The sequence below is a fragment of the Topomyia yanbarensis genome, chromosome 3 (genome assembly GCF_030247195.1).
Source record: "Topomyia yanbarensis strain Yona2022 chromosome 3, ASM3024719v1, whole genome shotgun sequence".
Classification (NCBI taxonomy): Eukaryota; Metazoa; Arthropoda; class Insecta; order Diptera; family Culicidae; genus Topomyia; species Topomyia yanbarensis.
This window is the reverse complement of record NC_080672.1, coordinates 366,299,068-367,361,303: the sequence shown is the minus strand read 5'-3', so window position 1 is coordinate 367,361,303 and position 1,062,236 is coordinate 366,299,068. Positions and strand designations below refer to the sequence as shown.

Below are 1,062,236 nucleotides of genomic sequence, written 5' to 3'. Positions count from 1 at the left end.
CTCGGATCTTTATAAAAATTTGGGAAAACGTTCTCAAGGAGTTCTCGAGGACTTTCAGATAAAGTAATAAAAAATTTCGATATCATGAAAATAGAAAAAGTAGTTAACCTCTTAATAAAAGTATGCTTAGTTGCTAAATTAGACAATATTTTCTCACAAACTGAGTTTTATTGGATTCTGAGATGATTATGACTTTTATAGCGGTAAGCTTGAAGCTGGGTGGTACAGCCACACGGTACTATCTTTGATTTTAGGCCTGAGTTTAGTCCGGTCTAACACGTTAGTACCTGTCATTGCAAAAATGGCTGCATCCTGAAGCCAAATGAAAACAGTGTAAAGGAGCGCCATATTCCTCATGCATACATCTCAATAATTTGAATCAACTTTTCGACCTTTATGTGCAATATTATGGCCCATGTTGCACACAAACCATATGGGGGCAAGTAAGCAAGTTTTATCCCGTACGAAAAACAGGTATAATCGAGTTTTAAATATCCTTTTTTTGATATTCATTATCGTCCTATCCATAAGGTGCTACACGCTCATTTGAAAATGCCATGTCGAAGAGTTATATTGCAGGTTAGCAGAAGTCGAATCATTTTGAAACTAACCGTAGACCGAAATTTTATAATTGGATGCAGAGCTGCATTAAATAAAAATTGTTTTCGTTTGTTAGTTTACTTATGACTATCAAAATGAGTGAAGCTGTTTAATTTACCCACAATTTTTTAGTTAGTTTAACTAGAGGAAAAGAAAAGAATATATAATCACAATGTGTACCCTTTTCTACTTCTTCTACTCTTCTCACAAAGAACACAATAAGCAAGTGGATGTTTTCTTATATTTTTACTGCTTTCGAACGAATCCAAACTAAGATTAAATAAAAGATTGTAAATAAAGCCATGCCATACAACCTAAGTAACACTAGGACGGCAAACAATCTGCTACAGATATTCTCATTTTGATCGTTATTTAAATAATATTGAGACTTGCTTATATTGTTTCACTATTTATAATTTTCCATCAGATCTTGGACGATTAGCATTTCCACTGTAGAACAAATTGTCGTTTAATTCTTAGTGATAGAACGGAAATGCACAGGGTTTGAAAGAAGTTGTGAAAGTTGAGACTGGGCAAATGACTTGGAAAAATGACACAAAAAGTTTAATGCGGAAGAATCGTCTAAATCGTGTCGGAACTTAAGGGGGTTGTGTAAAGTATTGTCGGCTAAAAAATGCATCCCTTATTTTTTCCGATGCAAAAATTGTCTATTCAGTCAGGTGCCACGTCGAAAACTGGTTTCTGCTGGACCAATCGTTGATAAATTTGCATAGTTGTTTTTAACATCACTCCACAAGTAACTAATGGAGCTTTTATTTCTTGGTCGATTTTCGAACTTTTCGTAGCACTTTGAAGCAAAAGTCCGATTATTGTTAAAAAACGATGAAAATTCTATTGAAAAAATAATAATATTAGGCATTTTGCAAAAAGTTTTTGTAGTTACCTGGGCAATGATGTGAAGAAAATAAACTGTGCAAAATTCAGTAGGATTGGTCCAGGAAATTTTGAGTTACGGTTTACACCGCATTTTGTCGAGGTGTAATTTATTATTTTGTAACCGGGATTTGAAGCTTTCTCAAATTTTGTGGAAAGCTCAGCAATTTAACCCATTTAACAGATTTACTTCGTTGAAAATCAGCTTTTGAAGTTGTCAAATTCTCAGCTCAATTACTGAACTTTTGGTATTTCAGGATTGATTAGATAATCGTGCTGATAATTTGAATTACTTCATTTTCAAAGTAGGTCTGCCAAATTCTATATTCATGGTTAGTGGAGTAGTTGGGTAGGATGGTATAATAAGCCCCACCAGTCTAAAATGTCAGATTTCTTTTCCAATGACCACATAATTATCTGAAGCAAATAAATAATTGTTTTTGGCTTTTTCATGTGCTGCAGAACAGCAACTAATACAAACGATTCTAAAAAAGGTAAGCTTCCATTATTGTTCTGTAAGCATTTGATTTAATTTGAAATAGTCAGATTTGGCTGAACTGTCTGACTACTAAATATAATGTTAGAGAAGCTTTTTAAATCCTTGGAGTGGCTAGCGACTAACAATACAACTCTATAACGTTCACGATAGTATGCACCATTATTAGCAAAATAGCGAAATAACGTTGTATACCACGTTCACACTACGGAGTTTAAACATGTTATAATAATTAGCAACAAGAAAAATGTCATCGAGATAGCGTTAAAACACGTTTTTACTTGTTGTGTGAACGTAGTATTAGCCACTTGAATCTTATGGCGTTTTCGTTTTTTCTTGGTGCTACACCGGTGTAGTGCAAAGAAAGAGATAGACTGATTACACCCAAGTTTGAATGAGTGTAGCACCGACTACACCGGTGTAGTGCACTGTCAAAAACGAATATGCCATTAAATAATTCTAATGTTACTTTGTTTAAGCTAAATCGAGGATTCCAAAATTATTTTAACTAAATATAAATACGTCAGACTATTAAATGGCATAAACAGTGAATTTTCTATTAACCTCATTGTACGGTTTTTAACATTGCCGTGTACTGCCGATCAGAACGCAGTAATGCAAATGGCAGCATCATGTTACCGGAAAAAGAAAAAAATATGACATGCTCCTCTTGCGCATACTTCGTTATTTTCAATCCTCTCTTCGGCTTTCTTCTGGATCAATATGACTCTCTTTGCTCGCAATAAAGATGGCAATAAATAAGCCAGTTTTAACAGGTATGAAAGACAATCACCGTCGAACTATATTTACCTGTATTTTTGATTTCTCTGTTCTTTCCTTCTCTCTACACGCTTGATTCCAATTGCTCATCGAAGAGTTACAGGAGAGCATTTGGATATATCGAATCGATTATCTCATATTCAGATCAAAGTTGTTTTTGCGGATTCGAATCAAAACTGCAATAAGAATTGTTTTGATTATTTTCTTTTACATATCGCTGTAAGAATAAGTGGGATCATTTTATTCCTTAATATAAATCAATAACATGTTATCACGAATTATTGCCCATATATCTGTCGTATCTCACATCAATGAAAGTGAATAACGAAAAAAATAGTTTTTTTTTTCATTGGATAGATCCAAATAAATGACAATCGGATATAGATCGTAAAATGCACTATTTTATAAATTTTCCTCTTTTCACTACCAGTTCACAAATTGAATCAGAATGTTAACTGCTTACAAAGTAATACTATAAATACCCTAAGCAAATATTAAATAAAAGATTTTAAATATACGCATTTTTTCTTTATGAATAAACTCACATAAAACATCCAAATAAAAATATTTTATAATTGATTGCGAACGCAATATATTTGTTCGTAAAAATATATTACTAGGATGCTCAAAACTTTCATTTCTGTTTATTTATAAAATCGTAGAATCGTTGTTAGCAAATAAAATCGTTCCAATCTGCATTGATGCATTACAGAAATATGCAATATTAAATATAACACTTGTGATCATTCTGTCAAAGTTTAATTTTTTGTTTGACTTTTGTTTACTTTTTCTTTAAGCTTCGCTGAAAAAAAACTTGCACAATTTTAATTCGCAGAGTGTGATCTAACCTATATTTGTAATTGATATTTATTCCAAACTTGTGAAAATTAGCTTGAAACGAATATAAATATTCTCCCCCCGTGTCGACAGGTATCGTGTTCAGTTATAATGATATTCACAGGTTATTTTGAATTCAAATTGAAATATTTCAACCAATTTTTAATCAAAGTTTAAAATAACTATCATGGCACCAGTTACAAACGATGGTTCAACCCAAAGGGATTATAACTACTAGAGGTCGCATATCGCTGTTAACACTGAAAATTTATCATCTCGCTCTTACATATGCCAGGCCCATTAGTTTGACACATATTGCCCGGGTTTAAACCTGTCAAAGTAATGGGATACAATATGCTAGAGCGAGACCCCATGTTCCAGTCCGTGAATACATGGAGACAGTAGCGCTTTGCTCCCTCTAGTAGTTATAATCTCTTTTGTTCAACCACTTCAAACTTATTTTCTTTTGTGCATTAAATATTATGTCACTACAAAAAGCTGTACATTATCGGCCAACTATAAACTATCCACCAAGTTAAAGTTCTAAGTTCAGAAACATATCAATTACATGGTGACAAAATTGTTCTCACACGCTATGGAACGAGACATATGACGAAGAAAAGCTATTTTACTGCAAGAAAATATCGGAATGAAAAACAATTCTCCATGTTGTTTAATTTACTCATTTTCTTTAACATGAATTTGTTGTTTTTTAACATTGTCGTGTATCGCAGATCAGAACGCAGCCATATAAATGACAGCATCGTTGGGTTAAAGCTTACAAAATAGTTTAGGCCGGTTTAAAAGTTAGTCCGGTTTAAATATAGTTAGTACGCGTTTGAGCTTACGGCTATTATTGATTTAGTTTTCGATAAAAATACACTGAAGAAAAAAATTCAGTTTCAACAAGGAAAAGTTTTTTACAAATAACTTTTTTTTCCCTAAAATTGCCAAACTAGAATTTTTGACAGTAGGTAGGAAACATAATTATCTATCTTGAAACAAAATTTTATCCAATTTTTTTTTATCCAAGTTTTTTTTTGTAAATCGACTTTAAATTTTTAATATCGATTTTTTCAGTGTAGGAGCCAATAATTTTTTCAATATTTTTATTCGAAAATTTGACTAATTTCGTGAAAACCACTCCTACAAAATTTTTTTGTAAGATTTGTCATTTTTAGACTATAGCCATTTAAAAAAAAAATTGGTAACAAAAAGTTTGGCCCTTTTCAAAAGACAGTCTAGATCATTTTTGGAAAAACAAAATATGCAAAGTGGCTTTTTGTGACAAAGCCTTCATGTACAGAAAGTTTCATTAGAATCTGAGAGGGTGCTGCCAACTGTGAATATGATTTGGCGCGAAATTCGTCATTGCGGAAAGTTGGACGGATTCGGAAAACGGATTTTTGATATGTCGTGTAGATGAAAATGCAGATTGCACCTAGCGACGAATCACAGCATGAACATAGGTCATGAGTAAGCTGACCAACCGTACGGAATTTGGGAGGACAGTACGGATTTTTGGTCGTGTGTCCGGAAAAAATACTTGTACGGATTTGTCCGGAATTTGTACGGAATTTCCAACTTCAGTGGAAGTGGAAGTACTCTAAGTCGAAACGCAATTTACCCGATTAATTTCCGTTATGAAAAATATAGTGCTCGATGTAGGTACACATTTGGTTCAACTCAATTTGCCTCCTATGAAGGTATGTCAATATGATCCGAATTATACAATTTCTATTTTTAATCTTTTTCGGAACCAAATTATTACCACTGCAGTTCGATTGTATTCTGTAGTTCTGAGATATAATGCAATTAAAATATGCAGTGGATTCTAGAACTCTCTAAAATTTTCCATTTACATAGATTAACACGTTTTCCTTTAATTTCATTTGAAAGGTTGAACCAAAAATTTAATCATACTCGAAGAACATTAGATACAGAAACGAGACTGTTAAGTACAATAGAGTCTTTACATTTACATTAGATTTTCAGCCAGATAAACTGATTGGGTAGCTTGATACACACAAGGAACATGATGAGTGCAAGTGCAAAATTCGTGTACACTCACTTTTATATTCCGTAATCAATTTCTTCTTGTGCAAAGAAGCGCTTTTTTGACTCTAATACTATGTTTACACTACAGAGTTAAAATACGTTATTATAATTAGCAACAAGAAACATGTCATAGATGTCATAGATAGCGTTAAACCACGCTTTAACTCGTAGTGTGAACGTAGTATAATGTTGTGCGTTTATAAAATTATGGCGTACAGTGATGTACCAAATCGGGTTTTTATAATTTTCGGGGAAAAAACCCAAGGTTTCTTTCCCGGTTAAAACGGTTTTTTTCATGGGAAGTTTAGGTTTTTTGAGTTTTTGATGTTTTAATAATAGAAAATTAATGCACTTTTTTGATTTATGAGCATTATTGTCATTAAGATTGATTTGAATCTGAAAATTTTGATAAGTCTTTCTCGATATAATCGAGATCGCTGATCCAACATTTATTTACCAATTTTTTATTTAAATAGCTTTCCAACACAAACTGAGCTAAGTCGATTGCGTTTCTTGCTGCGAATCAACCACCGGCCGAAAGAATTCGGATTGCAATTTGTGAGAGTTCTGGTTGCGGTGCGATGTTTTTGTGCATATTACTCAATTTTACTTTTCACCGAATGAAGTGTTTAGTAAATTTTGGGTAAATTTTTGGTAAATTTTGGGTGAAAAATTATCTAACTTCGATAAAAGTGAAACAACTTCTAAAATGAGTAACAAGCAGGATAAAAGTGGTTTTGGCATCACATGATTATTCTGATTTTTATTAGGGTAACTATGACTATTGTATTATAAAAAACGAGCTGAAATTTTTGGCTGGGGACTAAATGAGCGACCGAAAATAAATGTCGTAAGAACAGAACATGCTTCATAAAACCCGCTTTAAATATATTAGCATGTTAAAATCGGAAGCTAAAAGAAGCTCTTCCATGTAACAGTCGATTAAAAAACCGGTATAAAATCCGTAATAAATACATTGGGTTCTTACAAAGGAATCTTCTTCATCCGACTTTCAATCTTGAATGTAACGTTATACGGATTTAGCCACAAGCCAATTATGCTGGAGGTTTCTTGCAATTTTTTTTCGAGTGAGAATTTTCTAAGTGATTCTCATGCTAAAGGATCTCTGTCCGATTTTTATGCTTGATGTTTATATTCGATTTTAACATTTTAAGATAGTTGAAGTGGGTTTTACAAAGCATATTCTATCCTTGCGACTTTAATTTTCGGTCGCTCAAATCTAAATACAAGATTCTTAAAAAACGCTAAACAAACATTCTATAGTCGATCAATCGAAAAAAACAGGTTTCGGCCGGGTTAAAATGATTTGGGAAAAATCCGGTTACAACCCAAAAATAGAAACCTCAGCGATACATAATAGAATAGCGGCATAATAGGAATTGTGTTATACATCAGGCCCGTTTGTATCAAAAACCATCCATATTTACTGCTGTAAGTTATTGTGATGAGATTTGTTACTTCTATTTCAGTTATTGGGGTAATTTTATATTACGTGGATGCCTCTTTGGCCATAACCGGAAACTCTAGTAATATGGGAGAACTCACTCTCTTCTAGGATATGAACCATACATTGCAAATTAAGTATCAGATTCAGAATCCGCGCGCGATCGTTAAAAAATACACGCAAATATGCGACTAGCCACACGGTTATAAAACCGAATTTATACACGAGAAGTTACATACACTCTAGCGCACGCGACAGACACGTTCACATACAAACGCTTGTGCCCTTCGCGATCATCCATGCATACCTACGCTTACGATCTTACAAACAGGATAACACTCCGGTGACTAAGTGAACGTTCTAGCACTTATAAATTTACAAACGCGGTCTGAAGTCTGTGTTCGTGCGATCATGAATTTGTTATGTCTGGAAATTCTTCCTCTCAACTCTAGCCGCCTAGGTCCATGCCCTCAGCTGGACTAATCAGAAAAATGACGCTAATATCTAATAGACAATACGTTCCATGGCGACATGACCGGGAACTCTAGTGATAGAGTTGATAGTGATAGAGAACTCACTCTCTTCTAGCATCTGAACCATAAACTGAAAATTTAGTATTACATTAACGGTCCGTGCGATCATCCAAGAACACACGCAAATATGCAAATGGACACCCGGTTTTAAAATCGAATTTAAGCATGCGAAGTGACACGCTAGCACACGCGACACACAAACATCTACGCGACAAACAAACGCCCACGCAATCGAACACAATAACATCCAAACGCTCGAGCCCTTCGCGAGGGTACACAAAGACGAACATACAATCGCGATCATCCATGTACAACTACGTCCAAGATTTCATAAACACAAAAACGACCCCAATGATTTAGTAATCCCTACAGCACTTCTAATCCGGTCTCAAGCGCACACATATAAACGCTCATTCCAACGCGATCGTCAAGTTCATTCCACTGCACAACTGAACCGTACAGTCGATATCACAATTAGAATCACGGCCTGCTGCAATTGGACTGAAGCAGTGATGAGTGATTCTGATAAGGAGCCCTTCTGTGAACTCAGCTCTACAGCTCCAGTAGGAAAACTCTCGAAATAGAAAGAAAGATAACAAAATTTAAAATATCTATGAGAATCGTATTCTGTAATAAAATTATGTTTTTGTCTGCCAGTTAATATGAAATTTAGGAACATATTTAAAGCAGTTGCAAGAAAAACATTTTTACCAATTACTTCTCCGCGATGCAATCTCATTAAATATATTTTCATTCCCTTCAGACTTTCGTTACCAAAAAAATAAAACTTTTTAAAAAATGAGTTTTTTTTGTAGTAAAACTACAAAATTTACAATATTTTTTTTTAATTTTTTGATAAATTCACAACTTTTTATACAGCATTTGTTTTTTGCGAAGAAGAGATTATTCCCTGCAATTTTTACTCGGAGTGTTTTGCTGTGCAAAATACAGATCTCGAAACACATTTATTTTAAACGATGCCGCAAAAAATTTTAGGACCTTTGAGAGTGTAGCGCTTGAATCAAAATGCTTTGCTTTGCGTGCAAAATGCTCAGAACCCATGCTGCTAAAACGTCTAATGTTTCAACTGTATCGAAGATGGTCGTTCGCGATTTTAAAGATTTTTGGGTGAATCTTGGAGGAATTACTGTATTGTAAAATCTGTCGGGAAGCGCCAATTTGAACAACAATCGCTGTAATATTTTAATTCTTGCCGAAGTGATCGTTTAGTGTCGAGATATGTGAAAATTAAAAACAAAAGTGGAACTCTGGTCAAAGAACGGACTTTGAGTCTTTTCGTATTAGCCCGAGTTTTTGGAATATTTAGTTACAGGTTTCATAGCCTAGCCTTGCGAAAGTCACCTCTATCAGATGCTATCATATCAGGCATTCAATAATGATAATTTTCGATAGATTGCGCCAGGCAAAAAAAAACATTTTGCAGAACAATCTACAACATGTCGTTGATCATGAAGCACTATAATAAAATTCAATATCCTCGTGTTTATGGATAAAATCAAGATTCAACTGCCCGATACGGCACCTCGAACTTGTGATACGGTCTTTAAAAGTATCGCTGTACAGAAAAGTGGAATCGTTACAAAGGATACATGAAAAAACTAATTATGCCTAGATTATTTCAATGGTGATTACACGGTAAGATTGCGTCCTTCCTACCTGATCTGACAATACAAAACACGACGGTATTATTTTACAAATAATGCTTTGCAGTTATCAATGACAGATTCCTACCTCCATATTCTATAATGAAACGGCTCACTATCATAAACCGTAACAGCAGTCGTTAAGGAAACTCATCTCTGACAATTAATACCAATACACAGTCTTCAATTCCGTTGAATGATCCCCAAATGGTTGCCAACTTTGTGACACTTGTTCAGGCAATAACGGCAACTGCAAAACCGTGAAAACTGTGTGCAACTTCAAATCAAAAGCCAGAGTTCTCAGTTGGAACGAAGAAAGAAAGAAGATCCAACCGTGCATGTACTGATGAGATGAATTCGAAACGCATAAGCATTTTATTTTTAATTTGTCGATTTGTTTAGAACTCTGTTCTTACGAACAGCTGTTTTTGTGAATTTGAAGTATAGAATACATCCTTTTTATTCCAAAATTTGAACTTGGAAAAAAAATCTGTGCACGTTTCGGGTCTTTGGTCTCTGTACTAAGATTCTAATCAAAATTCATAATCCCGGGATTGGATGGTCGTGGATATTTAAATTCGAAACCTAATTATTTTGAATCCAATGTGCTGAGCAACAGTCTGTTATAATTTCGTAAGTTCATTTCGTTCGGAATATCTAATTTTTTACAGAAACCCATATAATTTCAAAAAACCTTCCTGCATGGCAAGAAATTTCAGTTCGTTGTGAACTTAACATGAAGAATGTTAAAAAGAAAGTATTTTTTCTGGATTTTTTAAAACCATAATACGAAAAACGAAACGATGTTTCGGAATGGTCGAACTAGACTTAGATGGTAAACTAAATATAGTTTTGTTCCATAAGTTATAACTGCAAATTAAATAACAAATGTACATGAAGGAAACTGATCAGGACGCTACAACAGGCAACTCTGGCATATAATTTCTGTGCTTCATCACTTACATTGAATCCAGAAAATATTTCGATTATAGAGGTTTTAACATTAGGGTCATTTGCCTCTTTTTTCGTGGTAGAAAAATCTCTTTTGAATAAACTGTAACCTTGTGTGCGGGATTGGGAATCGAACCAATCGATTTACCAACTACGCTATGCCAACCCCTAAAATCATTGTTAAAAATTCTATTGCCTGTAGTAAAATATAGTAAACAAGAGAAACACTAAACAGTTTTAGAAATCAACCTCTGTGTTCTAAATTTTGAAATGAAATGTGTACGGATTTTTCTTAGCCCACAGTTGGTCAGCTTAGTCATGAGTCATGAGGCTTTTTTTATTTCATCGGAAAGTTAAAAAATTGCGTTGCCACAATCGAGAAATACATAATATACACCCAGGTTTTTTTTACGCGGGGGATACGTACCGCGTAAAAAACCGCGTTAATTGGAAAATCCGCGTAAAAAGAAACCGCTTTAATTCGAAAATCCGTGTAAAAAAACTCTCAGCAAAAGACTTAGAATATTTTTGGAAGTTTTTTTTTTCACGGATTTTGCAATTAATGCGGTTTTTGCAAAACTATTTTAAGTCCTTTTCAATGCAAAAGAATTTTGGCAGTATTTATTTTGCGCGGATTTCGCAATCAACACGGTTTTTGCAAAAAATATTCTAAGTCCTTTTGAATGCAAGACTTAGAAGATTTTCGGAAAGATGGAAGAGACGGGTGTCTTCCAGACCCGAACCAATATGGGCATTTTCGGAATGGTCTTGAAGAGTAGGTGTCAGAAATTGATTTTTGACGCCATTTTGAATTCAAAGAACTATAACTCATTCAATATGGGTATTTTCGGAATGGTCTTGACGAGTGGGTGCCAGAAATAAACAAATCTGCACCTTCCCACAAGGTTTTCCACGACAAATTGATTTTTGGCTTCATTTTCAAATCCCAAATGGCGACTTCCGGCTTAGCGAGATTCTCTACAACTCAATCAACATGAGTATTTTCGGAATGGGTTTGACGAGTAGCAGACAAACGGTTGGCGTCATTTTAAAATTCTAGATGGCGACTTCCGGTTTACCGAAATTTCCGCATGAAAAATCTGGACAATCATCTAAATCACCCTCAAATATAAGATCTAATCATAAACCAGCAAAATGCAAAATGTTTTTATGTGTTCGTCCAGAAGAGTGCGGTGGTGTGGTGTGAGTTGGAGGTTTGAATTTATTCAAATTAAACATATTGCTTAAATTTAAATAAATCCAACAGGTTAATTAAAAATATGTGTACTACAACTTCAACTTCCAAAAATATCAATATTGATTGGGTTATAGCGAATTTCGCGAAATCAGTTTTTGGAACTTACTCGTTAAGATCATTCCAAAAACACTCATATTGACTGGGTTATAGTGAATGTGGCTAACCCGGAAGTCGCCATCTTGGAATTCAAAATGGCGTCAAACATCGATCTTTGTCTCCTACTCGCCAAGACCATTCCGAAAATACCCATATTGATTGGGTTATAGCGAATTTCATTAAACCGGAAGTCGCCATCTTTGATTTCAAAATGGCGTCAAAAATCAATTTATGGCGCCTACTCTTCAAGTCCATTCCGAAAATACCCATATTGTTGGGGTGGGGGCCATAAGGAACCTTCCAGACCCGTCCCTTCCATCTTTCCGAAAATCTTCTAAGTCTTTTGCATTCAAAAGGATTTATTTTTGCAAAAACCGCGTTAATTGGAAAATCCGCGTAAAAAACCGCGTTAATTGGAAAATCCGCGTAAAAAAAATCTCGTAAAAAACCGCGCAAAAAAACCGAGTATATATCTTCAGATAGCTTGCACGAATACCTTCCGAACGAGCTATGTTATTCGAACTATTATCAAAAGTGATATTAAACATTAAATCCGGAGGACGGCTTATAATCGTTTTCCAGTATCTAGAAATAAGACCAAAAACACTCAATCATTTGAATGGCTTATGTCCCAAAGGTACTAACCCTACATTGTGCCCTATGGAAATTCGAGTTCTCTCTGAATACTGTTTTTAGTTGTAGATTGCATTGTACGTTGACGTTTCGGCTCAAACAGTCATTCCTGAAGGTGATTGCCACTCACATACTTGCTATGTATGGCTATTTTCTATTTAATAAATATATTTCTAGCACGAATGTATATTTTTGAGCGCAATTTTTCGAAAATTTCACTGAAGGTGTCATGTCTGTACATTGAAAATTGACCGAGCAATAAGGGATCAAGAGAACATGGAATCAATTACCGTCGTACGGGGTATCTTTAGGCACTTTTTTATCAATTTTGCAGTTTTGACGAATTATAACTCCTTTAATAATCGATATATTTGTATCATATCAGCACAGATTTATTGTCATAGTGTATGTATTATTTATGCCAAATAGGAGCAGAATCGGTTTACACATAAAAAGTTGTTCATATAGCATTCAAAAATATTTTTGTGGACTAGCTTTGCACACTTCTTGAATTCGATATAAAATAAAAATTACCCAGTTTTATTTACTTTCATTGAAATATCATTAATTTACACTGATATCAGAAGCTTTTTCAATAATAAAGCATCCCGCATTTATCGCATTTTCTAAAATAAGGGATTCATTTTAATTCAACATTTACAACGTTACTTGTCAGAAAAACTTGAGTGGGTTGAGACTGCATATTGTTTTTCGTATAGAAAAAAGGAAAATGATGAAAAATGACAATATCAGTTTATTTCTAGTATGTCAGAATAGGTTTTTAAGTGCATTTAAAGATTTTTTGAATTATCAATTATAAAAATAGTCACACGGTGGGATTGAAAATTTCGCAAAATAAAAAAGTGAAATAAATTATGACGTATATTTGAGTGCTAAATTGATGGCGTAATTAGTACACAAGGCCACGTTCTCAAGTTACACACTTTTTATGTCAAGAATTCTGAAATAAAGCTTCGAAACCAATTTTTTCACGGCCAAGATCACATTATTTCGCAACCACCAACTTTGGAGGTTCAATGTCTTCAAAGAAATTATACAACAAGCATCTCTTGAAAAAACAATTTTGGTAATTAACTCTCTTGGATATAATTACGGAGAATAAACTCAAAACATTATTTAGAGGCTTGGTATCTTTGGTAATGTTGTTGATAATGATATTAAGAACAACTTTTTTAAAGACACAAAAACCGAGTCTACTTTCTACTTCTGCCCAAGTCAGACGCACAATCGAACCAAGTGAGCAAAAACTAGCAACCTCTCGATCTAGTGTGCATTGTCTCGAGAACAAATGAAACTTTTAATTTATTCTTGCCATCATGAGTAAAGTTGACGAAAAATCTCTGCTCCGACCCAACGCAGCGGTCGTTGACTTTAAATTCTGTTCAATAAGATTGAGTTTTCGTGAAGTGGAATACCTTCTGAAGGTGAAGATGCAGCTTAAGCTCAAGGAGGTTATGTATCTACAGTATCATCATCTTCGTAATGTCGTACTCATATCATTCAACACGTTAGCAATCTTTATTTATCTATTTCGTGGCTCAAAGTGATAAAGTTGGAATTAATATTCCCGTGTATATAGAAAAAGACTATGTAGATCTAAAGTTACATGACCTATCACCACGTACCCCTCCTGATCTAATCGCAAAATACATGTCGCAATACGGCGAAGTAGAATCAGTTACACGTGATACGTAGAGAAATTTCTTCCCGGGTACACCTAACGGTGTTCTTGTGGTGAGGATGCGGATCGAAAAACCTATCCCCTCCCACTCGACTATAAAACTTAAAACCTACGAAGCTACTATTAATCAAACTACGTTATGCACCCATGAGGGGCAAACTCCCACGTGCAAGTATTGTATGTCAAACAGCACACCACGGACAACCTTGCGCGGAAGATACAGAGGAGAATGCATCTCTACCGATTGCCAACGAATCCACGGTAAACCAACCCAAAAAAGAGTTATCAATACCAATACCTGAACCACAAAGGGACCGTTCATAAACCACGTAGACCGAAATTTGAGAATTTTTAACTCCCCCTCCCCCCTAGTAGACCTTAGTAGACTTTTACCAAATGCCCCCCCCCCCACGCCAAAAGTCTACGTAGACTTTTATTTTTTTATTCGCGGGAAATGTAGAATTAGAAAGAAACACATAATGTTCAATTAAAAATTAGCGTTCCGATTTATTTCAAACTTTTTAAATATTAAAAAAAGGTTTTTCACATTGGTTTTTTTGTCTATGACTGATCAAATCAATTAATAACAAATCAAGGTGCTTGTCAACGTTTGTGTAGCGGAATACTTCTTTTCAAGGTTAGTCACTCAAGTATATGTAAAAAGATTTATTGCTATAACTAGTTCAAGTTTTGGCCGAAGTGTAACCTACAGCAACAATGCAGAATTGCTAAACACTTTTTGAGTCTTACTGGTGCATTCAAAATTGTTAAATTATAGGAAACAATTACAAAATAATACTATCGATGTGTACTATTATCTAGACTAAAATAATACACCAACTATGCTCACAAACTTCACTTTTCGTGAACAAATATTTAAATCTTCCCAAAAATATCTATTTTTCTTATGTAATTAATAGCCAGGTGAGAGTATTATCGCAAAGTATCAAAGCTTAACTCCGAATATTTTCGAAGATAAATATAGTAGAACCGGTTTGCACGGAGTTGCGTAGGGTCAAGACATAAAATTTAACGGGTGTTTAAATATTTTGAAATCAGTGTAAATGATTGCAAGAGAAACTGATTAACTCGAGTCAACACTTTGTTGTAGAAGTTTCACTACACTACTGCTTTAACCACCGAAATCAACAAATAAAAAAAATTAATCCACCTATTAATAAAAATCGGGTGTTTTGTTGTTACAATGGTGGTTTTATTGCTTAACTTTGACCATTTTTTAACTTTTTATGGTTCATGCATTTAATGGTCCATTCATGTCTGCTAACTAGTGGTGTCTCAGATGATTTCAAAGTCAAAATCTTCCGTCGAGAGGAATTTTGGTCAAACATCTTTAGAACTGTCATTTTGTATTATTCCTAGATCAAAACTATATCAAAATATACGCAAGAAACAACAATGTGTGAGGTTGCCCAAACAAAATCGTGGGTTCTGGGTTGAGTGGTCGCTTAACGAGTAGTTACCTCAATAGTGTACTAGCTTTGAAGTGCCTGCATAAATACAACTAGCTGAATAGACCGATATTTTAAATACAACTCTCTTTAAATCCCATTTATAATTAGTAATACGAGAATAACAAAAAATAAGAGTCTACGTAGACTTTTTCAAAGAGCCCCCCTCCCCCCACGTAGACAAACGTAGACTTTTGCTAGACCCCCCCCCGTCCCCTCTGTGAGTCTACGTGGTTTATGAACGGCCCCAAACGGTTGCCAAATTTGTGGCAGCTGTTCAGTCCATATTGACAACTGCCAAAGCAGCATCCAGCACCCCAGAAACCACTGTATGCAACATCGGTGATGAAGATAATAGCAATGACGACGGATTGACATTGGTCACCCGTAAGTGCAAGAAGCAGGAAAGAACATCTGGTCGCGAGCACCAAGGCACTTTTAACGATGATGACCTTGATGTGGAGGACAGGAGAGAATTAAATGGTCCCCATGACGCAGTAGGCGAGCCGCGAAAGAAGGTCTCCGCTCGCAATAAAAAGTTGCGCGCACGAGATCCAACGGACAATCAATAATATTTGTTTTATTTTTATTTTTTACATATTGTAAACACATAAAAGATCCACGGCTACGTTAAGCTACCGCTATGAGCCGTGTCAAATAAACGAAATAAAAAAAAGACACAAAAACCTTCAAATGCCCATAAAAACCGATCCTGGCGTACTAGAAACATTCATCTTTTTTCTTCTTTTCGAAAAACAGTATATGGTCTCGGTACACTTAAGTTTTTCTGTTTTGTTTAGCAGTCTTATTTTACGAGCTTCCAATCACTTTTATCGACCCTTGAAGTGTTTTGTTTGTTTTGGTAAACAGTGTTAAGAAAAATGACAAAAGGCATATGCAATATGTTTAAAAGACCTCTACAAATGTCAAAGGTATAATAAAACTAATAAAAGCGCCTCTGTTAGTAAATATTTAAAAACTAAAGTGTGCATTGTAGCCCCACATATCCGAAGTAGCCCCGCACAACGGTATTATCTTTCGTTATAGATAGAGCTTCCATTTCCCGACGGTTTTTCGCTTCCCGGGATTCGGGAAATAAATAATAAATTTCCCGGGAAATCATGGGATCCCGGGAATACAGAAGAAAAATAAAAAGGCGAATGATTTTCTTGAAAACAAAAGAATAAATTAAAAAGTTTTCAAACCCGTTTGATTGCATGTAGATCTGTCCTAAAGCAGTTGTCAGAAGAAGTCATTTAATAACTCGTCAATAAGTTTACGCAACATCAACTTTTTCTTGGCTATATGCATAACCTGATTTTTGGTAATTACGATTAAGATTGGGACAATATATTAAACGCAGCTGCTGGAGATACTGTCCAAAATTGGATTTCGTTGTTCTGATACGATGGAATGTGATCAATTTAATGCAAAGTACCCTCTTTGGTAATTTTGAATGAAAAGATTGAGCTGCTTCAGGGTAGCGTGCAGTTACTTCCGATCAAAAAAGGAAAGTTTATATATGGAATCCATTTCCGTCACAGTAGGATCAGCATCATTTCGAATTTAGTGTGAATCAAAATCAAACAGATAGTGGACGAACTGTGCAGCGATGGATGAAGAATACCATCGATTTCCTGCTATGGGGAAGTATCTGAATTCTTTGACCGTATCCCTTCAAAAATCCTGCCTGCATCCTTGCAAGCGACATTCAAACAGTTTGGATGCGCATGATATTGGGCAGATACAACGTTATGTATTTCTTTTCATACATCCAAAAATTTACAGATATTACAGTTATGGTATAACAACTAAGACGAAATACGCATTCGATGAACCGACTAAATATTTCATTCCTTATTTTAACTAGCGTTTACTTTAAGCATGATATCACTACAAACCATCCCAAGTTTTGAAACAAACACACATCGATTTTTTTAAAAAGTAAAGCAAATTTCCATCACTAATTTGATTGCAAGCCCTTTCATTCAAGATCTAACTATTGAAATAAACTATAAAAAGAACTGTTAAAAAATCTGATCAATCGGCTCATCCGTTGCAGAGATATCGTGCGCATCACTAACGCTACTGTAAGGAAATGCTTCGGTAGCAGTGTATTGAGTATGGCTTGGACTATATACCTAAAAAAATCACGAAAATATATCAGTGAGCCTAAGGGGCCGTTCATAAACCACGTAGACTCACAGAGGGGACGGGGGGGTCTAGCAAAAGTCTACGTTTGTCTACGTGGGGGGAGGGGGGCTCTTTGAAAAAGTCTACGTAGACTCTTATTTTTTGTTATTCTCGTATTACTAATTATAAATGGGATTTAAAGAGAGTTGTATTTAAAATATCGGTCTATTCAGCTAGTTGTATTTATGCAGGCACTTCAAAGCTAGTACACTATTGAGGTAACTACTCGTTAAGCGACCACTCAACCCAGAACCCACGATTTTGTTTGGGCAACCTCACACATTGTTGTTTCTTGCGTATATTTTGATATAGTTTTGATCTAGGAATAATACAAAATGACAGTTCTAAAGATGTTTGACCAAAATTCCTCTCGACGGAAGATTTTGACTTTGAAATCATCTGAGACACCACTAGTTAGCAGACATGAATGGACCATTAAATGCATGAACCATAAAAAGTTAAAAAATGGTCAAAGTTAAGCAATAAAACCACCATTGTAACAACAAAACACCCGATTTTTATTAATAGGTGGATTAATTTTTTTTATTTGTTGATTTCGGTGGTTAAAGCAGTAGTGTAGTGAAACTTCTACAACAAAGTGTTGACTCGAGTTAATCAGTTTCTCTTGCAATCATTAACACTGATTTCAAAATATTTAAACACCCGTTAAATTTTATGTCTTGACCCTACGCAACTCCGTGCAAACCGGTTCTACTATATTTATCTTCGAAAATATTCGGAGTTAAGCTTTGATACTTTGCGATAATACTCTCACCTGGCTATTAATTACATAAGAAAAATAGATATTTTTGGGAAGATTTAAATATTTGTTCACGAAAAGTGAAGTTTGTGAGCATAGTTGGTGTATTATTTTAGTCTAGATAATAGTACACATCGATAGTATTATTTTGTAATTGTTTCCTATAATTTAACAATTTTGAATGCACCAGTAAGACTCAAAAAGTGTTTAGCAATTCTGCATTGTTGCTGTAGGTTACACTTCGGCCAAAACTTGAACTAGTTATAGCAATAAATCTTTTTACATATACTTGAGTGACTAACCTTGAAAAGAAGTATTCCGCTACACAAACGTTGACAAACACCTTGATTTGTTATTAATTGATTTGATCAGTCATAGACAAAAAAACCAATGTGAAAAACCTTTTTTTAATATTTAAAAAGTTTGAAATAAATCGGAACGCTAATTTTTAATTGAACATTATGTGTTTCTTGCTAATTCTACATTTCCCGCGAATAAAAAAATAAAAGTCTACGTAGACTTTTGGCGTGGGGGGGGGGGAGTTTGGTAAAAGTCTACTAAGGTCTACTAGGGGGGAGGGGGAGTTAAAAATTCTCAAATTTCGGTCTACGTGGTTTATGAACGGTCCCTAAAGATATATAATCTATTGATCTGCAAATCAGTTGGAAAAGCACAATCTGCATTCACTACTCACTCCAAATGTTTGCTGGTAAAGATATTTCCCACAGAGTTTCATTCGCAGAACCTAAGTCTTTTGGTATAAATTAAAAATCTTTTTTCCACAATTTCCCGGGAATCGGGAATCCCGGGAAATCCAAAAATCCCGGGATTCCCGGGAAATAAATTCCCGGGATGGAAGCTCTAGTTATAGAGTTACGGTGTCGTCAGAAAAGTTGCTATATAACACCTAGCGCTTTATTTAGTTGAAGCATACTAGTTCGGAATTAAGTCGCTAGGCCGGCGCTGTTATCAACTTTTTAATTAAGCTAGATAGAAATGTGGTGTCTTCGAGAAAGTTGTAGGTCGTATCATTTCAAATATATCTTCTGGAAATCCTAAGTTTGTAAGTGCGTTGTACTTGACTTTTCGCTTCGATCTAACGCGAATATTTTTCATTTTCCAAGCCAGATTTTTTATTGATCTGCTTCTCAAGAACAAAGCAAAGATGTTGATACCTATTTAAACGCAATCCAATCAGTGTAAGCCGAGTTATCAGGGAAATAGTGTGACATCGTGACTAATGAGATGGATAAGGGCACTTCTACCCTAGCATGTTATTTATTGTTCAATAGAGTGACAGGAAAAAAAATGACCAGTGTCGGCCCACCCCTGAGTTGATTCCTAGTCCCACCAGGAGGACTCGCACTAAATTTGAAGCAAATCGGATAAAAAATCGATCGGATCGGCCTGAAGTTTGTATGGGATTTTTCCAACAATTTACATGGAGAAACTCCACTAGCTCGCATTTTCGCCGCTAGGTGGCACTGTATGCATCGTATTATCACTGTAAGTGAAAATAAGAAAGATAATTTAATTGTCTACAACTTTGCCGTACATTGCTAGTCAATCCGGCTTTGTTAAAAGAAGTTATCAAACTTTTAACGAAGTGATGTCTGACCCAGTTTTGCACGGGGCCAAACAATGCATGGTTGTGTATCAGTACTCGATTCGCACGAACTAAACATTTTTCTGAAATAATCGTTAGGTTTAGCTCAATGATATTTTAAGAAGAATTATAGTAAATAATACGAGTCATGTTTTGATTAGAAAATTTTAGTTCCACATGTTACCGCATAGAGGGCGCCAACACTAATCTTTCAACGGAGAGAGATAGAAATTTGGAGTCTTCTACAATGTTTTAGAACAGGTATTTTCAGTATTTTTTAAAACATATTGATATTCTATCTTTCTTCTATGAAAAGTTAGTGATGGCGCCCTCTATGCGGTCACAGGTGGAACTAAAATTTTGTAACAAAAACATAACTCGTATTATTTACTACAATTCATGTAAACAAACTATTCAGCTAAATCCAACCATTATTTCACAAAAATGCATAGTTCGTTGGAATTGAGTACTGATACACAACCATGCACTGCTAGGCCCCATGCAAAACTGATTCAGACATCACTTCGTTAAAAGCTTAATAACTTCTTTTAATGAGGCCGGATTGACTAGCAGTCTTTGACAAAGTTGTAGACATTTTAATTATTTTTCTCATTTTTTCTGATTGTGAAAATACTATGTATACAGTGCCACCTAGCGGTGAAAATGAGGACTATTGGGTTTTCTACATGGAAATTGTCGAAACTACAGGCATGTTGGTCCGGCAGCTAGACTTGTCCAATTTGCTTCAAATTTGAAGCAAGTACTCCTGGTGGGACTAGGAATCGACTCAGGGGTGGGCCGATTGAGTTTTCAAAAATTAATTATTTTACTGGGCAGTCTAATCTGTATACTAGTCGAAGCAAAAAATAAAACAAAAGAAATCGATAAGATACGAATGCGCCTGCACACCTAGAAAAAATAGTGTAAATTTACGTCTCCTGACCCTGACATATACGAGCATCAAAAATGACTTAGTTTTACGTTTGATTTTAATTTTACATGACGTTTAATTTCGTAAATCATGTAGTTTTACTCCGCATACAGCGTTTGTTCTGAATGGTAGGAAGTGTAATTTTATGTTATTGCGCATGTAAAGTTATGTTTCATGTAAAATTAAACGGAACACGGTAATGTTCCGTCATGTCGTAAATTATGGTTTATTGAATTATGTCATGTTTGCAATTACGTCAACGATAAAATTCAGATTTTTTTGGTGTGTGGAAAACCTTTCAATACGTATCATAAGAGATATAAATTTTATTATTTTCCAATATCATTACGTATATCGTTCGCTATATTTAAGCTACACACCAAAAAAATTTGAATTTTATCGTTGACGTAATTGCAAACATGACACAATTCAACGAACCGTAATTTACGAAATGATGGAACATTACCGTGTTCCGTTTAATTTTACATGAAACATATACTTTACATGCGCAATGACATAAAATTACACTTCCTACCATTCAGAACAAACGCTGTATGTGGAGTAAAATTACATGATTTACGAAATTAAACGTCATGTAAAATTAGAATCAAACGTAAAACTAAGTCATTTTTTATGCTCGTATATGTCAGGGTCAGGAGACGTAAATTTACACTATTTTTTCTAGGTGTGTAATTTACAAATAAATTTGTACATGCATTTTTGAAGGAATTCCATTTAAATCGTTTGCACAATTGTACGAAAAAAAACTCCTTTCAATTTCTTTTCAGCTGTATAAAATATCAGAAACACCATAAAAACTTCTCCTGCACTTAAAAAAACTGCCCCAGGTCTGAGCAAAACAATGAACCTGTAATTGCCAAAGCTGATGATGACCCGCAGCAGGACAATCAAGCGGACCTTGTACACCACCTTCGTTTTGCCAACTGCGGGAACTGCACCACACAAAGCAAAACGCTCGAGTACTCTACTCACATCACAGCAATGAGAAACAAGTATTAAAAGGCTCTAAACTTGACTGTTTCCCGTCGGTACGAAAAATAAGAAATAACGGTAATTGCTATCCTTTCTGCACGTAGCTGTAAGTATCCGCTGATGGGCGCAATGTGTTAGGTTCGGCAGTCGTTGACCAGTGATTTTCACCTGCACTGAAGCGAATAAACTGAAACTGTTACACGTACACGAGGGGTAAATTTCCCCTTTCCCCTTCTCATTCCTCTTTTTTATCCTTCATTAGTATGTCTCTTCAAACGAATCCCCTTTGCTGGATTGCTCGGCTCGCCAACCCAACACAACGCGTAAAATGTACCGCTATGTATTTGGGAATTGTATTGAAATCTGCGACTTTCGACGGCGCGAGTGTGCCCTTGAAGCCTTCTGAATGACTGACAAGTGCGTTCGTTGTTGTCTTGAACTATCTGTGCTTTGATCCTCCCCCATACTAGGTCACCCCTTGCGGAATGTTCTTTTGGGCAATCCCCTTCCATCATCAAAACTGTTTGCTCGGGCTAGTTAGAACACTTGTTTTACACAAGGCTTTACGACGGTACGCGGTTTAACGAAAGTGCGTTTTGCCCCTTGAAAATTGCACCTCCCCGCTTTTGAGCAATGGCTTTTGAGTAAAGGAAATTGGTCCCCTTCCCAAGAAGTTTTTCAGGAGCCTTATGCCTATATTTAGTATCAACCGAAATGCAAAGAGGGTTTCCGCCGGTTTATTGCCAAACCAATGAATGATGGCCAAAGTGCGTTTGTTCATCCTGGGGAAGCGTCAACCTGTTGTCGCTTGCTTTTGTTGACGATAAGCGAGTTGGTATTGACGTGTGCTAGAATTGACTGGGATTTAACCATTTAGCCTTGGCCGTGAAAAGTCGAAATAAACCTTTTTTTTTGGGGGAAACTACCCTAACGGTAATTGGTTATATATGTGATTTGTGTACAAAATTTTGACCCAGTTATGGCGTATTGTGATGGCACTCATTGCTCATCAAAACATTAGGGGGAATCGCGGTGTTCTGAACATTCCATTGGGTTCTTGTTTTAATTAAATTGAATTGATTAAATACCTTTGAACACATTTTAAAACAATATGATACATAGAAAAAGAAGGAAATTTTAATTTCGGTTTTAAATTATATACGATGCAATAATTTAATTTGTCTTATGCTCTGACCCAATTACTTTTTGAAGATTTTTATATTTATTTTTGATGCTGCCTTAATCAATTTTGATCAGATTCTCAAATCAATTTTCAATTTGATACTTTTATTAAACAAACCTACAACAGATAGCACAATTAACGAGCAAAACAGGAACCATTTTCCTGGAATGGGGAAAAAGGCCACCATTCTAATTTCGGTTCTAATTTACGATGCAATAATTTAATTTCGAATGGAAACTGCGTACCAACCGATAGGTCTCCGCCAGTGTGATGTTTTCGGCAATTTTCCTCGTTGAAGTGCGCCGCGTTAGGACTACGAAGGCGGAAGTGTATGTGTTTCTATTCGTGTTTTTCGTTGGGTCCGTTCCGCCGGAAGTGGAATAAATGAAGCGAGAAGCAAATAAAAATCAACCTCTATTAAATTATGCGATTTTTGTGCTGTCTCTGGTGGTGTTGACAGAGTTATCAACATTGGTAGCTGAATGAACACACTTACAGCACTAACTAGAGCATTCATTTCGATTTTGCAAGCCGCTAATCGACTGGTGGTCGGTGCTGAACTGTTGAATTATTTGAACTTGTTTTCCAGATATAAAGAATAAGATTTTCATACTCTACATTAAGGTAACCAGTTACGAATTTAAATTTCAATGGAAAAGTAGACGTTGACGGTGAAAATATTCTAGGATACACATACAAAAATCTAGCGTTTTATTTGAAAAAGTTGCTTTTGACCCATGTTTCTATCAATAACGAACCTCCCCCTAACAAGTTTCAAAGTCGACCTTCCATCGACATGGCTAGACACTCGTAATCCTAAACTGTGACACTAATATGACTACTATTTAGTAACTCAGGTGTCTTCTACTGTCAAATTTATTGTTTGATTAGGAAATGTATGAAACCAACAACACTGATAAAGACTTTAAAATGCTAATCACTGTCAATTCAAATTTCTGTCATTTTAGCAATGCAGTGAAGAGTTACAAAAATTCGGTTTTTTTTCGAAGAAAGACGTTAGTATAGATTTATATCCATCCTCAGTGCGGGGCCCTCAAAATCCTGGGGCCCCTGGCCCAGGTCCAGTGTGCCCGTGCGGAAAGACGGTACTGGGTGGGAAATATCTGAGACAATTGGTGGGTCGTGACTGCACTTAGGGCTGGCAAATAAAATCCAGTAGCTTCCCTAACACGATCAATGTTATCCAATTTTATCCATTTCCCTGATCGGTAGGAAAGGAGAAGGAGGAGGGCGGAAGTAGAATTGGAAGGGTGGGAAGATAAACAGCACAAAAACAAAAAAAAACAGCAGGTAAGTTAAACTCACAAGTAGTTCATCTCGCCTGGGAGTAAGCCTAAAACTCTTAATCACATTGGATAAGAAACTTTAGTATGTCTCTGAGTTTCAGTCGTCCAAACATGGTGTCGTCTATGTAAGGACGGCCGAAAATTCGTAATCGCAATTGCGCTACTGCTGGGCAGTTACATATCAGATGATATGAAGTTCCGTAGTTGGATTCACAAAGATCACATGAAAAAGACTCAGCGCGCTGAATAGTTGCCATGTGATAATTGAGTTTGCAGTGGCCAGTTAAAGGCCTGGTCAGCATGCCGCAGTGAAGCTTCGAAAAATGTAGGAGACTTTTCGAAATCACTTGGCACGGTTGTTCTAGAAAGGCCTTTGTTTGGCGACACGTTTGTAGATTTCTCCAGTAATTGCGGTGCTCGGGCGAAGCCTAGGACTGTATTTTTTCTCTTACCCCACAGGGCGGACTCAGAACCAACGAAGTCAATCGCAGAATCTGCCTTGGCCAATTCGCCAGCCTATTCATTTCCAGTATTACCGGAATGTCCGGTCACCCACCCAAAGTGGATAGTGTTGACAACGCTTAGTTCTTCGATTTGGGTTCGGCACGCGATCACTAACTTGGACCGTGATTTGTTTGAGCTAAAGTTCTTGATTGCAGCCTGACTATGAGAGTAAAAGTTTATAACTTTCCCGGACAAGCTCTGTTGAAGGGCCGATTGTACCCCGCTCATAATCGGGAAGATTTCTGCTTGGAATACAGCGCAGCGCAGCGATAGTCGACACCAGTACCAGCATGTCCCTCTATCTACGTAACAGGCCACTTGCGTTTGTTGTTGTTTCTTCCTATAGCCAGGCAACCACTCATCTCGTGAGGAAATCTTCAGTGTAATATCACTGGAGACAAAAATTACTTCACCCGGTTGGGTGGATGTAGCGTAGTTGGTAAATCGATTGCCTTGTACGCAGCGCGCCTGGGTTCGAGTCTCGACCCCGCACATAAAGTTAGAAATTTTTCATAAGAGATTTTTCTAACCCGAAGAGGCGAATGACCTTAAGGTTAAAACCTCTGTAATCGAAATAAAAAAATTGCTTCGTCCCATGTAATCATTTGTGACCACAGTTGGGTACTTTTTATACCAAGGTTTAAAAAGCTTCAAAAGCCTGGCCTGTAGTGTATTGGCACTGTGTGGGACTCACGACTCACTTTCGTGCATAACCACTAAAAACAATCTTTTTTTTCGCCCTTCTTTCCCGTGGAACTAGATCAAGGTATTACTTCGCGGGGAGCTCGTTGTGCTTCCATCTCACCTCTTTCTGCTCTAGCTCGGATCCTCACTTGGTCCATGAAATAGAACGACCTTTGGGGTTTGATTTAACTCTCGATTCTTCTCCCGCTTCTTGTCACCATCTATTACGTCACCATTTAGCTCTCGTCCCAGTGAGCCGTTTAAATGCTGACTCCATGAGTCATTTTGATCCTTTTTCCGTGAGTCATTCAGCTCCCGGCCTTATCACGATCTACTCCGATAGTCCCCGACGGTGAACTCCCCCTACTCTGTACGATAGTTCCCCGATGGAAGAATTTCTCCCGATTCTGATACCCGCTTCCTTAAGCCATTTAGCTCCCAGCCATTTGAACATTTTGAAAAAAAATTGAATCTCCAGAACAAAAAAAGTGCTGAAATAAAACTGAAAATAGCTTAGACATAAAATAAAAATTTTACCCGCAATGGGCCATTAGGCAGCATTTAGTAAAATCTTTTTGAAAAATAAAGTGCTTCCAAATACCTAAGCTTTGTTTGAGAGGTGATCCCGATGACTTTTTTGACTTGATGTTATTTTGGGACACTTTGGTTGCATAACCTTTTTATATTAGATTATTATAGCAAACCTATAGCATTCAAGAAAAGTTTTCAATTCATAAAATTCAAATTCAAAATTCAAACGATTCATAGAATAATAATGGTAGAATAATTCGTCACATCAAAAATTCAATTGAAAGCAAAAAAACCTGTTTTAATCCACCTAGCGGTGCAATTGTGCCTTTCTCATTTCTCTAAACTATGGCACGGAGGCCTTTTATGTTCAACGTAATTGTGGAAATGTCTATTACATTCTTAGTACACTTTGCACTTATACACAATGGCATGCCAGCCACGAACTTGATGAGCTACGTGTCGACGGTGAAACACTTGAAACAAAAAAATATCATACTCCATTAGCCTAATCAGCATTAGATCAATGTTATCTGCTTGCTAACTCATTTTGTCATGCAGGGTGTGAGGAGGACGAAAGTCCCACGAACGAACGACTCCCCAGCTTAAATTGGTATGCTTTGTGATATAGTGGTGGTTTAAAGATGATGGGGTTGAAAGGGAGGGGTATGAGGGCTGGATGGGGTGGTGGTCTGAAGGCTGATTTAAGTAGATTTTTAAAGGAGGGGAGTGAACAGTAGAGCGGGGGGGGTGTAACCCCTCTCCGTAAACCATCAACTACGCCCCTGTTAAAATCCAGAAACCTTATGCGAGTCGAAAAAAAAATTTCGGGATTAGGTTGACGTTTTTCAGAGTGATTGCATAACCTTTCTATATGAGAAAGGCAAAAAAACAACTTAATCCACCTAGCAGTGAGATGAGCCATTTCTTACACATGCCACTGTTGGATCATTCATTAGTTTGCAGAATTCGTTCATTAGTTTGCAGTTTCTAGCCATGCACGAATAAAATTTCGAATAAACTGAATAAAATACAGAAAATCAATAAAACGAACAAAATAAAAAATAAAGAAAAAAAACTTAAAAAACAAAATGTTTTCAAATTCACTAAATGAGTACAATGAATAATATAAATCATATTAATAAAATTCATAAATCATATTAGAATAGCTCATTTAATGAAAAATTTGAGAATATTTAAAAATAGATATAAAATTAAATGAACAAATTAAATTGACTCAAACTAACAAATTGAATGAAATAAATAAGTGGAATGACTGATTATGAAATGAAAAAAATTAAAAAAATGAACAAAATGAATCAAATGAATCAAATGAATCAAATGAATCAAATGAATCAAATGAATCAAATGAATCAAATGAATCAAATGAATCAAATGGTCCAATTGAAACAAATGAATGGAATGGATAGAATGAATTTAATGAATCCAGCGAATACAATGAATGAAATGGATAAAATGAATAAAATGATTGGAATGAATGAAAAGGATAAAACTAATGAAAAATGAATTGAATAAAATGAATAAATAGAACAAACGAATCAAATGAAAAAAACGAAAAGAATTGATAAAATGAATAAAAAGAAAATGAATTCATTGAAATGAAAAAGCTAAGCAGTGATGTTAAAAAGTTATAAAATAATAGAAAAAAATAAGTTGTGTCAAATAAATAATTTGGACGAAATGAATAAATCTGAAAAATTGATCAAATTATTAAAATGAAGAAACTGAAAACATTTATAAACTGGAAAAACCGAATAGAATGCATAGAAGGAAAACAATGAATAAAATAAGTTAAATAAATGATATGAATAAAATGTTCGAAAAAAATAAACTGATCAGAGTGAAGCCAAAGAATGACGCGAATAAAATAGATTAAATGAATCCAAATGGAAAAAATGAATAAAATGCAAAGATCACATACTTAAAATTAGTCAAATGTTCAAAATAAATAAAATGAAAAAGACGAATAAAATCCATGAAATGAAGGAACTAAAAAATTGACTATTTGGAATGAAATTAAAAATCGTTTTTGATAAAGTAAATGAATAAACCGGATTGTGAAAACTATTGTATCAGAAAGTTATGAATTGATTTTGAAAATCTCATCATCTGAAAAATGGCTAATTAGTACGCAATGAACTTTCTAAAGTTTTCATTCTTTTTTGTTTTCACCTTTTCGTTTTCGTTGTTCTTTTCTTGGCGGCGTCGTTTAAGATTATCTGGTGTTTCTACTTTATTAATGGACCTTAATTAGTTATAAGGAACCTGGAACGTTCAATTTGTTTTGGAATTCAATATTGGATACTAAAGTAAGACAACGTCACATATACTTTCAAACCCTTTAAACAGAAAGTGACAGACGGAGAATGCGATTTGTGAATGGGAAAAGTAAACATTTCAAAGTTTTCATTTGCATTAACGTAAATAGTGTGAAGCTAGGCTATGTCAATAGCACAAAAGCTATTCAGTTGATTATAATGCAGTCTCTTTCCAGTCATCCTTATAACTTGTATATTATTTCGCTCGGAATTTTCGTTCAGGAAATATGGATAAATGAGTGCTATACAAACTAATACTTCGAAAAAGAATTGGTTCTAATTTTTAGGATAAGTATTTAATTTGTTGGAAATGCAAGCGGCCAATGAAAGTGTCACTTGACATAATACTGCTCTTGATGGATAGACATACTTGACATTACAAGTCTTAATTTTCTGCGAATGAATGTTTCTAATTACATTGGTCATGAAAAGAGTACCTTCGGGTTCATTTGTTATTACACGGTAATGTGTATGGCAAAAATGTAGTCAGATCAAACGTTTCCTTACACAGTACGTCCAAGGCTTCTCTACTAATTCTGACTGCCATTGAAACGTCAATTGAATTGCCTCAGTATAGAGCAAAAATGGACAACAATAAGTTAGAAGAAACATTGTACTTGGATCCCCCATCGAGATTCTTTGGAAGACTGACTTATTTTCCCGGAGCTAATTCGTTGATATTTGTAGACTTTGATCCGTTATTCTTCATAATAGTTCATACCAATACAGTGAATATATATTGTCAATAATACATCACAAAAAGATGTTCTTACTTTTCACATGGCATATTTGAGCATATGATTCATTTAAAATTCAATTCAGATACGAAAAGTTTAAATAACGGAATTTTCATCTTCAAACATCCGTTTTACCCAGTTAAGTTAAATATTTTTCTAGATAGCCATGCATTTCCTTAATTATAGTGTATGTAGAAGCGCTGAATAGAACTGAATAAAATTGGAGTCGATGCAGTTTTCGATTTTTGGTCGCCTGCCTACCCATAGTTCAACGTTTCGGAAAGATACACCTTTCTTCTTGATGGTGTGAACATTTGAAAACAGTTAGGGGAGAGAGGGTAACAGTGGATCAGCAGGAACTATGAAACATTCGCAATAAAATCACAATGCATGATCGGAATCGTCTAATTCCCTCATATTTCACAATTTCTAATTCTTTACACGTGTTGCTATATTTTGGAAGAGATCTGATAACTCTATCTCTTTTAATGGATATTTGTTTGTTTTGTGATAGCCAGAGTAAATTTGCAATGATAAACATTATTCCATCTTTATGAATTACCATTCATTGAATAAATGTTTAGTCTATTGCTATTTATTGCAAATTTTATGCTCAACATTTGCCGCGAACAAAGTTTTTTGGTAACTACTCATGGTTCTGTGTGATTTCACAATTTTCATGAATAGACCCATTGGGTAACTGTGAAACGATGGCGTATGGGGAACAGTGATTTTTGTTTGTTTTTGTGGTCTGTCTCAAAATGTCAATGGGTTCCGATTTTCCACACTAAATACTACTCATATAGTGCAAAATTAGTAAATTTGGCCAAATTTTGTAGAAATTGTCTCTTATTTGAGGATTGCAGCTAATATGCATATATGGTGGTTCGATGTTACGCGATGATATAGTGGATTCTTTCGTAAACAAACGATTTTCGCCTCAATATAACTTTAATTCAAAGCGTTAGGATCATTCTTCGTCAAAACAAAAGAATAAAATTTATAAGTAGAATATTTCACTATAGACGACATCGTGTTTCATAGTTCCTACCCATGGGGCACACTGATACATTTTACCACCAACTGTTTATTATCCAAAAAATGTTATTTCCCGTGAATTTTACCAGCTGGAAAAAATATATGTATTAGTTAACAACATAGTGGCACTATGTATCACTTTTGATTACACAAATAACATGTATTATCATCAAAATTAAATTGTAGAAAAAATGTGTTTCATTGTTACCCTCTCTCCCCTATAGTTTTCTCACAATACAAACATTTTTCAAATTTTCTCAGGACTACAAATATTTTATTTACCAAGTAGAATGTAATATTAAACTTATTTTCTTCTACACTAAAATGCAAAAAAATACTATTTACAGAGTAACGGCAGACAAAAATAGTATTGTCTTCTCAAACCTCAAGAATTACGTCGTACACGTGATTGGACATTAATAAATATTTCAGATTACCAGAAGATCTTCTCACACAACTTAGAAATGGATAGAGAAACAACAAGAAAGATGTGAGTCGTGACAGTTACCACGAACACGAAGAAAGGGAAACAGAGGACAGAGAGAGAAGAGAGAGAGAGAGAAAGAGAGAGAGAGAGAAGAGAGAGAAAGAGAGAAGAGAGATATAGAAGAGAGGGAGAGATAGATAGAAGAGAGAGATAGAAAAGAGGGAGATAGAGAGATAGAGAGAGAGAAAAGAGATAGAGTAAGTGAGAGTGAGAAAGGGGCGGCGTGTGAGAAATGACAAATGATGTTTAGTGCCGTGACCTAAGGGCGAACACGAAATTATTGCGACACCGAAAATGTCATTCCAATTTTGTTATAATGTTTAAAATCAAACCAAAATTTTAGGGAAGTTTTATACATATATTTTCTTCAAAAATCAAAAGAAAAGTTAATCGATGGAGCCTTGAGTGTAAAATTGAACGCATTTTCGCTTGATGCCCTCCATCAAAGTCTTTACAGTGTCATCCAGTACCAGTTTCTCAGTTTTTTCCATTTTCTTAACATTTCTTCCTTCTCGTCTTTGACTGTCTTCTTGCTCTTCCGAAGTTCCCGCTTCATCATTGCCCAGTACTGCTCCACCGAGCGCAGCTCCGGACAGATTGGCGGATTCATGTCCTTTGGAACAAAATGGACAGAATTGGCCTCATACCACTCCAGGACAATTTTATTTTTTTTTAGGCGCTTCTCGAGGCACTCAGATTTGTAGATCTCGCAATTTACTGTGCCCTTTGTCACGAAAGGCTCACTCCTCAGTCCGCAAGAGCAAATGGCCTGCCAAATGAGATATTTGGAGGCGAACTTCGACATTTTCTTCTTCTTAAATTTGTCGTCCACATAGAACTTGCTCTTGCCGGTGAAAAACTCTAACCCCGGAATTTGCTTAAAATCGGCTTTTATATACGTTTCGTCGTCCATCACACAGCAGCCATATTTTGTCAGCATCTTCTCGTAGAGCTTCCGTGCCCGAGTTTTAGCCGTCGATTGTTGCCGCTCATCGCGGTTTGGGAAGTTCTGTACCTTGTATGTATGTAGTCCAGCTCTCTTCTTTGCATTCTGGACGTAGCTCTGCGACATCTTCTTAGCCAAATCACGGCTTGAGACGTTGGGATTTGCTTTAATCATCCGCTTCACCTTTCCCTCCGTCTTTTTGTTCTCCGGTCCCGGTTTTCTTCCAGCTCCTTTGCCGTGGTCCAACGTCAACCGCTCCTGGAACCGCTTCAACACTCTGGAGACGGTTGAATGGTGAATGTTCAACATTTTTCCCAACTGCCGGTGCGACAGGTCAGGAAATTCCAGGTGTTTGGAAAGAATTTGTTCTCTCGACTTGCGTTGGTTCACCTCCATTTTCGTTCAATCGAAAGACATGACTTCGAGTTTGACAGCATGTAAACAATACACATCAATGAGAATGTGTGCAAAATTTGGTTGATTTTTACCCAATGGTAAAAAAGTTATGCCTTGTTGAATGTGTCGCCATAATTTCGTGTTCGCCCTTTATACCTATAATTATGCGATATATTTATTTCTTTACACCCTTTTTGTCAATAGCGTAACAAGTATTTTTTGCGCCATGACCTGAATAGCTTAAAACTTGCGAAAGAATAAAATACAGTTGCTCTCGGTGATGCTACGACTATAATTATATGAGAAATCCTTTATCTCAGTCCTAGGTTGATTACTTGGTGATCTATGAATTAATATACCCTCCAACATCTACCTTACGGTTGAACGCAACGCCTTATTCAAGGGATAAATGCATAAACTCTAGAAAAAAATTCACTATGAGGTCAACTTACACATTATTTTGTCTTTGAAGAAAGCTTGCATATTAATTTTTGAGAAATAATTTATTTATTATTGAGGTAATTCACAAAACGTTTTAAGAAACGAATTTCTTGATTCGCGTAGATGCGTTTTCATACCCTGATATTCAAAATCGGTTTAGTTTAGCCCCTAAAACACTAGTAAATCAATACTCTGTACGTAATGGTCTCATTTTTAGATAGTGAAAATTGGTAAGCGTGGAATAAAAATACAAATTTTTAATATCTCCGCCGCTCGTGAACGAATTTTGACAATTTATAGCTTGTTAGAAAAGTATTTTCATAAGCTTTCGACATCTATCTAGTTTGGTGGGCTTATTTGAAGTTATTCGCTTAAAACGCGTTTTGTTTTGACAAAATCACCCATATCTAGAAAAGTAAACAACATATCGAAAAACAAAAATAATAGTGTCGAATGGTCACGTTAGGCCTTTCATTTGAAACTAGTTTCATTAAGATCGGTTCAGCCATTGCTGAAATAATTACATGACATTTTGTACATACATACATACACACATACAGACATTGTCTCAATTTGTCGAGCTGAGTCGATTGGTATTTGAAACTCGGCCCGCCGGGCCTCGGAATGTTTTCAAAGTTAGAGCGAATCCTATACATTTCTTTTGTAAGAAATGTAAAACACTTAGAATGCTTCCCAAAGACGAAAACATAATTAAATTGGGGACGCGTGCCAGGCATCCCAAAAACTATACGTATTAACATAAAAGCGTAATTTTATTCTAAAGCCACACACCTTATTAAGGTCCCACCCGACACAGTATTCACTAGCTATGTTCGAAGAAAGTAGCTGTTAAGAAAAAAGAGAACCCAACAAAATGACCGTCCCAATCAGTTTCCCCCTTACTGACGACGCTGATGGCAATAGAAAGAGGGTCTTCCAATTATAAATGAGGCACGTGTCCAACACCTACGCTATGATTGCAAAAATTAAAAATACTGCCTGCTGGTGGTGTGTCTCCAGTGCAATTTGTATTAATTAAAATTCAACTGCTTATCCGATCGGTGTGTGTTCAGTAGGACAAAAATCACAACATGTGACAGACGAGCCTGTGAAAATGTATGTAGAACAAAAAAAAAATGCACTCAGCCATCGCGTTGCGCTGCGGTAGTCGAAGAACCTCAACCAGCAGAATGTAGGTAGGTATATAGGATATCGTCGGGTTGGGAAAGAAAAGAAAACGGAAAAGAGTTTGATGACCTGCCAAGTTCTTGAGTGTACAACCTAAATACAAAAGCATGCATCAAAAAACGGTGCACCGGGCTTCCCGCTTGACAAAGGATCCAAATGTTGTGTCTGGCCTGGGAGGAAAACTAACACAGCCAACCGACCAACCAACCTACCAGCCAGCCAGCCGGGATCCTGGGCCTGGAGTTCCATTCCACACATGCATAGTCGGATAAACCGAACGTGGAACATCTGAGCCTTGTTTCGAGGTGAAGAATTTTTCTCCGCTTGTTCTATTGTATGTAAGGTATACTCGATCCTGTTTTACATTTTATTATAAACTGCATTGCTGCCTGTCTGGAGGTGAGTAAACTCTTTTATTTTTGTTCTCGTTCGAGGATCAGTGCCAGTTTTCCCTAGTTTTGTAGTTTGGATTCTAGCGTCTGTCTGGTTTAATTATCTGGTTGGCGAATAATTTGGAATCATGCAAATATGAAAATTCCCTTTACAACGGGATTCTCGATCTTTTCAAAATCGGCTACGATATCCAGTACATTACAGTCAGGGTCATAGTGGTCTTCTAGCGCCTTTGTCGGAGTCTGGCACAATTACGTGACTTATTTTATGACTTATCCAGTACTGTCTTCACGCATGGGCACACTGGGCCAGGGGCCCCGGAATTTCGGGAATGTTGATCGGCACTGATAATATATATTCGTAAATATAATAAAATCGATCATGCAATGCACGAATTCATTCGTCGTTTTCTGCAACGAAGTGTTTTCGTGCATTCTAAATCGGAGAGAACTCAGAAAGCGCTGCAGAGGATCGAAGGAAATTTGGTGGACTTGCCGCTAAAGTTCTTGTGCAACGAAGTGCTGACACCTCCTGGAACCAGCAAGGAAGGCATTATGCCGACCTACATGTGGACCTAAATGCGATCGTATTCTAATCAGTGTCTTTTGGCCGTTTGTTAGTATTTATTATTTAGTTAGATTTTTGTTCATTTTTGTTAAGGAAAGTGACTACACTCTACCTAGAGGTAAAGGGTAAGTTCGTTAAAAGCATTCCTTCGAGAAACGTACAATTTTAGCTGTTTATCTATCAAGCACATTTAAAGCACTGTAGACAAACAGAAAATAAAGCTTGACTTTTTATTTTACAGCCTATTTCTCTGTTATCCGATAGTAAAGATCCATCTTCTTCATGATAACAACTTAATAGGGGCTTTTCACTAAGAAGTGAATAATAACCGGAGCTCAACTCTGTCAGTTTTTTGACTCTAAGCTATTGTGTTTGGATAAGGTTATGTTGGGTTCCAATCTGAATATTTCTGCTCATATTGAGTTCAGAATGAAGAAAGCGTTCATCAGTCCGGTTTGAACCTTCATTCACTCACCAAGTTCCCGAGCTAATGTCACACCTATTTGACAGCAAACTCTTAACCGATATTTACAAGCTTGATTTCAAATGAAAGATAAAATATTCCCATTGACTGCTATTGAATTTCATTCAGCTCTGACTTTTAATTCCAGTGTTACTGGCTGGTAATTGCGGTCACATAGGAATTTCTCATATAAACTGGTACAATCGTAATACCTCATAGGTTTAAAATCTATTGAAATGAACATCAATTTACTTCGACTCGCAGGCCTAGATCACTGATGGCGAATCATAGATTATTGGAGTGTATTGTCCACTATCGATAATTCCGGAAGGCCCCGGGTTCCGGGCAAATAGGGATCTTTAATTTGGAAAAAAAATATGTCAGTTTTTCATGTGTATTGATAGCGGGTGTCCTTACGAGAACACTCATATCATTTTTAAACCTTAATTGTTCTTTTCTGATTTTTAAATTTAAATATCTAGTGGTGCAATTGTGCCTTTTATTTTTCGTGAATGAAACGAAATGTTTTGTTTATTTTAATAACCGTTTGTGTATATTACGAACAATCTCGTTGAGCGCACGAATTCATTTTGTTCATCTAAACGAAGTTTTCGTATTAAGTAGCATATTATTTTGGCTTTGCTCCAACAGAGAAAGCTCAAACTCATTCATACAAAACCAACGAGCAGTTTGCGATGGCTCAACTGAATCCGCACTGCCCCGGATTCTGGAACAACTGGAAGCGAAAGAGGTTCATGAAATCTTCCTGAAACTGACGAACACGAATACGGCTACTAAATAGTCAAACCGAGACCGTCGTTATGATCAACAATTATCTGACGTATAGCAACAATAACTCCATATTGAAGCTTTTTGACGTTGACGGTTTGACGAATAATGCTCGTAAATATTATAAAGATATTCGTATATAACAGCGAACAATTCGTTTGCCGAACGAAGCTGTTTCGTAATAAGCCAACGAAAGTCGTTTCGTGGTTTTCACGTAAAATTAGTAACAAAAATAAATGTGTTTCAATAGAAATACGAACGATTCATGATATGTCCAAAAAATTCGTATATTTTATGAAAATTTTCTGTACGAAACTAATGCCTAGCGATTTACGAATATATTCTATCAGTGCATGTTTCGCTCTTCCTGATCGGTCTTAGACTGATATAGAACCAAAAGTGTTGTTTCGATGTAATCCGTCATGAGGACAAAGGTTCATGAAATCCCAAGAGAGAAGTTTAAAAATGTTTACACGCATTAACCCTAGCTGTATCCTAGATTTGATTAAATGAGTCACTGCAAATGTGCGTGCATTTGAGGATATTTGAAGAACATCGGACATTTGATAGCTTAAAATTCAACATTTCCTTGGTAAGTTCTAAACCTCAATTTATGGACAAGTGACAAAAACTATTGCATATTATGCGTCGCGGCAACGTGCACTTAACATCTTTTATATTCCGACTGTTTCACCTTACTGGCATTGAAACAAATTGTACCGATCATATTGAAAGATTCGAGTAAATTGAATATTTTGCTTTGAAAGCAGTTTTGAACATACTTTTCATGGCAACAAGAGTATTGAACACTTCTAATACCGAATAGTGGAAATATTAATTATTACGACGTAATTTTTTTCAATCGATCCAATTTTTTTTTGAGGAAGGTGCGCTGCCAAACTAAAAGATTGTTTTTTTGCCTTTCGGATTCTCCTTATCAGTAACTAGCATCATGTTGGTGCCAGCTGGATGGTTTTAGCGTCTATCTTGTGCCAATTTTGGTGCTAGTTTTGATTTATCATATAAAACTGCCACCAAGATGATGTTACTGATGAGGAGAATCCGAAATGCTAAAAACTTGTCAAGGGGGGGGGGGGGCGGCTGGTGTAGTTGGTAAAACATCGACTTTTTTTATTCACTTAAGGGGGGGGGGGGGTGAATGTTTCAGCGAGAAAAAAATCAATTTTTTTTTAACTTTGGGTGAAGCAAATTGACCAAAACATTTGTGTGTTATTATGCATCATTTCAATATTATTCTGTAATTTTTCACGCAAAAATATCGACAAGCGACTGTGTGATGAAGCCTTTTGTAGATCGTCTTTGGAAAAAAAACACGATTTGCGGCACGTGTCTCTGGTAGAAGATAAAAATATCAGTATCGCTAAATTACTCACTATTCGAAAGCTTAGATGCTCCTTCATCTGAGCATAACTTTGAAATCTTCATTCGAGGGGTCTAGAACATTTATTTTTTTTAAATTTTGATGATTTGTTAGGTAATTTTTCAATTTGTAGCTTAAACCAGTGAACACAGACTGCCAAAAGGAATGGACTTGTAACGTTAATGAAAACCTTCGAAGACACCATTTAGCCAGTTTTGCGTTGGTAATGAGGTGTCTTGAAATTCGCAAAACCAATCGTTTCCTTCAATTTTTTCTTCTTCGAGATATATTTTGCTCTGGGTTTCTATGTAATTGAAGTTACATTCAAAATTCTGTTCTATGGATTCTTTGAACAATTTGCAGGTTTCCCAAATGAACATCGTACACAATGTTCGCTCTGGTTCTGTGCACATATTAAACCCACACTCCGTATACGAGCTCAAACGCGCTATTTTGTACCAAAACACTTGCACATGTTCGCCTGCACAACCGAACCCCATGTATGTACACGGTATGCAATATGCATACACATAGGTTCGTGGCTCCAGTTTTCTCTTTCTCCCTCTCATCATCACTATCATTGACTCTTTTTGCCTTGTGCGAATCGTTCTCGTGTACCCACCCGGTGTACCCCCACGGATGTTTGAACTAGAGTTTGCACACCCTTCGCTTGGGTTCGATGTTCGAGGCGAAATGAAGCATGTTTGAGATTGAACGCGTCCACGATTTTTTTTACACAGGTACAAACTTGTCGATGTTCATGGGAAGTCTGCCTGGAAGCACTAAATTTTAACCTCTCGTGAAAATTACAATAATTTGTGAAAATGAAGAAATTTCATTTAATCAACAAATATTTCAATTCAATGCAGAGTGCTATAAAATTTTATGCACCTACTGGAAGAAAAAAACCGACTTAATCCACCTAGCAGTGAGATGAGACATTTCTTACACATTTCACTATTGGATTAGTTTGCAGAACTCACGAGAAGTAGGCACCCAACTAGAGGTGGAATGAAAACAGTTTCTAGTCTTGCACGAATAAAATCTCGAATAAACTGAATGAATTATAGAAATCAACAAAACGACCGAAATACAAAAGTAAAGCAAAAAATGAAATAATAGGTCTTTAAATTCATAAAATGAGTAGAAAAATTAATGTAAATCAAAATTATAATATACACGAACCAAATTAGATTAGGTTATTAAATAAAAATTAAGATTATATTTAGAAATAGTTATAAGATTAATAGAATAAATTGGCTCATACTAACAAATTGAATGAAATAAAACGAATGACCGAACATGAAATGCATACAATTAAAGATATGAATAAAATGAATAAAATGAATCAAATGAATCAAATGAATCAAATGAATCAAATGAATCAAATGAATCAAATGAATTAAATGAATCAAATGAATCAAATGAATCAAATGAATCAAATGAACCAAATGAATCAAATGAATCGAATGAATCAAATGAATCAAATGAATTAAATAAATTAATGGAATCAATGGAATCAAATGAATCAAAATGAATCAAACGAATCAAATGAATTAAATGAATCAAATGAATCAAAATAATCAAAATAATCAAATGAATCAAATAAATCAAATGAATCAAATGAATCAAATGAATCAAATGAATCAAATGAATCAAATGAATCAAATGAATCAAATGAATCAAATGAATCAAATGAATCAAATGAATCAAATGAATCAAATGAATCAAATGAATCAAATGAATCACATGAATCACATGAATCACATGAATCACATGAATCACATGAATCACATGAATCACATGAATCACATGAATCACATGAATCACATGAATCACATGAATCACATGAATCACATGAATCACATGAATCACATGAATCACATGAATCACATGAATCACATGAATCACATGAATCACATGAATCACATGAATCACATGAATCACATGAATCACATGAATCACATGAATCACATGAATCACATGAATCACATGAATTACATGAATCAAATGAATCAAGTGAATTAAATGAATCAAAATGATTTAATTCATCCAGTGAATACAATGAATCAAATTAATGAAATGGATCAAATGAATAAAAAGAATGGATGAACAAAATGAATAAAGTAAAAAATAAATGAAATGCATAAATAAAACAAACGAATCAAATAAACAAAATGAGCTGAAGTGATAAAATGAATAAAAAGAAGAAAATGAGCAGAATGCATTGATTAAAATGAAAAATTGAGCAATGGTAATAGGTTATTAATTAATATAAAGAAATAAATTGAATCAAATAAATTATTTGGATGAAATGATTAAAACTGAAAAATTAGTCAGACTATTAAAATGAAGAAACTGAACAAAATGAATAAACTGGAAAAAATGAATAAAATGCATGCAATGAATAAAATAAGTTAAATGAATGATATTAATAAAATGCACAAAAAGAATAAACTGATCAGAGTGAATCCAAAGAATGAAACGAATAAAATAAGTAAAATGAACGCAGATGAACAAAACGAATAAAAAGATGCGGAATGAAATAATTAATTAAAATGAAACGGTCATATATTTGAAGCTAAAACATTTTTGAATAAAGAAAATGAATAAACCGGATTGTACGAATTTGAGAACCATTGCATCAGAATGTTTTGAAATGTTTTTGAAAATCCCATCTTCTGAGAAAAGGCTAATAAATATGTAATGGACTTTCTAGGGCTTCTATCTTTTTTTAGTTTTATTCTTTTTGTTTTCATGCTTCTTTACTTGACGGCGTCGGTTTAAGATTATCTGGTGTTTCTACTTTATTGTCGGACCTTAATTAGTTATCAGGAACCTGGAACGTTCAATTTGCTTTGGAAGTCGAAGTTTTTGGTTTTTGGTCGCATATTCCCGAAAAAAAGATTTATGTACAGAATAGAATTTACTGGTCCAGTATTTTAACGCGCAATTGAATATAGTAAAGTGAGACAATGTCACATGTGCTTTCAAGCCCCTTGAACAGAGAACGACAGGGAGAATGCGATTCGTGAATGAGACAGGTAGATATTTCAAAGTTTTTATTTGCATTGAAGTAAATAGTGTAAAATGTCTAGGCTATGTCGATAGCATAAAAGCCGTGCATTCAGTTGATTGCAATGCATTCTCTTTCCATTCCTTATAGCTTTCATATTGTTTCGTTAGGAATTCTCGTGCAGGAAATATGGATAAATAAGTCCTATACAGACCAATACTGTGAAAAAGAAATGGGTCAAACTACTTAGTACATCCAAATATGGACGACGATAAGTTAGAAGACACATTGTAGTTGCATCCCCCATCGAGAGTGGGTACTTTAGGAGACTTCTTTTCCTGGATCTAATTTGTGGATATTTTTGGTCTTTGGTCCGTTATTTTTCATGAAAGTTCGTACCAATACAACGAATGTGCAGCTGATACAACTCATTGATCATTCGCCTGCGCAACGTTCCGTCTTCCATCTGCACGCCATCATAGATGGTACGCAACACCTTTCGTTCGAAAACTCCAAGGGCACGTTGGTCCTCCACGAGCATAGTCCAGGTCTCGTGGCCGTAGAGGACCACCGATCTAATCAGCGTCTTGAAGATAATCAACTTCGTGTGGCTGCGAATTTTGTTCGACCGGAGCGTCCTCCGGAGTCCAAAGTAGGCACGATTTCCCGCCAAGATCCGTCTCTGAATTTCTCTGCTGTTATCATTGTCGTCGGTTACCAGTGAGCCCAAATACATGAATTCGTCGACCATCTCGATTTCGTCACCGTCAATCCGAACTCGGGTGGGAGGTTCACATTGTCGTCTCTAGAACCTCTTCCTCTCATGTATTTTGTCTTCGAAACGTTGATGGCAAGTCCAATCCTGCTGGCTTCAGCTTTCAGTCTTTGAGCATATGTTTTATTCAAAATTCAATAGAAATACGAATAGTTTAAATATCGCACGTGGAATATCTCTTTTGGAAATTTTCATCGTCAAACTTTCATATTACCCAGTTAAGCCAAATATTTTTCTGATATAGCCATGAATTTCCTTAATTATAGTGTAGATACAGGCTTTGAATACAATTGAATTAAAGTTGAGTTGATGTAGCAGCAGACAAAAAATAGTTTTGTTTTCTCTAACCTTCGCAATTACAATTAATAAATATTTCAGATTGGCAGAAGATCTTATCACACAATTTAGAAATGGATACAGAAATAGCTAGATAGATGCGATAGAAGAGAGAGAGAGAGAGAGAGAGAGAGAGAGAGAGAGAGAGAGAGAGAGATGGGAGGGGGGGGGGGGGCGTGTGAGGAATGACAAATGATGGTTAATGCAGTGATATCATTTTTATAGGTATATTATTATGATATATTGATTCTTACATTCTTAAATAATGTAAGTAGTAATTTTTGCGCCATAACCAGTATAACCTAAATCTTGCAAAAGAGCTAAATTTTCGCTAGATTTTTGGGCTTCAAACATATACTCGCTTTCGGTGACGCCACAAGTATAATTATATTAGAAATCTTTTATCTCACTACTAGGTGAATTACTTGTTGATCTGTGTATTGATATACCATCCAACATTTACCTCATGATTGAACGCAATGCCTAATCCAAGGAATAAATACTAGAACTCACTGTTTCTTTATCAACACATTATTTTGTCTTTGAAGTGAACTTATATATTGATTTTTGAGAAATAGTTAATTTATTATAAAGGTAATTCACAAAATGTTCTCAACATCGCATTCCTTGAATTATGTAGATGTGTTTTCATACCCCGATATTCAAAATCTGTTTAGTTTTGCCCCTAAAACACCAGTAAAGCAATACTCTGCATGAAACAATCCCATTTTTAGTTAGTGGAAATTGGTAAGCGAGGAATAAAAATGCAAAATGTTTAATATCTCCGCCCCTCGTGCACAGATTTAGACAATCTACAGCTTGTTAGAAAGGTATTTTTACAAGCTTTCTATTTATGTGCAGCTTGTGTGATAAAATTGTATTGTTCGAAAGTTATTTGCAAAAAACCTGCTGTGTTTTGACAAAATTGCCCATATCTCAGAAAGTAAACAAAATATCGAAAATCAAAAATAATAGTGTCAAATGGCAACGTAAGGCCTTTCATTTGAAACTAATTTCATTAAGATCGGTTCAGCCATTGCTTAGATAATTACATGACATTTTGTACATACATACATACACACATACACACATACACACACACATACAGACATTGTCTCAATTTGTCGAGCTGAGTCGATTGGTATATGAGCCTCAGCCGTCCGGGCCTCGGAAAAAGTTTTCAAAGTTTGAGCGAATTCTATACATTTCTTTTGTAAGAAATGAGTAAAGCCATGTCAAGTGATCCTCGAATTTTTCGCAAAATCACCGATCTTCATGAGGTATATTTTATTGGATAGAGATTATGCTGAATAGCTTTTGGTATAAATATTTCGTTAAAACACCTTTTATTCTTTAAGATATTAACCCTTAAACTTTATTGCATGATAAAATTGTAAATTTTATATCTCAAAAACTACTAAAGATAATTCAATGAATTTTTGCACACGTATGGAATGATATTTGCACTATCTAATAAAAATATTTTTGCTGTATAATTATGTGAATAACGGTACTTTGTATCTATTTAAAAATTTCAATTATATTTTTTCATGTGTTCTTCACGCTAAAAAATTTCAAAATGTATGTCAAATTATGCGGCAATCTTTCACCTTCAATAATCTTTATTGATTATTTTTCATTTTCGCTCCTATCGAGAGGTATGGAGGATTTTGTAACAGTCCGCTCTTTCAACGCACGGCCCACTTTGATGCGGCCCGCGAGAACGTACATGTTGGCAACGCCGTACGTTGCAACGTCCTAATGCGCATCGCTTTGAAGAAGCGTATCTCATGTGCAAAATTGGCATCTATGATATTAAAGCAAAAAGCCAAGCTTTTCTTTGTGGATTATTGAATGTGAATGTTTTATTCAGGAGTTATTTAATTTTCTGTCACAAGCGGATTTTCAGGAGTTATTTAATTTTCTCGGACAAGCGCGCTCGGATATTGGCAGCCGATGAGCAAAGTTGAGCAGTGGGCATGTTTTAACCTGCGTTGACATATTTTTTGCAAATTGACATACTTCACCACATTTGATTGTCAGTTCATTTGTCTGAGAGGTAGCATGGTTTATTGCGAATCTTTTCTTAAATCCACATTACAACTCAGCCATGCGCCATCGGGACTTGCGGTACATTACGCGCCCATTTAATTTGCATCAGTGCGAGTGAAAAAACGTTTTGACGTTTGGTTTTGTTTCGATCGCACTCGAGTGTTTCTCATATAGCAAGAACTCAACAAAATGCTAGATTATCTCAAAATAGACAAACTTCGCTCAAAAAAGCACTCGATTGTTTGATGTCATAAATATGGGTCGATCACACGAATGATTTATTCCGTTAAAAAAAATTATAAATGTGTTCGTCGTATCTGGTTATTGTGGAGTGATAAATTTAAAAATTATATTGGTCAACACATGTGTGGCATATGTCTTAATGGGTGCAAAAAATACTACGAAAATAAATATGGACATGAACAAAACACAATTTTCGTTAAATTTTCAATTTTTCATACCATGTTTATAGTAGTGGGTTCCTCAATTGCGCGTTTAAATTTATGGAAATTTTTTTAACCTTATGGTGTTTGCCAAAGTAATGAAAAGGAAATATTCGTTGACTCAACAGGTTTATGCGGAAAACTGTAAAGATGATTTATAAATAAAGATCGTTTATGATTAACTGAAATTCGATAAAATAAATAATATCTTACCAGAACTTGGAGAACTACAAATTAACAGAATTAACAGAAGCAATAGCGATAAAAGAAAACCTCAACATCGATGCGATTGAACAAGTAAAGATTCTAAGTAAACTTTTTCCAAAGGCAAATCGTTGTTTAAAGGTAATATCACTCGGTGAAAATAAAAACGTGAAATAAAATGCTGTTGTCATAAGATTTTTCATTTTCCTATATTAATGTTGTAGACTAAAAATGAATTTGGATATAACGTAGATGTACTTTGACTAACAAAACTGTTTTTGATGATGTTAATTGTTAGAAACGTTAAATCATATTAATAAAAAATATTAAGCAACTATAATTTTTGTTGTATACTTCGGTCAAAATTTTTTAAAGCATCTCAAAATATCTGGAAAAAAGTCATCTTCGATAATCCGTATAGAACAGATTACCCTTATGCATTAATCAAGAGATGTGGTTTCTTTTTGTCATGCGATGCGCGCTTCCAACGCGATGCGCATTCCGACGTTGCGACGTGCGACGTTGCCAATATGTACGTTCTCGCGGGCTGCATCAAAGTGGGCCGTGCGTTCAAAGAGCGCACTGTTATAAAATCCTCCATAACTCTCGATAGGAACAAAAATGAAAAATGATCAATACAGATTATTGAAGGTGAAAGATTGTCGCATAATTTGACATACGTTTTGAAAATTTTTAGCGTGAAGAACACAAGAAAAAATGCAATTGAAATATTTAAATAGATGCAAAGTACCATTATTCACAAAATTATGCAGTAAAAATATTTTTATGAGACAGTGCAAATATCATTCCATAAGTGTGCAAAATTTCATTGAATTACCTTTAGTAGTTTTTGAGATATAAAATTTACAATTTTATCATGCAATAAAGTTTAAGGGTTAATATATTAAAGAATAAAAGGTGTTTTAACGAAATATTTATACCAAAAGCTATTGACCGTAATCCCTATCCAATAAAATATACCTTATGAAGATCGGTGATTTTGCGAAAAATTCGAGGATCACTTGACATGGCTTTACTCAAATGTAAAACTATCAAAAATCTATTTTTAACTTTCCGGAAGTCCACTGAGCGAGCAGCCGCTGGTACGCTACGACGATTTTGCTAGATTTTCAGAGCAGCATGCACTAAGTGCACTAGAGCGCCTCTGGAAGGTTAACGCCGAAACGGCTAATTTTAGGTCAATAGTATCTTTGAAGAATTTGATATGGATGTAATATGGCCTTTCTTTTGGTATTATTTTTTTGCTGATTAATCCACCTACGAGTGAGATATTTTAGTAGGTCCTGATAAATTTTTATGAGCTTTTAATTTTTGTTGTGTTACCAATTATATGAATAGGTAAAATAAATGTTCGCAAACAGTAATTTAAGGTGAAGATTACATCAATTTCCAACCGCGAATTCCGGAGGTTTAGTATCTTTGATGAATTTTACAAACGTTAAACAGCACATCATCTGATAAAATAACTTTGGCGTTATATCCTCTAAGAAGTATTTATGGAGAATTAACTCTTCAAACAAATCTAGTTCGAGACTTAATGTCTTCAGCAAAATTTTGGGGAGTGCTACTACAAACCACTTTGTTGAAGACATGAAGGCTCCGCGTGTTCAGCGTATCAACATATTTGAGGCTATTTGTAACTTTAAAATAAATTATTATGATTTTACTTTTTATGATATTCTACTAATTAAAAACAATAAATTTTACATTTTATCCAAAGCTTGAGTTTGTGAAGCTCGCAATAAAAAGTTGATTAAGCTAAAAAAATGGATTAAGGAATATTTTGTAAATATCATATTATAACTCGATATACTTCACGTAGTATTCATTCCTGTAAATAAAGTTGTTTTAAATGATAGTCTCAACAAATTTGCTAAAGGAACGAACTCTGTTACTATTTTAAGAAAAATTAATTCTCCATAATTTTAAAACTTCAAATATGACGGTTTCGGAATTATGCCATTTGGAGATTAAGTTCGATTTTCACCAAACCGAATTTCTAGCTACGCCGCTGACCCTAACCAAGTAGAAACAAAGTCGTTCTACACTCGTCCACAAGAAACTTTCTTGAATACTGCCTATTTATTACAATACAGTGAAGACCCCATTTATTTAGCCCCCGATTTTGTCAGTCTCATATGAAAATATGTTGGATGAGCTCTAGCAGACAAACAAGGCTGAATTTGAGTAAACCCTTTCTTGAGCATATTTTTCTTACCTTAATGATGCAAATATGCAAAAAGAAAAATTTATTTTTTTTAAAATTTGCGCTAGAAGGCCCCTTTAAGCGAAATTTATATTATATAATCAGAAATAGCTATCAGACTAGATCAAGGGAAGGGAAGAATATTTTAACAGTTTCGGTTTATAATAAAGAAGGAAAGAAATATGTCCCGATTTAGCCAATGTCAGCTTAAAACACGCCATGAGGCTGATGAAAACGGGTCCCACATTAATAGGTACATCCCATTTTCTGAGGATATGTTCTTTCAATTGCATCGAATTACATCAATTTTTTTGTAGTTTTCAAGGGGTTATTTTATCGACTTCTTCCAACATTTTGGTGAACCTATTCCTATTCGTACGATAGTTTATGTTAAAAGGGCTTCTTAAATTAATTGGTATACTTAAGGGCTTGTATGTTGCGGATTGAGAAAATACAGAAATTTTCAGCTTTTTTTCTACACAATATTACAAAAGCTTATTAAACAACATTCCCTACTAAAGGTTGTAAAAATTAAAAAGTATTTGAAAATTATTAATAGCTTTAGTAAACGGGGTAGTGACCGTCGCTCCACAACGCAGTTTATTTTTCATGACTTGCGGTTAGCACGATTTCTCGAATTGCTGAACTAAAAATTATGGAATAGAAGTTAGTTTTTAGAATTCTTTCAGATTTAACCCGCCGAAAATCGCGCAAATGGCTCGGAATGAGACCCGCTGGTGCCCTAAGACGATTTCGTTAGATTTTCAGAGCAGCGTGCACCCAGTGCACTAAAACAAGTGACGGAAGGTTATCGATAAGTTTCGTGAAAACTTGGTGAATTTTCTTCAACAAGTTTCGAGAGTTTAATTCAAATCAAAGATACTACTGGGAAGTCACTTTTAGAAAAAGTCGATATCGAAGTAAAGTTTGAACTAGGCACGCATGCACTTCAGACGTAGCGTGATATCAAGAGCTGCAATTTCAGTTCTTAGTTCTCTGCATGTGTTAATAAAAACATTGCGAAACATAAAGTTCTTAATATTCTTAATCGATATAATATCAGAAGAGAGTGATAAGAGTTATAAGAAATGTCTCATCACACAGTTAGGTGGATTAAAAACGTTTTTTAATCACGCTCGCAAGATCCCTAAACGAAATGTTGAGAAAATACTTATTTTTTCAGCTCTTTAAGTACTACCAGCAGCCTCCATCGAAGTCGCTAGTCTTGCGAATCTCGCCCATTCCATTCTAAACATTGTATCTCCTAGAATGTATGGGACTCAGCACTCAAATTTTATGTACATAATGTTTGCAGATCGTTCATCAAAAATCGTTTTATCACCGCTCTAGATATTAACCTTCAAAATTGCCTAAAATCTTCTTTGATGTTCGAAAAATGTCTCGAATTTTTGCAATTTTTCTTAAAGTTAGTAAGACTTGGGACAGGCCGTACCTAAAGCTTGAAGAGGCTTTTTGATTTTCGTCACTTTTCTGATTTTGTAAGTTTTCTCGAAATAATTCGTTGAAATTAATTGTGTGTTTCATAAAATGCACTTGGCATTTTTTTGATAGAATTTTATAAAATTTACAGACGCCCCCTGATGTTTAAAAGATTCTTCATAAATCCTTAGAATATTCTTGAAACTTCGCGAATTTTCCAGAACATTTTAAGACTCTACCTACTATCGTAGGATTTCCTTGAAGCAGCTTGACTGAATCACCGATATCCGTTAACAAAACCTACTAAAACTATAATATTTCTGAATGCTCAGGTCGCAGAATTTCCCGAGGTTGGTAAAATATGTGTGAAAATCGTGAACACTCCGTTTTCTATAGAAATTGTTAGCATAGAAAGTTTGAAGTATTACTTCAATTCCATATGACCTTCGAAGATCATCGTTAAAGTTGATTGAGATACTCTGAATTTTGACAAAACCAAACTATAACTAATGAGTGTCGTACAAATTATCTGAAGAATTAAAGATCTCCTTGTAAGTCAACAGTCTCCCAAAATATTAAAGACATTCGTGTAGGGCGTCCCTAAAGCTTGCAGATTTGTTTATACTTGTTTGATTTCCACAATGAATATATACTTTACTTGATTTTATAGAACTACTGTGAGTAGCACACAACTTCTCTAAAGTATACATAAACCCATAGAATTTCCATAAAAGTTGTCCTACTTCGTAGAAGCTTACAAAATCAAAGGCAAAAAAATTAATGGCAGGTGTATGTACTATCGAGGTAAAATGTACGTACTATCGAAGGTACGTACTAACGAGGGTACGTACTATCGAGGTATACCTGTAGCTTTTTTATATTTTTGCTTCATAATTATTTTAAATTGTTATTTGCTTTATTATTTTTCTTTGATTTATTCAGTTTATTTGAAGTGTTATTCGTGGAGGACTCGAAACTATGCTTATCTCACATCCAGTTGCTTGCCAACTTTGCGTGTGTTCGGCAAATTAATGAATAATGCAACAGTTTTTTACACATGCAATTAATGAATAATGCATGTGTAAGAAATGTCTCATCTCACTGATAGGTGCATTAAATCGTTTTTTTGTTATTAATCAAGATTTTGAGAGTATATTAAACTGATCAAACGTGCTTTTGTGTTGTGTCTGACTATACCTACAACTCACACTAGATCACTTCAAAAGTTCTTTCAACGTTTGTTTAATTTTGGTAGCACTGTGTAATGAATACATTTGATATACAGAAAAAATGCAGTAATTCTCTTGGCGCTCAGTTTTCGTGCTAAAGGTTATGTTGTAATTTTACAGGCAATTTTCTTCGGTCTTATCGCAATTCATGCGTTGCGTTGCGTTGCGTTGTGACGATGATTTTGGCGGATTGCACACTGACTTCATCATGTTTGACTGCTGATTATCTAATAAGAGTTGCTTAGGAAGTGGTAAGTAGGAATTCATACCAATCCGACCCATATTAAAACCTCAACAGCATGATAGCCATCATTGCCGGCCGCCCCCATCTCCATCGTTCACGGGGAAGGATAAAGGATAAGGTAGACGGGAAGTGTTGATGCTCCACCTACTTAACGGAAGGACGACGATTCATCAGACTCTTCCATAGGTGTCGCGGAGTTGGTGGTTTGGAAGGGTATCAGGTCTAGGATTCGCTCCAAGCAAACGATGCGACCTGTAAAGCATATTTTATTAGGTAGTTGTTTAGTTAGTCTTCGAGTGCACGATCACTCGAAAAAGAGATGATCTTGTTTAGTTTTTGGTTATTTTTAAACTCTGGGCAGCCGGCTACCGAGAGTATACTATGTTCCCTAAACAAAAACAATTTGAACTCCACACAGCCGATCGTGGGAGTATTGCCTGGAAAAGCTAATCTTATCTGCATAATGGGCCGGATCACTATTTATTGCAACAGTATTTGGACAGAACTCGCTACTTCTTCTCTACGATATATTTATTGGCTTGAAAACTACCAAGTGACAGCATATTATACTGGCAAAAATAGCGCGAGATGTTATAAATCAAGGAAAGTATTTTTTATTTTCCATATCGGATTGTTTGTGGAATACAAGTATACGGGCGATAAAACCGAACACTGAAGGGAAATATAAAGGATTGTTAACCTGATGCACGGGCTTGTTAGCAATAACGGAGCTTTAAATTAGGTTCATAAAAACAGACGCGGCGAATTTTCAATACGTATTGACCCGTGTTCATAGATACTAGTCAGATTAGTCGTATTGGGGCTAATTTCCGATCAACTATTCATTTTTACGGCAATGTTTTCTCGACTAGATCTGTTCGCACCCTCTCATTCTGTTCGCACCCTCTCATTCTGCGGTCTAAGGACCAAATGTCATCAATAGACTTAGACTCGCGTGGAGGCATGAGATAGGAAACTTGTAAGAATTTTGCTATCCCACCGTTTGACTACCAGAATGGATGGGAGAACAGTAATACTAGCAAATACCGACTACCATAAGAGCGGTGCAAATTTGAACGAGTGACGTAGAGTACTGCACTGAAAAAAGGACCAGGAGTGCGATTTTACGAAGTTTTAGCTTCCGATGGCCCTACATTTTCTGACAAAGTGAAGTTCTTGAATGTTGAGATTTTTATTACTGTTTAGAAAAGCAACAGTATCATAAAGCTAGTGTCAGGCCTTCATGAGACCTCAAGAAGTCACTTTTGGAGGTATTCGTAAATGTAGATTTGTCGGTAGACGGTTTCAAATATAATAGAAAAATACCTAATTTAACACAACTACAGATCACTTGCAACATAAAAAGCTTTTTGTGAAATTCGACAGCTCCATCTTAGGCCAATTCAATAAATTTCCTACATGAAAGTTTCCATTTTTTAAAAACGGTTTTTAAACCAAAGCTTTGGAAGTTAAACCTTGGCGTGGAAGTGCCGGTATATTAATATATTCTGTTACTTAGTGTAGAATTAGATTTCGTCATTTACGGCTAATATACAACCGCCAGAAGAAACTTAAAACGTTGGTACACAATCAAGAAAGGCGAATCAGAAAAGGTGAGTATATGTCAGTGATTCACTAAATACAGACTGGAAAGAGGGTAATATGGAAAACCTTAAGGTCCGTCCAGATTAAGTCTTCGGTACGGAGCAAAACCTCGGCCTAGGAACTCCTAGCATGTTGTTAGTCGCCTCTTACGACATGGGAGCAGTTCCCAGAGGTTCTATTCTTGGTTGAAATAGTGCAAAAAGATTTCAGCCCGCCGGACACCACACGGCTTTTCGGTCTTATCGCAATTCATTAAAAACAAAAACTGCCACAGTGTGCCTGCTACTTTTTCTCAATCCCCTTCAACCATTCAAATGATTTTAATCCCGTTCGTATGATTAATGGCGGAGAATCGTTCCAAAACTAATCATCCCACGCCTGCCAGAATGCAATGGCACATTTCATTAGCAGCCCATAATCCGTCATCCGAATTAAAACGGCTGTAATGCTCATATGTTCGAGTTTGTGCATTTGGTTCGATTCCCAACACGTACAGCCGCAACGCAATGTTGTACTCCTATCGTATCCGACACCAGTCCGTGGATGTATGGAAAATTGAAAATTGAGCATGTTCCTATCTACCGGAGTGAGTGCATTGCACACAAACAACATTTCTACCACCGAAATTCGAAATACGAAGCAAACCTTTTAGGTACCTCTACCGTTCCCACCTACCTTCCTAGCTGTTGAGAGCAACATGGTGGTTCCACGGACCCATTGAAATAGCAGGAGAAGCGGATCGCAAAGAGGAACAGTAGAAGAACGTAAAACGAGGATAAAACCGAGCAGCTGGTACGTAAAAACGCCAATCAACATTTTCGGTTGATTCACACTCCACTATCCGACGGTCGGTATGATGACCTAGACCAGAGGAGAACGAGACGAGGTAAGGACGAAAGCAAGGCTAAAGAAGGATAGTAATGACTGACTGACTGCTTGATGACGAAGTTGATGATTGCTATGCTGTTCTGATCGGCACTGAGCTATGTTGGTCCTGATAGAGCAGCTAGGATGAGGAATGCTGCTGGATTGGATTCATGAACTTGCTTTCAGGATACTCCGGTGTAGGGATGCACATTTTAATGTGCAGTGTGGCAATCTTTTATAATTCAAAATTGAGTATCCCTTGCTTTACCAAATATGGCACTTTTTCGCGCGAATCACCCACAGACTGCACTTTGGTGAGTCATCATACACCACGAACGTATTGATGACGATGACAATGTTCAACACACAAAAGGTCCATTTCTCCTGTGCGTACGAAGGTACAATAGGAGTAGCGACATTAATATGTATACAGCATAGCATTGCGAATCATCATCATCATCATCATGATCAACAGAAGAGCATTCGCCACGCGCTTCTTGTCTGGCAGAGCATCGGTTTATGTTGTGTGCAAAATCACTATGCTGCCCGTCTCGCCTGCCCACCCGTTTCACCCCGAGGTAAATGGCCCGAATCCTTTCCGAAGAACTCCCTCAGCACAGTTCTGATGGAAGTTTATTTCTATGCAATGGCGAAATCAACACCACACCCGAAAAGGACGGCAACGGAGAAGATGATTGCGAAATGAAATTGAAGATATGCGTGGAATTGATTTTTGTGTGTGCAAAGCACAGGACCTTTTTCATTGTCGTGTCGCAGCCGGATCGGTGTTTGGGTGTTTTTGGCACTACGTGACGTACGGGTTGGTATTGGTATCGGATGCTGCGGGAGCGAGTTCGTAGATGCAGGTCGTATTTTGAAACGGTCGGTGATATTGGAAATGCAGCAATTTTAACGAGTGAGTAAAGTTAGGGGAACAATTCTAACCCAAAACTATCGAACGGCAAAAGGCAATAAAAATATGATATTTTTAGACCAGATCATCCAACTTCAAAAAGAGGCGAAAGAAATGATCACAAGGTTACAATATCTTAGATCTAAAGTAAAAAAGCATTCGTATATACCCCAACAAACATAGTTTTGTAACCGTTTCACCCTTAAACGTCGGAATTTGGAGAATTTCTTCAACTTAGTTGATAAGGACACACGAAAAAAATACAGTGAAGACCCGTTTTTATCAACCCCTTGACGAATTTTAAGCTGATAAAACAGGGACATTGATAAAAGTGGGACATATTTTTTTCTGTATTTTTAATAAAACGAAGCTCTTAAAATATTCTTCTTTGGTCCTTAGATATAGTCTCGCAACTTTTTCTGACTATTTACTTTAAGTTCCCCTGAAGGGGATCTGCCAGTGCAAAATTTAAAAAAAAATATTTTTTTTATTTTTGCATTTTTCGGATCTCTAAGATAAGCCCATGAAAGGATTTACTCGAATTTAACTTGGTTCGTCTGCTAGAGACCTGAGAGCTGATAAAATCGAGGGTAGATGAAATAGAGGGTTGATAAAATCGGGTTTCCACTATATTTCCATAATAACAATCATAGAAAATCTGCATCCATTCATCCATCCAACTGCAATTGTGCCTTTCTTGGTTCAATAGCTGTTCAAAATATTTGTGGAAGTATCTATTAGGGTAAAGTGGGGCAAATCCGACCGTTGGGTAAGCCCGACCCACTTGTGTCATCGAAAAGTCGGAAGCACTACGCGGACTAATATCAATGGTGGCATGACTGCATTTTATTAGTCTATATTGAGATGCTCAAACGACAATAAGTGTGTTTTTATAACTTTTGATTTGATTTTTATGCATCATTGAGCTCAGGATATTTCTGATTGTTAAAGTGATTGCATAGAAATGTAAGTGGATTTAAATTCTTCGATTAAAGTTCTACAAAGTGCATAAATGAATTTAGTCCAACTTTTTTCATAATTTTTTTTAATCGCATCGTAATGAAAAATGACGCGGTGTAAATCCGACCTCTAAATAGTGGGGTAAATCCGATCGCTTTTTTGCTAAGAAATGTTTATTTATCAAATTGAAAAATATTTTTTTATTATTATTTATTATTTTATTGCACAATGGTTCATAATTACAAACGAAAGACACAAAAACGTGATAATGAATATAGTATTCATCGAGCATTTGCTTCAATGCAAATGGGAATATCTTTACGTGCTACTGCTCGTGATTTTGACATTCCAAGATTGACATTGAATTCCATTTTCTTCTTGTTACAATGCTTTAACATAAAATTCATTTCTTACACTCCCTAAAGGAGCTAAATTTGGGGTAAACCCCCTAACTTATGCAATTGGTGCACAATCCAACTTAAAATTAAGTCTGATGTTTTGTGTTTTGTGTTTCGGATTTTCCTCGTGTTAGATACTGACGAGGAGAATCCGAAACACAAAATATCAGACTCAAAAAAAAAAATCATTGATTTATTATTGAAAAACGCTTTTAATCCACCTAACAGTGTGATGAAACATTTCTTATAATTCTTATCACTCTCTTCGGATATTATATCAACTGAGAACACATAGAACTTGATGTTTCACGATGTTTTTGATAACACATGCCATATAGGACAGTGGCAGAGCTCAGAGAAGCGCTCAAATCAGCATAGGACAACATCATTGCTAGAAATTTCAAAAGCTAAACCAAATGAATGTAAAAACGGGAAAATTTCCCTTAAAATGGACAGGAAAATGAATTATTACTAATATTCTGCTAATAACATATCCAAGTTCATTATATAGAGAAAACTGAACTCTCCTAAAATCAATTTTTTAATCAATTTGAAGATTGTACTCTCAATAGCGTTTACTCAAATTTCCAACGCGATTATGAACAAATAACTGAAATTGCAGCTCTTGATATCACGCTACCTCTGAAGTGCATGGAGCATACTTCAAACTTTACTTCGATATCATCTTTTTTCTAAAAGCAACTTCCCAGTAGTATCCTTGATTTGCATTTTTATCGCTAATCCTAATGCCATAGAACTTTTCTTTTCCCCAAACCTTTTCGACAACCTTCCGTCACTTGCGTCAGTGCATTGGGTTCACTCTGCTCCGAAAATCTAGCGATATTCGCTTAGGGCACCAGCGCACAGCAGGACGGAATCAAAAAAAGCCGTGCATTGATATTTGCAACGAAACTATTGGTAATGGCATTTTGATGTCTTCGGAAAGGTTTCTTTATTTTTTTAGTAGTTTAATGTAATGTTAGAAAACTTTTTATTTAAGGGAGTATATACGCAGATAAAAAAAATAACTTTGCATGTTGTTGCCAAAATTGATAGCCATGTATGGAAAGTTTGTAGACAAAACGATTTTATGAAACTTTGTTCAAGTAGCAAAATGACTATCTGTTAAGCGAAAAAAGTTATTGGTTGAAATTGAAGTACATGTTGGAATACCCCCTTAAAAAGTGTTTTTTCATTGTAACTTTTTTATTTGATTCTTTACAGTTTTTTGATGTTCTAAAAAGTTGTAGATACTTTCAAAACACACCTTTTTGCGGAATAGACCAACTCGCTATCTCTTCGTTTTTAGAATGCATGTCTGTTTTTTGGGCTAACTTTAAGGGGCTATGGTTTGTATAGTAGCAGGTAGTAGCAGCTAAATTTATTTAGTTGTTGTTCAGCAAGAAATACCCTATTGATACATATATAAATCATAGGGGGATCTAATGGGATCCTTGGAATAATGTGGGGTAAAAAAGACTACAGTTTCAATAAATTATTTGTATTATGAAGCATGAAAAATAACTTATTATGCGAAATTAATAAACATTTCAAATATTATAGTTCATTCCATATATTCCGACATTCAAAGTTAATTTTTTTGTTATCAACATGCTCATAAGTCATCAGTGTGCTGCCATATATCTTCTTCGTCATTTGATGAACAAGGTATTAATATAACCGAGTATTGTAAGCAACGAAATACCTTGTTCATACTTTCTAGAACATCGAAGAACTGTAAAAAATCAAATAAAAAGTTATAATAAAAAAATACTTTTTAAGGGGGTATTCCGACATGTACTTGAATTTCACCCAATATTTTTTTCGCTTAACAGATAGCCATTTCGCTACTTCAACAAAGTTTCACGAAATCGTTTTGTCTACATACTTTCCATACATGACTATCAATTTTGGCAACAACTTGCAAATTTTTTTTTGATCTGCGTATATTCCCCCTTAAATAAAAATTTTCTAACATTATATTAAACTACTAAAAAAATAAAGAAACCTTTCCGAAAACATCAAAGTGCCATAACCAATAGTTTCGTCACAAATATCAATGTCCGGCTTTTTTTGATTCCGTCCCACTGTGCAGCGGGTCTTATTCAGAGCCATTTGCGCGATTTTCGGCGGGTTAAATCTGTGAAGAATACTAAAACATAACTTATATTCCATAATTTTCAGTTCTGCAAATTGAAAGACCGTGCTCACCGTAAGGCATGAAAAATAGACTGCGTTGTGAAGCGACGGTCACTACTCCGTTTATTAAAAAGTAAAACTATTAAAAAATTTCAAATACTTTATAATGTTTACAATCTTATTAGGGAAAGTTGTTTAATAAGCTTTTGTAATGTTGTGTAGAAAAAAAGCTGAAAATTTCTGTATTTTGTCAATCTGCAACTCATAAATCCTCAAGTATACCAATTAATTTGGGATACCCTTTTAACATAAACTATCGCTTGAATGGGAATAGGTTAGCCAAATATTGGAAGATGTGGACAAAATAGCCCCTTCAAAACTATCAAAAATTGGTGTAGTTCGATGCAACTGAAAAAAAAATTCTCGAAAAATGGGATGTACCTATTAAAGTGGGATACAATGAATAATAAATACAATAAAGACCCGTTTTATCAGCCCCATGGTGTATTTTAGGCTAACGAAATGGGAATATTAACTAAATCGAGACTTTTTTCTTTCTTTATAATAGACTGAAAATATTAAAATATTCTTCCCTTTCCGTGATGTAGTATGATAACTGTTTCTGATTATTTAATATAAATTGCTCTTAAAGGTGTTTTCTAGCATAAAATTTAAAAAAATGATTCTTTTATTTTTGCATATTTGCATTTTAATATAAGGAAATATGCTCAAGAAAGGATTTACTCTAATTGAGCTTTGTTCGTCTGCAAGAGTCCATCAAACATATTTTCATATTCAGCAGACAAAATCGGGGGCAAACTATATCGAGGGCCGATCAAATCGGGTCTTCAAAGTACCACAATAGATAGGCAGTATTCAAAGAAGATTTTTGTGGACGAGTGTAGAACGACTCGTGTCTTCAGCGAATTTTTTGAGACTATCATTTAAAACAACTTTGTTGAAGGCATGAATACTACGTGTAGGGAATATATCGAGCTATAAAATGATATTTACGAACTATCTTAAATCTATTTTTTTAGAATAACTTTCTATTGTGAGCTTCTCCAACTCAAACTTTGGATAAAATGTAAATTTTATTCTATTCTATTCTATTCTAACCCTCACACAGCCAGTATAGAAAAGCATCCTGGAAAACACTGTAGTTATTCTTTAGTGTTTTTCTTGTCAACATTAATATTTGTTGCATATTATAATATGTCGCAAATATTAAAACGACCAGGCCTACTGTGCAGAGTTGTGTTTGAAGATGTTTCAATATTATACGGCAATTGAATTATTCACTTAATGAACAATTCAACCAACGAATCGTTTTGAAACTTGAATAAAGAAGAAACGAGGACAACCGTACCGACCGTTTCAGATTATAGGGGGTTAGGATAAAACGTTGGGAGTGACTTGGCTAAGAAGGTTAATGTCACTCCTTTGGTCCTTTGGGATGGGACAGAGGTATTTACACCTTGCCCTGGCTAAAGAGCCTAGGTTATAGCGCCTTTACTCGCTCTTTACTCGACTAGAGACACCAATCTACGTACCCTAATCTGTGTGATATTTATTGCCTGCCACAATGCTACTGCTGCTGCTGAAAAACTGAATAGTGATCTAGTAAATTTGAGTTCTTGGCTGAAATTTATTGATTGAGAAAAACCAAATGAACAGTGATTGAGTTAATTGTAAGTTGGATAATAATGTGTTAGAACGTGTCAGTGAAATTAAATAGGAGTAATTATAAATGAAAATCTAAATTTCAAAAAACACATCGACTACACTATTAAATAGATCGCAAAAATATTAATTAATTTTACACGTTAATTCGAAAAACATACTGTTTTCCAACTTTGTCCCACTATAACATAAACTCTTACAATGGAATCAAGGGCATACAAAATATAACTGACTCTGAGATGGACAAGTCGTTGCTCTTTCCGGTGCCATAACGTACGCTATTTAATCATGGTATCAATATAAAAACTCATAAATAATAAAAACGGTACAGATACTTAGCAATATTAGTGGTTCATTTCGATACGAAAGTTTATTTAAAACTGCTGTTTCCAGTCAAGCCGAGCGGACTGCGTTTCCCGTCCGCCATTAACGGGGTAATCGAAACATTGAAGTAATCCTACCGGATCTTTTGAAGTTCCTCTTCCAGCTTGAGTGAAATCTGTTACCTCTTTCAGAAAGATTAAACCTAGGATTAAACAAATAATCCTTCATCACGATGAAATTTAGCACTCAACTTTTCGCAAATGAACCATTTAAAAATTCTTTTTAAGCTACGGTTTAAAAATTCTTCTACAATTGTGACAGCCTCAAAATTTTCACAACCGCTTCGGATAAAATGTAAATTTTATTGTTTATAAACAGTAGAAGAAATTTATTATAAACAGTAAAATAATAATAATTTATTTTAAAGGTAAATACAAATTCCCAAAATTTTGCTGAAGACATTAAGTCTCGAACTAAATTTGTTGGAAGAGTAAATTCTTCATAAATACTTCATGGAGGATATAACGCAAAAACTGTTATTTGTAATTTATTTATAAGCAGAACGAAAACTTGTCAGTTACATAAACTTTGTATCATCAAGTCAATGAAAAATTATTTTTTCATAAATTTTACTCTAATTCCAGAAAGTGTTATCTTCGTTAGAAATCATATTACGTTTTCGTCTCAACTCTACGCATTACCAAAATAAAAACATGTTCAGCAAACGCGGGCGAATGACCAAATGGTAGAAGCCCCTATTAAACAAAAAAAGAAATGTTCAGCAAATGTTGAAAGCTATGCAATTTTTTGATGAGCAGTTCTACGTTTCATAGACATTAAATCAATTCAAACTTCGCTACCAATTAAAAAAAACCATCAATCCATATTACAGTACATATGATTGGAAATCTGACGATTATGATTGATTGCAGAGTTCGGGGATGAGTTTCTATTAGAATGTTTTCATGCAGGTATTTGATATTGATGTGATTAGACAACTGTGAGATCAAAACCAATACATCAGTTGCAGATCAGGATCCCATTCCCACAATTTTTCAAATGTCCTCATTGCGTTTAAACAACAGCTTGTCAATGTACTGATTCGATAATTATTATTGTAATATTGAATTAAATCAGTCGGCCTCAATAAATTTTTCTCTTCAGTCTAATTATTTTTTTTCCAGGGGAGTGGTTAGGTTGGGGTTAAACCTCAAAGCCTCCCCTGGGGTACGCCGTTGCTTGAAGTTATTATTATCGCTTTTCAATTTTCGTCATATGCTACAGATCGATCCCGATGGTTAAAAAATTTGCAGTCCAAAGATTCGCGCAATTGAAATTTTCTACACCGATAAGTGATCAAGTTCCATCTAGAAAATTTGGGATTTTTCGGTGGTTATTTCTAGCGGTTGCAGATAGAAAAATGAAGCATGAAATTCGTTTTATCGAAATATTATTTGGCTTATTTAAACGAATTATATCTACATTGAACAATAAATAAGGTTATTCCACAAACAACAAGCCATAACTTTTAAAGTATTTGAATTATGTATTTGATGTCTTCAGTAAAGTTATTCGCAAAAGTAAGAGAAACCAACTAGCTGAAGGCATCATCTCAATATAATCAGTGCTAAGAAAATTTATGAAAATATCTCACTCGTAGAGGGATTAATTAGTAAGATTACAATACCAAAATAAAAGGCTTTTTATATCCTTTTAATTCTCCGAAGATGCTATTGACCTAAAATTAGCCGTTTTGGCGTTAATAATACATTGAATGTTTTTTGGTCTTATTTCTGGCTATGGGAAATGATTAAAATCTTTCGTTACATACACACATAGACACACCCAGACATTGTCCCAAATCGTCGAGTTGAGTCGTTTAGTATATATGAGACTCAGCCCTATGGGCCTCGGAAAGAATCATGAAAGTTTGAGCGAAGTCTATACATTTCTTTTATAAGAAATGTAAAAATAATAAATTTTTACTGTTTTTAGGAAATGATAAATATGGTCCATGTATGTAAGATCGGGTAAACCGAGGATATCACGAATAAGAATATAGGGTGGCCTCGTAATCTGCTAATTGAGATCTTGCTTTACGATATTCAGGTCAAGACCGAATAACATGTTCAATGTCTTCTGTGAGCCCATCACGGTGGCGATGCGTATACAACGTATGATTGGACAAAGTTATCGGGATCACTTCTTAAACGAAAGGTTAAGGCATTAGGACCACTTTCTTCTTCGGAGTGAGTTGGCTATACGCTCCAGACACGTAGTCAGAGGGGGGCTAGGGGGCTATAACCCCTCCAGAAATTTTTTAAAAAAATTGCGGCTTTTAACAAAATTTGTTGCTCATTTGGTTTGAACAAATTATTGAGAAAACGTTGATGAAGGCTATTTCTAACCACCAAAGGCAATTTCAATTTGTCTGAGAACGATTCAGCCGAGAATACAGATTTTATTGACGCTTCATTTCATTTTTACTAGGAATTCGTTCCGTATTAATAAATTGTTAATCCGTAAATCCCTGGTATCTGCAACAAACGTGTTTAAGAAAATTATTTTGAAAGAGGACGGATCAGAAAGTGGTAAAACAATAGGCAATCCCGAAGATCGACTAAAATGTTTGATTGAATCTATAAGCCATTGAATTGGGATGAGTGTTTCGATTTCATGTCTTCAGTATATGACAGTCTTTCGTTCTGTGTTTGATCGTCATGGAATAAAATGAGAGAGATAATCTTAAATAATAGAGAAAAGAGAGTGAAAAAAATCAACCAATCGAAATCGACTCAAGATCACTCTTCTATCTTTTCTATACACTCAACACGAGTGCTTTCAGAATTGCGCTCTGATCTTCTCATTTCGTCTTCGTTATCCGTACAACTTTGGTGCATTCGGTGCAACCACTTTAATTGAAACTTTTTCCCACATAGTGGTAAAACAAGAAGTCATACATCTCTTCCAATCTTGATGATGATTGTAAAAAAATCAAGAGCTAATTATTTTTATTCAAAAACAAATCAATTACTGAGCAGATTTAACGAATTGACAAAAAGTTTTGCAAAAGTTTCACAGGAAACGGATAATTGGCTGTAATTTAAAAATAGACAACTCTAAAAGAAAGCCTCTGCAGCAAATTAGATGTAAATGCGATGTGTTCTCTTCCATGTGTCGGAAGCAAGTTATGCTTAAATTATTAAGCTCACATATGTTTATAGTTTCTAGTTAGTTTGGTGGTGTCATCAATGTTATATTTACCAAATTTTACGTAAATTAGAAGCATTTACTAATCAGTGCTAAGTAATTTTCTTTCGATTAGTGAGCATTAGTAATCTACTGAGCAGTTTCGCTCAGTAGATTAAATTCTGGGTAGTTTCCATTAGTAGAAGAAATCATTGAAATATGTATTTTATATTGTCCAGAAACCCATGAATTCCGAAATACAACCTTCAAATGTTCAAATATAATATTTACTTAATCTAGGCAATCCAACGGTTTCGCAAGATTGCTGAAAGTCAATTGAGCTAAGGTTCTTATTCTTGATTTGTAGTTTGTATCAGTAGTTTTTTGCACTCACTTACATTTTGACTTTTACTATAGTTTCAGGAATCTAGGAAAATCAGTCTACGATATTTTTAATTTGTAAGTCCAATGACATAAAAAGTATCTAAAAAGAATCTACTTAAATAGATAAATAGATAGTTATTCTCAGTTGCCTGATAATATTGTCGAAGATAGTCTTTAACCCATTCCCCACGAGAGTCAAATGAAAAAAAACCTGTTTTAATCCACCTAGCGGTGCAATTGTGCCTTTCTCAATGATGAACACGAGAATTTTTTAGTTGCTTATATTTATTAAAAGCTTCCAAATGTATACATTACAATTTTATTTTACATGACTTGACAACTATATACAAGAAAAGAAATCATCATTCGAGTTAAGTCCCAAAAAGTCGATTTTTATAAAAAAAAAAATTCGAGATAAAATAAAATCTCGACGTTTCATGCATTTTAAAGATGTTTAAACTAATGTTTTAAAGATGTTTGGCAAAAATACGAATTCGATTTCTGAAATTTCATGGGCTCCCCCCTTTGAAAAAAAAAATGAGTTCCGGATTATATGGGAATTTCATATGTGATCGGACGGTTCAGTGTATATTTCCGGAACCATATAAACGATACGTGCGAAATTTTATAGACATCTGGGACTAAGTTTGCGAAAATCGACCCAACCATTTCCGGGAAACTGATGTGAGTTCGTTAATTTTGAAAGATGGCCGCTTTTCCTGGGCACTTCCGGAACCGTCTATGGTGGTCAATGTAGCCAACAAAAGTTTGGTTGGCCGTCGGTGATCTACAACTGCAAATTAAGGTAGTTTGAGAGACATTTTAGAGAATTTTTTACATTTTTTGCTTTCATCGAAGTATCGGTTTGAATCACAATTTGCTATGCGATCGCACGCCACAACCCGTAACTTCAGAACCGGAAGTCGGATCGGAATGAAATTTAATAGCTATTTACGGGATCGCAACATCTTTCATTTGAGACTAAGTTTGGTTGATTCGGTCTAGCCATCTCCGAGAAACCGATGTGACTGTTATTCTGAATTTGGATACTTCCGCCGGGGCTTCCGGAACCGATGATGGTGGCCAATGTGGCCAAAAAGACTTTGAATGGCTGTTAGTGACCTAGTACTACAAATCGAAGCAGTTGTGGTCATATTTTGGATAAATTTTCACCTTTATACATTCATTGCAGAACTTATTAGAATCGACATTTTCTGCGTGATCGTGCTCACCACCCTGTAATTCCGGAACCGGAAGTCGGATCTATCAGAAATTCAATAGCAGCCTATGGGAACGTTGTATCTTTCATTTGAGACTAAGTTTGTCAAAATCGGTTCAGCCATCTATGAGAAAAATAAGTGACATTTTTGGTCACATACACACACAGATGCACATACACACACATACATACATATACACGCACAGACATTTGCCGAACACGACGAACTGAATCGAATGGTATATGTCACTCGGCCCTCCGGGCCTCCGTTAAAAAGTCTGTTTACAGAGCAATTGTAATACCTTTCTATTGAGAAAGACAAAACATGTGTTTTTCTCAGGATTGTTATGATTGTTATGTAAAATAAATATGATATGATCATGATCATGAAAATTTCATAAAGTTGAGTTAACGCAAACTTCGGATGAAGTCACAGAGCTAGTAATAGTAGTAAGACGCCTGATCATGAAAATAGGAGTTAAACCTATTTTCCGCATCTATAAATCGCCTGCCTGATCAGAAGATTTGAAGCAATTTTCGTCATTCACTTTGTTCGGACATTCTTTGCAACGGTAAACTTGGATTTCACACTGATATATCCATGGAGACAGCCTTGATGTTGGTTTCGTTCTCCTGATTAGCAAATGCGTGTAAAGTTTCATGAGACGGGTTTTTGGTAATTTTTCTACTCATTCCAATTTAGCGTCACCTTGTAAATGTCTAGTCTAGAATGCGTAGCATTTTCAAGCAGTCCTAAATACTTTGAACTCTTTAATATTTATTTTTGTAACTAGAGAAATTTCTAACTTGTAGATTAATTATTATCAAATTTAATACGTCGATGCATAACATTTGAATTCTGAATTGAATGGCGTAATCTCATTTACATGTTACGTGTTTTCAAAATGAAGAAAAGTGACGGGAATGATGAAAAACTGTTCTTTACTGTTAAGATCACATAATTCCGAAATAGTCAATTTTGGAAGGAGAGCATACATGTACTTTATGGTTTGAGGAAGTTTTGTTTGTTTCCGAATGACTGGGAAATTATTTTGAAGTGGCAGTTTTTTCGGGACAATGATTCGCTAAACAGTATACGCGGGAACAATCATGACATCTTCTGTGAATGTTATCTTCAATATGTAAATCGAGGCAGCAAAGTGTACCGAAAGAGTCAGATATTTTAATTTATGTTGATTTCTTTTCCTATTTGTTCGACAATGCCGAAGCTGATATGAGCGAGCAACGAGTTTAGGCACACCCAAAAGATTTGTTTACCATAAACGTAAAAGTTCAATAATCCAAAGTCATCACCGAAATTCGCTGTCTCGTCAACTTCACGCAACACGATTAGCGCACATCATCCCAGCACACGTGTTGTTGGGAAAGTTTTCAATTGAAAAGGAAAATCAATTTCTTTCCATCAGCCGTGTGAAACCTGTCACGTGGGGGAGAGATTTAAATTGGATTCGATCTGTACATTATTTGCATTATACTTCCCATCCCTTGGAACTGCCGCCGCGATGCGGATCCCTTCGTAGGAGTCATAATATCTTGAAACTGCGCGACCACCCAAACTCACACCAGGCCGCGTAACATCCTTCGCGGTGATGTCCGATTCTAGCCGTTACACTTCCTTCTCCAGATGCAGTAATTAAAAATAATTAAAATGCAGACACGATTTGCTGCCAGAGCGGTCCGTCCGTTCGTTCGTTCGTCCGCGGGAACAGGAGGAAAACATTGAAAACCACCAAGTATCAAGTTTTCCCTTCATTGCTCAGACCACTTCTAGCTAGAGCTAGTGGTAGACCGGAACGTATACGTTCCGAGGAAAAAAAACTTGTTTTATTATCCTACTTTCTGATGCCGTATCCAGCGAAAAGGTAGATCGGTCGACCATTATTGTAGAAACATGAGTTTTTTTCATCCTACGTGCTATGTACTATATATTTTTTTTCTTTTTCAAAGTCCCAAACCGAGAACGATTGCGAGTGCGAGTATGCAAATGAGGATACTAGCTCACCTTGTCGAGGGTTTCCATTCCGATCCTTGGGAAGCTGATGGCGTCTGGCAACGGCGACAACGACGACGACGACGACAGTGGTGGAAGTGAGTACAATTTCACTAAATGTGCGATGAGCAGTAATGCTGCTACTGCTGCTGTTGCTCATTTGCGGCGTGAATATGCTCCAGTTGTGTACGGTTCAAAAGAGATCTGCATAATGTTAAGGTCCCGCACATTCTTTGTTGCAGACTGATTTAACATTTCTGTCACGGTATCCTCAATCGCGAAGTGTTGGAATTGAATTGGATGACACTCGCTATTGTGGGCGGAATTATGTATTACAATGTCTCAAGATGTTTGGTTTTGTTTTATTTAGATGAAACTTGATGCCGGTAGCAAGCTCATCAAGGGCATGTCCGCAGCAGGTTGTGAATTCAGTTTGGATAATGTTACCATTTCTGTGATATTTCATATTACTGGATGTAGATACTCGTGAACAATAGGAACAATTGGATATCGTGTACAAAAATGATACCAATAAACAGAAATTGAAATATCCTATTCAGTTGGTAAAGTGTCTCGATCACTGGGATGCATCTTCAGGATAGGTAAGAATTTTACGGATATCTACTGCCTCAAATCACTCTACTGCTCTTTATCACGATCAATCCTAGAATATTATTCTGAGGTGTCTACAGAGCCCAAACTACAATAACGGCGTTGAGAGAATTGATACCGTGTAGCGTCAATGTTTCAACGTTTCGCGCTCTACCAAGCTATGAAAACCATTGTCAACTGATTCAACAGTTTCTTGGGGTAAACTTATTAAACCGCCTCGATCCCATTTTTTTCTAGGGTTTGTTTCATATTATGAGGGATTCTGTCAGAACTCTGTAAAATTAAATAAAAGAAGAATTTTGAGAGAATTTAATCTGGAGTATTCGACCTCGTGGTTCAAGTCTTCTGATAATAATAAATTCAGGCACAGTAAATTTAAAAGTCAACTAAAAACGGTCCTTAATAATACGCATAATATTTACATTTGTCAGTAATATTTCGTTGAAAGTCGCAGCAACGCGCGGTGGGTATTAGCTAGTAATATTCAAATTTTCAATTCTGCCGCAACGCCTCTTATGTATACCCTGAGCGTACTGAAAAATTTAACTGTGTCGTTCTCGAAAAAAGAAAGACAAGAAGCTCGTTTTAAGCTGATGAGAACTAATGAAATCGAAACATTCGGTTTGGCTTAGCAAGCCAGGGCAAGATGCACTGTGCTATATTTCTCCTTAGTGGAGAACAGCTTAGTCATGTCACTAAGCTAGTGTCGGATTCTGATGAGACGAAGTCGAAACGCAAATTCCATAAATAATTTTGTTGGAGACAACACCGCAGCACGGCCACAAGTGAACGATACAATTAGCAACCCGTAACGTTGTGATGCTGTCAGATAAGTGAAGGGGAGAGATAGATGATGTGAAGATAATTTGAAGATGTCAGATTAGTAAAAGTAAATAAAGGAAGGCAAAGAGATTTTTTTATAGAAAAAGTTAAAGTCACGTTTGGACCGTTTTGCGAAAGAAATAAAATGTGTAAAGTCTTTGGAAGTGTAGTTTGGTTGTAAATAACAACAGGAAACTTATTTAGCAGAACGACACGCGATTGAGGTTAGGATCGAGGACGGGAAAGGAATAGACTAGTACGACGGGTTAAAAATGAATTTGATGAGATACTAAAATTTGAAACATTATCACGAAAACATACCTGCATACAGGATTCAAGTGCCACAGTTCTGTTGACGAAACGTGAGGAGAAAATAGGACGAAGAGGAAATAAAATATCCGTAAGAGGATTAAAGGAAAACAAAATTGTACGGTAGATAAACAAGTAAAAAATCCTGAAACTAATTTGAAGTTAATTTTAGCTTTGACCTACTGCATAGTTGATGCAAGGACGTTTTCTTAGGTGATATTCCAAACAAATTTAGTTATAGATTTTGTGCTTTTCACGCGCAGAGATGGTACTAAACAATTTTCTCCTCAATGGAGAATATAATAATTTAAATAACACGCTGATTCCCCTTTATATAGGAATTTCATGTGTGGCCACTAGACTGGAAATTTTATGATTATTTTGAAAAAACATATTGGTTTTGATGAATAAACGTGAATAACTAATGAAAAGGTCGTAATTTCACGAAGTAACACTTTATGTCGAAAGAAAATCTAAAATAACTTAAAAACATCTGCATTTTGAAGGACAATCTTTCATGAGCATTTCGAATTGCAAAAACATTTTGATAGACATTCTATAACTAAATTATTTACAGAAAAAAATTGAATTAAAATTAAAAATTAAAAGATTTTTGAAATATCTTTCAAGTTTTTGTTATAAAATCATATATTGTTATTTTCTTCACAATGCAATTATATTTTAAACCTTTTTTTATTTAATTAAATTTTAAACGCGGTATGTTTTTTAGCGTTTGGTATTTGTGACCCGATCAAAATGAAATAACAAGATTATAGCAGAACACAATTTTTGTAACATATTGTGTTATAAATCAGGTCTCGTTAGTAGTTAAAATAACAGAAATTTATAACAAGTTACAATGCGAGATATAGTTTTGAAATATTTTTGTTATGTGTTTCTGATCGGGGAGTAACTTATTAAAAGCGTGTATTTTCACCACTAGATATTTTTTTTAAAAAAAGCAAAATATTTTGTAAAATTTTTCTTAAGAGCATTTTGCTTCGAAATTTGTATTTGTATTTAAACAATTTCAGTCCAACTGACACTGAGTCTTAATGAACTATAACTATGACTAAACTATACATAATTAACCTAAAGTGCCAACAAACGGTTCCGAAACTGTGCAGAACTAATGACAAAGTCGAAGATGTCGGTAAAATCGTTGAAGCGACGGACCATTGCTAGTATCGGGCTGTTGGCAGCGTAGTTAGTGTTGCGCATTTCAGTCTGTAGCAGTGTTCGAGGACGAAGGACACGGGTTGGTGCGGATCATTCCAAGGCAATTGACGTAACGCATATCTTATGAATCTGCGCTGGACGGCTTCAATTCTTTAGCTCCAAGTAGCATGATAGGGGCACCAGACGACGTTTGCGAATTCCAACTGTGAGCGCACCAGTGAACAATACAACGCTTTGAAGCACAAAGGGTCCCGGAATTCGTTGGATATTTTAAACATAAAACCTAGTAGACGGTTAGCTTTGTCAATGATCGTTGAGAAGTGATGGGTGTCTGTTAGCCTTTCATCAAGGATGACGCCCAAATCTTTTACATGATCAACGCGTTGCAGTTGAGTTCCAGCGATGTTGTAGTTGAAAGTAAACATGTTCCTCGTTCGATGAAAGCTGATAACAAAGCATTTAGCAACACCAAGAACCATCATGTTTCTTTCACTCCAACTATAAAAGGTATCAACGAGATACTGTAGCTCACGGCAATCGGCTTCTTTCCTTATAATTAGAAATATTTTCAAGTCGTCGGCAAAGAACAGTTTTCCTCCACGCATCAAGATGAAAACCACATCATTCACGAACAGTGTAAACAGTAACGGACCAAGCGTACTACCTTGAGGAACTCCAGAATGGTTGGAAAAGGATTCAGATACATTATCACCAATTTGGACAACGACTTCACGGTGAATAAGGTATGATCGCAGCCAACGGCAGAATTGGGCAGTACATCAAAGTTTAGCAAGCTTCGATAACAGTATTTCATGGTTAACAGTGTCAAACGCAGCCTTAAGATCAGTGTAGATCGTGTCCACCTGCAGTTGTTTGGACATTTGTTCTGTACAGAAGAACGTGAAAGAGACCAGGTTCGTCTCAACCGATCTACCAGGGAAAAAACCGTGCTGACAAGTGCTAATGTTGTGCCGGCAAGCTAAAAAGCGATTCGAAAACCTTCGACTCGACTCCCAATGAAGTTATACCACGGTAGTTTTCGATATTTCACTTGTCATCTTTTTTGAACACCGGGAACATCACCGAACACTTCCATTCATTAGGAAATTTTTGCTGTTGAAGCGACATATTGAAAATGTGTGCCAGTGGGATCGCTAAAATATCGGAACATTTTTTCAGTATAGCACTTAATCCTGGAGCAAACGACGATTTAGTTTTCCGAATTGCAGAGAGAACCGATTGTTCTGAAATTGTGAGTACATCCATGTCCACAGCGTCAACAGGAACATTTCGAGCTCGATAACAGATGGCACATCAGTCGTGAAAACAACCGAGAAGTAACTGGCAAATAGTAAGCATTTTGCCGCAGTCGTAGTCGCTATTTCGTCATTGTAAACCATCTTAGATGGGAGGCCAGTTTCTTTTCTTTTCGTGTTAACGAAAGACGAAAAGCCTTTCGGATTTTTTTCGTAAGTTGTGTTGAATGCGGTTCACATATCGTTTGTACAGCAGTTTATTGTAACTACGATACTCATTACTGGCTATTACAAAGAAGCGCTTGAGAAAAGGACATCGTCGATTAGTGTACGCTCGAAGAGTTTTGGCACGAGTACGTTTTAGATTCCGAAGCATGGCGTTAGACCATGGAGGCTTCCTAGGAGGTTGGCATTTAGGCACGGATATTTCAACACAGTCAAGCAGTAGTCGGTTGTAAAGGTCAACTGCAGCATCTACATCCACATGATCAAGTAGTACACTCCAGTCGATCAACAACAGGGAGCGGCGCAATGTAGCTAGATCAGTTTTGCGAAAATTACAACAATCCGCAACTAAAGCTTCTTCGTATTGCACGGTGCTACTGGTAGAAGTTGTTATTTCTAAAGCGGGATGATAGTTATCCAAAGGAACGATCACATCAGGGTAGGGAAGGTATACCAAATTTGTGACGAAATGTGACGAGGAGGAGGATAGGGTCAGAAGTTGTGCGACGTAGCATTAAGTTTAAAACCCATTGTTTAGAGAAAACAATTTAATGATCCTCCATTCCCAAGAGAAATGAATTTAAATTCAAACAAGTTACTTTTGATGCGGATTTTCATGAGGTACATTTTACGATTCGCGGAATTACAAGTTCGCAAAAATACGAAAAGATTTTGTACGCGGATTTAACTTGTTACATTAGTTAGCTAATGTTGCTAACTAGTAGACTTAGTTTGTAAGCTGAATTAAATTTTCACTTCGGATTCAACCAAACAAAATTTAGTAATTTAGATGAACGTATGCTTCTTAGAATCATTGGCAGCTGCAGGATTGTGAACTGAGAGAACTCCTCTTTATGCTCGCCTTGACATATAAAATTGAAAACAAAACTATCAACACTATATTTGTGATGAAATGGACTTATTTTGCACGCAATTTGCTGTTATAATGAAAATGTTGAAAAAAGTCGTCAAACATTTTGAAAGGACATGTATTTAAAATAATTGAAAAACATGTCATTGTTTTCATCATCCGGGCGTTTTGCATGGGATTAGGGGGAGGGGTAGGTAAATGCTACGTTAATTACGAGGGGGAGGTTAGAATTTTGTGACCAAATGCTACGAGGGGGGAGGGAGGGGTCAAAAATCGCCGAAAAAAGCTACGTCATTTGTATACGGCCCCTTAGAAGCTTCACTCTCAGAAAACTCAGGCAGAGCAATCCCATTTACGAAGCCGAGCTCCAAAAATCGAGATTGGTGGTTGGAGATCGTGTTTACTTGATTAAGTCCATGGAAAGCCATCCCGTAAACGGCTGGCAGGATTAGTTGTCGAGGATGACGGGCTAGGGTAAGCGTATCCATGCTCAGAGGCTACCCACATATGTCCTGGTTGGTTGAAATCACCAAGCACTATCATCGCATCGTTTGCATTTGCCTGAGAAGAAATGCATTCTATAGAGTCTAGATGGAGCTGCATAATATTGCAGTTAAGACGTTTTTCTGGAGGAATGTAAACAGCGCAATTAAAGTAGCACTTCATCGATGTGTTAATCTTCGTCCAAACAGCTTCGATGTATGATGAACCATCTACACCAAATTCACTGGAGACAAGTGCGGAAGAAGCTGTTATCAAAACTCCTCCGCCTCGACCGTGAATGCTGTTGCTATCGCATCGGATCGATGCGGTAAACCGTGTAATCATCCTCGAAGAGCTGCACAGATGTAATACGATCATCAAGCCAAGTTTCTGTCAGAACGTAAATATCGTAGTCACCATCAGCTGCAGCCAAGTACACGTCCTCGATTTTCGTCCTTAGTCCTCTGACGTTTTGGTAGTACAACCGCAAACCGCCAACGCCAGACAGGTATCCCGGCATATTATCCGAACGTAATGTACCAAAAGGTTTTCAGGAAGCGGATCGTCATAAACAGCAAAATACTCGCCTGAGAAGGGAGTTCGGAAGACCCCCTCACGACCTCCGAACGCAGGGCCGGGACGGCTGAGCTGGTCGCTGGCTGGTAGCACGACTGCGTCGGAGCGCTCGTGGGCTTCCGTAATACTGCAGGGTAAAAGGGTATAATACGCCCCACCGGGGCAAAATGCCCCCCATTGAATTCCCAGGATTCCTGAATTATCTAAAAAGTCAAAACGGCTGATAACAGTATCGTTTCATGAAATCAACGTACTAAGTTAGTTTGGTATTTTTAATATGGTGCAAAACAACAATATACACAAAAGTTTGAAAAGAGCTACTTTGACGTAAGCTTCCACTTTTTACAATAGCATTACAACCAATTAGAAACAGTCGGATTTGATAGAACTATTTCAAGTAGCTTACTAGAATGTTATAGTTACTATCTTAGTTTTTAGTTTGGCTTAAAACTATGTGTGCGTGTAGAATTATTGATGCATTCACAACAGCTCATCATCGGCTAAAACGCCCCACCCATTGTTGTGGGGCATTCTCACCGATTGTTGTGGGGCATATTACACTTTAACCGGGGGCATTTTGACCTGGGCGAAAGAAAAAACTTGAATTTAGGCATCTTTGAAAAATGTTTAATAATACTTGTATCAGGATGTTTTTAATAAAAAAAGAAATGGGTACTAATTTCTAACTAATATAACAATAAACTAGAGTAGTTACTGCGGAGATTATAGTGTCGAATGGTGAAATATAGCTATTTTTGCTTAAGGGGGGCGTATTAGACCTGTTTACCCTATAACGGGCGTCCCGGTGATGGCGGTACAGCGTGAATTTGTCGAAGCAGTCTCAGCAATGACGGTGAAATTATGCTTGGACTAAATGATGGCATGTAGACTGAGAAACTAGTTCGGTGCTCGATGGTGTTTCGTGTACAGGAATTCTCCATTAGCTAATTTGTAACAATTGGGATTTCTAAATTCTCTGTAGGAAGTCGTCGGTTCTGCTGGGGTTCGCGAATAGATTTTCTTGACATGTCAATAAATTCCCGAAACAGTAGGCCTTCAGGCCAAGTACAAGGATTAAGAGCTTGCTGCTTCAGTACTGGGTCGAGGCCAATTTTGAACGATACGTAGGACAGATTTGTAGTGTCCTTCCCCTTTGGAACCAATTTCACGATGTCACTTCAACGTTCAAACAGCGCAAGAGAATTTGTTGAACGTCATTATCAGTGATCATCGGGTGAAAGCCGGACAAATATAACCAGAATTTGGGTGGGGCAACAGGAACAAGTAACCGACAGGTCACTAAGCACAATATAGTTTGTACAACGGTCAACAGTTGCACGAATAGGCTGTCCTTGATTCCCACGGCGACGCTTCACTCCCAGTGTGGGCCAAATAGGCGTATTCGATTGGTCGGTGAAGAGAACTGGTATTATATTCGTCTGGTCAATATTATTTTGAGATACCAACAGGCTTTCGACTTTTTCACTCAGTGATTCGACGAATGAAGAAAGTTGTTGAATTTGGCATAGCAAACTTTCAACATTAGGTGCACTAAGCCTCGGTTCAACTTGATCAGAAATATACGAGCGCACACTCCTTCCTTTTAATTCATCATGGCACGGTGAGCAGAAAAAAATCAATCTTGCCCTGTGACAACAGCTCTTTATTAGCGCGATGGTTAAAATCAAGGCACTGCTGGCCGATGTGGAAAAATGTATTACAAAAGCCACAACAGACTGGTTCGAGATCGAGATGTATATAGGTGTACACATTTTTTTCTATGTGTGCATCAGCTGTCACTTTTTTCGGACAAACAAGAAGAAATGAAGAAGAAAACAGAAGCACGTGGCCCCATACTTCATTCTGATTGGTTAGTGATGTAAACATTTTGCTCTTTTGCGATCCCGGACGCCATACTTATTTTTACCATGTGCTTACAAGCTTCGTTTCGATTGGTCGGTTTGTTGATTATGTGCTTCGCGTTCCTGGGCCGCCATGATTAATTTCACTAGCAACAAACCAACACACTCAAACATGACGAATGTGAACACCTATACTATAATGCATCTCGGTTCGAGATCATTAACCGGGAGCTTACACGTACCGCACTCTTTTTTCTCCATCTCTGCTACCCGTGTTTACACTTTACACCAACAAAGTAGCAGCAATGAAATCGATCACTCTACGCAAAGTTATCTCGGCACAAAACAGGCAATAAACACGTTAAAATTTGCCGGTTTTTTCACTAGTTCGACAGCAAATACTTTACCACCCGATTAGTGAAAACACAACGATGCAAATATGCACTAAACACGACGAATATTAAAAAAGTAGTCGGAACGATAAAAACACAAGCACGCTTTGCTGAATACAAACAAAACATGAAATGATATTAACTATTAATAGTGTATGACAAAATTATATTTATGACTGGAAAATATTAGGAAATTTACTTAAAGTCGTTGTGAAAAATGCTTTCTTACTAATAATTTGCAATGCAACCACTGTCTCTTCTATTTTTAGGCTTGCGTTAAAAAAAAAATCATTTTTTTTCTTTTTGAAAAATCTCACCAAAAAATACAGAGAAGAATTAGAACTCGCTATCATATAGTTTTGCTGTAAAAACAATTCGAAAATAGCGTACATCTCATACGCCCTTTTTAAATATTACTCTTGGTTAAAAATTTCTTGTTTAACAATGCAAAATACTTAGTCTCCCATACAGATGAAACGTAAAAAAGTTTCATCAGAGTCGAAGATGCTCACCATTTTTGACGTAATTCTATCATACTTGATGCAATTGCTTTATGGCAGAAAACATCGGTCACGTTACATAAGACCAACTATGTTTTCTTAAAAATGAATAAAACTATAAGGTTTTCACAATACAGTTTCAAAAAGTAGACTCAAAGTAGTAAGAAAAACCGATTTAATCCACCTAGCAGTGAGATGAGACATTTCTTACACATATCACTGTTGGATCATTCATTAGTTTGCAGAACTCATGCGAAGTAGTAAATCAAAATTATAAAATACACGAATCAAATTATATTAGCTTAATTAATGAAAATTTGGACTACATTTAGAAATAAGTATAAGATTAATAGAATAAATTGACTCAAATTAACAAATTGAATGAAATAAATAAATGGAATGACTGAACCTGAAATGAATAAAATTAAAGATATGAACAAAATGAATTAAATGAATCAAATGAATCAAATAAATCAAATGAATCAAATGAATCAAATAAATAAAATGAATCAAATGAATCAAATGAATCAAATGAATCAAATGAATCAAATGAATTAAATAAATCAATTAAATCAAATAAATCAAATGAATCAAATGAATCAAATGGATCAAATGAATCAAATGAATCAAGTGAAGCAAATGAATCAAATGAATCAATTTAATTTAAGGGTTCAAATGAAGAAAATGAACGGAATGACAAAGAAAATAAAATGATCGGAATGAACAAAGAAAATAAAATGAATAAAAAATAAATGAATAAATGAAACAAACGAACCAAATAAACAAAATGAAGTGAATTGACAAAATGAATAAAAAAGAAGAAAATGCATTGATTGAAATGATAAATTAATCGGTGTGGTAAGGTTATAAATTAATAGAAAAAACTAAATTGTGTCAAAAGAATTATTCGGATGAAATGAATAAAACTGAAAAAATAGTCAGGTTAATAAAATGTTCTTCATTTTAAAAAAAATGAATGAACTGGAAAAATGAATAGAATGCATTGAATGAAAACAGTGAATAAAATAAGTGAAATGAATGATATGACTAAAATGCACGAAATGAATAAACTGATCAGAGTGAATCCAAATGATGAAACGAATAAAGTAGATTAAATGAACGCAGATGAACAAAATTAATAAAAAGATGCTGAATGAAACAATTAATTAAAATGCAAAGATCATTTAAAGTTAAAGTTAAAAAATATTTTTGAATAAAATAATCCAGATTGTACGAATTTGAGAACCATTGCATCAGATAGTTATGAAATGATTTTGAAAGTTTTATCTCTCGAGAAAAAGCTAATTAATATACAATGGGATTTCTAGGGCTGCTATCCTTTTTTGTTTTAGTCTTTTCGTTTTCACGCTTCTTTACTTGACAGCGTCGTTTTAAGATTATTTAGTGCTTCAACATTATTGATGAACCTTAATTAGTTATCAGGAACCTGGAACGTTCAATTTGCTTTGGAATTCAAAGTTTACTTTTTGTCACATATTCCCAAAAAAAATGTACAGAATAGAATTTGCTGGTCCAGTAATTTAACGCGCCATTGATTATAGTAAAGTGAGACAAGGTCACATGACACATTCTTTCGTGACGTTTACAACGATTTGACGAATCTTCATTCGCCAAATATGTCATAACTTTATCAAATGAACGCCTACATCAAAACTTATTACAGATTCGGAAAGTAGACAAAATCTCACGAAAGCCCTTTGAACAGAGAGCAAATAATGGAGAATGCGATTCGTAAAAGAGACAAGTAGATATTTCAAAGTTTTCATTTGAATTAAAATAAATAGTGTGAAGTGTCTAGGCTATGTCGATAGCATAAAAGGCGTGCATTCAGTTGATTATAATGCAGTCTCTTTCCAGTCATCCTTATAGCTTGCATATTGTTTCGTTCGGAATTCTCGTTCAGGAAATATGGATAAATAAGCCCTCTACAATCCAATACTGTGAAAAAGAAATGGTTCAAACTGTCAGGAGGCAAAAATGTAGTCAGATCAACTATCTGTCCAATGCATAAACTCTGATTGTAATCCTCTCTAATTTACTTGTACAATATGGAAAACTCGAACGAAATGTGTGCTGAATTATCCAGTGCCTTACATATATGTTTTATTCAAAATTCAATAGAGATACGAAGAGTTGAAATATCGCACGTGTCCCACCTCCCAGTTAGGCCACATATTTTTCTGAGATAGCCATGAATTTCCTTTATTATAGTGTTTATACAAGCTTTGAATAGAACTGAATTAAATTTGAGTTGATGTAGTTTTCGATGGTCACCTGTCTACCCATAGTGCAACGTTTCGAAATACCAATTTCACCTTGAAAATAGCTATAGTTTTCCCATAAGGCAAATATTTTGCAAATTTTCTCGGACTACAAATATTTTATTTGACATGTAGGATGTATTATTACACTTGTTTCCGTGAGTTTCTTGTACACTAAAATGCGAAGAGAATAATAGGGTAACAGACAAAAGATAGTTTGGTTTTCTCAAACCTTCACAATTACATCGCACACATGAAATTAGCTTGAATATTAAAAAAGATTAGCAGAGAATCTTATCACACAACTTAGAAATGGATAGAGAAATAGCAAGATAGATGTGAGTCGTGACAGTTGCCACCAACATGATGAAAGAGAGAAAGAGACAGAGAGAGAAAGAGAGAGTGAGATAGAGATTGGGAGGGCATGTAAGGAATGGCAAATGATGGTTCATGCCGAGACCTTATTTTTATAGGTATATTATGCGATATATTGACTCCTTACATCCTTATTATAAATAATGTAAGTAGTAATTTTTGCGCCATAACCAATATAATTTAAATTTTGCAAAGAGCTATATTTTTGCCTTTCTCAATAGAAAGGTATTGCAATTGCTCTGAAAACCGACTTTTTAACGGAGGCCCGGAGGGCCGAGTGACATATACCATTGGATTCAGTTCGTCGAGTTCGGCAAATGTCTGTGTGTGTGTATGTATGTGTGTGTGTATGTATGTGTGTGTGTATGTGCGTCTGTGTGTGTGTACGCGAACACAATCTCACTCACTTTTCTCAGAGATGGATGAACCGATTTTTACAAACTTAGTCCCAAATGAAAGGTGCAACGTTCCCATAGGCTGCTATTGAATTTCTAATGGATCCGACTTCCGGTTCCGGAATTACAGGGTGATGAGTACGATCACGCAGAAAACGTCGATTTTAAGAAATTCTGCAATGAATGTATAATGGTGAAAATTTTTCCAAAATGTGACCACAACTGCTTCGATTTGTAGTACTAGGTCATTAACAGCCATTCAAAGTCTCTTTGGTCACATTGGCCACCATCATCGGTTCCGGAAGCCCCGGCGGAAGTATCCAAATTCAGACTAACAGTCACATCGGTTTCTCGGAGATGGCTAGACCGAATCAACCAAACTTAGTCTCAAATGAAAGATGTTGCATCCCCGTAAATGGCTATTAAATTTTATCCCCAACCGACTTCCGGTTCCGGAGTTACGGGTTGTGGCGTGCGATCACATAGCAAATTGTGATTCAAACCGATACTCCGATGGAAGCAAAAAAGGTAAAAATTTCGCTAAAATGTCTCTCAAATAACTTAACTTTGCAGTTCTAGGTCACCGACGGCCAAACAAACTTTCGTTGACTACATTGACCACCATAGACGGTTCCGGAAGTGCCCGGGAAAAGCGGCCATCTTTCATAACTAGCAAACTCATATCAGTTTCTCGGAAATGGTTGGGCCGATTTTCACAAACTTAGTCCCAAATGATAGCTATATTATCCCCACAGATGTCTGTAAAATTTCGCACGGATCGCTTGTATGGTTCCGGAAATATAGACTGAACGGTCCGGTCACACATGAAATTCCCATATAAGCCGGAACTCAAATTTTTTTTTCAAATGGGGGACCCCATGAAATTTCAGAAATCGAATTCGTATTTTTGATGCCAAACATCTTTAAAATGCATGAAACGTCGAGATTTTATGTTATCTCGAAATTTTTTTTTTTTATAGAAATCGACTTTTTGGGACTTTGCCGATTTCGCACCTTTTTGCCTTTCTCAATAGAAAGGTATTGCAATTGCTCTGAAACCCGACTTTTTAACGGAGGCCCGGAGGGCCGAGTGACATATACCATTCGATTCAGTTCGTCGAGTTCGGCAAATGTCTGTGTGTGTGTATGTATGTGTGTATGTATGTATGTGTGTGTATGTGTGTGTGTATGTGACCAAAAATGTCACTCATTTTTCTCAGAGATGGCTGAACCGATTTTGACAAACTTAGTCTCAAATGAAAGGTGCAACGTTCCCATAGGCTGCTATTGAATTTCTAATGGATCCGACTTCCGGTTCCGGAATTACAGGGTGATAAGTACGAACACGCAGAAAATGTCGATTTTAATAAATTCTGCAATGAATGTATAAAGGTGAAAATTTTTCCAAAATATGACCACAACTGCTTCGATTTGTAGTATTAGGTCACTAACATCCATTCAAAGTCTATTTGGCCACATTGGCCACCATCCTCGGTTCCGGAAGCCCCGGCGGAAGTATATAAATTCAGAATAACAGTCACATCGGTTTCTCGGAGATGGCTAGACCGATTCGACTAAACTTGGCCTCAAATGAAAGGTATTGCGTCCCCGTAAATGGCTATTTAATTTCATCCCGATCCGACTTCCGGTTCCGGAGTTACAGGTTGTGGCGTGCGATCACATAGCAAATTGTGATTCAAACCGATACTCCGATGAAAGCAAAAAAGGTAAAAATTTCGCTAAAATGTCTCTCAAACAACTTAAATTTGCTGTTCTAGGTCACCGACGGCCAACCAAACTTTCGTTGACTACATTGACCACCATAGACGGTTCCGGAGGTGCCCGGGAAAAGCGGCCATCTTTCAAAATTTACGAACTCACATCAGTTTCCCGGAAATGGTTGGGCCGATTTTCACAAACTTAGTCCCAAATGATAGCTATAATATCCCCATAGATGTCTATAAAATTTCGTACTGATCGCTTATATGGGTCCGGAAATATAGACTAAATCGTCCGGTACATATGAAATTCCCATATAAGCCGGAACTCAAATTTTTTTTCAAATGGGGGACCTCATGAAATTTCAGAAATCGAATTTTTGATGCCAAACAACTTTAAAATGCATGAAACGTCGAGATTTTATGTTATCTCGAAATTATTTTTTTTTATAAAAATCGACTTTTTGGGACTTTGCCGATTTCGCACCTTTTTTCAGTTCAATATTACCGTGGCTGTTTTTTCTTTTTCAAAATTTTAGAACTCGAATAATGATATTTTCCTGTATATAGTTGTCATGTGATGTATAATAATAAAATGTAATATATGCATTTAAAAGTTTTTAATGAATATAAACAACGCACACATTCTCGTGATTCATGATTGAGAAAGGCACAATTGCACCGCTAGGTGGATTAAAATAGGTTTTTCTATAGTTTTGAGATTCAAAAATACAGTTTCTTTCGGCCACGAGTATAGTTGTATGAGAAGTCTTTTATCTCACTACTAGGTGAATTACTTGATGATCTGTATAGTTATATACCATCCAATATTTACTTCACGATTGAACGCAACGCCTAATCCAAGGGATAAATACATGAACTCTAGAAAAAATTCACTATGAACACATTATTTTGTATTTGAAGTGAACTTATATATTGATTTTTGAGAAATAGTTCAATTATTATATAGGTAATTCACAAAATGTTTTCAAAATCGAATTCCTTAAATCACGTAGATGTGTTTTCATACCCCGATATTCAAAATCGGTTTAGTTTTGCCTCTAAAACACCAGTAAAGAAATACTCTGTACGTAACGATCTCGTTTTTAGTTGGTGAAAATTGGTAAGCGAGGAATAAAAACACAAAATGTTTAATATCTCCGCCGCTTGTGAACGGATTTTGATGATCTATAGCTTGTTGGAAAGGTATTTTCATAATCTTTTCGTTTCTGTTTAGTTCACGCGATAAATCTGCCTTGGTCGAAAGTTATTCGCTGCAAACCAGCCTTATTTTGACAAAATTACCTATATCTGAGAAAGTAAACAACATATCGAAAAACAAAAATAATAGTGTCAAATGGGAGCGTTAGGCCTTTCATTTGAAACTAGTTTCATTAAGATTGGTTCAGCCATTGCTGAGATAATTACATGACATTTTGTACATACATACATACACACATACACACACACACACACACATACAGACATTGTCTCAATTTGTCGAGCTGAGTCGATTGGTATATGAAACTCGGCCCTCCGGGCCTCGGAAAAAGTTTTCAAAGTTTGAGCGAATCCTATACATTTCTTTTGTAAGAAATGTAAAAATGTAGGTTAGATATTGTATGCAAACTGTTTGTGTGGTACACAAAACTTTTTCGAATTTTTTATCTGTCACGTTACAAGTGTTTTGTTTTTCGTTACTTCACAATTTAAAAAAAAAAACATTTTTCCATATTCATCTCAATTTTTCAAGCAATATCATTAAATTTAAATTAGACTACGATGGAAAAATGTGGTTCCAGGCAAAAAGTTGAAAATATGGATTTTGTTTACCTTTTTATCTCCTAACGGTCTTTCAGTCATTTTCAGGTCATGCAAGAAGTTGAAGCCATCAACAAACTTTTATAAATGACAGACATGGATTTTTTTTCTGGGCTCATAATTATTTTTGTTTAATATTAGAGTTTATATACAAACGGAAAAAATAGTTTGACGCACAATTTAATAAAAAAAAATTCACCTGTGGTTACCATTTTCGGAGCCTTGACCATATGGAAATTAGTATGGAAAATCGACTCAAATTGAAAATAAATTCTTAAAAATCACCTCAGCAATCAATTCATGAGAACACTATATATTTCTAAAGCTATTCTTCTACTGAAAACATTCGTGGAAGATTGTAAGTTTGTGAAAATTCGCTGAGAAAAGTTATTAACTAAAGAAGCAGCTTGACTTCAAAACGATTGGATTTTATTATTAATCATAGCAACCCTGTTTGAATAGCTGCATCTGCCATACGGGAGCGGTGGGTGGTAAGCCTAGTTCACACTTGTATAACGATGGAGCTATTCAAACAGGGCTGCTATGATTAATAATAAAATCCACTTGTTTTGAAGTCAAGCTGCTTCTTTAGTTAATAACTTTTCTCAGCGAATTTTCACAAACTTACAATGTTCCACGAATATGTTCAGTAGAAGAATACCTTAAGAAATATGTAGTGTTCTCATGAATTGATTGATGAGGTGATTTTTTAAGAATTTATTTTCAATTTTAATCGATTTTCTATACTAATTTCCATATAAACTTTGAAATTTTTGGAGGGTCCGTACACACAACCGATCGGTACCAAAATTTGCACAATTACTAAGGGCCATAAAAGGAATCAGTAGAGCCTGGCGGAGATAAAAGTCAAAAATTGATCCAGTCTAGTGGCCACACTGTTCAACTCGTAACTCCGGAAACGGATGTTAGAATTAAATGAAACTCAATAGCAGCCTATGAAAATGTTGTGTCTTTCACATGCTATTTTTACCATTTTTGTTAACGACCTATTGAGTCAATTTGTCTAGGGACTGGAAGGTGGAGTATATTTTTCAATATTAAGAGCCATACTACTCAAGGGAGAGCAAGGAGTTGAAGGGAGAAAGTTTAGAAAAGAAGGATCATATATGCAAGCTTAGAGCTTACCGGCGACTTAACTTTTTGTCTGCTACCGTAGGAGTCAAGATCTTTTGGCATTAGAAATGCGAATCACCTGAGTCTACGGCATGTCCGGACAAGCATAAAGTACTTCATGCTGGACCCAGCAACGACTTCACGAACTCCAGGTTGAGAATCACTGAGCTAGAATAATCAAAATTAGCTCATAATTATTTCGTGTATTTATAAAGCATAAATTTACAAGGATTATGCTCCCTGTACCATATGTTCTGGAAGTATTAAGCAAAAAAAAGAGTTAATTTGTGCCGATCAAATATCCCAGCCATGATATGCAAAAATCAACATATGCTCCACTTTATCAACAACTAAAATCAACTCATTAAGTCGATAATTTGAGCTCGAAAATTTTCGCGGTTTCCTGCACTGTTGGTGGCGCAGAACATAAAGCTAACCGAAACAAAAGTTGCATATACATATACCAACAATATACGAAGCAAAGGCTCAAAAGTTCCGACGTCATTAAATATCCGTTGCAGCTACAATGTGAACACTCGTTATCCTGGCCCAGGATCTCGGTGGTTAACAGTTTAAACACATTTGGAATTGTGTCCGTAGACTCATTTCTTTCGCTGGTATCAGCGAAAAAAATCATATGCTGGTCAACACCAACGAAAAATAAAGAGCTAACAATGTTTTTTTTCTGCATGCTCTTCCATAGAACCGAAATGGATGCGAACATTTTTGCAGAAATCAACCACCGTGCTAAAAATTATGACCGTCCGCTTTTTTTTTACTTCTGGTTCCTCTGCTGCGTTTGCCGCCCACTGACTGTGTGATTATGGTCAGCTTGTTTGCGCTTAGCGCGAACGTTCGCATTTAAACTCCTTCTCATGGAAAGGACCACAGTGGAATAAATCGGGTTTTCAGTTACATCTGGATACAGTGAATGTTGCTAGCGTTGTTTTAACAGTGCGAAAATTTCCACCCTTTCGCTAAAGTACTGACCAGCCGTGGCATAGTAAACCGACGGTCGGTTCGTTGCCATTGCAGACTTGCAGTGTCCAGTTCTCGATGATCCTTCCTCTGCAATGTGTGCTTGTTTGCAGCAGGATTCTCATACACACATACACATACTCATTGTTGGTTTGGAACATATTATAAACATAGCAAAACGCAGTTCAAGTTAGTGGAGTTTGTTTGTACGCGAAGCTGAATTTTCGGTGTCATATTTTAAGAGGGTTGTTTGGGTGAAAGGTTTTAATAACTGCATCAGAGAAATAGGTACCCTTCATCAAAACAAAGTAAAAAATCACTGAACATCTATATAGCGGTTACAAAGCATTTCGCAAGCACCAAATTTACTATCAATATTTAGGTTATGATGAAACGCGTTTTCAACATAGTCTAGTTCGTTTCACTTACAAGATCGAGTAACTCACTAGCAAACAAAACATTTTCGCGTGTTTTTTTAATTAAATTAATTTTTTTAACGTTTCAGCATAGGAGTTACGTTTCCAAATTTTCAGCTAGAATTACACCCGATTTTTTTAACGTGAATATCTGCCAATGCACAAAACAAAAACGCTTTTAATCCACCTAACAGTGTGATGATACATTTCTTATAACTCTTATCACTTTCTTCGGGTATTATATCGATTGAGAACATTTGGAACTCGATGCTTCGTACTGTTTTTGATAACACATACTACATGGGATGGTGGCAGGATTCAGAGAATCGCTCAAATTAGCATAGGACAATATCAGTGCAAGAAATCTCAAAGGTTAAACCAATTTAATGGAAAAGCGGAAAAATGGCCCTTAAAATAGAAATACGAACAAATTATTGCTAATGCTCTGTTAATAACATATATAAATTCTTCAATCAATGCATTGTGTAAGGAAAACTGAATTTTCCTAAAAAGTTTTATATGTTGTGCTGAGTCATAGTGTAGTCTAATAACTATTTCTGATTATTTAATATAGTTTTCTAGCGCAAAAATTTAAAAAAATTATTTTTTTTTTTTAATTTTGAATATTTGCATCTTTAAGATAAGGAATACATGGTCAAGAAAGAATTTACTCAAATTCAGCCTTGTTTGTCTGCTAGAGCCTCAAAGCATCAAACATATTTTCATACGATGCTGATAAAATTGGGGGCTGATCAAATCGGGTCTTCAATGTATTATAATAGATAGGCACTAGGCAGTATTAGAAGAAGTTTCTTGTGGACGAGTGTAGAACGACTTTGTTTCTACTTACTTGGAGTCAGCGGCGTAGTCATAAATTCGGTTTGGTGGGGATTTGATGAATATCTAACTTACTCTCCAAATGGCATAATTACGAGACCGCCATCTTTAAAGTCTTAAAACTATGGAGAAACAGTTTTTCAAAAAAAAAATTACGGAGTTCCTGTCGAATTTGTTGAGATTTTCATTTAAAACAACTGTATATCGAGAATGATATTTATAAAGTGTTTCGTAATCTAATTTTTTTCTAATATAACTTTCTATTGTGAGCTTCACAAACTCAAGCTTTGGATAAAATGTAAATTTTATTGTTTATAATCAATAGAAGAGATTTATCATAAACAGTAAAATCATAATAATTTATTTTTAAATTAAATAGAAATAGCCTAAAATATGTTAATACCTTGAACACATGGAGCCTTCATGTCTTCAACAAAGTGGTTTGCAATAGCACTCCCTAAAATTTTTGCTAAAGACATTAAGTCTGAAACTAAATTTGTTTGAAGAGTAAATTCTCCATAAATACTTCTTGGAGGCTATAACGCCAGAATTATTTTATCAAATTAAATGCTGTTTAACGTTTGTAAAATTCATCGAAGATACTAAACAGGCGAAATTGGCGGAACGGAAAACGCAATTTTTCATAATGTCCCCTACTTTTGTAAGGTGGTTTTCTCGTTATTAATTCTATAACGTTTTCGTCTCAACTCGACGCATTCCCAAAATAAAGACGTTTTCAGCAAATGTTGGAAGTTATGCAATATTTTGGTGAGCAGTTCCAAGTTTCATAAACATTAAAGCAATTCCAGTTTCGCTTCCTATTAAAAAAAACCCTAATCCATATTACAGTACACCCCTTCAAAACTAAACTCGATATGATAGGAAATTATGATAATGATTATGATTGATTTCAGAACTCTGGAATGAGTTTCTATTGGAATTTTTAAGGTAAGTATTTGATATTGATGTTATTAGACAACTGTGAAATCAAGACCAATAGATCAGTTACAGATCACGATCGCATTCCCACAATTTTTCAAAGGTCCTCATGGTGTCTCAAACAATAGGTTATCAACAGGGCCGCCGAGAGGGGAGGGGGAATGGGGTATTTCGACACGGGCCCGGAGTTGTAGAGGGGGCCCGGTCTTTGAACAGAAGGAATGATTCTGTCAAATGTAATTTCAATAACAATTGATTTGAAAGTTCAATTAGATTTTCAATGTTGGGATGATTCAATTTCCAATTTCTATCACAAAGTTAATCGTACATTACATTACAAAGTTGACAGCATGAAAGACTAATCACAAGAAAACTTTGAAAATTTGAACTCAAAAACGAGTTTAACGCGCATTGGGCATAAAGACAAGATTTTTTGTAAATTGTGTAGAACTGAAATGTATTTTCTATATCATACTTTATAATATTTATATCATAGATTTCGACCAACCATTTAAAAAATTGAGTTAGTTAAAGTTGAAAGTTCTGGGCTCTCACAATTGGTTTTAATATTTCACTACCTCATTCGAAACTTTCAATATGGTGTTTTTTTAATCATTAGTCCAATCGCGATTGATTTTTTTTGAATTCTGAATAACTCCACAAATCAAGAAAGAACATGAAAATCCACGAAGAAAACGATCAACAGTAATTTTTCGTATTCACTTGAAAAAATTTTTTAAATAACCCGAACTTGAAAGTCATCTTTAACTTATTTTCTCAATTTAAAAGAATTTTTCATTTTTTTTTTCTTTTCCCAGTTCATCCAAAGTTTCAATTCTTTATATTTTCTTCTTTCAATCCTATTTTACTTTTTTGTATATTTTGTCCCATAGTCTTCTTTTTCTATTTTTATCATTTTTGCATCATTTTAAAAAAAATGTTGTTTTTTATTTGTCCCATTTTTTCAATTAGTTTTATCTATTCATGTTTATTCCATTATGCATTTTATCTATCGTTTTATTCGTTTCATTTGTTTAATTGATTTCATTAAATTTATTTAATTTATTAAACTAAACTTGTATTTTCTATTGTTTCTTTGTAGTTTTTCATATCTTCCAATAAACTTAGTTTAGTATTTTTGAATCCACCTTTTTTCCATATTTTTCATTTAAGTTTTCTCTCATTTGCTTAAAAAATATTCTCATTTATGCAAATTCCCAAGTGGGAAAAATTTTGGACTATGCCAAAATTTTTTTGTGCATAAGGACACAATACCTTACATTAAGTATGGTTTTTGTTTTAGTTTAGTGTTCACGCAAGACGTGTGACTTTTTGGATTTTAGTGTCAAAATAGTGCTAATTTGGGTACTAGTTTAGATACATCGTCTAACTAGACACCCAGTTGGTGCTAGTTACTGACGAGGAGAATCCGAAACACTAAAACAAAAACCATACTTATATTCTCATTTTTTTCGTGTAGCGAAATTTTCTGCTCTCCATTCATCAGTTATGAAATTTATGCTTTACTTGTGTATAGATTTTTTTTCAACATTCTCTCATTTTGGTTTTTTGCTATATTTCATTACCTTTAGTATTTTCCATTTTTACCCATTTAAACAATTTTGAATTGCATATTTTCTATTTTATTACCTTTTTCATTTGTATATTTTTCCTATTATTTTATTTTAATCTTTTTGCGATTTGTGAATGTTTTTGGTTTTCCATTTATTCAAACTTTAATTTTTTCCACTTTTACTTTATATAGATTTATTTTATTTTTTAAATTTTCTTTTGTGTTTCTTTATGATAATATTCCTGTTTTTACATTTTTTCTAGGGTTTTCTTTATTACCCATTTAAAACATTTTGATTCCACTATTGTCTGGTTTTGATTATTTCCACATATTCTTGTTGTCTATTTTTTCTACAGCCTATTCCCTCCAATTGTTTCCAATTATTTTTTTATTTTTCAAAATTATTTTATTTTTATCTTTTTATTCCATTCACTTCTTCTATTTTGAAACATTTTTAAACATTTTCCTACTTTCTTGTGTTCGTGCTTTCCATTTTTTAATATGATACTATTTTTTATATTATAAACATTTTGTATAATTGTTATTTTTACGTCTATCTCAGTGGAGCCATTAAGTTCATTTCTATATTTGATTATTGTATTCTTGTTTTCATATTTTTTGTTGTATTCTTATTCAATTCTTGTGCTATTTTTACCGCATTCCATGTTCATGACGTTTTATTTTTAATTTCGTTATTTACCCGCATTTTTCTATCTCTTTAATGTTTGTCTGGTTTCCTTTTTAATCTCCCTGGTTTAATTTGATTGGTTTAATTATGCAATCGGTCTTTTTTGCTATTTATTCAAATTGTTTATAAACATTGATTTTTTTTAATTTTTCCATTGTCTTAATTTTGTTCATATATTGTTATATATTGTTTCTCCGTTTAGGATTTTTCTATTTTTGATATTGGTAGGTTTTTGACTATTTGCGTATTACAGTAGGATTCCGTTTTTGGCAACAATTTTATTTTTTTCAATTGCCAAAACCGGAACCGTGCCAAAAAGATTTTTAATCATGTGTGAAATGGAATGAGATGAAAAAAAAATATGCAAATTCAATTTTATTCATGTTTTTTATCAAATTCAGTTGTCACACTTTCCATACAAAAGTCGGACAAAACCTCAAAAGCGGTACGAATTTGATGAAAACTTTACACTGGGGTAATGTTTTGTCGCAAAATTCATATTTGGTGTTATTTTTTGTTTTTTTTTACCTTGAAATCTTGGCACCTAGGGTAGTTTGAAAATTCAACATTTACGAATATAAAGTGCACTAAATCTAAAAATTCATTAAAAAAAATGGTTTAGTGAATTTTTAGCAGAATACACATTTTTTTCAATTGCTGATAATACTAAGAGACATTTATAAATTATATTGCGAGCCCTGGGGAATCAAACATTACCATGTGTCTCCTTCAGACATATCATGAAAAATCACCTTTTTCATACCTCGGGGCAGAAAGTGGCAAAACAAGACATTTATTTTCGAAAAGTACACTAATTTTCAAGAGTCATGAACTACAAGTGATCTTTCCGAACTGTTTCGAAAAAAGTACAGCCACTTTAAATAAATAATTTTAATGTAATGCACGATTTATTATTTGTTCTTCAGAAATATAAGTCAAATACTATGTAAGACAAATATAAGTCCACCGAATAATCTTGCTGTACGACCCTAATCGTAATCTTAACTAAAACGATATATTCATTTGAACACAATTTTTTTCCAGAATTGTTCATCTATTTCACCTTTCAAGGTCTGTAAAAAATCTCTCTTTTGCCCTCAAAACTTAATATTTTGAGAAGACTCTATTCAACATGTTTACAAACAGAGAAAGATGTAAAATCATGAAAAATCCAAAATAAAACTTTGAGGTTTTGTACGGCTAGGCGACACTGTGCGTCGTCCAGTAGAATTATCACAATCTTCGTGCACTTCTCGAGTACAATTCCCCTCATTACGGAGGTGTAACATATCATTTAATTCGAAACGCTTTTCTTCGGTCCACTGGACGTCAAAACTCAAACAATTCACTGCATGGTAGTGTTGATTTCGCTACTGGGGCTGTTATCTCTTCTTTCTAAAAATTAATGAACAATTTTTCAAGAGCCACCCTACCCCAAATCTTTAAAAAAAATCATAATACATTAATCTTTGTAGGTTTTTTTTGTTGGAAACGAACCACTGCGACCATTATTTAGATCTATTGTGATATAGATAGCCTTATTTATTCAGCAAATTTGCTTAAATTTATTTGTGTTATTATATTGTAGGGCATTGCGCAGGTAAACTTCACACATCTAAACAGCCGATACTTTGAACACCCTAACCACAAGGACCACCCTAATTGCATTCATTTGAAAAAAATCGCCAAAAAACTAACAAATTTGCCAAAGACATCATAAAGATAAAACAAACTATTTGGGAGCTATCAGTTCATCAAATCAACTCTCACCAACGTAATGGCAACCGGAAGGAACAGTGGCCGATATTTCCAAGCATATGAAGCTATCGAAGTTCACACAGGAATATCTGGTTTGGCAGCCTTTCTGTACCAATGGTTTGAAAAGCGACATTTGTAATATTGGTCCATTGTCAAACAGAACCTGAAGAGGACCCAAAAATGTTAAACTAAACTGTCTGTGGCGAACAAAGTGGAGGAGATGGCTGAACAAAATTTGCTGGCATGTGTAGATGAACCGATATCTTGTTATGGATCACCTCTCTGTTGTTCTGATCAGATAATTATCATTGTAATATTAAATTAAATCAGTCAGCATCAATTATTTTTTAACTCCAGTCCAATTTTTTTGTGAGGGAGGGGGGAGGTGTGATTAAACCCCAAAGCATCCTCTTGGCTACACCACTGCTTGGAGTTATTCATTTCACTTTTAATTTTCCGTGGTATGTTTCAGATCGATCCGATGGTTATAGGTCAGAAGGTTCGTGCAAATGAAAATGTTTGCAAGTTCCATCTAGACAACTTGGAATTGTTCGGTGGTTATTCTAGCGGTTGTAGATAGAAAAATGAAATACGAAATTCGTTTTATCGAAATAATACTTGGCTCATTTAAATGGATTATTACTATATTGAACGATAAATAGGCAACAAAGAGTAATCCACAAACAACAAGCCATAACTTTTAAAGTATTTGAAATATGTATTTGATGTCCTCAGTAAAGTTATTCGCAAAAGTAAGAGCAACAACTTTACTGAAGGCATCATCTCAATACAATTACTTCCAAGAAAATTTATGAAAATATCTCACTCTTAGGGGGATTAATCAGTAAAATCACAATACCAAAAGAAAGGGCATATTGTATGCTTTAAATTCTCCGAAGATACTATTGCCCTAAACTTATCCGTTTTGGTACTAATCACCTCCTACAAAATCACAAAAAAAATTTGGTGCTGGGTTGTGATAGTAGTTTTTAGGTTAAATCTGGTGCTCTGAGTGCAACAATGACCGTAGTTTTTCTCGCCGTGTTCCTGTTTTTGAGATTTCTCCATAAATTTGATTTTTTTTGTAGTCGGCGTTAAATTTTTTTTTCTAATTTTTTCGCATTTGCAAACTGTATAAATCTATTATTAAAAGGTACTACAAATACCTAACAAATATTTGGAAATCTGGAAAGCCATATTAAATACTGTCAAATTCGAAAAAAAACCATACTTAAACAAAATAAAATGCCACTTTTTTACGATAATTTGACATTTTGCAAAATTCAAAATGCTGCCATTTCAAAAGTTCTCAATGGATTTCGATCAACAATAGCTGTATTTGTAGCTGTAAGCGTCTTCTTTCAAATAAAAAAAGTTCAAGCCAAACAGACGAAAATCGTCTGAGTTCTGATCAATTTACCTAATTGAAGAAATTCTTCAAAATCAACGCTTTTTGATATTACTACAGACACGACAAAAACTTCAGAAAATCTATTAAAAATAAATGTTTTTTATAGACTTCGATGCTCTGAATATAAATTAAAAGTCATAAAGTAGATAAAACTATCACATTTCAAAGTAACCTAGAAATATTTCATTTTGTAATAGTTCTACTATAAACAAAAATACGGAGCTCAAGATTTAGAAAGAGACAGCGAATAGATTTGGACATACTCAATCTGAATATGAAGTCGTAGTTTTGTTGCTTTTTATCAACTTACATAACCTAAGATATTTTTGAGTGACGCGAGTGGTGACAGTTTGTGAAAATCGAATTCCGGCAAATGAAAAAATATCTTTTCCTCACATTACGGGCCGTCGATTCCCGATGCAAGGACAATAAAAGTGCACAGAAAACATCTAGAAACACAATGTATATTCTAAAAATAGTGAAAAATGGTTTTTCAGAGAAAAAAAAAATCAATCCGAAAAGTGAAAAAAGATACGGCAATAAGAAAAATTAGCATATTCAAATAATTGGCGTTTTATCAGCGACTAGCGACTACCAGGTGTCGCCCCAAAATTCTTCGCCCGAAAAATAGGTGGCAAACCAGCCAGTCGGTGCTCAGTTAATTTCGTCCGCGTTCCTTGTCACCTATTTTTTATTGGGTGTTTCATAGGCGTCATTCATCTTTGGAGCCGCCTTGGATATTCAACTGTTTTTTTTTACTTTCTTATTTTATTGCGAATGAGTAGATATTTTGATTCTTTAATATTCGGGATTGCAGATATTTTGTCGCATGTAAATTTTGGGTGTTCGTTGATGTGATGGCACTGTAAGGAAACACGTATCTGCCGGTCTGCAAACTTTTCTTTGGACTGAGCAAACTAATTTCTATGTTTGTTTAGAGTTTGTTTTACCAACGGGGGAACTGATCCAAAGAGCATTCAATGTGCTTAGGGAAAACACATGGCCTTGTTTGAGTGGAATGATGACTTCAATCATGTATAAGGTTTAAGAATTGACAATTCGCGAGAGGAATTGGGGACCGGTGAGTAATTGCCTTCAGTTATGTCAGCACGGGGGATAAGTGTTTTGATGTCATGTTCATTGGTTAGCTTTCAATTCTATCTCATGCCTCCACGCGAGTCTAAGTTTATTAATGACATTTGGTCCTTAGACCGGCGACGACTGGGTGCTATCAGCCTTCTGCCAATAGTAGCAGAATGAGAGGGTGCGAACAGATCTAGCAGAGAAAACAATACCGTAAAAATGAATAGTTGTTGGGAAATCAGCTCCAATAAGACTTTAATTTGACTAGTATCGATGATCGTGGGTCAATACGTACTGAAAATTCGCAGCGTCTGTTTTAATGAATCTAATTTCAAGTTCCGTTATTGGTGGCAAGCCCGTGCATCAGGTTAACGATCTTCTGTATTTCCCTTTAATGTTCGATATAATCGTTCGTATACGTGTATTTCGCAAACAATCCGATATTAGAAATAGGAAATACTTTCGTTGATTTATAACATCTCGAGTTATCATAACTCTTTGTGTGTATAACGTGTTATCACTCGGTAGTTTGCAACCCAAAAAATATATTGTGGAGAAGGTATATAGCGAAATTAGTCTAAATAATGTCGCAATAAATAGTGATCCGGCCTATTATGCAGATAAGATTAGCTTTTCTAGGCAATACTCCCACGATCGGCTGTGTGGAGTTGAAATTGCTTTTGTTTAGAAAACATAGGATACTCTCGGTAGCCGGCTACCCAGAGTTTAAAAAGAACCAAAAACTAAACAAGATCTTCTTTTTCGAGCGATCGTGTTCTCGAAAACTTACTAAACTATTACCTAATAAACTATGTACAGGTAGCATCGCTTGCATGGAGCGAATCCTAGAATACCAACTTCGCGACACCTACGGAAGAGTCTGATGAACCTTCTGTATAAGATTCCTCATTTTATTCAAACGATCGCCGGGTAAAATCAGTACCGCCACGATAGAAACCACGAAAAAAATCGTCGCGTGATTGAATATTATTAAGAAATATAAGCAGCCGGCTTTCCGGAGTTCAAGTTGCTTATTTTGCTAATCGTATTAATACAACAAATGCTAAAATTTCCCAAATTCTCGGCAGCCGGCTGCCCAGAGCAATTATTACATGATAACGCTATTGGCACACTTACTAACAACTCTCCCATTCCCATGATACATGTGGAGATGCAGAGGATTCCTCGGTCTCTAGTAGCAACATGTATCGGACTAACATTCCTTCCTTTCCCAGAAGATCTGCATTCGGACGTGGCCGGCGTCGGTATTGATCAGCATGCAGGGATCAGAATAGATTGTACAATGTGGCTCATCATGTTATTCCCAAGCATGTTGTTTCAATGAACATTTTGCAAACTAATTTGGTTCTGGTCAATAACGGAGTAGCAACTACGGGCGATCTCTTATGCTTTATGCTTTATGCTTTTTATCAACTTACATAACCTAACTCAATTTTATGTTCAATGACGTTTGTGAATGGAATTTCGGAAAGGGAAAAGGAACGACCAGTGATCACAGAATATATTTTATTTTATATATGAAAATTTTTATTACATCATATCAATATAGCAAATTAAACTTTTCTTTTGTTGGAGTCGAACCACTTCGACCAGTATTTAGATCTAGTCTGGTATGCCCCTTCTTTAATCTACTATGACATATCACTATTGATAATTATCACTTATAAGTGATTGTCGTTATTGAAATACACACTCTTCCCAGTAAGGCACTCCACTTCGCATGAAGTTTATTACCTGCTTGGGATTTTCAGTACAAATAGTACAAATATCAAAGGGCAATGTTTCTTTACCGAGGACTCTTAGTCTGCGTTGTATCAATGCACATGTTTCGCTTTCAAATCCGCAGATGCGGTATGAATCGTTTGTAAGCTTACCAATTTTTTAAAGATGATATTTACTCGGACCGTGTCCGGTAAGTAGTCCTGTCATGATGCTTAGGGAGCATTCATAAATTACGTAACGCAAAAATTGCCCAAAATTGACTCCCCCCTCCCCCTATGTAACAAACTGTCACAAATTTTTCCATCCCCCCTCCCCTGTTACGTAACAAATTCCAAGAAAAAATTTTTTTTCTTCGATGAAAACATGTTACGTAACGATCTAGTTAACACCCCCTCCCCCCTATGTCACAACTTGTCACAACTTGTCGTACCCCCTCCCCCCCCTAAAAGCGTTACGTAATTTATGAATGGTCCCTTAGCTCTTTTTTTGTTTAGTCTAAGCAACTCCAGACTTTTTTTCTCGTTGGGTGAGATAATTTTCTTTGATTGTCGTAGCCCAGGTGTGGTACTTCAATTGTTGTTTATAGCTGTGATTTCCCACTTTTTCAATTCCATTTTGAGGGCACTCGATGAGAATCCACAGAATGGTTCTTGGCCGATTAAATTAGTGGAAGACCCTCTTCTTGCTAGCTCATCGGCTTTTTCGTTCCCTGCAACGTGTCCTGGAACCCAGTATAAACTAACATGGGTTTTCTCCGCCAATTGTCAGAGTACAAGAATGGGAGTGTACTAGTTTTGAACGACATGTAGGAGCCCTTAATGCGTTGCACGCAGCCTGACTATCTAAGAAAATGCAGATATTTGGGTACCGTTATTTTCTTTTCAGACATACGTAAGTGCATTCTAGAATGGCATATATTTCTGTCGGCCAGTATCCCATGGTTTGGATCATTCTTACGCTGTCTCCGTGAAGACGCCATATTTCTCATTGAATCAATTTTGTTTCGGTGAGCTAGGCATAAAGTACTGAATAAATGCAATATATAAATACCTGTTCGTGTTTACTTCTCGCACATCTCAAGAAATATGCAGGTAACAAACTCAAACGGTATTACAAATGAAACACCAAGAACTATAGAGCTGAACTGCCAAACGCCTTCGATCGTAATGAAGTGAGGTGCAAAAATTGCTGTCTATCACAAAATAAAATATTTTAAGGTTATGTTAAAATGTGATCATAAAACTACTTAGACTTTTAATTTATATACAGAGCATTGAAGTCTATAAAAAGAAATTTATTTTTAATAGATTTTCTGAAGTTTTGGTCGTGTCTGTAGTAATACCAAAAAGAGTTGATTTTGAAGACTTTCTTCGATTAAGTAAATTGATCAGAACATCGACGATTTTCATCTATTTAGTTTGAATTTTTTTGTCTGAAAGAAGAGGCTTACAGCTACCAAAAAAGCTATCTTTGATAGAAATCCATTGTGAACTTTTGAAATGGCAGCATTTTGAATTTTCAAAATGTCAAATTTTCGTAAAAGCGTGGAATTTTTGTTTGTTTGCGCGTGTTTTTTTAGAATTTGGCAGTATGCAATATGCCTTTCCAGATATTCAAATATTTGTCAAATGTTTGTAGCACCTTTTAATAATAGATTTATACAGTTTGTAAATTGGAAAAGTTTAGGAAAAAAATTAACACTGGCTAGTAAAAAATAACAAATTAATGGATAAATCTCAAAAACAGGAGCACGGCGGTAAAAACTATGCTCATTTTTGAACTCAGCGCACCCAATTTACCATAAAAACTACTATCGCAACCCTGCACCAAAATGGCTGTCGACCAGTGAATACATTGAATGTTTTGGTCTTATTTCTAGCTATGGGATATGAATAAAATCTTTCGTCCGCATTTAATGTTGAATTTCTCTTTTGATAATAGTCCGATTTCAACAATCTATAGTTCTTTCGAAAGGTATTAGCTTTTTAAAAATATATAAATTGTTCAGCTACGTCGTCAATTTCGGCAGTAAATTTCAAAAAAACTGCAAAAACGCGATATTTGCACCTTCAAACATTCATATCTTGGAAACTAAACATCAGAATCAAAAACCATTAAATAGTGTTCTGTCTGGGTGATTGGGCTTTTATTTAAAATTGGTATGGATAATATCGGTTCAGCCATTGCTGAGAAACACGAATGAGAGTTTGTCCGTTACATACACACACACATACATTGTCCCAAATCGTCGAGCTGAATCGATTGGTATATAAGACTCGGCCTTCCGGGCCTCGGAAAAAATCTTGAAAGTTTGAGCGAATTCTGTACATTTCTTTTCTAAGAAATGTAAAAATCGTATTTCCATATTACATCGATTTTTGGGATCACATCGATTTTATTTCAAAGTGCTCACCCCTATTGTGTACTAGAAAAAATTGTTATATTTGCGAAACTCTTCCATATATATTTCGATAACTAGCAACTAAAAACTAAATAAATTAAAACCATTCCTATTCGTAGCAGAATTAAAAATATTTTTTCTCAGTGCATACTCTTATTTGACAGTTTTGCGCTCAAACAGGCAGTCGAAATTTAGTACCGCAATCTAACAAGCTCGAACGCTTTGTCCAATGCGATACGTAATGCCGCAATTTAGTCGAAATGATTTAAAAACGTTTCGAATCGAGGCACTCGAATCGAGATGCGGAATGACTTCGTGAACTACTTCACAATCTTGAATCAGTTCACGTCGCATAGTCGAACTCTGAATAATGTTCCAAAAGTTATGAACAACATCACGACTCAACTTTTGGTTTTATGAATAATGTTTATAAAGTTGTGAACTAGTTCACGTACAGAAAATCGATTTGGTAATGGCCGCGACGGAAACCGCGACTGAAGTTCACAAAAGAAAAACAAATATCTCCACTAATAAAAGCGTTATACAGGGTGTTTGGTTCATGAGTAAGAATCTCTCAAGGGGTGATTAACTGTCATATTTGGAGCAAAAAATCGTTCTACACATACCATCAAATCTCAACCGTTACAGGGTTATTGAACTTTTTGTGTAAAAAACTTGTTTATCTTAAAACACCTCTAACTCAAAAAGCATACCTCGTATTTTAAATCTTTTGGTGCCATTGGAAAGGTGAGAAAATTTTCTATTGAATAATGTCCTCATATCTTTCAGATAATTTGTTTTAAGTACCTTTTAGTAGTAAAGTAGTTAAAAGTTAGTGTTTTTGATGAGGTTTTTGTTAATTTGCTCATTATAATGAATTATGATTATAGCAATATCTATTATCCAAAAGTTGGGTTTGAGGACGATTAATAATTTGTTCTTCAACATAATATTCCTGACTCTTCTCATTTCCTTGTAATTTGACTTCTAAACTTTTGCTGTAATTGACTTGCAAGTTCTTAAAAGACTCTAATCTAAAAAATATTCTTTATATCGCTATTACCAGGGCTTCATTGGAAAGCTGAGAAAATTTCCTTTCGATGTATGTACAGATATCTTTTAGTTAAGTGTACTATATGACTTTTTACTAGTAAAATAACTCAAAATTTGCGTTTCTTGGCGATTTTTGTAATTATTCTAATTATTAATCAACTAAATTTATCGTCACTATTGTTCATTTGGTGCCCCTTAATATTCTCTACAACTTGTTATTTGACACTTTAGCCGTATCGCTTTTCATTTCGCTGCAATTTAATAGTTAACACAGGATGGCCTCATCACAAATGCAGTGGGTTCGAAATCGTTGTTTTTGCATATGAAACGAGAAGATAAAAATGATTTTGCTTCGAAACTAAAAGAGATAATTGAATGGAGTCAAAGGAAGAATTGTAGAACTTGCTGAGATGCATTAATTTAATGAAGTTTATTATTTACTATTTTAAGAAAATAACGAAAATGCTAATAATAACATTAACTTGAAACTAATTAACTTCTAAAAGTATACTAAATTCACTTAACTGAATGGTATTAATACATTTTTCTCTGCAAAATTTTCCTGGCTTTCGAATACAAATAAGAAAAGGTACAATAAGTGCCATACTTTTTCAATAAGAGCTAGTATTAGTGAATATGAGATAAAAATATCCAAGTTCAATAACCCAAACACATGAAAACAAGACAAGATAAGTGTATCATGTCAAAGAACAAATTATGCAACTCTTCAAGACTGACAATTTGAATTATTAAAATGGTGATGTTTACTATTAAGATTCTCGCGAAATGGCCGAAAAGTCGATCAAAATTGTTAAATTTTAAATAAATTACTGTGAAAAGGTTACTTAACTTCATTAGCTGAAACATTTGGGGACATTTTTCGAAGGGAAATTTCCTCACCTATCCATTGGATCTATAGGATTTGAAATACAAAATATATTTTTTGAGTTAGAGCTATTGTAAGACAACTATGTTTTTAACACAAAAAGTTCAACAATTTAGAAACGGTTGAGATTTGATGGTATGTGTAGAACAATTTTTTCCCCAAATATGACAGTTAATCATCCCTCGAGAGGTTCTTAACCATGAACCAAACACCCTATATATATTTCGATAACAAGCAATTAATTTAAATAAAATCTTAATAAATGTAAACATTTCTTATATTTTACCAAAGTTGGTTTTATGAAAGTTATTCGTAGCAGAATTAAAAATATATTTTCTCAGTGTATACTGTTATTTGACAGTTTGCGCTCGAACAGGCAGTCGAAATCTAGTACCGCAATCTAACAAGCTCGAACGTTTGGTTAAATGCGATACGTTATACCGCAATTTAGTCGAAACGACTTCAAAACTATTCGAATCGAGTCACTCGAATCGAGATGCGGAATGCCACCAGGTTTTATTTCCTAATTGAATTACGAGAAGAAATGTCTTCTATCAATCTTCAATCGATACCCTGGACAATTCAGCATGAGAAACACTCCTTTCAACCAGTCGCATTAAGCCTGCTTTAAAAAATATTGAGTCAAGTTTAACTGAAGAATGCAAACAATTGGGGTAAAACGGTTACATACGGTCATTCAAATTATCTTCAATCTATTCCCTGGACTTTTTTTAATAAGAAATTTTACTTTTACTCAGCAGTATTCAGCCTCATTCCGAGACATACAGTCAGGTTCAACAATAAACTTGAGTTCTGCGAAGAATTGGGTTAAAATGGATTAAAACGATTCGTGCGGCCAATCCTACTTTGTTTTACATAATCCTTGGATATTTTCACCAAAGGAATACTATGTATATTTGGTCATCCGAGCTCTGCTTTTTTCAAAATTTTTAGCCAGTCTTGAAATTAAACAGAAACAAGAAGTGGAAGTGAGGTAAAACGAGCATTATAGCGCGTCTTACAGTCATTTTAAATACCTGACATCGATTCCCCAGACATTTTTAGGAGAACACATTTTGGATAACTACAACCTAGCCTTCTATCAAGGAATTGAGTAAAGTTCCTGATACTTTTTCCCACTGTGCATTGGGTTAAAACTCGTATAAAATTTCCAAACAACGTTGAGTATAAAGTACTAAAATCTATTTGAGAAAATGAATGGAACCACCCTCAGCAAGAAAAGTGAAACATGCACAAGGACATCGCCGAAGTCGCTCTCGTTCCACAACCTGAACATATCCCGAACTATAGCTCTGATCGTCCCGAACCGAAGCCCCTTTCGCATCCGTGTACCATCTGTCCAGTGAGCTCGGCTCTGCTAGTGTGAGTGGTTTCCATTATGCTCTACCGTTTTCCGATCTTTCTATACACGCACCTACTTTACCTTTCGCATCCATCCAAGTGCACCAGCCAAGCAAAGCAGACCGCGACGACGCACGTACAAACAGTCATCATGCTGTGGAAAACACAAGCAAATAGCAAGCGGAATAGTGTGCGGGGCGCGCGTTCGGGATCAACACTGCTGACTGGAAGCAAGGACCTTCGCTGGTGTTGGTGTGCGAGCGTGCGGACTGGTGGTGTGCAACTTGCACAATCCGCGTATACTGTACCCTATACATAATATGTAGCAGGCCAGCCAGCCAGCAGGATGCGTACACCAATACCACCGTCAACCGTAGCAAGTGGGAGAAGGAAAGCTATGCTGTGCTTATGCTCTGCTTATGCTTGTGTTGTCGCGAGGCGGCATTTTTTTTTGCGGCATTCGCGTAGGGACAGCAGCAGCAGCAGCAGAACATCATTCAGTCAAGGCAGGAGCACGGTCGTACCGCTTCCCTCAATGTTTATCGTGCTCAGTTGTTGTGTATCTTTCGTCGAGTGACAGTATCGGTGTTGCGAACTCCATGAAAAGGTAATATTTGATTCCATTTTGAGGCTGCTGGAAGCGTTGGCGGTTTATTCGGCGCTTTCTTTCTTTTTTTTTTGATTGCCCTGTGAGTGCTGTATTTTTATTGTTCGGTGGCGAATTTCAACTGTTTCTCTTCGAGAGTGTGCTGTGCGGCGGCAGAAATCGGTGAATAGTGCGAAGTGCTTTGATGTTTCCTGGCGTTTTATTTTTGTTTCGTGAAGCAATCCCGGAGTGACGCGCGTATTTTTATACGTTTTGTTTAGTACGGTGGATTTGAACAAACCAGAAACCGGACCTCGCGTAAGGGTCAAATGGAAACGCCAATGATTGTTTAGTGATAAGAGAGCCGGGGGAAAAATATCGAAACAAAACAAAGCTGCGTTTTGGAATGGAAACACGTAACTGCGTCGATAAATTTGATAAAAGTGATGAGCATACAACGAAAATAAACAGAGAGTGTGTGTGAGAGATAGCAGAGATAAAACAGAGTGCGCGAATAAAATATGTTCGGAATAGTAGGAAAAAAAACATGACACAAAGGAAGTTGCCTATATTAAATCAAACCAATTGTGTCTAATCAAAACGCGCGCCATTAGCACGAAACGACAGAGTGAAAGAGAAGCAATGCTGTACCAGAATGCATTTTGATGATAAAGTGTGATAACACGTTGGTTCACTTTTGTTGATTTACCATCAAGTTTTCGTTCGTTTAGGAATAATTTACCGTGATTAAATCAAATTCAGTGCCGTGTCTAGTAGGATAATTGTGTACATATTTATTGGATTTTTATCCGTTGAAAAACCACGCGCCTCCATCCGGAACAGTAGTGACAGCTGAAACGCCACTACGCTCAGCAAACATCGCCACGAAAACAGAAATGAACCCCGAACAGCCGAACCAAAAAAAAGGAATAAGTATTTACTGATGCCACCTTCTTGTTGAACACATCTGCTGCCTAGCGGGAACACACTGATGTGAATAGAAAACCCGAAAGCTTTTAGCTCAGTTTTTCCTCCTCACCATCAGCTAGTGTCCTGGTTTCGGGCTCGAACTCGAGCACGATGAGATCTATTTTAGTAGGAGTCCTAGACTGACTGCAGTTGAATTAAAAACTGCTTCTTTCGTTAGATTGCGTCCTTTGCACAGACACATATAATAGGGTAGGTACCTACTAGCCGGAATTCGGTGACAGTATTCTCGTGGAAGGTCCCACGGAACGAACCGAGCACCGCGGAATGCGCACCACGGGCCGGCCGAGGAAGGGGATGCGGAAAATACGTATTATGTTACCGGTTGCAGCACCAAAAAGCATTGGCCTGATGATGTGTGCATGTCTGTCTTGCCCGGTCTTTCCATTTTAATGGATAATCAAGGCTCGGTGCATTTGGGAATATATTTTTTTTGGTTCGTTCGTGGTCGTAGCACGGTTGGGCGGTTGGTCGATTGCAGAAGATGAACCGAGCTGGTTGGAGTTTATGTCGAACTTTATGCTTGCAGGTTTGCATCCTGTCGTCGTGATGAGTGTCGATTGTTTGTGCGGGTAGCTCGCTGCATCCGGGGGCTCCTCCTGGGTGTAACGAATGTTCGGTGCGTTTTTCCGACGTATGGTGCCTAATTTTACGTTTGATGTGTAAAATAATTCTAGCATTTGTTGTAGAACAAAAGGGATTTGGCTGGATTCACGCGTGTTATTGTTGTTTTCTATATATTTTTAAAAAGGACAACATCAGTGGTAGAAAAAGTTATCCCGGCTCAGATTATGGCCGGTGAAGGCACATTAAGCGATCTGTGATTATTACTATCAAAACACTGTACCTAGGAAACGCTTCAGAATACATTGAATAATATTCAAATATTTCTACTCCATCAGGAAAGCTAAAAATTTACCTAAGTATAAAAATGGTGCACTTTAGGACGGTAGTTGCTGAAGGAAATAAACATTCTCATAAGCACCTTTACACCACTTTCCAGTGGCGTAGCCAGAAATTTGGGTGGGGGGGGGGTGGGTAAGATTAAGATCAATTATTGAAAATTCAGAAACATAAGTAGTCTAACAGATGCCATTCCAGTCTACAAACAAGAAGAACCAATATGGAACAGTATTCAAACATCTAAAGACTATTTTCTTGTACAATATGTCAAATAATGAAAACTTCTAAATTTAAAAAACTCTCAACAGTCAAGATCCCATAACTCCGAAATCATCGACTTTCGAGGAAGTTTTCCAACAAAAAAAACAGCATATCTTTTGATATACAAATTCTAGTGATTAATTCTCGCAAAAGTAATTGTGGAAAATTAACTCTTAAAAAATGATAAGTGACCTGATGCCTTCAGCAAAGTTGTTGATATCATTTTAAACAATTTTGTTGAAAATATGAAGGCTACATGAATGCAGCATATCGGGAAAAAATTTAAAGCCCATTCTCTTCAATATATTTTTTGTAAGCTTCAGAGACTCATACCTTGAATGCAATATGAATTTTATTGTCTGTAAACCGCAGAAGAGATTTATCAAATACAGTCATATCAGAATAACTTATGAAAAAGGTTTTCTTTTTCATTTAATCTACTATATTTCGATACTCTGAATTTATAAAGTATGTCTTCAACAAAGTTTGTTTGAAATAGCATTTTCGAAAACTTTACTGCGGACGTTAAGTCTGGGGCTAAATTTTCTTGATTGAGTTCTCCATATTTCTGTGCTTACGACTGTCTGAGTTTTATGGGTAAGGTTGTTCGGCATGCAGTATTTAAATTAATCTGGGCAGATTTTCTCTTTCTCTTCTACGTTTTGACAATTTAGATACTTTCACAAAAGGATCACAGACAAACAGACAGAAAACATTTAATCCCTGGAGAAGACAAAAATAAATTGTCGAAACGTAGGAGAGAAAGAGAAAATCTGTCCAGATTAATTTAGAGACTGCATGCCAAACAACCTTACCCATGAATTATCTATAATTACTTCTAGAAGGATTAACCATCAAAATTATTTGATCAGAAGATGAGATGTTTTACGTTGTAAAATTCTTCAATGATATTTAACATCGAAATTTGACAGTTCCGAATGAAAGTGATCGTGACCGTAAAAAAGTTATCGAGCATTTGTTTTACTTTTCTTCACTAATCAAGCTCACAACTTGACAACAAGTTCTAGTACCTACACACTCAAATTGGATTTCGCTGTTCGGTAATTTTTTTGACGCAAATTTCGGTAAAGATCGAAAGATATCTGATTTTTCGGTAAACATGGTTTATTTGACAGAATGTATAAACAAAATGAAAATAATTGCCAGCCGTCTTCACAATGAAGTATGAGGGGTAATGATCCCATTAGTGCAATAATAAAACAATTAAATGTCAAAATTCTACAGTAAATACGCGTTAAACGATGGATAGTTCTGCGCATGAAATTTCTTACGCTAGGATATAATGGGCAATGAACGTGACAAAGATTGAGGCCACATTAAAAGTTTGAAAGATATCACCTTGATTTTTATATAAAAATCCGAAATATTTATATATAATTGATTTGCATTAAAAATACTGAATGTACCGAAAATATCCGGTAACATTTGTATGAAAATTACCGAACTATTCGGTAGTTTTTAACAGATCAGCAAAAAAATAATTACATTCTGTAACTTGTTCAATTACCGAACTGGTGAGCTGTTGAAAGTTCGGTAAAAAATACTGTAAATATTTCTAAGTGTGTAGTACACAATTTTATTACGCCATTCAATTCAGCACTAAAATAAACACCATTAATAGCTTGATTTGAAACTTTCATCGAAACCTACACGCCACACTAACTGCTTACTAAAGACCGCTCTAAGGTTGCCAGTAAGTTTTTGGTGCAACTAGTACTCTTATTTGCTATTTGCTAAGCTTCCCCTTTTGGAGTAAACACAATGACAATTTTTAAAACAGAATTTAATTGAAGTATAGCTCATTAAACCAATTTTATTAATTCTGTTTTTTTAATTTTACTGAATGTGGTGAATTTGGCACCACTTGCATCTGATACATTCAACTTGCACAAAACGATGCATAACGCAGGGCTGATTTTTGGAATAACTTGTGTTCTCTTACAGTCCTTTGTTATGCAAAGTTGCGATATTATGACAGATCGGCTAAGCGCGGTGTTTCATGAAGCGCGGCCGTTCCTTTCGATCGGGAAAGGCCGCGTGGAATTTTGGGTAAATGTGCTAATATATGGAAATTTTTGTTAAATCCAATCCTGCTTAGCTCAGTTTTTGTTTTTGTCTCATCTCTGCGCAATCTAAATAAAAAAACATTATCAGCAAATGTTGAAATGTATGCACGTTTTTGGTGAGCAAGTTTATGTTTTATAGGTAATTAACCTATTCAAGATTTGCTCTCATTCGAAAAATTGTCCCTAATCCATATTTCGGAACATCTCTCGGAAAAAAGCTCATAATAATTCAGGCAATTATTTTCTTTTATATTGATGCAATTTGACAATTTTGGGTCTCGGCTAAGAGATAAGATACAAGATTCCCTTCCTAACATTTTTCAAAAGTCGTCATGATGCTTAAAACGATAAATTCTCAATGTAGTAATCAGACAATATCCTTCCAAAAATATTTTGTGCAATATTTAATTAAATTAGTAAGCATCAATTAATCTTTTTTCAATCCGATCAATTTTGGTTGGGGGGAAGGGGTGAGTTTAACCACCAACTCCACCCTGGCTACGCCACTGCCATTTTCTAACGGGTTAATAAACACGGAATGATAACGCCCGTATAACGCTTATATTGGTCAAAATATCTGTTCCTGTTTTGTGAACTTTAGACACGGTTTCCGCCATGTTGTTACCAGTTTTCACAGATGGTTAAGGCTCCGAAAATGGCAACCACAGGCGAAATTATTTGTTATCAAATTTCGCGTCAAACTGTTTCTTTTCCGTATGTATATAACCTGTAATATTAAAAAATATGCATGGTGATCCCAGAAAAAAAATCATGTCTGTCATTTATGAAAGTTTGTTTGTTGCTACTTACATGACCTGAAAGCGACTAAAAGACCGTAAGGAGATAAAAAGGTAAACAAAATCCATATTTTCAACTTTTTGCTTGCAACCACATTTTTCTATCGAAGTTTAATTAAAATTTGATGATATTGCTTTAAAAATTTTGATGAATATGGATTATTACTTATTTTCAGTTGTGGAGTAATGGAAACCAAATAACTTGTAACGTGACAGATAAAAAATCCAAAAAAGTTTTGTGGACCACACCAACAGCATGCATACAATGTCTAACCTGCATTTTTTCTTACTACTTTGAGTCTACTTTTTTAAACTGTATTGTGAAAACTTTAAAGTTTTATTAATTTTTAAGAAAACACAGTTTATCTTATTTAACGTGACAGATTTTTTCTGCTGTAAAGCAATTCTATCAAGTTTGATTCAATTGCGTCAATATTGGTGACCATCTTTGATTCTGGTGAAACCTTTTACGTTTCATGTATATGGGAAACTAAGTATTTTTCAATATTAAACAAACAATTTTTATTCAAGTGTAGTATTTAAAAAGGGCGAATGAGATCTTGAATGCACTACTTTCAATATATATTTTTCGAAAATCGTCATTTGTGCAGCAAAACTATATGGTAGCGAGTTCTAGGGAATTAATTCTTCTGTGTGAATATTTTTTGGAGAAATTTTTCAAAAAAGTTAAAAAAATATGTTAAAAATACAAATATATTGAGCAATTAAATTAAAATACAATTACAGAAAAACAAAGTTTTTTTTGTTAACGAAAGACTGATGAAACTATAATTGCACTATTAGAAAGTTATTAGTAAGAAAACATTTTTAGCTTCAAGTATTCTTCTAAATTTCTTAGTATTTGCCAGTCATAAATATAATTTTATTTTACAATATTAATACTAAATATAATTTCGAAGCAAAATGCTCTTAAGAAAATTTTGAAATGCTTTGATTTTTTTTAACAAAAATATCTAGTAGTGAAAATACGCCCTTTTAATAAATTACTCACAAATACCAAACGCAAAAAACATAACACGTTTAAAATTTAATTGCAAATAAAAAAACTTTAAAATATAATTGCATCGTAGAGAAAATAACAATAAAAAGTTTTAACATGTTTCAATAATTCTTTTAATTTTGAATTTTTATTTAATTTTTTTTTCTGTAAATAATTTAGTTATAGAATGTATTTCAAAATGGGTTTTCAATTCAAAATGCTCAAGAAAAATCTTTCAAAATGCAGATGTTTTCAAGTTATTTTGGATTTTCTTTCGACATAATATGTTACTTCGTGAAATTACGACCTTTTCAAAAAAAATTCACGTTTGTTCATCAAAACCAATATGTTTTTCAAAATAAACATGAAATTTCTCGTTAATACTCAGTTCCTAGATTAAGGATGATTTGTGTACGATTGTCTTGATATCCATGCTTCAATGAAAATGCAGAACTGTAACGTGACAGATTCTGGTTGTAACGTGACAGATCATTGAGAATAAAATCCATAAAATCGAAGACAAAGTTTTTCTCCAGGAAAACTATATTTCAAACTCTTCCTTGCTTTCTAAGCTTCAACTTAAAACTGTTTTCATGCAAATTTGGGAGCCAACGGAACAGACTTTTTCTATTTAGTCGGGCAATCTCCAAACTAACTGCGAAAATTGTGTAACGTGACAGACGTATCAAAATGACAATAAAGTGAAAACGGTTCATGATAGAAAAAAACTTTCTGTAGAAAAAATGTGCGGTTTAGTGACCTTAATAATGTGCAGTTGTGATAGAATATGATTTTATTGTTTTTGCTGACTTATCTTATGAAATATGCGTAAAAATGTAACGTGACAGACAGAAGCCTTGACCAGATACTGGTCCTCATCTCAATCCTCATGAACCAATTCATGATTCTTAATGTATTAGTCCCGATTCAATTTCCATGCTCATGACATAATTCACAAAATCATAAAATATTATTCATGCTCGTGAACCATTCATGCTCGTGAAATAGTTCACGAAATTGTAAAATTTTATTTATGTATTCGTGGTTCATGATGACCTACTACAATAGTCACGACAGACCATTCGTGCTCGTGAAGAAGTTCACAAAATCATGAAATATTCATGGATACATGAACTGTTTCATGATTCCTAGCATATTATCAACGTTCTATCTTGCGTACTTGTGATATTTAGAAGATATCCCTAATCATGTAACATTGTCACGAAATTTTCACATGAATTATTTCACAAAATTTGGAGGAATATTCGTGTAATCGTTTTTATTTCATGCACTATTTCATGAAATGTCGCATACAGGGTGTTCGGTTCATGGTTAAGAACCTGTCGAGGGGTGATTGACTGTCATATTTGGAGAAAAAAATATTTCTACACATGCCATCAAATCACAACCATTACAAAGTTATTGAACTATTTGTGTTAAAAACTTATTTATCATAAAATAACTCTAACTTAAAAAATATACTTTGTATTTCAAATCTTTTAGGTTCATTGGGAAGGTGAGAAAATTTCCCATTGAGTGATGCGCTCAAATCTTTCAGCTAAGGAGTTTAAGTAATCTTTTCAAAGTAATTTATTTAAAATTTAATAATTTTGATCGATTTTTCATTCTTTTCTCTAAAATGTTAATAGTTTGCTTCATCATTTTAATTCAGATTGTTAGTCTCTAAGAGCTGCAAACTAAGTTCTTTGACGTGATACACTTATCTTTTCTTGTTTTCGTGTGTTTGGGTTACTGAACTTGGATATTTTTATCTCATTTTCACTAACACTAGCTCTAATTGAAAAAATATGTTACTTATTGTACTTTTTTTCTTTTTATTCGAAAGCCAAGAAAATTTTACGGAGAAAAATCTATTAATATCTTTCAGTTAAGTCAATTTAGAATTCTTTTAAAAGTATATTATTTTGATGTTAGTGTTATTATTAGCATTTTCGTTAATTCTTTATAATAGTAAATAACAAACATCACTATTATTATCATACAAAGAATGCATCTCATCAGGTTCTACAATTCTTTCTTTGACTCCATTGACTCAATTATCTTCTTTTGTTTCGACGCAAAATCATTTTTGTCGCATCATTTCATATACAAAACAACGATTTCGAACCCACTATTAAATAGCAGCGAAATGAAAAGATATAGATAAAGTGTCAAATAACAAGTTATAGAGAATGTTAAGGGGCACCAAATGAACAATAGTAGCGATAAATTTTGTTAAATAATAATTAGAACAATTATAAAACTCCTCGAAAAACACTAATTGTGAGCTATTTTACTAGTAAAGAGTCATTTAGTTTAGTTGAAATGAAACCTTGGAACAAACGATATAAAGTATATTTTTAGATTAGTGTCTTTTAAGCACTTGCAAGTCGATTGCAGGAATAGTTTAGTAAAGAAATTGCTAAGAAATAGAACAAAATAGGAATATGATGTTGAATAACAAATTATGAATAGTCCTGAAACCCAACTTTTGGATAATATAATATGCTTGGTCCTTTGGCTATTGAATTGATCCGTCCTGTATCCATTGATACATATTTCGGGGTTGTTTGGTTTTTTTTATTCGGCATACCGAACCACTAGGACGCGAAAACTGGCCACCTAGTCTCGAGATAGGGCACGGATATAGCTGACGAGGCACCGTATTTATTCGTGAGCCGCCCGTTCTGAAACACACGCTGTTTAGAGCGCTCTCAACATGGAGAACAGATGCTCCTTCATTCACCTATTCCTTGTCAGCATGCGAGATTCTGCCACTAGGTGGTGCTAATGAGCATGCTATTTTTGGCCTACTGTATCTCGAGTTCTTGATTAATTAACAGGACGGTGTCTTCGGTATAGTTGCAAAAGAGACAAAAACCTACGAGGTGGTACACTGAATAGTTCAATGTTCTGCCACTAGGTAGCGATAGCGAACCTGCCCATTTATGATTTCGGAATCTCAAGATTACGGCTATTTAGAAGTCAGGACCTTTGTCACAGTTGTTGACTCAAGAAGTTTGCAATTCTGGAACTAGGCGAGACCTGTGAAAATTTGAATTAACTACGTAATTCTAGTATCCTGACTCCATCCAAAGTGTCTTAAGAAAATATTTTGAGCCTTTTATTCAGCTGTACTTAGCAACCAAATAAGTAAAGTGTACGGCTAAGACGTAAAATAGTTTTATTCTATTCAATAGTGTTAGTCAATATTGTTCTACACAGTATAATTGTATAATTCATATGAACAGTATAATAGTATAAGTCGAGATGGAAAATGTCACCCATTACAACGCTGCTTAAGGCCACTTGCAGCGGGTCGTGATTCTGAATGTCATAGTCATTGTACGGTTCAGATATGTGCGGGCGCAGGGAAGTTGCGATCGCGTGTATCATCGCAAAGGGCTTGAGCGTGGGCGTTTGTATGTCGCGTATGCTAACGTGTATGTAGCTTCGCGTGTATAAATTCTATTTTATGACCGTGTGGTCTTTCTTAACGTTATTTGGTCGTTCTTAACGTTATTTGGTCTGATTCCATTTGTGGAACAATTTGTATTGTCCCGGGTGTACTTCTACTTCCACTGATGTCAAAAGTTCCGTACAAATTACGGACAAATCCGTACAGATATTTGTTCAGGACACACGTCCAAAAATCCGTACTGTCCTCCCAAATTACGCACGGTTGATCAGCTTACATTACACTAGTTATATTATGCAATGCGTTTGATACATGAAGATGTATCACGAGCAGTACATATTTTCAACATCATGATGATGCTCAGTTCTGAGAATTTGGATAGGCGACAAATGATTACTGTCGTTCTTCTCACATTCATCTGATCCTCTAAAAAGACATTTATCCCTCGGCGGCGCATTGACTCGTTTCTTTGTGGGTTTCAAGTGCTCTTGACACGATTCAGAACTGTGTGGCAAGTTTTTCGCCGCAAAAACATTTGGAGTGTTTATTACAAATTACAGTCCCAAAAGAAAAGTGGGACTTTTGTGACTATCCTTCTGCTTTTTTTCGCAGGAATCTCATCCCCATAAACAATCCCTCACCCAGCGGTAACCAAAAAGCAGGATAAGGAACAGTAGTTATGTAGGTCAACTATCTTAATCGCTAGCTACGAATCTCATTTTTTGTGTGGGAGGAGCTATACCCTGTGGCAAACGTGACTGCGACGTAGAGGATTTATTTGACGGTCTTTGACTTCTAAGAATGGTTTGTTCGTGCAAGCTGACGAAAATTTTCGCTCACACTGATTCAAATCGAAGTTTCTCATACCAAATTCTATCCATAGAAAACAATCCTCAATATCCCCTAATCTAGTCAGAGAAGCCGTAAATCACCACACGTCTCCATCCTATTTACTGATTGAAATGGGTGCAAAACCAGCCATGACAACAATCGAAAGCAACGTCACTTCAAAGCCCATCCAGTACCAGAATCCGGTTTCTGTTGTAACTTCCCTCGTTACATCTTTTCTTCTTCGTATTCTTATCCCGCTGCCATCGAGTCTGTCCGACCGGGACACACCAACAATCTGATTACCGCTTCGTGATTTCGTGATAAAAAGGTGTTGAAGCCGTTTCACAACCCTTTTTCCTCCTGCTTCCTGGCCAAAATAAACGCCATCCCAACTGTCCAACGACAGCTGGCGGCAATGACTCTCGCGGGGTGGACAGTCCCTGACGGATAGTTCAACAACCACTGATCGGTCAATGGCGGCAACAAATCAATCGAAAAATCGAACTCCACGCGCGTAAACCACGACAACGGACGGGACGAGATTTGGTCCTCACGCGGGTAGCTCGAAATCGAACGAAATCGAATCAGAGTAAAGCAACGGAAAACGTAAGGTTCATTCACTTCCAGCAGGTCATTTATACATATACTGCTTGAGCGACGTCTCCGTCCCCGCTTCCTCCCGTTGCTTACAGCCGTGGCACCGAAGGCACATGGTTCCTTCTTTTTTCTCGTTCCTCCACTTTTGGGATTCGCTGATGGGTCCTTCTCAATTTTCGACGGTTTCTGTTTCTGTCTTGGCCGTATTTTCTCATGCCTCATGGTAGTAGGGGTCCTGCTGCATGTTTGGAAGGAACGTAGGTAGGTAGACAGGCAGGTAGGTAGGTAGGTACGTACACACGCAGTCCAGGTGTCTCAATTTTCTCCGATGATCGCACATTCAAACCGTCTGGCAGGCTCTGCTGAAGTTCTCAGCGACATCATCGTGGATGGGTTGGTGAAGAAGCTGGCCTGCGCGGAGGGAGCGGTGAGAAAGGTGTTCTTTTTCGTGCCCAGTCTTATGGTTTTCCTTTTCATTTTGACTGCGCCGGGAAGCTTGCGGCATCGAGCAATTCCGAGTTTGTAATCTCTTGTCGGGTTCTTGCGCTCTTGTCCGAGATAATGAGGATTTTTCGTCTCGATGGCCGAGCGGATTTTTGCTGCTGGAGCGGGGGTATCAGTGTGCACGATATGGGATGATTGATAGGAGCGACGTTTAGTGTTCGTGGATGGGGATTTATATCGATACTGTCAACGGGTGCAAGTTGCCGTTTTGCGTGCAATGTAGAAGCGATTTTTGTACAGCGTGATATACTGCTTAGATGTTTTCATATTGCTCATAATCTCAACCGTTACAGAGTTATTGAACTTTTTGTGTAAAAAACTTATTTGTCTTAAACTACCTCTAACTTTAAAAGTATACTTTGTATTTTAAATGTTTTAGTTCCATTCGAAAGGTGAGAAAATTTTGCATGGAGTGATGCCCTCACATGTTTCAGCTAATGAGTTTAAGTAGCCTTTTCAAAGTAATTTATTTAAAATTAAACAATTTTAAACGATTTTTCGTTCATTTCTTGAAAATCCTAATAGTTAACCTCATCATTTTAATAATTCAGATTGTTAGTCTTGATGAGCTGATTAATTCGTTATTAGGCATGATACACTTACCTTTTCTTATTTTCATGATTTTGGGTTATTCAACTTGGATATTTTTATCTCATTTTCACTAGTAGCTCTAATTGAAATTTTTTGGCAGTTATTGTACTTTTTTTCTTTTTATTCGAAAGCCAGGAAAATTTAACAGTGAAAAATGTACTAATACCTTTCAGTTAAGTGAATTTAGCATTCTTTTAAAAGTAAATTAGTTTAAAGTTAGTGCTATTATTAGCATTTTCGTTAATTTTCTTTAAAAAGTAAATAATGAACATCACCATTATTATCATGGAAATAATGCATCTCAGCAAGTTCTACAGTTCTTTCTTTGACTCCATTCAATTATCTCTTTTGGTTTCAACGCAAAATCGTTTTTATCACATCGTTTCATATGCAAAAATAACGATTTCGAACCCACTTCCATTGTTGCGAGGTCATGCTGTGTTAACTATTAAATAGAAAAGTGTCAAATAAAAAGTTATAGAGAACGTTAAGGGGCATCAAATGAACAATAGTAACGATAAATTTTGTTGATTAATAATTAGAATAATTAAAAAACTCTCCAAAAAACACAAATTTTGAGTTATTTCGTTAGTAAAAAATCATTTAGTACACTTAACTAAAAGATATTTGTACATACACTGATAGGACATTTTCTCAGCTTTCCAATGAAATCTTGTAAATAACGATATAAAGCATATTTTTTAGATTAGAGTCTTTTAAGCACTTGCCAGTTGGTTACAGGAAAAGTATAGTAATGAAATTACAAAGAAATGATAAGAGATAGAAATATAACGTCCAAGAACAAATTATGAATCGTCCTAAAACCCAACTTTTGGATAAAGGATATTGCTATAATCATAGTTCATTATTTCGAGAAAATTAGCAAAAACCTCCTCAAAAACACTAACTTTGAACCACTTTACAGCTAAAAGGTAATTAAAACTAATTACTTAAAAGATATGAGAACATCATTCAATAGGAAATTTTCTCACGTTTCGAATGAAACTGAAACATTTAAAATACAAAGTATACTTTTAAAGTTAGAGGTATTTTAAGACAAATAAGTTTTTTACACAAAAAGTTCAATAACTCTGTAACGGTTGAGATTTGATGGCATGTGTAGAACAATTTTTTCTCAAAATATGGCAGTCTATCACCCCCCGAGAGATTCTTAACCATGAACCAAACACCCTGTATATATATATATATATATATATATATATTCATGGACAGCGAGACCTATGTGAAAGAGGATTCATCAAACCTTCCATGTCCACAATATTCTACTGTCGTCGTACCGGAGGATGTAAGTGATGCGGACAGGTCGATTCAAGTAGAGAGATTTGATCAAAAAGTGCTGATATGGCAAGCAATATGTGCCTGCGGTTTGAAGTATATAATTTTTCCCGAGAGGAGTTATAAATATAGAAATCGATCGATCTGAGGGTTTGCAGAAAAGGTTGTTGCCTTTATATGAGAAGCATAGTACTTCACCAAACAACATTCAATTTGGCTGCGGAATTAAGTATAGATATTCTTGAAAAATAAAGCTGTTGTGATTTCGCCTAAGAAGTATCTCTATCGCCAACGTAATAATCATGTGTTCTTCCCGGGACGTCATTCATAGCATTTCGGTTAGGGCATTGAACTAGAGACTCAAACGTTGCAGGTCCGAATCTTTCCTCTAGGGTAGTTTTATACATTGTTCATCCCTTTTAAAACTAATTTATATTTTGTTCTGTTTTCCGATGGACATTACTAAAAACCTTCAACAGGCCACCCCTGTAATTGAAATTTTAATCACTATGGCTTATTCTAACAAATGTGGCCAATCGACGAAAATCGCTTCAACTCCTTCTCGCACGAGGCGATGAACAGTTCTCGTGTTCGATTGGAATGATATAGACGGATAAATGGTAAACAAAAGATCGAGATCCAGAGATTCAGTGTCTTTACGGTAACTAACAACAACTCATATCAGGCCGAGCTCTTTGGTCGATATAGTAGTCATTACCGACACAGCTCCCCTCATTTACTTGACTAGTACTGTTTACATGGCATTACCATAGAACAATGTTGTTCGGCTTACGTGAAGCACGACGAAAAGAATTGCACTATGGATATGTAAACAGTATGAACGAACTGTCAAAGTTTATTTAAATTGAGTTTAATAAAATAATGACACCAATTTCTCGACGAAAGAAGTTTTTTCAATTACGTGCGGGATTTGAATGCAATGAATAAATTTATCCCATGTGAACGTGCCACAGAAAACTATCAGACGAAGTTCATCCGGTTCATTTTGCGAGGTGTTGTAAGAATGGTGCAGGATATTATTGAATACTATAAGTTGACGTCATAAATGAACTCGAGTGGTTGTTTTTGACAGTGCGTTTACATGGATATTTTTTTACATGGCGATTTTCTCTAGGCGAATCGAAACGTCCACAAAAAATTTTCAATTCCACAAACAGTTCTAAGTTTACTTAGTCAAAAAAGTGGTCAACTGTGTCAGTAAAGAACTAAATTGAACGGAAGGCTACGTTGTTTTACCTCCAAATGCAGCTGAAATGTCATATTCCCTAACCAAAATTGCCTTTCATCTGCACGAATCCTTTCCCGCTGACCGATTGGTGTGCTATTTAACCAATCAAGCCAGTGTTTGATGGGTACAGTTTTGACGGTTTATGATTTTCTCAATGAACTCTACTCCATTGTCACGGTACAATTGGGTCATTAAGCTATATATAGTTTTCCGTTCCATTCGATAAATTTTAGATCCAATATACATAATATAACATTATTTAAAAAAAAAAAAATTCGTTGTAATACGTATAAACGATTTTATTTTTGTTTTTTTTTTTTAAATAAATCTTATGTAAACTTGGCAACCATACATAGGAAAACTGCGATTGTTTACATCTGGCCTACCAAGACAACACCCAAAATGAAAAAAAAAACTATATGCATTGGATGGTGTTTATGTCAAATAAAAATAATCCTGTGGGAAAACCGGGAAAACATGCATTGATTTTTTTTCTGACAGTGCATCATTTGTCGTGAAATGCTTCTGATAGTATCATCATGTTTTACCGCCGGCGTCGGCGGTAAAACATGATGATGAGTTATGTTCTACCATAGACCATGCGGTAGACTTGGGTGCAACGCCCAACTCCTACTCTGCATAAGGCAAAGAATTCTTCACATTTCCTTTCGATCATGCCCATATGAGCCTGCCTAGATCTAGTTTTCCGTTCTAAGTTTATAACTGATTCGCTCTAGAATACTACGTCTTTCAATTTCATTGCTTTCGTTTCTCTTAGTCTCAAATTTGCCGAAAATAGCCAACAAAATCGATACAGTAAACTCTGTTTCTGTGAACATTCTTTCTAGTACAGTTCTCGTTTGTTTTTCGACCACTAATGCAGATTGCCTGCCAGAGTAGCAACATCCGTGCAAGTTATGGCGGTGAAAATGAAGCTAAACTTTTTGGGAACATCTCCATGGTTTGTGAGGAAGTATAATTTGTGGAGCGAAAATCTATTTTAATGTATATATAATCGCCCATGATGAGGTATCTGTTGAACTTCATCAGATTCCGGGCATAAAGCTTCCAAGATGACATTTTGGTCGTGATGTTGTAACGAGTAGCAACGAGTTTCCAACCAAAACATCTGCCAGAAAATGTTGCATTATCTTTGAATGGCGTTAAAGCCTTGTGTTGTAGTTATCGGTCCTTTGTACCATTTGCACCATATTGAAGAATCTTGCCCAAAATTAAGTGGTTATGGCACTTCCCATGTAGTAATACCTCGAAATTTTGAGCAAAATCTAAAGCTGCCACCGCGTTTTCATGAAGCCGAAAAAACGATTTAGCAACAGATTTTTTTTTTGAAAGTTGATTTAAATAACTTTCCAAAAAATATCTGTTACTAAATCGTTTTTTTTTTTTTTGGCTTCATGAAAAAACGGTGGCAGCTTTAGATTTTGCTCAAAATTTCGAGGTATTACTACATGGGAAGTACTATATCCTCTTAATTTTGGGCAAGACGTAAAACCGACACCAACGATTAAAATAAATTTTCATCAACCGTCTACTCGTTCTTTTTTGTCTTTATCGCCATCTACGATTGTCTCCATTTTCCAAGATCTATCAAAACCGGCTGTCACTTGTCAAAAAAGTTTTTTCCTCTGTTCGCTCCTTTACCAGCTTTCCATTGCAAACTGTAATCGACCGGAGCCCCCTTAGGAGACGTTGCAACGATTCCGCCCCGTCAGTTTTCCTTCGATAAACTGCTCGACTCGCCCATTTGCTTCCACTAGGTAATTCTAGCTCATTCTGACCATTTCCACTCCAGCTGACTAGCCTGAGAAGTGAGAAGACTCCGTTCCACACGTATAAATCAAAATTTGATCATTTAATGAGCAACAAAACGTAGCAAGCCTAGATCGTTTTCCACCTAACGCCGCCGCTGCCTTGTCCCTTCCCGATGGGCTCTGCCTTGGGGCCAACCAAATTCAAAAGGGGTAGCAGAAGAACAGACACAGAAGGAATAGCCCGAAAAACAAAGAGCCTCGGTCGGTCGGAAAAACAACGTGTTTTTCCGCGTAGTAAATTTTCACCAAACGAGTACACTGGTTCACACACACACACATACACACAACCCCAAAGCGGAGAGAGAGGGAACACGAAAAGTAGCGTCCTTTGCGATGCCAAGAAACGACCCTAGAGGGCGGCCTGCCTGACACAAACACATGCACAGACAGAGTTAGGAAAGACATCGGGCCTCGTTGTCGTCGTCGTTTCGGTTAAGTGTTCCAGCTGTGTGGGTGGAAAAGTTCAAGTTCAGTGTGCAATGTTTTCCTCCCGAAATATTTCGTTTCTCGAGTCGATTCCCTTGGTGGAAATACTGCTGACTTGCTTCGAACAGACTGGCTGTTGGTGGGAAGGGGACTGGTTTGGTTGGTTAGCTGGCTAGCGATGATGATTGCGATGACGATGATGATTCCCACATGGAAAACGTTTTATTTGGAGTTTTCCTTGTTCTCGGAAGTGTGCTACCGCTGGAAATTTCCTACCAGTTGTTCACCGAAGAAACCCCGGTACATTGGTGGATGTGTCCCGATCGGTGGCTTTGTGTTTAGTAACTCTAAATACGCTGGCTGGAGTGTGTGTGTCTGTGGCGTTGTTTTTGTTATGATTTTTGGGTGTATTTTTATTTTTACGACACCGAGAGTGGCGGCGCCGTTGTCGCTACGACGACGACGATGATGCGTCGTTGTCGTTGTCGAAATTGTCCTGGTCTACTTCCATGTTGCTATTTATGGATCCGATGATGTGACGGCAAAAACGACAACGGCAACCGGTGCAGTATCCGGTAATGGGAAGACACATGGCACATGAAGACAGCGTAATGGGATTTGCTGGGGGTCATCAAGCGGTGGTGTTCGGCAGATGATGAGTCAGGCGGTGGCGGGACTTGTGAATGATCTCAAACGAGAGGATGCATATCGGTCCTTCAGTGACGGTGAGGAATGAATTGTTTGATTTGTAGCAATGGATTCTGCAAACGGTGCTTACTTCATAAATCCTTCCACCAAAAAACACTAAATCATCGATCGCTACTGATTCTACAGAAAGTTTTCCCCTAGTCGAATGAAAAAAAAAAACAACTGCAAACAGTATAAATCATCCATCCAATAAACCGAAAAAACCCATAGTTTTCCAATGGCAACGACTTTTCGCAAAGCAATAAAAGCCACTATCCACTTACACGGAACTGTACGCCTGGTCAGAACTTCCCGGAGTACCATCCTCCATCACCGTTCATTTCAACACATCCGGAGCGTGGTTCCAGCTCGTGCAGACCCTTCCCGTTCGCTACCCACTGCCAGACCACGGCACAAAGGCAGTCACGTTCCGAGATAGCAAAAAGATAAAGATTGTCAAAAAATATCCTTCCACCACCGACGCACCAGAAAACGATTCTTCGTATCTCGAATCGAGAGAAGAAAAAAAACCTTCCGACAAAGACGCTATCCCATTCCATCAGCTCTCTATCTCTCTCTCTCCCCTGAACAGAAGCAGCGACAGTAGTAACGGCAGCCGGAAAAGTTGAAGACAGCGTCAGCCTTTACCAGAAGTGAAAGACACCAGAGAAGAAAAAAATAGGATATGATAGGAAAAGATGCCGGCCGAAAAAAAAATTAAACGAAAACTTTTGAAATAAATTTTAAACTTGTTCTCCCATAAACACCCCCATTCCACCCTGTCAGCTAGCCAGCAGCTCCAAGCCCGCCACCGATGCCCGCCACGATACGACGAATGGGTGGACCGTGTTGAGGAAAAGTCTTTGTTTTTTTCCCGCTGCTCCGACCGTCCCGCAAATGTTGATGGTGTGCGGAGGAGATCCTTGGAGTATCTTTCACCGGCTCGGAATCGTTTGGTGCTGTACGAAGCTTTTCTCGTTTTCTTTTTCTGTTTTTTTTCGCGCTGCTGGCTTACTTCAGTTCTGACATCTGACGAGTAAATTTTTGCTTTGCTTTGCTTTTGTCTGTTTCTGTGAGTCCTTACTTAGGATGGTTGGCAGGATTGGGATGAGTACGTTGTTCCGATGCAGGTTTGATAAGAATTGTCAGAGTGGTGCAGTTGTTCCTAACTCGCACATCAATTGGTCAGCGGAAAAGGAATTTCGTGCATTAACAGCAGTTTTCACTGGGGAATGTGATGTTTCGGTTACATTTCAATGGAAAACAACGTTACAGTCGGTTCAAGATCGACTAAGAAACCCTTGCCTGTTATGAATTATATTACTGGTCAATTTGTATATTTCTAATTAATCTCCACACGTTTTTTTCCTTTGTTGGGTAGATTAGATTAGTACTAACACTCACTAACACAATCAATTGCATATTCTCTGATATACAAACACAATCTTCCATTCCAAACGTGCAAACGCTTGTGCCCTTCACGATAACACAAACTTGCTCACAAACGTGAACGTGCAATTGCAATCATCCACACTTACGCGCGCGATCACGCCAACAATAGAACGCCCCGGGTAATTAAGTGAACGTTTTAGCACCTATAAATTTACAAATGCGGTCTCAAGCATAGATCATGAGTCTGTCACATCCGGAAGTCTCTACCGTCAGTCCTAGCAGCCCGGACGCATGCCTTCAGTTGGACCAATCAAAAAAATGATGCTCATATTCACTAGACAACGCGAGCACAATGACCGGGAACTCTAGTGATATCGGGAAGCATCTGAACCATGCACTAAAAGTTAAGGATCAAATTCACGGCCCGCGCGCGATCATTCAGGAACACACGCGAATATGCACGGTTATCAAATCGAATTAATGCACGCGAGATTATATACACGCTAGCTCAAGCAACAAACACGTTAACATACAAACGCTCGAACTCTTCGCGATCATCCACGCACACCTACACCCGTGATCGTGCAAACAGGATAACACCCCGGTGACTAAGCGAACGCTTTGGCGCTTATAAATCTACACAGGCGATCTCAAAAGTGAACCTGCAAACGCCCGTGTTCGCACGATCCAGAATTGGCTACGTCCGGAAGTCCCTGCTCTCGGCCATAGCAGCCTAGGCCCATGCCTTCAGTTTAATCAATAAAAAAGTGTCACTCATATCCACTGGAAAACACGTTCCATGGCGACATATGGAAAAACTCACTTGTTTCTAGCATCTAAACCGTACACTGATCATTAAGTATCAGACTCACGGTCCGTGCGCGATTCCATCAAGAACACACGCGAATATGCGAATGGAAACACGGTTATAAAACACGCGAAATTACACAACGCTCGAGCCCTTCGCGATAATACACGCGATCGTGAAGTCCCTACACCCGCACACATCCGAACCGTACACTGAATGTCACATTCGGAATCACGGCTCGCTGCAATTGGCCTTAAGCAGTGTTTTAGTGGGTGACATTTCCCGTCTCGTCTGTAATTGTAGTGAGTGATTTTGACGGGGAGTAGAAAAGCTCTCGAAAAAAATCCTAGCTAATTATAGTTTTTGGCAATGTTGCTAATCATATTCTGTACAAACTTTTTGATAGATTTGGTTTACAAATATTAATAAAAATCTGAATGTGCAGAGATGCGAAACAGTAGTGTTTCCTATTCTCATTTCCATACAAATTTAAACGCAATGCGCAAACCCAGCAAGCAACCAATCGCCCCGAGTTTTTTGGGACCCCGAAAGGTACTCAAAAAGTGCTGTTATGGAAAATGGCATATATCGAGCCACTCCAACGTCCGTGTCGTTGTCGCTAGAGCAGTTTTTGTTTTCACTGTTGGATACTTTTATATGCTCCTTGTGTTTATGAGTGTCTCTGGTTTATCCGTCTTCCTTTTCGGTCATTCCTTCGCTAGGTGTACTGAATGTTGGTTTGGAGTTATCAAGGTTTATTGTTTGACCGGCTGTAGGTGCTGTAGCTATCGAAGGTTGTGTGTGTGTTGTAGTAACACGATTTCCCTTATCAGTTTTGGCGCATGGTTTACCGCAGTGTGCCGTTTGGTTGCAGAACTGGCACGTGGGCGTTTGCCGAGGGTATGTTCATAGCGTTCTTTGAATGCAGTAAGAAGGGATAGGTTGATTCAGCTCCATTCTAACTATACGAAACCCGTTACGAATACCAATGAAAAAGTTTATCCACCTGTCAGTCGTAACGGATTCCACTTCTTCTTATTTCGGCATGAATTTTTAATGTACTCGGAGATGATGCGCCGTGCTGAATCGTGTAGCCGAATTTCAGTCGTATCATTGTCCATATATACGGCGAGCTTGATTTTAATATTGTCGTATTTTATGTCGTGTTGCATGTTTTTCATCACTACGAAGTGTTCTGCGTCGAAAAGCCTATCGAACGTTATCAATACCACATTCCTTGTATGATGCAGTTGAATGTCGGACAGCGCTCCGTAAGATCATGTTCTATTTTCACCTTTATCAACTGTTTCAGTGCTTTCCCCGAAGTCGACCAAATCTTGCAGGTTCTCTGATGTTGATCACTCTAACGAATCTCTCTCTCTCTCTCTCTCTCTCCTAGATGCCCCCTGTCCGAAATCTACCATTTTCTATCAGCCTTCCAACGTCAGCATGATTGTATAATTCGTAGATCTGGTGGTTCATGTTTCACTGCAATTTTTCATTTTCTATTATTCAGCTGAATATTGATAGTTAAATATTTCTTGTTTTTATGTAGTTATCCTCTACTGATCTGTGATCGACAGCAATTATTCCGAATCCGCCCGTGTACACCGTACCGTATTCTCGAGTGCAGCTCCATGGTTCAATTTATCTATCAATCTAATAAGAAGTACGTCAGTAGCATTGCCAGGAAATAATGGAAATGAGAAAATCGTTATTTAGCTTGATGAGTAGATGGCGGAAATCGATGTGTGGCGCCATGTTAAAATCGAGGATGATAACTTCCGGCTCTCGATAACCCTAATGTTATGAATCTTTTTGAAAAGTGCTTTACAATTAAATAGTGGAAAATGTTTAGCGGTACTTGAAAATCAAAGATTCTAGTTGGGAACAGACCCGACAAGTAGATGATAGAAATCAATGTTTGACGCCATTCAAAAATCCCAAGCGGCAAATTTTGGTTGAGCCACATTCTCGATAACGCGATTGTTTTTGCTGAATCCGTAGGCGCAATCTTGGTTTTCGAAATTGCTTAACATATCAATTATCGCGTTTTACTCGTTAATCCAATTCCGACAGTACCAAACTTTTATTAGAAATAGTTGACTAAGAATGTGTTAAATTGTATGCAACTGTTTTTTACGCACTTGGTTTGTAAAATAAGGTTCGTTTTTTTAATTTTCTTCGTAAACAAAGTTACGTAAATCTAATATTTCGCCAACAGTATCTTGGCGATCGTTCATTTCTATCTTGTACACTTCCGTGTCATCATTGTGGTTGCTGCCATCTTGGTTACAAAAATGTGATTTTTTTCTTTGTTTCTTGCCCTTACGGGTCACGAGTATAAACTACCTCAATGATGGTGCTGGTCCTTGATTTTGAGGTACTTGACGCAGCTTTTGCGTAGTTGAATATATTACATGAACAGCAGCCACAAATTAAGAAATTGTTTGTGATTCAGGTAATGGTGCAAGAGTTCGTGAATGTGCAATTAATTCCCTCTGTTGTGGTTCTATCGCATTATGTTTTGTAGGTAAGAGAAAATGGGTCGTTCCACTCGGATTCTCAACACAAAACATCATTTGAAATCGTGGGAAGTAGTTCCTAGATGTGTCTTTTGTAATGCATTCCACTTCATCCAAATGCGAAATAAATCTTTTAATGGCCACGGTGCAAGGAAGTGGTATTTGATCTTCTAGCATAACATTGATTGTCTCATCGTCCATTTATATGAGAATCTTGATTATAGCATTGCCATACATAACCACGCGTTATAAGTTGTTATGATAAATGACTGGTTAGCCTGGGCTTTTTATTGAACTCTATAAGCACTGAAAGTCTGACATGGTAGAACTCGAAATGACAAGTGACTTCCGTAAGCCTAAACTCCATTTTTACCATTAGCAAATGTTTCACATCGCGAATACACGATCTTATTTTATTCGGAAAGGCCGGAAGTTGACATCCTCCGTATTTAGCCGGAGTACCATTTCACTTGATTCTGCGAATTCAAATAAAAATTTCTTTTGTTCTGGAGACGAGGCACACAAGATGAAAGGAACTTTGTCGCTCGCTTCGCGCTGGCTCGGGCACATCACAATGAATATCGTGACCGAAATAGCAATCTTCTTCAACATTTTCTCATTTGTTCATATCAAACAAGCAACAAATTTGCTGGGAGTCACCGAAAAACATGTCTTTTGTTTAATTTTTTCATGAAAATTTTCGGCTACGCACCTGAGCGCCAAATGAGTATATCTGGTTTAATCATTTCTTTGGTTAAGTAAAAAAGGGTATACAATTCACAGTTTTGAAAACCGTTTCAAAAACATTGAAAAAGCTATCACATTACTTTATCTGTAATAAAAGTAATGGAATAAATACGCAGTTTTCAAACACACTAAAACAATATTCACAGAGTTAGGGTTATTCAGAACTGGAAGTTGTCATCCTAGATTTTAAAATGGCGTCACACATCAATTTCCGTCATCTACTCGTCAAACTGAATAACGTTTCTTTAAATTTAGTCTCAAACTTTAAAAAAAACGTTATTCAGCTTGACGAGTGGATGACGGAAATCGATGTGTGACGCCATTTTCAAATCAAGGATGACAATTTCCGGTTCTCGATAACCCTAGCTCTGTGAATATTTTTAGAACGTCATTTACGAGTAAATAATGGAAATCGAAGTGTGGAGCTATTTGAAAATCAAAGACGGCGACTTAGAACTCAGCAATATTTTACGTCATTATGGGTATTTTGGTACAAGCTCGACGAGTAGATGATAAAAAGCAATGTTTGACGCCATTCAAATTATCAAAATCCAAATTTTTGGTTCATTCATGATAACTCGATTGCTGTAACTTCATGATAACTCGATTGCTGTTGCCGATTTGGAAGTTGCCATCTGAGATATTGAAATGACTTCAGACAAAAATTTTCGTCATCTTCTCGTCAATCTCATTCTGGAAATACCTAAATTTTATGACAAAGAATATGTTAAATTGTATACAACTTCATACTGTAAACACACAAACTTTTTTTCACCGTCGGAACTAAACTAATTCATACTCCCCGGGCAAACGAGTGGATGGCAGGTTTGCTTGGTCGCCGCTTCCGGCAGCTCATATTTCAATTGCGGTGCGAAGGGGCTCAAGAAAGCCGAATAGAAACCGTAGTCTTTTGTGTGGTACAACACCAGCGGTCATAATCGGTTGGGAAAGCAGAAAATCACCGAGCTTTCGCGTTAAATTCCCCGCAAGTTTTGCACGTTTGGTAAATGGTACAGCACCAATTTTTAGTGTACAGTGAGATAGTCCTGCAGATCACAATCTTTCTTGGCTGGGGCTCGAATATACGACGAGTGGATTATGAGTTCTGCGCCGTTTAATATAGTAGAAGTAAACGGAAAACATCTGTCTTATTCTCCAGGCGAATAAAACAGTAAGGGGTTCGTCTAATCGAGCTACGCAAATTTATCTCAAATCGAGAAGAGCTGGAAGTTGCGCAGAATAAATTTCAACTGCTTTATTAAACATTCGGCTTCATTGCCTTTCGGTCTACTGTCCAATCGGCCTGCTGTCCTAATCACCTTCAACTGGACATCTTCGCTGCCGCTTCTGACTCGAGCAATGACAGTTTAGGGAGAATTGAAAATAACAGCTCATGATTTAAAGAAGGAAAAATACACAAATAATTTTTCCAAGCTCTCAACAAACACATCAATCATGTGATAAACATTCCAATACGTTATGGCTCGAAATGGGTTCTACTGATGCTGTTAACAGCTTCGGGCCACTATATCAGAGGCCTTAAGTTAGGTCAAATTATTTCAAATATTACTTTGGAGTTCTTGGAGTCAAACTAGCTCAGATTTTTCAATTCTCATGGCGCTCGGTCCAATAACCATTCGGCTTTAAGACCCATTTGGCCTAATGATCCGACACACTCGTTAAATCCGGCATCTTTCAAGGAAGCCATCTCGGCCCAGTGATATTTCTCCTCTATTTGAATGATTTCAATATTAAATTACAAGGATCCCGCGTTGTCACCGCGAAGAATGACAGAAAAAACGAAGCGGTAAAAAGGAAAGTGAACTGATTCCAGATATTCTCGCAGCGGGTTTGATGAGTAGATGGTGGAAAGCGATGTTTATCATTATTTTAAAATCCAAGATGGTGACTCCCGGCTCAGCAACATTTCCAATAAGCCCAACAATATGGATATTTTTTAAAAGGGCGAGTGGATGATGAAAATTGATGTTTGACGCCATTTCGGGATCTAAGAATCGACTTGCGGTTGAGCAATATTCTCGATAACCAAAACAATTGGAAATTTTTGCAACGAGCTTGACGAGTAGATGATGGAAATCGATGTTTGACGCCATTTAAAACTCCAAGAAGGCAACTTTCAATTCTGAAAATCGTATTTCTAGATTTTTTGGAGTGGTTTGGCGAGTTCTGGTTTAGCACTTGTCAATTTAACACCGAAAATATCTATATTGTTGAGGTTGTGGGAATTTTGCTGAACCGGAAGATACCATCCTGCATTTTGAAATGGCTTCAGATATCGATTTCCGTCATCTACTCGCCAATCAATATACTAAACTTTTGTAAGAAATAGTTGACTAAGAATATATTGAATTTTATACAATTTCATATTGTCCCGTACGCACACAAACTTTTAATGAGCTTAGTACATTACGAATTTTCTTCGTAAAGAAGTTACGTAAATTAATATTACTTAAAAAAGGTCATAACTGGAGGTGTGGTGTGTGGAGGTGTGTAGTTTAGATTAGATAAGTCTAGTCATTCTTGCATTAATCAAAAGACCCCTCATCCAAATTCGGCTGGCACATCGCGAAAAACCGAACTGCTCGCACGTCGAACTAGCGATATTAGTGGCAGAAATTCTGTACGTCAGCCGTAAGGAGTGCGGACACTTTCAAACATATAAAACTATCACTGTTCGCTAAGAAATATCTGGTTTGGCCAGCCATCTGTACGTACGGTTTGAAAATTGAATGTGAGAATTTCACACGAGCTTTCCGTAAAAAAGAAACAATAAAATAAAGAAATGATTCCAAATGTGAACTATTTCTTTCCAATATTTCTGTTGAAATCAACTGAGAAAACAAGAACGGAGTTTGTTATGATTTTTCGTCGAACACCTTTCAGCATAAAGTAAATTCCGTCCTGATCTTTAGCTCCAGGCATCAATAAAGCCATTCCTTCCGTCTTTTAAGTAAAAAAAATATTCAATTTCGATTAGAGATGGGCGAAACAGTTCACTTCGAAGAACCATTCCCGACTGAACAGTTCTGTAAAAAGAACTAGTTCAGATGAACCGTTCTTCCGTTCAGCTGATAATTTACTTGTATCTCAAAACATTCGATTCTTGGAGAGGAACCAAACAGATGCTGCCCAAACTATTATACCCCTGTATGCTTAACAAGTTCATCAAAGGTAGCGATTTCTTCATGATGTATAACTAGAGAAATAGAGAATGTGATGAGTCGTTCTTCGCCGGTTCCATTCTGGGAGAGCACAGAGAGCGGTTTGTGGGACGGCAAGTCGGTTCATTTTCATTCGTTCGCCTAAAAATCGGTCCGAGAAATTCGCCAAACGGCTTTAGGTCAGGTTCAGTTCATTCGCTTTGAAGAGAATTGAGAACTACCGTTCTTTTAAAAAGAACTTCCGTTCGCTCATTCTCTTCGAAGAACCAGTTCAATTGAACCGTTCGCGAACGAATGGCCCATCTCTAATTTCGATCATGTCGCGACATCAGAAGCAAATTCACACAGCATCTCGAGATTTTTCTTCCCGTCAACATCTCGCTCCCAGCTGACAATCTTTCCGAAATCTCCTATCGAAGGGGGAAGGTGTCGTGTGCCGCGTCGGTGAAAATGTGTCTGACGCCTTCCTCCCGCTCCTGACTCCAACCAAAACCCAAACTCAATACCGTCGCACCGCAACAACCACTTTCCTATCCAAACCAGAGGCAGAAAAATCAACATGTCACCTAGCAGAACGTGCAATCCGAACGTGTCGCGAATTCTTAGCTTGACTCCCCCCAAAATTGACCACAATACCAGCACAAGGAAGCGTGACCCAGCCAGCCAGCCAGCCAGCCTACCGCCCGCCACCGTAGTCATTTCCATGCGTGTGTCATCCCAGTTTCGACAATATTTTTTAATATTCATGGATGAGTTCACCTGAATTTGATGATGTATCGAGTTCCGCCTTCCGCCATTTCTCGCCATCAGCGGGCGGCGTGTGATTGGTTTCCCAGTTTCCCCTCCCCGTAATCTGGGTTGATCGAAGAAAGACACAACATCCGAAGATTGCGGCTTTGCTGAGAAAATATTTGCTTTTCATGACTGGGATTAGAAAAAAATAAACTCTTCGCCTCTCGGAAAGGCTGACATGTTCGTTCGTCTTTCTATTTGCGATAGAGACAGTCGGGGCACAGTCTACCTTTGGCACCTGAATAATTGGAAAACAGTCGCGCACTGAGTCAGCTGAAAAACTGAGATTGTGTCAACAGAGGAGGAAAGCTTTCGATTTTTAGTCCGCGACCGGTCGGGGAATCGAACAAAGAAGCACCCACCGACGCTAGGGAAAAGCAATCTTCCAAATGCAAAATTGTTTCTCTTCCGGAGGAGGGGTTTTCGCACCTTCCACCGAACGAAGAAGGCGGCGAGAAAAAAATTGAACCTCGCCAAATCTTAACACGCACTTTACCGTTCAGCGACGTTGTTCTTCCCCGCCTGCTGCGGCTTTCTAATGGTGAAGATAGGCGGCAAGAAAAAAAACCGAAAAAACACTGAACAAGGCATGATCTAGGATCCAAATAAAAATTCACTTGCGACGATAACAACCACTTTGCTCCACACATATCTGGGTAAGGGTGGTGCACACCGGTTTGAGGAAACCGTTCGAGTGGGAAAAAAATAAAATAAATTGTAAATTGAAAACGTAACTCATGCGAAATATTATTTTCTGAAATTCAATTTTTTTTGCTCCTTACTGTCACACTCGGGTTTGCGGGAGTGGTGTCAGTCGTTTGGGTTTAAGGTACTACATACTGCTTAAGGAGCGGCTCAATAGTGATTTTGTTAAAAAATAGCGAAAGCGGTGAGAGTGATTGTCTGCAATTTGGTTTTATACCAACCTAAGATAACCTGATAAAATAAACCGGATGAACTTCGCTTGACAAGTAGGTTTTTTACTGACACAGTTAACCTCACTTTTCTTGACAGTTCACTTGTACTGTTTACATGGACTTAGAAAAATTTGTGGATGACAAGATTTGCTCGTAGCAAATCACAAAGAATTTTTCTGTCCATGTAAACTGTACAAGCGAACTGTCAAAAATGAACACTCGAGTTCATTTTTGACGTCAGCGTAAAGTATTCAATTGAATATTTCACGCTTACGTCACAAATTAACTCGAGTGATCATTTTTGACAATTCGCTTGTAATGTTTACATGGATTTAGTTTTTTTTTTGCGATTTGCTTCGAGCACATCTAGTCGTCCACAACAGCCTCCTGGCAACCCTATAACATCATATGGAGTTTGACAGCAACCTACATATATGGGGCGTTATAGCTATAAAGCCCTAAACAAAGGAGTTATGTTCGGTAATATACACGATATTCAAGTATTCCACACAACGTTTTGCATATTGTGGGATGATTTAACACCATTGTATTCAGAAAAATGACATTTAGTAACTAATTACAGCTTTTAATTATTCGATTCAAATTTATGTTTTAATTTGCATTGCAGTGATGCTGGCTGTACAGAGACGTCGTCCTTGACAGGGGGCTGGTCCACAATGTTTTCTATTAAAGACGCTGAATCCCTCTGGATAAAGACTCGCCAAGTTTATCTTATTCTTATTATTTATCAGTAAGTGTCATTCCAATCGAACACGAGACCTGTCAAAAGCCCTCAATCCGAAGAAAATTGCTTCGAATCCTTCTGGAACGAGAGCCATTGACAGGTCTCGTGCTCGATTGGAATGACACTGACAGTTAAATGGTAAACAAACAATTGACGTGTCGAGCCTTTATCCAGAGGGATTCAGTGTCGTTATTTTCTATGTAAACAGTACTAGTGAACTGTCAAGAAAAGTGGTTAACCTAATTTTTTGTAGTTAGTTTTTATGGGAGCTACGTGAATTCGAATGCAACAGATGATCTTCCGTAGCATTCGAACTCACGTAGCGAACAGAGTAAACAAACCACCGAGAATTATCAAACATGAACTGCATTCATCATAGGCTCATTCGTGTTGTCATCTTGTAGAATTTAATGTTTGTAATTTTTTTCTTTGTTTACTTTCTCTTTCAATTATCATGGTGGCGTCACCATAAAACATTTTAGCATTGTTTCAGCACCTCTCAAAAAGCCTTGATGTCAACTATGTTAAGAGTTAGGAGCAAACGTAAAAGCGGTCGAGTTATTAATGGAAGAGAGTGTAAACAAAGAGAGGCTTTCATTTTCACATAGAACGTTTTGACATATTCATCTAGATTCGATTGCATGAATTTCTGGCTAAAAGAAATATTCGAAATAACGGGCCCCTATTATTGGCTCGAATCAAAATTCGTCGAAATGTCAATTGAAAATTGAATACTTTACGATGATGTCACAAATGAACTCGAGTGTTTATGTTTGACAGTTCGCTTGTACTGTATACATGGAAAAATTCTTTGCGATTTGCTTCGAGCGAATCTAGTCGTCCGCCAAATTTTTCTAAGTCCACGTAAACAGTACAACTGAACTGTCAAGAAAAGTGTGGTTAACTGTGTCCTAATAGGTTGATTCGGAGTGTTCATTTATGTTTACATTTTGCTTGTTGTTTTACGCGTGCTGTCCGACTTCGTTACCGCTCAGTCGAACTTAAACTAATAATAACCCCTATGCTTGAGTAAGCCGGACAAACAGGTGGATCACAGATTTGCTTGCTTCCGACGGCGGATCCTCAGCAGCTTTGCGCCGCTTCGGTTCGTAGAGCTCGATTATGCGGCTAAGCCGCATCGTACTGCTACACCTCAAACAGAAGTTCCTGGAGGTTCTTGGATCTTTACCGGAAGTTTCCTAAAACATAACCTGGGAAATAAAAATTTTCTGGCAACGCTCTAGCTCCCCGTCGAGCTCTTACGATTTTGACACTTGGGCGCCAGTTTGACGCAACCAAATGAACTTTGTTTAAATTCGACGAGTTTTGATACGAGCCAATAACATCCAAACGAAACAACACTCGGGAACTGAAAAATATATTCGTTATTCTGCAACGAACTAAGGTAATAACTAAGAATATCAACCATATGGAAATGCGGAGGATAGTACGGATTTTTGACGTGTTTTGAAAAATGTATTGTTACGGATTTATTCGGAAGGAAAAAGTTTTACGGAATTTTCGATCTCAGTGGAAGTAAAAGTATTCCTGACCTGGTCCCCGAAGCCTAAAAGATTCTTCAGATGAAAAATTCATACTGCGTTGTTTTTGTTGCTGCCAACAATTTGAATGTTTTTAAGCTCTTGATGCCCGTTCCAATTTCAAAAATAGCGTCTGCTTGATATCAGGACCGTTGCTTAACAAGTGAGTAACTTTTCCCTGCATGATAATATCACATTCTTTACATGACGGAATTGGATACAAGTGACCTTCAATACAAATACCATTTTTTTCTCGAAATAAATATTTCACTTCGCGAGCGGACGAATGATTCTTTGGACGCTTAAAGTCAACTGCCACTGTGTTTCTTTGCAACCGAGTTAAACACAGATTGGTCGATCTCGCTGCAATCCATCCAAAAATATTTCTATCACATACAAGAAAGACGAAAATATTTTGCCATCGAAATAAATACCCAACACCACCCGGCGCAGACGCCTACTGTACGACAACGCCATCGAAGACGCCTTATCCGGAGGATAAGGGCCCTCGTCGATTCATTTAACGCTATCTGGGAAGGCGACTCCTTACCAAAGGAATGAAAATCCAATCCCCAAAAAATGTCAGGACACCCGTGTCCCTAGCGACTTCCGACCCATCAGCTTGCTGTCATGTACCGCGAAAATCCTAGAAAGGATGGTCAACCGGCGAGTGACCACGTGGCTGGAAGAACCAAACTACCCACGATAATTCGTCTACCGAAAGAGACTCGGCACAGGAACCCACCTAAATCTGAAACACACCACACCGACATCTCCAACCTCGACGTGGCAAAAGCCTACAACACAGTGTGGCGCGCAGGCGTACTTCATGACCTCAAACGATGAGGTCTACAAGGGAACCTCGGTACCTTCATCCAAAACTATCTCACCAATCGCCGCTCCCGGGTCTATATAGGCGGGACGCATTATCCCAGGAGTTCCGAGAGACCAACTGAGTACCGCAAGATTCCGTACTAGCTGAGACGCTATTCCTTATTACCCAGAGGCGTCCACGTATTTATCTATGCGAACGACCATCCTGGTTGCCTGGGGAAAACGATTCCACGCACCCGGATATCACTCCAGGCGGCCGTCAACGCGGTTGGCTGTTGGGCACTGGCGAAAAATGCACCATTATCCACTGCCCACGACACCTATCTCCTAGCAAACTTCCGACTATTCCGCCTCAACAACATCGCTATCCCTTTCCGGAAGCAACCAGCCGTCCTCGGAATCATCTCGACAGAAAACTATCAATGAAGCCGCACTTTTAACGTCGGACTGCGAATCCCCAATACACAGTAAAATCCTTTACGGGATCGAACTGACGTGCACAAACTTAGAAGGACTCTCCACATTATCGTTCCATTATACCATGAAGCGGTGCGGCTTACTACCAAGCACCCCTCTCGAAGCATCTTGCGTCAAGGCCGGCACACTACCTTTCCGTTGGGAAAGAGCCAGAATAGCTTTCAAATGGGCATTGAGCCTCCTCGAGAAGACTTCGGGTGACGAATGCCCCTAAAAAACCTCCACGGCCAACATACCCTTCCTAACCATCGCCCGGCTACACCGTAAGAAACCACGGAAACTCATCAACCGTATATACCGACGACACACTAAGATCTACACCGACGACTTCAAGGCAGACGATGGCGTCGAAACAGAAATCAACGGACTGAAAATCGGGTTTTTTCCGCGTACCATTCTCCTGCTCAATCTTCACGGCGGAAGCGGCTAGCGCTGAAGCCAGTTTTCTGAGACATCACTTCCAGACCATCTACACACACCTTCATACAGGCTATCGAAGGCCACCGAAACTCACTGGTCACACTACCCTTGGTCCCTGGCCACAGCGGTATCAAAGCAAACACGGATGTCAACCATAGCCCTACACGGCAGACGAATCCAAATCCGACTTCCAGACGAGACCCCAACCACCGATATCTACAGGGTACTTCAACACCAATGCACACCATGGATTCACCCAACACTGGAGGAGATCCCGAGGCCAAGCACAGAAAGTTAAGGGATCAACCGAGAGTTGGGGACAAACTGGGATAACCAGAAGGAGCAAAAATATTTTTCCGGCTCTGGGTAGGGCACACACCATCACCAGCGTCACAACACCAGAATGTGAATCCTGCAATACCCACCTCTTCGTCGAGCACCTCCTTTGCAACGGCCAGGAGTACGAGGATCTTCGGCGGCACAACGGTATGGTGGGATCTATACGTGACATACCAGCCAACGACTCGGTCCGGGAGGAGGTAATGCTCCTATTTCTGAAAGACGACGACCTGAGCACGGGTCCTCCGCCACACTCCTCGGAAGCTTCCCGCGGCCATAAGCGACCTGAAGCATCCAATTACCATCGAAGCTTCCAGAACAACACCCCATCACCAAGCACCGACAATGGGCCCCCTGCATTTCAACGTTAACATCAAGTCCAAGATTACCGTTCCACAGAATGTTTGAGAGAAAGAAGAAAGTGTCGAAACTTGCCCACAAATCTCTGATCTGGCAGGCAATTTGTAGATGTGAAGAAACGGTTCAACTCTTATATTGTTGATCTGGAGTATCTTGCCAACTCTGTGGCATCAAGGGCAAAAATCAGACCAGTAATTAGAACAATCTTGCAAAATCGTTAGGACTTGATTAGGTTATCTGAATTAAAATTGGATTTAGCTAGATTAAATCATATGGAAAAATCAAGCTTCTGGGTTTCTCAGCCAATTTTATTGAGTGTGGTCCAAGTGGAGCTGTAGAGTTTGGTTCTCGGAGGGACTCCCTGTCATAATCACTCACTGCAATTGCAGACGAGACGGGGAAATGTCACCCACTAAAACACTGTTTAAGGCCATTTGCAGCGGTCCGTAATGTTGATTGTCATATTGAGTGCATGGTCCAAATGTGGGGACATGGAGATTTTATAATCGCGTGCGAACGAGCGTTTATATGTTTGCACTTGAGACTAAGTACTTTTTAAGTACTAATAGGCTCACTTGACTAGCGGAGCGTTTTCATGTTTGCGAGATCGCGGGCGTGGATGATCGTGAAAGGTTTTAGCGTTTGTATGTTACCGTATTTGAACGGCTGGACGTTAGTATGTCGCGTTTGCTAGCTTATACAGAACTTCGCGTGTATAAATGCGATTTTATAACAGTTTGCATATTCAAATGGTTTCTTGAATGTTCGCGAGGACCTCATCTGATGTTTAATTTTGGATGTACAGCTCAGATACGAGAAGAGAGTGAGTTCTCCCATATCGCTAAAGTTCCCGGGTAAATGACGCCCTGAAACTCGTGTGAACGAGCGTATTTTTTTTGAGAATTGTCCAACAGAAGACATGGAGCTATTCTTCTAAGACAGTGGCTTCGGCCTTCCGGAAGTGACCGATTCAGGTTCGCTGGGAGCGTGCTTTTATTCAATCACACTTAAGATCCCGTTTATACATTTGTAGATAGGGGCGGGTGTAGCGCAGTTGATAAATCGTTTGTCTGGTATGCAGCTCACCTGGGTTCGAGTTAGAGTTTATTATTAAAAAAATTACTAACCCGAAAAAGAGGCGAATGACCCTGAAGGTAAAACCTCTATAATCAATAGACAAAAAATGCAAGTGTTAAAACGATCACTTGATCACAGACGCGTTTTGATGTTTGTGAGATAGCGAGTGTAGATTTGTGTGGATGGTCGCTATTGCAGCTTAACGTTAGTGACCAGCTTTGTGTTATCGCGTAGAGCTCGAGCGTTTGTATGATATTGTGTGTGTTTTTATTGCGTATGTCGTGTATGCTAGCGCCTATAACCGTCTTGTCATTTGCATATTTCCGTGTGTATTTAAGTGTCGCAAAGAAACAGTAAACGAAGAAACGGCGCATCATTCAGTAAAGGTTAGATGGACATACAACTCGTATTCTACCATATATTAGAGAAGGCAAAAATGTACAGCAAACCAAAAAGAACAATAGTGTATTTCCAGCACAAAACAAATATTAGAAACACTAACTAATGATTAAAGTTTGGTTTGGACCCATGAGAGTAGGAAGAAGCATACAACATAGAAAAGGTCCAATCAACCCTCCCGGCCTCCTCGATGCACCACTATCGAGGCATATTGCAAGCAATATCCTAAAGCAAATTTCTGTTAGATGTCAAAATGAAAAGTTACATTTTTGGGGTATATCCAACGGGGAAAACAGATCGGTATGGTGAGTTAAACAGAAACAATTATGTGAAAAAATTCCTTCAGAGGCAGGATTCGAACCTGCAACCCTTGGGACTCCAACCCAATGCACAAACCCTTATTCTATTCCAGGGCTATGATATCGTCCCAGGAGGAACACATGTCTATTGCATTGGCGAAGGTGCGTACCACTGCCGCTAGAGAGAGAGACCACACAATCGCCGCTGCCACCCAATATATTTGAACTATGTAATTTTCCTTCTAGATACCAAAGCCGTTTTTTTTATTATGGTGTGATGTCTGATTTTAGTTCATTACCCATCGTACTCCAGTGAGTGACAGAGCTAATGAAGGCTACAGATTTCTGGCCCCTTTCTCAGTTAACAGAGAACAGAATGACGGGCATGAACCTGCCGTTCGAATTAAACAATTAATTTATTTGCGTTGGGTTTTGGAGTAGGTGCTAATACCTTATTTGAGCCTTTCTTTGGTGGCATCCAACGGCCACAACAGATCGAAATGGTGAGTTAAACTAAAGCAAGTATGTAAAAAATAAAATCCCGCCAGAAGCAGTATTCGAACCTGCAACCCTTGGGACTCTTGCCCACATTTTTACATAATTACTTTCGTTTAACTCACCATCTCAATCCGTTGAGGAATATTTTAGATAACGCTAACAACATGAGTATTTTTTGAACGGACTTGACGAGTATATAATGGAAATGGATGTTTGGTGCCATTTTGAAAATCAAGATCGGATGTTGCCGTTTTGGTTTAGAAAATGGCTTCCAACATCGATTTCCGTCATCTATTGGTTAATCAATATCTGAAAATACGGCCAATGTTTAGGCCATAGATAATTTATCTAAACTGTAAGTCGCCATATTGGATTGTGAAATGGCTTCAGGCATCCATTTCCGTCATGTACTCATTAACCCCATTTCGAATATACTCAACTTTTATTGGTAATAACAATATGTTAAATTGCATACTGCACGTATTCAAAGTTTTTTTTATGAACTTGTTTCGGAAAGAAGGAGTCGTTATTTCGATTTAAGTTCATAATAAAATATACGAATATTACGTAAAAAATAGTTCGTGAAGGGGGATCCCAGTGTACTAGCCTAGATAAATGTCGAAAATTTAATTGTTCGTTTATGCAAGCATTAAAAAAAATTGAAATTAATTTCAATAATTAAATTTCGGTGGTGAACACAATAGAATGCGTACTTATTTGTCAATCAGGTTCTTTTATCCGTCTCATCAGTGAAATTAATTCAGAAGTTCCATCGATACTGTTAGTCCCTGCTAAACAAGACACACTCTCACAAAAGAACCAGCATCCGTAAATTGGAAATCAAAAAACGTTCAAACGATGCCTCCATTAGACAGTTCTCAGGCTGACTAAAGAAAAAGTGGCATTTCTCGAAAATCATCCACTGAACGAAAACGAAGCACACAAAAAAACGAATATATTCACAGCACAACCAGTGAATAAAAGCTCCGGAAAAGTTTCGAAATAAATTATAAAACTTTTGGGCGGCAAGTTTTGCTCCGTTCGGCTGTTTCCGTCGAACTCGACTGGGCTGTTGTAGGTATACCTACAATTTCAGCTGTTGGATCGAGAGAAGAAGTAAAAAAAAGCTACAATACAAAAAAGGAAACCAGTGAAGGATAAAAAGCTGGCTACTGTGTATGAAGAAATGATTCTTGCAAACAAAGTTCCAACGTTTCGCCGCCTGCTAGGCCGCGGTATGAACGAACCGCTGCTGCTGGATAGGATCGCTGCTCTACACAGCCGCACCAGAGCGTCACCCGGTAATCGGATGGTGGGGGAAGGGGGGTCGTGTGGCACACAAAGAGTATAAATTTCTTGTTTTCAATTGGGTCACTTTTTCATTACGTTCCTGCTTGCTTTTATTCAAATCATTTTTTTTTCTTGCCCTTTGCTTATGAACGCAAAACAGCAAACTTCTTACTGAAGTAGTAGTAATAAGTGACTTTTCGTAACAAAACAACTTTTTTTTGTTGCGTTTCAAGATGAAAAAAAATCATTTTAATTTCCGCAAACATAAAAATTGCAAGAGCTATTTGTGCACTCTGCCAAAGCGCACACATTCGTTCTCGCTCGTCGAGCATAATGCATAAATTAAAGATGGCGACTAATTAGCGTATTTTTTTATATCTGTCTCCTGCGCGACCAGCTTTCCCTCCGTGCTACAGTTCAGCGAGCAAACCGTGTTCGTCCTTGCAATAAATATGTAAAAGTGTACCTTTAATTATGACATCATTTGCCGGTGCTTGCGCTCCAGCCGCAGCCATTCCCGATTGCCGACCTCCAACTTTTCGAATGCTGGCCTATCTACCTACCTACCTACTACTACAACTCGGAAGTAGCAATTTCGCTCGATCGCGGATGATTGCGCAAAAGTTTACGACAATTGAATGACGAATGGCACACAACAGCAAACGGCAGATGGTTCCCGCTTCGTGTGTTTGCCTGTTTGATTGTGTGCAGCGATAAAAAGAACAACTTTCAACTGTCATTCGAGGTGCCGTGGTCGTTACTCTATTCACAGAACCACTTCAATTGCTTACAGCAAATAACATGGCGAGGAAAAAAACGTAGTCTCCGTCCAGGATCCACTAAATCCGGCGAGTAAGCAGCAGCAGCAGCAATGAAGAAACTCGTGCCTGACCCGATAAAAACATAATCATAAATATGAAACGTCAGAAAAACTATTCAGATTAATAGGTATTTTATTTCGACCTTACGCGGCCGTGCTTTTGTTCGCCCAAAACCGGCTGTTGGATTCTGGTTAGCAAACCGTAGCAATATTTCTCCTTCCAGTAGTGACGACGGCGGCGATACTAATAACAAGTTGCACATAACCTAGAAAAAAAACAAGTAACCACGCGCCTGCTGTGGTTCAATTCTTTTTTTTTTCTCGCTGTATGGGGTTGATGTGTGAATACATACTGGATACACGTGTTACTGTTTTCGGCCTACTTGTCGCGACGCGACAAATACTACACTTTACAGACGTCTTTCGGGAGTCGAACCATTTCTTGGTCCAACTGAAAAGAATTTCATTCCCCGGATATTCTGTACCTACCGGGACCCTGTGACAAACTGGTCATTTACGACGACGGCGGCGGCGGGCGAAAAAACTTTTCCGACGAGCAGACACACGCACGAAAACAATCCTGATGGTTCCACGCAGGAAACAAAGAAGGATAAACTACCACCGGGTGGTGGTGGTGGGTTGATTCCGTTGCTCGGCGGGACGAGTTGAGTTCCTGTCGCGGCGGTGTAGGCGAGGAGGAAGAGGAGGTGGTGCATGAAATAACGGGAGAAAAAAGCTCTTGTTCGGAGTAATTTATGAGTAGCTTTGTTCGCATTCCCGGCCGAAGCATACGCATAGGTGCTGATCCTGGCGTTTTGTCGGCCCATTAGGCTAAAACGTTCGGCAAAAGTTTCAATGGGGATGGTGTTGCTTTGGTTTGTTGTTTTCATATAGACTAAATCTTCCTTTGTTTTGGAATTCTATACAATCTAGGAAATGGGCTTTGGGAAACAGTTTCAATGTTTTGTTTTTTCGATAAATTCTTATTTGGTCGTGCTAATTATAGTGATCTGTAGTTCTGACAAAATAACGGTTGAGAAACAAAATTGATCGTCGTTCAAAGAGAGTTGTATCGGATTGGCGATTTAAATACAGTGCTGGAAAAAAGACGAGCTCATTTTAAAGTGACTTATAATAATCCATATATTTTCCTCCAATCAGATTTTCTGTAATGAATTACTATGACGTGTTGTCATTGTATGCCAAGCGTCTTTCATTGCGGTTTCGGAATTAATTTTTCGCGTCTTTATATGCAATTAAAAAAAACTAACCCAAAAATAAATGTTAATTTTCGATTCCATCCAATTAACAGTGTACTCAGCGTTCCCTGTCGCTGGAAATGTCAAATAAACAATATTTTTATAGAAACATAGCATATAATTTTCACGGGCAGTTTGTTTTCTACTTCTGCCGGAGTCAGACCTACAATCGATCCAAGTGAACAACAGGCCTTTCTACCTAGTGTGCATTGTCTCGAGAACAAAAGAAACAGTGGATTATTCTTGTCATCATGAGTAAAGTTGACGAAAAAGCTCTACTTCGATCCTACATACCGGGGTACTTTAAATTTTGTTCAATACGACCGAGTTTTTGCGAAGTCATTATTCTTATCCATAATACCTTCTGAAGCTTACGGAAGTCACGTCTCTTCAGTGTCATCATCTTCGCTATGTAGTATCAATATCATTTCACATGTTAGCCCAAGCTGAGTTTCATTTTACAGAACAGTTTAAAACACGTGGTTGAAAATGATAACGGTGGAATTAAGATTCCGTGTATATAGAATATGATGTAAGGCTACATAACCTATAACCTCGCACCCCTCCTGAGCCAATTTCAAAATATATGTCGCAATACGGAGAATTAGAATCCGTTACACCTGATACTTAGGAAATCTTCTTCCCAGGTACTCCTAACGGTGTTCTTGTAGCGACGATAGACCTGCTCCCTCCTACTTGACTATGAAACTCAAATCTCACGAAGCTACCTAGCTGGATTACCTTGCGCTGAAGATGCAGAGAAGAATGCATCTCAACCGATTGCCAACTCACCTACAGTAAACCAACCCAAAACAACAACGCCTACGGAAAACTAACCAATTCCTGGACCACAAACGGTGGGGAAATTTGTCGCAACTGTTCAGATTATAATGACAACCGCAAAAGAAGCATCCAGTACCCCAAAATCAACTGTAAGCAACATCGGCAAAGAAGGTAATAACAATGACGACGAGCTTGCACTGGTCAACCGTAAATGCAAGAAGCAGGGCAAAACATCTGATCATCCTCAAGTCAGAGCTTCAACGATGATGACCTGGACGTGGAAAACAACAGACAATTAAATGACGCAGTACGCGAGCAGACAAATGTTTTGCCGCCTCGAAAGAAGGTCTCCGCTCGCAATAAAAAGTTGCGCGAACGAGATTCACTATTTGTTCAATAATATTCTTGCGTGTTTTCGCATATTTTAAACATATAAAAGGTCCACGGCTCCGTTAAACTATTGCACTGATCCGAGTCAAATAAACGAAATTAAAAATTTATAATTCTCACGGGAACTGTTTGTGGATCAGGTGAGGATGTTGAAATCTGCACCAGGTTTTTTTTGTTTATTTTCCGTCGTCCTCTGTCCACGCTGAGTGCCAGTCACCGACGCCAGAGAGGTGATGACTCCACCACCAAGCGGTCACGCTTACCACTCAAAAACCGTCTGTGCCCGGTTTGATTGTCGAAGAGGATTTTTTTAACACCTGCTTTGAATGGCTTTTAATAGTGAATCGTCTAATCATACAAAGGGCATGTAGAAATCTTTCCTTGAGCCGTGCAAAGCTTTGTAGGTGGAATGGTAGTCTCTTGTGTTTTTTATTGTAGGATCAGGGAGGATAATAACAATCTTACCAAATAATGACTATATCAAGGAATAAATGTTTCCATGTATCCTTTGAAACTGATTTCATTTTTTCGTATTGCGACTTGAAACTTTTAATGGCCGTATCGCAAGTACGCGGTGCCAGATCGATACACGAAGATTGGTCGCATGTAATCAGTACTGAGGGTCTAATATGATGAAACTGAATAAAGGTTGCCCCAAGTTTTGAAAACTTTTAGCAGCTATTCTATCCAGTGATTACTCGGTCAAGAGCTGAGATTTGTCGGTCACGCCACAAGATTTTTATGAAACTCCAAATTGCATTGTCTTCAGAAATCTACACGGTACTGACGGAAGTCAAATGAGAGATTCATCAGTGGAGCAACGCAGTATAAGTAAACACAAACCATGACAGTAGAGTTTCGGTTTTTTGTCTCCCATTGTCCAATCTACTCTGGATATTCAGAAGTACATGCAGTTTGTATGGGAAAACTATTCGTAGAGTTATCAAAGCTAACATATTTCACCCCTGACTTGGTCTAATATGGAAGTTCCACTTTTTGCTTTTGAGATTCACGCATCTTCACGTCAAACGATCAGCGCGGCCAGAATTCATATATGTAATCTTTTCTGTCGTCCTCCAGACAGTACACACCAAATATAAGATACGGATTTTTGTCGTGCTTGTCGTTGTCTCGGGTAAAAGTAGAAGTATAGTGACTGGCGGTAATTTTAAACAGGAATCTAACCTACAAAATCGATTTAACAAAAATATTTAAAATGCCATCTCCTATACAAAAGATATTCAATAGATTCTTTTTAAAATTAGGACTGCGGAACTCGCTGATCTTTTACGATGAGCCCGTAACATGGAGTGTCCTGAGCCAGTCGATCCACTTTCGAATGGATTACTGAAATATTGTGTTGTTGGACTGTGCCAGCATCGCTGGGAGGCGACTCCATAACTATTTGAACAACTAGAGGCTGTCCTCAAGGAGGGGATCTGAGTTAGTCTCGAAGAGGGATTTTTGCAGCTTGGATTTGCCGTTTTTGATATTTTTTGTGCCGAACGCCTTGGAGGTGCATGAGACGTGGAGATCAATTTTTGGGATTGAAGGTAGCATTTCCAGACTCAGGTTTCGTCTCGGTTATGAATTTTGTGGGTCCCAAGGGGGAAATTCGCAGGAAAAGAGGTTTTTTTTTGACATTGTCCTGTGTTATTTTATCGCGGTTTTGGAGCTTTTGGGTTTTGGCCGTTTTGAGGCGTTCCTTGGATGTACCGGATTGGGCTAGAAGGCTGACGCCCTACTGGACATCATCTACGCCCTACCTACCATACCTACTCTGGCGATTTCGCAATTTATAAGCGCTAAACGCCCGTTCCTACTCCATCATGCATGCCTTCAGTTCACACAAAAAATAACCTGCGCATGCATGACACTACGAGCTTCAAGGTACCATAACCGGAGAGTCTATTGACATGGAGGTACTCACTCGCTTCTATCACCGAAAATGAACATGAGAATCACGATAATATCCCAGTTTGCCGATACAAAAATATGTTTCGCGTACAAGCAATCGATAAGGTGCAGAACAGAAAATAATTAACGAACCATTTTGGAGAGAATAAAATTTATAAAACCTGTTTTAATTCACCCAGTCTTGCAACTGTGTCTCTCTCATTTTTCAAACTATGACAATGGAAATGTCTATTACATTCTTAATACACCTTTCAACTATTTGGAATGGCTCGTTAGCCACGAACTTGATGAGTTACGTGTCGACCCTGAAGCACTTAATTCAAAAGATATAATATGAATGCAGAATTAATGCAACGTTGACTTGTTGCTAACGTATTTTGGCATGTGGGGATGCGTGTGTGGATAAGGTGAAAACCCATGACTGCCCAAGTAACATATGTAGTTGTGCAAAAATAGCGCCGAAGATCAGGTGTTATCGTATCCGAACTCGCATTTTCTAATACACCTTTTACTAATATTGAAACTGTGTGGGTTTTCCTCCTCGGCAGGAAACCATTGTTTGCTTTACCCTCTGCTGCTTGTTGATCGTTCCGTCTGCCTTCTCCCTCGTATACACCTGCATGTCATCGTCGGTAGAGCAGTTTTGGTTTTCGCTGTTGGATCTTTGATGCTTTTTGTGTTTCTGGGTTACTCTGGTATAGTCGTTTTCTTTTTTGTTTATTACTCTCCTAAGTATGTTAACTATTGGTTTCGGGATACCGTGGAATATTGTTTGTCCGGCTATCCGAAATAAATTTTCATGGGTTCAAACACCATACAACCCCTTGAAAAGACCATGAATAACCCATAGATACACCATAATATGGTTTTTACATGCGATATACTGGACCATGGTGAAGGTATTTTCATGGGTTGATCCCATCACAAACACTATCAAAAAACACCATATAGTGAAGGTGAATCTGGACCATGAGCATGGGGGTATCGCCAAATGTCGATTGCTGTTTGTGGTAGATGAATTTTTCTTAGTTGTTTTAGCGCATGGCTTACCGTAGACTAGCAGGACTACTTCGTCGGCTTCTGTTCAAGGTATGTGCGTAGCGTTCTTTGAGTTTACTTACTACCTTGAGGTAATCAGCCACGAAAGTGTGGTCCAGTCGCATTCTCATCACTCGAACACGGTTGACAATGTCATGGTAGTTGTTTGTCCCAAGTGTTATTAGTGGCGGATTCCACTTCTCCATATTTCGACATTGTGATCTTTTATTGTATTCTGTGCTAGTACGCGGTGCCAAATCGTGTTTGGAAATTTCAGTCATATTGTCCATCCTGGTTAAAACCTTGTCATATTCGACATCGCATGGCAGGTTGTCCTCCACCGCGAAGCTTTCTACCTAGGCTATACTGTTGAATGCTATTAGTATAATATTACGTGTATGATGCAGTTGTATGTTTGACTGTTCCGTAAGCTCAAGCTCCATTTTCACTTTTATCAACGGTTCCACCTCGCGCACTGTAGGTCTAAGACGGGTGTGAAAAAAGTCAATCGCGATTTTATTTTTCCGTAATTGGCATATATTTTCACTCACAGTAAAGAGGCAACGGGACGAATGATTGTTGTTCGCTACCCAGTACATCGTAGCTTTCTCCTGCGGATGTTTCCGGATTGATCTCTAGTAGCGGTTTTTCAAAAAAAAAACAGATAAAACATGATGATCTCAGAGCTGCTCTGTTTATAAGGTGGGCATTTGCATCACTGCCGATTATGAGCGGAAAACCATTTATCCTGCCAAATTATGATACAACACTTTTGAACCCATCATAAGGTAATGGTTCATTATGGGGCAAATATGGCGAGCAATAGGCGTACTTCCTGTTTATATTATCAACAGTCATATTGACCATGACAGCACAAACATCACGAGTTTTGTCGGATATAAGGCATGCGTCAATAGCTCTATTCGCACGTATACATGCACGAGGCATTTTACGTGGATCTGTCATGCCATTTCAATGGAAAGCTAAAAAGACGAGGTTAAGTAGCTTTCCAACATAGAAGTTCTTCGACACGGATAAATACCTTGACTCGAGGACTCCAGTTTTCAGCAGTCTTTCCAAATGAACATCGTACACAATGTTCGCTCTGATTCTGTGCTCATATCAAACCAACACTTCGTGTACGAACTCAAACACGCTATTTCGTAAATGTTCGCCTGCGCAACCGACGCCCATGTATGTACACGGTACGCGTACACATAGATTCGTGGCACCAGTTTTCTCTTTCTCACTCTCATCATCACTAGGGTTGACTCTTTTTGTCTTGTGCGAATCGTTCTCGTGTACGCACCCAGTGTACGTACACGGATGTTTGAACTAGAGTTTATACATCGTTCGCTTGGGTTCGATGTTCGAGGCGAACCTGTACATCGAGACGAAGCATGTGGCGACTGGTTGAATCAATAAGCAATAAGTTAGGATCAACGTTTCGATTTCATGTCTATAGTTTGGGGCAGTCTTTCGTTTCTTTTTTATTCGTTATGACATAAAGAGAGAAAGAAATTATTAGGCATGTGCGAGAAAAAGAGAAAAATATAATCAATCCATTGAAATCGACCCAAGAGCGCCTCTTCCATATTTTCTATGCAATGGATACGACTGTTTCAAAAATGCTCAAATACGTAGTTTACGTCTCTGCATATTCCAAAAGTCCATGAATTCCGAAATAAATATATTTGTTGTCAAATTGGCCGGGAAACCTAGAACCGTCTCTAAGACTAATTGTATTGACGGTACTGCAAACATCTTCAGTTTGAGAAAATCTAATGTATAAATTATCAAGAAGTAATACTAGTTTATTCGTCAATCTCTATTTGGAGTGTCACCTTGTAAAACAGACGTTCATATTCTATTGAAACAATTGTAACTATATTTTATCTTTTGCTTTGGGTTTTGACCTTGGTGCCAATAACTTATTTGAGACCTTTTGGTGGTACCCAACGGAGGAAAACAGATCGAAAAGGTGAGTTAAACGAAAGTAATTATGCGAAAATGTGGGCCAGAGTCGCAAGGGTTGCAGGTTCGAATGCTGTTTCTGGGGGGATTTTTTCACTTGATTGCTTTCGTTTAAGTCACCGTTTCGATCTGTATTCCCCGTTGGATGCCACACAGAAATCATTATTGGAACTTTTCGTGTTGACCTCTAACATAAAATTGCTTCAAGATGTCGCTTGAAATACGCCTCGATAGTAGTGCATCGAGGAGGACCGGTGGGTTGATTGGGTCTTTTTCCTACTCTCATCAGCCCAAACCAAACCGTCAATCAGTAGTTAGTGTTTCTAATATTTGTTTGCTGCCGTAAATACTATTGTTCTTTATTGTTTGCTGTATGTTTTTGCCTTTCTCATCTCATTTTAATTGTTTTTTGTCGTTCTGTGCATGACTGCCATGATTTTTATGTCCTTCTCTAATATATGGTAGCATAGGAATCGTACGTCCATCTAACCTTTACTGAATGAATGTCTAATTAATGTGCCGTTTCTTTCACTGTGAGACTTAAATGCACACAGGAATGACCAGACTGTTAAAGATACACATTAGAAATATCAAATGAGCTAGTATACAGGATGTACAAATGCCCACACGATAAAAAAGTACACAATAACATACAAACGATCGAGTCTTTCGTGATAATGCAAACTCGGTTTGCATTATCGCGAAATTCGTGCATACCTACAGCCACGATCTCGCAATCGTATAAACGTCCAGGTGATGAAGTTACTGTGGTGGCACTTACGAATTTATAAACGCGATCTTGTGTGCCAACATACAAACAGCCACTCTCGCGTGTTCATTATTCATACTTTTCCGGAAGCTCCTACTCTAAAATGCGGAACGTATCCCTAGTAACAATTGAGATTTTATGGTAATTTTATAGCCACTAATAAAACTCAGATTGCACTTGTAGCATGCTATAAAAACTCAATTGTTACTTGGGATATACACCAGCGAGATGGAAGAGCTCACTTTCATCCAGCATCAAAACCATACACTCAAAACTAAACATCAGAATAACGACCCGCAGGAACATGAAAAACGGAACGGCTACATGGTTATTTAAGCGAATCCAAACACGCGAAATTATAGATCCGCTAGCATACGCGACATGAAATCGACCACGCGATAAAATACGTTAACATAGAAACGCTTGTTCCCGTCGCGATAATATAAAACTGGCCATTTGTGGGAACATGCAATCGGGATCATCAGCGCATGCCTACACCCGCGATATCGCATACATAAAATACATCGTGCATCAAACGACAGCCCACATTCGCATTTTGAGTCAGGAATCGTTTCGACCTGATGTCTGCGCAGGTCCAATTCGATTCCTGATGGTTGGTATCGATCACGAACATTTCGGCTAAAATACTCCAGAACCCCAGATGGCACATCCTCAATCCAGTCAAAAAAAATAAATAATCATAAAATTTATAAAATTTTGCGGAATCCTGTAGAACGTCATTCAGTCATCCAAGGGGAAAAATCTTTCGCTCTTTCTTATTAAGCAACTCGCTTAGAGGTATGTACATTTAAGTCACAGTTTCGCAATACGAGTGTCTGGTCATGTCGTCTATGTAGTCTTATCCAGCTGCATTGATATGAAACGGTTTCGATGTTTCAATTTGGAGGAAAACAATTCGTTCATACGGAGAATTCTAACCCTAGAACGTTGCACTTGCGTTTTCTACCCTAGAACGTTGCACTGGGGTACAAATGTACCTTACGCGTTTGATCTCAATTTTAGCAGGTAAAAATGCAAACAAAAGAAATGTATAATACATCATTTTCTTCGTTTTTTAATTGCTAAAACAGCTATGTAAGTGAAAGTACGGAACTTATTGAATAAATTGTGCATAAATTGGTTTGACAAAAAAATGAAAATTTCGCAGTTTTGACTTTTTTCACAAAAATTATTCGAATTTTCAACCGATTTCAAAAAAACCAAATGATTCTAAAAGTTTGAAAGATTGGCGTAGAAACCGTATGAAATGGAATTTCAATATTTTTGAAAAAGTGCAATTATTTGGAAGAGTGAAAGTTTAAAAAATCGGGTTTTGGAAAATGCTACGAAATGGGGTGAAAATTGAAATGAAAATAATGTTTCTGAACAGTAATATATTGGTAACACACAACGTTACTGTTACAGCAGTTTTTATGCGCAAATTATACTTGCGCGCCAATGTTTTGAAAAACCGTAAAATAAACAATACAAATTAAATTAAATTAATTGATTAAATGATTAAAAACGATTTTATAATACTAATTGTTACTTACGTAGTAAAACAACCAGTATTTATACTGGTATTGTCACGAGTCACATTTCTACTGACAGCACAAAACCTGACGAAACGCTAACGGCAACCGTACACTGGGGTACAAATGTACCCCACGCCAACTTTGACACCTGATTCCACGAAGGTTATAAGCAATCTGCATTTTTCTACTCTTACTAGGAATTGAATTATGGTTAGGATCCCATGTCGGTAAATGTGGAAATTCTCGTCTTCACACGGCTCCAAAGAAGGCGTAGGGTACATTTGTACCCCAATGCAACATTCTAAGGATAAGGTAAACAAACTACAGGTGATGAGAGCGGTAGCGTATTTTATTCCTAATAAAGTAAGAAAACAGCCAGAATTTTTATTTTCGTTCGACTTTTGAAAGAATGACTGTGTTTTTCTTGAACAAATATTACCTACGCAGCGAATTTGCCTGTTTTGACAATTTATGATTATCATACTTCAGCTAAAACTAATCTTCTGTTGGATCCAATCCCAACGCGTTTCTGCAGAAGTTAATTTGCACGTAATTTTCAAACCTTACGCCAAAAAAAACACACACACAGAATAATAAGACAACATGAGTTAAAGTGCAATTTTCACGCTCATTCGCATATGTTTAGTGGTAATATAAGGATACGGCTGGGTTATAAATTCCTCCCTCCTCTTCCTTCTAATGCGGGGATCCCATATACCAACCAACCTATGAATTAAAATTAAAATATTCAAAAGAACAGAACCGTGTGCAAATTATTTCCCTACACAAGATGCGAACAGAGATGTATCCCTGCCACTTACCACGGTTCGGTGTTTCGTTCAGCGGTGGAAGAAAATTGGAGGATGAACCTGTAACTTCTTAACACGACCCCTCACTCTCAACGTAGTATGGCATCAGTAATACATATTCCTTCTTTTTTTTTGTTGAAAATTTATCTATTTCAGCATAACCTATATTTTAGTTACCCCAATCAACTAACGTGAATGTTTTTCCTCTTCTACTATTTCCAGATGCCGATAGGAACGTAAAACCAAAGCCAATACAAAACAAACAATCTATTCAATGAAGCATCACAAGTGAAACTTCAGTCTACTTTTAAAAGTTTTCTTATAACTTAATTTAAACGCTATTTATGTATTTATAATAAACCTAATTTATTTATTTATTTAACTTATTCAATTCTTCAAAACGAATCGTTCAGTATAACTTCATCACGCGTTCGAGTCAGTAAAATTAAAATTCTAAACCATTAATTTATTTCAAACTACCAAAAAACAAAGTCATTAAACTTACGAACACAAAAGTAATCAATTGTTTAACAGTTCAGATAACAAAACCAAACTAAACAAACGACAGAAGAGTACAAATTAAGCACTAAAAAGAATCCATTAACGTAAAACTCACAAAAACACACAAGTAGCGGAAACGGAAAATTGTAGTTTGAGCTGGAAGAAAAAAAAAAGCAAACACAAAATACAATCCCATGCACGAAAGTTGACAATAAGTTGATTGCGAAATTCAAACAACCGGAGCGGCACAAATCTTCTCGCCGGCAGTATTCACTTCATTCGCTCACAAAACAAAACAAAAAAAATAAAACAAAACCAAACAAAACAAGCAAGTACAAAGCAAATCAGTAACAAAGCAGATAGCGAAACAAACAAAACAAAGTAATAGTCTACAAATTAAAGAAATAGCAAAACAAAACCACAAATTGTGAAAGTGTTCAAATATTGATCTTAAGTGACAATGTTACCTTTACCGGAAGCCGGTGGAAGAAGCTGATTTATTTTTGATACGAGTGTGTGTGAAAGCAAACAAAACAAAACGAAACATATTTACCCGAAACCAACCAATCAACCAAATCAACAGACGTGAAATAGTGAAAAATATACCGAATCAAACAGATTTTTAGTGAAAACCACGTTGTTTACTGACGGTGTGCAAAATCTACCTCTCTCTGGATAACAAAACGAAAAACGCGAAGAAGTAAACAAAACAAAAACAATCCCAGTGAGCTTAGAGAAGAGCTTCGTACTTTTTTCGGTTCCGATTTTTTTTTCTTTTCCTTCGAACGAATTCGGTTTCTCTAGTCTTGAACGTACTGGTGTTAGTGTCGGTGTCTCTCTCGAACTTTTTATCGCGCGCGCGTGTGTTCTAAACAAGTTGTGAATTAGTGTGTATGTGATCAAACGGAAGAGTAAGATGTAGTATGACATCGATGATGAGTGCTAGCACAGCGGAGGAAACTGCCGATCATAGTTTGCCTTCGTTCGCATCATTTACCGCCGAGCTGGAGCCTTCCTGGGACTACTACGACCGTCAGGAGCGCTCGAACGGTTCCGCTAACGGAGGTGATGTAATTTCGTCCCAAACAAGCAATAGTAGTTATACCCGACCTTGGGAAATGGATTCCAAGGAGCAACGTGTGGCCATCAGTAATGGTGGAGGTGGAGGTGGTGGTGGTGGCGGTTTCGAACCGTTCCCAAAGTTACCGTCGTTCCAGAGCCAGTTTCATGGTTACTCGGAAACGGCTATGGTTACGGAGCCCAGTTTGCCGCAAGTAACGGCAGTTCCGGTACCGATCTCCCCCAGTTCCGCTTCACCCAATACGGGCGGTTCGTTGACGCAGTTGACACAGTTAACACCTTCTCCCCTGACCCCCCTGCAAGGTGGTATCACATCAATCGGAGGCTCTAGCTTCCATACGCTCAGTGCTGTCAATCCACGTCCGTACCCTATCGTACCTGCACCCATCCAAGCCCGTGATATCCAAGGCATCAGTCATCAGCAGTACATTGACGAACGTCACATACAGCTGTATCAGCCAATCTCTAGCTTTCAACCGCAAACCATTCCCACCGTAACGGTGATCAAGAATGAAGTTGTTGACTTCGATCTCTCGACGCTCAAGAACGGTTCGCTTCACCACAGCAACTTCCAGAATCCGATGCTGGACAATAGCATCTTTTCGCACAACGGAGCCCATGTCCAAACTCATCCGCAGCAACAACAACAACACCACCACCACCACCACCAAACCCAGCACCATTTGCACCAATCACAGCACAACCTGGTGACTCCGTCGATCCAGGAGCACCACATCACCAACAACAGCAAGCTGACCAGCTCCAGCGCGAACCTGGACAGCAGTACCCACACGTCGGCGCAGATAACACGGATCGCGGACAATCGGAAGAAGGAACGGCGGAAAATACGGGTCCCCTCGCTCGAGTCCAGTGCCGAGTCCGAGAGCAGTGCAATGGAAATTGGCGAAAGTGGCAATCCGGGACAGGTGGCGGCCATCTCCAGTACCGCCAACTTCAAAAGTCCCATGCACACCATGAGCATGGACACCGACGACGGGCACATGCCGGGTGAAAAACAGGTAACTTTGATTGGTCGAAACTGATTTTCGTCGCTTAGTAACTGACGGTTTTTTGTTTCTTTTTTTCATTCTACCCCAAAACAGACAAAGAAGAAGCGCAAGCGCTGCGGCGAATGTATCGGCTGTTCGCGCAAGGACAACTGCGGAGACTGTGCACCGTGTCGAAACGACAAGAGTCACCAAATCTGCAAGACTCGGCGCTGCGAAAAGTTGACGGAGAAAAAGGTAAGCTTAGTTTTTGATGTTCTCTCCTGAAAAAAAACTAAATGAAACAAAACGTAAACAGCGAAAAAAAGCGAGGTTAAAAACCTCCGCGAAAACGTCAGCCGTCCTGCGGCAGCTCTGGCGGCTGGTTCCATAAATCAATCCTTAACAAATTTAATGAAGCGATAAAATCTTTGCACACAACTGCCGCCCTGAAAAATTCGCACACCCCGATGTCAATGCACTTTCCGGGATGTCAGAACATGGCAACGGGAAGAGTCCAATAAACGAAGTAACAACAGACTGCTCGGATCGAGAAAAAAAACAAAAGAAACCGTCTACTACGACTGCATCACAAGGCAGGCGGCCAGCGCCAATTTTCAACCGTCAAAATATTTGCGTTCTCTTTTGTTAACCCCTTTTTCGATCGGTTTGTAGATCATTCCCTAAAGAAACATGTATTCGGGACGTGCGTAGGCTCGCGAACGGTGTCGTCGGTAGGGAAGAAAGGTTGCATGTGTATGCGGTGCGAGCCCAGAGCCATCTCGCCGCCGCCGCCGTCGCGATCACCCTTCGCGAAAGCGAAACGTTTGTTTACATTCTGCGGCGGCCGTTGCTATTGCTGTTGTGGTGGTTCAGCTGCGGTTGCAGGTTTCTTCTTCGCACGACAAACGGGAAGATGGTGCTGGGCTGGGCTGTCAGTTGCAAATTTCTCGATTTTGTTTGAACAGTGTCTTGGCACGAGCCTGCGGAACGGCCATGCCGTGGTGATAACAACACCTTTCCGGGGGGCGAACCGTGGTGTTTGGTGCGATTTGTTTTGGTTAGAAGCTTTTGACGCTGAATTGTCACTTCCAATTAAATGAATGACTAAACCACAGCATGACATCATTTATAGGTGGCGCGGCGGTTGATTGTATGAAAGTGAAGCAACTGTCAAATTATGTGTAACAAACAGCTGACTTCAATTAAAAAGTTCACACAGGACTTTTTTTAAATAAATTTGATTGTCGTCTAAACATCTGTTCTTTTTTCGAAGAATAGTTGACAAAAACATTAAGCCGACAGAAACTGCGCTCCCGAAATTTCAATGTTTTGCTTCACATCATTCAACGCGGCGACCCCCCGTTTGACTGAGCGCCCGGTGCAGGCGAACAACCTCAAACAAACCTGCAGATGTTCCGGAGTATTAAAATTTATCGATTTTTTTAGTAACAGCTCGATTAAACTCACTCATAAAATATTGATTTTAACCTCTTTCCTCCTGCCTGGTTGTTTGAAAGCGAACACAACAAAAACTGCACCACAACTATTAGGTGCCACTGATAAGCGATAACAAAATGCTCCTCCCTTTTCCATCTGGGATCATATGCTATTTGAACACCCGCACTTTACCACAGCTCAGCTCCAACGAAGAGCCGGTGTATTTACTTTTGATGGGGCCCAAATAAACAAAGTACCAGTTGTGACACCATCCGGTCACCCCCATCGGCAGCGGCGCCGGCGACGTGACAGTTGGCCATGGAAAAAAATCTTTAATTTAAATTTTTATGCAGCGCATATCCTGCGCCCGGGCAATGCTTGCGTTCTGAGCGCATTAATTTCGGTTTAATTTCATACACCATATGTGGCCCGGTTTGCTTCATTTCCTACCGGGTCCTTTTGGTGCTTTGTTTTTTTTTTTCTTTCTTTGCTCTCTCATTTATCCAAGTTCCACTCCGAGAGCCGAACGAACGGAAACACGATTAACCGTCAATAACAAACAGTCAGCGGCATGAAAAATGCGTATCAGTCAGCTGTTCAAACTTTGTTTCGATTTCCGTAGAAATATCCTGTGAATCTACGGGATCCTCATTATTGTCTGTCTTGCCTCCGAAAACGGTTTGGTGATCAGGAGACGGTAAGGGAAGGTAGCAGCAACGAGAAAAAAACCTTTCAATCAATAAAATCTCAGGTAGAAGAGATCCTTCGCCAACAACGGGACGGGCTTAGAGAAATTGTAAAGAAGCGCGACAAAGGCAGTCTGCTTTCACACGAGAAAATGCGCTGGATGATGGATGGAAAGCAAAACATCTGCTGCTTCCTCGTGATTCAGGCTTTGGTTCGGTGCTGCCTTTTTTGCCTTTCTGGCAGGTCATTTCGAGTGAAATGGAATCAGTTCGAATGAAATTGGTAAATCTGGAAAGATGAAGTTCTTTTGTTTATTAGAAGTCGGATTAAAATGACAGTTTGAAACAATGCCAAGCCAAGCCAATCACCGATTTAGAGCCAAAAATTTGTGATAAAAATTCAGCAATTCAAAATACTGAAAGCTCAGCAATTTAATCCCAACCATTTGACAGATTTTTTCGCTGAAAATTCTCTTACGGATAGGTTTCATAGTCCATCAAAATGCAGGAATCCAGTCGCTACAAAACTCGCGAATGCAATTCCGCGCCCCGGTGACAGCACCTTGCTTTTGTTCTGCACTTTGGAGATTTTCTGCTGCCTATAGCTCTTAGCGTTGTTTCGTTTCTTGATACGTTGAGTCATACCGACGCTCCTTACCTGGTTTATTGTCCAAACCACATATTGATAATAATGTATTCTTCCTATTTAGTGATATCACCTTTTGGTGCAATTTCCGGTCGGAATATCCGGGTGTTCTACCTTTCACTGGTAGTTCATCCAAAGAATAGCGTTTTCCAAACATATTTATGAGGGATTTCACACTCGCGTAATGAATTCCAAACCCTTTGTCAATTTTCACATACACTAGTTACACTCTTTTCACTCAACAATGTGTCTAAAACCGTAATTTTCACTTCAGTTTTAATGCACTACATTTTGGAAACGAAGAATTTACACGGTACAAAAAAGTAAACAAATGGAAGACGACAGCCAAACACACAGCATACTGTGATGAGCGCAATTAAACCATCACAAATACGTGCGTTACTGATGCGATTGCGATACAATCAGGTAACTGGCATCCCTATCTCTACATACAGAGTTTGACAATAGGCAACATCGTTTTTCCACCGATCGATGGGGGTCAGTTTGACAACGTCAAAATCGCTTAAAATGTCATCAACAAACAATAGTAGCAGTAAACAAAAGAAAACAATGAACACTTAAACTGATTTGATGTAAACTAAAGTTCTCCTCGTTCGTATTTAAAATTAATTTCGTTCATTTTGTTACAAGCAAAGTTCTTATGTTGGCTACGAAAATATGACGTCACGTCACCCTCTTGGATACTTGGATAGTTGGCGTGAACAATGGGAATTGGGCTAAAATATGGCTAAAGGAAAAGTTTAACAGTTTTTAGGACTGCTGTTATTGTTTATTTACGATACTTTTCACCGAAGAGCAGTATTGGAAGGGAATTTTTCTAACTTCATGGCTGCAGAATAGAGTACTGCGATACTTGATATAAAAATTAAACAATTTTTTATTGTGCAAATTTGCTTCCTAGATGGATCTTAGCATTTTCTTTTCGCTGTCTAGGTAATGGTATAAAACATCCCACAAACTAGTCGAATCGTGCATTCTTCTAACATTGATTGTGATGCAACCAATGCTAGTTTAACCCTTTCATGTCCAACTTTTTTTTTAGCGCACATAGGATTCCAAAACTATTTTCCGTTGAAAATGATATCGTCAAGAAACATGAAAAACACTATTTTTAATAAAGATAGCTGCTTCCCTCGCAGTTTTAGAAGCTGCTTTATTTTTAACTTCCAATGCTCTCAATACAATTCTCCTAGAATATTTACAATAGTCCAATCACGTGGAAAACGTAGTCGAAGACAGTCTAAACTGATAGGTTTTATAAATTTTCAATTTTTCGTCGTCAACGTAAACTGTCACTGGCAGCACTGCCTCATTGGAATCCAATCAGACTAATTGCAATAACTTCAGTTCGAGAGCTAATGCTTGTAGCTGTTATTTCTCAAATGAAAGACAACCTCATTTAGTACCCTTTGACATATTTTTGGGCATATCTTGGCCAAACCACAAGTTATAGTTATTTAAAAACGTTGTTGTTTATAAACAACATGGGCATGAAGGGATTAAACGCGAGCGGCTGTACAATGCTGGAAAGTGTGAACTGCTTCAATTCGTCATCTTTTGATAAAGTGATGTGTAAAAAAATCGTTTTTTGTGCTTCACAATCAGTGTTCTAAATCAGATATTACAGAATATCCATTCATCGCTTTATTGCATCATGAGCAATATGCCTATATTTTCGTACTCTACAGTGATGTTTTGAATTTATCTCATAAGTAACTGGCATTGTCCTGACAACCAGTAAGACACAGTGATGCTAATGTCGTCTGTCTAACCCGTTACTTCGAATCACAGGCCGTCTGTGTACGACCAGTGACGACAAAAGGGGTGACGGCACTCCTCTTTGAGGACAGTCTCTAATAATTCTCATACATATGGTTCCGCCTTCTAGCTGTCCTAGCTGCTGTCCGCTTGGAAAAAGCTGTTTGATTTTCACAGATAGAATCCAAAAATTGATAGCAGAACATGTGGATGAGCTCCGAGGTCTGAAGCGTCTGCGAAGATCTACACTTCGTGAATAAACAGCACAACTCCGTAGCCCGTTTCCGTCACACTATTGAAAGTCGTAGATATACCAACTTGAATCGGAGGCTTTACCATAACTACATTCGAAGTTTTGAAAACACATACCAAACGCAAGGCCATGCCAGCTACAGTGTTCCCGAGCAAACGAAAAGCCCATAATACACCCATACTCATGGGGTTTGACATGGGTGTTTGAAATGGGTTCAACCCATGAAAACACCATCACCATGGTCCGATGGATCCCATATAAAATACCATATGTTGGTGTATTTATGGGTTATTGAGACCATTTTATGGTGTCTTGATGGTTGTGAATTTTGGCAAAGACCATGTTTAAGGTCTTTTCAAGGGGCTATGTGGTGTTTGAACCCATGAATATTTGCTCGGGTTTCTGGGTAGCGAAGAAGTGTCAACGTCAACGACCCAAGCAGATATTGTCGTCGCTCTTCGGTACGTTCCCAATGACGTTATCGATGCAGATATTTTTAGGATTTCTGAAGGGGATGTTGTTCGAGCTGTCGTATCTTGTCGCCTTGACAATATGAAGTTCTTGCTTCTCAAGAAATACTGCCAGTCTTTGAAATCCCCTCTCACGTCACTGTTTAATCATTCTATGCGACACAAAATTTTCCCCGACAGCTGGAACTCATCTCTCATGTGTCTGATGTTTAAGAAACGGGAAGTATAATGTAGAAAACTATCGTGGTATTACTTCTTTGTGTGCCTGCTCCAAAATACTGGAAAGCATCATATATGGTCATCTAATACTTAATGTGAAAGGCTAGCAACGTCACAACATGGATTCTTTCCGGGGAGATCTATTACTATAAACCATGGATCACCGCATTCAAATTGATGCAGTCTGTACGGATTTGCGAGAGTCGACCACTCTATTTTACTTGTAAAGTTGGGTAAACTGGAGGTCTCGCCTGGTTTGACGGCTTGGCTTCGTTCCTTCTAATTCCATCGCAGAATGGCTGTTAAATAGGGTCAATCTACATCTAACTGGTTCAGTCACTGTTCCGGGGTGTCGCAGGGAAGCACGCTAGACCCTCTTCTATTCACGATGTTTGTTAACAACATTTCTCACGGGTAACTTGCTTATTTAACACTGACAACTTTCAAATCTACATGCTGGTTCAGAGCCTGAACAACTGTGAAAGATTGCAGAGTTTCATCGATTTGTTCATTGATTAGAGCAGGTTAAATAAGATGACCGTGAGCGTTCCTAAGTCCATTTTCATCACCTTCCATCGCATGAAAAATCCTCTGACATTCAATTACAACATTGATGGGAGTCCAAGCTTCTGCAAAGTGACTGTGTGACTGGCCTAGGTGTCGACAGCTCGAATTTAACACAAAAGTCGGGAAGGATTTCAACGATCCAGGAACACTGCGCGTACTATCTACTTTATACTATAGTTGTGTAATATGGGATCCTTACTTTCAAGTGTGGATTGATCGGATTGAGAAAATACAGAAACAATTTGTCACTTACTAAGGTGAGATCCGAATAACCTGCCGCCATACGAGCAGCTGTGTATGCTGATCGGATGCGAGACACTGGAGAATCGTCGAAAACATATGAAAACTCTGGCTGTGCATAAGATTTTACTAGGGGAGGAGTGACTCCCTGCCCGTTTCGACCACCACCTATCACACAGCATTCGAATAGCTGTAAAATTAAAACCATTGAAGTTACAAATATGATGTCTTCAGCAAAGTTGCTTTAAAAACATTTGATTACTCTATCTCACCTAATTTAGAAAATGATTATCAGATCGTACAAACAATTAGGGTCACCGTAGTACCATCAATCTCTAAAGGTGCCTTAAATCAACATATACTAGCCGTTCCGAAGACATGGAAGATCTTAAACCAGTAAATTAGTCGCAAATCTTTTTTTTATCTGGTTTCGGACCACTGTGATCAATGACCACCGAATGGGTGACAGCACTCTTTGAGGGCAACCTCTAGTGGTTCTCATAGTTATGGGATGCTGTCCGGCAGTCACAACAATTTAATAATCCATTCAACAGTGGAACGCTCTATTCTCATTGTTTCAGAATCACGCCGAATCGATTCGAAGGCAGTACTGTCGAAGGCTTCCGTAATGTCGTTGAAGAGCGATATTGAGCATTATTCCGCATGTGAATGTAACTTTTTTTACGTTTTGTCTATTTTCTAACTTCTATTGTGTCGCCGAGTTTTCAGCGAAAAATTATGTTCTCAAGCACACTCAAAAGCATGCCTCCTTAAACGTCACGCTGTCCGTGTATAGCAACAGGAAGTATGAGCAGTATCCGGAAGTGGAAAGTATCCTGCTTTGAGCAAGTTTTTTGCGCTTTCGGAAGCTACGGAACTTTAACTGACTACGCAAACCGTAGGAAGTCCTACTGGCAACCGAAAGAAGCTTTTTTACCTCACGGGAAACGCCGTTATATTAAAAAAATCAGTATTGGGGCTACCCTAGTAACAATTTAGGTTTTATGGCATTTTATAGCCACTCATAAAACTTAGATTGCACTTGTAGCGTGCTATAAAACTTCAATTGTTACTTGGTATATTTAAAGGATCTTATATGAAAAGAATAATTAGAGACGGCGCCGGTGGTTGAGTGGTAAGCGTGACCGCCACTCATTCCAGTTGGCCTGGGTTCAATTCCAGCCGAGGTCGTTGAGATTTTTCTGAGGTGAAAAAATATGTGGTCACGTCTTCCTTCGGAAGGGAAGTAAAGCCGTTGGTCCCCGGTCCATGAAATTGGTGGATCGATATCTAGTCCAGGTAGTGGAATCACCTCTCTGGCGTCGGTAAAGAAGAAGTATATCCAACTTCTATACTCTACTAACAAAAATATCCTCCTCCCGTGATACTTGTGGAGTGCGCAGTAGTATATACGGCCTCTAGAAAAAGCAAGTATCGGACTAACAATTCCTTCCCTTTCCTTCCGCCCGATGATTAAAAGGGGTCATGCATACACTTTAAAGCAAATCCTCTTCACGATCAATTTTTGGAAATGCTTTTCGTGACATGGGGGGAGAGTTGCGAAGAATTTGGCAAATCTTACAGTTCTCGAAATTATTTCGTATGTTTTAAAACGATGCGAACGAATGTTCCCCTATAATTAGTATCTTTAGAGGCAGGCATAGCGTAGATGGCAAATCTATTGCCTTGTACGCAGCTCACCTGGGTTCGATTCCCAACTCCGCACATGGTGTTAGATATTTTTCTAACCCGAAGAAGGAGGCTAATGACTCTATGGTTAAAACCTCAATAATCGAAATAAAAAAAATATTATCATAAATCATCGTTATTTAAGATCTTAATGTTCAAGTAATAACCGTATGGATTTGGTACTTGATTCTGGAGAAATAGATCGGCGAATTAGTTTTCGTTAAACAACGCGAGAGATATTCGTAAAACTAGATTCAGTTAGATTTCAGTTTCCTTAGAGTTAGACTAAGCATGTTGTAATATTGCTATACTAAAACGTCATTGACTAGAGATTCTTCAGTTACGGATCTGTTATTTAGTATCCTTTCTTTGAAAATCGATCCCCATTGGTTGACGTAAGAACAACTTGCTCAATGTCTACTAGAAGTCACTTGAGTTCTTCCTTGGGGAAGTCACTAAGGACCATTGATATTGGTATTATTTATCAATGATAAGGATATGTCATTGGGATGAATTCCTTGTACCCTATGTGTGAAACAGGTAGAAATTGATCGAATGCCTTTGAACGGCAGGATGACGGGGATTGCCTGTAATAAATTATCTTTTAGGAGCCGTCATTGGAATGGGTTATCTAAGAGGTTTCAATACCCGCATTAACCATGCGTGGTTCTGTATCCGGAGCTGTACTATAGCATAGGATAATGAGTTAGCGCCGGAGTCTGTGATGATGCTAAGTTCGAATCCCAGCCAACAGAGCGGATGGATTATCTTCGATATTCCCATTGTTTATTTTCGATCTGTTTGCTAGTTACCCACTCGTGATGTTGTTCTGTTGATTTACACACTCAATCTTCGCACCTTCTAAACAACAAACTAGAAAATGAGAGACCCTGCTTTAATCAATCTAATGGTATTAGATTAGAGTTAAAACATGTTATAATAATTGGCAACAAGAAAAATGCCATCAAGATAGCGTTAAAACGCGTTTTAACTCGTAGTGTGAACGTAGTATAACATCACAAACGAGTCGGATGTCCCTCCGGCGCCTCAATCAACATTCTCTATCCGTTCCGAAGACATGGAAGATCTAAAACCAGTAAATTAGCCGCAAATCTTTTTCTTATCTGGTTTCGGACCACCGTGACAAATGACCACCGAAGGGGTGACAGCACTCCTTGAGGGCAACCTCTAGTGGTTCTCATAGTTATGGGATGCTGTCGGGTAAACATAACATTTCGATAATCCATTTTCCATCCCCAGTTCTAACGTGTAGCCGCTGCTAGCAACTTCCAGCGTTGGTGTTCTCGTCTGTCACTCTTGTGGCACTCAACGTCAAACCAAATACAAATATGTTAATACGGAATGCTCTGATAATTTTTCGAGGACACATTTTATAACCCAGGTACAGCGATAAAGGTACACTGTCAGAGTGACAGTATGCTTTGAGGAAATAGCGCCAAACTAGCAACACAGATGTTTGAAAATTTTTGACATTTAATTTCGATTGTGATTTGATTTCGTCCGAATCTTCGGATTAAGAATTAATATTTCGGGTACCATCACTAGTACGGAGCAGATTTCCAGAAGTGTAATTGTATAGACTCACGTTTAGCGGAAAGGTACCAACTTTGGAAATTCACATTGCGAAAAACGTATAAGAATTTTCGAAAGTTTGCGAGACGCGTTTGAACAGTTTTCTGCGCTTGAATTTAAACTTTTTTTTAATGCAAACATAAGTTGTAACAGTTAAGATAGTGTCAGCGAGCCTATCGCATGAAGCGGCAGGAACGGTTACCAATCACAAAGTCCTCAGTATCTAGCTGTTTCCGCAAAACGATAGACCCTACTGCAAACTACCCTTCAGAACACTCCCACTTAAGCGCCAGTATAGTTCAATGATGTACTGCGGGGGAGCATGTGTTCACCAGCCCGGCTAAACCTCTCAGGGCAGGTCAGGTACGAACTATTACAACCAACTCCAACTACAGGAAAATGAATTTGACGATGCAATCCAAAAAACCCAAACGATTGCCTGGATTGTGAAACGAGGACTATTGATATCTACAACGGTTTATTTTCTTTTGGCTAGACAATTTAACCCTTTCACTTATTTCTAGTTGGGTCTGACCTGTTTGTTTCCGACGTTTATGTTGTTAGCCAGTTACAGTGCTATCCAAGTAAGGCTATTCAAACCTGGGTTTCTTTGCTTCCACTTGGTCGTCATCAAGGAGCGGTACACATCGTTTTTGTCAGTCTTCGACGGGTGCCGGAGTTCAACGGCGTAATATGGCGGCACGAGCGTTACTTGAATCGACGAGGTGCGTGATGCCGATCGATGGCGGCTGACTAGGATAATCGACAAGTGCACTATGTGGATCGGAGTGACTTTCCGCTTTTCTGACGAGAAAAAAAGCTTCAGGCAAAAACGAGCAACTTCGAGTTTTGATTATGCTTTATGATTGCTTGCATTGGTTTACCTGTCTGGAACAGTATTAACTGCTCATTAAACTTTTATCTGCGCTACTATCTCTTGTCGTGGCTAATATCCTTCAATATCCTATTTTCAATATAGATTACGGTGCTCTTTTTATTCTAGCTTTTACACTCACTTGGTCAATTCACGTGTTACATGAAACGGCGCTTGTTCGCTAGTTATTTCACCATTGTGATCTTGGACTTTATACCGCGACGGCATGCATCCCTTTTAGGTTCTTAACGTCTCGCACGATACGATCGAGTTGCGCACGTACGCTGCCCTAAGTGGTCTAATTACATCGTACGATTAAGCTCCAATCAGAGAGATAATCAGCATTTGAACCCCGTCTACGGAGCTAAACTTCGGGGTGGCGTAAGTTGGAATACTAAACCCACCACCTCAACCTCATGTCGCTGACATTGCTCAAGAGCTAGTGGGGATCCCATCTTATTCTCTCTATTTCTTTCTTTTAATTACTCATTCAATTGTTCATCACAAAATTAAAAAAAAAGTTTTTGAAGATAACAGCATTTATTAACAAAAATTGTGAAGTCAAACGTATTTTCACATCGAATCCTCGGAACCCAGAATGACAATATTCTTTCAAACTTCCTGTCAAATTGTTCGACGATTAACCGTTATATGTCCGACGTGGTACCCGGGTACCTTTTTAGATTTCAATTAATGAAATTCCCATGTTTTAACCATAGCTTGAAATCGAAATTTTGTTACATCGTAGAACTTCACTAAGTGAAGCTTTTGGGTCAATAATATTGTTGATATAGTAAGGGGGAGTGAGGACGGACTCCTGAATTTTTTTACTACGTAACAGGCCGACATGGGTACCCGGGTACCCACAAAACTCAAATGCCAATAACTGAGGTAATTTCCAACCGATTTTGATACTTTTCGGTGTTTTGGATTCAGGAACTCATCCATTTTTAGACTTGGTAAAAAATGAATCGTGTTACTTCATTCGGTTCCCGGGAATCCGGAAGCATTTTCCAGTGCTGGGACACTATATGAAAATTTCAATGGAAAACTGGCAATATGGGTTTCAAAATTCTTGGAATTGCATCAGTAGGCTGTATCTCGTGGTTTTGGAATCATTTGATGATTTGACCCCGGAACGGACATTCCGGAGCAGGTTTCCCTGAGGCCGTGAGTGGCCATTCCATTCCAATTCCATTTTTCAAATTGCCATAGGGTCCAACATCCACAAAGTAGCAGCACCAATTTTGGATGGTTTATAGGGGACGGTACGATAATAATCGTAACTGACCAGTTCAGCGATATGCGTTTGGATTACTCTTGCGACCTTCGATGCATTGTGGGTACCCGGGTACCCTCGTCGGCCTGTTTGTGGTAAAAAATTCAGGGGCCTTACTATATCAACAATATTATTAACCCAAAAGCTTGACTTAGTAAAGTTCTAAGACGTCACAAAGTTTCAATTTCCGGCTATGGGTAAAACATTGGAATCAATTGGAATTTAATTGCCACGTGTAGCACCTGGTGATGTATTGTATTGTATTGGTGTGGTGAATTTAAATTATAAAAATATGGTATAATGTCATCTTTAGCCTGCACAGTGAGACGGCATATCTCCCCTCAAAGCGAATGACTTTTCTCGCCTGATTCTGAAGAGTTACTTCGGGTTACATACGATTATTTAGTTGCAATAGGACATCTCACTTCACCCAAGTTGACTCTCAGAATTGGATGAGGAAAGTCACGTAGTGTGAAGTGAGATTTGTCGTTTCACACGCCGCGCAAGAGGGAGGTGTCTGTCTCACAGGTGTGTATGAATAAAAAATCCTTTTAAGCATACCAGCCCTACAATCGCTGAAATGAGGCTCAAAATGGGTAACTCCTGTTCATGGTAGGGGAGACCTCATTGAAAAATGCCGAATAGATACTACTTGCACAGAATATGAGAGTGGCGCTATGGGCGAAGCTAGTGTGATGCGGTTTGTCCAGTCCAAAGCGGCGCAAAACCACTGTAGTTCCGGTGCACCAAGTAGCTGTCAATTCTCCGTCGGAAGCGCAAGCATATCCGTGATCGACTTATTTGCTCGATATACTCAAATATAGGGGTTAGGTTTAGATAGCACACAAAAAGCACTTTCTGGGGCATACTACAGCATAAGTTAGGTGGAACATCTTTTTTTGTTAGTTCTCCTTGGTGTGGAGCTTCCCCTTGTTTGTCGTCATTGGTGTTTCCTAAAATAAGTAATTTAAAACAATTAAAAACAACCATTTTTGAAAATGCTGCGATTCGGAACAATTACCAATATTACAGTTTCCAAAATGCCATGTTTTTACCGGTTCACAAAGAAATCCAGATAGAAAATGAGTGATGTAAAAAATTTTATTTGTAAACCAACCAGGTTACAGGTTTGGTAAAAATGGATAGTTCCTGTCCTTGCTGGGTAGTCTATTATGTATTATACATGATTCATTTCGTCCAAGCATCGTGTCTTGACTACATGGCGGGATTATGTTGAAGCTTGAGAAATTAAGTTTAATTTTTAAATTAACATTTTTTTCTGCAAAATGCTAATGTTGCGTCAAAAATAAAAATGAAAACAAACAGTTTGCTTGGATTAGATATCGTTGCCAGTTTTAATTATTTTTAACAATTGTGAACTGTCAAGAGGAAACGGATGCATTGGGTAGTAAAATTAGCCTGCTTGGTGAACCAAAAACTGAAGATGCATTTGTATGGGACCTTGGCGTATTTAATTTGTATTTGGTCAAACCAACCATTCCGGAGATTTTCACGTGTGGTACCCAACACTTCTATGGCTGTCGTATTATTGAGGTTAAACCCTAGTTGGCCATTCTTCGATTCGTTCGACTAACTTCTGAGCATATTCTTCGGCAACATCCACTGCCAACCAACCAGTCACTTTATGTTCTGTCGCATAGTTTTCGCACATCTGAAACCCGGTTATATTGGACAGTCTTACGCGAATCTTAGCCACAGCCAGGTAATAGTTCGAGTTGAAGTTCGGTCTCTGACAGGTTCCTATGACATCATTGACATAAGAGAAATGTCGACGGTTTAACGAAACATGGGGCTTGAGAGGGCTGGGAGCAATAAACGTCCTGTTTTGAACACTCTCCGTACGTTCTGTCTAGATACCTACAGAGCACATTGCGCACATTATCGAGTTTGTCGGCACGTAGATATTCATAAATCCATAGTTGATGAATTTGCAATTTTTCCTGGACACGGTCATGCTAAAAAGCAGGTATCGGACTAACATTTCTTCACTTTCCTTCCGCGATCTACGATCGGCCCTGACCGGCGATGGTATTGATCAATAAACACATTGGGATTACCAAGAGTTGCACATTGAAAGATCTTTTGCTACTCCCAAGCGTAACTGTCCACTGATCCCCTGTGCAACTTCAGCTAGTCCAGATTGATAGTGGAGGAGCAGCCAGGGGTGGTCGCACAAGCTCAAGCTGAACGCACAGACACGGTTACTCAACAACGTCCATCTGATAACCCGTCGCGTCTGTTTTGCAAGTACTACACCATCCACTCCACGTTCTGTATTCTCGCGTTCACCGCAGTAAATATGGTACTTGAACGAGGTACCCGCAGATGGGTTGATTGCGCAGAACTCGCGTGTGATGCGCAGTCGAACTTCCTGATGGCCTGCAATATCCACCTTCACTAAAGTAACAAGTTTCTGGATGGAAATTGTTATCGATTGTTCAATCCTGTATCTTCAAGGACATTTTTCGAGGTTGTAGGTTGAATATTCTATATACCGCCTTATCAGGGCTATTATATCTCAACTCTTGATGAGGTTGCCACCTTCGCTATACCTTGCGAGACATCGTATTCCTTCTTTGGCCGCCCATTTCGGTACAGACGTTCATTCGAGCAGGTCCTAACACGGAGATCTTTCAACGACTAAAGCTTCCACCGGGGTTGATTATCCGATCTTCATTTTGGTTGCTCGAAAACGAATGCTGACCGCGCGGTGGTAATGGATGGGAGTTCTTTATTAGAGGTAAATGACTACAGAGTGGAGCTTCATTGTAACATAATCAGCCTTATTTTGCATTAAGACAGTACGCTCTTTCGAGCAAAAATGCTTCACACAATAACGACAGGGATGGGAAATATCCAACGTCTATACAATCCATCTTCCACCGATTTTATGGAAGAAACTTCTCTGCACCCATTTGATAGCATAATTAGCATTATCCATAGTTGTACACAATTTCAGCCCGGGAGCTGAAAGGTGATAGCTCCACAGTACATCTAACGACCCATTTCAAGAATGCACGTGCATTCTTAGGTCACCTTCTTACATTTACTCAATATTAAGTCTACCAAAGCTGAACAACTCTGACGAAAAAATCCGTACACCATACCGCAACGAAGCGAAGGCAAACAGTCCGCACAGTGTACGGATTTTTTCGTCAGAGTTGGCCAGCTTAAGTATACCTAAGACAGCTCAAGAACCGATTATTAAACCGATGAGCTCGAATGAGGCGAATCACTCGTTTATTTTTGATTCCAGAAACGAGTGAAAGTCAGATTTTAAAAGTCCCCACATTTTCGATACCTATTACTTGAGTCGTTCTATTTTTCTGTGAAAATGTTCTTCTGCCATAAAATACGCCAGAAGAAATAGTTACAAAACACTCTATACTATTCGAAATAACAGACCAGACAAACAATAAACTGTTTCAATGTTCATTAGACGGATACGATTAAATCATTCACCTCCTCGTTCGATACCAGCACAGTTGATAGTGCCATCATTTAGAGCGCCTCCGAAACAACCTAACAAACTGTCACCAAGTGCCTACACTCAATCTTGAAATCGATTTCCATCTTTTGTGTTGTCCATTACGCCGGAACGACAGAGAGGCAAATAAAACTTCCCAGCGAAATGCCCAAATTGTACCGCCATTATTTATGACCGTCAGCATTCCTGCTTCGCGCGTTCCGCACTGTGATGGCGCCTTCGTTCGAGAGTTCCAAGAGTTTCCTCACTTTTCATATACGCTTTCCTCCACTTGCTTGACGACAAAACTTTTAATATCTCATAAATAATATTTCGTCCGTTGATTCTTGTCTGTTTTTTTTTTGTTGTACTTTTCTCATCTCCTGTGACAGTGCTGACGGTTCAGCAACTTCCATTGTTCCGCGGTGCTTGTGTCTCTTGTGTTCTGACGTTTCTTTTGATGTATTTACATTCAATCGTAGTTGGCTGGTTGGGCTACCAGCTCGTCCCGAGTAACAACATCGATTCGTTTGTTTGGAACGGCTGAAAAAATGGCAAAATCTATTCGGTTGGTAATCATAGTAATCTGGGAAAATGTATTTCACCAGTTTTTTTTCAATGGCAAAGTAGAAATTTTCATTTTAATTCTTACGCCTTTAGTTAATAATTCTTGACGTTTGGCTTAGAGGCACTTTGCGAAAAACCAAAACTCGAAGTTTCTTGTAGAAAAAGAAAAGCGAGCACTCCATTTTTGGATCGATCGGATACGTTTTCAGCTGTCAATAGCGAATCTAATGCTGATTTCGTTTTTAAATCAGAGTTGCTCTAGGTTCGCTCGGAGCTGTCACTTTTATCTGGAAACTGTAAACATTAGAGCGAACCTAGGGCGACTCGATTCTAAAACCGAAAACAGCATTCGCTATTCTTTTGCTTTTTTCTAGCTGTATCCGTGTAATTTGGACCAAAACCAATTTGACGTAAGTTTGTGTGATCCAATTGCTTTTCAATAAAGCTTAATTTTTCCTGGACATTAAGTTACGCCGACCGAGAGTTCCCCGATGAAAGAAGTGGATACCTCAAAATTGATTCAAAAGAACTCAATTTTCGGTTGTTTTTCGTGTGCGTGTAGCCTCACGCTGAGCAACGCATTACCGACGTTAGATCGGGTTAAATGTCAAAGCTGCTAACCCCTGTGACTGAAACCATTTTCAACCATACAACTGAGTACAGATAAACTCATCCGGAAATCGAATCGGAATTCTGGTTATTTCACATTTTCAAAGAGAATCGAACGAATCGAAGGATTGATAAGATTTAAAGTTACATTTATAAAGTTTAGCTCTATCGATGTATACAATCAAAACACAATTTGTGCTTCATTTAATGACCCAATTAAAGCATTTGTTACACATTCATTCCGAAATTTAGTACGTATTTCGCGTTGCGTGCAATTCAAATTCACTGTACTTTCTCGGAGTGAAACAGAACACTCAAATCCGCAACCCGTTAAACAGCCTGCGCTCACCACCTTTTACAGTAGGGAAATAATTTACAAAGTAAATGTCATTTGGTTCTGTTTCTCTTCCTATTAAACCAAAAAAAAACCATTCATCCAGCTACCGGTTTCAGCTTAACCCGATTCGAGCAGCAACGATCGACGAACGGGTTACGATGACGACCAGACTTCACTTCACACACGCACAGGACAGGTGTCGCGTCTATGTTGTTGTCGTTGCCGATCGAAAAAGTTTCAAATTTCATGGCCGTCTGAGCATGTGAAAATAGTTTTGCTCCCGATGCCCGATGTCCCAAACAGGGATTGGATGACATTTCCGATATCGGGTATCCGAAAGGGCCGGATGTTGTGACGTAATCGACGGGTTGTCCCTCTCGATTAACTACAAATTGGTCCCCGCCGGTCCTGTCAACTGTTGTGTTTCGCAATTCGCGCACTGGATATGACGAGAACTTCCTAATTATAGCGCTTGCCTGCGGCCTCTTCCCTTATGCATACGCGTACGTATATGTGTGAGGTGGTTTGTCAGACTGTAACAGCACGAGAATGCAACGAACATAATTGATTGAATTAATTGAGGCGTTGCCGAAAAGGGGGTCCCTTTCATCAACGAGTGAGAGCGAAAAAACTGCACTCAGATAAAAAAGAAACACGAAATGAAAAAAGGAAAGTGGCGCACATTCTGATACCGTCCCCGGGTTCGTTTCGGGCCTGCCAAGAATCTTGTGAGACTACTGCGTCGCTGTCGCTGAACGTTGAACCGGTTTCGAATCCAATTTCCTTCCTTCCTACCTGCAGGAGTATTGCACAATAATGTGTCTGGGAAACGTGGATCATATATTACCATAATGACTTGGATTAGTAAGCATGTACGACAGTCGGACAGGAAGAAGACAACTTGAAACGGAACATATGATGGATCGTTTTTTTTCGGAATTTGGAGGAAGACTTGTGTTCTGCCGCTTAAGGTTCCTTTTTCGGGACAACAATTTCTTTTTGTGTTTGATTTAACAGATAAAGAATTTCACACGTTAGAGCTTCAGACACTTTACAACAAAGATTCGCTAAAAAAATGCGATCACACAAGCCGTCAAAACGTGCAGCCATTGTAATATAGTCTAGTAAGTCATGGATTGCGTTTCGACTTCGTTTCATCAGTATTTGGCCTCTACCTGGCATCAGAAACTAGTGCGCAGCAACCTGTGCCAATACATAATATAGGTTTGTACAATCATCAATGCATTTTGACAATTCGCCACCATTCGGGCCAGTTACCTCGAAATTAAAGCGTTCTGCTTAGATTAGTAATAGCTTTCTTCCAGTTAAACTGTTATATATTTGATATATTGATATTTAGCACTGAAAACATTTTTCCTACAAAAAACTGGATTAAATGGAAAGCTTATTTTTTATCACGATTACTCGAATCTATAAATAAATATAAACAATTATTTCAGCATCACTCGATATAAGAGGTTTGTAATACGACTTTACGTCGAATCTGGAGCTAGTGAATTCGAAACTAACTAGATGCACAAATATATCGCAGGTAATTGTTAATGCGATATTCAAGAAAAACAAAAAAAAAGAAAAAATTTTACCCCGCAGCATTTTTTTCGAGTCTCAATTGTCTCTGGATGGAAGAGAAGCTCTGTATTTTTTCATCGATTCGCCAGTTTAGTTGATTTAACTCTGCCCAAAAAATGATGTTTACTTTTCATTTCCCGCTGATTGATGAATTTTCAGGACATGGTACACGATAATGAGTAACTGATTATTCACATCTTGGGTTTCTAAAGATTCATTTTCGACGCTTTTTTTACATTTTAGCAACTGACTATTTTTATTAAATCTTTGTGAAAATGATGATTTTATAATGTTTTTGCGTCAGTTACAATCGAGCACTGGTGTGACTGTACAGAGGTAGTAAAGTATATTTTTGGAATTGTTTCAAGCGCAATAAGCTTGTTTGCAATGCTGTAATGTATATCTGTTTCAAAATAACAAGCAATCGTATAATTTGGAATTAATTTTTTTTCTGCTGTCAGTCGTTACATACACTAATGAAAATATTTCGTGTTTCAAATTGTGGAAAATTCAAAACAGAATAGCCGAACTGGTCTAAACTTTTTTCAAGAAAGTGCTCGTTAAATAAAACTGCAGATCGGCGTTGCGATCGACCTGTTTTAATCGGAGATGTAAAATATAAAATAAAAATCAGCATAACGAACAGCCTAAATTGGTAAGTCGTCGATACACTTTTATCTTGCTCGAATGACCCGCTTTTATCTTCATTCGCTTTCATTACTCTCCTCTACACTGTGGATCTAAAAATCTAAATCTAAATAAAAATTAATTATTAACCATTTTATACCCAACTGTTTTCTAGTGCATGTAGGGTTTCAAAACTATTTTTCTTTGGAAACGGTCGGGTCAAGAAACACGAAAAACCTTTTTTCGTTAAGATAGGTGCTTCCCTTGCCGTGCTAGAAGCTGCTCAATTTTTACTTTCCAATGCACATTACAATTCTCCAAGAAAATTTACAATAGTCCAATTGCGTGGAATGCGTAGCCAAAAGTAGTCTAACTTGACAAATTTTACCAGCTTGCAATAATATTGCAACATTATGAAATTAGATGAAAAATTCATTTTCCGCCGTCAACTGGCAGCACTGCTACATCGGAATTCAATCAGACTAATAGCAATAACTTCAGTTCTAGGGCTGATCCTTGCAACTGTTAGTACTCAAATGAAAAGAAATAGTCACATTTATTAATCTTACTTGTTTTTGTGAGCAAATCTTGTCTAAATCAAAAGTTATAACTGTTTAAAAAAGTTGTTGTCCACAAGCAACATGGGCATGAAGGGGTTAAATGTCGCTACAACATACACTAAACTTAAAAATATTTTGGACAGGATTTTGCCACAATCATTACTCTATGTATGCTTGTTGCATCGATCTTATACCACTCCAAGCAAACAAGTAATTTTAAACGTTGGAGGAAACGAGACGAGGTCCGCAATACGTTCGTTCCAGTACACGGAAGTTGCTCCGGAGCAAACAGGAGCAAAAAATAATTGCTCCTTTTTACTCCGGTTGCTTTCAGAAGCAGAAAAAAGAGAAGAACAGAGTACCGGAACAATGTTTGCTCCGGAGAACTTCCAGTTTCTCCTAGTACTAGAACAAACATAGTGTCTTTCATAGTTCACAGAACCGCGCGGTAGATGTAATCCCGTTAATTAGATTCCTTTGAATTTTTAATTTTAAAAGGGCCCCTTTAGAAACAAAATGATGAAACTGGCAACACGGCGCTCGGTTGACAGTTCCAATTGTGTCGTTTGTGTTTTTCTGCCGAATCTCAGCAGTTTTTGTAACTTTTTGCCGAGATTAAATCAGTCGAGCACTCGGCAAATTCATTTTTCGGTGAGATCTCAGTCAACGTTATGATTGTTGGTTGAGACTTGGAAAATATTTCGCTTAAAATCAGCAAACAAATGACGCTTTTCCGAGATAGCAGTGTAAATATTTACTGATTACTCGGCTGTGCAGAAAACTGACGAGTTTCTGAATGTTCAACAGTTGTAAGTTTCAGCAATTCATGATGACGAAAATCCAGCAACTTGAAAATTACTCATTTGACGGATTTCCTTTGCAGGAAAATTCAGCAACTGAAACTGTCAAATTGCCAGCGAAATTACCAAATTTACATGATATAATGAAAATTCGGTAACCGCGCTGTTGATTTGACAATTTTAATAGCAGCAAAATGAATTTTTCAAATGGGTTAAATTCTTGGATTGATGTAAGTTCCAGTTTACGTATTTTTGTATGCTAATTTCGACTGGAAAAAATATTGTAAAACCAGTCAAGAAAATATTTCGGCTTTTAAACCTACATTAACATTTCGATCCGAGGCTAGGTTCTTCTTAACTTGACTTTGCCGATTTTAATCCAGTCCTGAAGACGATACAAACCTTGGATCGAAGTGTTTGTGTATCGACACTATAGCATATGTTTGTTTCTCAGTGTATACACTAAAATTTATTCGTTGATTTCAGCGAATCAGTTGAAAGTATCAGCAATTCTAGAAGCCGAAAGTTGAATTATTTAAAAATAACTCATTTGACAGAATTGATAACGCAATTACCGAAGATACAGTTATCTAGCCCGATGTCTTGAAAATTTGGTCACTGCGCTATTAATTTGATAATAGGGTCATTAAACCTTGTGCTGCTTTTGATTTTTCTCCGATGCTGCTGAAATTGAAGATACACACAGAAAAAAAATATTGGTAAAAGTAAGAGTGTTGCGCTCGTAGAAAAAAACAACCAACGCCTACTTTTAAGTCAAAATAAATCTATTAAATTAAACAATAATAATAATCAAAATAAAAGTTTGCAATTTATGGATAATAGTAATCAAAATAAAAGATTTATTTTCAAACTAAGAATATGTGTTGGTTGTTTTTTGTTAAGAGCGAAAAACTCTTATTTATACCAAAAAAAAATTTCTGTATGTACGTAGTCGAACTGTATTTTCACTTTTATTGTACGCAGAATAACAAATACAATTATTTCATAAAATTAAATAATTACGACCACACCTTCCATTGAACTACCTTGATCCATGTTCTTTTACTGGGTTGGCTGTCAAAACTGCTAACTAAAAACTGGCTAAATTCACTGTCAAGGAAGACCGATAGTTTCAAACGAAAACGTGTGTACATTATCGTAGAAATGTGATAAAAAAAATTCGAGAGTTTTCAGGGTAGATCATTTACCTATATTGTTATATTTAGAAAGATGAGCTCTATCGGTTTATGTAATAAATGAGGAATTTTATTCTTCATTTAATGACCCAATTTCAACTGCTGATTTTCAATAAAATGAATCTGGCAAATGGGTTAAATTCAATTGCTGAATTTTCGGCATCTTTGATTACTAATACTGCTAATAGCTGTGTGCGTTGGGTGATGGTCCAACGAACGTCCAAAAAATTGTCCCATAAACGACCGATGGAAGAGATGCGGAGTTTTCGAAACATTTTTTCGAGCGTTGGGCAGTTTTGACAGCGTCGTTTCATTCCACAAATTGGACCGATGGTAGGAAGAACGACCACTTTGTTTTTAATATGAAGAGATGGCTTTTTGGTCAAGAGTTTCATACAACAATATCTATATTTCGTCTAATACCAACGTTTCGAAGGTCTACGCCTTCATCTTCAAGGAAAAAAACGGTAACAGTATTATCTTAGTCGTTATTTTGGACATTTAAACAGGAAACACAGAACGCAAATCTACAACAGAAGAACCCCGCGTACATCCCAAGCAGACTGTTACCGTTTTTTGCCCTGAAGATGAAGGCGTAGACCTTCGAAACGGTGGTATTAGACGAAATATAGATATTGGCGTATGAAACCCGTGACCAAAAAGCCATCTCTTCATATTACAAATTGGACCAACTTTTATGTGAACTTTTGAACACCCCCTTTCGGACTACCGCTGTTTGTGAATTTGAGGTTATTATGCTTTGTTTACATTTTTCAAATCATGTAAACGAAAGCAGTTGATAGGCTTTGAATTTATTATCAGATTACATGAGTAACAGTACTCCTGTTTGTCATACAGCTTATCCGGGTATTCTGTGCTAGGGATGGCGATCCTCGTCTCCGGTTTACTAATTCTAAACGAAAGTTAGTGACAAGTTTCTTCGTAAATGGAGTGTCAAGCTTAATTGAAGAGGACTTTTTAATAATAAGCAAAATTTAGTAAAATGTGACATCACGACTCACGACGGTCACGATCAGTCCCAGTGAGGATTCTTCCTCCAGTAGTGGAGCTTCACTTGGATCCTGAACCGGTTATCTAACATGATCTCGTTGACGATGTAGTCCTAGCTAATGTTATTTGGAAGTTCGATCGAACTGCATCGTGCAGTTTCAGTCACAAAAAGCAAACAAACGAGATAAAAAGGCTTACGAAAACTGCCCGAATATGTTTGCGGCACTCGAATTTAGCATTCGGGCGTTAGCAAAACTCGTGCAGCTGGTCCGACAACTGTACAAACGTCCAAAATAGTGCAATGGCGCTTATGGTTCTACCGACGCCCTGCGGAAAACTCTCTGATCTTATTTCATCAGTATTGAAGGGTTCTTTTGGAAAACATCGAGAGAATAATATATTTAATATTTAATATATTTAGAATTTATTTTTATTATGCAGGTTTTAACCTTATAGACTTTTCGAGCAAGAAAAATCTATTTATGAAAAATCTCTAACTTCAACCATATTTGAGGTTGGGTATCGAACCCAGGTGAGCCGCGTACAAGGCGATAGATTTACCAGCTACACTATTCCCGCCCTCAATAATCGTATTGCTGCGTGATATCTGGGGGATATTTTGATCGAAAACAAATTAAGCTGTCACAAGTAGTAAGTAGTAACTGGCAACACGGATGGCAGCATTGAGTGCACACACTTCTACACGCAAACGAAAAACTACCTAAAATTGAGTACTTTTGACTCAATCTCGGGGTATCGCGCATGAATGTAAAATTAGGTAAATCGTGTTGAAGGTAGTTTCCATTTAACTACTTCAAAAATCATAACTCAATCTTGAATTTAATTTACTTAAATTTAAGTTGAATTTACCTAATTACTTAATAAAACCTTACTGGACGGAAGACCTCGACTGAGTCGAATCTCTCGTTTTGTTTTTGACAACACTAATAAGTGCGAAAGCGACGCACAACTCAAAAATACCTAAATTTAAGTTAAAAGAACTTATTCTGTGGGTTGTTTTATTTTTGCGTGTAGATCTCAATATTTTGTTTAGCATTTATCTGTCAGTGTCATTTCAATCAGAAGGGGCGTCTTAAGACTTTTTGGGGCCTCGGAGCACAATTAGAGCGATGGGCTCCTAAAATTGAACAGATTGTATTACATTCCATAAAATTGATAAAAAATCTAATTCAGCATACAATGTTTGACGTTTCCAAAGTGACACGTAGAGTAATGGCAAATTGAATGATAACAAAACATTTATTGACTATTGAAATATCTGCACTCGCTTAATAATATTCGAAGTTAGAAGTTACTGACAGAATTAGCACGCGGTTATCTGGTTTCTTAGTTACATACCGTTGTTTGAGGTTGAAGAGTGTCATGACCAAGAATGAGGAATGTTGGAGTAGAGCGGGTAGAGTGGATGTTCACCATAGGATTTCGTTGTTTACGCCAGCAAACAATCTTCGTGCCCTCTGCTATTTTTAAGTTCGTAAACCTTTTTTTTAAAAACGATCATTAACTGCGTTCCTTAACTAAGAGAATATTTTAGTAGATGTCAAACTTTGTTGACGGATGTACGAAAACATGGCTAGTTTTACAGTCAATAATTGAAGTGGATTCACACAATGCAAACACAATTTGAAAATAATTATCTGATCCTATGCTATATTTCTCTTTTGTGGAGAAAATTTAGGTAAAAACTATATTTTCCCCACTGAGGAGAAAATTGTTTAAAACAATGTGCGTGAAGAGCACAAAACCTATAACTAAATTAGCCATAGAATTTTCTTTTCAACTTGATCTCATCATCCGACCGACATTTATGTAGTGACAGGACTAAGCTAGCACCAAAAATCGAAAACACTATTTGTGTTTCTGAGCATACCCCTAGTCCTGTGTGCACTCGGGGAATCTGCCACCTCAGTAGTGGGGAAACGTGTTGCTGTGGATCGACAGTGATCGCTATAGCACTATCGATATAGTAGGTTAGAGAAATTTACCTTTGTAAACTAGACAAAGCGACCCTTGGTTGGGAAATATGTTTGCGTTGATAGTCGCAACGGAGCACCGTTGCTTCTGTTCTTAGCTAGATGCGAAGGTAGACTGAAGAGGTTTTTATTTATTTTATTTATTTGATTCGTCTTAGGACATGTGCTTGATGGAACCGTGGTTCTTATGCCTATTGACAATCTTGCTATTGCGCGGTGAGATCTTTTTTCGCGGTGTGGAATCATTTATTTCCTTGCCAACTGCAAACTGGGAGTCCTTCACTTCTCTCTTTCGTTTTCGTACACGTGCATATCGCCATTGTTATTTTTGTCGTTGTGGTTGAGATCAGATATTTTCCACATACGTGTCATAAATGTGAACCTATCATCTTTGCCAATAGCTTCCTTGCTAATCGTATCGGCCATTGATTTGGAGGTATTGGATGCAGCTTTTTAAGTTTTTATTATTGACAGCAATGTGGCAACTACCTGTGGTTCAGGTGATGGTGTTGAAATCTGTGAGTTAATTCCATTTCTGATTATGATATTACCATAGCGGTTTTGGCGCATGGTTTTTTTTTGTAAGGAATAACAGAGCTCAAACCAATTTATTTGATCTTGTGTAGTGTAGTACAACCAGGTCAGATAGAAATAACAATGGAAGTATCTGGGAAGTAATTTCTCCATGTATTCTCAACTTCTCTGATATGATTTTTCAATGGCTAGATCACAAATATGCAATGCGACATAGCACGCTGGTAAAATCGTGTAGGCGTACTTCGATTTCACCATCGTCATATGGACACGTCGATCTTGATTCGAAAGTCGTTCAACATTAACGCGCGTTGATATGCAAATAATTCTTTTTACGTGGGCCCGTTTGTTGAATGATATCAATACCGCGTAGTAGGTTGGAAGGAACTGGATAACTTCTGTAAGCTAAAGCTCCATTTTCACCTTCAACAAACGTTCCAGCTCGCGGACACTCACGCGGATATGCCTAAAATCAAAGATAACCACATTCGGCCGAAACGGGACTTATTTCTTTTGAGATTTACTCACTTCGATGTGTAAACACGGCGAGAATAAAAGAACCTAACGATTTCCTTTGTTCTTGATATAATGCACACTAGATTAAAGTATATGGTCTTGCAGCGTACTTCTCAGTAAACAGCAGACAAATCTGCAAACGAAGTGGAGTTAATGTTGACATTACTCAGTCAAACCCATCCGGAATTCTGGCATGAATGTGTCCGAGCTCCAGCTCAAATGAATCACCTGATTCCGAGTCAGAATGTCAGGTGAACTTTTTAAAATAAACTTTATTGTTTTGGTACAGAATTCGGTAAAGATTTTTCTTCAGAAAAGTGCAGATAGAAAAGATATTTAAACTTCCGGAAAAAATTCAATTGTGACAACACTTCTCGTCATCTCAATCGTTTTGTTTACCATTTATCTGCCAGTGTCATTCCATAAAAGATACCCAGTAAACGAAAAGACCGCTAGGCGGATTGAACTAGATGCTGGCGATCCGTATACCGTTATACCAATAGCCTATAGGCTATTGAAACTTTGGTCTAGGCTACCCTTCGTACCGTTTACTGTAAAGGTAGTGTAGGTAGACATGTCGAATTTTTATACCAGAGATTCAGCGTCTTTCACACCAATTTTTTTCGCCGAAGTCAGCAAAAGTTTACTGAATGTTCATCAGCTGAAAGTGTTAGCAATACAAGATGTCGAAAAATCGGCAAATTGTATTGAACCTGTTTGACAGATACGCTTTGCTGAAAATTCAGTTATTTAAATTGTAAAATTGACAGCGCAATTTCCGAATTCTCAATATTGCGGGCTGGACAGGGCCGGCGGATAACTACACTAAAATATTCGAGTGGGTAATTACCCACTCAAAACTTTACATTTACACTATGCGCGCGTCTGAAATCTTCGAGGTATTACGATTCCATTTTTACAAACGCAGCACGAGTGTTTTTATGTTATGTATTGCGAAAAGCGACAAATCTCTAGGATTATGCCCATTCACCCGATGCTCGTCTTAGTACCCACTAGGGCTAAAGGTGTATCGCTGGCCCTGGGGCTGGATTGCAGTAAATCCGGTAATTGCGCTGTCAATTTGACAATTTGAATAACTGAATTTTCAGCAAAGCGTATCTGTCAAACAGGTTCTATTCAAATTGCCGATTTTCCGGCTTCTTGTGTTGCTGAAACTTTCAGCTGGTGAAAATTCAGCAAAATTTTGCTGAAATTGACAACTAAATTTTGGTATGTACTCTATAGTCTGTTCGACGAACTTCTTTCGTTGGACATATTCGTTTGATGTTGGACTGAAGTGTCGGACGTCGAGCAGGAACCATTCCACCCGATAAATGTCAGAAAGGGCAAACAAAAAATATCAGATGATCAGAAACTTTGCACGGAAAGTCTAATAATTGGAACTCGGGACGAGTCAGTTACTTTTGACGTTCACATATGTCGTGTGAACTGTTTGGAATCTGTTTGTGTCTAACTAGTGCTATTTTGGGTACTAGTTTAGATACATCGTCTAACTAGACACCCAGATGGTGCTAGTTACTGACGAGATGAATTCGAAACACAAAAAAACAATACTTAAATTAAGTTAGGTTTTGTGTCCTCAATGCGCAAATTGGTTTAATCCAATTTTCCCTTTTGGGAATTGAGATTGTATAACTGGAACTCGTTTTACTAAATAATTGCAAATTAACTGCCCTCGTTGAAAACCCACCAGTAGCATTCTACCTACGTGTTAAAATCTTGTCTTGCGACCATTTTTACATCGTCTACGTTTTAGAACACCCTTTCTCCAAGCCTACTACAGTGTCCCTAGAATTCAAACAGGGTGCACACATTTCTCGAAAGTCAAACTACGCTAACAGGCCGACAACAATGAAGCTTCTCGTGCACCAAAATTGATTACGTGTGTAGCATGCATATTGAGGTTATGTTATAAATAACAGCACATCCATACCGAATGCGACCGAGCCAATTGTCGGCGCAACAGCAGCGGGCGCAATTTTCAAATCTAGTCTGATTAAAGTGTATGTCGTTTTCGTTTTAAATCCAATTGAGCCCATACAAACAACGATTAGATTGCACGGTAACTGTTCATCAAAGTGCGAGAAGGTTGATTTTCTGACCGCTTGTAAGTTTAAACTTTTCAATATTCTTATTGATTTAAAGGAAAAATAGTAATCAAACGTCAAACTTTGAGGTTAGTTTCACTTCCTAAAACCTATAAAGAGTATCAAATCAGCCTCCGGTTGTTGACACTGCGCGGTTTTCCTTTTTTTGACAACCGTGACTCAACTCAGCATCGTCAACTTGAAACAAATTGACGAGATCGCGCCAGATTATCCCGCCGGCATCCGATGAATCAATTTAGATTCGTTAGGCAACGCGAAAACAGTTTAACAAAAAAATGTTACACTCGTTTTCGGCCCAAGACCTGCCTGCTTGTTGCTTGAAACCGTATACATAGTATCAAAAACAGTTGCCGCACCAAAAGTAAGGAAGAATAAGTGTTCGCACCTTTTGTCAGTTTTGATTAAATCTAACCCATCAACCAGTCGTACGAGCTCTTAATAATTAGAATAATTTATTGCTGACGTTGCCCCGAGGGACATACTTTACATTTTTCATTTTCGTCGTAATAAAATGCTTCTCGTACACCCGGTCCGAAAAACAGTTACTGGATCCTGTTCACTCATTCATGTGTGTATTTCTGTTTTTTTTTGTTATTTACCAATGTTCGTGCGGGTCTTTGTTCTGCGTGTCATCGATCGGTGCCATCGAAGAAGGCGACGACCTACGCTGTTACTACTACTACCACCCCACGCCTAATCCCATCGGTTGAAAATTGCGTACGCAACTTACCATACTTCGTCCCTGTCGATCAGACACGAACATAACACATACACTTACACACCCAAAGAGAAACAATCATACGTTCGTTACGGTCGCCGCATTAATTCCCCCCGCCGTCCCGCTTGCCCTTCCGCCAAAAGCTATCAGGACGAAAATATCCCTAGCACACTATTTAAACCACACCGACTTTCGGTTCTTGCTCTTCTTGCTACCGCAGTGAATATTATTTTCCTGATCCTGTTTTCCCGCTTTTCAACCCGTGTGTGTGTTTTTTTTCTGTTCTCTCTCCCATCTTCCGTCTCCCATTCGCTGCCGTTTCCCTACGTACGAAACCGCCATTGCCTCTTCGGTCGGTCGGTCGGTCGTTCGTTCGTTGCACATCTGTCGGTCTGCTGCTCGAGTTCCACATTTTTCTGGGCATTCGTGCTACCTATGTATGTAGGTACCTACATACAATGTGTAACATTTTTATTTTTAGCTGGTTAGTTTAGAGAATCTCCGAAAAAAAACACAAACCGCACATTCAGATGCAGTTCTACTTTTTTTCTCTGTGTAATGATTCTATACGACTTTGCACAAGCTTCCGAATGTTGCAAGGCGGGCGACCTGGCGAATGACATCAGGATTTTCTTGCTGCCCTCAGCCCAGAAGGACGACACGGAGGGCGATGATTACCGTTTTGGGATGTGGTTTTTATGCGAGAACGTGCTGACTAATGCCTTTCGGTTGTTGTTGGACGGACGAAACGAAAGTTCATTGGACGTCGTTTCCGTGAGAATTGTGACGCCAGAAGCAAATATTAGTGGGAAACAAACGGACACACCGAGAGACACTTTCTTTTTGTTAGTTTAGGACGATGACGAAACAGGAAACCACTACCGTGGGAATGTGAATGAAAGGAAAACAGAAAAAAAAACAAAACTAATCCAGCTAATCTTTGCTAACGACTCGTTCTAACCTGGAAGCTAACGTAACTAATCATAGCGAGTAAGAAGTGATAACGATGTGAAGAAGAAACAATACTAACCCTTTTGTACTAAAAACAACTTACCAACGAATAACACAAACTACTAACCCGACTAAACCATTAATCTGGCTAACCTGATGATACTAATACTAGTTCGTAAGAAGTGATCGCATTGAAGAGCGAAGAAGAAAATTACTAACCTACAGAGTTTACTAATATACGCTAATCCAACATAACATCTACTAAACGATACTCACACCAACACTAACCGGAACTTTTGAAGAATAAAAATAATGGAACTCTATTGAACAGTGACGACTACAGACAGAGAACTCAAAAATACACACTATTGCTACAGTACAAACATATTCAAGGGTGTCGAAATAGATTTTTACGAATTGGGTCATTAAATGAAGAATTAAATTCTCTTTTTATTTCATAAACCGATAGAGCTCATCTTTTTAAACATAACAATATATAGCATCAATTATTAAAACTTCAAAAAGATTTTTAATTGATTTTCTTCTCGCTTTATCTGGCGCAGACCTTTTGGTCCATATCAGAATTGGTTTTCTTAAAAATGTAAACACGCCCTCGTTTGACAGTATCGATCTTCCTTGACAGTGAATTTGGCCACACGGGTTAGCATTTTTGACAGTTAGCCCAGCAAAAGGATAGGGATCAAGGTAGTTCAATGGAAGGTGTGGTCGTAATAATTCAATTTTATAAAATCATTTTTATCTGTTATTTTGAGTAAAAAAAGTACGATTACGTATCTTCAACGTTAGCTACATTGGAAGAAATCGAAAACAGCATATGGGTTAATGTCCTAATTAAATACTTCATTCGAATAAAAAAAACAATATTGGATTAAAAAACTAGCTTCAATGTTGAAAAATCTTGGGAATAAAGTCAGGGCCGGTGGATGACGTGGGTACTATGGGTAAGGGGCCGATAACTCTAGGAATGTATAACAAATTTGCATCAAATTAGAAAAAAAAATGCATTTAATTTCCATTTTTTCATCAACTTTGCACTCCCTCGCACAAAAGTTTGTTTAACAATCGTCCTACGCTGATCCACTTTGTTCGACGTTGTGTTGAATATAAGGCTAGTTTTTTGTAGGGTTTTGATGTCTTACACGCAACGCAAATTTTAAATTTCTATTTTGGTGGAAGAAAAAGGAATTTAATTTCGCTGATTTTTCAAAATGCATCACAAGTGATCTGCCCCTAGAATACAACCCACTTGAAAATGTTCGAGCGGGTGTTTACAAACTCAAAATTTTGAACAGGCTATTAATTTGAAAGCTGTCACATGTATATCGCGCTCATAAAGGGCGTACGGAATGAAATTGTATCACTTTCAAATAGCTATAACTGTAATTTTAAGTGAAATTAGTTCAATGCCGAACTCTTAGCGTGTCGTATCGTCCACTACTGCTTCCTTAGTCGATATCGGAGAAGTTTCCTCCATCAAAAGAAATATCGTCTTAACGAATGGGCATTAGACCGGCAATAATTTTAACTTTTTTCCGAACACTGCTAATTCAAATGGTAATTGGATACACAAATCATATGCAAGATATGAGCTGTTTCCGTTAGCTCCAGTTCATCCACAAGAGGTTTCAAGTTTCTATAGTAATATATATGGAAACTCGGAAATAAAAACTTTAAATCAAATAAAAAATTCCACAGTTACTCTGCATACCTTACAATTTATGGTCACATAGCTTTTTTGTTTATAAGTAACAGCTTTGTTAAAGGTTGCATATTGATTGGAGGTTTCCCGACAGAGTTATTAAACTTTGACGCCAACCGATATTTTTGGAATTTCCTATTCGAAGCATGTGCGAGAAAGAAAGGCAACACATAACTTTATATGAGAATATCTTTTTACTGCAAAATCGGATCAATTTGCAGTCTTAGGCAATGTTGATCCTTACACCTAAAGCTATATATCTGAAAATTACGGGATGCACAAGATGATACTGGCATTTTTTATTGAATTTATTGTTTCTTTTGCTCATTTTTCATATATTTTGAACTTGAAATCTCTTGTGAGTGAACTAAAGTTTTCTGAACAAGCTCATCTTTGACAAGTGGTGTGTGAAGCCAATTACCATTCGATTAAACTGTTTTCCGAAAAAAAAATTGTGGCCGGTCTAATGGGCATACATTGGCCTAGGGCCCCGGGCTCTAGCGGACTCCACGCTCAGAATGGACAAAAAAACATCGAAATTGGATTACTTTACAAGGGGCCAACGCGATATCATTTGTTTTCAAGTGATGCCAGATTCGGCCTTCTGTTAGTGAAGTTTATTGGGAAACGTGCCTAGAAATGATTTTTGTCATAGTCTCTTCACATCAGGAACATTGTGCTGCTCATGTCTTAAAAATAGTGAACGATTCTTGTGAAATACAATCGATTTAGGACGTTCAAAAATTTAATTTTATTGACATATTTTTAATTGATTTTCCAAGATTCTCACTCCAAATTTCACCGCATACATGGCGCCATAGGTTTCTTATTCCGTTAGCTGTGACTGTTGTTAAATACAGTCGTTCACAGTCTTCACTGGCTGAAGCGAGGGGTCCTTAAAATAGCCGACTCCGTGCTTCAGCAAATTCGTGCAAACCAAACTCGTCTCGGTGACCACGCCGTCGATCTCAACTTATTTTGTAGGTACATATACTCGTATGCCTCCTACAAAAAAATGTCATTTGTTTATTTTAAACCGGTTGCCAAGAAGTACTTATTAGGGCGAATCTTGATATTTCGATCATCGTCAAATATCGTTTTGTCAGCGCTTTTTTGAATTTTTTTTTCTTTGACACGGAAGAAAATCATGAAGGCCCCGAATGAGGACCATAGATTTAATTTCAAACCAAGGAATCAATTTTATTTCAACATCCGCATAAGGATGAGGGGAATCTTAACTATAGAAAGTCATAATATTGAGCTTTTTTTGAAATTCTCTACTTCAGTGCACGTGAGTTAAATTTTGTTTTACCTGAACTATCGCTTGGTTTCTCTGGTTTTATGGGTCAGAGCGTCAGGCGCGCTGGTTTCAAAAGTAACTCGTTCGGAAAGATTTTCTGTGACCGGAAGGATCGTAGCATCTCGCCCGGTGCACTAAGAATCGACTGCGACGTCAGTTGAAATAGAAGTTCAAGTTCCGCAACGCAATGTAGTATCACGGTTTTGCTTGGATTATCGCTTTGTGGGGGTATGTTTTTTAATTCCCTGTTTTGTAAGCAATATTTTCTACAGACTAAATTAAACCCGATACTTTATCTGTGGTTAGTTGTCCAGTATCCACTTTCACTAAGGGCCTATTTCCGGCGCCAAAGAGATGACTATCTGTACCAAAAAAAAAATCGGTTCATCAACAGCATGGACCGAGACTAACGGCTGACGTGAGCGGAGTTTTTACACCTAAAAAAATTGCAACGGTCTTGTATAGAACCCGGACTCACTGGAGCGAGATGCAATCCGGTTTACCACTCAAACACCAATGCTCAGTGGTCCAAAAAGACGTTCAAAAGCGTATACTGTATTTTGATGACGTTTTCGCGTATTCAGCAGTTTCACGAAACTTGATATTGTACTAAATCGGTTACCCTAGTAACCAATAATCATTATAACGTAGCCTAATATCTGCCTTAAATCCACATATAAAGCAGTCTGAAAGAGCCGTGAAGCCCTAAATACGAATATAATGCTGGTATTATGCCAGAAAAGGCGAAATATGGTGTTATTACCGTGCAGAGATTGACAGCTCGTTTCTGCAGCATAAATGTCAAATTTGAAAGCCTAATATTGGCACTACTAATGCTTTTAGAAAGCTATAGTTCACTGTCATTGTCCGCCATGGTTTTAAAACCATTTCTTATGTTTCCTTTCAGTATGATGAGCAAAAAGGAAAAAAATTAAAATAAAATGTTCTGTTTAAAACCGTAATTGACTCTGTTCTAATGCATTGTAATGAATATCCTTAATGGGTTTTCGTTCTCACAAGATATGAATATTTTACAAAAATTACCTTTAGTAAGTCTCGAACTGAGGTACCTTGCCTCGTCCTTCACGGTAAGTGCGCTGTGTTTGCTGCCTGGACTATATTGCATATGTTCGATTGAAATGAAATATGCCGAATATCATCTTCAAGAAGAGTTGCATAACGAATAAGTATCAAAATAGCATTATATCAGCTTTCTATTTACTCTACAATGGCATTAAATGCACATGTAAAGCTTACATGCTTTAAAGATCCTTGAATCATGTAAGCGTTATATTAGCTTTATATGCGCATATAGAGCAAGCGATATTGCTATATTTCGGCTGTACATGTATGCATTATTGATGCTAATACAGAGCTTTAAAGCAATGTTAATGCTGTAATGGAGCTTCAATGCAACATTAGTGCACATGTATACCCAGTATAGTGCTATGGCTTAATGCTTATGGTTACTTGAGTAGTACCTCAACTTCCCTTAACCCATTCCCAGCGCATGATTCCATATGGCAACACCAGCCATGACTTGCGCAATTTTATAGTAATTGCTTGCTCGAACATATTCGAACAGGTTCTTGTACTTGATGAACACAGCATGGATTAAGCTCTTTTTTGATGTATAAACACACAATCACACTTCGTTCAACTCTCATGTCGTCATCATAAAAATACTGAGAAAAAACCTTGCTTTTTCGATTTTCTCTCGCAGGGAATGGGTTCTCATTCAAAATTTTCAAAAATTTGATTTTATTATTTGCATTTTTTGAACGGTATAAGTGTCTACTATATTAAGAAACAAGTTTTTCGATCCGCGCATCAAAAAAGTTTCTACAGCCCATTATTCGAAGAAGCGTCCTGGGACGCTCTCGGCTCGAAACGCGCGCCTCAGGTAGAAACCTTTTCATGGCATTATGCACGTTTCTAGAATGCTTCGCGTTGTACTATACGTGCGTACAGGTCTCGAGAACCTATTTAACTGCTTTATCTGTAGAGAGCGCCACTGCTGCCGTGAATTATCAAACAACCACAGAAAACGGTGAAAACGAAATATTTTGGTCAAAATACTTAAAGTCACACTCTTGTCCGCCATATTGAAATCGGCATTTTTATTTTGTTTTATTATAATACATATTAACTCAAATTCGTGTTTATAATGCGCCAAACCCTTTTTGTTTGATTTTGGCTGAAATACGACTTATTTTTTTAGTGGGTGTCCGCCATATTAGATCGGCCGTTTTGAATTTCGAAAAACTGACTTCAGATTCATCAGCGATGTCCAAAACTCATCATTCCATGTAATCGTTACAAAATATTGACATTCTACCACGAATAATTCATAGAAAGTGTTCTCAAAAATTTAAACGCGTTTATCTCAAAACATGATTTTTCAAACGGTTTGAAAACGGTTCAATTTTGACCTCTCGAAAGAAAACCTTTTTCGTTTGAGGAATGACCTATAAAATCTACAAATTCTTTCTATTCACTTTTTTAGCGAAGCCTTAAAGTGAAAAAAGGGCTTAGATCGCATCTCTACGTCAAATTTGAAGTTTTTACCCGTTCTTACGTCATTACCCCAACAAAATTTCTTTTACTTTAGAGCCTCGTTGTTAGTTTTGTGTTTCAGCTCGATCCTGAGGCAGCAGGCCGTACGCAATTTTGAAATTCCACGAGCACCTAACCTTTGACAGAACGTCACCACGGACGCCATTTTGTTTTTTCGCCTTAAAGAAAATTATAAATGAAGACGAAAATATAAGCTTTTTGAATTATAAAACTATTTCCTTCTATGTTTTTTCATTGGGCCACAAAAAATCCAAATTTTGTCTACTTTTTGGTCATTTAAATGAGAACCTCGCCTTAAGGCTCCTTTTTTGGAAGTCTTTTTTTATAATATAAAAATATCTGTTCTTCTGCAACCTTTCCTACTTTTACTCCAGTAGGAAAGTTAGTTTTTCTATCAGAGCATTTTTTTAAATAAGCTTGCCACGATAAGGCATACTACTAAAAGGTATACGGAATCAAATTGCTCCGCATTCAAATTGCTGTAACTTTTTTCCATTATCAATAATCTATTGATATTTTAGGTGAGTTTAGTTCAACGTATATTTTTTACACTGTGTCAGTTCCACTAACAATTGTGCACCCATAGCGAAAATAGAGTCAGAAGAACATCAGCGGCGTAAACATTTTTTGCGCACGTACCTAGGATCTAGGGATGCCAGGTGCGCAGATTAATCTGTGTTTCACATATCTGTGTTTTACAGATTGTTAAAACAGCCCAGATTTCCACATTTCTTTGTTATAATGTACTGAATAGCGCAGATTTCCCAAATTTTTCAGTGTTTGACCTCGTGCTAAAACTAAAATAAAGCTGGCGACTTCTTGTTTTGCGGCAAACTTTTACGTTTTCCTTTACACAAATTTTTACATATAATATTACCTGGCATCCCTGCTGCATCTCCGGATATCTCTCACCGTACCATTAGCAAGATGCCGAGAATGGTACTACGGTCGATATGAAGGAAAAAGTGGTCAAAATGGATCTCCTTGCAGTGAGAAGAATTTCAAGCTGGTCGTCTCTAAGCTTTCAAGGATTGGGATTCCTCTTTAGCAGTGATGCCAGGTTTATAGATTAATCTGTGTTTCACAAATTTTCAATGTTCTGCACAGGTTTTTAAAACTGCACAGATTTTCACAGTTTTCTGTTATAATGCACAGACCAGCACATATTTCTCAATTTTCATCTTGAGCAAAAACTTAAAAAAGAACGCGACTTCTTGGTTTGAGACAAAGTTGTACGTTTTCCTTAGCACAGATTTTCATATAGGCTGCGAACAGAGTGTAAGAAATAGCTGGCATCCCTGCTCTTGAGTGAGTAATATGGTGCAAAAACTGCCTTTAACCAAATCTTTTGTGCAAAAAGCAAAAGACCGTGCAAGACTATACTCGTACAATATACAAAAGGCGCAAAATCGTGATAAACGGCAGTATACTATGAGGAAATCACGCGCGCAGAAGCTCTATACTCAACTGTTGATAAACCACATTGCCTTGTTATGGATGACGAGACTAATGTGAAAGCAGATTTCCGGCAGCTTCCTTTTCTTTACAGCTCGTCATAAGTTCGACATTCCTGAGGTAGCTACAAAGCAGAAGTTTGCCAAAAAATGCATGATTTGGCAGGCCATTTGCACTTGTGGAAAGCGAAACACTCCATTTGTGATAACCGGAACGGTCAATGGAAACAATGCCTCCAAAAGCGACTACTTCCACTTCTGAAGTCTCACGATGGCTCTACGCTTTTCTAGTTGAATTTAACCTCGTGCCATTGCTCGAAAGATGTTCTGGAGTGGCCTGGAGGTCAATTTAGTGCCATAATCCCTTGAACACACCGGAATTGCTGCCAATTAAAAATACTGGACCATCATGAAACAGGCCCTCCAGAAGTATTCAAGGGACGGGAAATTGAAATGAAGGAATGAGGAAAAATGAACATCTCCAAACAAAAACAAGTTGGGCCAAATGTTGTACAAAAGCTGGCCAGACTTGATTATCCGTAGCTCAATTCACCGTACTTCGATTATAAGGCGATGTTAGCTCGGTAATTTGAACAATTGTTTATAGTTTAGAACCTAAATTGTGCACCCCTTACTTCAGCTATAATTTCTAAAAGAATCGATATGAGCATGAGCATGATTACTGTACAATTCGATTGACCAGAACAAGCGAAATTGCACAGAGATTCAACGAATGGAGCCTGGGAGTAACTATCCATCCACAATGTACACAGTTCGAGAGTTCTATACTTTGAAATGTCAATAAAGGCGCCGGCCACGTCCTTACAGCCATCGGGGAAGGAAAGGAATGTTAGTGTAACAAACGTTGTTTCTAAAGAATCGATATTTTATAAAAAAAAAACTTCATAGAAGGACTCAAATTTTACTTATTTAGTAAATTGAATGCGATGTAAAACATATTTTCATCCACAAATCGATTACTATAGATGCCAGCTTTAATAGACTTTAATTTTTGTAGGAACACAATTTTATATGCTTATGAATAATCACGAAATGACGTAAAAATGCAAAAAAAAATCACATAGTTAGCAAAAACCGTTGAGTTCATTGCAATGACGGGGGCGGGTCATTTCGCCGAATAGGTCAAAAAGCCATTAAAACCATGTTTAAAAATATCCAATATACTGAAATCCGATTCTAAATAGTATTTTAGTTTTTTTTTCCAATTTGCGTATCTTAATGAAAAAGTGAAGAGAAGGAATTTTTAAACAAACACAGCACATAAAACAATGTTTCCCTCCGTTTAGGATATTTTCAAATCCGCTTCATTTAATGGTTATATATTCACTAAAAGAATTATAACTATTCTGATGGTGCATTTAATACATTTAATTTCGGAGTACAAGAACGTTCTTCATGATTAATTCCTCATAACTCAAGAATTCTCATAAACAAATTTAGTTGGGAAACTTCGAGAGGCCCAATTTCAAAATATTGGAGGTGTCCAATTTCAAAATAAAGGAGAAAAAAAAGAGAAAATGACGCGGAAAAGTGAATCTGTCACTATGAAGCTTCATCTGAAATGCAAATTATTCAACGGAATGTTTGCCGGTATCAACATTAGTAGCTATCTGTTTGAATGTCACGATACTACTGCTGCAGGACTGAACACAAAGACCGGTTAAAACGGTGATTCCAATAACTTTGTTCCGTTCCGTCGAAGCAAGTCTTTTCCAGATATCAGATATCAAAATATGAGTTTGAAAACAATGGATTTGAATTTTTGTTTTCCATCACCAGCAATAAAACGTATTTCTTTTGTTTGGAAATTTGCGTAGCGAAAATCCATATTTAAAACAAAAATAGACAGAAGCGATGTTCCTGTACTTTTAGTTGATCAAATTATTTCATCGCGTATGCCTCGTCCACATTCGATTCGTTGCTGACAAGACGTTTGCAATTTGATTTTTTTAGCGTGTTTGGGTTCGGATACTTATGTTCTCGATTCTACCAGAGATTCTAATGAAAACCGAATTGCAGACGTCTTATTAATAATATCTAACCTGGCCCTGGTCCAGTTTGTTCATGCGTTAGGACGGTATTGCTGCGTTGCCTGTTTGAGTAACCCATTTCCAGTTGCTCTATATGGAATGTGGTCACGGTTAATCCGGGTAAATTGGTCCGATCGGACGTATTCTCGCCACACGAGCGAAGTTGGGAACATCTGGAAAAAAATTACTCTTCCTGCTCGGAGATAAATCATACAAGCGTACCTCTATTGAGTCATTGTCTATATACATACGGCGATGCTGATTTTAACGTTTTCACGTTTGCTGTGTGTCGCCACTCATCACTATTCAGTAGTGGTGCGTGAGGTTGGGCATGAATACGTTAGGCATAATGAACGATAGGCATAATTAAATTTAATTTAAATTTAAATTTTTTTAAACAAAGATTTTAACCTTTGACTCATTTTTTTCGGGTTAGAAACATTTACGCTATGCTGTCATCCCATCGTACAGCTTTAACGAGAGACTGAAAATTCAAAAATACTATGAAAGTTATTTTACCCTAATATGCATGGAAATGTTATCTATTTATCTGTGTTATTGCAATAGAAAGGCTGGATGCTTTCTTCATTTAAGTGAACTGTTTTTGTTTAAACAGTATAGGCTAGAGAAGCCTATATCATTGTATTACGCGGCGAATTATATTGCCCGTACCATTGTAACCAAATTTTCAGTTGTAACTTTGATGGAGGAAACCATTCTAGAGCCAGCAATATTTGTATATTTTCCATTCTTTATATTATGAGCTGTTCTTCAAGACAAATATTTACTTGTTGGACAATAACAACATACATGTGTGTTATTCATACTTGAAAACAAATTTATTTGACCAAGGATGTTGAGAGTGTTTAATTCATGCTGCTAGTGGACTCGATTCTATTTGAATCTGACGCTTTGGCTTAAAGGAAAGCACGATAGGGGAGGCGTCCTTTCGAAGTTTCGCTTCTCTTTAATACAGGAGATCACATTTTCACACGTTGATACATGAGCAATTTATCGACTGTATATTAGGGTGTCCCAAAATGACATCATGTTAAAAAAGTCATCGGGCTCACTTCTTAAATGAAAGGTTAGGGCATTAGCATTACTTCCTTCTTCGGAGTGAATTTGCTAAAACGCTTCCTACTGGTGGCGAATTTTGATTTTTTTTTTGAAAAATGGGCCGATTTTGGATAAAATATCAAATTTATGCCTGTTGAAGTGGTCCTGAACTATCTTAGATTTTTTTTCAGCATTTTTTTTTATTGTTCTGGAGATCCAAATGGAGAAGTTTGGTTAGTTGGTTTGTACAAATTTTGAATTGTAAGAGCGGCAGAGCCATTAAAACTGAGTAAAAAGTGATTTTTTTGGTGTTTTTCAGTATTTTTTCTTCAAAACTGGGTATCTACAAAATTTTAAAAGTATAGAAAACACTTTATATAGTTGAGCCGAATACAGGGGCGTAATTTTACAGAAGAAAGTGTATTGCTACGGCTAATGGGGTATGAGTTATTTAAGTTTTTGTTAGATAACATTTGAGATTTTTAGCAATTCATCAAAAATAATGCTGTTCCAAAAAGTAAATCAGTTCAAATGTGCTTTGACCACACATTGTTTTTCGGAAAATAGAAGGAAAATGATGAAAAATGACGTTTTCATGTAACTTTAAAATGTTTCACAATATCGCCTTGATGTCAAAGAGAAAGTTGCAGGAAAATTTACGGGCCTTTTGACAAACCTATTATTGTTGATGGAGAAACGCGACTAACTTATGAAAAGGTCGTAATAAAACAAAATAATTGTGTTGTTAAAACAAAAGTTAAAATATCTCGAGAACTACTACATTTTAGAAAATTTTTGTTAAGAGCATTTCGATTTAAAATGGCGTTTAGAATCATATTCAAAAAAAAATTGTATTTTTGACTGCAAATAGTAAGAATTATAAAAAAATGTCAAAAGTTGTTGCTAGGAAAACTTATTGAAAGCTTCTCCAGGATCCAAATACACTAAAAAGTTACTTTTACGTCTTTAAAACGATAAATATTAAATTTTTGACATTTTTCGATGGGGTAACGCGAATAACTTTTAAAAAGAGCATAATTACACGAATTAATTGTTTTTGAAGGAGCAAAATTTCAAATATCTCGAAAACTATCGCATTTTGGAAGATTTTTGTTAAATGCATTTTGATTTTAAATGGTATTTAGAATTATATTCTGTAACATAATTACAATTTTGTATGTCTATTAGTATGAAATTTAAAAACATGTACGAAGTTATTGTTAGAAAAACTTTTTTATCGATTTTTTCTCCATCATGCAATCACATTCAAAATGTTTCTTTTCTCTTTAGGTTTTTGGTAACAAAATACAAAAAATTAAAAAAAAATGGGTTTTTTCGCAATTTAAATTTTTATCATAAATTTTTGTTTTTTTTGAAAAATGACACATTTTTTTCAGTGTATATTTTTTCAGACAGAAGTTTTCAATCCCTGTAACTCGTTCTCAGATAGTTTTGCTATTTAAAATACAATAATCGAACAAAAAAATTTTGAAATTCATACCCGTAGAAACGTTTACGCCCTTTCAAAAAGTTGCTCTTGAGTCAAAATAATCTTATTACCTTGTGGAAAATATTTAGTCTTGCATGACGGTGAAAAGTGTAAAGTTTCATTGGAATCTATGATGGTCGGTCACGATTTTAAAGATTTTCGGACGGATCTTCGTGGAATTCCTCTCCAATCGCCCATTATGCCTAAAGTACGTATGCCTAACGTCCGTATGCTTAACGTATTTCTACCTATTCGGGAATACCCATACAGTACATAGGTTGGGCAACGATTTATTGTTACATTCGCTTCTTGTGAAATGGACAGCGACCGAGTAGCAGTTCACTGCTTCACTGGTATCACTAGCGGATCGATTTTTCAGCTTCTGTTCAGAAGCTGAGAAGGTAGACGAATTTGATTAGATATCGAATGGTTTAAATTGTTTCTCAGTTCAAACTATTTTCTTTATTTTCTAAAAATTCAGCTCAACTATTGCATAACATTTTTCAATTGGGCGGTTCTGCAGATTTTAGAGGGTTTTTGTAGTTGGGTACGAGGTTGTTGGGGGTATACCAAGCCTCGGTCTGACCAAAAACAGCACGAAACAACTGTGTTTCTTCTGAAAAGGCAATAAGTGCTTTTGCAAACATTCCTTGATAAGAATATAATGATTTACAGTGTGAGTTATCACAGAAAATTTCGGTTTTAAGTCCATGTATTCAAATCGCCTGCTAAACTAAATATTTTTTTCGGAAAATGACAATTTTTTTCTAGACGTTTTTCGGTAGCCGTGCAAATTTCTAAAACTGCGGGAGTTGCTTGAAATCCGCCTTGATGTATGTTTTATCGTCCATTACAACAGTCCTGTAGACGTGGTGTTTTGCTTGTCATCTTCGATTCGATGTAACTGTAACCGTGTACGTTGACAACTCGGTTCGTCTATAGGCTCTTCGTACTGTTGTTTGTGATATATCCGATTTGTTACCTATATCTCTAATGGAAAGGTTAAAATTGCGTTTGAAGTTTCCGGTTACCGCGTTCTGATCAGGGTCTCCTCCTGATCCCGGTTTCCTAACAGTCATCCGACTTTTCCTGCACACTTAATCTTGTACTACCGAATCCCAGCTTTTTTCGGTACTTTTACCGAGTTTTGCACAGCCGAGCACTCAGCTAACAAAGCTTTTACCGAGATCTCAATAGAAGTGACGCTCGGTAAATAAATGACTGAAAATAAGTAAATTAACGCCACTTTGCTGAGCTGTCAGTTGAAAAATTTTACTGACTGTTCAGCTGTGCGGAAATTACCGAACTGAATTGAGTGTGTGAACACTTTAATGACGTTTGTCACAGTCGATTTGATAGCATTCAGCGGTTTTTCCAAATTCATGCGCGATACCATTTTGACAGTTTAATGGAAAATGACACTTTAGATCTATCAATCAATCAATAAATATTGTTAAACTAATCAACCCAAGTTCTTTCGCCAAAGTTATTAAACTTTCAATGGAGTAGTGTCGGAGCCAGTTTAGCATGGGGTCTAACAGCACTTAGTAAATTAGTTATGGAATTTGCGTTTCCACTTCGTCTCATCAGAATCAGACGCTAATTTAGTGACAGGACTAAGCTAGCACCGGATTGACGCTAGCTCCAAAAATTCTGATGGATTCTGATAACACGACGTCGAAACGCAAATTTCTTAACTAATTTAGTTATAGGTTTTGTGCTCTTCACTGGTTTTAGTGAAAAAAATAGTGTTTACCTAAATTTTTCTCCACTAAGGAGAAATGGTGGTAAATCAGTAGTCGATTGCCATAAACTTTATTGTTTTGCGAAATAATGGTTGGGTTTGGCTGAACAGTATGTTTGATAGAGTTTGATATGAGTCATTTTTGACCACAAAATTTTAGTTCCACATACCGCATAGGTGAATGACGAACTGATGACGAAATTTGGACATGTTGAATAAACATGTTATTATATAAAACATAATTGTCTTATTAATACACAGAAAAAAATGTTTTGTAATTTTAAGTTTATTTTCATGCACATATTTGGAGCATGAATATAAATCTAAAATTAAGTTCCACCAAAAATCCACACGACTTGTCGTGCTTTCTTGAACGAATTTTATTATAATTCTACACGTGGATTGAAAATTACAGTTTCTTCAAACGGAAAACCAATTCACTTCAATGTATTTTTTACACGCATATTGCTGTAAAATGAATGACATGTAACATTACACGAATGAAAGTGTAACATTGTATGCTCTTTGATGCGCCAACTGAGTGCATTGATTTTAACGCAATTTTCAATCAAAGTTTTTATTCAATCTTTGTATGTTTACATTCGTATTGATTTACAAGTCGTTTAACTTTCATTATTTTTTGTGTGTAGTCTTGTTAGAATCACTTTGTTTCGAGTTACACGGATTTTTCTTTTTTTTCCTTCGCACGCCAACACATGTCGGACATAGTGACACAATACCAAATCAGGCCAAAACAGTATAGAACCAGTCTTGAGACCAACTTAACTATTTTTTTCTCATAAACTATTGCGCATTTACTTTCGACAAGAAAACTCATTCCATTTAAAAATTGTCCCCATTGAAAAAAACCGAAATCCGACTATATTGATTCGTCTTTCACGGCCAACTTTGTTTCGATCAAAAGTCCACCGAAGACGAAGCTCGAATACACCGAGACTATAACAAAATGAAGACGAAGGGTACACACCGGGATTCATGGTCAACTCAGCAAACTGAGGAGTAGAATGACATCCGTCGGTACGAAGGGTGCATTTTCTTCGATTCGCTTTCATTTTTTTTCGCTCTGGCAGTAAATTTACCAAACAAATTTAATATTGCAAATGTCGACGGTGATCCAGAGGGGGTGAACGAGAAGGTGGCACGAAAATCCGGCGATCGATAATGGCTGATGGTTTGTCTGTGCTGCTGATGGTGGGCGCACTCTTCAAATTGGTTTCCAGGAAAATGGAGATTTGATACGGCCGGCCGACCTACCGGCCGTTCGTCGATAGGCATGATTAACTACAATTTCCAATCCAAAATCAATGACTACTCGGATGAGTTTGGATTTTTCATTCCGCCATCCGGCTGACAACCGTTCTGATAAATGGTATTGATTTTGGCTGCCATCCCTCCCCGTGGGACTTCCGCCGTCCGTTCGTCCTGAATGGCCCTATCAGATTGCTGCGACCAAACATGAATGCTGTGTGCCTGCCTGCGTTCATTTCCATATGAACCGAATATGTTTTAATTTCATTTTGGATTCATGGCAGCGCACATTTAATTTTAAGGCCATCATCCCCGCTTGTTGGTGCTACCGCACCACCACCAACCGTGTCAAGCGTGGAATTGCATTCGTATCTCATCGTCGCATGCTGTGTGAAAAAATCGCATACCGTCGCTCGCGTCCGTGCTGCGCCTGATAGCGAAGCATAGCGAAACAACATCAACAACAACAACAACAACAAAAACCATGAACAACCAACCGAGAGAGAGAAACTGAACCAGACAGTCAGATGTGCAAAATTTAAATAAAATACATTCACGCTTTTCGCGCACGCCACGCACAGCCCGATCCCCGAAAGGATTGCACATCACTTGGAATTTGAAGTATCCGCTTTCGCTTGGGCACTTGCTTTCGGTTCACGGCGTGATTGGAACACGGAAGGGGAATCAGTAGTCAAAATTACGGGCATCGATGCGTGGTGAGTTTTCCAGAATTTTCCACCGGTCGGTGATTGGCTACCACCCGCGAGAGAAGCCCGGTCCGAGGTTGAATTTTCCATCAGCTCTTTGTTTTTATATAATATAATGATATTCGATAGAATTAAATATGTTAATGCCGCGCGTGGGTGGGGGTTGTTGGTTTTGGGTAGGGTGGCACTACTAATGGATATATGCATTAAAGTGCATAATGGGGGGAAAAGGAAATTGGTGCGCTGTCGGGGAGATTGGTCGGTCGGCGATGGGTGCTAGGCGACTGTTTAGAGTGGTAGTAGGCCTCGAAAATCTAACCCGTAGTGAAATGGTGAAATACATTTTCGTTCCAGTATAAATAATTTGATTTGTTTTGCTGCATTGTACACGAGTGGGTTTATTGGCTAGTTAGGCAAAATTTGCCTGTTCGTGGAATAATGTGTTTTTATCGCAAAGATTGGGAATGATCCAGGGGGTTTTATGTGGAGTGTTTTACTGAACGTTTTTTTTCTGATTGAAAGGAAAAATAATGTACGGCAATTACCACGTTCGAACTCATAATGTGGCACACTTCATACACGGTGAAAATTCAATTTCGATTTGAACAAATTTCATCTTCAGCATAAAAGGATTTCACCATTAACAAAATTTCTAAAGGATTAACACTGCAACTAAACATATAACTTTAGTAAGTTACGATTAACGTTTGGACTTTGTCTCCTCAGTATAGTGCAGCTGACTTGACCACACTACTGAGAGGGAGTCAACACGTAAATCCAAACTTACTGCAGCTATGGGTATTGTACCCTTATTCAATCGATGATGTTTCAACCGAAAGAACATTGATGTTTCTAGAGAGGAAGTATAGGTGGAAGTCCCTGCAAATAGGGATCTTTAATTTGGAAAAATTGGGCCAGTTTTTCATATTTATTGATAGCAGGTGTCCTTACGAGTGCACTCATATCATTCTTAAACCTTCATTATTCTTTTCTGATTTTTAAATTAAAAAAATCAAATTAAATTCAACCAACAAACTGACAGTTGTTCGACTAAGTGACGTATCTGCAAATATCTCGTTCGCCTCATTAACCGGGAAAGCACCCCACACAGCATGATCTGGTACTTTGTCAATCCGCTAACAGTCTGCCATCCCAAGTTTCATCTGCAAACTACGGTAGATCTGATAAGGCAACCTATAGAGTCGTGCAAGTCGCATCCTATTATCCTAAAAGGAAACAAACTAAAAAATGTTTTTTTCAATAGTTTCGGGCCTAAAAATTGGAAAAGGACTGAGTTATTAACTCACGGTACTAATCTGCATCGGAATATGCCTTAACCCGCACACCCCTAAAGATCCCTATTGTGCGATCTTCCGTGATGCCAGTTTTGTATGTAGTCTTTTTCCTGGTTGCTAGTTTTACTGTTTTTGTCTCCGCAAATCTGTGCGTAAGGAGTTTGTAGTTAAATTACCTTAACGGATCAGATATCAATTCAAGGCCAAAATTTCGGAAGGATGTTTCTGTAAGCATTCGAAACAATAATTTTAATTAACCTTCAATTCCTGTTTTTGAACGATAGTTGGAAATTTTGTAGAAAAAATACCGGAATGAGGATAATATATGAAAGTATCATTATAGGCATTCATTTCTCATGAAAAAGTGTTTCGGATCTGATAGTTGAAATAATATGCATACTACGCCCCTATCGAATGTGAGTAAATTGTGCGCATCTTCTTTACCGACCTTTGACAACCGGTCGTGCTACTGATGCCTTTGACAGCAACCACTTATTGAGAAGCAATTTTAGTTTCAATTTTGAGTGCTGACAGTAAAACAGAATATTGCATTATAGTGAAATAATTATCAGTAGTGGAAGGTGAGGGGATAAAAAATGACAAATGTGCCGGTTGTATACAATGAAGAAAAAGTTCTTCTGCAAGGTGACTTGATGGATGATGTTTTGGGCGTGGGATAACTTTCGTCTTCCATTTTAAACATTACATACTGGCAAAGACAGCGAGCGCTCGATTGTACAGAGTAACCGGGAATATGAGCGATTTGTATAGAGACAGTTTTGTGCGTTTTGATAGCTAGATATGACGATCATTAAAAGTCCTATTCGCAAATGCCCCACGCATTTTAACCTTCCGGCAGTCGCGCTAGTGCACTGGGTACACGCCGCTCTGAAAATCTAGCGAAATCGTCTTAGAGCACCAGCGGCTGCTCGTTCAGTGGGCCATAAGCGCGACTTCCGGAGGGGTAACCTTTACCGTGTCACTAGTGTCCCAAGATATATAGATTCTACAACCTCTTACCTTACCACATCAATTTGTTGCTTGGAGTCAACACTGCTCGAACTGTCTTGCTTGCTACCTGCTACCCTGCACTTCATCTTGTTAGAGTCTATACTCAATCCGTATCTCATAACATTTTTGTAAAAAGACACAACTGACTTTCACTGCTCTGCGATCAACGCCAAAGATGTTAAGAACGTTCGCAAAGTCAGGAAGCATGTGCGATCTAGTGATGCTGGTTCCATTTCTTCGCACATCAGGACTTCCTGTAGCACTTTCGATCGCCGTTGAACTACTAATTATAAAGAGTGTTTTGGTCAAACAAGAATCTGTGTAAACCGATCAAACTTTATTTAAAACTAAAATCATGTTTCATTTGCAATTTCAATTTATCCAGAATAAAGCAAAAATATTCACTGAAGCTTCCTTTAATTCTTTCCAAGTTTGGCACAGCCTCCTTGATCACTCTTCTCGCCGCTGAATTGCATCCCACTGACAACTGTCTTTCGCATCTTCTTGAGGTTCCGCTTTACGATTGCCCACTCCATTGCTTTTTTCCGTAAAGACAAGATACCAAATTCGATCAAAATAGAACGAACCAATTGTGTTGCTTGAGGAAAGGTAATCGGCGTTTTTTCAGGCATCCCTGCACATAAATTTCCTGGTTGATGGTTCCGGTTTTGATCCCTGGTTTGACGTGTAGCCGCTGTAAGCAGTCAGCTGCTGGCCTAGTTTTTCTAGTATGTTGAACTTTGACAATCAACATCGACCCAGCTATTCCATTGATTTCCAGGTGTTGTAACCAACCCCTTTGTTGGCTGCTGTGCTAATCGTCTCATGGACCGGTTGCCATACTGCATTCAGGATGAAGTAAGGATAACTTCTTAGTCTTTTAAAATATGGAAGAACTAATATGTAGTCACATTTTCTTTTGACGTAGGACTATGTCTTTGTTTTCGATATAGGGGTGCACGTTGCAAATTCTACAAAAATGGTATGTAACGAAAAGTGGTCCAATTTTAAACGCATATAATTCAGCCGTCTCACGATAAATTTTCAAATTTTTTGCGCATATCGCCCCGAAATACTTCTAAGAATAGATTCCAATAGATAAACCCAAAGATTTTTGATATCATGGCATTAAAAATTTAAATAATGAACAAACTAGTCAAAATATCGCGCATTTACACACAGAAGATAGCGCTTCCCTAGTCCAGCACGGCAGATTTGTGTACCTAGCGCGCTACGCTTCTATGAATGACGTCATCATCGACTATTTAAACGGACGGATTTCGCCAGAGCAGCTCAGTTGCCTGTTGAACAGCAGGCGAAGCAGATCACTGCGCTGTGTGTTTCCACAGCCAGTGCAGCTGATTTAGAAGTCCGTTACAGTGCATGTGGAGGTACGCTACCCAGTGAATGCGAATGAGATTGTCCGTATGCTATATTTTATGTTGTGCTCGTTTCCAGCACACTTTTATGTATAATTATTAGTACACAAAATAGTTTGTACATGCGAGCTCCATTTGCAAATGGAATTTTCTTTTCACTGATCCGGGTTTTTTAACAACACAAAATCGAAAAGTTTTTACAAGCTAATCTTATGCTATAAAGGTTTAGTTCCAGATATTAGTTCGGTCACAGTTTTCTGTCTTCTTTCTTCAGATCTTCTTAAATAAGTTCAATCGGATTCAATCACCTACTACAAATGAAATGACCTGATAACCAAGAAGGTTTGGTTAAATATGAAATACTCGATGTTGATTGGTTGTGATTAAACCATACGCAAGAAATATATTTGATTTATTATTACTATAAATGTACTAAGAAAATAAAGATTTTACATTAAGTAGTATAGTCCTACGACTACAGTTCGTGCAACCCCATAGGGCTGCCTCTTGTAGTTTTTTACTTTTTAACGGCATTCAATTAGCTAGGGAAAGTTGTGAGAATTTAGAGCCATAGTACTCAAGTGAGAGTAAGGATGTGAAATATACAAATCGGAAAACTAGAAGTGGAAGGAACATTAAAAACAGGCTTAAAATCTCACGGACTAATCTTTTGTCTTCTGCTGGCAGGGGTCGAGCTTAGGCGGCATTACTACCCGAGCAGAAGAAAATAACTGCGGAATACTAAATTTAGGTATCAATACCAACAACTGTTTACCACAATATGGTATTAATGAGCTCTACATAAGAAGTAAAATACAAAAAAATAACTAAGACATGTTCTTGTTGGAATACATAAATAATACTAAAATAAAGTATTATACCTGATTGAGGTATTAAGAAGGTATTGAAAAATGTTTCTTCAACACCTGCTTAATACCTCAATGAGGTATAATAATCAATTAATACTAAGTTTTGGTAGGAATACCAAAAAATAGTATGCTCGGGTTATTGCTCAGTTATTTTCTCCTGGTCGGGTACGCATCACTCTAGTCTACCAGCATGTCTCAAGGTCACTCGTCGTTACTTTTTACCTAGCACTGCACAGTCCCCTCTATACTGTGGTAGATATGGCACATGAACGAGGTACCCACAGTTTGGTTTACTGAACGGTCTTCTCCGTCATTCTGTTCCATGCCATCAAACTTTCTGAAGGGCTGCTATGTCCATTTCTACATTTGGCAGCTCTCGAGCAAACAGGTCTAAAGTATCGAGTTTCCTAGCTAGTTCTGTTAAATATTTCCGAATCTTTCGCCGATTATTCCAGCCTGTATCTTCATGTATTCTTTTCGAGGTTGTTGGTTAAACATTCGGTTTGTCACCTTATCAAGACTGCGATACCTAGCCTCGTAATGGGGCTGTAATGACTGATGAGATGGCCGCTTTTCTTCTTGAAACCACTTATTCCGGTTTAAATGCTGTTTCGAGCCGCTCCGAAGGTGCCGAACAGGTGTTTTTCGGTTTACCCCTTCCATGGCTGAATATGACCAAAGATACCATCGCACTTTGTTACCGCATTTTCACTAAAGGTGTCCGTAACCCCGCCTGTTTCAGTGGGGACGTAAGAGATAGAATTTCTCTATCGAAGGTTTGTTGACTGCCTAGTGGACTCTCACGTGGCACGATAATACAGCTTCGTTAACCACGCTACCCTACGTTCATTAAAATAAGGGGCCACATTATGCAACTAGATCGAAATGACTCTTTCATTTTGTGTCCCTGATCAAAGCCCTAATCAAGCGTGATGTCCCGTAAGAAAATTGTGTTTCCGTTTTTTGGAGCTAACGTCAATCCGGCCTTAAATGAGTTCTGTCACTAAGTTAGTGTCGAATTCTGATGAGACGAAGTCGAAACGCAAATTCCAAAACTAATATAGTAAATATCAGTAAAGGATCTGGACTACGTACGAAATGTGATGATTGAAAGCTAGTTTCGTAACTAACATTTTTCCTAGAACTTTCGCGCAGCTCACCCGGAGAGCATGACCTCCCGACAAAATGTGTTCAAATTTGATGGGCTCTTTTTTTGCAGAGTATGATATCTCAGAGCATTTCTCGGAATTCAGAATATTTACGTTTTCATACCACCTGGTGAAAATATCAAATAAAACGTATTGGGTTTTTTATTTCTCTTGAAGATGTTAAGGTTATCTGCATACGACAACCGTGGCGTTTCCAAGTGATAGTTCACATTGTTGAAATAACGAATTAATAGATGTGGTTCGAGATAACTCCCTTGCGGAATACCATCCACAACGACTAACTCGAAGTATTTCGAAACGGCACAGAGACCGGACATTCCAATGTAATTTATTGTGGACCGGAAAGACGGAGGCTGCTTGCCATAACTACGGAAAAAATGTGGTAGTTGGCCTGTGACATTTTAGAAAGGTAACATAAACTTTCCATGTAACAATGGGGGCACCACCTAGCCTGGAAAATGACGATGTTTCAAGCATCCAGCTACTGATATAATATCGAAATACTTTACGCGAATCTCTCAGTCTCAGCGACGAACACACTTGAAAACATAGAGGCGAACAATTTGCAGATAGTTTGCGAAGCATTCAAAAACATTAAATATAACATTGTTCGATATGAGATATTTAACAGGAATTGCTATTCGTACCTACCTCCGACCACAATTCGTATCGGCCGATCCACTCCACGTTTTATTCAATACGTTAATTGCAAGAGAAGACTCGTGGAATTTTGGATTATCTTTATTCGTGCAAGATTCTAAAAATATTTACAAACAAATAACTCCGAATACGTTACTTATAAGATATGTGAGATTCATATCACGACGTGCCCGGACTTAAGTCCATATATGAAGGCAAGGTGATATTCTTGCTAGTGTTTTTTCTCGTATCAACTGAGTTATCAGAGACATTTTTGTGAGATTTTAGGTGCTTTGAACGTAAAATGAATTTTTGACAGCTTTTTGAAGGTGTTTTTTGCATAATATGATCATAGGAGCCACATCCGGTTATTTCATGCATTGCATCACTTAAAAAAATAATTCATGTGATTAAATTACATCTTAAAATCACCAAAAATATGTCACTGATTGGTTTATTTAGGCATTGTATAGAGAACTGTTTATCATGATTTTTTTTAAATTCTAACTTCTAATGCGATAACAACAACGACGTCCGTGAATGCCCGCGATCAGACTATACTCATTCGAAAGCTTTCAATTTTCTCGTGGTTTTTACTGACCAAATTAAATTTCAATCGTCACTTCATAGCTAGAATAATGTCACTAATACATGTACAACTTTCAAATAGCATAGAGAACATTCGATACGAACGTTTTTATTAGTGATCAAGAGAGAGGATGAATGGGAAGTATAGTTTTTTTAGATGGTGAAGGTGTTCATAAGGTTTAAAATTCAGTAAATACTTCCACCCTATTGAAATATGTCACCACATGTTTCTGGAACTATTTCTTGATAAGTTACGCAGTAACTGTGAGTGAACAGTCAGTTGGTAAAACTGTTTTGTTGTATAGTACTGATTTATCTTAAGGGTAATATTACCCAAATAAAATAAGACTATTTTTAATGAACCATATATGTGACGAAAGGGTTTTTGATTTATTTTTATTGAAGGTATGAAATAAGTAATCTAAGTAACTTAAAAACAAACCATCCTCCTGTGTCTGTTTTTAAACATTTCACAAAAATGCTCAAAATTTGTGTTTTAAAATAAAAAAAAAAAAAAATAGTTTTCATATCAAGTAACCCAATAATGAAGGTAATACATCGCACTTACTTCCCCTTTCCGGAACAGTAAATATGGTGTAAGGCCAACTTTCTATGAAGTTACACTTTCTATTGTCTGATTTCTTCACCGTCGCTTGATTTATGAACCAGGTTCACCAGTACGTTTATACCTGGCTTAAGCGTAAGGCGAGGGTGAAGAGATCGGCCCTAAGTCAATGCATCATTTCGTTAAACGAATATATTGACACTAATCTGCTTAGTAACTTTTGTTGATTTGTTTTTTAAATAAATTTATGTTGGTTTGTTTTTTTGAATAAAAGTAATTTGCTCTTTCCACAATTACCACAAAGATTGCAAGATGTTCGACTACTTACACAAAACTGTAATGTCTGTTTGATTACCACAATTTGAAAAACAGTTTTAATTGAAGCAGTTGCACCTAACGCACGAAAGTCCTACGGATAACGAAGACTAATAGAAAAGATAGAAGAAGTGCTCTTGAATCGATTTCAATTGATTGCCTCTTTTTTTCTTTACTCCGTGATTTTTGAACAATTATCTCATTTTATTACATAACGAACAAAAATAAAACGAAAGACTGTCATATACTAAAAATATGAATTGAAACAATAATCCAAACTTATTAACTTATAGGCTTAACTAGTTGCAACATTTTCGTCGCTCTTCACAATTCTCTATTGATGTATGTTCGCTGATTCGTTGACCTCGTGCGAGCGACTAGCGATTGCGCGTGGATACCTGTTTACCTGAAGCTGGGACCTATTGTTCCTAACCAACTGCGTCATGGGATTTCGGGAGGGGCTTTAACCCCCTAGACCCTCCTCTAGCTACGTGCCTATTTCCTCTACCTCAGCGAGTAACGTTTTGTCATACCCACATTTCTTACGCCGATAATTTTTTTTCCTTAGTTGTACTCATCTCACCGAATCGTTCTCTGCTCTGACGTGTAGCCGCTGCAAGCATTCGGCTTCTGGGCAAATTTTCTCGTCGGTCAAATTCGGCTGCAACGCTGCACTGGACAAAGGATAACTTCTCAGTTGCTCGTTCTACAATTTGTTTATCGAACACCCTCAACCGATTGTTGCTGTATGTTCAGTCGCAATGTTCTTCCATATCTGGAATCGGTTATTTATGGTTGATGGTAATAATAATGGTTGGAATCGACTGTCTTTTAAAGTATGTTTTAAAGTATGGCCGATTGGGATCACGTTACACCATTCGGATGTCTCCAGGTATACTTCCGGATATTCTTTCGTTCCAAATAGGTTGTACCCCAGCAAACCATCAATCATATATCAATGTAGAAAAAGACTTGTAAAGATGTCTACAAAGAGTTAAAATCGTTAGGACAAGTATTTTTCGTCGATCAATGTCAGATGAACAACTTTATAAAGTCATTGTAATCGTTCATATGTATGGGAATAGTGAATAAGCAACATAAACATCGATATACTTCACAAGGACTTCAAAACACTAGATGCGACTTAATATATCTCAACATATAAGAAAAACGATTTCACTAAATTACTTACGACTTATCTCATATCTTTGAAATGAGATTTCTTCATACATGGCGAATGTTTACCGGAATAGAGTTTCTCTACTTGAAGACAACATATGATTACGAAATATTCCCACACTAATAATTAAAATAGTTTCGAGTAGTTAGTTCTGCTCTACAATACAAATGTCGTAAGTTCGAAATCGATTTTAATATCAAGATATCTATGATTGGTTTGGTATCGGTTCGTTTCTTCTACAGCCCGCTCTTTACGTATTTTTGATATCCATATCCAGATGATTGATGTACCAAATTACTGTTTTTAACATTTGATCTTCTTTACCGACGAATCAGAGTCTATCGTTTATAGTGTTCGGGAATTGTATATTAGTTAAATACGTCTTCTAAAATCACTTTCATACTAGAAATTATCGCGCTTAACGTGTATATTGTTGTCGGAAATCGTCAATTACAATCGCTATGTACGTATATCGCCGATTTTTGTGCATTTATTACGACTTTTTGGTGGTATATAAATACGTATTATTCAGCTGCAACTTGTATATATCATCAAAAATACGGGTTGGGACAGATAGCCATGCCATCCTAACGTGTTCTCTTCGGTTCACCACTGCCCTGCCTAAATACAACCAAAGATTCCACCGCTTTCACTAAAGTTGCCCTGCTGATTCAGCGGGGACGTAGGTGTATCCACGATTTGTTGAGCGCATAGTGGACTCTCACGTGGCACGATAATACAGCTTTGCCAACCACGCTACCCTAAGATCACTAAAATAAGAGGCAACATTATGCAACTAAGTCGAAATGGTTTTATCATACAAGCTTCCATACAAAAAACTTTTCGTTTCGAGATGCGGAATATCAACACAGTATATATAAGTTAGGTTATTTGCAAATCTGAGCCTATGGAAAAAGGCTTAAATTTTATTAATTAGGATTTTTAAAAATTTGTTTTGGGATCATCCATAAATGACGTAGCATTATATGGGGGAGGGGGGAGTTTTGTATTTTGTAATGATGTAATTATATGGGGGTAGGGGGTCATATCATGCTACGTAGCTTTACCCGTTTCATCTAACTAAAATCGGTTTTTTTTATTTTTTTAATTTTTTTACGGAGTAAAGGGGGGGGGTTATCTTTAGGTTACGTAATTCCCGGGGGGGGGGGGGTATTTAGGGGTTTGTAACGAAATGCTACGATGGGGGAGGGGGGTGTTAAAAATTCCTAAAAAAATGCTACGTCATTTATGGATGATCCCTTTGTCTAGTGCTTCAAGCTTCACGACACATTCAGTAACTTTCCGTAAATTGGAATTAAATTCAAGTTTTAACAAATAGCACAAACTAGTTTTGAACTAGCGTCTAACTGACACCTAGTCGATGCTAGTTACTGACGAGATAAATCAGAATCACGAAATTCAACTCATCTTAGTTAGGAGTTGTGTCCTTATGCACAAATTAGTTTACTCCATATCTTTTAGAGAATAAATTTTGCACAAAAATATACGTTAGAAGCACATTGCTAACTTGTTCCAAAATTAAGTATACCAATCGACACAAGAGATACTTGATGATTTTTTTTTTACATTTTGCGGCTTCTTTCCGCACCGAGGGCCTATCACCGACCCCAGAGAAATATCGTAAACCGTGACCAACGACCTTACTTCCTTTCCGAAGGAAGACGTGGCTACCTCAAACCCTATCTCCAAATATCGTAGATCTAGACCCATGCCCCGGTCTCTACAAATTAACATAATAGTAACAAAAAAAAACAATCCCGATCGTATTCAAGAATATCAGCAGTTCCTTAGAAATTCTGAACAGTATTCTTACTTTTACTATAAATAAGAAATACTTTACTAAATAAAACATCCGTGTTTGTCTCACTGCTTAAAAACTTTGAAAATATAGTCAATACATGCACTTGGCGGGTGGAAACGAAAAACTTTATAACATTATACTATTGTTATAGAAAGGCACAGTGACAGATGAAATACGGTCGGTATAGTAGGACGTAGTGCGGACATTTGTAAGGGCGTAAACCGTTTTTTAGGGGAGATTACTAAATACATGTTATAATTGATGAAATTAGTAGATAAAACTATTGCAGTTAGCTTCTTGAAGTAGTACCAACTAGCTCATAAATCCCAAAATATATATATAATGATTGAAGTAAACAGGGTTTACACAACCCTGATTTCACATCAAACGAAATGGGAATATGCCATTTTCAATCTCAGTAGGACGGCCCAGATTTGCTATTACTATAATTTTATTATTATTTATGATAGTTTATGACTACACTTTCCGTACTATATTTTATATTTGGGAATTAACCTCGGTTGGTCATTAGCCCTCCTCCATATTATATACAAAACTGGTTTGTTAACATTTTTCTAGTACGCTCTTTTCAAAAAAAGTCCAAGAGTTCGTGGTGCTCTAACGCACACATCCACACCCACATTCGCACAACACTTACAATCCCCATCCCGAAAAAGCCCACAAGTGACTCACAGAACCACCCGCATTAAAATCCTTTCAGCCAAATAGTACAAAAACGTGTCCCAAATTAATCAAACAATTGTGTCGATTGTCCGCAAATCTATAATTTACCATCAGTGTACGCTATACGCTGATGTATGGAATCGATCGGGAAATAATTTCCAGCAGCCGATGCCGAAGGCCACCCTTCCTTTTACAAATGGTGGACTTGAGCAGTGCCGCACAATTTTTCGCAATCAAATCCAGAGCGAGTGAGAGACACAGGCCGAACTTTACGGCTAATGAAAATGGTAATTTGCAGTCTGGCGGCTGTGTACCTAAGCCTACTGCATCCGTCGCTAGGGCGAATAATGACCAATGGCAACTGCGATTGGCAAAGTGTGTGCGCACGTAAAAAAGGGATCAAGCTCTCATTGTTCGCTGGATCAGGTAGAGGAGCGGTGCAGTAAAGATTCTAACAGCCGATTGGAAGTAATTTGATAGTTTTGTCTTATCCTGCGATTTTCATCGCTTATCCTCTGCTTGCAAAAGAAAAACACTGCATAAAAAAGAATAACCTACCGGGAAAATTATTGTTATCTCGCCTGAGCCCATGCTGATGCACATCAAGGTTTTTTTTTCATTCCCGCTATGCGTGCCCCGTGCGTTGAAGGATGGAATTTCTTCGTTTGAGAGAGAGGCGAAAAAAAGCGTACTGCATTCTTCTCGAAAGCGAGCAAATGTTTGAACAGCGATGAGATAAGATGGGATTTTATTCTTTCTTTGCAGGCTTCTTTTTCAGAAACTTCAAGCGGGAATAAGAAGTTGAAGGATAAAGAGTGCTTGCTTGCAATACACATAAGAAAATGTTGCCGATGGCGCGGAAAAGAGAGCCGGAACGGTCGGCTAGCAGGGGGATGGAATTATTTGTACGGATATTATCAGACCCTTCTGCTCTATCATCTCGCTACCTGAGGACACTCGGCGAAGGATGGAAACGCACGCACTTGAAGAATCGCTCGTTTTCTCGCTGATCTTTCGGCTCCAGTAGCGAGATGAGTGTTCTTTGTGCTAGCGAATCCTGCCTTCAGGGTGGTCTTGTAGCATTTTGAATGTGATAAATTTGACGTATGATAAAAAAGACCTTAAATTCGATTGTTGCCTTTATGTGATAATTTTGTGACTAAATGCCATCAAGAAGGCCGCGATATTTTGGCTATAACCAAACGAAGAACCATCCTAGTTCATTTGCTGGAAGCACTTCAATCTCAGCATGCCGAGTGGTACAAACTAACCCTATCCTGCCTGCAGCACAGAACGCTCCTTGAGGAATCTGCATTACCCACCCACTCGTGCGCGGTGTGTGCGTTTCCTTTTATTCTGCATGAGATTTTTCTTCTTCCAACAAGAACAAAGTGCACGCACCGTCTTAATACGCCCGGAATGGGAAAGAAACGATGCACTTCACGATGTTTTGCCAAGTACTCGACCGACATCCATATGCAAGACGGTCCTGTTCCAGGAAGCTATGTAGGTGGGTAAGTAACTACTCGACATACATACAAAAATGTGCGTGCGGGCATTTGCCTATATATGCAACAACATCCTTCAGTTGCTGCAGCAGGAACCACTTGAACGGGTTGCGTGATGCTTCACTGGGAATGCCAGGGCAAGTGCAGTGTGTACCACCCGTTGCCCAGATTCTACGCCATCACGTCAAAGAAGGTGGCCCCCATCCCTGCTCCAGGTTCAGAACTAGGCACGCACCAGATTTTCCTGCGTCATATCTTTGCTCTGTTTGCCGAAGCAGATAAGAACAACGACGACGACCTGCTGGAATTGTATTGTATGTATCTCAGAACGGCGAACGGAAAAAAAGGAGCGTGTCCCCATCGCACTGGTGTGCCGAGAAGCCTTATTCAGCGATTTTTTTTTCTTCGTGTCGTCCCAAGCGCCAACCCAAATCGAGTAATAATTCCATATTTTTATGTCGTATTTTCGTGATTATGGAGCATAAAATATTACTATTTGGGCGAGATTTTCGCTTCCTGGTGGTGCTTGGTGGTGGTCTAATTGTGGGCTGCCTTTATCGACTTGTTTATTTCCAGTGCGCTCGCATAATCATAACAAATGCACGTATCTATAAATAAACAAATAAATAATTGGAACCTGACACACACGGACACAGCCATGCATGGGACGGAACGAATTACGATGGAAATCAAGGGAATCGGAGTACTCGAAAATTAGAGTTTGGCATGTGCAGCAGTTTCCGGATTAATCGGTTAGTCATCGAAAATAAAATGTGATTCATAATAATTTCGGAAGATACCCACACACGCACACGAGCAGGCACGAACACAACCACAAACGCTTGCCGATGATTCGATCAGTCAGTCATCTCGGGGGATGTTTCCTCAACGCAGCGGACATTAATGGATGGTGGGAAGGATCAAAGCACGGCTGGGATAACTTAGTTAGTTTAGTCTATAATTGAATTGCGATGGGAATAGTGGATCGATGGATGAAGGGGAGAACAATCCGGTGACCGGTGCCAATTAGTGATGATTGATGATGGATTTGGTTTGTCATAGAAATTCGTTTAGACTCTGATGCTTCCAGCAAGCAGTTGGGGTGATACTAGTAGGAAAGTTTGAGCTCAGTAATCAGTTTAGATTTTGATGTAATAAATAGCATTGCACAGGGAAGGGTTCTGAATGCAAAAAAAAATGCAGATCTAGCATACAACTATGATGGTGTATTTTGTTTTCTACTACGCGTCTTACTGACAAACTAACAGACATAGCACTATGAGGGAATCCTCTCAAAAAACCTCGATACGCCAATTTTCCCAGAACACTATCTCCACCTTTTATTCACGGTCCCAAACACTCATTTGCTGGTGGGTTACCTCTCAGGTTTGGGAACAGTTTTTTACTAGTGGTCTATCCTTCATATGCTTGTTCATATATTAGTGGCGCCATAATTTCAAATGTGGCCACAGTTCCAACTAAAAATATAGTTAAAATGACTGTTAAAGCGGGCGAAGCATTGTTTTCGAGTGTTATGTCTGTTAATCTGTGTCTTTTTAGAAAAATTTCCTCTTTCAAAAGATACGGTCGTATAACACACACACACACACACACACACTTAAAACTCAACGACGGCGGTATTGCGTCAGAGGGGCTGCACAGTGCGACGTGCCCGGACTTAAGTCCATATATGAAGGCAAGGTGATATTCTTGCTAGTATTTTTTCTCGTATCAACTGAGTTATCAGAGAGATTTTTGTGAGATTTTAGGGGCTTTGAACGTAAAATGAATTTTTGACATCTTTTTGAAGGGCATAACTCAAGTGTTTTTTGCATAATTTGATCATAGGAGCTACATCCGGTTATTTTCGTTTTTCGAAGAAACGCTTGATTTCATGCATTGCATCACTTCAAAAAAATAATTTATGTGATTAAATTACATCTTAAAATCACCACAAATATGTCACTGATTGGTTTAATTAGGCATTGTATAGAGAACTGTTTATCATTATTTTTTTTAAATTCCATCTTCTAATGCGATAACAACAACGACGTCCGTGAATGCCCACGATCAGACTATACTCAATTTTCTCATGGTTTTTACTGATTAAATTTAATTTCAATCGTCACTTTATAGCTAGAATAATGATGTCACTAATACATATACAACTTTCAAATAGCATAGAGAACATTAGATACGAACGTTTTTATTAGTGATCAAGAGAGAGGATGAATGGAAAGTATAGTTTTTTATATGGTGAAGGTGTTCATAAGGTTTAAAATTCAGTAAATATTTTCACCCTATTGAAATGTCATTACATGTTTCTGGAACTATTTCTTGATAACTTACGCAGTAACTGTGAGTGAACACAGTTGAGTTCTAGTCAGTTGGTAAAACTGTTTTGTTGTATAGTACTGATTTATCTTAAGGGTAATATTACCCAAATAAAATAAGACTATTTTTAATGAACCATATATGCGACGAAAGGGTTTTTGATTAATTTTTATGGATGGTATGAAATAAGTAATCTAAGTAACTTAAAAACAAACCACCTTTAACCGTCCTCCTGTGTCTGTTTTTAAACATTTCACAAAAATGCTCAAAAAATTAAAAAAAATAGTTTTCATATCAAGTAACCCAATAATGAATTGAATGTTCCAAAATTAATCGAACACATCGCATTTGATCCATAAAAACTAAATAATCTTTTCTGAAGCTCCTGAGATGTAAATCAATTAGTTTCAACATGGAAAATAAACTCAGCTTACCATAATTTTCAATCATTATAAAACTTTAATTTTGAGCCACCCTAATACGTAGTAAAGTTAATTTCTAATATTTTTATAACCAAACAATGAATTCAGCGTGCAAAAATTTCTTCCAAAAAAATATGAAACCTTCACAACAAAATAATTATTTTTGAGCCACCCCAATGTTTTTTTAACTAGTGTTAACATAAAAAACGATTTAGCGCACTTAAATTAATGTACAGAAATTTAAAAAATAATTTCAATAAAATCCCCTAATCGATAGCAAATGTTCATTTTTAACATATTTTAATATCAAAAACGAGTTTAATCCACCTAACAGTGTGATGAGACATTTCTTATAACACTTATCGCTCTCTTCGGATATTATAACGATTGAGAGCATTTACAACATGATATTTTGCGAGGTTTTTGATAACATGGGACAATGGTAGGCCTCAGAGAAACGTTCAAATGAACATCTTCGGATATTATGTCGATCAAATTAGCATGGGACATCATCTTTGCGAGTAATGTCGAAAGTCAAATCAAAGCAAAGGTAAAACGAAAAAAAGACCTTTAAAATAGGCCAACTATCCACTTAATACTAATGCTTTGTGAATAAAATAATTAAGGAAAAACTGAATTTCCTTTTAGAAACTAGGTATGTGTGCTGGCCCAAAAAATGAAAAAAAAAATATTGCGTATACTTGAAGTACATATCATTAATAGCGTTTATTAAAATTTTCATGTCGATTTGAGAACTAGAACTGCAATTTCAGCTCTTGAAAACACGCTACCTCAACGAGATTTTTTCGATATCGAATTTTTCTGAAAGTAACCTCATAGTGAGCAACATATTTCGACTCACAATAGGCAGTGGTTGAAAAAAGGATTTTGATTTGAACCATCATCACTAATCATAATGGTTAAGCCACAGAGAACAGCTGTCCATCTTCAGAATTCAACTTGTGTAAAAATTTCTAACGGTTTCGAAGGTAGTTGGGATATCTAAACTATGTGCGCTACTGTCGTCATGTTGTTTTATTGGCTGAGTTCGACTGAATTGACAGCGGTTATACCTCTACCCAGTCAAACCATTCCGCAACCGGTTCGGACTTCTGAGTGGATTCAGTATGGAATCCAGCTCAAATGCATCAACCGATTGAATCCCAATCGGTTGTTTCCATGAAGCCAGAATCCATTCAGGATTCTGAACCGGTTCCGGAATGGATTTGACGGATAGTTGGGATAGGTTGGTGTGGCGGCGCTAGTGTTTTATCGTATATAAATTCAAATGTTTACACACATTTTATTAATATATTTGTTCGATCATGGATGTCTGTTCTCTGTGGTAAGCCTTTGATAATATTCACACAAGTACTTAGTAATATTCAGACCTGACTGAACATACTAAAAACTTCAATTGTGTTTTTCTCTAAATCACATTTTTTTGCAGGGGCCGAAAATATAACTCAAATGAATATTTTTTTATCGCTCTGAAATTTTCACATTGTATTCGAAATTGCTTTCTGCAGCGACATACGTAGGATTTCATTTTTTTTGCATTTTTTAAAAATAAGCAATTTTGTATCAATTTTTATGAAATATTAAGCGTTTTCCTATTAAAAATAATGCCATTTCGGGAAAAATCAAAATATCGTCTTTCTATCGTTCCAGGGAATCGAAAAAACTTTTGTTTTTGACTTCTAGGTAAAAATTACGGAAGATAGAGTCGTGGACCTTTTCCAAAAGAACTAGTCTGAGTGAAAATGTTGTCCAGCCACAATATTGTGTTGAAAACACTTGACACTTTTAGTTTTGGAACATCAAAACTAGTATTTTACGGGATCGCCAGTTATCTTTACATTGCATTAAGTAAAATTTCCAAAATATGCATATGTTCTCGTGCTCTACAGTGGAACCCCTTAATAAAATCTTGTTTAGTCCTTATAAAGGCAAGGGGTCTCACAGACCCAGCTATTTACAGTTTTATAGTTTCGATGGACTTGTAAAATGAAATACAAATGATCGAGCGTTTTCGGGTTTTCGATTTTCTCGCTGATAAAACGCCAGAAAAGAGGCTTTTGATTTCATTGACTCTTAGGAGCGAAGTTTCTTTAGGTCGCAATTTTAGCTTGCCTTTTTAGTGTTAGAGAAAATAATGCAATTTTCTAATCTTTGTCGATTCGTTACATATATATAAACCTTTGAAGAGGTGTCCTGCTATACAAGATCGAAAGAATTGAGTTTTTTTACTTATGGCGATAGATAAATCACAACAATATATGTAGATTTCTTAAGATTCTAACGAACATTTTAACCATTTAGTATCAAAACTTCATGTGAAAAAATGTAATTTCTAGAAGACTGCGAAAAAACAGATACGGTACGGCAAACAAAAGGTATACTTATGTAAATTGGAAATTTTGTTGTTTCACTGATATCAACCGTAACTACCAGCTGCACTTTTCCAGTAACGAAATATTCTTTTACACTACCATTTTGTGAAGCTTTTCAAGTAAAATTTTTATTTTAGCTTCCCAAATGTGTATATGTTTCTTCCCCTTTCAAAACATCTCGAGAGCAAGCCTCTTTTTTGTCTCCCAAAGCAGTCTACCTCCTTAATTGTGCCTATTAATTTAGGGCACTTTTTAACATAAATTACCCAAACAAATGAACGAATGGAAGAAGCTTCGCCAAATTTTGAAAGAAACCGTGAAATTATTCTTTTAACTAACTACCAAAAATGGTGTGGATCGATACAAAAGACAAAAGATATCCTCAAAAATAATCCCCAAGTAGTCAGTATTCGAAGAAGTTTCTTGTAGACGAGTTTATAATGACTTTGTTTCCACTTACTTGGAGTCATTTATTTCGTTTCTTGTTTTCCGAAATATGATCCAGATTGATCTGAGGGTCATAAGTTAGAAAATTAGCTGCCAGAAGATACTTGCAAATAAAAGATTGTACATTGACAAGTGATCAAGACACAATCAGACAATTTGAAATTGTGTTGTGCTTAATCCTAGCAGTGGTAGGTGGAAAATGAAGTACAAAATATGTCCTGATATCATCCTTTTTCGTTCTATCGAAATAAAAATCGGCTGGTATATTAAAACGGATCATTACTATATTGAACAATAAATAACATGCTATAACTTTTAAAGCATACAAGATAGACAATTGGTGTCTTCAGCAAAGTTGTTCGCAAAAGATAGAACTATAAATTTTGCAGAAGACATCATCTCAATATAATAGCTTAAAAAATTTAATGAATATATCTCACTTACAGGGGGATTAATCAGTGAAAGCATAATGTCAAAAGAAAGAGCATATAAAATCCAATAACTTCTCCGAAGCCACTGTTGACCTCAACTTAACCGTTTTGGTGGTAATAGTCAATTTCATGTTTTTGGTCATATTTCTAGATATTGAGAAACGGTAAGAATCCGTCATCTGTATTTAATGTTAAATATCTTCTTCGCTAATAGTCTAATTTCAACAAGCTATAGTTCGTTGGAAAGGTATTCGTATAAGCTATCCGAAGATGTATAAAGTGTTTATCTATGTTGTTAATTTCAACAGAAATTTTAAAAAAACTGCAAAAGGTGCCATTTTTGGACATTCAAACATCCATATCTTAGGAATTAAGCATCAGAATGAGTGGGGTGTATGGTGTTAAACCCCAAAGCCTTCTCTTGGCTACGCCGTTGCTTGCAGTTATTTTTATCGTTTGTGACCATGGTGCGGCGTCTCTCCCGCACATGCGGCATCTCTCCCACAATGACCTTTTTTGTTAAAAAAAAGTTCATGGAAATTTGATTTTTTTTTCATGACAAAAATCATTTCACAGTATTTTAGAAACTTGTCGCTATTGATTAAAATGATTTCATCAAATATTGAATTGTTTACTTTGATGCAGGATCGATTTTAAGAAATATGCGGCATCTCTCCCCAAATTACCCTATGTTCGTCATACAAATCAAGGTTTTCAGTACAGGTAATGCTTATTTTAGGCCGCTCAAAATTATTTCATATTCTTGTCGTGACAACAATCGATCGACTATTACCTTTTATTTGAGCACTAATAGTTACACGTATTACCTCTGGAAGTTATTGCCATTAGTCTGATTGGATTCCGATGGAGCACTGCTGCCAGGGACAGTTTACTTTACCGGCGAAAAATCAAATATTGGTAGATCTTCGTAATTTTGCAATATTATTGAAAACCGATAAAGCCTATCAATTTAGATTATCTTCGACTACGTTTTCCACACAATTGGACTATTGTGAAAATTCTAGGAAAATTGTATTGAGCATTGGAATGTACAAATTGAGTAACTTCGATCACTGCGAGGGAAGCACCTACCTATTTTTCGTGTTTCTTGACTCCACCATTTTCAAGGAAAAATAGTTTTGGAACTCTATATGCACGAGAGAAAAGTTGGGCATGGAAGGGTTAAATGTATTTTCAAGCACCTAATGGATCTTCCGGTGCTGGTCGGGTACCCGGAGACTCCCTAAATCTTGAATCACGCGCGAGCTACAGCACAATTTTTAATCGAATCTCTATCCCTACAAACAATCCCCCTCCTCTCGTGACGGGCAGTAGTATGTATGGCCTCTAGCAAAATGAAGTGTAGGACTAACATTCCTTCCCTTTCCTACTACGATGTACGTTCGGGTTCGGGTATGTTCAAATGTAACTAAAGAAGAGAATCAAATGATTCCAGGAAGTTAGTCAAGATTTTCGTAATTCCGTTGTGCGTGTTCGAGCTAACTATCGGATTTTCATACGAAGTAACGCAACTCATATTCATGAAATAACGAGGTGAATCACGATTTTAGTAATACGTCTTCAAGTTATCGTGTTATTTTATTCTTGATCTTTCCCTCGGTCTTCTCGCGCGGACGTTGACTCTTGCATTTAAAAAGGGATACAATTTTTGGATAGATGCAAAAAACGATAAAAGATATCAAAACAATTCAACTTTTCATTGATTCCTTTCCTAATTCATGAGTCATTGAAGGTATGGTGGTGTTTTAAATAAGGGATATTTTTCCGTTCGAAAATAAAAAATGGAAGATGGGGCAAAATTCGGTTTGGGAGATATTGAGCTTGCAGTGGGATCGCCATAACCTTGTGCTCATTACTGTCTTGATTATTATAGTTCTAAAATGTTTTCTCTTTTTCAGTAATTGTAAGTACTGAAATACTTGAATTCCTGTCTCCAAAATTCTTATTTTCCAGTTTTTGCTTCAAGCTGTGGGATATACTTGCATTGGCATTAGACTAGCGTCACCTTGGACTTCCAAATACTGAAACTTTAGGCCTATTTTTTTGGGTCTACAATGTATTATGATTTCTAAAATTTACCTACATATACCTAAGAACAGTCTTTCCATGAACATCGCCAACATTGCACCTGCGCACAAAGTTTCGTCCGCGCATTCAGCCTCAAACATGCTTTGCCTTTGCGTACATGTTTGCCTTGAACACCGAACCCAAGCGAACAATGTGCAAACTTAGATTTAAACATCGTGTACGTACACTGTGAGCGTACACAAGAAAGGCACACACAAAACAGAATGAGTCAGTGCTAGTGATGATGAGTGAGAGAAAGAGAAAACTAGTGTCAAGAACCTATGTGTACAAACACCGTACATGGGGTTCGGCTGTACAGACGAACATGCCCACGGCTCATTAGCGCGTTGGAGTTTGCACATGAAATATTGGTATAAGATGAACACAGAACTAAAGCGAACATGGTGTTCGATGTTCATTTGGAAAGACTGTCTAAGAATATCTACTGAATAACTTCAAACCGACAAATGTAAACGAACAACATGTACACTAGAGTGACAGGAAAAAAATGACCCCTATTGGCCCACCCCTAATTCGATTCCTAGTCCCACCAGGAGTACTTGCACCAAATTTGAAGCAAATCGGACAAGTCTAGGTACCGGACCAACGTGCCTGAAGTTTGTATGGGATTTTTCGACAATTTACATAGAGAAAACCCACTAACTCGAATTTTTGCAGCTAGGTGGCACTGTATGTATCGTATTATCACTGTAAATGAAAATGAGAAAGATAATTTAATTATCTACAACTTTGCCCAAGACTGCTAGTGAATTTGGCTTTGTTAAAAGAAGTTATTAAACTTTTAGTGAAGTGATGTCTGAGTCAGTTTTGCATGGGGTCTAGCAGTGCGTGATTTAGCTCTATGATATATTCAGAAGAATTGTAGTAAATAATACGATCCATGTTTTGGTTAGAAAATTTTAGTTCCACATTTTGCCGCATAGAGGGCGCCAACACTAACTTTTCAACGGAAAGAGATAGAAATTAAGTGTCTTCTACAAAGTTGTAGAATAGGCATTTTGCAATAATTCTTCCGAACATCTTGATATTCTATCTCTCTTCTATGAAAAGTTAGTGTTGGCGCCCTCTATGCGGTCACAGCTGGAACTAAAATTTTCCAACCAAAAATGAAAAATAAGTCACCCTACTCGTGACTAAAATATCGAAAATAGTGTTTAAGACCCTGAAATTCTTAACACCCGTGATATATCACGATAAAGTGAAAAGAAATTACGAAAATCGTGCCAAAAATCCTGAAATCATGAACACAAATCATCCTATTCTGCCAGAAAAATCCTTTAGTAAACTCATGAATAAAATATCACATTGACGTGATGAAACATTTCGAAAATCGCTATTAAGATCCTGAACTCATGAGTATCGTATAACTGTCGGCTTCTTTACTTTTTACAAACTAGTGTATCTTCAAAGAATTAACAAAAATCATAACAAAAACTATACGTGTCCATGAAACAACCACGGTCGCATACAAACATTCGAATGTAACGCCATGTATATTTTTGGCGCGCACTGTTTTTTTTTTGGAAATACAAATAGTTTTTGGAATACGAGATTTATTATTCATAATTTCATGAACTTGGTCACGGTTAACGAAATCGTGATTATTTTTTCATGAATTTATGAACGGATTTTTTCCGTGTAGTTTGTATCCTGGCAAAATAATTAAATTGTGTAAAAAAAATTATAACCCTAATGTTGAATTTGAGATTGAATAAAGGGCGAACACGAAATTATTGCGACACCGAAAATGTCATGCCAATTTTCTTATAATGTTTAAAATCAAATCAAAATTTTAGGGTAGTTTTATACATATATTTACTTCAAAAATCAAAAGAAAAGTTAATCGATGGAGCCTTGAGTGTAAAATTGAACGCATTTTCGCTTGATGCCCTTCATCAAAGTCTTCACAGTGTCATCCGGTACCAGTTTCTCAGTTTTTTCCATTTTCTTAACATGTCCTTCTCGTCTTTGACTGGCTTCTTGCTCTTTCGAAATTCCCGCTTCATCATTGCCCAGTACTGCTCCACCGGGCGCAGCTCCGGATAGTTTGGCAGATTCATGTCCTTTGGAACAAAGTGGACATGAATGTGTTCTTTCGACTCGCGTTGGTTCACCTCCATTTTTGTTGAATCGAAAAACACGACTTCGAGTTTGACAGCATGTAAACAATACACACCAATGAGAAAGTGTGCAAAATTTGGTTGATTTTTACCCAATGGTAAAAAAGTTATGCCCTGTTGAATGTGTCGCAATAATTTCGTGTCCACCCTTTAGTTTTTAACAAAAAATTGGTCCCAGTGCGATGAACGGGCAGTTACATTTTCGTGCTGCTGGATTATGGCGCTCCCAATATTCAAACCACGATGCATACGCATGACAATCAGATTGCTTGATCTCTATTCTGTAAATAAACTGCTCACTATGCAGCAACCTTTTTTTCACTGCAACAATTCAATAGTTTAACAATGTTTCAATATAATTTTTAATGGAAAACAGAAATAAAAAGAAAACAACTGAACTTAACGTTGATATGATGATGGATTTCTTTTTTTTCTCAAAATTTAAATTGTCTTTACAAACCTAGTTTTGGCGCTGAGTTCTGATATCTAAGAATCACATTAATAGTACAGGATTCTAGAAAGATACATTTATCTAATTTTACTAATGGTATCAGTATTCTAACAAAATTATCCCCAGAATTCTAATGAAATACTCCTTAGAAATTACTTCCTAGCCCTTCTTAATGGACCAGTCATAAATTACGTAACGTAAAAATTGTCCAAACTTGACTCCCTCCCCCCATGTAACATTGTCACAAATTTATTCATTCCCCTTCCCCTATTACGTAACAAATTCCTTGAAATTTTTTTTCTTCGGTAAAAACATGTTACGTAACGATCTAGCTTACTCCCCCTCCCCCTATGTCACAACATGTCACAACTTTTCGAATCCCCTCCCCCCCTAAAAACGTTACGTAATTTATGAATGGTCCCTTAGCAATCTGAAGGAATCCTGTTCTCATGTTGTCGGAAGGTGGCTTGATATTGAATTCTGCTAATGTGTCCATTTGAATCTAATGAAACTTTATCAAAACATCAGTTACACATACTGCTTTGGATGGAATAGGACTAGGTTCCATCAGAATTTAGAGGATTCCAAGAAAATCCTGAAAAAATATTTGATCAGAATTTTGAAAAGGATTCTATCTGAATTTTGATCTGGATCACGTAAAAAACTAACAACCAACAGAATTTTGTCGAAAACCTGAGAAAATCACCTTAATGTAATGAAGCATCTGAACAAGGTTTTTGTCAAAACCCTGACGAGAATTCCATCAGAATTCTGAGAATTCCTTCAAAATTCTGACAAAAATATCAATTATACCAAAACTTTAATGAATTCTAACAGATTCCTGAATAGAATTTTGTTAGAATTCCGAAATCGAAACTTTCATATATCTGATATTTTCAAGTTTGTCAATTATTTCCAAACTTAAAAATCTTTCTTCGTGTAAATTAGTTGTTGCGGGCAAATTAAAATTTTATGAACTACAAACATTCATCTTCGCTCTGACGGCCGTTAGTTACACACAGTTAGAGTAGTTCTTCCGGATAGAAAATTTTAATTACCCCGGAAAAATCTCAACACGGAGAAGTGTAATACCAAATTCAAATTAGTGCAAAAACTCATCCTCCTATAAACAACAGCTGCCATCAATTTAGCAGATAATTCTCCCGTTTCATCCGTACGTACCGGTGCCATTGTTTTCCCCCGACCAGCCGACGAATTCAATCAACAGTTTTCCACCCGTTCACGCGCTGATGAAATTTTCATGAATGAACCTAACCATGTGAAGAGCGATTTTATGTAACATTAATTATGAAAACAGTTACTCGCCGCGAAACCTAACCCCCACCCCCTTCCCTTAGCAGCGACGCGTGTAGTAATTTGTTCCCGCCAGAGCACGCGAACGGTACGAAGCCATTCGAACTCTGTGTCGTCCTAAACAAGCCTGATAAATGACCCTAAATTGTATTGCCCCCTATTCGATCCTGCATAGCAAGCGGGGCGAGAAAAAAAAAACTCCTCCGATTGCCCAAATCTAATTAAACCGGTGAATATCATTTTTTTCCGCCGCCGTCTTCGACCGGGAAAAATATTTAGCATCTGTTTTCGCATCCCATGGAATTACAATTTGCTGCCGCGACGCCGATTCTGGTGTCTGGTGTCACCCGACGACGCACTTCTTGCGGAAATAGAAACTTCAACCGGGTGGTACCTATCCCCATCCTGATAAGTCGAGAGTTGGGGAAGTAACAAAAAAAAAACGATCGTAATTGAAGAAAGCACGCACCGTCGTCGCGACGCGACACGGACGGACGGACGGTCGAACGCGGGTGCGTTGCTTTGGAAGACGCGACTCCTTGCGAGAGCGTGTGGAAATAAAATTAAATCCAATAAATATGAACTATAACGAGGCCGTAAACAATGGTGAAAAATTTGAGCCCCATATTAAAATTTCATTTCCTCTTCTATCTCTTACTTTTTTTTGTTGTTGCTACGCATTCCGCTGCCTCCAGAAAACGGTTGCAATTGGCTGGTAGCTGCTGGGCTCGGTTTGCTCTAATAATTTAACTCCTCAACAACAATTTAACGGGGGGTGGGGGAGGGGATCTGATGAAAACTCGAACCCAGTATCGCACAGGAATCAGGAGGGGGTAATAAGATTTGAGATGATTATATTTTGAATGTTTAATACGATTTGGTCTAGCTGTTGCGCGTTTTTTTTTTGGGGCAAGGCTCTCAGCACCCAAATAAGACGTTAGGTTGAGTTACGTTACAATGAGCTTTTCCGCTGTGTAGCATGAGAAATGCGAAAGATACAATTGGTCGTAAAATTGTCAACTTTTGTTTTTTATAGTAAAATAATTCGTGTGAATTGACGCGTCTTTCGGGCGAGATTGCGTGGCGCAGAAATTCAAAAGTCTTCTCTGAATAGTTGCTGGTAGATTTGAAATCTAGTTGCCTTGACTCCACATTACTGGTTGTCGGAGGACTATGCTGCCTGTAAATGCATGTAAGTTATGAAAAACAACAAGCCGAGAAAAACGTTGTTTAAGGTGAAGATAAGTGGAAGCCAGGAACGCACGATTGTTGCTAGGCACCGATTGGCTTGTTTATATTGAGAAAAAATGGAATTCGTAGTGAAAATTCATACGCACAAATGAGAGTTTTCGGATATTTCCCTTCGGTCATCTGCATAGTGGCAGAAAATTTGAAGTTTTGTTTGTAAACGATTCAAGTTTCGCTGGTGTTTTGTGCAGTGGCGTGTGATGAAAGTGCAACAAATATGAGAAGATGTAAAACCCAAATGAAGAGGGGTGATATTTTCGAACAAAATAAGAACTACAGATAGCATTCCGTCAAAAACTTGGGTTTATTGCATAGGAAAATGCTCAAGCTTCCTCAAGTAGCAATTCCGAGGCTCACCGGCAAGTGTATTGAAAAACGTATTTTTATATTTGCTCATATCAAATACATGGTTAGACAGGAGAGAGGGGTGTGTGTGTGACGTAGAAGCTATGTTGTGGCTGGTTTGTATAATGTCCTTTAGTTTTACGGTTTTCAAATGAGTCTATGAATGGGACAATCATGTTTTGATATTTGTCTTGATATTTTCTAAACAAAGCTGGTTGTTTTATTTATGCATTGTGAATTAACGGTGATTCACAATCGGTCCCAAACGTTATCTCCTTTTGACGAAAATAGTGAGTTCAGTTTCCATAAGAAAAGTAGCGAATTTGAACTGCAAATTAATTTTTACCCTATGTTTATCCTTTCTCCGATTTGCATCAGTGTTCACAAAATGTTCGAAATTCAAAATGAAGATGTCGTATCTTCAACGAATTTCTCATCCTGAACCCAAAATTCGAATCCAATTGCTTTGTCGCCAGTCTGTCATCCGACCACCCCCCTCCCCCCCCCCCCACTATCAACCGACATGTCCCAGGGAAGTTTTCTCGTTTCACGCTTGCCGGAGCACCCAGTCGTCGTTAGCGCCTCAATTTATGACACTTACCCTACACGCACCTACAACAACGGGCAGGGGCGGCAAGTCAGAAACCAACCAACCGCTTCGGAACAATTGCGAACTTTGCGTCCTGCAGGCTGAAACCTATTGCGCGGTCACGTCCACCACGCACCAAAACAATCGAATCGGTTCGCCGTTGAATGAAGCCAAGCCAAGCCAAGAGAGGTGAAAAATATTTATTGCAAAACGCGTCGGCCGGCGGGAGGAAAAAAATATGCAAGAAAACCGAGCGTAATTTAATCTAACCTTTAGAATATTTAATTACAAATTTATTTTCATTGTATAATTAGATTTTTTCCTCCATTTTTTTTCTTCTCTCTTCTCCCTCGCGCACGACTGACGTTCTTGTGCGCTGGGTGGGAAATGAAGGAAAGAAAAAATAAGCGCGCTCTGTCCTTCTCCTGGTCTGCATCGTGTACCACTACCGCCACCGTGACCGTACGCCACCGCAGCTGTCCGATTCGTAGCGCCACGTGCCGAGCTCGGTGAAATCGGTGAAATCTGAACGTGATGTTCTCTAGCCAGGCGTTGAAGTCCTCGCTGCGTCATGATGATGGCAGGCACACACTGAAAGAGCTTTCATCTTCACCCCACCGCCTTCTAGATCTGACCGGTTCAATGGGTGAAAGGTGTTGGAATATTCTGTAGTGCTGCAGAAATTATTTTATTTTTCGTTGCGTGTGTTGCTTGCTGGAAGCAGTTTAGGAGATTGACGAGTTGCACTGTTAGGGGTTCTTATCTTGGGGTTTTCCCAATCTTCAGTAGATATCGTACAGATAATATAAAAATGGATCTAACTATCCAAATATCCAATTATTAATTAGAAAAATTGGATCTGAATGTTTCGTGTTCTACTCGTCAGTAACCGACAGCAACTTGCTGTCAGTTAGACTATACAAGGTGTTTGGTTCATGGTTAAGAACCTCTCGAGGAGTGATTTTTTGTCATATTTGGAGAAAAAAATTGTTCTACACATACCATCAAATCTCAACCATTACAAAGTTATTGAACTTTTTGTGATAAAAACTTATTTGTCTTAAAATACCTCTAACTCAAAAAGTATACTTTGTATTTCAAATATTTTAGGTTCACTGGGAAGGTGAGAAAATTTCGCATTGAGTGATGCCATCACATGTTTCAGCTAATGAGTTTAAGTAGCCTTTTCAAAGTAATTTATTGAAAATTAAACAATTTTAATCGATTTTTTGTTCATTTCTTAAAAATTCTAATAGTTAACCTCATCATTTTAATAATCCAGATTGTTAGTCTTGAAGAGCTGCATAATTCGATCTTTGACATGATACACTTACTTTTCCTTATTTTCATGAGTTTGGGTTATTCAACTTGGATATTTTTATCTCATTTTCACTAATACCAGCTCTAATTGAAAAAGTATGGCACTTATTGTACTTTTTTTCTTTTTATTCGAAAGCCAGAAAAAATTTTCAGAGAAAAATGTATTAATACCTTTCAGTTAAGTGAATTTAGTATTCTTTTAGAAGTAAATTAGTTTAAAGTTAGTGCTATTATTAGCATTTTCGTTAATTTTCTTCAAATAATAAATAATAAACATCACCTTTATTATCATGGAAATAATGCATCTCAGCAGGTTCTACAGTTCTTTCTTTGATTCCATCTAATTATCTCTTTTGGTTTCGACGCAAAATCGTTTTTATCACATCGTTTCATATGCAAAAATAACGATTTTGAACCCACTACATTTGTGGCGAGGTCATGCTTTGTTAACTATTAAATAGCAGCAAAATGAAAAGAAATATAGACAAAGTGTCAAATAAAAAGTTATAGAGAGTATTGAAGGGCATCAAATGAACAAGAGTAACGATAAATTTTGTTGATTAATAATTAGAATAATTAAAAAACATAAATTTTGAGTTATTTCGGTAGTAAAAAATAATTTAGTGCACTTAACTAAAAGATATTTGTACATACACTGATAGGATATTTTCTCAGCTTTCCAATAAAATCTTGTAAATAACGATATAAAGCATATTTTTCGGATTAGAGCCTTTTAAGCACTTGCTAGTCGGTTACAGGAAAAGTATAGTAATTAAATTACAAAGAAATGAGAAGAGATAGGAATATGACGTCCAAGAACAAATTATGAATCGTCCTAAAACCCAACTTTTGGATAATGGATATTGCTATAATCATACTTCATTATTTCGAGAAAATTAGCAAAAACCTCCTCAAAAACACTAACTTTTAACTACTTTACAGCTAAAAGGTAATTAAAACTAATTAGCTAAAAGATATGAGAACACCATTCAATAGGAAATTTTCTCACCTTTCGAATGGAACTAAAGCATTTAAAATACAAAGTATACTTTTAAAGTTAGAGGTATTTTAAGGCAAATAAGTTTTTTACACAAAAAGTTCAATAACTCTGTAACGGTTGAGATTTGAGGGTATGTGTAGAACAATTTTTTTCTCCAAGTATGATAGTCTAACATCCCCCGAGAGATTCTTAACCATGAACCAAACACCCTGTATATTTATGCTAACAGCAAATTAGCGCCAGTTAGACACTAATTTCAAACAGTTCACACAACATATGACGAATTTTGCTCCAACTTGAACAAATGTTGGCAGCACCCTCTCAGATTTTATCGAAACTTTCTGTACATGAGAACTTTGTCACAAAAAGCCTCTTTGCATACTTTGTTTTTCCAAAAATATTCTAGACTGTCTTTTGAAAAGGGCCAAACTTTTTTTACCAATTTTTTTCAAATGGATTTAGTCTAAAAATGACAAATCCTACAGAAAATGTTATAGGAGTGATTTTCACAAAATTAGTTAAATTTTTGAATAAAAATATTGAAAAAATTCTTCATCGACGCCTACACTAAAAAAAATCGATTTTAGGAATTCAAAGTCGATTTACAAAAAAAAACACATTTTTAATTTGGATGAAATTTTGTTCCAAGATAGGTAATTATGTTCCCTACCTACCGTCAAAAATTCAAGTTGTACACTTTTGAGGAAAAAAAATTTATTTGAAAAAAACTTTTCCTTCTCCAAACTGATTTTTTTAGTGTATTTTTATCGAAAAGTGAACTAATGAAAGTCGTAATCATCTCAGAATCCAATTTCTCAACTGCTAGTTGCCTGATACATGCAAAAGGTATCAGTAACGAATTTGGTATAGACTGGACTGGAACGAGGCCGAAGGGTTTCGTTTAACGGAGATCTGGTACTAGAATACTTAGCGCACGACCAGACAACATGTTTAATATCGCGATAGCCGCCATGGCGCCATCACAAGTGCGGAAACCGCTCTCCACGATCTCAATACGCCGGAGATGGGCCTTCTACGTACAATGATTATACATGACCCGAGATATCACCCGAATGAAGTCACGACCCTCATCCATTCTCTTGGACCAAGATTTTTTGATACCTTTAGGATTCCTAAACTTCCATCGCTCCACGAAATTTGCCAAATTTCGTGTGTCCTCTGAGAGAAATATTTAAAAACTCGTTGAAACTACGCGATCTTTCATAAATATTACCTGCTAATGCCTAAATGTCCACGTTCTCATTATCATTTTAATCCAAGTGTCCACCTTCTCATTACCCGGAATGGAGCACAGCAAAAGAATTCAAACGAAGGCAATTTGCTATGATTTTTCAGATAAAGTACTCCAAAACTTCCATCCATTCCCCAAGAAATACAGTGTGCTTTTCATTCTCCATCAAATGGAGAGCCTCCTGTACCTGTAACGATGTGGGCATGGTCCTTGATAGGTAAATATAAAACCATCAATTTTGTAAGAAGAGTGTTGGCAGCACAGCCTCTTTTATGATTGCACTCAACACTACTGTCATAATAATTAGCATAAAAGCGATGTATAGCTGTCATCATATGACGAACGTTCGTGTATTCCAATCACAGCATGAATCGAATACACAACGTAGGCCCTAGCCACCAGACGAAACATTGTTTCTCTGATGATCTGTCCGTTAATCCATTGACGGACCGGTGCCAACAATCGCGTTTTTCAGCTTTAATCAAGTTTTTCATTTGCATTTGTAGCGTCGCGTATATTGGGAAAAAATCGTGCGATCCGACGTTCAAAAGTCCCTTTCGCGTATAATTCTAAGCAATCTCTGCCCACCACAAAGTAGGAGACTGTTCACGGTTGTTCGCGTCGGGTACTCGTTTCGTCTGACCTTTAATCGTAGAGCAAATACATTGTGTAAAACCTGGGGGAAAATGTAGGGACTGAAACATAGGGATACTTGGGGTTTTTGATATACCATGTAGAAATTCCTGCGAGTTTCTAAGATTACCGAGACCAGGAACCACTTACTTCGGTTTTATAACAGCACCTTCAAAGCACACTCTCAGGCCTTTAAGAGGAAGCTTAGCAGAGAAAACTGATTTTCCTTTTTTCGGAAATTTATAGGATAGCGAACCAGAATTTTCACTGACTGAAGCAAAGTCACCTACACCATCAATCTCTACTTCCCAGGCGGGTACATAGACAAGATACTTCTTCGTACACGGCCAAGTGGTATTTAGTTAAATCTCGCATATATCGATGATGTTAAATGGATTATCTTTGCCCTCATTAAAGTTTGTTATGAATATATACCAAATTCGTTACTGATACTTTTTGCATGTATCAGGCACCTAGAAGTTCAGAAATTGGTTTCTGAGATGATTATGACTTTCATTGGTTTAGTTTTCGATAAAAATACACTGAAAAAATAAATTTAGTTTGGACATGGAATTTTTTTTTGATTCATATAACTTTTTCTTAAAAGTGCCCAAGTTGAATTTTTGGCGGTAGGTAGGCAATATAATTACCTATCTTGGAACAAAATTTCATCCAAATTAAAAATGTGTTTTTTTCAGTGTAGGAGTCGATGAAGAATTTTTTCAATATTTTTATTCAAAAATTTAACTGATTTTGTGCAAATAACTCCTACAAAACTTTTTTGTGGGATTTGTCATTTTTAGACTATAGCCGTTTGAATTAAATTGGTAAAAAAGTTTGACCCTTTTCAAAAGACAGCCTAGATCATTTTTGGAAAAACAAAGTATGCAAAGTGACTGTTTGTGACAAAGTTCTCATGTACAGAAAGTTTCGATAAAATCTGAGAGGGTGCAGCCAACTCTGAATACGATTTAGCGCGAAATTCGTCATAAGTAAACGCCTGAAGCCGAATGATGTCTCGGTTAGCCAGCTCTGTATCGCTGCCATTTGTACCAAACGCCTGTAGGTATGCAACATATATTTTTTTGCAATTAGATTTGGTGATGTGACGCTGCAGACAATTTGCAGAAATATCTATTGACAGGATTGTTTCGATCAGGTTCAATCGCGATCCAATCGATTAATTTGAACTCTCTTCGGAGCAATCCGCAATATAGAAATTTCAGTGCGTAGATATCATCAAAATCGGTGATGTTTCGTTTCAGAAGACCAAGTGTTGCAAAAGGTGTCGCCGTCGTTGTAGTGATATGATCCAAGAAGTTAGGTTTTGCTGTCAAACAGCTGCTGAACACGAATCGAGTCCACTTTTTCTCGAGGACGTGGCCTTGGAACAAATGTTCAACAAATGTTCAGCTTAGAAAAGGCGATCACCTGAAACTTATCATCATCATATTTAATAAATTTAAATGCTCAATTTTAACTATGTAATCTTGCAGTGCAGCAAAATCTTGTCCAGAATCAGTAGATCGAAAAAAACATCGGCGTTGAATAGTTTTCCAAATTCGATACGAGAGCAGAGGTCGTTTATAAATGAAACGAAAATTAACGGCCCTAGCTGGCTTCTTTGAGGCACTCCGGTATGCATATCGAGCACGCAAAACAGTGTTGAGCCAACTCTAATGAAAGTACTTCGACATGACAGATAGAAAAGCAGTAATCTAGTTAATTGTGGAGAAATTTTTTGTCTCTGCAGTTTCAGAGGAGCGCATTGTTGTGATGTACTAGCGAATGGCTTTAAAAAGTCAAATCATATTTCGTCAGTTTGTTGACGCTTCTCAACAGTGGGTACCACAATTTTAGTACACATCATTAAATTTGAATTGGTAGAGCGTTTCTTGACAAACCCGGGCTGACCCGTTAGTTCTTCTTCATACCATTTCCTAAGTAACAACAGGAGCTTTTATTTTTTATGTACATTAACATGTTATCCCATTTATTTTTGCAAAAATTGCACTGTAGGCTTCAAAGTGCTGCGAAAAATTCAGAAATCGGGCAAAAAATAATACTTACTTAAGAAATGATGTGAAAATGAAATGTGTACAATTTCAAAGCAATTGGTCCAGTAGCTTTTGAATTTTTGATGTACATCGTAAAACTAGTTTTCGATGAAGTGTCTCCAGAGATTTACTGTCACCGGCCCAATTTTCAGTATTTGCAATCAAATTCTGGGACAAAATTGTTCAATTGTAGCATTATTATATGAAAATTGACTGAAACATTATTTCTCTCGTTAATCCGTCGACAAACCGGTGCCAATAACCGCGTTTCCAGCATTCATTAAGTTTTTCATTTGCGTTTCTAACGTTGCATATATTCGGAAAACAAAATCAGGCGATCCGACATTCAAAAAGTCCTTATAGGACCTTTTCGCATACAATTCTTGAACCTGCTGAGGTTCGATGTATAGGGGAACAATGTTTGCTTTTGATTCGGACTTGACAACCGACAACTTCAATATCTGGTACCGAGGATTAACTCGGCCCTGGCGAATAATTTTAAAATTGTGGAAGACCTGCGTCGGACGTCAACCAAAAACCTTCGTGTTAAACCTAGGCAAATCATAATGATTTATAGAGACTCTTCAGGTTTTTGATGTCCCATGAGGAAATTCCTGTAAGTTTCTAAGATTTCCGAGAACACTCACAGGCCTTGACGAAGCAGCTTAGAAGAGGAACTGATTTTCTTTTTTCGAAAATTTATAGGCACATTAGAACATGTTCCCTCAATGGGATTGTCAGATTCTTGCTCTATAGTGGACAAGGATGCGTAGAAATAGGTCTCGGTTTCTACGTTCCTACATTGAGTAGCTGTATGGCCAAAAATATTAGCAATGACGGCATGCCCGGTGGAAAAAAAGGCGAATAGGTAGACGAGCCCCGTTCGAAAGAACAAAGTTTGGAAGAGTAGATCCGGCGAAAGACTCGACATGAGACTGATTGAAAATAAGTTCTTATACTCATCGATTTATGCTGAACGCATTTGCTTGCAAATCAGAATTTTCACTGACTATAGCAAAGGGTTCTGGAAGGAACCAACCCCATATTTTGCAATTAAGGCCTCTGTTGGAGACTACACCATCAATCTCTACTTCCCATGCTGGTACGTAGACAAGATACTTTTTCGTACACAAACATACAAATGGGTTTTATTCGGTCCGGAAGTAAACCTTCGAGGAACCTGTTGTATTAGATGAATATAATTTATATCGAAAAGGAGATTTATCGGCAAAATTTTGCCATCGGATGATTGTTCAAATCGACCTTTATTGAGTAAAATCCGAGGCAAAGAACGCGAAGTGGTGTCCTAAGGGACCTTAAAGTGCACTGTCTTGATCCGGAAATCTCACGCTAGAGGATCATAGCGGTAGCGCATGCCTGATCCCTAAACGCGCAACTTTCCCTCTTTGAAATCCATTCCTAAACTTTAGTGCACAGTGATACCAGAAAAATCTACTGTATACGTTCGAGTCCGTCCTGACCGTCCAACAACACACGGTCCCACTGTTCCGACCACCCCGCCTGCCGGCGAAACAACCATGCTTGTCGTTACCTCGACCTACGATCATCAGCAGCCTGACGGGACTTTAGGATGAGCGAAGTCGCCCCATCACCAGCGACACCACCACTATCAAACCAGTAACCGACGGGTCGCCTTCAAAGACACGTGAATCCATTCCTCTCTCACTTTCGCTTCCATCGAGCACCCAATCGTCAGTCAGCTGCTGCGCCCTCCTATGCTTCGGCATAGTGTTGTACATTCGCTCCTCTCTGTCTTGACCAGTTGGATACCGTACCCGATCCAGCGATTCCTGTTGGAGGGTGGCTTCCGGTTCATTGGAGCCCCGACGACCCTAAACTGGTGGTTTGTCGCGTTCGGTGCCACTCGGTGTAATTCCCGAAGGTGGATCTAGCCTACTTCCGCAGAGACTTCCCCGACGAAAGAATGTCTTCCGAAACCATTGACAAACGCGTTATTTTTGCTTAGATGGTATCTGGTAGAGTGCCGAGTCTGTCCAACGAATCCAAACGGAGGATCACTGGTGGTCCGACGATTCAAGTCGGTGAATCGTTACGGACTACTAGGAATGGTCCCCCCCGGTTTCCTACTCCAACGAATAGTTCCCCGGCAGCGGAGGATCTTCCGAAACCGATGCTACCCGGACAGATGTCAAGGTTTGTTCTGTGATTCTAGTTGGAGGATGACTTCCAGTTCACAAGTTCCCCGACGACCATTTGTCGGTGCTACTTCACGATCTACTCGAACTAGTTCCCAGCGGTGGACTTAGCCTACTCCGATTTATAAATTTACCGACGTCGAATGTTTTCTCGAAACAGTTATCTAGATGCTGATAGGTTAATTAGGTGCCGAAGTTGGTCCTGCGGTGACTTCCGGTTCTCAGGTATCCCGACGACCTATCGGCGACGATGCGTACGCTCAGTGTAGTCCCCGACGGTAGATCTAGCCTACTTTGGTTGTGCCCTTCTTTATCTTTCTTCAGCAGACTGACTTGTCGAGTGCCAAGGTCGGTCCGGCCATTCCGGTTGGAGTGTAACTTCTGGAGCCTCGGCAAACCGAAGCCCTGTACCGCTATGTTGTTGGTCGCCTCGCCATCGTTGCAACGCTGACATGATCTGAACGACTGTTCTGTTCACCGCGTCCCATTTTTCTTCGTCCGTACGGATTCTTTGGACAATATTGTTAATGTTGACGTCCTCACTGACTTTGGTTCTCATTTCATTTCGCTCGTACTCAAATCGCGAGAATTCGCTCGGCGTTTCCTCTGCATCACAGCCCGAGTTAAAAATATTCAAATTCATTGAATGAAAATTGATCATATTCAGCCGCATTCATTTTCAATATTCAGTGACGCAGCTGAAAACGTCAAACGAACAAACCGCCCATTCATCCATGCACATTTTCATTCGTCTCCGATTATTACCCGAAGCGACCGTGCAGTAACGAATCAAACGCATCAAAGTATGCCCTGGCACAATGTAAGCGATAATGATTGTTGTTTCATATGCTTTACCGGCATTTGAAAACATTTTACTAGATAATTAGTGAAATGAATATATTGTACGATATTCAACTGAATGAATAAGGATGGATATTTGAATGAATATTTTTTCTATTCACCACGAGTCGCATCAGGTTCATTTTCAGCCGTCAAAAAAGAACTTCGATTATTTTTAACTCTGATCACAGCACGCGATGCAGACCAGCGATCTCGCGTGACCGAACTTGTTTAAATAACATTTACTATTTTCTTCTAGTAGAAGGTTTATGGGAATCGTTCCAGCTATCACGTAGACTGCCTCTGCCGAGATAGTTCGATACGCGCTAGACACCCGCATTGACATCAGCCTAAACGTGCTGTTCAGCCGAGATGTGTTCCTCTTCGTCTGCAGTGCCGTCACCCATGCAGGTTCTGCGTATCTGAGCACCGATATGGAGACAGCATTCCAAAGAGTTGGGCCGAGTATAGAACCCTGTGGAACGCCCGCTGTTACGGTTACACTTCTATTTCCGGTGTCAGTTTTGTAGATAAGTTGCCGGTTCTGTGATTTAGGTCCTCAGAATCCTACAGAGGTACAGCCACTTGTCGACTGTATCCAACAAGCATATCGGCCTGTATGCTGAAGGATCTCCTGGGGGTTTGCTTGGCTTCGGCAACAACACCTCCAGCTATCGAGCAAGTTACCACCAGCTATCGAGCAAGTTACCATCGTTGATACACTTTTGCAACGTGCTCCTAAACCTATCTGGGTATACGTTAGGATGGCTATCTTCAGAGTCACGTTGGGGATACCGTCTGGTCCCGGGGCCTTCTTGGTACTCTAGGCTTTAACCACCACTATTAGCTCCTCGTTGGTTACCCCTTCAGTTCATGCTGTAGAAATAGCATTTCTACGATGACTCTCAACCTCTCCGGGCACCTATCCGGTGATACTACCGGTCTTCTTATCTTCGCCATGGCAACTCTATAGGCGTCGCTCCACGGATATGAATTGGCGTTGCGGTGAAACTCCTCTAGGCAGATTTTCTTACTGAGCTTGATTTCCTTGTTAAATGCGGCTCTTGCCGCCTTATAGGCCGGTTTTGGAGCTGCTCTTTCAGTGACGTTGTGGACTCTCTGCATTTTCTTCCGTGCTCTGTGGGAACATGCACGTAGTTCAGCAATTGCCGAGCTCCACCAGAATTCTGGGTGGCGACTGCACTTTGGTTTACCTTCTCTTGGCCTGGTTGTATCGTAAGCTCTTACTAATACCGTTATAGCTTCTTCTACACTGAAGCACTCACGCCTCAACGCTTCAATGTAGACTCGAACTTCGCTGTCTTCCACCTCCGCTCGTTTGATTGGGTCACACGCGCTTCCGACTGTCTATTGCTTCTGATAGTGTACTGGATCGTATGGCGGCCGCTGTGGGTGTACTCCTTGCGCACTCTCCAATTCAAATTTCCTGCCAGCCCGAGGTTGCAGAAGGTAACGTCAATAACTGATTCTCGATACGTTCAGTTTTGCAAAGCCTCAGGTGAAGCGGCTGACCCATTCTACTGCCCTAGCGCTGATCTCCGATGGATAAGCTCTTCGGTCAGTTTATCGAGCATTTCTGTGAATCGATCGATCGTCCAACGCAGAGGTGCGTAGCAGCTGCAGATGAAGACTCCATTGATTTTGACGATTACAAAGCCTTCATCTGCGCGACAAACCACTTCCTGAAATGGATATCTTCCCAATGTCCAAATCGCCGATGATTTTGCGTTATCTGATATCCAGTTTCCATCGATGGTCGGGATACGGTATGGCTCCGAGTTGATAGCTACATCGCATTTAGACTGCAGATTACCGCAGCAAGTGCTGTGCTTTGTCGCAGTGGTTGAGGTTGATTGGCGTTACGTCCACTGTGACTTTGTTGCAGTCACTTGGTTGACGGCCAAATATCGTGGGTCACCTGTAACGTGGTTGTTACCTTCAGATCAGACATCTCGGAGCCTGCCGGCAGTCTTGTGCCATGTGGGCTTCTTCTCCTCACCTTCTGCATAATTTGCTCCTGTCAGGTCCACTACCGTTTTCTCGTCAGGTGACCGAACTCTTGACACTTCAAGCACACTTTCGGTCGCTGAGAGACACTCAATGGACATACCGACAAGCCTACTTTGATCTTTCCAATTTTAAGTGCCTTGTTTGCTGCTTCGACTGGAAGCCTAACCGAAACCGCTTGCGTGCCGAAAAGTCCCTTCCTCATTCGGATCGTCATCTGCCCTTTTCCAAGCTCGCCCTATTCTTTCAGAGCTTCTCTTAGCTCTTCTTCCACGGATACTTCATCCAAGTCCTTACATTGGATGGTTGCCACCGGGCACAAAACTCTCACCCCCACTGATTCGTCCATGGCTTTCTAGGTGAGCTCTTTAAAAGTAGAGCTGTTTGACTTAGGATCCGTTTTTCAACTCCAGGATCATTTCTCTGGTGTGGGTGCGCCTTAGCCCCGCTGCTTGAGTACCAGGTTTATCCGCATTGCGCGCAGCACCTTCTCGTATGAGTTATCGTTAGCTTTGACTATGAGTGCTTTACCTTTGTTTGTCCCTTGAAGAGCTTTTGCGTTCGGACCTATTCTTGTTATTCGCCTTCCGTCTAGTACTTCTTATTTAGTGTTTTTACCCACGTAGCCTCCTTGTGTTTCTTGGAACCTCCTGATCTCGCATCACCTGGAGAAGCGCTCGATCTCTTCGATGTTGAGAGGGACACGGCTTCCGTTCCGTGGGGTTCGTCTTTCGCCTCGTAAATTTCCCTCACTTTTAGCGGTGCAATTGTTTGCCTTATTTCCAAGGACTTCTAGGTCATCAACAACTCATTTTCGGTTACCTCCGCTTTCTACTCCAACGTTCTCCATTCCTTGACGGCCAATCCGAAGTGCTTTTATATCTTTAGGACCAGTATCTTGATGCCTTTGTGCACCAAACTCCTGCAGCTGCTGTTTCTCCTGGTCGTGCTGTTGTTGCACTGGTTGGTTTTTGTCGAGGTAGTGACCTCGTTAAACCACTTTTGGCGAAGGGATGCGCCGCGGCTACTTCATATGGGTCGGTTGCAAGCACTCCCAACTCCGGGCCGCTATCTCCACTCGCTGTACTTTGTCGCCTCTTGTGATCCCATGATTATTTATGCCAGCAGGGAAGTCATGCTAGGGTTGACATCATCCTTCGTGGGGAATAGTGCTCAAAGCCGGATCGACGTAAATTCGGGAATGGTCTATCCGAATCTAGTACCACCAACTAATTGATGACGAGTTTTGAACGTACCCGGAGACCTACCAGAGTTTCGCCATTTCAAGTCGGTGTCATCCCCGCTTACTCAGAGAGTAGAACAGCATACCTGTCAGCCCAAAAGTCGCCGTTCTATTCGTGATTCGTGCCCTGTCTGTTGACGTTCGCAATGACCGGTACGCCATAATCAGCATCTTACTGGCGTCGATCCTGATGTGTCGGATGGACTAGGGTATTTTTATTACTGAGATATTTTATTACTGTAATCTTAGGATCTTAGAGGAAGCGGTACAGACTCACTTCGTTGGAGTTGCTTTCGGAATTATGGCTTTTTAGAGGTTTAGCAGAGCCGTATTCAAACCCCACAATATCCTAGCAAGACTCTCCAACTCGTAGTAGGTACACGAGGGAGGATCGTTAAGTCCCTGAACTCCTGTTCCTGCTGCCCCCATATGTGTGTATATTAACATTCCTGTCTTCCACTGGCCGGTAGCTGGATTTTTGTGGAACAGTATAATTTGTTTAATATAACCTGTTTTAGTGCGCGGTGCTAGATCGTGTATACGAACTTCAATCATACCATTGTCCGCGTATATTGAGATTTTGTTTTTAACGTGGTGTAACTGAATGTAGGTCACTTCCACGAGATTAAGTTCCATTTTACCTTTTATTAGTTGCTCCACGTGGAACCAACACAAGTTTTCTTGAAGTCAATCTAAATTGTATTACCCCGTTGCAGGGGCACTTTTATTTCCTTTGGCTGACTCATTACGCAGCCAGGGGCAACGACATACTCTTCGTGCACTGGATAACGAACAAAGCGGTTGCCTGTTTCACTGATGCTTATAGCGCAGCGATTTTTTTGCTGCTGCTTTGCGCGAGATGAAAAGACAGATTGGGCGAAGACCCTATTGTTCTTAATACCCGAATTTATCATTTTTTGTAAGCTTGTCATTCTGGAAACCGCTTGATCTTGGGTTATTTGATTTGGCGAACAGTAAAGATTTCGTCGATTCCATGAGCTGTGCCACTCGTACGGTACGAGTGCAGTCAAGTTTTTTTTTTTGGCATCTATGATTTTGAAATCTCATTATCTACTCAACGTCCCATCGATTAATGTGTCACTTGTTCTTTTCTTTTTGGGCTCTACTGATATTTGACAAGATGGCTATTCCTTATTGCAATTACAGAAGCCAACTTTTTTTGAAATTCTTTGCTCAGTAATGCCGTTATTGTTTGACCGCGAAACTGTATCAGGTTGACATCAGTTGGAGTTAGAACCTGCCTTTGCTTCATCTTATGCAAAATGAAACGAGACACTTACCGTTGATTTACAACTGTTACAATTTATATGTTTATATTTCATTACATCCACTTTCAAATGCTGACAACCAGATGGCAGTCACATCACCTAGTGCAATTTTATACTGAAAAATAAAACTGCGTCGGTTATTCCGGTCTTCAACGTAGTTTATTTGATAAAAAATCAACCCAAAAAGCTCCTATCACTTCCATTACCCTAAACAAGGAAGACCGGCAAGTTCCAAAAATCAACTTCCCTTCCAATTATCCGGCCGGCAGGCGGTCGTGCAAATTAATGGCAGTACGATAAAATTCGCAAAAATATCGTTTTTAATTTCCTTCTGTCGTCCAGAAGAGGGTGAGAGAGTGCGTGCCATAAACAACCTGCTCCTAACTGAGATTCTTATTCGTTTAGAAGCACTAACACACACACACGTACACCCAACTAATGACCTCGTAGCGACCTTCCCTGCCGTACGTGGTGGTGGTCGATCAAAACTTTCCTGGCGATGGTGCTAAATTGTCACATCCTTTGTTTCCGGTTTCACGCAATATCTGGTGCTGCCGGGAGAAGAATCTCCGGTGACACTTGGCTGGTCCCGAAAGCGCACAGGAAGCAAGTCAAATATCATAAATTTGACAGGCTTAAAAGTATTTTTTTTTCTTCTTCTTCAGAAGACCAAACCACGTTCAGGAACAGTTTATTGCAATGCTGGCAGAAATAAAAGCAAAACTCGACGAAAAAAAGAATCTAACACAAAGACACGGGACTTTAGCGACGAGGGCTCCGACAGATCCGAGGAAAATTGGAAAAAGGATCTAGTGTTCACTGGAAGGAAGAAAAAAAAGTTTGACTTACTACACCGAGAATAGCGTCGGGCGAAACAACATGAGAAGATGTTGCGCGCAAAGTTAGACACGAATGAAAGAAACTTCTTCCTGTCTTGTGCATGGCCGGTCGGGATCCGGTACCCGGCAGTAGAAAAAAAATTGAAAAGAAGGTACGACCAAAAAAAAAACTGTCGTCATCGAATTGCCTCTGGCAGACAGACACACGGCAGAAAGAAGCAAGACACCGACGAAAAAAATCCTTACCAATATTTGGCCGGAAACATTCACCATTTCTAAAGTGTGGTGCGAACCATCAGGAGGTTGGCGGACGGACGGATTGTGCGAGAGTTAGCGAATAAGTTTAATACACCTTTCCGAGGAGCTAGGAGCTACCCGACAAGAAGTCAACTTATTTAAATAAACAGCCAAACGGGCGGATTCATTCGTTTCTTCTCACCCTCAACACCGTCGTCGCGTCGGTCGTGTGTGAGTGCGATAGTGGAGAAGGGTCGAGTTCGAGGCTGACGGTGGCGGCGACCACCCTCCCGAATCTGTGCAAAGGATGATTAAGTATTAGAAGAATGTTTTCTTCGCCCCGTTTCGCCATTAGGTTGAGTAGTCTGGAGAGACCAATTTATAGGCGGGTAGATAAGATGTCGATGCTGATGCTGTCTGTGTGACTGGAAGATTTGTTGGAGGATAGCAAGCTTTTCTTTTTTTCGGCTTTATTTGGTACTCTAGGAGATGGCGAGCGTTGGATTTGGGATTAGGCAGTGTCTGGTAGGATTGCAACAGATCAATGATTGGGTGGGGGGTTTTGGGTAGATGATACTTTCAAAGTGAATGTCGAATTAGATTTTTGGGACCGATGAATGTTCTTCTACTCAATTCTAGCTGGTGTATTACCCCTACATTATGAATTTGAGGATTGACAAAGCCAATCAAGAAACGCAACCACAAAGATATTCTATTTCTTCAACTTTTTGAGGTATGCCGCCAGAAACGACGAAAGCTTCATTTCACGTCAGCAGTTGCAAATTGCTGGCCAAACATGACATTTTCGGGAACTATTGCCTCTATGCAATCACTTCACTACAGTTTTAAAGAACTTCTTACAAACAATTGCTTTAAGATGGTTATTGTATTACGCCTCGATAGTGGTGCATCAATGAAACCGAATAGGCTATGGGCCTTTTTTAGGTTTTGTGTTTTTTCATGCTCTGGACCTGCCCAAACTAACGATCAACCACAAGCCTGTGCGTACTGGCGTGGCCGACTGGTTGGTCGACGTGGATCGGTTTTTGGCTGTAGGCCGTGTTTACAAACATTGTTCCACAGGTCAATGGCGGTGTTGATGGAAACGGCTCGCGGTGGAGGTCAGGGTTGCCAAAAGAAAATCTGTAGTTTTATCCTAAAAAATCTTTTAATCTGTATTTTCTTTTCGAAAAATCTGTGTCGAAATCTGTATCGAACTTGAGCTGTTTAACTTTTGACTGGATTATCTATTGAAGATACCTGTGGTTGAAATCGGTCATGCGGGAGCCTGTTGAGATGTTCGTAAAAAAGCAATACAAATCTTTCTGATAATTTACATTAAAACAGTTAAGCTTTATCGATATGACCAATGGTAGATTACTTTTATTCTTCATTACATTTGTCAATTCATTTTAATGGAGTTTGTTGATATTTAATGTTATATGCATTAAGTTAACCATTGTAGTTGTCGAGTTTTTGGAGAATTAACAAACATTACAATTAACGTTTCTGTGAGTGGAGCACAGCCAGGCGTTTGTTGGGTGCGAACCTGAGTGTACTACAAACCTTTACCTTGCTGAGTGAGCTACCACTCTCAAAAATGAAGTTAATTCAAACATAGAGGGCTAAGCTGAGAGAGACGAAGGGGAAGTTTCACTGAAACTGAAAAAAATATTAGTAACATTTCTTGAAAATCTGTATATCTGTACATACAGATTCTTGGTCTCAAAATGGCAGGAAAATCTGTCTAAATACAGATTATTCTGTATTTTTGATAACCCTGGTGGAGGTCATTGTGTGTCGATTTATCGGTCAACTTCATCAAATGCACAGTCTAATTAAAGAAATCTTAAAACAGAAACCTATTAGTGTTAATGTAGTAATAACTGTAGTTTTCGATACCACTGTACATTTGTTATGTGCTAGTCGTATGTCTACCTGTATATATGTTCGTCTGAGTATCTGTGAAAGCTGTGTAAATCAATGGATGCAGAACTGGCGTATATGATGGAATAGTGGGTAATCCTTCCTACGAGTCGTTGGTCATTTTATTCGTGCATTCGATTCGATTCATTCGGGAAGATCGGATTGGATAAATTAAGGTACGAGTAATTTATTGACGCACGCGAATCATCCTTTTCCGGTCAGCATAGCATAATAAAATTCTAATAAATTGCAATTGTCGTTAATGGTGAATAAATATCATTTACTGGCGACTTCAAGCAGTTTGATTGCATGTTACGTGTATTCTTTTCTTCTACTTCATTAGTCTGTTTTTATTGTACTACAAAAACAACATCAGTCAATTTATACGTTTCTACTTAATCTCTTTGCATTTTTTTTCTTTATTCGGCATTAATTTTTCATTTTGTTACTATATCTTTAGTTAAATTCATACTAACATAATCAATTCCATTTTCCCTCATATACACTAACAATTTCTCTCATTAAAAATATACAAACGCTCATGGCCTTCGCGATAACACAATTCTGGTTACAAACGCGAATTGCAATCATCCACACATACTTACGCTCGCGATCTAGCTAACATTAAAATGCTCCGATAATTAAATGAACGATTTAGCACCTATCAATTTACAATCGCAGTCTCAAGCATTAACCCACCGCTCGAGCGATCATGAATCGGAAGTCGGAAGTCCCTCGGTCCTAGCAGCCTAGTCTCATGCCTTCAGTTGAACCAATTTAAAAAATGACGCTCGTATCCACTAAACAAAACGTTCCATGGCGACATAGTGATATGGGGAATCTCACTATCTTCTAGCATTCAGCACAGTTTCATGCAAACGCTTAAGACCTACCTTAGCGATCATCCACGCACACCAAAGCCTGCGATCTCGCAAACACGAAAACACCCCGATGATTAAGTGAATGTTTTAGCACTAACAAATTTAAAAACGCGGCTCATGCAGAACCTAGAAACGCCCATGTTCACCCGATAATGCATCGGTCACGTTCGGAAATCTCTACTTGCGGTTTTAGCAGCTTAGGTCGATGCCTTGAGTTGGACCAAAAAATGACGCTCATATTCACTAGATAACACGTCCCATGGCGACATGATCGGGAACTCTAGTGAACTTACTCTCTTCTAGCATCTGAACCATAAAATTAAGTATAAGATTCACGGTCCGTGTGTGGTCATTCAAGAATATACGCAAATATGCGAAAGGCCCCAAGGTTATAAACTCGAATTTATCCACGCGAAGTTTTATACATGCTAACGCAACCGACAAAACACGTTAACATACAAACATTCGAGCCCTTCGCGATCAGCCTCACACACCTACACCAGCGAACTCGTCTACAGTGATTTTTTATTTCTCGGCATCGTTTCACCTGCTAACAAAGAAAAATTAAATTCTTTTCGGTCTGCTTTGACAGCTGAATGGTATGGATATTAGGCAACACACCATCCTGAGAGCAATGGTCCCACCGGAGAGTAATTTGTTAAGCTCTTCGTCGCTTCGAATGGCCAGCTGCAGCCGACGGGGATAATTCTGGTCTTTCCGTTTCCACGAGCTGCGTCTCCTGCCAGTTTCAACATTTTGGCGGCGAGATATTCCATTACGGCCGATAACTAGACGATGCTCTTCTTCATGTTCTAGCTATTTTCCGTCGGTTTATTTCCGCTACGAAGCCAAACACCGACAGTGACCCATCAACTCATGGACCGAGGAGCAACGACTTTACTTCCCTTCCGAAGGAAGGCGTCACCACAGATTTTTTTCACGTTAGAAAAATCTCAACGGCCTCGGCTGGGGTTGAACCCAGACTAACCGAGGTGAGTGGCGGTCACGCTTACGACTCAACCACCGGCGTCATCTAGACGTCATCGACACGCTCGGCATAGTAGCCCTTTCTCAGTAGACGGTGGATTCGGTTCAATTTACGTTCGCAGCCAATTGGGTTGGCCATCGAATGAAATCTGTTTACTTCCATCGTCAAAGCGGTGGAGCTTCGAACGAAAACAGTTCAAGATTTGCGGCTCGGTGCATTTTGATTCTACTTCTCAGAATGTATTCTGAAATAATTGTCTCAGATGGAGTACGCGGTGATAGATCATGTAGCCTTATTTCTATATTATCATTATTTATATACATACGGGAATCTTAACTCCAACGCTGTTACCTTTAACCAGGTATTCTGGATTGCCTTTTAGGTTGGTTTGCATAATGAATCTTTCTGTATGGCTAACATGTTGAATGATAGCAGTACTACATTGCACACTTAAGATAAACGACATTTGTACGAAGATGCTCTATTTTCACCTTCAGAAAATATTCCATTATGAAAAAATGAATACAAAAATCGATAAAAGATATCCAAACAAAATTTAATTGATTCCTATATTCATTCATGATTTTACAAAAATAACTCCACTCTTTCTCAAGCGGCCCTACCTCAGTTGGCTGGAACTTTGGCCATAACCGAGGATGTCAGTACATTGTTCGACTCAATGGTCGTCCTGGTTCCGATTCGATTTTCACCACGGAATCGATTCGATCCTCCACTTCAGGTGCGCCAAGGTTAGGTCCACCGCCGAGGTCTATTCGAGTAGATCACTTCTAAGCTGGGAGTTGAATGGCTCACGGAAATGCGAGCCAAATGGCTGTCGAAAACAGGATCGTAATGGCTCATCAAGAAGGAAGCTGAATGGCTTACGGAAAAACTATCAATATCAGGAGAAATTCCGCCGTCGAGGAACTCTCAGTCGGCGTAGGGCAGATTAACTGCCGATGACTATATGCAGAAATGCTTGCAGCTAAATCGGTCTGTTATACTGAGGATCTGAACGGTCTAATGTACATCGAAAAGGATGAAATATTCATGACTTACAAAAAGAGGTGCACCAAGTAATGCTTTTGAGCATGTTCGTGGGGAAAAAGGCTGGTTGTGCACGAAAAAGAGTCCCACAGAGTACCAATGCACTAGAGATCAGGTTTTTGAAGCATTAGAAAACTTACTATAAAAAACACGCACAAAAAGGCATGTTCCGATATCGACGGACTTACAGATGACACTCGGCCGTATACGGACTTATACATGGTTGGGGAAACCCGATTTTTGAAGTGATTGGATAGTCTTTCTCTATATGGAAAAGGCAAAAGACGGTCAAAAGCATTTATTGACTTTCGATGACGTTTTCGTGTCAGCTTTATCACGAACACGGTATTTAACTCCGAAAAATACTAATGCCCGTCATTTCCGCGTTCGGAAAGATTGTGCGTAGTTTATATCCCAAAATTGATATAAATACAATTAGGAGCGGATCCAGAAAAAAATTTCGGAGGGGGTCCAAAATTTCGACTTTAAAATGTTCATTGTACGATACGTAATATGTAATACCCTCATTTAATTAAACTCAGTTTTGGTAATCGAATTTGGTTTGCAAAGATTTTGAACATAGAATGAATTTAAAAAAGAAACTTTTTTAAAAATTCTCAAGATGTTAAAAATTTTCGGGGGGGGGAGTCCGGACCCCCAAGACCCTCCCCCTGGATCCGCCACTGAACACAATCTGTCTTCCGCTTCAGCGCTTTTTGCAGTTTTCGTTCGCACAATACCGCTGTTGGCCGGAACCCAGCCTGCGCTTGATGCTCTCACGTTTCTCCAGGAGCGCCAGGTGACGGATTTCTTTGTTCCTGGGTGGATTACAAATCATTGCATGTAGTCACTTCACTGCCTTCACTATGGCTGCCGTAAACGAACTGGTGTCACATCCTAATGGTCACATCACGTAGTTCTACTAGTCTGTAGATGGCGTAACTGTGATAATGGGGCCTCTGATAGAGCTGTCGAACTAGTGTTGATAATACAATCACATGCAAAATCGGTTGTTAGTTATCATTCACATTGATCGTTTGTAGCGTTAACACGGACAGAAGTAGAAATTAGAAGGGTTTTTCAGAGTTCGTTTCGCTTCATTGAATCGTACGCAGCCTTGAAATCCACAAACCGCTAGAATATCCAGAATTTGTCACAACGTAAACGTGGAAACCCGTTTTGCTATCCGCCGATAAAGAATTTAACTAACGGGCGCATTCTCGTCAACTTCCCTCACGATGGAAGGAATAGATACAAAAGTTCCATTGTTCAATGCACACTAGATCAAAAAGTTGTTAGTTATCATTCACTTTGATCGTTTGTAGCGTTGACACGGACAGAAATAGAAATTAGACTAGTTTTCCAGAGTTCGTTTCGCTTCACTGAATCGTACGCAGCCTTGAAGTCCACAAAGAGTTAGTATATTTAGAATTTGTCCTAGCGTAAACATGGAAACCCACTTTGCTATACGCCGACAAAGAATTCACCTAACGGGCGCAGTTTGCTAAACAAAACCTTGGAGAGTACACCATATAGGCGCATAGTCCTGGTATCGTGGCCATAGAAGACAACCGAAACACGGTTATTTGCCAAAAACGTGTCTGAATTGTTAGCATCGGCGAAAGCCATAACGCGCTTACTTCATCGAACCCTTCGCTTTCATGCATTTTATCTTGGACGCCTTTATGTCCAGTTCAAGTCGCTTTGCTTCCTTCAGTCGGATGTACATCGTCTCAAGATTATATACTTTAACGTCAAGAATGCCTCAAGGAAGGTACCTGGGACCTGGGATGTTTCTGCTGTACTTCAATAATGTACATCTAGGGCTGAAGACATCACGAGTATCCTTCGCGGATGATCTCAAGATATTTCTCTCAGTTAAAGATTGAAGATTTCTCCTAAATTAGCCTCCGGTTTTTGTCGCATTAGTGGTAGCAAGAATAGCATTTATGTAAAACCGAAGATTTTCTCGGTGATTTTCTTCTCACGAAAAGTAGGTTGAGAATTGACAGAACCAGTCAATAAATGCAACTTCAAAGATATTAATTTCCATAAACTTCTTGATGTATGTCACCAGCAACGCCAAAGCTTCGCTTTCAGGTTAGCAGTTGCAAATTGCTGGCCTAACATGATATTTTTGGAAACAGTTGCCTCTGGGCAATAATTTCAAAACTTCACTGTATAATCGAGGTCCGCAGAATAGGTTCCCATGTCATTTGACTCAGTTCGATGAGATCGGAATTTGTCAGTGCAGATGTGCCAAATAATGCGATTTTGTAATCTAATAAATGTTTTGTTAAGACTTTTTGGTGGTATCCAACGGGAGTTAAGCGAAAGCAATTATGTGAAACAAACCCCCAGAGGCAGAATTCGAACATGCAACCCTTGAGACTCCGGCCAATGCACAAACTCTTATGCTATCCCTGGGATATGTATATATTTCAAGTATTTTTGGTTAATTTTGTTATAGAACATCTTGCCAAAAAAATTTAACCATCGAAAAGAGAGTTCAAAAAATGTTTTGGATCGTTTTAGGCAAATTGCAGCTAATATTAAGCGATATAAAGGGAGGAAGCGCTGATAAATGAACATCTTGGCATCTGAGGCGTACTTAATTCTAACAAAAAGCAATTCTTACACGTCAAGAATTTGATCGCGGATTTGGCCACTGGACCAGATGCCTGAAATGGACGTAAATCTCGCTATTCTTAACATCAAAAAGGGTTCTTAAATGAATGCTTGATTTGAATTTCTCGAAAGAGAAAAGAAGTATTTTAAATCCTAACAAAAGCAGCATGCAAATACTCCACCAACAAGCTGATCAAACAAACTGCGTATAATTACGTCAGCTCCCCAATCTGCAGTTGCCAGCACACGCATTTCACTTCAAACTCGAATGTACGCATTAATCCGTGGGCATTGTTCATTCTTTTTCTCACATCTCCACTCAACAACAACCACCACCACCATTACCAAATTGCAAATAACATTCTCCAATTTCTTTCTGCCCTCATTCGACATCCTCCCTCCATCCGGTGTGTCCTGGTTCCCTCCACCCCGCAACCCAACCCAACACAACAACACGCCTCGTCAGTGCAACGGGAAGTGATTAAATGCGTTAATGCATCAAAAGCAGCGTCCGCATGCTGCACGGAAACGGTTTTGATTATTTCAATGTGTGGGTGTGATCCGGCCACCTCGATTGCATATCATCCGTACGCAGCAGGCAGGCTGACAAGCATCAAAGCAGGCAATGCGTGCCGTTTTCGTCGTCCCTCTGTGCAAACAAGCACACACACGACGACACATGCACGGCACACACGCACTGATTCGTGAATCCTTCCCCTTGCTGAATAACGAAAAAAACCACCTCGACTCAACATCAATGACGATGATGATCATGGTGATGATGACTACAACTACGACTATGACATGGACGACTCCTGCCAAGACTTGGCAAAAATAAAACTAAGTGAAAGATGCCGGCTAGAAGAGACTCAACCCCATACAGCACGAGGGTTGAAATTATGATTAATTAGAGCAGGGAAAGTTCTTTGAACTCTCCTTACCATCCCCTGTGTCCCGATTGCGGTGGAAAGAAATCCCATTCGCCGCTCATCGCCGCCATCGCCGTCGCCACCGCGTCGTATCCTCGCCAACAATTAATGAGGTAGGCAAACACAAAGCAAGCCAGGGATTTACCTAACCCAAACGAGTGCGCGCGAGATGGAGGGTGTACGGAACCTTTCACAACTTCCAGTGCGTAGGGCCATTCGAAAGAAGCAGGAAAAGTAGAGGGTTAAAGAACAACAACGGCTCACTGTAAGTTGCTCCTGGTGCAAATGTGTGTGCGTGTGTGTGTGTGCGTTAATTTTCCCCCGAGATGCTGATAAGAAGAAACGCCCGCCTTAATGTACTTCGCGTTGAGGTAGGTCCTTGATATCATTAAACTTTGAACGCTGAAGTACAAGATGCAGCCCCGTTCCGTTCGACGAGGTGTTGGGGAAGGGCAGTAAACAACAAAGGCATTATTGTGCACGCACTTTTTTTGCCTTCCTTCACTGGATGCGTTAATGCATCCTTTTATCAAAAGGGCATAATGAATCCATCACACTGACTGACTGACTGATGGTTTGCCACGTTACGCCACGACACGACACACCGCCGCCACCGTTCGCCACCGATTGCTGAGATGAAGTTTTCTTGCATCGATAAATGGGGTTTACCTCCGCCCTTCTGCTAACCTCAACAGTGGACCAGGACTACTAGGTGGGTGGATGGGGTTGGTTGCTTGGATGGATGCTACACGAAGCGGAAGCTCTCAAGCAGCTCAGTGGATGTCTATTTGTAGTTGCAGGGGAGCTTCCCAGCAGGATGGGAAAAAAGGATGGGGGTCGGTTCCGAGCTTGGTGGAGAGCTGCTCTGTAAACAAGTACAAAAAAGGGGGAGGATCTTGTTGCTCCTCCTTCCAGCGTTTAGCGCAGAAGGAATGCGGGTGGCTGCTCTTGGGATACGGGAAATTGTAGAACGACGTCGGTCTTTTTTGGCTTTCAAGATGTGTTCACGAGAACGCTAGAAATTCGGTATTCAGTTCGGAATAGAATGTTCCGAAATATGTACCCTAATAAATTAATACCGCCTAATGGTCTTTAAACAAACAAAAATAATCTTTAGCGCCATTCTATTATGCAAATAGAATTCTCAGCCTCATTATAGTTTTACCCAGCTGCTAGCGGACAGTCACAGATGTGAGCAACAGATATAAGAAAACTATTAGGACCTCAAAAAGTGTATTACACAGTGTGCTATTTGAGAGCCAATTTAATTGTCAACTATTTTTCGACTTATGATACGTTCCTAATTATCGAGTTTTTATTTAAAGTTCTTAAATTTAAATATTGAATAGTATAATTGTTTTAACCCGGCTCGTGCCTGGTCCAACATTAAAAACTTTTTTGTTCCAATTATTATTAGAGAACAACACTACCTACCGCCAAAGCCTAAACTTCTTGTTTCTCGATTAGGTTTTTCACCAACCGACATAACCCCACAAAATTAGCCGGATGAGCGTCATTTGACAATTCTCGGTGGTTTGTTTACATCGGAGTTACGTGAGTTCGAATGCAACAGATGAACAGATCCGTTGTACTCAAATTCACACAACAGACGAAGAAAACAAACCACAGAGAATTAGGATCTTTACTGCCACAATTAACCTAACTTTTCTTAACGGTTCATTAGTACTGTTTACATGGACTTAGACAAATTTGTAGACGACTAGATTCGCTCGAAGCAAATCGTAAAGAATTTTTCTAAGTCCATGTAAACAGCACAAGCGAACTGTCAAAAATGAACACTCAGTTCATTTGTGACGTCACCGTAAAGTATTCAATTGAATACTTTACGGTGACGTCACAAATGAACTGTGTGTTCATTTTTGACAGTTCGCTTGTACTGTTTACATGAACTTAGAAAAATTCTTTACGATTTGCTTCGAGCGAATCTAGTCGTCTACAAATTTGTCTAAGTCCATGTAAACAGTACAAACGAACTGTCAAGAAAAGCGAGGTTAGCCGTGTCAGTAAAGAACCTAATTGTCAAACATGAACCTTATTCATCATGAGTTCATTCGTGTCGTCATCTTGTAGAACTCAATATACACTGTTGAAGGGCGAACACGAAATTATTGCGACACCGAAAATGTCATGCCAATTTTCTTATAATGTTTAAAATCAAAACAAAATTTTAGGGTAGTTTTATACATATATTTACTTCAAAAATCAAAAGAAAAGTTAATCGATGGAGCCTTGAGTGTAAAATTGCACGCATTTTCGCTTGATGCCCTCCATCAAAGTCTTTACAGTGTCATCCGGTACCAGTTTCTCAGTTTTTTTTTCCATTTTCTTAACATGTCCTTCTCGTTTTTGACTGTCTTCTTGCTCTTCCGAAGGTCCCGCTTCATCATTGCCCAGTACTGCTCCACCGTGCGCAGCTCCGGACACTTGGGCGGATTCATGTCCTTTGGAACAAAATGGACAGAATTGGCCTCATACCACTCCAGGACACTTTTAGAATAGTGGCCAAAATAGCGGAGCTTCGTCGTGCTGCTGCAAGAACGGCGAAAGGCGCTTCTCGAGACACTCAGATTTGTAGATCTCGCCATTTACTGTGCCCTTTGTCACGAAAAGCTCACTCCTCAGCCCGCAAGAGCAGATGGCCTGCCAAATGAGATATTTGAAGGCGAACTTCGACATTTTCTTCTTCTTAAATTTGTCGTCCACATAGAACTTACTATTGCCGGTGAAAAACTCTAACCCCGGAGTTTGCTTAAAATCGGCTTTTATATACGTTTCGTTGTCCATCGCACAGCAGCCATATTTTTTCAGCATCTTCTCGTAGAGCTTCCGTGCCAGAGTTTTAGCCGTCGATTGTTGCCGCTCATCGCGGTTTGGGAAGTTCTGTACCTTGTATGTATGTAGTCCGGCTCTCTTCTTTGCATTCTGGACGTAGCTCTGCGACATGCCGATCTTTTTAGGCAAATCACGGCTTGAGACGTTGGGATTTGCTTTAATCATCCGCTTCACCTTTCCCTCCGTCTTTTTGTTCTCCGGTCCCGGTTTTCTTCCAGCTCCTTTGCCGTGGTCCAACGTCAACCGCTTCAACACTCTGGAGACGGTTGAATGCTGAATGTTCAACATTTTTCCCAACTGCCAGTGCGACAGGTCAGGAAATTCCAGGTGTTTGGAAAGAATTTGTTCTCTCGACTTGCGTTGGTTCACCTCCATTTTCGTTGAATCGAAAAACATGACTTCTAGTTTGACAGCATGTAAACAATACACATCAATGAGAAAGTGTGCAAAATTTGGTTGATTTTTACCCAATGGTAAAAAAGTTATGCCCTGTTGAATGTGTCGTATTAATTTCGTGTTCGCCCTTTAGTACGGATTCCAAACAACAGAACAATATTCTAGTGTTGTGCGGGATCACACCACGTACTATAGCTCTCCAGTTCATTCTGAAAATACTCGACATCGGTTGCGGGATGCATTCGTTGAAAAAAATTCATTTCGTCGGCGAAAGAAAAGCGGGGTTCTTGTAATTTGATATTTACATCATTAAAGTAGAGAAGAATTATTACTGGACCGAGATGGCTTCCTTGTGAGATGCCGGATGTATCGAAGAATGGTGCAGATAGACAGTCCTTTACGTTGATTTGGAGTTATCTTCCATCGAGGTTGGAACGAGAGCAGTGCAGGAGTTGTTTAAGAATACCGAGGTTGTCCAGCAGATAAGATGTCAATAGCATCGGTTTACATTCCGTCAGCGAATCCATCGAGTACATATGTTGTGAACGAGAGCAGGGTAATCATTGTCGATCGTTTAGGCATATGCAATGTAGTATTTGCAGTGAAAGACAATAATGTCTTAAACAACCAGATCGAATAGATTTGATACGGCACTTAAACACGAGATTCCCTGAATATTATCAATGTTCAATATTTCCTTTTTGCCTTTCTCAATAGAAAGGTATTGCAATTGCTCTGAAAACCGAGTTTTTAACGGAGGCCCGGAGGGCCGAGTGACATATACCATTCGATTCAGTTCGTCGAGTTCGGCAAATGTCTGTGTGTGTGTATGTATGTGTGTATGTATGTATGTGTGTGTATGTGCGTATGTGTGTGTGTATGTGACCAAAAATGTCACTCATTTTTCTCAGAGATGGCTGAACCGATTTTGACAAACTTAGTCTCAAATGAAAGGTGCAACGTACCCATAGGCTGCTATTGAATTTCTAATGGATCCGACTTCCGGTTCCGGAATTACAGGGTGATGAGTACGAACACGCAGAAAATGTCGATTTTAATAAATTCTGCAATGAATGTATAAAGTTGATTTTTTTTACAAAATATGACCACAACTGCTTCGATTTGTAGTATTAGGTCACTAACACCCATTCAAAGTCTATTTGGCCACATTGGCCACCATCATCGGTTCCGGAAGCCCCGGCGGAAGTATCTAAATTCAGAATAACAGTCACATCGGTTTCTCGGAGATGGCTAGACCGATTCGACTAAACTTGGCCTCAAATGAAAGGTATTGCATCCCCGTAAATGGCTATTTAATTTCATCCCGATCCGACTTCCGGTTCCGGAGTTACAGGTTGTGGCGTGCGATCACATAGCAAATTGCGATTCAAACCGATACTCCGATGAAAGCAAAAAAGGTAAAAATTTCGCTAAAATGTCTCTCAAACAACTTAAATTTGCTGTTCTAGGTCACCGACGGCCAACCAAACTTTCGTTGACTACATTGACCACCATAGACGGTTCCGGAAGTGCCCGGGAAAAGCGGCCATCTTTCAAAATTTACGAACTCACATCAGTTTCCCAAAAATGGTTAGGCCGATTTTCACAATTTTCACAATAGTCCCAAATGATAGCTATAATATCCCCATAGACGTCAATAAAATTTCGCACGGATCGCTTACATGGGTCCGGAAATATAGACTAAATCGTCCGGTCACATATGAAATTCCCATATAAGCTGGAACTCAAATTTTTTTTTCAAAGGGGGGACCTCATGAAATTTCAGAAATCGAATTCGCATTTTAAAATGCATGAAACGTCGAGATTTTATATTATCTCGAAAAATTTTTTTTTATGAAAATCGACTTTTTGGGACTTTGCCGATTTCGCACCTTTTTGCCTTTCTCATATAAAGAAAGGCTATGCAATCACTGTAAAAATCGACTTTTTAACCGAGGCCCGGAGGGCCGAGTGTCATACACCATTCGATTCAGTTCGTCGAGATCGGCAAATGTCTGTGTGTGTGTATGTATGTGTGTGTGTATGTGTGTGTGTGTCATTTAAACTCACACAATTTTCTCAGAGATGGCTGAACCGATTTTCGCAAACTTAGTTTCATCTGAAAGGTATAACGGTCCCATAAGCTGCTATTGAATTTTTAGTTGATCCGATTTCCGGTTCCGGAGTTACGGGTTGAAGAGTGCGGTCACACAGCAAATTCCCATATAAACTGGTACCACCATGATGTTCAAATGATGTAAAACATATTAAAATAGATGTAACATTACTCTAGTTTGCGGGTCTGGATCACTAATGATCAATCAAAGCAGCTTTGACTACATTGGCCACCTATGACGGTTCATGATGCCCCCGGGGAACCCGCCAAGTTCCTAAGCTAATATCACACCCATTCCACAATGAATTCTCTACCGATTTTTACAAACTTGATTTCAAATGAAAGATACAGTAATGCCATTGACTGCTGCTGAATTTCATTCGGTTCGGACTCTTGCTTCCGGAGTTACAGGGGTGTTAGTAAGGATACACTGGAATTTCCCTTATAAATCGGTACAATCGTAATACCTCAGAGGCTAAAAACTAATGAAATGATCACCAAATTACTTCTAATCGCAGATCTAGATCACTGATTGCCAATCAAACATTCTTTGAATATATTGTCCACTATCGACGATTCCGGAAGTCCGGAATTCCAGGCATATTCCACAATTAAAGTCATATCGGTTCTTCGGTGATGACTGAACCGATTTTCTCAAACCAAGTCTCAAATGGAAGGCAAATTATGCAGTTGAGTATTGCGTCGCTGCCCCTAGACCCCCCCGCCTTGCCCTTACACCTCCCTCCATCATCACTCCCCTCCCCTTGGACCACCCTCACGCCCGCATTTCCTTCATCCACCCCGTATACCGAAATAAGATGAAGGATATCTGACGCATCCTCCACTCCCACTCTACTAACCCCCCATTCCCTTCACTTTCAAACCCATTCCACCAACATTTCAAAATATAATCACATGAAGATAACATTGAACTCATGCTGATTAAGCTAATTAAATATTATTCTTTTGCCTTTCTCATATAGAAAGGCTATGCAATTGCTCCAAAACCGACTTTCTAACCGAGGCCCGGAGGGCCGAGTCTCATATAACATTCGACTCAGTTCGCCGAGATCGCAAAATGTCTGTGTATATGTATGTGTGTATGTATATGTGATTGTATGTGTGTATGTATGTATGTATGTATGTAAGTATGTATGTGCGGATTTATTAACAAAATGTCCACATCGGTTTCTCGAAGATGGCTGAACCGATTTTTACAAACTAAGATTCAAATGAAAGGTATAATATTCCCATGGGTTGCTATTGAATTTCATTTTGATCCGTCATTTCGTTCCGGATTACGAGTTGAAGAGTATGGTTACAAAAAAAATTGTTATGATTTGTCCACATCGGTTTCTCGGAATTTTCTGAACCGATTTTGACAAACTTGATTTTAAATGAAGGTACAACGTTTCCATCAGCTGCTAATGGACTTTGTGTGGATCCGAGTTCTGGTTCCTTGATTACAGGGTGATACATACGATCACGCAGCAAATCCCGATTCTAACGAATTCTGCGATGAATGTCAAAAGGTGAAATTTTTTCCATAATGTAACCATAACTGCTTGAATTTGTAGATCTAGGTCACAAACAGTCATTCAAAGTCTCTTTGGCCACACTGGCCACCATCGACGGATCCGGAAGCCCCGGCGGAAGCATCCAAATTCAGAATAACGGTTATGTCGGTTTCTCAAAAATGGCTAGACCGAACTTAGTCTCAAATGAAAGGTGTTGCGTCCTCGGAAACTGATATTAAATTCCATCTCCATCCGACTTCCGGCTCGGGAGTTACGGGTTGTGGAGTGCGATCACATAGAAAACTCCGATTCAAACCGATACCGCGATGAATGCAAAAAGGTACTCTTATATATGCTTACCAAGTGTAATAAGAATGTAATAGACATTTCCATAATGTTATCTTGTACGAACCAGCTATTAAATCATAGTTTGGATAAATGAGAAAGGCACAATTGCACCTCTAGGTGGATTAAAACAGGTTTTTCAGTTCAATATTACCATGGCTGTTTTTTCTTTTTCAAAATTTTAGAACTCGAATAATGATTTATTTTCTTGTATATAGTTGTCATGTGTTGTATAATAATAAAATGTAATATATGCATTTAAAAGTTTTTAATGAATATGAACAACGCACACATTCTCGTGATTCATGATTGAGAAAGGCACAATTGCACCGCTAGGTGGATTAAAATAGGTTTTTTATGAACTGGAAACATGTGCGCTACTTTCCAGCAGGAAGGGAATGTTCCAGTAGTGAATGATAGCACGAAGATTCGCCGGGGATACACCATCTGGACCCATTTGCTGCAAGAATAACAGCATTCTCGACAAATTTCCTATGTAGTAGTACCGATGCCTAAAACTTCATTAAATGGCATGCAAGATGGTAACCCGGATTTTTTTTACGCTGCTCGTTCACGTACTTCCAGAACGACTTGGCCTTAGATTTCAGTTGACACTCGACGTCTCGCTGGTTATGACTACGCCAATGGCTGCAGTTACTTTTAACAGCAAAGCAAAAATTATGCCAGTGAACGACCTTCATTGTATCACTGTTTGAAGAGCCAAAAAGGGTTGGATCCATAAGCAGAAGTTCTCATGCGCACTCCACACAGACAAGAATCTCCTTCCAGCAATAAAATTCAGACACACGCTGGTGTCTGAATAAGGCGTGTCTGCTTTGCTGTTTGTATTCGTGGTTGAGTTGAAGGTAGTGGTTTAGTAGTACAAGGTCTTATGTTCCGAGAATTTTTTAAAGCAGCTCGTTTGGCAGTTTTCAATAGTCTTAGGACAATTGATTGCCAGGGAGGGTGTTGAATGTCTAACAGTTTGCTAACCCCGATCGGAATGAAATAACAAGTTTATAAAAGAATGCAATTTTCGTAACAAATTGTGTTATAAACGAGGCCTCGTTAGTAGTTAAAATAACAGAAAAATTATAAAAAGTAACAACGCGAGATCCATTTTTGAAATCTTTTTGTTATGTGTTTCTGATCACGACGATGCTATTGTAGTCAGCGATTTTAAAATCGAAGACTATCGAGCATGTGACGCCTACAAAGTTCACTCCTAGGTTACCAGCAAGTACAAGAAGTAGTGGGGGTTGATGGTGCACATGCTGGACTAAAGGAGTTGGAGCAGTGCAACAGTTCCGAGCGTAGTCCCTGGCACTTACAAAGCAAAGGTCCAATGTACGTCCATTCACGTTCGTGATAGAGTTGCGCTGCTGCAGCTGTCAAAAATACAACTGCCATTGATGAGAAGCACAGATTGTTCGATATCCAATCGTAGAAATCCATTATTTGCCTACTACGTCAAGCCAGGTAAGTTTAAGTCGCCCAGTATAACAATATCATCAGATGGGCGATGATCGATGTCATGAAAGAAGTGGAGGTAAGATGTACATCGAGCAGGCTCAAAGTCCTTATATAGAAAGGTCCTAGCGTGCGTCAAAATGAAAACTGCCTCTGTGCTTGTGTGTGCGACAGTTTCTAAGGGTAGCGTAGCGGTAGCGTCTACGTCATCAATACCACGTTTTATAGGCTGTCTCTGTTTACTACCACTAATAGTTTTGACGCATGCTAGAGACTTTGGATCAGGCTGAAATCACAACTTCTGTCAGGTGGAAAATACACGCACACAGAAACAGTGCGATCGCAATTTTCACTGATATCCACACTTGCTCGGAGCTCGCCCACCGGTCATCGTTAATCACTCGGGCTTTCATACCATGGCAAACGGCGATAAGCACACCACCACCTGATGTCTTATGGCTGCCGAGTGCGTTGCGGTCACCGCGGTAAACATCGATTGTTGAACCAAACACCTAGCTAGACAGAGTGCGGTTGTCGAGCCACGTCTCGGTTAACCTTCCGGCAGTCGCGCTAGTGCACTGAGTGCGCGCTGCTCTGAAAACCTAGCGAAATCGTATTAGAGCAGCTGCGGCTGCTCGTTCAGTGAGCCATTTGCGCGACTTCCGGAGGATTAAGGCAATGACGTCATAACGTGGTTGCGAGCAAATAGCTGCCCGCTGATGAATTTAAGCCGCCAACATTCTGGTAGTAAACCTCGTTGTTTTGGAGGTTCAGGATTAGATTCAGCAGAGAGCGAAGCCGTGTTGCCGTTTTGAGAGTATTGGATGATTCTTTCATCAATCCCACGTATCGGAACGGCTGACGGTCGTTTAGTTGACTGTAATGGGGGATTCGCGGCATCCTGAATCAACTAAATCGCGCCCCAGAATACAACGTTCGTCTTCGGCAAGAAAAATGGTTGACATCAGGTCACAAGATATCGGAGCAAAAGGCGAATTACTGGAAGCAAAGAATACTACAGCACTTGAAGGCTGCAATTGCTCGACTCTGGCGAGGGGGCCGAGAGCTTCCATAGTGCCAACTGCGGTGCGTTCCAGTATGCGTTGAACCTCGATGGCGCGATGCGAGGAACAGGAACGGAACGGTGGTAGGAGAATCAGACGATGAGCTAGCTAGTTTAAAGGAAGAACTCTTGCTAGACCTTTAAGACTCATCTTACGGGTTGATTGCATACAACCTAAGGCGAGTCGTAAACAGTGATACTGTATGCATTCCACTTTAATAACGTGAGTGTTCGCAGCTGAACGGAAACAGAAGCGCTCATATTCCATTACTGAAAGTATCGGTGTTTGATACAATTTTATCGGGCTACTTGGATGAGCACCCCGCCAAGATCAAGTTATTGTTCGTTGAAAATTTATTCTCTGTTGGCACTTCGTTATCGAATACCTGATGTGGGTTTCACATGTGGCTTTAGAATCGAACCAAATTCCGTCCGCTGGGTCGCGCTTCCTTAAAAAACGACCAACTCTATTGTTTACCGTAGAGAAATCGAGACCCAATTCTGAAGCCCAAATAGATAAATTAAGTACAGGGTAAGGTTAATTCGGTAAAAAGGCCCATTTGTGGCGATGCAGACAGTGTTGATATTTTTATTCAATTTCCATATAATAATGCCATAATTGAACAATTTTTTCTCAAATTTTCAAAGCAAATAATTGGAAATTGATTAATTGACAGTGAATTTTCGGAGGCGCCTCGCCGAAAACTTGTTTTGCCGTGTACATCTACTGAATCAACCGATTGGAAATTTTGCACAGTTCTTCTTCACATAATTCCTCGGATAGTAATGGAAACCTTTTTTTTCTGGATTTTACAATTTTTCGTTACTATTAAATCGGGTAACATGTTATTTTCAAAATTAAAATAATAATTTCGCAAAACGTTTCCATAAATACCAGTGACCAATGATGTGTGAAAAAACTGTACTGATTTCAAAACGAAAGGATCCAGGAGGTGATTTATGGTATACCGTATTTTTTCGGGGTTCCTCCTTAAGATTCACTGTCACTCGCCCTATTTTCAATACATTGCAATGTATTGCCACGAAATGTTAGGAAAATGTTTGTTCAAGTGTTGTTTTATTGTTTGAAAATAGACTAAAATACCCAACAATTTCCAGATGTATGATAGTATTGCAATCGGCCGATGCGAGTTATGTTCGGAGGTTGGTTTTCTCGGTTTTGGATTGGCACTTGTCTCCAGTCACACGGTACAATATTCCGCTGAAGAAAGCTGTTGAATAAATTCTGCTGCCTCAATAATCAATCCAGCTAAGAAGTCATATTCTTGGATAGGAGACTCTTCGATCAAGACAAGAGTTGGAGAAGTCCTTTTTTTCTTCGTTACAAAACAGTTAAATCGAAATCGGCTGAAAATTACAACATAGCGAATTTTTTTATGCGTAAAATCCCAGAATTTTTTTTTCGCTGTAAATTAAGATTTTGCAGGTAAGCTAGGTATTTCAGTCATCATGCTCATGCTCATGCTCATGCTCATTTTGCGGGTAAGCTAGGTATTTGACTTGAAAAGTTAATTAAACTTTTGCCAAACCAAGTTTCGATGTCACTGAGCACTCATCAGCTTAATCAGAATTCATTTTTTCGCTGGAAATCATGCTTTACTAAGTGTTTGCAGAAGGTTACGAATTGTGTCTCCTTTTATGAAGTTAATGGATTAGACCCCAATCGTACTCACATATCAATAGGCGACTCATACAGTTGTTGAACAACAAGACAGCACATAACCAACGAGTTAAGCTGGATAAAAAAACTGCCACGTCGAACCCCTTAGAGAAACCCAAAACCCTTACCCCCAACAAAGCAGCAAAAAAACACCAGCAACCTCCCCTATCACAACAGACCTAACCTTACCCAACAAAGGCAAGCTTGAGCCACCGAAACAGTCGCTATATTTTACGCCCAGACAGATTTGCCCGTCTCAACGGACCAACCCAAAGCTTGGGGGGGCTCCCCATACAATTTGTGTGTGTGTGTATATATACATTATCATCAAGCAACCGGCTGGAGCTCGCACATACAGCCCCTAACCGAAAAAGCTCCTCCGTCATGGGAATTTCTGTCCCTTCCGCAGTTCAGTTCATCTGTATCGAAATTTTCCCAGTCACCAAAACGGTTGGGGGGTCGTTCGTTCAAAGCTGGTAATAAAATGGGGCGACAGTCATAAATGGGATATCCCAAACCTCACCACCCCACCAGTTTGATTGCATTAAATTCCGAACCTTTCGACGAGACAGCTGACGAATTGTGTCCCCTGTCTGCTAAACACAAGACAATTTAGGCTCGACTATTTTATAATCGACCGGGCGTTTCCACCGACTTCGTTTGAGTGGGGACGCTTGGTTAGAGAAAATTTCCTCCGAAAAACCACAAAGATGAGGGTACTTTCTTAATTTCCTGCCTGTGCTTGACTTTTGTCAACTATTTAATGCGCGGTTCATGACCCCTTTTTTTCTTTCACGCTGCCACGCGCTGCTACCGGAAATTCGGAAACAATCGACGAAGTCGGAGTGTCACGCGCTTTTAAACCTTTTCAAGGTCCCCCACCCCCCGCTGGTTTGAGTACGGTATATTCGGGAATCCCCATTGATTGTGTTTTGCTGGTCTGATGCGAACTGAAGGTCAGGTGCGTACTGTTTTTAGGGTAAATCACGCTTCAAAAGTCGGGTCGGGACGCGAGGGTGCGCTTTATTTCCCCCTTTCTTTGGCCTGTCTGCAGCCGATTCGGTTCTGTGTGAGAGTGTGGCGGATGGATGGATGAATGGAGGAAAGTCGTTCCATTTTCGGAGGTTAAGCTAGCTTTAGGGGCGACATTTTGTTTTGTCTACGATTTGTGTCATTTCGGCGAGGTGTTTGGGTTGCGATAGGTGCCGTTTGCTAAGGATCGTTTTAGGGGACAGTTTACACAAAAGATTTGAGTGGTGCCAATAATCAGGTGTTTATGAGAGGTTCTCCATCATAAGGGTAGCAAATTCGGTGTCAAGGTCGCCTTGCTTTGCCTAAAGCTCTTCGGTTAGGTTGTAATCCTAAACGCAGACAAATTTAGAACCCTAATTCCGGTGGCCCGAGCGACGGACGATTTAGTTGCCAAAATGGAATTCTCTCCAATGTGAGAGGGGTGATGGGGAATGGGCAGATGAGACAAGATTAACTTTCTCGCTACCAGAAGGGAGCTACCGGCAAGCATTTTGACGAAAGATTGTGATATTGTCGGAGGGAGAAGATTACTTGCGTCTTTATGGTGTGTTGGCCGGCGGTCGATGGTCGGAAAGTTTGAAGCTTAGACTGGCAATCGGGTACTATCGTAAACAGATAATAAAAGTTTACTTGATAAATGCCGGTGCCGTTTCGGTGTGAAGATAAGTGAACTGGTTTCTGTACGATTTGCTTGCTTATAATTAAGGGGCTCCATGCAAGTCCAAAAACTTAAAAGGGCACCAATTGAATATTATTATATATTTTAAATAATGTATTAAAAAGTGTGATAAAGGGTGTCCCACATCAAATTGCATCATGGAAAAAACGCTGTAGAAAATTACTCAGTGGATTGATCCTTTTGGAAACTTTCAAACAATATATTATAAACCATTTGTAAGCTTTTGGCATACTTATTTCATACAATTTCAATACCATAATCGTGCGCTCGCACCCTTCGCTTAACTCCACTAATTAGGTTCTGTACAACATCTGGCTGCAGCTTCTTCTGTACGGAAACCCACTTTTTGTCAAAGTCTTCCTCAAATTTGACTTCTTTGCGATAGCGGGTATTCAATAAAAAATGAGAATGTTTTCAGTCATGTAGGTAAAAAAAACTGTTTAATCTACCTAGCGGTGGAATTAAGCCTTTCTCATTAATCCAAACTACACGAAAAAAAATTGTTCCCAGAATCGTGAATAAAGTGCCATAAATCTTGGAACAATCACATTTTTACGTTATGAAAACAGGACCATGAGTAAAAATCATGTGTTTTATGAGGATGTTCAATTTCTCCTCAGTAACGTCCGCATAACGCTTATTTTAGTGGAACTATTTGTTTTTGTTTTGTGGACTTCAGTCACGGTTTCCGCCAAGTCATTTCTAATGCGATTTTCAGTACGCGAACTATTTCACAACTTTATGAACATTATTCATAAAACCAAAGGTTGGCTCATGATGATTTTCATACATATAGGAGCCTTAGTTCACAAAATCAAAATATTCTGGATATGTTCTCGTGAACTATTTCGCGAAATTCAAAATTGTATTCATGAATCCACTTAATTATCGTGAACTAATTCATGATCTCAAATATATTAGGTACGATGCAATATCCGTGCTCGTGAAATAGTTCACAATATCATCAAATATTATTCACGTATTCGTGAACTGGTTCGTGATTCCTAATATATGTCACGATCTAATATCCGTGCTCGTAAAATAGTTCACGAAATCATGAAATATAATTCATGTATTCGTGAACTGGTTCATGATACCTAGTACATGATTTTCAATCTATTTTGCGTGTTGTTGATATTTAGAATCATTTACAATTTCATGCAACATGATAATAAAATTTTCCCGTGAATTCTTTCACAAAATTTGGTGAATTATTCGTGAAATTAATTTTATTCCATGCACCACGTTTTATGAAATGCCCAGCTGTTAATGACCATAGTAATAGACACGAGCATTATATACAAAAAAAAACTATTAGGACTTCGAACATCGTTATTAGGGTGTCCCAAAATGACATCATTTTAAAAAGTCATCGGGCTCACTTCTTAAATGAAAGGTGAGGGTGTCAACATCACTTTCTTCTTCGGAGTGAATTTGCTAAAACGCTTCCTACTGGTGGCGAATTTTGATTTTTTGAAAAATTAGCCGATTTTGGATACAATTTCAAATTTATGCCTGTTGATGTGGTCCTGAACTGTCTTAGATTTTTTTCAACATTTTTTATTTTTCTGGAGATCCAAATGGAGAAGTTTGGTTAATTGGTTTCTACAAATTTTGAATTACAAGAGCGGCAGAGCCATTAAAACTTAGTAAAAAGTGAAATTTGTGGTGCTTTTCAGTATTTTTTCTTCAAAACTGGGTATCTACAAAATTTTAAAAGTATAGAAAACACTTTATATAGTTGAGCCGAATACAGGGGCGTAATTTCGCAGAAGAAAGTGTATAGCTACGGCTAATGGGGTATGAGTTATTTAAGTTTTTGTTAGATAACCTTTGACATTTTTAGCAATTTATCAAAAATAATGCTGTTCCAAAAAGTAAATCAGTTCAAATGTGCTTTGACCACACATTGTTTTTCGAAAAATAGTAGGAAAATGATGAAAAATGATGTTTTCTGTACGTCTTTAGTATGTCAGGACGAGGTTTAATGAGCATCTGATGATTTTTTTGTAACTTAAATTATAAAAATAATGATAACTTTGCTAATGACGCCAAGTCTCTAATTATTTTTTGAAGAGTTAATTCTCCATAATTACTTCTAGGAGGCATCTTCAACAAAATAATTGTGTCAGAACATGCGCTCTATTCTGTTGTAAAACTTTTTCGAGTATATTTGCCCCAAATTTGACTATTTCGGAATTATGTGATCTAAACAGTAAATATCAATTTTTCAACACTCACCTCACTCTTCTGCCTTTTTCTTTAAAGTTCTTAACATATAAATAAGACCTTATTTACAAAATGTGAATACGCCAATCAATTCAGCCTTCAAATATAGGCCACAACTTGCCATTTGTTTAATTTTAGCGATTTTCAAACAAGCTAGGTGGCTATTAGTATACAAAATAATTTAAAAAAAATCGTTAAATGCTCATAAAAACCGATTCAGATGTAATAGAGACAAGCGAAATACGCCATTTTCCATCATTTTCCTTCTATTTTCCGAAAAATAATATGCGGACTAAGCACACTTAAGTTATTTTATTTTGTAGAACAGTGTTATTTTTGATGATTTCATAAAATGTCAAAAGGTTATCTAACAAAAACTTAAATAACTCATACCCCATTGGCCGTAGCTATACACTTTCTTCTGCAAAATTAGGCCCCTGTATTCGGCTCAACCGTATAAAGTGTTTTCTACACTTTTAAAATTTTGTAGATACCCAGTTTTGAAGAAAAACTACTGAAAAACATAAAAAACCACTTTTCACTTTTTGATAAATTTTAATGGCTCTGCCGCTTTTACAATTCAAAATACAAAATAACTATCCAAACTCCTCCATTAGGACCTTCAGAAAATAAAAAATGCTGAAAAAAATCCAAGGTCGTTCAGGAGCACTTCAAGAGGTATGCATTTGAAATTTTACCCAAAATCGGCCCATTTTTCAAAAAATCAAAATTCACCACCAGTAGGGAGCATTTAAGCAAATTCACTCCGAAGAAGAAAGTGCTCCAAATACCCTAACCTTTCATTTAAGAAGTGAGCCCGATGACTTTTTCACATGATGTCATTTTGGGACACCCTAATCGTTATTTGTTTAATAATGTTATTGTCTGGTGATGTCTGAATAGAAAACGAAAACTACGCTAAGAATCCCAAATAGCGTGCATGATATAATTACAGAACAAGTCACATTTTTATGACCCAGTTCATATTGTCACGTTCAGAGTTAAAAATAATCGAAGCTCTTTTCTGACGGTTGAAAATGAACCTGATGCTACTCACGGTGAATAGAAACAATATTCATTCAAATATCCATGTAAGTCATTCAGTTGAATATTGTACAATATATTCATTTCACTAATTATCTAGGAAAATGTTTTCAAATGCAGGTAAAGCATATGAAACAACAATCATCATCGCTTACATTGTGCCAGGGCCTACTTTGATCCGTTTGATTCGTTGCTGGACGGTCGCTTCGTGTAATAATCGGAGATGAATGAAAATCTGCTTGGATGGATGGGCGGTTTGTTCGTTTTCAGCTGCGTCACTGAATATTGAAAATGAATGCGGCTGAATATGATCAATTTTCATACAATGAAGTTGAATATTTTTAACTCTGGTCACGTTATTCCGCATAAAAAACCAGTAGTAACCAAAAAGTAATAGATCACATTTAGGCGAAGAGAATTTACGAATACCATGGTAAAACTTCTGATATCATGATCATTAGTAATATTATTCTTGGTGTCAAATTTGGAAGTAAGTTCTAAAATAAAACATTACGATACCATGAACAGAAATTACGAAAATCATGACTAAGATCCTGAAATTATAAACATTAATTACTCTATTTATGACTAAAATATTACGACAACATGAACGGCAGTTACAAAAATCGTGACTTTGATCCTGAAACCATGAACATGAATCATTCTACTCAAAAAAAACTAAATATCACGACAACATGAATAGAAATTTCAAAAATCGCTACAAAGATCCTGAAATCATGAATTTTAAACCCGCTAGTCTGACAGAAAAATGCGATAGTAAACTCATGAATAAGATAGCACAATTACGTGATGGGAAATCACAAGAATCGCGAATAAGCTCTTGAAATCATGAACATCATTTGACTGTCGGCTAACTAAAAGTGCCCTACAACAACAGTACCCTAACCGAACATTCTAATGTAACGCCGTGTATATATTCGAGGCGAACTTGTTTTTTGAAAACACAAATAGTTTCATGAATTCGAGGTTTATTATTTATAATTCCAGGAACTTTGTCATGGTTTTCGTAAATCGTTCAATTCACGAAATCGTGACCTTTTGTTTGTGAATTATTGCACGGATTTTTTTCCGTGTACGATTCCATGGCTGGTTATGTTCAATATTATGGTAGAAATGTCCATTACATATTCAGTACGATTTGCACATACATACAATGGATCGACAGCCAGAAGCTATGTGTCGAAGCTGAAACACTTGAACCCAGTAGCGGATACAGGAGAAGGGTTCGGGGGGTCAACGTGGCTCCCTCCCTCTCCCTATTCAACCAGAAAGTTTTGCCTTGTGCGCAGTACACCTGGGTTCGTATCCCAACCGCGAACATAGGGCTAGTGATTTTTTGAAAGAGATTTCTCTAACCCGAACAAATAATGGCCCTAAAGTTAAAGCCCCTATAATCCAAACAAAAAATAAATTAATCAATATAATAGATGTATAAAACAGATAAAATAATGCAGTCCTTAGTGGCTTCCTTTAGGAACATCTTAAATAACATCTCTGTATGATTTGCAAAACTCTTCACACATGTCAGAAAACGTGTTCTCAAAATTTGAAATTCAAAATTCAAATCTTGCATCAGATAAATTTTACCAAAAAGGCGTGTCCCCCTTTACTCTACGGCTGGATCCGCTTATGATTGTAATCGAGTTGTTCAGCGAGCAAGGAACTCTGCGGTAATGAACGTTCACAATAAAATCAAAACTATATTCCTTACATGGTGAAACTGTATACAAAGATATCTTGTGCTACCAATAATCAACTGCTACTGTGACACCAACTCTCTGTGTCCACTAATTCACAAAAAATGCTCTTCGCGCTTTAAGAGAGCGAGCTATTAAACCTCGTTTACAAAATGCGTCTAGTGAACTGCCAAAAACGTTAAGTTAACTGGGCTGATAAAGTATTCCGTAACCTAATGCAATGACATTGATATTTGACGATGCACACTAAACTAAGAACGAATATTTATTTAATTTAATACCCTTTTTCGGCGGTAGATGATCTTTTGCGATTCGTTGGGATTTCCGAGAATGGACTAATAAATTTCACTATAACTAACGGTTATCTCGACTGATACAATCCGCACTGTCGAATCGAAAAATATAGAGATTTGTTCTGGAATTTAGTATGGTAGTATGATGCACATGTACTCAACATGGATGGTATATTGTATAGTTTGTTTCGTTCGCTTTGTGAACTTTTCCTGACCGTTGTCTTCGGAGGATGGAAGCAGTGTTAGTGCCTTTCATCTGGCAATTCTTTCGTTTCTTACCTTTCACTGTTTGTATTCCATAGCTCAATTCTTGGCTATTGTTTATCTTCACCGACACCTTATTTCTCACATATCTATTTTTCATCTTATATCTCTCCTCTTATTGTTTATCTTTAGTCTCAAGCCTCTCATTTCTCAATTTTTGCAATTCCTACTTTCACTTTTTACCACTCATATCTCACCTTTACTTTCCTTTTAATGTGTACATATCTCGCTTATCACATTCAACATTTTACACTCATAACTCGTTTCTCTCTTCCTCACATTTCACTCCTCAATTGTTTATCAAATTTTTCATTTCCCTCATAACTCACTTTTTTTCTCTTATTTCTCACTTCATTTGTCTACCTCTCGCTATGTGAAAGTAAAAGACACGAAAAGTAATGAATTGCAAACATGAGAGGTATTCAATTTGACGCATTTTTTTTCATCGTGCTATAAATAAACAAGCATATTCCTCCCTTTAAAGTTGTATGTGTGTAGCATCATGCCTACTATTTAATTTAGACATATGTCCTTCAGTTTTGTAAATAGCATAGTGTCACCAATGTAATACCAATGTTTGTCGACAGCCTGGAAGACTAGGTCGGGCGGAAATCGCAAAAACGCAAAGCGGAAAGGGAACCCCAACCTCCAGACCTGCAATTCGTGTTCTAACTTTCACCGTTCATAACATTCACTTATTCCCTTTTGTTTATAATCACTGATAACTTATTTCTTACAGCTCACCTCTTATTTCTCATTTTTATTTCTCAACCCTCAATTCTTGTTGTTTTTAGCCTCAAACTTCTCACAGTGGTTACAACTCTTTTTTCAAGTTTGAAAATTTCTTACTTCTTGCCACTCGTATATCACCTCTGGCTTGTCTCTTTTTGAATATCTCGCTTCTCACCCTTAATATCTTAATTCCCTCTGTACGAATATCTCATTTCTTATCCTAAAAATCTCACAACGCACTTCTCACCTCTTATTTTCACTTTTTACATGTAAGATCTGCCATCCATTGTAGCAAGCAAACAACCAGTAGCGATGAACAGTCTCTCTAGAATAAATTGTTCGCGCTTTCTCGTCATCTTTAGCTTGTCACTGTCTTAAGGGCTAAAAAAGGAATGGGTGGACCCGTAAGCAAATACACTTACGCGCATTCCAAGAGCATTTTAAAGATTCACCTTCCAAAGACAGAATCCTTTTTTCAAGTTGTGAGACAAGCCATTACATAGAGATATGTCCCAATGGGTGGGGAGCTGAGCCCGCCAATTTACACGCATTGTTATGGTATGAAGCTGGCATTCCCACTCTTCCCATCCAATACGTTTCAAAGGGTGATTAGATGGTTCCTCCTCTTTTCCAATGATGATGTGATCATTGTGTCATTTAGTCATGGTTATTTAAATATTTGACGTATTGGGTGACTCGATATTTCTTACCTCTTTACCATACTCACCTGTGCATTATTGTGAACATAACGGGTGACTCATTATTCGGTTCCATTGTAGAAGTGTCAATTTCTACGAGTTCTATATCCATGATCGATAGCATATCAAGACTTACCACTAGTTGTAATTTGCCCAGCAATACACTTTTTTCGCATCAATCACTATTCAGTATACTATAGCGTTTCCTTGCCCCAGCACACTCTCGCGTGTTAGCTCTTTCTTGATGAACCACTATTCCTCCATAAACCTGGATCTGCCACCACGTCTCTGAACTACCACCGACTATTTCTGTAGCACCGTGCTCGCCTTGTCAAAACATTACGCTTCCTTCTCCGTTTCTCATATTCTCACTTTTCATTTCTGCCCTGTTATTTCTAATATTTTACATCTCACGTTTCCACCGTTTATTTTTATATCTCATCTCATTTCTCAGGTCTCAATTCTCAATATTCATCAATCAAGTCATTCATTCGAATCCTATCGTCTCACCGTATATGTGATAAAGCGAGACTGAAAGAAAGTTTTAGGCGAAAAACAAATATTTGTGTGTACCTTGCATGCGTGTCAGACGTAAACTGGCACTAAATTCTATAAAAAAATGCGATCGTGTTAATAAACAATTATATTAAGAGTAAATAAGCACTTTGCCAATGCGATAATCATGTGTCTCAAGGGTTGCAAGTTCGAACCTTGCCTTTGGGGTGGAATTTTTTTTCACATAATTTCTTTCGCTTAACTCATCATTTCGATCTGTTTTCTCCGTTGAATACCACAAAAAACACCAATATTAAGCGTTTCATAACAACTCTTGAGTTATACGGTTCTTTCTCACAATCACTAGTAGAGCTAATAACAGGGGGTAGTTTAAGTTAATTATACAACTCAAACACCAATTCATATTGTTCACGATTTATTCACCATCACTTAACTTTTCAACCAGGATTACCGATGTATTAAAAATGTTTCAAAAGTTAAGTGAAGGTGAAAAAATCGGCCCTTATTCTGATTGAATTCCACGAATTCACTTAGCGACAAATAAGTCAAATTTGATTTAACTTTTAAATCCTGTTTCATTTTAAATTCGTCACTCCGAAAGACTCAGTTGATTTATGAATTCGAGCTCCACTTTCAAATGCTGCTAAACAGATGGCAGTCATGTCAACTGGAAAATTTCTATACTCAAAAATAAAACTGCTTGAGTTATTTAGGCCAAGCAAGTATATATTCCTGTAATTGGACGAATCGAACTAAGAACGATCCATACGGAAAGTTAAAGTTGTTGATTTTATAAATTATCTATTATTTAGTATTTGAAATGTAGAACAGAAAAAATTGTCACCTTCAAGCTAAATGTTCTGCGTCAAATGAATAGATTGAGGAAAAAAATATTTAGTATCCAAAAAACTAATGTCAATACTTTTAACGTGAACTATCCAACTAAACAACAGCTCCAAATCTATTTACGCCTAAGTTGCAGCCACCGTATCATCGAATCTAAACAAACCTCTTCAACCGACATCCGGTGTCTATAGTCGCTGACGGCACAACATGCACCCATTTGTCCCATTGAACATTGAAATCGACCGGCGGCAAGACATTGAAAAGTCACACCCGCTTCGATTCCATCGGTCTGATCCACTTTTCCCACCATTCTTCAACTTAGCTAAAGAGAACACATATGTTCGATTCGAATCTCGAACCGGGAACCGACTCTATTTTCGGACGTCATCACCACCGCCACCATTTAATTTTTTTCGCTCCCGCCAAACAAACCCCTCCGGTCGGTCGTCGAATTTGTCTTTCTGTTCCGATTTGTGGAAGGTTTGTATTTTTTCTTTCTAATGACTTCCAACTTCAACTTGAAGAAGATACCGGCTGCCTGAAGGCGAATGTCATCTATTTTTGGGCATACCGCGACGGTAGCAAAATGAGTGACAACAATAATCACTGCAGCAACTGCATCAGAGAGGCAAAACAAGAATCGGTTGGTTGGATGAAGCGAAATAAACGCATCCAGCAGCATGGAGCGGGTCGGATCGGATCGGAACGGAACGCGACGGACGGTACGGTACGGTGGCTGGTGTTTGTTTTCGCTTTCGGGATTTTCCGAGGAAAAATGGTTACCCCCAGCAGAGCGAACGCAAGTGAGTGAGTCGTGTGCTGTGCCGCGCCGCTGTACTCACACCGGTGAATGAACTTTGAGCATCATCGGGTCCCAGCCAGCCAGTTCCGCCAGCAGCGTTCCATTTCGTCCAACGTTTTTCTTTTCGTTTTAGCCTCGTTGAGATGAGTTTTCCACTTCTGCCGAAAAGGAGCGCTGTGTGAAGATTTTCCTTTCCTTTGTTGGGTTGATTCTTCGCCCAGCATCGCTGAAGCAGCGAAGGCTTCATTGAATTGCCGAAAAAATGAAAGAGTTTCTGAAGAGGGGCTTGAGCGCGTGAGCTGGGGCTTGTGTTGGTGGGGGGGGGGGGGCATTTTTCGCCTATTTTCGTGCCGTTTGTTCTTGCCGTTGTCGTGTGCTGGCTGCCGTAGGTATGATTTTGGGGGAGATGAGTCACGTTTGCCCCGGGTTGATGACACGGATAATGCTGTCGTCAACAAGAACGACAACCGAAGGGGACGGGTGCGGGGGAAAGAAGTTAGACTTTTTAATGAAGTGCATTTTTGCCGAAAAACGGGTGGGTTGCAAGCATTGCTATTATACAATGATTGGGGAAGAGATTTGGGAGTTTTTGTGCTTTGCACTCCTTCTTGAACGATAATAGTTCTGCATTTTCGTTTGATCTGTATTAGGTTCTTTACTGACTCGGTTAACCTCACTTTTCTTGACAGTTTACTAGTACTGTTTGCATGGTGACAACGCTTGTAGCAAATCACAAAGAATTTTTCTAAGTCCATGTAAAATAACACAGTACATGCGAACTGTCAAAAATGTATACTCGAGTTCATTTGTGACGTCACCGTAAAGTATTCAATTCTGAATTATTTGGCATTGAGTCAAAGTTCATAAAAATATTACAATGTTTATAATATTTGAACACGAAGAACAAAAATTACATACCGCTTTTGAGGCCCATGGCAACTGTTGTAACCTCCAATTGACTGTTTAAAAATACGCATTGTTTAACACGTTCACTTGTCATCCACTATTTGCCATCTATTTTCCGGGAACAGCACAAAGAAACTGCAATCCACCAAACAACAATGCGGAAATTTTGACACAAAACACTTTTCGCATCTTCGCTAGGCAAAGCCTACTATGTGTCAGAATGTTGAAAAAATCTTAAAGGGTCAATGCTTTGTTACTGAAGGGGCGTCGAAAGCCCGGTTGAAAAATCTGCCAAAGCATAGGCTACTCTGTTGCCATGTTATTCTGTTGCGAGCGAGGTGATTTTGTCACAATTTTTAAACTTAAGAAGCTATACCTATTTTGTCTAATTGCACAGAGTCATTAAGCTCGACTGTTTGTTTAGCAAATTTAGCAACTCTGTTCTCGTAAATATAGTACAATACTTCCGTTCCAACAAAACTTCTTCAGATAAAAAAGGCAGCAAAATAATAAACAATCAAAATGTTAATCCAAACATCCGCTGTTCATAAATCATCCATGCGCAATGCATCTAGAGTAAACCAATTTCAAATATCCTGCATATCCTGTCGTGCGACAAATGTCCTACCGTAGCTCGAAAAAAAGTACGCTTTCCATCATCCTTTCAAAAATATTCGAAATAAAAACAGCAGAAACAAACCAGCACGCTACAAAGTTATCAACCCGAATTGGAACCATAACGAAAGACCGAAACTCGAAAGCGGAATCCTATAAAAATCACATCTGCTCATGTGGTGTTTCCCTTCAAGAAGCATCTGACAAACATTTCCAGCCTACTACTACCTCCATGCTCACAGAACTCGCAGCGGCAATAACAAGACCCCGAAAATCATTCGAACTCATTAGGCTTCTTCGATGTTTATGTTCCTCATCTCTGCGAGTCTCGTCGTGTACGGAGGGGAGGTTGAAGGAAGGCAGGCAGGATCGACGACCGACCCCAAACAGACGAAACAGCTGTCCTGATTTATGACCCACCAACGCCGGCAGTCACTATATATGTACACAGAAAACTGTTCAAATTGTATGCGTAAAAATGGGGGGGCGAAATCCAAACGGCGGGAAGGCGAAACCGAACTCACCTAACGGAGACTAGCTGAACTACTAGGTTAGCTTTACGCCAGCCGGCGAAAGTTGCTCTGCTTTCGCTATTTTCCGTTTCGCTTTCAATCCGATTAAGTTAGCTTTTCAGCTAAGCATAGCACAACGAGCGAAAAGCTCTCCCCGCCGAACTTCCATCAAAACTTATTTATTTTATAGCTACTATTCAACTAACCGCTCGCAGCGCCCCGCTGCAACGGAGAACGACCGAAAACTAAAAGCTTGTGTCTTTGCTCTAACGTAACCCCATTGCAGATTCTCTACGGGCCGGATGGGCAACTGCTGAAACCGGAATCGAAGCGCGGTCGCGGCAAGGGTCGATCGGCGAAGGCGGAGAAGGCTGCAGCAGCAGCTGCTGCTGCCGCTGCCGCCGCCGGCACTGGAGCCAACGGAGGCGCTACCACCGATGCCAACGGAGCGGTAAGTTCGGGAATTATGTTTTACTCTATTTGGATTTGATGAATCAGATTTACGGTTTTTTATTTGGAAGCATTGATTGTAGTTTGTGATGTAGTGCAGTAGTTTTTTTTGTTTGTTGGTAGCATCCGTCGAATTGGTGAAGAAAATAGAAGGTACTTTCTGTTTCAGGATTAGTGGGGTTAGACAAATCCCATACATTTTTCTACAATCATAATAAATTCGGAATGCATTATAATTTTCATATTTCCAACACTGTTTTAAAATTCATCCTTTTTACTTCGGAATCAAAATCACATAAACATATTTATTTCTATTATTTTATTTAACTATGGGAACGGTTGTTTTGGCAAACGTAGTTGGCGCTGATTTTGGTTGATTATTTGACGCATTCTATTTAACTTTTCTAGAAATCTAGTCAACTGTGCGAATTTATGCATTCAAATTCATTCACTAGTTGTCAGTAGATCAACAACTTTCATTTTTTTTCCACTGAGGGAAAACGTAGCTTCTGCTTACAAACGAAGATTAAACGTGTGTCGTGAAATTTTTTCATCAAATTATCCAAACATTTGATATTGCTGCTTTGACTCAGCAGTTTAGAATTGCTACCTCTGGCTATATGTAAGTACAGGGTGGCTTTTTAAGACGGTCGCATTATTATTGAATTTTGACAGATCAAAACAAACCGCTGGGAGCAAATCAAAGTTAAGTGTACGTGAAAATATTTTCTTCTGAGATAAAATTAACGTAACAATTGTTTAGTTATGTTGTGAAATTTCAGAACTATAGAGTGGGAGTCCAAACGCTATGCTATTTTGGACCCATTAAGGAAACAGAAGTTCGTTGGAGACATAACAAAACTGCTCGGTGTGAATCGAAAATTTGTCTGACGATGCAAGAAACGATTGCAGGACGGAAGTGGAGCATCCAGACGTCCAGGATTGCAAAAGGTCTCATTCTGTAAGGACAAAGACATTGATTAAAGCTGTGGCCAACAAAATACGTCGCATTTCGGCCAGATCCATGAACCAAATGGCTAAGGATTAGAATGTGTCACGTAAGACGATCCAAAGTGTGATGAAAAAAGATCTTGGTTTGTAGTCATACAAACTCTGACAACACCAGCTTGTTTCTAAGGCAACGAAAAAAAACTGGAAAAATGCAAAATGCTAAAAACATAGTTCGCAGATTATCCTGACGTCGTCGTTATCTATTCGGTTGAGAAATTAATCAATGTAAACCGAAAATTTAACCATAACCATGAGAGGATACTGGTAAGCATCTTCTATTCAATCATTCTCAGCGAAAAAAATGTATATAGGATTCGGATTCGGTTATGATTTCGACTGTAGTAGCTTCAAATGGTACCAAATCTCCTGTTTTTCGATTTCCGGATGGCGTGATAATCAACCAGTACGTCTACCTAAAGCTTTTACCAACAGAAAAAATTGCCATGAATCAAAAACGATTTTACAGATGTTGGAATTACCCAAGATTCAGTACCAGCACACGGGGAAAGAAGTGTGCAAACGTGGTACCACCACAATTTTAAGCATTTCTCGAACCACAAAATGTGACCTCCTTCGTCTCCGAATATCAACCCACACGACTTTGAAATTTAGAGTATTGTTGAGAGCGCTACCAACGCTAAACTAAAACGTAATAAGGATGCTCTAATGACTGCAATTGAAAAAGCATGGCAAAATATTGCAGAAGATACCGTGCGAGTCAGCTGTTTCAGTTTCGCTGGAAGATTATCGCAAATAATTAAATCAGAAGGCTGCCATTTCAAATAACTTTAAAGTAAATAAATCTGAGCTGTGCAAGAAATATTTCGCCAGTTTCCGTTTTTTTTTCGATGAAATAAAGAAAATATTAAAAATGCTTAGGGAACCATTTTATGAAACTTTCCTGTAAACTTCAAGTGACACAGGAATACATATGCGCTGAAAACAGGCAAAAATTCGAATCAAAGCAATGGTTTGATAAAATTTTGGAACATTTTCTTCGTTCCTCATTACCGAATTTGTTAAACTGACAAGTATGCTTCTTTCTGGTCTGTCAGAGTAACAATTTAGCACTGGGTGTATCCAATTTTAATCATATTTACCGTACAGGGCAATGTTTTGACAATGTACAATCAGAATCGGCTTGAGACCACTCGGGGTCGCATGGGCACTATTGAACTGAGGAGCCCCTATTATTGAACAGGTGTAAAACAGATACACTCAAGTTTTTTTACGCGGTTTTTTTTGCGCGGTATTTTTTACGCGGTTTTTTACGCGGATTTTGAAATTTACGCGGTTTTCATTTACGCGGATTTTGAAATTTACGCGGTTTTCATTTACGCGGCCTGTATCCCCCGCGTAAAAAACCTGAGTGTATAGAGTTACATTGGATAAAAAGGATAAAGTTTACTTTACAGAAATGATTAGTTTCAGAATATCATGTTTTAGCACACTCTTTACGCATGGGCACACTGGGCCAGGATTCTAGGGGCTCCGCGATGAGGATATGCTAGTTGTCTGCACTGCTGGCGCCGCCATGAAAACTTTTTAAAGAAAAGAGCGGCATAATCTTTGTTTCGAAAAATACTTAGATCAGAATTCTTGGAATAATATACCGATCATAAGTAGAATATTCTTGAGCTGCTGATTGATTAAAGCGGATTAAGGTTAAACACATAGATAAATTATGATTCACAGATATTCGACCAACCCAAGAATCATTATACCTTTTCCTGCAGCAAGAATCGCGAGACTAGAAAATGAATGATGGGTTTCACCAACACAATATCGATTGATGCTTTTCTGAAGCCACATTGTGTCCAGTTGCATCACATCCGGAACGTGGTACTGCTTACGTTATATATGTTAGGAATAACGCTTTCGTAAGCCCCGTAGTTTAAAAATAAAGATCAACTTTTGTGAAATGCATTCGTTTAAAAACATCTTCGTGTTGAAATCGTAACCAAGAAATATTTTTAAATGTTTTATTGGCATTTTTTTACTTTAACTAAATTCTGACAAAAATTTAAATTTCTTTTTTGGTGGATGTACAATACTTATCTCCTCCAACTCAGGCATGAGTAATGTTTATTTACATTGCACGATTGGTCTGCTCAATAAGCTGGGGCCGATTCAAGGAAAAATTTCGGAGGAGGTCCGAAATTTCGATTTTGAAATGTTCATTGTATAACACATGCAATAACCTCATTTAATTAAAAGTCATTTTTGGTGGTCGAATCTGGTTTGGAATGATTTTGTGTTTAGAACGATTTAAAATACAAAATATTTTAAAATTTCTCAACAAGTCAAAAAATTCGAGAGGGGTCCAGACACATATCAGAGATGTTTAAAAGAAAGGTGCGTTGCATCCCACAGATTGACACAGCTAAAATCGAGAAAGAAAGGATTTATAAATAAGAATTTCAGTTAATATGTATCAAAATAAAAAAAAACGATTCCAGTATGACGGACTACAATGTGACTTTAACAATTTTGACCAAGTTTTTTTGTTTTTCACCGTTTTCTGTGGTTGTTTGATAAATCACGATTAGTCTGCTGTGCCTCTAAAGTATTTTTTTCTCGAGACTTGTACGCGAAGCATTCTGGGAACGAGCATAATGCCATGAAAAGGTTTCTACCTGAGGCGCGCGTTTCCAGCCGCGAGCGCCCCATGGCGGCCAGGACACCGCTTCGAACAATGGCATGTGGAAACTTGTTTGATGCGTCGATCGAAAAACTCGTGTAAAACACAATATAAGTAGATACTTGTACATTTAAACAAAATACAAAGAAAAAACAAGTCAATTTTTTGAATATTTTTAATGGGAACCTACCCAAATTAGTTTGAAATATCATTCGAAGTCAGGTGTTTGAAGGTGACGGATGGAGAATTGTTCCATGTAGAACGGTTTACTGTGCAGACGATTTATAAGGAAATTGAACCCGCCTTTATCATACTACAATAAGAAAAGTTTATTTGAATATTAGTTTTTTTTCACCAACCGTTGTATTTATTCCCGATTATTGGAAACTATTCAGAAGACTGTTTTTTGGGGTGTCAGCCAGAGGTGGTAAAATACCGGTTGAGTACCGGTACGATAAACCAAATTTCCACAAGTGTTTATGTTTCCTTTACATTGCGTGCGGTCTTATCGCTGGTTGTGTTTATACGAGACACGAAAACCAAACCGAGTTTCGATTACACAGCACCGCGGTTTGGTTTTGATTTTCGTTTACCGGTGCACAAGTATGGAAAGCACGAGAATAACGAAACCAAACATCGGTTGTGTTGCGGTTGTGTATTCGGGTTGATGTTTATCGGCTATGCTAGTGCTGCTAGTATTTTATTAAGAATTCTAAACAAATTTCTTTTGGGTATAATATAAGGTATTTTTTCGGTAATTGAAAAAATGTCTTCAGACATATTTCTGTTCAAATAAATTATGTTCGTGGCCATAAATGGCGTTCCTTAACTCAGTAAAAGTAAAAGGAATTTTAATAGCCTCCGCTATTTTTATACCTATGATAGCAGATCAAAATTTAAGATGACGGTATATTCAAGATATTCTGTCATCTAGAAACACGCGACATGGACATTTTAAATATAAGAAATATGTCAAATGATCGCAAATTGATGCCTGCCGTCATTTAAAATCTGAAATGGCAAGCTATACTCAATACTACTGGTATTCAATAACGTTTTAATGGTAAAAAATATCATAAAACAAGATTATTTTTGATATCGAAAAGTTTTGTAGGGATTAAAAATTGTTATTCGTCGTCATTTTGCATCCCAATATGGTGTTATTTTCACGAAGATTTAGCATTTAAAAGCACGCATATTTAAATAGGCATATATTTCCCAGGAAACGAAACTTGAATTGCGTCGTAAATTAGAAATTCAAAATGGCGGCCTATTCATGATGATTTAAGGTTGCACAGAGAAAGCGCAAAATTCGCAAACGAAAAAAGCAGTTTTTTCCACACCGTATGTCAGATCTTCATAAAAATCAATCAGCGTATGTAGAATGTTGTTACAGTACTGCTGATTGATTTTTATGAAGATCTGACATACGGTGTGGAAAAAAACTGCTTTTTTCGTTTGCGAATTTTGCGCTTTCTCTGTGCAACCTTAACAACTAGCATGGTTGCATTGTGGTCCAATATCCACATTAATGATTCAAGGTCGTTTTACATGTTTTGTTGTAATGAGACAGACAACTTCGTGTTTGGTCACAATGTGAGCAATTTTTTTATTCAAATTATTGCGCAACATTTTTTAAAAATTTAATTGTTCTGCAGTAGATTTACATACACACATCGACTGGTATCGCCGGAAATATTTATTCCTTGAAGAAACTTAGTTTTTAACGGCGGTCTATAAAATGAAAGTGTTTTTGCTATTCGTTAGTTGGTTGCTGTTCTCAATTAATTTTTTAGTTTTATAGAAATTGAATAATTTAGTGGTAGTTTTCTCTAAACTCGAATGTTCGCGACCATACCTTCTAGAGGACCTCCAAAATGTTTCAAAATAGGGTTGCCACCCCTCCGGGTTTGACCCGGAGACTCCGGTTTTCGGGAGCGATCTTCGGGCCTCCGGGCTTCACATCAATTTCTCTGGGTTTGGTGGGAAGAATAATATTTTCATTTTTTTGGAATTAATTGATTCTTTACAAAATATTTAAAAAGTCTAAGTTAACTATTACTCTGATTCAGTTTTTTTTTGACTAACCTTCGTTTCAAGGTGGCGAAGATTAGTTCACCAAATATTGCTAACTTTTTTCACAAAGCAATGAATATGAAAAACAAATGAAATTTACTACAAATTAAGGAAAGTAATATTTCGCTATATGAAATGTAGCATCCTACTAAGTCGCTCAAAATGATGTAAAAAAGTCATTTTGGTGCAATTTTACCAAATCACATCACTGTTAGTGGTGCTTATTGACCGCTGCACCAAGGTATGGCAGGTTTAGCCAACTGACTAGGTCAACAACAAACTAGTTCTTCTCGTGTTGTTGCTACTCCTGCAGCAACCCTTAACTGTGGGCTAGGGAGGTGAGTTTTTCCATTTTGTTGTGACCACTGGTTATGAATAACCGACACCACATAGTGCTTCCCATATGATGCCGCAGCCTCCTTTGCTCTCCTTTTCCTGTTAGTTATGGAGGAGAGCAATGCTCGTTCGACTTATCCTCCACAGCGAGAGCTGGTGCTTTTGTATTATTGGCATTTTGTCGGGGAAGTGAAATTAAACCAACAAAACCGTTCATAAAAATGAAAAATTTACAGCTTTACTGTAAAATTTGCAGCTTTACTGTAACGTAGCAATAAAAAGCGATTAAAGTGCTCTGAAATCGCTTTGATTCCAATTTCCGTCTAGTTCCACTCAAAATCCACCACCCCCCAGGTCAGTGAAAATCTCCGGGTCAAAGCCTCTCTAGAGGTGGCAACCCTATTTCAAAACGATGAACAGTAACAGCAAAAATAACAGAAATTTGTATTACCAGCACTCAGTAAATAAGGACCAAATCGTGAGTTTCCCCCCACTTGCGTCTGAGTTGATTAACATATCGTCGCTGTTGTGCTATCTTATGACAAACGCCATTTTGGGGTAAACTGAGTTAGGTATGCCACCTTATTTGTTTGAAAAATCTCTACAAAGTGGCGTTTTCAAAATTTTGAAATTCTACTTGGTTACTATGATATAGCGAGAAACATGATGAGAAATTGTGAGTTTTTTGCTTCAAATCACTGTATCTAAGGATTTACTCAAGTTATATTGAAGTTTTAGCTGTTTTTATTTGTGCAAATGTCTGAGGAACACAATGGCATAAACATTTTCAAAAGAAAATTACACGAGTTGTGAGAAAAACACAGTTCTACTTTTAAACTGGAAATAAAGCATATTTGGCAACACTGTAATCAAAAATATCATTTTTTTTTTTCTAGATTCCCTGACTCATTCCCTTCAAAATGCATTTCACCGATTGTTTATAGACCATATGAACGCAAAGATATGAATAAAAGTTAAAAATTAATGATTTTTTTCTTTGGGAAATTTTCCATGCACGGTTATGACACGTCATACAAATTTTGTCATCAATACACGCCTATGACACGTGTGAGTGCGACTTTTGTTTACATTCATAGTAAAAACTCGCAACATAGCCAACCGATCTTCATAATATTTGAGAGTTTAATGCAGAATAGATAGAAGCATCAATTGTCTTCTTTGGATTGATTATACCATTTATAAGTTTCAAGATATTCAATCTCAAACTTTAAAAATCGTTTTTCTCGAAATATGCTAAATGGCGCTTGTCATAAGATAGCACAACAGCGACGATATGTAAATAACACACACATACACGCAATTGCCTCTGTGCAAGAATAGATGTATCAATACGATGCGCCGTAGCAGTAATAATAAGGATGTATGTATACAAAATGCGAGTGTGTGCTCGAGATTATTCAAGAATCACCTAACCAGCGCAACCAGACGTGGTTTAGATTATAGACACTCATAGTAATAGACCAGCGAAGGGACTTTTATCGCGCCAAACGAACTGTCAAAATCCGGAGCCAAACGAGCATGACGTCATTCAATGCAAACAAGCAGAACAAGTATTGCGATTTTATTTTAAAAAAATATATTTTGTTATTCACAGTAGGCTTCATTTTTCGTGTTCGTATTAGTATTTCACAATGTTATTTAGAAAGATATTTATTTTGTTCAATATAACTACACAGAAAGTATTTTACTTATGCTCTTTTTCATCAAATTTGTGTTTCTGAAGAAATTGGATTTTTTCTTTCTTTTCTCAATTTCTTGTTGCTCAGTATCAAACATATAACTTCTCTTTTGATTCATATATTGAGCCACTTGAAAAATTATTTTCATAAAAACAGATGATCGAATACAGTCGAGCACGTTCGAGCTTGCACATTTTTGGGTGATGCCAGTTTAACATGCTTGTTTTTCTAGTTGCCAGTTTTGCGGTTTTTACATCCGCGAGTCTATTACTATGAGTGTTTATAGTTCAGATCTCATTGATACGACTATTGGCAATATAAATACCCCAAGCCTTGAATGCATTGAGTGTTAATGTGAAGTTTCAAGTGATTCAAGTCATGTTTAATTGATTTCATTAATTTAATTGATTTTATTGTTTTTGTTATTTTATTGACATCGCTGATTTCATTGTTTTCTTCAATTTCAATTTAAACATTTTGACATTAACATCAATTTGTATGCTCTAGACTACTTTGCCAAAGCAAACATATCTACATAGCATGGTTCAGCATTGAAACAAACATCAATTGTTGACTGTCCACTTTTAACAACTGCTCAGAACCAGCCATTTCGATATTACGCCATTGACTCTCAACAACTAATTGAACTCAATTCAGTTGTCTATTCGGCAGCACTGCAGACGAATTTACTGCTTCTTCTTTCAACCGAAGCACCGTGTACAGAAAAAAAAACCAGGCGCGGTTTTCTAAAGCCAAACCGAAACCGCTGCTGAGAATACATCAACACAAGTTGAAATTCGTACACACATGTAAACGGTGCTGAGTGGCTCGGTTTGGTTTTAGAAACTGAGACTCGGTGGAAGTTTTTCTTTCGTTTACCGTGTGAACGAAATCCCAACCGAATACGATGTGCGTCACTCGTTTACACGTGTTGAGATTTTGGGAACCATACCAGTGAATGTACGTACCGGTTGGTTTTCTTACCCACCTCCGGTGTCAGCGGCATGTTTGGGAAAAGGTGATCATCACATTTATAAAATTTATTAAATACACCTCAATAGCATTAGCATCGAAAAAAGTCACTTTGCAAAATTTGAGCTCTATCGAACATGATTAAGGGGGTTGCACAAAATGGCCAAAGTGCAAAACAATTACCCGTGAAAAACACATAAGAACCCTTTGAATATTCAAACATCGAATTCGTATGTCTGATGCTAAATGATGTCATAAAACTTCGAAATGTAGCGTCACTTAAAAAAAATTATCCTTTATGGGACTTGGAAAATTTCGGATTTGAGCTGAGACTGGGGTATGAAAAGGCAGGGAGAATCCACACATGTTGGAAGAATTAATTTTTTTTAGGCTGATTTATTCTTGAAAAACGTTGTCTTGAAAAAGACTGATCGACTAAAAAATATAGATAGTCTTGAAAAAGACTGTTGCTGTTGAAAAGTTCTAGGTAATTCAGGAATTATGTGACGGGATCGAACGAAGGTTCAAGTCGGACTGAATAATCATTATGTAGTGACAGTTGAAACTTTATTTAAAGTCAAATAAATAAAAACAAAGAAAAATAATCATTCTGTACTGTTTAACCCTTTCATGCCCAACTTTTTTCTAATGCATGTAGGGTTTCAAAACTATTTTTCCTTGAAAACGTTGAGATTAGGAAACACGAAAAACCTATTTTTATAAAGATAGGTGCTTCCATGGCAGTGCTAGGATCTGGTCAATTTTTACCTTCTAATGCTCAATACAATTCTCCTAGAATAATTACAATAGTCCAATTACGTGGAAAAGATAGCCAACGACAGCCTAAATTGATAAGTTTTATCAGTTTTCAATAATATTGCACCATAACGAAGATATATGAAAACATCAGTTTCTGTCGTCAACGTAAACTGTCCCTGGCTGCACTGCTCCATCGGAATCCAATCAGACTAATTGCAATAACTTCAGTTCTAGAGCTGATCCTTGTAACTGTTAATACGCAAATTAAAGGCAATAATCACATTAATGAACCTTACTTGTTTTTGTGGGCAAATCTCGCCTCAATCAAAAGTTATAGCTGTTTAAAAACGTTGTTGTCCACAAACAACATGGGCATGAATGGGTTGATATTATTACACAGAATCTCACCGGTACTTCAATTAATATTCAATTATACCTCCAAGCGCCAGCGATATCTGGAAATCAGAGTTACAAATATTTAAATCCATTGAATGAAAATTGGTCATATTCAGCGACATTCATTTTCAATGCTCGGTGAAACAACTGAAAATGTCAAACGAACAAACAGCACATTCATTCTACGCAGACTATGATAATTATTATTTTATATGCCTTACCAAGATTTGAAAACAGTTCATTTTCAACCGTCAAATAAGAGCTTCAATTATTTTTAACACAGCTGGAAATGTAATCCGATGACAGCTCTGCACATCTCTTTCGTGTCAGTCGGCACCTCGTAGTAATGGGAAAAACTATAAAAACACGAAAGGAGGTTAGATTTTAATAAGCATATAAGCATAAGCATAAGAGATCGCCCGTAGTTGCTACTCCGTTATTGACCAGAACCAAATTAGGTTGCAAAATGTTCATTGGAACAACATGCTTGGGAATAACATGATGAGCCACATTATACAATCTATTCTGATCCCTGCATGCTGATCAATACCGACGCCGGCCACGTCCGAATGCAGATCTTCTGGGAGAGGAAGGAATGTTAGTCCGATACATGTTGCTACTAGAGACCGAGGAATCCTCTGCATCTCCACATGTATCACGGGAAGGGGACAGTTGTTAGTAAGTGTGCCAATAGCATTATCATGTAATAATTGCTCTGGGCAGCCGGCTGCCGAGAATTCGGGAAATTTATCATTTGTTGTATTAATACGATTAGCAAAATAAGCAACTTGAACTCCGGATAGCGGCTATAAAGAGCACTGCTTATATTGTTTAATAATATTCAATCACGCGACGAATTTTCCATGGTTTCTATCGTGTCAGTGCTGATTTTACCCGACGATCGCTTGAATAAAATGAGGAATCTTATACAGAATGTTCATCAGACTCTTCCATAGGTATCGCGGAGTTGCTGGTTTGGAAGGGAATAGGGTCTAGGATTCGCTCCAAGCAAGCGATGCGACCTGTAAAGCATAGTTTATTAGGTAGTAGTTCAGTTGGTTTTCAAGAAGTTTGCTCGAAAAATAAGATCTTGTTTAGTTTTTGGTTCTTTTAAAATCTGGGTAGCCGGCTACCGAGAGTATCCTATGTTTTCTAAACAAAAGCAATTTCACATCCACACAGCCGATCGTCGGAATATTGCCTAGAAAAGCCAATCTTATCTGCATAATGGGCCGGATCACTATTTATTGCGACAGTATTCTGACAAATTTCACTATTCCTTCTCGACGATATATTTATTGGGTTGAACACTACCGAGTGATAACACGTTATACAAAGAGTTATGATAGCTCTAGATGTTATAAATCAACGAAAGTATTTCCTATTTCTAAAATCGGATTGTTTGTGAAATACACGTATACGTACGATTATATCGAACATTGATGAAAAATACAGAGGATCGTTAACCTGATGCACGGGCTTGTTACCAATAACGGAACTTGAAATTAGATTCATTAAAACAGACGCGGCGAATTTTCAGTACGTATTGACCCGCGATCATCGATACTAGTTAAATTAAAGTCTTATTGGAGCTGCTTTCCGAACAACTTTTACGGTATCATTTTCTCGGCTAGATCTGTTCGCACACTCTCATTCGGCTACTGATAGCTCCCAGTCGTCGCCGGTCTAAGGACCAAATGTCATCAATAGACAGACTCGCGTGGAGGCATGAGATAGAATTGAAAGCTAACCAACGAAAATGACAGCAAAACGCTTATTCTTCGTGCTGACATAACTGAAGGTAATTGCCAACCGGTCCCCGATCCCTCTCGCGAATTGTAAATTCTCAAACCCTTATACATGATTGAAGTCATCATTCCACTCAAATAAGGCCATGTGTTTTCCCTAAGCACATTGAATGCTATGTGGATCAGTTCCCCCGTTGGTAAAGCAAAGCCACAGATAACAGACGTTTAGGCTAGAACAAAATTTCTTCAAAAACCTGTGTAAACTTTCAAATTGATAAACGTTGGAAATCCGTGTTTTACTATTGCCATCTGCGCAACTGTTTGCTACACGTGTTTGACAGCTGTACTCTAACTGCATTGTATCGATCACTGCGCCATCTACAAACGTTTGCCAAACGTGTTTCAGACGTCTGATTTATTCGGAATTTCAGTAGCGGGTATTTACACACGATTCAAATCGAGCCTAAACGTCTGTTATCTGTGGCAAAGCCTAAACAAACATAGAAATTAGTTTGCTCAGTCCAAAGAAAAGTTGGCCGACCGGCAGAGACGTGTTCCCTTACAGCGCCATCACATCAACGAACACCCAAAATTTACATGCGACAAAATATCTGCAATCCTGAATATAAATGAATCAAAACCTCTACTCATTTGCAATAAAATAAGAAAGTAAAAAAAAAACAGTTGAATATCCAACACGGCTCATTTTCAAAGATAGCACCGCCGATGAAACACCCAATAAAAAAAAATAGGTGACAAGAGACGCGGACGAAATTAGCTGAGCACCGACCGGCTGGTTTGCCACCTATTTTTCGGACGAAGAATTTTGGGCGACACCTGGTAGTCGCTAGTCGCTGGTGAAACGCCAATTGTTTGAATATGTCATTTCTTCTTATTGCCATATTTTTTCACTTTTCGAATCGAATTTTTTTCTCTGAAAAACCATTTTGCACTATTTTTATAATGTACACTGTGTTTCTAGATGTTTTCTGTGCACTTTTATTGTCCTTGCATCGGGAATCGACGGCCCGTAATGCGAGGAACAGATATTTTTTCATTTGCCGGAATTCGATTTTCACAAACTGTCACCACTCGCGTCTGTCGAAAATATGCCGAAAATAAGCCACTTCACTTTATATAATCATTGAATTGCACTGTTATTAACACTTTTGATAACCGGGAGGCAGTAAACTGTGCCGAAAATGATAAAAATTAACCGACTCGAAGGGAGCTCTACGAGAGTCAACCGCTCGCGACGAAGATACACACTCGAATCCCGAAAGGAGGTTAGATTTTAATAGAGAAAAAACTCAGAGAAACCTACCTTTTAGTTTTTTAAATGTCCCGCGTCGACTCTACAACTAGGCTTGATCTTTTATTAAAGTTTTAGCCGAAATCGTACTCCTCGTACACTTTTTCTTGAGAGTATTCTTTCACTCAAAACTTTAAAAATTTAATGATTACTCGCCAGTTGCGTAAATTGAGTTCTCCAAGATGAAAACACAAATCTTGAGCGTTTTTTCAAAACGTCATATCTGCAATGAGTTACTCTCTTTGTTTACTTTCTCTTCTGTTAATAATTCGGTCACTTTGACATTTATCCCTCAGCTCTTTGCATAATATGCTAGTTAAAACCACCGTCTTTCGATCTGTACTGTAAAATAAGTGAAAAGTGTTATAGTGACGCCGTAAAAATCGAAAGAGAAAGTATAAACAGAGAGTAACTCATTGCAGATATGACGTTTTGAAAAAACGCTTTAATGAGCTCGTGATGAATGGAGTTCATGTTTGACAATTGAATACTTTACGTAACGTCACAAATGAACTGAGTGTTCATTTTTGACAGTTCGCTTGTACTGTTTACACGAACTTAGAAAAATTCTTTACGATTTGCTTCGAGCGAATGTAGTCGTCCACAAATTTTTCTGAATCCGTGTAAACAGTACAAGTGAACTGTCAAGAAAAGTGAGGTTAACTGTGTCAGTAAAGAACCTAATTGTCAAACGAAGTTCATCCGGCTCATTTTGTGGAGTTATGTCGGTTGGTGTAATTCGACTCAAACCAAAACTCATTATTTTTTTAGATGTTGTTCTATTTTTTTGAATGAGCGTGATCCTTATGCCCGAAAACCACCCAGTAGTAGGCTAGAAAAAAAACGAAGTCATCATCTAGACGACCAGGCTTTGCACGTCTTTAAAATTTTCACCAGAAGCACAAAACTTTACTTTTGTTTCGTAGTTTTCGAAGATAATATTAGCTTGTTCGTTAAAGCATTGATTAAACCTGGCGAACGGATTGATAATTGGTAACAAAATCTGCTGAATCTTGTAAAGAAACACTGTGTTTAATTGATTTATTGCAGGAAACGAATCATTCGTAAAACAGTGTCCGTAATTGGAACCATAACAGCAGTATGTAATTTAGCAGTTATTAAACCAATTAAGGTATACAGTTTGTTGAAGTAGAATAAAATTAGCAGGTAAATTAACTTGAAAGTTAAACAACACATTTTCTCTTTTGGAACGACGCAATACGTGTGCCCTAAACTGAAATGCGTATATATCAAATACCTTCAAAGTGAGCTGTAACCTGTATTTTTATTACCCACAAGTATGTGACCATTTTCCTACATAACTACTTTCATCACCCGTGAAATACCATCGTTCGTCGGTTCAACATTCTACGAACGCGCAACGATTGACCATAGTTTACACACTGCGCAAAATTTACACCCGGGATTTTAGCCTTGTTCCAAGTCACTTTCTTATCGACATTTTTCGCCGAGATTGTAAATAGTTTGTCTTTATCTTGGCCCTTCCCCCTGATTCCTGATCCCACCCTTCGGAATCACACGTACACCGCCCGCTCGTATCATGTGTGCTGTGAGTGGCCGTCGGAGCCGACTGATGCCATGTGCTTTTTTTCAGTTTATCGCGACCGTGTTTTTTTATTTTGTATTTTATTCCGTTCCGTTTGCTGTTGTTTCGTCTTGCCTTGCGTCCCGGGCGTTTGAGATAAAATAAATTTATTTAGCATATAAATTAATCTTGATTTAATATTTACAATGAACCATTGGAAAGATAGCGGCGGCGTGCGCAATGGGCACTATTCTCGGGGTCGCCTTTCCGGTACGTGGCACACCGAGAGGAAAACATGGCCTACACACATTGCAAATGTGCAATCTCAGAAGATAAATTTCCATCCCTCCGTTGGTTGTTGGCGTGGGGCCGAGCAATGGCATCCACTCTTATCACAGAGCAAACTCAGCGCTGCTGCTGGGGCCACTAGCCTCAATCACTACTGCGTTGCTGGTGTAGATGGGCGTATGGCGTAGTGGAGAAGTGACGATATGCACTACTCACATCGGAGGTGTGGGTAAAATCGATAGCAACGTAAAACATTCCGCACGACGGCGTCCGAAGAAAGGCGACCGTCAGCGGACAGAATGCGGAAGCATCAGTGGGTGACGTGATTACGTTTTCCTCTTTTTTTGTTTATTATACTGAAACATTATATTTTTTTTCTAGCCGTCATTCAAGTTTGTCTAATGGTTGTTGGGTTGTAAAAAGCAACTTCCGGGAAACCGTGCACCAAAATCAACCAGCAGCATGAAAACACCGAAAAAAAAGAAACAAGATGGCCGCCGGCAGGATGCGTTCCACTCACAGGACACAGCTCTCGTGTCTCTGCTGTGATGAGGACGCGTCGGAATCGGCTTCGGTGGTGCTAAGCCAAAAATTACGACGTGACACACCCGTACTCCCAATGTCTGTCCCCGTTTGCGCTGAATGGCAGTGTAAATTTTACGATCCCCCGTTCCACCGAACCGACTGGCTGACAGGGGCTCTTAAAATCGCCATCGCAATAGAATTTTGTCGGAACGAACGAAAATTGCTTCATAAACATTACGGTTTCGGTGTGCGTCGTTACGGTGAGCCAATCCATCCGCCCCGGCCATCCTTGACTTGACGATCCTGTTTATGTTTTGCGATGCCCGATGTCCGAAATGGTGGACTGATTTTTACTACCGCCATCATCTTTGATGTTTTAGTCATTGCAAATCGCTGTTATTTTTTTATTAAGTCTTAGCGCGTGTTTCTCGCGTTGTTATCAAATGCGTCATCAGAGAAGGCTGTGGGGGAAATAAAAGAACTGCTTGTTGGTTGATTTGAAAATGGCCGAATGAGTGAAACTGACGTAGGTCTAATAGTTGTTACATCCTTTTTTCATTAATTATGCATCTCGAAACGAACTCTTGAACGGTTGTTTGACACTAAGCGTATTTATCTTTCTCGAAATTTAAGTCAAAAAGAAGCAACCATCGCAAATAGTTGGATCCGTTTCTGGTTGTATTGATTAATACTCCCAGCACCAAGCCTCAAAATTAGTGCGAATACTAATTTGAGTTGCTTCATCTTCACCATTCTCCAGCAGATCCTAAATAATAATATTTACATCCATATTTTTGAGAAAAGCCAATAACCATGCTGTGAAAATTCAGCTAAAGAGGAAATTCTGAACAAACCATCAATCGCCGATTATAAATCATAGCAACTTTTCTCTATCATAAAATGCAAACATCCATTCTCGGTGAGTTATGGTTTGTCCAGAATTTTCTCTCAAAGTGAATTTTGACAGTATGCTTATTGGCCCTTTTAAAAAAACACACGAGCACTCCAGTTTGCACATGTGTTAAAATCCCACAAGATTGAAAATTGGTAAATGTTGGGACAACCAAAACGGCGCTCTGAAAACACGGCTTTAAGGACGATTCAGACGATACATAAGCTTCCGTCAACGTCAACGGAAGGATAAGTTAAATACTTTTCTCTTGTGCCCGTTCACACATGCCGTACGTCAAAACGTTCCGTACCGTTGATGTTATGTGTGAATGCTTCAATTTAACTGCATGTAACTAATCTTAACGTTCCGTTGACGTTCCGTACCGGTGACGGGAGCCAGATGTATCGTGTGAATCGTACTTTACTCAGCCCCAGAGATTTTCCACAGGGCTTCCCACTGACATCCACGTCATGACAGTGACAGACGCCAACAGGTTTAAGCGCGCTTTTACCTGTTGTCAGTCAGTGCTTTTAACCTGGACCTTAGTGCCGATTTCTTTGCCCTCGCTTAAATTTTAAACCAGGCTTACCACTACGATTAAACCTGGTTTAAGCGTTAAGTGAGGATGAAATTGAAAATTAAAATTTGAAAATTCGTATATTTAAAAATCCGAAAAAAATATAATTCGGGAATTCAAAAATTTGAAAAATCGAAAATTCGATCATTTGAAAATTAAAAAAAACGAAGATTCGAAAATTCGTAATTCAAAATTTCAAATTCGAAGTGTGAATTTTCGAAAATTCGAAAAATCAAAGATTCAAGAAATCACAAATTGGAAAATTCAAGAATTCGAAGACTCGCAATTCAAAATTAATAATTCGTTATTTGAAATTCGAAAATTCTATATTTCGAGAATTCGAAAATTTAAAACTTGACGATTCGAAAACTCAAAAAAATAAGGAATTAAAAATTGGTGAATTAAAAAATTCGAGGATTTGAAAATCCGAATTTCCAAAGATTCGAAAAGTCAATTATCACAGACTTCAAAAATTCGAAAATTTGAAGTTCACAAAATAGAAAATTCGAAAAAGTGAAATTTCAAAAATTCAAGAATTTTAAAAATCCAAGATTTAAAAATTCAAGAATTCAAAATATCATAATTTGTAGTATTCCAAAATTCGATTATTCAAGATTTCTAAAATTTAAAAATTTGATAATTCGAACATTCTAAATTAAATTCAAAAATTTGAAAATTCAAAAATATAGGAAAATTGTAAAATTTGAATTTCGAAAATTTAAAACCGCGAAAATCCTAAAATCGAAAATTCGAATATTCAAGAATCCAAATTTCAAAAATTCGAACAGTCAAATACTTGAAAATTTTGAAATTCGTAGATTAAAAATTCGAACCATAAAATGTACAAAAATTTGTAATTTGAAATTACGAAAATTCAATTCGAAAGCTCAAAAAGTCGAAACTTCGAAATTTTAATTCGAACATTTTTGAAGATACGAAATTTGAAATTTGTGATTTGAAATTTGCAAATTAAAGTTCGAAAATCCGCAAATTCGAAAATTTACGATTTCGAATATTTCGAAATTAATAATTATAGCTGAAATTTGAAATTTCAAGTATTAGATACCTATGAAATATGAAATTTGAAATTTCACATTCAATTTCAAATTCAAATATTCGATGGTTCGACTATTCAAAAATTCAACCGACTATTCAAATTAAAAGATTCAAAAAAAAAAATCGAAATTTCGAATATTCGCCGATTAAAAGATTCAAGGATTACAAAGTTCGAAAATTCGTAAATTTTAAAATTCAAAGATTTGAAAACCCAAAGATTCGGAGATTCGAAGATTCAAAAATTCTAGAATCGGAAGGTTCCAAATTTTGAAAATTGTGAAGCTAAAAAATCCGAAAATTTGAATATCTGGAGATTCGAAAATACGTGATTTGATTTTTTTTTAAATTCGAAAAGTTTGAGGATTCGAAAACTCGAAAGTCCGAAAATCTGGAAATTCTGAACATTTTAAAATTTGAAACATTGAAAATTCGAAGATTCCAAATTTCAAAAATTCGAAAATAAGCATATTCGAAAATTCAATATTTCAAATATTGTCGCATTCGGAAATTCAAATGATCAAAAATTCGCAAATTTGTAAATGCAAAAATTCGGGAATTCGAACATTCAAAAATTTAAAGATTCGAAAATACGAAAATCCGACAATGCGAAAATTCGGGAACTCAAAAAATTCGAAGATGCGAATAATCGAAAGTTCGTATATTCACCGATTTGATGATTCAAGGATTAAAAAATTGAGAATTCAATGCTTCGAAAATTCGTAAATCGTAAAATTCGAAGATTTGAAAATTTGGAGCTTCAAAGATTTGAAAATTTTAAAATCCAATAGCTTCAAAATTTGAAAATTCGTTTCATAAAAATTTTGAAAATTCGAAAATTCAAAGATTCGAAATCCTAGAAATTCGGTACTTTTGAAAATCCGATGCATTAAAAATTCGAAAATTCGATAATATGAAAATTTGAAAATTCAATGATTCGAAAATCCGAATATTCGAAAATTCAGAAATTGCAAGATTCAAAAATTCGAGATAATCTTCGCAATTCGAACATGCTCGCAAATTCGAAAATTCGCTAATGCAAAATTTTGGCAATTCGTAAATTTAAAGCTTCAAAAACACGAAAAGCTTGCAAATTTGAAATTCCGAAAATTAGAAGTATAGAAAATTCTGATACTCGACAATTCGAAATTTCTAAAGCAAAAATATTGGAAAATTTGAAGAGTCGAAAGTTCGAGAATTTGAGTTCAAAAAATTAAAAATTCGTATTTTCAAAGATTTTAGGATTCGGAGATTCAAAAATTAGAAAAATCGAAAATTCGAAGTCCAAAAATTTCAAATGCAAAAATTCAAACATCCTAAAATGCTGAAATTTAATGATTCATAATCTCAAAAATTTGAACATTCGACAACTCGAAAGATCGATTATTTGAAATGTTGAATTTTTGAATCATCGAATTTTCGTATTTTTATAGGTTAGTATTGTTGCCGAATTATCGGATTTTCGATTTTTTGAATATTTGAATTTTCTTATCTTTCTATTTTTGTATGGTAGTATTTTAGAATTTTTGAAATTTCTAATTATTGAATCTTCTAATTTTCATTTTTGTGTATGTTAGTATTTTTGAATTTTCGAATTTTTGAATTTTCGAATTGAAAGTTCTCAAATTTTCGAATATTCAAGATTTCGAATTTTTGGATTCTCAAATTTCTCAATTATCAAAATCTCGAGACTTTAAATTTTGAAATTTCCGAATTTTCGCATAGTAATATTTTTGAATTTTGTAATATTTTGAGTTTTAAAGTCGAATCTGAAGCGGAACCTTTGAATATTCGGAATTCGAATTTTTAGATTTTTGAATATTTGGATTTCCGAATTCTCGGATTTTCGCAATTTCGAAAAATTTTAAAGACCGTAATTTTAGTTTCGAGTTTTAAATTTTTGGATTCTTTTCGATTTCGAATCTTCGAAAGATCGCTTCGAGATTTCTAAAAATCAAAAATTTGAATATTCGGAAACACGAAACAAAAATTCAAAAATTCTAGAATCCGAAAGTTCCAAAATTCGAAAATTCTAAAGTTTTAAACTTCAAAAATTTGAATATCTGAAGATTTGAAAATTCGTGATTTAAATTTTTTGAGAAATTGAAAATTCGAAAATTCAAAAAATCGAGAACTCGAAATCCGAAAATTTGGGAATTCTGCAATTTTTGAAATTCGAAACATTGAAAATTCAAAAATATGAAAATTTCAAAATTCGAAGATCCCAAATTTCAAAATTCGAAAATTTAATATTTCAAAAATTGGCATTAAGAAATTCAAAAGTTCGGAAATTCGCAAATTTTCAAATGAAACATTCGGGAATTCGAAAATTTAAAAATTTAAAGATTCGAAAATCCGACAATTCGAATATTCGAGAGCTCAAAAAATTCGAAGATGTGAATAAACGAAAGTTCGAATATTCACCGATGATAAGATTCAAAGATTTAAATAATCGAAGCTTCGAAAATTCGTAAATCATAATATTGAATTTGAAAATTCGGAGATTCAAAGATTCCGAAATTCTAGAATCCGAAAGTTCCAAAATTTGAAAATTTGTGATATGAAAATTTTGATTCGAAAAATTAAAGATTCGAAATCCTGGACATTGGGTACTTTTGAAAATTCCAACCAAAAATTCGATAATATGAAAATTTGAAAATCCGAAGATTCGAAAATTCGAAAATTTCAAACTTCGAATTCGAAAAAAATGTTCGCAAATTCGAAAATGTTCGCAAATTCGCAAATCCATAAATTCGGCAATTTGAAAATTTTAAGATTAGAAAATGGATGCTCGAAGCTTCAAAAATTCGAAACATTCGAATGTTTGAAGATTCGAAAATTCTGATACTCGAGAATTCGAAAATTAAAATATTGGAAAATTTGAAAACTCAAAGATTCGAGAATTTGAGTTCAAAATTTCGAAGTCCAAAATTCGTAAATGCAAAAATTCGAACATTCTAAAATTCCGAAATTTAATGATTCGTAATCTCAAAAATTCGAAAGCTCGAATATTCGAAGTTTAGGATTTTAGATTTTTCATATTTTTGAATGTTTGAGTTTTTGTCTAACTATCCGATTTTCGATTTTTCGAATATTCGAATTTTCGTATCTTTGTATTTTCGTATGGAAGTATTTTAGAATTTTCACAATTCTAATTTTCGAATTTTTTTAATGTTCTAATTTTTCGTTTTTTTTGTATTAGTATTTTAGTATTTTTGAATTTTCGAATATTTGAATTCTCAAATTTTCGAATCATCAAAATTAATTTTTAAATTTTCGAGTAGTAGTATTTTTGAATTTTGTGATATTTTGAGTTTTCAAAGTCGAATCTACGAGTTCTCAGATTTTTGAATTCGCAGATTTTCATACTTTCAAATTTTCGAATCTTTGAATTTTTGAATAATTGAATATTCGGAATTCGAATTTTCGATTTTTTAGATTTTTGAATTTTAGAATATTTGGATTTTCGAATTTTTGAATTATCGGATTTTGGAAATTTCGGAAATTCAAAAGATCGACATTTTAATTTCGAGTTTCGAATTTTTGGACTCTCTTTCGATTTTGAACCTTCGAATCTGTAAATTTTCACATTTTTAATTTTTCAAAAATGCGAAAATTCAAAAATACACGAATTCAAAAATCCCAAAATATAAAGATTCAAAAATTTGTAAATTCGAAAATTCGAAAACTCGAAGATTTGAGAATTCGAGAATTTAAAAATTCGAAAATCGAAAAAGTTTCGAAAATTCAAAAAATGTACAATTTTGAAATATGATATTTTAAATTCTGAAATTTGAAATCTTGAACTTGTTGAACATTGTATTTTCGAAAATGAAGATCATAAAAACAGCTCATGCTTAAAAGAAGGCAACATTTCTGATAAAAAGTAACTCAAAAGGTACTCAAAATCAGGTAATGCAAGGGATTAGAAATTTTAAAGATATCGCTCAAATTGGAATGCGGAACGAAAAATAAATTTCGATGAAAAATATAATATTTTACTACTTTCGGCATGCGAATTTTCTCGCTAGGATGTGCTGTTCTGCGAACCAATTCATTTTATAAAATGTTTTTGTGTTTTTTTTTAATGTTGTGTTGAGACGGTCGTGAATATCACAGCCTACTGTGAGCCATCAAGCCGCTCCATTTTGCTCCACCAGTAAAAATTGACTGTTTCTGAATTTCATTTGCCCAAAACAAATAGTTCTTTCATCATGTAGTTTGCACCATAGCGGATTAGCCGACCAATTGTAGTAACTCAGACAAACCTATTAGGTACCATTAGTTTTCCTCGTAGTCCCAGTAGCTAGCCGGTGTTGGTTGAATAGCTATATCAATAAGCTCGGTAGCTCTTCGAGTAGTACTAGTTTCTATGCAGCAAAAAATCACACATGGACGTATGTTTCTTTCTCTCCATCACATCTAGGTCGTGACGTACGACGCCAACGGACAGCCCATAACTGGAAAGCGAGGCCGTGGTAGAGGACGCGGAAATGGGGTAAGAAGCTCTTCATTCGCTGTTTTTTTATTTCTATCCTATTCCCTACAATGAAGCAAAAGTTTTTCAATTAAACCCCGCAAAGCCTACAAATCCCACTTACTCTCTTTCACTCTGTCAGGGTGGGTGTGGGTGTACGAGGGAAAACTTTGACTTACCATAAAAAGCGGCGTCTTTTTCCTAGTCCTAGTAGCTCCTACGATGGGTATCAGCTTAAACGGTTGCCGGCTTTTCCCTTCCCTGTGCTGGCTGCTGGCCTTTTTACGCTATACTTACTACACAGAGCTCGTAAAGGGAACAGGCAGGATCTGCCTCAACAAAAACCCCGACAGAAGTAGTCATCGTCCCGGGTGGCGTCGTCAAAACATATGATCGCATCTGTACCCATTCCGGGCTGTGAACACTGCCAATGTCATCCTCCATTCTGAAAACCGTTTTGTGCCGGTGTCGTCATCATCGTCGTCTACCGTCTCTAAGGGGATTCCCCGACTAGGTTCTACTACACACCAGTCAGTGGCAGTAGATATGCCCGCCGCTTGGAATGGAAAGAGAAAGTATAAAAAGTATCGGAATCAAAGTCAAACCGCAGACGTCGTCGTAGTCGTAGTCGTTCGAGATTTTCCCAGCCGTCCCAGCTTCTGGGCCGTAAAGGGAAAGAGTGAAAATTCTTTCCAACAGATAAACAGTTGTGTAGGGATCACTTTTCCCCCGGCTGGTGTGTCTATAAAAACACATAAAATCCGTATCCGTAAAATGCCATGCCAGTCAGCAGTGAGGAGGATAAGAGGAAAGCAAAGGATACATCCTTCTAACGACAACGACGACGACGACGACTTGGACGAAAACGACGTCCGTTCTCCCGCACTTCTTCAAACGGTATCTCCGTGCCGTATCAAAGTGCCCTTACACTCTCTTTCCCTGGTATGATGAAGCTAACGGTATGGCACACAGGGCAGATACGATGATGACGATAGGATGATAGGAACACGGTTCTGAAAGATTCGTGGCACAATCCGGCTACCGCACCTCACCTCACCCTTATACCGTACCGTGGCACGAGGGGGGAGGTCGGTTAAACGCAGCCACTGCTCCTTCTGATCCGGACGAGGTGCTGGAAAGGCTTTGAAAAGTTCATTCTGATACCGACCATGAATTTTGAATGGAAAGAAATTAAACTTCTTCTTACAGGCTGAGGATGTTCGTCTGACTTGGTTCGACGATAGAGGGGGTTACAGGGAAGAGGTGCTAAGCTGAATCGACTTGCTTAAATATAGTTATGCCTCTGCTACTTTTAGGACACACAGATAAGCTGGATAGGGAGAAATGGGTAAAATTGTATCTGTTACAATAAAAATCACAGAATGCCGAAAGGGATCACTTGGAATGTTCAAACTGAAGGAAGGTAGATGTGATTTTTGCTGTGAATCAAATCAGTGAAAAAAATGCAGTGTTGAAAGTGAAAGTGATACATCGCCTGTTTGCTAAAGGTACTGGTACTTACCTTCAATACCTACTATTTATAACTTAGTTGATCATGCTACATTTCTGTGGTTCTAAAAGAGTGGCAATCAGAGCTTCAACTATTCATGGTCATCAATGAAATTTAACTTCAATATTAAATCAGGCTTCCCAAAACCTCAAGCGGAGCAATGAATCAAATTAATCAAAGTAGACCCTGGCTCAGGGTTGTTACTATTTTTCCAAAAAAAAAAAAAATCTGGCAATTCCCCTAAAAATGTCTGGCAATATCTGGCACTTCACAGGAACCTTAAAGCGATATTTATTATTTTGACATACACTTTAGTCTTCAAAGAACGTGAATTCAATCGCAGTAGGCGACGATGACGGATGCTTTGCTTTGCTGAAAAAAAATCTAAAATATTTTGGTTTTATTCTAGAAGTGTGAATGCATTGCACGTATCCAATTGATACGTGGATGTATTCGTGCGAGGCTTATTAGCATAAGCATAAGAGATCGCCCGTAGTTGCTATTCCGTTATTGACCCGAACCAATTTAGGTTGCAAAATGTTCATTGGAACAACATGCTGGGGAATAACATGATGAGCCACATTGTACAATCTATATTGATCCCTGCATGCTGATCAATACCGATGCCGCCCACGTCCGAAAGCAGATCTTCTGGGAAAGGAAGGAATGTTAGTCCGATACATGTTGCTACTAGAAACCGAGGAATCCTCTGCATCTCCACATGTATCACGGGAAGCGGAGAGTTGTTAGTAGTTAGTGTGCCAATAGCGTTATCATGTAATAATTGCTCTGGGTAGTCGGCTGCCGAGAATTTGTGAAATTTATCATTTGTTGTATTAATACGATTAGCAAAATAAGCAACTTAAATCCGGATAGCTGGCTTTAAGGAGCACTGCATATATTTTTTAATAATATTCAATTGCGCGACGAATTTTTTCGTGGTTTCTATCGTGTCGATGCTGATTTTACCCGGCGATCGTTTGAATAAAATGCGGAGTCTTATACAGAAGGTATTTGCCTGCGTCTTTGTTTTTTTGTGTCGGTTACTATTCTTGTAGATAGTTGAAATTACACACGGATAATGATTTCGTAGTAAGAGGGGCTTTTATAATTATTAAACTTTATTAAGAAGTGTGAAAACAAGAAGTGTGAAAACACGATCGCTCGATAAAGAAGATCTTGTTTAGTTTTTGGTTCTTTTCAAATTCTGGGTAGCCGGCTACCGAGAGTATCCTGTTTTCTAAACAAAATCAGTTTCCACTCAACACAGCCGACCGTGGGAGTATTGCCTAGAAAAGCTAATCTTATCTGCGTAATGGGCCGGATCACTATTTATTGCGACATTATTAAGACTAATTTCGCTATTCCTTCTCTACGATATATTTTGCATACTGCCGAGTGATAACACGTTCTACAGACAAAGAGTTATGAGAGCTCGAAATGTTATAAATCAACGAAAGTATTTCCTAGTTTCCATATCGGATTGTTTGTGAAATACACGTATACGAACGATTTTATCGAACATTGAAGGGAAATACAAAGGATCGTTAACCTAATGCACGGGCTTGTTACTAATAACGGAACTTGAAATTAGATTCATTAAAACAGACGCGGCGAATTTTCAGTACGTATTGACCCGCGATCATCGATACCAGTGTCCCATTGGAGCCAACCTCCGAACAACTATTCATTTTTACGGTATTGTCTTCTCGGCTAGATCCGTTCGCACCATCTAATTCTGCCACTATCGGCAGAAGGTCGACAGTCGTCGCCGGTCTAAGCACCAAATGTCATCAATAGACCTAGACTCGCGTGGAGGCATGAGATGGAATTGAAGGCTAACCAATGAACATGACAGCAACACACTTATTCTTCGTGCTGACATAACTGAAGGTAATTGCCAACCCGTCCCTGATCCCTCTCGCGAATTGTCAATTCTCAAACCTTATACATAATTGAAGTCATCATTCCACTCAAATAAGGTCATGTGTTTGGCCGACCGGCGGATACGTGTTCCCTTACAGTGCCATCACACCAACGAACACCCAAAATTTACATGCAAAAAAATACCTGCAATTCCGAATATAAAAGAATCAAAATCTCCACTCATTTGCAATAAAATAAGAAAACAAAAAAAATCAGTTGAATATCCAAGGCGGCTCATTTTCAAAGATAGCACCGCCAATAAAAATAGGTGACAAGGGACGCGGACTAAAATAGCTGAACACCGATCGGCTGGTTTGCCACCTATTTTTCGGGCGAAGAATTTCGGGGCGACACCTGGTAGTCGCTAGTTGCCGGTGAAACGCCAATTATTTGAATATGCCAATTTTTCTTATTGCCGTATTTTTTCACTTTCCGGATAGAATTTTTTCTCTGAAAAACAATTTTTCACTATTTTTAGAATGTACACTGTGTTACTAGATGCTCTCTGTGCACTTTTATTGTTCTTGCATCGGGAATGGACGGACGGTAATGCGGGGAAAAGATTTTTTTTTCATTTGCCGGAATTCGAATTTCACAAACTGTCACCACACGCGTCAGTTGAAAATATGCCGAAAAAGGCGTTTATAAACCACTTCAATTTGTATAATCGTTAAATTACACCGTTACTCACACTTTCGATTACCGGGAGGCAGTAAACTGTGCCAAAAATGATAAAAATTAACCGACTCGAAAAAAGCCCTACAAGAGTCAACAGCTCGCGACTAATGGCGATTTCGCTTGAACCTGAAACTGAGTCAGGTTCTAACCCCAACCGCTGTCAGTTCATACATTTTGACAGCAGTTGGGGTTAGGAACTGACTCAGTTTCGCCTCAAACGAAAACCACATAAGATACACACTCGAATCGACAAAACCAAAGACGATGCTTTAAATATAAAGACACGCGGAGAGAAAAACCAACGAAAAACTGTATATTTGGCTTCACGGTTTACCAAGTTGTTTTACATGCTAGTTTTGACAACCAGGAATATTGTGTAAACAGCGAGTGAATTGTATTTTCAATGAATGCTTGACGAATTCTTTTTTGGCTACTTTGCTGATGCCGTTCAAAATTAATATTTATAACGAATGTCACGATATTAGAAAACTAGTCGAAAAGTTTATAATTTTCAGACTTTGTCTGCTAATTTTGGCAACCAGCATCATCTCTGGACAAAACCTTCCGCTAAATTGTCAAATAAACGTCTCACGGATTTTTAAAACTGCACAGATGTCCACAATTTTCTGTTGTAATGCACAGACTAGCCCAGATTTCTCAATTTTTGTCTTGGGCAATAACTACAAAAAGGTCACTTCTTGTTTTGATACCAACCTGTAAGTTTTCTTTAACACAGGTTTGTACAGATTTTTACATAGGGCACAGGCTCGAATCAAAACTCGTCTAATGTAAACAAAGTTCATTCTGTAGCGTCAACCTAGCGCTCAGGTGGCGAAATCGTTAGAGTTCAACGGGGAGTCGGAGCGGGGCCAATCAATTTTATTTACCGGATTATGTTTTAGGAAACTTCCGGTAGTTATCCGATACGCTCCAGGAACCTCTGTACGACGACGGCTTAGTCCCAAAACCGAGGTCTAGGAACCGCTGGGCAAGGTGTTAGCCGACCCGCTGTCGGAAGCAAGTAAACCTGTGATCCACTCGCTTGCCTGGCTTACTCAAACAAAGGGCCGATCCCTAGATTAAGCGCTAGCGAAGCCGGACAGCACGTGTAAAAAGCGTTGGGGCATATGGCACTATATTGAGTTATTCTAAAGATATTTGAATAATTTAAAATACGGCCACTAACAGAGTAGCCGCGAGAAGCTGAGCTGGAACATAGACTGGCATGGGATGCGAGAACCCTGCTTTCAATAAACTAAATGGATGATGTCATAAGTGAATCTGCTTCTCTGCTTCTCGCCGCCACTCTGTTAGTTACCTAACTCTTATCGCGGCTGGATGTTATTGAATACTTTGAGCTGACGTCACAAATGAACTGAGGGTTCATTTTTGACAGTTCGCTTGTACTGTGTACATGGACTTAGAAAAATTCTTTACGATTTTCTTCGAGCGAATCTAGTCGTCCACAAATTTTTCTAAGTCCATGTAAACAGTACAAGCGAACTGTCAAGAAAAGTGAGGTTAACTGTGCAAGTAAAAAAACCTAATTGGCTTGAATCAAAACTTGTCGAATGTAAACATAGTTCATTTTGTAGCGTTAAACTGGCGCCCAGGTGGCGAATTCGTTGGTGTTCAGCAGGGGCCCCCTATTATTGGCTCGTATCAAAACTCGTCTCAATGTCAATTAGGCAACGGGTTAATCCAGAGTTTTCATTCTTGTTTATATTTTACTAACGTTGCGAATTTTATTTGGATTCAACCATCCAATGTGGCTGCGGCACATCGCATTCTACGCGTGCTGTCAGATATCGCTACCACTCAGTCGGACTTAAACTAGGCATAGCCCCTATTTTTAGGGTTACCAACCGTCCTTATTTGAAAGGACATGTCCTTATTTTCAAGGTTTTTGGAAAACGTCCTTATTTTACTTCAAATGTCCTTATTTTTAGTCTCAAACCTTGGCATATACAGGGTGGTTCAACATGATGGTTTTTAAGAGGGCATGTCATGTTATTGTAGTTTAGTATTGTTTGCCACCACAGTATGCTCACCATTTTCAAATTATTCAACTATATTTCGAAAATCAGCGATCTGTGAGAAATGTGTTTCGTGCACTCCGACCATAATATGGTCGACATAATCGGCCAACTGACTCCACTATTCACCATACAATCAAAGAGTTAAAGTTGCTGTTCTCGTTATTGGATGATCAGTGAACAAATCGACCACATCCAACACGCATTGAAGAAAACATAGCGGCGGTGACATTCCCAAGCATTGGAAACCAACATTACTCGACTAATTGGCCAGATACCACTTGAAATACTCGAATCCGGCATCAAAAATTGGACCAGTCGAATGGATTACCTCAAGCGCCAACATGGTTAACATTTACAAAAATGGTTTTCAAACAATAAATGCGAAAAAATGTTCTTTCGATTGACAAATAATCATTTCGCGATTTACTCCATTTTTTAAATTTTTGCGAGATCAAAAAAACGTCGTGATGAATCACCCTGTATTAAATTATTCAGATCAACTTTATTCCAAAAGAATCAATTTCAATTGTTAATTTCAAATACTTCCAGCGCTTGTTTTTGTTAATGCATACTCTCTGCGACTCATTCCAACCAAAAGTTCTTTTACTCAGAAGTAACCAAAATTTGTTGGATAGCTCGATATGAGGTTTGGCCAAAGTGATTATCTTCGCCAAATATTGGCACTACACCATTTCAATTTGTCTCGATTAAGATTCAACGTCCCAGTTCAACTGCTGGAAAATAAGCCAGAATCCCGACTTTTTCAGAATTCTGGCTCAAGTGACAACTGATTCAGGCTCCAATTCCGAATAGATTTTGCAGGGATGTCCTTAATTTGCTATCAGTCCATTTGGTAACCCTAATTTTTTAGTAAGCCGGACATACGAGAGGATCACAGGTGTGCTTGCTAGAGGCCACCGCTTCCATCGGTGGCCACCTCGCCTTGTGGTTCCTAGGCCTAAGCCGCATCGTACTGGCACACCTTAAACAGATGTTTGTAAAGGGTATCGGATGGTTACCGGAAATGTTCCAAAACATCTAAACAATCTGGGAATACAAGTTTTCAGGCAACGCTCCATCTCTCCGTTGAATTCCAACGATTTCGCCTCCTGGTCGCAAGTTTAACGCTACAGAATAACCTTGTTTACATTCGACGAGTTTTCATTCGTAGCACCAACATCAAGCAGTTCAACGGGGAGCGTTGCCAGAAAATTATTATTTCTCAGATTATGGTTTAGTAAACTTTCGATAAGCAATCAGGTCCCCTACAGGAACATATTTCTAGGGCAATGCAATGCGGTTTGGTCGCATAACCGAATCGCGGGACGCCCAGTAAACTAAGTGGCGATCGGTAGGGTATTGAAACTTTGTTCTAGACTATCCGGCGTAACTTGCCGTTTACTGTAAAAGTAGTGTGGGCGTCAGAACCGGCGGTCTCTCGCAAGCAAATCTGTAATCCATTTGTTTGTCCGGTTTACTCAAACATAGGGGATATGTCTAATTTAAGTCGCTCGCAAAACATGATGTGGCACATTGGATGGTAAAATCAAAATAAAATTGGCAACGCTACCAGAATGGGCTATTGCCTACTTTACGATGATGTCTCAATCGAACTCGAGTGTTCATTTTTGACAGTTCGCTTGTACTGTTTACCTAAAAGAAAAGAAAATAACTAGGTAATATCCCAGAGTAATACTAAAGAGACTAGAATAACAAAGAGAGGCCATGTTCCGTTTGGAATTCCAATTCAGCTGTAGAAGCTTGTAGCCAAATTGAAATTCCAATCGGAGCATGTCGTATCTTTGTTATTCTAGTCTCTTTAGGTAATGCCTTTATGAGAATATTTTTGAGAGATGGCGCTGCTTCGGTGGTAGTTAACGTGAAAAAGACATTTAAAGTTGGGGTTTTGGAGAAACTATAATATTGTAGTTGTAAAATAAATACACATTTGATGCTGAAAATATATGGGAACAGTTTGTAGAAGTTTACTTAGATACTTATTAATAATTTTTATAATAAACTCTAAAAAACTGTTTACCCCATATATTCTACCCATTAGTTCCCCCAAGAGAAAAGTTGAAACTTTTTCTCTCACAACTCTCTGTCAGTCGTTTTGACAGCAGATTTTGCTAATGGATCCCATTCATCGCAGTCGGAATGTTTTCTCTCAGAATTTCAGCACAATTGTAACAATCGATTAGATAACCGAAAACCGATTTGGGCTAGAATTCCAACATAAATCAGCCCATATTCCGGATCTCATTCTGGATGTGTTGTACTTGGAAAAGGTTTTTTTGCAGTACGTACATCAATGTGTCGTCATAAAGAATCTCTTGTTCCACGTATATTGCCGCAAGATGTCCATAATTTTGAAAAAAGCGCCCCCTTTTATATAAAATAAGCAGAAACGACATAAACTACTCAATTACGAGTAAATTTAATCTCAATATGGAACCAACTCCTGATTGGTCTTTTTGTCAATCAATAGCATTCATAATATTTACGAAAGGGTTCAATAACAGTGCTGCTGGATACTTTTCATGCGTATCAACATTTCCTACAATTAAATAATAGTCTTGAATGACGTATACCGTCATTGTTATTGCATATTATTAGGAAGACATCAATAAACGTGAAACAAGATATCCACTGTGATGTAGATGTTCTGGGTCTATGTTTCGGTTTAGCAGTCTGCGAGGGCTCTTTAGAGCGGAAAACACTTTTCTTTGTCCGACGTTTCGATCCGAATTAGCATCATCTTCCAAAAAGCGTATGTATTGTATTATGGCAATCATTCTACTACTGTAATCTGTAAACGATCGAACAAAAATTTGACCTACCCCCCAATTTTTTTCCTTAAGTTCGATTCACTTTAAATCTTATCTGCCTTGGTAGTAGTTGCTTATTGATCGTTGCTAGGCTCGTTGCTGCATGCTTTTGTTGTTGTTTTGAAATGTCTTGCTGTTGGTTCAAAGATGCGTGGAGTGAAATTAAGAACATGCCATGATCTAATCATTTTATGCTGATGCTGAGCATGTGTTTTGAGATTATAATGCACCAGCAGTGGCGGATCCAGGGGGAGGGTCTTGGGGGTCCGGATCCCCTCCCAAAATTTTTAACTTGTTGAGAAATTTTGAATTAGTTTAAATTTTATATTAGTTTCAAATTTAAAATCATTTCAAACCAAATTTGATCACTAAAACTGATTTTCATTAAATGAGGTTTTGACGCATAACGTATTGTACAACGTTCATTCCTAAATAAAATTTTTGGACCCCTCCCGAAATTTTTTGCTCAACAGTTGATATGCATCATTATATCCGAAGCAATGAGTGCGTCAGTGCCCATGAATTCCATCGCAACATGGAATCCGAAGCGGTCTTGAGCAGAATTCGTACTATCGAAATCTAGCCTAGTTGCCAGGAACTACACAACATAACATGTTGTTTAAAATATACAACTGATAACTAATTACTAGGGACAAACAACACACATCAAAGAAAAGCAAAGCATCCTACATTACCAACGTATTTTCTGTTTGGCATTTCAAGGGACCCTCCAGTACAACATGAGATCGTCTTCTCTATTAGTCTCTGGTTAACTCATATTACCACATCCACAGATAGCATTTCAGATAGGTGAACATCAACAGCCATTTATTCCGTGGTAGCCAAATCTTTTAGGTTAGGTGTATGGATTTGCAGTCTAATTTTTAAGCAAAAACAAACTATTTTGTCTTCATCCGACGTTTCGGTCCGTTTGGGACCTTTTTCAAGGATTCGATAATTGTTGTTTTGTTGTCAGATCTGTCTGTGTGGTTGTTGTTGACAACAAAACAACAATTATCGAATCCTTGAAAAAGGTCCCAAACGGACCGAAACGTCGGATGAAGACAAAATAGTTTGTTTTTGCTTAAAAATTAGACTGCATACACCTAACCTAAAAATTGGAAACAGTCGACTCCAGTTCAAAGGTATCCAAATCGGTTAAAATTGCGATAGTTACGGGTTTCTCGATATGCGGGTACCCTTTCGTCCTGTTAAAAGTGTACATAGCGGTTAACAACGTTATTAAAGGTACACGGAGCTAATTTGTGTGTTCGTCCCTCGATTGTGTCATCACCTGCATAAATACTGCAGGTACTGACGTCATGTTGCCCTATTCAACAATACATTTCGTTTCGAAAAACAAACGCTTCAGTTTGATTAATGGTCTGAAACAAAATCAGGACGCTATGTCTAGCATGGTGAAATTGTAGGGTGCGAACATTGACCATCTTTAGTTTCATTTGTACTTTTAAAATTTGTTTCGCTTCTCGAACAGGTCATTTTGCGGAACATCTCGAAAAGTAAACAGGAATATAGTTTGACGAAAATTGGGCCACTTTCTGCTTATAATCGTCTCTTATTTTTGTTTACGTTCGACACAATAAGTTGGAGCACGATATTTTGCTTCTGTCGTGTAGACAAAGCTAAAAGATTCACTTGCTGGTAGCGGTGAAGCAGTTTTTAGTTTTTGACAGGCTTGTTGATTGCTGAGTGAACGTCGATTTTTTCCCATTTCGCTTTGTGCTGTGATGATGCACACGTCGAATCTCATAATAGTTTGTTCATCCCCCTCTCTCTGTTCATGCGATGAATACAATGCCTGATGAGTGGCGTAGTTGAGTAGAGGATGGCACAATCTAGCTTAGAATTGCTCACACAGCATTTCGTTCGATGGATGAAGCAAATTATTCCGAATGCCACGCTCACTGAATCTGGAGGCAGCATTTTCATGCGAATGTGATTTTCGCCACTCGTGAGAATTTTTTTTGAAAGAATGTGTGTTGTGTTTGGCTGCCGGATAAAGAGTCAGTAGATAAAAAGGCTACCAGATGCATAGCGTTCGAACGTGTGCAGTGATTTGCAAAGAAATTATCGCGCTTCCAATGATGTGTGTGTGTATTACTACCAACCATTGCAGCAGGTCCACCGCCCATAGCACTGGGCTGTCCTCTCATTATAAATTGATCAAGCATTACCCACTAACCATAATCACGAGCCATTGCATGGAGAGTCAAAAAGGATATGGGTGATAAGAAAGAAATTGTCGTCATTTTTCGGTCTATAACACTATAAGGAAATATTTTGTATTCTCTGCAAACTTATGACTAAACGATACTATAGTCACTGTGCTATAGTGTTTTTAAACTGTTCATCAAAACTTTTTGCTTTTTCAAATATTTGGCACAGTGTATTGTCGCGCTTATAATAAAATCTCACATTGCGGGCGTCTGAAAGGCGCATCAAATATAGCCGCAGTTGCTCCGCAAGCAGATTTCAGTGGAGCTTTATTTTTCTGCCAGCTGTGTGCTTTTCGAAAGCTTCAAGGAAAAAGCTGCCTATACATTTATATAGGCGGCTGTCACGCGCCTATCTCAATTGAGCTTTCATATAATCGCATATCGAGCGATTATCCTGCAAGGCACAATATTGCGTAAGACAGAGTTATTCGGAAATTGAGTCTACAGGTCCAATGCAAACTATCCTAGCAAGTGCAGAGTCGGAAACAGAAATTGAATGTCAAAAATATACATTACCGCCATCATCAGTAAGAATTTTTGTAGAACAAAATAACGATGGGGTTATTTTCAATTTTCGCAAGCAAATTATAGGTAATTATTGTATGCAACTTTTTTCAACCCTAACATATAAATTCTACGTTGCAATACGGGTTCTACAAGGTAGAAGAACCATATTTTAGAATTAATTGATTTTGATGAACCGTATGATTTGAAATATTATAAATTGTATTTAAACTGACATTTTAACTGATTTTCACTTAATGTATTTTTATATGTATTCTATCATTGTAAGCTATTTTGTTAGTGCTTCCATCAAATAGGTCATATATAATCACAGTTCACTATATTACATTAAGTTTAACATTTACAAGTTTTCCTACACATATCCGATCAAAATGAAATAACAGAATTTTATTGCAATGCTGTTTTCGTAACAAGTTGAGTTGTAAATGTAGCAAACTTATCGAAAAAAAGAAAGATTTGCATATAACAGCAATATAGTACCCAGTCGGTCCTAGAGAAAGACCTAGGGGACCTGGGTTAATTCGGACCTAGTAAGCGTTCAATGGCGAATCCAGGGGAGGGGTCCTCGGGGTCCGGACCCCTCCCGAAATTTTTCAACTTGTTGAGAAATTTTAAAATAGTTTCTATTTTAATTCATTTTAAATTTAATTTTAATTAAATGAGGTTATTGTTCAAAGAACATTTCAAAATCGAAGTTTCGAACTCTCTCCGATTTTTTTTTTTTGATCCGACCCTGTAACGGTTTATGAGCTGTTGATCTGAAATGTGTTCACCGACTTGCTGAACTTATTTTTTGCTGGAAAGCCGGAGCAATTACACATATTTTAGCTGATACGGTTCGATCTCTTACTTTTAATGTGTATAAACACTTCACCGCAAAAGTACATCAGAAATTTGAATTACCCCAACCCTGGGCCGCTTATGCAAAATGTATCAGACCATCAAACTTTTTATCAGATTGTTTCTGACCACTAGAACCGCGTTTTTCTCGAAACCATTTTTTAGCTGATCGAAATGTAACTAGAGCAAATGATTTTTTATCGTTTTGAAATTTTCACAGTGCAGTAGGATTTCGTTTTTGGCAACAATTTTATTTTATTCAGTTACCAAAACCGGAACCGTGCCAAAAATAGAACATTATTTTTAAAGTGTGGATTTTCAATTTACCACTTCTAAAATGTTTCAAGGATGTTTAATATTATGTGAAACGGAACGAGATGAAAGAAAAAAATAGCAAATTCAATTTCATTCATGTTTAATCAAATTCAGCCGTCATCCAGTAGAATTCTCGAGATAACGGGCATAGCTCAATCAGTAAATCGATTGCCTTGAGATTTTTCAAAAAAAAAAAAAAAAAAAACATTTCTCTAACCTAAAAAGAGGCAAATGGCCCTAAGGTTAAAATCTCTATAACCAAAATAAAAAAGTAAAATTCTCACAATCTTCTTCTCGGGCGCAATGCCCCTTGTTACGGAGGTGTAACATATCATTTAATCCCAATCGCTTTTATTCGGTCCACTGGACGTCAAAACTCAAACGATTCACTGCATGGTAGTGTTGATTTCGCTCCTGGGGCTGTTATCTCTTCTTTCTGAAAATTAATGAACAACTTTGTTTAAAAAACACAGCTCTTTTAAAAAATAATTACATTTATTGATTCTCCATAACAAACCAATCGTTGATCTTTCAAATGCAATTGATAGATTGAAAATCGAATTGCAATGCTTGAAGATATGTAGGTTTGAAAAACAAAACATTTTTGTTGTAAAAATCACTTGCAACTGTTCAAACAAAATGGATTGAAACATCAGTACTACGGTAAAAATATGCGCCAATGAAAGTTCCAAAAATCTCTAGAACAATGCATTTGAGAGGTAAACAACCCGATTTTTCAAGAGCCACCCTACCTCAAATCTTTTTGAAAAATTATAACAAATTAACCATTATACATCGCCCTGTTTATTCAGCAAACTTGCTCCCATTAAATTGTGTTATTATGTTGTAGGGCATTGCGCAAGTACACCTCACACATCTAGACAGTCGATATTTTGAACACCCTAACCACAAGGACCACCCTAATTCCATTCATTTAAAAAAAATCACCAAAAAAACTAACAAATTTGCCGAAGACATAAAGCCAGGGCCGGCGGAAAGCGTGGGTAGTATGGGTAGTACTACCCACTCGAAAATAACCGAGTGGGTAATTACCCACTCGAAATTTTGAACCATTTCAAAAAATTTAGATGTGCAACGCATGTATCTCGCACTACACACATTTGAAAACATCGATGTACCACAATTCCATTTGCTCAAACGAACGTGATTTATTGTGAATGTAATGTCAGCGTGTGCATTGCGAAAAGGGAAAAAATCCTTACTAATGGACCCCTCACCCTATGCTTTCTACCCACTCGGGCGTAAAGTGTTTCGCCGCCCCTGCATAAAGCTAAAACAAACTATTTGGGTGCTATTAGTTTTGTATTCCTATATACGGCTTTGGGACGCACTATGGTCAGCTTTCGATATGTAATGAAAATTAAGTGCCAAGTTTTGTAGCGTCATAAAGTCATAATAATCGAAAAAGTGAGAGGCTCCCAATGTTATTAAGGTTCTATTGAAAATTTTCTCCAGAACTAGTCTTATTATGCAAGCATGCGCATTCCTCTGTTCTAAACTCTCAAATTGCAAAGACCCTGGGTCTTATTATAAAAATTGATTCCGTCAGACACTAAATAATTCATTTATATACTTATTGTAAACATTAAATACAACACGTATAGTGTAAAATTCAGTTAACCCTTAAATGCATAACGCTGTTTTAAAACAACATTGCGAAAACCATCTCAAAATTATCACAGTAATGTATTGAAGCTATGAGACAATTTTCACAAAATTTTATAAAAAATTGATTTGCGCCTTTAAGGGTTAATATGACTCCAATCTTTGGAAATAAAGTCAAATGTGTTATCAATTGATACAAAATATATATTGTAAATTTTTAAAAGACTTATTAAGTACAACAAGACTGTTGCCAACAATGGAACCCAATTGTTGCCAAAATCGGAGTGTACCAAAAAGGGAGCATGCCAAAAACGGAACGTGCCAAAAACGGAATCATACTGTATTTTCGAAATTGATTTCTCCATCTTGTGATGAAATTACTCGATTAAATTTGTTATGTTATAAATTCCATTTAACAAGATCTCAATTCATCTATTTATTGTATATTGGTAATCTCTTGCCTTACAATCAATGGAATGCGTAAAAATTGACATCAACCGCTTTGCTTCGTTGTTAAGAACCAATATATACCAATAATTCTCGTGTTTGAGCACAATGAAAACTCGAATCGAGTGCCCCTATTGTTGCGCTACCATTTGACTCAATGCGTTGAACAAAGATGGCAGACACTGCTCTAACCAACGGCTTCAAATGGGTGATAATAGAAACATAGCGCAAATAGGCTCATCACCCTACCTCTTTTTTCGCGCTTTATGATGGTGTAACCCCTTAATTTACAAACCATTGATTTACTTGCGATGTTTTTTCCGCCAAATTAATTCATGATTTATGTTATTGGAATGCCTTGAACACTGCGCTCCATTTCACGACAGACGTGCGCGCTTTCATTTATTATATCAGGTAATATTTCACGTAATATTTTGATTCCCGGAGACGGCAGCAGCCCATTAAAATCAGTTCCATCCTAATCAGGGAAGCGAGGCAGAACACTTTATAGCCACCAGCCGCTAGCAGTATTCCGATGTTCGTTTTCCAAGAGAATCAATTACGTAGATACTTAGAACCAACGCGCACAAGAACAGCAACAGCACCGGCATCGAAATGGCGTTCACGAATGGCATTCACGCGAAAGCGATTCATTCAATTATTGCGAATTTAATTCTCATGATTATTGGCTCCGAAAATTCGTGCGAGTGTGGACTCACTGCCTACACGAAAATGGTCTGAGCAGAATGGCATATGAATGAACCTATGCTGTGAGTTAGTTTATTCTCTGTCTCCCGTCGCTCTCACTCTCTCGAGCTTGATTTCGGCTCTCGTTTTCAATCTGTTCGATGGTTCTTTCAAGTATTGCCTTTCGATAAATCTAGCACGGAAAGCCATTCGGCAGATGAGTTTAATTCGCATTCAGGCGAATGAAAATTATACAACCTTGGTTTTTGATGTAAGCAAGACGTGAAGGTAGTGGATACAGCTCATAATTCACGTTTATAAATATAAATTCAAATTATTTCCAATGTACATAAATTTATCGGCAACATTAAAAACAACCAACATTTATAGATAACGGCTCTAGAGAGATGCGCTTACATGATTTATCTCTGCCATCGTGATGTCAAAATATGGGGAAATGGATTCCATAATAGCTGAAGCTTCAAGAAACATTTTCCAGGGTGTTCGTAACGTTCGTGTGATGAGTATTAGGGTGGGACAAAAAATAGATTCCAGCTCCGAGCAACTTTTTGGGTACTATTTGGGTCCTAGAACATCTGTGCAAATTTATATCTTGATCCCTGACACTATATTTTTGCGCCCACTGTTTAAAGTTTACATAAGATTTTATGTGGGAAAATTAACTTTCACAAAATATTTCCTCCAGGAGTCGCCCATTGCTTCCGTTATGTGGCTTTTGTAGGAAATTTAACAAAGAAACAATGTCTCGAAAGCTAGGAAACGATCTGACGCTTGAAAAAAAAAGTTATTAAGCTGAAACCAATTGATGCTCTGACGATTGATAAAATATTCATTTTTTCTAGCACCACTGCTGTTGGTTGTCCAATTATATGCAATTTTGTTTTGATCTTCTCTTAATGTGTCTAAATCATTTATCTATGCTGTTTGACCACATCGCAAGAGTTTTGAGGGATGAATTGAGTCTTCTTTTGTACATAATTAAAGATTTTGTATATGATTCGACCGTCAGCAGCAGTGATGCTATGAAATGTAAAATTTTCATTAATCTTCCGTGCATCAGTCGGTTTTTGCTTAATAACTTTTTCCACAAGCATCAGATCGTTTCGTGATCTTCTAGACTTTATTTTCTTGACAAATTTCCTATAAAAATCAGACATCTGTTTATTTTTAGAAGGTAACGGGCGACTCTTGGAAGAATTAATTTGCAAAAGACGTTTTCCCCATGCGAAATCCCATGTAAACTTCAAACCGTGGGCGCAAAAATATAGTTTCACCGATCGAACTAAAAATTTGCAGTGTTGTTCTGGGAGCTAAATGGGACCTAAAAAGTTACTCGGTGCGAAATTTATTTTTTTTTTTCATATAACCATGTCCCACTCTAATGAGTATGTTTCCAAACAAACCAATTTCTTCATACGTAATCATTTTAAGCAGATCCACCGAAAATGGGACGTTCATCAGACAACACTTGTCATGCACCCAGGGCGGGTTCATATGAGCCAATTCTTTAAAAAAGCTAAGAAAAGTCCGCCTACTATAACCATAAAAAGCACACCTGACAGGGACAAATATTCACTCAACAACAACCGCGCCCAGTGTCTCCAAGCCAACAAACGACGGTACCACCAGCAAAGAAGCGAATGCAAAAGAGGAAGGATGTGTTCGTCCGTGCGTCGCATTCCTGTTCGACTCTTTATTGCTTTCTTCGAAAATACTTTAAATTGGCTTCTGAATATTTTGTACTGTATATCGTCGATTCGAGCAATAACATCTCGTTTTTTGACCTTGTACATATATTAGAAAACTTCCTTAAGAACGTTTATTTCAACAAACGTCAAATACCAAAAAAAAAGTTACGGTACCCAGAAAAAAATTTCAAATTTTCTAGTTATTAAATAAAAATGGTTTTCAAATTTTTTTCCGCCTTCTTCATATAACAATTTAATAATACAAATGAATGAATACAAAAAAATTACAATTACTGTTTGATTGCTCTACTGTGAATATCGGATTTTTTGCGCGTATCTTCCGTCCATTCAGATTCACTTTCAAGTAAAAATTGCGGGTCCCAAATAGGACTCGAGCCCCGGGGCAATTGGCCCGGCAGACACCCCTCCCCTCTTCCCTCTCATCGGGCCTGGTGATCTAAGAAATGTTAGTAATGTACAACTCTCGGTGATGATGCTACCAGTATTGAAAACATCTTTCACAAAAAAATAACCCATATCGCGTCAGGTTCCTGAACTACCAGCATCCCACAGTCTCGAAGTGATGGTGATGCCAAACGATAAGCCTTATACTCTTTTCGCAAAACGGCCAACCTTCAAGCATCTCCTCTCGACTGCTTGTTCCTTTCTGGAAGCAACAAGCATCTGATGATCTTCCCTGTGCTACCCGGTGTAGCAATTCAAAAGAACGACGATATCGAGCGCCGACGAATGGACGGATGGCGCTATCCCTCGTGGCCATTGCAATCGTATATACGAACCGAACCATCATCCCCCGGTCGGTCGGCACCGGGAAGCGATGGATCAAACAAGTGTGAATCCAAGAGGATCCCGGCAGCACCAGCATGAATCATAATTCCACACGTACATTCTTTTCTTGCTGTGGAGTTCCCTCCTCATCATCGTCGTCATCGTCGTCGTCGACGTCAGACAGCAGCCGCCACTTGTTGAACAAGGCGCGCAGGGCACACTTTTTGTCTGATGATTCCAAAGCCGTACCTTTTTCACTTTCCGTACTTTGCCCGAACCGACCCGGCTAGTGGCAGCTCTCTGGGAGTTCTGGGAAAGAGCTCCGAATCGGATGGTATTCCACAACCCAACAACAAACGTTCTGCGCTACTTTTCTCACAAGCTTGGGCAGATGTCTGTGCTCTGTTACGGCTGCTGCTGCTGCTGCAGGAGACGATATCAAATATCGTTTTATATTCAATGTTTACGATGAAGTGATGCACAACCGTTCTGAAGATTTGGCCCCCCTCGGGTCTTCCAGTCTAAATAGCTGGTCCGGCTGGTTGTGATTCGGAGGCGCGTGCTACACAGCTCTACAGACCGAGTTGTGGTTTCGGAACGACGTTCGTCGAACAACGAGACGGGCGCGTGTGAACGTTTATGTTTCCAAGATTCAAAGGGGCGCTGCTCACGGATGAAGGTCGGGAATTGATTCATGCTCGTCGTCGTCGTCGTAATCGTCGTAGTCGTTCCTTTGACGCCTCCGCCGCCGTGATGCTGGCGCGAACGGTGTGGTTGTTTGTTTGCCGGCAGCGCAAGATATCATGATGAGATGATGATACACATGATGTGTGAGCCGCCTTTCGGTCTCGTGCGCGCCAACCCGGTACGGATGAGTAGCAACGCATAAAAAGTCGAGAAGCTACTGCTATAGTATACTGTCTGCCTGCCTGCCTGCCGAGAGCTGTCTTTCGATGAAGGGAAGCTACTCTGTGAAAGAGGTAACTTTTTTTTGTGAATGAATTCGAATCTTGAAGAGGAACCGGCGGTAGGTCGGAAGCGACAGACAGCAGCTTTGTTTTACGATGCTTTTGAAGGTGCCTACCGCAACACGTGCCAACAGGTGGCAATCGGTGTGTGTTGTGACTCAATCTGGTTTGATCTGTGGCTGTTCGAAATCGACCGGTTTTCTTTATGCTTATCTCTGTCCCCTCGCACGAGGTCAAAGCAGTTCCGTTAGAAGGGAACCCTAATTGGATTACATACAGTACTAATTGAATAACCACCCGAACTAACCGACAACTTGTTGACTTACAGGTGGGGTATCCTTCTTCGCTAACTTATCCGTTTGCTTGCCTTGACATTCACCTAATTGGACTCAGCTCGACCTACCTATGCCAGTCAGTAAGGGTGGGAAAATGAGATAATCATACTTCTTGCTTGCTATTGTTACTTTTTTGCACTTTTCCCCAGAAACTTTCTCTACAGTTTTCCAACGCGATCCCAAAAAAAAACCTTCCCATTTGCACAGTATCCTCATTTGCTGTTCATTCATACCTTGACTTTCAACTTGAAGCACTGCCGTTGTCCTCTGACAATGTCCGAGTTTGGATTGTTGGACACAAAAAATACACTCCGTGTATAAGTAAACCAGGGACTCGGGTTCAGTTTGCCTCGTTAGTCCGTTAGAAGAATGATAATGAAAATAAAACCGGAAAAAAGTCGTACGACCAACGATGCCTCCTCTACTCTGGACTAACTAGTCAACATCGCATAGAACGTTGTCTGGTCTGGTAGGAGAAAAGTATCCGCCGCCGGGACACAACGGATTTCCTCTTGTAGCTCTCCATTCAAAGCTATATTGTGTGGATTCGAATGAAAGGAAAAGTCTTTCAAGGCACCAACTCTTCCCGCTAACCGCGTTGTAGAGAAAGTGAAATTCCTCACTTATTTTTGCGCTACTAACAAAAGCGTAAACCAAGAACATCCACCACCGACCATGGGAATGGATGGAAAACCTCTTCATTTCCATGAAATGGCAAGGAAGCCATTCGCTGCTTCAGCATAGGCACCCGACCAAGAGCAGACACACATAGAAAAGTGACACAGTAACCTGTGAGTTTTTCCTTCCACCCCTCTCAGCAGCATCCCGAACTATGTGCCATTTTCCAACCGAGTCGTGCGGGAATCTTCAAAGGCACGAGTGTGGCGCAAAAATTTCTCAGCCTACTTACGGTCGTGTCTCCCATCGACGACGACGACGACAACTACGACGACGTGGTAAAAGTACCGTTCGTTCTAAATAACTTGCATCAGAGAGGCTAGAAAAACCTGTTCTTTCCCTTCCCCCTAGAGGCTACAATTGCACAGCGAAAAGTGCAATGCCATTCGCTAGCAGCATCGGATGCAGCAGCAGCAGCAACAGCAGATCGGTTGTCGTGGGGATGAGATGATCTCGCCTCACAGTCACGCGAAATCCAACCTTTCCTCCATATGCGGTACCGCCACCACCGCCGTGCGTATGTGACTGCAGACCAGACCGTGTTCGGTGTGGGAACTGACTGGTGCTGGTGCGGTATAAGACACAACAAAGACGATGAAAATCTTCCGATAAGTGCAACTGCAGTTGCACCGAGGAGTGGAAAATGGTAAAAGAGGAGACGGGTGCGGCCTGCAATCTGTATGCCGTACGTACCGACATACTACATACTGGAAGGAGGAGAAAACAATTTAAATTGCAAATAATTTTTCCTACTTTCTTGATTGGGTTTTGGAACATGTCGGTGCGGACGGAACGGGTTAGCGAATACTCCGGCCGAATGGGGAATGGGGGAACGGCGGAACAGCAACGAGGTGATTTGTGGCAGCAGAGATACCCACACGCTACTAGGGATCTGGTTTATGGATTTTTGGCACGCGACGTTCGTTGAGCTTTAATTTGGTCGAACTTTAAGTTAGCCCGCATCGGAATTTCACAGCGATTCTGGGTCGGAAATTATCAACTTGTCATTAAAAGCATTGTCTAACATAATTGAGTCGAATAGCTGAATTCATATTTGCTGCTAATGAACAGGGCCGGGGTAGAAGTTTTAGCCCGAATGGGTAGTAAGATAAGCATAGAGTGGGGGTCTGTTACTGGAGTTTTGTCTCCTTTTCATAAGCTTACAAAACAATCGCTAAAAATCACTGTCTTTGTGAAATGAAATCCTCGTACATCGAGAATTTCAAACGTGCGTATTAAAGGGTGTACGGAATCAAATGGCGTCACAAGAAAACGAACGTCAAAATTCACCATTGTTTTCAAACTTTCAGGGAATAAAATAAAGTATATTATTGATTTTTTTTTCCTCTTAACACAGCTCATAAGCTCTTGTACAACATTTGGGCCAACTTGTTTTTGTTTAGAGATCAATTTTTCCTTATTCCTGCTTTCGATTTTTCCTCCCTAGGATGCTTCTGAAGGGCCTACCTCATGATGGCCCAGTATTTTTCAATTGGCAGCAAATCCTTTGGCACGAAATTGACCTCCAGACTGCTTCAGAACATCTTTGAAGTAATTGCACGAGGGCGAATTCGTCCAGAAAAGCGTAGTGCCATTGTGAGATTTGTGAAGTGGAAGTAGACACTTTTGGAGACATTTTTTACATTGACCGTTCCGGTTATCACGAATGAAGTGCTTCGCTTTCCACACGAGTAAATTGCCTGCCAAATCATGCATTTTTAGCAAACTTTGACATCGTCTGCATTACAGCTACCTCAGCAATGTCGAACGAATGACGAGCTGTAAAGTAAGGGAAGCTACCGGAAATCGGCTTTCACATCCATGATGAGATGATACGGTTTTTTCAACATTTGAGTGTAGAGCTTCCGCGCACCTGATTTCCCTACCGTATTCTGTCATTTATCGCGATTTGGCCCCTTTTTGAATTATGCAATAAAAATTGGACTAAACCGTTTTGCGCGTTAAGGGCACAAGACCTAATTTTAATTAAGTTTTGTTTTTTTTTTTGTGTTTCGAATTCATCTCGTCAGTAACTAGCACCATCTGGGTGTCTAGTTAGACGATGTATCTAAACTAGTACCCAAATTAGCACTAGTTAGACACAAAAAATTCCAAACAGTTCACACGACATATGTGAACACCTAAAGCCACATGTCCCTTTTTGAATACTGTACGTGTGTAGTCCTGCTCATTTTTTGCCACTTTGTTTGGTTAAATGTAGTTTTTGCCCCACATTCCTCACTGAACTGTTTGGATTGCTCTTGAAAGCTTAGACGACCAGCTTGATATGCTTCTCACTGTACGGAGGTCCATTCACACCACTTTTTCGTTCGTATTGATGGTCAATCGTTTGTTATACCATTTCAAGGCACGACTTACTGTACTGTGCTTTATGGAATAAACTTGTCTGCATCTATGTAATGATATATTTGTTTTCATCGATAGATGTACACTAGGGTGGGGCAAAATGATCGTTTTTTCAGCACAGCACTTTTTTGGTTCCATTTGGGGTCCCAAATAACTGTGCAAAATTTGGGGTCGATTGGAGTTGACCCGGCGTAGCGCATTGCGTTTGAAATTTGTATGGAAATTAGTATGGGAAAACCTACTTTTTTGCATTTTCAATTTTACAGACTACAATTCTTCCTGCAGTATACCAACAATTAGATAGAAGTGTAGTCCAGGACATGCTGAACAACTTTGCCGAAGGATGCATGGTGCTAGAATGTCTCTAAAACAAGTTATAGCAGTTCAAAGTTCGATAGATCGAATTAATTGCCAAAAATCATTTTTTTGCCAACACTGCGGGTGTACCAGTGATGTTTCATATAGCATACCAAAATAACATCATATACTTTAGATTTACCACATTGGTATATTTGGATGAATTATTCAAAAGCCTTAGCTCAATTTCATGGGCGTAGGTAGTTTCGCAATAGGGCGTAGTGAGGGGAGAGCGAGGGAGGGGAGGCTTCTACATACAGAAATTCTTACTGAAATAACTGAAATCTTGTCGAGTTGAAATGTTCAGATGAATTATTTTACAACTTTAACACAATCCACAAGAGCCCCAGTTCAACAGCAATTTTTACTTCAGGTGATCGAACAACATTAAAAAGAGCATCCTGAAACTGAAATATAATCCATGCATTGCTTTGACATATCAACTCGACATCAGTTGATTCAGTCTGCAACTTTACTTCCATTGATATAAAGTCAATGCAGAGGGATACAGTATGTTTCGTTTCATCGTTTCCAGTATGCATAGGACATTTGGCAATTGTTTTAAAATAATTCATCTGAACATTTCAACTCGACAAGATTTCAGTTATTTCAGTTAGTATTTCTATATGTTGAAGCCTCCCCCCTCCCTCTCCACTCACTACGCCCTATTGCGTAACTACCTAGGCCCATGAAATTGAGCTAAGGCTTTTGAATAATTTATTCAAACATACCAATGAGGTAAATCTAAAGTATATGATGTTATTTTGGTATACTATATGAAATATCATTGATACACCCGCAGTGTTGGCAAAAAAAATGATTTTTGGCAATTAATTCGAATTATCGAACTTTGAACAGCTATAACTTTTTGTAGAGACATTCTAGCACCATGCATCCTTCGGCAAAGTTGTTCAGCATGTCCTGGACTACACTTCTATCTAATTGTTGGTATACTGCAGGAAGAATTGTAGTCTGTAAAATTGAAAATGCAAAAAAGTAGGTTTTCCCATACTAATTTCCATACAAATTTCAAACGCAATGCGCTACGCCGGGTTAAATCCAATCGACCCCAAATTTTGCACAGTTGTTTGGGACCCCAAATGGAACCAAAAAATTGCTGTGCTCGGTTGATTAGGTTATGATTACGTTTTTCCATATAACAATGCCCCACCCTAATGTACACATGTTTAGCCCTCGAAATGAAAGGCGATAGCTCTACTGTACATCCAACGACCCATTTCAAGAATGCCTGTTTCACACTTACATTCTGAGACCGCCTTCATATACAATATGCCCCGCAATATATATTTGCAATATATTCGCACTTCCAGAACGAAAAATATTTTTGATTCTGGCACGCATTTTCAAAAAGGAAAATATTTATGAAGGTAGACACGCACTGAAAAATGACATGAAACGATCTCACCAGCTCTGAATAAATAAATTCATGAGATTTCTGTGAAGAATTCTCCTCCATCCGTGCAATTGTTGCATCAGCTACTCGGGTCCAGACGGCGCAGCAGGCGCTAAGCGGAACGAAGGTGCGTATTTTTTCGCGTCTTGCTTCACATATTTCAATGGAAAAGTTTTGACGCAAATTTCTATGCAAAATCACACTTTTCTTGCAATATTTCAACCTACTAACACGAAACTCAATAGGAAAAACTACCTACTAAACGATTGACTTCATTTTCCTGTTGAATGTATTCTATATCACTGAAAAACTTTTTAAAAATATTGGACGTTAACGACAACACGTCCGGGCGATTCGCCAGTGCTGCCCTACTGTAAACATTTTTCTTGTTATTGTTATTGTTTTAGGCATAATGGACGATAGGCATAATTCACAAAAATTTAAAAGTAATCGCAAGCCTTTAATTATTGTAGATATTTCAACCCTACCCCCGTTTTCGGGTTAGAAAAAACTACGCCTTGCTATACCATACCTTCGTATGACTTTAACGAGAGATCATGATATAACAAATACATCGCGAGATATGTATCCCTTACAAGTGCAGATTTTTTTCAATTACTTTCCTCATTTAAGTCAACAGTTTTGGTTCAAACATATTTCAAGTCTATTGGATGTATTACCAATATAACTGTAATCAAGTATTGAAAAATAAGTCAAAATAATCAAAAATTATGTTTTGGAGCTATGGAAACTTGCAGTATTATGGATAGCATCCGCAATAGGCTAAGGTTGTTACGTTAGTGACGATACCTCTTTTTCGGTAACTCGTCACAGTACACTAAAAAACTGTATTCCAGATTATAAAGAATGATTATATGAATATAGCTGCTTCTACATTGTCTCCCATATTGAATGATATAAAAACAGCAATATTAATATATTCGTTGAATGAATAATAAAATGCATCATTCTTTCTTTCATGAGCTGTTCTTAAAGACATATATTTTCTTCTTGGAAAATTACACCATGCGTGAATTTAAGAACTAATCTAAGTTAATGTGCGTTATTCATGCCTTAATACAAATGAGATTGTTTTTCAACAAGCTGTTTGAGCCTATTTTAGTTATATGCAATTTATCGGCTGTATGTCGAAAAAATAATGCAATCTGAGTTAGATCCAACTTTTAGTACAATACCGCTTTTGCCGCTACGCACTCATTGTTGTATGCCAAATGTTTTTCCCATACCCTGGAAATTTTCACATGCCGCTGTCATTGTATTCGGGCCTTAACAATGGAATCTTTGCAATTCTATTTTACTTTCCGCATGCCAAGCATTCGATCTGCTGCCTTTATTTGAGCAAAGACTTCTTCAAGTATATACAGCAGAATAAAATATTAATAAAGTTGGATCAGCTTCCAGAGTATTTCTACAACATCAAAAAAGTCAAACATTCATGCAACCACCCCCCCCCCCCCCCCCTTAAAAAATAAGTTTCTTGGAATGATTCTTCGATTATGCTAACCATTATGCTTAACGTCTTTATGCCTAACGTCCTTTATGCCTAACGTACGTATGCCAATCGTCCGTATGCCTAACGTATTTATGCCTAATGGGGTACACCCGGCAAAAAGTCATATTAGCCGTCTGCACTGGTGGTGCAATAAAAACTGCAAAATAGAGGTTTTTATTTTTATGAGTATTCATGGTTTAATATACCGATCATTCTTGTGTTGCTGATTTAAATTTTACTTAAACCCGAACCTCAATATATGTATTAATGACAAACACAAATACAAATTATGAGCCACAACAATACACACGCGACATTCAATACTACCGCAATATTTCGTGCAAAAAGATGCCATAAACCAAAGAACCGTTATTCCTTATCCTACAGAAAGATATTTGGGGATCGAAAAAAAAATTAAACCAACACAATATTGATTGCTTTCTGTTAATGAAGTGGAATGCTCATTGAGCAACAAAAGGAAGATTTTTCTGAAATTTGTGTTGTCACTTGTGTTCAGTTTCAACACATCAGGAACATTAAATATATTAAGAATAACACTGTTAGAAGGGCAAAAAAATTAAAAATAAAAAACGATTGTCAAAGTGTAATGTCAGTTCGTGTCAATCGCCTACTGATTCACCATTATGCGCTATTAAGCCCCGTACAAAACTGACTCAGGTATCTCTACGCCAAAACTTTAATAACTTCTCCTAACACAGCTGGATTGATTTGCAGGCACCTTTGGGTAGAAAAGTGAGCATGTGGGTTTCTCCATGTAAATTGAAGAACAACTGTCAAACAAACTTCACGCACTTTGGTTTGGTAGCTAGACTTGTCCAATTCGGTTAAAATTTGGAGCAAACACTGCTGGTAGGATTGAAAACCGACTATCTAGTACACCTCTCAATCACGTTCCTATTATTCAAAACGTAAAATCTGAAACGTAAGATCCACCGCGATGCAAAAAGACGTATTGCATCTGAGATTAGGACTTTATATGGTTTCCGAGGTCAGCTAAAGTCCCGTAGCCCACCCATGTGAAGCAAACTTGCTCCAAAGAAATCGCTAGTACTCTCTATTGCTCTGTATGGCCATGAGTGTGTTTGTGTGTGTATGTGTGTGTGAGAGAGAGAGATATAGAGAGAGAAATTCTGCGTTTAATATTCGGCGGAACGGTGGAAATGCGACTGGACCAAGTATACACAAGTAACCAAAAAGCATTATAACGTAGCTTTATATCTGCTTTAGATCTAAATATAGAGCAGTCTTTTAAAGCCCGTAAGTCGTATTTTTTGCTGGTATAATCCCAGAAAAGGCGAAATATTGTGCTATTGCAATGCAGAGATTGACAGTCCGTTTGATGCATTACCAAAGCTCTATTATATAGTACCAATGTAAAAGTGTCAAATTTTAAAGCCTGTTATCGGCACTACCAATGCTATCAGTAAACCTACGGTACGATGATCAAAAGAGCGAAAAAATAAAATACTGATTAGAATTGTAACTGATTCTCGTCTAATGATATGCGTCGCCTGTTACCGCATAGAGGGCGCCAACACTATCTTTTCAACGGAGAGAGATAAAAATTAAGCGTCATCTGCAAAGTTGTAGAACAGGCTTTTTGCAGCAATTCTTTTGAACATATCGATATTCTATCTCTCTTCTTTGAAAAGATTGTGCTGGCGCCCTCCATGCGATAACAGGGGAAACTAAAATTTTCTAACCGAAACATGACTAGTATTATTTACTATAATTCTTCTAAACATAGTATTCAGCTAAACCTAACCATTATTTCCCAAAAATGTATAATTGGTGGGAATCGAGTATTGGTCAGCGCTGCGAAATTTCAAAATCAGTTACCTTTTATGGCTTGTATTTACCGAAATTAATATTTAGATTCACCGCCTCCCTCATTCATTAACTTTCCAACTGACTAAAATTACATGCAGAATGGAACGCTTGAATGTAGCGTACCTCCACATCCAGTGTAACGGACTTCTAACTCAGCTACACTGGCTGTGAAAACACACAGCGCAGTGATCTGCTTCGCCTGCAGTTCAACAGGCAACTGAGCTGATTGGGCGAAATCTGTCCGTTTAAATAGTCGATGATGACGTCATTCATAGAAGCGTAGCGCGCTAGGTACACAAATCTGACGTGCTGGACTAGGGAAGCGTGTGTGTAAATGCGCGATATTTTGACTAGGTTGTTCATTATTTAAATTTTTAATGCCATTATATCGAAAATCTTTGGGTCTATCTATCTATCTATCTATTGGAATATATTCTTAGAAGTATTTCGGGGCGATATGCGCAAAAAAATTGAAAATTTATCGTGAGATGGCTGAATTATATGCGTTTAAAATTGGACCACTTTTCGTTACATACCATTTTTGTAGAATTTGCAACGTGCACCCCTATATCGAAAACAAAGACGTAGTCCTACGTCAAAACAGGTAAGGTTGTCGTGACATCAGGTCAACCCCTATTTCCCTTTAAAAAAGCTACGTTGCACAACATAACCGCCTACCCCCCTGTCGTCACACATCATCACAAAATACAAAATTCCCCCTCCCCCATATAATGCTACGTCATTTATGGATGGTCCCTAATATATATCTGGTGCACTTTTGCTCAATAATCCATCTCAGAGCTAGCATAGAAACAAAATTCAGTTTGCTTCTGAAACCGAACATGTCCGAACCTGAATGCGCAGGTCATGATCCGGAGTACCCGGATTGTTCGGCCACTATGATGATAATGATGAAGATCTGAAACATCATATTAATCCCTTCATGTCCATGTTGTTTGTGGAAAAATTGCTACAACTCTTGATTGAGGCAAGATTTGCTCACAAAATTAAGTAAGTAGTGTTGCCACATCTCCGGGTTTGACCCGGAGACTTCGGTTTTCGGGAGCGATCTCCGGGCCTCCAGGTTTCACATCAATTTCTCCGGGTTTGGTGGGAAGAAGAATAATTTCATTTTTTTGGAATTAATTGATACTTTACAATATATTTAAAAAGTCTAAGTTAACTATTACTCTGGTTAAGCTTTTTTTCGACTAACCTTCGTTTCAAGGTGGCGAAGATGAATTCACCAAATATTGCTGATTTCTTTCACAAAGCAATGAATATGAAAAACAAATCAAATTTACTACAAATTAAGGAAAGTAATATTTCGCTATATTTTAATTGAAATGTAGCATCCTACTAAGTCGCTAAAAATGATGTAAAAAAGTCATTTTGGTACAATTTTACCAAATCACTTCACTGTTAGTGGTGCTTATCACCCGCTGCATCAAGGTATGGCAGATTTATCCAACTGACTAGGTCAACATCAAACGAGTTCTTCTCGTGTTGTTGCTACTCCTGCAGCAACCCTTAACTGTTGGCTAGGGAGGTGAGTTTTGCCCCTTTGTTGTGACCTCTGGTGATGAATAACCGACACCACATAGTGCTTCCCATATGATGCCGCAGCCTTCTTTGCTCTCCTATTCCTGTTAGTTATGGAGGAGAGCAATGCTCGTTCGACTTATTCTCCACAGCGAGAGTAGCTGGTGCTTTTGCATTCTTGGCACTTAGTCGAGGAAGTGAAATACTACACCAGATTAAACCGACAAAAATAATTCATAAATGTGAAAAATTTACAGCTTTACTGTAACGTAATAATAAAAAGCGATTAAAGTGCTCTAAAATGCCGAGCAATCGCTTTGATTCCAATTTCCGTCTAGTTCCACTCAAAATCCACCACCCCCCAGGCCAGTGAAAATCTCCGGGTCAAAGCCTCTCCAGAGGTGGCAACCCTATAAGTAAGGCTAATAAATGTGACTATTGCCTTTCATTTGAGTGTTAACAGTTACAAGGATCAGTTCTAGAATTGAAGTTGTTGCAATTAGTCTGATTGGATTTCAATGGAGCAGTGCTGCCATGGACAGTGTACGTTGACGACGGAAAATGATTTTTTTTATATCTTCGTTGCAATATTATTGAAAACTGATAAAACTGTTTTTGGCTACGTTTTTCACGCAATTGGACTATTGTAAATATTCTAGGAATTGTAGTGAGTATTTGAAGGTAAAAATTGAGCAGCTTCTAGCACTGCGAGGGACGCATCTAATGCTGATTTCGTTTTTAGATCAGAGTTGCTCTAGGTTCGCTCGGAGCTGTCACTTTTGTATGGAAACTGTAAACATTAGGGCGAACCTAGGGCGACTCGATTCTAAAACCGAAAACAGCATAAGCTTTTCGTGTTTCTTGATCCCACGTTTTCAACAAAAAAATAGTTTTTAAACCCTACATGCACTAGAAAAAAGGTGGGCATGCAAGGTTGACTCGCATTATGTGGTTTTCGTTTGAGGCGAAACTGAGTCAGTTCCTAACCCCAACTGCTGTCAAAATGTATGAACTGACAGCAGTTGGGGTTAGAACCTGACTCAGTTTCAGGTTCAAGCGAAATCGCCATTAATCAGACGCAAAACAGCGGTGACGTGATCAAACCCAAAATATAGTTCAGGTTAGAACCCAACCCGATTTTCAATCCAGTGGCGCATAACCTAGGTTCGCAACGGGCTTCAAACAAATGCTTTGACAGCAGTTAGGTCCGAAACTGAGTTAGTTTGCGCCTCAAGCGAAAACGACATAAGTATGTAAACATAATTTGACCAACCATCACCATAACAACGCGGTCACTCCACCGCCGGCTGCGTTGTTATGATAAAGCAATGGTCCACTTTCCGGACATTTAACGAAAGAGAATTTTTGTTTATTTATCGCTTCTGACCTGGATTCCGTTGCTTTCCACCCACCAACGGCGAGCGCAGCGTAATCCACATCGCATCAGCGTCCGAAACATTGTTGTGTCCCCGAACCGAATGTGGCGGTGGCCGGTCGGTATGTAGGTACATATTCATTTTGTTTATATGTTGTACATTTAAAAACATAAAAAAACCCACACGTCTGGTCGGCTTCCTGTTGTTCGGCATAGTTGTCGCTGACTCCTGCGATTAACCTTCTTTCCGTTGTTTATCTTTGTTGCTCGCCAGACGGAAGTCCAGCTACGGGTTGCAGATTCGAAATTGAAACAGGAGAAAAAATATATGCTCGGAGAAGTTCGGATGCAGTGGCAGTCACAATTCTGAAGGTCCCTTTGCCGGAGACCTGTTTTCAAACTGGTTCAACTGTACAGAGACGGCTCATCGGGAACATCCCCGCCGGCTGCATCCGCCGGGGCCCAAATGTCAAGCTCCCTCGCCCAAAACTGGAACTGGATCCGAGGAAGCTTGTGGCTCTGTGTAGCGATAGCTAACTGGCATGGAAGGAAACTTTCTCTTTCGTTTTCGTTGCACTCTTGTGCAGTTATAAGTGGGCGAGTAGCGCAAAAAAAAGCCTCGCTCTTCTGGTAGGTTGGTTGGTTGGTAGGTAGAGGTAGTTTAGGTACTGGGAAGCGAAACGATCGTACGACCGCCAGGGTCTCCCACTCTTCTCGACAACCGGTTGTTACGGAATCTCGTGACAGGACAAACGGCAAACGTGTTCTCGTGCACGCTTTATTTTTCCCACGACAAAAGTCGCTACCAGTTGGTTACCATCGTCGTTGGCGTTGTTGTTTGGACAACAACAAAAAAAAAGTAGCACGGAGTGCAAAAATTGTATATGTATGAATGCGCGTTTCTAGTCTGTAAGTGACTTATTTTTCATTGTACACCATGGTTGGAAGTTGGCAGCAACGATGCATCTGTTTACATAACGTGTATAATCCTAGTTGGCCGAGTTGTTGGATCTGTTGGGAATGCAACAGTTACCCATCGGGTTGCAGCCAGCTGTTGTGACAAAGACATTTTTCCTTCTTCGAACTTTAAGGGAGAATTGTGATGGACAGCGATTGGCGTGCCAACAAAAAGTTTTCGGTTACCACGATTTGAACCCTGAATATGAGTTTTCACAGATTCTGCCACTTCTCTGATTTACGTGTAACAATGTTGTGTTCCATTCTGCACGCTCTCTCTCTCTCGGTCTGCATTTTTTTAATTAAATTACACCAACCGGAGGAATCATTATTCATACCGGCAAAATGAAAGCATGTGAAATGATAATAATACCATGTTCCTCTATTGTGCCCGCTTCGAAATGCCAGCTCTTGTCTGATTTTTTTTTTGCTGTCTTCTTCTACTTCTCGCCGTGGAGTCTTCGAGCTAAGATGCAGTTTTCTTTTATACCAGCTTGCATCTGCCTGCCCCACAATAATAACGATGTGTTTTGCGCTGGCTTGCATGCCTGCAGGGATTTTAGCGCTAGCAGACGCAGTCAGTGATGCCAGTTGTGCCGAGCGACTGCTCACTGTCGATGTCAAGTTCGATTCCGCCATGTTTTTCATTAGTAAACAGAACGTTTTCCATTTTCTGATTAGCTTTTATCTGGAACTAAGTCAGTGCTAGATACTGATGAAACGAAGTCGAAACGCGGATTTTTCGAATTGCTAATGTTAGGGTTTGCCCCTTTCTTACAAAAATGGTTTTAACTCAATTTTCTCTTTAGAAAGAAATGTATCATAACCTTACTCGGAGTAATTCAATCGGAGCAGTAAGACATTCATCATCACAACTGGCAACCGCGTACTGCAATGTCTGCAACGCAAGAACAAAACCGGAGTTGATTGGCGAAGACCTTGAACCGATTGATCGGCGAAGGACCGACCGGGGCAGCAAAAGCAATCAAGAATAATGGGAATGGGCGGTACCCTCCAGGAGAGCAATGGTGCCAATTAACATTCATCTTACGTGTGTGTGTGTTTGTGCACCAACAAAGCAACAAAAAGAGTACAATGTTGAAATGTTGCACCGTCTGCCCTTATACCGCGAATCGATTTAACTTATCAGCTGATCCGAAACGTATGTACATTCAAGCGACAGCCTATCGCGAATAAATTGTAAAATTAAATTATATAACACATTTACCAAATTGGTCAGACGCAGTGTACACATCACAAGCCATTTGATCCAGTTGCATGATGACCTGCTGAATGGACGAAACAGGATCAGGTTCAACCCAAAAAAAAATGAGTGCACACACCACGCATATATGCGGGGGCCGACTACCGACGCGGTCCGAATGGTGAAAATTTAAAACAATATTATTGCCCATGTATTATATCATCGTCATCAAGCGCGCTTTCCACCAATATGCAGGGGAGGGCCCAACCGATCGTAGGAGGCCGGGAAACGGACGGAAACACAGCAACAGTCAGACACTCCACTGACAGAACCGAGGTTTCGGGAAATTATTTCGATCACCCGCTTGACTGCAATCGATGGGTGGTGTGGACCGTGTCGCGCCAGTTCCTGCTCCCTGCCCTACGTCCCAGCTGCGACCGATCCGCATCCGACTCGCATGTCAATGAAATGCAGTTGCACCACCACCGTGTATAGGTAGGTTAGTACCTACATATGCACACACAATTCGGTTAGTTGTGAATGAAAATGAATTAAATGCCGTGCAATGGAACCCCTTGTTCCGCCAACCCCCGCTGGGTTCAGCGGGGTAGCAGGATATGCACCAATTTGTGCGAGTACAACGAAAGCGAGAGTTTCGACGAATTGTGAACACGTGTGCCCGGTTGCATTAAACATACGATAGGTCGGTTACGGGCCAGGATATGGAGGCGAAAAAAATCGGTCCGTATAGTGTACGCCATCGAAGCTCTTCCCATTTATGTGTGCTACCCCTTCCCTCCGCCAGTTGCATCCGGGAGAACGTTTTAAAATATTTACTGTATGTTTAAATTAGGCTTTTCACATACATGTGTACGAATTCAACCTTGAACGAGTGATGCTGCGGATTCGGGGAGCGTGCGTGGGGATGGAGAGGGAATTACAATAACAGTAAATATCTATATGTTTGGACTGCTGGGTGAATGATGCAAATTGGGTGGTTTAAAGTGGATGGTTCGATTAAAAGCGATGAACATGTTTCGTTCACGAATTGGTATCCTGCTGGATGGAATGCGAGCTAACCTGATTAGAGGAATTAAGGGTCATATAAAAACAGCTTTCCTTTGGACGTCTGTGATTTAATGTCTACGTCCCTTTATTGATACACAAACTTTTAGCACTGGAGATGGAAGATGATAGCTCTACTGTACATCAACGACCTATTTCAATTATGTCTGTTTCTTGAAACACAATAGATACGTGCCAAATACTCACATTTCCGAGATAAAAAGAACCTTCATTGATTCTGACACGTATTCAGCATGTTTACCATTTTTGGGTAAATAATTCATATGATCTGCCTTCTGTTGCGTTTGTAAGTAGGAGGTTGCCCACTACAAGGGATCAATAAATATTTGCCCGGTGGACGGTACCGGTAACCGGTAATCCCGAATTTTCGTGGCCACAAAGAAAACACAAAATAAACAAACTAAATTTTAACTTTACCCTGTTCTAATGCTTTTTGCTCTGCTATGCCGATCCGGACGGACTCACATTTCTTCGACCGGTCGACCCTTTTGCGTTAGGAGATTTTCTGCGGCACACACTGCCGTATTTTCGCGGGCTGGTTTCCCCCCACGCGGGTGATTTTTTTCGAATCAACAACGGTCTTCACCCGGATCACTCGATAGCGCGACGTGTTTCTTTCGAGGTTAGCATCAATCTCCTAAGATGACATTAGGTTTGTTCCAGTACCAGGAGAAACTGGAAGTACTCCGGAGCAAACAGGGAGAAAATCGTTCCTGTACTATCTTCTTCTCTTATTTCTTCTTCTGGTGGCAAACCGGAGTGAAAAGGAGCAAGAATTTTTTGCTCCGGAGCAACAGGGAGTATCTTCCATGTACTGGAACAAACCTATTGTGCACCTCAAAACGAAAGCTTCATTGTATACAAGCTTGTATGAAACAGTCGATTCGATATGGGTTGCATAATGTGGCCCCTAGTTGCTTCGATGTACAACCAAAACAAACCTCAACTTCCACCACCGCCGCCGTCGTCAAGCGATACCAAATTCAAACAAAAATTAAGGAAAAACATGAACGAACATTAGGTTTTACACCAACCGACATAAATAACCCCACAAAATGAGCCGGATGAACTTCGTTTGACAATTAGGTTCTTTACAGACACAGTTAACCTCACTTTTCTTGACAGTTCGCTTGTACTGTTTACATGGACTTAGAAAAATTTGTAGACGACTAGATTCGCTCGAAGCAAATCGTAAAGAATTTTTCTAAGCCCATGTAAACAGTACAAGCGAACTGTCAAAAATGAACACTCAGTTCATTTGTGACGTCATCGTAAAATATTCAATTCTCGGTGGTTTGTTTACATGTGAGTTACGTGAGTTCGAATGTAACAGATGAGCACCCGTTGCACTCGCACTCACGCAACGGCCAAAGTAAACAAATCACCGAAAATTGTCAAACATGAACTTCATTCATCATGAGTTCATTCGTGTCGTCATCTTGTAGAACTCAATAGTGGATAGTGGCGGGGTTCCTGTTATTGGCTCGAATCAAAACTCGTCGAAATGTCAATTGACAATAGGTTCATCCGGTGTGTTCATTTATGTTTGCATTTTACTAGCGTTGCCAGTTTCAATTTGATTCCTCTACCCGCTTTCTTCTTGAACAAGGGTCAGCCCCTATGTTTGAGTATGTCGGGCAAACGAGTGGATCACAGGTTTGCTTGCTTTGATTTGAGTCGGCGGTCACCTCATCCTCGGCCTCCGTTATGCACCTAGGACTCAGTTATGCGACTAAGCCGCATCGTACCTTAAACAGAGGTTCCTGAAGCATGTCTGATTGTTATAGGAAGTTTCCTAAAACATAACTCCAGCTCCCCTTTGAACTCTTAACAATTTCGCCACCTGGACGCCATTTTGACGCTACAGAATGAACTTTGTTTACATTCGACGAGTACTAACTCCGGACACAACGGTGATGTAGCGTGCCTGAACCGACGAAGGTACTTCCTGAAGCAGCTGCGGCGGCTGGAAGTTCACCTCTCCGTGCTTTCTGTTGACCCAAGTTGACAGGCTTGTGATGAGCCGGTAGGTTCACCTTCCTTTCTCCGTGTTGTCCCATTCATTCCATTCATGCCACCTCGCCCTGGAATCGATTTTCACCATCTTCCTCACGTTTCATATATTTTTTTTCGATCTTAGCACTCGATATCCTCCGCCAGGATGATGCAGATGGGGATCATCCTGGCGATAACGCGAACTGGCTCCGACGATATTGTTCTATAGGCGCTCGCTACTCGTACGGTCATCTGGCGGAACGTCCTGTTGAGTTTTTCGCAGTTCCGCTTTCAGCGCTGCACCTCAGACAGGAACTACATAGCGCAGTATCGATGACGAAACACTAAATAACAGATTCGACCATTGCGTTCGTTGCCTTCGACGGCTTTTCGCAGGCATAATCGACGTGGTTGTTGAAGCTCATCCGGTCGTCGATTATCACTCCCAATTGCTTCAGTGCACGCTTCGATACAATCACGTGTCTTCCGACGTCGATCTGCATCCGCTGAACCGCTTTTGCAGTTGCTGACCAACAACACCTCCGTCTTGTGGTGAGCTATCTGCAGTTTAACCCCAGTTTCATCCAGCTCTCGATCGCGTCTATTGTCTTCGTTACAGGCACCTCCACTTCTTCAGGTTAGTGACACGTCGTCCGCAAAACCCTCGTTTTTTTCAATTTCCTGGGCAGCCGCAGTGTCAAGACCCCATCGTACATCCCGTTCCAAAAAGTTGGACCGAGAATGGAGTCCTGAGGAACACCCGCTGTCACTTGCATTAATCACATTCTTCACATCTATCGTAACCACAGCGCAGATGCCTACTCCACATTCTCTAGCAATGTCCGAATTGCTTCCACTGTCTATACTACTTAGCGAAATCCGAGCTGCATCTTGGAGAGTCCGCGCTCATCCTCCGTGCATTTCGTCTGCCTGTTAAGGATAATTCTTTCCAGGAGTTTTCTGAGTGTATCCAGCAAACATGTAGGCCTATACGAGGTCGGATCACCCGGTAGCTTCCCTGGCTTTGGCAGCAACATCAGTTTCTGTACCTTCCACATTTCATCTAGACACGTCTGTAGCACCATCCTGAACATGTCCGGGTATGCCAGGATCGCAGCATTCAACGCTCTGTTTGGAATTTTACCTGGACCGGGGGCTTTCTTTGATTTTAGTCGCTTCGATGATTCGGCGAGCTCATCGTTAGTCACTTGCCAATTGTCCGTGTTTGGTCCTTCTTCTTCACCGTACGGTGTCCGTGATCAAGCGGTTTGATCGTGCTTCGGGAAGAGACCCTCAACGATTATTTCCAGCTTACCGGGGCACATTTCGGTCGGTGTCGATGGGCTCTTCATTTTCGCCAGCCTTGTGGCAATCTGACTTGCCAAGTTCGATCTCCAGTTTTAAAACGACCCTAGCTTCCCGAATCGCTACCTTGTGCACCTTTCTATCTGACTCCGGAACTGCTCCCTGAGCCCGCCTTCTCGCTCTGAGACAGGCAGCGCGTAGCGTAATGAGCTTCTCAATCCATCAGTAAGCTAGACGTCGTCTACAGCGGGGGGGGGGGTTTCAATGGGCATCTCCAGCGTCTTGTCAGCAGCGGTTACCGGTAACCGAATCATCACTGTCTGAGTTCCTCCGTATGCCTTCTTTAACGGGATCGTCATGTGCACCTCACCCAGGTTACACTGCTGCTTCAGTGTAACCCTCAGCTCGTCCTCCGAGGCGATTTCATCAGGGTCGTTGCACGCAATCACCATCTCCGGTTTTAAGGCTTTAACTTCTGCCTTTTTCACCCATTGATTTGGTAATAGTCTCCTGCAAGGTCGAGCTATTAGTCGTGGGATCCTTCTTCAATTCGAAGAGCATCTCGCCTTTTTGGGTACGCCAGATTCCTACCACGTTTTCCATCAAATCCCTCAGCTCCGGTTCGTCTCCGAGTGTTCTTGAGCAGCGCTGCATTAGTCGTCGCTTCGACGAGCATGGCTTCTCCCTTTTTGGCTCTTCCTCCTGATGTTGCTGTTTTCCGTGTTTCTCCTTCCGACCTACAACGGTACTCCAGCATTCTCCCTGTTGGGTGACACCCTTTCCTTCGGAAACAACAGCATCCTCGAGCGTCTGTCTTTTGGGCCAGCTCTTTGGAGTAACGGAAACTGGCGTGTTCTCTACTCTGCTTTCTCTTCCCTTGCTTCGGAGGGGCTAGGAAGACGCCAATGCTCGCTCAGCTACATCAGCCCTCCGTGTCACACTCCTTCACGGCAGATACGACAGCGCGTTTCTGATTCTGAGAACCATCTCCTTAATGTTTTTATGGATATTGTTTCTCGTGTCCACAAACTCGTGGAGTACCTGGTGGAGGTTCGCTGCCACCACTTTTGGCTTCTGTGAGGTGTAACTCATCCCGCTCTGCTCTTGCTGTTGTTTCTGCTTCTCCTCCTCCTGCTCTTGCTGAATGACTTCAGCTGCTGGTGGTGGTGGTGAGCTCACCAAGCCATCTCTGGCGAACGGATTCGCCACGCCTGCTTCGTATGTGTGAGTTTCTTGTTTTTTTCTCCATTTCATAGGGTTCCCAACTCCAGGCAGCCATCTCTACTCGTTGTACATAGTCGTCTCTTGTGATACCATGGTTATCAATGCAATGCAATGTAGGCCATGCTAGGGTTGACAGGAGTAATGTTCAGAGCCGAATCGTCGTAAAATCGGGACTAGTCCATCTGAACCTAGAACCACCAACTAAATGGTGACGAGTTTTGAACGCACCCGGAGATCTGCCGGGGTTTTGTCGGGACGGAGGCGGCCGTTCTGTTAGCCCCCTTGCCATCTCAGGTCAGTGTTATCCTACCTTACTCAGGAATTAGGACAACGCGCCTGTCAGCACAAACTCGCCGTCCAATTCGTGATCCGTATCCTGTCCGTTGACGTTATTGGCGTCGATATTGATGTGCCGGTTGGCACTCCGGTTGGGCTAGGGTGTTTTTATTGCCAAGATCTTTGATAACGGAAATCTTAGCAGAAGCTGTACAGACTCATTTCGCCGGAGCTACTTTCGACAGTTGACTTTTCATAGAAGTTCAACAGAACCCAACGCTTCCCGAAACCCCACCATATCCTAGCGAATCTCCACGACTCACAGTAGATGATTTAGTTTCGGTCGTGTCTAAAGATTATGAATCTCTTAATAAAACCTCGATATCTCCATATTTTGTTTACCATTTGTCTGTCAACGTCATTCCAATAGAACACGTGTCCTGCAAATGCTGTCGTTCCAGAAGAATTCGAAGGGAATTTCTTCGATTTAAATTCTATTGACAGGTCTTGAATGAAACTGACAGACGAATAAAAGGTAAACAAAAGACAGAGATATCGAATCTTTATTCAGCTTTGTTCACTAAATGCTTTACTGACACAGCTAACCTCACTTTTCTTGATAGTTCACTTGTACTGTTTACATGGACGACTAGATTCGCTCGAAGCATTTTTCTAAACCCACGTAAATAGTACATGCGAACTGTCAAAAATGAACACTCGAGCTCATTGAGTTTCTTCAACAAGCCGTCGGCTACCAAGTTCCATAACAAAGGTGACAGAACGCCGCGCTGTGGACAACCGCAAATACTCAACTTCCGTATCTCAGCCTGTCGCAGTGACGAGCAATATTTAGGAATACACCCAAGCTGGATTGCTTGAGTGAGAAGGCTTTCACAATGTTGTAAACAACATCGTGAAAAACAGTGATCGTGGATTTCCCACATCAAAAAAACGATTTTTCCAGATAAATAAGTTTCTTAATAAAATCGACGTTAATGAACTTCGAACTGGAAAAATCGAAAAGGGAAAAAAAAAGACTTTTCGAACTGGCAAAGTTCAGCTGGAATTCTGGCTGATTCTAATTAGAATAGGCTTCAGTGACACAACCGATTCTAACTGGATTCGATTGGTCACTGGAGACGGAGTACAAGCTAGAACCAGCAAGCATCCCGGCTGAACTTTGCTGGGTTATTATCTTTCATTTAAACATACGACCAAAGAATTAGAAACAAAGTTTTTCGAGCTCACTTTGCAAGGTTATGTTAGATTGGTGAAAAACCTAATTCTCGCCTAATACCTAATATACTTTTTGAAATGGTCCTATGCGCAAAAGAGAGCCTCTCTTTGTTTACTTTACGTTTCGATTATTACTGCTTCACCATTAAGGACATTATACATGCGAGCCACAACATAGCTGCTACGCCGCACACACCCCTCTCCCCTGCCTAACCATGTATCTGACATGAGCAAATATAAAAATACGTTTTTCAACACACTAACCTTGCTGGTGTGCCACGAAACTGCTACTTAAGGAAGCTAGAACATTTTCCTATAAAATCAATCCGAGTTTATGACGGAATGCCATCTGTAGCTCCTACTTTGTGCGAAAATATCACCCCTCTTCAATTGGGGTTTCTTTTCGAAACACTTTTATTTTTCTTCTTCTCGTTTTCATTACACTTTTTCAAATGCACTTTATTCACACACCACTGCAAAAACACTCTCGAAACTTGGATCGTTTACTAACAAAACTTCAAATTTTCTGCCAATGTGCAGATGACCGAAGGAAAATGTTTGGAAAATCTCATTTGTGCGTTTGTATTTTCACTTCAGATTTCAGTTTTTCTCAATGTAAACAAGCGAGCCGGTGCCTAGCAACGTGGCTTGCACATATCTTCACCTTAATCTTTCCAATAATATTCCAGTCCATATTGGAAGTTTATGATTTCAGCTAGCATATTATGCAAAGGGTTAAGCAGCAAGCACAAATGCGACCGTGTTATTAGCGGAAGAGAAAGTAAACAAAGAGAGGCTCTCATTTGCACATAAGACCTTTTCAATAAGTTTGCTTGAATTATACGAACAACCGCAGCAATCGCGTTTACTGACCGAAAGACCAACCGTTGCAACGTTGTCATGGGGTCGCTTTCAATCTCCACCCCGCCTACTAATACACCAGCAACCGACGACACTAAATACGACCATTTGGGAAAGCCATTGATCTTTGGCCTTTTTGCGGCCTCCCACAAGACCCAGACGGTAGTAAAAATGGAAAACTTGTTCTCATCGTAACCGATCGGACAGGGGGAATCTTCTTGTTCAGGAGCTATTCTTCGCCGGCGGTGCAGTGCCCGGGGTTGGAGAAAGAAAAGAACATTGAAACCGACTATGTCGGTACCAGACAGCTCGCCGTAAACGCCGAGATGAGCTGGACCAGCTTGGACTAGCCAATAAAATCCCACCCCCCTAGTGGATTCTTTGGATGGTCTTTGCTGGACGTAAAGAAAACAGAACGCAAAAAGGGACAAATCCTTCGATTGGCTGCTCTCTCCTCGGCGTACCTTTCACCGATGGCGACGGTTGAATGCAGCCAGCTCTTCTTTTTATTATTACACATTTCGAATGGCTTAGCTACGCTATACGACTTTCGTAGATCCTTCTTCCGGGGGAGGAACCGACAACAACAGCAAAAATGTCAATGACATTGAAAAGTAAATAGGGGATACCTTCTGGTCGGGGATTCCCCCGTCTTCGGCGGTAGGAGAAAAAAAAACTTTTTTTTATTTCCGAGCAACCAGTCAAAACAAGACCGGACCGACACGGGTATCCTTCCGTTTACGATTCAGCCCCTAAGTCTTTCAGCACCCTGGTCTGGTCTGGTCTGCTCTGGTCTGGTAGACATCCCGGCTCCTGCGGAGTCGGGGCGAATGTTGCGGGAAATGAAAATGAAAAGGAAAGTTCAAAGGGAAATCAAAGCCTCTTCTCCGGGTGATTTTTCCCCTTCTTTTACGGCCGATTTTTTTTTATCCTACTGCTGCCTTCTTCCCAACGGCTGACTTTTGCGGCCACCGTCATCATCAACGTCGCCGTCTTCGCAGCCGTCGTCGTCGTCGTCGTGTAGTCGGTTGGTTATCCTTTTCGGAATAAAAAGCTGAATGAATAAGGTTTGTGTTGGGCTACAGAGTAGCAAGCAGCGTTTTGTTTCAGGAAGAATTTCTGGGCGAACGCAGAACCGTAGTAAAAAGTTTTTCCTTTCTCAAACCGCGTGCCTGCCGTCGCCGCCGCCACCGCCCAGGAATCTGGGCTGGGACGGAGGGACTTGAATTCGTTCCGAACGAGCGGTGGACGGAGACTGCTCGTGAGGTGGCAGTGGCAGAAACCCGGCGACCGGTAAGAGGTGTTAATAGAGAAGGAAAACAATACGGTCGCTGCTGCTGGTCGGTCGCCACACCACCGCCGAACCGTCGATGCCATTGCCATTGCATTGGGTTTCCTCTTCCTTTTCGTGGAATTGATGAAGAAAGCAAGTCGTGATTTCTCGTACCCGCGGCCACCGTGTGCCGTCGAAGGATCGTTCAAAGTTTCTTTTTCTTGAAATGTAAACAGTGAGATTTTTATGATGCGAGAAAGGCCTCGGGGAAGGAGGGAATTTAAGTGTTTGGTGAGTTGGTTTTTTTTTCACACCTCGTTCTATTAAATTGAATTTTTTTACACTTTCCGGTTGGACCTGGGAAAAAATTGAAAAGACTTGTGCTTCTTCGGCTTGCTTTGACTTGGGCGAAAGGGTTGATTGTTTGGGGTTATTTTTTTTGCTGCCGGTAAGCGATTGAAGAGTGCGGGAAATCGTGTCAAGTTGAGAAAAGTTTTTCATCCAGGCGAAGAACTTGACACCGTGAGGGTCAATTAGGTGCTAATTAATGAAGTTGTCGGATAAGGGTTTCGCAATTGAGATTCGGGTCAAGGTTGCGGGGCGCGAGATCTGATAATCTGTAACAGATGTTTTCACTCAATCAGATTTTTTTACAATCGGTAGGATGTTTAAGGATGAGCATCGACTAGTTTCAACTGCAATTTATGTTGTTAATTTGTAAAAGATCGTTCAAAAGTTTTAGGGCGCGTCCGAATAATACCAGAATTGCTCGACAAACTCATGATTAAGGCATGTTAAACTTAACTTTGAAGAGAAGATCTTGTGGGACAGATTCAATCCTAAAGGATGTAATATCAGAAAAGAAAGGATCTTTATATCTCTGAACTCCTCTGGGTTGCTGGGATAATAAATAAATTGTTGGGTTTTCTGGCTTTCTATGTTTTACTATTTCGATTGTGAGGTTTTACTGATTTTCAGATTTCTGAATTCCATAATGGGATCCTGAATACTGAATGTTCGGTTCTCTTAGATTGCTAGACCCTTAGATTGTTGGGTTCCTACATTCCTATATTCTCAGATTTTGGGGTCGTTAATTTCTTAGATTCTGGGCATTCTGGGACTCTGGTTTCTGGTATATCAGAATTTTCGAATCCATGGTATTTCCGAGATGCAGGAGTTTCTCGTTTGCGGTCTTCTGATATTTCAGAAATCCGAGTTTACTGAATGCAAGGTTTTCTTGATCCCTAGATCATATTTTTTTTCTGGTTTCATGGGTTCATGGATACCAAGATTCTTGGATTTTTGGATCAGAAAAGGCTATGATTTAGATTCGCCATTTACTGGATTTCCTTGATTTCTAAGAATCTTCAATCCCAGCTTTCCTTAATTTTTGGCTATTTTGTTATTCTAGATATCTGGAGATGCTGGATTAATTGATTGCCTGATATAGTTTTTTTCGGATTCTTTTAAGGATTTCTGTGATCTTTAAATAACTTGAATTTTGGATCCACGAACGTGGGCGTAAATTTCTAGAATTCTGGATATCTCAATTTGTCAATTTATGGATTTCAAGTGGAACTGGACTTCTTGATTCACGAATCTTTGTATTCCTGCACCATTAAGATGCTTTAATGTTTGGATTCCCGTGGACCATGGATCTTTAGATTCCAGAATTTCGCGTGATTTTTTCTGGATTCATGGATGTTAGATTTCTGATTATTATATTACTGCATTCTAAGATATTTCAATTCATGCGTTTCTCAGATTCATGGAGTCCTGGATTACTCAATTGCTATATAACAAGTTTCACAAGAATCCTGCTTCTTGGTTTTCTACATTTTTTTTCCGAGATTGTTAGATTCTTCGATTCTCAGATTACTTAGTCTCACGTTCTCGAAGCTTTCTGGGGCCCTGGGTACCGGTGTATAAGAGTTCCTGGATCCATGATTTCTTCGAGATTTGAGAAGTTCTTTTTTGTTGTCATTCATTATTTCGGGAGTTCGGATTTAATGGATTCCTGGTCCTAGATTTGTGTAATGCAAGGTTTTTTGGACTACTGGGTCCTTGCTTTCTGGTCAATCTTATGGATACATAGATTCTCTGATTGCCGTATTAATGGATTTCTGGATATCTTGTTTTTTGTGGGATCCCAAATCATTGGGTTTCCCGGTTTCATGATAATCCCTCATTTATCACTTCCTGATTTCCTTAGTATTTGGATACTTGGATCTAGTTTTCCTGATATTATGGTTTCTTGGCATTCCTGTCTTCCAATGATGGTACATTGAAATCTGTGTTCTAGCCCATTTATTACCATTTTGATACCTCACTTGTGGAAAGCATCTTTCATCTTTCCATTCCACAAAAGAGGTGATAAGAGGAACATCGAAAACTTCTGTTCTCTATGCCGTAAGGCAGGCTTGTTATTTGCTCACACAATGTGCCACAAAGAGCGAAATACACTGATGAAAAATAAAGCATCACAAAAACACTGCAATGCGCAAAACGACCGCACAAAGAGAAACTTGAAAACGAAAAAGAGAAAGATCTGTGCACCAAGAGCTGCACAATTTCGTTCAAAGAGTCACCTTGAAGAGACACTTTTTTGTGCCTCCCCTCACTGGAAAGCAGGTAGGAAGGCGAATCAAACTACAATTCAGATAAAGTTAGATCGGAAGAACGTTTTTAAAATGTTATTTGGTTGCTTTCTCCGCTTCCGTCCGCGTGGGACTAAGATTCATACTAAAGAGTCTCTTTATTTCTATTGTTTGAGGTGTGCAGCCATGGAGTAGAATGCACGTATGGGAGCAACACACACCGGAGGGAAGAGGTTTATTGTGAAAGAGAAGAGCGGTGGTTCGCATGAAAAGTGCATAGAGCTTTTGTTATTCTTCTCTTTATTTGCTCTGAGGTGCATTACATCCCTGCCGTAAGGAATATATTTCTAAAGACCAATATGGATTTTTTTCGTCAAGCCGACCAACGACGATGAATTTGCTATTTCCTTAGGGATTTTATTTTTTGCCAGGGGGTGGGCGTGGCGTAGTTGGTAAATCGATTGCCTTGTACTCAGCGCACCTGGGTTCGAGTCCCGACCCCGCACATAGGGTTAGAAATTTTTCACAAGAGATTTTTCTAACCCGAAGAGGCGAATGACCTCAAGGTTAAAACCTCTATAATCGAAATAAAAATAAAAAAAAAAATATTTTTTGCCTGAAGTGTTCGACGCGAATCAACAAACTGTGAGTTGTGCTAAGAGTTAATAATATAATTTGTCAAATATAGATTTAAAACTAAAAACCACGATCATGTGCTTTATCGGGGAGGCAAATTCTCGCTGTGACGCTCGCATCTTACGCTTAACTCAACTCAATAGGTTCTGTACAACATCTGGCTGCATCTTTTTCTGTACCCACTTTTTCTTCATGTCGTCCTCAGTTTTAACAACCTTGGGATGCTTCCGCAGTTCCTGATTTATAATTGCCAGTATTTTTCGATGAACCTTAGTTCCGGTGCGTCGAGGAGTCCAGTTTACAGCAACATGAGCAGATCGCTTGCCAAATCATGTATTTATTGGTAAACTTTGAAACTTTCTGCTACCGTACTTCCTTCGGAACATCAAACTTGTGCTGAGTGGTTAAGAAAAGTAGCCTCGGAACCCGATCAGAAGCTCATAATAGAAACATTTTAAAACTATATCTCGCGCTGTTACTTGTTATAATTTTCTGTTATTTCAACTACTAACGAGACCAGATTTATAACACAGTTTGCTATGAAAATTGCATCCTATTATAATCTTGTTATTGCATTCTGATCGGGAAGCTACCGGAAGTCCGCCTTGGCGTAAGTCTCATCATCCTGGATGAGACAATGAGGACGTCAGCATCTGGGTGTATTGTTTCCGTGTTTTGCCGTTCGTCACGATTTAGCGTCTCCTGTACATTGTACGTATGCAGTCCGTCCAGATCCTTGGCTCTCTGAATCAAAAGCTTGGACAGATTCAACTTTTTGGCCACATCCCTGACCGAAACAATTGGATTCCTCTTAAACGCTTTCATTACACGCTAGTGATCCTGATCACTAATAGAACATCCATTCTAACCGCATTTCTCCTTCCGTTCGATGCTCAGATTTTAGTAGTAACGTGTAATCACACGACTCACCGTTGACAGCACGATTCCGAGTTGTTTTCCGATGTCCCGATGAGAGAGTTGAGAATTTTCCAGGTGCGTGCGCAAAATCAATTCGCGACGTTACTTTCGAGTGACCTCATTTTTTTCAATTTTCTAAAAACTGACAGCGATAAAAATACAATGTAAACAATACACGCTAAACTAGTTCTACCCATATTTCACAAGAAAATACCCAATCGGTTATTTTCTACAGCGTTTTCCCCGTTATACAATTTTATGTGGGACTAGCTAATACCCATCGCGCGTTGCTGCGATTTTCAACGAAATAGAAGGAAAACACAATTTGTTCCGTAGCGCCATCTGGCGGGCAGATAATCCCCAACCAATAGCACACAAACACGCTCCAAAAGAAATGCCTACGGTGTATAAATTTTTACGGAAATCGGTTAAGCCGTTTGGGAGTCTATAAATCATATACATACAAACATTGACTTTTATATATATAGAAGATAGATAGATAGATAGGCGATTAAGCCGGGAGGAAGAGGTGTACGAGATGTATGTGTATTAGATCTCGCATGATCAGAGCTGCTGCCATACATTGTAGAGCGGGACTGGACCGCAACACGTAGTTCAAATCACCTCCAAGAATCGTGTGTGCTGTAAATGAAGGTTGTAAACGATCGTTGTGTTGAAAAACTGCTCTCATTCGGTACGTCTAGGCTCTTCTCTCGTGAAAGAATTTCTTTGGGTGCAATGGCCGTTCATCTCCTCCCATGATCTATCTTGCAGAACGTTATAACCGGGTAAAATGAGCTGTACGTTTTCAACCTCCTGCAGCATAACGATATCAAGATCCATCGAGCGAGCGAATGTGCGAAGGGCGTTAAGTTTCGTTGTGTTGTGATCAGAATTCTGAATTTTTGATTTTGAACCAGAATTCCGCCAGAAATCAGCGAGACATCCGAAAAAAATTGTCTTCAAAATGAAAACATGTCTTCAAATCTGGGATTGCTGGTGTTCTGTGGTGGTGAAGTCTTCTTCTCTGTGCTTTATTTTCTTGGCGGGCGGTAGTCTACGTGAGCGGCATACGAAGCAGGAGCAACTTGTGAGCTGCTAGTTAGCTCTACATGGTGCAGAAGTTTTTTGTTGACCAGTAATTGGCGCAGCGGGGAAGCTTTCATCCCGACGGTTGCTGTTGATCGGCCTGTACGAGTTTTGCCGGTCCTTTCTGTTGGCCTGACCTGTCCGCAACGTTGGCTGTGATCGTGGTCCACTAGGAGGTTGAAAACAGTCTACTATCTTCTTCGGACAAAATCAGCCTAGAGGCCGTGTGGCGGCATCCGGCAGGTTGAAGTGTCTCATCCAAGAATTGATCCACTGGCTTTCTGCTTCCATGTCGTAGGAGACGACTGAAAACAGGCGTCCTCAAGTCGAGGTGTTTCTCCGTGCCGAGGACAGAATGGCTGACAGTACTAAAATATGGACCCATCTGTGTTAGGTGGATTCCTGACACAACGGACGTTTGTTTCTTCGCAAATCGTGAGATTCAAATGATGGCCATGTCTTTAGTATCCATTTCGGGGTTCGCTGTAGGCGATTATAAGCCAACGTGTTTGGTATCTTCTAGTTGCTGTATAATAAGTGCCGGTGATGAAATGTGCAATTCTCTTATCGACTCTTATCTTCAGCATAAACGTACAGCAACTATGAATCTATACCGCCTTGTGCAGGAAGGAAAAGTTTCTTTGGATTTGGTTCAAGAACGTATTTCCATAAAGGAAACTTCTATGTTGGAAAGCTACTTAACCTCGCATTCGTGAAATGCCTCGGTATACGAGTGAATAGTACTGTTGACGAGTGTCTTACATCCAATCTCACAACTCTCGATATTTGTGCTGTCACAGTCAAGATGATTATCGATAACATAAACAGGAAATATGTCTATTATTCGGCATATTTGCCATCCTCACCTTCTGATAATGTCAAAAAGGTTGTGTCATACTGTAGCAGAAATTGGTTTCCACTCATAATCGGCAGTGATGCAAAAGCCCATCACTTAATTTAGAGCAACTCATATCAATTTGAGAGGCACGGAATTGATGGAATACTTAAGTAGAAGAAATTTGCATGTTCTTAATGTAGGAAATCGCCGAAAATTTGCACGATCTAGCAGTGAAGAGGTGTTAGATGTAACTCTGTACTCTGACACTATTACGCATGAGTTGGCAAACTGGCTCGTATCCAAAGAGTTCGAACTGTAATTATCTGAACATAATTATATTGTCTTTGATCATTTAAACGTCTAGAAGTAACATTCTCTTGCGGTTCTACTGTGTACTGATTCAATTTTGAATAAGTGGTAGTACAGAATTGGATTTAAAGGTGTGGACTTTGTTAGAATGTAATTTCTCACACTTCTTAATCAAGATTGAAGAAAGAAAAAAGGAGAAAGTTCACCTTTCGTTTGCGCTGAAGGATGATCTGTTAAAAGATCTTCTCGGGTGTTTTTTTTTCAATTCTTCCTAACTCTTTCATTCCCAGTTTCAGTGGGCTTGGCATAATGTATGGTATTATTTGGTTCTTTCCAGATAACAAACAAAGCCATACATGGCTCAAGCAGAAATTGGAGGAGATAAGTGGAGGGCAGGGGATTTCCGTTTTATTGACGAACCATATAACCTTCATCAGAATAAGGTGTTCCTTTACATTCCGAATGTTTGAAGAGTACTGATGTTTTGATGAGGCTAGATTTCCATAATCCTGGTTCATGGGCAGTTTACTGGGAAGTTCTGAGAGCCAAGTCACTTACAGAGAAAGAAAATCCGGGGTACCTGCTGAGGCATGTTATCATGGTACACTGTTCGGTAGGGTGAGGTAAGGTACTTTACCTGTATTCGTGAAACCGTGCTCCATATTTTCGGGTCCCACACTCCATTGTTATCCCGGCTTCCGGGATTTGAAACTCGTGGATTCCCGTATTTTTAGGTATCAGATTTATTTATATCTGGATTCAGCAATCTTATTTGTAATTTGCACTTGATTCCTGATTTCCTAGGGTTTTTCCTCTTCTGGATGTATCTGGATATTCCTGCATTTAAATTCCGAAAATTCGAGATTTCTTGATTTAGGTTTACACTCAGGGATTTTGGGTTCCCCCGGACTGTTTGATTCCTGCATTATTGATCCGCTGGATTCCGAAATTTCGGGATACATCAAATTTTAACTTTCTGGTTTGCATTCCGAGATAACATAATTTCAAGATGCTGCAATCTATGGGTTAACCAGGCTGTACTTTGATTCTTGGGGTTGGTTTTCCGAATACAAAGTTTTCTATATGTGACTTTTTCTGATTCCTAGGTTAATGGGTTTTATTTGAGTTTCTGAGATTCCTGAATTCCTTCATTCCCGGATAACATAATAGATGCTGGATTCCTAGTATGCTGAATTTCTCTGGTTCGTCGAATAGTTAAATTTCGACGTTTCTTGGATTCCGGGACTTTAAAATTTTTGATGCTTTTCGTGCTTTTTGGATTCTGTTATTTCAATTGCAGAATCTCTGGTGATCTATATTTCGATTACTTTATACCGAAATTTTCGACTTTCTGAATCTCTGAATATTTCTACGGATTCTACTATTTCAAAATGAATTTTCGAATTTCCGGATCACTGGCGATTTATGAGTTTCGCCATTCCATGATTCCGGGTTTATTGGATCTCCGAACTACTGGTGATTTCTGGACACCCAAATCTGGGCATGTCTGAACCCTTGTAAACATGAATAGCTCGTTTCTTGGCACTTCAGGTTTTTAGATTCTAGAGTTCACGAATTTCTGAGCGTCCTAGTTTTATATGATTTACGAATACATCTATTTCCGTATTTTCTGATGCCTTGATTAATGGGTTATCCTTGTGCGGAGTAGATGACGCTGGTCTCATAAGCCAGTTGCCGTACGGTCGAGCCCCGGTCCGGAGAGATTCCCATTGTCAATAGGATCGTACTAATAACCATGCAATTGTCTTTCGCGCAAAGTGGGCTCGTAGATATTCATAATCTTGAATTCATGAATTATTGTATAATAATATTCCTGGAAACTTGGTAATATGGATTCCGAAATTTCTTTCTTTTATGATTTCAAATTTTTTTATGCTTGGACTTCTTGATTCACAAATTATTGGATTCCTGCACGATTCGGATCGCTACACACTTAGCTGAACTCGGCAATTTCCCGCATAACCGAGTAATCAGCAAATGTGTATACTGATATCCCGGCAAAGTGTCATTTGTTGGCTGATTTTCAGCGAAATGTCTCCTGAGTCTCAGCAAAAAAGCTCAGCTTTTACTAAGATCTCAGCGAAAAATGAATTTTTCGAGTGCTCGGTTGTTCAAATCTCGGCAAAAGTTGCAACAAATGCTGAGATTCGGCAGAAAAAATTAAGAGTATAGATTCTTGCATCTTCACATCTCAGAGATGCATGGATCTTTAGATTCTTGAATTTCTCCAATTGTGGATTGCTGGATACACGGATTAATGGATTCCGGTTTTTTTATATTTTCTTCATTTCTAAATAATTCGATTCGTGTACTTCCCATATTACTGAATCCCGGAATACTAGGATGACTGTATTCGTGGGTATTCAGATTCCTGAATTTTACAAAAGCTTGGATTCGTAGATTATTGGATTCCCAGATTCCTGGGTTATTGGTCTACTCGTTTCAAAGCTTTCTGGATTCCTGGATTCCGGTATAGCCTAATAACATGATCCATGGTTTTTCTAAAGTACAGGTATTCCTTGTATTCGGTCTTCCGGTAAGTCGGGAGCCCGAATTTACTGGAGTCATCCATTATCATATTCCGGATACTTGAAGATCTAGATTCCAGAAATTTAAAATCTTAGGAAAGGTTACTGGATTCCTGGATTTCCGGATTCATAAAGTGTTAGGTTTTCTAGATTTCTATGTTTTTCTATTTAGATTTTTTTTCTTTTTTACCTTTTTTATTTCGAGCTTAGGCAGCATAGCTACGAATCACCACCGGTGATTCGTAGTAGTGCTGCCTAAGCTCGACCCTCATTAGCAGAAGACAAAAATTAAGCCCGTACGATATTAAGCCTGTTCTAATGACCCTGCCACTTCTAGTTTTCCGATCTGTTTACTTCACATCCTTGCTCTTATTTGAGTACTATGGCTCTAATTTTCATAACTTTCCCTACCCAGTAATCTCTAGCTTATTTAGATTCTTTGATTTTCCGTATTCCCAGATTTCTGGATTCTCTAATTCCTGTATAGATAGATTCACAAATATCCTGCTTCTTGGATTCCTATATTCTTAGGGACCGCCTGGATTCGGGTATATAAGATTTCCATGATCCGTGGTTTCTATGAGATTGCGAAATTTATTTTTCTCGGCTTCTGGTATTTCAGGTTTTTTTTGGGTCTAATAGATTTCTGAATTTCTGCAAGTTTTTTTTGTATTCCTGGATCCTATTGTTCTCGCGGATTCATTGATACATAGATTCTTTGATTGCCAAATTAAGGGATTTCTGGTTACCTAGTTATATGTGGGATCCTAAACTACTGGGTTTCCTGGATTTCTAAGAATCCCAAACTCTTCAGTTGTTGGATCCAATATTATTGAAATTTTAGATTGCTGTCATTCCTGAATTATAATGATGCCACAAAATATGTATTCCAACCTAATTTTGATGTTTTAAATGGAACATAATTTAACGGATTATCGAGATATTTACAAGAATCTGCAGAAATCTATGATGTTCAAGAAAGCGCCAAAAATCTGTGATCTATAAAAAAAGCACCTGTGTCCAAAATTGGTTTGACAAATCTGTGATATTGCAGAAAAATCAACGAATGTTCCAACCTAGCATATCTGTACTTCCAGGAATTTTCTCCTCATGGATTCTCCTATCGCTATTTATCGGTATATTTTAAGCCTTAGTGGATTTTGGAATTCTGTTATCCCGTTAACTTCGTGCAGTTACCATACTTTGTTCGACCGAAGAGTTGATACAGATTGCGAAACGCGGATTCCCGGTATCTAGTAATCTCGCGTGAGGAATCCCGGAATACGGGAATCTTGAAACCGAGAAATCAATGAGCAATTAGGGGACAAGAAATCTAAACATTTAGCACCCGGATAATCCGAAATTCGGAAAACCAGGAATCAAGAAATCTATAAACCTTAATAACCCAAGAATTGAGAAATTCTGCAGTAAGACAGATCAAAAATCCAGAATTTGAAAGAACAAAAATTTAGGAATTTGAGCTAAACTGCAGTATTACAGGAAAGCTTGATGGCTCCATTTACTGGCAATCAAATAATCCCAGAATTCTGGATATCAGTGATAATTAGTGAAATCTCAACAAAGTCTAAAAATCCAGAGCCATCCAGCTATTTTAGTATCAGGTCGTGCAGATCTGAAATCCAGAAATCAACAAATTTTAGAATCTCAATAAGCAGAAAATTTAGCAAATTATTAAAGCAAGAGTTCTGGTCCTAGAATTCAAGATTCCAGTCACTTAAGAACTGATCAGTCTTTCTTTGAAACATAATTTTGAATCTTACTTCATCCAGTAATCCAGCATTTTTAGAATCCAGGATTCAAGGTTTACTGTACTGTAAATCCAGGATTCCTAGAAATTTATAAATCAAGAGATCTAATGGGTCAGCTGTCTATGAATGTACAGCAGATCTTGCATTCAGGAATCCAGAAGTTCCTGGAGTTTGAAATATTTGAAATTTGAATCCACTAGTTCAGGAATCCCTGTATTAAAAAAAAAATCACGGATTCCTGAATGTTTAAATTTCGTATTTCCAAAATTCCTCCTTAATTCCTGAGTTGGAGATTATCGAAGTACTCGTTTCTCGATTTCTAATTTTTTTTTCTCTTATGGATGCCAAAATTCCTCGATTTGAATTTCTGGACTGCGAGATTCTTTGATTTAGATTTGTACTAAGAAATTGAAGGGTTTACAGGTCTCCTGAATACCGCAGAGTCACGGATTCCTGCAGGCCACTGGATTGTTACGATACTGTCTGGTTTCTTTGCTTCTGAGATTACTCAGTTGAGAAAGTTATGAAAATTTAGAGCCATGGTAGCCAAGTCCGAGCAAGGAATGGTCACTAGAAACAGGCTTGAAATCTTACGGAACTTTTGTCTTCGTCGGTTCTCATGGTAAAGAGGGACAAGTCTGTCTTTACCAGGAGACATGTTGGTACACTTGAGCGATTCGTAGTAATGTTGCCTAAGCTCGACTCCTGCCAGCAGTAGACAAAAAAAATAGTCCGTAAGATTTTAAGCATGTTTCTAATAACCCTGCCAGTTATAGTTTTCCGATCTGTATATTTCACATCCTTGCTCTCACTTGAGTACTATGGCTTAAAATTTTCATAACGTTCCTTACTCGGTAATCTCTAGCTCAGCGATTCTCAACCTGGGATCCACGGATTCCTAGAAGGCAGCGAAGTGTAATTGTATGTCGTTAAAAAGTATAAAAGAAAATGTGCCTACAATATAAGTCGAAATAAAAAAGGAAAAATGAGAATACAATTTCAGGATTCTGCAATCTATGGATTAACCAGATTGTACCTGGATTTTTGGGGTTGGTTTTTCGAATACTGGGAATGCAGAAGGCTTGCTAATACTTAGACTTCTGTATTTGTGGAATTCTGACTTTTTCCGGATTCCTAAATTATTTTCGGTTCCTACAGCATAAGTCATTAAATTGACTTTACGCTTGTCCGGACATGCCATAGACTCAGGTGATTCGCATTTAATGCCAAAAGATCCTGACTCCTGCGTTGCAGAAGACAAAGAGTCGGGAAACTCTAAGCTTGTTCATTGACCCTACTCCACGCTTTTCTAAACTTTCTTATTTCAAATCCTTGCTCTTCCTTGAGTACTATGGCTCTTAATATTTGAAAAATACTTCACCTTCCAGTCCCTTGCTAATTAAATGTCGTTACAATAAAAAAAAACTTAATTATTGGTTTTGTATCTGTATCTGAGATTTCCGAACATCTCCGTTCCTGGATTACAGAACAGCTGGATTCCTGTTATGCTGAATTACTCTGGATGGAACACACGACCTTAAAAGTTTCATGGACCTGGACGAGACTGCCAAAATTTTGATCTGTCCTGTTTTTTGGAATCCGTTATTCCGATTTTAAGACTTCTGGTTATCTATGATTTCGATTTCTCTATTCCTAAATTTTCGGCTTTCCGATTTCTACGGATTCTACTATTTTAAGATTCTGGATCCCTTGAATTTCCGAATTTCCGGATTGCTGGAAATTTCTGAACTTCACCTTTTCAAGATTCCAGGTTTATTGGATTCCGCTTACATGATTCGTGATTTTTTTGTTCAGCGGAGTACTGATCTACTGGTGATTTCTGGACACCCAGATGTAGATGGTATCTCTGGATTCTTGTAATCATGAATTGCTCTTTTCTTGGCACTTCAGATTTTTTGGGTTCACGAATTTCATAGCTTTCTAGTTTTGTATGACTTACGAATACCTCTATTTCCGTATTCTCTGATGCCTTTTTACTGGTTCATGGTGCGACAGTACATAGGATATGGTACTAGTCTCATATGCCAGTTGTCGTTTGGTCGAGCTCCGACCAGTAGGGTTTCAAGTGTCTGTAGGTAATCGACAGGCAATCGCCATATCAGCAAAGGGATTGTAGTCTTTGCCTGTAGGGCTCATGAATATTCGTATTCTTAAATTGCTCAATTAATGAATTATCATATTCAGGGGTGGGCATATCGTAGATGGTAAATCGATTACTTTATAAGCAGCTCTTCGGTTAGATATTTTGCTGAAGAGATTTCTCTAATCCGAAAAAAGACGAGTGACCCTAAGGTTAAAACCTCTATAATCGAAACAAAAAATATTATCATATTCCTGGAAGCTTGGTAGTAGGGATTTAGAAATTACTTTATTTTAGGATTTCGGGATTTACTTGATGCATGAACTTTTTGATTCATAAATTATTGGATTCCTGCACGATTTGGATCACTAGGTTCCTGAATCTTCAGATATTAGTGGTTCATGGATCTTTGGATCTTTGAATTTCTTTAATTATGGATTGCTGGATTCGTGGTTTACTGGGTTTCTGATTTTTCTCTTTTCTGCATTCCTAGATAATTCGATTCATATGTTTTTCTGATTCCTAGATTTCCGACTTCCGGGATTCATGGATATTCAGATTCTAGGATTTCTATAGAAACTTCGGATTCGTAGATTGTTGAATTCCTAGATTCATGGGTTTGATGGTTTCAAAACTTTTTTGATCCCTCGATTACGGTACAGTCTAATCACATGATCTGTGGTTTCGCTAAGATTCAGGGAATACCGCGTTTTCGGTCTTTCGGTATTTCAAGAACCTGAGTTTACTGGAGTCTTCAATTATCATATTCTTGAATGCTTGGTGATCTGGATTCCCAAAATTCTTAATCTTAGAAATGGTTACTGGATTTTCGTATTCATGAACTATTAAGATTTTTAGATTTCTATGTTTTCTTATTTCGATTCTTTAGTTTTCCAGATTTCTATAACTATGGACTCCTGAATTCCTGTATTACTAGATTCACGAATATGCTGCTTCTTGAATTCCTAGATTCTTCTCAGATTCTTTGGTCTCGAGGATTCAGTTCTTTGGTCACTGGATACCGGTATGCAAGAATTCCATTATGCATGGTTTCTATAAGATTCTGAAATTTCTTTTTTGAGGTCTTTCGATATTTCGTGTATTTGGATTTACTGGATTTCTGAATTTCTACAAGACAAGATTCCTGGATTTTAGTTTTCTCATGGATTCGTGGATACATAAATTCTTTGATTGTCAAATTAAGAGATTTCTGGATACCTAGTTCTATTTGGGATACTAAACCAGTGGGTTTTTTGGATTTCTGAGAATCCCAAACTTCTCTATTCTTGATTTCCTCGATATTTGTATACTTGGATCAAATATTCCTGAAATTTTACATTGCTGTTATTCCTGAATTATATTGATGGCACAAAATATGTTTTGTAATTTTTGATACTTTAAATGGATAGTAATTTATCGGATTATCGATATATTTACAATAATCTGCTATGTTCTAGTATATTCAGGAAAACGTTTGTGATTTACAAAAAAGAACCCGTGCTCAAAAATAGTTTGATAAATCTGTGATATTGCAGAATAATCAATAAATGTTCAAAACTCGAATATCTGTACTTCCAGGAATTTTCTCCTCCTGGATTAATCTATAGCTAGGTTCAAAATTTTACGCCTCAGTAGATTTTGCAATTTTGTTATTTCGGTTTTCCTGGATTGCTGAAGATGATAGATTCATTGATTGCTTAGCTCCTTGTTTTCATGATTCACCTCAATGATTTTTTGTGTGATACTGCAGTAAAATCCTGCAGAACGCTGCAGGATGCCTCAATTGATGGATCTCCAGGAATCTTGAGCTACTTCTGAACTCCTCTATTACTGAGTTCGTAAATTCAAAGATTTCCTCTTTCCTGAGCTTCAAAATTTTGTGATTCAGAATTTTCGGGGGTTTCTGCTGATTTCATTGATTTCTGGATTACGTTTTTTTGTTCCTTTAATTAGTTTTAAATATTTCTAGGATTCCGGAATTCCTTGATTGTTCGATCCTTGTTTTTTGGATTCCTGGACCGAGGATAGCGAAAATTCAGATGGATAAAATTCTAGTTCCTTGAATTACTATTCGTCATAATTTTCTAAATTTCTGGAATTACCGAGAATAGTTGATTGCCGAAAATTTTTTAGCATTTTCTACTTGCGAAGCAGGATAAGTTTTCTGAATTCTCGAATACCGGGCTGGCCGAATTCGTGGACATTCAGATTCTTGAATTTGCTAGATATTCCAGGATTTTTGGTCTCATAGTTTGAAAGCTCTCTAGATCCCTGGATTCCGGAGTTACCGAATTCCACGAGCCATGGATTTTCCAAGATTCTTGTCTTTGATCTTCCGGTATTTGGGGCATTGACATATGTGTTTTGAACTACGTGCTTTTGATTTCATCCATATTGTTAACATACGCAATATTCACTCTAAATGGTTAGTTCAACGTTTGCAGGTTTATTTTTGTATTTTTAAATCCCGAAAACTTTCCCTTCTGGTAAACTCACCGAATTTCTTTACTAACTAAGTTTCCTTCTCTTTTTTACAGGTAAGTTTCAACACAACAACTACGGAACCTTTTTTCCGAATCAGCCGAAGCGTAAGCCCATTTATTTTTCGTTTCCAAAATAGATATACCTTAAAAAAGAACATGATTTATTCAACGCTCCAAAAAATCCTTTTCATCCATAAAATTTAATCAAAAAACACGAAAATGAAATATTCGCCTTCAGACGTAAATTCCTACATACTCCGCAGCGTACTACCCCACCTCACCCGTCCGTGTCCCCTATCCCGTTTCCTTCCGCCATTCATCCCCTACAATGAGCCTAAAATTCTTGTCCTTCGCTCAATCAACCCCTCGTGTCCCTTTTCCGCACCCTTCCTTCTGCTAGCTCAGGGATCACAACACCACCAGAAAAGCCGCGCACACGCGACCAACCAGTGCCCCGTCGGTGTGTGCCGGAGGAGGAGACCACCACCGCGTGTGTGAGTGCTGAGCTAAACTCTACACAAAGCCAATTAGTCCTTCCAGTCAGTCGACGAGAGTCTCCACACTCTGCCCGCTATTCCTACTGCTGCTGCCACTACTGCCACCGCCGCCGCCGTGCCAAGTCAAAAGCGAGGCCAAGCCAAGTTCGCGGACCGGTCGGTACACGGAGCTCCTATTACCCTACTACTACAACACACTATGACCAAAGCCAAGCAAAACCGAAGGAGGGCCAACACCGAACGAACGAAACGAATACAAGCAGCAAAAAGGAAGAAGGAAAATCGATTTTTGTCAGACTTTGATGAAATTTTCCTCCATCCCAGCACCATCACCACCACCACCCAAACTGCTGCTGCCGCGGGGCTGTTTTTCATCACACTCGCTCGCGCGCTTGGCTTGGTTCGGTTTCACAACCGAGAGCTCGGTCGGACGCCGAGAAGGGGCAGAGTGACTGCAGCAAAATCCTTCAAAGGTGGTTAGCACTTCCGGTTTCCGGAAGACCAAGTTTCGAAAGGCCAACTTACCAGAATTAGTCTATTATAAATAAGTTGCATTAGCAGGTACAGCAACAGCAGCAGCACCAAAAACACTTGCGGCTGAATCTTCCGTTCAGTATGGGCACGCGGTTTCACGTCACGGGACCACCGTTCCCTGTAATAAGAGTACCGTACTTTGTTCCCTGTACACAGAAAAAGGAAACGATTTTCCAACCTCTAGTCCATCCCGTCCGTCCCTCGTAGGTAAAGCTTTTCCGATCCTGACGGAATATTGATTGCGCGCTCGCCTCACCGGACAAAGATAGATTGGGAAAAGTGCACACACATGTACGCAAAACTATAGCGCGGCCGGCCAACGGCAATCGTGGTCGTCAAAGCAGGCGGAGGGTTTTCTAAAATCATCAACGACGCCCGGCTCTCGGCACCGTACCGAACCGGGGGTGAGTGTTGCGCTGGTGACGTCGTGTTGCTGTCCAGAACACGGCGAACGACGCAGCCATTAGTGCACATGTGATGCCCAACTCCTGCTGCTTCCATAGACGGAAAAACAGAGAGAGAAGATCGATCCCTCAGGAGCCTATACCACTTCCGTGTGGTGCTGATGCTACTACTGCCACTGCCGTGGCGTCGCAGTGTGAGGCATGAAAATGGCCTTCGTTGGGTCGCCACCGCCGCTTCGACCAATCGCTTCTACCCAAGAGCTTGAGGTAAAAATAACAAAACACCCCATGGCAGCTTCCAGGAAAGCATCGAAAATATTCCTTTTTTGAAAGTGGATCTAGTGTTCGGGGAAGAGGAAGGGATCCTTTTTCCACATGTGTGCACGTTGAAAGGGTTTTATAGTATCTCTTTCCAACGGGTGCTGGCGAATCCGGCTCAATTCCTGGACCCGTAAGGATTCCACTAAAAATAGAGCAACGCCGGCCGTGTACCTCAGGATGGCAGGAGAAATCGACGGTGTGTGTGCTGAAGTAAATTAAAATAAATTTTCTTATATTGATTTTCTGCGCAATAGTATCTCGCGCGAGCTGCTGCCTTTTCACTATAGTTTGTGTCCTTCGCGTGCCACCATCGGCAACAGCAACAGCAGCAGCAGTTTTCCGATTTTTCCTTTCTCGTTTTCTGCAGAAACTACGGCACACACTCGGTTGGTGGTGGTGGTGGCGGTGGAGCGTGGTAGCGCGCGGCAGCAGCCGTGTATTTCTATGTACCACCATCTATACATAAGCACAAGGCTCTCTAACACGGTGTGCTGCACAACACTGCACATACAAGCACACACAAACACACGCACTCACGGTACTGCCAGGGAGACGCAAGTGAGCACCAGCCTGGCCGCACGCCCTTCCACCATCAGCCAGGCTAACTCACGAAGAGTGGTTTCAAGTTTCGCCCCCTTTTTCCCTCGCACTATAAGCATGGCCTGCTGATGCTGCTGCTGCCGTGTAGATGATGGTCCTGCGGTTGTCTGAGTGTATTCTGGGAAAATCGAAAACGTGCTCCTCGGAGAAGTTCATCCGTGGTCTGCTGGGCGGGGGCGTGGTCAGGGGTACGATATGATTGGGTTTGAAAAATGCCTTCTGTTGGTTTCATTTTTAGATTAGAGTTGCAATTGGTTCGCGCATCATTTTTATATGGATTTTGAAAGCCTTGAAACGAAGCAAACTCGGTTCGATGTTTGACAACATCAATTTTTGATGATAAAAAAATCGATATGACAACATCTTTTTTCACATTTTTTTTTCAGCAAATGATGCGATATTTTCAAAAAAATTACTTTTAAAAATCGTTTTTTTCTTCATTCGATCTTTGCGCTTTGATATTTATTAATTTATTTCAACTTCATCTTTGACGTAAAGCGCCATACAGATTGCTATTAAAACTAATTACATAACAACTACTCATCACAATACACACAGCATATCAAATTTACACAACTTAATATACACAAAAACACTTATTCTGTCGGTTCCCATACGTTAAATTTCTCGTGAAATTCTCGAAAGCAAGTCCCTCTCGGCCAAGTCGACGGCGACAATGCAGCACTTCTCAATTTCAAATCTACTCCAAGCTTGAATGAAATGAAAGGCATCGAAGCTACTTCTTTCCAGTCTGGCACAAGTTTTTTCACAACGGCAGGGTTCTTTCCGATCGATTTTGTTACCATATCCGCGATGTTCCTTTCAGTAACTGAATTTTTCACTCTCGAGAAGAATAGCCAGCAGAGGTTAGCGGAGGAGCTCGGTAACGAGTTAGACAAATTACCAAGACCAGAAACCTTTCGGGAGCCATGCTGCAGTTGGATTGACGAGAACGGAGAAGATTGGTCTGAAGGAGAGCTTGAGCCAGTAAACAATGCGGTTACTTCATACGATCTACCAGCAATCGTTTCGTTGATAGCCGCGACCTGTTGCTTCAATTTACGCACCTCTTGAAATAAATCCAATGCACAGTTTTCAGTCTGTGATTCTGTGTGTACAGCAGCAATAGCAGGTCGCCCGGGTACAAAGCAGGCCGACTCCGATAGTAACTTTCGTTTCTTCAAAAAAGCCTCAAAGTGACGAGCATCGATCATGATGTCGGTGCAAGGCGTACACATCCATAAGATGTTCCGCTGTTGTGTACAGCTAAGTGCCTCTTCTATCGTGAGTGCAACACATTCAGCATGATATTCGTCGGAGCAAAAACCTTTTCAGGTAACAGAAATTTCGTCCGATTCGATATTTAATAAACATTGGCTGCAGATCATTATTCCTTTTTTACCGAACAGTTCACACACCGTCGCTGTTGTGCTATCTTATGACAAGCGCCATTTAGCACATTTCGAGAAAAACGATTTTTAAAGCTTGAGATTGAATATTTTGAAACTTATAAATGGTATAAACAATCCAAAGAAGACAATTGATGCTTCTATCTATTCTGCATTAATCTCTCAAATATTACGAAGATCGGTTGACTATGTTCCGAGTTTTTACTATGAATGTAAACAAAAGTCGCACTCACACGTGTCATAGGCGTGTATTGATGACAAAATTTGTATGACGTCATAATCGTGCATGGAAAATTTTCCATAGAAAAATAACCATAAATTTTTGACTTTTCTTCATATCTTTGCGTTCATATGGTCTATAAACAATCGGTGAAATGCATTTTTAAGGAAATGAGTCAGGGAATCTAGAAAAGATGTTATTTTTGATTACAGTGTTGCCAAATATGCTTAATTTCCAGTTTAAAACTAAAACTGTGTTTTTCTCACAACTCGTGTAATTTTCCTTTGAAAATGTTTATGTCATTGTCTTCCTGAGACATTTTCACACATAAAAACATCTAAAACTTCAATATAACTTGAGAAAATCCCTAGATACAGTGATTTGAAGCAAAAAACTCACAATTTCTCATCATGTTTCTCGCTATATCTAAGTAACAACGTAGAATTTCAAAATTCTGAAAACACCACTTTGAAGAGATTTTTCAAACAAGTAATGTAACATATCTAACTCAGTTTACCCCAAAATGGCGTTTGTCATAAGATAGCACAACAGCGACGACACAGCAGCAATCGGGTGATTGGTACCTAGTATTCTTGTCGTTTGTTTCAGCAGTATACGTAGGTAGTGGTGAGTGATTATGGCACCGGTAGTTTTTTTCTCTGCAGACACTGAACTTAAGGTTCAAGTTACCTTTTTTGAGCATGTGTTAGTATTGAACGCTGGGTAGTATGGGTAGGAAAAAATGTGTTCAGCTTTGCCACCGGATTATCAATTTAAACCTTTTCAAAACTCTAAAAGAAGAATATCAGCCGATTTATCAGATCACAACGATTCAAATCATACAAAATAGCTGCTGGAAAAACTATCGGTTTCGCTAAATGGTGCTTTTGAAAAAGTAGCTGTGATTTTCACCGTGCTGGGGTACGCAACACAACAGCGCAATGAAAAAACCACACCCACTTTTTCAAAAGCACCATTCAGCTAAGCCGATGGTTTTTCCAGCAGGTATTTTGCATGAATTGAATCGTGATGATCTAATAAATCGACTGATATTCTTCTTTTAGAGTTTTGAAAAGGTTTAAATGGATAACCTGGTGGCAAAGCTGAGCACATTTTTTCTTACGCACACTACCAAGCCTTGAGGTAACTTGAGCCTTAATGTGGCGAATTTATCTTTGATGATGACCATTTAAGCAAGACTATTATTCATACAGTAGCATAACTACTTAGTTAGCATTCGTAAACGTACAAAATACACGACACGCACCGTTTTTTTTCATGAAACGTTTATTTGACACGGCATTTGCAAAAGCTTTTTTACGCCAGGTTTTTTTTTACATAACATGTTACAAAAGTTCTTAAGACTATCACGTTATAATAAAAATTCACTTTCTAATGCTAACACTGAGGATAATCATCGTTTTGAATATTTATATTATACTCTATTTTCTTGAATTTCGTTGTAAACCTATTGATAGTTTTTCTGTAAGCTTTATTTATTTTTTTTCTTTATTTATATCGTTTCATCTAACTTAACTAACTGCGAAGAAATCTAAATTGTTTGTGGCTAGCAATGGAAAAAAACTAGAAACGTTGTGGGGATAATTATATTTGAATATTTATTGTTTTCAGGAAATGATAAATATGGCTCATGTATGTAAGATCTCGTAAAGCGAGGATATCACGAACAGGAACATAGGGTGGTTTTCTTCTGGCTCGTAAGGAGTCTATTAATTGGGATCTGGCTTAACGATATTCAGTGCAAGACCAAACAACATGTTCAATGTCTTTGTAACCCTCTCCGCAAGCACATTGATTGTCTTCTGCGATCCCAATACGGCGGAGATGCGCATTCAACGTATAATGGTTGGACATGAGCCTATACATCACACGAATGAAGTTTCGACTTACATCCAACCCTTTGAACCATGCCTTCGTTGATACTTTAGGGATAATTGAGTGCAACCACCGTCCCAGATCACCATTGTCCCATGATATTTGCCAACTAGTAAGCGTCCTCTGACGAGAAGCGCTATAAAATTCATTGAAGGCAATAGGTCTTTCATAGATGGCTATTTTGGCTAAAAAATGGAGCAATGAGCGGGAATCCACACTAAGGTAATTTGATAAGATTTATTTGTTAATTTAGTTAAGTATTCTTGTATCTTCTTCGACAAGAACGGAGCGTGATTATCAAGCTTTAAAAAGCGTAGTGCCTTAATTGTGCTGAGGCTATCTGTGAGGATGAAATAATGGCTCGGAAGTAAAGTATCAATGATTTCCAGACTATAGTGAACTGCTGCTAGTTCGGCTGTGTAAACAGAGGCAGGTTCTGTAAGCTTGAAAGAGATCGAGGTGTTATTGTTGAAAATACCGAAGCCAGTGGCCTCATTGATTCGTAACCCATCAGTGTAGAACATTTTATGGCAGTCGATGTGTTGGTATTTACTTATGAATATTTTAGGGATCTCCAGAGAGCGCTGGTGATCCGGGATTCCACGAATTTCCTCTTGCATGGACGTGTCGAAAAATAAAGTGGAATCTGGAGTATCTAGTATATTAACACATGTCAGAACATAACTAGAAGGCGTTATTTCTTGTGACATGTGATTGAAGTACACTGTCATGAATCTGGTTTGGGATTGAAGCTCGACAAGTCTTTCAAAATTTTCAATTACCAATGGATTCATAACCTCACAACGTATAAGTGAACGAGAGGAGAGATCCCAGAATCGATCTTTTAAGGGAAGAACTCCCGCTAGTACTTCAAGACTCATCGTATGTGTTGATTGCATGGAACCTAAGGCGATTCGTAAGCAACGATACTGTATTCGTTCCAATTTAATAATGTGAGTGTTTGCAGCTGAACGGAAACAGAAGCACCCATATTCCATTACTGAAAGTACCGTTGTTTGATACAATCTTATCACGTCACTTGGATGAACACCCCACCAAGATCCGGTTATTGTTCGGAGAAAATTTATCCTTTGTTGGCACTTCTTTATCAGATACCTAATGTGGCCTCCCTATGTACCTTTAGAATCGAACCAAATTCCGAGATATTTAAAGGTCATGACTTGGGCTATCGTTCTACCGACCAACTGAAGCTGACGCTGAGCTGGATCACGCTTCCTTGAAAAAACAACCAACTCTGTTTTCTCCGTAGAGAAATCGATGCCTAGATTCAAAGCCCAACTTGATAAATTATCCAAACTATCTTGCAGTGGTTGTTGTAAATTTATGGCTTTTGGTCCTGTAACAGAAACCACACCATCATCTGCAAGTTGCCTTAGAGTGCATGGGCTGACAATACAATTATCAATGTCATTCACGTAAAAATTGTAGAGAAGGGGGCTTAAACAAGAACCTTGTGGGAGGCCCATGTAACTTATTCTGAATGTTGCCAAATCGCCATATGAAAAATGCAGGTGCTTTTATGACAATAAGTTGTATAAATAATTATTTAACATTGGTGAAAGACCACATTGATGTAGTTTCTCTGAGAGAACATCAATGGAAACAGAGTCGAATGCTCCTTTTATGTCTAAAAACACAGACGCCATTTGTTCTTTTTTTGCGTAAGCTAGTTGGATTTCTGACGAAAGTAGCGCCAGACAATCATTCGTTCCCTTTCCCCTCCGAAAACCAAATTGGGTATCTGATAGCAAGCCGTTCGCCTCAACCCAATTGTCGAGACGTCGTAGGAAATTTTTTTCCAACAATTTCCTGATGCAGGATAGCATTGCAATCGGTCGATACGAGTTATGGTCGGAGGCTAATTTTCCCGGTTTTGGAATGGCGATAACTCTCACTTATCTCCAGTCGTGCGGGACAATGTTCTGCTCAAGAAGCTTATTGAATAAATTCAACAAGCGTCTTTTTGCTAGGTCAGGCAGATTCTTCACCAAGTTGAATTTAATTCTGTCTGGACCCGGAGCATTATTGTTGCATGAGAGGAGTGCAATTGAAAATTCCATCATTGTCAAAGGCGAATCTATGAAATCGTTACTTGTGGGAGCATCGCGAATGATTTTCTGCGCAGGAGCAGAATCTGGACAAACTTTCTTCGCAAAATTAAATATCCAGCGATTCGAAAAATCTTCGCTTTCATTAGTTACGTTTCGATTCCTCATTCTTCTGGCTGTATTCCAAAGAGTACTCATTGATGTTTCTCTTGACAAGCCATCAACGAAGCGTCTCCAATAACTAGACTTTTTGGCACGACGGAGACTGTCAAATTTGTTTTGCAAAATCGAATAATTTTCAAAGTTCGCACGTGTACACCCTTTCCGTTTCATAATTTCTTTGTAAGCAACTTGTTTAGCTTCATATGCATCCGAGCACTCTTTGTCCCACCAGGGATTAGGAGGCCGGCTATTCATTGTCATGCCAGGATTGCATTTCGTTTGGGTTTGTTCTGCTGCTTCAATAATCAAACCCGCTAGAAATTCATATTCTTCGGTAGGTGGTAGCTCTTCCGTCGAAACAAGAGAAGTGGAAATTAAAGATTGGTATTTTTTCCAATCAATATTTCGTGTCAAGTCATAAGGGACATTGATTGAATTCGTGAGGCCTAATTCACTGTTAATTGAAATAACGACTGGCAAATGATCGCTACCGTGAGGATCAGGTACAACCTTCCACGTGCAATCTAACCGAAGTGATGTCGAGCACAGAGATAGATCTAATGCACTTGGACGTGCAGGAGGTCTGGGGATGCGTGTTGTTTCGCCAGTATTTAAAACTGTCATATTAAATTCGTCACAAACATTGTATATCAAAGAGGATCGATTATCATTGAAGAGGGAACCCCACAATAGTCCGTGCGAGTTGATGTCTCCCAGTATCAGCCGCGGAGCAGCCATGGATTCCACTACCTCAAAAATCTGACGTTGTCCAATTTGAGCTTTGGGAGGTATATATAGAAGCGATAGACATGTCTTTGCCTTTAATGTTCGTTTGGACAGCTACAGCCTCAATGCCCGCAAACAAGGGGATGTTAGTTCTATAGAAAGAATAGCACTTTTTAATTCCTAGAAGCACTCCTCCATACGGGGTGTCTTGGAGGAATTAAAAGTAATGTTGAAATCATTCAAGTTGAAATTAATGTTTGAGGTAAGCCATGTTTCACATAAAGCAAAAGCATCGCATTTCAAATTATGCAGCAAAATTTTTAAGGAGTCAACTTTAGGTATGATACTTCTGCAATTCCACTGTAAAACAGTGATGGAATCTTTTATTGGAGGAGGTGAATTATCCATTGAAAGATACAATCGCTGCAAGGATGGGCCATTGAGCAATCAGCTGCTCTAAAAATGTTCTAATTGTTGGGAGGAACGCTGAAAGTATACTTTTTAGTGGTTCAGAAATATTGAATGCTGTGAAAATCCAATCAACAATTTCAGAAAATTTCAATAAACCTATCCCCGGTTGAGGCTCGGAGGAAGTTGAAGTTTTATCATTTCCAGTAATGGTGTTCTGTTTGGATTGTACATTACCAAAACCGGGAGGAACTGGCTTCGGTATTGCATCGGAATTCTTTACCTTTGGCCGCAATTTATTTATTGGAGGAGAAATTTTAAGGCCCTTGCTTGGCAGTTTGGGAAAAGAGGATTGTTTTCTTTTCCTGGATCCTCTAGGTAAAACAAATGATGTACCTTCGGACGCTTCGTCAGAGTCAGACTCTTTCGGCAATAGAATAGCGTATCTGTTTTCTGAGACCGTGGGTTCAGGAGTAGCATTTTTCAGTATTTCTGCATAAGAGCGCTTAGACCTCTCCTTCAAGGATCGTTTAATGTTATCCTCCCGCAATTTATATATGGGACATGCAAGGAGCTCGTGTGATTTTTTCTCCGCAATGTAAACATTTTTCTAAGTTTTTATTGCATGTATCCTCTTGATGAGGCCCCCCACATTTGCCACACCGTACCTTATTGGAACAGTAAGTGGCTGTGTAGCCAAGCTGTTTACAATTGAGGCAATTCATCATACGAGGGATGAAAAGGCGAACGGGGAGACGAATTTTATTAATAAGAACATGGCTAGGCAAAGCAGACCCAGCGAAAGTTACACGAAATGAATAGGATGGTGGGTAAACTTTTTTCTCTTCTTCAAGTGATACTGAGTACAATTGCTTACAATCGAGTATTTTAACTGTATTAAGCAGGGTGTTCTTGAAACAACCAACACCATGCTTAAGTATATCCTCGGCAGTGAGGCTGGGTTCGGAGATGACTCCATCGCATTCTATATCGCGCGAAAGTATATAAACTTTATATTCACGCGTGAAGAGTTCACAGGCTACTATCTCGTTAGCTTGTCTAATGTTATCAATGCTAACTCGAAGTTTGTCTTTATTTACTTTCACGATCTCTGTTACAGCAGAAAATCGTGAAGTCAGATCCCGTGCAATTTGGACAAGGTTTAATGGCCTGAAGAAAACTTGCCAAGGTCCAGAAGACCCTTGGGGGTACAATTTTATTCTAGGGGGAGTTGAGGGAGGGGGATCAGAATAATTTTGCTCTTGTGAAATGGAGGATTCCATCTCACTATCCTCCATCTCGCCTACCATACACAATAAGTTGATTAAATACTAACACTAGCTGAATTATACTAAAAATCTACCTGTCCTTCGAAGAGATGTAGTTTCACGTTGTCTCCCTCTGTCACACGCTCGGGTTGAACACAGCGCAACCACCACTACCAAGATGCAGCCGCTGTTTACCTGTGGGTCCAGTTGTATTTCCTTACTACGCAACGTGGCTAGGTACACAAATACTCAAAATCCCGTATATGCACTAATACGGATGAATGGGTGATGATGAAGCGAGCCGCTTCACCAACCAGATGCAGCTCTGTCGCAAGCGCCGGTTATATGCAGTGCAACCACTACCACCACCAAGGTGGGGCGCCGCCTACCTGAGACCTCGTTGCCTTCGTACCAACACTCGCTTGTCGCGTGGTACCACCACCAAACGTCCGCTCTCGCAGTCAACAATCCTGCCTGTCTCCGCACCAACACAGCATCAACCACTGACACGGCACACAAACTTCTAGCGTATTCACGGCTTGCACAGCCTTGGTTGCTACAACCAATCAGCAAACACAACCTTTCAAGGCGAAGGCTAAAACTGTTATGACACGCACCGTTATCAGAAATAAACCGATAGAAAGAACACCACAGCAAAGAGGCGACACAGCGTTGCGGCGAACAATGTATATTTTTTGACAAAGTTGATTGTTTATTTAAAAAAAAACGATTTTGTATTTCAATACACCCTCCATAAATTGACTTGATACAAGTTGAATACTCAAAACAATAAATAAAAATATAACTGGAAACACGTGATCTCGGAAGCTTTGCCTTTTTAAAAGTTTGGAATTATGTTATTGTCAGAGGCGACGCATCGGTGCGTTCAACATATTCATTGAACAGGTTGCCAAGATCGGCCGACTCGAAACCCATTTTGAGTAGCACAGTAACTATTTTAAATTAAAGTAATAGTATCCAAACCTTGAAGTTCGACAATTTCTAGAGCATTTTTTTTCGAAACGACATACCTACAATGAGTGACTTTCTTTATTTACTTTCTCTTCTGTTAATATGTAATTCGGTCGCTTTAACATGTATCCCTCAACTCTTTGCATAACATGCTAGTCAAAACCACTGTTTTTCGTTCTGTACTGTGAAATAAGTGATAAGTGATATAGTGACGCCGTAAAAATGGAAAGAGAAAGAAAACAAAGAGAGTCACTCATTGTAGATGTGTCGTTTTGAATAGAAGCTCTAGATTTGATCCAAACCATAAACCAACCCAGCGTATCGAGCGAGTAGAATTCAGAGATTTCCCATGGCCGGTTCAACCAGAAACTTGCACGTACTCTCACCGCATACTTTGGATGGAGCCATCTTGATGAGCGATGGATGGAATAGCAAGGTGAGTGTCATGGGTGAATGGTTTTTCTATTCTCTTTTGCACCGGTTCAAATCAAATATTGAACCAGCGTGCATTGTTGCGATGTCCACATGGGCGTTGGAGCTGTGTGCAAAACGAGAGCGCTTTATAATTTTCAACCACATTGCGTCATACGTTCATAGCTGTCGGTTGTACGCTAGTTTCCTTGGGTAGCCTAGCGAAATGTTTCTGCCCTTGGGACGTACTAGTAAGCGCGTAGGTATATGGTTGGTTCAACGATAATAATGAACCGTCTACTTTTGCTTCAAAGAAATTGTTTGTTTTTTGCATTTGCATACTGAAAATATGTCTACTGATGTTATATATTTTTTGCTCTTGTTGTACGGTAAATTGAGCATTCTACAAGACTTTTGTTGAACAATTCATTGATGGGTTTTGACAACCAATTTGTTTTGCTCAGATCCTGCGAACAGTTTCTTGTCACAAATTCATTGGTCCTATTCGTTAGATGTTGGATGGAATCGACGAGGAAATAAGCATCTGATCAAAAAAGTCTAATAGAATCAAATTAGAGACGTTTCTGATCAGCTGCTTATTTCGTGACGTTTTGAGGGCCCTCATGATATATTGAACAGGTTGACGGTGGAACCACGCGTCGCCTCTTGTTATTGTTTAGCGTGTAATCCCATGAAAGAATGTTTTTTGAAAACCTCCTAATTACACTATCGATTCGCTTTACTAGTATGGTTAAATACGTGTCTTTCTAGTTATGTACAGTGTATACTAACCGCTTTTCAAACTCAAATTTTCTCCCATTCTTCTATACAGTAATAATGTTAACTTTATGAATTCTAGGCTGATTAATTTAATTCATGGTTATAGTTTTTTACTTTAATTTTTTTAAATAAAATTATTCAACTCACGTTTCGGTCCCTTCCAACTCTTGTTCTACCCAGTCTTGATACCGGAGCGTAAATCTTCGTATAAGTTATTGGTTGGAAGATCAAGGCTGGCGAAAGCCCTATTGAAAGTGTAGCTAATTCCACACATGAAAAAATGTCGTGTGTGGGATTGCACAACTCCAAATTCACCGTAGGTTTGTTAACGGTGTTCATAAACATTTCTTGAGCGTTTTTTCAAAACGTCATATCTGCAATGAGTTACTCTCTTTGTTTACTTTCTCTTTCGATTTTTATGGCGTCACTATAACACTTTTCACTTATTTTACAGTACAGATCGAAAGACGGTGGATTTAATTAGCATATTATGCAAAGAGTTGAGGGATAAATGTTAAAGTGACCGAATGATTAACAGAAGAAAAAGTAAACAAAGAGAGTAACTCATTGCAGATATGACGTTTTGAAAAAACGCTCAAGATTTATTTAGACAACGTTAACATGTTGGTTCGAACACAAGATTAACTACTTAATCGAGGTTAGCAATCAACCGAAAAGTCGATTTTATGTATGTAGATAATATGAAATAATTTTGAGCGGCCCAAAATAAGCATTAACTGTACCGAAAGCTTTACTTTGTGTGATGAATACACTAAAATTTTCACGCGCCCCTTGTTTGTTCCCACTGTTACCGCAGTCAAATGTATGAGCTGCAGTGGCCAGAGATCGAGTCAAACTCTACGACCAGAAAATGTGGTCCAGCGGAATCAAGGCAGTCTACCGGAACGTTAACGATATATACCATAAAAAATACGTGAGACAACCACAATTCACCCTCTTCGACACCAGTTTGACCTTACCAAGCCGTAATGCGGGTGGGGCCGTGAAAACTGTCAAAAAGGAGTGGAGAACAGTTTGAAGCAACATCTGATGTTGTTCCAAATATGTATACTGTAGAGGCTGATGTTTCCATTGTTAACTATCTGTGAAATCAAAATGGCAGTCATTCCATCCTTTACAGCACAAATGAATGTGTTTAATTCGCTTATGTGAAAGCTGGGTTTGTCACACTTGTAGTAGAACTATCAGATATTGTAGGAAGTTCGCGATTAATCCAACCGGATGGTATATAGTTATCAGGACTTCTGGAACTTTTTGCACCGTGGAACGTCCTCCACCCTTCAGCAATCCTTCGTCGTATCGATTCCAAAGGCGCTTGTAAGTGCAACCATCAAAGTGTGTATTCCACCACCATAGATAACTTTGAGGATAAATCACGTCTTTCGCTATCTGAATCGCTTGGAATCAACATGTGGCGACTTACTGCGACTTCGAAATAGCTTCGTAAACTTCTTGATAGGCTATCTTGAGCAGAGTTAAAAATAATTGAAGTTCTCTTTTGACGATTGAAAATGAACATGATGCGACTCGCGGTGAATAGAAAAAAAATTCATTCAAATATCCATGTTACTCATTCAGTTGAATATCGTACAATATATTCATTTCACTAATCATCTATGAACATGTTTTCAAATGCCGGTAAAGCATATGAAACAACATTCATCATCGCTTACCTTGTGCCAGGGGCTACTTTGATGCGTTTGATTCGTTGCTGCACGGTCGCTTCGTGTAATAATCGGAGCCGAATGAAAATCTGCATGGATGAATGGGCGGTTTGTTCGTTTGACGTTTTCAGCTGCCCCACTGAATATTGAAAATGAATGCAGCTGAATATGGTCAATTTTCATTCGATGAATTTGAATATTTTTAACTCTGATCTTGAGGCGTTATTTGAATACTTTCTCAACTGTCACTCTATGACTGTCCGGATTGCTTGCACTGTCAATATTCCTTTCCGGAATCTAATTGATAGAAAGCCCGTTTCACGTTCCGTTCATTTCGTCACCCTATTGAGGATTACCCTTTCCAAGAGCTTCCCGTGAGTTCCAGCAGATATATGGACCTATATGGGAGCTTTCTTCACTTTTAAACCCTTTGCCACTGTTAGAAGCTCGACATTAAAGACCTGCATATCTTCAACAAGTTGTGCTTCTATGGCGCCGTGCGGCGTCATGCTTTGGGAAAAGATTCTCCCTGATTTCCCCTAGCTTATCCGAGCACATTTCAACCGGCGTCAATGGACCTTTTATCTTAGCTATCACGATTCGTTTGAAAGCGTTTCTGTCTGCAAAAAATATTACACAACGCATCTCTCTATCTGTTTTGGTTCTGGCTCGCTGTGCGCGTCTTCTGTTTCTACTACAAACAGCCCGGAGAGTGTTTAGTGTCTCGTCCCACCAGCAGGCTGGACAAAGACTGTTTCATGGCTTCAGTTTCCTAAGCATTGTTGTATCACATGCTCTCGACAACGTTTCCGTCAGCTGTTCTACAACCAAGTTAGCAGCAATGCTGTCTGTGCGGAGAGCCTCGACGATGAGTTTCTTGTCAAAACCTTCGCCAGATCTCGTGCGTCCCGAATTTGTGTCGTAGACCAGCACTCGGTTCTGGAAATAGCTTTTCAAAATATTACACAGGTATTGGAGCCCTTCCATATTGTGCAACGAATCTATAGCTTCCAAGCAGGCGGTATTAGTCGTGTTCTTTATTTCTATAGTTCTATGTACAGATCAGATCTGTTCGGGCCTTTGATGATTCTCGCCTAACGAAACCCATGCATTTGAAGCATATCCTTATTCGTTTGGAAACTCTAGAAACATCCTTGAATGTACACCAAACCTTGATTTCACCTGTTTCCATACGTTGTTCGTCGAAAGCCGTATCGACGCCGTCTGTGTACCTTCGCTGGGTTCCCTCAGCGCACTTCTAAGCTCGTTCGTCTGCTGTGACGTCCACGTTCCGGCGCTCAATCACTATCTCGTAGGATCTCCCTTACGGTGCTTCCCCGGCTAGTGACTTTTCGATGAGCGTCTGGAAGGCAAAGCTCTTGATCGGCGGTTCTTTCTTCAGTTCGAACCAATGTAGTATATACAGGTATGGCAAAGAGGACTCTTTGGTATTCGTAAGATGAATCTTACATGAGTGGTGTGAGTGATCACAGAATAAATCGACTTGCTTTCGTCATACCATTCGTTGCGTTCCCATTGAATCGTGTGAATGCTATGACGTCGACCCGATGTGCTTCTGGATTGTTTACATATTTTTGGTTGCCAATACTAGCAAACTAATTATTTTCCGCACAGCCGAATAGTCAGTAAAAATTTCCACTGCTATCTCAACAAAGTTGCAATAATTTACCGATTGTCAGTGATATATTTGACGAGTTTCGGCAAAACAAACGTCACTTGTACTGAGATCCCTGCAAAAGCTCCACTGTGTAAAAGTGTCGAAAAAAAGCTGAGATTCGAATGAATAAATAGGGTGTGTGCTTTGCTCGGACATTCCCCTTGGCATTTCCTTTTCTTCTCAATTCCATAGTCGCATATCAGTTTCTGTAAATATGGAAATATCAAGCACAAGTTCGTTATACTCAATCCCTAAAGATAATTATATAGATTACTCGCTAATACCCGTCGCACGTTGCTGCGACTTTCAACGAAATAGGAGTGACACAATTTGAATTTAATTGAATATCACAGTGATATTCAGCAAAATTGAGTCCAGTGAGACAACTAATTCATATCTCACAGAGGCACTCACGTAGAAAGCTATTGGCGGCTTGTGTTGCTGTTACAGTGAACCAACATACGGTGAAAACGAATCGACTATGAGTGATTGCACCCGTCAAAAAAATATTTTTCCACTTTCCATGACAGTTTAGCAGCACTCGAAAGTATCACCGTAGTCACCCCCACCTGATTACGCCACCGCAGTTTGTTCAGCAAACAGTCACTGCTCCCTTTCCCAACAGGGCCCAGAATGAAGGCAATCAAGAGAGTTCAACTTTGCACTAGCTGTGACTCGCTTGACGTTCGATGCTTTGGCAAACTTGACCAAAGGTCTGGCCATTTATGCCCCCTATCGCTGTTCGTTTGTTGACATGATAGACCAGCGCGACAATTTTCCTTAAAGTTTATTCAATCTTCAGTACCCCCGAAAGCGGCACCAAAACGCATAATCCGACATAGGAAATTAACGTACGTCGGCGACTGTCGACAGAACTCACAACCGCCATCCAGCTGTCACAGCACTGTTTACGATTATTGCAGAGATGACCTCGTCGAGCTTCCCCTTGCACAGCATCCTTCGATTTCAATCACTTTTCGAAAAACTGCTTACAAATAAAAACAACAACAGCAAATCTGCGAGAATATCGATGGCGACGCTGGTGGAGAGCTCGGCTTATGAACAACACACGAACGCAAGCGAGGAATAAATTGCATAAATTACATACAGTCATGTATGCTCCATCCTCTGCCCGATTTCCAAACAAGTACCCACACTTCCACCCCCTCTCCCACGACGAAGCTCTGTAAACAACATCGGAGAAGGTCTATGTACCAGAAACGTCTCTCTTTCTACCGTTGCACGCCATCACCACCCACAACTTTCCGTGTCGTCGCAGTAGTATAGAGTGTTGTGCTGAGCCTGATGGATATCCTCACCGTGCGTCGTCGTCGTCGTCGTCGTCGTTGCCGTCGATGTGCTTTATGTGCTGCAAACTCCAACTTCGAGGAACAACATTGAACCACCGTCGTCGTCGTCGTCGACCGTCCATCCGTCCGTGTGTTGTGTGTACACCCTCCTACCTCTACACAGCATGTAAATAAGTAAACCGATCGCACACATTCGCTCTCTCTGCATCTCTCCCTCTCTGTCGCTTATGGTGTTCGATACCCACTGCCGCTACCATCGTCGTCGTCGTTTGAGTTTGAGAGACACGCAGGCTGTGAGTTCCGACTGAGACACCATATCGGTGCGCACGGTGAGTCCGGTGAGATCTGCGATCAAGTGAGCGATGAGAGAGAAGGGTAACCGAAGAATTTCGATTTTGTACGTCGCGAACCACACGTACACGTCCTGCTGCTAGGATGAGGATGAGGACGGTGGGAAGAAGCAAGATGCGTATGTTTGGACCCGTCGTAGACGCATGTGCTGCATACTGGTCAGGCTGGCCGGAAGATTCGCTAGGTTCGCCACACACGCGCTTGGCCAGACGAGGACGAGGACTTTATCCGTGCTTCTTCGCCTTGGCTGTTGGTGACTGGTGCGTGCCGGTCTGTAAGGTGCTTGAAGCGTACCAACTCCTGGACGGGCGATTTCGCCGCTGCTGGCGAAGCTGTTGGTGATTGAGGGTTGTTGGGGGATGGTGGTATTTAAAGCGTTCCCATGTACCGAGAAGTACACACGGGCGCAGTGATATATGCTGCTGCAACGATGAAGACGTTGTACATGGCTACAACTAGTACATGGATTCGCGGTTGTTGGTACTTTCGCGAAGCAAACCTGCTGCCAATAAATTTTCTAAACATTCTGCAAGGTGTTTGTCGTTAGGAAGGCTAATCGAAGCACAATATTAAGGTTTGATTGAATGCGATTGGTTTCCCTAATTCAGCATGATGACCTGAGTTGTTTATATTCTTTGAAATTTTTTTAATATTGTTCAGTTTTTTTCTATAGTCCCAGACTCATCAGGGAATATTTCTTTTAGGGAATGACCAGTCATCAGCCAAATAAATGTTTATCGGGTTCTTGACAGCTCACCCAAAGAATAGTATTCCCCAAGCTTGTTTATGGATTTTACACTCGAGTGATGAATTCCAAAGCGCTTTGTCAATTTTCGCATAGCTACACGCTTTTCACTTAGCCGTGTGTTCAAAACCATAATTTTCACTTCATTTTCAATGCGCGACATTATCTGGAAACGAAGAATCTAATCCGTACAAAAAAGTAAACAAGTCTCGACAAACATATGATTACGGCCTAAAAGCCAACTGTCAAAATCCACTTTGAATGGAAATTCCAGACAAACCGTTGCTAGTCGAGCACAGTTCACAACAGTTTTTGAAAGAGAAAATTTTTCTCTTTCGTTTACTACCAATATCTGTGATTGGCGTGTAACGGTTTGTCCGGAATTTCCATTCAAAGTGGATTTTGACAGCTGGCTTTTAGGCCGTAATCATATGTTTGTCGAGAAGTGAAAGATGACACTCAAAAGCACAGGATGCTGTGATGAGCTCATTAGAACTATCACAAATACGTGCGTAATGAAATGATGTCTCATAGAGTTATATGCAAATAATTTCACTCACACTACTTTGGGGTTTGTTTTCCTCCAGTTGTCATATATAAAACTGTTAGTCAATTTAAACATTTGAAATAGCTTGCCTAAAGCATTTATGATGGTTTTTAAATGCTTCGTGTCACTGTGAATCTTAATCCGGAGACGTAATACCGGTTGATCGGAATCCACCATCAAAATAATCCAATGGAAAAGCTAGTTTCGATTTGTTTTCCTCCACCTATCAGAACATTGACAGGCGAAGGAAAACAAATCGTTGAACACACTAATACAGTTACAGATTGTCAAGTACTCTATTACATGTATTTTTCATGAACTTTTTGCAAAATTTGTTGAATTTTCTTTAATTTTGCAAGATTTGTAGGGTAACGTAGCCATTTTTCTCGAAGAATACACTACTAATCATATCAAAACAAAGTGTAGGATCTTCCACAGAGAACAGACATCTCGAGAGTAATTTACTGCAAAAATGCTCGACTGTCGCCATTTCGTTTAGTGGCTGAGTTTGACTGGATTGACAGCTGGTCACATAGAGATTTTAAAATGGCCGACATGAAGATTTCTTACTTCATTTACAACCACAGATGCAAAGTCAAACCAAAGGAGTTTGGTTTATTTTCCTCACGAAAAACCTAACCTCAACCAGTTGTTGCAGTGCATTTTTTTTGTTTTCCTCATGAAACAATTCGGCACAGTTTCTTTTTTAACCGGAATAGAAAAGTCAATAATTATACCTCTAGTTGGGATAGGCCGGTGTGGCGACGCAAGTGTTTTAATTCGTGCAAATGTACTGAGAGAATATATTCGTAAATCTGCTACGAATAGGTGTCGTACAGACAACTTTCGTAAAGTATTAGAATTTTTCTACGAAATTTATTTTGTAAAGGGCGAACACGAAATTATTGCGACACCGAAAATGTCATGCCAATTTTCTTATAATGTTTAAAATCAAACCAAAATTTTAGGGTAATTTTATACATATATTTACTTCAAAAATCAAAAGAAAAGTTAATCGATGGAGCATTGAGTGTAAAATAGAACGCATTTTCGCTTGATGCCCTCCATCAAAGTCTTTACAGTATCATCCGGTACCAGTTTCTCAGCTTTTTTTCCATTTTCTTAACATGTCCTTCTCGTCTTTGACTGTCTTCTTGCTCTTCCGAAGTTCCCGCTTCATCATTGCCCAGTACTGCTCCACCGGGCGCAGCTCCGAACAGTTTGGCGGATTCATGTCCAAAATGGACAGAATTGGCCTCATACCACTCCAGGACACTTTTTGAATAGTGGCATGATGCCAAATCTGGCCAAAATAGCGGAGCTTCGTCGTACTGCTGTAAGAACGGCAAAAGGTGCTTCTCGAGGCACTCAGATTTGTAGATCTCGCCATTTACTGTGCCCTTTGTCACGAAAGGCAGCCATATTTTGTCAGCATCTTCTCGTAGAGCTTCCGTGCCCGAGTTTTAGCCGTCGATTGTTGCCGCTCATCGCGGTTTGGGAAGTTCTGTACCTTGTATGTAGGTAGTCGAGCTCTCTTCTTTGCATTCTGGACGTAGCTCTGCGACATGCCGATCTTTTTAGCCAAATCACGGCTTGAGACGTTGGGAGCTTTAATCATCCGCTTCACCTTTCCCTCCGTCCTTTTGTTCTCCGGTCCCGGTTTTCTTCCAGTTGCTTTGCCGTGGTCCAACGTCAACCGCTCCTGGAACCACTTCAACACTCTGGAGACGGTTGAATGGTGAATGTTCAACATTTTTCCAAACAGCCGGTGCGATAGGTCAGGAAACTCCAGGTGTTTGGAAAGAATTTGTTCTCTCGACTCGCGTTGGTTCGCCTCCATTTTCGTTGAATCGAAAAAGACGACTTCGAGTTTGACAGCATGTAAACAATACACATCAATGAGAAAGTGTGAAAAATTTGGTTGATTTTTACCCAATAAAAAAGTTATGCCCTGTTGAATGTGTCGCAATAATTTCGTGTTAGCCCTTTACTACTAACGAACAACCCGCAATAAGAAAAATAACTTCAAAAGAGCATCAATTTCCGTAGATTTGCGAAACTTTTCGTGAATATAACAAAAATTTCTTTTTTCGAGAGCTCTACAGTTAGGGTCTCGGAAAGGCTCCCCGTCAGAATCACTTACTACAATTGCAGACGAGCCGAATAATGTCAACCACCAAAACTCTGCTTAAGGTCAATTGCAGCGGGTCGCGTGATTCTGAACCAAACCGGGGGTTCGTAAATTGAATTGGTTCGTAGAGAAGGTGTTCGATATTTGGGATTTAGTTCCTAAAAAAATTCTCTTCACTTTCCTATAGAATTTCCTTTCGTAAAAGCAGTTTAAAATTTTTTATGATTATATAACTTAAAAACTATTCTATATTCCATTGGTAGGTAGGTAGGTATGCTTATATGGCGAGCGCAGCGAGTATATGGCGGGAATCGATGAGCGACGTCATTTTGAAAACCATGATGGCGACTTCCAGCTCAGCAAAACTTTTTAAAACCTTATCAATTTGAATATTCTTGGAACGAGCTTGACAAGTACATGACGGAAATCGATGAGTGACGCCATTCTGAAACCCAAGATTGAAAACTTTAACAATATGGAGATTTTTGGAACGGCCGTGACAAGCAGATGACGGAGATCGATGATTGACATTATTTTGGAATCCAAGATGGCACCTTCTGGTCGAGCAAAATTTGCTAAAACTTTTACAATACGGCTATGTTTGGAACGGGTTTGTCGAGTAGATAGCAATTGAAAGTTGTTATTTTTTAATTTTCAAGTTATGGCTAGTTTTGGAACGGGCGTGATAAGTAGATGACGGAAATGGATGAGTGACGCCATTTTGAAACCTAAGATTTAAAACTTTAAGAATATGGAGATTTTTGAAACGCAAGTAGATGACGGAAATAGATGATTGGCGTCATTTTGGAATTGAAGATGGCAGCTCCCGCTCGAGCAAAATTTGATAAAACTCATGCAATACCTGCTATTTTCGGAACGGGTTTGTAGAGTAGATAGCAATTGAAAGTTATTTTAAATTTTCAAGTTGTGTCGTATAACACTTGAGGATTCCGGGATCTAGCCAGCTAGTTTAAAAATACTCATATTGTAGGGCCATACACAATTTTTGTCGTCACCAAATGGCGTGATTTAAGGTTATAAGATGGCATCGGAACTAGCTTCCATACATTAATTCTTGCACCCCATTCTGAAACTACTAATAATGTTAGGCACATCAACTAGAAGTCTCCATCTCATATATCAAAATGCATTTAATGCATCGATTTCTATCATTTACTCGTTATCTTTCTTCTGAAAATCTCCATTTTCTTTGTTTCATGGAGAATTGTTGGCAAAAGAAACATTTTATCGGCCCCCGATTTTGTCTACCCCCTATGGGCTCTGACATACGAACCGAGTAACTATTCAATCCTATGCCGAAAGAAACTTCATATTATTGAGGTTACACTGAATTTTTCTAAACCAGAAGTCGTCATCTTAGATTTCACCATTCCATCGTCTAATCGTCAATCGGATTCTTAAAATACCTATATCCATGTAGAGATGGAGAAACATCTTGGATATAAAAATGGCCTAAAGCATCGATTTCCGTCACCTACTCGTCAATCCCATTCCGAAAATTGTTGTTGAGTTTATGGAGAATTTTCTAAACCGGAAGATTGCTATCTTGGATTTCAAAGTGACCTAAAACATAGATATCCGCTATCTACTCATCAATCCCATTCCGAATCTTCCCATATTGTTGAGGTTATAGAGTTTACTAAACCGGAAGGGGCCGTCTTGAATTTCAAAATCGCATAAAACATCGATTTTCGTCATCTACTTGTCGATTCCATTCCGAAAATACTAATATTATTGGGACTAAAAAGTTTTCTAAACCGAAAGTTGCCATGTTCTATTTCAAAATAGCCTAAAACATCGATTTCCATCATCTACTCGTCGATCCCATTCCGAAATACCCATATTGGTGAGTTTATAAAGAGTTTTCTAAATCGTCATCTTGGATTTCAGACTAGCATAAAACATCGATTTCCGTCATCTACTCGTCAATCTCATTCCGAAAATATCCACATTGTTCGGGATAAACAGATTTTTCTGAAACTCGCCATTCTTGTTCCGAAAATACCCATATTGTTGGAGCTAAACGGAGTTTTCTAAACCGGAAGTCGCCATCTTAGATTTCAAATTGGTCTAAAACTTAGATTTCCGTCATCTACTTGACGATCCCAGTCCAGTATACCCATATTGTTAAGATTTAAAGGGCTTTTAAACCGGAAGTCGCCATCTTGGATTTCAAAATGGCCCAAAATATTGCTGTCCGTCATCTGCTCGTCAATCCCATTCTGAGAATACCCACACTTTTGGGACTAGACAGAGTTTTCTAAACCGGCTTTCAAGATGGCCTAAAACATTGATTTTCGTCATCTACTCGTCAATCCCATTCCAAAAATACCCATATTGTTGAGGTTATAGAGAGTTTACTAAACCGGAAGTCGCCATCTTGGATTTCAAAATGGCCTAAAACATCGACTTCCGTCATCTACTCATCAATCCCATACCGAAAATACTTGTTGGGGCTAAACAGATTTGTTCAAACCGAAAGTCGCCATCTTGGATTTCATAAGAGCCTAATACATCAATTTCCTTCATCTTCTCATCACTCCCATTCCGAAAATACCCAACTTGTATTAGTAATAGTAAGCTAAGCACATTTTAAATTCTGTACAACTTTACACGGTACCGTTCATACTCAACTTTTTTTACGAACTTGATTCCTTAAAAAAGAGTTCGTTATATCGAATTTGGTTCGTAAAAAAGTTACGTAAATCGAATATTTTGTAAGAGTTTGTAAATGGAGGTTTCAGTGTATTCATTGTACGGTTCAGATATTTGCGGGTGCTTAGAGACCTCACGGGCGCGTGTTTCATCGCGAAGGACTCGAGCGTTTGTACGTGAACGTGTATGTGACTTTGCGTGTAAAAATTCGATTTTATAACCGTGTGTCCATTCGCATATTTGCGTGTGTTCTAGGAATGGAATCGTGAATGTGTTACCTAATTTTCGGTGTACGGTTCAGATGCTAGAAGAAAGTGAGCTTTTCATATGACTAGAGTTCCCAGTTATGTCAGCATGGAACGTGTTGTCCAGTGAATATGAGCGTCATTTTTTTTGGTTCAACTGAAGGAACGGACCTATACTGCTAGGATTGAATGCAAAAATTTTTGGACGTGATCGATGCATTGTCGCGCGAACATGGGCGTTTGTAGGTTCTCGCTTGAGATCGCGTTTAGTAGTGCTAACACATTGTCCCACCGAGCTGTTTTCATATTGGCGAGAACGCGGGCTTTGATGTGCGTGGATGATCGCGGATGTCTTAAGCATTTGTAAGTTAACGTACTGAATGCTAGAAAAGAGTCATCTCACCATGGAACCGTGTTGTCTAGTGGATATGAGCGTCATTTTTTTTTTTGATTGGTTCAACTGAGGGCATGGACCTAGGCTGCTAGGGCCGAGAGTAGGGACTTCCCGACGTATCCAATTCATGATCACGTGAACACGGCGACTTTTGAGACCGCGTTTGTAAATGTATAAGTGCTAAAACCTTGCTATTCTGTTTGCGAGATCGCGTGGGCAGGTGCGCGTGTATGATCGCGAATGGCTTGAGCATTTGTATCTTAACGTATTTGTCTCGTCAGCTAGCGTTTATATAACTTCGCGTGGATAAATTCGATTTTGTAACCGTGCGAATATTCGCATATTCGTGTGTGTTTTTTTTTAATCGCGTGGACCGTGACCGAATTTTCAGTGTACGGTTCAAATGCTAGAAGAGAGGTCCACTATATCACTAGAGTTCCCGGTTATGTCACAATGGAACGTGTAGTCAAATGAATAAGAATGAATTTATTGGTCCAACTGAAGGTTCATACCTTCAGTTGGACCTGTCACGCTGCTAGGACCGCGAGTAGAGACTTTCGGACGTGGCAGATTCGAGATCGTGTGAGCGATGGGTTAATGTTTGAGGTTAGTGTTTGTAAATTTACAGGCGACAGAACATTTACTTAATTACCGGGGTGTTTTAATGTTGGCGAGTTCGCGGGCGTAAGTATGTGTGGATGATTGAAATCGCATGTTCGCGTTTGTGACCAGGTTTGTGTTAACGTCAAGGACACGAGCGTTTGTACGTTTGGAATGGGAGAGATTGTGAGTGTGTTCGAGAGAATATGCAATTGATTGTGTTAATGAGTGTTAATATGAATCTAATTAAAGATATAATAATAGAAGGAAAATTAGCGTGTAAATAGGTCGATATTCTTTTTGGTATACATGAGCAGTGAAAAAGCAAACTAATAGAAGTACAATAAAAACAGACTAATGATGTAGCAAAAAAGAAGACATGTAATATGCAATCAAACTACTTGAGCTCGTCTAAATGCCAGCAAACTATATTGATTTACCATTAACGATAATTACATTTTGTTAGAATTTTATCTTTCCATAGTGATCGGGAGTGGGTGATTCACGTGCGCTGGTGGACTAATCGTATCCCAATTTATCCAATTCGATCTTCCCGAATGAGTCGAATCAAATGCACGAGTTGAGCACCGAAAAAAGTAAGCAACGAATCCCAGGAAGGATTACCTATTGTTCTATCATATATGCCAGTTCTGCATCCAGCTGTCACACATACTCAGACGAACACATACACAGATAAACATACGACTAGCACACAACAATTGCACATTAGTACCAAAAACAACAATTATTACTACACTACCACTAATAGGTTTCTGCTTTGACATTTCTTTAATTAATTGGCCTGTGCACGATGACGAAGTCGACCCATAAATCGACATACCGTGATTTTCACTGCGAGCCGTGTTCATCAACACCGCCTTTAAGCGGTGGAACAATGTTTGCAAACACAGCCCACAGCAAAAGCCCATCCCCGTCGACCACACCAGCAGCCACTGGCTAGTGGTTTATCGTTTGTTTGAGCAGGTGCAGAGTATATAAAAAACACCGAACATGGACAAGGCACCACTATCGGGGCATAATGCAATAACCATCTTAAGGCAATATTCGAGGCAATATTGTCAGAAGTTCTTTAACACTGATGCTCGAAATATGCGTACTATATACTGAAGCTTTATTAAAAGTACAAAACATTTCGTTTCATTCATAAAAAAATAGTTTCGTCATCAACGACAAGTTTCATGAAACGAGAAACAATTTTCATTCATAAATTCGCCATTTTTTCAGTTCCAGTTTCAGAAACCAACTATTTATGAATAGTTCACAAAATTGCTTCGTTGCAGAAAACGACGAAATAATTTCGCTTAACGAATTTTTATTCAGTATGCTTTCACAAGTTTTATTAATATATTTGCTCGAACATGGATGCCAGTCTTCTATCTTCTAACCATATCATTTGAAAATAAACACAGTCCCTGAACCCGCACCAAAAAATAATCGCATATCGCTGCCACCGATAATAACCAACAATCTCTGTTGTGAGAGAACTACATCGCCACAACAACAACAACAAAAAATTAGATTTGATAAACCCTCGGTTTAAGCCCAACCTACAAATTTTGCTCCGAAGCAGTATGTTTTTATCTTCCTACCGTGCTGCCAGCGCGCCTCGCTTCTAGCCGCTTCGCCGCCACACCATTACGACGACCAAGTAGTGCGAAAGGGGCAAGTTTATCGCGATTTTTATTGCTTTTACCTTGATATATGTGTATATTCCCCGTCGTTGAGCCCCGAGAGCCTGACCCGGTAGTGTATTGCCACAGACAAAGAGACGGTACACTAATGGTTTTATCTTTCTTACTCACGTAACAAGTTAATGTTCAGGAATTCAACTCATAGCACCGCGATTACGTGGAAAGGCCGGAAATTGTCAAATTTCTGGTCTATTTATTATGTTTTGTGATGTTTGTCTGTGAACCCTGAAGCTTCTTCATCGTAGACATTGTAAACATAACCGAAGGCACGCATACACGAAATGCTATGATTAGACAAATTTTGGAAAAAGGAAAAATTATTTGAACGGAAAAGCAATTAAAACTAAACTACTAATAAACAAATTTTCGAAAAAAAACATCAAAAAGTACCATTCCACTTTCCACATAATTCCCAGTAACCGTGTATAGATTTATCTCTTCATTTCACCGCGTTCCCTCCGTACCATCCATCCGGGTAGGCACTGACTGGTCTGGCGGGATATTTTTTTTCTTTCTTTACACCCGAGACATGTAACCTACGTGCAATGAAAATTTATTCGCTCACGACGCTCCGCTGATTGTACGTTATTATCCTTTCCTTTTTAATTTTTTTTAATTAAACGGTTCCGCGTTATTTATAGAGATTTTGCGTTTTTTCATTTTCGTTATCTTTCGCGTCTTGCGTGTTTTTTGCACTGACGTCGTTCGCAGCGGCTGGCCGTGTAGGTGCAACACACCCCATTCGATTCAGGATTCTGACAGGCCCTTCCGGTGCACGCTTGTGTGTAAGAGAAAGAAGAAAAAAAACAGTACTTGCCTTATTTTGCCGACCGTTAATTTAGGTGCAGTACATCATCAGCCGTCACTCCGAAGTAGGCTTATTATGGTGAAACACTTCCGCCGCCGACTGTTTAACAGTGGAAGAGGAGGAGCGACAGCAAAAAAAAATAGATCATCCCACTTGCCATTCAGTGCCTGGAACGCTCCGAGTAAGGAATTTAATAACTGAAAAATTCAATCTCGTTCCAGGCGCGATTGTTCCTTTCAGCTTCCAAGAGCCACTCGAAATAACGCTCGCCGTGGCCGCATATGGGAGCTATGTTGATTTGCCTATACATACGGCGGAACCCGCTCCAGGTCGGCAATTCTTCCGTTGAATCGTCCATTTTTTTGGTGAATTATTTTTTCGATGTTGAATATGAAAATGCAAGATGGAGAGTACTTTCAAAGCTCCACGCCCTGTAGTAAATTTGAGACTCGCCGCGCATAGAGTTGACGGTAGGTTAGTCAAACCGGAATTCGATGATGTATGTAGTGTGACTGAATTATTTTGAATTTTCCAGTGGATAACGAACGGAGGAATCAAGTCAAGTGGTCACAAAATTCTAAGCAAATCAGAGATATCCACGTATTCCAGTAAAAACTTGTTGAAGATCGTTCACAGATAGTAGAAATATCAGTAGCTCAAGGATGCTTACTTATTTTGTAAAAAAAAACAAAACTTTTTATACACGGAGATCCCTTTCCCGATTGGAACTCAAAGATATCATAATCGATTTCAGGCGAACCCTAACAAACAAAGATTCTTAAGGGTCGAACAAAACTAGCCAAATATGTCAAATGGTCCTAAGCAGGGTTGCCACTATTTTTTGAAGAAAATCTGGCAGCTCAACTAAAAATGTCTGGCAAAATCTGTCCCCTCAAAGCCATCGAAATTTTGCATCCATTTTGCTCGTTAATGGAATATGACCACAATTTCCAAAATTTGTTTGTTCTATAATTTAAAAATCTGATAGAATAAGAGATTTCACTGTTAGCTGGAAGCTTATAAAAAACTTTGGCTGTTCCAGATAAATCTGGCATAATGGTAAACTCGCTGGGGTGTAACGTGAAACTCAGAATATCTGGAAAAAATCTGGCAAAATTTTTAAAATCTGGCGAAATGTCTGGCTTGAACGAATATCTGTTCAGTTGGGACAAAACTGAAAGATTCCAGATAAATCTGGAACATTGGCAACGCTGGTCCGAAGTGCTAATGACAGTTTCTCTTTGTTTACTTTCTCTTTCGCTAATAACTCGGCAAAATGAGCTAGTCGAAATCAGATTTTTTCGATACATCCTGAAACAATATTGAAATGTTTTAAGATGACGCCGTAATAATCGAAAGAGAAAGTAAACAAAGAGAGGCTCTCATTTGCACTTATGTTGATTTGACATTTGACATGTTTGCTGAGAAAACTCTACATCACTGACAGAGCATCTAAGCCCTGTTTGGAAAGTAAGCTGAACACATTGATTGCTTTGGTCAGCGAGTAAGGCAATGCTGTCACAACAACTTTAAAACTTTTCAAATTGGAACTGCCACCTCGTCAGTGACGGAGCTTTCTGTTTGACCCTTCAGTGTCAGTGCGATCGTAGGACTTGCTCTGCAATTGTTGTTGCAAGAGATCTTTGCCGAATAGGATATTCAATCAGTAGAACGCAGCCATCAAGTTGCTAGCAGCGGCTGGATTGAATTTTGCCAACGAAACTTATTATCCCTAGAACGTTGCACTGGGGTACAAATGTACCCTTATTGTTTTATTGTTTATTTTTTATAGTTTTTCAAAACAATGGGTCGCAATTTGCGCACAGTAACTGCTAAAACAATAACGTTGCATGTTACCAGTGTATTACTGGTCATAAATATTTTTTTCATTTCAATTTCCACCCCATTTCGTGGTATTTTCCAAAACCCGATTTTTAAACTTTCACTCTTCCAAATAATTGCACTTTTTCAAAACTATTGAAATTCCATTTTATGCCATTTCTAGACCATTCTTTCAACTTTTAGAATCATTTGCTTTTTGTCAAATCGGTTGAAAATTCGCAAAGTTATACAATTTTTGTGAAAAAAGTCAAAACGGCTTTTTTCCCTTTGTTTTTTTGTTCAAACCAATTTATGTATCATTGATTCAATAAATTCCGTACTTTCACTTACACATCTGTTTTCGTAATTAAGAAGCGAAGAAAATGATGTATTATACATTTCTTTTGTTTACATTTTTACCTGCGAAAATTGCGATCAAACACGTGGGGTACGATTGTACCCCAGTGCAACGTTCTATGGTGGAAAACGCAAATGCAACGTTCTACGGTCAAACATTTCAACCTAATCTAGGGATAGATCTATTTCGATGAAACTTAGAAGTTCACAGTAATATTGAAGTGAATTTTGTTGAAACAACAGCCGAGCATTTCTCGCTTCGACACGTTTTATTTTGTTTTTCGCCTAAAATCAATCATCGCTCGCAGAGGAAATCTGGGGTAGAATGAGATTGCACAATTTCCGCATGTGTAAATATTGATGTTTCCCCTTCGGAACAAGAACGACCACGGTCACCTCCTTGGCTACGTTGAACAAAGAGGGAAAAGACCGGTAACCAAAAGATAATTAAAACATTCTACAGAGAACCGACGGCCCGTGTATCGGCCATTTTGCGGATTTAAGTGGTTTATGGCGTTTTTTTCTTGACCCCGAAACTGAGTCAGATGCTAATCACAACCGCTGTCAGGTAATTCATTTAGACAGCAGTTGGGGCTAGAATCTGACATAGTTTCGGCATTAGTAAGCAGTAGATAACATAAATTTTGCTTACTCTGAGAACGGACATTTCAAGCGTAGTTTCCTAACTGGGCAGATACGAAAAACCTTCACGTCAAAAGCAGCCAGTTGAAACTGTCAAATACAACCAGCTCAATCCAATGATAATAACAATAAAATAAACAAAAAAGTAAGAAAAATAAAACATCCATCTATCCGCGAGCCCCATCTCAGGTTAGGAGAAACGTTCGACCACAACAATCAATCAAGGCAGGCGACGCTTACAAGAACAATTTTTTTTGCGCGTTATCGGTGTAAATGTGACACCGGCGCATTCCTTTTAACAAGTGAACAAGTAAAAAGGCTTGATACAGAAAGAAAATCAGTTGATTAAAAGTAAAATTGAAGTGCATAGTTAAATACTGTGACCGAAATAGAGCGAAGCTCCTGCCGAAGATTTGTTACGCTGTTTGCTTCTAGCTTCCAGTACGTGAGGCAGCACGAGACGAACATGTACCTTTTTATTGATTTTTATTTACGTGACTTTAAATGTAAACATGTACCGTTTTCGATGGCAGTGCACCGGTGTAGTGGAGTGCACTGGTTTTGCACTTTCGAGCAGAAGTGTCACTGGAACATACCCAGTTTTCTGCACTTCTACTCGAAAGTGCAAAACCAGTGCACTCCACGATACCGGTGCCTATCAAGGATCCCAATAGTAAATCCTTCAAATGTGAAAGATTGCAGATTAGCGATGGTGCGAGACGAATGAATTTTATTTAAAGTCCCTTTGCGAACACGAAATTATTGCGACACCAAAAATGCCAATTTTCTTATAATGTTTAAAATCAAACCAAAATTTTAGGGTAGTTTTATACATATATTTACTTCAAAAATCAAAAGAAAAGTTAATCGATGGAGCCTTGAGTGTAAAATTGAACGCATTTTCGCTTGCTGCCCTCCATCAAAGACTTTACAGTGTCATCCGGTACCAGTTTCTCAGTTTTTTCCATTTTCTTAACATGTCCTTCTCGTCTTTGACTGTCTTTTTGCTCTTCCGAAGTTCCCGCTTCATCATTGCCCAGTACTGCTCCACCGGGCGCAGCTCCGGATAGTTTGGCGGATTAATGTCCTTTGGAACAAAATGGACAGAATTGGCCTCATACCACTCCAGGACACTTTTAGAATAGTGGCATGATGCCAAATCTGGCCAAAATAGCGGAGCTTCGTCGTGCTGCTGCAAGAACGGCAAAAGGCGCTTCTCGAGGCACTCAGATTTGTAGATCTCGCCATTTACTGTGCCCTTTGTCACGAAAGGCTCAGTCCTCAGTCCGCAAGAGCAGATGGCCTGCGAAATGAGATATTTGGAGGTGAACTTCGACATTTTCTTTTTCTTAAATTTGTCGTCCACATAGAACATGCTCTTGCCGGTGAGAAAACTCCAACCCCGGAATTTGCTATATACGTTTCGTCGTCCATCACACAGCAGCCATGTTTTGTCAACATCTTCTCGTAGAGCTTCCGTGCCCGAGTTTTAGCCGTCGATTGTTGCCGCTCATCGCGGTTTGGGAAGTTCTGTACCTTGTATGTATGTAGTCCAGCTCTCTTCTTTGCATTCTGGACGTAGCTCTGCGACATGCCGATCTTTTTAGCCAAATCACGGCTTGAGACGTTGGGATTTGCTTTAATCATCCGCTTCACCTTTCCCTCCGTCTTTTTGTTCTCCGGTCCCGGTTTTCTTCCAGCTCCTTTGTCGTGGTCCAACGTCAACCGCTCCTGGAACCGCTTCAACACTCTGGAGACGGTTGAATGTTCAACATTTTTCCCAACTGCCGGTGCGACAGGTCAAGAAATTCCAGGTGTTTGGAAAGAATTTGTTCTCTCGACTCGCGTTGGTTCACCTCCATTTTCGTTGAATCGAAAAACACGACTTCGAATTTGACAGCATGTAAACAATACACATCAATGAGAAAGTGTGCAAAATTTGGTTGATTTTTACCCAATGGTAAAAAGGTTATGCTCTGTTGAATGTGTCGCAATAATTTCGTGTTCGCCCTTTAATAGGAAATAAGTAAGTCTAGACAAACATGTCAAATGGTCCTAAGTGCAAATAAGTTCCTTTCTTTGTTTAATTTCTCATTCGATTATTACGGCGTCATCATAAAACTTTCTAACATTGTTTAAGTGTACATAGATTCGGCAGCACTGTTTTCCATCCCGTTTGTAAATGTTATGAACGTTCTTGACTGGTCAAACGACCAATACGAGCACACTAGGTAAAGTGTGACCGAGATGAATCTGACGTATCCAAACGACATACAGTGAGTGAAAAAACTACTTGTTCTCAAAAAAGTGCAAAGTCAAGCGTCGACTTAAACTTAAACAAGAGCTGATCGTTCATAAAACTAGAAGGTAGGTTTCATTGAATTCTCTTGTTTCCAAATCTAACTTCCAGTTGTGTTTTTGCAGTTTCTGCAATTTCTTCAAGATGCCGATCGGCATGAAGTAGATGTAGAGAAAGACCCTCGAATTATATTTCCTGTCATCGTAAACGCATGGACAACGGCCTGGAGGATCAGGTAAATGACATTTGAAACTGAGTAAAAGAGAAAAACTCAATTTTTGGCTACGTGCACTTTTAATGAAATTGGGTGGCTGGCCACTCAAATTTGAGTTTTTATGAATGAGCGTGTAAATCTGACGTATTTCTATTGTGAATACATCAAATTTCATGCTCGTTAGGATACATCATATGTTTCCTTCTTCCTCATGGCCACACTCTAACTGGAGTGCTCTAATACGAAGCTGGTTCAATATTGAGGTTAGGGCTGGATCAAATTAGTTCTTAACTCAAACGTCAAACGTCAAAACATAATTTGGTTAGTTTGTTTTCAATCGTGTCATGAAAAACATGAACGCGCATAATGACAGCGGTGAGTGATATTGCAATTAGCAATACACTCTACGGAGTGAGTACGCAAAAATTGGTAAAATGGACTGATCCGATTTTATGCTGCGAATATTAGCGAACAGTGTAATCAGTTTGGCATGTATAAACCACAGTAGGCTTCTTGCGGTTATTTCCATCAAAAATTGTTAACTCATCGTTGAACAATCAAGTTCATATTTAAAATGAAACCGAAGCATACATGAATAGCCTCGCTGTTAAGTACGTGTTCAGTGCATTTAAAAGTGAGCTTTCCATGTTAGAAATCGGCGTTTCAGTCTTCTTATTATAAAGAACTCCTGTATTTGGCTAACCGCCAAAGAAGAACACTTGAAGTCAAGATGAAGAGAAAGGTGGGAACATTTGGCACTTTTGAGTGTATTAGTTTCAAACTTGTAACATTAAATGTGGCCTCCGGGTTACTGAAAGTAAACCTAAATATCCGGACGAGCATCCTACTTCTTTGGCGCACGATGAAAAGAGAGAAAAGATCGAGCTTCACATCGTATCTTTTGATTCGAACACTTTGGGACACTTTTTATCTCGAAACTATCGATACAAAATAATTATAACCGAACCGAAAGAAAAGTTATGGCAACAGAACAGCCTTCTACGTCATTTGTTTGTGCTTTTCTTCCCATGTGCCCACCTGTATCCGTCTTGACTTGAAGTCATCTTTGACATCACCTTAGGGCACTTGCTTTGCTTCTCAGGGTTGCTCATAAGGTTGTACAACCAACTTATCATAAACTCATAAAATGAACCGGATGAACTTCGTTTGATAATTCTCGGTGGATGAACATCCGTTGCGCTCGAACTCACGCAACTGACGAAATAAACAAATCCCCGGAATGTGTCAATCATGAACTTCCTTCATTACGTTGGAAATACCTCTCGCAAACAGGTTCGCATGCATGAATCACCATTGTATTCATGTTCGCCCGCAACGTCCGCATAGCTACGTAGAAGTTTCTAATAAAAGTGCACAAGAACCCTTGGCAAATGATTCAAAAATGAGCTGATGGTTTTATTATAATTTTATTTATCATATTGTTGGGCTGCGATAATTTATTTGATTTAATCTTTGGCGTCCGCTGCCATATCCATCATATAGTTTGAATTATTCGGTAGATCAACGGGAACAGTCTAATTACCGTCGATGAAATCACATTAAAAATATGATATCAATGCAAAAGGGAAGTTTTGAAACTATCTTAAAACTAGGAATACAGATCGATATACCAACGATGTTAATTGAATGTTTTTGAAACAAAGGAGGGCAAGGCCAGGCCGCTACTAGCATTGGATCTTCAATTTTGCGACATTAGTTTGCTTAACGATCTTGTAGTAGGACTGAGAGTGACAAAAGCAAGAAGATAAGAAATAACTAAATTTTGATATTTCTCATTGTTGAAAAAAAAGAGCAGATGAGAGACTTATGGTGGAAATCCCAAACCGAAACTTTGGATGCTCTGCAACGGGTCGTAAGGGAATCGTTCAGCAGAGATTTGGTACTGCAGTACTAGACACACGACCAAACCCCATGCTCGATGTTACGATAATCTTCACCACAAGCGCTTAGGTCACGATCCACGCTGGAGATGCACACCCAACGAATAATAGTTGCAGTGAGCCGAGACATCACCCGCATGAGGTTCCCGTCCCACGTCCATCCCCTTGAATCAAGTTTTCGTCGATACCTTAGGGATTTAAGAATTTGCTCCACGAAATTTACCAACTTTTGAAAATTACTACAAAATTCGTTGAAGTTAATTGGTCTTGCCTAAATATCACCTTCTAATGTGCCTAAAATGTCCGCCTTCTCATAACTTTGAATTGATCAAGCTGAAGGAACCCAAACTAAGATATTCTGGGAAAAAATCCGTACTCCTTTACCGACAATATCGTTGTGTAGTACCGGCCTATCAGGCCGGGGTTAGCCGTATTTATAAGGAAGAGTGAACCAGTGTAACTTTGGCTTCTATTAGTAGGTCAAACTATTACCCATTGCATTATTGCAAGATAGCTTGGACAATTTGTCGACTTCTCCAGCTGGGTACCGTATTCTTCGTGGAGAAAACTAGGTTAGTTCTCTCCACGAAGAATACGGTACCCAGCTGGAGAAGTCGACAAATTGTCCAAGCTATCTTGCAATAACCTTTGCAGACTGACAGCTTTGGGTCCTGTAACTTACATCGCTCCGTCATATGCAAGTTACCTTGACTGATGTTAACCCAATTTTAATTGGGTTAACATCAGTCAAGTAATTTTCTAGAAGAATTTCAAGTTATATGACAGCGTTTCAATCGGTCGATATGAGTTGTGATCGGAGGCCGGCTTTGTTGGGTTTGGATTGGCAATGACCTGCACTTACCTCCAACCATACAGGTCAATGTTACCCTCGAGATTTGCGGGCTCCTTGGGCGTTCGACCACCTGAAGATTAATCAAGTGCCCAAAATACGGTTGCACAAAATGCACAAATTTTTACGACAATCGTTTAAGCCGTTTGGGAGTCCATAAGTCATATACATACAAATAAGGTAGAAGATAGATAAACAAGAAGAATGACAAGAAACCGGTGTACTAATTCAATACAAAAAAATAGAAATTAAGAGTCCCGTTTTTGCCGGTTCTTCAAAGCTGAGTTTGTCCGGATTATAATAATACTGTTATCAACCTCCTTGTAGACACCCGCACCTTCTGCAGAATAAAGATTGTTGCGGGTTATTCGTACATTTATTTTTTAAATTTCATTGCTAGATGTATTAGAAGCATTTTTAACTGCCAAAAACGAAAATGAATTCACATCACACTGACTCTGACAAGAATCATTTTAACAAGTATCGGTCAGATGACATTCAGTTGAATGACACTATCGACTAAAAAGCACTCGACCAAAAAACTCTTTCGGCCAATTATCAATCGACCACACAGCATTCGGTTAAATGACCGACCACCGGACAAACAAATCAATTCACCTCCACTCTCCCAGTGAACGACAACGATGCTGTAGTAAACCGGCGCGGTGATGGTCAGACAAATCAGAGGAGGCCAGGAGAAAAAAACCGATTTTTTTTGTTCGGGGGGAAAATTTATGAGAACAATGCATGCACACAAAGTCCCGAAAACCATTGGGAGGCGAACACGATAATGGAGCAATCCTGATGAAAAACTCGAATCGGAGACCGGCTCGGGGCGGATGGAGCAAGGTAAGGAGCAACCCAGCAAATTGATAAGATTGCAGACACTTTGATTTGGTTTTCGTTCGTGGCCGGCAGACTATGGTGTGGTGGTTCGGCGAAACAAAACAAACCAAAAAAAGAACAGCCCAGCGTCGTTTGCTCGTCTGCGTTTTGGGGACCCTGTTCGATGCCGGAGGGGGGCGGATCCGGAAAATTACATGCAACTCCTCCGGGGTTCTGACCTCGATCCTCCGGGAACGTGGTCGGAACCGGCGGCGTTTGTCTGCCTGTTCCATCCAGGATCCCAGGCTGTGCGGTAATCATTCAGAAACATGCGAGGATGCTACTTTCCTGCAAAGCTGGAAACGAGAATACGGGTGCTTGGAGGTTCAGGAGTATCCTTAGGGACGGGGATGGCAAATTGAGAAGCTTTGCGAAAAAGGAGACTGCAAGTTTTAATGAATGTAATAATGACGGTAATGATTAGTTGTGAAATTATATTTGCAATAATCGCGGTTCATTTTTGGTCGAATTTTGTTCACCAGACTGTGGGATTATTCTACGTCGGGGCTTCTGCTTGAATGCGATTGTGAATGGTTCAGATGCAGACGGGTCCCAAATGCATGATTGCGCTATAGAAATTTAAAAAAAAGTAAGTTTTGCTAATAACTCAGCTCGGCAAAATTCAAGAGCGAGTAAAGGCGCTTTAACCTAAGCTTATTAGCCAGGGCAAGGAGTAAATACCTCTGTCCCAACCCACAGGACCAAAAGAGTGACATTAACCTTCTTAGCCAAGTCACTCCCAACGATTTATTATATCCCCTGCAAACTGAAACGGTCGGTACGGTTGTCCTCGTTTCTTCCTCCTTTAAGATTCAAAACAGTTCGTTAATTAAATTATTCACTAAAAGAACAATTTAATTGCCGTCTAATTTTGAAACATCTTCAAACCCAACTCTGCACAGTAGGCCTGGCCGTTTTAATATTTGCGACATATGAAAATATGCTTCAAATATTAATATTGACAAGAAAAACACTACAGACTAACTGCAATGTTTTCCAGGATGCTTTTCAATACTGGCTGTGTAAGGGTTAGAATAGAATAGAATAGAATAATTCAGCTCGGCAAAATTCAGTAAAATTTTGCTGATATTCGGCATTCAAAATTTAGTGTGTAAAGACTCGATATCTCAATCTTTAAACATCTTTTATCTGTCAGTGTTATTCCAATCGAACACGAGAACTGTCCTAGTTCGAGGAGGATTCGAAGATATTTGCCTTAAATTGAGATAAATATTAAAGAAAACAGTGAATTGTGTCTTTATGCAGAGATTTAGCGTCGTTACCAAAACGAAATCAAAATCCGCTAGGTACTTTATGCATTTTCTCATGCTTTTGGATGGGGGTCGACTGTAATAACGATAAGGTTATGTGTTTCGGTTATGTAGTATGCGGTTTACAAAAACACTATTTTGTCTTTATCCGACGTTTCGGTCCCAAACGGACCGAAACGTCGGATAATGACAAAATAGTGTTTTTGTAAACCGCAGACTGCATAGCCGAAAACCCATAACCATTTTTCTCATGACCCAATCCAAAGGTTACGTAGTCGGTGTTCAACAATATATCAACACCAATCCACAGAGAAGGCCATGTTATTTGATATGTCACTGACAGTCAATCAGAACCTCTATCGCCTCTGAGCAAGTATGAATAAGCCTCAATTGGTTTCAGTCCTTCCCTTTGAAGTGGCAATCACCTTTGTCCCCACGAGTCTGTCAGTCAGCCAGCCAGCCAGCCAACCAGTCTGGGACGGCGCGCATTATTTCACACAGAGTTTCACCACTCTGCTGCAAACGAAAACAAAAACACGAAAATCACTCCTTTCATAAAGTGTAAAATTAAACCACCCCTCTCGCCCCCCCCTCCCCCCACACCCTTCACCGATCCCTTCAAAGTCAAGAACTGCACTCCCGCTTAGCTCGCGACTGACTTGAATTATGATTGCTATTATTTCACCCATTGTCAGACGCCAGAGCACTCTTCTGCTGGGACACTGCAATTTTCGCACACAACAGCCGAGTAGAGCACTCTCATCCCCATCCGAAGCTTTTGAAAAGAAGTGGCGCGAAAAAAAAGAGAAAATCCAACCCCTTCCCAGCGACCTTTCTTCATCTTCGCCGCAAAAACCAAGCCAGCAAGCAGCCTGCTGTGATCCACATCAGTACCGGGATAGATACCCAACCGCGTGATTAACGCGCGTATAATTATCATTCTTGGGAGTCCCTCGCTCGCAGAAAATTACACTCCTTCAGCTTATCAGCGTCATCAGCCCCTCTCGAGTGGCGTGGCACTTACTCACTTCGACAGACATCCCCACACGGTCACCGCCGCCGCCGCCGCCTGCTTGGCTTTTCGCTGCCAAGCCACGCTTTTTATTTTCCCTCTATCTCCCTCCAACAGAAAAGGATGTGGGAGAAAATTGCTTATACACTTCGCACCTCCTGCACATCGCTCTGCTACGAATGCTACTTTAATTACAGCTTCTCAGTGGCATCAGCCAGCATCCAGCTGCGGCCGTGCACTGCAAAGTACTTAATTAAGTTACGGGTTACGGCGTGTCCCCGTCGCGTCGTGCGGTTCAAGTGGCGCATTTCTTCCTTGCTCTCACACACAAAAAAAAAGAAAGAATCCAGTTGAAACAGAACACGCTTAATGATGTGGAGACACAGTCATTCGGTGCATTCCGCATTCGTAACATGATTGCCACAGACCCCACCATTCGGCGGTTTTCGGTTCCCCCCGTCAAGGTCTCTCGGAACCGCCACTGGTTCCGGAGGCAATTCGAACAATTTATGCGGTACCCTTCTTTTCTCACACCTCCACATATGGTGTGAGCAAGTATGCCTCCGGGTTAGGACCGGTCCGTCGTCGTTGTCGTCGTCGTCATCATCGTCGATCGCGATGACCAACTTAACACCTCTTCCTTCGCGGGACCAGGGGCCCCGATATGAGAAGAAAGACATCGTTATTGGTGGCGGCGGCATTAATGTTTCCGGAGGCTATTTTTGTGACAGCTCACACATTACCGTAAATGAGTTGCTGATATCTTTCTCCGACAAACGGACGGTGCCGCCGTCGATGCCGATCCTGGAAGCGACCGACCAACCGACAAGCAGCTCAAAAGAGCTCTTCATTTATTTTTATGATACATATTTTATGCGAAGGGGGTCCAATTGTGAGTATGCGTGCGTGTGTATTTGGTCGGTTCGTGTCTGGAGGGTTCACGTTTCGCACCTGAATCATCGTCGTCGCCGTCATCTTCTCAACGTTGGCAGCCAGACTGGAAGAGCAACCGAGTCGAGTGTATCGCAAAAGCTTTGGCAAAAAAGCACGGAGAAAGGAACAAAATAAAACCAGTATAATCGCTGCTGCTCTCTGTGATAAATAACACGATATAAGTATGATTTATAATAATGAATCTAATTGTGAAGAAGCACCCGGGAGCGAATGCTGAGTGGCAGCAGAGCCCAGAAGCCATGTTTTCTGCTCGTAATTTCCCAGTAGCAGCAGCGCGGAGCGAAGGTATAGGTCGTTAGTTCTCTCCCTGGTGTGCCGGGAATGGTGTTCCTTTTTCGACAGAAATTGTTAGTTCAGTTCGCTCGAAGGATCTGCCCTTTTTAGGGGGGGGGGGTAGTTTATTTTTTCCGACGATTATGGATGATCCATTTTGTGAGGTTCGTCGATTCAAGACGCTTAAAACAAACCCCGGCAAGAATCCCTTGCAAAACTTCGAGTACTCTGGCAATATGCCCAGTGCATAGATTACAAGAAACCGCCCAAAACGGAGCTTCGATTAAAATTTGGTTTACTTAAACTTAATGCATTTCTTTTAATCGTGCATTAAAAAATACCTCATTTTGTAGGGATGTTTTGATTTTGACATTAAAGGGTGGCCCGATAATTATGGCGACATTCTGGATATTTATCGAAATGAAACCAAAGTTTCATTGTAGTCCAGTATATGCATTCATCTCAGCTTGAATTTTACGATGAGTTTTTAAGTAAAATACGCGACATATGCGATTGACGCCCTCCATTAGAGCTTATATACACAGATAAAAATATTTTGTAATTTTAAGTTTATTTTCATGCACATATTTGAAGCATGATTATAAATGTAAAATTAGGTTCCACCACAAATACACACGACTTGTAGTGCTTTCTTCAACGAATTTCATTATAATTTTACACGTGGATTGAAAATTACAGTTTCTTTAAACGGAAAAGCAATGCACTTCAATGTATTTTTACTCGAATACTGTTGTAAAATGAATGACATGTAATTTTACACAAATGAAAGTGTAAAATTATATGCTGTTTGATGCTCCAATTGATTTCTACGTAATTTTCAATCAAATTTTGGATTCAATTGTTGTATGTTTACATTCGTATTGATTTACATGTCGTTTAAATTTCATTACTTCTTGGTGTGTAATCATTTCCGGTAGGAGAGACCGGGGCCAGTTGGCAGTGTTTTCATTTTTCATTTTTTGTCACTTTGATTTGGGGAGATCTTGTAAAAAGGGAACATGTTGCATAAAACAGTAGATTGTTGGCAACATCCCTGAATTTTATCAAATTGTTTGTTTCGCTGTCTTTGTTTTTTAGACAAATATATGGGACGCAGAAAACCCACCCGGGACCGGGGTAAGTTGGCGGTATTTATGTATATTAGACTGATTCAATTTTTGACTTTTAGCTCCTCCAGGCTTTTCTGATTCCTTTTATGGTCCTTAGTAATTGTGCAAATTTTGGTACCGATTAGTTGTGTCTACGGACCCTCCAAAAATTTCAAAGTTTATATGGAAGTTTGTATGCAAAATCGGTTAACATTAAAAACAAATTCTTAAAAAATCACCTTATCAATCAATTCATGAGAACACTATATATTTCTAAAGGTAATCTTCTACTGAACACATTCGTGGAACATTAAAAGTTTATGAAAATTCGCTGAAAAAAGTTATTAACAGAAGAAGCAGCATGACTTCAAAACAAGTGGATTTTATTATTAATCATAGTCTAGTTTACGCTGGTATAACGATGTAGCTATTCAAACAGGGTTGCTATGGTTACTAATATAATCCACTTGTTTTGAAGTCATACTGCTTCTTCTGTTAATAATTTTTCTCAACGATTTTTCATAAACTTGCAACGAATGTGTTCAGCAGAAGAATAATTTATTTTCAATGTTACCAAAATTTGCACAATTACTAAGGACCATAAAAGGAATCAGAAAAGTCTGGTGGAGCTAAAAGTCAAAAATTGAACCAGTCTAATATGTATGCCAGAAAAGAAGCAATCACATGAAGCTTCTAGGGTTCTTCTGGAACGTGCTGAATGTCTTTTCAATAAAACCGTAGATTAACGTACATTTTCAACTATATTTCACTCTCAATACCCCGGCATTTTGACTTCGACGCGTACCCCATATTCAAAAGCAAATTTTCGAAATTCTTCAGGCGATTGGCCTAAGCAAATGTCCTCTGCATTGACGAGATACACAAGAAAAAGATATTCTCACTTTGAAGTGAATTCCAGAAATAAGAATATTTGATGGCTATTTTTGCACTGTGAATAGTACCGCCAACTTACCCCCCGTGCGTCACCGCCAACTTACCCCAACCGCATATTTCATAAAAAAATTATTTAAAAAATAACTTTTGTTTGTGGATAGGTGTAATATTTACATGAATACTGAACGCACTTTTCACACACTACCGAAAAATATAATCATTCGTGGAATAGATTAAAAATCACCTTAAATAACACAAAATGTTCAAAATTAAGAAAATTTACTTAGTATGCTCGAAAACACATTATCTCCCACAACTTCTATAAAACAAAATGTTTTGGTACAAAAACACATTGGATAATGTTGAGGGGTTTGACGGTATTGCAAACATATTGCGTGCATCAGCACTAAAGAACAGCTTTAAGATGGTTATTGCATTACGCCTCGATAGTGGTGCATCGAGGAGACCGAGAGGGCTTATGTGCCTTTTTTGTTCTATGTTTCTTCATACTCTGCACCAGTGCATGCAATACGGAGAAGTAGAATCCGTTACACCTGATACGTGGAGAAATTTCTTCCCAGGTACACCTAACGGTGTTCTTGTGGTGAGGATGCGGATCGGAAGACCTACCCCCTCCCACCTGACTATAAAACTCAAAACCCACGAAACCAAACTACGTTATGTACCCATGAGGGGCAAACTCCTACGTGCAAATATTGTAATCAGACAGCGCACCACGGACAATCTTGCCGCGGAAGATACAGAGGAGAATGCATCTCTACCGATTGCCAACGCATCCACGGCAAACCAATCCAAAAAAGAGTTTTCAATACCAATACCTGAACCACAAACGGTAGCCAAAAACTACTGTAAGCAACATCGATGAAGAAGATAATAACAATGACGACGGTTCTACATTGGTCACCCGTAAGTGTAAGTAGCAAGAAAGAACACCTGATCGCGTGCACCAAGACACTTTTAACGATGATGACCTTGATGTGAAGGAGAGGAGAGATTTAAATGATCCCCATGACGCAGCAGGCGAGCCGCGAAAGAAGGTCTCTGTTCGCAATAAAAAGTTGCGCGCACGAGATCCTACGAATAATCAATAATATTTGTTTTTATTTTTGCATATTGTAAACAAATGAAAACTCCACGGCTCCGTTAAGCTACCGCTATGAGCTGTGTCAAATAAACGAAATTAAAAAAAACCTGGCCTGACGGAAATTCATCTACACGATTTGGCACCTCGTACTAGTACGGACTATATTAAACGATTCATATCGAAGTATGGAGAAGTGGAATCCTTCATAAACGACACATAGAGAATTTTTTCCCTGGCATTCACAACGGTGTTCGGGTGGTGTGGTTGAATCAATTTATACCGTCTTACTTGACTTTGGAGTACAGATTATCTCAATGGGTTAACTACATACAAAGAACCATATTCACATACCCCACTAAACAGCCTTTGACATCTGCTGACACATCACATACAGCCAGCCAAAAAAAATGCCAGACAAGCAATATTTCTTGGTATCCCAATACCAATAGTTAACATATCTAGGGAAGAAATAAACAAGAAAAAAGACGGCAATACCAAAGTCGCTCGAAAACATAAAGAAGCACCAAACATCTAACAACGAAAATCAAAGCTCTAGAGACGACGATATGGACGCAAACACGAGCGAGGGAGAGGACAGACGGTATGATCAGCAAGCGACAGAAGGTGAACCTGACCATTGCTCACCACCAAGAAAGAAAATCAATACGACAAGCGAAAAGCAGTGCACCCAGAATAGCAGCAAAAAATAATGATTATATTTTATGAATTGTAACTTATTATTTTCTGAATTGAATAGGGGGACCCGAGGGGTAATTCGGGCTCCCTCGATTTCTCAGAAAACCGTAACACTTTCTGACTGTCGTACATATTCGTGGAAGCGCTATTCTAAAACATATATTTTGACAGCTAAATTAAATTCCTTTGTTTTTTTTTAGAAAGGAGATACAACGTGTTTCATTTTTTGCCACCCTCAAAACAAAAATCATTATAATGGTAAAACCGTGATTAAAGCAACAAATAAAAGTGAAAAAAATAACAGATAAGTATTTTAGAAAACTTGAGGCTCCTATTTCATGGAATGATTTTTGTTTGGTTTGGAGATATTTTCGAGACGCTCACCACTTTTGTGCGAAATGAGAGTACGGGGCTATTCGGACCCCCTATTCCATCAACCACCGTTCAGCGGCTTGCTGGCTACGCAGACGATTGCACACGCCATGGCACAGAAAAGACATGATGCACCCATCGACAGCTGTGACTACCCAGATTAAGTCTTTGTAACGAAATTTATTTGTTTTTTTCTTCTTAAGGAGTTTTTCTAATAAGTATTTCATAATTCCATTGCATTTTTTGAAAATGACGGTCTGAATTGTCTCCTAAATTGTAAAAGGATGGAAAATGTAGCTGGGGTTTCAAGCTAACAATTAGGACCTTTGGCCGATAAATTTTTTCACATCTATTCATCTAAAATTGCAATTTGCTTAGGTGGGGTTAAAACCTTAATAAATAAACAAGCTAAAAAAATAAAGTCCTAAACGACGTAATCGATCGATTTTCATTTGCTGCGATTACGGCGTCAATACGCTTCCGGAACGAACGATAGCTTCTAATAATATAATCCGGGGTCATATCTCTCCGGGAACGTTGTTTTTTCTGAGGTTTGCTGTATTTGTTTGCCGTTTAGCACAAGTCTTGGCCTTCATGGCGTGTACATACTGAATATTTCAATGGATCAAGATGCGGACTTGATGGTGGTTACATATTCTTCGTCCAGAACGGCAAATGTTTCCACAACCACTTCTGAGGTATGGAACGGAGCCCCATCTCGTAGAGATACCACATTCGGATTCGATCCGTATTGCTCTTCAATCCACGGAAGGACATATTCACTTAAAATGTCTATGTAGACCTTCGTGTTCAGTACGTCCCCTTCTGGAATGAACACCGGTTCTATTTTTTACGATCCGAAGCCACCAACCCAAACATCATAACACTGGCGGTATGTTTTGTCAAATACACATTTTTGTACTCGTCGGCCACGTTTTTTACCGGAAGAGAACTTAACCCATTATTGCCCAACCTACTATACCTACTGCTAAGAATAACTCCTATTACTCAATTAATAATGCACAACGGGCATTATCAAAGAGTTAATATTGTTCATATACTCTTGCAGAATATGTTTAGAGAAGTTAGAGTGGTTTAACCAGTGTTTATGTTTTGTTTTTAATCAATTTTTCCTTAAGGGGTTACACATTTTTGTTAGGATGAAAAAAAACGAATTTTTGTAAATTAGATATTCTGAAACTACACGCGCTGAGGAAAATTTTCTCAAAGTTTCATTAAGATCAGAATACTACAACTTGAGTTACAGCTATTCATAGACCGATACCCATTGACCACTCGTAGGCGGTGCGTAGTGTTTGATACGCTAGACCGTTGGCACGCTGCACCGACAGTAAAACTCGATTATCGCGGAGTTGTATTTTGTTGAAAAGTTCATCCGCGGCCATCACGATATCTCAGGAACCGATTAACCGATCAATCTTAAATTTTAACTGGTTGTTCCTTATTATATCAGCTACTTTGAGTACAAAAATAATTTTACTGGAATGACTACATCATTTTTCTTCGATCGGAAAACACAATTTGTGATGCGCGTGAAAAATAAGTTGGGCAATAATGGGTTAAATAATAATTAGCTTCTGGAATCGGGCGTAAATATGTTCTCGTCTGTGAACAGAATCTCCGAATTTTGTGACGTTAGCGTTGACGTGTTGGACAAATTAATAGCGTTTTCGTTTTAACCTAGTGTTAAACCGGTGTAGTGCAAAAAAAGAGACAGACAGATTACACCCAAGTTTGAATGAATGTAGCATCGACTACATCGGTGTAGTGCACTGTCAGAAACGAAAATGAGATAATAAAATGGTTTTCTTTTGTTTACAGCTTACATTGGTATGAGTTACAGCTTATATGCCTACTAGATCGGCACAAAAAATGACTTTTTTCTGAACAGAAGTTCCCGAACAAGACACAAGAACACTCGCCGACGATTGCTCCCCACAGTCTGGAAAATATATGTCAAAAAGGCTATTGAGTATTTTATACTTATTTTAAGAGTATTCACCATTTGCGGTTTTCGTTGAAATGTCATGGAAGTCTTTCGGTTTCGAAACTTATTTAACCTACTAGTCTAATAGACTTCTTTCAATCGCTTCGCTCGAAAAATAGAAGATCCTGTCGACTTTACGAACCGTATGTATGTCTCTAAACCCTCTCTGCTCCAGCGACTCCAAGCCTGCAAAGTTTTCTGAGTTTAGAAAGTTCGATATTCCTCCAGAAGCAAGCACACCGTCACTGTGAACAAGCCTCTTCGTATTCAATAATGGGTAAAAACATAACAGTTTAGTCGTTATGCTCTCTTCGTAGTGGTTCCAGTTCGTCGATTTAGGATTACGATATGTAACAATATCTAAGCAAACAATTATATTCTCGAAGATAACGATGATTCGAGCTCGTTTGCACAAACCAGTTCACCAACTCATGCAAAATGCTGTCGGAGCAGAAAGTTACTTCTAACACCTCTTCTCTGCCAGATTTCGTTCTATATAGTTCTAAAAAAATATTTTGCGATGTAGATAGTGTTACTGTTTTCATCTAATTTGTATACGCTAATGCGAAATTTGACGAAAATTTTCTTTGCAAAATATTGAAAATTAGCAAAGTGACAGCGAATCTTCAGGAGGCACTTCGAAAAAATTTGATGTGCGCTAAACTGTCCAGAAATAGAACTTTTTTTTTTTTGAAAACGCAATCGGCTCACCTCTGAGTCGATTCCTGTAATTGTGTGTAATTTCAAAACGATTGGTTCACTAGATTTTTAGTTATGATGTACACCGCAAAACAAGTTTTCAACAAGGTGCCTCCGGAGATTCACTGTCACTCGCTCAATTTTCAGTATTTTGCAATGAATGGCTTTGTATCAATTTGCAAAGACAATCAACTGGGACTGCAAGAGGTCAGTGTCTTTGACTTCTCTGAAGAGGGGAAGTCGGTTCTCACGGTAAAGAGGGACAAGTCTGTCTTTGCCAAGAGACATGCTGGTGAACTCGAGTGATTCGTAGTTATGCTGCCTAATCTCGACCCTCATCAGCAGAAGACAAAAGTTAAGTCCGTAAGACATTAAGCCTGTTCTAAGGACCCTGCCACTTCTAGTTTTCCGATCTGTATAATTCACATCCTTGCTCTCACTTGAGTACTATGGCTCTAAATTCTTTCCCTACCCAGTAATCTCTAGCTAATTGAATGTCGTTAAAATGTAAAGAAGAGGGGAAATATTTTAAAGCTGTTTGCATACATGCACTTTAACAAAGGGCTCAAGTCGTTTAGGTACAGATAAAACGCGAAAGGTCGAAGATAAGTACCCTGAGGAACTCAAGAGCTGGAAGTGGATAGAGATGTCACGCGGTCTCCATTTTTCGCTGTCATTTCACGTTCACGTTAGCTAGGAATTCGGCTAGTCTAGAAAAGAACCAGTGAGTCTAAGCTGATCTGACTTGGAAACAGTTGCCTGGTCATAATTTTTTTCAACGGTCCAACCCTTTCTGGTACTGCGAAAATAGTCAATAGGTTTGATGTTCATTTTAAAACCAGAAGACCCCATAGCAAAATGAAGTTTGAGGCCTCACAAATTTCGGAGGCAGCTTACAGCTTTTGAAACCATATTTATAAAAAAATCGCTTGCAAAATATCAGACGCTCCGGAAAAGACATGACAAAAGCTTTAAAAAATCGAAACAAGACTCAGAGAAGTGGCAGACAATCTATTTACTTCAATCATAACTAGCCAAGCCCTTAGAAGCACGATATTGAAGTCCCTGTTAGGGATAAGAGCAGTTATTTGCTTTACTGAATTTTACAATAGTATATTTTTGAAATTCAATATTTTCAATTTAGTGTTTATAAATCAATTGGTGGTTCAATCACCTTAAGTTAACCAGGGTATTCTAATAAACATTTACCGCAACATGTTATAATTTTTCTAAAAAATTAAATTTAAGTTTTGCGTTTGAATCCGTTGACCGGTTCTAGAATTATTCGGACTCCCCGTGGGCTATATCCAGCATCCAATTGGGCAGACGGACGAGTTTTGAAGAAACATCTCATTAATGTAAGTAGAATTGTTTTAATTTTGCAGGCCAATTTTACATTTTACTATTTTACATTGATCCTCCATGATGGACATGAATTGGACCAATCTTGGCCACCGAAAAACTTCCAGGAGAGCCTTAGAAAATGTATATACCTATTTTTCTAATTTTTTTATTTGTTTTTTAACGACATTCACTTAGCAAGGGACTGGACAATGAAGTATATTTTTCAATATTAGAACCCATAATACTCAAGGGAGAGCAAGGGGTTGAAAGAAGAAGGTTTTAGAAAATCGTGGAAAGGGTCATATAAGCAAGCTTAGAGTTTACCGGCGACTTAACCCTTTGTCTGCTACCGCAGGAGTCAGGATCTTTTGGCATTCAAAATGCGAATCACCTGCATGTCCGGACGAGCGTAAAGTAACTTGTTATTTCATGCTGTCGGAACCGACAAAATGTAATGTCACGGCAAACTTAATTTGAATCTAGTGGGGCTGGTCAGTAGAAAGCAGCTATTGATTTTTGACACCATTTTGGAAACCAGGATGGCGGCTTCCGTTAACCAGAAAACAGTGAAATCATCATCAATAATGGCGCCATTGTAAAGCGGGTGGTTAGCAGACGGCGGAAATTAGTGATTGACGACATTTTGGCAGCCAAGATGGCAGCTTCCGATTACCGTAAAACAGTAAAAAACCTAATCCATATGGGTATTATCTGAAATAGGGTGGTCAGTAGAAAAAAAGCAATTTATTATCGACGCCATTCTGGCAATCATTAGAATGCGAGTAGTGAATAGAAGACCGTAATTGATTATTAATGCAATTTTGAAAACCTAGATGGCGGCTTTCGGTCGTGGACTTCGAAACAGTGAAAACCATCATCAATTGTAAAGCGGGTGATTATCAGAAGACGGAAATCGGTGATTGACGCCATTTGAAAAATCAAATTTGCGCCTTCCAGTTACCACAAAACAGTGGCAACCATCATCAATATGGAAATCATTTAAAAGGGGATAGTCAGAAGAAACCAGTAATTGATTTTTAACGCCATTTTGAAAACGACGAGGACGACCACAAAACAGTGAAAACCATTATCATTTACATAGGCTGTCAATCGCAACTCAAAATTAACTAATTTTCATTCAAAGATATCATATTATGTTTCCAATGTAATTGAAAATGAAGAGCCAAGAGTTAATTTAAATTCGAACAGGATTGTAATTCTTCATAGCGCCACCGTACAGTTGAACGCATGTATAACAACAAGTAGAGCGCATGATTCACCATCAGTTTCTGTCTTTTACTGACCCCCTCCTAACACTCATATTGATAATAGTTCTCACTGTTTTGTGGCAATTGGAAGCCTCCATCATAGTTTACAAATTGGCGTCAATCATCGATTTCTGGCTTTTGCTTAGCATCCCCTGACACCCATATTGATGATTAATTTTAAAAAAAATTATAACCGGATGCTGTAATGGTACTGCGCAAAATTGTAACATCTATTGGTCTTGGACTTTAGGGTGCATCCAGCCACGCCATATAATACAAAAAGTGAGAAAATCCGGGGGCTTTTGTAGTAAAAATGTATCAAAATGAGATGTAGCTGCAAATTATTCAGTATAAAATTGAAAATATTATTCACAGAGAAAATATCAATGAAGGATCCTTCTCAATAAATTACACACCAACGCGCAATACACGCTCAAGGCCACCCGTCCCGCAGTTGCAACAAAGATCCTTAATTGCACCATTCCCACCGTAGCGCAGACACCATCATTAAACCGTATACGCGTTTATTCAAACTAAAATCACAGCCCATGAAGCAACCGAAGCAATTAGACGACAAACAATATAAATAAATTAATGAAAGACGACACGTAATTAAATTGTATTAAATTGATTTTAATTTCCAGCTTGAAGCTTACCCCCACATGGGATCATTTGTGGCATTGAAGCCCCGTCCGTCCATCCATCGGCCGGGTGGGTGGTTCACTATTTGCTATCACAAACGCTATGACTGCATCTCGCCGACTTGGCCAGACCGTCGAGAAACTCCTTTCGAAGCAGCAGAAACCTCCCACCAACGAGGTCCCACCAGGCCCACACACGCAGTTTGTCTTCCTCTATGTGTACGTCGGTGCGGCCCACTCATGATTGAGAATTGGGCAGTGGCGGGATTGGTTCGTTCCATGCAAAACCGAGAAGTGCATACGCACAAGCACGCCCAATCCGGAGATCTGAACGCACGCAGTTCGAGCTCACTGCCGCCAATGTAGCGCAAGAGACCGGGATGGAGAGAGCTCCTATGTCTATCGCCAATCAAGCTCCAGGATTGTATGCTCCACGAATGTGCAATAATGCGTCCGTGGGTACTGCCCACTAGTGCCGCCGCTCCATCATCATCAGCATCATCATCATCACCGCCACCACCACCACCACCAACAACCTCGTAGCAGTCAGCTTTCGCAAACAACCAACCCAAACCCCTATCAGAAGAGGGCTTGGGGACGGGCGACGGGCGACCAGGCGAAACAACAAGATTTTCAAATTGCACCCGCACCGGCCACCCACTCGCAGCTGCTAACTCATTCGATCGCATTTTCCTTCTCCTGGATGATGCAGCGTACTAGGATCCGGTGCTCGCGAGTGCAGCAGAGTCGAGTTGGTGCACATATTGAAGAAAAACCGGGCAAGTTTTCACCAATGGCCGTCCTCACCATTGCCACCGTCGTTTTCAGCATCATCCTTCGTCGTCGTCGTCGTCGTCGTGCGGGTCATGTGTGAGGCCGGAGCACTCAGCCAACCATGCAGCGGCATTGGCACTCGACTAAAAAGGACTACCTCTTCCTGCCTACTATTATTGTTCGCTGCATGCGTGTGTAAGTGTGTGTTGGTGCGTGTGTGCGTGAGCCACATGCGGAGAAAATATAGGAAAATTGCACATAATATGCAAAATGGGCCCTGTTACTTCAAACAAAGCGAGGGGGGTACTTTCTCTAGTTTGGAATTACGCCTGCCCGATTTGCGGTGGCCGGTGTTGTTCCGCGTTTGAAGATCAGGACAGGGATGGAGATGTTTGTTTAGGGGGAAGGGAGGCATCGGTCACTTGACTTTGCTATGCAACTAATAAACGCATTTTAGTTGATACTTTTCCTGAACTCGGTTCGTCACTTAACTAAATTGAAGTCACGATTCACAGCCATGATACCGAATTAATTTCCCGTCGTCGAAGTTAGCCATGGGCTGTTTGAAAAGAGAAATTTTAATTTGAAATCAATCAAGCCACCCAGTCTTACCGCAAAATCTGTGATCCCACACAAAAAGACCGACCGGGTGGAATAAAGCAGCAAGATAGATAGATAGTGAAGCAACCCAGCAGGCACCGCACGATATCATGTGTACGCCACATTATACCATTATCCACAGCCCACTGCCGCCCATCAGCTGCAGCAGCAACAGCAGGAAAAGCAACCCACAGGATCTTGCGAACTATCCGCCACCGTCTCGCACTTTCTCTCTCTCTCTCCCTCACTGTGTACATGTCGCTCTTACCGCAGCCACCGCCTCCTTTATGTATTTTTGTTGCTCTACTCGCTTGTTTCGTTTATAATTTATAGTTTTAATTTAATATGCACAAGAAGATTGCAATGTGATATAAAAGATTGATTAAATTAAATTGAATTAGATGACGGTGTCGGCGAAAGCGGCGGTGGTGGTGGGGAAGCGCATCATCAGCATCTGTGTACCTTCTCGTGTATAGCACGAAATTAGTGTACTTTTGATCAACGAACCCTGTACCCGGAGCAGACAATCCCGTTTGCCCGCAAAGTGCCTTCTGACATTATCTCTTCGCACCGAGATCCATACCCTTCGTCCCCAACCCAACCCAACCCAGCGCATCAGTCGGTCGGTCGTTGGAGCAGGAAAGTTTTATGCCACTATCCAGTTGGAATTTTAAGTGTTCCGAGAACTTATTTGCCGGTAACGGAGCAACGGATCGTTGAAACTAATAGGGCAAAAATTGGCACTATAGTTCGAGCTGTCTCGGTGTTTGCCTGAGATTGGAAAACCGTTTCACTCTATACACGATAAGTTGAATAATGGGATTCAATTTCCGCAGCCTGGGGCGGGTGCGTCGATCGATTGGATTGGAAGTGCTGCGTGTGTTACTGTTGGATGTGGGTAGTGTGGAAGGGTTTTGCGATCCTTGCGATAATTGGGATAAGTTAGCTCATACACGTCCAACCATGTATGACGCAGCAGACTTCAAAAATCAGCACTTCCTACCTAGTGATTGTCAGATTTAGCGAAACTCGGATTTAATGCAATTTCATGCACAAATGGATAAAAAATTTCCTAGGAGATAAAAGATAATAGTTCTATTAGCGACACGACCTGACACCAGAGATGTGATATACCTCAGAGCAAATAAAGAGAAGAATAAAAAACGCTCTTTGCACTTTTCATACGAACCACCGCTCTTCTCTTTCGCTATAAACCTTTTCACTCCGATGTGTGTTGTTCCCATACGTGCATTCTACTCCATGGCTGCACACCTCAAAGAGTAGAAATAAACAGGCTCTTTAGTGTGACCCTTGGTCCCACGCGCACGGAAGCAAATAAGGGAACCAAAAAACATTTTAAAAACGTTCTTCCCATCAAACTTTATCTGAATTGTAGTTTGATTCGCCTTCCTACCTGCTTGCCAGTGAGTGGAGGCACAAAAAGTGGCTCTTCAAGGTGACTCTTTGAACGAAATTGTGCAGCTCTTTGTGCACAGATTTTTCTCTTTTTTCGTTTTCAGGTTGCGGCCGTTCTGCACATCGCAGTGTTTTTGAGCTGCTCTATTTTTCATCGATGTATTTCGCTTTTTGTGGCACATTGTGTGAGCAAATAGCAAGCCTGCCTGACACTCTTATTCCAAAATTGACGTATTTCGAGCTAAATCGTATTCAGAGATAATGATGATTATCTGAGCACCCGCTCAGACTTTGATGAAACTTTCTATACATCAAGACTTTGTCACAAAAAGCCACTTTGCATACTTTGTTTTTCCAAAAATTACTGTCTTTTAAAAAGGGTCAAACTAAAATGACAAATCGTACAAAAAAATGTTGTAGAAGTGATTTTCGCAAAATTAGTCAAATTTTTGAATAAAAATGTTAAAAAATTCTTCATCGACTACACTGAAAAAAATCGATTTTAAACATGTCAAGTCTATTTACAAAAAACACATCTTTGATTTGGATGAAATGTTATTCCAAAATAGGTAATTATGTTCCCTACCTACCGTCAAAAATTCAAGTTGGGCACTTTCAAGGAAAAAAAATTATTTGAAAAAACTTTTTCTTGTCCAAACAGAATTTTTTCAGTGCATTTTTATCGAAAACTAAACTAATGAAAGTCATAATCATCTCCGAATCCAATAAAACTCAGTTTGTGAGAAAATATTGTCTAATTTAGCAACTAAGTATATTTTTATTAATCAAGAAACCTATTGAAAAGAGTTTATGTCGTTTAACAAATATTCCATTATTACTTCTTTATTTTCTTGTTTAGTTCTGATCACGCGATAAACCCGTTAACGTACAAATGCTTGAGCCCTTCGCGACCAGCAACGGCACCTACACGCGCTATCTCGCAAACATGATAACATCCCGGTGATCAGGTGAACGTCTCGGCGCTTATAACTTTTCAAACGCGGTCTCAAGCGTGAACCTAATAGCGGGAGTGCTCGCACGATCATGAAACGGTCTCTTCCGGAAGTTTCTATCGTTGATATCAGCAGTCCATGCATACAATTAAACCAATTAAAAAAATACAGCTCTCATATCCACTAGACAACTCGACATGGCGACATGACTGAGAACTTCAGTGATATGGGGTAACTCACTCCCCGTCAGAATGTGAATTGCACACCGTAAACTAAATATATTCTGATATATTAGAATGACGTGACTATCCAAGAACGCACGCGAATGTGTGAATGGCCACACGGTTACAAAATCGAGTTTTGTACACGCGAAACCACATGCACGCCAGCACATGCGACCAACATGCAGACATAAGAACGCTTAAGCCCTTCGCGATCGCGCAAACTTGATAACACGCCGGTAATAAGATAAACGTTTGAGCACTTACGAAGTTTCAAACGCGATCTCAAACGCAAACCTACCTTGTTCGCGCGATCATGAATCGGTCACGTCCGGAAATTATTTCCCTCCGTCCTAGCAACTTAGGTCCATACATTCACTTGTACCAATCAGCTCATATCCACTAGAGAACACGTTCTATAGCTTCATAACCGGGAACTGTAGTGATATGGAAGATATTACAGCTAAACCGTGCGAATATGCGAGATATCCAAGAACACACGCGAATATGCGAAAGGCAATTTATACATGCGAAGTTACATACACGTTAGCACACGCAACATACGAACACACACGCGATTAAACACGTTAACATACAACTGCTCGAGCCCTTCGCGATGATAGACGTGACCACAAAATTTCTAAGCCCGCACATATCTGAACCGTACAATGGATATCACATTCAGAATCACGCCCCGCTGCAATTAGCCTTAAGCAGTGTTTTAGTGGGCGACGTTGCCTGTTTCGTCTGCAATTGTAGTGTGTGATTCTTACGGGGAGCGCCTCCGAGAACGTAGCTCTACAGCTCCAGTAGGACAACTCTCGAAAAAGGAAGGTTTTTAAATATTTCAGTTCAACAAAATTGTTACCATCATAGAAATACACCATTTTATTGAACCGAATAATTTGATATATCGAATAGGTCTTGAGTTATTCTCATTATTGGTTTTAAAAAAGATCTACCTTGTATTCCCCATTAGGTTGAGGAGTTTGACGGTATTTCAAACATTATCACGCATATTGCGCGCATCAGTGCTAAAGAACCTCTGACAGGCAATTGTTCTAAGATGGTTATTCCATTACGCCTCGATAGTAATGCAACTGGATTCTGAGATGATTATTACTTTCATTGGTTTAGTTTTCTATAAAAATACACTGAAAAAATTCAAGGAAAAAAAGTTATTTGAAACTTGAAAGATGGTTTTTTTGTAAATCGACTTTATATTTTTAAAATCGATGTTTTTCAGTGTAGGAGTCGTAGTATTTTTTATTTTTTATTTTTATTCAAAAATTTTACTAATTTTATGAAAATCGCTCCTACAACATTTTTTCGTAGAATTTGTTATTTTTAGACTATAGCCATTTGAAAAAAAAATTGGTCAAAAAGTTTGACCCTTTTCAAAAAACAGTCTAGATCATTTTTGTAAAAACAAAGTATGCAAAGAGACTTTTTGTGACAAAATTCTCATGTACAGAAAGTTTCATTAAAATCTGAGAGGGTGCTGCCAACATTTGTACGAGTTTCCTAATAACCGTTATGATTGAGTAACCGTTGCAACCTTTGCTCATACCGGATTTAATAAGATAATCACAAATCAAATCGATAACCATTAATGATTTTAATGCACTTGAACTGAAGAACATTTTCACTAACTATGCACTCGAGATGGATTAAATATTGCGTGTTTATGAAGGCTATGTATTTTGAGAATGAGAAAAACTTTCTTGAATGAATCAAACTCGTAGAACGTATTGATGAGACTCGGCGTCTTGTCCTTTGGTTCGTGAGTTCTACTGAAATAGTTTAGGGCGACCAGGTCTGCTAACTCCTCGATGATACGACCTCTTAGCCATCCGTTGCATTTGACTACGCACACTACGTCTCCGAACCGTTGATGAATAAAACAAATATCAGAGATCTTTAGTGACTTCCTTGAGGAATATTTCAAGTAATTTTTTTACACTAACGAGGACAGCCTAATTGACAAAAAAGCAATAAAATTGAACCATTCTGGTCACCAGGAACACAATACAATTGAACAAAACCCTTAATTTTTAGATCGTTAACTCTAGAATCAGGTGTCTGATCAATCCACCCTAGGTTGCATTCGGACGATTATTTCCTAAACATTTAAATTTTATCTTTTAAAAATTTGGGAAAATCTGTCTTGTCATTCTTTGCAATCGAATAGGTTATGGTTATGAGCTCAGTATCCTGCTCTGGCCAGATTACACTTTACTGACTAGAAGTACGCAATAAAGATTTTGTGGCGAAAATCAATGATTCATTTTTTTTCATTAGGATTGATTTATTGTTTTTACAATAAGTAAAAATAAAAAATAACACTAACATACCGGTCTTGCCGCAGTTTTCTGTTGCGTCCTGAGATCATATTCCTTGGCGGTGAGGCATTAGTTGCGTTGTCCGCCACAGCTTTGGCGTCATTCAGCTTACCTTCTACGCTGTTAACGGCTAACGGGCATAACTCTTACGGTTCGCCGTAGACCCGTTTCCATCAGCATTTGTGTGTGTATGCATACAATTCACCTCTGACCGGCTGTACTTTTATGAAAAAAAATTGTTTGTAATTTTTTATTGATTTTATTGATGATTTTATCTAAAAATACAATCATTTTTAGCTCCGGAGATGAAAGGTGATAGCTCTATTATACATCCAACGACCCATTTCAAGAATGTTTCAAACGTACATTCTAAAATCGCCTTCATGCATAATTAGCCCCGCGAGAATACATTTACGTGAAAATTGGATACGTGCAATATGTTCACTGTTTCAGTGTGAACAATAATATTTTTGATTCTGACATACATTTAGTTCAAGCAAAATATTTAAATAAATGATATGTAGACATCGAAAAATAACCAACTTCCTGTTGTTAATCAATTAATTATTGACATTTCGGCGAAGTATCTCCTGTGTTATATTATTCACATTCAGATGGCGCTGCAGAACTTTTTAACGACTCGAATCACGAACGTACTTGTCACGATTATTAGTGACTATACAATCTCTATACAAATCTCACTATTCTCCCGGTAACTCGTTTCCATCAGCATTTACGATTTAATTGGTGTTGCTGGTAGTTGGTTTGGAGGCACTAGGCGCAATCTGTGTTACTTCGCTGTTGGTAACAGCAGTCGGTTGCAGGAATTGGTTTAGCAACCCTTTGTAGTTTAGTATAAGGCGATTATCTACCGGGCTTAAACTTCATAACTTTCATTAATATGAGTATTCCTCGTACCCTAATGTTTAGTTAAATAAATGTGTTGTTTTTTTTGTATATGGGAGCATTTTTCCCAACAAAGCAATGTTTTGAACTATAAAGATTGCGGTAAAAAATCTTATCCACAAAATAAAAGTTTATACATAAAAAGAAATCGGAAAGGCACGTGAAAAATAAATCACGAGCAATTGAAACAAAAATTAAGAAGATCGGTTGAATTTTTTTTCGTGATGACAACAACAAACAACATTTCGAGTTTAAAATTTCGAATTATCACTACTCCTGGTAGGTGTGTCGCCCTTCAAAGCGCTGTTACCTTCAATTTATTGCTGGGATTTTTAACTGTATCCACTCCTCCGTATTTTAACATGTGTAGTTTTGATAACGCTATGATTAGTACGCGGTGCCAGGTCATGTAGCCTTACTTCAATAGTGTCATCTTCTATATACGCTGAGATGCTGTATAAAACATCATTACCATCGACGACGTGTTTCATGTTGTGCTGCGAAGCGAATATTTCTGCTTGGGTAATCGCTTTGAACATACTATCGAATGGCGTAAGTGGTGAAATTGCACTCTGCTAACTTCTGAACTGAGCAAGGCAAGAAACTGGACTGGAACATGCAGTGATCATCCAAACCATAGAGTACTAGATAATGAATAAAATGCCTGTTAAGTCACTCGACAGATGCTAGAGCTCAGTCTAGAAACGTTGCCGGAGAAAGGACATCAGCTGAAAGTTAAAGTCAAGCGGAACCGACAGCATTTATAGGAGAACTGCAACTTGAATCTGACGGATTACTACTACTTTTTAAAACTAGCTCAGAAAGATGGTTCAGCACAAAAGTTAGTCTGTTACCGAAGGATTTTTTGAATAAGTTGGTCCTAGCCGGTGAGTGGTGGAAATTGCAAGAAGGTGTTTAATCTTAGACTTAATTAAAACTACTATGCCAGTATGCTTCCGACTACCCACAGTAACGGCCCTGAAAAACCAGAAGTTGCAAGCAAACAGAAAAAGTATAGGTTAGCCGCCTTAAGTACATGCTCTAGAAATAAAAAAAAAACAATTTGCTGTAATTCTCTTTCCTGCAGTGATTATTGTTCCGATCGAGATGATCTTGAATGTTGATGAAGAGATTTTGTGCGGCATCACTGTACGACTGTGGCGGGTTTCAGGAATTGCACAGTTAATCCACCGTGGAATTCATGCCGAAGGATAAAATAGGTATTCACAAAAAAACAAAGTATCCAGTTCCGCCATGTACACAACGTCGTACCGATAGGATTCAACAATAACGGCTTAAAGTCGTTGTTTCCCACAACAACATGAAACGTTTTGTTGGATATGATTATGTTAGGGTTAAGATACTAAAAAACAGTCTTCCCAAATGAACATCGTACACAATGTTCGCTCTGGTTCTGTGTTCAACGTGTGCACGAAATTTTGTACACAGTTACAAAGTTGTTGATGTTCATGGAAAGTCTGTAAAAAATAACACAAAATTTAATTATTTTTGATGACTTGTCTTTAAAGAATTAGTAGAACTATTTGAATTTTTGTCCGACGTTTCGGTTCTGTTTAGCACCATCTTCAGGGGCAAAAACAGTTCGTTCTTTGTCCGTGTGCTTTTTGAAGCTAACTGTCTGGTTTGTTGTTTGGTGGTGTATCTGTATTAAAAAAGAGCCAAATTCGAAAAAACCGATTTATTCAGATGTACCACTACCACAAATAAAACCGTTCACAAACGCTAAAATGAACAAAAATTTCAAAACTAAATATGAACGATACAGAACAGGGGTGAGCACAATCCCGGTCAAACCATTCGGAATTTGATTCGGAATCCTGAATGGAGTCAGTATGGATTCCAAATCAAATGCAACAACCGATTCTGAGTCGGAATCGGCTGTTGCATATGATTTGGAATCCACAATGACTCCATTAAGAAATCCGAACCGGTTCCGGAATGAGTTTAACTGGGATGTTTCCAAAACAAATACACTCTACGCAGAGAGTACGCACAAATAGGTATATTTCCACCCAGTACTAAATTCTTACCCTGGCGGGTTAAAAGTCGTGTTTTCATTGTCACTGGTTTGTTTGTTTTCCCTTCGTGCACCCTCAAACTAGCTAAGAGTTGTGCACTGCGTTTCCCATTTTCATATGAGATTCTTTTGTTTAGTGATATTATTGTCATAAAACAAATTGATCCGAGCTGCTTTGCTGTTTGACCGTCTTCTACTGACGTAGATTAAATTAAAAATACCACAAAAATTGATTATGTTATTTGCACTATTTTTTACTTGTCTAGTGATACATAGCTTTACGGAAAACTCCACACACCCACATTGGCCTTTACAGGACAAAACATAACCGATTGGTCGGCGCGCGAAAACGGCAGCAAGGCGTGAAGAAAATCGATTAAAAGTCCTCCCGCTGTCGTTGCCGTTCCGGCTGGATGTTGTTGGCTCGAATCAAAACTTGTCGAAAGTAAACAAAGTTCATTTCATATCGTCAACCTGGCGCCCAGGTGGTGAAATCAACGGGGTGCTGGAGCGTTGCCAAAAAAATTTTATTTCTAGAGTAAATTTTACTAAACTTCCCAGTTTAACTCAGCCGGAATGCTGGCTGGATCTAATTCGTATTCCGGCTCCGGTGACACAACCGATTCAAGTTAGAATGTTTAAGGGGTACCATTTCGATGCGGCTTAGCCGCATAACCGAGGCCCGGGCGAGGTGGCCACCGACCCGCCGTCGGAAGCAAGCGAACCTGTGATCCACTCGTTTGCCCGGCTTACTCAAACATAGGGGCTATCCCTAGTTTAAGTCCGACTGAGCGGTAGCGAAGTCGGACAGCACGCGCAAAAGCGATGTGGCGTAGCCACATTGGGCGCTGGACACAAAATAAAATTGGCAACGCTAGCAAAAGGTACACACAAATGAACACTCCGGATGAACCTATCGTCAATTGACATTTCGACGAGTTTTGATTCGAGCCAATAATATGGGCCCTTCCTGTAGGTCCGTACCGTTTTGATTCGAATTCCGGACATTTAAGAAACTCTTGATGAATATTGGGGGTTTAGCAAACGGATGTGGCCTTTGTGAGGACAATCATTTTTCGGATAGTTTTCTTCGAATTCGACGAATAAATTATTCAATTACTGCATTACGGTACTGATGATTCGAATTTTGGACACTTATTTTCCGAATAATAAAGCAACTAACTGTTCAATTTTCTTCACAAAATTCAGCACATTTTGAAGCCACTTCTCAATACTTTCGACTAATGAAATCACTGCGACGCACAAATATAATATTATCACTCCGAGGACCATGAAATTAAAGACCTGAATCTCTGGCATTAAGACGCGACATCTTATTTTTTTTTTGTTTACCTTACATCTGTCAGTGCCATTCCAAACGAGCACGAGACCTCCCTAATAAAAACAATTATACACGAACTTTAACCCGTATAGTGCAACGATTCCACATATTGTTTGGAAGATACCCTGAACAGGTCGTTAGGCTCTTAAATCATACGATGTTTTATTCGTTCGAGAAGGATTTATACCAACATATGTAGTTTGACAGCGACTTACATATATGGGGCGTTATTAGGTTCTTAACTGAAACAGTTAACCTCACTTTTCTTGACAGTTCGCTTGTACTGTTTAGATGGACTTAGATTTGTGGATGACTAGATTCGCTCGAAGCAAATCGTAAAGAATTTTTCTAAGTAAACAGTACAAGCGAACTGTCAAAAAAAAAAACTTAGTTCATTTGTGACGTCACTGGAAAGTATTCAATAGCTATAAATTTCCAAACAAGTTCATGTTTGACAGTTCTCGGTGGTTTGTTTACTTCGCCAGTTGCGTGAGTTCGAGTGAATGTTCATCTGTTGCATTCAAACCCACGTAGCTCCCATGTAAACAAATCACCGAGTATTGTCAAACGAAGTTGATCCGGCTAATTTGTAGGGTCGGTTGGTGTAAAACCTAATGTCTAGTCTTCATTCAGAGATTTAGCGTCGTTACACGAAACCAATTTTTTATTTTTTGGCGAAAATGATAAACACAAAGCAAAATTAACATTTTTCCAGCCTACTAGCCTTATTCAATCACTCAACAGTTTGTTGAAAAATGATGAGGGGTCGTTCAACAGACATGATAGTATTTTTTTAACACACATAAGTTTTAATAATTATTTTAATATTAATATTGACAGTGTCCGCGGAATTTGAAGCTGTTGGACATTCGAAACAAAACGGTCCACACGTATGTGCCACCTTTTCCACCCTCTTTCCGCGAGCACACCTCCTCAGCCAACCCGCTCCCAAGTATATTTAAGCCACATCAGCGAGAGCGAAAAGAAAAACAAATTATCATTATTGGTTTTCCTCGCTGATTGCCTTTTCCCAGCAGCGTTGTTGTTGGCCGTGTCCTGTTTTCTTTCCGCTGCTGCTTCATCTTATTCTTTCCGACGACTTCGGTCACTAAGCAGATTGGCTTTTCCAAGTGGTTGAAACAGGACGGGGACGGTCAGTAGGGGAGAGGTGAGCGTTTGACGCTGGAAACGGACGGTTTTCTTATCAGTTTTTGTGCTTCTTATTGTTGTTATCCTTTTTCGTTGCTTAACCTGCAGATCGCCTTCGCCGGATGAAATGGGCGAAGCGTGCTAGTGGCTGGCATTTGTCTACCACATCACACGAGGGGGTGTGGTGCAATTTACGGCAATATAATGGTAAAATGTTTGTAATCATTTCTAGGAGGTGGTGGAAATCGATTTAAGCTAAGGACATTGAACTTTATTCTGAAACAAATTTATGTCAACTGACATCCAAATTCTAATGACTTAATAAAAAAAATTGCCACACAAAAATAGTGATGATAAAAAGACGGACAGACAGACAGACAGCTGGCTAGAGCTAAAGAATAATGTTTATTGGCGACAGTGGCAATAGCACTAATAATTTAGCCTCCCCCCGTAGGCTGCCTGTCTGCCCACCGTTTTGTCGTTGGCCATCGTCCCCTCGTCGTAGTCGGCGTCGTAAATGAGGCCACATCTAGTTCAGTTGCTCGGTTGGGCGCTGCAACTTCCATGGAGCACTAATAACCGAAGAGGGTAATAACAATAATAAAGAACCGGGGTATAAATAGTAATAGCCCGAGCAACGCGAAATTACTCTGCAAGCGAGCCTTCCCTAGTTGAGCGAGGGTGGAGGGTGAGGGTTGATGGAACGGGGTTAGAAGGAAGAAGAAAACACGTGGCGCACAAGCAAAAATTAATATCGGTGGGAGGAGTAAATAATAAATTATTGTTATTATAAACAAAAGCTTTTGCCCAGGCTGCTTGGATGTTCGGTAGATGCTGGCTGGCTGGTTGCTTGGTTGGTTGGTGGCAACGTTGTTGTTATAATTTCTCCTTTTATTTTTCGTTGGAAATTAAATTGCATCGTGCAAGATAATGCAACTGTAGATAGGTATTTACACAGGCACAGACACATATATGGAGAGCAACGCGGCTAGTACATGGAATATAGAGACGGTGCGTTGCTTAGAAGAGTTGACTGACTTTTGTTCAAGATGGGACAACACGAGTGAATCACTTCGAAATGACATTCACACAAAAAAATTAAACAACGCAGAAAATAGATTATTTAAACTCAAATTTGGGTACTTGTTGGCTGTGTCTTTTACTCGAACTTATTGTTTTTGTCAAAAACAAAACATTCAGAAAATGCGGACGAACATGGTCAGGCGATTTAAAAAGTTTGACGTTTGACTCAACTCGCCTGTGCTAATTGCCCCTCGGACCAAATGCAATTTGCGAATGCGATTTAAAGGCAATTTCAATACTTAAACAAATTTTCTGGCAGCTGCAAGCTATGGTAGATCTGATAAGGCAACCTATAGAGTCGTGCAAGTCGCATGGGTTTGGATGTGTTATTGTCCTAAAAGGAAACAAACTAAAAAATGTATTTTTCAATATTTTGGGGCAAAAAAATGATCTTCCTATAAAATGTTGTGTTGATTAGCGAAACTGGCATTGCTTTTTTGTAGCGAAACTAACACGAGACAAGAATATTGTCAATAAAAATATTGACAATACCGCTTCAATACGTCAATCCTATTTGAATTCCACAGAATCAATATTTGCAAAAAGGCCTTGTTCTTTCTATAATATCCAGGAGGGTGTCACTCCAGTCATCTGCTATGGAGATATACAGACTTTGACAGTAGTCAACATATGATGGGCCTAGCCGCTTCTAGGCCCACGTCGCCCGTGCAATAGCATTGGGTTGTTTTGATTTTAACAAAGGCAGATGTTGGCTAGTACAAAATGGCTGCCCAGCAGGGGGCTGATAATATCAGATTTATATAACATTTGTTGGACATAGATTGTTTTTTTTTCACAGAGGACAGATTTTAACCATTTTTCACATATATTTTCCTGTTCTAATCATCACCGGTAGTAAACAGATTATTTTCACTGAAACACAGATTTAAGTGTAACATTCATAGCTAATAGTTTCTGATCAGCTAATTATTTCTTGTTTATCTCTCCTGACGTTACTCTGGTGTCGGACATCGGACCAAGTCGTCCGTGCGCAGAAAATTCCCAAAAGCCATCCGTGATTTTTTGAGTTTCTTTTCAAAGAAAGGCTCTAGAAACCCTCAAACATTGAAGATTTTTTCCGAGACCTGCAGGGGCCGAGTCTTGTGTATCAATCGACCCAACTCAACAAATCAGTTATCGAGGAAGAATCTTCAATAATCACCACTGCCTGCTGGCTCGTTTGTAGTGTCGGATTCTTACTACAATGAATTGTAGTGAGCCTACCGACTAAATCTAAATCTCTTGTTCATCCCAATCCTCATTATTCCGGGTCTACCATTTGGTATTACTACTTTTGCTCTGTATACTTTGTGTTAATCGTTCCTGTTTTTTTCCTTACCGCTGTTTCTTGCTTGTTGTCCAACCGTCGTGATATAACTAACCTGCTCAGGTCTGCTGCAAATGTCACGAACCGATCTAAAGGGACTTACGATAATGACTTTTATCTCTCTACGACCACCTTCTCAGGATTTCTTATGCTTTTTGACACTACTCGCTCCTATTTACCTGCTAGCTGTTGCTGAGAGTTCCACGGCGGAGGAATTTCTCACTATGCTGATGCGCCATTTAGCTCTCAGCCCCTCCGACGGAGAGATCACCGGGCCGGTGAAATTTTGCCTAGACAACAATATCTCAGTTTTCTCCCATGTCATTCGTTCGTTTTTTCTCTCTTTAGCTGCCGTTGCTAGCTCGCTGACCGACCTTTGCGGTATTACTGGTCTACTCAAAACTTCTCCTAATATCGAAGCTTGTAGAGACGGGAATCTATCCGGAAATACCGATCAACGACGTACATCCCTAGCACGGATTCTGTAACGAATACCGAATTTATATGACATCTTACTTGTCAAAACGACTGGCAATATACTTTTTCCTGATCAGGAAGCTAAGAAATTTTCAAAAATAATTCAAAATCCTCATGGACGTGGCTTAGAACAAGAAAGACTTTTCGCAACTTCGTTATGACAGCAGTAAGACGACGTGTAAGACAGGCCTTGGCTTGCCAAGATAATATGAAATAGGACATCGGGTTATCTACCTTGTGAGTGTGGGTTATCTTCTAAAAGCAATTCACCACGCTATTACGCGCACGACCAAACAACGTGCTTGATGTCATGCTAACCCTTGAATAGACGCATAAATTTATTTCAATGACCCCATTACGATAAAGCATCGAAGAAATAGTGATCGCAGGCTATGGAACTTTAGCTGACTACGTAAACTGTAGAGTTCTGCCCACAGACGCAACCCGCTTTTTACTGGCATTCAGCAGTGGAATTCAAACAACAGAAACTCAGGAAACATAGATCTCTTATTTCTGTTTATGAGAATTTCGGAAATTAAGAAGTCAAACAATCTAACTTAAAATGCTAAGCGATCTACGGATTCAGAATTTTTACAACTAATTATTTCTGGGATAACCCCGGGAATCTTGGATCTACAAACAGATGGGATCTCAAAATAAACAAATTTAGCAATTCACGAATCTGAAACGACTTTAACCAATTATTTGTGAAATGTAAAAATCCAAATCATTAAGAACCAAGAATTTTGTGATTATTGATTTCAGACGAATTTGGAGGCAAACAGATAGCTTCTGGGCTTGAAGCGGAGGGCGATAGTATAAAAATACGAGTACACTGACGCAATTTAAACGTCACGTAGGATAAAGCGCCCATTTTCACCCTATTATGGAGGGTCCATTAATTACTCGACCTACCTAAATAGGCATCACCAGCTTTGCTTCGTTGTTAAGAACCAAAATAATAACACAAATCCCCTGAAAACGGTTTGACGGTTACGAAAGCTCGAATCGAGTGCTTCATTTGTCGCCCTTCCATTCGCCCCAAGGCGTTGAACAAAGATGGCCGACACTGCTCTAACCATCGGCTTCACATGAATAGAGTGATAATGGAAACATGGCGAAAATAGGCTAATTACGCTATCTCAATTAAAGTATACAATCGAAACACAGATATCGAAACAAATTGCTCAATCTTTGTCCAAACATGACACCGATTCCAATCCCATTAGCTTCCATGCAATAGTGATTGCGCCAAATTGAGGTTATATTTTATTTCAAAAACAAAATCTCACAATGCCACATTGAGCAACGAAGTTTACTGTCTAATTTATTTACAATTTACGGCTCATAAAAATTGCAACCCCATCCCATTCCAGAGCCTGCTGCGGTTGGTTAGTTCCCCCGTCCGTCCGGTCCGCGCAAAAGGATGACGCGAGCTTTCGACCGGTTCGGACCGGTCGAAAGTGCAATTCGCGGACCGCAGTTAAATTGATGCATATTCCGCCGGTGCGACGATCCAGGCGGGCGGCCTGGCCATCAGAATAACAACCAAAAAACGACCGAAAGAATCCCATCAATAAAAACACGTGGGAATCGAAGCGCAGCAATAATAACGATAATCATCCTCCACTCATCAATGAAGAGTGAGCTCGGTCGAACTTTTTCCGAGTGTATTTTTTTAGGGCTTCATCACGGATAATTTTAATTTCGCCATCATGTCGCGACTCTTGGAACCCCGACTAGCGGTGGCGGCTACGCGGCGGCGAGACTGTTGCTACTCATTAGCTTGAGTTTCCGAAAATTGGGCGATGAAATTTTTACAACTTTATTTAAGACAAGGTACACGAGTTCAACGACGAACATGTTGACAGGAACAGGATCGGGGGAACGGAGTTGCATCGCAAGAATCTGTCCGAATGTTGATTTCAATGGTGGCAGTGGTAAAATTTACGATGCGGTTCGTCGTTGGTTGATCCTAATGGGCTTTGATAGCGAGTCAACGATCAACCGGCGGCGACCGCAAAAAGTGCTGCGGTCTAGCGGTTTATTGGTTATCGCAACCACCAACAGTCAGGTTTACGTTGCCAAGTTGGCATAAATGCGGTATGCCACTAGATAAATAATTAATGCAGATATCATACGAATCCAAGCAACCCATGTCTCGAGCAGTGAAACATCGTCCGTCGTCGTGAACGATTTTCATGCTTTTTGAATCGAACGAGCGGATGTCAAACTGGTGGCAGAATAGAAAAACACCAACACAAACACAAACGCTCGTGCCCATCAGCGCCGCGTCTCGCGTGTCAAAAGTGTTTGTCGTTCCGTAGCGGTCCAGCCGTTGGCAGTTTTTTTTTCGAGATATCCTGTCCGTCAACATCATATACGTGTAGAGTAACGAGTTGGTGTAACGTAATCTGTGGGGTAGTTGAAAAATTACGATTAATTTTCCCGAAACGGTAAAATCACGATTCCACCAAACACCATTTTTCAACGAGCCTCGATTTGACGGAAAGGATGAATGCAAACCAAACAGCTCGTCATCGGGTTTTGTGAGTTTCGGAACCACTGAAAACAACTAAAACTAAAACGTAAAGAGCGTTTTCGGAACGAAGCTAACAATCTGCTTCGATGGTAGGCTCGCAAGCAATAATTTTTTTCCACACAAATACAGCAAACAAAACGCGATGCGAAAGGATTCTACTTTTACGCCGTCCAGGAAAATCGTCTCAGTGCCCACGCTGCAAATTTTAAATTCAAGGAAGCGAGAGAAATCGGACCAGAAGAAATAACAAAAAAAATCGCGTCAGGTTCATGTGGGAGAAAATTGAGCGTGTTTGATAAAAAAAAAACCTATTTTCTTTCAACGGATGCCGTTGGTTGTGTTTTAACTGGTGGTTTTTTAAGTTCTACGCAAACTCGAATGTAATAAGTATTGTGGCATAACGATTTGTAATGCCGCCTATAAGGTACTCTCCCGTGTTCTGTTTAGCAGATTGTGCCCGTTGACTGAATCCGTTATTGTGTCACTAGTGCCGGATTTTCTACAGACGAAAGCGATGAAACCACAGAACATACCATGATAATAAACTTGTGTCCGACCAGGGATAGAAGGAATTGAATCTGGTCAGAGTACTTACAAAAGGAACGAATGAACTGGATTGCTCGACGTTGAATTTTTCGCAAAAATCTTCTATCGAATGAAATTACTTGCATCCTCGGATCTTCTGATTCGCTTAGGTACACTTTTTATCTCGAAACTACAGGGTCCGGCATTTTTTTTTATTATTCAGTTCGTTTATTTTATAGGCACAAATGCGTTAGCTTGGCGGTGCCAAATTCTTTTATTTTTTTACATTTTAAATACTTAAAACTAAGAGGTTACAATGTTCAGATTTTTTTTATATTGAGAGGATGATTTTTACAGCAATCTTAAGACTAGAAATACAGTTCTATATACAAGAGTGGGGGCAAAAGATTTTCTTTCATGAAAAGTTTTAAAACAAGGAATCCAGTTTGATATTTAAAAGGGGAGGAATAGTTTTTTACGAAATATTTTAAAGTTATCTTGAAACTAAAAAGATAGTTTGGTATATAAAGGCGAACACGACATTATTGCGACACATTCACCAGGGCATAACTTTTTTACCATTGGGTAAAAATCAACCAAATTTTGCACACTTTCTCATTGATGTGTATTGTTTACATGCTGTCAAACTCGAAGTCGTGTTTTTCGATTCAACGAAAATGGAGGTGAACCAACGCGAGTCAAGAGAACCAACCTAACCTAATTCTTTCCAAACACCTGGAATTTCCTGACCTGTCGCACCGGCAGTTGGGAAAAATGTTGAACATTCACCATTCAACCGTCTCCAGAGTGTTGAAGCGGTTCCAGGAGCGGTTGACGTTGGACCACGGCAAAGGAGCTGGAAGAAAACCGGGACCGGAGAACAAAAAGACGGAGGGAAAGGTGAAGCGGATGATTAAAGCAAATCCCAACGTCTCAAGCCGTGATTTGGCTAAAAAGATCGGCATGTCGCAGAGCTACGTCCAGAATGCAAAGAAGAGAGCCGGACTACATACATACAAGGTACAGAACTTCCCAAACCGCGATGAGCGGCAACAATCGACGGCTAAAACTCGGGCACGAAAGCTCTACGAGAAGATGCTGACAAAATATGGCTGTTGTGTGATGGACGACGAAACGTATATAAAAGCCGATTTTAAGCAAATTCCGGGGTTGGATTTTTTCACCGGCAAGAGCAAGTTCTATGTGGACGACAAATTTAAGAAGAAGAAAATGTCGAAGTTCGCCTCCAAATATCTCATTTGGCAGGCCATCTGCTCTTGCGGACTGAGGAGTGAGCCTTTCGTGACAAAGGGCACAGTAAATGGCGAGATCTACTAATCTGAGTACCTCGAGAAGCGCCTTTTGCCGTTCTTGCAGCAGCACGACGAAGCTCCGCTATTTTGGCCAGATTTGGTATCATGCCACTATTCTAAAAGTGTCCTGGAGTGGTATGAGGCAAATTCTGTCCATTTTCTTCCAAAGGACATGAATCCGCCAAACTGTCCGGAGCTGCACGGTGGAGCAGTACTGGGCAGTGATGAAGCGGGAACTTCGGAAGAGCAAGAAGACAATTAAAGACATTTGCTTCAACCCAATTGTCGACGCGAAACAAAATCATTTTCTCGAACAGCTTCCGAATACAGGACAGTATTGCAATCGGTCGATACGAGTTGTGGTCGGAAGCTGGTTTTCCTGGTTTTTGGATGGCGATGACCTTCACTGGTGATGAGGGACAATGTTAACCTCAAGAATCTTGTTAAAGAAGTTCAACAAGCGCCTTTTTGCAGTGTCAGGCAGATTCTTCAGCAAATTGAATTTGATTCTGTCTGGTGTTTTGTTCGCGGTATCGTTAGGAGACGTTGCGCGGTACGTTTTCTGTACCGGGCAGAGTCCGGACAGATCTTTTTGGCGAAAGCGAATATCCAGCGGTTTGAATATTCCACGTTCTCGTTGGTACTGTTTTGGTTACGCATACGTCGAGCCGTACTCCAAAGAGTGCTCATCGCTGTTTCTCTCGTTAACCCGTCGACGAACCGGCGCCAATAACTGCATGTTTTGGCTTTCATTACACTCTTCATTCGCCTTTCTAACGATGCGTACTGCTGATAGCTAGCGGGTAACCCGTCTTCCCGGAAGGCCTTATATGCAGTGGACTTCTCCGCGTACAGCTCTGAGAACTCTTTATCCCACCACAGGGTGGGAGGCCGTCCATGGGTATTCGCGCTGGGTACTGGTTTGGTCTGAGGTTGATTCGCGCTGTCGAGAATCAAGCCAGCCGAAAACCTGTACTCTTCCTCCGGAGGAAGCTCTTGGGTGGATTCGATTTGAACGGATATTGCGGTCGCGTAACTCTTCCAATCAATGTTCCGTGTAAGGTCATACGAGACATTGATTGTTTCCGATGGTATTAAACCGTAAGCAATTGAAATAACGATAGGCAAATGATCGCTACCATGGGGATCAGGGATCACCTTCCACCTGCAATCTAACTGTAGACATGTTGAGCAAATCCGCTTCATTTCTCCCGTGTTTAAGATGGTCATGTTGAAATTGTCGCAAAGATCTTGGATTAGTGTTGATCTATTATCATCGTGAAGACAGCCCCATACCGTACCGTGCGAGTTAAAGTCTCCCAGAACTAGCCGCGGTGCCGGTAAGGATTCCGTGATATTACAAAGCGTTCGGTGCCCTACCGAGGCTCTAGGAGGAATGTAGATGGAAGCAATGCAAAGGTCTTTACCTTTGATTAAAACTTGACAAGCGACAATTTCAATGCCTGGTGTCGAAGGGAGGTTAATTCGGTTGAAAGAATAGCACTTTTTAATCCCCAAAAGTACTCCTCCATAGAGGTTTTCTCGATCCAGACGAATTATATTAAAGTCGTGGAAGTATCGGAAGTTAACCAAGTTTCACATAATGCGAAAGCATCAAATTTTAAACTATTTAGTACAAATTTAAAGGAATCGATTTTCGGGAGGATACTTCTGCAATTCCACTGTAGAACAGTAATCGAATCGGTGACCTCGTTCGATGACTTAGCCATCGAAGGATACGATCGCTGCAAGGAGGGGCCATTTAGTAGTCAACTGCTTCAAAAATGTTTGCACTATAGGGAGAAAACGTATCAGAAGGCTTTTAAGAGGATCAGTTAATGTTAAGCTGTGAAAATTAAGTCCACGATGTCAGTAAATTTCATTAGTCCATTACTGGACTGAGTGTCTGTTTGAAAAAGAGGGACACTTGGGGTTTCTGGTGTCCCTGAAAGTGGTGGGTACTCCTTGTAAGAATTAAAATTTCCAAGCCCTGGAGCAACTTGCTTCGGATTTTTGGTAGCACTTCCGTTGGATTTATTAAATGTTGTTGGCACACTCTCAGAGGATGACATCTTGGGACCCTTACGAGGTAGTCTAAGGGAGGCTAGAGTTCTCCTCTTCCTGGACTCCCCCGGGTTAACGAGAGATGTTCCCTCTTGAGGGTCGTCAGATTCTTGCTCAACACGATCCAAACCAGCAAAGGGATTTTCAGACAGGACAGATGGCGAAGCATTCTTTAGCATTTCTGCATAAGAGCGCCTCGAGCGTTCCTTAAGAGAGCTTTTAATTTTATCCCCGCGCTGTTTGTACGCAGGGCATGACTGAAGAGCATGCGAAGGGCCCCCGCAGTAAATACACTTTTCAGTTTCTTTGCCGCAAGAGTCATCCTCATACTCTCCCTCACATTTGCCGCATCGTTTTTTATTTCCACAATAGGTGGCTGTGTGGCCCAACTGCTTGCAATTACTGCAGCTCATGACCCGCGGTACAAACAGGCGAACAGGTAGGCGAACTTTGTCAAGGAGGATGTAGTTGGGAAGAGAAGACCCGGCGAAAGTCACCCGAAGCGAGCCTGATTGAGAGTAGGTAGTCTTATTTCCCTCGGTATTTGCGGCGTATAATTATTTGCATTCCAAGATCTTAATCTGTTGGAGTGAGGGGTCCTTAAAGCAGCCAACCCCGTACTCCAACAGTTCTTCGCATTTCAGGCCCGGTTCGGACACAACCCCATCGATTTCTACGACCACACAAGGCACGTACGCTTTAAATTCCCGCGTAAAGCGCTCACAGCAAGCAATCGCGTTTGCCTGGCCGAGGTCATTCACTAGAACACGTATCTTGTTTGCCCGAACACGCGTTATCTGAGCTACGGCCGGGTAGTTAGCAGTCAGATCCCGAGAAAGTTTCAATACATTAACCGGTTTCTCCCCGGTCCGAAAGTACACTACCCATGGCCCAGTGGAATCTAGCAGGTACTGTTTTCTACGTGGGGCAATGCGCGTGTTAGGGGAATCAGGGACTTCCATGAGAATATCAGATGGTATTTCGCCCTCGGTCATTTAAGCACGAGGGCAGAGCGTTGTATATACGGGAATGTGTCTTATTATTAGATTGCAAGGTAAAATAAAAAAAGAAAAGGAAAGAAAGCAAACGAGAGAAAAAAACAGACAAAACTTATCTGCAGTAACGTCGATTGTTCCACACTAGCGAAAACAATACTCTGGACTCGCCACTGGCACCCGCAGAACGGCAGCCTACAAACAAACAAAGGCTGACCTTCACTCACTGAAACTTACACACCGAACACCACTGTGAAGTATAACGATCTGCTCCGTTGAAAGGCTCGGAAACAACTGAAAATTGATAATTAGTAGTTTGATGGGCTCTAGCAGATGAACCAACTTGAATTCGAGTAAATCCTTTCCTGAGCATATTTTTCTTATCTTAGAGATTCGAAACATGCAAAAATAAAAATTTTATTTTTTTATGAATTTTGCACTGTTAGACCCCCTTAAGAGAAATTTAAACAAAATAATTAGAAGGGGTTATGAGGCTATATCTAGGGACTAAAGAAAAATACTTTATGAGCTTCGGTTTTTTAAAAAGAAAGAATAATATATGTCCCGATTTTATCAATGTCCGTCTTTTATCAGCCTAAAATTCACCAAAACGGGTTTTCGCTGTAGTATTTTGGTAGGACATTTTTCAGCGAAATAAAAAAGCATAAGTTTATGAAAATATATTGATAATTGGCGAAGTGAGGGCTTTTTCCTCGAACCCTTTTTTATTTAAGAGGTTTACGGTGATCACGATTAAAGACCAATAGATCAACTAAAATCTCTAAACTGAAAAAATCGGTTTGGTAATTGGTAGTATATGAGTATTTCTCGTATATTAACGATTAGTTGAATAAATAATTTTTCCCTGTATTCGAGAACGTTTTTCTTAAAGAATCATTTTCTATTTTTTATCGAAAACTATTCCTGCAGGAGTAGTTTTGTACAATTTATTACATGTATGTATTAAATTAAGTTATATCAATTGGCAATTCGTATTCGACAGTTTACACGACGTCACCCGCGATACTGGTTGGTACGATCAAACGTGTGTCGAAGGGTGTCCATCAAGATTCTGCGACGCGTTCTTGTTGTCGCATTAGCTAGTACGGTATGCACGCTAGTAGAGATGCTTCGACATCTCCAAATGGAGTTCTCAGAACGAATCTAAACTTCCACAAATCCGCTATTGCACAGTGGTTTTTTTTTGCCAAAAACACGCGATTAATTATTTACACAAAAACGGTCAAGTTTAGATCAATAATGTCTTCTGAAAGTTTTATCAGTATTTCAAGACCTTTCTTCTGGTTTAGTACATTGAGTGATTAATCCTCATAAAAGTGAGATATTTTTCTCATTTTTTTAAAATGTATAGATAATGAGATATGTTCTGCAATGTTGTAGAGCTACTTTTTGCGAACAACTTTGCTTAAGAGTCCAAAATTGTATATTCAATACATGTGAAGTTATAGTGCCTTGTTTGTGGATGACCCCTTAAAATCATTTTTTTAATATAATTTTTTTGGTATCGTACCTATGAATTTAGAATGTTCTACAAAGTTATTTGCGTCAATGTCACCCGCAACTCTTTAGAAGAACGTTTTGTTCTAGCTCTTCTATCTTCGAAGTTATTTAGCAATTTTTGAAAAAAAAATAGTGCTATTTCCAATAGCAATAACTTTTGAACGGGCAAAAACGGGCAACCAGCTATAGTTATAAACATTAGTACAACAAATGAACTACAAAATCCAATTTATTCCATTTGTCTACTGTTGTCTCCGGTGCTGTTATGGACGGTTTAGGAAGTGCTTTCCGCTGCTTAGTATGCATTTTTCATTAAGTGGAATTGTTCATCTGTTCCTCGCTGGATTCTCTTTTTACGTATGCGTGTGCAGGAAAGAAATTAAGAGAGACAGAGAAAGAGAGAGAGAACAAGAGAGAGAAAGAGAGAGAGAGAGAGAGAGAGAGAGAGAAAGAAAGAAAGAGAGAGAGAAAGAAAGAGAGAGAGAGAGAGAGAGAGAGAGAGAGAGAGAAAAAGAAAGATTGTAGAGGACTGCTAAGCGCATAACTTCTGCGAAATCGCGCAAAAATCGCCTTTAAGAAAATTCTGTGTACTTGAGTTATGAGCACCCAAAGTCTTAAGAGTCTAAAAACATTAGTTACTGTGCGATTATGCTTGATCCACAGTCTTTTGAAATAAATACAAGACTTCTTGACTATTTGCATTATTCCAGCGGCAAAATCGGGCATATTATGTCCGTCAACGTTATAATATTGAAAGACTTGTTGAACTACAGAACCAATTTTCATACTTTCTCTCGCGGAAACCCAAAGGGAAAACAAGTGACGTTTATCAAGGGAACCTAAATAGTATAATGAGTGTACTTTTCAATAAACAAGAATACTAAGTATATAAAGAAATTATGTTTCAATCAATTACCTTACATTCCAACTGTACACATTTTGATGAAAATCCCTTTAAATTAGTATCGCTTAAAACGTTTCGTATCATCGAATGTACGAAAAAACGTGTACAGACACTCTCCCGCACACGTGACCGCGTCGAAGTTCGGGAATCTTCTAGTTTTGAGCGTTACCCTTAGTAACAGTCAAGGATTGCTACATCTCGGAGCTGTGTAACACTGATTTTCTTAAAGGCGATTTCGTAGAAGTTATGTGCTTAGCGCTGCTTAGTGCTCTACAATCTCTCTCTTTTTCTCTCTCTCTTTCTTTCTCTCTCTTGTTCTCTCTCTCTTTGTCTTTCTCTCTCTTAATTTCTTTCCTGCACACGCATACTTAAAAAGAGAATCCAGCGAGGAACAGATGAACAATTCCACTTAATGAAAAATGCATACTAAGCAGCGGAAAGCACTTCCTAAACCGTCCATAACAGCACCGGAGACAACAATAGACAAATGGAATAAATTGGATTTTGTAGTTCATTTGTTGTACTAATGTTTATAACTATAACTGGTTGCCCGTTTTTGCCCGTTCAAAAGTTATTGCTATTGGAAATAGCACTATTTTTTTTTCAAAAATTGCTAAATAACTTCGAAGATAGAAGAGCTAGAACAAAACGTTCTTCTAAAGAGTTGCGGGTGACATTGACGCAAATAACTTTGTAGAACATTCTAAATTCATAGGTGCGATACCAAAAAAGATATACTAAAAAAATGATTTTAAGGGGTCATACACAAACAAGGCACTATAACTTCACAAGTATTGAATATACAATTTTGGACTCTTAAGCAAAGTTGTTCGCAAAAAGTAGCTCTACAACATTGCAGAACATATGATCTCATTATCTATACATTTTAAAAAAATGAGAAAAATATCTCACTTTTATGAGGATTAATCACTCAATGTACTAAACCAGAAGAAAGGTCTTGAAACTTTCAGAAGACATTATTGATCTAAACTTGACCGTTTTTGTGTAAATAATTAATCGCGTGTTTTTGGCAAAAAAAAACCACTGTGTTTTGGCTTGAACAGAACAAACAATATTTTTACGATCAGTTCCTTAAGATCGTGGAAATTCAAGGAATTTTCAAGAAGGAATCCGGATCATGCAACGGCTCAGCCCGGGGATACTCTAGCAGAAAGTGCTTGTTTCATATATGTACCACTGACTTGATAGTAGCGCTAGTATACCATTACCATATGAGAGCCATCGTTGTTCATGATTTGAAGGAATTGATTGACAAAATCTTGTGTGCTCAGTTCAAGGCATTAGCAGATTTCGTATTGCTATTTTCAAATGTTACTCAAATTGATGCCATCTAAGTACCACCAAATTTGTGAGTTCAATATATGGGTATTATCAGATTGTCCCCGGGCTGCAGCGGCGTTTGCAGTCAGTGGATCGCAACTATGCTAAGAATATAAAAATCATGCTGCATTTAAATTTGATTATCATTTTAATTCATGTTTCTGTCAAGTTATATGTCCGATTGTAATTCACAATCATGCCCAGTGTCTCCAAGCCAACAACCGGCACCACCAGCCAAGAAACGAACGTAGAAGAGGATGGATGCGTTTGTCCGTGCGCCTTATTGCTTTTTTCGAAAATACTTTGAATAGGCTTCTCAATATTTTGTAGTGTATTCCGTCGATTCAAGCAATAAAACTCGTTTTTTAAACTTGTACACAAAGTAGACAGCTCCCTAATGAACTTTTTTTTTTAACAAATGTTAACTATCAAATAAAGTTTTTATTTTTTTACGCTCTCCTCATATAACAATTTAATAAGACGATTGATTACAAAGAAATTACTATTTCTATTTTTATTGCTCTTCTATGAATACCGGACGTGTTCGCCCATCTTCCGGGTAAAAAGGTATGAGATGACCATATTTTGGGCACCCCGTAAACGTTATAATAAACAAGAGCCTTAACTAAGTTGCTCGGGTCTTTAATTATATGCTTTAAAAATTATGGAAAACTCGGAATTTTCGCGAGTTCATAGGTATATAACCTCTTAAGCGATTTTCCGGAGTGGGGAAGTCGAAAAAAGCCATTTTGAAAGAACTCAAATTTGTTGTATTGCTAGATATCTGCACTTCGTATCATCGTCAGTATAGTCGATTTAAATGCCAAGCAATAGCAATATAACATTCAATCCTCAAAACAAATTTCATACTAATAAATCTTTTCTTTCTTCCCCTTTTTTCCAGGTAAGCAAACACAATTTTGTTGAAATTCTAAACAACTTTGTTCGTCCACTTTTCGGAAGCATTTTTCGGTGAGTAATTCCACACATAACCTTTCTATCGGGACCCCAAAAGACCAGCAGCCAATTGAATAGCGTACCTTTTTCACGCCGGTTCTAATTCATTCAACTTCACGATTCGCGCCGATGTGGTGTGGTATGTCGACCGGGTGACCACTCCCGGAACCACTGACGAAGCGCGATCTAAGTTCAGTAAAATGCTCTCAACGCTGCTGCTGTAACAACAAAAAAGAAGTCTTCTACCACCCGAGAGAGAGAGAGAGAGAGAAGAAAAAAATCAACCGAGCGCCAAAAAAGGACGATATTTCAATAAATCATAACCTCGGCCGTAGTTTATGATGCATATTCCAGAGATTTTTTTTCGCACATTCTACTCGCTTTCTATCTCCGTTCGGTACAGCGAGTAATATAGAGAATCAAAGAACACACACCGAAAATTTTAGAAGAGGCGGTGGGGAGGAGGTAAAAAAAACAACGCATCCCAGAACCCAAGCAGTGCAGCCGCAGCAGCCGGGACGAAAAAAAAACTCCATGAAGAGAGCACAAAAATTGCACATAAAAAAGTGCACTTAAATTAAAAACAAGCTCCGCAGCAGTTCATCCAGCAGCTAAGACCCCCACCCAGCTCCTAAACCAGGCTCCTGATGGTCGTCGGAAGGGGTAGCCACTGAAAATACTGTGCGCGGAAGGACGGACGACGGACGGACGAATGGTGGAGAACAACCAAGTTATGAACGGGCGGCTGCAAAGGCAAAAAGGAATGCACAACATCGAACGTTTCAGCTCCACTGACTCCCCAACCTGGGCGGTGTGCGATGGTCGTCGGTCTCCAAACCTCCCACTGCCACCACTCTGCCCGACCTGCCAGACCAATCGACCAACCAACGAAACGACCATACGAAACTCACTCAAGCTCATATGTGCGCGGTGGTGGTTCACCATGGTTGGTGGTGGTGGAGGCGGTAGGCGACGGCGGCTTATTACGATGGACGATGGCGAATGTGCTGCTCACGAGCGGGATGGGAAATATAGCCGAAGCCGAGCACACATAATCATAAAAAATTGCATAGCCTTACCATAGAAATTGGATAAAATTAAAATTTATGACCATCCCGAATTTTTCCGACGTTAAGAAAATTAAAATTTACAATAAACGAAGCGAGAAGCGTGGTGATTTTTGAGCTCCTTCTTCTGGCCCCCCTCCCCCTCTTTGAGTTGAACCGCGTGTCCGGTCGGAAATCCAACTTAATCTAATGAAGCCTCAAGTACCATTTAGACGGATCGTCACATCTACGGAATGTCAATGTTTACAAAATCTATATAAAAATGACAGTTTCGAGCAAACCTTAAACGTCTCTGATCTAAAAACGAAATCAGCATTAATGGCTTGCAGTTTCCATGGAGATGTTTACAAACAACATCCACTGGTATGAAGTATTTTGAAGTGCAGAAAAATGTATTTATCCTGACCAATCGGTATCATTTCCGTTCCGTTCCGCCCCGTTGACGGAATCGGACGCATCGTATAAATCTTACTTTCCTCGGTTTGACTAGCAGGAGGTGCCTGTCTTTTGGTTAAAGGTATTGTTGCGTTTAAGTCACGGTGAATGATGGCATTCACTTCGCTTTATATTAGCATCTGTCAATCAAAATTATCGGCCCGGCGAAGGGATACGTGTGACAGTGGTGTCGATTTTGGATAACGGAAGAAAACAAAACTTAAAAACAAACAGTTGTTAGCTTAATCAGATAAACCGGTACAGGAAGAGGGTGTTAGCAATTCAAACTAATGAAATATTCCTATTCCGGCAATGACTTAAAATCCGTTTTGACTGATATAGAACCGGCATTTCGTTGGCAGCGTCGTTGAGTTTCCAGGCTGGCGTTTTCACGACCTTCCGCTGGCGTCCCAATTTGAGAGGTTCTGCATCTTGTACATTTCCAATCCGGATCGTTTTTTGGCTTTGGACAAGATATTTGACCAAGTCCAAAGTCAAAATGTGCGAATTCCGCGTGAAATGAGCAATCAGCCCTGCCGTTTTTCCGAGTTGTCCCTGGTTTTGGTTCAGCTCCTGGCTTATGGTCCATTGTCATCCGTTTCTGGAACCTTTGGAATAGGATTTTGCATGCGGATGAACAAATTCCTTGTATCGAATGGTTCGCTAATTTCCGTCTATCTCGACCAGGATCTTGCTGACCAGAGATGCCAGATACTTTTTTCAAATGTCTGCAATAATAATTTTAAAAGTCTGGGAAGAACAAAAAATGTCAGGAAAGCTAGTGTAACCGAAAGCCTTTATATTCAAAAATCTGTAAATATCTGCAACCAAACTAAAAAATCTGCAAATATCTGCATCATCGAAAAAATCTGCAGCTAAAATTAAAACTCTGCGAATTTGCAGACATGTCTGCAAATCTGGCATCTCTGTTACTGACAACTTCACAACTGAGTGATTGTAAACAATACACTCTAGAGAGAATCTGGGCATAATTTGGTTGATTTCGGTCAAATATGATAAAATTTTAGTTTTAAAGTTTCGCTATAATTATCAATTCATTGGCTGCAATGAGATTGACATGTAACGAGAATAATGGCGAAGAACCGAGCTGAAGTTGGGATGACCAAAGAAAAAAAATGGGTTGAAGGCGAAACAGTGACTATTTCAAACGAGTTGTTTTAATATTCACTCGAAATATAAAGTCAAGTCCACTTAGAATCCAGCCACAATAAACCAAGTGTTTCTCGGGTTTAATTCGAGGTACAACAAATAATTTAGTCAAAACGAAGGAATTTTATTGTACTTTCATAAAATAAAATAGCAAAATTAATCCGATGGCGTTCGGATGAACCCACGAACTCTTCCAAATTCCCGTAATCATCTGCGCAAGTCTGGCTAGAAATTCACTAGACCTTTGAGATCCTTAATGAAAGAAAATATACATTGCTCCAGACACTCTTGCTTATAGTTCCTTTTGATAAGTGATGAAAAGTTTGGACTTAAACCCGCAACTGCAAATTCCTTGCCAGATAATTTATTCCCGGTCGTTTTTATTTGGTTAAAATAAAATTAAAGTTACTTAACCTCTTAGTTTTGTTCGAGAATCTACCTGAAATCCATCTTGACATAGCTTCCGTCATCTATGAGAAGGCATCCTCTGTATTTCATCAGAACGTAGTTGTACAATCGAGCGCGCATTCTGGTCGCTAAGGACCGTAGCGAAAATAAGTTCTCCACATATTTTTCTTACAAATCACATAAAAAATTAAGTTTTATTCAATCAAACGTTCGATCCCTATTGTACGATATTGAACTTAAAAATGTGAAGATGAAATCATTATCATTCCTTCACTTATTTTCAAATTTTTGATCGAAGTCTTTTCGAAACCTCCGTTCATTTTTTGGCCGCCTTGGCCCCAATTTAGTTTAACTCCTGTATATTCTCAGCAGTTTCCCAAGTCTTTTTGAAGACTCTCTTCGCAATCGCCCCGTAATGCTCGATGGGTCGAGAGGACGACAATTTCACCAATTGATGTCTTTCTCAGGAAGTAAATCAATACTCTTTACGATGAGCCAATTGAGAGTTGTTTTGACGTAGTGTGCTGACGCTAAATCCGGCCTAAACCATGAAGACCATGGGCCGCCGACAGCCGCGTCGGGCCCCAAGGCTTGTATTACTGCCGAGCCTTTTACAACCTAAGCCCTCTAGTTCAGTATGAGTTAGTACCTCTTGAGCCATGAGAAACTCGTAAGTGCGTAGTTTCTATTAGTCTCCGGTTGACTCATATTGCCACATTCATAGATAGCGTGCCAGACAGGTGAATTTCGACAGCTTCCTGTTCCTATTAGCTACGAGTTTTTCAATTTGCGGGTACTCAGGAAACAGAAATCAGTAGCCTTTAGCTCAAATAGCACGTTCCCCATGTTGATCGGAGATTTGTGCCTTGCCATGAATCGTCTTTTCATGATTTTCCTGATAGGAAAGATTGGGGAAGTGGTAAGGTTAGGGGTAAGGAATATACCCAAGAGTCCACGAAGCATTATTTAATGGCTTTAGATATGTTCTATATTCGCATACAAAACATATTCTTTGCGGCTTTAAAATTCTATAAAGCTCATTAAAGCACACTTAGTGTCGGAAAAGACGAAAGAATATGCCAGAATAGAGCTAATTCAGAAGCACCTTAACGGCTATCAGTAATGTTAAAAAAGAGCTGCGTTTTTTAAAATAATTTCGCTTCTTTATCGACACAGCAAAAGAAAAAAATCTCGTTCGATAACGTACCCACCCTTCTTCTTTTCTTTTCTTTCTTTTGTTTGACATGACGACTGATACAATTGACGATTTAGTGCCTGGGATGGGATTCCATCCGTAGTCGAAAACCTCGTCTCAATTTGGTATACGCGTTTGATCACCAAGTAACCATAAGCACTAATTTAAAGCTCTAGATTGACTCCAAGTTAGCATTCCTATTGCTAACTAGCCGTATACATGTATTTTTAATGCTTCAATGCACCTAAAATTTGAAGCATTAAATCTAGCACTATATCGACATATAGAACATACACATCGCACTAAAACGCATTTGAAGATTAATGCTATGAAACTTTTATAGAAAACTCTAAGTGCAAATGTGTAATCTTCTTATAGTGCTTTGAGACACCGAACAATAACAAATATACCTATGCGTTCCAATAATCACCTAAGCTCGTATGCATTCCTGTAATATATGGTAATGCAATAAACGTAACGTACTTTCGACTGTTATTATGACAATTTATGATTTGAAGATCGGCGTTTCAGTCAATAAAAATCAAGAACACTCGTTGCTTTCTTTCTCCAACGTTTCGGTACTTATTGGACCTTTTTTCAAGGAAACGAGAATTTTTGTTTGTTCATGCTAATCAATCTAGCTGTCACACTATCATTTATTAGTAGGGCTGTTAGAAATGTCCGTTCACTCTCATTTTGTCCCTGTAAAAAAATACGTAAATAACGTAAAATCAAAATGCAAATTCTGCACGATTCTTCGAAAAAAAATCAACTAAACGTCTAGGTAGAGTTTGTAATAAACCGAATGTACAAGCAAATCTTCTCATAGATCAGTGATCAAACGCGTATACCACATTGAGACGAGCTTTTCGAATCTGAGATTGAACCCCATTTGTATAGGCACTACATCGTCAATTTAAACAGTCGGCACATCAAACGAAAGAAGAGCGGAAGGGTGAGTGTGTTATCGATAAAGAAGGAAAAGTTATTTTTAAACGGCTCTATATTAACATTGCTGACAGCCATTAAGGTGGTTCTGAACTAGCTCTATACTGGCACACTAAGTGTGCTTTAATGATCTCTATAGAACTATGAAGCCGTAAAGCATATGTTTTGTATGAAAATTTAGAACATATCTAAAGCCATTACATAATACTTCTTGGTTACTTGGGTGAGGCCCAAAATCACCGTTTTTTCTCAACACAATGCACTTTTCGAAGAAACATTCCTTGAGCGTGCTGTAAAAATACAACAATTATCCATTTTAATCACCGGTTAATTAAGGTCAGTCTACCTTCTCATCTCGCCCAGAGCAGAAACTAAAAATCGTTCCGCTATAGATGCACGGCAAAATCCAACTTTTCATACGTAACCATTTTATGCGGATCAAACGAAAATGGGATGTTTCATCAGCCAAAACTGGTTAGGCAACCATGGTAGATTCCTATGCGCGAATTCTACAAAAAGTCACTGCACCACGGAAAACTTTGTGCAAAACCAGCTAAGGACAGCCCACCTATTATAACCGTAAACAGCACACCGTTATCTTATGCCAAACCACAAACGGCTACAAAACTAATATCTACGGATCTGACACGAACAAATATTCACTCAAAAACAATCACGACCAGTGTCTCTAAGCCAACAACCGGTACCACCAGCAATGAAGCGAACGTAGAAGAGGACGGATGCGTTTGTCCGTACGCTCGCATTTTTGTTTGATGCTCTATTGCTTTCTTCGAAAATACTTTGAATTAGCTTCTCAATATTTTGTAGTGTATTCCGTCAATTCAAGCAATAAAACTTGTTTTTTAACTTGTACACAAAGTAGGCAAATCTTTCAAAAATGTTTGTTTTAACAAATGTCAACTATCAAATAAAGTTTGAATTTTTTATACTTTTATCATATAACAATTTAATAAAGCGAATGACTATAAAGAAATTACTACAGTGGAGATCCGATTTTATCAGCACCCAATTTTATTAGCCCACGATTTTATCTACCCCCGATTTTATCTACCCACAATTTTATCAGCTTTTTAACCCGATTTTATCAGCTTCATATGAAAATTGATAGTTGGTAGTTTGATAGGCTCTAGCAGACGAACCAAGTTGAATTCGAGTAAATCCTTGCTTGGGCATACATTTCTTATCTTAGAGATCCGAAAAATGCAAAAATAAAAATGTCAATTTAATTTTGCGCTGTCAGACCCCGTTAAGGGGAACTTAAAGTAAATAATCAGAAAAGGTTGCGAGGCCATATTTAAGAACCAAATATTTTAAGAGCTTCGGTTTATTAAAATGAAAAATATATGTTCCGATTTTATCAATGTCCCTATTTTATCAGTTTAAAATTCGCCAAGGGGCTGATAAAAACGGGTTTTCACTTCTTCTTCCGGGTAAAAACGCGGGCCCCCAAATACGACCCGGGCCCCAAGGCAATTGCCCTAGCTACCTCCCCCGCTCATCGGGCCTGAGACCAGCAACATATTAGGCAGACACTCAGATTGATTGATTTCCGCATTCATAATTCCGATAGTGTACAAAATTGTAATCTTCAAACCGCAGGAACATATTGCTTGCCAAATCAGCACTTTTCTACCGTTCTGGACAAACCATTAATCGCCCATTGTAAATCACAGCAACAGACGAAAGAGAAAACTTTTCTTTTTCATAAAATGTTAACATCCGCTCTCGGCCGAGTTACGGTTTGTCCGGAATTTTCTTCCAAAGTGAATTTTGACAGTATGCTTATTGGCCCTGATCAAAAACCACGCGGGAAGTAAACAATCGAAAGATTGACATCCTCTCTCACAGCATGCTGTGATGAGCACTTAGAAACCGTCACAAACACATGCGCTCGACCGAGGGGAACAACACTCCATGGTTTACTGATAAAAAGAACTTATTATTTCTTATTTTCAATGGATTGGTTAATATATTGACATTGAAATAGTTTGGAATGGATTTAAATTTTCAGCAAGCGTTGAGAATGATTTGGATTGATCGATGGAATGGTGCGGAATGTATGTATGCTTACGTGGGGCTAATTAGGTAATCCATGAGACGTTTCTGATCAGCTGATTATTTTTTGTTTACTTATTCTGACGTTACTCCGAGGGGTGCGACGTCCGACAATATCGTTGATTTGATCCAACATCAAACGAATCGGACTAACGAAAGTTGTTTGTTGGACGAGTTTTTCTGTTCGCAGGAGTAGACTTGTTGACAGAACCCACCGCTGAATTGTCAAACAAACGTCTAATGGATTGCCTAATTGCTCGACGTCCTCTTCTGACAGTTTTAGTGCTCGATGAAATGTCAGAGAAGAGAAGATAATCGCTAGTTTATTTGATCCAGGCCAGCTTCTGTTTGGTCGTTTTGCCATTCAAGATCGTTCATAATATTTACAAACGGGATGAAAAACTTTACTTTTCATACACATCGATTATAACTACGCATATTGTTGAGGAAGACAAGAATAAAAATGAGCTTTAATTTTGAAATGCGATTAGTTTTGTGAATTCTTGGTTAAGGTGCGATCTTTGAGGTACAATTAGTTTCAGCAATTGTTAAAAGCATTCAAATAGAATCTGGCAACGATGGTCATTGGTTATCATTAAATTTTCAGGGCCTAGTAGAGAAAACTAAAAAAAGAAAAAAGCCTATTGTCATCTCTTCACTTCTCAGCAGAGTTAAAAATTGCCGAAGCTTTTTATTGACGACTGAAAATGAACCTGACGCGACTCGTGATGAATAGAAAAAAATACATTCAAAAATCCATGTCATTCATTCAATTGAATATCGTCCGTAATCGTAATATTCACTTCTCTATTTATCTAGGTAAATGTTATCAAATCTCGACAAACATATGATTACGGCCTAAAACCCAACTGTCAAAATCCACTTTGAATGGAAATTCCAGACAAACCGTTACTAGTCGAACACAGTTCACAACAGTTTATGAAAGAGAAAACTTTTCTCTTTCGTTTATTATCAACATCTGTGATTGGCGTGTAACGGTTTGTCCGGAATTTCCATTCAAAGTGGATTTTGACAGTTGGCTTTTAGGCCGTAATCATATGTTTGTCGAGAAATGTTAGTGAAGCATATACAATAATAATTATCATCGCTTACAATGTGCCAGGGCCTACTTTGATCCGTTTGATTCGTTGTTGGACTTTCGCTTCGTGCAATAATCGGAAACGAATGAAAATCTGCATTTAATGAATGGGCTGTTGGTTGGTTTGGCGTTTTCGGTAGCGCCACTGAATATTGAAAATGAATGCGTCTGAATATGCTCAATTTTCATTCAATGAATTTGAATATTTGTAACTCTTCTTCTCAGGATGAAATCAAAACAAAACATTGACAGCAGCCTAACTGCAGAAACAAATCAAAACACGAAAAAGTATTGTAGCTAGAATTATTGAAAAATTCAAACATAGAGTATGCAGGGTTGCCAGTTACGTCGAATTGGTTGGAATTTGAGGAATATTGGATTTTGATTGGATATATTTGTCGTAAATTCTTCAAAAATCCTTAGGAATAACTCGATTTAATAGAAAATTGTTAAAACATCCAAGAACTAATAAAAAAGAAAACTTTTGTTCAATTGAAGAAAACATAACAAAAATGCGATGACGGAACCGCTTGAGTGAATCTCCCTAACTCTTAGTTTTTACCATGCCTTGAAAATTTTTACTCCAACCCCAGGCCTCGCTTCTTTTTCCAAGCCAAAAAACCTAGCTTAGTCCTGTCACTAAGTTTGGGTCAGATTCTGACGAGACGAAGTCGAAACGCAAATTTCCGCAACTAATTTAGTGTCGGACTAACATTTGTTCCCTTTTCTACTGCGATCAGCCTTTTTTGATCAATAAACAACTTGAAGCTTTCAAAACTTGTACATTGAAGGGTAATCAAGTACTCCAAGGTATTATCATCTATTGATTCTCTGTGCAATTTTAGTTGCCGGTAACGAAGTTGATACTAGGACTGCTTATACAAGACACTAGAGGAGTGAACATAATGCTCGAAAATGTCGCTTTTTCATCAACTGCCCCAAACGTTGTCACGCATTCGATATAAGTACAAGGAAGGAACCTTGCTGAACAAGCACCCGAGAAACGAATGTTTAGAACTTAAAATGTCGTAACATCACAAAGTTTCGATATATTTCACCGGGAAACTAAACCTTACCGTCCGTACCTTCAACATAACCTCGTTGGTATCCAGTAAGCTGTAGTGTCTCGTTTGCATCTAACACGAGCAGCATGTGACGCGCTCTAGCTGTCCTGTCTCTCGCTGCTCGTTTCCCGAACTAAGCTTGCATGTGAAATTGCATTGCATTCCACGACATACAGAAGCGGCAGCAGTGGCACCAGCGACGCACTAAAATTAATGACATTTTCCAAGCAACCGTTGCGTTGCTTCCGTTCGCCTACTAGGTTTGGCACGTGTGTGTTGCTGTGTGTGCGTACGAGCGCACGGGGGAGGTTTAAAAAGGATTTCCTGCTAAAAATGATTGTTTTTGAAACTGGCCACCAGGAGAACATTGTCCCAGAACTATAGCCGAAGAGAGAAGGTTTCCCCACTAATTAAAATACAGGGAGGCTGGAGCAGCCGGGATGCTAGTAGTAGATTGGGGAAGACGACGACAACGGCGGCGGCGGCGGCAACAAAGACTTGGAGGGGGCTTGTTCCTATAATTGCTTGCCCGAACGACCAGCGGCGTGTCTGCATACATAAATTCGTGAAATGATCCCATTAGGACCAATTTAGAAACTAATTCCACGACCAGACACAGTCTGCGATGGAGGACGCCAGTGACACGCGGTTCGGACCAGCTCCGCAAAAGAGCCATCAGGCCAAAATAAACACATTTTTAAAGCACGTGTAATTATCTGTAATATCTCTGAAATTAAAGTATTACGTACGATGTGCGAGGACAAAGGAAGGAGACCCCTTACCACCGCATGTGTGAGACAGCGCAGGCACGGATTGAAGTGGAACGTGGGGAAACCGGCGAATTTTCGCTCGCTCGGTAGTTCTGGTCTGGGGCTTTAAGAGCAAAAATTATAAACGATCATAATAATGGGCCACGTGAGGAAATTGCATTCAGGAACTTCCAGTCACTACTGACAGCGGTAGCAGCGGCGGCAGAAACAGCCGCCGTCATGCTAACACCCGCTGGCCATTAGAGAATAGTGTGAGGGAATTTGAAGAAACCAGAAAATTGGCTGTAAAACTCGGTGATGCGAAACCAAAGTTGTTGTGGCCCATCAAGACGTATCTCGGTTGAGTGACTGATTGGAGTTGGGCCGCCCCCTCGCCATCGCTGAGCGCCTAGAGTTGCGAGCAGTGATGCTAAATCGCACCAGGCATCGAAGAATATCTTTGGCAAGTTTAACCAGTAAATTCGGCAGCACTGTTGGTGAGGACATTTGCCGCGTCGCGTCGCACTTCGGCAAGGGTACGGCGGGGATGATTTATCGTTTACCGTAGCAGATGGTGACGTACCATCGATAAATCGCTTCTGGCAGGGCTGCGAACAACAAAACTTCGACGTCGTGCTCCAACTGCTCCCAAAGTACTTTTTTTTCCACCACCAATGCACGGAATTCATTAACCTCATAAACCACTATTTAGTCGATTATTCAAATGAAGCATGATTTCGCGTTCCGTTTCGCACCGGCTTTAAGTTGTTCCAGTTTGACGATTTCGAACAAAGGAACTTGCAAATGTGCTGCTGCCGCACGGCCAGTTCTCTCTTCTTTTGCGCCACAGGCCTTTGTGTTGCAGTATTTTCGCCATTGTTCTTCCCCGCGCTGACGACGGTTCAACAACACAGAGAACACCCAGTCAGCCAGAAGTTTGGTAACAACCTGGTTCGACGAAACAAACAAAAAAATGGCCGCATCCAATCGCGAAAAAATATTGATTTTTCTTCTGACCTCACTCTCGCAGCTCCCACCACAGCCTACTGTTAGTTACCAGTTGAGTCGAACCCAAAGATTTAGCGTTCGTTCTAATCCCTGGTACCACATCGAACGACCCCCTTCGGCTCGCGGGGGAGATGCAAAAAAAAGAATGGCGCACCAAAGTATCAATTAACCCATTCATGCCCATGTTGTTTGTGGACAACAACGTTTTTAAGCAGCTATAACTTTTGATTGTGGCAAGATTTGCTCACAAAAACAAGTAAAGCTAATAAATGTGACTGTTCGCTTTCATTTGAGTGTGAACAGTTACAAGGATCAGCTCTAGAACTGAAGTTATTGCAATTAGTCTGATTGAACTCCGATGGAGCAGTGCTGCCAGGGACAGTTTACGTTGACGACGGAAAATTAATTTTTCATATAACTTTGTTAAGTTGCAATACTAGTAAAAACTGATAAAACTTATCAATTTAGATTATTTTTGGCTACGTTTTCCACGCAGTTGGACTATTGTAAATATTCTAGGAGAATTGTAGTGAGCATTGGAAGGTAAAAATTGAGTCGCTTCTAGCACTGCCATGGAAGGACCTACCTTTATGAAAAAAGGTTTTTCGAGTTTCTTGACCTCACCGTTCTCAAGAAAAAATAGTTTTGAAAACCTACATGCACTAGAAAAAAGTTGGGCATGAAAGGGTTAAAAACGCCAGAAAACAAAGCAACCCACCCAGCCAGCGAAGACTACCTTGCCGTTGGAAAAAAAAACAAGGGCGCCGTGGGACGTTGGGTGGTGTTTTGGGTTTAGTTGCTCAACCGAACAAAAACAAAACAAGTGCGATTATTTTCCATCATCGTCGTACGAATTTCTGCCGAAAATAAAATACATACACACACACTCTCACCCCGGCCAGAATTTTGTGCACTGCATCCATCCGTCGTTCCGAGCAGTCCTCAAGGGTAGCGCGAAGCGAACCTGCCTGTGCCTGCCTGGACTGTTCTGGGGGAAAACCGAGAAACACCGGAGAAAAAATCCTATTATTCTTCCCGGCTGATGCATCGCCGAGTCGTTCGGTTGGTATGGAGTTCCTGGTCCTGGTCTCGTCCCATGTATGTGCTACGGGACGGCGTATTACGGCCCCATAACCATGTTGTTGCCAAGCTCGCTAGGCGCAAAACGGCCGGAAAAAAGTGTCCCTAGACACCCTCATTCCCCCGAAACCCGGATCGAGCCGTGAGCCTGGACGACGACCGAGAACCAGGACCGGGGGGTTCACTGCTGGCCAGTTTTTCATTGTGATTTATTCCCTCAATCTAGCACGTTCTTTTCCGCGGTGCTCAGTCGACGTGTGTGATTTTTTTTTTTTCGCGCGGGAAAGGTTTTTTGGAAAATTACAGCGGGGTGGGGCTGAATGAATGGGGGGTCCTGGCCAATGACTGCGGGGATAGCTGGACCAGTACGATGTTTGTTATGGTGTTTTTTTTTTGCCCTGCACTCAAATCGCGTCCGAATGAGACTTGACTCCCCTGTGATCTCTGGATGCTTTGGTCCTGCGTGGTGTGTGTGTTACTCCGTCCACGGGCGTTTGAACCTCGAAAAAAGTCAGGTTCGGCGGGTTAGAGCTAGAAAAATCCTTCAATATCTGCGAGGGCGCGATTTTTTAATACCTCTTGCCGGTATGTGTTCAAATGGGTTCGCTGCAAGGGGGTTGTGCGGAGGCGCTTGAATAATGGATGGGGCAAGCGACTGCTCTTTTTTACGGCAGGACTCTAAGGGATTTCGAAAAAAAAGTGAAGGATAGATTCTGACTGCAACAAAAAAGGCACGATGGAAATGGTCGAGCGGTTCGACGAGGATTCAATTGTCGATCAGCCTAGAGTACAAAGGGTTTCGGTACTTGCAAGCGTGACTCTAAATTGCCAATTTTTAGCTGGATAGTTGAAGTTCCAATAATTCTTTGGGGGTGGGCGGCAAAGGCTCAGCGGTCAATTTCAAACTACAATTCGAACGTTGAACGATGAAACTTATTTTTTTTTGAAAATGGATATGCTTATCGATGCCAAGGCACTGGTAGTTTGAGACAAAAAATAGGATTTTGAATTACTGCTTTGTACTGTACTGACATTCTCGGTCGATTTTGTGAAATCAATGTTCACTGAACACGAAAGAATAAAACATTTTCAAATTTTATCACAACATTAATCTAATTTAAACACAAATTAGAATTAATTTTTTACTCGGGTACTTCGTTGGCTGCGTCCTGTTGTTTACAATCAAACGTCAAATTTTACCACACGGAAACGAAAAACTACCTAAAATTGAGTTCCTTTGACTCAATCTCGTGGTATCGTGGGGGAACTTAAAATTAGGTAAACCGTGTTGAAGGTAGTTTCCATTTAACCACGGCAAAAATTACAACTCATTGATAGGTTTTTTCAACTCAAATTTAAGTTGAATTTACCTAATTTTGAGTTCACCCCAAACAACTCAAAAGTACCTTCCTCCACGGAAGACCTCGACTGAGTCGAATCTCTCTTTTTGTTTTTGATAACACTAATAAGTGCGAAAGCGACGCACAACTCAAAAGTAAGTTAAAAGAACTTATTCTGCAGGTTGTTTTATTTAACTGTGCAGTATAACATTTCGACGAGAACATTTCAAATGGGCACATAAACAAAACGAAAACAATTCCGGTTAATACTTACTTCAAATGAACACTAACAAAACTTTATACACCCCTTAAATAAACCGATTCTGAAGCCTGGCTGTTCGCGAAATAATTGATTATTGAAAAGGCACATAAGCAAAACAACTTGTTTTGTTTATATTATATATTTCCTGATTATACATCATATTATCATGATGTAATCTGTTCCACAATATTCCGCCACGTCACTCGGTCAGTTGCTGCTTGTCTCCAACCTCTCAGGTGCCCGATACTCGCCAGGCTCTGCTCCACTTGGTCCAGCCACCGGGAACGCTGCACTCCTCTCCGTCTTGTACCTGCCGGGTTGGAGGTGAAAACCAACTTGGTGGGGTTGTTGTCCGGCATCCTCACAACATGCCCTGGCCCACCGTACCCTTCCAGCTTGAGCTACTTTCCGGATACTTGGCTCACCATAGAGTCGCCCAAGTTCGTGGTTTATCCTTCTCCTCCACATGCCATCCTCCTGCACACCAGCGAAGATCGTTCTCAGCACCCTTCTTTCGAAGACTTCGAGTGCTTGCAGATCCTCCTCGAGCATTGTCCACGTTTCGTGCCCGTAGAGAACCACCGGTCTAATCAGTGTGTTGTACATGGCGCATTTCGTGCGGTGGTGAAGCTTCCTGGATCTCAAAGTTTTGTGGAGCTCATAGTAAGCACGACTTCCAGAGATAATACGCCTTCTGATCTCCCGGCTGGTGTTATTGTCCGCAGTCACCAATGAGCCTAGATAGATGAACTCATCAACCACCTCGAACTCGTCGCCGTCGATCGTAATACTACTGCCCAAGCATTCCCTATCGCGATCGGCTCCGCCAGCCAGCATGTACTTCGCCTTAGACACATTTATCTTCAGTCCTACTCGTGCTGCTTCGCGCTTCAGTCGGGTATACAGATCTGCTACCGTCTCCTTGTTTCTACCGATTATGTCCACGTCGTCAGCGAAGCACACGAACTGTCCGGACCTCGTGAAAATTGTGCCCCGCATGTTGAACCCCGCTCTTCGCATTACACCTTCCAGCGCCATATTGAACAGCAGGCAGGACAACCCATCGCCTTGTCTTAGTCCCCTGCGCGTTTCAAACGGACCCGAGAAGCCGCCCGAAATTTTGACACAACACCTTACACCATCCATCGTAGCCTTAATCAGTCTTGTCAGCTTCCCAGGGAAGCCGTTCTCGTCCATCATTTTCCATAGCCCTACACGGTCCACCGTGTCACCGTGGCATGGCTTTAAAGTCGATGAACAGGTGATGTGTCGGGACCTGGTATTCACGGCATTTTTGGAGGATTTGCCGTATAGTAAAGATTTGGTCGTTTGTTGATCTGCCGTTGATGAAACCGGCCTGATAACTCCCGACAAATCCATTTACCAGCGGTGATAGGCGCCGGAACAGAATCTGGGATAGCACTTTGTAAGCGCCATTTGTCACTGTGATGGCTCTGTAGTTTTCACAGTCCAATTTGTCGCCTTTCTTGTATATCGGGGTGATGACCCCTTCCTTCCACTCCTCCGGTAGCTGTTCTCTGTACCAGATTCTTTCGATTATTCGGTGCATGCTTTCCGTCAGTTTCTCCGGACCCACCTTGAAGAGTTCCGCTCCTAGACCATCCTTATCAGCTGCCCTGTTGTTTTAGAGCTGTTGAATAGTCTCATTAACCTCATTCATAGTAGGCGCCGGTACATCCCCGTCGGCTGCGACACTGACAAATTCGTCCTCCTCGAACGCCCGATTGTCCGCCTGCGCACCATTCAGATGTTCATTGTAGTACTGCCTCCACCTTTCGACCACTTCACGTTCGTCCGTCAAGATGCCACCTTCCTTGTCTCTACACATTTCGGCCCGCGGTACAAAACCGTTGCGAGAGTCATTCAGCTTCTTGAAGAACGCCCGCGTTTCCTGAGAACGATACAGCAGCTCCATCTCCTCTCTCTCAGACTCTTCCAGGGGGCGCTTTTTGTCCTCAAAAAGACGACTCTGCTGTTTTCGCTTCCGTCGATATGACTCCACGTTCTGACGGGCGGCTTGAAGCAACATCGCTGCGCGTGCTGCATTCTTCTCGTCCAATATCTCTTGGCACTCGCCATCGAACCAATCGTTCCGTCGACTCCTCTGTACGTATCCCAGGACGCTCTCCACTGTACTGCTTTTGTCTACTTTAGTCCTGGTCCAGCAGTCCTCAAAGGGAGCATCGATGAGCTCCTCCTCCGATGGCGGTGCTGCTTCAAGATGCTGCGCGTACGTTGTCCAGGTTATACCGCGGCGGACGCCGGTATCTTATACTGTTCACTACGGATAGTTTTGGACGCAGTTTAACCATCACCTGATAGTGGTCCGAGTCTATGTTAGCGCCCCGATAGGTCCTTACGTCGATAATGTCCGAGAAGTGCCGTCCATCAATCAGAACATGATCAATTTGCGTCTCTGTTTGTTGCGGCGATCAGGAGGCGGTGCTAGAAGAAGGTGCTCCTTATGGCCATGTTCTTGGAGGTGGCGAAATCGCTTAGTCTTAGGCCGTTCTCGTTCGTCTGCTGGTGGGCGCTGAACCTTCCAATTACCGGTCTGTATTCCACCTCCTGGCCAACCTGAGCATTAAGGTCGCCGATGACGATCTTGACATCATGTCTTGGGCAGCGATCGCATTCACGCTCCAGCTGCGCGTAGAATTCATCTTTGTCGTCATCGCTACTTCCGAGGTGGGGACTATGCACGTTAATTATGCCGATGTTGAAGAACAGACCCCTTCCAACACACATCCTGCAGCACCACAATGTAGAACTTTCGGTCTTTCACTATATCGGCAAGTATGCGAGTGCTCCCGATAAAGTTAAGCGACCTGCAGTTCCATGTCCCAAGTTTCCAGTCCCTTGTCCGTTTCCGCTGCGTACGTCTTTGCCAATTTTGTCCTGAGTATGCTATTTTTATGAGTGCCAACCTTGCAGTAACGCTGAAGGATCACGTGAGGAGAGAGATTTGGACTAAGCGCTTATTTAATGGCGGCGCTGGCTCACCTTGTCAGGGCTGCTTTAGGGCATGTGGTATTTAGGCCTAGAACGTGTAGGGCCCACTACCTCGTCCTACCACACCCGCTGTCAGCCCCCGCCACTTGTACGGGTCGCGAATCACAACTAGTTGCTATCGCGGCTAAGCATTATCCACCATCTATGACCCGCCCGGTTGCTTGCAGCTCAGCTTCCCACATAGCGTTCCTCCACCACCACGGGAAAATGTAAGCAGTCGGGTTCTATTTTTACCAGTCCAGCAGACCCTTGATGGCAGGGCGGCTTAGGTATGACTACCAGAATCCCAAATTTCCTTACATAAATAAACAAAAGGAAAACAAATAAATATAAACTTTTTTAAATTTTTTCAACTCTTCTCTCAGTGCATCCACCATTGCTTAATTTACACTGATTTACTACTGCATAGTGGCGACAAGGCTGATGTTTCCATCTTATTTCGACAACCTGGACCACAACAGTCGAGTTATCCCAATGATTCCGTTAACTGCACTACAGCGTTCTTTTGCTATTAGCTTGATTGATTGATTGGAGTTGAGATTGGCTATTTCATTGGAACCTCACTAGCGACAGGGCAAATAATCGGCGGTCCCATCCACTTCCCGTAAATGGTCCAAGTAGACACTACAGTGGGCTACGTCAGGTAAATCCTCTGCCTCTTCTTGGCGCTTAAGGACATTATACATGCGAGCCACAACATAGCTGCTACGCCGCACACATCCCTCTCCCCTGCCTAACCATGTATCTGACATGAGCAAATATAAAAATACGTTTTTCAATACACTAACCTTGCCGGTGTACCACGAAACTGATACTTGAGCAAGCTAGAACATTTTCCTATACAATCAACCCGAGTTTTAGACGGAATTCCATCTATAGCTCTTATTTTGTGCGAAAATATCAGCCCTCTTCACTTGGGGTTTCTTTTCAAAATGCTTTTATTTTTCTTCTTCCCGTTTTCAGAACACTTTTTCAAATGCACTTTAATCACACACTACTGAAAAAACACCCGCGAAGCTTTAATCATTTACTAACTCAACTTCAAATTTTCTGCCAATGTGCAGATGACCGTAGGAAAATGTCCGAAAACTCTTATTTGTGCGTTTGAATTTTCCCTTCGAATTCTATTTTTTCTCAATGTAAACAAGCGCGTCGGTGCCTAGCAACAAGGCTTCCACATATCTTCACCTTAATAAGGCACAGCGAGAGCGAATCGGTGTCTTCTGAGTCCTTCATAGTTAACCGGCAGCTTCTTGGTAATTAGTTTACCTTTTCCAGTGACCCAACATCACACAAAAACTTTCCAGTCACGAGCCGGTACTTTTTCTGATATTTATCACTCGTAAAACAGGCCTGTCAAAAAAGTTTAGAATGGGACATACACGAACAATGTTCAAAACTTCCAGAAATCAAAACGATGACCACCTTTGTTGCTCGACCAAAACAAACTATCCCGCCTACTTCTGCCGCTGTCACCATCGTTTGCTGGACAAAGAATTCAGCGGTCATTTTTTCGTGGCAAGAGAACCCCAACACACAAAAATTATTGCTTTTTTGACAACAATCGTTCACAAAAGCTAGAACGATCATTAGGAACAGCGGTGAGCCATACGTTGCAAAACAATAAGCCGTTCTATTCCCGTCAAAAAAGAAATGGTGGCGAATTATTTCGTGAGGAAAACAAAACATTTTGCGCTACAAAAATCGGTTGCGGTTAGGTATTTCCTGTACAAAACAAACCAAACTCCTTTTGTTTGACTTTGCATCTGCGGCTGTAAATGAGCTGTCAAAAATCTAAATACACTCTACAGCGAGTTTAGGTAATATTTGGTATTTTTCCAACGATTTTCTGCACAGCTAGTAAAAACTAAAAGGAGGGTAGGCTGGACAAGAACAAAAATACTTAGAGAAACTCAGCATTTTGTTTTCTCACTGATTTTCGTCTACTCGTATACTCGAGTTTTATCGGATAGGCCTTTTTTAATTTTTATCGACGAGTGACTTCATGCGCTTTTCCTTGTGTGCGTTCGGGTCGCTTAGAAGCTCGGTTTTGGTTAGAATCTGACCTGGTCTAAGTCTACCTGGTAGTTTGTTAAAACCGCTCTTCTACTTGGCCCCTGCATCCGTAGATGGCACTGCCTGTCTTAGCGACCGTAATTGAGCGAAACCCGTACTACCGTACCATCGCCGCTTCATGTCACCGTGTGAAAATTAATGGATATTTATAGTGCACACCGCCAGATGTGCCGCAGTACATATCATGCATGCCCCGCGTACCGTAGCGTTACCGTTAGACAAGTTTGTATGTTTGTGTGCCCGCAGATGATGTTCCAAGCTGTAGACCCACAGCCGCCCCCTTCGACCCGACAAATGAACTGAATGTTCATTGTCGTTTCGGTGATATATCGCAGAAGTTGTGTTTTCTTCTCTGATGTATGAAATTTTAACATGCATGCCGTGCAGTCGGTTCACAGAACACTGGACAAAACACTATCTACGTTTTTTTGGCATACTAACAAAAAGGAATACGTACCGCGTCTTGAAAATGGCGTACAGGGTGGTTGCAAAACCACCTTTTCGACTTATCACATACAACGGCACAATTCGAAAAGTACCCAACTGAGCCACCGAATTTGACAGCGACAGACATGTCGCTTTGTCTGGGACTGCAGACTGCAAGTAACGTACACGGGAAGGTAAAACTTAATTAATTAATAAAATTTATTAATAAAATTCCATCACAACCATATGTGAGAGAAACTGTGTAGCGTAGCGGCACCGAACGGACGTCACACAAACACACAGGGAAGGGAGGGAGAAGTTTTTGACAGTTCAACTTGGTCGGTTTTGTTTGGTTGCTTCGATGGGCAAAAACAAGTCGCGTGCGTTTGTGGGAAATTCGCACGTGTTTATTCGGAGGGTGAAGGAGACCCACAGTCGCTGCCTGCTGGTTCCCAGATGGTTGTTGCTGTTGTTGTTGTTGATGGTGATGATGACGATGAAGAAGGCAGTGATGCTTTTCGGCCACACAAAAGTGGTCCCTCTTACATATGCAAGCAGCACAATGACGGCGACTAAAAGATATGGAAACGAGTTATGAGAATTGAACCGAGCACGAGAAGGGGAACAGTATAAGTAGAGTGAAAAAAAGTATGTTCCCTCCTGCTGAGATCGATTGGGGGCCGTTTTGGGATGCCGGCAAGGTGCGTATGATGCAATGTTGACTACTTTCGATTTCTGTTTAGGCTTTTTTTTCTGTGTGTTTCCCAGTGACACGCTTTCTATCGAACGAGAGGTGTGTACAACTGCTGCCTACACCGTCCCAGCTGTCGTCAACAGATGGTTGGACACAATGGACGTTACGAGAGGTCGATTGAATTCGGACGATAAGAGAGAAAATTCGATGTCTCGAAGGTTACGTGATTTGTTGTGAAAATGTTTTTTTTGTTCGTTCCAGAGACACTTCACACTGGCATTCAACGCAGAACCAACCCCCAAGTGCACACGATTGCTCTCGCGCGAGTTCATAACAAAATCAATACTTTCTCAGACATGTTCGCATTCAAACATACTCCTTCCAAGCCCATCAAAAAACCGTCGATTCTGCCGCACACCCCAAACCGGCAACCCGATACAGAAAATCCCGGCCGAGAATGTGGTGTGTGCGGTTGTTGGTGCTGGTGCTCTGGGTTGCGGTCGGTATTCATCGCAATTTCACCCGTACTCCTTCGTCTTTCGGTGGCAGCTCTAAAATGGGTTTTCGGTTTTTCGCCAAGCCTCCCCCGGGGTCCGGAATCGGTACTGGGTCTCCGGGTGGCACGAGAAAGCAATCTCTTCGCATATGCATGGTGCTTTTGCGTTCCTCCCCACATTCCTTTTCCACCGCTGCCGCGGTTTGGTGGCAGGATCCTTTAACTACTGGCAGGATTCGGTGTACTGACTGTATGGGTGGATAGTAAGTGTGTGTACACACCAACGCCACGGCACATTGTTGTACTTGATTGGGGCCTTTCATAGCGGTAGAATTCCGCCCTGCACACATGAGCTCGCACTCTGCATGCATAAAAGGATCGCTTTCACTCTGACTTCGGATGGGGGGAATGGGGTGCGTAGGAGTTTAGCAAAGCACCGACCAGCAAAACCAGGATGCACATGTGCGTGCTAGTCGGGAGAGTTTCTTCTTCTACGGACTCTACATTCGTTCCTCCTTGCATTTCCGGTCCAAAACCGGCTGCCCGAAGTGATCGATGTGCTGCATCCCACTCATCGTTGGTTTTGGCAAAGTCCAGAACCCCACTTTCCGGACGTGCTCATACATATGTATATACATATATATTTCGCACCGATTGCCACCAAGGCTTCCGTTCCGTTCGGACCCACCCATGACCACCATCTCCATAATATAATTACGAAATCTAAAATTTTCCTTGTCAGCATCATTCCGAAAATTGTATACATCAGAGTCCCATCATTACGCTCTTGCTGGTTCCATCCCCGGCACAGCCTGCTGAGCTGATGATGCTATGGCCGTAAATTGGCAAGCAAAAAGCCTATTGCAGAAACGTGTCCCAATAGTCTCGTCTTGAATTTACGTTCCAGGCTTTACTGCCTCTATCGGCCGAGCGCTAAATTATTGGGTAAAATAATAATAATGGCCCCCATCGGTACCGGGACCGGAGAAAACGGAACGACGAGGACCGATCAGTATGCGTGTCTCGTATCGTGTACCAGCCAGCCGCAGTGAGCTTCATGGTGCTACTACCACCCCGCATCACACCCACGCTAGGACGAGACGTGCAACAAAGACGCCTGCTGCTGCTGCTGTTGCATAGCTGCAACTGAACTTCACTTAAATAAGCGCTGACCTCGCTGCTGCTGCTGGTTGCTAGTTGCTGCGTTCAGCAGAACAACACCGAGTGCCGTGTTCCCATGGTCCAACTCCGGAAGGTCTACGCTAGACCTTGGCTCGCAACAAAACAGATCCCGGAACGGGCTTTCTGCTCTGTCGGTCGGATCTTAATTAATGAATAAAATTTAACGACTTCCTCTCCTCATCCTGCTCGCCTTCGTTTTTCTAACCATACTTAACCAGGCAGCGGGACCGGCCAGTGCAGATGGGGTTCAATCGGATCGGTCTGGCTTTAGACGTGGCTGGAAAACGGGACAAAAGCGCGTGGTCAGCTGCCAGGATCTCCGGGAATAATAACGAGTGCGTGGTTGTTTGTTTTCGAACGAACGCAGGATACATGTCAGGGTACAGAAAAAGGCACAACATGAACGGGGGTGGTGAAACGGATGGTATATCCGGTAGAACAAACGATGGCGAAACTATCGGATGTAATTTCGAAACGAGTCTTCCAACCCGGCCTTGTTTGCATGGTATCTCCATGCAGATACTGTATGTTTGCAACAGATTCACTTTATGCAGCCAATTTATCTGAAGGTTCGAGGATTTCCGAAGTAGGCTCTTGCTTCGAACGTCAAATCAGTTAAAAAGTTAATTGTTACTTTAACATTTGATGTAAATCAACTGAAAAAAAATCGTCATTGAACAATATTGAGTCAGTAATATGCATAATATGGATTGTTTATAGAGTTACCCTGAAAACTCTGCATCGTAGCGGAACCTACAAATTATCAACTCGAAGCGGAACCCGTGGCGGAATCGGAACATTTCGGCAATGCTTTGAAAACAACGGTATTTTAAACTACTGAGGATGCTAGAAATATGCGCCAGTTCTGCAACTTTGACTGCTCTAGAAGATCCAACTAACGGAAAAATTCTATCCAGTGACAGTTTTTATTCAATTTTAGAATAAGATTTGCATCGAGATTTCTATATTTTTACGAGAGGGAAATAATGTGAAATGGATGTTTTATAATATTTTTTTACGCACTTCGTAACAATTGTACTGCAAGAAATTATGGGTCAAACGTACTCAGGTTGACGTACAACTTCTGTACTCATTAAGGGCTCGAGCACTTTACCCACTATTCCACTCTTATTGAAAATGAATAGTTTTGTACACTGATCTGTCAAAACGATCCGAAAAGTATTTTTTTTTTTTAATTTTATAAACGCAATCAATATTTTAATTAAATGTTATTTCTTCTAATGAAAAGTAATTTGGATGAAGAAAGTATGTTTTCCACCTCTGGAAGTTTCAGTTTATACTAAAATGAAATTCGGATATTGAAATCTGGATAAGAAATACGACAGTAGGCGAAAATCGCTGGATTAAAGAGTGCAGGTATCGATAGTCAAGGTTATCCACTTATAAATTCAAATTCTTGGTAAACATTTGCCGTATCTAAAACAACCAACCTAACCTCAAAAATTCAAAAATAATTCCAGGTCTCGATAATTCGCAATAAAATATCGATTTCGACTGAATGTTTTGGTATCAAATAAAAAAACATGTGTTTTCTTATTACTTGTAGTTCCAATGTTTGTAAAACTATACAATTTTTGTCCTAAAATAATTAAAATAGAGCAATCTTTCTATATCATCAACGCAAGAAAATACTTTCGACTACCGACACTTTATACACAGACTAACTAAGTGTCAAAAAGTGCAAGCCAAACTACCATTACGGTATTGAGAGGGGAAGTAAAGGGGGAAGCCAATGCAAAGCTCATGGAATCTTCCGTGATGCCAGGAAATGTTCATAGTTTCTAGTTTTACTGTTTTTGTCTCCGCAAGTCTGTGTATAAAGTGTCTGTACTTTCTACCTCTTTCGACATCATTTGACTGGTATTGTCTCTCCCGAGATAAACTTCGTCGATTTGTTGCTATATGTTTCACACATGAGTACGAACGAAACAAAAATAAACGTCAAATCGTTTTTTCGCTTGCACTAATGCAAAGTAAATGGGCGCGCGATTCGGCGCACGGTTTTGCGGCGCATGGCTGATATGTCACGATGTGGATTTTAGAAAAGATTCGCAATACCAATAATGAAATCTAATTAGCATGTCGAGTGGATATGTTTCACATTTGAGAGCCAATGACGTCTCAGAGCTTTTTCTAGCACGTTCCATATGACAGTTCGAACTGTCCAGTGCCGTTCTAAGGATGGCAAATTGTTTGCATACAATAAATATTTCGTTCGCGTGGCAATACTTCCACGGTCGACTGTGTGTAGTTCAAATTGCTATTGTCTAGGGAACATAGGCTACTCCCGGTAGCCTGCTGCCCAGAGTTTAAAAATAACCAAAAACTAAATAAAATATTTTCTTTTTCGAGTTATCGTGTACTCGAAGACTAACTAAACAACTACCTAATAAAATATGCTTTACAGGTAGCATCGCTTGCTTGAAGCGAATCCTAGACCATACCAACTCCGCGACACCTATTGAAGAGTTTGATAAATCGTCGTCCTTCCGTTAAGTAGGTGGAGCATCAACACTTCCCGTCTACCCTATCCTTTATCCTTCCCCATGAACGATGGAGATGGGGGCGGCCGGCAATGATGGCTATCATGCTGTTGAGGTATTAATATGGGTAGGATTGGTATGAATTCCTTCGTAGCATTTCCTAAGCAGCTCTTTTTAGATAATCAGCAGTCAAACATGATGAAGTCAGTGTGTAATCCACCAAAATCATCGCCACAACGCAACGCAACGGAGCAGTGCAAAGTGCTATCAAGGGTTCTTCATTCTAGGGGTAGATCACTCTAGGAATGTATAACAAATTTGCATCCAATTTGAAAAATTTAATTTTCAATTTTGTATAAACATCTCTCGTAAAAAAATGTTCAAAAAATATCTTACACTGATCTGCTTCGTTCGATGCTTTGTCCCAGTAAAATTCAGCCGAAAATGAACTGGAATTCTGGCTGGTTCCAGTTCGTATTTCGGCTCCAGTGACACAACCGATTCTAACTAGAATCGGTTGTGTCACTGGAGCCGGAATACGGACTGGAACCAGCCAGAATTCCAGTTCATTTCCGGCTGAGCTTAACTGGGGTTCGATGGAGAGCTAGTTTCTTGCAAGGCTTTGACGTCTTACACGCAACGTAAAATACAGTTTAAGTTTCTATTTTGATGGGAAGTAAATGCATTTGATTTTACTGATTTTTTAAAATGCACCACAAGTGATCTGTCCCTAGGCTTCACTCGTTGATAAGCTTACCGTCGGTTGTAGTTGCGTTGACCACGAAATGCGTATCCTGGAACTGATTTCCTATCATCAAAATTATTAGCAATATCTGATTGATAAATAAATTATTTTAAAAAGCTCGTTCGCCTCAAATATCGCAATATTCGTTTAAATCCTGACCAGCGGCAATCGGTGGCATCGTCTCTTGGACTTTCATTTGTGCTTTCGTAACCAGCTTCACGAACTGATTAATCAAATGCTATTCGCAGATGGATTTATAGCAGCATTCCATTTCGTTCTGTTCTCCGTGGTGAAAGCCTATACATAGGATCAAATCTTTCCAGACGAAGTCCAAGTTTTTGTAGTCAATATCTGTATTGTATCTGATAGATTCATAGAATACTACATGTCTGCCCATTTCTATTAAACGCGTATCCTTGTTTCATAATCCGAAACTATTATTTGCGCACCCCACAAATGTTAAATGGTCCGTTTGAAATCTAATTTTTGACGCTTCTCTTTAGGTATTTGTTTAAATGATTTACAATCAAAAACTCTTAATTGAATCAAGTTTGGTCACATTTCAAACCATTTTTCATAAGGAATGTTGTCCTCTTCTATCCCACTTGTTGGAGATCTATGATCTATGACCGCCTACATTGCATTGTGGAGTGGAAAACCACTGTGTTCAATAGTCAATGACAATGGCGTCCAGTTCTATTCTATACTATTCTAACCCTTACACAGCCAGTATTGAAAAGCATCCTGGAAAACACTACAGTTATTCTATAGTGTTTTTTCTTGTCAATATTAATATTTGAAGTATATTTTCATATGTCGCAAATATTAAACCGGCCGGGCCCACTGGGCAGAGTTTGGTTTAAAGATGTTTCAAAATTAAACGGCAATCAAATTATTCAATTAATAAATGATTTGAATGATGACGAATCGTTTTGAAACTTAAAGGAAGAAGAAACGAGGACAACCGTTCCAACCGTTTCCGTTTGAAGGGGATATGATAAATCGTTGGGAGTGACTTTGCTAAGAAGGTTAATGTCACTCCTTTGGGATGGGACAGAGGTATTTACACCTTGCCTTGGCTGTTAAGCCTAGGATAAAGCGCCTTTACTCGCTCTAAAAATGATGTTTAGATCTCCTTTAAATTTCACTACTCGACCTGTATCTACAACAGATAGGCGTACCTCAATTACTTTCTGGGTTCATTATCAAAACTGCGTTTTGTCTTGAAACGGCACTTATGACGAACACAAACATGCATGACCCGCACACCTGCTATAGGCACAGTTAATCATTTGGATTTGAGTGAAACCATTCCATTAAACACATCCGCGAAAGTGAAAATTATAAATATAAAAAGAAGAATCTCACTAGATTGTTCGCAGCGCTCGTCGTACCCTTCTTCATCCAATATTGAACGTCATCACTCTGACCGTTCCCGCTACCGGAGACGTTATTCAGGGATTTACGTTATTGCTTGATTGTTGAAGAGGTCAGGCAATTATCCTGAAACAATACCTTTAATTCGTCCTTCGAAGGCATTTTTCCAACAATTTGTTGTGATAACTTGAGGAAGTCTGCGTCCGTCACCAACAACTTCGCGCTCCTGGTCGAACTGATCAAGGAAGCTACAATCTTCGATATTCAGGAATATTAAGGGTTGCAGTGGTCTCCGTCACTGTTATCTATCCGTTGGCCATCTTCGCTATCTCGATGCAATGACTTCATATTCCTCGACGAATTAACTAATTAGTACAAAATGTCTGAATTTCGTGGATGAAAAAATGTGACATGTCAATAACAATGGCGTCCAGTTCAACCCAAAGAGCTGTCCCCAGATCCGTTCAATACAGAAGTAATGAGCGACAAAGAATCGAATAATCAAGATGACAGGAGCAGCTAACCAAGACAGTGGCTCGTTCTATAGGCATCACAAATCGGTTTTACATATTTGGTTATCGTCGATTTTTTAGATTCATGAAAAGATGCTCAGCGATACAAGACAATCCAGATTATGCACTGTAGAAATCGCCAACTGGTTTACCTTGCAGTGAATCATCTAATTTTGAATGTCTGATAAAATCACAAAGGTCTGGAATCTGAAACATTGGCAACACTAGATGTGAGTGAGAGAATGAGAGCAATAATGAGAGAAAATTTTGCGATAGAGAAAGAGAGGTTGAGTTAAGGACGATTCAGACGATACACCAGCTTCCGTCAACGTCAACGGAACGTCACCGTTCCGTCAGGATAAGTTACATGCAGTTAAATGGAGGCATTCACACACAACATCAACGGCACGGAACGTTTTGACGTACGGCACGTGTGAACGGGCGCAAGAGAAAAGTATTTAACTTGTCCTGGCGGAACGGTGACGTTCCGTTGACGTTGACGGAAGCTGATGTATCGTCTGAATCGCGCTTTGCAGGATACGCAAAAAAGTACCTGGTTAACAGTAGAGATGATGTTTAGGGGAAGATGAGGTAAAACGCACCCCTAATGAAATATGATTATAACTCAGCTATATAACATCAATTGGGATAATTTAATTAATGGTATCGTTTAGCCAACATTTTCCTCTGTAATCGCAATCATAACATTTTGCAAAATATTCAAAAACGTGAAAATAATTCTATTCTTTAAAATCATTAAAAATTACCTTTTGAAAAATAAGCGGGGCAAAACGCACCTGTGCGAGGATAAAAAGCACCACAATAACGGGGCTAGAGGTGTGCGCCACGCCGCCGCCGCGCCGCGCCGGCTATTGCATGTAAAAATAGTAAGCACATTGGCGTGACGCCGGCGCGCCGCCGATTTTTACCTGAAATCGGCGGCGCGGCGCACACCTCTAAACGGGGCATAATGCACTACAACAATGGGGCAGAATGCACCGCAACAACGGGGCATAATACTCAACGAACAAGCAAGTAGTTTTGTTTTCTGACGGGCTTTCACTAAAGTGTGCCATTAAACAGCCTTAGGTTATGCAATTAGTAGGTTTTCAGAACGACTTTTCTGTTTTCGATTAACAAACCAGCAAAATCAAAGAAGAGGACATTTTGCCCCGATTTTGCAAAAGTTAATTATTTAGCACATTTTTCATATGTAGTGCGACAGAATAATGCACAACGGTATAAATAGAACTGGAATGCTCTGATATAATAGTAAACCATAGTTGAAAATCCTTGTTGCACGAGCTACAATAATTGCGTGAGAAGAGCACGTTATTGTTTTTTGTTTATTTCTCAAGCTGCTATTGATGTACGGTTATCAAACTTTGACAGTGTATGTTTACTATTGCGGATTCCGACTTGTGTTGCTCTTTTCTAGAAATTTTCAGCTGTATTCGACATAAGCAAGAGGTGCATTTTGCCCCGGGGGTGCGTTTTATCCCATCTTTCCCTGTGGAGGTGGTAGCCAAAATTTCCAATCAAACCAAAAACAATGGTTCTAAATGAGCAATGTAAACAAATATGGCAGATATAGGAAGCAAAGCGTGAGAAGCATTGTGATTGAACTAAAAAAATGCTTCTAAATAGGCATACGAAGAATGTAAACTTTATTTACATACATAGTAAATAATTTTCATGGTGCAAATAGCATAGAGTAAATTTAAACACATTAACAACTACAAAGCCATTGATCGACCGTCTGGTCCCTCATTTTATATAGCTGGTAGATGGAAAGATTGAAAATTATCAACTTATCGACACGTTTTCTCCTAATAACGTGACATTCGTCATAAAATGAATTTTCAATAGCAAAGTAGCCAACTGTGTGGCAATATGCTATTACTCATTAACTTCATTCTCGAACATATCCTCCCTAGTGCAAAGAAAAACATGTAGATATGCGAAATATTTCGAAAAAAGAATTCGTCAAGCATTCATTAAAACTGCAAGTCAATCGCTGTATTTCTGGTTACCAAAACTAGCGGACAAAATAAATTGGTACACCGTGCATCCAAATTTAAGGTTTTTCTCTCCGTGTGTCTTTATAGTTAGGGCATCGTCTTTGGTTAACGATGCAAGTATAGGCTACGAAAAATATTTTCCTTCTATCAGGAACTAACCAATCCATTCTGTGAAAGAACTAGCGTATTTGGTGGGAAAGCTAAACATACGTGGCTATTATTCTCCATTTATATATAAATTGCTGTTGGTTTCTATTCTATTCTATTCTATTCTAACCCTTACACAGCCAGTATTGAAAAGCATCCTGGAAAACACCGCAGTTATTCTTGAGTGTTTTTCTTGTTAACATTAATATTTGAAGCATATTATAATATGTCGCAAATATTGAAACGGCCAGGCCTACTGTGCAGAGTTTGGTTTGAAGATGTTTCAATATTATACGGTAATTGAATTATTCATTTAAATTAAAATTTTAATTTAAACGAATCGTTTTGAAACTTGAATGAGGAAGAAACGAGGACAACCGTACCGACCGTTTCAGTTTATAGGGGGTTAGAATGAAACGTTGGGAGTGACTTTGCTAAAAAGATTAATGTCACTCCTTTGGTCCTTTGGGATGGGACAGAGGTATTTACACCTAACCCTGGCTCATTAAGCCTAGGTTAAAGCGCCTTTACTCGCTCTCCGCCAAACTAATGCTGACTTCGGTTTTAGAAACGAGTCGCTCTAAGCTCGCTCTTATATTAACAAGAGCCATACAAAAACGTTAGTTCAGAACGAACTCCGATCCAAAAATGAAATCAGCATTAGCATGCACCTGTGCTTTAAACATTCATTTCATAAATGCCGTATTTTTTTTGTTTTACCGAATTTGTAGATGCATTTATCAATAGCAGTTTACCTGAAGACTCGTCGGGCTAATGAAATTGACAGCAGCAGCTTCCGCGACCAGTTTCTGATACACTTCGTCAAAGGTAGCACACACAATACTGCTTTGAAAGCCGTTCGGGACCTGTTCCCAGTCATCGTGTCGTGAGAATCGTTTGCCCACAGCACCGTGATGTTACTTCGTGCATGAACAACCTGCGATATGGGGACGACCCCAAAAAACTATCTCATGAAACCACGATTTCACCGATGTGCAAAGGATCATACTACTGAGCCTAAACCGATGACATCGAACCGAAGTGTGTTGATTGTGATGAGAATCATCGTGCTAAATTCTGGCCCCTGACGAAGATTCTTAAGTAAAAAAAAACACAAAACCTGTACCTCTACTGGTCTCGTCTGGGGATGTATATGGTGGGTTTCTTATTATCACATCTACTAACAACATAAAGTGTGATGCGCAGGAAGTTTTCGTACTTCTATGTTCTTGTAATTGAAGGATTGCTATAGATAGTCCACACGAAATTGTTGCAATTAATCAATTTGACAGTTTAGTTCCGGAGCAGTCGAGAGTCACTGCAGATGAGTTAGTAACTTCGGTTAAATGTTAATGTTCAACTGGTGCTGGGAGCTTAGCTGCTTTCGTTTGGTGTGTAAGTAAGCAAAGTATATCTCAGTAGTGAAATCGGGGATACATAGATCCTACTGTTCGCAACAGTTATCTTGTGCCCTCTCCAAGTTGTTTGAGAAATAAATTCAAAGCTGAACATATTGTTTCGAGAATGAGTTTGGCGGATTTCCCGGGGAATAGTTCAGGTTCAGCGGAGGAATATCAACCATCCAGCAACTGATTATAGTGTTACCTACCGATTAACAAGGCTCTAGCGGTAGAATCAACTCTTTTACTGGCTCTCGGACATAATGATAAAGAGAAGGCACAAGAAAATGAAACCCGAGGTCTCGGGAGCCGTCGATGAAGGACAACGTGTTCCACCTCGGATTAGAGCCAACGTTGCCACACGTCAGAATTCATCTTTCCACCCAGATTTAGATCACACATCTAAAGCCAAACGTGGTACAAAGGGTACATGAAAATTTAGGCGAAACATTAATGGCCACCAGTAGCTTAGACATGAATCCCCAATACAATACAGAAGAAAACCCAGAAAATCTAGATAATGCAAGATATCAATGTTTTTACTACCCATCACGGCACCAAAGCAGGAGTTCAGTAGATCAATTCATGATTCCAACCACATGGCATCTAAGCTGACTCTGATAGGAGAAAGACAACTATTTTTAATATTCTAATGAAGTTTTCAATGAAATAAATATTCAAAATCACTTGAAAAGTAATCTCAAAAAAGGACAGATATTTTTAACCAGAACGAGCTCACCAGAAACAATGGTGGGTTCCAAATGTTATAGCTTTTTCCCGTGCTTCACTCCACCATCCTGATTCCTGAAATCGTTCCATTCCTGTAACGGAGCATCTGCGGTATTTTACTCCTCGTTTCTTCAGATCTTCCCGAAAGTTGTTTCCATTTTTTTCAGGAGTCAGCACTTCAATATTTCCAAAATTTAAATGTTCTCTATTAATCAAGAAAGCAAATTTTATGTATAAATTGCAGTTGGTTTATTTATTTATTAATATTATTTTGATTTTGTGTGTGAATTCAAGTCGATCTAATGTTTACAAAATCCACATAAAACTGACAGTTTCGAGCGAAGCAATCAATTTATTTTATACTATCAATTCTTTTTTCTTTATTTCAGGTAAGCTTACGCAAACTAGTCATAACCATTCGGGAGTGGTGAGTAACTGTAGAATAATTTGAACAAAAACGTTCACCTAGTAGCGTCAAATTCTCAAGACAATGCGATGAAATTTCATTGTTGTATTCACAATTTCTTCACACACGCTCTATATTTAAACCATGGATTAACCGGGTTAACGCAACATTAAGCCTGAATTATAAGTTAAGCGTGGGTGAAAAAAAACGGCCCAAAAGGCACAGGATTAACATTTTAGCCGGAAAAGGATGATCTATACCAATTCTTTCAATATTAAAACAAAATAAAACCCTCCCTGCCAGAACTCACACATTTTTCTATGCCCAATAATGTAGATCCGAACATAACGCAATGATGGAGCGTCCTCAGTCGACAGTCGACCCCGGTCATGATCGATCCGTTCGTTTCAGGTGATAACAAGCGGACGTTGCGAAGTCTGAAACCGTGCCGGCTGGTGGCAAAGTCCTCTGTCCTGTCGACCAGTCGAAGACTAATGAGGCACAATAGTTGTTATTTGCAGTAACAAGAAAGATGAATACATCGTAATTGGTGCACTTTTTTTAATGAAGAGACTATCCATCGATTGATGGTCGTCCTCCCGTTCAGCAGGGGGATAGACGTGGCAACAAAATAAGTGCGGTCATTTTCCATCATTAACTAGTCGTTACAGAGTGCAACAACTTGCTGCAATGTATAGTGCTTTTCTCCTGAACCGTTCCTGGAAAGCATTAACACAGACATAAATTTATCTATATCCGACACCAATCTGCATCTGCTGCCGTTATATGGTCGATCGTTGGAACCATAAATTTCCCCCGATGTCTTTGGGAAGCCGCCATCGCTCTCCCTTTTCCCAGCTCGGACAGCCATTAGGTTATCCAAAATACGTTAAATTAATCTTCATTTAAACTAATCTGCTCCCATCATCAAAAAACAGCAGCAGCAGCGCAGTAAAATTCCTTTCAGGCTCTCGGCTCATTTGCGTACCACTGCCACGACTGTGCACGGCTTGCTACGACAACAACAACAACAAATCAGCAACGGGCAAAGTCGTTCCCTTTCCAGCACAGGAGGGGAGCCCAAAGGAAAGAGCTTTTCCGTGTCTCAGATTTCTTTCGGACGCATATCGGTCGTTCGCATGTGTGCTGAATGTGCTGGAAGCACCAACAGCAAAAAAGGGTGGCTCCAATTGCAAAGTGCAACCGCTCTCCCCCTCCCTCTCGTTTTCCCCGTAATCCGTATTTCCACTAAGCTGAGCTTTTGATTCACCTCACATACAAACATGCACAGCCAGCACACCTAAACCTGGCGGTTGAGAGAAGTAGAAGAGGAAAAAAACGATGAAACTTCAGCTCGGTGCGGGATTTTCTTTCACCAGATCTCGATTTCAATTATCCATTATCCTCGTAATGAACGATGAAAGGATCGTATTCCGTGCGAGGATGCACCACACATCGGAGAAACTAAAAACACCTCTGTCTCCTGTCGGTTCAGTTCCGAACGGTATAAGTTGCTCTAATCAAGTCCTAAACCGCACACACAAAGCTTCAATTGTTTGCCTCTGTAAATCGTGTCTTCGGACATAGACAAGCGGATGCTTAACTGCATGACTCCTCCGCGTTTTTTCTACAAGAACGAATCTTTCGTCCGCCTATCTGTGGAGTACTTCTAAACTCCAAGAAAGTGGTGATTCGACCAGAACCGTCCAAGAGGGCGGACAGGAGGACACACAAAACCACAAAGGTGAGGTTTCTTCGATGGAGTCCTCTGACCCGGAAGAGTGAAGCAGTCAACGCACAGATGAAACTTGAAACCAGAGCGCATTCACCTATTGCCACACTAGAACACACACTATACATCTCGGGGGATATCGTGTTACCCGCAAAAAAGCAGCACTCCCCATCCCACTCTCACACACGCACCCTCTATTCCCCTGACTCAAAGTAAACTGCAAGAAAACACCAAACATTTCAAGCGAACCGATGGCAGTTTCTTGTGCAAAGCCAACATCCATTAACTTTAATTTGCTTGCTCTTGACCAACTGATGTGATGCGGGGGCGGAGGGATCCCGGAAGCAAGGTTGGACCCCATGAGTCATGATGCTGGTTGACTGGTACCAGGACATTCACTATTATTAACCTCGTTAAAGAGTCCAACGATTAACAGATTGATGAATTCTACTTCGAACCTTCAGCGACCGTTTTTCGCCAGACTTGGGGCACCATACCATAGCAGGTAGGGTCTTTTAATTGCAACGTGTGCCGCGCCGGTTCAGCATCAGAGATAACATTTACAATCGAGAAACCATTAAAAGTACAAAACAACAAAGTGAGAATAATAATAATAAATAGGATACCGGCGGGTTGGTGAGGTAGGTCTAGCAAACCACCGGCGTCCAGGGGAGAGGGGAACGCAAATCGGCTGATTGGGTTGAATCAGATGGGTAATCCGGATGAGGGAGAGGGGGACGGGGGATAACTGAACGGGTTAGGTGTGACGCGGGACTTGGAGGAGATATTTTAATTATATATTTAATTCGAGTATTTTTAATTAACTTTTTTCCTCTGTGGCTTCTTCGCGCTGCAGCTATACGCGCGACGTTTGAACTTCGTTGATGAAAGAAAAGGGGCGGTATGCAGTATAACCAGTTAATTTAATATTTCGCATGATATAAAAAAAAATATAAAAATGTTTCTATTCTGATGTTGTACAATTTATACTTAATCGATTGTCTTCACCTTTTTTGCGTTCAAATTTATATGAAATGGTCGTCCAAGACTTGAATAAGGTACTTCGCCATTATATGAATAATTGTCCCATGAACATAGAGAATCCCATAGAACATGGGACAAATATGCGTATAACGGCAGTACTTTCAATGCTGAAAATACTAGAGTACAGCACTTTGAGTGTTTGAACTAATAAAACTACCCAATTAGAAATCAGTAGCGACTGGTTCAAATAACACGTTTCGCCAAGTTAATCGGAGATTTGTGCCCTGCCGTGACTTGTCTTTTCATCATTTTACTTATGGGAAGGATTGGGGAAGTGGTAAGGTTACGGATAAGGAAAATAACGAACATAGACAATACGGAAGTATTCTTTACTTCCAAGGGAATAAAAGACACTTCTTGATGAGCGGATATATCAACTCCCCGAGGAGATATTGTCATGCAAATACGGCTTAAATCGATTTAACTTTCGCCATAGCTCACTTTATAACCTTTTTTTCGGCAGAAATTCCTAAGATCGGTCGTGGATACTGCAAAAATGCTGTTGTATTTTTTCTGTCTTCTTGCTCTTCCGAAGTTCCCGCTTCATCATTGCCCAGTACTGCTACACCGGGCGCAGCTCCGGACAGTTTGGCGGATTCATGTCCTTTGGAACACGATGGACAGAATTGGCCTCATACCACTCCAGGAGACTTTTAGAATAGTGGCATGATGCCAAATCTGGCCAAAATAGCGAAGCTTCGTCGTGCTGCTGCAAGAACGGCAAAAGGCGCTTCTCGAGGCACTCAGATTTGTAGATCTCGCCATTTACTGTGCCCTTTGTCACGAAAGGCTCACTCCTCAATCCGCAAGAGCAGATGGTCTGCCAAATGAGATATTTGGAGGCGAACTTCGACATTTTCTTCTTCTTAAATTTGTTATCCACATAGAACTTGCTCTTGCCGGTGAAAAACTCCAACCCCGGAGTTTGCTTAAAATCGGCTTTTATATACGTTTCGTCGTCCATCACACAGCAGCCATATTTTGTCAGCATCTTCGCGTAGAGCTTCCGTGCCCAAGTTTTAGCCGTCGATTGTTGCCGCTCATCGCGGTTTAGGAAGTTCTGTACCTTGTATATATGTAGTCCAGCTCTCTTCTTTGCATTCTGGACGTAGCTCTGCGACATGCCGATCTCTTTAGCCAAATCACGGCTTGAGACATTGGGATTTGCTTTAATCATCCGCTTCACCTTTCCCTCCGTCTTTTTGTTCTCCGGTCCCGGTTTTCTTCCAGCTCCTTTGCCGTGGTCCAACGTCAACCGCTCCTGGAACCGCTTCAACACTTTGGAGACGGTTGAATGCCAAATGTTCAACATTTTTCCCAACTGCCGGTGCGACAGGTCAGGAAATTCCAGGTGTTTGGAAAGAATTTGTTCTCTCGACTCGCGTTGGTTCACCTCCATTTTCGTTAAATCGAAAAACACGACTTCGAGTTTGACAGCATGTAAACAATACACATCAATGAGAAAGTGTGCAAAATTTGGTTGATTTTTACCCAATGGTAAAAAGTTATTCCCTGTTGAATGTGTCGCAATAATTTCGTGTTCGCCCTTTATCCACTATGTTTATGTTTATGTTTATTACCTTCACCAACAGGCTCCTTGGCCCCAATGCAATGATGGTTGCTTAAACTAATTACATTTTAAAATTGCCAACATATCAAATAATATGAAATTCCGTAATCGGATTCACAAAGATCACACGAATAATACTCAGCACGCTGAATTGTAGCCAGGTGATAATTAAGTTTGCAATGTCTCACTAGAGTTATACTGCAATTGCGCTTGAAAAAATGCAGTAAATTCTTTGACATTTTCGGACTCACATCCGTCAGACAAGTTTTTGTTTGAACGCATGTTTGCAAGCTACGCCAATGGTCGGCGTGTTCGGATGCGAATGCCAAGAGCGAATCTTGTGCTTTATCCAACTTATCGATAGTGGTAGAACTGCATCTGAACCAACGAAGTCCGGCGCAGCGGCCGCTCTAGCCAATTCGTACGCAGTTTCAATTCCAGTAATACCGAAATGATCGGGTACCATTAGAAGGTAGATAAAAACATGCGATTACTAATTTCGATCTCGAATCTGCCGCACTAAGTGCTTCTTGTGCAGCTTGACTGTCATAGAAAAATAGATTTTTTACCGCAAATTCCCTGTTGAAGTGCCGATTGTACACCACACAGAATCGCAGAGATTTCTGCTTGGAATACGGTACAGTATCTACCTAGCGAATGAGATTGGTTTAATCTCATTTCACGACAATAGACACCAGCACCGGCTCGGCCGCCCAGCAAAAAATCGTCAGTATGTATAACAAACTACGTATTCTTTAAGTTGTCGCTCCATCTAGCCAGACAGCCATTCCTTGCAAGGGGGAATCCTCACATTGAAAGTTTTAAAAGGAAAACTACATGTTCAAGAGTGCCTCTAGAGCAGCAGTAGGTATTGTCGAGAACGCACCAGTCATCGCCATCAAGACCATCCTCTGAAAATGGTTTAACACACAAGGAACCCGTCTGCCAGTATTGATCTAACAATTGTTGTGTAGATCCACTGAATGTACTTGAGTTTGAGTTCCCAAAATTTGCCAGATGCCCGTCTACATTGTGCGAAGGCCATGCAAGCTTTCTTAACTCTGAAATCGATGTGAGCTGTCCAATGAAGTATTGAGTCAAGAAATACCCCCAACGTTCTTAACTTGATCTACGACAATAAGTTCAGCGTCGAAGAACTGTAACTGACGTGCTCCGGTTGTAATCATTCGTTGCATGCAAAGCACCATTGATGTTTATTTTTGGATTAACTGACAGACACCATGGCTTACCCAACATAAAAGGCTTGTTGCATCGAATCAATCATTATATGATAACTATCAACGAAACCATATGTCGGAAACCCAAGCTCATTAAGTTTCCTCAACAAACCATCGGCGACTAGGCTCCCTGGAAGTGGTGACAGCACACCACCTTGAGGATATCCACAGACATTCAGTTTCCTTTTTTCTGCTTGTCTTATCGATGAGTTGTCGGCTGCTAAGCATTGCGTGTAGCCAGTTCGTGATATATGAAGGTACACCATGACCTTGTATCGGCCCTAGGCCGTTTGTGTGATTTGCAAAGACTTTTTCAAGGTCTCTGGAAAGCTTCCGATGTTTTCACAAAACTCGTGCATTGAGTTTTTTAATCTTTCTCAACTCAGCGTTGTACTTGGGGTTTGACCAGTTACCAATAAACTTCTCTTGGAGTTGACTGGTCTTTACAATATATTAACTTGTGAGCTGAGGAATTTAAACCAAAGATTGTGTGTTTATTTGCCCACGGCTCCTGTAGAAGAGCGATGTTTAGGCTCTCTACCGTTTTAAGAACCGTGCTTCTCTTCACGACCGTCCAGCGTTCTGTGCAGAAATTATCGTTCTGATTCTACACCAGGCGGACCTGTCGTTGCTGTTGGAAAAATACCCGATGTACAACGCTAGTTTAGGAATCTTCGACGCTTCAACGGCTTCCAACGAAGCGTCTTCGCAGGGCTTGTTCGCGGCTGTATCATTCTGCAACCGCTTGACTACATCATTGTATGTGCATTTCCTCAACTTGGGCCTCGTATTGCTTGAGCTCTGCTCCAGGACGCTATCGATCAACACGCATCGCATAGAATTCAGCTGTTCATTGCTGAGATTATTTGCAGGACACCCAACCGGAATGTACTGGATGGCCAGTACGACTTGACCATTTTGATGAAGGTTGGGCGCTGCTCAGTTTTTAGTGTCTGTCTAGGATCCTGCCCCTTGATCCTTTACGGTTGGGGTTCCTTTCCTACACCTACTATTGTTCGGCGACTCAGTGTCTGTCGTACGCTATCGCTTGGTTGGTGCCTTCGCTATTGAGATTTTTTGCCAAATCTAACGCTACAGCGGGTTTGTGGTCGTTCCCCGTGCTCCTCTTGTTATATTCTTGTAACTCTCGACCCATCGGTTGCTCCGTCGGACTGGTCTATGTCCTTCTTGGCTACTGTCCGATCCTCGTCTCTAGCTGGAGGGTTGAGAACGAACGAAGTTCAGAACACAACATCCACCAACGAGTCACTATTCAGCAGCTCGCCAAGTTGGCTTTCCGCGCAATCATTCTACCTCCATCGCCGCAATCTTCTCCAAACTCATGTTTACAATGTTTCTAGTGGTTTACGTATTGTTCTCACGAATAGCTAGGGAAAGAAAGTCAAGCCTGTCAGAGCCCCGCTGGACAGAATAGTGGTAAAAATACTCTGGGGTACTGCTAATTTCAGTTTTTGAGAGACTCGCCGCCACAATATATTGATTGATTTCAAAGCATTCTGTTAGCGAAGGGGAATGTTTATTTAAAAACAAGATGTTTCTTTTTTGAAGCCACATTATATACAGTTTCATCACATAAGAAACGTGGCCATGCTCTCGTTCAATAAGTTAAGAATAACACTTTCGTAAGGCCCGTAGTTTAAAAATAAAGATCAATTTTTGTGCAAAACGTTCGTTTAAAAATTGATTTTTATTGGCGTATTGTTACTTGATTTTCATAGATTGTCATAGTGTTATGTCAGCCCTATTATATTGCATGGCCAAACTAACTCTCCGCACATGCATTTCTGATTTCTGATATAGTTGATATTATAAATTCTAGTATATTAGATTTTTTTAGCTTTCCAACTAATGGTTGTCCACTACCATGGCCAAAAATTAATTTGTTATCCAAGTTTAGAAAAAGATTCAGTTTCAGTTAGTTTTGAATGGCACTCACAAACATTTAGACAGCAGTAACTCTGTAACTTCTCTCCCATCTTTCTTCTACTTTCATTACAATTTAGTTTCATTTTTAGTAACATCTGATTTTTTAGCTGCTGCTTCGTAATTGTTCAGTATCTTTCCACTTACTGAAGTTCCTGACTATTTGGCGTATTGCTTTGGGCACCAAATTTATTTGGCATAACGAAATGATGTCAAATCCGACCAAAACACCGAAGAATCACAGCCATGTCTAAAAGAGGCAGAGGACATTTTTGAAGGCACTTTTTGTGGTTCATAATTCCGGTTGCGTCACAAATCTGACCTAGTTTTCCGCAACTGCAGATTGCTTGCCAGACCAAAAAATCCTGGCCAATTTCAAATTATAGTTTGCTTGTATTTTTCAGCGATATTAAACCTATCTCTGGCGGTAAATATCAGGCACTCTCGAAACTGTGGCACTCGTTGCTCCGGGTCGTTTCTAGAGTTTGCGATTAGATGAATAAAAGTTCTGGCGATGTGCGAGCTGAATTTTCTTACGTTTGCTTGGCTAAATTTATAAAAAACCAAACTTACCAAATGTATCAAACCATACAAATTCATTTCACCAAATATACAGAATATTAACATTACACGTTAAACTGTATTTCAACAAAATATAGTTATTCTGCGTCATTTGGACTTGTGGAGCAATATTTTCGTGGATTGCACTATAAGTAAGAAGCCCAAAAAATCTAATGATAGTACGAACCAAGATAAATTAAGATATTCTTTTTTTCCTTTTTTATTTCGACTATGTTAGTCACATTTTCTTTTTTGCATTTTAATGACATTCAATTAGCTAGAGATTACTAAGTAGGGAAAGTTATGAAAATTAGAGCCATAGTACTCAAGTGAGAGCAAGAATGTGACGTATACAGATCGGAAAACTAGAAGTGGAAGGGTCATTAGAACAGGCCTAATATCGTACGGGCTTAACTTTCGTCTTCTGCTAATGAGGGTCGAGCTTAGGCAGCATAACTACGATTCACTTGAGTTCACAGCATGTCTCCTGGCATAGACATACTTGCCCATCTTTACCGTGAGAACCGACAAGTCTCCGAAATTTGTTGCTACTGGCGACAGGCAGTATCTTCCAGCCAGCTGGAACATCAACGGCTGCATTCTCCTTCGGTCGTCTTCGTTGACTGCTCCGGTAGCGGTCCTTGGCTATTAGCTAGGAAGGCGAGCCTTTCTCCTTTGCTAGAGCCTCCCTAGCGACGGTGGCGAACTATCGCCGGATCGACTTGCTCGCCGGAAGCAATCCCGGAAGTTACCGTAGTACACTTCCCAGGGGGAACCTTTGTCCAGCCTACCTCATTCTCCTTGTCAATTAGCTATGGAGGAGAGCTTGCCTCGTTCGACTTGTCCTCTATAGCGAGAACAGTCGATGCCACGGTTCCTTTTCGTTTAGCCACGGAAGCGAATACACTCCTTAGCACTTAGCTTACCGTAATTTTCACTTGTTCCCGAATCACGGGCCGGCACTTCCCAACGGTCTTAGCTTACCATCGCACGCGCACACTGAAACCTTTCTCTAGTTGCGGGAAACTGTTCCGAAAAAAAACTTGTTGCCGGACGTCTGTATCTCGCCATGGTTCGTCACTTTCTACCTTTTTGCGATGGCTGCCTTCCGTGCTCGTCCGTAGGAAACACCAACCGCCTCGCCACATAGCTGTCATCGATGAGCAGCATAACCAGCACACACGTATTTTTGCAAAAGGAGAGCAGTAACCCACCTAAAACCATTGTTATTTGTTTACAATTGTACAACAGAAATTACTACACCTATCTGGACTAACAAAATCGTTGACGAACAAAATTTTACGTAAAAAGTGAACGATTATTTGGAACAGTAGCCAGTATTATGTTGCAAAACAAATACACCCTGCGGAGTGTATACTCAAAAATAGGTATATTTCCACCCAGTGCTAAGTTGTTACTTTGACATTGTTTGCAACCTGTCATTCATATTCAGCGAACAGTCGCAGGAAACAAACATCGCTCAACGAAACACTTGATTTCATGTTTTGTACCTTTGCCAAATTGCATTATTCTTTAATTTAATTTTTTTTAGTTTAAAAATGTATCAATTACTCAACCAATAGGTTGCGTAATTCAATATGGTGTTATAAGGATAAAGGCAAAAAAGTGTTGGTCGAACCAGTAAGATAGGTTGGGTAAACGTAAGCATCCCTAAACCAGATCAACTTAGATCACTTTCAACATCTCTCAATACTCTCAATATCTCTCACCTAGCACACCCGATACCGGGTAGATAAGCGCGATCATGTTCAGCAATAAAGTTAGTTATCTATCGATTATCAAGCAGTACACACGGGTTGAATTTCTACTACCAACTTATATGGCAATTAAAAATTAAGTTCAGTGAACCCGTACTGTGTGTGAAGATTACCAAAAGAAAGCCAGTGATTGAAGGCAAGGTCTGGGCGAAGATAGTAGTTATACAGTCCACTATTTGTTCCCCCCTTCGTGCCAGAACATGGTCCTTCGAGCCGGATTCGCCGGACCAGAAGATTAAAGTGAACAGTTCTGAACATAATTAGTGATTTGTTCGATCACAGTAGTTGCCCGCGATTCGGCGGCGTCATAAAGCTGCCTCAGAAAGGCAGTGTGATAACGTGGTCACAGTGATATATAAAAGACAAACAATAGTGCATGTGACAATTGATCGTCGTGATCCTCGTGTGGTTTTGGCGCGTTCATCCAGTGGCATTGTGCTGCTACTACCAATTGTTCTGCTGGTAGCGTCACTACGGAGGGAAAAACGTGTGAAGCGTTGGATGCTGTTTCGGATCAACCGTCGGTGGAAGTGAATTCGTTCTGCTGTTGGAGTATCGGATCGGCAGGCTGCTAGTTACCTCATCGTGTCATCAGAAATTGGAAAAATTGCTTCTGTTCGTCAAGTGCTGATGTCAACAGCAATCGTTCGAGTCATAGATCAGCGGGGAAATACTGCGTTCGCCAGAACACTGTTGGATTCATGTTCGGAGTTTTGTTACATAACCAGCAGCTTTACCAAGAAGTTGAAGTGCCGCGAAACTCCTGATTTTCTGAAGGTGCAAGGAATTGGTAACAGCAGCATAATGTCGACCAAGTTTGTGGAGGCTAACGTTCAACCAAGAAGCCCGTCTGTATCGTCGTATGAAGCAAAAATGCAGTTCCACGTGTTGCCGAGAATCTCACCAACACTTCCGCTCAAGCCAGTTCAGGCCGATCTGCTGAAGTTTCCTGCGCAGCTGTTGTTGGCGGATCCAAGATTCTGGGAGCCCGGTCCGATCGATATGATAATTGGAGCGGAATTCTACTTCGACCTACTGTTGCAAGGAAAGCAGAAAGTGTCTGAAGATGGTCCAACGTTACAAGAGACAGTATTCGGTTGGGTAGTGTCAGGGAAGGTTCCAAATCGGTCAAATAGTATACCCACAACGACAAGCTACGTCAGCTCAACTATTGACCTACAGGAAATGATCGCAAAGTTTTGGGAACTGGAGACATGCCATGTAAATAGAACTCACTCTGTTGAGGAGACAGCTTGCGAAGATCTGTTCAACAAAACGACGTTTCGCGATCAAAATGGCAAGTTCGTGGTGACTCTCCCCAGGAAAGAACATGTAATCGAACGGTTGGGAGAATCCCGCAATATCGCTATGAAACGGTTCATCGGACTGGAGAAGCGTTTCAGTATCAACTCGGCTCTGAAGGCGATGTACAAAGAATTCATTCACGAGTACATCCTGATGGGCCACATGAAGGAGGTAAATGCGGAGCAAAGCTGCATCGATCCTGTGTATTATATGCCGCATCATGCAGTATTGCGACCCGACAGTACAACTACCAAGCTGCGAGTTGTCTTTGACGCATCGTGCCGCACTTCGACTGGAGTCTCACTTAATGATGCACTGATGGTGGGACCAGTTGTCCTGGACGATCTGATGAGCACTATTCTACGATTCCGTCGTCATCGCATCGCAGTCATTGCTGACGTTGCTAAAATGTATAGGATGGTTCAGGTCCAAGAGGTAGACAAGCATCTGCAACGCATCCTTTGGAGAGACACGCCGGAAGAACCGATCAAAACTTTCGAACTGCAAACCGTCACCTACGGCACCGCCAGTGCACCATATCTAGCTACGAGATGTTTGAAGAAGCTTGGAGAAGACAGTGTATTGACACATCCGATCGCAGCTCGAGTTGTACAGGAGGATTTTTATGTCGACGATATGTTGTCGGGAGCCGACAGCACTTCCGAAGCAAAAATGTTGGTGACTGAGGTCACGCAGCTAACCGACTCGGCTGGATTCATTTTAAGGAAGTGGAACTCTAATTCTACAGCGCTTCTGTCAAACCTTCCTAGGCATCTATGCGATGAACGCTCTGTATTAGAGTTAGATTCGTCGACCTCAACTGTGAAGACATTGGGGCTTCGCTGGGATACGAGTACAGATGAATTCTGCTTCACTTTCCCAGAATGGAGGTCAAGCTCAACGGCAATCACTAAGCGCAGCATTCACTCCGACGCTGCGTGCTTATTCGACCCGCTAGGATTAGTAGGTCCGGTGGTGGTGCAAGCAAAGATATTTATTCAAAAGCTGTGGTTGCTGAAATGTGACTGGGACGAGCCACTGAATGAATCGCTACAAAATTTATGGAATGAATACAAGCAGAATTTGATGGCGTTAGAGTCATTAGTCATTCCCCGGTGGATTGGATTTAGCAAAGAGTGTTTGTCAGTTCAGCTACATGGTTTTTGTGACGCTTCAGAAGTTGCATATGGTGCCTGCTTGTATCTTCGTTGCATCTCATCCGACGGTACCATCTACGTTCGGTTGATCATGTCAAAGTCGAAGGTGGCCCCTCTAGAAAATCTCAAGCGGAAAAAGAAGAAAATGACTATCCCGCGGCTGGAGCTGTCCTCGGCTCTCTTGCTGAGTCATTTATATGAGAAGTACAACCAAGTTCACTCTGGGCTTGATGCGTATTTCTGGACTGATTCGATGATAGTAAAGCATTGGTTGGAATCGTCACCTTCTCGCTGGCAGGTCTTCGTAGCGAATCGGGTATCGGAGATCCAGCACCTTACCAAAGATGGAGTATGGGGTCACGTAGCAGGGATCGAGAATCCTGCTGACCTGATATCTCGTGGAATGTCACCGGCTCAGCTCCAGTATCAAACACTCTGGTTTGAAGGTCCGATTTGGTTATCTCAAGAACAAGGTTTCTGGCGACGTTCAGAAGAGGTACTCACGGAGAAGTTTGATTCATCGTTGTTAGAAGAACGGTCGTCAGTAGCACTTCCGGCACAAGCGCTACCTCCCAGTGAGATATTTGCATTGCGATCCTCGTTTCCGGACCTAGTAAGGCTCGTAGCATACCTTCTTCGGTTCAAGCATAACGCGCAGTGCAGCAATAAACAGTCCAGGAGAATTGGATTCCTTTCCCTCCAGGAACAGGAGGACGCTACGTTAAATTTGGTTCGTGTATCCCAGCAAGAAAGCTTCTCAGCAGAATTGCAAGATCTTGCGAAGCAAGGTCACGTGAGAGATTCGTCTTCAATAATATCACTCAACCCTCAACTAATCGACGGCGTGATGCGCGTCGGCGGCCGGCTTGCTAAGGCATTCATGTCACAAGAGCGAAAACACCCGTACATCCTACACCACAGCCATCCGCTAGCAACGATGATCGTCAGGTACTACCACCAAAGGCTGTTTCATGCGGGACAGCAATTACTCATCTCGTCAGTGCGGGGCAAGTTCTGGCCAGTTAACATCCACAGTTTGGCGAGGAAGGTGATTCACGACTGCATTCCGTGTTTCAGAAACAAACCAAAAATCGCTGAGCAAATTATGGCAGACCTTCCTTCGGCAAGAGTCAACCCCGCGCCACCGTTCCTGAAAGTCGGAGTAGACTACTGCGGTCCTTTCCAGATTAGTTATCCAAATCGACGAGCGCGTCCTGTAAAATGCTATGTGGCGATATTTGTTTGCCTAGTCGTGAAGGCTGTCCATTTGGAGTTGGTTTCGGACCTAACAACGCAAGCGTTTCTAGCGGCACTGAAACGTTTCGCTGCTCGGCGCGGCAGGTCTCAACTGATAATGTGTGACAATGCAACAACATTTGTCGGAGCTAAACGTGAGCTCACAGAGCTGCATCGACTCTTCCACATTCAACAATTCCAGGAAACTATAGCCAAGGACACGAGCGATGACGGCATCGAGTTTCGTTTCATCCCCCCACGCACACCAAACTTCGGCGGCCTGTGGGAAGCGCAGGTCAAAAGTTTCAAGAGTCATTTTCGGAAAACAATCGGAATCAGAGTGCTAAACGTAGATGAAATGACTACTGCATTGACGCAGATAGAAGCGGTTTTGAACTCCCGACCACTCACGCCGGTCAGTAGTGACCCCACCGATTATGAAGCATTGACGCCTGGTCACTTCCTGGTGCAGCGTCCACTAACAGCTATCCCAGAGCCAGATTTGCAGGAAGTACCAAGCAACCGCTTGACCATATGGCAGAGAGCCCAATGTTTAACACAGCAGATTTGGAAGAAGTGGTCTACGCAGTATCTCTCTGATCTACACAACCGCACAAAGTGGACCAAAGAACGAAATAATATCTCAATTGGTTCAATGGTTCTACTTAAAGAAGAAAACGCACCCCCTCTGAAATGGCATTTGGGTAGGGTCATCAAAATATTTAGCGGTTCTGATGGCAACATTCGCGTTGTCACCATACGCACTAAAGACGGATGCTTCGATAGAGGAATCTCGAAGGTCTGTTAGCTTCCCATCCGGGACAACGAAGTAAATAATCAAAATTCTGACCAATAAACACTCGCTGAGTGTGTATCGATGCAACTGCATCAAAAAGTTAAGCAAAGGCTGATATCGTCAGCTGAGTATCATCATTATGAAGGCATAAATATACAGTTGGTAAAAGGTCTGTTCGGTATGGTCTGTCTGTACTTGTTTGTAATCGTCTCTACAAGTTATCACTGTGAACGTCTCGGCGTACAAGCGTCGGCGTTGACCAAAGGGGTCATCGCATGGTTTAAGGCATATTAATCACATCGTTGTCGTTGGTAGCACAACAGCTCTCGCAAGGTCACTACTATTTCACTTGGAGGAAGCCATGGAAACCCTCCAACACCTTAGGCAGTTCGGTTGGCAATGAGCTTGGCCAGCTCATCACATCGATCGACATTCCTAAGGCAAGGCAACAAGGGTGGTCACTCGACCACAATCGCATCTACGCAGCTGGATAACTACGACCCAGGTTCACACTCTACGGAGAATTCTCAGGCGCCAGCATTGCCTGGGTCGGTAAGTTGTTCCGGTTTACACAAATTTCTATTCAGTTCACTACATCCAGTCCTTTTCGAGGAAATCATCACCACCTAACAATTTGCATCTACAACGAGCCAAGGAAGAAGGAAGGAAGATATGCATCAACCGATGCACCAGCATGTCCAAAACCATATCCGATCAGAGGAGCAGATCCACACACAACGATTCAGAATCAACTCAGCGACCCATTGACGTCATCCGAAAGAACGTGTATTCTACGAAACCAATCGACGAAGAAGTATTCAGCACTGCACGCAGCAGCATAGCAACATCCCAATCATCACGGAGCAGCACAATCAGGCATCTAGTAGCAGCATAACCATGCGAACAAGCGTGGTATTACGCATCACCGTCAGGCGGCGGTACACAATCGGTATCATCGAGCAGCAGTACAGTGTTTCGATCTGAAGATCAATCAAAATGAATTAAATTGTGAATTGAAACAACATTGTTAGTAACATTAAGAAAATAGTTGAAGTTAGATTAGAAACCACTAAGCAAGTTCAGTATTCTATTGAAACTCGTCTGGTTTCAAGGCGGCCGGCATGGTCGAACCAGTAAGATAGGTTGGGTAAACGTAAGCATCCCTAAACCAGATCAACTTAGATCACTTTCAACATCTCTCAATACTCTCAATATCTCTCACCTAGCACACCCGATACCGGGTAGATAAGCGCGATCATGTTCAGCAATAAAGTTAGTTATCTATCGATTATCAAGCAGTACACACGGGTTGAATTTCTACTACCAACTTATATGGCAATTAAAAATTAAGTTCAGTGAACCCGTACTGTGTGTGAAGATTACCAAAAGAAAGCCAGTGATTGAAGGCAAGGTCTGGGCGAAGATAGTAGTTATACAGTCCACTATTTGTTCCCCCCTTCGTGCCAGAACAAGTGTCTTCTATACACACAGAATATGAAATTTCGTGATTTTGTAGAGAAATAAGACACTTTTTATAGAAATAGCCGACAAAAAATTAAGAAAAAGTTCTCTTAGATGTAATTGAAGGAGGACTAGGGGTACAGGAATTGTCCACGGAGGGCAAAGGTACACACTAAGCCAGCCAAAAATTGTTCAGTAATTTGTTTCGACGATTTGTACTGGAAAGTAAAATTTTTACGGAGCTGTCAGCAAATTGTTTAAAAAATATGCTGAAACCCGTAATATTTTTCACTGAATTTATCAGCACCTCTGTTTTTTTTTTCGTACATAAACATTATCCAGGAAAATACTGACTGATTGTTCGGCAAAATTGTACCAACATTACCGAACCTCGTCAAAAACTTACAAAACAGGTACAACAAATCATCTGTCAAGTCGCCATTTTCAGAGAAAACTGCTGACTGATCAATATTTTCTAACGTTTGGATAGAAGGGATTGCGGAGAGTTCGGTAACCGAATTATTTTACTGAAGTGAGTACCGAACGGTTTGCTGTTCAAAACCCCAGTAAAATTTCACTGTACCCAGTAATTCAAATTAAGTGTGTAGTCAAAGCTGAATGTTTTTTGTCTACCTTGGCCCCTATTCGTACTTTTCAATTTTAATTACTTTTCTAAGAAAACGGCTTCAATTGCACCCGGTTTAATTTTGGCTAGATTTTATAACGTTAATATGAGAGAGACCTAAACCAAATTTTACCCAATACGGTACAAACTATGCAACGAATCATTTCACCGCTGGTTAATACCACCCTGAAACGAAGCTCGGCCACCCGGCCGATCTCCGAAGTGAGTCTTTGTTCTGCTTTGATTTCCCGCGAAGAATATAAACAGGTTTACTTCGATCGCTAGCTAATTTAGCATTTTTATCAACTCAAACCTCGTTCCGCGAGCAAAAAAAAATAGATAGCTCAAACTAGCATAGCATATCAGTGCCCCGGTAAACAATCGGAATTCACTCCCCCCTTGTGAGACTATTTAGTAGACTGCAAAATCCGGGGACGAACTTGAATTCCGCAAATACACACACACGCGGTTCAACGGCTGAAGAATCTTCGCAACAGAGCCGCAGCGCGCTGCGCTGCCGGTGATGAGATGAGGCTCTTTTATTTATTCTGACGAAGATTTGTTTATTTGTTATTTCTCTCCTGCTTTTAATATCCTTCTCGTCGCCACTGGGGAGTGTGCGCAAGATTCCGACTACATTACTCGAGAAAATCGAGAACGAATGGTTTTGTTTACTCTCCTGCCCGTTTCGCCTCACCCCCGTCAACCACGGGCATCCGTCAACGTCGTCGGTCGGTCCGTTGGCCGAGTGGTGTTTAGGTACTTTTCCTGCCGCTGTCAGTCTCTCACACATCAACTTCGTTATTTATGCCTACTTTGTTTTCCTTTTGCTTCATCTTTCTTGTGTGCCACATTTTCGCCACATCTTTCCCACTCAGATCGAAAACGACGTTTGTTGCCAAGTTTTTCTTTTCTCGGTCGGATTTTTTTTGTCGTGATACTTTTTTGCATATATTTGTATATTTGTGCAATAATCTCAAGTAAACATACCGCGTCGTCGTAGCCATAACAAAGCTATCCAATTTAGTTTTGCATAAAAATTTAATCAACACCAATACGGAGATGCTGCGCTCAAGCGAATCGCACACACCCACAAAGCGGTAGTTACTTGCTGTGTGTCGGTGATGCATCCACCCGCAGCGACATCTACGGCGATGGTACTAACTCAACCCCGCGTGGAGGCAGCTTTCTTCCACACTGCACTTTATTAGATCAGCGAGCTGAACTTTCTCGCCTGTATATTTGCTCTTAAATCACCAGTCGGTACCGTTGTGTTGGTAAGCGTACACAACCTCAAACACCCACACATCCCCGAGGCCGCCCGAAACAACAGAAGAAAATAGGCTGCTATAAAAATGCACTTCACACACCAAGATCCCCCGCCAGTCGTGAATGCAGCTGTGTGTGCATCTTTCGACTCACGACGACGACGGGTATATACCGAAAGTACATTCTTCCTCCGAAACCATCCCTATGTACCGGCGGCTGGGTTTGCTCTCCCCGCGGTCACTCCATACCTCGCCTTGTCCCGTGACAAACTAAACTCTTTCTCAAAATCCCTCACCCACACAACACAGCTCGGCACACCGCTGCTGCTGCTCCTGCTGTTGCACCTCACTGCATCGTCCACTGTCATGATGCTGATGCAGTTTGCAGCCGCTTGTAGAGAGCACATGATTGCACATTGAATATCTTTATTTTTACTTTTCTTCTCCCTCGAACGACCGACCTCCCCGGGCTTGCCTGCTTTGCCGGGTCGCGCACCGATCCGCTCGATTCCCACGAGCGAGCTGGATTTTAATTTTGAAAAACTAATTTCCCCCGCCGCCTTCTTCGATGGCAATTGTCTTCTTCCCGTGTTGTTACGTCTCTCCCCTAACACGATGAACGCACATACCGAACCAAGAACATGATGACAACCGGCGGGAGTGAACCGCCACCACCGGGCGTCGTCACCACTGCCCCAACCAAACCAGGGGCGACCAGGTCGTAGTCGTAGTTGGTTACGGGATTGGGTTTCGGAGGTGGAAAAGTTTGGGATTGTTTGATAAGCGTGTTGTTTTTCTGTTTGGTCGAAGATGTATACCCATGCGGATAGAAGAAGACAGGTGCGTTTCGGATGAATTTTGAGATTCATTTACTGGAACGGTACTAAACAATAATCCATCACTGGGTTATCAGAATTCTATATGACACCATACCGTCAGGTCACGCGAATGTTATTTCGCCACCTAGCGGTGAATACTAATGCTGATGAGCCGATAAGCGTTACAAACTTTGTGACATAAAAATTAGTGACGTTTAATGATGTCATCAAAATTCAAAACATTGCATCATAAAAATAGTAGTAGAATCAGGATCGGGATCATTTTTTCGCTTTCTGCAAGATTTTGGTGCAGAAATACTATTGCAACTCTACATTTGAGAAACGTCAAAAACTTTAAAGGGCAATTCGACGTAAATGTGTTAGAAGATTGTAAGGAGAAATGGGGTGAAGTTTCCGTTGTTTGGAAAAAGAAAAGATTTGGATAAACAAAAGTTGTGTGAGGAAGCAAAATCGCAGCGAAGTTTTACTGGAGTTATAATTCGGAAGTTCTAACGTAAAGGATTATGGTTGCAACCAATTACTTTCCAATATGGATTCATTCGAACGAATATCGCAATAAGGAGAGACTAAAATCAGTCTCATTTAGACAGTAGCGTAGCAAGAAAAATGTTCGGGGACGGGAAATATGTATATTGGCGAGCCATCCCCAACCTGCTAAAACAACTAAAAGGCGAACACGAAATTATTGCGACACATTCAACAGGGCATAACTTTTTTACCATTGGGTAAAAATCAACCAAATTTTGCACATTTTCTCATTGATGTGTATTGTTTACATGCTGTCAAACTCGAAGTCGTGTTTTTCGATTCAACGAAAATGGAGGTGAACCAACGCGAGTCGAGAGAACAAATTCTTTCCAAACACCTGGAATTTCCTGACCTGTCGCACCGGCAGTTGGGAAAAATGTTGAACATTCACCATTCAACCATCTCCAGAGTGTTGAAGCGATTCCAGGAGCGGTTGACGTTGGACCACGGCAAAGGAGCTGGAAGAAAACCGGGACCGGAGAACAAAAAGACGGAGGGAAAGGTGAAGCGGATGATTAAAGCAAATCCCAACGTCTCAAGACGTGATTTGACTAAAAAGATCGGCATGTCGCAGAGCTACGTCCAGAATGCAAAGAAGAGAGCTGGACAACATACATACAAGGTACAGAGCTTCCCAAACCGCAATGAGCGGCAACAATCGACGGCTAAAACTCGGGCACGGAAGCTCTACGAGAAGATGTTGACAAAATATGGCTGCTGTGTGATGGACGACGAAACGTATATAAAAGCCGATTTTAAGCAACTTCCGGGGTTGGAGTTTTTCACCGGCAAGAGCAAGTTCTATGTGGACGACAAATTTAAGAAGAAAAAAATGTCGAAGTTCGCCTCCAAATATCTCATTTGGCAGGCCATTTGCTATTGCGGACTGAGGAGTGAGCCTTTCGTGACAAAGGGCACAGTAAATGGCGAGATCTACAAATCTGAGTGCCTCGAGAAGCGTCTTTTGCCGTTCTAGCAGCAGCACGACGAAGCTCCGCTATTTTGGCCAGATTTGGCATCATGCCACTATTCTAAAAGTGTCCCGGAGTGGTATGAGGCCAATTCTGTCCATTTTGTTCCAAAGGACATGAATCCGCCAAACTGTCCGGAGTTGCGCCCGGTGGAGCAGTACTGGGCAATGATGAAGCGGGAACTTCGGAAGAGCAAGAAGACAGTCAAAGACGAGAACGACATGTTAAGAAAATGGAAAAAAAACTGAGAAACTGGTACCGGATGACACTGTACAGACTTTGATGGAGGGCATCAAGCGAAAATGCGTTCAATTTTACAGTCAAGGCTCCATCGATTAACTTTTCTTTTGATTTTTGAAGTAAATATATGTATAAAACTGCCCTAAAATTTTGGTTTGATTTTAAACATTATAAGAAAATTGGCATGACATTTTCGGTGTCGCAATAATTTCGTGTTCGCCATTTACCCTTACCGCCGTACCTTTTTCCTCCCCGTGTAACCTATCAGGGTAACAATCTAGCACTGGGTAGAGAAATACCCAAAATTGTATTTTTCACTCCGTATAGTGTAGTGTTTGGTCAACATAACTCACCACTAACGACGCTGAATCCATCTGGATAAAGACTCGCCATCTCCATCGTTTGTTTACCATTTATCTTGTAACCCGTGCTAACTGGGTGAAAATATACCATTTATTGGGTATACACTCCGTAGAGTGTATTTGTTTACATGTAAAATTATGATCACCGCTGTTCGGTACTGTTCACTTTTTCTTGTAAATTTTGTTTATTTTCGTGCAGCTAGGTTAGATAATTTTTGTTTTATGTTTGTGAATAAGTAGCATAGGGATTAGATAGGCCACCGCTCTCTTTTTGCTGAAAAATGTGTGCTGATAATGCTACGGATCGGCGGTGTCAGCTGTGCGGCGAGGCGGTTGGTGTTTGTTTTGGTTGTGCAGAAGGCGGCCATCGTAAAAAGTTTAGAAAGTGACGAACCACGGTTAAAGACACACGTCGATTATTTTCGGAAAAGTTTACCGCCACAATAGCTTGTGAGCGAAGTGCGCGTGTGTGACGGAAGATATTCCCGTCGAAAGTGCCGGCCCGTGGTTTGGGCACTCATAGTGTTTCTGGTGCTGGATCGCCGTCGGGGGAAGCTAATCTACAAGGAGTTTTCGCTTCCCCGGCTAACCGCAAAGGATCCAGACGCACCAATCCGCCCTCGCTGGGAAGGATAAACCATAAACCGAACGAGCCTTGCTCTCCTTCCCAGCTAATAGCCAAGGAGGGCGAAGCAGGGTGGACAGCGGCTCCCCCTGGGAAGTACACTGCGGTGTCTTCCGGGATTCTTTGCGGGGAGCAAAGAATCCGGTGATTCTTCACCACCGTCGCTAGGGAGGTACAAACAAAAGAGCCCTGCTCGCCTCCCTGGCTAATTGACAAGGACTGCTGCTGGGGCAGCCAACAGACCGACCAGGCCGTTGTTGTCCCGGCCGTACGGAGAAACCCTCCCGCCTGTCCGTAAGCAGTAACCAACAAGGGATCGACCCAGTGTAGTGTGCATTGAAGGAGAGTTGGTGAAAATAAACGGAAAAGTTAAATTTTATTTGTTTGTTTACTTTTTGTTGTGAAACGAAAATCTGAAATTCTGTAGAAGCACCTAGGCCGCCCTGAAAAGAAGGGTTCGCAGGGCAAACAAGAACCCGAGTAGTGGGCAAACCCCTACTTACAATCTGTCAGTGTCATTTCAATCGAGCACGAGACCTGTCAATGGTCCTCGTTCGAGAAGGATTCGAAGCGATTTTCTTCGGATTCAGTGTTTTTAATAGGTCTCATGCTCGATTGAAACGACACTGACAGATAAATGGTAAACAGACGATGAAGATGGTCAGTCTTATCCAGAGGGATTCAGCTTATTTACTCACCACTATCCACTACGTTCATATTTTTCGTTAGATTTTTGTTTGAATTCGTTGACATGAACGTTTATGTCTAGCTAGGTTAGAAAAATTTTGTTACATGTTTGTAAATAAAAATGTAGGGCTTAGGTAGGCTAGAACTTTCCATTTGCTACCAAAAACTAGCGCTGAATACCGCAATTCAGCAAGTGGCGGTGGTGGATGCCGGGGTTTGTTTTGGTTATTCGGCGAACGAAAAGAGAGATCGATTGTAACCTTGAGAGGGACGACTTCGCAGAGAGAATCCACGTGTCAAAATCGTGCCCAGCGGGATTACCCGTGTGTGCGGATGAAAAATATACTCCAGCGAAAGTCCGAAAGAAATCGCTCAGCCTATCCACCAACAATTGCTGTGGAGTCAGCGAAAGAGTAGAGGATTAGGGCAAGGTTAGTTAAAATTGGGCTGTTTTCTTTTTTTCTCTTCTTTGTGGATACGAAAATCCGGGATTCCCAGTAGAGGTACCTTGGGCACCCTGTCAAAAGTGTCTGCCGGGAAAACAACAACCCAAATAGTGGGAAGCTTCTACTTACACATGGCACTACCTTACGGCATTACTTCGGAAAGGGGTTATTTTATGTGGACAACGCCCACGCTAGTCTAACTACTTTGTAGTTTGTTCCTTCGATAGACACCTCTCCTCGACTCACCATCAGTTTTCAGCCATCCCCACCAAGTAGTCAATTTCTGCATGGCAGTACGAATACTAACTGTAGAACGAGAATTAGTGCTCTGCCCCTAAGAGGCCAATCTGGACGGTAACCTGCAGATTGTCCAATTTACTGGCTATTTACGTGGCTCCCTTGTGCCATTCAACACCACAACTTCTTGAGTACTTTGGCTCCCTCTCCAGTGCCATCCAGCACCGCAAATTCTTTCAACTCTTTGGCCGTCTTCTCGCGCCCTTTAGCACCACTTCGTTGAGCCATTCAACTCCCAACTTTATCGCGAACTGGTCGGTCTAGTCCCAGACGGTGGACCTAGTTCACGTCGACAAGAGCAGATCTTAAGAAACCGAGCCAACCAGCCAGGTGCCGGTGTTCAGTTCGCTGCTGCCCCGACGACCCACAACAGGTGGTGTCTCGTCGTGATATACTCAGTCTAGTCCTCGGCGATGAATCTTGTTTACGTCGACGGAAAGTTCCTCGCTGAAGAAGTTCTTCCGACACCGATTATTTTTTTTCGATTTTATTCGGACCTACCGATAAAGAGCCGTGGTCAGTCAGGCGATTCCGGGTGGAGCGTGGCGTTCAGTTCGCTGGCGCTCCTACGGCCCATACCCGGTGTTCTGTAGCGGTCTACTCGGCTAATCCCAAGCGGTAGATGTAGCTACTCCTGCGGCGAGTTTCCCGGCTGTGAGGCAGCCATGATATGCGTCACCACTCTGCTGACCGCGTTCCACGTGATTACGTCGCTTTTCATTTTGTAGACGACATTATCCGGGTTGAAGTCCGGCCTTCCAGTTTCAAGCATCTCCCTACGTGTCGCTTTGCACCTCGGATATACGAAGACCACATGTTCCGGTGTCTCCTCGATGTTCTCACACGCCAGACACAACGGGTACGTTGCATGCCCGAACCGATGAAGATGCTTCCTGACGCAGCCGTGGCCCCACCGAAGCTGTGTCAAGTGGAAGTTCACCTCTCTGTGCTTTGATTTGACCCACGTCGACCCAGTTTACGATAAGCCGTTAGGTTGCCACTCCGCCATCGAATCGATTCTCACCATCTTCCTCACGTTTCTGGTGTATCCCCCGATTGTAGCACTTGATATCCTCCGCCAGGGCGATGCAGATGGGGATCATCATGCCTTCGATGATATTGTTCCGTACGCGCTCGCGACTCGTGCAGCCATCAGTCGGAATGTCCTGTTGAACTTTTCGCGGTTTCGCTTGGTTTTCAGCACCGCACTCCAGGTAGGAACGCCATATCGTAGTATCGACGACGAAACACTAGCTAACCGATTAGACCGCCGATTTTTGGCATGGTCCTAGCTATTCCGTTCGTTGCTTTCGCCGATCTTTCACAGGCGTAGTCGAACGAATTGTTAAGGCTCAACCGGTCGTCGCTTATTACCCTCCAACGTCGATCAGCATCCGCTGAACTGCTTTGCAGTTGCTGATCGACAACATCTCCATCTTGTGGTGAACTATCTGAAGTTAGACCCGTTCATCCAGCTCTCGATCGCGTTTATAGTCTCCGTTATCGACACCGTTGGTGACACGTCGTCCGCGAAACCCACGATTTTCCCCTTTTCTGGGAAGCCGCAGTGTCAAAACCCTATCGTACATCCCGTTCCAAAGAGTTGAGCAACGAGAATGGAGCCCTGATGAACGCCCGCTGTGACTTGCATTGACTTCTGCCCTTCGTTCGTCTAGTACAGCAGCATTCTGCTCTGGAAGTAGCTCTTCAGGATCTGGTATGATCATTCTCGGCAGCGATGGCTTCCCAGCTGACACTGTTGAACGCATTATTCACGTCTATCTTAATCACTCCCCTTCACTTGGTATTTAGATACTTTCTCAGCACTCTCGAGCATTGTTCGAAAAGCCTCCACTGTCGATACTCCTTTGCGGAATTCGAACTACATCTTGGACAGTTCGCGTTCACCCTCCATTCATTTAGTAAGCCTGTTAAGAATAATTTTTTCAGGGAGTTTGCCGAGTGTGTCCACCAAACATATCACCCGAACGCTTCCCTGGTTTTGGCAGCAACACTAGTTTCTGTACCTTCCACAATTCGCGGAAGTTACCATTATTTAAGCACCATGCTGAACTTATCCGCATATATCAGGATCGTAGCTTTCAATGCCACGTTTGGTGTTCCATCCGGACTGGCGGCTTTCTTTGATTTTAGTCGCATCAACGATTCTGCTAGTTCGTCATTAGTCACGTGCCAATCGTCCGTGTCCTCCTTCTTTGCAATACGGTTGCTGGATATTGCTTCGGGAAGAGACCCTCAACGATGATATTTAGCTGACCAGGGCTTACCATTTCAGCTGGCGGCGATGGGCCTTACATTTTCGACTCGGTATGCACCCCCAGGGATTGGCGTCTACTTCTCTGCCCAGCTCCTTATGGCACTCTGGATTGCCAAACTTGATCCCCCGTTTTACAACGGTCCTAGCGTCCCGAAACGCCGCCTTGTACTTCTCTCTTCTTCTCCGATCCTGCTCTCTGCGCCCGCCTTCTGGCTCTGAGACAAACAGCACGTAGCGTACTGAGCGTCTCGTTCCACCAGTAAGCTGAACTCCGTCTACTGCGTGACTCCAATATTCGCGGCATTCTGGCGTCACAAACCGGCACAATCCTCCTTGTTAGACCAGCCGCGTCAACGTTCCCGATCCTGCTGTCCGTCGGAGTGCCTCCACAAATGGATCTTCGTTGAAGGCTGCAGCAGTGTTCTGCTGGACGATACGGTAGCGAATCACCTGGTGGTCGCTGTGCGTAGACTTCTCGCATACTCTTCAATCCATGTTCACCGTCAGTGAAGGGCTATGGACTGTGACGTTGATGATGGACTCCCGTGTTTCCGAAATGTGCTAACGGAACCTTCATTGCACGTCTAGCTTCGCTAGAGATTCCTGCAGGATACACCCTCTTGTGTTGGTTGCTCTACTGCCCCACTCCACATTCCAGGCTTTGAAGTCACCATCAATGACTACCCGTCTTCCGTCCGATTAACTGCTCTAGCCTTAGGTTGAACTGCTCTACTGTCCACCTTGAAGGAACGTAACAGCTGCCCTCGCTTTTCATAACTATCTTCGCCCTAATAACAATTGATGTTTTATGGCACTTTGAAGCCCTACTTAAAACTTAGAATGCACTTGTAGTGTGCATTTAGCCCAGAACTTCACTCGGATATTACCCAGCGGTATGTTATCGCATGTCATTTAGCTCTGGTTTCTGTGAGCCAGATAGCTCCCGTTTTCGTGAGCTTTTTAGCTCTCCTCTCAGTGAGACATTTAGCTCCTGATACCATGAGCAATTTGTGCCCTGCATTGTCGCAATCTACTTCGATAGTCCCCGGCGGTAAACTCACCTTAACCCGACTGAGAGTTCCCCGGCAGCGAAATTTTTTCCGAATCTGACCATTTAACTTCCAGAATTTGTCGAGATCTACTTCCGTGAGCCGGTTAGTTCCCAGCATTGTCGCGATCTACTCGGATAGTCCCGGGCGGTAAACATAACTTAATCCGACTGAGAGTACCCCGGCAGAGGAATTTCTCCCGAAACTGATACCTGTTTCCTTAAGCCATTTAGCTGCCTGAATTCATTGGTCTACTCGGATATTTCCAATAGGCGGTTCCCGGTTTTGTCACGGTGCAAGTGAGCTCTTTAGCTCCCCGTTTCTTCGCGATCTATGTATCTATGTAGTCCTCAACGGTAAATCTAGCCTCCCCAACGAGTCAACCGGTAGGTGCCGAGGTGTATCGCCAATTTTCACTAGAGCTTCCTGCAGCATACATCCGCTTATGTTGGTTACTCAACTCGGTTAACTGTTCCAACACTAGACTGAACTTCTCCAACTTGGAAGTGCGTAACAGTTGCACATTATGGCGCCCTTGATTTTGGCGATCATGAAACCTTTCGGTTAGTTGTTTTCTGCAGTTAGCTCGGAGTCTCGCTTGATCTATGAAATGGTTTGACTCCATCTCTTAAGCTATATAGATTTAGCTCAGAACTTCGCTCGTAAATTACCGCAAACCATTTAGCTCCGATTTCCGTTAGCTATTTAGTTCCCAGCTTTGTCGCGATTTGCTCTGATAGTACCCGGCGCTAGACTCACCTTAACCCGACTGAGAGTTTCCCAATAGCGGAATTTCACTCGAAGCTGATACCCGTTTCCTTGAGCCATTTAGCTCACACTGAATTTATCGAGATCTACTCCGTGAGCCCGTTAGTTGCCAACTTTATTGCGATATACTTCGATAGTCCCCGACTGTAAACTCACCTTAACCCGACTGAGAGTTCCCCGGGCAGCGGAATTTCTCCCGAATTGGATACCCGTTTCCTTGAGCAATTTAGATCCCAGAATTTACACGGTACCAATGTCCGATTCGTGAACCAATTGGCGGCTCCCAGTTTTGTCACGATGCAAGAGAGCTATTTAGCTCCCCGTTACGTCGCGATTTACTCGATGTAGTCCTCGGCGGTAGAGCTAACCTCAACAATGAGCCAACCGGTAGGTGCTGAGGTCTGTCTCCCATGTTCACTACAAGGGGAAATATTCTCAGAAGATAACTTCTGCAAAAAACAGAGAATTCTATTCATAAATTCTATCAATAAAATATTACAGGGGAGGGAGCTTTGTAACCTCCTCCCAATACTACGCCCTTGCATTTAAAACAAAGTGTATGTAACGAGAGTGACGACTGCAGTTACTGTCAAAAATGAAACAATAATTATTTCTCAGTGTCATTCTAAATGAATCAAGTACATGTATTCGGAGAGGTCGTTTATTCGTGTAGGAATGACACCGACAGATAATCTTGATAGTTGTCGCCACTCTCCTTACATACACACTGGTTTAGACGGCCCAGAAAAGATTTGTGGAGAATAAACTTTACAAACCTTATTAAACAGGGCGGCCAAGGTGCTTCCAATTGAATTTTGGATATTCGCAACACAAACAAGAAGATTATCTTACCGTGTTTATTCACCCACTCTCTACTATTGCACACTTCGGTTTGATACTACTGCTGGTGGCGGTAAATTGGCGGTTTCGTCCAACTAGCCGGGACTACAACGGCCGAGCTATCCCGGTATATCGGTATGACTGCTCCGGCTGCTGTCCTTGGCGTTTCATTAGGCAGGTGAGCTTTGCTCTTTTGTGGGAAGCTCCCTTGCGACGTTGGTGACGAATCGCTGGATCATCTACTCACCGTAAACGATCCCAGAAGGCACCGCGGTCCACTTCCCAGCGAGAACCTTTGTCCGCCATGCTTCGTTCTCCTTGACGGTTAACTGTGGGGGAGAGCTCAGCTCGTTCGACTGATCCTCCACAGTAAAAACAGTTTTCGCTTACTGGTGTCACTTGTGTCTTTTGTATTTAGCCGGGGAATCGAGCGGCTCCTTGGTAATTTGCTTCCGTTATCCGACGAGCATCCGTACCACGGACTTTCGGACACTTTCGACAGGAATCTTCCGTCGCACACGCGCATTTAATGGTTGTTACGGTGGCAGGAAGCTGTCCCGAAAAACTACAATAATTCTGTGGACATCTGGTTGTTACCGTGGTCCGTCACTTTCTTCCAGTGGCGGACAACTGTCCCGAAAAAAGACAACACTTATCCGGACATCTGTTCGATGCCGTGGTCCGTCACTTTCTTACCTACAATGGCCGCATTCTCTCTCTCCACCAAAACAAAGAGCAAAAAAACGTATCACCGCACAACTGTCATCCCTATGGTACAGCATAGCCAGCAAACTTTTACAGCAAGAGCAGAGTGATAACCTATCTAAACCCTGTGTTACTTATCAAATTTATCTAACCAAGCTGCACGAACAAAATCGTTCACAAACGCGAAAATGAACAAAAATTTAGAACTAAAAATGAACGGTACAGAACAGCTGTGAAAACAATGTCAAAACAAACTCTACACTCTACGGAGAAAGTACGCAAAAATAGGTATATTTCCCCAGTGTTAAATTGTTACACTGACACAAAAGAAATTCGTCAAGCATTTATTAAAACTACATGTTAACACAAAACTCCTCTTTGTCAAAGCTACCAGACAAAATAACTTGGTAAACCGTGCAGCCAAATTTACTGTTTTCTCTCCGCGTTTTTTCTTTATATTTAAAACATCATCTTTGTCAAAGTCCAGCCAAAACTGTGGTTGCCAGAAACAATGAAGTAGTCGTCATGTTTATTGCAGTGTTGCGTATTCTTCTGTACTGTGTGCTCTAATAATACACAGACTCTAATTTTGGCGTATTTCAATGCAAAATATACAAACTAATTATATGACATTCCACTTCCACTCGGTTGACCAAAATCTTTGTAACTTTTACAATCCAAGAAATCCTGAAATAAAACATGTACAATAAAAAGTCAAGCAGTAGCACAACACAAGTCTACGCGACGGAGCACAAACGAAAAGAAAAGAAAACCATCGAAAGAGTAACTTGCTTTATAATTAACCTTCTAATTAGTTTTCTCAATTACCCGGAACTGTCTGGCTACCAAGTCGACCGCGGTCCGCTGGCAAACCAACCAACCAACCAACCCGGGAACGGGAGGAACTTCCCCAATGCTGCCAGTGGGAAGGTCATCTCTTCCCGACGTAGGGTAGTCGGGGGTAAGTTGAAACAAGGTGACATAAATTTGTCATCTTATTGCAGCCTGCCTGCTGCTGCAACTAAATCCTCTCTGTGCAAGGCACCGCATCATCCAACCAACCGACGAATCGTTGCACCAAAACAGGAGCAGGGAGGAAAAGGAAGGGAACACCTATGGAAAATAATGACGATTTTCTATTTTGGTGACGATGCAAACCGAGAGTGGGATTCCATGTTCCACTTTCAATTGAAGAGAGTCGCTACAATGCGCTGTGTTCGCCGAAAAAAAAATTAAAAAATAACTAAATAAAAGTAGGTACCTTACCTAAACGTTGGGTGTCGCGATACGATGTTGTCGGTAGAAGTCGTGTCCCGATTCGCGTTGCTTTTGAGTTATTTTTGAAAAGTTTACTTGCACTGTGACGCGACCGACACGACGGTTGATCTTGAGTGTTGGCCGGGTTGGACCAGGAGGCTGATGTGCGCGCGCGGGGGGATTTGATATATTAGTATATAAGTTAAATGTAATCAATCAACCTACTGCTGGGTTGGACCGTGCTTTCCCGTAGGGTGTGAGGGGATGAATGTGTGGTAGCTGCAAACAATGGATGACTAGATGGATTATCGCGGGTGGAATGCGGAATCCGAGTGGGAGATATTGAGCAGGAGACAAGTAGGCAGGGGAAGGGATTGTACATATATGACGGAGAGGAATTTATTACAATTTGACAGGTGTGGGAGAACTGAAAAACGTTGACGGTTAACCTGCCTCGAGCGTGATGTTTTGGGACAGTACAGATGTCTTTCGACTGAGTTTTGTGACCGGCGCAATTGTATGGCAATACATCATCGCATTGTATACAGGTTGGTTCGGTGAATGGGGTAATGATGGATTGAGTCATTTACGCACGAAATGGTTGACTCCGATGAAGTCGAATCGTGCTGCGATGTTTTGAAACGAGATCTAGGGGACATAACTCTTATGTTGCTTTAGAACAGTATTGTGGTAAAATTTGATGAATTTATCATCTCTATAGCTGGTCTCAATTATATTCCAAATATAAGCCTCATTTTACATTTGGAAACAAAATGTTTAAAATATTTTTTTACCACAATAAAAATAAATGCCATGGTTGAACAGTGCCGGGGCTTCATGATACCATCAGATGAGCAAAATTCGATTTTGGAGGCCACACTTGCGAATCGCTTGCCAGACAAGGATTTTATGGTCAGACTTAGACAGCTTCTTACTTGATGGGTGAACTGATCGGTCCTGGTGGTTCTGATATTGACTTTCAAAGCGTAGATCTTCTTCGTCTTAGTGCATGAAAGCTACCAACTCCTGACCAGGGTTTACAATCCATCTCTTCACTATACGATGTCCGCTTTTCGCCCCAATTACCGGGTTTTTGGTCGCTCCAAGCACTGCAAGCGCCGAGCTGTCAACGGATAGCTTACAGAAAGCTCGCAGCATTCATATTTCCTCACTAGTCCCACCTCGAGCCGTTGTGTTGGTCAACGCTTTGTCGATTTTTGTAGGATAGCGCTTCCAGAGGCTCTGGACATTCTACTCCAGTCTACACATCCATACTTTCTACCGAGAAGATCTGTAAGACGAGCATTGTCGTTACAGATCAAAATTCCAAGCAATGTGTTTTCGTACTCCCTGATTGGAAGACCTTTGAAATACGAGAACGAGTGACCAACGCTTCTACCCACTTGTCCACCCTGATTACAAGTCGCTACTTTTGGCATTGGTTGGACTTCAACACTTAATAAGAAACGACCTGTTGATATAGGCAAAGATTAACCACCTGATCTCGGCAGCAGATATCCTCAGGATTGCCTTAAAAATTGTTACTGTTAGACTCCAATTCACCCTCGGGTTTAGGTTGCGATCTACTCTCAGGTCTTGGGCTTGATATTCCGCAAGGTGATTAACATGTTTCCATCCATTTTCAGGCAATGTGAGAGGGGAATAACTGTATTCCTGCTTAGCTATCTCTATACCACTTACACTCGGTGAAACGTGAGGGTCCAACACTGGCCGGTGAGAATCTAGCAGACTAGTGACACCCTAACGCAGACGGATCTGTTAGATTATTCAGAAAAGTTCGCTTATCACTAGTTAGTAGCTTACGACATTCTTGTCTAACGCCTGCCCCGGATGCCATTGGGACTGCTGAACAGTCCCAGTTTCTGTATCCATGGGACTCACCATAGTCGAGTTATCTCCGTCACTGCCTCACTTTGCAGCGAAACCGCACTTCACTCGTAATCGTCCTCGGTTGCAAACTCCATCAGCTCGCGCTGCCGGAAAGTTTCTTCGAGAGCCTCCGTTTCGACTTGAAGTTTCGTACAACTGATTCCGGCTTTCCTTCTTCTGTTACATGTCCGTACGTTTGAGCGCTAGCTTCTTTTGCACTTTCAGTTTTTCCATCTGCAGTTGAACAAGCCTCGTTCTGGAACCTGTACCCACTTAGACCTTTCCGCCAGTAGTTGGGATAGGAAAAAAACCTGGTCTGGCTCTGCGATGCTCTAACGTAGACACCTACGCAACTACAATGTCACCACGACTCGCAATGGTCGCAGCTTACCATCCCACCCATATCCGCTTCGACACATCCCACCCATATCCGCTTCTACTTCGCTCTTCCTACTTACCGAATCATTTTCATTACCGATTTGCAACAATTCGCATCTCTGCCTTGAGTACACCTGTCCCACGTATATGGCAACCCAATTCCATTTGTATTGAACTGACATAAGTTAACATCTCAGCGGGCACACAAATTATGGGCCCCACTGACAGTTCAAATTGCACTGCTCGCTTTGCTCGAAGCTCGATTTTCACTAATCAGATACCGTACGGCATAACTCCATTTTTAGACATTTGTTAAAAAGCGAAAATAATGGACAATTAATTGAAGAAATGTGTTGTTTTGGAGATGTCGGCGAATAATAAAAACTTTACACCATGGTGCACCAATAAATTAACCGAACTCGACTATCACAAAATTGAAATTGAATCTGCTTATTGTGGATCGACCTTAACGCGACGTTTTAGATGTTGGCTTTGAAATCATGGCGGCGTAGCAGATACCTGATCTGTCCGTTTCGATTGTCTCCAGTTTGGCTTCTTCTTCCATTCTCCTAGCTTTCATTTCTTCTTCCGCACGCTTCTTTTTCAGCTTCCGACGCTCCTCTGGAAGTCGTAAACGGAGATGCAACCTTTGCGATGCTTAAGGACATTATACATGCGAGCCACAACATAGCTCTTACGCCGCACACACCCATCTCCCCTGCCTAACCATGTATCTGACATGAGCAAATATAAAAACACGTTTTTCAATACACTAACCTTGCCGGTGTACCACGAAACTGCTACTTGAGGAAGCTAGAACATTTTCCTATACAATCAACCCGAGTTTTTGACGGAATTCCATCTGTAGCTCATATTTTGTGCGAAAATATTACCCCTCTTCACTTGGGGTTTTCTTTTCAAAACACTTCTATTTTTCTTCTTCCCATTTTCAGAACACTTTGTCAAATGCACTTTAATCACACACCACTGAAAAAACAACCGCGAAACTTTAATCGTTTACTAACTAAACTTCAAATTTTCTGCCAATGTACAGATGACCGAAGGAAAATGTCCGAAAACTCTCATTTGTGCGTTTGAATTTTCACTTCGAATTCCATTTTTTCTCGACGTAAACAAGCGCGTCGGTGCTTAGCAACAAGCGCGCGTTACTGGCTTCCACATATCTTCACCTTAACTGCTCTTGCTTACGGACGACTCATTGAATAATACACCACCTTCGATACACCAACCCAGTCTGTCAAACAGCTGTTGCACTTCTAACTTCTATCCGGCTCAGCAATGAATTCGCTGAATCGGCGCATTGGAAATGGATCTACGATTCGCACATATCATAAACCATATTGTCGTCGGCATCGGCACGATTGCATCTTTTGCAGTGTCTGTCATTGCCTTCCGGTTTCGTGACCTAAATGATCGACACCAACCCACTCTCAAACATTCTAGATTGGGTGGTTTCCCAGTGGTGGCTCACTTTTGAAGGAACTTCCAAGGGCAGCAATTGATGATCAAACTTAGGATTAAAATCCTTTCAAAAATGTTCGAATTCTTTTGAGCTACAAACTGTTGTTTTGGTTCATAAACAAGAGCAAAATAAACTTTTCTACTTTCAGCTAAAACGCACTCATCAAGCGTCGCCGGATTCTTCACAATATTAATTGTACATAACTTGTTTGTCAAACTCCGTTTGGTGCTTTTTTTATTTTTTTCGCAGTCCGCACTAATGTCAAACTAAGTCCGAGAGCTCAGGTGAAACCAAAGACATTGGTATAAACATAAAGATACGCGGAGAGGTTAGTAGTAAATTAGGTTGTATCAGAGTGTATGTAAAGAGAGTGAAGACAACTGTCATGATTATCTGTCAGTAAGATTCAAAACGAACAAACGACCTCTCAAAAAACATGGATTTGACAAGTTTGAAATGACACTGACACACAATCATTCTTCCATTTTTGACAGTTGTTGTCACTTTCCTTCTATAGACACAGGGTTGCATTAAATACGCTTAATCTCTGGTAGTAAGACTCGACATCTTCTGTTTACCATTTATCTGTCAGTGTCTTTCCAATCGAACACGAGATCTGTCGATGGTCCACAATCGAGAAAGATTCGAAGAGATTTTGTCTCGAATTGAGTGCATTTGACATTTGCTCGATTGGAATCATAGTGATAGATAAATGGAAAACAAACGCTTGAGCTGGCTCTGATAGTTTTGGAAACCAGAAGTTTTATGTAAACTTCGTGTGGCTTTTATCTTCAATGAATGTCTTCCGAGTGAGTGTTGCATAGAACAAACATTTTATTTTGATTAAATAGCTTTGTGTTAATAGAAAAACGCCATTGAAATATACATCGTTATGTAAGAATAAACTAAAACAATCGGTAAAAAATGTCAGTTTGGTTTCTTAAGGACTATGCCGGCAGGGAAAAGTGGGTATAATTCGATAGATTTGCTCCGGAATAAAAAGTGACCGAAAGACTTTTGATTATGTTCCGATTTTACATCGACCAACCATTCAAATGTAATGTAAACATTATTAAACGGTCTTCATTCTATTTTCGATTTCAGTACTTTGCACGCAGAATTTTCTGAATTAGAAATATCTATTTACATTGTTCGATTGGAGCTTTTGTTTGGGGTACAATAGGCAGGAACGCAGAGTGGTATTTTGGCGCCCTGGCGATAAGTCCTTCCTAAAGGACAACAGCATCTACATGCCCGCTCACAAAGTTGAGCTCGACGGTGTGGTCATCGATTCGAGGTTGTCATGCGGGGATCTACTGGCTGGTTGTTTCAAAAAATCTCTTGCTCTGTGTAGCGGAGATTTTGGAATGATTTTGATTTTGACTTTATTTATATCTGTTTCGACAAGGATCGTTTACCTGTTTGGATCTTTGTACAGGGCGTCACGGATTGCAGCATTGCCCTAAAAACAAGCAAATGAGCCATTGTAGCAATAAGGCACGGTGTGAAAATTGAACAGAGGATTATGAAAATGACTCTTCTATTGGGAATGCTGCCATTCTGATGGTTCGACATGGGGTTGTCTTCTCGAAAGTAATTGATGTAGTTTACTCCTCGTTTTTTGCTACAGTTATTACTTAATATACTGCCTATGATCGCAAATCAGTCCCATAAAGATAGGAAATCCCATAGAAAACGGGACAAATATGCGATCATGGGCAGTATAATAAGCAAAAAACTAATATGAATTATTTATTTATTTATTTATTGATCATTTTACAAAAATCCCTCAGAAAACAATAATGTTTAAAGGGTGTCCCACTACAAATTACATCACGGAAGAACTTTGGAGAAAATTACTAGTGGACCAAACCTTTTAAAATTTTCACACAATAAAATATAGCCCACTAGTAAGAGTTTGGCATATTCATTTCATTCAACTTCAATACTATAACCGTACGCTCGCATTTTACGCTTAACTCCACTCATTAGATTCTGTACAACATCTTCGATGGGCCTTATTTCTGTGTTCATGTCCTTGGGTAAAAAAGTACCCTTGTTGGCTTCGTATCACTTCAGAACAACATTTGAATAGTGGCACGCAGCTAGATTCGGCCAGAAGATCGTGAGGTCTTCATGTTGCTTCAACAGAGAAAGCAGACGCTTCTATAGACTTGACTCCTTGAGGTAGTTCTCGCTGTTTACAGACCCGGTAGTCACGAACGGCGCACTCCGTTTGCCACATGAGCAGATCGCTTGTCAAATCATGTATTTCTTGACAAATTTTGAAAGTTTCTGCTTCCTTACGTCCTACCGAAAATCAAACTTTTGCTGGGCAGTGAAGAACAGTAGACCAGTCAGTTTGCGACGTTGCTTGTCGGGTTACGCATTTTTTTTTAAAGTTTAGGAAAACTGACAGCGATAAAAATGCAGTGTAAATAATACACTCTAAACTACTTCTACCCAAATTTTCAAGATTAAAAATTCCCAACACGTTATTTTCTACAGCGTTTTTTCCATGATACAATTTTATGGGGGCACCCTTTATTCATCAGCTTTTTCGCATTTTCGATTACCTACTCTTGAATTCTCGATTGGTCATCGCTGGATATATCTGCATCCCAGTAAATTATATCTGGAATGAGATTCGGAATATGGGCTGATTTATGATGCAATTCCAACCGAAAGCAACAACCCATCCTGAATGAATCGGTTTTCGAATCGGTTGTTACATTTACGCTTAAATTCTAAAAGAAGACATTCCGATTGCGATGAGAAGGGAATCTGCTGTCAAAACGAATGAAACGGAAAGTTGTGAGAGAAAGAGTTTCAACTTTTCTTGGTGGAAACCAATGAGTATAATGTGTTTTTAGATTTTATTTGAAAATTTTCAAGTAAGTACCTAAATAAACTTCTACAAACTGTCCCCTTAATTTGTCTGCATCAAATGTGTATCAATTTTACAACTACAGTATTATAGTTTCTCCAAAATCCCCAGTTTTAATATCTTTCCCCTACATTTAAATTCACGTTAGCCACCACTGAAGCAGCGCCATCTCTTAAATATTTTCATGAAAGATTTCACACTCAACTGGTTTTACAGTTTACACGCCACCGAAAAACTACCTAAAATTCAGTACTTTTGACTCAATCTCGTGGTATCGTGCAGGAAGGTAAAATTAGGTAAACCGTATTGAAGGTAGTTTCCATTTAACTACGGCAAAAATCATAACTCAACCTTGAGTTTAATTTACTTAAATTTAAGTTGAATCTACCTAATTTTGAGTATACCCCAAACAACTAAAAAGTACCTTACTGCACGGAAGACCTCGACTGAGTCGAATCTCTCGCTTTGTTTTTGACAACACTAATAAGTGCGAAAGCGACGCACAGCTCAAAAGTACCTAAATTTAAATTAAAAGTTGCGTGTACAGTTTGTCAGAACGCAATGTGGTATACGAAGGCGAACGTTCACCGTGAACAGCGATGACATTTATATTCGCCACGCCGTATCGATCCACTGCGAACATATTTCACCATGGAATATTTAAAATGATCGGGGAATAGGAATATTATTGCATTGATTCAATTATATCGAATAATTGTGCATTGATTCGCTATGCATATTAATGTACTATCGTTTAGATCCAGTTTCATCAATTTCTATGCACTAATAAGTGAGATATTAGGTTCTTTACTAGCACAGTTAACCTCACTTTTCTTGACAGTTTGCTTGTACTGTTTACATGGACCTAGAAAAGTTTGTAGACGACTAGTTTCCTTCGAAGAAAATCGTAAAGAATTTTTCTAAGTCCATGTAAACAGTACAAGCGAACTGTCAAGAAAAGTGAGGTTAACTGTGCCAGTAAAGAACCTAATTCAATTGAAAAAAAAACAATTTAGTGCGCATTGAGTTCACATTGATTTTCAGGAGATCGATCGCAGCAACCTCCGATAACGAAAGTGTTTTTTCGCTCCTGACAAGTTTTTGAAGAAATAAGCTTTTCCGTTCGCTGTTCTTCACGCAGCTGAAGAGAACCATTTTTCATCTGTAAGTTCGTGCATCTAGCGGACTGGGTTCGAGAAGATACGGCCACATGAGTCCACTCGCAGGCGGCCCAACGTCAAAAAGTCCCCTCAAAACTGGCAATCTCGGAACTGGAACAGACATTGTTGAAGAGTGTTCAACGTTCAAACAAATGTTTGAAACGATGGCTGGCCCGATGGGTGTTCTCTACTTCGGCAATATTGGTATCTTCATCGTACATACATTCGTCCATGTGGAACTCAGTGATGTCCTCCTTTTGTTATGTGACCGTTGTTGTGCTCGTCGGGTTAACTGGGTGGATCTCCGGGGCTCAATTAAATGCAATATCGGCTACGACTGGAATCCGGAAAATCGTGAGTATTCTGTGTGTGTGTGGGAATCGAGGCCGCCATCAACGAGAGATGCAGATCCTGTTGCACGTGAGTCAGATTTATTTGCCGTTTTCTAAAAGATAATTTTTGAGATTCGTTGGTGTATGCGTATGGGATCTTCGAGACTGTCAATTACTCAATTTTAGAAGTTTCATAGGGTTCAGTTGTCTGGTTCTCATAGATTGACATGATACATTTTTAATGATTCCTAACTCATTTGAAGTAAGCAAATTAAGAGCAAGTACAGGCTCTGTAACCTAGGCTTATTGGCCAGGGCCAGGTGTAAATACCTCTGTTCCATCTCAAAAGATCAAAGGAGTGACATAAACCTTCTTAGCCAAGTCACGCCCAACGATTTATTATATCCGCTTTAAACTGAAAAGGTCGGTACGGTTGTCCTCGTTTCTTCCTCCTTTATGTTTTAAAACAAGTCATTAATTAAATTATTCATTAAATGAATAATTTGAAATGAAGATATGTGGAAGCCAGGAACGCACGCTTGTTGCTAGGCACCGACTCGCTTGTTTACATTGAGAAAAATAAGAGTGCTTCGAAAAGAAGAAAAGAACCCCAAGTGGAGAGGGGTGATATTTTCGCACAAAATAAGAACTGCGGAGAGCATTCCGTCAAAAACTCGAGTTGATTGTATAGGAAAATGTTCTAGCTTCCTCAAGTAGCAGTTTTGTGGCACATCGGCAAGGTTAGTGTGTTGAAAAACGTATTTTTATATTTGCTCATGTCAGACACATGGTTAGACAGAGGAGAGGGGTGTGTGACGTAGGAGCTATGTTGTGGCTCGCTTGTATAATGTCCTTAATTGCCGTCTAATTTTGAAACATCTCAAACCCCAGTCTGCACAGTAGGCCTGGCCGTTTGAATATTTGCGACATATAGAAATATGCTTCAAATATTATTATTGACAAGAAAAATACTACAGAAAACTGCAGCGTTTTCCAGGATGCTTTTCAATACTGGCTGTGTAAGGAATAGAATTGAATAGTTCGAGCATCATTATCAGCGAGTGTGTAAATAGGCCTTAAGGAGAAAAATGGATTAAAACAATTTTATGCATGACGGGCACAAAAACTAATTTCAATATGTCAAGGAATTTAACTTCGATTCATTTTGCCACGGGAAACGAATTGTTCTGTAAAGCCGTTATTGTTGGATCCCTTTTGCACGGTATTGCGTATGTGATGGAACGGAATGAGTTTCATCGATACAGATTTTATGTTTCAGCGAGCACTTCAACGGGGGGGTTCAATTTTACAACCCTTGAAATCCACAGCGCCCGTAGAATGACGCGGCAACAAATCTACTCCTTATTACTGAATGTTATCTATCGATACAATCCTCACTACTGCAAATAGGTAGCTTTTCATAACCTCTGTCCTTGGTTGAACTATTATTGTTGCTTTTTAATCTAAATCAATTTTCATAATTCACTTTAACACTGAACATATTTAAATGGCGTACTCGGAATTTCGGCTTAGGTAGGACCTAAGCCCAAATACAGAGTACGCCATCTTTCGAAGATCTTCGTTATTTAGAAGATATACAATCGATTCTAGTGTGTATCTTTGTCGCGTGCGGTTGACTTTCGTAGAGCTCCCTTAGAGTCAGTTAATTTTCATCATTTTCGGCACAGTTTACTGCCTCCCGGTTATCAAACGTGTGAATAACAGTGCAATTTAATGATTATACAAAGTGAAGTGGCTTACAAAAGCATTTTTCGGCATATTTTCGACTGACGCGAGTGGTGACAGTTGGAAAAAACAAATCTTTTCCTCGCATTACGGGCCGTCGATTCCCGATGCAAGGACAATAAAAGTGCACAGAAAACATCTAGAAACACAGTGTACATTCCAAAAAATAGTGCAAAATGGTTTTTCGGAGAAAAAATTCGATCCGAAAAATTAAAAAAAATACGGCAATAAGAAAAATTGACATATTCAAATAATTGGCGTTCCACCGGCGACTAGCGACTACCAGGTGTCGCCCCAAAATTCTTCGCCCGAAAAATAGGTGGCAAACCAGCCGGTCGGTGCTCAGCTATTTTCGTCCGCATCCCTTGTCACCTATTTTTTATTGGGCGTTTCATCGGCGGTGCTATCTTTGAAAATGAGCTGCCTTGGATATTCAACTGTTTTTTTGAGATATTATTTTATTGCAAATGAGTAGAAACCAAAATTATATCGTTGAGAAGGAATAGCGAAATTAGTCTAAATAATATCGCAATAAATAGTTATCCGGCCCATTACGTAGATAAGATTAGCTTTTCTAAGCAATACTCCCACGGACGGCTGCGTGGAGTTGAAATTGCTTTTGTTTAGAAAATATAGGATACTCTCGGTAGCCGGCTACCCAGAGTTTAAAAAGAACCAAAAACTAAACAAGATCTTCTTTTTCGAGCGATCGTGTTCTCGAAAACTAACTAAACTACTACCCAATAAACTATGCAGGTCGCATCGCTTGTTTGGAACGAATCTTAGACTCTATTCTCTTCCAAACCACCAAACCTATGGAAGAGTCTGATGTGTCGAAAAACTTCGTCACGTGGTTGAATATTATTAAAAAAAATATAATCAGTGCTCCTTATAGCCGGCTATCCGGAGTTCAAGTTACTTATTTTGCTATTCGTATCAATACAACAAATGATAAATTTCCAGAATTTACGGCAGCCGGCTGCCCAGAGCAATTATTACATGATAACGCTATTGGCACACTTACTAACAACTCTCCCCTTCCCGTGATACATGTGGAGATGCAGAGGATCAGACTAACATGCAGGGAACAATATAGATTGTACAATGAACATTTATACAATGAACATTTTGCAACCTAATTTGATTCTGGTCATTAACGGAGTAGCAACTACGGGCGATCTCTTATGCTTATGCTTATTTAGAAGATGAACAATTATCATTAAACGAAGATAAACGTTATTGTTTCTACGAGAGTAAAAAAAAAAGAAATATGCTATACAAGCTCGCATTGTAAATAGCTAAGCGTGCTGTGTTCGATATGTTCCCATTTTTTTCCTAACCCAAACCAGTCGAATGCAACAGGCGAATACCTCTCTAATTGCCCCGGACAGTGTCCATCCGAATCAAAATCGAAGCAAGAGCCCACATTGCCGGCTCAGCTATACATATATGTATAGCGAACAAAACGATAACAACGAAGCTGGAGTAAAAATCCATTAATCTCTTAAAAGGCTATTAGTGATTGATATCTAAATTGTAAGGCGTTCCAACTTCTTCTTGCTTTCGCTTCTACACGTGTGCCTGTGCTCGTGTGTGTGCGTGCGTGTGTGGGTTTATTTTTTCTCAGTGGTCCTATTGCCATATAAATCTCCCAGAGGACCATGTTCCCGCAGAAGTACTAAAAGCTGTTAGTGTACTAAATTATAGATATGCCGCCTAATCGCCTCTAATTACACGGCTAACAAGCAGTTTTTGTGTTGGTCCTGCCCCGTACCCGGAGCACTCTTCTTACCGCTTCACAGACCAGTAATCAGAGCAATTTCTACGCGAACCAAATCTGATCCAAGCCACATCTATTCATCGCGCCGTATGCATTGGTTCGAGTTTACTGCGAGCTATGGGGACCGTGTGACCTGCCAGCATCAGCCGTCAGACACGGCCTACTATCTCTTACCCGAGCCCCCACTAGCAGCAGGGAGTCAATTAGGAGCCATTATAAAGCATGAGATGTCAGTTTACTTCTTCAATAGGCTGCTGTTGCTTCTGCAGCTGTGCAGGTCGCGCGCGGATCCCGCACAATCGGGGACCTCGCAGGCGGCTGTAATAACTTATCCCCAAAGTACCCGTGGTGGAAGCGTCTGTGTCTCTATCTCTCAACCCCGACCCTTCATCATCATCATCATCACGTACACACTTTGATTATGTGTGTGGAATCGATTTTTCCACTGCCACCCATCGCCGTCGGTCACCCACTCCTCCCACGGACACAGGCGGTACAGCGGACACGGATCCACACCCATTCTAAACAAATTTTCTGCTGATTGTGTGTAAAAAAGCTTTCGCAAAGAGGAACTGCTGCCGCTAGGCCTGTCTCGAGCTTCACTCTCGTTCTCTATCGCTCTCTCTCTCTCCCTCGGACCGTGTTGAAAAGACACACATCCGTGCCGAGATAGACAGGCTGGGTCCCCCGAAAATCGTAACTCTGACTGACTGGCGTGTATGTACAACACTTCTCCCTCCCACCCAACATAACATTCCTTCATCAAGAGCACCATCCAACGGACGAAGCGCGAGGGGGGGCCGAGGTTTGACAAAACATCCTAAAATGTCCAATCATCGCTCCTTCCATCATCGGTCCTCTCGGCGTGTATGTCATTTTGGATGGTCGCTTTTTGGAACGGTCGTCGTGTCCCTTCCCGGCCCGATTCCGGATGGGTGTGGGACCTCCTCCCAGGGCCAACACAAGAAGATGAAAAGTGACTAATGAATATGTACATATTTTACATAGTAGATGGAAGCCTGCTGCTGCTGATGATGATGATGGGAGCCTCCCCGAATGTCGAGATGTACGTGCTTTATTTCTTGCCCATCTACTCTGCGCACTCTTGGAGTGTTCGCCAGAACCGCCGCCGTGTATACCGGACGCAATCCTGATGGCAGTGCCGCCGCCGCCATCACTACACTACCGCTCTGCCGATGATGCCGTTCCATTTTGCGGCCATTTCATCAACAACACACTAGTTCCACTAGCTAGAGCTAGAGCTAGGAACTAGAGCGGGCTGCCTGGCTGATGGTTCATTTTCTGTTTTTCTTCTCATCATCCCCGATGCGACGCTGCTGGTGGGGTAGGGTGGGTGTGGAAGCAGGAAGGGGAAAGGGTTTTTCCCGGCGACTCATTGCAGCGTAGCACCAAACACAAAACCTTGTGCGGAGATTGTTTAAGAAAACCTTCGGTCGGTCGAACCCGACCTCGTCCGCCGAGCTCCCGGCCAACACAGTCTCCGTCGCTCGACGGGGGGGGGACCTAGTGCTGCAGACTACAAATTTTCTTAGCTCTTATCGTTCGCAGTATCATGCCCTTCGGTCATCCTAATGAATGTCGCCTTCCACACACAGGTCACCCGGTGCATATTTGTCTTAATTCTCGGTTCACTCGGTCGCCTCGGTTGGTGCTGATGCTGATGATGATGCATCATCACCTCTCCCGACCGGGCAAATGCACAAAAGTTCTCGAACCTCGACTGGTTGAGGCGGCGGCGGCGGCAACGGCGATCGGCCGACCACGACAATACGGTTTTGTGTATGTGTGACGTAATGAGTATAGTTCAATTAAAAGTAATGTGGTTGATTTCCGGCCTTTGTATGCTAACCGGGTTTCGGTCGTACTTAACTCACAAGCGAGCGAGCGAACGAGCCGACGAAAATTAAAATCCGCCAACCAAGTCGAATACGAAATTTTCTGCACTCTTTTTCGATCTTTCTGCCGATGTTTCCTCCCTCCGTCGCTTGGTTACCGCATCAAACAAAGCGAACACGCACAAAAATAGTCCAACCGGAACCGCAACTCTCTGTGACTGATTGTGGCGGTGGCTACTGTGGTTTACTAAGAATGGCGAAATGTTCTGACTGATAGGTAGGTTGGTAGCAACAGATCTAGTAACCGTTGTTTCAATTTTCGTCATTAGTCCGTTGGTCGATTTAAGGGTCGACAACGTACAATTCGGGAGAAAATTTAGATTGGATCATAAATCTCATCAAGAGCTATTTTTTTCGACGGTTTTTACTAGAATATTATGCAATGAGTTGAGTAGTAAATGTCGACACGACCGAGTAATGAATAGAAAAGAAAGACCCCAACAAAAATCTCTCACTGTTACTTAAAGGGCGAACACGAAATTGTTGCGACACATTCAACAGGGCATAACTTTTTTACCATTGGGTAAAAATGAACCAAATTTTGCACACTTTCTCATTGATGTGTATTGTTTACATGCTGTCAAACTCGAAGTCGTGTTTTTCGATTCAACGAAAATGGAGGTGAACCAACGCGAGTCGAGAGAACAAATTCTTTTCAAACACCTGAAATTTCCTGTCGCACCGGCAGTTGGGAAAAATGTTGAACATTCACCATTCAACCGTCTCCAGAGTGTTGAAGCGGTTCCAGGAGCGGTTGATGTTGGACCACGGCATAGGAGCTGGAAGAAAACCGGGACCGGAGAACAAAAAGACGGAGGGAAAGGTGAAGCAGATGATTAAAGCAAATCCCAACGTCTCAAAACCGTGATTTGGCTAAAAAGATCGGCATGTCGCAGAGCTACGTTCAGAATGCAAAAAAGAGAGCTGGACTACATACATACAAGGTACAGAACTTCCCAAACCGCGATGAGCGGCAACAATCGACGGCTAAAACTCGGGCACGGAAGCTCTACGAGAAGATGCTGACAAAATATGGCTGCTGTGTGATGGACGAAGAAACGTATATAAAAGCCGATTTTTAGCAAATTCCGGGGTTGGAGTTTTTCACCGGCAAGAGCTAGTTCTATGTGGACGACAAATTTAAGAAGAAGAAAATGTCGAAGTTCGCCTCCAAATATCTCATTTGGCAGGCCATCTGCTCTTGCGGACTGAGGAGTGAGCCTTTCGTGACAAAGGGCACAGTAAATGGCGAGATCTGCAAATCTGAGTGCCTCGAGAAGCGCTTTTTGCCGTTCTTGCAGCAGCACGACGAAGCTCCGCTATTTAGGCCAGATTTGGCATCATGCCACTATTCTAAAAGTGTCCTGGAGTGGTATGAGGCCAATTCTGTCCATTTTGTTCCAAAGGACATGAATCCGCCAAACTGTCCGGAGCTGCGCCCGGTGGAGCAGTACTGGGCAATGATGAAGCGGGAACTTCGGAAGAGCAAGGAGACAGTCAAAGACGAGAAGGACATGTTAAGAAAATGGAAAAAAACTGAGAAACTGACACTGTAAGGACTTTGATGGAGGGCATCAAGCGAAAATGCGTTCAATTTTACACTCAAGGCTCCATCGATTAACTTTTCTTTTGATTTTTGAAGTGAATATATGTATAAAACTACCCAAAAATTTTGGTTTGATTTTAAACATAAGAAAATTGGCATGACATTTTCGGTGTCGCAATAACTTCGTGTTCGCCCTTTACGACCTAATCTGAAATTTCTCTAGAATTATTGTCGGACCCGAGGCTGTAATCAGCTATTTTCGTCCGCGTCCCTTATCACTTATTTCTATAAGGTGATTTATCAGCAGTGCTATCTTTGAAAATGAACCACCTCAGTTATACAATTATTTTTTCTGATCTTGTTTTAATGCAAATAATTAAGCAGTCTTCATTTCGTTATCTTATGAATTGCACATTTAGTCGCATGTAATTTTAAATGATCTTTGATTTGATGGCATTGTGAGGGAACACGTATCCGCCGGTTGATGCCAACCGAGCTTTGTTTAGTGTTTATTTGACCAACTAGCAAACTAATTAACTAAGTATTTAAAGCGCGTGGAAAATACGCATGGTCTTGTCTGAGTGAATGATGACTTTTGAATTATTATGTATGAGAGTTGAGAATTGACAATTCGCAAGAAGAATTCAAACCCGGTTACTGATTTTCGGCAGTCATATCAGCACTAAAAACAAGTATTTTTTTATCATATTCAATGGTTTACTTCTAGTTCGTTAAATCATCAATAAATTATATTAATTATTATTGCATCGAGTACTTGCATATAATTTGGAGTAGTACATGCACTAGATTACTGTCACGTAACCATATTTCTTCATAAGCATAAAAATATTGTAGCTCGATTATTGACGCAAAAGGTGACAACTTAGTTTCTTTTCGTTTTTTTTTTGTTTTCAATTTTGTTCTAGTAATTAGCGTAATACACGATAAATAATGCGTGTATTACGAAACATTCAATTGCATAGGTATATCGACAAATGTCAAATGTCAAATGAGACACTAAAAGTAGTCGCATTTCATTGCATTGTATTGTTTTTGGAATAAAGGACCAAGAAAAAAATGTTCACCTGCCGTTTGATTTAATTAAACTTAACCCTCAAAAAATCAAGCTAAAATTGTGACTTCAAGAAGCATTGCTCCTAAGACCCAATGAAATCAAAAGCCTCTATTTTGTCGTTTTACCAGTGAGAGAACCGAAAAGCCGAAAACGCTCAATCATTTGTGTTTCAAATTGCAAGTTCATTGACACTGGGGAACTGTAACTAGCCGGACCTCTGTGACTTCTTGCCGTTTTGAGGGTGATGCAACACTTCCGGCTGCTGGCTGTCCGGAGCTGAAGCTGTTTTTTTACGAACCAATTATTTCAAAATTAATTCAATAAATAATAAATCTATCATACATTCTCGGCAACCGGCTGCCCAGAGCAATATACTCATGATAACACTAATTCTCAGTAGTCGCATAGATCGTATCACTTTTCAAGGTGAATGCAGATTTGTGTAACTATTTACCCCATCCTCCTAACAAAAACTTCTTCCCGTGGCAAACGTGGAGATGCAGAAGTATATACGGTCTGCATAAAAACGTTTGTTACACTAACATTCCTTCCCTTCCCCGAGAACTGTGAGGACGTAGCCGGTGCCGTAGCCATCATTGCCGGCCGCCCCCATCTCCATCGTTCACGGGGAAGGATAAAGGATAAGGTAGACGGGAAGTGTTGATGCTCCACCTACTTAACGGAAGGACGACGATTCATCAGACTCTTCCATAGGTGTTGCGGAGTTGGTAGTTTGGAAGGGTATCAGATCTAGGATTCGCTCCAAGCAAGCGATGCGACCTGTAAAGGATATTTTATTAGGTAGTTGTTTAGTTAGTCTTCGAGTGCACGATCACTCGAAAAAGAGATCTTGTTTAGTTTTTGGTTCTTTTTAAACTCTGGGCAGCCGGCTACCGAGAGTATACTATGTTCCCTAAACAAAAGCAATTACTCCACACTCCACACAGCCGACCTTGGGAGTATTGCCTAGAAAAGCTAATCTTATCTGCGTAATGGGCCGGATCACTATTTATTGCAACAGTATCTGGACAGAATTCGCTACTTCTTCTCTACGATATATTTATTGGATTGAAAACTACCGAGTGATATCACATTATACAGGCAAAGAGTTATGATAGCGCGAGATGTTATAAATCAAGGGAAGTATTTATTATTTTCCATATCGTATTGTTTATGGAATACACGTATACGAGCGATAATAACGAACACTGAAGGGAAATATAAAGGATTATTAACCTGATGCACGAGCTTGTTAGCAATACCGGAGCTTGAAATTAGGTTCATAAAAACAGACGCGGCGAATTTTCAATACGTATTGACCCGTGATCATCGATACTAGTCAGACTAAAGTCTTATTGGGGCTAATTTCCGATCAACTATTCATTTTTACAGCAATGTTTTCTCGACTAGATCAGTTCGCACCCTCTCATTCTGCTACTATCGGCAGAAGGCTGATAGCACCCAGTCGTCGCCGATCTAAGGACCAAATGTCATCAATAGACTTAGACTCGCGTGGAGGCATGAGATAGGAAACTTGTGAGAATTTTGTTATCCCACCGTTTGGCGACCCGAATTGTACGGTCATCATGCTCATGCTCAATTATTGTCAGGCTAGCCAGAATTTCTCAGTCGTCGTTCTCGAAGTGGTCCAATTATTCTTAACAACGACACGACCTGACACATAATGACACATTCTGAAAAAATGTGATTTACCCCTCGTCGCGTCCAAAAAATTAATTTCTCCAGTAACACTTCTTTGTTTATTCGTTTTTTAAGTTCATTCACAGCAACCATGTTATGTTTAAACTATAGAGAGCCAAGCGCAGATTCCGTTGATTACCCTTATGATGATCGAGCCCCACAAATTTGCACGAAAATGAGTCTAATGCTGGATGTTATTTTATTTATTTATTTTATTCAATTTATTGGTTTTATTCATTTTCGAAATTTTAGTGTATCTATTGTTAATACAGCTCGGCCCGATTTCGTAAATTTATTTGCCTATTCTATTTTAGGTTTGTTTTGGGTTCCAGTACCTATTAGCAATCATTTCCATTTTCTGGGTGGTGACAAACTATTTTACACCTCAAAACATTATTTCAGTTAAGTTCTTGTTTGTCAATCCAGGATATTGTCAATGTTCAACAGTTCTTAAGCTAGACTTTGGAATGCTGTTTCAAGGAGTTTTTCTTTCAATTCGTTATTATATTTTTTGCACTGCTAGAAGCATAAACTAGTCTTTTGACTTGCGTATGCGCACTAAAAGATACCGAATCTTCAATTCACAAATTACACCAATAAGCATACTCTACGATATGAATCTGCGGCCTGCGGGAGCGACTTATCATACTCAATAAAGCGCTTCCAATGATTACAGCTAACGAGTAAGATGATCCTAGACTGCACCAGTGTCACATTTCGTACATAATGGAACCGAATAAAGGAAAGAAGAACAATGTTTCAATTTTTTGTAGTTTTCGACTTTCCCTGCACGAATATGACTAGTTTGTAGGCTCCCGATGATTTGAAAACAACAAAGGAACAATACGAGTTCATTGGACACAGTATACCCGAGAGAATTCTTAATGTTAGTGTTAGCTGCATTTGTAAGAACTCCGTGGCATCTGGCTGTTGATCAGCAGGAAGAAACTCTCCCCTTGATGTGTTCGAAAAATTTCGCGTTGAATAGATCGAAACGTCGACTGACGACTGACAGTTTGTGCTTTGAACTGTGCACTTTTCTACATTCATTTTCATTCCATTTAACTCCACGTAATTGCATTTTATTTCATTTAATTCCAAATTGGTTAAGGAATCTGCATTTCGACTTCGTCTCTTCAGAATCCAACTTTGACTTAGTGACTGGAATAAGCTGTTTCTATCCAATTTTGTCGGATTCTGATAAGACGAAGTCGAAACACAAATTCCATTACTAATTTAGTCATCGATGTTGGACCCTTGACGATTGAATTCCAATTTCAATTCCATACGAATGTATTTTAGATTTCCAGTTTACTCGATCTGGGGCCGTCAGTCTCCAGTCCCTCATCTTCCTAAATTACAAACAGCCAGCGAGTGCAGGGTTTTCCCCGATATTGACAACCTCTTACAGGATCTATGTTAAGCATAAATTTAGCTGGTCTATCTTCCGGCATTCGTTCTACATGTCCAGCCCACTGCAATCTGTCCAGTTTCATAAGCTTTCCAATGTCATGTGTCTATATTTGGTACAGCGCGTGGTTCATGTGATTGCGCCATTTTCCATTTTCTACTGAACCGACGAGTATTGGACGCAGAATTCTTCTCTCGAATACACCGCGCACTCAATAGTAGCAAGTTTCATCAACGTCTATGCCTTTTGGCCAGAGAGTATCAGCGGTTTGCATGAAGCAAGTTTTTTGTGCGTCTGTAGGCTACGGGACTTTGGCGTAAACACGCCTTTTTATCTCGTGGCTAATATCGTTATCACATGTCACTATTGTTTCAAGTATCCCATCTTTTCTTTCCTTGTAACCAACGTTGATGGAACTGCCGCACTCTCTACCAGCCATCATGCACTTTGTATTGCTCTAGTTTATAGTTAGTTCGATTCTCGCCTTTTAAAAGGTACAGATGTCTCTCTCACTGCTCTGCGATCAACAGCAATGGTGTTTACCCGATTATCTCCTTAGGGGGAAATATAGCATAGGAATTTTCTATCTGAAAACGGATGTCAGGTTTTTGATTCTGGAGTGAAATATAATACATTAACGTTGAGTATGAATGCCAATTTCGATGGTTTAGAAAAATCGCTTTAGAAAAATCTCTAACCCTATGTGCGGGGTTGGGTATCGAACCCAGGTAAATTGCGTACAAGGCAATCGACTTATCAAACACTCTATGCCCCCCCCCCCCCCTCGTCAATAGTTCAATGCAAACTGGAGTAAAGTACGAACAGTATAGTTGGCTTTTACGCAACAATCCTATGCTTGTTGAGAAATCTATCCAATTTTGCTCGAATTTTGACCAATTTGATATGACTGGCAACAGTAATGACCTGATTCTATCACCGCCATGGCGTAGTTTAGGGTGAGGATGTCGGAACGCTGAGAAAATCGGTAAATATTTACCGTTTTCAAGAAACTGATTCATTGTTTAAATATTCTTCCTGATTTCTTAACATAACCCCAATCATAATTTTTCGTTAATTTGTCGTCCTGTTCAACCATTTGAAAAGAAGTATATTTTTTCGTACATTTACCAGCTTTAAAATTTTATTAGATCTATTCACCACCAATAAATAACCTTAAAACTTTGCAGAAACCATACTAATAATTGTTCTTTTCTTTATCTACTTCCAGGTGAGTGTAAAAACTGTTCTGTTTTCTTCTGATTCCGCGACGCGAGCTGTGAGTACGGATGAGTTATAATCTTGATGATTGCAACTCTTTATTATTATTCGATACATGCTTATTAAGGCCGGGAACCATTTGGCGAAAGTTTTAACTTTCGGTTAAAATCTGACACTTCGAAAGTTATTTGCAAAAAAATCCTACTCTGAAGCAAAACAAGTTTAAACTTGTGAATCCGCTTCAAACTATAATTACAATTTCTCTACATATACAAGTATCTTCTATCTCCGTCACACCATCCTACAATGGTGCGCCATCTTATGCTTCAGTTACAGGTAGCGCGGCTAAGATAACGATGACAACCACTCCTCCAATTTCGTTTTCACACAACGCTTCCTTTGCTCCAACTGATCTAGGTAGTAATACGGAAGGAAAATACATTTTTTGCAGCAATCAATATTTCAGTTGATGACAGCAATGCTAAATTCTACCTCCATGTTTTAATTTTAGAGTTTAATTATCATTAAAATTTATTAAATTGGAATGTTCGTTCATTAAAAACGCGCGATGACAAATTTTTCAACTTTTTGAGGGTACATAATGTGCACATAGCCGTTACGACCGAAACTTGTTCAAACCCAAATATTAAATTGAACAGTAACTCTAATTTTGTTATTCATTTGATCGAATTGTTGAATTCGGCGCAGGAATCACAATAGCACAATCAAACAACGCGTCGGTAAGACACCAAGGTGCAAATATCTCAGAGGGATATACCACTTTGCGAAAACTTGGGATTTTAATTTTCCAAATTACATAATACAGATAATAAAAAAATATCTTACCAATGGTACCTTACAGATATCTTATCAGAATTTTAAATTTAATATGCTGCCCAGCGCACTTTTTTCCGACTGAACATTGTGTAATTCCGTACAGTACAACGAAAGATCCTAATGCTCAAAAACTCTCCCTCCTGTTTCTTGCGAAATTTTGAAGGGGCCTCTACATTGAAAGGTAAGTCAAAGTCACCATAAAGAGTGGAATCGAAATGAATTTCGTCACTAATTCGACACCAACTGGAGTGAAGTTCCAACAGCTTCCAAAGCTATTAATGTGCAGTATTAAGAACAAGAGGCGTAAGATATGCTTCTCTATGGCACATTCGAACAAAATCAGTAACATTTCGAGAAGGGGTTTCCAAAATGTGGTGCGTTTCTTGTTAGTAGTAGAATAAAAATAAAACCACTATACTAGTAGTATAGTGTTTTGAGTATATTTTGTGTTTTGACGTGTAAGTAAACCCACTACTCGGGCTCGGGATTGCCCGGCGAACCCTTCTTTTCAGGGCGGCCTAGGTGCTCCTAACAGAATTTCGGATTTTCGTAACAACAAAAAAGTAAACAGACAAATAAACTTTTCTTCACCTACTCTCCCTTGTGGCTGTTCGTGGTCACAACTGATCCGATACTGCTGGTGCTGGCAGGAAGGCGACGGTTTCTTCCGACCGGCCGGGACTACAACGGCCGAGTTCTCCCGGAATGTTGCTGGCTGCTCCGGCAGCGGTCCTATGCGACGATAGCGAACTATTACCGAATCAACTTGCTCGCCGCAAGTCACCGCAGTTCACTTCCCAGGGGGAACCTTTGTCCACCATGCTTCGTTTTTCTTCGCTATTAGCTGTAGAGGAGAGCTAGGCTCCTTCGACTTATCCTGTATAGCGAGAACGGACGGTGTTTGGTTCCTTGGTGTCCCACTTCGACGAACCAACACCACTTTTACATGTGCCCGAACCACGGGCTGGCACTCTTCGACGGATTGAACTGGCCATCACACGCGCGCACTTCACTTCACTGGCAATAGTGGCGAAAAACTGTCCCGAAAAGGATTTTCTAATTCGAACGTCTGATAACAACCGTGGTTCATCACTTTCTAACCAAAACTCGATGGCCGCCTTCCTCACGACCAAAACAATATCCAAGAAATGCATCGCCGCATAGCTGTCATCGCTATAGTCAGAATAAGCAGCGCACACGTAATTTAGCAAGAGGAGAGCGGTAACCTATCTACACCTTATGCTATTTATTTACACATGTTTAACAAAAATTGCTACACCTATCTGAACTAACAAAATCGGTCACAAACAAAAGTATAAACAAAATTTTACGTAAAAAGTGAACGATCATATGGAACAGTGGTGAGCATAATTTACGTAAACAATACACTCTACGGAGAGAGTACGCACAAATAGGTATATTTCCACCCAGTGCTAAATTGTTACCCTGACGAGTTACAGACGTTGGTTTTTACGTCTTCCTTTACTATACTATATTTTTGCATATTTTCCGTTATCGATAGCAACAGTGAAAATTTGAATTGCATTCGATTGCAAAATTTATGCTCGTTGAACTAAAAATTCTGCAAATATGAAATGAAAATTGCAATTTAAATTCGTTATGGTAATGCTTTTGTGGTCCTGATAAGCACCGTTTATTGTGTTTTTTATACAGCTCGCCATTTGCTTGACAGTAACAGGGGAGTTTCTTAACACATCTCGTGGCGGAAGAATTTTCGTTCAATACTGCTAGCGGAGAGCGTTCCTTCTGGGTACTATCAAAGCGGAAAAATGCTTGTGGCTTCTACGACGATGAAACGAAAATTGGATTTTTTCCCTTTAGACAATCGGTTTTACCTATCGCAGATGTGATTCATCGTCAAATGGGCGGTGCCAACACGTAGACCACCTATCCAATCACAGCTTTACAACATTATTTTTAGCGTAATTTATGGTAATCGCACACAAGTCTACCAACATGTCTCCCGGCAAAGACAGAGATAGCGGCAGCGTTTCCATTAATGTTGTTAATCGTCGACAGGTTTTCAGTGGTGATCGTACGTGACTTTTCTTTTGTCGGTTCTCATGGTAAGGAGGGACAAATCTGTCTTTGCCGGGAGACATGTTGGTAGGCTTGAATGAGTCGTAGTTTACTGCCTAAGCTCGACTCCTGCCAGCAGAAGACAAAAGATAAGTCTAGGATTTTAAACCTGTTTCTAATGACACTGCCATTTCTAGTTTTCAGATCTGTAATTTCACATCCTTGCTCTCACTTAAGTACTATGGCCCTAAAATTTTCAAAACTTTCCCTACTTAGTAATCTCCAGCTATTTGAATGTCGCTAAAAAAACTTAACGTGTAAATTTAACCGTTTGAAAGAGATACAAACATAATTTTTATAATATGATACGCCAACGAATAGTCTTACGTCAACACCGCGGTTATATCCCGTAGTTTTTTCCACTGCACAGAAAAATAATCCTCAACAACTTATAGATTATTTACGATCAAATAAATATGTGCTTCTCGCCAACTGTCTTCTCTGAAGTTGTTAGTTTTTGCAACAAGAAATCGTTCTGATAATATTGTACCCTTAATATTTAGTGGTTGGGGTACTTTCAATGCCTAAACATGCAAATCCCAGTTGTAACTGGAAAAAGTCTGAAAGCGAATACCTTTACAGCATTCCGTAAAAATTCTGTTAAGAAATTAATGAATTGATTGTCATATTGGAAAGTTACCATGTCACCGCTAGGTGAATTAAAAGAAGTGCTTTCTACTTACTAAAAATTAAAAATGGTAGAGACCGAATGGATTTCATCACCAGTCCAGTCAACTGGAGTAAAATGCTCAATCAGCTTTCAATGTCATCACTGTAAAATATTAACTGCAAGGGGCGCAATATGCTTCCCTGAGTTTCATAAAAAAAGTTATATTGGTCCAAAAAGTTGCGCGTTTCTTGCTGCCACAATCACAAGATGTTTTCATTAAAGTTAAAGTGTATTTTTACCTAGTTCACAGTTCACAGAAAACCATTCCGAATGAAGAATGGTTGTATGAACTGAGCTGATAGTTGTCATTCTGCCAACTGCCCAACCCTTCCCCGTTTCTGCTAGTTCAAACCGTTTAGTTCAAGCTATTTTGTGCTATAATTATACAATTTCAAGAGTCAAGATAACGCTTACAATTAAAACTACTGCCAAATCTTGATTAATTCCCGATAAAAAATATATTTCGTGTACCTTTTCAATCCGTAATCCGCAGCTCAAAATCCCTTGCTAGATCAGATTTTCTTTTGGGAAATCTTGTCAACAAAATCTCACTGAAACTGAAACACGGATATATTTCGTTCGTACTCAAAATACTGCCCAAAATACACGTGTACATTTGACTGTCTATAACCAAACATTCTAAGTGCTTGCTCTGAATTTGGGCGCAAGAAAACGCGATTTTCATGATCCAATTCTGATTACGAAATTGCAAAAACCGTGCAAATTTAGATAATGTTTAAATGGAAAGTATTGTTGCCAAATTCCTAAATGACTCCTTGTTTCAAAACCGCTACCAATGTACGTTGTTATTATCTGACAATATTCTAACTTAATTACCTTCGATTTCAAAATAAAACACGTTGACAGTTCTTTAAAAATTGCACGCAACCATTTTATTTTTTAATTGTCCCCTAACCGACCGTCGGGGAACAGCGATTCCATCACCTCGAACGATCCATTATAGTTCCATTTATGCATACAGGCTGCCATTAGTGGAAACAAACAAATGATCACTGCGAATGTAGAAAACATTGCAAACTAACTGCGATAAACCTAAAAACAAAACTCCATTGATGAGTCAGTTCTGTATAGAACAGGGTGTGTTTACAGCATGTACCCCGGCCAAACTGTGATCGGAATCTGAACTCATAAATTAAAGCTTGTCGCGAGATAAGTTTGCCGAAAAACCTTTTGCGGGCTTCATGATGGACAAAACAGTACATGACAGCGAGTTTAGTTACTGGTTTAGTCGGTTACAAAGCGCCAGCATCTAGAAGTAGAACGAAAATAAATAATACCAGCAACAAAAAACAAATCTAAAACAAGAACTTTTGCCTTGTGAAATAACATAAAAAACACGAAACAGAAGGAAACAAAATCGAACAGAGAACAACAAGCAACAATAAACGGGCAAAGAACGGAAGAAAACCAGAATAGCAGGAACAGACCACCAAGAAGACTCGGTAGAGACATGTAGAATAAAAGTACAATCCAAAGTTGAAGGAACAACGGAGTAGCAAAGTGCGAGAACAAGCGAGAGTTCAGGGGCACGAACACGACGTCGCCGTCGTCGTCGTGGTCGTAGCGTAGCCATCGTAGTAGACGGTTGCGACAAAGACGACCACGACCGACCGCGCGCGGTTCGAGCATTTTTAACACATCCATCCAAGTAGCTCGCGCTACGCCGGAGATCCCATTCTACTTACACTCACTTTTTTTTCTCTCTCTCTCTCTGCGTGTTGGTTGGTAGGTGAGTTCAGCGCGCAAATTGAGCTCCCTCCTCACCCGCCTCACGATGGTAATCATCATTTTTCTTTGCTGCCCTCCCGTTCGGGCAATCCGCCGTGACCCCACCGCCGTTGGGCCGGCGGTCATAGTCAGTCTCAGCAAATCCAATGTGACGCTGGCTGGCTACAAGCGGTTCGAAAATAATTACGTTTATTTGTGGGGAGCGTGCAGCGCGCCACGAAAGCGTACAAGTTCTGGGGTTCACCGTGAGGTCACACTCCGGGACCAAAATTAAATTAATAACAATAATTACGAGAATCGTAGTAGAACTTGGGTCGGTCCCGATCAGGGAACGAAAGCGGAGGGATGGGGAGCTTTGGCCTAATGAGGCCCGCTGTATGGCTCCCCCTCTCTCTATCTATTCGAGCCTCTCGGAAAATCACCACCGCCAATCTATCACATGCGATGGGGACCAGAAAACTTCAATATTCTTCCAACCGAAAGCATCGCAAAGCGGAGGAGCACCCTCGCTTTATTATTATTTACTCTTCGTCCTCATTGACCTCCCACGACCCCTGCCCGGTTTTGCCTTTGCCCGCTGAACTCTCCACACTCGCTGTATATGTTTTCCTTTCATTTCCATTCCTTTGTTATCTTTGTAAATACAATCAAAAAGAGGCGAGAAACTCGTTCTCCACCCCTCCCCCGCCACACAATACGAACATCAGCCCACTACCCCGTCAAACAACACTTATCTACGCTGGGCACCACCGTCGAAACGGCGTTGTAGGTGTATGTTTTGAATGATATCCCTAATGTATCACCCCGAAAGAGAGCGAAACGAAAGTCTCCACACTCGTCGAACACATCGTCGAAAGAATTGAAATCTCGCAGAAAGTCTCCACACACAAACCGAGAGGCTTCCAAGCAATGCATCCAAGTAGCTTACGCGATTCGTCACCGTCGTCGTCGTCGTTGGTCGCGGTTCAATCGACGAATCTCTTTTTCTCTGCCATGTGTGTTGGTGTGTAACGAAACGAAAAAAAAAACATAAAACTGTGGAGAATGCGAGCGTAGAAAATTGAAATTTAGAACGGTTCCGTAGTATGTTATGTTTTTGCTGTGTGTACGTAGTACATGTACTTTGCCGCGACGGAAAACCTGTGTGAGAGAAGCTATGTACTCACTCAGCGGAACTCAATGAATGTTGGTAAATGGTGAGAGTCCTGCACTCGTCAAGCTACCGAAGCTGTGTGTGGGAGTGTGTTTATGTTGTTTATGCTGAGTGTCAAATTTTGCCCACAGCCAGAACACATGCTGCCTACGATGGGTGGTGTGTAGAAATCCAAGCAACTGCCGCCGCGTCGTTGGTTGTGTATGCGATTGCATCGGTCCGTACCGTGAGCGTGTGTATGTGTGCGCCGAAGTTTTCCTGAGAATATTTTCTGAAGATGGATGACGGCACTTTGCGGTGGTTGGGCAAGTGTATAGGTGAGTGAGTGTGCAGTTGAGTGACGGTGTTTGCCTACACAATACAACGGCACACATTGTGTATTATTTTCTCGCTGCTCGCTCGGTCGACGTTCCTTGGTCTGGCGAGTGCCCGCAGCGTAAGTGTATCTGTGTGTACAAAAATGTTATCACCGTCGATATTCGGGTTTTTGTGAAGGCAGACTTTACGAGAGTCAGTTGTAGAAGAAACTTTGAACGAATTGGTATTTTTTCCGTCGTGGTCCCCACTGCGCCTTAGAAGATACACAACCGGAAAGAAGAGTGCCAGAGTAGCAAAAAGTAAAAGCATAAAAATATTATTATGCAGCGAGAGCGAAGAGTACTCCGACGGGGAAGAAGAAATAATCGTGAATAACAATAATAAAAATAAAAAAGACGAGGAATAATCCCTGGATTCGGAGCGGGAGAGAGCGGAGAATCGTCGTTTCATTCATAAAAATAAAACCGTAAAAATTAATCCAAACGACCGTTCGTAGACAAAAGTGGTTAGTTAAGATCACTGTGGATTCCACAGCGAAGCCTGTCGCCTACTGCGAAAGCGTGGTGTCGTCGTAGCACGTCAAACGTGACACAAACGTCGTCAGCGTGAGTGACACAAGTGTATAGTAATTTCACATCCGTGTGAATTTGAAAGCGAATAAAAACAATCAACGTCTGAATCTCGATAGGAAGTTTCCAGTATCACCCAGCTGAGCCTGAAATAATCTACATAATTTGAAAATTTAGAAGCGGCAGCTGCATAACAACAGCCAGTACGATTCAGTCGATGTTTTGTGAAGCAGCCAGGTCGGAGCGAATGATTCAAAGTTCAGAAGTGTGAAGGATATTTCATTAACAGTCAGAAACGAAATTTCGCACCTTGTTATTGCTCGTGAAGGGAGAGCTGTATGAAGAAAGTGTTTGTTCGCTCGGGTATCTAAATGGGAATTAGCATCCTCGTCGAAGCAAGGCAAATAGTAAACGTTGATAGAACAAGTACCACGATGCTTCCATCCTAAAGAAAAACGCCAACCGAAAGCGACTCGTTCCAAGTTTTGAGCCCAATATACGTGCTAAGAGAGTTAAAAAAAATTAAAATATAAGAAAGCTGAAAAGCAAGTGTAAATTACAAGCGAAAATTTGTGTGTAAAAGTGTATCAAGTGTACAAGTGAACGTGCATGACAAGTGATTTGCAATCGAGAAATCCGTGCAATTGTGTATCAATCTCAGCTCATCAGTATCGTTTTGTATATTAAAATTTGAAAGAACCATCCAGATCCCGTACAGCATCGTCGCCAGCAAAAAAAAACACCAGCCAACCTTGTGGGTTACGATAACAAAGATAAACACCATCTGATAAGAGAAAACAGAAAAAAAAATAACAAACAACCTCTTCCCTTTCTGGAGAAAAAATAAATCTCAACCAGCATCGTCGCATATCGAAGCAAGTGTGTGCGTGCGCGAAAGAAAAGGATCCCAAGCACCAGACGGCACCCGGAAAAGAAAGGTGATTCATTCAGAATTTATTTGCCTCCGAGTTCGTTTATTGTCACTCTCTCTCTCCGTAAGGTCTGAAGTCGTTGCGTGAGGAAGGAAAAAGGGACTCTTGGGTGCTTGTCCTCGATGCTTTTCATTGCCAGAGTCGTCGTCGACATCGGATAGGACCCGATCCATGAGATCTCTCAGGAAACGAAAGTGCACTGATAAAAGGTTTACTGATAAGCCTTTCCAAGAAAAGTGCGGGTCTATGTTTAACTTTAAGAACGACACACCAAACCAGCCGGAGGAAGGGGAACGGGAACACTGTTAGCACAGGCATTTTAGAATGGGTGAACAGGAAATCTCATTTCTGGGAAAAAGGTTTACACGTCTGGTGGGTGATGATGAGTTGGAAGGGATCGTAATTAGATTAGCTGGTTTGTTGTTGACATCGTGATACCGTCGTTGTTTGAACGTTGATAGTGAGTTTTGAAGGCCAGTTTTTGGGTTGGCTTACTTCGTGTTTGTTGAAAATTGACATTTTCGCATTCGACGAAAATTGACATATTGATTGTACAAGATTGTTCAAGAAGCATTGAATAGTTTAATGTGCACAGTTTAAAGGCAATAATTCAATATGCTATATTTCTCGTTAGTGGAAAACAATTTAGGTAAAAAACTATTTTTCCTCCATTGAGGAGAAAATTGTTTAAAACCACCTTTGCGAGAGAAGAGCACAAATGCTATAACTAAATTAGTTACGAAATTTGCGTTTCGAATTTGTCTCATCAGAACCCAACACTGACTTAGTGACAGGATTATGCTAACGCCAGATTGACGCTAGCTTCAAAAAACGGAGAAACAATTTGTGTTCCTGAGCAAACCCCTAGTCAGGCGTGATGTCCCGCAAGACTTAAAATAAGCTCTTTTCTTGCGGGACATCATAATTTAAGAATTACAGAACTCTTACGTAGGAGGTTCTGACATTACGATTTTCACATTGAGTCGCTCACTTGATCCTAATGCTGATCAAATTCAACCTCAACTGAGTAAATGTTGCGAGCACCGGTTAAGTTTTATTCAATTGGTTTTCTGTCAGATCCAAGATGGTATACACTCAGCATCTCAGTAAAGTGTCAAACTGAAATGTAAATAATGCATCTCAGCAAGTTCTACAGTTCTTTCTTTGACTCCATTCAATTATCTCTTTTGGTTTTGACGCAAAATCGTTTTTATCACATCGTTTCATATGCAAAAATAACGATTTCGAACCCACTACATTTGTGGCGAGCTCATGCTGTGTTAACTATTAAATAGCAGCAAAATGAAAAGAAATATAGACAAAGTGTCAAAAAAGTTATAGAGAACATTAAGGGGCATCAAATGAACAATAGCAACGATAAATTTTGTTGATTAATAGTTAGAATAATTGAAAAACTCTCCAAAAAACACAAATTTTGAGTTATTTCGTTAGTAAAAAATCATTTAGTATACTTAACTAAAAGATATTTGTACATACACTGATAAGACATTTTCTCAGCTTTCCAATGAAATCTTGCAAATAACGATATAAAGCATATTTTTTAGATTAGACTTTTAAGCACTTGCCAGTCGGTTACAGAAAAAGTATAGTAATGAAATTACAAAGAAATGAGAAGAGATAGAAATATGACGTCCAAGAACAAATTATGAATCGTCCTAAAACCCAACTTTTGGATAATGGATATTGCTATAATCATACTTCATTATTTTGAAAAAATTAGCACAAACATTCTCAAAAACACTAACTTTTAACTACTTTACAGCTAAAAGGTAATTAAAACTAATTACTTAAAAGATATGAGAACAATATTCAATAAGAAATTTTCTCACCTTTCGAATGGAACTGAAATATTTAAAATACAAAGTATACTTTTAAAGTTAGAGGTATTTTAAGACAAATAAGTTTTTTACACAAAAAGTTCAATAACTCTGTAACGGTTGAGATTTGGTGGTATGTGTAGAACAATTTTTTCCTTCAAATAGAACCCCCCGAGAGATTCTTAACCATGAACCAAACACACTTTATTTGATTTATTATTACTCTAAATGTACTAAGAAAATAAATATTTTACATTAGGAAGTATAGTCCTACGTCCACAGTTCGTGCAACCCAATAGGGCTGCCCCTTGTAGTTTTTTAAACTTTTTGTGCATGAAAGGCATCCCGAGCAAATTCTCATGGGTTCAAACACCATACAACCCTTATAAAAATACCATGAACATGGTCCACCCTAAATTTTACAACCATCAAAATACCATAAAATGGTCTTTGAAACTCATAAATACACCAGAATATGGTTTTTAAATGGGATCTCCCGGACTATGGTGATGATATTTTCACAGGTTCAAACCCGTTCCAAACACTATCAAAACACCATACAGTGGGGGTGAATTCGGACTATGATCATGGGGGCATTATGGGCTTTTCGTTTGCTCGGGATAATATATAATTTGGCTAACCAAGGATACTGGTTTACGGACTTACTAAATTAATAATCGTTTATTTGGCCTTGAAGGGATTTATTTGGAGAGCTTGCCTATCAAACCTTAAAATCGATTAGAAAGTGTATAGAGAACGCTCCACAAATCCTCTCTGGTATCTGAATTTAAACCGGCTTAGTTCTTCTCAACTGAGTTGTGAGCAACGGCAGGGCCGGCGGAACACCTTTTACCCGAGTGGGTAGTAAGATTCTCCCGATTTGAATACTTTTACGATTGCAAAAATAATACCGGCAAGTCTCATTTTCGAGTCAAATTATACCTAATACAACCGGCTCCGGGATGGTCTGCTTCCGGGCCAAAGAAAGCCATATAACATCATCAATATGTTGCGTGATCCAACTAAACAACACTAGACCGTGTACGAAAAAGTATTTTGTCTACATACCCGCCCGGGAAGTAGAGATTGATGGTGTAGTCTCCGGAAGGGGCCTTTATTGTAAAATAGGGGGGGGGGTGCTATTTCCAGATCCCTGTGCTTCAGTCAATGAAAATGCTGGTATGCAAGCAATTGCGTTCAGCAAAAATCGAGGAGTATTTTTCATCAGATTCATTTCGAGCTTTTCGCCAGATTTTTTCTTCCAAAATTTGTTCTTTTGAACGGGGCTCGCCTATATGTTCGCCTATATGGGCATGTCGTTGCAAACAATGGGCCCATTGTGCAAATAAAGCACGGTGTGGTAAATGCGGAGAGGATCAAGAAAACTTTTTTTTTCTGTGGAGAGACTCCGAATGAACTGTCGAAATATCCCGCATATAAATTATACAGAAAAAAACTGATGGATTCTTTTGAGAAACGATAGGAAGAAATGTTAAAGAATGCATCGGCCACGCTAATTTTTACGCTTCCTTGTTCACTAAAGAGCAAAATTCTGACAATTCCGTTGAGGGAACATCTTCTAATGTGCCTATAAGTTTTCGAAAGAGGAGAATCATTTCCTCCCCTAAGCTTCCTTGTAAAGGCCTGAAAGTATCCCTTGATGGGTGCTGTTACTATACCGAAGTAAGTGGCTCCTGGTCTTGGAATACAGTGAAAATGACATGAATGCCTACCAGGGTGGCCAAGCGCGCTAGATTTATTGTTGTACTCTACCTCATTAGTGTGCACATTGATCGAAGGAGCTACGCGTCCACTATATCCGAAACAATCGAATCAAAATAAGAAATTCTTCCGGTAGAAGCTTACAACGCGTTGACTGGCTTGTTTCTCTACATTACGAATAAAGGTCAGACGAAATGAATACCCATCGCTAACAACCGTGGACGGTTTCCCACTCCGTTGTTGTCAGAGAGTGCTCAGAATTGTATGCGAAAAGGTCCTATGAGAACTTTTCGAACGTCGGGTCGCCCAAATTTTTCCGAATATACGCGACGTTAGAAACGCAAATGAAAAACTTTATGAAAAGTGAAAAAATGTGGTTATTGGCACCGGTTCATCAACGGGTTAACGAGAGAAACAATATTTCTGGCAGCTGGGCCCTACGTTGTGTACTCGATTCGACCAGCATTCCACGTAGATTCACATTCAAATAATACACGTTCGCGATCAAATTATAATAATGTATATAAACGTAATAATTGTTCTTCAAACACACAAATTTATCTGACAGCAAAGATATTCGCGCTAAACATGCTACCCATTTTTATGGTTTCATACGACCATGTCCACATCGTTTCCTGGAGAAAATATGGGCGTTCCTAGATTCTTTATGATACAAATATAAGTTTTAGTTCTTTCGCAATGTTCTATTCCGGGTAATGAGAAAAATGGCCTTTAGATTAGATTGGTATAGTGGAACCTCCATTTACGAACCAAAGCGGGGGTTCGTAAATTAAATTAGTTCGTAAAAAAGTTCTTCGTTATTTGGGATTTAGTTTGTAAAAAAAATTGCTTCCCATGCTTATTAATATTCGTTGATTGAGCAATATTCTCGACAACCCTAACAATATGCATATTTTTGGAACGGGCTTGATAAGTAGATGATGAAAAATGACAATTGGAAACATTTTAAAAATCCAAGACGGCGACTTCCGGTTGAACAATATTCTCGATAACTCTAACAATATCGGTTCGGTTACCGTCATGCACTGCACTGCACATCAACCCTATTCCGAAAATACCCATGTTGTTGAGGTAATGGAGAATATATCTAAACTGGAAGTCGCCATCTTGGATTACAAAATGGCTCAAGATTTCGATTTCCGTCATGCAATCGGGGAGGGGGGGGGATCCCATTCGAAAAATATCCAACTTTTATTAGGAAAAGTTAGCTAAGTATATGTTAAATTGTATACAACTTCATGCTGCACTATACGAGCTCAATCTTTTTTAACGAACTTGGTTCGTAGAAAAAGAGTTCGTTATTTCGAATTTAGTTCGTAAAAAAAAGTTACGTGAATCGAATATTACGTAAAAAAGAGTTCGTAAATAGAGGTTTCGGTGTAATGAGAAGACGGACACTTTGGCATTAAATGGTATTATTTGTGAAAGATCGCACAGCTTTAACGATTTTTTTTTCTATTTCTTGTCAAAGGACGCTCAAAGATTGACAAATTTTGTGGGATAATGGAAGTTTAGGAATCCCGAAGGCATCAACAAACCTTGGTTAAAACGGAAGGATGAAGGTCGTGACTCCCTTCCGGGTGGCATCTCGGGTCATATACGTTACGTTTAATGCGCATCTCCGGCGTATTGGAGAGTGCTCTCTGTGCTTGCGGTGATCGCTATCGCGACATTAAACATGTTGTCGGGTCGTGTGCCTAGTGTTCTGCACTCCAAAAAAATCTGAGTTTTACTGTTGAGGTACACACCTAGAAAAAATCGTGTAAAATTACGTCTCCTGACCCTGACATATAGGAGCGTCAAGAATGACACAGTTGTACGTTCCATTCTAATTTTACATGACATTGAATTTCGTAAATCATCTAATTTTACTCCACATACGGCGTTTGTTTTAAATGTTGATAAGAGTAATTTTATAGCACTGCGCACGTAAAGTACATCTTTCTTGTACAATTAAGCGGAACACGATTATATTTTGTGCATTATGGATTGGTAAATTGTGTCATGTTTGAAATTACGTCAACGATAAAATTCAGATTTTTTGGGTGTGTAATCCCAAACTTGCCACAATCTAACAAACCGTACTTGAAGAAATGACAAAATATAACCGTGTTACCTCTACATTTTAAACAAGCGTCATATATGTAGTAAAATTACGTGAGTCGCAAAATTCAACGACTGTAAAATTAAAATCAAACTATGTAATTTTTGATGCTCGTATATGTCATGGTCAGGAGACGTAAATTTAAACGATTTTTTCTATGTGTGTAGCGCCAGATCTCCGGTAAACTAATCCCTTCGGCCTGGTTCTAGTCCGAAATATGCTGGCTATCCACCAAATTTATTTATATCTTCTCTTTTGGTTGACTTGCTAACAGCTACCTGCGAATGTGATCCCAAGAGTGCCCAGCGGATCCAAGGCGATCCGGTTCATGATGTCCTGATAGTGATCTTCCGGTTGCCACAAAGCTACCTCTTCTCACTTTCTCTGATACGGTCTCTGCTACTGATGTTGGAATCAACAATCTTTTGCCTTCCTTATAAAAAGTCTACTGATTGTCTAGTTATTGTTTCTCCTTGTTCCAATTTTTAATCAAATGATTGTTGATGTTGAAAAATTACAAATTGTATATATTGTCTTTAAAAATCTTTCTTACTGCATCTTATAGTCTTAATAAAATTGCATTAATATTATTTGACTATCGATCTGAACTCCTTCTTTTAAGATGTAGATGTGTCAAAATGTATTCCCATGAGTATAAATATAAAAAAATTCCAAATTTCAAACAAATCCTAATTATTTTTCCATATTCTGAAAAAAAATTAAATTATGAAGCAAAGAAATTTGTATCTAAATAAAAAGATGCAATTGTTTTACATCAAGGATTTCCAACGCAAGAATTTTGTGCGCAAGGCACATATGTGGTTAATCTCAGGTTTTGGTTTGTCTCAAACTTTCGAGTGGGTAATTCCCCTCTCGGTAATTTTCGAGTGGGTAGTACTACCCACACTACCCACGCATTCCGCCAGCCCTGAGCAACGGGAGCCATATCAATTCCAACGAGAGCCGTAAAGTAGATTCAAAATATCGATATGCTTGCAAAAAAACATGGTCCTTTGTTGTGTTCAAAATGCAGCCATTCCCGATGAGTGTAATTACGGCTTGCCGAAGATGTAACTCATTCGTGCGATGTTTACTGCGATGCATTGCAGTGTTTAATAAACTATTCTACGCTACTATTTGGAGATTACAATGAACGAAGACATTTTACCATGTTAAAAATCTGTACCATTCTGAACTTTCTGCAAAAAAAAGTAATTCAGTATCTGGAACACAAAACACTGCTTTAAAAGAAACGAGAGCCTCTTAAAGTCGGCAGTTCTCACAAACGATAAGTGAGTGTACTTCAAATGACATGAAGACTTTTTTTCATCCAATCTGCAAATGAGAGCCCTCTTTTTTCGCTTTCTCTTTCGATTATAGCCGCGAAACCATAAAACTTTTTAAACATTTATCAGTATATTTCGAAAGACCAAGGTTTTTACTAGCTTATTATGCATACAGTTGACGGGAAATCAGAAAGGTGACCGAGTAATTCGCGGAAGAGAAAGTAAACAAAGAGAGGCTCTCTTTTGCAGGATGGACCTATTGAAAAAAAGTCTTCATTTTTACAAGCCGATTACTTTCCTAAATAGCATACGCCCAGAGAAGTTGTCAAACTAAAACGACTGACTAATTGATAAACTGTTTCGATTTCTTTCAATACCCAAAATTAAATCAACCATTATAACTCACATCACCCCACACACAGTAGGCCGGATTAAGATATCGATTATCGCACATCAAAAGATGCCCGCAGGCGCCCAGCATAAACCTTCGCCGACAGCAGGGATTCCGGACAGCGCTTTAAGATCGCAAATTCAAGTCTTATCTTGGTTCCCTTCGAGGCCCAGCCCATTCCCATCGGCAATACGGTAGCTTAGAGTATCACTTGCCGAAACAGGGAGAGGAACATAAAAAAAAACTCCAAACGCCGCGTGAGGTTATTTATCGCGGGCCTCACTCCCGGATTCGTTTACCTTTCAGCAATTTAGGCGTGTTGAAGAGTGCCACCCAGCTCGGTCGCTGCCGGTCGTCTGGTTCCTTGGTGCGCCTAACCTAGAGGAACGTCTAGTAAAAATATGCTAATTCTGCTTCAATGCGCCGAGCATGTCTTGAAATTCTAATCAAATCGTTCCCCGCGGTCCCCAACACTTCTTCGCACTCTGTCACAGCAGAGGACACTCCCAGAAGAGCTAGAGAAATATTTGCAATCTCCCCGCTTCCAAAGCAGATGATATACATCACAATCCCCTGGCCGCTGTTGTTCCCTCTGCCGCAAACCCGCAGAATCCGAATCATGCACTGATAACAACAAGCATCAAGATTGAGCGGAACAATTTCCCTACAGCAGACACACACGGGGATCATCACAGCGAAACAGCTGTGTGCCGCATCAGGCTAGGGGAACCTGCAACGCCGATAAATGTATATGCCAGTTATATGTTTTATATAGATTTACATTTACATAGAACGTACTAGTGGCAATTAAAACCGTTGGTATCGCAGCCACACCACCCCCGCCGCTGACGCGCACAGAGATTCCTGCTCCCTGTTCGTTGGAATTGATACCGAAACGTCCATAAATAATGACAATAGACACTAACGCCACAAACACACTCAATCTATTATTGCCCTGTTCTTGTGCACGGATGTCAAATAAGCATCCTGGCGGAAGCGATTTCGAACAGAGCCTACTCCGTCATGCGCCAGCGAAAAAAAAACTGATCGAAATTATTTAGCATTAGTGACACTAGTTTCGAAAACTTCAAAACAATCACCGACGAAAGATGTTCTTCACGGCAACATTAGCAATCAGGACCACAATTAGGAACACGCGGAACTCGCCGGCATCGGGCCAGCTATGGCCATCGGTTTGACGATAGTTTTTTAATTAAAAACCCAGAGGAAAACAACTTTCCAAACTACCCCTCAGCTAACGAAGAAAACGTGCTCGAAAGTTCAATCGGTGCTACGGTAGGACAAACACACGCACACATACGCGTTTACACACACACACACACACACACACACACACACACGCTTCAACTGCAGCAGGAGTGCGGGGGTGGGGAAATCGCAAACAAACCCACCCTTCTTCTTTCATCCAGTGCACGTCCTCTCGGAACGATAAAGGGGATCGCTAATCAGCAGCAGCAGCAGCAGCAATATCGGACGTACTCCGTACTACGAAAACGGGCACGAAGTAGGCGGTGAAGGTGGTGGTGGTGGTGGTGATGGTGATGGGAACGTGTGGGCGCTTAACAAGGAAAACGAGATGAGGGTGGAACTGTTTGGCGAACCAGGCAGCCAGCCGTAGTAGGAACACGCTGCTAAAGTAGGGCTGGGGGTTCGGTGGTTCAATAAATCGATATTTTTCCTTGCGCTTTTCTGCTACATTGGCAAGGAGTTTCCACAGCTGAGTTGTGTGCATTGTAGATAGAAGCTGGGAACGTGTGATGGTGGTGGTGGTGGTTGTAATGGGGGTGTTCGATGAAACTAGTTCAGGTGAAGGGGGAGGATGCTAGGTAGATATTGCTTCTCCACCTCCAGCTGCCTTTCGTTAAGGCACAGAAATAAGTTATTTTGGGAAAAATTGCGAAAATAGTGCTGGTTGTACGGGGTGAAACCGGGAAAAACCGATCGATAGCGGTTGAAGGATGGATATCTTGGCAGATGTGATATAGAAAGAACTCATTTTAATACAGATACTTTGTGGTGCGAATCTGGTTTTGGTTTGATTTTTTTTATTATGGAATTGAATCAGGGTTTTTCTAAATAGTGGTTTCCACAGGGAAGCACCTTGAAACCTATGTCTTTAACGATTTTTATCAAAGACTTCACAGTCGTATTTTAGTTACGTTGGAGTAATGAATACAAAAAAATACCATTGTGACCCAGGAATTCGGGTCCGATGGGTGAAATATACCTGCCGGATAGAAAATAACTCTCACTCTAATAAATAAAAAAATTGTCTTGGACCCATAACCAACTTAAAATAGAATTTACAGTTTCCATGAATGTTATTATCAATGTAATCAATGTTTTACTCAATGTACCTGTGAAGCACTTTTAGCCAAACGTTTTTAACTGCATTCAGTCGATTGTCTCCTGTTTAAGAAATTTGTTCCCGTTAAGAACTTTTTTAATCGAAATTTCAAAGCTAAAATGGTTGATTTACAATTAATACTCGTTTTTAAGAGCACAAAAAAATTGTTTTGCCATATGCTCAGTGCACTAAATCGCCCAACATTTGAACAGAGTTGAAGGAAGAGGTGTTAGATATGACACACTGCTCCGACAGTAGAACGTTTCGGAACTGACTCGTGCCCAATGAGTTAAGCGACCATCGTTGTTAAATCATAAATATATCTTCCTTGATCACTGAAACACTTCATTAGATATTGTCCCATATCGCAATCTCAAATCTATGGACTGGGACCTCTACAAGGAGGGCTTGTCTATCAGGTTCAAAGAGTATTTTTCATCATTGTGGATGAAATCGTCAATATGACAAACTCACTAATAGCAGTAGTATGCGTAGGATAAACTTCTACGTATACTACTGCTCCTTCTGGTTGTACGTGCTCCTAGAGAGTGGAATACCAGCTTTGTTAGACTAGAAACTAGAAAAATCTTATTTGACAAGCAATTTGTTCCTGTGACAATCGAAAGGAATTTTTTGTTATATCAGGCACCACCAATGGTAAAATTTAAATCGCTTAAAGCGTCCTTTCCTATTTTGAAGCAGCGCAATGAAAAACCCCTGTTTATGAGGGATTTATCTTCGTACCACTATTCTAAGAGTGTTCTGGGAAGGCATGTGACTAATTCGGAGCATTTTGTCACCGAAAACCCGAACCAACTTTTCCTGGACTACATTTAATCGAAACCTATTGAGGCTGGGTCGGTCCAACGCGCGCAGGTTCACCTCTTTTTAGGAGGTGACCGGGTTGGTTCCTCCAGTGCTTAAAAAAGTGAGCCGTGGCTTTTCTGGCCTTTAAGTTGGAAACCTATGGGATCAATTTGATCAGCAATCTCCGAGCTTTCTCGTTTCCGCTGATTCCGCAGTAACGGGGTACCCAGCAGATCATGATGAGCGGGTCACAGGTGCCCTGTATATCCTAAATATAAGGGTGTTGAGACGTACCCGTTTTCAGGGCGGATATGGCCAACAAGGAATCGGACAGAATAAAGGTTGAAGTCCCACCTGCTCTCCTTACAAAAAGGCGAGACTGATGACCGCAGATTGTGCCGAGAAAAACCTCCTGTTTCGCAGACCCCAACTTAGACTTGTTCTTCCAATTTAAACGCGTCAGTGTAGATCCGGATATTGTTCGGGAATCGTTGATTCATCAGGTCTTGGAAGTTAGTCTGAGCTCCCTCGGGAAGAGGGCCTGCTCGTAGTGGCCGGGATAGGTTGGTGTTGGTGTTTGAGGCGTCTCATCTATCAGGGACCTAGCCTGCATTATGTGGAGGTGTGGTAGTTCTGGGAGACCGTTGGCCGCTGATTCTACTGAGAAAGTGAAGAAGCTTCGGGAGATACGGAATGCCTCGATCCTGTACCGCAGACGCACACTTCAAGCATGGTTCGGGAATCATTGGTTAACCAGGTTCTGGAATTTAGCTTGAGTAACCTCAGGAAGGAAACTTCGTCGTAGCTACCTAAATAGGTTTGTGTTCGAGGCTACTCATGTACCATAGACCCGTCCGAAGTCTTTAGAAGGTGAGCTAGTTCTGCAGCTTCTTCGGGTTTCTTTGCTTCCGCTGATTCCGCAGTAACGGGGTACCCAACAGATCGTGATGAGCGGGTCACAAGTGCCTTCTATATCTTAAATATAAGGGTGTTCAGACGTTCCCGTTTCCAGGACGGATATGGCCAACAGGGAGTCAGAGATTCCTTACAAAACGCGAGACTGATGGTCGCAGATTCTGCCGAGAAAAAGGAGCAGCTTCGGAAGATGCGGAAGCCCAGGATACCTCCTGTTTCGCAGACCCCAACTTAGACTTGTTCTTCCAATTTAAACGCGTCAGTGTAGATCCGGATATAGTTCGGTAATCGTTGATTCATCAGGTCTTGGAAGTTAGTTTGAGCTCCCTCGGGAGGAGGGCCTGCTCGTAGTGGCCTGGATAGGTTGGTGTTGGTGTTTGGGGCGTCTCATTTATCAGGGACCTAGCCTGCGTTAGGTGGAGGTGAGGTAGTTCTGGGAGATACGAGCCAGTGTATTCTCGGATACGACCAACAGAGAGTTAATTCTTTACCAAACAATGCTCTATGAAACTATTCCGAATCTTCTACTGCAAACTGAAAAAAAATTGACGGCACGCCAGCGTCCGACGACAGGAAGCTTAAACCTTTACCAAATTCGTCAGCAATTTCCTAAGGTTCAACTGTCGCGGCTCCGTTGAATACGAGCGAGTAGGTCTTGTCTCCATCGTAAAATGTCCCTTAGAGAAACGCGTTCATGTTATTGGTCTTAGAAGTTTCAAGGACCTTCAGGGCCATCGTGTTCTGCGAAACTCTGTCGCCCTCTGTTTGCGGCGATCATTTGTGGCTTGACTGACCTCCGGGATCAACCGGAGTGTGACATGAGCTGGAAGCTTACAAGAAATGTTGCCTTCAGTCCGGTGTGTATTCACAGTCTTGTGTAAAAGAGTCCGAGACTGCCCGCGGAGCAGAAAGTTAGAGCCAGGACTGAAGAATATTGGCCCCGAGCATAGGTAAAGCTTTCCCTGTTATGAACTATCACATTCTCAGTCATGGAATCATTGAGACTTTAGAAATTTCCCCGTCAGATGCTTCTCCGGATGATGGGCGTTGAAGTCTCACATCACAAAGGTTGCAAGTCGATCAAGCATGTTCTTCAGTTTCGTACTCATATTGCGCACTTCTTCTAGACGTAGCCGGAAAGTGTAGTAGTTGTCATTGGTTGATTTACTGCAATTGTCACGAATAGGGTGCTTTATGCCGATGTCGAGGTTTGTGCTCCCCTTTTCAGCCCCTATTTCCACCGAAGAGTAGAGGTAGACGCAGCTGTGCCGCCCTGTAGCTAAGGGTCAGCTAACCAAAAACTAATCTTCATTCCTTGATTTCTGTTCTCAGATTTTTGATTTCTGATTGCTGATTTCTGTTTTCGAAATTTGAATTTGATCCGAAATTAGACTTTAAAAATAGGAAAACAGAAAGCAGAGATTGTAAGCCAGACGTTGTATGGCTAACCCTCTAGTACAGGGCGGCACAGCTGCTTCTACCAGAATCTCAAACAAAATTTATAATTTTACCCGAATTTCAGGAATTCATAATTCAAATCTCGAATTTCAAATTTAAATTTCAAACTTCAAATTTAAAATTCCAAACTTTAAACTTCAAACTCCTAATTTCAAACTTTAAAATTCAAATTTCAAATTACAATATTCAGAAACAAATTAAAAATATTTTAATTTCAAATTTAAAAGTTAAAATTTTAAATTTATGATTTAAAATCAGGCAAATTTCTAAATAAACAAATTAAAATGAATATTTAAAATGTTGCATGTTAAATTTTTACTCAAATTGTAACGAGATGTTTTTTCCTGTGTAAAATAAAAGGCTGTCATGACAGCTCTATGACCACTATCGCATTGAAATTGAACCGAACTCAAGTGAATATTTGAAATGATAAAACACAATTGAATACTTTACGCTGACGTCACAAATGAACTCGAGTGTTCATTTTGACAGTTCGCTTGTCCTGTTTACATGGACTTAGAAAAATTCTTTGCGATTTGCTTTAAGCGAATCTAGTCGTCCACAAATTTTTCCTAAGTCCATGTACACAGTACATGTGAACTGTCAAGAAAAGGTTAACTTTGTCTAATGTCGTTTTCGATTGAGAACCTAGAAACTAACCCAGGTTAGTTTCTTCAAACGAACATTTTTAATGGAACTGAGTTGGGTTCTCGTTAAACAGCGGTGGTGTAAGCGAACCCGAAATATATTTCAGGTTAGAACCCAACTCGGTTTTCAGTTCAGTGGCGCATAACCTAGGTTCGAAACTGGCTTCAAACAAACGGTTTGACAGCAGTTAGGTCCAAAACTGAGTTAGTTTCTGCCTCAAGCGAAAACGACATAAGAGAAGAGAAGACAATCGCGTAGCCAATTTGATCCAGTCCTAACCTCAATATTGAACCAGCTTCTGATTGGTCGTTTTGCCAGTCAAGAGCGTTCATAATATTTTTAAACGGGATGAAAAACAGTGCTGCTGAATTTATTTTGGCTACTTTTCATGCACATGAACATTTCATGCAAATTGAATAAATACCCTGAATGACGATATAACTACGTGTATTGTTAAGAGAGACACAAATAAACACAAAATTTAATTTTTAAATGCAGCTAGTATTGTGAATTTTTGACAGAAGGTTGATATTCGAGGTACAATTATTTTCAGCAATTGTGAAAAACTTGCGAATGGAATCTGGCAACGATGGATGCTTGTTGTCTTTGGAATTACGACAGGGCCTGGTAGATAAAATTAAGAAGAGCAAGACGCCTGTTGTCGTCTCTTCTCTTAGAACTTTGTCAGTAAAGAACCTAATAATGGATCGGCACTCACGAGTTTCCATCAACATTAATGACAGCTTGTGTTATAAAACTCAGAGAGTAGGCTGTGATTGCTTGCATTCAGTTATTATAAAGTTACCAAATACAGCACACCAATATTAATAGGGTTACCAGTTTTTTTCAAAGGAATTTCTGATAGTTTATAAACAATATGCCGAAGTTTCAGGTCGTTCGTCTACTATGCTACTTAAATTTTTGCTCTTCATAGACTAAAAACAATCAATTCCACCATAATAATGAAATTGATTAATTGAACATCATGACTGAAAGCTCCCTGTGTGGCTAAAAACAACATGTACCCTTTCACAAATACGTCCAACAACCTCGGAAGATCGATCGACCGAATGCATCACCATCTCCGGAGTCAAGTTCACCGACTTGCATCATCGTTCGTACTAAGCACCCTCGTCTTAAGCAGCTTAAGAATATCCTCTATCCAGAATGGTACAACAACAACAACCATAAAAACAACGAGAACAGCATCGAGAGCTACAACCGGCTTGCCTTCATTTAGGCCATTGACATTTTCGATACAACGCACCTTTGAAATCAAGCATCCAGCAGCAGCAGCAACAGCAGACACAGTCAGAACAAAAACACTCCACCGCGCTCCGCTCAACCCCCGCCTCACATCGGCACAACATCAAGCACCCGGCGAATGAACAGCACAGCAGAAGAGGTCGCCGATTGGTGGTGGGCCACAGCAACGGCACGGAACGGGTTCAGGCATATCCATGCCGCGGTGGGAAGAGGAGTCCACCAAAATAACAAAATAGCAAATCAACTATAAATTCCAATTTAAGCCATGGAACAATCTCTCGCGTGTATATGTACATAAATTATGACTAATCAAACACATTTCCGAATCGAACAACAAGCGCGCCAGCCAATTGACCACTAAATAGCTGCTGAGGGGGTCGGAAGGCCAGCATGCAGGAACAGGCGTCCTTCAATTTACATTTTTTTCCTCTCATTTTCTCGTTTGTGTTTTGCGCGAAAAATTTCAAGCTTCCATCGCAGTCGTAGCAAACTATGGTATCCAGCCTGACCAAGGCGTTCGAGGCTGCATGCAACGAGCAGTCAGTAGTAGGCCGACTGATCAAGTTTCCTGCGCCGCCGCCACCGCCTTCGTACACATCACAGTTGATTAGGTCTGATTTTGTCGGTTTTGGCAGAGCGTATCGCGGTGGCAGGATCATCTTCCTACCCACGGCCGATTTGGAGTGGCAGAATAAAGTTAATGAAATGGAAAGCTTTAATTTGCTACCACGCCCCCAAACAGACTGACGTCTGACCGAACGAAGCCTGCTAAGACCGCTTGAAATGATAGTCTAACTGAGCACCTTTGCCCGCAGTCGCGCTTGCTAGTTGAGAACCCTTGAGACGCGCCGCTTCGGAGCGACCTTCGAAAGTGCACAGTGAGAGGCAACAGAGAAGAACTCCCCCGCCGCCATTTCAATCCACGCGTTTGCCCATTTCGGCGCACGGGCCAAGCAATCTTCCTAGTTGGCATAGGACCGAAAGATTGCTTTCTCGGTCGTTCGCTAGACGGGAAAGCGAAAATCCGTCGAGAAGAAAAAAATACAATCGATTCAGTTTTTCTTGCAGTTTTCTTCCACCACTTCTGCTGCTGCTGCTGCTGCTGACTGACTGCCTAAGCGAAACGGCGAGAGGGTGTCTGCCACGGAGTTCGAGTCGAGGAAGCAAGTTTTTCGGATCTCGTGTTCCAGTTGATCTAAAGTTCGAGGCAGACAGAGCAGCGTATAGTTTTGTGCTATTGTTTGTTGCCGCCGCCGTCGACCGAGTTCGCCTTGGCGAAACAGCATTTATCTTAAACTTTATAACCTTCACCTTATTTATAAAAATAGTTTCATTTTTGCCCTTTTCTGCTCCACTTTCGGATCGCGGCCTACTGAGTTGAGTTGGCGCGGCTATGCACGGAGTTTTCTGTGCTGTGGTTACCGCGATGCCGACGGCTCTATATAGCCACTTCAGCCAAAGAGATGCACGGCAATGATATCGGGTAATCTCAACTCGCCGCGGGTGATACCACGACAATAGGAACACCAACTCTTATCAGATTCCACAAATGCTTTTCTCTCGCCTGCACTGCTTGTGAGACGGCGGCATTCTGGGACCGCGTCATAAACCGTCGTTCGTCACGCGTACCAGCGTGAGGGACAAGTTCCGCATCAGCCGCTCACTGGCTGTAAAAAAAGCTTTGGATTATTCGCAAACTGCGGCCCGTCGTCGCGGCGGCGGGGTCCTTCACTCGTGGACCCTTTAGATCCGTCGCCCGCTTAGCTTAGCGTCCATGAACTACCGCACGATCGGTGATCGAGCGTGCGGCCGACCGCGTTCGTCAGTCTGTCCGTCCGTCCGTGAGGCCTCTCTTGACGGGTTGATGTATCTAAATGACCTTCATCTCTTTCGATTCCACTTTAGATCGTTTGCGCCGCGACTCTACGTAAGTACGTACGTACGTACGTTCGTACGCAGTCCATCAGAGAGCATAAGCCAGCCATTGGCAGCGTGGCAGCTTCATCACAAACTCAATCAGTCTATGTCAGGGATTCGGTTTTTTTTTCTTCTTCTCACTGTTCCTGGTTCGTACCCCGTCGTTTTGTTTGCGAATTGCGAAAAATGAAACTTGAATTCGAGGGGTGTTGTTTAGTTTACGATACGAATACAGCGCAACCTAAAAGATGCGAATCCGCTGAAAAGTTATGCGAAGAAGGAATTTGCACGAAATCTGCCTCTAATTTGCTCGCAGTGTGCTGATTGTGCGGGAAATAACTTCGGGGCGGGATCGGTCAGAGAATGGAATTTGCAATTTCCGCGTTCGAGTTTGTCGCAGCAGCAACACTGGTTCAGAGTGGATTTGTTGAGATGCGACTCGTTAGGCGTGAGGTAGAAAACGGAACAAAACAAAGCAGGCATTGATGTTGACTAAATAGCTACACTGTCAGACAAAACAACGCAATAATAAGTACTGTTCGCGATCAAATTCGAACACCCACAAATTTGATTAACAGAAAGTTGGCAGAATTAGTACAAGGATTTTTTATTATCAGGCGTTACGATTCTCAAAAATGCCAGTCGGCCATGTAGGTTTTAGAACTGTTGAAAACATTTCTCTTTCGTTTACTACCAGAATCTGTTGTTGAAGACAGTTTTCCCGGCATTTCCACTCGAAGTGAATTTTGACAGTTGGATTATGCTCTAAGCATATGTTTATCGATAACTCACAATATTGTTTACTAGCTTTGATAACCTGTGTACATCTCGAGTTATAGTAACTTGTATTTTAGGTTGTACACTAAATTGTTCACTGTCATTGTCTTCTACCGCAGAAGTGGTATTTTTATCGAATGCGAATCACCTGGATTCCATTTACGTCTGTTTACGTTGATTGAGATTATCAGGCGAAAGCATTTCGAAACTGCAATACTCATCACTAAGCTGACCAAATTTGGGCTAGAAAAAATCCGTCTACCTTTCAATTCAAAATTGTATTTTTTCACAATATTTTTTGTAATCAGTGTGAGTGGTGGAGTATAGCAAGATGTAAGAGTTCGTGTGTTAATATTCTGAGCTTTGTTATTTAAATAACTGTGCGCGCATTCACGAAATCAAACTAAAACTAGTTTACCATCGAAGTTTAGCTGGATCATTCCGAGACATCATTTTGTTCAACACATGATGCTTTTAAAATATTCAGAAAAAAAATGTAAATTCTGTTTGAACTTTTTCATGTCAAGTTCAGAATGTACTAATAGTTCTTGTTGTGCAGGAAGATTCTTAGAAATTATTGCAGACTGTTATAATTAATTTAAAGTAGATATCAAATATCTTAGCTTTGAGATCGGTAATTTTGGATCTTGACATTTAGATTCAAAGGCATGGAAAACTGGATTCAATAAGATTTCAAATATACAAGACCAGGAATCTTGAAATTTCGAATTTTAGCTAAGATCCGAATGCAGAAACCAGTAGTCTGAAACGTTTATTTGCAAAATGTTGAAATATGATTACTGAAATAAATATAATGTTTCCCAATTCAGTCATTCACAAAAATAGCTGTAGGTAAAACAGCGGAGGTTTCGTCTTTCGAATTTATCTCAGAAGAACGCCTAGATTCTTTTCGTAGCAGTAAAATATTTGCTTCCTGTCCTCGGGATCGTACAATACTTAATCGCGCTTGGCTCTTCTTTCTTACTTCTGACCATTCCAGACTACGAGTGTGAATCCGATTTTTTATTTTTTGCTTCCTCACTGATGTGTTTGATTTGGAGTTATTGGAGGCAGTTTTTAAGGTTTTGCAGTTGCCATTATTACCTGCACATGATAGTGAACCGTTTCAACATAGAACGGGTAGGTAAGAATCTGTCATTGATACGTTTAAAGCGTTGTCTGTGGAATGATAGTGTCTTCTGTGCTATATTGTCAGGTATGAAGGCCGCATTCTTACCGCGTAATCAATATTAGAGTATCTAGGAATACGTGTCCTTGTATCCTTCGTAATTGATGCCACTTTTCTGTATTGCGACATGATACTTTTAAAGGCTATATCGCAAGTACGAAGCGCCTGAGGTAGCCATTGTAGGTAATACAAAACCGGTTACGAATACGAGCAGTCTCATATTCCTACGATCTCGCAATCATAAAAACGTGCAAATTTAAAACGCTGTCTCTAGCGACAACACACAAACGCCCACTCTACGTTCATGAATCGTATTCGTCCGGAAGCTCCCACTCTAAAATAAGGAACTTGTATACACTAATACACTCAAAATTAAATATCAGTATGACTGCCCGTGCAAACACTCGAAAACCAATGCGAATATGCAAACGGCTACATGGTTGTATAAACGAATTCAAACACCCGAAGTAATGCACACGCTAGCATATGCGAGATAAAAACCGCCCACGCGATCAATCACGTTCACATAGAAACGCTTGTGCCCTTCGCGGCAATCGTGGTGATTCGCTCAGACCCACGCCGGCGATCTATCATACATAAAACACTCCGGTTATCAAGTATATATGTTACACTTACAAATCAGTATCCGCGGCGTCAAATTCGACTATACCGACGCCATCATGAATCAATTCCATTCAACTCATTCTCTTCTAGATATGAAGCGCACACTCAAAATCACGGTACGCGCAAACATTTAAAAGCCTTCGCGAATATGCAAACGATTACACAGTTATGTAAACGAATTTATTCACGCAACACACAGACGATTACGCGTCAGACCCATTAAAATACAAATGCTCGAGTCATGCGCGATAATACAACTCTGATCACATCCACATAAACCTACGTCCGCAATCTCGCCAACATAAAAACACGTATGTTTCATAACTTTTACTAGAAATTGAAGTAGGTTTTTCGATATTGTTGTTCGATTTAAAAAAATAATAAAACATTAGAATTTGATTGTAATTGTAACAGTTAATCAAATTTTACTGTTTTGAAGGTAACAATCTAACAAACATTCACAAAATCCAATTTTTTTTCAAGAGTTGTCCTACTGGAGCTGTAGAGCTAGGTTCTCGGAAGGGCTCTCCGTCAAAATCACACACTACAATTTGCAGACGAGACGACGAGGCGAATGGCGCCCACTAGAACACTGCTTTAGGCTAATTGTAGCGAGCCGTGATTCTGAATGTGATATTCATTGTACGGTTCGGGTATGTGCGGGCGTAGGGACTCGCGATAGCGTGTATCATCGCGAACAGCTCGAGCATTTGTACGTTAACGTGTTCGATCGCGTGTGCGTTTGTATGTCGCGTGTGCTTACGGGTATGTAACTTCGTGTGTATAAATTCTATTTTATAACCGTGTGCCTTTTGCATATTTGTGTGTGTTCTAGAATGATCGCGCGCGAACCGTGATTCTGATGCTTCCACTTAGAGTTCCCAGCAATGTCGCAATAGAGCGTGTGGTCTAGTGGATATGAGCTTTATTTTTTGATTGGTCGAACTGGATGTATGGACCTAAGTTGCTAGAATGAAGAATAAAGATTTCCGGACGTGACCGATTCATGATCTCGCAGGTTCGCGTTTGTAACTTCTCATGTACTAAAACGTTCACATAATTGCCGGGGTGTTATCAAGTATGCGCCATCGCAGGCATAGGTGTGCGTGGATGATCGTGAAGGGCTTAAGCGTTCGTATTCGACGTGTTTGTCGCGTGTGCTCGCGTGTAAGTGACTTCGCTTGTATAAATTCGATTTTGAAACCCTGCGGCCATTCACATATTCGCGGACCGTCATTCATTCCGTTTTCGGTGTACGGATCACGTTCTGACAGGAAGTGAGCTACCCCATATCACTAGATTTCCCGATCATTTGGAACGGTTTGTCTAGTTGATATGGGAGTTACTGAGAATTCAACAAATGTTCATCAAAATATTTGACACAATGTATTGCCACCTTTATGTTTGAGTAAATTCATTTGAAATCGTAACAAAATGTACATTCTCGAACCGTTTTACTCACAAGTGGAATAAAAAGAGTCCAGGTTACGGTGGATTAAAATCTTATTCTGGGATACTCGGCATCATCCCATGGCTTGCTTGAAAATTGTATGAATCAAGTTACAATTTGTGAGAAAAAAAAGCTAAATAAATAAATATTAAAAAAAACTGGCTCAAATTTTAAAAAAACTGGAAGATTTTTCCGATTGTCTGGTTGACTGGATGTTGTAAAAAAAACTGGAAGAATCCAATTTAAACTGGAAGGTTTGCATCGCTGTTGACAACGGAGATCAAGTGATCTTTATCAGTACACTGCGTAGTCTTAGCACAGTAAATGTCAAAGTTACTATTTATATACCGAATAAAGGTTTTGAATTGCTGTACAAAACTTGGATTCGTGGCAGAGCACTTAAGTACCTTGGTTGAAAAAATTTCAGTATATCTTACGAGTCAGGTTTTGATTTGAATAGTTTAAGTTTCACAGTTTACTGCATAGATGGCGCCACCACCAACTCTTTAACGAATAGAGATAGAAAGGAGCTTTCTTTTACAAATACAACCTTTTGTAGTAATCCTTTTGAACATTTTCATTTTCTATCTCTCTTCTTTGAGAAGTTGGTAATAGCACCCTCTATTCCATGTATCGCGGAACTAACATTTTATAGTAAAATGATGGCCCCATAGTGTACTAAAATTTTCAACTAAACTCAATTATTATTACGCAAATATATAAAGTGTGGGAATCGACTACTGATTCATCACTATGTGCTGATAAGCCCCATGCAAAACTGACTCAGACATCACTTCGTGAAAAGATGAATAACTTCTCCTAACAAAACTTGATTATCTTGCAGTCTTCAACAAAGTTGTTGGCAATTAAATTATTTTTCATATTTTCACTTGCAGTGAAAATCTGTTGCATGCTGTGCCACCTACCGGCGAACGTGGAAGCGAGAGAATGCAAATTGTCGAAAAATCCAATGCAAACATAAATCCGGTAGCCAAACTTGTCCGATTTAGCTCACACTTATACTCAGGGATGGGCCTGTGGGAATCATTTTTTGTCAGTCTATTACTGAAGCTTCCAGAATAGGCTGAACCACTTGAAAGGACAGCACTCCTATATCCTTTCTATTACTCTTCGGTGATTCTAATAAACTTTCTATTTTCCTGTGCTGTACCGGGAGAGTAATGAGTTCTGAATGTCAATTGTAAGTCTAGGGGCTCGTCTGATGACTGTCTTTCTCTCTAGCGAGCTAACAAGTTGCAATTACACCAATTACCGAATCCTCTATTGACCGCGTAATGCGAAATAGCTCGAGATCCGTGCGTATAAAGCAAACGTCCTTGATGAACGAAGTAAAGAGCAACAGCCCGCGATTGCTGCCGTGAGTTACACTCGATAAGTTGATGAAACTATACTCATTACTTTCTAATTTCACATATAAAGAAAGATTTACGAAATATGTATGCTGTATGCAGAAGCCGTCTCCACTGCACTCGGTCTATTGCTGCTTGGCGACAGCCTCGCAGTCTTCGAAGGGTCCACTGATCGTCCTCTATCTAGTCGATCCACCGTGCTCGTTGTGCGCCTTGTTCCTGTAGGGTCGCCCTCAAGAACCATCTTCACCGGGTCGTCGTCCGACATTCTTACGACGGCCCACCGCAAACGTCCTCTATTTACGGTAAGCGCGATGGATGGTTCGTCCAGCAGCTGATGCAACTCATAGTTCATTCGCCACGTTCCGTCTTCCATCTGCACGCCACCATAGATGGTATGCAACACCTTTCGTTCGAAAACTCCAAGGGCGCGTTGGTCCCTCCATGACCGTAGAGGACCACCGGTCTAATCAGCGTATTGTAATCAACTTCGTGTAGCGGCGAATTTTGTTCGACTGGAGCGTCCTCCGGAGTCCAAAGTAGACACGATTTCCCGCCAAGATCCGATTTCGTCACCGTCAATCCGAACTCGGAATGATAGGTCCACATTGTCGTCTCTAGAACCTCTTCATTTGATGTATTTTCTCTTCGAAACGTTGATGGCAAGTCCAATCCTGGCTTCAGTCTTCAGTCTTATGTACGTGTCTCACATCGCCTCAAAGTTCCGTGCCGTTATGTGAATGTCATCGACGAAGCCAAGAAGCTGGACGGACTTCCTGAAGATCGTACCACTCCCCGCTCTACTTATTACACCTTCTAACGCAACGTTGAACAGCAGGCACGATAGACCATCACCTTGCCGTAACCCTCTTCAAGATTCAAGGGGGCTCGAGAGTTTCCCTGATACTCGAACAACGCACATCACCCGATCCATCGTCGCTTTGACTAATCGTGTTAGCTTATCCGGAAAACCGTACTCGTGCGATTTGAAATCGATGAACAAATTATGTGTGCGCACGTTGTATTCGCGGCACTTCTGCAGAACCTGCCGAATCGCGAATATTTGGTTCGTGGTGGCGCGGGAACCCATGAATCCCGCTTGGTAATGCACCACAAACTCCCTTGCAAATGGTGACAATCGGCGGCAAAGAATTTAGGAGAGGTCCTTGTAGGCGGCGCTAAGTAGTGTGATCGCGCGGTAGTTGCAGCAATCCAACTTGTCACCCTTTTTGTAGATTTGGCAAACGACACCCTCCATCCACTCCTCCGGAAGAATCTCCTCCTTCCAAATTTTGGCGATTACCCAGTGCAGCGCTCTAACCAGTGTTTCACCACCGTATTTTAATAGCTCGCTCTACACCGGCAGCTTTGTTGTTTTTCAGCCGACCGATCTCCTCCTTGACTTCTTGGAGATCAGGGGTCGTCTTCTGCGCGTTCTCCAAGATCCGTTGCCATACCGCCTTCGTTCTCTGCTGCTTCACCGTTAAGGTACTCGTTATAGTACTGCTTCCACCTTTCAATCAGCTCACACTCGTTCGAAAGAAGGTTGCCGTCTAAGTCCCTGCACATATCGGCTAGCGGAACGTAGCCTTTGCGCGAACTGTTCAGCTTCTCGTAGAACTTCCGTGTGTCGTTTACGCGGTACAGTTGTTCCATCGCTTCGCGATATCGTTCCTCCTGTTGATGCTTCTTGCTCCGGAGGACCGAGGTTTGCCTGTTCCGTGCTTGTTTGTATCGCTCCACATTCTGTCTCGTTCCGTGCTGCAGTATCATCACCCGTGCTGCATTCTTCTCCTCTCTTAACTGCTTACATTCGTCTTCGAACCAGTCGTTTCCTCGATTCGGAATCGCTGTACCTAGTGCCGCTATAGCAGTACTTCCTATGGCGGAACGGATCTCCCTCCAGCCATCTTCAAGAGTAGCTGCGGCCAGCTGTTCTTACGTGGGTAGTGCTGCTTCCAGCCGCTGTGCGTAGTCTTGGGCAACCCCGGCGTCCCGAAGTTGCGCGGTGTTGGGCCTTGGCGTCCGACTACGACGTGGGTTGTACACCGTCGAGAGTTTTGAGCGCATGCGAACTGCAACTAGGTAATGGTCCGAATCTATATCCGCACTGCGGTAGATACGATCATTAGTGATATTAGAGAATAATCGCCCGTCGATTAGAACGTGATCAATTTGGGCTTCGGTGCGTTGGTCAGGTGATCTCCAGGTAGCTTTGTGGATATCTTTGCGTGGGAAGAAGGTACTTACGTAGCTGACGGTTGAATCATGCTAGTTTCAGCCGTGGACGGTGTGTCGGGACATGTCTTCTGAAAAACTGTTTCGGACCAGTGGAAGTTTTTTGGCGGCCGCATCCACATGGATCTCGTCATAATGAAACGACTGGACATAAATCTGCGTTACTAGAAGGGGAGAATTATGTGTCTCAGATGCAATTAACGGCTCAAGTGCTTCTGAAACGATGCAATTCATTGGAACTTCTGTTTCGACTGTTATTCACTGTGCACATTTGCCGCATGCTAAATACGGATATTCCGTCCCGTAAGGGTTTTAGTCGCCCTCGAAAAGGTTGATCCAGAGGGGTCTGAAAAATTACTTGCGGAATCAGAGTGGATATATACTACACCCACACAGATATTACTATCGTGGCCACGAATAATGTCGCTGAGTTGTTCGAAATTGTATCAGTTTTATATTTGGACGAGAATCGGTTATAGACAGCAATTAGTACACCACCACCATGATTTTCGCTGCACTGTTAGCAGACTGCCATAAAATATTTCAGGGCATGATTAAATTCAAAAAGACGGAGTACTTTCCTGTATTTAAGGACTGGGAAGGCTGTAGTTTGCTAGCAGATGTGGTTGAGATTTATTTTATGCTATGGACAAGCGTGCGTTCCGGTTCCCAGCGACGACTAATTGATTTCCGTGCTGGCTCTACGCTGGGCGAACTCTGTAATCACATCGCTGGTTTTATGATTTCCAAACAAAAATAAACATTTTCCGGCCAAGTTTCCCTAGCCCACATCCTTGAGCGTTTTATTCACCCCGACGTCCCCGACTTTGAATGCGACAAAGCTTAACCCTGAAAAGGCAAGCTAAAATTGTGACTTCAAGAAACACCGCTCCTAAGAACGAATGAAATCAAAAGCTTTTTTGTCGTTTTATCAGTGAGACAATCGAAAGTTTGAAAACGCACTATCATTTGTATTTCAAATTACAAGTAACGATGGGTTCAAATTACAAGTAACTAGCCGGGCTTCTGAGACCCCTTGCCTTTTTAAGGGTTTAAGTAGCTTTACGGCACTAGGTTCTACGTTGCTCCATACTCCATGATCCAATTATTAAGATAGTTTCGGACGATGCTTTTATGTCGCGGTTTTCCCCTAGATTGACTATTAAAATAGCTCGCATCCTCTCGTTTTCATTTGTTTGAGTTCGTACCGGGGTTGAGGGTCTTCGTTCGATTCGAAACAGACCAAAGTGTATTCATCAAAGGGGTAGTCCGTTAGCGTCAACTTTGGAAGATAGAATGCTCACTTTATCAACGTTGTAACTCTTCAGGGAGACTTTAAGGAAACTTCGGTCGGCATATTTTGGATTGAATAACGCCAAAAAATCTTTCGAACTCCTTGTTACTCTTCACACATTTCAATCGTCATATTTTCACTTTGGATATTTCAGTGTATGAGATTCAGATGGCGCTGCCAGCGATGAGTGGTATGTACGGGAGATAATTTCGAGGGTCAATTCACACAGTGATGTAAACAATATTTTTTTTCAATAAGTCCACGAGAAGGCCAATTATATTAGTAAACAAACCTTTGATTTATTGATTTCTTTTAATTTGCTATAATTTCCACGCAAAAAAAAACATTTGCATTTGCTTCTACGGGGGGGTTGAATGTGTGTTGATGTGGGTTAACGTGTATTTTTCATGAAATTCCAATCCGCAGCGGAACGATGAACGAATCAAGTATGTTTAAGAAACTCTCTGTAACTCCTTTGAAGAGTTAATATTGAATTTCACACAATAGTTCCGCTAACCCCAGCCGCTAACTAACACAACACTAAACAGGGAGGATCATTCGATGAACAACTGGATTGAAATTGAACGGTAAACTACAAGTTAAACACTGAAGCAAAACGCCATAGAAAAAAAAAACAGTCAATACAACAACTGTCAAAGGGTCAATAGGGTGACCAGCTAGCGATAAAAACCGCAAGAATTTTAAAAAGAGATTTCGAATGAAATGTCGGACCAATGTCGTATCGGAGTTCGACCACTAGCGAATCCACGACCGATCAGTGCGTAAGAGGCCACGATGTTGGACGGAACATAGTAGTACAGTACTGTCCAGTACCGATTTACATTATTTTAACACCGAGAAAACAGGGCCTATAAAGACGTGTATCTGTTAGAATGGAAATATAGTGAATTTACAGGACACTTTGACTCGAGAATGTGTTCGAGACGCTTGCTCGAATTACTTTTTTAATTTATGTTTCGGGTGAAGATATTGGAATGATTCGATCCGTTTATTTTTGGTTTTTCGTTGTCCTTGATTGCTATATTTGTTCGTTATTTTATTTCTATTTCCAAATTCTTGGATGCGCAAATTTAAATTTCTAATTCTAAATGCTCATGTTTGACAATCGTGCAACACGCATTAATCTCCTTTAAAAATATAGATTTATTTTTTCTTGAACCTTTCTGATTTATTTACTCCATCCATTAATAGGACGTTCTCTTTCTTTAGAGCGAAAATAAGGCGTAGTTTGTTATTTTTTCCAAAATAATGAAAATGCGTAATTATATTATAATTATGTTTCTTTTTTTATTCAAGAGTTCGTAAAAATGGCGGCTTCAAAATGGCGATTTCCGTCTACCTCTGCAGTCTCTTGTAGTAAACAGATATCAAAAATCTGAACTGTCCAAAGGTGTGCCGAGCTATCACACAACTTTCAACAAAATCGAATAAAATAAATCCCCTTATCATCGCAATCTTATCGCATCAAAAACAAAAATAACCGTGATCAACTAATGCGCAATCAACGTTCTTATCCGATCTATCTCTCTCTGTATCTCTCGCCCACGAACAAACTTTATGTTTATGCCCATCCATAAAACCTTCTGTCAGGCCTAGAAAAACAACACGCCATAATTGATTTTAATGACATCTATCGCACCGACCACCGATGCGGCAGAAGTTTCGAGGCTTGAGGAGAAAGTGAATACATATGTATGTATACATAGTAACCGGGCAACTGAACGATCAACGATCAACGAGGACAGCGGAAACGAACAAGCTCTACTCTCGCTAGCCGCTCTTATCTTCCGTGTGTTCGTGTGTGTATTATCGTTCTCTTTCGAAATATGATGCGAAAAAACGCACGAAATTCGTGTCAAATGACAATTTCCAAAGCCTGCTGCTGCTGCTTACTGTCTGGGTCGCGTTTGTGAGCAGTTTTCATGTTAGGGCGCCCAGCCCAGTCCCCCCCCCCCCCTCCGGCCCGTGTTAGGTCAGTCTCTGTCGCGTCTCGCAGTCACTCGTAGAGTGGGAAAATCTGAACCATAATAAGACGGGTTCGAGGAGGGGTAGACAGATCCGGTAGGCGGAGGAAGTGAAGGAGGAGGAGGAGGTTGATTCGAAGGAAAAAGTCATACAAAAACCAGTTTTAATTCCGAAGCGAAGTTTTCTTTCGCATCTTCGCCTATTGCGGGCGCGCATCGGAGTGTGTGTGTGGCCACGAGTAGCATGTTTCGCGTGAAAGGGTTCCCCAAGCCGCTGTTCCGCGCGTAGTAAGCGCACGTGAGCTCGACGGTTTAGGCTACGTGCCGTCATGTGAGTGTGTTTGTTCTCGAAAAATGTAAGAGCTCATTTTCTATATATTCTGCTGGGTTTCTTTGTTTACTTTTTTGTGTGTTTAAAAATTGAATAGCACAGTGGTGGTGGTGGTCAGGGTTGCCATATCCACGGGGTTTGTCAGTGAAAATATAGGTTTTTTAAACATTTTTTTCTAAGGGTTATTCAAAATATTCACCACTCCAAATAATTTTATATGGCAATACTGATGTTGGTGACGGACGATTTACGTTGATTTTTTCCTGGTTCTTATTATTCACTACTGTCTCGACAAACGGAGGTTTTCTCCGGTCAGACTCAGGACGAAAATTTATTGTTCACTTAGACTGATTAAAATTTTTAAACATAGAGGTTTACGACTAAAAGAAGACAGAAAAATCGTTGAAGAATGACAACCGTACTCGTACATAGATAGATAAGCAAAGCGCACAACAAAAATATTCAATTAGTTGCGAGTGCAAATCCCCAGCTGGAGTAAGGAGAAATTCCTAATGAAACGAGATAACACTGGTCCGTTTGGTAGGAAACAAGTATGCGTTAGCAAACGCCGAAAAATTCTGCGCGTTTTCGCTTTCGTGCGAGGAATTTTCGGCCTGCAGCCGGCGGAGCCACATCTTGCCACGGCGAATGCGATCCGAAAGAGAAACCCAGAAAAATTAAATGATAATCAAGATAGCGAAAAATTTAATTATGTTAAATAAAACATAAAAACGCTTTTAATCCACCTAACAGTGTGATGAGACATTTCTTATAACTCTTATCACTCTCTTCGGATATTATATCGTTTGAGAACATTTAGAACGTGATGCTTCGCGATGTTTTTGATAACACATATTACATGGGATAGTGGCAGGACTCAGAGAATCGCTCAAATCAGCATAGGACAACATCAGTGCTAGAAATCTCAAACCAAATCAATGGGAAAGCGAAAAAATGGCCCATAAAATATCTAAATATCTAAATTGTGGTGGGAAAACTGAATTTATATATTGTACTGAGCCAAAAAAATCGAATTTTTTTTTAATCGATTTGAATTTTATACTTTACTCAATTTTCCAACGCGACTGAAAACTAAGAAAATTTAATGAAATCGCAGCTCCTGATATCACGCTATCTCTGAAGTGCATGCGTGCATAGTTCCAAATTTTACTTCGATATCGACTTTTTCTAAAGGTGACTTCCCAGTAGTATCTTTGATTTGAATTATTATCGCTAATCCTAATGCCAAAGAACAAATAAAAACCTCTCGAAAACGAACCGTTTGGGAAAATCATCATCATTACTGAAATTTTCATTTTCACGAAACTTTTCGATAACCTTCCGTCACTTGCGTTAATGCACTGGGTGCACAGTGCTCTGAAAATCTAGCGAAATCGTCTTAGGGCACCAGCGGGTCTAATTCAGAGCTATCTGCGCGGCGAGTTAAATCTGTAAAGAATACTAAAAATTAATTTCTATTCCATAATTTTCAGTTCAGCAATTCGAGAGATCGTGCTCACCATAAGCCATGAAAAATAGACTACGTTGTGAAGCGATGGTCACTATTTATTAAAAAATCACGGTTAAATAAAAAATAAAACTATTTAAAAATTTCAAATAGTTTATAATTTTCACAAACTTATTAGGAAAAATTGCTTTCGTAATATTGTGTAGGAAAAAGCTGAAAATTTCAGTATTTTCTCTATCTGCAACATATAAACCCTTAAGTATACCGATTAATTGGTATACGAATTGGAATAGGTTCGCCAAATTTTGGAAGAACCCCTTGAACACTACCTAAAAATTGTTGTAGTTCGATGCAATAAAAAAATCCCCAAAAGTATACCTATTAATGTGAAACACAGCGAATAATACATGCAATAAAGACCCATTTTTATCAGTCTCATGGTGTATTTTAGGCTGACAAAATGGGTACATTGACTAAATCGGGCAATTTTTTTCTTTATAATAAACTAAGGCTGTTAAAATATTCTTCCCGTCCCTTGATGTAGTCTGATAACTATTTCTGATTATGATGAACTTTTTACTTTACATATTTCCATCTCCATGATAAGGAAAACGTGCTCAAGAAAGGATTTACTCGAATTCTGTCTTGTTCGCCTGCTAGAGCCCATCAAACAGATGTTCATATTTGGCTGATAAAATCGGGGTTTTAATGTATTATAATAGATATGCAGCATTCGAAGACGTTTCTTGTGAACGAGTGTAGAACGACTTTGATTTTACTTACTGGAAGTCAGCGGCGTAGCCAGAAATTCGGTTTGGTGGGGGTTTGGTGAAAATCGATCTTACTGTCCAAACGGAATAATTCCGAAACCGTAATTTTTGAAGTTATAAAATTATGCAGAATTAATTTTTCAGAAAATAGTAAGAGTTCGTGTCTTTAGCGAATTGGTTGAGACTTGTCATGAATATTAACCCGAGAAAATTCACCATAAATACTTCTTGGACGATATACCGTCAAAATTATTTTATCAAATGATGCGCTGTTTAACGTTTGTAAAACTCATTGAAGATACTAAACTTCCGAAATTGGCGGTTTCAAAATGATGCTTTGACCTTAAATTACTGTTTTTGAACACTTGACCTATACATATAATTGGTCATACAACAAAAATCAAATGCCCATCAAAATGGATCAGGACCTGCTAGAGTCGAATGGAAATCGTCATTTTTCATAAATTTCTCTCTACATTCGGAAAGTGTTATCCTCGTTATTAATCATATTACGTTTTCGTCTCAACTCGACGCATTCCCAAAATAAAAACCTGTTTTTATCCACCTAGTGGTGCAATTGTGCTTTTCTCATTTGTCCAGACTACGATTCCATGGCTGGTTATGTTCAGTACAATGGTGGAAATGAATATTACATGTTCAGTACGATTTGCACATACATACAACGGATCGACAGCCACGATCTTGAGATACTATGTGATACTGAAACATCGCTTGAAACCAGCGGCGGATTATGGAGAAAGATCCGGGAGATCCGGGTCCTGCCGAAAATTTTCAACTTGTTAACAAATTTTAAACTAGTTTTAATTTTAAAGTAGCAACCCCTCACTGCATATTCTCTCCGGGCCGGTATGATTGACGATTTTTAGAGTGATTGCATAACCTTTCTATATGAGAAAGGCAAAAATGTACCAAAGTCCAAAGAAGTCAATTTTTGTCATGCATTTTAATGATTCATGCATTTTAAAGTCATTTGGCATCCAAAATACAAATTTGATTTTGAAAAATTTTCATTTCAGTTTATATGGGAATTTGCTGTGTGATTGCACTCTTCAACTCGTAACTCCGGAACCGGAAGTCCAATCAATAGAAAATTCAATAGCAGCCGATGGGAAGGTTGTACCTTTCATTTGAGACTAACTTTGTGCAAATCGGTCTAGCCATCTCTGAGAAACAGAGGTCAAATTTTTTTTTCCACATATACACATACACGCATACAGACATATACATACACACAGACATTTTCCGATCTCGACGAAATAAGTCTATTGGCATATGACACTCGGTCCTCCGGGTCGGGATTAGATTGACGAATTTTAGAGTGAATGAGAAAGGCAAGAACATTTTTAGCAAATGTTGAAAGTTATGCAATGTTTTGGTGAGCAGTTCTATGTTTCATAGACATTAAATCAATTTTAACTTCGCTTTCTATTAAATAAAGACCCTTATTACAGTACATCTCTACAAAAGCAAGCTCAATTTGAAAAGAAACCTGAGGATTATTATTGATTACAGAACTCTGGAATTTTCTATTGGAATGTTTTCAGGCAGGAATTTGATATTGATGCTATTAGACAACTGTGAAATCAAGACCAATAGATCAGTTACATATCAGGACCCCATTCCGACAATTTATCAAAAGTCCTCATGATGTTTACAACAACAGGTTATCAATCTACGGATCAGATAATTGTTATTGTATTATTGAATTAAATCAGTCTGCATCAATAAATTTTCAACTTCAATCCAATATTTTTTTTATATATGGTGTTAAACTCCAAAACCTTCTCTTGGCTATGCCGTTGCTTGGGGTTATTTATTTCGCTTTTCTTTTTTCGATATGTTTCAGATCGATCCGATGGTTATAAGTTAGAAAAATTGCAGTCAGAAGGTTCGCACAAATGAACATTTTTTCACTGATAAGTTATTAAGTTCCTTCCAGACAACTTGGAAGTGTTCGGTGATTATTCCTAGCGGTTGTAGATAGAAAAATGAAATACAAAATTCGATTTGTCGTAATAATGTTTGGCTTATTTCAATGGATTATTTCTATATTGAACAATAAATAGGCGACAAAGAGTAATCCACAAACAACAAGCCATAACTTTTAAAGTATTCAAAATAGCTATTTGAAGTCTTCAGTAAAGTTATTCGCAAAAGTAAGAGCTACAAATTTGTAGAAGGCATCATTTCGATATAATCACTTCCAAGAAAATTTGTGAAAATATCTCACTCATAGGGGGATTAATCAGCAAAAGCACAATACCAAAAGAAAGGGCATATTTCCTCCATTAAATTCTCCGAAGATACTATTGACCTAAAATAAGCCGTTTTGGCGTTAATAATAGATTATATGTTTTTGGTCATATTTCTGGCAATGGGAAATGATAAAAATCTTTCGTCCGTATTTAATGTTTAATATCTCTTTTGATAATAGTCCGATTTCAACAATCTATAGCTTATTCGAAAGGAATTCGTTAAAGCTGTCTAAAAACATATAAATTGTTATTCTGTCATGTCAGTTTCGGCAGATAATTCAAAAAAACTGCAAAAAACGCCATTTTTACGCATTCAAACATTCATATCTTGGAAACTAAACATCAGAATCAAAAACAAATTAATAGCGTTCATACTGTTTTTTAGTTCTTTCATTTAAAATTGGTTTGGATAAGATCGGTTCAGCCATTGCTGAGAAACACGAATGAGAATTTGTCCGTTACATACACACACACACACAGACACACACACACACAGACATTGTCCCAAATCGTCGAGCTGAGTCGATTGGTATATAAGACTCGGCCCTCCGGGCCTCGGAAAAAATCTTGAAAGTTTGAGCGAATTCTATACATTTCTTTTATAAGAAATGTAAAAATGATAATAACAACAACAAGCAGCAACCGATGTGCGACGAGCGAGTAAGATGGAAGATAGGAAAGAGCGCGAAAATGCGTAAACGAGCTCGCTGGGAAGCGGAGCGAGAAAAGGAGAAAAGATAACGAAAAAAAAAAATGCATCGCGTGGAAAAGTCGCCGGCGACGACTGCTGCGATCCAATGATAATAAATGTCTGGCTGGAATAAATTTTCAAGAAACTACACCGAAAAAAAAGCCAAGTGTCTGATCAAGTCACAAAATGAGACAGCGAAAGAAGGGGCCAAGCAGAGGCAGAAGAAAAACGCGAGACAGTAGAAAAAATGTGGGAATTTATTGGTATTTTCAAATTCCGATAGGGGTTTTCTTCTCTTCTTCTTCGGCTGCATTTCTTAGCATTTGTTGAATGGCTTGAGCCATTTTTGGCTTCAGTGGGTTTTTTTCAACACTGATGATGATGACGACGATGGTGCAGGGCTGCTCACTGGTGCTGGTGGTGGTGATTTATATGTTTTAATCAAAATGATTTATTCATTTCAAGCGTACATTTACGTGGAACCGTCAGCAGAGCTAAACCCAACCGGGTTAGGCCCCTGGGTCTGGGCTACACTCAAAGGGGCATTTATTATGATTTGTTTCCTTCATCTTTCGACGTATCTACTGGAGCTAATAACCACCACCACAACACAGTTTCGGAGTTTCCCGGCGCAGACAAACTGTCTAATTTGACTTTTTCGTACGGGTTTGACACCGCGGCGGATCGTTAGGTATAGATTCCCCCCCTACCGACTCGACTCGAAACTAGAGAAATAAAATTTGATAGTTAAATAACTTAATGACTCTGTTAATTATTTTTATTGCCACTTACCGAATTGAAAAGTCGTCAATCTTCTGATCTGGTTCGAGTAAGTGTCACATGTTTTACGTGCCAGTACGGGCGGCAGTATCTAATTAGGGACGGAATAGAGATTGACATCAGCACCGCACTGACAGATTAATAATCTTTACTGTCAGTCGTTAAAATGCGACAAACCGTGAGATGTTTTCATTTTATTTTTTTTGAAGCGAATATAGACATTAACTCCGACGAGGATATTAAATTGGCACTTTTCGTTGAGATTGTCATCAGGTTAGATTTTTCGTAACATTTTCTTTTATTCTAAATTTATGATCAGCAATAAAGTGGTGATCTAAATGTCCGAAATCTTATGCTGTTTTCGGTTTTAGAATCGAGTCGCCCTAGGTTCGCTCTAATGTTTACAGTTTCCATATAAAAGTGACAGCTCCGAGCGAACCTAGAGCAACTCTGATTTAAAAACGAAATCAGCATTAATTGTCACAAAATTCAAAGAGTTACAGTTGACCATTGGTAGCCAACTTGATTATCATCGCATGCTTTGTTTTCATAATTAGAAAATAACGTAAATTTGAAGAAAAATGGATAAAACTGACAAAGTTTTCAAAGTTCCTCTTTTTCGACTATTTTTATCCGCCAGCACCAACCAAGAACAGTCATCAAATTCTCTATTCGTTTTTTTGTTTTAGTCATCAAATTGACAGTGAACACTAATTATTGTTTTTACGGTTCACTTTCCTACGCCGCGACACAAGTTGAGTCACGCCACAAACTTGTGACAGTTTGTCGCCGGGATCTGCTCTACACGGGTTGCTTACACTGGTGTTGGGTCCACGCAACTACGACGACGACCTCCCGAATCATTTCACGCCAATCACACATACACGCAAAGCACTACTACGCAGGGGGGGAGGTCTGAAGTTAGTGCGCAGAATCGAGTTAATCATGAAGGGATGAACAATTCTTGCGGGGGGCCACTTGCGTGTACCACCTACCTACCTACGCCTTTGTAGTGGTTTATTTTGAAACGCGCTCATACGATGTGTACGGAAACCCCTCGAGCCCCCGCTCCCGCAGCTATAAGCGCGCAGCAGTGCGCGCACCCACTCCACACCGTGGGTCATTATGGCAGTTTAGTCATTTATCGTTTTCCGGCCGGATTGCTTTGTTTTTGTTTTCGGAATAAATTGCCAGCTCATGCCGTGTATTGGCTTGTGTTTTTTTTTGTCCAAAGAATCAATTCAGCGTTTTTTTTTCAAATGTCAGCAGTCTAGTTTCCAAATGTGAACAAACTTTGAATTGAGGGCTATTTTTTCTGCCGCACGGTTTTATGCTACTTCCGTGTGTTGTTTTTAACTCAAACGCAATATTCTAGAGGTCGAAATTAATCGAATGTCTGATGACGATGATGCAATAATAATTAATCAAAGCAGGATTACCATGGACCTTTCATTCCATACGACTGTCTCGAAATTGTACGTGTTATTGAAGTGGTGTTTTTTTGTAAATATTAAAACGTTTTTTTCTCTAACTGTAATGATTTCGATCCAAAAATAAGTAGAAATGATTCAAGTGTAGCTTTTTAGTACAGTCGTGATTCGCTGCTGGGGTCACACACAGCTCCTGCCCATCTAACGATTCGCTAGTTGGAATTGAAACTTTACGGTGACGTCACAAATGAACTGAATGTTCATTTTTGACAGTTCGCTTGTACTGTTTACATGGACTTGGAAAATTTCTTTGCGATTTGCTTCGAGCGAATCTAGTCGTCCTCAAATTTTTCTAAGTCCATGTAAACAGTACAAGCGAACTGTCAAGAAAAGTGAGATTAACCGAGTCAGTAAAGAACCTAATAACTGACAAACATCAAAAACTGATATAAGAGACATTAGTAGCTTAATGGCATCTGATCACATCTCTTACTCTTGTCAGTTTGCTTGTCGCAGTGAATTTAACAATTGACATGATATTTTGACATTCAGATGCTTATTAATTAGACAATAGTCCAGCTAGCGGAGGTCCCACTGAAAAGTAATCCAGTTAAGTGTCCAACCTGCCGATCACGAATGTAGTTCTGTCAGTCAAACTTCGTGTTATCCAGGGGCGATACATGCGGCTAGAAAAAAAGACAAGTATCAAATTGATCTAACTCTCAAACGTCACGTTGAATCAGTGTGTACCAGATGAAGATGGCATGTGAGCGAAATGTGGACCAGTATGAGACAATATGTGAGCAGGGTGTCCATTTTTGGTTGAGGGCAGATCCGAAGGTTTTTTGTGTCAACACACCAATATCCGAAAAACAAACACTTTTAGAGACTGTTTTTGAGTACGCAGTAACTGGGCATAATGCCGTTTTAGATCAAGAAACATTTTATCTCTGTATCAGGAATGGTTTTTCTTGTGTTCATTAGAATTATCAAATTATGATACAATAGTACAATTATATTGTCTTGAAAACCAAATTTCCAACTTCGATTTCAAAATAAAAACAATAATGAACTTATAAATGGTTCAAAAAGGTGAATACACTCTTTATGAACTATTTGTCAGTTGGTGTAGTAATTTAATATATGCGCGCGTAAATTACATTTTAAATTTTATATAGCGGTCCTGATTCGAAATTTTGGTACATTAGGTACTGTGAAAAGCAGACTTCCCATGAACATCGACAAGTTTGTACCAAGTGTGTACAAAATTTCGTGCGCGCGTTCATCCTCAAACATTATTCGTCTCGATGTACAGGTTCGCCTCGATCATCGAACCCAAGCGAACGATGTACAAACTCTAGCACAAAACATTTGTGTACGTACACCGGGTGCGTACACGAGAACAATTCGCACAAGACAAAAAGAGTCAACGCTAATGATGATGAGAGTGAGAAAGAGAAAAGTGGTGCACCGAACCTGTGTGTAGGTAAACCGTGTACGTACATGGGGTTCGGTTGTGCAGGCGAACATGTGCAAGTGTTTTGGCACGGAATAGCGTGCTCGAGTTCGTACACAAAATGTGGGTTTAATATGTGTACAGAACCAGAGCGAACATTGTGTACGATGTTCATTTGGGAAAACTGGTGAAAAGTCATTTACAACCATTGTACATAGTTGAATGATGTATATTTTGCATTACACGCCCCTATTATTTGCACAAATGTTACGTTTAATTTTAAGCTATAATATGATCTAAAGTTCTAATGTTCGAAACGAACAGAGATTCTCGTATATCCCTCGAAAAATTCTTAGACTGCTAGTGAAGATGAAACAACGGTCAGTGAGCAAAGTGTTCAGGCTATTTTAGATGGCAGTTGTTTCTGTGAGGTACACGAAAACAGGAGGATCCCGAAGCCACTGTACTCTTCGATACGTGATGTGTCTATGAAAATCATTTTTTCGCAGGCAAAGTATTCGTATTTAATTATTATTTATTTTTGGAATCTGTAAGCGAATGAATCTCTCTTGCACGGACGTGTCGAAGAACAAAGGGAACCTAGAAATACCTCGAAGATTGAAAGGAGTAAATTATGAAACATCGGCCGATGCGAATTGTGGTAGGAGGCTGATGTTTCTGATTTATAAATCAATCATTGTTACTTCTTCAATGTTTTGGAATTGTAGAATTGGGAATGATTCGCATGCTATCTGCAAATTGTTCGCTTCTAAGTATTCAAGTGTGTTCGTGGATAAGATTCTGTCATCGCAGGAGATCGACATGGTCGCTTGTAGCATGGCTCAGCTTGAACAGTCAGTGGGTGAAATTCGCGTGGAGCACTTGAATATTATATCAACAGCATACAAACTTGAAGCCATCTCCCGAGCTGGATGGTGTTCCCTCTGTGATTTTGCTAAAGTTCAGTTTGGCGGAACCACTCGACCAACTTTATCGAATGTCACGGGTCAGCCGCAATTTTTTTCTCAGTTATGGATAGCAGTCTTCATCTTCGCAATCCAAAACAAAGGAGATAAGAAGAACATCGACATTTACCTTGGAAGGTCTGCTCTATGTGCAGTTTTATAAATTCTTCATGTTAGTCGTGATGAATGGTATTCCGCAAGGAAGTCATCTCGGACCACACCTATTCATTTTTTATTTCAAAGATTAAAGGGCCACGGTTGTCGTATGCAGATAACCTTGTAATCTTCAATACAATTAAAAACCAAACGAATACACTTTATTTGAAAAAGCAATTTGATATTTTCAGCAGGTGTTGTGTCAACAACCGAATAATTCTGAATCCTGAGAAAGGTTGTTTGTGCGATAACTGCAAAAAAGAACTCATCAAGTTTGAACACAACTGGTCGGGAGCTCATGAATTGAAGACATTCAACGCATATTAATTCGATGTGCTCTAAAAACGCCGATATTTTTTAGCTTCCAAACTACCGTTCAGCGTCATTGAGATACTATTAGAACCTGAAGCATCTCTGGTCTGTCTTCTATCAGGATGCAGCGATTCACCGGCTTTACTAGAGCGAGTTCATGCTTTACTGTTCCTTTTCTTGTACTCTTTTTTTCCTCTTGTAGTCTTTTTGATATTTTGCACTGTTCCAATGTTAACATCCAATTTTTTAGTAATATCGCGTACAGAAAGCGACTTGTTTTATGTCTGGAGGATGCATATCGTTTCTACGGTTGAAGGAATCATTTCTTCGTCGGGATTTTAGCACATCATCATGACTATACGTTTCTCCTAACTTTGCTATTAACTCGTACAGTGCAGACTTTGAACACTTCTTGAATTTGGCTAACGCATGCTTCGATAAGTTCTCCGTGCACTCTTAGGGCAGAATTGGTCTAGGAACAAAATAGGAATTCGAGCCACATTCTTACAAAATGACGCACTATTTGACAGTTTTTAATATGTATACAAAATAATAAACGCACACAGCGGTTATCCAACCTCCAATTTAACCTCCACCTCGCACTAACACAACTGCGTAGTCAATTGTTGTTTACACGATGAGTATGAAGTCATCATGTTTCATCAATTTTGAAAACAGATACTTCAGTAGACAGTCTACTGTTTAAAATAAACAGCTCTTACCACTATAGAATCTGTAAACAAAATCCTAGGCATTTGCAGTTTATGGATGATTGTATTTAGCGTACATTACTTTTCCCAACTGCTGTGGTTCGTGGTGATTTTAAAACGCAAACAAATAAGATGACACTGATTTCTGTGTATACTTCGATGAGAAACAAAATGAATTCAGAAGGTGGGAGCAAAAGATTTATATAATTTGATCTAAACTGACACTGGAGTTTTAGGTTATTTATCGTTGCTGACATTTTTCTAACCTGAAAAGAGAGCATTTTTTCGGGTTAAAGCCTCTATAATCGAAACAAAAAAAGAAAATATGCATCTTCCGTTTTTTGGCTTTCCTATTGTCAACCTAAAATACAGCTTGGACGGAAAAAATTGCCGAAAAAATTTAATCGAATTGCCTTCTAAATTATCTTGACAGCTCGAGCAATTAAACCTTACCTTGATTATTGTTTGCTAGTTAAACAGACATGACAGACTTGAAAAAAGGAATTTGTAAAGAAAGATCAAACGAATTTTCTCGAGCTTAGTACACTGTCTATTTAAATTAATTGAGTTGCAAAAGGTGGAACCAACGACACGACCTGAAACTTCATGAAAAATTTCGAAGAAAAAGTGTTCACGAAGTTACTCGCCAGTTACCAGTACATTGAGCGACCCCTCGATAAAGATGAAATATGAATTTCTCACGCAACACTGCCTCAATTTTCTTAATGTTTATTTGCATATCCTAACAACCAAAGTCCGTAACAGCTAGGAAAGAAAACATTGTTTCGTTTGCCGCAAGAAACAAATGCGAGTTCGGAAAAGGGAAGCTTTTGTTGGATTTGGATAAAATTTGATTTTTTAGAAACATTTTGGTCCCCGTACGCGAAAACGGCGAAAACCAAAAAAGATATTTTCCTTAGTTAATAATAAAATAATCCGTTTGCTTTTTTATCACCTTCCCTGTGATTCACCTGTGGGCTGTGATTAAACTGTTCAAAGGACCAGCAGATACATTTAGGGGCGGAAAGAACGAGCAACTTGTAAATTTTCTACTCTTAACCCTAACCTATATCACTCAAATAATTATTAATTTTATTTTTACATTTTCAGTTCCTGTTTACTTTTTCGCTCTTATCGCTAACACGCTGAGAGCCAGACTTTCAACATATTCATCTCGAAAATTGCCTAAAATATGGCAGGGGATGTGGGAGTATCGTACTCCAAATGTACCATGCTTCATTGCACCAGTGAACCCAAAGGCATGAAATTTGTTGAACAAAGTGAGCTCAGCACTCTCCCTGTAGGTGTCAAAACAGCTACTACATAAAAACACGATTTTAAGTTCCAGGAAACCGGAGAAAATGCATCATGCGATCAATTTAACACCCAGCGTCACCTGTTCTGAAACTCCAAAACACGACGATTAAAGGTTTCCGTTTTTCCAGAGAATTTGGGTTTTCCGGAGACTTACCCTTAAAGAAGCATCCAGCATAGAAGAACGCGTTGTGACGTTCCTACTGCCCGTGGAAGACGCTTTAACATATACAGGATTACTGATGCCAGTGTATTACACCAGTCCACCAGCACTAATAGTCGACAAAGACACCGTGCGAATCAAAATAAATTGGCTTAGGAACCCCTACTCAAAACCTTCAATGACTGTTTCGTACAAAATGAACACATCATACGAATATTTTCGAATAAAAATCAACAATGGAAAATGTGGGACACCTGGTCATACAGGATAAGCTCGTTTAATCTGGGACTGTCCCGTCTAATCCGGGGCGTCCGGCCGCTTTATGGTACAAATATACCTTAATGTTGAAACTACCCGGTGATGATAAATAGATGCATCGAATCAAAATTACGGTCAAAATGTCATCATTATCCTTCCAGCATTCGCGCTGGTGCGCTGAGTGCACGTCACTCTGAAAATCGAGCGAAATCGTCTTTAAAGACTAGTTTACAGTTCGGGAAATGTCACTGGATTTCGACCTCTGTGTATTTTAAATGAAGCACGGGATTTAAAATCCCGTGGCGGGAAATGAGTCTACACAAAAATGACAATTTTCATGAAGTGTAAACCCAACCGCGGGAAACGTCACGGGATTTTAAAACTCTCCACACAAAAAACCGGCCGGGAACAATTCAACAAAAACTCTTTCCGACGGGGAATTTTTTTCCGAAAGGGATAATGTAATTTTTTAGAAGCAGCAAAGCTTTTGATTTGCAGTTTGGAGAGATCTCGGCGGAAAATTTTCCTTGATCAAATTCCGTGGCCCATTTCCCGAACTATAAACTAGCCTTAAGCACTAGCGGTTGCCAGTTCGATGAGCCATTTTTGCAACGTCTGGAGAGTTAACAACTCACCTTTCGGGTTTGGCGATATATTTTGATAAATAAAGTTGAACTGTATCGCACAGATAAATAATAAAGAACGTCTGCCGAGTCGAGGCACACGATTAGGTTTAAAAGTTTTTTATTTGTGACATTTCTCTGGTGCAAAATGGTATACGACGTCGGCAGGAATGTTTCATTTAGGTGCACGTAGACGTACTGGACCATCACGGGCCCTATTCTCAGAGTCACGTCACCTAGTGACTAGAAGGATATTTCCCTCATCACTAGGTGACGTGGCTGTGAGAATAGAGCCCCACATACAGGGATAGCTGATGCGAAAACGATTTCGCATGTTCGGTCTGCAATGGATTAAGATTTTTCTATTGTACAATTCAATGTATCGGACGATGATTTTGTATCTTGATTGCCAGTTTGTTTATCCAACTCACGAAGCAGCGGGTAACTGTCGAATAAACCTGTAATATGGGATCCATGAACGGTGCACTGATTCTGCCAGGCGTGTTAACTAATACCTTGGCCGTAAAGAACAGACTTCTTTCCTTGGGCACATCGCCATTCCCCAGCTATCGTCGCATGATATTTCACTTTGTAGATTCACTTCAGGAAAGGTTTCTCTAGCTGGTCGATTTTGCGCAAATGATTGCTCGGTCACTTCACCGTTTTTGGATCATTCGACCATATTCAGCTATTTCACTGCTTGTTACATGGAACTTTTGATTATCGACATAACGAGGACGATAACATGCATCGGATCTAACAGATTGATTTCGTCGTGCTGCATCAGGTACATGATTATTTGTTTGCTGAAATAAAAATAAGGTGTTACTTAAATCAATTAACATTACAATCGAAATTTGCTCACCTTCGATTAAGTCAATCAAATTTATTGCTTCTTTGGTAAAATTTTCGGTTTGTTTTTATACTCATTATTTTCCTTTGCGTACCCAGAGGTTGCTACGGTAACTATGGGCTATTTGGAAAAAATAATAACAGATTCATAAGTGTTGCTAGTTTCATGCATTTTCTAATCAAATAGCAAATTTGACAGTACGAGTTACCTCAGTCACTGAGGGGTAGTCCGATTTGCGATACACTTTTGGAATGCAAGTGTCTAGTCGTGTCGTTGGTGGAACGAAATCTGATAAAGATTGCTATGTATTTCGATCGAGAGTATACCTATTTGCTGATCAAACGTTAACCTAAAGAAATCGGCGTACGTTTGTAAAATAGCAAGACCCGCATTTCGATGCAGACATCGGACAAGCTCACACAGAAGAAGGAACAATTACTGATAGTGGTCTTTGTCTAGAATGCAAGCATAAATAACAGTCCTAACTCCCTCTGCCCGATCCTCCCCTTAGAGGACCACTATTTGCCATCCTGACGCAAATGTTTATCTTCTTCCTGTGTGTTCGCATGCCAGAGTGTGCACGTATTTGCGTGTGCATCGCACGCATGCTTTCTAGAACTATACGGCCAAACACCGCCACATACACGGTCCGGATTCTGTATGTTTGCGGACTTCGTTTCGTTCCGATCCCGGCCAGAGACTACAGACTGGCAGGCAAGCAAGCAGGCAGGCAGACAGGCGAGTGTAGTGTACACAATAAATTTTATCATTTTCCTCGTCAGTGCACCATAACTCATTCCGGTTCGTTTCGTATGCACCGTGTACCGTACGTCGTTGTCGTCGTCGTCGGCATGTTCTGCAGTATTGCACACAGTCAGACACAGCCTCCGGTTGGTCGGATCGTTATAAGGCAAGATGCAGTGCCACTACCACCGGAGATAGATGGGTACATGCGTGAGAGTCCAGTCCCTAGTTCGGTTCTGTTAGGATTCCCCATTCGGACCTCGTACCGCCGTATTCCTTTGTGCGCCAAACGACTCAGTTAGATAAAATTCCCACCTCCCTGATTTTCCGGTATACGATCGAGCTTAGGCTAGGCTGCGGTCCGAGGCCTAAATCAAGCTCACTCTATACGCAGACATGAAACGTGTTTAATAAATAATTTATTTACCTCCGGAGCGAGCGGTCCCGGTGCGATGCTGCATCGAAGTTCCATTGGTGCGGTGCACTAAGGAACAACGATCGAAAAACGGTCCGGGTGGTGCGCCCGCCGTTGTCTACTAAAGTGCAGCAGCAGCAGCAGCAGCAGCGGCCGTAAATTTCCTGACGGTCTAGCTAGAGAAAGGGAAAATTATAATCTAAAACTTGCACATCGCACCACAGTACAGCGAAAGCGGTTCCTGATGCACACATACAGGCGGTCCGTCGGTCGGTCGCACATACGATCTTCAGCTCGGAAAAGCTATCCAGCCACCTGTATCTGCAGGAGGTACCGTTTTGATTCGAATTTTGGACAATTACAAACTTTAATAGTAAAATTCTTTGAGAACTATGTAATCATGAAATGGGATGACCCCTTGGCATGCTTCAACTGTAGTTGTTGCATGCAAGCACGGAGAAAATCGGATAGTAGGCGGGAACAAAACTGTCATTAACATTTTCTCTTCCTGTTTATCATTCTTAATAAACCAAACACTGATTTAATTTTGTTGTTCTCTGAGATATTCGTTGATGTGATTCAAACAAAGTGAATATTAGCGGTTATCAAACTAATAAACGAGGGCATTTAGTTTAATGTTTTGAAAATTCGTCGAAAAACTATGGTTCTCACAGGTAAATTCACATGAAAGTACAACCAAATTTTCTCTTCCGTCCGAAATTCGAATCACAGCAGTACACCCCGGTGTGCTTTTCCCCAAATGGATAAGCTGGGCCGGAAACGCAAGAAGGTGTACATTTTCACATATTAGAATTAGATTTTGGTTCCTTCGCCATCGTCAACGACACCAGCACCGACCTGGCGGCGGGACTGCTGGGTTGATTTGGGCCCCAAAACTCGGTAAAGTAATTTACATACATTCCGAACCGTTCCCAGCGGAGCCGAAAGATACGATGAATATGCATGCATGCGGAATGGGATTTTCAGCCTCCGGCAGAATGGGTTCTGCTGTTGCAAACACACGAATGCTAATGCAGGTCACTTGCAGACCTGTCGCTAGAGTAAGGCCAAAGTGCGTGCAGTGCTCGGCTCATGACAGTCACTGGACCGCATAGCAAACTCATTCCCCTACCGTCCTCTACCGTCAAAAGCACAGGAAATTCGTGTGTGCGTAAAATGAGAAATGCAATTGCTTGAGTGTGGTTTCAGATGTTCACATCTTGTTCCGGGATACGGGCTCCGAAATTGCATACCCCCTCTTGTCTGCTTTTGGCACTTTCCTACCCGTCATCACCGCGCACACCGAAAATTCGCCCCCCTCCCGAACTAGCCTGCTTTGTTGTTTTCTAATTTGCATCCTAGCAAATTTTCAATTTTAAGCACAAAGCCCAAAGCCGACAGACCAGTTGCCTCCGTCACCATCACCCGGGAAAAAGCAGGCTCCTGCGATCGACGTTCCTCTGACTTTTAAAACTACACTCCGTACACATTCGTGCACACATTCCACAGCGAACGACAGAAACTAAAATTTTAATATCTCTTTCCAGCTATACATCTAACAAGGACATTTGTTCGCCCGGAACACGTATTCCTCCGGACCACACCTACCTGCCGACCCCGCTGAACTATCGACAAATGCATCAGCGTCGAAACAAACAATTTCCTACATCGCTGATGTACGTCACAAAAGAAACCCCCTTTCGTGTCCAACCCTGGTTCCATTCCGACCGCCCCCTGGTGGTGGTGGTTATCAGTTCAATTTTCGTTCGACGAGCTTTTTCCGCTCCGATACCGATGATTAGTTTCATTATTCTGGCGTGTGCAACTTGAGACTTCTCCTGCTCGTGGTCCATGGCCATGGCTGGTCGCTTTGGTCGGCTTTGGCACTGGCATCAGTCAGGTTCAGGGCGGTAGAGGATTTACTCGGAAATAATGATTTATCCCCGCACTCTGATTCTACCACACGACACACCGCGCACACACACACTTGCAGCCAGGTGATCTCACTCCAATGCCGGACCACCCAGCTCTACCAGAGGAGTTAGGAGGAGAAAACACGTCAAGAGATTTTAATTTTCCACATCATGTAGTCCGGGGTTGGCTCTCGAGTGTTGTAGGAACCGGGTGTGAGTGTGCGAGTGTGTGTGTGTGCGTGCATGCGTGCATGCGTGGATAAAAGTTAGTACCGACCGTCCGTCCAACCGTCCTGTCCACTGAGCCAGGCTCGTATAAATTTAATTAGTTTCCTTCGCTCCAATGGAATGTTGACTGAGAGCTGAAGTGCGTTAGAAATGGTTCCTATACCGGGAGCCGGTGGCGACGGCGGTAGTAAGAGACCCGGAACGGGAACAACGCACGCACGTAGCGACCGGCAATTGCGCAGGATTCAATTAGCGCGGAGATTAGGAGGCATGGCAGGGGGTGACGGCCGGTAGGTGGCAGGCGTCGGTAGATGGACTTGGACATGTGCCAATCTGAAGACGTGATAGGTTGATTGCATCGACTGGAGTGGGCAGGAGGGTGTGGGCCGTGAGGAGGGAGCATGAAACTATTCTTTGGCTCGGAGTGCGGTTCGGTTCAAGTTGACATGCGATTGAATTTACCGTATCCGTTTGCTTGTTTCTAATTAAATCAATGCTCGGTTAGAAGGTGAAGGTAGCTTTGAACGTCTGATACAGGATGTTTTGGAAGGTTATGTTGATTGTCGGAAAGTTTAATTTAGAAACGGATAGGTAAAGTGAGTTTGAAAAGAGTTGCCCTACACTACCACAGGGGAAAACCGCTCTACCTTTATATTCGAAACTTGGCTGCAAATGTCATCTAATATAAACAAATATAGCGAATTCAGTTCAGTTTGGTAGATAATGTCCATTGTTAACTGTTTCAGGGCCGTGTATTACGAATGATGACTTTTATCACTAGTTCCACGGAAGCATCAAAATGGGCAAAAACCATCTGTAAGAACATCAGCATTGATCAGATCCATTGAAATGAAAGTGATTGGAGATTCTACCAGAAGCATGTGAATAATGACGAAGAGCGAAAATGTATCCGAAAAAACTTTAAGAGGAAGCTGACCATAAATGAAGGTGTTTAGAAGTAGCATAGAACGTCCTCAAAGCATAGGAAATGGCGTAAAGGAAATGGTAAGGAATGTATTAGAGAAAATCAACATTCATCAACTCCTCCATGCCAATGTTGTTTGTGGACAACAATACTTTTAAAAAGCTATAACTTTTGATTGAGGCAAGATTGGCTTACAAAAACAATTGCCTTTCATTTGAGTATTAACAGTTACAAGGATCCGCTCTACAACTGAAGTTATTGCAATTAGTCTGATTGGATTCTGATGGAGCAGTGCTGCCAGGGACACTTTACATTGACGACGGAAAATGAATTTGTCATATATCTTCGTTATGTAGCGATATTATTAAAAACTGACAAAACATCAATTTAGACTGTCTTTAACTACGTTTTCACGTAATTAGACTATTGTAAACATTCTAGGAAATTTCTGACAGCTCATTTACAACCACAGATGCAAAGTCAAACCAAATGAGTTTGATGAGACAATTAAGGAAGCCAGGATCTGGCTGTACAGTTATCGTGCCCGTGACTTTCCCACCGTATTTTCAGTTCGTCAGGATTGGATCCTTTTGCACATTGTACGTATTTAATCCCTCCCGGTTCTTAGCTCTCTGAACGAAAGACTTGAACAGATTCAACTTCCAACATCCCTGGCCGAAGCATTGGGATTCCACTTAAACGCTTTCACTACGCGCTTGTGATCCTGTTCACTAATAGAACATCCATTCTGATCACATTTCTCAGAGTAGTAATAGTTTGTTTGAAACGTTTAATCACCGTCGACTGCACGATTTCGAGTTGTTTTCCGATGTTCCGACGAGAGAGGTGAGGATTTTCAGGTGCTTGGGCAAAATCAATTCGCGACGTAACTTTTCGGATGACGCCATTTTGTCCAACTTTCGAAAAACTGACAGCGATAAAAATACAGTATAAACAATACACTCTAAACTGCTTCTACCCAAATTTTCAAGAGAAAATACCCTGTGGGTTATTTTCTACAGCGTTTTTCCGTGATGCATTTTAATGTGGGACACCTTTAGTTATTCTCAACCCCATCTAAATTTTTAAGATTTTGTCATACTGTGAAACATCGATTTTCTTTTATTTGCAAACAACTATATATAAAATTTATAATAATTTGTCACCATAAACCCTAAAACTTTAAAATAATCATGCTAATAATGTGTCTTTTCTTTATCTATTTCCAGGTGAGTGTGGAAAGCGTTCTGTTTTCTTCTAATTCTACAACGCGATCTGTGAGTATTAATGAGTTCTAAGTCATCATTGGCTCTGGATAATTTTATCCTGTCATTCGTAATTCTATCAAACATATACGCCTACACGTATACTAAAACGAGCTCGCGCATATAAATATGCCATATCATACGCATCATATAAATCCGTTCGTTGTCATACCTACGGTCATGATCTCGCAATCATGCAACCACTTTTACAATCATGTAAACTCCGCACGTTGCCACAAATGCGATCGTACAATCGCGATCGTACGAGCACGATTGTACAGACGCGTTCGTTCACGAAAACTTACCAACGCGCGGGCATGCTCAGAGGAATGCTCTCTAACTAAATCAACGCAATATAGTAGGCCTTGGTACTGCCTCACGTAACGGAACTCAACCTTTCTGTGTAAATAGAACAGTTACAATTGAAACGAACTAGAGCTTCTTTGTCGGACGTGCGCACCGTAAGCATGCTGGTCTTACCACAATATTCGTTGCGGTACGCTAGATTAGATCGTAGAGCAGTTTTTCTCAACCGAAGGCCCGGGTATAAGGAAAGTCGCCCGGTCTGAGTCTGCGGAAGTTCAATGAGCAAATCGGATCCTGATGGAAACCACAAAGCGATGCGAGACGAGGCTTCTCTGGAAGTACGAATATTTAGAGTCCCCGGACAGCTATTGATAGCTGTGTTTGGGGAGGCGTTTGCAGAACGATTTGTTCATCGGCGATAGTGGGAGAAGACAGCATTCTAAATATCAAGCAGAAGAGTACATATACGAAGCGACCTGGGAGGAGCTCGACGCTTCGGATCCACGGCGTACGTGTTCCTTGGCTTTGAGAGAAACGGATTGCTCTTTGTACGGATCTGACGAAGGCGTTTCACCATGATGATCCGGGACTTTGTATTTGATGGGCGTCGCTACGTTTGGTGCGACGTGTTCGCTGTGTTCAGCACAATTCTTGAAGAATTTGAACGCTAAGGAACATTTAAAATAGTATCGAGCTGTACAGGTAGCTCCACATAAGACACTCCATCCCACGGTTCCAAGCAGACTTCCCATGAACATGGACAATTTTGTACCTGTGTACAAAATTTCGTGTACGCGTGCAACTTCAAACATGCTTCGTCTCGATGTACAAGTTCGCCTCGAACATCGAACTCAAGCCAACGATGTGCACACTCTAGTGCAAACATCCGTGTACGTACACCGGGTGCGTACACGAGAACGATTCGTACATGGCAACAAGAGTCAGCGCTAGTGACGATGAGAGTGAGAAAGAGAAAACTGGTGCTACGCACCGATGTGTACGCATACCGTGTACGTACATGGGGTTCAGTTGTGCAGTTGTGTTTAGGTACGAAATAGCGTGTTTGAGTTCGTAAACGAAATGTGGGTTTAATATGAGTACAGAACCAATGCGAACATTGTGTGCGATGTGCATATGGGAAGACTGGTTCTAAGTGATGGCAGCAGTAATCGGAGTACACCTGATGAAGACCATCCTCCATATCTGACCGAAGATCAACGGGCCATGAATTCAGATTCAGTAAGCGCGACGACCGATGCAATGCTGAAGTCGTGTCTACTGCATAAGGAGGTGATCCGACCTAAACTTTTTAGGTGGAAGCGATTTTCGAAGCTAACACATTTGTATCGATCGGTAGCACGTGTCCATCGCCAACCTTGTCAGTACTGCGGGGCAAGCAACCGGGACGATTGGTGCAACTAGAGAACACCATCAAAATACACAAACTGTCTCCGTATTCGAGGGTTCTGGGTAACTGGACCGAATGGTCATTTAGCCGAGTGGTCATCAGGCCGAATGGTCATTAGACTGATTGGTCATAAACCTAACGGATGTTCAATTACAAATCAGAATTTTTTCAATCACATAGCTAAAAAACCAAAAAATTATTTTCATCGAATCCAGTTTTTTTAATTGAAAACAATGTTTATTGTTCAAAGAAAACGTGAATGAATATTGGAGAAGGGGCCGTGGTTAGCCGTACGACGCAACTTAGTCTCACCAGAGCGCTGGACGGCACTGACGTCCATCTTCCGGATACAATTCCGGATCCTGGTGATCAACTGCTTCGCATCCTTGGCCCGCTAGTTATTTTTCTACACTAGGGCACTGAGGGAGCCGAAAAAATCCTCAATAGGACGGCACTCGGGCAAGTTGGTCGGGTTCCTTTCTTTCGGCACGTACGGTATCTGTTTTCTGCTCAAGATACTTCAGCGTCTTCTTGGCGTAATGGGAAGACGCCTTGTCCGGCCAGAAGACGTACTTTCTATCCGTACACTTGTTGATTGATGGCCAAACTGCTCGGCTTGAACCACGGCTTTGGAATCCCTCTGTCCGATATGGCGATGTACAACAGAACTTTTTTCAAATTTTTGCTGTCACTTCCGGGAATGCGGGTCTTCGAGGGCGGAAAGTATATTTCGTCGTCCAGCACGAACAACGTCCCGCGGTAGTTCTTCGTCATCCACCGGCACTTCGATTTGAAGATCGCTATCTGCTCGTCCGTGTACTCGGGGGACCTAGTCTTCTTCCAACAGATAATGTCCTCCATCTTGAGGGTTCGGTGAATCAAGTTATGAGAGTAGTGATATTTTCGGCCGGTGTCACGCAAACTCGTTCTGTCCTTGTTGTCGAACAGCTTTTTCAACGCTTCCTTCTTCTTCGTCGTTATCTTCGCCGGACAGCCACTACTCGCCTTCCGCTCCACGCTCAGGGATGTCAGGATCCGGTAAACTGTACTCACGGGCACGTTTTCGTCTCGAAAGTGGTCTACCGTAAACTTTTTTCCACGATGACCGTGCGTTTCGTAAAACCACACAACACGCTCCCAGAGTGCTTGCTGTTTCGATGCAATCTTCGATTGAACTGACAGCACCCGAGCGAAAAGAAATAAAAGAAACCCATTGCTAGGGATTCCAGAGACCAATTCTCTTGGAGAGAAAAAAAACGCTCTTTACTTTAATTACAGAAAGGTATTGAAATCATTCTCATTTTTTATTGAACACCAGTTACTTTAATCCATCCCAACAGGTTTTCTTTAATGAAGCAGAATGTATGTAAGAAAAATGAAGACGGCTATCAAAATGGAACAGTATCTGCTATCTCTATTCAACGCATTAGTTCAAATGGTAGTATGAGGGTACGTTGTACTTGACTTTTCGCATCGCTCAAGCGCGAAAATTTTACATTTTCCAGGCAAAATTTTTAACTACTTCTTAGGAACGAAGCAAAGATGATGATACCTATTTAAACGCAATCCAATCACTCTAAGTCGAGTTAGCAACGAAACAATGTGACATCTTGACTAATGAGATGAATAAAAGCTCATTTACCCTATTTTGAGAGATCGTTTGTTCATTTTGACACTGACAGATAACATTGACAGTAGGAAGGTTCTTCGGAATTTTCTAAAGCTCGTCTGATTCTTCAGCGCACAAGCATTAGATTTCCGAATAGCTTCAAACAAACTTACAGTAAAACAGTGAACCAGCTCGCTTGTGGAACATCCGCGTTCGACGAATTACGTGACAGTAGTGTACACCCCAGGCAATCGCATAACTGCGCTGGCGGCGGCAATCTCTCGTGCCGTGAAATGCAAACCATTTCGAATGCGCACTCGCGGCGACCGACCTGAACCAACCCGGCCGCAGCTGCTGCATCATTCCTTGTTACGGCGTCGCGTAAATATTTTTAGCCAGTTATCTTAAAATAATTATTAATTGCACAAATAGACGGCACGCAAAAAGGCGCATTCAAAACACACACACGCACACACAGACACCAACCAAACAACTGCTTGAGTAGAAACGATCGGTGCTGCTGCGTCCATCCTAGTGTGCTGTACTATCGCCGCAGGCAAGCGTAAATCTTTTTACGGCGACGCGTCACCGGTTGGACATCTCTTTGCTGCAATAAGCAGCGGCGTGTGCAATTTCGCAAAAATGATAGTTTTTGTTAATTGTCGACTTTGCGACGATGGGAAAATCGTGCCGCCATGATTGGACCCTCGTTAAAAATTGTTACGCAACACGGCTCGCGTGTTGCATCAATGAAAATAGATCCACTAAATCTTAGCGCGCCGAGCAGATTTATTTCCCATCCGACATCACCGTTCGCAGCATAATTGGAATTGGATTTCCAGGAACCTGAATTACGCCGCCACTAGGTTTTATATTTATTTTCCTAATTAGTTTTCGTTCCCCGTCGCGTCTTAGTTTCTTTTTTATTATTCAATTTTATTATCACTAAACCATTCCGCTAGCCGCTCCCGGGGCAAGTGCTTGTTTCCCATGCAACCTCACCGGTTAGTAGTCTGGCAACGCAAACATGAACCCTTGGATGCTGCGGCACCCTTCGCCCAGCCGACCACCGGTCTTCCTGGAAGGCTACTATAATTTAACTCCTCTGCTCTGGTGGGGTCGAGATCTGCTTCTTAATTGTTTAATTACCGCGGCTGCTTCTGTAGCTAAATTCGCCATTTCTCTGTGTCTGTCGGACTAAAACAGTGCCGACGAAAATAAAATTGAATTAAACGATGCCATTTAGCACCGAAGTTGCCATCAGAGCTTTAAAATCTAACGAAAAGCTTATCTTTTTCATCTGCCATAAAGTAGCTAGGTATCACAATTCACAACTGCAAATCAGTCGTTCGTCTTTAAAAGAAAAAAAATCGCACGCGGTGGCACTGACGATGACGACGACGACGACGTAATTAAAAGATGTTAAGTCGACGAACGGCAGAAAGGAGCATAAGTCCCTCTTACACGTGTACTTTCCCTCCTTTCCCAACTGAACAGCACAGTGCCTTTTGATGAAGGTGGAGTGGAGTACACGGTAGTACTCAAATTGCGTAAAGTGTGCAGACTAGGCACTTCTGGTGGTTGTGATGCGTACACAATGCTTTCACGATGGTACTCCAATTTCCCACATACACATTCACACAGCAGCAGCAGCGGTACTCATCGTGCAGCAGCACACGGTGGCACTCAGAACGCGATTGGCTGCGTTCTCTGAGCTTTTTTTTCTTTTTCAGTCTGCTGGGTCAGGGTCCCAGGCGGGGCGGGCGACGGGCTACTTCTGTCTATAAAGTTTTCCTCGGAAGAAGCTGAAGATTTTTCTCAAGAGCAGCACCATCATCGGAGCTCCAGCGCTGCGAAGACGATGGCGACGACGACGCACGTTGACGCAGAGCGGCAAGGCAGTGCGGAAAGCGTTCGGTTGGATCATCACAGCAGGCCGCGGAAAAGCGCCACTTGAATGGGGTGGGTCGGTGGGTGGAACGATTTTGAAGTATGGGGATCTACACCAACAGCTTATTTGGTTTCTTGTAGTGGAGATAAGTTTTTTTTCAGGAAGCAGATGGTGGAGGAGGTGTGTGAGTTTTGCACAAAAATATTGGGTTCTTGATCCTCGAATATCAATGCAGTTTTGACAACTTTAGTTTGAAAACATATTGAAAAACTTGGAATTAAAATGGCCTTTTGTGAACAACTCCTCAATGCTAAATAGATATTGGGTTCAAAACAGTGAGAATTCGGCTGCCAATCTATTTGGAAAAACATGGAAAATGTTATTATTTTTAAAGGTACGACTGGAGACCTTGAGCTAGATCTCCCCGCCCCGGTAGTCACGAAAGGCGCACTTCGTTTGCCACATGAGCAGATCGCTTGTCAAATCATGTATTTTTTGCAAACTTTCAAAGTTTCCGCTTGCTTACTTCCTCCAGAACAACAAATTTGAGCTGGGCGGTGAAGAACAGTGGCCCCGTACCACTCCAGGACAACATTTGAATAGTGGCACTCTTGAAGCTAGAACCGGCCAGAAGACCGTAGGGCCCTCGTGTCAAGTATCAACAGAGGAAGCAGATGCTTCTGTAGATACTCCTTGACCTAGATCTCCCCGATTACAGTCCCGGTAGTCACGAATGGCGCATTTCGTTTGCCACTTGAGCAGATCGCTTGCCAAATCATGTATTTATTATCAAAATTTGAAAAATTTCCTCACTTCCTCCAGAACAACAAATTTGAGCTGGGCGTTGTAGAACAGTAGCCTCGGAAGCTCCTGGATGTCCGCCTTGAAGTGATTATCATGATCCATGAGGCTTCGTCAACATCTGGGTGTAGTTTCCGAGCCCGTGACTTTCCCATCGTATTTTGCAGTTGGTCACAATTTGGAGCCTTTTGCACTTTGTATGTATGCAGTCTCTCCCGGTCCTTGGCTCTCTGAACGAAAGACTTGGTCAGATTCAACTGTTTGGTAACATCGCTGACCGAAGCATTTTATTTATTTATTAACAGTTTAAGGCCGAAGTGGCCTGTGCCGTATACAAAAGATTCCTCCATTCCACTCGGTCCATGGCCGCGCGTCGCCAGCCACGCAGTCTGCGAAGGGTCCGCAAATCGTCTTCCACCTGGTCGATCCATCGTGCTCGCTGCGCGCCACGTCTTCTTGTACCGGTCGGATTGCAATTGAGAACCGTTTTCACCGGGCTATTGTCCGACATTCTGGCTACGTGCCCGGCCCACCGTAGTCGTCCGATTTTCGCGGTATGACAGATGGGCGGCTCCCCCAACAGCTGATGCAACTCATGGTTCATTCGCCGTCTCCATGTGCCGTCTTCCATCTGCACTCCACCGTAGATGGTACGCAGCACTTTCCGTTCGAAGACACCAAGTGCGCGTTGGTCCTCCACGAGCATGGTCCAGGTCTCGTGCCCGTAGAGAACTACCGGTCTAATCAGCGTCTTGTAGATGGTCAACTTCGTACGACGGCGAACTCTGTTCGACCGAAGTGTCTTGCGGAGGCCAAAGTAAGCACGATTTCCTGCCACGATGCGTCTACGAATCTCTCTGCTGGTATCATTGTCGGCGGTCACCAGTGAGCCCAAGTACACGAACTCTTCAACCACCTCGATTTCGTCGCCACCGATGCAAACTCGAAGCGGGCGGTTCTCATTCTCTTCTCGTGAACCTCTTCCTATCATATACTTTGTCTTCGACGTGTTGATGGCAAGTCCGACGCGCTTGGTTTCTCTTTTCAGTCTGATGTAGGCTTCCTCCATCTTCTCAAAGTTTCGTGCAATAATATCAACGTCATCGGCGAAGCCAAGTAGCTGAACGGACTTTGTGAAAATCGTACCACTCGTGTCGATCCCTGCTCTTCTTATTACACCTTCCAGCGCGATGTTGAATAACAGACACGAGAGACCATCACCTTGCCGTAACCCTCTGCGTGATTCGAAGGGACTCGAGAGCGTCCCTGAGACACGTACTACGCACATCACCCGATCCATCGTCGCCTTCACTAATCGCGTCAGTTTGTCCGGGAATCCGTACTCGTGCATAATCTGCCATAGCTGATCTCGATCGATAGTGTCGTATGCGGCTTTGAAGTCGATGAACAAATGATGTGTGGGCACATTGTACTCGCGGCATTTCTGCAGTACTTGACGAAGAGCGAACACCTGGTCCGTGGTAGATCGTTCGCTCATGAAACCCGCCTGGTACTGCCCCACGAACTCTCTTGCAATTGGTGATAGTCGACGGCATAGTATTTGGGAGAGTACCTTGTAGGCGGCGTTCAGCAGGGTGATTGCTCGGTAATTACAGCAATCCAGCTTGTCGCCCTTTTTGTAGATAGGACACACGACACCTTCCATCCACTCCTCCGGTAAAATCTCCTCCTCCCAAATCTTGGTAATCACCCAGTGCAGCGCCTTAGCCAGTGGCTCGCCACCGTGTTTTAGTAGCTCGCTTGGTATTTGGTCAACCCCAGCGGCTTTATTATTTTTGAGCCGGCTAATCTCCTCCTGGATTTCTTGGAGATCCGGAGCCGGTAGTGTAATGTCTTCCGCGCGTGCTCCCAGGTGCGTTACCGTGCCATCCTCGTCGTCTGCTGCATCGCCGTTCAGATGTTCTTCGTAATGCTGCCGCCACCTCTGGATCACCTCACACTGGTCCGTGAGAAGATTCCCGTTTGTATCTCTGCACATGTCGGCCTGTGGTACGTGGCCCCTGCGCGAGCGGTTCAACTTCTCGTAGAATTTCCGTGTGTCTTTAGCGCGGTACAGCTGCTCCATCGCTTCGCGATCTCGGTCTTCCTGCTGGCGCTTTTTGGTCCGGAAAACCGAGTTCTGCCTGTTCCGTGCCTGTTTATATCGCGCCTCGTTCGCCCTCGTGCGGTGTTGCAGCATTCTCGCCCATGCTGCATTCTTCTCTTCGACTAACTGCTCGCATTCGCCGTCGTACCAGTCGCTTCTTCGGTCCGGGCCCACCGTACCTAGTGCAGTGGCTGCGGTGCTACCTATGGCGGATCGGATATCTCTCCAGCCATCTTCAAGGACAACTGCGCCTAGCTGCTCTTCCGTTGGTAGTGCCACTTCCAGCTGCTGCGCGTATTCTTGAGCCACTCTGCCATCTTGTAGCCGCTCGATGTTTAGCCGCGGCGTTCGGCTTCGACGAGAGCTATGCACTGTCGAAAGTTTTGAGCGTAAGCATACTGCAACCAGGTGGTGGTCCGAATCTATATTCGCACTGCGATAAGTGCGGACGTTTGTGATGTCCGAGGAGAATCTACCGTCGATTAGAACGTGGTCGATTTGATTTTTTGTTACTTGGTCCGGTGATCTCCAGGTGACTTTGTGGATATCTTTGCGAGGGAAGAAGGTGCTTCGGATTACCATTCCACGAGAGGCTGCGAAGTTCACACATCGTTGGCCGTTGTCATTTGATACGGAATGCAGACTGTTAGGCCCGATCACCGGTCTGTACATTTCCTCCCTTCCTACCTGTGCGTTCATGTCGCCGATGACAATTTTCACGTCTCGCAGAGGGCAACCGTCGTATGTCTGCTCCAGCTGCATGTAGAACGCTTCTTTCTCATCGTCGGGTCTCCCTTCGTGTGGGCAGTGCACGTTCATGATGCTGTAGTTGAAGAAACGGCCTTTGATCCTCAACTTGCACATCCTTGCGTTGATCGGCTGCCACCCGATCACACGTTGGCGCATCTTGCCCAGTACTATGAAGCCCGTTCCCAGCTCGTTGGTTGTACCACAGCTCTGGTAGAAGGTAGCCGCTCGATGCCCGCTTTTCCACACCTTCTGTCCCGTCCAGCAAAGTTCCTGCAGCGCCACGATATCGAAGTTGCGGGGGTGTAGCTCGTCGTAGATTATCCTGTCACATCCTGCGAAGCCGAGCGATCTGCAGTTCCATGTTCCGAGTTTCCAATCGTGATCCTTTATTCGTCGCCTGGGTCGTTGCCGATTGTTCTGGGTCGTATTCTCTTCTGTATTGTTCGTTATGTGGGTTTTTTAAGGGGTGGCTTATAGGGCCTACGCCAACCACCTGTCTCGCCGGTGGGCCATCGTGCCAGGACTGCTTAAGGTCCCACCTGGGCACCAGGACAGGTTTACACCTTCCGAAGAAGGGTAACCCCCCCTTCCCTGCCAGCATACGACCAAAGTTCCCACCGGGGTTGGTTACCCGATCTTCACTAAGGTTACTCGTATCCCAGTCGACGCCACGAGGAGGCCAGGGCTAGGAGTTACTGGGCAGGAAGCTAAGGACCGCAAGTGGGGTCTATTTTATGCCTTCAGGTACGAGAGGCTTACGCACTGCCCAGTCATTGTCGACCGAAGCATTGGGATTCCGCTTAAATGCTTTCACAACGCGCTTGTGATCCTGACCACTAATAGAATATTTATTCTGACCGCATTTCTCCTTCCGTTCGATGGTCAGAGTTTGATAGTGACGTTTAATCACACAACTCACCGTTGACTGCACGATTCCGAGTTGTTTTCCGATGTTTCGTTGCTTTTCTGGTGACGCCTTCTTTCGAATTTTCGAAAAATAGCGCGATAAAAATACAGTTTAAATAATACACTCTAAACTACTTCTACCCAAATTTTCAAGAGAAAATGCCCAATCGGTTATTTTCACATTCGTCGTCCACTGAAGACACAACGGTAGCGTTTCTCCAACAACGCCTAGTTGCTTCACCACCTCTTCGTCAACCAGTCGTCCAAGAAAGTGTACAAAGACTCGGAATGATTACTCCCGTACTGCGTTACACGAATGATTCGAAACAGCGTCGTCTTCCCCAATGAAGTGATGATTGGTAGCGACTTTGGAACCACTTGGTTTAGCTTCGATCGGTTCCTGTTTGATCACGCACTTCACCGACTGATTGATTCCTATCGGCTTGCTGTTTCTTTTTTTTCTTGCTTGCCGTCGACTCTGCACAATTTGGTATCTCCCTGGTCTTGCTTTGAATGCATCGTCGGATGATGGCGTCGTTACCAACAGTCTATGTCGCATTGTTTGCGAACCTTGCAAACTCTCCTTCCATGTGCCCTTTTTTGCGTTCATCGACGAAACTCTGGTTAAGCTATCACCCGATGCTCCGGATTCTTGCAAACGAAACACGCTGGACTTATTGATTGCGTCTTCTTCTTCGCTGCTTCCGCTGGTGGCGAATCCTCTATTACGTGAGCTCCCCAGAAGTTCTTATCCTTGCCATTCTTCTTCGTCAGCCGCTGCTGTTGTCTTGGGTCATACTGCAACGTAACGTCAGGGGCCGCTCGCACCAGTGTCTGCACTGGTAGTGGGCAAATGAACGAATGCTTACTTCTCCTTAGCGTTGTTTGTATAGAGACCAGTCCAGCTTCCAGCATAGGTTTGTTAAGATGTGATTCATACCTTTCGGCTTCAAAATGATCGCTGAGATTCTGCACCACTATACCAAACCCTATCAACGTGTCGAGTCTATCCTGCTTCGGCGCTGGAACTCCACGGTTCTTCTGCGGCAACGTGTGAATTAGCAACGCGTGCCTGCCATAGATCATCTCCACTGGACGCTGGAAAACTTACCGGCAAAAGCAACCGACTCCGCACTCCGACCGAGCATGCCCCTTTAGGCACCGCTGTGACCTCGCCAGAATCTCCGCAACAGAAAACCCGCATGCCATAGTGGAATTGACGAACGCGTAGATGAATAGCGGCTAGTCCTCTGGATAACCGGAAATTGTTGACAATTCCTTGTCCATCACATGTCTAGCTGCCAACTGTCGTGGCGTTCGTTCCCAAAACGTCAGTCCATCAGGCAGTGGGTTTTGTTTCTGCCATCGCAACGCTTCTGGATATCGTGGTGACTCAGATTGGCCACTTTGCGGTGTACAAGCGAACTGTCAAAAATGAACACTCGAGTTCATTTGTGACGTCACCGTAGTTTTCAATTGAGTTCTACAAGATGACACGAAGAAACTCATGATTAATGAAGTTCATATTTGACAATTCTCGGTGCTTTGTTTACATCGTCAGTTGCGTGAGTATGGGTGCAACCAAATACAAATTAAATACGCCAAGGTCCCATACAAAAGGGTCATCATTCTTTGACTCACTGAAAACTAGATTTTAAGAACCCTATGCATGAATTTTGCTTGACAAGCAACAAAAACGAAAAAATATATTAGTATTTGGTGCAACGGATGTTCATCTGTCACACTCGAACTCACGTAACTCCCATATAAACAAACCACCGAGAATTACCAAACGAACTTCATCCGGCTCATTTTGCGGGATTATGTCGGTTGGTGTAAAACCTATTAGGGCACAATCCACGGCCTTCCTGTGCTAGTTTCAGGATTAATACTTTGGTAATTCGTTTCCGCTTTGTGTTTCTACTTACGAATAAATCAGTCATTTTTTCATCGAATTTACTAACAGTACTTTGGCACTTTCAACTTCACTTCTCGCTAATAAATTCATTCTTATTCTCCTCCGTTTAATTGACATCTCTTTTTCAATCTATCCCACCATCTGAAAAGACCCTATGTACACGTAACAGATTTTGTCATTCACCGGGGGGTAATCGAAAGTTTGGCAATAACACTGAAATGAAATGAATATCCCTTGAAGGATTCTTAGCTTTATAGTTATAGTAGATCTTTCAGTGCCTGCGAAATCTACGGCATCTTGTCGAATTGTTGATGTGTGATATTATCGTAAATCGTACACTCGTTCATTGGACGGTTTGTCAACAGACTGTCAGTCAAAGTCTATGTTTGACAGCAACAAAATAAACAAAAATTAAAACTACCCGTACAGCAACTTTCTATCAGGTTTGCTACGATTGATTTGATTATTCCACAAGTAGGCAAACAATGTACGCTCGAAGGCACTTTATTAAACTCGACCCCCTCTCCCCCTCCCGCTTTGCGCAATAAAAAAGCAGTAAAAAAACCGGTCGAGTGTCTTTTCGTGCAGTCTCAGCAAACTCGTGTAGGTAAACACTCACCAGCACGTCACTAGAGGAAAAAATAAAACGCAACGCAGTATACACTCAGCAAATAAACATTTCAATTTAAACAAATCGCCGAACGTTTTCGGCAAGCCTACTTTAATGAACCGTTCGATTCGACGAAATTTATCACGTTCGCCTCTTTTCCTCGGTGGGGGACACGCGGTGTTTGACATATAAAATTGATATGTAAACGTAACCCACCCACGCGCGACACGCGGTCAAGTGGCCAGATTCGATCCGCCGCATATAGGTACTCAGTAAAAGTGAGACTCGACCTAGCCAACACCTACCGACTCTCCAGACTCGAACTCGAAGAGCGCGAAGCGAAGCCAGAAATATAAATATTTTAATTGATAAAACGTACATGCGTTCGTTCGTTCGTCCGTTCACACAGACACGCTATCAAATTTAATTTTCAGCTGTTTCCATTCAGCACCTTTTTACTATGCCTGCTGCATAAATGGGTCCGGCGCTTCATTCCCTCCAATACGGCATGCTGTGGCCAACATCCGCCGGACCTGTATTCGGATGGCTTCGTGCTCATTCAGCTCTGCATGACCAAACATCGGTGTAAACGGCGCGTAAAACCACCGATTGGTTTTCAATTGGCCTCATACAGCGAGAGAGAGAACCGATCACCGATCAGACATAAATATCATCCTCGCATGTAGTGCCGGCCGGCCGCCCGTCTGTCCGCCTCCTGTTCAACCGGCTACGTACTCACGTGAAGCGCGAAACCAAAAATTTACACCGGCTGGACGCGTAATGCTAAACGATATAATCTGATTCGATTAGCCCTTCCGCCTAACCGGCCACAAACCACACCGGGAACTGCCGGAAAACGGCACTATTAAAGTCAGAATAATCAACAGCTTTTGGGGCGAACCGAACAAAAACGTCAGTCGATCTATAGAATGACACACACCTTTATCTGTTCGAAGATAAACAATGTAGTAGTCGGTTGCCATTGGAAAACAAACAGTCAGCAAAAAAGCATTTCCGTACACACATGCATACTGGAGCGTTTATTCCCGTTCCCTTTCCCGGATCAACAAATGAGCGTACAGGGTTCAGTTCGGGAAAGGGAGCAATCGAGTATTTTTATATGCATAAAATGAAGCATCAGCACACCAAAAAATATCCCACCAAGCAAACGTTTGACGAACTGAACTATGAATGGCCTGGCATCTGGTGATATGAGCAATGGTTCCAACAACAACAACAGTTCCTAGTAGAGAGAGAGAAAGGGAACTACCATCACCCATGTTGATTTGATATGCATCGCACTCAATGTTGCACCCGATTGAGTACGTAGCTTGGTTGGCCAACCAACCGGCCGGCCGGCCAGTTGGTTCAGTGTTCACCAACTTGGCAGCAAATCGACGATTGTGTGTAGGGTAGCCCCCTGCTGCCGGTTCCCGGTGCTAGATATTTTATATTCGAATTCATTGAAAATCCTAAATTGTCCATGATTGAAATGTGTTGAACAAAGTGTATGATGAGTTTTAAATTGATAGCAGTGTCGAAATAGGGTAGCGGCGGCGGCGGGAGCCGGTGTCAGATGGTTCTGCCAGCACCTAAACCATATTTCGCTTCGCAAGATAGGTCTCACCCGGAACGGTCCAATTGTTGCGCGCTGGGGCAATGTTTATTTTTTGCCAACATAAAACTGTTCGGGGGTTTGGCTATCGTGTGTGTTTTTTTTTGCCTGCCGCTTTATCCACTTCATGATTTTGCAGCTTTTGCCCGGGAATTTGAACAGGACACGGACAGCGGGATTTCGAGTGGTCGCCGGACCATTGATAGCACTCAAATAAGACAGTGATGAGTAATCGATTTCCGCACTTTTCAATAAACGTCAAGTCCACCAGCATCACCGCCATCGTCAATATCATCGACGATTTTTAACTGGAGTGTATGACAGTATGGATGTGTGGACGCTGTGCTTTCTGCCGGATGTGTCAACGCGGGTTTCGATTGATGTCGTGGAGTTTTTTCTTTAACTACTGATTTAACTTCGGTAAACCGAGCGGCAAAACAGCTATCAAAGGTACTTGTTTTGCACAGAATTTCTTAGAATTACATTTTACAAAATGACAACATTAACACATGGCGCACATTTATATCAGCCTGCTTGATTGATGATCCAGTCTTTGATAGATCAGCTGCAGATCTTGCGGAAACCGTGTCCGTCAAGGCTGATGTGATTGGGGGATTTTGTTCAAAAGAAATTATAACTACTAGACCAACGACACGACTAGACACTTGCATTTCAAAAGTGTATCGCAAATATGACTACCCCTCAGTAACTCAGGTAACTGGTAATGTCAAATATGACATTTGGTTAGAAAATGAATAAAACTAGCAACACCGTTGCAACCCCTGGTTACGCAGGGAAAAACAAGTTTATAGCACAACAACCCGGTCAAACCATTCGGAATTTGATTTGGAATCCTGAATGGAGTCAGTATGGATTCCAAATCAAATGCAACAACCGATTCTGAGTCGGAATCGGTTGTTGCATTTGATTTGGAATCCATAATGACTCCATTAAGAAATCCGAACCGGTTCCGGAATGAGTTTAACTGGGAACCTGTTAGCTTTTCAAAAGTCGTTTAGACTCTATCGGTTGTTGAATTTGAGCTGGAATTCATACTGGGAGTCCAAACCGGTTCCGGACTAGTTAAACTGGGTAGAGGTATAACCGCTGTCAATTCAGTCAAAGTCAGCCACAAAATACATGACGACAGTAGTGCACCTAGTTTGGATATCCCAACTACCTTCGAAACCGTTAGGGATTTTTACACAAGTTGAATGCTGAAGATGGACGTCTGTTCTCTGTGTGTTAATTGTAAACCGATAAAAAAATACACATGAGGAATTATATCTCTTACAACAGCTACCACGAATGTGTGTATGCAAAGTGGTTCTCGGTCGAGATCGGATCCGTCGAACAGTACCAGATCAAGATCTAAAAGATTACCATCGTACTTTCGAAGGTTGGTTCACTTACGCCCCGGTTGCGTTTTTACCAGAGCGAATAATTTTAACAGTATATGCAGGACTATCGCGCTGAACTAAACACTCGAGCTAGACAACGAATAACAACAGAATACAACTGCGAAGAGCTTAACATTCCGGCAGAAATCCTTTCTGTAAGTAAGTTCCTACACATCGACAGCCGATCACAAACAGAGCAATTTAGATGAACCAACTGAAAGCCGACGCTGATCAGACTGCGCTTGATATGTCGATTTATCAGACCAAGGAGCTCGCAAAAAATAGTTTCCTCAGTCAGTTCAGCCGAGAAACTAAATATGAAATAAAATAAAAGAAGGTCAATAAATAAAATCAAATACATGTAATCTGCCCCATATTGATTCGCTACTGATCAATAAAATGTATTCCGTTATAGAATAATTTATCAATGATTAAACCGTTTGTTTCGCCGGTACAATAACTCAAATCAACTCAAGGCCAAAAAGTACACTGATACAATTTCGGGCGGACCTGGTATTCAGCTGTCTGAGATGGGTATATTTGATGGGTCCCGTAACTGTTCTTGATGTTCTGAAGGATGTCTCCGCAACAGTGCTTTTGAAGCAAAAAATTACATTGTCCTCGGAAATACGATTCCTTCCAGTCGATCGGCCAACTTTTACCTCTTGGTGTGACGTGAGAAAGTGATCGATCCTGTGAAACGAAAAGACGAAGCATTAATTGTTAGAACATCTAGCTGCTCGATATCAGGAAACAATTGAGAAACTCTTAGTTTTGAAACTGTAACTTTTTGATTCCATTTGCTTTCAATCTCATCTCTTACAGACGTTAATTTTGACGACCGCTGTCGTCAATCTTGGAAATCTGTTGGTATGGTCGATTTGCGGCCAGTTTTTCATTGGAGTCTATTTCACTAGTATAATGCGGCCTTGCTGCTCCACAAGGCAAAATGAAATTATTAAATGTGCGTCGAAATCCAAAAATACTTTCAAATTACACCAGAGAGATAGCATAATAATAGAAAGAACTTACCAATCCGTTGCTGGATATTTTCCTATACACTATACTGTAAACATGGTTGCTTACAGTAACAGTAACTACAAATGAAATTAACAAAGAAAAGTTGCTGGAGAAATTATTTTTTGGTCCGCATCGGAGCGTTACTCAATATACCTACTGGAAACTGGCGATAAATGTTTTGAACGCTTTTTCTTAGGGATATTGCGCTAAGTTTCAGTTTGTGACGTTAGTAGACGTTAACGCGCAATCGGTTGCCACAATCTACTTCACCCTTTAAATCCACTGCTTATCAAAAGTGGTAGTGGTCTTGTGATTGTACAATGTTAGGAATGCATTATTTGGTCAATAATCAGCATCTGTGTAAACGTCGAATTTTTCCTCGTCAACTCGTTTATTGAAAATCTCATATTCTTTTGAAAATAACGATGATATAACTGGCACTCTTATCATTTTTCACTTTGACAGTTTAGCCTGTTTGGTTCTCGGATTCATTTATTTCCATTTTCTCTTAAGAATATAAGCAACGACACGACTAGACACTTGAATTTAAAAACTGTATCTCAAATATGACTACCCCTCAGTGAATCAGGTAACTGGAAAAGTCAAATTTGACATTTGGTTTGAATATGTATAAAACTAGCAACATTGACTAAACTGTTATTTTTTCCAAATCGTTCTATAGTAACCGCAATCCTAGTTACGCAGGAGAAAATAAATAAACAAAATAAATCGATAGCATAAGCTAGGACTACAGTCGTCTTATACCGCGGACGTTATCGTGCCCCTCCGTTGATTCTAGTAAGCTCCGTAAATTTGTGTCCGTTGCATTCATTCCAGCAAGCTCCCTGAATTTTCCAAAACTGGTTAATGTGACCAAAATAGTCTCTAAATTAGTTCTGGTCCATAGATTTTGTTTGACACGTTGTAGGTTAAGTTTTGAGATTTGACGTCAGGATATTCCGAATTCACCGAAATCTACTGCGTGGCAAAATGGTTTCCTAATTAGATCTGATTCCGGTTTGTAAATTTCTTTTGGGATTATAGTCCGAATTCGCCGTTCATGTAACAATTTGTTTTTGATGTATGTGGTTATTTACCATCAGTTTTGTCGTTTCCAGGCAAGCAGTACAATGCATTAATTGAGCATTGATTTTTGGCATTTTCTAACCAAAGTCCAGAGGGAAGAATGGTTAGATCTAAAATTACTTCAATTTGATATATTTCAGACAACTACAAATTATAGCAATAGCATTTTTCAATTTATTAATCAAATACCTTCCAAGTGATAATACCAAATAAACCAAACTCAATCAGGAATGACGCAAAAAGTATGCAAATGAGTTGACTATCAAGTGTCGGATTAATTTCGGATTTAGGTTTGAAACTGATTTTGAATCAAACACTCTTTATTCCAGCCGTTGTCTCCCAATGGTTTTCAAGGCTTAACTTTTACCATTTAAACGTTCGTCTCCTTCGCTTACGTGTCTTTATACATTGGCATAAAAAGCTCGACTACGAGCAACATGAACTATAGCAACGAATAGAACCAAATATATTGCAGAAACAGAACTGCCTATAATCGCAAGTCAGTCCCATGTGGATAGGGAATCCCATAGAACATGGGATTGACTTGCGATTATGGGCAGAGAATGTGCCCTTCAACACTTCGCGAAGAATCCGTGAGGTTTGCCTGGACAATAAATTGATATACGATAAGAAAAAGTTGCTCTGGCTATAACCAAAAATTAGTCAAATGTTGTTAAAAGTTTAAGAAAGGAAATGACGATGTAAGTTTTCAATTACTTTTAGTTAGAAGTGTCAATGATGCATGTTTATTACTATAGCTAATGATTGGATGTATTACAAAAACTTATTCACATGCATTAAACACAACCTCATGAACGACAAGTGGAGCTCCCCTTTTTAGGAGAGACTGCACCACTCCAGGGCCTCAGCAGCTTTCTGTTCGTTCGGATAGAAATCCGTGTAAAAAATATGCAATAAAATTTCAATGCCTTCGTCGCGAATTCAGCATGACTGGAAGGTAATTTGGTTCAGCTTTCAGAAACCAATTGCAATTAGAACTGTCTTGATTTATATTCCTATATTCGGTTGAAGATGATTGTTTAAGCCCCTATCTTTCATTATTTCGAGAATGGAGATGTGCGAATTGCTGAAAATGAGAAATATTACAAAAGAACGGATGTGAGTTTTGTGATACTGAATTTTTTTGCTCACAATTGGAACGGAATTCACGAATTTCCCTTCACTTGCTACGAAAGTTTACCTTGTTCACACGAAATTATTGATAGGATGTGATTTGTATCGATAGTCAGATACAGGCTATCGAACTTGGGACTTCTCAGGAACGACATCCAATTGGCATCGTTAAAATTGCGATCGTAGGTCAGCGCCTAGTAGCGTACCTTTGGTGCCACATTGAGACAAATGCTTGGCAGCAGCTTCTGCAAATTAATAAGCGATGTAGGATTTTATTCCGCTATCTTCCTGCAGCAGCATTACTCACCTTTTCAAGCCTGTTTTACGGCCACATTGATCTCCTGGCATACAATCGGTGTCATGTAGTCAAAACTAGCTAAACAGCAGCACAAGTACAAATGGCAACTGTTTGAGTTTCTCTCCGATGACCATGTCAAACGATCCGAAGAACGAATGGACTACCGAAGCAACGGATGGAGATTCTGTCACAAACGGTATATCGAACAAATCGGATAGCGAAGCGGCGGCCAAAAGATCACCCGGCAGGATATATTTTCCGGCTATTGTCAGGCAACAAACGTAATTGAACGAAAAAGCAGAAAAATAACATGGTTGCTATACAGCAACCAAAAATAAAATAAACAAAGAAGTGTTGGTGGAAAAATTATTTTTAGTTCGCATCGAGGGGCCACTCAATGTGCTGATAACTGTCGGTAAAAAACTCGATCACTTTTTGTTCAGGATGTTTCATTAAGTGGTACGTCGTGTCGTTGACTAGACGAAACTAAGCGCTACTGTCTCCATGCATTCACGGACTGAAACATGGGGTCTCGCTCTAGCATATTGTATCCCGTTACTTTGACATGTGTGTACCCGGAGCAATATGTGTCAAACTAATGGGCCTAGCATATGTAAAAGCGAGATGATAAATTATCAGTGTTAACAGTGGCATGCGACCTCTAAAAGTTGTAATCTCTTTAGTTAGGCCCGCACCATTACTGGCTAACTTATTTAAGGACATTATACAAAAGAGCCACAACATTGCTCCACACACCCCCTCTCTCTCCTGCCTAACCATGTATCTGACATGAGCAAATGTAAAAATACGTTTTTCCATACACTAACCTTGCCGGTGTACCACGAAACTGCTACTTGAAGAAGCTAGAACATTTTCCTATACAATCAACAAGAGTTTTTGACGGAATTCCATCCGTAGCTCTTATTTCGTGCGAAAATAGCATCCCTCTTCCCTTGGGGTTTCTTTTCGAAACACTCTTATTTTTCTTCTTCTCATTTTCAGTGCATTTTTTCAAATGCACTTTAATCACACACCACTGCAAAAACACCCGCGAAACTTTAATTGTTTAGCAACAAAACTTCAAATTTTCTGCCAATGTGCAGATGACCGAAGGAAAATGTCCGAAAACTCCCATTTGTGCGTTTGAATTTTCACTTCGAATTTCATTTTTTCGCAATGTAAACAAGCGCGTTGGTGCCTAACAACAGGCGTGCGTAGCTGGCTTCCACATATCTTCACCTTAAATAGTCCTATATATTAATGAGAGTCTCTTTCTATTAGGTTTTGCAAACCGAAATAGCCCCACAAAATGAGCCGGATGAATTTCGTTTGACAATTTGTTTTCAAGTGATGCCAGATTCGGCTTTCTGTTAGCAAACTGAAATACTTATTGAGAAAAAAAGGATTTTCCCAGTTTTTTTTCACATCAGGAACATTGTACTGCTCACGATCATGCTCAGAATAACACTGCTTAAAAAATGGAGATTGTGAAATACAATTTAGTACGTTCAAATGTTCTATTTTATTAACATATTTTTACTTAATTTTCTAAAATTCTCACTGCAAATTTCACCGCATACAGAGCGCTGTGTTGCCCACTTATTTGTCAATAATCCGACCCGTGGATCAAAAACGGCGAGCAGATGTAGATAAACCTTGTCAACGAGGAGATAGTTAAATAAAGTTTGTGAGTTTGAGCTGACATAGGCATTTATTCCTCTAGCTGTGACTGATGCTGAATACAATCGTTTACAGGCTTCACTGGTTGAAGTAATAGGTCCTCGAAACAGCCAACCCCGTGTTTCAGCAGATTCGTGCAAACCAAGCCCGTCTTGGTGACCACTCCATCGATCTCAACTTCTTTTGTAGGTACTTACACACGGTAAGCCTTCGAAAAAGGGTTGTCGCTGGTAATGGCATTTGTTTGTTTTAGACTCGTTACCAAGGAGGGCTTTCTAGGGCGAATCTTTCATATTTCGGACACAGTCAAATATCGTTGTGTCAGTGTTTTTATTTTCGTCTTTTCTTTGACGTGGAAGAAAACCACAACATCAACTATTTCAATAAATCATCAACTATAAAACAAAAAGAACCAAAAACCGATGACAAGAAGAAACTCCACCCGATAAACTAAGGCGGGACCACTTGCTATAAAGCCAATATAATAATTTCGAAAATATTTATTCAGCATCTATTTTTTTAATTATCATGCACTTTACAACAAAAATGCTCAACTAAACATAATACAGCTATACTAATGGTAACCAAAATAGCAGAAAACCTACCCAACAGATATCTCGAAAGTTAGCGCAGATAAGCTAAGAATTGTGATATTCTGACCCAAGCAAGCAAATGACGTTTGTGGCGACAAGTCTTTTGTGAAGGACTGCCGCGTTTACGTGTCCGCTCATACAGTTTAGATCAACGGTGTTGTCATCGATTCGAGTTTGTCATGTGTTATGACTATACCTAAGCACTAGGTTAGCTCCAATGAGCAAAGATTTTAAATGGCAATCGCTCTGAGCTAGGCAAAATTGAGTATCCCTTCCAGCTTGTATGTGACCTTTAGCGGGACTGCGTTTGCGTTTAATTCCGTCTTATTCTTATTCGGCTGGTCGTACTAGGCGCATGCTTGCGCAGAGAATCATGAGGATGACTCTTGCATTGGGAATGCTGGTAAGTATTCCTATTATGGGGAGAGTCCATACCCAGTCAAAAAAGCCGAACGAATATTGTCAGGCAAATTGGATATTTTGAAGTTTTACTTTACTCGCCTTTGCTAATTGCCCCTAAGAACAAATGCAATTTGCATATCTGATTTCAATGCTGATTTATCTTGGAGATATGGTTTTCGGGATAATTAAGAGATTTTATTAATATAATTTGAGTGTGTATAAAAGCCTGCTGTATCGATAAAAGTCTCCGCCTACCCGGTCAGCGTGGCAAGCGGAAAGTTAGCAAAAGTTGAGCAAAACGAAATTGATGCTGGCAGAGTTTCTGCGAGCATTTTGCACGATTTGTGTGAGAATTCTGGCAACGAATTCGCTCAAAAGCAACAACCGTTTCTGACAGAAGCGGTTAAACCAACAGATGCTGCTCACTTTTATCCAGAATCGAGCCAGAAATGTACGGCCAAGATCTCTGCACGCTTCCTGCCACATCTTTGTCAGATGTTTTGCTCGTGCTAAATTCTACCAGGTAGGAATTGCCAGGATCTTTGCACAGTTTATGTCCGAGTTATGCCAGGGTTTTGCTCGGTTCCTGTCAAAATTTGTCAGAAAACGCGAGCGAAACCGAGTTCGCCCTAGCTCAACTAATACGCGCAGAAATCTGACAGGGCTGCCAAACCAAGACTTACAGAAATCTAGCAGAGCGGTCCTTGCCAAAAAATTTGCTCACTGGGTAACTATGAATATAGTAACTGTAATATACACTAAAAATTGAACTGTCATAAAAAAATCGTTTAAGAACTTTTCAGGCTTACCATTTTTTCATATCTCTCACTCATCATGTAGTAAATGTCAGAACTGCTGCCAACAGGCAATAAATTAGAAATTAATTACCGAACAACGAATGCGACCTAAATCAAAAGTACAACCTCGAAGAACGACCAGCTATTTATACCCATCGGGGACGAATGTTGACACAAATTCGTTCCCGGAAGTTTCCTTAATTTAATTCGGAAAGGTGGTGCTGTTGCAGAAACTTTTTCCTAACCCAGGTGTGGAACCCTTCGGTGGGAACGATGCTGCCGTCAGGAGCGCGCTAGTTTTGTGCCCCCACTGATGGTTTCTATCGATCAAACCTGCTTTCGCTGGTTGGTTGGTTCAGTTCGGTGAGATTCCGTCGCGAAAAATCAAATAGGAGTGAGAAGCTATTTTTAAGCGTCAGCAAAACAAGTTCGAATATTTATTTGTCATCCTAGCAGGCGGAATCGTAGAGACCGAAACAGAATACTGCTTCCTCTGGCGACGCGGCAAAGCCTGCTTATTAGCCATGGATTGCGCTTTCTGCAGCGAACGAAGCGCTACGCTGTCCCGACAGGTCTGAAACTTTTCGATTCTGTTCGGGCCCGTAAGTAGGACACGGTTGGGATTGGCAACCTAAAGAGCCCGAGGGTAGGTCGTACAGCGCAGCACAGAGCACAATATCAGTGGGAGAAAGATGAAAGTGACTGCAGCAAACCTGTTGGGTCAAGCGAATCGCTTTCATTCACTAAACGGTCGATCCCGGTGGACCGACGACAGACACAGTGGCGAAATAAGTTTTTACGCACAAGTAAGTAGGGGAATTGTGGGAAAAACCGACACTGTGGGTAAAACCGACACCTCACAACATTTCCTAGAAATCAAATTTTTATTCATTTCATAATGATACATTATTATTAGTACGTTTATTTAGAGCATTTGAAGAAAAATTGGATTTACGTTAGTACGCCGAATGTCAAACAAATAAACAAAACATACGACAGCAGCGTTCATACTCGTCTGGATGTAAAATTTCGTTGGTAGATTTTAAGGTTTTAACCGAACAAAAGCTTTTCAAATCCTTACATTTTTCAGTACCTCTTATTATCGGCCTGTCCTGTGATCAACTAGGTGTATTGAAGACGAGTTTGAGAAATTCAATATTTTTAATTGCTTTTATAAAAAAATGTGCGCTGTTGGGGTAAAACCGACATCCTGTGATTAGGGTAAAACCGACACGCTGTTTAGATGGTTGTGTATACTTGCAATTCATTTCAAAATACTGGAGATCTTTGTGACACTTCAATTAGCCTATTAGAACACTATAGTATTAGCAGAAATATACAGAAATACTTTTATGGTGTTTATTTCTTGTAAATCTCTTTAAAAATCAAAAATTGGAATTTTTGCTTATCTGATTCTATCGAAGCTTTTGCTATTTCTGCAAAAAGCTCATCAAACCGAATTTATAGTGTTCTCTTGGTTTGTCATAGACGAACTTTATCACAATGAGACAATGATATTATGTATACCCCAATAGATGATCAGAGTCCGAAAAATCAAATCTGAAAAAGATAGTTTTACTAAGAAGTGTGTGTGTCACTTATAAGTGAATGAATCCAATTAGCAGAACATAGAACGCTTGCAAATCTTCTCTTACGAAGTAAAATGACACTGGAGGTTGCAATGATGTGCGCAAAGATTCTTTGGAAATACTCATATCAATAAATAATCCTATAGCACATAATACTCTTATTTATAGTACTACGCTTTCGAACTTTCTTCCCCTCACTACATGATGAAGCAATAAAAAGCGCATATTTGCATCATACATACTCACACTTTATTAATCACGCATATACCTCATTTTTAATAAAGATAAAGATTTTAATAAAGTGGAGAGAAAATAAATTAAAGGGGGTGTCGATTTTACCCCTATGGGGTGTCGGTTTTTCCCGCAGTGCCTACAAAAAGTCACTTTGTTTTCCAAGTTTTACAACCAATAATTTTTAATGAAATTAATTTTTGAAGCGCTGAAAAAATTAAGTCTTGTTAAGAATTTTCTGAAGAAGAATTCTGCATAAAAACTATAATTTTATTGGTTTTGTGGCAACTTACAAAAATTGTTAAGCTTAAGGTGTCGGTTTTAACCATAATTCCCCTACGTCGGCAGGGGAGCTTCTGATGCTCGAAGGAAGGAGAATACAAGAACGAAACGTAAAAATTCCTCAAATTTTTCCCCTGCTTTCGCCGGCAGACTGGCATCGTGGTATCTTCAGCTCGTCTCGACGTGCGACGTTCGGTTTGCTGTGGATTGCGGTGTTCTGGGTAATCAGATACCTGGCTGCCCTTTCCGAGCCGCAACCACCTTCCCACAAGGCGGGCGCACTGGAATGGAAAGATATATTTTGCCTTTAGGTTAATTGCACCGTTCATCACGCTGACGGATTCCAGGCAGTCTCTTGATTCATAGTCCTATCCGATGACGGTTGAATTTGGATAAAAGTAAATCGTTTACCGGGGAAATTTGCAAAGCTATACACTAGAGGGAATTTAGGCATTTAGAGAAAAACAAATCCGAGAAGTCAGTCTTTTAGAGGAGAGTGGGAGTGTATTTTTAAACGTTTTCTAATCTCAGTTGACCGGGTGATATTTTGCTGCATCAGAGCAAGCCTACAGGGAATTCAAAAGTTACTGAAGCAATGACGGCCTATCACTGTTACAGTACAAGGACAAGACACAGGTGAAAGTTCAAAACGTTCCAAAGGCAATCGTGTTTTTCGGGTTGAGAGGAACGCATAAATTTAATCCTAATTGCTTTCGTACTTATTATTATGACGACATGGCGTGCAATTTGTTCCCGGAATGTCTCGTTCGCCCTCTATAGTCAGTTCTGCTCCACACTATATGCTAGCTGCTGCTGATGATGATGAGATTTGAATGTGATTATGAGTGTTTCTTCTCCACGGTGGATAGATCCATTTGGGCGACGGGAGGGTATGGAAAGCAAGACGACCGCACCCACACATCTACACACACTTTTGCCAGTGGGAAATACTTTTGATATGTAATTTAATTGCAAATTAGTATCGATTAAATATATATTACGAGTCATTTATAATCATTTTCGTTCGCTTACGGCTCATGTTCCTGGAGCGGAACGCTGCTGGCTGGGCAGCACATGGGGGGGGAGCACGCCGTTCCGGAATACTGCGGTATCTGTGTGGGTGGTGTAAGTGGTTTAGCACTTACTCTTGGATTCCGGCAGTCCTCTTGGGCACCACGGTGCGTGATTGCGAGCGAGGAGCCGGGGGATTGCCATTATCGCGTTCCATTTTTCACCGCGAGAAATCGATATTGTTACGTTCAGCTATCTTCGTGCCGGCGAAGAAAAGGTCGTTGGAAAGGGCACTAGCTACACTTTCTTCGTGGATTTTGTGTGAGTGCGGACGGACAGCGATCGATGGTGCATTTACGTCACACAGCTTTTGTGTAGTTTTGTTTTTGCGTGCACGAAAAACTGGATCTAGCTAGAAAAATAGCACTACCAAAGTAAGAATAAAATAAATTGAAATTGGGTCTAAATGTCCCAAATGTTCATTTTTACATATCTAGAAAAATTAAAAATTACATTTGACGTAAACAACATTACGAGGATTTTTTCTGTGTAATAAAGGGTGCATGGAATCAAATTGCATCACAGGAAAAGCTTCGTCAAAATTCACCCATTCAACCGATCGTTTTTAAAATTTCAGGGAATAAAATAAAACCTATTATTAAACATTTAACATGTTGGTTTTATTCAATTTCACAGCCATAGTCAGTGCCATCCTTTGGCACTAAATTGACCTCCTTAGCCTCGTACCGCCTCAGAATATCTTTCGAGGCTAAATGCCAGAAACGCATAGGCCCATCGTGAGTCATCAGAAGTGGAAGTAGACACTTTTGGGGGCATTGTTTCCAGTACACCAGCACATTAACCGTCCCAGTTGTCACGAATAGGATGCTCCGCTTTCCACATGAGCAAATTGCCTGCCAAATCGTGTATTTTTGGCAAACTTAGACATTTTCTGCACGTCAAACTTATGTATGTATTGTATGTATTTAACAATTTACATCCATCTGACAATGAGTCTTAATGCACTAAATTACAAATAATTAACCTAAAGTGATAACAAACGATTTCTAAACTGCGCAGAACTAATGACGAAGTCGAAGATGTCGGTAAAATCGTTGAAGCGACGGACCATTGCTAGTATCGGGCTGTTAGCAGCGTAGTTAGTGTTACGCATTTCAGTCTGCAGCAGTGTTCGAGGACGAAGGACACGGGTTGGTGCGTAGAGGTTAATTTGTGATAGGAGATCGGGAACATCATATTCGGCGAGAAGAAGCTTAGATACGAAGGTGGCTTGCGACGCGTGTCTACGATCCTCTAAAGTGTGCAGTCCTAGTAATCGACAACGGTCTTCGTATGGTGGCAAGTTCAGCGGATCATTCCAGGGCAATTGACGTAACGCATATCTTATGAATCTGCGCTGGACGGCTTCAATTCTTTGGCTCCAAGTTGCATGGTAGGGGCACCAGACGACGTTTGCGAATTCCAACTGTGAGCGCACCAGTGAACAATACAACACTTTGAAGCACAAAGGGTCCCGGAATTCGTTGGATATTTTGAACATAAAACCTAGTAGACGATTAGCTTTGTCAATGATCGCTTGATCGCTGAGAAGTGATGGGTGTACGTTAGCTTTTCATCAAGGATGACGCCCGAATCTTTTACATGATCAACGCGTTGCAGCTGAGTTCCAGCGATATTGTAGTTGAAAATAAACATGTTTCTCGTTCGATGAAAGCTGATAACCAAGCATTTAGCAACACTAAGAACCATCATGTTTCTTTTACACCAACTATAAAAGGTATCAACGAGATACTGTAGCTCACGGCAATCGGTTTCTTTCCTTATAATTAGAAATATTTTCAAGTCGTCGGCGAAGATCAGTTTCCCTCCACGCATTAAGACGAAAGCCACACCATTCACGAACCTGGAGGAACTCCAGAATGGTTGGAAAAGGACTCAGATTCATTGTCACCAATTTGAACAACAACTTTACGGTGAGCAAGGTATGATCGAAGCCAACTGCAGAATCGGGCAGTGCATCCAAGTTTATCAAGCTTCGTTAGCAGTATCTCATGGTTAACAGTGTCGAAAGCAGCCTTAAGATCTGTGTAGATCGTGTCCACCTGCAGTTGTTTGGACATTTGTTCCGTACAAAAAGATGTGGAGGTTCGTCTCCACCGATCGACCGGGAAAGAATCCGTGCTGAAAAGGTGCGTCAATGGAATCGCTAAAATATCCGAACATTTTTTCAGAACAGCTGAAGGCATAGCACTTAGTCCTGGAGCATACGACGATTTCGTTTTTTGTATTTTTGCAGAGAGAACCGATTGTTCTGAAATGGTGAATACATCCATATCCACCGCACCAACGGGAACATCACGGGACGCGTTGTCGAGCTCGATGGCAGTTGGCGCATCAGTAGTGAAGACACTCGAGAAGTAACTGGCAAATAGGGAGCACTTTGTCGCCGTCGTAGTCGCTACTTCGCCATTGTAGACCATCCTAAACGGAAGACCCGTTTCCTTCCTCTTCGTATTAACAAAAGTCCAGAAGCCCTTCGAATTTCGTCGTAAGTTTTGTTGGATGCGGTTCACATATCCTTTATACAGCAATTTATTATAACAGCGGTACTCATTACTGACTATTGCGAAAAAGTGCTTGAGAATAGGGCATCGTCGATTTGTGTACGCACGTAGAGCTTTGGCACGGATGCGTTTCAGATTCTGAAGCATTGCGTTCGACTAGGGAGGTTTCTTAGGAGGTTGATAATTTGGAACAGATTTTTCAACACAGTCAAAGAGTAACCGATTATAGAGATCAACTGCAACATCTACATCCACTTGATCAAGTAGTACACTCCAGTAAATCAGCAACAGTGAGCGGCGTAGAGCTACTAGATCAGTTTTGCGAAAATTATGACGATTCACAGCTAAAGCTTCTTCCTATAGTGGTGAACTAATGGTGGAAATGGATATTTCTAAAGCTGGATGATAGTTGTCCAAAGAAACGATCACACTGGAAGCTTCACTCACAGAACACTCAGGCAAAGCATTCTTATTGACGAAGACAAGGTCAAGAAAACGAGATTGATGGTTGGAAACCGTGCTTACTTGACTTAGTCCGTGAAGAAGTAAGTAAGCGGCTGGCAGGATTTGTTGTCGAGGATAACGGGTTAGGGTAAGCGTACCCACGTCCAGAAGAAACCCACATGAGTCCTGGATGGTTGAAATCGCCAAGGACTATCATCACATCGTTTGTATCTGCGTGAGAAGAAGCGCGCTCTTTGGAATCTAGGTGGAACTGCGTAATAGAACAATCAAGTCGTTTTTCTGGAGGAATGTAAACAGCTCCAATAAAGTAGTTCTTCTTTTGCGTAGTAATCTTCGTCCAAACTGCTTCAATGCTTGATGAACTATCCACACCAAACTCACAGGCAAGTGCGGAAGAAACAGCAATTAAAACTCCCCCGCCGCGACCATGAATACTGTTACGAGCACCTCGATCCGCACGATAAACCGCGTAAGAATCCCCGAAGAACTGCATCGATGTAATACGATCATCAGGCCAAGTTTCCGTTAGAACGAAAATGTCGTAGTCGCCGTCAAGATCAACCAAGTACAAGTCCTCGATTTTCGTCCTTAGCCCTCTGACGTTTTGGAAATACAACCGCAAACCATCGACGCCACGTGCCAAGCGTCCCGACAAATTGCAAGGACGGGATGTACCCGATGGCAAGCTGGAAACCAGAAGGTTTTCAGGAAGCGGCTCGTCATTTAAAGCAAAATACTCGCCTGAGAAGGGAGTTGGGAAGACTCCCTCACGACCTCCGAAAGCAGGGCCGGAACGACTAAACTGGTCGCTGGCTGGTAGCACGACTACATCGGAGCGCTCGGGGGCTTCCGTAGTGCGGCATAACAGGCGTCCCGGTGATGGCAGCGCAGCGTGAATTTGTTTGTGCAGTCTTGGCGATGGCGGCGAAATAATGCTACGTTCAAACCTCGGTAGATTGTTCGAACGAGTTGTATCAGAGGGCATGCGAGAAACCAGAAGGTTTTCAGGAAGCGAATCGTCATTTATGGCAAGCAATGAAAAAAGAAGCCCTGGAAACTGCCGTAAATCCACTTTCACGTGAGTCTCGTCATCAATGACGAGACCATGCGATTTCGTCAACAGCTGAGTGGAGAGCTCCCGCGTACCTGATTTTCTCACTACATTCTGACGTCCATCGCGATTCGGCGTATTTTGGTCGTCGTACGGGGTGAGTGCTTTACGTTTTTTTTGCATCCTGCACAAACATTTTGCTTAAATGCAGTTTTTTCGACACGCCTCTCACTGAATTATTGGGATTCTTGAAATCTTCTACTACCCACTTGTGATCCTTCATACTATACGGAGATACATTTTGGTCACTTTTTACTTCCTATCGATAATCAACGTTAGTTGCACCGTTTCAAAACATGACTATCCAAAGATTGGACCATTCCCAACCTCTTGCTAATGGCACGGTGAGAGATCCGGATGTAGTATATTACACATCTTCCCTCGAAGGCGATCTGACTCCAAAATGAGGGGTAACTGCCGGTTGATGCAATTACACATGAATGTATGTACCTCTGCCTACTTTGATATCTATATCATGTCCCACAACATTGAACTAATTTTACCCAAAATTTCAATAGAAAACACCAAATGGAAAAAAGTTACAGCAATTTGAAAAGATTTAAAGGGCAAATACGAATTTTCGGTTGCAAAATGCCCAAACGTTGCATATGCGAAAGCCCAATATTTGCCCCTTAAAGGGCAATTAGCGCATCCAAGTTGGCAAATCGCTCCTCGTTAGCCAGCAACAGCCCTTCTTGACTGGGATTGGGCCAAAATGACCAAAAACAAACATTCCAAAAGCTATAATTTTTTAACCTAGCAATTTGATGTTTCTTGACTTTTCCTCTTTCGTTGTAAGTAGGGGTTTCCCCACCACTTGGCTTCTTATTTGCCCGGTGGACCCTATTTGTCAGGGCGACCTAGGAGCCTCTGCAAGAAGTTCGGATTTTCTTACATAAACAAAAGATAAGGAAAACAAAACAAATATATAAATTTACCTACTTTTAGAAGCCACTTCCACTCACCCTTTACTGCCCTGCACGATGATAGTTGATCTGCTGCTGCTGGCAACGTGTGGTATCTTCCAACCGACCGGGTCAACAACGGAACCTCCCTAGCGACGGTGAAGAAATATCGTCGGATTCCCTTGCTCCCTGCAAGAACTCCCGGAAGACGCCGCCACAGTGTTCTTCCCAGGCGGAGCTGTTGTCCTACCTACTTCCCTCACATTGGCTGTTAACTGCAGAGAAGACCAAGGCTCGTTCGGCGTATCCTCTACAATAAAAACTTCGTGTCACTTAGCTGGCCCACTTTAGCGATCCAGCACCACTCGTTATTAAGTACCCAGACCACGGCCTGGTACTTTTCGACGGGTATTTTAACTGTGGCACGAGCGTATTTCACCTCACTGGTTGGACCAGACAGGAAACTGTCCCGAAAAAAGACTATTTTCCAGACGTCTGTTCTAAACCGTGATCTGCCACTTTCTGCCTAATCGAAATAAAAATATTACAAAACCGCCTCACCGCGTAGCATCCATCGCCCTAGCGCAGCATAACCAGCAACAATTTAACAGCAAAAGGAGAGCGATGGTCTATCTAATCCCTACCTTATTTATACAGAAATATCTATCTAGACCAACAGAATCGTTCACAAAAGCCTAGACGAACAGAATCGTTCACAAATTTACCAAAAAAAGTGAACGATCATAAGGAACAGCGGTGAGCATTATGTGACATAAACAATGCACTCTACGGAAAGAGTACGCAAATATATGTATACTTCCACCGAGTGCTAAATTGTTACCCTGACGGGTTACATCGTGTAAAGCAACGATTCTCAATTGAAATCAAAATGTTCTAATATTCTTGCACAAATAAAAGTTATAAATAAGTCATACTGACCCGGATTTCAAACTTTTTTTTTAAGAAATAATTTTAAACTACATCAAAATGCAGCTGAGTGAAAGCGTGAGATCACCAGTGAACTATCCAAAGTCCAAACGACACATAGGAGTCACTGTAGTAAACCCGAGCAAACAAAAAGACCATGGTTCTTCCGTGCTCATCGTTCAAATTCATCCCCTTTGTATGGTGTTTAGATAGTGTTTTTAATGAGTTCAATCCATGAAATTACCATCACCATGGTCCGGATTATCCCATATAAAAACCATATTCTGGTGCATTCAAGGGCTTTTCAGACCATTTTATGGTGTTTTAATGGTTGTGAAATTTGGCGCGGACCATATTCATGGTCTTTTTATGGGGTCTATCTTCCGGATACAATTCCGCATCCTGGTGGTCAACTGCTTCGTATCCTTAGCCCGCCAATTGTTTTTGTACACTAGGGCACTGAGGGAGCCGAAAAAAAACCTCAATGGGAGAACAGTGGGGCAAGTTGGTCGGGTTCCTTTCTTTCGGCACGTACGGTATCTTTTTATGCTCAAAATACTCCCGCGTCTTCTTGGCGTAATGGGAAGACACCTTGTCCGGCCAGAAGACGTACTTCCCATCCACACGATGCTCCTTTACGAACGGCAGAAGCATTTTCTCAAGCCAGTCCTCCTGGTACACTTGTTGTTTGATGGCCAGACCACTCGGCTTGATCCATGGCTTTTAAATCCCTCTGTCTGATATGGCGATGTACAGTATAACTTTTTTTTCAAATGTATACTTAAACTTACATTTTACTTCGGGGAGTGTGGCCGACTTGTCGCTGGAATAGTATCTGTCATTTCCTGGCATGTGGGTCTTCGAGAGTGGAAAGTAACTTTCGTCGTCCAGCACCAACGACGTCCTGCCGTAGTTCTTCGTCATCCCCCGGTACTGCGATTTCACAATCGCTATCTGCTCGTCAGTGCACTCGGGGGACCTAGTCTTCTTGCGACAGATGATGTCCTCCATCTTGAGGGTTCGGTGAATCAAGGTATGGAGCAGTGATATTTTCGGCCGGCGTCATGCAAACTCGTTCCGTCCTTGTTGTCAAACAGCTTTTTCAACGCTTCCTATTTCCTCTTCATCATTATCTTCGCTGGACGGCCGCTACCGGCCTTCCGCTTCACGCTCAGGGATGTCAGGATCCGGTAAACTGTGCTCACGGGCACGTTTTCGTCTCGAAAGTGGTCTACCCTAAACTTTTTTCCGCGATGACCATGCGTTTCGTAAAACCATACAACACGCTCGCGGAATACTTGATGTTTCGACGCCATCTTCGATTGAACTGACAGCACCCGAGCGAAACGAAACATGCCACCCATTTCTAGGGAGTCCAGAGAAAAATTCTCTTGGAGAAAAAAAAAATACGCTCTTTACTTTAGTTACAGAAAGGTATTGAAGTCATCCTCATTTTTATTGAACACCCGTTATTGAATCAGCAAAGGATCAAAATAGTAGTTTACTACCGAATGTTCATTGATATCAAGAGAGATAAGTTGGTAGGCGGTTCTCATGGTAAAGAGAGATAAGTCTCCCTGTGCCAAGAAACATGTTGATAGGCTGAGCAGTCTTAAGACCATTGTGTACCCATGGGCACTATTGAGCTACAGGGTAGCTCCATGAAAATGATTTTTCAATATTTTCTTTATTTCATCGAAAAAATCGGAAACTTTGGCGAAATATTTCTTGCATATTTTAAATTTATTTACTTTAAACTCATTCGGAAAGGGAACCTTTTGACATAATAATTTTCGATAGTCTTCTAGAGACACTGGAACAGCTGACACATGCGGTTTCTTCTTCTGCATATTACGTCTTGATTTGGCGTTGGCGACTCTCTCAACATTACTCCACATTACAAAGTCGAGTAGGTTGATATACGGAGATGCTTGAAATTTTGATGGCACCATGTTTGCACGATTTTGCCCCTTGTGCTGGTGCTGAACCATGGGTAATGTAAATTTCAACGTCTGAAAATTAATTTTCGATCCCTGGTAAAACTTTAGGTAGACGTACTGGTTGATTTTTACGCCATCCGGAATCCGGAAACAGGATTTTTTTCTATTGGTAGCTACCTCAGCCCAAATCACAGCCGAATCCGGTTTTGCGTCCTATATACACATCTATCCCTGGGAATAATGGAATCAAGATTTTTATCGTTTTGATGATTAAATTTGCCGCTTACATCAAATAATTTCTCATTCGAATAGATAACGACGTCAGGATGATTTGCGAACCAACTTTTTTAGCATTTCGCATCTTTCCAGTTACTTCAATGCCTCAGAAACAAGCCTGTGTTGTCGGAGTTTGTATGAATACAACCCAAGGTCTTTTTTCGCCACAGTTTGGATCGTCTTACGTGACACTTTGTAGTCGTTAGCCATTTGATTCATGGCTCTGGCCGGACTCTAACGTATTTTGTTGGTGTCAACTTTAATCTACACCTTTATCGGTACAGAAGACCTTTTCGATCCGAACGTCTAGATGCTTCAATTCCATTTTGCAATCGTTTCTTGCATCGCCAGGCACATTTTCGATTCACACCAAGCAGCTTCGTTATGTCTCAAACACATGAAGAAAGGCTCATTAAACCACCCGGCTTCATGGCGTAAGACCGAGAATTCGTTCCTCCATCTGCGACATTCATTTTTATCGGAATTAGAGCCATTCCGAAAGATTGCTGTTTTACAAAATGTCGCCTACTCCGGCCTGATCCTAACGCAACCAACAAAGAACATCTCTCGAATCAGTCCTAAAGAACCGTTTTCGTACTGCTAAGTAAGCGACTGCAGCGTATCCATTTTATCTTGCATCGACGAAAACATGTAATTGGATTTCGTTGGTTTTGGCTAACGACGTAGTCATCGTTCGATAGCACCGCGAAACAGAAACTGTTTCAACATTTCTATCGAACGCTGAGCCATGTTTTCCACTTTCCCGGTTGCTGATCTGCTATCCTATCGGTTCGTTCCAGCCAATCCTAGAACGTCGGATATCTTGAAGTAGGACTTTCAGGAACATCAGCACGTTTACGACCCAATTAGATCGTAGAGTGACATGAGGATTCGCAGCACCTCTCGTTTGGTTGGAGCTGCCTGTCCAGATATCAGCTCGTGCTAGCATCTTTGCGGAATTTTGAATGTGAACGTAACACTGCTGGTATCCCGCCACATGCCCAAAACCTTCTCCGATAATTTCCGGTAAACACTTCGTACTGTACACCTCTCCGTTGAAGTTAAAGTTGCGTAGAAAAGAAGACCGGATTTGACCGGATCTCCCTCTCACTGATTGTCCCTTGTGGCTGACCTTCTTTTGCGAAGTTCGTGTTGAAGATGTACGATAAGTCGCTGTTTACGTGTCGTCGTTCATAATCACGTCGCACGAGCATCTTCAGCATTTTTGCCTACTTGTGGGTGTCCGCTTGCGCTTCCGACGTGGCCAATCCAAGGCCACTTTGTCTTCCTTCTTCCGTTTAAGCGTTTTTTGCTCCTTCCTGTCTTGTAAAACTCGTTGTCGCTCAATACCCTCACAAGGATCTTGAATATGGGCTTTCGCCTGTGTCCTACCAACACAAAGTGTACCATGATGACGGACTTCTTCACTCGGGGATAGAGCCGGCAGTAATTACAAACCATCGAACGTACTATGCTATATTTCACCCCAAGGAGGAAAATTTGGTAAAAACCATCGAACGTAGTTACTTCATTGATTTCGCTATGGCCGCTGTAAACAAAATGATAGAGCTGTCAAATGTGTTCTGTATAATAGCCTACTTATATTTATTTAAAATTCACAGAAGGTCCCACCAACGAGTGGCAGTATAATCGCATGGAAAATCGGTGAACTTTGTCTCATTTTCTAATGCAAGCGTTAGAGTAGCGTCAGCGTAGTTTAAACGTCAGATATATAAGTTCACAGTACAACGCCAAAACGAAACATGGGCGCCGCTGTAGTAAAAATAGCCATATTTGATAATGGAGCTGTCAAAATGCAAATTTCCTTGAACAAATCGTAGATTTCTTTTTGAAAGTATTTTCTTTGACCAATATTCAATCGGTAAAGGATCAGAAAAGTAGTTTTCAAGCGAGTGATCATTAGTTTTAATTGATATTCAGAGATGTATGTTGGTTATCGGTTCTCATGCTAAAGAAAAACAAGTCTCACTTTACCAATAGTCATATTTTTAGACTCGAACGATTCACACTCACTCTGCCTAATCACGATTCCTACCAAAACGATTAGTTTTCGTAAGAAGTTAAATCTGTTCTTCATGATCCTGTCACTTGCGATATGTACATTTCAAATCCTATGAATCACCCCGTGTCAAAACTTGACGTATTCTTTCCACACGTATACTAACAAAATTTCTTTTCTTACGCACGCTCTACCTCTACCGTACACTGTCGAATTTTTTACCATTTCACGAGCAGTGATTGCTCACATTGTCCCGTCCTTCGACCGACAGCTATTTTCGAAATGTCACCCTTGCCCGACTTTGAAGGTAATCGCTCCGATCAACAACACCGAAAGACGTCCATTGTCAAAATATTAAAAACTGTTTTAGTTTTTGTTTTGTCATTAAGAAATAAGACCACATTGCAACTTTTGAATAATTTGTTTCCGTAACAACATGAAACACTTTACTGAGTGATAGGGTCAGGTTCCTCGCGTATTTTGAAGATAACGCAATCGAGGTACGACTGCATTATCTATCTCCGAACACACACACACACACACGATGGCAAACGTTTGTAAACTGGCTTAGATAATTGTGTCAATGACGGCATCATCTCATATTTCATCGATCCAAAATCAAATCATTTCTTCGGTTGAAAATTCCTCGAACCATCTTTCCGTGCAACATTATCATTAATCGAGTTCCCACAAATTTGCATAAACTTGATTTCATTTCGTAACCCCACAGAGCTTCTAAAGGCAAATTTCCTTTCCTCTATCAAAAATAAAATACACACACACCCACGGAAGGGCCATCCATTTTCCTCGCTCAATTTAGCTACCCGTCTCAACAGTCCACCCCCTCCACTCCAATTCGTTCAAACATTTCACAAATAGGCCAACCAAGCAGCCCCAACCCCGGCGGTGATGATGACGTTGCTCTATTGTCGTAATAATAACCTACGATGACTCCGCTCCACTCCCGATCCAATCTACATTCCCAAAAAGAGTGCTGCTGGTGATGGTGGTGGTGAGGTGCGGCATCGAACCTACATTATTCGCCTCATCATAGTATCACCGCACCGCACCCATTTCCTCAGTTGGGTCGTTCGTTCGTCGCGTCACTATCCGGGACCCGATGAGTGAATCCAGCCAAGATACGCCTATTGACAGCGATGTTTCCCGGCAAAGAAGGCCCTGGAATGGAAAGGAACACATCATCATGGGAAGCAAATATGTGTATATCTGGATGTAGGGTAAATGTTGTTAGTTACGACCGAAAAAAAGCTGTGGATGGAACTGTCACAAAAATGTTGGCAGGTTGGATTTTTGTCTTTTTAAAAGTCTGATCCATTAGGTTCTTTACTGACACAGTTAACCTCACTTTTCTTGACAGCTCACTAGTACTGTTTACATGGACTTAGAAAATTTTTGTGGCCTACTACATTCGTTCGCATTCAATTTAATACTTCACGCTGACGTCACGAATGAACTCAAGTGTTCATTATTGACAGTTTGCTTGTACGGTTTACAAAAATTAGAAAAATTCTTTGCGATTTATTTCGAGCGAATCTAGTCGTCCACAAGTTTTCGAAGTCCATGTAAACAGTACTAATGAACTGTCAAGAAAAGTGAGGTTAACTGTGAGACAGCTAAAAAACGAACAGAAAAGCATTATTTGACCAAAATAGTAGACTTTAAGCTGTTTACGAAGATTTTTTAGCGTCGTTCCTTCGAAATCCTCGTCCTAGCGAAACGTGAGATCAAGAGCGGCACCGTCATCGGTCAGACTGATTGCCGCCACTAGGTTTGCACATTTTCGGAATTCCTAAATAATTAATAACAGCCACGATGGATGGAACGGTTACGGGAACAACCCGTGGCACGCTTGGTCGCTCGCTCACTCGGACCAAAACAAATTTCCGTAGATTTATAATCATCCCCTTGCGACACGGATCTACATTCCTCTTTCCTCCACGGTTGCACCTCTACCGTTTGAACCCCGGACGCGGCTGACTGCAGCCAGTATCCACGAACGTCGTTTTACATATTTATATAAACACTATAAATCACTGCGAAATAAAGACGACCAAGTCGGCAGCAGCAGCAGCGCGAGAGGCAAAGCACACATTTCACAAAAGACGCCATTTTGCCTGCAGAGTCGTAGTGTATCCAACGGTAGAAAAACTGCGAAAATTGATCGTCGAGGAAATTAATGTTCCGTGCAAGTCAAACTTGCGAATATTCGACGCAGAGCGTGATATTGAATACTTTACGGTGACGTCACAAATGAACTGGGTGTTCATTTTTGACAGTTCGCTTGTACTGTTTACATGGACTTAGAAGAATTCTTTGCGATTTGCTTCGAGCGAATCTAGTCGTCCCCAAATTTTTCTAAGTCCATGTAAACAGTACAAGCGAACTGTCAAGAAAAGTGAGGTTAACTGTGTCTGTAAAGAACCTAATTGTCAATTTTGAGATAATCTAGTAGTTATTGCTCCGAGAAAAAAACGCAAACAAACATTTGACATTTTGCGTACACTGAAACAAATCAAATTGGCGCATTCTTCGGTGTACAATCCGCGGTGGCGCATAGTTGAAAAGTTGGGGATCTAGTTGTGAGGAAAAGCTTCACAATGCACAATTCGTTGATGATCCAATATACAGGAACGATGCCAAAGTCCGGGTACTCTTAGCCAGACGTTCACCTCGCTCTTCTAGACGTTGACAGCCAATTGCTCGGCAAGATAACGGATGAATAATCACGATAATTAAAAGTCTTTCTCCGAACCTCCTTGCGACCCAATAGCGGGGAAAAATAATAACAGCAACAACAACAACTACATCAGCATTATGCGTCGCTCTAGCTTTCAAACCCGGTACTTATCGGTAATGAATTGTTATTAATGCCATTAATTAGTGCTACTATTATTAGGTACTATCATGCACTCCGTGCTCCGAGGGGTTCACTCGCACCGATGTCGATCGATCGATGGTGCACTTCTTTTTTGTTTGCGCTCTAGCGAACTAGATATTTAGTTTGCCGCATGCACATCGTGATCGGATGCACGAAGAGGCCAGGTTTGTAATGCAATCGTAAATAAGATTTTCGAAAACCCTGTAAATTTCTGTTTGAGTAAGCGACCAGGACGGTGTTGTTTTATGGTCCACCTGGCAGCACTGAACGACGAGATAGATATATATTTGCTTACACAAACGCAGTTTATTGCGGCTGTGGGTTGCTATATAAATTATGCCCGTTTCCCGTTGCTCGAGCTTCATGATTATGTAATAACTATTCCTGTATGGAAAAACTGGTAAACTTACTCTAGACACTGGAATTGTGCAGAAAACTTGGCATGCGCTGGATCTTTAGCAAGCAATATATCTATGAGCGGTATGAGGTGGCTGCCTTGTGGGATACAAGTCATTGGCATCGTTTTGTAATTTTGAACTCATTGTCACGGCAAGCAGTTTATCGCGTATCTTTTTCTTTCGTAGTAGGCCGGGGTCAAGTTCCCTTTAAGGTGAAGATATGTGGAAGCCACGTTGCTAGGCACCGACTCGCTTGTTTACATTAGGAAAAACTGAAATCTGAAGTGAAAATTCAAACGCACAAATGAGAGTTTCCGAACATTTTCCTTTGGTCATCTGCACATTGGCAGAAAATTTGAAGTTTTGTTAGTAAACGATTCTTTTTTGCAGTAGTGTGTGAAAAAAGTGCATTTGAAAAAGTGCAATGAAAACGAGAAGAAGAATGTTTCGAAATGAAACCCCAAGTGAAGAGGGGTTATATTTTCGCACAAAATAGGCGCTACAGATGGCATTCCGTCAAAAACTCGTATTGATTGTATAGGAAAATATTCTAGCTTCCTTCAGTAGCAGTTTCGTGGCACACCAGCAAGGTTAGTGTGTTGAAAAACGTATTTTTATATTTGCTCATGTCAGATACATGGTTAGGCAGGGGAGTGGGGGTGTGTGGCGTAGGAGCTGTGTTGTGGCTCGCATGTATAATGTTCTTAATGAAATTGCATTATTTTTACCATAATTCTGAAGTGTATCGATTCCGGAAATTAGTGCGTATATATGATTTTTTGCCTGAAGCAAAAATTAGTACTAAATTTCACAGAATCATGCAATCAATGTCGCTTCTCAAGCACTTGTGTAACCTTCCACTTTAAAACAACCTCTTCCGCCTAGTATTTGGGCCTATTTACCATCAGGGATAATGTTGACATTTTATTCGGCTCTAGGTTAAGTAGAAATTTATTACCGCATCCGACCCGCGCGTTCACTCGAGCACTCACTGAGTGGGATAATCGTGATGGCATTTATTCGGTTCGTCGACGATGAAAAAAAAATGTAAACAACAATCCATCGAAGAAACTCACGCACACCGGGCCTGAGAGCCGGAGAAAATTTACGACCGATGAATCACGACCAGAGATGCCACACGAAAATTTCATTTTAATGCGCGACGGCAAATGTAACGTAAACAAGCCGGGTAATGTCGAAAGGAAAAATAATACAAGGTGCCTCGGTTGCGAGGTATTTTACGAGCTCGTTTCAGCCCGGCATGTTTTGTAACCGCAATACTCAGCGGCCGGCTAGGAAAAACAAGCGAATAAAAAGTACTTTTGTTGATCCATCTCAAAACCCGTCCACGATACAATTTAAACTGGTACTAATTTTAGATCGTTTTTTTTTGTTATATCTTCCAGACTGGACGAGGTCGTAAAGCGTTGAGTCTCGGTGCTACCCCGAAGAATCAGCCCCAGAACGCATCCGGAAGTCCGGCGCCGGCATCGTTGCCGCATCCATCGCCAAACACCACCACAACCGGGGCAACCGGGGCTCCCAATGTTCTCCAGACGAGCCAACAGCTGGTGACCGTAACCGGGGCCCAAACAGGTGTCAACAATACGCTGCTGGCCAACAGTAACAATCAGGCCAGTCAGCCCCAGGCTCAACAGCAAACACTGCACCATCAGCAGCAGCATCAAACCATACCCGCCACCAATCAGGGACTGCCGCAGCAACAACAACATCACCATCATCACCAGCAGCAACAGCAACAACAACAACATCAAGTGCCAACAGGTCTAATCAAAGCCGACACAATGAAGGATCAACCGCAGCAACCGATGGTAAGTTTCAATATGTTCCCAGACCAATCACACAGGATCCAACGGAACGGATAAGTTGAACTGCTTCATAAGGGCTCCCGGAATCATCTTTTTTAGTTGTTCGTAGTGGGATGGGAACGGGAAAAAGTTTATTTTTGCTTCCGTCCTGAAAATGTACTGATAAGGGAGATGGAACTGCTGCTGCTGCTGCTTTGCTGAGGTGGGAAGTTATCCGGTTATTGTGTGTACTTTCAATTATAACTTGCCGAGTTCTTCGGTTAACGAAGAGCAAACAGTTGTTCCGGGGGTACACTGTGGGGGTGATCGATACGTACAGGGAAACTAATTCAATTCTTACCCCCTTAGATCTATACAGTATCCATCGGGCACGCGTTTAGGGAAATTTACTTTTTATGAGCTTATTTTTTGGGAATAAATTATCTATTTGTTTCATTGATTTCAACATAAATGGAGTCTAAACTTTTAGAGACGCAAGAAATCAGCTTTATTCTGGGATTGGTTGGACACAATGTGTCTATCAAACTTACTAGTCATTACCCCGAAATTTAGACACTTTGCTGGTTAACCTTTGCGATCAATTTTTCCACCAGCAAGTAGCTTGATTTATGTCATTTTATACCAAATCCATCCCTGGATGCCACTGATATTCCTCGTTGCAGATCATTTATAGGAATTAATATAAGAAAAATGCATTTTTAAGGCATTCTTTTATGTCCATCATAGTCTAGCCTAGAATGTAACAAAAAACTAGGTTTTAGTCCGCAGCAACATATCGCTTGTCATACCAGAAGTTTTGTTTAGTTGATTCATCATCAGTTTTCAAACTGAAACTCGCTAAGAACGTTTTCTCGAACCGTCTCGTCAGATAAAACTAGTCAGATTAAGCTTGGAATCTGTTTAAAAGCCATCCTTTTTATATTTGTCCCGTTACACAATGGTGGCACAAAGCCAGACAATGACCCCCCCCCCCTCCTCACCACCGCGAAATTTTTCAGAAATTACATTTATAAAAAAACATGTATCCCAGCGACATTTAACAAACATGTCTTTCGTCAACATTCTAGAAAAAAGTTTGAATGAATTCATGAGAATATATTGCAGAAGGAATTTTCATAGAAGACGAGAAATCTGCACTTTAAGGACATTATACATGCGAGCCACTTGGGGTTTCTTTTCGAAACACTCTTATTTTTCTTCTCATTATTAGTGCACTTTTTTAAATGCACTTTAGTCACACACCACTGCAAAAACACCCGCAAAACTTTAATCGTTTACTAACAAAACTTCAAATTTTCTTCCAATGTGCAGATGACCGATGGAAAATGTCCGAAAACTCTAATTTGTGCGTTTGAATTTTCACTTCGAATTCCATTTTTTCTCAATGTAAACAAGCGCGTCGATGCCTAGCAACGAGCGTGCGTCGCTGGCTTCCACATATCTTCACCTTAAGGTTGTATAACGAAGCAGTCGCCTTCTTTGATTTCACGTTTGTGTTTGGTAATAGGTTAAAACCATTTTTATTGAAACGAAATTTACGAGGGATGCCGTACTAAAACCTCTGATAAGAACATGGTAATTTTATCAATCGCACAAGAGCCAACAAAAAAGTGGCAAATAACTGAAAGAGAAGATATTAATTATACACAGTTACACAAAAACAAACAGAGCAAAAACTTGCAAAAAATCGGATTTATTGATAGTCGGCTTAATTTAACCTCATTTTACACTCGTGTATTATTAACTGTACTGCTAACTGCATTGATTTGGTGGTTTCCTTCAAGCGGATGCCGATTGATGCAAAATCACATATTGTCAATCAATTAGATATCTATGAATATTTGCTTCTATTTTCTCTCTTGGACTGTTTTCACACGCGAAACTTAAGGGGGGCCTCTAATATAATTGTGCAAAAAGTACCTAATGTTTGATATTTTTTTAAAATGACTTAGACGTGTGCACTATTCTGCAAAATATTTTTTAAAGTTTCATCTATAAAATAAAATTTTACGAGTGTAGGGTGTCAAAAATGGCGGCTCCAGCAAAAGGTGTTTTGAAAACCGACCTCATCTGCGGGTACGATACAGGTCGCAATTCGTCGTCTACAAGTAGCAAACCAAAACGATCTAGAAGATTACATTCCTTAGAGGCGCCCCAAACTAAACAAAATGAAAAAAATTATATAAAAATAAAATGGCGGCCACTTGAAAATAAAGTATCGTTTTTTCGCACGATTTTTTCCACTTTGGCCGGCTGTAAAAGATCGTCTATGATCAAAATTTTGCGATTTTGTAGGTTACAGCGCCCGAGAATATTATCTTCTTTCAGGCGCGCAAAACCCGAAATTGATTGGTTGAATGATTCAAAAACGAGAACACCCGCAGATTAAAAAAAATCTTGTTTCGAGAAAGCCGCCATGTTGGACGCCATTTTTGACACCATACACTCGAAAAATTTTATTTTATAGATGAAACCTTAATAAACATGTTGCCGAATAGCGTACATGTCTAAGTCATTTTACTGCTTCAAAAAAAATAAACATTAGGTACTTTTTGCCACAATTGTATAAGGGGACCCCCCTAAGATTGCTACTACTTTGGCTGCGCTCTGTGATTGATATCCATGGAAGTGTAAACACGTAGCACTGAAGCGGCAGATTAAGTAGATAAAACAGCAATTTAGGAGAGCACCTAAAATGTTGCGACTGATTGCAACTTTCAGTTAGTAAGTTCGGGTTAACGTCTCGATTAAACCTGGTCAGTATGTTGCAGCCGACTTGTCTACACAGATCGTGCAAACATGGCTTTCGCGAAGCTATCTATGGAAATCGATCCAAGAGTGCACAATTTATCTTTCCATACACTCGAAAGAATTTGCTTTCGAAATTGCGCTCCAATCATCTCATTCCGGTTGAAAAAACGGCCTCTTCTTTCTGCTTTTTCCAAGATCTTAATAAGTGTGGAATAAATCAAGAGCTAATTATTCTTACTCAAAAACCTTTTGTTTAAATGTTTGTTTCTGCAGATCAAACTCTCCCGCCTTCGAAAGTATTGTGATCATTTCTGATCTCAATAGCAGATAAATCTAAAAGCAAATCTCCTTCGATGTGTTCTCTTCCATGTGACGGAAGCGAGTGTTGCTGAAATTATTGTACTCAACCATATTTATAGATTCGTGTCTATTCGGTTATTATTTAACCAATTGTCAAGTTTTACGTAAACTAAAACTTACAAAATATACACACTTAGAAACAGTTAAAATTACATTGGATGTAGACAACATTGAGACGTATTTTGTTGTCTAATAATAGATTTTTACATGTTTTAACATGTGAAATAAAATATTGTGTCTCATTTCATGTAAACCTCGGCTGAAGAAGACGAAGAATTGTGAACAAAGCATATTTTTAAATTTAAGTGAATTGTGACGGTACTTTTATGTGAATCTGGAGAGATGTTATTTTTTTTTAAGTGTTTACTTCAGTTTTTTTCTAATAGGGCCCATGAATAACGTAACACTTTCAAGGTGAAGAGGAGGTAATCATAAATGTTAAGCCATTACACAATACCCAAGTAACAATTGAAGCACGCTGCAAGTGCAATCTAAGTTTTATAAGTGGCTATAAAACTATCATAAAACCTCAATTGTTGCTTAGGTAATTGTTAAAAAAGTAGCACTAATATTGCATAAAAACAGTCTTTCAGCATTTACAATGCAGTCGAGCTAATGTAGAGCATTGCAAATATATAAAACACAAGCGAATCGTAGTTTTAGTATTAGTGGCAACTGTATATAAGTATAAACGTAGGCTTTAAAGCACGTACGCTTAACATATACATTTAGTTCTATTATAAAGCGAATATAAAACCAATATAATGCTAATGTAAAGCTGTGGGAGTGTTCGTTACGCATCTCCTTTTGAGTATTATGTACATATAGCAATATTGAAGAGCCAAATTTACGTGATGCAATATATCTGCTAATAGTGGCAAGACTCCAGCTCAGGCCATAACATAGTTGAACTTTTTCACCAAATCCACAAATCACCTGCCAGATCGGATATTTTAAGACTAATTTTGACATTCTCTTCTCTCGAACCTATTTTGGGACTACTGCTGTCCAGCGAGTTGGGGGAAATTGGCCTTATCGAAAGTTTCGTCACCCATAACAGTGCAACACAATTCGATAAACAACTGCGCGGGTGTACTTTCCAGACACAGATTTTTTCTAAGACACTTTTCTACTCAATCCAATTTGATGTCTTCTACACCATGTAGTCCAGAACACCTCGCATGATCTAACGACATCAGGGATTGCCATGATCGGTTGGCCTTTGAATTCTTGAATGACTATTGTTTCAATTCAAAGACAATTCTTTGTTTTAGAATTGAATCACTAATACATTTCGCTCAGTTTTCAGTGACTATTTCGAATTAATTAATTTATGCATACAATTTTTAAGTTCCCAACGAACCAAATTCCTGGCCACGGGCCTGAGTCGTTACTAACGCAAAAGCACACTCAAAAGTATGTTCTGGCTTTCAATGATTTTTCTCGTGCCTAGATGTCTTTAGCTAACTCTCATACAACTTCTTTATCTGAATGAGCTAGTACCTTCATTTTCTTCAGGGAATACATCATCTCAAGTTCAATACCATGACCAATTACATTTCAGCCTTCATTTAGGGAATGTGTATGTGCTGGCAGGGGTATGTGCTGGCAGGGTGTCTTTGGTAAAGTGTCTCGGGTAAAACTGAGATATATTTTCGACAGTTTTGGTTTTAATCTGGATATGTTATAACTGATTTAGATCAGCTCGATACCATGTTTAAACTTCTTAGCAAAAACATCCTTCTGCATAGTTATTTATTTTGAGATTTGCTGGAAGTCCTCCAATACTCGTATAGATGGCGCTGTATAGCATTTCATGAAAAATTAACTACAAAATGAATCTTGACTATTGTTACACACATAAGCTGACAAAAAATATTCTATCGTTTTCTTCTAGACTTGTGTTATTTGGCATCAAAAAGACGAATTCGCTTTCTAAAATCTCAACGGGTACCTATTCATTACAGACTCTTTACACACAGACATGCGGAGACAAAGACAGTTGTAACCCGTCAGGGTAACAATTTAGCACTGGGTGGAAATATACCCTTTCGTGTGTACTCTCTCCGTAGAGTGTATTGTTTACGAAAATTTATGCTCACCGCTGTTTCGATATCGTTCATTTTTTCTTGTAAATTTTTATATAGTTTCGCGTTTGTGAACGGTTTTGTGCGTTCAGATAGGTGTAGTAATTTTTGTTTGACAATTGTACATAGTTAACATAGGGCTTAGATAGGCCACCGCTCTCCTGCTGCTGAAATAAAAGTACTGGCTATGCTGCGCATAGGTGATGACAGCTATGCGGCGGTACGTTTTTTTGGTGCTGGTTTTGGTGTTTGTTTTGGGTCGAATGAGGAAGGCGGCCATTGAGTTTTTTTTAGAAAGTGACAGACCACGGTGAAATTCAGACGTCCCCGTTACACCAGTTCGGGACAGTTTCCAGCCACAATAGCCGTAGTGCGAAGTGCGCGTGTGTGACGGAAAGTTATCCGTCGTAAAGTGCCGGCCCGTGGTTTGTGCGCTTGTTTATTTTGTGGTGCTGGATCGCCGTCGGGGGAAGCTAATCATCAAGGAATTTTCGCTTCCCCGGCTAACCGCAAAGGATCCAGACGCACCAATCCGCCCTCGCTGGGAAGGATAAGCCGAACGAGCTTTGCTCTCCTTCCCAGCTAATAGCCAAGGAGGGTGAAGCAGGGTGGACAAAGGCTCCCCCTGGGAAGAACACTGCGGTGTCTTGCGGGATTCTTTGCGGCGAGCAAAGAATCCGGTGATTCATCACCACCGTCGCTAGGGAGGTTCCAACAAAGGAGCCAAGCTCACCTCCCTAGCTAAAAGACAAGGACCGCTGCCGGAGCAGCCAACGTAATCAAGGAGAACTCGGCCGTTGCTGTCCCGGCCGGTCGGACCTTTCCGCCCAGCAGTAGCAGCTCAACGGCAACAGCAGCAGTGGAGAGTATTAGGAGGAAATAAAAGTCGGTAAATTTGTTAATTTATTTGTTTAGTTTACCTTTTTTTTTTGTTGTGACGAAAATCCGAAATTCTGTAGAAGCACCTAGGCCGCCCTGAAACGAAGGGTACGCCGGGCAAATAAGAACCCGAGTAGTGGGCAAACCCCTACTTACATTTGGCGCACAGCGCAAAACACACTGAAAAAAATATTTTCCTATTTTGGAAAATATTTTTTTCTTCCGGAGTGTGGGGTGCTTCTACTAAATCGAGGATTTTCGTAGAACAGTGGTGAGGTTTCTTCCGCAATATTTTTCCACGGTCGTATATTTATTATTTATTTACATTTTTGGTATTATTTTTTGATTTTTGCATTTTCCTTTTTTTGTCCGAATTTGTGGATTGCGTTGTTTGTGTTTGGTCTGCCGGACGAGTAGTTTGAAGGTTGTTGTCATTTATTCGGTTGCGGTGGCCAATCGCCTTGAATTCTCAACCCGGTTTGAGACATTTTTGGAGCAGCTTGATTTCCTGAAATTTTAAGGGAATCGTTAGTGGGCGAAAAATCAGAAATTTTACCGTACCAGTACTTACATGCTTTGTGTCTTGGTGATTTCTTCCAATATAGCGCAAGTTATGATGGCGTTGGAGAAATTCAACCAAGCGTGTGTGTTCATGCGCGTCGATCATTTACATTTCGATGAGCTGGATTTTGAGTTGCTATCTCGAAGCATTTTTATCTCTCCTGATTCGGATCTTTCGGGTGTCCAGCGGCAGCGGCGTCTTCGGGGAATTTTGTCGCATGAGCGGTCGTCTCGGAGGGAATTAGTTCGCAATTTCCGGGGTGACGTGGGTGAAGAAAAGGAGATCTGCCTTGGTAAATTACTAACAATCAAGGAAGATCTCCAGTACCGGTGCCCGAACAAGGAGATTTACCGAACACGGTTGCTTCATTTGGGGTCTAGGCTCCAGGTTATCCGAAATTATGCGGCAGGGGAGGTCAACCAGGAAATTTCGGGGTTGCTGGAGGAAGTTCTAGCAGTTTATGCCAGTCATTTCAGTGACGAACAGGCAGCACTTCCTCCCGACAACCAAGAAGGGGAGGATGGAGAAATTTTGGGAGATTTGCTGAGTACAGACGTACCTGCAATTCCACAGGGATCCAATCCTTCCGATAACGAAGGATCTCTTTCCAAACAGCTCGTAGGAGACGACCTGTTGCGTGTCTTGTGCGAGATGAGGGACGAGATTCGACAATTGCGACAGCAATCCGACGATAATAAAGCCCTAGCGTCTCAGGGGTCTGATGCTTTCTCAAAAGCTACCGAAACGCTAATGGGCGGGATTGCTTCACTGACAACAATTTCGTCAGTTTTAAGAAAGACGGTTCAAGAAGTTGTCTCACTTCGTGAATCCGTCAGTGAACTTCGGGCACTAGTACATCAGAAGGAAAGTGCTCCCGAGATGGATCTGCAGACCGATCTGGAAGATTTGCGTTTGATGGACGTACCCGATTCATTTGATGCACCAGAGATTCCTCGCCCAACACTGGCGCCCAGTCCCGATCAATTTGTGTTGAAGCGAGGATTCTCGGGTCAACAAAATCTATGTCCATCACTTCCTATCGAGAAACCGAAACAGAATACTGGATTCACAGCCCCGTACCAAACTCAGAACCAGCCTTACGTTCCTGAATTGACCGAACAGCTGGCGGGACCATCATATCCGAACTTTTCGATATCCACCCATGCGGGAAACGGATCGATGGTGGCCCCCAGGAATTACTCGCGAAACCCGCAACGCGTCGCTGATTGGAAGATTCGGAAGTATGCTGGAACTGATGAAGGAACTGGACTTAATGAGTTTTTGGACACCGTAGCAAATTACGCTGCGTGTGAACAAATGTGCGAAGAAGAACTTTTCAATTCTGCGATGCATCTGTTCACTGGCAATGCTTTGACCTGGTATCAGGCTATGCGTGCGCAAAACCGGTTGTTTAACTGGAACCATCTTGTTTGCGAGCTCAAGGTAAATTTCGTACATCCTGAACTTGATGCTACGCTCAAAATGAAGGCTCTCCAGCGCCGGCAGATGCGTAACGAATCTTTCCAGGAATACTTCCTGGAAATGGAAAAAATATTTCGTGCTATGACGGTTCCAATGGCACCGAGCGAAAAACTCGACGTGCTCAAGCGGAACCTGAAAGCCGATTATAAACAAATGCTAATTCTAAGGCCAGTGAACACGCTTTCAGAATTGATGAGTCTTGGTAAATCGATCGACGCCTCCAACACGCCGATTTATCAGAAAGTTTTCGGTTCTTCTCGGGAAGTTGCTGCTTATTCTGATAATCCACCACAAAACAAACAAAAACAAAATAATCAAAACCAAAAGGGAGGTGGACAGAATAACGGCAACGCAAAATCCAAAACGTTTTGGAACAAGAATGCCAAACCGGCAGGTCTTGATTCAAGCAAGCCTCCTGACAACCAGAAAAAGAAACAGCAAGGGAATCAGGACGGCAAGAATCTCGAAGGAAACAATCAAAAACCGATCAAACCACCGCAGAAACCTATAATGTGTCTGGAGTATTTGGTGGAAAAGCATCGTCCTCCTGTGCTCGGCGTCTGCTACAATTGTGGAGACAAAGGACATGAATTTGAGGAATGCCGGAAACCAAATCGGGTCTTCTGCATCGTGTGTGGTTTTAAAGGATTTGATGTTTCTCGTTGCCCTTACTGCCTAAAAAAACGGGATCAGAACCAACTGAAGTCGCAGTTGGCAGTAAAGCAGCGCTCCAAAGAACAACTAACAATCCATCCCCAGATTTACGACAGTTTTCGACCGGCTCGTGATGAGGACTATGATAATTCGTTGTCTGTCGAAACCATCGTCCTTGACGACCCGTTCGATAACCGTCCATTTGCAATTGTCGCTGTGTACGGCAAATCCTTCAAAGCCTTGCTCGACAGTGGTAGTAACGCCACAATTATAACTAAAAAGCTATACCGAAAGTTTTCGAAAAGTCCCTTGAAAAGGTTGGAACGACCATTCGAACTACGTTCTGCAAATGGTCAATCCTTACCAATCGTTGGACAAGCGTATCTCCCGTATACTTTTCAAAATTTGACAAAGGTCCTATGCACTCTTGTAGTAGAGCATCTGACCGTCAACTCCATTCTAGGTATGGACTTTTGGCGCGCCTTTGGGATTTCTCCTGAGATACAAAACTGTGCTCTGTTGAACTCAGGTCAGGAATCAGAAGACGATGAAGAAGATGAAGTACCGCGTGAGTCGATACTCACTTCGGAACAGTTAGCGCGCGTAGAAGAAGTAAAGAAGTGTTTCCAGGCAGTAGAGCCCGGAAAGCTAAGCCCAACCTCATTCACAGAGCACAGGATTGTCATCAAAGATGAATTCCAAGGTGCGGCACCCGTTTGCCGATATCCTTATCACATGAGCCCAAAGAAACTGTCAAAGGTCTGGGAAGAGGTTGACCGATGGCGGTCTATGGGAATTATCGAGGAGTCTGATTCGGATTGGTCGCTTAATATTGTGGCGGTCACGAAACCAGACGACTCAATCCGCCTTTGTCTAGACGCTAGGCCTCTCAATGAGCGTACTGTACGAGATGCATACCCTCTGCCCCACCCTGGGCGAATATTGGGCGGCTTACCCAAGGCGAAGTACCTGTCTACTATAGACTTGAAGGAGGCCTTTCTCCAGGTACCCCTGGCCAAGGATAGTCGCAAATATACCGCTTTCAGTGTTCCCGGCAGGGGTATGTTCCAATTTACCCGTCTACCATTTGGTCTCGTCAACAGCCCCGCTACTCTGGCGCGATTGATGGACCAGGTTCTAGGACGAGGTAAATGGGAACCTTACGTTTTCGTCTACCTAGATGACATCATCGTGGTAAGCGAAACGTTCGAACATCACATACAGTTGCTCAAAGCAGTGGCCGATTGTCTAGCAAGAGCCAACCTAACCATCAATTTGGAAAAATCCCGTTTTGGAGTCCCCGAACTAAAGTTTCTTGGTTATTTGTTGAATCGGGATGGACTCAAGGTCAATCCTGACAAAATTCAGCCGATTCTCGACTACGAGAGACCGGTTACCGTGACGAAACTTCGTCGTTTCCTCGGTATGTGCGGTTATTACCGCCGCTTCATTGATCGGTTCAGTGAGGTCACTGCTCCCTTGAGCGATCTGCTCAAAACGAAAACCAAGAGCTTAGTTTGGAACTCCGAGGCAGAACTCGCGTTCCTTAAAATTAAGGAACTTCTAGTCACTCCTCCAGTTTTAGTCCCACCAGACTTCTCCAAAGAATTCATTCTTCAGACAGACGCTAGTGACGTAGCAGTCGCTGCTGTTCTGGTGCAGGAGTATCCCGAGGGTGAGAAAGTAGTTGCTTACTTTTCGCACAAACTGACCACTCCCCAAAGGAACTATCATGCAACTGAAAAGGAAGGTCTGGCGGTGATAATGGCGGTTGAACACTTTCGAGGTTACTTGGAAGGTTATCATTTTCGACTGGTCACTGATTCGTCAGCGATTACATGGATACTGAAGACTAAATGGAAAACCAGTTCACGTTTGAGTCGTTGGAGTTTAGAATTGCAACTCTACGACATGTCTATTGAGCACCGGAAAGGCAAGGACAATGTCGTTCCAGATGCGTTATCCCGGGCCGTAGCAGCCGTTTCCGCTTTGTCCAGCTCAGACTGGTACTGTTCCATGAAGTCCAAAGTTATCCAAAATCCTGACGACTATGCCGACTTCAAAGTAGAAAATGATCAACTTTTCAAGTATGTAAACTCGAAAGTTGTTCCGTGCGACTCGCGGTTCAGTTGGAAACTCGTCCCAGCACCCGAGTTCCGTCAAGATTTGATTCAACGTACCCACGAAAATTTGCTTCACGTGGGATACGATAAAACGATCCACGAAGTGCAGTTACGATATTACTGGCCTCGTATGGGATCTGAAGTACGAAAGTTTATTCGAGAATGTGGGACGTGCAAGGAAATCAAAGCTCCTTTCGTCCCAGTCCAGCCCGAAATGGGTAAGTCGCGTGCGACTAATGCACCATGGCGAATGGTTTCTGTGGACTATATTGGTCCTCTTCCAAAAAGCAAACGTGGCAATCAACACTTGCTTGTCGTCCTCGACGTCTTCAGTAAGTACGTCATGTTAACCCCCGTTCGCAAAATCGCTAGTACGTCACTCTGTACGATACTGCGCGAACAGTGGTTCAATCGCCATGGCAGCCCGGAAATTCTGCTAAGCGACAATGCCTCCACTTTCACCTCGAAGGAGTTCAGTCAATTCATAAAAGAAACCAACGTCAAACATTGGCTGAACTCCCGCTATCATTCGCAGGCTAACCCAGTGGAGCGAACAAATCGCTCGATAAACACCGCAATCCGGGCATATGCTCGAACCGAGCAGCGCAACTGGGATGTCCACATCACCGATGTGGAGCGCATCCTAAATACTACCGTTCATTCCTCCACTGGGTTTAGTCCTCATTTCATTATACACGGGTGTGAAATGGCATCTGCCGATGACTTCAGCAGGATTTCCGGTGAGGGTGACCTAGAAACAAGACACCAACAGATAGACAAAATCCGGGAGATTGTGGTCAAAAATTTGGCAAAGGCAAGCGAGGGCATTCGACATCAGTACAACTTGCGTCATCGAAAGTTCTCCAAACCTTTTGAAACGGGACAAATGGTGTACCGTCGAAACATGAAGTTGTCGAATGCACTCGAGTCTTACAATGCTAAACTTGGACCACAATACTTACCGGCAAAAATTGTCTCAAAAAAAGGTGTATCCTCCTACGAGCTGGAGGATTTAACAGGTAAAAACCTTGGAGTTTGGCCAGCAAATCTCCTTAAACCAGCATAAAACTTTTCCGTGCCGTCGGTGGACTGACGGTATGCTTTTATATGGATTGCTCACTTGGGAGTTTTCCAAAAGCAGCCGTCGGTTCCCGACGGCAACAACACGGACTTTGGTCCGAATAAAAAAACAATAAACATTTCTCCGTCTTCTCTATTTTTATTGTGGAAGACCAACTCTGCTGCGAGAAGGTTCTTCAACACCTTCTGGCAATTTTTCAGAGCCACACTCACGCAGTGTGGTAAACAAACACTCGCACGAAATATATGCTCTGGCCCCGGTGACGACTACGGTATGGTGGAATACTCTACTAAAAAAACACTAATCTTATACCGTGCCGTTCTCCCGGGCATCGGACACATCTAAATACACTACCTGCCGTGTTCGGCAAACAAATACTAAAAATTCTTTTGCGCCCCACTCGCGCAGTGAGGTAACCAAATTATCCACTAATTTGCTTTGCTCCGGCGGTCGAGACGGTTACGGTAAAGAAAACTTTCTCACCAAACCAGTACCAGTGTTTGGAAGAAACAAAACGAACCTATACCGTCTTTTCACCGCCGGATGCATACACATCATTCCTCTGCCGTGTTCGGCAACATAAAATTTTCAAAAACCCCTTTCTGTGGGGAACACTCGCACCTACGGGTGCACTAAATTATGTAAAATCTCCTTGTTTGGAGCACAAAATCACTAGGTACTCCCTTTTACCATAGGGACACAAAAAAAAAACGCGCGGCTAATTCCCGACCGAAATAAAACACGAAATCGCGCGGAAACGGTATAAAAATCGCGAATAAAACAATTTGCGACCGCCAATTTCGCGAACTGTTTTGTTTTTATTTACAATTTTGATGATTCATTCATCATATCGAATGGATCATCGATTTGACACTTTCCTCGATGTTCGCACCAATGCTCTGCATCATGCAGGTGTAGCCCGATTCGGATCAGGATGGTATGGGTGTTAGGGAGAGATGTGGGTTAAAACGCGCCACGCATCTTCGATCTCGAATCGAATAACAAAATTTTATTTCGCATAATTTTGGGTTTGTGGTTTAACCTGGGATGGTTCGTTTGATTCCAGCGGGAATCATTTTGATCTGTTTAAATTATGCGAAAGACATTCTTTGGTCCCTCTCAAACGTTTCTTTTGCCATGTACGAAGCGTTTTGAGGCGAAAAGGGAGGAATATACAAACATTTTGTCCGGAATGTCTGCGAGTGGGAGAAACGATGACGTGTTAAGCGGTATGGTATGTGTGAATGTATGAGTGCAGAATCGTATTGAAGGAATGTGTGAATGATCAGATAAAATTGTTTTGGGGTAAATTCGAAGTGATTATCGGAATGTGAATGATCGAGTAGGCCACTGATTGAGGATGAATGAATGAGACAATTGTATGAATGTATTTGGATAGAAACCCCAACACAAGCGTATAGTACTGGTACCGTTAGGACACGAAAGACATTTCTGGACAGTCGATGATAAAACGAACAATGTAATGCCGACAACCGTTCCCCTGCAAGTTGGAACATTGAAAATTGTCAATGCCACTTGCAGAATTTTGGGAATCTCGAGTTGTTACCGATCTTGTTTTCAGATTGGATTTAGGGTTCAACCCATAGCCGAGTAATGACGATGGCTGATAGCCTCTCGCTTCGCGTATGCTGTCAGTATTATCAGACCAAACACAGGCAAACTTTTCACCAATGAGGACCGCCGGTCGATAAGTTTTTTTGACATGAATTATTGATAAATTGCGGAAGAAATAATTAGGTGTAGTTAGTTTTTCTTTGTTTATTTATTTATTAATTTCGTTCATAATTATTGTATCGGTGTTAGGTGTTAGTTTAGAAAAAAAATTGTTGTCAATTTTTTTTCCACCCGGTGTGGGCGAGATTGTAACCCGTCAGGGTAACAATTTAGCACTGGGTGGAAATATACCCTTTCGTGCGTACTCTCTCCGTAGAGTGTATTGTTTACGAAAATTTATGCTCACCGCTGTTTCGATATCGTTCATTTTTTCTTGTAAATTTTTATATAGTTTCGCGTTTGTGAACGGTTTTGTGCGTTCAGATAGGTGTAGTAATTTTTGTTTGACAATTGTACATAGTTAACATAGGGCTTAGATAGGCCACCGCTCTCCTGCTGCTGAAATAAAAGTACTGGCTATGCTGCGCATAGGTGATGACAGCTATGCGGCGGTACGTTTTTTTGGTGCTGGTTTTGGTGTTTGTTTTGGGTCGAATGAGGAAGGCGGCCATTGAGTTTTTTTTAGAAAGTGACAGACCACGGTGAAATTCAGACGTCCCCGTTACACCAGTTCGGGACAGTTTCCAGCCACAATAGCCGTAGTGCGAAGTGCGCGTGTGTGACGGAAAGTTATCCGTCGTAAAGTGCCGGCCCGTGGTTTGTGCGCTTGTTTATTTTGTGGTGCTGGATCGCCGTCGGGGGAAGCTAATCATCAAGGAATTTTCGCTTCCCCGGCTAACCGCAAAGGATCCAGACGCACCAATCCGCCCTCGCTGGGAAGGATAAGCCGAACGAGCTTTGCTCTCCTTCCCAGCTAATAGCCAAGGAGGGTGAAGCAGGGTGGACAAAGGCTCCCCCTGGGAAGAACACTGCGGTGTCTTCCGGGATTCTTTGCGGCGAGCAAAGAATCCGGTGATTCATCACCACCGTCGCTAGGGAGGTTCCAACAAAGGAGCCAAGCTCACCTCCCTAGCTAAAAGACAAGGACCGCTGCCGGAGCAGCCAACGTAATCAAGGAGAACTCGGCCGTTGCTGTCCCGGCCGGTCGGACGAGACCGCCCACCTTTCCGCCCAGCAGTAGCAGCTCAACGGCAACAGCAGCAGTGGAGAGTATTAGGAGGAAATAAAAGTCGGTAAATTTGTTAATTTATTTGTTTAGTTTACCTTTTTTTTTGTTGTGACGAAAATCCGAAATTCTGTAGAAGCACCTAGGCCGCCCTGAAACGAAGGGTACGCCGGGCAAATAAGAACCCGAGTAGTGGGCAAACCCCTACTTACACAGTAAAACTAGTAACCATAAATATAAACTGGTATCACGGAAGATCCCATAAGCTTTGCATGGACTTCCCCTTACAAAAGCCTCTTGCTCGTTGGGCTGCACTTTTTGATAGCCGATTTGGCTTAACACCTCGCTAGTCTGTGTGTAAAGAGTCTATACTCTTAAGCATATTCGATTGAGCTCGAACTTTAGAGAGGGACTTTTTTTCAGACTGCTAAAGCTTTTTCAAGCTACTCTTTTTGTGGTGAGGGTGGACATTTTGATGGTATCCTAATGTATATGGATAAATTATATTTATAGGAAAAAATGTCACATGGTGCCATCAACGAAGGTTAAATAGTATAAATACCTTCGAATCATACGTCAAAAAAGTCGAAACAAATAACTTTTCTAAATTAGGCATTGTTTCTATCACGCCTCTGTTAAAAGATAGAACTGATTTAGATCAATTTCTATTTATCGATCGACCAAAACCGTTATCAAAATTAGGCTCTTCAATGACAAGAATTCTCCATATCGAAAGCACTAGAAGTTTTACTGATCGAATGAAGCGTTCTGCTTCACTGTGTCGAGATCATGTCCGCACAAAACAGCAAGGAGTATCAGCGATTTATACAGAGTCAGTTTTGAGCTGACCTCATGGCTCAATTAGCTGCGACATAATTTGTATTGAGTTTCTATCAGTTATACAACTATAAACTCTTTCTTTTTAGTTTTCACCGTATATGTTAACACAACTCAAGGGCCCTATTCTCACAGTCACGTCACTTAGTGACTAGAAGGAAATTTTCTTCTAGTCACTAGGTGACGTGACTGTGAGAATAGGGCCCCAAATAATCCTCCTTCATTTGAACCTGTTGTAGTTCGTGGATGAACTATATAACACCACAAACAACCCTTCAGAATCCAAATAACCGGCCTATGATCACACAAATTCCAATAACTCTAGACTTTGTAATACTCAATGAAAATCAAATTGGGTTGAATTCTTTACAAAAGTGGGACAAAAAGCTGATAAAATCGTGGATAGACAAAACCGGATCTTTACTGTGCTCATATTTTTATTCTATACTGTGCATATTTTGGTTCTAGCAGTATTCTAGTATATTCTAGCAGTAGTTCCAGTATGGAAATTCGATCAAAATAATTGTTGTGTAAGTCAAACCCATATGCGATTCGTTGCTAAAAAGGCGTATTTGATTTATTTTAGCACCTGATGATATTTCATCATACTGTTCACAGCATTATAGAAACATTACTTATTTTGTTCCACTCCGTGTCAATGTCAGATTTAGTCTGTGTAAACCAGATTGCAATTTTAAACTACCAACTAATCAACCAATTTCATTTATTGAAATAGACCATTTTCAACAAATTTCGTCCCGCGTTAAATCCCATAAGAGGTAACAATCGACCGAATTATCGATTGCATTGTCGATCGATTGTGCCGACGTAAGACGACTTGGTCGGTGAGAAAATCGGGAGGACTTCTTTATGGGGTTGTGCCGTACCGTATCCTATCTACGTTCACTATTCGAAATGCTCGTTCTCTATCAGCTGTCATGTACTGTCCGATGCTCCCAACTTTGAATTAAAACGCTCAAATGCTTCTTTGACCGCTTTGAGATCGATTCTAATGATGCCAAAATGCATGGAAGTTCTCATTATGTCGCTTTGCATACCAGATATTCATATCGGACATTCGAGCATCATATTTAGTAATAAATTGGCAATCCTAAGATAAAGCCCAGTTAATTTAGAAGTATCTCTGATTCTGTTTAGTTTATAATAAAATGTTATTAGAAAAAATGAAATTTCAAACGTTGTATTTGATACGTACCAGCAACTTCCGCACAAAATGCTGGTCAACCTCAAAAAAGAAAACATTTCGATTGGGCGGCATATCAGGCAGTTTGTGTGGTTCGTGCTTTTCTCAATCATGTCTATATCATTATCGCAATACCACCAACGATACGACCTGGAACTCCAATGAAACATTCCGACGAAGAGATGTGTCCTAGTCATTTACCGCCCGTTGCTAGCAAAATAAGTTACTCCTTAGTAAAGAAGAAAAATAAATTTCTCGTACAGCTCTGCTTTTACTTTTGTATACTTTTGGTGATCGACAATCTGTAAATAACATAAAAATAATAAAATTTCAATAACTTTACAGTGATCCCTATATCCCTATAATAAATGGTTGTTCCGATTCACATTTGAGATGCAAATCATTATCAGAACATGGGAGGTTGAATTCTGTCGCACTTTTTGCCTTCGAAGGAACTCTTTGTTACACACACTGACGAACAAGTTATTGTCACAGCAAAGTTGGCTCACGCCACTTTAACAATGTGTTCCTCTGATCCGAAATTTGGCGAAATCGAATATTCAGCGGTGGGAGTATTCCACGCTTTCGTTGGTATTATTTCGGTTGCACACACATAGAGCAGTGTTCCAAAAAGTGCTCAGCGATGTTTCTGTTGTTAACTAGTCGACGAATTGGCGCCAATCATCGCGTCTTTGTGGCTTTCAAAAGTCTCTTCATTTTTGTTTCCAATATCGCGTACTTCTTCAAGTTGTCGGGTGTTCCAATCTTCAGGAATTCTTTATACGCAAAAGAAACCTCATTCTTTATTTTCTATAGCTTCTAGCCACAGTAGAAGACTTGAGGATCTTCAAAGTCACACTCTTCCTTAACCTTAGCCAAGAGAGCAAAAGAGATTGTCATGATTGGTGGAGTAGCTCTCTTTAGCATTTCTGCGAAAGAGTGCTTAAAGCGCCTCTTGAGCGAAAACTTCAGTTTGTGCTCACATTGTATGTACGCCGGACATGTAGAGAGTTAATGTAAATTCCTCTCACAGAAGGGACACTTTTCAGCATTCCCTCTGTACTTGCCACACCGAGTCTTACTGCTACAATAGATTATTGCGTTGCCTAATTGCTCGCATTTAGGGCAATTCCTAATCCGATTTACAAAAAGGCGGACAGGCAAACCAAGGTTCTTCCGTAAAATACGCCAAATTGTTGCATACGACCGGACAAACTGTTGAGAACGGCTTCGAATCGATTCTTCGCGATCATCGCGTATACTCTCGGCTGCCGCCGCTGTTTTCTCCATTGCATGCTGGATGTGATCGATTTGGTCACTTATCATCGAATCACGTGAACTGCGACTCTAATTTTTCGATTGTATGGCGAATAGAAGCGCACCCTGTATTATTTCAATCTTGTGACATCCAAACACATCTACAATTTTAGGTTTCCATGGGCGTTAACCTTTTTGGGATCGGTTGGAGAAGTGTTTCGACAAATTTTGAGGCTTGGGGCACCGCGTAACCTTTTTTGGGTTGATGCTAGGAGTGTTAATGCGATTTTCACAATCTCCATGTACTATTATCACATGTTCATCCTCTGTTGTCTGCTAGTTTGTCAAATTCAATTTTTGGAGACTTTGACATTGAGTTGTTTCTCAGTTAGGCAATAGTCCAACCAAAAATCTGTTCAGATAAAAAGATTTCCAACCAGCGAATCACGACTGTAACTCGCAGCGAACACGACAATCACGGCCGCACCCAAATTAGATTCGGCACGTTCCGAAGGCCGCATCTTGCCATCACGACCAACAACAATTCGCACAGTTTGCCAACCTGACGTCAACGGACAGCGACACTAATATCGCTCGTATCTCATTATAATCTTCATTGTCCTCGTTAGCCGTCAGCCCAGCGCACATTTTATCGTTGGCTGACAAATATTTACCTTGCACAGCGCCGGAGCCCGAGAGTACCATCTACATGCTACGTTAAAGCGTGAATCATTCACGTGGACTTGCTTGCTCGTCGTCGTCGTCGTGTTGCTCCAGCCTGCTGCGACCGATGGACACTAGATGGCCGACTAGAGCTTCTTCGTACCTCTCCCTGGTTTCGCCCGCGTTGTTGCATTCAGCAGCAGCCAGCTGCGTGACATACGATTTTGCATCAGTTTTCCTGTTCGCACTATAGGTACCGAAGTAGATGGAAAATCTGCAACGAAAAATCTCAATTTATAATGAAAATTTATACGTCGAAGGATGAAAGGATAGCCCGCAACGTCGGGGCTGCTGCTTCTGCTGCTACTAGTGCCGCTTGCAGGACGATGAAGAATTTATATAAATTGCTTATTATGTCGACAATATAATCATAAATCATAATAAGAAAAAGGCAAAACATGGTACCTCACTCTGCTGCTGCTGCTGGCATTGCCTATGTACACGTGCATATAGCCAAGTATCGTCAACATACCGAGGAGGGGGAACAGTGGTACTGAAAGGAAAGGAACTGTATGTAGATTTCTTCCACGGCGCACGTCAATTGCGCAATTTCGATCGAGACATTATACCCACCGAACCCACTCCAATGGGTATCTTCACGTCAGCAGTGCCGCCACCTTACGTCACCCTCTCGGCATACGCAGAGCAGGATGGAACACAACAGGCACACGATGAAAGGGCGAGCGAGCTCTTCCAGTTTGGGGGAGACCGAGCTTTTCGTCTTGTCCTCACATCTACACATGCAGTAGCCACCCTCACCCGTCGCCAATGCACGTACACACAGGTTCTCACACATCGTCATCGACCCCGCTGTCGTCGTCGTCGTCGTCGTCGTAGCGGCTCAATCCCAAAGAGGTGGCCGAAGGTGAAAGACGAAGGGGAACTATTAATTTCTCTGCCGTCCCATCCCTCACTATCATCAGGACAGCAATCGCCGTCTTATGTACCACCGCAACTTGCCTCCATTTAACATTCGAGATGACTATATAGAGGTATATGCTCTCATGCTGCACACGCTACACATAAGCTTTCCATTACTTGTCTACTCTTCCATCCTACCCGGTCTCCTTTTCGCTTCTCCATCGTCGACCGTTTTCTAGCTTCCTTCCAGTACATAATTCATTATTATTTTAGTTTTGTTGCCCCTTGCACTACAAGCTCCCCTGAATGTCACCAAACCGATTTCCCTCAACGTGTCCCCCAAAAATTAAACTACAAATTTCACTTGGAGCGTGCGGAATGTGCGCCCGAACACGCACATTTGAAATTCCACAGAAAGGCCCACCGGCAACGGCACCAGAAATCTCATTGTCATCATCGAGATTTGCTGACGATACCTGCAGCAAAAACATTCCTGTCTCTAAGAGAAGAACCATCCGCGATGCAGCAACCTTTTCGCGGAAAGATAACGATGCCTGGCACTCATGTGTTTGCGACAGGTTCGCTGCTTTTGTTACTGGAACCAGTGATGCCACATTGAAATCTGTGTTCGATGTCTTCACTAACCCGTGGTTAGGGCGTAAAAAACGCTTAGAGGGGAATTTCCGAACGAACCGTTATTCGTTGAACACAAAATTAGAATTGTCACTAGTGGTATGAGTCTACGGTATTGACAGTTAACAAAAGAGAAAAATTTTCTGATTCATCTACTTCTTTGTGTGTAAAGGGACTTGGCTTTTTTACCCTTTTCATAAATTACTCGACATTCGATATGCAGAAAAGAATTGTTAAAATTAATACGAATATCTGTTGAGATATCTGACGTTTAAAATACGCACACTGAGATCTCGCATTTTATATTACCTTGAGCCCAGAAGCGGTTTGCTTTCCTCCCAACTCGCCGTGCAAACGATTTGTTTTACTCTCAATTCAAACGTCAAAACGGCACAATACCAACGGAGCTGGATAAGTTTTTAGAAGTCAGAAAGTTGTTATCTGTGGAAAACAATCCGTGTCAAAAAATGTTGAAATCAGGCAACCCTGGCATCACTTACCATTCACCACCACCAACAACCACCGCCACCATCATTCACATAACAAAAACCTGTCAGGGAAAGGGAAAGAAGAAAACAAATTTAGCAAACATCGCAATCATTCTTCTCCACGCTTGCGGAAATATTTGCGATCTTAATTAATTTCAATACGGTAAATTGAATGTTTACCTCGGAAAATTGCGATCAAGCATCGCCGGTCGGTCGACGGAGCCATCCAACAGAAAAACATAACTCTTTTGCGACTGTCGTCGCTCCTGGCACTCACTCACCAGTCACTACCGATACAATCAAACAGCCAAACGCAAACCGCGTAGCAGGCGATGAAAGATTTTTGTTCGGCTCCTCAAACGAATTGAAGCATTGATGCGTTGGGGTGCTCAGCATACATGCATCAGAGCAGAAGGCAGGACGACGGCATGATTTGGTGTACACCGCGATCCCTTTTTCGAAGAAGGACATTACGATTCATGCCCGGATTCACAATCAGACAAGGCTCGCTTCTGACGAACAAAAATACTGAATATAATGGCCCTGCGGGCAGTAGGAGGCTGGAGTATCGAGAATCCAGAATGCGACCCAAAAAAAAACCAGGAGCGCATGCAATCACGCACGGAACAGCAGGCGTTGAGAGAGTAATTGAAAATTAATTATTAATGAGCACGTGAGAGTGTTAATGATAGCAGCAACGGTGGTTGCTGATGGTTGTGATGGAGTAGTGGAGGGGGAAAGGGAAGGTGTATCAACACACCAACCGGCCGGCCGGCCGGCTTCGCTGACCAGCGGCACGACGGTGGCGGCATGTTTCTTACATTGCACCACGCGTGGCAGGATTACTGATATGGTTGATGCCTCGTCGTCGTGTCGCGTCGCGTCGCGACTCACACGCCCATTGTTGGTGGATGATGATGTGTGGTGTGTTTTTGTGAATGAAATCGCATGGGGTGCCCATTAAGGTCTGGTGGTTGGTCGGTCGGTCAGCAGTAGCAGCAGCGGTCCGGAATTACGCGAGCCGCTGATTAACACGTCCAAACGTGTGTAGTCATTTGTAGAGCAACGCAATCGTGTATCGATACTGCTGCTGCTAATTGGTTGCACGAGTAGCACCGCACAACTGCCCAGTGAGGCGATTGTAAACATCGGATTCGGTGGTGTGAAACATGCATCACTTGACTCGTGATGTTTTGCGAAACCACACTGGGTAAACAGGAGGAAATCCGGAAGGTTGATTTTACGTATATTTAGTGGAATTAAGCGATTTGATTGAGTGTGAACTATTTACTGTAAATTGGGATATCTGACGTGTAAAATACGCACACTGAGATCTCGTATTTTTATACTAACCTCCTCTTAATTCTAGGAGCGGTATGTTTGAAGTTTATTTCCTAGTTGAAATGTGAAAACGGTTAAATACCTGTGCGGTTGCGAAAACAAAAACAGTAAAACTAGCAATCATGAATATAAACTGGCATCACGGAAGATCCCAAGCTTCCCAGTTAAACCCATTCTAGAACCCGTTAGAAATTCTGAATGGATTTTGTATGGATTTAGATCGAATTCAACAACCGATTCCGAAACTGATTGAGCATTTGAGCTAGAGTCCATACTGGCTCCATTAAGGATTACGAATCAAATTCCGAATGGCTTCACCGCGTTTACGTCGGTTTTCCCCATACTTCCACTCACAAAACACTCATGCTCGTTTGGCTGCACTTTTTGACAGACCGTTTGGCTGCAATATTTGACACTTCGCTAGGTTATGTGCAAAGAGTCCGTAGATATGTTGTAAGTGGCGGTTTGGCCTCTACTCAGGTCCTGATTGTCCAGCGGATCCTTCTTGTCGGGGCGGCTTGGGAGTTTCTACCGGAATTTTGGATTTTCGTATGTAAACAAAAAGGTAAACAAAAAATATAAATTTCAATATACCGACTTTTATTTTCCTCCCACTCTCCGTGGCTGCTGATGCTGAATTCTCTGTTGCGTCCGACCGGCCGGGAACACAACGGCCGAGTTCTCCCGATTTTAGATGGCTAGGGAGATGATCTTTGCTTTTTTCTTGAAACTTCCCTAGCGTCGGGGCGAGTAATCGCCGGGTTCACCCACTCTCCGTGAATGGTGGCCTACCTCAGGGGGAACCTTTGTCCCCCTGCTTCGTTCTCCTTGTCGATTTACTATGGAGGAGAGATAGGCTCGGTTGGCTGATCCTCAACAGCGAGAACGGCACTGGGGTCACCTGGGTCCTCTTTTTATTTTGCCGGGAAAGCGATTGACTTCTTTGCGGTTAGAAGCATATTTCGGCGATCACGATTTTTTTCGAATGGCCGGACCACACACCGGTATCTTTTGACGGATTTAACTTGCCGTCGCACACACGCACTGCACTTCTGTTACGGTGGTGGGAAACTGTCGCGAAAAAAGAAATAATTTTGAACGTCTGTTCTTGGCTGTGGTCCGTCACTTTCTGACACTTTCAATGGCCGCCTTCCGCACTCGACCAAAACAACCAACACCAAAAAAACGCACCGCCGCATAACTGTCATCACTCCTGGCAGCATAACCAGCAAACAATTTAACAGCAAGAGGAGAGCCTACCTAAGCCCAATGTTAATAATATACAAATAATCAACAAAATTTACTACACTTATCAGCACGAAAAAAACCATGAACAAACGCGAAAATTAACAAAAATTTATTACTCGAATGTGAACGGTACAGAACAACGCTAAACAAATACGTAAACAAATACACTCTACGGAGTGTATACTCAAAAACAGGTATATTTCCACCCAGTGCTAAATTGTTACCCTGACGGGTTACAAAGTCTACCCAGTTAGTTCAACCGGAAAATGAGCTGGAATACTGGATGGTTGTCACTGGAGCCGAATTACTAACTAGAATCAGTCAGAGTTCCGGCTCATTTTCCAACTGATCTTTACTGGGTATATACGGCAGAGAATTTTGGATCTGTTACTAATACCAAAGACAAATAATATAGACGTTAATCTTACGAAGAATGTTTTTAAAATTTATGGCTTTTTGCAATTTTAGAATGGGTAATGCCGGTCCCTTCAGATTTGACCACACTCACCGCTTGATGGCGCCCTAGTTTGAAGAACGATCTGATGTAGCTCATCTCCGAACACGAACCTTGCATAATATCGCTGCATGAAACGAAGGTCAACGAAAACGCTCAAAAATTCACCGATCAAGATCTCCATCTCTGGCTGGTTAAATGTACAAAAAATGACAAAAATGATATTACGACCGTACAAACTGGCTGTGGCCACAATTACATGCATACCACGAAGTACTGGTCGGACTGGACCAAAAGCTACATCATGGTGGTGCCCAGCAAGAATCTTTTGACGTCGACGAATCTTTCGACGAAATCTCTGATGCGGCCAAACCAACAGCACTCAGACGATTCCAGGAATCAAGAGCATCCTGCACGGAATGCGGTCAAGTTAGCGAAGAAGATTTTTTGTCTAAGATGAACCGCGAACACTCTGTGTAGTAACAGCCGTGAAGAAGTACTGGAAGAGATAGCAAAACACTACAGCGAATGATCGGCGACTTCGAACTACACGTACCCTCCATCCTTTCAAGTGACGAAGATATGAGTCTAACTACAGCGCGTAAATACCTCTCCCGATATCGATGATGGGTACAACACAGACCTCACCATGAATGAACTCGACAAAGGCTGAAGTGTCTCAATAGGGTCTGACATGATAGGTTTCATCAACGTATTTCGTTATCCGCAATCTGGACCGACAGCTTCCCGATCGATATCGCTCACTAGCTACAGATCAAACCTGTTCGAGCGCATCGTAAACCGGCACTCATCATCACCGAACTGGAGTCAAGTGTGCGACTCGAGGAACGGAAACATGCTCTCCGTTCTGGACGGGGTACCGATACATACTCTGCAGAGTTAGAGCGATCGCTCCAGGAAACCGACGGGTACGGCCTCACCTGAGCTCACCCTACTTCGACCGATAGTTCTCCTATGGGGGAATTTCTCTCAACACTGATACCCGCTTCCTTGAGCCATCTAGCTCCCAGCTTTATCGAGATCTACTCGGATATTATCCGGCGGTGAACTACCCCAATCTGACTGAGAGTTCCCCAACAGCGGAATTTCTCTCGGTACCAGAGTTTGTTTCCTGAGCCAATTAGCACCCATTTTTGTCACGATATAGTCGGATAGTCTTCAGCGGCGAATCTACCGTACTGTGAATTTTTTGACGATAGATTTCTACCCGATATCGTTCATTTCCGTGAGCCATTTAGCTCCCAGCTTTGTCCCAATCTATTCGATTTAGTCCCCGGCGGCGGCCCTAGCTTACTCAATGGGCCAGTTAGCAGCGATTCCGAATTGAGCGTAGCTTCCGGTTCCCTGGCACCCCAACGACCTACTGCTAGCTGTTCGACGCAATCTACTCGTTCTAATCCCCGGCGGTGGATCTAGTCTACTCACGAGCTAACCGGTAGGGTGTCGAGGTCGATCCGGCGATTCCGGATCAATGGTGCCCTACGACCCGAACCCGGTGCTACGTCGCGTACTACTCGACTAGTCCCCGGCGGTGGTTCTAGTCTACACCGACGGTGAGTTCCCTGGCGGCGGAATTTCGCCTGAAACCCGATTTGTGGTTTCACGGCAACTCTCTAGCCGAGGACGCTACTTTATTGGTTCCTTCGCCACTTTCTCTGCAGCTCGGAGAGTATACAGCGACCCAGGTATGCTCGTCGTGGCACATGTTTTCGACGATGTTGACAACTGTCACACTAGGCATACCCCTACCAACTCCTTCCAACCTAGGACATTCGAAGACTATGTGTTCCGGCGTCTTTCGCACGTTCACACATTTCGGGCAAAGGGGTGACGAAGCATGTCCAAACCGATGCAAGCACTTCCGGAAGCATCCGGGCCCGGACAAAAACTGCGACAAATGGAAATTCACCTCTCAAAGCCGACACATTTGAAATGAGTCGGTAGGTCCACCTTCCATTTCGTACATTTCTCCGTTGGTAGCATTCCACGTCCTCAGCCCCTCTTCAAGGCATGCGATACAACATGGCATAGCATGCTAAAGTATCCTTGTCGTATGATTAATATTCTAAAAAGCTAAGTTAAGCGACTGGATGTTCCAAGTGTGTATAGGAAGTCATGTATCATGATCTAGAAAATGAAGTACTCGGTTTTATTGGTGTCACTGTTATCTCGCCATGGCCTCGGCTGTGGACGAAGAATGTTGGCGTCAGGAGTCGAACATTTTCTACTGTCATTCGTTTTCGAGCTCTCCATCGAGACAGAGGTTGTTTTTTCTAGTCCGTAGTGCTGTGTGAGGCGATAAAGAATAGTTTTAATCCGCATTCAAGGTTATTTTGCCAGTTCGGTTCGGTCCTCAGTCTTTTGTTCGCGTGTGAGGATTAAACAATAGCCAGCTATATAAGCTGGATCGGTTCGTCGTTGGACACCAGTTTAAAGCTAAGTGGTTTTTGTCTTTTGTAACACATTTATTGCTTTCTTCCGTCTGCGCGGGCGCTGACCCCGTGCGTTGACGTTTTCTATGGTTCCCTCTCCGGATGGTCAAATGGAAGTTGAATCGGGTTCAACTTCTAAGGCTCCCCCCCGGCCCAAATGCTATCCAGAACTCTCAACTGGTCCATTTGTGGTCTTCTTTCGGCCCAAGACTAAATCACTGAATCTTCTTCAGATTTCTAGAGACCTGACGGAACGGTTCTCGGCTGTGACCGAAATTTCAAAGGTCCGCTCGGACAAGATAAGGGTGTTGCTAGCCAACTCAAAGCAGGCAAACGATATTGCTTGCTGTGAGCACTTTACGCGGGATTATAACGTGTATATTCCGGCTGTAAGAGTACAATCCGAAGGCGTCGTAACCGATGAGAGTTTGACGTGCGAGGATCTGCTGAAGTACGGGGTTGGCCGATTCAGAGACCGCTTACTTCAGCCAGTTAAAATACTTGAGTGCAAACGTTTGCACTCAGTAGTAGTTGCGGGGGATGGTTCAAAAACGTACCCCCAATCAAACTCTTATCGGGTGACCTTCGCTGGTACCGCTTTGCCAAATTTCGTCCTTTTGCACAAGGTTCGTTTGCCTGTGCGTCTGTTTGTGCCGCGGGTCATGAATTGCACAAAGTGTAAACAACTGGGTCACACAGCCACCCATTGTAGCAACAAGGCCCGCTGTGGAAAATGCGGGGAGAATCATCTAGATGATTCGTGCAGTAAGCAAGCCGAAAAGTGTCCTTACTGTGCGGAGAGTCTGCATGATATCTCGGCATGTCCCGCGTACAAACTACGCGGGGATAAACTGAAACGTTCCCTTGCGGGACGATCCAAGCATTCTTTCGCAGAAATGTTAAAGAATGCTACGCCACCATCCTCAGCAAACATCTATACTCACTTGCCTCCTGACGAGGGCGAGGCTGGTAACCCACAAGAGGGAACATCTACTAGGGTGCCTAGAATTTATAGGAAGAGGAGGAACATTTCCTCTCGTAAAGTTCCTTGTAAAGGCCAGAAGGTGTCCCTTGAGGGGGCTCCGAAAGTCACATCTATTGGAAGTGTTGCAACCAAACCGAAGCAATTAGCTCCTGGTCTCGGAGGATTAAGCTCAGAGAAGGAGTTCCCAGCACTTCCAGGAACATCAAAAATCCCAAGTGTTCCTTTGTTTCAGTTCGAGAGTAATCACAGCACTGGAATTATAAAACTCTCGGACATAGTGGACTGGATAATAAAAACTTTCAATATTACTGATCCTATTAAAAGTCTTATGTTAGCTTTTCTCCCTACAGTGAGAACATTTTTGAAGCAGTTGACTGCTAAATGGCCCCTCCTCTCAGCGATTGTATCCTTCGATGGCTAACTCATCGAACGAGGTCACGGATTTGATCACTGTTCTACAGTGGAATTGCAGAAGTATCATCCCGAAAATCGATTCCTTCAAAATTTTAATAAATAATTTGAGTTGCGATGCATTTGCATTATGTGAAACTTGGTTAACTTCCGACATAGAACTCAACTTCCACGACTTTAATATTATTCGCCTGGATCGAGACACCCCCTATGGAGGAGTGCTTTTGGGGATCAAAAAGTGCTATTCCTTCTACAGAATTAACCTTCCCTCGATAACAGGTATTGAAGTTGTCGCTTGTCAAGTAACAACCAAAGGCAAAAGCCTTTGCATAGCTTCCATATATATTCCCCCCAACACCGCGGTTGGGCACCGACGGCTACAAGACATCTTAGAATCCCTGCCAGCACCGCGACTAGTTTTAGGAGACTTTAACTCTCACGGTACAGCATGGTGTTGCTTCTATGATGATAACCGGTCTTCCTTAATTCAGGATCTTTGCGATAACTTCAATTTGACAATTTTAAACACGGGTGAAATGACACGGATTCCTGCTCCTCCAGCGCGCCCGAGCGCCTTAGACTTGTCCCTTTGCTCAACATCGCTGCGGTTAAATTGCACGTGGAAGGTAATTCCTGATCCCCACGGCAGCGACCATCTGCCGATTGTAGTCTCAATCAATAACGGTTCAAGGCCATTGAAATCAATCAATATTTCGTATGACCTCACACGAAATATCGATTGGAAGAGCTATGCTGCCGCGATATCCGACAACATCGAATCTACCCAAGAACTTCCTCCGGAGGAAGAGTACAGCTTTTTGGCTGGCTTGATTCTCGACAGCGCGAATCAAGCTCAGACTAGGCCAGTACCCGGCGCGAACATACAAAAACGTTCTCCCAATCCCTGGTGGGATAAAGAGTGCTCAGACGTGTACGCAGAGAAGGCCGCCGCGTTTAAGACCTTCCGGAACGACGGGTTACCCGCTAGTTTTCGACAGTACGCGACGTTAGACAAGCGAATGAAGAGTTTGATGAAAGCCAAAAAACGCGGTTATTGGCGCCGGTTCGTCGACGGATTAACGAGAGAAACATCGATGAGCACTCTTTGGGGAACAGCCCGACGTATGCGAAATCGAAACAGTACTAATGAGAGCGTGGAATATTCAAACCGTTGGATATTCGATTTCGCCAAAAAGGTTTGTCCGGATTCCGCCCCGGCACAGAAGATCTACCGCGCTGCGTCTCCTCACGATAACGCGAACGAAACACCTTTTTCGATGGTGGAGTTCTCACTTGCTCTCTTGTCGTGTAACAATAAAGCTCCAGGGCCAGACAGAATCAAATTCAACTTGTTGAAGAATCTGCCAGACTCTGCCAAGAGACGCTTGTTGAACTTATTTAATAAGTTTCTTGAGGCTAACATTGTCCCACACGATTGGAGGCAAGTGAAGGTCATCGCCATCCAAAAACCAGGAAAACCAGCCTCCGACCACAATTCGTATCGACCGATCGCAATGCTATCTTGTATCCGGAAGTTGTTCGAGAAAATGATCCTATCCCGCCTCGACAATTGGGTCGAAGCAAATGGCTTACTGTCAGATACACAATTTGGCTTTCGCAAAGGCAAAGGGACGAATGATTGTCTTGCGTTGCTCTCAACCGAAATTCAAATGGCCTATGCTAGTAAAGAGCAGATGGCATCAGTGTTCCTAGATATAAAGGGGGCTTTTGATTCAGTTTCGATCAACATTCTTTCAGAGAAGCTGCACCAGCATGGTCTTTCAGCGACTTTAAACAACTTTTTACTAAACTTGTTGTCGGAAAAGCACACGCATTTTTCGCATGGTGACTTATCGACATCACGATTTAGCTACATGGGCCTTCCCCAGGGCTCATGTCTAAGCCCCCTTTTATACAATTTCTATGTCAACGACATTGATGAATGTCTTGACAATCCCTGCACGTTAAGGCAACTTGCAGACGATGGCGTGGTGTCTGTTACGGGACCCAAAGCTGTCGATCTACAAGGACCATTACAGAATACCCTGGACAATTTGTCTGCTTGGGCTATTAAGTTGGGTATCGAATTCTCCACGGAGAAAACTGAGCTAGTTGTATTTTCAAGGAAGCGTGAACCAGCACAACTACAGCTTCTATTAATGGGTCAAACTATCGCTCAGGTCTTCACAGTAAAATATCTAGGGGTCTGGTTCGACTCGAAAGGTACTTGGGGATGCCATATTCGGTATCTGAAACAGAAATGCCAGCAAAGGATCAACTTTCTTCGTACAATAACCGGAACGTGGTGGGGTGCCCACCCAGGAGACCTAATTAGGTTGTATCAAACAACGATACTGTCGGTAATGGAATACGGATGCTTCTGCTTTCGCTCCGCCGCGAACATACATTTCATCAAACTCGAAAGAATTCAGTATCGTTGTTTGCGTATCGCCTTAGGGTGCATGCAGTCGACCCATACGATGAGTCTCGAAGTGCTGTCGGGCGTTCTCCCGTTGAAAAATCGATTTTGGGAACTCTCATATCGATTGCTAATTCGATGCGATATCTTGAACCCGGTCGTGATTGAAAATTTCGAAAGGCTTGTTGAGCTCAATTCTCAGACCCGTTTCATGTCCCTGTACTTTGACTACATGGCGCAGAATATTAACCCTTCTTCTTACAATCCCAACCGTGTGCATTTCATAAATACTTCTGAATCTACTGTTTTCTTCGACACATCCATGAAAGACGAGATTAGTGGAATTCCGGACCACATACGCCCAGAAGTGGTTCCAAACATTTTTTATAATAAATTCCGCGAAGTCGACTGTTCTAAGATGTTTTATACTGACGGATCAAACCTCGAAGGATCCACTGGCTTCGGTATTTTCAATCAAAAGTTCACCGCCTCCTACAAACTCAGTGACCCTGCTTCAGTTTACGCCGCAGAACTAGCTGCCATTCAGTATACCCTTGGAGTCATTGAAACATTACCCGCAGACCATTACTTCATCGTTTCGGATAGCCTCAGTTCCATTGACGCTATTCGCTCGATGAAACAAGGCAAGCACTCCTCGTATTTTTTGGGGAAAATACGGGAGCTACTGAGTGCTTTATCTGACAATTCTTTCCAGATTACCTTGGTATGGGTCCCTTCTCATTGCTCCATTCCGGGCAATGAGAAGGCAGACTCCTTAGCTAAGGTGGGTGCCTTAGAAGGAGACGTTTACGAAAGACCAATTTGCTTCAGCGAATTTTTCAGTATTACTCATCAGAGAACCCTCGAAAGTTGGCAAACTTCGTGGAGCAGTGGAGAGCTGGGAAGGTGGCTACATTCGATAATCCCTAAGGTATCGACGAAACCTTGGTTCAAGGGGATGGATGTGGGTCGTGACTTCATTCGTGTGATGTCCCGACTCATGGCAAACCATTACACGCTGGATGCACATCTCCGGCGTATTGGGCTCGTGGATAGTGGTATCTGCGCTTGTGGCGACGGCTATCACGACATCGATCACATTGTCTGGGCGTGCACCGAGTACAGTTCCGCTAGGTCTCGGCTAATGGATACCCTGCGGGCCCGAGGAAGACCAACCAACGTCCCGGTTCGAGATGTGCTGGCAAGCCGCGATGTTCTCTATATGTCCCTTATATACACCTTTGTGAAAACCATCAATATACAAGTCTAACTGCCCCTTGTTATCTCCTTATCATTCTCAGAACGCTCTTCCACCTGTATCAAACCATCTGTATCGAATGAGCCAACAAACACGGGACCTACGGCACGAACATAACACGCTTAACTCGAAATGTAGCCGATCCACATCTGAGCCGTACTACGAAATCGTCTGGAAAACCCCTGCCATCTTGAGGAGGACCACCCGGCGTCCCAGTACATGATTCCCCTGATGAAGGCCACCCGAGTTTGTAATCCATCCGTTGATCTCACGATGCCTGAAACTGAAATAATTTTCTCTCCCTGCCATCTTTGTCTACCCTCCCTCCCCTGACTCTTATACCCAGAAGTAACACCCCTAACCCCTAACCCCCCCCCCCCCCCCCCCCAATATCATCACAAAGCATTTAGCTCTTCTTGTCTCTTCTAGTTTTAACTATTATATTATATAATCTCGTTGAAATTGCCCAACTCTACTACCCACAAAAATAACTATAATTACGAATCTTTACAAAATTCAATCATGCCCTCTAGTTATTCCTAGTTTTAAGTTAGTCGTAAAAAATTGTCCCCCTTAATTAAACATTATTTGCTCCGATAATCTCACTGATAAAAATGTCAAACCATATTGCCACAAAAACTAAATGACCCCCCTAATCTTACGAAAACAATATTATCCCCTTGTGTAGATATATAAGATAGCTATAAAATCGCATTAGTTTCATTTTAAAAAAATCAATATGTAATCCCCTAGTTTTAAGCAATTTAAAATGTAAAACAAAACAAAATTGGCACCTTTAAGCTAACGCAACGTGCCTTATCAAATAAACGATTTGAATAAAAAAAAAAAAAAAATTTCTACTGTAGTCCCAATGCAAGTTGCTGAATCTTGCGGTGAATTGCGAGATGGTGAAGAAATTCCGTGAATCTAGACTTCGAATTCCAAAAACGATAGGGATGGCATTGCCTAAAGCTGGATCGGTTATGATCACCTCGAAGCTAACGTACGGGATGGACATAGTGAGCAGGTCGAGGTCTTCCGTGCAGTAAGGTACTTTTGAGTTGTATGGGGTATACTCAAAATTAGGTAAATTCAACTTAAATTTAAGTAAATTAAACTCAAGGTTGAGTTATGATTTTTGCCGTAGTTAAATGAAAACTACCTTCAACACGGTTTACCTAATTTTACCTTCCTGCACGATACCACGAAATTGAGTCAAAAGTATTCAATTTTAGATAGTTTTTCGGTGGCGTGTACACAAAAATTTGACAGCTGTTTGTTTACGGCAGCCATGGCGAAAGTAGTGAAGCAAATACTTTCGATGGTTTGTAATTACCTCCAGCTCCTCACTGGAGCGAAGGAATTCGTCATCGTGGTGCACTTTGTGTTGGCCGGATACAGCCGAGCACCCATAAAAATGATTCTAGCGAGCCTGGTAATGTGTAGCAAGCGCTGAAGCGAAAGACGGAAGGTAAATTCTGCCACACCTCGGGACGAGTGGTCGTTGCGACCGGTTAGCCGGTCAAAAAGTATTTGGCCAACATGGACATCGTCATAAGAAAGCGAAAGTCGAAGCCGGCCATATCGGAAGCGCAAGTAGTCACTCAAAAACATTGCCCGTTAAGGCTGTCTTCCCTGCGAAGCGTAACGTAGCTATGATCATGGACGAAGAGGCGTGCCTGACGGTCAACGGCAACGACTAGAAGGGAACCGGCTCCCGCGGTCTTCTTTTCCCCACAACTTGCGGTCAACGGAGAGGTGAAGATGCGGCCTTAATTAAGAAACACCACCCGAAGGACGATGTCGTGATTTGGCCGCGGCACATTACGCGAAGTGGTCGCTGGAGGAGATGGAACGTTTGATGATTCCAGTCGTATGCAAGAACGCTACTCCCCCTCTCCTAGCGGACCACAGCAACGCCCAAATGAAAATTTCTGGGCGAACCTGAAGCGAAGTATATATTCGAACAATTCCGTGGCGAGAACCGAAAATTAACTGATCAATAAGGCAACCGGAGAATTGAAGAATATGCCAACATCTTTTTTTTCGTCAGGCAAGGCAGCTCAACAGGGAGTGGAGTCATGTTTGTAAAACGTGTTTAATCCACCTAACAGTGTGATGAGACATTTCTTATAACTCTTATCACTCTTCGGATATTATATCGTTTGAGAGCATTTAGAACCTGATGCTTCGCGATGTTTTGATAACACATACTACATGGGATAGTGGCAGGACTCAGAATCGCTCAAATCAGCATAGGACAACATCAGTGCTAGAAATCTCAAACCAAATCAATGAGAAAGCGAAAAAATGGCCCATAAAATAGACATACCAACGAATTATTGTTAATGCTCTGTTAATAAAATATCTATATTGTGGTGGGAAAACTGAATTTTCCTAAAGGGGTTATATATTGTACTGAAACAAAAAAAACGATTTTTTTTAATCGATTTGAAGTTTATATTTTACTCAAATTTCCAACGCGACTGAGAACTAAGAAATCAACGCTTTTTCTTGAAAAGGGCGATACTAGCAGTGATACCATTCAAAGAAAATCAACAGTGAATATTTCCAGACTTGGTTTTATTTCCTATTTAAGAACTCTTGTGTTTTTTTACATCCTAGATTGCATGATTCAGTGATCGAAACCCAAAACTTCATAAAGTATTTGAAATTATTAAATTAAAATTTGTGTTTGCTATTGAAATTGACAAAATGATAGTATCGCCCCTTTGGCGATTGTTTACTTTTTCGGTCCCACCTATCAGCATTGAAGTATCGCCCTTACGTTTTTTTACAATAACTACCGTTCTACACCACCGATTTCGTCCGTGTTTTTTCAATATCGATCATTGTTACTATTTACAGCTGGTATCAGCTTGATAATCCTAAAAAATACGAAAATAACAGTTTCGCCTCTAAACTGCTAGCAAAAAAAGTATCGCCCTGTTTGTTTGCATGGAGCGTGGAGGGCGAAACTTTAAATAAACAAACAAAAATACAGTTTCGCTCGTTGTATTTTTGCTGTAGTTTAAGAAAGCAATATCGTAGAATCAAAATTTTTAGGTTAATTTGTTGCGTTTCAAAGCCCTTCGCATGTATGAAAAAAGCCCTATGTTTACATTTGTAAGTATCGCCCTTTTCACAAAAAAGCGTTGAAATGAAATCGCAGCTCCTGATATCACGCTATCTCTGAAGTGCATGCGTGCATAGTTTCAAATATTTTACTTCGACATCGACTTTTTCTAAAGGTGACTTCCCAGTAGTATCCTTGATTTGAATTATTATCGCTAATCCTAATGCCAAAGAACAAATAAAAACCTCACGAAAACGAACCGTTTGGGAAAATCATCATCATTACTGGAATTTTCATTTTCACGAAACTTTTCGATAACCTTCCGTCACTTGCGTTAATGCACTGGGTGCACAGTGCTCTGAAAATCTAGCGAAATCGTCGAAATATTAGTAAAGAATACTAAAAATTAATTTCTATTCCATAATTTTCAGTTCAGAAATTCGAGAAATCGTGCTCACCGCAAGCCATGAAAAATAGACTACGTTGTGAAGCGATGGTCACTATTTATTAAAAAATCACGGTTAATTAAAAAATAAAACTATTAAAAAATTTCAAATAGTTTATAATTGTCACAAACTTATTAGGAAAAATTGTTTAATAAGCTTTCGTAATATTGTGTAGGAAAAAAGCTGAAAATTTTAAAATAAATCTGAGGACTGTGATTGATTACAGAACTCTGAAATTTTCTATTGGAATGTTTTCAGGCAGGAATTTGATATTGATGCTATTAGACAACTGTGAAATCAAGACCAATAGATCAGTTACATATCAGGACCCCATTCCGACAATTTATCAAAAGTCCTCATGATGTTTACAACAGCAGGTTATCCATCTACGGATCAGATAATTGTTATTGTAATATTGAATTAAATCAGTCTGCATCAATAAATTTTCAACTTCAATCCAATTTTTTTTTGGGTGTGGTGGGGGGGGGGGGGGGTTGTATGGTGTTAAACCCCAAAACCTTCTCTTGGCTACGCCGTTGCTTGGAGTTATTTATTTCGCTTTTCATTTTCCGAAAGGTTTCAGATCGATCCGATGGTCATAAGTTAGAAAAATTGCAGTCAGAAGGTTCGCACAAATGAACATTTTTGCACTGATAAGTTATCAAGTTCCTTCCAGACAACTTGGAAGTGTTCGGTGATTATTTCTAGCGGTTGTAGATAGAAAAATGAAATACAAAATTCGATTTATCGAAATAATGTTTGGCTTATTTCAATGGATTATTACTAGGGTAAGGTGGGGCAAATCCGACCGTTGGGTAAACCCGACCCCCCACTGTTACCGAAAATCGGAAGCACTACGCGAACTAATATCAATGGTGTCGTGTAGAGCATCGAAAATAATCATAATGGTGGCATGACAGCATTTTATTAATCTACATTGAGATGCTCAAACGACAAAAAGTGTGTTTTTAAAACTTTTGATTTGACTTTTGTGCATCATTGCCTACAGGATATTTCTGATTGTTACAGTGATTGCATAAAAAATGTAAGTGGATTTAAATTCTTTGATTGAAGTCCTACAAAGTGCGTAGATGAATTTGGTTCAACCTTTTTCATAACTTTTTTTAATTGCGTCGTAATGAAAAATGACGCGGTGGGGCAAATCCGACCTCTAAGTAGTGGGGTAAATCCGACCGCTTTTTTGCTAAGAAAAAGTTTATTTATCAAATTGAAATATATTTTTATTGTCATTTTTTATTATTTTTATGAAAAATGGTTCATAATTACAAACGAAAGACACAAAAACGTGATGATTATAGTATTCGTCAAGCAATTGCTGCGATGAAAATGGAAATATCATTACGTGCTATTGCTCGTGATTTTAGCATTCCAAGATTGACATTGAACTCCATTTTCTTCATGTTACAATTCAATAACACAACATTCATTGACTTATCATTAAAAAACCATAAAATTTGGATAATATCTGCACTAAATCAACCAAAAACATAGGGGGTCGGGTTTACCACACCATTTTTGAAAACAGCAAAAATGAACATTTTTGTAAAACGCTTGTATCTCAAAATATTTTTAAGATCCGAATAAAATGCTATATATAGAAAGTTGCCCAGGACTTTCACCTTTAATTTGGTATATAAAACGACTTGATTCGATGTAAAATGAGCATTTTACAACCAAAACCATTTACTAGGTCGGATTTACTCCACCTTACCCTATATTGAACAATAAATAGGCGACAAAGAGTAATCCACAAACAACAAGCCATAACTTTTAAAGTATTCAAAATAGATATTTGAAGTCTTCAGTAAAGTTATTCGCAAAAGTAAGAGCTACAAATTTGCTGAAGGCATCATTTCGATATAATCACTTCCAAGAAAATTTGTGAAAATATCTCACTCATAGGGGGATTAATCAGCAAAAACACAATACCAAAAGAAAGGGCATATTACCTCCATTAAATTCTCAGAAGATACTATTGACCTAAAATAAGCCGTTTCGGCGTTAATAATAGATTACATGTTTTTGGTCATTTTTCTGGCAATGGGAAATGATAAAAATCTTTCGTCCGCATTTAATGTTAAATATCTCTTTTGATAATAGTCCGATTTCAACAATCTATAGCTTGTTCGAAAGGTATTCGTTTAAGCTGTCTAAAAACATATAAATTGTTAATCTATAATTTCAATTTTGGCAGATAATTTAAAAAAACTGCAAAAAACGCCATTTTTACGCATTCAAACATTCATATCTTAAAAACTAAACATCAGAATCAAAAACAAATTAATAGCGTTCATACTGTTTTTTAGTTCTTTCAATTAAAATTGGTTTGGATAAGATCGGTTCAGCCATTGCTGAGAAACACGAATGAGAATTTGTCCGTTACATACACACACACACAGACACACACACACACACACAGACATTGTCCCAAATCGTCGAGCTGAGTCGATTGGTATATAAGACTCGGCCCTCCGGGCCTCGGAAAAAATCTTGAAAGTTTGAGCGAATTCTATACATTTCTTTTATAAGAAATGTAAAAACATGAATTCGTACAAGAATCAATGTAAATTTGTTGTTTCGATATCTTTTATCGTTTTATTTCATTCATCCGAAAATAGTTTCGTTTCCAATGCAAGCGTTACTGTGGTTTGAATACTTCCAGTCTTTTGTGAAATATGTCATTTGCTACTTTGACCTACACTGTCAATTTATTATAAGGCACATATGTCAGTATACAAATCCAATATTAATTGGTACAAGCATATTTTTTCAAGTTTTTCTAAACCGTTTGATCACGGAATCCACTTTAGCGAAGTGATCAAACAACTGCAGTTATGACTCACCACATGGAACCATAGTTCAACCCTCGGTAGAGCACTATGAGCCTTGCGACACCGTTGATGAAAGTGAAATATTTGGATATAATTTCCTATGTAAGCAGGAAAAAATTTAATAACACAAACTTTTACCTATCTTTTGCTTTTCGCCACAACTCGCACATCAAGTGGCTCGAGTGCGCTCCATCTATGCGGATAGTACCACCACCACGCACCGCCGCCTACTGCTGCTCGGCTGGGCAGGGGGAACGACAGCAGCTGCGGATCTCATTCCAAAAACGATGGGACCGGAGTAAAAAACTTTCGTTCAATATTCATCATATTTTGCCTTCATTTTCTGCTTAATATTTATTAAAAAAAAACACAGAAAGCTCACAGCGTACACTTGAGGGAACGCGGAGGACCCTGTGCCCTGTATCTACTGACAAGCGCACCGAGTTTCATCCTTTCAATTTCATAAATAAACAAACTCGTACCTCTCCCCGAAAGTAATCCACCAGATGATGTCGAACCCCTGCCATCATCGCGGCAGAAACTCATTTTCGACAGAGAACCACTGGCGCAGCCCATCCGGAAAATCCATCAAAGGTGATGATTTCCACGTAGGCCACCCCGTTGCACTGCCACAGAAATTTGGTAATCTTCGGGCCTAAAACAGATGGCGGCAAGAGTGAAAAGCAAACTTTCCCCGAATAGGAAAAAAGAAAAGCATAAAACGACAGTTCTTTTGAGATCGTGCAGATTACAAACCCAGAAGAACAATCGACGGGAAATAGTGGGAAAAGTTTTTCTCCTATAGCTTACTCTTAGTCAAAACCGACCGCCCGAACGAAATTCATAGACCATAGCTTTTTCGTTCCATTTTTCGGCTAGGGACCATAAATTTCACACAAACAATTTAATTTTGCAAATATTTAATAATGTGAAATATTTCTCGATGGCCGAACGCAAGCCAACCGCACACACACACACATACACCCAGAGAAGAACGCTGGCGCCAGCGACACTCAGCAGGCCAACCCAGAGTGTCGTTTACTATCGAGATGGCCCTGCCGCAGAATAGTGTATTTCGACGCATGTTCTTGGTTTGTTGTTTATTGCGTCAAAAAACGAAGGAATTTCCATGCACAACAACAACAAAAACAACAGTAGGAAGTTGCATCGGCCAATCCAAAAAAGAAGCCACAAAACGCAGTAACGTGTAGCAGGGGAATAGGAGGTGGGTCGGCCGCGGCGGCGAATCTCTTGAAGGAAACAATAGTTTGAGATGTTATTCACGCTTGCCATCAATAAATTACCGACACTGCCGCCGAGTTCGAGCACACCGGTGAAGTATGTGTATGTACGACGGTAGCCTGCACCGAAATCGCTCCGGCCATTATATGCGCCACGGAATTCTGGTGGTGAGCGAGAGAGAAAAAAACAGCAGCGAAAAGGGAAAATTCAATTGTAATAAATTAAACAAAGTCGCTGAAACGTAATTTATACCCCTATTGTCTGCGAAAATTTCTATAGCATCTCGCGAACTACCACCGCCGTACGCTTGGCGGCGCTTGGTGCTCGTGTGTGTATGCGTGTTTTTAATGTCATTAAAAGGAAACTTCAGTTTTTCACTCGCAAAGTTTACCGTGCAGTGTACGTGTACACATACACACCTACACGCGCGAACACGGGAAAACAGGAAACCTTCGATAAATCAACCGGTACACAATGCACTAGCAGGAAATATTTCACCTTCCTTCCCGTGCAGAAAGTCGGCGTAAAACCGAATAATGGCGTAAATCTTGTTCTTGTTCCTATTCCACCTTCAGACAGTTTATACGACGGCTGGCAGCCCTGCTGCAGTTGACGCTGTCAAACGATAAATTATTGAATCAATTAATATTTTATAGCTTTTGTGTACTGGTGTTGCGTGAACAGTACGCTTTATTGACCCTCCAAATGAATGCAATTAGCAAAGTTTAATGTCCTATTGCCGGTGCAGCCGAACATTACAACACATGTTAATTATATCGAGCTATGCTTTCGACCCATTAGATCCAAACGATGGATGTAGAATTCTTGGCAAGTACAAGGGGACAACAAATGCCTACTGTTTTGTTACCGCAACGAAACATACGCACACCATTGAAAGATTTCACTTTTCAGACAACATAAAAAAAGCAGGCGAAAAAAATTTCCATGCAAATTATCTAATAAATTATTTTAAATAACAATAAAACGAGGGGTATAGATCTTTCTCACTAACGCACACATTTGGCTTTTGATATTACTTGCACACGCAACCATCCTCTATACACATGTGGAGCGACTCGTTTGCATAGAAATCACTATATTAAATTTCTTTTTTTTTTTTGGTCGCATTCACCTCGCACTGTTTCTTTCCGTCTTTCTCTCGCTCGTCCACACCCTTCGTTTTATTTCGCCCCCGCATTGAAGTTACCGTCCGTGCGCGCCGGATGCGCCACATTACACCTCAACCACGACGATCGACCCGGCTGCCTGGATGACGAGGGGGAACAAACATGCAAACGTTTTTAATTTTACATGACAGCAGCACATTTTCTAACATTCGTATACATATGTACATATGTGCCTCACGTGAAGGAGTGGGGGGCGGGTAGGGCGACTAATGTTTATTTTGTTCTTGTTGTTGTTTTTTTCGCTTGTCGGAGAAATATTTCAAATACGCATTCTTCCTCTGCCAGCGGATTTATTTTGAGTCATCTGTTATTGTTATGATTATTGCATTACTTTGACATTAGTTTTCGCTTTTCCGTCCAACTGCAGCAGGCTTTGAGAAAAAAGAACGTTGATTCATATCGCAATCACGGCATCGCCTGCTTGGCTGGAGAATGCTTCAATTTCTTTTAGCTTTTTTATTGTGTACAATCTGTCATTGTAGTGCCTTGTGCGTCCAAAATAAGTGAGTCAAAGTTCCAAAAAAAAAAAAGTTGCGTAGGCAAATTGACCGAGCATCGGATAATAGCCAAACAGTTCGGGAAGACTTGGGAAGTATGAAAGTAGCAGAAATTTAGGGAGAACTACTTAATCTCAGTTTCGAAACTGACAAAACCGAGACTGAGTGTTGCGGAGCAACTCTAGTAAAACATGTCAAATGGTCCTACAGGATCCGACACTCGTAGTGTAACCAACTTCAGACCATTCACGCAGCTGTAGCACTGGCATCTACGGCCGAAGTCATTCTTTGTCCCCCATTCGACAGCCGTGGCAATAACCTGCAGTTATCTAGGTATATCGTCCGGACCGGGAGCGTTCTTCGCTTTCAGTCCTTTTGCCACCATAACGAGTCCGTCGTTGGAGACCCGATGGTCACCAGCATTTCCACCATCTCAATCGACGTACGGTGTAGACGGCCATGCGGAACTTGATCTTGGCCAACACGACACGGTAAGCGTTGCACAGCTCCTTGTAGCCGGTGGACTTGCTCAACACTATCTCACGTTTAAAAACAGCCCTGGCCACCCGAAATGTCACTTTACGCTCATCTCTGGCTGCTCTCTAGTTGATATTCGATCCACCAATACGCCGGCAATTCCTCGGCACTATTACTCCAGACACCCTCGCTAATGTTTCCGATAGCTCGTCCGTGTTTGAACTGAAGCGATGCTCTCCTTTATTTTCCACTTCCACTGGCTTCACCTTTGAGCCGTTTTACTCCCAACTTTCCGCTTGCTTTCCGTCATTCCATCTGCCGTTTTTATAAGTGGTTTAGCTCTTGTCCCTGTAAGCCATTTGCCCCCAGCTTTGTCGCGATCTATTCGGATAATCCCCGGTGGTGAACTCACTTTACTCTTACTGAGAGTTTCTCAGCGGCGGAATTTTTCTCGACACCGATGTCCGTTTCGTGAGCCAATTTGCTCCCAGCTTTGTCACGATATTCTCCCGGCATCGCTAGCTACTCGATGTAGTCTTCGGCGGTGGGCCTAGCTTAATCAACGAGCCAACCGGTATGTGCCGAGGTTTACCACCAATTTTCACTACAAGGAATTTATAAAATGTTGTCTGATAAAAACTTTTGCAAAAGGCAAACATTTTTTGCACATTTTTGATGAACCTTTGTCTTTTTTCAAATTATTAAATATGTGAGCTCTTTGTTTACTGTTACTGACCAGCCCTACTCCGGACAGAAACTGACAGACACACTATCTAGGGACAGGGAAAGGTCACCGGAATCGACAACGTGAGTACTTCTTAGGAACCTCCCCCCGCTACAACCTGATTTGCGAGTGAGGACCCCTCCCGAAGTCGTGGCAAAGGGCCCCCAAAAGGGTTCAAGAGACCCAAGCGGTCAAAGCCTTCTCCCCTGCATCGGAAAGACCCTCGAACGGATTGTCGACAGAAGGCAAATCACAACCTTAGAGCAACGCCGGCTACTGGACCACTGGCAATATGCCTTCTGGAAAGGCAAGGGCACACGGTCCTATCTACCTAGCATCACTGGGCGGGAGCCCTAGACCAGGCAGAGCGGGACGGCTTACACACCGACATCGCCGACGGCTTACACAGCGCAACACCGGATTCTCGCTAGAAATCGGAGGCGTCGCAACCCTTGATCCTCGCGTAATAGCCGATAAACTGGGACGGTATTTTTCCGATTCATTGCCCCAGTGGAACCACCCCTTCTCCGGACAGAAACTGACAGACGCACTCAGCTAGGGACGGGGAAAGGCCACCGCAATCGACAACGTGGGTATCCAACTTCTTGCGAACCTCTCACCAGCGATTAAAAGAGCCCTCCACCAATGCTACAACCTGATCTGATAGCGAGGGCCCCTCTCGAAGTCGTGGCAAATGGCGTCCAATTGCCAAAAGGGTTCAAGAAACCCGAGCGGCCAAAGCCTTCTCCCCTGCATCGAAAGATCAGCGAACGGATGGTCGACAGATGGCAAATCACAACCCTAGAGCAACGCCAGCGTCCAGTAGTTGGCAATATGCCTTCCAGAAAGGCAAGGGCACAGGGTCCTATCTACCTAGCATCTCTGGGCGGGAGCCCTACACACCGACATCGCCGCACTAGACATAGACATGGCATACAACACCGTATGGCGGGATGGTGTGTCCTGGCAGCTGGACCGGTGGGAAATCCGTGGAAACCTTGGCCATTACATGCAAAGTTTCCTTGGAAACCGCTAACTGCAGGTCGGAGTCGGCGGCAGTGAATCCGGAATATTCTTAGAGGAAACGGAGTACCCCAGGGATCTGTCCTGGCGTTTACTTTTGCATGGAGATAATATACGCCACCCTCCCCAAAGGGGATCTTCATATTCGTTTATGCGGATGACATCGTGCTGGTAGCGACCGGGAGTACCAAAGGTCATACCCGCATAAAGTTGCAAACTGCAGATAACGCTGGAAGCAGGTGGGCAACCTCCGTCGGTTTCGGAATATCTAACTCCAATAGCACCCACCATCGAGCCACAGATCAACCGATCCAGATAGCGGACACCCAAATCTCCTACAAGGAGCCGAAGATACTCAGGGTCAAGGTGGACAGGAAGACCACGTTCGCCCCGACTTCCGGAAACTGACGAATATGCCACTCACCATCATCCAAGCGTTAATTCATAGTCGGATTCATTTCGGCATCAAGATTACCGGACGGAACATCGCAGGAATGAACAGCATATTGGCCGTTCTGTAGAACGGGTCCATTCGAACTACATCGAAACCACTGCCCAGCACACCAGCCGAAAGTGCCGGCGTCGTGGCCGGTGTCCTTTCATTTCGGTGGAAGATAGCCCTGGTGGCGATGTAAATAGCCAGAGAGGAAATGCGTTAAATTTGCTGGATCCCCCTACCACCCCCCCCACCCCCCTAGCCCGGCTGCACCGAGTATGACGTCTACCATGGAGCGTCGGATCCCCCCATATCGATACAAGCCTGTCCCAGACGATTTGTACCGGAGGAGCCCCTGAAGTCGTCCGTTCAGCGTACAATCTACTAAGCGATTCACCAATCATACTTGGATCTACACCGATGGATCCAGGAAGGATGACGAGGTCGGAGTCGGAGTCCGCTACGGCGGGACAGGCAAATCCCTCCGCTTCCCGATAGTGATCGGTCTTTTCCGCTGACGCTGCAACCTCTGTCTCGAAAATCAGAAGACACAGAAACCACGATCTTCACCGATTCCCTCGCTACTCCGCGCGCTTGAGAGCGAATGAACGCCGATCCACTCACCACACTAAGCAGACCATCTGGCAGTGCTTGATCGGAGAGCCAGGAGGCCCTAACCAAGGTAGTACCAGCCGCGGACATCCTTCGGGACGCCGAAGTTCTTAACAATAACTTCATCGACCACTGGAAGGCGTCCCAGGGACATCTGCAGAAAATTAAGGGAATACTCGTAAAATGAGACGACCGTCCGGACTGGAAGGTACGGACCGAACACACGAAGACCACGCACGCCCACACAACCTCGAACTTACCACCCCCTATTTGCACTACATGCGGGACAACAGTGGAACATATCTTCTCTAACTTCCTCGAGTTCCACGACCTCCAGGTAAGACACGACATCCCGCCCTGGATTCGTGACGCCCCGGCAAGCGACCTCGTAAGGGAAGAAATCGTCCTAAACTTCCTTAAAGACACCGGTCTCTTCGATAACATCTAAGTAGGAACCCACCACGAACACACACTAGCAATGGGTCCTCCGTCACACCCCTCGCCGGTGATGAAGAGATCGCCCGTGGCCCAACAAGACCAAAGAGGATGAACCCCAATCCAAGACCCACGGGCAGTTACCGCCCCCTCCATCTTCCAGAATGGGGAAGTCGCCCGAAGTCTGAACCAAAACCTGCACCAAATAAAACCACCTCTGCCACTCCCTGCCAATGCCGAAGGGGTCGCCCATGGTCCAACACAACCACCAGACAGCGAGAGCTCCAATCAAGGTACAGCTTGGGCCCTCCGCAGTGGGTGCGAAATTTGATGGGTTTTTCAATGATTGCTTAGATTGCTGTTTTCCTCGCTGTTTCTTGCTTATTCTGAAGCAGGCGTTTCTCTTATATGGTTTTTATTTGAGGCGAAACTGAGTCAGTTCCTAACCCCAAATGCTGTCAAAATGTATGAACTGACAGCGGTTGGGGTTAGAACCTGACTCAGTTTCAGGTTCAAGCGAAATCGCCATTAATCTCATAACTTTTTAAACTGTTTATAACTGGTTAAAACTGGTTAAAGAAACACTTTCGAATTCTACTGAAAAATTGACGCTAGGTTTTACCACACAGTGCTTTTAATTGAATCGTCAACATTCCCATCCGTTGCACACTACAAATAGCGACTGCTCGCTAGAATAAGCTTATCCAGTTCAACTTTCCGTCACTACCGATGCGCTTTCGTTATTTTCATCTCAGCCCTTCTTCTCTATTCCACAGGCACCGATGGCGTTCTACCCAACCTGGCAAGCCGATCCGTCCCAGGGTTGGCAGAATCAGTTCATCCAGCAGATTCCGCAAAACACCCCCGCAATCACACCGCTAAACTCGCTCGAATTCCAGCCACAGGTACATTACGAATACCACCCCGTTGTACACTATCAACAACCGCTACATCATGACCAATTCGATTACGAGCGAGTGATCTCGATCACTAACCCGTACTACTAACATCCACACATGCTTCTGTCCGCACACCAAAAAACAAATCACATTCACCTCGCTTTCGTTAACTCATCCACACATTACCTTATAATTTCGGACCAAAGGACAACCCCTCAACTTACCCCATCATCGAACAGCGCTTGCATTCGGAAAGTGTCTCACCTGAAACCATCTCTGTAAATTTCTAGGGTTACGCCGCGTACCAACCGAACGGCTATGTCCAAACGGCCGGCATCGGGTTCGATCCGAATTACGGTCGGACGTACGCCGCACCACCAACCGTACAGCGCTATGAATTCCAAACCAATCAGATCACTCCCATCAATCAAGTATCGCTGCAGAGCGTATCCTTTGCACCAACCGTTACCTACGCCGGTCAAGTCTCGGCCGGACCCGCCGTAGTATCCCACAATCCGCACGATCAGTTTAACTTGCAGCTAAACAAGCAGACGTCGGGAAACGACATGCCTGGATATCCACGGGTGAACAGCGTACCGCCGCGCTCACTCAATTGTAATGGATATTCAGGCCAACAAGAATATGGCGGTCAAACCACTACCCAGGCCAGTTCGGCAACGACTAATGTAACCAATGTCAACGGAACTTCCACCAGTACCGGAGCCAGTGGTGCCGGAGGTAACTCTTCGATGCATCCACCGGCACAGGTTCCCCAGTCACCGAACCGACAAACCCAACAGCAACCTCCTCGTCCCAACTCCAACCAACAGCTGTACGCACAGCAATCTCCAAACCCATACAGCGGTAGTGGAAACAATAGTCTGCAACAGTCACCAAACCACAACAATGGGGCTAACAGCGCGAACAACAACAACAACAATGTCTACGCGCAGCAATCGCACAGTGGCATGCATACACCTTCGCCCATGCAAACGCCAGACAATCATCAGTCGCCGAATCACATGAATGGTAACCAACAGCAACAGCAATCCCAGGGCGACTGGGGTGGTTGGAATCAGCAGCAGCAACAGTCGGCCGATCTGTTCAACCAATCGGATCGAGTCAACTTAAATTCACGAATAAAAACGATGATCATGAACAAGAATGATCCCAAGGATGTGATCGGGGGACTTCAGCCAACCGGTCAACACATGACTCATCTAGGTGTCCAAAGCCCAGTGCTTGGACAAGGATCGGCCCAACAACAGACCGGTCATTTTTTATCGTATAGCCACCATCTCCGAGACAGTCTAACGCCTACAACGCTGGCAACTGGGGGCAGCAATTCTGCCTCCGGCCAGTCACCGATACCAAACTCAGCAATGATGGGTGGCGGAACAGGCAGTGGCAGTAACAGTACTTCCAACGATGGTACTATCGGAGATGGTGGCGGTCTGATCAACAGTATCAGTAATATTGTTGATCCTAACTGGAAGCAAAGTAGCAAATCGCCGGGATTGGGAGCAATGGAGAACAGAGCAGAGCACGAACAACAACATCATCAACAACAACATCATCATCATCATTCGCTGATGAGCGATCTTCATCACGGTAGTAAGCATCAGGGTTTTGAGCAGAAGCAGCAACTAATCGACAAGAATAATACCGATCCAGGAGGTGGTAGTCTACATCATGACTCTGGCGGCGGCGGACATGACGTCAAGCATAAACTGAATTCCTCCAAATCGTCGTCTTCATCATCATCCTCCTCCAAGTCTAAGAGCGGTAGCCATAAGAATAGCGATAAGCATAGCAAATCGAAAAACAACAATCATCATCTGGATATGAATCAACAGATAGACTCTAACAAATCTTCCAATAATCTTAATAACTATTCAAGTAGTAGTTTTATGAGCGAGCATCACTCGTCGTCATCTTCGTCGTCGCCGTATCCGAATCTTAATCAAACATATCCAGCATCCAATCATAGCAGCAGTAGTAGTAGTAACCCATCATCGCTAGGACTCGGTGGTTACTCGAGCCACCTGGACAGCAAACTGGACGACAAAGGTCCGCTGAATCGTTTCCGACATGACAACCTAAACAGTGGCTTCAACCCACATCTTCCCCATCAGCAATCGCCGCATATGCACAGCGGTGCGTTCCATCATCCTCAAGCAGCATCCGGCAGCGGTAGTTCCTCTAGCTACAATCTGATGAGCGTTAAGAAGGAACCTGGCCTCCTCGACGAGGGTCAACCTCCGAAGTTTGACGGTTACGAAAAGAACTACCAGAACTTTATCCGCTACGGAGACTACAACGACACTAGTCAACCGCCGCAAACTCAATCTTCCCAGCACGGCAGTTCTGGTCTTTCCGGTGCCACCAAAACCGAGTATAACAGCTACTACTCACCCTACGGTAGCTATCCGGGGTATCAAAACTACCCCAATTACCACAACCAGAACTTCAACAGTACAGCCACTGGCAGTCCACTTCCTCCAACTCCGGACATTAGCACACCACTGCCAGCGATCACTACCCCAATAGCTCATCAAACCAACTTCGAACAGCAAATCCCGGCTCACACTTACCCCATACCGAAAAACAGTAGCATACCCCAGCCGGATATTCCAATCAAGCTGGAGACGGAAGATAACTCCTATCTCAACACCAGCGGCAACAGTGGTGGATCATCGCTGGGTGAATCTGTGGCGCCAGTGATCGCTCCGGAGATCTCTTCGGAACCGGAGCCACCGGCTCCTGCTGCTGCAACTCCAGCAACACAAACCACACCGCCGTCGACGAGTAAATCCAAGAAATCCGACAAGAAAGATAAAGCCAACAAAGATGCGGCCGCCGACGGAGACACGAAACCCGAACCCGGCAGTAGTAAATCTAGCAAGAAAAAGGAATCCAAAGGTACGAAGAAGGAACAGGAAGCCGCCGCTGCCAAGCAAGCAGAGGATGAAAAGCTGGAGAAAGCTCACAAGCCGGAGGCACCGGATTGCGATTGCTTCGCATCGTCCGATACGAAGCCTCCGTCCGAGCCGGGAAGTTACTACACTCATTTGGGTAAGTTTGTTTGAAGTGAAGTTGTTAGACTGCTTAGCATAATAAACCGTATTCGTTCTAGGCTGTGCAACATCGCTGGAAGAGCTTCGTCGCGAAACGGAGAACCGGGTTGGGCTCAGTGGGAAACAGTTGCGGATAGAGAAAGTTATCTACACTGGCAAGGAGGGCAAGTCCAGCCAGGGTTGTCCGATTGCCAAGTGGGTTATCCGGCGAGTTGATCCCGAGGAGAAGCTTCTCTTCATCGTGAAACGAAGACAAGGGCATCGGTGAGTTTATGGTCGGATCTTGCCTTTTACGGATCGTTTGCCATTATTGGGATACGGGCCTTAAGCTTTACTAACCAATGTTTCCGATATTTTTGTTTTCGCTATACAGATGTAAGGCGTCCTTCATTGTGATATGTATCGTGGTGTGGGATGGTATTCCTACGCAGGAAGCCGATAGCGTCTACCGAATGCTGGCGGTCAAATTGAACAAATATGGTCTTCCAACGGTGCGTCGCTGTGCGACGAACGAAAACCGAACTTGCGCCTGTCAGGGTAAGATAAGCTACGGCGAATCACGGCCTAGATCATCGTCTAATGTATGGTTTGACCATTTACGAACAGGTCTTGATCCGGAAATCTGCGGCGTTTCCTACAGCTTCGGCTGCAGCTGGTCAATGTACTACAACGGTTGCAAGTACGCCCGCTCCAAAACTGTGCGCAAATTCCGTCTGTCCGTGAAGAATGAAGAAGCAGAGATCGAGGAACGAATGAACATTTTGGCAACGATGTTGAGCCCACTGTACGTGACGGTGGCTCCGCAAGCGTTCCAGAATCAGGTGCAATACGAGAGAGACGCTCCCGACTGTCGGCTGGGCCTGAAACCCGGGAAACCCTTTTCAGGTAATTTGAAGACATTGCAGCTCACACTACAGTTGTAATTTCATCACTTTCTTGTGTTTCCTTTTTTGAAACAGGAGTTACCTGCTGTCTGGACTTTTGCGCTCACACGCATCGTGATCTGCATAATATGCAGGACGGTTGCACGGTTCAGGTTACCTTGTTAAAACCACTGCCACCTGGCGTGAAGCCGGACGATGAGCAGTTGCATATTCTTCCGCTGTACACCATGGACACTACGGATGAGTTCGACAGTGAGGAAGCGCAGAAGAAAAAGGCCGAGGTGGGATCCGTGCAAGCGCTGGAGAAGTGAGTGTAAAGCATTGGTTTCTTTTTTAGAAGTCCCGTAATCAACTGTAGATAATAAATAACCGTGTCAACTGTTTGCAACCGAATGTCATAGATGGCACTAATCGGCATTAGGTTTACATTACGTAAACAGTTGGCGTGGGATCTGTTCCGTAAACGAACAAAATTTTAACAGAATTTGTCTTTTTTTCAGATTCTCAACCGAAGTACGAGTCAGATCTACTCCACTCCAACCCTGCCGGCGGCATGGAAAGAAGCGTGGCAACGGTAAGGATGAGAAGGCTAAAGATGGTGACAATTCCAACAATGAAGAATCAATACCGGAAACGCCACCACCTCCACCTCCGCCGACGAAGAAGGAGAGTAAATCTAAAAGCAAAAAAGGTTCCTCTAGTGCTGCTAACAATAACAGCAACACGAACACTAACCCCAACAATAGCAGCCAAAATAGTCAAAGTTCGTCCGGGTCTGGTTCACCAAGGGCACACACACCGGGTAATAATAGCTCAAAATCGGGCGGTTCAAATGGAAGTGGCACCAACGGAGAAAACATCGACAAATTGGGCCACGGTCAGCTACCGCCTGCTGGAAATAATGGATCTACCAGTGCTTTCACGGCTCCAAACACTATCAACTCACCCAACAATGCGGGTAATACCAACAGCACACTCGTCGATATGGCGTCAATGATTGATAACTTCACAGATGCACAGCTTCAGTCGAATCAGATCTCTAGCACGGTACTGGATTCGCCGTACAGCTACGACTACAATACCGGGCAGTACATCGACAATCGACAGTACTACAACAACTGGCCGACGGATTACTACGGAAACCGAACAGACCCGAACAAAATGCTGGGACGGAACGAAGAAATCCCTGACACTACAACCCGACCCGGTAGCAACAGTAGCAATTCAGCGTTCAGTCCGAGCATTCCGGATCCGACGAAAGCACCGACTCCGATCCACATGGACGACTACAGCACTACCAAACTCAGTCAACAGCAAAACCAAAACACGTACCACACGCTTCAGCAACCGGAGCAAGGATTTGTGAAACCAAAACCGCCAGATTATAACCCCGGTTACGGCTACCATCCCAACACGCCAATGAGCTACGGTTACCATCCGCCATACACACCGTACGATCCGTACCAGAACTACAACTACGGCTATCCGCCACAAACCTACCATCCCACATATCACAACATGTACTCGGCCACCCAAACGCAGCTGCCAGGAACCGGTCCGGCACCGCCACCACCACCAACCGCAGTCATTCCAGCTCCTCCGCCGCCATCAAACTGGAACCTGTATCCTCCCCATCCACATCATCAAACGCATATCCCGCCAACCACCCCATCGCAACTGCACGTTCCACATCAGCCGCACCTTGGACCGAAACAGCAGGATCTGCCACCGGTCATGCAACAGGCTCCGCCACCACCAGCTCCTCCACCCCCACCAAAGGAAACGCTCGGTGAGGTGACCGAAACGAACGAGAACGTCGACTGCTTCGAGGATCCGCAGATGGGTGGGGTTGCGATCGCTCTCCCGCACGGTAGTGTGGTGATCGAGTGCGCTAAGCTGGAGATGCACTCGACGACGGCACTGAAGAAACCGAACCGACTGAATCCGACCCGGATGACGCTGATTTTCTACCAGCATCGGAATCTGAACCGACCGAAGCACGGTATTGCCGAATGGGCGGAAAAGATGCGCCTGAAGAAGCTGGGCGTAGCTACCAACGATCCGATCGACGACAAGGACATGCTGCTGATGCAGGAGGACGACATCAAGGCGGAACCGTTGGACGAGCTGCACCATATGCGGCACATGGGAGAGGTGAGTGTTGTATCTTAAGGTCGAATTTGTATGACAGTCAAAATCAACTAGTAAAAATTTAAAGTATGAGTATTGCGGAGACAGCGGAACCAATTTGGGTTTGATTCAACACTTCTTGCCGGTTTCAATATAAATTACATCGATATGATTTACCTCCTGTTTATTGCTTATCATCATTTTTGCGACTACACGATACCCTGGTATTCTCAGCTATCCCGAATTCTTTAAGTTTTCTACTGGCTATAACTTTCATTGATCTCTCTTTTGGCATTCGTACTACACGCCGTGCTTTGGTCAGTTTATTTGTATACAGTCGTGATTCGCTGGTTGGGCCACAGCCTATGTTCAACCAACGAATTTGATTCGCAAGTTGGACCGACTGACAAATGTCAAAAGCTCCCCAAAGAAGACATTAGTAGTGTAAAAGATTGTTAGATAGATTGTCAAAGTAAATTTGACATGAGATTTTGACGTTCAGATGCTTTTTAGTTGAACAATGGTCCAACTAAAACTAGCGGACGTCCAACTAAAAAGCGGTCCAGTTAAAAAGTGTCCAACCAGCGAATCACGACTGTACTTGTATATTAAATTGGTTATTAAAGTTCAACCGATCGTCTAACATTACTCCTGACAAAATACATTTCGATGCCATGTGGCGTCGTTCTCTGTGACTGTCCTGATTGCTTTCGCTATCGATCTTTTCGGAATCCAAATTGCCTGTTTGACAGACCGTTTTCGCGCTCCGTACACTTCGTTACCCTGTTGAGGATGACCCGTTTCAAGAGCTTCCAATAGTATCCAGCTGAAATTTAGGCCTGTATGATGCTGGATCTCATGGCAGTTTCTCTGATTTTGACAGCAGCATCAACTTCTGGATTTTCCATCTGCCTGCGAAACACGACTCGATGAGTGTTACCCCAAGGATTGGCATCAGCTTCTCCGCACAACTCTTTGTAGCAGCTTACTCTTAGCTCTCGTTTGAAAGCATTTTTGGTTACTCGGTACAAAACGCTACGCACCTCCCCATCTGTTCCAGTTTTGGATCGATGAACGTATCTTCTTACTCTAAGACAAGCTAACTGTGGTCATTCCGGTCCTCCTTTGCATAGATTATGCATTTCGACTGCTTCGTGCAGTCTCTTGCAATGTAACACCTTCTCCCGCATTTTCTGCGTAGAGCAGATCTGTCAAGGCAGTTGCAATTTCTCGCTGGGTGATCGAAGCCCATGCATTTGAAGCATCTCTCCATTTGTTTGGGAACTCTAGATATAGCCTTCAATCCACACACTGACCACCAATCCTTAATTTGACCAGTTTTCAACAGCTTGCTAGCTACGATCGTCGAAATGGTCGTCTGTTGTGATCTCGTCAAGGTTCCTGTACTCAATTACTGGCTCGTGGGACAGGTCCCTTTTTTCGCCTAACTACTTCTCGATGAGCGACTTGATAACTAACCATAGAGTTTTTCTTCAGTTCGAAGATCATCTCGCCTCTCTGAGTGCGACAGATTTTCACCATATTCATCCCCAACTATTTCAACTCCTGATCGTATGTCATTACTGCCGTCATCTCGACGATCAATGCTTCACCATTAATTTTTTACTTACGAGGTTAGAAGTTCTCCTTCCTTTTCTTCTGCGATTTCGGCTTAGCTTTGTATTTTACGACAGTGCCCCAACCGCTAGCTTCAGATCAGCTTCTTGATCTTTCTTCCATTTTTTCTCCTCATCTTCCTCCTCAGGTATCTCCCTGTTCTTTTCATGCTCAGGAATTTCTTTCGTCTTGGCATTTTTATGCGTTTTTCGACATTTTCAACTCGTGTCATAAGCGTAGTCTGCTCTTGTTCGACGGCATTAGAGCCTTTTCATTTTCTTCTGAAGCTCCGTCGTGTTGGTCCTCCCAGGTTACAGTCCTTTTTGAAGCGTATTAAAGGGTGAATCAATAATTATAATACTTATATAATATTGTAATATAATACATTTGCGATTGACGCCCTCCATCAGAGTGTACGGTGGTTTCCGGTACGTTTTTTCACAGATTTTTCCACTTTCTCGTCATTTCATTTTCGTCCTTCGCTTCTCCTTTAATCTTCCGAAGTTCGTGCTTCTTCGTGGTCCGATAAGTTTCGATCGGACGGATTTCGCAGTATGCCACTCCTGTACGGTTTTGGAGCCAAATCAGGCCAAAACAATAATGGTTCACTAAGTTTACCACAAATGCACATGGCCTGCCAAATCAGGTACTTCGAAAAGAATTTCGACAGCTTCTTCCGTTCGAAACGGCTATCCACCTGTCCTTACCCGCAAAGTACTCCTGTAAATGGCAACTGCGTAACATTCACCTTGATGTAGGTAGAACTCTTTCGTTTTTTACGCGTTGTTCCCAATTTTATCCAGCTTCCCATTGTAATTCGTTCCTGGATCCTTTGGAGTACCTTCAAGGCAGTCGAACGATAACTCTCCGAGCTCTCGATCGAAGCAGTTCGTTTTCTGGTGCTGTGCATAAAGTGAACAAGAATATATATTGACAGTGAAGGTCAACTATTGTTTGAGGCAGTCTTTGTTCGCCGGTGCCCAGGCTGGTGAAGTGAATACCAGAATTGCCGGACACGCCGCTATATAAGCTAAGTATTATTTTTCTTTCTTTCGTTTCCCTTTCCCCGATCGGTCTACTTTTCCCTTTACCCTGAATACAAGTTTCAGCTCTCGTTTACACCACGTGCTATCCTCGTGCCTAAATGGCCGAGGGCGAAGGAACATTGGATGGGAATGATATTCCCATGGATTTACCGGATAAACCCGATATTACTCCCTCCCCTGATCCCCCCAGTCCTCCCCGTATTAAAACATACCCAGCCAGTTCAAATGGACCCTGGGTGGTGTATTTCCGGCCCAACACGAAATCGCCCAATATTCTAGAAATATCACGGGAGCTGACTGCTAACTACCCGGCCGTAGCTCAGATAACACGTGTTCGAGCTAATAAGATACGCGTTATAGTAAATGACCTCGATCAGGCAAACCAGATTGCTCGCAGCGAGCGTTTTACGAAACAATTCCGAGTGTATGTGCCTTGTAGGGCAGTGGAGATCGATGGAATAGTCGCCGAACCGGGTCTAAAGTGCGAAGACCTGTTGAAGTACGGGGTTGGCTGCTTTAAGGACCCTTCACTTCAAAAGGTGAAGATTCTGGAATGCAAGCAATTGTATTCCGCAAAAACAGAAAATGATAAGACGATTTATTCTCCGTCAGACTCGATTCGGGTGACTTTCTCCGGGTCTGCTCTTCCCAACTATGTCCTCCTGGATAGGGTTCGCTTACCCGTTCGCCTGTTTGTACCGCGGGTAATGAACTGCAGCAATTGCAAGCAACTGGGCCACACAGCCACTTATTGTGGCAATAAAAAACGGTGCGGCAAATGCGAGGGAGAGCATGAGGATGGCGCTTGCGGTGGAGAAACTGAGAAGTGTATTTACTGCGGGGGCCCTCCGCATGCTCTTAAGTCATGCCCGGCGTACAAGCAGCGCGGGGATAAAATTAAGCGCTCCCTTAAGGATCGCTCGAGGCACTCTTATGCAGAAATGCTAAAGAATGCTTCGCCATCTGTCCCTTCCGAAAATTCCTTTGCTCTTTTGGCTGGCGTTGAGCAAGAATCTGACGACCCACAAGAGGGAACATCATTGGTTAACCCAGGGGAATCCAGGAAGAGGAGAAATCCAGCCTCCCCTACATTGCCTCGTAAGGGTGCCAAGGTGTCGTCCACTCAGAGTGCGCCATCTACAACCAATAAATCCAACGGAAGTGATGCACAAAAGCCGAAGCAATTTGCTCCAGGACTTGGAAATATTAATTCTAACAAGGAGTACCCACCACTTCCAGGGACACCAAAAACCCCAAGTGTCCCCGTTTTTCAAACAGATACTCAGTCCAGTAACGGACTAATGAAATTTTCTGACATAGTGGACTTAATTTTCACAGCTTTCAATGTTACTGATCCTCTTAAAAGCCTTCTGATACGTTTTCTCCCTATAGTGCAAACATTTTTGAAGCAGTTGACTACTAAATGGCCCCTCCTTGCAGCGATCGTATCCTTCGATGGCTAAGTCATCGAACGAGGTCACCGATTCGATCACTGTTCTACAGTGGAACAGCAGAAGTATCCTCCCGAAAATCGATTCCTTTAAATTTTTACTAAATAGTTTAAAATGTGATGCTTTCGCATTATGTGAAACTTGGTTAACTTCCGATATAAATCTCAACTTCCACGACTTTAATATAATTCGTCTGGATCGAGAAAACCCCTATGGAGGAGTACTTTTGGGGATCAAAAAGTGCTATTCTTTCAACCGAATTAACCTCCCTTCAACACCAGGCATTGAAATTGTCGCTTGTCAAGTTTTAATCAAAGGTAAAGACCTTTGCATTGCTTCCATCTACATTCCTCCTAGAGCCTCGGTAGGGCACCGAACGCTTTGTAATATCACGGAATCCTTACCGGCACCGCGGCTAGTTCTGGGAGACTTTAACTCGCACGGTACGGTATGGGGCTGTCTTCATGATGATAATAGATCAACATTAATCCAAGATCTTTGCGACAATTTCAACATGACCATCTTAAACACGGGAGAAATGACGCGGATTCCTACACCACCAGCACGCGCAAGCGCGTTGGATTTATCGCTTTGCTCGACATCGCTACAGTTAGATTGCATGTGGAAGGTGATCCCTGATCCCCACGGTAGCGATCATTTGCCTATCGTGATTTCAATTGCTAACGGTTCAAGACCATCGAAAACAATCAATGCCTCGTATGACCTCACACGGAACATTGATTGGAAGAGTTACGCGACCGCGATATCCGTTAAAATCGAATCCACTCAAGAACTTCCTCCGGAGGAAGAGTACAGGTTTTTGGCTGGCTTGATTCTCGACAGTGCGAATCAAGCTCAGACTAAACCAGTACCCAGCGCGAATACCCATGGACGGTCTCCCACACTGTGGTGGGATAAAGAGTGCTCAGAGCTGTACGCGGAGAAGTCCACTGCATATAAGGCCTTCCGGGAAGACGGGTTACCCGCTAGCTATCAACAGTACGCGTCGCTAGATAGGCGAATGAAGAGTTTAATGAAAGCCAAAAAACGCAGTTATTGGCGCCGGTTCGTCAACGGGTTAACGAGAGAAACAGCGATGAGCACTCTTTGGGGTACGGCTCGACGTATGCGTAACCGTAATAGTACCAACGAGAACGTGGAATATTCAAACCGTTGGATATTCGCTTTCGCCAAGAAGATCTGTCCGGACTCTGTCCCGGTACAGAAAACGTGCCGCGCCGCGTCTCCTCCCGATACCGCGAACGAAACACCGTTTTCGATGGTGGAGTTTTCACTTGCTCTCTTATCATGCAACAATAACGCCCCAGGGTTAGACAGAATCAAATTCAACTTGCTGAAGAATCTGCCTGACACTGCAAAAAGGCGCTTGCTGAACTTATTTAACAAGTTTCTTGAGGGTAACATTGTCCCTCATGACTGGAGGCAAGTGAAGGTCATCGCCATTCAAAAACCAGGAAAACCAGCCTCCGACCACAACTCGTATCGGCCGATTGCAATGCTGTCCTGTATTCGGAAGTTGTTCGAGAAAATGATCTTGTTTCGCCTCGACAATTGGGTTGAAGCAAATGGCTTACTGTCAGATACACAATTTGGCTTCCGCAAAGGCAAAGGGACGAACGATTGCCTTGCGTTGCTTTCTACAGAAATCCAAATGGCCTATGCTAACAAAGAGCAGATGGCATCAGTCTTCTTGGATATTAAGGGGGCTTTTGACTCAGTTTCTATCAACATTCTCTCAGAGAAGCTGCACCAGCATGGTCTTTCACCAATTTTAAATAACTTTTTGCTAAACCTGTTGTCTGAAAAGCACATGCACTTTTCGCATGGCGATTTAACAACATCGCGATTTAGCTACATGGGTCTTCCCCAGGGCTCATGTCTAAGTCCCCTGCTCTACAATTTTTACGTGAATGACATTGACGATTGTCTTGCCAATTCATGCACGCTAAGGCAACTTGCAGACGATGGGGTGGTCTCTGTTACAGGACCCAAAGCTGCCGACTTGCAAGGACCATTACAAAATACCTTGGACAATTTGTCTGCTTGGGCTCTTCAGCTGGGTATTGAGTTCTCCACGGAGAAAACTGAGTTGGTTGTTTTTTCTAGGAAGCGTGAGCCGGCGCAACTCCAGCTTCTATTAATGGGTGCAACGATCAACCAGGTTTTCACATTTAAATATCTCGGGGTCTGGTTCGACTCTAAAGGTACCTGGGGATGTCACATTAGGTATCTGAAACAGAAATGCCAACAAAGGATCAATTTTCTCCGAACAATAACTGGAACATGGTGGGGTGCTCACCCAGGAGACCTGATCAGGTTGTACAAAACAACGATATTGTCGGTGATGGAGTACGGGTGTTTCTGTTTCCGCTCCGCTGCGAACATACACTTCATCAAACTGGAGAGAATCCAGTATCGTTGCTTGCGCATTGCCTTGGGTTGCATGCATTCGACCCATACGATGAGTCTCGAAGTGCTGGCGGGCGTTCTTCCGCTAAAAAATCGATTTTGGGAACTCTCATATCGATTGCTCATCCGATGCGACATTCTGAACCCGTTGGTGATTGAAAACTTCGAGAGGCTCGTCGAGCTTAATTCTCAAACCCGATTTATGTCCTTGTACTTCGACTACATGGCACAGAGCATTAATCCTTCTACGTATACTCCCAACCGTGTTCGTTTCCTAGATACTTCTGATTCTACTGTATTCTTCGACACATCCATGAAGGAAGAGATTCGTGGAATCCCGGACCATATACGCCCTCAAGTGATCCCCAATATATTTTATAATAAATTCCGAGAAGTCGACTGTGACAAAATGTTCTACACTGACGGATCAAATCTCGATGGGTCCACTGGCTTCGGTATCTTCAACAATACTATCACCGCTTCATTCAAGCTCAATGATCCTGCTTCAGTTTACGTCGCAGAGTTAGCTGCAATTCAGTACACCCTTGGGATCATCGACACTCTGCCCACAGATCACTACTTCATCATTTCGGACAGCCTCAGCTCTATCGAGGCTCTTCGTGCGGTGAAGCCTAAAAAGCAATTCCCGTATTTTCTGGGGAAGATACAGGAGTCCTTGTGTACGTTATCTGAAAAATCTTATCAGATTACCTTTGTTTGGGTCCCCTCTCATTGTTCTATCCCGGGCAATGAAAAGGCCGACTCATTAGCAAAGGTGGGCGCATTAAATGGTGACATATACGAAAGACCAATCTGCTTCAACGAATTTTTTAGTATTTGTCGTCAGAGGACACTCAACAGTTGGCAAACCTCGTGGAGCAATGGTGAACTTGGACGATGGCTACATTCGATTATCCCAAAGGTATCAACGAAACCTTGGTTCAGGGGGATGGATGTGGGTCGGGATTTTATTCGTGTAATGTCCCGACTTATGTCCAACCACTACACCTTAGATGCACATTTGCGGCGTATTGGGCTTGCGGAGAGTAGTCTGTGCGCTTGTGACGAGGGCTATCATGACATCGAGCACGTTGTCTGGGTATGCGCCGGGTATTTGGACGCCAGGTCTCAGTTAAAGGATTCCCTTCGGGCCCGAGGTAGACCACCCAATGTCCCAGTTCGAGATATGCTGGCAAATCGTGATTTCCCCTATATGTCCCTTATTTATACTTTCATAAAAACGACAAATATCCCAATTTAGCCCCTCTCTTTTTATTTCTCGTTTTAGAAGTTTTCTCCTGCCTTTTGGGACCGATCAGCTCCAGACTGCAACTATGTAACCGCCGTCGCACTTACCACTACGGAAACTGAAGCGAGAGCGACTCGAGGTCCGATGACTTTTGAAGGATTCCCCGCGGGTCCGAAGAATACCATCCGCCAATCCGACCTACTAGACTGAGGCGCTAATTTGTCTCGCTGATCTCCCGTTTGCCCGAAAGTTGCAAGTTTTGCTCTTCTCTCCCGGTCACCATCTACGCTTTCTCTCCCCTGTCCTTGATACAACTGCTTCTACAGCCCCCTCTGAATATCTTGACCAAGCATAAGTCTCCGCTAAAAAAGTTCAAATTTGTATTCTGTATTCCTAGTTTTAAGATAGTTGTAATTTTACCTCTTTGTTAAAACTATTGTCCCCCATCTTGTAAATAGAATTGTATCCCTAGTTTTAAAACACCGGTGAATTTTCTCATAAACATTTGTTCCCCCTTTTGTGTACCAAACTATATTGTTAGTTTTAAGATAACTGTAAATATCTCCTAAAAAACTATTACTATTGAATTCCTTGTTTTAAAATTTTTCATAAAAAAAATCCTTTGCCCCCTCTCTTATATATAGAATTTTTTTTTTCTAGTCTAAAGATAGCTGTAAATTTTTTCTCTTTTATAAAAAAAATATTTCAACATTGTAACCTCCTAGTTTTAAGATATTCAAAATGTAAAAACAAAAGAATTCGGCACCGCCAAGCTAACGCATTTGTGCCTATCAAATAAACGAAATGAAAAAAAAAAAAAAAAAGGCAGTCGAATGATGTATATTTAACAATTCTCGCAAGGTGCGCTGTAACAACGCTCGATCGGAACAGAGATGCCAAATACTTTTTTCAAATGTCTGCAATAATAATTTTAAAAGTCTGGGAAGAACAAAAAATGTCAAGAGCTAGTGTAACCAAAAACCTTTATATTCAAAAATCTGTAAATATCTGCAACCAAACTAAAAAATCTGCAAATATCTGCGTCATCGAAAAAATCTGCAGCTAAAATTAAAAGTCTGCAAATCTGGCATCTCTGGATCGGAATCTCACTGACAGCTGCACAGCTACGCGGATGTAAACAACACACCCCAAAAATCAACTGGACAAAATCTGGTTCATTAGTTCAGGGATTTAATAGCACGAGTAGACTCTGGCTCCTGTTGCTACTCTCAAACACTTGCAGATGATGTATATGTGTACTGTGTAAATCGTTTGCTCCCAACATTGAATCGACTACCTCTTTATCGGTAAACACTGCACTCATGAGGTATGCTGAATTTTTGTCATCGTTGAGTGAGAACATGGAAGGAGCGTCTGTACTCCGTGTTAGGGGCGGCTCCAAACAGCGTCTGTCTCGAATTGGGTCATTAAATGAGAAAAAATCTTGTTTTATTACATACATGTATAAAGCTGATTTTCGTGATTGCAACAATGTTTTTTTTCAACTCAGGAAACGTGAAAATAAAATTTAAATTTAAAATAAAGAAATATGTTGACAGTCTGGATTTGACACTAGCAGAATCATTTGACATATCGAATTTCACGACAAATGATGCCCTGTCAGAAAAAATGAATGCATGTTTTCCCGCGGGGTTATTTTAATTTGACATAAACTCCATTCAATGTATATAGTTTTTTTTTCATTTTGGGTGTTGTCTTGATAGGCCAGATGTAAACAATCGCAGTTTTCCTATGTATGGTTGCCAAGTTTACATAAGATTTATTTTAAAAAACAAAAAAATCGTTTTTACATATTATAACGAATTTTTTTTGAAATAATGTTAAATTATGTATATTGGACCAAAAATTTATCGAATGGAACTGAAAACTACATATAGCTCAATGACCCAATTGAAACTCAGTACAGCGAGTTCAGCTTATCATAAGTGTTTTTTTGCTATCACTGATAACTGACATACAAGTCAAGTTCTCAATGTGCGTAAGAAAAATAACTATCGTTTTCAAATGATAACAGCAAGTAGATACTTGCCGCTGGTCGGCGCTACGATCGGTTAGCAGACTTCCAGCAATCGGTATACGGACCTTGCATGCAAGCTTGGATACGATGGTTACTCACGTATGCGAAATTGTGTACAACGATGATTTGTAACGTATTTTTATTCGAATGTTTACAAAGGTTTTCCAAAAAAAATGTTTTAGCTTGTATGTCTGTTCTCTGTGATGCTATATTATCTCGAGATAGACAATATCAATTCTGAACAAAAACTGTATTCAAACCTGTGTTATTCAAATGAATATAAATTTTTAGTTATGATTCCGATTAGGGTCGAACTAATTTCATTTGAAAGCTTATTCGCTGGACTTACAATTACCACTTGATTTAGTCGATACAAGCCTTTCTTCTCGCTCAGATATGAGACGGTGGGAGTACTTTTGGTGGTAGATCCGCCGCATGGCTTACAGTTTTCCCCGTCGAACGAAGTGCTCGGTTGTTGCATAAGAATGATTGGATCCAGAAAATTTTTGCACTATACTTTACGGAGGAGATTAGGCTTGCCAAATAATACACTGCAAACCGAGTAGATATGAAAATATGCACTCGTGGAACAGGGTTAGGGTAATTATTTGGTTTTCTTTGTGGCAAATTTCATCTAATGACAACCTCTAGTTCCCTAGAAATAAAGTTTTAAATTTTCAAAATTATTTTACATCTGCGCTGTCGATCAGAATGCCGTGCGTAACTGAGCTTTCTATGCAATGTCATCACAGAGAACAGACATATAAGCAGGAACAATCTTTCCTGAAAAACCTGTGTACATTTAAAAGAACATACGTTGAAAATGACCATCGCATACAGGTTTGCATGCGTGAGTCACCATTGTATTCAAGTTTGCACACAAGTTCCGTATAGCGATTGCTAGCCGATCGAAGCGCCGGCCAGTGGCAAGTTGCTACTTGCTGCTGTCATTTCAAAGCGACAGTTTTATTTCTTACACAAGTTAAAAACTTTACTTGTATGTCAGTTCTCAGTGATGTCATTATGGATTTCTCGCTCTTAGGATTTTCGATTGATGTGCACCCTAGGGGCAGATCACTAGTGATGCATTTTTAAAAATCAGCAAAATTAAATGCATTTATTTCCATCAAAATAGAAATTCATAATGTTTTTTGCGTTGCGTGTAAGACGTCAAACCCCTACAGAAAAACTAGCCCTACATTTAACAAAACGTCGAACAAAGTGGATCAGCGTAGGACGTTTGTTAAACAAACTTTTCTGCGAGGCAGTGCAAAGCTGATGCAAAAATGGAAGTTAAATGCATTTTTTTTTTTCAATTTGATGCAAATTTGTTATACATTCTTAGAGTGATCTGCCCCTAGTGTGCACCAGTGTAATAAAGTGCACTTTCTAGCAGAAGTGCCAATGGAACATACCCAGTTTTCTGTACTTCTGCTAGAAAGTGCAAAACCAGTGCAGTCCACTACACTGGTGCACATCAATCGAAAATTCTATTTGTCAGTGTTGTTTATATCAAAGGCGTTGTTTATGTTATATAAAGGCACGCACAGAGTGAAGCCAAATCTACCTATCGAACAGTCAGATGGCTACCTATCGTGCAAAATAAACATTCTTCTTTCGTAGAACATGCAAGAAAAGTATTAGTGTTGAGAGAAATAATATCATGGCGAAATATTTCAATCGCCGAAACAAGACACTGTATTCAGTTTATTATCTTCTTTTTTGTAACAATGTAAAATAAATTACATGAAATAGTATTATGAATACCCAGGTAACCAACAAGCATTAGTGTATGCAGTAAAGTAGCGTAAAATTTGCATTCTGGACGCTTCTGGCAGTATGCTGGCATTCGTTATGCATAACTGTTGTTAATCAGCATTTGAAAAACTGTTTAAAAACTTCTTGCCAGTAAACAGCATTCTGAATGCACAACAGTAGTAAAAAAGCATTTTCATAGCACAGCAGTAATGTAGCCGAATATTTTGCCAAAAGCAACTTTTAAATAGCATTTAAAACGACTTAAGTGCTTATCAAGTAGCCGTTAAGACGCATTCAGCATGCTTATTGGTTACCTGGGTAAAGTGCTATAAGCCACGAAACAGTAGATTTTCAATTCACTCTACAGTTTAACTCGGGTGAAATCACTCAAAGTTACAGCAAAAACTGTGGGTGCCAGAAACAAAGAAGAGGGCATCATTTTAGGCAGTGTTGCGCACTGTACGGGACTCTATAATACCACAGACTCTAGTTTATATTATTTTGCTTTTGACATTTTGGGTGAAAATATTTGTAAATGCGGCAACACTTTTTTGGATTCGTACGCGGATACGAACGTAAACAAGAATAGCATTTTCAAACTCGTTCAAAAGTAGGCTGTTCGTACGAATGTTGGATGTGGACGTTAACAAGAATGAAGGTCTTTATCTAGAAATATAAATTTACTATTTACCACATTTAAAACCAAATCTCTTTGTCTCCTTGTGTTTTCTCTACTGCCATGACAATTTATCTCTAAAATTTGACGTTAGCGGATTGCCAGACTATATTGTAAGCAGGCTACACAGTAAAATTAAACAACCCAATGAATAGGTTCTTTCAACCTTACCTTGCTTAATTTAGGTAGTTCTGAGTTTTGTATCTCATCCGCACTTATTAGTGTAGTTAATGACAAAATGAGAGCTTCGAGCTCTTTCGCAGAATAAGATATTGTTTGAGCTTTACTAAAAATTAGGTAAATTCAACTTAAATTTGAATTTAACCCAAGGTTGGATCAGTAAACCGGTTTTTTTAGTCTCTCTCTCTCTCTTTGATTTGATGGTTAACTCGATGCAATCTGCAAAATTTCCTACGACAGGAGGAAAGCCAAAATCGAGCACAAATTGCGGTCAGCAAGCATGTTCAATTTTTGCTCTGAACCGGTCATTCGACAGAAGTAAGGCCCAGAAAGATTTTTTTTGTTAGTATTTCTCTATTAATTGAAAATACAGGACTTACTTTATCGGATTCATCAACATGTTTAAACTCATAAATTAAAATGAGCTTTTGGTAAAAAATGGGGGAATCATTTTGTAATTTCGATATTTGACAGTCACGTGAAAACGTCACTGAAGCAAGTCTGGTAGCCGTTTGCAAGCTTCAGATAGAATTTGGCCGTATGGGAAGAGAAGGTACAGTGAAAAGGTTTTTTTTAGATTTTGAGGAGAAAATCAATGACATATCAGTTTCCTTTTCCTCGAATTCCCAGTTCCCAGTCAGTTAAAACCAGGAAATGTGGTGGAAAACCAATACGTCTAGTCACCCTATTTTTTATGAACATTTGATGCTTTTGAAACAGTCCGTACTGGTACATAAGAATCTGATTTTCATAGGTACACAGCGTTGTTTTAGTATAAGGACTGCCAAAAGCTATTGTTGCAACATAAACAATAGCTCGAGCTAATCGTAGGGTTAAGTATTTGTTACATAGAATGTGTATGCAAAATTTGAAAGAAATCGGTTAAGTAGTTTTTGAATGGCTGGTAACACCGCAAATCATGTTTTTTTTCCAGAGACGTTCTAAAAAAGCTAAAAATTACAGAATGTTATTCAGATGAAACATTATAATGTACAAAATTTTTGATCAATTACGTTTTATTATGGTGCTTCAAAAATGATTATTTTTACGGATCAAATAAGATGTGTTGGAATAATTTTGGAATGTTAAATTGGGTTACTTGATATGAAAACTACATTTTCTTTGATTTTTTAGACAAACCTTCTGAGCGTCTTAGTGGAATATTTAATTACATTAACTAATCAACAGGATGGTTAACGAATTTTTTTCGCAGGTGTGTTTTTGAGTAACTTAGGTCGCTTAATTAATATCTTACATACAACGTAAATTAAAAACTTTTTTTTCGCGTGTATGGTTCATTTAAAAATGATCGCTTAGCCTTAAGTCAGATCAGTACTATACAAATTCTGATCACAATAGTTTTACCAAAAGACTAGAACTCAGCTATGTTCACTAAATTTGACAGTTACTGCGTATGTTATCAAGAATAAAAACCAAAAAAATTTAATGGCATTTTTCAATAACCTGAAAGCATTTGCTTTTTAAACATTCTGAATACATTCACTATATAAGAAACCACTATATCCACTCAGGTCCCCTATCTTGATTACTAGTAAAACCCTCGTAGATCACGCTCGCAATGCTATATGCTATTCTAGCTATAAAGTTATTATTCAAATTTAATATCAGTAAAAACCATGGGTCACCATTCACAGTTTTTCAAAATTTTGACTTTTTATCGCAAATTTTCGCAAAACTAACATAGACTAATTTTGAAGAGAAAATTGAAAGCTTTCAAATGAGTATAGTGTGATCGTGGGCTTTCGCGAGGGTCGTTGATTTTATCGCATTAAAAGTTGGTTTGATTTGTTAAAAAAAAATCAGGATAAACAGTTATTAAAACAATAACTAAATCAATTAGACTTATTTTTGGTGATTTTACGATGTGATTTAAATACATAGATAATTTTGGTGAAGTATTGCAATGCATAATATTAACCGTTTCTTCGAAAAACGAATATAACCGGATGTAGCTCCTGTGATCAAATTATGCAAAAAATACTAGAGTGGTCACAAATTCATTTTTCGCTCAAATCACCTAAAATCTCGCAAAAATGTCTCTGATAGCTCAGCTGATACGAGAGAAATACTAGCGAGAATATCGCGTAACCTTCATACATGGACAAGGACATTATACAAGCGAGTCACGGGTTTCTTTCAAATGCACTTTAATCACACACCACTGCAAAAACACTCGCGAAACTTTAATCGTTTATTTATAAAACTTCAAATTTTCTGCCAATGTGCAGATGACCGAAGGAAAATGTCCGAAAATTCTCATTTGCGCGTTTGAATTTTCACTTCGAATTCCATTTTTTCTCAATGTAAACAAGCGCGTCGGTGCCTAGCAACAAGCGTGCGTTCCTGGGTTCCACATATCTTCGCCTTAAAAGTTCAGGCTCGTCCCACTGTGCTTCGGAATATGCCTAATGTTTCATGCTCTGTAACCTCTTAATTTAGTCAATTTGTTAATAATCTGATTTGGCAACTCGATGTTATGTACATGTTCGATTCTTTTAAGTTACATCGTTTCGTATTCATAACCGAACCGCTTTACAACTTCCAGTCATTGAAAGGACACCGAGTTAACAACAAACTACTGTCAATAGATTTGGCACGCAACAGTTCATCAAAGTAGGCGAGTAGAGTGTACCGATTGCGTGAACTGGCGCACGCAGCGTCAATGCCGGTTTGAAAAATCTGTCCGTCCATGGGTTGCTTTTTGTTTCGAACGATAAGACATTGTTCTGTTAATGCCTATGAAACTTTTGAATCGGGGCCTGACGCTACAACGGAACCCACTAGACCCTTGATATTTACTGTCGAACCATATCACCATACAAAGCCAATTTACCAAAAATGCCATTTTATTCTCCGTAGTTCTCTTACTTTGAGTTTTCATTCTATAGTATAAACCACACCAATCGCACCTTACAAATATGTTCCCAATTCGTTCTTCTCCCTCCAGGAACACGATCTGATGGACGTCGAGTACTCGGGTGTCTAGTGGTGAGAGAAAAATCTGCCGCCAGGTCGACCGCTGGATGAGCAGATTACAACACGAAACCATCACAACCAATCGGCGCCGGCGTCCAGCTTGACTATGGCATCGTCGCCGTCGACGTCATCCCTGGCGTCGCTATCGTCGGTGCCACTGGCGTCGCAGCCGCCATTGCAGCATCCGGGTACGGCAAGCACCACCACCCGGTCATCGTTCCAGCAGTCGCAGCTGCCACATCAATGGCTTTCGACGGGACTGCAGAGTCAGCCACACGAAAGACATGATCCTAATCAATACTACTACTATTACTACTACTGACGAGGAGGACACGAGAACTGAACGGTGTGATGCCAGTGAGTGAATGGGAGAAACAATCGATTGAAGGATTCGGCACAGCCCCATCCCCCTCTCCCCCCAGACAGAGTCAATGTACGTACGATCCATAGTATTTTTGATCGATCGAAAGAAACAAGACAAAACATTGCATTGGTTATAAGCTAAGGACTTATGTTGTAACGTTTAGTTAGTTTTTTCAATCTTTTGTGATAAGCATTTCAGTTCGGTTCTGCCAAACTATTGCTCAAATCTCTTCTGAATCGTGTTTTTTTTGTTATTTTTTGTTATCGAAACCTGAAATCTCGACTTCATGTTTTTCCTCAAAATCAAGAGAACAACAAGCGCACCTTCAGGCACACATACACACTTAAAAATAATAGGAAAAAATATCAAAAAATAACTTTTGAACAAACAAATATTTTAGAGGAAAAAATAGAAAATTTAACGTAAAAAAAAACAAAGTCTATATCGAAGCCAAAAGTACAAAAACAAATTGTTAACACGCAAAACAAAAGTTCTGACTATTTGAACCACTTTGACTTTTCCACCATCAACCATTTGTTTTCTCAAAACCGCAAAAATACTTGTCGTGCGGACCACTCCTGCATTAATCTTCTTGATTTTTTGCTGCTTATTACTGATACTAACAAACAAAAAGTACTATTGATAACACTAAGAAAACTGCTCTCGCTCTATGAAATCTCCAATTTGCTAACTTTGCTTATTGATAAAAAAAAAACAAATCACTTTTTGCTAAAACACAAGTTTTATAAAAGCATGCTGTTAATTTTTGTAAATATTACCCCCTAGTTCCCTGTTTGCTGCGATCACGCGTGTACACGCACACATTCGAAAACGGAATAGAAGAAGCGAACAAACACACACATACAGTCACACTCAACACACAGCTCCTACGGCGTGTGATTCCCGTGTGTGATCTTAGAGATCGTTCCAAACACAGTAAAAAAAAATCACTAATATTTAAGAGTTTTCTCCTCTAGTAAGCTTAAGCTCACTCCAAAGCTGAGAATGCAAATCATTTCCTAGGTTAAATCGTTTTTTGTTTCCTTTCTTCTCTATCATAGAGTGGTTATTTTCTCCGCCACCACCATAATTTCTCCCAACTTCTAGTTTGTTAGGTTTAGTACAACGGAAAAATAAACAGGGGAAAAGTGCACCTGCCCCAATCGAATGCACCTACACATTCGAAACGAGTGAACAAAAGAAATTTCAAAGATGAAAAAGTATTAGTATTTTAATTAGACTAGTTTTTTTTGTTTTCTCGTATTTTTATAACTTTTTTATTATTATTATTAATAGTTTTTCTCATTGTCTAATGGTGAATTGAAACAAGTAAAAGACAACAGCCGTAACTCGAATCAGTTTTATCAAATAAACAAACTGAACAAAAACATCTTTTAAGCTAGTGTTTCCGCTTTTTTTTAAATTTCCTCTACCAGGAATAACTCGAATCATCTACTATTTAAACCCCCTTATTTAAAACTATTTATTGTGGAGTGAAGCCACACAATCACAAACACACACACAAACAAAGGCGCGAAACACAAAACGCATACCCATACATGCAAAGGTGAATCTATTCAATGAGAAACTAAACGCTAAACGAGGAAGAGAACAACACTCACACACACTTAAGCATACGAATATAATCGATATTTGTCATTAAATTATGCATTAGTTTTAAGGATAATTTTCTTCGTGAGTCGAGTTTGCCGGCTCGTACATTTAAGTTTTAGTAAAACAACAACAAAAAACGAACATTAGTGCGCATATTATTTGGCCATAGAGAGTGCTGCGGTAAACAAAACATACAAACAAACAAACAAACATCGTTCTGTTCATTTCCCCCCTGTCTTGCACATTAATTTTAATCAGCTCCGTAGAACAAACAAAAGGTAATGAAAACCAATATAGTAGATGTAAAAAAATGCGTAGAAATGTTACTAAGCAAAATAAGTAAAATTATAAAATGACAAAAAAAGTGAATGAAATGAAAGTCGCGGTCAGACGGCGTAAGCATACGTAGCGAGGCAGGAAGGAAGATAAATTTGCCATATTGATTGAAACATGATTAAAGAAACATTAATGCATACATGCGTAAAGTAATGAATACTCAACAACCAGACACGTGGAAAATTATTTTACATTACATGAATAAACTACAGTTTTTTTTAAACAAAGTTTTTTGGATTGGTTTTATTTTTGTTCTCATTCCGTATTATTTCTGTACGATTTGAAAGAAAGCGAAGCCCAGTGATTGGTAACCCCAAAGATTATGTTTTATATAGTCTATTTTTCTTTTTCAACAGAATCGCGTAGAATCCATTTTTAGCATGATTTTTTTAAATTTTGATAAAAAATACACACAAAAAGGGAAACGCTTCCTGTAGGCCGATATCAATCAAACTGCACGCAGCATATAATTCGTAGCAGCTGTGTTGGTTTTATTATACACAAACATAAGAAGAAAAAAAAACTACATATAAACTGTAACAGTAGCGTGTAGGGTGAATGGTTCTTTTTTGAAGCGGACGATTTTCCCACTCACGAGCAGTTCCGGAAGATCGTCAGAATGATGCCATATTTGAATGTAAATTATTGTTAAAATAAAAGAAGAAAAAAGAAAAAAAATCGTAGACAGTGAAAATGAGATATACATATATTTTTCGGAAACTTCTCGGCAAAATTAAGAACAAAAAAAGTGCAGAAAAAGACACTAGATATTGTGAGAAAATAAGATACGTATTAATAATGAGATAGGCTTGTAGATTTTAAAGACTACTTTCCCTCAAACAACTAGTGGTAGTGCGTAGTGTAAAAAAAAACAGATACAAACTTTCCTTCACCCTGAATTCTTGATTTATTCAAACCCCGAACTTGAGGGGGTCACCATGAGATTCATTCTACGTTTTTTATTTCTACTCAATTTTATCTACATATAACACAGCATAATCGAATAATCTCAGATGTTATGAAGAAGTCAGCTAGTTCTTCAAACTATTTACCAATTGGTGCAAAAGAAAAAAAAAAAAGGGGAATAAAATGACAACTATATACAATGCCAAAAAGAGAGCGCAAATGTGTAAAAAAAAGTAACTCTCAAGACGTATATTTTGTAGCAATTCAAAGCAATCACGAAGACATGCAAGTAAATGAGAAGCAAAACCCTAGTAGGCTGAATCAAATGTAACAACGGAACGGAAGAAAACTTGAAATACGTCCTCTAAATACGCGATACAATATTGTCGCAAGCGAAAAGAAAGGCAAATACTAGCACACATACACACACGCAAACACATTCAGAATGATCTCATATCATTAGTAAGCAAACGAAAGCAAACCAACCGTCACCGTGGTTTGTAAGTTCCAATTGCATCATCTATCAGGCGCACTCAGAAAGAGGACATCCTAAGCAAAAGCAAAGTTAAGAAAATAAAAACAAAAACTAATAACGCCCGTTGCAAATAACGGAAAATATGCCATCTTCACATATTTTACTGTATTTGAAAGAGCAAGGACAGACAGATTCCGAGACTAGCGGGAAATGAGATGTTTACAGTTTCACAGTACAGAAGTAAGGAAAACCGCAGACACAAGAATAAATAATAACTAAAATTAATAGAAAGCAGAATACAGCACGATACATGCGTAAGTGACAGCGATTGAAAGCGGAAAGATTACGAGAGGAAGCGGTGAACAAGCAAGAAGAAAAAAAAACAATTATTATTATGAGCATTATTATTAAAATTATTATATATTCTTATTATATTTAGTGGAGAAAAAAAGAAATGATTTTTTTTCGAGAAATTAAGAAAATAAAGAAACATTGTATAAAATAACCAAACGTTTATTTATTTTGTCCGAAACTGGTGTTCCGTATATTTGTCATATTCGTCGTTTCTAGCTTGCACAGTTTAAGGTCGATTTCTTCACCCACGCTTAACTTTTAAACCAGATTAGACACACCATTCACCCTTTCATGCCCAACTTTTTTCTAGTGCATGTAGGGTTTCAAAACTATTTTTAGTTGAAAACGGTGGGGTCAAGAAACACGAAAAACCTATTTTCATAATGATAGGTGCTTCCATGGCAGTGCTAGAAGCTGGTCAATTTTTACCTTCTAATGCTCAATACAATTTTCCTAGAATAATGACAATAGTCCAATTGCGTGGAAAACGTAGCCAACGACAGTCTAAATTGATAAGTTTGATCAGTTTTCAATAATATTGCAGCATAACGAAAATATATAAATCATTTTCCGTTGTCAACGTAAACTGTCCCTGGCTGCACTGCTCCATCGGAATCCAATCGGACTAATTGCAATAACTTCAGTTCTAGAGCTGATCCTTGTAACTGTTAATACTCAAATTAAAGGCAATAATCACATTAATGAGCCTTACTTGTTTTTGTGAGCAAATCTCGTCTCAATCAAAAGTTATAGCTGTTTAAAAACGTTCTTATCCACAAACAACACGGGCATGAATGGGTTAAACCTGGCTAAAGAGCCCCCTCCGGTATTTTTCAAAAAGAAATTTATGCAAAAACATGTTTTTCGGTGATTCTTAACATATTTGTATCTTGTTTTGTTTGAACAAATTAATAAGAGAATGTTGAGTAAGATTGCTATTTCGAACCACCAAATTAATTAAATTAAGACACCGGTCACGATACCCACTCAGTATGCTGAGTGTGTCAAAAACAATTTCTTTCATATTGTGTGACTCGTCGGAAGAACAAAAGAAATTGTTACTTTCATTCTCGCTGTGGTGATCTGTCGAGATGAGTGAGTCGCAGAAGTATGAAGTGGTTGTTCCAACTTGGGGAACGTTCCGGTTGATAGAAAGCTCAATCGCTTGAAAGTTGGCTGGGTATCCAATTGTCCAGTGGATGCTTCGTCCTGGATGGTAATGAGCAATCGCCGTAGGAAAATTTAATTTAATTCTTATGGTCCTGAAAAGGACCCTTTGGGCGATGCTCACACCTGGCTGGTTGGTGGTGTAATGAATACTAGAACACTTATACTGCTAACTGTTTATTTTCTGAAGATGTTTACAGGTTGGAGGTGGAAATCAAACTAAACTTAAGCTTGCTAGGGGTTCTCCTTTTATAGAGTCGGTGGTGATAAGGGGTACTAGTTTTTGTTGGTGGGGTTACCTTTCGGCGATACCGAACATCCTCCCCCCGGTTGAGCTCACTCAACAGATGATACAGATTTCGGTTGATTATCTTCAATGGGAAGAACGGAGATTTTGTTGATAGGGCGGCGATAAGTTGAACCATCGACGAACACATCGACCGATCTCACTAGCCCGTCTTCGCCTGGATAAACAGCTGTTATTTTCCCCAACTTCCAATGGAGTGGTGGCTGGATGCGAATATGAAGCAGAACAATCATGCCGATGCAGATATTTGGCATGGTTCGTAAGTTCTTTTTCCGAGGCTGTAGCGTGTTGAGGTAATCTCGGCTCCAGGCACGCCAAAAGTGCTCACGCATGAGCTGCAGATGCTGCCATCGATCCAAACGATTAACCTTCAGGTTTTCCAATGATGGTTCGGCCAAGGCGGTGAGAGGACGGCCAATCAAGTAGTGCGCCGGTGTAATCACCAACGGGTCAGCAGAATCGTTAGACACGGCCAACAGGGGCCGCGAATTCAGCACAGCCTCAATTTCGGTGAGGACAGTTGAAAACTCCTCGAAATTCAGCTTGACGTTCCCTACGATACGTTTGAGGTGTGTTTTGGCGGACTTGACCGCCGCTTCCCAAAGTCCGCCAAACTCGGGGGCGTCAGGCGGGATAAAGTGCCACTCGATTTCTCGTGTGTGACAAAACTGCTCGATGCGTTGGACCGCTTGCTGATCACGAAACTGATTGTAGAGCTTGTGCATCTCGTGGTTTGCTCCCTTAAAATTCGTGGCGTTGTCGGAATGTAACTCTTGAATGCATCCTCTGCGACTGATGAACCTTCTCAAGGATGCCAGAAAAGCGTCGGTGCTGAGGTCGGACACTGCTTCCAAATGAACGGCCTTAGTAGCCATACAGACATATACGGCTATATATGCCTTTACGAGAGTAGGTCGTCGCGATCCTTGTTTGACCCAGAATGGACCGGCGAAGTCAACACCGGTGACTGCGAAGGGCGGTGACGGAACAACTCTCGCGGAGGGCAGGTTGCCCATCAATTGAGTCGTGTCGGTTGGATTGCATCGAAAGCATCTCACGCAACGCCGCGTGATTTGCCAGATAGTGGATCGAGCATTTAGCAGCCAGTATCGTTGCCGCATGGCGTTCATCAACCCACTTTGACCGATGTGAAGTAGCTCAACGTGCATTTCACGGATCATCATACGCACCAGAGGGTCCTTGTCCGGCAGTATGATAGGATGTCGGCTTTCGAAAGGGAGTTGTGAGCGGTCTAAGCGACCACCTACTCGAAGCAGTCCGCCTTGGAAGATAGGTCGGAGGTTGCCAATCCTTTTGCAGGGTAGTTTGTGTATAACTCGCTGAATTTCATCCCCCAGGTGGACGATCTGGATCACTTTGATTATAGCTTCTTTCGATTTGCGCAGTTCACGGACGGTCAAATTTCGACGAGTTTCACGTTCGACAGATTTCTTACGGCAGTTGTCGACGAACCGCAGGATGTAACTGATGACTCGTTGAAGTTTGCGAAAGCTACTGTATCGGGAAAAAATCGGAAGTGGTTTGTTTTTCACGGTGGGTGCGGCTGGGACTGCTTTCATTTCTGGCAAATCTGTATCTGGAACGGCTGCAGGCGGTTGAATCTGATAGATTACGTAGGCGAGGAATTCAGGACCGTGCCACCAGAGGTTGTTTCTACTGAGGATCTCGGGAAGCTGGCCACGGGAAACGATGTCGGCGGGATTGTTTTCGGTGTTGATGTACTCCCATCTGAAACCATCGGTTTCTTCTTGGATTAAAGCAATGCGATTACGGACGAACAACTCAAGTTCATTCAGCGGTTTTTTGATCCAGGCTAGAACAATTGTACTGTCGCACCACAGAACGACTTCTAGAAATTTCATGCTCAACTCAACGGTTACTCTCTTCACTAAATGGGACAGCAGGAGGGCAGCAGACAACTCTTTCCGTGGGATTGACAAATCGTGCAGGGGGGCCAACTTAGACTTACTGGTCAGAAGAGCCATCTTTGCCGTTCCGTCGGCAAATATGCTCCGCACATACACACAGGCTCCGTACGCCACGACCGAAGCATCAGCGAATCCGTGTAGCTCATAGGCCATCACGTTGTTGTTTGTCACACATCTAGGAATTGGGATTTGGTTGAGGTGTGACAATGAGCTATGGAGTTCTTGCCACTGTTGTGCAAATTCTTCGTCGACCGGGTCATCCCAGTCTGCCTTAATGCTCCACAGGCGTTGCGCTTGTAGTTTGGCGAGGACAATAGCTGGTGAGTACAGTCCGAGAGGATCGTAAAATTTGGCGACTTCGGCGTAGATCAACCGCTTGGTCACAACGTCTCTTATCACTGGCTTGATCTGGTTAGCGAGGAGTAGTGCATCTGCCTCTGGATCCCAGAGCAGACCTAAGACCTTGATGACTTTATTCGCTCCGCATTCTTTCAACGGCACTTGGGGCTCACGTTCGTCGGGTGGCACGTGTTGGAGGAACTCTGGAGAATTGGAACACCATTTGTGGATGGGAAAGCCACCGCGTGCCAACAGCTGTTTCAGTTGCCGTTGTGCTTCGATAGCTTCCGACACCGAATCGGCACCAGAATCTGGGCTATCTGATAGCGTATCATCCATGTAGACCTCGGTTTTTATTATTTCGGCTGCAATCGGGTAATCATCCTTCTCTTCCGCAGCCAATTGTGCCAGGCACCGCGTTGCTTGGTATGGTGCCGATGCTGTGCCATAAGTAACGGTGTCCAGTTCCAGTACACGCAACGGTTGAGACGTTCGTTCACGCCAGAAGATTCGTTGATAGTGTTTATGTTCAGGTGCCATCAGAATCTGCCGATACATTTTGGAAATGTTTGCTGTGAAGGCTACTTTATGGGTGCGAAATCGAAGCATGATGGAGTACAGCTCGCTTTGCACTACCGGACCGACGAGGAGTACGTCGTTCAACGCAAGATTGGATGGGGACGACTTCGCACTGGCATCGAATACCACTCGACATTTTGTGGTTGAACTGAAGGGACGCAAAACGGCGTGATGTGGCAGGTAAAAATTTTTCTGGTCCGGTGGGTCATCTGATTCGATCACTTCATGGCAATGACCGAGAGTCTCGTATTCTCGGATGAACTCAATATAGGGGAGACTGAGGAGACTTGATTCCCGGGGAGACTAGATCCCATCATTGTAACTCAAAGGCGGATCACAATACATTAATCGAATATACTAGATAGTTGCGCAGTTTTATCTAAACATAAGTTTCTTTAACACAAAAAAATAAATTGGACATGTGTTACCGAATTTTTACCGATTCAAAGAAAAAAAATCTCAGAAGAACTGAAGAAGATTTATTTTCTAAATTTTCAAACTTTTATACAATTGATAAAGTCACCCACTACATACTATACTTTTGCATACAGAATTACAGGAGAATGTCAATTATATGAATACGTTATGATTGAGCTGTTTTTGACATTAAAAATGTCTTACTCCACTATCTGGGGCTAGGTGTCATTCTAAAATCTAAACTATCTCCCATGTAACGAAACTATGTAAGGTTTGCACGCTTATAACTCCGATATTACTAGATGGATTTTAATCATTCATACACCAACCGATTCAGAAACACCTAACTTAAATATTGGTAATAATTTAATATCTCCCCAATAAAAGTAGACTTTTGGAAATTGATAAAATTAAAAAGTTCACGAAAAACGGGAAAAATACCATTCGTGAGGTAGATTTCTCAGACACAGCCGTCAAAAGAGGGCAGCTTAGTTGCTCAATGAAACACGAAAAGTCATAAATAGAAGCAACGCATGTCCGTTTAAATCAGTTGTTGCTCTTATCCCACACGAGCAACGTCGTCTCCGGGCGATGCAATAAGCGCTATCGATTTTCGGTAACGTTGGCATTTGCACACACTCGCACCTAAGTGACTAAACCATATACGGTTAGTTTATAAATAGAGGTGACGCGTACACGTTTGAATCAGTTTTCGTTCTCGTGTCGAACGGGTAAGATTATGGCTGCAGCGTCTGGGCACTACAATAAGCGGTAGACGCTATGCATTTTCGGCAGCGGTGGCCGTGTGCGGATTTGTCGGGTACCAGAATGGTGTCACAGAATGATTTGCAAAGTGGGTGGGCGGGGTGGTTTGGATTTAATTCAATACGGTGTGTGCTGCTTAAGAGTGTTGCGTTTAAAAAAAAATATATTTTTATGCATGCGTGTGCGTTGTAACTTGTTAATCCATGTTTACGGCGCTTTGTAGCTGCGTAGGGTAAAGAGCCTATTGGTTTTCATGTTTCATATTTCGGTTATATGTTTTTTATCAGTAAGGCATCTGACAACGTGCTTCTGTTGTTATTGCACTGTTCAGCAGCGTAGTATTTTATATAGGAGAGTACACTCAGGTTTTTTTACGCGGATTTTGAAATTTACGCGGTTTTCATTAACGCGTTTTTTTTTTAAATTTGCGCGGTTTTTATATTTACACGGCCTGTATCCCCTGCGTGAAAAATCTGAGTGTAATTGCATCGGAAACAATCACATTCCCAGCAGAACTTTTTGTTTTCTAATTTCAAACACTTTTGTTTCGTACTGCACACAACGGAAAATTTTAAAACAGAACTTACCGTCCCAGCAGCAGTTGAAGCGGGTGTTCTTTTTCGATTCAAATTCAAGCCATGTCTTAAGCGTTACTGGACTCAAAATTGTTTTCCCAGTTTAACCAGTCAGAATATCTGTCCTACCCTATGTATTTAAAATACAGTTCTAATTGCGTTTTAAGGTATACAACAAATACGGTTGGGTATACTAATTTAAATTTTAAAATAAATCTGTTTTAAATTATGAAACAAACCGCTGTACTGAAGATATAATTATGTCAGTCCTATTACCACATAAAACACCTATATAACATAAAACGCTGCAGAATTGGTTTAATAATACAATGTTTACACTACAGAGTTATAACACGTTTTAATAATTAGCAACAAGAAAAATGTCACCAAGATAGCATAAAAACCCGTTTTAACTGGTAGTGCGAACGTTGCATAACAATGTAATTTATCAAATAATTTCATTTTTCCACCACTAATCGATCAAGAAATACTTAACCTTAAGATTGTTTACTTAAGATCATTAGTACATTATTGAAAATTTAAATGGAAAATGAAATTTCATATTTCATGGAGAATCTGTATATTTCCGTTGGCGGGCGTGGGCTTCCTCATCACAGCTCTCAATATGGAACTTTTCTTTTGAATATATTTTCTGGACAGACCAGCCTATTTTTACTAGATGGATCAGCCAAATAATGCCAATCACCTAGTGAGATACTTGATTAATTAAAAGATTACCGTTAAAAGACCTTCAATAAATTATGTTTTAATGGGAAGGGTATATAGCAAATTGTAACATATGAAAACAGGCGAGTGAACAAGAACGTGTGTCGATATGTGTGATAGATAAAATTCATTTGCACGCTCTTGAAAAAAGCTATATTTTTAATGTCACCGTGGTCGTGTCCTGTACACAACCCTTTAATTTTTTTTTGTTCAACTATACTTGTACGAAAGTTTGCTGAAATAGATGCTATGGGTTCACTTGATCCCTTCAAATTTGTGGAGATTTGATCCCCTTCGCCATGCTTCATACACATCACTGAAAATAACCAAATTCACACCAGAACAATTGAAGTCATTGTTGCCATAAAATAACAAAAATACTGTCAAAAATGAACGCTTCATCGTACAGAAACTTAACTGTAATTGTTTACTACAGTATACGAAGCAACTATGCATCCCACATTTGACGTTCCTCAACCATAATAACGACAGCTTTCAAATAATTGCACAGAGATTTGGGGAATTCGTAAAAAAAATCTTGTGAGATGTGAGGTACTAGCTGGACACGATATTCCTACCCCTTCCTCGTGATAATATTGGTAACACTTCCATATAATGTTGGTAACACTGTCATACAATGTTGGCGGGATCCTTGAGCGGCATCGCCAGCACAGCGGCTGCGATAGCGAGTGCCGGGCAGTCTTTCTCGAGTCAGCGAATTAAACAGGTAAGACATATTTCGTAGGTCCATTGGATTTCTGTATCGAGTGATTTTCCTAGCAGAAAATTATAACGAGCCCTTCCTGCTCTAATACGCAGAGGTGGAAGGATTTTTACATGAGAGATGCGTAATATGTAGTAACAAAAATAGTAATATGTGTTGAAGAATAAGCTGCGACTCGTCTAGTCGTATATCTGTGACCTCAGAGTTAAACATCGATCAAGAATACTGCTTATATTCGAATAAGCGTACATCGCTGTCAGATGTAGGAAATAGGTTTTCCCTCTTCATCTTTTACTTTTTAATAAACCTTTGACCACGTTACACGCGTTTATATTTTCACTGCGTCCCTATACTTACAATAGGTTATGGGCCTATTCGAACACGTTTAGTCAAGGCGAAAAAGTCTTTCGGTCGTTTTTTTTAGTTTTCGCGTTCGAAATGAGTACGAGTGCTGCGGATACAACTGAAACCGAATCAGTTCACATGAGTTCCCATCTTCCGGGAATCGAAAGGCTCGCCGGTCGCGACAACTGGCCCACGTGGAAGTTTGCAGTGCAAACGTTCCTGGAGTTAGAGGACCTTTGGAGTGCGGTGAAACCGACGGAAAATGCAAACGGAACCAGACAAGCAGTTGATGTCGCGAAAGACCGTCGTGCGCGAGCAAAAATTATTTTACTCCTCGATCCGATCAACTATGTGCACGTCAAAGAAGCGGCAACGGCTAGAGATGTTTGGTTAAAACTCGAGGACACATTCGAAGACAAAGGGCTGACGCGAAAAGTCGGCCTCCTACATAAACTTATTAGGGCAGATCTGACATCCTGCTCATCCATGGATGAATACGTCAATCAGATTGTATCCACCGCACATCAACTAGAAGGAATCGGTTTCCCTATATCAGAGGAGTGGATCGGAACATTGTTGTTGGCCGGTCTTCCGGAAGAATATCGTCCGATGATAATGGCCCTCGAAAACTCGGGTATTGCCATCACCGGAGATGCCATAAAGACGAAACTGCTTCAGGAACTGAAATTTTCGACTCAAGATTTAGCACTGGCAGTGAACAGGAAGCAAAAGTTCCGCTGGAATAGACAACTAAGCGATTCACCAGAAAGCGGCGGGAGCAAGCACAAAAACGATCTTCCCAAAGGGCCGAAGTGTCGGAAATGCCAAAAATATGGGCACATTGCTCGCGATTGCAGAAGTTTCAAGCAGGCTAACTTGTCGAAAGAATCATTATGCGTTGTGCTTTCGATGATTCCATCTGGAAAGGAAACGGACTGGTTCATTGACTCAGGTGCAAGTGTGCACATGACCAGTCACCGCGAGTTTCTACAACATGTAAAGCCGTCATCCGGAGCAGTAGTAGCTGCTAACGGAGGAAACATGGTAGTGGCTGCAAAGGGTACCGCTATTATGAGACCTATCTGTCTGAACCGGTAAATGAAGTTCACTTGGTTCCGGATCTGTCAGTAAATTTGCTTTCTGTGAACCAAATTGTTCAGAAAGGATACACAATTATCTTTACAATCGCTGGATGCCAAGTAATTAACCGGAATGGTGATATCATTGCCACAGCTAAGCGTGAAAACGACCTCTTCAAACTTGAACAACGGCAACAAGATACCAAGATCGGATTGGCTTGTTCGTCTGCGGTCGACTTGGAAGTTTGGCATCAGCGACTAGGTCACTTGAATCTAAACAGTGTACGCAAACTGGCTAGTGGGATGGCGAAAGGTGTGACGATCGTAGGAGCTGATCCTGGTGATTGCAAGGTGTGCCCGATGGGTAAACACTATCGGCAACCGTTTAGCAAGAGAGGTTCGCGTGCGTCCGAGGTGCTCGAAGTAGTTCATACTGATATTTGCGGACCTATGGAAGTGAACTCCAACAGCGGAAGCAGATTCTACATTGTCTTCGTGGATGACCGATCGCGAAAAATGTGGGTGTATTTCTTAAAGACAAAAGCGGAACCAGAAGTTTTGAGAGTTTTCAAAGAGTTTCACGCACTGGTGGAACGTCAATCTGGTCGCAAACTGAAAGTAATACGAAGCGACAACGGGAGAGAATACGTGAACAACGGTTTCCAGAGTTACCTGAAACGGCATGGTATCTCATCAAACGACAAATCCGTATACGCCAGAACAGAATGGCATGGCAGAGCGTGCAAACCGTTCCATAGTTGAACGCGCTCGGTGTCTATTGTATGGAGCAAGTCTACACAAAAGTTTCTGGGCAGAAGCCGTAAACACCTCTGTCTACTTATTAAATCGTTCACCCACACGAGGGCATGGATCCACGCCAGAGGAAGTTTGGACAAGCATTAAACCAGATTTATCCCATTTGAGAATCTTTGGCACAAAAGCGATGGTTCAAATACCAAAACAGAAGCGAAGGAAACTAGACCCAAAATCGCACGAATGTATCCTGGTCGGCTACGATGAACATACGAAAGGGTATAGGCTCTACGACCCGCGGTCTAAAAAAGTTTTAATTAGCCGCGAAGTTCGGTTTATCAACGAAATCATGCGCGACAGCAAACCGCAAGAGAAACGTCGAAATAAATATAGTGCAATTGGACATCGGGGAAGATGTGGTGCCAAATGTAAGGGGTCCGGAGAATCGAATCGAACAGATAGATGATGACTCCAACGACGAGAATTTTTTCGACACGGACTGTGTTGGGGAAATCGACGACAGCGTAACTGAATTCCGCGGGTTTGACGATACAACTGGTGCAGTGATCAGTGATTCCGTTGTGCTCCCACCGCAAACATCTTCAAATCCACCGCAATCACCGGTGTTGAGGCGCAGTGGTCGGGAGCACAGGCGTCCAGGCAAGTACGATGATTTTGAAGTTTCATACAGAGATTTGCCGCCTTCGAATTTGTTACAGGAAACCTTCTCAGATGTGCCCAATGACGATGAGAGTCAGTATGATTTATCTGAAGGACCCGATTCCCAGGGTCAGGTCAACCACAAGTTGAGCTGTGCAGTATCGACAGTCAGGAGTCTATTAATTGATGGCGATCCTCTTTCTCACGATGAAGCGCTAGCTCGGGAGGACTCAGCAAACTGGAAAAAGGCTATGTTTGACGAGTACGAGGCGCTTCTAGCAAACAACACTTGGACATTGACTGAATTGCCAAGCGGAAGGAAAAGTATTAAGTGTAAGTGGGTCTTTAAGACCAAGTACGACGCAAATGGCAATGTAGATCGGCACAAAGCGCGTCTAGTTGTGAAAGGCTATTCGCAGCGAAAGGGAGTTGACTACGACGAAACCTACTCTCCAGTAGTTCGTCACAGTTCTCACCTGTTTGCACTTTCCGCCAGGTATAATTTGCCGATGGACCAAATGGATGCCACTACTGCGTTCCTTCAAGGCGAATTAGAGGAGGAAATTTTTATGGAACAGCCACCCTGCTTCGAGAAACCAAATCAACGAGGAATGGTATGTCGTTTGAATAAAGCTCTTTATGGTCTGAAACAGTCCAGCCGCGTTTGGAATGCAAAGTTAAATGCAGCTTTGAAGCGTTTCGGTTTAATATCCTCGAAGTTCGATCCATGTCTCTACTATCGGATCGCAAAAGGAAAAATTTTGTTTATTGCTATCTATGTTGACGACGTATTCATTGTCTATAATGACGAAGCGCTTATGAATGAGATCAAGCTGAAGTTGAGTGATACATTCCGCATGAAGGACTTGGGACCGATCAGCAGCTGCAGGACGCCAAACCGGTTTGAACTCCATCCAATCCAAGTATAAAACTAACTATAGATATGACTCCGCAGACGTCAGAAGCTAAAAAAATGAAACGAGTTCCATACCAGGAGGCTGTTGAAGTTTGTTGTATCTAGCTCATTGTACCAGACCAGATATTATGTATGCAGTCAACCAATTAAGCCGTTACAACTCGAACGCTGGAACCAAGCACTGGGAGGCAGTCAAACATTTGTTTCGATACCTACGAGGAACGTCTACAATGAAGTTGCAATATAAGAAACAAGGAAATATTGAGCTTGTAGGATACACCGATGCCAGCTGGGCTTCTGATTTGAACGATCGTAAGTCAACGAGCGGCTACATCTTCATGCTACAAGGAGGTGCGATTGCTTGGTGCTGTAAACGACAACCAACTGTAGCGCTGTCATCATGCGAAGCCGAGTATATGGCGCTGGCGGCCACTGTTCAGGAAGCTTCGTGGTGGCGCGGATTGTTAGCACAATTTGGACAGGAGAAACCGATCGAAATACGCTGCGATAACCAAAGTGCTATTAGTATCGCCAAGAATGGCGGTTACACACCACGTACGAAGCATATTGATATACGCCATCATTACATCCGGGACGCTCTCGAACAGAACATCATCAAGTTGATTTATGTTAGCACCGATGAACAAACAGCGGACGGATTGACCAAATCCCTTGAACGCATTAAGCTGGAGCGAAATCGAACAACGCACAGAGGAGCAACCGGGGTCGAATCCTGGCCAAAACTATTTATTGCGGCTATTGCTGTTATTTTACCTTAATATGAACTAAAAATAGACAATAACTAGTTTTTGGGAGAATTTAGCATCTATCCACCTACCAGTGCAGGGGTCAATTTTCTATATCCTTCCGAATACTAGTATTTTTGAGCTGATCCTTGTGAATACATTTGTTTTTCCCGTTGCATGAGCAGTTGGTCAGTGGAAAAGCAAGAAGAAAAGGGATGCCTGTGCACATATTCATAGAGATACATTTTGCCAAACATAGTATTTGGCCCTACAGCATTTCGGCGTACCTCAAATTAGTATAAATATCAATATTTTCAAATCGCTTGGAATTTGTAGATCGGACGAGATCGGAAGAGATTTAATGTTTTTTAGATAGCCAGAATCTTGTTTTGTAATGTTGTTTCAGCAACATTGCCGGATCGTGCCGTATCATGTAACTTTTTTCACATTCAAATTTGGAATAAAATGTTAAAAAAAGTTTTTTTTTAAAGCTGGTCCAATATACAGCAACACTGTTTTTTCAGTTATTTTTAAGCTGAGGTTATACAAATAGTTATGTTCAACTACGTTTGTTATAATATTGTCTTATTTAACACAGTCATCATCATATGAAAGCGATTTTGCTGGATACATAACAAAAATGATTAAAAACCCCTTAAAATATCACTATTTTGCATCCATGCAAAAATTCTTTAGCAATTTTTGACATACTCTTTATTTTGCCACATTATGCAGTATGCTTTTAGGTATGTAAAAAAATATAACTAATTCAAAAATAGAAAAAAAAATTTTTTTGGTTATTGGCCAAGAATTTGTTCTAGTTACTCCTCTGTGCAGCGATGGGGATTTGCACGTCAGCTTAAGGGGGTGTGTTGAAGAATAAGCTGCGACTCGTCTAGTCGTATATCTGTGACCTCAGAGTTAAACATCGATCAAGAATACTGCTTATATTCGAATAAGCGTACATCGCTGTCAGATGTAGGAAATAGGTTTTCCCTCTTCATCTTTTACTTTTTAATAAACCTTTGACCATGTTACACGCGTTTATATTTTCACTGCGTCCCTATACTTACAATAATATGTAATCACAACAATTTAATCAATACCACAATACATTTATAACATTGAATGGAGTTAGGTACCTATTTTTGTCCTATTAGAAAGGGTACCACATTATTTCATTAATAATTTTATTATTTCAGCTTCTTTGCTTTGTTATTAGGAGCCATTTTTTTATTTCGATTATAGAGGTTTTAGCCTTAAGGTCATTCGCCTCTTATTAAGAGCCAATATAATAACAAAATTGTCTTGAGAATGGTGAAAATCATCTGTTTGAGCGCAGCAAAAACTCTAATCGAGTACCCCAATTATCGCAACACCATTTGAGCCAATGCGTTGAGCAAAGATGGCAGACGCTGCTCTAACCAAAGGCTTCAGATGGGTAGGATGATAATAGAAAAAGGGTAAAAATAGGCTTATTACCCTAAATGCTGTTTTAAACACGTTTTCAAAAAATAATCAAGTGTCCCCAAATTAGGGATCGAGTCTCCACTAATCAAAGAATTTTCCAGTTTTTTGTTGTTTTCCAAAAATGCTCATAGCTCATGTCCAGTATAATATTTACATGTAATTTTTTTATGATTATCAGTCAACCTTAGAAACAATATAAAACTACAAAAAATGCATAGTTTTTGTATCATTCCACGGAGTAGGATTCAAAAATAAAAAAGGGGATCAAGTCTCCTCAGTCTCCCCTACTGGGTCTGGAGCTCGGGGTTACGTAACAATCTCTTCTCTAGCATCAGGAATCGCTTCAGTGCTAAATCTCGGCAATCGTCCAGCTTGGCAACGGTTTCTTTGAATGGTTGTTGTACCACAAACCTCCCTGTTGGGTCTCGTTTATATGTAGACAGGAAATGGGTTTCGCAGGCTTCTTCTTCTCTGGAGAGCTTGGAGATATCCGGCAATTGCTCGACTTGCCAGAACCGCTGCATCATGGTTTCGACTTCTTCGATGGAGACCAGGTTGGAGTGCTGCACTGGAGCTTCGGCGAAGTACGACTCTTTAAGGACACCGGCCACGATCCACCCTAGGTGAGTTTCTCGCAGCTGTGGCAGCTTGTCGGACAAACTTAGATGTCTTGGCTTCAGGATCTCGAAGAACCACTCTCCACCGATCAGCATATCCACCTTGTCGGGAGTGTGGAACGCTGGATCGGCTAGAACTATTCCTTCCGGAAGACGCCATCCACTGATGTCATTCTTGGTGGTGGGGATTTTTCCTGTCACTTTGGCTGTGACCAGACACTCGAGATTACAGAAGAATGTAGACACTCTGGATCGGAATTTGACCATCACCTTGTCACGAGCGTGGCTTCGCAACTCGTTGATTCCGGTAATGGGAACGTTGGCTCGCTGCTTCTTGACTCCCAAACGGTTGGCCATGTCCTCCGTAATAAAGTTTACTTGGGAGCCGCTATCAAGGAGGACACGACAGGGATAAGGTTGGCCGTGTTTGTCAATGGCATCTACCACTGCGGTGAGCAGTAGTACGGTTTTCGCGCTGGTGGCGAAATAACTGGAGCAAGATGTAGACACTTGGTGGTCTATCGTAGTGGTTGCTTTCGGTTCTTCGATGGATGGTGGTTGCGGTATAGGCGCTTTGGTTACCACCGATGCTTTGGGTTGGACGTCACGCTCTGGAACTGGCGCCACATCTTCGTGCAACAAAGTGTGGTGACGAGCCTCACACTTGCGACACGACTTGGTGGAAGAACAACTTCTGGTGAGGTGTCCTTTCCGTAGGCAGTTGTAGCAAAGCCCAGCGATTCGCACCTTCTCTCTCTTCTGGGATGTGGACAAAGAGATGAAGGTCGAGCACTGGAAGTTGCGGTGGGAACCGCCGCAAAAGTCACAAGCTGGTTTGGTCTTCGTTGGATTTGCTGAGGCTGCATGACTTTTCTGAGACGGTTTCGGCCATAAGGCTGTTGGTTTTGGATTATTCGCTGCTGGAACTTGTATCTGGTACGCGGCTTCACAGTTCTCCAGAATTTCGGCTCTGGATGTCAGGAACTTGATGGTTTGCTCGTAACTTGGAAGCTCTCCCTTTCGTTGTGTGGACTCCCAAGCCTTTCGTGTCGACTTGTCGAGGTCATTCACAACCAAGAACACGGTCATGTGCTCCGACACACCGGTCAACTCTTGCTTAAGGTAGCGTAGGCTCTCTACATGGCGGGTAACCTCGTTCACCAGTGATCGCAGCTCTTTGTGAGATTCGGACGTCATCTTCTTGAGCGACAGCAAACTCCGGAGGTGTGATTCCACAATCACACGCAAATTTTCAAATCGCTCGGTGAGAATGGCCCAGGCTTGTTGATAACTACCACTAAGCGCCTTGGTGTCTAGTATTCCGGCTGCTTGACCGACGAGAGCCTTGTCAAGATGATACAGTTTCATGGCATCAGTATCACTCGAGTTGGCCATCAGATCCAAAAAGATGGCCTTGAATTTCGGCCAGTTGGAGTAACTGCCGTCAAACGTAGGAATTGGCGCTTTTAGAGGCTGCTGTTGGATGATGACTTGTTGTTTTGAACCCGCTGCTGAGGCTGCTCGGTCCTTTGCAACCAGTAGTAGCTCCTCCACATTCGTTGAGACCAGGTCAAAAAGGTCTTCGAAATCCTGGTAAATTTCTGCTTGTCGGTACACAGTCGCATCCGGGATTAGCGCCATCAGCTTGCTGTGAAATCCATTGCACTCCTGATATGCTGCAGACAATTTGTGTTGCATCACTGTCAGCAGCGCTAGAGACGGTTGCCCTTGATGCAAAATGTTCCGCTGGATGCTCATGATTCTCTGTTTAACTTGCTCTCGCTGACGAAAGAGAGCCGCCAGTTGCTTCGGTTCTGCAGTTGCTTCTTGTTCCGTGTCTGAAAAACCCCTGAAGGATTCGTCGTCTTTGGATTGGTTATCCTCATCGGGATTATCATTTTTATTCCCGCCGTCGTTAACCAAAAATGAATGATCGACCGGCATTGTTTTGCGAATACGTCACCTTTCTGTCGTAGAAAACCTTTAACGGCAAGCGATGTTGTGCCCAGGAAAGAACACGTTCGAACACGTCAGCAAAATGCAAAGCAAGCTTGCTAGGGGTTCTCCTTTTATAGAGTCGGTGGTGATAAGGGGTACTAGTTTTTGTTGGTGGGGTTACCTTTCGATACCGAACAGTGGTGCTCCAGCCAAATACGGAGGTTATTAACTTCCGGTTTTTTTTCGCATAAGACACACAAAAAGGCTTGCGAACTGCTAACATTCATTTCAACTGGCACCTAAGACGACACAGTCACAGCCATGCATGCGAAAATTCACTCATTCGTTTGAATGCATCTGATAGCCATTCATGCTTGGTTCAGCCGCATAGTGAGCATAGAGCAACGAACTATGAGAGAATGCTATGAATACTCTCTCCACTACCATGTTCGTGCAATCCGAACGGTCAGCGAACGCACTTTGTGAGTGATTGGCTAAGAAAATACTAGAAACGAACCGAGCGTCAGCGATGAGGCAAGAATTCAATTCTGAATTAATCCGAATTCGCTCACTTATCGAATGCATTCGTTGACTCATTCGGAGGGTTGCTTGTATGTAATTCCAACAATAAGCATGAGGCGCTGTATATAACGTTTACGTAGAACTGTAGGAATTAGATATTTCTTTAAACTTCTTGTTCGGCACGGAATCCTTTTGGTGATTATAAGCCGGGGAATTACATGAAAATATAACACAGTTAAAATACTGTTTCTGTCACATATGACTTCTATAATAATCGTTTCTTAAACATTTCATAACACTCGGCGAAATATTTTTTTTTAATTTTATCAACGAAAACGTTATACGATTTAATTTTCTGAAGCGAATTTTAAAGCTATTTTTCTCGATTCGATATCATTACGACTTCGGCCCTTTGGTCAATTCATGATCGAATTGATCAAAATCAGAATCCACCTCTTGTACCACCTTTATATAAATACTGTCACAGTGGGCACAATGTGTGTTTTGGTCGGTTTTGGTAAATAAGCGAAAATGGTGATTGCAATCGGTTTCGAGGGAAGTGCAAACAAAATCGGTGTCGGCATTGTACGAGATGGCGAGGTACTAGCAAACGTGCGTGAAACCTACATTACTCCGCCGGGCGAAGGTAACTGTGAAGTCCCTGTTGAGTATAATGTAACTACTGATGAATCTTAATTTCAGGTTTCCTTCCCAAGGAAACAGCTCAACATCACCGGTCGAAAATTCATGATATTTTGAAACGTGCCCTACATGCAGCTGGTGTTGCTCCTTCGGAAATAGATGTAGTATGTTACACGAAAGGTCCTGGCATGGCGCCTCCTCTGCTTGCGGTAGCTATTGTCGCTCGGACGGTAGCGCAGATTTGGAACAAACCCATACTCGGGGTGAATCATTGCATTGGGCATATAGAAATGGGACGGTTAATAACGAAAGCACATAATCCGACCGTTCTGTACGTTAGCGGTGGCAATACCCAAGTCATATCCTACGCATGTAAACGATATAGAATTTTCGGGGAAACTATAGATATTGCAATTGGAAACTGCTTAGATCGATTCGCACGGATTATCAAACTATCTAATGATCCTAGCCCGGGTTACAACATCGAGCAGCTGGCAAAAAAGGGAACGAAATATCTTCCTCTGCCATACTCGGTCAAAGGGATGGATGTTAGTTTCTCCGGAATATTGTCCTTCCTTGAGCAGAAAGCTCGACCTAACCGGAAACAGAAGAAGCGAACGTCAGACATTGAGCAAGAAAAGTGGTCCGATGAGGATCTTTGCTTCTCCCTGCAAGAGACTTTATTTGCAATGTTAGTTGAAACAACTGAAAGAGCCATGGCCCATTGCGGTTCCAGTGAGGTGTTGATTGTAGGAGGCGTAGGCTGCAATGAAAGACTACAGGAAATGATGGGTATCATGTGCGAGGAACGTGGAGCTAAACTGTTTGCGACGGACGAACGCTTCTGCATTGATAACGGAGTAATGATTGCACATGCTGGCTGGGAAATGCATCGTAGTGGAACCAAAATGAGCTGGGAGGAGGCAACAATAACGCAAAGGTACAGAACCGATGAGGTGGAGGTTACTTGGCGGGACGATTAATGTAAAAAATTGAAATAAACGTCACAGTTCAAGTTCATACATAGTAATTAAGTTCTCTGGACAAATAGAACTTATGTTGTACAGCATTTCGGTACTACAAACAGTTTACACAAGTTGCATATCCTGTTTCGACAGACATAAAACGAACAAGACAATATAGGTTCTATAGCTGATTCAGGTCGAAACTCAAACTTGCAAGTCATATCTGAGTTGCACAGGAGAAGGACGATGTTGGCATTGATATTTAATGATAATAATATTCATCTAAACCATTGTTACTGTTATATTATTAAGCTAAATGTCGCAATTCTGATACAACCTAGGACTAGCTGGTTTACCCAAACCCATAGGGATTTCTATGTTTGGAGTTTCACCTTTCTTTGCCAGTCGGTAGATATTATTGTGACCTGGTTTCATTTTTACTGGTATTTTTGGATTGATCTTTCCAGTTTCTCTCTGAATAAACTCCCGCAATAGTGGAGGCATGTCAGTTTCTGTAGCGATAATACGTTCTGATCTTTCCACTGTCCGACAGTAGGATTCCTCTTCATGTTTAGACAGTAATCGATAGTCAGCTTTGTAGGAAACACTATCGATTACGACCAGTTTCGGGTAGGTGCGGCCACGAAACGTTTTCTCCATCGTGACTTTCACTTTGCGAATTTCCTACAAGTGTCAAAAATCGAATATAGCATTTATAGATTTTATTGATTTTGATGATCACAGAGGTTAGAATAATTTGATAAAATTTCCAAAATTAAAAACCTACTTGATTTGGAAGCGCCTCAACCTTTACAATCCGCATGTAACTGGGCTCCGGGTACCGCTCGAACATGCTTCTGACGACCACTCGACCGACCCCAAAGTTTTTCAAGTTACCCACAATTTCCCATAGTGGTTTACCTTTGAAATCTGTTGTACGACCAATGTACTTGATGACTGACATGATGGAGCTATATTTCGGTCTAAATCTTCCTTGATTGCTCTACCAAGTTATGTAAAATCGTAACCATTTGTTTAGCAAACGTGAATGATAATGATGCAGTTTCATTTATTCGGCAATGTAAATATGTCAAATGATACCCAACTGGCGGATTTCAGAAACGATCATCAGTTAAATATGAAGTGACTTTAACGGTTGTCACAGGGTGGCTCAAAACGACACTAGAAGAGCGCGAAAATACCACTTCTGAAGCGTGTTACAAAATTTTTCCGGATAGAATTTTACAGTAGCATTTACCCTACAAACAATCATAAAACAATAAATATAATAGTTAGTTTCTACTTTGTTCGATGCAACGTTCTCGCAGTTGATTTACAATGAAATTGCATGTAATACTACTTTCACACTACAGAGATAAAACGATTGTATGTCGTTTCCCGGAATACCATTTCCCGGAATGCCATTTCCCGGAATGTACTACTTCCCGGAATATCATTTCCCAGAATATCCCATTTCCCGGAATATCGTTTCCCGGAATGTACCATTTCCCGGAATACCATTTCCCGGAACGCACTTTTTGCGGCAATTTGTTATACTATTGAAATCAGAAGTACTTTGAGAACATTTGCATTTAGAACTATGTTGATACTCAAATATTTGTTTGGTTCCTATCACAGCTTGTCTTTGCTCGCTGATCATATTAATGAATTTGAAAATCTATTTCTCATGCATATTTAATTTTCTTTGAACTCATTATCAATCAATCGAAGGTCCAGAAAATAGCTTATGCTAAAAAGAAGGCGATATCAAAGAAAGTCGTAACTTAATTTAAAATTAATAGCATTTCAAAAATATGCTGCGAAAATTTTAAAGAAGGCAAATTCATTTCATTGTATTTATTGTATTTGAATCAATGAAGTTCTAAAATTATTTCCATTGATTTGTTATTGTTCCCAAGAAGGCTAATTCACATAGAAATTTTTAATACGAAGTGAAATTTAAAATAATTGAAGGCGTTTTCAATGCACTGTTACTGTAAACAAATATTAGTGAGAATAAAAATCAATGAAAGTCCAAGAGTATTTCCAGAGAAACTTCATATAGATTAAAATAATATTCTACAGAAATTTCCAAAGAAAAATGCATATTTATAAGAAGGCAGCATCTCAGACAAATACATTCACAATCTATAAAATTTCAAAGGTTCCAGGAATATCTATGACTAAATTTTAGGAAATGTTTTTATTTTTTCATTACCTTTTACCTAATCATAGTGAAAATCAAACAACGTATTCAGGGCATTTTTAGAGTACTGTGATTGGTTATCATAAAAATGTTGCCAACGGTGTGGAAAAAACTGCCTTTTCAATTTCAAAGATGGCCGCATTTCAAGGCGTTCTAAATTGATCGTTACGAATTTACACTATCTCCTAGTGTCAAAAACTAGTTTTTTCGATTCCTTAGAACGATAGCAAATAACTTACGTAGGATTTTTTTTTCGCTATTTTAATTTTACGCGAATCGCTGAAAATATCATTACAATCAGCACCCCATCATTTATAGAATATCTATCCGTTTTTCAATTTCATTGCTTTCGTTTCTCTTAGTCTTAAATTTGCTGAAAATTGCAAAGAAAATCGATACAGACATCATTTATTAACTAAAATCCTTCGTACGTCGCTGGAGAAAATAATAGACCTTTCTCGTCCGACCTAACCCCCTTTTTTCTTATTTTTATTCAAAAGACTACACATTTTTAAAAATATTTCCGCTGAAATGAGACTTTTTAGAGCTATCGTGATTTTTTAATGATTTTTTTAAATTTGAAAAATGCAAGAATGTTGAGTATTTTTTTCACCTTTGCAAGAATGGTGGGACTCAAAATATGTGTTTGGGCAGCACTGTTTTGTATATTTTTGCTTGGCTTCCTGGCAACGCGGCAAATGAAGTGGTACTCACCACCGGTACAAAGTTCATTGTTTATGTAAACAAACTAAAGTGAACCTCTCGGTGGAGAAGGTTGCATGGTAATGTTTAACCTCACTTTTTTGACAGTTCAAAGAGATTGTTTACATGATCTTGGAATTTTTGTTGATTCGATCATAGTATGAGAAACTTGGTTTGGTTCGCTGCCAAATGTTAACACTTTCCCAACAAGGTCGCTCAGGTGTATTTTTTAATTGATGTCGGCATCATACATTGTTCCGTTAAATTTAACATTTTTACTTTTCTTGTACATGATTCATTGAAGAAGCAAGGAATTTCTAGCCAAACATTTGAAAAAGGCCTACTGCCAAATGCAAACAAATCGAATTTTGATGTTCTCTATTAAAATTCTGGGACAGAACCTGTGGATAGATGTTTTCTTTTTATTTTTTCTGTTCATTTTATCTCTTGTGTTGCATAGCCACTCTTTCTTCCTCACATATTTTAAATGGACTGGCTACATTCGACAGTCCCCCCTGACTGCATTTGACGGTTCCCTTTGGCTGCATTTGCCTGCTCCCCCTGGCTACAATTGACATTAGGTTTTTTTGTATCCACACGTTCCGTCCCAGTTAAAAACTATCTATCTGGCCATGTACATAAACATAACGCAACAATGGATTATGAAGAATTTTGATAATGATTTTATAACAAATTATAAAAGAGCCCGGCTGATATAAAAGTCCTAACTAGCAATACACTTATTATAAAATTATTATAAAGGATTATTGTAACTGATTCCAAAAGGATTATAAAGGCAGTGAAATACGTACTCAATGAATTAAGGGGTGTGTCTGATGTAAACAATATGCGCAATCAAACTAAATAAAACAGTATTCAATTTTTAAATAGAATTATAATGAATTCGACCAAAACTTCTTTTGCCTTTTTCTCATTTTCAAATGTTTGGGTAGAATTTAGATTATTTTATCGTTGTTGCGATCGATTTCGTTTGGTTTGTTTTGTTCACAATGTTAGTCGCGCAAGTTAGACAATGTTTCGCCCTGTCCGGCACCGAGTCAACCGATGGTCCAACCTGCGCCGCACTCGTCTGTCGCTATGTCAGTGGCAGGGACTTGGATTAAAGGCCAAAATTTCAGCTACGGTTGGTGGTGTTGCTGCAATCGGTTTGCCTTCAGCCACGTTGGACATTCGGCTAACGGGAATATTCAGCGGTTCCGATTCGAAGGAAGCAGCGCCAGTAGCAGACTGCTTCGGTTCAGCAATACGCTCCGGTATCGGACGAAGCTAACACTCCGACAGGACGAAGGTTTCAACAAGGGGCTCAGGAATAAGTAGCAGAGTCCTTGCACTTCCTGCTTGTCGAGTGAACAATTCTGACGAAACCACTGCCGCTCTCGCCAAGTTTGATCACCGTAATAAGTGCGACGTCAGCGGTATAGTGCCAGGATTAGTCGAAAACAGTGCCAGGACTGTTTTCGACAGTGACTTGCCAAGAGTTACAAGATTAAATAGCAGGGCGTTTTCAAAGTGACCATAGTATAACGTAGAGGCTTTAGCCAGATGATTTATTCAGCAGAATAAGATAGCAAAATTACCCAAAACATAAGACCTGGCTGCCGAAGTGAATCCACACACATCATCACCTACAGAGGCAAGCAATATTGGAACGCAGCGAAATTCCTCACAATGAATTGATCTAGTTAGGTGAAATTCCAGGAAGTACAATTTTCAAAGCATAATTTAGTCGACCGAAATTGTAGTCCTCAGTCGAGAGAGAGAGAGAGAGACTGATAGAGTAGCAGCAGCTAGGAATTTTCTTTCGAATGCTAGCAGCGGTTTCGCGTATCCTGCACTAAGTAGAGAGCGTTAAGACAGATCTCCGAAACATGTCAAGTGCTATCAGATGAGAAAAATCGTCGCATCTATGACCAGTACGACAAGGACGGTCTGCTGACCAACGGTTCCGTCCGGTACCACCATAACACACGGCACCGGCGACACATATATATTCACAACATACTAACACAGAGAACAGACGTCCATCTTCAGCATTCAACTTGTGTAAAATCTCTAACGGTTTCGAAGGTAGTTTGGATATCTAAACCAGGTGCGCTACTGTCGTCATGTTTTTTGTGGCTGAGTGCGACAGAATTGACAGCGGTTATTCCTCTACCCAGTCAAACTAGTCCGGGACCGATTCGGACTTCCAGCATGAATTCCAGCTCAAATGCGTCAACCGATAGAGTCGGAATCGGTTGTTTTCTTTGAGCTAGATTCCATGCTGAATCCATCCAGGATTTCGAACCGGTTCCGGAATCGATTTGACGGATAGTTGGGATAGGTTGGTGTGGCGGCGCAAGTGTTTTTCATATATTAATTCAAATGTTTACACACGTTTTTTAAATATTTTTGTTCGATCATGGATGTCTGTTCTCTGTGATACTAATTACTTATCCTTCCGAAAAAGTAAATAAATTGACTATGCAATTTATCATTCGCTGCCTAGTTATTTCCTGCCAATTTGAACAAGACAGCAGTTGCAGAAAGCTTTATTGCGGTGCAAAAATGATGGCAACTCGGGATATAATATAAATTTACATATAATTTCTCCTCACTGATATTCTTCCAGAATGTATAATGCTCTGCATTCTTATCACTCCTATCAAATCCTTCTTACTCCTTATCGTCAGTGCCGAGTACTGTTTTGCATTTGCCGGCTAAATCAACGACAATGCGATAATCGTCAATCGACGAAACTTTTGCTGTAATGGAACTTGAACACGAATAATAAATAATTATTCCATTCGAAAGCGATGTTGTCCTCATGTTTGCAGCTATCATACGGTGGTAGGCTTTCTGACCAATGGAAACGTTTTTCGGTATGGGCATTGAACGATCATTTCAACAACTTATCATCGACCGAATTCGTTACCTATAAAGTTCAGGTAAGCTTCACCACCTAAAAATGAGTAATCAATCGGATCATCTTGTTAGGACTTAACCCACGAGCAAACAAACAAATGTGTACAAATCCTTATCCATCATCCAGAAAGCAATCGTTTTATAGCCCAATGCTTGATCTTACGATTCAGCATATGCCACCGGGTTTTGCATCCAGCGCCGATTGGTCAACGTATGAACCAGGGGTGACATTACGCATCTCGAAACGAAAGGTTTATTGTATTCAAGCTTGTGTGAAAAGGTCGATTCGAATTGGTTGCATAATGTGGCACCAGGTTCCCATTATTCCAATCCTCATCCCTCTTGAGTTGATAGTCTTCCAAAGAGCAAATTTTAAATTTTAAAAGTCCATGTAAACAAGTCTTAGGTAAACAAGCACACTGAACTGTCAGAAAAGTGTGGTTATACATTTTCATGCAATGCTCTATGTTTTTGACAGGTATTGCTTGTGGCACTAAAAACTGGATTCTAACCGCACTGCGCACTTACCATTCTTCCATTAAATTCTTCTCATAGACCGGTTAGTTCGACTGGTCTGTCTATGAAAGTACCATCTCTATCACTTGAAATACATGTTGTTTGACAGCTCGCAGTTTTGAGATCACTCGCACTTTAAAAGTGCGGAGTCCAGGTTGGTGGGAAGTGCGCAATATATGAATGAATCATTTCAGCATCAGTGATGCCAGGTCTATTTAAACAATAGCCTGCAGTGAAAATATAAAAGTCTGCAGATTGCTACAAAAATTTTCAATAAATTTGACATAGAAATGTAGTATGTATATATTTTAAATGATCAAAAATGTTAAAGGCTTGTGTATAAATTGGCTGGCATAGGCTTTGTTCTGCAAAATATTTGTAATCTGCAAAACATCTGCAGTGAAAATGCAAAATCTGCAGATTTACTAATATATATATATATGCAGATCTGGCATCTTTTTAGTATTCCCCACAGTAAATTCATCCAAATGGTGTAAAAATACGGGGAAACAAGGCAAGATAGGTATTCAGAATATGAGGTTAAATGAGCAGCTTGCACTATTTTTGATTTTTTCAATAGTTAGAGGTACCAAATCATCGCGGCAATCGGCAGTAACGAATTGGGGATAAAAAAGGAAGCATCCTATCATATAAAATTTTTTGACGAGAAAGGTCTATTTAGAATATGCTGTGAATATTTCAAAGCTCGTGGTTTGAAGTGGATTTGAAAAAAAACGCATTTGAAGTTTTTAGTACGCTTGGAGTTTACATAAAAACGATAGAACAGAATTAATAATATATACAATTAGGTATTCTGTTCGCCTTCCATTTTCTGTTATATCATTTTATTTCAATAACAAAATTTACAAATCTTAAAAATTCTACGGTGGTGTATTACGCTTTTCACCGAAGATTACCACTCGAAGGAATCGATTGAAAATAGTAAGAGAATTGAAAATATACCATTTTAACTGAATCCGCAAAATTTGGAACAAATATGAGGCAAAATATAGGGCCTGTTAGTCAGGAATTAGACGGTCATAAATTTATGGAATTTATTCACCCTTTCACTACCTGCGGTGGGAAAATTGGAAGGCATTTGTTTCTATTTTGATACCCATTTAATTCATTGATATCCCATCCATTTGGATGCTTTTTATTCCCCACTTGATTTTTTTTAAATCCTTCCAGGTTTCTTTTTGGTTCAAAATCAAAAATCGTTCGTAAGCTGTTCATATAGTGATCAATTTAAATAAATTTTCTTAACATCGCGGAATCGAAAAGATTAAATCTTTAGAATGAGTTTTATAATCTGCTGCAATTTGAAATTAAAATATTATCACCTTCTCCGGTGAGAAGGAAAAAATCAAATAAACTTTATCCGGAAAATTTATTCTCACGCAATTTGTGGAGACGGAGAATATATTTTATATCTTAGCTCGGAAAAGTTGGAAATCGGATAAGCCTCTTCTTGCGTGAGTGAGAGAGAATTACAATGCCTGACCACAATAACCACTCAAGATAAAAAAATTGAAAATATTTTCAAACAACTTTTCATGCTCTAAAGTAGGTAAAATCTCCTAGAACACAATTAGCTGCATAGAAGGTCTTCTAAAAATAAGTTTGGTCGGTGACGTACGAGTTTTTTTATTTTCCGGGAAATGGTATTCCGCGAAATGGTTTTTCCGGGAAATAATACATTCCGGGAGATAGTTTTCCGGGAAATGATACATACCGGGAAATGGTTTTCCGGGAAATGATACATTCTGGGAAACGATATTCCGGGATATGGTACATTCCGGGAAATAGTTTTCCGGGAAATGGTATACCGGGAAATGACGTACAACCAGATAAAACATGTTATAATAATTGGGTCATTAAGCTATATATAGTTTTCCGTTCCATTCGATAAATTTCCAATCCAATATACATAATATAACATGATTTCAAAAATAATTTCGTTGTAATACGTAAAAACGATTTTTTTGTTTTTTAAAATAAATCTAATGTAAACTTGGCAACCATACATAGGAAAACAGCGGTTGTTTACATCTGGCCTATCAGGACAACACCCAAAATAAAAAAAAACTATATGCAATGTATGGTGTTTATGTCAAATAAAAATAACCCTGTGGAAAAACCGAGAAAACATGCCTTATTTTTTTCTGACAGGGCATCATTTGTCGTGAAATTCGATATGTCAAACCCTTCCTATAGTGTCAAATCCAGACTGTCAACATATTCCTTTATTTTAAATTTTAATATTATTTTCACGTTTCCTGAGTTGGAAAAAAATATTGTTGCAATCACGAAAATCAGCTTTATCGATGTAAGTAATAAAAAACGACTTTTTTTTCTCATTTAATGACCCAATTGGCATCAAGAAAAATGTCATGAAGATAGCGTTAAAACACGTTTTAACTAGTGGTGTGAACGTAGTATAACAATCAATTTCACTGTTTAGCAAAAAACTGATACATTAAATTCACATCAAATTTTGCTGCTTCAGAGAGTTCACATTACGAGTTGAAACGTGTTTTAACGCGATCTTGATGACACTTTTCTGGTGCTGATTATTATAACATGTTTTAATTGTGTAGTGTGAACGTACCCAAGTAACCATAAGCATTAAGCCATTGCACTATATTGGCTACACATTTGCACTAATGTTGCATTGAAACTCCATTACAACATTAACAACGCAATAAAGCTCTATATTAGCATCAATAATGCATAACTGCACAGCCGACATATAGCATTATCGCTTGCTCTATATGCGTATATAAAGCTGATATAACGCGTACATGCTTCAAGGATCTTTAAAGCATGTAAGCTTCACAAGTGCATTTAATGCCATTATAGAGCAAATAAAAAGCCGATATAATGCTATTGTAATGCTGTGGGTTTATTTGTTATGCAACTTTTCTTGAAGATTATATTTGGCATATTTCATTTCAATCGAACATATGCAATATAGTCCAGGGAGCAAACGCAGCGCACTTACCGTGAAGGACGAGGCAAGGTACCTCAGTTCGAGACTTACTAAAGGTAATTTTCGTAAACATTCATATCATGTGAGAACGAAAACCCATTAAGGAAATTCGTTACAATGCATTAGAACACAGTCAATTGCGGTTTTAAACAGAACATTTTATTTTAATTTTTTTTCCTTTTTGCTCATCATACCGAAAGGAAACATAAGAAATGGTTTTAAAACCATGGCGGACAATGAGAGCCAACTGAAACTTTTTAATAGCATTAGTAGTGCCAATATAAGGCTTTCAAATTTGACATTTGTTCGCTGGTGCTATATAATAACATTAGTACTGCAGAAACGAGCTGTCAATCTCTGCACAGTAACAACACTATATTTCGCCTTTTCTGGCATACTACCAGCATTATATAAGTATTTAGGGCTTCACGGCTTTTTAGGACAGCTTTATATGTGGATCTAAAACAGATATTACACAGCAAAAAGAATTGTAATAATTGTCGATGCGATATCCATTGATGCACATCAAATTAAGACGTAATGATAAATAGATTGCAATATTGTACGATTTTAGATGCAATTATACTTGGATCACCTAATATCATATGCAAACAACGCTCATAGAATATTGCATCTTTTTCACTAGATATTGCATTCAAGTTGAGATAATATTGTGATGAAAAAGATGTACAAAATGTTTCAGTTAAAAGCGTGTAATATCAATCTGATGGAAGTTTGTTCCGTTGTGACGCGTGATATTGTTTATTTGCAAATGTATGTTATTACACGATTTGGTGTGATATTAGGTCTGTTCCAGTACCAGGAGAAACTGGAAGTACTCCGGAGAAAATCGTTCCTGTACTCTCTTCTTCTCTTTTTTCTTCTTCTGGTACCAAACCGGAGTAAAAAGGAGCAAAGATTTTTTGCTCCTGTTTACTCCGGAGTGACTTCCGTGTACTGGAACAAACCTATTATACTCAATACAGTGCACATCACTCTTTACACGCAAATATTGTCATATCGCACGCACCAAACTTATATTAAACAGTATAATTTTTTTTTCAGTGCGGTGATGAGCAATTTCGTCCATTTTCTCCTTCGTTATTCTAACAGTAGGATGCGAAAATTAGTTTTTCTAAATTTTGATAAAACTAGCATAAAAGTAACAAAAACTTTGATAATTAAACGCTGTGCACGATTGAATAATGAACCAACAAAATATGTTCGGCCGGAAGAATCTGAAAACTTCGTAAGTTTTTTGTGCCTTGTTTACTTTTGTATTGAGCTAATAATGCATTTTTCTAGTTTTTGGGCCGTTTATCCATTGCTGGAATACGGCCTCATTGACTGTTTGCTGGAGAATTACCGCATGAAACCCATATTAATTCATTCGACAACAGCAGTTCAGGACGTACTGGAGTTGCTCGATCGAATCAAGTTGATCTACGAGTGGAAAAATGAAAATAAACGGGAACCATCTGCTAGAGACGGGGGCGTTGACATCTATAGTCGGAACCAAGGACCCGGAGTTTATTATTCGATTGGTTAACATGAATGAGTCAGTGAAAATGCAATTATGTGCAATATTGAACAGCGAGCAAAAGAATTAAAACGAAAGCCATATCAAAGTGGAAGTAAGTAATTATAAGATTTACTGTTGCAAACCGTCCTCTATTTCCCAGCCGAAATTTGATTCAAAGTTCTGGCTGGTTTCTACTAGAACTTAGGTTAAAAGGAAACAATTTCGACTCGGAATCGATTTTTGTATTTGGGTTTAAATTTCTAATCAATTTCCGGCTAAGACAAGCAATATTCACACCTTTCCGATCCGATTCAGTACCGTGCATGGGCGCCAATATTCTTTCATATACTTCAAATGCGAGCCACACTTGTCCGGTGCACGGATTAGTATGAATGCATTTGATGTGTATGATAGAATGTTTGTGTCCGTGCACGGTACTGAACCGGCACTGAAACGGATCGGATAGGTGTAAATAGTGCTTAAGCCCTATAACAGTTCGGTCTGACTTAACACCGACCAACTCTGTTCCAGATATGTGTATGCGTGTTCAACGTGTTCTTCATGTACGGCAATGCCCTTGTTGAACGAGTACCTCGAGTAGCTACGTAAAAACTTTCACGCGTTTGAGGGCGAGTGCAAACACACCCTCCGAGAAGACAAGAATGATGTTGGCGAACTTTGCTGCTTTTTGAGGGATCTTTCAAAGTCAACTACGAATGATTTATATTGAAAATACTAAAAAAAGAGACGACACACCAGACCTTCAAGTGATTCAGGGTTTAATTAAATAATGACTGGTCGGCGGGGGACAATATCGCTACTTAGAGCGAGGTAAGCACCTAGTTTCCGAAAACAATTTAGGTACATGAAGGGTCTGCTAAATGCGCCTCTCCAGTTAAAAAAAAATACAACAAAAGCTAGTAATTCTATATAATCCATTTATTCTATAATGTGAAAAGATTAACTATAACACGGATGGTTCGAAAGTTAAGATATTTCGTAAAACTAGCTTGTCTCAATACCACAGACTAACAGGCATGGCACTATAAACAAATTCCTCCAACAAATATCGATCCGCCAATTTTCCCAAAACACTAACTCCACCTTTTATACACGGTCCCAACCTCTCATTTGCTAGTGGGTTATCCCTCAGATTTGTGAAGAATTGGCCACTAGTGGTCTATCACCCGTAAACTTGTGCTTATGTCAGCGGCGCCATCGCAAATGCGACCATAGTCCCAACGAAAAATCTCGAGGCTTTTTCTAAAAGATATATCTAACAATGAGAGATTCTCATTGTTTACTTTCTCTTCTATTAATAAATCGGTCGCTTTAACATTTACCCCTCAACTCTTTGCATAGTAACGAAGGCTACATATTAAGATTAATAATTTTAATTATCTTTATTATGTAAATTGGAAAATTGAAATCCCACATTTTGGCAATGAATCCTTTGTGCCACACACTGTCGAAGGCTTTTTCGATGTCTAGAAGAGCAACTCCAGTGGAATAGCCCTCTGAGATATTTGCCTTTATCATGTTGATGAGTAGTTAAATGTTAGTTAATTATTCAGGATTTGTTTTTATGATTATTTAATTCGACCAAGCACACAGACTCTTAGAAATGATATGCAGCCCTTTCGGGTCGGTGTGGTCTGTTCGAGTCGAATCAGATGGACATTCGGTTCGAGCAAACTTTATGGGGAATAATGGATAAATATTTCTCATGCCCTTTATAGGCAGAGATTCTTTTTGTGAAACCCTAAAATGCCTTCACTCCTATAGCTACTCAGCATAATGATAATAGAAAAAAATGAGGATTTGCCTGATCCATATCGTAATGAATACGAATATTGATTGGAACAGGGATAATCGAATTCTGTTATAAGATCAAGGTGAAACAGCACATTTGTAGGAAAAAGTATTCGCTAGTAAGGACTAATACTGCTAGTATGTCTACCGTATCCATTAGGGACCATTCATAAATTACGTAATGCTTTTAGGGGAGAGGGGGTACGACAAATTGCTACATGTTGTGACATATGGGTGAGGGGGAGTAAGCTAGAACGTTACGTAACATGTTTTCACTGAAGAAAAAAAAATTGTTCAAAGAATTTGTTACGTAATAGGGGAGGGGGTATAGAGAAATTTGTGACAATTTGTTACATGGGGGGAGGGGGGAGTCAATTTTGGGCCATTTTTTGCGTTACGTAATTTATGCTTGGTCCCTTAATAGTCGGTTGATCCGCTTCGGACCTAGGAGACAAAAAGGAGATTAAGAAGAGTCAGAAACGGATTCAATGCGAAATTTTGCAAGGCGATGGTAGGATGATTTTCCATAGAATTGAGCAGACTAGATGACACTACATTGCACGCTCTGTGCAACAAACTTGTGCCAAACAGTAGATATGTAGGTATGTAAGTTCGTATGTATGAATGTATGCCTGTATGTATGGATGTGTATAGGAGCAATGTATCCCTGAGCAACATGGAAGGACAGCCCTTTGAGCCGCCAAAACGTTCATGAGAAGCCGGGTGCGCGGTCATAGGTGTGACCATAAACTCGACCATAAAGCACTGCACACACTGACAAGTGCAAGGATGAGACGGTAGGTGTACAGTTAATGTACATAGGTTGCAGAAATAGGTTGTTGAGACAATCTGATTGCAGACTGGTAAATAACAATAACTGACAATAACAAATTTTATATATAACGCACGGCCTTTCTGTGATGACCCAGACATGTTGGAAGAATTAAATAATTCTTTGGGCTGAATTATTCTTGAAAAATGTTTTAGTTTTGAAAAAGACTGAATGAGTATAAAAAAGTAGCTATTAAAGAATGATTGTCGAAAAAATATAGGTAGTCTTGAGAAAGACTGTTGCTGTTGAAATACTATAGGTAAACCAGGAGCTATCAAGATTTGTGACCGGAAGGTTCAAGCCGGACTGTCGGGCGAAGAATTTTAGTTTTCGCACCAAGCATACTGGTCGTGAGGCTCCCATTATCATATCCATTGTTTCACTTTCCCAGCCCCGTGTGATTGTTGCAGTACTGTATATAAATTTACTACTGATTTATTTCGTATTTTTAACATCATGAACAGTGATATTTTATAGAACTTATATACCAAAAAATTAAAAACAAGGATATATAAATATTCAAATTTTGGATTGCGGAGAAAGGCTCGACCAAACAAAGTTCGCCTCAGAAAATCTGATCCACCTCGGACGGACAGGCAGATAGTTAACAGTAAAAACAATAATTTATATTATTTCCTTTAGTAGGGGTGGATAAATCGTGGTTTCATGCGATGCTTCAGTTCGTCGTGCGATTGTTGTTGTCCATCGCTGACAGATGGTGAATTTTCCTTACTGGTGGGAGGATCCGTGTGTTGCGTCCACTATTTGGGAAACCGTGCGAGATTTTTGCTGCAGTCCGCCATCGAATCTCGCCACAGATGATTCATCTGTACCGAGAAAACCCCAATTCTCGTTACAGCCAATATATCAGCAACAAAAGCTACAGATATAAGTCCATAACGAGAATGGGTCAGAGGGGAACTAGTGTAGATATCTACTGAGTGTATTAAGTCGTAAAGAAACGTTAAATATTGAAATTTGGGTTAAACATTGGATGGACTTAAAGAAAAGGCATATTTGGAAAAATATTTCACAAGTTGCCAGGGCGTTCCGGGATCGACATATTGGGTGATTTTCCCCGGGTTTGGAGCATGTCATTCAGTTGTGCTCTGGTTTTGCGATGATCAGCGTCAGGTCCTGAGCATGACCATACGATATGGTCGATATCTTACCACAATGACATAGGGCGCTCTCGGCAAGCCCTATGCGCGAATGATGTGCGTTTGCGTCTTGCTGTGAAACAAATAAAGTCTCTGAACAAATCAAAACTCTTAAACCAAGGTTTAAGTGAGACCTTTGGCATTATTGAATGTAGCCATCGTTCTTTGTCGCCCATGGTCCATCTCGATTGCCAGACAGAAAGGGCCTTCTGTTGAGGGATATTGAGGTATTCATTGTACGTAATCGGTCTCTCGAGAACATTTCCTTCTATGGCTCCTTTTTAGCCAATTCGTCAGCCTTTTATTTGTCCTGGATAGGACCCACACAAATGTCACCTGAAATGACTGGTTAGCCAGAGCAAAAAGATTTCTTTGTATTTCCACCAGGTAGAACGAGGTGTACTTGGTTTCATTGATTGGAGAGCATCGATTGAACTGAGATGAAAAATGAAGTATTTGTCAGAAGCTAGAACCAGCCAGCTCCGCGACATACACGCTACATGGCGTTTCCTACATGGCGCCGTGGGCTCCTAGTGAAAACAATTTAATTCTTTATGCGAAGAAAATAGTCGCCCTGAAAAGGGTGGTTTTCTCGTTGTTTCGGAAAGAAAGTATGTTTTTTCAGTTGCGTAGGCCTTCTTTTGATCTTTTTGTCATCCGGGGCAGCATTTCCTGCCAGCTCCAACACTTCGATGGCAAGATATTCACTGCTGTCAGGTAGACGGGTGCTCCGGTAGCGACACGCTCGGCGTAGTGACCCTTTCTCAGCAAACGATGGACAGGCAACTGGAGACCGGCACGAACCAAGCGGGATTTTTGCTTTTTCTTAGCCTTACCTCCTATACCGTCACCAGACGACCGTATGTTACCAGTATGAGTGTAACACACTAACATACGAATGATGCCGCACTCGCATACGACTCCGGTTTTTTACTTGGTTCAGTTTGCGTTCGAAGCGAAATAGGCTGGCCATCGAATGAAATCAGTTTACTTTCATCATCAAAGAGGAGGAGCTTCGAACAAAAACTGTTCATGATTTGCGGCTCGATGCATGTATTTAGCGGATAAAAAGATTTTCAAATTTAATTCTTGGTTGACGGTTTGATAGCGCTGATAAGGGCTAATTAGTTTTCCAAAGAATATGTTCTCTTGGTAGGTTTATTACATCACAAAATAAAATAAATCGATTTTTATAGGCCTACCTGAGGGTTTTATAATGTATATACCGAAAAATTAAAAACAAGAATATTTAAATATTTAATTGTGAAGACAGAAGCGACCAGACATTGTTCAGCTTAGAATATCTCGTTGATCTCGAAAGAACAGACGGATCGTAAACAGTAAAACAATAATAATTTATATTATTTCCTTTATATTCAGCATGATGACATCGAATTCAGTGTACGTACCCCACCTACAATAAATCTAACGATTCTTCAAATACACTGCCACCAGCTTAAATCGACGCACAACTGGCACTCTGATGCGAAACTTGATTTAATTACTGCGACCATGTGGCGTTCCAGGAACTACTTTGAACAACCAGTGTGAAATGCAACTATCTTCACTTGGATGCAACGATTAATCGATCAACAAAACGTTCCGTTACATCATGAGCCAGAATAAAATGAGCCGAACAAAAAGTCACTCTCTGGGACCATATCCTGGATTCACTGGAATGTGGTCAAATGGCCCCAAAATTAGTTTTAAGCGCTTCTCAAGCCCAGCAGCGATTCTTGAATCGTCGCATGATAAAGTTAGCGATTTGCCACTCTCTGCAACCATGTTCACGAAACTGGTCCAATGGTCTCCCAAATAGCAAAGTTTTCTTTCCAATAAAAATGTTTTGTTTTTAACAAGTTATGGATTCGTCGAACATACCAAATTTATAAAAATATACTAGCTTTAATGTAAGATATAGCTGACAAGTTTTTCATATCACACCGCATTTTATACTTTTGGAGCGACTTGTCTATTTCATTCAGAGGCGAAATTAACGCCGGATAACACATTGGCCACAGAAATGCTTGATATGATCTGTAGCTTTTTCAAAACTCAATATGATTGGATTAAAAATCGCCAGTTTATTATTCGTATATTGTTATTATGCGAGCCAAATTTGATAGGTTACTTCTTGTATGAATCAAACGATTTTAATGGCGCATATAATAATATATTGAAGCGTTAGGGTGCGAAATTTTCATCCAAAAATAATGAGATTGACAAAATTACAAAAGACCTTATCAAGTGTTTTTGGAGCAAAATTTTATTCTGCGTTTATTTCGCAACTGGCTATACGTTGTTCCCATTTACATCGTTCGCCATTACATCGTTGGCCGTTACGTCATTTGCCATTACATCATTCGACATTATGTCGTTCGTCATCACATCGTTCGCCATAACATCGAGTACAATGCATCATTCTTGAACACATCCTTTTCATTACATCATTTTGCTTACGTCGTTCCACATACCATGCAATCGTGTAATATCACACTACTCTATCTAAAGAGCGATGTGCAGCGATTTTGATGTGATATCACAAGATTTTTTTTGCTGTGTAGGCTACGTTATAATGCTTATTGGTTACTTGGGTAGTATAAGATACAGAACCACCCCGCTTTTTCACTGTAAAAGTCGATTTTACATTGCAATTTACTATTGCATTTTATTGTTTTTGTATTGTAGCATAACACTAGAATTTACTTTAAATTATTGTAAAATTACTCCACTGTCACAGTGAAAATCATGGTTTTGTTACTGTACATTTCTATTCGGGTTAACAGTAAAAGATTTTAACATTTCGTTTTAATTTTTACCTGGTGCTACACCGGTGAAGTGCAAAAAAAAGAGACAGACATTACACCCAAGTTTGAATGGGTGTTGCACCGACTACATCAGTGTAGTGCACTGTCAAAATTCAATATTAATTCTTCAAAAGGGCTAATGAGATTTTTGTAAACAAACTTGTTTCGCTCAATGTTCCGCTGCCGAGTTGAATTTAATGAAAGATACACATGAATCAACATCTTTCCCCTTGGTACAATCAATTTCAAATATTTTCTGTGTTGAAATTATAACAAATTAAAAGAAATCAGCAAAACAAAAGTTTGTTTGCAAATCTTATTAGCTCTGTTCAAAAGCTGATACGGACTTATAATGGATTTTCTACGAAAATATAAAAACGTGAATTTAGCCACACGAGTTATGATTTTTGACAGTTATCCCAGCAAAAGAATGGGGATCAAGGTAGTTTAACGGCAAGTCGCAGTATTTCAACTTTATAAAAAAAAATTTATTGTTGTTTGTACAAAAATGTGTTCGATTACGTATTTTTAACGTCAGCTGCGTCGAAAAAAATAAAAAAACAGCATATAGCTTAATGATCCGATGCGATATGTAATACAGACGCTCAGACTGGGTAAACTGAGTCCAGTAACGTTTAAGACGTGGCTTGAATTTTAAACTAAAAAGAACACCCGCCCAACCTGCTGCTGGGGATAGTAAGTTCTAGTTTTAAAATTTTACTTAATTCGGTATAAAACTATCAAAATTATGAAGCTAAAAATGAACCACTCCAGAACGTGTCATTAGGTTGTTACTTGACTCCAAATAAGTTTCCACAATCTATCAAACCAGAGTGTATGTGCTGAATACTATCTATAAATTGAAAACTCCGTTCTAAACGTGTTTAAGATTAAGCAACAAAGAGAACGGCAGCATATACCAGTTCTAAAGTTTTAAACTGTTCGAAATAATACATGAAACGCTCTGCTGGAGACGTGATTATTTCCGTTCTAATTATAATTCCATGATAAAATACTATGCTGCTGAATATGCTCTAGGGAATTTGATTGTTACAAAATACTAATGCTTGAAAACCTGTGACGACAATATAAACATTTCAGAGCTTTCTCTTGGCCAGATGACATTACTTTTGGGTTAACTACCAAGAATCACAACATTTTGAAAACAAATCAAAACTGAAACTGCTCTTACATGACTCAATCTCGTCGCCCACCTAAATCTCCAATAAACCGCCGCCTCTCAGTAGGCATAAATCAAGTTTAGTCCGCATCGCGTGTATTTGAAATATGAAACGTGTATGTCAGTAGGCTCATTACCAACAGTAACAATAATAATTCGGCTTAAGGTGAAGATATGTGGAAGCCAGTAACGCACACTTGTTGCTAGGCACCGACTCGCTTGTTTGCATTGAGAAAAAATGGAATTCGAAGTGATAATTCAAACGCACAAACGAGAATTTTCATACATTTTCCTTCGGTCATCTGCACAGTGGCAGAAAATTTGAAGTTTTGTTAGTAAACAATTAATGTTTCGCGGGTATTTTTACAGTGGTGTGTGATTAAAGTGCATTTGAAAATGTGCTATAAAATTGAGAAGAAAAATAAGAGTGTTTCGAAAAGAAACCCCAAGTGAAGAGGAGTGATATTTTTGCACAAAATAAGAACTACAGATGGCTTTCCGTCAAAAACTCGGGTTGATTGTATAGGAAAATGTTCTAGCTTCCTCAAGTAGCAGTTTCGTGGAACACCGGCAAGGTTAGTGTGTTGAAAAACGTATTTTTATATTTGCTCATGTCAGATGCATGGTTAAGCAGGGTGGAGGGGTGTGTGTGGCGTAGGAGCCATGTTATGGCTCGCTTGTATAATGTCCTTAAGGACATTATACAAGCGAGCCACAGCATAGCTCCTACGCCGCACACAAATATAAAAATACGTTTGGTAATTGTTCCGAATCGCGGCTTTTTCGAAAAGAGGGTTAATTTCTTTTGGAAATGGTTGTAAATGGCCTATTTTATAACAAGCAATGAAAAAAATTCGGGGGGAAAGCTTAAAAGTAGTTTAAACTGGAAAAATAAGTTGTTCCCACTTACCTTTCTAACAATGGCATTGCTCTTGAGAAAGTGACGTTAAGGGTGAAGGTAGTGTGATGCGGCTTTGCCGCATTGTCGAGTCCAAGGATTCGAAGCGGCGCAAAGCCGCTGAGAAACCGACGGACGAGGTGATTTTGATCTTACTATCGAAGGGTGCAATCAAACCTGTAATCCACTCGTTTGCCCGGTATACTCAAACATAGGGGCTATCCCTAGTTTAGTCGCTGTCGCTCAGTCGGACAGCATGACAAAAAGCGATGTGGCGTAGCCACATTAGGCATTGACAATGTTTTATTTAGTAACAATAGGATAGTATTTATTTACAAAAATAAAATGTTGTCAGTGCCGAATGTGGCTACGCCACATCGCTTCATTCAAGTGTTGTCCGACTTCGCTGCCGCTCAGTCGGACTTAAACTAGGGATAGCCCCTATGTTTGAGTATACCGGGCAAATGAGTAGATTACAGGTTTGATTCACCCTTCGATAGCAAGATCAAAAACACGTCGTCCGTCGGCTTCTCGGCGGCTTTGCGCCGCTTCGAATCTTTGAATTCGACTATGCGGCAAAGCCGCATCACACTACCTTCACCCTTAACGTCACTTTCTCATGAGCAATGCCATTGTTAGTAAAGTAAGTGGGAACAACTTATTTTTCCAGTTTAAACTACTTTAAAGCTTTCCCCCCGAATTTTTTTCATTGCTTGTTATAAAATAAGCCATTTAGAACCATTTCCAAAAGAAATTAACCCTCTTTTCGAAACTTTCGATTCGGAACAATTACCATACGTTTCTCAATACACTAACCTTGCCGGTGTACCACGAAACTGCTACTTGAGGAAGCTAAAAAATTTCCTATACAATCTATCCGAGTTTTTGACGGAATTCCATCTGTAGCTCTGATTTGGGCGAAAATATCAGCCCTCTTTTCACCTGGGGTTTCTTTTCGAAACACTTATTTTTCTTTTTCTCATTTTCAGAACGCTTTTAACAATTGCACTTTTATCAAACACCACTGAAAAAACACCCGCGAAACTTTAATCGTTTACTAACTAAACTTCAAATTTTCTGCCAATATGCAGATGACCGTAGGAAAATGTCCGTAAACTCTCATTTGTGCGTTTGAATTTTCACTTCGAATTCCCTTTTTTCTCAATGTTAACAAGCGCGTCGGTGCCTCGCAACAAGCGTGCGTTCCTGGCTTCCACATACCTTCACCTTAAACACTGTTATGATTTAAATAAAATAGGCTTATCATGGCTAGCTCCCAAAATGGACGGGCCATGTTCGGGTCTCCTTTACGTCCGGATCACCAAACCGCCCAAAATGCCGTGTCATGCATATATTATCAAAGGTGCAAGAGAGGTGTTAGGGAAATTGTGCAGACTTACCCGATGCATGACGTGGATTCCTATCGGGTAGCGCCATTTGCTAGGAGGTCGCGCGCTTTCACGCCGAGACCGGATTGCACCCACCGGAAAGCTTAACCCCTTTTTCGACACTACCACGCGGTTTCATTCCGGCTGTTGTTTTCACGGATAGTGTTGCGGACACGTTCGCGCTTTCGCATAGCCCGGAATAGTAAAGTTCACGTAGCGTACTTTCACGCCGGGACCTGGTTGCCCGAATTGGCAAATTTAGTCCCCTTTTGACACTACCACGCGGTTTCACTCCCGATGCCTTAATCTTCACGGATCGTGTTACGGATACGTCGGCCTTCTCGCACAATCTGGAAAGTTTCAAATTCACGCCGCGCATCCGCACACCGGGACCTGATTTTGTCAGCTGGCCCCCTCTATTCGACACGAACACGCGGTTTCACTGCGGTCACCTTCTCTTTCCCGTATCGTGTTACGGACACGTCCGCATTCTCGCGCCGCCAGGAAAATAAGAGCCTTCCACCGAACACGAGGTTCTTTTCTGCTTTTTTCCTCTCTTTTGTTGACGTTTTCCAATCATTGTTGCCAACCATTGACTTTTGCGCGCAGTGTGCATTTATCTTCAGTCATGATTTGTGTGGCTGTGTATACCTGCACGTTCCCTATAAATACAGTAAAAACCCGTTTTTATCAACGTGGTAAATTTTAGGCTGATAAAATGGGGACATATATTTTTCTTTCTTTTTAAGAAACTGAAGCTGTTAAAATATTCTTTTTTGGTCCCTAGACATGGCCTCAAAACCTTTCCTGATTATTTAGCTTATACTTCGCTTAAGAAGAAGCTCAAAACTTAAAAAAAATATTTTTTTTGCTTATTTCAGATTTCTAAGATAAGAAAAATCAAGAAAGAATTTACTCGAATTCAACTTGGTTCGTCGTTGCTAGAGCCCATCAAACTATCAACTATCAATTTTCATATGAAGCTGATAAAATCGGGGGCTGATAAAATCGGGTCTTCGCTGTATCTCATATTGTACCAAATTTAACTTAAATAATTACTAATGTAACAACACACTTCAACCCAATGCACGCTCAAACATAAAACTGAATTATTTTATCTCAATTAGCAAACTCACAAGCAGCACACACACCCGTCGCATCCTGTAGTGTAAAACTCGCGCAGCGCACGATAAGCTTTCCACACAGCAAAAAACGGATGCAAGTTTTACACAGCTCAACTGTGTGCGGGTTGCAGAAATGCCATAGCAGTTATAGCATACTGTACTCTCTGGACGATGTAGTCATGATGTTGCTCGTTTGGAATGCCAGCATCGATCGACTCAAACAGACTTGCGTCACCTCTAATTATAATCCTCGTGGTATTTGATTGAGTCGCTAAGTGTTCCCTATTGACGGCTCTGCCCAGAATAGACTGCATCATATATGGGAGATTTCACGCTTCTGATATCTATTCATTTTTCGGATTATTCAATAGTGTACTATTGAAATGCATAAATTATATAGCCATAGGACATAATTTCAGTTAATTTCGAATTTAAATTTTTGTGGTACAAAGACGGAAATCCATTCACAAATAACAGAAATATTAGCGTTGAAAATAGTGACGCATAGACGTGACATCGTTTGATTTTGAATTATAGAATGACACCCAGTCCCAGATAGTGCAGTAAGACAATGTAAAAAACAAATCATTCTGTTAAATATAATGGAAGTTATTAATGTTCAAAAACTGATGCGGCTGCCACAGCTGATATTTTGAAACGGATCCCCAAAACTGAAAGCCCTTATTTATTCTACATTATGAAATTAATTCTTTTTGCATACAAATGGCATCAAATGGAGGAACATCCAAACACATTATCCACAGTACAGCTCTCGCTAGAACCGAAACGAGCACAGCTATTTTTTGATAAAAGATTGCCAGATCCTGAAAAGATTTGGAAGACTTCTCCGCGTAAGATAATTGACTTAGCGGTGACAGTAACTCCAAATAAAATTACTGAATGGTATCTGAGAGATAAAGATAAAAACCTAAATCAGGGATGTTCTCATCTTTTCTATTCATTTAGTACAACCACCGGCCTGTACTACAATTAATCCAACGTTTACTGTATGCTCCTGCTAACTCGATTTATTTTATCATAATTGGAGTAGATTGGTTAGATTTATATTAACAAACTTCTAGTTGTTCCAGATGTTTGCGTTTCCCCGAAGCAAAATTTCCTAATATCAGCTTTGTCCATGTGAATCGTAATATCTTTGCATGGCGGTACAGTTTTATACAGCGAGACGATAGCAAATTCAAACTGCATCAAACTAGCTATGGTACCAAACACAGTTTATTAGGTGAATACAGAAAATAAAACATACGTTGAAAGAAAACAGTAGCCCCAACATTTGATTAGGAGTGAACCATGAGAACTCCTGTAAAAAGATGTGTATTTAAAAGTAGCTTTATTTCACTACATTATTAAATTCTATATGTTCTAATTTGCTTTTAGGTATTACACAAATCTTTCCGACAACCATCGCTGCTGATTTTATTCCACCTTTTTCGAGCTACTATTCAAATATTACAGGTATGTATAGAATAATGATAGTATTGTTGTTTATTATATTATGTTTATAAATGTGTGTATCATTTCGGTCAATGCTATTTATGTAGGGTAATGATCCCATCTTCAAGCACTTCATACGATTACTCTACTAATTTGCACGGGTGTGTGAGAGTAGCGCCTGCCATTTTTTTTGCCAACGCTTTGGCTCAGAATGCGGTAAAGTTAAGCACTTCACCCGAATATGAGTGGTTTACTCTCGTTACGGCATAATTTTATTTTTTTTTCTTTTGTATGGGAACGGATTGAAACTTATGCCCGCCACCCTATCATATCTTTAGTTTTCTCTGTTCTTATTCCAATGCACCCAATCGGTTTAATCAGCGATATTTCTTAAATCGTGTGCTTTCTACAATATTCTTTTCAATCTGTCCATACTTTATTTGCGTTATTTTTTCTTCAATTTAATAATTAAATACATACAAACACAGAATAGAAACACGGCTGTTTCTTCAATTTTCGGAACAATTTATACTCTATATAAATTCAAGGGGGTGATTACAATTTGTAAAAATATTAAACTTTAAATGATGATAATAATAGAATGAGTAAAGCATAATATGTTTGCATATATCAGCGGTTTCATTTTAACTTTACTACTAGCCTTTGATCACCGTTCTTAGCTTCTCACACAGTTTCACAGTGTTTCCTCGGCAAATTGCTTGCTAAGTTCTATGTTCGAACTGTTTCCTTTTCATTTTGCTCTAGGTACTACTTTATCCTGCAAACAAAAATCGAATGGTTCATACCACTTTCAAAATACACCATATCTTTTGTTCTTGCACCAAAACAATACTTATCTTTCAGCAGGGAGGCGATAGTATCCTCTTATGGGAATGTGACTGATCAAGTGGTTGCATTTACAAGAGTTTACGTTTGATTTTGCCCAGTATGGGGGGGGGGGGGGGGGGGGGGGGTAAAGGAAACACAAAACTTTGGGAGACACCAACTTACGGCGAATTTGCCCAGGTTGCTACCGATAGAAGCAACACACGCACCTGCTTAAATCGGTCCCTCTACGTTACTCACTTTCAGCGTGCAGTAGTACAGCGTCTTGGCGAATAGTAGCAATGCGATCAGAAATAGGCTGATGTAGGCGATGAAGATACCGCTGTGGCTCTGGAAACGAGAATGGAAATTAGATTAGTGATGGGTAAAAATCAAACGTTACAAATGAATCCTTTTTCAGCGAGGTTCCCTGATATGGGTAGTGTAATGTTCGTCAGCGATATTTTACAGTTCGCTTCCTATGTTTAATATCAACGATATAACAGATCATTCGTTCTGTGACTCTCGGACCGATTGGTCTATCTTTTCAGTCGGTGCAGTGTAATGTTGAAAGTAATAGTGCTAATCCGCTGTCAAGCATATCTTGCGCATTCTCGTATTTTTCCTTTCGTTTGTGTTTGTTTTTGTAGTAAGCCGTTTGGATACCGTTATATGCACAAGATAAGTACCGAAATAGTACTACACTTTCCATTCTTGTCTATAATACCAGATAGCACTGACTGGGCAATAGGCCCGTGCAAAAATGAATTACCCTGCCAGTGGTTCATCTCAAGATGAGATGGATGTCGAAACAAAAGCGACTCAAAATTTATCCATACTCGGCCATGGCGAAAGACAAAAGGTGTTTGAATTTATTGAAGATTTTTCGAGTTCTGACGGAATGATATTCCGCCATGACAGAATAGCTTCGGGTGGTAGTAAATAGCTTAAACCAGACAAACGATGTTGCTGGCTACGAGCCTTTCACGAAGGAGTATATGGTATATGTACCATCAAATTGGGTTGAATGTGCAAGGGTAGTCTCTGATCCGAGTTAGAATTGCACGGATCTGCTGACACATGGGTTTGGCTGTTTCAAAGACCTTATTCTCCAGCCAGTGAAGATACTGGAGTGCAAACGTTTACATTCAGCAGCTGACGAGAAGAGAACATACGTCAACTCACTCTTATAGGGTGACCTTCGCAGATTCTGTTCTTCCAATCAGGAATCAGAATATATTGGCTCAAATGGCACATTTCCCGTATGTAAATAAGGATTTGTGCCTTGCCGTGTCTTTTCATCATTTTCTGAGCGAAAGGAAAGAAGAAGAAGTAGGGAGGAAATATAATGGGAAGGGTGGGAAAAATAGCACAAAAACAAACAGCAGGTAAGTTAAACTCACAAGTAGTTCTACTCGCCTGCGAGTAAGGCTAAAGCTCTCTATCATAATGGATAAGAATCTTTAGTATGTCTCTAAATTTCAGTCGTCCAAGCCTGGTGTCGTCTAAGTAAGAACGGACGAAAACTCGAAATCGCCATTGCGCTACTGCTGGGCAATTGCATATCAGATGAAATGAAGTTCCATAGTCGGATTCACAGAGATCACATAAAAATGACTCAGCGCGCTGAATAGTTGCCATGTGATAATTGAGTTTGCAGTGGTCAATTAAAACCCCGGTCAGCATGCCGCAGTGGAGTTTCGAAAAATGTCGGAAATTTTTCGAAATCACTGGACACGGTTGTTCTAGAAACGCCTTTGATTGGCGACACGTTTGTAGAATTCTCAAATAATTCCAGTGCTAGGACGAAGCCCAGGACCGTATTTTTTCTCTTGGCAGGGCGGGCTCAATCGCTGCACCTGCCCTGGCCAATTCGTCAGCCTATCCATTTTCAGTAATACCGGAATGTCCGGACACCTAGACAAGACAGATAGCGTTGACAATGCTTAGTACGTCGATTTGGATTCGGCACACAATCACCAGCTTGGACGGTGATTTGTCTGAGCTAAGGTCCTTGATTGGAGGCCAACTATTGGAGCAGAAGTTTATAACTTTGCCGAATAAGCTCTGTTGGTACGATCGGCCCGTACCCCGCACATGATCGCAAAGATTTCTGCTTGGAATACAGTACAGTATCTACCTAGCCAGTGAGACTCTTCCAACCTAATTCCACGACAGTAGACACCCAGCATCAGTACGTCCCTCCCCCAGAGAGCCGTCAGCGTAACAGGCCACTTGCGTTTGTTGTAGACCTGCTTTGCTTTTGGTATATATCCGATAGCAAGACTGGTAAGCATAATCTTTTTCAAGACATGTTTGAGAATATCAAATCCTTTTTGCAACCGTACGGGAAAGATTTAATCTTTTCCAGGCGATTTTTATGGAGAAAAGCCGTAAACTGCCCACTTGATCGATTCAGTGGTAACCAATGTGCGTGCTAACGCCCACGAATCCGAACCACCAGAAGCCTCCCAGCTCATACGGAACTCTTTCAGAGTAAAGCGTTATGTCTAACATCTCCTCTCTCCCAGATCTCGCGAAAGTTGGTCGGTTTCCTAGATTCAGAATATGGAGATTTGTACTACTTATGTACTCCATCAGTTCAGAGCCACTCAGATTGATGTCTGAGCTTCCCCAAATGATGTGTTGAATACTTGCATCACTGCCCCTAATGAGCGGAACCCGAGCAAACGTAAAGTCCATAATACCCCCATACTCATGTGGTTGGGCATGAGTGTTTGAAATGGGTTCAGGCCACGAAAACACCATCGTCATGGTCCGGTATATCCCATAGAAAAACCATGCGTTGGTATATTTATGGGTTATTGAGACCATTTTATGGTTTTAATGGTTGTGAAAGTGGGCACGGACCATGTTCATGCTATTTTCAAGGGGCTGTGTGGTGTTTAAACCCATGAGTATTTGCTCGGGAAACCCGTTTCTGCGTCAATATGATACAACGCTTTTGATATCATCAGAAGGCAGATATACTTTTTGTCTATATTATCGACAGTCAGAGTAACTGTGACAGCACAGATATCGCGAATTGTGAGTTCCGTTCTGAGACACCAGTCAATAGTTTGTTGGCAAGAATGTAAGCACGAGGCATTTCACATGGGTTAGTCATCTCATGGCTGTCTTGTTGTAGACAATGAAGGCAGTGTTAAGTAACTTTCTAAAAGAAAAGTTTCCCTCATGGAAGTACGATTCTTGAACCAATGATATGAAAGCTTTACCTTTCTGCATAAATCGAGATAAATTAATAGTTGCTGTACTTTTATGCTGGATGATTTGTGATTTTTTAACCATTGTTGATTAGGAAATTGTACATTTCATTTGCAACATATATTGCACAACAAGTAGAGGCACCGAACAATTTGTAATGTAAACGCATGTAGCGAGCGGGTCGGGGCCATTTAGCATAGTCATTTGGCATAACGAACATTTGGCATAATTTATTTTCACCCTTATTCTTGTTCACGGCGTGTTCGGATTAATGACAAACCCTTTTTATCATTCGTAACCGAGCGCTCGTTCGTTACACACGCGCATTGTTTGGTGTAACGTTACCTTGAGTTAGGCGATATCGGTGAAGGTGTTTATCCCAGCAAGGGCTGGAGTATAGACATTAGAAACGTTAAATTGTGTCAGGCAGTGCAGTGTAGTGCGGTGCTAAACAGTTTTTTTTACCTGAAAGACAGCTTTGTTTAGACGAGCTATACCAACTCTCTACTGTGTGAAGGTCACGCAGATGACGGATAAAACAAACGAAGGATCAATACGCCTACCAGCTCGTCAGGAACCAACTGGTGAAGTGTTTCGTTTTTGACTTTTCTTATCGATTTTTTATATTGTTTTTTTTTTATTTTTTTATTTGATTTGAGTTAAATAGCGCGGTCGAGCGTGTTGCTCCCGCAACAAAATGGATCAAGGAGAAGTATCTCCCTCCAAAGACGAATCTTTTGAGGAAGATGAACACCTATTTGATTGGGAGACAGAAGTTACCTCCGACCCACCTTCCCCACTTCCCCCCAATGTCTCACAGCCCGCCTCGAGTCAAGATTCACCAGGATGGATGTAATGGCCCTTGGGTGGTATACTTTCGGCCCAGAAATAAACCGTTAAACAGCATAACTGCTGCGCGGGAGCTGACAAAACGTTACTCGGCCGTAACCGAGATTAAAAAGGTACAGTCAGATAAACTGTGCGTAGTCGTTACTGACTTGAAACAGGCCAATGAAATCATTAGCAGTAGCCTCTTTACGCTGGAGTATCGCGTCTACATTCCTTCTCGTGATGTGGAGATTGACGGTGTGGTAAGTGATGCGAGTCTAACTGTCGATGATCTGATGAATTATGGGGTTGGCCGCTTTAAGGACCCTAACCTTCAATCAGTTAAGATTTTGAAGTGCAAGCAATTGCACTCAAAGTCCATCGAAGATGGGAATTACTATACATCAGACTAGTTTCGCGTAACCTTCGCCGGATCTGCACATCCGAGCTACGTTGAAGTGGGAGGAGCTTGTCTACCTGTACTCCTGTTTGTACCGTGGGTCATGTTCCAATTGCAAGCAGCTAGGTCATACGGCCACCTACTGTAGCAACAAACAACGGTGCGGTAAATGTGGGGAACGCCATGCGGATGATACTTGCAGTAGGCCCGTTAAGAATTGTGTTTACTGTGGGGAGAATCCGCATGTAGTTTTGACATGCCCAACGTACAATCTTCGCGCGGATAAACTGAAGCGATCCGCCAAAGATCGCTCCAGACGCTCTTACGCAGAAATGCTTAAAAGAGCTGTTCCGCTTATCTCCGAAAACCCATTCGCTCTCTTGCCAACTGACGATAACGCCTCTAACGACCCTTGCGAGGGGCATTCTTTGGCTCTGCTTGGAAACTCTAGGAAAAGACCTAATCAAAACTCACTTGAACTTCCTCGTAAGGGTCCTAGGTTGTCCCAAACAACGGCACAAAATAAAAATAATTCATCAACCTAAAACGGGATTCCTTAAATTCTCTGACATTGTGGACTGTATGTTCACAGCTTTCAACATTACCGATCCTTTGAAAAGCTTGCTGGTTGCTATTCTACCAACAGTAAGAACATTTTTAAAACAGTTGACTGAACAATGGCCCCTCCTTGCAGCGATCGTATCCTTCGATGGGTAACTCATTAAACGGAATCACAGATCTGATCACTGTCTTACAGTGGAACTGCAGAAGTATTATCCCCAAAATTGATTCAATAAAACAATTGCTAGATTACAATAATTGTGATGCCTTTTTCCTATGTTAAACATGGCTTACTTCTAATATAAACCTCAACTTCCACGACTTTAACATTATCCGCTTGGATCGAGAAGACTCATATGGAGGGATACTCTTAGGGATCAAAAAGTGCTACTCCTTCAATCGAATCAATCTCCGTTCGACGCCAGGCATTGAAGTTGTCGCTTGTCAAACAACAATCAAAGGCAAAGATCTTTGCATTGCTTGGAATGTAAATCCTCTTAGGGCCATGATGGAATATCGAAGATTCTTCAACGTGATTGAACAACGTGGGCCTCGCCCCGCCTGCTTCTTGGAGACTTTAACTCTCATGATACAGGGTAGGGATGTCTGTACGACGATAGTCGATCCTCGACAATTAAAGACCTTTGTGACAACTTCAATATGACAATTCTGAACACATGGGAAATGACACGGATTCACAGACCACCAGCGCAAGCAAGTGCACTGGACATATCTCTATGCTCGACATAACTACGGTTAGATTGTAAGTGGAAGGTAATATCTGATCCCCACGGTAGTGACCACCTGCCGATTGTAATTGCAATCACCACTCGTTCAAGACCTTCGGAATCAATCAATGTTCCCTATGACCTCACACGAAACATTGATTGGAAGAGCTACGCTGCTGAGATATCCAAAACTATCGATTCGACACAGGTACTTCCCCCGGAGGAAGAGTATAAGTTTTTGTCCAACTCGATTCTCGATACCGCGATTCAAACTCAGACGAAACGAGTACCCGACGTGAACACCCTAAAAACGTTCTCCCAACCCGTGGTGTGACAAAGAGTGCTCAGACGTGTACGTGGAGAAGGCTGCCGCGTATAAAGCCTTCCGGATCGACGGGTTAGTCGCTAGCTATCGACTGTACGCGATATTAGAAAAGCGTATGAAAAATTACTGAAAGCCAAGAAACGCAGTGACAGGCGCTAGTTTGTCGACGGGTTAACAAGAAAAACATCGATGAATACTCTTTGGAGCACGGCTCGATGTATGCAAAACCGAAACAGTAATAACGAGAGCGTGGAATATTTAAACCGTTGGATATTCGATTTCGCCAAGAAGGTTTGTCCGGATTCCGCCCCGGCACAGAAAATCTACCGCGCCGCGTCGCCTCACAATACTGCGAACGAAACACCGTTTTCGATGGTTGAGTTCTCTCTTGCTCTCTTATCATGTAACAATAAAGCCACAGGGCCCGACAGAATCAAATTCAACTAGTTGAAGAATCTACCAGAGACGCTTGTTGAATTTATTTAATAAGTTTCTTGAGGGTAACATTGTCCCACACGATTGGAGACAAGTGAGTGTCACCGCCATCCAAAGACCAGGAAAACCAGCCTCCGACCACAACTCGTATCGACCGATTACAATGCTATCCTGTATCCGGAAGTTATCCGAGAAAATGATCTTGTTTCGCCTCGACAATTGGGTCGAAGCAAATGGCTTACTGTCGGATACACAATTTGGCTTCCGCAAAGGCAAAGGGACGAACGATTGCCTTGCGTTGCTCTCAACAGAAACTCAAATGGCTTATGCTAGCATATAACAGATGGCATCAGTTTTCCTAGATATAAAGGGGGCCTTTGATTTTGTTTTTATCAAAATTGTTTCTGAGAAGCTGAACCAGCATGGTCGTTCACCGACTCTAAACAACTTTTTGCTAAACTTGCTGTCAGAAAAACACATGCATTTTTCGCATGGTGATTTATCGACATCACGAATTAACTACTCCCCAGGGCTCATTCTCTATAACTTTTACGTGAATGACATTGATGAATGTTTTGTCAATTCCTGCACGCCAAGGCAGCTTGCAGATGACGGTATGGTCTCTGTTACAGGTCCCAAAGCCGTAGATTTGCAAGGACCTACAGCAACCTGGACAATTTATCGAGTTCTCCTCCAATGGGACGAACAGACTTGGTAATTTTTCACAGAGTCTTCGAACAAACTGTATGATTTGGATGTGTTTTCAGAAAATATACTTCAAAAAGGACTGTTTGATGAGAAAAAGTAAAAATGATCAAAAAGTAACAGGACAATTATGCGAACGGCAATTTATTCAGAGAAGTTTCTGTATTTAATACAACTAACTTCTTTTTAAGTAGATTACTTCTTACGTTTCAACAGAAGAGATCCCGTTTCTGTGGGAATAGTTTCCCAATTTTTGAAAAGAATATATTAAAATTTTGGTATTGTGCTGGAAGATTTTTCCGCTAGCTGATCGTGAATATGCAGCAATTTTGTATCTAAATCCGTAAAATGAACGACTATGAATATTAAAAATAATAGTACGAAGTGCATGCGTAACATTAACTAAACACAAGATTAAGAAAAAACACGCGATTCGGCAGTAGTAAGGTCGTGGAATCGGTCTTTCGTTAACCCTTCGAATGTCGCGTTCAGAAATACTAGTGAAATCGTCTTTGAGGTTCAGACGGTCGGTGTTAAGTCAGATTTCGAGAAAAACAGGTTTAAAGTTTGAATCGCAGCATCCTTTACGTTATAATAAGAAATCATTTTTTGACATAATTCTTGTTTATGGTTACATATTTCAAATCTGCCAAAAGTCGAATGTAGCTGAAGAAATTCTTTACCCAGTATTATCATTATCTCATTTTTTTATGTTTTGCGACTTGGTCCGGTCTGACTTAACACCGACCAGACGATCCACTAAATGTACATAATGAAGCCAATGCCGAACAACATTCCATCACTGAGCTTTACATTGCGAGCATTCAAAGTGACCATTTATATACTCATTACTTACCCTTGCATACGGCATAGTTCCGTAGGTTACCGCAATACCAATCGCTAGGAAAATCAATCCACCTAGGAAGAGTAGGTTGCGCCGCTTGCGACAGAAATCCGCACCAACCGAAGAAACCTTGCGACAATGGGGACATCTGGCAAGGTTGTTTTTTAGCGTATCGAACTATTGTGAAACGAATAAGCAAAAATCACGCTACATAAAGTAATGCTAAGCGACATATATTGGCCATTCGACTTACCAAGAACGTATCGTGGCAGTGACCACAGGTGACGCGACACATGCCCGGCATCGTGAGCAACGGTGGGGTTACCGGACTTGGCGCCAGATTGATGATCCGCTTGCAGTTTGGCCGCGGACAGGCCACTCGCTGGGAAGAGCTCTTGCAGATGAGCAGACAGTTGCACGGACAGCGGACGTACTTTTTGCCTGGAGGTGCATTGCGGATAGGCTACAGAGTGAAAGATAAAACGCATTCATAATTCCGATATTCGTCTAGCAGAAAGTAAATTTTTATGGCTTGAACTTCGTATGGATTTGTTTCGACAGTCTGCTGATATCTGAGCCAGGAGGCGAGTACATAACGAGTTTGCGGTAAACAAAGTTGCAAGACGTGTTGCATTATGAACAACTCGTGTGAGCATGTGACTCGTGGAAAGTACAAACACAAAACACAATCCCGTTATCAGAGTACATACATAATAAGCAATATAACTGATTCCTACCGTAGCTTCATTGCACTGCACGCACTTGACGACGTGCTGTTCTTTCTTCCACGAAATGTCTATCAACGCCTGGCAGACACGACACGTCACAATAACGCTGTTCTGCTGATCCTGCTGGTATGACGGTGGGACCTCATCTGGACCGATCGAGGATGCCGCAACAATCGCTCGCGATGCTGGAAGGAAAAAATGTTAATATATAGTTTATTGATATTTTTGCGATTTAATCTGTCTGTTGTATGACCAACTGCCAAAATCGATTATATAGGGTTACGGTGCCCTAATTACTTCATCTAACCGATTCAAACACATTAGCCATAGCAGGATCTGCTCTCTCTGTTCAACGCATTGGCTCAGGGCATGTTCAGGAGCGTTTTATTTTGTATAGGAGTTTCAAAGTAGAACTGGAACTGAAACATTCACATCCCCAGCAGAGCGTTTTGTTTTATAATTTCAAACAGTTTTGTTTTAAAATTTAAAACTGTTATACGATGGCGTTCTATTTGTTGCTGATTTTAAAGCACGTTTAGAACTGTGTTTTAAATACATGGAGAGTACTCAGCACAGGCACTTAGACCCGATAGACCGGGGAAAAATAAATTTGAATGCTGCAACGCTAAAGGCATCGCGAGACATAAATTTTAAACTGAATGGAACACCCGCGAAAACTGCTGCTGGGAACAGCAAGTACTAGTTTTAAAATTTTCAGTTTTATATTATAGAACTGTCAAAATTATGAATCTAGACATGAAACACTCCAGAATATGCCCTCACACGGTAGGATGGAAAGAGGCATTTTAAATTCAACTTTTACATTTACTCAAACACGAGTGCTTTACACTTTCCACGCCAAATTTGTTATTGTGCTGCTTCTTACGAAAGATATTGATACTTATAAAAGTGTAATACATTAATTGTAGGTCGAGTTATCCTAACATCCCGCCTTATGAGATGAATATAAGCTAGTTTTAAGTTTTCTTCATTTAAGGAACGTTAAAATCTAATTGTGCATGTAAGATTAAAACATGATTCTTTCCTGTAGTCATTTCATTTCTGAAAAAAATTCATTTTCCAGGTTTTCCAAGCTTTATTGTACATTTTTCATATTTTTTTTTATTTTAAATCAATCAATTGCAACCATTTTTCATATTTTACCATAAAAACTTCTAAAATCTATTCTGTGAGTAAACTAGAGCCACAGAGAACAAACATCCATGATCGAACAAAAATATTTAAAAAACGTGTGTAAACATTTGAATTAATATACGATAAACACTAGCGCCGCCACACCAACCTATCCCAACTATCCGTCAAATCCATTCCAGAACCGGTTCGAAATCCTGAATGGATTCAGTATGGAATCTTGCTTAACGAAAACAACCGATTCTGATTCTATCGGTTGATGCATTTGAGCTGGAATTCATGCTGAAGGTCCGAACCGGTTCTGGACTGGGTAGAGGAATAACCGCTGTCAATTCTATCGAACTCAGCCACAAAAAAACATGACGACAGTGGCGCACCTGGTTTGGATATCCCAACTACCTTCGAAACCGTTAGAGATTTTACACAAGTTGAATGCTGAAGATGGACGTCTGTTCTCTGTGCTAGAGCTATTAGAAAAAGCTTATATTTAATACCATGTTCACACTACAGAGTTAAAACATGTTATAATAATTAGCAACAAGAAAAATGTCATCAAGATAGCGATAAAACACGTTTCAACTAGTAGTGTGAACGTAGTATAACATACTGTTCAGGTAACAATCAATTCAAATTATATTTTTCTAACATTGCGAAATCGACAGGGTTAATACCATGTTCACACTACAGAGTTAAAACACGTTTTAAGAATTAGCAACAAGAAAAATGTCATCAAGATAGCGTTAAAACACGTTTTAACTCGTAGTGTGAACGTAGTATAAATCTCAAATCCATCGTAGTAGTGCATGCGTTCCGGACGCAAATAGTTTCATTGCCGTCATTTTTTTTAAGTTTAGTGAATTCCGGATTCTATATCCTACTTCGTGAAATTCGTGTTGTAGCCCTCGGATCTCCCGGTGCCTGTTAGGTTCTGTGTGGAGTACCTCAATAAACGCTATACAAGCGCTGTTAGAATGGTTTTACTAGTTAAATACCGACTAGTTTTATTTGTTCCAATAATCTGTGAAAACTTTATTCTTTTCCGTAAGCGAAGGCGCTGATTCCGCGCGAAAACCAAATGGAGCTCAGGCTAGTTCTGCTTGCAACCCTCGCAATAAAATATATTCAGATCTCTCAACCGGTACGCTTGTAGTCTTCTTTCGGCTCAAAATTAAGTCTTTGAACTTATTACAAATTTGTAAAGACTTTCCGGGGTGCTTCCCGGCTGTGACCGAAATTTCGAATGTATGCTCGGACAAGGTTAGGGTCTTGTTGACAAGTTCTGAGCAAGTGAACGATATTGCTTGCTGTGAGCTTTTTATAAAGGATTATTGTGTCTACGTACCTGCTCATAAAGTGGAAATAGATGGTGTGGTTAACGATGTGAGGTTGACATGTGAACATTTGCTGTGGTTAGCTATTTTAAGGACCTTTTACTTCAGCCGATGAAAATACTGTTATAGTAGTATTAATCACGGGAGAAGGAACGAAATGACACGTTCAAAAAGTGTGGCGATAGTTATAAGGAAAGAAGGAATGCAAAAAGTGCCCTTACTGTAGGGAGATTCAGCATGATCTCTTAACATGTCACGCGTACAAACTACGCGGAGATAAACTGAAAAATCCCCTCGAAAAACGTTCAAAGCGATCTTTTGCAGAAATGCTAAAAAATTTGCGCCACCATCTCCAACCTCTTTGTTCTCTTGTCTTTTGAAAATTTACAGTACCCAGAAGTTATGGGAAAAAGAAAAACATCTCTTCTCTTAGACTTCCTTGTGTAGGCCACAAGGTGTCACTTGAGGACGCTTCTAAAATATCTTTCTGAAATGCTTCAAGAAAACCGAAATAAATAGCTACTGGTCTTGAAAAATTAAAATCAGACAAAGACACTTCCTCCATACATACAGGTATACATTCTGTTCTGGCATCACTGGCAGTTGCACCATTGCACCCGTGTCGAATTGACAGATGCAACAAATTTGTTGTCATGCTGACAGACGACGAAGTGCATCACGAATGTAGTGCGAGGGAACTGTCAGACAACATAAGTAAACAAACAACATAAGAAGGAAAGTAGGATAGAAAAACACCATTTTGAAAGTGATAGTAGTAGAATAGTAAAATACGTTGGAATAAGAAATTAGAAGTTGTGAGCAAGGAAATTATTCGGATAGTGGATAGATTAAAGATTAAGCTGTACTAAGATCCAGAATACGTAAGTTTGTGAAACAATATAAAGCAGTGAATTAAAGCAACAAATTTATGACTAGATACGCGGAGGCAAACACTGGACAAATACGAACGGTACAGTTGAGATTATCAATTCCGAGATAAAACGAAGTAAGTGAACGAACAAATTAATTACTAAAACCGATAAAATGAAAAATGTGAATATTAAATTGTAGATAAATTGCGATAGACAGCGATAGAGGAAGGAAAAGAGGAAGCTGTAAAGTAAGGAGAACAAACAATTGTGAGTAAGACAAATAATCGATTATTTACGGTAAATTAAAATAAAGTTATTTAGTTTGATCTGCACAGTAAAAAAAAAGGCGGATTTTCAAAAATCTTGTTTTCGCCTGCCGTCCGAACAAAATCAAAAATTGTTTCTCGGATAGTGTGCAGGATGGCTTCTTCTCCTTCGAAGCAAGAAAAGTGTCTGTACTGCAAACTAGCGGAATCCGATGACATCGATTGGGTTCAATGCGAAGAATGTCAGTATTGGGCTCATTTCTCGTGCGCAGGTGTTAACCAAGAAGTGGCGAACGTTAGTTGGCGTTGTCCGCGATGCTCTCCGCAAAGCGCCCGGCGTCTTAAAGTTCCAGAGACTACGGCTAAGAATCGCGGGAAGAAGTCCGCCCCGAATAGCGATGCAGGGTCCGATCGTGGAGCTGGTTCCGTCTTAGACCTGACTGAGCAGCAGTTGGAAGAGGAACAGCTAGCAATGGAGATGGCCTTTGCAAAGCAGATCGAGTTGCGGAAACAGCGTCTTGCTAAGCAGCAGGCTTGGAACGAGAGGCGGATAAAGCTAGAGTGGGAGATGCGCGAGCAGGAGCTACGAGCACAGCGTGAAATGGAGCAGCGGCAGCTAGAGCATGAGCAGAAAATGCTTGACTGCCAATTGGCCGCAGAACGTGAATTCTCGAAGAAGCGGGATGCTATTCGGAAACAGTTCGACGACAGCATTAATAAGGTCAACGCATTGAAGGGCCAATATGGAGCTGTCAGCGGTGCTTCTGCCTCCAAACCGGAACAGAAGGTGGATGACTGGATGCTGGATTATCGCGGAGCATATCCAAAGCCAGGATATCTGCAGACGGAAGATAAACTCGCGTGTCCGAAGAAGGTGCCGTTAGATAAGTCGTTCACCATCGAAGCCGGCCAATTCGAGCGAAGTAACGAAGATGTGAGTGACGGTGAAGTTTCGGAGGTCCCGCCGAGTAGATGCAGTCGAAGCAGCTTTCAAAGGTGCGGAGATGGAAACGGGTCGGGGTGTATCGTGAGTCGTATTACAAGAGATCAGCTAGCTGCTCGCAAAGCGGTCTCTCAGAACCTTCCCAAATTTAAAGGGGAAGCAGAAGTTTGGCCGTTGTTTATCAGCAGTTTCGAGTACACGACTGCAGCTTGCGGATTCTCAAACCTCGAGAATTTGAAGCGTTTGCAGGACTGTCAACAGGGTGACGCACTTGAGGCGGTCAGGAGTCGGTTAGTGCTACCGGACTCTGTTCCGGATGTGATCAGGGATCTTCGAAATCTGTTCGGAAAACCGGAGAAGCTGCTCAGAACGTTGCTGTCGAAGGTGAGGAACGCGCCGTCACCGAGAGCTGATCGATTGGAGACGTTCATCAGCTTCGGGATAACGGTGAAGCAGTTATGCGACCACCTTGAAGCGTCAGGACTTTGCGACCACCTAAACAATCCGATGCTGGTGCAGGAGTTAGTTGACAAGTTGCCACCGAGCTACAAACTGGATTGGGTCCGGTATAAGCGAGGGAAGGTGGACAGTCCGTTGCGAATGTTCACGAACTTCACAAATGACATCGTTTCGGATGTGTCGGAGGTGACGGAGTTCTCGACATTGTCGCTAAGCGAGCGCGAGCCTTCGCGAATGGGGAAAGGAAATTCCCGAAAGAAGGAGTTTGTACATCTCCATGACGCGGACCAGGTTTCTGATGAAATTCAAAGAGAGACAGTAACTAAGCCGTGCTGGGTCTGTAAACGAACGGATCATCTCATCAGGTGCTGTGAGGAGTTTAAGCGGATGAACATTGCCGCCAGGTTGAGAGAGGTTGAGCGACAAAACCTGTGTGGTCTTTGTTTGAACAAGCACGGAAACAGCAGATGCACCTCGAAGATTCGATGCTTCATGCAAAATTGTCGTGGAGGCCATCATCCACTTTTGCATCGAGTGGAGGAATCGGTGCGGCTGCAGAAGGTAGAATGCAATGCTACCGAAAAGGCAGATAGTGCGGTTATTTTCCGTAGGGGAATTATGGTTAAAACCGACACCTTAAGCTTAACACTTTTTCTAAGTTGCCACAAAACCAATAAAATTATAATTTTTATGCAGAATTCTTCTTCAGAAAATTCTTAACAAGACTTAATTTTTTCAGCGCTTCAAAAAATTAATTTCATTAAAAAATATTGGTTGTAAAACTTGGAAAACAAAGTGACTTTTTGTAAGCACTGCGGGTAAAACCGACACCCCATAGGGGTAAGATCGACACCCCCTTTAACTTATTTTCTCTCCACTTTATTAAAATCTTTATCTTTATTAAAAATGAGATATATGCGTGATTAATAAAGTGTGAGTATGTATGATGCAAATATGTGCTTTTTATTGTTTCATCATGTAGTGAGGGGAAGAAAGTTCGAAAGCGTAGTACTATAAATAAGAGTATTTTATGCTTTATTATTTATTGATATGAGTATTTCCAAATAATCCTTGCGCACATCATTGCAACCTCCAGTGTCATTTTATTTCGTAAGAGAAGATTTACAAGCGTTCTACGTTCTGCTAATTGGATTCATTCTCTTATAAGTGACACACACACACACTTCTAAACTAACTTCTAAAACTATCTTTTTCAGATTTGATTTTTCGGACTCTGATATCAACGATCTATTGGGGTATACATAATATCATTGTCTCATTGTGATGAAATTCGTCTATGACAAACCAAGAGAACACTAGAAATTCGGTTTGATGACCTTTTTGCAGAAATAGCAAAAGCTTCGTTAGAATCAGATAAGTAAAAATTCCAATTTTTGATTTTTAAAGAGACTTACAAGAAATAAACACAATAAAAGTATTTCTGTGTATTTCTGCTAATACTATAGTGTTCTAATAGGCTAATTGAAGTGTCAAAAAGATCCCCAGTATTTTGAAATGAATCGCAACTATACACAACCATCTTAACAGGGTGTCGGTTTTACCCTAACCATAGGGTGTCGGTTTTACCCCAACAGCGCACATTTTTTTATAAAAGCAATTAAAAATATTGAATTTTTCAAACTCGTCTTCAATGCACCTAGTTGATCATAGAACAGGCCGATAACAATAGGTACTGAAAAATGGGGTGATTTGAAAAGCTTTTGTTCGGTTAAAACCTTAAAATCTACCAACGAAATTTTACATCCAGACGAGTATGAACGCTGCTGTCGAATGTTTTGTTAATTTTTATGACATTCGGCGCACTAACGTAAATCCAATTTTTCTTCAAATGCTCTAAATAAACGTACTAATAATATTGTATCATTATGAAATGAATAAAAATTTGATTTCTAGGAAAAGTTGTGGGGTGTCGGTTTTACCCACAGTGTCGGTTTTTCCCACAATTCCCCTATGATGCCGGTGACGCTTTACGTGGGCAAACGACAGTTCGATACTACTGCGTTCTTCGACGAAGGGTCGTCGGCTACGTTGGTAGATGATCTGGTGGCCAGGCGGCTGAAAGCAGAAGGTACTCTAGAGCCGTTGATAGTGACGTGGACGGGCAATATCAACCGCTTTAAGAACGATTCGAGGAAGGTCGAACTGATGATGTCGGCGAAGGGTTCGAAGGAGAAGTTTCCGCTGTTCAACACTCGAACGGTATCAGAGTTGGTGCTGCCGAAGCAGAACGTGCGATTCGCAGATGTGGTAAAAAAATATTCCCATCTTGCAGGCGTTCCGGTGAGAGATTACCCATCGGGAAAGCCGAGAATCCTACTCGGGCTAGACAACGTCCACTTATTTGCGCCGTTGGAGTCGCGGGTCGGTAAGCCAAACGAACCGATTGCCGTGCGGTCGAAGATTGGCTGGACAGTGTATGGTTCGGAGAACCGAAGACCGAGTGCGTACACCTACCTGAATCTGCACTCGATCGTTCCAGCAAGCAATCAAGGTCTCCATGACATGATGCGAGAGCAATACATGCTAGATGAGACAGCGATTGCGACGTTCGCTGTACCGGAGCCCGTGGAGGAGAAAAGAGCTCGAGAGATGCTTGAGACAACGACGAAGCGAGTGGGTGATCGCTTCGAAACGGGGTTGCTGTGGCGTGAGGACGCACGACGATTCCCTGACAGCTATCCGATGGCTGTACGCCGGATGAAGGCTCTGGACCGTAAGCTGAACAGGCATTCAGACTTGAAGAAAAACGTGTGCCAGCAGATCGAGGACTATCAAGTCAAACACTACGCGCACAAGGCGAGTGAAGCCGAACTGAAGGGTACGCCACAAACCGCTGTGTGGTATCTACCGCTGAACGTCGTAGTGAATCCGAAGAAGCCGAGTAAGGTGCGCTTGGTTTGGGATGCTGCAGCATCAGTGAACGGAGTCTCTCTTAACTCAGAGTTACTCAAAGGTCCGGATATGCTAGTTCCGCTTCCCAGAGTAATCTGCAATTTTCGGGAACGGCCAGTAGCATTCGGTGGTGACATTCAAGAAATGTACCATCAGATCCGGATCAGACCTGAGGATAGGCAAGCGCAACGGTTTTTGTTCCGAGCGAACAGTGAGGAAGCTCCGCAGGTGTACGTTATGGACGTTGCCACCTTTGGTTCCACGTGTTCGCCCTGCTCAGCTCAATTTGTGAAGAACTTGAATGCAGCAGATTTCTCGGAGAAGTACCCTGAAGCAGTAGAAGCCATCGTGAAGCGTCACTACGTAGATGACTACTACGACAGCGTGGATACTATCGAAGAAGCGATCCAGCGAGCCAGCGAGGTGAGGTACATCCATTCGTGTGGAGGATTTCGGATCAGAAACTGGGTGTCGAACTCTGCTAGATTTCTCGAACAAATAGGAGAAAGGAGTGTCGATTCCGCAGTGCATTTCAACTGGGACAAGAACACCGAATACGAGCGTGTGCTAGGCGTCGTTTGGGACCCGGTTGGAGACGAGTTCCGTTTTGCGACCGAATGGAAAGCAGAGTACAACAAGGTTTTCCTAGAGGAAAAACGCCCGACGAAAAGAATTGTTCTGAGCATTGTGATGGCGCAATTCGATCCAGCAGGATTTCTTGCTCCAGTTACAATTCTCGGGAAAATGCTGGTTCAGGATCTGTGGCGGACAGGCTGCGACTGGGATGACGCAATCGATGAGCTGTCGTTCAGGAAGTGGTTGCGGTGGACCAACATTCTTGCAGACGTGCCAGTGTTTAAGCTACCTCGAAGCTATTTCGGAACTGCGAGATCAGATGAGGTCGAAGAAGTCCAGCTTCACATCTTTGCTGATGCCAGCGGCGTACGGATGTGTGGCATACTTCCGTGCAATCGTACGGGGTAAGGTGGTGTGTTCGCTAGTGATGAGTCGAGCGAAGGTAGCACCGTTGAAGCAGCTGTCGATTCCGCGGCTAGAACTCCTGGCAGCGGTTCTTGCGGCAAGGCTGGCACGAACGATCGAGCAGAATCACAACTTCACGATCAGTAGAGTGGTGTTCTGGATTGACGCAGAAGTGGTGCTGTCCTGGATTCGGTCGGATCAGCGCCGCTACAAGCAATTTGTTGGTTTTCGCATTGGCGAAATTCTTAGTTTGACTAAACTGACAGATTGGCGATGGGTTCCGACGAGATTGAACGTGGCGGATCTGGTAACCAAATGGGGTAAAGGTCTGGAGATACACCCCAACAGCCCGTGGGTACGTGGGCAACAATTTTTGTACGACAGTGTGGAAAAGTGGCCGAAGAGAGAATTACCTCCAGCTAACACTACGGAGGAGCTTCGGGTTCACTTGATGCTGCACGACGTGCAAGTTGCACAGGCTATCGTGGACGCCAATCGCTTTTCTAAGTGGACAGTGCTGGTGAGGACGATGGCGTGCGTAATCCGGTTCGTGTCGAACTGTAGACGAAAGAGCAAAAAACTGCCGATTGAAACGCTAAAAGCAACGAGCAGACAGAGCAGAGTACTACAACCGACGGCAGCTGCGTCAGTACGTGTGGCGCTACAGCAAAGTGAGTACGAGAAGGCGGAACTATGGCTGATGAAGATGGCACAGGCGGAGTGTTTCATCGATGAGTTGAAGGTACTGGTCAGGAATAAGGATCGGCCGGTGAGCCAATGGCTGTCGATCGAGAAGTCCAGTGCACTCTACAAACTTACTCCGCTGATTGACGAAAACGGGCTGATTCGAATGGAGGGGAGAGCAGAGAAAGCAGAGTTGCTGTCATTCGATCTACGTTTTCCAACGATCCTGCCACATCAGCATAAAATCACGCAGCTGATTGTTCAGCATTACCACGAGAAGAGCGGTCACGGATATCGACAGGCGGTGAAGAACGAGCTGAAGCAGTTGTTCTACATTCCGCAGCTTGACGCAGTAGTCCGGAAGGTGTCGTCCTCTTGCGTATGGTGTAAGGTCCATCGAAGTCGGCCTCGAGTTCCACGAATGGCTCCGCTACCAGTGCAGCGGTTAACACCGAATCTTCGTCCCTTTAGTTACACAGGTGTGGATTATTTGGGCCCATTTGCTGTTACTGTAGGACGCCGAACGGAGAAGAGATGGGTCGCATTGTTCACCTGCTTGGCAACCCGCGCGGTGCACCTGGAGGTGGCTCACGGACTGACTACGCAGTCGTGCTTGATGGCGATTCACCGGTTCATTGGTCGGCGAGGTTGGCCGATGGAGTTTCTGTCCGACAATGGGACGAACTTCCTAGGAGCCAGTAAGGAACTGGAAGGAGTTGTTCGAGAAATAGAAGATTGTGCGGATCAGCTGACTAGCGCGAGAACGAAGTGGACGTTCAACTTCCCTTTGGCTCCTCACATGGGAGGAGTATGGGAGCGTCTCGTTCGGTCGGTTAAGGAGGCATTCGTGGCGCTTGATGATGGGAGACGGTTGACGGACGAAATTTTGCAGACAGTAGTGGTGGAAGCGGAAGACATGATCAATTCTCGCCCGCTAACGTACGTGTCTCAAGAGTGTGACGAAGCGGAGGCACTCACTCCAAACCACTTTTTGCGGGGACTCTCCCCAAATCAGCCTAGCGTGAATCTTCCCCCACCTCATCCAGCAGCAGCACTTCGAGACGCGTTCCAACGATCGCAGCAGTTGGCCAGCATTTTGTGGGAACGTTGGGTCAAGGAGTACATTCCTTCGCTGAACCAGAGGACAAAGTGGTTTGGTGAGTCGAGACCATTAAGAATAGGAGACTTAGTTTATGTGGTAGAAGGTAGCAACCGGAAGTGCTGGATCCGCGGGGTGATAGAGGAGGTCATCGTGTCCGGTGATGGACGAATTCGGCAGGCCTGGGTACGCACCAACAGTGGACGATATAGGCGAGCAACAGCAAAACTAGCCGTGATGGAGTTTGGTAACTCTGAACCGGATGCGAGCTCCGGTACAGGGTTACGGGCCGGGGAATGTTCTGGCATCACTGGCAGTTGCACCATTGCACCCGTGTCGAATTGACAGATGCAACAAATTTGTTGTCATGCTGACAGACGACGAAGTGCATCACGAATGTAGTGCGAGGGAACTGTCAGACAACATAAGTAAACAAACAACATAAGAAGGAAAGTAGGATAGAAAAACACCATTTTGAAAGTGATAGTAGTAGAATAGTAAAATACGTTGGAATAAGAAATTAGAAGTTGTGAGCAAGGAAATTATTCGGATAGTGGATAGATTAAAGATTAAGCTGTACTAAGATCCAGAATACGTAAGTTTGTGAAACAATATAAAGCAGTGAATTAAAGCAACAAATTTATGACTAGATACGCGGAGGCAAACACTGGACAAATACGAACGGTACAGTTGAGATTATCAATTCCGAGATAAAACGAAGTAAGTGAACGTACAAATTAATTACTAAAACCGATAAAATGAAAAATGTGAATATTAAATTGTAGATAAATTGCGATAGACAGCGATAGAGGAAGGAAAAGAGGAAGCTGTAAAGTAAGGAGAACAAACAATTGTGAGTAAGACAAATAATCGATTATTTACTTTATTTATTTTATTTAAAATAAAGTTATTTAGTTTGATCTGCACAGTAAAAAAAAGGCGGATTTTCAAAAATCTTGTTTTCGCCTGCCGTCCGAACACATTCATTTATACGTACTTCCATTCATACATACATATCAAGTGAATGGCTGGCGTCCAAAAGGGGCAAACCCTACATTGTGTCATACGGAAACTCGAGTGTTTTAAGAAAAAATAATACTGTTTTTAGTTCGATTTCGTCATACGTTGACGTTTCGAACCAAAACAATCGTTCCTGAAGGTGAGTGTCGCTGACATACTTGCTTTGCATGGCTATTTTGTATTTAATATATATTTCATGCACGAATATATATTGTTGAGCGTAATTATTCGAAAATTCCACTGAAAGTGTCATGTCTCTACACTGAAAGTGTTATGGTGTCTTCGGAAAAAATACTGCGTGGCACCGAGCGCTTTATTTTGTTGAATCATACTAGTTCAGAATTCAGTTGGTTAGGGCGGCGCTGTTATCAACTTTTTAATAAAGCTAAAATATGGTATCTTCGAGAAAGCTTTAGGTCCTATCATTTTAAATATATTTTCTGAAGATGCAAACTTTGTAGGCCCTGTATGTTTCGGTATAGAGCATGTTTCGGTTAAAAAATTAACTTACAGACTATGTTTTCAAAAATGCGTAATATTTCAAAACTTGTAGGACGTACAAGGTTAGTATCTTCAGAAGATATACTTATAATTGCCTGACATACAGCTTTGTCGCATGCAACAGCTTTCTACCTTGTTCCATTAAAAAGTTGAAAGATACGGAGATTTTTAAAATTAGTTTCAATTTTGCTTGGAAACTAGTGCGACATGTTATTTGCTTTAAATCAGTAGGAAGCTGGTTGAATAACTTAGGTCCGATGAAAGAAATGCATCTTTGACCAAGGTTCGTGGATACTCTGGAGTATAATAAATTATTGGTTTGTCTAGTGCTGTGAGCTCGAATGCCTGTTGTAAATTCTAGATTATTATGAGCAATAGTATTATGCAAAGCATTGTGGATGTATATTATTGTTTGGTAGTTAGTCAACCCAAGCAAAGGTAAAATGTTATGGGCATTATTATTGTATAACAAAATAGTAGGGTACATAATTGTTTTTTATAAATAATTTCAAGACATCTGTTCGGCCCCACACAGATACAAGGTAGTTCAGCAATGAGTGGATGTGCGCATAATAAAATTTTAGAAGTACTTGCTGGAGAACAAAAGAGCATACTTTACGCATAGCCCCACATAACGATGCAACTTTTCTCTCTATAGATATTATATGCTAAATCCAGGAGAGTGTGGGGTCTAAGTGAAGTCCTAGATATTTGAAGCAGTTAGTTTCCTGAATTACAGACTGTCCCATTCTTGGGTCTGGATGCACGCCTATAGCTCTTCTAGATGAACAAAACAGCATATATTTGATTTTTGATAGGTTCAAGGAAAATGAGTTTTTGATAGGTTCAAGGAGATGACGTGTGAATTTTCCGTTACCCCCTTTTGGACCCTAGGTACCCCTTGCGGTATGTTTATTACTAACCCTGCACACTACGGTTACATATGGGGTTTTCCATTGATTGACACCGGTGTAGTGGAGTGCACTGGTTTTGCACTTTCTAGCAGAAACGCAAAAACGGTGCAGTTTCAGTGCACCGGTTCAGCCGCTGAGAATGCCAAGAAAAGTATCGTTTTTGTCAGATTCCACTTCTCCATACTTCGACATGAATCTTGTAACATAATCCGTGCTAGTGCGCAGTGCCAAATCGTGTCGGCGAATTTCTATCAGATCATTGTTTATATACACGGGGCCGCCACTATTTCGGCTAGAAATTCTGTGAGCGTCATCAGTGTTACATCCTCAGCGCACTGCTTGAAGCAAACCCACTGTCGTTTCTCACCATCAGGAAGCTTGTCGACGAGATTCTGGATAAGAAGCTTGAGATTTGCTGCTTCCAGATGCTTGCACAGTTACTCCACAGCCTTTCCAAAAAGGATGAAGCTGACCAACTTATCCGCTCTCGGCGACTCCAGTTTGCCAGATGACTCTGCTCAACGTTCTTCTTTGTAAGATACAGAACGTCGCAGTGCCGCAAAGGAGTTTGCTGTTTGCTTGGAAGGGGAGTTGAAATCTTTTAGGGGTTTAATGTTCTCAACTTGGAGTTTTTGAGGCTCTTCGCACAGAGCAGTTCGCCAAATGAATGTTCAAATGGGCTGGGCTTCATCCGCATTATATGCTTCTGCTTTTCCGTAACGCCTCCGCATTTTTTTTCTTAGAAAAACATTCGCTTCTTCTCCAACGCATGCTGCATCTTGCTCTCTTCCTCTTTCAGCAACATTTCCTCTTCGAGCTTTTGCTCAATACGCCTTTACTTCCCCTGAAAATCAATCCGTCTCTGCTCTAGAGTGAGCGTACCGGATTCCGAAACGGAAGCTTCCGACGACTCCGATGCCTTCTCCGACCGACACAGCTTGCTCTTCAGGTACTCCTGAACAAATACTTGACCAGCACCATCAGTGCAGTTCCACCTCATCTCCTTTTTGCCTTTCTCAATAGAAAGGTATTGCAATTGCTCTGAAAACCGACTTTTTAACGGAGGCCCGGAGGGTCGAGTGACATATACCATTCGATTCAGTTCGTCGAGTTCGGCAAATGTCTGTGTGTGTATGTATGTGTGTATGTATGTATGTGTGTGTGTATGTGTGTGTGTATGTGACCAAAAATGTCACTCATTTTTCTCAGAGATGGCTGAACCGATTTTGACAAACTTAGTCTCAAATGAAAGGTGCAACGTTCCCATAGGCTGCTATTGAATTTCTAATGGATCCGACTTCTGGTTCCGGAATTACAGGGTGATAAGTACGAACACGCAGAAAATATCGATTTTAATAAATTCTGCAATGAATGTATAAAGGTGAAAAATTTTCCAAAATATGACCACAACTGCTTCGATTTGTAGTATTAGGTCACTAACATCCATTCAAAGTCTATTTGGCCACATTGGCCACCATCCTCGGTTCCGGAAGCCCCGGCGGAAGTATCTAAATTCAGAATAACAGTCACATCGGTTTCTCGGAGATGGCTAGACCAATTCGACTAAACTTGGCCTCAAATGAAAGGTATTGCGTCCCCGTAAATGGCTATTTAATTTCATCCCGATCCGACTTCCGGTTCCGGAGTTACAGGTTGTGGCGTGCGATCACATAGCAAATTGTGATTCAAACCGATACTCCGATGAAAGCAAAAAAGGTAAAAATTTCGCTAAAATGTCTCTCAAACAACTTAAATTTGCTGTTCTAGGTCACCGACGGCCAACCAAACTTTCGTTGACTACATTAACCACCATAGACGGTTCCGGAAGTGCCCGGGAAAAGCGGCCATCTTTCAAAATTTACGAACTCACATCAGTTTCCCGGAAATGGTTGGGCCAATTTTCACAAACTTAGTCCCAAATGATAGCTATAATATCCCCATAGATGTCTATAAAATTTCGTACGGATCGCTTATATGGTTCCGGAAATATAGACTAAACCGTCCGGTCACATATGAAATTCCCATATAAGCCGGAACTCAAATTTTTTTTCAAAGGGGGGACCTCATGAAATTTCAGAAATCGAATTCGTATTTTTGATGCCAAACATCTTTAAAATGCATGAAACGTCGAGATTTTATGTTATCTCGAAAATGTTTTTTTTTGTAAAAATCGACTTTTTGGGACTTTCGCACCTTTTTTCAGTTCAATATTACCGTGGCTGTTTTTTCTTTTTCAAAATTTTAGACCTCGAATAATGATTTATTTTCCTGTATATGTGATGTATAATAATAAAATGTAATATATGCATTTAAAAGCTTTTAATGAATATAAACAACGCACACATTCTCGTGATTCATGATTGAGAAAGGCACAATTGCACCGCTAGGTGGATTAAAATAGGTTTTTACCACTGAGGTCACTCTGACGCATCGGTAGTGGAACGAGCGACTGCACCCGTCGCAACCAGGGTTACCACATATACAGATTATTCTGTATTTTACAGATTTTTCTTAATAATTTACGACCAAGATTCTGTATATACAGATTACAGATTTTTGACTAAAATACAGATTTTTAGTGTAGTACCCAGCGTATTAGAATTTCGAACACTTAAAAGGCACCCGGTACAGTTCAGATCATAAGAAACCACTAAACCGTGGAACAAAATTGTCAAATTTTGATATCATTTGTTCTCCAGACAAAGATTAATTAATTTTTAATAGCCAAATTTTTTTTTTGGGAAGCTTTTAATTAATTTTTGAATACAGATTTTCGATACAGAATTTTTTTCTCGCGATGCAGATTTCCAGATTCTTTCACGAGAAATTACAGATTTTAATGTGGCAACCCTGGTCGCAACCTGCCATCTCTTCATTTTCGGTGGAAGTTTGGCTACAGACATCGCACGGAGTTAGCGCCAAAATCCAGCTCATGTCCCGTACCGGTGATAAATATGAGGTTCTACACAAATTTTTGAGACGACCGTATCCCAAATTCCGATGTCTTTCGATCTTTGCTTAATATAACAATTAGAGACTATCTCTCATAATTAGGAATCCCCAAAAGCAGTGCAGTATTTTGACTTTGTCAAACCCAAGCCCTGGATATCTTATTGACTGCACACAAAATCCTCTGTATTACGGCATTTAAAGCTATCGTTCCGGTTAACGCTGACATCTGTTATCAACCCCCATTATATTACCAAAGCTAAACAGGGTAACTTTAAATAAAGAAAAATCTTCTGTAAGTGCGATTAGTATTAGTGTGAGAGTTATTTCTACTAAGAAGCTGCAGCAATGAAGTGACTGCCATTCACACATTAATAACAACACCGCGAGTGACAGCATAATCGCTATAGTAGCTGTTATAAAACTAGTACCTACTTAGCGACCGTGCACTGATTCTGCTCTAGAGCTGCACTACCTCCTATAATCAGAAATCAGTCCCATGTGGATATGGAATGCCACAGAACATGGGACTGACATGCGATTATGGGTAGTGTATGCCATGAAGAATGACCTAGAATGCTTGTAACGGCTAGATTTCTAAATGAAAAAAGACGTGAGCAAACTAAACATACATACTGGAATGAACGTAAGTAAGCCTAGTTTTCAAATTATCTAGTCAATCCATAATTTTGGAATTGATTGAGCCTTCCACATAATTACATTATGATATGTATATATTTGCAAATTTGATACGATGAATAATTGCTTCACAAAACCAAGAAACATAAAAAGGTAAACGAGACGAATAGTACGGACAGTGGTAGCAGGTGCGGGGCGCAACAACGAAATCGAATAAGCCAACATCTGACTCACACACAACACTCGTATTGAGTAAAAAACTGATTGCAAGCTAAAACGCCGCTCCACTGCGATCGTACCCATGGGTACCCATTTTTCCTTTCTCTCCACGGTCGACCGGGAGGAACTTGATAGGGAAGCCCCTGAAAGACCCTGCTTCACAATATTGACAATTTTCACTTTTTGGAAAGGTTGCTGCTGAATGTGAAAATTATTGCGGTGCACAAATCTGAGCAAAAGAACAGCCATTACTCTAAGCGTATTACTTACGTTGTTCCGATTCGGATTCGGACTGCCTTGTTTGGGTTGGCTGCTCCAAAAGCGGTTGCTTTTCCGACTCCCCGTCCATTTCGTCCCGAGAATCACAAGATGAACTACGTTTCGAACGACCACTCCTCCCTTGCAGTTAAATCAAAATATTCTACACTCCTTATTGTTATCACCGACAAGAGCTTTCCAAATGAGTCAATCCTCAGTTTGACATTTGTACAGTGGATAGGATGAAAAAACTAATTCCATAAAGGTTTTTTGTGTCCTTTGGATTTACTTTTCACACCGCTGGCGGGTAGAACACTTTTTTCTACCACTGGACACAACTTACGGCAGAATCGCCCACAATTGATGAATACTTTTAATTTGTTTCAGCAAATTACTGCATCACCATGTTAAAAGAAAACCTCTCCACTTCAGCTATATAATAAGCTTTGTCTCCTTGTTTGACCTGTGCCGTTCTTCGGCGTGGTAGAAAGAGAGCACCTATGCAAAGGCACAAGCACGAACCGACGAATCAACACCGAGACCGAGAGTGCAATGAAAATGAATGAAACAAATAAAACACGAATGCGTCGATTACATTTTTGGCATCGTTCAGTGCCAACAGACAGCTATCACACGGTAAAAAATCTCGTTCGAAACATTTGGAATTAGAGCCGAACTTCTGGCTTATTTCGGTCGCAATTCTAGCTCAAATGATACGACACGGAATCGGTTGTCATTAGAGCTGAATGTTTTATTAGAAACCATTCAAAATTACGGCTGAAATTTCAGATGGGTTTGACTAAGTTTCATTTTGACATCGGTGCTTGGAACAGGGGTGGAAATGGGATTATTATAAACGGTGCACATCTCCGTTTATTTTATGAAACGATACGTAATCGTCCGTGAATATAAACACAAAACATATGTCAAACGTTGAAATTTTTTCTGGTCCCTATTTAAATTTCGGATTTTTTCAAGGCTTTTTGTATCCGAACAAATATTTTAGAATATCAATCGTTAAAACGCTGTCCAGCTACCGTTTCTCTGTTGAGCCTGTTAATAGTACACCAGCGTTTACATTTAAGGAAGTTTTCAGCCGAAGATCCTCTGTAAGGCCAAACCGCAGCACAAGATGTCGATGCGTCCTGATGATCATCGTCGCAAATGGGATCGGAAGGAGTATGAACGGTTGGCCCAGGAACGTGCACTTGCCAAAGCTGACACTACTGCCGAGGATGGTGAATGGGCTGCTGAAAACCCCGTATTTCGCATGGTGATCTAATACCATTCTTATTACAGAACCAATCACAAAGGAACTGCTCAAGCAGCGCGAGTACAAGGTTGACCTCGACTCCAAGCTGGGCAAGAGTATGGTCATTAACAAGAGCACCCCTTCGTCGCAATCTGGTGGTTATTACTGCAATGTGTGTGATTGTGTGGTCAAGGATTCAATCAACTTTCTGGACCATATAAACGGAAAGAAACACCAGCGTAATTTGGGAATGTCGATGAAAGTTGAACGCAGCTCTCTGGATCAGGTCAAGGAACGGTTCAAAATAAACAAAAAGAAAACAGAGGAAAAGAAGAAAGACTACGAGCTTGAGAGCCGTGTAAAGGAAGCTAAAGAAGAAGAGGAACGCTACCGAGAGTATAAGCGCGAGAAAAGGAAAGAACGGAAACGGAAAATTGAAGAAGCAGATGACGCGGATACTGGAACCTCTGAACTGGCTGCCGTGATGGGATTTGCCGGTTTCGGGGGATCTAAGAAAAACTAAGCTTACGTAGTATTATTGCTATTTAATGTATATTTTTACACATTTACACAGTATAGAAGGGCGAAAAATTTACAGCAGCTATCGAAGAACAATTTATGAAATGAACCTCATTTTTAACGTTCCCGCCTCACCGTCAATCGGTATCATTTGAAACTCTGGCGCGTCCTGCGAAGATGCGAAGAGGTAGTAAAATGAGTTATATTCGAACTTTTACTGAATTTAGATTATGTTAGATGCATCATTGCAATGAAATAAAATGATTTGCAGCCAAATAAAACAAAATTGTATAGTCACTTGGGTCATGAGCCATATTTATACACTTTTAAAGCAAAATGGCTTTATTTTCTATTCTGGATGCTTACATGTAACCAGAAAACCATTCTCCAGAAAATAAAATGCCGATGGTTTGTCAGGTTCTTTTTCAGTTATTTGACGGGCAAACTAAGAATTACTTTCCTTTCGAATTTAGATTTACTGCGACAGCTTGAAGCCTGAGTTCACGGTATTAAAATTATCTTCTCGACAATTATGAATTTTTTACATCATTTCGTCATTAACTAGGAAAACCAAAGGACAGCTCATGAATAAAGGAAGGCAAAATCTTCAAAAAATATTATTAACACATACAACGATGATATGATAAACAAAACTTTTATTCCTTCATTTAAATATGAGAAAGTAGAGGACAATCTGGCATCTTAAACAACAAACAGTTAATTCGAGTAAATAGTTTTCTTGAGAACTGATATATTCGGAGAAGCTTTGTAGGTTCTGTTACTTTGCGAGAAATTTTGTTCTGGGATTATTATTTTCTTCGAATGTTTTCTGGAATTCGGTATTTTCTGGGGATAGAATGTTATAGATTCGCGACGGAAGTTTATGATATCCGTTACAATCTACAAACTGAAAGTGTTTCCTAGACCACGGAAAATCAAATCAAATGCCAGGATGTACAACTCTAACAAACTCCGAAAGTTGGTCTAAGTTGTTAGCAAATATTCAATTAAAAATCCAAGGATCATAACGTTCTACATTATTCACAAGCGCAAATGGCAAGAATTATCGGATCTCCAGGAAAAGAACATTTTCGAATATCTTATGTTTAATGGTATGGTATTATATTTCAGTAGGCTTCATACACATTTATTCTACATTTCTCTGATGTTTCTTACCCTTTTCCTTCTGTTTCACCTTGAGACTAGCCTTCTTCTTACCCGCTAGCGCAGCTTTCCCAACCTTCTTTGCCTGTGCCAATTTCTTTAGCTTCTTCATCTCATCTTTTTTCTTCATACGGCTGTGCTGTTCCTCGATCGCTTTCCGCTGCGCTTCTTCCACTCCACGGCGCTCCTCCTTAGCTACGATCTGCTTCGCCTTTTTATTCACATCTTCCTGGAACACTTCCGCAAATGGATCAAAATCGTGTGTATTTTTTGGGGCATTTATCTGCTGGTCGATCTTTTGCTTCTGTTTGTTAAGATATTTGTCCTTGGCAGCCTTTCGCAGCAGTTGCCGATGTTTAGCTGGGCTCTGATACATCGGATTCTCCCAGATTGGATCTCCACTGAACGATCCTTCGAAAATTTTAATCGGATTCATTACAAAACGTGGCCCAACCTCCGCTAATCCGCCATCTTCCGATAGAATTTGAAAATGTCGATACCAAATACGATTGTCCAGCAGTGTGAAGCTGATAACGCGGTCCACGAAAGGCTGACTCTTTGGATGGTGGTTCGGAACTCCAAAAATCTGCGTTAGCAATTCCTTTATCACCGCCAAGTGGGGCTGCTTGGTAAACTCTTGATCAAAGGAAAGAATTGGGCGAGATCCTCGAAGACAATTGCCAGTCAGCTTCATTTCCCCCATCGTGTTAACATTTTCGATAAGAAATTTAATCGACGGTCCCTTGTCCACGTTCGCCAACCACATGTAAAGATCCTGCTTGCGGCGTCCCTCGAACATCATTACCTTATTACAATGCTTCATTTCGCTCATCTCATTTACCACGGACAGCGTCTTCCACCGCTCCATTTTAGGTTCGGACCGGTGGTGAGGCATAACCGTTTTCAAGTCTTTCATCAAGTGCCGATCGCGATGGTTGATTCCTCGTGCACAAAGGACCAGTACCCGTTGCTTATTTATCCATTTGGTCTAAAATCATACTAAATAATTAGTAAATTACATTCTCGAACTCATGGCACTACTAACCTTTTTGGGTACCGGCTCGTCCGACGTTCTCGTGTCTTTCAGTTCAATCCCCTCATCCTCCGAAGAGGCATCCAAATCTACCAGCTTTCTTTTCTTTGACGATTTATTTTGTTTGGCGAGCTTACTTTTCACTTTCGTGTCCGAAACTTTCGGCTTCATCGCTATTTAAAAAGGAGAAAATTACTGCAACTAAACAAAACGAAAACAGCACGCGGTTTTGGAAATAACTGTTATACACACTTATGACATGTTTATTAAATTTTATGCTCGGAAAACAAAGACAATCTATAGAAAGAGAGACTTTGAATAATCTTAAGATATCGACTAGCATCTCACTCGATAAAATGATGGCAATATAGAAGCACCCCTGCTACTAGCACTATATACACACAAGGAAAACCCCGCATTTCTTTTTAAGGTTGGACAGAGAATGGACAAAAATCGAACACGAAAAAAGCAGTTTTTTCCATAACGTGTGTTAGATCGTCATAAAAATCAATCAGCTTATGTATAATGTTGTTACTGTACGGCTGATTGACTTTTTTTGAAGAAGTAACACACGGTGTGGAAAAAACTGCTTTCTTCGTTTTCGCCCTTTCTCCGTTCAACTTTAAAAGGACCAGCAAACACAATCTGGAATTTTGGTTTTATTTTATATTCAGAATCTCCATTCGAAGTACAGTTAACTCTCTCTATGTCGATATTGAAGGGGCCATCGAGATAGGGAGAGATCGAGATATAGAACACATTAGGGCATGTACAGGAGCGTTTTATTTTGTATAGAAGTTTCAAAGTAAAACTGAAACATTCACATCCCCAGCAGAGCGTTTTGTTTTATAATTTCGAACAGTTTTGTTTTAAAATTTAAAACTGTTATACGACGCCGTTCTATTTGTTGCTGATTTTAAAACACGTTTAGAACTGTGTTTTAAATACATGCAAAATTTTCAGCACAGACACTTAGACCCGATAGACTGGGGAAAATAAATTTGAATGCAGTAACGTTGAGGGCATGGCGGGAAATGAATTTTAAACTGAATACAACACCCGCTAAAATAACTGCTGGGGACAGCAAGTTCTAGTTTTAAAATTTTTAGTTTTATTTTATAGAACTGTCAAAATTATGAATCTACAACTGAAACACTCCTGAACATGCCCTTAGAGCATGTTCAGGAGTGTTTCAGTTCTAGTTTCTTAATTTTGACAGTTCTATAAAATAAAACTAAAAATTTTAAAACTAGAACTTGCTGTCCCCAGCAGCAATTTTAGCGGATGTTGTATTCAGTTTAAAATTCATGTCTCGTCATGCCTTCAGCGTTACTGCATTCAAATTCATTTTTCCCTAGTCCATCGGGTCTAAGTGTCTGAAAACTTTGCATATATTTAAAACACAGTACGTGTTTAAAAATTACCAACAAATAGAACGAAGTCGTATAACCGTTTTAAATTTTAAAACAAAGCTGGTCGAAATTATAAAACAAAAAGCTCTGCTGGGGATGTGAATCTTTCAGTTCCAGTTCTACTCCTATACAAAATAAAACGCTCCTGAACATGCCCTTAGTATTTTTCAGGACATTTTTTTCCTTTCAGGACATCATAATGCAAGCCGCTAAACGAAGGTAGATGCTCGTCTTACACTAAAAATATTTCGAACGTTATTGTTAAGTGTTTCACACTTAGATCTGTGCTATAAGATAAAACACATGAAATTCATATGCGAAGCACTTGAGATTCATTCATCACGATGGACAACTATTTCAATAACAAAACACGTGAATTTGAAGTGAAGTGCATATGAAAATCATTGAACCCACCACTAGAAAATCAAAAACAGTGGGGTAGCAGGGGAAGACGGCGCAAAATGTGCGTCAGGAGTGAGAAATATTTATTCTGCATGTTTATTCATAAGCTCCATAAAGTTTACAACTGTGCAAAATTGAAATCGAATTTATTTTGACCACAAAAACTACATTTTCGTACAATATTGTCGAAAGTGTTTAAATATTTCTCATTTTATAAAGATATTAGTTCGGTTATTAACCCCCTGTAGGTGAGAAGACAAACTTGGGGAGAATATAAAAAAATTCATTGCTTGCTTTGTTTTGAAGTTTCCGAAATATCTTGAAATGTGATTTGTCATAATCTTCAATAAATTTTTATAATTGCATTTTTTGCTAAACCTGTGCACCCAAATGATGGAGATGTACGCTGCACGCAGCAAGTATTAAAAAAAATCATTTGCATAGTATACTTCAATTTGTAAACGTTTTAGAGCGCTTCGTAAAAAAAGGTGGCAAACAATATTTTCTCTGATTGATCGAAAATTATGTTTCGACGCTATGTATTAGATTATTTGTTCAAAGATATCCAATGATAAGTGCTCTCTCTCCATCTAATAATATATTTTATTTAAAGTGCTCGAAACGTTTGTAAACAAACCTATTGTTAAATATTCCACTGTAGTGTGCTATTCTCGAAAAAATCTCTAATGCGTGTAATAGTAATTGTAATAAAAATTTTGCGATGAAGATATAGAACATTCCGATGAATACCCGAATAGAAATGCACAACAGTATTACAGCATTTTTTTATTGTTACATTACAACGAAAAACAATGTTATTCTGGAAAATTTACAATGGATAATATCATTTGTTGTTTCTACATCCAATTTCATTGTAAACCCGATTTTTACATCGGATCGGGGGGTCGTTAAGAGATGTAACAATGAAAAAAATTATCTTTTCCCATACATTCTTGTTGTAGATTTTGGATGCATGAATGACTGCATCATAAGTACATTGATGTTACAAGAAAAGTTGTTGTTAACAAATAAAACTGTTGTAAATTCAACGTTTCTACGATTACTTTCTGTTCGGGTATGCCAAACACGAGGTTTCTTACAATGTCTCACGCAGAAAAATTTAGCATATTTGAACCAAAAATATGTGTTATTGGATCCAATCATTTATTGTTTATCACTTTAACAAACAAACTTATTGGTTTGAAAAAAAAATATTAGAGCAACAACAAATTTTTGCTTTCAATAAATACATTTTTAGTACAGTCAAATACAAATTAAATACGCCAAGGTCCCATACAAAAGGTCCTCATTTTTTGGCTCACTGAATAATCAAATTAGTCAACCCTATTCAACTCTTTCGTATTGACAGGTGAAATTGGCAGCGAAAAAATTAAACTGGACACACTTCATGATCAAAGTATGCTATTTTTCTTCAGATTAGTTTGTTTTGGTAAATTATTGACATGTTCTTTTTTCGCAAACGAGCAAATGAAAATTTAATGCTCTTCAATATTAGATTTCAGCTGTTGGAACCGATGAGCACCTTCAAAAAATTCCGGAATGAAAGTACAAGTTTATATTTTTAAATCAAATGTAAAATTCACAAAAGATCGCTCTACCGCCTAGATATTGATGTGTACTACAAAGACTGAAGACAAGCAACATCGAAGAAACAGATATAACCGTTTTGTTCAACAGAAGCGACCTTCCACGCAGGTTCATAACAACGGAATAATTCATAAAGCTGAATTGTGAAAAAGAATAGATAGTCGCAGCAGATAAAGTAATAAAAATATAGAGTACCGGAATGAATGGAAGTGCTGAAGCAGAAATATATAAACAGAATAAAAGTCGAGCTAAGATAAATTGTAACTTTATACCGAAAATTATTGTTCCTCTAACACAATTGTTATTTCAGTGATGTCTGGATTACAAATTATGTTATCTGCAGAATTTAAAACCACACAGTACCAAGAAAACAGGCGCTTTGCTGTATATCATCCAAAAAATGATTTTTGGAGAAAAGTTAGATTATCGATTACATATCATGTCACCAGCCACTCAAACAACAACCATTAAACTAGTAAATTTTACTAAAATGTTCAGTATTCTACCATAGTCTGTTATTTATAGTTCAAAGAATACAGTTTATAATTTTCATTGGTGTTATCGAAATCCTGGTAGTTGAAGCGATTTTTCAGGTCAACCAGAAAGTACGATTTGAATTTCTGAAAGGAGTCTCTGTGCTGCGATACAAATGTTAATCGTAAATATTGTGTCTTGCAGGATAATCGCAAGGTATGCGATTATATGAAAGACTCGCTGTTGGAAAAACCCGACCTTGTGTACGTGGTAACTTATGGAATTTTCGATTGATTAGTGGAGTGCACTGGTGTTGCACTTTCAGGCAGAAGTGTCAATGGAACATACCCAGTTTTCTGCACTTCTGCTAGAAAGTGCTAAAATAGTGCAGTTCCAGTGCACTCCACTACACCGGTGTCAATCAATCGAAAATCCCATTACACTCCAGTAGATCTTCAAGTAGATAGTGAGCATACTACATGCATTTTTCAAATCTCACATTGCTGTTCCAGATTGGAAGAACGTAGTCAGGCTTATTCTGCATTACGGCAGAGTACTTTTTTGAACGAATGAGATTTACATTCTGAATAACGATTTCGTACTAGCATTATTTTTCCGGTGAAACATCAATGTATCATTAGATATTAGTGCAAAAACAAAATCGTCATATGAAATACATTTTCAAACAAAGAGCAGCATCAAGCTAAAATGATTCAGTTTTTCATGTTAGTAGTTAAACAAATAGTACGGAATGTGAAGAGTTTCAAGTTTTTAATCAGAAAAAATAGATTTTAGTTTTCTGGATTTATTGATAACTTTACAAAATAATCCTTTTTCATGACTACACCTTTTTGTTTGAATTTTTGCTTATCATCTCGCACGCGCATGATACCTCTTATATTTTTCTACTGTCTGCTAAAACATCAGAGACACGCGTTTACACACATATATAACGTTGGAATTCAACATGCTGCTGATATTCCTATGCGTCCATTATAGCAGACATAGCTTTCGTTGCAAAGTCAACCCTGACACTCTCGCCCACGAAACATTCTACGAGCTAGCTAGCTAAGTACTCCCACTAAGGTTCAGTCGGAAATGAGCCGGAATTCCGGCAGGTTCTAGTTAGTATTCCGGCTCCAGTGACACAATCGATCAGTTAGAATTGGTTGTGTCACTGGAGCCAGAATACTAACTATAACCAGCCGGAATCCCAGCTCATTTCCGGATGAACTTTACTGGCCTTAAACTTTAAAATTAAAACCGATGGGCTGTAACAGATGACAATGAACACTTAACCTTTCGTCACTCGCACTAGTGTACCGAATGCAACCACTCTGAAAATCGAACGAAATCGTATTAGGGCACTAGCGGCTGCTCGTCCAGTGAGTTATTTGCGTAACTTCTAAAGTACTCCATGTAGCGAGGCCCCTCACTAGTAATCTAAAAATGCTACAATAATAAAGTGAGGCGGTGCTGATTCGCATATCGCAAACCAAAATATAAACTATGTGTAGTATTGTTCCACTTCAAAATTTTTAGGCTTCCGTGGCTCTAACCAATTTGACTAATACTGCATGTATTACATTCGTGTTCCGCGATTCATTGGAAATGGAGAGTCATATCAATATTCTTCTTATTTAGTAGATTATCCTCCAAGCACAAATCGTACACAAACATATGTTGGAAATCCTTTATTGAGTTGAAACTGAAACGTCAATTCGATAGTTAAACAATTAGATTTTTTATTTCTCTTGTATAACTTACCATTGAAGGCACTACAAAAATAGTAATAGTGAATATTCAGTTCTTTTTAGCGGATGCAAACACGTTTCAAAACTTATAACTGCTTGCGAAAAATTTTCCTAAATAATAAACAGTTTCTATGGATACTTTCTACTTTTTTCAAAATTTTCAGCCCCAGTGACGCCAGTTTTAACAATATTTCATCAAGGTGCACTGTCACTCTGACAGTGTACCTGTATCGGTGTACCTGGGTTATAAAATGTGTCCTCGAAAAATCATCAGAGCATTCCGTATTAACATATTTGTATTTGGTACAGTCGTGATTCGCTGGTTGGACACTTTTTAACTGGACCGCTTTTTAGTTGGACCTCCGCTAGTTGGACCATTGTCCAACTAAAAAGCATCTGAACGTCAAAATCTCATGTCAAATTGACTTTGACAATCTATCTAACCATCTTTTACACTACTAATGTCTTCTTTGGAGAGTTTTTGACATTTGGCAGTCGGTCCAACTAGCGAATCAAATTCGTTAGTGGGACAGAGGCTGTGGCCCAACCAGCGAATCACGACTGTATTTATTAATTTTCTTTTAATTTCAATAAAATAATTATTGAAAAACAGAACGATAATTTTTTTTATTAAAACAATAAATAAATTTTATTGAATTCAATAAATAATTTTATTGTCTCCCGACCAATAATTTAATTTATTGAATTTAATGCATAATTTTATTGAACCTACCAATCTTTTTTCTGCGTGCTCTTTCACGCAGAAAAATCAGGCCTTTTTGAATCAACAAAACGTTTAGTTGAATCTAAAACGTGGCGAGTGACTGTTTCAAACTGAAATGGGCGTTTTTCGAAAGCATGTCTTTGGTTTAGTTCAACAAATACTTCTGTTTACATTTTAAATAGAAACATTGTTGAATCAAAATAAAATTTGTTAGATCTAACTGATCCCTTTGTTAAAAACCAACAGAATCTTTGTTTAATTTCAACTAAATTTGAGTTATTCTCTCCTTTGGTTGATACAAAAGATTTGTTTTTGTTTCTTCAAACTTGTTTGTTCGGTTAAACTTATCATGATTTTTTTGTTTCAAGCGAAATATTTATTGAAACTACTGAAATGCCAACAAATGAATTAGTTGGTAATTTCAACCAACAGTATTGATTGAATCAATCCTGAATCTTATTTGTCACTATATCAAACGGGAAAATTGTTATTTAATGCCAAAATTTGTTTATTTTTTTCTGCACGCAGAAAAATTTAGCATATTTGAACCAAAAATATGTGTTATTGAATCCAATCATTTATTGTTTATCACTTTAACAAACAAACTTATTGGTTTGAAATTTTTTTTTATTAGAACAACAACAAATTTTTGCTTTCAATAAATACATTTTTAGTATTTAGTAATTTTCTTTTAATTTCAATAAAATAATTATTGAAAAACGGAACGATAATTTTTTTTATTATTTTATTAAATTTTATTGAATTCAATAAATAATTTTATTGTCTCCCGACCAATAATTTTATTTATTGAATTTAATGCATAATTTTATTGAACCTACAAATCTTTTTTCTGCGTGTGCGTGTTGTAATCGAACATATCAGTACATAATAAGCAAATAGTCATCGGACTAAATGCCCTAATCGTCAATCTTCATTCCATTCTGCATCTACTATGTGATGTGCCGACAGAACAAAAAAAGATCACATCGACATAAAGAGAGAAAATTGCAGGTAAATTTCAAGCTAGGTACATCGAGATAGGGAGATATCGAGACAGAGAAAATCTATACCGTTTATACAAAACGTAATATCTAACAAATGTAAACAAACTGAGTTTATTATGCCAAATAAAAGCTAAGCATTGACTCTTTATCGTCCACAAACAATAGAGAAAAATGATAACTCTTTATATGTTAATTTAATCTTAAGTCAAAATGTCACATATAGTATACCAAAGCTTTGCTAATATTTTGTAGATGTGATGTTTTGCGTTGTGATGTTTCTCCAAGTCGACTGTAGTTAGCATGTTTTTCCAATGCCAAACCTCATATCTATACTCTCGGTTGCAATACAGCGCATGAAATATATCACAACTACAAGCCCGTCTCTCTAAACGTCACAGTAAAATATACCATCTACAAACGGTGTTGCCAAGATCACATATGTAAAAGAGCATAATAGCAAAAGTGATTGGCAAAATGTAATAAAATAATAGTTATCAATTATCTTCCTATTATCTTCGCGAAAAACATGTAATATGCTTATACGATCCTGCAATGAGTAAATGCAGAGGTGATAGTTGAATTAATAGCCTTCTGTGTGCTTTAATTGTTAAATAAATTTGAAAGTTGCAAGGAAATTTTTGCACGCGATTTTCTCCGTTTGACGTTTCTGTTAGATATGATGTAATGAAAAAACGCTCTAGAAATACGATATAATCGAGATACACAGAAAAAATCCTGTAGTATTATGTCGGAAAGTATGCACATAAATATATGAAAATATGCGTACTATTATATTCGTTCGACGCTACGCGAAAACGAAGTACTGTTATATGACAGAATCTTAGACCGACGTTTTATCGTCAACGTATTTGAAAGCAACGTACTGAGAATAACGTACTGTACAACAATGTATTCGAAATCTGCGTAATGTGGGTCAACGTAATATTATTCGTGGCATTTAAAACTGGACTCCATGAAAGTGCGATTTTTCTTATAAAAGTGCGCTTTTACATTGAATCGTTTTCATGTATGAGGCGCACTTATTCCTCGTTGGATAATACATAAGTGCGTAATAGACACCAAGACGATTCATTGTAAAAGCGCAGTTCTATTGGCGTTTCCGCACTTTCAGTCGCACTTATTATGTGCGCAATGCGCTATATAAAAGTGAGTGTTGCAGAAGGATGTAGGGGAATTATGGTTAAAACCGACGCCTTAAGCTTAACACTTTTTCTAAGTTGCCACAAAACCAATAAAATTATAGTTTTTATACAGAATTCTTCTTCAGAAAATTCTTAACAAGACTTAAATTTTTCAGCGCTTCAGAAAATTAATTTCATTAAAAATTATTGGTTATAAAACTTGGAAAACAAAGTGACTTTTTGGCACTGGGGGTAAAACCGACACCCCGTAGGGGTAAGATCGACACCCCCTTTAATTTATTTTCTCTCCACTTTATTAAAATCTTTATCTTTATTAAAAATGAGATATATGCGTGATTAATAAAGGGTGAGTATGTATGATGCAAATATGTGCTTTTTATTGCTTCATCATGTAGTGAGGGGAAGAAAGTTCGAAAGCGTAGTACTATAAATAAGAGTATTTTATGCCATCCAGCTTTTTACGTGCCATAATGGCGGTCTAAATTGATCATTTCGTAATACGTTTAATTGCCCTTTTTTGACAATAATCGTTTACGCCATCTTGACAGCAACGCCCAGTTGAAGATGTCGGGCGTTCATTGAATAAACATCCAACGCATTGGACTAACGTAGGATGACTTAATCTCGCTGGGCGGTTGACGTAAACGATTATTGTCAAAAAAGGGCCATTAAACGCATTACGAACTGAACAATTTAGACCGCCATTATGGCACGTAAAAAGCTGGATAGGATTACTTCTTGATATGGGAATTTCCAAATAATCCTTGCGCACATCATTGCAACCTTCAGTGTCATTTTATTTCGTAAGAGAAGATTTGCAAGCGTTGTACGTTCTGCTAATTGGATTCATTCACTTATAAGTGACACACACTTCTTAGTAAAACGATATGATATCATTGTCTCATTGTGATAAAGTTCGTATATGACAAACCAAGAGAACACTAGAAATTCGGTTTGATGAGCTTTTTGCAGAAATAACAAAAGCTTCGATAGAATCAGATAAGCAAAAATTCCAATTTTTGATTTTTAAAGACTTACAAGAAATAAACACAATAAAAGTATTTCTGTGTATTTCTGCTAATACTATAGCGTTCTAATAGGCTAATTGAAGTGTCACAAAGATCCCCAGCATTTTGCAATGGATCGCAAGTATACACAACCATCTTAACAGTGTGTCGGTTTTACTCTAACCATAGGGCACAGAGAACAGACGTCCATCTTCAGCATTCAACTTGTGTAAAATCTCTAACGGTTTCGAAGGTAGTTTGGATATCTAAACCAGGTGTGCTACTGTCGTCATGTTTTTTTGTGGCTGAGTGCGACAGAATTGACAGCGGTTATTCCTCTACCCAGTCAAACTAGTCCGGAACCGATTCGGACTTCCAGCATGAATTCCAGCTCAAATGCGTCAACCGATAGAGTCGGAATCGGTTGTTTTCTTTGAGCTAGATTCCATGCTGAATCCATCCAGGATTTCGAACCGGTTCCGGAATCGATTTGACGGATAGTTGGGATAGGTTGGTGTGGCGGTGCTAGTGTTTTTCGTATATTAATTCAAATGTTTACACACGTTTTTTAAATATTTTTGTTCGATCATGGATGTCTGTTCTCTGTGCATAGGGTGTCAGTTTTACACCAAAAGCGCACATTTTTTTTATAAAAGCTATTAAAAATATTGAATTTCTCAAACTCGTCTTCAATCTACCTAGTTGATCATAGGAAAGGCCGATAATAATAGGTACTGAAAAATGTGGTGATATGAAATGCTCTTATTAGGTTAAAATCTACCAATGAAATTTAACATCCAGACGAGTATGAACGCTGCTGTCGTATGTTTTGTTTATTTTTATGATATTCGGCGCACTAACGTAAATCCATTTTTTCTTAGAATGCTCTACATAAACGTACTAATAATAATGTCATTATGAAATGAATAAAAATTTGATTTCTAGAAAAAGTTGTGGGGTGTCGGTTTTACCCACAGTGTCGGTTTTTCCCACAATTCCCCTAATAAGAAAACGAAGGTAAACTGATAAAAAGGGACGTGATAAGAAAAAAAAAACATTACAATTTCTTAAAATTTAATCATTCCCCCGAATCAGACCTCGAGTTGCATTAGCTTGGCTGAATAAACATTTTGATGTAGTCCAGCGAATACTCGAACAATTTCTTCTTTTCCATCCCTACCAATTCCGCTGTCCTCCAAACCAGAATGCATGCAATCCCAGTCACCGCATCCTGATAAATGTTTAGCATAGGTTGAAATTGATCCTATCCAAGTTTTTAACGTGCCATAATGGCGGCCTAAATTGTTCAGTTCGTAATGCGTTTAATGGCCCTTTTTTGACAATAATCGTTTACGTCAACCGCCCAGTGAGATTAAGTCATCCTACTTTAGTCCAATGCGTTGAATGTTTATTCAATGAACGCCCGACATCTTCAACTGGGCGTTGCTGTCAAGCTGGCGTAAACGATTATTGTCAAAAAAGGGCAATTAAATGTATTACGAACTGAACGATTTAGACCGCCATTATGGCACGGAATAGCTGGATAATTGCTGTCGACGGAAAATGAATAAAATGATCCAAATGAGTAAAATGAATAAAGTTATTTAGGGCATGTTCAGGAGCGTGGGGATGTGGGAGTTTCAAAGTAGAACTGGAACTGAAACATTCACATCCCCAGCAGAGCGTTTTATTTTATAATTTCGAACAGTTTTGCTTCAAAATTTAATACTGTTATATGACGCCGTTCTATTTGTTGATGATTTTAAAACACGTTTAGAACTGTGTTTTGAATAGATGCAAAGTTTTCAGCACAGACACTTAAACCCGATTGACTGGGGAAAAATAAATTTGAATGCAGTAACGCTGAAGGCATCGCGAGACATGAATTTTAAACTGAATAGAACACCCGCTAAAACTGCTGCTGGGGACAACAAGTTCCAGTTTTAAAATTTTCTGTTTTGTATTATAGAACTGTCAAAATTATGAATCTAAAACTGAAGCACTCCTGGACATGCTCTTAAGTGAACAAAATTTAAAAATATGAATAAAAAGGAAAATGCAGATAAAAAGAATAAGTCAATAAAATGAAATTAATAAAACCAATCAAATAAAATAAATCAACGACGTTAATAAAATGAAACTCTAAACACAGACTAACAGACATAACACTCAAAAATAAAGCTTCGCCCGCTTTAACGGTCATTTTAAAAATATTTGTGGTTGGGACTGTGGTCACATTTGAAATTATGGCACCAATTATGAACAAGCATATGGGGGGACCACTAGTGAAAAGTTGTTCTCAAACCTGAGGGGTAAACCCCCAGTAAATGAGTGTTTGGGACTGTGAATAAAAGGTGGAGCTAGTGTTCTGGGAAAATTGTCGGATCGATGTTTGTTGCGGGAATTCCCTCATAGTGTTATATCTGTTAGTCTGTGCTTTAAGCATAGAATAGTAAAATGAAACAAATAATTAAATGGAATAAAACAAACATTCAGACTTCTCGATTACAACTTTGGATGCGTTATTCATGGACGAAGCTCATATTTCATGATTATCAGTTGATTCAATAAATGGCCATGCATACGTAAGAGTGAGATGATAAATTTTCAGTGTAGGCAGCGACATGCTACCTTTAGTAGTTATAATCTCTTTTGATGCGGATTTTCAACGTATTTTCATTTAAATGTTTACACAGGTTTTCCAGGAAAGTTAGTTCTTGCTTATTATGTCTGTTCGCTGTGACCCAGTGAAGATCGTATTCCGGCTCCAGTGACGCAATCGATTCTAACCAGAATCGGTTGTGTCACTGGAGCCGGAATGCGAGTTGGAACCAGCCAGAATTCCGGTTCATTTCCGGCTGAGCTTAACTGGAAACGAGTTGAAGAATATTATAGCACATATCCATGAAAATTTCAATTCGGTAGCCCCTTGAGTATCGAGACAACATTGCTTCACATCACTACACCATGCACATCCTATGCATCCGTCAGCGGAGAACGGCGACCGACAGGGCGCTTTATTTGAATTCGTGACTCGCGACAGTAAATAGCAAAAAGAAACAGTGAATCAGTAACCGCCATTGGGTTTTGTGATTATTTTTATTTGTGTATTTTAAAAGTGCTAAGGTTTATTTTAAGTGCTATTTGAAACGGCTGCTTGACAGAATGGGCATATTCCATAGTAAAGTTGCTCCAGTGAATAAACAAGGCTATCAATTAAACATTCTAGATCCACGATCTCCAACGGTAAACATCAATCGAAGTCCAATCGGAAATGAGGTAATTTTCGCTAGAATACTACAGCTAATGCATTTATACATTTTTATTCTCTTGAATCAGAACATACAAGATAAACCATCAATCACAAAAGTGCGGGATCTTACTTCAGACTTGACGGAAATTCTAGACAACGCTCAAACTCCAAACCGCCTTACTAGTGATAATTTGCAATCAATCTTTGATCCACGCTCGCCAAGTTTGTTCACCAGAACGCCGCTCGTTTTGGATGAGACCGATACATCAAACGTAAGCCTCAGAGGAGTTTCTCTCGAGTATGAAGAAATCAGTTGCGAAGAGGAACTCTCTTTCGGTGAGAAGTCGCTGTCTTTTAAAGAATGCGAAGATGTTCCGGAAATAACAATCACAGCACCCACCGAAGAAGTCGCTAGTCTGTTCAGTGATATAAGTTTAAATACCGAACTGAAAATGGAGATAGACTGTATCGTCCAGAAATTATATGATTCAGGTAAAGATCCTCGTTCTCCTTCGACCCAAATCCAAAGGACACCGATTGTTTTCGACGAAACAGAAGAAAAAGAGGAAGAAGAAGGCATGGATAACGAACGCGATAAACAAGAAGAGAAACGGGAAGATGCCACAAATGCGAAGTTAACTAATATTTATCAGGACGAAAATAGAGTGGAAACACCAAAAAAGGATAAAATCGTCAACAGCAAAAGCGCTCTCAGTGCCACACAACGTACGCCTTTGGGTTGTGTGACGAATGTGAAGACACCGGGCAACGGTATCAGTGAACTACGAAGGACCACACTTCTTGCACAGATGAAGCAAAGTGCGGCGGCTTTAGGAAGCAGCACGGAAGTAGTTGCCAATAGACGATCGCTCCCACGGTCTAAAATACCAACGCTAAGAATGAAATAATTGAATCATGATTCAAACAGAAGGCTCCGTCGATTCTTTAACGCATCGTCCAACCCAATATGAACTATTGTAAAGTTTTCAGGACAATTTCTACTGGCCTTACTAAAAGAAGATTAGAACTGTTTTTCTTGATTCAAAATACTTTAGAGCTTTCTCCCAATATCTTAAATAAGTTTTCGTAAAATATGCCTTTTGGAGCTCTTTCCAAAAACCCAATTCCATTTACATGTTTTAACTGAGCGTGTGCTCTGGAATTGACATTCGAAAGCACGTGATGCATTTACGATTATTTAAATGAATGTAGTTTAGCTTTTTTCCGCTGGGGTGTACCCCATATGGCATAATGGACGTTTGGCATAACGGGTTTGGCATAAAGATGTTTGGCATAATGGACATTTGGCATAATGCTTATTGAGAGGTAGGGACATTTGGCATAATGGACGTTTGGCATAATGGACATTTGGCACAATACCTATTGGGGGTTAAGGGACATTTGGCATAACGGACGTTTGGCATAATGGACATTTGGCATAATACCTATTGGGGGGTGAAGGGACATTTGGCATAATGGACGTTTGGCATAATGGACATTTGGCATAATACCTATTGGGAGGTAAAGGGACATTTGGCATAATGGACATTTGGCATAAAATGGCATAGTATTTATTGGGGAGTGAATCCAAAATTATCACAATCAACTTTTGTCATATATACGATGTTTTATTTCGTAATTTGGAATCAACTCAAAAAAATATTTTTCATTTTGTATGAATTACGCAATCTATAAGTATTTGGATGGATCATCGCAAAAAACGATTAAATATAGGCACATTTACACACATTATTCTTAATGGGTTAAAAGGGTCCTTTGGATTACGTGGTGTAAATTCAGCAAGTAAGACTTCCGTTTTTTGATAACTTGAATAAAGAGTAACATGTACGGCAGAATACAGATGTATAATTGTGTTATTTGTAAAGAAGGCTGCATCGCTATGCTTTCCATATAATACTTAATTACTATTATGCGCAGAATTGTGATGCACCCTACTTTACATTATATATAGATCATTCCACATAAAATTTACCACCCCAAATTTTGTTTACCATTTGTTTCGATTTGGCTGTCTAAAATATTTGACACGTATTTTTTTCTTTCAAATAGTCGTAATTTGCTTTAATTTTTTTAAAATACTTTTATTTAATCTCCACTACTGCAATAACTGAAGAAGATATTAAAAATTGTTGAAAACATGTAATGTGTGCTTTTCTCAGTTTTCGAATGAAGTTTATTAAAAATAATCATGCTGCTTATTTAATGTAAAATATTGAAAAGTTGGATGCCTTTTTTTCTCTTAAAATATTTTTCTTAACGCCTTTAACATTTTGGAAAGAACATTTGAGTATTTTCGGCGTTATGAATTTTTCAGTCGAACCCTGCGCGCACGAAGCATACCACCACACTCTTCGCTAACACGCGGGTTTGGCTGCAAGAGTTTCTACACGTCAGCGCGTGCGAAGCGCATGGAGGAACCTTTCGTGCGCGCAATATGTATACTATTCTGTGCATATTAATAAGTAAATAGTATATGAAAAGTATAGTGATTCGCCCTTCTTTACAAAGAGCGCAATTATACTTCTGTATTCTACTGAAGTACTGTACAATGTACAGTTTACATGTTACTCATTATTCAAGCTATCGAATTACGGAAATTTCACTTGCTAAATTTACATCACGTAATCCAAAGGACCCTTTTAACCTATTAAAAATATGTTCAAATGTGCCTATCTCTAATCATTTTTTCTTTGCGATCCATCTAACTACTTACAGATTGCGTGATTCATATAATATGAAAAATATTTATTTTCTGTAACAAGTAACAAAATAAAACATCATATATATGACGAAAGTTGATTATTATAATTTTGGATTCACTCCCCAATATTATGCCAAATGTCCATTATGCCAAATGTCTTTTTACCCCCAATAGGTATTATGCCAAATGTCCATTATGCCAAACGTCCGTTATGCCAAATGTCCCTTAACCCCCAATAGGTATTATGCCAAATGTCCATTATGCCAAACGTCCATTATGCCAAATGTTGCTACCTCTCAATAAGCATTATGCCAAATGTCCATTATGCCAAACGTCTTTATGCCAAACCCGTTATGCCAAACGTCCATTATGCCATATGGAGTACATCCTTTCCGCTGAATTTGTTAAAATAAAACGATCGAAGTTTAAATGATAAACTAACTGGTAGCAATGATAAACAGTACAGCTTCATGTATAAATTCCAAACCCCACGAGGAAAGTGCAAATTTGAAGTATTTGCAAAGATTGACAAAAGCAGTGACATGGGAATCATTGTTTCTAGCATCGACTGCCAACATGTGGGCCACGTCTTATTACTGAGATGCGCTTATACGGTAGGTAAAAGAAGCAAAAGCTTACACGGACTGGGATAACGAAGCTGTTTTGGTTAAGCTCATCATTTTTTTTTAGAATTTTGTTAAATAAATTACATAAAACTTCAGAAATATAAACGTAGTTTTCTTAAATAATTTTTTGATAATGATTACATATCGTGAGTGTAATTGTCGTTACATATACTACCGACTTTTCCTACTTTGAGAAGGCATTTTAAAACCGAAGAGAGTGATCTCTGTGGGTGCACCCAGGCAAGCACCATTAACGATTTACGGCCAATTTACCCAAACCATCCCTATAATAAGGGACTATTGATAGATTAAGTAACACTTTTAGGGAGAGAAGAAAAATTGATTTTGTAATTTTTGTCTGTTTGGGGCATTAACCAGATGGGGGGAAGGAAAGGAGTAGCTTCTCTAATCTTCCGGTCATCACATCACATGCTTTGGTATTCTTAGTATGTATAACAAACATGAAGATGTGACACAAGGCGCCAAGAGCGCACTAAAATCCTGTCAATCCTATTTTTCATTGGATTGTCTGCTCTGAACATATCACCAGGGGACCATTCATAAATGATATCGAATATTGACAATAGGGGAAGCGCGTCACGTAACGAGATAAAAACCAAAAATAAATTTTAGACGTATAAGCGGATCAGGGATAAAAAACGAACAACATTGTTTATGAATGGCCCCCAAACAAAGAATATTCCATAACGAATATCACGTAACATCTGCGACAGAGCATTGGGATCAAGATCAAGTTCCCCCTGGGTCGTGCAAAACTGAGAAGCAACACCAATTTATGCACAGATAGCAGACGTCCATTTATTTTCATTTTTTTTGTCTTCATTTGTTTCTCTTACTACAATATGTGCGGCTCGAGCGTGACGGCCAAGGAAACGGAAAGCCAGTGGCCCAAACAGATCAGGAACAGGAAGGAGGACTACGAACAAGGGAACAAACAACAGATGAGAAATCGTTTACTTATTTATTATAACTACGATACTAATCACAATTATTTTGCTTTTCTTGTTTCGTTTCAGCAAACCAAAATCTATACGGCCTAGCACATACGAACAGTTAGGCTTTGTAGGTTCTCATCTTGGCAGAGTCTAGATGGGCGGATGAACGTCTGCCAGGGGGTGGGCTGAGAAATGACAATGACACTGTACGAGATGGCGCTGGGCCTGTGGCCTTCGACTGGCATGGTCCATTCTCATTGATTCGGAAGTCTTCTTGGCTGGTTGGTAGATATGTGCTCCTACTTGCAAGTTGATCAATTCGCTTGGGTGGGGGACATGTGGATCCTACTAGTTGTCGACTCTTTTGATCGTGAGTATGAGGCTAGTTCAGGAAAGGAGTGCAGGACTGGCACCTAAGAGGCAGTTAATTATTCAGGACTTTTTCTTATGATTATAAAACTGGACCAAGCCGGCTCTCAGAAATGATAAGCAACCCTTTCGGGTCGGTGTGGTCTATTCGAGTCGAACCAGGCGGATATTCGGTTCGAGCAAACTTTATGTGGATAAATATTGCTTACGCCTTTATTGGCAGAGATTCTTTTTGCGAAATCCTAAAATACCTTCACTGGTATAGCTACTCAGGATAATAATAATAGAAAAATCAAGGGTTTGCCTGGCCCATAATGTACTGAATATGTATATTGACTAGAACAGGGATAATCGAGTTATCCCAGCAAACCAGCAATCGTATATAAAAGTTTACAATAAATTACAAATAATGACAGACTAAATCAAAATTACAAATAGTGCAAGCAAAAATTATGTTTTGTTGTAAAAAGTTCACATAAAATGCAAATCTGTGATCGAAATACAATGTTGACTTGAAGTTATTTATTAGTCCACTACAACTTAAAACAAAATTGTACATGCGGAATAATAATGACAATTTTGAAACACTGTATAGAAATTAATTTGCAATTGGATTAAACTGCAAAATCGTTAAAAAATAGTCACCTCCTTATAGCACTTCGCAAATTCTCTGCCAGACTAGTTCAATATTTGAGCAATAAAAAATGGCTTGAGTACAGTATGTAGGTTGTGATTTGACAGGTATGGAAGGTATCATTGGAGTGCCATATTTAGGTTGGATTATGGTATTTTTAGATCGTAATCATAAAGCGATAAAAATGATCAAATATAATCGTTGCTTGACAGTGTATAAATAGATGAGTACATAGCGGCTATGCTGGGAATATGAAGATCTCAGGTTCGAAACTGGAAGTAAATCGTAGCAGGTAATTTTAATAATTGATGTTCCAGTAACTTCAACCACACCCATGAAAAATATATCTACCAGTGTGGGCTTAACTGTGTCTCATAACAAAATAATGGAAATTTCATCCTGATTTTTGAAGTAGAATACTTCTAACGTTTCAATATGGGGTGCCGTTTCAAAAATTTCAGTTGAGAAATTTTCCCAGATTTGAAATGCGAATATCTTCCGTTCTACTGGATGAAATCGCAATATTTTTGCACTATCTGATCGGAAATTTGTGCACGTATTTCGTATTAAATTTCGGAATTACTGCGACTACTATAAATAAACCAAAACAAGGATTTTCAGAAAATCCTTCGGAAACAGCGAGGAAAATGCGCAATTTGCCAGCATATCCCACGCAAAGCCGTCAAAAAGGAGCATGTAAGCGTTTCATTACATACGGGAATGTTATATATACAGGTCACGCGAGCTTGTTTTGTATCAGTGGGTGCTCGCTTACCACACGAGCAACATGCTCGTCCAATGAGCGGTATCATGTTTGCGTTCCCGTACCAAGCGTCATCGCAAGGTTCTTCGTGATAAAATCCAGGGAATCACCAAATCTGCCATTCGGCGTCTGGCTCGTCGTGGTGGTGTAAAATGCATCTCTGATTTAATCTACGAATGCTGAGGGTGTGCAGGAAAATGTCACCCGAGATGCCGTGACCTACACTGAACACGCCACGCGCAAAACCGCAATGAATGTCGTCTATACTCTGAATCGGCAGGGACTTTGTATGGATTTGGAAGTTGAAAAGGTAGAACTCACTTGTATCATTATAAAAAAGGCCCTTTTCAGGGCCACCAGAATCATTTCAAAGAATAAGTTTGCATTTTCTGTTTCATGGACTGTTTCTCCCTGGAGAGCAATTTGGGTTAAACCCTAAATTATGATTTATTTCAGTACGCAAATTGCAAATATGGTCAGAAAGAAACTGGAGTGAAGTGGAAAACATTTTTACTAGGCGCATTCAAAAAAGGCTTCAATTCTCAAACATTTTACCAAAGTGCCGTATTACATTACTCTCTTTACCCTGAGTGTTCAATAATCTCCGTATTGGAAACACAATTTCAATTTTGTTCTTTATCAAAAATATGTGGTCGACCAACGAAAGGGTGGAGCTACGAAGAACACATATTGAGGACAACACAAAAAAGGACGAGCTTACATTGTGCTGTAGTCAGGTATAAAAACTCAGCATGCTGTTGTTCACGCTCAGTTCGTTTCCAGCATCAGCATACAGCGGTTCGTTTGCAGTATCTCCCGCAAAATTCAAACCGCCGTCCGTTTGCTGCTGTTAGAAGAGTTGGCCAAGCACGCCGTCTTCCATGGCACCAAAACTGTTACCATATACACCAGCTCCAAGTAAATTTCGAACACTGCCCAAACAAAAGGCCCTTTTCAGGGCCATCAATTTATCGACAAAGAATGAAATTGAAATTTTGTTATTACAAGCAGCAGAAAGTGGCTTGTCAAGAGCGTTGGATGGTAAGTGAGCCACTTGTAAACAATACCGTCGCTTTCAAATAGAATGGCACAAAATCAAAAGTTATTTGTAGACAGGTTAGTGTAATGATTCAATTTACAAAAATCGAACGTTTTCTAACGTTTCGATATAGGTGTTTCGTTTCAAAATTTTCGGCCAGAATGCCCCTGTTTTTTCAAACGTGAAAATCTGCTGTTGTATTGAATGAAAACCTTCGATTTTTGCGCTGATTGGAAATAGTTGTGACTATTTCTGTAGAATGTACAATTACTGAAAATAACGGATTTTGTGAAAGCAGTGGTTGGTCCGCACAATTCGATTCCAAGCGAGCCAGATTAGTTTTCGTTGGAAGGTCCACCTCTGACAATAGAAGTAAACTATTTTATTTTGAATTCAACTAACTTCCTTGAAAAAGGCACAGTTAAAAAACTTTTGGGAAAAACGCGCAAACCTAAATTTTTCACTATAATGGAAACTGCCTGTGCCCCGCCGCACAGCATCATCAAGATTGATAGTAATTCAAGCCGGGAGGAAAGAGGTTGTAAGGCAATGGAAAACGAAAATTTCATTTATATCTTACTGGAATATAATTGGCTGGTCCTGAAAAGAACTTATTGGTTTGTGGTTTATTTTGGGGTCACAATTTAGGCCTGCTCGATTGCTGATAGCTGTGAATTTCTCGCAGGGCGACAGTTTCTGTTCAGTAGTGACGAGGCTTCCTAACGCCAACCGTGACTGGGGCATTTTTACACGGCCTTCGTTGCTTACTGCTTGCGGGGAGGCTTTCCTTCGGTGGACTTACGAGCGGTATGTTTGGTACGGGCCATTTATCCACAAAGAATCGAATTGAAATTTTGTTATTAGAAGCATCCGAAAGTAGCTTGCCAAGAGCGTTCGATGGCAAGTGAGCTACTTGTGAACAATATCGTAGATTTCACGTAGAATGACACAAAATAAAGTTATCATTTGTGTGTTTGTTTACAGTTTCGTGTTTACTAGGCGCATTCAAAAAAGGTTTCAATTCTCAAACATTTTACCAAGGTGTCGTATTACATTACACTTTTTACCCTGAGTGTTCGATAACCTCCGTATTGGAAACACAATTTCAATTTTGCTCTTTATCAAAAATATGTGGTCGACCAACGAAAGGGTGGAGCTACGAAGAACACATATTGAGGACAACACAAAAAAGGACGAGCTTACATTGTGCTGTAGTCAGGTATAAAAACTCAGCATGCTGTTGTTCACGATCAGTTCGTTTCCAGCATCAGCATACAGCAGTTCGTTTGCAGTATCTCCCGCAAAATTCAAACCGCCGTCCGTTTGCTGCTGTTAGAAGAGTTGGCCAAGCACGCCGTCTTCCATGGCACCAAAACTGTTACCATATACACCAGCTCCAAGTAAATTTCGAACACTGCCCAAACAAAAGGCCCTTTTCAGGGCCATCAACTTATCGACAAAGAATGAAATTGAAATTTTGTTATTACAAGCAGCAGAAAGTGGCTTGTCAAGAGCGTTGGATGGTAAGTGAGCCACTTGTAAACAATACCGTCGCTTTCATGTAGAATGGCACAAAATCAAAAGTTATTTGTAGACAGGTTAGTGTAATGATTCAATTTACAAAAATCGAACGTTTTCTAACGATTCGATATAGGTGCTCCGTTTCAAAAATTTCGGCCAGAATGTTGCCTGTTTTTCTAAAAGTGAAAATCTGCTATTGTACTGAATGAAAACCTTCGATTTTTGCGCTGATTGGAAATAGTTGTGACTAGTTGTGTAGAATGTTCAATTACTGAAAATAACAGATTTTATGAAAGCAGTGGTTGGTCCATACAATTCGATTCCAAGCGAGCCAGACTAGTTTTCGTTGGAAGGTCCATCTCTGACAATAGAAATAAACTATTTTATTTTGAATTCAACTGCAACTTCCTTGAAAACAGCACAGCTAAAAAACTTTTGGAAAAAACGCGCAAACCTAAATTTTCCATTATAATCAAAATTAGTGCCCCCACCGCACAGCATCATCAAGATTGATAGTTATTCAAGCCGGGAGGAAAGGGGGAGGGAGGTTGTAAGGCAATGGAAAATTTCATGTATAATAATAATACTTTATAATTGGCTGGTTCTGAAAACAACTTGTTGGTTTGTGGTTTATTTTGGGTCACAATTTAGGCCCGCTCGATTTCTGATAGCTGTGAATTTTTCGCAGGGCGATAGTTTCTGTTCGGTAGCGATGAGGCTTCTTAACGCCAACCGTGACTGGGGCACTTTTACACGGCCTTCGTTGCCAACCAGCTCCCTGTCAAGGACGACGTCTCTGTACAGCCAGCATCACTGCCATGAAAGCAAAACATTGATTTTGAACCGAATGATTAGACGCTGTATTTAGTTACAAAATGTCGATTTTCTGAATGATATGATCTTAAATCATCCCACAAGATGCAAAACGTCGTGTGGAATGCTTGAATATCGAGCATAGTGCCGAACATAATTCTTTGTTTGGGGCTTTATAGCTATAACGCCCCATATATGTCGGTCGCTGTCAAACTCCATATGATAGTATAGGGTTGCCAGGGGGCTGTTGCCAACTGCTTGCGGGGAGCCTTTCCTCCGGTGGACTTACGAGCGGTCTGTTTGGTACAGGCCATGTAGCGAAAAATGCTGATCTGCTACTTCTCTGATGCTGGTAGTAGGACGACGGTTAAACGCTCGTTTGCGTGCCTTCATTCATAAAAGTTCAACAATATTTTCAAAGAATGTTGCAAATTGTCAACTTGATAATTCCAAAAATACTTTAAATAAACTATGAATGTGCAAAAGACGACAAAATCGCATAGAAATTACTTATTCCAGAGCAGAATTTACCGGTCTAAAGTGTATTCTACTTCACTCCGGTTATGTCTCTGACATTACCCACCCATCTTTTTTATTTTCATAATATTATTTTAAAAAAATACTTCTTGTTACCACATTGGGGACCTTAAGTTGCATAAACCTTCATGTGTGATTGTGAAGTTGATCATATATAAACTCAAAATGATAAGCTAGATGATTGTATAATGCTTCTGATTAGATCAAAATTCGTCGTAAATCACATAGTTCTACTATACCGATGTGTTGTACGTATATGGCCTCCACTTCTGTTCACATAGAAGAGATCTGTGCATTTTATACAATCAATTCATATCGTTGAAGAGTACAGTTAATCAAATTGCAACTTATTAAAGTGAATCAAAATGTTGGCTGGGATGTTATAAGGTAGAGAAGAAACAGCACAGTTGTAGGAAAAGTTCGCGAGTAAGGACTAATACTGCTAGTATGTTTACCGTTTCAATTAATAGTCGATTGATCCGCTTCGGACCTAGGAGACAAAAAGGAGATTAGGAAGAGACAGAAGTGGATTCAATGCGAAATTTGCCAATATGACGTTGACCCCAAGGCGATGGTAGGATGATTTTCCATAGGATGACAGACTAGATGACACGACGTTACACGCTCTAAACTTGCGCCAAATAGTTTGTATGTATGTATGAATGTAAGCCCGTATTTTTTTTACGATGGAGAAGACCTTTACGTCCTAGCCCAGACTTCTGGAGGATGGCTGTACTTAATGTACTCATTCACTCTCACTCACGCGTTCATACGTCCTATATGAGGCTTACTTGGGTGCTCTCTCTATCGCACCTTGATTCACTCTCAAACACTCCCACATGAGGCTGACTTGTGTGCTCACCTTACTCATTCCTTGCTAGGTTTACTTTTGTGCTCGCCCCACCCATACCATGTGAGGCTAACTTGGGTGCTCACCCTATCACCTGGTTCACTCTCGATCGTGCCACTCTATTGTACCTCTGTCACTCCCCCTGGCATCCCATGTGGGACATTTTTCTTAGGCCCCACTTCTGACATACCATGTGAGGCTGACTTTTGTGCTCACCCTTAACATGCCGTGTGAGACTGACTTGGATGCTCACCCTTTCACTCCTCTGCCACGCCATGAGGCATCGATAACTAAGTCCCAACATACTACGCTACGACCCTCCCGTCTTGGCATGAGGCAGTCCACTTATACGCCTATACACTCACTTTCTGTCTTGCTTCGGGGTGGCTGGGTTTACCCCTTACGCGGTTGCCAGTCGCTGCGCCAAACCTGCCTCAGCATGAACAGACCATTCACTCCCTTTTTTGCGCTTGGCCTTTTTCGCTCCAGCTAACCAATCACTAGTTAGCCGTGCCCGTCGTCTGTTGCTCGGTTCGCCAGATTACCTGTAGCCTACAGGCAATCTGGATGGTAGCAGCCGAGACTGCGTTCCACTTCTCCACCGATTGACACATCCGCTGAATAAGGGTATCAGGGGTTGTATCCCAGCCACAGACGTCAAGCATTGCTCTTCTTTCGACGTCGAACCGAGGACATACGAACAGTATGTGTTCGGCAGTTTCGTCTACACCTGGGCAGTCCGGGCAGGCTGGGACCTCCGCGTGCCCGAACCTGTGGAGGTACTGTCGGAAACAGCCATGGCCTGGCAGGAATTGTGTCAGGTGGAAGTGAACTTCCCCGTGGGGTCTTCCCACCCAGCTTGATATGCTAGGTATCAGCCGGTGGGTCCACCTACCTTTGGAGAAGTTGTCCCACTCACGATGCCATCTGGCGACCGAGGTCACCCTGGTGCGCTCGCGGGCTCCTCTATTTCCACGTAGCTCGAAGCACTCCTCATCTTCCCGAATGACCAGCCCGACTGGCATCATGCTCGCTATCACGCAGGATGCATCATGTGATACCGTGCGGTAGGCAGATATCACTCTGAGGCACATCACGCGGTAGGTGCTCTCCAGTTTCTGTAGGTAACTGGTTACCCTCAGTGCTCTTGACCATGACGGGCCGCCGTACCTGAGGATAGATACGGCAACGCCTGCCAGTAACCTACGTCTACTGGCGCACACCTTTGAGCTGTTGGACATCATCCTCGATAGAGCCGCAACAGCAGTCGACGCTCTCTTGCATGTATAGTCGACATGGCTGCCGAAGGTCAGCTTGTCGTCTATAATGACTCCGAGAGACTTCAGACTTCGCTGTGAAGTGATCGCACTTCTCCCACATGGATAACTGCATGTTGTGCCGACTTGCGGTTGTTGACGATAACTACCTCCGTCTTATGATGAGCGAGCTCCAGGCCTCTCGCGCTCATCCATTCCTCCACCGTGTTGATCGCGTGTTCTGCGATTAGTTCTACCTCAGGGATTGACTCCCCGTAGACCTCCAAGGTTACGTCGTCGGCAAAGCCGACGATCTTGACCCCCGGAGGGAACTTCAGTCTCAGAACCCCGTCATACATGAGGATCCATAGCACCGGGCCTAGGATCGTGCCCTGCGGGACTCTGGCGGTAATCGGAACCCTTTTCTGACCGGCATCGGCCTCGTATAGCAGTACGCGGTTCTGGAAGTAACTTTCCAGGATCCGGTACAGACCCACCGGTAGGCTAAGCCGGTGTAACGAGAGCGCGATGGCATCCCAGCTTGCGCTGTTGAATGCGTTCTTCACGTCAAGTGTCACTAACGCACAGTATCGAATGCCTCGCCTTTTCCGTTGGATCGCTATCTCGGCAGCATTTATCACTGAGTTGAGAGCGTCCACTGTGGACTTACCCTTCCGAAAGCCAAACTGGTTGCTTGACAGGCCGTCCGTACCTTCCGCGTACGGGGTTAGCCTGTTGAGGATGATCCTCTCAAGAAGTTTGCCAGTCGTGTCGATCAGGCAGATTGGTCTGTACGCCGATGGGTCGCCTGGCGGCTTCCCGAGCTTCGGCAACATCACAAATTTCTGCCTTTTCCATCTATCGGGTAAGCGGCACTCGTCAAGGCATCTCTGCATAGCTAGCCTGAACATGTTCGGGTTCGCTATGATCGCTGCCTTGAGAGCGTTGTTTGGAACTCCATCCGGCCATGGAGCTTTGTTCATTGCTAGGGATTTAGCCACTGCGAGTAGTTCTTCATTCGTCACTGGAGCCACCATTTCGGCCGTGCCCACACTGTCTCGTAGTGCAGGTGGCCAGGGGCTTGTGGCTCGAGACGGGAAGAGTACTTCGATAATCGTTGCCAACCGGGCCGGAGACCGTTCTGGGGGTGGTCTTGGCCATCACTATCCTGTAGGCGTCACCCCACGGATTCGCGTTGGCACTCTCACACAGGTTGTCGAAACACGCTCTCTTGCTGCTTTTAATAGCCTTGTTAAGGGTCAATTTCGCAGCTCGAAACAGTTCACGGCGGTTCTCTCTTGCATCCTCGGTGCGAGCTCTTTGCATCCTACGTCTAGCTCTGAGGCAGGCTGACCGTAGAGCTGCAATCTCGGCACTCCACCAGTATACCGGGCATCTGCCGTTTCTTGGCAGTGTTTTTCTCGGCATAGTGGCGTCGCACGCGCGTGATGGAACAGCTACCAGCGCATCCCCGCTTAGGCTGTCGGTGTTGGCCTCCAGTGCCAGGGCCGCGGTGAAAGCTTCGCTGTCGAAGTGATTGGACTTCCACCCGCGTACCTGACAGAGATCTCCCGCCCTCGGATGCTGCACACCATAGTTGTTCCTAAAGCGGATTGCTAAATGATCGCTATGGAAGTAGCCTTCGTCTACCCTCCATTCCATGCCTGGAGCCAGACTCGGGCTGGCAAATGTTACGTCAAACCACGCCTCCATCCCGTTTCTACGGAATGTACTAGCGGAGTCATTATTAGCTAGCACAGTATCGAGTTTCGCAAGCGCCTCCATTAGCGCTTGACCCCTGCTATTTGTACAGCGGCTGCCCCACTCCACTGCCCAAGCGTTAAAGTCTCCCGCTATGACTACCGGTTTCCGGCCCACTAGGTCTGACGAGAGCCTTTCGATCATCTGGTTGAACTGTTCTATTGGCCACCTTGGTGGAGCGTAGCAGCTGCAATAGAACACACCATTGATCTTGGCAATCGCAACACCCTCGACGGAGGAGTGTATTACCTCTTGAACTGAGAACCGTCCCGTTGTACAGATTGCCACCATTCCAGACCCGTCCGACACCCAATTGCCGTTGCCGGCAGGGATGTTGTACAGGTCTGATAGGAGGGCGACACCTGTCCTCGACTCCGAGACCGACTGCCACAGCAGCTGTTGGGCTGCTGCACAATGGTTAAGATTTAGCTGTGTGACGTTCGCGGCTTCTTCTTATTTACCTCACCGAAGGGACACGAAGGTCCGCCCATAGCATGTTTATGGGCTTACTTCTTAGCGGTGCAGATAAGGCACTTATGCGCCTTAGTGCAACCCCGCTCCTTATGCCCCTCCTCGCCGCAGCGACGACATAGTTTGCTCCTGTCTATGCCCTTGCACTCGTAGGCTTTGTGGCCGGACTCAAGGCACCGATAGCACCTATCCACTGAAGGCGGCTGGGGTATGCTAATTGGGCATACCGACCAGCCGATCTTCTGCTTACCTTTCTCGGTTACCTTTTTGGCATCCGCCTTCAGTAGCCTGAGGTAGGCTACTTGGGTGCCAGAGGGTCCCTCTCTAAATCGCACAGAGGCCCGCTCGATTGTACCATCGCATTGCTCCTTAACGGCTGCGACGACATCTTCTGCGGTCGTGAACTCGTCCAGATGCTTGCACTGGAGAGTCATTGGGCGCCTTCACCAAGGACCTCTTGGGCCAAGGCCTTGTACACCGCACTAGATTGTGCGCCTCGCTTCAGCACCAGAAGCATTTCTCCCGTGTTGATGCGTCTCACGCTGCGCACATCTTGCCCAAGGGCCGAAAGGCTTTCGGCCGCCTTCATCGACTTTAGGACGTCGGTGTATTTGTCCTTGTCGGTTTTTAACCACAAGGCCTCGCCTCTGTCCTTGGCCTTCTTCGCGGGCCGCGGTACCTCCGGTGTCGGTGCCGGCTTCTTCCTGGTGACCAGCGTCCAGGGGTTAACGCCCCCCCTGCCCCGGTCGCGCCGGGTTGCTGGTACCAACGCTCTGCCCAGCGAGGTCACTCTCGCCCTCGCTCACCTCGACCAAACGGCGTCTGGCCTTAACGGTTGCACGCCGTGTGGTGTCGGTTTTTGCACCCTCGCCTGGCGACTTCCTAGGGCGCTTCGCGTTCGGCGCCGTCTTACGATTGCCCTTGCCCTTGCCTTTTCCCTTCGAGGGGAACTCGGCCGCCGCTCCGAGCGACATGGCTTCTCCATAGAAGGTGAAGGCCACTGTCTGAGTGCCTGTATCGACCTTATCTCTTCCCTCCCTCTTGGAGGCCACTGTCTGGGTTTCTCTGTCGGACTTCTCCCGACATTCCACCCTCTTGGCATAAGCCTGCTGTTCCTGTCTTGCGACACGAACAGTTTTCCGGAGCACCAGGAGGCTCTGCTTCAACTACTTATGCTTATGTTTTGCTATGCGCTAGTGAACTCGATTATTGAATCGAGCTGCTCCACCACTTTGCGTATCGCGGATAGTGGCCCGTCCAGTGCGTTGGTAGGGCTACTTCCTACCACTACTGGAGGGTCACTGGTGCTATCAGATGCAGCACTCGTCGCTCCACTACTCTCCCCACGGGGGGAGACCTCGCCAAACCACCTCTAGCAAAGGGGTTTGGCACCTCCGTTTGTTTATTATAGTTTTTGTTTTTGTTCTCCATTTCAGTTCCCACGAGTACCGCGAGAATAAATGTCCGCCACGCCAGAGCTCCGCATTAACGTGGTAAGGGACGCTTACTGTGGGGGTTGCCAAGGTACCCCACAGGTTCCGTTAACGATCGAGCATCTTTTTCACCCCCTCGATCACTCATCCCTCGGTACGGGTCGCTTCACGCCTTGGAATTGGGGTTATGACCAATCTTGCTTTACGTGGTGACCGCGGCCCAGATCATAACAACCATCCTCCTTTACCAGGGCTTTGGACCTGTAGCTCTGGTTCTCAATAGTTCCATGTACGTATATTATTACAGACATGCTACTATTGAGATCCGTCATTCGCTAGTGGAGTTATGTAAGCCCGTATTTTTTTTTTTTTTTTTTTTTTACAATGGAGAAGACCTTTATGTCCTAGCCCAGTACACGTGCTAACGGTAGGGTCCAATCTACCACACGGGGTGCACTGGGGGCGTGTCGGACTCGAATGGTGACCAGCCATTAATACCGACTAAACTCCATTGGGCTCCGCCATCATTCCTCCCAGGAACTACCTCTCGGTATTACTTCTGGGGGGATGGCTGTACTAAGTGTACTCATTCACTCTCACTCACGCGATCATACATCCTGTATGAGGCTTACTTGGGTGCTCTCTCAATCACACTTTGATTCACTCTCAAACACTCCCACATGAGGCTGACTTGTGTGCTCACCTTACTCATTCCTTGCTAGGCTTACTTTTGTGCTCGCCCTACCCATCCATGTGAGGCTGACTTGGGTGCTCACCCTATCACCTGATTCACTCTCAATCGTGCCACTCTATTGTCTCTCTCCACATCCGCTGAATAAGGGTATCCGGGGTTGTGTCCCAGCCACAGACGTCAAGCATTGCTCTTCTTTCGACGTCGAACCGATGACATACGAACAGTATGTGTTCGGCAGTTTCATCTACACCTGGGCAGTCCGGGCAGACTGGGACCTCCGCGTGCCCGAACCTGTGGAGGTACTGACGGAAACAGCCATGGCCTGACAGGAATTGTGTCAGGTGGAAGTGAACTTCCCCATGGGGTCTTCCCAACCAGCTCGATATGCTAGGTATCAGCCGGTGGGTCCACCTACCTTTCGAGGAGTTGTCCCACTCACGCTGCCATCTGGCGACCGAGGTCACCCTGGTGCGCTCGCGGGCTCCCCTATTTCCACGTAGCTCAAAGCACTCCTCATCTTCCCGAATGACCAGCCCGACTGGCATCATGCTCGCTATCACGCAGGATGCATCGTGTGATACCGTGCGGTAGGCAGATATCACTCTGAGGCACATCACGCGGTAGGTGCTCTCCAGTTTCTGTAGGTAACTGGTTACCCTCAGTGCTCTTGACCATGACGGGCCGCCGTACCTGAGGATAGATACGGCAACGCCTGCCAGTAACCTACGTCTACTGGCGCACACCTTTGAGCTGTTGGACATCATTCTCGATAGTGCCGCAACAGCAGTCGACGCTCTCTTGCACGTATAGTCGACATGGCTGCCGAAGGTCAGCTTGTCGTCTATAATGACTCCGAGAGACTTCAGACTTCGCTGTGAAGTGATCGCGAATTCTCCCACATGGATAACTGCATGTTGTACCGACTTGCGGTTGTTGACGATAACTACCTCCGTCTTATGATGAGCGAGCTCCAGGCCTCTCGCGCTCATCCATTCCTCCACCGTGCTAATCGCGTGTTCTGCGGTTAGTTCTACCTCAGGAATTGACTCCCCGTAGACCTCCAAGGTTACATCGTCGGCAAAGCCGACGATCTTGACCCCAGGAGGGAACTTCAGTCTCAGAACCCCGTCATACATGAGGTTCCATAGCACCGGGCCTAGGATCGAGCCCTGCGGGACTCCGGCGGTAATCGGAACCCTTTTCTTACCGGCATCGGCCTCGTATAGCAGTACGCGGTTCTGGAAGTAACTTTCCAGGATCCGGTACAGACCCACCGGTAGGCTAAGCCGATGTAACGAGAGCGCGATGGCATCCCAGCTTGCGCTGTTGAATGCGTTCTTCACGTTAAGTGTCACTAACGCACAGTATCGAATGCCTCGCCTTTTCCGTTGGATCGCTATCTCGGCAGTATTTATCACTGAGTTGAGAGCGTCCACTGTGGACTTACCCTTCCGAAAGCCAAACTGGTTGCTTGACAGGCAGTCCGTACCTTCCGCGTACGGGGTTAGCCTGTTGAGGATGATCCTCTCAAGAAGTTTGCCAATCGTGTCGATCAGGCAGATTGGTCTGTACGCCGATGGGTCGCCTGGCGGCTTCCCGGGCTTCGGCAGCAGCACCAATTTCTGCCTTTTCCATCTATCGGGGAAACGGCACTCGTCAAGGCATCTCTGCATAACAAGCCTGAAAATGTTCGGGTTCGCTATGATCGCTGCCTTGAGAGCGTTGTTTGGAACTCCATCCGGCCCTGGAGCTTTGTTCATTGCTAGGGATTTAGCCACTGCGAGTAGTTCTTCATTCGTCACTGGAGCCACCATTTCGGCCGTGCCCACACTGTCTCGTAGTGCAGGTGGCCAGGGGCTTGTGGCTCGAGACGGGAAGAGTACTTCGATAATCGTTGCCAACCGGGCCGGAGACCGTTCTGGGGGTGGTCTTGGCCATCACTATCCTGTAGGCGTCACCCCACGGATTCGCGTTGGCACTCTCACACAGGTTGTCGAAACACGCTCTCTTGCTGCTTTTAATAGCCTTGTTAAGGGTCAATTTCGCAGCTCGAAACACTTCACGGCGGTTCTCTCTTGCATCCTCGGTGCGAGCTCTTTGCATCTTACGTCTAGCTCTGAGACAGGCTGACCGTAGAGCTGCAATCTCGGCACTCCACCAGTATACCGGGCATCTACCGTTTCTTGGCAGTGTTTTTCTCGGCATAGTGGCGTCGCACGCGCGTGATAGAACAGCTACCAGCGCATCCCCGCTTAGACTGTCGGTGTTGGCCTCCAGTGCCAGGGCCGCGGTGAAAGCTTCGCTGTCGAAGTGATTGGACTTCCACCCGCGTACCTGACAGGGATCTCCCGCCCTCGGATGCTGCACACCATAGTTGATCCTAAAGCGGATTGCTAAATGATCGCTATGGAAGTAGCCTTCGTCTACCCTCCATTCCATGCCTGGAGCCAGACTCGGGCTGGCAAATGTTACGTCAAACCACGCCTCCATCCCGTTTCTACGGAATGTACTAGCGGAGCCATTATTAGCTAGCACAGTATCGAGTTTCGCAAGCGCCTCCATTAGCGCTTGACCCCTGCTATTTGTACAGCGGCTGCCCCACTCCACTGCCCAAGCGTTAAAGTCTCCCGCTATTACTACCGGTTTCCGGCCCACGAGGTCCGACGAGAGCCTGTCGATCATCTGGTAGAACTGTTCTATTGGCCACCTTGGTGGGGCGTAGCAGCTGCAATAGAACACACCATTGATCTTGGCAATCGCCACACCCTCGGCGGAGGGGTGTATTACCTCTTGAACCGGGAACCTTCCCGTTGTACAGATTGCCACCATTCCAGACCCGTCCGACACCCAAATGCCGTTGCCGGCAGGGATGTTGTACGGGTCTGATAGGAGGGCGACATCTGTCCTCGACTCCGAGACCGACTGCTACAGCAGCTGTTGGGCTGCTGCACAATGGTTAAGATTTAGCTGTGTGACGTTCGCGGCTTCTTCTTATTTACCTCACCGAAGGGACACGAAGGTCCGCCCATAGCATGTTTATGAGCTTGCTTCTTAGCGGTGCAGATAAGGCACTTATGCGCCTTAGTGCAATCCCGCTCCTTATGCCCCTCCTCGCCGCAGCGACGACATAGTTTGCTCCTGTCTATGTCCTTGTACTCGTAGGCTTTGTGGCCGGACTCAAGGCACCGATAGCACCTATCCACTGAAGGCGGCTGGGGTATGCTAATTGGACATACCGACCAGCCGATCTTCAGCTTACCTTTCTCGGTTACCTTTTTGGCATCCGCCTACAGTAGCCTGAGGTAGGCTACTTGGGTGCCAGAGGGTCCCTCTCTAAATCGCACAGAGGCCCGCTCGATTGTGACGTCGCATTGCTCCTTAACGGCTGCGACGACATCTTCTGCGGTCGTGAACTCGTCCAGATGCTTGTACTGGAGAGTCATTGGGCGCCCTCACCAAGGACCTCTTGGGCCAAGGCCTTGTACACCGCACTAGATTGTGCGCCTCGCTGCAGCACCAGAAGCATTTCTCCCGTGTTGATGCGTCTCACGCTAAGCACATTTTGCCCAAGGGCCGAAAGGCTTTCGGCCGCCTTCATCGACTTTAGGACGTCGGCGTATTTGTCCTTATCGGTTTTTAACCACAAGGCCTCGCCTCTGTCCTTGGCCTTCTTCGCGGGCCGCGGTACCTCCGGTGTCGGTGCCGGCTTCTTCCTGGTGACCAGCGTCCAGGGGTTAACGCCCCCCTGCCCCGATCGCGCCGGGTTGCTGGTACCAACGCTCTGCCCAGCGAGGTCACTCTCGCTCACCTCGACCAAACGACGTCTGGCCTTAACGGTTGCACGCCGTGTGGTGTCGGTTTTTGCACCCTCGCCTGGCGACTTCCTAGGGCGCTTCGCGTTCGGCGCCGTCTTACGATTGCCCTTGCCTTTTCCCTTCGAGGGGAACTCGGCCGCCGCTCCGAGCGACATGGCTTCTCCATAGAAGGTGAAGGCCACTGTCTGAGTGCCTGTATCGACCTTATCTCTTCCCTCCCTCTTGGAGGCCACTGTCTGGGTTTCTCTGTCGGACTTCTCCCGACATTCCACCCTCTTGGCATAAGCCTGCTGTTCCTGTCTTGCGACACGAACAGTTTTCCGGAGCACCAGGAGGCTCTGCTTCAACTACTTATGCTTATGTTTTGCTATGCGCTAGTGAACTCGATTATTGAATCGAGCTGCTCCACCACTTTGCGTATCGCGGATAGTGGCCCGTCCAGTGCGTTGGTAGGGCTACTTCCTACCACTACTGGAGGGTCACTGGTGCTATCAGATGCAGCACTCGTCGCTCCACTACTCTCCCCACGGGGGGAGACCTCGCCAAACCACCTCTAGCAAAGGGGTTTGGCACCTCCGTTTGTTTATTATAGTTTTTGTTTTTGTTCTCCATTTCAGTTCCCACGAGTACCGCGAGAATAAATGTCCGCCACGCCAGAGCTCCGCATTAACGTGGTAAGGGACGCTTACTGTGGGGGTTGCCAAGGTACCCCACAGGTTCCGTTAACGATCGAGCATCTTTTTCACCCCCTCGATCACTCATCCCTCGGTACGGGTCGCTTCACGCCTTGGAATTGGGGTTATGACCAATCTTGCTTTACGTGGTGACCGCGGCCCAGATCATAACAACCATCCTCCTTTACCAGGGCTTTGGACCTGTAGCTCTGGTTCTCAATAGTTCCATGTACGTATATTATTACAGACATGCTACTATTGAGATCCGTCATTCGCTAGTGGAGTTATGTAAGCCCGTATTTTTTTTTTTTTTTTTTTACAATGGAGAAGACCTTTATGTCCTAGCCCAGTACACGTGCTAACGGTAGGGTCCAATCTACCACACGGGGTGCACTGGGGGCGTGTCGGACTCGAATGGTGACCAGCCATTAATACCGACTAAACTCCATTGGGCTCCGCCATCATTCCTCCCAGGAACTACCTCTCGGTATTACTTCTGGGGGGATGGCTGTACTAAGTGTACTCATTCACTCTCACTCACGCGATCATACATCCTGTATGAGGCTTACTTGGGTGCTCTCTCAATCACACTTTGATTCACTCTCAAACACTCCCACATGAGGCTGACTTTTGTGCTCACCTTTTACGTTCCATGCGAGGCTGACTTGTGTGCTCACCTTACTCATTCCTTGCTAGGCTTACTTTTGTGCTCGCCCTACCCATCCATGTGAGGCTGACTTGGGTGCTCACCCTATCACCTGATTCACTCTCAATCGTGCCACTCTATTGTCTCTCTCCACATCCGCTGAATAAGGGTATCCGGGGTTGTGTCCCAGCCACAGACGTCAAGCATTGCTCTTCTTTCGACGTCGAACCGATGACATACGAACAGTATGTGTTCGGCAGTTTCATCTACACCTGGGCAGTCCGGGCAGACTGGGACCTCCGCGTGCCCGAACCTGTGGAGGTACTGACGGAAACAGCCATGGCCTGACAGGAATTGTGTCAGGTGGAAGTGAACTTCCCCATGGGGTCTTCCCAACCAGCTCGATATGCTAGGTATCAGCCGGTGGGTCCACCTACCTTTCGAGGAGTTGTCCCACTCACGCTGCCATCTGGCGACCGAGGTCACCCTGGTGCGCTCGCGGGCTCCCCTATTTCCACGTAGCTCAAAGCACTCCTCATCTTCCCGAATGACCAGCCCGACTGGCATCATGCTCGCTATCACGCAGGATGCATCGTGTGATACCGTGCGGTAGGCAGATATCACTCTGAGGCACATCACGCGGTAGGTGCTCTCCAGTTTCTGTAGGTAACTGGTTACCCTCAGTGCTCTTGACCATGACGGGCCGCCGTACCTGAGGATAGATACGGCAACGCCTGCCAGTAACCTACGTCTACTGGCGCACACCTTTGAGCTGTTGGACATCATTCTCGATAGTGCCGCAACAGCAGTCGACGCTCTCTTGCACGTATAGTCGACATGGCTGCCGAAGGTCAGCTTGTCGTCTATAATGACTCCGAGAGACTTCAGACTTCGCTGTGAAGTGATCGCGAATTCTCCCACATGGATAACTGCATGTTGTACCGACTTGCGGTTGTTGACGATAACTACCTCCGTCTTATGATGAGCGAGCTCCAGGCCTCTCGCGCTCATCCATTCCTCCACCGTGCTAATCGCGTGTTCTGCGGTTAGTTCTACCTCAGGAATTGACTCCCCGTAGACCTCCAAGGTTACATCGTCGGCAAAGCCGACGATCTTGACCCCAGGAGGGAACTTCAGTCTCAGAACCCCGTCATACATGAGGTTCCATAGCACCGGGCCTAGGATCGAGCCCTGCGGGACTCCGGCGGTAATCGGAACCCTTTTCTTACCGGCATCGGCCTCGTATAGCAGTACGCGGTTCTGGAAGTAACTTTCCAGGATCCGGTACAGACCCACCGGTAGGCTAAGCCGATGTAACGAGAGCGCGATGGCATCCCAGCTTGCGCTGTTGAATGCGTTCTTCACGTTAAGTGTCACTAACGCACAGTATCGAATGCCTCGCCTTTTCCGTTGGATCGCTATCTCGGCAGTATTTATCACTGAGTTGAGAGCGTCCACTGTGGACTTACCCTTCCGAAAGCCAAACTGGTTGCTTGACAGGCAGTCCGTACCTTCCGCGTACGGGGTTAGCCTGTTGAGGATGATCCTCTCAAGAAGTTTGCCAATCGTGTCGATCAGGCAGATTGGTCTGTACGCCGATGGGTCGCCTGGCGGCTTCCCGGGCTTCGGCAGCAGCACCAATTTCTGCCTTTTCCATCTATCGGGGAAACGGCACTCGTCAAGGCATCTCTGCATAACAAGCCTGAAAATGTTCGGGTTCGCTATGATCGCTGCCTTGAGAGCGTTGTTTGGAACTCCATCCGGCCCTGGAGCTTTGTTCATTGCTAGGGATTTAGCCACTGCGAGTAGTTCTTCATTCGTCACTGGAGCCACCATTTCGGCCGTGCCCACACTGTCTCGTAGTGCAGGTGGCCAGGGGCTTGTGGCTCGAGACGGGAAGAGTACTTCGATAATCGTTGCCAACCGGGCCGGAGACCGTTCTGGGGGTGGTCTTGGCCATCACTATCCTGTAGGCGTCACCCCACGGATTCGCGTTGGCACTCTCACACAGGTTGTCGAAACACGCTCTCTTGCTGCTTTTAATAGCCTTGTTAAGGGTCAATTTCGCAGCTCGAAACACTTCACGGCGGTTCTCTCTTGCATCCTCGGTGCGAGCTCTTTGCATCTTACGTCTAGCTCTGAGACAGGCTGACCGTAGAGCTGCAATCTCGGCACTCCACCAGTATACCGGGCATCTACCGTTTCTTGGCAGTGTTTTTCTCGGCATAGTGGCGTCGCACGCGCGTGATAGAACAGCTACCAGCGCATCCCCGCTTAGACTGTCGGTGTTGGCCTCCAGTGCCAGGGCCGCGGTGAAAGCTTCGCTGTCGAAGTGATTGGACTTCCACCCGCGTACCTGACAGGGATCTCCCGCCCTCGGATGCTGCACACCATAGTTGATCCTAAAGCGGATTGCTAAATGATCGCTATGGAAGTAGCCTTCGTCTACCCTCCATTCCATGCCTGGAGCCAGACTCGGGCTGGCAAATGTTACGTCAAACCACGCCTCCATCCCGTTTCTACGGAATGTACTAGCGGAGCCATTATTAGCTAGCACAGTATCGAGTTTCGCAAGCGCCTCCATTAGCGCTTGACCCCTGCTATTTGTACAGCGGCTGCCCCACTCCACTGCCCAAGCGTTAAAGTCTCCCGCTATTACTACCGGTTTCCGGCCCACGAGGTCCGACGAGAGCCTGTCGATCATCTGGTAGAACTGTTCTATTGGCCACCTTGGTGGGGCGTAGCAGCTGCAATAGAACACACCATTGATCTTGGCAATCGCCACACCCTCGGCGGAGGGGTGTATTACCTCTTGAACCGGGCACCTTCCCGTTGTACAGATTGCCACCATTCCAGACCCGTCCGACACCCAAATGCCGTTGCCGGCAGGGATGTTGTACGGGTCTGATAGGAGGGCGACATCTGTCCTCGACTCCGAGACCGACTGCTACAGCAGCTGTTGGGCTGCTGCACAATGGTTAAGATTTAGCTGTGTGACGTTCGCGGCTTCTTCTTATTTACCTCACCGAAGGGACACGAAGGTCCGCCCATAGCATGTTTATGAGCTTGCTTCTTAGCGGTGCAGATAAGGCACTTATGCGCCTTAGTGCAATCCCGCTCCTTATGCCCCTCCTCGCCGCAGCGACGACATAGTTTGCTCCTGTCTATGTCCTTGTACTCGTAGGCTTTGTGGCCGGACTCAAGGCACCGATAGCACCTATCCACTGAAGGCGGCTGGGGTATGCTAATTGGACATACCGACCAGCCGATCTTCAGCTTACCTTTCTCGGTTACCTTTTTGGCATCCGCCTACAGTAGCCTGAGGTAGGCTACTTGGGTGCCAGAGGGTCCCTCTCTAAATCGCACAGAGGCCCGCTCGATTGTGACGTCGCATTGCTCCTTAACGGCTGCGACGACATCTTCTGCGGTCGTGAACTCGTCCAGATGCTTGTACTGGAGAGTCATTGGGCGCCCTCACCAAGGACCTCTTGGGCCAAGGCCTTGTACACCGCACTAGATTGTGCGCCTCGCTGCAGCACCAGAAGCATTTCTCCCGTGTTGATGCGTCTCACGCTAAGCACATTTTGCCCAAGGGCCGAAAGGCTTTCGGCCGCCTTCATCGACTTTAGGACGTCGGCGTATTTGTCCTTATCGGTTTTTAACCACAAGGCCTCGCCTCTGTCCTTGGCCTTCTTCGCGGGCCGCGGTACCTCCGGTGTCGGTGCCGGCTTCTTCCTGGTGACCAGCGTCCAGGGGTTAACGCCCCCCTGCCCCGATCGCGCCGGGTTGCTGGTACCAACGCTCTGCCCAGCGAGGTCACTCTCGCTCACCTCGACCAAACGACGTCTGGCCTTAACGGTTGCACGCCGTGTGGTGTCGGTTTTTGCACCCTCGCCTGGCGACTTCCTAGGGCGCTTCGCGTTCGGCGCCGTCTTACGATTGCCCTTGCCTTTTCCCTTTGAGGGGAACTCGGCCGCCGCTCCGAGCGACATGGCTTCTCCATAGAAGGTGAAGGCCACTGTCTGAGTGCCTGTATCGACCTTCTCTCTTCCCTCCCTCTTGGAGGCCACTGTCTGGGTTTCTCTGTCGGACTTCTCCCGACATTCCACCCTCTTGGCATAAGCCTGCTGTTCCTGTCTTGCGACACGAACAGTTTTCCGGAGCACCAGGAGGCTCTGCTTCAACTACTTGCTTATGTTTTGCTTTGCGCTAGTGAACTCTATTATTGAATCGAACTGCTCCACCACTTTGCGCATCGCGGATAGTGGCCCATCCAGTGCGTTGGTAGGGCTACTTCCTACCACTACTGGGGGGTCACTGGTGTTATCAGATGCAGCACTCGTCGCTCCACTACTCTCCCCACGGGGGGGAGACCTCGCCAAACCACCTCTAGCAAAGGGGTTTGGCACCTCCGTTTGTTTATTATAGTTTTTGTTTTTGTTCTCCATTTCAGTTCCCACAAGTAGCGCGAGAATAAATGTCCGCCACGCCAGAGCTCCGCATTAACGTGGTAAGGGACGCTTACTGTGGGGGTTGCCCAGGTACCCCACAGGTTCCGTTAACGATCGAGCATCTTTTTCACCCCCTCGATCACTCATCCCTCGGCAGGGTCGCTTCACGCCTTGGAATTGGGGTTATGACCAATCTTGCTTTACGTGGTGACCGCGGCCCAGATCATAACAACCATCCTCCTTTACCAGGGCTTTGGACCTGTAGCTCTGGTTCTCAATAGTTCCATGTACGTATATTATTACAGACATGCTACTATTGAGATCCGCCATTCGCTAGCGGAGTTATGTAAGCCCGTATGTATGCATGGATGTGTATAGGACCAATGTATCCCTGAGCAACATGGAAGGACAGCCTCTGAGCCGCTAAAACGCTCATAGGAAGCCGGGTGCGCGGTCGTAGGTGTGACCATAAAGCACTGCACACACTGTCAAGTGCAACGGAGAGACGGTAGGTGTACAGTTAAGGTTGGACAGAGAATGCGCAATATTCGCAAACGAAAAAAGCAGTTTTTTCCACACCGTATGTCAGATCTTCATAAAAATCAATCAGCGTATGTAGAATGTTGTTACAGTACTGCTGATTGATTTTTATGAAGATCTGACATACGGTGTGGAAAAAAACTGCTTTTTTCGTTTGCGAATTTGACCCTTTCTCTGTCCAACTTTAATGCACATAGGTTGCAGAAATAGGTTGTTGAGACAGCCCGATTGCACACTGATAAATAACAAATAACAATAACTTCTTTTCAACGAATTATGTTGCAGAAAGTGCTAGTCAACAAACGGTGTTGCTGGGGGCTCCCCCTCTCTTCATGTAACAAATTGTCACAAATTTCTGTAACCCTCCCTCCCCTATTACTTAACAAAGATGTTAAAAAATTTCTTCTGCAAAAACAACGTTCTACCTTACTCCCCCTTCCCCATATGTCACAACATATCACATTTTGTTATAGCGCCTCCTTCCACTAAAAGCGTTACGTAATTTATGAATGGTCCTTAAGGTCTACGAACCCCTAGGGTGATTGATCACTTTTATATTAGGTATTACTTTTTCTGTCTTCTCGCTCTCTCTTCTCTCTGGGTTTTCAGTAGTTGGCGGGCAGATCTCAGACAGGGTGGCCAGGAATGTTGCCGCCACAGCTTTATTCCAAATGACCCAGACCCGGGCCAAGGGGTCTGTTGGTGATGATACAACAAATAAACATAAAAATACGCAATGGCAATTGTTTGAGCTCACAATTAGCGATTTTATTTATAGTCCAATTATTACATCAGATTGTTGGTGTATATCATGTTACTAATTAGTATATATAATATAGCAAATCTGTACTCATCTCTAAACTGTTTTTTTATAATCTGAACTGGCGTTATAAACATCAATATGGGAATAAAATCTGGCAAAACTAACTTTTTCAACAATGAATCAACCGATTATTATGAGTAGCTACATTTAATTATGGTATTTTGAACGTGAGTTTCAATGTGTTAATGTTCTTGGTGGAGCGAACGTTAATATTTAATTTGGCCCAATTGATAGAGGAGATATTTGTGTGATTTAAAAATGCATACAATAAATATTAAATACAACATTTAAGCATTGTTTTCTTTCTTCAAATAGTTTAAACATCGTCTTTGTGCGTGAGATTTAAGATGGTTTGAATACTTAAACATTTTACAAAATTCTGGATGGAATCAGCTTAAATAGATGAAATGCCATCTTGTAAATAGATGCTGGTAAGCTACCAACAGTCAACACTTCTCTCTTGTTATTTTTGTATCAGAAAAAATACATTTTTTTCTGTTTAAGCAAGAAAAGCTTACTGTTGCAAAACGTAGAAACTTCGTTTCTGTGAAGCCGCTTAACGCTTTATAAACTGCCTTATATCAAATATAGGCGAAGAGACTCATATACCGATCGCCTATTCGTATTACCAAAAAATAAATGTGACGTCTTTTGTGCTTGCACGTTGCGCTTGCCTCGCGCTGAGGAAACTCTATGCTTTGTTATTTTCGATCTCAGTCAGTTGCAGAGTTTGCATCGAGAACGGCTGCTTGGTAATCGGAGTCATTTCCACGACCTGCATCGGAGCTTCGACTGCATCTACTTCAGGAGCTTCGCCCAAAAGCCGAGCCAGGTTACTTTCCTTCCAGCGACCCGAGTTTCCGTTGATTGTACGATCCTCGCAGACGCACAGGAACAAGGTATCCACAACCATCTACAAGAAAATATTTCAATGAAACAATGCAGTTCGATGTGGTGATAATACTGCATATTAACCTCATACAGCGACAGGACAATGTGAGCGATGAAAAATGAAAAGATGGTGATGATTATGACTGGCGCCATGTAGAAGTGTACGTTCGGGTTGTCGCGTAGCAGCAGAATACTGATCACCCCGCACAATGCTGCTACGGCCAATTTTCCTAAAAACAGCACGAAATCGCCGATACCGTTGATGGTTGCTACCTGCAGAGCATTTGTCACCAGTGCATTCCAGGCCTTCGAGATAAGAGAATAATTAGAAATGGGTCAATAGATAATTTACGAATGACGAAATGCGTTCGCTTACAATTTTGGCAGCTGGACAGAAATTGACACTTTCGATTGCAATGACCGTGTAGGCATTATGATTCAGATAGCGGATGAATTTCTCCAGTAGCCAGAAACTACAGATGCAACACTTAAGACAGCAGCTTGCACATTCCGATCCCTCTTGCTGATGTCGTTTCAATCTAAAATAAACATGAATTATGGCAAATACTTTAGCAATTGTTTGAAATGAACTACTTCGTGTATAAATAGGTCAGTATCAAACGGGGAATCTTGAAGATGGTAATGATGAACGATCCTTTTGCAACCGAGCCCAGATGATACTTGATTAGTTTGCCGATAGCTTGCAGAACCGGGGCGTCGGTCGGCTTACGGAAGTACCAGTACGCTACGGCTCCTGCAATAGCTAGCTGCTGGCAGGCGAAAATAAATTCCGTTGTCCAAATCAGTCCAATAATGTAGATCCAGAGCATGTGACGAAGGTAGTCAGCCTCAGGGTATTCAACTAGGTCGAATGCTGGAAATGTCGATATTTATTAACTAATGATCAAGAGCAAACAATTAAACTTATCCTACATTTGTACGTGTTGTTGTTCGCTGGCATGTCCGGCTTTACGTCAGCTTCAGTCTTGTTCGGATTCTCCTTCAATTGAGTGAATGGCAGTAGCGGTCTTACATTGGGGTAATTGGCAGTAGCCAAACAAACAATTACCACTACCCAAAATGTAAGAAATAGAGCCAACGAAATAAAAGCCAGAACCGGGGGTCCTGCTAGTCCGGGGAGTTCAATCATGCACTTGCCAGCCTCTTCAAACAATGCCGCTAAACCACTTAATTTTTCCCGAAGATAGTAAATGATAACCAGCAGTATAATCATTATACATGTAGCCGCTATTGCTAGTACATAGATAGTGGTTTCATTTCGCACCAACTCCTCCAGATACGACAGCTTCGGATCAACATCCATATTGTGTTTCGTCTTGTAGTAACTCCACCATAGTAACGCAGTGATCGCAATACTCGCTACAGCAACAAAAATGCAAATAACCCACGATATAATAGCCGTTAACCAGTGCAACATGGTGATTAGAATTATCGAAAAAACTAAACTGAGCCCACAAATCAGCACAACCGTTGGCCAAGTCTTGTACAAATCGCTGAACACCTGCTGTGCAGCTCCCCAGGAATTGATCAGTGCATACATATCCTTCACATGATGCAGGGGAGCATTTTTCCCAGTCGGTATGCAACGATGAAGCACCGGTTTTGCCTCGTAAACCGGAAACTTCGGACACGGCCCCGCAAACGCAAAGTACTTCGGTCCTGTGGCCTCCTGTGTCGCTAGCAGACTCATGTTGAAATCGTACCGACAGTACTTGCTTCCTCTTTCCTCATAGTACCGATACAGTTCCATAGCATTTTCGATATCCTTTTTGGGGCATTCTTTGACGCAGATCTTCAGCGTCTGCCGGAGTTCCTTTAGATCCAGGAAAAATACGTACGGCTTGTCCAGCGTGTTCATGCCAGACAATGGGAAGTGGGAAAATTTTTCGTTGCTCTCAACGCCACATGTGTTGCCGAAGGAATCGTAGCCATTGATGATACGCAGCGGGTTGCCGTATACGAAGGAGAATACTGCGATCACCAGCTGTGGGGTAAGAGGAAACAGAATTAGAATGTAACGAACGTGTATGATTAGGATTTTCAACACTAATTGTTTCTATGTCGGGTGTAAAATGCGTCACATATGAGTCACGGAATGTTTATAAATTAGATCGTTATATACGGTACTGTGGATGAAGGTATGTATTAAGTCATTTCCTATAGCAATGGAATTGCTAATAAAAAATATCAATTAGATATGCAATGTGAACTTCTCAAGAATTTGTAATTGTGATGTACCACGCCTCAAAAACGTTCCGTACACACTACGGAACAGCACCGGGATCGGTCAATTCAAGGTTGTTGAATCAAATTTCTATTGTAGATTTCTGAACAAGACGACGTGTCATGTCCAAGATACGGTGCATAACAGATCTAATGAGAATGCTGTCTTGGGAACGCATTCAACAGATCGGAAACGACTTGATACAAAGTTTCTGCAACTGATAATTTTACTGATTTTTCTTTAACCTGGCATAAGGCACACAAATGTGACCAACAGGGTATCGCGAACTAATAAATTACAATTACGCTCTGCTGATAAATAAAATACAAATTTCAAGAACGAGTCCAGACCGTATTTCAACCTTTACCAGGCAGTTTACTGGAAATAGTTTTCAACAATACTACCGACGTTAGACCACCAATTGACACTTTTCAATAACCACGCGAAAATTCCGGAGTTTTTCAAGGTACATAAGTATACAGTAAACGTTCAAACAGGTGTTTCTATAAATATCAACAAGTACCATCAGTATTCAATCAATCACTTCCAGTATCCGTCTGCAAAGATCAAGAAATGGAAAAAACTACCGAAAACTAGCGCTTACGTTTAAAAGCCCAACGCATATTAACTACATTTTGTTTTAGTTTTTCTCGTATTCTAATATTTCTTACGATAAGCAACCAACCGGGTGTGGTCAATTTTGCAATCCAAAACAGTTGCTAGCTAACTCATAACAACTGATTACTCTAATCTGATTTTAAACCTGTAATAACTCTGTTTTGTACTTACCAACGCAGCCCAGAATATAACATAAACAATTAGCCAAAATATATCGGTACAGCCTCGCACAGCCGTAGGCTGATGCTGATCATCGCTGGGTTTACTTTCGAAGCACCCCATCACTGACGGTAATACTCAAATCTACTGAGGAATCGCTTTTCGATGCTATTACACTATTTGCAACGTTTTGAGTACTGGACAGTCGTTTCTACTAAATTAGCACCACTTTTTCACTGAAAATTCCATCTGGATGACGCACTTGTCGGGCACTGCCGCTTGTTCACCGTATAAGAGCTGAATATTTGGCACTAATGGTTGAGAGGGTGTTTATTGTTTTGATGGCGTCTTTTTCGGCTTTTCTTTTGCTCGCTCATTCGGCAAAAAGGGCCAAGCGGGGGAAAATACCGTTGAAACGCTTGGCTCTACACGGTAAAATTCACTGTGAAGGCAGCAAAATCATTTCATTCGTGAAGCATGCTATAAAATTATCCTCTATAACACTGTTCCACAAAAAAACCAACTTGATTGCGTTGAAATTGCGATATTTTTTGGAAAACGTTAAAAAATGGCGTTTTCGTTTGTATCGGTAGAAGAACCCTAAGAACAGTTGGTCTCAAAATTGTCCTATATGAAGGATGACGTCCAAATCACCGTTCAACATACGTTCATCGTTGGATCCATGTTACCCGTGTAGTACGTCAGGATCGGTTGTATAGCATCCTTTAGGTGTATGTGAATTATTATATTTCTAAAGCAGATTATTATTGCGGGATCTTGGATTATAATCATTAAAAGTTGGAAATTGTTTATAAAAAGGATGAGTCTAATATTTTATGAATTAAATGCTATCAAAACTTTTCGCATTTTAATTGTCACGACCAACTAAAAACTGAAACCCCAACTAAAAAAATCCGATTCGTTAGTTGGGTTGGGTGACAGATGTCAAAAACTCTCCAAAGGGGATGGTGGTAGTGTAAAATGCATCTGTTCACATCATTGGCTATTGTCTTTTTAAATGTCAAAGTCAATTTGACATGTGATTTTGACATAGCAGCATCTTTTAATCGAGTCGCAACTAACGAATTGGCACTGTATTTTTCGTTTTCAAATTGATTCGAGCAGAAAATGAGGACATACAAACAAAAGTCAAAGAAAGGCGAAACGTTGCCAGAAGCGATAAACGAAGCTGTAGCAGCTGTTCTTTCTGATAAAATAAAATTCGGATGTTTTGCCTTTCTCATATAAAGAAAAGTTTTGCAATCACTGTAAAAATTGATTTTTTGTGCTCGATTAAAATCGATTTTGTATACCATTCGATTCAGTTCGTCGAGATCAGAAAATGTCTGTGTGTGTATGTATGTTTTTTTTATCGAGGGGGAATTTTTTACTTTTTTTTGCCGTGGTACCATCGGATTCTTACTGCAGCTCTTGCTCCAGCAAGCCTACCGACTAAACCTCAACCTTCTGTATCTCCGTATCCTCTTCCTCCCGGGACCACCGTTGAGTATTACTTCGGGAGGAGATTGTGCTCTTTCACCTCTTCTTTCTTAGAGTCCCTCGACTCCTCGACTGCGCCTGTTCACTGTGTGTGTGTTTTATCAATTTATTATCATTTTTTTAGTTTTGTTCTTTTTACCCTCGTAAAGCTTGCAACGTTACCTGTTGCCGTCGCCAACGTCGGAACCCGTCGAGACGTGAACTGATAGAGATACCGAAACGTAACTCGCATCCATTCACCCCCACCCTTGGAGGATTTTTTTAACCGACGTGAAATTGCTTGTTGTTGTTGCCAATTTAATGCTCGTATCTCCGCTGCGCTAAAGCTCCAACAGAATTAATGTTACTGTCATTAGCTTCCAGATGTCCCTGAGCCCGTCGGCTCCCCTGTGTCCGTTGAGTCAGCACGCTATCCAACCCTTGCTACGTAACCGGTCGCCAACATTGGAACCCGTCGAGACGTGAACCGAACTGGAGATGCCGAAACTTGAATCGCATCCCACTTGAATCACAGCCACCCTCGCAGAATTTTTAACCGACGTGAAACTACTTGTTGGTATTGCTAAATTGGTGCTCGTTTCTCGCATACGACTTTCGCCACGCTAGAATCTGTAAGCCATAAGACCTGACTCGCGTCCCTTCACGATCACACTCATAGGGTTTGTAACAGACTTGAACCACTCGCCCACATCTTGCTAGTTGGCGTTGCCAGCTTGCTGTTCTATTCGCCACTTTCTCTGCAGTTCCGACAGTATTAGTGTCACTACGCTGCCGACGGAATTCTATGTGCCCTCGTCCCGACACATCTCTGCCACAATATTCTCTACATTAAACGCTGTGTCAAATCTAGGACAAACGAGGATCACATGCTCCGGCGTTTCCTCGACGTTTATGCACTCCGGACAAAAAGGTGACACAGCGTGTTCGAACCGATGCAGGTACTGTTTAAAACAACCATGCCCAGACAGGAACTGCGTCAGATAGAAGGTCACTTCACCATGCCTCCTATTTACCCAGATCGAGAGAACCGGTATGAGTCTGTGAGTCCACCTTCCTTTTTCCGACGAGTTCTAATCATGCAGTCATTTGGCCATTTAGTCAGCTCTCATTATTTTCCGTATTCCCCTAGTCCCCTTCCGCTTATAGCATTCGTCATCTTCCGCTATGTGTGTGTCATTTAAACTCACACAATTTTCTCAGAGATGGCTGAACCGATTTTCATCATTTCAGTTTTAACTGAAAAGTATAACGCTCCCATAAGCTGCTATTGAATTTTTAGTTGATCCGACTTCCGGCTCCGGAGTAGTTACGGGTTGAAGAGTGCAGTCACACAGCAAATTCCCACATAAACTGGTACAACCATGATGTCCAAATGATGTAAAACATATTAAAATGGGCGTAACATTATTCTAGTTTGCGGGTCTGGATCACTAGTGATCAATCAAAGCAGTTTTTACCCCATTGGCCACCTATTATGGTTCATGATGTCTCCGGGGAGCTCGCCAAGTTCCTAAGCTAATATCACACATACCTCCCAGCGAATTCTCTACCGATTTTTACATACTTGATTTCAAATGAAAGATACAGTAATACCATTGACTGCTGCGGAATTTCATTCGGTTCTGACTCTTGGTTCTGGAGTTACAGGTTGGTAGGTAAGGTTACATTGGAATTTCCCGCAAAAATCGGTACAATCGTAATACCTCAGCTATTGAAATGGTCACCAAATTACTTCGATTCGCACGTCGAGATCACTGATTACCAATCAAACATTCCTTGAATATATTATCCATTATCGACGATTCCGGAAGTCCCGGATTCCGGGCAAATTCCAATTCCAATTAAACTCGCATTGGTTCTTCGGCGATGACTAAACCGATTTTCTCAAACCAAGGAAGGCAAAATATACAGTTGAGTATTGCGTCGCCACCCCCCCCCCCCCTCCTTAACCTTACACTACCCTCCTTCATCAGTCTCCGTCCCTTGGACTGGACCACCCTCACACCCGCATTTCCTTTATCCACCCCGTATACCGAAATAAGATGAAGGATCTCTGATGCACCCTCCACTTCCAAACCCATTCCACTAACATTTAAAAATATTATCACATGAAGATCACATGGAATTTATGCTGATTAAGCTAATTAAATTTTATACATTTTTGTTTAAGGTGAGTCAGTCTCTACTTTCGTGGGATACGTGCTAAATATAATAAGAATGTAATACACATTTCCACAATTTTATTGAACAAAACCTAATGAATCATAGTTTGGATAAATGAGAAAGGTACAATCGCACCACTAGGTGGATTAAAACGAGTTTTTTTTCACTAATATACGTGTATTTGATGAGATTCACTTATTTTAACAAACTCGGCCAACCTACCCCAGCCCTGGGGTTAGTTGGCCGATTTTTCACACCGCATTTGATTGTTAATAGCTTTTTCTCTGATTTTATTCTATGAATTCATATATGTGCTCAAAGGTTGTATCTTCATGACAGCGACAAGTCTAACCAGAATGATGATGATAAAGCGAATCCACCATCAGTGCAAGTGCTACGCCGGTGGCTGCAGTTGCTTTTATCAGCAAAGCCAAACGTTGCTAGCAAACGACTTTCAATTTATTGCTGTATGAAGGGCCAAAAAGGGATGGATCCATAAGCAGAAGTTCTTATGCGCACTCCACAGAGACAATACAATGAATTTCCTTCCGACAATACAATACTGACGTTTGAATAGCGGCATTTGCAATACTTGTTAAGGCACTACCTGATGGTTTGTGTGAGAAAAGCGTCCAACTTACCGTGCCGTAGCAGATAGAAACATCAACAATAACTACATATTTTCGAAGAATTAGGAAGTCAGTGTATCACATCATTATTAGAGACTCTCTAATAATGATGTGATGCACTGAGAGATAGGCGATCCACATAATCTACCTTACCCTACCCAAATAATGGAAAAATGCGTATAACATATGTAATGGACATAGTTCAAATTATGATAATAAAAAGTAATAAAATGCAATTTATCAAATAATAAATAAATGAATAATGTATGAATATAATAAAAAAAAATTATAACATGTAAAGGATTAAACCCGCATCCGATCTTAACGGCTCCACACTACAATACAATCAAGCGTAACGCAAGTAGAAAATTGTTTATTTTAATACGTAAGCAGTACGTAAAATAAAAGGAATATAGCACATTGAAAGTAATACCACAGAGAACAGACATCCATGATCGAACAAATCTAATAATGAAACGTGTGTAAACATTTGAATTAATATACGATGTAACACTAGCGCCACCACACTAACTTATCCCAACTACCCGTTCAATCTATTTCGGAACTGGTTCGGAATCCTAAATGAATGGATTCAGTATATGGAACCTGCCTTAAAGAAGACAACCGATTCCGACTCAATCGGTTGATGCATTTGAGCTGGAATTCATACTGAATCCACTCAGAAGTCCGAACCGGTTTGACTGGGTAGAGGTATAACCGCTGTCAATTCAGTCGAACTCAGCCACTAAAAACATGACAGTAGTGCGCCTGGTGGAGACATCCCAACTACAGTCGAAAACGTTATGAATTTTTACACAAGTGAAGATGGATGTCTGTTCTCTATGTTAATACATGACATCAATATAATAAAATGAGATGACAATGACAATGCACGTGCTGCTCAAATAAAATGTTACTAATACAAAAAGATAGTATACTAGGGTGATGAGCCTATTTTCGCCATGTTTCCATTATCACCCTACCCATTTGTAGTCGTTAGAGCAGTGTCTGCCATCTTTGTTTGAGTCAAATGGTAAAGCAACAATAGGGGCACTCGATTCGATTATTTTAGCAGCACATCACAAGTTGTAGTTTTTTTTTAAATATTTTTACGTTTTCAAGCACGATATAATTACGATCAAAAAGTGTAACCAGAATGAGTACAGAAATCCCGAAAGCAAAACTCGGCCAACCAGCCCCAGTTCTCCCTACATTTTACGCAATCAAATAAAATTACGCATATTTCCGATCAGATAGTGCAAAAATGTAGTGTTTTCGTTCAGTACAATGGAAATCATTTGCATTTGAAAACTGGAAAAATAACTCAGCAGAAATGTTTGAAGCGGTACCCCCGTATTAAAACTTAAGTATTCCAATTCAAGAACTTTCAACACGGGTTCAACGATGGACGTCTTTTAAACGGAAATCCTCAACATTTTTCAGTACTATGCTTGCCACTTGGACAGCACTGCAGTCACTGAAGAGTTTGGCATATTCGTATACACTGATAAAATCAAGTACCCATTAATGCGTAGAAAACTACTCATTTTCAATAAAAGTGGAATAACCCATTAAATGGGTAAAGCGTTTGTACCCATAAATGAGTACAGACCTTATACGTCAACCTGGGTATGTTTCACCCATTATTTTTCGCAGAACTGTTACAACAAAATGCGTAAAAAATACACATTCATGAAATTCGCGCCAGAATTATTTCTGAATTTAAAAAAAAAAACATAAAATAACATTCATTTCACATTATTGTTTCCCTATAAAAGTATAGGAATAACATTCATTTCACATTATTGTTTCCCTATAAAAGTATAGGAATCTAGATAGAAATCCTATTCTAAAACTACTTAACAAAATAAAACCGCCAACTGGATATATTTTTGATGGCTGGATCTTTTGGCTGCTCTAAAAATGCCGAACTGGCACATTTTTTCAACATCCTCAGTAGTCTAAACAGACGTTGTTTTCGGAGCATTGCCGAAATATTCCGTTTCCGCCACGGACTCCGATGCAGGGCGATAATTTGCAGGTTCCACTACGATCCTTAGTTTGCAGGTTAACTCGCTTGAAATAATGCTTAAGAATTTTTCACCCATTATCAAGATCAATATACCCATTGACATTACCTCATCGAGTAGTTGTGAAATGGATAAAAAGTACTCATTGTTAGAAACAAAAAAATACCCATTTTTTGATAGCTCGAATAACTTCCGAAAATGGGCAATTTGAATACATAAAATGGGTAAAGTTTTTTTACCGCGTATATCTGATATGTGCGCCAACCCTGTTCCAAACTCCAAAACATTCCTTCTCATTCATAAACTTCATAAAGGATCTCCCTTGGTTCGGTATAACAGTTATAACAACTGTAGCGTTTTTTGATTACGGTTTCTATCGTGAACACTGAAATTGTGAATGAATTTGCTGTATGCATACGCATAGTAGTGTTGGATAATTTATTTTCCCCATGTGTCATGTTGTTAGATAAGTCGTCAATAATTGTTGTGCTGTTGGTGGATTTTACTTACAGCAGCACTACAGAAAGTCGTGTTTTTATTAATATATTCGAGTGAGCTAAGAAACAAAGTTGTACACTTTGATAATTAATCCGAGTAAACTTGTGCTATTCGAAAAAGTGAGATTGCATTACGATTTCGAAGGAGCCTGTATTTATGGTGTCACATATCTGTAATTGGCACTTTCCTTAGTACTACAGAAAAAAACTCTATCATCGGTAGGAACTATGCCATTCTACAAGTACCTCTTCTCCCCGAAACTCTTCAAAGAGTACGACGGAACAAAGGTGTTTTTTTTGTTAACAATACCACTTAAATCCTATCAACAATCGGTTTTATTTTCCACATCAAATAGGAGGTGTATGAACCAGGACCATTGGAAAAATATGGAGATCAACTGCTGACAGCTGTTAGTAGTCTTGCATGATACGATGAGCTGGCAATTATTACAAAATTATAATTTATTCACTATAATTCTGTATGATACTCATATAATCACTATTCCATAGCTGAATTTGATGTGGAGCTTTGGATACTACACATCGCCGCTGTTAATCACATTCCTCTACCGGCGGGGTTACTTTGTGGCGGATTCCGTCGGTACGTTGGCCAAGTTCACGACCGGCATTGGACTGCTAGTGGCTGTATCCCTGTGCATGCGTGGACTTGGTCGGTCCATGAACTTAGTCTACGTCCGATTCGCCGAGTGTCTCGAGAGCGCCAAACGTAACGAGAAATCCTCGGAGGAGAAGAACCACATTCGAAAGTATGACTTTGACTTCAAACATTGGCCGGTGGACTTTACCGTGACGAACAGTGTGTGAGTATCTATAGGTTGTTCGGGTGCGGTACTCGGGCGGCATATTAATGTGATCCTTATCTACAGACAACGGGTGCAATTGTCTCGTAATAAGCCACTGTGGATCTCATCCTTACCTTGCCAGATTGTAGCTTATTTGGCGATTCATAGTTTTGGTATTCGAATGATATACCCTGGATCGGTACGTTTGGTGCAGAGTTATATCGGTACGTATCGATTTTTACTTTATTTGGCACAAAAAACGTTAATGTACATGATATTCTAGAGCCAATGCTGCTCCAGGGTCGCACTAAGCTGATCACTGAAAACGGCGGCAAACGTAACAAGGTTAAAACGGCAGATGGCAATGAAATCGATACGGTGTTTGTTGACAATCGTAACAAAAGCAGCAATGGTCGTACGTTAGTAATCTGCTCGGAGGGTAACGCTGGTTTCTACGAAATCGGTATCATGTCAACCCCGCTTGATTTGCGATACTCGGTGCTCGGATGGAACCATCCTGGATTTGCAGGAAGTAGTGTCAGTTTGAGCATTTCTGAATCTGAACGGATCGAGGTTCACAAATTAATTTTCTACTTGACAGGGCCGTCCATATCCCGACCAGGATCAGAACGCAGTTGATGCAGTGCTACAGTTTGCGCTTACTGATTTGGGTTTCACACCCGAGAACATCATTTTATATGGTTGGAGTATTGGGGGTTATTCTACGTTGTACGCAGCTTCGCAATATCCGGACGTAAAGGGTGTTATTCTGGATGCCACTTTCGACGACGTACTGCAACTGGCACTGCCTCGGATGCCAGAAAGCGTTTCCAACATCGTAAAGATTGCCGTTAGAGACTATGTAAATCTTAATAACACGGAATTGATCTCGCAGTACAACGGCCCCGTATTGCTAATTAGACGTACAGAAGATGAGATCATTTGCTCGGAGTAAGATATATTTAACTGATAAATGAAGTGAGATTCAACGGGGTTTTTACTATTCCAGAGATGGCAATCTTGGTACGAATCGCGGCAACTTCTTACTAATCAATATGCTTAAACATCGTTTCCCTAATATCTTCAAACCCGAACAAGAAAATCTTTCAAAAGAGATTTTAGCGAAGCCCGTTGAATTCATTAGAAGTGGTAAGCAATCATTATCTAGCCCGGGAAATCACAAAAAGTGTTAAAATCGTCCAACATGGGTTGCATTCTGTACGCCAGCTAATAACAATTCGTTGGATAATAGAAGGGCCCTCGATGGAACATTTTGAAACAGTCTTTTTTTTGGGAAATCTATTAATATTGTAACTATAAAATTTAATTTGAAATTTCGCAGATTCGAATGAACTCTGCCTCTCTCTATTGATGTCCTATTTAACGGATAACGGAAACTCGCGAAGTTATCCCATCGAAATCGGAGAAGATTATACCAGTGAGCAACGAGATTCCATGGCTAAGTTTTTGGTAAGCGATAACAGTTATATTTCTTTTTTCTTCCCCACTCTAACAATCTGGTTGTTTCATTAGATTAAAAAACATCTACACGACTATAAGTCCACTCACTGCACCCCACTTCCCGGTGAGCACTTCCTGTCACCGTGGGAAATTCCAAATGATACCGATTTCGTTTTCACATAAGCCTGAAAGGTTTTCGAAACGCGTCCAAAATATGCCGTACCGCAACACTAGACGATTACGTTCCAGTACTATTCTCAATTGCTAAGGTATAAAAATTAGAAGAAAAAAAAACGAAATTTGGTATAAGGTATGTTTATGTAATGTTTTCAAAAAATTACTATTTGTGGCATTGGGAATAGCGTCAGATACTAAAGTTTCATTCAATGGTGCATATTGGAGAATAGTTTTACTGCGTTCCGCATATTAACTGAAATTAAGCTACTACAGTGGCAATAGAAGCGACACTCTCAACTATTTATTGGTAGATTTTAAGATTGCTTGCAATAGGACTAAAAACATTCACAACTCAATGTTAGCAAGGTATGGATTTCATCGAAAGATAGCGTTAGCGACTGACTTGTTCAATTTCAAACTATATTACCCTCAGAGTCATCGGAATCTACATTACTCATAACATGAACTCTTTTGGGAATCATCGGTATGAGGTCTACGGCGATTAATAGAACCGAAACTATGAAGAGGATCTTCAGATGAAATATTTTTGTGATTGAACATTTTAAAATGTGGCCCAAGAATAGTTTGAAAGAAAGAATATAAATCAGTAATACACTATTTAGAAGCTTGACCATGTTTTTTTTTTCTGAAATGCGAAACTTAAGAAATACTCGTCGTAGTTATTAATTTAAAATTCCTTACAGGAGCAGAAATCATCGACTGATCCCGTAGCAAGTCCAGAATCTCTCTAGTCTACCATCAATCGAACGTATGAAGGGTCAAGAAAATTGGTCAGCCTGGATGTTCGCTGTCGATGCGTATTTGGAGGTAGAGAGCTTTCGGCAGCGGTGAAGCCTGTCCCGAATGCAGACGGAACGGTACCAGCCGTTGACCAGCGGAAATGTGCAATAGTTCGTGCGAAAGAAGTGAGAACAGCTCGTGAAGTGTGGGAGACGAAACTGGATGCGGCATTCGAAGATAATGACCTAGCGTGGCGAGTGGATTTCCTCAACATTTTTCGTCAGGTGAAAATATGGATAGCTATGGAAGATCCTCGAACTCGAAGCCCACGTGTTCCGGTGCCTCTTGCACATTTACACACTCCGGGCAAAGGAGTAACGAAGCATGTCCCAACCAGACGTAGCCATGTCCGGAGAGAACTGCGTCATATGCTAGTTCACCACTCCATGCTTGCTATGCACATTTGGGACAATCGGTGAGTGCACCTTCCATTCTCTGCGTTATTCCATTCTTCCATTTTTGTTGAATTGTTCCCGTCCGGATTTTTGTGTGGAGACTTTTGAAATCCCGTGATGTTTCCCGCGGTTGGATTTACACTTCATGAAAGCTGTCACTTTTGTGAAGACTTATTTCCCGCCACGAGATTTGAAATCCCGAGCTCCATTTAAAATACACAGGGACCCAAATCCCGTTGCACGTTTCCCGAACTGTAAACTAGCCTTTTGGAATTTTTAGCGACTCATTTGTTGTTCGGCTGTGTGAAGGCTCGCAGGACGGTAGCCAATAGTGAGCACGCTCAATCGTCCACCATTGCGTTTTTTTGTTCACCGAAATAAGGAGTGTGTCGATTGTATAGTTCGACGTGAAGCGGCATAGTTCCAGAAGCAGAATCTCTAGTGAATTCGGTTCAAGCCCACCTCAGAATCCAGACATCGGCTGCATGAGAGTGAACAGTGGCCAATGTGCTGAAACGTGTGGCCACTAATAACTGTTTCGGATATCCAAAGCGTACCACGCATTGAAACCTTTAGACACGCCACACGAGTGCGGTTTCTTCAAGGCACACCTGTACTTCCGAAGGAGTATCCACGTCGAATTACGCGCACGATGTCTTATCACAGATCTAGCACCGGAACATCGATCGTACCGGCGACGTGCGAATGGGTATCCTGCATAAGTCCGTGATGTCAGCAACAATCGGGTGAGCGTGCACACTATCATACTATTTCACTTGCCACTGCATGCCGGTTGGATCATTTCATTCATCTCTTAGATTTGGGCTAATAATGCCAACTACATTTTCCTACAAGTTCAGTGCAGCAGTCCAGGTCGAAACGCCATACCTCGGTTTTGATGATGTGACACCCACCAGGAAAGATCTCTCCTAGGCAGTTCCAGTATTAACACTGTTGTACATCATATTCCACAGTGCTAGGCCGAGTATGGAGCCCTAAGCTACCCCCACTTGACCCTAATCGGCATCTTTCACATGATCGTATCGTAGACCAGCACTCGGTTTTGAAGGTGGCTTCTCTGAACCTTGCACAGGTGGCGTAGTTGAACGCATCCTTCACGTCGATCATTATCACGACACAGTAGCGATTACCCGTTCTCTGTTGCTTCGATGCCTTCTCCGTGCTCGCGATGACTGTGCGAATTACATCCACCGTCGAGATACCTTTCCGGAATGCGAACTGCCTCTGCGATAGCCCGTTCTCACTATTCGCGTAGCTCGCCAACCTGTTGAGGATGACGCTTTTCATAGAAGTTGTTAAGGTTTGGATACCGCCCGGACCGGGAGCTTTGTTCTTCTTCAGTCTTTTTGCCACTGTAAGGAGCTCGTCGTTGCAGACCCGCTTGCCACCAATTTTTCCACCATCTGCATCGACGTACGGTGTAGGTGGCCTTGCGGTTGGGTAATACTTTGGGAAGAGGCCCTCCACGATAATCTTCAATTTATCAGCGCACTTTTCGTCATATGGCATTGTTGGATCCTTAGGGTTGGCGACTGCTCTGCACTGTTACAATTAGCAGGTGGACTTGCTCAGCACAATCTCAAGTTTAAAATCGGTTGTGGTAGCTCGGAATGTCACCTTAGGCTCTTATCTGATTACTTCAGATCTTATTCTCTGAACGTGTATTCTGGCTTTTCTGCAGGCAGCACAGAGGGTGTTCCACCAATACGCCGGATGCTCTTCGGAGTTGGAGCGATGCTGTCTGCTTCAACAAAAATATCCTTGTCGAAGTCCTTTATTTTCCACTTCCGCTCGCCAGTCCTCACTCTCGGCGTTACCGTACAATTTCGCCACCAAATGATGTAGTGGATCGCTTGGTGGTCACTATGTGTGTACTGCTCACTAACTAGCCAATTAATCATTCGTTTTCGAGCTCTCCATCGAGACAGAGGTTGTTTTTTCTAGTCCGTAGTGCTGTGTGAGGCGATAAAGAATAGTGTTAATCCGCATTCAAGGTTATTTTGCCAGTTCGGTTCGGTCCTCAGTCTTTTGTTCGCGTGTGAGGATTAAACAATAGCCAGCTATATAAGCTGGATCGGTTCGTCGTTGGACACCAGTTTAAAGCTAAGTGTTTTTTGTCTTTTGTAACACATTTATTGCTTTCTTTCGTCTGCGCGGGCGCTGACCCCGTGCGTTGACGTTTTCTATGGTTCCCTCTCCGGATGGTCAAATGGAAGTTGAATCGGGTTCAACTTGTAAGACTCCCCCCCGGCCCAAATGCTATCCAGAACTCTCAACTGGTCCATTTGTGGTCTTCTTTCGGCCCAACACTAAATCACTGAATCTTCTTCAGATTTCTAGAGACCTGACGGAACGGTTCTCGGCTGTGACCGAAATTTCAAAGGTCCGCTCGGACAAGATAAGGGTGTTGCTAGCCAACTCAAAGCAGGCAAACGATATTGCTTGCTGTGAGCACTTTACGCGGGATTATAACGTGTATATTCCGGCGGTAAGAGTACAATCCGAAGGCGTCGTAACCGATGAGAGTTTGACGTGCGAGGATCTGCTGAAGTACGGGGTTGGCCGATTCAGAGACCGCTTACTTCAGCCAGTTAAAATACTTGAGTGCAAACGTTTGCACTCAGTAGTAGTTGCGGGGGATGGTTCAAAAACGTACCCCCAATCAAACTCTTATCGGGTGACCTTCGCTGGTACCGCTTTGCCAAATTTCGTCCTCTTGCACAGGGTTCGTCTGCCTGTGCGTCTGTTTGTGCCGCGGGTCATGAATTGCACAAAGTGTAAACAACTGGGTCACACAGCCACCCATTGTAGCAATAAGGCCCGCTGTGGAAAATGCGGGGAGAATCATCTAGATGATTCGTGCAGTAGGCAAGCCGAAAAGTGTCCTTACTGTGCGGAGAGTCTGCATGATATCTCGGCATGTCCCGCGTACAAACTACGCGGGGATAAACTGAAACGTTCCCTTGCGGGACGATCCAAACATTCTTTCGCAGAAATGTTAAAGAATGCTACGCCACCATCCTCAGCAAACATCTATACTCACTTGCCTCCTGACGAGGGCGAGGCTGGTAACCCACAAGAGGGAACATCTACCAGGGTGCCTAGAATTTATAGGAAGAGGAGGAACATTTCCTCTCGTAAAGTTCCTTGTAAAGGCCAGAAGGTGTCCCTTGAGGGGGCTCCGAAAGTCACATCTATTGGAAGTGTTGCAACCAAACCGAAGCAATTAGCTCCTGGTCTCGGAGGATTAAGCTCAGAGGAGTTCCCAGCACTTCCAGGAACATCAAAAATCCCAAGTGTTCCTTTGTTTCAGTTCGAGAGTAATCACAGCACTGGAATTATAAAACTCTCGGACATAGTGGAGTGGATAATAAAAACTTTCAATATTACTGATCCTATTAAAAGTCTTATGTTAGCTTTTCTCCCTACAGTGAGAACATTTTTGAAGCAGTTGACTGCTAAATGGCCCCTCCTCTCAGCGATTGTATCCTTCGATGGCTAACTCATCGAACGAGGTCACGGATTTGATCACTGTTCTACAGTGGAATTGCAGAAGTATCATCCCGAAAATCGATTCCTTCAAAATTTTAATAAATAATTTGAGTTGCGATGCATTTGCATTATGTGAAACTTGGTTAACTTCCGACATCGATCTCAACTTCCACGACTTTAATATTATTCGCCTGGATCGAGACACCCCTTATGGAGGAGTGCTTTTGGGGATCAAAAAGTACTATTCCTTCTACAGAATTAACCTTCCCTCGATAACAGGTATTGAAGTTGTCGCTTGTCAAGTAACAACCAAAGGCAAAAGCCTTTGCATAGCTTCCATATATATTCCCCCCAACACCGCGGTTGGGCACCGACGGCTACAAGACATCTTAGAATCCCTGCCAGCACCGCGACTAGTTTTAGGAGACTTTAACTCTCACGGTACAGCATGGGGTTGCCTCTATGATGATAACCGGTCTTCCTTAATTCAGGATCTTTGCGATAACTTCAATTTGACAATTTTAAACACGGGTGAAATGACACGGATTCCTGCTCCTCCAGCGCGCCCGAGCGCCTTAGACTTGTCCCTTTGCTCAAAATCGCTGCGGTTAAATTGCACGTGGAAGGTAATTCCTGATCCCCACGGCAGCGACCATCTGCCGATTGTAGTCTCAATCAATAACGGTTCAAGGCCATTAAAATCAATCAATATTTCGTATAACCTCACACGAAATATCGATTGGAAGAGCTATGCTGCCGCGATATCCGACAACATCGAATCTACCCAAGAACTTCCTCCGGAGGAAGAGTACAGCTTTTTGGCTGGCTTGATTCTCGACAGCGCGAATCAAGCTCAGACTAGGCCAGTACCCGGCGCGAACATGCAAAAACGTTCTCCCAATCCCTGGTGGGATAAAGAGTGCTCAGACATGTACGCAGAGAAGGCCGCCGCGTTTAAGACCTTCCGGAACGACGGGTTACCCGCTAGTTTTCGACAGTACGCGACGTTAGACAAGCGAATGAAGAGTTTGATGAAAGCCAAAAAACGCGGTTATTGGCGCCGGTTCGTCGACGGATTAACGAGAGAAACATCGATGAGCACTCTTTGGGGAACAGCCCGACGTATGCGAAATCGAAACAGTACTAATGAGAGCGTGGAATATTCAAACCGTTGGATATTCGATTTCGCCAAGAAGGTTTGTCCGGATTCCGCCCCGGCACAGAAGATTTACCGCGCCGCGTCTCCTCACGATAGCGCGAACGAAACACCTTTTTCGATGGTGGAGTTCTCACTTGCTCTCTTGTCGTGTAACAATAAAGCTCCAGGGCCAGACAGAATCAAATTCAACTTGTTGAAGAATCTGCCTGACTCTGCCAAGAGACGCTTGTTGAACTTATTTAATAAGTTTCTCGAGGCTAACATTGTCCCACTCGATTGGAGACAAGTGAAGGTCATCGCCATCCAAAAACCAGGAAAACCAGCCTCCGACCACAATTCGTACCGTCCGATCGCAATGCTATCCTGTATCCGGAAGTTGTTCGAGAAAATGATCCTATCCCGCCTCGACAATTGGGTTGAAGCAAATGGCTTACTGTCAGATACACAATTTGGTTTTCGCAAAGGCAAAGGGACGAACGATTGTCTTGCGTTGCTCTCAACTGAAATTCAAATGGCCTATGATAGCAAAGAGCAGATGGCATCAGTGTTCCTAGATATTAAGGGGGCTTTTGATTCAGTTTCGATCAACATTCATTCAGAGAAGCTGTACCACTTGTTGTCGGAAAAGCACATGCATTTTTCGCATGGTGACTTATCGACATCACGATTTAGCTACATGGGCCTTCCCCAGGGCTCATGTCTAAGCCCCCTTTTATACAATTTCTATGTCAACAACATTGATGAATGTTGACAATTCCTGCACGTTAAGGCAACTTGCAGACGATGGCGTGGTGTCTGTTACGGGACCCAAAGCTGTCGATCTACAAGGACCATTACAGAATACCTTGGACAATTTGTCTGCTTGGGCTATTAAGCTGGGTATCGAATTCTCCACGGAGAAAACTGAGCTAGTTGTATTTTCAAGGAAGCGTGAACCAGCACAACTACAGCTTCTATTAATGGGTCAAACTATCGCTCAGGTCTTCACAGTAAAATATCTAGGGGTCTGGTTCGACTCGAAAGGTACTTGGGGATGCCATATTCGGTATCTGAAACAGAAATGCCAACAAAGGATCAACTTTCTTCGTACAATAACCGGAACATGGTGGGGTGCCCACCCAGGAGACCTAATTAGGTTGTATCAAACAACGATACTGTCGGTAATGGAATACGGATGCTTCTGCTTTCGCTCCGCCGCGAACATACATTTCATCAAACTCGAAAGAATTCAGTATCGTTGTTTGCGTATCGCCTTAGGGTGCATGCAGTCGACCCATACGATGAGTCTCGAAGTGCTGTCGGGCGTTCTCCCGTTGAAAAATCGATTTTGGGAACTCTCATATCGATTGCTCATTCGATGCGATATCTTGAACCCGGTCGTGATTGAAAATTTCGAAAGGCTTGTTGAGCTCAATTCTCAGACCCGTTTCATGTCCCTGTACTTTGACTACATGGCGCAGAATATTAACCCTTCTTCTTACAATCCCAACCGTGTGCATTTCATAAATACTTCTGAATCTACTGTTTTCTTCGACACATCCATGAAAGACGAGATTAGTGGAATTCCGGACCACATACGCCCACAAGTGGTTCCAAACATTTTTTTTAATAAATTCCGAGAAGTCGACTGTTCTAAGATGTTTTATACTGACGGATCAAAACTCGAAGGATCCACTGGCTTCGGTATTTTCAATCAAAAGTTCACCACCTCCTACAAACTCAGTGACCCTGCTTCAGTTTACGCCGCAGAACTAGCTGCCATTCAGTACACTCAGGTTTTTTTTTACGCGGGGGATACGAGCCGCGTAAATGAAAACCGCGTAAATTTCAAAATCCGCGTAAATGAAAACCGCGTAAATTTCAAAATCCGCGTAAATGAAAACCGCGTAAATTTCAAAATCCGCGTAAATGAAAACCGCGTAAATTTCTAAATCCGCGTAAATGAAGACCACTTAAATTTAAGAATCCGCGATAAAGGGAACCTCATTGATGGATACCGCGTAAATTCCAAAATCCGCGTAAATGAAAACCGCGTAAATTTCAAAAACCGCGTAAATGAAAACCGCGTAAATTTCAAAATCCGCGTAAATGAAAACCGCGTAAATTTCAAAATCCGCGTAAAAAAAAACCGCGTAAAAAATACCGCGCAAAAAAAAACCGCGTAAAAAAAACTTGAGTGTATACCCTTGGAGTCATTGAAACATTACCCGCAGGCCATTACTTCATCGTTTTGGATAGCCTCAGTTCCATTGACGCTATTCGCTCGATGAAACATGGAAAGCACTCCTCGTATTTTTTGGGGAAAATACGGGAGCTACTGAGTGCTTTATCTGACAACTCTTTCCAGATTACCTTGGTATGGGTCCCTTCTCATTGCTCCATTCCGGGCAATGAGAAGGCAGACTCCTTAGCTAAGGTGGGTGCCTTAGAAGGAGACGTTTACGAAAGACCAATTTGCTTCAGCGAATTTTTCAGTATTACTCATCAGAGAACCCTCGAAAGTTGGCAAACTTCGTGGAGCAGTGGAGAGCTGGGAAGGTGGCTACATTCGATAATCCCTAAGGTATCGACGAAACCTTGGTTCAAGGGGATGGATGTGGGTCGTGACTTCATTCGTGTGATGTCCCGACTCATGGCAAACCATTACACGCTGGATGCACATCTCCGGCGTATTGGGCTCGTGGATAGTGGTATCTGCGCTTGTGGCGACGGCTATCACGACATCGAGCACATTGTCTGGGCGTGCACCGAGTACAGTTCCGCTAGGTCTCGGCTAATGGATACCCTGCGGGCCCGAGGAAGACCAACCAACGTCCCGGTTCGAGATGTGCTGGCAAGCCGCGATGTCCTCTATATGTCCCTTATATACACCTTTGTGAAAACCATCAATATACAAGTCTAACTGCCCCTTGTTATTTTCCTTATCATTCTCAGAACCCTCTTCCACCTGTATCAAAGCATCTGTATCGAATGAGCCAACAAACACGGGACCTACGGCACGAACATAACACGCTTAACTCGAAATGTAGCCGATCCACATCTGAGCCGTACTACGAAATCGTTTGGAAAAACCCCTGCCATCTTGAGGAGGACCACCCGGCGTCCCAGTACATGATTCCCCTGATGAAGGCCACCCGAGTTTGTGATCCACCCGTTGATCTCACGATGCCTGAAACTGAAATAATTTTCTCTCCCTGCCATCTTTGTCTACCCTCCCTCCCCTGACTCTTATACCCAGAAGTAACACCCCTACCCCTCCCCCCCCCCAATATCATCACGAAGCATTTAGCTCTTCTTGTCTCTTCTAGTTTTAACTATTATATTATATAATCTCGTTGAAAATGCCCAACTCTACTACCCACAAAAATAACTATAATTACGAATCTTTACAAAATTCAATCATGCCCTCTAGTTATTCCTAGTTTTAAGTTAGTCGTAAAAAATTGTCCCCCTTAGTTAAACATTATTTGCTCCAATAATCTCACTGATAAAAATGTCAAACCATATTGCCACAAAAACTAAATGACCCCCCTAATCTTACGAAAATAATATTATCCCCTTGTGTAGATATATAAGATAGCTATAAAATCGCATTAGTTTCATTTTAAAAAAATCAATATGTAATCCCCTAGTTTTAAGCAATTTAAAATGTAAAACAAAACAAAATTGGCACCTTTAAGCTAACGCAACGTGCCTTATCAAATAAACGATTTGAATAAAAAAAAAATAGCCAATTAATGCTATTCATCAGCGACGGACTACAGAACGTTACATCGATGATGGATTCCCAACCATCTTCACGTAATGTGCTGGCGGAAACTTCGTTGTACAGCCTTACATCCAGCTTCGCCGGAGCTACTAACAAGCTGTAACCTCTTACGTTGATGAGCCTGCTACCCGAGTCTATGACCCAAGCGTTGAAGTCTGCCAACTACCAAAACAACCGGCATTCGTCCGGTTAACGAGTTGGTTAGTACGTCCAGTATCCAATTGCTCTAGTGTCCACCTAGGGGACCTATAACATACCGTTGATCTTGGAGATCACGAAGCCTTCTATACACTATTGGACAGGGGAACCGCCCATCACTTGGATTGCCTTCATTCCAGTCACCGTTATAAAAAAGAACTTGAGTACCACAACAGTTGCCGTGCCATGTCGCAATGATTTAGATCAGTGATTCTCAACCTGGGGTCCGCGGACCCCTAGGGGGCCGTGAAGTCGTTGTTGGGGGTCCGCGAACAAAAATGTATTTACCCAGTGCATATTGAAATTTCAAGTCTTGTTTCCTAACAAACTGAAAATAACATTTTGATAGCATGCAAAATTGATGTTTATTCGTGGGGGTCCGCAGCAACCCAGGGTGATTTCTAAGGGGTCCGTCTCCGCTAGTCGATTGAGTGCCTCCACACGGGAATCGTCAAATTGGACGGCTGATCCGGATGAATTGACACCTCGGCAGATCTGTCATACAACGAGGACGAGCGGGCAAGAAACAGTAGCTATTGAGAAAACCACGAGCGATTAATACAAAAGAAGAAATGCGGGCGGTTGCTCGGCTATCTACGCAAGCTGTCCTTCAAAGTTAGCTTCTTTCTCCGAGCAGCCTAGATAAGCCGTGTAGTGTCGGTAGTGGTTCAACCGGCTAAAAATTACTCTACGGGCCACCTGTTAGGGTGGTAAAAACCCTCCAAACAGGGAACCCCAAATCCATAGTAGCATGCGACCCGTGCTATGGTTAAAATTGTTGAGTGGGTTTAAAATATTCTCAATAATGTTCGACGTTATTTTGCCGGATTTTTGTTGGCTGAGGGTTTGTTGAGACTTTCGGCTGATGGTAGTTCGGTGAAGTTTTGCTGGGTTTCGATTATCAAATAGGCCGTGTGGCATTGTGCCAAGAATTGAGCTACTGGATTTCCGCTCCCATGTTGCAGGAGGTGACTGAAAACTGGTGTAGTTCCCAAGGCCAAAGTGTAGTTCCGTGTCAATGACTTAGTGGCTTGAGCGATTGTACGTCGATTCCCGGTTTACCATTTCCCGGAAAACCATTTTCTGGAATGTCATTTCCCAGAAAACCATTTCCCGGAATGTACCATTTCCCGGAAAACCATTTCCCGGAATGTACCATCTCCCAGAATATCATTTCCCGGAATGTACCATTTCCCGGAATACTATTTCCCGGAATGTACTTTTTCTCGGTCATTATTTATACTATTGAAATCTAAAGTAAACATGTAATTTGAACTTTAAGAACAAATCCAGAGCTATGTTGACTTACATGTGGGTAATTCCACGCGAAGTGATAAAAAAAAGATGCAAACTTGAAATCGACCTTCACGGATTTGAACCAAATTTGAAAGAATTGTTCATCTAGGGCCAATATATAAAAACCCAAATTTTTGTGTCAATTGAACCACCCCTCGGGTCATGGGAGCACCCCCCGTTATGGTAAATTGCCAAAACACTTGATTTTCTTTTGATCATATCTCCGGTTCTATTTACTCTAGAATCAAACCGTGGCTTTTGAAGAAAATTGTTCAAGGAGTCTAGAAATAATATTATTTTTTGCCGGCAGTGCTGCCAACTATGCGATTTTTTCAGTTAAATATTTAAAGTTAGTTTTTCTCTCAATACATATACACTCAGGCAAGCATGGGAAAATTCGTTCACTCGCGCGACTGTTGCTAACTGTGGATCACAAAGTAGTCAAAATTTTGTGCTCACTAATTAACCATAATCAACGCATGAAGGGAGAAGTCAAATAACTTCAGAGCAGGTCACTAGATGGGCAAACTGCGAATCAAAAGTGAAACTTAAAAAATTTAAGAGCAGCGTCAATTCTTCGCTCGTGAATGTTTGTCACGTAGCTTCGCGAAGCTCACAAAGGTTTCTTCATGCATGATTAAAACATAGTACCTATTTTTGCACTGGATTTTTTTGCTGACAGATCGCGTTATGGGTAGTTTTGTGATACACTACTAGCAATTTGATCTACTGAAGGTCCTTGCGGCCTATTTGTTAGCAGTGCATTGTTGCAAATTTTTAAAACCATTGATTATCAGCTAGTTTTAAAATAGTATATGGTTTTCCAAGTATTAATTATATTGTGCGTATATGAAAATGAAATAAAACTGTATAATGAAAATCCTATGCAAACCGCGAACCGCTCGAGAAGAGCTTCGCGAACGAAGCCATCCGCGTTGGGGAAGGAAACAATTAAAACACAACTGATGTGCTTCTTCGTTGGTTGTTATAGCTTTGAATCGCATGTGTCCGTAACGACAGGTTGCTAGGTATCATTTTCGAAGCTAACAGAATGCATCACAACTGAAGAAAGCTTGCTTGCGAAGCGCGAACGATCGGTTCACGATGCGATTTTTCCCATGCTTGCACTCAGGATTTTTTTACGCGGGGGATACGAGCCGCGTAAATGAAAACCGCGTAAATTTCAAAATCCGCGTAAATGAAAACCGCGTAAATTTCAAAATCCGCGTAAATGAAAACCGCGTAAATTTCAAAAACCGCGTAAATGAAAACCGCGTAAATTTCAAAAACCGCGTAAATGAAAACCGCGTAAATTTCAAAATCCGCGTAAATGAAAACCGCGTAAATTTCAAAATCCGCGTAAAAAAAACCGCGTAAAAAATACCGCTCAAAAAAAAAACCGCGTAAAAAAAACTTGAGTGTATTTTAATTTTGAAAATTTTAATGCCATCGCGTTCCTCAGACATTTTTACATAAAAAACACTTATCTTCCCAATATAATATGTGCGTATCCTGAGATAGGGTGATGAGCCTATTTTCACCATACTAAGCAAGGTGCCTCACTAATTCGATAATTTCTTGCCTTACAATCAATAGAATGCGTAAAATTTGACATCAACCGCTTTGCTTCGTTGTTAAGAACCAATATAATAACACAAATGCGTTGAAAACAGTAAAATTCTCGTGTTTGAGCACAATGAAAACTCAAATCGAGTGCCCCTATTGCTGCGCTACCATTTGACTCGATGCGTTGAACAAAGATGGCAGACACTGCTCTAACCAACGGCTTCAAATGGGTAGGGTGATAATAGAAACATGGCGCAAATAGGCTCATCACCCTATACCGTTTTGACTCGAAGGTTGTCACAAAAATTTGGGTTTTTATATATTGGCTTAGATGAACAATTCCTCCAAATTTGGTTCAAATCCGTGAAGGTCGATTACACGTGCCTTGATCACTTCGCATGGAATGACCCATATATGTATTCTATAGCATTCAAAATCTTATCATTTTATAGAAAGCAATATCATGAACAATCCACAAGAGATTTTGAGCTGAAAACAGCCCAACGAATCATGTGATTTTTACCTTCCAAGATGTTTGTGGACCTGCATACACGTGGCCTGGTTACATAGAGAGAATTCTGGTTTCTAAAAACTTTAATTATCACGAGCGTTTACAATTAACCACTTTTTTTCGTGAATGATCTTCGAGATCCAGAGGAATGGGTTAAATTTATCGTCGAAATCAAAGGATTTCATTTTCGTCGTTACAGAAGAGTAATCTTGGATTTGTTCAATTATTTTAACAAGGAATCCGTGAAAAAGAAATATTTTTCCTTTTGTATGAGTCATTCCATTTACGTATATTTAGATGGAACACCGAGAGAGCTACCAACTTTTAAACTAAACTAACCTATTCTCCTCTATTATTTATTTCACATTAGGGTAAGGTGGAAGTAAATGGTTTTGGCTGTAAAATGCTCATTTCATATCGGATCAAGTCGTTTTATATACCAAATTAAAGGTTAGACTTCTGGGCAACTTTCTATATATAGCATTTTATTTGCATCTTTAGAAAATTTGGAGGTAAAAGCGTTTTACGAAAAAGTTCATTTTTGCTGTTTTCAAAAATGGTGGGATAAACCCGACCGCCTATGTTTTTGGTTGATTTAGTGCAGATATTACCCAAATTTTATGGGTGTTCAATGATAAATCGATGAATGTTATGTTATTCAATTGCAACATGAAGAAAATAGAATCCAATGTCAATCTTGGAATCACGAGCAGTAGCACGTAAAAATATTCCTATTTGCATCGGAGCAATTGCTCGACGAATACTATATTCATCACGTTTTTTTGTTTTTCGTTTGTAATTCTGAACCATTGTGCGAAAAAATAATAAATAATAATAATAAAAATATTTTTCAAATTGACAAATAAACATTTTCTTAGCAAAAAAGCGGTCGGATTTACCCCACTATTTAGAGGTCGGATTTGCCCCACCACGTCACTTTTCATTACGACGCGATTAAAAAAAGTATGAAAAAAGTTGGCCTTAATTCATCTATGCACTTTGTAGGACTTAAATCAAAAAATTTGAATCCACATGCATTTTTTATGCTATCACTTTAACAATCAGAAATATCTTGAAGTCAATGATGCACAAAAATAAAATCAAAAGTTGTAAAAACACACTTATTGTCGTTTGAGCATCTCAATGTAGCCTAATAAAATGCTGTCATGCCACCATTATGATTATTTACAATGCTCTACACGAGAACAGTGTTATTAGTTCGCGTAGTGCTTCCGATTTTCGATAACAGAGGGGGGTCGGGTTTACCCAACGGTCGGATTTGCCCCACCTTACCCTATTCCGCGACAAATATAATTTACAATCAAGATATGATAAGCTTTATAGATATTGATTGAGTATGCTGCAATAGAACATGATGACATTCTTCTGCATTCCAAGTTTTTGTTTGGTTCGCTTGACACCTTATCTTTGCTCTCTGATCATATTAATAAAAAAAAAACAAGCTCAAATAAACCAATAAAGTACCAGAAAACAGATAATGCTTAAAAAGGCAGTCTCAAAGAAGATTGTTATGAATTATTAATTTCCAAAAAAAAAGTACTCAAATTTTAAAGAAGAAAAATTCAAAAATATTTTTCATGATTTGCTCATCTCCAAAAGAAGGCGAATAAGCTCATAGAATAACAATTATAATTCAAAAAGTTATAACCCCATAGAAAATCCTCCCGATTTTCCCACCGACTAAATCGGCTTGCGTCGGCACAATCGGCCGACTATGCCACCAATTAATCGGTCGATTGTTGCACCGACTCTTATGGGGGTTTAACATGGACGTCAGCCGACGCGACAACCGATTAAATATGACAGACGAAATCTGTTGAAATCGGTCTATTTCAACCAATTAAATCGATCGATTAGTTGATAGTCTAAAACTGGAACCAGATTCACACAGATTAAATCTGGCGATTAATATTGTGACAAAAATTGTCCACCGACGAAACCCAACTTGGTCGTTTAATTAATCTGTCGACCTCGAAGCTCCCGTTTTCGTCGGTCGACTGTGAAATTTATGAACTGTCAAATTTTCTATGGGGAAGGTATGTTAGGACCACTAGTACTTAAATCCAATAAAACACCAACAATATTTTGAAAGAGTACTTAAAAGCATGTGAAACTACATAGAAATAGAAAGTACATATAAATCAAAAACATGCCAAAAATAACGACAAGGAAGCATGCATGTATGAGAAAGAAAAACCGCAGTTTTTTTAGATGCATAATCCATAAAAATCCCAAAATAAATATATCTGAAGCATTGTTGATATGTTATTCTAACTTACATTTAAAATCAATAAAATTCCAAACATATTTCCAAACTTTTTTTATGTTCTAAAGTAGAGCGAATTTCGTAGTTTGTTTGACATTTGCTTCGTAGCAAGTGTAATCAAAATGAGTGGTGGCAAGGTACGTGGTTTGATTTATTTTCCGGGAAATGGAACATTCTGGGAAATGGTTTTTCCGGGAAATGGTACATTCCGAGAAATGGTTTTCTGGGAAATGGTACAATCCGGGAAATGGTCTTCCGGGAAATAGTACATTCTGGGATATGGTTTTCCGGAATATGGTATACCGGGTAATGGTATTCCGCGAAATGACGTACAACCGGCTGGAGCGTCTAAAAGGTGCCAATTGCTCACGGAGCATTTTGGTGTTTGCCCTTACTGTGTTCTGTGAATCTCTGACACAGTGGACCGTTATATTCGTGTCCCATTTAAGCCTGATATGGCTCGCTATATGCGTTTACATCCCAATTTGCTTTGTATCCTCTGTTTGTTATGCAATATATTTTGGGAATAAAATGTAGAGTTTTCTAATGAACAATGGTTAGAATAGCACAAATGCATCTCCAGCATAAACGGCTGTTAAGCTCAGCCGTAAATGAACCAGAATTCTGGCTGGTTCCAGCTCGCATTCCGCATAGTTAGAATCGGTTGTGTCACTGGAGCCGGAATGCGAACTGGAGCCAGCCAGAATTCCAGTTCATTACCGCAACTATGAATCTATCTCGACTTACGCAGAAGCATTCCATAGCATTAGCTCAAGAACAGTACTTCGATAAAGGAAATCTTTACATTGGAAAGTTACTTCAGCATATCTGTCCCATAACGAGTCATCTCCTTCTGATAATTTCAAAAGAGTTCTATCATATTGTAGCATAAATTGAACAACTCCGCCATTTTCAGCCGATTTTCGCAAGTAAACAAGTTTGTTTAGGATATGTTATGCCATTTATTATAAACCAGGTTTAGAATACAACGTTGATTGGTGGGCATTTTGCATGACATTGGACAGCATTTCGGGCTTAATTGCAGTAATTTCCGCTCGTATATTAGCTTTGTGTTCGTCAAGGTTCTTAGGTTTGCTAGAATAAACTTTACTTTTCAAGTAACCCCACAGAAAAAAGTCTGGTACCGCTAAATCCGGAGGCCATTCCAAATCACCATTTTCTGAGACAACGCGCCCTGGCAATTTGCTCTACAAGAACTTGATTGTAGCGGCTGCGGTGTGGCAAGGTTGTTGAAAATAGAAGTTTTTCAGACCTTTTTTCTGCATTTGTGGACAGACAAAGTGCGCCAAAATCCAACGGTAATGTGCACCATCGATGGTCTCCTCCCTTTTTGAAAAAATAAGGACCGATGATTGTTTTGGAGCACACTCCGACGCTCAGCGCGTTCTTTTGGTGTAAATCGACTCATAGCTAAAATGGCACTAAATGACGTTTCATAATTGTGTTTATCTGTCAAAATCGGCTGGAAAATGGCGGAGTTGTTCAATGTTGAAATAGGATACATCCAGATGGCGCACCCTGTATGGGGCAGCTCAGATCTCACCCTGAGAGGTTCTGATCTGATGGAGTACATAAACACATCTCCATATTCTGACTGTAGGAAACCGACCAACTTTTGCGAGGTCTGAGAGAGAGGAGGTGTTAGACATAACGCTTGGCTCTGATAAAATTTCGCATGAGGTGGGAGATTGGCAGGTTCCAAATGAAACTGAACCGTCTCTATCCGATCATAAATATATATTTTTCAATCATTTTGATATCACCTTCAATGCGGTAACATATCTTAATCCTAAATCTACCAACTGGGATCTCTTTTTGGAAAACTTGGCAACTAAATTTCATGAGATTCGAGTGTGTATCTTCGTCGCGAGCGGTTGACTCTTGTAGAGCTCCCTTCGAGTCGGTTAATTTTCATTATTTTCGGCGCAGTTTACTGCCTCCCGGTTATAGAAAGTGTCAATAAGGGTGCAATTTAACGATTATACAAAGTTAAGTGGCTTATAAAAGCATTTTCGGCATAATTTTGAGTGACGCGAGTGGTGACAGTTTGTGAAAATCGAAATCCGACAAATGAAAAAATATCTTTTCCTCGCATTACGGGCCGTCGATTCCCGATGCAAGGACAATAAAAGTGCACAGAAAACATCTAGAAACACAGTGTATATTCTAAAGATAGTGAAAAATGGTTTTTCAGAGAAAAAAATTCAATCCAAAAAGTGAAAAAAGATACGGCAATAAGAAAAATTAGCACATTCAAATAATTGGTGTTTCACCAGCGACTAGCGACTACCAGGTGTCGCCCCAAAATTCTTCGCCCGAAAAATAGGTGGCAAACCAGCCAGTCGGTGCTCAGCTAATTCCGTCCGCGTCCCTTGTCACCTATGTTTTATTGGGTGTTTCATAGGCGGTGCTATCTTTGGAAATGAGCCGCCTTGGATATTCAACTGTTTTTTTTATTTTCTTATTTTATTGCGTATGAGAAGAGGTTTTGATTCTTTAATATTCGGGAACACGTATCTGCCGGTCGGCAAACTTTTCTTTGGACTGAGCAAACTAATTTCTATGTTTCTTTAGGGTTTGTTTTACCAACGGGGGAACTGATCCAAAGAGCATTCAATGTGCTTAGGGAAAACACATGGCCTTATTTGAGTAGAATGATGACTTCAATCATGTATAAGGTTTGAGAATTGACAATTCGCGAGAGGAATCCGGGACCGGTAAGCAATTACCTTCAGTTATGTCAGCACGAAGAATAAGTGTTTTGCTGTCATGTTCATTCAGCTTTCAATTCTATCTCATGCCTCCACGCGAGTCTAAGTTTATTAATGGCATTTGGTCCTTAGACCGGCGATGACTGGGTGCTATCAGCCTTCTGCCAATAGTAGCAGAATGAGAGGGTGCGACCAGATCTAGCGGAGAAAACAATACCGTTCAAATGAATAGTTGTTGGGAAATCAGCTCCAATAAGACTTTAATTTGACTAGTATCGATGATCGCGGGTCAATACGTACTGAAAATTCGCCGGGTCTGTTTTAAAGAATCTAATTTCAAGTTCCGTTATTGGTGGCAAGCCCGTGCATCAAGTTAACGAGCCTCTGTATTTCCCTTTAATGTTCGATATAATCGTTCGTATACGTGTATTTCGCAAACAATCCGATATTAGAAATAGGAAATACTTTCGTTGATTTATAACATCTCGAGCTATCATAACTCTTTGTGTGTATAACGTGTTATCACTCGGTAGTTTGCAACCCAAAAAATATATTGTGGAGAAGGTATAGCGAAATTAGTCTAAATAATGTCGCAATAAACAGTGATCCGGCCTATTATGCAGATAAGATTAGCTTTTCTAGGCAATACTCCCACGATCGGCTGTGTGGAGTTGAAATTGCTTTTGTTTAGAAAACATAGGATACTATCGGTAGCCGGCTACCCAGTGTTTAAAAAGAACCAAAAACTAAACAAGATCTTTTTCGAGCGATCGTGTTCTCGAAAACTTACTAAACTACTACCTAATGAACTATGTACAGGTCGCATCGCTTGCATGGAGCGAATCCTAGAACACCAACTTCGCGACACCTATGGAAGAGTGTGATGAACCTTCTGTATAAGATTCCTCATTTTATTCAAACGATCACCGGGTAAAATCAGCACCGACACGATAGAAACCACGAAAAAATTCGTCGCGTGATTGAATATTATTAAGAAATATAAGCAGTGCTCCTTATAGCCGGCTTTCCAGAGTTCAAGTTGCTTATTTTGCTAATCGTATTAAAACAACAAATGATGGCTGCCCAGAGCAATTATTACATGATAACGCCACTGGCACACTTACTAACAACTCTTCCATTCCCGTGATACATGTGGAGATGCAGAGGATTCCTCGGTCTCTAGTAGCAACATGTATCGGACTAACATTCCTTCCTTTCCCAGAAGATCTGCATTCGGACGTGGCCGGCGTCGGTATTGATCAGCATGCAGGGATCAAAATAGATTGTACAATGTGGCTCATCATGTTATTCCCAAGCATGTTGTTCCAATGAACATTTTGCAACCTAATTTTGTTCTGGTCAATAACGGAGTAGCAACTACGGGCGATCTCTTATGCTTATGCTTATGCTTAACTTGGCAACTAAATTTCATGAATATTTTTTAACAATTAATCAACTAGACGACTTGGATGACATCATGAATACGACGAACTCATTCATAGTAGTGTCCTACGAAGAAGCTTGTCCACTTCGTATTGTTAAATCGACTAGTGGACCCCCTTGGTGGAGGGCTGAGCTGAAGAACATGAGAAGAGCTTGTAACCGGAGTTAGCGTGATCAGGTCAGCTCGTAGGGCGTATAAGAAATGTCTTAGATCTGCAGGGCGAACTGGCTGGCAAAGTTTATGCAGTAATTGTTCCTAGTCTGAGCAAGCCTAGCAGGTAAAATAAAATTCTCTTAAAATCGACAGATTTTCAGATGAACTCCTTAAAAACCAGAGATGGTGTTTATGTGACGGACGAAAAAGATGTTCTTGATTGTCTCTTCGACGCACGCTTTCCAATCGTTACGGAACTGAACAATATTCACAGATCTCATTCTGATGATTCGGACTTGTATGCATTAGCATGCACACTGAAGCAATCAAATGGGCAGTTGACAGCTTTGCTCCATTCAAATCACCTGGTAAAGATGGAATCTTTCCCGTGCTGCTGATATGATACTCTCAAACATGTCTTGAAAAAGATTATGCTTCCCAGTCTTGCTACCGGGTATATGCCGAAAGTATGGCGAGAAATAACTGTTAAATTTATTCCCAAAGGGGGGAACTTAAGCTACAACGAAGCCAAGTGTTTTAGGCCTATCAGCTGAAGTTATTTTCATCTGAAAACATTGGAACTGATTATCGATCATCACATCAGGAACGTTAGTTTAGTTGAATATACACTGCTCAAAATGGAACATGTATATCAGTGTGGAAAATCCATGATCAGTTTGCTTCACGATGTTGTTTACGACATTGAAAAGGCCTTCTCGTTCAAGCAATCTAGCTTGAATGTTTTAACGACATTCAATTAGCTAGAGATTACTGGGTAGGGAAAGTTATAAAAATTAGAGCCATAGTACTCAAGTGAGAGCAAGGATGTGAAGTAAACAGATCGGAAAATTAGAAGTGGCAGGGGCATTAGAACAGGCTTAATATCGTACGGGCTTAATCTTTGTCTTCTGTTCATGAGGGTCGAGCTTAGGCAGTATAACTACGAATCACCCGAGTTCACTAACATGTGTCCTGGTATCGATAGACGTGTCCATCTTTACCGTGACAACCGACTGGATGGATGTATTCCGAGATATTGAGGGCGCTTGGATGTATTCCTAGATATTGAGGGCGCTGCTGACAATGTGTCCTTTCAGTCCATTCTGGAAGCGATGCGCAGTGATGGGGTATCTGCATGTGTTTCGGGTAGCATAAACGCAATGCTTAGTAACCGCATTCTTTACTCGTCACTAAGACGGTCAGCGATACGGAAGTTGAGTATTTGCGGCTGTCTAATCCTATAAGATTTTTTTCAATATTTTGATTTATCGCGAAATGGCACTCTTTTTAGGTGAAAAACACTGAAAATGTAAAAATCGACACAAAATTGATGAAAAAATTAAGCAATAAAAAAAATCGAATCCTGCGTACGTCGCTGGAGAAATCAATTTTGAATAAACTGTGAAAATTTCAAAGCAATCATAAATCATTTGTTCGAGTTACGTTTTCGGTCAACTCAAAAAATGTCGTTTCGAGAAAAACGCGGATAAAGTTTTCAGGGTACACATAAGAAGCATGGTGGCAGAATTGGAATTTGGACATTTAGCTATTAATATAGCCTTCGATTTTTTTTTTCTATATTATTTGTAAAAAATTCTACAGTGGTGCAACCTTTTAACTGTGGCGGATCCAGGAGAAGATCCTGGGGGTCCGGGCCATTCTCCTCAAAAATTTTTAACTGGCTGCAAAATTTTAAATTAGTTTCTGTTTGCTTCAATTCGTCCTAAGCTCAAGATCATTCTAGATTGGATCAACAAAACTGATTTTAATTAAATGAGATTATTACAGATTACTTATTCTACAAAGAACATTTCAAAATCGGAATTTGAGACCCCTTCCAGATTTTTTTCCTGGATCCGCCACTGCCCTTAATAAATTGAAAATAATATTAGAAAAGAGAATTATAAATTCACATTTTAAAAATTTAAATATGTACCGTGATAACTGGATGATTACTTTTTGTCTACATACACTTTCAAAAGGGGACTTCTCGCACCAACATTACTTCTTTGACATCCATTCACCCATGCATATGTACAAAACGTCATGTGAATGAACCACGTCAGTGAAATCAGGAGAAAACAGACAAAAATCAACGTCAAATTTACAACTGTAACGTATTCAGTCAGCAGATCCATAAATAATCCTTCAATAATCGTTAAAAGTATGGCTCATCGTAACCGTAACAATCACCGAAGTACCACCCAACAGTCCAATCCATGGAATCGCAATCAGATCGAAGAAACTGTTAGCAACAATCAGCCGCAACGACCCAAAGCGGCACACGGTCAGAAATCGAGCAAACAACCCGCATCCACTGGGAATGATAACACCTTCCTGAAGCAGTCGGAAGAAAAGTTTAACCGTGCTCAACGGAAGCATCTAGAGTCGGCTAAAAAGTACACCCAGCAGTACGAATCCAGCGAGGATGAGGACGAGGAAGAATCTGCATCGCAGGATATATTGGGTGGTGTGCTGAAAAATTACACTGGATCCGGGGGAGATATTGGCAAGACGCAAGAATATTTGCAAAATTTATTGGAGTCCCGCTCGGCGGTTTGTTTAATTTGTATCGGCGCAGTAAAGCGAGCGGATTCGATTTGGTCCTGTAAGAGCTGTTATACCTTTTTCCATCTGTTGTGTATTCAACGCTGGGCCAATGACAGTATTTCGCTGAAACGTATCAGCCATGAACAGCAGGAAGGCTACTACAATAACCGGGGTGAGTACGTTCCGAAGCCGACTCTTTCCATTCACTGGGACTGTCCAAAGTGTCGTAAGGAGTACGAACCGGTGGATATACCACGGCACTATGAATGTTTCTGCACGAAGGAGCAAAATCCCCAGAACCATCTGTGGCTTATTCCACATTCCTGTGGTGAGACGTGCAGAAAGCGGTTGGTACCGGATTGTGGTCACAGTTGTGTGCTGCTTTGTCACCCCGGACCATGTCCTCCGTGTCCTCAGACGGTTGCTATCTCTTGCAAATGTGGTCAGTCGGCGCCGAAAACGATTCGTTGTTCGCAGCGGAACTGGACCTGTCTTAAAACGGTAAGTGTTGAACATGAAAATGTCTTATTGTAAGTGATAATATAAAGTTTAATCGTTTTGCAGTGCAAACAAAAACGAAATTGTGGTATCCATGAATGCGGTGAAATATGCCATTCCACCGACGAATGCCCTCCGTGTCAAAGTCGAAGTCGACAGAAGTGCCTTTGCGGCAGTAAAACCAAGGAGGTGAAATGTTCGGAGTCAAACTGGCAATGCGGTAAAGAATGTGGTAATAAGTATGCTTGTGGGTTACATCGCTGCGAAAAAGTTTGTCACAGTGGCAGTTGTGGTGAGTGTCCGCAAGGCTTGCCAAGGACATGTCCTTGTGGAAAAACTAGTTCCATTGCATCCTGCTCGGAGGAAATTGGAACTTGCGGTGACACGTGTCAAAAGTTTCTAGAATGCCAGGTGCATCGCTGTAGTGAACGTTGTCATCCGGGGGAATGTGGTCAGTGTCTTGAGCTGGTTAAGAAATCCTGTCGATGCGGTTATATGGACAAAGAAGTCGCTTGCCACAAGCAGTTGATCTGTGAAACGAAGTGTAAGAACGTTAGAAGCTGCAATAAACATCCTTGCAATAGAAAATGCTGCGACGGCGACTGTCCCCCGTGCGATAAGCTGTGTGGTAAAACATTGCCTTGTGGCAAACATAAATGTAATTCACTTTGCCACCATGGACCATGCTACCCGTGCAATCTGAAGGCACAGGTTAAGTGTAGATGCGGTGGTACCACTCTGGATGTTCCTTGTGGGCGTGAGAGGAAAGTCGGTTCACCCAAATGTCGACTGCCGTGTCGCATTCATTCCAAGTGTCACCACACTAACCCACACAATTGTCATCAAGGCGAATGTCCTCCGTGCCAGCAGGTGTGCGCGCTGGTTAACGATACAACCATGTGTGAGCATCCCTGCGAGGCAAAGTGTCACGATGCGGTGCGGGTCGTTACGAAGGATAAAAATCACAAACCAGTCGGACCGTGGGATGTTCCGATGGAAATTGTAAGTACTTATGTTGATCAGTTTGATTATTGAGCCGTTTTGATCTCTTGATTTAACTACCATTCCAGGTCGAGATCAAAAAACTTCCTCATCCTCAATGCGAGGTGAAGGTTCCGGTAACCTGCATCGGTGGTCACGAGACGTCATTGTGGCCGTGTTATAACTCAAAACCAGCCTCCTGTGGGCGCGCCTGTGATCGAGCACTGCGATGCGGTGTTCACACGTGTCCTCTGGTTTGTCATGCAGTGAAGAAAATCAATTCAACCGACCAAGATCCAAAGTGTCAATCGTGTAACGTAGGATGTGTGATTCCGAGACCCACCGGGTGTGTTCATCCCTGCAAAAGACCCTGCCATCCAGCACCGTGTAATCCCTGTCAGGTTCCCACGAAAACCGCCTGCCATTGTGGTTTGACGCAGATTTTCTACAAGTGTCACGAGTTTTATTCCGGTGACGATAAAACTGAGGACGAGTTGAAGCAGTTTAGGGAAGCCATTCTTAGCTGTGGTCAAAAATGTATCAAGAATGTAGGTTATATTAAGTTTTGGTTAGCAAGTGATTTATATTCACTTATTAATTTTAGTTTCCCTGTGGTCATCGATGTACCTCCACCTGCCATTCGGGTGATTGTCCTAATCCGGAGACGTGCAGTAAGAAAATCAAGATTACGTGTGATTGCCGTAACCGAAAGATGGAAGTTAATTGTGGCGGCGCCAGGAGCAAAAGTAAATCGTTGCAATGTGACGAGAGTTGTGAAGTCTTGAAAGAAGACAAAAAACGAGAATTGACGGATATTGAGCGCCAACAGAAGGAACAGGAAGCAGCGGAAAATCAACGTGCTCTGGAGGAGTACGAAAGAAAGTTCGGTCGTAAAAAGTATCGTGAACGAAAACGAGTTCAGGTGGAGGAAACTAAAGACAGCAAGTGGTTGCTGTACGTAGTAATATCAGTGGGAATTCTCGTAGTTGCAGTTATTGCGTATTTCATTATAGTTGATTAGTTATTTATACCCGTATAATAGTACTGTTGGTTTTTCTTTGAACAATGCAATTAATTCGTCAATTACTTTTTCTTTTTGTCCTCTTTCGAAGCCACTCGTCGATCTCTCTTTTCCTTACGCACAAGATCATAGATATCAAAGCGAATGTCATAATCAATGTGAATTGTTCGGAAGACCATAAACGCCACGAAAGAAATCAGTGATATCACAAGCACATATTCGGCCCGATTTCTAAAAGAGAACATAAAAGAACACCTTGGCGATATGCCCTGAAATCCTTATTACAGAAGAAACTTACTCAAACGGTGTACCACAGATAGTGTACCAATAGGCTCCATCCTTAGGCAGCTTATTCAGACAATGAAAATCGAAGTACTTTTCGTCGTAATCGTCTACACACAGATAGGTGCGTTTCTCCAACGTTTTAAGCACGGTATGAACCGGAGTTCTTGCTTGACAATCGCCTATAGGCTCATGAAGACCAGCTGCCACCACTTCTTCTGGGTTGAGGAAGATAACCATCGCAAAGAAGGCGGCATAATGTATGACCAAGTGTACCATCAGGGCCCGGCCCATCGTGTCTAGTCTGAAAATAAATTGAAATGACAAACAGAGACCAAACAAAAATATGATATGCTCACTTCTCCGGCAACCGTCGATTGCTCTTTCGATCGAACTTCCACAGCACGGTCAGGAACACAAACAGTAGCGTAAGAGCTGTGACCTCCCCAGGCACATTGTAAAAATCGTGGAAGGGGTGATATAGTGGTATAAATAGCAATGCTCCAGCCGGGAACGAAAGCAAGGCAGCAGCCAAAACAGCAGCCAGTTCCGCCCTGACCGTCCCGGCTTGCCAACGCTCAAGCTGTCGACGGTCTGTCCACTTGCGCACATTGTGAAACAGGAAAGAGAAGGCGAAAGCGAACGTGGCATGGAAGTAGTACGAGTTCCAAGGCACCCAATAGTGGCGGTCGGCGATGTTGGGATCGGTGTCATGCCATGTCCAATGCACGAACTTCACACTTACAATGTCGTACGGAAGATCAATCAGTACCACCAACAAACCGGCCGCCATGTGCTCTGACCATCGACATTTCAGATGCAGCTTAGATACGGCCCAGTGAGCTTGATAGTAGAAAACTGGATCTGGAAGAAAACAAACAAACGGTGAGCCATTAATTTCAGATAAGATAAAGAAGATCTCAATCTACTAAGGAGCTTACATAGGAAAATAATGTACAGCGGTAATCGGTGGCCGAAGAAATCGATTGGAGTTTTTGAGTGCCAAAAGTTGTCGATGCTAGGTGCGTAGTAGGTGAGAAGCTCAACGAACAATCCATGACAAATTGCTCCCAAGAAGAGGTAAGGCCACCGACCTCCGCGTTTGAAGGCATGGATCAAGCAGAGAAGCGCTCCGATCAAGAAGGCCGCTTGACACCAAATGTAACTTGGTTGAGCCCGGTATAACTCGGAAGGATCCTGAAAGTTGACGAACCATGGCGAATGATCCTGTAAATACAAAATTAAATTTATACCGGCGAATATCCTGATGACTGTAAGCTACCTTACGTTTGTAAGTTCTTCTCGCGTCTTTTCCACACCAAAGGTACTTAAGTTATAGCGATTCATTTCTGACCCTGACAACAGCTGTTCGGCTTCTGATTTGCGCGTATCGCGAATGAATGTACGAATTTTTGTTCGGTTTTCTTTTACTTGCGAAAGCACTAATACTACAGGCTTTCTACATACTATCAAGACTAAGAGCTAGATTAGCCGCTATCCTCGCTTGATAACGGTAGTTAACAAAATAAAACATATTTTCTTCTAAAAATATATGTTTTGAGTTCACAAATTTTTCAGATTTGTTCAGTTTTGAATGTACCATGAATTCTGATCAAACTCTCAGTTTCTGAACGATATAAAAATGTTTCTATGAGATTCCTTATCCTTATAGGACTGACATACATTACAGGCAGTAAATATGGGTGTATATAGAGGACGTAAAACTTAATCCTTTCAGCATTGGTGTGTCCAGGGAGGGGGATGGGTGCCTGCACAGATTTTTTTTTATTTTAGTTAGTTGAATTATAATATTGAAGACATACGAGAAACATGTGTAATTCACTTACTGCATATCTCACTTTGTTTGAGCAACGAAGTAAGGAATAAATCGATAAAATCAACAGATGGTACAAGTCATAAAAGTTTTTGCAACCGGCTGAGACTGTAGTGCCTCCAGCAACACGCCACGGCACCGCGTGCTGCATTTTAACACCGCAACCGAGTGTATTGAAATGAGCACCCCAAGCCAGTGCTCGATGCGAAGCACCGATACACGATAAACGAAGCACCTGTGTCGGTGGCGGTGTTAAATTTTCGATCCGGTGCTTCGATGCTTCGGAAAACACTCGGGCGGGTGCTTTAAAATTTCTGAAGCACCGGAGCCGAGCGCTTTCAACTTCGGATAACACCTCGGAAACTCTTTGACTTTGCACCCGTATCAAAGCGAGAATGTTTAAGCCCGCTAGCATATGCACAAAAAGAAAGAAAAAAGATTTTTCGGTGCGACGGAATAAAAGAGAACAGCAAATATACTTCTATTATCACGGCAGTTTGATTTTTAGTTAGATATGTAATTATAAAATATCCAAAGTCGATGCAAGTATAGATCGCGGATAGTGGATTTTTTTAATTTTGCGTCTTGGAAATACTAGTCAACGAAAATTCTATTTCTTTATCTTCTTGCAAATGTATATCTAATTGAAAGCAAAAGATATGAACTTTGCCATCGATAAACACCTTTTTTTATGATCCCAATCTATACGGATAACGCACATATGGTGCTTAACTTCAATTTGAACCTATTCCTATTGCCGCCATTTAGTTGGTCTTTCTATACAACTCAATCTTATTATGGCGTTAGAATTGGGCACACGTTTCGAATTTTCGATCAATCAATCACTAGTATTTCACAGTATTTGGGTAATTTTTATTATACGAAACTTTGGTACCAATTTTTAGATAATCTATCTATTGCTGGTCGTAATAATAAAGTATTGAGTCATTTCATGTCGCAAACTCTATTACAATATTTAGCTAAAATAGTGATGAACTGCCTCATAGTGCTTTTTAGGCTGACAAAATGGAGACACTGAAAAAATCAGTTTATCCGGTGATGCTATTACCTGTAAGTCGATTATTCTTGGAAAGTGAATGTTGTTTTGATAAAAATCTCATATAAAATTGTGGTCCTTCGCTAAAACAAGGTCATGTATAAGGTGATAGTGTTTCTCAAATATTTTATATTCATTCCAAGCACTCCGGCCTGGTAAGTTAAAAAGGAGGGAGGCTTTGCTTTACTCTAATGGAACTGGAATTGTTAATATCATTTGTAGCAAGTTACCTACTGCAGAGAACTTCAGTTTTCAAAATTACTTGAAACACGTTATCTTATGTAAAGGCGTTAGGGCACAATCGAGGTGCGCACATACGATTTATTTCCGCATTATACGTCATTACCAGTGCCATTACAAAACTTCTAACATAGCACAATGCATAGAAATGAATTTTGGCCGGACTTCATTACTTTTCTGGCACATAAATATCGCTAGCTAGTGTCCTAATCCTTATCAGTTCTTCGATAGTTATACTATATAAGCTATATGCATTATTCCGCATGTAAACTCAATAAAACAAAGACAAATTTAGTTGACAAGATGGTAAGTGATCACCCAAACCACATTCTGGTGATGCAGTTTGAAATCTGAATACTAGATTTTTGTCTTGCTATATTCTGCATTTGTAATAATTGATCCGATACCTTGTCCTTTTTATATCTATTCTGCTTTAAGGTATAAAAAAGCCAGCTTCAAATAGGTTTTTTACAATTTGATCGGCAAAATTTAATTTCTGCATGCATTTTAGATACATAAAATTTCATTTGACTGTCTAAGGAGATTTCAATTCTTGCACAGTATAGTGGGTAAGTAGACAGTCATAGAGAGTATAACTGTACTGGAAACAGTGATCGATGTAAGGATATGCGATGATTTTTGCTGATACGGTCGGGCATCTATCATCGACATAACTTTTTATAGTCCGTCGGAGATGGCAAACATGAGTTGAAGAGTTTGTGAAAACTAAAAGCTAACAACATTCTTAAGAAATGATACTTGAATTTGGCTTGGTTCGTCAATAGACCATCGGTATAAATTGTGTTGAGTTTGTGTAAGTCATAGAAATTTAAACGCGTATGTAAATGATATGTTCCCACGCGAGTTGACTTTATTCGCTTGCATATTATCATATGATAAGTTGTTTCTTTTTACTTTTACTATAAATTTTGACAAATGAACAATATATTTGATTGAATTTATTAGAATGACAAAATAGGATCAGATGTAATCGGGAGTTGGTCTGATTTGTATTGAATTCTAAAAATTGCAATACAATCTAGTTGGATCCACTCACATTTTCTCGAAAGGTAGACTGAAAATATTGGTCCTAAAGTTTTTGTTTAATTCATACACGGCACTTATGAAGTCATTTGATGTTAGCTGAAGCCGCCACTTTAGAAATTTTACTAAAATACTACAATTTCATGTTCGATTTTGCCTATGCACAAAAGAGAATTTCCATTGATTTAAAATAATGATCTTGCTACCTAGAGTTAAAAACTAAAATGTTTTCTCAATCAGTGACATATTCACTTTCCAGACTGATGGCTGGAAACATAATTTCTTTTTGAAGTTATGACTAAAGCTGAATACTGAAGCAGGATACTTAACGACCGTGACTTATACTACTTTTTCAGAAATCATATTTTTATTAATTTTATAATGACGGGACATTATTTTGAGCATTTCGAGACAAATGAAAAATACAACCGTCAAACTGGGAACTTGCAACACTTCTGACTTCCTCTATTAATGTAAATTTGGCAACGGTAATAATAATTTTAACAATTTGGAGTCAAAAGTCTTAAAATTATACAAAACATATGAAAGGTGTTGACCGAATAAAAATATTTAAAATCAACATTTTTTCTACAATGCATTCCTATTTGCTTTTCAATTTAATTTAGGCGCATATGTATTTGCATACCTGAATAAAATTTTCAAACTGAGCTATCTAGTACTAAGTAGCGGAAAACTTTGACACTTTAGTCTTTCAACGAAACTTTTAGTAATACAAATGTGGAGGTTACAATCCAATCGCTATTAATCGTTAAATAGTTAGTCTCAATATTAATTTTATTAGTTTTTAGAAGAGAATTTTCTCTTATTTTTAAAGAATACAAATGACCGGACGATATTTAAATAAAGTGCAGAAAAATCTTTTTAATTTTGATACTGAATAAAGGTCAGTTATGGTTTTCAAACGTAATACTCGGCCTAAAGTTGTTTGATGTAAGAGTTGGCTAAGATGTACAATTCGACTCCAGTACCAACGCCAATTTAAATCCATTCATTCATCCATTTATAATTCCTACTTGCATACCTACTTAATCCTTCCTTGCTGTAAAGTGCATTACAGATTCTTCAAAGTACCAAGCTCGTTCATGCATATGAACGCACCAAATTGCTTTGAGCCACTTACCAAGCGACAGCAATAGCGCGGCGATAATCGCTACCGAAATATAAGCTGCCGTGTTTTACGAATTTAAAAACACTCGGTACGGTGCCTGCCGATGTCAGAAACACCTCGGTTGCGGTGCCTGCCGATGTGAGATGCACCTCGGTTACGGTGCCTACCGAAGTCAGAAACACTCGGGTCGGTGCTTTGCCGAAGCAACGAGCACGGTGGTTAAATATCATGCGCTGGCACCGACACCGGTGCCTTGGTATCGCCGACCGGTGTCTGCTGTTGAGCACCGGTACGGCGTGCCAACTTCAATGCTCTTGGTGGCGTGTTTATTGTCCATATCAATACAGTTTCCTTATTATAAATCAATACATATTGAGAAAGTCATGCATTATCGTATATTTTTCATATCGGCAAATTTTTATCATGACAAAATACAGTAACATTCCCCAAGGGACCAGCCTGCTAATTTCAAAACTGGCTGAGATATTGATCACGAAAAATAAAAATAAGTGGCGTATGATTTATTTTGTCCAGTACTGTATGCTTGAAACGAGTTTTGCAAAGCATGTTCTACCCTTGCGACTTTTATTTTCGGTTGCTCATATATACGAGGCAGTTTGAGGGCGATCTGTCAGACCGAGAGCAAGTCATCATTAACCGGCAAAAATAAAAAAGCGCAGCCGTTGAATGTGGAATTATGTTACTTTTAAAGTGGGTAAATGGAGGGTGTGAACGCACCCCACCCACGATGGATTGTTAGTCGCGGGATGACAACAGCACTGGAGCTGTCAAACAAAAAACCGCATGGTTCAAAAAAGTCATAGCCGGTTGAGTGCGGACGTGTGGCGAGAGGGCCCAAAAAAGGAAAAAAACGCAAATTATTTGTGGGAGCTAGCAGCAAAAGACAGAACCAGTTTTTCTCCGCTGCATTATCAATTCTCTTCTCGCGGCCTACGAGTGTACGTCTCCATCCGCAATCATAACGCGTAACATTTCTTGAAGTGGTTTCTAAGTGATTGCGGGAAATTTGCGATAAATGAATGATCGAAAATTGCCAATTAGTCTGTCGCACCATAGCGAATTCGGAATCAATCGCGGATCTGGCAGCACCACCGGTGGTGGCGATGAACAGCGGTGAAACAAAGTTAGAAACATCCCAGAGTTCATGGTTTTGGTCTTCCCGTAAAGGATTTCCAGGATCATCTGTTCCGGTGTGGTGCTGTCGCGTTGTTCATTTGTTTGCGCGTGAGGGAACTCTCGCAGCAGAACAACTAAGCACGACACGACAAATCGTACAAGGCGAAAGAGTCCCGGAATGAAGGAGCTGCAGATATGTGTTCTGACTGAACGGGAGTATCTCTGTGTCCGGGAATAGAGGACGAGTAAGTCACGATGGTTGAGCGGTAAGCCTGCACAAATACTCTCTTTCCTCGTGCATTTTGGTTTCACTTTTCATGTTTGGGTCAGCTAGCCTTTCTTTTAAAATTACAATTATCTTTTTTACATTTTGACGACATTCAATTAGCTAGAGATTACTGGGTAGGGAAAGTTAAGAAATTTAGATCCATACGATGTATTAAGGTATTAAACTTGTTCTAATGAGCCTGCCATTTCTAGTTTTCCTATCTGTATACTTCACATCCTTGCTCTTACTTGAGTACTACGGCTAGGGATGTGAAATATACAGATCGGAAAACTAGAAGTGGCAGGGTTATTAGAACAGGCTTAATACCTTATGGGCTTAACTTTTGTCTTCTGCTGGTGGAGTTTGAGTTTAGGCAGCATTACTACGAATCACTTAAGTCCACCAGCATGTCTCCTGGCAAAGACAGACTTGTTCCTCCTTACTCGGTTCGGTCGGTCCTCACGGTAAAGAGGGACAAGTCTGTCACTTCTCGATGTTACTTCGGTTAGATTGCACGTGGAAAGTTGTACCCGATCCTCACGGCAGCGATCCTTTGCCTGTCGTTATTTCAATTAACAGTGAATCAGGCCTCACAAATTCAATCAATATTTCTTATGATCTGACATGAAATAGTGATTGGAAAATTACGAAGCAATAATTTACACTTCTCTTGCTTCTGCCGAAGAGCTAGCCCCTACCGAAGAATATGAATTCCTAGCGGGTTTGATTATTAAGGTAGCAAAACAAGCACAAACGAAATGCAATCCAGGCATGACAATTAATAGACGGCCTCCTAATCCTTGGTGGGACAAAGAGTGGTCTGATGCATATGAGGCGAAGTAGATTCGCCCTTGACGATGGTGGAATTTTCAATTGCAATTCTCTCTAAGCTCCGGGTCCAGACGGAATTAAATTCGACTTGGAATTTATTTACCCAGTTTCTTGAGCAGAACATTGTCCCGCGTGACTGGAGACAAGTGAGAGTTATCGCCATTCCAAAACCGTGAAAACCAGCCTCCGATCATAACTCGTATCGTCCGATTGCAATGCTATCCTGCATCCTGCGCTACTTTCGTCAGAAATCCAACTCGCTTACGCAAAAAAGAACAAATGGCGTACTAGCGGGAGTTCTTCTTTTAAAATATCGGTTTTGGGATATTTCCTTTCGTTTACTTATTCGATGTGCGGTTATGAAGCTACCAGTAATTGAAAATTTTGAAAGACTTGTTCAGGTTTAATCCCAAACCAGATTAATGACAGTGTATTCTAATCACATGTCACAAGAAATAACGTCTGCTAGGTATGTTCCCGCATGCACTAATATACTAGGTACTCCCGAATTCACTTTATTCTTCGACACGTCCATGCAAGCGGAGACTCGTCGAATCCCGGATAACCTACGCTCGCTGGAGATCCCTAAAATATTTAAAAGTAAACAAGTAAAATGTTTTACACTGATGGGTCACGAATCTGTGAGACCACTGGTTTCGGTATTTCCAACAATAATTTTTCAATTTCTCTTCAATTTGCAGAACCCGCCTCTGTCTATATAACCGAACTAGCAGCAGTTCACTATAGTTTGCAACTAATCAGCACAATAGAGTTCGGTTTCTCATCTTGCTCAGTTCAGAAGCTATAAATCGCTCCGCTCCTATAGCAGGTGAAGTGATCAAATTTACTCGGGCGCCGCCGCTTTGTCTATTTGCAAAAGAAAAAATTGATTCCTTCTACCTAGTGTGTGAAACGTGAACAAACAATGAGTGACAATGCAAAGCAAGAGTATGTCCCGTTGGAGATAAACTGTGTTACTGTTGACTTCGCGAAATGTCCGGTAAGACCATTGATTCGTGAAGTGGAGCAATCATTGAAGGTGAACATGAAGCTCAACATAGCAGAAGTCAGTGCTGTGCAATTCCATCATTTACGTCATGTGGTACTGGTTACGTTCAAAAACATTAGTCAAGCAGAATCATTCGCTTCGCAGAACAACTTGAAACACGCCGTTGAATGTAATGACATTTTATACAGCACCCCAACGTATATTGATAATGACAGTATTGAAATAAAGCTACATGATCTGGCACCACGTACTAGTTCCGCCGCTATCAAAAAACTCATGTCAAAATACGGAGAGGTGGATAGTGCTAAAGAAGATACTAGGAGGCATTTCTTCCTAGGACTTGACAACGGCGTTCGTGTAGTGAGAATGCGGCCGATTAAACCTATTTCCTCCTACTTGACCATCTCAGGCAAATGCCCTCAAGGTATTGTACATTCTCAAAGAACACTAGTCACGTACCCAAGGCAGATTCCTACGTGCCAATAATGCGATCAGCCTCTACAAAACCTTGCGCAGAGGCTGTTAAAGAAATTCCCCCCGCTACGACCAAAGCCGGTACACAGTCGTCGTATGCTAAACCAGAACCGGTTGGTGAACCAACGACGACGAGCAGTTACAAACGCCAGCTCAAAAACTATCGGGCTCAGTATCACAAAACTAACTGCTATTACCAACATCGAAGTAACACCATTACACTAAATGTCTCCAAACCAACAACCAACAATAAACAATCAAACACCGATGAAGAAGGATTTACAACAGCGACCCGGAAGTACAAGAAACATCCGACCGCGAGCATCATAAATGCAGTACTGATGACGACATGGACGTGACGACATGGAAGAGGATCTCAACACACAAAAGCAAGCTGCGTCAACAAGACCCTACGGATAGTTGAAAGTTAATTTTAATTTTTACACATTGTAAAAATCCTTAGAGACCTACGGCTCAGTTATGCTAACGTATTGAGCCGCGTCAAATAAAAAAATACAATACCCCCGACCCATTATTTCATCCTCACTGATAGTATCAACACAATTGCAGCTATACCCTCAATGAGGATTGATAGTAACGATCCGCTCTTTTTGGGGAAAATACGAGAATTTCTGAATAACCTAACAAGAAAATGTTATCAACTTACTCTAGCTTTCAATAATTTGTATAGCCCTTCTCGTCAGAGGACGCTTGCTAGTTGACAAACATCTTGGGACATTGATTATCTGGGACGGTGGCTACATTCAATTATCCTTAAATTATCAACGAAGGCATGGTTCAAACGGTTGGATGCAAGTCGGGACTTCATCCGTGTGATGTCTAGGCTCATGTCCAATCATTACACTTTAAACGCCTCTTCACCGTATTGGACTCACAGAGGGTAATCATTGTGCTTGTGAAGACGACATTGAGGATGTTGTTTGGTCGTACACTGAATATCGTGAAGCCAGATCCCAATTAGTAGATTCTTTACAGTCCGAGAAAGACCAATCCATGTTCCTGTTAGAGACATCCTTGGCTTACCGCGGTTCTCTATACATGGAACTTATCGACCATTTTTTAAAAACAGTGTCTGACAAAATTTAATTAGTTTCATCTGCTCATGCTCTCATCCTAGGTTAATAATTCATCAATTAAAGTTTCCTAGAATATTCAGTTTTCTTTTAAGTTCAGACAATACCAAAAAATGTAACGAAAAAATATTAGATCATTATGAAATACAAGAATCTAAGAAAAAAGTAAACATTAATGTGATGATAATTATCATAGTGTTAGTTTTAGACAAATTACTATTATCATACTAGCTTAAAATTAGTCTTAAGAATTTTTGTAATATGCTATGTAAAAAAAGAAACTTCGGTGTAAAAAGTCTTCGTAAATGCCGTGACAAATAAACATATTGGAACAAATGGAATAAAAATAAGATCTGCAAAATACTTTGGTTATCGTTTTTTGCAAACTAAGTTGTTAGATCTGAGAAATAAATAACTTAAATTTGTAAACTAAGTAAAATAACTGACGGCACCGGTGACTGAGTAGTAACCGCTACTCACACCAGTGGGTCTGGGTTCAATCCTAACCAAGGTCGTTGCAACTATCTGAGGTGAAAAATCTGTTGTCACGTCTTCCTTCGGAAGTAAAACCGTTGGTTCCGGTCCATTTATTGATGGGCTGATATGTAGGGTCCAGATGGTGAAGTCACCTCTCTGGCGACGGTGCGGACAGAAGCGAGACATCAATGAAAAAACAAATAGAAAAATATAAGTAAAATAACTGTTTTGGTATCCGAATTTCGACCACAAATCTAACCGACAATGAAGGCTTAACAAAACTGAAAATATTTAAGCTGTTAGACCACCCCTCCCCCTGATAGACAAGACTGCGCACGCATATGCCTTTCAGTCAAAATTTCGTTTCGTTTCATTAACAAACAGCCACCAATTCTGTCTCACGTTGTGGTAGATAAGTTGTATTTATTCATCGTAGTACCGAACATGTGTCATGAATGAACAACTATGTATTGGTATGTATGTCAGCCCCGGCTTTGATTGCAGTTTCATTTCTATACACATTTTATCAACAACCAGGTAAGGTCACTTACCGCTAGAGGCAATATTTTTCTTTGCATCTTCCCTGAGGTGTCCATGAAAAATATTACTTCATGCGAAACTGATATAATTAGACGACAGAAACCCGGCGAGGTGTGTCATTTGAAATTAAACCGCAGGCTGTACTGAGTGTGTAAATTTTGCAAATGCAATTCGTGTCTATACTAGGTATCAAAACTAAACACAAAGTTTGATTCATATCATTTTAGCCACAAGTTGTTTTGAAACTGACCCAGTGACAATGATGGGATAACAAGTAGTAAAATCTGACAAACCTAAGCAATAAAGTGTTCCAGAACAGATTGAAATTCAGAAACCCTTATATAACAACTAAAGAACAAAAATGGATCTGTTAGACGATCGAGGTATCCTGTACATAATAGCGGATTTGCTTTCGCTCTTCACGGTTGCTTCCTGTTTGTTCTGCAAGGTGCCGCAAATTCAAACCGTACGGAAGCTGCACTCCGCTACGGGACTATCATTAAGTGCGTTGCTAATGGAGCTTTGCAGCTACACGGTGACGATGCTGTACAACTTCACCAATCGGTATGCCCTTCTGTCATACATGGAGTATCCTGTTCTACTAATTCAGGAATACGTGTTGGTGTATGTAGTACTCAAATATAAAAACCTTTTGAACCAGACGTCTTATATTTGGTCCGCAGTTTATTTGGTGGTGTTTGTCGGATTTGCCACCGAAATTATTCCTGGGAGTTTGCTGATGATGCTTGTGGTAGGTCAAACATCATTCGGTAGTTTCAGATTGGTTTAGATTATTATTATTTCAGCCGTTCACGACACCAGTTGGCGCTACCAGCAAAGTCATGCAGCTTGTAGCCATACTACGAACGAAAGATTCTCAATCAGTTAGCTTGATAACCTGGGGCATTTCCGCAGTTACTAATTCAAGTAGAAAACTAAGACTCTATTGGTAGGAGGATTATCCTAATTTATATACTTGTACGGTATTTTCAGCTCGCATTTACACCATCCTACTCGACTCCGGCGACAAAATGTTGCTGGCCAATTTTGGAATATCTTCTGTTCTAAGCGCATCGGTACTGCTAGCGGCTTGGTACTACAAGAAACCAAAACAGGAATAATACGAGCGGCGGTGTGGTGATGTAACCTACATCCACTGGTTTCCAATTGCGATTGCTCGTTTCAAATAACAACAGTCACACTAATTTTATGTGTAAACGCCTATAACGAGGCAGTAGCATCAATAAGACTACTAATCTAGTCTGCACATAGCAAGGAATGTCATAACATATTCTGCACAAGCTTTTTATCCAATAATTTAGCTAATTTGTTAGCTTTAGCAAACGAAAAAAGACAAATAAAAGGATGCTTTTTAAATACGTATAACGTAGCAAAGCAACTGTTTGTATGCGCCCTGGTCTGGCAACATAACCTGGCAATTTGTCCAGTATTGTAAGAATCGGTTGTAAAATCTGTCGAAATAGAAGGTCCATGAATCGTCACGCTGAAGTTTTTCGACCGTACTACTTTCGAAAATGCACGGAACCCATGCTGCCATCACAAATTTTTCAGGAATTGGACTTTGTATTAGTATAGGGGTGGGTTTATTATAAGGAGCTCCATTCAACAATGTTTCGATTGCAATACAGTGTAAAACGAATATTGCTTACCTTTTCTTTTGTATTGATACATTCATTATTAAACATGGTAATATTTACCTCCTCCATCCTTTTGTGGATACCAATGATTTTTTTTTCAATGTGGATGTTTTATGTCTTAGCTTGTCTTCCCTTTTTTCACTACCTCATCTTCACCGTTTGGTTCCTCTAAAGAACAATATAATTACGATATTTAATATTTCCTCAATTATCGACAGCACACTTCCAATCATACTTCAACTGGCGCATATTTTCAATTTTCATTTTCAGTTGTCATCTTTTGGCCACAGGGATACCCTTAAATTGTTTTGAGATGCCAAGCTCGTTCCAACTTTGCTGATTTCGTGTTGTACTCCAATCGCAGCTGAAAGAAAAACTCAGCTCAAACTGATGCCGAGTTTCTTCAGAGTGAACTGGAGAGCTTTAGAGCGTGCTGTCATCTAAACAAAATAGTTTTAAACCAGAGTAAATGCTCAATCGTTACGTTCACGCGGAAACGTCATCCGACTCAGTTGAACTATCATTTCGTCGTGGATAAGGCATCAAGACAGCTTGGTTTCATCTTCCAAATAGCGATAAACTTTAGAAAAGTATACTGTTTGAAATAACTATCTCGCGTTGGTTCGCTCAACACTAGAATATTGTTGTTGAATTGAAAATATCAGAGACATAACCGGAGTGAAGTAGAATACACTTTAGCCTGTTTATTCGAATGTAACAATCTTCGGAAATGTTTAAAACAAAATCAGGTAGATGTTAGATGTTGAAGGTAGTTTTAATTTATCCACTATACAAATTAAACGTCCTTTTCAAAACCATCGTACAATTTGAATTTGATTATTTGTCGAAAACTTAATAAAATTGTGATGCTTGTGCATTCCGGAATAACCTATCTAATACAATCATTCAGAAGATAGAAACAATTGTTGCATTCAAATCAATAGGCTAAAATGGATTCTACTTCACTTCGGTTGTGTCTTTGAAATTGTTTACCTTTTTATTTTTATTTGTAAGTAATTAGAATCATTTTGACAAGATTGTCATTGTCATTTCTCAGCCCACACCCTGGCAGACGTTCATCCGCCCATCTAGACTCTGTCAAGATGAGGACCTACAAAGCATTACCGTTCGTATGTGCTAGTTCGTATAGCACACCAGTTTCTTCCACAAGCAGGCGCCGGCTGTTAACCAGTCCCACACGTTTCAGATACATTACATAGAGGATAATCGGAGGCAGAAAAGGAAGTGATAGTAGAGAGATTTTGGTTTGCTGAAACGAGACAAGAAAAGCAAAAGAATTGTTATTAGTATCGTAGTTATAATAAATGAGTAAACGATTTCTCATCTGTTGTTTGTTTCCTTGTTCGTAGTCCTCCTTCCTGTTCCTGATCTGTTTGGGCTATTGGCTTTCTGTTTCTTTGGCCGTCATTTTCTCTTGCACCGAGTTGCATATATTGTAGCAAGAAACAAATGAAGATACAAAAAAATGAAAATAAATGTGAAATGCTCTCCTTCCAGACCACGAATATAACCCTTACTTTCCCCTTTTCTTATCATTTTGGTACCATCCAGTAAGCACTTGGCCTTGTACCCACTGCTCTTCCACCATCCTCGTGGTTTTCTCCATCTATCACTGGCGTCACATGTGATACTTGGGTATGGAAAATGATTTCATGAGCAGACAATCAAATGAAAGAAGATTGCCAGGTAATAAGTGCACTTTCTGGACCAGGTATCATATCGCATTTGTAGATACACATATTAAGTGTATCTACTATACGATATGATGGCCAGAAGGATAGATAAGCAACCCAAGCTCCCCACATTAGAATCATGTTGGCGAGATTGTGTAAAAAAGTTGATCTCGAAATATATTTCGAAATATTTTAATATCGCATATGAATGTTCTATTCTAATAACAATCGAGACTGTCTACGAAATTTTTAACCGAAGCACTAGCGATATGGACCCATTCGACACCAGTTTGGCCTTACTAAGCCGTAACACTGGTGGCTTCGTGAAAAATGCCGAAAAGGAGTTGAGAACAGCTTTAAGCAACATCTGATATGGTTCCAAATGTATTATGATTTAAGACAACATGAGTTGGATCCGCCATCGAGTCTAGCTTGTATACCGTACATAACTAAACTCACTGTTCTCAATTCACCCACTTGAACGCTTAAAGGGGTCTCCTCATCAGTGGCTCATAAAAAGGCGTTTTTTTAGAATTTTTTTTGACCATTAAAAACAAGAGAAACAAAAGATCCTTTGCGTATTTTTGAACATATATTTACAAAAAAAAATATTTTAAAATAAATAAAAATAGCGGACGACTCAAACTTCGTGAAAGCTTTAGCCCATATGTTTCATCTGAAACAAAAAATTGAAATAGACCCTTATTCGGAAGGCTTTTCTACACAGTATAGACTATTATGGTGATTAAAAGTTGAAATTGTAGATAAAATATCTACAGTCATTTTAAAGGGGTAACATACCTTTTCATTTTTCAAAAAATCGATTTTTTTATTTATTCATTTATTCAGTTCAACATCAATTTCATGACAACACTGAATAAACAATTTTCCTCCACAATGCTCGATTTGTAGCTGCAGTTCTCCACCGTCGGTTACGCCCAACACTCGCCAAATCACGTTCCACCTGGTCCGCCCATCGTGCTCTCTGCGCTCCTCGCCTTCTTGTACCAACCGGATCATTAGCGTACTCCATCTTTGCAGGATTGTTGTCCGGCATTCTTGCAACATGCCCTGCCCACCGTATCCTCCCAGCTTTGGCCACCTTTTGGATACTGGGTTCATTCTTCGCCGCCACACACCGTTCTCCTGCACACCACCGAAGATCGTCCTTAGCACCTGTCGCTCGAAAACTCCTAGCGCTTTCAGGTCCTCCTCGAGCATGGTCCAAGTCTCGTGCCCGTAGAGAACCACCGGTCTTATAAGCGTTTTGTACATGGTGCGTTTGGTGCGGGGGTGAATCTTTCTTGACCGCAGTTTCTTCTGGAGCCCATAGTAGGCCCGACTTCCACTGATGATGCGTCTTTGGTTTTCACGGCTCACGTTATTGTCAGCCGTTAATAAGGATTCTAGGTAGACAAAATCCTCCACTACCTCGAAGGTATCCCCGTCGATCGTAACGCTGTTTCCTATCCGGATCCTGTCGTTTCCGGTTCCGTCTACCAGCATTTACTTTGTTTTGGACGCATTTACCACCAGTCCGACCTTCGCTGCTTCGCGTTTCAGCCGGGTGTACAGGTCTGCCACCGTTCCAAATGTTCGGGCGATAATGTCCATGTCATCCGCGAAGCATACAAATTGGTCGGATTTCGTGAAGATCGTGCCCCAGCTCGTCGCATTACACCTTCCAGAGCGATGTTGAATAGTAGACACGAGAGTCCATTACCTTGTCTAAGTCCCCGTCGAGATTCGAATGGACTGGAAAGTTCACCCGAAATCCTTATGCAGTTTTGTACACCGTCCATCGTTGCTTTGATCAGTCGAGTCAGCTTCCCGGGAAAGCTGTTTTCGTCCATGATTTTCTATAGCTCTACGCGGTCGATACTGTCGTATGCTGCCTTGAAGTCGATGAACAGGTGATGCCTTGGGACCTGGTATTCACGGCATTTCTGGAGGATTTGCCGTACGGTGAAGATCTGGTCCGTTGTCGACCGTTGTCGATAATGATGGAGAAGTGCCGTCCATCGATCAGGACGTGATCGATTTGCGATTCCGTCTGTAGCGGTGATCTCCAGGTGTAACGATAAGGGAGGCTGTGCTGGAAGAAGGTGCTACGAATGGCCATGTTCTTGGAGGCGGTGAAATCAATGAGTCGAAGGCCATTCTCATTCGTCAGCTGGTGAGCGCTGAACTTTCCAATCGTCGGTCTGAATTCCTCCTCCTGGCCTACCTGAGCGTTTAAGTCCCGTCTTGACGTCGTGGTTTGGGCAGCGGTCGTATTCTCGTTCGAGCTACGCGTAGAAACCGTCTTTGTCATCATCGGTGCTTACGAAGTGAGGGCTGTGCACGTTTATTATGCTGATGTTGAAGAAACGGCCCTTGATCCTCCAATTTTCCAATTTTTTTTAAATGATCGTAATTAATTTTTTAATTTTATAGTTAAATATTTTTATAAATTTTTAGAGTTTAAAATATCGATTTTCTAGGGAAAACGTTCCGAATGCAGAAAAAAATTATTATTCATTCAACTAATCGTTAAGGTACGAGGATTACTCCTATACTAATGGAATTTTAAATAGTTTTGAGATTTTAGATGATCTATTGGTTTTCAATCGTGATCGCCGCAAGTCTCTTAAATTAAAAAAGGGTGTCGGGGAAAAGGCCATAACTCCGCCAATAATCAACAGGACAACCCGGGGCTATTCGGACCTACTAAAGCAAATCGCCCTTTTAGGTGGATAGATGTGAAAAAAAATTACCGGTCAAAGTCCTAATTGTTAGTTTGAAACCTCAGCTACATTTTGGTGCCATAAAAGGCTCATTTGCACCACTCAATGGCAGCGCTAGGCTACGGTTTACAAACCTCTACGTTTTTCAATCCTTTTACAATGTAGAAATAGTTCGGACCTCCCTACGAGTCAATTCAGATCATTTTCCTTTATTTTTTTACAATGGAATTATGTTTACCTATGAAAAATTTATAAGACACTCCTTACGAAGCAAAAAAAAATGCTTTACAAAAACTTAATCTGGTAAGTCACAACTGTCGATTGGGGGCCCATGAATTTTCTTTGCTGTGGCGTGTGCTCCCGTTCGCTGTATCCTTTATCGATCAATAGCAAAGTAGGTTTCGAGAAGGATCATCAAAGACCGACCGAAGGTTACCCTGCGACAAACTGTGGATAAATTCCGAGAATACAACTTGTGAACTCAGCATCAGTTTATTGATTTTAAGGCGGTGAAATTAAACTTGGTAAATAATGGTTGGAAATGGCATTCCAGCAAAACAGATTCGTAAGACGCTGAATGGGACGCTGAATGTTGGATGGATTCAAACAGGACAATGCATTCTCTAATCTATTCTTCAATATAGCGCTCGAATGTGCTATGCGAAGATCTGATGCGCAAAGGTATTGAACCATCATCATCGGTAACATTGGCGTTGATCGCAGAGCAGTGGAAGAACATTTATGCATTTTAAAAGGGAGAGGAGGCTGCGAGAATCGGACTGACTGTACATGGTAGCTTGTAAAGAGCGAAGCCGTCCGAATGGTATCGGTTGAGCTACGGTACGAGGTTATCACCGAATTCATATATCTGAGAAAACTAGTGACATGTGATAACAATATTAGCCGCGAGGTAAATGGGCGTGTTGTGGCTACGAATAGCACTTTCTATGCTTTACGTAGTCATCGCGCACATCTCTGCAAATCGTTGATACTCCATGTTACCCTGTACGGCTATGAAGCATGGGCGTTGAAGGAAGCAGACTATCGAGTGCTTAATATGTTTGAGAGAAGAATTCGGCATTGAATATACGGTAGCATAGCAGAAAATGGGGAATGGCACAGAAGCATGATCCACGTACTGTACGAAGTATACTAACATGCTGACATCGGGAGGCTGACAAAACACGACAGACCACAGTGCACTGGACATAGAACGCAAATGTGGGCTGGGCATGTAGCGCAAATGCCGGAATGCCCGAACTCATTAGCTGTGTGCAATCGAGAAAGATGTGCGTGCGTTCAAGGAGACTGGCATCACAAGATCGAGTAACCTGGAAATTTAAAATACATTCGTTCATTGTTCGGAGTACCCAAATTGTTCGACAACGATGATGATAAATAGACAAATAATACATCACTACCAGTGAATACAATCGGCACAGACCCCTTTGCGCATCAGAAATTCACTGACTCACAATCGAAATGTGCCTCGACCATCCTGGCAAAACGCGCTTATTACGTAATCGACGGCGATTGTATGTTCGCGTTTGCTCGCGAAAGGTTCGGGCATTTGTATGTTAAAGAGTTTGATCGCGTGGCGTCTGCTTCTCGCGTGTGTTAGCGTGGTACTTTTGCATGTGTATAAATCGTTTGTAAATCCGAGTGGTCATTTGCATATTCACGGGGACTTTCGATTGTTTGCGTATGTCGTGGTACTGATGCTTAATTTTGAGTTTCCGTTTCAGTCAGATGTTGATAGATTTTTCTATATTCACTGGTCTTCGGCATTTGTGGCTTTGGACTTGTTGTCTAGCGTATGAGTTAGTTGGAATGATCCAACAAGGACTGGGCCTAGACGCCAGGACTGAGGGTGGATGATAGCGACTTCTTTTTGGTGTTCGTGACCACGTTGTGCGTTAACGTTTTTGATCGCTGGGGCGTTTCCATGTGGCGTTTGGTGGCGTGTATGTAACTTCGCGTGTGTAAATTTATTTGTATAGTTGTGTTGTTTGCATATTTCTATGGGCTTTCTATTCGCGCGGCCATGATTCACGATCGTTTGTATGATCGCAGTTGAGACCGCGTTTATAAATGCGTAGGTGCTAACACATTGCCTTAATCACCGGGGCTGTTTTATGCTTGCGGGATTGGGTATCGCGGTATGTGCAAAAAACTTATTAAAAAGTTATTTAAAAAATCAAGTGTCTAGAGCACACGCCCTTGGGCTGCCAAAGATCATCTAGTCTATTGTGACCTTTAATTGGGAACCCTGGCTTGAGAGTCCTGGCTCCAAATGGAATTAGTCCCAATATCCGAGGCTCATCGCCGAAGCCAAAAGCCGAAGCTATTTTAAATCATCCCCTATTCACATTTATGCTTAAAATACAGTTCGGTTCGGTGGATGAATAATTTTTGTTATATGGTGTTTGATAAGAATGTTTTTCTTTTACTTACCCTGTCTTCCATGCTTTTCATCCATACATTTATCGCTATGAACGATTGTGTTATGTGGTCGAAAACCATCCTGTTTCTTCAACCTGACCTGAGCAGCATTTATCTCAATCTTCATAACAGCGATGATTACATATTGTTCACTCCAGATAGTCTCACGTAGTTTTGAGTCATCGATGTTAGATATGTGGCACAACGAGAATCTTAAAAAGAAATAATAAAGTTGATGTAATGAGCAAATCCCACTATTACTAGAAATACTAACTAAATGTACTGAACTAATATCAATTGTCCGATCCTGGTTTAACGAAAAAAAAATAAAAATATGTTTTGTTTCTTTATAGGGAGCAAATTTGGTTGAACCTAAATTTGTGCAGAAGGGGGCATACACTTAACTTTAATAAAGTTGGATTTCAGTGTTACGAATTCTACTCAAAAGTAGGTAACAGGCCTATTGGGCCGTTAGTTAGACACTAAATCCAAAAATGGCGCACAACTTATCTGTACTGCTACAACGATGGCCGGGACTGATGTCTCAGTGGTACAGGTGTAGCAACCCAATGTGAAAATTCAATGAACCACTCACATACAACTATATTATCAACGATGCAATGCGCTAATTAATTCGCGAAAATATCATATGTGAAATTTAGTTTGCTTGTCAGGATTGAAAATAAGTTAAGGTTGAACAGAGAATGGGCAAAAATCAATTGAAAACTAAAAGAGCAGTTTTTTCCACACCGTGTGTTATATCTTCATAAAAATAAATCAGCGGTACTGTAACAACATTCTACATAAGCTGATTGATTTTTATGAAGATCTAACACACGATGTGGAAAAAATCGCTTTTTTCGTTTTCGATTTTTGCCCGTTCTTTGTCCAACCTTAAATGGGCTACAACTCGGGTTCGTAGCATTGTAGGAACTTTGCTTAGCATGACAGAGTATATCAGAGGTGGGCATCGAGCGGCTGCATTCTACCAGAGTTTGCTGACTAAACTGATCACTAGACTCATCAGCAAACAGAACTTCTTCTCGTAAGGGACATCATAAGTTAGGAGTCGTTTAGTGTATTCACAAGTAGTGTTTTCAACTTTGGTCTAGTGTCAGTAGTGGTGCAGTAGTAAAGTGCTATGGTTCTGCAGAGTGTTATAAAATTTACTAGCAAGCCCAAAATGCGCATTCACGTGCATGACTCATGAACGCCGGAGTTTAGTCAAGATAAGTTATGTGTGAATAAATGGTGCCGAGAAGGCTAAGGTGAACTTACCCGGTAAACGACGCGCCCGCCTCCATCGTATCGTTAATGCCGGCGCATCGAATGACCTCTACGGTGTACGCCTTTTTACACTGCGATCAGCAAGAGTCCAACTAAGTCCCAAGCCATTCACGAGATCCGGATTTTCTCCCTTGATGATACTGTTGCTGCGACAGCGGAACAAAACCCAATTCGCTCGGTTCTGCAGTGAAAGCACCTTTTGCAGTAGAACAAAACCCGCCTCTTCCGATTCGCTCGACACTCGGTTCAACAGTGAGGCAGCTCTTTTTCGATAAACGGTTTCCCATTCTGTGTGAAGCCACATTTGCTGGCAATGTTGCGCAATAAAACACTGTGCAGGGGGGTCTTTTCGAATTACTCCAGTTGCTTCTGCTCCACACGTGGTTTTCACGGCTGTCCGAATCGGTTGATGTTTCTCCAGCTGACAACTTCCCACTGCCAACGGAAATTGCGACCCTATGATTCAATAGGCGATTGTCACTTATTATTGCTCAGCAATTTGATTCTGCTCGAATGATTAATCAGCAGAAACTTTTCGCCAACCGTGATCGGGCGGGAAAATTCTGACATCCGTCTCCTGGCGCTATGGAGGTCGCTTCCGTGCAGCGGAATGCACGTCCTTCGCTTTTCGAACAAAACTCTACCCTCCTAGGAAATTCACGCGCGTCCGAACCAATGAGGCAGCCGAAATTGAGCGGAAATTATCTGCTGTCAACTACTTTCTCAAGACAATATTTTACCCGTGGTTCTTTTCAAACCAGTAGCCCTTCAGTATTTCCTTCGTCTTTGGTTCAGCCGATGTTACCCTCATTTTGATGGTTGAATTTTTATTACACACATATTACCGAATCCTCAACTTTTTGTTAACTAACGTAGCAAGAGACGAAGTCGAAACGCGAACGCCTGAACTTATATAGAAAACTAGCCATTGTGGACATTTTGTTTGAATGTTTTGAATATTGACATGTTTGAATAGGGCCATTTTAACTAGAAATCTGTACAATGCCTTTGCAGGTTCATTTCTCAAATCTTCTACAACGAAACAGCAAATATTTACAAAACGTATTTGTTCTCTATAGATAATGCATAACCAGAATGTTCTTTTTTATTTTTCCTTTATTATTCATTGTTTTTTGTTGTTCATCGACATGGTTGTGTACTAATTTTTCGTATATTTTTGGGGTTTAAAGGTTAATTTGTATTTTATTTTATTCGGATCTATCGCAGTGAAACAAAGGTTGAGTTTTTAAATATGCGCACATTGCCCATAAACGAATTACATAGAACAAATCGACCCTTAACAATAACAAGGTAGCTTGTTATCATCGCCAGTGTGAAATGTGATAGACGTATAGGAAATTGAATATCAACAACGGAATAAAACTATAACCAAGACGAATTTTCGATAGGGAAAGCCTTCCAAACAAAATTTTCAAAGTAAAATCTAGGGGTAATAATTTTGCTAATGAGACTTTTTTTTAAAAAAAAAAATGTTACAAAAAACCTTAAATAAAAAACAAAAATCAATTGGAACCTATACATCGACATCGAATTTCTAAACAGATAGCTAACTAAATTGTACACTTTGTATTCCTCTCTAAGACAATTGCTGCATCATTTTGTGTTTGTTTAATTTGTCTTGCATTTCAGCTATTTGTTGTCTGCATTTTACGTGTGATAGGTGATTTATTCCTGCATATCTGTCTGGTTTATTTCTTTCAGCTTAAACACTGCTACTATTCATAACTATTAGTTGATTACGCTAAGTCTACGCCAGTTCAATTGATGTTTTTCAGCGCTTCCGTGAGTCTGAGGATCGATAACTAAAAACTAAAGCAAAAGCTGTTCTGTTACTTCATTCATTCGTTAAAGCATTTTCCCGTCGATCTAATCGAACTGAAGCGGAGAAGATGTATTGGTCAGTCCTGTAAGTGTCATTATTGTGTCTCCTAGCATCAAACGATAAAATCTCACAATGATAAACAATTGAAGGTGAACAATATAAAGTTGATAAAATTAACCACTTTTATCTTTCACAGTAATCATGGGAAAAAATTTATAAAAAGAAACAAACTACCGTTCAACTCAACAGGGAAACAAATTTCAACAGTATTTAAAAAGAAACATTCGCACTTGATCTCGGAAATAACAGTACGGCAGGATACGAACATCTTCCCCGGTTTCGATCGAACGATAATGGCGGTTCCGCGTTCCAAGCACTTTTTTTCTAAAGTATTTGATTCTCCCTAGCTGGAGTAGTCTCTTGCAGAGGCATGTAATGAGAGTGTTTATCCTCTTGATCTATCATCCAAGCATCGACGTACCAGTTGGGTTCGAGAATATTGTTAGCGCAGCAGGTAGGGAATATACAGGGAGTTTAGGGGAGGACTCTTTTTTTTCTACCGGGAGGCTTCGACAAATAAGCGTGCGGGCAGTGTGAGAGGGTTTTTCTAAGGAAGGTATTAAGAGTATACTTATTCAAACTTATGAGCATTTCAAGCAGGCACCTTCCACATCAAAGTCGAGTACCATTAGTTTGGTTTCTTCCGTACCGTTGCGAGACCCTACGGCACAAATTAGTTTCGTATCGTTGGCTCTGTGTGGATTAGAGTGAGAGATAGAGCTAGGATTAGCAACAGAACTGTCAACTGCAGAGTAAAAACTAGTGCATACCTGATTCGCCACACAACACCACCGGAACCGCCCGATTCTAGTGCAACCAGGTTACGAATGAACTCTCCAGTTTTAACGTCCCACAGCTTGACGGTACCGTCGTCGGAGCTGGTTATTACGAAGCGGGAATTGAACTGCAAACAGGTGACAGCCGATTGATGCTTGTTGGGGCCTACAAAAGAATAAAAGTGAAATTTAGACTTAACTTAAACAATCTACCGTTGCTTCGTTGCCTTGATACGCATAGCAGACCCAACTTCGTAAAATCTTCTTAACAAATGGATTATTATGCATATTACTTGCTTGATAGATCAAAGAATAAAGAACTCACCAGATAGCGTTTGCAAGCACTGACCAGTAATGATGTCCCAAACCTTGACGGTCGAGTCAGCATTTCCCGATACCAGAATATTTTGCCGGAGCTCCATACCGGATGTTAAACTCTGGTGACCCATCAGAGCATGCTTGCAACTTCCCGTTTCCGCGTCCCACACGCGAATTGACGTGTCCAGCGAGCCAGATACGACGTGAATACCATCAAACTATAACAAAAATGTAATGAAAAAATATTGTTACGCAAAATATAACCATAATTCCGTACCTGTAGCGAGTACACCCGATTAGTGTGGCCTTGTAGCGTATGGAGACACTCTTGTCGTTCAGGATTCCACACCTTAACCATGTAGTCGTAAGCTCCCGAAACTACTAGCCTACCGTCGTACTGAACACAGCGAACAGCAGCCAAATGACCAACCAGCACATGTAGGCAAGTGCCCTCGGTAACGTCCCAGACTCGTAGAGTCGCATCACGGGAACCACTGACGACTCTGTTGGTGGGTTTTGCGTTGGTATCATCAGGTTATAGTTGATTACAAATCGCACTATACTCACTTATTTCCGTGTAAATGCATACAACGAACAGTCGAGGTGTGGCCATACAGCGTATGTAGCAGTTGGCCAGTTTCAGCGTTCCACACCTTCAACGTGCGGTCAGTACTGCCGGAGATGATTATGTTGCCGGCCATTTGTGACGACCAGACTCCACCTGTGTGGCCAACCAATGTTCGAAGGCACTGCAATAGAAATCAATTAGTATTGTGTCCAACATCAGCCCCAGTAGAACTCTTCATTTACCTTTCCGGTGATGGCAGACCACACTTTGAGCGTATTGTCGTCGGAACCGGACACAATTCGGTTGCCGCAGAACTGAAGGCACGTGATAACGTGGTCGTCGTGACCTTTTAGTACCTTAGCCGTACGAATCGGTCTCGAGCGCCAGTTCATCTCGATGATGTGTTGCCGCATGTACGCCGCTTTCCATTGGGACGAAATGGGAGGCATATTGCCGGCACGGCCCCGTTTCGGACGGTCACCTCCCATCGCTTCCATCACGATGACGGCTTCCTTGCACTTTTCCTTCCACAGTAGGTTGTCATCGGCTAGGAAACGCCAGCTGCGGCATGTTTGAGCCGCACGGAGAAGATCTTTTGGTTCCAGGTAGGACAGCACTTGAAGGGCGAGCTCCTTCGGTAGAAGCGAAATAAAATCTCGCTGGAATTGGGGTTCGATAACCTTCATCATGTGCCGCACCTGGGTCGGGTCGCAATGTTCGATCAGCAGATCTACTGCCACCAGACGTTCGACGGGGGTCCATCGCTAGGAAATGAACAGATTAAAATCGTCAGCTTGAGTGCGGGCTATTCTATATATGGTAGTTTGATATAACAGACATTTAGCTTAGTGGACATTTGGCATAATCATTTTTATCTTCACGAAAATGGTCTTTTAAAATAGCCTACTTTTGGTACATTTTTGAACGTGATAAGAATGAGGATTGTTTGGAATATTTTGTAATTATTTAGGAAGCATCGTTCAAAAAATTGGATAAAATGAATGTGTGCTGTGTTACATGTCCAACCCACTGTAGTCTGTTGTGCTTCTTTAGCCTTTTGGCGTAAGTAAATGTATACACTTGGCAACGCTCGTGGTTAGTACAACTGCATCATTCTATAATTTGCCGCCGGGTATCTCAAACGCAGCAAGCATTCGCAGTTTGTCTGCAATGATCACGCTTTATGACACTATAGAGCAACGATTTGCATTGAACAAATTTTGTAGACGTCCATAGGCTACGGGATTTTGGATGACAAAGCAAACCGTATGAAATCCTACTCATAAATTCCCCCTCACATCAACCCTCCACTTCGTGGCTATCCTCGTTATTACATGTCACTAGTGATATAAGATATGAAATCGATAACCTTACAAACATCCACTTCAACTGTTTTGCGATCGCCCCCAATGAAGTGAATTTCGTCCATGAGGTCAAGAAGCATGCGAGATCTCATGATGATAGTTCCCTTTCTTTGCAGATCTTCTTATCGTACCTTCGAGCGCTATATAGAACTTAAGAGGCAAGAAAGTTATGAAAATTGGACATATTTGACATATCTGTATATCCGTACATTCTTAATCAGTCTTGCAGGAAACCATTGTTTCGCATAGTTCCTTCCGTTCCACTGAATCGTACACAACCTTGAAATCCACAAACAGATAACGAGTCCGATTTAATTGTTGATTGTCCTTCTCGGAGTCCGCTTCGGAAAACACCGCTAAAGGAAACCAACGGAAGCAAAATTGAGATTCGTTAGGCCTCGACTCGTTTGACAGAGTTTGACAGACAGGCCATTCACGCAGTGGAATGCGTCTTACAACCGGTCGCTCTCGACCTTCAGGCGTTTAACTGAAATTCTGTTCTTCATAACTGTCTTTACCCGTTTTTAGCTGTGGAATAGCCTTTTGCATTTTGTCTACCGCAGGTTGATCGACAATAGACTGCCCGGAAAAACAATGATTTTTTAGAACGCAATCTACCCCCCTCTGAGTAGATTTCTAGTCCCACCAGAAGTGCTGCTGTGAAGCTTTTTTCAGCTAACAACCGCTTCTGTACTATATGTCAACAGATATCCATCACGGTCATTGATCATGACCGAAGTTGGAGTTTTTCCTCCGCTGTCGATCGTTTTCTAAAATTTTCGTTCCTGACAATGTTCACCTCTACTTCTGCGAGTAATTTGCTGTCGCACCCACGTTCTTTACGTCTATTTAATTTTTTTTCGACTGCTCTCAGCTCACCATACGTACAGAGGAATCGACGGAATGATTGGTTCGAAGGCGAGTGCCAAGAGATATTGGGCGAGAAGAATGCAGCACGCGCAGCGATGTTGCTTCAAGCCACTCGTCAGAACGTGGATTCATACCGACGGAAGCGAAAACAGCAGACTCGTCTTTTTCAGGAATAAAAGCGCCGCCTGGAAGAGTCTGAGACGAAGGAGATGGAGCTGCTGTATCGCTCTCAGAAAACGCGGGCGTTCTTCAAGAAGCCCAATGACTCTCGCAACGGTTTTGTGTCGCGGGCCGAAATGTGTAGAGACAAGGAAGGTGGCATCTTGACGGACGAACGTGAGGTGGTCGAAAGGTGGAGGCAGTACTACAATGAACATCTGAATGGTGCGCAGGTGGACACAATCGGGCGTTCGAGGAGGACGATTATGTCAGTGTCGCAGCCGACGGGGATGTACCGGCGCCCACTATGAATGACGTTAACGAGGCTATTCAACAGCTCCAGAACAACAAGGCAGCTGGTAAGGATGGTCTAGCTTTAGCTTGTGCGACCACCCCTGGCTGCTACTCCGTTATCGATCTGGACTACCCTGAAGTTGCACAGAGAATAAGTAGATAATCATGCTTGGGAATAGCGAAACATCTTTCAATGTGCAGCTCCTGGTAATCCTAAAGTATTGATCAATACCGGCGCCGGCCAGGCCCGAACGTAGATCGCGGAAGGAAAGGGAAGGAATGGTTAGTCCGATACTTGCTTTTGCTAGAGGCCGTATATACTACTGTGCACTCCACAAGTACCACAGGAGGAGGAGGATATTTTTGTTAGTAAGAGTATAGAAGTTGGATCACTTCTTCTTTACCGACGCCAGAGAAGTGACTTCACTATCTGGACTAGATATCGATCCACCAAACTCATAGACCGGGAACCAACGGCTTTACTTCCCTTCCGAAGGAAGACGTGACCACAGATTTTTTCACATCAGAAAAATCTCAACGACCTCGGCTGGAATTGAACCCAGGCAAATTGGAATGAGTGGCGGTCACGCTTATTACTCACCCACCGGCGCCGTGCAAGGCAGCTGGTAAGGATGGTCTAGGAGCGGAACTCTTCAAAGTGGGTCCGGAGAAACTGACGGAATGCATGTACCAAATAATCGAAAGAATCTGGGACAGAGAACAGCTACCGGAGGAGTAGAAGGAAGGGGTCATCACCCCGATATACAAGAAAGGCGACAAATTGGACTATACAGAGCGATCACAGTGACAAATGCCGCTTGCAAAGTACTATCCCATATTCTGTTCCGGCGTCTATCACCGCTGGTAATTTGTCGGGAGTTATCAGGCCAGTTTCATCAACGGCAGATCAACAAACGACCAAATCAACTATACGGCAAATCCTCCAAAAATGCCGTGAATACCAGGTCCCGACTCATCACCTGTTCATCGACTTTAAAGCCGCATATGACACGGAGGACAGTGTAGAGCTATGGAAAATGATGGACGAGAACGGCTTCCTTGGGAAGCTGATAAGACTGATTAAGGCTACGATAGATGGTGTAAGTTGTTGTGTCAAAATTTCGGGCGGCCTCTCGGGTCCGTTTGAAACACGCAGGGGACTAAGACAAGGCGATAGGTTGTCCTGCCTGCTGTTCAATATAGCGCTGGAAGGTGTAACGCGAAGAGCGGAAGACGGTAGCAGATCTGTATACCCGACTGAAGCGCGAAGCAGCACGAGCAGGACTGATGATAAATGTGTCTAAGACGAAGTACATGCTGGCTGGCGGAACCGTTCGCGATAGGGAACTCTTGGGCAGTAGTATTACGATCGATGGCGACGAGTTCGAGGTGGTTGACGAGTTCATCTATCTAGGCGCATTGGTTACTGCGGACAATAACACCAGCCGGGAGATCAGAAGGCGTATTATCTCTGGAAGTCGTGCTTACTATGGGCTCCAATAAGCTTTGAGATCCAGGAAGCTTCACCACCGCACGAAATGCGCCATGTACAACACACTGATTAGACCGGTGGTTCTCTACGGGCACGAAACGTAGACAATGCTCGAGGAGGATCTGCAAGCACTCGAAGTCTTCGAAAGAAGGGTACTGAGAACGATCTTCGGTGGTGTGCAGGAGGATGACGTGTGGAGGAGAAGAATGAACCACGAACTTGCGCGACTCTATTGTGAGCCAAGTATCCGGAAAGTAGCTCAAGCTGGAAGGGTACGGTGGGCGGGGCATGTTGTGAGGATGCCAGACAACAACCCCACCAAGTTGATTTTCACCTCCAACCCGGCAGGTACAAGACGGAGAGGAGCGCAGCGTTCCCGGTGGCTGGACCAAGTGGAGTAGAACCTGACGAGTATCAGGCACCTGAGAGGTTGGAGGCAAGCAGCAACTGAAATATAATATAATACAGCTCACCATATTGCTCCTTGTTCTGATGTGTAGCCGCTGTAAGCATTCTAGTTTATGACCTCATTTTTCTTGTCTTCTCATTGGTACACAATAACTAGTTATGTCAGTGATTTTCATGTGTGATATCCTTCTGTGGCTGTTGTGCTAACCACCTCATGTTGCCAATCTGCGTTCAGGGTATCCCAAATTGGCCGTTTGGTTATTTCACCCTTAGTTGAAAATTGTTGTAAGTTAAGTCGTGTGGTTCTCTCTAGCCTGGAGTCAGTTATGTTGGACAGCCTCGCACGAATCTTTCACACCACCATATAAATTCCTGACATCAAAAATATCAGACAAATATGGAACGTCTATAAGAACAGGATGGACTTGAGAGCATGATTCGCTCATCGGGTGTTTCCAGGTGGGCTTCAAAATATAATTTTGCGCAAAAAAGAATCTATAGATAGCAATGACTCTGACTGCAACAAGACTGATGAACCTTCGTCCGTTATCGTTGGTGGTTGAGTGGAGTGCCATTTTTTCAATAACTGGACGAAAGAATTATTTTCTTGCTAGCTGGGCATTTGCGTCATGCTTTGGAGCACTTTTCGTAGGTTTAGGCATGGCTCAAAGAACTCATCTTTTCATCGACTTTGTCGTTTTCCGACTACAAAGCCAACCCCATGTTCTGCCTTCTCGTCACCTTCAGATGGGCCTGCCTCAAGGAATTCTCGATAGCCTGTGCCGTGACATCAAACTTCCAGAATTCAATTTTTGCAACAAGCAAAGCGGCTTTCGCAGTTTCCTACAGGGCTCAGACGTTCCTAGTACCTAACTTTCAATCAGTTTCCGTTGGACATTGCTATGTCTTTCGCCGATTATTCCATCCGGTATTTTCATGTACCTTTTCAGATTATTGGTTTGAAAATTCGGTATGCCGGTATGCATGGTTGAGATACCGAGTCTCGTGATGGAGTAACCATCTTGGATATAGCTGACAAGGCAGCGCATTTATAGTTCAGCCGCCCGTTCCGGATTAGACGCTGTTTTGAGCCGTTCCTAGCTTTCATAAGGCCTAAATACTAAATATTTATTTTAGCGAATTTTCTGAGTTTGCTAGGAAGGATGTTCATTACAGAGCGGCTACTGTGTTTAAGAGTCAGTTTGAAAACTTGTCGAAGTGGTTCAAGAAGCCTGCTGATGATTTTTATTAGTAAAAATCTAATAGAACACCAACTGAGACCCGGAAAACTAGTTGCCTTCAGTGTGAAATTCGCTGCAAGAATACCATGAAAATTCGCGACGCACGACGTTTCACAGGTGTCCGGAAACGGCGCCTGCGTTATGCTGTTTGTATTCGTGCTTGAGTCAAAAGTAATGGTTTCAAATGTTAGTATGTTTCGAGATCGTTTTTATGGCGCCGTTATGTAATTTTTAATTTTCTTAGAATGGTGGATTGCCAGAGAAGGTGTCGATTGGCGCTAATTTTTCTTTCGTTTTGGTTTAAGGAATTAAGAATATAAATGCGTCATCGCTGCATCGGGTCTGGGTCATTTGGTATAAGGCCATTTGGCATGAGGTCGTTTAGCATAACGGACATTTGGCATAAGGACCATTTGGCATAATTTTGATTGGCGTAGCGTAATTGGTAAATCGATTGCCTTGTACGCAGCGCACCTGGGTTCGAGTCCCGACCCCGCACATAGGGTTAGAAATTTTTTATGAGAGATTTTTCTAACCCGAAGAGACGAATGACCTTAGGGTTAAAACCTCTATAATCAAAATTAAATTAAATTTGATAATTGATCACACTGAAAGTCATTTAGCATAACAGGCATTTGGCATAATTTATTTTATCTCCAAAATAACGGTCATTTGTCATAATTTCTAATTTTGCGTAAAGTAAGAGTCATGTGGCATAACGGACATTTGGCATAATTTTGAAATCACACTGGAGGTCAGTTGCCATTTTTTTATCTACAGTGAAACATACTTAAATTTAGACTGTGTGAGAAGTACGATCATTCGGCATAATTTTGAGCCGTGTTACTGCTGAAGGTCCAAAATCAATTAGCTTATTCTTCTTTACAAATTAAAAATGCATTTACGCCTAATGTGGCTTCGCTACATCGCTTCAAGTGTCACGCTGTCTTAAACTAATTTATAAACCCTATGTTTGTGTAATCCAAGCAAACGATTGGATCAAAGGATTCGTTGCATGCCGCCGATTGTGTCGGCGGGTAGGCTGCCACCTCGTTCGCCGGATCCTCAGCAGCTTTGCGCCGTTTCGGATCCTTGGTCCCGGTTATGTGGCAAAGTCACTTTACACTGGTTTCGCTCCAAATGCTAGAGCAGTGTAACAACCGATGACTCAATATACGTAAATTCATTCAATAAATAGTTTGAAAAACTTGGCGATATCCAGAAATGATAAGTGGTGGATCGCAGTTCTAGTGCGCTGCATCTACAAAAACCTGGAAAATCTACACTATACTACAATGTAGGTCATACACCAACAGTCCATTATTGCAAAAATGAACAAACAAGAATTTCAAAAATGAAACTCAAAAGAACTGTTCATATTTAAAAGTAGACAAAATCAGTTATAAAATTTATTCACTCGAAATATAATCATTGTAATGCAAAACAACATTATTATTATTGCTTGAGGCAGCTTCAATCTTGTGGGTCATTCGCTGATAAACTACACATTCATCTGTTATGCCAAATGACATTCTCAAAATTATGCCAAATGTTCGTTATGCCAAGCGAGCTCCAATGTGATCACTTCCCAAAATTATACCAGGAAGCACGTCGTTTGGCATAAGTTCGTTTGACATAAGTTCATTTGGCGTAAATTCATTTGGCATAATGTTCATTTGGCATAACAGCTGACGGCACATGCTTTCGTTTGGCTTAATGTTCATTTGGCATAATGGTCGTTTGGAATAATTTGAAATATACATTAAAATCTCCGTTCTATGAAGCGTCAGCGCATAATGTGGCTACGCCACATCGCTGTAAGTGTTCGACGTCGCTCCGCACTGTCGGACTTAAACTAGTTGATAGCGCCCCTATGTTTGAGTAACCCGAGCAAGCGAGCGGAGCGAGTGGATCATACGTTTGGTGGTGAGGGGACGCCTTCAACGACGGGTCGACGGCCTCCTCGCCCGGCAGATCTTCAGCAGCTTTGTGCGGCTTCGGATGCTTGGTCACGATTATGCGATAAATCCAATGGCTATTTGGTATATAGATTCGAAGATCTGCTCATGTTTGAAAGAAGGAATCAACTCCTAAGTTTAAGAAAATCGGAAAAACGAATGGATCACCAGTTTACTTGCGAGCGCTATTTGGTATACAAATTCAAAGAACTGATCGTGTCTGAAAGATGGAATCAACCCTTGCTTCTGGCAAATGCATATGTGTATATTTGTCAGAAACATAAGGGTTGATTCCTTCTTTCACTCATGAGCTGTTCTTTAAATTTATATACCAAATAACCGTCGCAGGTAAACTAGTGATCTACTCGTTTGCCCGGTTTACCCTAACTTAGGAGTTCCTTCTTTCAAACATGAGCAGTTCTTGGAATCTGCATATCAAATAAGTTCGCAAACAAAGCGTTTATTTACTCGTTTGTCCGGTTTACTTAAACAAAAGGGATGATTCTTCTTTCAAATATGAACAGTTTTTTGTCGCATAACCGAGTCCAAGGATCCGAAGCCGAACAAGGCGACTGAGCATGCGCAGGGCGAGGTGGCCATCGACTCGCCGTCGGAGGCGTCCCCCGCAAGCAAACTTGTGATCCACTCATTTGCCCGGATTACTCAAACATAGGGGCTACCAACTAGTTTAAGTCCGACGGAGCGGAGCGATGTTGGACAGCACCAAACCTAAAGCGATGTGGCGTAGCCACATTAGGTTTCAACGCCTAGTAACTGAAAATTCAATATAAATTTAAATTACCAACGACCACTGTGCTAAATGACCATTATGCCAAACGACGTTCTCTCTTATACCAAATGTCCGTCATGCTCAACGCTCATTACGCCAAATGACCTTAAGCCAAATGACCCGCTCCCCGTTGCATCGTTCACGTCGCCATTGTCCTCATCCCATTTTATATACAACAATGTGCTAAAGATGCTGTCGTAATCTGCGTTTCTAACATCGTGAACGATAGAGCTTGTGACGTCTACAAAGTTTACTCTTTCGTTATCATCGAACATAAGGTGTACTGTAGGATGATGACGCACGTAATGGACTAAAGGAGATTAAGCTGCGGAACAATAGGGAGCGTAAGCGCTTCTAAAGCAGAGACCCAATATTGGTGGCATTAATGATTTGCCACTGTCTCGAGTAGAAATACTTTACTAGTCGGACACCACATCAAAACAAGCAAGTCGAGGTCATCCTGAATAACGATACCATCAGTCGGGACGGCAATCGAGGTCATGAAAAAATGGTGGCAAGGTGTACAGATACAACATGAAGTCATGGATTCAGGTAGGAATTGACAACACATAGAAACAGCGTGCGATCGATTTAGAATACGACAAATAGCGATAAATATACAATCACCCGATGTATTGTGGTTGATGAAGGAGGTCACAACGGTAGGCATGAAATACTGAATCAAACACACGACGAGATAGAGTACGATTTTCAAGCCACGTCTGCGTCAAGCCGCTGATGAGACCGACCGATGCTGGCAGTAAACCTCAATGCGGTTGGATCCAGGGATGCCATTATGCCAGATTTATCTGGCACAGCCAGACTTTTTGGCAGCTTCCAGACAAAAAGACAAACCTCTCATTCTGCCAGACTTTTAAGTTTTAGAAGCTGGTACAGATAAATTTTGGAAATTTGTGTGAAATTGCCCCAAATTTTACAAAAACCGATTGATACACTTTCTATGAAAACTAAATTGTTTCTCAAATATCGATGGCTTTGCCACGTGCCAGATTTTTTCCAGACATTTTTAGTTGAACTGCCAGATTTAGATAGTGGAAACCCTGGTTGAATCACGGATCAGATTGGGCTGGAATGCCGTCGATTGTAAAAGTAGTAGAAAGAGTAGCAAAGTTGCCGTTTGGAGCAGGTTGGAAGGTCGTTTAATCCCACGAACAGAATCAGGAACTGTTGACGATCGCTGACTCGTTGTGACGGGGAATTCGAAGTATCCCATATCAGCTGCATGCTGTTCCAGAATACCTTGCAGTTCAACTGAGATAGCGGCCTGCATTCTGCTGCAGTACTGTACATGTTATATTTTATTCAAGTTATCAAATAACGGAAATCTTACTAAATTAAAATCACGTAATCCAAAGGACTCTTTTAATGTGGCTACCTAATAAGTATTATGCCAAACGTTCATTATGCCAAATGCCCCTTACCCCCAATAGGTATTATACCAAATGTCCATAATGCCAAATGTCGCTACCTCTCAATAAACATTTTGCCAAACCCTTTATGCTAAACGTCCATTATGCTATATGGGGTACAACTAACCGTTTATTTGAAAAGTTCAGTGCAAGAATTGCACTGAGCTGTTCAAATAAATGGTTATTTTAGGGGCTAATGGAGCCAGAGGAACTAGTTTTTTGTGCTTCCACTCTGGAATTTGATGCTTCCTCGGGTTGTTTTCCGAAAATTATGTACATTCTGTGGACAACGTTTGGCAGTTTGGAAGTTGTTTTCGGGAATTCCAAAAAATTTTAATGACTATGTCAAATAACCGTTCCTAATATGTCCATGACGATTGAAATGCGAATGATTGAATTTTAAAAAATATCATCTCACCTGGAATTGTTGCAACCAATCGTTTACCTCGGGAGGAGGATTATCTTTGGTTGGGATTATACTTCGGGGAGTCTTTCGCTCTCCCATCGTTGAGGATGTTGGCGTTGAAGTAAGCTGCTGAAATAAAATGGTCTCTCATTTAAACTCATTCACAACATTCATCGGTTCTACTCACATTAGACGGACTGAGTAAAGTTCTCGGCGAACTGGAACTATCTAAAGCTAACCGTTTACGACTACTAAAGTTGAGGGACTCCGAGCTCGTGTTGTCACAGTGGTTCCCCAAACCGCCTACGATTTCGGATCCAATAGTACGACCGGTGCCGCTTCCGAACAACATCCGATTCTCAGTCAACTTGCGCTTCCGATGCAGTCTTGGCGTTTGTGCGTTGTTCACGGCAGTCGCCGTGCTTCCGGAGCCGGGATCATGAGCGAGAATATCTTCCGCCGCATCCATGTGAGTATAGCTGGACAGATCAACGTCTCGTGAAGGCAGTTCGTCTTCGCTGCTTGCAAGACCGCCGAGACCGCCGGCGCCACCATGTCCTTCATCATCAGTGTAATCTCGGCATGTGCAAATTTCCTCATCCGATCCTTCCTCGCAATCGGCCCAGTTTTCTTCATCGCACTCGTGCTCTACTACGGCAGCGGCCAGTTCTAGTGGCATAGACATTTGTGAGGGTTCCAGCAGTGGATCTTCGACGTGGTTGCGATCATGGTGCAGGTGAGGTTGATGATGATTGTGATGTGTCGTGCTTGGGACTTCTACTTCGTCAGCGATGTTATCTACGAAATTCGAGGCAGCAGAAGGAAATCTTCCCAATGACACGGCACCCGAACTACAGCCTTCGCCACTTTCACGATCAGCACTGCTGAAGGGGCAGCTAAAGGAGAATAGTGATGAGTTGCTGGTACTGGATGATGGGATTGGGTTATGGTTAATATTTTTGCTGCACTCTCCGGTCTGTTTAATAACCGAGGTAGCACATGAGGATAAGCTGCAGTCGGAGGGAGGTTTTGTTGCTTCGGTGGACGTGGAAGGTCCAGCTGAACTTGCAGAAGAAGGCGATGGCGAAGAGGAGGACGATGACGGACAGGGCTCGTTCACCGGACTATTGTTGGGCGCGGTAGAGCATTCCTTAGTCGAAGTCTTTAGTGCTTGCAGATTTGGGATGAAGATGGACCGATCAGAGGAAAGGCTATCGTTGGAGTTACTGTTAAGAAATGCATCGGGTTGTTGCTGTTGGTAGCGTCGCAATGCCTTGTTACTACTAGAGGCCGAAGAAGACGATGACAAAGCCAACGAGGATGAACAGGATGGCCCATCGACCGCATCCATCGCGTTCGCGGTTTCAGTGTTTGTACAATAGCTCTCTAGACTAGCCGACAGATTTACTTTAACCGATGACTTTGTTGTACTATTACTGCTTTGTTCCATACTAGTGGCGCTATCGGAACTAGTTGGATTACTGCTACCGCTCTTGAATGGATGTCTACTGCTAGTTGGCGTTGTCGTAAGCTGAATCTTGCGTTCGGGCTGAGACTTCCTCGGCAGTTCGTCCTCACGCATCTTTTTAATCCTACTTATAAACTCTAAATTCAGTCTATGGTTATCGGGTATAAACGCGCTATTTTTTATAATAATTCCGCCAGTCAGTTTTTGCTCCTGTTCAAAATCCCGACGTTCGATTGCATCGATTGATTGCACATCGTCCTCATCTACATCATCGTCCCCGTTATCATCGTCCGAATTCTCTCTTAATACGGGTATGCTCTCACTCTCCGGAATATCCTCGTGTTCCATCTCAATGTGCTGCTCCTCTTCCTGCTGTGGTTGTGCGTCAATTTCTTGTACCTCACCGGACGAACCCTCGCCGGTTGATCGCTGAACTCCACTGCTACACGATGATGTTTCCTCGCTGATATAGATCGGATCGGATATGGAATTTTCATCCCGTTCGAATCGATCATCGCCGGATTCCGCACTATTAGTGATACTTAAATTCTTAATCTCATTCAAACTGGCATGCGCCTCGCTATCTCCATCACCGCTTTTCCTAGTTCCAATCGCTCCAGTCTTTACAATACCATCACCATCACCACCACCGCCCAAACCAATCATTTCATCATCTTCGTCCTCGTCGTAATCGTCATCAGCCGAATAGAACTCGTCACTCAGACGCTTTGGTTTTGCCACGTTCAATCCACTGCCGCTCTTCTCATCTATGGTTGGTGTTTCCAGCTGTATCTGACTACCCTGAAGATGGTCGCCGGCAACACTTTTGTCCACAAAAAACCACTCGTAGCCATCTTCCCTTTCTTCCGCTCCAGCCTCCTGTCCGTCGCAACCGATCGTACCCGACTGCGTGGGTGTTGAGGAGCCGGAGATAGTCGATGGAATCGTACCACCGGGCCCGATTGTCAGGGGTGTAATTATCGTCGTTATCGAAGTGTTAGTCACCGCAGACGACTCATTTAGGATCTCCGCCAGAGGGCTGGTGCACTGATGATGCTGCTCTTCCTCAATGGTTACGATACATTGTTCTGCCATTATCTGTTACGATGACCACAGCGTTCATTCAATGTCGCTTTGTGTTCCGGCGGACGGGGCTTCGGATTTGCGCGATGTCTGGAATTAAAATAGAAAAAAGCAATGTATTAGTTTAGATTTATCACATTTTTCTTTCAGAACAGACCAATAATTATTTTATGTTTGCTATTCAAATGGTGATTATGCGTGCTTGTTGCAGCTTACAATAAATGCGTTTAACTGGTGCAGCTCTTATTGTTTGCATATTTACCTGGGACCAACAAAGCAGGTCAAAATTACCCCTATGAAACGAAACACCGTCGGTCGTTAGCAGTAGGTACACATTGTTTTGGTTTTTGCTAATTATGTCTCTCTCAACTCGAAATCAGCTGACTGTACATTGGCGAAAAAGACGGCCAAGTGGCACATACAGAGTAAAACCATCCCAGCTGAGAAGTTCGCCCGCAAAAGCTCTTCTCTTCTGGCCAGCTGACACAGCTGATGCTTCTAAGAACAATTTAAACCGGAATTTGCTATCTTTTTCACCTTTTGAAGCATTGTTCGAAAAGAATTCCCTTTTTCCCCCACGTTCAGCTCACAAATTTGCAGTCCCGGCGGATGCTGTTGATCATGTAGAAAAGGTTCGTGAGAGCGAGAAGCAGAAACAGCACAAACAATCGAAACGAGATCTCCAACAATTCCAGCCTTTAAAAAGAAACCTCATTTCAATCAGAAAGAACTGTGCATCTATGGAGGAAGTATCTCTTCCTCCGTGAATCGGAGCAAAAACTCAAACCCAATAACCGCATGTCGACAGTTGCTGAGTTTACTGCCAGCGCAAGAAGCAGGTCATTGGCTTATGTAAAAAAAATGAAACGGACTGACTGGGTATTCTGACCGACACCGGCCAGTAGCAGCCGTTTGCAGACACACCTGTTCCTATTTTTCTTCCTTGCCCCAGCCGGGCTTGTTGAGAAGTTGGTCTCGGACATTGCATCGCACGTCGATACGCACTTTTTCGGTCTGCGCCAGACCCGAAAAGCAGTTATTATCAGGTGCCCCCCGACTCAAGAAATTGCTTTGGTCAATCCAGACCAGCCAGGTTATTTGCACGGTTCATCGGCTGATAGCGAATGTGCCTGTGCCTGCACCTGCCACTGCGAATTTCGGCACAGGGATGTGATTAGCGGAACAGTAATTACACGGGAGTAAAACGGATAATAACACATTCATGAGATACTGTGGAATCACGAGCTTGAATTATTTAATTTTCGATTTGCGGCAGAGAATTCGCGTGGGTAGACCATTTCCGAGATACGCTATAAGTTAATGACTTGTGGACGAGAAAAAATTCGTACACATTCAAGTTTAACATCGAAAACACAAAAGCTGATATGTTAGATTACCTAAGATTACTCGTTTTCACCATATTTTGCAATACAATACAATGGCAGCTCTGATCGAATAATCGACAGTCAGTTCATCTGTGCTTGCACAGCGTCCAGAGACAAATAAGTTCTTCTGTTTTGTTTTTTGCTGACTGATTCATCATTAGGTTTGTTCCAGTACCAGGAGAAACTGGAAGTACTTTGGAGTAAAAATGGAGAAAATGGTTCTTGTATTCTCTTCTTCTGTTTGTTCTTCTATTTAAGTATTATTTGCTCCGGAGCAACCGTGTACAGGTATTATTATTTATTTCCCGTCGGAATCGCTTACTACAATTGCAGACGAGACGGGAAATGTCACCCACTAAAACACTGCTTAAGACCAATTGCAGCGGGCCGTGATCCAGAATTCGTTGTATGGTTCAAATATATGCGGGCGTAGGGACTTCGCGATCGCGTGTATCATCACGACGGGCTAGAGCATTTATACGTTAACGTGTTCGATCGTGTGTGCGTTTGTATGTCGCGTGTGCTAACGTGTATGTAACTTCGCGTGTATAAATTGTATATTAAAACCGTTTGCCTTTCGCATATTCGCGTGTGTTCTAGAATGACCGCGCTCGGACCGTGAATCTGATACTTAATTTTTTGTGTACGGTTCAGATTCTAGAACAAAGTGGGTTCTTCCATATCATTAGAGTTCCCAATCATGTCGCCGTAGAACGCGTGGCCTAGTGGATATGAGCTTTATTTTTTTGATTGGTGTTAAGACGTTCACTATCACCATCTTTGCTGACCCAGCTGAAGGCGTAAAGAAGGTGTAGAATGGCAGTATAGGACTCGAAAAGAAGAAATAAAAGACAATATATGAGAGACGTAATAGATTAGACAGGTACAAGATACAGCTGAAGTTATGATCATCACATGAAAGATATGCATTAGTACTTCAAACACTACTAATACTTGAATAGCCAACCACCACACATAGCACATCCTTTTCTCAATTATCTATTTGTTATTGGTTGATTGTTGGTTATGAGCGGGTAAATAGAGAAAAGGTATAGTACAGAAAAAAAGGCTCACATCAGCCCTCCGGCCTCCTTGATAAACCACGATCGAGGTGTATTGTAATCAACATCTTGAAGCGGGCTTCTTATATAAACCAAATCCTGAGTAGTCATAATGATTGGTGGATTATTATCACGAGAACTATTTCACCCCTAGTAGGTGCAAATGCAAATAGAAACTAAAAAGAGCGAAGGTCCTTATATTTAGATAACTCTATTGAATCTATTGTGGCTTGATGATGTTTACAATACCGCCAAGCCCATCAACCTGCTAGAGGGAAGTCGTTTCAAGTATTTTGATAGTGCTTATTAAAAATAGGTTAAAATGCGTTTCATTTAGTATAACAACGTGCGCGAATAATGATAATATAAGAATCGACACCATATTCAAACTTTCGCCGAAAAAGATACAATACATAATTGTACTTTCAATTCTTATAATAGTAATTGTAAAGTTAATACACGATAGAAAATACTTGTACTACGAAATCTTCAATTACATAGACATCACCATATCAATTTCCATAATTGTCTCAAAACATTTTCATTATATTGTATTGTTCTTGGAATGTTACGTCAGAATTAAAAAAAAACAAAAGAATAATAAAATTATTCAATTAAACATGGGAAACACTCCAAAATGCCCGGAGTTTATTGTTTATGTTAAGTTGCTTTTTTACAGACCGAGTATTCCCAAATTAATTCAACAAACAATAAATCTATCATAACTTTTTGGCAGCAGGCTGCCCAGAGGGATAAACACATGATAACACTTGTGAGAGTTGCATCGATCATATCACTTATCAAGGTGGGTAACTCTTTACTTCAACCTACTAAAACTTCTTCCCATGGCAGACGTTGAGATACAGAGCTATACATTGTCTTCAAAACAACGTTTGTTACACTAACATTCCTCTCCTTCCCCGATAACTGTAAGGGCGTGGTCAGCAGCGTTATGTGTATTTCAAAGTATATAACTCTCGAAACGTGCACATTGAGAATAGATAGTTACTCCCAGGTCCCATTCGTTGCAATTTCGCTTGTTCTGGTCAATCACGTAGTGCGATATGTACGGTTATCATGCTCATGCTCATAATTATAATTATTAATTATAATTATAGTTCATAATTTGGGGATACGCTGATTTGTGTGTAACTATATCTGCTGCAAAAGCCGATAATTTGACAACGGTTGTGTTATCGTGATAGTGTATTCTTGAACTTACTATCGGATTTTTCGCGAGAAGCATAAGCATAAGAGATCGCCCGTAGTTGCTACTCCGTTATTGACCAGAACCAAATTAGGTTGCAAAATGTTCATTGGAACAACATGCTTGGGAATAACATGATGAGCCACATTGTACAATCTATTCTGATCCCTGCATGCTGATCAATACCGACGCCGGCTACGTCCGAATGCAGATCTTCTGGGAAGGGAAGGAATGTTAGTCCGATACATGTTGCTACTAGAGACCGAGGAATCCTCTGCATCTCCACATGTATCACGGGAAGGGTAGAGTTGTTAGTACATGTGTCAGTAGCGTTATCATGTAATAATTGCTCTGGGCAGCCGGCTGCCGAGAATTTGGGAAATTTATCATTTGTTGTATTAATACGATTAGCAAAATGAGCACCTTGAACTCCGGATAGCCGTCTTAAGGGAGCACTGCTTATATTTTTTAATAATATTCAATCACGCGACGAATTTGTTCGTGGTTTCTATCGTGTCGGTGCTGATTTCACCTGGCGATCGTTTGAATGAAATTCGGAATCTTATACAGAAGGTTCTCTTCCATAGGTGTCGCGGAGTTAGTGGTTTGGAAGGGAATAGGGTTTAGGATTCGCTTCCAATCCCACACAGCCGACCGTGGGAGTATTGCCTAGAAAAGCTAATCTTATCTGCGTAATGGGCCGGATCACTATTTATTGCGACATTATTTGAACTAATTTTGCTATTCCGTCTCTACGATATATTTTTGGGTTGCAAACTACCGAGTGATAACACGTTATACAGACAAAGAGTTATGATAGTTCGAGATGTTATAAATCAACGAAAGTATTTCCTATTTTCCTTATTGGAGTGTTTGTGAACACGTATACGAACGATTATATCGAACATTGAAGGGAAATCGTTAACCCGATGCACGGGCCTGTTACCAATAACGGAACTTGAAATTAGACTTGCAAGATCACCAAAACAGATGCAGCGAACCTTCAGTACGCATCGACCCGCGATCATCGACACCAGTCAAATCAAAGTCCCATTGGAGCCAACCCCCGAACAACAATTCGTCCTTACGGTATTGTCTATTCCGGCCAGATCCGCTCGCACCCCCTCACTCTGCCACCACCGGCAGAAGGCCAACAGCACTCAGTCGTCGCCTGTCCAAGGACCAAATGTCATCAATAGACCCAGACTCCCGTGGGGGCATGAGATAGAATTGAACGCTAACCAATGAACATGACAGAAAAACACTTATTCTTCGTGCTGACATAACTGAAGGTAATTGCCAACCGGTCCCCGATCCCTCTCGCGAATTGTCAATTCTCACACATTATACATGATTGAAGTCATCATTCCACTCAAATAAGGCCATGTCTTTTCCCTAAGCACATTGAATGTTCTGTGGATCAGTTCCCCCGTTGGTAAAACAAACCCCAAACAAACATAGAAATTAGTTTGCTCAGTCCAAAGAAAAGTTAGCCGACCGGCGGATTCGTGTTTTTTTTCAGTGCCATCACATCAACGAACGCCCAAAATTTACATGCGACAAAATATCTGCAATCCCGAATATAAAAGAATCAAAACCTCTACTCATTTGCAATAAAATAAGAAAGCAATAAAACAGTTGAATATCCAAGGCGGCTCATATTCAAAGATAGCACCGCCGATGAAACACCCAATAAAAATAGGTGACAAGGGACGCGAACGAAATTAACTGAGCACCGATCGGCTGGTTTGCCACCTATTTTTCAGGTGAAGAATTTTGGGGCGACACCTGGTAGTCGATAGTCACTGGTGAAACACCAATTATTTGAATATGTCAAATTTTCTTATCGCCGTATTTTTTCACTTTTCGGATCGAATTTTATTTTCTGAAAAACCATTTTTCACTATTTTTAGAAAGTACACTGTGTTTCTAGATGTTTTCTGTGCACTTTTACTGTCCTTGCATCGGGAATCGACGGCCCGTAATGCAAGGAAAAGATTTTTTTCATTTGCCGAAATTACATTTTCACAAACTGTCACACCTCGCGTCAGTCGAAAAATGCTTTTATAAGCCACTTCACTTTGTATTATCGTTAAATTGCACCGTTATTCACACTTTCGATAACCAAAAGGCAGTAAACTGTGCCGTAAATGATTAAAATTAACCGACGCGAAAGGAGCGCTACGAGAGTCAACCGCTCGCGACGAAAATACACACTCGAATCCTTACTATCGGATTTTTCGCGAGAAAAAAATAAAATCATGGTGAATCATTAATGAAAATTAGTGAAATCAATTTTGTTACAATTTTACAGAAAGATATCCATTTAAAATTACTCAACCAGCTGAATATTTCGGAGGAGGTTCAGACCCCCTGGACCTTTCCCCTGGATCCGTACCTGATTTCTTTTTGAATTATCATGAGATTTTTTTTCATGGATTCACCATTGAATTTTTTAAGCGTTGTAATGTGATTCACGTCCACGTTTCCAAGAACTGAGTCACAATTTGCGCAATTTCTCAGTGCACTTTCGAGATATTTTATTCTTCGGCTTCTGTCAGGAATCAGTAGCGACTGGCTTAAATGGCACGTTCCTCATGTTGAACGGAGATTTGTCCCTTGCGATGATTTGTCTTTTCGTCATTTTCCTGATGGGCAGGATTGGGGAAGTGGTAAGGTTAGGGATGGTAAAAATATCGACACAGAGAACATAGACAACATGGAAGTATTTTTCACTCCCAAGGGAATAAAGACACTTCTCGATGAGCAAAATTTCCCGGCAAACTGCCCACGAACCAGGATTATAGCCTCATCAAAACATCAGTACTCTTCAAACATTCCTTGGGATTCCACGGAATGTAAAGGAATACCTTATTTTAGTGATGGCTATACGGTTCGGCAATAAAACGGAAGTCACTCATCTCCTCCAATTTCTATTTCAACCAGGTACAGCTTTGTTCGTTATCCGGAGAGAACCAAACAATACCATACCTAGCCAAACTCACTGAAACTGGGGATGAATGAGTTAGGAGGGATTGAAAGGATATACCCGTGGTGAGCTTTTAGCAGATCATCCTTCAGTGCAATCGAAAAGTGACCTTTCTCCAACCTTGCATGCACTCGAGAAGTATTGAGGCTCAAAGACTCTATACAATGAGCCGAAGCATTGTTGAAGAGAGCACCTCTGCGGCTGTGCTTTTTTTCTTTGATTTTGATCAATTTGTTTTCAACTTTTAAGGATTTAGAAGGAGCACGTTTCTCCGCAACTACCAGTATTCACACCTGATGTTGTGGGAAATGACTCAATTTTCGATTCCCCGAAAATCCAAAAATCTACACGCATCAAATGTTTCGTCAAAACGAGTGAGAATTTACCACTTATTCAAAATTATCACACAGTAGAACCGCAAGAGGTTGCTACAACTAGGCGTTCAAATGATCAAAGACGATGAACTTATGATCAGATAACGACGGTTCGAGCTCATTGGGTACGAACCAGTTTGCCATCTCATATGTAATACAGTCAGAGCAGAGAGTTACATATAACACCGCTTCTCTGCCAGATCGCGCAAATGCTGGGTGATCTGCTACATTAAGTATATGTAAATTTGTGCTGCTTAAACAGTCCATCAATTCGGAGCCTCTCAAATTGATATCTGAGCTGCCTTAAATTAGGGACGATCCATAAATGACGTAGCGTTTTGTGAGTGATATTTAACACCCCTCATTCCCCATCGTAACATTTCGTAACAAACCTCTAAATACCCCCTGGTAATTACGTAGCTTGACGGTAATTCTCCTCCCCCCTTGTCCCGGTAAAATTAAAAAAAAAATGAAAAGCGATATTAGTTATTCCCTTTAAAAAAGCTACGTAGCGTGATATGACCCCCTACTCCCCCTGTCGTCACACATCATCACAAAATATAATACTCCCCAATATAATGCTACGTCATTTATGGATGATCCCTCATATGGTTGGTATATTCCTCACTGCCGATTATGAGTGGAAACCCATTTCTGCCACAGTATCATACAACCCTTTTGAAATCATCAGAAGGTGATGATTCATTACGCGGCGAATATGCCGAACAATATACGTATTTCCTGTTTATGTTATCAACACAGTCACATTGACTGTGACAGCATAAATATCACGAGTTTGACGTCGGATAAAAGATGCGTCGATAGCACTATTCACAAGTTTACATGCACGAGGCATTCAGCGTGGACTTGTCATGCCATTTTGTTGTAAGCTACGAAGACGGGGATAAGTAGCTTTCCAACATGGAAGTTTTCTTCATGTAAATACGGTTCTTGAACCTATTAAAGCTTTTGCTTCCTAGAAAAGTTGGGATAGATTCATAGTTGCTATACGTCTATACTGAAGTTTAATTTGGGCTACTCGAACCATGGTCGATCAGAGCATTGCGCATTCCATCACCGGCACTTATTGTACAGCTACTGGAAGATACCAAAAACGTCGGCTTATAATCGCCTATAGCGAACCCCGAAGTGGGCATTGGTGATATGACCATCATTTGAATTTCACGATTTGCGAAGAAACAAACGTCCACTTTGTTAAAGATTCGCTTAGAACAGCACAGTTATCATCCTCCTAGTGGACCACAGCCACATCTGTAGTTAGTCGCCTCTTACGACATGGGAACAGAAACCAGTGAGTCAAATCTCGGCTGAAATACTTCGAGCGGTATCAATTCGCCGGATACCACACGGTCAGAATTATCGTGAGATTTTATTCATGAATTCACTATTGAACTTTTCAAGCGTTTTTCACATTACGTGATTCACGTCCATGTTTTCAAGAGCTTAGTCACAAATCGCGCAATTTCTCAGTGCACTTTCGTGATGCTTTATTTTTAAGCTTACTATCGAATTCGACGCGACGCGGAATAATGTAGTTTCTTAATTTCTCATTTCGTTATATTTTATGATTGAGTTGGATCACGTATATGGAACTTCCCTTCCGTTTGTATTGAACTGACAAGGGCCAACATGCTTGATCCGCACTGGAGAGAAACAATACGGCATGACTCGTTCTTTAGATATTTTAAATCGAGCGAAAACATTGAATCACAGCCACTTTTTCAAAAGCACCATTTAGCGAAACCGATAGTTTTTCCAGCAGCTATTTTGTATGATTTGAATCGTTGTGATCTAATAAATTGGCTGATATTCTTCTTTTAGAGTTTTGAAAAGGTTTAAATGGACAATCTGGTGGCAAAGCTGAACACAAGCGTTCAAATCTAACACATGCTCAAAAAAGGTAACTTGAACCTTAATGACACTTGAAAATTAATGTGCTCTCCGAAAATGAATGTCGTGTTTTGCCCCTTTCTGGCCTGATGTATGAAAAAAGATGAATTCGTTTGTATGACCGTGCAGCCATTTGCATGTTTGCGTAGGCTTTCCAATTTTCATGCGGGCCGATACTTAGCATCTGCAAATAAAGTTGTATGTTTTCAATAAATCATACCTATCCAATTCTGTTGTAGTCAGTTTTGTCGTGGGATGTGGAATTCTCTCCTGCTGAATAAACAATAGCTTTTTATTTCTTGAATCAGTGTTTCTGGAAATTTATAGGGACCATTGTACATAAATTAGAGATTAGAAGAAATTAATTTTAAAAAAAACCTGTATCTTTTTTTCTTCTTCCACGAAAAATGTCCCATATTTCAATAATAGGAACACTGAAAACCGTTCGATGAAGAAAATAACAAATTCTTGTTTTCCTAATTAGTTGATTTCAACAGAAAAATGAAAAACGTAACTAAATTTTCTCTTAATTTTGCGAGATTCTCAAATAATAGTTATTGAAAATTATTGATTTTGATTCAAGACGCATATCATGCGAAATGACAGCAAAGTAGCCAAGATATACACCTTACTGAAATACATCAAGGTAGCGACAGCAACTTTGTTCATACATGCTGGACTTAACGGTTATGCACGTAGGTAGTTGTCTGAGCTTGGAAAGCTTTTTTTAGCCTGGACGCAACTACCTGAACCAGTACACAAAAAACAGAAATTCAACTGACCTCATTTTGGTTTTACCTAGTTGTTCTTTAAAAACATTTCAATAGAGGGATGATTTTGATTGACATTTTTTTCAATACATGTATACTTAAAGTTTAAAGTATTGCCGAAAATTGTCAAAAACATTCTATTTCGGATTTAGTCGATTATATAGTAATATGCAATATGAAAATTATTTTTCATCTCTTGAGATTCCTAAATGTGTAATGTGAATGTGAAATAAGCATGAAGTTTTTTTGTAGTGTTGGCTGACTAAACAGAAAAGAAATAAAAATTATACCTTTCATCTAAAATTGAAATCATCAATTAATAACCAACAATCCTTAATTACCTTTGGCTATTTCGTCTTATTTAAGAGTACATTTATAAAAAGATAATATTACGTGTGAATTACTGGCATACGGAGTATTTCAACAATTTAATTCCATACCTTCATCCGTCGGTCGGTGAAACAAAACGTTTGAAATATCCTATGTTGAATTTTACGATGAAGCAGTTAAATTCAACAATGAGATTAGTTGAATTCCAGTCGTTTGTATCTTGGCTGGGAAGGTAGTGTAACGGCATATGCAATTGTGTCTAGACTAAAACAAGCGTTACAAGCTGAGACAAGCGTTTCAAGCTTTAGCTCAGGTACTTTTTAAATTTTGTGCTAGGCTGAAACGTTCGTGTCCAGACTGAAACTGACAGCATCAAACCAACAGCGTTGGATTATTGTTTTCAACAAAAACTTAGTTACCCAAATATTAACTAGACGAAACCAAAAACTCAACTATTTTTTTAGTTGAAATTGTGATGAATTGGTTTTCCGTGAAGAAAAAGACACCGAATATCCCCAGCATAGTTTTTTAAAATGATATTTTCTAAAACTTTGCCGAAGATACCGATTCCGAACATGATCATTTAGAAAAGGTAAGTTACAGATGTCACTATCAGGTGAATTAATAATTGATATGTCATCAGCAAGAGCAGAGGTTTTTCTTATACTGAACTTTTCTCAAAGACATCCCGCTGTTCAGGTTCAACTGAAAACGCCCCAAAAAAGCGACCAAAAAACGAACGTATTCATAACATAGGTTGAGTATTACTCATTCATTTTCATGAAGAATTTTTCAGAGAAGATTGAGAAAAAACTGCTTTTTTCGTTTTCCAAGATGGCCGCTTTTCCAAGCTTTTTGAGTTGAACCCTTAACTGCAAAACTCACGAGATAATCACTCCTTTGGCCATCTTTTCACAGTTTTGGACTACTGTGCGTAGGTATGCGTTGATGATCGCTAAGGGTTCTCGCATGTGCTACTGTGTTTGTTTTAATTTAATTGTGTAACCATATGTCCTTCGTGAATACGTGTGGGTTCTTGAAAGTTGGCGCGGACCGCTAGTCTTATGTTCTATTTTGAGTTTACGGTTTAGATGATAGAAGAGTGTCTTATCCCACAGCATATGACAAATGTACATTAGTATTCTGAACGCCAAACAAATACTAAAAATACTCAATTGTACTGGCTTAAATGTAATTAGGAGAGATGAGAGCTCGAAAAGCATGCAAACATGAAAAAGTCCAAAAAGTCCTCCTGGCCTGCTCGATTTACTAGTATCAAGGCTTAAAATAAATTTCTATTAGAGATCAATTTAAAGAGCTAGACTTACGGAAGTCGCTTTAACCGAGTTCTGCCAAGTCAGGCATTCAATGCTGATAGCGTTTAGCAAATTAACCCACGCGAAATCATTTGTTCTCCATAACAGTTTAAAACACGTGAATGTATGTGACAACGCTTTAATCAATATCCTCATATATATCTGAGAAAATCATCGTTCGGCTACAAGATCTGACATAGTTTACTGCACCATGGCCATTAAAAGACTTATGTCATATTTGGGAGAAATGGAATCTATTACGAAGGACACCAGTAGGTACTATTTCCCTATATTTTAAATGATTTTGTGGCAATAATGTGGGTGGACTGACCCATTTTCTCCTACCTGATCATGCAGTACAAAACGTAATGCGAAAAATTCTATGCACATCTCAATTACACGGAAAATTCTATGCACATCTCAAAGAAAACTAACACGTGAACTTCTGCGAAAAAATGGGATATTAAGGACAACCCTATTCAGAAACTGCTGAAGGTAGCTCACATACGGAAGTAAATTCCAATCCATAATCTCCACAACCATCACCTGAACCACAAATAATTACTAAACTTGTGGCAGCTGTTCACAAAATTGTGCCAGCGGCAAAAGCTGCGTCAAGTACCTCTAAATCAACAGGCAGTACCACCATTGAGAAAGTTTAAACATTCGGGACCCGTAAAGGCAAGCAACAAGAAATGAACGACCCCCAAGACACAATTCCCTGCCTCGTAAACAGATCTTCACATTAAATATTTACTCACTCGCCCGAGATCTTCCGTATAACCATTAAACTTGTTTTATTATATTTATTGTTTCCAGCAGAGGTCCATACCGGGGGTAAACTGCATCACGTGTAAGAACGATAATTTATGCCTAAATGATCCAAACGATCAAAATTCTTTATGTATTAATTTCGAAACAGCCACGGCAAAAAAGCTCGATTTTTTTCGAGATGACATCAAATCTCGGCGCATCATGTATTTTAAAGACATTTGGAATCAAAACTACGAACTCGTCATTTTTCCTGAGCCTGTCAGAACCTTTTATGGTGGTCAACGTGCCCAACGAGACTTCAGTTGACCATCAGCGACGTAGAACTACAAATGCAAGTTGTTTGACACCCATTTTGGCAGTTTTTTTTTTTCACATTTTCGCATTCATCGTGGCTTTGGTTTGAATCGAGATTTTATGTGACCTCGCCCACAAACCGTAACTCCGGAAACGGAAGCCGGATCGGGAGGAAATTTAATAGCAGTTTACAGGCATGATTTAATTTGAGACTAAGTTTGTTCAAATCGATCTATCCGTCTCCGAAAAAATCGAAGTGACCGTTATTCCAAATTTGGATATTTCGAAGAGCTTTTGCTGACCTAGAACTACAAATCCAAACAGTTGTGCTCACATTTTGTACAAACAATGCATTTTTACAGCGGCAAAACGCTAGATGAAGAACATACGAGTTGAACCGTTTCTCCGCATTCACAAATTGCCTGCCAAATAAGAATATTTAGAGTAAATTTCGATATTCTCTTCGTTTGAACATTCTCTGGAATGGCAAAGTTGAACTTTACGTTGATATATTCCTATCGATGGAGAAAACCTTGACGTAGGTTTCATCATTCATCACGGTGAAACACAATTTGATGAGCAAGTGCGTGAAAAGTTTCGGCTTTTCTTGTAACAGCTAAAGTTTCTTTCAGTTTCTTCAGTTTCAGTTTAGTGACTAACTTAAGTCATCAGATTAAGGTGAAGAGATGCCAAAATCGCAACAAAGGTTCGGTTATGTTCGGGTTACCTTACAGCATCTGTGTGTGGCTAGAAACTTACTATACTGATAGAAGTTGACACGCACACAAGCGTATCGTTCAGCAATCAGCTGACTGATTTTTTTTACCGCATGTTTCATTTGTTTTGAAAAACAATTTCTCAAACAAATTAAAATTCCGTGAAGAGAATCTATTAATCTGCATGTGCTAACATGCTTACATACACAATTCATAAGCAATCTGAGACATTCAAGTTACAAACGATTTTGCGCCAATGCAATGTTTTGATTTTGACGATGAAATAAAAAGAAGAAACAGAAACGATGGCAGCCATTTTAGCTGCCAGTTTGTGACTCTCTGCGCGATGTCCTTAAATACATTTATATAATAATTTTTAAGGTCCTCCCGAAACAATAACCTAGCTACGGGCCTGACTATAGATGATAGGTATGTTTTTGGTAAAATATATGTATAAATGAAATTATTTGCTGAGAAAATCACGAAATTTAGATGTCATTTTGACTTTAATCAAATCGTAAAAAAAACAAAAATTGCATGTTCCTTATATTTTTTAAGAAGAGGCACAGCAAAACACGATCATTTATGTCCATATTCTTCTTACTTAGAATTCCGCCCATCCAGTCTGACTGTTGGATCACGCGTTATGTAGGCGAATGAAAATACAGAGAAGTATTTGAATTTAAAGAATCGTGACTCACACAAATCCGAAAACGACCTGTTAAATTTCGGATTTTTGTGAGTCACGATTCTTTAAATTCAAATACTTCTCCGTAATTTCATTTGCTTTTTAAAGATCCAAATACATGTTCGATCATCCATGTATTCGCGATGAATCCTATAGCTTATAGTCTATCGAACAATGAAAATTAAAATCTCGTTTAGCTCAAACTAACCTTAAATAACACGTTCTTCGAATTATTCAGAGATTTTCACTTCATAGTACTAACAGGTGTCGTTTACCGAGAAAAAAAGATCACGATCTCTCTTCGCTAGGAACTATTCAACTGTGGTCAGTCAGTAATTTTACGTACACTAATAAAACTTGACTTGTTGACGGCGCTGGGTGAAGCCATTGCGTTGGAGAGACAACGACTTCCCACGGATCTTCTTCTTCGTCATCTTACGTACGTCTGCCATTATAGTAAGAATTTTGGCTCCGCTGATGGCGATGATGGTGGCACCGCCGCGCCACCGAGGGATGAGAAGTGTTTGCCTTGCTTTGCTTGCTCTCTATCGCCGAGTCTCTTCTGTGTCTGGCTGGTTCTAAAGGATGGGAACTTTTTTGCCATCCGTTTTAAGGCTTTTCCTCGCATTGGCGGTTAGTTCTATTCTGCTGTCGGCCAGATTGATTCCGATCTGACGGCATCGTCTTCGTCGTCCTCATCGTAGTGTGAGATAGCGATTGATGAACAAGAAAAAGACAACTTGCGCCGCTGTCAGTCAAATGTGGTCATGTGTAATAGCCAAGTGTGAGAATTTGCAGAATTTCTGACAAGTTTGAAAAAAATGGTCATTGTTTTTCTCATGTATTATATATTGTTTATTCTCATTTGCAAATAGCGAAATTTTTGATCCGAGTTTAATCAGTCGGCGAAGTTGACGCATCCCAAGCAGGAGTAGCTCAAATTTGTGAAGTGCCGTAGAATGTGGTATCTCCTATCAAACAAGTTATTTCTGCTGAGCTTGCAGGAAGAAACCCAATTAAGCTTGAATCCAAATTATGATTATATTTACATTCACATTTATTTTTCTTTGCTAAGATTTATGGAAAATAAACTTAATATTCTAATTAATAGCATAATAAATATAACAACCTGCGAAAATGTTCAACACCACTAAAGGAACTGTAATATGATATGATTATGTGCGGCTATCTTTGTGTTGATCGCTGATCGAAGTATAGCGATTCCATCTTGCTCCATCTATCCCATTCCATCTTACTCTATTCGATACGCGCTTCCACAGATAACAGAGCTCCATGTTCGATCAAATATGCTTATAATACCAGTATATTCCAAAATCGAGGTCTGAGGAGGGTTCTGAGGAGAAATTTCTGGTCGACCTTCTTCGGAAGAAAAGTGATGGCATTGTTTAAAGACCATGTATAGATAGATCGATATCTAGGGCCCAGAATAGATACTTAGTGCCGACAGAGACCGACGGAAAATAAATATGAATAAAAAATTAGAGGAATAATTATGCTGGCCATTTGGAAATTCACTTTTCACTTAAACTCAGTAGCGCAACTAGTAGATACATTCTAGTTATCTTTCAACATACCGTTATTCACACAACTATGACGCTCGCGTTGGATGTCTGTTCTCTGTGGTGCTACAAACACGTCTGGGTATTTTGTGACCATACATTCTTTATGCACGTATGCATTTGATACAAAACCCGGTTTCTGATCAGTTTTTTCGAATTTCTACCTCCTTTTAACCTCAATCTTTTTACACCATTGGTTTCCTCTATGAGTGTAGTGTACAAACACATTACCGTTGTCAGGGTCCAAAAACGCAAAAATACGAAGATTCATCCTCCGCAAAAAAAAAGAAAAAAAAAAACAGTCAACAAATGATCATCGTCCGTGGTCGAAAGCAACAAGCGAAGAGCGAAAAGGGTGAGAGAAGCATGAAGAATATAATTTATTATTTTATAAATTTGTTGCTTTCTGCTTACTACTTCTCTCGTTCGCTCTTCTAGACAAGTTTTGTGTCTTTTCACTTTAATACTGGTAGGTTGCTCGCGTTCAAAATACCTACTCGGATTCCTTGCCGCTGCTGTTGGTGCTTTTGCCAGTGTCTGAAGAAGTAACATTATACAGACAAACCTTCACACCAACACTAACAGCCCTGGCAAGATTGCGACCTTCTCACTTCAACCACAGACACTGGACTATCATCAGGCTAAACGTCCCGCTTCCTCCAGCGAGCGATGATCGTGAGAAAAATATAGGTAACGTGAGATAATTTTTTACCCTGCTGTTGTCTTTCAGACCGCCCGTTTGTAACGTCTTCCTCCTCTTGTGGATGTCGTTTGCTTGGGGAAGGTTACTGCTGTTCAATTTAGAAAACTCCAACGAAATGATTGCTGGGATTTCGTATATGATGGGTGTCGGGTGGTATTATTCAGACCTTGTTTTAAATTTTCATGGTAACAAAATTTATTTTTGGTAAAAGCATCGTTTCTTCCAATAAATGTACTTCTGATAGCATCGCTTTAATTAAAATACCTCAAAAGCTGAACATGATCGACTAGACGTCATATTGACGGATTGTAATAAAACCAAAATACCTATTCTTATATCCAACTCAGTAGTACTGATGGAAGCATTGGTGAGTCGGTGACATTACATTAAGTAAGCGCCATTTCAATATTTTTTTAGAGAGTTGTCCTACTAGAGCTGTAGAGCTAGGTTCTCGGAAGGGCTCCCCGTCAGAATCACATACCACAATTTTCAGACTAGACAGGAAATGGCGCCCACTAAAACACTGCTTTAGGCGAATTGTAGCGGGCCGTGATTCTGAAAGTGATATTCATTGTACGGTTCAGGTATGTGCGGGCGTAGGGACTCGCGGTCGCGTGTATCATCGCGAATGGCTCGAACATTTGTACGTTAACGTGCTCGATCGCGTACGCGTTTGTATGTCGCGTCTGCTAATGTGTATGTAATTTTGCGTGCATAAATTTTATTTTATAACCGTGTGCATTTCGCATATTCGAGTGCGTTTTTGGATAATAGCGGGCGGACCGCGAATCTAATACTTTATTTTTGGTGTACGGCTCAGATGCTAGAAGTAAGTGCGATCTTCCATATCACTAGAGTTCCGGTGATATCGCCATGGAACGTGTTGTCTAGTGGATATAAGCATTATTTTTTGTTTGGTCCCACTGAATGTATGGACCTAAGTTATTAGGACAGAGGATAATGGTTTCCGGACGTGACCGACTCATGAGCGCGCGAAAACGGACATTTGTAGGTTCGCGTTTGAAAATTCGTAAGTGCTAAAAAGTTCTCCTTATTACCGGGATGTTATTAAGTTTACGCGATCGCGAACGTAGGTGTCCGTTGTTAATCGCGAAGGGCTTAAGCGTTCGTATGTTAACGTGTTTGTCACGTGTGCTAGCGTTCATGTGACTTCGCGTGTACAAAACTGGATTTTGCAACCGTGTGATCATTCCTATATACGCGTGCGCTTTTGGATGGTCACGCGAACCTTCATTCTGATAGTTAGTTTTCGGTGTACAATTCACATTCTGACAGGGAGTAAGTTACCTCATATCACTAGAGTCCTCGGTCATGTCGCCATGTAACGTGGTATCCAGTGGATGTGAGAGCTTTCTTTTTTTAATTGGTCCAATTGAAGGCATGGACCTAGTCTGCTGATATTAAGGATAGAAACATCCGGACGTGACCGATTCATGATCGTGCGACCGCGGGAGTTTTTAGGATCACGCTTGAGACCGCGTTTGAAAATTTAAAGGAGCTGAGACATTGACTTAATCTCCGGGATGTTAGCATGTTTACGAGATCGCGGGTGTAGGTGCCGTGGATGGTAGCGAAGGGCTCAAACATTTGTATATTAACGTGTTTGTCACGTGTATGTAACATCGCGTGTATAATTTCGATTTTATAATGATGTAGCGGGTATTCTTGTTTGATCGCGCGCGGACCGTGAATCTGATGCTTAATTTTCAGTGTATAGTACAGATGGTAGAAGAGAGTCCATTTCCCCCGTTTCCCTACAATTCCAGGTCATGTCACCATGGAACGTGTTGTTTAGTGAATATGAGCGTCACTTTTTTGATTGGGTCAACTGAAAGTATTAGTCCAGACTGCTAGGACCGAGGTAAGACTTCCGGATGTGACCGTTTCATGATCGCGCGAGTGGTGGGTTAATGTTTGAGACCGCGTTTGGAAGTTTAAAGATGCTACGTTTGCTTAACTACCGGGGTGTTTTCATGTAGGTGGGCGTAAGCATGTGTGGATTATTGCAATTGCATGGTCGCGCTTGTGTTATCGCGAACGACACGAGCGTTTGTATCTATAGCGTATAGTAGAGATATACTAAGAAAAGAAATCATAGCATGCCGAATAAAGAAAAAAAGATGCAAGGAGCTTGATTAGAAGTGTATAAATTGACCGATACTATTTTGGTATACATCAATAATGGAAAAGCAAACTAATAGATGTACAAAAGAAACAGACTAATGAAGTGGACTAGAAAAACACAGGTAACATGCAATCAAACTCGTCTAAATGCAGCAAATGTTGTATATTTACCATTAACGACAATTGTATGCTGTTGGACTTTCATCGTGCTATGCTGGCTGGGAATGGATGACTCACGTGCGTCAGTAGATTCATTGTACCCTAATTTATCCAATACGACTTTCCCGAATGAACAAAACCAAATGCACAAATTGTATTAGCCACTATTCTATCATGTACGTCAGTTCTGCATCCATTCCCTGACCCAACTGTCACAAGTATTCAGGCGAACACATACATAGATAGACATAGGACTAGCACATAACAATTGTACACTAGTACGAAAAACTACGATTATTACAAATCGACAACTAATAGGTTTCTACCTATGTATTTATTAAATTAATTTAATTAGTATATGCACAATGAAGAATTCGACCGCTAAATGGACACACAGTGACTCCCACTGTGAGCCCCGTCCATGAACACCGCCATCAAATTGTGGAACAATGTTTGCAAACACGGCACACAGCAAAAGTCAACGCACGTCGACCCGCCAGTCGGCCACGTCACAGACCACAGGTTGAGCGTTGGTATGCGCAGATGTGCAGAGTATGAAGAAACATAGCACATAAAAAGGCGTATAAGCCCTCTCGATCTCCTCGATGCACCACTATCGAGGCGTAATGCAATAACCATCTTAAATAAATGGTCTGCCAGAGGTTCTTTAGCACTGATGCACGCAATATGCTTGATGATGTTTGCAATACCATCAAACCCCTCAACCTTGGGAAGGGAAGTAAGCACCATTTCAACAATCGCCACTTTATTCCAAATGGCAAATTGTTGGTGGTGACATATTCAAGAAGCTTTCAGAAAGTCTTTACAAAATGACAATGAGAAAGTTGACCGATAGAATCGAACGATCAAAAGGAGTTTTCTCACACGCAATCTGACGTGATAATCGTCAATCTGCAACGTTTTGCCACGGGATGGTTCGTAATATGCCAAATATTAAATAATTTTTTTTTCGAGAGTTGTCCTACTGGATCTCTAGAACTAGATTCTCGGAAGGGCTCCCCGTCAGAATCACTTACTATAATTTCAGACGAGACAGGCAATGTCGCACTGCTTAAGCCCAATTGCAGCGGCCCGTGATTCTGAATGTGATATTCACTGTACGGTTCAGATACGTGCAGGCGTAGACTTCGCGATTGCGTGTATCATCGCGAAAGACTCGAACATTTGTACTTTAACGTGTTCGATCACGTGTGCATTTTAATGTCGTGTATGCTAACGTGTATGTAACTTCGCGCGCATAAAAATGTATTTAATAACAGTGTGCCATCCGCATATTCGCGTGTGTTCTTGAATACTTTATTTTTGGTGCAGATGCTCAGATGCTAGAAGAAAGTGAGATCTTCCATATCACTAGAGCTTTCGGTCATGTCGCCATGGAAGGTGTTGTTTAGTGGATATTCTCATTCGGGAACTCTAGTGATATGGGATAACTCACTCTGTCAGAACTTTATTTTTTTAAATGGTCCAATCGGGTCATTAGGCGATTTTTTCCTATGCAGCTGACGTTAAATAGATACGTAATGGAACTATTTTTAAACTTTTTTATGCGCAAAATTACAAATATTTTTTTTATTACAAAATTGAACTATCACGACCATACCTTCCATTTAACTACCTTGATTACTATCCTTTTGCTGGGATAACTGTCAAAAATGCTAACCCGTGTGACTAAATTCACTGTCAAGGAAGATCTATGTGTCAAACGAGAACGTGTTAACATTTTTTTAGAAAATCAATTAAATTCAATCTGAAGTTTTAAAGGTTGTATATTGTCATATTTCAAAAGATGAGCTCTATCAGCTTATGGAATAAAAGAAGAATTTTATTCTTCATTAATGACCCAGGAGTTTGTAGGTTTGCCCTTGAGACTGCGTTTGAAAATTTGTAAGTGCTGAGACGTTCACCTTATGACCGGGATCTTATCATGTTGGCGCGGTCGCGTGTGTAGGTTGCGTGGTTGATCGCGAAGGGCTCAAGCATTTGTATGCTAACGTGTTTGTCGCGAGTATGTGACTTCGCGTGTATAAATTTGATTTTCTAACTGTATGCCCGTTCGCATATTCGCGTGCTTTTAGATGATTGCGCGGACCGTGAATCTGATACTTAATTTTCAGTGTACGGGTTCAGGTACTAGAAAAGAGCGAGTTTTCCCAAATCATTAGACTTCTTGATCATGTTGCCATGGAACGTGTTGCCTAGTGTATATGAGCGTCATTTTTATTGGTCCAACTGAAGGCATGAGTCTAGGCTGATAGCATCGAGGGTAGAGACTTCCGGACGGGACTGATTAATGATCGCGCGGTTGGTTAATGCTTGAGACCACGTTTGTAAATTTATAAGTGCTAAAACATTTACTTAATTACCGTGGTGTTTTAATGCAAGCAAGATCGCGGGTGTAAGTATGTGTGGATGATTGCGTTTGCATGTTCGCGTTCGTGACCAGGCTTGTGTTATCGCGAATATCATGAGCGTTTGTACGTTTAGTATGGGAGAGATTGTGAGTGCATATTGGAAAATATGCGATTTATTGTATTAGTGAGTGTTAGTATGAATCTGGTTAAAGATACAGTAATAAAAGAAAAAAATTAGTCAAGCAAAGATAGATGGAGGTAGAACAAAAATGTAGATTATTTTCAGTATGCATAGATAATGTTATGGCGAGTGTTAATCACCATCTTCACGAGCCAGAGCGACAGTTCGAGCGAATTAAGAGATAAAAACACTCACCTTCAGTCTGATCATCTTCTATAGATGACAGTCCATTGATCTGAATCGAATAAATCGATCACTACGCGCAAAATCAAGAGTATACCTATGCCAAAAATCTTGCAATGCTAAAAAACGCCCCAATGGTTAAGTCAACGTAAACGCGGTGCGATTATACAAACGCCTGTGCCCACGCGGTCGTGAATCGGTCATGTCCGGAAACTCGTTTCTTCAGTCCTAGCAGCATAGGACCACATCTTCAGTAGGACCAATATGAAAATAAATAGCTAATATAAACTAAGCAACAAGTTTCACCGCACCTTAGCCGGATGCACTCAAAATAAACTTTAGAATCACTATTCGCGCGAATATTCTGCGTGAATACACAAACGGCCACGCGGTGATACAATCGAATTTATGCACGGAAAATTACATACACACGACATACAGGTGTGATCAAACACGTTAACATACGAACTTTCGAGCCCTTCGCGATCAGTCATGCATACCTGCGCCCGGGGTATGGAAAACATTAAAACGCCACGATGATTAGGTGAACGCTTTAGTACTTATACATTTATAAACGCGCTCTTAGGTGCGGACACAAATGCCCTTTTCTGCGCGACAATGAATCGTTTTCGCCCGGAAGTTTCCAACTTCGGTCCTAGAAGACGAGATTACACGTTTTTAGATGGATCCTTTTTTTTTAAAAAAAGTCGAATATTCTACTGATATGAGGGAATTCACCCTGAACCGTACAATAGAAATAAAACAATACAATCACGGCCCAAGAGAACATTCAAAACCCCACGCGAATTTTCAAATGGCCACACGGTTATACACATGAATTGATACACGCGACACACAAGCGCCTGCGCGGTCAAATCCATTAACATACAAACGCTACGTTCATGCGCGATAATACACACCTGATCACAAACACGACCGTGCAATCGTGATCATTCACGCATACCTATAACCGCGTTCTTGCAAATACAAAAACGACCCGGTGATCAATTTAACGTGCGACCCCCTTTGGAATTTATAAACTCAGTCTAAAGCACTAACATATAAACGCTCGTTCCCACACCCCGACATCTTAAACGAACATACAATATCACAAGCAGGATCACGGCTCGCTACAGGTGGACTTGAGCAGTGTTTAAGTGGGTGACATTTTCTGTCTTGTCTGCAATTGTAGCTAGTCATACTAGCTCTAAATGCTTCCACGTTTTTTTATTGAATTTGCTTCGCGCGGATTATTGACAACCGTGCATTCCAGCATTGTTCCTGCTCATGTCAAATGATATAACGTAAATCAAAATAACTTTAAGTGATACCTCTTAGAATTTACGGTGCTCTTCGGTCTAAACTACAAAGGATTATATGATAATGTCTAAAATAACAGGAATATGCGTTCCCTACAAAATAAGAAGTACCTGAAAAATGACAACACCATTAAATGAATATAAAATAAATTCAACCCCTCTGCTAAATCCCTTCTTCCGCTGGAGGTGACAGAACGATTGCCGTATCTGTCTGCAGTTTGTCCCATCATTGCCAGTGGTGGTTGTTCCAGCGAAATCTCAACCTTCCGGGTGTCCTCGTCATGAAAGTGTGTTTGTTGCGTTGCTTCAAAATCTACAACCCTAGCGTCTATATAAACCTAGGTATGTATTGAGACAAAGCTCTTCCCATTATGTTATTATCTACTAGTTATCCCGTCCTGTCTCTGCTCAGGGTAGGTAACGAGAAGGTTGAATTTATAACCTTGACGCCGATGTGTCGGTCTATCTATCGAAAATAAAAACTTGAAAATAAATAATAATAATAATGGGAACCTATCAAAACCGGGATTCTTCTTGGCGCTGCTCCTTATTTCAGATTTTAATATCGTGGGAAACCGATTTATCAGTTAAATATGCCTGGGACTATTCTCGATCGCGATCCGGATAAAACCCAACGGAACTCGTCATGATTTTGTGAACCTATTTGGAAACATTGTATTCTATCGATACACATACACAGCTACTAAATAGAAATCCAATGGCGAGGGTGTATCCAACCTGTTTGATTCCGTCGCATAGGCTGCCAAGCACAAAGCAGATTCTCTCACGGAGTTTAGAGCGTGGGAATTTTAACTCGTTCGTTTTGTTTTGTTTTTCGATGTTTGGGCAGCCCGGTCACATACAGAGCTGCTGGTGAAGATGGTAGATTAGGATTTAGGACAGGAACCTAGATGGCACGATGGGCTACTGCCGGATCCCTTAGAATTGGAAATACCTAATCATTAAAGATAGCATAAAAAATCTGATGGACATAGAGAAAGGCCCTTTCACATACTTTGAACGGACGACTTTTTACAAGTTGATAAAGATAAAATTTCTGGTCGGTGAATCGAAGACAGAATCACGTGTGATTTTCTTACCTACTCGTGTTCCCACACAAACCCAATCAGTAATGTGCGTAGATTCTTTTCAAATGCATGTTTCGGACACAGCAGGAGTACCTTTTTTCCGTTGCGTCAATGGAATGCTTGACTGCAGCCTTTGCTTCACGTCGATAGCAGCAGCCCAGCAAACCGGTCGGCTGGCTGGCAGGGGTACACTGAAAGAGAAGCTGTGCTGTGGGTGCCGCCAAGTTCCCCAGAATTTCGGTCCTCCCCAGGGGAAAGGACGGCCATTGTCGCCCATTGAGGCAGGAGGCAAAGCATACTGATCGTGGAATGAGAAAGAGGAAATCTCGTGACTTTGTCTGCGTGTGTATTTCCGAGTCAACGTGGTATTCTTTGAAAATGGAAAACAAACGAGCCGTTTGAACGGTGAGAACATGGCACAAGATTTGAAGGGGTCGAATAGGTGACTGGCGGAGTATGAATCGTAGAAGACGTCACATTGTATAATTCTGGTTCTGCTATAAGCCAGTTGTTTAGCGTTCACGCAAGACGTGTGACTTTTTGTACTTTAGTGTCTAACTAGTTCCAATTTGGTGCTGGTTTAGACTTATGCAACTAGCATTAAGTTGGTGTTAGTTACTGATGAGGAGAATCCGAAACACTAAAAACATACTTTATGTTAGGTCTTGTGTTCTTATGCACAAAAATTTGATCTTATCAAAAAAAATCCCATTTGGGATTTTCGCATTGAGAAACCAAATGGTTACTTGGGATAAATGACCTTACACTTACCTACAGGTAGTTTTCCTTTAAAATTTTTCTATTTGACAATTCCTCCTCGCGAGGAATGGTTATCTGGCTGGATGGAGCGACAAATTGAAGAATGCGTAGTTTGTTTTTTCTGCATCCGAACTAGCTAACCATTAGCGTCGCTGGCAAATTTGCGTTCAAACGAAAACTTTTCTGTCGGATGTGAGTCCAAAACTGTCAAGGAATTTGCTGCATTTTTCCAAGGACAATTACAGTATTCTAGTCACTGTCGGGATATTGCGAACTAAATTATCGCATGGTTACTATTCAGCGTGCTGAATATTATTCGTGTGATCTTTGTGAATCGGATTGCGGAATTTCATATCATTAAATATGTAACTGCCCTGCAGTAATGCAATTGCGTATCCGTATTTTTGGTTCTCCATGCATAGATGAACCTACAGGGGGTACAGCGAACTCAAACTCAAGGGTATGCTATTGTTCCTAAACCAATGTGGTAAAGAACTATAGGCTTTATCAGTAGGTGACACGAATTTCATGTTTCTTATCGATTCAAACTGATAAATTACATTCCCATTGAGGGATGGGAAATGATTTTTCCTCTGTAGAACCATTGGACTTATAACAGTTTTAGAGACATTCTAGTTCAACTCTTCAGCAATGTTATTTACTTCCTGGGCTTTATTGTCATGTAATAAGACCCATACTTCTGGAAATGATAATGACGAATTTCACGCTAAATCGTATTCGAAGTTGGCAGCATCCTCTCAGATTTTAATGAAACTTTCTATACATGAAGACTTTGTCACAAAAAGCCACTTTGCATGCTTTGTTTTTCTAAAAATGATCTAGACTGTCTTTTGAAAAGGATCATACTTTTTTTTATCATTTTTTTTCAAATGGCTACTATAATCTAAAAATTACAAATCCTACAAAAATGTTGCAGGGGTGATTTTCAGAAAATTAGTCAAATTTAAAAAAAAAATATTGAAAAAATTCTTCATCGACTCCTACACTGAAAAAAATTATTTAAAAAATTGAAAGTCGATTTACAAAAAAAAAACATCGTTGATTTGGATGAAATTTTGTTCCATGATAGGTTAATCATGTTCCCTACCTACATCAGGTTGGGCACTTTCAAAAAAAAAAAGTAATTTGAAAAAAACTTCCCCTTCCAAACTGATTTTTTTTTCAGTGTGTTTTAATCGAAAACTAAACCAACGAAAGTCATAATGCTATTTTGACTTTCGTTGGTTTAGTTGCGATATTTTTATGTTGCGATATTTTTATCAATTTGTTCAACTGGTATATCCATAATCGCGAGCAAGACTGGCCCTTTTTGCTATTCGCTTGAGAGTGCCACCAATAGCATCACAGGGTCCTTTTCCATGGGATGTCGCAAAAAATGCTATTCTGCGCAAAATTCATACTTTGACTGGAATCTACACAAGCTTGCGAAGTTTTTTTATTTTTGTATTGTGCTGCTGCTCCATCAGGCATAAATTTTTTTTTCAGGAAAAATTGTCAATTGTTTCACAAAATTCATCTTTTTTTTATGAACAACTGAACTGCAGTCTTCCAGGCTTCATTCCAGTTTGTTATGAATATACACCAAATTCAGGCAACTAGCAGCTGGGAAATTGGATTCTGAGATGATTATGACATTCATTGGTTTAGTTCCCTATAAAAACACATTGGAAAATTCAGTTTGGACAAGGAAAAGCTTCTTTCAAATAACTTTTTTCCTTGAAAGTATCCAATCTGAATTGTTGATGCTAGGTAGGGAACCTATCTTTGAATAAAAATTTCATCCAAATCAAAGATGGGTTTTTTGCATATCGATTTTAAATTTTTTAATCGATTTTTTTCAGTGTAGGAGTCGATGAAGATTTTTTTCAATATTTTTTATTAAAAAATGACTAATTTTGCTCCATTTATTTGTTGGATTTGTCATTTTTAGACTTCAGCCATTTTAAAAAAATTGGTAAAAAAGTTTTACCCTTCTCAAAAGACAGTCTAGATCATTTTTGGAAAAAAACAAAGTATGCAAAGTGGCTTTTAGTGACAAAGTTTCATTAAAATCTGAGAGGATGCTGCCAACAATTGTTCGAGTTAAAAGTATGTTTTCTAATCTAATTTGCATATAAATTGTAAAGGCAACGCGGGATTGCATAGTCACACGGAAAACAAACATTCATGAATTCAAGAACAAGAAAACACGATTTTGTGAACTGAACGATTTGCGAAAATCGTGACCGAGTTCCTGAAATTGTGAATAATAAATCTCGTGTTCATGAAACTATGTTTCCAAAAAAATAATTCGCCCCAAATGTACACATGTCGTTACATTTGAATGTTTGATTGGGTCACTGTTTTTGTTCCCTAGGCATGTTTAGTTTTTGTTATGATTCTTGTTCATAGTTTGAGAATACACTGCCGACAATCAAATCATGTTCAGGATTTCTAGAGCTTATTCGAGATTTTTGTGATTTCTCATCACGTTACCGCGCTATTTTATTCATAAGTTAACTATCGGACATTTTTGTCAGACTGGCGGGTTTTATGTTCTTGATTTCAGGATCTTAGTCGCGAATATTGTAATTTCTATTCACGTTAGCGTCATATTTTGATCATAAGTAGAGTGATTGATGATCTCAGGACCTTAGTGTTTTTGCCACTAGTGAATTGATTTGTAATCATGTTTTCAGGAACTTTGTCATGATTTTCGTTATTTCTAATACACGTTGTCGTGATATTTTAGTCACGAGTAGAGAATTATGTTTATTTTTGTCCTTGATTTCAGGATCTTAGTCAAGATTATCGTAATTTCTGTTCGCGTTATCGTGATGTTTTATTCTAGAGCTCGCTTTCGAATGTGGCACGTGGAGCAATGTGACTCATGTTCATGATATCAGCAGTTTTAGCGTGAACTATATCACGAACACGATTTGTGGTGCTCAACGCAGGTTTCGTTTTCTGTCTGTTTTGTCTGCTAACAACTCAGTTTTATACATGCTATGCTCTGGTACACATCTACCCAGTTCACGAGCATGTGTGTGAATTACGCGGTGAGATTTTCCCACAGCGAATGGTCATGCAGCACCAATTTCGCTCTATCAGTCATTGATTTAGCAATTTTTTTTTGTTTTCGAGAGTTGTTCTACTGGAGCTATAGAGCTGTGTTCTCAAAAGGTTTCCCCGTCAGAAACACATACTACAGTTTGCAGACGAGACAGGCGAATGGCGCCCACTAAAACGCTGCTTTAGGCCAATTGTAGCGGACCGTGATTCTGAATGTGATATTCATTGTACGGTTCTGGTATGTGCGGGCGTAGGGACTCGCGATCGCGTGTATCATCGTGAAGGGCTCGAACATTTGTACGTTAATGTGCTCGATCGCGTGTGCGTTTGTATGTCGCGTGTGCTTACGTGTATGTAACTTCGCGTGTATAAGTTCTATTCTATAACCGTGTGCCTTTCGCATATTCGCGTGTGTTCTAAATTGATCGCGCGCGGACTGTGCATCTGATACATAATTTTTCGTGTACGGTTCAGATTCATGAAGAAAATGGGTTCTTCCATATCACTATAGCTTTTTTTTTGATTGATCCAACTGAATTTATAGACCTAAGTTGCTAGAATGAAGGCTAAAGCTTTCCGGACGTGACCGATTCATGACCGCGCGCGCTTGCGGGTTCGCGTTTGTAAACTCGTAAGTACTAAAACGTTCACATAATTACCGGAGTGTTATCAAGTTAGCGCGATCGCTGGCATAGATGTGCGTAGATGATCGCAAAGGGCTTAAGCGTTGGAATGTTGACGTGTTTGTCGCGTTTGCTCGCGTGTATCTGACTTCGCGTGTATAAATTCGATTTTGAAACCCTGCGGCCATTCATATATTGGCGGACCGTCATTCTGATATTTAGTTTTCGGTGCACGGATCACATTCTGACGGAAAGTGAGTTACCCCATATCACTAGAGCTCCCGGTCATGTCGCCATGGAACGTTTTGTCTAGTGAATATGGGAGTTATTTTTCCTTAATTTTTCAATTTTTTTTTTTTTATTAACATGGACCTAGACTGTTGGTACCGAGGATAGAGACTAGAGTTTGTAGGTTGGCGCTTGAGATCGCGTTGGTAAGTTTATGAGTGCTGAGACGTTTACCTTATCACCGGGGTGTAATCATGTTTGCGAGTTCGTGGGCGTAGGTTGCTACTCGTCAAGATAATTCCGAAAATACCCATATCGAATGGGTTACAGCGAATTTCGCTAAACCGGAAGTCGCCATCTTTGATTTCAAAATGGCGTCAAAAATCAATTTCTGGCACCTACTCTTCAATACCATTCCGAAAATATCCATATTGATTGAGTTATAGCGAATTTCGCTAAACCGGAAGTCGCCATCTTTGATTTCAAAATGGCGTCAAAAATCAATTTTTGGCACCTATTCTTCAAGACCACTTCGAAAATACCCATATTGATTGGGTTATAGCGAATTTCACTAAACCGTAAGTCGCCATCTTTAATTTCAAAATGACGTCAAAAATCAATTTCTAGCACCTACTCTTCAAGACAATTCCGAAAATATCCATATTGATTTGGTTATATCGAATTTCACTAAAGTGGAAGTCGCCATCTTTGATTTCAAAATGGCGTCAAAAATCAATTTCTGGCACCTACTCTTCAATACCATTCCGAAAATATCCATATTGATTGAGTTATAGCGAATTTCGCTAAACCGTAAGTCGCCATCTTTGATTTCAAAATGGCGTCAAAAATCAATTTTTGGCACCTATTCTTCAAGACCACTTCGAAAATACCCACATTGATTGGGTTATAGCGAATTTCACTAAACCGGAAGTCGCCATCTTTGATTTCAAAATGGCGTCAAACATCAATTTCTAGAACCTACTCTTCAAGACAATTCCGAAAATATCCATATTGATTTGGTTATATCGAATTTCACTAAAGTGGAAGTCGCCATCTTTGATTTCAAAATGGCGTCAAAATCAATTTCTGGCACCCACGCTTCAAGACCATTCCGAAAATACCCATATTGTTGGGGTGCGGGCGATAACGAGTCTTCCAGATCCGTCACTTCCATCTTTCCGAAAATCTTTTGCATTCAAAAGGACTTGGAACATTTTTGCAAAAACCGCGTCAATTGCAAAATACGCGCAAAAAAAACTGCGTTAATTGGAAAATCCGCGTAAAAAAACCGCGTTAATTGAAAAATCCGCGTAAAAAACTCGTAAAAACCGCGTGCGTAAAAAAACCTGGGTGTATTGCTGATTCGATTCTCACGATCTTAATCTTGAATGAAGGGTATAATATTCACATTGATCACTATCGAATTTCATTTGGGCGAATTATTGGTTCCGGAGTTATGAGTAAAAAATCCGATTCTACGTGAATTTCCCATATAAACCTTTTTGCCTTTCTATGAAGATTGCAAATAGATTTTCAATCTATCAATTTAATTTGAAAAATCGAAACGTTGTTTTGAGTGAAAAAACCACCAGAACGTTATTTCTTTAAGAAAATTAAATAATTTTTGAAAATGGCTTATTTTTCAATAAGAACCGTTCATAACTTTTCAAATTGACGAAATAATAACTTTTTTGCTTCAGCAAAAATAGGCACCATATAAAGTTCTAAAAATGCCGCAAACAAAGTATTTACGATAAATCAATGTATGAGGTAACAAATCAGCTAGACCAATCGAAAAATTACGCTCATATCCATTACGCAACATGGCGATACGACCGGAAGAACTTGCTGTCCCGGAAAGTTTAGTGATATGGCGAATCTCACTCTCCTCTAGCATTCGGCACAAACAAACGCTTAAGACCTTTGCGATCATCCACGCACGCCAAAGCCCACACTCGCAAACATGAAAAATGTTTTAGCACTAATAAACTTATAAACGCGGTCTGAAGCGGGAACCTACAAACGCCCATGCTCGCACGATAAAGCATCGGACACGCCCATAAATCGCTTCCTTCGGTCTTAGCATACTAGGTCCATGCCTTCAATTGCACTAATAAAAAAATTCACTAGTCAACACGTTCCATGGCGACATGACCGGGAACTCTAGTGATAAGGAGAAACTGACTCTCTTCTAGCATCAGTACCATACACTAAAAATATGGCATCAAACTCACGGTCCGCGCGCTATCATTCAAGAATACACGCCAATATTCAAATGGCTACACGGTTATAAAATTATGCACGTGAAGTTACATACACGCTATCACATACACATTAACATACAAACGTTCAAGTCCTTCGCGATCATCGACGCACAGCTACAATCGCGATCTCGCAAATATGAAAACACCCCGGTGAGTAAGTGAACGTTTAGCACTTATAAGTTTACAAACGGTCTATCGGTTAACCTACAAACGCCCGCTTTCGCGCGTATCATGAATTGGTTACGCCCGGAAGTCCCTACATGGCCCTAGCAGCCCAGGACCATGCCTTCAGTTGGACTAATAGAAAAACGACACTCATATTGACTAGACAACACGTTCCATGGCGACATGACCGGAACCTCTATTGATATGGAAGAACTCACTCTCTTCTAGCATCTGAACAGTACACCGAAATTTTAATATCAGGTTCACGGTCTGCGCGCAATCATCCAAGAACACGAATATTCAATAGACAAACGATTATAAAATCAAATTTATGCACGCCAGCACCCGCGATATGCAAATGCCCATGCTGTCGAACACGTTAACGCACAAACGCTCGAGCCACTCGCGATGATACATGTGATCGTAAAGTCTCTACGCCCGCAATTGTAGTGAGTGATTCTGACCGGAAGCCCTGCCGAGACCATAGTTCTAGTAGGACAATTTTCGAAAAAAAATGCTCTGATAACGTTGAATTCATCAATACATTTCTAATCGTGGGATTTTGTAGGTTTTTACGGTGTAATAGCAGAATAATGCATTTTTTGTCTCGGACGCTTTATAACTCATTATTTGAATTATACCATTTATTTTGGTTTAGAATCATACTTACCCGATCAGAAGAGCATAACAAAACACTATTATAACTATAACTATGGTTGATATTTATAACAACTGGAGTTATATTCAGATAACGGAATTGAAAGCGGATTGCGGACAGTTTTCTATATAATCAATATTATAACATAATCTATTATGAGACCATCAATTTATGAATTGATCGTTTGTTACTAGGTCACTGTCTTTAGATGATTATATCTTATACAGTTCTCTCACAGAATACTCCATCAGAAGGGCATAACTGATTTATAACACCTGGAGTTATTTATTTCAAAAATATTTTGAAACAGAACCTGTTATAAATCCGGTTGGTTAGTTGTTAAAATATCAAAAAATAGAACAAAAACCTGGCTAATTATAACAAAATTGTAACAAAATTTGATATGATTTTATCAAAGTTAAAACTAAATGAGATCTAATTTTTTTTCCAAAAGTATATAGGTATTCTGTGAGAGAACTCTATTAGATATAATCATCCAATGACAGTGACCTAGTAACAAACGATCAATTCATAAATTGATGGTCTCATAATAGATTATGTTTTAATATTGATAATATAGAAAACTGTCCGCAATCCGCTTTTAATTCCGTTATCTGAATATAACTCCAGTTGTTATAAATATCAACCATACTTATAAATGTGTTATTGTTTTGTTATGCTCTTCTTATCGGGATACCTATTTACTTTTGGAAAAAAATATATCTCATTTAGTTTTAAATTTGATAAAATCATATCAAATTTTGTTACAATTTTGTTATAACTAGCCAGGTTTTTGTTTTATTTTTTGTTATTTTAACAACTACCAGCCGGATTTATAACAGGTTCTGTTTCAAAATATTTTTGAAATAAATAACTCCAGGTGTTATAAATCAGTTATGCCATTCTGATCGGGTATTTGCATGTAAATCATACGGCTCGAGGATTGGGTATATATTTGCTTCCACTCCAATATCTCTTGGAATAATATAAATGCGATCAATTGGATCTAATTAAGTGATTCGTTTCTATTTTTTCAATCATTCTTGCACTATGCTACGATCCAAAAAAACCCAATTGAAACATTAATGTTGTGCTAATTGGAGTCCGAACAAACAATTCTCAAAAGTTTCTGCGTGAGAAAATTTCCCATGGGAATCTCGAAGCCTACTCTGTCGCAATTATAAAAACGACGAAAATAGCATATTCCCACAGAAACAATGACCTCAAAAGGTTGTTAATGAGTGGCGTAAAAAAATCCCACGAGTCCTTGCTACGTAACACACGTACTATCAGCTCCGGAGACACTAATTTTCGATCATATAATTATAAAGGAATCCCACAACAGACGGAGAGTACAACAACTCCGCCAGTCAATGGAACCGTTCATTGACGGGTGTGGTGCGCGTTAAAATGGTACCTCCAGGAGCAAAAAAAAAGAGTAGTATCTCGACTAGCCCCGGATCGGTGGCTCCATCAGTGGTGTACAATCAATTCTCGCTGGTTGTTATCGATGGGAACCTTAACTTTCGCAGGGAATGTGGTCGGCAACTGGCGTTTATGAACGTTCGCCACGATACACGATATGGACGCGGTCCTACACATACAATAACATTAACGCGACGCGAGAATGGCAATACGTTCGCGTATGTCCATCAAAGGGGAGTCCTCACGGTCTCCGTTTTCATCGTCTGTTTTCGGTTGACCATGGGGGCACGGCGTAATTGCGTATTGGATTCTGTGTAGTGCGCAAAGGGAAGCCACGAAAACGCATCGGAGCCAGGCGAGAGATGGAAGGATCAGATAAAAATCGTTAATGACATGTATTATATGCATATACAATACGCTGCTGGTGATGTGACCGGTTCTTGCCATGGAGCGATGATTCTTTTTCTCGTTTTTGAAAAGTTGTAAGGCTCACGATGCGAAAGGATGCATCGTGAGAAGTCGCGGAGTGGATCAACCTTCGAAAATCTGGTTTTATCAGACAGCTTCCACCGCAGATGATGGCTATCAGCCAGAATTGACTTTCTCCTTCCAGCAAGTTTAAATTGTAAACTTGTTCGAATGGGTCCTAGCTTGCGTAAACTCATTTTTTGTGACATCAGTCACAATGGGATTTAAACTTGATCGCTAGCTTAAAAAATTGCTGAACATAGAAGTTCGGGGTCGTAAAATGCAGCAGAAAATATATATGCTTCAGATTGATTAGTGCGTGAGAAACCCGGAAACATCGAAGGCAAAGCAAACACAGCAAAGTAACGAGAAATTTAAACAGAAATCAGGAAGAAGTGCAAGGAAGGTGAAGAAAAAAGACACCGGATGTACGCGTCAAATAATAAGAAAAAAATATTCGTATACAGCAATTCGAGGTAAAACGGTAGGGACGATTAAAACGTTCAACAAAAAGTCCAATCTTTCGAGGTGGGTATCCCTTTCCTAGTTTTACATAACTGGTATAGACTGGTATTTGTTTGTTTGAGAGAGGTTAATGACTTTAGATTAAATTATTGTATGAATAGAAATTAATCATGGTTGAGAAGGTATACAAACAATTCACGTCCTTTGCAAACCCGAATGAATAATAAATACAGTTTCTGTTGAAAATGCCAAAGCATCTTTCGAAATACCGTTTGAGTCCTTTCTTCAAAGAAAACACCCGGAGGCGGCGTGTATACACAATTGGCGTGGTTTACCTAAACACATGAATAGTAAACGTTCTCATTCGTAATTTCGTGCAGTAAAACCAGCCTTGTTGAAAGTACTCGTGTATTCACAAGATACACAATTGTCCTAAACACAATAACTTGGCAAATGAAACAGTTTTCCGAAATTATACGCTGAATACACATACACTTCAATCGGTTGAGTTATCAACTGATTGCGTCACACATAAACCAACACTGAAACAAAAAGAATGTGCTTCTATGCGACAAAACCACGTTTTTGGCTGTGCCTCTCAACGGATTCCGGCTGGTTCATTTTTACCTGCTGCCCAACAGGATGCCGTGATTAAATGCATTTTTTTACCTCTGCATCCTTTTCTTTGATTTCACTATATGTACTCCCACCAGTTTTCGTGTACATTATGTGCGGGATTTCGTTTCTGTTCAATTTTGTGTCCAATCCCCAAGATTTTCAAAAGTAGCCGAACACCGCCAGGCACACAGACCGGCACTTTTATTTTGTAAGGGTGTACAGGTATACCTCGATAGTACGTACATTTTGCCTCGATAGTACGTACACCTAACATCAAATATTTTTTTCGTTTGATTTTGTAAACTTCACCAAAATAGGACACATTTTGTGGAAGTTCTATGGGTTTCTGCATACTTTAGAGAAGCTGTGTATTACACAGCGCAGTTCTGTAAAGTCCAGCAAAGTATTTCAAACCTTAAGTAAGTCATAAATTCATCGTGGAAATCTGACAAATATAAAAAAAGTTAGCAAGCTTTCGGGACGCCCTACAAGTTTCAGAAAAGTCTTTTTTTATTTCGGGAGATTACCAACTTACAAGGAGATCCTTAATACTTCAGATAATTTGTACGACACTCGGATAAGTTATAGTTTGGTTTTGTCAAACTTCTGAATATCTCAATGAACTTTAAGGACGATCTTCGCAGGTCGTATGGAATTTGGGAAATACTTGAGACATTCTATACTAACATTTACTACAGAAAGCTACTGACTCACGATTTTCACACATATTTTAGCAATCTCGCGAAATTCTGCGAACTGAACATTTAGAAATATTATTACAGTTTCAGTAGATTTTTTAACGGCTATCGGTGCACCGCGGTGATTCAGTCAAGCTGTACTAAACTTCACTTTACTTTTTCCTTGACTTGATACAAAGTTTATGTAACTGACAAGTTTTCGTTCTGCTGATAAATAAATTACAATTACAATTACTTAAAGAAAATCCTACGATATTAAGTAATATATACAGAGATTCTCATCTAGAAAATTCACGAAGTTTCAAGAATATTTTAAGAATTTATGGAAAATCTTTTAAACATCAGGGGGGCGTCTGGAAATTTTATAAAATTCTATCAAGTTTAAAAAATCCCTAGTGCATTTCATGGAACTCACAATTAATTTCAACGAAGTATTTCGAGAAAAACTTACAGAATTAGAAAAATGACGAATATCAAAAAACCTCTTCAAGCTTTAGGTACGGCATTTAAGCTTCTGAGAAGTTTTACTAATTTTAACCCTTAAATGCATACTACTGCATACCCTTTGGCAACATACCGAATTCTGTGATATAAAGCCTCAACAAGAGGTAAATATCGTATCCATACCGAAAAATGAGTACTAAAGAAAAATGAGTTTCATGCATTTAAAGGTTAAGCAAAATTGTAAAATTTCGAGACATTCTTCGAACATCAAAGAAGATTTTTGGCAGTTTTGAAGGTTAAAATCTAAAGCGATGATAAAACGGTTTTTGATGAACGATATTCAAATATTATGCGCATAAAATTTGAATACTGAGTCCCATACATTCTAGGAGATACAATGTTTAGAATGAAATGGGTGAGATTCGCACGGTTAACGACTTCGATGGAGGCTGGTAGTACTCATAGAGCTGAAAAAACGCATCTAAATGAGAGTTTTCTCAATACCTCGTTTGGGGTTCTAGTGAGTGTCATAAAAAAATGTATCCACCATATTGGAGTGGCTCAAGAAATATTTCCTAGCTTAGCAAGACCTATTATGTGTAGTCAAAAACTATGGTTGATATACTTTTTGGCTCATATGCCGGCATTATTTTAATTTAAAATCATATCGACCTTGCAAATATATTTAAATATCCGTTTTCGGGGTTTTTGAAGTTTTTAACGACCAAAATTGAAAGGAATAAAAAATCAATCTGAAATCCCGTATGTATCAAGAAGAATTGTTATCGCACCCACAAAATTGGAACATCTGCTTTTTTAATCCAGCAAATTTTAGTTAGTTCTTACAGTTTTATAAATTATACTGTTATTATTACACGAATAAAATATGCAAAAATAACTCCTTCTGCTTCAGAAAAATCAAAAATTCAAGAACGTTTTCAGAGAATTTCTGCGATTTTCAAGCAAATCTGACAAATTTCAGAGATTCAGGATAGTTCTAGAACTTCAAAGAATTCCTACGAAAATCAATAAATACTACAAATTTAGAGAAATGCTCTAGGCAATGCTACCAAATTCAAAGGAACTGTAAGGGACCAAGGAAATATTTTTACTCTTTATTTTCAACCATCCTGGTTGATGGAAACCATAACATTCTAAGATTAAGTACTTGGCGGTAGGTCAGTTTATCACTAATAGGGTGATTAATTGAGTGATAAATGTTGCACAGTTTCGTTCAATATAAAACATAAAAAGTAATATTTTGAATTTCATTTTTGTGTTTCGATAGTACGTACACTAAACGATGCGAAAGTGTACGTACTATCGCGGTATAATACCTGTACCAGTGATGTACCGCTGGAAAACAAATCCATTTTCCCGGGTTTTTATTTTTGGGTTTTAACCGGGTTCCCAAATCATTTTAACCCGGACGAAATATGGGTTTTTTCGTTTTATCGAATGTATGATGTTCATTTAATGTTTTTTAAAGACATTTACATTAGAGAGACTGAAAATAAAAGTCGCAAGGATAAAACATACTTTGTAGAACCCACTCTAGATATTTTGGCATGTAAAAATCGAATATAAACATCAAGCGTAAAAATCGGACAGAGATCCTTGAGCATGAGAATCGCTTAGAATATTCTCACCCGAAAGAATGGATGGATGAACCTGCAGTATAATTCGCTCACAGGAAATTCCGTACAACGTTACATTCAAGATTAAAAGTCGGATAAAGAAAAGTCCTTTGTAAGAACCGGATATACTTTTTTACAGTTTTTATGCTGTAGGGCTTAATCGAAAAGCTCCTGTCCGATTTTGAAACTTGAAGTTAAAATCCAATTTTCGCATTCTAATATATTTATAACGGGTTTTACGAAGCATTTTCTGTTCCTGCAACTTTAATTTCGGTCCATTCCATATTCCAACTTGTTTCATATAATACTGGGAACAATAGTCATTGTTACTCTGACTAGTGAAAATTAGAATTATCGTGTGATGCCCAAACTACTTTTATTCTGCTTGTTACTCATTTTAGGGGATGCTATATTTTTAGCGAAATGAGGTAGGTATTCACTCAAAATTTAGAAAATACCTATTTAGTTCAGTGAAAAGGAAAAGTGAGTAATATGCAGAAAGCGAGTCGACTTGACATTCGTCATTAGTATGAACCGTAATCAGTACTCATACAAATCGCAATCCGAGTTCTTTCGGCATCAACAACATCAGCAACAGTAGAAAAAATGTTTAGTACATTTAGGTGGATTCACAGTAAGAAACGCAATCGACTTAGCTCAAAACGTGTTGAAAAGTTTTATCACTTATTTAACCACAATATTTGTAAAGAAATGTTGGATCACCGCTATAATAATGTTTCAATCGAGGAAAACCATTTAGAATTTTCATATACATGCAGAACTTTATGACAATAATGCTCATAAATAAAATAAAAATGTTTGGTTAACAATACATTAATGTTCAATTACTAAAATATCAAAAAATTGCAAAAAAAACCCAATCTTCCCGCGAAAAAACCGTTTTAACCGGGAAAAAACCTTGGGTTTTTTCCCCAAAATTATAAAAACCCGATTTGGTACATCACTGCCTGTACACGACAAACACATGATATGTACATTTCAAGCTGTCTGAGGGACGATAAATTCTGGTGATTTTTTTATACTACAGTGAAGACCCGATTTTATCAACCCGCGATTTTGTCTACCCCGATTTTATCAGCTTTTTGACCCGATTTCATCACCTTCATGTAAAAATTGATAGTTTGTAGTTTGATGGGCTCTAACAGACGCACCAAGTTGAATTCGTGTAAATGCTTTCTTGAGCCTATTTTTCTTATCTTAGAGATCCAAAATATGCAAAAAAAAAATTTTTAAATTTTGAGCTGACAGATCCTCTAAGGGAAACTTAAACTAAATAATCAGAAAAGATAATGAGGCTATATCTAGGGACTAATGAATATTTTAAGAGCTTCGGTTTCTTGAGAAAGAAAAATATATGTCCCGATTTTGTCAATGTTCCCGTTTTATTAGGGACCATTCATAAATTACGTAACGCTTTTAGGGGGGGGAGGGAGTACAACAAGTTGTGACATGTTGTGACATAGGGGGGAGGGGGAGTTAGCTAGATCGTTACGTAACATGTTTTCACCGAAGAAAAAAATTTTTTTTCTAGGAATTTGTTACGTAACAGTGGAGGGGGGGATGAAGAAATTTGTGACAATTTGTTACATGGGGGGAGGGGGGAGTCAATTTTGGGCAATTTTTGCGTTACGTAATTTATGAATGTCCCTTAGCCTAAAAGTCACCAAGGGGCTGATAAAAACGGGTCTTCACAGTATTGGGAAGGCGGTCATTAGCTATTTTCATCCGCATCCCTTAACAACTATTTTTATAAAATAAGTGCTACCTTTTAAAAATAAACACCTTTGGTTATGCAATTATGCAATCTTATTTTATTACAAATAACCAGTAGACTTCATTTTATTATTTTCAAAATTGCATAAATTTTGAATGTTTGCTAATTTGATGGTATGCCAATCGAACTAACATTTCTTTGGACTTAGTAGATTAATTTCTTTGTTTGTTCAGTGTTTATTTGACCAATTGGGGAACAAACCCACAAGGTATGTTATGTGCATGGGAAATATGCATGGTCTTGCCTGAATGGAATGATGACGGTTTAATCATTGGATTGGGTTGACTATTGATTGTCATATTCATTGGTTTGGTGATTACAGAGTAGCGGCGAGAAGCTGAGCAGGAGCGGGTACTGACAGTAGGATGTGAGAAGTCAGAGTAAAAGCAGGTAGTCGGCGCAGATCCGCTCGGTTTTCACTCTGACATCGTGCCTTTCGTTTGCAGCTAGCACGTTTCTCGCATTCTAATGTCAGTTCCAGCCCCAGCTCAGCTTCTCACCGCCACTCTGTAATCACCCTTAATTTTTAATGTATGATTCAAATGCTAGAAGAGAGTTAGTTCTCCCATTTCACTGGAGTTCCTGGTCATGTCGCCATGGAACGTATTATCTAGTGATAATTAGCATCATTTTTTTAGTGGTCCAACCGAAGGCATGAATTTGGGCTGCGTGGATCGAGGATTTCCGGGAAATTGTGTTTTCTCATTCCTTATTAATCTCATTTTTAATTTATTCCAAAAGTCTTAGGTTCTGCGAATGAAATTCTGTAGGAAATATCATTTGGAGTAAGTAGTGAATGCAGATTGTGCTTTTCCAACTGATTTGCAGATCAATGGACTATATAGACGAATTTTGCGCTAACTCGAACAAATGTTGGCAGTACCCTCTCAGACTCTAATGAAACTTTCTGTACATGAAGGCTTTGTCACAAAAATCCACTTTGCATATTTTGTGTTTCCAAAAATGATCTAGACTGTCTTTTGAAAAAGGCCAAACTTTTTTTACCATTTTTTTTCAAATGGCTAAAAATGACAAATCCTACAAAAAATGTTGTAGGAGTAGTTTTCACAAAATTAGTCAAATTTTCGTATAAAAATATTGAAAAAATTCTTCATTGACTCCTACACTGAAAAAATTGATTTTAAAAATTTAAAGTTGATTTACAAAAAAACTATTTTTGATTTGGATGAAATTTGGTCCCAAGATAGATAATTATGTTCCCTACCTACCGTCAAAAATTCAAGTTGGGCACTTTTAAGGAAAAAAGTTATTTGAATAAAACTTTTCCTTGTCCAAACTGAATTTTTTCTGAAAGTACAACTCCTTGAGAATGTTTTCCCAAATTTTTATAAGGAACCGAGAAATAGATCGAAAGTTGCAGCGCTTCCAATCGCGCTTCGTCTACCAAGAGCAGTGGTAATTTGAAATTTTAAACTCGATTCTCTCGAAATGTCGTTTTACTAAAAATGTTTTTAGCGTGATCACGATTGCCGAAAAACTACTCAATCAATTTTCTTAATTTTTTTTTTTTCAATTGATCGTAATTAATTTTTCTCGTGCTTTCACGATTCCTTTTTTATTCATAAATTTTTGTTTCATGGATAAGAATTTTTAATACAATTTTTTTGATATTTTTATCAGTTTGTTCAACTGCCCAGTTATATAACTCTCGGAAACTTGTTATGGTATTTCCATAGTCGCGAGCAAGACTGGCTTTTTGACATTCGCTTGATAGTGCCATAGGGTCCTTTTCTATGGGATGCTGCAACAAAATGCCATTCTGCGTTTAACTCATACTTTGACTGGAATCTACACAAGCTTGCAAAGTTTTTTCTTATTTTTGTATTGTGCTGCTGCTCCATCAGACATTAAATAAATTTTAGAAATGTTTGTCAATTGTTTCATAAAATTTATTAGTTTTGAGAGGAGCAAATAAACAGCAGTCTTCAAGTCTTCCAGTCTTTTTGTCTTCCAGTCTTCCGATCTTCCAATCTTCCAGTCTTCATTCATACAAGATCGTTACTGATACTTTTTGCATGTATCAGGCAACTAGCAGCTGGGAAAATGGATCCTGAGACTATTATGACTTTCATAGGTTTAGTTTTCGATAAAAATACACTGAAAAAAATAATTCATTTTGGACAAGGAAAAGTTTTTTTTCAAATAACTTTTTTTTCCTTCAAAGTGCCCAACTTGAATTTTTGACGGTAGGTAGGGAACATAACTACATATCTTGGAAAAAAAATTTCATCCAAATCAAAAATGGGATTTTTTGTAAATCGACTTTAAATTTTTAAAATCGATTTTTTCCAGTGTAGGAGTCAATGAAGAATGTTTTCAATATTTTTATTTAATAAATTGACTAATTTTGTGAAAATCACTCCTACAACATTTTTTGTGGGATTTGTCAGTTTTTAGACTATAGCGCCATTTGAAAAAAAAATTTGTAAAAAAAAGTTTGGCCCTTTTCAAAAGACAGTCTAGATCATTTTTGGAAAAACAAAGTATGCAAAGTGGCTTTTTGTGACAAAGTCTTCATGTACAGAAAGTTTCATTAAAATCTGGCTGCCAACATTTGTTCGAGTTGGCGTGAAATTCGTCTATATCTTTAGGCACACTGATATGTTTTCGTGATTTTTTTTAGTTATATCGTCCAAGCCATACTCAAAACACTGCTAAAGAATGTTGATATTTTCATTCAAAAATGGATTGGATTCGGCCGTTGTACCGAAGCATTTCCTTACAGTAGCGTTAGTGATGCGCACGATATCTCTGCAACCGATGAGCCGACCGATCAGATTTTTTAACAGTTTTTTTATAGTTTATTTTAATAGTTAGCTCTTGAATGAAAGAGCTTGCAATCAAATTAGTAATGGAAATTGCGTTACTTTCTTAAAAAATCGATGCGTGTGTTTCAAAACTTGGGATGGTTTGTAGTGATATCATGCTTAACGCAAACGGTATTTAAAATAAGGAATGTTTCTTGAACGTCTGCAGAAATATTTGGTCGGTTCATCGAATGCATATTTCGTGTTATTTGGTATACCGTAACTGTAATATCTGTAAATTTTTGGATGTATGAAAAAAATACATAACGTTGTATCTGTCACATGCACTTTTTCATGAAATGTACAGCTGCTAGCGGCCAGTAATAGGTACGAATAGTAGATATAAGAAAACTATTAGGGTCTCGAACATCGTTATTCATTTGATAAGGTTCAGTGTGATGTCTTGACATCAAACAAAAGCTGCGTTAAACACCACACATCGAGTTGGTGAAATAGTTCACAGAATACAACTGCTGATATATTAAACATGAGTCATATTACGCCACCTGTCAAATGGAAAAGTAAGCTCTACAGTAAAATATCAGGATAACGTGAACGAAAATTACGAAAATCGTAACAAAGATCTTGAAATCATGAACATAAACTACACCATTTTTTTCGAGAGTTGTCCTACTGGAGCTGTAGAGCTAGGTTCTCGGAAGGGCTCCCCGTCAGAATCACATACTACAATTTGCAGACGAGACAGGCAATGTCGCCCACTAAAACACTGCATTAGGCCAATTGTAGCGGGCCGTGATTCTGAATGTGATATTCATTGTACGGTTCAGGTATGTGTGGGCGTAGAGACTCGCGATCGCGTGTATCATCGCGAAGAGCTCGAGCATTTGTAGTTAACGTGTTCGATCGCGTGTGCGTTTGTATGTCGCGTGTGCTAACGTATATGTAACTTCACGTGTATGAATTCTATTTTATAACAGTGTGTCTTTCGCATATTCGCGTGTGTTCTTGGATAATCACGCGCGGACCGTGAGTCTAATACTTTATTTTTTGGTGTACTGCTAAGATGCTAAAAGAGTGTGAGATCTTCCATATCACTAGTGCCCGGTGATGTCGCCATGGAACGTATTGTCTGGTGGATATGTGCTTGATTTTTTGATTGATCCTACTGAATGTATGGACCTAAGTTATTAGGACAGAGAGTAATGGTTTCCGGACGTGACCGTATCATGAGCGCGCGAAAACAGACGTTTGTAGGTTCGTGTTTGAGACAGCGTTTGAAACTTCGTGAGTGCTAAAACGTTCTCCTTACTACCGGGGTGTTATTAAGTTTGCGCGATCGCGACCGTAGGTGTGCGTTGTTAATCGCGAAGGGCTTAAGCGTTTGTACGTTAACGTGTTTGTCACGTGTGCTCGCGTTCATGTGACTTCGCGTGTACAAGACTGGATTTTGCAACCGTGGCATTTCCTATATACGCGTGCGTTCTTGGATGGTCACGCGGACCTTCATTCTGATAGTTTTTGGTGTACAATTCACATTCTGACAGGGAGTAAGTTACCCCATATCACTAGAGTCCTCGGTCATGTCGCCATGTAACGTGGTGTCCAATGGATATGAGAGCTTTCTTTTTTTAATTGGTCCAATTGAAGGCATGGACCTAGTCTGCTGATATAAAGGATAGAAACATCCGGAAGTGACCGATTCATGATCGTGCGAGTGCGGGAGTTTTTAGGTTCACGCTTGGGACCGCGTTTGAAAATTTATAGGAGCTGAGACATTCACTATATCACCGGGATGTTATCATGTTTACGAGATCGCGGGTGTATGTGCCGTGGATGGTCGCGAAGGGCTCAAGCATTTGTATATTAACGTGTTTGTAACGTGCATGTGACCTCGCGTGTATAATTTTGATTTTATAATGTATTCTTGTTTGATCGCACGCGGACCGTGAATCTGATGCTTAATTTTTAGTGTATGGTACAGATGGTAGTCCGTTTCCCCATATCACTTGAGTTCCAAGTCATGTCACCATCATGTTGTTTAGTGAATATGAGCGTCACTTTTTTGATTGGTTCAACTAAAGGCATTAGTCCAGACTGGTAAAACTTTCGGACGTGACCGTTTCATAATCACGCGAGTTGTGGGTTAATGTTTGAGACCGAGTTTGGAAGCTTAAAGATGCCATGTTTACTTAACTACCGGGGTGTTTTCGTGTAGGCGAAATCGCGGGCGTAAGTATATGTGGATTATTGCAATTGCATGGTCGCGTTTGTGGCCAGGTTTGTGTTATCGCGAAGGCCACGAGCGTTTGTACCTATATGAGTATAGATAGCGTATAGTAGAGATATACTAGTAAAAGGAATCACAACATGCCGAATAAAGAAAAAAAGATGCAAAGAGCTTGACTAGAAGTGTATAAATTGAACAATACTATTTTGGTATACATCAATAATGGAAAAGCAAACTAGTAGATGTACAAAAGAAACAGACTAATGAAGTGGAATAGAAAAACACATGTAACATGCAATCAAACTTGTCTAAATGCAGTAAATGTGGTATATTTATCATTAACGACAATTGCATGCTGTTAGACTTTCATCATGCTATGCTGGCCGGGAATGGATGGCTCACATGCGTCGGTAAATTTATTTTACCCTAATTTATCCAACCCGACTTTCCCGAATGAATAGAACCAAATGCTCAGATTGATCACCAGAAGCATTAGCCGCTATTCTATCATATACGTCTCGGTCTCCTCGATGCACCGCTATCGAGGCGTAATGCAATAACCATCTTAAAGCAGTTGTTCTTTAGCGCCTATGCAGGTAATATGCCTGATGATGTTTGCAATACCGTCAAACCCCTCAACCTTGGGGAGGGAAGATCGGGTAGACAGACATGCTTAGTGTTTTTTTTTCATTTTTACTTAGCTTAGCTTATCTGAGCTTAGGTGGACTGCCCGTAGTTGCACTTCGTGATTGGCCGAATGAGTAAAAATGCACAATAAACCAACAGAATGTTACTTAAGAGAATTAAAGCATTCTCACTGTGCATGTTTACTGATACAATAATTTAATAAACTGGTCAATAACGACGCCGGTCAGGTCCATGGCTGTTCTACCGAGGAAGGGAAGGAATGTTAGTTCGACACTCGCTTTGGCCAGAGACCGAGACTACCTCTGGCTTTTGCATCTCTACGAAAATCATGGGAAAGGAATTGTGTCAGGATATGTCTAGGTAGACAATACGATCTGGGCAGTACGCCCCATAATACTGTTCAACACACGTTCGGGGAGCAGAACGAAGAAAAAAAATGCCGAATGGTTGGGGTCCCAGGAAATCCCTGGTGAAGAAATTAAAAAAAAATGGAACGGGGCTTCACCGTTTGAAACCAAAGTTTGTATGGAGAGCTAGGCTGGTTCTACAGGGCAGATATCATTGAAAATGGACATCTTAAATTTCTGCATGTCTTACATAAAACGCTTATTACATCGCAAAAGAAATCTATGTATTTTTTTTAGCTCAATCGGACATCATTAAGGAGGTGTGGCGTTTAAATATTGATTTCATAATATTCGAAAAATTCCAAACGTTGATTTTTTGTCGAAATATGTCTAAAAATAGCATTAAAATTCAGCATCTAGTGTTAAAACAAACAAAAACCGCTGAAAACAATTTTAAAATTTTTGTCGTTCCAAAGTATTGGAAATTTGCAAAAAAATCAAAAATTCAATTGTAATGCCTTATGATTGCAAAAAAAATCCCAGCGAACTGGGTTTGGGAGCAGAACAAATAAAACGATGGCAGAGATTTAGGGTTCCAACTAAATCATCGTGAAGAAATTTTTAAAAAAATGACACGGGACTTCACAATTTAAAACCAGTTTCGAGATATTTAAAAAAATGCATCTTTCAGGTGAAAATGGGTATTTTTGATCGAATTTTCCAAACGAACTGGGCTTGGCAGCAGAAAAAATAAAAATATGGCAGGGATCTAGGGTTTCAACTAAAACTCTAACGCAGAGGCGACGCGTCGGTACGTTCAACCTGTTCATTGAACTGGTAAGCAAAACCTGACGACCCGAACATTAACAGCAGCAGCACACAAATTAATTTAAATGAAATTAATAATCTTCAAACCTTGAAGTTCGACAATTTGATCCGAACGATAAACCAACTTAGCATACCAAGCGAGTACATTTCAAAAAAAAAACTCTGCCTTCTCATGACCGGTTCAACCACAAGAATTCACGCAACAGCGTGAATGTCATGGGTGACTGCGACGGCTTTTTATACTTATTTTCCTTTTGCACCGGTTCAAGACAAATATTGAACCAGGGTGCATTGGTGCGATGTCCATATGGGCGTGTTGTGTGCAAACGAGAGCAATTTATAATTTTTGAGTACATGTTGTCGTACGTTCATAACAGTCGGTTGAACCCTTTCTTTGGTAGCCTGAAGAAATGTTGCTGCACTTGGGGTATATTGGTTTTAGGTATGTATTTCGTTGGTCCAACGATAATAATGAACCGTCTACTTTTGCTTCAAAGAACTGTGGGCTCTTTGCATTTACATGTTGAAAACTTATCTACCGAGAGTGTAAAATGGACATAAACTCAAACCAGGAATTAATCGAATGATCTTGTGTTCTATTGTAAAACTGAACGGGTTTATGTTAAATATCTCATGCCTACGATATTTTACGAGAAACATATTTTTTCTGGATTCAATGAATTGCGTGAAGAACATTTAAATTTCTACCCCATTTGAAAGAATCGAGAAATGACTTTTAACCGGTTGACAAATATTTCAATCTTTCTTATACAGGAAGACGATTATTTCTTGGTGTGTGGAACAAAAGATTCTACATTCCAAATAATTCATATCATACCATGATATAAGTTATCACGAAATTCATCGTAGTTTCGTTTTCTACTTTGAATTTCTTGCAATTTACACTAAATATTTAAAATTACGAAAAAATTCGTTCATCAAGTCGCCGTGCTTTTAATTAGTTCACGAATGGGAAGCATCTAATCTATTTTTACGAAAAACTTGTGATGAAAATAACGTTTCAGTATAAATACGAATGATTCATCATATGTACGAAAAATTCGTATATTTTACGAAAGTTTTCTGCACGAAACATATTCGAAGCAGATTTACGAATATAGTCTCTTAGTGTACTTTTTGCTCTTTTAAGCATTCTACCAGACGTTTGTTTGACAATTATCGGTGGGTTTTGACAACAAATTTGTTTTGCTCAGCTCTCACGTGCAGAAAAACCCGAACATCTTTCATTGGTCCTATTCGATAGATATTGGATGGAATCGATGATTTAGTCGATCCCACCCGAGTACCGTCAGAAGATATAAACGAGAAATTATCAGCTGATCTAAAAACGTCTCATGGAGTCGAATTAGAGATGATTGTGACGTTTTCAGAGCCTTTGTAAAATATTGAACAGGTTGACGGTGGAACCACGCGTCGCCTCTGCTCTAACGGCATCCAACACCCCCAAATCAAAAGCCAGTGCCATCCACGAGGAAGCCAATGGTGGCGAGTTTATGATCGTAATTCGTAAGTACAAGAAGCAAAGAAGAACAACTGATAGCGAGCACCATGCCCTCCAATTTCGACGTGAATGACAACATGAGATATTTGAATGATCCTCACGATGCCACTGCAGTGGCGAGCAAACAAATGTTTCCCGTGAAAGAAGGTCTCATAGGGCGATAGCAAGTTGCGTACAAGAGATTCGACCGGTACTCACTGCATCCTAAAAAGAGACAGTGTAGTACAGACCGATCATCCATGAACTGAACGGATTATTCTAATCGGAAAGATCTGGAATAGTATTAGAGGCCAGTACATTGAAGAAGAATGTGAAACAAATACAGTAGAGACCAGATTTTATCAGTCCCTTGGTGAATTTTAGGTTGATAAAACCGGGACATATTTTTTGTTGCTTTTAAGGAAACCGAAGTTCTTAAAATATTCTTCTTTAGTCCATAGATAAAGCCTCATAACCTTTCCTGATTATTTAGCTTAAACTTCCCTTAAGGGGGTCCGACAGTGAAAAATTTAAAAAAAAAAGAATTTTTTTTTTTGCATTTTCGGATCTCTAAGATAAGAAATATATACTCATGAAAGGATTTGCTCGAATTCAATGTGGTTCGTCTGCTAGAGCCCATCAAACTACCAATTATCAATTTTCATATGAAGCTGATAAAATCGGGTCAAAAAGCTGATAAAATTGGGGGTAGTTGAAATCGGGGGTGATAAAATCGGGTCTTCACTGTATTGGGATACTTTGTGTAACCAGAAAATCTACAAATTTGTGTGAGATAAGATTTTCTGATCGCAATTTAAAAAATCTCAATGAAGTGTATTTTATAGTGTGTTACTGAATGGGACTTCGAAAAGTTATATCTTGAGCGTTTTTTCAAAACGTCATATCTGCAATGAGTTACTCTCTTTGTTTACTTTCTCTTCCGATTTTTACGACGTCACTATAACACTTTTCACTTATTTTGCAGTACAGATCGAAAGACGGTGGTTTTAACTAGCATATTATGCAAAGAGTTGAGGGATAAATGTTAAAATGATCGAATTATTAACAGAGGAGAAAGTAAACAAAGAGAGTAACTCATTGCAGATATGACGTTTTGAAAAAACGCTCAAGATATATGCAAATTAAAGTAAAATCTTTATTCCGTAATCAGGCTCTTAAATGTTTAGCGCTAATAAATGTAAAAAAATAACTAAAACTTCCACCGTGTGTTGGATTTTGTTCTATATTTACGCTGCTCTCGATTTCAATATTCGCTCCTTAGAACACCCTGGATCCCGAAATCACAACTTGTGGACTCATCATCTGTTTGCTAAATAGGTCGATTCGTATGTCGCTGGATGGGTCAATCCAAGCGTCAGAAAAGTCAGAGACTGCCGCCTCGTTTGTCACGTTAGATGTATTGAATCAGAATGATGCATTGCCTGATTTGTTGTTAAGAGTGCTCAACAGTGTGGTACTAACAGGTGTGCAAAGAAACGACTCTATAATTACAAGATCTCACATGCTTCTTGTCTTCCGGAGAACAGAAACACCATTGGAGTCGATCGTAGAGCAGCTGTAGAGGCTTTTGTGCCTTTTAACAGAGGCTGAAAAATCGGACTGACTACAAGCTAGCCGATAGAAACCAGGCAGCCCACATAGCGTTTGTTTCAACGTAGAAATGGATGCGTTATATTGTTGTCGACGAGTTCATATATCTTAGAACATAAGTGACATGTGATAATAGAGATATCCGCAAGATAAAAAGCGGTTTGTATATTCAACTGCAATCCCTTAGCTTAACCCATTATATCCTAGCGTATGAAATTTCATACGCAGAACTATCCATCGTTTAACGCGTATTCACTGCAGAATTTTGGCATCTAACTGCTTTATTATTGCATTGTGAAACAAGACAACTGCCATTTTTTTATAATTTTGTTTACATTTTTGAACCGTGTATAGTTGGGGCAAATGGCGGCTGAAAAGTAAGTAATACATTTAATTGAATTTTATTGTTGGAATTCGTGCTAATAATTCCATTATGTGACAAAACGTTCCTACAGGTGTAAAAGAAGTGTTGTCTATCAGAAAATCCGAAGAAATATGTCAAATAACTTAAAATTTATTGTTTTTATTCAAGCGTACAAAATTTTTTGCGCGAGATATTTTCATTATCAAAACCATTTTAAGCGGTGATTTTATTTTTCCCATAATCTTTGATACATTTTTTTAGTAGAATTGAAGATATCACTGCATTTGGATCACTTTTTGAAATTCCTGGTTTATAATGGGTTAAGGACGTGCAGAAAACTTTTTTTCTAACAGAACGAATCATAAAGATTATCGACTGGTTGGTATGTACAGCTATGTTCAGCTGTAAATGTAATGCAGATCCTGCACTCTAAAAACAGGCGCGTGCGAATCAAGATTCGATTGTTCAAGATTGGAACTAGGCAAAAATCGTCATGCAATCGAAACGATGAAGGATTTTTTTTCGAACAAGCGAGGAATGTTCGACTTTGCAAGAAAGGTATTTCCGTTCTCGTCAAGAAGATTGTGCTCGACGTGTCGCCGGTGAACTAAAAATTCGTTCACATCGATAAATTCCCAAATGCACTAGTGTCTTGCAAAAACAAGGGTCTTGAAGCAGACAGAATCAAAATCGATTATTTTTTTAAGAACCTGCTGTATCTAGCAGAGTCGGTAAATAAGATTATACAAGCAGCAGAGCATTGGTCAATGGGACTGGAGATAAGTAACAGTGACTGTTATTCATAAACTGGAATAACTAGCTTTCGACCACAATTCGTATTGGCCGATTGCATTACTATTCTACTACTCCTAGACATTTCGGTTAAGGCAAATGATTTGTTATCAAATCTTAATTTGTCTTTCGCAAATAGAAGGGTACGGACGACACTGCTTGCAACAAAAATTCATTTAGCATGCTCTCTTAAGAGCAAATGGCTTCTGTATGCTTGGTCTATAAGAGAACTTACGATTCTATAGCAATTGTTATCTCGGTTAAACTTCGCCTTTAAGTCTAATCAAGTATTTGTACCATTCATTGTCAGAAAACCACATTACCTTTACGCATAGCGATACTGTAGCGCCATGAAGCGACTACATGGGTTTTCCACAAGGCACCTGTTTAAGCCCTTCCTTACAATTTTTACCTGACTGGTATTGATGGGTAACTCGTGAACCCCAATACACATGGCAAATGATGGAAAGCTTTCTGTTTTAGAATTTCATTACAGCTACACTCACTTTATCAACCTGGAACAAATACTGCATCGGGGGTCGGCGTAGCGTAGTTGGTAAATCGATTGCCTTGTACGCAGCGCACCTGGGTTCAAGTCCCGACCCCGCACATAGGGTTAGGAATTTCTCATAAGACATTTTTCTAATTCGAAGAGGCGAATGACCTTAAGGTTAAAACCTCTATAATTGAAATTAAAAAAAATACTGCATCGTTGTTTGCGTATTGCTCGAATTTAAGGGTGTCAGTCACGTGTGCAAAATATTATTTCGTTTGCGTATGTTTCTCTAACATCCAGATTTCCCATTCCTCGCAGAAAATACGCGTCCATGAAAGGAGATATTCGTGGACTTCGATCATCTACGTTCGCGAGAGATACGAAACATATTTGCAAATAAATACAAACACAACGACTGTGAGAATATCTTCTTTGCGGATCACGTATTGAGGAGTCAACCAGCTTCAGTATCTTCATCAATTTATCCGTTCATGTCACAAAATTAACTGGTGCGATGGTGGTTACGTTCCACGGTATAATCGAAAGCATGGTTGGAGGAGTTGAAAGCAGGTCATGATTTCCATCGGGATCCACCGGACATGTCGTTGATCTATTATTTTTGAATGATCGTAAATATGCTAATGTGGGATCTAGAATCTTTCTAGGGTTAATTCCGGAGAAAATTTAGAATAGGACGTACGTAACAATGAGAGATTCTCTTTGGGGTCTTTCTCTTCTGTTCATTACGCAATCGTGTCGGCATTTAGTACTCAACTCTTTGCATAATATTCTAGTAAAAACCATCGGCTTTTGATTACTAAAAAATCAGTGCAAAATGTAATAGTGACGTTGTAATCATGGAAAGAGAAAGTAACCAAAGAGAGGCTCTTTGTGTTACTCACGTCCTATTCTAAATTTTTTACAGAATTAGTTCTCAAAGGTGGAAACATTAATATTTTCGATTTTTTGCATATATCAGCTATCGAGTTTAAGTTTATGCTTACTTATTTTCGCATTCAGCGTAAGTTAACATTGACGTTAGGCATATCAATGCTTTCAGGCTTCTCTCTGTCGGGCAACGGAAAAAAGCACTATTTTCTCCGCTCTCGTAGACTAAGTGTAAAACTAAGTCGGTGTTCGTTCTTCTGTATGTAAAGAATAATAAGCGAATCTAATAAAAAGTTGATTGCTTTTCAATTATTACCGATAATACAAAGAATCGTAACTTATCAAGAGAAGATCTTGGCCATAATTGTGTTGTTTCCTTAAATGTCAATTCCAGCAAAAAACTGATTCCTGATCCAAAGACTTAATATGAACTATTTCCTGCTGTAAAATTGAAAAATATTAAAACAATTAACTGAAAAAAATCCCACACGTTCCAATTCAGCTTTATATTGACACGAGAAAGCGAAAAAGATCAATTACGAGCAATTCAACGGATCTGACCTCATACAAAAGTGACCACGCTGCCTGGCAGATTTTTTCACGTGGATGGCAGAGACACATATCCAACTAGACCCAATTGGTGGCAAAAAGTATTTTTAAAAGAATATTATATTTAATTTGTTTTTCACAATCATGTTCTCAACCAATAACTGCAGACAAGTGCCTGAAAAAAATTCTGCGTGTCAAAGAAAACTAACATTGTAATGCCTACAAAAGTTATTCTAACTTTATTTTGTAACATTACCGAGCTCAAAACTACGACATAAAATCAGCGCTCGTTAGGAATCATTTTGATAACACTGAGCTTATTGAAATGTTATGCTAGCAACACCCAAACCGTAGGAAAACAATAAACAGATCTGATAATTTGAATAACATCGGCTATATTTACGAAGATGATTTAAGAACAAAAGCATCATTATTCCGAGATCCGACGCGCTACCGATTAGTACCGTAATTATGACGTAGAAGGACACGAACAACAAAAAACGGCTACTGTCAAAAATAAAGCTTCACCAGTGCTAAGCGAGGCAGCAGCGCTTTTAACCAGTTTATAACATTTTGTTGCTGCTGCTGCTGCTGTGTTCCGTCCATGTTGAACAGAACCAGATTTTTTTTACATCATTTTTGCTCATGTGATGTGACAGAAGTAAACTTTCTATCGCCTGACTAGCAGACTATCACCACTTATTACTGTGATTGGTGACATCGATTTATTGAGTACAATAATCTGATACTTTACACTGTACACCAGTTCAAGCATAGCTTTACATTGGAAGCGAATAAAATTCATTCATTATTCGATTATTAAGTAATCTTGGACATGCCTTACCTGTGCCAGAATGTACGCTGTTTTGTCCGATGATGGTAGCGAAAAGAATTCACAGCTCAAAGTCGCAATTCGGCCTTCGGGGCGAGGTTTTTCGCTTCGTTCTCCTGTTGTCTCGATGCTTTTTTGCACTATGCAGTTTCCGCATCAGTTTCGGGAACTAGCGAAGACAGGTTTCAGCTACATCCATGAATTGTGAAACACATTTTGTGAATTCGTTCACTTTCTTTGTTTTCCGACGAAAAAATCACTTTCAAATTAAATTTAACTACAATATTGTTAAAGCTACCTCAGACTCTTGCAGGAAAATGAACATCCATCTACAACGTCGCAAATATTTACAAAGGTGACTCCATTTTCACTATTTTTACCCAGCTAAATTACGGTTTTCGAGTAAAAAAGAAACGCTCGCTGCGGATCGGGGAAAAAATTTGTGACTGGCATTCACACACACGCACGACGCATCAAACACAGACTATATGGGCGACACACAATAGAAGGGCTCCCTTTTCTTCTGCTGCGAGAGGGTACGCGTTTCTTCAATTCTTTCGCTGCCGCCAGCCGACACTCTCGAAACCGATATTCCAGCAAAAATTTGTGCACTATTTTCTCCCCTGCGTGTGCTGCGCAATCGGAAGAAAAATATAGTAGATACACTTTCTGACCTTCTGCAGTCGATCCTAGATCGAGTATATCCGACTCGTATTGGGCTCGTGGCGCTTTGTAAATCGTTCGCAAATATTCAAATTTTCCGAAGAAAGGGTAGTTCCAAAATGTTACACGTTCCACATAGAACACTACTTTTCTTCACTTTTCTGGTGTGTCTGCTGCTGATGGCTGCAAGAAACCACGGCAGAAACGAAAACCAAGAGCTGAGCGTGCCGTGCCGTGACTGTGAATGGTGTGGTATGAATATGACTGGCAGTGAAAAAAGGTTCGCTGAAGGATGAAACGAAATGAGGCGACCAAGGTATTCACAATCTGAAGGTGATGGGTGTAAGTACCGACAATTAACAACATCGCCAACAATATCGAATATTAAGCCAGGTACGTACTAGAAAAATCTTTTTTTACCTGTAGCATATATGCGAAAATAAACTTTTGCACGTTAATGAAATAACATTATAGAAAATTTCATTGCTAGCACTTTATGTAACAGTCTAAAAAAATCTTCGCTGAACGTGAAAGCAGTTTTACCTTTGATACAATGTCTTGATAATACCCCTGCAACATAAAAGTGCCACTAAAATTGACGTTTGATATTTTTTGTTTTCAGCTGGAACAGTTGGCAACGCGAACTAAAATGGCGCATTCAAAGTGTCAAACCGCCATAATTTCAGCCTATGCAGCAAAATAGCAACGGGATTCAGAGCTGCCATTTCGACACAGATCTTTCATTAGGGCCTAAGTCGCAATGTACTCAAAAAGAGAAAAATCAGTTTCAATATTTGGCGAAGGTTTTCTAAATGTAGTTTTTATTGTAGGTATAAATTACTTTATGACCGTGTTTTTCCGGAAGCATTTTTCGTTAAACCTTATGACAATATAACAAAGAATTTAATTCCTATGTGCTTTTAGTGGGTAGAAACTAAAAAAATGCTTACGCCCAATTTGCATCCCAGTCGTGATTTCGCCCTTCAGCAACCACAATTTGCGGAAGGGCTAAACCGTGTACATAATTTTCAGAAGGGCGCGGTAAATGGGCTAAACTGACTCTGTCTTGCTGGGTAGGGCTGGGTAAATGGGCGAGCTTGACAGTATACTTTTTAATAGGGCTCAGCAAATGGGCGCATAGAAAACCAATGTAAAAGAAAGGGCGCGTGCATCTTTTCTTCAAATTTCATGAAAATATCGAAATATTCGAATGTTTATGTGCAACAACTATCGAGTAAACATGATCATAGTAGATATTGCTTATCATTTTTATAACAGAATCGCCGTTTATTCTTTTATTTGTGAATAATAACCGTACGCCCGCTTCTGTCTAAAAATGTAAGTTTGGCCTTTATATTCCATATGAGAAGAAGGGCCTAAGTCGAATTTCGAAGAAAATGCATGTTTCGCCGTTTTGTTTTCTTTAATTATACATCGAACTAAAAACCATTTTAACTAATTTTCACCTCAATCTTGTAGTATTTTTGTTGCATAATGTCGTAATAGCGAAAACGCAGTTTGTTTACATTTGCGATTTAAGCCCTAATGAAAAATCTATGTCGATTTATACATATTTATTATATCTGCATTATATTTTTAAGCGCACCAAAACAGAAAGCAATACAGTAGAATTCCATTTTTGGCAACAATATATTTTTTTTCAGTTGCCAAAACAGGAACCGTGCCAAAAATGGAACCTTACGTTAAAAGCTTTTATTTTCAATTTGTTACATCATAATGTTGCCAAAAATGGAACCCATTTGTTGCCAAAAACGGAACTTTTTTGTGGCCAAAAATGGAGCATGCAAAAACGGAATCTTACTGTATTGAAATTGATTGTAGAAACGTTGAATTTACAACAGTTTTATTTGTTAACAAAAACTTTTCTTGTAACATCGATGTATTTATGATTCAGTCCTTCATGCCTCCAAAATCTACAACGGAACAACAATGTAAATCGATGTTTTTGATCTCAGAATGTATGGGAAAAGATCAACTTTTTCATTGTTACATCCCTTAACGACCCCCATTTTTTTCATGTAAAAATCGGGTTTACAATGAATTTGGATGTAGAAATAGGGTTGCCACCTCTAGAGAGGCTTTCACCCGGAAATTTTCACTGATCTGGGGGGTGGAGGATTTTGAGTGGAACGAGACAGAAATTGGAATCAAAGCGATTGCTAGGCATTTCAGAGCACTTTAATCGCTTTTTATTACCACGTTAAAGTAATACTGTAAATTTTTTACGCTTGAGAACGGTTTTATCGGTTTAATGTGGTGTAGTATTTCACTTCCCCGACTAAGTGCCAATAATACAAAAGCACCAGCTACTCTCACTGTGGAGGTCGAACGAGCATTGCTCTCCTCCACAACTAACAGGAGAAGGAGAGCAAATGAGACAGAGCTACGACATCACACTATGCGGTGTCGGTTATTTGTCACCAACAAATTTTAATTTTGCAACAAAGGGGCAAAACTCACCTCCCTAGCCCAGTTAAGGAACGCTGCTGGAGTAGCAACAACACCGCAAGAACTCGTTTGATGTTGACCTAGTCAGTTGGATTAGAACTGAAATCTGCCAGACCTTAGTGCAGCTGGTGGAATCTGCTAGACCTTAGTGCAGCTGGTGATATCTGCCAGACCTTAGTGCAGCTGGTGATAAGCACCACTAAGAGTGAAATGATTTGGTAAAATTGCCGTAAAATAACTTTTTTGCACCATTTTGAGCGACTTAGTGGAATGCAACATTTCAATTGTAGCACATAGCGAAACATTACTTTCCTGAACCCTCCGGAAGTCGCGCATATGGCTTACCGAACGAGCAGCCGCTGGTCCCCTAAGACGATTTCGCTAGCGCGACTTCCGGTAGGTTAATTTGTAGTAAATTTTATTTGTTTTTCATTTTCATTGCTTTGTGAAAGAAATTAGCAATATTTGGTGAACTCTTCGCCACCTTGAAACGAAGGGTTAGTCGGGAAAAATAAATCTGAACCACAGTAATAGTTAATTTAGACTTTTTAAATATTTTGTAAAGAGTCAATTAATTTGTTCTGAATGGCAGTAAGTACAATTTGTATATGTTTCATGTAAAATTAAACGGAGCACGGTTATGTTTTGTTATTTCGTGAATTACGGTTTGTTAAATTCTGTCATGCTTGCAATTACGTCAACGATAAAATTCATATTTTTTGGTGTGCCATAGAAGTAGGAACTGAATAGGAAAATTTAACAATCGAATAAATTTTTTTGGATCCAAATGTCTTTTGCATGAAACGTCGAAATTTGATGAAATCTCGAAACCCAAGTAACCAATAAGCATTATAACGTAGTCTAATATCTGCTTTAGATCCACATATAAAGCTGTCCTAAAGAGCCGTGAAGCCCTAAATACTGATATAATGCTGGTATTATGCCAGAAAAAGCGAATGCTGTGCTAATGCTATTATATAGCACCAGTGCACAAATGTCAAATTTGAAAGCCTTATATTGGCACTACTAATGCTGTTGAAAAGCTTCATTTGGCTGTCATTGTCCGCCATGGTTTCAAAACCATTTCTTATGTTTCCTTTCGGTATGATGAGCAAAAAGGAAAAAATTTAAAATTTAATGTTCTGTTTAAAACCGTAATTGACTCTGTTCTAATGCATTGTAATGAATATTTTTAATAGGTTTTCGCACTCACATGATATGAATGTTTATGAAAATTACTTTTAGTAAGTCTCGAACTGGGGTACCTTGCCTCGTCCTTCACGGTAAGTGCGCTGCGTTTGTTCCCTGGACTATATTGTATATGTTCGATTGAAACGAAATATGCCGAATTTGTTATGCAAATCTTCAAGCAGAGTTTCATAACAAATAAACCAACAGCATTACAATAGCATTATATCAGCTTTTTATTTGCTCTATAATGACATTACATGTACTTGTAAAACTTGCATGCTTTAAAGATCCTTGAAGCATGTACGCGTTATATCAGCTTTATATATGCATATAGAGCAACCGATAATGCTATATGTCGGCTGTGCAGTTATGCATTATTGATGCCAATATGGAGCTTTATTGCGTTGTTAATGCTGTAATGGAGTTTCAATGCAACATTAGTGCAAATGTATAGCCAATATAGTGCAATGGCTTAATGCTTATGGTTACTTGGGAAGGTTATGCAATCACTCTAAAAATCGTCAACATAATTTTCTTCCGAATGACATATGACATTTATGAATTTTACAGGAGCGTAGCTAGGGAAGTAAGGAGGACATCAGGTCCGTGGCTGGCGAGCGTGTGTAGGTGCAAAGTGTATTAAGAATATAATAGACATTTCCACTATTATATTGAACATAATCGGTCATGGAGTCATAGTTTGAAGAAATGAGAAAGGCATAATTGCACCGCTAGGTGGATTAAAACAGGTTTTTAATGTTTGAATTTATAGTACACAATACACTAAGGTTTTTTTACACGGGGGATACATACCGTGTAAAAAACCGTGTTAATTGCGAAATCCGTGTAAGAAAAACCGCGTTGATTGCGAGATCCGTGTCAAAAAACCGCGTTAATTCAGAAAACCGTGCAAAAAAACCGCATTAATTCCGAAAACTGTACAAAAAAAAACCGTGCTAATTGCGAAAACCGTGTAAAAAAAGCCGCACAAAAAACCATGTAAAAAAATTAGCGTACTTCAACTATTAAATAAAGATAAACTCAAGATAGAGTGGTCAGGTATGTTTGATGTACCATTCAAGTTCGACCCCTCGATGAACCCGGTTCACCGTCAGAATGACAGATAAAGGATGAATTGCAGCAACGCCAAGCAGCGCAAATCTATGATGGAATCCACGGAAAAGTTTGTTGTTCTAAATAACAAACCAATAATTCTGCTTCAAGTATGTTATTATTATTACAAACATATTGGTTTTCTGAACAGAAAATCATTATATACGAGCCAGAACTAGGTTTATTATCTGATATTCTACCACAAGATGGATATAATTACTTACGAAATAGGTGTAAGATACATAGGCTTGGAGAATGCTCCAAAGAACAATCCCACTTTTTATCAAAATAAATGTATGATTCCGTGCATTTGTTGCTCTGCATTTCACCAAAAAAGCAAAAGACCTTCCGTAGTTTTAATCACTGGTGTTCTATGAGTATTCATCATTTAAATATTCTTACTTCAAACAAATACAAATATAATTTGTATTTGCTTCAAACCAATCGGCATTTTAAAGATTTTCATTTCATGCAGAGAATTTTCGCAACATTGTTTATTATATATCCATAGCTTTTTATCAACGCATTTGGATATTCGAAGACGCGATCGACGCCTACCAACGAGGGGGCTATAAATCACACTATTATTGAGTTCATCGGTTCACGGTTACTGAGCCATAGTTTTTAAATCGTCTGTATGAGACCTAGTAATCTTGAGTTTATTTTTGTTTTAAATATGAATTAATTACTAAAATTCCTTTTCTTCTTTGAATACAGACAAATACAGATTTTTTTTATAAGTATACAGATTTTCTACAAAATCATCTGGCAGCCAAAAATATTGCGCACTTCCCACCAACCTGGATTCCACACTTCCAAAGTGCAAGTGACCAAACTGCTACTGAAACCTGCGAGCTGTCAAAACTCATGTTGCAATTTAACCGACTTATTTCTTTCTACTGATGTTGCAGGTGATTTATTTTTCTCAGTGTATCAATCGGCTAGCAAAATTCAATGCTGTATCTTTTTTGCGAATCAAAATAACATCGATGTTAAATGGCCACAATCGGCTGAATTCCCGAATCGAGATCTTTCTTTTTCAAAGAAAACACACAAAATATAAACTTTACGTTTAAGGTTTAAGTTGAGAACTGAAATGAACACCTACCTCGTTGAGAAAATTGAAAGTATAGCTTGTCAAAATTAACACGACTTAAGATTTTTCAAAATTGGCACTGATCGGACGACTTGTCAAAGTGGGGTGCGCATTTGGGAAGGCAGCCACCAACTAAAAGTTGAATAGGCCCTTTTTAAAAAAATCGAGAATGAAACAAAAAAATCCTCTTCGCGCGTCTCTATATTTTCATATTCATTGTCTCTGGTCAAAGCAAAGTGTGGCGCCATTTACGTTTCAAAAATTTGTACCTCAATGCACCAGATTTTTGAAAATATTGAGAGGAAATGGAAACTAAAGTAAACAAGATTCTGAATCAACTAATCGTCGCAGCAGATCAGCAAATACAAGTTCCTAGTATGTTTGTGCATGAGGGAGTCGCTCTGCCCGTAGAGTCTGGTGTGGAATCCAAATCAAAGGTAAGGACACGATTCGGTACGGCACAATCAACAGCTAATAATCTATTTGCAGCTGAACATTAAATCAAGCCTATCTTTGGCTCCAACAAAACTATCCGACCGATGCATTACACGAATCAAACGCAATTACCTCGGATGGGGAAAATTTCTCAAGGAACTGAAGCAAATGATTATCGACAATCAACTTAGTCCCCAAGACCCAGCACCTGGCGAATGTTCCAATGACGACTCAAGTGAAGAAAGTGATTTACAGCTATCGTGGCCCGTTTCAACGGTAACCAATTCCAATGGTGCGGATTATATCCGTCAATCGATGCAACTGCAGGATGTTAAACGACAACGTCTACTTGACTATGTTAACTCGTTCAACTCAACGGAATGGTTCATGATTGAAAATGCAACATGCAGTGTAGAATCGACCGAACTCAAACTAATGGTTTCAGAACCGACTGTAACGGTTGAAAGTGAGAATTCGATTTCAGGTTTTGTTCATAGTGAGATGAAAAACGACACAGGGAATGTTGATGAGATCCAGATCGGGAAATTAGTATTCAATGCTGATGACCTATCGAGCACGCTTGTTGGAGGGCATACTTTTGATCATATTACACTTGCTCAAAACGGAGAGATGCCTATATCGCAGTATGTGGAGGTATTAGAACAACTGAACAAAGAAAACAGAGAAGCGACTGATAATCAAATAGGTTCAAATGCAATTGATAGGGTATCGAGTAGTAGTATCAGTTCCATACTCGAACATAAGGATGCAGATGTCGAGAGTGAGCTTTATGGTTGTAATGAAATAAGGGTGAGTATATTATAGTTGCTCAATATTAAAAAAATCATTGGTTTTATGTGACTTTTTAGGCAGATCACTATCAGGCAACCGTCGTGCCAGAGCTAACGCAACCAGATGTGGTTACGTCATCAATCATCACTCAGGAGTATCACAAACAGTTTACTCGTGGTGAGCTCAGCAGTGGTATTGAGCCTACAGAAGTTTTGCCGATGTTAGAGCCACGTACTACCAGCTCCGAAGTGGTGATAACTAATCATGTGATTACCGAATCAAGAATTCTATACTCTGATAACAACGGATCGAGTATGCTTGTCGGAGGACATACATTTGATAATATCGCTCTTGCGGATAATGGAGAGATGCCTATATCACAGTATGTCGAATTAATAGAACAACAGAAAGAAGGAGTCGGAGAAAAAATCAACTCACAGACAGGTTCGAAGGCAAGTGATGAGGTACCAAGTCTTTGTTTCAGCTTAGAAACACCTTCAAGCATTATGGTTGACAGCAATAATCTACCAGCTCCTACTGAACTAACCACTACTGCTAGTGCGGCAGTTGAGATGGAACCATGTCAGCAGATCTCCGAAATATCTTCGCTGACAAATCTGCAGAATAGTACACTTCTCATAGAGAATCTAATACTCCCAGAGCCTGTGGTCAACGTTTCTACTGATATCTCGCCAATCGACACCGGCACGAGTCTACGGAGTGGCAGTGGGACACATATACAGGCAAACGATACTACAGTCCAACACATGGATGCGGATGTCGGCAAAAATGTTCATGATTGTAATGAAATAAGGGTGAGTTTATTGTATATAATTACACAATGCCGTTAACTTTTCCACCGTTATATCAGACCATGTTCATTTTGACAAATTCAGTCTTCAGTTCAGTAACGCCATCGAACGAGTTCACATAGAACTAATCATCTGGCCATTTCACACACCTACACCAAAGAGAATAGGAAAAGAGACGAATAGTGTGAAGCCAAAAATACCTTATTGAGCAGACCAATCGTGCAATGTAAATAAACATTACTCATGCCTGAGTTGGAGGAGATAAGTATTGTAAATCTATCAAAAAAAAAAAATTTGAATTTTCGTCAGAATTTAGTGCAATCGTGATTGTAAGGTGCATTCTAGAGTCTATGTATGAGTAAAAACAAGTTTTAGAATTATTTCATCTCTTTGTTTCGAAATGCACATCGTTTGATAAACAAATCCAACGATCGACAAAAGGTTTGTTTTCAAAATATAATAGGAGTCATTTAAAGTGCCGCCTTTGGAAACGGTTGCCAAATTCTAGTGTTGAAATCATCGTAAAGGGAGTGTTGCCGTTTTGACTGATTTTCACTCTGCGTCTCTTTCACTATTCTCTTTGACCTACACTACTGCAGAGTGCGGCAAAGCGCGTAAGAGCTGTCATTTTTTTCTATTCTGCCGGAGCACGCATTATTTATTTTAAATAATGAAGTGTTTTACTTTGTACTTTGCCTGTTTTGGGTTTAATTTCCATGGATGTTTCAGAAATGATACAAACAGTTCTCCAAACGAAAATTATAATTTGCTTAATTAGTACTTTATATTTCCCAAAAAAGTAGTTCCAATAACATCCTGATTATAGCATACTGGCCATGGCGAACGACAACGGACGGCGACTTTGGACTGGCAAGCGTGCTGTTCTACTCCCTGTGTAAGGAAGTGTGACACAAGTCACTGACACTGACTTGAAATGGGCTAGCAGCACGGCTGCCTCCGTCGCGACAGAAGCCTGGCAGGTCTCCGGGTACGTTCAAAACTCGTCATCATTTAGTTGATGGTAATAGGTTCGGGAGCATTCCCAATGAAGGATAATGTCAACCCTAGCATGACCTCCCTGTTACATAGATAATCATGCAATCACAAGAGGCGACTATGTACAACGGGCGTTGGGTTGGGACCCAAAAAATGGAGAAAAATGGTGGTGAGGTCACCACCACCAGCAGCAGCTGAAGTCATTCAGCAAGATCAGGAGGAGGAGGCGAAGCAGCATCAATAGCCAGAGCAGAGCGGGATGAATTACACCCCACAGAAGCTAAAAGTGGTGACAGCGAAGCACTTAGTGGAACAAGTTTGTGGATGCGAAAAACAATGTGCATAAGGACATTAGGGAGATGGTTATCAGACTTCCGAAATGCGCTACTGTGCTTATGTAGCTGACCGTAAGGAGAAGCAGTTTGGAGTAGAGAACACGCCAGTTTTCGTGATTCCAAAGAGGACAAGAACCTCACCAGGAGACGAAAGACCAGGCGTGTCCAAAAGGCACACGCTCGAGGATGCTGTTGCTGACGAAAAGGACGTCGCCCAACAGAAAGAAAGCTGGAGTACCGTTGTAGGTCGGAAGGAGAAACACGGGAAGCAGAATGAAGGACAATAAAGGGAGCAGAAGAAGAGAGGAAAACCTTCGGTTCGTCAAAAAGCGCCAAAGGGAGACGCACTGATCATAGAAGCGAACGATACGACGTCCTACGTCGCTCTTCTCGTGAACGTGGGAGAGGACAAGAGCTAAAGGAGCCGGGAGAGAATGTCGTGAGAACAAGGCGCACTCAGAAGGGCGAGATGATCTTCGAGCTGAAGGAGGATCCTTCCATCAAGAGCTCGACCAGGCCAACATTGATGGAGATAACCCAGCTTAATCTCAATCATTGCGACATAGCAGAGCAATTGGTGTGGTAATCGATAACAGAAACGAAGTGCGACGTTGAAATTATTGCAGAGCCGTATCGTGTTCTTCCCGATAACGGTAACTGGATAGTGCAGGGATGGCGGCAATCCAAGTAATGCGCGTTTCCCTCTCCAAGCGGTGGTAGATATCACACGAAGCTTCGGGATCGCCAGGATCAACGGTGTATTCGTAACCGACTCGTTAGACGAACACCGGTTGTTATAGGAGAAGACTTTAACGCTTGGGCCGTGGAGTGAGATAGCAGGCTGACCAACATTGGAAGCCCTGGCGAAGCTGGATGTGAGACTGTAACGAAGGGTCCGCTAGCACTATCCGAATAAAGGCAGTCGAGAATCCATCATCGACATAACATTCTACAGTCCTTCGCTGATAAAAAATAACCTGAATTGGCGAGTTAGATAGCAGCACATACATAGTGACCACCAAGCGATCCACTACATCATTGGTCGGCGAAATTGTACGGTAACGCCGAAAGTGAGGGCTGGCGAGCGTAAGTGGAAAATAAAGGGCTTTGACAAGGACCTTTTTGTGGAAGCATTTCAGGCGGACAACGTGCCGATAAGCTGTCGGAAACAGTATCGAGGGCATTTGATGTAACAATTCCGAGAAAAATGGAGCCGATGAACTACCGTCGTACTGGTGGAACGAAAGGCTAGGCATCCCCCGGGCTGCTTGCCATCAGAGAAGAGTGTAAGGTAGCATTCCGGGCGGCCAGGACCTCTTTTAAACGCAAGATATTTTCAAGCAAGTGTACCTGCTACAAGGAGCTGTGCAGAGAAGTAGACGCCAACCACTGGGGCAACGCTTACAGTGTTGCTATGGCCAGGATAAAGGGTCCAATGACGCCAGTCGAAATGTGCGCTGACAAATTGAAAATTATCGTGGAGGGTCTATTCCCGAAGCACGACTCGACCGCATGGCCGCCTACACCATACGCTGATGCAGACGGTAGAAATGTTGTTGACCACCGAGCTCCTTATAGTGGCAAAAGGGCTGAAAGCGAAGAAAGTTGCCAGACCGGATGGTATCCCCAACGTGGTATCGGCGCGATCCTGGCGTTTTCGGATATGTTGAGGATAGTCCTGCAGAAATGCCTGAACGATGGCTACTTCCCAGAAAGATGGAAGATCCAGAAGCTGGCGTCGCTGCCAAAACCAGGGAAACCACCAGGAGATGCAGCATCGTATTGGTCTATATGCCTTCTGGATACTCTTGGTAAGCTCCTGAAAAGGGTTATTCTCAACAGGCTCACGGCCTACGCTGAAAGTGAGAACGGACTATCGCAGAGGTAGTTCAGGTTCCGGAAAGGAATATCGACGATGGACTCCATCCGCACAGTCATCGCGAGCGCAGAGAAAGCATTGAAGCAAAAGAGATAGACGTGAAGAACGCGTTCAACAGCGCTAGCTGGGGGCGATCACCGTAGCGCAGCACAGAATGCGGGTTCCGGACTATCTGGTCAAGGTTCTGAAGTTACTTCCGGAACCGAGTATTGGTTTACGAAACGAACATGGAGTAGAGGTCGATTAGGGTCACGGCGGGAGTACCTCAGGGCTTCATACTCGGCCCAACGCTCTGGAATATAATGTACAACGGAGTGTTAACACTCAAACTACCCAGGGGAGTGGACATCGTCGACTTTGCAGATGTTGTTGTCCTGACGATAACCGGCGAGACCCTTGAGGAGGTGAAGAGGTTGACGGCAGAAACAATAGTTATCGTGGAAACTTGGATGGCTGACGTCAAGTTGCAGTCAGGTGCCATCGGTTTGAAAAAGTTCGAAGGGGTATGCCTGGTGTGACAGTGGACAATATCGTCGAAGAGATGTGCCTCGACGAGCATATCTGGGACACTATGAACAGAATGGTTACAAGCATACTCTCCGAGCTGCAGATGAAGTGGCGAAGGGACCAACAAAGTAGCGCCATTGGCTAGAACGCCGCCGTTAAACCACTAATCGGGCTTTGGGAGAAATTTCGCCGCCGGAGTACTCTCCGACGGTGTAGACTGGATCCACCGCCGGGTTCGGGTCGTTGGGGCTCCAGTAAAACGGACGTCAGGCTTCACCGGAATAGCCGGTCTCACCTCGGCACCCTACCGGGTAGCTCGTGACTAGGCTAGATTCTCCGCCGGGGATTAGACCGAGTAGACCACGTTGTAGCAGTGGGTCGTTGGGGCGCCAGTGAACCGGAAACTACACAGAATGCAGTATACCTATACTACGTTTGCATTCGTCAACTCCCCGTCCAGTTTGAGCAACATTCAAATGATTATGCAAACACCTATCGTCAAGAAAAATTTGACAAAATACGCGTCTCAACACTGTAACAACAAACTGGGTGTGCAAGCAGCGTATTTTGATTCCCTGCTTCCATTGCTCCCAGCTCACGTCGTAACCACAACTGCACCCACCAGTTTTCCGTCCTGTCGGGGCAATCATTTGATGTTTCGGAAATCGCCCGGCTCTTCTTCTCGTGATGCCGCTGAGCCCTGCTATCATTCATCGTGTCGGCGAGAGATAAACAAATGCAGAAGGCAAAATACCTTAACTGCGTTTGCCTCGCAACAAACTGGATCTGCAAGCAGAGATTCTGGCTGCCCCGGTAAGCATTTTGAACAGTACATGTCCCGTCGAAGCAAATTTAGATACTGCCACCCTCAGCAAGTTTTCACCGTTCCCAGCTCCCTCGCTGCTGCTGAGCCCTGCTACTATTCGTCGTGTCAACCAAACATGAACAAATGCAGGAGGTAGTATTATTTTGCTGCAGTTTCACTCTATAACCATCCGTCTCAATCTTGCAACACTCAAATCTTTATGCAAGCGACCATCGCCAGGAAAATTTTGACTAGCTGCTTGTCTCAACACCGCAGCAACAAATTGGATATGCAAGCTGCGCCTATTACTTCCCTGCTTCCATCATTCCAAGTTCACGTAGACATCACAACGGCACCCATCAGCTGTCCGTCCTGTCGGGGCAATCAATCGAACTCTCTACAAGCGTCCGCGCGCAGTGATGGAACTTTGCATAGAACGAATATGACAGCATCGATTTCAGTTTCCTCGGTAAGCATTTTGGGCAGTATATGTCCCGCCGAAGCAACATATGATACTGCCATCCTCAGCAAGATTTCACCATTCTCAGCTCTCGCTGCTACTGCCGCCTCCATAAGTTGCTTCGAAGGTCTTCGTGTTCCTGCCCCTCGATTCGAGAAACACTGGCAAACGACCCAGTGCACGAAGAGGCACTACTTGCCTTCCTGAAAGATGCCAATCTTCTCGAATCTATCTAAGACAGACCGCGAACCGGCCAACTTCACACCATCCTCTACTGCAACCACTACCACTACTGCTCAGCGGGCCCTCCGCCACACCCGGACCGGGTGCCAGGGAGGTTCTCCCGCGGCCCTTCTACAACCACAATCCGTCAGACCAACTACTACCACCGCCCAGCGGGCCCTCCGCCACACTCGGACCGGGTGCTGGGGAGGTTCTCCCGCGGCCCTTCTACAATGGCAACCCGTCAGCCCAACTACCACCACCGCCCAGCGGGCCCTCCGCCACACCCGGACCGGGTGCTGGGGAGGTTTTCCCGCGGCCCTTCCACAACCGCAATCCGTCAGCCCAGCTACTACCACCGCCCAGCGGGCCCTCCGCCACACCCGGACCGGGTGCCGGGGAGGTTCTCCCGCGGCCCTTCTACAACTGCAATCCGTCAGCACTATTACTACCACCGCCCAGCGGGCCCTCCGCCACACTCAGACCGGGTGCTGGGGAGGTTCTCCCGCGGCCCTTCTACAATGGCAACCCGTCAGCCCAACTACTACCACCGCCCAGCGGGCCCTCCACCACCGCCCGGACCGGGTGCTGGGGAGGTTCTCCCGCGGCCCCTCTACAATCGAAATCCGTCAGCCCAACTACTACCACCGCCCAGCGGGTGCTAGGGAGGTCTCTCGACTAACCGCAAATAAACAAGTCACCCACCACCATCGTTCAGTGGGTCCACTGACATACCAAAACCGGGCGCTGGGGAGGCTCTCCCGCGGCCCTGGCAAGCTGCCTTCATTCCGGAGCTCAACACCTCATCAATCCAATAGCCAATCGATCTCAAAGAAAAAAAACCAAATCAGTGAAATGTATCACAACTATCTCCTTTCTTATGGCGAATGACCCTGTGTGGTTAAAGCCCAATAAATAATAATAATAATAATAATAAAACAGCTAAAGGAGCCAAAAATAGTACGGGATTGGAAGACCATCTTTAAAAACATTCACTTCAAATTTTTAAACTCACACCAACGATCAATGTGGTTTTCTGTGGTACATCGCAAAACTGTAACAAACTAGTTTTTGTATAGGGTGAACAGAAGAGCTGACCCTAACTGCAACATTTGTCCTGGCCAGACGGATAGCATCGAGCACCACCTATTCAAATGCAGCGAAAACAAACTCATTTGGACTTACCAACGAGGCGTTTTTCTGGGCATGGATCAACGGCTTTTACAGCTGCAACATGAGGATTGGATATACCCGGTTTTCCAACAACAAAATAGACGCTCCCGCCAGCAAATCCTCAAAGAAATTTCGTCGATGATATGCTACATGACAAGCGTACCAGCAAATGAGAAGAATGTGAATAACTATAAGTTTTATTTGACAAAAATTAGAAACCAGGACAATAAAAGTTTTACAAAAAAAGTGGTTAGGAACGAACGTGAGTCCCACACAGTGCCAATACACTACAGGCCAGGCTTTTGAAGCTTTCTAAACCTTGCTATAAAAAAAACTAGTCAACAAGTCTCCCTTAAGATTTGGGGCTCACTTTCGTCCTTCATCTGAACTGTGCACTCAAAATTAAGTATCAGCATGACGACATGTGCGAACATTTAAAATCCCATGCAAACGGCTACATGATTCGAATTCGAACAAGCAAAGTTTTACATACACTAGCGTACGTGCGTTTAAACGCGACTACACGAATGAAAGGCTACTCACGCACGCGAACATGTAGTGCAGTGCGCGGTCGGAAGTGATTTGTTTCCTGTTCTTCCAGGTCACTGTTGAAAATCCACGCAAGTTAACATGCAAACGCTCGAACATTTTGCCATCATCCACTCCCATGATCTCCTAAACATGAAAACGCTCCTGCGATTAATCGAACGTGATAACACTTTAAGTGCGTCCTCAAGTGTGAACACGAGCGTTTATGCTCGTTCCCACACGATCATGAAATCTCCCCGTCCACACATCTGAACCGTACAACAAATATCACAATCGGAATTACGTCCGCTGCAATTGGCCTCAAGCAGTGTTTTAGTGGGTGACATTTACCGTCATGTCTACAATTGTAGCGAGTGATTCTGACAGGGAGTTCTTCTGAGAATTCAGCTCTACAGCTCCAGTTGGACCAATTTAAAGAAATGGTAGTGCACCAAACAGACTATTTTTGATAACGTAGTACTGGAACCTACTTCCGGAAATCCGAATTCCTGGGAACCGAATGAAGTAACCCTGTTCGTTTTTATAAAGTCCAAAATGGATGAGTTCCTGAATCCAAAACACTCAAAAGCATCAAAATCGGTTGGAAATTACCTTAGTTATTGGTATTTCAGTTTTGTGGGTACCCGGGTACCCACGTCGGCCTGTTACGTAGTAAAAAATCAGAAGCCCCTCATAGCTCCCCCCTTACTGTATCAACAATATTATTAACCCAAAAGGTCGACTTAGTGAAGTTCTAAGATGTCACAAAGTTCCAATTTCCAGTTTTGTATAAAACATAGGAATTTCATTAATTGAAACATAAAAAGGTACCCGGTACCGCGTCGGATACATAACGGTTAAGTGTCAGATTCTTCTCGTTAGTAGCCAACAGGTGACTGGGGAGAATAAGCATATTTCCACATTGGAGTGATAGCCGTACCGGATTCCACTTCTCCATATTTCGACATATTTAATTGAACTTTTAGTTAGTGCGCGGTGTTAAATCGTGTAGACGTACTTCGATTTTATCATCCATATACCCCAAGATCCCGGTTTGATCATTTTGCATAATCGAAGTCGTGTTGCATGTTGTTCTTTACAATAAGGTTTTCTGTGTTGGCAATTAACGTTATCAGTACAACATTACATGCCAACAACGGAAAAATAGCAAACACAAACAATAGACGTTAAATGCAATGCTTTTAATTTTTATTTCTATCCAACTGGTATACACCCTGCTTTTGCCCTTGATGTAATAAGTAACAAATTATCTTTTCTTCTCTAAGATAATGTCGCCTCAAGTATGTCCGGAAACAACTGACGCGATTGAAGCAACCAGTCCCGAGATTTCCGGAGTAAGAAAATGGAAGTCAATGCCGCAGAGAAGAAAGATTAGTTTTGATTCAACATCGTCGCCTTCCATACCAGACGTTAAGCCATCTTCAGATGAGTTGGTACGAGTTGTTTCCGATAACGGCACAGATAAGCCTAGTGAAGCAAGCCCGAATATAGCTCCACTTACTACCAGAAGCAAAATGGTATGGGGAGCGAACATTCGAAGCTAGGACTGGATGAAATGAGTTTTCTTTTCCGTTTTAGGTAATAACCAAGGAGTTGATCAATCCGGTATCGACACCTGCATCGAATCTAACCGGTTCGAACATTTCTGGAATAAGGAAAAGAAGTTCGGTATCGCTGCGAAGCTTGTCTCTGAAAAAGGTTCGTTCTGAGCCTACCGTAAAGACGAACGAGCTTAAGCGACATGATGATGTATTGTCGCCCCCCACTCCGCGCGAAGAGTCCTATCTCAAAGAATTCACACGTGTTCACCCTGACATCTGTACAGATAAACCGAGCTTGAGTACAGCTCCGCTTACTACCAGCAACAATGTGGTAAGAGAAGGGAAGACACTATTGGTCGATCGCTAGTAAACGACCTATGAACAGCTATAATGGTCCAGGAGGATAATTCGACGTGGCTGTGGAGATGGAGTCTTATATTTACACTTTCTAATGAGCGACTTGAAATGTTTGAAATTATTATGCATTTTTTGATTAATTTATTCGTTTTTAGCTCGACATATTTTGGATCATTTTAAGACAGGAAAAAATGAATAGGGATCTTTAATTTGGAAAAAAATTGTGCCAGTTTTTCATATGTATTGGTAGCGGGTGTCCTTACGAGTACACTCATATCATTCTTAAACCTTAATTATTCTTTTATGATTTTTAAATTTAAAAAAACCAAATTAAACTCAACCAGCAAACTGACAGTTGTCCTACTAAATGACGTATCTGCAAATATCTCGTTCATCTCATTGTTAACCAGGACAGCACCCCACACAGCATGATCTGGTACTTTGTCAATCCGCTAGCAACCTGCCATCCCAAGTTTCATCTGCAAACTATGGTAGATCTGATAAGGCAACCTATAGGGTCGTGCAAGTCGCATGGGTTTGGATGTGTTATTGTCCTAAAAGGAAACAAACTAAAAAATGTTTTTTTCAATAGTTTCGGGCCAAAAAATTGAAAAAGGACTGAGATATTAACTCACGGTACTAATCTGCATCAGAATATGCCTTAACCCGCACACCCCTAAAGATCCCTATTTGGTAAAAATTTACCTTAAGCTTCAAACCGACCCGAAGCGAAAAAATATGGTGTCAAACAAAACAAAAAATGAATGACCGATGGAAAATTTCAAATCTGCCTCTAGAAGTCGTAAATATCAGCCTCCAGCTCTGCAGTCACACCAAACCGCTGATATAAGAACTAGATGAAATTATTAACAACTTGTCTGCTCTTCTCTTAGGTAGGAGCCAAGGAATCAATGAAGACCCCCCGAGGAAGGAAAAGAAATTCGATGCCCCGCAGAAGGTCATCTCAGAGGAAGGTTAGTTTTAATCCGACAGTGAAGACTCTAAACTCGAGTGATAACGAATCAGTCGTCGGATCGCTTAAGGAAGGTTTGTCGATTTTATCTGGCGACAGGACGTTATTCTTACTCCGATTTTATTGCAGAGGTTCGTTCATCTAAACGCGTACAGTTGCCCGTTACACCCCGATTCACCAGAAAAACGAGCATAACTTCTCTCGCAGCCTGCAGTAGTGGCGATGCTTATGATATTTTGCATATTAGTGATGACGGGAATAGCACCTTTGAGGACATATTTACTCAAGGACCTAAAACATCGAGAGTTGTTCCTAAAAAATCCCCGGATGCAACCAAACAGAACAAAACGTTTGCGAAAACGAAGGATCAAGCTTGCTCTGTCCCGAATGACAACAAGGAAGTGCTAACTGCGTCACAAGAAACTATGAGTGACAGTTTAAAAAATGAAATTCAAATGATCATGGAACACACCATCAAAAGTTTTCAGTTGGAAGGTAGTAAAACAAAAAAAGCCAAACGAAAGAAAAGAGAAAAAGGCGCCTACCTGGAAGCAATTAGACAAACCATCAAACAAGAACTCCATAACCACTTCAAACATTTCGTTGGACGGCGTAGATATCGGCCGCCAGCTCCGCAGCCACGGCGAATTCTCATCAAAAAGTTCGTTGTTCCAAAACGTAAACCAATGGAGAGTGTGGCTGTACAGGTTGATGGTCCATCGACAGCGGAGATTGGTGTCAACACCGAAAACCCCAAAAAACCCGCAGCAAAAAAGAAATCCAGTGGCACGAAAAAACCTAAAAATGATCCAAAACCTATTCGAAAAAGGAAACAATCTATGGAAGTACGTCACATACAGCCAACCTTATCGCAGTGTTTCGAAAATCGCCAAAACCCAGTCGGAGCGAGTGAGGAACCGTTGGACATACCGGAAACGCCCTGTCAGTCTACCAGTGGTAAGGAGCAGGAGCACCACGAACTACAGCCAGTAAAACGAGGAATTCCGACGAAGTATGGTTTCGAAGGCGAAAAAACAAGGGTAATTATTCAAAGAGAACTTGCTTTTTCAGAGCTTTAATGGAATTTTAAAATCGAGCATGCAATGTTTCTATGAGCTCATTTTGAATTTGGTTCTAATTGGCGCTCCGGTGGTACTACCTTGGTATCGAAATGTTTTGAATTATTTGATTATTGATTGCCAGAAAAGAGTTTGACCACATCCGTAGCTTCCAGGACGGTCAAGGTAATAAGTTTGAAAATTATGCGACCGAAATTTAAAAGGCTGAAAAATTTAAATCGCATGCTTTTCGAAAAGCAGAATACTTAAAGGAAAATGATATCAGGTAAAGGCTGGAAATACAAAATGATGTATCGTTGATAAAAGCTTCATCAGGTAAATAAGTTGTATTTTAGTTTTTTAATCATGGTACAGTAATGTAAACCACAAATCATTCATGACTGTGGGCTGAACGGTGTGTTCGAACCTATGCAACATTTACCATTATTTATATCCCAGAAATACCCCAGAAAAAACATTTCCCGGACTGTACCATTCCCTAGAAAGCCACTATCCAGAATGCCCCATTCCCCAGAAAGTCATTCCTCAGAATACCTCATTCCCCAGAAAAGCTAATGTTTTGTTCATTTTTGATGATGGCAAAGGTTTGCGCATTACCTAAGTCAAGGAACTGATGTGGTGTAAAGCTGCGGAGGATGATCCTTAGAAAACGGCGGCCTCTCACAAGCAAACCTGTTATATACTTGTAAAACCAGATTACTCGAACATAGGAATTGATTCCTTCTTTCAAACATGAGCAGTTCTTTGAAATTGTATGTCAAATAACTCTTGCACGCAAACTAGTGATATTTTCGTCTGGTTTATTGAAACATAGGTGTTGATTCCTTCTTTCGAGCTTTCCTTAAATCTATCACTGAATCTATATAAAAAGCGAAATGAATGCACATCCCACCAAATGATTGGGTGTGTGTTCAGAGCATTTATCTTTCCTTTGCATTGGAAATGCAAATTTACGATTAGATCGGTTTACTCAAACATGTGGCACTAATACAATCGAAAGAATTTATATAGCTTATGCCAACTGGTACTTATACCATAGAGTAACAGACATAATACTCAACAGTAATTCCTCGCCAACGTTAGCGGTCATATTGAAATGAGTTGATTTTTAATAGGTACTGTTATCGCATTTGCGATTATGGCGCCACTGATATATGCGCAATTATACGGGGGATAGAATAGTAAAAAACTGTTTTCGGGTCTGAGTGTTTCAGAAATGTTGGTTATAGGCAAAAGGTCTGGATTGGGGAGAAACCGAAACGATGACAAAAAGGGTGGCCAATGATTTCAAGCGGAACGCCGTCAACCAGGAACGCCTCCTTGATATATACGATCAATGAAACGCATCAAATAAGAAACTTCGATCGTAGTCACTATCTCGAAAGACTCTAAATAAACATTGCGTAACTTTTGAGTATCAAAACAAATATTCCAAAAAATGAAACTCAAAGGAAGAGAAAGGAAGCTCTTTTAGAAAATGTATTCAAATGAAAAATAATCAGCGCTAACAGTGCAACATAACACTTTAAACATTGTCCTAGCTTCTGAAAAAGATTACCCTGCTTGACACACCCATTTGACATAATATCATTTGACATGAGACATTATATGGTAAAAGCGGTTGTACGACTTTCCCCCGAAAACCATTTCCCAGAAACTAAAACACCGAAGTTTTTTCCCCAGAAAGAACCATTCTCCAGAAAACCATTCCGTCGAATGTACCAATTACCAGAAAACCTTTTCCCAGAAAGTATTTTGCCTAGAAAACCGTTACCCAGAATTAACAAATACCCAGAGTTTCATACCCCAGAAAAAACCATTTCCCAGAAATTGAGGTATTTTAACTGAAGATGACTTATTTATTAGTATTAATATTCAGGTTTGGTTTTGTAGTATAAGAGCTATTGATAAAATGGTATCTTTTAATATTGTACCATCTTCCTAGTCGGCAATTAGAACTTCTTTTAATTTTTTGTCTCTCCTGCCTGTTTTTTTACAGCGACGCCGGATTATAATATCTCCTTGCAGATATCGCATATATTCCGCCGACCTGGACTGCTCTTTCTCTTTGAATGCTTTCATAACCGCATAAAGTTTAAGGTCACTGGTACCTTTTAAGAGTGCATTTAATTGGCTGTGATACCCTTCTATTGCGTTTGAGGTTCTGGGTATGTCATTGAGGGTGTTGTATCGCATGGTCCATAATTCAGGGGAAAATCTGGCCGGTGCCTGTGCGCAGTGTTTTCCAACCCTTCGCTTCCCCAAAACGTATTTTTTATGTAATCGAAGTACGGGAACATTTATTCCGGAGCTGAAGCACGGACGGACAATACCCAAGCCTTCAGGCACATCTTGAGGCTTCAAAAAGTTCAAGGCCTGGGTTTGTCTGAAAGAGATCTGCATTTGCACGCTTTTCAATTAAATTCCAGTTAATCCCAATTTTTAAATCCGTTTCCACCAATTTTTCGTTAGGTGGAAAAAACAACCATATCGCAAAGAATTGGGAACATTCCTTGCTATATCGTTTATCTCAGCGGTTTCAAAACCTGTCAATACAATCGACGGATTAATTATAATATTGTTGTTGGCTGCTATAGTTTTTATTAGTTCTAGAACTTTTTGGTAGTTAAATTCTAATATATCTGGAAGGAGCATGTGTACTAAGGGCAGGCACGTTCGTTCAATGTTCAATGTTTCGATTGACCCGTGGATGGCAATTTATGTAGCAGATGAATCAATAAGGGCATGACCTGTGATCAACACGTATGCTCGGTTTATTCGAACATAGGAGTTGACTCCTTCTTTTAAACATGAGCAACTCTTTGAATATGTATGCCAAATAGCCCTCGGAATGAAACTTGTTATCCACTCACCTGACCGGTTTTCTCAAACATAGGGGTTGATTCATTCTTTCCAGCACACTATGGAATAGCTGGAGCAAAAAGTTGGCTAAAATAGGAAAAACATATTCGAACTATCTTATTAAAGATTTTTTATAACATTCTTCGATGTTTGTTGCATCATGTACCATCGAAATTTCAAGGGGGTCCTCTACTCTCGAGCCCTAAAATTGAGGTGTTTTTTGGGAATAATTTCCGAAAGATCTACTGAATGGATCTTGTTTTTTTTTATTTTGAAGATACATGTTTCGGCTTTTCAATTTAACTTTAAACGACGAAAACAAACATCTCTGCGACCTTGAAACGTCATTTGTGACATTGATGTTTAAATTACATGGGAGTAAAGTTTCGGCTAATGGGGTTTTCGTCTTCAAAAGTGAAGTTCGAAAGCCATTACCAAAAAAATGTTTCATTTCTTCTAAAAACTGTCCGTATGCAAGAGTTTTTATTAAATTGAAACTATGCAATCAATGAAGTAGTATTAAGCTAGAAAACGTTGTTATTGATCTATGCTAAGTACTCTGTTGTTGAAAATATCGAGTTATTAAGGGGTTACACGGTGTCTTTTTTTAACAACTTTATGCAAAAAAATTCAACATCTCTGAAACTTCAGGATATGAAAGAATGGGCTTTCCCCTTTCATTTGAAACCAAAATCAAAATAATCCGTCGGGGGGTCTAGAGCAACTTTTTTTTAAGTATTTTTTCGTGAAAACATAGATTTTACAATGGAACTAGTTCATATTTTTGCCCCTAGATGGTGCTTTAGACATTCGAACAACACTAAAAGTGAGAATCTGATAGATTATTTAATTGTCTACAACTTTGTTACCAACTAAAAACCGATTTGAAATTATCCCGAAATGTAGTTTAATATTTTAACGAATTCTAAGTCTAAGTTAGTTTCACAGAAGACCTAGTGGTTTGTTAATTCACAAGCACTTTTTTTATTTGCCAAATAGTTGTGTTTAGTTCAATAGTAAATTCAGCGGAATTTGAGAGCTAGGAAAGTCATCTTTTAGCTAAAAATTATAATTCCCTGATACAGGGCACCATTCATATTTTTGGGATGAGAAGTTTTAGATAAGTGTTGACCAAACTAGTATGATATTAATATTCTTTTTCATGATGGTAAGTGATTCCTCCCGCAGAAACAGCCTTTTCAATTATGTACGCCTTCTTTTTCAATTTTTCGATTGTTCTCAGGGATGACTGATAACTATTCTTACATGAATCTCCTACTCTGTTAGCATCTTTGTATAAAGTCGTCCTGAACTTCAACCTTTATATTTGAACAAACTCAATGAAACTTTTAACGCAACATTGCAATATTTCGCGGATTTCATTGCAACGCTTGGTTGAAAACGCTGATTATCCGTTTTCAAAATTAACTCAATGTCAAGATGGATCAAGATAATTTTTTTTGGGATATATTCGAGGACTTTTATGTATATAAGGTTGTTGTTGTACTCAAATCATATTTTGTTTTCAAAAGTAATACATATCGCATAATCTAGGATCAATTTAGTAACGATATCTCGCATAATTGATAGGAAATGGTCATAAAATCCAACTACCACAATATGCTTTGCGGAGAAAATTTGAATAAATCATTTCACACTAACCACTAATTTTGACAGTTACTAATGTGGTTTGCGTTAAATTAGAAACGGTGTGTCTCAACATTGCGTCTTGAACGGAATTATAATAGCTGATTTAAGCGATCATAACCTAAATTATACGACGTTTGGTCCTTTCTAAAACACCCGTGTAACAAAACATAAATGTAAGCAAACCCTTGTAACCAAGCAATACCTTCCGATTAATGGTAGTCCCTTCGAACCTATCGGGAAAGATTACACACCAAAAGCACAAATAGTTTTCTGACTCTGTCAAACATCCTAATTTTCAGAAGTTGTCAACGTAATGAATCCCGTCTAATATTTTCATGCCACTAAACCCAATTTTTTTTTGGTAATATAATAAGTGCGAGAAAACATATTTCCAAACCACTAGGCCTCGTGTGAAACTATCTTAGATATAACTTTGTTAAAATCTTAAACAACTTTTCCGGATGATTTCAGATCAATTTTTAGTGGTCAACAAACTTGTAGACAATTAAATTTTCTATCAAATTCTCACTTTTAGTGTTGTTCGAATGTATAAAGCACCATCTAGGGACAGAAATATGAATTATCTCCAGTAGTAAAACCCACAGTCTATAGAGCACAGTTGCGCAAAGAGTAAAGTCAAAAAAAGCCTACCTATCGAGCACTATTGGAATCCATCTCTGATACCTCTGCAGCAAAGTTGGATTCTAATTTTGCTCGATAGGTAGACTTTTTTCGGCTTCACTTTCTGCACGCTCTTTGCGTATTTTTATACTAGGGCCTTTAGTAAAACCTATGTTGTTACGAAAAAACTTCAAAAAAAAAGTTGCTCTGGACCCCACGACGGATTATTTTGATCTTAGTTTCAAATGAAAGAGGAAAGCCCATTCTTTCATATTCCGAAGTTTCAGAGATGCTGAATTTTTTTGCATAAAATTGTTTTAATAAATACACCGTGGTTACATTACTAGAATTTCTAAAAAATCGAAAAAAAAATCAATGGCTGAAAATGTGCTTAAATTGTTTTGAAAATGATATGTCGCCGAAGCGGCTCTTATGTATACCCCGAGCGTGCTGAAAACTTTAAACACGATTTTTTTTAGAAACCACTTTTTAGCTGGTCGGAAATGTAAGGCAAACAACTCTTTTTGGATCGTTTTGAAATTTGCACAGTGTATTCAGAATTGCTATCTGCAGCAACGTACGTAGGATTTTATATTTTTATCACATAGTTTTTTTTTAATTTTGCGTCGATTTTAATGACTTTTATAGCGCTTTTTCATTAACAAGTGCACCATTTCACAAAATCCTACGTCGCTTGCCATTGTACCAAGAAATCGAAAAAAAATTAGTTTTTGGCTCTAGGCAGCCAAAGCTTTGTGCTCAATCATTAACCGTCAATGGCACGCAAAGCGATAGATTTGAGATGTCCTATTAGGTATTTAACCAAATGGAGCTCTTTTTATGTTTCTAGATCTTCAGGTAATATTACATGAGTTTGCAACTCAAATGTATTATAGAGTTTTGGGATATTTCTGCGGCGCGATGTCGCAAATATCGAAAATCGACGATTGTTGAATATTTAACAAACAATAGGGTGGGTGCTCCAATAGCCGCGGTGTACTACTAGTTGCAGTAGTAAGCTAAACGCTTGATTAAAATGCCAACCGCCGTTAATTATTTTTTGCTTTGTAGTTCGCACTAAACTCGCAAGGTAACACAAGTTTTATTAAAGAAATTTGCTAAAAAACAACTGAAATAGTGAGTTTTCCTTGATTTTTGAGCTCCTTTGCAGCTATAGTGGGCTAAATGTACCAAGAGTTGCATGCTCCAAAAGTAATCAATGGGTTTTGCATCTATAGGAACCGGAATTAGCAATTGCGCCACTATTGCCTCATGCGGAGCAAGCGGTTTTAAATGCAAAAATTAGTTCAAAACCAATTATAATATTTTTTCTATCAAATAGGAATCGAAAGCTTTCATTTTACATATAATCATCACCCGTAGATCTTTCCATCTTTTTTAATGCTTTTAAATTTAAGCACAATGCGTAAATATTAAAAAAAAATACTGTGAATAGCAAACTTATAACAAGTATTCAAGTACACATGATCTAAATGTAACGAATTGTTCATTGAGAAAATAGAAGAAAAAAAATCGGTAAAATAATTTTCTGGGTTTTGGTACTTTCTGGGGAACAGTTTTCTGGGTTATAGTTCTTTCTGGGAATCAGTATTCTGGGAATTAGTACTTTCTGGAATATGTGTTTCTGGGGAAAAAGCTTCGGTATTTTTTCTTCTGGGGAATGGTTTTCGGGGGAATGTTATACAATATACCATAAAATTTTTCTAGGGAATGACTTTCTGGGAAATGGTACATTCTGGGAAATGACTTTCTGGAGAATAGTATATTCTGAGGGATCATATTCTGGGGAATGATTTTCGGGGGAATAGTATACAATCTGGTCTGGTTGTATACCATTCCCCCGAAAGCCATTTCCCAGAAAGCCATTCCCCAGAATTCCCTTCCCTAGAATGTACCGAAAAGATCACAAGTTTGCGTGCAATAGTTACTTGGCGTTCAAATTCAAAGAACTACTCATGTTTGAAAGAAGAAATCAAGTTCTATGTTCGAGTAAACCGGTTATACGACAGGATAACAGGTTTGCTTGCGAGAGGCCACCGCTTTCGACGACACATCCTCAGCACTTACACCGCATAAGTAAGTTAAGGTATGCGCAAACCTTTGGCTTAAACACAAATAATGAATAAAAGCATTAACTTTTCTGGGGAATATGGCATACTGGGGAATGACTTTCTGGGGAATGGGGCATTCTGGATAATGGTTTTCAAGGGATTGGTACATTCTGGGAAATGACTTTCTGGGGAACAGTATCTTCTAGGGGATGATATTCTGAGGAGTCGAATTCTGGGGAATGGCTTTCTTGGGTATGATTTTCGGGGGAATGGTATACAATCACTTGGTCTAATCTGGAATCAGCATGATGTTTTAACGTAAGTCCTCTAGACGGAAAGGTATTGACCAAAACAATCGTCCTTTCTGCTATTGGTCTCCTTTTCGATCCGTGCGGTTATCTGGGCCAGTCATCATGACAGTAAAAATGCTGATGCAGGATTTGTGGCGGCTGAAATGGAAGTACGATGATGTTTGATCAGACGAGCAAATGAAAATGTGGATCAACTTCCGTACACAGCTCACATTGGTTAACAAATTGCAAAAAAGATGTATTGTCACGACCGACGTAAATGAAGTGGAGCTTCACGGATTTGCTGATGGAACGATTAGTGCGTAGAGCTGATATATGCGGCAAGTGCTCCTCTGAAACCGATGCCGATTCCACGTCTGGAGTTTGTGGAGTCTTGCTGTTAGCTCGGCTAGTAAAAAAACGATTACAGCAATCTTAATCCAGTTGAAAAGTGTGACGCTTCATCTCGACTCGCAGGTAGTGCTGGGCTGGCTGGAAAAATCACCGCTTGCTTTGAATCAATTCGTTTCAAATCGTATTGCTGAAATACTCGAGCTGACTCAGACCTATGTATGTACGATCTGAGAACAACTAAGCCGACGTGACTTTGCGAGGTTTGCTTCCAGCAAAACTTTTAACAATGAATAAATGGTGGAAGGCGTCCCAGCTCTTGTGGGATCAAAACCCTAGCTTTAATGAAGGCAGAATGAAATTGAATGACAACGAGTTACCAGAACTCAAGACAACATTGGTCATGGCTGCTGTACAGAAGAAGCCATCGGCTACACAGAGCATTTCCTGAAGCGCTGGTCGATCGAATACCTGCACCACCTACAATCACGGCCCAAATGGAATAGAGGAGTGATGCAGATTGAGATCGGTAAAAAGGTGGCACTAATGGACAACAAATCCCCGCCTCACCACTGGCGTATGGGACGACTCGTTTATTTGTTTAATACATCAACAGGCATATCAAAGTTGGCCTTAATGCTAATGTTATTTCTAATAATCAAGTACACAAGGACAATAGTCATGGAATAATTAAAAACAAAAAATAAAGGTGTCAAGTGTTGTTAGCTAATTGATTAAACAGTCTGGAAAAACGTATACGCAGAGTTTGTCGAGAAACATTGAAATCGAATGCTGAAGCTGCCTGGTTAAAAATTCGCTGCAGACCAGTGATGGCTCCATACATACTATAGTTAGTGCGTCGGAATGGTAATCTGAACATAATGTTGTTGCGTAGTGCTCGAGGTGCGACGTTTATGTTGATTTGTTCCAAAATAGCTGGGGCATCTATACGACCTTGCAGAGTGTCAGCGATGAACAAAGCTCTTGCAGTATTCCTTCGAACATGTAGGGGCTCTAGTTGAATTAGCTGACACCGGTTTTCATAGCGTGGTAGTCGGGAAGGATCTCTCCACGGCAATCTACGAAGCGCGAAGCGTAAAAACCGACGCTGAACGGACTCTATTCTCCCAACGCCGTTATTGTAGTTTGGACTCCAAACTTCAGAGCAATATTCTAGTATTGATCGCGATTAAGAACAGTAGAGCGATTTGAGACAATAGATATCCGTAAAATTTTTGGCTATTCTGAAGATGCATCCCAGGGCTCGAGATGCTTTATCAACTGCATAAGAGACGTGTTGCTTAAACGTAAGTTGAGAATCCAGAATCACTCCCAGATCTTTAACGTGGCCGACGCGTTCAATGTCTGTTTCTAGTAGATGGTAGTTGAAATGAATCGAATCCCTTTTCCGTGAAAACGATATAACCGAACACTTCTTCGGGTTCACGCACATGCGATTCGTGTTACACAAATCAGCAAAGACATCAAGTTGCTGTTGGAGTAATCTTCAATTGGACGAATCAGTCGAAATATCTTGAGGTCATCTGCGAAGGACAATCGTGGAGTCTTCAGAAATAGATGTATATCATTGAAGTATAGCAGAAACATCAATGGTCCCAAGTGGCTTCCTTGAGGTATTCCTGACGTAGAAATGAAGGTGACAGTCTCCTATGACGACTGCTATCTCTCGGTTCGTGAGGTGGGATCGAAACAGCTGCAAAACACTACCATTTATTCCAAATCTCCATTTTTGCGATTGCGATATCGTGATTTATCTTATCGAAAGCTGCAGACAAGTCGGTGTAAACAACGTCGGTTTGAGCACGATGTTCCATACTCTCTGTTATGTAGGATGTTAAACACAGCAGGTTAGACGCAGTTGACCGTCCGGACGTGAAGCCGTGTTGATCGTCACTTAGGTACTGCTTACAATGAGCCTGAAGAGGTTCCATAATCACCAGCTCAAACAACTTCGAAACAGCACTCAATGAAGTTATTCCACGGTAATTATTGACGTCTCGCTTATTATCCTTTTTTGTGGGAACATGTTCGCGTATTTCCAGCAAGATGGAAAAACTCCTCTAGCAATACATGCTCGAAAGATATGAAGAAGCGGAGTAATCAAAGCTTCAATATGCCTTTTCAGGATAACAGAGGGGAACCCGTCGGGTCCCGGATTGAAAGATGACTTAAGCCGAGAGGAAGCTCTGGTAATCATCGTTGCGTCGACATCGATAGCACCCAAAGCTTGGCCTACAAGTGGAGCTTTGCTAGCAGCGAGTTCGATTTGCTCAATGGTTAGTGCCTCATCTGTGAATATATTCGCGAATTTTTACGAAAAAAGTGCACATATGTCTCGAGATGTGGTAGCTGTGTTACCATTGAAAGTCATAGACGACGGTAGTCCAGATTCCTTGCGCTGCTCGTTCACGTATTTTCCAGAAACGTTTAGGATGCGACTTAAGATCGCGCTGAATATTTTGCTGATATCGAAAGAAAGAGTGTGGACTGGCTCGTTTATAAGCGTGGTTGAGACTAACATAATAGTTTCTGAGTGGTATTGTGCGATATTTGGTAAATCTCCGCAGGGCAGCTATTTTGATAGATTTGAGCAGTCGTAGCGTACTCGTTAGCCATGGAGGGCCGGCTTGTCGATGGTGAACTTTCTTCGGAACGTGCCTGTCAATAACGTATCCCAGAACGTTGGAAAAAGTTTGAACTGCGGTTTCGACATCTTCGGGGTCTAGAATATTTTCCCAATCGATGGTGGAAAGAAGGTCTGCGATACTTTGATGGTTAGCTTTACGAAAATCGTAGAAGACGGAGAGCGGTGAAATATCGAAGTCACATTGCACCACAGTGCTATCAATCATGGCGATCAATGGAGGATGATGCGCTGCTAGTTTTACTAGAGCAGAGGGAGCCATCACTATTGATGTGGCGGAGACCTGATCGCTGACAAAACAAAGGTCGAGGTGGTGGCTATTCTCATTGGTAATAGGATTAATTTGTAGTAATGTGGCTGAGCTATAGCTGTCAAGTAGTCTCACTGCACCTGGGTGGAAAACGGAATGGTCGGAATTCGGATAAAGAAATCCATTGCGGGAAGATTTCCATGAAATGTTAGGAAGGTTAAAATCTCCTATCACCATGATCTCATCAACTGCATTAACATATTCGAGGATCGTAAAAACCGAGCTGCAGTGTGCTTCGACATATTCGATGTCACGAGCGCGGTCGGGTGGAATATACAACGGACACTGGTACAACTTACGGTCTTCAAGCTCGATAATCGTCCAAACCTGCTCAAGGCAAACCCAAGAAATGTTCTCGACAGCACTTGCCTTCAAGCAGGAATTAACTGCTACTAATACGCCGCCTCCGGTAGATTTTCGACTATTGTTCGGGTTCCGGTCACAACGAAACACCTCGTAGCCGGTACCGAACACCTGACTGGAAAGTGTGTCGTTCAACCACGTTCCGACGAGGACAATGATGCCAAAACTCTTATCAGAGACTGCAAGACGATATTGTTCAACAATTGAGTTGATTCCACCAACATTTTGATAGTATAACAGCAGCTTGTCCTGTCGTTGACCAAGGCTGGAAATCGAAGAGCTTTGAGGCACGGAAGAGCTTACAGATGCATTGTACTTGCCTGTAGTAGGTTTGCGGAAGACCCCATGTCCCAACTCCACCGCAGGACCGGGACGGCTGCTGGTCGCTGGCAGGAAGGGCTCTGTGATGGGGGGACTAAAGGCTTCCTCACGACTGGTGGCAAGTGTGCGTACCGGTGACCGAAGAAACGATATTTCGTGAAATGCAGCTGGACTATGTTTCTCTTGTAAACCACTGCGTGTCGCTGACATGAAATACGGCATCTGGTTCTGATGCTGGTAATGTGCTGATGCTGATACTGATAATGTGCTGGTAATTAACGAAGAACTGGAATCGGGGAACATCTCAGTGCTTAAATTATTCAAAATAAATGGATACTTGCCGCAGTAGGAAGTTTGGAAGACCCTTTCTCCACTCCCACACACAGGACCGGGACGACTGGTGAACGTTGGCTGCAGTAGCTGGACTGTGGTGGGGGGATCGAGGGCTTCCATAATACAAGCGGCAGGGAATCCCGATATTCCATTAGCAAAATCTATCCTGCTTTGGCTGGTCGAAATTGAATTCTCGACCGAGTACTCCAAATGCAACTCATCCTGGACCTGATGGAATTGTACGGGTGGTGACCGTCAAGACGGCGACATCAGAATTTCGGTGAGCTCAGTCAAACCAGCCCCTCGGCACGAGTGCCGAGAGAGAATAAAAAATAGCAATTTTCTTTAATCACTACAGTAAAAATTAACGCTTTATAACAAAAGCACACGTCTTTATTGAAGCACCCGAAAACCTCTAAAATCAATCCAACTGAGCTAATTTCGAACACCAATGTAGAGGATCAAATCGATAAGTTGGTGGAAGCCCGTGTTTACATTACGCTTGATTCGAAAAACTCGTACTTTCATGTACCAATAGAAGAAAGCAGTTGCAAGTACACCGCGCTCGTTTATGTTTTCACGAGCTCGGTACGGGTTATGTACCAGTATCACCCATGATTGACGTAGCATTTTTTGAGTGATTTTTAATACCCCCCTCCCCTATCGTAGCATTTCGTCACAAAATTTCAAATACCCCCTGGTAATTACGTAGCTTGACGGTAAACCTCTCCCCCTTCTCCCCGTAAAACATTTAAAAAAACAGAAAACGATGTTAGTTAAATGAAACGGGTGAGATTGTCGTAACATCAGGTCAACCCCTATTCCCCTTTAAAAAGCTACGTAGCATGACATGACCCCCTGTCGTCACACATCATCACAAAACACAAAACTCCCCCTCCTTCATAAATGCTACGTCATTTATGGATGGTCCTTAACGCGTTCGGTCGGTTCATCACTACTGTATTCAAAGAATTGATTAATGACGGTACGATTATGGCATTCGTGGAAGGCGTCATTATTCCATCCAAAAATGAAGAAGGACTGAAATCGTTGAAATGTGTGCTCGAAGCAGCTGAGAAAGCTGGATTGCAGTTTAATTGGAAGAAGTGCGATTTCGTGCAGTGTCGAGTTAAACATCTCGGCAACACGATTTACGGTGGGTATGAGAGCCGGCACCAGCGAAAGTTAAGAAATTGTTGCATTTCCCGCAGCCGTCAACAGTGAAACAATTGCAACGATTTTACGGATTAGCCAACTATTTCAGAAAGTTTGTCCCTGCGTTCGCAAGTATTGCTCGCCCACTATCATGTATGTTACAAATAGTATGGAAGTTATTTTCAGTTCGATGATGATGCGGTAAATGCCTTTAAACGCATTAAGGAGATATTGGCAAGCTTCCTAGTGCTGTGAATCTTCCGCCCTGATGGTGACATTGAGGTTCACACCGATGCCAGCGAGGAAGCTCTACCTGGTATACTGACGCAGAGGGCAAACGACGATGTAAAATTCCATCCTTACTACTACGAGTTGGAGACGTTGGCTGTTGTTGAATTCTTTAGAAAGTTCCGATGCAACCTGCGCTTGGTCAAAAATTCAAAATCGTTACGGACTGCATGGCCTTCAAGGATGCAATGTCCAAGAAGAAGTTAAACATTCGCATTGCCAGATGGGTCGTGGACGGTGAGTGACATTTCCCGTCTCGTCTGCAATTGTAGTGAGTGAATCTGATGGAGAGCCCTTCCGAAAACATAGCTCTACAGCTCCAGTAGGACAACTCTCGAAAAAAAAATCCTTTTTGTACTGCGGATACTGATTTTTTCGACGAAAAAATTCAAGCTGCAGCAGGGTAACCATTCATAGCCTGCTACATGAATGAAACGTTTTACAGAGTTCGCAGGAATTTAAAAAAAAGTCTTAAAACATTTCCAGTGTGCGAAGAAGTAACGAGAGAAGGATACATAAATTCAAAATTAGGTGGATATTAAGAAAAAAACTCATTTATAAAATTTCATTCCAACGGATTCCTCTTATAAAATTTGTCCCTGTATGTTTTGGTTCTTTCCAGGAATTTCCATTTTTAAAACAAACCAAAGGATGTTACCGACTTTCTTCCCCAGATTTCAACACACTGAACACCGGCTCCATATCAGCGGATTCCATCCACCACCATTCAGAATCATTCTTTTCTTGTGCACCCGATACGCTTGCGGGCGTAGACGTCGAACAGGAGAACTTGTTCTTTCAAAAGATAGATATGCTACGTCTGAGTACTGAGAGTGAATCCTCGCTGCACCAAATAATTCCTAATAGTCAAAAGTCATCGGACGCATTATTCCACCAACGCTCAACCGGGAATCGTAAAATAAAATTGCGCCCTTATCCGACACGTCCGAAAATTAGACCTTCGTCAGCCCTTTGCAAAGTACGTAAAGTGGTACACCGTGTGGCGTCCGATAAATATCAATCCCAGCTGCTGGAACCAATCACCATAGGACCTTTTAACGATCCAGAACTGTACCCGGATGAACTATTAGAATTCATAGGAAAACGATTTCTTAAAACTTACAAGTGCGGTATACCAGATTTATACGAAAAGGCGTGGCATATCAGTACCAGGCATTTGCATTTCAATATGATACATGGAAACTATGATAAGATTGATCTGTTTGACGAAGAAGAGGAGGAAGATGATGATTATGAAGACGAAGACGATTTTACAAAGTATAGACCACCATGGCCGTTCTGTAGCAGCGCCAAGAGACCGCACAGTCTTCGACCATTTTCACCTGAACTCTCTCCAATAGTTTACCGCGGGAGCGAAGATGACGATAGCGGACCGATAATACTGGAGTAATTTGTCAATATCATCTAGCGTTTTTATTTATTCATAATTTGGCACATCAGCCCAACTAGTAGATATCAATAAAACTGTTCAACACAGCAGGTCGATTTCCTTTCAATTCCACCGTCATCCGACCATGTAACACTAGCGTCTTCTACGGTTTCACCCCTAAAATACTCGACATTGGCAAAGTACGGATCCTCCTCGGTGAATTCGACGGGGGCAGAGCTATTCAAGGAATTGTCCCGATTGCTTTGTTTGGCCGCCAATCTCATCATTACCCGCAGCAAACGTGCTGGGTCGCATTTCATCTCAAGACCAAGATTTAGGGCGCACTCGGATGTTAGCTCCAGCATTCCGGAAGAACGCTGCTGGATGCAAACGTTTCGTTTGGAAACATTGCGCGTCAGCTCTCCAATCGTAACCTGTACGGATGCCTCACGAACCCGAGTGCTGTGGTATTTCTGCACGCCGAAATCACGAGTTTCGAACCGAATTGTTTGGGCTATAGCGTCTGTGACACTTGTTGTGTTGGTGTTAGAACCGGTAGAGGTTGTTGGTCGGATTAGCATTTTGTCTGGAGACGACTGAACTACAGCATCTTTGAAAACACGTTCCGGCCGAATCGGCGACACTTGAACAGCAATCGTATGAAAATGAGAGGTCGGCTGCTCTGTCTGGACCCCAAAATGCCTGTGATTAATTTCGGGTCCCGCATTAGCAATGTCCCTAACAGTTCCATTTTGAGACAAAGCAACTTCGTTAAGCTGGGCACCAGTGGTGTTCAAAAGGCTTCCTTCGGTCTGCAACTTCAGCAGTTCATATGCTTTCCGAGATTGTTCGAGAACTGTCTCCAGAACTTCATCGCGTTCTTTTAGGTTCTCCTCATGTTCCTGATAGTGCTTCAACAGTTCCTGTTGACCAGTGAAGAGGCTTCCGGAAATGTTGACGGAATTTTCTTCGGTAGAACTTTCTGGAACCTCTAATGCGACCAGCGATCGTCTTTGACTTACATTTTTTCTAGGAACTTTAGTCGTCGATTGCCGCTGAGAACGTGCTTTTGTTTTGCGCAGCGTTCCGGGGCGTAGAGATCGACCACGAGAGTTGCCCTTGTTGGATTTCTGAGACGAATCGACAATTTCTTCAGATGCTGAACATGATAATAAGCATGCATTATCATCTAATTTTAATTTACAAAATATTTTTTTTAGCGTGACGTAAATTTACTTACAGATATCCATGATTCACGAAAGGAATATAAAGCGCATTTACCGTAGACACGTGATACTATCAGGTATTTCACAGACAAGATGTTTCTGATCAGCTGATGCTTTTTTGTTTATCTCCCTTAAGTGGGCCCTTATTATTGGCCCGAATCTAAACTCGTCGAAATGTCAATTGAAAATAGGTACATGGCTGGATGTTGTTGGCTCGAACCAAAACTCGTCGAAAGTAAACAAAGTTCATTCCGTAACGTCAAACTTGCGCCCAGGTGGCGAAATCGTTAGAGTTCAACTTAGGCGTTCAACAAGGTGCTAGAGCGTGCTTTTGAAGACATTTGAAAGGTACGAAAACAGGTTTTTCATTTTGAAGGCAAATTTTTCGGATGTCTGACTGATTTCTGGCTCAAAATCAAAACCGATTCGAAATCTTGGTCGTTGAAGACAAATCTCGACAAACATATGATTACGGCCTAAAAGCCAACTGTCAAAATCCACTTTGAATGGAAATTCCAGACAAACCGTTATTGGTCGAACACAGTTCACAACAGTTTATGAAAGAGAAAACTTTTCTCTTTCGTTTACTACCAACATCTGTGATTGGCGTGTAACGGTTTGTCCGGAATTTCCATTCAAAGTGGATTTTGACAGTTGGCTTTTAGGCCGTAATCATATGTTTGTCGAGAAATGAAGACATTTTTTATATATGAAGACTTTTGAAAAATATAGTGGTTGGAAATGGGCTGGATGTTGTTGGCTCGAATCAAAACTTGTCGAAAGTAAACAATCTCGAGAAACATATGATTACGGCTTAAAAGCCAACTGTCAAAATTCTCTTTGAAAGGAAATTCTGGACAAACCGTTACTCGCCAATCGCAGATGTTGGTAGTATAGAAAAGAGAAAAGTTTTCTCTTTCGTTAACTGCTATGAACAGTATTTAGCCAGTAATGGTTTGTCCGGAATTTCCTTTCAAAGAGAATTTTGACAGTTGGCTTTTAAGCCGTAATCATATGTTTGTCGAGACAATGTTCATTTCATATCGTCAAACTGGCGCCCAGGTGGTGAAATCGTTAGAATTCAACAGGGTACTGGAGCGTTGCCAGACAATTTCTATTTCCCAAATTAAATTTTAGGAAACTTCCCAGGTCAACTCAGCCGGAATGGCTGGCTGGTTCTAATTCGTATTCCGGTTCCAGTGACACAACCGATTCTAGTTAGAATCGGTTGTGTTACTGGTGCCAGAAAACGAATTAGAACCAGCTAGCATTTCGGTTCCTTTATGGTTGAACTTTACTGGGTTCCGGTAACCATCCGATACCCGCCAGGAACCTCTGTTTAAGGGGCACCATTTCGATGCGGCTTAGCCGCATAACCGAGGCCTAAGAACCGAAGCGGCGCAAAGCCGCTGAGGATCCGCCCGGCGAGGTGGTCGCCGATCCGCCGTCGGAAGCAAGCGAACCTGTGATCCACTCGTTTGCCCAGCTTACTCAAATATAGGGGCTATCCCTATTGAGCAGTAGCGAAGTTGGACAGCACGCGCTAAAACGATGTGGCGTAGCCACATTGGGTGGTGGAAACAAAATAAAATTGTCAACGCTAGGAAAATGTAAACACAAATGAACACTCTGGATGAACATACCATCAATTGACGTTTTGATGAGTTTTGATTCGAGCCCATCATATGGGCCCATTCGACATCGTACAAATAAAGACGGGTCCATACACGGTTAAATAAAACAACCTGCAGAAAAGTTCTTTTAACTTACTTTTGAGTTGTGCGTCGCTTTCGCACTTATTAGTGATGTCAAAAACAAAAAGAGAGATTCGACTCAGTCGAGATCTTCCGTGGAGGAAGGTACTTTTGAGTTGTTTGGGGTGAACTCAAAATTAGGTAAATTCAACTTAAATTTGAGTATAAAAAACCTCTCAATGAGTTGTAATTTTTGCCGTGGTTAAATGGAAACTACCTTCAACACGGTTTACCTAATTTTAAGTTCCGCCACGATACCACGAGATTGAGTCAAAGGAACTCAATTTTAGGTAGTTTTTCGTTTCCGTGTATTATTGGCTCGAATCAAAACTCGTCGAAATGTCAATTGACAATAGGGTCATGGCTGGATGTTGTTGGTTCTCGTCGAAAGTAAACAAAGTTCATTCCGTAACGTTAGGGTGACCATATCAAGCGAGTAAAAAACCAGGACAGTCCAAAAGGGACTACCACCCTCCATCACCTCTTAATCGATTGTACCTTCTCCCCCACGTATTCGGCAGCTAAAACGTTCTATTCGGCAGTAAAAGAGTTCTGGGGTCTTACAGGCATAGCTCAGCCAAAAAGTCTTGCATGAGGATTCGATCACCGAGCTCTTTTTTCGGATTTACACACACGCAGTTCTTGTTACATTACCATCAGCAAATGTAACATAATGTTGTTGGATACATCGGCTATCATCAATTTAGCGGATGATACGAACTATTCTGAAATCATCTGTGCAGCACCGGCGAGGGGTCATTGAAGTAAAGTAGGAACATCAACGGTCCAAAGTAGCTTCCCTACACCATTCTTGATTTTAAGTTAAGTAGCTGGCAATTTCCAATGACAATCATTATCTCTCGATCTGAGAACTATGATCGAAACAGCTGCAAAAACTACCATTGATTAGAAATTCCTCCAGTTTATCAATAGTTATATGAAAAATAGCGGATTGGTTGGTGTAAATAATATCAGTTCGAGCGCGACCTTCCATTCTCCCTGTTATGTTAGGATGCTAGACTCGGCAGGATAGTCGCTGTTCAGTGTCCAGTAAAGCCATGTCAATCGTGGATTAGGTACTGCTAACATTGGCCCTGAAGTGGTTCCATAATCACCAGCTGGAGAAAGCACTCAATGAAATTATCTCACTATAGTTATTGATGTTTCGTCATTTCCCTTTTCATGGATTGGAAAAAAATCTAGTAAGACGAAAAAATGCCACTGGAAAGAGAACCCAAGTAAAAGCAAAGTCATCAAAACTTCTTCTATTTGTTCTATTTTTTATTATCAGAGGCGCCAAAAGGAATTCTTTGGATCCTGGATTGAAAGGCAATTTAAGCCGGGAAGAAACTCTAGTTATCATTGTTTCATCGGCCAGAGATTGGTCTACAACTGGAACCATTTCGATTTGTTCGGCTGCCAAATTTCCTTGAAAACGGCTCACACTGCAGTGATACGCATAAGAGTCCCATTTACTATCGATTTTCTATACATATGGGACTGTTATGCTTATCACGGTAGTACAGGTCATTCACATGTTATGTACGAACACCTCATGTTTTTCTTTTCATTTTCCACGTAAGAGAAGAAAGTTGAGAGATTAAAAAAGACATCGGATGGTACAATTGAGGGATTCCAGTATTTAAAATTTTGTTTGTCGTATGTTGCTTGAGGGTGAATTTACGTTGCAATTATGGTTGCGATCGGTCATAACAGCGATCTGAACCAGAGAAAATAAAACGAAGACTCAGTAAAGAAAAATATTTTAGGCGTACAGGGCAAAAACCAGGACAAATCAAGCGTTTTCCTTGACTTCCCAGGACACCAGGACAGTCAGTGAAAAACCAGGACATGTCCTGGGAAACCAGGACGTATGGTCACCCTACGTAACGTCAAACTTGCGCCAGGTGGCGAAATCGTTAGAGTTCAACTTAGGCGTTCAACGGGGTGCTAGAGTGTGCTTTTGAAGACATTTGAAAGGTATGAAAACAGGTTTTTCATTTTGAGGACAAATTTTTCGGATGTCTGACTGATTTCTGGCTCAAAATCAAAAACCGATTCAGAATCTTGGTCGTTGAAGACAAATGAAGACATTTCTAGAGAAAATTTTCAATAGGACGTAAGTAACAATGAGAGATTCTTTTTTATTTTATAATTAATATATTTATTTAGGCCCAAATGCGGTAGCTTGACGAGGCCGATTGTTCGTTTTTTTACAATAAATAAAAAAACAACTAAGTCAAGTTTTTTGTCTCGTTCAGACGCAGCTTTCTGCTGCGTGTTGAGATCCTTTTTCTAGGGGGCGAAAGATTGCCAGTGTTGTCCACTGCAATTTGAGGTTCGATCCGTTTGTCTTCTTTCGCGTTGTCGGTCATGTCCATGTCCTCATCCGTAGTACTTTCCTGCTGCTCGCGGTCAGATGTTCCATTTTGTGTCTTACTCTTATCGGTCGTTATTGTATGTTCGTATTTTTCGGCATTCGTTTTGTTGTTGTTGTTGCTGGTTGTTGGTGCTTGATCCGAAGATGTTGGTTTTGCAGCTGTTAGTGGTTTAGCGTAAGATGGTTCTGGGCTGATTTCAGTTGGATTGGTTAAGTTTTCCTTAACAGTTTCTACGCAAGGTTTTCCGAGGTGCAGCTTCTTCGTGCAGAACTGGCACGTAGGAATTTGCCCTGGGTACGTGACTAGTGATGTCTGTTGAATAAGAGCATCGTCCCTTCCTAACACTGTGAAGCTTAAGTATGAGGGAATTGGCTTGGTTACACGCATTCTCACCACACGAACACCGTTAGGGATGCCCGGGAAAAAATTCCTCCATGTATCATGTGTAACGGAGTCTACTTCTCCGTATTTTTGCAAGCATTTTTTAATCGCGCCGTCCGGGGTACGCGTAGCCAAATCATGGACCCGAACTTCTACGGCGCCGTTCTCGATGTATACGGGAATGCTATATTTAACATTGCGCATTCGGCGGTGTGCTGCATGTTGTTTCGCGAGGCGAATGACTCAGCTTGGTTAATGTTGTTGAACGAAATCAGCACGCAATGTTTGATATGATGCATTTGTAGGGTTTTCACTTCAGCCAGATTGAGTTCCATCTGCACTTTTAATAACTGTTCCACTTCCCGAATGGCTGGTCTTACGGGGCATTTTGAAAAATCAACAGCAACACAGTTCGGCCGCATCTGGGTTGCTTTTTGCTGGGCACCGTCACTCATCACTATATCGCACAGTAGGTATAGGCTATTGTTATATGGACTGCTTGTGTGATAGGCACCGATTGATTTTTAGGTAGAATTGACTGTTTCACTTGCGCGGAACGATTTTTTGCTTCTGCTCAGGGCGAGATGTGAAGAGAAACTGAATGAGAGATTCTCTTTGGGGTCTTTCTCTTCTGTTCATTACTCGGCCATTTCAATATTTACTACTCTACTCTTTGCATAATATTCTAGTAAAAACCGTCGGCTTTCGATACGTACTGGAAAATTAGTGCAGTGTTGTAATGACGTCGTAATAAACGAAAGAGAAAGTAAACAAAGAGAGGCTCTCAATGTTACTTACGTCCTATTGAAAATTTTCTCTAGATTTTTTATATATGTAAAGACTTGAAAAATATACCTGATATCGCTGACCGTGATAAACTCATAAACGCAATGATTACTCTCAGCAAATCCTGTACGGTGGAGATGCGCATCAAACGTTTAGTAATTGGAAATGGGCTGGATGTTGTTGGCTCGAATCAAAACTTGTCGAAAGTAAACAAAGTTCATTTCATATCGTCAAACTGGCGCCCAGCTGGTGAAATCGTTAGAATTCAACAGGGTACTGGAGCGTTGCCAGACAATTTCTATTTCCCAGATTAAATTTTAGGAAACTTCCCAGTTAAGCTCAGCCGGAATGGCTGGCTGGTTCTAATTCGTATTCCGGTTCCAGTGACACAACCGATTCTAGTTAGAATCGGTTGTGTTACTGGTGCCAGAAAACGAATTAGAACCAGCTAGAATTTCGGTTCCTTTACGGTTGAACTTTGCTGGGTTCCGGTAACCATCCGATACCATTCAGAAACCTCTGTTTAAGGGGTACCATTTCGATGCGGCTTAGCCGCATAACCGAGGCCTAAGAACCGAAGCGGCGCAAAGCCGCTGAGGATCCGCCGGGCGAGGTGGTCGCCAACCCGCCGTCGGAAGCAAGCGAACCTGTGATCCACTCGTTTGCCCGGCTTACTCAAACATAGGGGCTATCCCTAGCTTAAGTCCGACTGAGCGGTAGCGAAGTCGGACAGCACGCGCTAAAACGATGTGGCGTTGCCACATTTGGTGGTGGAAACAAAATAAAATTGTCAACGCTAGCAAAATCTAAACACAAATGAACACTACGGATGAACATATCGTCAATTGACGTTTCGACGAGTTTTGATTCGAGCCAATAATATGAGCCCATTCGACATCGTACAAATCGACACAGATCTTTCATTAGGGCCTAAGTCGCAATGTACTCAAATGGAGAAAAATCAGTTTCAATATTCGGCGAAAATTTTTATAAATGTAGTTTTTATAGTAGGTATAAATTACTTTATGACCATGTTTTTCCTGAAGCATCTTTGGTTAAACCTTATGACAATATAACGAAGAATTTAATTCCTATGTGCTTTTAGTGGGTAGAAACTAAAAAAATACTTACGCCCAATTTGCATTCTAGTTGTGATTTCGCCTTTCAGCAACCACCATTTGCGAAAGGGCTAAACCGTGAACATAATTTTCAGAAGGGTGCGGTAAATGGGCTAAACTGACTGTCTTGCTGGGTAGGGCTGGGTAAATGGACGAGCTTGACAGTATACTTTTTAATAGGGCTCAGCAAATGGGCGTACAGTAGAGATGGTCGGGTTTCAGTTTTTTCGAACCCGAACCCGACATGAACCCGAGAGCTTGAAAATTGAAAACCCCGAACCTGACCCGAGCCCGAAATTATAAAATTTGAAAAACCCGAACCCGACCCGAGCCCGAAAATTTTAAAATTGAAAAACCCGGACCCGACCCGTACCCGAGCATGAAAATTTTGTAAAAACCCGAACCCGACCCGACCCGGAGAATTTTAAAATTTGAAGACCCGAACCCGACCCAAAAATTTAAAATTTGAGAAACCCGATCCGAACTCAACTTGCTAGTACGGAGAATCAACCAAAGATCTCGAAGATTTCTAATTTTAGGCACCCGAGCTGGACCCAAGGCTCATCTAAGAGTAGTAGAATCATTCGAATCACTATACGCATTGAGTTATATCTGTCTATGGCAAAACGAATCACTGGCGAGTAGAATTCGCATTTATATAGCGCATTGCGCACATAATAAGTGCGACTAAAAGTGCGGAAACGTAAATAACACTGCGATTCAATGTAAAAGCGCACTTTTATAAGAAAAATCGCACTTTTATGGAGTCCAGTTTTAAATGCCATCCAAAATATTAACTTTTATTGAATATCAAATTTGTAATGTTCTGAGAAACTTATAAATCGTCGATGTTTTAATCGGAAATCAGGATAAATCGGTGGCTACCTCAAGGGGAAACAAAAAGCTTAATGGTGACAGTTTCAAACAACCTTGCCCGTCGTACTTAACCAAAATTTCTAATTCTTTATCAAAAACCTTTCTTGAAAAGGCAGATTTGTACAATTTATTACTGGTTGGTACGGTCAAACTTGTGTCGAAGGGTGTCAATCAAGATTCTCTGACGCGTTTTTTATGTCACATCATTAGCGTTAGGACTATCTATGATGGGGTATCTAAATTATATTATGCTTCAGATTATACGGTAAGCGCGCCAGTAGAGATGCTTCGACATCTCCAACGGAGCTTTCGGAACAACTCCAAACTTTAAAAAATCCGTCAATGGCTTCAACAGAACACACAATTTGCGATTAATTCCTCAAGAGCGTGGAAATTCATATATTTTCATGGAGAAATCCGGATCATGCAACGGCTCAGCCCGGGGACAATCTGTGAGTTCAATATATGGGAATTTGTCTTTGTAGTCAATGGTTGAAAAGCATCTCGTGGATCGCAACTATGCCAAGAATATACAAATCGTGCTGCCTTGAAATTTAATTATCATTTTAATTCATGTTTCTATTTATAATATACATAGTTAAAACAATTATAATTCAATATGTAGCAAAAAGTACTATTATTCAGTATACTCGCGACACCCACTTTTCGATTTCTCGCGACTGTCCAAATGACCAATCAGGAGGGGATCAATAGATAGTTTTTTATTGTCTCTACTTCCCGTAGATTTTCACTCGCTTTGCTGTAGATACGATTTGCTGTAGGCTTTAGCCGAGTTTCACGCGTTTACTCTAACCGCGGCCTAAGTTTCAGTTTTAAAGTACCTATCGAAATTTATAATAGAAAGTTGAACCAATAATTTCCGAGAAATTTCTGTGGACTTGGTTTGTTACTAATTATCATGGAAAATAAATTGCAAAAAGATTTTAGATTTGAAACGTATTGTTGAATACTCTAAAATGAATGTTCGTTTAAAAAATAAAATAATTCAGGTAGCTTGCAAATCTGAAGAGAGGGAATTTTATACAAGAATGAAAAAATACAATATTTGAGCACCAGAAAACAACGACGAATTCTAGAGATTCAAATGTGTTAACATTTAGAACGGTTATATGTGTCATAAATTCGTATCAAGAAGTATATTACACTACTACAAAAAGACACTGGGTTTTGTGTACAGACGCCAACTGCATCAAGAAATGGTTGGGTTATTTTGTTCAAAACCCGAACCCGACCCGACCCCGATCATTTCTAATTTGAAAAACCTGAACTCGACCCGAGCCCGAAAGTTCAAAATTGCAAAAACCCAGACCCGACCCGAACCCGAGATTTCCAAATTTGAAAACCCGGAACCCGACCCGAATCCGAGAAGCTTAAATTTATAGAACCCGACCCGAAACCCATCGGGTTCCGGTCGGGCCCGGGTTTCGGGTCCAAAAACCCGAACCCGACCTTCTCTAGCGTACAGAAGCCCAATGTAAATGAAAGGGCGCGTGCATCTTTTCTTCAAATTTCATGAAAATATTGAAATATTCGAATGTTTATGTGCAACAACTATCGAGTAGACATGATTATAATAGAACAGCTGTTTCAAGAATCATTTTGTGAATAATAACCGTACGCCCCGGTTCTGTCTAAAAATGTAAGTTTAGCCTTTATATTCCATATGAGAAGAAGGGCCTAAGTCGAAATCTCGAAAAAATGCATGTTTCGCCGTTTTGTTTTCTTTAATTATAAATCGAACTAAACACCATTTTGACTAATTATCACCTCAATCTTGTAGTATTTTTGTCGCATAATGTCATAATAGCGAAAACGCAGTTTGTTTACATTGCCCTAATGAAAGATCTATATTGAAATAAAAACGGGCCCATATTATAGGCTCGAATCAAAACGGCTGGATGTTGTTGGCTCGAATCAAAACTTGTCGAAAGTAAACAAAGTTCATTTCATATCGTCAACCTGGCGCCCAGGTGGTGAAATCAACGGAGTGCTGGAGCGTTGTCAAAAAAAATTCATTTCCAGATTCAATTTTACTAAACTTCCCAGTTTAACTCAGCCGGAATGCTGGCTGGTTCTAATTCGTATCCCGGCTCCGGTGACACAACCGATTCAAGTTAGAATGTTTAAGGGGTACCATTTCGATGCGGCTTAGCCGCATAACCGAGGCCTAGGAACCGAAGCGGCGCAAAGCCGCTGAGGATCCGCCGGGCGAGGTGGTCACCGACCCGCCATCGGAAGCAAACGAACCTGTGATCCACTCGTTTACCCGGCTTACTCAAACATAGGGGCTATCCCTAGTTTAAGTCCGACTGAGCGGTAGCGAAGTCGGACAGCACGTGCAAAAGCTATGTGGCGTAGCCACATTGGGTGCTGGACACAAAATAAAATTGGCAACGCTAGCAAAATGTAAACACAAATGAACACTCCGGATGAACCTATCGTCAATTGACATTTCGACGAGTTTTGATTCAAGCCAATAATATGGGCCCAAACGGCTGGATGTTGTTGGCTCGAATCAAAACTTGTCGAAAGTAAACAAAGTTCATTTCATATCGTCAACCTGGCGCCCAGGTGGTGAAATCAACGGAGTGCTGGAGCGTTGTCAAAAAAAATTCATTTCCAGATTCAATTTTACTAAACTTCCCAGTTTAACTCAGCCGGAATGCTGGCTGGTTCTAATTCGTATCCCGGCTCCGGTGACACAACCGATTCAAGTTAGAATGTTTAAGGGGTACCATTTCGATGCGGCTTAGCCGCATAACCGAGGCCTAGGAACCGAAGCGGCGCAAAGCCGCTGAGGATCCGCCGGGCGAGGTGGTCATCGACCCGCCATCGGAAGCAAACGAACCTGTGATCCACTCGTTTACCCGGCTTACTCAAACATAGGGGCTATCCCTAGTTTAAGTCCGACTGAGCGGTAGCGAAGTCGGACAGCACGTGCAAAAGCTATGTGGCGTAGCCACATTGGGTGCTGGACACAAAATAAAATTGGCAACGCTAGCAAAATGTAAACACAAATGAACACTCCGGATGAACCTATCGTCAATTGACATTTCGACGAGTTTTGATTCGAGCCAATAATATGGGCCCATCAAAACTCGTCTGTACGAACTGTCAACTGACGATAGGTTCATCCGGAGTGTTCATTTGTGTTTACATTTTGCTAGCGTTGCCAATTTTATTTTGTGTCCACCGTATGTCCAAACATGTCTTGAAAAAGATTACGCTTACCAGACTTGCCACCGGAAAAGCCCTAAAAACACGGCGAGAAATAACTGTTAGATTTTAGCCCAAAGGGGAGCGCTCAAGCTATGAAGAAGCCAAGAGTTTTAGGCCTATCAGTTTAAGTTCTTTTCTCTGAAAACTTTGGAACGGATAATCGATCATCACATCAGGAACGTCAGTTTAATTGAATATTCACTGCATAATATGCAACATGGGGGAAATGCACGATAACTCTGCTTCACGATGTTGTTTACAACATGTAAAAGCAGCCTCCTGGCAACCCTATACCATCATATGGAGTTTGACAGCGACCAACATATATGGGGCGTTATAGCTATAAAGCCCCAAACAAAGAATTCTCGCGTACTTTTTGAAATGGACCTATGTGCAAAAGAGAGCCTCTCTTTGTTTACTTTCTCTTCCGATTATCACGGCATTACCATTAATCTTTCCAATAATGATCCAATAGATATTGGAAGAGCATGGTTTTGACTAGCATATTATGCAAAGAGTTAAGCAGCAAACGCAAATGCGACCGAGTTATTAGCGGAAGAGAAAGTAAACAAAGAGAGGCTCTCATTTGCACATAGGACCTTTTCAATAAGTTTGCTTGAATTATATTCGGTACAATACACGATATTCAAGCGTTCCACACGACGTTTTACATCTTGTGGGATAATTTAATACCATATTATTCAGAAAATCAACATTTAGTAACTAATCACAGTTTTTAATCATTCGATTCAAAATTAATGTTTTGATTTTCATGGCAGTGATGCTGGCTGTACAGAGACGCCATCCTTGACAGGAGGCTGTGTAAAAGGCCTCGCTCTTGTAACTTGAGTGCATTTCTAGATATTGAAGGTGCATTTGACAATGTGTTCTTCCAGTCTATTCTGGAAGCGATGCGCGGTCATGGGGTATCTGCTTATATCTCGAGTTGGATAAACACAATGCTTAGTAATCGCATTCTTTGCTCGTCACTGAGACAGGCAGATATAAGCAAGGCGTTCTGTCACCTTTGCTATGGATCCTTGTTGCCGACGACTTGTTAAGAAAACTCAATAAGCTTGGATTTCCAACCTACGGGTTTGCTGACGTTTACCAAATACTAATTACTAGACATTGCGTCGGAACTATCTTCGACTTAATGCAACAATCATTTAGGGCTGTCGAACAGCGGTGTAGATAAGATAAATTATCAGTTAATCCAAATAAAATTTCAATGGTTCCTTTCACGAAGAAGCAAATAAAACCGGGTTTCGTCCCTTGCAGTTCTTTGTTACAGAATCAAGAAAGCTGGCCTTCGGGCAGTGCAGACGAACTTTTTGAAAAACCTGAGGTCTCAAACCCAAATACATCTTTTGGATTTACGTGACAATTGATACAGATGCCTTGCGTGGTGGCAAAGAGGAGAGGTGATGATGGTCCAGTCAAAGCTAAACCATCTTCAAAGAATGGCGCTTATAACTTTCACTGGGGTTTTCACCACAATTCCGCCTGCTGCCGTTGAGGCCCTTCTAAATATCAAACCATTACACGTGCACCTTAAACAAGGAGCACTATCATCATGTACATACAGACTGCAGGTTACTGGTCTTTGGAACAGTAACCATGTCGAACTTGCTACCAGTCATACACGAGTTTGGTCACAAATGGTTTCATGAGGTGAAGATATGCTTGCTCCCAGCGATGTTACGCTCACAAGTAGTTTTCCTTACATGTGAATTCACATTCCATATGAAGATACCCTCTCGAAAGGAGTGAGTGTCCGGCTATATGCCCAAGTAACAATTGAAGTTTTATAGCACGCTACAAGTGCAATCTAAGTTTGATCACTGGCTATAAAACTATCATAAAACCACAATTGTTACTAGGGTGAAGAGACAACAACAAGCGCAAGTAGCCTGTTACACTGACGGCTCTCTGATGGAGGGACGTGCTGCCCAAGTAACAATTGCAGTTTTATAGCACGCTACAAGCGCAATCTAATGCTGATTTCGTTTTTAGAATCGAGTCGCTCTAGGTTCGCTCTGAGCTGTCACTTTTGTATGGGTTTTGTAAATATTAGAGCGAACCTAGGGCGACTAAAACCGAATCTGATCTAAAACCGAAATCAGCATACGCTATTGAAGTATCTCCGGTGGCGCCAACTAGCGGCCCACTGCGCAAATAGCTTGGGTCAATTTACATATGCGCTGTCACAACAAAAGTAAGCAAACGCATTTTGTAAACATTTTTGTACCTTTAGATTGTTTAGAAATGTCTCATAAAAAGAAAAGTGGGCATAATTGTTGTGTTGTGGGATGCAACTCTCGCGGTTATTCAGTCCCCAGGATCAGTTACTGTAAATTTCCTTCCAAACCGTGGGAACAAACACGCCGGAATCAGTGGATAGTTGCAGTTCGTCGAATTGAGTAAGCCAAACATCTTTTTTCTCCTCTATTTTTTGTTGCTGAATGTTTAAAATTTGCAGTGTTAATGGAAAACCGTGGCAACCATCAAAAACATCCGAGATATGCAGTTTGCATTTTGAAGGTGGGTCAAAATCTGAAGATCCGCGCAAAAGTGCGTACAACCCGACAATTTTTCCTGACATTTACAAACGCAAGCAACCAAGCACGTCTGGTCGCGGTAAAAGGCTAACGAGAAAAAGGGAAAAACTAGAACATTTTACAAAATCAATGTTCAATGCAGGTAAAACATCATGGGTTTTTCAACAATTATGCATTTCCTTTCCGTATTCCAGACATGTGAGATCCATTTTATTCCAGGTACTGATAAAAACAGTGAGTCGAACCTTGATGATTCCACAACAGAAAATTCACCACCAGCAGCACCATTAGCAATAGAAATGGGAACGCAGACTGATCCACAAGTCGACTTTGACAATGACTCGAGTGTCGGAATCTTATTTGCTTGGAACAGTGAATCTAGTTGTGACTCTTCTTCCCAAACTTGCATTCCTGTGAAAAAGCCTCTAACACACACACGAATCATTGTTCCTAATATTCGGGACAAGAAGACTGTTGGAGTTGGTCCCGAAGAACCAACGAGACCAGGGTTCATGGGTTTTTCAGATATCAAGGATGACAGTGCTATAAAGCAATTCGGGGGCATAACATTAAAAGTTTTTGCAATTTTATTGGAATTCATTTGCCCGAAAAAAAGTGGTCAGCCAAAATTTTAAAGAACGCTCAAAGCTGAGGAGAGATTATTATTGTTCCTTATGAAAATGAAGATTGGTTTGACATTTGGCGCAATTGGACTTCTTTTTCACGTATCAGGGCGAACAGCCTCGCAATTTTTTTACTCAGTTTTGGAGACGCTTTTTGAAAATATTAATGCCTGGGTTTTTTGGCCAAGTAGAGAAGCGATTAAACGTACTATGCCAAAGTCATTTCAAAATTACCCAAACTGTCGTGCCATAATTGATTGCACAGAAATGCGCACAGACACTCCTCCTGATAGTGATCAACGTGTATTGATTTATTCGTCATATAAATCTAGTTTTACTATAAAATTTTTAGTGGGAATCAGTCCATCGAGAATGATAACTTTTGTCTCAAAAGGGTATGGAGGAAGAGCAACAGATGGGTACATTGTAAATGATTCTGGTTTCCTTGAATTGATTGAGCCAGGAGATGAAATAATGGCAGATAAAGGATTTCCCCAAATAAAATCAGAGCTTTTGAAACGCGAATGCGTTTTGGCTATGCCACCGTTTGCTTTTGATCCACAATTTAGTAAGGAGGAAGTTTTGGAAGGTTGTGCAATTGCCAGTGTAAGGATTCATGTTGAAAGAGCGATTCGACGAATTAAATTTTTTTAAATTTTGTCACACGTGCCAATTGAGCTCTTACCAACAATGGATAAAATTATGCATATTGCATGCTGCCTCGCTAACACAAAAGAACCATTAATTCGTGATGAAAAAGATTCAATTTCATAGAAAAGTTATTAAATTAAATGTTCATTTCAATGTTCTAACAAAACGTGTAAAATAAAAGTTCTCAGAATTTTACTTATAACTTGTTTATTTTTTTCCAAAAGTAATTATAAAATATAATTTCTCTTAATTCAAACAATTTTCTCTTTCCTCTCATCTCTTTGTTTATATACTAACAAAGAAGTGGTAAAAATGTTTCATAATAAAAACTCTCTATTTTAGGCACAACTTCACAAAGAAAATCTTCATCTCTTTGTATTCTAAGCAACACAGAGTCTTTTGTAGAGAATACAAAAAAATTACAAACTTTCGCATGTGTTACATACAACGATAACTGAACCTGTGTGTAATACATATGACTTTTTTTTAATACTGGGTTGTTATTTTCATCGGCATATAAATATGAAATAAAAGATTTTCCATTATTGCGATTAAAATTAGGAGAATTTTCACAAGAGGATGGACATTTTATTTCAATAATCTCAAAATCTTTGTCATTTTCAATAACACCATCAGGACTACATGCCAAGAAGGGCTGCTTGACATTGACAATCAGACCAACATCGTGAATGTCAAGCTGATGCTGTTTTGATAGCTCTTGTTTAGCAAAAGGTTCCATGTCCAATCCGTATCGCATAGATTTTGTCAAAAAGCTTTTAAACCGATTATTTTTAAACTGTTGGGCTAAAGCATCAAAACTTTCTCTTCGCGTCTTGATTTGGTAACTTTTTTTACTTGCAGTAATACGTAAATACCGCTCTCTGAACCAAACAGAACTTTTGGACTGGCGAATTGAGTTAAAACAATTAATTTCCACTTGTCACCATCAACAGAAATTTTGTTTTCGAAAAAATCTTTACAAGACTGTGAACAAGATTTCGGATTAAACTTTAGAATCATGTGGTCAACTTGTTGAACTTGAAAGGCGCGATAAATGTTAAAATCATCTTTGAATTGTTGTTCCAGCAGGCTCGACAACAACTGTCGCAGTTCAAATTCTCTTGTTTTTCTCTCGTTCCCTTTCTTGGTTTGGAATCAAAAATTCAGTTTCTGCTGCAACCATAGCAGAAATAGCACATTCCTCGTTAAGAATTGCACCAATATTTTTCAAGTACCCGAATTTTGAAACATTCTTTTTAAATACAATGTGATTGTTGTTTTCCTTCTTCGCTAGAATTTCATCAATCGTCGCACCTTTGCTGTATCTTTTTAGTTGAGCCTCTGGTGGTTTGTTTCATATCATTGGCAAGTTAGTTTTGGAATAAGTATTTTCTTCATTTACATACACGCAAACTGCAGCAGCGTGTTTGCAGAAAATTTTTCCAGCTTTGCATGTGCATTCAGTATTTTAATTGATCTGTCGTCATCTACCTGTAAAATAATAGAAATTTTAAAATTCTTGAAACAGTATTGCAATTATTGTTATACTTGACAACATAGGAATTTTCGCTACATATTTATTTTACATCAGAAACGTAATTCCTATACCCACCTCTATTTTCGGAAAGTATAAATTTTCATTTCTTCGTGTACTGGCAGCTCCAGGTGTTTCGCGAAGAACAATCCCAATAATAAAAGTCCCATGTTCTTCTCGTTCTTCAATCACACCACTCACATGAAAACTTTTTACAAGGCGATGTCCCTTATTAATAGATTTACGACGAAAAGAATCTAGTTTTACAGCTTGAAAGTGATTTTTTATAACCAAATTCATTTTACGAGAAAGTTTTTTTTCACAACCTTGTGATAAAATTTTGATTAACAACAAAAATAAAGAACAGTATTTTGGCGGTAAATCATAGCTACAATGATACAGCTGACCCAAGCTATTGCACGCGCTCACCACGAGATGACGCGCGCGTGGCGCCTTTGAGATACTTCAATAGCGTATAAGTTTCATGAGTGGCTATAAAACTATCATAGAACCAGAATTCTTACTAGGGTGGTGCTGGTGTCTACTGTTGTGAAATGAGATTGGAACAGTCCCACTCACTAGGTAGATACTGTACAATCGTGATTCGCTGGTTGGGCCACAGCCTCTGTCCAACTAACGAATTTGGTTCGCTAGTTGGACCGAATGACAAATGACCAGCGAATCACGACTGTACTGTATTCCAAGTAGAAATTTTCGCGATCATGTGCGAGGCCCTACGGCAGAGCTTGTCCGGCAAAGTAATAAACTTCCGCTCCGATATTTAGGCTGCTTTTAGCTCGGCCAAATCACGGTCTAAGTTAAGAATCGCGTGCCGAACCTAAATCGAAGTACTAAGCATTGTCAACACTATTTACCTTGCCCTGGTACCCAGACAAGGCGGGTTGACGAATTGACCAGGGCAGGTACAGCGATTGACTTCGTTGGTCCTATGCCCGCCCTGCCAATTTAGACAAGTTGGATAAGAGAAAAAAATCCGGTCCTAGGCTTCGTTCGAGCACCGTAATTATTGAAGAAATCTACAAATGTGTCGCCAATAAAAGGCCCCAACCGCTATCCGTCGTCCTTATATTTTAACAACAGTTTGACTTAGTTTCGCTTCATGCAAAATCGACATAAGGCTATGTGCAAATTTTCTGGTTAACATCGGTATGAAAACAGAAAAAGAATAGGTTTTTTTCTATTTATTTCATTCACTCTCCATTTTGTCCTTATTATTAGTAAACCACTTGATCAGTTTTTATTAAAATAAATTTCATCAAGCGTGTCTAGTACCTGCTTGGCGTATGTACAGTTCGTTATTTCTTGCAATGGCTTACCTGCAATCGACGTACAGAACTCATCGATTGCCTCACAGTCCTGCTCGCATCTTTGCTGGTACAATCTGTCCTGAAGCGCACGCTGCTCCGCATTCACGTTTGTCTCCCGAGCAAACTGCTCTTCCGGTGGAATACGCTGCAGTGTGTGACTTAACTGTAGCTGATCCAGATGCGTGAGCAACCGTGCACGCCATCCTTTGTAGTCACGCTTCCGACCGGAGAATACACCAACGCGTCGCCGTTTTTTGATCAACTGGAGCGTCGTCTCGTCGGGGGTTATCGGGCAGGAAGATGTATCGAGGAACTGCTTCACTTCCGCTTTTGTCTTGCACTGGCTGCTACACATTTTATTTGCGCGATGTTTCTTCAACAGTGGATCGTTACGTCTTGTATTACTATTAACCAGGGTGAATCGGTATGTAGCGTATATACTTTTAAGAGTCTGTTGCATCAGCGATGTGTATATGATTTCAGGTAAGCTGACTCGAAAAAGGAAAGAGCATATCAATAGGACTAATTCTGCCTCCTCGTCGAGCTTGCTTTAAGTCTTTATTTTAAATTTTGATACAAATTCTCGCTTATGATCACAATCGGGAAAAAAATATTTAAATTCTTAAAATTTAGTTATTAAAATTGAATTTTTGTTCTTATACGGTATCTACTTTGAGGCAAGCGCTTTAACCTCAAAAATGATATACCATTCCGTCATAAAATATTTTCTGGCGCATAACATCCAAACACATATAATACAGACAGACATGTACCTCACTGACAAAGTTTTATTAGATAATTTCAATCCACTGCCACATCAAAAATCTTTGAGAAAAAAGTATAATCACACAAGAGAAAGGCCCGCCTATATTCACGCAACCTTCATGATCCGTTTGCGCATTTCCTCCTCCCACTCAACTGGATGGACAGTCTTTCGGTGCATGTACTGCTTGTTTTTAGTGTTGAACCGCTCCGGACAGTGATTGCAACCATACAGATCCTCTCCGGTGTGATGAATTGCAACATGTTCCTAAAAAGACAGATATATCAAAATCAGATTTCCCCCGGATCTCAGCTAAAAATCAGCAATCTTACTCTCATGTGGTGTGGTCGTTTGAACTTTTTGTGGCAAATGTCACACTCGAACCGACTTTCCGTATGCGTCCGTCGCATATGGCAGTTCAGGGCATCCTGATTACGAACCTGCTTACCACACAGTTCACACGACAGCGGTAGATCCGGCGCGACGTGCATCCGGCGAACATGTTTCGTCAGACAGTACTTATCCGTGAGCCAAACGGAACAAACGCTGCATTGGACTTTGTTCTCTAGCCGAGTGCCCAAGTGACCTTTGACGTGTGTATCGAAACACTGCTTGGATCGAAAAACCCTAGCGCACACGTCACAAACGTACTGCTCACCATCGCCGTGCATTGCCACCAGGTGTTTTTTGAGTGAACCCTGGGATGCGAGAACCTTTGGACACTGGGGACAAGGAACCGACCCGTGTGCAACCATTACGTGGGCGTTCAGGTGTGCATGCGAGACGAACGGTTTCAAACAGGTTTCACACTTGAACGGGCGGTTCTCATTGGGAGAATGAACTTCTTTGGTGTGTTCTTTAAGAACCTTACTGGAGCTGTAGCTCTTATTGCATATATCGCAATGGAATGCATCCGGATTCAGGTGCAGCTGGATGTGCTCAACCATCCAACATTTTTTGAAAATTTTCTTATTGCAACACTTCAGGTATCCCGGTTGATCGTGAACATATTTGTAGTGCTTGCGAAGATCGGTGAAATCTTCCAAAGGCTCCGCACATAAATCGCACGATAATTTATAATGTTCCAGAACCAACTCGTCTATCGTTGGTCCCTCTTGTCTTTGCCTTGGCTTACATTCTTTCTTTTCCGGTTTAACAGCGTTCGACTTTTTATGCTTTCGAGGAGTATATTTTCGTTTAGGTTTAGTATCCTCCATAGACTCTTCATCGTCATTCCAATCTTCGTCGCCATCTGACAGTGAATCTTCCGATTCTTCATCCTCCTCTTCCTCAGCAGAATCATTTAGTTTCCAATCGTGATCTTCCTTGAAATCAATATCCACATCATCTAAATCAGCCACGGTGTTTAGCTCGCCGTGATTGGATTGCATTGCACCAATCGTAGTTTCGCAGTATGTGTCAACGGCGACCCACTCCGTTTCGTCCGGTTCTTTCTTAACAGCATACTCAAGCTTGATCGAAGAATCAGCAACACTAGGATCTAATCCAAGTGTTTCCTGAGAACTGATAGCGCCGAGTGACGTCGCTGAAGTAGATGGAACTAGCGTAGCGCGTAGGAATTGCTGGTTCTTCAATACCTGTTCGGCATATTCATAGAATCCAATAACCGTGTGTTTGCAAGCATCACAGACCAAACTGGGAACGTCCTGATTTCGGATGACCTGTAAATCGCTGATAATTATACGTTTATTAGCAAATGAAAAAAAAACCAAACCTGAAAGTAGAAAATTCGATCGATTTTCTGTCGTAACTCGTCATCCTCCATCGCCACAAGAATTGTGTCAGATTTCTGACGCAGACATAATCGGCACATTTCAGCCATGTTCATTTGGACCGGGTTAGGTACCGGATGAGGTCGGACTTCACAATATTTTTAGATTACTGCTTGTAGGCAGCATACAAGTCGAATAGCAGGATTTTGTTATGCAACACGTTTTAAACAACCAAAAACATATTCTTGATTTGTCTGGAGCGTTTGTGCCTCAGAAGAGAAAGGGATTGTTATTTACGTTATACCACAATGTTTGCAATGCTTTGGGAAATATTTATCACAAAATGTTCACAAACGATTGTGTTGTTATTGGCCATCAGCCATGACAGATTTTACTTCATCTATCTACACACTGCTATAAATCAACCTAATGATAAGTAAATAACGCGATATAATAAACCTGGAATGAGTAATAAAAATTCCCGCTTCAGTTTTTGGCAGACAATCGCGTAGCTACCCAGTGAGCAAATTTTCTGGCAGAGACCGCTCTGCTAGATTTTTGTAAGTCTTGGTTTGGCAGCCCTGTCAGATTTCTGCGCGTATCCTGTGGGGTTAGTTGAGCTAGGGCGAACTTGGCTTCGCTCGCGTTTTCTGGCAAATTTTGACAGGAACCGAGCTAAACCCTGGCATAACTCGGATAGAAACTGTGCAAAGATCCTGGCAATTCCTACCTGGTAGAATTTAGCACGAATCGAGCAAAACATCTGACAAAGATGTGGCAGGAACCGTGCAGAGATCTTGGCCGCACATTTCTGGCTGGATTCTGGATAAAAGTGAGCACCATCGGTTGGTTTAACCGCTTCTGTCAGAAACGGTTGTTGCATTTGAGCGAATTCGTTGCCAGAATTTTCGCACAAATCGCGCAAAATGCTCGCAGAAACGCTGCCAGCATCAATTTCGCTTTGCTCAACTTTTGCTAACTTTCTGCTTGCCACGCTGACCGGGTAATTTCGATATTAAATTTACAAAAGGGCGAATAAGATTTGTAAAACCACTGAGAACTGACATACAAGTAAAGTTTTCAACTTGTGTAAGAAATAAAACTGTCGCTTTGAAATGACAACAGCAAGTAGCAACTTGCCACTTGGCGGCGCTTCGATCGGCCAGCAATCGCTATACGGGATTTGTGTGCAAACTTGGATACAATGGTGACTCATGCATGCGAACCTGTATGCGATGGTGATTTTCAACGCATTTTCATTTAAATGTTTACACAGGTTTTTCGGAAAAATTTGTTCCAGCTTATATGTCTGTTCTCTGTGGTAAAACTTATTTTGATGGTTTCTCTTTGTTTACTATAATTTCAAAGCAAAAAAAATTGAAATTACTTCTACGAAGGGCAAAAATTAACATTAACGTATATTTTTTCATGAAATTCCACTCTGCAGCGGACTAATGAGCGAAACAAGTTTGTTTACAAAAAAACTCTTTCGCCCTTTTGAGATCGTTCATAATATTTACAAACGGGATAAAAACATTGCTGATGAATCTGATCTGGCTACTTTTCATACACATCAACATTTCATGAATAAAAGTCCTGAATGACGATATAGCTACTAGGGTGGGGCATTGTTATATGGAAAATCGTAATCATAACCACATCAACCGAGCACAGCACTTTTTTGGTTCCATTTGGGGTCCCAAACAACTGTGCAAAATTTGGGGTCGATTGGTTTTGACCCGGCGTAGCGCATTGCGTTTGAAATTTGTATGGAAATTAGTATGGGAAAACCTACTTTTTGCATTTTCAATTTTACAGACTACAATTCTTCCCAGTATGCCAACAATTAGATAGAAGTGTAGTCCAGGATATGCTGAACAACTTTGCCGAAGTATCTATGATGTTAGAATGTCTCTAAAGCAAGTTATAGCTATTCAAAGTACGATAGATCGAATTAATCGCCAAAATTTTTTTTTGCCAGCGCTGCGGGGGTACCAATTATATTTCATATAGCATACCAGAATAACATCATATATTTTAGATTTACCACATTGGTATGTTTGGATGAATTATTCAAAATCCTTAACTCAATTTCATGGGCGTGGGTGATTGAGGAATAGGGCGTAGCGAGGGGGGGGAGGGGCTTCAACATATAGAAATTCGCACTGCCATAACTGAAATATTATAGAGTTGAAATGTTCAGATGAATTTTTTTAAAACATTTGCGCATATTCCTATGCATATTAGTAACGATGAAACGAAGCATACTGTATCATTCTGCTTCGACTTATATAAATTGAAGTAAAGTTGCAGACTGAATCAACTGATGTCAAGTTGATATGTCAGAGGATTGCATTGATTATATTTCAGTTTAATACGCACTTTGATTTGATTGGATGCTTTTTTCGATGCTGTTCGATTACCTGAAGTAAAAATTGTTGTTGAATTGGGGCTCTGATGGATTGTGTAATATTTTAAAATAATTCATCAGAACATTCTAACTCGACAATATTTCAGATATTTCAGCTCAAATTTCCATATATAAAAGCCCCCCCCCCCTCTCCTCCCACTACGCCTTATTGCCATACTTCCTACGCCCATGAAATCAAGCTAAGGATTTTGAATAATTCATCCAAACATACCAATGTGGTAAATCTAAAATATATGATGTTATTCTGGTATGCTATATGAAATATCATTGGTACCTCCGCAGTGTTGGCAAAAAAAAGGTTTTTGGCAATTAATTCGATCTATCGTACTTTGAATAGCTATAACTTGTTTAGAGACATTCTAACATCATAGATCCTTAGGCAAAGTTGTTCAGCATATCCTGGACTACACTTCTATCTAATTGTTGGCATACTGGGAAGAATTGTAGTCTGTAAAATTGAAAATGCAAAAAAGTTGGTTTTCCCATACTAATTTCCATACAAATTTCAAACGCAATGCGCTACGCCGGGTCAAAACCAATTGACCCCAAATTTTGCACAGTTGTTTGGAACCCCACAAGAAACCAAAAAAGTGCTGTGCTGAAAAAATGATCATTTTGCCCCACCCTAATAGCTACGTGTATTGTTAAGGGAGACATGAATTACAATAAAATTTAATTTTTAAATGCAGCTTGTAGTGTGAATTCTTGGTTGAGGTGCGATCTTTGAGGTACAATTATTTTTTAGCAATTGTGAATAGAATGCAAAAGTAATCGGGTAACGATGAACGCCTGTAGTCCTTAGAATTACGGCAGGGCCAGGTAGAGAAAATTAAGAAGGGCAGGATCCTGATATTAGGATGCGAGAAATCTGCTTGCTGCAAACCAAAGGGATGATGTCAGAGTAAAAACCGAGCGGATCTGCGCCGACTACCTGCGTTTACTCTGACATGCTTCATTTGATATGCTGCAAGCAGATTTCTCGCATCTCGCACCCTACTGTCAGTAGTAGTCCCTGATCAGCTTCTCGCAGCCACTCTGTAAGCGGCCTTAGGGTTTTTGGTGTTAGCTACAGTCGTGATTCGCTGGTTGGGCCGCACCTCTGTCCAACTAACGAATTTGATTGGTTAGTTAGACCGACTGACAGATGTCAAAAACTCTCCAAAGGAGACGTTAGTAGTGTAATTGCATCTATTCACATCTCTAATAATTGTTAGATTGATTGTCATTGGAAATTTGACATAAGATTTTGACATTCAGATGCTTTTTAGTTGGACAATGGTCCAAGTAGCGGAGGTCCAACTAAAAACGGTCCAGCTAAAAAATGTCCAACCAGCGAATCACAACTGTACCACCCAATAAAGTTGAGCCGGAATGCTGGCTGGTTCTAGTTCGTATTCCATTCCAGTAACACAAATGAACCCTCTAAGAACGGTTGGTTTCAAAATCATCCAATGAAGGACGTTCGTTATATATAGTTTTCCGTTCCATTCGATAAATTTTAGGTCCAATATACATAATATAACATTATTTCCAAAAAATTCGTTGTAATACGTAACGATTTTTTTGTTTTTTTAAATAAATCACGCGTGTTTTTTGTAAACGGCCAATAAGCATGCTGTCAAAATTCACTTTGAGAGAAAATTCCGGCCAAACCTTGGGGCAGATCACTTGTGATGCATTTTTAAAAATCAGCGAAATTAAATGCATTTATTTCCATCAAAATAGAAATTCATAATGTATTTTGCGTTGCGTGCAATGTTTTTGCGTTGCCTGCAATGTGGTTTGCGTTGCGTGTAAGACGTCAAAACCCTACAGAAAAACTAGCCCTACATTTAACAAAACGTCGAACAAAGTGGATCAGCGTAGGACGTTTGTTAAACAAACTTTTCTGCGAGGGAGTGCCAAGCTGATGTAAAAATGGAAATTAAATGCATTTTTTCTAATTTGATGCAAATTTGTTATATATTCTTGGAGTGATCTGCCCCTAGGGCCAAACCGTAACTCGCCGAGAACGGATGTTAACATTTTATGGAAGAAAAAAGTTTTCTCTTTCGTCTACTGCTAAGATTTATTGTCGGTGACTAATGGTTTGTCTGGAATTTCCCCTCAAAGTAAATTTTGACAGCATGCTTATTGGCCCTTTTCAAAAAACACGCGGGAAATCTAATGTAATCTTGGCAACCATATTGCGCACTTCCCACCAACCTGGACTCCGCACTTTCGAAGTGCGAGTGATCAAACTGCTACTGAAAACTGCGAGCTGTCAAATCACATGTATTTCAAGTGATAGAGATGGTATTTTCATGGACAGACCAGTCGAGCTAACCAGTCTATGAGAAGAATTCAATAGAAGAATAGTAAGTGCGCAGTGTGGTTAGAATCCAGTTTTTACTGCCACAAGCAATACATAGGAAAACTGCAGTTGTTTACATCTGGCCTATCAGGACAACACCCAAAATGAAAAAAACTATATGCAATGTATGGTGTTTATATCAAATAAAAATAACCCTGCGGGAAAACCGAGAAAACATGCCTTTTTTCTGACAGGGCATCATTTGTCGTGAAATTCGATATGTCAAATCCTTCCTATAGTGTCAAATCCAGACTGTCAACATATTTCTTTATTTTAAATTTTAATATTATATATTAATATTAATATATTAATCACGTTTCCTGAGTTGGAAAAAAATATTGTTGCTATCACGAAAATCAGCTTTATCGATGTAAGTAATAAAAAACGACTTTTTTTCTCATTTAATGACCCAATTATACTACTCACGTCTCCTTTGGAGAGTTTTTGACATCTATCAGTCGGTCCAACTAACGAATCTGGTAGAATTTAGCACGAAACGAGCAAAACAGCTGATAAAGATGAGGCAGGTAGCGTACAGAAATCCGTACATTCCTGGCTGGATTTTAGCTAAAAGCGAGCAGCATCGGTTAGTTTAACCACTTCTGTCAGAAACGGTTGTTGCATTTGAGCGAATTCTGCTAGAATTCTCGAACAAATCGCGCAAAATGCAGACCGAACTGTCAGAATCGATTCCGCTTTGCACAACTTTTGCTAACTTTCTGCTTGTCACGGTGTTTGAGAAGTAATTAACAATTCCGCTATTTACGAATGAAATGACGTACTCCGCATAATGCGCTATCGAAACTTAATTCTCCAATATAAAATTACCGATCTCATTTTCATTAGTTACCGGATAGTTCCCCAATTTTAACATAACTCAGTACGGCTAAAAAAATCAGTAAAACTTTACAGAACAGCCAGAAATTTATCAATCGTTGGCAGATCGCCCCTTCACAACATCTACCGAATCGAGATGATCCCTGCTTGAGGACATATCTTTTCTCAGTGTTTCCAATAAAAAGGTGAATTTTCACCGTTTCTTCATTTTTACCGTTCCGGTAATTCCTTCTCTGTCTGCTTTCCAGTGGACACGTTCATAAAAAGTCTTGAAAAAGGAAAAAACAAACACTCACGTCAAAACAAGGGATATATAAATTCCATCAACGACTGGATTTATCGTTAGCATCTGCCGATAGGCTTTGAGAGCAGACATCAACATGCCTCTGCATAGCTCTACCCACTGCCAGAGTCTGGCGGCGACTGAGTTAGCTAAGAGGCAAACAGTGATAATAAATATCTCGAGCCTGAGCGCAGTCCACTGGACCTAAAAATAGATAACGAGAGATATATAGCCCGATCGATGAGAGGGAGAGGTGATGATCTGCTTATAGGAGACATTGGGTGTCGTTAGGTCAATTGGGAGGTGTTGAAGGCTGTGGCGGTGATCACGATACTGTTGGGAATATGTGATGACATCATCACAGTTCCTCGATGGCGGAGTGGTTAACGCACCCAACTAGAGACTACGAGATCGCAGGTTCGATTCCTGCTCGAGGACATATCTTTTCTCAGTGTTTCCAATAAAAAGGTGAATTTTCACCGTTTCTTCATTCTCACCGTTCCGGTAATTCTTTCTCTGTCTGTATTCCAGTGGACAAGTTCAAGCAGAAGTTTTATCTTGACAGTTGCATTTCAAATAGGAGATGGATTTTCGTTTCGTTTCGCGACGGAAAAAAGTCTACACAAAAAAATAAAGATTTTCGAAGTGTAAACCTAATTCTGGAAAACGTCACGGATTTTGAAAATTCTCCGGCCGGAAACAATTCAACATGAATTGTTTCCGAAAGGAAAAATGATGTTTTTATTACATTTAAAAATCTGTGCTGTTATGAAGTACTTACCTTACCATTCAGGGTAGAGCCATGTTGTCTCTTGCTGTATGCAGAAGCCGTCTCCACTCCACTCGGTCCATTGCTGCTTGTCGCCAGCCTCGCAGTCTTCGAAGGGTCCGCAGGTCGTCCTCTATCTAGTCGATCCACCGTGCTCGTTGTACGCCCCGTCTTCTTGTTCCTCTAGGGTCGTCTATAGGCACTCAAGAACCATCTTCACCGGGTCGTCGTCCGACATTCTTACGACGTGTCCAGCCCACCGCAAACGTCCTATTTTTGCGGTATGCGCGATGGAGGGTTCTTCCAGCAGCTGATGCAACGCACCATAGATGGTACGCAACACCTTTCGCCCGAAAACTGTTCTGAGGTAACTGTTATTTTTTAGAAGCAGCAGAAGTTTTACTTTGACAGTTTGGAGAGAAAACGGTGGAGAATTTTCCGTGACAAAAATCCGCTACAAAATCCCGGCCCAAATCCCGTGAACAAATTTCCGAGGTATACAGTAGCCTCTAGCCTTTACGCTGATCCACTTCGGTTGATGTTTTGTTGGAGTTCCGGCTTATTTTCCGACTGGACTTACTGGGTTTCTGCTTACGAATGAGACATTTTTTAGGCGTTTTTGCTTGACCTCGAAACTGAGTCAGGTTCTAACCCCAACCGCTGTCAGTTCATACATTTTGACAGCAGTTGGGGTTAAAACTGACCTAGAAACCCGGATAGAATTTTACAATAGCATTTACCCTACAAACAATCACAAAACAATAAATATTATAGTTATTACTGTTTCAAAATTGTTCGATGCCAAGTTCTCACAGTAGATTTACAATAAAATTTCATGTAACAATAAATTTCACTGTTCAGAAATAAACTGATACAGTGCATTCACATTAAATTTTACTGTTTCCGAGAAAAAATGTATGGAGAAAAAATGATTTTTTTAATGTTAAGATACATAACCACCCCCCTTTTTCACTGTAAAAGTCTATTTTACATTGAAATTTTCTGTAAAAACGTTAAAGTTTATTGTTTTTGTATTGTAGCATAACACTAAAACTTACTGTAAATTGTTGTAAAATTACTGTACTGTCACAGTGAAAATCATGGTTTTGTTACTGTGCATTTCTATTCGGGAACTGACTCAGTTTCGCTTCAAGCAAAAACGACATAAATTCTGGGTACATTTAATGTTAGCCTTGTGTTCTTTTTTGGTAGTGTGTACCGATACACTGAATTATATAATTTGGCCACACGGTCGTTTTGATTTGTTTTGGACTTTTTACATTCTGTTAGAATTTAACGAGATAAACAAGTGGAAAATTGATTTTTATATATAAAACAGTCTACATGTAAATTTCAATAACTATTTCATGATATAAATAAAGTTTTTGATCGGTACATTGATGAACTTCACATTTTCAAGAGTAATACCGAAAACATTGCCGGAAAAATAAAAAAGTGATAGTTGCATTATACATTGTGTATTGTCCGAACAAAATTATTGGAACTGATAATGTCTGGAACATGTCGTTTATGTTTGGGAGGAAACTTCGAGCTCAATTCGATAGCAGTAGAGGACGAAGAAATGCGCCGGAAAATCGATAAAATATTTTACTTTCCCGTGAGTATTTTTGTAGTTTCGAGTCAAATATAAATGCGATCATCTATACCCATGTTCATGGACAACTTTCGTAGATTTTCCGCAGCCCGCAAATACCGAGTCTTGTTTGTCTCAATTGTAAACAATTGGTGTTCGAGTTCTATGAATATGCCGAGAACGTGCAGAAGAATCAGCAGAGCCTTTGTAATTTACTGACACACGAGGTCGACGACCATGCGACTGAACTGGACGCATGTATTAAAAAAGAGCTTCCCGAAACTGAGTGGGTTGCTGTCGATAACATGTCAGACGGCACCCTATGCGTGGATGAAGAATTCGAGTTGAAAGAAGAACTTGAAGTGGAGGTCGGTGAAGCGGAAATAGATCACGATATTGCCAGTACGTCGGAGACGTTGCAAAATAAATCAGTTAGTGGAAAAGAGGAAGCATCACCTAGACGGTACACACTAAGAAAAAAGAGACCTCGCGCTAGTAGTGAGATGACCAACAGTTTGATTGATAAAATGGTTCTTAAGCACCACAAACTGTCGTGCGATTTGTGTTCAATTCCGCTGAAAGATTTTGTAGAAATGCGCAAACATTTTGTGTCGGTTCACAAAGAAGAGCCTTATTTAATGTGTTGCGATAAGAAACTGTATAAGAAATACCGCATGGTTCAACATCTACAGCTACATCTGAATCCGGATGCGTTCCGCTGTGAAATTTGCATGAGAAGCTACAGCTCGAAAAAGGTTCTTCGGGAGCACATGAAAGAAGTATGCTTACCAAGAGAAAGCCAACGAGAGCAATCGATAGATGAAGTAAAGGTCAAACCTGTTGAGATAGAGAAGAAAGCTGAGAAACCAGCGGAACCGGACGCTGAGGTGTTGGTACTTCAGCATCATAAGCTAGCGTGTGATCTTTGTTCGGTGCCGCTAAAAGATTTCAAAGAACAACGAAAGCATTATGTTTCGGTTCACAATGAAGAACCTTATTTAAATTGCTGCAAAAAGAAGTTCTATAGAAAATTTCGAATGGTTCAGCATCTTCAGTTGCATCTTGATCCAGATGCGTTCCGTTGTGACATCTGTAATAAAAGCTACAGTTCAAAAAGAGTTTTACGAGAACATCAAAAAGACGTACACACATCAAAACAATCGCGTGAAGTAAGTGCCACACCGATTGTCAAACCAAAAGTCAAAACTTCGAGCGCGAAACCCACGGACGATGAATTGATTCTAGAGCATTTCAATCTATCGTGTGATTTATGTCAACAATCATTCAATGACTTCGGGGACCTACGACAGCATTTTGAATCAGTGCACAACGAGGAACCCTATCTAAAGTGTTGCAATAAAAAGTTTAACAAAAAGTATTTGATGGTTCAGCATCTGCAGTGGCACATGAATCCAGAAATCTTTCGCTGTGATATCTGCAGCAAAAACTGCAATTCTAAACGGCTACTGCGTGACCACGTGAGAGAGGTCCATTTGCGGGATAAGACATGTCCAGAGGAGTGCAAATCGTGCGGAAAAATGTTTCACAATAGAACTCTTCTGAAAGCACACCTAAGGCGGGCGCACCTATCGGTACCATGCCCCAAATGTCCCAAACTGTTGTCTCCAGGATCACTTTGGAAACATCTTTTATCAATTCACGGTGAAGCGCAGGACTTCGTTTGTGAAATATGTGCTCGTTGTTTCCGGGATAAACGATGTTTTCAAGCACACATGAAAGGACACATGGGAACCCGGCATGAGGACCGAGTTCAGTGTACAGTTTGCTCGCTGTGGTTGACGAACAAATATCAGCACACGAAACATATGCGGCGCATACACATCGAACCGGGACTAGAAGAAATTCACCAATGTAATTTGTGTGGAAAAGTGATGCGAAATCGCGAAGCGCTAAATGTCCACAAGCATCGCATTCACAGCCCAATGAAGTACGAGTGTAGCTATTGCCATCAGAAGTTCCGAATGAGACGACATATGAAGGTGAGTTTAGAAACTACTTCACACGAATAACAAATAAAACGGAATTGATTTTTTGTAGGAACATACAGCGATGCAACATACTGGAGTTCATCTGTATGCTTGCGATCATTGCCCCGAGCGATTCTTCACCAAAAATAAACAATATACACATCGAAAGAGTGTTCATCCGGTGGAGTTCGAGGAGGAAATGCAAAAGCGACTAATGATGAATACGAGTAATACGACATGAATGGTTTTTGGCACTCAATAATAGAACTAAGTTATTACCATATGTATCTGATAATGTCTGAATGTATCTGACACAAGGAAAAATCATAAAGTTTCTGTATTGGTTTTCGTGAGATTCACACTGAACAAGTCTCGAGTACCGTAAAAATTTCTGACTGGCAAATCGATTTTTTTTAATTTGTTATTCTGAAAGAATTGGTTGATTTTTAAAAGCTACAGTTTTTTTTGTTTTGATCAATAACCGGCACAAACACTGTGATCCGGAATTTTCCCTCAGTGTTTTTTTACAGTGGGTTTTTATGCCCTTATCATGAGTTAGTCGAGTAGTAATCTAATGAATTCCAATTCCACCATAATCGACCGGTTAATCTACTATCTACTGACAGTACGAATAGATTTAAAATCACGTTACGTAACAGCTAATTTTTAACAGCTGAAAAAGTTTTAATGTCATCTAATCACATTGTTTTTGCCTTTCTCATATAAAGAAAGGCTATGCAATCACTCCAAAAATAGATTTCCAAACCGAGGCCCGGAGGGGCGAGTGTCATATCCCATTCGATTCAGTTCGTCGAGATCGCAAAATGTCTGTGTGTATGTATGTGTGTGTCAAATAATGTCACTTAATTTTCTCAGAAATGGCTGAACCAATTTGCACAAACTCAGTTTCAAATGAACGGTATAACGCTCCCATAAGACGCTATTGAATTTTTAATTGATCGGACTTCCGGTTCCGGAGTTACGGGTTGAAGAGTGTGGTCACACAGCAAACACCCATATAAACTGGTAGCCCTATGATGTCCGAATCATTACGAGTGGTTAACGCCGTCGTGAGCGGAGCGATATCCGAGTGCGTACGGTTTTATTCTCGTTTAGTTTCGGGTCGTGATTTAAACGAATTGTTACGGGATAAAAATTGTCATCTTGCGGAGCGGAATAAGCGCGAATTGAGCATACAAATTTAATTTACGGGAATTGAACAGAAAAACCGAGAGAAAGAGTTTTTGATACAAAAAAAAAAACATGACGTCGCGTGGGGACCGCGTTCTGCCCCCGGACAAAGGAAAGGTCTCGAATAAAAATGACGCCAACAAAATGGCGGATGATCAACCACGTGAATCCTATATGTATGTAGCTGAGGATGCTGCACCGTTCCGAGTGTACATTGAAATGGACGACAATACAAAACGGATCAACAAATTCTCGGTTGGATCAATTCTGCGAAAAATGGAAAAATACAGAAACGCGATCACTGAGCTGAAATACCTAGGACGAAACAAAATTATCGTGTTTTTCAACTCTTGGGTCAAAGCAAATCTACTGGTTGTCGATGATGCACTGGTGGAAAAAGAATACAAGGTGTACATTCCGCGACACCTCGTTTGTATTACGGGTGTGATCGGTGGGATTCCGACGGATATTGAAATGAAAGAAATCGAACAGGATTATGAATGCGTATATCCAATAGTAAATCTGTACAGACTTAACAGATGGGATCGAGTAAATGGAAGGAAAGTTGCTTCGAACCGAGTAAGTGTTACATTCCGTGCAAGCGGTTTGCCGGAAAAAATGAAAGTGTTTGGGACGTCGGTAAAAATTCAACCGTACGTTCTCGATTTGTCTTCTGCACCAATTGTCATCGCTTCGGACACAAGGAAGAAAGCTGCAAATCGAAAAAGGGATTGCACAAGACCAGTGCCCAAATGAAGTGCAATGCCTTCATTGTCGTAAATCGGATCATCGTTCGACGGACCCCAACTGCCCTGCCCGCCAGCGAGAGATAAGCATTAAAACAATGATGTCTAAGAAGAACTTGACATACGTAGAGGCAAGCGAGCTTGTTACCCCTATAACAACACAGAATCAGTACGACGTTTTGGCCAATATCGCTGAGTTTCCGTCACTACCAAGCACGTTTGCTCAAATGACGACAGGAAGATACACAATGCGAAACAATCAACAACAGCAAAGAAGCAACAATAGCAACAGAACAGAGGAACGATCTTTGGGCGCTATCAAGAAGTCAGTTACAAGCACGGCTAATAGAATCGCAACAAAAAATCCTGATACAGAAGGAACATCAAAAGGAACTGGGTTGAACAATTCCTTCGCTGTTAGCGAAAAAGAACGCTGGGACAACATTGTCAGGAAAGCCAATGAAGACGCCCAGGAAACGGCGAATCGCAACGTACGAGGTGAACTCGCAAACTTCTACACAGCCCTGATCCAATGCTCCGGGGTCACAGAAGAGCTTCAGGAAAAGATAAAAGAGTATTCTAAAAAGTTTTTCAATTTAGATAGCATTATAGCATAAATCATTAGTAACCACAGGAAATACGAAATCGATTTTTTAGATTTTTCTTTGTTTATGGATCGTTTCAGATTTTTGCAGTGCAACATACAGAGCCTCTCAAAAAATAAGGATGAGTTACAGAGAGTATTGACTGTGGAAAACTATTCAGTAGCCTTCTTATCGGAAACGTGGACACACGAATCACAAGAACAAACAAGCAAGTACAACATCTCTCGTTATCACAGATTCTTAAATTCTAGGGTAGATGGTTACGGTGGATGTGCCATTTATCTTAAGCACGAAATAGGTTATAAAACAATTAAGATGCCTGTACTCTCAAACGCTACTCAAGCAGTAGCAATAGAGGTATATGCTTTGGACATGGTTATGGTCACATTGTATATAGCGCCCTCAATTCTAAAAACCGAGTTAGAGTCGGATATTTCAAAAATTTTTGATTTGGTAAAGCCTTATTCCAGAGTGTTGATCGGAGGAGATTTTAATGCCCACCACTATGCCTGGGGCAATGACTTTACAGATGCGAAAGGAGCAATAGTAATGAACTTAATAAACGATAGCAATTTAATTCTTCTAAACGATAAATCCAAAACATTTATTCCAGTTCAGTTGAATAGAAAATCAACGGCAATAGATCTTAGTTTATGTACACCAAACCTGTTCTCAGATTTGGATTGGAAAACCCTTGAATATGGGATTGGAAGCCATCATCTTATCATTGAAATGAACTTTAACCACAATAGAACAGACGAGAGAAAATATGTGTATAATCTCAAAAAAATTAACCCTGATATTAAATGCTTAACTTCGGATAATTGCAAAAGTGTGCAGGATTTTCAAGACTCTATAGCAAATATATATGAGAGAAACAAAATTCGCAACAAGCATGCACCGAAACATTGGTGGACGAAAAAATTGTCTCAGGCATGGGAGGAAAAAAACAAAGCTCGAACCCAATTCAATAAAAACTCATCTATTGATAATTTAATACAATGTAAAAGAACTCAAGCTAAATTCAACAAACTTAAAAAGGAAGCAAAAAATGAAAATTTCAAATCGTTCGTAGAAGAAATCAATCCAACAATGTCATCAAATGAACTCTGGCTTAAAATCGGTAGATTAACAGGAAAACGAAGAAAATTTGTTTCTAATAAAATAATTCAAGAAGATAAGTCCATGGCAAATTCCTTTCTCGATAAACATTTTGGCAAAAATGAACCATATTTTACGGGCGATTCAACTTTTCGTGCGGAAGGAAACATTCTTAATCTTGAAAGTTTTAATGACATAATAAATTTAAAAAAGAAAAGGTCCGCGCCAGGGATAGATAAAATATCTTATTCAACTTTGCGACAACTGCAACCAGCAACGAAATCTACAATTATAAAGCATCTCAATGACATTTGGAAGGACTGCTATTTACCGATGACTCTAAAGACCATTAAAATTGTAGCAATCCCAAAACCAGGTAAAGAACCGTCAAATATCGAGGGTCAAAGACCAATATCATTAGTACCAGTCCTCACAAAAATCATTAACTCAGCAGTTTTGGTTAAATTACAAAAAACTTTAGAAGATAACAATTTAATTCCAGATACGTCCTTTGGCTTCCGTAAAAATATGTCAACCATCACATGTTCAAACTATTTAGTAAACATAATCAAACGAAATAAACGAGACAAGTTGTTGACGGACGTAGTATTTATAGATTTATCCAACGCATTTAACGCTGTTAAGACAGATATACTCGAACATGTTTTGATAAACTTTGGTGTAATAACGTCCTGGATAGTTAAATTTTTAAAAAACAGAAAAATTACGTTCGATTTGAAAAACCAAACAATTGAAAGATTTGTTTCTAACGGGTTACCACAAGGTGATGTACTATCACCTACGTTATTTAATGTGTATACTGTCGCCCTACATAGCATGATCGAAGACGACGCTATACTAGTACAGTACGCGGATGATTTTGCTTTAGTAATAAAAGCAAAAAACTTAGAAACACTAAACAATAAAACACAGCATGCAATAAATATAATTTCTGTAGAATTGGAAACATTAAATTTTAGTATTAACCCTAGTAAAACAAAAGTAATTCTTTTTCAAAATAGGAAAATTAAATTTAAACATAAATAACATAAAAATTGAAACAGTTAAATCTCACCTATATCTTGGAATAACCTTAGACAGATACATGAGTTTCGGAATACACATAAAAAATACAAAATTAAAAATTATTGACAGGCTAAATATGATCAAAGTAATCGGTGGATTAAAACATGGAGCCCACCCACAAACTATGATTTTAATTTACAAAGCAATATTTCGAAGTGTAATCGAATATGGAGCTTCCATATTTAACAATGCAAGTAAATCCAACAAAAAATTGTTAAGTACGGTAAATAACCAATGCTTGCGTATGATTACCGGTTGCACCAAAACTACTCCCTTAAATTCCCTGATTGCCGTTGCCGCTTGTGAAACTTTAAACAATAGACACGAATTAGTTACATATAAAGAAATAGCCCGATCATTCAATTACCAAAATATAGTTGCAAGACAGTTATTATCTTTAAAAGACGAAACAGATAGCGAAAAATTAACGTATCTAGAATCACTCTTTATTAAAGAACAACAAATTTTCAAATCTATATCGCCACTTACAGCCGTCAACAGTACACTACCCAAAATCAATATTTGTTCACAATTAGACACAGTTATGTCCTCAAATGCTTCTAAAATCGATAAAATTTGTGGAATTGAAATATACAATGCTTATAATAATAGAAGATATTCTTATAAATTGGAAACAGAAACATGCATCACAACGGCAGAACTTTTAGCCATAGATAAGGCACTTACTATAATAGATGAAGAACAAATAAATTTAGCAGTAGTCTATACAGACTCGAAATCCTCATGCTTGATTATCGATTCCGGACATTTCAACAATCTGGAAAAACACCACAACTTGTAAACCACATACTCTTGAAAGCAGCCAAATGGAATGTAGCATTGCAATGGATTCCTAGCCATACGAATATTGCAGGGAATGAAATAGCTGATAGTCTTGCCAAATCAGCAATCAACGGGTCCATAACCATGTCCAATAGCATATTACTATCAGACGCTTTCGGGTTATTCAAGATCAAATCAATTGAAAATACGAATCTGTGGTACCGAGATTATTCATCTGAAAAAGGAAAAACTTTTTATAAATTTCAACAAACAGTAAATAAAGTGGCATGGTACTTTAATAAAAATTTGAGTAATCAAAATGTAAGGCTGCTGAATAGACTTATCACAGGACACGATTGGTCAAAATTTTGGAAAGCTAAAATGAAATTAGTTGATGATGAAATGTGTGAAATCTGTAACGAACCCGAAACCGGAGAGCATATTGTGTTGCATTGCGTAAGGTTTGGAACGACTAGATCGAAATACTCGTTCGATTGCCGATTTCGTAGTTTAACTGATTTGTTCAATGACAAAAATATTGATACCCTGTTGGAAGTATGTAAATTTCTTAAAAATATTAATATGGATATTTAGCACCTTAATCCTGTAGAGGCTTGACTGGCCTCGCCGTTGGGGCTATGGCTGCTGTGGAGGGAAACGAGGGAGCCTTGTACTAGCGGTGAATCCATAGCACAACTCTCGCTAAAAACCACAGGGCATTATAGTCGATGTCACTCTGCCCAAAGAGAATAGGAAAAGAGACGAATAGTGTGAAGCCAAAAATACCTTATTGAGCAGACCAATCGTGCAATGTAAATAAACATTACTCATGCCTGAGTTGGAGGAGATACGTATTGTAAATCTATCAAAAAAAAATTTGAATTTTCGTCAGAATTTAGTGCAATCGTGATTGTAAGGTGCATTCTAGAGTCTATGTGTGAGTAAAAACAAGTTTTAGAATTATTTCATCCCTTTGTTTCGAAATGCACATCGTTTGATATACAAATTCAACGATCGACAAAAGGTTTGTTTTCAAAATATAATAGGAGTCATTTAAAGTGCTGCCTTTGGAAACGGTTGCCAAATTCTAGTGTTGAAATCATTGTAAAGGGAGTGTTGCCGTTTTGACTGATTTTCACTCTGCGTCTCTTTCACTATTCTCTTTGACTCTGCCCTTTAAAAGAACTGTCACTGACAGTTCCAGAGAAGAAGAAGAAAAAGATGTCCGAATAATGTAATACATATTCAACTACGTTCAACATTACTTAGATTTGCGGGTCTAGATCACTAATGACCAATTAAACTAGTTTCGACCACATTGGTCACCTATGACGGATCTTGATGCTCCCTGCGAACTCGCCAAGTTCCCGAGCTAGTGTCACACCTATTTGCCAGCAAACTCTTAACCGATCTTTACAAACTTGAGGCCCTATTCTCACAGTCACGTCACCTAGTGACTAGAAGAAAATTTCCTTCTAGTCACCAAGTGACGTGACTGTGAGAATAGGGCCCTTGATTTCAAATGAAAGATGTCCCATTGACTGCTGTTGAATTGCATTCAGTTCTGACTTTTGGTTGTTCCAGAATTACAGGTTGGTAATTGCGGTCACATAGGAATTTCTCATATAAACCGGTACAGAATACCGCATAGGTTTGAAATCTATTGAAATGAACATCAATTTACTTCGATTCGCAGGCCTAGATCACTGATGGCGAATCAAAAATTATTGGAATGTATTATCGATAATTCCGGGGTTCCGGGCAAATTCCAGATCTAAAGCCACTTGACAACCAAATTTCACTAGCCTAGTCTCAAATGGAAGGTATATGAAGTTCGGTGTTGAACTCTCCAGCTACCCATGTACCCCCTACTACCTCTCAACTCCCAGTCCTCTCTCACCTGCCACCCTCTCAGACCAAGGGGCAGCAGGGACACGAAGGCAAGAGTCTAAGGGCTTAACGAACCCCCCCCCCCCGGCCCTACTGCGAGTTTGGGAGTTTTGCTAGGATGTGGTGGGGTTGGATTGAGCTCTGCTAAACCTCTAAAAAGCCACAACTCCGTAAGCAGCTCCGACGAAGCGAGTTTGTGCCGCTTCTGCTAAGATCCTAAGATTCCAATGATCCAAGATCTTAGCAATAAAAGCACTTTAGCCCAACCGGAGCGCCAACCGGCACATCAGGATCGAAGCCAGTAACATCCTGATTATGGCACGGATTTCGAATTGGACGACGACTTCGGGCTGACAGGCGTGCTGTTCTATTCCCTGAGTAAGGAAGGATGACACCGACTTGAAATGGCGAGTGGGCTAACAGCACGGCTGTCTCCGTCCTAACAAAACCCTGGCAAGTCTCCGGGTACGTTCAAAACTCGTCTCCATTTAGTTGGTGGTACTAGGTTCGGTTGGAGAATTCCCGATTTACGCCGATCCGGCTCTGAACACTACTCCCCATGAAGGATAGTGTCAACCATTGCATGATTTCCCTGCTGCTTTGGTAGTATAGATAATCATGGGATCACGAGAGGCGACTATGTGCAACGAGTGGAGATAGCGGCCCGGAGTTGGGACCCAACAAAATGGAGAACCACGGAGAGACAAAAACAAATACAGAAAAAAAATATGAAAAAAACAATAACGACGACGACTGCATCTCAGCAGCACGCGGAGAGGCAATCGTGTTCGCAAGAAGCGGAAAACTTGCGAGATCGCCAGTATTGAAGCAGGTGGCTAACTAGTTCAACTAATGACAAGCAGCATGAAATGCAGCAGTCTCTCCAAGGAGCCGTGGGCCTTGTGCCGAACCAGTCGTTTATACCCAGAACTGGTAATAGCACACCCCAAGCAGGACTGCAGCTTGGGAGGACCAACACGACAGAGCTGAAGAACAAAATAGAGGAGCTCTACGAGTTCATAAAGGACAAGAACATGTAACGTTTGTTAGAAGATTAATGTTTACCAACGGATTATAAGATATACGTACTCCTAAAGAAATTAGTTAGTTGATAGAAAAATCAAGCACTCTGGCATCACGGCAGCACTATCTGACACTATCTTGCACACGCATATCTCTCCACACGAAGTCAGCACCACTGGAGACGGAAATGACACAAGTTTGATCTCTCTCACTCAAAGAGAATCAAAACGCTGAAAAAGTCGAAAAGTAGCTTCACGCTGTTTCGTCAGGCAGAAAAAGTGCAATCAACGGAAAAGCTGGTACACGGAGCGGAAATCGACACTTATCCTCCGAAGGCCGTAAACCGGGTAAATACGATGTTAATCAATGCAAGAATATTGCCTAATCAGCTCGATCTTATCTCAATAGATATTGGCATATCAAAAACGCTTGTGCAACATTGATCTGAGCAGGTTATGCCGTAGTCAGAAGCCACACTGCCAATCCGTAGCTTCTAATTAATAAACCGGACAGTTAACTGGGTAAATATAAGAAAATCAAGTCAGTAATCCCGTTCTAATCGTCCCAATGTTGATCTTACCAGGAATCGGTGATTATCGCACGTGGCGAGTTGTTTTTCCGCGCAGACTAAGCCACGAAAGTGCAAATTATTGGCAATTCGCTATTGCCTGCTCAAAGACCAGGCAGAAGGCAGGTAAACAAAAACCCAATGCGAGAATCTGGTCTAATGATGCCAATTTTTAGCAAAGCACAGAGCGGTACACCAAGAGGGCACGTAGCGGTTTGGACCTGTTAATAAGGAAAAATACGATCACCCGTCTCGTGAAGACAGCTACGGAAAGAGTAAGTGCAGTGCTGAAACATTATGCAAGAAAAGGCTAACTTGGATGGCTTTTAGGGCCGTTTTCTCCGGTTTGCGTTTTCGGAAGAACGATTCAGTGAGGCGTTCGGCGGTCATCACTTCCATCGACCAAGGAGGTTAAGCAAGGGACCGTCCATACGGTCAGATACGGCACGGTTAGAGCTTCTGCGGACATGCGTCCATCCGACACGACTACAGTGGTCGTGACCAACACGGAGGTGTGCAGCATTATGTTGGTGATGAAAGATGCGAGTAGGATGAAATCTTGGACAGTGTGCCAGAAGCAAGATTTTAGCACGTAAGAGAGAGAAAGAGAGAGCAAAGAGTAAGAAAAGCGTAGGAGATGCTAGGAGTAGTTAACCCGTAAAGGTGATGTCATGAGGTGCAGAATATATGTATACGATTTAAACACATAAAATTTGAGGATTTGTTTGGTTTGCGATTTGTTCCATGCTAGTCGGTGCTGCCTCCGTGATTCTTTCACATCGGAGGCAAACTTATTACAAACAACGTCCACACTAAGATCAAGCATCTAGTGCCGTCCATTAAGTCCGCCATGAATGTCGTCGAACGAGAGCAGATCGCGCGAAGAAACGCTTGACGAGGCCAAGCCGAAAGCAGTACCAGAGTTAGCAGAAGAGGCGCTGAAGAGTCTGCAGAATCCACGTTCCGAGAAACGGAAAAGGGAGACACCTGGAGAGGAAAAAGAGAAGAATAAACCGAAGAATGAGCAAGAAGTCGATCGGAAGCAAGCAAGCGGTTGGCGAACTGTCGTAAAACAAGAGGCGAAGTCCAAACCGCCGAAGGTTAAGAAAGATGTGCCTAAGCCTCGTCGGGAAAAAATAGGGGCGAAGCAATCATCGAGATGAAGGAAGGAACGACGTACGCTGAGCTCCTTCGAAAAGTGAGAAATTATCCGGAGTTGAAGCAGTTGGGGAGAATGTGGTGAAAACCCGTCTTACTCAGAAAGGAGAGATTCTCTTCGAGCTGAAGAAAGACCCGACGGTCAAGAGCATGGCCTTCAAGACACTCGTTGAAAAGTCACTAGGCGAAGAGGCAACCGTAAGGGCCCTAGCCCACGAGACAGTGATTGAGTGCAGGAACCTGGATGAGATAACAACAGGAGATGAGCTGAGAAATGCACTGAAGGAACAATGTGATCTGGGAGATACACCAATGGTAATTCGGATGAGGAAGGCGTACGGCGGTACGCAGACGGCGTCGATACGGCTCTCCACAACTGTAGCTAGGTTTGGTGGTCAATGTGTTCACTGAAAGCTATTCCTAGAGTTTTCAGACAAATGGAGAGATGCTTCAAATGCATGGGCTTTGGGCGCCAGGCGGGAAACTGCAAAGGCCCGGATAGATCGATCTTTGCAGAAAATGTGGGGAACAGGGACACTTTGCAAGAGACTGCACGAAGCAACCGATGTGCATGTTCTGCACAAAGGAGGGTGGGAAAGACCACATGACGGGGGACTTAATATGCCCAGCGTACAAAAAAGCGAGGGAGTGTCAGAAGTGACCCAGTTAAACCGCAATCATTGTACAGCAACTGTTGTGGCAGTCTACAACAGAAACGAAATGCGATGTTGCAATAATTGCGGAGCCGTATCGAATCCCTATCGACAACGGTAACTGGGCGGCGGATAGAACAGGAACGGCTGCAATTGATGTGATGGGCAAATACCCCATACCGAAAGTGGTTTCAAACTCATACGAAGGCTTCGTGATTGCCAAAATTAATGGGATCTTTATATGTAGCTGCTACGCACCCCCTAGATGGACGGTAGAGCAGTTCCATCGGATGCTAGATGAACTTACTAGAGAGCTTGCCGGACGAAGGCCGGTAGTCATCGGAGGAGATTTCAACGCTTGGGCAGTCGAGTGGGGAAGCAGACATACCAACACAAGAGGGTATAGCCTGTTGGAAGCTCTAGCCAAACTGGATGTTATGCTATGTAATGAGGGCACCAGCACAAATTTCCGCAGAAACTGTCGGGAATCCATCATCGATGTTACCTTTTGTAGCCCGTCATACGGTTACGGTTGAGATGGATGTCTGTTCTCTGTGCCGAAATTGATGTTGCTTCTCAGTTTTGCAAGACCCAGGGGGAACTTGACCTTGATCCCACTACTCTGTCATCGATCTTACGTGATATTCGTAGTACTAGTACGTCTCAAATTATTTAGTTTTTCTCTCGTTAATTCATGGCTTTTACCCAACTGTCAATACGCGACATCATTTATGAACGGCCCTTGGTAATATCTTTAGAGCAGACAATCCAATGAAAAATAGGATTGATAGGATTTTTGTGCATTTTTAGCACCTTGTGTCACATTTTTATGTTTGTTATACATGCTAAGAATACCAAATCTTGTGATGTGATGGCCGGAAGATTAGAGAAGCAACCCCCCCCCCCCCCCCTTCCCCCACATTTTCATAAACCAACATTTTTTGCTTACTTTAAATATTATTTTGTAGAGTTGTTACATGCAAACATTATTCTCACTACCACTCATCAAATTGTCGAACCAGAATGTAATGTCATGCACATACTGGTGCATATCAGTGTATTCTGGTTCGACTTATTTTTCCTTATCCCTATCGCTACCACAATTACTACTATAGCAAACATCGATTATCTGTCTAATCTTTCATGAGTCGTTTGCGCAGTTCCTCTTCAAACTCCAGCGGATGAACCGTTTTCCGGTGGGTGTACTGTTTGTTCTTCGAATTGAACCGTTCTGGGCAGTAATCGCATCCGTACAAATCTTCCCCGGTGTGGTGAATAGCAACATGTTCCTAGAAAGAAATGTATTTTTAGTTGTCGTTCACCCTCCTTTTTGGATGCGACTAACCCGCATATGATGTGGTCGTCTGAATTTTTTAAAACAAAATTCACACTCAAACCGACTCTCGGTATGCGTTCGATTCATATGACCATTCAGTGCCTCACGATTGCGCAGCTGCTTTCCGCAAATATTACATTCCAACATCTTGTCTGGCTCAATGTGAATACGGTTCATATGCTTTGTTAGCTGATACTTATTGGTAAACCAGACCGCACAGACAGTGCACTGCACTTTATCCTCCTGTCTCGTACCCAGGTGACCTTTGACGTGTGTCTCCAGGCATCTCTTGGATCGAAAAACCCGCGCACAAATGTCACAAATAAACTGTTGGCCCTCACCGTGCTGAGTAAAAATATGGTGCTTCAGAGAACCTTGGGAAGCAAGTACTTTTGCACACTGTGGGCACGGATAGGATCCATGGGCCATGGTTGAGTGAGCGTTCAGATGCCTCTTTGAGGCAAACCGTTTCAAGCACACGTCACACTGTAGCAAACGTTTTTCATCCGTTGCATGAACCTCTTTTATATGATCCTTCAAAACTCTACTAGAGCTATAGCTCTTTTTACAAAGTACACAATGAAAGGCATCTGGATTCAGATGCACCTGAAGATGCTCAACCATCCAACATTTTTTGAAGATTTTTTTATTGCAGCAATTGATATACCCGAGCTGTTCGTGCACATCTTTGAAATGCTCGCGCAGATCGGTGAAATCTTCTAGTGGCTTGGCACACAAATCACACGCAAGATTAAAATGCTGCAAAACCATATCTTCGTCGGATAGTCCCGTTCCACCACCCTCGGATGACTCTTTCTCATTACACTTTGCTTGAATTGTTTCTTTCTTTGGCGCAGACTTTTTCCTTATGGTGTACTTCCGTTTCGGTTTGGGTAGTGCAACAGCCGGCGGTTTTTCATCTCCAGTATCTGATAGCCAATCAGAATCAGCACCATCATCGTCTTCTTCTGCTTCGTCGATGTCTGGATAACTCCACGCGTGATCCTTTTTCGCATCGGTTTGATTCACCCCACGAGTTTCATCAGCGCCCAATGTGGTCACCAGTTTACTGCTCACATCAACCCATTCCGTTTCATACGGCTGCTCTTCCTCCACCGAACATTCGAGCTTTATTAGTGCTTCTGCGACCAGCTGGGTTTTGGATTCCTCTGATGCCGAACTGGTGGTAGGAAGTGCCGTCGAACGTAGAATTTGTTGATTGTCGCGTACCTGCTCGGAAAACTCGTAGAATGCATTGACGGTCAGCTTACAGGCATCGCAGATCAGAGCCACACCGTCCTGGTATCGAAAAATCTGGGGAGGGTTCAGTAGCAATTGATTCACACCTGTAAAATTATGCTTTACCTCAAAGTAGAAGATCCTATCGATTTTCATCCGTAATTGTTTATCCTCTGGTGAGCCGGCCGCCTTTCGAGAAAGACATAAATTGCATGAACCATCGGGGTTCATTGTGACCGGTCGGAAAGTTGTGACCGATTCCCAAAACGATTTTCACTGTTGATTTGTTTTCAGTATCACCGTTCGTCTAATTTTGGCTATTTAGACGTAGACGTAAATTCGGTTATTCACTTGTGTATATATTTATGACGATCAATATTAAATTGTTATAGACAAAAGGTATTTGGAAGTCAAACACGACGTGATCTCGATTTAGGATTCGATAGCAGCCCCTGCACAAACAATAAATAAAAATTTATTGATGATTTGCATCAATACGTCAATCCCATTTTTTCCATACACCCTTAAAGATGGGGCACTGTTTGGACACTAAAAAAGAAAAAAGGTACCAGAAGCCCTTGCAGCAAAAAAAGAAATATCTGAAGAAAGGTGCTAACCTGTTTGGCATAAAGTCATTTGGCATAATGCCCGGTTGGTATAAGAAATAATTTGATAATAGGTTGTTTGACACATAAGCGATTTGGTATAAAATGTACAGGATAATGCACGCTATTAAGGTCGTTTAGCATAATAGCCATTTGCCATAAATACTCGTTCAAATTGTTATAGCGTTTTGATTCACTGGAGTAAGCACGATTCTAAGAACCGGTCATGTTTGAAGGAATCAACTTCACTGAGCGGAATATTTCTGTGTCAAATTGATTACATAGAAAACTAAAGTAAGCATGGAATATGTGCATTGAGAACTTTTGCATTAAGAACTATTTTTGGTTCGTCGTATCAAACACAAATATGTTAATACGGAATGCTCTGATGATTTTTCGAGGACACGTTTTAAGCTACCCTGTACCTGAAAAGATACAGTGTCAAAGTGACAGCGTACTTTGATACAAATATATAGAAAACTAGGACCACTGTAGACCGCATAAACAATCTATAACAGCGTTACCATGGATAAGATTTATTATTTAGAAAATATCGAATAGAGAGTTTCAATTGAAAATTAGTGTGATGGGAATTCAAAACTAATACTTTGTGACGACCAACGCACTAATTTTTCAAATTAGTGGTGAATTTATCAGTAGCACAAATCCTTCGAGGACGGCCGGGAAATCATCGAAGACCAACCCGCGAAAACTGTCGATATTGAAATGTCCTGCATAGCAATTTGTTGCACAATACGGTGCGGCAAATTTGGATCTAGCTCTGCCCACGTTTTATTTTGCTTCGACCTGAATGGTTTTCCCCTGGGCGACTTTCATCTTCGACTTGTTCCCGGCTGTTCTTGACGGCCTTGTGCCCCTGGTAGGTTTGCAACCAGGACGGAACTGCATCTCCGTAAGCCTTTAAAAGAAGGTCTTGAGTCCTTGTAATTTTTTTAATGAGATTAACATAAAACTTAATTGCTTAGTGCTACTTTATCGAGCGTAACGTTTTTACAACTCTAATTAAGTAACAGCACAAGAATCACTTACATGTCAAGCGATGCTACTCCAACTGCTAACGTCAGCAACCGGCGTTGTGTTGCATTTGAAAGAGGAATATTTAATGAAACTTCGGATGCCTCGAAGCCTCGGTATGACAAAAGTTAGGTTACTTTCTGTATGGTGGTAGTTCTATGCTTCGTCAACATGTTCTCGCAGATAACCTCAGGTTGTTAATCTTAAGTAATACAGAAGTAAAATTTCTCGATTAGGCCACAAGACGAGGTAAAGTATCAAACTTTTAAGAACTTACTGGAAATTTGAGCTAAATCATTTGGTTGATTAATTTCAATGGAATTCTGGGAAGCTTCCCTTTATGAAGCTGGCTTACTTATCAAAAAACTTCTGAGATATGAATTGAGCATGAATATGTGAATTTATTTCCTTTCATTTTCAGTAATAATTGGTAGTGCATATTGAACCATATAATGTGCACTGAAAAACGTTGAACCAACGTGTACTTTTCCGTTGAAGCATTGATTTGCCTATTGCCTATCATACTCAACTGCACTGAAAAGTCAAATTCAGCAGATTGTGGACAGAATCGTCAATCCATAATGCGCTGCTTTCGTTGTCTCTGAGATCCACTGATTGGCGCTTGAAGACTATAAGCTGCTGTACTTAAGGGCCGGGATTTTGCGCCAGATTTTGTTCACGGTAAATTTTCTGTCGCTATCTCTCTAGACAGTCAAACCAAAAGTTCTGCTGCTTCTAAAAATACAAAATCTTTCTAAAATGGCACAGAATTTTAAAACTAATAAATATGTACGTTTATCCCGTCGGAAACAATTCATGTTGGATTGCCCGGCCGGATTATTTGTGTGTAGATTTGTTAAAATTCGTGATGTTTTCCGCGATTGAGTTTATACCTCGGGAATACTGAAATTCATCTCCCATTGGTAGCCTTTAAGGCTACTTTACACCCCGGGAATCTGATCGCGAATTTTGCTCCCCGTGTATTTTAAACGGCAAATGGATTTTCATTTTCCGCGACGGGAAAAAGTCTACACGAAAAACTCAAGATTCGTAAAGTGTAAATCCAAATTCTAGAAAACGTCACGGATTTTTAAAAACACATGAAATCCACTCGGAAACAATTCAACATGAATTGTTTCCGACGGAAAAATGGTGTTTTTATCAGGTTTAAAATTCGGTGTTATTTTGAAATCGGTGGTATTTTTTTAGAAATAGTAGAACTTTTGGTTTGACAGTTTCTAGAGATAACAGCGGAAAATTTTCCGCGCCAAAAATCCGGCACAACATCCCGGCCCAAATTCCGTGATCAAAGTGTACAGTAGCCTTAAAGGCTAGTTTATAGTTCGAGAAATGGGTCACGGGATTGGTGTCGAGATTTGATCAGCGAAAATTTTCCGCCGAGATTTTTCTAAACTGTCAAACCAAAAGCTCTACTGCTTCTAAAAATACCAGCAGCATCAAATTTTAAACCAAATTAAAACACCCTTTTCCCTGTGGGAAACAATTTCTGTTGAAATATTCCCGGACGGATTTTTGTGTGGAGTTTTAAAATCCCGTGACGCTTTCCACTGTTGGGTTTAAACTTCATTAAAACGGTCATGTTTGTGAAGACTCATTTCCTGCTACGAGATTTGAAATCCCGTGCTCCATTTAAAATACATAGGAGCCGAAATCCCGTGACACATGTCCCGAATAGTAAACTCGCCTTAAAGTTAGTGAAGTTTTCCGCGGTTGGGTTTACACAATTCCTGATGAGTACAGTAGCCTTATATCGGCGCTATCCGCCAACGAGTTATTCGGGGAAATCGTTTTTCCTGAAAGGAAATGTTGTTCGAGTTGTCTTACCGAGGAGCAGCGAAAAGTACCTAGTATAGCCTCTCAACTCGCGTAACATTTCGAACTCGTGACCTGTATAAAAAATATGAGCAAAATATTTATCAATATTTTGATATGAACATTTATTTCACCAGTTCCACACAACTCTGGTTGGATTTTGAATCCTGTATTGGCTACTTCCACTGAAGCAGAAGCTGTCGACGACGATAGCAACAACATTTTGTTATGCCTTTATAAACCAGCCACCTGGCAAACCTATACCATCATATGGAGTTTGACAGCGACCAACATATATGGGGCGTTATAGCTATAAAGCCCCAAACAAAGAATTATGTTCGGCACTATGCTCGATATTCAAGCATTCCACACGACGTTTTGCATCTTGTGGGATTATTTAATATCATATCATTCAGAAAATCGACATTTTGTAACTAAATACAGCTTCTAATCATTCGGTTCAAAATCAATGTTTTGCCTTTCATGGCAGTGATGCTGGCTGTACAGAGACGTCGTCCTTGACAGGGAGCTGTTATAAACAAATGAAAATAGCCAAATCGGTAGCCCACTTTGATCTGGTGGAGTTGCCAGAATGTTTTTTTTTCGGAAAACTCCAAACTGTCAAAGCGACACAGAGGAATAGGGTAGCGAAATTTGTTTGATCGGTGAACCAAAAAGTGATAACCCGTTTGTATGGAACCTTTACGTATTTAATTTGTATTTGGTCGTATCTTAACGTGTTCAGACGTGTATTTTTTTTTGTTTCTCGTCGCGTGTTTAGTTTTTCGTTCGGTAGTTAGTTGGTTCAGTTGACGTGTCCGTTCGACAATCCGGTCGCATGTCGAAACGGAAACGCCGGTCGGGCGGTTCGAGGGCCAGCGCAGACAAAGCAAGAGGGCTGAAAAGTCCAAAGGAACCGGACGGCAAGAGATTGCGGTCAGAAAGAGACCGAATTGTCGTGACGTTCCATTTTTCCAAGCTAGCGAGCGTCCAAAATCAGCGAGCGTCCAAAACCAGCTAGCATCCGTTCGTCTTAACGGTCGTCAATCGAATACTCTATTCTCCTTCGACTGCTCCCGCTCAGGGAACTTTTACCCAAACAAATACCATTGAATTGCCCAGTTTGCAATGAAACAGTATCGTATATACTCATACATTCATCCATCGTGGATATGGTAACCAGTTGTTGATTAGACGGAGATAGAGAAAGCAAGAGCAAGGGTCGCGCGATAGATCTCAAGGGAAAACTCACTTACACATCTCACTTTGACCCGCGAGAAATATACAGAAAAGGAGAGCAAGAGTATTATGAGAGCGATTTAATTTAAAGTAACTGTTCCCATTCTAGAACCGTTTATTAATCAGGAAAGAACAATGCCATTATTAATATAATTTATATATTTTTTTTATTATACAATGCCTATACACTACATGTCTTCTCCTCTCTACTCTAATGGATAACGGTGTATACGAATTTGTCGTTAAATCTAGAGGGTTTTCTAATAGTATCTCTGTTCCGTAAAGATTTAGGTACACCATGAGGTGGGCTTCCCATTTGTGTTCGATCTATTTCAGATGTGGATGGCAGTAACAGTAATCCTTCCTCAATGTTGCTTTCAGTAGAGTTCCTAACATCATGACATTCTGTATTACTGGACTTTTTCCGCTGATCAGTGGTCATTGGAGCAAGCTTCACATCTTTTGCGTTGCGGGTATACTGAATACCGTTCTTACTCATCACAACTATTTTCGCGCCCTCAGTTGCGATGACGCTGAAGCGTTCTCCTCCGAAGGTAGGGTCAGTTTTTCTATTTTTATATTGTGCCAACAATACCTTTTCACCAACTGAAAATTGTGTTTCCTTGGCACCTCGAGCCATATCCGCATGTTTTTTACTTGTCAGCTTTGCAACAGCATCTCTTTCCCGTATATCTGATCTGTCTAATTCTTTTCGACACCATAGGCTTGGAAAAGTGCCGCGATACTTCCATCCTACAAGTAACTCGAACGGAGTTACTCCCAGGCGAGAATGTGGTATTAAGGTGTTATGGTTATGTACGTATTGCTGCATGGCCAACCTCCAGTTGTTACCGTCCAATTTGGCCGCTGCTACAGCTTTAATCACCCCTTGGTTCTGCCTCTCAACTGCTCCGTTCGATTGAGGACTGAGTGGAATTGATTTGCGTACTTTAACTCCCTTTTCATTCCAAAACTGAACAAATGCTGAACTTTGAAAAGGTGGCCCGTTGTCGCTCTGGATTATATGCGGGTAACCCCAAATCAAAAAAACTCCGCAAAGGGCAGCATTGGTACTTTCTGCATCTATACGTCTCATTTCAACAACGGACACATAACGGGAATACGTGTCAACAACCATTAGAAATTCTCCCGAACCACATCCTGGGATCGATAGGAAATCTATTTGTATTATTTCCCATGGCCCATCCGGTAAATCTCTGGAAGCTAGTGGTAATGAAGGATTTCGCCTAGATAACCTAACACATGTTTCGCAGTTTTTCACAAAATTCTCAACGTCTACAGACATACCCGGCCACCAAAAAAACTCTCTCATTATACGCTTCATAGATACTTCACCGGAATGTCCTCCGTGTGCTGATGCCATCGCTTTATCTCTCAGGCAGCTTGGTAAAATTACCTTATTACCTTTGAATATTAAAAATCCTAAAAAATACATTTCTTTCTTATGCGCTTCGTACTTTAATAACTTTTCATGCCAAGTGTCAGTTTGTAGAGCCATGCGAACCATCTGTATCTCTATATCTTGTTCTGCAGCTGTTTCAATCTCTTGCCATGTTAGTTCCATGCATCCTGGATCAAGAGCGTATAAGAAATGGCTGTCGTTATCGGTTTCAAATGGTATTGCTTCTTGAGATTTGTGGATTAATCTGGAAAGCGCATCTGCAATATTTTGTTCTCCCGGAACTCGTTTGATAGAAAAATCATATGGTTGCAAACGTAGGGCCCACGTTTCGGCTCGTGAGACAGCCCGTTTACCAAATCTGTGATTGCTATTGAAAATGAATTCATTTGCTTCAGAATCGGTTCGAATGACAAATTTTTTACTAAGGAGGTACGAAGAGAATCGTTCCACTCCCCACACGACTGCTAAGGCTTCTTTGTGCGTTTGGGGGTATCGCTGCTCAGTGACCGTGAGGGCTTTGGAAGCGCAAGCTATTATTCGGGGTATTGATGATTTATTAAATTGTACGAGCACAGCCCCTAAACCAATAGGAGAGGCATCCACAAGTAGCTCTGTTTGGTCGTCTGGGTCGTAATACCCTAGCCTTTTGATTGACTTTAATGCATCGTTGCGCAGGAATTCAAATTCTTTTTCTTCATTATTAGTCCAGTAGAAACGATCTCCATTAGCCAGTGCTCGCAGATGTTCAGTTTTATCAGCACGTTTAAAAATAAATCGATCAGCGAACGTTACTAATCCTAAGAAGCTCTTGACTTCAGCACAACTCACAGGTCGTCTAAAATCTCTGATTGCGCTTATTTTTCCATCCTCAACTTTCCAGCCGCGATCAGTTAAAGCAAACCCCAGAAACTTCACTGATTGACTTCCAAACACACATTTGGACATGTTCAGTTTCACATTATGCTCACGAAGTCGTTCCATTACAAGCGCCAAATTCTCGTCGTGTTCCTCTTTTGTTTTGCCGTATACAAGGATGTCGTCTAAATAATTACGCACACCCTTGCATCCCATTAGTATTTTTCGCTGCAGAACTTCCTGGAATATGTCCGGTGCGTTACACAGTCCGAAAGGCAGCCGAACACAGCGAAACATTCCAAATTCTGTACAGAAAGTGGTCAAATGGCGAGATTCTTCATCTAGCTCGATGTGGAAAAAAAGCGTTGGTAAGATCAATAGTTGAGAACCAACGAGCTCCGTTTAGATCCGCGAGAATACTATCCAGCGTGGGCATGGTGAAAGGCGTTCGATAAATATATTTATTGGGTCCTCTAAGATCAATGACCAGTCTAATATCGTTTTTGCCTGAAACCACGCAAAGATTTTTTTTTAAACGTCTGGATTTGGAAACTATATTAAATGAACTATTTTTTTTTTTTACCTTTAGGAATTACAAGCAGGGATGAACAAAACGATACATCCATTTCCTCTACAACCGGTTCAATGATATCCGTCGAGACCAATTGATGAAGTCGTTCTTTCGCAAGTGGTTTAACCGCTATAGGTATATTCATGAAGATATTCCTACATGGCGCTATCGATTTATTGTAGCTAATCTTCACAGGAGGAATATTAAATTTAGGGAAACTCTCTTGATCAGTTATGGGTGCAATCGCAACTGGATTTACTTCTATGTTAAGCATTGATCCCTCATCTGTAACTGGTACGCTAAGACCTAGGAGCAATACGCTATATCTAGTTGCTGTTGCTCTACTGAGAAGTGACCGAATCTCTCTTACAACGTAAAATTTCTCGAGCAATACCGGTCTGTTATCCGTAATATGCAAAAAAGCTTCAAATGTCGCTAATACCTTGATGACATTGCATGACGCGTATGGTTTAAGGGTTCGATCAGATTTATCTTGTAAGTTGAATATTTCGTTTTTATGGAACTGATCCGTTTTTAGTTTAATGAATAAATCTTCCGTGAACGTATTGACTTGCGCCCCAGAATCAATCAAAAATTGACAAGGCATACCTGCTACGGTAGCTGATATGAGTCCGCCTTTACTTTGTTCCATTACAGTTGCCAATTGCGCAGGCATGCAATACTCCACATGACTCTGTCAAAGGAATAAAAAAATAAACTGTAAATGACAACTCCTTCTGTTTGTCCAAACAATCATATTTTGCGATAGAGCAACAAGTAGCAAGACTACTTTATCATATGGGCTTTTCCATAGTAGAATTCATGGATATCATTAGTGAAGATTCTATGTATAAAAAGACGCATTAAAAACTAGTTTTTATTTTATATCTCAATTTCATAAAACGGACATTTTCAATAATTCATAGCAATCCTTTTGTCAAACCATCGCAAAAATCATGATTGAATAAAATTTAATCATCTAAAGAAACGCTTACATTTTCCGCAACTGAATCATTTGATTCTTCCTTTTCAACATATGCAATTAATTTTGCAGCTGGTTCTTGAGACTGACTATCCTTTCCAGTTGGGCTCTTAGCATCACGGAGATTCGATGAACGACACGCCCTCTGAAGGTGCCCAATGCGGCCGCAACTATGGCATACTTTATCGATGGCTCTGCAATCGGCCGGCGAATGGAAGGCACTGTCACATCTCCAACACTTGCGTTGGCGTGACATACCTATACTTATATTGCCTCCGCGACGTCTATTATCTACTCCGAATCTGCGAAAGTTTTCTCCCGAGCCGTTAAAAGGGTGAAATCTCTGATTACCGCGCTGATGATGGTTTCCTCCTATATTGGAACGATGCACAAATTTCCGTTGAATACTTCGGCGTGGGAAATCGGCGGAAACCGGTGCTAAGACGGCTTGTTCTGAATTTCCATGTTTACGCTTAAAAAATTCTTCATTGAGCCGAATTGCTTCTATCTCGCGTACTTTGTCTACCAAATCGGTAAATGTTCCTTTTCTGCTGAGCATCTTTAGAGCGGTAGCACGAACTTCCTTATTGTGGGCATGTTCTGCGATGGTGCCGACAATTTGCTCGAATTCCTTATCCTCATCAAAGTCACACATTCGCGCCGTTGCTCCTACTCGGTTTATGAATGTTAAATCTGTTTCTTCAGCTTTCTGAAACATTAAAGCGAGTTTCCGTCTTTGTAACATTACATCTGACCCTGAGCCGAAATATGATTTCAGTCTGTACAAGGCATTGGAGAACGGCCTTTCCAATTGATCTGGGGCACTAGGGTCAGATTTTGTACTCTTGAAAATCTCCAACAATCTTGGTCCTGCTTTCACTTTGAAAACGGTAAATTTTGTTGTTTCATCTTCTATCCCAGCTAACTTCATTGAATCCATCAGAAGATCTCTCCACATCTCGAATGAGTGTCGATGAATATCATCCTCCTCAGCTGGTTTGCACTCCGGAACGTTTATCGATGTGATGGACAACTGATGTACGCTAGACATAAATCTCGACTCTTCTCGACCCGGTTGACTGCTTACGCATTGCGTACTAGAAGGACCAACACCTCCCTCAAAATTGGAAATGTTCTGTACACCATCTGCTTCAATTGAAAGAGTAGAGGTATTTAGAATAGCTGGGAGCGATGCCTCCTTTTCTGTTCTCATCCTATTTAGTTCTTCCACCAGTTCGACGTTGCGTGCTTTCTGTTCTTCTAATTTTTTCGCCAGCGACTCCTTTTGCATCTTTTTCCGTTTTTTTCTGCAAATATTAAAACAAACTATAAAAAAAAATTCCCTTGTATAATGGAACAAATTGCAATCAATGAATGCTGCCAGCTCAGAAAATATTTGCATTGCAAGCATATTTAATATATCTGAACATAACCACAACTAATAGGTTACCAACTATTCATTTTATTATTAATTATTTTTTTTTTTTTGCCCGCATGTTACACATGTAATACATCAATTACTGCGTTGTTGTCATTTTACAAACGACGTGCACTCAGAATGTGACAGTAGTTCTCATTTCAACAAACTATTTTGATTGATTTGTTTCGCTAGTGTTACACACTAACACTCACTTGAATTAACCTACAAAGGCTACTAGTTTGCAATGTCTTACGTTCCACGTATTTTTGTAGTACTTGATCTTTCCACTAGCGTTACACGCCAAAGTTCGATATATCGATTATCAAAGTTATCTAAAATCGTGCGTACCACGCATCTCAAGTAATTGCAGGATTTCTGATTGGTTATCAAATTTTCGGATCACATAATGCTATTTTTGCGTTCCACTTTTCGTTTTAGCGTAATTTAAAACCAAAATTTCGGGTCGCACTTTTTCATTTCTCACTGCTTTCGGATTTCAACTGCCTTTCCACCGTACGCATTCTGGTTTCCTTCTTTCTTTAATCCCACTTTGACACAAATAATATACCTTTCCCACTTTGACACGCTCCAATTCAACTTCTGGCGGGTAACAGGAATTATAATTTCGGATTGCATGACCTGTTCACATTTCGAACGCGTTGCTCTCTCCCACATCTGGCACGCTATACGCCAACTCAATTGAACATCTCATTTTTATAAGTAAATAAAAACATTGATTACCCTTTTCCGGACTATCACCACTCTGTCCATCTCTTACGCATTTCGGATCGCAACACACTTTTCCTAATTTGCAAATTTCTGATTAGTTTCCGAACCCTCGGATTACACAACGCTCCTTTTGTATTACATTTCATTTCCGTGAAATTGGAGCTCACTTTCCCATTCCTCACCTCTTTCGGATCGCAGCATCCCTTTCACCCCACAAGGATTATATAAGATTTCCTTTTTATTTTCAATCTCAGTACACTCTTATTTTGTTATAATTCCAAGCTTTTCGGGTCACTCATTTTTTTTTTTTTTTTTTAGCTGTTTCAGATTCACATTTTTCGGATGATACGAGTTATAATTTCGGATTGCATAACTAATTCACACTAGCACACGCGCATTAAAAAAAAACCTTGCTTTCACCTGATAAAAAGCTACACCATTGATCATCGCTATTTGCCCTCGATCAAATTCACACTTTTCGGATAGTAGGACAGTTTTTTTCGGATCACCTCCCCCTTGATGTACTTCTTATGCACATTTTTCTATTACGTAACAGCATGAAAAAAAATTTCGGATCGCTTCTTCCACATTTTTCGGATTACGTAACATCCAGAATTTTCCATAAATAGCACCCCTTCAACGCATTTTGTTATTTAATATTCAGATTACGTGTGAGCTCATACTCCGATACTTCTTACGGGATATTTCAGATTTAGCATAATTCGGATTCTCCCTCCCTTGAAATTTGTCGATTTTTTTTTGTACTTACGGGTAGCTACCGGCTGCGCCATTGTCGTGACGTTCCATTTTTCCAAGCTAGCGAGCGTCCAAAATCAGCGAGCGTCCAAAACCAGCTAGCATCCGTTCGTCTTAACGGTCGTCAATCGAATACTCTATTCTCCTTCGACTGCTCCCGCTCAGGGAACTTTTACCCAAACAAATACCATTGAATTGCCCAGTTTGCAATGAAACAGTATCGTATATACTCATACATTCATCCATCGTGGATATGGTAACCAGTTGTTGATTAGACGGAGATAGAGAAAGCAAGAGCAAGGGTCGCGCGATAGATCTCAAGGGAAAACTCACTTACACATCTCACTTTGACCCGCGAGAAATATACAGAAAAGGAGAGCAAGAGTATTATGAGAGCGATTTAATTTAAAGTAACTGTTCCCATTCTAGAACCGTTTATTAATCAGGAAAGAACAATGCCATTATTAATATAATTTATATATTTTTTTTATTATACAATGCCTATACACTACACGAATGTCATTGTATTCGGCTCCCCCAGCGAGTATTGCGAGCGCAGCGAACACTACAACCAATATCAGTGACGTTGGTGATTTCGGCGGATCCATGCAGGATTTGCTTAAAGAATTTACAATCGCCAGTGAAAATTAAATTTCCACCCATCATGGTTAAGTCGGTCCCGCTCGAAAAGCTGATGGAAACCATGAAAGCGCTAGGTGTTTTGGCTGAATACAAAATCTGCCGAATCGGCATAAAAGTGATGGTTCAAACAAAAGAAAAATTCGGGAAAGCTACAGCATATCTGAAAAGCAGTAAGACGCAGTTTTTCACCCACGGCTTCGCCGGGGAAAAGCCGTTCAAGGCGGTGATACGCGGGCTGCCTGTGATGGGAACTGAAGATATCAAGGAGGAACTGCGCGTTCACTACAAGCTGGAGTCAATGGAAGTTTTCCAGATGTCACGCCACGACAAAGCTAAAACCAAAGGCCTTAGTCTAAAGGTACGCAAAGAGTGTGCAGAAAGTGAAGCCGAAAAAAGTCTACCTATCGAGCAAAATTAGAATCCAACTTTGCCGCAGAGGTATCAGAGACGGATTCCAATTGTGCTCGATAGGTAGGCTTTTTGACTTCACTCTTTGCGCAACTGTTCTCTATAGACTGTGGCTAAATCCTTTCGGGACTGTCTGTTTCTGGTGCATTTTCCAAAAGGTACAGTTACGCTAAACGCACTTCAGGCGGTGCGTTCAATCCGATCAATAGTTTTTTGCTGGGAGCCATATCGTGGCACAAATCGCGACGTAACACAATGTCAACGATGCTTAAATTTCGGCCATGGTACCCGGAACTGCAATGTAAAGCCCCGTTGTGACAGCCGCATAGCACTGCCGATTGTTTGGTGGATGGTGCCATCGAATACCGCTGCGCAAACTGTGGTAGGAAGCATCGAGGTTCGAATCGTTCCTGCTGGAAGAGAGAGAAATCCATAAATATTCGGAAACAAGCCTCTACACAGAACCAAGCCGGAAGGAAGCGACAGGAAGTGCCTGCGTTTACAACCACAAATTTCCCCAAGCTGGCTCCCAGAAGATCAGGGACTGCGACTCCTCCAATAAGTCCTCCTGGTAATCATCCGGCGGCCCCTACCACTCAACTCAGTACTTCTACCGTTCGTCAGGATACGTCTTTAACTCGACTGTGGGCACCCACTACTAACCCGTGGGCACTTCCAACCAATGGTGGCCAAGATGGTTGCCCGGCACAGCAATCCGCGACATTGTTTTCAGCTGAGTAGCTGACGTGCATCTTTCCTGAAATGTGTGGCCAGCTACGACAGTGCCGCACTCGCCAAGAGCAGATCTACGTTCTGGGACTGATGGTCATTCGTTATGGCTGTTAAACCCCTCCGTCTAATGAACTGGAATGCTCACTCTATCCGAGTGGAAAAGATCGAGCTGGTAGACTTCATCAACACAAACGGTGTAAGTATCGTAACCGAAACATATCTATCCCCTGATATCCCGTTCTCCATACCAAACTACACCACGGTGCGTATGGATCACACTCTCGCGGAGGAGGCGTAGCGATCATAGTGAAAAAGGGCATCAAATTTCTAATGCTGCCGCAACCTGGCACAACCGTCATCGAATCTTTGGGAGTTGAGAAACTTCACAAGGGATAATTAAAATTTTCGCTGTCTATTGCCCGCACAATGCTACACTACCAATGGTTTGGCTAGACAATTCAAAAACGACATAAATACATAATCGGTGGTGATCTTAACGCTCGACATAACCTGTGAAAGAAAAGCAGGAAAAATCAGAATGGTTCCCTACTCTTTGAAGATGTCCAACTTGGGTATTATAGTGTTCATTTCCCTGACGAACCCGCATTCCTCTATTCGGCTGGTGTGCCCTCTACTCTGGATATTTTCTTGTCCAACACCGAAATACTTAAGCCGCTAAAGCTCTCTGAACTCAGCTCCGATCACTTTCCGGTAACTTGCGTATTTGGTGGTGAAGTTGTTACGTCTCCGGTCTATCATAGGAAAGATTTCTACAGGGTTAATTGGGTAGTCTTCCAGAGAACTGTTGACTCGCTACTGGAAGAAAATTCTCCTCTTACTGATACAAACGACGTAGACAACTGTCTGGAAAGGTTTCAGCAAGCGTTGGATCGACTTGTCATCGCTGAGTAAAATCTTCGAGAAGATGCTTCTGGATCGTCTACTAGTGTTTGTGGAAACAAATAACATCCTCACGCAAAAGAATTGTGCATGTTTGATTCTATAAATTATTTCTTCATTTTAATCGATAAAAATTCTTTATTGTGAACCAAGGAATTTATTAAACCAAATTTATTTTTTTGGTTAGATCAACCAAAATATCTTTTGAATCAATCTTACAAGTTTTGTTATCTGTGCTTTTCGAAGATCGACAAAATCATTGTTTGTTCCAAACAAATAAGTGATTCTAACAAAAGCATGCAGCTAATTGATTCAAAAGGACTGAATGCAGTACATCAACAGTCCTTGTTGAATTGAAACAAATAAAAAATAAAAGTTGCTACGAAGAAGAAAACTTTTTACACGTGCGTCAATGCTGGAGAAATTCGCTATTTTTAAATTTAAGAGAATTTAGATTTCGGTAAATTCTTATAGTGCTCAGATTTTCCGAACTCGAAGGGCGCAAGTGCAGCTTGAAAATAATCATGATGTCGCACAAAGGTTAGTGAATAAATTAAGTTGAATGCACACGGTGCGTTTTATGGTGCCTTCCACTATTCCAGAACTCAAACAAAACACCCTGTGTGGCTTAAAAACGACAATCGCAGAGCTGAAAACACGTCACCGCACCAGAGATAAATAATACCCGTTCGAGAGAGCTGTTTCCTGTACTTCACCATCTCTGATCCAACAGGAAGACACAGAGCGTATTCGTGCGCCTTCTGCAATCTTTTTGGAAAATCCGAGACTCTGAAGCACTACATTATAGCGCATATCTGGAATAAACCACGCGCAGAGCCAAAGGTACTACATAAAGGGACGGTGATTGGAATCGTATGCGCTGCATGTAATAAAATTTCATTTCGTTCCAAGCAAACCTACTCCGGAACAGGTTTGGAATCCCTTATGGATTCTCGCTCAAATGCAACAAACGATTGAGTCGGAATCGGTTGTTGCCTTTGAGCTGGAACTCATAATGAATCCATTCAGAATTCCTAACCGATCCCGGAATGGGTTTGACTGGGCCATACTGCATCCATTCAGGATTCCGAAGCGGTTCCAGAATGATTTGACTGCGTAAAATTAATGCGTTTGTAGCCTGTTTTTAGAGAAAGGCCAATAAGTCAATGGCAAGTATTTACTTTGTGAGGTTCATTTGTACTGATGTTATCTGTTGTCAGCGAGTAATGGTTTGTTGGCCTTTGGTTCCTATTAAAGAATAGGCATATTTTATGTACAATAAAATTGGTTTTGCTTCAATATATGCTATGCATTGATTCAAATATTTGTTATGTTTAAAACAATAAAAGATATTATTTGATTTAACAAAAATGTTTTTGTATTGAACATTTGACATGCATTGATCCAAATATTTTATTAGTTTTATTCAACAAAATGAGCTCATTGATTCAACAAAGTTGTTTGTTGTTTCGATTGTTGTTATGATAAAATCAATAAAAAAATTTTGTTGGTCCAACTATTTTCCATGTTTGATCCAATAAATTCTTCAGAATTATTTCAACAATTGTTTTATTTATATAAACATGTATTTTTTATTGAACACAGAACAACTTGGTAAATTTATTATTTCAACCCTCATATTATTTGACATTAAAAATTATTTTTCTGCGTGCTCCTGACTGAACAGTTCGGCTTCAGGAGTGGCCACTCAACGACGCACCAACTAACGAGGGTGATAAATATTATAAGGCAGAACAAAGCTGTCTCCAAGTCGACTGCAATGGCTGTAGAGAAAGCGTTCGACAACGTGTGGCACGATGGGCTCATCTACAAGCTTTGTGTGTCCAACGTCCCAATCTACCTCACAAAAATCGTTCTATCTCTGCGATAGAACATTTAAAGTCGCACTTCAGGGACAAATGGAAGATAAAATTGAACCTCCCAAAAACACAAACGATCCTGTTTAAGCATCGGCTAACAGCGAGACTGGATCCTCCGACCAACTGCAGAGTGTCACTTGGAGGAACACAAATTGACTGGACTACAGAAGCAATTTACCTTGGTCTGCTGATGGACTCCAAGCTGCTGTTTCGTCAGCACATCGAAAAAACAGTCACCAAGTGTTCTCTTATGGGTAAGTGTCTCTACCCTCTCATCAACAGGCGCTCCAAACTCTCCGACCGCAATAAGTTGACTGTTTACAAGCAGATCTTCGTTCCTGTGATAGACTACGCCAGTGTTGTGTGGCAAACCAGCGCGATTACACACAAGAAGAAACTACAAGTGTTCCAAAACAGAACATTAAAAATGATGTTGAAATTACCGTTCGATAAAACATATGCAAATTTTAGAGAAAAATGCCAAAATTCAAATTTTGAGCTAATGCGCAGACTTTTTTAGAGTTAAGTTGTAAATTTTGTAAATAGTAGGTTAAGATTTAGGTTATGAAAAACAAGCAAACAAATTCCGTCAATTCGGTAGTGCCTGAACAATCAATAATTATCATCAAACAAACACAAAATAGATATAAAAAAGATGAAGAGAAAACAATCTATATCACTTAAATAACCAATTACATGTATATACTAAAACAAAATATTGAAATAAACATATATTAAATCGTTAAAAAAAATAACTGTTTTGGTCATCTTGTATGAAAGTTAATACATTTGTGAAATGCCATACAACTAAAAATCTGTACATTGAAAACCCGTTTTTATCAGCCCCCAATTTTGTCAGCTTTTCGACCCGATTTCGTCAGCCAGTCAGGATTATGAGGCTATGTCCACGGATTGATGTTATATATTTGAATAGCTTCGGTTTAGTACAGAAAATAACTGAAATTGTTTTGTCATTGTTCCAATTTCGTCAATCAAAAATACACCAAATGGGCTGATAAAAACGTGTCTTCGCTGTATTTGTAAGCTACTAATAATATGATAGCCTGTTAGTTTCAAACAATAGACCAGGTCAAGGAAATTGTAAGCAAAGTAGCAACGGATGATCGACACAATGGTTACGAAGTGTGCGACAATACAAGAACCACTCAAAAAAGAAGAACTCCAGCAAGCTGAGCTTGTTCTATGGCGGCAGGCCCAGTGGGACAATTTCCCGGTTGAAATCAGTGCGCTTTCCAACAATTCAAAATGTAAACCGGGTGAGCCAACAGAAGTAGTGAAAAATGGAAGCTGTATCTACAAGAGTCCTCCGGTCTTGGATAAAAAGGTGTGCTGCGGATGAATGGCAGGATGACGAAGACGAATAAGGTTTCCTTCAACAAAAAGCAATTCTGTCCGGTTCACACAAGTTGTGAGGGTATAACAGTACAGCGAGAAAAATCATAAGCAGTGATGTGAGAAAATTGGTGAAGTTCTGCAAATCCTTCCTGGTAAACTCTTCTTCACCGTCTGATTGCAGCACGTTGGGAACCTTGCCCACCCGAATAGAAATGTACAGTAACAAAACCATGATTTTCACTGTGACAGTACAGTAATTTTACAATAATTTACAGTAAGTTTTAGTGTTATGCTACAATACAAAAACAATAAACTTTAACGTTTTTACGGTAAATTTCAATGTAAAATAGACTTTTACAGTGAAAAAGGGGGGTGGTTATGTATCTTAGCATTAAAAAAATCAATTTTTCTCCATACATTTTTTTCTCGAAAACAGTAAAATTTAATGTGAATGCACTGTATCAGTTTTTTGCTGAACAGTGAAATTTATTGTTACATGAAATTTTATTGTAAATCTACTGTAAGAACTTGGCATCGAACAGTGTTGAAACAGTAATAACTATAATATTTATTGTTTTATGATTGTTTGTAGGGTACATGCTATTGTAAAATTCTATCCGGGCATCGCGTCCTGCAGAAGCAAATGAAGCTCTTGATTTTCTCTGCAGCGCTCGACTTCTTCCTCAGAAGGTACACGAACCCCATTCGCGTATGGTCATCGCCCAACCAAAGTACAGTCGTGATTCGCTGGTTGGGCCACACCTCTGACCAACTAGCGAATTTGATTCGTTAGTTGGACCGACTCACAGATGTCAAAAACTCTCCAAAGGAGATGTTAGTAGTGCTATTGCATCTATTCACATCTCTAATAATTGTTAGATTGATTGTCAAAGTAAACTTGACATAGGATTTTGACATTCAGATGCTTTTTAGTTAGACAATGGTCCAACTAGCGGAGGTCCAACTAAAAAGCGATCCAGTTAAAGTGTCCAACCAGCGAATCACGACTGTATAGGTTTCCACTCGGCGTGCTCTTCACACTGAGATCAGTGGGTACGATGTCTACCTTTCACACTTTTCGGAAATGGTACCCTTGCCATCTTTCCCTCTAGGCAACATTGGCACATAGTACGCACTGCGCAGTCCATGAGCTTCATCTCATCAGCTTGCTTGTTTGCGTGAATCAACCGAACTGCTACAGGATCTCGGTATCCCAGGCGTCTGTGCGACGTATGCCAGCAATGCACCGTGTGCAACGTCTGGACACTAATCATCGCCTACTCCGGAACACACAAACGATACAAGCTTCCGTGTCGGTCGCCTACCGCACACACTTGTCCGAAGCGGCTTCGAATTTCGACGCCGATTGTCAGTGAATACCACATCAAAGCTCTTCTTCACAAGGATACTCAACCACACAAGACCACTGGTAAGATTTGGGACATACAATACTTCGCTCAGCTCGATGTCTATCGGTTCTCCGGTGGCGGTCACGCCAACGATGATTTCACGGCCCGTACCAACTACTTTGGCTCGCTCGCCATCGGTCAACGTCACGCTCGTACCATCGGTTTGCTCCAACACAGTGAAGAACTTCCGATTCCTCGTCGTGTGCCGTGAAGCACCACTGTCGATAAATCAGCTCGACGGTTCAGCTTGCCTCGCCATTCCACGCCAGCAGTCTTTCGGAATCTGCTTGCGCCTGCTTGGCTGTCGGTTCATTCTTCTTCATCGGCTTCGTCGCTAATTCGCCAGCTGCACCATTCACGCAATCCTTCTTCAGGTGTCCCGGTTTCGCACACTGGAAACAGGATCGCGTCTCCGCTTGTTTACTTCCGATACAGGCACGTAGCCAGAGGGGGGGCTAGGGGGCTAAAGCCCCCCCCGAAACTTTTCAAAAATAAATTTAAGAAGCAACATGTTTTTCGGTAACTCGTAAAAAAATTGTATCTTGTTTGGTTTCAACAAATTAATGGGAGAATGGTGAGGAAGATTGCTATTTCGAGCCACCGAAGACATCGGTCACGATATCTACTCAGTATGCCGAGTCAGATAACACACTTCCTTTCATATTGTGTGACTCGTCGGAAGAACAAAAGAAACTGTTACTTTAATTCTTGCTGGGGTGATCCGTCGGATGATTGAATCGTAGAAGCAAGAAGTGGTGCTCCAGCCAAACGTGGAGGCTATTGACTTCGGGAATTTTTGCATAACCGAATTTCATGATGGGAAATATTTGCTGAAGGTGAAAATAGAGGTTATGCTTACGAACATCGTCTTTAACGAGTTCTACCTTGTCAGGCATTCAGTACTTATGTTACTCAACAAATTAGCCTAGGCGAAACCAGTCATTTTGCAACTTGTAATACGTGGTTGATTCTCATATATATGGATGATGAGAAAATCAATGTTCGTCTACAAGATCTGATACCTCTTACTTGAACCGCGGGCGAACGACCAGGAGGTTAAAGCCCCAATAAACAAACTTAACTTCTTTGAACCGTGGCCATTAAAAGATTCCTGTCACATTTGGAAAAAATGTAATTTATTATAAAGGACACATCTAGGAATTAGACGGGTAGGATTTCGTCCTAGCTGACCCTGCACGCACAAAACGCAATGCGATAATATCATCATACACGTTACATCTTTGCACATCCATAGTCTCCAATACGATTACCTGAAAAACAAACAATTGCCAAATTTGTGGCTGCTGTTCATATAATATTGACGGCAAAAACTGCGTCTAGTATCTCAAAATTAACAGTCAGCATCATCATTGAGGAAGTCGACACTGGTGGCCCGTAAGGGGACAAAACAAAAATGAAATCAGATATTCGCGAACTGCCATGTCCATGGCAGTTACCAAGATAATAATACGGAAGTGTACAAGATAGATATGAACGACCACCAAGACGCGGTTGGTTATGAAAAATATTTCTCAATCAGTAAACAGGTCAATCGCACGAGATCTGTTGGACAACCATTAGCGTTTTTTCATTTTCATTGTTTACATCGTGGAAATATATTAAAGACTCAAGGCTTCATTTAGCTAATGCATTGAACCGACTCAAGTAAACAAATTGTATAATTTGTAATTTGTAATTTTATTAAGCACGATAACCTGTTAGTACAGACTTAGAAGTTTCATAGAAAACTGAGTACAAAAACTCTCCCAAAATTAACATTTATCGCTAGTAATGGTATCTAACAAAACTCATTTTATGCTAGATATTGGTCTGAATAAAGAAAGTTAGTTAAATCATACGCAAATTGAATTTCTGTAATAGATTAGAGCAATGTGCGCTTAATATAAACGTCAAGCATCTTCCAAACTGTTTTCTTACATTCTTTAGCTAAAAATAATTGACACGTATTTTTTGGTTTGGCTAAATATTATATTTTTTTCAAGTTATTCGCTTTTGAACTTTTGAAGTCTATGAAATTGAACATTTTTCAATCACTGATAACTCGGAAACGACTCGATATATGGAAAAAAATATTAAATAAAAAAGTTGCGTTTTCAAATAAGCTTACCAAAAAAAATCACAATTTTTTGTTATATAACTTATGAAATGTGCAATTACTTGAAACAAATTGAATTTTTTTAAGGCTGGACCAAATTTTTTATTTATTATTTTCTTTAAGTATTAAAATCGTGTTAAAAAGATTGTGTAAAAATTTGGCAGTGGAATTCTTTGCGAGATATTACAATTATAAACATAAAACATGGCAATTTTACACTAAACGCCCAGCGAAAGGCCTGTTATAACTGAAATGTCTCGTAACACTTCGAGTTCCATTCTGAAGTTTTCACATAATCTTCTTAATATAGTTATGTAATCAAAATAAATTTGATTTCGGGGGACTTTAGAAAATATTTGCTTTTAACGTGAGAATACCCCCAAAAAAGTCTTAAATTTGCAGAATGCGAGTCATTCCACGATTTACAACTATAATTTTAGTTCCCTTCAATTTTTTTGCACTCTTTAGCTGAAAATTATAGACACGATTTTTTTACTTTGGCTGAATTTGACTTTTTTTTTTTCAAGTTATGAGTTTTTGAACTTTATAAAGTACTAGCTAATACCCATCGCACGTTGATGCGACTTTCAACGAAATAGGAGGAAACCATAATTTGTTCCGAAGCGCCTTCTTGTAGGCAGATAATCCCCACCAATAGCACACAAACACGCTCCATAACAAATTCCTACTATGAATAAATTTTTACAGCAATTGGTTAAGCCGTTTGGGAGTCCATAAATCACATACATACAAATATCGACTTTTAATAATATAGTGATTTTTAAAAGTTTTATAAATTTAATAGAATTGGACATTTTTCATTCCCTCATAACTGAGAAACTATTAGATTTCTGGAAAAAAGCATTAAATAATAAAAGCTGCGTTTTCGGAAGATCTCGGCGGATTTTTTTTTGTAATATTTGTTTTTGTTAAATAATTTATGTATTATGCAAATATTAGTAACAAATTTTTTTTCAGGGTGGAGCCAAAAAAATCTTTTTAGCTTTTTCAAATAATTTATAATTATATCGAGAAGATTGTGTACAAATTTCAGAAAGAAATTCGAAGTATTTTACGAGATATTTCAATTACAATAGGCCTCTCACTAGGCGTTTGGTGTAAAATTGCCTTGTTTTAAGTTTATAATTGTAATATCTCGCAAAGTATTTTGATATCCACTCCCAAATTTTTGCACAATTATTTTAACATGATTTTTAATATTTAAAGAAAATAATAAGTAAAAAATTGGTCCAACTTTAAAAAATTCAATTTGTTTCAAACAATTGCAAATTTCATAAGTTGTATAACAAAAAGAAATTGCTATTTTTTTCAGTAAACTCACAACTTTTTTATTTAATACTTTTTTCCATATATCGAATCGTTTCCGAGTTATAAGTGATTGAAAAATGTTCAATGTTATAAACTTCAAAAGTTCAAAAACTAATAACTTGAAAAAAAAATCATATTCAGCCAAAATAAAAAATGCGTGTCAATAACTTTAACTAATGAATGCAAGAAAAAAAATTGGAAGGAATTCAAATTTTGATTGTAAATCAGACGTGGAATGACCCATATATTTTGATCCTATTGATCACCAAAGATCCTCCTTCCTAACTGGGGTATGCCAAAAAATTATGTTAGCATGATGCATTAGAACTGATAATAGTTACAGGACGCCAGATCAAGAAAATAGAAGTTGAACCATCTACAATTCGTTTGCTAAATCAGAAGATTTTGTGCCAATTTCGACGTTCTCTTCGATCGAACAATTTATGGATATTTTTCTACTCATTTCGATTTATCGTCATCTACACCTTTTAAACGTGTAGCTTAGAACACCTTGCGTTTTCCAGCACCGTCAAGGATTGTCATATTCGGTTAGCGCATAAATACTGAGAACTCTAGAATATCCATTGTTGCAACGAGAGTAAATTGTAACTTGTGAATAAAAATAAATAATAAAAATCAAATTAAACATCAATAATTCGTTGATGTACTATAGCCTTTCTTGTGACAAAGAACATGGATTGTCTTAGATTTGGCTTTGTTTTCATTAAGAACTTTTCAAAATTTCGTTTAGTTTCTAGTGACAATATGAAGTAATTAGAACTAAAAGCTTTATGCAGGGGCGGGTAAAGCGTAGTTGGTAAATTGATTACCTTTTACGCAGCTCATCACGGTTCGTTCATCAATCCCGCACATGTAGGGTTAGAAATTTTTCTAAAGAAATTTTCTAACCCAAAAAGAGGCGAATAACCATAAGGTTAAAACCTGTATAATCGAAATAAAAAAGCTTTATACAATAATTTTTTAAGCCCCTCCCGAAATAAACTCCTGACTACGGGCCTGTTCCGATAGCAGCACGGCGATGATCCATTCGCAACGCGTGTCCGCTGCATTCCGGGCGTTTTTCTGCTTCCGCCAGCAACTTAGACTTCACCAGCTGTATCATCAATTCGTACCGTGGCCGTTGCTCCAACGCGCCTGCAAGACAGTCAAAGGAGTCTGGCAGCGAACACAACAACATTGCGACTTGTAGCTTTTCCGGAATCTTGTCACCAACATCGGCGATTCGTTGTAGCAGATCGAAAAAAGTTTCCGAATGTTGCTCCATATCGTCGCCCCCCTTGAGCTCCAGATGGGTCAGCTGTTTCAGGAGGTAGACCTCCGACCCCTTGTCGTGGTAGGTCTTCAACGCGTCCCATGCGTCCTTTGCATTCGCACAATTGCGCACTTGCCTGGTCTCCTTCAACAGGCATGGGAAAAATCATTTCACGAAACGATCAATTTGAAATCATCCGCCAACATGCTCTTACTGTGAAACCCGATATCGGCAACCCTTCTTGTGCAGAGTTACGCGTTCATGCGAAAGCGAGAAGCACAACACAAAACTGAAAAAAAAGTGACAGCGCCCGGCTATGATCCATTCTCCATCGCATACGTAGTGTTTTGAATGAAAACAGAAAGGATCGCAAATGAATGCATTCTTTCATTCACAAAAATTCATTTCAAAACATTCACCGGATCGTTCTAATAAAAAAAACTTGTCGTTCTTGTTTATTGAATACTTTACGGTGACGTCAAAAATGAACTGAGTGTTCATTTTTGACAATTCGCTTGTACTGTTTACATGGACTTAGAAAAACTCTTTACGATTTGCTTCGAGCGAATCTAATCATCCACAAATTTTTCTAAGTCCATGTAAACAGTACAAGCGAACTGTCAAGAAAAGTGAGGTTAACTGTGTCAGTGAAGAACCTAATAGACCTATGAAATTTTCACTTGGTGATCTCTTATTGTTATAGTTATAGTTTGCAATGTGCTGGTGAAAAAAATAACTTCTTAAAACGATTCCTTGCATATCACAATATCAATTTCAAGTGGATTGTAGTGCAATCTACTTCTCAACATTGATTATAGTGTACATTTGCACTATAAAGTTGACCTAACCCAACCAGAGAATACAATGTCACATTCATTTGTGAACTATAAATTGATTCACTTATGAATGTTTACAGTACAATCTTCCGATTCAATCCGCGAATGAAGAACACGATCTTCTTCATTCAACATAGTACGTGTCATTCTTTTACCTGGCTCACATCTTCGGAAGTTCATCTCTACTTACGTTCAGTTGTGTTCTTTTGGAGAGTTTTAGTCGGATCGGATGAACGACTGGCTGCTGTCAAAGCAATGAACGGATTCGCCAAGAATCATGCGAATGAATGAAAATTCCCATCCCTGGCCTTTAATGCAGAGCTCGATTGTCGCCCGACCTTTTGCATCCGCCTTCGTCCACGCATTTGTTACTGGGTTCACTTGGGGTTCGGAGATAACGTACCATTTTACCTCCCGGATCAGACATCTCCTCTCATCTTAAACTTCCACAACTGATAGTTGCGGTTGTTAAACTTCTGCAATGCAAACCTCTGCGAATTTGCCATTTTACCTCTTGCAGTAATCCACCGGCCGGAGCTCGACGCCACCAACAGACGACCGATAAAACAAACCGTTCCGTAACTTTTCTCGCACGAACCCAATTTCCACAATCACGAGCTAGTCTGGGCCCATAACCTATTAGGCTGGCAATCGATCGACGGAACCAGACATACGCAAACACGGATAATGCGGACGAAATAAAGAATTACACGACCGCGCACTTTGGACAACGTGTTTTTCTTTCATTTCGATGAACTCAGAGCAACTAACAAACGTCAAAATGGAATAGTATAAATATTTATGTTTTCCCTACAGGGGTGTATTCGCGCATAAACGCTTAGCGCAACATCGCGGACTAAAAGGGCACCGCGAGGTATTATCGATACAGTACCTGTTGGATTTTCCAGTTTTCAACTGCAACCAGAATATGACCAGTATCATCTCTACTAAAAGGGGGAGGTGTTGGGAGGACCACACTTGCAATGCAACAGCGAGGCGGAAATGTCATCGTCGGGACTTCCATCGTGGTATCTCTACCTACCAGCTAAGTTTCACATAATCTTTTATTTTAATGGAAGTAGTACAGTTTTTAACATATATCGTTTTTTGAAAACATTTTGTTTCATTACAACAACACAACAATATGCTCGTTCGGGTATTGTAAATCTCATATTACCCACGACCTTTATTGAAATAGCTTGCAGCAATCCTTGTTGGAACAATCAAAGTCACTCCGCACGGCAAGTTTGCTCCGATAAGCTTCTCGCATAGCAAGCTGCGCAGAAGTTACAATCCGAAAGTACGCACTATGCCAACTGCATAGTTTACGTGCATCTAAAACTCTGAAAAAGAATCGCAGCCTAAGGTGCAGCTCATAAAGTTTTTTCCTTTCGATCAGCTGACTAGCGTTGGCGGCAATCATATCGATGTCTACCTCTTCCGGTTTATCGGCGCTTTCGATCCATGCCGTTAGTAGAGTACGCCAATCGGAACGCAGTAGAATGTTATCGGACTCGATGTCATTTTGACCGGTTTCAGCAGGAGGTGGTGCAATACATGGCGACATTTCCGAGCCAGATTTAACTGGACTTGCTTCCGGAGTGACCTGTAGACGTTCGTAGAACTCGGGTTCTGTACTGGTCACAAGCATTGTGTCTTTCTGTAACTCGATTTGCTTCTCCACTTCCTGACGTAAATCAGGTGGAAGTGCTTCAAGGAATTTCACGTCGACCGTTATCTTTTCGGATTTTGGAAGCGACCCAGTTTCCAGAACCGGTTTTGACGATGTTGACGGTTGTGGAATTTTCTTGTTCGAGGGTTGACTGTCACAATTCTTTTTGTTCGCTTGATATCGATAATCTTTAATCACTTCGGCACGGATGTCGGCAGGAAGTGCAGCCAAGACTTCGGGGTCAATACCTTCAGGAATCGGTTCCTCTTTCGGTTTCATTTTAGCTTCCTGCAGAAATCGAATCATATCGTTGTTTTGTTTGGATTTGCTAAACGTTGCACACTTTGGCGGTCTACCTTTTGCTTTACCGTGTCTAGGTACTGAAGTCTTAGGTTTTACGGTTGACGATTTTGGCGGCATGTCCGTCGTTGATGGAATTGAACCTGGCGTTGCGACAGGAATTGTTTCCTTTTTCGGCGAAATCTGCTTGATCGGCGATGTTTCGATTTTATCGGTACACAAATTAACTGACTCCTTTTCAATAGTTTCCTGTTTGGCTTCAACTCTTTGAAACATCATTTTCAAGGTATTCTTCGACTCAGGAAACGATTTAACTTCCTCAAATTTTGATATTTGCAACCCAATGCCTCGAAGCTCGTGCGGCGGAGCCGCAATCAATTTCACAAGCGAAAGAACCGATTTTTCTATGACAGTCAAATCAGAAGTATATTCTTTCAGTGGGTGAGATTTTGTAATTATGTCACAAAGACCGTGTCCCATAAACTTTGCCGTTTCTACCGGCGCCTCTGGTGACCGAACAAGAAGTTTAACTGTAATAAGTTTACCTCGCTTTTTGATATCTTGCAGTCGTTTGTGAATTTCTGCAGACAACTGTTTCATGAAACGTTCTACCTCGACATCATCCTTGAACCGGATGCCGTAATTAACATCAACAGAAACTGATTTTCGAACTTGTTCGTAAACCAAAGGTCGTTCGTCTATACCGCGACAAGCATGATAAATGGTATCTCCAATCTTTTTGCCAAATTCTCGCTGAAGAATGCTGCCGGAAATTTTCTGTAGATCCCCACAGGTTCCACAAGAAAGCTGTTTCAACCGATGAGCAGTACTAGGTCCTATACCGGGCAAATCTGTAATCGAAATGTCTTGCATGTACTCAAGAACGGTGTCCTGCGCTAGATAGTACTGGCCGTCTGGTTTTGCCTTCTTAGTAGCCATACGAGCCTGCAAACGATTAGCTCCTACGCCAGCGGAGCAGGGACATCCGGTCGTTTCTTTGATCTGCATTCGTACGAAACTCACAAAATCCATCACATTCACTCCGGTGCTGCTGATGAGCTCCGTCAGATCTACGAACATTTCGTCACAGCTGACAGCTTCAATGTTCAAGGTGTACCTATTGGACATTAATTTAGATTTTAATTCAAAGTACGTATATTGAATTTTACAATTTACCGGAAACGGCCTTTCCGATAGTTGGATTTAATGTGGTTTATGTGCGACCCAATTATACTTACTTGGCAATGGTATTGTAGAGGGTGAACGCAACTTCCTTGTAGCCGTCGAAATTATACGGAATCGTCTTCAGATCGGGACAAAGTTTTAACGCCGAACCGACAAACATCCCATTCTTGACGCCCATCTTCCGCGCTTCGTAACTGCAGGACGCAATTTCCGACATCGAGTTGTTATCATCAATGTTCAACAGTCGTGACTCGTATGGAATATCTGGAGTCTTGTGATGCTCCATCAGTCGTTTCTGGTACAATTCAATCTCCAAGGATCGATTTTGTCCGGGACGGGATTGTACTTTACCAGCTTCGGAACCCTTCGAATGTGTAACCGCAACCGGATGTCCACGAAGTTGTGGATACTGGCGAAGTCCAACTGATACGAAGAAGCAATCCATATCGATGTGCATAACATAAGGACCACGTGTACCGAATTCATTCGACTCGCGTGCTAAAGTCTGTAACGTTACTCGTTCTGGAAAAGTCCCGGTGTGTGATTCTCGCAACTCTCCTATGTACTGTTTGAAACCTGCTCCAAGTGTAGCTATGTGGTGCAATCGTGAATTGTTGAAGAATTCTTGGAGAAAGTTCGGATCAGTGGCCGTAAGTGATGCTTTCGTAGTCCTTGCGATTTTGCCTAAAGATTCGGACTCATGCGAGCCGGCAAGGTTTTGTTTAGTGTACGAACTGGTTTTATTTGCTGCTTCATCTTCAAACATTTCAGGAGATTCTTTTACTGGTGTACTTTTTGTATTGTCCAGGTCTGTAGATGTCGATTGCTGCGTTTGATCGCTACTTTCCTGTTCAACAGTTTCTTTAATTTTCTCGTTAAGCTCACATAGCTTACTCATTAAATTCAAAACATCTTCTTTGCTGATATCGTTCTTGTCGTCGGGCTTAACTGATGGCTTCTGGATGTCCAAGTTCCGATCAACCCGTCCAAACAGCAACTTCGGCTGGGATGGTTTGTGGTTGGTGTATAGCAAATATTTCTTGTAATCCACAATTCGCATCGATTTTATACAGTCCAGCACCCACTCTGGACTGATGATGATCTCCGATGTGATAGATTTTACTTTAACATCAGGAAGATTCGACGCTATAACGTACGTAGTCGTCGGACGTTTGTAATGATGGAAGGTTCCTCCGTGTTGCATCATAAGACGCTTCAATTCATCGGCGGAAGGTTTTGTGTAGCCATTGACAAATATCGATATACCAGCAAATAAATCCGAAAGTTTGATTTCCGTACTAGCGGCCGATTGTCGAAACTGCTCTTCCAGTTTGGATATTTTCGCACCCATATAATCGCCCTGCAGAAAAGATTAGAAACAAAAGAACGGTTTCTATTTTCAAATATTCAAAGAACCGACCACTCGTCTATAATATAGATGAAAAAATCAATAACTGCTAGCATTATGAGTATATGAATCTATTAGAAAAAATACATTTTGCGCAAAGATAAATGTTGATATTGCCGCTTCAGCTACGTTGTACAAGCACGCTGATAATGCTATAATTGATCAACCGGCCTTTAAGTTTACTAGGATGTAGCTTCGCACTTTGTAGGACAGTTGTTGTAGCACAATGCAATGCAAATCAGCTAACGTGTACCAAATATTACATCATCGAGATGTTTATTTTGGACAAATGAATTTTATTGAAACACTACGGGCTGAGCTAGCGCCATGGAAGCCGTAGTAATAAAGTGGTTTCCCCCCTAGAAGGACTAATCTCATTAACCGTAAGGGTGGTTCCAATACTTCGCATCCGCCAGTGTTACTAACAAACGCTAAATCAAGCAACCTTCCATTCACAATCATCAAATATTTCACTTGTAAGCCAGAAGCGATCATGCAAAATTTCGTGTTCCGAAGAGTTCCAATCATCCATCTTCGTCATCTAAGCTCCAATGTAGCAAAGGTAAATTATAACCGCCTAGAATCACCAGCCACCAATTTGATCGTACAGTCGATTGACACAGGCAGCATGCTGTTTGTACAAAGCGAGATCAGGATTCGGTGGCATTTTTAGATTTATGGATTTTTCAACAGTTTACTATTAAAACACAAATGTGAATATTTTTATTGGCAATCGTTGGAATCGATTGGTGGTCGAATTATGAAAATCTATCAACAATTAACAAACTTTGTTTTCTCACATTTTCACAATGCTACATTTTCGTGCCGTCAAGCACCTTCTCAATGATTAAAAGTAAATACAGTTTCATAGAGATCTGTAAATCATTTTTTCTGTCCTAACTCCCTGATAAAAATTCTTTAAGTTTTAAGTTAGGTCTTGTGCCCTTAACGCACAAAGCGGTTTAGTCCAATTTTTCCCTTTTGGGAATTTATTGCATACTACCAGGCGTTTGGTTCTTAAACCAAAAGACAAGAGTTCGTCTTCGCTTTCTCGTCAGCAAACCAAGTAGATACAGAACATCTACTGCAAACCAGAGCTATATTTGCTTCCCGGGACATCACTCGGGACATGTGGCTTTAGGCGTTCACATATGTCGTGTGAACTGTTTGGAATTTTTTGTGTCTAACTAGTGCTAATTTGGGTACTAGTTTTAGATACATCGTCTAACTAGACACCCAGATGGTGTTAGTTACTGACGAAATGAATTCGAAACACAAAAAAGCAAAACTTAATTTGATAAAAATTGTACAATAACAAAACCATAATTTTTGTTCTAACAGTACAGTAATTTTACAGCAATATTTCCTTGTCCTGATACTAGGTGTAAAACAACAGAATACCGTACAATACAAAAACAACTAACTTTAATGTTTCTACAACAATTTTCTGTGTAAAATCGATTTTTATGGTAAAAAGGGGGTAGTAATGTATTTTACCATTAAAAATAATTTTTTCCCGTGCATTTTTGTTTTGAAGAAAATAAAAATTGATGTTAATTTATTGTATCAATTTTTCGATGGGCAGTAAAATTGTTACCTGAAATTGAATTATACATCTACTGAAGGAACTCTTTGTTGAACGCCAAAACTTGGTGTTAATTGGTATTGATTATTATTTCTCATTGAGGTATTAGGCAGATATTTAAAAAAAATATTCTTTAATACCTGTTTAATACTAAATGAGGTATAATCCTTTATTATAGTTTTATGTACTCACGTGATTTTTACAAGTACCATATCAATACATTATTGAATACCTGCATACAACTAACTATTTGTAGGACATACCTAAGTTATTATTTTTGTAATGTCATTTTATTACGTACGAAAATCTGTTAGTTTGCACTGTACACCAGGTCAAGGAAAATAGTTTGGTTAGAGTTAACAATTAACATTAGGAGCGAATTTTTGGCATTTTACCTCATAGGTAGAGCTTCCTAACACCATAATGTGGTATTCAGTCATTGGTACACTAAAAAAAATGTAAACGTTATGCCTATTGATTTTACACATAGATTTTTGCAATTAGCGGAGGCAGATAGACACTATTTGCTGGCACATAAACCTAATGTGTGTATTTACAAGAAATATTAATCTTACATTCACATTTTATAACTATAAGGCGCATAAAACCCTATTCTATAAAAATACGCACATATTACTTATGTGTGCGCATACATACACTGAAAAAAATCCAAACGTTAATTCTATTTGCTTCAAACCGCTTAAAATTCATATGAAAAAGAAATGCTATTGTTATCACGCGCACACATACCTTCTATGTGTCAACTGTATAAACTATGTATGCACACACATAAGTTATATGTGCATATTGTTATAGAATGGGGTTTTATGTGCCTAATAGTTATGAAAAGTGAATGTAAGATTAATATTTCTTGTTAATACACACATTAGGTTTATGTGCCAATAAATAGTGTCTATATGCCTCCGTTAATTGCAAAAATCTATGTGTAAAATCAATAGGCATAACGTTTACTTTTTTCTGAGTGTAGTTTATACAGTTGACACATAGAAAGTATATGTGCACGTGATAACATTAGCATTTCTTCTTCATATGGTTTTAAGTGGTTTGAAGCAAATAGAATTAACGTTTGGATTTTTTTCAGTCTATGGAATACCTGAATTTATAGTACTCCGTAGTTATTTTTTCTGCTCGGGTTGTACACAATACTCAATTCTTTTTATAACTTTCGACCTACTGAAAACTCAGCCGTGATTTATAGGCGGCAAGATACACGAACAATCCTGTAATTTTGTACTGAGAACATTGTGATCATTACATCGAACTCACCCACTCTTCAAAACCATTCTCACTTTGAAACTTTTCGCGTCGTTTCATTACAACTTGTAAATTATGTAAAGTTTGAAGTTAAAAATATAATACAATCCTAATTACTGAGTCGAAATTGCGCACATCGAAATTCAAATCCGCTCAAAACAGAATCTGACGGCACGGTACTGTCACTTGCGGTTGTTGCTTCATGGCCAACTTTCAGAAACCTGGTGCACAACACCGTGAACGCACCCGTTCGATGAGAGTCTCCATCTCCAAGGAGAAGAAACTGTTTCTCCTCACTGTAAAATTGTAAATGTATGCGTGTGTACTTGAAACAGTGTAATGATGGCGAAAGCAAATGAATGCACTTATAGAGCACTAAACATTTGTAGTGAAAATTAAGGTGTAAAAATAAATGTAATTTATTCAGTTTTATGTGCAAAAGTGAGATTAGTGGCTGCTGAACAGTTTTTCCATAAATGTAGGTTAATTATAGCGAAGGAATCGGTGTGGAATAGAATTTTCCTACGGTGGGTTTTTGTCAAGGGCTCAGAAAAAGAAAAATGGAGTGAGAGTTGTGTGTAATGTTAACGGATTGTGCGAGGGTGAAAGAGGAGAGACGCGCTGTTCGATTTGACACCGCTTCGCTGCTCGTTCCGGGCATCGGCTCGATTCCGCAAGAGTTGCCAGTTTGGCAGAAAATTGTGTTAACTTTTTTTTTACTTAAAAATGTTTTTATTTACTTTCTTTTGTTATATGCAGTATTTTGTTACAGTGTTAGGGTTTCAACAATTCGTTATGAAATCTGTCTAACGTGATGATTTTTTTGTTTGCAATATGATGGATTACATTATAATTACGATTATAACCGTTCTGGTTCTTGTTTCTAACTAATAATTTATTGTGTTTGTTGACGGAATTTTATATCGTGTTGTGATAACGAGAATTTGACTACAAATTTGCCTCCTTTACTTCCAAATTCTTCAAATTTGGTTTAATAAATATACATACATAAATTAGGTTGCTTCAAATTAATCAAAATTTACAGTTGTAACATGTCTTCGAAAATGATTCATAATTCCATGATTGTTAAGAGGAACCGGTAGTAGAACAGTTTTCAAATTCGATTTGTCTGTCCCTGTATTGTCCGTTTTGCGTGTTGGAAAATGCCTTTATAAAGTTTTATGTACCTAGTATATAATAAATAGTGTCTAAAATATGTCGTAAAAATACGTACCAATTTATTTTGGACACTGCTATATTTTCAAAATAGCGTTTATCAGATTAAAGTAACCAAGTTGTACAAAATCAAGTAACAGCATTCCAACCTATTATGGACCTTTCATAAATTACGTAACGCTTTTAGGGGAGAGGGAGGTGATGCGGCAAATTGTAACATATGGGAGAGGGGGAGTAAGCTAGAACGTTACGTAACATGTTTTTACAGAAGAAAAAATGTTTTTGAAGAATTTGTTACGTGGTAGGGGTGGAGGGAGAGAGAAATTTGTACCAATTTGTTACATGGGGGGAAAGAGGGAGAGTCAATTTTGGGCAATTTTTGCGTTACGTAATTTATGAATGGTTCCTTACCTGCTACCTCAATGTTTGTGATTTTTATTGTCTGCGAAAAGTAAAACACGACCGCACTGATAGTGATCGTTAGGGGCCATGTATAAATGACGTAGCATTTTGAGGGGTAGGAGAGGTATACTAAATTTGGGATGCTGGGGAGGGTTGGGTCAGAAGTTGTGCGACGTTGCATTAAGTTTAATTTTCTTCACGGGCATCAAAACCTATTGATTAGAGAAATAAATTTAATGTTCCTCCAAGAGAAATAAATTTGAATTCACACAAGTTACTTTTCATGCGGTTTTTCGCGTGGTAAATTTTACGATACACGGAATTGCTAGCTCACAAAAAAATGAAAAGGTTTTGTATGTTAATGTTAATGTTAATAACTAGGAGACCTAGTTTGATAGCTAAATTAAATTTTCTTTTCAGATTCAACTAAACGAAATTTAGTAATTTAAATGCTTCTAGGAATCATTGGCAGCTGCAAGATCGTGAACTTAGAGAATTTCTCTTCACGCTTCATGACTTATAAAACTCAAAACAAACTATCAACACTATTTATCATGAAATGGGCTTATTTCGTACGCAATTTGCTGTTATAATGAAAATGTTTATAAAAGTCATCAAACATTTTGTAAGGGCATGTATTCAAAAGAATTGAAAATCATGCAATTTTTCTTTTCGTCCTCTAGCCGCGTTTCGCAGAAGGGGCCCCCGATAATGCCGCGTTATTTTCAAGGGGTAGGTTAGTATTTTGTGACTAAATTCTGCGAGGGAGGGGGAGGTGACAAAAATTGCCGAAAAAATGTTACGTATTGACTGGAATGCCCACCATACATAACAGCTGGAGTCCAGAATTGCCAGAGTGCCCCATAAGAAAGCTACTTAACACGCTGATCATGGATTCTAACGTGAACTTTCTGAACAACGGAAATTCCACAATAAGACTGGCCCCAGGTAATAGAGAATCAGCGATTGACTTGACGCTGGTAACGGTAGCGCACATCTATCGATAAGAATTGGAATAGGAGATGAAATACCGCTGAAAGAAAGGACCACAAAAGGGTCAACTAGAACAACGCGATAACTATTTAACGGGATCAGATCGCAAAACTTGAACGACCGGAAGGAAATGCAGGAAATCTTCAAAGAGATGATAGAGAAGGCGTTATCAGGGATGTCACATTGAAATCTGCGTTATTGTCAAATCTTTACCATCGGTAAAAAATATAGCCGAAAAATAATTATGAAATTCTGCGTTAATTTTCCCAAAAATTGTGAAAAATAACTTCCAAAAATCAAAATACCAAAAATCTCTCATCTGTAAAAAAAGAATATGTGATCAAAAAATTAAAAAAAAAAACTAATAATAAATTTCGAAAACTGAAAAAAAATCGAGCTGTTTTTTAAAAATGTTTAAGAAAATTAAGGGGGATCTCGTAAAAAACTGACGATAGCGCGCCACTGAAACACAGTAAAGAGGATAGACACGTCACTGACAGGAGATAGCAAAAAGTTCGCAATACTGAGCCAGGAAGCGGGCTCTCAGTTTAAGGAACACTATTTTGGAGGTGTCGTTAAGCTGCCCAGCAGTTAACACGGAAGGATGTTTGAAAAATATAGAAAGATCTGACGTTTTTTAAGAGTTTAAGAAGAAAGAAAAACCACTCGGCGCGGGTGAGGACGGAATACCGTACTACATACTCAAAGGCTTGAATATGGACGTGCAGTTGAAGGTAGTCGAAATGCTGTCGCAGATTTTCTTGACGGACAGGTTTCTGGAGAGATGCAGATTAACATAAATCAGACGGATACAGAGCAGACCCGTTCGAGCTAAAAGAGGCCAATTGCTCTTATGAACGTCAATCTGAAGTTGATAAACTGCAGTGAAGGACAGGTTGGTGTCTGTTGTAGAAATCAACAAGCTAATGTCGAAAACTACGTTCGGGTTCAGGAGCAGCTGCTCGGCAACCACATGCATAAATTTTATTGTAAACAGAGTCACAGAAGTGAAGAAACAAAATTTTGAATGTCTGGTAGTGTTTTTAGATGTCTCGAAGGCGTTCGACTCGGTCAAAACCAGGGGGTGTCACTCCTGTCATCCGCTATGGAGATATACAGACTTTGACAGTAGTCAACATATGGTGGGCCTAGCCGCTTCCAGGCCCATGTCTCCCGTGCAACAGCATTGGGTTATTTTGATTTTAACAAAGGCAGATGTTGGCTAGAACAAAATGGCTGCCAAGCAGGGGGCTGGTCAAAACAGAAATGCTGTTAAACACCATGGCAAAACAAAGGATCACTAGAAAACTAATTTCATGGATATACGGCTACCTGAAGGAGAGCCCTGGTCCTGAGTACGGAACAAGGAATAATTTTGACTACATTCAATCAAAGTTTGGCGCTGGAATGCCCGCTGTCTTAAGTCCTCTTTAACCTCTATACTACAAGTCTTCATGGTGAAAACGGAGAAGACGGGATCCTGTTGCGACAGATATCTAAGAACGGCGATGACATTTCTAAAAACCCGCTCTTATTCTTGCTCTCTGAAACGGGGTAAATCCCAATGAAGATACGAATCGAGTTTCCAGCTAAATGCGAAATCGTAAAAAGCAAATACAACCAAAACCAATTAGCGAAGTTCATATAACTTGCCATAGAAAGTGAGGAAACAAGCGGCACTTTCCTATAAACGAGCACAGATAAACATATCGATGTGGTCCTGCAGGTACACCCGATGGGATAGGATACGTTAACATGCGGTCGAAAATCCGTCACTCACTGGCAACAAAACAAGGAAAAAAGGAAAATAAAGAACAGCTTTTCCAACGAATCATGTACACAGAGTATCGGGGTTATGCAGGAATATTCACCGATGGTATCGGAACTAGAAACGGGACAGCAATCACCTTCTACGACGAAACCGCCAACATCACGAAGATAGAAAAAAAAGTTCTAAAGTCACCATAACAAACGCGGAAATAAATCCAAACAGTAATCGAATGTAGTATACAATAATCCTTCTCAAATGTAGTAATCGTAACAAGTGCATGCACACTATAGAAAAACATAAAATTGGAAACAACTCTTCGAATATAAAGCAGGAGAAACACTAACAGAAGTTTACCTAAATCCCAATAAGACAAACTGGGATTCACTCTGCTCTCAACTGTTGAGCGCAAAAGTATGTTTTGTAGCAGAAATCCAAACCGAAGAAGCATTGGAGATCTCCTCAAATATTGTAACATCTAAACTTACGGATGCTTATAATAGAATTTGTCCAGCTTAAACGCGTATATCCAATAAGGACGCACCATGGTGGAACACTAGAAAAGCTCAGGAAAGTTTGTAGGAAACTGTTCAACCGGGCTAAACGGACTGGACAGTGGGATGAGTATGAAAAGTTTCTTTCGGCATATAACCTAGAAATTAGAAAATCGCGAAGAAAAAGTTGGAGGCTGATGTGCGACGGGTTGAACAAACTCCCGTCGTTGCAAAACTACAAAAAATTCTCAAATGATCATACGAATGGGTTAGGTAGTGTGAAGAAGGACGATGGAACTTTCACCATTGATTCCCAAGAAACACTGAGTAATCATGATGGAGAAGCATTTTCCTGGTTCGTTTCCCTTTAATAATATATAAACACAATTAAATTGAAGCAGAGCCTGACTCATATGAAGCTATTACTGAGGCTCCCGAAATAGTCGGTGCTAGACGCAAAGGTGGAATGGGCGATCGACTCCTTTGAACCATTCAAATCGCCGGGAATGGACGAAATACAGCCAATAGAGCCACAAAAAAGCAAACAGCATATCATTCCATGCCTGACGAAAATGTTTAGGGTAAGTCTAATACTAAACTATATACCTACAAGCTGAAGACAAAAAAGGGTAATATACCAATGGCCATTAAAAGATTCATGTCGTACTTCGGAGAAATGGAATCTATTACGGAGGACACGTGGAGGAACTGCTGTCCAGGTATCTCAAATGGTGTTTTTGTGGTGAGAATGCGGGTAGACCAACCGCGTGGGCTTGGCGGTTGATTCCAGACTGTAAATTTTTATGCTTAGGAATTTGTAGCTTGGAGATCTTGGATTCTGTTGGTCCCTAGAATCTAATAGCAACAAGGCACGTGCTTCAGGTGGTGGATAGAAGCGAAGGGATACCCTGACGACTGGCAGATTGAGTTATTTTTGCTATCAATTCATCTAGATCCAGACCGATGCAGTATCCTATGGTTGGTGGTTCATTACATATAATCTAAATTAAATATTGAATTTGAGCCACAGACGGTTGCCAAATTTGTGGTGGCTGCTGTTCAAGCAATGATGACAACTGCGAAAGCCGCGTCAAGTACCACATAACTCGACAGCTTATACCATCAACGAGGGAGCTACTAGCAATGACAGAAGGTTCACACTCGTGACCCGAAAGGGAAATAAGTTATGAACAATGCCTGATCGTGAACATCAAGGCAGTAAGCTCGATGATGACCCGGACATGTGCGATGACGACAAAGATATGAATGACCCCCATACAGTTGAAGTGGATGCAAATATTTTCCCGACACAAAAACGGATCTCCGCGCGCAATGTCCAGTTGCGCGTATGGGATCGATAGTCTTAGTATTAATTGTTTATTATTTTTTACTTTTTACATCATGTAAATATATCAAAGACCCACGGCTCCGTGAAGCTAACGCCTTGAGCTGTTAGCTTATCCAGTTTTTGAATGCTTCAAGCGTCTAGGAAAAATTCTCACAGAAGAATGTGAAACAAGCATGACACAGATTCATCACTTCCTCACAAAAGCAAAAATTCAAATGTAATTTCCAAACAAGAAAAACAGATAATACTGATATTACAACAGCCAGGCGAGGTGCGTCATCCGTTGCTTTAGCCTGTCACGTTACAGTGACGAAAGCAAAGGAAAAATACTCAAACAATAAATGTAAGTTCAATTTGAGTACCCAGAAAATTTATAAAAAAGGTCTGGAAAGTCAGGGAATTTCATTTTCAGAAATGAGTCGACATCCTGCCTGAGCATACACCTACTCGAGTGTGATGTCGCTCAAAAAAGATATTTTGTTGTAGCTGATGAGAAGCAGTGAAATCGAGACGTGTCAGGTTAATAATGCAATGCTTCATGCACTTTGCTGTATACCTCTCTAAGGAGAAAAATTTGGGTGAAAACCAATTTTTCTCCACTAACGATTTCGCCTTAGTGGTTAAAACTACTACTGCGCACGAGGGGTGCAAAACCTATAAGACATTTAGTTTGGAATTTTCGTTCGCCTTCGTCTCATCAGAATCCGACACTAATTTAGTGCCAGAGCTTAGTCAATGATGGATTAGTCTTACACAAATTTTTTTGGAGTTAAATTGAGTCATTTCTTTGACAGTTCAATAGGAGTGTAGTGTTATATGAATAAATAGGGGTTAAGGTTCAAGTTACCTTTTTGAGCATGTGTTAGTTTTGAACGCTGGGTAGTATGGATAGGAAAAATTGTGTTCAGTTTTGCCACCGGATTATCCATTTAAACCTTTTCAAAACTCTAAAAGAAGAATATCAACCTATTTATTAGATCACAACGATTCAAATCATACAAAATAGCTGCTGGAAAAACTGTCGGTTTCGCTAAATGGTGCTTTTGAAAAAGTGGCTGTGATTTTTTGTCACACTATCACACCGTGCTGGGGTACGCAACACAACAGCGCAATGAAAAAACCACAGCCACTTTTTCAAAAGCACCATTCAGATAAGCCGATGGTTTTTCCAGCAGGTATTTTGCATGAATTGAATCGTGATGATCTAATAAATCGACTGATATTCTTCTTTTTAAGTTTTGGAAAGGTTTAAATGGATAATCTGGTGGCAAAGCTGAGCACAATTTTTCTTACGCACACTACCAAGCCTTGAGGTAACTTGAGCCTTAAATAGGACACATGTTCCCTACGCGTACTCACAAAGTTTCTATTTTTACACACCCTCAACACTCATGTAGGGTGATGATTCGATTCGATCTTATTAGGAAGGACGTTTCACTATTTCGTTAATTACTCGGCCTACAACGATCGATGGAGTCCACATGAATTAGTATCAAACTTATTGCTTCATTTTCAAGTAATCGCATATCATCCAAAATCTTAGGAAATATTTTCATTTGAGCGCAATGAAAACTAATCGTGTTCTCCAATTTTAACCTTACTGTTTGGGACAACGAAATAGGTTCATTACCCCTAGATGCAGCATGACCAGTTCACATTTTTAAACACTACAACCTTTATACTATGTTCACATTAGCACTGATATCAAGCGATATGCGAATTAACTTGATATCCGACGATATTAACCCTTACAGGCGCAAATATTTTTTTTCAAATTTTGTGGAAATTGTCTCATAACTTCAATCAATACGTTACTATGATAATTTTGAGATGATTTTTGCGATGTGGTTTAAAACAACATTGCGCATTTAAGGGTTAAGTGCCATCTCACTTGATATCCCATGCAACATAAATTGCATAGTTCCAGGTGTTTGGCTCTCATGCAAAAAGACAAAAGTTCGTATTCAGTATCTCCATTGTTTTAGGTGTTCATATATAAATTGTGTGAAATTTTTGGATTTCTCGTCCAACTGACAGGAAGTTGATGTCAGTTACTGACGAGTAGAATACGAAACACAAAAAACGACTTCAACTCGGCAGCAGGATAATCGAAATAGGTTGAAAATTGGATCATTACCTTAGATGCAACAGTTGGCATTTAAAAAAAAAACATCGTACAACCTTTAGACTTATTTTGGTGATCACTAAAATAGCTTCTCGTTTCAGGAAAAACAAGATAAAACAATCAATCATCTGACAACACTGGCTTCTAGCTGCTCGGTACGGTCGTCGGCTAGCGCCAGTAAAAACGGGACCACCGCCAGCGTCGCACATGTGTGTGTACCCGCCCGGGTAGCGGTAATTGGCAGTATTTGTGTGTAACAAATCGTCGGCAAAGAACATCGACATCGAGCAGAGAGCCAACACAGGAAAGAAAGAAAGAAAAGAGTTCAGATAGAAAAGATGGCCGATCTGGACGCAGTGAATCTCGGTCTCGATGATACGGAACGGGATATCGCGGAAGAGCTGGAAAATAGTTACGATACAAGGAGTGAAGCTTCGGCGGCCAGTTCTGACAGTACCACCACCAATCCCAGTATCAGTGACGTGAGCTCGGACTCGTCGGATGACGAGGAGGACAACACCGAGCGTAGAAATGTCGCCAGCAAGAAAGTACCCCAGAAAAAGAAAGGCAACAAGAAGAAGGAGGATAAGGAACTCAAGAAAGATGGGGAAAAAGATGGCGGTGGAACTGCCCCAGCAAATAACAGTACCAAGAAGGAGAGGAAATCTCGCAGCCGAAGCCCACATACTGCGGTCGCAAATACTGGCACAGAGACGAAACGAAACCGGACCAAGAATAGTTCGGTGAAGAATTCTGTCAAATCGTATGACTACGTTACGAAAATAAATTATCTCTTCCGGGAGACTCGTTTCTTCCTGATCAAATCGAATAATACGGAAAATGTAACAATTTCCAAAACTAAAGGCGTTTGGTCTACACTGCCCCCCAATGAGGCCAATTTGAATCAGGCGTTTCGAGAAAGCCGTAATGTAATGCTAGTATTTTCTGTCAAGGAAAGTGGCAAGTTTGCCGGTTTTGCACGTATGGCGGCAGAAGCTCGAAGAGATTTGCCTGCAGTGGATTGGGTTCTTCCTCCGGGGATGTCTGCTAAGGCTCTTGGCGGTGTGATTAAAATTGATTGGGTGTGCAAGAAGGAGTTACCTTTCACCAGTACTACCCATCTGTACAACCCGTGGAATGAAAATAAACCGGTTAAAATTGGACGGGATGGTCAGGAAATCGAGCCGAAAGTTGCTGAAGAACTGTGTCGATTGTTTCCGGAAGATACTACTGTTGAAATGACACCCATTTTAAAGAAATCGAAAGAGGCTTCTAAGCAGATGAAGGAAAAAGTGGCGTCCAAATCGATCCGGAGACCACCGAACTTTTCACGCCCTACAAGTGCAATCCGTGGCCGGGGAGCTGCTAGTGGAGCCGGTGGTGGTCCAATTCGTGGCAGCCGAAGAAAAATGTTTCCCAACAAAGGGCGTCCTGGAATGTTCCCACCCTATCGCAAAGATATTCGCCGTGGTCATGGCCACGGTCACGGTCATATCCATGGCCATGGTCATGGTCACGCACCGCGACTGCATCCCGGAGTGGATCGTGCCGCCGCAGCAGCAGCAGCTGCTGCTTCGGCTGCAGGTTTTCACGGATGGGAACGTTATAGCAGCACAGCAGCGGCCGAAGCTTACGTTGCGGATTATATGCGCACAATGCAGCATCAGCTTCCTCCAATGCCGTACGCTCCACCTCCCGGTTTCCCTGGAATGCCACTACCATACGATGGTCTTCCACCGCCACCACGCTATTATGAAGGACTGCCCATGCCAGAGTACCCGCTTCCCCCAGGAGCGATCCCCGGAAGTGTTACAGGTGCAGCCGGTGTTCCACCACCACGTAGCAGTGCATACGACAAGTACGATGAATTCTTGTGGAAGCCTCCACCAGGAGCTCCTGGATCAGCAAGCGTTCCTACGTCTACCGCCGGAGCAGCAGGTTTACCCTCGATGAAGGGACCTCCACCGCCGTTACCAAATTACCACGTCCCGCCCCCAACGGCACCACCAGCCGCTATGTCACATGGTCGCAAGAATGACCGAGGTGGTGATGGTGGACGGGATCGTGACCGAAACCACCGAAATGATCGTAGTCAGCGGGGAGGCAGAAGCTATAACAACAATCGGGACCGGCGATGATTTGAAGGTGAGCTCTTGTGATATCAGTTTACCTAAAACCCCTTTTTATGATAACCCCTTCTCAGATTTTTTAGACAGAGTGAAGCACAAAAGAAAAATTACGAAGCTTCAGCATTGGTAAAACAAGTTCAGCACTAAATTAGTTATGGAATTTGCGTTTCGACTTCGTCTCATCAGACACTAACTTAGTGATAGGATTAGGCTGGCGCCAGATGGACGCTAGCTCCCGAAAAAAGGAGATGTCCAACAAGAAAAGGAGCTCATTTTAAGCTGATGAGAACTATTGAAATCGAAACATTTGGTTTGGCTTAGCAAGTCAATGCAGGATGCACTATGCTATATTTCTCCTTAGTGTAGAAAATTTTGGGATAAAAGAATTTTTTTTCCTAAGGAGAAAATTGTTTAGAACCACATTTGCCCGTTAAGGACACAAAGCCAGTTAGATATGGAATTTGCGGTTCGACTTCGTCTCATCAGAATCTGACACTAACTTAGTAACAGGACTAAACGCACTGGATTAATGCTAGCTTCAAAAACTGAGACACTAATTGTGTTTCAGAACAAACCCCTAGTCAAGCGTGAAGCGTCAAATAAACTCCTGTTTCTGCGAAACCACGCTTGATTAGCGGTAGGGGTGGAACACAATTATCTCCGTTTTTAGAGCTAGCGTCAATTCGACGCTAGCGTAGTCCTGTCACTAAGTTGGCGTCGGATTCTGACGAGACAAAGTCGAAATGCAATTTCCATAACTAATTTAGTTATAGATTATGTGCCCCAAATCAACCAAATATGGTTTTTAACAATTTTATCCTTAGTAGAGAAAAATTAGTTTCTTCCAAAAATTTTTCTCCACTAAGGGCCGGTTTCTTCTCCCTCGCTTATCTTTTAAACCTGGCATTAAACGTTAAGCGAGGCTGAAGAAATCGGCCCTAAGAAGTGTAGCATAGTGAAGCTCAGTACTATTACTACCTAGGGAGCAATTCCTGAATTTAAAGGGACACATACTTAGCTTGAATAAATTGTTATGCCTCGCATTCTCCTCGTCAGCAGCTGAAAGACTTACTTTAAACTAGGTTCAATCCACCGTTAAACCTAGTTTAAAACTTAAGCGCTGGTGAAGGAAGCGGCCCTAATATCTACCTAATGATCCAATCGATCTGTTGGCTACTGATGAAGAGAATACGTTTCTACTTAAGTCAAGTTTGGTACCCGAGCAAATATATTGTTGCAGATAATAATTGCTCAGGTTGTTATCGTTTTGGTCTTTTCAACGACGAAAAACTAAATCGAGAGAAGGAAGCAAACAGTCCCGATCAGTCGTTTTAACCGTACACATAAGTTGCTTAGTTTTGCTTTATTCAACGCTTAGATAGCCGCCCAATCATTCTGATGGGGGGAATTCGAAACGCAAATCCATGTTTAGTGATTAATTCGACTGTGTCCAAGACCTAATAATGTGCACCTGGAATGCAATTTCTTTGCTTATATTATTTTTCTCCTTTTTCTCATCCAACAGTTATTTCCCGCGTGCATCGAATACCTACTGAGAGGTATCGCTGAGCTCTGTGCGAACAATTCAGCGTGCTACTGTTCGTGACAAATCCCACGGTCTTACTTCAAGCTACCAGAAGCAATTACTAACATATAAAAAACCTACTTGTTCTATGCGAGCAGAAACGATACAATACCTTCAAGCTTCAGCAGCATAATAGTCATCAACAGTGCGATTCCTGTAGACGGAGAAGTTTCCGCTTCCACATCGGGACTAACGGAAACAGATCCTGAACTGGATTACCATTAGGAGGAAGTGACATTTTGTGATCTCTTACTGTTGTTTGTGTCGCTTTGTTGCAACTAATGAAGCGAAAGAAGACAGTGCTTTGAAGTGTACCACCGTTCTCATTGAAATCTCTTCTAATGCGTGCGAAAAAAAGGCTCTACGACGGTTCCTCTTAACGAACTTAGGCTCGTGTTTGAAGTGTGTTATTGTTGGAAGCAAGTGATTTTTCTGGTAATGATGGATTTGTTGTGAAAGCAAAAGAAAAGATGAAATTGCAGAGTTTGGGAAGAACTTTCCTGGCAGATTGATGGTTATGAGCAAATCTGTTCTAGGTAAATTGATTAAAAGTATTCTCACGATGATTCTAAGAAGAAAAGTTGATAACCGTTTAAAAAATAGTGATTGTCTGTCGAAACAGACGCAGAAAGGACACAACGGCTCTCGGTCATCACTGTGAAAGAAGTGTGTTAACAGACAATCTATGAAAAAATACAAAAAAATGTGTAATCGTGTTTAGAAAGTTGAAAAGCAAAGCAAATTTACAATTATTACTACTGCTAGTATGCTAATAAGATATTTACCTACACTATATAACAAAAAAAAACAATACATAATTATTATGTATCGACAGGCAAAACAAACAGAAAAAATTAAATTATGAACTTTTACTAGTAATCTAATAAAGGTTAAGAAACAACCCAACCGAGTGAGATGAACTTTTTCCCAAACTAGTGTGATTATCAGAGCAACCGTGATCGATCTGGTGGCTTACTTTTGCCTCCACCGCGCAATACTGTGGGGGCACAAGCTACGGACGGGTCAATTCCCAAATGTCGAAAAATGTGATACATCCTACCTATTACGACTGGACTTTTCGAAAGCGCAAACCCAAACGGCCTTCCTGGTTTTAAGAGGAAACCTTTCGAAAGAGTAAGCAGAAGAGCAAACTTGTGATACGCAAACACGAATGTGGTGGTGTGGTGAAATTTAACGGACTTTTCTTTCAAATGGGACTGATTTTTATAAAATCGTAGCTGAATGTGTTCTTTATTTGTCACCAAGTGACAAATCTCTAAAACCGTCGAAACTGAGAGACTGAATTTTGTTTAGCATATAAGGGAAGCTTGCACGCATGGTGCAAGCAGGCTGGAACGAAGCTTTTCCTGGATTCTATGAATCCGATTCGGCTTTGTTCCACAAAACATACTACCGGTGCCTTTGATATACACCGCAACTGGACTGAAACTGATTCCTACCGGGGAATATCTTCCGCACGCATCGGAGCTGGAGTGACGTTACGTGAACGTTTGTGTGGGTAACAGAGTCAAGTATGGACTCGACTTGATGACAACGGTTTCGGTTCGTTTAGTAAAATAAAATTAAAATGCTGTTGATTATGTTATTTATTGATGAAACAGTGGTTCCTTAAACTATTTTGTAATACAAATCATTCTGTGTACCTACATTTATCTTGGATACCAGTGTTTGTCCCTCTATGTTGTAAACGTAAGAAATCTATCACATGGGAAGAAAAAAAGATAAGTTTGAGGAGTGGGAATGCTAGTCTCTTTAAATATTGCTGCTGATCAGATTACTCTGATGATATCCGAAAAAGTAACGTCCATTTAACTATGAATATTAAGTTCTTACATCTTAGAAAACCGATAAGGCTTCTACAAAACAACTCATTGTTATCGGAATTAACATTTCGGATCCATATCAGATTTTAATTTTTTTGATCACTCATTCATTTTAAGTTTCCTTATTCATACATAAATTTAATATTTTTGTTATTTAAATTTTATGCTTGTTACATTTTTGAATTTCCATCGGTTATTGGACCTTTTTGTTTTACCATAATTTCAATTCATTGGCGCAATCGAGATCGGTAGCAGTTACTGTTTGTAGTAGGATAGCATGTTGTTTTAGAACGATGTCAATGGTTATTCTATTAATCACCCTTATTCTTGTTTACGACGAATGCAAGATTCGTTCGAAAGTTGTTTGTATTCCCGTTTACGACAGCAAAATCAAATGTCGCTTTCGAACGAATCTTACATTCATCGTAAACAAGAATAAGGGTGAATATAAATGGCCGGTGTTAAGTCAGATCAGACTAAGTGACAATTTATTGATTTCGAGAAAAACGAGTTTAAAGTATGTATCGCAGCATCCTTTACATTATAATTGGAAATTAATTTTCGCCGTAATTCTTACTTATTGTTACATATTTCAAATCTGACAAAAGTCAAATGTAGCTGAAGAATTTCTTTATCCAGTGCTATAAATATCTAAATTTTTTTTATGTTTTGCGACTTAGTTCGGTCTGACTTAACACCGACCAAATCATCCGATTGAATGAGCACAGCTAAAGGTGGGCATCCCTCTCAATAGTGCAAGTTGATGTCTGTGCTAGAACCGCCTTTTCAAAAAAAGTTCCTCAGAGAAGTCTATCCTAACATGTCAGATGCACAATGCACGTATTGTAATGAATACTTACTCAGAATACTTTCACCACAACCGTGTGATATGAACACGAGAAATAAAACTTAAATATATACTTTATATTTAACGCCAAAAATAGAGATAATAATGATTTTCCTCACTTACACTGAAAAAACTAAACACATTAATAGCATGTGAAAAACTATTGAATTTATTCAATCCTCAAACACATGAAATTTTCATTTAGAAACGTATTAGTTCGCTGGTGGTCACGGTGTTCCTCTGCAATTTTTATGCACAGTATGTTATTCTCGAATATTGTGGAAGCTGGGAAAATACCAATCTCACGCAATATTTTTGACAACCAAATTCCTTTCTTCGATGCTGCACAAAGAGAAACCAGCTCTGCTTCCGTTAACGATAAGCACACGAGTTGTCGCTTCGTTCCCCATGACACCAGATTTCCGAATACCATAAATGCGTTTCATGATATCGTGCGCCTATCCCATCTCAGAATCCGCTTAGATCCATTCTAGTGGGAATCGTGAGGGTTGTTCTGAAATCGACTGAAAAGACTGGCCGCAAACGTAATGTCGGGTCTAACTATTAATGTTGAATATTGTAAACAACCCAGCAAGGCCTTGAAAGGTGTAGTGGATCTGTTGTTCTATAGTGTTCTTCCATTCCATGTTAGAATCCACTTGAGTGGAGACCGATTTACAATTAGTCATCCCGAATTTATTCGGGATCCACGAAATATATCTGTTGAGGTAAGATCAACTATCGCGATTCAAAAGCACGTCGGATACCTAGACCAAGAAAGTTATGATCTTCCCCCCAATCCTTTATTTTAAATTATTTGGAAAATTGCCTTTTAATTATTTTAACATCTTTACATCTCTACCAAAAATAAGCATCAACATATAATATGATATACAAACCATGATTTGCACAAATGTAAAGACAGGTATCGGACTCGAGCTTTTTAAAACCCGACAGAGCAGGGATGCCAAGTGTTTTTCCAAAAAATCTGTAATATATTTGAAAAAATCTGGAATTGTCTGGATGGCCTAATTTTTTTTTTGGGAGAGCTATAAATGTTGCAATTTATTAATGAAACATATTCGTATGTTCCTGCAATCCAAGACGCTTCGACAAAATTAGCGAACTTTTGGCGAAAAAATTAGGGTATGGTGTTTCCAGCTTTACTAAAAAGTTTTGATTTGAAAATTTGTAGCTCAAAAGGTGGTTTAAAAATCAACCATGTATTCTTGTAACTTATTATTCAAATTGTCTGGATAAATCTGGACAAATTCCTTGAAATCTGGATCAGGCAAACTAAAATCTGTATGTCAGGATGAAGCTTAACCCATTCATGCCCATGTTGTTTGTGGACAACAACGTTTTTAAACAGCTATAACTTTTGATTGAGGCGAGATTTGCTCCCAAAAACAAGTAAGGCTCATTAATGTGATTATTGCCTTTAATTTGAGTATTAATAGTTACAAGGATCAGCTCTAGAACTGAAGTTATTGCAATTAGTCTGATTGGATTCCGATGCAGCAGCGCTGCCAGGGACAGTTTACGTTGACGACGGAAAATGATTTTTTTTATATATCTTCGTTATGGTGCAATATTATTGAAAACTGATAAAACTTATCAATTTAGACCGTTGTTGGCTACGTTTTCCACGTAATTGGACTATTGTAATTATTTTAGGAGAATTGTATTGAGCATTAGAAGGTAAAAATTGACCAGCTTCTAGCACTACCATGGAAGCACCTATCTTTATGAAAATAGGCTTTTCGTGTTTCTTGACCCCATAAAAATAGTTTTGAAACCCTACATGCACTAGAAAAAAGTTGGGCATGAAAGGGTTAAATGTCTGGAAGAATCCAGATAAATCTGGAAGGTTGGCACCCCTGCGACAGAGTAACAATTTTATTGAACCTCAAATTCCACGTTCTACTGGACTGTTTAAGTCCATAGATATTCTTGTTTAATTTACACATCATAGTTTCATCCATACTGGTAATCTCATAAAAAGCATCTTCTGATAATGGGATTCTAAGAAAAGCCGCCTTGACATCCATTTGATGTATTATTAATAAATAAATTATTTTTAACAGCAATCGAAAGCATTGTCCGCATTGTACACATTTTAACCACTGGAGCAAAGGTGTCGCCATAGTCCAATCCTGGGCATTGCGAACAGTCCTTTGCGACAAGCCTAGGTTTATATCGGTTAGACTCATCATCCGTCATTGTAAATGTCCACTAGGGCATTGCACAAAAAAAATTGTTTTTGAGTTCTCCGTCAATTTTTACCTTTGTGACAAATGTCAAAGTAAGTAAATTGTTTTTGAGTTCTCGTCAATTTTTACCTTTGTGACAAATGTCAAAGTAAGCTCAGATGCCAAATTTCACATCATTTGGACAATAGGGATCTTTAATTTGTGTTAGTTTTTCATATGTACTGATAGCGGGTGTCCTTACGAGTACAATCATATTATTTTTAAACCTTAATTATTCCTTTGTGACTTAAATTTAAAAAAAAAAAAACGAATTAAATTCAGCCCACAAACACAGTTGTCCTACTAAATGACGTATCTGCAAATATCTCGCCTCATTGCTAACTGAGACAGCACCCCACACAGCATGATCTGGTGCTTTTGCAATCCGCTACCAGCTTGCAATCCCAAGTTTCATCTGCAAACTATGGTAGATCTGATGAGGCAACATATAGAGCCGTGCAAGTCGCATGGGTTTTGATGGGTTATTGCCCTAGAAGGAAACAAACTAAAACATGTTTTTTTTCAATAGTTACCGCGCATAAAAACAGAAAAAGGTTTGAGATATTAACTCACAGTACTAATCTGCATCAGAAAATGCCTTAACCAGCACACACATACTCACACCTAAACATCCCTATTCTAGACATCCGCCCATTTCGTTTGAAATTTTTGAACTTGGTGCTATGGGAAAATATGGAGGGAAAATATATAAAATGTTATAACTTTTAAAGTGGCACTCAGAAAATTACAATTCATACTTCATTTTAAACCTTAGTATTTGAATGGAGATACAGTGGAGATCCGATTTTATCCGCCCCCGATTTTATCAGCTTTTTGACCCGATTTTATCAGCTTCATATGAAAATTGATGAGCTCTAGCAGACAAACCAAGTTGAATTCGAGTAAATCCTATCTTGGACATATATTTCATATCTTAGAGATCCGAAAAATGCAAAAATAAAAATATCATATTTTTTTAAATTTGCGCTGTCAGACCCCCTTAAGGGGAACCTAAAGCAAATAATTAGAAACGGTTTCGAGGCTATATTTAAGGACCAAGGAAGAATATTTTAAGAGCTTCGTTTTATTAAAAAGATGGAAAAGTATATGTCCCGAATTTATCTATGTCCCTGTTTTATCAGCCTAGAATTCGCCAAGGGGCTGATAAAAACGGGTCTTCACTGTATTTCTGTTCCTCGGAAATACGGGAAAGTGGGGTACAAGGTCCCCAAAATCCCCTATTTTTAATAATGTTTCTGCACGTTGATGCAAATCTTACATATTTTTCAGTTTTTCTAATGTGAATTAATCGAACGGAACCTTTTTGTCTTTTGCCAGAATACGAGAATATGTTACTTTTTATCATTTTCTCGTGCATATATCTCTATTATTCATCAATCAATTTTAATAAAAAGTAACTTGTTGACTTAGGAATAAAACAAAAATAGTAGTACAATTCGTTACCGGTAAAATTCAGAAACATAAAATTTTTTGTCATTAACTATACAAATCACATTTTTATCATTAAATATACCTAAACTTCCCATAGTTTTCCTGTAATGAAACTTTTCTCTAGTGATCCCTAAGAGTATTTTACAATGAATGTGGTAAATTAAATAAGAATTTATTGTTAAATGGAGTTATGATGTGTGATTTAATGATAAAAATGTAAAATTGGAACTAAATGTCAGAAAATTTGATGTTAATGAATTTCTACGGAACGAATCTATTTTAATTGTGTTCCTGAGGATTTTCCACGTTCAACAAGGTACAGTTTGTTGAAATTGAGTGAAGAATAATAGAGAAATATGAACGAGAAATTGATAAAATTTAATATGAATGACAAAAAGCCCAACAACCCCAACTTATCGTATTCGGACAAAAGTCAAAAAGGTTCCATTCGATTTCTGAGATTTTTTTCATATTAGAAAAACTGCAAAATATGTATGATTTCCATCATGGAGCAGAGAAATTATTAAAAATAGGAAATTTGGGGACAACATGGCTCAGTATTTTTAGAGGAACAAAAATATCTCCATTGCATTCAGATTCTAAGGTTCCATTTTGGCCAATCATAACGGTTCATTGAATTTTCAATATTTTGGGAAACTTCTTTAATATTTGCAGCAAATAAACAGCTTTCAAATATTAAAAGCATTGTCTCGATGCCAACCAGGTGCTTGTCTAGTTCTTTGACTTCGACGTTGCACCATCGACGTGACAAATGCATTCTAAAAGTATCCCATACAAAGTAACGATTGGTTTGAAATAACGCGATCGCTACTGTCTAATTACGACAGATTGCTCCGCCATGTTTGAATCAGAGCACGCTTCTCGATAGGTATCTTGATATTACAGAAGGTGTGCAATTCTCTCAGCTGCGTATGTAGTGGTAATATGCATCAAAATAGAATTCAGAATTCATTGAAAATGCATGCATTCTATTACTTGTTTTTGCTTTTTAAGACAGTTTTGTGAAATAGTGCATACATAAAGTAACAAAAGCTGAAAAATACCATCTTTATCATGAACAAAAAACGTTTGTTCGTTCGATTTCGATCTTTATCATGAACTAAAAACGTTTTTTGTTCCATGTGGCACGTCAGTTCGTCGGTGGTTGCACTTCACCTTACGTTTCAGCCATAGAATCATTTTCAAACTATCTAAGCCATAGCCATAGAATCATTTTCAAACTATCTTCAGATTCGTCCTTGTGGATGCATTTGCCAATGCAAATGGCCATGAATTCCATACCAAAATACTCGCCAACCATTATCCGACCTTAGCATGGGAATTCTTGAATTAAATTGAGTAGTAACCATCACTCCTTACTCAACAAACTTTTGAAACACATCACTCATATTTCTTATTAAGTCAATTATCACGAAATGAGTCAAAATCATCAATAAAAGAGACATAATACTTAAATCCATTATATGTCTATTCTGTCATTTGCCTTCAAACGTCGCTATGGATCACCTCTAATGGCCTCTGAACGGCCCTTTCCGTTTTTATTAAACGCTTCTGGCGATTGCTTACCTATTATGCAACTTTCGCATGCAATAGAATGAAGCACTTGACATTCAAATTTGAGGGGGGTAAGGGTTTCGGCAAAAAATTACCATTTCGCGATTTTTTTAGAACTTTGGGTGAAGCGAATTGACCAACACTTTTGTACATTATAATGTATCATTTCAATAACATTCTGCAATTTTTTCATGCAAAATCGACAAGCGACCCGGTGATGAACCTTTTTGTAGAACGTCTCTGTAAAAACGCGATTTGCATTGTTAACTGCCATTCCAAAACTACTTAACCGATTTGTTTCAAATTTTGTATGTACATTGTATCTAAAAAAATACCTAACCCCTACTTTGAGTTTTTGAGATAATTTTTCATTAGGCGGTTCTTTTTACTCATTTGAAATAAAAATTGCTATCTTACACGAAAAATTCCACCATTTTATGAGTAAAAACCCTCCTATTTCCTGAACCCTCGTGTCTCTCACCATATCCTCAATCTGTTGCACGCTCACCATATTTATGCATTATAGGGAAATTCTCACTTCAAAACCGTACATGTACAACAGTTTTGTAAGTAATGTAGAATGTACAATAAAGAGGAGGAGCTAGTCTGGCTCGCTTGTAATCGAATTGTACGAACCAATCATGGTGCAGATAAGCCATTATTTTCAGTAATTATTACTGAAAATAATGGCTTATCTGCACCATGATTGGTTCGTACAATTCGATTACAAGCGAGCCAGACTAGCTCCTCCTCTTTGAAGATGAAAGTATGTAGACTATTTTTGTTCGATGGCCGGCTCCTTTGGTTTTGAATGTAAACTGAACGCAGTATAAAACCGAGTGCGGAATCATTCGTGTGTTACACTGAGAAAGGTTCACAACGCCGAGCGTGTTCTCGAAGGAGCATCCCTCTATTTGGTAGAAGCGATGGAATATTTTGCCGTCCAAAGTATTGGAGCTGGTACTAAACGCTGCCCGTGATAACAAGTAGACCGGGATCATCCCCCGTTATCTCTAGCTGGCCATTCTAAATGTCAAAGAGCTGGACGAATTGCTCTACAGCGAGACCATTTTCCAGGGTGGTTTGTGCCTAGTATCTAGGTTGTTCGGCTGCCAAGGAAGACCGAAAAAAACCAAAGAGAGAAAATGCTGGTGGTGGTAGTGAGAAAGCCCAAGACTGCCGCTAGGAAACTAGATGTGAAGAAGCCAAAGCTGCCCCTGCAAAGGCTGCAGCATCTGCCACTAAACAGAAGGCTACCAAACCGTCGAAGGCTGAAGCGAACAAGCCGAAGACCCTCAAGTCAAAGAAGGCCCGCCGCACCAGCAAAGAAAGCTTCCCCGAAGAAAATCACCACCGGTAAGAAATGAATTTACGCGTCCATAATGTTGCCAAAACAGTCCTTTTCAGGACTAACAAAATCTACTTGAAATAAGTTTTGTTTCAATTTTTCGATAACGTTTTGTGAATTTTTGATAGATTTCTACGATGCGAACACCAATCGATGTCTGTAAAAAATGTTAATAATCAGCCTTATTCTGCATTACGACGTATCGCTTTTTCGAACGAATGTGGTTCGTATTCTCAATTACGACAACAAAATCAAACGGGAGCCTTCTTCGATCGAACCATATTCGTTCGAAAATGTGATGCGTCGTAATGCAGAATAAGGCTGAATATTATTTGTTTATTTGAATAGCACACTTTTGAAGAATCGCAGATCTGCAACAACAAAATAGGGCATGTATCTACAATTTTCACAAATTTGCGCCTGACTTTCCCTAACACAGATCTCATTCCGACACTCGTTGGCGTCCTACATATTTCATTGCTTACGTAACGAATTAATTTACAATTTAAAGTCACGTAAATAAAACAAATCATTTTTCGCGATCGGAATGTGGGCACGATGACTCCATTTCACGAGCACAAGTATTATCCGACAAGGCATAACCGCGATAACCAGCTACAGCGGAACAGAGAGTTACATTTAACACGTCTCACCTCACAGATCGTGCAAATGTTGGGCAATTTTCTACATTGAATATATGCGAATGGATAACTACTTAGAATTCTATCAATTTAAAACCTCCCAAATTGATATCAGCAGAACTGCTCCAATTTATATAATGACATTTGAATCCCCGCTGATTGTGAGTGTATACTGATTTCCGCACAGTGTTCCTCAACCCTTTTATAATCATCAGATGACTATGATTCGTTTAGCGGCCATAAACCTTTCAATATTGGGGCCCATTTTGAAAATTTCAGGAGAAATATCAGGCAGAGTTTTTGAATGCTAGTAACTTGCTTTGTCATGAACGGAAATACACCTTTGTTTGCACTAATCAACCGGAAAAATGCATCAATTTTGTATTAAATTTTGAAGAATGCACGATTTATATGCTTAACGCCAAACCTCATTTTCATAAAATCTTTCGGAGCATTCAATTCATGAATTGATTCCAGCTTTCAGTTCTTAAATTCTATAATTCTTTTTTTTTTAACTATTTTCATGTAAACTTATTTGAAGGCGGTGGTAGTTAAACAACCTTAATCTGCATTACACCGTGTCGCTTTTTCGTACGAAAGTAATTTCTATTCTCAGTAACGAAAGCAAAATCAAATGGGAGTCGGATTTGATCGAACCACATTCGTTTGAAAAATCAATCTCTAATGCAGAATACCAGAATAGAAGTGTACTGTAACAAAACCATGATTTTCACTGTGACAGTACAGTAATTTTACAATAATTTACAGTAAGTTTTAGTGTTATGCTACAATACAAAAACAATAAACTTTAACGTTTTTACATTAAATTTCAATGTAAAATAGACTTTTACAGTAAAAAAGGGGGGTGGTTATGTATCTTAACATTAAAAAAAATCGATTTTTCTCCATACATTTTTTTCTCGAAAACAGTAAAATTTAATGTGAATTTACTGTATCAGTTTTTTGCTGAACAGTAAAATTTATTGTTACATGAAATTTTATCGTGAATCTACTGCGAGAACTTTGCATCGAACAATGTTGAAACAGTAATAACTATAATGTTTATTGTTTTATGATTGCTTGTAGGGTAAATGCTATTGCAAAATTCTATCCCGGTATGGCTGAATGGGTTAATATACACAATAATCATTTACATCTGATAGCAGAAATAGTTTTCAAAACTTGTGTATACCACTATTTTTTCTACGATATGAAGTTATTTACGTTACTTATTTGTAAGAAGATTTATGAGCTACAGAGCGTCAATATTAGCATATATACCTTGAAGCTATGCTAAATTCTGAGTCGGATTCATCAGCAATCTATGGGAGCCCATCTCAAAAACTATAAAGCGAATAAGGTAAGGTAAGGCGTTCCGAAACTGATCCCCAGCATTTATCAGTTCTAGTGCTGCCGTCGAATTGATCTGTGGTGGTTTTTGAAAGCTTTTACATAACCAACAATTCGGAGCTATGACACGATTCTCCTTCCGTATTCTAACCTATGGTGTTCGCGATACTGCGGGTTCTAGCCGTTTACTTATAGCCTTTTAATGTGGAACAAAGGGCACTTGTTCGGATCGCTTAAAAATCCACTATGAACTGCACGTTTCGAATGATTGGTAAAGAGTGAGATCAATTTTAATTCTGTTTCGTTTTCTGTCTACATTGCATGTATTGTGTGTACAATGTGTATGTGAGAACTTCGCTAGCTGTCAAACATCGTGTGGTACTAGAGGTAAGTATGCAAGAGTGAGCGCAAGGTAAGTTTGATTTTCAGGTATGGATTTTTACATTTCAGGTAAGGTATAACATTTTCATTTCAGGTAAGGTATTCAAATGTCATTTTAGCAAGTAACTTAGTGTGAGCCGTAACATCCCGGCCCCCGTTGAAGCGCAGCATTCAATTTACATCATGAGCGGTCGTCGTCGAACAAGAAGCATCCGTTGAAATTTCGTTTGTGTCATCCTCCATAGGCAACAGACAAAGTTCCGTCGTAGCTCGTCGTCGAGTACCAGCTTGAGTGCGTACGTCCACCACGCGCACGATATTGTCCTCGCTTGGAAAGACGGCTACAACACGCCCAAGAGGCCATTGTTTTGGTGGAGCGTTGTCCCTTTTAAGAAGAACCATTGATCCAATATTGAAGACAGTTGGAGTTTTTCTCCACTTGGCTGGTCGTTGGTGCAGAAGGCTAATATACTCTTTCGACCAACGCTTCCAGAGATCGTTGATAGCTCGCTGAGTCTCCTGGAAATGGGAGAGGCGATTAATGGGGATGTTTGAAAGATCTGGCTCAGGGAGACAGAAGGTTGGTTCTCCTATGAGAAAATGTGCAGGAGTGAGCACGGACAGGTCATCTGGGTGATTCGACAATGGAGTTAAAGGCCTGGAATTCATTATGCCTTCAGCCTGAGCAACGGCCGTGCGCAGATCGTCGAAGTGGTACGGTGCAGATCCCATGATGCGGACGAGGTGATATTTAAAAGATTTAACCGCTGCCTCCCATAGCTCGCCAAAGTGTGGTGCTCGTGGAGGAATGAACTGGAACTCGATGCCTCTGTCTAGGCATTCGTTGACCCATTTGCTGGACTTGAATTGTCCGAAGAACTGTTGTCGCATCTCCTTGATTTCGCGATTCGCGCCGACGAACGAGGTGCTGTTATCGCAGTGTATAACACGAACACGACCGACGCGGCTGACGAAGCGTCTTAACGAACTGACACACGCGGCTGCTGACAACCCGGCGACGATGTCTAGCACCACGGCCTTTACGACGAAACAGACGTACACTGCGACCCAGACTTTTACCGAAGCGCCTCTTCCCGCGAGTTGTCGAACGAGAAACGGCCCACAGTAGTCCAGCCCCGTATGCTCGAACACTTTTGCGGTTGTAATGCGAACTGGAGGTAGTGGTGCCATGTACTGGTCGCTTGTTTTTGGACGGCAGCGGAAGCATGTCACGCACTGGCGGACTGTCCTTCGAGCAAGATCCCTACCACGAACTGGCCAGAAGCGCTGCTTGATGATGGCGAGGAGCTGCGTTGGTCCCGAATGGAGCGTTTGGTGATGCATCGATTTAGCGATCAACTTAGAGAGATGATGATTTGCCGGCAATATCATTGGGAAACGGCTGTCGTATGTTCCTGGCGATCTGGAAATACGGCCCTGCACTCGTAGCAGGCCAGAATCTAGACTTGGGTTGAGGTCCTTGATCGACGATTTTAACTGAAATCCCTCAAGCGAACCTTTTCCTTTGTCCTGCATATATTGGAGTTCCGCTTGAAATACTGCCTGCTGAGAAAGGCGAACCAGGGTTTTCAGTGCATTATCATATTCTTGTGTCGTTAGCAATTCTGTGTTGCGTTTCGATTTTGGTGATCTGCAGTTAGTTGCGAATCGCTGGCAGTATGCTGTGACCCTGAGAAGAGGGGCAAGTTCCGAAAAAGTGTTAAGAAAGGAACATTCAGGAACATACGCGTGAAGTGCGACTGTTGGTTTGCGTTCAATCGATTGCTCTTTGACCATAGATGGTGACAATACGATAATCGAGTCTGGCCAATCTTCCGGTGCCACCAACAGGAAATGTGGCCCATTCCACCAAAGATTGTCTTGAAGCAGCTGGAGGGGTTCTTCTCCACGTGATATGCGATCTGCTGGATTGTCAGTGGTGCGGACGTGCCGCCACTGACAGCCTTTAGTGAGGCGTTGGATTTCTGCGATGCGGTTTGACACGAACACCTTCCAAGTAGATGGAGGTGATGTGATCCAATGAAGGACGATAGTAGAATCAGTCCAGAACGTCACTCTTCCAGAGAAATTGGTTGTTTGTAGAACGGCATCGGCTAATTGACTTCCCAGAATCGCAGCACAAAGTTCCAAACGTGGAATACTGAGACCACCTGCTGGTGCGACTCGAGACTTGGCGATAAGTAGGTGGCTGGACTTGGATTTGCCATCAGTAGACACGATATAAATACAGCATCCATATCCCCTTTCAGAAGCATCAGTGAAGCAATGCAGTTCATAGTTGGTAGTTGATGAACCCATAACCCATCTAGGTACACGGAGACTTCTTAGGACGTCAATTGATGCTCGAAAGGACAGCCACCATGACTGCAGTTGTTCTGGAAGTTCGTCGTCCCAACGCAAATTCTCTTGCCATAACTGTTGTACAAATATTTTAGCGCTGGCTACTACTGGTCCCACGAGACCCAAAGGATCAAAAAGCTGAGACATTTCAGAAAGAGCAATGCGTTTTGTCACACGTTCGAGGGGTGGCAGCTGTGGAACCTTGAAACCGAACAGATCCTCTGTTGGAAACCATAGAAGGCCAAGTGTTTTAATTGAAGGAGACTGGTCAAGTTCCACTACAGTCAGTGTTTCACGATCTTTCTCTGGGATGCGTTCCAGAATGGTTGGGTGGTTTGCGCTCCACTTTCTGAGGAAGAAACCGCCTCGGTTGAGTAGATTGACCAACTGATGTCCTGTTTCTACCAGAGTTTCTAAATTGTCGGATCCCGTCAGTAAATCGTCAACATAGAACCCTTGTTTAACGACAAGAGCCGCCAGCGGAAAGTTCTTGCCGTCGTCTTCTGCAAGCTGGTTCAGAGTCCTGGTAGCAAGGAATGGTGCAGAAGAGGTGCCGTACGTGACGGTATTCAGAAGATACGGTTTAATTTGCTCCCATTCGTGTTGGCGCCAGAGGATTTGCTGAAGTGGCCTATCATCAGGGTGTACAAGGATCTGTCGGTACATTTTTTCGATATCTGCTATCATCACATACCGATGCAGTCGAAAATTGAGAACGATGGATAATAAGGTGGGTTGCACTGTGGGACCTGTGAGCAGAAGGTCATTCAACGAAAGATGGTTGCTGCTCTTGCAAGATCCATCGAACACAACTCTGACTTTGGTAGTTGACGACTCGGGACGAGAGATTGCGTGATGGGGCAAGAAGAACTGGGGCAACGCGACGCGAGTCTGCACCTCCTCCATGTGGCCAAGCTGTTTATATTCTTCCATGAATTGGACGTAGCTAAAACGAAGAGCAGTGTCGCCTCTGAATCGTTTCTCCACCGCAGTGAACCTTCGAGCGGCCGTTGGCCACGTTTCTCCGATGAGCGGGAGCATTTCTTGGCGAGTGGGTAGACGGACCACGTATCGTCCTTCATCGTTCCGGCTGTGGGTACGCACGAAATGAGTTTCGCATTGCTGTTCATCAGTGGTGTAAGCTTTGCCGTGCTCAAAATTCTCCACTTCCCAAAATTTCCTAACTTGAGCGTCCAGATCTTCAAAAGTAGACACAAGACACGTGACTGGCGAATGTGTATTCGTGTGAATCTTTCCAGCTATGATGTCGTCGCTGTTGTGCTATCTTATGACAAACGCCATTTTGGGGTAAACTGAGTTAGATATGCCACATTACTTGTCTAAAAAATCTCTACAAAGTGGCATTTACAGAATTTTGACATTCTGCTTGGTTACTGAGATATAGCGAGAAACGTGCTGAGAAATTTTTAATTTTTTGCTTCAAATGACTGTGTCTGGGGATTGGCGCAAATTATCTTTATATATGAGATGTTTTTATATGTAAAACTATCTGATAAACACAATGGCATAATCATTTTCGAAACAAAAATGCACGAACTGTGAGAAAAATGCAATTTAAGTTTTAAACTGGAAATATAGCATATTTGGCAACACTGTAACCAAAAATAACTATTTTTTCTAGATTCCCTGACTCATTTCCTTCAAAATGCATCTCACCGATTGTTTATAGACCAAATGAATCCAAAGATTTGAATAAAAGTTAATAATTGATGATTTTTTTATATGGAAAATTTTCCATGCACGATTATGACACGCCATACAAATTTTGTCATCAATACACACCTATGACACGTGTTAGACCGACTTTTGTTTATATTTTTAAAGAAAACTCGCAATGTAGTCAACTGATTTTCGTAATATTTGAGAGATTAATGCAGAATAGATAGAAGCATCATTTGTTTTCTTTGAATTGTTTATACCATTTATAAGTTTCAAAATATTCAATCTCAAACTTTAAAAATCGTTTTTCTCGAAATGTGCAAAATGGCGCTTGTCATAAGATAGCACAACAGCGACGATGTATCCTAAGCTGGTTTTCTGTAGAACTGGAAGTTGGTCGTCGAATGCGATTTGCTCTGCTTGCAAGATCATTGAAAACAGCTCAGCTCCAACGATGAGATCAATGCCGTGGCTCACATTGAATTGTGGATCCGCCAATGGTAGATGTACAGGGAGCTTCCATGCACTAATGTCTAATGTCCTTGTTGGTAGACTGACAGTCAGTTTTGGAAGCACTAAGCATTCTAAACAGTATTCGTCTGATCCAAAATGGGAAGTAAATTGCACTGACACTGTATAACGCACGTTCACAATGGCTTGGCCAATTCCGCTCACTGGCACATTGACCTTTCTGCGATTTAACGCAAGGCGTTGACATAATGATTCGGAAATAAAATTGGACTGTGATCCACTGTCCAAAAGAACACGAGCGAGTTGGGTTTGTCCGAGATTGTCACGAACTTTGACGAGAGCGGTGAATAGTAATACCGTATGATCACTCATTGGAAGAGGTGTGACTGTTTGACAGCTTGTGAAGGGAGGTGCGACTGTACCGGACGGTGCGGGAAAGGGCGCAAGTACCGACGGCGACGACAACGAAACCGAACGACCGACCGAAGTGCCAACGGAGTCACTTATTTGCGTAACGGGCGGAGGATGCGACATTTGGTTTTCAAACCGCGATTGCTGGTGAAGCATCGTGACTGTTGCAGGTTGCATGTGTGGTGGAGCTTCCGTTGCAAGCAATGTAGGAGATGGAGGGAGATGAAGCAGGGTGTGATGCTTCCTCTGGCAATATTTGCATGAACCGCTGGTGCAGTTTTTTCCATGGTGTGTAGCCTTCAGGCAGTTGATACATAAATTATTACGTTTGACTAATTCGAAACGTTGATGCGGAGTTTGTGAACGGAAAAACTCGCACTGAAAAAGATAGTGAGTTTGTTTACATGCTGCACATCTCTGCACCTGCTCTGAGGCATAATGATTGGCCACCGCGTGTGGCTTCGGAGGCTTGGTCTCCGCAAAGGAAATAACATTTTGGGAGAGCTTGAGCGACTGTAGAGTCCGCGAATGTTCGTGTATAAATAGTACCAGATCTTCGTAAGAAGGGCGTTTTGTTTTATCCCGCTGGTTTTCCCACAATTTCTGTGCGTTGGTGTCCATCCGACTGAAAAGAAGCTCTACCAACACAGAATCCCAATGCTGTGCTTTTGTCTCTAATGAATCCAGAATCTTAACGTGCTTCTCGAACTCGTCAGCCAGGTCCGATAGATCACTAGCTGATTCCTTCCGGATGGGTGTGATTGAGAATAAAGCAGAGATATGTTGCTTTATCAGCAAGTTTTTATCCTCGAATCGATCGACTATCATCTTCCAAGCGACAGTGTAGCTGGTTGAAGCAATTGGAAGTGAACAAACAATGCGGGCTGCATCCCCTTTTAAACAAGCTCGAAGGTAATGCAGTTTTTGAATATTCGACAGCGAAGCGTTATCGTGTATCATTGCTTTAAATAAATCGTGGAATCCAGCCCAATCTTCCGGGTTCCCATTGAATTCCGGAAGTTTCAATTCTGGGAGACGCACACCAGATGACAAGTTCGACGCATCATTTACGGCAGTAGGGGGTAACATTTGAGGCGGTGCGCATCGTTTGCTCGATAAAGAACTCTTTAAGCGAAAATATAGAGTCTGAAATTCCGCGCGCGAGTCCGAAAAAATGGGGTCACCGCAGCGAAGAGAGTCTAACTCAGTTTCAACATGTTCGAGCTCCTCCATCAACTTATCTAGTCGCTCGAGACGAAAGGGAATTTCGGCCGATTTAGATGGATCGAAATGTTCATCAAAATCACGAATCAGGTCAATTGATCCAACAATATAAGCACGCTTAGCGTGCAGATGCTTCAGTTGCTTAGCTTTTCTGTTTCGAGTGGCGGTCGCCATTTTGCTCGCTCCAAATAAAGAAATAAAATTGTTCACCCACCTGCTCAGTCCGTACTTAACCTCAAACTTGCGTCGGCGTGGCTGGATAAATCTCGAGGATACACAGGTGCTGCAGCGAATGAGCGCAGAATTTATCAACCTGGCGGGAACCGTAATCAGCGTCGATTGGTCGTCAGCTTTAGCAACAAGCACCAACTCCGTAAAACCACTTGGTGATAATCCAACTTTTCAGACAATAAACCGGATTCCACTACCAATTCCCGGGTTTCGGCACCATTAATATGTTCGCGATACTGCGGGTTCTAGCCGTTTACTTATAGCCTTTTAATGTGGAACAAAGGGCACTTGTTCGGATCGCTTAAAAATCCACTATGAACTGCACGTTTCGAATGATTGGTAAAGAGTGAGATCAATTTTAATTCTGTTTCGTTTTCTGTCTACATTGCATGTATTGTGTGTACAATGTGTATGTGAGAACTTCGCTAGCTGTCAAACATCGTGTGGTACTAGAGGTAAGTATGCAAGAGTGAGCGCAAGGTAAGTTTGATTTTCAGGTATGGATTTTTACATTTCAGGTAAGGTATAACATTTTCATTTCAGGTAAGGTATTCAAATGTCATTTTAGCAAGTAACTTAGTGTGAGCCGTAACATATGGTTTTCGACCATTTGTAGCTTTGACAGCTATGAAGTTAATTTTGGAGCTGCGCAGAACTTGCGTTAATAACTAGGTTAATAGTGCTGTTTCTTCACGTAAAAGTATCCAAAGGTTGGTTGTTTAGATTCCCTAAGGCCTAAACATTCAAATGCAGTTATAAATTTATATCACATTTATCCTTGTATAAAAGACAAATTACTTTTCAAGAAAAGTCGTGGTGGCCCGAATCCGACACCGTAAGAGTAATCCGAAACCGACCCCTCAATTTCCAGATTTTCCAGGGTTAATTCGATTATTTATTTGTGTTTCATTGACCAATCATCATCGTCCAAGTATTCAAGAAAGAAACGAACAATAAGTTCATGAAGAAGAAGAAACAAATTAAGAAAATCAACACCGAGAAGAAGAACTTGTTTCAACAGACATCAACTTCGAAACCATCTACATCGCTGATGGAATCCTGAGTCGCTTTTGCCTATCCCAAAGGCTCCGTGGCGAAGTCTGAACAAGGGAAGGTGACCACAGAGCCGAACATCAATGACGTTAGATTCTGAGTTGGGAAAAGGAACCGAAAACGAAACGCAACAGAAGAAAAAATCAAAGTGAAAGAGGACAAAAAAGAAAAGGAACTCATGAATATAAACTGAACAAAAGAAGAAAAATAGCAGCTGAGAGAGTAGCAACGACAGAAACAAAGAAATTCTTTTTTTTTTCTCCACACAATACTAATAATTATAAAATAGGTGAAAAATAAAAATTAAAAAAATATCTGAAAAATCTTCTCAAATGATTCCGTTAAACTCAATACATGCTAAATACATTTAAGACGACCTTTTTCTTTGATTTTCTGAAATAGAAATAGAGATTCGGGATGGGAACATGGGGGGTCTGTGTCGGACAACGCATTTTCGATTTGTACGCTTTCATTACGGCCTCATTATCTCCAACAAATGGAAACCTACTATCTTATGTAGCTATTTAAAATGTCGGAGAACATTCTGTTCGAAGAATCCACATGCATTTTAAAGAAAATAAATAATTTGAAGCAGTTAGGGCCGTTTTCCCTTGATTAACTTTTGAACCACCAAATTTATAATTAAACACAATCATTCTTTCCAATGAATTCAAAAGCACTCCAATTAACTGCGTAGTTCTCTAAATTTCGGCGATTAAAATTCGAAGGTATTCAAAATTCATGCCAATTCAATTGATGCTAAAATGCTTTTTCAATTCAATTCAAGCTAAAAATTTATTTTTCACGGTCAAATATTTGCCAAATAATTGCAAGACATTAATTTTTGGGTTTTTTAACACGTCATGCCACTGTGCATTGGCTCAAAACATAAAACGAACATATGGCAGCTTCCGGTGGTTTCTATCAGGTATCAAAATGTATTGGCTCAAATGACATGTCCCGTATGTGGTAGGGGGTTATGCTTTGTCGTGTCGTCTCATTATTTTCCTGATTAGAAGGATAAGAAGAAGAAGAAGGGAAGAAGTATAATTGGAAGAGTGGGAAGATGACAACACGAAAGCAAACAGCAGGTAAGTTAAACTCACAGGTAGTTCTAATCGCCTGCGAGAAAGCCTAAAGCTCTTTACCGAACTGGATTAATTTTTTTTGTATGTTAATAGGTTTCTGTCACCCAAACACAGCTGATGCTGGGCAGTTGCATACCAGATGATATGAGGTTCCGTAATAGGATTGACAAAGATCACATGAAAATGACTCAACGCGCTGAATAGTTGCCATTACCGACGCTGAATCCCTCTGGATAAAGACTCGACACGTCAATCGTTTGTTTACCATTTATCTGTCAGTGTCATTCCAATCGAGGACGAGACCTGTCAATGTCATTCTAATCGAGCAGAAGACTTGTCAAATTCTGCAATCTGGTGAATGAATTTTGGAAAATATTGTGATAGTGAGTTAAAATGTTTTGAATAAATTTCTGAACCGAATCTCTAAGGCAAGGTTAAACATAACTTATCATTACAATATCTACTAAAAGTTACTTCAACCATTGCAGCTATCCGTAATGTTGTAATTTTCTGGTAAACCACAGAACTGGACCCGCTCCGCATGAAGGTCGTAGTTTAACGGGAAGCGAAAAAACCAATATTTTAAAACTGGCACAAAACTTCACACAGCACTTCATGCGGAAAAAATTAACGACGTTTCAATGCTGTAACTGTAGTATACGAGCCAACTGAATCTAACGCTGTGACAGTGCTGCTAGTTTGCAGAAAATAATGTTTCCAAACCATTTTATTTAGTCGGGATAAGATGGCGAGTCTTTATTCAGTAATTAAGCGTCTTTAGTTGCCATGTGATCAGGCTTGTTATTTGCTCGCACAATGTACACAAAGAGCGAAAGACACCGATAAAAAATAGAGCAGCACAAAAACATTGAGATGTGCAAAATTTAATTTAATTTAATCACCCACACAAAGAGAAACTTGAAAACGAAAAAGAGAAAGATCTGTGCACCAAGAGATGCACAATTTCACGAACCTCCGTACCTCCGAAGAGCCACTTGTGTCTCCTCTCACTGGCAAACAGGCGAATCAAGCTACAATTCTGATAAAGTTTGATCGGAAGAACTTTTTTACTATGAGCCTCATTCTTGTTTACGACTAATGCGAGATTCGAATGAGAGTAGTTCGTATTCTCGTTTACGCCAGCGAATTCAAATTGGCTTACTTCGTTCGAACTGCTTTTGAACGAATTTCACATTCGTCGTAAACAAGAATAAGGGTGTATGTTTTTTGGTCGCTTTCATTGCTTCCGTGCACCAAGATACACACTAAAGAGCCTCTTTATTTCTACTTTTTTATGTGTGAAACCACAGAGTATAATGCACACATGGTAACTATAGACACTCATAGTAATAGACCAGCGAAGGTATTTTTATCGAGCCAAACAAACTGTCAAAATTCGGAGCCAAACGAGCATGACGTCATACAATGCAAACAAGCAGAACAAGTATTGCGATTTTATTTATAAGATGTAGGCTTCACTTTTCATGTTCGTATTAGTATTTTACAATGTTATTTGGAAAGATATTTATTGTATTCTAAATAACTGCATAAATTCTTTTTCATCAACTTTGTGTTTTCGAAGAAATTGGATATTTTGTCGTTTTTCTTAATTTCTGGTTGCTCAGTATCAAACGTATAACTTCTCTTCTGATTCATATATTGAACCACTTGAAAAATTATTTTGATGAAAACAGATGATCGAAATACAATCGAGCACGTTCGAGCTTGCACATTTTTGGGTGATGCCAGTTTAACATGTTTGTTTTTCTAGTTGCCAGTTTTGCGGTTTACACACCCGCGAGTCTATTACTATGAGTGTTTATAATGGTAACAACTAGAAAAACTCCAGAAAGAGAACTGCGGAGACTCCATTTTGGATCGATTGGATTCGCGTTTAGCTGTCAAAAAACGAATCCAATCGAACATTGCCTATCCTTATAGACTTATCCAGCTGCGTTAGTATTGTGCCGTTTTGACGTTTAAATTGGGAGGAAAACAAATCATTTGCACTGCGAATTGGGAGGAAAACAAACCGCTTGTGGGCTTAAGGGGAGGGCGGTAGTATAAAAATGCGAAATCTCTGTGTACGTATTTTAAACGTCAGATATCTCAATTATAACATTGGACGTGCTGCCATACAATGCCGGGGCATACGTTGCCAAAAATGCTGTTTTTCTCTCCGCAGTTCTCTTACTAGAGTTTTTCTAGTAACAACACACATTGGAGTGAAGAGGTATTATTGTGAAAGAGAAGAGCGGTGGCTCGCATGAAAAGTGCAAAGAGCGTTTTTATTCCTCTCTTTATTTGCTCTGAAGTGCATTTCATCCCTGCATGTGATAATTGCAGTGGCCAGTTAAAGCCCTGATCAGCGTGCACCAGTTTTTCCAAAGCAGGCTCAGGACCAACAAAGTCAATCTCTGCGCCTATGTATGCTCTGATCAATTCGTCAGCCTATTCATTACCAGTAATAGCGAAATATCCGGGTGCCCAAATGAGGTTGGTAGTATTGTCAGTGCTATTCTTCTAGTAGAGTTCGTTATTGGCGATTTGCGGCAAAGCCAAAATTAGTCATGCGACACCTATGATTCAGCTCATGAACTGGCAAAGTGATACAGTTTGCTTTTTTTCACCCGTAAGTGAGTCGTAGCTTACAACAAAACCTTCATTATCTTCTCGGAAAAAGCTTACCACTGCCAAAACATGAATGAAACGAGTAAGAAATTTAGTTTTATTTGCGATTATTCTGAAATTACAGCAATTTGCAACTATTTCACTCATACATTTCTTCGAAATGTAATCGGGGTATTATTGTGGTTATAAAAAATCGTTCCATAAATAA

At 40.3% G+C, this 1,062,236-nt stretch overlaps 28 protein-coding genes and 5 long non-coding RNA genes across 41 annotated transcripts; 18 read left to right on the top strand and 15 right to left on the bottom strand.

Moving 5' to 3' along the window:
• The first annotated feature begins 99,339 nt into the window (after positions 1–99,339).
• On the top strand, positions 99,340–673,978 carry LOC131690847 (methylcytosine dioxygenase TET-like). Of its 2 annotated transcripts, XM_058976912.1 has the most exons (14): positions 99,340–99,495; positions 147,099–149,476; positions 149,561–149,701; positions 269,329–269,493; positions 291,751–291,822; positions 604,225–604,650; positions 649,782–649,910; positions 650,195–652,979; positions 653,041–653,245; positions 653,355–653,518; positions 653,588–653,866; positions 653,941–654,172; positions 654,366–656,019; positions 671,409–673,978. In XM_058976912.1, the coding sequence occupies exons 2-14, from the start codon at positions 148,301–148,303 to the stop codon at positions 671,445–671,447; spliced, it is 7,467 nt and encodes a 2,488-aa protein (XP_058832895.1). In that variant the 5' UTR covers positions 99,340–99,495; positions 147,099–148,300; the 3' UTR covers positions 671,448–673,978. The 2 variants fall into 2 exon arrangements, with proteins under 2 accessions (XP_058832895.1, XP_058832896.1); XM_058976913.1 differs by lacking the exon at positions 291,751–291,822.
• Positions 555,792–556,982, top strand: LOC131690850 (uncharacterized). Its single transcript, XR_009305641.1, has 3 exons — positions 555,792–556,187; positions 556,258–556,427; positions 556,490–556,982. It is a non-coding gene; the product is annotated as an uncharacterized LOC131690850 (long non-coding RNA).
• Positions 557,623–558,618, bottom strand: LOC131690851 (uncharacterized). The gene is made up of 3 exons (XR_009305642.1): positions 558,371–558,618; positions 558,021–558,311; positions 557,623–557,963 (listed from the first exon to the last, which is right to left on the bottom strand). It is a non-coding gene; the product is annotated as an uncharacterized LOC131690851 (long non-coding RNA).
• LOC131690848 (uncharacterized) lies at positions 582,049–583,420 on the bottom strand. 2 transcript variants are annotated; one of them, XR_009305639.1, is made up of 3 exons: positions 582,717–583,420; positions 582,428–582,654; positions 582,049–582,362 (listed from the first exon to the last, which is right to left on the bottom strand). It is a non-coding gene; the product is annotated as an uncharacterized LOC131690848 (long non-coding RNA). The 2 variants fall into 2 exon arrangements; XR_009305640.1 differs by having other exon boundaries at positions 582,477–582,654.
• Positions 673,979–676,989: 3,011 nt separating the features above from the next.
• Positions 676,990–679,806, bottom strand: LOC131688231 (uncharacterized). The gene has a single exon (XM_058972404.1). The coding sequence runs from the start codon at positions 679,804–679,806 to the stop codon at positions 676,990–676,992; it is 2,817 nt and encodes a 938-aa protein (XP_058828387.1).
• Positions 679,807–683,472: 3,666 nt separating this feature from the next.
• On the top strand, positions 683,473–686,800 carry LOC131688230 (uncharacterized). The gene is made up of 3 exons (XM_058972402.1): positions 683,473–684,423; positions 684,540–685,143; positions 685,572–686,800. The coding sequence occupies exons 1-3, from the start codon at positions 683,473–683,475 to the stop codon at positions 686,798–686,800; spliced, it is 2,784 nt and encodes a 927-aa protein (XP_058828385.1).
• Positions 686,801–687,017: 217 nt separating this feature from the next.
• Positions 687,018–687,970, top strand: LOC131688229 (uncharacterized). The gene is made up of 2 exons (XM_058972401.1): positions 687,018–687,406; positions 687,940–687,970. The coding sequence occupies exons 1-2, from the start codon at positions 687,018–687,020 to the stop codon at positions 687,968–687,970; spliced, it is 420 nt and encodes a 139-aa protein (XP_058828384.1).
• Positions 687,971–689,287: 1,317 nt separating this feature from the next.
• LOC131688228 (uncharacterized) lies at positions 689,288–691,564 on the bottom strand. Its single transcript, XM_058972400.1, has one exon. The coding sequence runs from the start codon at positions 691,562–691,564 to the stop codon at positions 689,288–689,290; it is 2,277 nt and encodes a 758-aa protein (XP_058828383.1).
• A 984-nt stretch (positions 691,565–692,548) lies between these two features.
• LOC131691438 (probable tRNA N6-adenosine threonylcarbamoyltransferase) lies at positions 692,549–693,818 on the top strand. Its single transcript, XM_058977829.1, has 2 exons — positions 692,549–692,726; positions 692,783–693,818. Exons 1-2 carry the CDS (start codon positions 692,612–692,614, stop codon positions 693,703–693,705), a joined length of 1,038 nt encoding a protein of 345 aa, XP_058833812.1. The 5' UTR covers positions 692,549–692,611; the 3' UTR covers positions 693,706–693,818.
• Positions 693,819–693,970: 152 nt separating this feature from the next.
• On the bottom strand, positions 693,971–694,768 carry LOC131691439 (uncharacterized). The gene is made up of 2 exons (XM_058977830.1): positions 694,475–694,768; positions 693,971–694,371 (listed from the first exon to the last, which is right to left on the bottom strand). The coding sequence occupies exons 1-2, from the start codon at positions 694,649–694,651 to the stop codon at positions 694,000–694,002; spliced, it is 549 nt and encodes a 182-aa protein (XP_058833813.1). The 5' UTR covers positions 694,652–694,768; the 3' UTR covers positions 693,971–693,999.
• Positions 694,769–704,104: 9,336 nt separating this feature from the next.
• On the top strand, positions 704,105–710,226 carry LOC131691718 (uncharacterized). Its single transcript, XR_009305838.1, has 4 exons — positions 704,105–704,277; positions 704,334–704,662; positions 705,082–705,381; positions 709,735–710,226. It is a non-coding gene; the product is annotated as an uncharacterized LOC131691718 (long non-coding RNA).
• A 6,526-nt stretch (positions 710,227–716,752) lies between these two features.
• LOC131689945 (type 1 phosphatidylinositol 4,5-bisphosphate 4-phosphatase) lies at positions 716,753–744,569 on the bottom strand. Its single transcript, XM_058975344.1, has 5 exons — positions 744,023–744,569; positions 726,820–726,995; positions 726,336–726,545; positions 726,095–726,259; positions 716,753–718,382 (listed from the first exon to the last, which is right to left on the bottom strand). The coding sequence occupies exons 1-5, from the start codon at positions 744,099–744,101 to the stop codon at positions 718,266–718,268; spliced, it is 747 nt and encodes a 248-aa protein (XP_058831327.1). The 5' UTR covers positions 744,102–744,569; the 3' UTR covers positions 716,753–718,265.
• Positions 729,835–732,882, top strand: LOC131689938 (uncharacterized). Of its 2 annotated transcripts, none has more exons than XM_058975334.1 (3): positions 729,835–730,174; positions 730,230–730,299; positions 730,365–732,882. In XM_058975334.1, exon 3 carries the CDS (start codon positions 730,586–730,588, stop codon positions 732,551–732,553), a length of 1,968 nt encoding a protein of 655 aa, XP_058831317.1. In that variant the 5' UTR covers positions 729,835–730,174; positions 730,230–730,299; positions 730,365–730,585; the 3' UTR covers positions 732,554–732,882. The 2 variants fall into 2 exon arrangements, with proteins under 2 accessions (XP_058831317.1, XP_058831316.1); XM_058975333.1 differs by having other exon boundaries at positions 729,835–730,299; positions 730,365–730,432; positions 730,487–732,881.
• LOC131689941 (uncharacterized) lies at positions 733,785–737,123 on the top strand. The gene is made up of 2 exons (XM_058975339.1): positions 733,785–735,214; positions 735,748–737,123. The coding sequence occupies exons 1-2, from the start codon at positions 733,805–733,807 to the stop codon at positions 735,748–735,750; spliced, it is 1,413 nt and encodes a 470-aa protein (XP_058831322.1). The 5' UTR covers positions 733,785–733,804; the 3' UTR covers positions 735,751–737,123.
• Positions 737,201–738,390, top strand: LOC131689946 (uncharacterized). Of its 2 annotated transcripts, none has more exons than XM_058975345.1 (2): positions 737,201–738,230; positions 738,296–738,390. In XM_058975345.1, exon 1 carries the CDS (start codon positions 737,211–737,213, stop codon positions 737,853–737,855), a length of 645 nt encoding a protein of 214 aa, XP_058831328.1. In that variant the 5' UTR covers positions 737,201–737,210; the 3' UTR covers positions 737,856–738,230; positions 738,296–738,390. The 2 variants fall into 2 exon arrangements, with proteins under 2 accessions (XP_058831328.1, XP_058831329.1); XM_058975346.1 differs by having other exon boundaries at positions 737,201–738,105; positions 738,161–738,379.
• A 334-nt stretch (positions 744,570–744,903) lies between the features above and the next one.
• LOC131689949 (zinc finger matrin-type protein 2) lies at positions 744,904–746,280 on the top strand. The gene is made up of 2 exons (XM_058975348.1): positions 744,904–745,248; positions 745,310–746,280. Exons 1-2 carry the CDS (start codon positions 745,143–745,145, stop codon positions 745,783–745,785), a joined length of 582 nt encoding a protein of 193 aa, XP_058831331.1. The 5' UTR covers positions 744,904–745,142; the 3' UTR covers positions 745,786–746,280.
• A 589-nt stretch (positions 746,281–746,869) lies between these two features.
• On the bottom strand, positions 746,870–748,240 carry LOC131689943 (ribosome biogenesis protein BRX1 homolog). The gene is made up of 2 exons (XM_058975342.1): positions 747,991–748,240; positions 746,870–747,933 (listed from the first exon to the last, which is right to left on the bottom strand). The coding sequence occupies exons 1-2, from the start codon at positions 748,147–748,149 to the stop codon at positions 746,929–746,931; spliced, it is 1,164 nt and encodes a 387-aa protein (XP_058831325.1). The 5' UTR covers positions 748,150–748,240; the 3' UTR covers positions 746,870–746,928.
• Positions 748,241–760,517: 12,277 nt separating this feature from the next.
• LOC131689944 (uncharacterized) lies at positions 760,518–761,826 on the top strand. The gene is made up of 2 exons (XM_058975343.1): positions 760,518–760,805; positions 760,866–761,826. Exons 1-2 carry the CDS (start codon positions 760,692–760,694, stop codon positions 761,685–761,687), a joined length of 936 nt encoding a protein of 311 aa, XP_058831326.1. The 5' UTR covers positions 760,518–760,691; the 3' UTR covers positions 761,688–761,826.
• Positions 761,827–788,093: 26,267 nt separating this feature from the next.
• LOC131689937 (choline transporter-like 1) lies at positions 788,094–792,450 on the bottom strand. Its single transcript, XM_058975332.1, has 6 exons — positions 792,099–792,450; positions 789,998–791,069; positions 789,659–789,938; positions 789,441–789,603; positions 789,149–789,370; positions 788,094–789,086 (listed from the first exon to the last, which is right to left on the bottom strand). The coding sequence occupies exons 1-6, from the start codon at positions 792,207–792,209 to the stop codon at positions 788,865–788,867; spliced, it is 2,070 nt and encodes a 689-aa protein (XP_058831315.1). The 5' UTR covers positions 792,210–792,450; the 3' UTR covers positions 788,094–788,864.
• A 6,365-nt stretch (positions 792,451–798,815) lies between these two features.
• LOC131689940 (phosphatidylserine lipase ABHD16A) lies at positions 798,816–801,977 on the top strand. Of its 2 annotated transcripts, XM_058975335.1 has the most exons (9): positions 798,816–799,193; positions 799,262–799,315; positions 799,416–799,726; positions 799,793–799,932; positions 799,992–800,245; positions 800,310–800,659; positions 800,718–800,857; positions 801,051–801,178; positions 801,242–801,977. In XM_058975335.1, the coding sequence occupies exons 1-9, from the start codon at positions 799,134–799,136 to the stop codon at positions 801,350–801,352; spliced, it is 1,548 nt and encodes a 515-aa protein (XP_058831318.1). In that variant the 5' UTR covers positions 798,816–799,133; the 3' UTR covers positions 801,353–801,977. The 2 variants fall into 2 exon arrangements, with proteins under 2 accessions (XP_058831318.1, XP_058831319.1); XM_058975336.1 differs by lacking the exon at positions 798,816–799,193 and having other exon boundaries at positions 799,282–799,345.
• Positions 801,978–823,207: 21,230 nt separating this feature from the next.
• LOC131689936 (NF-X1-type zinc finger protein NFXL1) lies at positions 823,208–826,220 on the top strand. The gene is made up of 4 exons (XM_058975331.1): positions 823,208–824,221; positions 824,285–825,220; positions 825,289–825,747; positions 825,804–826,220. Exons 1-4 carry the CDS (start codon positions 823,223–823,225, stop codon positions 826,218–826,220), a joined length of 2,811 nt encoding a protein of 936 aa, XP_058831314.1. The 5' UTR covers positions 823,208–823,222.
• A 62-nt stretch (positions 826,221–826,282) lies between these two features.
• On the bottom strand, positions 826,283–839,446 carry LOC131689942 (uncharacterized). 2 transcript variants are annotated; one of them, XM_058975341.1, is made up of 5 exons: positions 839,355–839,446; positions 827,444–827,729; positions 826,862–827,366; positions 826,519–826,806; positions 826,283–826,451 (listed from the first exon to the last, which is right to left on the bottom strand). In XM_058975341.1, the coding sequence occupies exons 1-5, from the start codon at positions 839,361–839,363 to the stop codon at positions 826,283–826,285; spliced, it is 1,257 nt and encodes a 418-aa protein (XP_058831324.1). In that variant the 5' UTR covers positions 839,364–839,446. The 2 variants fall into 2 exon arrangements, with proteins under 2 accessions (XP_058831324.1, XP_058831323.1); XM_058975340.1 differs by lacking the exon at positions 839,355–839,446 and adding an exon at positions 827,790–828,038.
• Positions 837,640–840,638, top strand: LOC131689948 (solute carrier family 66 member 3). Its single transcript, XM_058975347.1, has 4 exons — positions 837,640–838,387; positions 838,443–838,563; positions 838,630–839,884; positions 840,352–840,638. The coding sequence occupies exons 1-3, from the start codon at positions 837,998–838,000 to the stop codon at positions 838,755–838,757; spliced, it is 639 nt and encodes a 212-aa protein (XP_058831330.1). The 5' UTR covers positions 837,640–837,997; the 3' UTR covers positions 838,758–839,884; positions 840,352–840,638.
• A 7,870-nt stretch (positions 840,639–848,508) lies between these two features.
• On the bottom strand, positions 848,509–917,642 carry LOC131689935 (F-box/WD repeat-containing protein 7). Of its 3 annotated transcripts, none has more exons than XM_058975328.1 (9): positions 916,720–917,642; positions 861,608–864,061; positions 861,433–861,549; positions 851,251–851,772; positions 851,008–851,189; positions 850,718–850,943; positions 850,448–850,658; positions 850,117–850,288; positions 848,509–850,039 (listed from the first exon to the last, which is right to left on the bottom strand). In XM_058975328.1, exons 2-9 carry the CDS (start codon positions 863,981–863,983, stop codon positions 849,928–849,930), a joined length of 3,918 nt encoding a protein of 1,305 aa, XP_058831311.1. In that variant the 5' UTR covers positions 863,984–864,061; positions 916,720–917,642; the 3' UTR covers positions 848,509–849,927. The 3 variants fall into 3 exon arrangements, with proteins under 3 accessions (XP_058831311.1, XP_058831313.1, XP_058831312.1); XM_058975330.1 differs by having other exon boundaries at positions 861,433–861,546; XM_058975329.1 differs by lacking the exon at positions 916,720–917,642 and adding an exon at positions 877,995–878,158.
• A 5,902-nt stretch (positions 917,643–923,544) lies between these two features.
• LOC131688461 (uncharacterized) lies at positions 923,545–950,923 on the top strand. Its single transcript, XM_058972738.1, has 8 exons — positions 923,545–923,676; positions 923,729–924,484; positions 924,544–925,281; positions 933,470–933,721; positions 933,783–934,076; positions 934,996–935,149; positions 935,205–936,115; positions 950,058–950,923. Exons 1-8 carry the CDS (start codon positions 923,545–923,547, stop codon positions 950,844–950,846), a joined length of 4,026 nt encoding a protein of 1,341 aa, XP_058828721.1. The 3' UTR covers positions 950,847–950,923.
• On the bottom strand, positions 950,844–952,177 carry LOC131688469 (uncharacterized). The gene is made up of 2 exons (XM_058972747.1): positions 952,066–952,177; positions 950,844–951,984 (listed from the first exon to the last, which is right to left on the bottom strand). Exons 1-2 carry the CDS (start codon positions 952,073–952,075, stop codon positions 950,912–950,914), a joined length of 1,083 nt encoding a protein of 360 aa, XP_058828730.1. The 5' UTR covers positions 952,076–952,177; the 3' UTR covers positions 950,844–950,911.
• Positions 952,178–970,040: 17,863 nt separating this feature from the next.
• Positions 970,041–972,189, bottom strand: LOC131688465 (transcription factor grauzone-like). The gene is made up of 3 exons (XM_058972742.1): positions 971,783–972,189; positions 970,380–971,729; positions 970,041–970,314 (listed from the first exon to the last, which is right to left on the bottom strand). The coding sequence occupies exons 1-3, from the start codon at positions 971,894–971,896 to the stop codon at positions 970,156–970,158; spliced, it is 1,623 nt and encodes a 540-aa protein (XP_058828725.1). The 5' UTR covers positions 971,897–972,189; the 3' UTR covers positions 970,041–970,155.
• A 7,547-nt stretch (positions 972,190–979,736) lies between these two features.
• On the top strand, positions 979,737–982,603 carry LOC131688463 (zinc finger protein 62 homolog). The gene is made up of 3 exons (XM_058972740.1): positions 979,737–980,071; positions 980,146–982,047; positions 982,106–982,603. The coding sequence occupies exons 1-3, from the start codon at positions 979,964–979,966 to the stop codon at positions 982,274–982,276; spliced, it is 2,181 nt and encodes a 726-aa protein (XP_058828723.1). The 5' UTR covers positions 979,737–979,963; the 3' UTR covers positions 982,277–982,603.
• An 8,103-nt stretch (positions 982,604–990,706) lies between these two features.
• Positions 990,707–991,733, top strand: LOC131688470 (uncharacterized). Its single transcript, XR_009305238.1, has 4 exons — positions 990,707–990,807; positions 990,869–990,981; positions 991,044–991,154; positions 991,205–991,733. It is a non-coding gene; the product is annotated as an uncharacterized LOC131688470 (long non-coding RNA).
• Positions 991,734–993,789: 2,056 nt separating this feature from the next.
• On the bottom strand, positions 993,790–995,941 carry LOC131688466 (zinc finger protein 558-like). The gene is made up of 3 exons (XM_058972743.1): positions 995,541–995,941; positions 994,185–995,489; positions 993,790–994,128 (listed from the first exon to the last, which is right to left on the bottom strand). The coding sequence occupies exons 1-3, from the start codon at positions 995,643–995,645 to the stop codon at positions 993,973–993,975; spliced, it is 1,566 nt and encodes a 521-aa protein (XP_058828726.1). The 5' UTR covers positions 995,646–995,941; the 3' UTR covers positions 993,790–993,972.
• A 6,800-nt stretch (positions 995,942–1,002,741) lies between these two features.
• LOC131688227 (uncharacterized) lies at positions 1,002,742–1,007,316 on the bottom strand. The gene is made up of 4 exons (XM_058972399.1): positions 1,006,876–1,007,316; positions 1,003,971–1,005,264; positions 1,002,988–1,003,669; positions 1,002,742–1,002,911 (listed from the first exon to the last, which is right to left on the bottom strand). The coding sequence occupies exons 1-4, from the start codon at positions 1,006,911–1,006,913 to the stop codon at positions 1,002,742–1,002,744; spliced, it is 2,184 nt and encodes a 727-aa protein (XP_058828382.1). The 5' UTR covers positions 1,006,914–1,007,316.
• Positions 1,007,317–1,020,825: 13,509 nt separating this feature from the next.
• LOC131688462 (DNA repair protein Rev1) lies at positions 1,020,826–1,027,577 on the bottom strand. The gene is made up of 3 exons (XM_058972739.1): positions 1,027,181–1,027,577; positions 1,022,954–1,024,260; positions 1,020,826–1,022,832 (listed from the first exon to the last, which is right to left on the bottom strand). The coding sequence occupies exons 1-3, from the start codon at positions 1,027,226–1,027,228 to the stop codon at positions 1,020,930–1,020,932; spliced, it is 3,258 nt and encodes a 1,085-aa protein (XP_058828722.1). The 5' UTR covers positions 1,027,229–1,027,577; the 3' UTR covers positions 1,020,826–1,020,929.
• A 7,984-nt stretch (positions 1,027,578–1,035,561) lies between these two features.
• On the top strand, positions 1,035,562–1,040,778 carry LOC131688464 (YTH domain-containing protein 1). Its single transcript, XM_058972741.1, has 2 exons — positions 1,035,562–1,037,619; positions 1,039,129–1,040,778. Exon 1 carries the CDS (start codon positions 1,035,813–1,035,815, stop codon positions 1,037,610–1,037,612), a length of 1,800 nt encoding a protein of 599 aa, XP_058828724.1. The 5' UTR covers positions 1,035,562–1,035,812; the 3' UTR covers positions 1,037,613–1,037,619; positions 1,039,129–1,040,778.
• Positions 1,040,779–1,062,236: the final 21,458 nt, after the last annotated feature.

What these genes read in the sequence shown, in the direction of transcription:
- LOC131690847 (XM_058976912.1), top strand. Translation starts at nt 148,301, where the DNA reads ATGACATCGATGATGAGTGCTAGCACAGCGGAGGAAACTGCCGATCAT. An exon ending in CCACCGATGCCAACGGAGCG is followed by an intron (nt 269,494 to 291,750) that starts GTAAGTTCGGGA and finishes CATCACATCTAG; the next exon opens with GTCGTGACGTACGACGCCAA. An exon ending in AAACGAAGACAAGGGCATCG is followed by an intron (nt 653,246 to 653,354) that starts GTGAGTTTATGG and finishes TTCGCTATACAG; the next exon opens with ATGTAAGGCGTCCTTCATTG.
- LOC131688231 (XM_058972404.1), bottom strand. Translation starts at nt 679,806, where the DNA reads ATGTATCGGCAGATTCTGATGGCACCTGAACATAAACACTATCAACGA.
- LOC131688230 (XM_058972402.1), top strand. Translation starts at nt 683,473, where the DNA reads ATGAGTACGAGTGCTGCGGATACAACTGAAACCGAATCAGTTCACATG. An exon ending in CTGCTAACGGAGGAAACATG is followed by an intron (nt 684,424 to 684,539) that starts GTAGTGGCTGCA and finishes CAAATTGTTCAG; the next exon opens with AAAGGATACACAATTATCTT. An exon ending in GAGTTACCTGAAACGGCATG is followed by an intron (nt 685,144 to 685,571) that starts GTATCTCATCAA and finishes CATGCGCGACAG; the next exon opens with CAAACCGCAAGAGAAACGTC.
- LOC131688229 (XM_058972401.1), top strand. Translation starts at nt 687,018, where the DNA reads ATGAAGTTGCAATATAAGAAACAAGGAAATATTGAGCTTGTAGGATAC. An exon ending in CTCGAACAGAACATCATCAA is followed by an intron (nt 687,407 to 687,939) that starts GTTGATTTATGT and finishes ATGTTGTTTCAG; the next exon opens with CAACATTGCCGGATCGTGCC.
- LOC131688228 (XM_058972400.1), bottom strand. Translation starts at nt 691,564, where the DNA reads ATGCCGGTCGATCATTCATTTTTGGTTAACGACGGCGGGAATAAAAAT.
- LOC131691438 (XM_058977829.1), top strand. Translation starts at nt 692,612, where the DNA reads ATGGTGATTGCAATCGGTTTCGAGGGAAGTGCAAACAAAATCGGTGTC. An exon ending in CATTACTCCGCCGGGCGAAG is followed by an intron (nt 692,727 to 692,782) that starts GTAACTGTGAAG and finishes TCTTAATTTCAG; the next exon opens with GTTTCCTTCCCAAGGAAACA.
- LOC131691439 (XM_058977830.1), bottom strand. Translation starts at nt 694,651, where the DNA reads ATGTCAGTCATCAAGTACATTGGTCGTACAACAGATTTCAAAGGTAAA. An exon ending in TTGAGGCGCTTCCAAATCAA is followed by an intron (nt 694,372 to 694,474) that starts GTAGGTTTTTAA and finishes TGACACTTGTAG; the next exon opens with GAAATTCGCAAAGTGAAAGT.
- LOC131689938 (XM_058975334.1), top strand. Translation starts at nt 730,586, where the DNA reads ATGGCTTCTTCTCCTTCGAAGCAAGAAAAGTGTCTGTACTGCAAACTA.
- LOC131689941 (XM_058975339.1), top strand. Translation starts at nt 733,805, where the DNA reads ATGATGCCGGTGACGCTTTACGTGGGCAAACGACAGTTCGATACTACT.
- LOC131689946 (XM_058975345.1), top strand. Translation starts at nt 737,211, where the DNA reads ATGGGAGGAGTATGGGAGCGTCTCGTTCGGTCGGTTAAGGAGGCATTC.
- LOC131689945 (XM_058975344.1), bottom strand. Translation starts at nt 744,101, where the DNA reads ATGGACGGGGAGTCGGAAAAGCAACCGCTTTTGGAGCAGCCAACCCAA. An exon ending in ACTGCCACGATACGTTCTTG is followed by an intron (nt 726,260 to 726,335) that starts GTAAGTCGAATG and finishes GTTTCACAATAG; the next exon opens with TTCGATACGCTAAAAAACAA. An exon ending in GAACTATGCCGTATGCAAGG is followed by an intron (nt 718,383 to 726,094) that starts GTAAGTAATGAG and finishes TCTCGTTTCCAG; the next exon opens with AGCCACAGCGGTATCTTCAT.
- LOC131689949 (XM_058975348.1), top strand. Translation starts at nt 745,143, where the DNA reads ATGTCGATGCGTCCTGATGATCATCGTCGCAAATGGGATCGGAAGGAG. An exon ending in TGACACTACTGCCGAGGATG is followed by an intron (nt 745,249 to 745,309) that starts GTGAATGGGCTG and finishes TTCTTATTACAG; the next exon opens with AACCAATCACAAAGGAACTG.
- LOC131689943 (XM_058975342.1), bottom strand. Translation starts at nt 748,149, where the DNA reads ATGAAGCCGAAAGTTTCGGACACGAAAGTGAAAAGTAAGCTCGCCAAA. An exon ending in ACGAGCCGGTACCCAAAAAG is followed by an intron (nt 747,934 to 747,990) that starts GTTAGTAGTGCC and finishes GTATGATTTTAG; the next exon opens with ACCAAATGGATAAATAAGCA.
- LOC131689944 (XM_058975343.1), top strand. Translation starts at nt 760,692, where the DNA reads ATGGGCATATTCCATAGTAAAGTTGCTCCAGTGAATAAACAAGGCTAT. An exon ending in GAAGTCCAATCGGAAATGAG is followed by an intron (nt 760,806 to 760,865) that starts GTAATTTTCGCT and finishes CTCTTGAATCAG; the next exon opens with AACATACAAGATAAACCATC.
- LOC131689937 (XM_058975332.1), bottom strand. Translation starts at nt 792,209, where the DNA reads ATGGGGTGCTTCGAAAGTAAACCCAGCGATGATCAGCATCAGCCTACG. An exon ending in TCTGTCCAGCTGCCAAAATT is followed by an intron (nt 789,371 to 789,440) that starts GTAAGCGAACGC and finishes CTTATCTCGAAG; the next exon opens with GCCTGGAATGCACTGGTGAC. An exon ending in TTGTCCTGTCGCTGTATGAG is followed by an intron (nt 789,087 to 789,148) that starts GTTAATATGCAG and finishes ATTTTCTTGTAG; the next exon opens with ATGGTTGTGGATACCTTGTT.
- LOC131689940 (XM_058975335.1), top strand. Translation starts at nt 799,134, where the DNA reads ATGCCATTCTACAAGTACCTCTTCTCCCCGAAACTCTTCAAAGAGTAC. An exon ending in CGTTGAATTCATTAGAAGTG is followed by an intron (nt 800,858 to 801,050) that starts GTAAGCAATCAT and finishes GAAATTTCGCAG; the next exon opens with ATTCGAATGAACTCTGCCTC. An exon ending in ATTCCATGGCTAAGTTTTTG is followed by an intron (nt 801,179 to 801,241) that starts GTAAGCGATAAC and finishes TTGTTTCATTAG; the next exon opens with ATTAAAAAACATCTACACGA.
- LOC131689936 (XM_058975331.1), top strand. Translation starts at nt 823,223, where the DNA reads ATGAACCACGTCAGTGAAATCAGGAGAAAACAGACAAAAATCAACGTC. An exon ending in GGGATGTTCCGATGGAAATT is followed by an intron (nt 825,221 to 825,288) that starts GTAAGTACTTAT and finishes CTACCATTCCAG; the next exon opens with GTCGAGATCAAAAAACTTCC. An exon ending in GTCAAAAATGTATCAAGAAT is followed by an intron (nt 825,748 to 825,803) that starts GTAGGTTATATT and finishes TATTAATTTTAG; the next exon opens with TTTCCCTGTGGTCATCGATG.
- LOC131689942 (XM_058975340.1), bottom strand. Translation starts at nt 827,849, where the DNA reads ATGAATCGCTATAACTTAAGTACCTTTGGTGTGGAAAAGACGCGAGAA. An exon ending in CGCGAGAAGAACTTACAAAC is followed by an intron (nt 827,730 to 827,789) that starts GTAAGGTAGCTT and finishes TTGTATTTACAG; the next exon opens with GATCATTCGCCATGGTTCGT. An exon ending in AATCGACGGTTGCCGGAGAA is followed by an intron (nt 826,807 to 826,861) that starts GTGAGCATATCA and finishes ATTTATTTTCAG; the next exon opens with ACTAGACACGATGGGCCGGG.
- LOC131689948 (XM_058975347.1), top strand. Translation starts at nt 837,998, where the DNA reads ATGGATCTGTTAGACGATCGAGGTATCCTGTACATAATAGCGGATTTG. An exon ending in GTTTGCTGATGATGCTTGTG is followed by an intron (nt 838,388 to 838,442) that starts GTAGGTCAAACA and finishes TTATTATTTCAG; the next exon opens with CCGTTCACGACACCAGTTGG. An exon ending in TTCCGCAGTTACTAATTCAA is followed by an intron (nt 838,564 to 838,629) that starts GTAGAAAACTAA and finishes CGGTATTTTCAG; the next exon opens with CTCGCATTTACACCATCCTA.
- LOC131689935 (XM_058975328.1), bottom strand. Translation starts at nt 863,983, where the DNA reads ATGGCAGAACAATGTATCGTAACCATTGAGGAAGAGCAGCATCATCAG. An exon ending in GGTCTGCCATCACCGGAAAG is followed by an intron (nt 851,190 to 851,250) that starts GTAAATGAAGAG and finishes TTTCTATTGCAG; the next exon opens with TGCCTTCGAACATTGGTTGG. An exon ending in GTGCTTGCAAACGCTATCTG is followed by an intron (nt 850,289 to 850,447) that starts GTGAGTTCTTTA and finishes ATTCTTTTGTAG; the next exon opens with GCCCCAACAAGCATCAATCG.
- LOC131688461 (XM_058972738.1), top strand. Translation starts at nt 923,545, where the DNA reads ATGGAAACTAAAGTAAACAAGATTCTGAATCAACTAATCGTCGCAGCA. An exon ending in TTACTACCAGCAACAATGTG is followed by an intron (nt 934,077 to 934,995) that starts GTAAGAGAAGGG and finishes CTCTTCTCTTAG; the next exon opens with GTAGGAGCCAAGGAATCAAT. An exon ending in TCGAAGGCGAAAAAACAAGG is followed by an intron (nt 936,116 to 950,057) that starts GTAATTATTCAA and finishes GGTTCTTTCCAG; the next exon opens with GAATTTCCATTTTTAAAACA.
- LOC131688465 (XM_058972742.1), bottom strand. Translation starts at nt 971,896, where the DNA reads ATGAACATGGCTGAAATGTGCCGATTATGTCTGCGTCAGAAATCTGAC. An exon ending in ATCGAATTTTCTACTTTCAG is followed by an intron (nt 971,730 to 971,782) that starts GTTTGGTTTTTT and finishes AGCGATTTACAG; the next exon opens with GTCATCCGAAATCAGGACGT. An exon ending in AACGACCACACCACATGAGA is followed by an intron (nt 970,315 to 970,379) that starts GTAAGATTGCTG and finishes CTGTCTTTTTAG; the next exon opens with GAACATGTTGCAATTCATCA.
- LOC131688463 (XM_058972740.1), top strand. Translation starts at nt 979,964, where the DNA reads ATGTCTGGAACATGTCGTTTATGTTTGGGAGGAAACTTCGAGCTCAAT. An exon ending in ATAAAATATTTTACTTTCCC is followed by an intron (nt 980,072 to 980,145) that starts GTGAGTATTTTT and finishes CAACTTTCGTAG; the next exon opens with ATTTTCCGCAGCCCGCAAAT. An exon ending in GAATGAGACGACATATGAAG is followed by an intron (nt 982,048 to 982,105) that starts GTGAGTTTAGAA and finishes GATTTTTTGTAG; the next exon opens with GAACATACAGCGATGCAACA.
- LOC131688466 (XM_058972743.1), bottom strand. Translation starts at nt 995,645, where the DNA reads ATGAACCCCGATGGTTCATGCAATTTATGTCTTTCTCGAAAGGCGGCC. An exon ending in ATAGGATCTTCTACTTTGAG is followed by an intron (nt 995,490 to 995,540) that starts GTAAAGCATAAT and finishes AACCCTCCCCAG; the next exon opens with ATTTTTCGATACCAGGACGG. An exon ending in GACGACCACATCATATGCGG is followed by an intron (nt 994,129 to 994,184) that starts GTTAGTCGCATC and finishes ATTTCTTTCTAG; the next exon opens with GAACATGTTGCTATTCACCA.
- LOC131688227 (XM_058972399.1), bottom strand. Translation starts at nt 1,006,913, where the DNA reads ATGGAACGTCACGACAATGGCGCAGCCGGTAGCTACCC. An exon ending in ATGATTCAGTTGCGGAAAAT is followed by an intron (nt 1,003,670 to 1,003,970) that starts GTAAGCGTTTCT and finishes TTCCTTTGACAG; the next exon opens with AGTCATGTGGAGTATTGCAT. An exon ending in CCTGCTTGTAATTCCTAAAG is followed by an intron (nt 1,002,912 to 1,002,987) that starts GTAAAAAAAAAA and finishes GCGTGGTTTCAG; the next exon opens with GCAAAAACGATATTAGACTG.
- LOC131688462 (XM_058972739.1), bottom strand. Translation starts at nt 1,027,228, where the DNA reads ATGAAACGACGCGAAAAGTTTCAAAGTGAGAATGGTTTTGAAGAGTGG. An exon ending in AGAATGGTTTTGAAGAGTGG is followed by an intron (nt 1,024,261 to 1,027,180) that starts GTGAGTTCGATG and finishes TCTTTTCTGCAG; the next exon opens with GGCGATTATATGGGTGCGAA. An exon ending in CTCTACAATACCATTGCCAA is followed by an intron (nt 1,022,833 to 1,022,953) that starts GTAAGTATAATT and finishes AATGTCCAATAG; the next exon opens with GTACACCTTGAACATTGAAG.
- LOC131688464 (XM_058972741.1), top strand. Translation starts at nt 1,035,813, where the DNA reads ATGGCCGATCTGGACGCAGTGAATCTCGGTCTCGATGATACGGAACGG.